At 42.9% G+C, this 1,153,433-nt stretch overlaps 1 long non-coding RNA gene and 5 other non-coding genes across 6 annotated transcripts; 5 read left to right on the top strand and 1 right to left on the bottom strand.

Annotated features, from left to right (window-relative positions):
- The first annotated feature begins 36,280 nt into the window (after positions 1-36,280).
- On the top strand, positions 36,281-36,355 carry Trnat-ugu (transfer RNA threonine (anticodon UGU)). Its single transcript has one exon. It is a non-coding gene; the product is annotated as a tRNA-Thr (tRNA).
- Positions 36,356-222,374: 186,019 nt separating this feature from the next.
- Trnav-cac (transfer RNA valine (anticodon CAC)) lies at positions 222,375-222,447 on the top strand. Its single transcript has one exon. It is a non-coding gene; the product is annotated as a tRNA-Val (tRNA).
- Positions 222,448-311,001: 88,554 nt separating this feature from the next.
- Positions 311,002-1,040,270, top strand: LOC126337027 (uncharacterized). The gene is made up of 3 exons (XR_007565032.1): positions 311,002-311,049; positions 649,882-649,918; positions 1,040,213-1,040,270. It is a non-coding gene; the product is annotated as an uncharacterized LOC126337027 (long non-coding RNA).
- Positions 425,148-425,219, top strand: Trnap-agg (transfer RNA proline (anticodon AGG)). The gene has a single exon. It is a non-coding gene; the product is annotated as a tRNA-Pro (tRNA).
- On the top strand, positions 718,464-718,535 carry Trnap-cgg (transfer RNA proline (anticodon CGG)). Its single transcript has one exon. It is a non-coding gene; the product is annotated as a tRNA-Pro (tRNA).
- On the bottom strand, positions 949,275-949,349 carry Trnas-cga (transfer RNA serine (anticodon CGA)). Its single transcript has one exon. It is a non-coding gene; the product is annotated as a tRNA-Ser (tRNA).
- Positions 1,040,271-1,153,433: the final 113,163 nt, after the last annotated feature.

Raw genomic sequence — 1,153,433 nt, 5'->3', positions numbered from 1 at the left:
TTCCTCAGTGTCATCAGAAATACCCTGAGTTACGGATTCAGGGTCTGTACATAGAGTCGATCCCAGATTGACCTCTTCTTTAAACAGCGAGTCAGCCTCAGCAAGTTCGTTGATTTCGTCAGCGGTTTTCTCAACATCCTCCATAACATCTTCTTCACTGTCTTCATATAAAAATTTTGGCACGTTTTCACAGTTGACCCCAATACATTTCTTGCAAATTGAAGAACATTTGAAACCCGCTTTTCTGCAAGAACACGCTCCGCCACAGTTCAGCTTGCATGAGCATGAAACAATGTGAAGAAGTGCTTCTGGTGCTGGATCTTGGCTCATTATAACGAACATTGGACCGTGGTCACTGTGATTCGAGCCCCATTTCTCAGGAGGTTCCCAGTTTCCCATCCAACTTTGGACTTGTTGGTAAGTCCGCAACGAATGATGTTGTGCAGCATCTTGTGTAGGTGGCAACCGTGCAATATACAGTTTGCTTTTTGTGGCAGACTTGGCGAATAGCTGGTACCGCAAATGGTCTAGTGTGTGGGAACTGCTCACACCTCCACTATACAATGCGATAGTAACCTGTTCTCCTGCTGTTATTATTTCTTCACGGGTAGCATGTGGTTTATTGAACGTGCAAAGCGCTGAGGTTAGGTGTTCGTTTTTCGCAACAATATTGCAGCACTCAGTTTTTCCTTGAAAAAAAAAAAAAAGCGGATGTTGCATCACATCCGCTAAAGGCGTGAGTGAGCAGAATATATTCACTGTCAGACTTGTAAGATGGAGTGGAAAACAACTTGTCTTCTGCATTTCCTCAATTCCTCTTTCCTCAACATCTCCTACAATGACAACACTTCCAAAATCTTTGGTTCTTGAAATGGCAGATGTTACAATCATAACGTCAGCATCTTCTTGTGCCTGGCTTTGAAGCTGTTTCAGCTCTCACCACATCGTCACCATATTTCTGGAAAAGGCGAGCATTGACAGTTCGAATATCAGGACGAGGTGATGTGGGTATTTGCTCTAACAGATCGTCCATAGAAAACTGACATTCTTCCGTATTGGTTTCCAGGTAGGCAAATATAGCCTCCATGCCTTCATCTACTTGTGCTGTAGGTCGGTAACCTCGATTCTGTCCAGTAGCTGAAACACTGTGAAAGAACTTCCTGTAGCAAAATCTGTGCTTCTTGTAGCATGCTTCATGCAACATCACTGAGCGTTTTCAAAAAACGGGTGTGGGCAGACTCCCTGCGTTTAGCACTACAATCGATAGGTGTGCTCAGTCCTTTCTTTTTCACAAATGGTTCAAATGGCTCTGAGCACTATGGGACTTAACATCTATGGTCATCAGTCCCCGAGAAATTAGAACTACTTAAACCTAACTAACCTAAGGATATCACACACATCCATGCCCGAGGCAGGATTCGAACCTGCGACCGTAGCGGTCACGTGGTTCCAGACTGAAGCGCCTAGAACCGCACGGCCACACCGGCCGGCTTCTGTTTCACATTGCGTCCTCCACTCACCACAGTTTTTTCGCAAATGAAACACAAATTCATGTCAGACATATTGTGTGCTAATAACTGTCAGCGCGCTGTGAACAATCACCAGAGATAATCGCCTTCCGCCAGCCAAAGAATAAATATGCTTTTGTCCGCTACAGAACAATTCCTACATACTTTTTCTTATAACTGATCATTAACGTCAATCAACTGTAGAAAATGTACGGCACCTGCATGAAATCGTATTACATATTGTAACAAATAAACTTCACGAAATCCGAGGTGAATGTGTTCGTAGTTACTGAATATGATGCTGTTTGTCCTGGCCCTGCAGCAGAGTGAGATGGTAAATTCCAGTGAATAACATGATGAGTAATATGTTTATACTACACAAATAGAAACTGAAATAACAGTGTTCAAAAATTAGGTAATTTGCCAATTTTCTCGAAATTTGAAAAATTTGTATTTTTTGACGCGCTGTAGCGCCTTGATGCTGGGAGTAGAAAAAAATGGTAAGAATCAAATTTGTAGAGAATTTTGTACTCTTTAAAAAAGAAAATTGATGTTAAAGCGATAGGAGCAAATGAAACTGAGATATTTTGAAAAAACTGAAAAAAGTCCGAAATTTTCGAAGTTTTTTGACTGCAGAAAGTTTTCCCAAGAGAAATTTTGTTGGTAAAACTTGGTTTTCTAACCTTTCCAACAGTACTAATGAGTTAAAAAAATAAAATCTTGTACCCCACCTTTTGCAAGGTACAGGCTTTTTTTCTGACAGTTTCACTGGACTATACTCGACGCCAGAAATTCGCTTCCTGGTCACGGAGCCTTTCGAAAACAGGTGTGTGAACGTCCTCTTCGTTGGAAAATCTCACCCCCCCCCCCCCCCCAAATTGCCTCTCGGCTTGGCTGAGAAGAAGGAAGTAGCATATAGCATGATGCAAAACCTGAACTTCATCAGCTTCAAGTGCGGCCTTGGTCAAATTGTTGGCACTGTTTAACTACGGCTGGAGGGGGCGTTACAGTTCGACTCTATGTCGCCCTAGTTTCCCCGTGAGTCTGTGGAATTTACTGTCCGGAATATTTCAAGCCTGGAGTGCGTTTTAGTTGCCGTACGATTTCAGTGGCACACTGCACTCTGATACGCCTGTCACCCGGACCGCAGCAGAATTGTGTGTGTAGGAAACGGGGAACATGTACTCTCCCCTGGCAGTGCGCCATTCTTGTTCCGCAGTGTTCGTAGCGTGGTAGTACATGTTTAACTTACCTTCTGAAGTCTCTAAGCATGCATTACTAAACGGCTCGAACGGTGCGTGATCCAGTTACAGGTTGCCAATCTAACGGCTTTCAAGGAAACAAAAACTTTACTTTCATTATTCCATACAACTATTCAACGAAATTTAAAATTCAAAGTACTGTCATAACATACCCATTAATAGCTATATTGTAACGTTAAAGGTTTGACACAGTCGGCCAAGTACAGGGCGATTACACTGTAATTAAACTTTCGCTACTTGAGAGTGCCCTCATAAAATACGCGTGATCGTAAATCAATGAAACTTTGTGAAAACATTTTTAAGGACATGCGGGAGAGATGTGACGAATAAAGCATTGAAAGAAACACATTTTAATTTCCCCATGAGAGGGTTACATTTGTTAACTGCGCACCATGTTTACGTTTCAGATTACAAACGTTGCTGTATGTGACGAACATCTGTACCCACGACAGCCTGGAACGATGCTAGAGAATCCATTCCACAACTATTCGTAGCGCTTTTCAAACGGTGAACCACGGAATGTTCAGATGTGACAGAACTCGTGCGATGTTCTAAGATCGCACATTGCATCCAGCACTCTCAGTCATGGCAGAAATAACTACTTCAACAATTTCTGGCGCAAGTGGCCGTCTGCTTCTGCCAGGAGCAATTCCCAAATCACCAGTCAATTCAGACTCCTGAATCATGTTCTTGAACACCAGTGTGGAAAGAGGACACATTCCCTTAATGTGTCGATACTCGCCAAGTGCAGAACCACTATTGCTGATATTCAGTACCGCTTCAATCGCACGTGAGCTATGTGCCGGACATCCATCATGTTGGAAATACATCGCCATTCGGTCATGCAGTGAAACGTCTTGTAGTAACATCGGTAGAACATTACGTAGGAAATCAGAATACATTGCACCATTTAGATTGCCATCCATAAAATGGGGGCCAATTATCCCTCCTCCCTTAATGCCGCAGCATACATTAACCCGCCAAGGTCGCTGATGGGCCATTTGTCGCAGCCATCGTGGATTTTCCGATGCCGAATAGTGAATATTATGCTGGTTTACGTTACCGCTGTTGGTGAATGACGCTTCGTCGCTAAACAGTACGCGTGCAAAAAATCGTCCCGTAATTTCTCTTCTGCCCAGTTGCAGAACTGTAAACGACGTTCAAAGTCGTCGCCATGCAATTCCTGGTGCATAGAAATACGGTACGGGTGCAATCGATGTTGATGTAGCATTCTCAACATCGGCGTTTTTGAGATTCCCGATTCTCGCGCAATTTGTCTGCTACTGATGTGCGCATTAGCCGCGACAGCAGTTAAAACACCAACTTGGGTATCATAATTTGTTGCAGGTCGTGGTTGACGTTCCACATGTGGCTGAACACTTCCTGTTTCCTTAAATAGCGTAACTATTCGTCGATTCCCGGCGGGGTCAGGGATTTTCTCTGCCTCGTGATAACTGGGTGTTGTGTGAAGTCTTTAAGTTAGTTAGGTTTAAGTAGTTCTAAGTTATAGTGGACTGCTGACCATATATGTTAAGTCCCATAGTGCTTAGAGCCATTTGAACCATTGTTTTAAGTATCCGGCGAACGTACCGGACACCTGGATGATGTCGTCCAGGACACCGAGCAGCATACATAACAAACGCCCGTTGGGAATTTTGATCACAATAGCCATACATCAATACCATATCGACCTTTTCCGCAATTGGCAAACGGTCCATTTTAACACGGGTAATGAACCATGGACCTTGCCGTTGGTGGGGAGGCTTGCGTTTCTCAGCGATAGAGATGGCCGTACCGTAGGTGCAACCACAACGTAGGGGTATTTGTTGAGGGGCCAGACAAACGTGTGGTTCCTGAAGAGGGGCAGCAGCCTTTTCAGTAGTTGCAGTTGCAACAGTCTGGATGATTGATTGATCTGGCCTTGTAACAATAACCAAAACGGCCTTGCTGTACTGGTACTGCGAACGGCTGAAAGCAAGGGGAAACTACAGCCGTAATTTTTCCCGAGGGCATGCAGCTTTACTGTATGGTTAAATGATGATGGCGTCCTCTTGGGTAAAATATTACTGAGGTAAAATAGTCCCCCATTCGGATCTCCGGGCGGGGACTACTCAAGAGGACGTCGTTAACAGGAGAAAGAAAACTGGCATTCTGCGGATCGGAGCGTGGAATGTCAGATCCCTTAATGGGGCAGGTAGGTTAGAAAATTTAAAAAGGGAAATGAATAGGTTAAAGTTATACATAGTGGGAATTAGTGAAGTTCGGTGGCAGGAGGAACAAGACTTCTGGTCAGGTGACTACAAGGTTATAAACACAAAATCAAATAGGGGTAATGCTGGACTAGGTTTAATCATGAGTAGGAAAATAGGAATGCGGGTAAGCTACTACAAACAGCATAATGAACGCATTATTGTGGCCAAGATAGATACGAAGCCCAGACCTACTACAGTAGTAGAAGTTTATATGCCAACTACCTCTGCAGATGACGAAGAAATTGAAGAAATGTATGATGAAATAAAATAAATTATTCAGATAGTGAAGGGAGACGAAAATTTTAATAGCCATGAGTGACTGGAATTCGAGAGTACGAAAAGGGAGAGAAGGAAACATAGTAGGTGAATATGGATTGGAGAAAGAAATAAAAGAGGTAGCCGTCTGGTAGAATTTTGCTCAGAGCATAACTTAATCATAGCTAACACTTGGTTCAAGAATCATAAAAGAAGGTTGTACACATGGAAGAATCCTGGAAATACTAGAAGGTATCAGATAGATTACATAATGGTAAGACAGAGATTTAGGAACCATGTTTTAAATTGTAAGACGTTTCCAGGGGCAGATGTGGACTCTCACCACAATCTATTCCAGAATGAGATTTTCACTCTGCAGCGGAGTGTGCGCTGATATGAAACTTCCTGGCAGATTAAAACTGCGTGCCCGACCGAGACCTTAACTCGGGACCTTTGCCTTTCGCGGGCAAGTGCTCTACCAACTGAGCTACCGAAGCACGACTCTCGCCCGGTACTCACAGCCTTACTTCTGCCAGTACCTCGTCTCCTACCTTCCAAACTTTACAGAAGCTCTCCTGCGAAACATGCAGAACTAGCACTCCTGAAAGAAAGGATATTGCGGAGACATGGCTTAGCCACAGCCTGGGGGATGTTTCCAGAATGAGATTTTCACTCTGCATCGGAGTGTGCGCTGATATGAAACTTCCTGGCAGATTAAAACTGCGTGCCCAACCAAGAGATGAATACATTAAGCAGATTTAGAAGGATGTAGTTTGCAGTAAGTACCGGGAGATGAAGAAGCTCGCACAGGATAGAGTAGCACGGAGAGCAGTCTCAGGGCTGAAGGCCACAGCAACAATAATGTATCACGAAGCAAATACCGTCTGCACTGGCGGAATGTTACGTGATACCACGTACTTAAACGTTTGTGACTATTGCAGCGCCATCTATCACAAAGCGAAAGAAGTGGTCCAACTAAAACATTCATATTTCTTTACCTACTACACGAATATGTAATAAAAAAACTGAGGGTTCCTATTTAGAAAAACACAATTGATATCCGTTTGACCTATGTCAGCGCCATCTAGCTGGCCAACCATAGGGCCATCTGGTTTCCCTCTTCAAGAAAGACGAGTTTCGTTCTTTGCAGTTTTTTCGTTTGATGCTTATTTCGTGAGACATTCGGCCCGGTCACTATCAATGGACCACTTTGTAGATATCGAGCAGACGGTGGACATATCAATCAAGGAATCGTCAATTTGGTAACGTGTGAGGGAATTAAGGAGGATAACAAGTGTAGAGGAAAGCCTTGGCTAACAAAGTAACCAGGTTCGAATCGATGTAAGCTGCAGTAGTTTGACGAAAACAGTGACTGTACTACTAGTCGTCACAAAAACATAGCGCGAAAGTTGTGCTGAACGATGCCACTCTTCTCTGGAACGTGTTTTCGGTGAGTTTGCTGCTTCTAGGGCCATCGCTGGATATTGTTTCGTGAATTTTCAATGGGTATGGGGTCTGTCGAAGATGCACTCTGACCTGGTCACCCAGCAACGTTAGTGACCCAAGAAAACGTTGATACTGTGAGGAAAATGATTGAAGATGATTCTCGTGTCACGTGCTGCGGTGATGAAGGGACCTTAAATATTGGATCGACTGTGGCGAACAGTTAACGATTATTTAGACCTAACTAAAAGATGTGCCCACACGGTGCCACATTCCCCAACAGAAGCCCAAAAACGGATAGATGTATCTTTATCCTTGAAAAACCCGACAAAGAGACTTACAATATCTATTACATACATTCTGATTAGGGGGCGATCTGCAGACTGTAATATTTGAAGAAGTGCTCCAGAGCTAAGATCGCATTTAAGCTTTTGTTTTGAACTGATGACCGGTTTCGACAGTATTTTGCTGTCATCTTCTGATATGCAGTACGGCAGACAAACATTGTATTTAAAAACATATTTTGTATGCCAGTAGTAATGAACTACGTAAGTATAATATTTTAGGTGTAGTAAATATATCTCAACTTTTTCAAAATTAGGACATATGTTTTGACAATGTTGAAAATTTAAATGTGGAAGTGCAAGCTGCACTAGCATGTGGATAAAAAACCAATCAGCGTGTGATTAATAAAAATACTATTTACAATCAAGTTGCCATGAGACTTTCGCTGATTACGTGCGACCACACACACATGCTCATCTGGAGCCTCACTGAGTCGGGCGTTGTGACATGTAAGGAGACTCTCGGTGGCAGTTTGGTAATAGATGATACTGTTCGCATTACATTAGGTAAATTATACAGTTCGCTTATCACAAGTTTGCACCGTAAACTTTAAAAATATTTTAAAAGCTTTTCTTGGATTGCTTTTAATCCTAGAAATGTGACCTGTACATTGAAGAAGAAAATGTTTTTAGCAGTGTGTTACTTATGTATTACTTAAATGACAAAAACGCCCCTTTATGAAAGCTCGTAAATTGACAGCTATTATTACTGTATAATCTTTTTAAAAAAGTCTGTAATTTTCTGTAACCTCACATTTGGTTCATTTTAATTACTGCACAAATTTCTGATAAGCGAAATGTATATATAATTTACCTAATGTAAAACCAAACAGTAACATCTGTTACCTCGCTGCCACGTAGGGGAAATAACAGATAGTTTTCCTGCCGTAGTGCCTGTCTCAACACAGCTCCAGACGAGCATGTGTGTGTGTGTGTGTGTGTGTGTGTGTGTGTGTGTGTGTGTGTGTGTGGTCGCACGTAATCTACGAAAGTTGCTTGGCAACATGTTTTTAAATAGTATTTTTATTAATGCCTTGCTGACTGGGAGTAATCTACCTGCAGTAGAGCCTGCATTTCCAAACTATTTAAATTTTCAACATCGTCAAAGTATGGCATAACTCAGAAAACGATGAGGTATGTTACCTATCCGTAAAATATTGTACTTACTTATTTCATCTCTATTGATATAGAAAATGTCTATGTCGTATTTCATATCCGAAGGTGATAACAAATAACTGTTGAACCAGTCATCAATCCGAAACAAATATTTAAATGCGAGCTAAGCACTGTAGTATTTCTTGAAATATTACTTACAGTATCATCGTAGGTGACGGACATGGGTGTACTATTAAGACGCTGAAAGTAAGACGTGATCTTCTCTATCGTGCTTTCCAGACCAGTCACCATCCAGGAAAATTCGGAAAAGTAGGTTCAAATGGTTCAAATGGCTCTGAGCACTATGCGACTTAACTCCTGAGATCATCAGTCGCCTAGAACTTGGAGCTAATTAAACCTAACTAACCTAAGGACATTACACACATCCATGCCCGAGGCAGGATTCGAACCTCCGACCGGAGCGATCGCTCGGTTCCAGACTGTAGCGCCTAGAACCGCACGGTCACTCCGGCCGGCTGGAAAAGTAGGAGCTCCGGAAAGAAGATAATGGCCATGTTCCTCGTCAAGGTAGATATCTCATCTCTCTGACCCTGGACACAGGCCGCACAGTCAGTTCTGAGAGGTATGTGATTGAATGTCATTTCCTATGTCAATAGAGATGAAATACGTAAGTACAATATTTTACGGATAGGCAACATACCTCATCGTTTTCAGAAATATGCTATATATTTTGACGATGTTGAAAATTTAAATAGTTCGGAAATGCACAGGTAGTTCCAGTTTTCAAGAAGGGTCGTCGAGCAGATGCGCAAAACTATAGGCCTATATCTCCGACATCGACCTGTTGTAGAATTTTAGAACATGTTTTTTGTTCGCGTATCATGTCATTTCTGGAAAAACAGAATCTACTCTGTAGGAATCAACATGGATTTCGGAAACAGCGATCGGGAGAGACCCAACTCGCTTTATTTGTTCATGAGACCCAGAAAATATTAGATACAGGCTCCCAGGCAGATGGCATTTTCCTTGACTTCCGGAAGGCGTTCGATACAGTTCCGCACTGTCGCCTTATAAACAAAGTAAGAGCCTACGGAATATCAGACCAGCTGTGTGGCTGGATTGAAGAGTTTTTAGCAAACAGAAAACAGCATGTTGTTCTCAATGGAGAGACGTCTACAGACGTTGACGTATCCTCTGGCGTGCCACAGGGGAGTGTTATGGGACCATTGCTTTTCACAATATGTATAAATGACCTAGTAGATAGTGTCGGAAGTTTCATGCGGCTTTTCGCGGATGATGCTGTAGTATACAGAGAAGTTGCAGTATTAGAAAATTGTAGCGAAATGCAGGAAGATCTGCAGCGGATAGGCACTTGGTGCAGGGAGTGGCCACTGACCCTTAACATAGACAAATGTAATGTATTGAGAATACATATTAAGAAGGATCCTTTATTGTGTGATTATCTGATTGCAGAACAAACACTGGTAGCAGTTATTTCTGTAAAATATCTGGGAGTATGCGCACGGAACGATTTGAAGTGGAATGATCATATAAAATTAATTATTGGCAAGGCAGGTGCCAGGTTGAGATTCATTGGGAGAGTCCTTAGAAAATGTAGTCCATCAACAAAGGAGGTGGCTTACAAAACACTCGTTCGACCTATACTTGAGTAATGCTCATCAGTGTGGGATCCGTACCAGATCGGGTTGACAGAAGAGAGAGAGAAGATCCAAAGAAGAGCGGCGTGTTTCGTCACAGGGTTATTTGATAAGCGTGATATCGTTACGGAGATGTTTAGCAAACTCAAGTGGCAGACCCTGCAAGAGAGGCGCTCTGCGCCGCGCTGTAGCTTGCTGTCCAGGTTTCGAGAGGGTGCGTTTCTGGATGAGATATCGAATATATTGCTTCCCCATACTTATACCTCCCGAGGAGATCACGAATGTAAAATTAGAGAGATTCGAGCGCGCGCGGAGGCTTTCCGGCAGTCGTTCTTCCCGCGAACCATACGCGACTGCCCGCATCTCGTGGTCGTGCGGCAGCGTTCTCGCTTCCCACCCCCGGGTTCCCGGGTTCGATTCCCGGCGGGGTCAGGGATTTTCTCTGCATCGTGATGGCTGGGTGTTGTGTGCTGTCCTTAGGTTATTTAGGTTTAAGTAGTTCTAAGTTCTAGGGGACTGATGACCATAGATGTTAAGTCCCATAGTGCTCAGAGCCATTTGAACCATACGCGACTGGAACAGGAAAGGGAGGTAATGATAGTGGCGCGTAAAGTTCCCTCCGCCACACACCGTTGGGTGGCTTGCGGAGTTTAAATGTAGATGTAGATGTACCTGATACAGTCGAAAATTCCCTTGGTGGATGGTAGTTGTAGATGTAGAAAGTCGTCGGCGCATGGACACCTGGAGTTCACAGCATCCAAAGTGGGCAACTCCTTCTGCATCACGGAAATCCCTCAGCACTTAAGCCTCTCAGAAGAATGGGCTTCCTGGACAAGAAATAAGTGCAAGTGTTACCGCATCCACCGTAATTACCTGAGCTGGCTCAGTGAAAGTGCTTTCTTGTTCCCAAAGACGTAGGAAAAAATTCATGAGCCGTGTTTTTCATCCGATGAAGAGGCTATCGAAGCCAACAACAGTGCTATAAGTGACTTCCTTAAAGAAGTTTTGGCTGAGACATTTTTGAAGTGGTTTCAAAGGATGGAAAAATATATTAGTACTCAAGCAGAGTATTTTCAAAAGTTGAAGCAGTTATATTGTAAATACAAAAAACTTCTGAATTTCTGCTATAAACTTTCGGTATAACCCTCGTATTACTAAGTTGCCTCGCTTACATCAAAGTTGTGGCGAAGTGGTGGCTTCCTCAGAGGGAATATGCAGAGGCAGAGGTCTCGTCCTCCGCACACGGCTGCTTACTCAGCGCCTCCCTTGCGACGCGCGAACGCTCGCGCGATTTCCCTGTCCCTCGTGGCATCCTTGGCGCACACACACTTTCCCCTTATCTTTGTGACTTACGCCCCGACGCTCGCGACTACGACGGAAGACTTTCGCTCTCCCTAAGACTTGCGAGCGAAGAGCTGACGTAAGACGAGTGCAATGTTCCTACTGAACAAGACGGAATATTCGGCAGGGTGTTACTGGTAGCGTCTCTGTCACCTTCCCCACGACCTTGGATGGTGCCCGGTGGCGTTACGGACACGTGACGCGGTAGCAAAAGTATGTAAGAGGAGCAGACACGGACGGGGGTCATCCTAAAGAAGATGTCCGTCGCAAATGGAGAAATCCATTGAGATAAGCGACATAGGGCATATTATTATTATCCAAAGCCTGTGAATAAATATCGTGAAACGGGCGAAACTGGTCGAATGTTTACATCTTGTTATCGTGAGCATCTACAGAAACTTTTACTAAGCGCTAAATGGTTGGACGTCCACGAATCTTCACAGAAGTGGGATTCGGATGCTTGGGTGCTGTGTAAAATAGGATGGATGGTGACCTGTGGCATCTCTGCCTAAAGAGCATAATGCTGATGCACGTAGAAGTGTTTCGGAGCACACCGTTCATCCTACATTACTGAACATGGAGATCCGCAGCGGACCATCCCTACGTGTTCTCATGTTGGCCCAACGACATTGTCAGTTACGATTGCAGTAGGCACGGGACCATCGGGTTTCGACCCTCGATCACTGGAAACGTGTCGGCTCTTCGGGTCAGTCATACACCACTGACCACTAAAATTGCTACGCCAAGAAAAAATGCAGATGATAAACGGATATTCATTTTACAAATAAATTATACTAGAACTGACATGTGATTACATTTTCACGCAATTTGGGTGCACACATCCTGAGAAAGCAGGACCCAGAACAACCACTTCTGGCCGTAATAACGGCCTTGATACGCCTGGGCGTTAAGTTAGAGCTTGGATGGCTTGTACAGGTACAGCTGCCCATGCAGCTTCAACACGATACCACAGTTCATCAAGAGTTGTGACTGGCGTCTTGTGACGAGGCAGTTGCTCTTCCACCATTGACCAGACGTTTTCAATTGGTGAGAGATCTGGAGAATGTGCTGGCCAGGGCAGGAGTCGAACATTTTCTGTATCCAGAAAGCCCGTACAGGACCTGCAACATGCGGTCGTGCATTATCCTGCTGAAATGTAGAGTTTCGAAGGAACAGAATGAAGGATAAAGCCACGGGTCGTAACACATCTGAAATGTAACGTCCACTGTTCAAAGTGCCGTCAATGGGAACAAGAGGTGTCCGAGACGTGTAAACAATGGCACCCCATACCATCACGTCGGGCGATACGCCAGTATGGCGATGACGAATACACGCTTCCACTGTGCGTTCACCGCGATGTCGCCAAGCACGGATGCGACCATCATGATGCTGTAAACAGAATCTGGATTTATCCGAAAAAATTACGTTTTGCCAATGGTGCACCCAGGTTCGTCGTTGAGTACACCATCGCAGGTGCTCCTGTCTGTGATGCAGCGTCAAGGGTAACCGGAGCAATGGTCTCCGAGCTGATAGCCCATGATGCTGCAAAAATCGTAGAACTGTTCGTGCAGATGGTTGTTGTCTTGCAAACGTCCCCATCTGTTGACTCAGGGATTGAGAAGTGGCTGCACGATCCGTTACAGCCATGCCGATAAGATGCCTGTCATTTCGAGTGCTAGTGATACGAGGCCATTGGGATCCAGCAGGACTACATCCAGCATCTCTACGATCGTCTCCATGGGAGAATAGCAGCCTGCATTGCTGCGAAAGGTTGATATACACTGTACTAGTGCCGACATTGTGCATGCTCTGTTGCCTGTGTCTATGTGCCTGTGGTTCTGTCTGTGTGATCATGTGATGTATCTGACCCCAGGAATGTGTCAATAAAGTTTCCCCTTCCTGGGACAATGAATTCACGGTGTTCGTATTTCAATTTCCAGCAGTGTATATGTAGATTTTGACAATAACAAAGCCTTTTTTAAAAGAACAAGTGACAGTTGTGTTGTTTCATTTGCGACCTACTCTCCTCGAATTATACTGACGGGTTGCTGAGCAGAACGTCTTCATCCGCAGTGTCATCCACTGCGACACGGCGGAAAAAAGAAAAAAATGATTTCAACCAGAACATTGCGGCACAATCTGCCCATGGAAGCTGGAGTATAGGCACTTACAATGAATCATTGACTGGGATGGTACGTGACTATAAATCATGCGGTCAGGACGTAACTGAAGCAGTAGGATGTTGGTAGGGCGAGTGGTAAGGTTTTGGGCAAAAAAAAGCATATAACATTTTAGCAACAATTTATTAACCTTAACAGTCAGAAATGGACAGATAGTAAACACTTGATGTGGAAACTCTTACGGTTCTCGAGAAAGCCCCTTGGAAGGCAGAATAAAGAAATAATAAAATTCTCCACGGGGTAAGTAACTTAGAGTTGGTTTCTGTTCTTTGAGCACGTTTTACAGAGTGCCAAAATGACATCCTTTTAAGATATTTTTCAATTTCGAGACAAGAAAAATGTCACAAAAACTCAGATGAGGTGAATAGGGCGGCTGTGGAGCGACAGGAATGCTTTTTGAGGTCGAAAATTTCTTGGTGGAAGTGGCCGTGTGACCTGGGGCGTTGTCATGATGCAGCATCCACTTGCCTGCAATCTCCGGTCTCACTCGCTTCACCCTTTTGATGAGCCTACCACGGAAATATTTGTAAAACACTTGGTTGAGAGTTTCCGGCTTCCTGAGAAGCTACAGTTACTCAGATATTCTGAGTCAATAAACAAAACATTTGGCGTATGCTGCGTAATGGTCGATTCTAAGATCTGCTGAGTAAACGTAGAACACACAAATGATATATTAATTAACATTTAATTTATCTCATACGAGTTGAGTGCAACAGTCAGTTCAGTGTGATACGCTATGAAAGTGTTTTTGAATCTGGTGCTCCAGCATTAACTTTTTGATTATTTCTGTACAAAGGAAATGCTGTTGGATCTACTGAAGTTCTGCAATCTGGAGCACATTGCACATCTAGAAAACTGGCAAACAGTAGCATAGCTGCAGACAGTTCTCTCCTTCTTTCGTCTGTAATTGCTGTTGAAATTTGAGAAAGAGTAGCGATATGACAAATCGTGATGCACAAATATTTTTTTTGTGGGACGGAAATCAAGGCACACAGGATGCAAAAATTAAAAATAAAGTATTTTATTGCAGAAATACGATACTAATAGGCAACCCATTTTGATAACTAATAGCATTAGATGGTAGAAGGGAGCGGGAGCTGTATTATGACACAAAGGACAGTCACAATTCAGTGGCAGGGTTCTCAAAAGGCAATAGTGTGCAGTACCGTAGAATGCCACCAGAGACGTTAAGACCACGCAGTACAACAGCTGAATGAAATGCCGGCTGTTATGAAAGAAAGCCATGCGCACAAAGAGGATGCTGACGTCTGTGGGAACCTAAAACCTGTACTGATTTAGCAAAGTCGTGCGTAACACGTGACGATTCTTACCAATAGTGGAAAAGTTAAATTATGTGTTCATATATGTGCGGGTCCTCCCCCCCACCTTGCCGTTGGTGGGGAGGCTTGCGTGCCTCAGCGATTCAGATAGCCGTACCGTAGGTGCAACCACAACGGAGGGGTATCTGTTGAGAGGCCAGACAAACGCATGGTTCCTGAAGAGGGGCAGCAGCCTTTTCAGTAGTTGCAAGGGCAACAGTCTGGATGATTGACTGATCTGGCCTTGTAACAATAACCAAAACGGCCTTGCTGTGCTGGTACTGCGAACGGCTGAAAACAAGGGGAAACTACAGCCGCAATTTTTCCCGAGGGCATGCAGCTTTACTGTATGATTAAATGATGATGGCGCCCTCTTGGGTAAAATATCCCAGAGGTAAAATAGTCCCCCATTCGGATCTCCGGGCGAAGATTACTCAAGAGGATGGCGTTATCAGCAGAAAGAAAACTGGCATTCTACGGATCGGAGCGTGGAATGTCAGATCACTTAATCGGGCAGGTAGGTTAGAAAATTTAAAAAGGGGAATGGATAGGTTAAAGTTAGATATAGTGGGAAGTAGTGAAGTTCGGTGGCAGGAGGAAAAATACTTCTGGTCAGGTGACTAAGGGTTATAAACACAAAATCAAGTAGGGGTAATGCAGGAGTAGGTTTAATAATGAATAGGAAAATAGGAATGTGGGTAAGCTACTACAAACAGCATAATGAACGCATTATTGTGGCCAAGATAGATACGAAGCCCAGACCTACTACAGTAGTAGAAGTTTATATGCCAACTACCTCTGCAGATGACGAAGAAATTGAAGAAATGTATGATGAAATAAAATAAATTATTCAGATAGTGAAGGGTGACGAAAATTTAATAGTCATGGGTGACTGGAATTCGGTAGTAGGAAAAGGGAAAGAAGGAAACGTAGTAGGTGAATATGGATTGGGGCTAAGAAATGAAAGAGGAAGCCGTCTGATAGAATTTTGCACAGAACACAACTTAATCATAGCTAACACTTGGTTTAAGAAACATGAAAGAAGGTTGTATACATGGAAGAACCCTGGAGATACTAAAAGGTATCAGATAGATTATATAATGGTAAGACAGAGATTTAGGAACCATGTTTTAAATTGTAAGACATTTCCAGGGGCAGATGTGGACTCTGACCACAATCTATTCGTTATGACCTGTAGATTAAAACTGAAGAAACTGCAAAAAGGTGGGAACTTAAGGAGATGGGACATGGATAAACTGAAAGAACCAGAGGTTGTACAGAATTTCAGGGAGAGCGTAAGGGACCAATTGATAGTAATGGGGGAAAGAAATACAGTAGAAGAAGAATGGGTAGCTTTGAGCGATGAAGTAGTGAAGGCAGCAGAGGATCAAATAGATAAAAAGACGGGTGCTACTAGGAATCCTTGGGTAACAGAAGAAATATTGAATTTAATTGATGAAAGGAGAAAATATAAAAATGCAGTAAATGAAGCAGGCAAAAAGGAATACAAACGTCTCAAAAATGAGATCGACAGGAAGTGCAAAATGGCTAAGCAGGGATGGCTAGAGGACAAATGTAAGGATGTAGAGGCTTATCTCAATAGGGGTAAGATAGATACTGCCTACAGGAAAATTAAAGAGACCTTTGGAGATAAGAGAACCACTTGTATGAACATCAAGAGCTCAGATGGAAACCCAGTTCTAAGCAAAGAAGGGAAAGCAGAAAAGTGGAAGGAGTATATAGAGGGTCTATACAAGGGTGATGTACTTGAGGACAATATTATGGAAATGGAAGAGGTTGTAGATGAAGATGAAATGGGAGATACGATACTGCGTGAAGAGTTTGACACAGCACTGAAATACCTGAGTCGAAACAAGGCCTCCGGAGTAGACAACATTCCATTGGAACTACTGAGGGGCTTGGGAGAGCCAGTCCTGACAAAACTCTACCAGCTGGTGAGCAAGATGTATGAAACAAGCGAAATAACCCCAGACGTCAAGAAGACTATAATAATCCCAATTCCAAAGAAAGCAGGTGTTGACAGATGTGAAAATTACCGAACTATCAATTTAATAAGTCACAGCTGCAAAATACTAACGCGCATTCTTTACAGACGAATGGAAAAACTGGTAGAAGCTGACTTCGGGGAAGATTAGTTTGGATTCCGTAGAAATACCGGAACATGTGAGGCAATAGTGACCTTACGACTTATCTTAGAAGAAAGATTAAGGAAAGGCAAAGCTACGTTTCTAGCATTTGTAGACTTAGAGAAAGCTTTTGACAATGTTGACTGGAATAGTCTCTTCCAAATTCTAAAGGTGGTAGGGGTAAAATACAGGGAGCGAAGTGCTATTTACAATTTGTACAGAAACCAGATGGCAGTTATAAGAGTCGAGGTACATGAAAGGGAAGCAGTTGTTGGGAAGGGAGTAAGACAGCGTTGTAGCCTCTCCCCGATGTTATTCAATCTGTATAATGAGCAAGCAGTAAAGGAAACAAAAGAAAAATTCGGAGTAGATATTAAAGTCCATGGAGAAGAAATAAAAACTTCGAGGTTCGCCGATGACATTGTAATTCTGTCAGAGACAGCAAAGGACTTTGAAGGGCAGTTGAACGGAATGGACAGTGTCTTGAAAGGAGGATATAAGATGAACATCAACAAAAGCAAAACGAGGATAATGGAATGTAGACGAATTAAGTCGGGTGATGCTGAGGGAATTAGATTAGGAAATGAGACACTTAAAGTAGTAAAGGAGTTTTGTTATTCGGGCAGCAAGATAACTGATGATGGTCGAAGTAGAGAGGATATAAAATGTAGACTGGTAATGGCAAGGAAAGCGTTTCTCAAGACGAGAAATTTGTGAACATCGAGTATAGATTTAAGTGTCAGGAAGTCATTTCTGAAAGTATTTGTATGGAGTGTAGCCATGTATGGAAGTGAAACATGGACAATAAATAGTTTGGACAAGAAGAGAATAGAAACTTTCGCAATGTGGTGCTACAGAAGAATGTTGAAGATTAGATGGGTAGATCACATAACTAATGAGGAAGTATTGAATAGGATTGGGGAGAAGAGAAGTTTGTGGCACAACTTGACCAGAGGAAGGGATCGGTTGGTAGGACATGTTCTGAGGCATCAAGGGATCACCAGTTTAGTATTGGAGGGCAGCGTGGAGGGTAAAAATCGTAGAGGGAGACCAAGAAATGAATACACTAAGCAGATTCAGAAGGATGTAGGTACTGGGAGATGAAGAAGCTTGCACAGGATAGAGTAGCATGGAGAGCTGCATTAAACCAGTCTCAGGACTGAAGGCCACAACAACAAGGACAACAACATATGTGTGGGTGTATGCATGTGCATAGAGGCGAGGGAGCCAATGTTTGGTTTCCAAAAATGCAATATTTATCTAATTATTCTCGTCTATCTGTAACAAAGTTCGTAGTTGAATTTATAATGCTACTGCAGTGGTAATTGGCACGACAACGTGTTGGAATCGCGGTAATGGAAGAAATTTTCGTCGCCAGAATTCAGGCGACAAGAGAACGAGAGATACTGTCGTGTTTTTCTCCGACACCAGACTGTTTACCAATGGTATGGGTTCCGTCCCAAGGCTCTGCAGTGTTCGTGATCTGATGAGGGCGTATGTCTTAATGTCCGGACGTTGAAACTTTGAATCCCACATTTTGCCCACAGAGAGGAGTTAGTTATTTTTCTGTATTAGGTTTGCTTGTGTACTCGTCTATAGCCGCAGCACTCAACAGTCACCTACATGATACAGGACGTGCTTGACTCTTTATAGGATATTTGTATCAGAAAATACTTAGACGTTTCTGCTAAATATATCACGTCCAGTTTTCTCACCATCAAGTGTAATCGGAGTCTCCGATTTAGCCTCAATGACCTCGGCGTCAACGGAACGTTAAAGCTTCAATTTTCTCCCAAGAAAGTACAGCAAAATTCCAGCCTTATTTCCAAAGTTGAACAGTAATTGCGGCACTGATTTTGTTATTGTTAATGATTTCTACAAATCCGAAAGCCAGCGGAAGGTGGTTAATACTATCAGCAACTATACATTCAAGGGCAGAGAAGTAGTTAAATCAACAGTTCAACACTAAAAAGCTACGTAGCGGTACATTTCTCAGCTTGTAGACATCCAAGAGACTCAGAGGAACATTTTTGTTATAAATGACATCCGAAACGCTAGATATTGCTATCTAACAATGATACGTTTACGAGACGACAGTCCCGGAACTAACATTGCTACAACTATTGTGACTTGCTTTAGGAACACGGCAGTGGACTCATCGTCTCTCCTCCTCCCTTTCTCGTCCAATCAATCGATCGAAGATCACCTGGATTCTGTGATCAGTTTTAGATACAGATTTGTGTCCCTTGTGGCTAACGAATCGGACAGTTTTCGTCTGTAAAAATTCACAAGCTGCGTGTAAGAATTTTGCAACTGTTCTTTTTGGGCTAAAGGTATTGCAACACCGTGTTAATGGTATTCGTTTGACAGTAAAGTTATTGCGGGGTTGTCTTCGCATCTGCGGGTAACAAACGCAAGTTCTCCGTGCCCTTGTATTTTATGGTGGGGAATGCACGAAGAGCGATACGATATAAATCTGACTTAAAAATACGTTGACACTTTTATTGCCACTAAAACGGACATATTAAACACCTGTTGCAGATGAATCACGTGTAACAACGTCGACCTTCAGCTGTTAACTCGTTCATGTGTGCGACGCGTAAATAACAATCTATAACCTGTTGTAAACCTCTCTTCAAACATTATCGCCTTTTTACACAAGGCATCAGAAAGTAATAATGTTCCGAGCATTGTTTACAAAATTTGGACTATCTCAGAATTTATGATAAAAACAAAAACAAAAAAACATTATAAATAGAGCCTCCTCAGTCAGAAGACAACAGTGCGAATATTTATTTATTTGTCCTGAATAAAGCTGGCATGTATGTATGCTGTGTAAAGAATAAATATAATTAATACAGAAATCATCTTGAAAAGAGGCTGCTGTTCGATACATGCAGGTTGCCTAAATAATTATTTCAATTAAAACGAATTTTTAATGTAACACTTTTTTATATCTAGCTAAAAACTACGAGGTACTGGCGAAAGTAAAATTGTGAGTACGGGTCGTGAGTCGTGCTTGGGAAGCTCAGTTAGTAGAACAGTTGCCCGCGAAAGGTAAAGGTCCCGAGTTGGAGTCTCGCGCACTCCGCTGCAGAGTGAAAATTTCATTCTGGAAGCTATAATTTCTCCTGCCCCTTGCAGGTTCCTAGAACAATATAGACAGTTCTGAAAATTAGTGATTGTAATTTCATTACAATGAAACAACTTGTGAGATTGATAACGGAAAAAATGGGATGTGTCAAATACATAATTGAAGTATGAACATTTCACCTCACTAGTATCTGTTGCATGCGACCCACATTTTTCATTACAAATTGATGAGTATTTTCACAGACGTTAAAAATCACTGTCACAAATTTTTCGAAAACTAGGAATGTGAAGGGGCTAGTACAAATTATTTTACACTTTTTAATCCGATTCAAAAATGTGTTATATTAAAAATGGTTTTATATTTAAATAATTAATTTGTTTATAGTCTTGTATAGTGCGAAGGTTCAACCAATATGTCGATTCCTCCTATGAATATCTTACGAAAAAGCGGTGAAAATAAAAAATTGAAATCTTAGTGCTCGCAGGGAGGCTTACGAGCAATCGTTCTTCCCCCGAAAGTTTCGTAACTGAAGCAGGAAGGAAAGGGGAAAAGGACAGTGACACTCAAAGCACCTCACACCTGACAAAGAGAGGTAATATTGCATAGTCATTCGGCTCTGAGGTTCGTTGAAAGTTTCAAGTCACTAGCTCATCGGGAAGTTAATTTAAAATCAAATGCAAAATTTGTGCTGAAGAGAAACAGACACAAGAAAGCGACCTAATAAAAAAAAAAAACTTTTCTGTTCACGGGACATTCGCAACTGTTATTCATAGTCAGTGGTGAACTCCGCTACAGTTTCAAAAATTATTTTTTTAAACAGGAAAGCAATATTCGGTTTCAGGACGCGTGTCCCATCTTGAGGTGCATATTAATATGTGACTACATGAAGAATGCATAACTAAGCTTAAAATAGTTTAAAGTATGTTAAAATACCGCATCCTTGGTAAATGACGTACAAGAGAATAACGTCTTAAATTCTTTTAACCCTAGTTACGCATACTTTGTGGACTCACATTTTAATATGCACCTGAAGATGGAACATACGTCGTGAAACTGGGTAGTTTTTCCTTTTTTAGAAATAAATAATTTTTACAGCTGTAGCAAATTTTACCATTAACATAAAGTACGTGTAACAATATCAGTCGTTATAAACAGATCAGACACAAAATTAACGTGTTATTCATTCACGGTATCATAAATTCTGTTCAGAGCTGTATACTTAAGCAGCATTGGGCTATTTTAAGTATCTTAAGTATAACATAGCAACTAGTTTTATTTCATATTCGTATACTTCGGCGGCAAGTTAGATTTACTATACAAATCTTATGGAGCGTAGTGTATTGTAAAATGATTAACAAATATTCCAGCCTTAATCTGGGTGTGTGTAACAGCGTATGCAATATTCACTATTACACGCCCTAATGAAAGCTTGTTGCGATAGCAGTCGAAACGTCGCTTTATTGCTTATCATATGATGCAGTCTACAGTCCATAAGAAGTTACAAGTCTTTTTCTAGTTAGTTTACATAATACATAAAAAACTGTCGAGCCTTTGACTCGGGGATAAAATAACTGCTGTGATCGCCTCTAGAAAAGTCCCTCGTCGGAGGGGCGTCAAAGGTCAGTCTTCTCATTAGCGCGGTAGTTGGGCCACGTGGTGGGAGTTCAGGCATATGTCAGCTGCTGCACCGGAAAACGACGAGTCCAACGTCTTAGCCATAGCGCCACCTCGTTCTGTTCGAACCTAAATTCCCTCTGGCGTGTTACTAGTACTGTGCCAGCCATCGTCCTTCGAAACACAAAACGAATGAACTCCTTTTCAGCTATTTACAGGCAACTATTTTTCTTGTACCACTGATTGTTATACGCCAGGGAAATCGAACAAGTACAAAGGTACTGCTGATGCTCTGGGACGCTGCGTAACAAGGTGTAGCTAAAACTTCGAAAACGTTCTCATCATCATTACAACTGGAGCAGGAGTTTTTCTATTAACGGACTAAATGCTAGACAGTATGATATCATGTTCGTCTAATGTCTGCGCGACTTGGCTGTGCAACAAGACGCTCTGCCTTCTTTCCGTTTAGTGACACGTGATCTGCCATGAGGTCCTACCACGTGAGTCAGTCATGTGGCGTTCTATTGCTCGAAGGACGGCAGGGACAAAGGATGACCACTATTTGATGTCCCATCGACGATGTCGCTATAGACAACTGTTTCATTTTCAGAGGAACCGTCTCGGTTCGCGCCTTAAGCGATTTACGGAAACGACAAGAAACGTAGACCTGAATGGTAGGACGTGAAGTTAGGCTACCGACGTCCCGAATTCGAGTCCATTGTCTTACTGTCGGTCATTGTAGCTCCGTTGAACGTCTGCCTGGGACTCGTTAGCAGCTACGTCCACCGAGTATCAGTGGATGTCTTGTCTTCAAAATCGTGCTAACAGGAAGGCATGGAAGGAAGTTCTGTAGAATTTCGACTACGGACAGCCTGTTGTTCTGCGATGCGCAGTGACTCTTGCCTGAACAGTTTTTCTACAAAGGCAAAGGTCTATAGAGTACCAAAGAGACATTCCATTCTTCATCGGACAGTAAGTTTGGGAAAAGCATGCTCTCCGACTGTAGGAGTACAGTTGGGGTAGTTTTGGAACCAGGAGAGATGTGTTGACTGAATGAAGTTGTGAAGGTATTTTGTGAAATGTTTTTCAATCGTTCACTAAGCAAAACCATTGCGTACAACAGGTACACAGGCCGCATAGGGTTCCAGTCGCAAACATTTGTCTTTATCTGTCAAGAAATTCCACAAGCAAGTTCTCTCGTAAACTGTCAGGAAGTCAGCCGATGGAAATGGGTCACAGGCCCATCTGCAGTTGTCAGCGAACATGAAAACTTGTACAATTTTATAAGGCGTGACGCAGTCCACAATGCGCTGTTTACAGCTCCAGTGTGCAGACCCGTCCCTTCAGTCATACGCAGGTAAAGTGGACAATGTCTGCTGGAAACCCGTCTCGACTAGGGGGTGCTCTGTCAGGAACAAATCTCAAGTTGTCCTTGTGCCCAAACAGGGCACTTAGTTTCTGATTTTCCTTGAGATATCACTTCATGTGATGGCTGCATCACTTCTGCCTTTCCACCGTCCACCTTGTAGCTTGTTTTGATAGCTTTTGAAAGTTATCCTGACAGGGGACGCCACATTGAAAGTTATCGCTTGTTATGGGACGTAAAAAATGAAAGTTGACCTGTTTGGCAGAGGTCGATACAATGAAACTTATCCTGGCTTATCCTGGCAGGGTCGTACAGAATCAAAGTTAACACTTGGGGTGACTATATAAAAGTGATGATTTGATTGAGAAGACAAGCAAAATTTAGTTTACTGACAACATTTATTTTTTCAAACACACAAAAAACAAAAGAAATAAAAACAAACCTAATTAAACCTAAACAATTTGAAAGAAGATTATTGTTAATGAAGTAAAAGATCCAAGCAGTGGACACCAAATGAAAAAGCTACTCCTTATGTCTCTGATCTAGACTGCCATGAAAATGCGAAGGAACTGTTAATCAGAACTGAGGGAGAAGTTGTAGTCTAATTCACAATCGATTTATTGATTTTAAACAAGACAAGACAACAAAATTGTTAAAGAAATATCATACAAAAATATTTATTTAACAAAAGGCTTACTAAAATGGGACCTATGGTGGACCAAGTGATCTGCTGGGGATCGATACACGACACTAACCAGAACATTACTCGCTCTATCTCGCTTCATACACGTGAATCCAGGTTATGGCATCAAACTACGCCACCACCAAGCATCCGTATTCTACCATATAAAAAAAAGGAAAAATATGGTTCGAAAGAACAGGGTGCTGAGAAATAGAAATTATAGCCCTACGTTGCAGCAGCACAAATACTTTACCATCCTACTGGTCAACGGCACACTACGATGCGTTCGGCGGCTGAAGCCATGGACAGCAACAATCTGTTATCAAATGAGCGTTCCCGAAAAATGCAAGTACGCGGTCTCGCGTTCGGTTAATGCAGAACACAGGTACTTACCTAAGAGCCTCTGAAACCCTGACGGATTCCAGTGTGCGGATGGACTCGTTTGCTGGTCTGCCAAACCAATTTGACCCCGTGCCACGACTGTGCATGTCGGATTACATCAAATGTTTAGACGGCCGACTCAAGACAAATAAGTACACCCACGCGTCACTCGTTGTGACTGTGATGATATAAGCAGTACCTCTGATTGTTCAGAAGGTGACTGGCACAGGCTCTAAGTCTCACCCTAGCAAAGGACACAAGTCTCACCGTTTAGGTAGAGACCTGCAGTTCTTTACTAGCAAAGCGCCCGTACAAGAGACTTGTACAAGAGTGCCGATCTCCCTTTCTCCCCGTTTCCTCATCAGCTCGGTTCCAAAAGCATATTTCTCTTTTTTGACTTCCCCCATTTTCACAAAAGCCAATCACGAGCTGGAGCCTGGCATTCTAAGCTCGGTGAATGGTCTTTGCACTGCGAACCGATTTGACCAATCGGAGACTTAAAGTTAATTGGCAGAAAACGGAAAAAAATTCAGCTTCGCGGCCGCTTTCCCACATGTTTGCCGTGTCTTCTGCTAACACAACGCAGGGTGGAAGCACAGCCCTCCACAAACAGCTTGTTATCTCCCCTGTTGCGTCCATTTCAAACTCGCATTGACAAAACATGTTTTGAAACAGAGACTGGATGTCTGGGCCCCAGTTTCCCTGTCCCACGGGCATTTGCAGCATTTTACATTTCTTTTTGTGGCTTGCTTGCTAACAAGGCCTAAAATGTGCTGTCGGCGACTTTTCGGCGCTAGGCCATGTACCTGGACGTCTGGCGCCAAAGCTAATGTGCGACCACTGCACACGGTCGTCTGGAAATGTCTCTTCGTCGTTCCCCAGAAAAAAACGCGCTTTGTCGCACTACCAACACTGTGCTTTTACTGCTGTTGTTTAAGTCGGCACCCTTTTCCTTTGAACGTAGGTAAAGCTTACTGTATTCCTTTCGATACAGCACCCAAACAAGACCATAAACTGCTGCCCACCATTTCATCACAATGTATGAAGTCAAATCGCCATAGATCGTTTTCCCTACACCGAATCAGGAGTGAGAGTGCCCTGTAAACTCTCAAATTTCTGTGAGAATCTCGTAAACAACTAATAGGTGGTTTAAGACCACAATGGACAAAGATCCTCGGTGGCAAAGGTGTGTCAAATACATTGCCCCTTAAAATGTGGATTACGCTATCAGTGTGAATCTGTTGTTGAGCAGACTTTGACTGTTCAGTCTACTGTAGGCTATGAGGCTGCAGCTGAGAGCAAGTGGCGGTTAGAGTTTGTATGCCCTGACAAGGCCGGAGCAGCACTACTTTACCCTGTTTGCTTCGTGCATCGATGTAACTTGCAGATGGCGATTCATGTGCGACAGTGGCGTGTCATAAGGCGGCACCTGTGAGTCGATCGCGCCACGAAAGAAATGAAAAGTCCCACGATCTACCGATCAGGCAGACGGATCGCAATTTAGTCCCTACTAGAGCCCTGAAATCACGGAAGATTTCCGTGTGTGAGACACCCGTTCGCTAACCGTACCAAGGACAAATTCGGCTCACTTATACGGCAGTGCGCACAATGATGTCGAACGTCGAGACTGGTACACCAAATCGAATAAGAGTGCCCTCGGCAGATGAGTAGTCCAAGATGTTTGAAGCCACACTGTCGGTACAGCGAGAACTTCGCCACACGCTCCCCAGTCTAACTTCTCGTAAGTTGAGTCAGTCTTAGGACAGGTCCTAGGTACCAACCACACCTGCCAGAGCTTCGACCAGAAGTTGCTTCCAGACCGAAGTCCAGAACCAGAGTACCTCGCACCTCTCCAGATAAACAAAAACTCCCGTTTTTCCGCACAGTATACGACCGTCAACGCCTTCCATTCCGTCTTGAGACAACCACAGAGCTTTAGAGGCACTAAATATCCCCTCCTACACGCCAGCACAAACTCAGAATCAACCAGCACAAGACTTAAGAGACCTGCGTCTCTGAAAATAAATAGAAACAGCCAATTACTTTCTTTTTTTAAGTTTTCGCAGTGGGAGAAGGTGTTTTTCGCTGAAGTCGCGTCGCTTCCCACAGCAACAAGCGAACTACAGTCTTACAGATCTTTATCTTAATTGGATTTGCATAGGAGCAAGTTAGTCCTAACTATATGGTGTAATAAAGCTTCTATCTCTAAACGTTTCCCAGGCGCCAGCGTCTCCTTTACGACGAAGTCGGCCGATGGAAATGGGTCACAGGCCCATTTGAAGTTGTCAGCGAACGTGAAAACTTGTACAGTTTTATCAGGCGTGGCGCAGTCCACATTGCCCAGTTTACAGCTCCAGTGGGTAGACCTGTCCCTTCAGCCCGTCGCCCACATCCCAGATTTCGGCTGGCGCCGATGTAGGTAAAGTGGACATTGTCCTGCTGGAAACCCGTCTCGACTAGGGGGTGCTCTGTCGCCCCTATGCGGCCATGGGCCTGTCAGGCAAGATTTACTGAGGGATGGCTCGCCGCCACTTGCTTTCAAATTCAAACACGCCGTTGCTAAGAATTAATAATCCTAAAAAAAATTCCTCATGCTTCTAGCTTCATCAACGCCCGCTTAGGCAGTTCACTTTCTGGGGTCCCACACCAGTTCCATAACGTTGTAACAAAAATTTTTATTTCATACAAAATATTTATCAAAAATCGGTGAGAGAGTAACTTGTCCTCTCTCACTATCTCAGCAAATTTATCATTAATTAAGACACGAACTTTTGTTATGTCTTGAAAGATATCTTCGTATATACAAATCTGCGTTAGGTCCTTGCTTATTTGTGTTTCGGTTCTTTGTCAGTATTACTAAGTACTGAATTTTTTTTCATTCTCAGTAAGTCAGCACAAAAATATAATCATCGTTTCATGATTACTTCACACTTTTTGTAGGTTTAATTTGATTAAACATTTAAATTACATTTTCACGTTTTGGTTCTATGTATTTCCTGTAGTCCGCCCCAATATAAATCGGAAACTTTTACATTGAACACAGCTATTTCCGTATCGCAGTACCACCGACGAAACAGGAGTCGGCGCGGGATATATATCATATCCTACAGCAGATGTTGTTGTTGTTGTGGTCTTCAGTCCTGAGACTAGTTCGATGCAGCTCTCCATGCTACTCTATCCTGTGCAAACTTCTTCATCTCCCAATACTTACTGCAACCTACATCCTTCTGAATCTGCTTAGTGTATTCATCTCTTGGTCTCCCTCTACGATTTTAACCCTCCACACTGATCTCCAATGATAAATTTGTGATCCCTTGATGTCTCAAAACATGTCCTACCAACCGATCCCTTCTTCTAGTCAAGTTGTGCCACAAACTTCTCTTCTCCCCAATCCTATTCAATACCTCCTCATTAGTTATGTGATCTACCCACCTAATCTTCAACATTCTTCTGTAGCACCACATTTCGAAAGCTTCTATTCTCTTCTTGTTCAAACTATTTATTGTCCATGTTTCACTTCCATACATGGCTACTCTCCATACAAATACTTTCAGAAACGACTTCCTGACACTTAAATCTATACTCGATGTTCACAAATTTCTCTTCTTGAGAAACGCTTTCCTTGCCATTGCCAGTCTACATTTTATATCGTCTCTCCTTCGACCATCATCAGTTATTTTGCTACCCAAGTAGCAAAACTCCTTTACTGCTTTAAGTGTCTCATTTCCTAATCTAATTCCCTCAGCATCACCCGACTTAATTCGGCTACATTCCATTATCCTTGTTTTGCTTTTGTTGATGTTCATATTATATCCTCCTTTCAAGACACTGTCCATTCCATTCAACTGCTCTTCCAAGTCCTTTGCTGTCTCTGACACAATTACAATGTCATCGGCGAACCTCGAAGTTTTTATTTCTTCTCCATGGATTTTAATATGTACTCCGAATTTTCCTTTTGTTTCCTTTACTGCTTGCTCAATATACAGACTGAATAACAACGGGGAGAGGCTACAACCCTGTCTCACTCATTTCCCAACCACTGCTTCCCTTTCATGTCCTTCGACTCTTATAAATGCCATCTGGTTACTGTACAAATTGTAAATAGCATATCACTCCCTGTATTTTACCCCTACCACCTTTAGAATTTGAAAGAGCGTATTCCAGTCAACATTGTCAAAAGCTTTCTCTAAGTCTACAAATGCTAGAAACGTAGGTTTGCCTTTCCTTAATCTTTCTTCTAAGATAAGTCGTAAGGTCAGTATTGCCTCACGTGTTCCAACATTTCTACTGAATCCAAACTGATCTTCCCCGAGGTCGGCTTCTACCAGTTTTTCCATTCGTCTGTAAAGAATTCGTTTTAGTATTTTGCAGCTGTGACTTATTAAACTGATGGTTCGGTAATTTTCACATCTGGCAACACTTGCTTTCTTTGGGATTGGAATTATTATAATCTTCTTGAAGTCTGAGGGTATTTCGCCTGTCTCGTATATCTTGCTCACCAGATAGTAGAGTTTTGTCGGGACTGGCTCTCCCAAGGCCGTCAGTAGTTCTAATGGAATGTTGTCTACTCCGGGGGCCTTGTTTCGACTCAGGTCTTTCAGTGCTCAGTCAAACTCTTCACGCAGTATCGTATCTCCCATTTCATCTTCATCTACAACCTCTTCCATTTCTATAATATTGTCCTCAAGTACATCGCTAATATTGTCCTCAAGTACATCGCCTTTGTATAGACCCTCTATATACTACTTCCACCTTTCTGCTTTCCGCTCTTTACTTAGAACTGGGTTTCCTTTTTGAGCTCTTGATATTCGTACAAGTGCCTCTCTTTTCTCCAAATGTATCTTTAATTTTCCTGTAGGCTGTATCTATCTTACCCCTAGTGAGATAAGCCTCTACATCCTTACAATTGTCCTCTAGCCATGCCTGCTTAGCCATTTTGCACTTCCTGCCATCTCATTTTTGAGACGTTTCTATTCCTTTTTGCCTGTTTCACTTACTCCATTTTTGTATTTTCTTCTTTCATCAGTTAAATTCAATATTTCTTCTGTTACCCAAGGATTTCTACTAGCCCTCGTCATTTTACCTACTTAATCCTCTACTGCCTTCACTACTTCATCGGTCAGAGCTACCCATTCGTCTTCTACTGTATTACTTTCCCCCATTCCTTTCAATTGTTTCCTTATGCTCTCCCTGAAACTCTGTACAACCTCTGGTTCTTTCAGTTTATACAGGTCCCATCTCCTTAAATTCCCACCTTTTTGCAGTTTCTTCAGTTTTAATCTACAGTCCATAACCAACAGATTGTGGTCAGAGTCCACGTCTGCCCCTGGAAATGTCTTACAATTTAAAACCTGGTTCCTAAATCTCTGTCTTACCATTATATAATCTATCTGATACCTTTTAGTATCTCCAGGATTCCTCCATGTATACAACCTCCATTTATGATTCTTGAACCAAGTGTTAGTTATGATTAACTTATGCTGTATGCAAAATTCTAACAGACGGCTTCCTCTTTCATTTCTTTGCCCCAATCCATATTCACCTACTATGTTTCCTTCTCTCCCTTTTCCTACTGTCGAACTCCAGTCACCCATGACTATTAACTTTTCGTCTCACTTCACTACTTGAATATATTCTTTTGTCTCATCATACATTTCTTCAATTTCTTCGTCATCTGCAGGGCTAGTTGGCATATAAACTTGTACTACTGTAGTTGCACGGGCTTCGCATCTATCGTGGCCACTATAATACGTTCACTATGCTGTTTGTAGTAGCTTACCCGCACTCCTATTTTCCTATTCATTATTAAACCTACTCCTGCATTACCCCTATTTGATTTTGTGTTTATAACCCTGTAGTCACCTGACCAGAAGTCTTGTTCCTCCTGCCACCGAACGTCACTAATTCCCACTATATCCAACTTTAACCTATCCATTTCCCTTTTTAAATTTTCTAACATACCTGCCCGATTAAGGGATCTGACATTCCACGCTCCGATCCGTAGAACGCCAGTTTTCTTTCACCTGATGACGCCGTCCTTTTGAGTAGTCCCCCGCCCCCCCCCCCCCCCCCCCCCCCAGAGATCCGAATGGGAGACTATTTTATATCCGGAATATTTTACCCAAGAGGACGCCATCGTCATTTAACCATACAGTAAAGCTGCATGCCCTCGGGAAAAATTACGGCTGTAGTTTCCCCTTGCTTTCAGCCGTTCGCAGTACCACAACAGCAAGGCCGTGTTGGTTAATGTTACAAAGCCAGATCAGTCAATCATCGAGACTGTTGCCCCTGCAACTACTGAAAAGGCTGCTGCCCCTCTTCAGGAACCACATGTTAGTCTGGCCTCTCAATAGATACCCCTCCGTTGTCGTTGCAACTACGGTACGGCTATCTGTATCGTTAAGGCACGCAAGCCTCCCCACCAACAGCAAGGTCCATGGTTCATGGGGGGGAGGCCTACAGCAGAGGCACTCACCAAACGTCGTGAAGACCAAAAGCCCTCAGGTTAATTGGAAGGTGGTGTGGAAGACGATTCACTCGGTTACACTGGACACAGCCGTCCGATCCACATGGTACATCACAGTCAATGGTAAACAGATCACTCGATCACGCCTCCACAAGATAAACATGGCGGAATCGCCTCTATGCGTAGTCTGCGGGATGTCAGACGCATACGAACACCGTCTCACATGTGACGCAGCAGAAGACGTATGGCGCTTGGTGCGACAAATTTTGTCGTATTTTCTACGAGTGACTCCGGAACACATTACACCTCGGTTTCTACTATTTCCGGATCAACAGTATTTCCCGCGCGCCAAGACCAACGCTGTCACGTGGATCCTTGCGCATGAGGTACACTACTTATTTCACGATGGACCTAAAGATGTGGTGGTGGTTAGTGTTTAACGTCCCGTCGACAACGAGGTCATTAGAGACGGAGCGAAAGCTCGGGTTAGGGAAGGATTGGGAAGGAAATCGGCCGTGCCCTTTCAAAGGAACCATCCAGGCATTTGCCTGAAACGATTTAGGGAAATCACGGAAAACCTGAATCAGGATGGCCGGAGACGGGATTGAACCGTCGTCCTCCCGAATGCGAGTCCAGTGTGATAACCACTGCGCCACCTCGCTCGATCCTAAAGATGTATTAGACTTTGGAACTACCTACAAGAACGTCATTGCAAGATCGTACGGAACCCAAACTACAGACAGTATTTTTCTAATTACTTAGGGAGTGCCCTACGCGACCCTCCACGCAGCTGGATCATCAACAGTTTGGAAAAGACACTCATTGAGTGAGCCGACAAGACTAGGTTCGATTCTCGGTGGAATAACATAACATACATGAAGACGTACCTGGATGATTAAGCGTAAGGAGAGTAGCGACACACCCTTCTGTATCATGTATGCAGCACTTTTTTTTTCTTTTCCCCATATACATTCCCTCGGTGTAGGAACGTGCCGAGATATTATTTTCTTTACTCAGGGCACGATGCGGTGCTAGATACATTTATTTTTGTTGTGGTGTAAAGTAAAACCAAATTACGAGTGTAATAAAACAGTAAATAAAAATAAATAAATAAATAGTGATCAGGCCTCGGGTTACGACCCCTGATCGCTCTGCCTTTCCCGCCCTCCCCCACCTCCTTAAACTCTGTTCGACTTTCGAAAAAAAAAATAGCTGAGTGGTCAACGCCGCGGCTTGTTACGCCAAGGGGCCCGGGTTCGATTCCCGGCTGCGTGGTAGATTTTCTCGGCTCAGGGACTGGCTGTTGTGTTGTCCTCATTATCATTTCTTTCTCATCAGAGGAAGGCAACGGGAAACCACCACTGTAATCACTTGTAATCACTTCCTAAGACGCTCATGCGGTGGACCTCTCTGGCGAAGCTCCCCCATGACAAGACCTGCCGTAAGGGAGAACACAAAGTTAAAAAAAGTCCTATATTGTTCTTTATTGTTTTTTGATTTTTTTGTGTAAGATCTACTACCAGTTGATAAGCTTGAGATGGGTAACTTATTTCTATTTCAATGAATGTATTGTAATGTCGTAGTTTTGCACTTTTTGACAGAATTTTTTTATTGAATTCGTTCTAAGTGAATTTATGCCCTTTTCTTTGTCAGCTTCTTTGTTAGCTCTACCTATTCAATAACGTAATCTAAGTGAATGAATTTGTCCACTGGGGACATTTTTCTGAATTTCTTGGTCCAAGGTAGACAGTTGAATACTGGTCTGATTCCGTCCATGTATTGCGTCTTTTCCCATAAGATTAGGAGTCCAACTTTTTCCGCTATTTCATGTAGATTCTCAACAGACTTAATTAAATCTCATCTATTATTGGAGAGAGAGTTGGCAAGAAACGCGGAGTTTGGAACGTGGGTTTTATTGAATGATTACATATTGTCAAAGAAATACTTTAAACACTTTGTTTGACACCCAGTATCCCGAGATAAATGCAATATCGCTGAACAATTACACAGTGCTGTACCTCATCACTGCTACTACTCATAAATTTTGATGAATTTATATTGATACTTTACAAAGTACTCCAACATTTGACAATTCTGACTGCATGGCAAACTACTAATGCTCTCATCATGTTAGGTGTACACAAATGCAACCTTGTCAAATTAAAAATTCATGAAAATTATTTAGCCAAATTTCTAAGAAATATAAGTTGAAATTATTCTTACTCAAATGAGTTCAAAATAAAAACATTTACTGTTGCTACACAGCAGGATGTTCAGCAAGGACTTGTTTTTGTTAACCAGCTTGTGTCCAAAGACAGTTTAAATATACATGTACATCCAGCCCTTCACCTTAACCTATACAATAAAAAATTAAGCTGACTTCTTAATATCCACCTTCCCTTTTTGTCCTGTCAGGTTCCCGACAGTTGTAGTAGCCTCTCTCTCTGGCCTTACATTGATAAACACTTCCTACAACATCGATACCCCTGTTTCAAACTTTACAACGACGTTTGAAGATTCCCCAGGTTAACGTACCGTTTGCTTATGCAACATAGTTGATCGCAGCACTAATGTTCATCATTCATGATGGATGCATTCCAAATCCATGCAACGTAATATTGGCCTTTGACAGTGTTACGGCCGGTCGCGGTGGCCGAGCGGTTCTAAGCGCGTCAGTCCGGAACCGCGCGACTGCTACGGTCGCAGGTTCGAATCCTGCCTCGGGCATGGATGTGTGTGATGTCCTTAGATTTAAGTAGTTCTAAGTTCTAGGGGACTGATGATCTCAGATGTTAAGTCCCATAGTGCTCAGAGCCATTTGACACTGTTACCAATGGATACGGTCCCTGCACAATAGAGGCTGTCTCGCCTCCAGTCGCAGAATCCGCGCACTGCCCTATGTGTCTGTGTCTGTCTGTATGCGGAGAGTTACAGCGAGTCTCGCTGTGTCACGCTCTCTTTTGGTCAGCACTCTTACTCCCAGAGCGCACTTCTTATTGACTACCTGTCTCTGTCTCCCTCTGTGACTCTCCTCATCGTCTTATTCTGCCCAGCGAATATACAGGGTGGGGCAAATAAAAGTGGCCCAGACGAGTGGATGCGATAGGACATGAATGTATGCATATAACCACACTCCGTCAAGCGCACACCACGTGTACGCCCGCCACGTGATCACACCGCTTCAGACCGTATTGCAGGCTGTGTGGGTGGAACAGAGCAAAGAGGAGGATGGTTTCCACAGTGGAGCAGCAGGTATTTGTCGTTGAAAGTTTCGTGACAATAAAGTCGTGGAAACGGCGTGGTCAGTTGTTTTTTGCTGAGGAGTTTAATGGTGTCAAAGTGCCAGCAAAGAGTGCCAAGCAGCGCTTAGTCCGTAAATAGCATCAGACAGGACGTGTTTTGAATAAGTCAGAAAACATTGTGAAACGTGCCAGCACACTAGAAAATGTGGCTGCAATACACCAGAAAATACTTCAGAGTCCTACCAAATCAACGCAACACCTGCTGCAAGAGACTTGCATATCATGTTGACCATGCGAACGAATACTCCACATGTACTTGCACATGCATCCATCCTGAGTGTCTGTTGTCCATGCATTAAAACCAGCAGATGCTCCTCAGCGCCTTCAGTCTTGTGCGTGGCTGTTTACTGACAATGGCTTGGACATGGAGTGTTCTCTATATCTGATGAAGCCTGGTTTCACTTGAATGGTTATGTCAACTCACAAAATCATAGGTTCTGGGCACGAAAAGTCTGCATAATTTCCACGAGACAGGATCGCAGGTTGGGGTTTCGTGTACAGTGTCTGTGCGCCAGATTTTTGGTCCATTCTTCTTTCATCACACGCTGACTGCAGCACATTACATTGCCAACATCTTGAAAACATTTGTGGCAGCACTGACGGAGGAAGAAAAGGGCTGAAGTTACTTCCAGCAGTGGCCGTGTGGTTGTAGGCGCTACAGTCTGGAACCGAGCGACCGCTACGGTCGCAGATTCGAATCCTGTCTCGGGCATGGATGTGTGTGATGTCCTTAGGTTGGTTAGGTTTAATTAGTTCTAAGTTCTAGGCGACTGATGACCTCACAAGTTAAGTCGCATAGTGCTCAGCGCCATTTTAAAAAAGCCATTTTACTTCCAACAGGATGGAACAGCTGCCCATACAGCCAGCGAACCCTGGAGCACATTTACACAATCTTCATTCCTGACAGAGTTGTTAGCAGAGGTTAGACTGGTGGTGGCCCTAGTTGGCCTCCCAGGTCACCTGATTTGTCAGTGTGTGGTTACTTTGTGTGGGAACCCCTCAAATCTAAGGTTTATCACAATAACCCTCCTATACTTCAGGAACTGCAATAGAACATTTCGGATGAGATTGCAGCAATTCCAGCAGTGCAGCTTAGATCCACTTTCAGCGACTTGCTAACCAGGGCCCAAAAGTACCAAGAGATGAATAGTGGTCACTTTCAGCATCTGCTATAGACAGGGATAGTACCGTGTTTCGTTTCCTCTGCTGTGATCCTTTGTAGCCTTGAATTCTGTTTTATTTGTCCCACCCTGTATATATGCACCATATAGTTCATATTTTTCAAAGTCGTCTAATGATGGCTCTATCAAAACTTAGTGTAACTGATGATGTGACATGGCTCAGAGAGTACCTCAGTATCATCAGCAAAAGCTAAGGAACGCAGATGATTTTGCTTTAGGGACCTCTACCAATAATTATACTCTTACATTCAAGAAGGAATGCTATGTATGTTCTGGCTCACTTTCTTTACATTTTTATGGCATATGGCCCAGATAATTAACCTCATGTGATGTCACAAGCTATTCCACCTTTTCAGTGACATAATCAAGATGACATAAGGTGGTAAATTTAAAAATAAAATATGGAGGATGGATGATGGTGGAAATTTAAAAATCGAAAGACAGCCCTGGCGGAACAATTTTAACAAGCAGTCAAAGAGCAATATACAGGATTATTCTAAATGATGAATTCATTTTCAAGGCTTCACATTTGTTCAAGTAAAAATCCAGAATGAACAAGATTTATACCAATGAAAGTTTTTTCATAATGTTTGACATCAATTTAATAATTTGTAATTAATGAGTTTTTAATACTTATTTAATAATTAGAAATATGATAAATGATGTAAATGTTCAATATGGCCACCTTTGGCTACACAGCAATCATCGATGTGTGTAAGCATGTCTGCTGTTACTGAGTGCACAGCATCAGTGTTCCGGTTCTGCAGATCTTTCAGAGTAGTTGGTAAAGGTGGGACATAAACAACTTCCTTCACATAACGCCATAAGAAATAGTCGCAGGATGTGAGATGGAGATCTCGGTGCCAGAAATGCAGAGCCAGGTCCTGAAGTACCCTGCGACTGATCCAGCTCTGAGGAAGGCAGTCATTCAAAAAGCCTCCCGTCATGGTGCCAATGGGGCAGAGCTCCATGCTGTTGGAAAATGAAGGCGTGGGAATCTTCGATAACTTGACGGAACAGCCATTGTTCCAACATGTCCAGATACGTGATTCCCGTTACGGTTCTTTCCACAAGGAAAAATGGTCCATAAACCTTTGTACAGGATATACTTATGTGGATTTGGCGTCTGTTCTTTTGGACATGTCCAAAAGAACAGACTCCATATCCATATAAGTATATAGTTCTGGAAATACCGGCCATGACCTTCTTCTTCTGTGCAGATGCACACATATTACCCAACTCTTACAGGACTTGGTAAGAATGTCTTTCACGAGTAATGAATGTAGTGGGTGGACATATAAGTTGAGAATGTGGGTCTCACGGGAGGCGTGCGCGAGATAGTAGTCCCTGCAGTCGCGCTATCCTCTGTGCCCTCGGTGGCTCATATGGATAGAGCGTCTGCCATGTAAGCAGGAGATCCTGGGTTCGAGTCCCGGTCGGGGCACACATTTTCACTTGTTCCCGTTGATATATATCAACGCCCGTCAGCAGCTGAAGGTATTAATATATAATTCTGTTTTCGTTCTAGACGGCTGCTGGTCATAAATGGAGTCTGTTCTTTCGAACATTTCCGAAAGAACAGACATCATATCCATATAAGTATATAGTTCTGGCAATACCGGCCATGACCTTCTTCTGTGCGGATGCACACAAATTACCCGAACTCTTACGGGTCTTGGTAAGAATGTCTTCCACGAGTAATGAGTGTGTTGGGTAGGGACACTATGAAGTCTTGTGACGTCCACTCAGACCAAACGCAACGAACTACATCGAACAAAATGAAAAAAAAAAGATGGCTGGAGCGTCTGCCATGTAAGTAGGAGATCCTGGATTCGAGTCCCGGTCGGGGCACACATTTTCACCTGTCCCCGCAGATATGTATCAACGCCCGTCTGCAACTGGAGGTATTAACATATAATTCTAATTTTGTACAGGATAGGTCACAGAACACGTTGATGTTCGGTGAGTCTCGTGTTGAAATGGTGAACGGGGATTTTCCAAAGCCGCTATGTGAACATTGTGTCTGTTGCGTTCTCCATTAAGGTGGAACGTCGCTTCATCTCTAAAATTATACGCTGTAGAAATGCGTCATCCTCTATCTTTTGCTAACACCACAAAATGCGAGACGCTTCTCTTTGCCATTGGGGCCGAGAGTCTGCACAAGTTTTAATCGGTAGGGCTTGTACAGCAAACGCCATCTCAGTACTTTCCATAGCTTTGGCTGGGGTATTCCAAGTTGTCGACAGGCTCTATTGGTAGACTTACTGGGACTGCGCACAAAAGTTTCTTGAATCCCGCGGACATAATCCTCTGACACAGGCGACCGGCGTGTGCTTTTCCTTTGCACACACTCCCAGTCGGTTTAAGTTGCTTAAACCAACGGCTAATGCTTTTATGAGTTGCAGGTTGAATACCGAATCGGTTACGAAATGCCCGCTGCACTGCAATTTGCGACTCACTTTTCACGAAGTCAAGAACGCAGAAAACCCTGTGCTCCACAGTCGCCATCTCACAAATGAGTACTGACAGTGAAACGGAAGGAGGGCCCTATTGCCGCGCGAACTCTACCGGCTGCTTATGAAACCACCACCGCCCTCCCGCCGCCGCCCGCCAAAAGCTTTGAAACTTCCCTTTTCATTGGTATAAAGCTTGTTGGACTTGTGCTTGACTACATGTCGAATTTTTGAAAATGGGTCCATCATTTAGAATATCCCTGTATATTACTTTGCAACAGCCCACAGTGTTCTAAAGTAGCTACAGCGATACCTCACACTGCTAAAACGTCATTCGCGAGAGCGTTCTTCCTTTTCTTTCCTTCTCTCTCTCTCTCTCTCTCTCTCTCTCTCTCTCACACACACACACACACACACACACACACACTTGCTTCAAAAAATGTATCATACTTTAACTTAATACTGTAATCTCTTGAGAGTAAATTTCATCGCTCTCTCTCTCTCTCTCTCTCTCTCTCTCTGTTTTCATACTCCACTAATATTAATGTCAGAATATGCGGTGCCTTCTCCTAAGTATATTTATTATCTCTCTGTCTGCGTTAAATACTGCACTGCATACTTACCTGTAAATATCATCTGCGTATTTGTGATACATTACAGAAAGAATGCGAAAGGAAGAAGTCTCAAACAAAAGATATAAAAGATATAAAGTTTATTACATCCCTAAGAAAATTAAAAGCGTGCTTGGTTGACTGCGCACATTTACATAGGACAAGGGATGTTCACAGTTCAAGCTGTACAATGTTTTCTACATCCAGTGTTTCCACATTTTTCACGCATACGCGCTACAAAATAATCTAGATACAAAAAAAAAATAACACATTCCAAAGAAAGTTAACTTGGCTGACTGCACACATTTCCGTACACTGTTCAGCGTGGCCTATTACTCGCACCCTACCCATAATGAGGATTATTAAGAGTTTAAATGGTACATTGTTATTACATTCAGTGTTTTCACATGTAATATTTTTATATATTTTTCACCTTTTGCGATGATCAGCTGGTAATTATGGCGCTATAATTCTGCCTGTGTGTTCAATCCTCCTTGAAATAAAACACAATCTCTTGCCACCTGTCCCCAAGGTTCAATGCGTGCTGTGCAACGTACTAACTCCCACACAGTCATTGATTGAATGAACTGTTTCAAAATATTTCGAATTTGAGAAATGCAACTTTTGTAGATACCTTTCAAATGACAGAATGTTCTCAAACACAACTTCCCATTCCGCAACTCAGTCTTCCGATTTAATATTTCTGGCAGACATTGTGAACTTCAAGCAATAATCTATGCTTCCCAAGGCTCCTCTTCAACAGATAGTATTTCATGATCATGCGAATTGTTACCTGCTGCCTTCATAGCTAGCAAGAAAATTAATCGCGCCACCAATTCGTTCAAGTTATTGAAGTCGACATCTTGATCGCGGCTTGTTGGAGACAAACATGACATTTTTACGGGCACAGTTTTCTGTTGGCCTGTATTAAAAAAAGTTCGATCACATCACTATTTTCGAAATCAACTGCGCCCATGTTGTTCAATCTTCCACGACAATTTGTGAGCACGGTGCTACTGTTGCGAAAGTCGAGCTTATATTCTCTGATCGCAGAGAATCTTGATGGTAGATTTGCACTCCTTCAAATGGACCGGCACTGTCGTTTAATTGAGGTGTCGACATACCTTGCTCAGCTTGCGTGCTGCTCTCCCTTATCCATTGCCAAAAGTCCTCCGGTGCATACTGCGCTTGCACCATCAGCCAGGTGCTTCACATTCTGTAGGGTGGAAGAAGAATCCCTGCTGTCTTGAATTACAGCAAACAAATTATAAACAAATACAAATTTCATTATTAGCAGAGTATATTAAACTTACATTTTTTCCTAATCTGATGGTGCACGTACAGAGGGCAGGAGCAGTAGCAGCTGTACCAGTGACTCACTACCTGCCAGTTGTCTCGTATTTATACATATTTCCCTGCTGAGGCAACAACTGTCAACCAGTTCCAGTGAACAAAAGCGCTTAATCAGCAAGTCAGTACATTTTGTAGTATCATACTACACCGATGCTGCAAGCCAGCACAACCTTCACTTTACTTTCGACGAACATCACAAACTTCAAGCAAAACCCAATACTTCTTAAAGTCCTTTTTCAATAGACAGCGTTTCATTATCATGTGAACATAGTCTATATCTTACAGTCAATATCTGCAGGCGATTTGTTAGACACCGACATCCACCATTATCGTCTTCACCACAATTCTTCCTGTTCTACTTCCGTATCTCCAGATTTCGCTTCCATAACATCTTCGTGTGTCATCTTATTTCAGAGTAGCTTCATTTTTTAGCCATCTCTGAGAAATGGGAGAGATGGGAAGATTAAGAGCACGCTTTTTCAATCGATGTTCTTCTCCTCTGACAACACCTGGAGAGGTTTTTTTATATCCAGCATCAGGTGCAATGGAATCAGAATCTTAAATTACGTTCTTCCCACCTGTGTTTCATTGTCTCTCAGTGATGGTCCATCAATTTTACCTAACGCAGGCTTAACGATACATGTATGTTTATAGCTTCTGTTGGGCTTTACTTGTCTGTCGGTTATGAGCATTCGTAGTCCTGTTAATTTTACCATAATTTTGATGATTTTGTGGTGTGTAGCTCCATCTATTGTTTAATTTTAAACAATTGATTATGCTCTTGAGATGAGAAAAGTCAAGGGATATGAATCAGGTTTTCACTCTGCAGCGCTCATTCTGGGAACATCCCTCAGGCTGTGATTAAGCCTTGTCTCCGCAGTATCTTTTCTTCCAGGAGTGCCAGTTCTGCAAGATTCGCACGAGAGCTTCTGTGAAGTTTGGAAAGTAGGAGGGGAGGGGGAGGGGGTACTGGATGAATTGAAGCCGTGAGGAGGGGTCATGGTTCGTACTTGGGTAGCTCAGATGGTAGAGAACTTGCAAGCGAAAGGCAAAGGTCCCGAGTTCGAGTCTCGGCCCGGCACACAGTTTTAATCTGCCGGGAAATTTCATGGGGTATGTCGTAATGTCGTGCCGGACCGCCTTTTGTCCGGCGTAGTGCGGCAAATTGACGTGGCATGGGCTCAGCAAGTTGTTCCAAGTCTCTTGCAGAAATATTGAGCTACGCTGTCTCTATAGCAGTCCATAATTGCGAAAGTATTGCCGGTGCAGAATTGTGTGCACGAACACACCTCTGTATTATGTCCTATAAATGTTCGATGGGATTCATGCTGGGCCATCTGAGTGACCAAATCATTCGGTCTAATTGTCCAGAATGTTCTCCAATCACTAACAGTTATGTCTCTGTGATTTAGTGCATTGTAATCCATAAAAATTCCATCTTTGTTTGTAAACATGAAGTCTATTAAGTAGCTGCAAACGGTATCCCTGTAGCCGAACAGAACTATTTCCAGAACTTACCACCAGCGCCAGGCGAAACACGTTATAACGTGGAATGCCGAGTTGCAGCTTTCAACGACAGGTTTAAATACGCATTAATTTTGAGACGTTATTACAGTTTTGTGTGGGTTATTTCGGGACCTTGTCAAGAGTGAAATAATTTGGTAAAAACTATAGAAATGGAACTGTTATGTGATATCGAGAAAATAGATAAAAATATAACACAAAACAGTAGAAATGTTTGAGAATCATCTGGTCTTAGTTGTAAAGCAAAACTAGCGCACGTTTCTTCACTCGCATTCCAAAGAATAAACATAATTATTAATGTAAACTGATTCACCGTGCTAAATATTTTCGATAACCTGAATGAACCACGTGCAATAGCATTCTGCTCATGCACCACACGACTTGAGCAACTTCAAAGCATGTAGTCTGGCATTATTACTTACAACACGATGGATGTAAAGAGCACACTACTTCCACAAAAACCATACTGAAAGTGATAGCATAAAAGTTGTCATAAAGCAGGTTGTTTTGGGTGGTATCACTTACAGCAGCAGTTGTCAACCCGGTTCCTACCACCCACTAGTGGGTGTCCCAGTTTTCATGGCGGGCTGTGGGGGTTTCAAAAACATTTACATTAGGTGTCCACAAAATTTTCACATAAAGTATTTGGTAAGTAATTGTTAGTGTATCCTGTAACTTCCTATAACTCTGCTTTATAAATTTTATAAAGAAAAGTTACTTCCCTGTACAAATCACTGTTAGTGTGGAACCGGCGGGCGGTTAGAAAATTTTACTACTAATAGAGATTCAAAAGTGGGAAGTAGGTAAAAACGATTGACTTCCCAGTCATTACTTATTTCATGCAAGCTTGCACTTCCGTTTATCAATATGCACTGCTGTTAAATATCGTGGTTCCTCGACGTCTTGTATCACGAACACTTGGATATCCTCCACCCATTCAAGAACTATTTGTCCATCTGTTCCGTCGCTTCATGTCTACAAATGTTCCCGCGGGGCAATATGTGTTAAACCTGCTCCAAGCTCCAATTCACTTTTTCATTACGGACTTGACGTCATTCAGCCCTTCAGTAGAGTGGGCCCCATGTTATTTAACGAATTATTTATTGAGCAGCATAGTGCTACGAAGAGAAAAATAACTTATAACAACTATATTTACATTAGACGCATATTACCAAATAGTGCGACTGACTTGTATTGCGGCCGGTGTGGCCGAGCTGTTCTAGGCGCCACAGTCTGGAACCGCGAAACCGCTACGGTCGCAGGTTTGAATCCTGCCTCGGGCATGGATATGTGTGATATCCTTACGTTAGTTCGGTTTAAGTAGTTCTAAGTTCTAGGGGACTGATGACCTCAGATGTTGAGTCCCATAGTGCTCAGAGCCATTTGAACCATTTGACTTGTATTATTCACCACAGCCACCTCAAAGGCCTACCTTCTCATATTTCAGTGCCAGCTGGTAGAGTGACAGCAGTCCTGTTTAACCGCAGCGTCGCAGCCTCGGTTTTATGTTAAGGAGACAGCTACACGTGCTCCTCTTTGTTTAGACATCGTCCTGCATTTTCTGCCTCATGAGGAGACCATGATTCGAATTTGCCATTTATCTGTGGCCTGCATTCCTACGATGTTACACTGTTTCCTCTTCACACAATAAATCACGTGTTTAGTTACTGTATATAGATATACTGGACGTAACTGAGAGTTTCCAGAATGAGATTTTCACTCTGCAGTGGAGCGTTTGCAGATATGAAACTTTCTGGCAGATTAAAACTGTGTGCGGACCGAGACTCGAACTCGAGACCTCTGCCTTCCGCGGCAAGTGCTCTGCCAACTGAGCTACCGAAGCACGACTCACGCCACCTCGTCACAGCGTCAGTTCTGCCAGTACCTCGTCTCCTACCTTCCAAACTCAACAGAAGCTCTCCTGAGAACTGTGCTCCTGCTGAAGCTGTGATGACGGGCCGTGAGTCGTGCTTGGGGAGCTCAGTTGGCAGAGCACTTGCCCGCTCAAGGCAGAGGTCCCGAGTTCTAGTCTCGGTCCGGCACACAGTTTTAGTCTGCCAGGAAGTTTCATATCAGGGCACACTCCGCTGCAGAGTGAAAATCTCATTCTGGAAACATCCCCCAGGCTGTGGCTAAGCCATGTCTCCGCAATATCCTTTCTTCCAGAAGCGGTACGAGGGTGACTCCAAAAGAAATGCACAGTATTTTTTTTTAAATCCATCTTTTATGCTACATGTTTGAAAGTTTTACAGTGTGTGGATACATCCTTTAGGAATAATATTTTCATTTCTCCACATAATTTCCATCCCTCTCAATTACCTTATGGCATCTTGGAACTGCGCCTGTATACCCGCAAGGTAAAATTGTGGAACAACCTGTTGGAGCCACTGTTTGGCAGTGTGCACAAGGAAGTCATCATCTTCAAACCATGTTCCACGAAGAGAGTCTTTAAGTTTCCCAAAGAGATGATAATCACATGGAGCCAGGTCAGGATTGTAAGGCAGGTGTTTCAGTGTTATCCATCTCAGTTTTGTGATCGCTTCCATGGTTTTTTGACTGACATGTAGCCGTGCATTGTCGTGCAACAGCAAAACATCCTGCTTTTACCGATGTGGTCGAACACGTCTCAGTCGAGCTTGACGTTTCTTCAGTGTCGTCACTTTTGCATCAGAATTTATGGTGGTTCCATACGATGTCCACAAGCAAGAGTCCTTCGGAATCGAAAAACACTGTAGCCATAACTTTTCCAGCAGAAGGTGTGGTTTTCAATTTTTTTTCTTCGATGAATTTGCATGATGCCACTCCATTGATTGCCCTTTCGTCTCTGGTGAAAAATGCTGGGGCCTTGTTTCATCACCTGTCACAATTCTTCCAAGAAATTCATCTCCACCATTCTCCTACTGTTCTAAAAGTTCGCTGCATACCGTTTTTCTTGTTTCTTTGTGAGCCACTTCCTGGGAACCCACCTGGCACAAGCCTTTTTTAACGCCAACACTTTCAGTATTCTGCAAACACTTCCTTCCACTGTCCCAACATAGCGTGACAATTCGTTCACTGTGATGCGTCTGTCAACAGTCACCAATTCGTTAAATCTCTGCACATTGTCTGTAGTGTGTACAGTACGAGGCCTTCCGCTGCGAGGACAATCCTAAATGTTGCCGTGCCCGCTTTCATCACGTAACCTGCTTGCCCACCGACTAACTGTACTGCGATCGACAGCAGCATCTCCATACACCTTTTTCAACCTTTTGTGGATATTTCTCACTGTCTCGGTTTCGCAGCACAGGTATTATATGGCAGCACGTTGCTTCTGACGAACGTCAAGTGTAACAGCCATCTTGAAGACATGCTGTGATGGCGCCACTCACGGGAACAGGTTGAACTAAGTTTGAAAACAAGCGGGAAGGATGCATCTACACACTGTAAAACTATCACACATGCAGAATGAAAACTGTATTTTTACAAAAATGGTGTGCATTTCTTTTGGAGTTACCCTTGTAGTTCTGCAAAGTTCACAGGAGAGCTTCTGTGAAGTTTGGAAGGTAGGAGTGGAGGTAGTGGCAGAACTGAAGCTATGAGGACAAGTCGTGAGTCGTGCTTGGCTAGCTCATTTGGTAGAAAACTCGCTCGCGAAAGGCAAAGGTCCCGAGTTCCAGTCTCGGTCAGCCCCACAGTTTTAATCTGCCAGGAAGTTTTGTAACTAAGAGTATTTTCTGTAACTAACGCAATGTTAAAACTCTCGTTAACTTTTGGTGGTATTCTACGTCCCACTAAGGCAAAGTTACTTTGCAATACGTTCCAGATTCTGTACGAAACGCTGCCGCGAAACACTTACTGACGTTGAAAATCTCGGTAATGTAATGTTCGTCCTGTAATACCGCAAACTCCATGATTTGAATATGTACGAGTTTTGAAACGCAAGTAAATGGTCAAGTCAGAAACGATTCCTCTTTCATTGTTACCCTTACATTATGTCCTACTCAGGGTGTTCGGAAATTCTCATTATAGACTTACGGGACTTGTAGATAATATTTTGAATTGGAACCCATGTCCCCGTGCTACAACCATTTGAAAACGTGTTGGTAACGCGACCTCTGTTATAAGCAATTGATTAGGCATGACCCAGAACATCACAAGTTTTACAGTTACCTCATTAATAACCAAAGAAATTGCTCGTGTACTCGCTGATGCGGTCTCTTCAAGAGCTGCAGAACGGCATCTTCTAGTTCTGGTTGCATAGTCTGCTTGGAGCACCTCAGTTACACCTACTGACGGTGTAGGTACCCTTTCTCCAAGCCGTTGCTTAATTGTGGCGAAGAGCGTGTATGATGGAGCCAGACATTGTGGAGAACTATGTTGGTAAAGGTAATGAGCAGCTCTTCTACTGCCGTGAGCTTCGCCATTCAGAAGGATCACGGCAGAGTATTCTGCAAACATGAACTCAACGATGTTGTTCTAAGTGATCACAAGTGAATGAGGCTCGAACCAAGTTGGAGAGGTAGGATAGACTCAAATGACATCACCCGATCCGACGTAAGCACCTTCCACCGTGACTACCCTGTTGCGTACCTACTTAGCAAGCATGTTTTTAAATGGCTGTAGTACGAAAACGGTACTTTTCCGGACATGGGTTCCTGTTCAAAATATTATGTAATCACTCCCCTTTAGAAGTGCTAGAAGTTTGTAACGGTAATTTCCGAACACCCTGTATTGTCGCTTGAAGTTAACCGGACCTACCGTTATCAGACAGAGGCATGTTCTGTACCTCGGCACTGTTAGTCGACGCACGTCTATGCAAACTGCTCCAATGGCTTCGAGAGACAGCGTTACTGCTCCATTGTAGCTATACTGGAGAAAATATTAGCTCTGTTGACGTCGAATAAAGTTTATAGATGCCCTATTTCGAGATGAAGAGAACTCACGAAAACGTTTCGGGAATTTCACATTAACATTGTGACGTTTTAATGTTGGAATAAATGCTGAAGCTGAAGGATACTGCATGAGAAGGCTAACAGAGACTAGACAGAATATAACATTTAATGTGATTTTAAAACGTTTCCGTAGGTTACGGCGCGTCTGGCAGTGTCATCACTGTGGGAGAACAAATAGACGGCTGGCTGTTGCCGTACACTCCCAGCTGACGGAAGCAGACCGACAGTGCAAGCAAATTTAAACACTGGGCAAACCGGCGGCGAGGGCTAATATTGTTTTATTTGAGAGTAAACGTATGAGAGTTCCTGTAGCGGCGCTGTTTGTAATTGCATTCTGACGGCCTTTAATACGTCGTGTAAGACCAGCTAGGGGCAAGGACACGCCATCAGGGGGGTTAAGCTGTGATGAGTTATATAGAGACCGAGACACAGGAAGACAGCCGAAAACCCGAAAACCGGTCAGATCGCGAAATGGCCGGCCATTTCGCACTTTGGCCGAGAGGATTGGCCAAAGTCCGATTACTTGCAAGAATCGGCGTACGAGTTCTGCTCAAAAAATTCCAGAACTTTGGCAACAAATTTTTTCTACGCTTACCTTTTACTTACTGTGCCTGGTCTCCTTCGAAATACGTTCCCCGCAACTCCCAAGCCGTTCCCCTTCCGGAAGCAGTCTTGGTACACCTCTTGCTGGTTCTCGCAAAGCCCTGTCTGCAAATTTTCCTTCACCTCGTTATTTTAATGAGGTTTTCGACTTTGAAAATAAAAAAAAGTCTGCGGTGGCCAGGTATCCTAAGGAACATCTTGTTCTCATTTGCGCGATCCAAAAGTTCTTCAAAGATAGCGAGGCAAAGATCTTTCTGGTCTTGACTTACAAGCCGTGGGACGAACTTGCCGCCAACACAATGCATCCAAGATGCTGTACCAGGATTTCATGTCATGATCCAAGTGAAATGTTACATTCTTCTGCAGTCTCTCGGGTAATCAGCCTTCGACTGGCACGCACAATTTCATTGCCGTTCCCGACATGAGCGACGAGGATCATTTTTAACTTCCGCCCGGCCATTTTTAAACAGTGTGAGCCATTCGTAACACAGAGTACGGCTTAAGAACTCATCGCCGTAGGCTTGCTGCATCATTTGGTGGGTGTAAACGTTTTCGTGAGTTTCGCGCACAGTTTAATGCAGACGCGTTGCTCCTCTAACTCTGCCATCTCGAAATTAGCAAACTCTGCGACACAACGTTCTACTCAATACTGCAGTGAAAAATAGCTAACAGGCACATAACAATGAAAATTCCGGCAACTAAACGTTAAACACAGGCGTGTGCAGGGACGCAAACTGCATTTCACCCCAACATACCAATGCGTCGGTTTGTTTCCTGTTATAAACGAAACGATTTTTAAGGGAGAATTTTAAGTCCCCGTTCGACGGAGCAGTCTAGTGCGTTATTCTTTTTGTCGATATGTATTAAAAGGGACAATAAAAGAAGAAGGAATAACCAGTAGGCCATATTCCAGCACCGAGGGAGAGGCGCTGCCACAAGGCCGTAGCAGACTGCACTGGGCAGGGTAGCAAACGAGTTACTGCCGCAGTACTGCTTATTCTTCGTGTTTCACTGTCCCTGTTAACAAATATCGACGAAACAAATGTCGCACTGGACGAAACACCACAGAAAAGGCGTCTGAGGACTCTTACGAGAGAAATCCGGTCTTTTTACATACGAGGGCGTGCTGAAAAGTAATGAAAAGTAAAACTGCAGAATTTATATGTGAAAGCTCTTCAAGTTTTTAAAGTGAAACAAACGTTATCAACGTTCGACATCTTTATTTTTGACGTCTACATATCTACAGCCTGCTACTGCCAGAGTTCTCCGAATTGTAGCGTGTAACAAGGCGGTGCGTAGTGAACTTGTTGATGCGTGATAAACAGCGTGTTGCAATCAAATTTCACGAATTCGAAGGGTTCGTCCACGCATGGCGCACCCTCTTCTTCAGCGTGACAATGCCAGACCACACACGAGAGCTGCAAAATCTGCAAGAATGCGACCTCTTCGCGTCGCTACCTACACGCAGTCCTACAAACAAACACAGTCCGAACAGGCCTTGAAGGTTCAACGGTACCGCCCGCCCGCCGTGCCATCCTCAGCCTTGAGGCGCCACCGAATGTGGATGCTCGTGGTCAGCATGCCGCTCTCCCAGGCGTTGTCAGTTTTCGTGAGCGGTGTCGCTACTTCTCAATCAAGTGGCTCCTCAATTGGTCTCACACGGGCTGCAAGACCATCGTGCTCGGTGTATGGTTCTATCACATCCAACTGCATCTGCAGCACCGCGCTTGGCAACAGCACTTGGCAGACCCAGACGGTGACCCATCCAAGTTCTAGCCAAGCCCAAAAGCGCTTAACTTCGGTGACCTGACTGGCATCCATTTTACCACTGCACCGTGGCCGTCGGCGTTATCTTTCCTAAGAAGGGATGTATCAAAGTATTTCCATCAAACGATTTAGGGTGATAGATCACATCATGAGGAACAACTTTTGTTCGAGACACGAAGTTTAATGACGCTTCTCGGTGACGCTAGGCGTAATTTTGTATTCGTTATTCCCCGATTGACGGCGGCGCATAGGCACTCTACGAGATGCGTATGCCTTGTGTGTTCGCTATAATTCGATCATCCGGTCCCTTTGGAGGAGGGTAGGCCCATAAAAATTTTTGTTCCTGATTTGTTTCTAAAATATTTGTCTCCGGTTACAGACACTCGTTCTCAAGGTAACGTAATTGCAACACATCTATTAGTTTACTGGGAAATGTAGTGTGGGGCGGCGAAGAAGTTGTCGAATGAGTTGTTTGAATGTTCATTTCACGTAACAGACTATTGCCGATGCAACATATGTGGGACGGCGAAGAAGTCGTTGTTTAATGTTGAATGAAAGTTGAACATTGCCACCTTAAATCACGCGAGCCTGGCAACTAATTTGGTGGCCAGTCAGAAAGCGAAGGGAAACTTACTGACCTTAGTTCCCAGTCTGCACGGCCACATTCCTGTACAGCCCAGCTAAACGAAAAATATCCATAGTTCTTCACGGGATTAGGGCTGCTTCAATAAAATTTAAAGTTCCAAACAAGATTTTATTATCTTAAAGGCTCACACAAATTACTCGAAACTTCTGAAAATGCTAAAGACATTAAATATTGTTAATTCAGCCAATCGTTTAATAGTTCAGAGGCGACTTCTACAGCAAGTTCCTCCCGAATAGTTCATTACTCTAACTAACGGTGCTCTATTAATAGTTCGCAATAATGTTAAAAAAAAAGATTAATGCTCGCCTTAAAAGTGGAGTTAGTCACCACTTGCCACGCGGAATTATACTTCACACGGACGGCACAATAACAGTTTGTTACCGAAGTCTAAACGATCCAGGACGGTGTACAGTCCTCGCGATTTTCAATGTCCGTTTACATTGCTAAGTACGCGCATGTCACAGCCCGCTATGACGTCACCCGAGGCGAGGCGCGATCGGACGTTAAACTCGCGTGGACTAGGCGTTGGTCTAATGCGGAGTGAGCTTACTACTGCCTCTGCCGCTCTTTTTATATAGCTCCGGCGCGTACCGCCAAGAGAGCATCTGTTCTTTCCGTTCCTATGCAGATGCCTGCAGCCTCCAAATGATCGCTATCTCAGGCACATAATCTTAAATATCACATTTAATAATAGCTTTACAAACTTCTCAATTTTTGTATACATACATCTGAGCAGTACAGAAGCACGTAGAAAATCTCAGCCCGCTAAAATTAAAACTTTACTCTCTAGAATTTTTACAATGGAACTAACGGTAGATTGTTACCTCTGAACCATAGCTTTATCAAGACTTGTATCAGCTGTTAATTATGCTACAAGACTAAAACTTGGTGTAGCTTTGTTAATTGTCCTATCTGATCATTGGTCTTAAAGAATTTGTTTTATCATTAAAATTTAAAGTACTTAATCTATAATGCTTATGTACATTTTACTCACAAAAGTAGTTTTTACTAAATTACTAAAAAAACTAGAAGAGGTAACTGATTGTGGTATTTCCATTATTATTATTAGGGTGAACTAAAGCATCCTACCAATTTTCAATATTGTAGCTCTATTATTTCGCGCCTCTGATTTTTCCGAAAAACGCGGATTCTGGAGTCAATTTTAGTTTTATGGTTTTGGAAACCAGCACCACTCATTAATGACTTCTTACTGCACCTTCTCACCAAATTTTGGCTTCCTAGCGTCATTATTTAGCGCCTCCTATTTTTCTTTCAAAACGTGAATTTTACGTAAACTACTAATTTTATAACATTAAGATTTGTTACCTGAAACATTATTACATAGAACTATACTTTAACAAAGTTTTACACACAAATCTTAATTTTTACTTTTATGTTAAATGTGGTGCAATACTATATGCAGGCGCGTTACGATGACGTGACGCTACTAGCAGTGAACTAGGGTAAGTCCCGTGCACTCGCTCGCCTCTGTATCTTATACATGATACAGCGCTTGCTTTGCTTCATCACCCCCTTTTTAATTTTCGTGAAAATCTATTTTTGAACAAAATTAAATTTCTAAAAGAACAAACAAGCGATGGATTACTATAGTATACCTCTTTCAACTTAAGTTGCTTCTTCTTAGGAAATTCCTTATTACTACATACACAAAATAACCATACTCATATACACATAGAAAACCTAGTACAGAAGACATTCACAAATTATTTACATACATTTACATGGAAATATAAATTTTTCAATGGTTACAAAATAGTTATTTTTTTTTTCTTTAAAATCAGTCTCTTCCTGAAAAAGAAAATACACACGACTTTTATCACTGCAACGCACTCACATTTTTCTTTTACTATAATACTCGGCACTGTGGTGGGTGTCCTATTGTAACACTCATTTAATTTCACTGATTGACAAAATTGTGGGAGGAAATTGTATTCACTGTGGTTTGCGTCTCTACTTCCAATCTCCCTACCGCTTGTTGTCAGTCATTCATGCAGCCTGCATGTCCCTGAGAAACAGACAATACAGTCTAAGTTTCTGTTTTCAACTTATATCTAAGGTAGGACAACGTACATTTTATAGTTTATATTCTGGCACTATTTTACTAATTGTGAAGTTGTCAGAAAGACATTTAGCACTAAGTCGTATCTGATACAATAGCTCCTACTTTCTTCTTTCATAAATAATCTTTTAGGTTCCTAAATAGTGAAAATTCTTTTAGCAAATTAATATATTAAGATCTTGCTTCAACTTAGAAAATTGAGTAACCTTTTAGTTTTAATGTACTCTGGCTTAATTATCGTATGGATTAGTTCATCAAAGAAGTCATTTGCTGACCAGCACTTTGCTTTATTGTATGAATTACTAAAGAAATTAGTTATTTTCAGTATACCGATTCCAAATATCTGCAGTTTCCAATATTTGTGTGTTTCTGTTGTCTGTTTAACTATTTATTTGCCTCAAGCAAGATTTAGCGTTTTTCACCATTTCACGAGACGTGAGGGAATTATTCTTTAATCCTACATCATTTACTTCAATTTACTTACTTCACTTCTTCACCTTATTCATTTTCTCCCTTTTCTTCCAGATTCAAAATACTTCATTTCTCCACTTCTTTCTCCCTTTTCCTTTTGTCAGCCTATTGACGTCCTGTTTCTATATATTTGGTGCGATCCTCACACCACTTCCACACATCTCCATTTATTTAATTCTAAAACGCCATTGCTTGCCTCTATGAGCATTACCTTCTTACGCTGTTTTCCTTCAGACAACCTTATTTCTAGCAACATACTACCTTCTGCATAATCTCATGGATTATTCATATTCATATCATACTTCGTATACTGCAAAGTGTCTCTCTTAGTTGTAGTTTCTAACCCTTTACAATTACATGAAATATTTTAATTTATTTATTTTAGCCATGTTTGCCTCTTATTGGTACTCAGACTTTTGTTTTGCCATTCACTAGGTAGATCCTTACTAAGAATACTTAAAACCTAATAGCATATATACAACATGAAGACATATGTGATTCTTACCTGTTATGATAGACCAGAAGAAGGGAATGAAACTTGAAAAGGAAATAAAGTTTCACCCAGCTGGGACTGCACGGTACGCCAAACCGTGTATCCGCCAAAGAGTGGCAGACTCCCTACAGTAATTAATTACTGTTAATTTTAAATTCCTTTAGATCCACAATATTTCTTAGACCTAGTTCTCTCTTACTCTTTGGATATTCCAAACGATAGGCATTTGCATGAGGTTTACTTACTATTCTAAATGGTCCATGATATACATGCATAAACTTTTTAGTTTCTGCAGAAATTTTCTTTGATTTTTCTTTTGTTTTGACCAGCACTAGCTCACCAATTTTAAAACTAGTGGGGGAAGCCCTTGCATCATGTATTGGATAAGGCTTCTTAAAAAATACCTTCCCAGGCTTGATATTCAAATGGCATTCATAACCTTTAACTTCACCAGGTGCGTTTGAGAATACATTACTATGCTTAGTTAACACACTCTTTAACTCTGATCTTTGTTCGTCAGCAATTTGCTTTGTTGATTGTACCTTTTCCTCTATTTCCTTTAGGATGTGTCTCTCTTCAACCTTAGCACTTTCCTCATTCTCACTGAAAACCAAATTTTCCTGCAAGTATCCTTTATTCTTTATTACTCTAATAGGCAGTTCCCAAGTTTCATTACTACCGCCTATATGACTTCCTATAAAAGACTCTCTTATCACTTTAGAGTCAGGTAAAGTTAAAATTAAGTTGTTCTGATCAAAATTGATCTTTCCCTGGTACTTTGATAAGAAATCAGTATCAATCAACATATCAACACTTAAGCCTAGCACAATCAAACAAGGATGATCTATTACTACGTCATTTATACCAATGGGTATCAAAGCTTCGTGTTGAACTGGTCTAGAGACTTTTCCAGTAGCACCTATAATCTTTAAGCCACTTACTTTCATAACTGTTAACTTCTCTTTATTGGGTATGGTGTCAAAAAATGTTTGTGATAAAGCACTTGCTTCACTGCCACTGTCAAGCAGACAACGCACAGTGACTCCTGATATGTTTACTTTGATAACAGGGTGAGTTATTTTACATTGAACAGGTTGCTCACACACCTCGTCTAATAAATCTCGTTCTATGTTCCTCCAGCTAAAGTAATTCTGATCAGTTGCAATTACATTTACATTTACATCCTGGGGCTCATCATGCTCTATAATCTTAGCTGCTTTCTCTAATCTGTCCACTAACTTTAAATCGAAGCATCTGACGACTTTTTCTACTTTTGTTTGCTGCACATCAGCCAAACTATCCTCTACCTCTGAGCAACTGCGTCCCTGCGCAATATTGCTGTTCATAAGAATGTCGTCACCTTCAACCATTTGTGGCACGTTTACACAGCTACTAGATTCTTTCACCTCGTTACTATTTCTACCCCCTTCATTCATCATTTCCTCCTCTCTAAAGTTTTGCAGTACTGATTCTACTTCTGCTACTTCTACTTCAGCTTTTAGATTGCCATTTTCATCGAAGATGTAAGCTTTTACTTCATCATTATTCCCATCAGACTCAAACCCATTATCTATTTCTTCCCCATTATCTACCTTGAGTTCCTGTTCTTCCTTGACCCATTTTTCTAGTGTATCCAAAATACTATCCACTATTTTGTGAGAGTGGCTTAACACATCACTGGTATTATCTGTATTTATTTCGTCATCCATGTTGTCTGTCTGTGTATGTTGGCTGATTGTCTGTGTTTCCGTTACTGGCTGTGTTACTGTTACCGCCTGGTGAGCGCCAGTTTCCTCATAGACGGGATTTAGTTTCCCACACGCGGCCTGTTGTGTTCATCTGTGACACCACTAGATATAGTAGCATCATGACTCCCTTCTTGTCTTAATGGCATAGTATTTACTTCTCCACTTTCGTCATAGTAGTTGTTACGAAAGCGTGGTGAGTATCTACCCCCTCTTCCTCTGCCACGGCTTTGGTTTCGATAGTTTGTTTTGGTGTGCCTAACTTCCATATTTCTAACGTTCACGTTTCCATTATTTTGTACGTGATTGTTAGAAGATTTGTTATTCTGCTGCACCTGCTCCTCAGCAGCAGCTACTCTTTCCACTCTTTCCAGATATTCAATAAATTTGTCTATATTATCTCTAGGGGCGGAAATGATCCTCTTCTGCCAGTACCACGGCAGCTTACCTTCTAAACCCATAATGATCATATCTGGCTTCATCTTTTCTGTCAAATGTGACAGTCTTGAAACCCACTTCCTAGCGAAATCCTTTACTGATTCACGCCCTGGGAAAAACTTCTTACCACTCCAGAATTCCCTTAACACATCATTTTGTTTGTCATGTGACCAGTATTCGTTGAGAAATGCAGACTTAAATTCAGATAAAGTTTTACATTTGATCATTACATCCGCTGACCATCGCAAAGCATCACCTGACAAATGACTTCTTATAAATGAAATTTTTTCTCTTTCTGACCAAGTGTTGGGGAGAACATCCTCAAAGTCATTCCAAAATTCAAGAGGGTGAATGTACTTATCAGGATCAAAGCGCAAAAACTGTCGACACCCTATAAAAGCGGCGTCAACTGAAGTCACATGCTGTACAGTAGAATGACTAGAATTAACAGAGGTTACTCTATTTTCTAGGTTAGCAATGTTAGTATTTAATTCCTCTACTTGTGACTCTACTGCTTCTATCCTGGCAGAACATCTTTGTTCCACTGCACCACGAATTTCGGTACAGGTTTCTTTTACTTTCTCAATGTTTTTCTGACAAGTATCTACTTTAATTTGTACCTCTTTAACTTTGTCAGAGCAAAGTTTGGACTCGTTGCTCAATCTTTCGGACAACCTCACTTCCAAAAGTTCATCTGCCTCTTGATAATTTTTTTGAATTTGATCTATTTCACATTTGAAAGTACTATGCATTTTAGTTAACTGTTGCCCTACTTTTACTTGAATGTCATGATGAATAGCATCTATCTTATAATTCAAACTATTCCATTTTGATTGCAGTTCTTCTTTTAGTTCTTTATTACTATCCTCAATTTTAGCCTCAATTTTATTTTGGTTTGATTCGAGTTTGGCAAACAGTATTTGCATCCAATCCGGAGCTTCTACCTTGATACTTTGTATCTCTTGACTTGACTGAGCTGGAGATATATTGAGCTCAGTTTCACTACCTGACAAAGTTAGCAACTCTACTGGCTCCCTTTTGACTTCTATTTCACTTATTGATTGCATCCCTGCACTCTCATTTAAATTAAAGTCATAATTTACTGGTGACAAATTACGTTCTAGTTCAATATTTGAGGGATTAATGGAACCATCCTCATTAAACTCAATTCCTGATCCTGAGGATTCTTGGTCAGAGACCGGTTCCCTTCTGAAATGTACACTACTTTCCATATCTTTTAGTTTGTTAGCAGCAGTTAATAAATATTTTAAAAGTCTTTGACTTAACTTAAATGCTTGATTTCGACGAATGATGTCGTCGCGGTGTACCAGCAATCGTGATGCGACGCGTCGCGACGTATTGAAGGCAGCAGCAGCAGCAGCTGTAGCGTCGAGTACCGCCACAGGAATCGCCTACTGCAATAGCTCCAGGGGGGGGGGGGGGGGGGGGCAGCAAGGCACCGTTGACCGCTCGGCGCAGCCGGCAGCTGTCTCGCAGATCAGCGCAGCTCCGCGATGACGCACCGTCTTCCTTTAGTCTCAGCGCCGTCGGCAGCCGCGATCCAGCATCGTCGCCTTCCTCACCATCGTCACTAACCAACGTACAGCGGTAGACACTTATTGTTTATACACTACACCCGCCTTTACTGGTAACACTGTTCCCACACTTGTTCAATTCAGTGTCCTGTTATTGCCTACCGAGTTCGTTAATTCATACCAATCGCTTTCACACATCGAGCACTTTTATTTGCTTTTAATTCAGTTTTCCCGGCCGATAAGCACCATATGTGGGGCGGCGAAGAAGTTGTCGAATGAGTTGTTTGAATGTTCATTTCACGTAACAGACTATTGCCGATGCAACATATGTGGGACGGCGAAGAAGTCGTTGTTTAATGTTGAATGAAAGTTGAACATTGCCACCTTAAATCACGCGAGCCTGGCAACTAATTTGGTGGCCAGTCAGAAAGCGAAGGGAAACTTACTGACCTTAGTTCCCAGTCTGCACGGCCACATTCCTGTACAGCCCAGCTAAACGAAAAATATCCATAGTTCTTCACGGGATTAGGGCTGCTTCAATAAAATTTAAAGTTCCAAACAAGATTTTATTATCTTAAAGGCTCACACAAATTACTCGAAACTTCTGAAAATGCTAAAGACATTAAATATTGTTAATTCAGCCAATCGTTTAATAGTTCAGAGGCGACTTCTACAGCAAGTTCCTCCCGAATAGTTCATTACTCTAACTAACGGTGCTCTATTAATAGTTCGCAATAATGTTAAAAAAAAAGATTAATGCTCGCCTTAAAAGTGGAGTTAGTCACCACTTGCCACGCGGAATTATACTTCACACGGACGGCACAATAACAGTTTGTTACCGAAGTCTAAACGATCCAGGACGGTGTACAGTCCTCGCGATTTTCAATGTCCGTTTACATTGCTAAGTACGCGCATGTCACAGCCCGCTATGACGTCACCCGAGGCGAGGCGCGATCGGACGTTAAACTCGCGTGGACTAGGCGTTGGTCTAATGCGGAGTGAGCTTACTACTGCCTCTGCCGCTCTTTTTATATAGCTCCGGCGCGTACCGCCAAGAGAGCATCTGTTCTTTCCGTTCCTATGCAGATGCCTGCAGCCTCCAAATGATCGCTATCTCAGGCACATAATCTTAAATATCACATTTAATAATAGCTTTACAAACTTCTCAATTTTTGTATACATACATCTGAGCAGTACAGAAGCACGTAGAAAATCTCAGCCCGCTAAAATTAAAACTTTACTCTCTAGAATTTTTACAATGGAACTAACGGTAGATTGTTACCTCTGAACCATAGCTTTATCAAGACTTGTATCAGCTGTTAATTATGCTACAAGACTAAAACTTGGTGTAGCTTTGTTAATTGTCCTATCTGATCATTGGTCTTAAAGAATTTGTTTTATCATTAAAATTTAAAGTACTTAATCTATAATGCTTATGTACATTTTACTCACAAAAGTAGTTTTTACTAAATTACTAAAAAAACTAGAAGAGGTAACTGATTGTGGTATTTCCATTATTATTATTAGGGTGAACTGAAGCATCCTACCAATTTTCAATATTGTAGCTCTATTATTTCGCGCCTCTGATTTTTCCGAAAAACGCGGATTCTGGAGTCAATTTTAGTTTTATGGTTTTGGAAACCAGCACCACTCATTAATGACTTCTTACTGCACCTTCTCACCAAATTTTGGCTTCCTAGCGTCATTATTTAGCGCCTCCTATTTTTCTTTCAAAACGTGAATTTTACGTAAACTACTAATTTTATAACATTAAGATTTGTTACCTGAAACATTATTACATAGAACTATACTTTAACAAAGTTTTACACACAAATCTTAATTTTTACTTTTATGTTAAATGTGGTGCAATACTATATGCAGGCGCGTTACGATGACGTGACGCTACTAGCAGTGAACTAGGGTAAGTCCCGTGCACTCGCTCGCCTCTGTATCTTATACATGATACAGCGCTTGCTTTGCTTCAGTAGTATACAGCACACCCGGTTGGTAAACACTGCCAGGTTGGTCAAAGCTCGTCTTCTTCAGGGCCAATGAATACAAAAGGATGTCTAGTGTCGTCTGGAAGCGTCAGCGAACATTTTATCTCCGACAACAAATGGTCCCCGTGACGTAATCTGTGACTGCCAAACGTTTGAGGCGAAATTTTGAAACAACTCGTTATATGTACGTGTGTGTGTGTGTGTGTGTGTGTGTGTGTTTGTGTGTGTGAGTGTGTGGAACTTGCTTGATACTGGTTGGCTCGACAATATGTTTAATATATAGTGTTCTAATATTGACCTCAAAGGAGGAGACATTTGGTGTCCTCGGCACACTCTTGACACTGCGGATCTCGGAATATTGAATTTCTTAACTACATTCCTGGAAATGGAAAAAAGAACACATTGACACCGGTGTGTCAGACCCACCATACTTGCTCCGGACACTGCGAGAGGGCTGTACAAGCAATGATCACATGCACCCCACAGCGGACACACCAGGAACCGCGGTGTTCGCCGTCGAATGGCGCTAGCTGCGCAACATTTGTGCACCGCCGCCGTCAGTGTCAGCCGGTTTGCCGTGGCATACGGAGCTCCATCGCAGTCTTTAACACTGGTAGCATGCCGCGACAGCGTGGACGTGAACCGTATGTCCAGTTGACGGACTTTGAGCGAGGGCGTATAGTGGGCATGCGGGACGCCGGGTGGACGTACCGCCGAATAGCTCAACACGTGGGGCGTGAGGTCTCCACAGTACATGGATGTTGTCGCCAGTGGTCGGCGGAAGGTGCACGTGCCCGTCGACCTGGGACCGGACCGCAGGGACGCACGGATGCACGCCAAGACCGTAGGATCCTACGCAGTGCCGTAGGGGACCGCACCGCCACTTCCCAGCAAATTAGGGACACTGTTGCTCCCGGGGAATCGGCGAGGACCATTCGCAATCGTCTCCATGAAGCTGGGCTACGGTCCCGCACACCGTTAGGCCGTCTTCCGCTCACGCCCCAACATCGTGCAGCCCGCCTCGAGTGGTGTCGCGACAGGCGTGAATGGAGGGACTAATGGAGACGTGTCGTCTTCAGCGATGAGAGTCGCTTCTGCCTTGGTGCCAATGATGGTCGTATGCGTGTTTGGCGCCGTGCAGGTGAGCGCCACAATCAGGACTGCATACGACCGAGGCACACAGGGCCAACACCCGGCATCATGGTGTGGAGGGGCGATCTCCTACACTGGCCGTACACCTCTGGTGATCGTCGAGGGGACACTGAATAGTGCACGGTACATCCAAACCGTCATCGAACCCATCGTTCTACCATTCCTAGAGCGGCAAGGGAACTTGCTGTTCCAACAGGACAATGCACGTCCGCATGTATCCCGTGCCACCCAACGTGCTGTAGAAGGTGTAAGTCAACTACCCTGGCCAGCAAGATCTCCGGATCTGTCCCTCATTGAGCATGTTTGGGACTGGATGAAGCGTCGTCTCACGCGGTCTGCACGTCCAGCACGAACGCTGGTCCAACTGAGGCGCCAGGTGGAAATGGCATGGCAAGCCGTTCCACAGGACTACATCCAGCATCTCTACGATCGTCTCCATGGGAGAATAGCAGCCTGCATTGCTGCGAAAGGTGGATATACACTGTACTAGTGCCGACATTGTGCATGCTCTGTTGCCTGTGTCTATGTGCCTGTGGTTCTGTCAGTGTGATCATGTGATGTATCTGACCCCAGGAATGTGTCAATAAAGTTTCCCCTTCCTGAGACAATGAATTCACGGAATTCTTATTTCAATTTTCAGGAGTGTATATCCGAAGTACAATGTCCGATGCGTCTCGCTGTAACTACCAATCCGCGTTCAAAGTCTTTTAATTCCCGTCGTGCAGCCACAATCACGTCGGAAACCTTTTCACATGAATCACCTGAGTACAAATGACAGCTCCGCCAGTGCACTGCACCTTTATACCTTGTGCACGCGTTACTACCGCCATCTGTATATGTGCATACCACTATTACATGACTTTTGTCACCTCTGTGTTCCTTAGGACACATTTAATCGACGGTGACGTGTTAATTTCGCAGGCCACAACATCGGTAACCACAATACGTCCTCAGCACCGTGCAAGCGACACTGCACCCGTCCCTTATCCACCGTGAAGGCTCGAAATTGATGATGTGATGAATTTTGTAACCCTGTAACTGTAGCCTGACACTATTACACTTATTGTTAACACCTTTATTATTGTTCAGGCTCAGCAGTGACAGAATCATGTTCCTTTTGTGTTCGTTGAAGCTTACGTGCAGTAAGCCGCACGTCCTTCCTGTTCTAACAGCAGGCGTCAGGCAGCTAATGTCCTGTGGACTCTGCAGATTGTCATTCAACGGGGTGCAGATCAGGAGTGGGATCGCGATTCGGGCCTGGGGCGTGCAAAGAATTAGTCGCAGCTCAGTGACGGAATGATACGGATGAGTGATCGTCTTACATACGTGCAGAACTCTGTGAGCTTAGTAGAGTCGATTCATCTTAAATACTCAAATGTTTGTAATCAAGATGTTATGAAACAAAGAATAAAATAAAATAAAACCAGTCGAAAATATAGACATGAGATCCAAGTAAAAGGGGAAGACACCTTAATTACTAGGAAGGGTCCGATCCAGCATAGCAATTTGAAGACAAATCTAAGAAGACAGTGTTGAAGGAATGATACAGTTACGCAAGAGTAAGGCAACGGGTGTGGTTAATGAGCCGGGAATCGCTTCACAGGCAATGGCTGTAGACATGGATGACGAACACTCCTCATAGAGTCACAAGCAATCGCTCGTTGTTAATATCAGGTGCTCGTCCATTTCTTTTCACATTTTGAATCCGAGAGCTCAAATTTTTACCAGAATGAGTCGAAACGCTAATTTAAGAGACAAAGAATGGAGAGAAAAGACATTCATGCTTGTTCATGTTCGCCGATACTGCCAATGAAACGAGTTTCCTTGTCGACAACCTTATTATCCGCTTCTCCCACTGCCCAGCCTGGTCTCTTCTGTTAAAAACGTCTGCCATGTATGGCAGTTCAAATGGCTCTGAGCACTATGGGACTTAACATCTGAGGTCATCAGTGCCCTAGAACTTAGAACTACTTAAACATAACTAACCTAAGGACATCACACACATCCATGCCCGAGGCAGGATTCGAACCTGCGACCGTAGCGGTCGCGCGGTTCCAGACTGAAGTGTCAAGAACCGCTCGGCCACGCAGGCCGGCTCTGTATGACAGTCATTGAGTTATTGTAATCACCTGATAAAGCAGCCAATCATTACCAGCGAATAAAGAAAAAGATCAGTGTGCGCAGTCCAGAGCCGCGCCGTAAATTTTTCATGGAAACGTCGCGATAAAATGATAAACGTTTCGTGTTACTACGTAATTTAATTATCAATGTGTTTAATACAATGGTTACATAGAATAATAGCCTGGCTGCAGAATACGATAAATCACAATCTCGTGTAGCGTCGGTTGACCAATTGACGATATTTGGTGGTTGGGATACATACTCGACTGGCGCTCTCACGTTGTCATCTACGTCTGTATTATAACTGTTGTCTGTATTGTCTGTCAACGTCGACTGCACAAGATCCGTAGAGATTTTGATTGTCTTTGGTCGCTGTACAGGGGATGGACAAAAGTATGGAAACTCCAAAACAGAACACATTACCGTGCCTAATACGGTGTAGGAAAACCGTTGGCATTCAAAACAGCGTCCAATCGTCTCGGAATGGATAAATACGCCTCCTTTATGGTTTACAAAGGAATCTTATACCATTACACGTCAAACTAGTGATGAAGGTGGTTAGCGATTATACATCCTTTCCTCCAAAGTGAATCACAAAGGCTTAATAATATCGATTCTGGTGACTGGTTGTCAGGGAAGATGCTACAAATGATCCCTGCGCTCACAAAATCAGTCCTCCGGATAGCGATCTGTGTGAACAGATCCCCTGTCGTCTTTGAACACAGTGCCACCGTTGGGGAACGAACACTGCACAATTGTATGGACATGAGCAGCCAAAATGATCTTATTATCCTTGATTTTAATGCGTTCTTGCAGAGTGCCCATGGTTCCTACGGAATACCACGATATAGCTGCCTAAATCATCACCGATCCCCCGCCATGTTTCACTCTTGGGACGTAAAAGTGGCCAGAAGTTGGAAAGAGTATGCAAAAGGACCCATTTGATGAAATGACTTTGTTCCATTACTCCATACTCCAGGTTTTATGGCTTCGGCATCACAGTTCCCTGTTACGCATAATTGAGGAGTGATTTTGAAATTCCAGCTCGCGTTGAAGTTTCCTTATTATGGAGGTCCGCTCGTGTTGTTTTAGGGCTGACAGGGTTTTGCGAGTGCGATTTTCAGTTCTGCAGTGACTTTTGCAGCTGTCGTCCTCTTATTTTTCGTCACAATCCTCTTCAGTGACCGTCTTTCACGATCACTCAACACACGCTTTCGTCCGCATTATGATTTAGCTGATGTTGTTTTTGCGCTTTCCCTGTATGTGGTATGAATCTCTGATACGATGCCTGTTGAGGCGCCCAACAATTCGGCTATCTTGGTCTTGTAAGCACCCACCATACGAGTACCAACCATTTGCCCACGTTAGGACTCACTTAGCCCCGACATAATGCACTCTCAACTACACAGAACATATTCTTATCACAACTCAACTTGCGAAAAGTTCAGGACATTGCAAAGGTGCCGTTCATGGTGAAGCGCGGCACAACCTGCAGGCATGCATTTCCCACAGTGAGTTCTTATTTTTGTCCAACCCCTGCATTTCCGATGGGCCGGCTATACAATCGTTTTGTGCCGTTTTTTTTCGTTTCCTTTTCTCTTTGCTGTAGCTCTCGCAGTCGTTTGTCACTGGTCTTCATACACGTTTCAGATTCCTTTCGTTGCGAGCTTTCCTCTGGTTTGTGTTTTGTATATATATCCGAGTATGTGTGACGGCACCTTCTTCTGTTGTGTAGTTTTCAACTTAATACCTATTCCTACTTTTATTCCGACGAATATTTCTGTTGTCTCACTTTGGGTGCTAATAGCATTCCGCAGCTCCTGGTCTCTCGGTAGCGTTCCTGCATCCCGAGCACGGGATCCTGGGCTTGATTCTCGGTGGAGTCTGGGATTTTCACCTGCCTTGACATGACTGGCAGTTCTTGTGTCGTCATCATCATTCATACCCATTACGGTCGGAGGAAGGCAATGGCAAACCACCTCCGCTAGGATCTTGCCTAGTACAGAAGTCAGGGTCTCCCACGTCGTCCCTTATGCTCTGTCAAGGCGTATGGCACTTCATCACCAACATTCCGCAAGCTCTTCTCAATGTCATCCGAATCTATGTCCCAGCTAAAGAGGTTTCCGAATAAGTTTATAATTTTACACAGAGCTATAGGCGCCCACAGTGGGTAGCCTTTGCAGTGCAGCATTAAGTTGAAGTGGTAGGTTGAACACAGGACGTCATATGGTAGTGGCTCAAGAAACCACTATCAACATTCACACGTTTTAGAGCAAAACAAACCGCAACATAATGTCTATCTGTAATAGTAACACCCCCTTGGTGTTTGCCTACAGCATGAGACTGGTGACGAAGCAATAAGAAACCAGCAGAGAGTTGGCAGCTGGACTGGAATGCTGATGCGGGAGGCATGCGGCACCACAGGGAACGTCCCGTTCTGACCCAGAAACTCTGGGCAGGCTGCGTCTGCAGACATGGAAGACCACCATGATTCTTGCAGAGGAACACAGCCCGCATCGGCAGTGGCTGCAAATCGTGTCTTCAAGTAGAGGTGTACAGCATTCATTTCCATGCACAAGTACAGGCTGATGGGCGACTGCACCTCCGTGATCACAGATTGCCCTCCAAGAGAGAAGTCCAGCTGTGGCTGAAGTGAGCCCGAATGCAGCTCACCAGCTGGACAGTGCCAAGTCCACGGGAGTACCAACAACATGCTTGTAGAGAACTGTGTTAACAGAGCCCCTGTCCTCTTGGAACACAGCGCCACAATTGGGGAACGAACACTGTACCATTGTATGGTCCTGATCAACTAAAATAATGTCATTACCCTTGGGCTTGTCTGCGATAGAGCCTGGATCATGGTAGACACTTGCAAAATCATACCCTGTTGCTAGGCGTGGACCTCCATTTATGGTTGGTGCTGCAGGCTGTGGTACCTTTTTTCACTAAAGATGAAGTGTATTTATATAGGTTTGGTGACCACTTGTTATGTCGAGACGTCGCTTCCACCCAGTGCAACAAAATAAGCCGTGTGGTAGAAGGTGTGGCAGCTGGCCTGCTGTCGCCACGGTCGGTCTTATTTCTATTCTGTCATCAGTTCTGTCAGTTTTGGCACCTGACACGCAATGTGGAAACCAGTTGGTTTCACTGCTGCAGTGGTATTTTGGTTCATTCTGCGCCTACTGGCGTCCACGGCCAGCTTTGCATCAGCCATGGGAGCGCTACTGTATACATCAAGAAAAGTGTTACATCATCCAGGCTCCCAGAATTCCTAAAGATAGACGGTGACTGTGGGTATTGCATCACAGACAAAGTCCCATTGACTGTTCAGAGATGTCACTAAACCCTCCCAAAGATGTAAACAACCATACATGAGCAGCACCTCTTAGATGGAGGGGGTCAGACAGCTGATCAGCTCCAGTCATTTCATCAGGAAGGAGGTTCACGGCTCTTGTTGTCTGTATTCCACCATGCCTAGACGGTCAATACCGCGGTTCAGTTGCATCCGCATTGTTACTTTGTGCCAGGAAGGGCTCTCAAAAAGGGAAGTGTCCAGGCGTCTCGGAGTGCACCACAGCGATGTTTTTCGGACTTGGAGGAGATAGGGAGAGACAGGAAACTCGCTCAGACCTCCCAAGGGCTACTACTGTAGTGCATGACCGCTACCTACAGATTATGGCTCGGAGGAACCCTGACAGCAAAGACACCATGTTGAATAATGCTTTTCGTGCAGCCTCAATACGTCGTGTTACTATGAAAGTTAACCCGGTGGGGCTGTTAAAAATGGTTGAGAATGTAAGCAGAAGTTTTAGAGTTCTAACAACATTTATTGTTTTTAAAGAAAAAAAACAGACATAAATTGTGCTAAACAAGCTTTTATTGAGTACTGTAAACAACTGAAAGTTGGTTTAAGACCACGATGGACAAGGATCCTGGGTGGCAGAAGTGAATCAAGTACTCTGGCCCTAAAAATGTGGATAACGCAATCTGAATTGATCTGACACAGGCCCCACTGATTGTTTAAATCTACAGAAGATTTCTACTTAGGTGCAGTTGAGATCAAGTGGCGATTGAGATCTGTACGCCCTGACAATGCCGGAGCAGCAGCACGTCACCCTGTTTGTTTTGTGCGGCGATATAACTTGCAGCTGGCTAGGTGAGTGCGGTGGAGGCGAGACGCGAGGCGGCACCTGTGAATCGATCGTGGCCACCATAGAAATTAAAAAATCTCATGGCTTAGCGATCAGGCAGACAGATCGCAGTTTACGTCTACCAGAGCCCTAAAATAACGGTAGATTTCAGTGTGTGTGACACACCTGTTTGCTGGTCATACCAAGAACCAATTTGACTCACTTATATGACAGTGCGTATTAGGGTGCCAAACGTGAAGACTGGTGAACTAGAAATGAATAAGTGTGCCCTTGGCAAATGAGTAGTCCGAGACATTTGAAGTCACACTGTCGGTACAGTAAGAATGTCACCACAGACTCCCCAGTCTAAACTACTCGCAGTGAAGTCAGTCTCAGGACAGGCCCCAAGCACCAACCACATATGACACAGCTTCGACAAGAAGTACCCTACCAGACCAAAGTCCAGCATCTGAGTGTCTCACACCTCCAGGAAAAAAATGCGTTTTCCCATAAAGTGCACGAACGACACCGCCTTCACACAGTTTTGAGCCAATCACAGGGTTATAGATGCACTAAATCTCCCCCCCCCCCCTCCACACACACACACACACACACACACACACACACACACACACACACACACGACTGCACAAACTCATGTCGAACCAGGGCAAGAGTTAAGAAACCTGCATCTCTGCAAAAAAGGAAACCAAAAATTTACTGGCATTTTTCAGTTTTCGCGGCGGGGAAGATGATTTTCTCTAGAGGCATGTCGCTTCTCATGCCAACAAGTGAACAGAAACAATCTTAGAGATCTTTATCTAAATCACTTGTGCCTTGGAGCTTGTTACTCCCAGCTATGAGGTGTAATAAAGATTCTGTCTCCAAACGTTTCACAGGCGCCGAAGTTTCTTATACAACCGAGGCAGCCGGTGGAAGTGGTTCACAGGCCCATTTACAGTATTCACAAACATGAAAGCTTGTCAGTTTTTATTATATATGGCTCTGCACACAGTGCCAGGTTTATGAATCCATGTGTAGACGGATTCCTTCAGTTCATCGCCCCCAGCCCAGGCTTTGGCTGGCGCCAATGGAGGTATCACAGCATTGTTCTGTTGGAGACCTGTCTCGACGAGGGGATGCTCTATCCGCACTGTATGGCTGTGGCCTGTCTGGCAACATGCCATTTCTATGAACTAAGAACCATAAAAATACCCCATGCTTTTAGCGCCCTACCAGGATCCATCAATGTCTTCCCAGGCCATTAACTTTCTAAAGTATCGCTCAAGGTGTGTCAGGTTGTAACAAAATCTTTAATAATTTTCCAAATACGAAAAATAGGTGAGAGAATAACTTGTCCTCTCTCACTGCCCTCTACCTGTCATTGATTTCTGCATGGGTAGTGTCTCACTTCAATATTGCTTACCGTGACATGAATCAGAGGAAACCATTGAAAATAGGAGAATCTCATCCTTATAACCGATATATATGTGAAAAAATTTAACTGTGCCAATCAGGATTTCCCACGGCTAAAACACATCCTACTTTGACCTCATTCATTCCAGGGATGATTCACTCACATGAAACTGCAAGCCAGCAAGAGTACATATGAACATTGCCATGACTAGTATGAATTATGTTAGACTCAGGGGTCATTGCTACATCACAGACTTCTGATAAACATTTGATATATGGTTAAAAGCCCTTGCAGCAAAGAAATATACCCATTCACACCCTATCCTGAGGTCAGACATGTCTAATGTCCATAATCATTTACAATGTCCTGGAGTATGAACAGTTCTCTGCTCATTGCTTTACCCCTGTTCTGTCACTCATTTGGTCTCAATCATAAAACACATGCATTCTCAAATTCTCAATGAACAAGGAAATCATATGTATAATCTGTTTGCTTATTACCTAAGTTGTGTAACATGTGTATTATTTTCTATAACATGAAAACAAATACAGGCGCATAATAAATGTGCCGAAAAAATATATATCTCAAAATCACGACAGTTCAATTGAAATATATATAAACACAAAAAATATTACATAATGATATTACAGATAGGTATCCTATCGCTCCCTACACAAGGGTCCTTGGGGAGACAAATTTTACAATTGAAAATGCCACAGGAATTGGAAACATGGCACTCATGCACACACACAAACTGTGACTGGTAGTACTGAAGAACAGCAATTTTCGCCAGAGTGGAATGGCCTCTCACTCAGCACAGTGAGTGGCAGACGTCTCTGGTGTTCCCTCTTGTCTCAAGGCAGCAATTGGCGACTGGGCAGCAACTGGTATATTTCGCAGCTTCTGGACCGCAGCTTGACCCTTGGCACCATCCTGGTCAGGCAGCAGTTAGCTGTCAGCAACTGGAATGACAGCATTGCATTTGAGGTGCAACCTGTCACCTGGTGTACGAGGTGCATTCAAGTTCTAAGGCCTCTGATTTTTTTTCTCCGGACTGGAAAAAGATAGAAATATACGCGTTGTTTTAAAATGAGGCCGTGTTCATTGTCAATACATCCCAGAGATGGCAGCACCGTACGGCAGATGGAATTTTACCGCCAGCGGCGTAATGAGAACTATTTTAAATACTTAAAATGGCGACGTTTTCCTTACTTGAACAACGTGCAATCATTCGTTTTCTGAATTTGCTGGGTGTGAAACCAATTGAAATTCATCGATAGTTGAAGGAGACATGTGGTGATGGAGTTATGGATGCGTCGAAAGTGCGTTCGTGGGTGCGACAGTTTAATGAAGGCAGAACATCGTGTGACAACAAAACGAAACAACCTCGGTCTAACACAAGCCGATCTGACGACATGATCGAGAAAGTGGAGAGAATTGTTTTTGGGCATCGCCGAATGACTGTTGAACAGATCGCCTCCAGAGTTAGCATTTCTGTGGGTTCTGTGCAAACAATCCTGCATGACGATCTGAAAATGCGAAAAGTGTCGTCCAGGTGGGTGCCACGAATGCTGACAGACGACCACATGGCTGCCCGTGTGGCATGTTTCCAAGCAATGTTGACGCGCAACGACAGCATGAATGGGACTTTCTTTTCGTCGGTTGTGACAATGGATAAGGCGTGGATGCCATTTTTCAATCCAGAAACAAAGCTCCAGTCAGCTCAATGGAAGCACACAGATTCACCGCCACCAAAAAAATTTCGTGTAACCGCCAGTGCTGAAAAAATGATGGTGTCCATGTTCTGGGACAGTGAGGGCGTAATCCTTACCCATTGCGTTCCAAAGGCCACTACGGTAACAGGTGCATCCTACGAAAATGTTTTGAAGGACAATTTCCTTCCTGCACTGCAACAAAAACGTCTGGGAAGGGCTGCTCATGTGCTGTTTCACCAAGACAACGCATCCGCACATCGAGCTAACGTTACGCAACAGTTTCTTCGTGATAACAACTCTGAAGTGATTCCTCATGCTCCCTACTCACCTGACCTGGCTCCTAGTGACTTTTGGCTTTTTCCAACAATGAAAGACACTCTCCGTGGCCGCACATTCACCAGCCGTGCTGCTATTGCCTCAGCGATTTTCCAGTGGTCAAAACGGACTCCTAAAGAAGCCTTCGCCGCTGCCATGGAATCATGGCATCAGCGTTGTGAAAAGTGTGTACGTCTGCAGAGCGATTACGTCGAGAAGTAACGTCAGTTTCATCGATTTCGGGTGAGTAGTTAATTAGAAAAAAAATCGGTGGCCTTAGAACTTGAATGCACCTCGTAGAAATTCATTCAGCGTTAGTGGGATGTGGGGCAGCATCGGAACGCGCCTGCCGGCTCGTGACATTGGATTAGCTCGCCTGTTGTCGATGGGCCTCGTCACTCTTGGCATCCCACTGAGTTGGTTAGGCTCGCCGCGTGTGCCGACTGTGGTGCTACGTGGCCTGCGTGTCCCTCGATTAATGGCCTGGTGGGTCGTTGGACACTGGGGGTTGCTGCTGGCACTTGGTGGCGTCCCACTGTCTGAGCTTGCTTGAAATGTGCCGCCTGCACTGGTGAACGACTGGGCTGCGTGATGTAGGCATGTCAGCTGGCAGTGGCCCGGTTCTGCCGCAGCAGGCGGTCCGGTCGCCCACTCACCTGGGCTGCCCCCTCCCTTTGCCCCTCCCTGGCGGGTGTGGCCTGTGGCATCCAGTCTGCCATGTTGGTTCTGGAGTCTACACAGTCCTGAAGTGTGGTCAAGTGCCATATTCTCTCACAAATGTCATGACATCAATATAATCCATTTACATAAACAGAAAATAATGACAAATATTTTTTTTCTTTATTTAATATATTCATTTATTGATTTTATTACTAAGGATGCAAATCCAAAAATAAATTTAATGACTGCAGGGCTCGGTTAACGTTGCATGGACGTAAATTATGTGGTGGAAGGTGTTTTTGTTTGAGTGTGCATGTGTGTTTGTTTTTGGTTAGTTCTATGCCTGTCACACACTCTACGTTTACACTGGCGCTACCTCTATACCGCCATCAAACGTGCAGACTTCTCCCAATACTTAATACTAACTTATGGTACTACTCTATGCTTTGCTAAAACTATCGAAGCGAATTTTCATGCATTTCATTCCTTGTATATTCCTCTTTTACTTTTCGATGTCCAGCGGGTTGTATGCTGACGCTGAAGTTGTTCGAAAGTGCGTCTACTCGCTCAGGTGCTGGTGATTTGCCTGAAATGTTTCAAGTGGCATTTATAATTATGTACACAGTGTCCACTGTCAGAATTGCTGCTGCTGAAATGAAACACGAGCTTTACGCATTATTTACATATATAAATATTTGTCTCATTTAAGTCTCATCCATGGTCCATCATTTCGTTCCTGGGTCTGGCGTTCGCCATTCTACCATGCTTGCACTTGTCTGGGGTAATTACCTATACACAATATTTCGCCGACGGCTCTCAAATGGTGCTGGCAGAATTCTACCACGAGTCAGGTTACATCACACGACAGGTAATGGCTCATGTCACACCGAGTCTCACCGCCGACACTTGCGCAAAGCGTGGACCGTTAACACCATACAAAACACATCCGAAATTCGAGACGCACATGCTCTATGGCACGATTTACCGTCTGGACACCACGAAGAACATAAAGTGGCGTACATCCATCCCCTAGACAGTGTACAAGAATCACGGGAAATAAACAAAAACAATATCATCGACCATGGTGATAATTGTGAAGGCTCATCTACGAGAATGCTCTATGACAGAGTACGATGCTCAATTGCGGAAATCGGACAAGAATTGTGAGGTCCAAAGAAATAACAGCAGTGCTCAGTTGTTTGGAGTACTCACTATTGCAACGTGCCTGGTTTGGTATGACACAAAAAGTGCCAACTGCTGATGACTTATAACTTGCAACGGAATTTCAATTCAATCTGCCAGTAAATGTTGGCGCAGTTACCCTGCCTGGACGCTGCTGCTGCTAGCTGCGGTCCTACTGCGAGTGCCAATTCAAGTGCTGTGTACTTCGCGCCTTCCAAACGGTGGGCCACCTGGGGCCTACTTCAGCTGCTATCAGCTTGCTACCCTAGAGGTCTACAGCTCGAGCCCAAGGTTGCGCAGCTGTTCAGATCTCATCGGCCGTGCAGGCAAATTACTTGCTGCCTGACTGTGCTCGTCCCAGCAGACAGTGCTGTTGCGAGCTGCCTCTTCTACAATGGGTCTGCGGTATGATCCTGCGTGCCATGGAGTGCCTTGTCCAGGGCTGCTTGGTTGCTTCTATGTACATTGAGGCGCTAAAAGTCGTGGAAAAGCGATATGCACATACACTCCAGGAAATGGAAAAAAGAACACATTGACACCGTTGTGTCAGACCCACCATACTTGCTCCGGACACTGCGAGAGGGCTGTACAAGCAATGATCACACGCACGGCACAGCGGACACACCAGGAACCGCGGTGTTGGCCGTCGAATGGCGCTAGCTGCGCAGCATTTGTGCACCGCCGTCGTCAGTGTCAGCCAGTTTGCCGTGGCATACGGAGCTCCATCGCAGTCTTTAACACTGGTAGCATGCTGCGACAGCGTGGACGTGAACCGTATGTGCAGTTGACGGACTTTGAGCGAGGGCGTATAGTGGGCATGCGGGAGGCCGGGTGGACGTACCGCCGAATTGCTCAACACGTGGGGCGTGAGGTCTCCACAGTACATGGATGTTGTCGCCAGTGGTCGGCGGAAGGTGCACGTGTCCGTCGACCTGGGACCGGACCGCAGCGACGCACGGATGCACGCCAAGACCGTAGGATCCTACGCAGTGCCGTATGGGACCGCACAGCCACTTCCCAGCAAATTAGGGACACTGTTGCTCCTGGGGCTTCGGCGAGGACCATTCGAAACCGTCTCCATGAAGCTGGGCTACGGTCCCGCACACCGTTAGGCCGTCTTCCGCTCACGCTCCAACATCGTGCAACCCGCCTCCAGTGGTGTCGCGACCGGCGTGAATGGAGGGACGAATGGAGACGTGTCGTCTTCAGCGATGAGAGGCGCTTCTGCCTTGGTGCCACTGGTGGTCGTATGCGTGTTTGGCGCCGTGCAGGTGAGCGCCACAATCAGGACTGCATACGACCGAGGCACACAGGCCAACACCCGGCATCACGGTGTGGGGAGCGATCTCCTACACTGGCCGTAACCTCTGGTGATCGTCGAGGGGACACTGAATAGTGCATGGTACATCCAAACCGTCATCGAACCCATCGTTCTACCATTCCTAGAGCGGCAAGGGAACTTGCTGTTCCAACAGGACAATGCACGTCCGCATGTATCCCGTGCCACCCAACGTGCTCTAGAAGGTGTAAGTCAACTACCCTGGCCAGCAAGATCTCCGGATCTGTCCCTCATTGAGCATGTTTGGGACTGGATGAAGCGTCGTCTGACGCGGTCTGCACGTCCAGCACGAACGCTGGTCCAACTGAGGTGCCAGGTGGAAATGGCATTGCAATCCGTTCCACAGGACTACATCCAGCATCTCTACGATCGTCTCCATGGGAGAATAGCAGCCTGCATTGCTGCGAAAGGTGGATATACACTGTACTAGTGCCGACATTGTGCATGCTCTGTTGCCTGTGTCTATGTGCCTGTGGTTCTGTCAGTGTGATCATGTGATGTATCTGACCCCAGGAATGTGTCAATAAAGTTTCCCCTTCCTGGGACAATGAATTCACGGTGTTCTTATTTCAATTCCAGGAGTGTACACAGATGTGTTGTAATCGCGTACACAAGGTATAAAAGGGCAGTGCACTGGCGGAGTTGTCATTTCTACCCAGGTCGGAAGTGCCGCCACTACGGCAACTTGCGTGTCGATGGAGATGAAATGACGATGATAAGAACAACACAGCACCTAGTCCCTGAGCGAAGAAAATCTCCGACCCACGGCGGGAATTAAGAGGCTGTGAACGACGATTGCTAGTTGGAGCCAGACACAAGGGATAATCCATTTCGGAAACCGAAAGGGAATTCAGTATTCCGCGATCCAGTGTGTCAAAAGCGTGCCAGGAATAACACATTTCAGGCATTACCTCTGACACGCAGCGACCAAAGGCCTTCAATTAAAGACCGAGAGGAACAGCGATTGCGTAGAGTTATCAGTACTAACAGACAATCAACACTGCAAGAAATAACCTCAGAAATCTATGTGGGACGTATGACGAACGTATCCGTTGGGACAGTGCGGAGAAATTTGGTGTTAATGGGCCATGGCAGCAGACGACCGACGCGAGTGCCTTTGCTGACAGCGCGACATCGCCTGTAGCGCCTGTCCTGGGCTAGTGGCCATATCAGTTGGACCACAGACGAGCTGGTAAGACGTGATGGTAGGGTTCGAGTGTGGTAGAGACCCCACAGAGCCATGGATCTAAGTTGTCAATGAGGCACTGTGCAAGCTGATGGTGGCTCCACAATGGCCTTACAGGGAATAGAGTGGATCCCATGGATGTCCAGTTACTTGGGGAGCATTTTCAGTGACTCATGGACGTCGTGTTCCCAAACAACGATGAAATTTTTATGGATGACAATGCCCCTTATCACTCTGTCGTAATTGGTTGAAACTGGTTTGACGAACAGTGTGGACAGTTCAAGCGAATGCTTTGACCACCCATATCTGAGGTGGACGGAGGATCTGTGGCAGTGCAAACAAATTAGTGACACATATAAATATACAGTTAATTGTGCTACGATACTTTAGTTCTGCAGAAACTTGTTGGATGTGCTTGCGACAGATGCAATTAAGTAGTGGCCTGTCAAGGATTGTGTTACTAGATACATTGTCAACAAGACTACGTTCATCCCGGGCACCACACTGTCAAGCCCCTGTAGTAAATATCTGTCCCTATGTAAAGGCTATAGACGACGCCACTTGCGGACTAAGTCTTGCAGGCTGATCTTCCCTAAGAACTTTAGCCACAAAGAGAAACCCTGGAACTCTGTACTACAACTGTCGTACTCCAACGGCGAACATGAACCGTCCGTTGTTGCATGTGACCACTGCTTATGACAATACGGAAGTCCATCTCATTGGCAGCGGCGCGGAGGTTGCTGATTGGGCCGAGCATGCAGTTGATGGTGAACTTCAGAGCGCCGCCCGTGGCGCCAATAGGAAACTGTCTCGGCGCGCCAGCTCCAGTTGCTTCCATTGGCGAGGACGCAACAGCAACATTGGTTACCCTCAGGTCACCGAAATTAAGCGCTGCTGGGCTTAAGTGACACATGGATGGGTCACGGTCCTCGTCTGCCGAGCACTGTTGGCTAGCGGGTTGCACTCAGCCCTTGTAAGGCCAATTGAGGAACTACTTGACTATAGAGTAGCGGTTCTGGGCACGGACACGGACAACGGCCGGCCGGGAGAGCGGTGTGGTGACCACACGCCCCTCCATACCCACATACCGTGAAGTCTATTGGCAGAAGATGACACAGCAGTCGGTCGGTACCGTTGAGCCTTACGGGGCTTGTTCAGACTCAGTTTCGAGTAGTTTACAGAGACAGCATGGCTCAGTATTTCCTCACGGGACTTCCAATGACTTGTTAAGTCCGTGGCTACGCAGGGCAAAAGAGGTCCAACACGATATTAGTAGATATCCCACGATTTTTGACATCTCGGTGTATGCTAACGGCAGCTGCAAGGGGCGACGTGTTTCTGGTGTGAGGAGTCTTGCCTTGCTTGCCGTTGGCGTTATCGCATCCTCGCCTCCATGATGCCGCCTGTTGTCTGTGACCATAAACTGCATGCTGACCGCAGCATCTTCCTCGCCGGCTATGTGAAGCCAGCGTCCTGCCGGTGTTAGGCTCTGTGGACATCGCTATGACTGTTGGTGTACTGATGCTAAATGAATGGTTTAACAATGCTGGTCCCTTGATGACATGTCGGACGATAACCACGCACCCACTCACTGCTCCACCGCCACCCCGTCCAGGTTGGTGGACTTTCGATACCCTGACCTCCAACTACCGTCGTTCATCATTCACGATAGGGGCGTACAACACAGCATCTGTATATAGTTGATAATACCTTTTTCTTTCATTTTATGACATTAAACCGGTGTCTGGTTTAACCTTGCCTTTTGTGGGCACCTTGCATGTCATTCGAGCACGCTTCTAGTCCTGAATCGAGGTATAAATGTGCCAGTATCTACTTCTGTGAGTTACTGTAACGCAGGAAAAGTACACTGAAACGCCAAAGAAACTGGTATAGGCATGCGTATTCAAATACAGAGATATGTAAACAGGCACAATACCACATGGTGGTCGGCAGTGCGTAAATAAGACAAGTGTCTGGCGCAGTTGTTAGATCGGTTACTGCTGCTACAAGGGCAAGTTATGAAGATTTAAGTGGGTTGGAACGTGGTGTTATAGTCGGTGCACGAGCCATGGGACACGACATCTCCGAGGTAGCGATGAATTGAGGATCTTCCCATATGACCATTTCACGAATGTACCGTGAATATTAGAAATGCGGCAAAACATCAAATCTCCGACATGGCTGCCGGCGGAGAAAGATCCTACAAGAGCGGTGCCAACGTCGACTGAAGAGAATCATTCAACGTGACAGAAGTGCAATACTTCCGCAAATTGCTACAGATTTCAATGCTGGGCCATCTCAAGTGGCAGCTTGCGAACCATTCAACGAAACATCATCGATATGGGTTTCCTGAACCGAAGGCTCACTCGTGTATCCCTGATGACTGCACTACGCAAAGCTTTTAAGTCTCCCCGCGCCCCTCAACACCGCCTTTGGACGGTTGATGACTGGAAACATATTGCCTAGTCGGACGAGTCTCGTTTCAAATTACATCGAGCGGATGGACGTGTACGGGTATGGAGACAACCTCATGAATTCATGGTCCCTGCATGTCAGCACCCTTGCTGTTCAAGCTGGTGAAGGCTCTGTAATGGTTTGCGGAGCGTCCAGTTGGAGTGATATGGGACCCCTTATATGTCTATATACGAATCTGAGATGTGACACATACGTAAGCATCCTGTCTGATCATCTGCATCCATTCATGTCCACTGTGCATTACGACTGACTTGGGTAATTCCAGCAGGACAATGCGACACCCCACACGTACAGGATTGCTACACAGTGGCTCCAGTGAGACTCTTCTGAGTTTAAACACTTCCGCTGGCCACCAAACTACCAGATATGAACATTATTGAGCATATCTGGGCTGCCTTGCAATCTCCATACCCTCGTACTCTTACGGATTTATGGACAGCCCTGCAGGATTTATGGCGTCAGTTCCCTCCAGCGCTACCTCATACATTTGTCGAGTCCATGCCACGTCGTATTGCGGCATTTGTGCGTGCTCGCGGGGGCCCTGCACGATATTATGCAGGTGTACCAGTTTCCTTGGCTCTTCAGTGTATATCACCATTGGTGAAAAGAGAGCAAAGAGGATTGTATATTATTATAGCGATAGCGACGACACCCTTTGCAAGATAGCGAAAGTGAGGCACAGATGTGTCCAGAGTGTCGTCGGACGAACAAACCCCCGAGGGCACATAAGAAAATGGGACGAGCACAAATTATTCCTCGAGATTGATTACAGCTATTGAACCGTGCGCTGCAGACAGAAGACGCCTATACTAGGTCAGGTCTCACACAAAACAAAGGCGGTCTATTTGCCTCACTGCGTCATAGCTTGCTTGGCATCTGTTGCCTACGTTTCAGTTTCAACTCTCTATCATCGCGTGTTATCCCTTTGAATCATGTTGTCATGTTTCTTATGAGTCAATCAAATGTAACGGAGTACAGTCTGCATTTCGGTGGCTTCATAAAGATCACCAGATACGTCGAACCGTGCAAGTTCGCTTATTTTATCGGATTTTCGAGTTTTGTGGTACGTAAGTACACTCCACCGTTCCCTAAGTCTGTAGAACTACTGAGAGATCTTCTTAATGGAACTGAAATATGTTTGCACAGATGAGTCACTGATAATGCTTTCGTATCTCATTGTCTTCGCTTTCGTGTGTTGCACACATGCACCTAAGAACCAGCATGTTCCTTGTTTGCTTTTATCATATTTGTTGTAAATATATAAGATCTACGAGACATTTACACACTATTTATAAGTGCCGGTATCTCACGGAACTGGAGTGGACATAGTGTCGGTAATGGCCGCAGAAATCCTGCAACATCTACTCCAGCAGCGCACGGTGTAATTTTGTACGTGAGGTGAGAGTTAACGGAAGGATGTTACTTGGTGGAGTAACATCATTGATATGCAAAGTTTCCGTACATAAATACAAAAATTTCTTTACTTGAGTAAGTCATATATGTCCCATTTCTGTTATTTTCCAATGGTGTTATTCTAATGACGGAGAAACCTCTACGTGTAACTGTACCGACGTGAACATGGAGTCAGATTTAGAAATTTGGGCGTGGCCATAACGTGTGCTTGCATAGTGTAATTGTAAAGCGAAGGTTCACGAAAAGCGGGAAATCTAAATTAGAGTCCTCCTCCTGGAACATATTTTCAACTGTTATTCAGGAACATTTCGTACGACATAATTAGTAAGTTGCAATGACCTAGAACATTTAATAATTGCGCGGTCCGGCTATTAATTTCGTCGACAGTAAGCGAGAGCTCATCTGAAATCTGTTATTTCATATAATTCTGTAGGCAGAACATTCCGATCTAAGACAACATATGACGATGGATATAAAACTGATTTAGTTTTAAATAAGAATATTTCTTTTCTCTGAGCAATTCGTTTTGTGATCTTTGCATATACTTGCTTTTGCTTAGCTTGGAAGCCAACAGTCTGGAGCCGAGCGACCGCTACGGTCACAGGTTCGAATCCTGCCTCGGGCATGGATGTTTGTGATGTCCTTAGGTTAGTTAGTTTTAATTAGTTCTAAGTTGTAGGCGACTGATGACCTCAGAAGGTAAGTCGCATAGTGCTCAGAGCCATTTGAACCATTTTGATTTAGCTTGGAATATACTTCACTCTGGTGAGAAAAGTGACAAAAGTCAAAAAACAGCTGATTTTAGTTTTTGTCAACGAAAAATACTTGTGAAGTGCCCCAACGTGCACGAGAAACGTCACGTGGCTATTTCGGAATCTTTCAACGTCAGGGATGATGTCAGCTTTGTTTTAGGCTGCTTCGTGATGCGCCACGGCAAGAACAGTCTCATTCAGCACTGCTATTCGCAGGTGTGCATGGATCATTTGCTAAGAACGGCCCATTCTGAGTTCTACAGCTTTTCATATATAACTTAAGCTGAATGTAATGAATGGTCAGAATCACTGATTACAGCAATGTGTATGTTTGTACAGTGTCTGTATTTTGCATTACAATGCCCTACATACATGCATGCATCTCTGAAGGAACAAACATTATTTTCACGATTGCAGCTGTTGAAAATTTTACTTAATTTTGAGCTTTGCAGCGTACAAGGAAAAAAAAATGGACATTTCTGCTGTAAAGGAAGTTCATATTGAATACATCTTCTCGGCCAGAAGTATTCCGACATTGTAGAAACTCATTTATGATTCTAAGTTTTCGTAAATTGTGTTCCTTAAATTGTACCTAACTGATGTTCCTTATTAATTAGTATTAATTTTGATAAATTACAGTTTTGTACTTTGTATTTTTCTAATACAAGAATTTCAAATTGTTTTTCATTTTTTATTTTAACCTGCGTGCTAATTGCGCCTGATAGAGGTTCGAATGTGACATAATATTACAGTACGTAAAAACAATGTTATCTATACTCCGTACGTCGAGAGAAGAGGTCTGACAGCTGAGCAGGGTGACACACCTTCCCGTCCCACCCTTAGCCCGCGGCAACACTCGGCTCCTTCACAACCTAACAATGCCGCGTCATTCATTGCAGCATCCCTGTAGAGGCAGCATTCTGTGTTCCTTGATGGAATATTTTGTCACATGCACTACCAGTGTTTGTCACCTTACACAAGCACACACAAAAATATTTTCTTTAATGATGTTGAAGCCATTTGACTGCAACGATTTTTATTTTCTTGTTATATGGTTGAGATTTCGCTGTATTTCACACCAGTCTGATATCTTTTGTCATGTAAATAAGTTACTGTCTCACTAGGGGTAAGATAGATACTGCCTACAGGAAAATTAAAGAGACCTTTGGAGAGAAGAGAACCACGTGTATGAATATCAAGAGCTCAGATGGCAACCCAGTTCTAAGCAAAGAAGTGAAGGCAGAAAAGTGGAAGGAGTATATAGAAGGTTTATACAAAGGTGATGTACTTGAGGACAATATTATGGAAATGGAAGAGGATGTAGATGAAGACGAAAGGGGAGATACGATACTGCGTGAAGAGTTTGACAGAGCACTGATACACCTGAGTCGAAACAAGGCCCCCGGAGTAGACAACATTCCATTGGAACTACTGAGGGGCTTGGGAGAGCCAGTCCTGACAAAACTCTACCATCTGGTGAGCAAGATGTATGAAACAGGCGAAATACCCTCAGACTTCAAGAAGAATATATTAATTCCAATCCCAAAGAAAGCAGGTGTTCACAGATATGAAAATTACTGAACAATCAGTTTAATAAGCCACAGCTGCAAAATACTAACACGCATTCTTTACAGGGGAATGGAAAAACTGGTAGAAGCCGACCTCGGGGAAGATCAGTTTGGATTCCGTAGAAACACTCGAACACGTGAGGCAATACTGACCTTACAACTTATCTTAGAAGAAAGACTAAGAAAAGGCAAACCTACGTTTCTAGCATTTGTAGACTTAGAGAAAGCTTTTGACAATGTTGACTGGAATATTCTTTTTCAAATTCTAAAGGTGGCAGGGGTAAAATACAGGGAGCGAAAGGCTATTTACAATTTGTACAGAAACCAGATGGCAGTCATAAAAGTCGAGGGGCATGAAAGGGAAGCAGTGGTTGGGAAAGGAGTGAGACAGGGTTGTAGCCTCTCCCCGATGTTATTCAATCTGTATATTGAGCAAGCAGTAAAGGAAACAAAAGAAAAATTTGGAGTAGGTATTAAAATTCATGGAGACGAAGTAAAAACTTTGAGGTTTGCCGATGACATTGTAATTCTGTCAGAGACGGCAAAGGACTTGGAAGAGCAGTTGAACGGAATGGACAGTGTCTTGAAAGGAGGATATAAGATGAACATCAACAAAATCAAAACGAGGATAATGGAATGTAGTCAAATTAAATCGGGTGATGCTGAGGGAATTAGATTAGGAAATGAGACACTTCAAGTAGTAAAGGAGTTATGCTGTTTAGGAAGTAAAATAACTGATGATGGTCGAAGTAGAGAGGATATAAAATGTAGACTGGCAATGGCAAGGAAAGCGTTTCTGAAGAAGAGAAATTTGTTAACATCGAATATAGATTTATGTATCAGGAAGTCGTTTCTGAAAGTATTTGTATGGAGTGTAGCCATGTATGGAAGTGAAACATGGACGATAACTAGTTTGGACAAGAAGAGAATAGAAGCTTTCGAAATGTGGTGCTACAGAAGAATACTGAAGATAAGGTGGATAGATCACGTAACTAATGAGGAGGTATTGAATAGGATTGGCGAGAAGAGAAGTTTGTGGCACAACTTGACTAGAAGAAGGGATCGGTTGGTAGGACATGTTTTGAGGCATCAAGGGATCACAAATTTAGCGTTGGAGGGCAGCGTGGAGGGTAAAAATCGTAGAGGGAGACCGAGAGATGAGTACACTAAGCAGATTCAGAAGGATGTAGGCTGCAGTAGGTACTGGGAGATGAAGCAGCTTGCACAGGATATAAAAGCATGGAGAGCTGCATCAAACCAGTCTCAGGACTGAAGACAACAACAACAACTTGAAAATGGCCGATGGCCTAACTCTGGATCGTATAACAATAAGATAAAAGTTATTATCGTCAAATGGCGGTAACATCATTAAAAAAAGTTACCATGACTGTGGTTCCAGCCAAAATAAAAATTACACACAATCAGATTTTCAGCATTAGGAAGGTAAAGCAAATTGCACAAATGTTACGTGTAAAATATCGAATAAGGCGTTACCTCTAAATTTTGTGCGGGAGAACGGAAACCCCAAGATCATCATCATCTAATTGGTGATCACTCTTCACGACCACATAGTATTCGTTATATTCGCTGCTGCTGTCCTCATAGTCCAATATTATGAACAGATTCTCCTCTTACACCCTCTTATATGTGTGTCCTTGTAATCCCTTTCCACCCGTGGTTCACGACGTTCTTCCAATTTTCTGGCGTTATTCGTGTGACAGCCTCATTTACCAGCCTCTCTGTGTCTCGCAGCGTAAAGATTTTGCTTCGCTCCGCAACATCTGCTTTTATTTTAGCCCAGATGAGTTCAATTGCATTGTAATGGCAGTGGTACGGTGGAAGACGTATAACATTGTGGCCGTGGTTCTCTGATAATGTATCACATATTGTATTTACTGTGGCTTGTATCATTTCACGAATTCCAGAAGTTTCGCTTTCCGCATAGTCTGTTCAAAGCCTATTTTATTATTGAATGTATCTGCATCATCTCCTGCTGGTAGCCGACAGTTTTGTTTGACTGAAACATCGCCATAGCACCGGGCAAAAAATCGTTCATAGAGCCAGCACGAACTATAATTAGTCGCCCTCTCTTACCAGTTGGCACACACATAGTTCTGTGGCGCATGTCGTCCGTCCATGCAACGGAACGTGCATGACACACGTTGACCCAAGTTTCGTCAATCCATATTACATTTTCCGGATTCACTGCTAGCAACTTGGGCAGGAAACGACATCTCCATGCTCCAATGTCTCTGCGTTCCATTAATACCTTTCGTCCTCAGAACTTTTTCCAATGGAAGCCAATTTTTTTTTTCAAAACAGTGGAGAGACTTGTCATTCTACCTGTGAACAAACCAGTGCCCGACAGTGATACGATCAACTTTTTTAAGTCTCGGATATTCCTTCCTGCTGTAGTACGCATCTATATATGTTGCCTAATAGAATTTTCGAGCCCGCATCTCGTGGTCGTGCGGTAGCGTTCTCGCTTCCCACGCCCGGGTTCCCGGGGTCAGGGATTGTCTCTGCCTCGTGATGGCTGGGTGTTGTGTGATGTCCTTAGGTTAGTTAGGTTTAAGTAGTTATAAGTTCTAGGGGACTGATGACCTAAGATGTTAAGTCCCATAGTGCTCAGAGCCAATTTTTATAGAACTTTCGTCAGAGTTGTCTGTTTCAGTCACACGACACGATATGTTCCTCATAAGCCCCAACACACCACACCACGATATGTTCCTCGACTTTCCAGATGTCACAATAACAGGACTCGCAGCTGAACTGGCAGCGCCTTTTCATTTGTGACTCAAATCACTGTCCCTGTGGAGATGTTCAATGCTTCTGCCACTCTGTCGACCACTCTACTCACTGATATCAAAGGCCCACCATTGTCCCTTTCCCTTCCAAAGCAAGCACGCGACTGTATATAAATTCGCGTGCTTGGGATTTAAGTGTAGCTCCTTTCTCAAAAGCCCTCTTCACTGTACCACAGGGAGCTATTTTCCACTTTGCACAATTTTCACTTATACACATGGCAAGAAACTCACAGAAGTAGCGGAATGCACACATTTTCACACAAACCTGAGCGTTTCACGTGGCGCAACTGACTGAAAGCAGCGGTCGCCCAGCACTACACTAACACTGGGGCGTTGCCACAGTAACGTAAACAAAAGTTCACGATCTGATTGGTCGTCGTGGATGCGCGATGTACATGCGCCAAGGCCGCGTCATCTGTCAGAGGTCTTCTCTCGCCGTATGGAGTACAGGGTGGAAAAGTGGCAGAAGTGTTACATGATGGGTCGCAACAAAAACATAGTACTTTTTTAGAAAATCAAGAAAAGTGACAGAACTCAAAGAATTGATAGATAATTACCTGATAACTTCTCACATTCGACGAGATCAGAACTGCTTGTCAGTGTCACTGTTATATAGACTATAATGGAATTGACTGACAAAATTACTTACTTGAAATTTAAAGGATGCTTATAATATTCCAAATTCTTTAAGTCGATTTATCTCAAGTACTGTATTTTGAATTGTCACTGTTCTTGCCAGCGTGCAATATAAGAAGGCTTGGTAACCTTTTCAGACCACCAACTAATCGTGTTAAACAGTCTTGCTCTAAGGGATGCGTAAAGTCATATGGTTTAATTGGCGTGCTAACTTGTGGCAACGGTACGATCACTGATGGAGAAGAACGAAGCTATACATGAAAGTGTATGATCGCTGTATTTCTTCAACTAATTCAGTCCACAGTCATGGATGTCAACCACCATTAACATGAATAAATTAACGAAGTCATTCCTGCAGTAGATGGAAGAAGCCTTGGAGAATCTCTGAGCTGGTGAATACAGGGGCAAAGGGAAGAGGCGATGGCTGTGGCATGAAAATGAAGCATGTGAATATAGACTTTTATTTCCATAAAATCGGGAAAAACTTCAGTAACTCTAACAAAAATTAATTTTTTTACGCGAAAATTGAGTATGTCATTAGCATCGTAGTGTTTTACGAAATTACCATAGAAAAAACTTTTTTCTTGTTCAGTGTGCTTTCAGCATCAGTATGGAGTAAACAACTTGAGGCCATGAGAATCGACGAAGAGAGGTGTAGGACAATCGTTGAGTTTGCGGAGGTGTCGCTGTGGGTAAATATTCGCGGGTCTCTTCTTTAGTGCGGGGTCAACAACGACGTCGAGTGAAGGGACAAGGCGTGATACAGTGGCCAGTATTTCTTGTCATGCACTCAGAAAGAACCATAACCTACCTCTCACCAAAGGTTCGTCCACACCGTTTGCAGATGCACATTGGGTTACAGAATAGGGGCGGCTGTTCTCCATCTCTGTCCATACTCTGAAAACCACTGGTAAGTGCAAGGTAGGAGGCTCTTCCCATTGTACTAGATATTGGGTTTTGCTCTTACTCCTCTTACCTATGAGGCACAAGACCCGTCAGACTCAGTGACCTTTTCCTTATGCTGTTATTACACTATCATATTTCTTTGAACATCAAGAGCTCAGATGGGAACCCAGTTCTAAGCAAACAAGGGAAAGCAGAAAGGCGGAAGGAGTATATAGAGGGTCTATACAAGGGCGATGTACTTGAGGACAATATTATGAAAATGGAAGAGGACGTAGATAAAGATGAAATGGGAGATACGGTACTGCGTGAAGAGTTTGACAGAGCACTGAAAGACCTGAGTCGAAACACGGTGCCCGGAGTAGAAAACATTCCATTGGAACTACTGAGGGGCTTGGGAGAGCCAGTCCTGACAAAACTCTACCATCTGGTGAGCAAGATGTATGAAACAGGCGAAATACCCTCAGACTTCAAGAAGAATATATTAATTCCAATCCCAAAGAAAGCAGGTGTTCACAGATATGAAAATTACTGAACAATCAGTTTAATAAGCCACAGCTGCAAAATACTAACACGCATTCTTTACAGGGGAATGGAAAAACTGGTAGAAGCCGACCTCGGGGAAGATCAGTTTGGATTCCGTAGAAACACTCGAACACGTGAGGCAATACTGACCTTACGACTTACCTTAGAAGAAAGATTAAGGAAAGGCAAACCTACGTTTCTAGCATTTGTAGACTTAGAGAAAGCTTTTGACAATGTTGACTGGAATACTCTCTTTCAAATTCTAAAGGTGGCAGGGGTAAAATACAGGGAGCGAAAGGCTATTTACAATATGTACAGAAACCAGATGGCAGTTATAAGAGTCGAGGGACATGAAAGGGATGCAGTGGTTGGGAAGGGAGCGAGGCAGGGTTGTAGCCTGTCCCCGATATTATTTAATCTGTATATTGAGCAAGTAGTAAAGGAAACAAAAGATAAATTCGGAGTAGGTATTAAAATCCATGGGGAAGAAATAAAAACTTTGAGGTTCGCCGATGACATTGTAACTCTGTCAGAGACAGCAAAGGACTTGGAAGAGCAGTTGAATGGAATGGACAGTGTCTTGAGAGGAATATATAAGATGAACATCAACAAAAGCAAAACGAGGATAATGGAATGTAGTCGAATTAAGTCGGGTGATGCTGAGGGAATTAGATTAGGAAATGGGACACTTAAAGTAGTAAAGAAGTTTTGCTATTTGGGGAGCAAAATTACTGATGATGGTCGAAGTAGAGAGGATATAAAATGTAGACTGGCAATGGCAAGGAGAGCGTTTCTAGAGAAGAGAAATTTGTTAACATCGAGTATAGATTTAAGAGACAGGAAGTGTTTTCTGAAAGTGTTTGTATGGAGTGTAGCCATGTATTGAAGTGAAACATAGACGATAAATAGTTTGGACAAGAAGAGAATAGAATCTTTCGAAATGTGGTGCTACAGAAGAATGCTGAAGATTAGATGTGTAGATCACATAACTAATGAGGAAGTATTGAATAGGATTGGGGAGAAGAGAAGTTTGTGGCACAACTTGACTAGAAGAAGGGATCGGTTGGTAGGACATGTTCTGAGGCATCAAGGGATCACCAATTTAGTATTGGAGGGTAGCGTGGAGGGTAAAAATCGTAGAGGGAGACCAAGAGATGAATACACTAGGCAGATTCAGAAGGATGTAGGTTGCAGTAGGTACTGGGAGATGAAGAAACTTGCACAGGATAGAGTGGCATGGAGAGCTGCATCAAACCAGTCTCAGGACTGAAGACCACAACAACAACAACAATTTCTTTGACACAGATTTGATCAAAGATATGATCAAATAATCGTCAAATTTGTTTCACAAAGATATTTGATGTAGCCATAACAAGGGGTATTACACTGTCATCATACTTTTCGTCAAAGTTCACGATGGCTGACAACAACAAATTATTATGCACAGCAGTTGCATATATCAAAATTCCTGTGTGTGCGCATTTGAAGGAGAAGCGGGGAAAGAGAAGCGGGGAAAAAGAAATGCATCTCGGCGAAGCCTTGGGTTTTATGACGAGACGATAAATTTGTCTCTTGAACATCTAGTGGAGGACGTCAGTTCGTACAGAAATTACTTAAGAATGGATGAGCATACATTTCAGTATTTGCTCAGTGAAGTGTCTCGTCATATCACAAAGCACAATATTCACTTAAGAACTGGTATATCTGCAGAAGACAGGCTCACAGTAACACTCCAATTTCTTGTTACAGTACAGCACTCGAATACCACAGTGCACATTAACTAAAATACAGGGTGTTTCAAAAATGACCGGTATATTTGAACCGAGCAGCCATAGAAATACACCGTTTGTTGCAATATGCTTGGGACAACAGTACATTTCCAGGCAGACAAACTTTCGAAATTACAGTAGTTACAATTGTCAACAACAGATGGCGCTGCGGTCTGGGAAACTCTATAGTACGATATTTTCCACATACCCACCATGCGTACCAATAATATGGCGTAGTCTCTGAATGAAATTACCCGAAACCTTTGACAACGTGTCTGGCGGAATGGCTTCACATGCAGATGAGATGTACTGCTTCAACTGTTCAATTGTTTCTGGATTCTGGCGGTACACCTGGTCTTTCAAGTGTCCCCACAGAAAGAAGTCACAGGGGTTCATGTCTGGCGAATAGGGAGGCCAATCCACGCCGCCTCCTGTATGTTTCGGATAGCCCAAAGCAATCACACGATCATCGAAATATTCATTCAGGAAATTAAAGACGTAGGCCGTGCGATGTGGCCGGGCACCATCTTGCATAAACCACGAGGTGTTCGAAGTGTCGTCTAAGGCAGTTTGTACCGCCACAAATTCACGAAGAATGTCCAGGTAGCGTGATGCAGTAATAGTTTCGGATCTGAAAAATGGGCCAATGATTCCTTTGGAAGAAATGGCGACCCAGACCAGTACTTTTTGAGGATGCAGGAACGATGGGACTGCAACATGGGGCTTTTCGGTTCCCCATATGCGCCAGTTCTGTTTATTGACGAAGCCGTCCAGGTAAAAATAAGCTTCGTCAGTAAACCAAATTCTGCCCACATGTATATCGCCGTCATCAATCCTGTGCACTATATCGTTAGCGAATGTCTCTCGTGCAGCAATGGTAGCGGCGCTGAGGGGTTGCCACGTTTGATTTTTTTTTGGATAGACGTGTAAACTCTGGCGCATGAGACGATACGTGGACGTTGGCGTCATTTGGACCGCAGCTGCAACACGGCGAACGGAAACCCGAGGCCGCTGTTGGATCACCTGCTGCACTAGCTACATGTTACCCTCTGTGGTTGCCGTACGCGGTTGACCTACCTTTCCAGCACGTTCATCCGTCACGTTCCCAGTCCGTTGAAATTTTTCAAACAGATCCTTTATTGTATCGCTTTTTGGTCCTTTGGTTACATTAAACCTCCGTTGAAAACTTCGTCTTGTTGTAACAACACTGTGTTCTAGGCGGTGGAATTCCAACACCAGAAAAATCTTCTGTTCTAAGTAATAAACCATGTTGTCCACAGCACACTAGCACGTTGTGAACAGCACACGCTTACAGCAGAAAGACGACGTACAGAATGGCGCACCCACAGACTGCGTTGTCTTCTATATCTTTCACATCACTTGCAGCGCCATCTGTTGTTGAAAATTGTAACTACTGTAATTTCGAAAGTTTGTCCGCCTGAAAATGTACTGTTGTCCCAAGCATATTGCAACAAACGGTGTATTTCTATCGCTGCTCGTTTAGTTTTTATTGCCGTTTCAAATATACCGGTCATTTTTGAAACACCCTGTACCTGAAACGTGTGAAACAATTTATAAGGCACTAAAGGACCAATGTCTGAAGGTAAATAAATGTTCAATACACTTTAAGTGCATTAAGAACTATTTTTATTGTAGATCAAAGTAATAATTACATTTTGTGTCCCACAACTACAAAATTAATGCAAATATTTGAAGCTGATGTGGCGCTTTACAATGTGAGGCATCCTTAGTACAAAAATAGATTAGGAAAACTGAAGAGCTCAGAATATATAAATGACGTAAGTATGTCGATACGTACTTTTGCTTTCCCGTGAGAGTAGCTTCAGTGGAGGCCATTAATTATCTCTTTTATGTCCTCAGCCCTGCACCCGGACTGTATCTCACGGCTAATTTTTTCGAAGCTCTCCAGTCTTTTGTACTCAGGGTGCCTCACGTTTTAAAGCACCTCATCATCTTCATACATTTCTATTAATTTTGAAGCTGACAGTACACACGAATTAAACTTCGCAGCCGTATCTACAAACACACTACTCGTGGCAGAACGCTGCAAGGCTCCAGCGATGCTAGCGCTGCATGTGGTAACATTTCACGTTGCAGTGAACAGAAGACAAGCGACTTCTATGATCAAATCTACAGCAAGCCCCTAGATTTGATCATATTTATTTGGCGACAGGTGAGATTTGAGGAAGTTCCCTATCACACCATCAAATTTCTTTGACATAAATATTTGGTATATCAACTTTGACAAAGAAATATGATGGTGTAATACCGGACTTAGTAAGTGACTGTTTCTCTAATTCTTGCTCACTTATTTCTATATGTGTCAATTTCACGTCCTTGCGAAGATCTAACTGTGTTGTAGTCTTCGTTTAAGTGATTTTGGAAAACAGACTTTCCTATTTCAGCCTTCACTGTATTGCCTTCTTTACTGTCACATTATTTTTCTACATACGACGAAAAGTTTTAGGGTTTTGTTTCCACGTCTGACACTAGATATTCCTTTCGAAATCACTGAACACTTCAAGCATGTCAATACAAAGGTCAAATTTGAAATTGATATAAAATGGGAACGTTAAATAAATGGAGACGGTTTTACATCAGCGCGACGTGCTGTCCCGTAATGCCAGTTACACTGAGATGGCAAAGCCGTGGGATGCCTCCTAATATCTTGTCGGACCTCCTTGTGTTCGGATTAGTGCAACAACCTGACGTGGCATGGACTGAACAGTTGAAACGTCCCCTTTGAAAAATTTATACACGACTGTGCTTAAACTGACACACAATATTTTTAGCGCAACGCAATCTGACTTCCAAAAATCCCTACGAAAGAATGGCCCTGATTAACATTAACCTATACGTTTCACAAATCACTTACCTCACAAAAATCTTCGTTACTCGAACTACTGCAATACAGCGAGCGCCACTACCGCCAGCTAACTAAAAGATTCAAACTACGGAAATCACTAACTACTGAGGCACAGTTAGCAAATGAAAGATTTTAATAGAGAACAAACTATGTATTTACCTTAATAGTCATAACATATATATCAGTTCATGACACCAATTCTTACAAATTTCGAAACTCCGCCATCTCTCTCCCCACGTCCACCACTGCTGGCGGCTCACCTCCAACTGCGCAACGCAACCCGCTGTTAGCATCCAGCTGCCGCTGCCCAACATTACAATGGCAGACAACAATGCAAACTAAACACAGACTGCGCACAGCACAGCCAGTGATTTTTCATACAGAGCGCTATGTGGCGTTACCAATAAGAAAACCTAAACAGCCTACTTACATAGTCCCCATGCTCCCCATAAAAAATTTTTACAAATTGTTTTGGGCAGTGGCCAATAATGATTTGATAAAATTTTTCATAATTACTATAACAAAGATATGAAATGCACACACTTATTGATACAATGTTGGTCAGAAGCTAAAATTCTCTCACAGTCCATAAAGACAGTCCTGATCGTTCATCATAGTAAAATTGCAGTGTTTTTTTTAAAAGTCTGAGCAATAAAAGAAATTGCACTTGGAAGTAGTGGATTTCTGAGCAGTCTTGAAGAAGTAGTGTTGTCCTTCCAACGAAAGACAGTGCTGACTCTCGACATGCAGACAGGTAATGGGCCACAGCAGAGTCAGTCGACATTGAAGACTATCGGTAGGTAGGTCATCACAGAGCAGACCCACTGTAGTCCTGGTAGAGATTACTATTGGTGGGCCTACCAGAGGTGCAGACCCACTGCAGTCCTTGTAGAAATAATGGTATTGGTGGGTCATCAAAGGTGTAGACCCACTGTAGTCCTTGTAGTGATGGCCAGCAGCCATCGGTTTGACTGTGCAGGCGCACATTCACCATTGAAGAGTTTTGCGGATAATATAGCAAGTCCATAACCACCACTTATGCACTCACAAAAATTGTTTTTGAAATGTCCTTACAACCAGCAGTGCTGTTATCCAGTCCCTTACTGAATTATTAACGCAAGTGCAAACACTATCAGTCCCTACTTCTCACATATTGTCCATATACTATGACCAACAGAAATGTGTGCAGTGAAATGTAATTTACAAGTTACTTAATGTGATGAACTGGTGTCAATTACAATTTTATAACATGAGAATACAATAACAAAGGCACAAAATATATCATTAAAGAACATAATAGTACAGATAAAATTTGCAGTAATACAGGCTTTACACAAGAATCGAAATAGCAAATACATCAGTGTTACAAAAATTATAAGTACATACATAAAAGATCAGAATAACTTTTGAAACATCAACTTCACACATGAGTATTAAAACAAAACACAATAAATAATGTCTGAACATATTTACAAAGAAAATAACATAGTATTTGAAAAATACTACAACATAAATCTTATTAGCTAAACACATAAAGACAGGAAAAAGACAAATACGCAAGGGTACATAAACACATAGAGGGATAATACGAAAGGAAAGGACAGGGTTTGTTTTACTGCAGTATTTCGCATAGAGATCTCCCTTAGTTCATCATTATTCCCAAAAAGTCCTATCTAAACCTGCTTTCTGTATTCTGTTCACATCCTCTTTCAAAAATAGTTTTTCTCCACTGTATACTACTTTTTTGGCCAAACCATTTTCTTATAGCTTCTCAATGCTTTTCTTCCAATTCATCATAGTTAGTTTCTTATATAGTCTACCCTCTCTTAAGCTAACTTAAATCTACTGAGCTCAGATACTTAACTAAGGGACGAGGCAATGCAGCAGCACAAAACAATTAATACAAACAGCAATGACAAAAAAATGCAAGTAAGCAAAGCAAGCAGCAACAAATTTAATAACTTATACCTAAACATGACAAGCCCACAAGCAGAAAAAATAGTACACTAAAGACAACAACGCAGATAAGGGAAAGTTATAATCACATCTTAGTGTCTATGTAATTAAAGTGGTGCACCACAAATTATTCTATTAAATAAATTACCAAGTACTTGAAAAGAAAATTATGTATGCAGTTCCTGTTACTAGTCCCTTCTTATTGTTCTTTCCTTTCCAAGTGCTCCTTTTTTTTAAGAATGTGGATCATAAAATTATTATTTAACAGATCTGTTGACAGAAAGTGTTCACATTAGCAAATGCATTTAATTTTATTTTATAAAATCAATGATGCAACACAGCTGGAAAACAGATATCAAATGAAATAAGCAACTATGGACAAAGCATAAAAATATCATTCAATAGTCATGTGACATTTCATAAGTTAGTACAAATTGTCTCAACTCTCGTAGAAAGACGCTTGTCATTGTCAGGTATGCATATGTAAGAAAATATCTTTCCAAGTAATGAGCGTGTCGTTTTTGCGATGCTTTCTACAAAGGAATTTCAATAGCGAGGGTAATGGCCTCTTTATTTTTTTCTCCACCTGTGCCTCAGAAAGGCACACACTAATGGCTTGTTTCCCGGTGGCTGCCGCCCAGCTGGGTGCCCACGACGCATTACGCGCAGGTGGTCTCTTAACTGTCTTACCGAAATATTTAAGACACCAGTTTCCGCTACAGTGGCAGTCTCATATAAAAAATTTCACAGGTCAAGAACTTGCGTTACAAATCTGTAGAAACAAAATCCTGTAAATATAACAGTGTCCAAAAAATTTTCGGCGGCATTGTGGAACATTCACGCATTTACATACATTTCATCTCTTAAAGTACGATTCTTGGTTTCCAACCACCTTTTTCACAAACCAGAGTCCCTAACCACTACTCATTATTCCTTACCTTATTACACATATACATATTCGTCCACACTTCTTCAATATTTCATCATAACAAATAAGTAGCATAATCAAATTCCTCATATAGAATCAGCTTATTGATCATAAACATGCCACAACAGCATAATACACATCGTCATCGTAATAATAACATCATAACACCACAGTAAAATTCTCAAAATCGTCGTAGCTTCCTCCAATAATTTCAAAACCTAAAAAAATTCTTTGCTCATGTCAAAAGTGTCGTCTACCTCAAACGTACTTTAAAAATCATGATCCCATACCAAATATGTCATTCAAAGCTCTCATACTATCACAATGGTTCCGAAAAAATGTGAACAGTTCACAAAGTACAGACAAAATACAATTTCGTAAGTGTGAAGTTATCCAACGGTGTAATTACGTAAACATCTGTCACTGATGAAGTAAAATAAATGTTTGTTTCTCTCAGTTAAATGATCAGATAGCTGTGTAATTTATGTGTTAGAGAAATATGGTACCGATGTGTAAAGTTGTATAAGCAAATACCATATTAGCTAGGGCTCCTTGTGCTTGCCATACACATGATACACAAAGTAAGCGTGTACCCCCTGAGGATTAATGTAATTATATCCTCAGGTGTTACAGATTACAGCAATGGAATGAAATGTATCACGGAAAACTTTCTTTGTAATTCAAATATGTTGAAAAATAAATAGTTTAATGCGTGTTCTGTAGCGCTAAATGTGCGTCTTGCTGTAAGACAATCTCTGTGGAAGTGTCGTAGTTATTGTCCTCCGAAAGCTAAGTTCTGCAGAAGTCAATGTACTTACCTCATGATAAACGAAATTGAAATGCTTTGCATATAGATATCTTAGTTATTACGCTTATTGCCGTGATGAAGTAAGTACTGTACTGTACATATTGTTGTGCTAAAGAAAAGGCTGTCTCATTGTAGCTATACCACAAACGTTACTACTAAAACTTGTTTTACTTTCCAGAAAAATTCAGAAAAACTGTGCAGATATAAAACAGATAAACTGCAAAAGCAACATTGTAAATTGTCACTCATTAGTAGCGTCGTGATAAAATCGTGTAGCTGTCACATAAACTAACCACTGTATCATCTGGTATCTCACAGAAAGTACTTTAAATCCACAATGTATTTTCAAGTAAACCAAAATGTTGCATTAAAATCTCATTAGCAATACCAGTATATGTCCTAAGTATGTAAGCCTGATAGTCGTTACATAATCGTGCAACTAACAAGCAAGAATGTACAAATACAACACTGTGTCGTCTGTTCACTATAACAATGCATTCGTAATTTCTGTTATAAATCTTCCCTAGGTTCTAGACTGGATAGTGAACTTCAAAACATCGTTGCATGTTAACAGTTTCTCTGTGTGACAAAGCATACTAGAAATGTGAAGTGAAATGTTTTATGGAAAAGTTAAAAAGCAGATTATCTTTCAATAAACGGATTTATGTGTGAAATGTAGTACAATACTTTACTTTTCCTAGAGCTCAGTGTTAACTTGAACGCAATTATCACGCGGTATGCGTCGGTAAAGAATACTGGAATTTTTCTCAAGGTTAGCGTCTATGTTATTTTTCTCTTGAGCCAGCCGGCGCACGTGGCTGCCTGCGGTGCGAGTCATTGTCTGTCTCTGTGTTGGCGCGCGCCGTTATTGGGATTAGGAGACCTAACTTGCCGAGAGGGCCCTGCTCTGTTTGAATCCCGCCAGTACTGATGCAATTCAGGTATGTCGTTACGATCATATCGTCTGTCGTCATGTCGGTAGATTCCATAATTTCTTTCTTGTCGGTCACGTGGTGGAGAATTTCTCCCTGAATCGTAACTATGCGCTGGACCGTTGCGTCTGAAGTTATTCCGTCTCCCGTGATGATAATAGTTCTGGTTGCCATATTGTCTGTTTCTATGATTGTCTCTGTCATATTCATTACTACGGAAATGCGATTTTTCTCTGTAGTTATTACTCTGCCAGTGGTTGTCATACGGGTGGTGTCTGTTTTGGTCACGATTTGTGTTGTGAGAATAGCCTTGTCGTGTCCAGTTGTTATTTCTTTCATCGCGGAATTGCGACGGATATGACCTGTAATTATTGTGCTTCTGTTTTCGCGTTCTGCGATTGTCAGTGTCAATTTCTAATTCTTGTAAGAGTCCCTGAAAAGCTTCAATGTTGTCTTTGCAACGTCCTGCCAAAATAATCTGTCGTAAATGTTCAGGTAATTTGATTAAGCAAATGCGGATGAGTTCTGAGGGGCTGTATGGGTTTGAAAGATACTGATTCTTATGTAACATGTCTTCAAAATATTTCACAAGACTGGAAAATTCAGATTGTTCGAAATGTTTCATCATAATGATGCCATGTTTTACTCGGTCTTGTGTGGCTTGAGACCAATATGCTGAGAGGAAGGCGTGGTAAAATTCTCCTTCACTGTGGCAATCGTGAATGACCGATCGCATTCTTACAGCTGGTTCATTCTCTAAATAGCCACACATAAATTCTAATCTGTGCTCTAGTGACCAGTTGGGAGGAAAACAATGAGAGAATTGATGGAGCCACGCTTGTGGATGAATGTCGTTGCCAGAATTCTTAAATGTTTTGAATTTACGTGTAGTAATGAACAGCTTATAGTCAAAATCATCGTGTCGGCGGGTCGCATATCGGTCATTGTTACGTCGTTTCGGCGGTTCCATCTCAAAATTCGGTGTACTTTGCCAATTACTTTCATGATTTCCCAAATGCCCTGTGTTATTATTTTGTGGTTGTTCTGTATTGCTATGTCCCTCTTCCCATACTGGGGCGCGAGTGTCCTCTGAAATATGTAATTCTTGTATTACTTGAGCCAACTGGTCTTGTACTTCCCGCATTTCTCTTTTGTACTGTGTGTTGATTTGATTTTGATTCTGTTTGAATTTCCTAATTTGTTCATACTCTTCAGTGTCAGTGAAGGCTACAGGTTTTGTGTCATTCAGATCATCATCTACCTTCGTAGATAAGTTAGTGAACTGATCTGAAAGTTCGGCTACTTTATCCGACAGTGAAATTATTTCCTCTGTGTGTCTTTCTGAACCAATTTGCAGAGTATCTACTGTGTCCTTTAAGTTCGCTTGAGTTTTTGCAAGTTGCGTAACCAAATCGGTAGATGCAACTGAGTCAATTTTAGCTTGCAAGGTCTCATGATTTTCATGAACAATAGTTTGCAGTTCTTTTATGGCTGCTTCGTGATTCTGTAATGCATTTTCATGCCGCGAAAAAATAGGTTGGAAATGCTCACAAATTTGTGTTTTTACGTCATTACAGACTTTTTGACATTTCGATTCGATTTTATGTAATTCAATAGTTAAATATTCACGTGTTTGTTCAAGCATATGTTCCACTGTGTCTAACTTTTGAAGCTTTTGCTGTGTTTGTCTCTAATTTTGTTCCATTGTGTCTAACTTTTGAAGATTTTCTTCCGTTGTGTCTAACTTTTGAAGCTTTTGTCCCATTTGTTGCATTAATTGTAATAACAATGCACTGGTGTCTGAAACATGTTCCTTAGTGCTATTCGGCAATGCATTTGAACCGGCAATATTCGCAGTTTGGAAAACAGAAAGTGTGTCTTGACTTATTTGAGAAAACGGTGAGGACGCTAAATCTGAATGTACAGTATTTGCAAGATTGTGTCCTGTCATTTCGGAATCCTGAGGCGAGCTGTTGCCGACCGATCGATCGATAACGCTTCCCTGTTCACTAATTGTTTCACTGCCTACACCATTATTTGCAACTCGCTCCATTTCTCTATGCGCTATTACCAAATCACTACTTTGAACAGTAGTGAATTCATTACATGGTGACGTTAACACACTGCTTTCGTCTTCACTGTCATTTCTCAGTTTACTTTGGAGCCTAGTGTTACGTTTTTCACACGCCATTATTGTCACAATTTTTCATACGACAACACAGAAAAACACAATTTGAAGAACAAAAATAAGAGAACACATTAACATAGTACTGAAAATAATAACTAGTTAATTGCAAGCGCAGCTGCGAAATACTTGGTGCAAATCTACATGCATGCCACAACTGTTTTACTGTACAACAATGAAAGACTACAACTACAAAGGAGATTCTCTCTACAATTACGCGCTAGCAATAAACAAAATCTACATTAATTACACAAACTACAAGAAAAACAATCAGAAGATTCCAGTGAGGTATCCTCGGCTAAGGTCGCCATATGAAACGTCCCCTTGGAAAAATTATACAAGACTGGTCTATGTGAAACGTCCTCTTTGAACAATTATACACGAATGTGCTTAAACTGACAAACAATAGTTTTTAGCGCAACGCAATCTGACTTCCAAAAATCCCTACGAAAGAATGGCCCTGATTAACATTAACCTATACGTTTCACAAATCACTTACCTCACAAAAATCTTCGTTACTCGAACTACTGCAATACAGCGAGCGCCACTACCGCCAGCTAACTAAAAGATTCAAACTACGGAAATCACTAACTACTGAGGCACAGTTAGCAAATGAAAGATTTTAATAGAGAACAAACTATGTATTTACCTTAATAGTCATAATATATATATCAGTTCATGACACCAATTCTTACAAATTTCGAAACTCCGCCATCTCTCTCCCCACGTCCACCACTGCTGGCGGCTCACCTCCAACTGCGCAACGCAACCCGTTGTTAGCATCCAGCTGCCGCTGCCCAACACTACAATGGCGAGTATTACAACAATGCTAATCAGCCACAGACTGCACACGGCACAGCCAGTGATTTTCATACAGAGCGCTACGTCGCGGCGGCGTTACCAATGAAAAAACTTAATCAGTCTACTTACACAGTTCGTTGGAAGACCCTCCAGAAATACTGAGCCATGCTGCATCTATAGTCGTCCATAATTGCGAAAATGTTGCCAGCTCACGATTTCTTGCACAAACTGACCTATCAGTCATGTCTCATAAATGTTCGTGGGATTGACGTCGGGTGAACTGGATGGTCAAATCATTCGCTCGAATTTTCTAGAATCTTCTTCAGACAATCACGAACAATTGTGGCCCAGCGATGTGACGCATTGTCGTTCATAAAATTTCCATCTTTGCCTGAGAACATAACGTCCATAAGTGGCTGAAAATGGTCTCCAAGTAGCCGAACATAAACATCTCCACTCAATGATCGGTTCAGTTGGACTAGAGGACCCAATCAATTACATGTAAACACAGTCCACACTATTATGGAGACACCACAAGCTCGCACAGTGCCTTGTTGATTTGGGTCCATGGCTTCGTGGGATCTGCCTTACATTCGAGCCCTACCATCAGGTCTTAGCAAGTGTCATCCAGATTCATTTGACTAGGCCACGTTTTTCCAGTAGTCTAGGGTTCAACCGATAAGGCCATGAGCCCAGGAGAGGCATTGCAGGCGATATCGTGGTTTGGCAAAGGCACTCGCGTCAGTCGTCCGCTGCCACAGCCCATTCACGCCAAATGTCGCTGCACTGTCCTAACGGATACGTCTGTCGTACGTCCTACACTGATTCCTGTGGTTATTTCATGTAGTGCTGCTTGCCTGTTAACACTGACAGCTCTTTGAAAACGCCGCTGCGCTCCGTTGTTAAGTGGTTGTCCGTTGTCAGAGGTAATACCTGAAATTTGGTTTACTTCAAACACTGTTGGTACTTTCGACCCAGGAATGGTGAATTCGTTAACGATTTCTGAAATGGAATGTCCCATGCGTCTAGCACCAGTTACCATTCCCCATCCAAAGTGTATTATTTCCTACCGTGGGGCTACAATTACGTCGGAAACCATTTCACATGAATCACCTGAGTACAAATGACGACTCCGCCAATGTACCGCCGTTTTGTACCTTGTCTCCCTTTACTGTGCATGTTGCTATCCATTACTTTTGTCATCTCAGTGTATATGTGTTGTCCTCAACATGGTTTTCGTTGAAGAAATGTTTTCATTTATAGTGTTCAACATGAAATATTGTCGATCCATTGAAAAGCTGCTGTTGCAATGGAACTGGATGATATAAATAAATGGCTCTGAGCACTATGGGTTCAAAAATGGCTCTGAGCACAACGAGACTTAACTGCTGAAGTCATCAGTCCCCTAGGACTTAGAACTACTTAAACCTAACTAACCTAAGGACATCACACACATCCATGCCCGAGGCAAGATTCGAACCTGCGACCGTAGCAGTCGCGCGGTTCCGGACTGAAGCGCCTAGAACCGCTCGGCCACCATGGCCGGCGGAACTGGATGATTGGTAGGGCTACTATAATAGCCTTCCAGTCTGAAATTTCATTGTCTGAGTGATTGATTTTGTGGATTACGTACTGCTAACATTTTGGAAGTTTCGGTGAGAGAATCGGTATGTATGATGCAAGTAGTCATGCTCTTGAAGTGTATGCCCAACATCAGTAAGGACGCATGAGAGCGTATAAGTGACCCCGTTTCCGGAAAATTACCTTACCAGAATACATTAAAGTAGACTTATTTATTAACGAATTTTATAAGACTTTGGGTAAAGATGTAGCAGAAAAAGTAGAATCTTTGTCTTCTCGAACTCTAAAAGTAGAAATTATTTCGAAGTGTGTGATGGAACTAAGGATGTAGTAAATTTTATGTGTTAGACATGGATCAAAAGGATACATCTAATTAGCGTTTCAGCTCTGTTAATTATCAATTAAACTTTCTGAAGTAAGCGAAATGGGAAGCTCGATGACGATAGCATCGACAGTCATCTTTTTATTTTACTGTTGTTGCTTTTTCATATGCTGGAATGGACAGCAATATTGTTTGATGGAAGCTTAACCATTGCAACTGAACTAAACACTCGTGAACTTTAATGAAACGTAGAAGCAACCCTGATCAACCTCCGAAATATTGTCGCTGGAGTTCGGATTGAAACTGTACGCTCACTCCAAGCGTGTAAGTGAGGCCAATCGGTACTGAAAAAAAGTGAAGTGAATCGCAGTTTCCCAATAACTGAGAGTGTTTTTGTTCATGTTTGAAGACAGGTTTTACGTATAGTTGCTGCAATTTTTTTTTCTAATTGTATATTTTTGCCAAGGTTTGACACAATGCTTGTTTACATGAAATGTAGTCCGCTTTTGCGAATATGGACAACCGTCAACTGTTTATCGGAATGACAGCAATGACAGTTTGTGCTGGATAGGGACTCGAATCCAGATTACCCGCTTATCGCGAGCGGTAGCCTTAACCATATGGTTCAAATGGCTCTGAGCACTATGGGACAACTGCTGTGGTCATCAGTCCCCTAGAACTTAGAACTACTTAAACCTAACCAACCTAAGGACATCACACACATCCATGCCCGAGGCAGGATTCGCACCTGCGATCGTAGCAGTGGCATAGCCTTAAGCGTAGGCTATCCGACGATGAGTGACGGCCGCACCTAAACTTCCATATGTCGTCAACCAAGTGTCTACAACTTGCACTTATACAGGGTGTCCGAAAAGTCTTTCCCTGATGACATAAATTGATTACTCAGGCTAGAAGTAAGATACAAATATGAAACTTGTGTCTAATTGTTTACAAACTATCAAAGTTTTTTTCACACATCAGTAAACTTCCACATGAGCACTCTTGGTAGCACGTAGCACATCTAGGCGATTTTCAATTTCCGTCCACACATTAGCCAACATCACTGGAGGGGTCGATTCAACGACTGTGGTTATCCGTTGCCGCAAGGATTCAAGATCTGGTACACGTGTTCGGCAGACCTCGTCCTTGACATAACCCCATAAAAAGAAGTCTAATGGGGTTATGTCAGGATAGCGTGGAGGCCAAACCGTTGGCCCATCACGGCCAATCCATCGCCCAGGAAAGGTCATATCGAGATAGGCACGGACGTCCAATGAGGCGGTGCACCGTCTTGCTGAAACAAGACATCGGGGTGATACTGAAGCAGCTCAGGAACAGCATATGGCCCGATAATTCGATCGTGCAATAGCGCGCACCAAACATTCACCTTTGGACTGCCTATGGTGCACTCCATGACATCGCCAGGGGATCGTGAACCCCAAATGCTCACATTATGGCGATTCACTACACTGACAAAAAAGGTGGCTTCGTCAGAAAAGGCAGTTCGTCTGAGATAACCATCATCGTCCTCAATACGTGATAGCATTTCGACCGCAAATTCATATCGACGTGTATTGTCATTGGGCAACAAGGCCTGAACGATTTGCACTTTGTATGCACGAAACAATAAACGTTTGTGTTAAATGTCATGGAGAGAGCTTTGTGGCAACTGTAATTCACGTGAGGCCCTGCGCACCGATTTCTTCGGACTTAGCAGGAAAGACTGCCTTACAGCTTCCACTCTGTCTGCTGAGGTTTCTTGTCGACCAGACCTCGGAAGGTCAGCAACCGATCCTGTGTTCTTGAACTTCTCATACCAGGCTTTAATGCTCTTAGATATCAGGTGGATTCCTTCCAAATGTTGTCTGGAAGTGTCTCTGCACTGCGGTTGGTGATCGTGTCTCATGGTACAACAGTCCACACACTGTGCCTTCTCCTGATTGGTTAACATGGCTTCTTGGGCACTGCACCTCATCCACTACTTACATACTGCGAACCTAAAACAGAAAAAACTTTGATAGTTGTAAACAATTCGACACAAGTTTCATATTTGTATCTTATTTATCTATCTTATCATATTTGTATCTTACTTCTAGCATGAGTTATCAATTTATGTAATCAGGAAAAGACTTTTCGAACACCCTGTACATTCATTACGTATATTGCCGTTTTGGGGAAAGGGGGGAGGATACTTTAATTGAAAATCGCTCGCAGATAATACGATATTGCACTGCCTGTATTGTCCAAAAATACGCTGCATCGTATTTGTGAACAGCAAAGGCACTGCGATATCATTCTTTGCTTTTTTGCAGAAGAATAATGAAAAACTTGAAGAGCACAGTGCAGCAGTATAATTAAACACATACCAGGGGACTGAGGCCTCTGGAAAGATCGTGTGTCAAGGGAAATTCCCGTTCGGAGATTCGCTCCGCAGCGGGCTGCTCGGAAAGTCGATGCGTATCGAACGGCGCGTCCTTAACCTCTGGCCTTAAGAAAATAGCATCTGTCCGCCATCTTAGGACAAATAGAAGGACGCGGGCCAACTCCCCTGTCGGCGTCTTTCGCATAATCGAGTTCATGGCTCATATCTGGCGAGATTGCTTTTTGATTCTTTGAAAATTCAATTACGTGGAGACGGCGCCCGCGACATCTGCACAATAGGAAACAATGGCTGCGACGACAAAGGCTGCTACAGGTGAGCAAATGGGGCCGCGCCTCGCGCCTTGGGTCGCGCCGAGCTCGCAATTAACGCCGTGTCCCGGCAGAGGCGCCGGCGGTGAGGCTCCCGGATGCCGAGCTACACCGCACCGCGCCGAGCCAATAAACCACTCGAGCTGCTGTTAACGGCAGCTTCGTAGCGCTGCCATAGCATCTTCACCTCACAATACCTCGTACGACGCGTGAATTATTAGTTTTATTGATGCTTTACCAGAATCTGTCAGACGTTTACAACCAAGAATTCTACACTGAACTGCCAAAGGAACTGGTACTCCTGGCTAATATCGTGTAGGGTCCCGAGAGCACGCAGAAGTGCCGCAACACAACGTGGCATGGACATGACTAATGCCTGAAGTAGAGCTGGAGGGAACTGACAGCATGAATCATGCAGGGATTTCCGAATATCCGTAGAAGTACGAGGGGGTGGATCTCTTCTGAAGAGCACGTTGCAAGGCGTCCCAGATATGCTCAATAATGTTCATGTCTGGGGAATCTGGTGGTCAGCGGAGGTATATTAACACCGAAGAGTGTTTCTAGAGCCCTTATGAGCAATTATGAACGTGTGAGGTGTCGCAATGTCCTGCTGGAATTTCCCAAGTACGTCGGAATGCACAATGGACATGAATGGATGCCTGTGATCAGACAGGATGCTTACCTACGTGTCACCTGTCAGAGTCATATCTAGACACGCCCTACACCGTTACAGAGCCTCCAACAGGTTGAGCAGTCCCCTGCCGACATGCAGGGTCGGTGGATTAATGAGGTTGTCTCCATACCCGTGCATGTCCATTCGCTCTGTACAGTTTGAAACGAGACTCGTCCGACCAGTCAACATGATTCCAGTCATCAACAGTCCAGTGTCGGTGTTGACGGGCCAAGCGAGGCGTAAAAGATTTGTGAAGTTCTGTCATTAAGGGTATCTCTGTATTTGAACACGCATGCCTATACCAGTTTTTTTGGCGCTTCAAAGTAAAACATGGAAACAGTAACTGTACATACACACATCCTGACAAAAATTGACGCATCCAGAAAACATGATTGGATGTTCATAAATGTAAATTTGTACACGTGAACGCTATCATCGGCTATGTAAACGATTAGAGTTGCAGTTCTCTGGCGCAGGTAGGACAGCCTTCAGAATGCATCAGGGATGGCGGTTATTGCTGAAACAATTGGTTTCGGTTATATAGTTTCGTTTTCAACTGCAGTTTAACCGTACAGTTAAAAGCGCTCAGAATACCCGGTTTCTGAAGTAATCGATTTCCGGTTTTTGTTCCTATTATTTCGTGTGATAGCGTAGAACTCGAACCAAGATTGAACAATTTTGTATCTCTCAGTTTCAAGACGCAAAGAATCAAGATATTAAATGAAATAGGCAAATAAGAGAAAACTACGTCTGTTCACCAGTCGCTGCTTTTCTCGAAAAGTGATAAATGGTTTAATACTACAGTAAATGACCAGTATTCTCGAAGTCAACAAAAAAAACAGATGGTTCAAATGACTCTGAGCACTATGGGACTTAACATCTGTGGTCATCAGTCCCCTAGAACTTAGAACTACTTAAACCTAACTAACTTAAGAGTCATCACACACATGCATGCCCGAGGCAGGATTCCAACTTGCGACCGTAGCAGTTGCGCGGTTCCGGACTGAGCGCCTAGAACCGCTAGACCACAGCGGCCGGCAATATTTTCGTAGTCATTCTAATTTTTTGAAACACTGCTCCAAAATCATATTGTAATCGAGAAATGGACGAATTGATATGTTTTAACTTTTTTCTCAGGTAATGTCACAAGTTCGTTGTAGCACCGCCTGTTTTTAATATTTTAAAGCAAATGTTGCATTATATTGTGTGTGTGCGCGCATTAAACTGGGAACCTAGAAACGACGCAGAGGCTTCGTCCCGCCGTAGCTATCCACCTCACCGCAGCCCCACACGGAATCCAGGGTTAAGGGTTACTGTGAGGTTCGGCCCCCAGTGGACCCCCCCCCCCCCTCACCCCTCACCCCTCCCGGAGACAATGTTTGCGCAGCAATCGCCAACACCGTGAAACTGAGGCGGAATAAGAGCAACCAGACCACATTCGCCGAGGTAGACGGAAAACCGCCTTAAAACCATCCACAGGGTGGCCGTCTCACCGGACCTCGACACTAATTCGTACCGGCGATTGGCACGCCTTCCCACTCGGGAAGCAGCGAGTTAGACCTAGCGGCTAGCTGGGCCGGCAATATAGCGATGTACTTCACTAATATCGCATTTCGAAAAATACTTCCGGACTAGGGATGGTGCCAGTCTGTAATATAACTGATGTTTGTCGACTACAACGAGAAACTACCATACAGACCAGATGGAGCAATTCTTCCACACCGTATGTAACCCCTACTTTACGATAGGCCACGCCACAGATAACAACTATAGTACTGTCTCAGCAACGTTGTGCCAATTCTTATGCCACGTGTTTGTTGCTCGTTTTTGTTTGGAATAACACTGATCGCCTGTCCCATATATCAAAGCGATGGGAATTTTATGAATAAAAATTACTAGTTTTTTGAAAAAATGTTCATTGAAAAACGAAAAAATTTTTCACTGCTGGTATGGATAATTGCTGTTTCGGTACTTTCACTACGTTATTTGTGAATAATAAAAAAGACACCTGTTAAAACCGAGGCCAAACGAATACCTAAAAATACCGGTTATTCAAAACTAAAATATCGGTATCTTCTGAGCGCTAGATTTTGCCCATACCTAGAGTGCATCAGTACTGTGCATGTTTAGTGTTGTTATCAGGCCTTGTATGGTATGTATGGAGGCGCGAACAGCCTCAAATGTCGAACTACAGTCCTACGCTTAGGCTGCGGTTAACACCAATATAGAAGTGGGAGCATCTGGAGTAGTGCCGTGACTGGTAATCGTGGACTCACAATGAATGGCGCTGCATTGTGTTCAACGGTTCTGTACTAACCTGGATGACCACAGTCTGCGAGTGTAGCGGTGACGTGGGAAGATGTCACATTCTTCCAATGTTATGGAGAGGCGCAGAGGTGTTACTTCTGTCACCACGTATGACATCATATGACAGCTGGTAGCGATTGATGGCTCTGAGCACTATGGGACTCAACTGCTGTGGTCATCAGTCCCCTAGAACTTAGAACTACTTAAACCTAACGAACCTAAGGACATCACACACATCCATGCCCGAGGCAGGATTCGAACCTGTGACCTTAGCAGTCGCACGGTTCCGGACTGCGCGCCTAGAACTGCGAGACCACCGCGGCCGGCGGTAGCGATTGAGAAAGCTCTGACGGCACACAGATAAATCACGAACATTCTGAGTCCTTAAGTGTCAACTTTCTCTCTAAAGTATCATGGTGTCAGTTTTCAATAAGGCAGTGTTCGTCCACTCGTATCTGTATGATGAAGAGGTATTCATGTGGCCAGCAGATCTTCAAATCTGACCCCAATAAAACATGTATTGGATCAGCTCCAACGTCAAATCCGCCCGAAAGTATCCTGGCTATAAAGGAAAAGTTACAAAACTTGCTTACTTTACCCCAGGAGAGGATAGAACGTCTTTACGACACCTTTCCCAACCGGATAGATACATATATCCAGGCCGGGCTGTAAAATCATATTTATAAAGTGGTCTCATACTGCCAAGTTATTTGTAAATATGATCCGGTTTTGTAATCGCTGAAATAATATCACATACTATGTCAACACCTAAAGTTTCATTGCGTTTCCTCGTCCCCTCCTGGGTAGTTTGGTGTTTTTGGTCAAGCAGTGTAATTCAGATGAGCAGCGAAAAAATACTTTAAAAATACGTGAAGACAGCAGATTAGTGCTACTGCTGTTGTATATCTACGTACAAGTCGATGATGTTGATGATGATTACAATCTGGTCTTTAGTGTCATGCTATAACCATTTATGACACAAATTTTGCCAAAAATGGTAAAACAGTGAAAATACAACAAGATTGAAATTTACGAGTCGATCAAAAAGTGTCTGTTCGTAGGCCGTACAGTCCATAATCGGTACGCCAATGAGGCAAAATCACCGTGAGCACTGAGGCAATCATCACGCCAGGTTGAAGATAATCATTTGGGGAAGCAGTGTCCTGCTGCATGGAGAATTCTGTAACTGTTTGCTGCACATCCCCGTCCGATAGGACTAGTCGACCCTTTGGGGCCTATTTTAAGAGAGCGAAGGCGAGCTATTCAGATGGGGAGACGAAGGCGAGCTATTCAGATGGGGGAGATCTGGACGGTCGAGCGGGTGTTCGAGTATCTCCCACTTGGGTCTCCCAGTTGAGGCTGGCCTCCCTCATCGATCGGCGTCTTGCGTCGAATCGCGACCACCATGGAACGTGGTGCAGCATTCCACACTGGTGGTTTTCGACAGACATGTGGCCCTCACAAACTTTCTTCAGTCTCCAGTAGATGACTACTGGTGTTTCACCTTCACCAACCAAGAAAAGACTAACAACACCTTGGTCCAATCTGGGCGCGTTTGGTGATGCACGTCCCCTGAGTTCACATTTTCGCTTTTGCCAGACACACGCTTGAAGACACGAATGATGACACACAGATACCTTGCCTACATGTCGGTGCTTGTATACCCGCATCGGTGTACCGCTGCTTTGCATATACTCCGCATCAACGCTCTCAAACGGAAAATTTTTGATCGTCTCTTGTATATAGATTCCCAAACTATGTTCTCCTTCAATTTTAAAATTAAAAAAAAGAGAATTTAATTCGAAACATCGAAACCGTTGATTATGTGAATGTGGCTAGCTGAAGTGGATTAAAGCAGGATGATACAGCCGCTCTACAGCACACTTGAAACTCCAGCCTAAAAGCTTAAGCTGGAGTCCAGTCACTGTACGAAATTCTAAACGTTTTACGACAGTTCTCGTCAGTCTGGCTTCGAATAGCAAGTTTTCCTTCACAGACTGTGGTATAATGCAAAAGTCAACGTACCACACTCTGTGTACCTGCGATAATTTCGATCTTGTTTATTTCCACTTCTAGCAGATGTTTAGGACATAGGTGTCCCTTCTTAGTGCTTATTCGTGGTGGGAGCATCAGTTTTTACCTAATCGACATTAGGGTACCGAATGTCGCCATTCGTTACTGACACACGCCACTTAGGGCTACAGCTTTAGCCTAAACTGCAAACATGTGGCTTCTACTAGCAGCTATACCTTACTTGCAATCATTAGCTGAATACATTACACCGAAGATGAAACAAGGGAACTGCTGAACGTAGAACGATAGCGAAGCTCCTTGCAGTTTGAATTCCCTTATGCATATTTCGAAATTTTTAAGTGAGTAACGCATTTGAATGTAAGAGAATTTTCCAAATTAACTACGGAATCTGTCTTCAACAAATGTGAAACAACAAGGTAGTTAGAGTGGGAGCGAGAGATACTGGAAGGGACCAGATCACTGCACGACACCATTGGGAGGAGCAAATGCAGGTTTCTCTGTGCCAGAGCATTGTATTGGACCCCAGACAAGCTGTCGACGATATTGCTATCGCCTGACAGGTTTGAGCACACACGAATTATTTTTTTCTGTCTGTAGCCTAGAAAGTACCGGCAACATTCACAATATGTATGTTATCATTATTCTTGGCTAAGGCTCGTGCATCGTTTCTCGACGAACATGATTATGTTTCTGCTCTGTTTATAGCTTCCTGCTCGAGATTAAATACAATTGCTGTGTAGACTTTACAGAGACAAACACTGAATCAATTAAAACGAAGTGAATTACCATAAAAACTACTAGTTTTATCTAGCACAAGACTGTTGGTTCACATGCAGATCAGTATTTATTTCTGTAGCTGCTGCGGCACTGATCCCAGTCATGATACAGGTCTATCCATTACGTATTCGCGTAATAGAGAAGTAGATATGCTGCACTAAATGGAGCCGTGTGCGATACTTTCTTATATTTTGTACACTGCTCAATTTAAATTAACTAAATCAGTATCATTCTATCATTACGTAGCTTATGCACCTAAATTATCAAACCAAAATGTGCTTTCTACTTTTCAACTGATAATGGCTACAACGAGAAATTTAATTGCAACAGATTCACAAAAATCAATTTGCATCTTACAATAAAAGTATTTTGGGTTCGAAGAAGCAACTATAAACCTACAATTTGTGATGGATCACGAGCGTACGAATTATTATAGTAATTCGCTTCATAAAATAGTAATAAGTATAAGTAAAAATCACATGACTGTCCAAACCAAGATATTTCAAGGCCATGAATGTACCCTCTCTTAAGTTCGTGAATATATAACACATATTGCAGAATTTGCGTTTCATTCGTATAACCCATATATGACAATAAACCTCGTATTTGCTGCAGAATCTAACGGAAAGTGAAATAACAGTAACAGCTGTGATAGAAATAACTATTTGGGTAGATAGATTGTCTATGGCTTCTGATAGCAATGGGCATGAACAAAATAATGGTAGAGGTTTGAATAGGGAAGCAGGGAAACGACGGGATAAAACAAATGAAATGAGGAGGAAAAAATATAATGATGTGAATGGCTGAAAAAAAATGGAAATGAGGAGTGAAACAAGATTGTTTGGAAAAATAAACATTTGCTTCATTTTTGTATGATAAAAATGACGATTATATTTGCATTTGAAAGAAAGTGCTTGGACAGCAAAAGTATTTATCTTGATCTTAAATGTAACAGGGCTGGTATTTCCAGAAGAGAAAAGCAGCGACTGAAGAGGAGTTTGGAATGTTTTTATTTGTGTATGGGTACAGTCTCGAGTGGTCTGTTATTCGTGACTGTGCTTACGTCGTTCGCCCAAGACTCGCGCCTCAGCAGTCTGTTTATATTTCGAGGCGTGCAGTTGCATCTGTAGCTGTTATAAAGCTAAGTACTGAGAAAGTTATTTATGCGCTCTTATAGAGTTATTAAATTGAATAGTTTTCAGCGGTGTTTCGTGCAACTTTTTGAAACTTTCGCTAGCTGTGTTTTTTTTTCGGAGTTTTCTGTGCGGTGAAGTCGTTTATTAAATTTCGTGCTTTGGTTTTCAGCTGACGTTTCTTATTGTTCGTAACGAAATATTTCAGTAAAATTCGTTGAGTGTTAAAGTGGCCGCTTGAATATTTCGTTTTAGCTAATAATTTTTTGAAGTTTTTTTGGTTTTTGTATTAGTTGTGGTTTAGCAGCATTAAAATAAGTAGTTGCTTTCTTAGTAGAGAGACAGTTTCGAGACCACTAATGTTAGTTCTATAAATACACTCCTGGAAATGGAAAAAAGAACACATTGACACCGGTGTGTCAGACCCACCATACTTGCTCCGGACACTGCGAGAGGGCTGTACAAGCAATGATCACACGCACGGCACAGCGGACACACCAGGAACCGCGGTGTTGGCCGTCGAATGGCGCTAGCTGGGCAGAATTTTTGCACCGCCGCCGTCAGTGTCAGCCAGTTTGCCGTGGCATACGGAGCTCCATCGCAGTCTTTAACACTGTCAGCATGCCGCGACAGCGTGGACGTGAACCGTATGTGCAGTTGACGGACTTTGAGCGAGGGCGTATAATGGGCATGCCGGGGGCCGGGTGGACGTACCGCCGAATTGCTCAACACGTGGGGCGTGAGGTCTCCACAGTACATCGATGTTGTCGCCAGTGGTCGGCGGAAGGTGCACGTGCCCGTCGACCTGGGACCGGACCGCAGCGACGCACGGATGCACGCCAAGACCGTAGGATCCTACGCAGTGCCGTAGGGGACCGTACCGCCACTTCCCAGCAAATTAGGGACACTGTTGCTCCTGGGGTATCGGCGAGGACCATTCGCAACCGTCTCCATGAAGCTGGGCTACGGTCCCGCACACCGTTAGGCCGTCTTCCGCTCACGCCACATCATCGTGCAGCCCGCCTTCAGTGGTGTCGCGACAGGCGTGAATGGAGGGACGAATGGAGACGTGTCGTCTTCAGCGATGAGAGTCGCTTCTGCCTTGGTGCCAATGATGGTCGTATGCGTGTTTGGCGCCGTGCAGGTGAGCGCCACAATCAGCACTGCATACGACCGAGGCACACAGGGCCAACACCCGGCATCATGGTGTGGGGAGCGATCTCCTACACTGACCGTACACCTCTGGTGATCGTCGAGGGGACACTGAATAGTGCACGGTACATCCAAACCGTCATCGAACCCATCGTTCTACCATTCCTAGACCGGCAAGGGAACTTGCTGTTCCAACAGGACAATGCACGTCCGCATGTATCCCGTGCCAGCCAACGTGCTCTAGAAGGTGTAAGTCAACTACCCTGGCCAGCAAGATCACCGGATCTGTCCCCCATTTAGCATGTTTGGGACTGTATGAAGCGTCGTCTCACGCTGTCTGCACGTCCAGCACGAACGCTGGTCCAACTGAGGCGCCAGGTGGAAATGGCATGGCAAGCCGTTCCACAGGACTACATCCAGCATCTCTACGATCGTCTCCATGGGAGAATAGCAGCCTCCATTGCTGCGAAAGGTGGATATACACTGTACTAGTGCCGACATTGTGCATGCTCTGTTGCCTGTGTCTATGTGCCCGTGGTTCTGTCAGTGTGATCATGTGATGTATCTGACCCCAGGAATGTGTCAATAAAGTTTCCCCTTCCTGGGACAATGAATTCACGGTGTTCCTATTTCAATTTCCAGGAGTGTAGTTCTACTGGTGTAACTGAACTTAGGTAATGTAGACGAATAGTTTCTTTCAGTAACTGTAAAATTTTACCATGAATGAGAAGTGTAGGCTCTGTCGTAGGTTTGTGAGTAGTGGGGTACGTAGTGGGATTTGTTCAAAGTATTTTCATTGGGGGGAATGCAGTGGAGAAGCCAGTGGGCATTCTAGCGAGATCCTTTTTGGGGATGCAGATTCTGTAGTAGAAATAAGTTGATAGAGGAGCAGGAGCGTAAGATCTGTGCCCCTCAGGTGCAGTTACAACACGGAAAGGAGGAACTAGAGAGCTTGAGGAGGGTGAAGGGTGCTGGGGAATGGGAACTGGCAGTTGGCAAGAAGGCAGCTAGGAGGAGGACGTATTCAGAGAGTTATACTTTGCTTATGTGCAATATATTTGACCATCTGTCAGAGTTGAGTGGAGAGGTGCGTCTTGTAGATGTAGATGTAGGGAAAATGCAGCAGTCCTCAGCGGTTAGGCAGCCTAGGTCAGTTGCAAAGTCTAACAGAAAGAAGAAGGTTCTGCTGCAAGGTAGTTCGCACAGTAGAGCTGTTGGCCAGCAGTTGCAGGAAGCGTTGGGGAGTGAGTACCAGGTCACCAGCATTATGAAGCCTAGAGCAGGGTTGGCTCAGGTGACTGACAGCATAGGGGCATTATGTAGGAATTTTACAAAGGAGGATCAGGTAGTGATTGTTGGTTGGAGCAGGGAACAGTATTGATAGGGGCGGGGAATGTGATGTAGGTGGTGACATGCTAAAGATAGCTACGCAAACTGGTGACACTAACGTGTGTTTCGTGCAACCGTTTCAGCGTCGTGATCGGCCTCATCTTAATGCAGCTGTTAGGCGTGTTAACATTGGACTGGAGGAGGCACTGATGGCAGAGGGCGTGGGTCACATTTGAATGGTGACAGTTGGATCTATCAGTAGATGGGGTTTCACTACTAATGGCATACACCTCAATAAGTTTGGTAAGGGGAGGCTGGGAAAGATATAGGTGACAGTGTAGTGGGTGGTGGTGGGATTACTCATGTAAAACTTCCAGTAGTACTTGGTGTTAGAGCTGCACCTCTTTTAGATTGAAGTCAGCTGACGGTTATACCTGCTTAAAGGAAGTCCCTCTAAGGTCTCACCTTCAGAGGATGTCATGTATTCCAAGCAGAGAAGGAATTAGCATATTCCATCAAAATATAAGAGGTATTAGAGATAAAGTTAGTGAATTGCTTCTAAATCTTGACTCTGAAATTATTGGTGTATCCGAGCACCACTTAATTGATTTGACAATTCAGAGACTTCTTTTTCCAGGATCCAGATTAGCTGGCTGTTTTCCAAGGAGTTCCTTGCGGGCTGGAGGAATGGCCATGTACATAAAAAACAGTATTTCATTTGAGTCCACAGACGTATCACGGCACTGTACTGAACAGATATTTGAATGTTGTGCAGCGGCAGTTGAATTTAATGAAACTAAACTTCTAATTGTTGTTGTTTATAGGTGTCCTTAACTCTGACTTCAGAGCATTTCTGCTCAAGCTAGAGAAGGCTCTTGATTCACTTTGTAGGAAGTACCAGAAATTGGTTATATGTGGTGACTTCAATATAAATTTTATATATGGTGATGCAAGAAAAAGGATGTTGTAGATCTCCTAAATTCAATATGATCTGAGGCAGACTGTGTTTTCTCCAACTAGGGTTCAGGGGAACAGTAGCACAGCCACAGACAATATTTTTATTAAGTCTTCATTTCTAGATGTGCATTCTGTTAGTAAAAGGGTGAATGTCCTTTCAGACCATGATTCTCAAACTTTAACACTAAAAGGCTTTTGTCCTCAAACAAATATCACATATAATTACAAACTATGTAGTAAAGTTAACCCAACAGCTATAGAGAGTTCTTTAAACCTCGTCAAGAAACGCGAGTGGCAGGGTGTTATAGTGCCGGTAACATAGATGACAAAAATAATGCTTTCCTTAACACATTTCTCATGCTCTTTGAGAGTTGCTTTCCATTAGAACGTTCTAAACGGGGTAGTAGCTGTAAAAGGCAGTCCGTGTGGCTGACAATGGAATAACGATATCGCGTAGAACAAAGCGGGAATAATATCAAAATGTTAGAAGTAGTGACAATCAAGCTACAGTAAGGTGCTTAAAATGTTATTAGGAAGGCAAAGAGTATGTGGTATGCAAACAGAATAGGTAATTCACAGTATAAAATTAAAACCTTATGGTCAGTTGTGAAGGAAGTGTGTGGTTTCACAATATAAAATCACGTAGTAAAAATATTTCTGTTACTGATAAGTCAGATATACGTACAGTATTTAACAGTCATTTTCTGAGCATTGCTGGTGAATTAAATAAAAATTTAGTTTCTACAGGTAATCGTATAACTGTCGTGGCAAATGCCTTCCCGAGATTGTCGTCTGAAGTACCCCTCTGTGATACAGACAAGGGGGAGATTGAGTCTATATTTAAATCACTGAAGACTAAGGACACTCATGGATATGATGGAGTGCCTAGCAGAATATTAAAGCACTGTGCTGCACATGTTAGCCCTGTACTTAGCGATATTTGTAATTTTTCCTTTAGGAATGGTCAGTTTCCTGAACGATAAAAGTACTCAGTAGTAAAGCCGCTTGATAATGATGGAGAAAGGGATAATGTAGACAATTTTAAAACTATTTCTATGCCATCAGCATTTCCTAAAGTTATTGAAAAGGCTGTGTATGTAAGGATAATTGATCATATTATATCGCATAATTTGCTATGAACTGTACAGTTTGGCTTTAGAAGTCGTTTAACAACTGAAAATGCTATATTTTCTTTTGTCTGTGAGGTAATGGATGGGTTAAACAAAAGGTTTCGAACGCTAGGCATATTTTTTTTATTTAACTGAGGCGTTTGATTGTGTTGATCACAAAATATTGCTCCAGAAGTTAGACCATTACGGAATATGGGGAGTAACTGACAATTTGTTGATCTCTTATTTTGGCAACAGGCAGCAAAAGGTCATTATTCACAGTGTTGAGAAAGGCTGTGATGTGGGGTCTGAGTGGGGTACATTCAAGTACGGGGGAGGGGGGGGGGGTGCCCCAGGGATCAGTGTTGGGGCAACTCCAACTCCTGTTCCTTATTTATGTAAACGATATGCCCTCTAGTATTATGAGTAACTGTAAAATATTTCTGGTTTCTGATGACACTAGCTTGGTAGTGAAGGTTGTTGTGTGCAACATTGGCTTGGTTTCAAATAGTGCAGTTCATGACATAAATTCATTGTTTGTGGAAAATAAACTAACGCTAAATCAAAGTATCACTCAGTTTTTACAGTTTCTAACACACAATTCAATAAAACCTGACGTTTTAATTTCACAGAATGGTGATACGATTAATGAAACTGAACAGTTCACATTTCTAGGTGTTCAGACAGATAGTAAACTGCCTTTGAAAGCCCACGTTCAGGATGTTGTTCAAAAACTTAATGCTGCTATTTTTAATATTCGGAGGGTATCTGAAGTAAGTGATCGGGGAAGTTAACACGGCAAGTTACGTCACAATGGAAGTTAACCTGTTTGGGGGCTATATAGAAATGATTGAGAATGTATGCAAAAACTAGTTTACAGACAACATTTATTTCCCCAATAACAAATACTAGCATAATATATGCAAATCACGTTATGATAGAATATCGTAAACAACTTAGGGTGCTTTAAGACCACAATGGACAAGGATCCTGGTTGGCAAAAGTGAGTCAAGTACTCTGGCCCTAAAAATGTTGACAACGCAGTCTGAATTGATCTGACACTGAGCAGTCTTTGATCGATAATCTACAGAAGTCTATATAGGTGCAACTGAGAAGTGGCGATTGTGATTTGTAGGCCCTGACAAGGCCGGAGCAGCAGTACGTTACCCTTTGCTTCGTGCAGCTATGTAACTTGTAGCTGGCGAGATGTGTACGACGGGAGCGAGGCGTGAGGCTGCACCTGTCAATCGATCGCGGCCTCAGAAGAAATGTAAAAATCTCACGGTCTAGCGATCAGGCAGACGGATCGCAATTTACTCTCTGGCAGAGCCCTGAAATCACGTAGAGTTCAGTGTGTGACACACCCGTTTGCTGGTCGTACCAATGACCAATTCGGATCACTTATACAACAGAGCGCGCAAGGATATCAAACGTCAAGACTGGTGAACCAAAAACGAATAAGTGTGCCCTCGGCAAACGAGTAGTCGGAGACGTTTGAAGTCATACTGTCGGTACAGTAATGAACTTCACCACAGGCTCCCCAGTCTAAACTACCGCAAGTGAAGTCAGTCTTAGACAGGTCCCAAGTACCAGCCACACATGTCAGAGATTCGACTTTGAGGACATCGTTCCTTTAATGGTGTTGTAAGTGCTACTTCTCTGGAGAATGGAAAAGTTGTTGATGTTGACTGCTTATCTAAGTACTGTCACACCTGCTATTATAACACTGAAGGACATACTGAACATCAGTGTTCTAAGAATTATGATGGTTACAGTGGAGGTATGGAGTCTGATGGAGCTCTAAAAATATTTCAGAGGTCAGTGCCTGTTTATAATGTTAGATGTATATGAAGTACTGGCCATTAGACGAACTGCACCTCTGAATGATGTTACAGCAATTAGTAAAGCTGTGTAGGCCACCTAATTTAATAAGTTGTCCACAGGTGACCACCCTGTTCACGGACTTTGCCCTAAAGGAACAGAATCTTGGTGTGGTTACCAAAAAGCAAAAGAAAGTGGTCAAATATACCATCATAAGCATTCTCTTCCAGAGCACATTATGAATGAAATAAAAACAATTTTTAGAGACCTGAGTGGCACTGTTTGCAAAGTAAATGTCTTCATTTGGGGACTCAGAATACAAATGAAAGTTTCAACCATTGCAACGGGAAAGATTACCCAAGAATGTTTTTGTGCGACTAAATACATTAAATGTTGGTATACTACATGCACTAGTATGTTTCAATGATGGAGTGACAGGAAGGTTGGAAGTCCTGAGAAATTTAGGGATAAAATGTGGCTATAATATGAAAGATCAATTGCCTGTATGTGACAGCCAACATGTGCATGGAGCTGGAAGATTCGCTCTTCAAGTTACCAAAGAAGCAAGAAGTGCTAAAAGGAATGCCAAGAGGAAGCTTGAAGATGAAGAAATGCTGCAGGATGAAGACTATGCTTCAGGAATGTTCCGAAGCACAGTTTAATTGGACTCATATTTTCATTTGCAATTTCATGCAAGTTGTATTTTTTAGAATTCAGGTACACATATTTCCTGAAGTTTATAAAGCATTGCTCTAATTTTTTTCTGTAACTTGCAATAGTCCCTACTTATGTAATAGACCTAAGCTTTATCGCAGAATCAACTAAATTATAGAAAAAATAACATTTTTATTAGGAAAAAATTATAAAAATTAAAATGTAACATATGATATTTTTTATCTTCGTAATATACATAATAAGTTGAATTAAATGGGTCTAGTACCTCAGCCATCATGTCATGCATATCTGGTAACAATTTGGTCTCCTTCAAATGTGTATCATTGGATTAAATGGTACCTCAATTTGAGGAAGAATTTTGGAATAAATTGCATAAATTTCTTAGTAATTTTTTAATAACACTAAACAGGTTCAAAAATATTCAAAATACTTCTAATCTGTTTAGAAAGTGTCCTACATTACCTGATATCAACAAAAAATTTGTAAAACATATAGATTATAAACAGTGCCTGAAAGAAATAGGTGTTGATTTTTACATAATACTGAGCCAGAAAATAACCCTGTATCCTTAAGAGGACATTGTATGTCCTAAGCCATGAATGTTAAATTATCGAATTTTGTGAACATTATATTGGAAACATTTAACATACCAACTTAAAATTTTCCATAACTATTATATGCACCTTTCTAGATACACTGAACTAGAATTATTACTAAAATTGTATTGTGGGACATGTTATGTTTTTTTTCAAACACTCAGTTTTTGACTGAATTTTGTAAATAAATGAACATAAAACAAAACAACTCAGGAAATTTTAATTATTCTATGTTGTTGTTGTCCTTGTCTTCAGTCCTGAGACTGGTTTGATGCAGCTCTCCATGCTACTCTATCCTGTGCAAGCTTCTTCATCTCCCAGTACTTACTGCAAGCTATATCCTTCTGAATCTGCTTAGTGTATTCATCTCTTGGTCTCCCTCTATGATTTTTACCCTTCACACTGCCCTCCAATGCTAAATTTGTGATCCCTTGATGCCTCAGAACATGTCCTACCAACCGGGCCCTTCTTCTTGTCAAGTTGTGCTACAAACTCCTCTTCTCCCCAATTCTATTCAATACCTCCTCATTAGTTATGTGATCTACCCATCTAATCTTCAGCATTCTTCTGTAGCACCACATTTCTAAAGCTTCTATTCTCTTCTTGTCCAAACTATTTATCGTCCATGTTTCACTTCCATACATGGCTGCAGTCCATACAAATACATAGCAGTTCCATATGAGTTGAATCTCACACTTGGCAAGCTGTGAAAATTTCGTGTCTTTACCATCAGTACTTTTTTAGAAAATGGGTCATTTATTACAAGAAATGTAGTTCAGAGATATTGAGGTATAAGACTTTTTCATCACAGATTCTTATAAAGACTTATATTTCTGCATCTTTTATGTACTAGAATTGCCTTTGCCCATAGTCTGTGTCTTATTCAGTTTCACAAGAGCCCTGTGCTTGCCTCCTCCTTTTCTTTCTTGCTTCTTTTGTCATTTGCTGAGCGTCTAACTCTGCTTCACGTACACAAAGCTCATTCAGTTCCCGCAGTCCTTTAGCTGTGTTCTGTCCAAATCTTACCCCTAACTTTTACAGAACCTTAAGTCTTTCATAGTTCCCATCATTAGAAGTTATTACAGCATCAGACACTGCTAACGTTAGAGTCATAAGGCCAAGAAATACATTTTTAGGCACACAACACCACATATCATTACTGAAGGACTCATTCACATCCTGTGTCTTTGCATGTAAACACTTCTTTAGTAGCTCAGGATTTGCCAAATCTCTGTAAATACGTTTGATTGCCTCCATTACTGCCAAAGGCAGAGAATGTTTATGTGTAAATTCATGTAGAGTGCCAGAAAATTCAGCTTGCCTATATTAACACCAAGTGTTTGGTGGAGGTGGACACAAAGCATGATGTGGCTTTCCACTGGTTGATAATTGATGAAAGAAAGTCTTCTACACAGCTCTTTTCATCATATATAAATTGTCACATTTATCTCTAATAGCCTTCCCATAATATTGCTGTACTTCATGTATTACTTTGTCCGTTAATCTTCCAGCACATTTTCTTGTCTTGCCATCAGACAATTTTGGGTTATCCAACTTGGTTTTTAGTTTACACAGACGTGTTCCCATCCTTTTCTTGATATGTACGACATATCCTACACACTCAAGTTTTTGTATAGGAACATCATATACCTTACTGTTTTGTACTGCAATGAAAGCCTTGCTGTCTCCATCACCCAAGTAATTCACACATGTGACACCTCCCTCCTTCTGCGAACTCTGGAAAATGCTAACTGCTCCTTTTACCTCTATTCCTCCACTTGTGCCATCATAATTTTTTATACACTGCTGCTTATGAAGTAATCTGTTCTTCTGGTTCACTGTACATCCTTGGCAATAGTTACTGAAAACTTCAAAATCCACAACTTTTCCAGTGTCAATACTTATTGCAGATGTAAAACCAATTTTAGAACTAAACCCACGCTTTATCCAGGATCCATCCACAGCAGTGCTACTGTCTGTGTTGCCCTCCTTTTGTTCAACAGCTTCTAATGCAACTCACGGCCTTCTAGACTTTGTAGTTCCTAAGATGTGACTGCTCAACTGTGGCAGTATATGCATAGCCACATAATTTGACAGGCACATGTCAACATTCAAAATATTATTTGAAGGTCTCAAAATTGTCTTATTTTAATGTATTGTATACCAAAATGTGCAGGAATGTCCAAAGTACATTATGGAGTAGAAAACAGAAAATGTCAAATTTCAACGCATTTCGCGTACAACGCCCCCTTAAAAGATCGTGAGAATGACCCATGGAACATGTAACTAACTAATTCACTTAGCATTAGAATCAATTCTGAAAGCATTTAGTCCACTCAAAAGTTCGCACCTCAGAAATGTTGTTTTGGAAGGCCTCAGGAACATCTGAAAGTGATAAAAAGCGATGAATGCCCTTTTTTTTCTTAAAAACGGAACAAAAACAAGTCTTTAGGCGATAAATCAGATAAATATGGGCAGTGAAACATTGATTGCATCTCCTTCCTCATCAAATAATCAGTTGCAGACAATGTTGTAGGCAGTGCAACCATAGCTATGAGTAATTATTTTGGGAATGAGATTTTCACTCTGCAGCGGAGTGTGCGCTGATATGAAACTTCCTGGCAGATTAAAACTGTGTACCCGACCGAGATTCGAACTCGGAACCTTTGCCTTTCGCGGGCAAGTGCTCTACCAACTGAGCTACCGAAGCACTACTCACGTGCGGTACTCACAGCTTTACTTCTGCCAGTATCCGTCTCCTATCTTCCAAACTTTACAGAAGCTCTTCTGCGAAACTTGCAGAACTAGCACTCCTGAAAGAAAGGATATTGCGGAGACATGGCTTAGCCACAGCCTGGGGGATGTTTCCAGAATGAGATTTTCACTCTGCAGCGGAGTGTGCGCTCATATGAAAGTTTGGAAAGTAGGACACGGATACTGCCAGAAGTAAAGCTGTGAGTACCTTCGGTAGCTCAGTTGGTAGAGCACTTGCCCGCGTAAGGCAAAGGTCCCGAGTTCGAGTCTCAGTCGGGCACACAGTTTTAATCTGCCAGGAAGTTTCAATTATTTTGGGTATTCATAAACCATCATAGCTTTAATTAGTCCTTTATTTTTAAATAATTACTGGTTTCATGGCACTGAGAGCCAAATATTCAGGTGAACATCTGTGTTACAATAAATTCAGAAGGAGTAACAACCTCGAAGCATCCACTGTTATGATAATTTTCTAAATTTACTTTAAGTTTTTAAATTTTTTATATAAACTAGTACATACAAAGATTAAAATTATTGTTCTCACATAACTATGAGGGTGAGTCAAATGAAAACCTTAGATTTGTAATAACAAATCGAAATTTCGCGCCGTTATTCTGTAAGTTGGTAATCGTGCTACAAACAGCGAGCAGAATGACCTGTACGTGGCACCATAGTGCAGATGCAGTGTCAATATAAAGATGGCCGCTCCACTTGAGACTTGCACCAGGGAAGAACAGCGTTCTGTTATTCGGTTTTTGCGTAGTGAAGGTGTGAAACCTATTGAAATTCATCGACGAATGAAAGTTCAGTATGGTGATGCATGATTGTCACAGCAGCAAGTCTACGAATGGAGTAGGAAGTTCGCAAATGGTTTGACTTCAGTGGAAGATGCTCATCGTCCAGGTCAGGCACAACGAGTTGTGACTCCACAGAATACTGCAGCAGTTGAAGCCGTAGTGAAGGAAAACCGCCGAGTGACACTGAATGACATTGCAGGATGTTTAGAGATTAGTCGTGGGTCAACACACTGCATTGTGCCAGATGTGCTCCAGTTTCACAAAGTGTCTGCAAGATGGGTGCCACAGCAGCTGACTCCTGAAGTGAGAGAACGACGTGTTGATGATTGTGAAGAACTTCTTCGGCGCTTTGAACGAGAAGGTGATGGCTGCCTTGCAAGAATCGTTACAGGGGACGAAACCTGGGTTCACTTCCACCAACCGGAACGGAGAGAGCGAGCAAGGAATGGCGCCATTCCTCATCACCAAAACCAAAGAAGTTTCGAACAGAACGATTAGCAGGGAAGGTTATGCTGATTCTCTTTTGGGACGAAAAAGGCGTCATTTTGGAGCATTACATGCCTAGATGGACCACTGTCACCAGTGCATCATACACAGATCATCTAAAAAGTCATCTGCGCCTGCAATCAAATCAAAGCGACGTGTATTGCTGTCAGCAGGTGTCCTTCTGCAACATGACAATGCAAGGCCACACACTGCCCGCACAACAGTTGCAGCAATCATAGACCTGCATTTTGAGTGTCTTCCTCATCCACCATACTCACCAGACCTTGCCCCAAGTGATTTCCATATGTTTGGACCACTCAAAGACGCAATGGGAGGAAAGAAGTTCCGTTCTGATGAAGAGGTACGCCACGCGGTGCATAAGTGGTTGCGCGGACTACCAAAATAATTTTTTTCTAAAGGAATTTATGCACTTTGTAAGGGCTGGAGGACTTGCATTGAGCGTGGCGGAGATTATGTTGAAAAGTGATACAGCTTTGTACCACTTCTGCACAATAAATAATATTTAAGGTTTTCATTTGACTCACCCTCGTTAAAGACTGTAGCTAAAAAGCGGGATTGTGTACCAAACATTTGTTGTCCGTCAGAATTAAACATCACTAAAAGGCTGTGTGTCACTGAATAAAGCTCTCGGGTGTATAGATTCCAATTCAATATCGTGGGTGACGCACAGACAAACTACAGCACATTGGTATGGTGAAAATATATGATAAACTATCAGACCTAACTTGTGGCTAGCAATGAAAAACCGAAAAGCTGTTGCAGCAAAATGTAGGTATTTCCTAAGTAAACTGGACAAAATGTGTCAAGTAAATAGCAGCTGACAGAAAAGTAGAACTCGAAAAACAGACCAGCCGCTTCTCTGGTCTATATTCAGTCACGGAACAGGGGAGGCCCTTCTTGATTTATTGTTATGCGGGTGTTCACCTGAAGATATGGGTCTTCTGTGCCATGTAACGACCAGTGATCTAAAAATAAAGGACTAAAACAGGTACAGTTGCATTTAGTACAGTCTTTTTAAGACGACTTAGCAGAAGTTCATCATAACGAATAACTGCAGACATTTCTGTTTCAAAACTGTGGAAACTTGTTTCGAAATTTTTAGATGATGATGATGATGGTGATTGGTTTGTGGGGTGCTCAACTTCGCGGTTATCAACGCCCGTACAAATTCCCAAGCTTTGCTCAGCCCAGTCTCGCCACTTTCAGTAACGATGGTGAAATGAGGAGGACAACCCAAACACCCAGTTAAAATTTTTAGAGGGCATAGGCACAAGAGGAAGAACTACTGCACGTTGCGATGGTGTTCTTTGCTTGATTCAGACGCATGCAAAGTTACACCGAGATTTTTCGCCTTTTTTTGATACGGTAATGGAGTGCATTCAAGTATAATAGGGTGCGACTGTAAACGAAAACCATGACTCATTAATTTTGGATGATATGAGCACCAGTAGTAAGTAAGGTACGTGCTGGAATTATTGGTTTCCACAGGTTTGGCGCTAGGGCAAAACTGAAGCTAGGACCGAGCGAGATGGCGCAGTGGTTAGACACTAGACTCGCATTCTGGAGGACGACGGTTCAATCCCGAATCCTGATTTAGTTTTTCCGTGATTTCCCAAAATCTCTCCACGCAAATGCCGGGATGGTTCATTTCAAAAGGGCATGGCCGACTTCCTTTCCCGTCCTTCCCTAATCCGATGAGACCGATGACCTCGCTGTCTGGTCTCCTTTCCCAAACCAACCAACCTGAAGCTAGGGCAAACCTGAAGGTCATCGGCATAAAGATGGTATTTACAGGACGGTACCAACGACATATTATTGATAGACAAGAATAACAGTAACAAGCCTAAGACTGACCGCCAAGATATTTATGAGAGGACTTTCTTCTAGGATAACTTTTCATTTCCACTTTTGACTCTTCTTGAAACCCCTTTCAACCATTTCTGCTCATTATCTGAAAAACATAAGCGGTTCGCATTGAGCAGAATTTTGAAGTCTATGGTATGAGATGCTTGGCCCAAATCTAGTAATGACAGTATGGGAGCCTCAAGGTGGGCTTGTTGTGTTTTAGTTCATCAATTATCTCAGGTAATGCAATGCTCGCCGATATTAATTGTATATGTTAAATATGTGTAAGTAGTCAGCTGATCGTGGCCACCGTACATGATAGTGTGTGTGTGTACTTTAAAAAATAACTGTGAAAGTAGAAATAAACATATGAGCAAGAAAGCGTCGTAGGATTGGCTGCTGGAAAGTTGCACCAGGTAAGTACTCCGAGATGGGAGGCGGAATTCTGCCGAATATCTGAGCAAGCCTGTATCATAATTCCCTGGATTCAATGTCAGATGCCTTCACAGTGTCTGATGAAATGATGACTGTGTCACTGCTATTGGTTTTTGATAGAGACATTAGATTCTCAGGTTTATTAGACTGCTTTTCGGAAAGATCTGGTTACGCGCTAGCATCAAGTTCCATAGATACAAACTTGATACTTTGTACGAAGGAAAGAAGACTGGACATACATACACAGGGTGCGCAAAATACAGCTAGCCTCGGTGTGGGTTTTGCGAAAATGCTTAAATTCTTCCAAAAGCCGTTCCGCACACGTTTTTCACGTATTGTGCTTCGCATACCACTCGACAACAACAGGTGCTGTTTTATCTCGAGCATCACATTGAACTGCTCACTAAACACGTCTGCTCGTCTCACTCACTCAAACGTAACGGCGCAGGGAACTACTCGGGAGACTTATGTCACTACTTTTTGCTTTTGTGTCTGTTTTTTGTCTTTTATCTTAAAACAAAAATATTCTTCTGTCCTGCGTAGTAGTAAAGGAAGGTGAACTTACCTTGTCAGTGCAACTATCTTCTATGTGCAGCTTGCTCGTTATTAATTAATCGTAGCCGTTCATTATTTAGAATAATGCTTGTCTGTAGTAATGAAGCGTGATGACTGTTAACAAAACTAACAGCAGAGTTAAACTGAATTTCGTATTTAAGGCAGGAGAGCAAAGATAAATCTGAAATGCATTCACACTATTTATCTTGAAGATAGAAAAATGCATGTTATACCATTTACGTCCTTGTTGTCCCCTAGAAAAAGCGGGAACTAGCTAGGAGCATTTAAAAGGAAGGGAAAAGTTCTTCGTGCTGTGTGACATAGAACATAATAAAATGATAGACATGTGCTTTCAGATACGAAAACCGTTGTGTCTTTTACAAATATTATTAGATTACTGAAGTTTTCTTTGTATCTTCTATAAAAGTTTCATTAACAGCGCTTTAGAGTTAGTGAAGAATAATAAAGGATTCGAGGCTGACCAATGTTGTTTAGTTGGTAACTTCCGTAGGAATCAAGGAAACGCATCAGGATCACCGCATCACACATTCACGTACTGCGTATGGATTATAAATTTCATAACAGCGTTTGCGTCATAATACCGCCCTACTTAGAGATTAAACAGTATAGTTCATAGTGAATTTAGAAACGTAAAGATATCGAATATTATCTCGTTAATATGACTGCACGACAGAATCTTTGCCACAATCGGGGCCAAAACATGAGATTGATCCGAACAGTTTTGTTGTTTCAACTGAATGGCTGTGTTTCTTTTTTTTTTTTAAATTTCGCTAATCACCAAGAGAGTCAGTCAGGCCACAAGGATTGGGTAACCATAGAACTGCGTGCCTATAGAAAAAGGACACATCTTCCAGAGAAATGGTACAGATATATATGTTGCATTGAATTGGTCTACAATACTGACAACATTATATTTGCATAATATTGTACTACCCCTTTAAGATATCCCAAAACAGACATTGAAAAAGTGCCGTGTTTCAGCCAGTATAGGCCAGTTCAGCGTTTCAAACCCTGGCCGCGATTTCATATGGGCCCACGTAGGCTCTCGCAGCGTTCCACTCCTTTTCACGACTTAAATAAAAATTCACAGAGCTAAAATGTGCAGTGTTAATTTCGTTACGAGACAGCAAGTTAAGCTTTCCTTCGCAACATTTTCTCCTCAGATGAAGCTTGGATACAACTCTTGCGGACACCGGCTCATGGAATATCGCCACCGTCTCATTTCGAGAATAAAGTTTGAAATACCGCCATCGGCAGGAAAATTTACGTTAAAAGTTTTATTAAGATGCAAATGGCATTATCCATATTCATTTTCCGGAAGGAGAAAATATAATACATTCAGATCGTTAAATAGAGAAATTGCAGAACACAAAAAGGACTTTACGGATAATTTCAAGTGGCAACAAGTATGAACTGTTGCAACATGGCAACGCTAGATCACAGCTAAGGAAGTACAGTTCGTATCCACCATACAACCCAACCAAACCAGGGCATCCTGTGATTCTCAGCTTTTCTGTAATATAAAAGATTCATGTACATTACTAAGACATCCATAACGAAATTCAAACCGCCGGCAATCCTTAGCTGAGGGAAGAGATGGTGACTTCTTCTCTAAACTATTTCTCCGTTCCGAGATACATATTCACAAATCTGGTGATTACGTGTAAAAGTATAAGTCTGCTGTCCTCTTTCCTAAGGTAAACCTCTGTGCTTTATTCGTTATATGAATTCTACCATGTGACTAGTAATTCTCATCAATCTATCGTATTAATTACAACATACATTGTAGAATCACAGTATTATGATTGCCAAGCCTATGTGCTGTCCACAGCTACTGAAGAGTGAGCGTTCAGGTAGGTAACGTGAGTACTGAGGTGGCACAGCTGATTAGGATTCAGGGAATCTGTGAACAAGCAGAGTACTTTGAAGTACCAATTGTACTCTTCCAGCCTTTTGCGGAGACTAAGCAGTATGGTACGTCGCTTGGAGGCCCCAGTCTCTCAAAGAGAGCATCTATCATACGTGGGTGAACATGACCTTCCAGGATCGATTAGAAATCAAATCTATCCAGAGAGCCTTCGAGCAATATTAATCACGATGCCTAGAGAATGTCACGGAACATTTTCCAGACATTGGCACTTCTTTCTCCTCCTTCACTTCCTTGCACTCTCCCAGCAGGACGTGTTTCGCCGGATACGCGGATGGAAACTGACCTATAGTTTCAGTACTGTAAAAGAAATTACTTTTTAGGTGGTGCATCTTCGTTACTCACATAAAGGGTGCAAATACCTTTCATGTGTTCGACTTGATTAAGCAGTTGGGGCTGCTGAAGTGGTGTGGTACATACGAGTCTAAATGAACACTTGTTTATTTGGACGGAGAGCAGTTCTACTCTGTCAGTTCGGTTGAGCTTCATGTATTGTCACAGTAAACTAACTACTCGCAAACCAATGATACGTGGAGGTGTGCTGTTTCCAGAACAATTACACTTAATAATCTCATTACTACACCTGTGAGAAATCCTCACCACAAGTGTGCTGTTTCCATACCTAACTGTTTCGCAAATGATGAGCCCAAAAGCCAATGCTAATTGTTTTTATTCGTAAGAACATTGGACAGTGTGTAATACTGCTATGCTTATTACCGTTGTGCCACGAGGTAACTAGTACATGCTAATACAGAAATTAGGCCATAGCAAAGATTTCGCATGCATGTAAGTCGTAAGAACAAATATACTGTTGACCATTGAAATTACAACACGAAAAACGATAGCAGATAACGAAATTTTTTCTTGTGCGTATACAACATTGTAGGAAGAAAGAGCCTCGGTGAAATTAAAAGTAAGGGTGGGAAAGTAAGATGCTTCACTGCCATCACTTGTACCAGGGGTAGAGGGTCAGGCGACCACCTGCTACCAGTTCTGCACCAATCACGGCGCACCAAAGCAGCCAGTGTGGCCCTTTAAGCGGGTGGCCAGAGCTTTGTTCCGCGTACCTGGATACTGTACCTGATCCCCATGTTTGAGCCCCAAATTATAATGTAATCTTTCGTCTATTTACAAGCATTACACTGCATTCATTGATGCTGAGGACAAATTATCAATCTTAGCATCAAGAACTGATGGTCTCTAAGTTTCTTCATTTGGTAGCAAATTTGTAACAAATTCACCTCCCTGTAGACAACTTCTTCAAGCTGCGTCAGAGGGCTACTAACTTCATTCGTCAGATCATTTACACCCATCAGAAAAAGGTAAGGATATTATTGGTTCTCGCATGACGAAATGAGATAGATGCCTCATACTGTATCTTTTGAAAATACAGAATATACCGCGAAGGTAAACTGCACTACATCTTCTCTTCAAACCGGTTAAGAAATGGAGAAGGAACATTATGAGAAAAAACAAAAAAATTGCAATGTCCCACAACATCAAAAAACATAAAATGGTGTGTTCAGTGCACTGTTCAATAACGTGGGGGTCCTCCACGAACCCTCTGGCACCGTTGAATGAGACGGATCAGGCTCGGTACCAACTCATTGCAGGCCTCTCGAGGCATACTGTCCGACTCCTCAATGGCAGCATTCCTGAGAAATTCAATCGTTAAATGAGGATGTTGACGACTAGAAATTGTTCTTTTGAGCAAGCGTCATGCATGCTCTTTTCAGTTCATGTTTGGTGAGCATGCTGGCCAATCCATTTCCTCGAATCCCTCATCCTGTCAGATACCTACATACACTGCGAGCACGATGAGGTCGGGCTTTATCATTCTCTAGAGTAAATCCTTCCCCTTCAGTCTCTGCAAAACTACTGCCGGCCGCTGTGGCCGATCGGTTCTAGGCGCTTCAGTCTGGAACAGCGCGACCGCTACGGTCGCAGGTTCGAATCTTGCCTCGGGCATGGATGTGTGTGATGTCCTTCGGTTGGTTACGTTTAAGTAGTTCTAAGTTCTAGGGGACTGATGACCTCAGAAGTTATGTCGCATAGTGGTCAGAGCCATTCGAATCATCTGATTCGCTTCGAACAGTTCCATTTGTACCGGATGTGGGGGGCTGCGCAGATCTTTTGGGAAACTTCTCCATCATATATACAGGGTGATTATAATTAAACTTTCAAACCACTCTAGAAATAACGACACAGGTCATTATCGGAGAAGGAGGAAAACGTATGGCAGAAGAAAAATAAATAGTTACGAAATGTAGCAATAGATGGCGCTGTAAGCATCATGATTTTATAGTGGTCGACTACAAATAGCAAATGGATCATGCAACAATGGCAAAGGTGTACTTTTGACGTTAAACAAAATGTACTACTCATTGTGCATGGGTGTACAGGACTGATACTGTTAGTTACGTAAGCCCATCCAACACGGCAAGGTCATATCACATCGGACGGGAAAAATCAGTTTTTAACTGTCCTGAGGACAAAAACCGCATAAAAAGCATCATTCACATCGGTTTTTAGCTGTCCTGAGCCCAAAAACCGCGTAAAAAGTATCAGTCACATCCGTTTTTAATTGTCCTGGGGCCAAAAATCGCATAAAAAGCATCAATAAAAATCGTATCGGTTAATTAATTTCCGTGTGACTGGCGGAAAACATATTCAATATGCTGTCCACCGTTTTCTACAACAAGTTAAAATCGAGAAGCAGCATGTTCCACAACTAATCGAAGCGTTTCCGGGCTCACGTTCAGAATGTGTTACGCAATGATTGCCTTCAATGCAGCTAAGTTTGCAATCCGAACACTGAACACAAAATCTTTCAGATAGCCCCAGAGCCAGAAGTCACACGGATTAAGATCAGGTGATCGGGACGGCCAGGCTATTGGGAAATGGCGGCTGATAATTCTAGCATTTCCGAAATGGCGCTTCAGCAGCTGCTTAACTGGATTTGCAATGTGCGGAAGTGCGCCATCTTGCATAAAAGTGATCCCATCCACACATCTACGGTGTTGGAGAGCTGGAATGACGTAGTTGCGCAAAAGACACTCATGGCGCTTACCAGTGACGGTACAGGTAACAGGATCGGAAGCACCTGTCTCTTCGTAAAAATATGGCACTATGATAAATGATGCCGTATACCTGAATCACACACGACCTTTTCAGGATGAAGTGGTACTGATTGATTTGCGTGTGGGTTTTCCGTTGCCCATATTCGACAATTCTGTGTATAGACATATCCTGTCAGATGGAAGTGGGCTTCGTTTGTCCACAAAATCTTCCACGGCCAATCGTTTTCTACTTCCACGCTAGCAAGAAATTCTAAAGCAAAGGTCTCTCTTGCTGGCAGGTCAACCGGAAGCAACTCATGCACATGGGTAATTTTGAATGGATAGCAAAGAAGGATGTTTCGTAGGGTTTTACGCACCGTGTCTCACGGATATGTCCAATGTTCGGCCAATTCTCCGTGCACTACACGTTTGCACAACACCGCTCGTCTCCTCCTGCATTGTTGTGGCCACTGCTTCCACTGAGGTCGAATCAATTCGTTTCCTCCCTCTACCCGATTGCACACCAAAAGAACCTGTCTCTTCGAATTTCCAAATCATTTCCTCCAGACCCACGGCATCCATCGGACCAACGCCTTTTTTTCAAACCCTTCAATGTCCGGAACTTCCGCCGAGCGACTTGTGCACAGTCATCATTCTTGTAATACAGCTTTACAAGCAGAACGCGACCCTGCATTTAGAGTCATAGCGAACGTCGCAGACGCGGAAGGAGGAAAACCGCGTATCCGGCGTATTTATAACAACTTCAATGGATCGTGCGCATGACAGGTGTTTTCATTTACGTACTCTGACAGATTCATCGCCATATATTGACCAATTTCCTCACTATTTTTTTCTTCTGCTATACGTTTTCCGCCTTCTCCGATAATATTCCGTTGATGTCATTCTAACCAGTGGTGTTATTTCTACAGCGTTTTGAAATTTTAACCCGCAGAGCTTTGCGACTATCTTGCACAGCTCACTTGATTTCTCGAACAGTATAGCATCAACAGAAAGAAAATTAAATACATTGCCATTGAAATCATCGAATACTTTTCATTACGCTTCTGGGGGGTCGTCAGAATTCTTTTGCTCGGAAAGGGGTTGAGTGTTTTCGTTTTCAAAAAGATTCTAAAACACTGCCATAGAGAACCTGGAGGTTGGAGCTAATAATATCAGGAGATCTAAATCTTTCAAGTATCTGGGGGTTATGATGTCATCAAACGGAAAAGTGAAGGTGACATCAATAACAAAACAGGCCAGGGTAGGAGGGTCGTTCGATAACTGAAACCGGCCCTTTGGAATAACAAACTAACAAAAAGGGCCAAACAGGTGATATATCTTTCAGCTGTTGAAAACATCGCTACTGTCGGAGCAGAGACGTGGGTAATAAACAAGCATGAGAGAAACTAGTTTCTTGCACTGGAGATGGACGTTAGGAGACGAAGTTGTGGCACCTCCAAGCTGGACCGGGTACCAAGTACCAACGTAAGAGAAGCTATGAGTGTCGATAAATCAATAATAAACTCCAAAGAGGTGAAACATCGAAGATAGTATGGGCGCCTGGAAAGGGTGGACGACAGCCGAGGCCAAAGGAAGTATGGCTGTGGACCACGACGAGAGTGTGGACGATCTAGGAGGAGCTGGAATCGAGAGGGCCGGCACGCGATGGATGGGTGGACTACTAGTATACTGGGGTGATCAGAAGTGGAAAACGGTAAGTGAGCAGAGGCGCCTGCCGTAGAGTACTTGGATGATGATGAGTTCGTAATATCTATTCAAAGTGATGTTTGCTACTCTCAATGCATGTGTTTTAAAAGCGCATAAAATTCTGGAACATTCCATCGTGCATCCCTGATGCTTGTTATACAATGGGCTAGAAAACTAGGACAACAACTACTTTACGTGACTCCACAGCATAAAATACAAAGTTAACACATCATAGACGACAGTGTATTGTTCTCCAAGGCAGCGGCAGCAGCGTCGTTACAATTTGATGTACATTCTACCAATAGGTAGGTCTACTTCACAAGCCTTGCTTATTCAAGATCTCGCATGTCGTCCGAAACATTCATTTCGGCCCATTGGTTTCTTGTCTCAGACTAGAAAGACTTGCGAGTACTTGCAGTACCCAGTACAGTACTAAACTGATTGGTGCCTGACGTATGGAAATTGCCCTGCAGTGTTCTCGAGGTACTTTCCGTAACTATTGTACCGTAGGCAGCACGCTACTCATTTGCGAAGAACACATGCGCATATTCTGGCGCCTCCGTGGATTTCCGTCATTACTGCTTCAGTCTTGGTACCTATGTGTTGGCAGTTCGTTGCTCGTTTGGTTAGTTCTGCGCACGGATATGAGATAGTGGTGTCCAATATGGCAGTAGTTCAAAAGGCTCTGAGCACTATGGGACTTAACATCTATGGTCATCAGTCCCCTAGAACTTAGAACTACTTAAACCTAACTAACCTAAGGACATCACACAACAGCCAGCCATCACGAGGCAGAGAAAATCCCTGACCCCGCCGGGAATCGAACCCGGGAACCCGGGCGTGGGAAGCGAGAACGCTACCGCACGACCACGAGATGCGGGCGGCAGTAGTTAAAGAAAGATAGAAAGATATAATGTGTATGTGACACATTAAATGTAACTGAATGAAGCACGAGCTAGGAAACCTACGGACATTGTGTAGCATGCATATTTTTACTGTTTGTAATATTACGAAATAGCAGAAGGAAGAATCCATCAGCTATTACCTTCTTAACTTGAAGCACATGAGGAGTACAGATATTTACATTGTTTCTCATTTTCATATTAACTTCTTTAAATAAGGGCTGTACAAAAGTTTAACTGAAGAGAAATTCAATGAAAGTGCAAAAATTTATTAGTCCAACTGCCCCCAATGCACAGTCATCTCTTTAGTTCTAAGCGACTTTTTACTTTGGAGAAACTGAACAGGGTGTGCAGCTTAACAGCAAAACACCTGCCCGGGTGTTCGCGCCTTGTGTGTGTGTGTGTGTGTGTGTGTGTGTGTGTGTGTGTGTGTCGCAACTGTACAGAGCCTGGTCGCCACGGTGGAAGCGCTTCACGAAGTGCCGCCAACCCTGCGCGGCGCACACACTGTGTAAACTGACCCTGTACCGTTGTGTCCTCAATGCTTTATCAAATACATACAGTCATTTCATATGTGTAGTACTAGACCGGATAAGTTCAACATGTTGGCTGTAGCTTTCTCCGTCTCCGCTTCCATTTCAACCATGTGGGACAAAGTACCCGTCAATCTGCATCTTATTCAGAACCGGTCGCCATTCAGGAGGAGATCCATTATCACCGGCATAGGGACCCTCTCGACAAATCCCAGCCATATTCTTCTGTCCAATAGGAAACCAGAATATCTGTCATACTGTAAATTAACAAGTTTCTTTACTACCTTTCTCTGTTTTCTTCCTTCCACCTGTTCTGCTAATCTTACCCTGTTGCTTCTCGCTTTTGCCGGTTTCACATTCAAGAGGACGACGGTTCAGTTTCCCACCCAGCCATCCAGATTTAGGTTTCTCAAAACCGCTCCAAGCGAATGCCGGGACGGTTCCTTTGAAAAGGGCAACATTGATTTCCTTCCGTAATCCAAGCTTGTGCTCTGTCCAATGACCGCGCTGTCGATGGCACGTTAAACAGCAATCTTCCTTTCTTGCTCCTTCGGCTTTGCTCTGACCAGTGAACATCTCCAAACAGACATTCGACGAGGACGTAATGATGAAGTTTCTCAACTCAAAGATAATAAGACTGACCTGGAGGGTCACGAAATTGAAGAATACAGTGTGGTGAATAAACCCTGGTGGGCCTCAGAATAACTGGACATAAGAGAAGCCAAACTGTTAAATAATTTGGAGAAGAAAGAAGGAAGAATAGTTCGAAAAATGTTGGGCCCAAAGTATGAAAATGGGATTTGTGTGCTTTACAGAGCTTAAGAAAAGTTGTACACAAAAGAGTATTTAGTGATTAGAACAGAAAAGTATCCTGCGCTAAACATAGCTTTTAATTTTGTAGAATTCCTTGCTAGTTTAGAGACTATTGGTTTTCATGCAGCATTATTCTCCGAAAGTCGGCAGAGAAATTTGGAAAATAATGTAATGTAAAAATTTGAATGCTTTCTTCAGGATAACAACATCGCTCGACTAGACAATAACGCCACCATGTTGAGGAATGCTTTTCGTGCAGCCACAGGACGCCCTGTTAGGACTCAAACTGTGCGCAATAGGCTGCACGATGCGCAACTTGGCTCCCGACGTCCATAGCGAAGTCATCTTTGTAAACCACGACACCATGCAGCGCGGTATAGATGGGCCCAGCAACAAGCCGAATGAACCGCTCAGGACTAGCATTACGTTCCATTTACCGATGAGTGTCGCATGTGCCTTCAACCAGACAATCGCCGGAGACGTGTTTGGAGGCAACCAGGTTAGACTGAACGCCTTAGACACACTGTCCAGCGAGTGCAGCAAGGTGGAGGATTCCTACAGTTTTGGAGTGGCATTATGTGGGGCCGATGTACGCAGCTGGTGGTCATGGAACGTACCTTAACGGCTGTACGATATGTGAAAGCCATCCTCCTAGCGATAATGCAACCATATCGGTAGCATATTGGTGAGATATTCGTCTTCATGGATGACAATTCGCGCCCCCATTGTGCACATTTGTGAATGACTTTCTTCAGGATAACGACATTACTCGTCTACAGTGGCCAGCTTGTTCTCAAGACGTGAACCCCATCGAACATGCCTCGGATCGACTGAGAAGGGCTGTTTATGGACGACGTGACCCACTAACCATTGAGAGATCTCCGCCGAATCGCCGTTTAGGAGTGGGACAATCTGGACCAACAGTGCCTTGATGAACTTGGGGATAGTATGCCACGACGAGTAAAGGCATGCATCAGTGCAAGAGGACGTACTATTGGATGTTAGAGGTACCAGTGTGTACAGCAATTTGGACGGCCACATCTGAAGGTCTCGCTATGCGGTGGTACAACATGCAATGTGTGCTTTTCATGAGCAATAAAAAGGGCGGAAATGATGTTTATGTTGACCTCTGTTCCAATTTTCTGCACAAGTTCCGGAACTCTCGCAACCGAGGTTATGCAAAACGTTTTTTGATGTGTGTAGTTACGTCAGTCATTATGTCAGAGGACACTGAGATTAGGAACTACTTTCTGCATCCGACAAATAGATTGCAGATGGAAACACTCCCTCAGCCGTGGATAAACGAGGACTCACAGCCACAATCGGCCAGTTCATTGCCAGAAATAGTTACAGATCAGCAGTTCCAGTCTGCACATATCGTCAACCAAAGCAGATCATCAATTGCCGCCGTTGAAGCCAGTCATTGTTAACGAGTGGTCGTCCAGCAGTAAACGCTGAGTGTCAAAGTGTTATTCAGACTTCACCAACGAGATGTTATCGACAATAGTCCAGACTGAAGTTCTATAGATTCGATAGTTCTCTTGCTCTGTGGTGTATCAGTTTGGCGTGTAGGACTAACTACAGAGCCAAGAATCATTCGTCACTCAAACCTGAGAGTGTCTGTGTACATTATTTTAATATATACAGGGCGTTTCAAAATGGATATACAGGTTTTAAGGCTTTGTAGCATTTATTACATTCACCTTACAATTATAAATAATACGTCAAATGAAAGAACAATTCAGTTTTGTTTGCGTACCTGTACGCAAAGGGAAGAGAATGGAACGAGCCAAGAGCGACTAACGACGTGTTGAACGAGTGACAGTCTTTCACGCGCAGCCCCAAGAAATCAGTTCGGAAGGCTAGTCGTGAATTCGCAGTTCCAGTGACACCTGTGTGGAGACTTATGGAGACGACTACAACTACGTCCTTATCGTTTGCAGCTGTTACAGGCTCCAAAGTCTTCAGAGTAGTTTACGTGCCAACTTTGCAATCGAAATGTCGCTGCATGGCGATGAAGATTTTCTGGATCGTGTCGTCTTCGGTGATGAATCGACATTTTACTTAAGTGGAAATGTGAACACAAGTAATGTGCGCATTTGGGAGTCAACAAATCCCCAGGAAACGGTATAGTTGGAAAGAGACTGAGCTGAATTTTTCTGTGCCATATTTCGGAGGAAAGTTTATACGGAGCCTTTCTTTTTCGGTGAAGCAGCCATAGCTGGTGTTTCTTATCTTGATACTCTAAATTATGGCTCTTTCCCTCCTCATTGGCATAATTCAGTGCGCGATTGGTTAAACGACGTTGTACCTTAACGCTGGCTTTGCCGCAAGGGGCCGAATGCCAGAGCTTGTTTTGCATGACCCCCACGTTCACACACACGAGGTGACTCAACACAACTTTTACATTTGGGGATTTATAACGGATATTGTGATGTGTCTCCGCTACCCGCTGAGCAACGTGAATTCAGAAACAGCATCGTGGCAAAAATTATACCAGACCGACTGATCAAGGTTCGGGAAGAATTCCCATACCGTCTCGCTCGCTGGCATCCACAGTCCGCAATGGTCACATTGAACACTTGTAAGAAAAACTGCTCTTTCATTTGATGTGTTATTTATAATTGTAAGTAGAATGTAATAAATGCTACATTCATTTTGAAACGCTCCCTATATACAGGGTGGTATGTACAGAGGAGCTATGACCATTCGCTCATCTTCGCTAATGTGAAACAGATCTCCTTTACTGAGAACTGTTAAGGTACGCACTTTAGAGCCCACGTTTACTGGACTTTTTTTCTCGTTTTTGTCCACACTACCACCACTGAAAGTTAACAACGCTCATCGCAACATAAGAACCGGTACATGTATTCAAATGTTGAGGTATCAGAACGGTTTTCGTTTATAACTTTCGACTCGTTCGTTTCCGGCACAGGGATCCATACTTCAAATTAATACATTTATCGTTTCCATCATCCTAGAAAGTCTGTGATATCATCACAGAATCACGCCGTGTATACGTACGTTTACAGACGCTCCCGCCTGTAACTTTGGCGCTCTGTAGTCTCGTTGCATGACGTTTCCGGTCATGGTTTCCTCTTCAATATACGATGTACTCACTCCCCTCTAAAGTCCTAGAAGTCTGTAGCGGTCATTTCCGACCACCCTGTATATATATAGGATGACAATTTTTGAACTATATGAAATAAAATCGTCATAACGTCTGAATGGTTTGAGTTAGAAAGTTCAATCTGCACTGTTGGCCGCGGAGCATAATGGGAATTAGTATCGGATGCACTTTGGTTGAAGACGAAGCTCAGTTTCATCTGGATGAGTTCACCAATAAGCAAAACTGGCGCGTTTGTGGGGGCTGAGAATCAGCATTTCGCGATCTAGAAGTCCCATCACCCTCAAAGGGTGAGTGTGTTGTGTGCAGTGTCCAGTCACGGAATAATCGGTGCGATGTTCCTTGATGGCACGGTGACTACCAAACAGTGTGGGAAGTCTTTGGGAGATGATTTCATCCCCATTATGCAAAGTGACCCTGATTTCGACAAGATGTGGTTCATACAAGACGGATATCGACCCCATCGAATCAGGAGTGTGTTTGATGTCCTGTAGCAACACTTTGGGGACCGCATTCTGGCTTTGGGGTACCCAGGGACCACTGGCATGGGTCTCGTATTCTCCAGATCTGAACACATGCCACTCCTTTTTGTGGCGCTGTATTAAAGACAACGTGCTCAGCACTTACCGCAGAACCATTGCTGAGCTGAAAACAGCCATTCAGGAGGTCATCAACAGCATCCATGTTCCGACACGTCAGCAGGTCATGCAGAATTTAGCTATTCGTCTGCCCCACATCATCGCTAATGATGCCATACACACGGTGTCCCAAAAAGAATGACCCGATTTTAATTTGCAATAATATTGGGACAAATATCACTAGGTAACTGAAACAGCGCTATATGTAAGCAGCATGGTCTACTCTAGAGTTTCAGAAAAAATCCGCTAGATGTCGCTACGAGCGATGTCCTGGTGTGTGCAGCATGTCTCGCACAATATGGCGCCCGCGCAACAGAAGACGTATTGTGTTACTGAGTTTAATCATACTCAATCAGTGATCGCAGTTCAGCGGGCGTTTCATATACGATTTCGTGCTAAGCCACTATCACCGAAGAACATTCGACGGTGGTATAAACAGCTTGAAGAAACAGGGTGTCCCTGTAAAGGCAAAAGTCCTGGCCAGCCATGCGTTCCTGAAAAAAAAAAAAAAAAAAAAACCAAGCATTTGAGGGCGGAGCCCCTGCAAGTATACTTGTCGTGCTAGCTGAGACCTTGCGTTACTCCGCATGACAGTGTGGCATGTGTTGCGGCGTCGTTTAGCCCCCAAACCATGCCGATTACAACTGGTACAAGCTCTTCGAGATTCTGATAAAGTGAAGCGAGTGGACTTTAGCAAATACTATTCAAGGGGACATGGAAGACGACACGTTTATGTCACTGTGATATTCAGCGATCAGGCAACTTTCCATATTAGCGGTAAAGTTCACCGTCATAATGTGTGTATATGGGAGCTGGAAAATTCTCATGAAACAATTGAACACGAACGTGATTCAACAAAAGTGAATGTTTCTTGTGCTGTTTCGCAAAGCAAGGTTTATGGACCCTACTTTTTTTTTTAGGAAGAAACCCTGTAAGTAGGCTGTTTAGGTTTTTTATATTGGTAACGCCACGTAGCGCTCTGTATGAAACTCACTGACAGTGCTGTGTGCAGTCTGTGGCTGGGTGGCATTGTTGTAATACTCCTATTGTAGTGTTGGGCAACTCGATGTTAACAGCGCGTAGCTCTCCGCAGTTGGATGTGAGCCGCCAGCAGTGGTGGATGTGGGGAGAGAGATGGCGGAGTTTTGGAATTTGTAAGAATAGATGTCATGAACTGCTATATATATTATCACTTTTGAACACTATTAAGGTAAATACATTGTTTGTTCTCTATTAAAATCTTTCGTTTGCTAACTATACCTATCAGTAGTTAGTGCCTTCCGTAGTTTGAATCTTTTATTTAGCTGGCAGTAGTGGTGCTCGCTGTACTGCAGTAGTTCGAGTAACCTATATGTTTGTGAGGTAAGTGATTTGTGAAACGTATAGGTTAAAGTTAGTCAGGGTCATTCTTTTGTAGGGATTTTTGAAAGTCAGATTGCGTTGCACTAAAAATATTGTGTGTCAGTTTAAGCACAGTCTTGTATAATTTTTCTAAGGGGACATTTCAACCGTAACAGGACAATCATATCTTACAATGCTACGAAACTGGTTATTCCCACAACTTGACTGTGACAATTTCATCTATCAGCTGGAACAACGATGTGTGCAGTTTTCTCAATGTCAACGTGCCTCAACGTTGTATAGGGCGTACAGGACTGCGAGACCAGGCTTTACACTCTTCTCCTCCTAGAGCCCATGACTTAACGCCAAGTGATTTCTACCTGTGGGGATATGTTAAACAATGTGTTTACGTTCCTTGCTTTCCTCGTGACATTGATGAACTAAAAACCACAAAATCAACTGCTTTAGTTTCAGTGACAGACGACATCTTACGCACAGTTTCGGATGAATTGGGCTATCGGCTAGATGTCGTCCGTGCAGCCAATGGAGGACACATTGAACATTTGTGATGGATTCTTATAAACTTCTCTCTTTTCTGAGCGATTTAGTATGCAATTTGTTGGTGTTAAGCTCTTCTTCCTAATAAATAATTGTATTTAAAATTGGGTAATTTTTGGGACACCCTGTATTTCGGGAGTACGGAAGGCGTGCTAGGGTAGTCCATGTAGCTGCAATGAACACTGTGTCCGGATGCTCAGTGGTCAGAGCATCTATCTAGTAAACAGGAGACCCGGGTTTGAATCCCGGTCTGACATAAATTTTCAACTTTCCCAATTAATTTCAATCACGGTACACTCGCAACCATTGATTGTATTGCCTTTGTGCCATAATATTTATCACTTTTTTATCACTATGTTGCTACAGAAGAATGCTGAAGATTAGATGGGTAGATCATATATCTAATGAGGAAGTATTGATGAGGATTGGGGAGAAGAGAAGTTTGTGGCACAACTTGACTAGAAGAAGGGATCGGTTGGTAGGACATGTCCTGAGGCATCAAGGGTTCACCAATTTCATATTGGAGGGCAGCGTGTAGGGTAAAAATCATAGAGGGAGACCAAGAGATGAATACACTAAACAGATTCAGAAGGATGTAGGTTGCAGTAGGTACTGGGAGATGAAGCAGCCTGCACAGGATAGAGTAGCGTGGAGAGCTGCATCAAACCAGTCTCAGGACTGAAGACCACAGCAACAACATATGTTGCACAAATTTCTCTTATTATAGATATTTTCACCTTTCGACCAGACCAGCTGCTAGCGTGCAAGCCAGTTACCTCTGGACAGCAGCTACTTTCCTGTGGTGCGGGTTCGTTTTCTGCTACCTTGTGCTGGGTATCAAAAGTCAGTGTAAATTTGAAAACTTAGTAAACCACGGAATAATTTAGACAGAGAGGTAAAAATTTACACACGTGCTTGACATGACATGGGGTTTTATTAGAACCAAAAAAAGAAAAAAACAAAGTTCACAAAATGTCCGACAGATGGCGCTGGCCAGCAAAACGTCAGTGACTGCGCATGACAATCGTGTATAAAAGGAGCTGTAATGAGAGAGAGAATCAGATGCGTCAGCAGCCGCAGCATGTTGACGTTACCTGAAAACGTGCTTTCAGTGAAGCTGTATTATCAGAATGGGGAATGTGCTAGTTCAGCGTTACGATCCTATCGCCATAGCAAGGGGATTCGGACGGGTAAAGATCCGTTGACAAATGCAGCTGTGGCGAGAATGATTCCGAAGTTCGAAGCCACGGGTTGTTAAGACGATAGACCCCGTAGTGGCCGACCGAGCACAAGGCGTAATGCTACTGAGACACTTCAGGAAGAAATGGAGACTGTGGCGGGTTCGTCTATGAACGGGGAAGTCAGCGCTCGTGGCGTCGCACGTCGCACCGGCATTCCATACGCTACTGTTTGGCTGGCACTTAGGCGTACCCTCCGATGCTATCCGTACAAAATCCATCGGTATCTTGAACTGTTACCTGGCGATACAGTGAAGCGGAGAGCATTTGCGGTTTGGGCGTTTCAAAAGATGGCGGAAGATGACGATTGGTTCAGTAACGCTTGTGTACCGACGAAGCTCATTTCACGCTCCGAGGGTCTGTCAACGCCCACAACAGCAGAATTTGGGCTACCGGAAATATTAGAACTGTCGTGGAAGCTCCATTGCACATCGAGAAAGTCACGGTATGGGTTGGATTTACCACATCTACCGTTATCGGGCCTTTTTTCTTCAGGAAATGTGTGATTCCGGTTTTGTAACTGCTACCGTGACGGGTGAGAGGTACGCCGATATGTTACAGAATCGCATCATCCGCAGCCTGGCTGGTAAACAGCTGCTGGAACGTACGATGTTTATGCAGGATGGCGCTCCAACCCATATTGCTAGACGCGTGAAAGATTTCTTGCGCGTGTCGTTTGGTGATGATCGTGTGCTCAGCCGCCACTTTCGTCATGCTTGGCCTCCTAGGTCCCCAGACGTCAGTCCGTGCGATTATTGTCTTTGGGGTTACCTGAAGTCGCAAGTGTGTCGTGATCGACCGACATCTCTAGGGATGCTGAAAGACAACATCCGACGCCAATGCCTCACCATAGCTCCGGACATGCTTCACAGTGCTGTTGACAACATTATTCCTCGACTACAGCTGTTGTTGAGGAATGTTGGTGGACATACTGAGCACTTACTGAAAAGAACATCATCTTTCCTGTTTCTTACTTTGTTATGCTAATTATAGCTATTCTGATCAGATAAAGCGCCACCTGTCGGACATTTTTTGAAGTTTTGTATTTTTTTGGTTCTAATAAAACCCCATGTAATACCAAGCATGTGTGTCAATTTGTACCTCTCTATCTCCATTATTCCGTGATTTATCCAGTTTTCAAATTTATACTGACTTTTTGATCACTCGGTACATCGGATGTCAGATTTGTTTTGATGAATAGAACAAATTCTTTTATAATTTATTTGGGAAGGACGTCATGACCCCCTCCTCATTCCACGCCCCCTACTCCTCCTTGCATCCGGGCCAGAATTTTTCAGGGATGGCCGGTGGGGCTCACGCGGATGAGCACCGCGCGTGGGAGTCGGGCGGCGTGTGGCGGGGCCGCGGCCCGAGTCCCGGGCCGTAACAAGTGTCCCGGCTGTGCGGCGCTCCCGTATCGACTGGGCGCGACCGGGACGCGGGACAGCAGCGGCGGCGGCAGCGGAGGCAAGCACCCGGGACCGGCCGGCGACGCCGCTGCAGCCGATAGCTCTGTCTGCCCGGAGAGGGGGCTCTCGTGGAGCGTAACGCCGACACGCCGATCTCCACGCACACTTACGGGAGGCGCCCAACGTCGTAGAGAGCGATACATGGTGTTTCGAAAGGAATGACCTGATTCCAAAACTCCATATTTATTGACAATAGCATAATAAAAAATCTTAAAAGTTTTAGCTATGCTATTACAAATGCTGTATGTGTCCGCCAGCAGTAGCACGAACAACATCTAGGAGATAGCTAAATTCGTCATGAACTTTACACAATTTATCTGCTTTTCCAGAAAAGCCACTGCTTTTACAGAATGGCAACTGTCACTCTGATCTTCACTTTTTCTACGCAAAAGGTAAATGGGAGATGAAAACACTTTCCTTCACATATCCGCACATGATGAAATCGCATGGTGTCATGCAGGGCGATCTTGACGGCCAAGAATGCGATGCAGTGTCAGTGCAATGCAGTGCAGGTCACGCGCGCCCTATGCTGCAGAAGTGACAAACTCCACAACTTCGGGAGGACTCCGATGACTTCATTCTCAAACAGGATGGAATTCCAACAGACCGGCATAACAACGCACCTGAGTTTCTCAATGACACTCTGTCTCAACGCTGGATAAGGCGCACGGGACCCCGAGACACAGCCCAGCATTCTTGGCTTCCAAGATCACCAGAAAAGACCGTATGCGATCTTTTCTTGTGAGGATATGTGAAGTATGTTCATCTCCCCTTTGTCTCGTGACGTAGTGGATGTGAAGAACAGAATAACAACCGCCACTGCCGGTCGGAGTGGCCGTGCGGTTCTAGGCGCTACAGTCTGGAGCCGAGCGACCGCTACCGTCGCAGGTTCGAATCCTGCCTCGGAAATGGGTGTGTGTGAAGTCCTTAGGTTAGTTAGGTTTAATTAGTTCTAAGTTCTAGGCGACTGATGACCTCAGAAGTTAAGTCCCATAGTGCTCAGAGCTATTTTGAACAACCGCCATAACTTCTCTAAAGGCAAATACGTTGTGTAAAGTTTTTGACGAGTTTACCTACCTTCTGGAACTTGTTAGTGCTGCTACTGATGTACACACAGAGCATTTGTAATAGCATAGCTAAAACTTCGAGATTTTCACAGTATTTTGCAATTCATCCCTTGGTTGTGGTATGTTTTTATCAAAAAATATAGAGCTCTGAAATGAGGTCATTCTTTTTGAAAAATCCTATACACGTGCACCGAGTATTCAGGTGCGCAGAATAGAATTCTCGTCTCCAAAATACCTGTACAACGACTAAAAGACGCTAGCACGTTTTGTTCGTAAATGCACGGCAGGTTCGTAATCTCATTACGTCGTTACCACAGGCTGACCCTGTTAGATACTATCTTACATATTGCACATGCGTGTGATATGCATGTTAACGAAACTTCCTGGCAGATTAAAACTGTGTGCCGGACCGAGACTCGAACTCGGGACCTTTGCCTTTCGCGGATAAGTGCTCTACCGTCTGAGCTACCCGAGCACGACTTACGCCCCGTCCTCACAACTTTACTTCTGCCAGTACCTCGTCTCCTACCTTCCAAACTTTACAGAAGCTCTCCTGCGAACCTTGCAGAACTAGCACTCCTGGAAGAAAGGATACTGCGGAGACGTTGCTTAGCCACAGCCTGGGGGATGTTTCCTTAATGAGATTCTCACTCTGCAGCGGAGTGTGCGCAGATATGAAACTCCCTGGCAGATTAAAACTGTGTGCCGGACCGAGACTCGAACTCAGGAACTTTGTCTTTCGCGGGCAAGTTGTGAGGACGGGGCGTGAGTCGTGCTTGGGTAGCTCAGTTGGTAGAGCACCTGCCCGCGAAAGGCAAAGGTCCGGAGTTCGAGTCTCGACCCGGTACACAGTTTTAATCTGCCAGGAAGTTTCATATCAGCGCACACTCCGCTGCAGAGAGAAAATCTCATTCTGGATGCATCTTAACGATTTGCATTCGATATCTGCACTGGACCTTTATTCAGGCTCTTAAGAGAGAAACGCAAGGTCGTTTCGTTGATTTACGGCAAGTATCGTAGCTGAGATGTCGATATTTTTCTCTTTTATCTTTATTAGAGAAAAAGGAATAATTAATATCTTTTTACGACTTGTGCTCCGTCTTATCACATTAACGACCCTATGTATTAATAAATTATGTTGTGGTGGCATCGTGAAATTCCTTCGTTGTACGCAAATTTGGAAGTGTCCAGAAAAACGTCGAATTTGGTGGAATGACACGCAACAAATTTATGGAGTAATTTGTAACTCTAAATGTTTTTGCAGTTATTTTTCCGATTTTACTTTCTGGTACAATCTTTGTAATTTTTGTCCATCCTTATGGAAAGTAAAAGTTAATCGCACTTATACGTCCACATGTCATACGAACTTAACTGTTATAAAATAGGCACTTGGTTTCGAAAAAATAATATTAGGTTGGTTCGTAAGTTCGTAGCGTTTATGTTTTCCAAGATGGTATCCTCGGTGCTGTTAGTTTCTTTATCGATTGTAATTTTTATTTGCAATTCACTGTTGGTATCCGAGTTTACATATTGTAATTTGGAGATAATGAATGGAGCTGTGGACGCTATAAAGTGGAGTGTCAAGTGGAGAAATGGGAACTTTTCCGACATATTCTTCTGTTTGAGTTCAACACAGGGGCGACAACAGTGGAGAAAGCCAGAAACATTTTCGCCGTGTATGGAGACAGTGACATCGGACAGAGCACGGCAAGAAAATAGTTCTCTCTTTTTAAGGAGGAACGTCTTGAAATTACTCTGCACGTTCAGGAAGACCGTCCGGGTTTCAGGAAAATCATTTACATTCATTAATTTACACTGACCCACGTCAGTGTACTCGATAAATGCAAATGTGATGAACTGTGATCATTCCATTACCGTGTGACATTGACATGCAATGGGGTAAGTTCAAAAATCAGATGCTGTAAGCCAAAATCACAAAAATCAGCGGGTGGCCATATGTGCATCTCTGCTGTCTCATCATCAACTGACTCATGAACAACACCGACCGTTCCTATCCTGTATCGTTACTAGTGGTGTCTTTACGCTAACGGAAGAAAAAGGAAGGAACGGTTGAGCCCAAACAAAGCAACAACTTCCTGTACAAATACCGGCTCGCAACCACAAAAGATAACGTTAATATGTCTGGTGGAACTGCGGTGGTGTGGTGTGCTTCGAACTGCTTCCCCTAGGTGTAACCATCGTTGCTGACATCCATTGTCAACAACTTAGACGTCTTACAAATGAAATACGAGAACAACGACAAGGAAGAGTGTGTGAAACGCACCTAGATTCTGTCAGACAGGCGAAAAACGCTATACAGTTGCTGAGTTGGGAAGTCAGTCTGCACCCGCCATATTACCTGCTTTTGCGTCATCAGATTTTTTTCTTTTCCGCTCTCTATCGAGCAGCCTTCAAGACACTTTCTTTCTCGATGAAAAGGCGCTCCGAGCATGATTCGAAGAGTTCTTCGTCTCAAAACCAGGTGATTTCTAAAATCGCGAAATCGAAAAGTTGCCCCATAATAGCAGGCTGCTGTCAAAAGTCAAGGAGAATATAATATTGACAACTAAAGTCTCTGTTATGTGTATCAGTTGTGTTCATTAAACTTATGGAAAAACGCTACGAAATTATGCATCAACCGAATACAAAAGAAGTGACTGTCTCATGTGCGAGTACACATGTCTTATCTGCAAATTGATCGAATTGTGCTTACATTCGTATGCTGAGAGACAGACATTTCGTTGTGTAGGGAAAATATATCGAAACGAGTCACTTTTCTCGAACCTGTCTGCTACAGTAAAATTTCAACGTCGTTTTAGGTACGCATCTCGCAACTGCTGCCATTTCAGCAGCTTTGTGCATGTGATCGTTCCAGTTTAAGTCGGAACCGAGCAGAAGTCGGAGAGAGCCATATCCATCATCTTCTGCAACCTGTGTAGAAACGGAGTGGCCTGAGTTAGTGTGACAGGTCCGTGTTTTGACCATTCGGTGGAAATGCCAACAAGTTGTCGTAGCGCTGCCAACTGTTTACGACGTGTAGGGTCAGCGCTAATGGAAGCCTGCTCCTGCAGCACTAGATAGTATAAAAGACATCTGCAACCCATACACGTACAGAGACATATACAAAACAAAGCAGACGCTCTGCAAATGTGGAATATGTGCTGTGAAGACGACTGGATACAATCGAGTACAGTATACTTGCGCTAGGTGTTGGCAGCTGTACTACATTTACAAGCAATTTTAGAACACGGAACGAGAGGTTATGTCATGATCGCATGGGTAGAACTGACATAAATCGATAGAATTGCGAAAAATGCGAATAAATTGAGGGAATATACACCGAAATGCGGGGAAATTGAGGAAGTACTTGCGTGTCTTCTGGTTTCCGCAGAACAATCTTTACATGGGAGCAATTGTGCTACAGCAAGAGGAATCCTAGAAAATGTCGACATGAAAGCGACGGGAACCAGGGAAACAGTCACATTTTTTTCGTCGTGTTAGCATTCTACTGTATATCTATTTAACAGTGATACACGCGATTTGACTACGCTTTATGACGCTTTTCAGGAAGACAGAGTACCATCTGCCTCTAAACTTACTTGCATCTGCGTTAAAGGAGGATATAGAGCGGATGGAGTGGTCGGTTGAGATGGAGTTGTAACGAGGTATGCTTTAATGGTAGACTAATGATGCATTCTAGAGAGAGAGAAGGAGAAGTTGTTGCAGGTCATTTGACTATTTTTTCCTGATTTTCCATCAGGATGCATCAGTTGTGTGGCATAGCCTGCGTTCGACTCATATGCAACCGCTTGTTCTGTATGGGTTTTAGAGCAGTGTCTACTTGCGATCGTTAACAGTAAAACTCTCGGTTATTAGAGGACTTCTATCTCATGTGTGATGAAACGTGACACATTCCTCTACATGGACGAAGATTTATGTGATATACTCCAGTCCCCTGTTGCATCTTGGGTGTAAAATCGATACTTCGGTTTCATGACTAAGTTAGCGATGGGTGTTTGTGAGACACTGCAATCTCCGTGTGTACATATGCTTGACAGATGTGCTGTTTAAAGTGTTAGTGGTGGCATGACTTGTAATTTCACATGTTGGAGGCCGCTGCTACACCTTTATCTGTTTCCTTGTAAGAGGTATTCTCCGTTACTAACGATAATTTTATATAGGATTGATGTGGGCGTAGTATAGTTTCTGAACAGTGATCGGATGTGAAAAGTGGACGCTATACATATCTGGAAAGCTATATTGTGCATGTTTCACACAGAGTCACTATTTTAAGAAGCAGGTTTTTCCTTTTACAGTTTGTTACCATAGTTTATCGTAGAGAAACCTGCAAGAAGGATGTATGTCATGTGCTTGAAATATATTTCATACATTGGAATATTAACAGCGCTGCATTCCACACGACTGATAGGTCAGAAACTCAAGCGATTTAACATTATATAGCCTGTTGTAAGTGCAGAAAAATTGTAGTTGATGTACATAAAATGCTTCGACCTCCATGCGTCTGGAGCTCCATGACGTGTGAAAATCACCCGTTTCTTGTTCTTCTTAACCGTCTGGTATTACATCACAACACTTTCAAATCTGTTACTGTACATCGATAAGGAGTGCTAACCTCTTCGACATGGGTGCATCTGGAGAAATCTTGTGCACCTGGATGGGCGAGGACTCGGCAAGCTCCATTCATTCACAAGATGTGGAATGTAGCGGTCTGCTTCTGGTCGACTGCAGATTAAATCGATAACGGTCCTGCAGTGCGAGGGGGGTCTTACAGTCTCTAATTTTATCCACTGATTGCGAGAATGCTCTGTGACTCCCATCCGCATAGAGATAGATCGTAAATTATGCACTATGCTCAAGGTGTTAGAAATATGTAGAGCGCTGTCTGGTATACTTTAATGATGTATGTGTGCGAGAATTAACAATGAATGGACATACTGCACAATCATTTATCACCATTCTCAATGATACTCGCAAAGCAGAGAATGGGCGGTTTAGCTATGATACCGAAATTGGGGTAAAATGCTGTCGCATCATTAATCGGTGCTGAAATTCCTATAAAATTGCTAAAACTGTTCACACTATCAAGTGTGATGCTTATTATTACAGTACATCGGTGGTGTCTTTTCCATCCCATCCGTCCACTGGTACGCTGTTGGTTACCACATAATGATTGACTGACATCGCTTGTTTGCGTTGGACAAAGAGTTTTGGTGGAGGGGCAACACCTTCTGGGGATGGCTAGCACTGAAACAGTGATTACGTACCTGACTGTAATACACTCCTGGAAATTGAAATAAGAACACCGTAAATTCATTGTCCCAGGAAGGGGAAACTTAATTGACACATTCCTGGGGTCAGATACATCACATGATCACACTGACAGAACCACAGGCACATAGACACAGGCAACAGAGCATGCACAATGTCGGCACTAGTACAGTGTATATCCACCTTTCGCAGCAATGCAGGCTGCTATTCTCCCATGGAGACGGTCGTAGAGATGCTGGATGTAGTTCTGTGGAACGGCTTGCCATGCCATTTCCACCTGGCACCTCAGTTGGACCAGCGTTCGTGCTGGACGTGCTGACCGCGTGAGACGACGCTTCATCCAGTCCCAAACATGCTCAATGGGGGACAGATCCGGAGATCTTGCTGGCCAGGGTAGTTGACTTACACCTTCTAGAGCACATTGGATGGCACTGGATACATGCGGACGTGCATTGTCCTGTTGGAACAGCAAGTTCCCTTGCCGGTCTAGGAATGGTAGAACGATGGGTTCGATGACGGTTTGGATGTACCGTGCACTATTCAGTGTCCCCTCGACGATCACCAGAGGTGTACGGCCAGTGTAGGAGATCGTTCCCCACACCATGATGCCGGGTGTTGGCCCTGTGTGCCTCGGTCGTATGCAGTCCTGATTGTGGAGCTCACCTGCACGGCGCCAAACACACATACGGCCATCATTGGCACCAAGGCAGAAGCGACTCTCATCGCTGAAGACGACACGTCTCCATTCGTCCCTCCATTCACGCCTGTCGTGACACCACTGGAGGTGGGCTGCATGATGTTGGGGCGTGAGCGGAAGACGGCCTAACGGTGTGCGGGACCGTAGCCCAGCTTCATGGAGACGGTTGCGAATGGTCCTCGCCGATACCCCAGGAGCAACAGTGTCCCTAATTTGCTGGGAAGTGGCGGTGCGGTCCCCTACGGCACTGCGTAGGATCCTACGGTCTTGGCGTGCATCCGTGCATCGCTGCGGTCCGGTCCCAGGTCGACGGGCACGTGCACCTTCCGCCGACCACTGGCGACAGCATCGATGTACTGTGGAGACCTCACGCCCCACGTGTTGAGCAATTCGGCGGTACGTCCACCCGGCCTCCCGCATGCCCACTATACGCCCTCGCTCAAAGTCCGTCAACTGCACATACGGTTCACGTCCACGCTGTCGCGACATGCTACCAGTGTTAAAGACTGCGATGGAGCTCCGTATGCCACGGCAAACTGGCTGACACTGACGGCGGCGGTGCACAAATGCTGCGCAGCTAGCGCCATTCGACGGCCAACACCGCGGTTCCTGGTGTGTCCGCTGTGCCGTGCGTGTGATCATTGCTTGTACAGCCCTCTCGCAGTGTCCGGAGCAAGTATGGTGGGTCTGACACACCGGTGTCAATGTGTTCTTTTTTCCATTTCCAGGAGTGTATGAGGGATCCGTCGAAATGGAGCACTGAGCCTTCAGCTATTTCATCACTGTGACAGATGAATTTAAATCTAGAGATTGTTAGCCACCTTCCGACTGAAGTTTGGAAACTCTCCACAACTCTTCAAGCTTCCTTAAGTTGTAACTTTTTATTATTTAAAATCATCCAGAGTGTATGGTGTATTATTGTAGCACCAATAACATCATGTCTTATACCGTGTGACGTCTAGTTTTCTTTGAGAAGCAATGGATCAGAACATGTTAGTGTCAATTTAGAACATGAAGCAGGCCTCGATGTTGTGGCGTAAAAAACAAAATGTATGGCAATGTACAAAGCTTGTTACAGAAGAAAAAAACCAATGTTTCAAACAACGAACGATGCAGGTCACAGGGAGGGCCTCTTCAACTTATGGTATAGTTTGTAGGATACGGTCATCCTCCTGGATAAAAGTCATGAAACTTTAAACTGGTCTGTGCAGTGGAACAATACCTGTATATTTAATAGGATCGTCACATGTTCTAAAATCAAATGGCTCTGAGCACTATGGGACTTAACATCTGAGGTCATCAGTCCCCTAGAACTTAGAACTACTTAAACCTAACTAACCTAAGGACATCACACACATCCATGCCCGAAGCAGGATTCGAACCTGCGACCGTAGCGATCGCGTGCTTCCAGACTGAAGCGCCTAGAACCGCTTGGCCACTGCGGCCGGCGATCGTCACATGTGCTCGATGCTGGGACTACAATGATATTTGTTTTCGACGTATGGGAGGAGAGAGATGCGGTAAAAGTCTTACCGAGTTCTCTATCGGATGAAGTTTTTGGAGCTTTTATAGCTCATAATTTTTCTCTGTTGGATGGTTCAGAATAATAAAGATAGCATGTTTAGCTGATAGGCGTGAATGGGCACTGAGGGACATGGATCAACTTTGGACTGTAGTATCTGCGTGAAGTTTGGGGATGCACCACAATGCAGTAGCAAAATCCTCGTCCTTCTTCCAGTTCATGTACTGTCTTTTATACTATCTAGTGCTGCATGAGCAGGCTTCCTTTGGCGCTGATCCTACACACCCTAAACTTTTGGCAGAGCTAAGACAACTTGTTGACATTTCCACCGAATAGTCAAAACAAGGGGCCTGTCAGAACAACTCAGGTAACTCTTTTTCTAAATGGGTTGCAGAAGATGGTGGATATGGCTCCCTCCGACCTCTGCTCAGTTCCATCTTAAATTGGCACAATCACATACACAAAGCTGCAGAAATGACAGCAGTTGCTAGATGTGTAGGGACTATCTAAAACAACGGCGAAATTTTACTGTAGCAGACAATTCGAGAAAACGGACCCGTTCTGAGATATAAGACTGCCAGAAATATGATTGACTAGTAGCAGTAATCATTAAAGGACTTCTCCATAGGATCCAACACAGGTACGTGGTTGAGTGGAAAGACTTGATTCAAAATCATAGACGTCATTTCTAGCTGATAGCATAACACTAGAAATCTGAGAAGCCTGTGTACATTTCTTACTACCTCAATCAGTGTAATTTGTGATCCTACTCAACTAACCATCACCTATAATCCACTAGATATATCACAGAACCTCTGACAAGGTTTTTGTGACAGAAAACATTACAAATACTGGAAAATATCCAGTGGCAGTACGAGGGAGTTGCAAATAGCGGTTTTCATACCACGTTCCTGAGCTGAATTACTTTAAAAATTCAGCAATTTTATCACGAGGTTGCATCGTGGCCTACGTGTAACTGCACTGCTGGTCTAATAATATACAATCCTACGATCACAATCTATATTCAGTGTCACGGTATTTGTCTGGGAAAACCAATTCATTCGAAGGTAATGCCATACCTCAATTTATAAAGCCAGTATAGCTTTTAACGTTGATTTTTGTGTGCACCTGTAGAACTATGACCGCTTGTGATAGTACACTACTGGGCATTAAAATTGCTACACTACGAAGATGACGTGCTACAGACGCGAAATTTAACCTACAGGAAGAAGATGTTGTGATATGCAAATGATTTGCTTTTCAGAGCATTCACAAGAGGTTGGCGCCGGTGGCGACACCTACAACGTGCTGACATGAGGAAAGTTTCCAACCGATTTCTCATATACAAACAGCAGTTGACCGGCGCTGCCTGGTGAAACGTTGGATTGTAGCCTATCGCGATTGCGGTTTATCGTATCGCGATATTGCTGCTCGCGTTGGTCGAGATCCGATGGCTGTTAGCAGAATATTGAATCGGTGGGTTCAGGAGGGTAATACGGAACGCCGTGCTGGATCCCAATGGCATCATATCACTAGCAGTCGAGATGACAGGCATCTTATCCACGTGAGTGTAACGGAGCATGCCACCATGTCTCGATCCCTGAGTCAACAGTTGGGGACGTTTGCAAGACAACCATCTGCACGAACAGTTAGACGACGTTTGCAGCAGCTCGGAGACCATGTCTGCGGTTACCTTTGACGCTTCATCACAGACAGAAGCACCTGCGATGGTGTACTCAACGACGAACCTGGGTGTACGAATTGCAAAATGTCATTTTTCGGATGAATCCAGGTTCTGTTTACAACATCATGATGGTCGCATCCGTGTTTGACGTCATCGCGGTGAACGCACATCGGAAGCGTGTATTCGCCATCGCCATACCGGCGTATCACCCAGCGTGATGGTATGGGGTGCCATTGGTTACACGTCTCAGTCACCTCTTGTTCGCACTGACGGCACTTTCAACAGTGCACGCTACGTTTCAGATGTGTTACGACCCGTGGTTCTATCCTTCATTCGATCCCTGCAAAACCCTACATTTCAGCAGGATAACGCATGACAGCATGTTGCAGGTTCTGTACGGGCCTTTCTGGATACAGAAAATGTTCGACTTCTGCCCTGGCCAGCACATTCTCTAGATCTCTCACCAACTGAAAACGTCTAGTCAATGGTGCCGAGCAACTAGCTCGTGACAATACGCCAGTCACTACTCTTTATGAACTGTGGTATCGTATTGAAGCTGCATGGGCAGCTGTACCTGTATTCGCCATCCAAGCTCTGATTGACTCAATGCCCAATCGTATCAAGGCCATTATTACGGCCAGAGGTGGTTGTTTTGGGTACTGATTTCTCAGGATCTATGCACCCAAATTGCATGAAAATGTAATAATCACATGTCAGTTCTAGTATAATATATTTTCCCAATGAATACCCGTTTATCATCTGCATTTCTTCTTGGTGTAGCAATTTTAATGGCCAGTAGTGTAATATGGTCAGGTTTTTTATTGTCTGGTGGTTTATAAGACGATTACATCTCCATTTCTAAGACACAGTGGTACCACTCGCAAGAAAAACTTAAGAGACATGTCCACCCTTCGTTGATTTTCGGTCAGTATTATTTCGTATCGCCAGCAATCAGTTATTTGCAAAGTATTTTACTTAGTAGTAGGGGATGCATGATAGGTTCGCCTTGAGCAGCAGGCTTATAAAGTATGTGTTTGTGTTCCGATATGTGCAAAGGAAATGACTTTGTCCAGTCGTAAGGACTGTATGGACCTGATGTGGAATACTGTGATAGCAATGGGAAGAGTATATCAAGTCATAAGAATGGTAGAGATATTTCTATTTCCAGTGCTACACCCATCAGCAGGGTGTATTTACGATACTTCGCTCATTGTCGAATGTTGTTCAATGAGGGTGCATGCCACGCAGCACCAGTGGCCTGTGGCTGGGAATGCTTCATGTTTCTGGCTAATGTTAGGAGCTGTTCGAATGGAGAGACCTATTGCGATACTCAGCCTTGTCGTCATCTAGACAACCGAATAGCGAACAAATACTTAGTCATTGTTTGACAGCTTTCGTGGTCGCGTGGCCCGAAGATTCAATATGGACGTGTGGCTGCACATTTCCCGCCTTTATTTAGTTGAGAGAATATCGACTATGGTTTGTGCATCTAGCAGGTGAAAGCCGGGTGGAAGACATGTTTGTTGGTTCTGTAGACATGAGGAACACCTTAGTTGACTTTGTAAATTATAGGGATGATTTGTGTAATCTGTTATATCACCGACGTCGGTATTTGCGAGTGGAAATATCAGTTTCCTCTATTTTTTCGAGTTTTCACGTAAAGGTCTTCGCAGACAGGATAAGTTTTTAGTTAATGGTTCACAGCACGCTTCACTTGGCTAAAGTTTCGGGTTTCTAGAGAAATAATTTCCAGTCTATATCTTTGGAATTATGTTGCGTGAGTGGTAGTGCTTTGCAAGCAATATTGCTATGTGTTTGATATCAAGAAGTATCGCCATAATGGTATGATATTTTAACAAACCATGCAAAATTACCAAAATTACATATGTTCTTTTAATCCCAGAGTCTGGAGATGGGTGTAAAAAAGGATACAAGCAAGCAGGTCAGGACCAGAAACAGTTACGTCTTTGTGCTGATGGGAACTGACCCAGCCTTCATACATCAGTTCTAAGGGTGACTTCAGTCCACTGAGGGCGCTCTGATCGTGTGTCGGGAGTGGATGAACACCTGACCTCACGGGAAATATCTAGTGCAGCGACGTGTATACCTACGGTGCATGTGCTTATGCTGTCTCTATTCACGGTATATGTACGAGTGTCTGGTGGTCAATAGCTATACGAATGATGTAAAAGGGGCGATTTTGTATCTCACAGAATATGTATTGTAAGTTTACTACATCAACACAGCAGGTGGTGATATATTTCCGGGTTGGAGATCGGTGCACAACACTAGGTTAATGTACATAATTTTTATGTAAAATACAGTACAATAGTTTAAGTTTGTAGGTGACAAAGAAGAATGCGCCAGAAATGGCGTTCAAAAGCATGTGACATTGAAAAGTGTACCAGAAAGTGATGGCAGCACAGAACTAATTACTTAATTTGGTGTCAAAGGCGGTACAATATTTCAAGTAAATGGGGATGACATGGAAAGTCACTTAACAGAACAATAGGTTAAGTGCTAACAAAGTGCCAAACATTAGGTTAAGACACTCAGAGTGCTGAACATTAGGTTGTGCAATATTTTGCCGGCCGCGGTGGTCTAGCGGTTCAGGCGCTCAGTCCGGAACCGCGCGACTGCTACGGTCGCAGGTTCGAATCCTGCCTCTGGCATGGGTTTGTGTGATGTCCTTAGGTTGGTTAGGTTTAAGTAGTTCTAAGCTCTAGGGGACTGATGACCACAGATGTTAAGTCCTATAGTGCTCAGGGCCATTTTTGTGCAATATTTTAGCCACACGTAATTACTTCTTACAAGCCCTACCCGCTTCCAAACAGCAGAGAATGATGGGCAAGATAAATCCAACCCACATAAATTGAACTTCTTATAAATAAACAATATATCCTTGAATTTCCCGTTATGATATCCTTCGTCTCCACCAAAGAGCCACCAATTTCTGTATATTCCATACACTGCCTCGAATCCCCTAAATTGTTTAAAAAAACAATATACCACACATCGTCGAAATTGTTTAAACGATATTCCATAAACAGCAATCGATTTCCAGACAAATTCTTTAACTAAATAAATAAACTGAAGATTAGATGGGTAGATCATATAACTAATGAGGAAGTGTTGAATAGGATTGTTGAGAAGTTTGTGGCACAACTTGACTAGAAGAAGGGATCGGTTGGTAGAACATGTTCTGAGGCATCAAGGGATCACCAGTTTAGTATTGGAGGGCAGTGTGGGGCGTTAAAATTGTAGATGGAGACCAAGAGACGAATACACTAAGCAGATTCAGAAGCATGTAGGTTGCAGTAGGTACTGGGAGATGAAGAAGCTTGCACAGTATAGAGTAGCATGGAGAGCTGCATCAAACCAGTCTCAGGACTGAAGACCACAACAACTCCATACACTGGAACCAAATTTCCTCCAAATGATCGATCAACTGAGTCTTTTTCCTGCCAGTTTTTGGGCTGGAGGGTGGGAGGGGAAGGGGTTTACCAGAGGGGGAGAGGTTAATTAATTGACCATTTTAATTAAGTATAAATCAGGGAGTATTCCAATAACTCAGACCTGAAAGTGTACCTGTAGCAATGAGGGGGAGGTAACCTGTGGCTTGGGGGGAGGGGGTGGGGGAACAATAGATTAAGTGTCTGTCAATCAAAAGGAAGGATTCTTTTAGCAGAACAATAGGTTAAGTACCTGTTAATCAAAGAACAATAGGTCAAGTACCAGTCAATCAAAGGAGAACAATAGGTTTGCTCTGAGCACATACCTGCCCCAAATGTAGGCAACCCGCAGTTACAAAATGCACCAGAAAGAAGCTTGTTCCACTACTGGCAAAGTCTATATCGAAAATTGTAGTTGTAAATTATAGTCTCAAAAAATACATGGTTATTATAAATGATAGTCCCATTTTCAAAACTTCGTTTTTATTTAAGAACAAATCCAAAATGAACAAGCTTTATACCAATGAAAATAGAAAGTTTCAAAGAGTTTTCATAATTTTTGGTATCCATTTAATGAATTTAATGAATAGTAATAATTTGTAATTAATTAATATTTAATAATTAGAAATGTGATAAATGTTGCAAATGTTCATTGTGGCCAGTATTGGCTGCACGGAAAAAATTCAAGCGTTAGCCAAGCTCATCCCACAGACGCGAAAGTGCATCTGCTGTTACTGAGCGTACTACAGCAGTGATCCGGTTCTGCAGATCATTCAGAGTGGTTGGTAAACAGCTTCTTCAACACATAACCCTATAAGAAATAGTCGCGGGGTGTGCGATCAGGAGATCTCGGTACCCATAAGTGCAGAGCCAGGCCTTGAAGTCCCTTGTAACCGATCCAGCACTGAGGAAGGGAGTCATTCAAAAAGGCTTGTACATCAAGGCGCCAATGGGGTGGAGCTCCATCCTGGTGCACAATGCAGTCGTGGAAACCTTCCATAACTTTAAGGAACAGCCATTGTTCCAACATGTCCAGGTATGTGATTCCCATTACAGTTCTTTCCCCAAAGAACAATGGCCCATAGACATTTGTACGGGATACGGCACAGACCACGTTGCTCTCCGGTGAGTTTCCTTTGTGTGGAAATGGTGAATGTGGGATCTCCAAACCCCATACGCGAACATTGTGTCTGTTGACTTCTCCACTAAGGTGGAAAGTCGCTTCATCGCTAAAAATTACACATCGTAGAAATGCGACATCCTCCATCTCTGCTAGCACATTACCACAAAATGCGAGAAGCTTCCCTTTGTCACTGGGGTTGAGATCTTGCACAAGTTTTAATCGGCAGAGCTTGTATAGCCAATGCCGTCTCAGAACTTTCCGTAAAGTTGGTTCTCGACTGGCTCTATTGGTAGACTTACTGGAACAACGCACAAAACTTTCTTGAATTCGTCGGACATCCTCTGACACACGCGATCGGCCTGTGGTTTTTTTCTTTGCACACACTCCCAGTCTGTTTAAATTTCATAAACCAACGGCTAATACTTTTGCGAGTTGGTGGTTGTATACCAAATTTGGTACGAAATGCCCGCTGCACTACAATTTGCGACTCACTTTTTGTGAACTCAAGAACGCAGAAAACCCACAGTCGTCATCTCACTGGCAACTGGCAGTGAAACAGAATGAGGGCCCAATTGCCGCGCGAAATCTACCGGCCACTTCTGAAACCATCACCACTCGCCCGCCGCGCGCCCGCCGAAAACTTTGAAACTTCATGTTGTCATTGGCATAAAGCTTGTTAGCTTGTTTATGTAGGATTTGTACTTGAATAGACACGAATTTTCGAAAATAGGTCCATCATTTAGAACCTAATAATTTGTTCAAGTGAGAAGGGCGGCATATCTTATGCTTAAAGATTCTGTAGTTGAACTTTTTTAGGTTGTGGTAGTTGGGCATTAGCTGTCTACGAATTGTAATTACTGCTTTAACTCGCATGTTTATGCCGTGGTATGGTGATTCTGTTATTAGAGGTGATTTGAAAATGTGGTGTTTGTGTTCCACTTCATTGTTCTTTAGATGGTTAGACTAACTTATTTTAAAATCTGTGTTTGTGTATCACATGTATGATGAATGACAATCATTGAACATTAATAGACATATGTATGTTTATCTGAATTTATCGGAAGATGTGCAGAGTGTTCATGATCTTGCTTCTCAATATCATCACGAATCGTTTCGAGAATGTAACAGGACATTTCTCTCTTCATCTTATGGTTACTCCAGTAACTGAGGACAGCGTGCACAGTACTGGCTACGAGACAGATATAGCTCATTCAAATGCATTTTTTACTTCGAAAGCCCCAATGCAGCACTTGTCTCTAAGAACAGGCGCGTCGAGACATCCATCTCGCCCAAGGAGGTTAAAACAGATGCATTGATAGAAAAGATTGTGATGTAAACTCCCTGATCCCACCAAATGTTGGCCAAGGTGTTGGACGCACTATGACGAAGCTGTCGGCCGGCGATATCGTGCGACCTCTGGTGACGGCGCCTGCCGGACGTTGTCGGGCCCATTGTGAAGCGACTACACACAGATCGAGCTGCCTCACCAGCAGCTGACGCGGCACAGCACAGCCACCCAGGAATGCTATCCTCGAAGGTTGTTCCATCGTCCGGTGAACTCTAGGTTTGGCGCGCGTCACTCACTGTCTTCCTGACGTGGGCACGTCTTCCATAATAAATTATTGGAAAAATAAATAATGAATTCTACTGCCTTAAAGTTGACGTTACTTACGCTGCCCCTACGTCCACCAGAGGACGTGGCACCACCCCTACACTTGGATCACTTCATTTCTCCAGCGCCCTACAGTAGACGGGTGCTATAAAAGGTGCAATTTCTTTCACATACTGTATGTAGTATCCTACAGATATCCAGTCAGATCCCGTCGCCTTCCCCTGCAAAGTTATTTTAATTAATATTCTATGCAGCAGTGCATCGGTGCAAAAGTTTAAAGGAGAAATCGGTATACATACGACAGCATGTGCACCTAATATGTTAAAAAAACACTCCACATAAAAACGGGATTTTTCACTGCTCATACCTCGGGTTCTGTTGGTGATAAAAAGATAGGGTCAAGTATTTTGGGTACTCCATGGACTAGGGTCAGTTTATATAAACAACAAAAGGATCGTCTTTGTGTCACTATCCTACAGTACAGGGTCAAACTATGAGTATTACACACTTGCTCCAGCCAGGGTAAATGGATCAGATTGGTTGGCTCTTTTTGCATTTGATGTTACCTACGATGGGCCAGGTTAGCCGAGAGTGCTAATGCGCTGCTTCCTGGGCTAAGGTAGGGGCTCTGGCCTAGGCGGATTAACGACGAGGGCTGGTGTGCTGGCCAGCCTGGATGTGGTTTTTGGCGGTTTTCCACATGCTACTAGGTGAATACTGGGCTGGTTCCCAAGTTTTGCCTCAGTTACACGACTTAAAGACATTTGAAACATGTTCACACTATTTCATGATTTACACTAGACACAGACAGCTGGGGTACACTGATTCCATCCCAGGGCACATGGGGTGGGGAAATTAAGGGTATCCGGCCACCCCTTTCCACTAACCTTGCCAAATCCGACTGTGACCATGCCGACCCTGCGAAAACTGCGGGACTAAGGCGCAAGGGAAAGGAAAGGAATTTGTCTATGGCTGGCCTAATGCGTCTTAAGGAGGCACCAATAATTCATGGACGTTTACTCGGAACCCCCCTCCCCAAAAAAAGGGTTTTCTTACTTGCTTGGGAGGGGGGGGGGAGTGGTAAAAAGGAGGAAGTGGTTTTGAGTTAGTGGTAATGACAGACAGAGTCCCTACTTCCCGCGATAATCACTTGACCCTCCCAGTCTATAGCTGCGATTATTGTCCACCTAAGTACTTTCCGATCTTGTACTCTATATCGATAGGTTGAAAATACCCCCTAGTACTTTACATCATCTACACCTTCATGCTAAATAACCAACCCAGTACTACTACTCGAAACGCCATACTGCATACTGCTAAACATTTCGTACCACCATTTCTAAGCTTCCTAATGCCCCTGATATACACTATGTGATCAAAAGTATCAGAACACCACCAAAAACATAGGTTTTTCATATGAGGTGCATAGTGCTGCCACCTACTGCCAGGTACTCCACATCAGCGACCGCAGTAGTCATTAGACATCGTGAAAGAGCGGAATGGGGCGCTCCGCACAACTCACAGACTTCGAACGTGGTCAGGTGTTTGGGTGTCACCTTTTGTCATACGTCTGTACGCGAGATTTCCACACACCTAAAAATCCCTAGGTCCACTCTTTCCTATGTGATAGTGAAATGGAAACGTGAAGGGGCACGTACAGCACAAAAGCGTACAGCCCGACCTCGTCTGTTTACTAACAGAGACCGCCGACAATTGTAGAGGGTCGTAATGTGTAATAGGCAGACAAATCTTCAGTCCATCACACAGGAATTCCGACCTGCATCTTGATCCACTGCAAGTACTATGACACTTAGGCGGGAGGTGAGAAAACTTGGATTTCATGGTCGAGCGGCTACTCATAACCCACACATCACGCCGGTAAATGCCAAACGACGCCTCGCTTGGTGTAAGGCGCGTAAACATTGGACGACTGAACAGTGGAAAAGTGTTGTCTGGAGTGACTAATCATGGCACAAAATATGGCGATCCGATGGCAGGGTGTGGGTATGGCGAATGCACGGTGAACGTCATCTGCCAGTGTGTGTAATGCCAACAGTAAAATTCGGATGCGGTGGTGTTATGGTGTGGTCGTCTTTTTCATGGAGCGGGCTTGCATCCCTTGTTGTTTTGCGTGGCACTATCACAGCACAGGCCTACATTGATGTTTTAAGCACATTCTTGCTTCCCACCGTTTAAGAGCAATTCGGCGATGGCGATTGTATCTTTCAACAAGATCGAGCACCTGTTCATAATGCACGTCCTGTGGTGGGGTGGTTACACGACGACAATAACACCCCTGTAATGGACGGGCCTGCACCGAGTCCTGACCTTAATCCTACAGAACACCTTTGGGATGTTTTGGAACGCCGATTTCGTGCCAGGTCTAACCGACCGACATCGATACCTCTCCTCAGTCGAGCACTCCGTAAAGAATGGGCTGCCATTCCCCAAGAAACCTTCCAGCACCTGATTGAACATATGCCTGCGACAGTGGAAGCTGTCATCAAGGCTAAGGGTGGGCAAAAACCATATTAAATTCCAGCATTACCGATGGAGTGCGCCATGAATTTGTAAGCCATTTTTGCCAGGTGTCCGGATACTTTTGCTGACATAGTGTATATCTTTATGTATTTCACGGCGTATATGTTTATCCATGGTAACGGAAACGGCAAGAGGTTGGGCCTCCTGTACGGCCTTACCAAATGTCACGTGTAGTAATGTGACCCTGAAGTGTGTGACACGAAATGGGACTCACTTTCAAAACCTTTAACTGGACATACTTGTTAATCACTCATATTTGTGGCATCATTTTTTTTAACTTCGACCATAGCTTTTGGGGCTATGTGCAAGAACACGTCTGCTGTGAACTGCCACTGAATTTATCGTTTCTGATGAAACTCGCAATGTCTTGGGTGAACTGTTGTGTAGTATTGGTCTTCATCCAAGGCATTACGAGGCCCATTAAAAGCCTAACGAATATAGTTGTGTGGTCATTCCAGGAATCTCGTTTGCTTTCTAACGGGCCTCGTATGCATGTGTCCGCAGCTCGTAGTCTCGCGGTCGCGTTCTCGCTTCCTGAGCACGGGGTCCCGGGTTCGATTCCCGGTGGGGTCAGGGATTTTCACCTGCCTCGAGACTACTGAGTGTTTGTGTTTCCCTCATCAAGCATGAAAGTGGCGAGATTGGACTGAGCAAAGGTTGGGAATTTGTACGGGAGCTGATAGCCGCGCAGTTGAGCGCCCCACAAACCCAACATCATCATCATTGTCGTATGCATGTACACGATAACAAGTAATTACCGAAAGAAGTGAGATCTATTTTTATGACAATGGTATGGTAAAAGGTACTGTTTAGCTGACGAAATCGCTGTCTTACAACTGTGTTCCTGTATGTCGTTTAAAGACAAAGGACGAATACGATAAGTATTTGATAGTTTATAATAGTTTTCAAGTCTCACTGTGTTCCTTTCATATTGCTTATGCACATCGCACATATTGTTTGTGCCTCTTCCCATTTCTTCTGCGTTTGGTGATGCCTTTAGTGTATACAGCTGAATCTGTTTACATTTTCCTGTATGTAATATTGTCCATTTCTCTCGTTTTCTTTCTACTGCCGGAAAGTTTGATATATGGAACTCATATCTATACTTTTTATATTTACTTAGCGTTTGTCTCACCAGGTGATAATGTTCACCTTTAGTTGACAATCGCCCATCGACGACGCTGCATCTTTTAGTGTCTATTTCGAGGCTAGATACTCGTTCCATCGCCCGTATGTTGTCCGGGTAGGAAGACTGTGTGAAAACGCAACTGCGTAAGCCGGTGTACCAAGAAGTCGGTCGTTAATCCGGTGCACGTGTTCTAAATGCGTGTGCATCACTTTCTTGTGTATAAACTGCCGTGTGGCGCATTAAACTTCACGAGCTGGCCTACACTTTTCAGTTACGGACATCAAAGCATCAAATGAATCTCCTTTGTCTGTTTACCATGCCTGATGTACTTTTCACTGTCAAAACATTATATGTTCTTGCGTAATATGCTTCCCGTCTACTATTCTACTGGGAGAAAATGGTTAGTACCACGGCGCAGTAGAATCATCGAGGTATAATACTGGGAGTTGTCATGACACACAAACTTGAAGCCTACGTCGACCATGATAGTAGCCCCAAAGACAAGCTTCTGGTGGAAGTGTTTTGATAAAAAATGACAACTGGCGTCATTAACAGGTGTACTAGTATCTCTGAACATATTCTAAAGTGTGAATGAATCACATTCCATTAGCAAATGGATTCGTTCAAGCAATATTTTCTTTTGTATTGTGATAACCTCCGCTGGTGGCCACATAAGCCGACCCCAGTGCCAGCGGCCGAGTACGAGGGGAAAGTGAGACCTCATACAGCGAGCGCCAGAGACGCATTCGCAAACATCTAGGGGTTGGCTCGCGGATTTCCTTGGTTCGTTTAAGAACAGACCCATCTTGAGAAGGGCCGGGCAGACAGTGGGAAACATGCAGACAAATCCGTGAACGAATGAAGGCACTAAGATAAACCATAGACACAAAAGTGTCAACTGGAAACGTGTGAAACTTCTGGCTGGGACAGTGTGCAGTCACAAAGCGCCAATAATTCTCGCAGGGAGACGTGTGAAACAACGAAACTGTGAAGGAAGCCAACCTGCATAAAAAAATTTTGCTTGACAGGAAGAAGGTTGCTTGTAAATCACGAACGCCAGCAGATTCTTAGATCCAACCACAAATATAAGACTACCCAGGCTACACTCAGAAATAGCCGTTAGAAAGAAGTATTGTGTTGTTACTTGCACAGCAACTAGAGAATGCAGGAAAAGGTAGGGACAAGGTACGGCCAACGCTGGGAGGAGCGTCGACACTGAACACGTGAAAAAGACATTGGTTCCCGAATCTCATACCAGCCCACACAAGACGGAAAATCTGCTTCCTGCATTGGGAGGTTTGGTCACGATATGGCGATCAGTCATCGGGTGGCATTGCAAACTTAGTGCCCCAGTGAAAACGCCGAGAAGTAAAAAAAGTTTCGAGGAGTTGGTGAGCTAAGCAGAGCGATACGAAGTGAAGAGACAGTGGGTGAGTCAGCTCGCAAGCAAGAGGACGTGGAGGCTGTTTCATCCATCGCCTTCTTAGCCTGCTGACTCTGAATCTGATCCTTACTGCCATCCTAATGTTCATCGTCGCTCTGTTATTGTTTCCCTGTTCCGCGTTAAATGGCCGAATCCTCGCGGTCCAGTGCTTGGGAATGAAGCACTCGAATCATAAAGGCAGTTCCTTGCCTGACACCCGCCTGTCGACACCGTGATATCGCCGATTCGGCTACGGCAACACACACAGCGAACACCCAACGCGGAGACCGTACCTTGGCCTCGCCGTAACACCGCGGGACACCAAAGAGAGTGGCTGACTGGCCACCGTACAACTGAGGTGACGCGCCAGCATCACCACACAACAAATGACCACGAGGAATGATATTTGGAAATTTTTGGTTAGGACTATGAGCCCAAACTGCTGAGGTCATCGGTCCCTAGGCTTACGCACTACTTAATCTAACTTACACTAAGGACAACACACACAGACATGCCCGACGGAGGACTCGAACCTCCGACCTGAGGGGCCGCGCGAACCGTGACAGGACGCCCTAGACCGCACGGCTACCCTGCGCCTCCCACGAGGAATGGTGAGATGATTCACTTCCCCCTCCTTCCTCTCAATAACTCCCAGTCAAATCAGCTCTGAGATTGTAGTTTTGTATGTGAAGGGTACTTTAGTGAAGGCAAAAACCCCATGCTCTAATCCTGTAATTAACGTGACCCACTGATTATCAATTCTATTCTGTTTGATTTCACTTAATTATTGATGTCACTTAATTATTACTTATTAGTAATCTGAATGTCATTTTGTACCAGAGATAAGGTTCTCGAGTTCAGTAAATTTTGGCCCCCAACAAGGAGCGATTTCATTGGTAATTTGTTTGTGATGTGATATCACGGAGAATTTTGAAGGATTCACTTCAATATACACGAATTTTAGATGCAATGTGTATAATTATGTATTATGATATTTTTGTATGACCCTTTTTCTCTTTGGTATAAATAAATCATCTTGATGTGAATGCAGCGACGCGTTCTACTTATTTAACTTCGAGATACATCCAATATTTTGACGTACACTCCTGTCACTGGCCAAACAGTGGACACGATAGCAACCAAAATATATTTTTTTACGATTTACTGCAAGCTTCTGCAATCCTCTGGGTCTAATCTCGCCAGTGCCAATCACCAGAAAGCTGTAATTTTAATATACTTCCCTACCAGGATTGTGCTGGCATGAAATTCTGCCTAATAGATTTGTCTCGAAATGGCTATCGTACACTCCTGGAAATTGAAATAAGAACACCGTGAATTCATTGTCCCAGGAAGGGGAAACTTTATTGACACATTCCTGGGGTCAGATACATCACATGATCACACTGACAGAACCACAGGCACATAGACACAGGCAACAGAGCACGCACAATGTCGGCACTAGTACAGTGTATATCCACCTTTTGCAGCAATGCAGGCTGCTATTCTCCCATGGAGACGATCGTAGAGATGCTGGATGTAGTCCTGTGAAACGGCTTGCCATGCCATTTCCACCTGGCGCCTCAGTTGGACCAGCGTTCGTGCTGGACGTGCAGACTGCGTGAGACGACGCTTCATCCAGTCCCAAACATGCTCAATGGGGGACAGATCCGGAGATCTTGCTGGCCAGGGTAGTTGACTTACACCTTCTAGAGCACGTTGGGTGGCACGGGATACATGCGGACGTGCATTGTCCTGTTGGAACAGCAAGTTCCCTTGCCGGTCTAGGAATGGTAGAACGATGGGTTCGATGACAGTTTGGGTGTACCGTGCACTATTCAGTGTCCCCTCGACGATCACCAGAGGTGTACGGCCAGTGTAGGAGATCGCTCCCCACACCATGATGCCGGGTGTTGGCCCTGTGAGCCTCGGTTGTATGCAGTCATGATAGTGGTGCTCACCTGCACGGCGCCAAACACGCATACGACCATCATTGGCACCAAGGCAGAAGCGACTCTCATCGCTGAAGACGACACGTCTCCATTCGTCCCTCCATTCACGCCTGTCGCGACACCACTGGAGGCGGGCTGCACGATGTTGGGGCGTGAGCGGAAGACGGCCTAACGGTGTGCGAGACCGTAGCCCAGCTTCATGGAGACGATTGCGAATGGTCCTCGCCGATACCCCAGGAGCAACAGTGTCCCTAATTTGCTAGGAAGTGGCGGTGCGGTCCCCTCCGACACTGCGTAGGATCCTACGGTCTTGGCGTGCATCCGTGCGTCGCTGCAGTCCGGTCCCAGGTCGACGGGCACTTACACCTTCCGCCGACCACTGGCGACAACATCGATGTACTGTGGAGACCTCACGCCCCACATGTTGAGCAATTCGGCGGTACGTCCACCCGGCCTCCCGCATGCCCACTATACGCCCTCGCTCAAAGTCCGTCAACTGCACATACGGTTCACGTCCACGCTGTCGTGGCATGCTACCAGTGTTGAAGACTGTGATGGAGCTCCGTATGCCACGGCAAACTGGCTGACACTGACGACGGCGGTGCACAAATGCTGTGCAGCTAGCGCCATTCGACGGCCAACACCGCGGTTCCTGGTGTGTCCGCTGTGCCGTGCGTGTGATCATCGCTTGTACAGCCCTCTCGCAGTGTCCGGAGCAAGTATGGTGGGTCTGACGCACCGGCGTCAATGTGTGCTTTTTTCCATTTCCAGGAGTGTAGTTTCAGGGACGTGGCGCGCGGTAAAACCCATTCAGCGTTAGTCAATATAGTAACGATCCCACGTCTCGAATTGCTTGATACGTCCATTCCTGGGAGTCGGACTATTGCGTTGTCACAACAAATGCTACCAGAATCGATATTGGCAATGCAAAGCTTTGAACGAACTACTCCATAGCCCCAGAGTGGATACAAACAGATGCCAAAACCTGGAAGCTGATTGCACCTCTAGCGGCTTGACGGGGAGGCTGACGGGAAACGGTTAGTTCAGTTGAGCGATGCCTTCGTAAAGTACTCCAGCGAAACAGTCTGGACAACAAGACATTTCAAACTGTTCTCGAAAGTACTGATGCCACACACACACACACAACTCGAGATCTATCTCTCAGACTGATGACTAGGCACTCATGTAGGTCACGTCCGGATACGGGGAAGACTTACTACTTTACCGAGAGGAATCGAGCCGCCAATTTCTGCTATAGCTTGAATTCTTTTACTAACAATAGATATTTTAAATCGTTGGAGCAGGGACTACTTACTGCTATTCAAGGGGTTTCACTGGTACTCAGAAGATTTCATACAGTTCAGATCGTTGGTAGAAGCCAGAAGATTAAAATCGATGATATCGTCCTTCTCGAAGAGAAATTTTTGCCACTTTATGGAAAAGGGTGAGGGTAAAGAATTTACGAATTGGCAGGAAAGGGATTTATCGGTGTGATATTTTCTCTATTTCAGAGCGAACTGAGCTTACAAGGCCAGTTTGACTTCCTGTGCTGCTGGAGGGAGGATGTCACTCTGCAGTAGAATTATGTATTGTAATATATGTATAATATTTTTAAATCTTGTTGCGAAAGCAAGTGGTGCCTCTTACTTGTTTAACTTGGAGCTACATCGAATAATTGCTACCTAAGAATTGCTCTATAACGGTAAATCGCAAGAAGGTTTCCGACTGAAATTGTCGTAATCTGTCGCAGAATGCATATAGTCATGGCATTCATTAACGTCTAAGTCCAATGTCGCTAAAAAGTATGAGTAAATGGTCGTACTATTGACGAATGACTTCAGGAAATGCTCCCAGTCTGTTTGACATGAGAAGTACAAATGAAACAACCGTTTATACATTTATGTTCCTAGTTTATAACTAAAACGAAACGTGTCTACTGATAGCGAGTGTCACAAACGTGGTGGTACTGACACACATACACACACACACACACACACACACACACACACACACACACACACACACTTACTGCGCAAGTCTGTCGCTTTTCTCTTTCTGTTTTGCCATTAACACGAAATGCGTGAGTGAAAAAAGACTCAGAACGTCTTTGTGTAATGTCACTCCGCTTGAAGTTTTTGTTTTGCATAATGAAGGGCGTCTCTTTGACACAGAGTACGAACGCTAACAAGAGGAAGAAAATGAGCGACATGTGATGTATATTTTTTACTCTGTTCTGTCTCAAAGCTGCCGCCCTACACGACTTCTGATTTTGAGACATTGCCCTCTGTTTTTGATGTCTCTTATGACATTATACTGTACTTCCGTATTTCCCAGTCGCCAGGGCCCTTATGAAACGTCGTTGCAACGTTAGACGTACAGTACATTAGTGCCTCGTATCTCTCTCTGATACAGAAAATCTGCTATTGTTCAAAAATGCACGTAGTAGTATGTTCGTTGTTAGCTTCAGTGGGTTATTACGTGTATTTATTGCCTAACGTACAAAAAGCTACTATCTTGTGTTGGCATTACCTCGGCATCTACAACTTTACACTGAGGTGAAAACAGCCACAGGATACTTCGTGACATCGTGCGGACCTCCTTTTGCCCGACATAGATCAGCAACTCGCCGTGGCATGGACTCAACAAGTCCCCTGCAGAAATGATGAGCCAAGTTGCGTCCATAGCCATCCATAATGACTAAAGTGTTGCCGGTGCAGGATTTCGTGCACGAACTGACCTCTCGAATACATCCCACAAATGTTCGATGGCATTCGTGTCTGGTGATCTGGGTAGCAAACTCATTCGCTCAAATTGTGCAGAATATTCTTCAAGCCAATGGCGAACTATTGTGCCCCCGTGACACATCTCCTTAAAAATTTAGTCGTTGTTTGTGAACATGAAGTCCATGAATGGCTGCAAATGGTCTCTGGTCGATTTTTTCTGTTTTTTGGGGGGTGGGGGTAGAGGTCGGGGGTCACCTGTCTTCTGACTGGCTTGATGCGGCCCACCACGAATTCCTCTCCTGTGCCAACATCTTCACCTCAGAGTAGCCCTTGCAACCCACGTCCTCAACTATTTGCTGGATGTAGTCCAATCTCCGTCTTCCTATACAGTTTTTTCTCTCTAGAGCTCCCTCTAGTACCAGGGAAGTCATTTCCTGATGTCGTAACAGATGTCCCATCATCCTGTCCCTTCTCCTTGTCAGTCTTGGTTCAAATGGCTCTGAGCACTATGGGACTTAACTTCTAAGGTCATCAGTCCCCTATAACTTACAACTACTTAAACCTATCCAACCTAAGGACATCACACACATCCATGCACGAGGCAGGATACGAACCTGCGATCGTAGCGGTCGCGCGGTTCCAAACTGTAGCGCCTAGAACCGCTCGGCCACCCCGGGCGGCCCTTGTCAGTCTTCTCCACATCTTCGTTTCCTCTCCGATTCTGCGCAGAACCTCCTCATTCCTTACCTTAACAGTTCATCTAAATTTCAACATTCACCCGCAGCACCTCATCTCGGATGCTTAGATTCTCTTCTGTTCCGGTTTCCCACAGTCCATGTTAAACTAGCATACAATGCCGTATTCCAGACGTACATTCTAAGAAATTTCTTCCTCAAATTAAGGCCTACGTTTGATACTAGTAGACTTCTCTTGGCCAAGAATGCCCTTTTCACAATTCCTAACCTGTTTTTAATGTCCTCCTTGCTCCGTCCGTCATTGGTTATTTTTACTGCCTAGGTAGCATAATTTCTTAACTTCATCTACTTCGTGGCCATCAATCCTGATGTTAAGTTTCTCATTACTTTCGTCTTTCTTCTATTTACTCGCAATTCATATTCTGTACCTCCCCCCATGAACCATGGACCTTGCCGTTGGTGGGGAGGCTTGCATGCCTCAGCGATACAGATAGCCATACCGTAGGTGCAACCACAACGGAGGGGTATCTGTTGAGAGGTCAGAGAAACGTGTGTTTCCTGAAGAGGGGCAGCAGCCTTTTCAGTAGTTGCAGGGGCAACAGTCTGGATGATTGACTGATCTGGCCTTGTAACACTAACCAAAACGGCCTTGCTGTGCTGGTACTGCGAACGGCTGAAAGCAAGGGGAAACTACGGCCGTAATTTTTCTCGAGGGCATGCAGCTTTACTATATGATTAAATGATGATGGCATTCTCTTGGGTAAAATATTCAGGAGGTAAAATAGTCCCCCATTCGGATCTCCGGGCGGGGACTACTCAAGAGGATGTCGTTATCAGGAGAATGAAAACTGGCGTTCTACGGATCGGAGCGTGGAATGTCAGATCCCTTAATCAGGCAGGTAGGTTAGAAAATTTAAAAAGGAAATGGATAGGTTAAATTTAGATATAGTGGGAATTAGTGAAGTTCGGTAGCATGAGGAACAAGACTTCTGGTCAGGTGACTACAGGGTTATAAACACAAAATCAAATAGGGGTAATGCAGGAGCAGGTTTAATAATGAATAGGAAGATAGGAATGCGGGTAAGCTACTACAAACAGCATAGTGAACACATTATTGTGGCCAAGATAGATACGAAGCCCTCACCAACGCAAGTAGTACAAGTTTATATGCCAACTAGCTCTGCAGATGAGGAAGAAATTGAAGAAATGTATGATCAAATAAAAGAATTTATTCCGATAGTGAAGGGAGATGAAAATTTAATAGTCATCGGTGACTGGAATTCGGTAGTAGGAAAAGGGAGAGAAGGAAATGTAGTAGGTGAATATGGACTGGGGCAAAGAAATGAAAGAGGAAGCCGCCTGGTAGAATTTTGCACAGAGCACAACTTAATCATACCTAACACTTGGTTCAAGAATCATAAAAGAAGGTTGTATACATGGAAGAAACCTGGAGATTCTAAAAGGTATCAGATAGATTATATAATGGTAAGACAGAGATTTAGGAACTAGGTTTTAAATTGTAAGACATTTCCAGGGGCAGATGTGGACTCTCACCACAATCTATTGGTTATAGCCTGTAGATTAAAATTGAAGAAACTGCAAAAAGGTGGGAATTTAAGGACATGGGATATGGATAAGCTGAAAGAACCAGAGGTTGTACAGAGTTTCAGGGAGAGCATAAGGGAGCAATTGACAGGGATGGGGGAAAGAAATACAGTAGAAGAAGAATGGGTAGCTTTGAGGGATGAAGTAGTGAAGGCAGCAGAGGATCAAGTAGGTAAAAAGACGAGGGCTAGTAGAAATCCTTGGGTAACAGAAGAAATATTGAATTTAATTGACGAAACGACAAAATACAAAAATGCAGTAAATGAAGCAGGCAAAAAGGAATACAAATGTCTCAAAAATGAGATTGACAGGAAGTGCAAAATGGCTAAGCAGGAAAATGTAAGGATTTAGAGGCTTATCTCACTAGGGGTAAGATAGATACTGCCTACAGGAAAATTAAAGAGACCTTTGGAGAGAAGAGAACCACTTGTATGAACATCAAGAGCTCAGATGGCAACCCAGTTCTAAGCAAAGAAGGGAAAGCAGAAAGGTGGAAGGAGTATACAGAGGGTCTATACAAGGGTGATGTACTTGAGGACAATGTTATGGAAGAGGAAGAGGACGTAGATGAAGACAAAATGGGAGATACGATACTGTGTGTAGAGTTTGACAGAGCACTGAAAGACCTGAGTCGAAACAAGGCCCCCGGAGTAGACAACATTCCATTGGAACTACTGATGGCCTTGGGAGAGCCAGTCCTGACAAAACTCTACCATCTGGTGAGCAAGATGTATGAGACAGACGAAATACCCTCAGACTTCAAGAAGAATATAATAATTCCAATCCCAAAGAAAGCAGGTGTTGACAGATGTGAAAATTACCGAACTATCAGTTTAATAAGTCACAGCTGCAAAATACTAACACGAATTCTTTACAGACGAATGGAAAAACTAGTAGAAGCCGACCTCGACGATGATCAGTTTGGATTCCGTAAAAATGTTGGAACACGTGAGGCAATTCTGACCTTACGACTTATCTTAGAAGCTAGATTAAGGAAGGGCAAACCTACGTTTCTAGCATTTCTAGACTTAGAGAAAGCTTTTGACAATGTTGACTGGAATACTCTCTTTCAAATTCTGAAGGTGGCAGGGGTAAAATATAGGGAGCGAAAGGCTATTTACAATTTGTACAGAAACCAGATGGCAGTTATAAGAGTCGAGGGACATGAAACAGAAGCAGTGGTTGGGAAGGGATTGAGACAGGGTTGTAGCCTCTCCCCGTTGTTATTCAATCTGTATATTGAGCAAGCAGTAAAGGAAACAAAAGAAAAATTCGGAGTAGGTATTAAAATCCATGGAGAAGAAATAAAAACTTTGAGGTTCGCCGATGACATCTTAATTCTGTCAGAGAGGGCAAAGGACTTGGAAGAGCAGTTGAACGGAATGGATAGTGTCTTGAAAGGATATAAGATGAACATCAACAAAAGCAAAACGAGGATAATGGAATGTAGTCGAATTACGTCAGGTGATGCTGAGGGAATTAGATTAGGAAATGAGACACTTAAAGTAGTAAAGGAGTTTTGCTATTTGGGGAGCAAAATAACTGATGATGGTCGAAGTAGAGAGGATATAAAAGGTAGACTGGCAATGGCAAGAAAGCGTTTCTGAAGAAGAGAAATTTGTTAACATCGAGTATAGATTTAAGTGTCAGGAAGTCATTTCTGAAAGTATTTGTATGGAGTGTAGCCATGTATGGAAGTGAAACATGGACGATAAACAGTTTAGACAAGAAGAGAATAGAAGATTTCGAAATGTGGTGCTTCAGAAGAATGCTGAAGATTAGATGGGTAGATCGCGTAACTAATGAGGAAGTATTGAATAGGATTGGGGAGAAGAGAAGTTTGTGGCACAACTTGACCAGAAGAAGGGATCGGATGGTAGGACATGTTCTGAGGCATCAAGGGGTCACCAACTTAGTATTGGAGGGCAGCGTAGAGGGTAAAAATCGTAGAGGGAGACCAAGAGATGACTACACTAAGCAGATTCAGAAGGATGTGGGTTGCAGTGGGTTCTGGGAGATGAAGAAGGTGGCACGGGATCGAGTAGCATGGAGAGCTGCATCAAACCAGTCTCAGGACTGAAGACCACAACAACAACAACATATTCTGTACTCATTAGATTGTTCATTTCATTCAGCAGGTCATGTAATTCTTTTTCACTTTCATCAGCGAATCGGTCCGCAGCTCGTGGTCGTGCGGTAACGTTCTCGCTTCCCGCGCCGTGGTTCCCGGGTTCGATTCCCGGCGGGGTTAGGGATTTTCTCTGCCTCGTGATGACTAGGTGTTGTGTTATGTCCTTAGGTTAGCTAGGTGTAAGTAGTTCTAAGTTCAAGGGTACTGATGACCATAGATGTTAAGTCCCATAGTGCTCATGGCCATTTTTGAACCATCAGCGAATCATATCATTGATATCATTTCACCTTATGAATTCGAAGTCTTTCGCGACAGAGTCCTTGCATAAAAAGTTCCAAATCTGACGCTGCAAGTAAACCGAGAACTTTTTATGCAATAATTTTACCTTGAATTTTAATTTCACTCAAGAACATGTCTGTTATTTTCTTCATTGCTTCTACGATGTACTGACTGAACAGTATGTGGCGAAAAATTACATCCCTGACTTACACCCTTTTTAATCCGAGCACATCGTTCTTGGTCGTCCACCCTTATTATTCCCTCTTGGAACTTGTACGTGTTGTATATTATCCGTCTCTCCCTAAAGCGTACCCCTATTTTTATCAGAATTTCGAACATCTTGCACCATTTCACATTATCGAACGCTTATTCCAGTTCCTCAAATCCTATGAACGTGTCTTGATTTTTCTTTAGTCTTGCTTCCATTATCAACTCTAATGCCAGAATTGCCTCTCTCGTGTTTTACCTTTCCTAAAGCCAAACTGATCATCATCTAGCACATCCTCAATTTTCTTTTCCATTCTTCTGTATGTTATTCCTGTCAGTAACTTGGATGTATGAGCTGTTAAGTACCTTGCGTAATAATTCTCGCACTTGTCACCTCTTGCAGTTTTCGGAATTGTTGAATGATGTTTCTCTAAAACTCAGATGGTACGTTTCCAAACTCATATATTCTACACACCAACGTGATTAGTCGTTTTGTTGCCACTTCCCGCAATGATTTTACAAATCCTGGTGGAATGTTTTTCTCCCTTCTGTCTTATAAATTCTGATTCTAATACTGGATCCCCTATCTCTTCTAATTCGACTTCTGTTTCGTCTTGTATCATATCAGACAAATCTTCCCCCCTCGTAGAGGCTTTCAGTGTGTTCTTTCCTCCAATCCGCACTCTCTTCTGCATTTAACAGGGGACTTCCCGTTGCACTGTATTACCCTTTCAGTGTCCTCATTTTCTCTATCTCTTCATCTTCAGCGTGCGACGTCGTCATGTATACCTGAACTACCGTTGCCGGTGTCGGTTTGCTGTCGATTCTTTTGAGAACAATCTTGTCACATAACTGTTCACAGTAACACACTCTCTGTCCTCCTTTACTGTTCATAAAGAAACCTTCTTCCGCTATACCGTTTTCTACTGCTGTTGATACTATCCTATACTCATCTGACCAAAAATCCTTGCCTTCTTTGCGTTTCACTTCACTGACCCCTACTATATCTAGATTGAGCCTCTGCATTTTCCTTAGATTTTCTAGCTTGCCTACCACGTTCAAGCTTCTGACATACCACGGCCCGACTCGTAGAACGTTATACTTTCGTTGATTATTCAAGCTTTTTTTCATGGTCACCACCCCCTGGCAGTTCCCTCCCGGAGATCCGAATGGGGGACTATTTCGTCATCTTTTGCTTTATGGAGAGAGTGGACACACGTTACGTGTCTTTAATGCAGTGGTTTCCATTGCCTTCCGTATACTTGTGCCGTTGATCATTGCTGATTCTTCCGCCTTTAGGGGTGTTTCCCAACCCAAGGGCAAGAGAGTGCCCTGAACCTCTGTCTGCTCTTCCGCCCTCTTTGACAAGGCCGTTGGCAGAATGAGGGTGACTTCTTATGCCGGAAGTCCTCTGCCACCAATGCTAATAATTTTTATTCATAATTTAAGCAGTGGCGGGATTCGACGCCGGGACCTAGGACGTTTTGCTTACTAATCAGAGACGCTATCCGTAGACCACGTGTGCAGGGACGATCTCCTATTAGCCGAAAATAACAATTTCCAGACAGTGATCAGCTCAGTTGGGCCAGAGGACCCAGTCCGTTCCATGTAAACACGACTCACACTCTTACTGAGCCACCACCAGCTTGCACAGTGCCTTGTTGACAACTTGAGTCTATGGCTTCGAGGGGTCTGCGCCACACTCGAGTCCTGCTATCAGCTCTTTCCAGCTGAAATCGAGACTCGTCTCACCAGGCCAAGGTTGTCGAGTTGTCTAGGGTTCAAGCGACATGGCCACGGGCCCAGGGGAAGAGCTGCAGGCGATGTCGTGCTGTTAGCAAAGGCACTTGCGTCGCTCATCTGCTGCCTTAGCCCATTAAAGCCAAATGAGATACATGTTCACCACGGGAAACTCACAAGAACAGAATGTTAGAATCATGGTAACATGCACTCTTGGTTACGTTGTACACCGCCAGTGTTTTGTTTTACATGTCCTTGTTGCCACTCGACGTACACTCCTGGAAATGGAAAAAAGAACACATTGACACCGGTGTGTCAGACCCACCATACTTGCTCCGAACACTGCGAGAGGGCTGTACAAGCAATGATCACAAGCACAGCACAGCGGACACACCAGGAACTGCGGTGTTGGCCGTCGAATGTCGCTAGCTGCGCAGCATTTGTGCACCGACGCCGTCAGTGTCAGCCAGTTTGCCGTGGCACACGGAGCTCCATCGCATTCTTTAACACTGGTAGCATGCCGCGACAGCGTGGACGTGAACCGTATGTGCAGTTGACGGACTTTGAGCGAGGGCGTATAGTGGGCATGCGGGAGGCCGGGTGGACGTACCGCCAAATTGCTCAACACGTGGGGCGTGAGGTCTCCACAGTACATCGATGTTGTCGCCAGTGGTCGGCGGAAGGTGCACGTGCCCGTCGATCTGGGACCGGACCGCAGCGACGCACGGATGCACGCCAAGACCGTAGGATCCTACGCAGTGCCGGAGGGGACCGCACCGCCACTTCCTAGCAATTTAGGGACACTGTTGCTCCTGGGGTATCGGCGAGGACCATTCGCAACCGTCTCCATGAAGCTGGGCTACGGTCCCGCACACCGTTAGGCCGTCTTCCGCTCACGCCCCAACATCGTGCAGCCCGCCTCCAGTGGTGTCGCGACAGGCGTGAATGGAGGGACGAATGGAGACGTGTCGTCTTCAGCGATGAGAGTCGCTTCTGCCTTGGTGCCAATGATGGTCGTATGCGTGTTTGGCGCCGTGCAGGTGAGCGCCACAATCAGGACTGCATACGACCGAGGCACACAGGGCCAACACCCGGCATCATGGTGTGGGGAGCGATCTCCTACACTGGCCGTACACCTCTGGTGATCGTCGAGGGGACACTGAATAGTGCACGGTACATCCAAACCGTCATCGAACCCATCGTTCTACCATTCCTAGACCGGCAAGGGAACTTGCTGTTCCAACAGGACAATGCACCTCCGCATGTATCCCGTGCCACCCAACGTGCTCTAGAAGGTGTAAGTCAACTACCCTAGCCAGCAAGATCTCCGGATCTGTCCCCCATTGAGCATGTTTGGGACTGGATGAAGCGTCGTCTGACGCGGTCTGCACGTCCAGCACGAACGCTGGTCCAACTGAGGCGCCAGGTGGAAATGGCATGGCAAGCCGTTCCACAGGACTACATCCAGCATCTCTACGATCGTCTCCATGGGAGAATAGCAGCCTGCATTGCTGCGAAAGGTGAATATACACTGTACTAGTGCCGACATTGTGCATGCTCTGTTGCCTGTATCTATGTGCCTGTGGGTCTGTCAGTGTGATCGTGTGATGTATCTGACCCCAGGAATGTGTCAATAAAGTTTCCCCTTCCTGGGACAATGAATTCACGGTGTTCTTATTTCAATTTCCAGGAGTGTATATCACTGCATGTATGCAGGTAACATCAACTGTTCCAGCGAACAGTACGACCGTTGCAAGCACACGGGCTACTACGTAGACTGAATCGCAGACATGGCTAGTGGAATGGCAGTTTAAACAAATGCAAAGATGGCAGATGCCCGTCTGATGCGTGGATTAGCTGCTGGCAGTACAGGAAAACGTTTGAAGTAATTGAGCGTCGACTTAGGGAACACGGGGCATTTACGGCACCTCAACAGGAGGAGCCAATTCTTCATGCAGTTGATGACGACTCTAGTGTCAGTACAAGACATGTATCTGCAATCCTGAACGTCTGGAGAGTATTACACGAGGACCAGCTGTATTCGTACCATTTACAACGTGTACAGGCACTATTAGCAGCCACTTTTTTTTTTTTTTTTTTTTTTTTTTTTTTTTTTTTTTTTTTTGCACGCATACTCTTCCGCGAATGGGTTATTCAACAAAGTGTCAAACTCAGTTTCAGTGAAACGTTGCTATTCACAGACGAGACGTAGTTTCAAAGAGATCAGATTGGAAATTTTCACAGTCGGCTTGTATCGGCAGACGTCAATCCTCACGCCAACTGCTGAAGCAAGTCATCAACAAAGTTTTTTTTGTCTATGTTTGGGCCAGCAATGTTGGTAGCTGTTTGGTAGCCTGGCCTACACGCTCTCCGGACCTAAACCCACTCGTCTTTTATTTGTGGGTGCATCTGAAAGCTCTTGTGTACTGAACACTGTACTAGATGCTCAGAGGCTCAGTGCCCGCATTATGTAATGCTGAGAATCCATACATATTACTCCAGGGATACATCAGCGCATCTGAGACTCACTGTGACGCCCGGCTGATGCTTATATCAGTGTCCATGGATATCATACTGAACCCCCCCTGTGAGAAAGAGTTGCATGTGGTATGCTGGTGCGTCCTGTCCGTGTCTGTTTCCCTTGATTATTGTGTTGGAGAAAATGAGTTGTAACATAGAAACAAAGCGTTTCTAGACCAGTGTTCAAATAACATAATTTCTTCGTCTACGTGTGAGGAATGTGGCCTACAATTTGTGCCGTACATTTTTGTTACACCCTGTATAGTACTAGCTAACCTAGGTATTCTCCTGTTGCTGGATCTGTGAGGATATTTTTAATCCACAAACTGGTGTAATTACGTAATTTCGGAGTGCTATCGTAAATAAAACTGACTGAGAGAATGAAAACGAAACTGCATATTTTTACAGCATAGCAGAGTATTTTTTTCTCGTAGTCGTTTTTAATATGAATTTTTTTTTAAAAATATGCAGTGTAAATAAATGTAACCAATGTCCATCCAAACGTGTGAGTGTCGTGTAACAATTTGAAGGAAATCGGTCAAAGACTTTCGAATTGTTGGTAACAGAGTTAACCAACGAGTTGGGTTTACGTAGTAGTATGGAAGTATAGATGTGACGATCAATGAATTTTATCAACATATTACTAATTTTATGGCTCTTAATCCTAAACAGAGTTCAGATGATGCTCGAAATGTGGCCTTGTTCAGTATAGGTCTTAATCAAGCCAAAACAGTTACTAAATGTATTTGCGCCACATGTTTTTCAGTAATGCACGTTTATAGAACATACATTTAACCTGATGGTAGCAAAATGCTGAACATCATTGTCGGTAATAGACAGAAATAGCTTTGACCGGCGTCCATGTGGAGCTACGAAACAACAACATGAGCCAATATTTGTTTGCAATTACGTCATGCGAGTGAGAGCCAATATTGGTGCTTTAAATGTTTACCAAAGTGGCAAGCAGGCGGATGGACTGTTAGGCCGAACTGTCGGAAGTACACAGCGTACCTTAGTATCAGAAATCCCGTATTGTGATTAAGCAAAACGATACTACCTGCACACTCCAAATTTGTTCGATTACAGTGTTAAACCAAACAAAGTGGTTCGGCGTTCAGCTCCCTGGTCTTGCATTCGGGAGAGCGGCGTTTCAAATCCTCGAACGGCCATGCAGATTCAGTTTCTCCGTGGTTTACCTAAACAGAGTAAAGCAAACGCTGTTGTGGTTCTGCGAGTTACGATCGTGTTTTTGGTCCTTTTGAACGTGGCTCTACAGGGATCTCAGCCCGCAGATCCTGCTGCCGCATACCGCTGACCTAGTTAGACCAAGGCTCACAAGTGCCATTTACTGTTCCGCTTGCAAAAGTTGCCAATCATAACAGAGAAGGTTAATATATAGGTAAAGATTGCTGGCGCTCTACAGTCACTGACATCATTACTGTAATTAACGACCAGTATAAACCTAATGGTAGAAACATCGCAGCTACAGAATTAATGGAATTTACGGAATTAAAATGTCAGGCCGGGAACAGAATGTCGCCCCTCAGTCTTCTATCCTCATATAACGAAATCGCGAGAAAGAACATCAGAAACGAGCAATGGAAGCTTGCAGACACAAGACTCCAGTGAATTCTTGCAGGACGACTGGAATTTGAAGTCCATTTATAACGCTACTGGCGCTGCGTGCTACCTGTTTCCTAATAACACAACTTCTAGTCCTGTCACAGGAAAGCCAAGTATAACGCACCCTCGGAATGTCAAATTCTAAATATGACATCATGCAGCAAGCGTTACCATCTGGGAGGAATTTTGAAAAGTCTGACGGTGCGTTAACCTAACGGATAGAGGGTACCGAACGTGAACTTCATATTGTGGTAACACTGGGCAACAATGAAAATGTTTCGGGCTTAAAAATAGTAAATTTACATGTATTTCCATCTGCTGAATTCAAAACCACCATAAAAATGACAGATTAGCTCTTGTTTTGAAGATAAAGTGACACCTGTCAAATAACAAACCACAAATGCTCTTCAGCTGTAGTTTCTACTCAAATTAATGAAAAATTTCTGGTTCGCGAATGCTTTTTTATTGTAAAATTTGTAAAAATGCCAGGAAAATGTGTAAATATGGTGAATAACTTTTGTTATACTTGTGGTGAAATAACATTTTCCTCACAGAAACTCAATCTGACGCCTCTTGTAAAGTCTGCCTATCAGTATTAAGAAACGATCTATGGCTTTCGCTGTGCCTATGATTTGGCGGGAGCCTACAAACCATACAGATGACTGCTATTTCTGCCTGACTCCACCTATAAAGGTAGGATTGTCTATGACGAAAAGAAGAACAGTTCAGTACCCGAATCTTCCATCTGATATTCGACCCATTCCACATTCGGATAGTTTACCAGTTCCTACTCCACCAGAAAATTGTGTGTTTGAAGTGGAAAATGAAGACAGTGTGGAACAAGAAGAACCAAACAAGCCTTTCACATCCCATGACCCTGATTTGGAGGGAAAAGATGATAAAATGCACGGACTGAGTCAAGCGGAATTGAGTGAACTCATTAGAGACCTTGGCCTGTCAAAGGAGAAGGCAGAAATTCTTGGGTCTTGACTACAGCAATGGAATCTTCTGCAAAGTGATGTGAGAGTCTCATAGTACAGAAAACGTCACATGGAACTGTTTTCCTTTTTTGAGAAGAAAAATAATCTTGTTGTTTGCTGCGAAATTAATGACTTGATGAAATCTTTGAATCTGAACCATGATCCAACTGAATGGAGGCTATTCATAGACTCCTCCAAGCTTAGTTTGAAACCTGTGTTATTTCACAACGGGAACTTTCTTTCATCTATTCCTGTTGGTTATGATGTTCACATGAAGGAGAAATATGCAAATATGACAGCTGTCTTGGACTCAGTTGAATATCGTAAACACAAATGGAAAATCTGTGATGATCTAAAAGTCATTGCCATACTCTTAGGAATGCAACTGGGTTACACAAAGCATTGCTGCTTCTTATGTACGTGGGACAGTAGAGATAGGAAATTGCATTATATTAAAGGAGACTGGCCTACAAGAAATCTTCACCCTAGCGAGAAAAATCTCGTTGCCAAGCCTCTTGTGGACCCAAAAGACGTTCTTCTTCCACCCCTGCATATCAAGCTGGGTTTGATGAAAAACTTTGTCGAAGCTATGAACCGAGAAGGACGGGCCTTAAATTATATAAGAGAGAAATTTTCGAAATTAAGTGATGCAAAAGTTAAGGAAGGTATTTTTGTCGTACCACAAATAAGATAACTTGTAAAGGATCCTGCATTTGGCCAAGTTTTAGAGGGGAAAGAAAAGGAAGCTTGGGAAGCCTTCAAGGGTGTTGTTTGTGGATTTTTAGCCAACAAAGTTGATGACAACTACAGGACTTTGGTGACAGTGCTCCTGCAAAAATACCGTAACCTTGGATGCAACATGTCCCTTAAGATCCATTTTCTCCACTACCAAATAGACTTTTTCCCTCCTAGTTGTGGAGCTGTTAGTGATGAACATGGTGAGAGATTCCATCAGGACATTTCTGCTATGGAACAAAGATATCAGGGCCGTTGGAATGAAGTAATGCTTGCGGATTACTGTCAGTCTTTGTGTAGGGATTCTGCGGAATTCCATTACAAGAGGCAAACTATAAGACGACGAAGTCAATAGGCCACCAAATGATTCTCTTCAGACACGACCATATGCGAAGTATTTTTCCAGCAATTTAGAACATTTAGCATGTAATCACCAGTTAAAAAAATCAAATGCACTTTCATTGTTGTAAGCATGTATGTAATTAAAATGTATCCTTTTCTTTCAATCCGTTAATATGTAATACTTCCACCTTGTGTATATCATAGAAACTAGAGCTAATAAAAATTTTTCATTGTCATATTTGTTTTTCTCAACCCAAAATTAGTAGGAATTTCCTCATGGAGTGCTCGAAACATTCAAAAAATATTTTTTTGTTGCCCAGTGTAATTTGTAGAAAGCAAGAAGACTATAATTTAGAAAATAATGAAAGTCGTGAAAATTTACGCAAATGAAACTAAAAAAACGGTCGCCAGCCTACTTAGGCATAATAATGTGCGAACATTATTCCCAATGGATTTGTATATACTGTTGCATAAGGAACTTAGTTATCAACAGCATACATTAGCAACCACAGAAATGTAAAAGAGACTTTACCCGTGTTAACTACAATCATCACCTCAACCTTTAACTAGTTCAGCACAAAAAATGTTCCCAAAGACAACACGAGATAAGTGGCACCTGACAAGAGTTCAAGTTTGACTGACACACATATACACATCACAAATGCAATAATATAACACTGAAATAACACATTTCATGTTCATTCCACAGTGGTAATGTTTCAGATTCATGAGCAAAAACCAGATGCAAATTAACTTACATCAATACGGATTTGCAATTCCACTTGATATTAATTGTCTTGCAATGCTTTATAGTCATTTGTACTGACAATATACTTAATTAAATTCAAGATGATTTCAAATTGCATTTAAATTTATAATAGGATCGAAGTTAAGTGCCTTTTAACACCACTTGTGAAGCAAGTGATTTTAACTAACCATATTTATACCCTTTAGTACTAAAACTTTGGCACTTTGAAAGTAAAAGCAATTTATAGCAAATTAAAGTTTTTCATAAGTTTAATATTTTGTGCCTCTCTCTTTATCTGTGAAACCAATGATTTAACTAGCAACTTGTATATGCTATACAACTGAAACTTAGGCACATTGAAACAGAAAGAAATTAGCATTTCTTCATAAACAGGACACTAGGTCTTTAGCACACCCTGCTTGGTACCATGAAGAGGACAACTTCAACAAACACAAATTTTGCAACACTTGAATTATTATTGCAAAAACACATACATGCACACTGAATCATACTGGTACACATATCGGCTCTCCAAAGTTGTTAAAACAGTTCCGCATTAGTGGTAGCAAGCACGTGGCAGCTATCTGGTCTCCTCTGGCGGTTTAATGCTCTATTTCTTTTCTTCTTGGCGGCGAGTTAACCATTTTTAGAGCAATTCCAAATACGAGAGCATCATTTTACAGCTGGAACCACACCTGATGCCATTCCATGATAGATTTGGTTACAGAACGCCTCTCTTGGCACCTGCGGTGTTGACTATGCGACTGCTGGCCACTGACTGCCTAACGTGCTCTCTCTCTTCCCGCCCAGATTGACCGCCGCTTCCACCTTTTCTGCGCAAGCCCCTTCCGTAAAAGGAGGGGGTTCCCTACGCCTTTCAAGTTACATCATATAATTTCCCTAAGTATGAACGAGTTATTTACGTACAATTTTGTTCTTATAGAGATACATATTTAATAAAATTCCATTATTTAACCACACTATTAAGTAAAACAAATTATACACCATAAAGTTCCATTTCCCTCCAACAATTCAAAGAACCTAACTCATACAGAATAGACACTTCATAATTACATACACTGTACTAATTACTCATAATCGATAACGCCGTCTTCGAGAAGATTAGCGACACAAGGACACCGAAGGACAGTGGTAATTAGGAAAGAACAGTATAGGCGTTTGTCTAAAGGCCTTTAACGTAACTGCGTGAAAACGCAAATCAGGATGGATTGGTGGGGATTTCAGACACCCTCCTTTCGAATGCGAGTCCATTACCGAAACATTCACACTGCTGTGTTTCCATGTGTATAGAAATATACAGATTCATCATGAAGTGCCTGCTACCACTGTTGTAAGAATTTCGTCGCCTCTGTAGGGGGATTCGGGAAACGTGTCAGACGTAACTAGCTTTCTTTACCTCTCTTACGACGTAAGCAATAAAAGATAACGGGGGCAGAGCGGGGGCACTATTGTTTTGTAGCGCTGTGCTGTACAGGAGACGGTAGCCCGACGCAGATAAGCGCCACGGGGCGTTAATTGTCTCACCCGCGTATCACGCCAGTGCCTGGGATATACGAGCTCACTGGAATGCTGAATACGACGCCTGTTCGATAAACGAGCTCACTGGAATGCTGAATACGATGCCTGTTCGAAAGGCAGCAACCTTCCAAGACTTTTTCTTCCAGAAGACGTAAAGGCATCTAGCTTATGGCAAACGAAGCCCACGTTCCTGAGGTCCGCTGCATGTGCTCGCTGTTCGTCCCGCAAGACCGCTAATAAGCATAACAGATTTTCTCGTCCACAGCACTGCGTACACTTCTTAACAGCAGCCAGAATTGTGTCTTTAAGCGGGACATCTCCCGTTGCCCGCAAACAGAGGTGATGACAACCTGAAATTGTCAACAGATGTGGAAGAAAAGTAGGAAACCATGAATGAATAATAGGAGGGGTGGGGGGGTAGGGGTGGGGAAAGACTTTTCAGCAGCGTCTGCGTCTTCTCCAGTCCCGAGCACAAAGTGCAGATGACCTACATTTATGTTAATTGCTATGTGTTAATGCTAGACAACAACGAATGTCGCTCAAAAACGTTTTAGAAGTCATATGAATTTTTTGGAGATAGTATGATATTAAGCAGGACAATTATACACTTATATGTCTAGTTTTATGTTGCTTTATTATAAAAGAACAGTCATAAACATTACACATGTTACTCACATTTGCTGTAGATTTCAAGGTAGGTCAAACTATAAAATTGGCACCAAAACTTTCAACGATTGGAAGTAAACAATTCAAAACATTTAAACAAAAGTTTTCTAAGTAAACTGTCCAGGGGAAAGCAGTAATCCTTTTAATAACGCACATCATACTCTTTTTCATGACTCAAGCACCCGTTTCTTTGTCGAATTTGGGGAAAAGGCACAGTTTCCTCTTCTGGTAGAGTTTCTTCACTTTGATCTCTTTCCATGAACGCTTCGTATTCATCATAAGATTCATCAGACTCTGTCAGAAATATTTGGATTAATTCTGTTGACCAGCTTATTGATCTCTTCATCAGTCAACCCTGGGAATCGAGTGAAAAAAATATAACCACACTTCAACTGACTGGCTGTCGAGGTATCATATGAAATACCCAAATGTTTACAGCTTTTAAATACATTATAGCGTTAATTTTAAGTTAACTGTTAACTGCAGGATGTCTGTATAGTTTAAATATGATCTGAAAACACATCTAATGGAAAAAAGAAAGGTATTTACTTTTATTTCGACGACACATCCTATTCAGCTGCAGAACGCAATTTTTCCAATCAAATCTCCCACATCACAGCGCTCGGCAGAAGGGCAAGTAAGTGAACAACCACATGTGCGATGTCTATCGTACATGATACCAAAGGCCTCAAAAAGTTTGACTGCACACGCTTCCGATAAAAAAAAAATGAAACCTGGAGGTATCATATATGATACCTCGGAAGAGAAGAAGATAAAAAGAAATGCCTCAGTAGAAGGCAACCGGTACCCTTGCAGACGTAGTACAGGCAGATAAAGGCCTATTTCGATTGCAGTGAGGTGACAAAAGTCGTGGGATAGCGATATGCATATGTGAAGAAGACGGTAGTATCGCGTACACAAGTTACAAAAGGGCAGTGCGTTGGCGGAGCTAGGATTAGTTCTCAGGTGATTCACGTGAAAAGGTTTCCGAGGCGACTATGGCCGCAAGACCGGAGTTAACAGTCTTTGAAGTCGCAGTCTTAGTTGGAGCTAGATGCGTGGGGGATTCCATTTCTGAAATCGTTAGGGAATTCAGTATTTCGAAATACACAGTGTTAAGAGTGTGCCGAGAATAGCAAATTTCAGGCTATAACCCTCACCACAGACAAAGCAGTGGCCGACGGACTTCACTTAGCGACTGAGAGTAGAGCCGTTTGCGTACAGTTGTCAGAGCTATGAGACAACCAACACTGCGTGAAATAACGGCGGAAATAAATGTGGAAAGTGAGACGAACGTATCCGTTAATGGGCTGTGGCAGCAGACGACTGACGCGAGTACCTTTGCTAACAGCACGGTATCACCTACAGAACCTTTCCTGGGCTTCTAACCGTATCGGTTGGACCCTTGACGCCTCGAAAACCGTGGCCTGGTCAGATGAGTTCCGATTTCAGTTGGTAAGAGCTGATGGTAGGCTTTGAGTGTAGCGCAGACCCCGCGAAGCCTGGCCCCAGGTTCTCAACAAGCCACTGTGGAACCTAGTGATGGCTGCACAATGGTGTGGACTGTGTTTACATGATATGGACTGGGTGCTCTGGTTCCAGTGAACCGATTATTGGTTGGATATGGTTTTGTTCGGCTACTTGAAGACTATTTGCAGTCAAGCACGGACTTTGTGTTCCCAAAAAACGATGAAATTTTTGTGGGTGACAGTGAGCCATGTCACTGGGCGTAGTTAACTATTGTGCAGCAGTTATAGTTCGTTTTGGGGCTAGGTCACCGTGAGTGGTGAACAGTTAATTCTGTAACTGCTAGCTCGCATTATATTATCATCGAAAATAGTGCATATTTTATTTTTTACCTATCGATTGGTCTAAAGACTATGTGTTTGACTTTTAGGAGCAACGAGGTGCGACAATAAAGTAATGAGACTGATGTGAAAAAAAAATGTTGCCCACCCTTTTAGTCAAGTTTAGTGTTGTCTCCTTCAAATTTATTCCCTTCTGATTGCACAAACTTTTTCCAGCGCTTCTGCCATTGATGGTAGCATTTCTGAAACTCATCTTCTGTATTATCCTCCAAGACACTCATCACAGCTTTTTGGACATCGTGTGTTGTTAGAAAATGGTGTCCCTCGACAGCCGTTTTGACTCTTAAAAAAAGAAAAAAGTCACACGGAGCGATATCTGGTGAATAAGGTGACTGTGGTAGTACAGAAATTTGTTTTGAGGATAAAAATTGCTGTACTGACAGAGCATTGTGGGATGGCGCATTATCGTGAATCCATTTATCAGCAGTAATGGCACGAACACGAAGAAGTTTTTAAGAAGTCTTTCTAAAATTTCTTTTTAATAATGTTGGTTAACTGTTTGTCCAGGAGGCACTCACTCTTTATGAACAATTCCCTTGGAATCAAAGAAGCACACAAGCATGCATTTCACTTTTGACTTTGACATGCGAGCTTTTTTTGGTCTGGGTAATCCTTTTGAGTACCACTGCGAACTTTGACGTTTTGTCTCTGTATCGCACTGAAAAAAACCAACTTTCATGATAACAAGGCTTAACAATTCTGGATTGATTTCAGTTTGCTCTAACAAATCGGCTGCCACGTTTTTCCGTGTTTCTCGATGTTGTGGTGCGAGATTTTTGGGGACCATTTTCGCACAAATCTTCCTCACACCAAGATCTTCAGCTATTATTAGACGAACCGTTTCTCGATTGATGTTCAGTTCTGCAATCATTTTCACGGATAATTTTCAATCAGATCGTACTAGTTCATACACCCTGGCTAAGTTGACATCCGCCCGTGAGGTTGATGGTCGTCCACTGCGGGCTTCATCTTCAGCATTCGTTCTGCCTTCAGTAAACATTTTATGCCAACGAAAAACTTGAGCTCTTGACATAACCTCCTCTCCAAAAGCCTTCTGAGGCTTACCGTAAGTTGTTATCGCGTTTTCACCCAATTTAACGCAAAAAGAAACGGCATACCGTTTCGCAGTATTATGCGGTTCCATTTCCGTGACGAGAGACACAAACACGTGCTAACTTACTACAACACAACTTATGACTGAGCAGTTGCATCAATGTGCCGCTTGGACTAGAAGCAGCTTAGAGACCAAGGTCGAAGATATTGTGCCTACGCAAGCCTACAGAGTTGCCATATCTTGCAAAGAAAATCAGTCTCGTTTCTTTATTGTCGCACCTCGTATACATAAATGAACCTGTACATAGTTGAACCAATGATCTGGAATTCTTCAGCTACCTATAACCATAAAAACTGAGATAAAGATTAGGATGCTTGCAAAGGAATAGAATTAAATATGAATATGAACGACTCTGTTGCTACGTTAGAGAAGATCGACTCAATGATTGCTTCATTCAGAGGCTGTCTCCATAAAGCAAAGGGTAAACTGAAAATCGGGTCCAGAGCGGATCTGAGAGTAATGATATGACGATCATTGCTCGAATCGTATTTTTCCACTTCGTATTTTGCTTCACTATTATTGACTCCACTTTAGATGACATATACGTAAAACCATCTTTTGCCATCCTACATAAATTTTCAGTCTTCCAGAAGGTTCCTTTGATATCAAGCATTAGGTAGTATCAAGTATAAGGTCAGAAATACTATCCGTATCTATCTGCACAGAGCAATTGCAACTTGGCGAATATTCGTTGCTCGTTCGATGTTCAGCGAAGATCGCATATATGATACAGCAAACTCACCGTTTTGTGAATCTCTGTGAATGCCATGACGAGTACCTCCGTTGTTACAAAGGCTACCATCATAGCTACCACGAATACTGAAAGGGACTTGTAGCTGACTTGACAATTCAGCTACCTGACTTGTATTCCATACTGTACCGGTGGCTACATGTGGTGACCACATTTCCTGCCAATTTAGTGGGGTTGGGTTGTTCTAGGGAAGGAGACCAGACAGCGAGGTCATCGGTCTCATCGGATTAGGGAAAGATGGGGAAGGAAGTCGGCCGTGACCTTTGAAAGGAACCATCCCGGCATTCCAGTACGGATGGACATGATCTCTAAGGATAGATCCATACTCGTTTCATCCATTGTGCCTTCAATAATTGCGAGATAACCAGCGAATGCCCTCCGCCCTGCACCCTTCCGACTGATGTTGCAGGGTGTTTGCTTTCAGACGTTTCACGCCGTGCGCTCCAACGGGTATTTGTCCGATTGGGCATAAAACGTGATTCATCTGAAATGGAAGCCTGTCGCCACTCACTGGACGTCCCGTTGCTGTCTTGGCGTGCGAATTCCAGTCTTTGTCACCGATGAACAGCAGTCATCGTGGGTGCAGGAACCAGGAACTTGCTGCGGAGGCCCGTACACAGCAACGTTCGCTAAACGGTCGTCGAGGAGACACTGTCGATAGCCCCTAGGTTCATCTGCGCACTCAGCTGTTCACCTCTTGCACGTCTGTTCGCCCGTCGTTCACCCCTGTCATCTGTGGCCTTTGATGCAGCCGCAGCGCCTGTTTTGGATAGCGCCATTTCGCCTTGCTAGGTGTACGTCCAACACGGCGGTATGTTAACACAGACTTAGTAGCTTCGGTAATGCTTCCACCATTGGCCCGAAAGCCAATGATCAAGCCGTTTTGGACGTTAGATAAATCACTCCATTTCCGCGTTACGACAACGACTCTGTTTTCTGCATCCCCCCGACACGCTTTATGTACCATCCACTGCTTATACTGCTACTTGCCATCTGTGAGTAGTTACCGCACGTTGGCGTCGAACATTGGCGGTGCGGATGGATTAGTCGCCACTGATGGCAGCAAATTTACTGCCGTAAACAAATCTGTTGTATCTAGTGAGGCTATTACAGTTCCAGAGTGCGAAACAGTTTGGTTAAGGTAGGCATCAAAGATGGGGCAAAAAAATTTACTAAGGTTTGAAGCTCCTCTTGATATTTTTCCGTGTCTGCAATTTAAAAATTCTGATGTTTTGACAATCAGCCTCACACAAACACAAATATTTTTTTAATATTTACCCAGACATGTTTCGACACCTATGTGTCATCTCCTGTGGGTCAAACTTTATTTCTGTGGAGTACAATATCAAATTTATAATAATTTATCCCCCCCCCCCCATGAACCATGGACCTTGCCGTTGGTGGGGAGGCTTGCGTGCCTCAGCGATACAGATGGCCGTACCGTAGGTGCAACCACAACGGAGGGGTATGTGTTGAGAGGCCAGACAAACGTGTGGTTCCTGAAGAGGGGCAGCAGCCTTTTCAGTAGTTGCAGGGGCAACAGTCTGGATGATTGACTGATCTGGCCTTGCAACATTAACCAAAACGGCGTTGCTGTGCTGGTACTGCGAACGGCTGAAAGCAAGGGGAAACTACAGCCGTAATTTTTCCCGAGGACATGCAGCTTTACTGTATGATTAAATGATGATGGCATCCTCTTGGGTAAAATATTCCGGAGGTAAAATAGTCCCCCATTCGGATCTCCGGGCGGGGACTACTCAGGAGGATGTCGTTATCAGGAGAAAGAAAACTGGCGTTCTACGGATCGGAGCGTGGAATGTCAGATCCCTTAATCGGGCAGGTAGGTTAGAAAATTTAAAAAGAGAAATGGATACGTTAAAGTTAGATATAGTGGGAATTAGTGAAGTTCGGTAGCAGGAGGAACAAGACTTCTGGTCAGGTGATTACAGGGTTATAAACACAAAATCAAATAGGGGTAATGCAGGAGTAGGTTTAATAATGAATAGGAAAATAGGAATGCGGGTAAGCTACTACAAACAGCATAGTGAACGCATTATTGTGGCCAAGATAGATACGAAGCCCACACCTACTACAGTAGTACAAGTTTATATGCCAACTAGCTCTGCAAATGACGAAGAAATTGAAGAAATGTACGATGAAATAAAAGAAATTATTCAGATAGTGAAGGGAGACGAAAATTTAATAGTAATGGGTGACTGGAATTCGAGTGTAGGAAAAGGGAGAGAAGGAAACATAGTAGGTGAATATGGATTGGGGCTAAGAAATGAAAGAGGAAGCCGCCTAGTAGAATTTTGTACAGAGCACAACTTAGTCATAGGTAACACTTGGTTTAAGAATCATGAAAGAAGGTTGTATACGTGGAAGAACCCTGGAGATACTAAAAGGTATCAGATAGATTATATAATGGTAAGACAGAGATTTAGGAACCAGGTTTTAAGTTGTAAGACATTTCCAGGGGCAGATGTGGACTCTGACCACAATCTATTGGTTATGACCTGTAGATTAAAACTGAAGAAACTGCAAAAATGTGGGAAATTAAGGAGATGGGACCTGGATAAACTGAAAGAACCAGAGGTTGTACAGAGTTTCAGGGAGAGCATAAGGGAACAATTGACAGGAATAGGGGAAAGAAATACAGTAGAAGAAGAATGGGTAGCTCTGAGGGATGAAGTAGTGAAGGCAGCAGAGGATAAAGTAGGTAAAAAGACGAGGGCTGCTAGAAATCCTTGGGTAACAGAAGAAATATTGAATTTAATTGATGAAAGGAGAAAATATAAAAATGCAGTAAATGAAGCAGGCAAAAAGGAATACAAACGTCTCAAAAATGAGATCGACAGGAAGTGCAAAATGGCTAAACAGGGATGGCTAGAGGACAAATGTAAGGATGTAGAGGCTTATCTCACTAGGGGTAAGATAGATACTGCCTACAGGAAAGTTAAAGAGACCTTTGGAGAGAAGAGAACCACGTGTATGAATATCAAGAGCTCAGATGGCAACCCAGTTCTAAGCAAAGAAGGGAAGGCAGAAAGGTGGAAGGAGTATATAGAAGGTTTATACAAGGGTGATATACTTGAGGACAATATTATGGAAATGGAAGAGGATGTAGATGAAGACGAAATGGGTGATACGATACTGCGTGAAGAGTTTGACAGAGCACTGAAAGACCTGAGTCGAAACAAGGCCCCCGGAGCAGACAACATTCCATTAGAACTACTGACGGCCTTGGGAGAGCCAGTCATGACAAAACTCTACCAGCTGGTGAGCAAGATGTATGAGACAGGCGAAATACCCTCAGACTTCAAGAAGAATATAATAATTCCAATCCCAAAGAAAGCAGGTGCTGACAGATGTGAAAATTACCGAACAATAAGTTTAATAAGTCACAGCTGCAAAATACTAACGCGAATTCTTTACAGACGAATGGAAAAACTGGTAGATGCGGACCTCGGCGAGGATCAGTTTGGATTCCGTCGAAATGTTGGAACACGTGAGGCAATACTGACCTTACGACTTATCTTAGAAGAAAAATTAAGAAAAGGCAAACCTACGTTTCTAGCATTTGTAGACTTAGAGAAAGCTTTTGGCAATGTTGACTGGAATACTCTTTTTCAAATTCTAAAGGTGGCAGGGGTAAAATACAGGGAGCGAAAGGCTATTTACAATTTGTACAGAAACCAGATGGCAGTCATAAGAGTCGAGGGGCATGAAAGGGAAGCAGTGGTTGGGAAAGGAGTGAGACAGGGTTGTAGCCTCTCCCCGATGTTATTCAATCTGTATATTGAGCAAGCAGTAAAGGAAACAAAAGAAAAATAAGGAGTAGGTATTAAAATTCATGGAGACGAAGTAAAAACTTTGAGGTTCGCCGATGACATTGTAATTCTGTCAGAGACGGCAAAGGACTTGGAAGAGCAGTTGAACGGAATGGACAGTGTCTTGAAAGGAGGATATAAGATGAACATCAACAAAAGCAAAACGAGGATAATGGAATGTAGTCCAATTAAATCGGGTGATGCTGAGGGAATTAGATTAGGAAATGAGACACTTAAAGTAGTAAAGGAGTTTTGCTATTTAGGAAGTAAAATAACTGATGATGGTCGAAGTAGAGAGGATATAAAATGTAGACTGGCAATGGCAAGGAAAGCGTTTCTGAAGAAGAGAAATTTGTTAACATCGAATATAGATTTAAGTGTCAGGAAGTCATTTCTGAAAATATTTGTTTGGAGTGTAGCCATGTATGGAAGTGAAACATGGACGATAACTAGTTTGGACAAGAAGAGAATAGAAGCTTTCGAAATGTGGTGCTACAGAAGAATACTGAAGATAAGGTGGATAGATCATGTAACTAATGAGGAGGTATTGAATAGGATTGGGGAGAAGAGAAGTTTGTGGCACAACTTGACTAGAAGAAGGGATCGGTTGGTAGGACATGTTTTCAGGCATCAAGGGATCACAAATTTAGCATTGGAGGGCAGTGTGGAGGGTAAAAATCGTAGAGGGAGACCGAGAGATGAGTACACTAAGCAGATTCAGAAGGATGTAGGTTGCAGTAGGTACTGGGAGATGAAGAAGCTTGCACAGGATAGAGTAGCATGGAGAGCTGCATCAAACCAGTCTCAGGACTGAAGACCACAACAACAACAACAACAACAATAATTTATCAATTGTAGGCATAAGAACTACAAATGTGCATTTTGCTTTGTTTTGATTAGATGCTCACCTTCAAACTACACCGCTAAATGAACTGCAGTATTATACATCGGTTTTGTGCCCTTTTTCGTCGTTTTCTGACAGCATGTCGTCTGCAAACTAGCCATGAAGCACATTATTGTGTATTTGTGAAGAATTGTTTCGTGCATTTCTGTACTTATATGTTCCGTCCTGTTGCGTGTCTCTGGTTGATTTCTCGATCAACTGTTACTAAGTGCACTGCTTCCACACAATTATTCACAAAATTTTCGCCCATAGTTCACCTGATATATATTTTCACAAAATGTGGCGAAACGTGATCTGATTCCATATTCAATGAGAGCTGTTATGTTATTGGCGCTACTCACTTGTTCGTCGTTGCTCTTGTGTTAGTTGTGGCTCTAATTTTGAAAGTTTCGTCAGAACTAGTATGATGTGGCTGCTGGGAGAGGGCAGATGCAAAGAGGGGTAGGGAGGAAACCGAGAAAACAGAACTTTTTCGATATTTGAGACTGTTTGGTTGTTATGTTTTATGTGGGGAGGTGCGTTTGTGTAGTTCACTGAGTGTTCCAAACTGTGTTTTGTTGCACAGTGTTGTATTTTCATTCAGGACTCTCCTAGTATTACTACTTTTTGTATGTGGTAGTTCTCCTCTATTGTGAGTTTTTGATAGAGACGTTTGGTTTCTCTGGGGATCTTAACATCAGTCTCCATGTTTTTTGGATGGTGGTTTTCTTGTATTAGATGATCAGCAAAAGCGGAGTGTGCTATCGCTTCTTAGTGCTCTTTGGTCTTCAGAGTACCTCGTTTTGAAACTTCTGCATGTTTGGCCTATGTAGACCGACTGGCATGAACTGCAGGTTAACTGATATATTGCAGCTTTGGAGAATTTGTCTGCAGAAGTGTTCTTAGTGCTTAGAGTTTACTTTGTGTGTTATTTGTGAGGAAAGATATTTGCAGCCCTTGTTTCGTCAGTATGTTTCCCACACTGTGGACGTTTCCATTACTGTATGATAGCATGTGCCATGCTGTATGTACTCTTTGTAGAGTGTTCCTGGTTCCCTGTGTTTGTCTAGAGTTTGTGTTCTGGGATCTCTGTTGTGGCTGGTGATTTGTTCATGGTTTCTCCTCTTAATTTTTTTAAAATTTTGTTGTTCAGTTTGTTCATCATTTGTGTTGTACCCATTCTCTCCGGCTATCTGGTGTATTGTGTTTGGTTCCTGAGTGTAGTTGAGTTTGTTCAGTGGAGTTCTGTTGAGCCTGTGTAGCAAGTGTCTGAAACTTGAGAGTTTGTGTGCTTGGAGGTGGTTGGTGTTGATGTGAATGCTTGTACTTATGGCTGTAGGTTTCCCGAAAATTGCAAAATTATGTTTGTTGTTAACTCTATGTATGGTGATGTCTAGGAAGTTAAGTTCTATTTCCTCTTCTGTCTCAATGGTAAGTTTTATTTATCGGTGGACTGTATTTATGCCACTGTGTAATTGTTTTATTCAGGTGTCTGTTTCATCAGTCAAGGAAATGTCATCCACCATTGTTCAATTGCCGTGTTAGAAAGTTTCCACAAAAGCAACGAGAGAGTCTTCTCCGATTTAGGCGAAGTCAGACAGAAGCTGAGAGAATCCAAAATGAGCGGGAGGGGAGCGATGAGAATAGTATTCATTGAATTTCAAAGAAAAATTGTGTAATCTGGTTTCGCAGGACAGAGCGGATCAGGTTAAAGAGAGGGGCCAAGGTCAATTAATGTTAGTTACACAAGAACACACACATCGTTGTTCCTTCAACCAGTGGACAGTTTTCCTCTTTAAAGGCCAAGTAACTTCTCCAGAATAAGTTTAAATGATTGCTTTTAAAACGCCAGAATTTAGAGTAACGGCTGAAGGCCTTACTTCAGTAAAATTACAATATCTTCTAGGCTAAAGGCCGAAATAATATTTCAGATCAACGAACAAAATTCTTTAAAAGCCAAGCACTTACCAATTCCGGTTCAAGGTCATATTAAGGAAAATTCATGTTAATTCTTCGGCTGAAAGCCCAATTTAAAAAAAAAATTCTCTACATAATAAAACAGAGACTTTAAAGATAAACCTTTAATCAGTACAACAGAAAAACATCTTAAGAAAACTTGAAATATCTTGTCGGCTGAAGGCCCAAGCAATTACTCAAGTATAATTAAAGACAACCTTAAGACAAACGTTTACAGAACACGGCTGAAGGCCGTTTCAAGAATTCAGAATAATTAAAGAGAAACCTTACATAGAAGGATTAACGCATTAAAGCCACCGATTCTGAAACAAAAGCGGCTGAAGGTCTAAATACAGAGCAACAAGAATTATAAATGAAGCATAGCTGAAGGCCTAATCTTAAAGTTGTCATGAAGTTCGGTTGAAGGCCATATACTAAACATAAAACAGACAATGTTAATACACAGCTAAAGGCCTAGCAGAGTACCTGCGATGAAATAAAATGACAATCACAAACAACCAACAGTGGTGCTCAGAATTGTTCCAAAGGTTGGCCTGGAGAGGAAACTAGCCGCAGTTTAGGCGAGACAGACAGCCATGCGTAACACTAAACAGCCGGGTTGCAGCACGACCTACAGATGGCTGATGAATCAACCAACCACCTAATCAATTCCTTTCCACCCGACCAACAACACTACAACCAAAGGTACCATCAAAGGCAGGGATCGCAGCAGGATTATGTCTTAATAACTGGCATATAAATACAATCAACGCAGAATAAACACTCAGAGAGAAAAGAGAACGACACCAAGCTGTCGAACTACACACTGTGTCAGACAGCATCAAACAGCGAGGAAACACCCTGCCGCAAAACTACACTAACGACCAGGACAAATATACGGAACTTTAACGGCCACAAGTAGAAGATACCACTGGTGCGCTTCACTAATAAATTATAATCATTCCAAAGGTTAAACACGATACAGGGAGACGGTTGCAAAATTTTGTTGACTCCAACACACCATCACGTTGCTGCTTGCGGGTACAGCCCAGGATGAAACAACTGGCAAATAAGGAAGAGATGTCACAACGCTTGAGCATTCATGACAGGTTCACTGATTACTCAACTCCAGCATGCACATGGGGTGGGCGACGAACTTTGCAGTTCTCGCAGCTAGAGTCAAACAACTCCGACAGCGTGTGCACGCCGCCAGCGGCCCCGGCCTGATCACACACCGCAGAGACTTCCTCGCTGCTCCGCTGCAACCGACTAACTGCCACATACATCATGACACGGAAATATAACTGCCACACCAAAGAAGTTACAGCAGTACCAGTATCGATAAACGCTGCAACCGCCACTGACGGAGGAAAAACGGCACTAACGCGACCCGACCACGGTTCAAATCGTGCGAAGCGACTTGACTGGTCTTATGTAAAGGCAGTAAGTGAACCAAAGTTATTTATTCAACTATACTGACTCTGATACGGATAATAACAGGAGGCAGGCCGAAATACTGAATTCGGTCGTCCAAAACAGTTTCACCATGGAAGACCCTAATTTGGTTCATGCTTTCAGTCATCGAATGCCAAAGTTGTTATAAACTAGGATGAACTCCTTAGGAATAGAAAATCAACTAAAATTTGTCAACAGTTGGAAGGCAACTGGACCAGATGAGATAGGTGTTAGGTTCTACAGAGATTATGCGAAAGAACATGCTCTCCTTCTAGCAGTAGTTCATCTTAGGTCGCTGAATTAACACAGAGAACCTAAGACTGAAAAAAAGTAGATCATTCCTATTTCCTGGACAGGCTGTCGGACAGATGCGCATAATTATTAGCCTGCATCGCTGACGTCAGTCTAGTGTTGATTTATGGAACATGTTTTACGCTCACATATTATGACGCATAGACCTAGCGAAACAGGGTCTGCTGGCCAGTACACCCAGAAGGCCACTGAAACCGTGGCCGGAACGCTGATTTCAACAGTTTCCTGATTTTCAAAAAGCATTCCATGCAGTTTCCCACTGTCGTTTGGTGAAGAAAATACGTATTTATCGAGTATCGCACCAGGACTCCCAGCAGATAGAAATGGAAACGTCGGTGTTAATGGAACAAAATCGACAAATGCGAAGGTAATTTCGTAAGTACTCCAAGGGAGTGTTACAGAACGACAGCTGTTTACAATTCATGTTAATGATGTAGTGCATGACGTTGGTGTCTGAATGAGGCTATTCGCGGACCATAGGATGCAACGCAGGAAGACTGGAGCGAAAGGCCGGAAGAGTTGCAGAGGATTAAAAATTGGTGAGGGAATTGGCAATTTACCTTCAAAGCAAGTAAATGCCCTTCATTGCGAATATACGAGGGCGTGCTGAAAACTAGTGCCTCAGCATTTTTTATTCCGTTCTCAATATCGGTTTATTTTTTTTTTCACTTGCAACCTACGTCCTCAATTATTAGTTCGATGTACTCCAATCTCCGTCTTCCTCTACAGTTTTTACCCTCTGCAGTTCCCTCAAATATCATTGAAGTTATCCTCTGATGTCCTAACAGATGCCCTATCATCCTGTCTCTTCGTCTTGTCAGCCTTTTCCGTATATTCCACTCCACTCCGATACTACGCAGAACCTCCTTATTCCTTTCTTGCACACTTCGTAATCCAAACAATTCATTCTTTATCTTCCACTCTTGTGCCCTCTTGGTTCTCGTAGATATTGTATATTAGCCGTCTTGCCTTATTGATTTCCCCTATTTTTATCAGAATTTCGAATATATATATATATATATATATATATATATATATATATATATATATATATATATATATATATATATGAACCTGTCTTGATTTTTCTGCAGTCTTGCTTCCATTATCAATCTCTATATCAGATTTGTCTCTTTTGCGCCTTTACCTTCTTTCCTAAACCAAATTGGTCGTCATCTAGCAGAAGCACAATTTTTCTCTATTTTCTTGTCAGCAGCCTGGATACATGAGCTGAAAAGCTAATTGTTCGATAATTATCGCACTTGTCTTCTCTTGCTGACTTCGGAATCGTGTATATAATGTTTTTTTTTTTTTTTTTTTTTTTGAAAGTGTGATGGTATATTGCCAGTCACATACATTATAAACACCAACGTGAGCAGTCAGTTTTGTTCCCATTTTTCCGGTGAGATCATCATGCATATTACTCGAACGACATATTGCTCTGACGCTAGCGGGCTCCGAATTGTAGCATGTAACACGGCGATGTGTAACGCAACTATGGCGGTGCGTGAGACTATGGCTCCGACAACAAAGCGAAACACTCTACCCGTGCAGTGACGGTCTCAAGAAGCTGGCCTGGCCTCTCGTTGGTGGAAACGTGTTCATTGCTAGTATGACTGTGTTAAGAAATAAATATGTAGGCATGAAAAAATAGAAGTTTGACAAAGTTTGTTTTATTTAAAAAAAACTTTAACAGTTTTTCATTAAATATTCGGAGGCATTACTTTTCAGTACTCCCCCGTACAGACGAAGAGATCCATTAGTTTTAGATTCCATTATAGACGATAAATGACTGGAAACGGTAATTACCTTAAAATACCTGCGAGTAACTATCCGGAGCGATATAATATGGAATGATCACATGAAATAAATTTTAGGAGAAGCATATGTCCGATTGAAATTCAATGGTAGAAGCTTTAGGAAATGTAATTCATCCAAGAAAGAAATGACTTACAAAACATTCGTTCGACTTATTTTGGAGTGCAGTTCATTATTCTGGCGCTCTTACCAAGTAGAATTAATAGAAGAGATAGAGAAGATCCAACAAAGAGCGGCGCGTTTTGTCAGGTAATTGTTTAGTCAGCGCTGCAGCGCTAACCAAGATGCTCAAAAAACTCCATTGCTAGGTGGTAGAGGGAGGCGTCATGCATCAGGGAGAGATTCTGAGAGAGTACGTTGTTATGTTTTCCTTCATACGTCTTGCGAAGCGACCACAACGAGAAAATTGGAGAAACTAGAGTAATACTAACTGTCGACAATCATTGTTGTCATGCGCCATTCGCTAATGGAAGAGGGAAGAAGGGATTAGATAGTGAAACCTCTGCCACACACAGTAAGGCGGATCGCAGAGTATAAATGTAGAATTCTGCAAAGCAGTTGCAAATAGTCTTTTATGATGGTGGATGGCTACAAAACGTTAAAGGAATCCATGTGGGGAACTGCTGTTGAATTAGACGTTTACGGAGACGGCAGAAAAACCCATCGAACGAAAATCTTTTTCACACAATTTATTGAAACGCTCACTGAGAACAAACTACTCGACCAGTGTCTCAGCTTCCATTGTTTTAACAATGACAGATTAAAGGAAATATATCATCACATTTCAGCAGCGCCATCTAGAAGTTGTTTCTTAATTACGAACCCCGTACATAGATATGCAGATGACAAATTCGGATATGAGCTAAATTATTCATCATGCTTCGTGTGAAGTAAACAAACTACTCATTTCGGTATACTGCTGACGGGTTCTCGTTACAATGTGATCAGATGTTTTATGTTGAGTGGCTTCTACTCAGTGTAAAGTATCGTATGATTCAGAAAGAATGAACAGATTTCGGTTGTTTATTACAAAGTGTAAAAGATAGAAAAACATTGCGCATATCACTGGATAGAAGAACGTTTGAAGTTTAGACTCAGCTGCGCCGTTGTTTTGTTTGTAGTAACATGGCAGCTACACCACAAGAGATATCCTTTTGCTTTGGAATTTGCGCTTGGTCAATCCATTGTTCAAGTGAAACGTGCATTCCGCCGCCAATTGAGCGGGAAGCTGCCCCTGCACAAGCAGATTTGTGACTAGCATACACAATTCTTGGAACCTGGTTGCATATGGAGGGGGAAGAGCCCACAGAAATCCACAAGACCGCCAGGCCAGGAACTTTTAACTTCTTCAAGCAACAGTATGGCGTGCTCTGCAACGAGGTCTACGTATGTAGCCTTAAAAGTTGCAGTTACTGAAGCAGCTGCGTCCCAGGGACTATAACAGAGCGTTCGAACTATCGATTTCAAATGGTTCAAATGGCTCTCAACACTATGGGACTTAACATCTGAGGTCATCAGTCCCCTAGAACTAAGAACTAGTTAAACCTAACCAACCTAAGGACATCACACACATCCATGCCCCAGACAGGATTCGAACCCGCGACCGAAGCAGTCGCGTGGTTCCGGACTCAAGCACCTAGAACCGCTGGGCCACCGTGGCCGGCTTTGCATTTCAGTTCTACTAGATACGGCAGAGGAAACTTTTCCCGAACGAGTCATCTTTTCGGACGAATCCACGTTTCATCTACCGGCTAAAGTAAAGCGCGGTATGTAGTGATTTGGGGTCACAAAATCCTGAGGAGACTCACCAAAACTGAATATGTTTTGTGCCGTTTCTGCTCGCTAACTTTGTAGACCTTTCTTTTTTTTGCGTAAGAAACTGTAACTGGAATGCCGTACCTGGATATGCTGGAAACTTGGTTTTTTCCTCAACTTCACGGAGATTCCTGAGATTTGATTTTTATACATGATGGCGCCTCATCTATCTTTCACCTTGATGTGTGGCGTTATCTTAACACCATCCAACAACGTTGGACTGAAGAAATTAGAATTAAATCAGTACCATTAGCTGCTGATGGGCGTTGATGTACATCAACGGGGAGATTTGAAAATATGTGCCCCGAACGGGATCCGCACCCTGGCTCTCCTGCTCACATGGCAGACGCTCTGTCCATCTGAGCCACCGAGGGCACAGAGGACAGCGCGACTGCAGGGATTTGTCGCCGTCAAGCTCCCAGTGAGAGCCACATTCTCAGCTTATTGTCAAACACACTACATTCGTAGTGCTCCTACCATTATACACATTACTCACGGCAGACAATCCACCGAGTCCCGTAAGAGTTCAGGCAAATCGGGTGCATCCGCACTGAAGAAGGTCATGAGCCGGTTAGCTTTAAACGATATCATCTTCATATTGCACTGAAGAGGTGGACACAAGATCTTGTTCATTGCTTTTGGCCTCCTAGGTCCCAGACCAACCATTGTGACCTTTGTTTTCTGTGGGGGTACATACAAGAGTCTGTGTCCAATCTATGGTGGCTTTTCTTCAAGAGACGAGAAACCGAATCGTTGAAGCTGTCGATAAGATCTGATGATTCGTGTGTAGAATGAAATGGACTACCGTTTCGATGTTTACCTAGCAGGACGTGGTCCACACTTTGAAGTTTCCTAATCCAGTGACAAGAGCAATGTATTCCTGTCTTTCATAGTTTGGAAAAACAACTGAATTCTATTCTTTCTGTTTGAAGCACCCCATAAGCACTGCCTTCACTAACCTCTGTCTGTGCCCCATGCAAATACAGTGTTCCCACATAACATGCGCAGAGACCGTCATTTTCCGCTTTCTGCAAGTATAAATCTTCTGTCGCTAAGGTTAATGTGTGTAGTACTGGGCGAAACATAGAATACTGCAAAAACTTTGTTGTGTAGCAGAAACCAGTTAACACCAAACCTGACTCTTTGAAGAATCCAACTAGCATGTATAAACCGTCGTATCTCTGGAACAATATGTCGTTTAATGATATAATTTTCCGGTACGTTCAGTGGTTTATTTAGATACTGTCTGTAAAATGAGTTGGGAATAAATTGAAACGTCATGCCTGTTGTTTCAGTTACGCTGCAATAACAGTGCAAGTGTGGTAAGCCACAAACTTTATGCTTTCATCATTTTATGGGGAAAAAGATTCTGAGAGGACTCAAAATATACATGAAATTCGTCGGAAGTCGTTAACTGTTCTCATTCTCAAATTTATTTATTTACTCGTGTCCAGAACATAACATACACACATAGCCGATAGACAGCAATTTACAAACAATATAAGTACATGTATAATTCCATATGACATCAGTTTACAAACAGTATAAGTACATGATTAAATTCCATATTACATCCAAAATTTCGCCGTTTGAACTGCTGTATCATTGGCGATAACCAGGTCGTCCATCGAGCATGGGGCTGGGAGGTTTCTACAGTTGAGCTGGTGTTAATGAACTTGCTGTTCGCTACATTCACATAGTTCATGTCCTGGAGAGAAACCCCATTTCTTCAAATTGACCTTGCATCGGGATACACCAGTTCTGAGTCTGTTGAGGACCTTCCATGTTTTATATGGGAGACGACGTCCTTTAGCAAGCTCTTCTTTAGGGTTGTTCCAGTTCCTCTCTGATGGTGAGTTACTCCAAAGCTGTGTTCGACGATTTGCCCTTACATTCTCAAGTACTGGACGAATATAATCTGCGTGATTTACGTGGGTTACGCTGTCTCACGACATACACTCCTGGAAATTGAAATAAGGACACCGTGAATTGATTGTCCCAGGAAGGGGAAACTTTATTGACACATTCCTGGGGTCAGATACATCACATGATCACACTGACAGAACCACAGGCACATAGACACAGGCAACAGAGCATGCACAATGTCGGCACTAGTACAGTGTATATCCACCTTTCGCAGCAATGCAGGCTGCTATTCTCCCATGGAGACGATGGTAGAGATGCTGGATGTAGTCCTGTGGAACGGCTTGCCATGCCATTTCCACCTGGCGCCTCAGTTGGACCAGCGTTCGTGCTGGACGTGCAGACCGCGTCAGACGACGCTTCATCCAGTCCCAAACATGCTCAATGGGGGACAGATCCGGAGATCTTGCTGGCCAGGGTAGTTGACTTACACCTTCTAGAGCACGTTGGGTGGCACGGCATACATGCGGACGTGCATTGTCCTGTTGGAACAGCAAGTTCCCTTGCCGGTCTAGGAATGGTAGAACGATGGGTTCGATGACGGTTTGGATGTACCGTGCACTATTCAGTGTCCCCTCGACGATCACCAGAGGTGTACGGCCAGCGTAGGAGATCGTTCCCCACACCATGATGCCGGGTGTTGGCCCTGTGTGCCTCGGTCGTATGTAGTCCTGATTGTGGCGCTCACCTGCACAGCGCCAAACACGCATACGACCATCATTGGCACCAAGGCAGAAGCGACTCTCATCGCTGAAGACGACACGTCTCCATTTGTCCCTCCATTCACGCCTGTCGCGACACCACTGGAGGCGGGCTGCACGATGTTGGGGCGTGAGCGGAAGACGGCCTAACGGTGTGCGGGACCGTAGCCCAGCTTCATGGAGACGGTTGCGAATGGTCTTCGCCGATACCCCAGGAGCAACAGTGTCCCTAATTTGCTAGGAAGTGGCGGTGCGGTCCCCTACGGCACTGCGTAGGACCCTACGGTCTTGGCGTGCATCCGTGCGTCGCTGCAGTCCGGTCCCAGGTCGACGGGCACGTGCACCTTCCGCCGACCACTGGCGACAACATCGATGTACTGTGGAGACCTCACGCCCCACGTGTTGAGCAATTCGGCGGTACGTCCACCCGGCCTCCCGCATGCCCACTATACGCCCTCGCTCAAAGTCCGTCAACTGCACATACGGTTCACGTCCACGCTGTCGCGGCATGCTACCAGTGTTAAAGACTGCGATGGAGCTCCGTATGCCACGGCAAACTGGCTGACACTGTCGGCGGCGGTGCACAAATGCTGCGCAGCTAGAGCCATTCGACGGCCAACACCGCGGTTCCTGGTGTGTCCGCTGTGCCGTGCGTGTGATCATTGCTTGCACAGCCCTCTCGCAGTGTCCGGAGCAAGTATGGTGGGTCTGACACACCGGTGTCAATGTGTTCTTTTTTTCATTTCCAGGAGTGTATACATAGCTTCCAAGTGTAGTACTGGTCTTCCTGTGTTTTGCTGAGTTTATCTACTCTTAATGAGTGGATTATGAAACCATTTTTAATTTTTAACGTCTGTCAACAATTATGCGAAATACTGATAGTCAAATTTCTGTTGCTTCTCTAAGTCGTTACACAGACAGCCTGCAACAGGGACCGTGCGCAAGTTAGCCGTTTAGTAGCGTACAGGGTGGTCAGAAACAATTTGAAAAACTTGTAACGGTGTTTCAGGGGAGGTCGTGCTGAGAAAGAACTGTTAAGAAAAAAATTCGATACGTTGCACCGTTTCCGAGTCAATTAGCATTCAAGTTAGCCGATCAGGCCGTTGCGTACTCAAATTCAAACGCCAGGGACGGTGTCCCCAAATGTGTGTTTCGTTCGGTTTCTTAAAACCGAACAAGAGAGCGTTACAAAAGTTGGATATGGGACGGTAGTAAGGATCGAACCCGAGCCAAACGCTGAGCAGTTTTGCGCGCTGTCATGTACGCTAGGAGAACAACTGCCTCTAAATGCGCCTGGCGGGCAGCTTGAATTTTCGCGCGCAGCCGCTTGATTGGCCAACTTAAATGCTAATTAACTCGGAGACGGCGATGTGTATCGAATTCTTTTCTTAACAGTTATTTCTCAGCACAACTTACCCATCAACACTCTTAAAAGCTTTCCAGATTGTTTCTGACAATCCGGTACATGCTGGATTCCAGGTGTGCAATGAGACGTTAAGCATGTGTTGGACTTCTTATGTTGGGGAACCAGCTGATGGGGGCCTGTGGTAGGGGCAGATGATTGTGCCGGACACGTATGTGAGTAATATCTGAAGACAAGCAGTGGAATTGTGCGTGGAGGGATTTGGGGGGGGGGGGGGAGGAGAAATGCTTGCCGTGAAGACGGCTGGTGTGGAGGGTGTGGGGAGGGGTGCGGCTTTAATTAAACGCGCCGACTGCTGGGAGGTCAAGACGGCTGGTGGCTCCTCAGGGCCCGCAAATGAAATTCCTGCGCCCCCGCAGACTGCCCGCCGCCTGGCTGCGCGATGCTCACGTCTCGCTCCCATAAGCCCGCACGCCGCTACCCGCCGAGAGCCTCAGGCAGGCACTCTCGCCCCTAAACTACGCTACTGACTCCGCGACTAGAGGCACCACTGCCTGCTGGAATCGTCCTTGTACTGGGAACCGACGGCGAATGTATGAATACCGCGGGAGCAAAAGTGAATAACTTTTAGAGGATATAAATTTCAAAAAAGAAATCATCATCATCATCAGGATTTCCTTCCAACGAGCCGGGTAGGAACTTTGTGAACGATATGACTCCATTGGTTTCTGTCCTGGTATAGCTTTTCCGTTTCCATTACATCCCATGTTACTCCTCTCCTCTTGCGATCTTCCTTAAACTGGTCTGCCCATCTCTTTCTAGGCAGCCCAATTGGTCTTCTTCCTGCTACCTCCATCTCCAAATACTGGAGTTCGAGTCGGGTGCATTCGCTTCACATGACCGAACCACTTCGGTGTCAAAGCACTCACTCTCTCCTTACATTGTCATTCCTGACTCTGTTTATCATAGTTTCTTGCAGAGCTGACCTAAGGAACTTCATTTCACATGCTTGTATTTGACTCTCTTCTCTCTTATTTATGACGCAGGCCTATAGAATATACATCATGACAGGCTGGAGATAAGTTTTATACATGGTCTGTTTGACTCTTCGAGGGACTTCCTTGTCCCAGATTAGATTTCGTACTTGCTGGAAGAAACTAGTCCTTTTGTTATTCTGTTTAAGATTTCTAGTCTGGAACTTACATTGCGTGGTACGAAGCTACCCAGATAATTGAAGCTTTTCACACAATCAATCTTCTCCCCCTCCAGTATGATGTGACAAGGTGTGGGTGTCCTGCTCATCTCCATTGCCACTGTCTTGTTGCTACTCACAGTTAACTTCATTTTTTTTTTAATTTTGTGTTCCAGTATTCTAGTCTCCTCTGAACCTCCATTTCCGTCCCTCCCCAAACGCCGATGTCATCAGCAAAAACAAAAGCGTTGAGATCTTTATTTTCTTCTTCCTTGATTTCTTTCATGATTGTGTCCATAAGTGTAATTAAGAGTAAAGGGGAGAGCGAGCTGCCTTCCTGAACACCTCTCTTTGTCTTAAACCATTTTGCTCTCCCACCTCCTACTTCTACACTGCTCTCACAACCATCGTACAGCATCTGGACTTTTTTAATTAATGAATCAGGAACATAATGTTTTCTCAAGCATTCCCATATTTTATCCTATGGTACACTGTCATACGACTTTTCCAAATCCACGAATACTACTATCTTGTCCTTTCCTTTTTCCCAGTATTTCTCCAATTACTAACGGAGGGAGAAAATGGAGATCTATTAAACTTCCTGGCAGATTAAAACTGTGCGCCGGACCGAGACTCGAACTCGGGACCTTTGCTCTACCACTTGCCCGCTAAAGGCAAAGGTCCGGCACAGTTTTAATCTGCCAGGAAGTTTAATATCAGCGCACACTCCGCTCCAAGGTGAAAATACTCTGAAATGAGATCTGTTGTTCTCCTATTACTTCTGAGCCCAAGCTGTTGTTCCTCTAAGTGGTGTTCTAGAATTTTCCGAAATCATTTTTCTACGACCTTTTCCATTATTTCAAGCCAGTGTGATAACAGCGTGATCCTTCGGTAGTTGGTGCATGAATGACGTACAAACGCCAGTATTCCGTTTCTAAATCCTTCTCTTATTATTACAAATGTATAGTGGAACGTAGTCGAATTAAAGCAGGTGACGCTGCGGCAATTACATTAGGAAATGAGACTGAAAGTAGTAGATGATTTTTGCTATTTGGGGAGCAAAATAACTGATGATAGTCGAAGTAGAGAGAGGATATAAAATGTAGACTGGCTATGGCAAGGAAAGCGTTTCTAAAGAAGAGAAATTTGTTAACATCGATTATAGATTCAAGTGACACGAAGTCTTTTCTGAAAGTATTTGTATGGAGTGTAGCCATGTATGGAAGTGAAACACGGACGATAAATAGTTTAGACAAGAAGAGAATAGAAGCTTTCGAAATGTGGTGCTACAGAAGAATGCTGAAGATTAGATGGGTAGAGCACATTGTGAGGGGTCCACTTCTAAGCCCCCCGATTTTGTGATAAACTTCGTGACAAAAGATCTGAAACGATTATCACATGTAGAAGAGATTGTGTCTTTGACACCACTGAACCAAAGACGTTGTCTGAGAGGCAGAATCGATTGTAAGTAGGGGCGCGTTGAGTGCAGTAGCAGTTGCCGTTGCACTCTGTCGTAGGTACGATGTAAAACTTAAAGCTGGTGTCTTGTTGTGAGAATTTAGTTGTTTGTCAATGTACACAGCATAAAACAGTTTTTATAAAATGAAGTGATGAATGATTCTGTAACTCTAAAGTGAAGCAACTGGAACATATTTGTAAGCTAATGGAATTTTGTGTATTTAGTTTTGAGAATGCAACAACGCAATTTGTGGATTTCGCTAATTTTTACAGTACTGACACGATGACTCTACTTTATATATATTTTAATTACCCCAAAGTCACGGTCACACGGGAGGAAAGAGTGCCCCCGAGTAGGATAGTACTGTACAATTTTGTCGAATATTCCTGCTGCAACCAGACTTGTGACTATGTGGTTTCGGGTTTGACCACCACAGGAATCTGAAAACAAAAGAAGCTCCTTGGTGCTGTGAGGTATGTTATTAGATATGTAATGATTAAGAAGTGAGCACACGTCATTTGGTGCTTTCCTGCTCTAGCCCTCATGATATAAATGATGCACTGAGGTTCCCTTTTTCAAATCATGGATGCAAAACAAGTACACTCATTTTTTGTCTCATGTAAAATATCTCTTGCACTGGAATGTGCGCAAGGGCAAATTCTGCATGTAATCTAAACAAATACATGCGATGTCATCTCGTTCAACACAATTTGCTGTTACTTCCTACATTTTGTTGTAGAACTTTTGTGATATACGCTTATGTACCAACAGGTCTGCGGCTGCAACACGCTTAGCGTTATCATTTAGAAAATTACTTTTAAGTTTTTGACCGAGCTCCTCACAAGTAGTACACATCTTTTTGTGGCCTTCTAAGTGCATAGCCGAAGTTCTCCTTGTACTACTTCAAATAAAATGAATAAGTAACTTTAATGTCTAGATAGTTTTTGCAAAATAGTGCATGCATGATTTTTACTGTTAGCTTGGCATACAAATACTTGATATTTCGATTTGCATAATGTGTTTCCTTTACTTGGAAAAAGGAAATATGCTCATTTATTTTTTCACAAAGTGCTCCTGCTACAGCTTTGTTTCTAGAGTTTTCTGATTTTCCTCGATTTTCTTTTGGAGGTTTCCCCGCTGCCAGCTAGTCAACAAGTCTTCTCACTCCCTTCTCGAATACTCCATACAGATTGATGAACGCTGTTTTGCAAATAGAATGTCTGTTACCTGCAAGAGTAATGCTGTACGAAACATTGTGGAGTCTGGCCTTTGGAGTATCCTTCCGTGGTCTACGGCGTTGAACATCAGATAAAGAAAGCTGGTCTTGTAGGAAAATATGTTGCTCCGTTTTAGTTTCAAATTTATAGAAATTTTTCAAAACTGTTATCTTGTCTAGGTCACTGAATGTTGTAAAACACTTCATACTGCATCTGAAATCAAACAAAAGCTATTAGTTTTGGCTTTAGTGTTTTGTAATGGATATTTGGGCAAACTGTGTCATCTGCATAAATCCTTGGAAATATAAATTTAGTACTGTAGATTTTTAATTTATTTGAGCTTAAATACAGGTGAGGCTGTATTTATGCTGTGTGGTTGAAGATTAATAATTATTATTTTTTAGCTTTTGATTAGTGAGGATGAAGTGAATGCCCCATGCAAATGTGATTTTTATTGTTCTGCTGACCATTAAGTTGAAAGCTAATTTTGTGTTAGATTATATATTTTAATAAGATGTAACCTACATAAAAGTTAGGTTAGAAACTTACCTACAGTAGTGTCCAGTAGATCTGGCTGCAATGACTTTCCCAGAATAGCTAACGTGTTTATTTCCCTTTAATTTACACCTTTTAATCTTATTCTGTTTATATTCTTCTTGGTTTCGTTGGCCATTTTTGTGTTTTAAGGGTGATTCCTTAGTATCACTGTCCATGTCTGCACGCAAATCAACTGTAAAACTACACTCAACCAGCTGCTTGAAGAGTTTACTAAAATGGCCACCAGATAGCAACAGCATAGTTGTTTTGAAAGGGGCATGAGTCAGGACTAATGCCGCTTTCAAAACATTCAACAAACTCATTGCCTTTCCCTGCCTATGTTATGCATTGGACTGATGCCGTTTTCATACGAAACGATGTATCTATCTTTATAGATACCGAATCCAAGCATAACTCAATATGGCAAAAAAGTGACTCGAGCCTTTTTCAAACTAACTGATTCAATTATGAGAAGAATTTCAGATTAAAAAGTCTTGGTTGCAAAGTTATTTAGTATCAGTAACGCGCTTGACACTTTTTGGGCATCATCAGATTGTCTGTTAAAAACAAAAAAAAAACAGTCTTTTAGAAACAAGAGCCTTTCTTTTACGACAACTCAGGTAAAGTAAAAGTAATAGAAGCTTACGTAAAAGTATCAGGATATCTAATGCAGCTCTCATAAAGCCATAGCCGGACATTGTGGCCGAGCGGTTCTATGCGCTTGACTCCGGAACCGCGCTGCTGCTACGGTCGCAGGTTTGAATCCTGCCTCGGGTTTGAATGTGTGTGCTGTCCTTAGGTTAGTTAGGTTTAAGTAGTTCTAAGTTCTAGGGGACTGATGACATCAGATGTTAAGTCGCATAGTGCTCAGAGCCATCCATAAAGCCATATAAATGGAAAATGGACGCAACAGTAACTGGATATGTAACCCATTCATCTTAAAAATATATTAAATGGGAAGTGAACCCAATTATAAGAATATAAAATCGCTAGTATATCACCAAGAAGATAAAAGAAGGTGGCATGGCATGCACTTTAAAATTTAGCTATTTTGCTCCGTATGACAGAGGTCTGATAACATATTTTGAATCGTCGTTTTCCATATGATTTTACCTATTTTTTCTGCTTTATGTAGAGGTACTTTAATGTTTTGTTTTATGTAGGTTTTGTGTTTCGTAAATATTCCTTTCACGCCACCTGGGCACCTCTTGCCGTACTATAAGCGCTGTTTGCATAATGACCTGTCACAGTAATATTTGTGCGCGCGCTAATCGGTCATTGTGCGGTGTGAGGCTCATAACACGTTTGTTTTGTAAGCGTCGGCCTATTCTGTGCTTTGCGGCAGAGTCAACTGGTGTGCTTGAGGTAATGTGCACTAGTCGTTGAAACTTTTCCAGTACCTCCTTGTACCTTTTTGATGTTATTCTGGCGGTTTTCTTTTCTTTTAACTAGATCCACTTTCTACTTTGTACGTTATTATGACTGATGGATTGCACATCCAGTTACTTTTTGTCCATTTTCCATTTTATACGGCTTTATGACGGTTGGCTTACATATCCAGCTACTTTTACCTAGGCTTGTATTACTTTATTTCGCCTGTGTAGTCGTGAAGACGTGCTACTTCCTCTTCCTGTTTCTAATAATTTGGGTTCTTGTTTTATGGACAATCTGATAATGCATCCAAAGGGCGAATGGCGCTATTGATATTAAATAACTTTGCAGCTAAGACCACTAAGTTGTTGTACCACCGTACTATTATGGAATGGAAAAGTTTATATTAGAATAACGTAATTATGAAAGTAGCTGTGACATATTACACGTTATATGTGCGATTTTATGAGCAATATAAAAGAATGGAAAGTAGAGTGATATGACTCTTCAAAAGGGCGTAAGAGGTATATCATATATAAAGTAATAGAGTTCGTGTACTCTGGGCTTTTAAATATTAAAAAAAAACATGAAAAGAATCATTTTCTTGCTTACTCTATATCATTTAATATTGATTAATATTTTGAAACTTACCTATGTAGGCGCAAATGGTCGGCTGTTCATCACTCGTGTGGTTATAACGAGTAATAGTCTTGGGCTTCGGCGTGTTCCTATTGGTCTTTCGGCAGGTAATCTAAACAAGAAATAGCATCCACTGTAAATCACTATAAATTTATGAGCCTTGTTCCGAAAGTAAAGTTCCTGCTTCTTTATTTTGATGTCTTGACAAACCTATAGAGAATTACTGGGGATCCCGTGTCTTCTTAACTGAAAGTGTCAGGTTTTACAAACGTTCTGTGGGACCTACTAAATGGCAGTTACAATTTAAAAAAATTGCAGGCGTACTGTTTTCATGCATTTGAGAGTTACCTTGGTATGCACTTCGAGGAGGCAGAAAGTCTCCCTCTCGGAGTTTTCCGATCACGTCTTCCTGCTGCTTTCGCGAATGTTCAGTTGTAATTAGGGACATCATCCGTGGTCCATTGTATGACTCAGGGTGTTTCTCAATGCTGCAAACGCAATAAAACTGAGCCTATGGTTTAAAGCAAGGACAGAAATGGAGAACAGGACAACTCATTGCTTAACAAATTGTGGGCTGGAAACTAAAGTCAAAAAGTAATATTTTTTATTATTTAACGTTACATGGATTTTAATCCTCAGCAGCAAAGCAACATGCGATCGTTTTCTAGAGAGTCCTTCGGAAATGAGGCAATACTGTTGACTATGGCTGTAGTGTTTCTTTTCATTAAGTAACTGATTGGATTGCTTCTCTCTGTTAAAATCCTGAGGTTGAAGCCAGATATAATCTGCCCACTATTGTGTAGTTACTAGCTTTGAACTTTTAAGTGTTAATATTTGAATGCTTATTTGCGCAACGGATTTTTGCATATATTTATACGATGTGATAGACTACAATACAACGTTATTGCGACTGTGTACTACATGACAACTTTAATGTTGATGATCGAAGTTCCTTTGTCTTTATCTCGAAGCAGTATTGTGCTCTACCTTCTGCTTCGAAGAAGTCCGCCGCTATACGTGCGTGTAATATACCGTGTTACCTTCAAGATAGTGATGAACTCACTTGAGTGCTTCGATCTGGTTTGGACGCTGATTCTTGGGTAAACAATTATATGAAATAAGAGACCTACAATTATTCCTTTTGAGCTATCCAATATTATTTCGAATTCATTTTACAGCACCGTTGTCATACTTACCATCGATTGTACCATATTATAGCACTCTGTTCACCACTTTGTCGAAACAAAAATTAAATAATTTTATTATTGAAAAGACATGCCGATTTCATGTCGCTGGCACTCTCTTCAAAGACTTTTTATTATCTCAGTATGTCTACAGCACTCCCGTATGTTTCGCCATCGTTCACCATTACTCCCACCACTGTCGACACCTGAGGCCATTCTGCTTCTCTGCTGTTGTGTGTTATGACTCTACCTGGGTGGGCCTCTACCGATTTCGTGTCCCTACGCCGCGCCCTGTGCGTGCCACCGATTTGCACCACAAGATTTCCCTTGATTTGCCGATGGGCACAATACTTTTCCTTACCATTGCTTTTTCGTACCAAACATCTATTTAAAATATGAGCTAAGTTCACAGTGAATTAACATCATTATTTACCAAGACAAGTTTTAGTTATTTGTTCATTAATGGAGTGTAAGGTGACATCAAAGATTTCCGAAGACCTGGTCACTTTACACGGTTCATCTTGCAACTCGCTTGCGAATTATTGCTGTTTAGTTGCTGGCTAGTACGAATCTGCCCAAGTGTCAACTCCTGTTACAGTGTTGTACAGGAATTTTGCACTCCTTCATTTGAACTGTTTAAAGCATTTCGTACACCAATTGACACGAGCCCGTTTCTGTGCTTAAGTCAATCTACGCTGACCAGTAGGAACATATCATATTTGGAGCTAAATGTTCTTATAAAACGGAATGCCCTACAGTCTTTGATGTGGCTGAGCTTACCTCTCTCTCACGGCAAGTCGTGTGCCGATTCTCTTCAATCGTGGTTGCCCCAGCATTGATGTTTCCTGGAATGACAGCCGCTTTTGGTCGACCTTCACGAAATTCATCGCTAACTGATGCACGAGCACGACGAATTTCTCCATAGCAATTGCAAACATTATATTTGAAAAAATGAACGAAGCGGCACTATTTTGGTTATGGCTTTACAAAAATCGTAAAACAAATGCAACAAACTCCTCCCCCGCTCCTCCCATGAAAGTTCAGTTTCTTCACAACACTCTTTCTTTCAACGTTGACTGAAATAAGCAAATAGAACCTCAGAAACCTGCTGAGTAATTCGTTGATCAGCATCATCACCATTTGTATGACATACACAGACAGTACGTTAATAATACGTAATGAATTCATTACACAAAACAAAAATAAATCGACTAAATATTAATATCTAAGTTTCTAATCTATTCCAACGATATGGCATTGGCTTTCCTAAAAATCATAAAATCATTCCACATTTCCTTATAGCATCGTAGGACTCACTCCTCTCTTGTATGTATGATAGAGCGTTTCAATGCACCACAGTCATAATTCGGAGATTCCGCAGTACTCCATTTACAGAACGAGTCAGAGCATCGACCACATCCAGTGTGGAGTCTATTTAATTTGACCCTCCGTTTCATATCAAGTTGGACGCCCACAGTATATTTCTCGAACAGTTCCCGTTTTTGGTAGTTTCTGATGTGATGGCAGCTGTTGTTCCAGAGATCTTGCTTTGGTAGCTGGCTGTTCAGCGCGTGGTAGTGGGCGGGGGAAGCTCGAGCGAAACCTATTTCTTCGTAAGAGATGTATCTCGTGATTAATGGAAAGTTTCTTATTCTCTTGAATATTGTCATGATCTCTAAGAAGGATCACAGTTCTGCGAATCTATAGTGGGCAGATACTGCTCGGCAGGCGAAGCCAGTAGACAGAAGTTGGTCTGATTGTACCAGTAATGATGCACATCGTGTTGTTGAGCTGCGCATCGATGAAGAATGGTATGGTACACCACTCTGAAGCACAGTACTACGCGGCCGAAAAAATCAATGCGCGAGCCGATGTTGGCGCAATCTCCACTGAAGCCCCAAGAATTGTGCCACACAGCCTCTAAATGATTTTGTTGCGAGTTTTTATCGTGGCTGAGGTGTTTTCCAGATGGTTTTAATAAGATAAAGTGTGATGCCAATATACTTGGCGTACTCGCCGCCAGATTGTACCTTGAGCTCCGTGTTGTCTTGTTCGTTGTTCAGGGGAAACGCTCAAACCTCGCCCCCTTACTGGTACTGGCCTTCAGTCTCCATATGAGTTAAGGGCTGCTAATTCTTCTGCTGTACCTTCCGAATAACCAAGCTCTTTAGACTGGCAAGCCAGAGCGATATCATCAGCATAGCAGAATTTCCTTGAAGTTGTTTTTGGAAGCTCAGAAATATGAAGACTGAACAGGAGAGGTGCGAGAACTAAGTCCTGTTGCAGGCCATTATTTAGTTTCCTTATTCAGCTTCTATTGTCACCGAAGCAAACATGAAAGTATCTATTGCTTATGTTATTAATTAGAGAAGCTGTTGTCTGGCATTTTATTATTTTCGATAATTTGTAGATCATCCCTTCCTTCCAGACGGTATCATATGCTGCTGTAAGGTCGATAAAGGCCACAGACGTTGTTAGTGTCTTCTGGAAACCGGCCTCTATGGAAGTTGTCGCAGCTGGTACCTGGTCGCTATTAACAACAGCAAATCACTCAATTTTAAAATGATAGTAATGTCTCATCTCTGCAGCACCAACTTGTGTTTGTTCCAAACAGAAAAAGAAAAAACAAACTGTGGGATGATGGGACGCTACAACAAACAACCTGGTTGGTCTTCAGTACCGCTGTATTCCAATATGTTCATTGTTATGGTACAATATTCCCTATAGAATTATCTACTTGTTGAGGCAGAGCAGACTCCAATAAATAACAAAAGAAGAAAGTTTAGATTAGTTTCATGTTGAAATGAATTTCATTGGCTCACCTTAATCAATAAACCACGAAATATTATTACTCAGATACTGTAAAATAGGAGTGCCGACGAAATTGCTCGCATGACTAACTTTTTATGATAATATTCCCTAGTGCAATGATGGCCCCAAACGAAAACCCGAAATAGAGTTTTTACTTATTACACATTTTTGCAAAATCTAAATAACGTTATACTGTAGTAGCGAAGCCTGGTTATAATCGGTGGTGTCCGATACTCATGGTATCGCAGGCGGAATGGTCAGTATTCAGGGATATTACAGGGAAACACATCCGAAGCAAAAAAAAAATTAACATGAAAATATGACCTATTGCGAATCGTTTCCGAGATAGAAGATATTTCATTTCCTAATTTCCTTTTTTTTTTTCTTTGCGGGGTGAGGAGGACCCTGTGGCGCTTGTTGATAGCTCCAGTTGCTGTAAAAGAGCGAATGACGGGACAAATTACTTGACCGAGCGAGGGCTCGCAGTAGTTAGCACACTGGACTCGCATTCGGGAGGACGGCGGTTCAACCCTCCGTCCGGCCATCCCGATTTAGGTTTTCCGTGATTTCCCTAAATCGTTTCAGGCAAATGCCGGGATGGTTCTTTTGAAACGGCACGGCCGACTTCTTTCTCCACCCTCCCTAATCCGATGGAAACGGTGATTTCTGTGTTTGGTCCCCTCCCTAAAAAACCAACCAACCAACATATTACTTGCAATTTCTGGGAAAATTATTTTGTTGAACACCTTAAGAATGGCCCTTTGGCCACATGGACGGCACTGTACTTGAAGCATGAACGAGCACTTCCACATTTTACCGTACGTCTGAGACAACTTCTCAGCCGCATTTTCGTAATCGCTACATTGATCGTGATAGTAAAATTAACTCGCCACCATGATTGCCAGACGTTACGCCTTTAAATTTCTGTTTATGTCGTTGGATGAAGTCTAAGATGTAAGAGCGAAAGGTGAATATGGGGTAAAATGTCTGGCAGCGTGATGAATACTGCTGCCCTCGTTACGGAACGTGCAGAGGCACTCAGAAAAGCGACACAACACGTTCTCCCAAGTGTGCACAAATGCATTGAAGTTGAGGGTAGGATGTTAGAATGTTTATTGTAAAGTGAAGGACAGGTACAAGGCGACATGTACGACAAGGCTTAGAGGTAAACTTGTTAAAATGCGTATTTTTCTAATGACCCTTTGTAAAATGTACGTTCTAATGTTTACTAATTGTTGTACATGTACTTACGTGTTACCCGACAGTGTATTGACTAAGACAGAAAATAAATAACAATGTACTTTAAATGTGTCCTATCCCGGAAACTATTGGGAATAGGAGCACGTCCATATGAAGTTTTTGCTTTAAATGAACGTTCCTGAGTTATTCCCTGAATACCGACCAATTCTCCTGCGACGTCCTGTACATCCTCGGAGACAATGTCAGCCCTCCACACCCTACCGAAGACGACATCGGTACATTATGCGAAGGACATCGCAATTAAGTAAACAGAAAAGAATGGAACATCTTGTGCACAGGGAAGTGTGCTTAAACTAACAGATTCCAAAATCGAAATGAAGACGCTCAAAACCATAATCCAGCATAGATGTCAAATATGTTACACGAGATCTGCGGACCTGTTCCTCATCAAGCAACATAACTTTTTCATCTGTAGTTACAGACATTAGTCAATATGTCGCTACAAACAATGCTGCTGTGTTTTCAAACTTCCTGGTAGATTAAAACTTTGTGCCGAAACGGCGCTCAAACTGGTCCCAGATTCGAATCCCGGTCCAGCAGATAGTTTTAATGTGTCATGCAGTTTGAAAACATTGTTCACTCGGCTGCCGACAGACAGGGATTCATCCTCGAAACAGTCGCCATGGCTATGGCTAAACCATTTCTCCGCAATATCCTTTCTCCCGGGAAGGTATCTGGGATAAATTGTGTCGTGTTTGAAGGAAGGTAGTGGCGGAAGAGAGACTGCGAAGGCGGGTCATGTGTCGTGCATTCACAGCTGCGTCGGTTAGAGCATTGACTGCGAACGGTAACGCTCCAGGTTCGAGTTTTCGTTCGGCACAGCAGTTTTCTTGACATTTTTTGTACTCATCTACATCTACATGTACATCTGCAAGGATACTCTGCAAATCAGTCAAGTGCCTGGCAGAGGGTTCACCGAACCACCTTCACAATTCTCTATTATTCTAATCTCGTACAGCGCGCGGAAGGAAAGAACACCTATATCTTTCCGTACGAGCTCTGATTTGCCTTATTTTATCGTGTTGATCGTTCCTCCCTATGTAGGTCGGTGCCAACAAAATATTTTCGCATTCGGAGGAGAAAGTTGGTGATTGGAAATCCGTGAGAAGATTCCGTCGCAACGAAAACGCCTTTATTTTAATGATTTCCAGCCCAAATCCTGTATCATTTCTGTGACACTCTCTCCCATATTTCGCGATAATACGAAACGTGCTGCCTTTCTTCGGACTTTTTCAATGTACTCCGTCAGTCTTATCTGGTAAGGATCCCACACCACGCAGCAGTATTCTAAAAGACGACAGACTAGCGTAGTGTAGGCTGTCTCCTTAGTAGGTCTGTTACATTTTCTAAGCATCCTGCCAATAAAATGCAGTCTTTGGTAGCCTTCCCCACAACATTTTGGATGTGTTCCTTCCAATTTAAGTTGTTCGTAATTGTAATACCTAGGTATTTAATTGAATTTAGGGCTTTTAGATTAGACTGATTTATCGTGTAACCGAAGTTTGAGTTTCTTTTAGCACTCTTGTGGATAACCTCACACGTTTCGCTATTTAGGGTCAGCTCCTACTTTTCGCACCACTGAGATATCCTTTCTAAATCGTTTAGCAGTTTATTTTGATCTTTTGACGATTTTGTCGATAAACGACAGCGTCATCTGCAAAAAAACGAAGACGTCTGCTCAGATTTTCTCTAAATTCGTTTATATAGATAAGGAACAGCAAAGAGCCTGTAACACTACCTTGGGGAACGCCAGAAATCACTTGTTTTACTCGATGCCTTTCCGTCAATTACTACGAACTGTGACCTCTCTGACAGGAAATCACAAATCCAGTCACATAACTGAGACCATATTCCGTAAGCACGCAATTTCGCTACGAGCCGCTTGTGTGGTACATTGTCAAAAGCCTTCCGGAAATTCAGAAATACGGAATCGATCTGAAATCCCTTGTCAATAGCACTCAACACTTCATGCGAATAAAGAGCTAGTTGATTCAGTTTTTTGATAGCCATAACGCAAGTCAAGCCTTCTTACCTTCAGCAGGTGTGTGTTCACGGTAATGCACGAGTCTCAGCTGGGAAACGATGTACACTTTCTCATTACCTATCTGGATACCTATCAGAAGACACAAATATGACGTGCGTCTTCCCCTCACCTTGATGTTGCTTTTACCAAGTGCTCCTCCACTGCACGCAGCACACAAAGGTGTAAAATATGGTCACATGTAAGGGGAACACGCTCTAACCACGAAAAACGCACACATACTGTAGAAACGCCTCTTCTGTACTTCACTGTCGACACAAGACCTGAGGTAGGTAACGTTCTCCAGTAAATCGCCAAACCCAAACACTTCCTTTGCATTGCGAAAGGGTGCAGCTAGAGTCATCACTCCAGCTCCCTGCTTTCCAGTCGCTCTTTATACCACTTCAAATGTTGGTTAACAATGAATACAAAGATGTGTGTCTTATGGGGAGCTGCTCGACCCTGTACCCCATTCTTTTTAACTGTCTTCGAACAGACATTATGCTAGCAGGAGTTCTGGTAACACGTTGTAACTCACCAGTGACTCCTTCCGCTAATTTCACGCGATTTTTAGAACCCTCTCCGCAATGCTTGAAGGTCCCGTCCGTCAGTAAATGCGTTCTGCCCGGTATTGGTTTAGCTGTGGTTGTTCCTTCGAGTTTCCACTTGAGAATCACCTCACCAAAATGTCAGTGAGCCGTGCACGGCTCACGGTCATGCCGTTTATTACTCGTTATCTTGTTTTTGCGGTTCTGTCGCCTCGTTTTTCTTATAATTCGATGTACTGGCGTCACTAGGTTACTGGTTTGCTTGCCCGTGAGTAGCAGCAGCAGCAGCGCTTATGGATAAGGCCACTGTCGCACCATCTCTGGAGCGACCGCTAGTATTTCCGGGTCGTCGTGAGTCTGGAGCTAAGTCGGGTACGGAGCGCCAGTGAGCAACACCGACTCAAAGGAAGGCCTTGTTGTTGGTGACGTCACGTCAGCTAGGCACGGCGAACGCCAGGTCTGTTGCAGGCAGAAACGCTGGGCGTGCTTATCACTATAAATCTTATTTTTGGACAAAATGTTTGGTATTGTTTTGGATTCTGCAGTTTTATTTAGATGAAAGATTTTCTTACTATCGTAAAGCTACAAAGGAAGATCATAGTTCTGTATTACTGAATCATGTCTAAACAAACGTAGATCGATATGAGAAGATGCTTTGCCCCATTGCAAGCTTCGAAAATTTTACGTTCAAGTAACTATATTTACTTCATACCTTTTGTTATCGAAACTTACCCCAACCCCCTTACAATTAACTCGTTTCTTTTATTTGTTTATTTATTTATTTATTTACGTTTGACATCATCACTGGAAATATGAACTAATTTACATGTATAAATGTCCAACTGTTGCAGTCATTAGATTACAGTGGAACTATGTGTAGCAAATGTGATTTCCGCTGGAGTAGCGAGTCGGTCGGTTGCGACAGAACAGCGTGGAAGGGAATTGACTAGGTTGTTGGTTGGTTCCTCAGCCGTCCATGGGTCGTATTAAGCTTGGCTGCCTGTCTCACCTCAAGTGGTGTTAGTTTTCTACCCAGCCCGACCATTTGAACTGAGGAGCGTCGAAACAAAACCCGATATATCCACTTTTGCTGTATTCGCGTGTTTGAGCTGTAAGGGGGGAGATACGGGAGTAATACACATTGCCACAAAATAATATACGGGACAACGCGACATAAAGTGTTTCATGGTGTGTTTCTTCTTTTTATAGCTTGTGGAGCCATTTAGAGATCACTATTTGTTACTTTCTGTATTAACAGCAAATGCGGATTTATCGGATTTTGTTCCTGCGCTCCTCAACTCTTCTGAGCACCACTGTTCTGGTCTTTGCGATTTTCTTTTGTCACAAGTACTGTGCCAGGCCTTTAGCCGTGTATTAATTTTGTCTGTTCTATGTTCAGTATATGGCCTTCAGCCGAACCTTATGTGAAGTATTTTAAAATTAGGCCTTCAGCCGTGTTTTATTTAAAATTCTTGTTTGCTCTGTATTTAGGCCTTTTGCCGCGTTTGTTTTAAAATCTGTGTCTTTCAGCCGTAATGTGTATATTCCTGTCTGTAAGGGTTCTCTTTAATTATCTTGAATTCTTAAAATGGTCTTCAGCTGTACTGTGTAAATGCTTATCTTAAGGTTTGTCTTTAATTATTTTGAATAATTGTTTGGGCCTTCAACCGTCAAGATATTTCAAGTTTTCTTAAGATAGTTTTCCGTTGTATTGTGTAAATGGTTGTCTTTCAAGGTTGCCTTTTATTATGTTGAAAAATTATTGGGCTTTCAGCCGACGAATTGATTTAAATTTTCCTTAACACGGCTTTCAGACGAGATTTGTAAATGCTTGCCGAGAAGATATTTTAATTTTACTTAAGGCCTTCAGCCGTTTCTCTAAATCCTTGTTTTAAAAGGAATTATTTACACTTTATTAATGAGAAGTTACTCGGGCCCTCAGCCGTGAATTAATCCTTGTTGTTTTAAAGAGAACACTGTGCATTGGTTTTTCGAGGAATACAGTTGTTTGTTCTTGTGTAATGAACAGTAACTGATCTTGGCCCCTTTCCACAACCTGATCCGCTCTGTCTTGCGAACCACCAGATTTCAGTCACCTTTCGCAGCTTCAGAAAGGATTTGTTACTGAGGTGTTGCTATGTAGATGGGATTATGTAAATTTGTAGAGCATTAGTTTCGAAGATAGTGACGTAGTCCTACCGAAACCGGTTATCGAAATAAATGCTTCATTAGCGATCGTGGTTTCTGACATTTTTCTTCTGACTTGCACTGCAGATCGCCTCCATTCTGGCACAATGTAAGGAATATATATTTTATGTTTCACTTTATTACGACATGTTTCCGGCTGCAGCCCCATTAAAGTCAAATGATACCAGGCTACAGTTCGACAGCTTGGCGGAGTAAAGACTGTGCGCGCTTGAGAATGGGGCTACGTTCCCGACATCAGATGCAATTTAATTTAAATAAATAAAATAAAACAAAGTGCTGGTGTGACACTTCTATTTCCAAAAGAAATACTTTATCAGCTATGGACATGCACGTTGAATTTATTCTTCGAAAGAGATATTTTATTTATTGCCTTACCCAGTCCTCCACATGCCAGTTTATTGCAGCAGTTGTACCTTACATTGCTTTTCCTGTTTCGTGGCTAGCTTCCTCACTCAGTGCACCCGTCGTACGGCGAAAACTTGTGGTTTTGTTGAGCCTTTTCACAGGGAAGATCTGACATGCTGGACAGCTACGTCTCGCAAACCATGTTGCATTCAGTTCTGATATTGCAGGTGCATTTTCGTGAGATATTTCGCAAGTTAATACGCCGTCGCTAAGAATCATAGTAGGTACTAGAATTAACAGTGATTAATAGTGCAAATATTTTTAGAAATCATACAGTAAATAAATTTCAACGTAACTCGGAACGAACTTAGTTTACGTAAACAGTGGCATACTGCATGTCATTCAAACACTCCACAAGCAACACTCAAATGATAGCGATTTGTCAATGAGAGTGGTATAAACTGCTGGATGATTCATGTTTTTTAAGCATCCCAAAAGCCACAGAAAATCCCAAGTTTCGATTCATTTATACTCGTTCTCCTGACGGGATAAATACGTCACTAAATTCGCCTTATCGGGAACTGCCAGTCTGGAGTTATGAAACACAGTATTCCCAATTAAAATCAAAAGCCGTTATGCTGGAGCTTTATAAGATGAGTTAAATGAGGATTAGAGTGATAGTTTGGTACCTCATACTCTACTTTGACCTTAGAAGCAAATGTTTTAGATGTTTGACGTAATCAACGAGTTTTGCCAGAAACCGCAGATGTTCCGCTTTCCAGGGAAACCTGCGCCAGCCAACTTCCACCTCCGGCTGATTGGCGTGCTCGGGAGCGTACGCCCACACGCGGATGTCGGGATATGGATTATCGGAGACCTGTTGTGGCGGCATTGTCCCCAAGTGCACAGGGCACATGTAGTGAGCCACGGCATATGTGATGCACTCCTGTGTCCTCCGCTTTTCCCAAATGTCATTCCACAACCAGTCACAAAGGACCCCTGGCATATTCTGACAGCACTGACAGATCTTTGTTTGAGAACAACGATCAGGAGATGCAGGTGTCCTTCAAAAGCTCGGTTTCCAGTATAGCAGAAGCTACTGATGATTTTTAGCGCGCCTAATCTTAATATAAAAGTAACTGTTATAACCCTCCATTTTTAAAATTGGGACTCAATATTTAATAACAACGCATTTTTAGTGATTTTAGTAAGATGTTTCAATTGAAACTGATTCAACTGCTGTTTTGTTTCAATACTCACATAATTTAGACATAAGTATTTCAATTCCATTAAAATTTCTATCCAAAACGTAAGGTTAAATAAATTTTTTTTGTTGATACGAAAAAATATATTACCGCTTATGAAACAGTTTTTGAAATACTTAGCTACAGTTGCAGAACGTTGAAAGTATCTCTGTGAGAAATTTGTTCATCTAAAGTGATTGAAATTGAAAGAAACTTCTTAGTTGGACTTGGTTTTCGAAAAATGCTATTGAATCCCTACTTTGAATTAAAAAGGCTGTGAATGTGACACACTTAGGCACCATTAAAAGAGGGTTATCTAAGTACTTAACCAGCAAAAATGATTCACACTATGTTTCTGTTTTGGTCAATATATTTCTGTAGTTCCTGAATTTGGGATCTATGTTGAACCCTAAGATTCACTTTTCTGGCTTTCACCTTGATTCTTCTCTCAAAACTTCCGGGTTTCAGAGGGTGTGTGGTGTTATTGCACTGATTACATAATAGAGCCAAATAGAAACAATCTTGGCAATATGAGGCCACTTACGGCTCAAATTCAAATGGCTCCAAGCACTATGGGACTTAACATATGTCATCAGTCCCCTAGACTTAAGACTACTTAAACGTAACTAACCTAAGGACATCACACACGTCCATGCCCGAGGCAGGATTCGAACCTGCGACCGTAGCAGCCGCGTGGTTCCGGACTGAAGCGCCTAGAACCGCTCGGCCACAACGGCCGGCCAGGCCACTTATGGGTACGTACTCCCACTGGCTTGGATGCGTGCACTGATTGGTTTGGTAAGGGTGCCATCAAGTCTTTGTACCCTCCTCTGAGGCAAACTGGGCCACGACTGCTGCTGCTGATTCTGGTTCTGGGACAGAGTTGAGGTTCGAGCTGGTCTTTGCATCGGCGACAGATCTGGGAATCTTGCTGGCCACTAGTGAAAGTCATCACGAAGACAGTTCATAGAGACACGTGTCGTATATGGACGAGCATTGTTCTCTTGAAAAGGGGCGTCACGATGCTGTCGCAGGAGAGATAACACATGAGTACGCAGAATATCCGTGACGTACCGTTGCAACGTCGGAGTTCCCTGAATCACTGCCGTGCACCATGGCTCGCCACACGATGACGCCAACACTAATACCACTGTGTGTCGCCAAAACATTGCAATGGTGAGGCGTGTACCCAGGTCGCGACTGTACTCGCCGACGATGGTAGCGCAGCGCCGCGTTTCATCGCTACACACACTGCGACGCCACTGGCCAGCAGTCTTGATTCCTAGTCACGAAACACAGTAGCACTACATTCTAGTGTGGCTGCTAGTATTCTCCGGCCGATTTGCGGAATGTCACAGTGTTGCAGGGAGTATATCACTTGTTCTCGGAGAGCAGGCATAAATGTGAAGGAGTTAAGATGTGCTTGGTGCACAATATGGAGATCCTTCCTTGCGATAGGCAGACGTGGTCGACTGGAACCTCTATGACGATTACTCTTGCCTTCGGGTTCCCATGCAGTCCATCACCGGGCCACTGTCACATTTCAATGCCCCGCGAATCTAGACATTGCACGATTCAGTCAGCCATAAAAATGGAGACCCATAATGATACCGTTTTCAAACTCTGTCAGGTGCTGATAACGCTATCTCTGAAGAGTACGCGGCGTCACCCTGTCCTTCAGTGATCAGTACCTGACGCTGTTCACGTTACTTGTGTACCCTACCAGATCTTTATACCAGTACTAAACAGGAACAATGCTAATGCAGTCTGGTGGCTTTTCTACCTATCACAGAGAATTGCAGCTCTTCATTATTTACATAGCCGCCGATGGTGTGCACGAATAGAAATTTACATTGTCACCTTCTGCGCGCTTCTCTTTATTTTCCAGGCAGGATAATATCTCAGTTATCAGATGAAGGACCAGTTGCAGGGAAAGCGCTATGAAAGTGTACAAATTAAGACAGTAAATAAGATCCGTAATGAGGACATTGGCATCTGCAGTCATAAAGCTTAGGGTATCCGAAGCTGAAGAGTGCACAGTAAAGAGCGGAACGAATATATTGCCTTGCGTAGCGATGTTACAGGTACCAGTGACAGTCCCGTCAACCAGAAATTACAGCCTGACAGGCGCCAGGATTACTAGTCTGTAACATCGTGATGTCTGAACCACGCGATGCGGCGGAAAGCCCGAAATGATTTTATTGTGTCTAGAGTTCGTACATAATTATACAAGAGATGCAGTCTGAAATTTCGTCATTCATCACTGATATACTCAGTAATATCGCGACGGGAATAACTGGTGAGAAATTCAGGTGCCGGCGGGATCAGCGGTGACGAGGCATTCCTCGATTGGCAGCGAGCCACATTCCGACGACACAGTCTGCCTCGGTAAGGCGACGCGCTGGCGTAACTATCTGCAGGCGTCAGAGCCCTGTACTTGACGTACAACTGAGATCTTATCACAGACCTCTCTCCTCGGCGCGTCAGCTAACGGAAATTTCACAACAGCGCTACAGCATCTGATTACGTAACCACACGAAACCTACAACGTAACGGCGTTACGGTTTGCATGAACACGTTAAAAGACTGATATACCGCTCATATCCGCGTTCTTTCTACATATTCTGAAGTTATCCTGCTTGCTATGTTACTTGGGAAACATGTCTGTTCCGCTTTGGATTTGTCATGATATAAAGTGATTACGTGGAAGTAATCTCATCTAAGCAAATTATATATGATGAGTGTTATTCCTTTTGTACTTCACTGTTGCTAGTCATATGGATATTTTGTTTGCTTATATGAAATAGAGATTTTGAAACGAATAAGAAACTACTTATCATGACGTAGAACTAACTATCTGGTATCAAGTTGCAGCTCGTTCCCAGACGTAAGCTTGTATAGCTCATAAATCTTGTGTTGCCGAGTCAAAAAGCTGCCAGACAAATACTAGAAATAAACTGTTACAAGCAGAAACGGAGGTTACTAATGTTTGCTACAACCTGTAGGGGCCAATTATATGCACCGTTTCCGTAGTGTAGTGGTTATCACGTGCGCCTCACACGCGCAAGGTCCCCGGTTCGATCCCGGGCGGAAACATTATTTTAATTTTTTCTGGCGTTCTTGGTAGTTCTGGCGCGCAAGAAATAGTCTAAAACTGTCCAATGTTTGACTTGGCGCCGTCTATAATGTAAATTAAATTTTTATTTCTAAATCAAGTCAATAGGATGGTTTCTATGATGTTCCGCAGCATTTCTTTCTTCAAAGAGGAATATGTTAGCAGCGAATGTTATAGTATCTGGAGTGTAGCCATAAATTGCAGTGAGACATGGACTATAAACAACACTAAAGAAACAGCTTAGAAAATATGGTGCTGCAGAAGCCTGCTGGAATTTATATGGATAGATCGGATAAGCAGCGAAGAGCTATAAAATTAAGTCGGGAGGAAAATAACATTAAGGCACACTTGAGCAAAAGAGGGGGTAGCGTTAAGGATACATTCTGACGAAACCGTGACTAAAGCAAGCCGTATCATGTGCTTGTTCGCTCTTCTCGTCCCCGTCGGAGGTTGGAGTCCTCCCTCGGGCATGGGTGAGTGTGTGTGTTGTCCTTAGCTTTAGCTAGGTTAAGTTAGGTTAAGTAGTGTGTAAGCGTAGGGACCAATGACCTCAGCAGTTCCATAGAGCCGGTCTTGGTGGCCGAGCGGTTCTAGGCGCTACAGTCTGGAACCGCGCGACCGCTACGTCGCAGGTTCGAATCCTGCCTTGGGCATGGATGTGTGTTAATGTCCTTAGGTTAGTTAGGTTTAAGTTGTTCTAAGTTCTAGGGGACTGATGACCTCAGAAGTTAAGTCCCATAGTGCTCAGAGCCATTTGAACCATAGGAAGTTCCATAGAACTTACCACAAATTTCAAACTTTTTTCATGTGCTTGTTGAAGGTAGTAGCTATAGAAAGATGAAGAAACATGCATAGGACTAGCGTAGAGAGTTGTACCAAAGCAGTCTTCGGAAGCAGACTCCAACAACGACGACGACAACAGATATAAAATGTTTTACTTAACTTCGAAATTATCATCTACCCTGATTCACTTCCCAGTTCTCGAGTTATTCAGATAAGTCGTAAACAACCTTCGTATATCATTTGTTCGTTTTAGCGGCCGGTTACGTAAAAACCTGAAAAACTGACATTCCCATATCCCAAGTAAGAAAACTAATTTTACTATAAAATTTCTTAGCTTAAAGTTCTCGCCTTTAGGATGATATGACATATAAGAACTGCTGATCTCTTACCTAATGTCGGACAAATTTATATAATGAACCCCAGTTAAATGTTTAAAAAAATCTAACCTGCAGTTGTTCCAGTTACTAATTCTGCTCCCTAAAAACGTTTGTGTCAACAACTGACTGTGTAGATTTGTTTAGCTGTTTCCGCTGTACAGTCTGTTTTGTAAAAGCGTTGTTGGCGTGACACACACATGGTAAAAGATGTCCCCTTAATTCCTTCAGAGCCCTATAAAGCGAGCCTTGCCCTTCATGCAATGTTCATGAAACATTAGTACTTTGACTTCTTGATTGAGATACACAAGAAGAGCCATGAGGAACGGCATTGTCAGTCACTCCCGTTTTTAACCAAACTAGTGTATTACCTATTTCTATAGAAATAGTTTGATTCCCCCCCCCCCCCCCATGTACTGAGACACTGCGGCATGACTCATGTTCCAACCTTTGGGGCGACTGCAGATAAACACAGACTCAGAATATGAAGCGTAAGCTGCACTCATGTCTCTTCTAGCGTTATTTCAGTCAAGAAAACAAAGTAAACTAATGCTCTATTGGGCTGTGAAAGAACTAAGACGATAACTTTTACCATCTGTGTGTACTACTGACCACGTTCTTACTTACCAGACTGTATGTGGGTGAAACGACAAATGTAAGAACGCTAATTTAATACTATACGTTTGTTTTACTAATGAGAAAAACGCACGAGGTTTGTTTTTGTTCTGTGCCTGTTCCAGAAACTACTATTGAGAGCCTTTTTGGTATCAACGATTCACAATTAGATGTATTCCGGTCTCTGTCTTTCCCTACAGTTGTTGCCCTCCACAGCTCAATCTAGTACCATGGAAGCCATTGTCTGAATGTCTTAACTGATGTCATGTCATCTTGTCCCTTTTTCTTGACAATGTTTTCCATACATTTCTTTCCTCATCGATTCCATGCAGAACCTCCAAATTTTCAACATGTCTGTAGCACTACACCTCAAATACTTCAATTCTCTTCTGTTCTGCTTTTCCCACAATCCACTACCATACAATGCAGTGCTCTGAAAAAAGTTCGTTCTCAGGAATATCTTCCTCAAATTAAGATTAAAGTTTGATACTAGTAGACTTCTCTTGGCCAGGAATACGCTTTTTGCCAGCGCTAGTCTGCTTTTGATGTCCCCCTTGTTTCGTACGTCATTGATTATTTTGCTGCCTAGGTGACAAAATTCCCTAGTGTCATCTAATTCGTGATCACCAATGCTGACGTTACGTTTCTCGCTGTTCTCGGTTCTGCTACTCCCCATTACATTCGCCTTTCTTCGATTTACTCCGAATTCATATTCTCTGCTCATTAGACTGTTCTTTCCATTCAGCAGATCATGTAATTCTTCTTCACTTTCAGTGAGGGCAGCGGCGTCACCAGCGAATCATATCATTGATACCCTTTCACCTATCTGTTAATACAGACAGATAAAACGAATATCACAAAAGACTAATTTGGGATCGCTCAGTTTAATGGGCACGTACAATTCTGGTTTAAAAATCGCTTTCCTCGTAACGCGAAAGAAACCACCGCTTTCGGCTCTGTGCGTGGCATGAAGGACTTGAGCAGTATTTGTTTTGGCTGACTCCAGATACACACTGCAAAAGCGAAATTGCAAATATATGCCGAAATATCAGAAAAAATGCGCCTAACGAATCTTAGGCGAGACATATTGTGTACTTACACTATGTGATCAGAAGTATCCGGACAGCCCCAAAATACACGTTTTTCATATTAAGTGCATTGTGTTGCCACCTACTGCCAGGTACTCCATATCAGCGACTTCAGTAGTAATTAGATATCGTGAGAGCAGAAGGGAGTGCTCCGCGGAACTCTGACTTCGAACGTGGTCAGGTGATTGGGTGTCACTTGTCATATGTCTGTACGCTTCCCATTGTTGAAGAGGAATTCGGGGATGAAGACTGCATCTTTCAATAAGATCGAGTTCCTGTTAATAATGAACAGCCTGTGGCAGAGTGGTTACACGACAATAACATCCCTGTATAGGACTGGCCTGCAGAGTCCTGACGTGAATCCTATAGAACACCTTTGGGATGTTTTGGAACGCCGACTTCGTGCCAGGCCTCACCGACCGACATCGATACCTCTCCTCAGTGCAGCACTCTGTGAAGAATGGGCTACAGTTCGCTAAGAAACCTTCCAGCACCTGATTGAATGTATGCCTACAAAAGTGGAAGTTATCAGGGCTAAGGGTGGGCCAACAGCATACTGAATTCGAGCATTACTGATGGAGGGCGCCACGTACTTGTAAGTCATTTTCAGCCAGGTGGCCGAATACTTTTGATCACATAGCGTAGGGGCTTCAACTGAAAGCGAATATGGCGTCTCGCGACCTTGGACTGAAGAGACCTAGGGTGCGTTCGTTCATCTCATTGGTCTGTGTTCCAAAGTACGTTTATAATACCTGATATGCTACATATTGCTCTGCACGCTCGGAAAGACACCCCAAAGTGCTTTTTCCACGCTACGACGTCAGAAAGTCGGCACGCTCAACGTTGTGGTTCGACTGCGCGGTCCGTGTGCCGACGGCCTGTCATTAAACGTACACTAACGCCACGCTTTCGCTTGATCCACGTGTAAAGTGATCGGCGTCGCTGCGGTGGCAGCCTATAATTGGACTTGCAACATAATTAGCGACCGCAGAAAAGGTGCACTCCCTAATTGTCCATTATCGGCAATCTGTTTGCTCGTGATCAAAACGGGATTGTTAATTAGAAGCAGCGTCGATAGTGATCGCCGACACTGGTGGAGCCTCCCTTGTAGAGAGCAGTGGGCTACGGGCGTGCAGCGCTGCGTGTGCAGACCGTCGCTCTCGTAGCTTCAGCTTCTCGGTTCCTTTACATTGGCGTAGAAAATGCAAAGGAGATATCAGTCCCTCGTCGCCTTTCTGGACCAATCGGGAGAAGAGGTGCTGTTTTATAAACTACACTCCGATATTTTTCGTCAGCAGTGTAGTTGACTACTGTACATTTTGAAATCCTTGGGTGAGTCAGCCGTAACAAGAATATTCCACCACGAATAAAAAAAAAATCAACGGGCAAAATCGCATGAGATATCAAGGGGAATGTAGTAATTTCAATGTCAAAGAAACCAAGTGCTGACAGATATGACTACTGCCGAACTGTTGGTATAATAAGTCACGATTGCAAAATACTGACATTAGTGATTTACAGAAGAGTGGGAAAACTGCCAGGGCGTTCCATAACTAATGCAATACATTTTTGTCTGAAAGCAGTTTGGTTTTGTTCCAGATTTGTAGACACCATATTGTTCTCCACTCTTTTGGCTACAAAACTCTGTTGTTCAACATAATCTGCGTTCAATGTGACGGCCTTACGCCACACTACAGAGAGGGCCTGTATGCCCGCATGGTATCACACTACTGGTCGATGTCGAAGCCATCGTCTGCTGCATCAATAACCTACCCATCAACCACGTACTGCTTTCTACGGAGTGCACTCCTTCATTGGATCAAACGGATTGAAATCGAAAGGTGCGAGAACCAAGCTGTAAGGTGGTTGACGAAGAATAGTCCAACGAAGTTTCGTGAGCTTCTCTCTGGTGCGCAGGCTTCTGTGAGGCCTCGTGTTCTCATGGAAGAGGGGTTGCGTTTTGCATTTTGGTGGCGACAAACACTCTGGAGTCCTTTTTTTTTCAGTTTCGTGAAAGTAGTACTACACGCTTCAAAGTTGATCGTTGCACCATGAGGGACGACATCAAACAGAATAACCGCTTCAGAGACTCAGAGGACTGTCGCCATCACTTTACCGGCTGATTGTGCGGATTTGAACTTTTTCTTCGGTATAGAATTAGCCTGGTGCTACTCGACGGATCACCGCTTTGCTTCCGGTTAGAAGTGATGAACTGATGTTTCATCGTCCGTGACGATGTTCGACAAAAAAACGGCTACGATCAGCCTCGTAACATACAAGCACTTCTGCAAAGATTCCCTTCCTTGTCCTTTGTGCTTTTCTGTTAGACGGCGACGAACTCAGCAAGCTCAGTTCTTTGAGTACCCAACTGGCGGACAAGTATGTCACCTCTGCCAACAGAGATGTCCAGTTCTGTGCAGCGAGGTGTTTTATTGTGATGCGTTGATCACCTCGAATGAGAGTGTCCGCACGTTCCAACATTCCAGGTGTCACAGCTGTGCGCGGCCGGCCGGCATGCGGCAGATGTGATAGGTTTGCACAACCTTGGTGCGATAATGACGACTCACCATGATTTTGTTCACGGCCAAGTCTCCGTAGACATTCTGCAAGCACCTGTGGATATCTGCGATACTCTGGTTTTCTGCCAAAAGAAACTCAGTGACAGCTCTCTGCATGGAATTCACCTTCCGTTACAGATGCCATATCGAAGTCTATGAATTGCACAGTGACATATCAAAGTTTCATGAAACAACAGAGGCTGAAGCGGGAATATCCCACCATTTCCCAAAGCAAGTTCTGCATTTTTTAGCTGAAACTATCCGAGAACGAAATTATGTTGCGTTGCTTATTGAAGACCCGTCGTAGTATAATCAAGCTCGGGAAAGATCAGCTTAGGTTCTGGAGAAACGGAGGAACACAGGAACACAGGAAGAGTGCTCAAACTATGATGTGTCTTAGAAGAAACGGAAACCTATGTTTATGGGATTTCTGGATTCAGAGAGAGCTTTTGACAATGTTGACTGCATTACGCTGTTAGTAATCCTGAAGTTAGAAGGGAGAAAATACCAGGAGCGGAAAGGTTATTTACAAATTTTGAAGTAACCAGGCGGCAGTTACAAAAGTCGAAGGACATGAAAGTAAAAGTAAGGCTGAGAAGGAAGCGAGACAAGATAGCAGATGTTATTCAGTCTGTACATTAAGCAACGTGTGAAGGTAACTATCAAGAAATGTGAAAAGGGAGTTAAAGTTCGAGGAGAAGAAAATAAAAATGTTATGGTTTGTCGAGGACACTGAAACCCTGTCGGGGATAGCAAAGGACCTGGATGTTAAATGGAATGGATAGTGCCTTAAAAAAAAGCTTATAACATGAGCATCAACAAATTGAAAGATGGATAATCGAATGTCGTAGAAATTAATCAAGTGATGCTGGGGAAATTAGATTAGTAACAATACACTAAAAATAGTAAATGAGTACAGACGTTTGGGAAGAAAAATAACTGGTGATAGCCGAAGAAAGAGGATATAAAATGGATGCTGGCTGTAGTAGGAAAAGTACTTCAGAAAAAAAAGGAATTTGAGAATACATAATACAAATTTGTGTTTGTAAGTCTTTTCGCTTTTCGGAATGTGTGAAGTGTAGTATTGTACGGAACTGAAACATCAACGATAAGCAGATCAGACAAGAAGGGAACAGAAGCTATTGGAAATGTGGTGCTGCAAGAGAATGCTGAAGGTTAGATAGGTAATCACGTAACTAGTGAAGTACGGAATCGAATTGTGGAAAAAATAAATTAGAGCACAAATTGATTAAAATAAGGATTTGACTAGTAGGACACACATCCTGAGGCATGAAGGAATCGTTACTTTGGTAATGGACGGAAGTGTGGGGGTTAAAACTGTACAGGGAGACCAGGATATAAATATTCAAGCAGGTTCCCATGGATGTAAGTTTCAGTAGGAATGCAGACATGAAGAGGCTCCCACAGGCTAGAATAGCGTCATGAGTTGCATAAAACCAATCTTCGGACAGAAAACTACGACAACATCTGCTGCAGCTGCTGCTGCTGCTGCTACTACTACTGCTGCTACTACTACGATCACCATCACTACTACTACTATTAATACTTTGCAAGACAGAATTATGACTGCACCGAAATGAATGTTCCAGAATTCCCGCGAAAGAAAAATTTCTACATGATGGGTAAATGAAGTGCAGTGGATGAAGTCTTATGTCAAAGGCAGTCCGTGTTAAAATTGTGTATCTGCCAGAGCCCATGGAGAGAGAAGTCTAGAAGTTCCGAAGCGTGAGATATACTTCAGATATAGTTACGTATATACAAGCTAGTACACACTGTATGGGCGAAAGTACTTGTTACCAATACTAATGGTTTTCTGTCCACCCCAATCGCATACACTGAGAGGAAAATGACTTTCTACATGCCTCAGTATGATCCCAAATTATTTTCATGATTACTATGCGACATAAGCGAAGCAGAGAACTGGAATACTATTAAAGTGTATGGGAATCCTGCCAGATCGAACACACAGAAGACATAGGTTGTCGCAAACGGTCACTGGTTTGACTGACTTGCTGCAGAGTGCAATATGAATCTTGTAATATGAATCTTTAAATGTATTAACTGATGAACACCGGACGAAAGACGCTTTACACTAGTGAGAACGGTTTCGGGGCCGAAGAACCCCAGATGGAGTTTCCCGGCCAAAAATGCCATTCTATCATTTCATTTCAAGGCAGAAGTTACATACACACACCAAAAAAAAGTTTTGCGTCACCCCGGTTCCCAGAACTCCTAAAGAGAGGTGTCTACTGTTCAGAGATGACACTAAACCCGTCCAAAGATGTAAATACTCACGCATGAGCAGCGCCTGTTAGACGGAGGGGCTCCGACAGCCTTACCAGTTTCAGTCATTCCACCAGGAAGGAGGTATACGGTTCGTGTTGTCTGTAGTTCAACCATGCCTAGGCGGTCAACACCGCGATTCGATTGATTACTTTGTCATTTTTCCAAAGAAAATTCCGCACTGGCTGTATCAATGATTTTTATTAAATCTGCGACCCGTTTCGCACCACTTACATATACATATATAATATAAGCTCATATAAACTATTCGATCCCCCAATTCAATCACAGTCTAGTTTCCAGACCCTGCGAGTATAACCTCAACGTGCTCTTTTGTTTGTGTTTTTGGTATTCCAGTCTTGCGTTGGTGATAAGTGCTAGTTTTGTCAAGGGCTTGTCTCAATGTAAAGTAGCAAAACTGGCTGAACTGTATGAACCGGAAAAAGTATTGTGAAACGTAAGAAATTCAAGTCATAAGAATTATAACAATAAAAGAAATGTCCCGCAAAATATTTCTAACGTTATAGAATTGGATATTGAGGAAGTCGAGAACAAGATCTCTTCATTGAGATTTCAAGACTTGAGACGAAAGTATTTTAGTTTATTGAGTTTTCTGTCAACATTCACTGAACCAGTTGCTGGCACAAATCACCAAACCTAGCGAGTACATAATAACAATTTTGAAACGTTTGCTAGAATTTTATTTATTTACATAATTAGATACAAACAAAACACAGTTTATTTTCGAGGCATAATTTGAACCATAGTAAATAGCGTACAAATTATTTTTCTGACTCATTTCTAAGGGTTAAAGGAAATGTTAATTAAAGGATAACCCTGACATGTAATTGTAATAACGAAGCATATCGATGTTGCCAAAAACACTGTTTGACAGTGAAACAAGTGGAAAAATTCTTGAATTTCAAATTCGGTCCTCTTTAACTTACACCATAGAAGTCCAAGGAGTCCGCAGGTCGTGGTCATGCGGTAGCATTCTCGCTGCCCGGGTTCCCGGGTTCGATTGCCGGCGGAGTCAGGGATTTTCTCTGCCTCGTGATGCTGGGTGTTGTGTGCTGTCCTTAGGTTAGTTAGGTTTAAGTAGTTTTAAGTCTAGGGGACTGATGACCATAGATGTTAAGTCCCATAGTGTTCAGAGCCAATGTCCAAGGAACTCCTGTCCTTCATTTGCCCGAGTTTCGTTGATAAGCCTCTGGATAAAACACATGTGCAGAAGATTGGGTCTGGGCAGAAGAGTTATTTCTTAAAAACTTAATAGTTAAGCACAGCTTAAGAGTACAGTGGGAATTCCACTGTTATATAAGAAGAGAGAGAGAATAAGCGGAGAGAGTACAATGAAACTTTTTTATGAGGGGCAGGACTTGTCTTGTGTTGTGATACAAGAAGAAACAGGAGTTGATAGGGAGAGATAGGGGAACCACTATGATAGTCAGAATTTAAAAGAGCTTTGGACGACATAAGAACAAATAAGGCAGAAGGGATTAATAACATTCCACTAGAGTTTCTAACGACATTGGGGAAAGCGGCAACCATACGACAACTCACGTTCGTGTGTAGAATACATGAGAATGGAGATGAACCATCAGACCTTCTGAAAGACGTTACCAACACAATCCAGAAGACAACAAGAGCCGACAAGTGCGAAAACTTCGTACAGTCAGTTTAACAGGTAATTCTTCCAAGTTGCTGACAAGACTAACATACATAAGGATGAAAAAGAAAACTGAGGATCTGTTAGAGAATGATCAGTCTGGCTTAAGGAAAGGCAGAGGCACGAGAGAGGAAATCCTGACGTTGCGGTTGATAATGGAAACAATACTAAAGAAAATTATGACACGTTCATACGATTTATGTAAAAGGGAAAAGCATTCTATAGTCTAAAATAGTGCAAGATGGTCGAAATTATTGAGAAAAATAGGGGAAAGTTATAGGGTAAGACGAGTAATATACAAAATGCAAGAGGGAACAATAAGACTGGAAAACCAAGAACGAAGTTCTCGAATTAAAAAGGGTGTAAGGCAGGGGTGTAATCTGTTGCCCACAGTTCAATCCCTACATCGGAGAAGCAATGATGAAAATAAAAGTTCAGGAGTGGGATTAAAATTCAAGGAGAAAGGACATCAATGATAACATTCGTAGATGACATTGCTATCCTCAGTGCACATGAAGAAGAATTACAGGATATGTTGAAAGGAGTGAACAATCTAATGAGCACTTACTATGGATTGAGAATAAACCGAAGGAAGACGAAGCTGATGAGAAGCAGCAGAAATGAGGACATCGAGAAACTTATCAGAACTAGGGATCACGAATTAGAGGAAGTTAAGGAATTCTGCTACATAGACAGCAAAATAACCCATGACGAATGGAGCTAAGAAGACATTAAAAGCAGACTCTGACTGGCAAGCTAACAAAGACGAAAGATTGTTTAAAGAGAATCCTGGGCTTGAGCAAGACGCACGTTGACCTCATGGATAGTTTAATGAACTGACTGCCAAGAGAAGTCTATTAGTATCACACACAGGTCTTAATTTGAGGAACAACTTTTTGAGAATGTACGTTTGGTACGTGTGGAGCACATCGTTGTTCGATAGTGAAACTCTGGCTGTGGAAAAACCGGAATAATATGGTGCTACAGAAGAATGTAGAAAATTAGGTGGACTGAAAAGGTAAGGAATGAGGTGGTTCTCAGGAGAAGCGACGAGGAAAGGAATATATGGAAAAGACTGACAAGAAGAAAGGATAGGATGAGAGGACATCTATTAAGGCAATTTAGGCATCAGGGAATAATAACTTCCATGATACTACAGGAAACGTTAAAGGACAGAGGTTGGTATATATATACAACGAATAATGGAGGACGCAAATTGCAAGTGATGAAAAGGTTGGCACAGGAGAGAAATTCGTGGCAGTCTGCATTAAATCAGTCAGAAGATAATTAAAAACAAAAAAAAAAGCAATCCGTAACTCTTACTGTTTCGTGTCGTAGCAACATTGGTTTTCGGACAACTCTAAATACATTGCTCATTATTCGGAAAACAGGTTTTAATTACCCTCCTAGCTTTAAAATGTCTATAATCAGAAGATCTCACAATTGAACTTCTACTATGTCTTACCACAAATGACTTAATAACACGCTCTGACATAGGAAATGCATCTTGGACAGCTATTACAAAGCGCATGTCCACATCTCTTTCTGCCAAAGACCGTTTAGGTGGTATTTGCAGCGTGTTTTTCTCGACAGTAGCATGTAAGTATTTGCCCAAAAATACACGTACACGTCCTTGCACGCCAATGTCCACATACAAAAAAATTGTACTCTGCGTCGCACAATGCATTGAGCACAACGTTGAAAGTTCCTTTTTTGTTATAGTATAAACTACCGCTGTTTAATGGAGCTTGGAAAAAACGTGGTTTCCCTGAAATGCGCCTACTCAATTTGGATAGTCCCATTTAAATAAACCCTTTTATTAATTTTTTAATTAAAATGTTCGCCATACAATTAAACACGGTAACTGATAAACATAAAGAATGCAAGCCACTAGTGGTACATATACTTCCAGTGACTATACATTTTTTATATAAATTGTTGTGAACCGCTATAGTTCTTTTATTTTTCTTCTCCTGCATGACTCGCCGCAAACTGGCCTTGACCACACAACATACCAGGGAGGCTCAAAATTCCATAGACAGTGTAATATCAGAATCTGCTGCTCTACCAGATCCACCCACAAACTCTACAAAAAAATCAGCACCTGTTCACAAGAAACATCAGAACAGATATTCTCCACCGGACTCAAAATGTTCTCTTCTGAAAGAAAATTCAACAATGGGTACGATGTGTTCACATCAACTGCGAATAAAAGTTCTGATCAAAAGAGTGCATACGTGAACCATTGAAAAAAGTTAAAGGTATAAACGATAAGCCTTCGGTTCGCCACAGCGTTTTAACCATTCTTCATCAGGTTGAATGTGAGGGAACAGGAGATCCAATGTCCTTCACTCCTTCATTCTGTTTTTACAGGTTACGCTCGTTCATAACAAACTGTTCAGAATCTATTCCTCGTGCTTATAACCGGCCTCATTCCAGCAACTCGTCCACTTGCAACTCCCAGCAGATTAATCCACACAGTTCACACCATAATTCCAAAACCAGCACCAACTCTCACTATTCCTCCGTGCAAATGCAAATAACAGATAAATTTATTTCCTGAAAACTGACGTTCAAGCTCAACCAATTTTGTATACTATATGAAACTGTACGTGCCAAACACAAGTTACTTCATGAAATTTATGAGCAAAGAATCGTGAATAAGCCATTTTACAACCAAAGTTTCTTGTTAACAGTTCCCATCTTATTGGAATCTCTCAAAGCTGCAACAATGGCCTTGCACACATCCGGCATGAATTATTAAAGGCCGGCTTTGGAGTCTTTGTGCAGATAGATTAAAGATATGTAGCTAACACCTGTCACTAAGAAACGAACGGTAGTCGCTAACACTTCACCAGGTAATATTGCTTCTCGTGATTTCCTGCTTTTTGTGATATACGGTCCAACAAAGTTTAGTAAAACCTCAAAATCAGTTGCTATCATTCTACCAAAATCAACATTCCCACCTAGGGAGAGTTAAGTCTCGGATTAACAAGTGACGAGCTCCTTCCGAATATCTTTTGCTAGAAATCTTCCAATCCACCATTTCGGTCGTTTTCGATTTTTTAAAGTAGTTCATGGTATGCAGGTGCAATTACCACAAACACTGACGTAGATGAGCTACCCATATTCGTTCAAAATTGACAAATCACTAGCAAACACTGAAAAGCACTGTATCTGATTCATTGTAAAACAGGCTTGGTCTCCAGACCTCTATAAAAATGTTGCAGATGTCGCATGTGATGTCAGTAGATAAGACGAACATCAAAAAAGCAAGACAATAATAATGGGATGTAGTCGAGTTAAATCAGGTGATACTGAGAGAATTAGATTTGGAAACGAAAAACGTAAAGTAGTAGATGGGTTTTTCTATATGGGCAGTAAAATAACTGACGATGGCAGAAGTAGAGAGGGTATAAAATGTATGCTGGCAATGGCAATAAAAGCATTTCTGGAGAAGAGAAATCTGTTAACATCAATTAAAGACTTGGGTGTTCGGAAGTCTTCTTCTAAAGATATTTGTCTGGAGTGTAACCGTGTATGGAAGTGAAACATGGACAATTAACAGTTCGGACAAGAAGAGACAAGAAGCGTTTGAAATGTGGTGCTGCAGGAGGAAGTTTAATGTCAGATTGATAGATCACATAATAAAAGTGGAGGTACTGAATATGAATAGGGAGACAAGCAGTTTGTGGCTCAACCTGACTAAAAGAAGGGGTAGGTTGGTAGGTCACATTCTGAGACATCAAGGGATCACTAGTTTAGTACTGGGGGGGGGGGGGGGGGGAGGGGGGGGGGAAGTGTGAGGGGTAAAAGTCGTAGAGGGAAACCAATAGGTGAAGCAAATTCAGAATGATGTAGGTTGCAATAGTTATTCGGAGATGAAGAGGCTTGCGCGAGGTAGAGTAGCATGGAGAGCTGCATCAAAACATTTTTTGGGCTGAGGACCACAACAACAGGCAAAATGACACGCAAGATGTGCCAAGCACGTGTTGCGCTACAGATTGAAACTATGAGAATAGAAACGTAGCTTCAGAATGGAAATGTAGCTTCAGGTGTATAAGGTATATAGTATACCTCATGGATCAGTCTCTCTCTCATAAAATTTTCATTATAGCTGCAACATGTATCACACATCGCTATTGTTATAAAGAACTCATCATAACAGTGACGGAAATTTTTGCTTGTAACAAGGCAGAAAGGAACAAAACAGGCTGTCTGGGCGTAAAAGCTGAGTTGTGAGCGCACATTTTACAGGGAGGCAAAGAGTTTACAATAGGAAGCTGCGATCCCAGAGCCACAATAGGCCCGTCTGCGGCAGTAATCTGCGTTAATCTGGGAGGCCGGCTGTTGCCCAAAACAAAAGCCCCCAAACGGGCGGGAAGGCTGGCGCGCAGAGGGCGCCGCTGCTTCCCGATGCACGGGCGCACAATGCCGGCCGGAGGCGCAGTTAGGCCCGGCAGAACGACCGCAGCAGCCGGCTGCCTCTGCAGATTCAGACAGTATCGGCGCGCGTCACAATGTCGCCCCTGGAACAATCATAAACCCACTGCCCTGAAATTTCGTTTGTCTGCTGTGCAATCGCGGTAGTATTCAACCGAGGCACCACCGTGATCCACAGAGCTTACACCATACGCTAGCTTTTGTCGTGAGCATTTGGAACTCCGAGAAGTAAATGTGCATTTCGCGTTGGCGTTAATTTTTTATATTCCGTATAAGGCTGGATTCTAACAAAGAGCGTTTATATAGACAACTTCCTGTCTCCAATATATCCGTATCAAACTTGATAGTGCAATTGTCTATAGCATTGAATACGACCTTCTCCAGTAAAATAACCGAGATTGTTCAGGGATATTTTCGAAGTATAATGTGTGATCACTTCCGTTGGAAGGCCGTACAGTCCAGAAACGGTACGCAGATCACGTAAAATCGTAGTGCGCACTGAAGCATTGAGGTAAACATCCCACCTACGCATCAGACTGGATTTCCGTTTAGTAAAACGTTGCCGGCCGGCATGTCAATGTAAAATTACCGTGTACAAATATAAACATAATATTGCGCCGATTATCCGGCCTTGGTGGCCGAGCAGTTCTAGGCGCTTTGGTCCAGAACCACGCTTTTGCTACGGTCGCAGGTTCGAATCCTGCCTCGGGCATGGATGTGTGTGATGACTGAAGGTGTGATACTCGCATGAGTAGAAATCAGGACTGCAGGGAGGGTGCTCGAAGGGTCTCCCACCGGAGATGGCTTAAATTTTGCATTACGACATTTTCGATATGGGGACGAGCGTTACCACGGCCGACATGGAACTGTTCAAATGACCAAATGTGTATTAAATCCTATGGGACTTAACTGCTAAGATCATCAGTCCCTAAGCTTACCACGTAACCTACATTATCCTACGGACAAACACACACACCCATGCCCAAGGGAGGACTCGAACCTCCGCCGGGACCAGCCGCACAGTCCATGACTGCAGCGCCTAGACCGCTCGACTAATCCCGCTCGGCAACATGGAACTTGGAGCACCATTCCCTAACAGTGTTTTCGACATGCATGCTGCCCCATACACATTCTTCATTCTCCGATGGATGTCTAATGGTGTTTGTCCTGCAGCAACCAAGAAAATCACGTTTCTGCATTTACCAAATACTTGTCGGAAAGACACGAACGCCCCACTAATGCTTTGCCCATATGTCGATGCTTCCAAACCCGCGTCCGCAGCTTGTGGTCTAGTGGCTAGCGTTGCTACCTCTGCATCACGCGGTCCTGGGTTCGATTACCAACCGGGTTTGGGGATTTTCTGTGCCTGGGAGTGGGTGTTTGTGTTGCCCTCGTCATTCCATTATCATTCGTGACAGTGGCTAGATTGGACGGTATATAGATTGGGAATTTGTATGGGCGCTGATGACCGCGTAGTTGAGCGCCTCACAAACCAATCATCATCATCCACACCTATATCGAAGTCGCGTTACTTTGCATATACGTTGCAGCAACACACTCAAACGGAAATTGACTGATCGCCCCCTTGTACAATAATATAAGGGACACATGGCCTTACAAAGTAATACACTGCGGACACAAAAGTCATGGGATAGCGATATGCAGACACACAGATGTCGGTAGCATTGCGTACACAATGTTTGAATCGGCAGTCCGCAGTTCATGGTCTAGTGGCTAACTTTGCTGTCTCCGGATCACGGGATCCTGGATTCGATTCCCGGCCGGGTTGTCCTCATCATTCATGAAAATGGCGAGACTGGACTGAGCGAAGATTGGGAATTTGTACGGGCGCTGATAACCGTGCAGTTCAGCGCTCCACGCCGGCCGCTGTGGCCGAGCGGTTCTAGGCCATTCAGTCCGGAGCAGCGCTGCTGCTACGGTCGCAGGTTCGAATCCTACCTCGGTCATGGATGTGTGTAATGTCCTTAGGTTAGTGAGGTTTAAGTAGTTCTAGGGGACTAATGACCTCAGATGTTAAGTCCCATAGTGCTTAGAGCCATTTGAACCATTTTGAGCGCCCCACAAACCAAACATCACCAGTACATTGCTGGATCTGTTATTAGTACTCAGGTGACTCACGTGAAAAGGTATCTGACTTGATGATGGCCTCACGATGGAAATTAACAGACTTTGAACGCAGAATGGTTGTAGGAGCAAGACGTGTGGAACATTCCATTTCGGAAATTATTAGGGATTGCAGTATTCCGTGATCCACAGTGTCAATAGTGTGCCCACAATACTAAATTTCAGGTATCACTTCTCACCAAGGACAACACAGTGGTCAACGGACCCCAATTGACGATCAAGAGCAGCGGCGTTTGCATTGAATCAGTGCTAACAGACAAGCAGTGCTGTATGAAACAATCGCAGGAATGAATGTGGCAAGTTCAACAAACTTATCCGTGAGGACATTGCGGCGAAATTTAGCGTTGATGGGATACGGCACTAGACTACTGGCGCAGGTACCTTTGCTAACAGTACCATATCGCCTGCAGCGCCTCAGGTGGACTTCTCGCCGTATCAGTTGGACCCTGGACGACTGTAAAATCGTTGCCTGGTCACATGAGTTCTGATTTCATTAGGTAAGTGCTGAAGGAAGTCGTTAAAGATTATGTTCGGCTACATGGGGACCATTTGTAGCCATTCATGGACGATGTGTTCCCCCCGCCATTAATCCCTTCGAACATTTAGAAGCCATAAACGAGATGTGAGTTCGAGCACAAAATCCTACACCGTCAACACTTCAGCAGTTATGAACGGCTGTGTTTTCAGCATGGCTCAATATTTCTGCAGGGGACTTCCAACGACTTCTTGTGTCCGTAACACGTGGTGTTGTTGCACTAAACAGCGCAAAAGGAGATCCGACACGATATTAGCAAGCATCCCATGACCTTTGTCACCTCAGTGTAGTGCAATTATTATTTACAGTATTTGCATTCTTACTCCAATATCTTTTTCTGTGAAAGTACATTCACAATAGTGAAAAAGCTTGTAATAAGCAATCATTCTAACACTGAAGGATCCAAGTGTTCGTAAAAGTACTGTGATGCGTCGTAGGGAGTAGTAGAAGGAAGAAAGACGATGTCGGTAAGGTGACATAGCCTGATGTGTTGACGAGCTGAAAACAGACAAAGATGCCGGGACCAGAGTATGGCCTAGAGCAGAGATGGCAGCCTCTCCAGGGCAGCTAGCTTCGGTGCTCTAGGCAGAGGTATTTCCTACTATATCATGCGCAGAGAAGAAACGACGCAGGTGTAAATCTACTGAGGGTCTCTTGTCACTCGGGTATTTTTCTAGTACCGAACAAGCTGACAGGCTGACGAAGGCAGCGGCAACGACTCCATTTGTTAGACCAGAAACAGTTCCAACTATCACCGTGGTGATTGTAGGATGAAAACTGTATAGCTGGATCAGGAGACAGAACGTAGAGCGTTGGACTAAAACCAAAAGACAAGCTAACAAAGACGAAAGCTTGTTTGAAGAGAAGTTGTATAATCCTGCGCTTGAGGAAGACGAGGATTAACCTCAAGGTAAGTATAATGAACTGAGATGAGAATTTCAAGAAACATCTGTACCCAATGGGAATAGAGAACGAATCCATCTGCAGACCCTGTGGTACAGGGGTGAATCTACACATTTAATCTTCCAACACGAAGCAGTAAAAGGAAAGAGACACAAAGTAGATTACTGGAAAAAATTAGCACAGCTGGACAGACAACGTCAATTTTGATCCGATGACGGCATATGAAGTTAGAAAAACACATTGCTATCGTGTTGCAAGAACGGGTCTAACAACATTCGGCGTGTACCGAGCACTGGTTAGCGTCCCCTCCAGAAACACCGAAGGAGTGAGGTGGGGACGGTGTGTCTTGGATAAATGCACTCTACGAGACAGCACTCACCAGGCATATGCCAAATGGAGGATAGTAGATACAGTGATGTTTCAACGCTCTCTGCCAACAGTTAGCGTAGTGGCATAGCTGCCAGAGTGCCATCTGTGTCGGCCTTTAATAGGGAATGCGCACAGCCAGACGACTCAGCGTGGTGCAGACTTGTGAAGCAAAATGCCAACGATGTCATGGAAATACTCTCGTGCTTCCTACAGTGAATGGATTGATCTGAAAGGGGTCAAAGTTTAGTCATCCGAATCGTGGGGAGGTCCTTTCCGAAAATTGCCACGCAAGTTGGAAGTGCTGTGTAAATTGTGCAATGATGCTTGTATCAGAGATCACGTTGTAAGTAGGCTGTTTAGGTTTTTTATTGGTAACGCCACCTCTGCATGAAAATCACTGGCTGTGCTGTGTGCAGTGTCTGGCTAGTTTGCATTGTTGTCCGCCATTGTAGTGTTGGGCAGTTGGCTGTTAACAGCGCGTAGCGTTGCGCAGTTGGTGGTGAGAGAAATAGCGGAGTTTTGAAATTTGTAAGAATGGATGTCATGAACTGCTATATGTATTATGACTATTAAGGTAAATACATTGTTTGTTCTCTATTAAAATCTTTCATTTGCTAACTATACCTATCAGTAGTTAGTGCCTTCCGTAGTTTGAATCTTTTATTTAGCTGGCAGTAGTGGTGCTCGCTGTATTGCAGTAGTTCGAGTAACCAAGATTTTTGTGAGGTAAGTGATATTTGAAACGTATAGGTTAATGTTAGTCAGGGCCATTCTTTTGTAGGGATTTTTGAAAGTCAGATTGCGTTGCGCTAAAAATGTGTCAGTTTAAGCACAGTTATGTATAATTTTTCTAAGGGGACGTTTCAACGTGAAGATTCTCAAACCCATAGACGACGTTCTGGACGACCAAGCAGCACAGACACCCGCCAGGACGGTCATATTGTAAGCAGAGGGAGACTGTACAGCTACCATACCACAGATAACAGGACTTGTGAGCCCAGACGTATCAACACGACCTGTTGCGAACCGGTTATTAGCAGAGAGACTACACAGCCACAGACACCTCTAGCCTGTCCTCCACTGACATCACAGCATCGACGTGCACAGCTTGATGGATGCCGTCAGATAGAATGAAGATTGGAAAATAGAATGGGGCGCACTGGTCTTCAGCGATGAGAGTAGATCCTGCATACACCCAAAGTGTTGCTCTTTTGTGCGTACGATGTAAACATGGTGATCCAAGGGACACTGTCCCCATCGCACACGTGATGGTCTGCGGTGTGATAAGCTACAACTCTCGTTCACCTTTGGTGTTTCTGGAGGGGATGCTATCCGGCGCCTGGTACTTGCCGAATGTTGTTAGACCCATTCTTGCAACATGATAGTGATGTGTTGTTCCAACAGTACAATGCTGATCCACAGACTGCCCGCGAAACTCAGGGTGCTCTACAAGACGTACAGCAACTTCCCTGTTGTCTGACTTGGTTCCAATCGAGCACGTGTGAATATGGTGAGACGAGACGTACTCCACACACACTGTTGCAACAATAAATCTCGACTGAAATGGAAACCTTTAAAAAGGAGTATTAATGCTTTTTCTGGAAGTGCATTTGTGTCACTAATACTTGAAGAAATTATGGCAAACAGAGACCTAGTAAAGGGTCTTCTACCCCTTGAGGGTACTGGGTGGCTTCACTACAACGACAGGGAGAGAAATAGCTCAGTAAACTCAGTTTTGGTGTGGGCAGCAGGGTACTGAGACAACTGTTGTTTTGTCTACCTGGTTAAATAGAACCGAATCGAATGTAAACTATAACGAGCTGCGGTTACTGTTCAGCATAGCATCCTTGTGCTTTAAGTGGCCCCATACACGAGCTGCATGTCGGCTAACTCTTTGTCAGTAAACCTAGCCATACTATTGTGTACCGGCGTTAATGGACATTCACAAAATGAAAATCACAGAAAATCGAGAAGTTCTGAATGCAGCCTTGGAGGTGAAGAGTAATGTGGCCGTTACTGGAATGAAGAAAAGTATCGTGAGTGAATGAAACAAGTCACATTGCGTGTACCGTCGATATGTGCGCTGTGTTTACTGACACTAAAGAAACGTTGGGGCAGGAAACCACACCGAATGCAATTATTGTATACGGAGCTAGCCCATGTATCCCCTATACCAAGTACTCGGAAAGTATTCCTGGACATACCGAGCTTGGTGGCGCAGTGGCTAGCACACTGGAGGACGACGGTTCAATCCCGCATCCAGCCATCCTGATACAGGTTTTCCGTGATTTCCCTAAATCGCTCCAGGCAAATGTCGGGGTGGTTCTCTTTCAAAGGGAACGGCCGGCTTCCTTCCCTAATCCGATAAGACCGATGACCTCGCTGTCTGGTCTCCTTCCCCAAACAATCCAATCCAATCCAATCCTATTTCTGAATAGTCTTTAATATAGTGCTGGTGCAGTCGGATTAAGCCTCTGCAGAGTGACTTTTTGATGCGCGCGGAAGTAAATAAAGTACACAGAATCTTGAACGACATCGAAAAGTTAAGTACTGGTTTTCACGCAAAGTAATATTTACAAAGCTATAGCAACTTCCCTGTAGCTCAGAAACGAGGAGTCGGAAGAACAGCAAATAATTCAAACGTAAAATTATCGCATTACAAAGTTTCATGGAGCTGCTTCGCGTAAACGAAGCGCGGCGCTCGCAAGATACGCGAAAAATTCAGCTGTGAACGAAGTGAGGGAGGCCCGCAACTTTGGAAAGTACCACTTACCCGAGCTTGGCTGGAAGCGGTACTTGGCGGGTGACTTGGAGCGAACGTGCTGAGGGCTTAATTTCACTCTAGAGCTCGCTCAGGATACGGTCGCCGATGTGCAGTGACCGGTTTCTTAAAAAGCGTTAGGCGAGTTCATTCGTTTCTTAGAAGGGGAGGCTGGCAAGTGTTTTCTACCTTTCGGCCGGTCTGCGATGACAGGAACACCTTTCGGTCTGTCAGCGATGGCAGAATCGAGGAGCACGCCCTGCTATCTTTCTCAAATGATTTTACAGAAACGATTTGGTAAAAAAAAATTCATTTTTGCCTTACGTATAGCTGTATATGTCACGTTTATGATGATGTGCCCATTTCGTTATTGGTTATAGTTATTGTGATATTTGCGTGAAAGAAAGACATTGCGAGAAATTCGGAAAAAAGTGCAATGAAAAATAGATGTCGCTATGATTTTGGGTATGGTGAAGATCCAATAATATTTGTTGCGTATGAAATTTAGCTAACATATTGAATTTTTCCTTAGACTTGGGTACTCACGATTCTTGAGTAAATTTATTTGATTTAGCAAACATCATTTGCGATTGCGCCGCGCCAGAGATAAAGCCAGTGAAATGTCAACAACATTCCGCAAATTTCATAAACGGTTTCTGATGTCGAAAAGAGATTTTGGCAAATGATAGAACGCAAGGAGGAGAGTGTTTTACCATATCGTTATCGGTAAAACTTCATTTTCTACCGTGTTATTCCAATAACTGCAGACTTTTTCGGTGAAAGAACGCCATTTTTTAAGGCCAAGGACAGCTTGTGAAATGAGAAATGCTATGGGTTTTGGAACAACTTACGTGAAGACATCACACGTATTTTTGTACCGAGTATGTGACTTTTCATAAGCTACTGGTTTTATGCTTTTACTTTTCCTCAGCCTCTCACTTAACAAACCACTGTTTCAGAATTCCCTCGCACCTGTGTCTGCACAACACGTTAGTGAGGAGAGACAGTGTAAACTCCGATGTGTTGTGGCAAAAGCCGCAAGTTTTGACGCGGCAACCAGAGAAATGTTTAGGTTTTGCTCAAAATTCGCCAGTCATGGGTTCATTCAAAGTTATAAATAGTTAGTGAGCCAGGCGAAAATAAATCACTACATTTTCGGCGGAATTCTTTTTTTAGATACTAACTAAAGCAGAGGTGACAGCAGATATTTTTCAATGGTGACGATGCATGTGGACGGGTCCCATTTAATATTTACAATTGAATTTAAGCTATGCTTCAGTTTAGAACGGCACTTTCTCCTCCTTCTCTCATTTCCCCTACAGCGCTCTGAGCGATCCCCCCACTACTGCCGCTCTCTCCAAGCTTCCCCAGCCGAGTGCGCGTCTAACGGCCACGGAATTGTGCGCGCACCATACTTATCCACCGCGTATTGTCGCCGCGCGGATTTAACCGAGCGGTCAAGGACGCTGCAGTCATGGACTGTTCTGCTGATCCCGGCGGATAGCTTAGGTTAAGTAGTGTGTAAGATTAGTGACTGATGACCTTAGCAGTCAAGTCCCATAAGATTTCACACACATTTGAACTGCGTATTGTGAACACGAACCAGCAACTCTCCCTCGCCGCTGCTTGTTCCAACACGTGCGCTGCTGCCTGTTGGGCCACAGGTGGCTTACGAAGACCGTTCCCATATAGAAAAAGAAGTTGTCATTCGTTGACTAAACTGCTGACGTAGCAAAAATATTAGACAGGTGCCACCAGGCCTCGTGCACTAAGGGTTTCGTACGGGCTATATGCTCAGTTTATTCGTTGCAGCACTCAAGGATTTGGAAGATTTTTGCGTGTTATCGACATTGATACTGGCGAGACATCGGCCTCACGGTTTCCAGGACTTATCATAATGTTTTAGTTTCATGTTTAAAGTCGGATACCAAATGACAGATACAATTAGCGTGATACGATTATAAATTAACAATTTTCTCGTTTTTACCTTTCTGGCACTGTGAAACTTGCCTTTATACGGAATCTCATGATTCTATACCAAGGGGAAGTAACCCACAAATTTTAATGAGTGAGTTTGTGAGTATCAAAATACATTACGTAAGTGGTTATATGTTCTGACTGCACTGACTTAGAGGCGTAATATTTTTACCCCCCCCCCCCCCCCCCCCCGCCCCCAAGAGGACGATAAACCTCAGAATGTCACATAAATTTCAACTTCATACGTCCATCTGTTTGTGAGAAAAGGGATCTTAATGGATGGATGATGAACAGACAGACAATTTGATAACGAACAACAATTATTTTCGGATGATATACATCTACATCTACATCTACATGACTACTCTGCAATTCACATTTAAGTGCTAGGCAGAGGGTTCATCGAACCACAATCATACTATCTCTCTACTATTCCATTCCCGAACAGCGAGCGGGAAAAACGAATACCTAAACCTTTCCGTTCGAGCTCTGATTTCTCTTATTTTATTTTGATGATCATTCCTACCTATGTAGGTTGGGCTCAACAAAATATTTTCGCATTCGGAAGAGAAAGTTGGTGACTGAAATTTCGTAAAAAGGTCCCGCCGCGACGAAAAACGTCTATGCAGTAATGACTTCCAACCCAACTCGTGTATCATATCTGCCACACTCTCTCCCCTATAACGTGATAATACAAAACGAGCTGCCCTTTTTTGCACCCTTTCGATGTCCTCCGTCAATCCCACCTGGTAAGGATCCCACACCGCACAGCAATATTCTAACAGAGGACGAACGAGTGTAGTGTAAGCTGTCTCTTTAGTGGACTTGTTGCATCTTCTAAGTGTCCTGCCAATGAAACGCAACCTTTGGCTCGCCTTCCCGACAACATTATCTATGTGGTCCTTCCAACTGAAGTTGTTCGTAATTTTAACACCCAGGTACTTAGTTGAATTGACAGCCTTGAGAATTGTACTATTTATCGAGTAATCGAATTCCAACGGATTTCTTTTGGAACTCATCTGGATCATCTCACACTTTTCGTTATTTAGCGTCAACTGCCACCTGCCACACCATACAGCAATCTTTTCTAAATCGCTTTGCAACTGATACTGGTCTTCGGATGACCTTACTAGACGGTAAATTACAGCATCATCTGCGAACAGTCTAAGAGAACTGCTCAGATTGTCACCCAGGTCATTTATATAGATCAGGAACACTAGAGGTCCCAGGACGCTTCCCTGGGGAACACCTGATATCACTTCAGTTTTACTCAATGATTTGCCGTCTATTACTGCGAACTGCGACCTTCCTGATAGGAAATCACGAATCCAGTCGCACAACTGAGACGATACCCCATAGCTCCGCAGCTTGATTAGAAGTCGCTTATGAGGAACGGTGTCAAAAGCTTTCCGGAAATCTAGAAATACGGAATCAAATTGAGCTCCCCTGTCGATAGCGGCCATTACTTTGTGCGAATAAAGAGCTAGCTGCGTTGCACAAGAGCGATGTTTTCTGAAGCCATGCTGATTACGTGTCAATAGATCGTTCCCTTCGAGGTGATTCATAATGTTTGAATACAGTATATGCTCCAAAACCCTACTGCAAACCGACGTCAATGATATAGGTCTATAGTTAAATGGATTACTCCTACTACCCTTCTTGAACACTGGTGCGACCTGCGCAATTTTCCCATCTGTAGGTACAGATCTATCGGTGAGCGAGCGGTTGTATATGAGTGCTAAGTAGGGAGCTATAGTATCAGCGTAATCTGAAAGGAACCTAATCGGTATACAATCTGGACCTGAAGACTTGCCCGTATCAAGCGATTTGAGTTGCTTCGCAACCCCTAAGGTATCTACTTCTAAGAAACTCATGCTAGCAGATGTTCGTGTTTCAAATTCTGGAATATTCCATTCGTCTTCCCTGGTGAAGGAATTTCGGAAAACTGCGTTCAATAACTCCGCTTTAGCGGCACAGTCGTCGATAACAGTACCATCGGCACTGCGCAGCGAAGGTATTGACTGCGTCTTGCCGCTTGTGTCTTTACATACGACCAGAATTTCTTCGGATTTTCTACCAAATTTCGAGACAATGTTTCGTTGTGGAACCTATTAAAGGCATCTCGCATCGAAGTACGTGCCAAATTTCGCGCGTCTGTAAATTTTAGCCCATCTTCGGGATTTCCGTTCTTCTGAACTTCGCATGCTTTTTCCGTTGCCTCTGCAACAGCGTTCGGACCTTTTTTGTGTACCACGGGGGATCCGTTCCATCTCTTACCAATTTGAGGTATGAATATCTCAATTGCTGTTGCTACTATATCTTTGAATTTGAGCCACATCTCGTCTATATTCGCATAGTCAGTTCGGAAGGAATGGAAATTGTCTTTTACGAAGGCTTCTAGTGACACTTTATCCGCTTTTTTAAATAAAATTATTTTGCGTTTGTTTCTGATGGATTTGGAAGAAGTGGTATTGAGCCTAGCTACAACGACCTTGTGATCACTAATCCCTGTATCAGTCATGATGCTCTCTATCAGCTCTGGATTGTTTGTGGCTAAGAGGTCAAGTGTGTTTTCGCAACCATTTACAATTCGCGTGGGTTCGTAGACTAACTGCTCGAAATAATTTTAGGAGAAAGCATTTAGGACAATCTCGGAAGACGTTTTCTGCCTACCACCGGTTTTGAACAAGTATTTTTGCCAACATACCGAGGGTAGTTTGAAGTCCCCACCAACTATAACCGTATGAGTGGGATATTTATTTGTTAGGAGACTCAAACTTTCTCTGAACTGTTCCGCAACTGGTTCATCGGAGTCTGGGGGTCGGTAGAAGGAGCCAAGTATTAACTTAATTCGACTGTTAAGTATAACCTCCACCCATACCAATTCGCACGGAGTATCTACTTAGACTTCACTACAAGATAAATCACTACTGACAGACACAAACACAAACACTCCACCACCAATTCTGCCTAATCTATCTTTCCTGAACACCGTCTGAGACTTCGTAAAAATTTCTGCAGAACTTATTTCAGGCTTTAGCCAGCTTTCTGTACCTATAACGATATCAGCTTCTGTGCTTCTATTAGCGCTTGAAGCTCAGGGACTTTTCCAGCGCAACTACAACAATTTACAACTATAATTCCGACTGTTCCTTGATCCAAGCACGTCCTGTAATTGTCAAGCACCCTTTGACATTGCAGCCCATCCCGCACTTTCCCGAGGCCTTCTAACCTAAAAAACCGCCCAGTCCACGCCACACAGCCTCCGCTACCCGTGTAGCCGCCAGATGAGTGTAGTGAACTCCTGACCTATTCAGCGGAACCCGAAACCCCACCACCCTATGGCGCAAGTCAAGGAATCTGCAGCCAATACGGTCGCAAAACCGCCTGAGCCTTTGATTCAGACCCTCCACCCGGCTCTGCACCAAATGTCCGCAGTCGGTTCTGTCAACGATGCTGCAGATGGTGAGCTCTGCCTTCATCTCGTAAGCAAGACCGGCAGCCTTCACCAAATCAGATAGCCCATGGAATCCAGAGAGAATTTCCTCAGATCCAAAGCGACACACGTCATTAGTGCCGACATGTGCCACCACCTGCAGCTGCCTGCACCCTGTGCTCTTCATGGCATCCGGAAGGACCCTTTCCACATCAGGAATGACTCCTCCCGGAATGCACACGGAGTGCACACTAGATTTCTTCCCCTCCTTAGCCGCCGTATCCCTAAGGGGCCCCATTACGCGCCTAACATTGGAGCTCCTAACTACCAGTAAGCCCACCCTCTGCGATTGCCCGGACCTTGAAGGCTGAGAATGATCCTCTGAAACAGGGCAGGCAGCTGCATCTGGCTCAGCCAGAGACAGTGCCTGAAACCGGTTTGTCAGAGGCTTTCTGATCAGCCTCCGGGGAAGCATTTCGCTGCCTGCCACGCCTTGGAACGACCTCCCAATCAACCACAGGCGAGGGCTCAGCCCCACTGCGGGCAGCAACCGGGGCAACCACAGCGGCAGACCGGTCTGGGGACAGACGGGACGAGGTTGACATCCCCGTGATACCCAAGTCCGGCTCCCCACAGTGGTGCCCATTGGCAACAGCCTCAAGCTGCGCGACCGAAGTCAGCGCGGATTGCAGCTGTGAGCGAAGGGATGCCAAGTCAGCCCTCATCCGAACACAGCAATCGCAGTCCCTGTCCATTCTAATCGATGTTGAACAACAGTTACTGAAACACGAGTCCATGCCTAGATAACGCAAGCGAAACACGTAAAGAATGTATCAACTAACCTGTACAAATGCCTAACGACTGCGCTACAATCTGCTGAATTTACGATTACAGTAACTAAAACTCGAAATTGCATCTCCTATACGAAACTCACACGCAATTTAAATAAGAATGTACCAAGTAAACACTAAAGTGCGATGCTACAACTGTCAAATACTATAATACGCCCGAAATATATGAATTAAACAATGCAAGTACCCAAAAACACGCAAAGAAATTAATTAAACTATCTAACAAATGAGTAAGCTAGGGTTATACGACTTGCTGCTGCAGCTGCTTATCCAACGGCGGCAGGGAGCACGATATGCAGATCAACACTTTTCTTTTCCTTGCGGCCGGCCGCGGTGGCCGAGCGGTTGTAGGCGCTTCAGTCTGGAACCGCGCGACTGCTACAGTCGCAGGTTCGAATCCTGCCTTGGGCATGGATGTGTGTGATGCCATTAGGTTAATTAGGTTTAAGTAGTTCTAAGTTCTAAGGGACCGATCACCTCAGATGTCAAGTCCCATAGTGCTCAGAGCCATTTGAACCATTTTCCTTGTGTTGGAAAACTTGCTTCTTGCCAAATTTCAAGATTCTATGTCAATTGGAAGTACCTTGTATGTTTCAGTAAGTGTGTTTGCGAATATCGAAGTATGTGACATAATGGCCGTATCTTATGATTGCATGTATTTAGTTGCTTCCCTTTTTTTCATCACTAAGGGACGTGACTTACGTTTCAACCTGAAACGCCCACCCGTCCCTGCGAAACACGGTTTGAACAGTCGTACACACAGGCGGGCGGACAACAGAGTGATCTTATAACAGTTCCGTTTTTACCGATTGTACTGAACCCTAGAAACGCAACAAATTTTCGTCTGCAGATCACCTGTCCTCCTTGTAGGTGGCATTTTTGTAAGCATTGAAAAATATTCCTGTATATAGGGTGAACCCAAAGTCCACGGCTAAAGCTTGAGAGGTATTTGAGGGATATTTTGGTATGGGGCACCCTCCGCATCCGGTGGCTCGACACACAATTTCAGTTCGTTTGACTGCTTACCCCCACTTATCTCAGTACTTCTAGCGCACTATAAATATCTGTATAACAATTACAATGTGGACAGTAAACACTGGCTGCCTTCTTTCTAAACAAACTTGTTCCATTCACTCACGGTACTTGATGTTGACGACAAAGCGCCCGCTTTACTCTTCGCCCTCAGCACTGCACGGTTCTGTCTTGGATTTCTTTTTCCTGCAGTGCCAGTTTACGTCAGTAATAAAACACAGCTGTATGGGTAGGGGTACTGATGAAGAGTTGGCCGATATGCAGCTCGTGTGGTGGTTGACAGAGTGCGAAGAAGAGCGGCGCAACGCTGTTAACGCTGCTCTGTTTCCGCACCGACGGAAACCGCGTCACTGTATTCCTGCTTTTATCTACGTCTACATCTACATTTTTACTCCGCAAGCCACCCAACGGTGTGTGGCGGAGGGGACTTAACGTGCCACTGTCATTACCTCCCTTTCCTGTTCCAGTCGCGTATGGTTCGCGGCAAGAACGACCGCCGGAAAGCCTCCGTGCGCGCTCGAATCTCTCTAATTTTACATTCGTGATCTCCTCGATAGATATAAGTAGGGGGAATCAATATATTCGATAGCTCATCCAGAAACGCACCCTCTCTAAACCTGGACGGCAAGCTACACCGCGTTGCAGAGCGCCTCTCTTGCAGAGTCTGCCACTTGAGTTTGCTACACATCTCCGTAACGGTATCACGCTTACCAAATAACCCTGTGACGAAACGCGCCGCTCTTCTTTGGATCTTCTCTGTCTCCTCCGTCACCCCGATCTGGTTCGGATCCCACACTGATGAGCAACACTCAAGTATAGGTCGAACGAGTGTTTTGTAAGCCACCTCCTTTGTTGATAGACTACATTTTCTAAGGACTCTCCCAAAGAACCTCAACCTGGCACCCGCCTTACCAACAATTAATTTAATATGATCATTCCACTTCAAATCGTTCCGTACGCATACTCCCAGATATTTAACAGAAGTAACTGCTACCAGTGTTTGTTGCGCTGTCATATAATCATACAATAAAGGATCCTTCTTTCTATGTATTCGCAATACATTACATTTGTCTATGTTAAGAGTCAGTTGCACCAAGTGCCTATCCGCTGCAGGTCTTCCTGCATTTCGCTGCAATTTTCTAATGCTGCAACTTCTCTGTATACTACAGCATCATCCGCGAAAAGCCGCATGGAACTGCCGACACCATCTTTTAGGTCATTTATATATATTGTGAAAAGCAATGGTCCCATAACACTCCCATGTGGCACGCCAGAGGTTACTTTAACGTCTGTAGACGTCTCTCCATTGAGAACACCATGCTGTGTTCTGTTTGCTAAAAACTCTTCAATTCAGCCAGACAACTGGTCTGATATTCCGTAGGCTCTTACTTTGTTTATCAGGCGACAGTGCGGAATTGTATCGAGCGTCTTCCGGAAGTCAAGGAAAATTGCATCTACCTGGGAGCCTGTATCTAATATTTTCTGGGTCTTGTGAACAAATAGAGCGTGTTGGGTCATACCGAGCGCTGTTTCCGGAATCTACATCTACATCTACATCCATACTCTGCAAGCCACCTGACGGTGTGTGGCGGAGGGAATCCAAGTTGATTTCTACAGAGTAGATTCTGGGTTTCCAGAAATGACATGATACGAGAGCACTAAACACCTTCTAAAATTCTGCAACAGATCGACGTCAGAGATATAGGTCTGTAGTTTTGCGCATCTTTTCGACGACCCTTCTTGAAGACTGGAACTATCTGTGCTCTTTTCCAATCATTTGGAACCTTCCGTTCCTCTAGAGACTTGCGGTACACGGCTGTTAGAAGGGGGGCAAGTTCTTTCGCGTACTCTATGTAGAATCGAATTGGTATCCCGTCAGGTCCAGTGGACTTTTCTCTGTTGAGTGATTTCAGTTGCTTTTCTATTCCTTGGACACTTATTTCGATGTTAGCCTTTTTCTCTTTTGTGCGATGATTTAGAGAAGGAATTGCATTTCAGCTTTATGCGTGTCATCCTCTGTTTCAGTGCCATCATCATCCCGGAGTGTCTGAATATGCTGCTTCGAGCCAGTTACTGATTTAACGTAAGACCAGAACTTCCTAGGATTTTCTGTCAAGTCGGTTGTTGCATTGCTCTGCCGTTTGTGTTCCACAGTTTAGTAGTGAGATATTACGGGGTTTTTCACACTCGTGAAAATATTTGCATAGAAACAAAGGTACTTGCTTCTTGTATTTGTCACCAAGTAGATCATTTCATTGTTACTGTAAACGAGTTACAAGAGACCACGGGTCACTTGCACCGGAATGCTCACAAAATATCCCTGAACAACCTTCGAAATTTTGTCTTCGGAGTTCGGATTCACCTGGAATACGCTGTTTTTAATCTCGTGTGGCACCTGCCTCGTGTTTAGCAGCTCGTGGTCTTCTATATCGACGTCTGCACTTACATTATTATTGTGCAATTCACTGTTAAGCGCCCGGCAGAGGATTAATCTATCACCTTCAAGACCTGTTGAGATTTCTAAGTGTTTTGACAATTAATAAATCTTGGTACGTTTTCCTCACAACATTATCTGTGTGATCTTTGCAATTTAAATTATTCTTGACTGTAGTCCCTAAGTATTTAGTTCAGTTCACAGAATTTAAATTTGTGTGATTTATCGTGTAACCGGAACTTAGTAGATTGTCGCAACATACAGATATCTTTAATGACTTTACAAGATGAATGAAACCATCATCTGCAGACAATCTGAGAGGACTGCTCAGAGTTCTTAATATAGATTAGGAGCAGCAGAGGCCTACAACATTGCCAGGAATTACTTCTATTTTACTCCGTCAGTTACTACGAACTGTGACCTTTCTCATAGGAAATAACGAATCTAGCCCCACAAATGAGACGATATTTCGTACAAATGCAACTTGATTTGAAGTCGCTTGTGCGGAATACTGTCAGGTCTTCCAAACCTAAAAATATGGAATCCATTTAAGATCTCCTGTCGATTGTACTCATTACTTCTTGAGAATAAGGAGCTAGTTGTGTTACAGAAGAACGATATTTTCTGAATCCTTATTGGATGCTTGTCAAATCGAGGTATTTTATAATGTTAGAACGCAGTACATGTACCTAATCGACTATAGTGATGTGAAAATTTGGAAAATTTGTTAAATTGCGGCGGCCGGGCTGGCCGAGCGGTTCTAGGCGCTACAGTTTGGAACCGCGCGACAGCTACTGTCGCAGGTTCGAATCCTGCCTCGGGCATGGATGTGTGTGATGTTGTTAGGTTAGTTATGTTTAAGTAGTTCTAAGTTCTAGGGGACTGATGACCTTACAAGTTAAGCCATTTGAACCATTTTGTTAAATTCATATGGGACCAAACTGCTGAGGTCATTTGTCCCTAGGCTTACACATTACTTAATCCAACTTAAACTAACAACACACCCACCCTATGCCCGAGGGAGGAATCTAACCTCCGACGGGGATGGGCGCACGAACCATGTTAAGGCTCCTAAGACCACGCGGCTACCCCGCGCCGCTATAGCGATGTGGGTCTGTAATTCAGCAGATTATACGTATTTCGTTTCTTTTGTGCTGGTGTGACCTGTACAGCTTTTCAGTCCTTTGGTACCGATCTTACGACGATCGAGCAGTTGTATGTGACTGCGCCGAACTAACGAGCTATTATGTTAGCATACTCTGAAAGGAATCAGACCAGTATACAACCTGAACCGGAGGCCTTTGTTTCATTAAGTTATTTAAGCTGCTTCGCTACACATAGGACATCTACGCCCAAGTTACTCATGTTGGCAGATGTTCTTGTTCCAGTTCCGGAATATTTCCTTCGTCTTCCTTGGTGAATGAATTTCGTGTTTAGTAACTCAGTGTTGTCGGCACTGTCATCAGTAGCGTTGCCGTTGATACCACGCAGTAAAGGTATTTATAGCAGCTTACCGCTGTTTTACTCGTGGTTAGCGTTGCTAACTCTCGATCAGGAGGCCCGGGTTCGATTCCCGGCCGGGTTGGGAATGGTCTCCGCTCGGGAATGGGTGTTTGTGTTGTCCTCATTAGGCGGTCGAACTCCCAGCAAAGAGGGTGGGCTGGCTGGCTGGCTCCTGGTCAACAATACCGTATGTATCTGTTTCGGAGACAAAGTATTTAATTTTTCTTTGTTTCTTCGATGTATAAAAAATACCTAAAATCTTTTGCCCTGACGAACAATTGTAAGAATTTACGCATATAATTGCAAATCACTGGACTTTCCACGTTCGGTTGCAATTAATGTTAAAGCAAATGTAATTGTTAGTACATGTTCTACGAGCAACTTGGGAGTTCAAATGGGACGAAAAATCTCTTTTAATTTTGTATTGGAGCAGCCTTTTTAATATCCCGTGAAATTATGTTGGTATTTTTTTTTTACTTTTTTGAAATCTGATTAAAACGCGTTGCAGAGGGAAGAATTATCGTTATGACTACAGAACAAAAACGGAGAACTTTCAAAGTGAAACTTCCGTACCAGATTTATCATAGCTTTCGTTTCATGGAGGCACAAGCTGCCGCCCTGAGCGAGAAGCGAGCGGCAGGAAATACGAGGGCGTTCTAAAAAGTAATGCCTCCGAACTTTTTATGTGAAAACTCTTAAAGCTTTTTAAATAAAACAAAGGTTATTAACATGCTGCATCTTTATTCTTCATATCAGCAACCCTGTGCCGCTAGAGGGCTCCGAATTGTAGCGTGTAACATGGCGGTGTGTAACGAAACTATGTAGGTAAGTGAGCAACCCCGTGCTGTAATCGAGTTTCGAATTTAAAGAGTTCGTCCACATATGGAGCACTCTCTCCTTCGCACACGACCACTACGACTTTTGCAGAAGTCCGACGCCTTGGGTTTATTGTCATCGATCACCCTCCTTACACTCTAAACTTAGCTTCATCTTATTTTCATCTGTTTCCAGAACTTAAATAACACTTTCCGAGGACTTCTCTTTGATCGTGATGAAGCGGTGCAAGTAAAGGCGAGGTAATCGCCCCGTCAACAAAGTCAAGCGTTGTACAATTGCATTATCAACAGACTGGTCTCTCATTGGGAGAAATGTGTTCGTAGAATGTTGATAACTGTTTGTTTCTATTTACATTTTAAGAGTTTTAACGTAAATAATTCGGAAACATTACTATTCAGCACGCCCTCGTAATTGGTGTACAGGGTTCTCGACTGCGGTAGCGAGGGCTTTTGATTCCGGGAAAATATCTTAGTTGTGGCCAAACCAATAGAAAATGGTTTCATTCCGTTGATAATTTGTTTTATCACTGTGAAAATGATTGCTGCTGAGAGACAATCAAGGCTGTTTTGGTAACACTCTTGACTATATACAAAATAAAATGTCATTGCAGGCAGTATCTAGCAGAGTTACGAGAAGCAAAAGTAATGAAGAAGAGAACAATGTACACAAAGTGTTAAATGATCAGAGAGCGGGAGTAAAATGTTGACGGGAAAACAAGATAGATTTAAATTTTAACCTGACTTGTATGGTGTTCTACACTGGACACTGTCATTAAGAGTTCATCTAAGCGAACGGGCCGGCCGCGGTGGTCTCGCGGAACCGTGGGACTGCTACGGTCGCAGGTTCGAATCCTGCCTCGGGCATGGATGTATGGATGTGTGTGATGTCCTTAGGTTAGTTAGGTTTAAGTAGTTCTAAGTTCTAGGGGACTAATGACCACAGCAGTTGAGTCCCATAGTGCTCAGAGCCATTTTTGAAGCGAACGGGCAAAGATTGCATATAAGAAGTCTACGCAGCAACAACACTCAGTCGCCTGGAAGTAGGTAAAGAATCGGATCACCAGTAGAATAATCGAACATTCGAAACCAGAACCGCCTACTTACTTATTTCAGCACTCGTGCTGTCACTCATCGAACTGCAATAATTCATTGTATAACTCCCTGCTGTGTAATGGTAGCGACGTTATTTCTACCCGCACGATCAGTTCCAACAGCAACCAAGTTTTGGCATCCATGAACGTCAATTTTAGACAGAGCAAAATAAGTGTCCAAGCCAACCTTCAGGACCACGAAGTCACTGCTGATAGGGAGCTGCTGCTGCAGCAGTATTATTATTTCAGAATAGTAGTCTCACTGTTTCAGCGAAAGATATATTAGTCACTTTTTGATGGCACTTTTATGAACTGATATTCTTGATAAAATTAGAACTGACCTTTTGCAAATCTCAGTCGACGTGAAGCGATATATTAAACACAAAGGAACAAGCAAAGAGGAAATACATAGGGAATTCGTAAAATAAGTTACACATGTCATCCCAAGCCAAGACTATAGCGCAACAAAAGTAGCGCATTGTGAGAAGACAGTACATGTTCACGGTTTCGTGCAGACGCGGTTTAGTTGCGGTACGGATAACTGGTGCAATACAATTTGTGGTTCAATTAGCGCTGCAACTAGAAACGAGCTGCAGAGTTGAAGTACGTGGGATAGAACGATTCTGGCAGTATACGGACCAAACCGATTGGCGCATGGGAATAGTGAAATTGTGCCAACAAGTTGCCCAAGGCAGCGCACGTGCGGATGATGTTCATCGGCGTTTTCCAGCTTTCCGGCAGCCTGGAAGAAAGTTGGGGCTGGGAAAGGGGGAGGCGATGGGGGAGGGGGAGGGGGAATGGGGGTGGTTTTCAAACGATGAGGACGTTCACATAGCGATTGTCGAATGGCGTCGTGGCCAAGGAGCGGATTTCTCCAGTCCAAGAATTAGACGACGGGTAGAAAAATGGTTCAAATGGCTCTGAGCACTATGGGACTTAACATCTGAGGTCATCAGTCCCCTAGAACTTAGAACTAACCAACCTAAGGCTATCACACACATCCATGCCCGAGGCTGGATTCGGACCTGCAACCGTAGCGGTAGTGCGGTTCCAGACTGAAGCGCCTAGAACTGCTCGGCCACCCTGGCCCGCAATGCTCCATGTCACAAGGTAAGGAGTATGATGGAGTGGTTCGAGGTAGCGAGTTCCAATTCATGTGGTCACCCCAGACCTCAGCCCGATCAAATACATCTGGGAAAATGACTCAACATGGCGTCAGAGCTCATCGTCCCCTCCCCTGAATTTACGGGAGTGTCCAGTGCCTCAGTACTTCCATGCCACGATGCGTTCCTACTGTTATCTTAGAAAGGTGGACATACCGGTTATTAAGTAGATCGTCGTTATGTTCTGGCTGACCAGGTTACATACCCACAGTGAGAGCAATGTCCATGTAGAATGAATAAGTGCTTTCATACACCCTGACAGTGCCACCTCTGTCAATGAATGCAGATCCAGCTCAGCTAGTTTCCTGGTAGTCATGGCGAAGGACACTGAGGACAGTCGATTTGAAACCCTAGAGGAATATCTGCTGCCAGTGGATTCATGTTCATCTCGAAGCGTTATGGAGAGAACATTATGAAGGGAAGTGTTTTCTAGCCCGACTGGACCAACGGCGATTAAAAAGCAGATAAGTGTGTTCCATAATCACAGTTAAAACTTAATCACAATTACAGTGTCTTTGCATTGCAGCAACGTTAAACGCTGGTTAGCAAAGCGCATTAAGCTAATACGGAATTTGACCGCGGTTAACCCGGTGTATTTCAAAGAAAAGCGCCCATTTTACATGCAAATATAATGATAATCGCTGTCTGTGGTACTTACGCGCGCTCTTCAGTTTCTTCTCGTAACGTACCGGTAAGTATTTTTTGTGCGCTGTGGAGAGCAAGAAAAGGAGGCCTCATTTCTCAAAATCTGAAACTGCTATCGTTTTAGAGGTCGTCAGCTGTATAGGGAAAATTGTAGAATGCAAAAAAACGGACGGGAGTAGTGTTAAGATCATTCAGGACTCATCGATGGCTTCAATAGCGAATAATGCTTTACAGTGATCTGATATACATACTAGTAGAAATTATTCATTAACTCAATTGAATCTCCGTCCCATTTTGGGTTTTTTAAACTGAATATAGTTAAACTATAGTGTACTATATCAGTTTGCACATGCATATTATCCATAATCCCGATGTTGCATTGACAACTATGTGCTGATCATCACTTAAAAAAATATTTACTGGTACACAAAACTACGAGGCAATTGATAAAACCAGTAGATTGGTGTATTACACAGTGTCATAATAACAAAAACTTCCAATGTGTAACTTACGTTTACTTCCTGACATAGATTGACAGTTACGTTAAGATTTTTGGCCACTAGGTAACGTTCGGGACACTGGCCTTTGCGACAAGAATTGCAGCAAATTATTGCAGCATTAATTATAACAAAAGACGTCGAATACTGCACGTAATACGTTCACTACACTAAGACGAAAGATCCAGAATCTTTTAAAAGGCGAAAAAAATGGAAGGAAGTGTACGCGAACCTTCTACCTTTCACATCACGGTTCACAACGCTCACAATTACGCTGTGGCTTCCATTGAGCAGCCCTGTCTCCAAATTATTGAGCACTGTCTGAAGAACTTACCCACAAAATAATATTATTGCACTGTGTCAAGAACCTATCTACAAAATACACTTCTGGAAATGGAAAAAAGAACACATTGACACCGGTGTGTCAGACCCACCATACTTGCTCCGGACACTGCGAGAGGGCTGTACAAGCAATGATCACACGCACGGCACAGCGGACACACCAGGAACCGCGGTGTTGGCCGTTGAATGGCGCTAGCTGCGCAGCATTTGTGCACCGCCGCCGTCAGTGTCAGCCAGTTTGCCGTGGCATACGGAGCTCCATCGCAGTCTTTAACACTGGTAGCATGCCGCGACAGCGTCGACGTGAACCGTATGTGCAGTTGACGGACTTTGAGCGAGGGCGTATAGTGGGCATGCGGGAGGCCGGGTGGACGTACCGCCGAATTGCTCAACACGTGGGGCGTGAGGTCTCCACAGTACATCGATGTTGTCGCCAGTGGTCGGCGGAAGGTGCACGTGCCCGTCGACCTGGGACCGGACCGCAGCGACGCACGGATGCACGCCAAGACCGTAGGATCCTACGCAGTGCCGTAGGGGACCGCACCGCCACTTCCCAGCAAATTAGGGACACTGTTGCTCCTGGGGTATCGGCAAGGACCATTCGCAACCGTCTCCATGAAGCTGGGCTACGGTCCCGCACACCGTTAGGCCGTCTTCCGCTCACGCCTCAACATCGTGCAGCCCACCTCCATTAGTGTCGCGACAGGCGTGAATGGAGGGACGAATGGAGACGTGTCGTCTTCAGCGATGAGAGTCGCTTCTGCCTTGGTGCCAATGATGGTCGTATGCGTGTTTGGCGCCGTGCAGGTGAGCGCTACAATCAGGACTGCATACGACTGAGGCACACAGGGCCAACACCCGGCATCATGGTGTGGGGAGCGATCTCCTACACTGGCCGTACACCTCTGGTGATCGTCGAGGGGACACTGAATAGTGCACGGTACATCCAAACCGTCATCGAACCCATCGTTCTACCATTCCTAGACCGGCAAGGGAACTTGCTGTTCCAGCAGGACAATGCACGTCCGCATGTATCCCGTGCCACCCAACGTGCTCTAGAAGGTGTAAGTCAACTACCCTGGCCAGCAAGATCTCCGGATCTGTCCCCCATTGAGTATGTTTGGGACTGGATGAAGCGTCGTCTGACGCGGTCTGCACGTCCAGCGCGAACGCTGGTCCAACTGAGGCGCCAGGTGGAAATGGCATGGCAAGCCGTTCCACAGGACTACATCCAGCATCTCTACGATCGTCTCCATGGGAGAATAGCAGCCTGCATTGCTGCGAAAGGTGGATATACACTGTACTAGTGCCGACATTGTGCATGCTCTGTTGCCTGTGTCTATGTGCCTGTGGTTCTGTCAGTGTGATCATGTGATGTATCTGACCCCAGGAATGTGTCAATAAAGTTTCCCCTTCCTGGGACAATGAATTCACGGTGTTCTTATTTCAATTTCCAGGAGTGTAGTATCATTTGATATTTACCCATGAGAAATTGTATCAGAAAAACGCACTTTTGATACATGATAATTGTGCCGTAACATTGACATCCACTGTCCCAATGACTCCAGTAAATCTATTCAGTAAGCTGAACAAATCCATTGCGGAGTGTAATTGTGCTCGAAAAGGCAGCTTTATGTATTGTGTAGTTTTATGTACTTCTATTATGATCCCCGATACATCACTGATAATTATTTGTGCTGTTGTACTGTGGACATTAGCACTGTTACCAATTACTGTGTTAAATGCAACTGTTCTGACAGGTAGTAAATTCAACTTGTAATTTATCTGGCCTGATAACCACCACATCCTTTCTTTTGAAAGAAGAAATCTCTCTTCAGATTTCCTGTCCCCATAGTCTTTGAAAGGATTTCCCCTTCCCACAAGTACACCATTACGTTTGCGGCGATGGCGGTGCGTTTTGATCTTTTTAGATGGCACAGAAATGTTATATGTAGATCTTGTAGTGGTCAGGATACAACATTTATTCATCTACTATACCATCTTAAACGCCAAAACACGCCGCTATCTTAATAAAGTACATATTTTATTCCGCCATTAATTCAAGAATAACGAGCCTGCAACCTCGGTTAACTTTAACAGCGATTAATGCCAATGCCGTAGTGGCCGTGCGGTTCTAGGCGCTACAGTCTGGAGCCGCGCGACCGCTATGGTCGCACGTTCGAATCCTGCCTCGGGCATGGATGTGTGTGGGATGTCCTTAGAACTACTTAAACCTAACTAACCTAACTTCTAAGGTCATCAGTCCCCTAGAACTTAAGTCCCATAGTGCTCAGAGCCATTTTTGATGTCGTTGCAATCGAATTTTGAGTCGACCAGGATGAAATGCCGACTTAACCATGGTTAACTTTTAATCGACGTTGGTGCAGTCGGCTGGCAGTGGACGTTTGAAATAGATTATTTCGCTAAAGGCCATGGCTCGCAATGCCAAACACAGCTAGCTGCATGTATCTAGTGGGCGAAACAAGAAAGAAGGTGGAGAGTTGCTGACAGGTGGCATGTTGTGTGGTCCAACGAGTCGCGATTTTGACTCTTCCTCCAATGATACAAAACATAAAGTGTACTGGCCACCCAATAAGGCCTGTAAGCCGCAGTGTGTGAAAAGTGTAGTTAATGCTAGCAAGTGCTTCTGCAATGTTTTTCTGGTGCTTTATGGACGAAAAACAGTTCGGGAGCGTAAAGTCTTCTCCCTCCTGTGTGTAAATGTGAGAGTTAGCGATTGGGTGCTTCTCCAGCAGGGAAAAGAATATTAACTTTGAAACTTCCTGGCGGATAAAAACTGTGTGCCGGACCGAGACTCGAAATGGGGACCTTTGCCTTTCGCTGGCAAGTGCTCTACCAACTGCGCTACCCAAGCATGACTCACCAACCGTCCTCACAGCTCATTCTGGGAACATCCCCCAGGCTGTGGCTAACCCATGTCTCCGCAAAACCCTTTCTTCTAGGAGTGCTAGTCCTGCAAGGTTCGCAGAAGAAATTCTGTGAAGTTTGGAAGGTAGGAGAAGAGGTACTGGCAGAATTGACGCTGTGAGGTCGGGTCGTGAGTCGTGATTGGGTAGCTCAGTTGGTAGAGCACTTGCCCGCGAAAGGTAAAGGTCCCGAGTTCGAGTCTCGCTCCGGCACTCAGTTTCAATCTGCCAGGAAGTTTCATATCAGCACACACTCCGCTGCAGAGTGGAAATCTCATTCTGATTATTAACTTTGGTTAGGATTGGCAGGAAAGTAAGGCAGATGGGCTAGCGGGAAGACAAGGCGCTTGTGGAGTCTTGTAATTGGCATGAAACCCTTGTGGAAGCAGTTGCATGGGTGCACATTTCGACGTTACAGACATTTGATGGAAAGGGACAAGTACAGAAATGGGGCTTCTTAATCAGAGTTTGGAGAGTAGATTCTGGTCATGACTATGAGACAGTTGCACTTGGGACACTTTTCATGAGTATGACCTCACACTGGCAATGGCATTGGTCTTGACAGAGGAGCCTCTGCTGAGAACTTAGCTGTACCAACAGTTTAGACCTAACTCATCTTGGATAGTTGGCTGTGCCGAGGACAATCTTACTCCTATCACGCTTGCCACTTCGTCGTTTGATCTCCTAGTACACTTTGCCGTATGTGAGTCAAATTGTTCCACGGTATGACAGACAAATGGAAGTGTGACATTCTGGAATCTACCGAGATTTCAGAGCTCCATCAGAGAGTAATTGCACTCTGTGTAACAGATCGCCTGCCCACGACTTTGCATATCTTGTGCCCGTGATAACGAATTACTGGCGCCGCACATCGCTACTCTACAGATGCTTGCATCTTGATCGTCACCTGAGACAGTGCTACCCATCGAGAAAGGAGTATATTGTTGCTGCTCCAACTTGTTAGGGTAAACAGAATCGCAGTATTACCATTTGTTCTGAGCTGCACCAACGTGTGTAGAATAAATCCATCAAAGTCTCTTTTTGAGCCAGTTTCTCCAAAATATTCATTATGGTTCCTTTAGGGTCACGAAGTAGAATTTTCACTGGATTTTCTATTGGTTCTGCTTTGTGTTTATGCTCGCCTAAGTGTATGTAAAATGTAGATTGATACTAATGTAACAGCACCATACGTCGGCAAAATTTGAGGAAAACAAAATAATTAAAGGGACGAATGTGAAAATGACACTCCTTACCAGCAACGCTTTGGAGACGAAAATACAATCAGGAAAAACAAAAGTCCTAATTTTCTCGAGCCCAGCAGTTTATAAAATAGCGTGCAACAATTGTAATCTGTTTTCAATTGGACAAACTTCTCAATTAGATTTAAAGAACAAACAAAAATGTTGCAAGTAATCAATCTACGCTTATGTGACCATAAAAACAAAGTAGAACGAATAGAAACTACAATGAAAATTCTACTTCTTGTACCTAAATGAACAATGATGAATATTTTGGAAGAACTCAAAATTTATGTCCATAAAAACACTGTTCCAGGCACAATTCTTAACGACGAAACGGAACTAAAGCACAAACAATATTTGGAAAACTTTATTGGCTTCCTGAAAGAGAAATTATAATTTTCAGCAACTCACGATGCCACGAAATAAATAACAAACAGTAGAATTCTCAAAACAAATTAGATCTTAGCACTGTACGTAAAAGCTTAGAACAATACGATTTTCGTAGGCAACTGTTACCGCTGAAATTCCGCAAATTTGAAACGTAAATTCATTGTAAACATGTGTGTTAGTGTAGTGGACTGTGCTGTCAAACTAACAAAAAAACAAATAAAAAGTTCACACAATCCATGAAGTTCTAACAAGCCTCAGTAGCGCGGAAATTGACACAGTCTCAGTAGAAACTCCAAATCTGTATTGTGACACATAAAAACGCTGATATTTACAAAAACAGCGTAAATCGTCCGACATATATGATACGAAAAATTGTACCTCGTATATAGCAGGATAACTTGAAAATGACAAACTGCTGAAATGAGACTCATTTGTGAAAATAATGAGTTAATAAAATCATTGGTCAGCAGAAAACAGAAAAATATTTAATATTTCATTCATCTTATCTTAATTCCATTGAAAACATTCGGTACTGTTTGGAACAGCAGGTGAAACGTAAGTCAGCATCCCCGCAGTTTGGTAGCACTATGGGATTTGACCGTCAGTGAGTGACTTCAGCTGGAAATAGCGTACCTGAAGAAACTTAAGAATCCCCTTCTCTACCGTCGTACTTACGTTTCTGTCAGCTAGATTTTTGTACATGGTGTTACCAGCTGAAAAATGCTCCTATTGGAGCACTAAAAAGGCCAATATTCTAATATTTAAAAGACTCTGATTGAAAAGTGGGGTACCATCTGCTTCATTGTACCTTCCTCAGCGCCTTCAAAAATGTCCCCAAAGATATGCGTACATATTCGCGCTGTTTTTGACATTCAACTCTCCTCGGTCCCACAACTTCCCCTAACTGTAATTCGCCCACACCCACTACTCCACCACTTGGTCACTCATACCAGTCCACTCCCACTTGCCCATTCTCACTCACTCACTCACTCACTCACTCACTCACGCACTTTCCCGAGGCCTTCTAACCTAAACAACCGCCCAGTCCACGCCACACAGCCTCCGCTACCCGTGTAGCCGCCAACTGAGTGTAGTGAACTCCTGACCTATTCAGCGGAACCCGAAACCCCACCACTCTATGTCGCAAGTCAAGGAATCTTGCAGCCAACACGGTCGCAAAACCGCCTGAGCCTCTAACTCAGACCCTCCACCCGGCTCTGCACCAAAGGTCCGCAGTCGGTTCTGTCAACGATGCTGCAGATGGTGAGCTCTGCCTTCATCTCGTAAGCAAGACCGGCAGGCTTCACCAAATTTCCGTCTTTTTTGCTCCTATTGGAACATTTCTCCTCTGCTTCCCTTGTTTTGCCTATGGCTACAAGGCATGTCACTCTTATCAAAACATTATGTGTCAATATAATTTTGATGGTTTACTTATTTGAAATTGACCTAATACAAAACTAATTTTACACCTTAGATCGGATTTCAAGAACACAAAAATTCTGCATGTGCTGCAGTGTAACAATATTGGGTTCTCGGAACCGCTCTCATGAAATCGGAAACACTTTACATGACATTTCTCCGCGTACGTCACTGTATAAACTAGGTTTTCGCCTGATACCAGAATTTAGATGCACATTTTACGGGTGCAGGTAGGGTAAAGTTGAACCTCTATATCAAGGAACACATAAAGATATCAAGAAAATTTTCAACGTGTTCGATATCGGGATCTTGGGAATATATAGTAGAAAATTCATCCATTTCTTGCGCATAGCCGTGATGGAATCCGCGGCTCGTTTTCGGTACGAAAAGAAAAGGTAAAAAACCATATTAAGGGTTTTTTATGAAACCGTCCATGAACGGGTGGTGCCCCCATAAGCCCTTTAAGGCCCACCGTAGACTACATCGAATGACAAGAGGACCAACCGATTTCCAATATACGCTTAGCCAAGTGTAAATGAGTAATATCAATAATTTGACCGTGTGTTGTAGGACAGTAACACTAAGACGAGCCTTCTGTTGGAGATACAAATGGTCCATAGCCGAACGGTTCTCCAAAACACCTGACCCATCATTTCTGTCAGAAATACAACTCGAGGTATGAAACCCCGATGAATCCCGTTTTTATACGCGGCGTTTTGACACACACAGGTGATGCATACCTATTATGGGTCTTCCCCTATAGCTGAGAATATCAGACGTCTTGCATTATTTTGCGATGTAAAACCATTTTCTACGTTGACAGACCTTATGAAACACTGGTTTTTCTTGTCTTCCCTCCATTATCAAGCTCTGCTTCAGAAATGCCTTGCTTGTGCCTTTACGTTTGATAAAGAAAAACTGGCCATCATCTAACATTAACTTTGGGCAAGGTTTGTAACTTTATAGGGCCTCATGGCACAGACTTGCCAACTGTTTCATGATCCTATGCCTCACGGGGAAAAAAGGTTGCGTGGGATTAACGTGTCTATCGGTTACCGTGGACATTGTTCAGTGGTTGTATCACTGGACTCACATTAGAGAAGAACGTTGTCCACATCCAGTTCTGTCCTCAAAGATGCTGGTTTTCTGTGGTTTCCTAAATCGTGAAATAGGAATTTCCTGGTAGTTTCTTAGAAAAGGCAAGGGTTGACTTCTTTCACCGTTCTTGTGGAATCACACCTGCTGCCCCGTTGTTAATGAAAAGTTGTAGACGACAAGTTATACCCATACGTATCATCCTTCAAGCGTTTATCTTACGATCTATTGGGAACTTCAGGCTATGATATTGTTGTTTATGATTTAGCCGTAAATCTCCTATAGGCTCCACATTCGCAAATATGACTCTATATACAGGTAGACAAATAGTGCTTGCGATATTATATTATTTTCTGACAGTGAGCTGTGATAGCGAAATGGACGAATAAGGAAAGAAAAGATGCAGACTGGAGTGAATCTAAACTATTATATATGCCGTGGGTATGAAATATATGCGTTTGTTTTATAGCACAGTGTCTAGTCGTATTGCTCTTGCTTGTTTATTCTAGGTGCTGTAGAACAAATAGAGGTACGGCGCTGTATTTTATTGCGCACACTGTTCCACCGATAAAGTACCCGCGTGCAGTGACGCTAATTGCAATTACATTTGGGGTTTAATAAAAGTTTCTAACGATTTACTGCTATAATTCCATTATACCATCTAAATGTTGTTCTGTCTATTCCTTTTGCAACTGGACTAATTTGACACTCGGTCGAGTGAAATTAATTTGTAGTTCTACGTGTCTGGGTTATTTATTTAACTTGAAACGAGAGAGCTTTTTGCCGGGATTTTTTGATCAGTATACGTGTACAGAGGGCGGAGTCCCGGACACAACTGACGGGGGCAGTGGGTTATCCATAAGTTATGTCTTAGTTAAGCACTTCAAAAGCAAGCCACGCTAATATTTGTAATCAGTCACATTATTTATGTTTGCACAAAACGTTTGGAAGATTTTTGCCTCCTCCATCAAGTGCATTCAGTTAAAACTGAAGAGGTAAGAATTAAAGAGTTAATTTACCCGTAGCATTGTTTTCTGCATGTTAATGATTCAAAAGCAAATGGCGGAGCTGACTCTTGTTAGACTTGCAAGCGTATCGTAAGAGCATATTTTCTCAGTTAGTCTCTTTTGAGTGCATCTGTAATGTTTCTGTGAAATCGAGCCAGCGACAGACATAACCAATGCGCTTGAGAGCAGCCCATCCTTTTAAACTTTATAGTCCTATGATGCTTCTCTAGTTAACAAGCCGCTGCGCAGGTGTGCGAGATGCTTTATAAGGGACCTGTGTTATTACTTGGGGAAGTAAACCCCGAAGCCTGTCAAGGTAAAACATGCAATATGTGAGTTAACTCCCTGTGACTAATTTGGAACAGAGCGACCAGGCACATAAAAGGGACTCTTCTGCTCTGCGATGGTTGTAAAATTTTGCGCCCTCGAACGCTGTCCACTGAGAGAAGGGAAGCTTCGTGGAATGAATGCAATACAAACATTTAGGAATATGTGATACACAGTAGTGCAGTCCTCAGTGAAACAAAATTTTACAACCAAATTTGAGATGGCAGCGAAATGAACAAGCTGCGCAATCAAAAGGAGAAAGAGGGTTTTTAGAATTCGACAGAAAAAAGAGTGAATTGTGGGGTGGTGACTCAGACACTGCCTTGAAACAGACATCATTAATCACGCCAGCAAAGAAATCATTTAACAAGCCGTTTTCTGTAATGCGTCTTAAATATTGAGAGAATTAACGTAACTATATAAATCATATCTCACTAATTTCTAATGATACGCAAAAATTTAATCAACGTGCCTTCATGCCTCAGGATGTGTCCTATCAATTGAACTTTTCTTACAGTCAACTCATTAGCTATTCAATCTACCTATCCAGTGTTCAATATTTTTCTGTAGCGTCACATTTCAAAATCTTCTATTCTTTCCTTGCCAGAAGTGCTTGTCGTCCATGTGTCACTTCTTTGCAAGGCTACACTCCGTACAGATATCTTCAGAAAATGCTTCGATGTTAACAGAATCATTTTTTCATGAAAATCTTTTCTTTTGCTGTTGCCTGATTGTATTTGGTATCCTCTGTTTCGGTCATTGTTATTTTTCTGTCTGTATAGCAAAACTGCTTAACTACATTTACCGTCTAATTTTAAAATCTAATTTCCTCGGCATCGCTTGATTGAATTCACGCCATAGAGCAGTGCAAATGTCGTCGTCCAGATATAACACAGAAAGGAAGGTCTTTTTTAGAGTTAAAAAAGAAGTTTTATCATTTACCTTGCTGTGACGCACTGGCTGATGCACTCCCACACATGTTAACTATTTTAATATTACTTACTGTCTAAGTAAATTGAGCAATTGATCATTATAAATAATTTCATCTTCTTGTGTAATTTATTCTAAGAGCTGAAGAGTTTCTTTACTTTGGATGATAAGCGTACCTGATGAGTTAGTCGGCTAGAGATACTTCCACGATATTGCAGTGTCGGTGTTATTCTGATGACTTTGCACAGTGGTGACCACAGCCGTTGCTAAACACATCACATGAATCAACTGCGAATTCCTCTGAAGAGGTACTTTCATTCGGAACATGTATTCATACAATTTCGCTGTAAACTAGAGAAACGTTAGGTAAAATCAGTAATCTCCTCTTACAAATACTCAGTTTGGAAATTAAATAATGAATCTCCCGAAACTTCCTAGCAGAGTAACACTGTGTCCAGTCCGACACTCGAACTAGGGACCTTCGCTTTTCACGGGCAAGTGCTCTAGAGCACTTCCCTGCGAAAGGCAAAGGTCCCGAGTTCGAATCTCAGTCCGGCACGGTTTTTATCTGCCAGGAAGATTCATATCAGCGCACACTACGCTGCAGATCAAAAATTTCATTCTGGAATGAGACTTTAGTGAGAAACGGGATTTATTGGAAACTAAGTTACTACTACCTGTTACCTGCTTCGTCTCTTTCCTTGCCTGTCTATACACCGTTGCATGTGTGTCCTCCACAGTGGCTCTTCAATTGTTCCACTGTTGAAGAACTATGCCGTTGTTTTAGTTTTATCTGTTCCACTTTTGGAAATACGAGGGTCACTCCAAAAGAAATGTAGACTATTTTTTTAAAGTCCATCTTTTATTTTACATGTTTGAAAGTTTTACAGTGTGTAGATACATCCTTTAGGAACAATATTTTCATTTTTCCACATAATTTCTATCCCTTTCAACTGCCTTGGAACCAGGGCCTGCATACTCGCACGGTAAAATTCTGGACCAACCTTTTGGAGCCACTGTTTGGCTGCGTGCACAAGGGAATCAACGTCAAACCTTGTTCCACGAAGAGAGTCTTTCAGTTTCTCAAAGAGATGATAGTCACATGTAGCCAGGTCAGGACTGTGAGGCGGGTGTTTCAGTGTTGTCCATCCGAGTTTTGTGATAACTTCCATGGTTCTTTGACTGACGTGTGGCCGTGCAACAGCAAAACAACCTGCTTTTGCCGATGTCGTCGAACACTACTCAGTCGAGCTTGGAGTTTCTTCAGTGTCGTCACATACGCATCAGAATTTATGGTGGTTCCACTTGGCATGATGTCCACAAGCAAGAGTCCTTCGGAATCGACAAAAACCGTAGCCATGACTTTTCCAGCAGAAGGTGTGGTTTTGAGTTTTTTTCCTTGGGTGAATTTGCATGATGCCACTCCATTGATTGCCTCTCCGTCTCTCGTGGAAAAAGATAGAGCCATGTTTCATTACCTGTCACAATTCTTCCAAGAAATTCATCTCCACCATTCTCGTACTGTTCCAAAATTTCACTGCATACCGTGGTTCTTGTTTCTTTGTGAGCCACTGTCAACATCCTGGGAACCCATCTGGCACAAACCTTTTTCAACGTCAACACTTTCAGTATTCTGCAAACATTTCCTTCCCCTATCCCAAACTAGCGTGACAATTCATTCACTGTGATGCTTCTGCGAGCAGTCACCAATTCGTTAACTCTCTGCACATTGTCTGGAGTGTGTGCAGTACGAGGCCTTCCGCTGCGAGGACAATCCTCAATATTGCAGTGGCCGCTTTCATCACGTAAGCTGCTTGACCATCGACTAACTGTACTGCGATCGATAGCAGCATCTCCATAACCTTTTTCAACCTCTTGTGGATATTTCTCACTGTCTCGGTTTCGCAGCACAGGTATTATATGGCAGCACGTTGCTTCTGACAAACGTCAAGTGTAGCAGCCATCTTGAAGGCATTGTGTGACGGCGCCACTCACGGGAACAGGTTGAACCAAGTTTCAAAACAAGCAGGATGGATGTATCTACACACTGTAAAACTTTCACACATGCAGAATGAAAACTGTATTTTTACGAAAATAGTGTGCATTTCTTTTGGAGTGACCCTCGTAGGAACCACATGGCGTGAGACGTGGCGAATACCGAGGACACTGGAGCGCAAGACTGCACTTACTCGTTGAAAACAGCTTCTCGCATAGAGGAGGACACGGCGTGCTGCCCTGGCGCGTTCTTACGATGTGAAACCACGAGTTTTTCTTCCAAAAATACGATCTTTTCTTCCCAACTCCTTCCCTCATCTTTATTACGACGTATTTTCAACATTTCTTAAAAATGTTTGACATTCAGGTACCATTTTACTTAAGCTAATATCCTAGATACATAAACAAAATCAGTATTAACTTGAGTTTTGACTACCTGATTCACGCTTTTTTTTTCAGTCTTGACGATCCGGAAATCTTTCAGTGCATCGATTGACGAATTGGACATTTGTGAGCAAGTCTTATTGTTCTGCGAGTTGTTCAATGACGTTGGAGCAAATGCTCTTCCAAACCTCTTTGTTTCTGAGTGGGACTATTCGACAGCAATTTTTGCGTTCACTTTGATTAAACAAAATTTGTCTCACTTTTTGTTGCCAACGACCTCGCCGCGATGGTAATACCGGTTCCCGCCATATCACCAAAGTTAAGCGCTGTCGGGCTCGGCTAGTATTTGAATGGGTAACTGTACGGACCTGCCGAACACTTTTGGCAAACGAGGTGCACTTAGCCCTTGTGTGGCCAACTATAGAGCTCCTTGACTGAAACGGACAACGGCTATGAGAGCAGTGAGCTAATCACGTGCCCCTCCACATCTGTATCCGGTGAAGCCTATAGCTTGAGGACGACACGGCGGTCGGTCGATCCCGTTAGGTCTTCCGAGACCTGCTCGGACGGAGACTTTTTCGTACTTCTTAACATGTCGGCGTTCATGCTATTTTCACATGCTACTCTTTCCGCAAAATTTCATTAATTTTCTGAACGTCTCCTTCGGTTCTTGCAAAGAGAGGTTGACAAGGATCTCATTCGCGCTTTTCCAGAACATCGGAAAACAGTATGTGCAATTGAGAAACTATCATACGTAACATAGCAATATCACCAAACATCGCCTTAAACACTTGTAAATATTCCGTTTGCAATTTTTTTTTTAATTTCACGTCTAATTTCAGGTTAGTGCGCTCCCGGAGTTTTATTCAGTATTTATCGCGGCGCTATCACGCAATAGCATTCTCTTCAGCAGAGGCTCAGAAGAGAACTAAATCAGAAAGACGAACTAAAGTGTGGTAGCTCCGGAAATATCTAGGATAACTATTTTGTAATGTCTATTCCTATGTGGGTGCACACACTAGAAGGCGTACTACCTCGTTATTTAATTATGACGCTTTCCATATTGGTCCATTTTGAAATAAATCATAGTCCCTTATCATCTTGGTAGGTAAAAGAGATGCAGTTGTTACCAGTACAGTACGTTTCTTGCCCTTCTCTACTTTGCTTTCCGGAAACTACCTCTTGATACTGAGATCCGTTCACGATGTATTCGGGATGTGCAAGTTCTGTGATTCAGCCTACACACAGCGTATCTAATTAATCGCGAAAACTAAAGCAATGGAAAGTATACGATAATACATGGCTCCAAAATGAATTGTTTGCCAGAGAATTGTGAATGTGTGGCTTCGATCCGCCACTGACTTCAGTATGAAATATTGTCCCAGTTAGTACAAATTTATTTGAAATGTAAACATTTCGACTAAGAATCCATCTGCTTGGGCGCAAGTGTCACCATACAAGAAATACCTCACTGCGTCAGCACGTTACGTGTGACAATTTGCTGTACAGTCGTACCTTTTTAAGGAAATGATTCACATGTCGTCCCCGCATTTGGGTGCAATACTGCATTTGTTTCTGCAGTGAGGTGCGAATTCTTTCACACATCTCCGGACCGTTTCGTAAAAACAAAATACAAATGTCGTGTGACTTGGGCCTGCCCTCGGGTGCAAGTGTTTCGATTCGACGCCACTTCGGTGACTGGCGCGTCCATGGGGATGAAATGACGATAAGGACAACACAACACCCAGCCCCTGCGCTGGGAAAATCTCGGACACACTCGGGAATCGAACCCGGCCCCTTAGGACTGACATTTTGTCGCGCTGGCCGTTTTGTTCGCTGTTGATCGTTGTTTTTTAGTCTTTGCGGACGTCACATGACATCCGTTAAAGTTGGTTTGTTGATCCTTCCACACAGTTTTTTATTACAGAGGCCAACCAGCTCTCTGACCGAACGCGCTGAGCTACCGTGCCGGCGCCACTCAGCTACCAACATCGCTAACGAAAGTCCGATCTGACAAAGTTTTGCAAAGCAATTGTAAACGATATTTTTCTGAAGGTGATTGAAGTTCAACGAAGTGCTTCAAGATATTATTGCTGAATGAAGTATTTTCTAAAATGAAAAAAATCAGAGTGAAAACGTCGACATAAAATTAACATATTTTCAGAGTACTCTTTCTGTGAACGCTGTGAGGAAACAAACTGCCCGATTAATTTCTGCACTGCCATTGTTTTAACAACGTGGATGCCAAATTTTGAAACAGTAATGTCTCCATGGTGTTGTGGTCGTTCGTTAAAGCTTAAAAGGCGACCCTATGGGGTAATTCATACCAGCAGGGGAAACGTGCCTTCGCACTGCCACCACGACAGCCGTTGCGAAGTGGGTTGCTGACCGGACCGTCGTCCCCGCTTTCATCGGTTCGCCTGTCCCGCTGTGATCCCGCGTGTCCCGGTCCGCGAGGCCGCTGTTGACTGATGAGCTGAGGGCAGCGGCTGCAGCGCCTGTTTGCACGTGGCCGTCCCACTGTTTGCACCGGCCTCCTGCCTCCTGCTCACGTTACCACCTCTTCTGGCGCAGTACGCCGAGCACGTATATCTCTTTGGCAGTTCTCTGCGTAATCCTTCTATAAATTGGCACCTGAATCTAAAGTTAATAGACTTTGCTTTTTTTATATATGTAGCAAACGGTTTTTACTATGTTGACTTAAAACCTGTTCACTTCATGTAATATTCAGTTCTTTTCATTAGTAGCTACTCTGTCTAGGACGGCCGCGGCTCTACTCAAGTTTTAGAAAAACTGTTTTAATTACACTACTGACCGTTAAAATTGCTACACCAAGAAGAAATGAACATGATAAACGGGTATTCATTGGACAAATATATTATACTAGAACTGACATGTGATTATTTTTTCACGCAATTTGAGTGCATAGATCCTGAGAAATCAGTACCCAGGACAACCACCTCTGGCCGTAATAACGGCCTTGATACGCCTGGGCATTGAGTCAAACAGAGCTTGGATGGCGTGTACAGGAACAGCTCCTCATGCAGCTTCTACGCGATACCACAGTTCATCAAGAGTAGTGAGTCGCGTATTGTGACCAGCTAGTTGCTCGGCGACCATTGACCAGACGTTTTCAGTTCATGGGAGATCTGGAGAATGTGCTGGCCAGGACAGCAGTCGAACATTTTCTGTATCCAGAAAGGCCCGTACATGACCTGCAATATGCGGTCGTGCATTATACTGATGAAATGTAGGGTTTCGCAGGGATCGAATGAAAGGCAGAATCACGGGTCGTAGCGCATCTGAAATGTAACGTCCACTGTTCAAGGTGCCGTCAATGCGAACAAGAGATGGTTCAAAATGGTTCAAATGGCTCTGAGCACTATGGGACTTAACTGCTGTGGTTATCAGTCCCCTAGAGCTTAGAACTACTTAAACCTAACTAACCTAAGGACAGCACACACATCCATGCCCGAGGCAGGATTCGAACCTGCGACCGTAGCAGTCCCGCGGTTCCGGACTGCGCGCCTAGAACCACTAGACCACCGCGGTCGGCGAACAAGAGATGACCGAGACGTGTAACCAATGGCAGCCCATACCATTACGCCGTGTGATATGCCAGTATGGCGATGACGAATACACGCTTCCAATGTGCGTTCACCGCGATGTCGCCAAACACGGATGCGACCATCATGATGCTGTAAACAGAATCTGGATTCATCCGAAAAAATTACGTTTGGCCATTCGTGCACCCAGGTTCGTCGTTGAGTACACCATCGCAAGCGCACCTGTCTGTGATGCAGCGTCAAAGGTAATCGTAGCCATGGTCTCAGAGCTGATACTCCATGCTACTGCAAACGTCGCCGAACTGTTCGTGCAGATGGTTGTTGCCTTGCAAACGTCCCCACCTGTTGACTCAGGGATCGAGACGATCCGTTACAGCCGTGCGGACAAGATGCCTGTCATCTCGACTGCTAGTGGTACGAGACCGTTGGTATCCAGCACGGCGTTCCGTATTACCCTCCTGAACCCACCGATTCCATATTCTGCTAACAGTCATTGGATCTCGACTAACGCGAGCAGCAATCTCGCTATACGATAAACCGCAATCGCGACAGGCTACAATCCCACCTTTACCAAAGTCGGAAACGTGATGGTACGCATTCCTCCTCCTTACACGAGGCATCACAACAACGTTTCACCAGGCAACGCCGGTCAACTGCAGTTTGTGTATGAAAATCGGTTGGAAACTTTGCTCATATAAGCACGTTGTAGGTTTCGCCACCGGCGTCAAACTTGTGTGCATGCTCTGAAAAGCTAATCATTTGCATATCACAGCATCTTCTTCCTGTCGGTTAAATTTCGCCTCTGTAGCACGTCATCTTCGTGGTGTAACAATTTTAATGGCGAGTAATGTAACTTCGCCGCGAGGTGACCTGGAAATTCCAAGTACCAATCATCCAACAGAAAGTCCACAATAGACTAAAACTAACTTAGGGATTAGCCCCCATCACTGTCCTCCACACCTATAAATTCTCGATCCGTTCGATCCTCTACGTGCATGTTGCGTGGATCTCTGCTCCACATAACTTTTATCAGTCCCTGCAGATCCCCGAACGCCATGCGCTCCACCTTGCTTTCCGCATTCTCTTACCTTCTTCACCCACAGGGCTCCTTCACCAACTTACCAAATTACTATCTCTCCTCACTCACACTGAACACCTCCGAACAACCTACACCATCCGCAAACTCGACTCAAATAATCATATTGTTTCCCCTCAATTGCCAATCCCCATATGCTGCCACGCCTCTACCAACACATCCCATCAACTCTCCACCTACCCACCCTCCATCTACTCTCCCTCCCAAATCATGAACTCCGCCTCGATTTTTACCCATTCTACCAGCTATAGGTCTAACCTACGCAATCCACCTCAGAAGTGCTCTCTCTCTCTCTCTCTCTCTCTCTCTCTCTCTCTCTCTCTCTCTCTCTCTCTCTCTCTCCACTCTTCCCAATTACGTATCCCGTCTCTCCTCAACCCCTTTCCAACATCTTTCAGTGTCACCAACTCCTCTCTAATCTACCCCCTCTTCTGTCTCAAAAGCCACTCCTACTCCATCGCTGCTATGCACCAGTCCTCCATCCTTACAGCACCACATTCCTACCCTCCTCACCGGCCAACCCTTTTCCCCTTCAACAACTGACTGCCTGTCCCATGGCAGGCCCATCCAGATTGCAATGGTAGGAAAGTGCTTCTTCTAAATATCAGTGCTTTGGCAACATGTTTTAAACTTGCTCAAATTTTGTTTAATTTTACTTTTTATTATTACTCTTTTTAAGAAGCAGTACAAGAAATTACCTATCGTGTATCTAAAGACTTCTGCTTTATATTTCACCTGTAACAAGTTTTAAATTCAATGTAAATATCTCCACTGTCTGTTTCTTGTTAATTGACTCATTTAATTTTTAAATGTCAAGTGGCTGAAGAGCTGGATGGAGTGGCTGTAAAGTTGTAGTATTATAGGAAACAGGAGTTCCGCTGCTTACCGGCATTAAAATACATCAATGGTGAAGTTAGAAAATCTGTGCCGAATCTAGACTCGAACCCGGATGTTCCGTTTGTCTAGAAGCTGCCGGAAGGGGCACTACTTGCGCGTGACGAGTTGAGAATTTGGATCGCCCGTGAAGCGTGTCTGCATGGCGGAGGCTGTTACGGCAACTGTTCTAGAGGAACGGAGCATCCGGCTTCGAGTCCCAGTATGGAAAAAATTTTCACCGCTGATGTATCTCAATCCCCGTAGGCGGGTGAAGTCCTGTTTCTCGTAATATCGTTTTTTAACTCTTTGTGTATAGTATTTTCTGAGGCGGGAAGTGGGAACCAGCCGAGCATTTCCTAAAGGAGTCTGGGAAACCACCTCAAAACAACCTTCAGGCTGGTCAGTGCACCAGCCAGGGTCGTTAATCTGTCACACAAATTCGTTGTTAGTCTGGCAGACCCTCCCGTCTCGCAAGCTAGCGCGCTGCGCGTTACGCTACACGACTATATGTGAATTTTTCGGTAACAAATGATAAAATCCACTTTATCGTTATAAACAATGAATGAGCCTGCTAATAACAAATGACAGACGTTCCGTAATGAATGATTTTTAAAGAATAAAGCCAACTAGATCGCTTAATGTATTAATTTATAACTAAATTTCGGTTACTGCCATCATACGCTCTGTGTGTAAGACTGTTACAAAAGAAAAAAAAATGCAAATAAAATTTGAAAAATTTGCTCACCAAAACTTAAAACTAATAAAACAACTTTCCATATCGGCATCAATAAAATCATTGGGTGAGCGGGGTATCTACTGCCTTCTCGGCTCAAAAGTTTAGGGAGGTGCAAGTGCAAGACGACAGGTGTAGATAGTGGGTCATGAATATAAAATGACAAACACTGTTAAAATTACAAATAGTCCAAGTTAATTTGTAGAACATGTTGTAAATGGACACAATTGTGCAATCATTAAATTAACTTTTCAGATGACAATACCTTTAAGCGGAGTGAATTACTAGTAGCCGTTGTAGCTGCTTTAGAGTGACGTATGAATCAACTCCGTAATATCCTGTAATTCACTATATATTGTTTTAACATGATGCTGTGATTACTGAAAACTGTTTTCACTGTTCTAACTACGCATATTCGATATTCTCCTAACAGTTAAAATTCATGGATTAGCAAAGCTGAATAAAATGTATAAAACAATTTGATTGTAAATTTATATGTTTCGAAAGGCAGCTCCAACTCTCTCTCTCTCTCTCTCTCTCTCTCTCTCTCTCTCTCTCTCTCTCTAAAAACCAGGGGAAAGTCACTTGCCGCACATCCAGCGGTTATACAGTGAATAATACAAATTTAAAAGCTGCCGATTTAACTAAAAAAAATGGACTACTCTCAGGAACAACTTAAACTGGAACCATTGGAACGTCCCCTTAGAAAAATTATACAAGACTGTGCTTAAACTGACACACAATATTTTTAGCGCAACGCAATCTGACTTTCAAAAATCCCTACAAAAGAATGGCCCTGACTAACATTAACCTATACGTTTCACAATTCACTTACCTCACAAAAATCTTGGTTACTCGAACTACTGCAATACAGCGAGCGCCACTACTGCCAGCTAACTAAAAGATTCAAACTACAGAAGGCACTAACTACTGATAGGCATAGTTAGCAAATGAAAGATTTTGTTAGAGAACAAATAATGTATTTACCTTAATAATCATAATATATATATATCAGTTCATGACATCCAGTCTTACAAATTTCAAAACTCCGCCATCTCTCTCCCCACGTCCACCACTGCTACAATGGCGAGTATTACAACAATGCAAACCAGCCACAGACTGCACACGGCACAGCCAGTGATTTTCATACAGAGCGCTACGTGGCGGCGGCGTTACCAATAAAAAAACCTAAACAGCCTACTTACACCATCATACAGAAAATCTTATACGAAGGAAGGCGAACCAAAGTCTGCGTTTTATTGGCGGACATTTGGAACATGCAGCAAATCTACTAAGGAGGCCGCCTGCACTACGCTTGTCCGACCTATATTGGAGTACAGTTGCGCGATGCGAAATCCTTGCCCTATAGGATTAACGGAGAAGAGCGAGAAGCTGGGAGAAGGGTGGCTCGTTTTGTATTACCGCGAAATAGAGGAGAGATTGCCACCGGTGTGGTACGCGAGCTGCGGTGGCAATCGTTAAAACAAAGGCTTTTTCCGTTGGGGCGAGATCTTTCCACGAAATTTCAATCATTAACTTTCTCTTCGGAATACAAAAATATTTTGACTCCCACCGACTTAGGGAGAAATGACAATCGTAATAACATAAGAAATCAGAGATCTCATGGGAGGATTTAGGTGTTCATTTTCACACGCGCTGTCAGAGACTGAAACTGTTGTCATTTTAAGTAACTATAAAGTCTTTAAACTTTATGCTTTTCTCTTTTTCTGGTTCGATCGCGAAGTGAATTTTAAATAAAGAAATATATTAATCGATCTTGATTCTTTTATTCCTAAAAACCCACAATGATTGCAGACTCATTCAGGAATTTTATTTTCTTCGTTAATAAATAATGGAGACAAATTGTTCATCACGTAGACCACCACGTTGTACAGGTTAAACTTTTCTTTTGGTAAAGTTGGAAACCTTGGATAGACATTAATTCAGTTATATAATAGAAAAGCAAGGGTAACTCACTTTGTTTCGACTGAATATGAGTCAGACGCTAGGTTTAAGTTAAGGTACAATGATAAAATGCCGTCTCTCCGGGTTTTTTTCCTATAGAGTGAGATTTGCACGCTGTAAATTATTGTTGCAGACTTGTCTTTAAAAATCATAATGAAATAACTTTGTCTATTTTTGTTTGAACACAATAATGCAGTTAATAATGGATATTATTATTTGCCGGCTAAGATCAGTTACATTGCTTACGTATCACAATTTTTGCCTAAGATAGAGAGCGGCAAGAAGATTCGTACTTAGCATGTGTAATAATACTGACTGCGAGAGAAATACTTTACTGTTATATTTGATAATGATATCATTGATTTTATGTAAGAAAACACTTTACTGTCACAAAAATACTATAAGTTCCTAGGATAGTCCAAGCCAAGTCCCAAGTTGAGCTTTAGGTCAAAATTCAGTAAGAAAATATTTAGAATTTGTTCTGCTCCTCTTCCCTGCTGCTCCGAAAGGCAAATAACATCATTTAATTTAGGTCGTGCGCCTTTTGCACGGTTACTTTAAATTCATATTTGCCACGTGATAGCGGCGGCTGCTGCTCGTCAGTGATGATGCTCGAACAGCTGAAAATGCTAAAAAATCTTAATGAAACTGACATGGACTGGTATGTACAGTACTTACATAATTCCAGCAAATACTCTATAGCCATAGATTGCAATATTTAACAGATTTACACACACACACACACGCACCTGGTTACTCCGACCATTAACACATTGGTTCAAATGGTTCTAAGCACTATGGGACTTAACGTCTGAGGTCATCAGTCCCCTAGACTTAGAACTACTTAAACCTAACCAACCTAAGGACATCACACACACCCATGCCCGAGGCAGGATTCGAACCTACGGCCGCAGCAGCCGCGTGGTTCCGGACTGAAGCGCCTAGAACCACTGGCCCACAGCGGCCGGCCATTAACACCGAAAGCAAACAGACGAGAGAACGAAATCTGTGATTAATTTTTGATAAAATAAGTTTTTATTAAAATAAAATACATATTACATTTTCGACAAACAATGATTCTTAGTGTTTTGTGAATGTCTGTTAGAAACAGATTTACGCTATTGTTCGTTATTCATCGTTCGTAAGGCCATGTCATATCATAAGACAAAGGAAACTGGAGTGCTTACCATTATTGCAGTCATAAGAGTTGCTGAAAGCGTACGTGAGGCGAACTAAGCCTTGGTTCGCTGCTCGGGCAGAGAAAAGGCATCAGTGTACAGTCGTGGACAAAACGAGCGAGACCCTTCGCCCTTTCGTTATGCTGATCCGCACAGCTTTAAAGTCTGCTACACAGCGTAACAGGCATGGCGACGAAGTGCTACCAACATACTATGCACAGGCGTGAAATTGAAAAACTATCCGAAATCTGTCAGACTGTTTTAAAATCGTGTGTAAGGCTATATTAATACTGATTAGTGTGTTAACCACAACACCTAAATATAAGATATAAATGAAAGAAGAAAAGCTAATTAGTATGAACTGTTCTAACAAAAATAACTGTTTTAGGAAGACAAAGTACCGATCGTTCCGAATTAGCAAAATATTATACGCATTCGATCCCGAAATGGTCTGTGTCATACCAGTCATACTGGATTACCATTGCTGACCCACCATGAAAGTGTGTAAATTTAGCAATGCGTTAAGTTTCATAACGAAATTCAATTACAAATCATTCAGTGCCACACTTAAGTCAATTACATTATTGACAGAAGCGGAAAAAATAGGCAGTAAGAAGTACGAAATTTTACAGGAGTTTCATATCGACATCCACAGGGCATCGGTACAGAATAAAGGTAGCAATAAAACGTATTGGGGGAGCGAGAATTTCTTAAAATTCCTTTAGTGATAGTCTGCCTCCATCGAGATTAGAATCGAAAACAACCAGACCTGCCGGCCGGAGTGGCCGTGCGGTTCTAGGCGCTACTGTCTGGAGCCGGGTGACCGCTACGGTCGCAGGTTCGAATCCTGCCTCGGGCATGGATGTGTGTGCTGCCCTTAGGTTAGTTAGGTTTAAGTAGTTCTAAGTCCTAGGGGACTGATGACCACAGCAGTTAAGTCCCATAGTGCTCAGAGCCAATTTTTGAAACCAGACCTCCCTTTGCAGTAGCAAACACCTTTCACTACACTAGCAGACAACCCAGGCAAAAGACATGAATAAGCCGGCAATATCGCAATAAAAATGGCAAAATGATCTGTATTTCCTGTTGCATAGAGTTTTCTGGACTCAAAAACGTGAATTGTCTACCTTTATGTCACCGCTTATGTGACAATCATTCGGGATGTTTATCGAAATAACAAAAAAACTTTTATTAGCGAGTAAATTTAGTTAGATAATTCTGCACCACCCCAGGAAATAAACGGCGACGTGGCTGCCAAACGTATTCTATAATGTTTCGAATTCTCCATTAGACGTGTCACAGCCAGAAAACGTTCATTAGGCGAAGTGTTCCTTAAGGTAGTTAGTAATGGGAATACTCGCACATTTAAAACGCGGTGGCATTAATAGTGGGATCTGAATTACCACGTGTATAGGCAAATGGATTTTATTTGCTTCCATTAAAACGTGATTTGGATCGAAAGCGTAGCTACGATTAGTACGCTGATGTATCGACTGCAACTGGAACATTTCGAATAAAGAGTAGGGGAAATTATTAAGCGGCCCTTATCTTCAGTGACTGTGGTAACTATTTTCGTTGTTAGGATTTCGTCACGTAAATCGGTAAATATGAAACTAGTGTCACTTTCTTGACCGTCTATCTGTCCAACCAACCCTTAAAACCCGTTTACCTCCAGTACGGTTGGACATAACAAGCGGAAATGTATCGCACTTCCAGCGGTATACGGAATATTGCTATTCTCTGATAAGTATCGTAGTAGACACTGTGTATCACTGTGCATTCGTATATAAAAGCAGACGACGTGATAAACACAGTGCGGTCTGCCAATGAAGGGAGCAAAATCTTTCAGTTTTCGGCAGAGTACCTTCCGTTTGTGTCGTCTCGGCTAGCCCCCATCAGCCACCATGTCGAATGTCTTCAAATTGTGCGCGTAAGTAAAGCTATGTGCTTTGCTACGTATTACACTACTGGCCATTAAAATTGCTACACCACGAAGATGACGTGCTACAGACGCGAAATTTACCCAGCAGGAAGAAGATACTGTGATATGCAAATGATTAGCTTCTCAGACCATTCACACAAGGTTGGCGCCAGTGGCGAAACCTACAACGTGCTGATATGAGCAAAGTTTCCAACCGATTTCTCATACACAAACAGCAGTTGAACGGCGTTGCCTGGTGAAACGTTGTTGTGATGCCTCGTGTAAGGAGGAGAAATGCGTACCATCACGTTTTCGACTTTGGTAAAGGTCGGATTGTAGCCTGTCGCGATTGCGGTTTATCGTATCGCGACATTGCTGCTCGCGTTGGTCGAGATCCAATGACTGTTAGCAGAATATGGAATCGGTGGGTTCAGGAGGGTAATACGGAACGCTCTGCTGGATCCCAACGGCCTCGTATCACTAGCAGTCGAGACGACAGGCATCTTATCCGCATGGCTGTAACGGATCGTGCAGCCACGTCTCGATCCCTGAGTCAACAGGTGGGGACGTTTGCAAGGCAACAACCATCTGCACGAACAGTTCGACGACGTTTACAGTAGCATGGACTATCAGCTCTGAGACCATGGCTGCGGTTACCCTTGACGCTGCATCAAAGACAGTAGCGCCTGCGATGGTGTACTCAACGACGGACCTGGGTGCACAAAAGGCAAAACGTCATTTTTTCCGATGAATCCAGGTTCTGTTTGCAGCATCATGATGGTCGCATCCGTGTTTGGCGACATCGCGGTGAACGCACATTGGAAGCGGAATTCCGAGCACTTTCTTTACCTTGGCAACCATCTCTCGACTAACACAAATACTGACGCTGAAATCCAGTATCGCATAAGGAGTGTAGCGTAGCTTTCTGTGGAACAGTGCCTTCAACAAGCATGAAAGTATTCAGATGAAGCTCTTTGTCTATGACACCATCATCAGACCAACTCCCACATATGGTGGTGTGCTCTGGATCACATACAGAAGACATCTGTGGCTCATCGAGAAATTCTGGAAGTGAAATGACAAAACCGGCGTACCAACATCAGTATACTACAAGAAACAAATACTAACATCATGGAGACCATCGCCATCAAATGCCGACTTCGATAGGCTGATCATATTAGTTGCATACCCGACAGATGTCTACCAAAACAAATAATCCACACCAAACGCAAAAACGGACAATGAAATCAAATTGGACAACTGAAAGGACACAAAGACACCCCGACATCACACTTTAAAAAGTGCCCAGTTGACGTCAGCAGTTGATGAACCTCTTCCTTAATCGTTCAACGTGGCATCGGATTGTTCTCTATTCCACAGATGAATTTATGTTTAATGATTGGTAGCCTGTAAAAAAAAAGTTATTGTAGTGGCATGAGTAGGACTGATGAAAAGTTTATACTGTTCTGGTGTACATAATATGTGAACAGACTCGTTCCATATCATAATTTCGATAGCAAAATTGTTGAAATGATATATGTAGCATATAACTATCAGTCTCCATCTAAACAGTTTTTGACAGAGCGTAAGTTACTGTTCTCGCTGTCATCATGTATGGCAGCTGGATTGCAATAGTATTACCTATTTTTGTGATTGTAAGGAAAAATATACTTATACAGCGTCGCCGAAGGTCTTTAACATTTATACCAATCTGTTACACACTATAACACGTATTGTGAAGCAGTACAGGCAATCAGATCGTTAATAAAGCAAATATTCGAAATATTATGCACATACAACCTTACAGATCACAATCAGTCTAACGAGGTAGTTTATAATTAATGAAGTACACTGAAATTATGTTTCTCTGTGTATTACGTAAAGTTAATTGAAACTTGAACCGTCGCCCTATTAGAGACATAAGTTTATTTAATGAGAATTTTCTGCCTTTGGTGGAAGCAGACTTCAAATTTTATGGTAAATTTTGAAGGTGCTTATGCACACAATTACGTGTGGTACGAATCCCAAACCGATTGCACGTTTTTCTCCTCCGTTACGTGCAGTTTGAATTTTATAATTTGGAGCAGAACAGATCTACCTGTCATCAAGTCTAGTAGTGTTCTCGCCTTAGAGCACCGAGTAACCACACATTTATGTAGAGCACTCGACACTGTCTACACGATCACTTCATTCATACAAAGATATTACAGACTGTCCACTACTACAGCCAGCTACAGCAAAAATTATTGATACAGAACACTGTTTAGTCTCTGTATGAGTTCTACTCGTCGTAAGTGCTGCTGTTCACTAACTGTGTCTTTCGGTGTTCGATAACCTGCCGCGACCCTCAGCGTCAGCTGTAATTCCTCGTCCCAAAGATATATAAATATCGACCTTAATCAGGATGCGATTCTACATAATATCTTACAGTCTCAAATTCTTTCCCACACATCTCTAATGCCACAAATTTAAATGACAGTAAACAACGAGGCACAACTTTATAATCATTAGTTGACATTAAAATTAATTCAGACAAACCAAGTCAGAAATTTTATAAAAAATACGTAAGACTAAACAAGTAAATACAAATAGTGTGTGTGTATGAGTGTGTGCGTGTGTTTTTTTAGCACTGATATGTTACAGACTCCGCAATAAGAATACTGAGATATACGGCGACAACACCCTATCTATCACAAAGCTCTTTCGAAGTCAGATGTTAGCACGACTTTAGTTAAACACTGCACTTTCTACTGCACACTTTAACTCTTGTTTCATATTAACCGCCATTAAATGCACTTTCGAAGAGTTTACTCTTTACTGTCGAGTGGCATACTAGAAAAGGGCAGCTCCAGTTTGTCCTACTTTTCGGATCTCTTACTTAATGTAAGAAATTAAACCGAATTCCTTCACGATGAAACGTGGTTTTGTTTTGCTTTGACACACTGCACGTGTATTTTTGTGTGGAAAAGATTCACAGAACTTGCTCTTCGCCTTACCGCTTTCATCAGTAACCTGTAGTGGCCAGTCGTTAAAGGATCGTTCCGCCACTCTTTTCCGCTATAAGGTAAAGCGACAGTGAATGTATAGAGATAGTATACGTTCGGCTGGATATTTGCCTCTTGTCATCGACGATTATGCTTATGTTACAGCTGGAGAGAAATTTAATACACTTAATATACTCAAGACTAATTCACCAGAAACTATTACGTTGGATATCAAACAAAGCGGCAGTAACACACAAATGATATAAGCCGAGTCTGTCAGGAAAAAAAACGTTACAATGGCAATAATGCCTCTTACGTTGCTGCTCTTTTATTACTTAGTACGCTTGCACTGGGTGTTAAAGATTTTCGAGCGCTTTAAGATTAGTAGTTGCGTGTGCACAAAGCGTACAGGTGCAATGAAATATACTTGGAATTCTTATAGAATTGTTGTTCGTTTTGCTTGCTTCAGGTTTACGAGCGCTTCGTCGTATCAAGACTGATCGAAACTGAATGATTGTTTACATTTCCTCAAAACAGCATACCGATATCGACTGCTAAGGTAGTCATTTCACACATTTTGCTTCGCAAGGAACTGTTTCATATCGAGTAACTGTAGACATACTGTCAGTAGTACACTGGAGTGATCTAAAGACTGACTGAGAAATGTTTTTTCAGTCTAGATCGCAAAGAAGATAATTTCAAATTTGGCCGAAACAGAAAATATCAAATTATCTACCTCCGATCTAGGCTCTGTAACTATTTGTGGTGCCTTATTTGTTCTAATTAAAGTCTACATGAAGACAATCTCCTTGGACGATACATATCCATACAGCAAATAAACGCTATAGGCAGTAAGGAAACGCAGTGTCACAGCTAACCTTCTCACCTAATTGTAGCGTATCTGAAAGATGCAACTTTCCTACTCTGTTGAAAGTCCGAAGAGATAAATTATTATAACGTTACTCCTGGGCATGTGAGTGCCGCAAATTTTCTTATAGAATGCACTCCTCGCCATTTTTATTTTGAGTAGATCCTCATAGTCATCACGATGCGAAGGGTAGGCTACTCGTCGACAACATAGTCATGCCTTTTCCTCATAATTCGTTTATCCCGAAAGATGCTACCTGGTGCGACGGCAGTTTCTGCTGGCGAGGTGGGCGCCATGAGCAATGGTAAAGAGTGTGTACTTCAGGGTAGGTGAGGATGGTGTGCCTTATGACTTCTTTGCAGTCTCTGGCAGAATAGTAGTAACACCCGTGAACCTCAAAGCTTTTACTCTTTTTCCTGAGCTTTCTAATTTACTCCTTAGTTTCCTTTAGTGCTTGCTCTATGCACTGATTGAATAACATGGTCAGTATAGTGCATCCGGGTCTGACTCCTGCTCAACTACTGCTGTTGTGTCCAAGGAAACAGCTAAGTTAAGATCTACCTCTTGGAAAGCTTGCTGCTCAGCTGATCTGTTGCTCACGTCAGACACAGGCGCGACAGCGATACACACTGCTCGGTGGACGGTCTGGCGCGGCGCTGTACTTTCCGCCGGCCCGCCTGCCTCTGTCCCTAATTACAACTAAAGGCCGCTGCCTGCGCCGCCCGCCCTCAATAATTCAGGGCGTGGGCCTCCGGGGCTAGCTGGCTGGCGCTCGCTTCCTGGGGCCGCTACCGCTACCTCAGTTCTTACGTAGCGGCGGTAACTCCCAGAAGTATCTGCTCCCTACATAAATTTCGCCGAGTGTGCTGTGTCCCACCATCCCTCCACCCCTCCAACACACACTCTCTCCAGGCAAATACACTGCAGGAAAAAAAATGGTGCACCCTTTTAGAGGTCTCCCATGACTCGAGATTTATTGATTGGCGACTCCCTGAAATGCTCTGTGCGCAACGACCATATATGTTAAATTAAAACGAAGGTCAGCGTTGGCCGTGATATTGATGTTTTATTGATAGCAGAATCGATTTTCGATAAGATAGTGATCATCTTCAGTGCTCTACAAATTAAACTCAGACACTGCTATCAAGTTATCAATAACCAAAACTGAGAAGCGATCACAATAACTCTGAACAAACTGAGAACTTATTTCTTGTTATTTTATTTATTTATATTTTACAAATGGTTTCCTGCCAATCCTTCAGCCCCACGTTACACTACCTATGCATGACTCTCGACCAGTCATCGCAAGTTCACTTTTGCTAGTACATCTTCTACTTTCCGTACCTCTTTTACTTTCCAAACTTCATAGAATCTGCCATGCATTCCTTTCTGTGTTACGGTAGCACTATGTACTTCAAGGATATTGCCGAAAAATGACTTAGGCTGGGACTAGGCCAGAGGTCCCAGACTTCATCACTGAGTGAGAGTTCTTTCTTAGAATTTTGGGCGTACCACTATCTCTTGTTCACATTTTAGCGAACCCCAAAATGGGGTATTAGGTTTTCGTTCCTCTGCAATTCTAAACCCAGCCAGGTGTGAGATTTCTATCACGTTAGTATCAGTGTTAAAAAAATTTGCTGTTCATCGGGATTCTATTTTACAAAAAGCAGATATCCTTGGAAAAAAAAGTCAATAGGTTTACCAACTAACGCAGAGTGCTTAGAAGTTTTAACAATGAAGGCTTCATGCTTTGAATATGAATGCATTTCACAGCATACAAGGCATTGTGGAATTGGATTATCACTGGTTTCTGTGACTACTGTAGCGTCTAATTTGCTTACACACCACTAGTTGGAAGCCGTTGCAAAACCGCGCAATAAAAGAATAATTCTGTTATTGTGATCGCTTCTCAGTTTTGATTATTGATAACTTGATACCAGTGTCTGAGTTTAATTTGTACAGCACTGAAGATGGTCACTATCTGATCGAAAATCGATTCTGCTATCAATAAAACATCAATATTACCACCAAAGCTGACCTTCCTTTTAATTGTTATTGTTGCAGAAGTGCATGTGGAGTACATGAAATGATTACGTTTGCTGACCAATGGCACAAGCGATTCTGAGGTACCAGGGACCAACTCATGCTGAAACATCCATATTAGTGTGTGGTATAGCTTCCACAGGCACACTGCAGGCGCTGACTCCGGCACCGAGTCCGTTGCACAGGTAACGAACTCTGTCCGGGGATACGTTACTCCACGCCTGCCCGATCTGAGTAGTTGGTTGGCGAGACGCACGAGTCACTTCTCGTCCTATAACATCCCACACGTTCTTAATTGGAGACAACTCTCGAGATCTTTCTGGGCAGTGAAGTTGCTACACGTCCTGCAGAACACGTTGAGTTTCACGGTCAGTGTGTGGGCGAGCATTATCCCATTGGAACAGCATGTCATCTCCCTGTTGCAATAACGGCAAAAGAATGGGTCTAACAGCCGGTCGTTGTGGCCAAGCGGTTCTAGGCGCTTCAGTCCGGAACCGCGGTGCTGCTACGGTTTCAGGTGCGAATCCTGCCTCGGGCATGGGTGTGTGTGATGTCCTTAGCTTCGTTAGGTTTAAGTAGTTTTAAGTCTAGGGGACTGATGACCTCAGGTGTTAAGTCCAATAGTGCTCAGAGCAGATTGAGCCAATGGGTCTAACAACATTCTGCACGTATAAAGCGTTGGTTAGCGTCGCTTTCAGAAACACCAACGGTGAAGGAGATTTATACCTAATCGCATCCCAGACTGCACGGCCTGGAGTGTGGCCAGTATGTCTTGGACAAATACACTCTACAAGACAGCACTCACCAGGTCTGCAAAACGGGCATCCCTTGCGTGCAGGTAGAATCTGCTTTCATCGCTGAAGATCACGGCACGTCCTTCCATCCTCCAAGTGATCCCTTTGACGGCACCTGTCGAGCCGTGCGCATCAGTGATGTAACTTGAGTGGAAGACGGGTTGGAGGTGTGCGTGCTTGTAGTTCCACTGCTAATAACCACTTCAGCAGCAGTTCGTGTTGACGTGTCTCGGCTCTAAAGCCCTCTTACATGTGATGTGGTAACTGTACGATCTGCCACTGCTGCAGTACAGTACGAGGATCCTGGCGGGCGTCTGTGCTGCATGAACGTCCAGTTCCTCGAAATGATCATCCCACCACTCGGGAGATCACAGTTAGACCCCCTTCAAAGCTCGCTAACTTGGCTGTAGGAAGCACTAGTGCGTCTCCGTCGCATCATTACCTCCTCGCTATACTCTAAGCCTCTTCGCTGTGAGCGTTCCCTATTAACGGGTAAGAACAGACGGCGCAGTGGTAGCAACGTCACTACGCTGCCTGTCGGTGGACGACATTGAAGCCGTTATCAGTACACCTACTGTTCCCCAGGTGCCGTATGTCGTCTTCTTTCCATGTGTACTATTTTTTCCCCGGCAGTATACACGTAATTCAAGTTTCGAACTTGAACATGTTTGTAAGGGTGTGATACGTCGATTTACGGTCAATGTCTATGTCACTACCTGTTATGCAGCTTACGGTGTGTGGCAGAGCATACTTCAAATTTCACCAATCTTTCCTCTTTGCTGTTTCGTTACAAGATACCAGTGGATCTGGTAATGTGGAAATAACCTGAAATTAACTTCTTCCCCGGAATGACTCTCGACACAAAATCACCCTTAAGACACATTACTGGAATCTGTGCGCTATGGACTATCTGAACACACATTAATGTTTTTTGATCTAGTTGTGAATCACAATTTGGCAACTTGAGGTAAAAGAATAACTACCATGTAATCTCCCACAAAAAGAAATCTAAAGCAGTAAATGAACAGGTATATTCTCTACTGAAATAAAAGTTAGTCATTAAAATGACTAATTTATTACAACAGAATCGTGTATGTAATATGATGTTGAAAGTAAACAATACAGAAAACAGATTCTACAAAACAGATGTAGATCATAATTACCTCAAAAGTAATGCTCGACTGGCAAAGTAACATGAAGGGATCGGATTCTCTATTTGATACCTTCCTCCTTGTGTAACAGGAGTAACACTGTCTGATTGACTCTATCTGCATGAAAGTGATTGTGAATCACAAAGCTGAACAGGTATACAACATACGTTAATTGATTAACTGCTGCCGGGTGTAAAAAAAAAAGAAAAAAAGAAAGAAAAACTGCGTGCCATTGCCGCAACGATGCTCACCATAGACAGTTACCAATAGCGGATGAATTCCGTGATCAGCACTATGAAGAATCTGATGCTCACCATAGACAGTTACCAATAGCGGGTGAATTCCGTGATCAGCACTACGAAGAATCTACAAGTCCATGCGCAGGTTGCCCATGTCCAGGCGCGAACTTCGACTTCTACTCTATCGCGTCCGCAGCTAATGGTTTGGTGGCTAGCGTTGCTGCCTCTGGGTCAAGGGGTCCCGGGTTCGATTGCAGGCCTGGTTGGGGATTTTCTCTGCACGGGGACTGCTTCTTTGTGTTGTCCTCATCGTTTCACCATCATTCGTGCAAGTGGCGAGAGTAGAGTGTGTAAAGACCGGGAATTTGGACGGGCGCTGATAACTGATGACCACGCAGTTGAGCGCCCCAGAAACCAAACATTATCATCGCCTCGATCGGCACCCGTGGACCCAACTCTGTGATGCCTACACGACGCCGTCTTCCAACGAACTCTCTGGCTCGCAATTGTGGAACGAACCCTAATGCGTACTCCACATCGTCATCGAACAAACACCCTCCTCCTGTACTCCGAAAAGAACTCTCCCCCGGTGTTCTAGAAAGAATTTTCTCTCTAATGTTCAGCAAGAACTCCCGCTCCCTCTAAAACCCCACTTCCAAAAAATGTTTTGCCATTTCGAGCGCCTCTGAAACTTGTCCCAGCAATTTTAAACCGCAAGATTCCTCAATGCCAATCTCCCTCCAGGAGAAGGGCAAAAGACGACGCCTCAACAGAAATGATTTCCGCCAAAAGCTAATGATGCTACCGGTACGTCTCTGACGTCACCGTCTGACTCATTCATGGCGCTTGTTCTGTAGCGCGCACGGCCGGCCGCGATGGTCTCGCGATTCTAGGCGCTCAGTCCGGAACCGCGCGACTGCTACGGTCGCAGGTTCGAATCCTGCCTCGGGCATGGATGTGTGTGATGTCCTTAGGTTAGTTAGGTTAAACTAGTTCTAAGTTCTAGGCGACTGATGACCACAGACGTTAAGTCGCATAGTGCTCAGAGCCATTTTTTTGTAGCGCGCACGAAAAATTAAAAAAAAAAAAAAAGAGAGAGAGAGAGAGAGAGACCAGTTTCTGTCGGCGACAGACTCTCGTATATCCAGCAGCGTGAGACTATCCCAGATTCAAAGAATGCTGTACTTGTTAACAGATGTATTTTTCTCAAATACAGAAACTCTACCATCCGGCTCGCAGATCCCGAAAAAAATTTGTAAGTGAAGAAAAGTTCACAAGACAAGACGCTAGAAAACCATTTAATAGGATGACCAGCTTTGCTATCATCAAATCTGCAAGTGGATGAAGAGAAATTGATACGAAAAATATTCTGCAATACTGACGTATTTTAGAATATTAATATAAATAGAAAAGGTTCTTAATAATACTGTAACAGTTGTATGGAATTATGTACCTGCTTAATGCTGTATACAAGGTGATGATCCAGTGAACTAGCACAGTGCGGCCTCGTGCACTTATGTGGTGATGGTTGCGTGTACACCACTTCTGTTGATGAACATGAACATTTGTAATCGACGCAATGGTTCAAATGGCTCTGAGCACTGTGGGGCTTAACATCTGAGGTCATCAGTCCCCTAAAACATAGAACTACTTAAGCCTAACTAACTTAAGGACATCATACACATCCATGCCCGACGCAGGATTGGAACATACCACCATAGTAGTCGCGCGGTTCCGGACTGAAGCGGCTAGAACCGCTCGGCTACCAAGGCCGGCTAATCGGCGCAATATTATGTTTATATTTGTACACAGTAATTTTACGTTTGACATGCCGATTTATAGTGATCTTCGTGGTAATGGGATGTGTATTTGCAATGTGAAGCTACTTGCTCCACTGATGGATAGTATGTTATAATATTTTAAAACATATGGTATGATATAATTCCATAGGTTGTGTCACAACACAGTTTATTGAATTATGATATCACGACTGTAAAATATTTTTTCTATAAATTTCTGTTCACCTTCTTGCAGATCCGATGATGACAGCATAGGTTTATTGAAACCGGTCATCCAGTAAAACGTTTTTTTTAGTTTTCTTAGCTTGTGAAGTTTGCTTCATTTAACATATTTGTAGATCGTCCCTCTGTATTGTATTGTACTGTATGTTAGCCGGGGACCTAGAAACGACGGAGAGGCTCCGTCCCCGCCGCAGCCACAGTGGTCCACAACCCCACGACGACTACCGCAGTCCACTTCACTCCTCCTCCGACGCCTCACACCGAACCACTCTTTCAGGGCTATTGTGCATTTCGGCCCCCGATGGACCCCCCCCCCCCCCCCCATCCCCCAGGAACGTCTGACACCAGACGAGTGTAACCCCTATGTTTGCGTAGCAGGGTAATGGTGGTGCACGCATACGTGGAGAACTTGTTTGCGCAGCAAGCGCCGACAAAGTGTGGCTGAGGCGGAATAAGGAAAACCAACCCGCATTCGCCGAGGCAGATGGAAAACCGCCTAAAAGCCATCCATAGACTGGCTGGCTCACCGGACTTTGAACCAAGTCCGCTGGGCGGATTCGTGCCGGTGACCAGGCACTGCTCCCCACTCCGGAAAGCCGTGCGTTAGAACGCTCGGCTAACCGGGAGGGCATGATCGTCCCCTTACTAACAATGGCAGGAACATATCCGAAAAAATATCTCTTCCGATAGGGAACAGTTTCGAGGACGCTCGTCCGTAGTGCCAGAGGACCTGAAAGTGGTAAAGGCGCTCCGGCCAGCGCCGGGAACAGTACGCCAGACTGCCTTAACAGCGGGCCACTGCTTGTCCCTTGGAGACTCCTCGTGGCGTCTCCCCCAACCCTCGCACAAATTCCCATAACGTAAAAGCAGCCACGCGCTCTCCGCCATTCTACCTGCGGCTAGCCACTTCCGCCTTCCCCAAATTTGACTCATTAAGGAGGCCTTTGGGAAGGAGCACGAGCAGCGCATTTCTCTTCACTTGACGGCTGCACAGACAGAACACGAAATGTTGCCCAACAGAGGAAATGACCCATCAGCTCTAACTGTCCTCTGCAACTAGATGCTGAGGCACGCAGTACGCAGTCACTGTTATCCCATCTAATTAAACGTCATAACAGTAATAAAAATGGAATGGAGGTACCGTTCTTGAACGGGACACAGGAAGAATAACTGTCGATAAGCATTAAAAAAAATGGTTCAAATAGCTCTAAGCACTGTGGGACTTAACATCTATGGTCATCAGTCACCTAGAACGTAGAACTACTTAAACCTAACTAACCTAAGGACATCACACACATCCATGCCCGAGGCAGGATTTGAACCTGCGACCTTAGCGGTCGCGCGGCTCCGGACTGTAGCGCCTAGAAAAGCTCCGCCACTCTGGCCGGCACGAATTTATAGTCTCCATAAGTTGTAAGTCGATCAGATCAACTTTTTGAATTGCATGAGCCTAACTAATGTTCCTTTCTCCTGACCTTTTTGTTTTGTTATCAAGTCTCACATAAGCGAAGATAAATCTGGACCTATCTGTATGTTATAATATGGTACTTCGGCTGGATGCATTTTATCGCTCTTTCGCGGCCACTGTGATCAGTCGTTACAAGAGCACCATCCGAACATCATACAGTTCTTCATTATGATTTAGTACTTAATCTTTCTTTCTTCAAGGGTGTATTAATTTCGTTATTCCACTCAGAGCATTTCATACCTCATAGACTTTGCCATCCTTCTTTCTTCCACATTTTAGTGATTTAACCGTGCTGATAAGAGACTCGTACTTTCCTCTGTTCATGAAGACACAGTTATAATTGGGGTTTCACTATTCCACTCTAACATGTTCGTAGAACTTCACTGATTCAAACATAGCTGCACTGCTCACAAATATGGCTGCACTCCTTTCTAACAAGACAATAACCAACTGACGAAAATTGCATACATGGCGACGCCTGGTACCACTGTTGGACGCAACCAGTAACAAGCGCCAGTGATGCTACACCTTCAGTAGTGGACGCGCTTTTTTCAGTTTATGGTAAGATTTCACTGATCATTTTAGTAATGGTACACATACACTAGGGCACTTTTACCTTCCCTAAGCATCCACTTCCAATATAACATATTGGAACGTTTTACTTAACACCTGTTTCGTTTAACCTTTAAATCTAACGTGGGTGGAAGGGCTGACCCAATAAAGTGAACATTTCGATTCCAATAGGTTTATTAACTCTCCAAAACAATCTCACATAAAATTTGACAAGTGCCGCTCTGGCAAGATTATTTAAGAGACATTCATTACACAAAATAAGCAAGTTAATAAATCATTAGCCAACATTGAGAACCACCACTCAGGCAAAATATTTAAGAAACTTTCATTACGTTAAATCATAAGCAGGTTAATAAATCGTCTCCCATAAACATTGAGGACCACCACTCAGGCAAAATATTTAAGAAACTCATTACATAAAATCATAGGCAAGTTAATAAATCATTAGCGCACAATCTCCGACCAAAATTGACAAAAGGCAATAAGGCTGAATTTAACCAAACGTTTTAACATTGCATGTAAAATAACAGTTGACACACAGGCTCAACTTAAACATGAATAAATAAAACATATTTATTAAACATAACTTGAGAAATCTTGCAGGGTGAACCACGAAATTATTCAAATACCCATTGACTTGTAAGATGGACCTTTAGGGCATAGAAAGTTATAACTTTGTACAATCGTAAATGAGTAACAGAAGAAGCAAGGTCCCAGTTTGTAAGGCCGAAGTTTAACCACGAACGTTGGAACCGACTGAGGGAAGTACTTGTTCGTCATTAGATGAGTTCTGCCTGGAGCTATCTCAGCCGTGTTTCTCCCCTTGCGTTTCTAGTCCACAGTCGCATCACCAGCAATCGACTTTGGCAGCTTCAGGAGGGTCCTGGATGGATTTCTTATTCAGACGACTTCCAATGACTAGTCCACTTTCGAATGGTCCAGCTGGACTGTCCTGGCCGACCTGTGCTGCTGTCATTGCTTCATTACTGTGCATCATTGCACTCTCCATACCCTTTTATACGCCTCTCGTGCCATCTAGTGGTCATTTTCGCATTACGTAAGAGTGTCCAGATACTTATGATCAGACAACGTATATCCATGTAGTAAATTTCCAAGGCATCGCAGCCTGGCATCTGCCGTTCATACGACAGGTGTGTATGTGCCCGTTCCGCTTTGGAACTCTCCTGATGGACACCCCTGCATATTTTAAATTGGTAACTTGTTTCCGGAAACTGACCCTCACTCGCACAATCGATCAATTACGGTTACTCCCTGAATATTTATGCACAAGTTTCAGTTTCTGTTGTGGTTCATCCGTGTTGTTTGTGTGGTGTCACCGCCAGACACCACACTTGCTAGGTGGTAGCCTTTAAATCGGCCGCGGTCCGGTAGTATACGTCGGGCCCGCGGTCGCCCACTATCAGTGATTGCAGACCGAGCTCCGCCACACGGCAGTTCTAGAGAGACTTCCTAGCCCTCGCCCCAGTTGTACAGCCGACTTTGCTAGCGATGATTCACTGACTTCTACGTTCTCATTTGCCGAGACGATAGTTAGCATAGCCTTCAGCTACGTTATTTGCTACGATCTAGCAAGGCGCCAGTATCCGTACTATTGATATTGTGAATCATGTACCATAAAGAGCGACTTTCTCCGTTAATGGATTAAAGTTAAGTATTCCACCAGCTACGTCCGTTGTTTCTAAATTCTAATTCCCTTGTCATGTTCAAGACCTGACGCCAGCCTGCATGAGCTAAAACGCGTGCATTTCGGCCTCCTCTAGTAACACGGTGTTGGCTCTCCTGCCAACCACAACAGTTCGTCGAATGTTTTGATAAACAGAACCCTTGGACTCACCTGTTTGCTGCAGAGTGAATAGTTCGGTTTGTCACAACGACAGACCTTCGTGACAGCAATGTGTCAAGAATACCTGCAGATCAATGCAAATGCGTCTCACATATTTTCATACGTACCATTTATGACATTTCTGTTGTTTCCTCTTATCCTTCAAACTCTATTTGTGAACTACTCATTTGAGTTACGGAACTGTCTTTATTTTTACAGCAATGTTAGTTCCACGTATGCAGCTTACTATGTATGTGTGTATTGGGTTCCCTCATACGCCAATTCCCAGTGCTTCTTGGAATTCAAGTCTAAGAACGAAAAGGAAAATGTGTTGCCAACAGAAAGTGCCATGAGGCATTGCAAATATTTTCTTTACAAACATGAAACACATCCATTTTTACCTGTTCTTGTGGTAATGTGCAGGTAGTTCATTTACACACATGAATCGGATATAAAGTAAAAGGAGTTACTGTGTAATCCCAGAAAGAGCCATTACAGACCGACGGTTCTCTGCCTTGAAGCACTCGGAAAACATCGCAAATCTACCGCTGAAATATATGAATAATAGTATACACAACCGTTTGAAACAAGTTTTACTTTGAACAGTAGTGCTACTGACCAGATGACTCTTGTATACCAGATGTAGAAGTATGAAACCGAAATTTCCCTATAGATGGTGCCAGCCGTCAGTGTGGGGCCCTTGAGATCGCGTCTGCAGCGTCATCCGCCTCCTATAACGGCTGACGACGAATGTCAACCAAACTAACCCAAGCTCCATAGGTCGGTAACTGTTTCAAACGCGTAAAGATATCGAGTTTAGTGTCTACGAACTACGATTGACGGACAAAATTGGTTTTCTGTTACCATTTGAAACAAACTGCTACAGAACCGCATCGAATGCTTGTCGAAGCTTACGGCGAACATGCTCTTGGGAAAACACAGTTGTTCAAAACAACAAAAATTGTGATTTTGACGAGACAAACGACGAGCGCCAGAAACGATCGAAGACAACGAATTGCGGGCCATATTGTATAAAGACGATACTCAAACTCAAAAGGAACTTGCGGAACAATTAAATGACACACAGATTGAAAGCTACGGAAAAGGTGCACAAAGTGGGAAAATGGGTTCCGCATGAACTGAATGAAAACAAGAAAACAAGAAAATGGAAGACCATTTGTGAAATGCTGCTAGTCAGATACAAAATAAAGTCGTTTTTCCATCGAACAGTGACAGTGACTGGATGTATTTTGAGAATCCTAAGCATCATAAAACATTGGCGAATCCAGGCAAACCATCTACATCCACTGCAAGACTAAATCGCTTTGGAAAGAATACAATGCTCTGTGTTTGGTGGGATCAGAAGTATGTCATCTATTATGGGATGCTAAAACCTGATGAAATCGTCACCACTGATCGCTACCATCAGGAAATGATCGATTTCAATTGAGCATTACGTGAAATACGACCGGAATATGGAGAAAAGCAACACAGCCATATTGCTCCATGATAATCCCGATTACACAAAGCAAAACTGGTCAGGGAAACGATCGAGGCGTTCTTTGGGAAATACTAGGGCATGGATCCGTCCTTTTATCATCTATTGCTCTCACTGGGACAGACTGTCGCTGAACAACGCTTCAATTCATATGAAAATGGACGACATTGCCTCGCTGTCTGGTTCGCTTCAAAAGGACTGTTTTTTTTTGTGGCATTTATAGCCTGCCGGAGAGGTGGGAGAAGTATATAAATAACAATGGAGATTATTTTGAATAAAATATTGTTTATCAGTTTCAAACAATAGACACGTAATTATTGCAGCCAAATTCCAGATTCATATTTCCGCACCTAATTTACTACTATTTATATATGTTCGACAATGCTGGAGCTGATTTCGTGTTTAGCATTGACGATGCCACTATCGCTCCAGTATATTGGGAAATGTTTATGAGGTAGTATGAGGACATAGAAATTTGTGACCATAGACGTGAAGTAAAGGATATTTATTTCATTTTCGGGTCACTTTTTAATTTGCGACCATGTCGCAGCTTGTGCTGCCGTTGAAAGTTTTTAATGGAATTCAGACTACCACGTGTTTCTCTTCATGGTGAGCGGACATACTGTTAAAAATTCGTACGTCATTGATTACCAACGAACGTTTAGTGGTTGAAATATTGCAGTCGCAGGAATTAGCCTCGCATTCGCTTTAATCATTCGCTATTCCTAGATAGTCAGAGGTGGATTTTCTTGAATAATGGCTGACAGACTACCATTCACCATTTCAAACACGATGAGCGGGATTTAAATCTCGAGACACCGCTGAGAAATTCATCCACCAGATTAGCTCAACAGCGCCGTAACCACTGCACCACATCACACGCTCCTGCTAACCTAACGCCCTTGAACGAACTACAGTCAAGTAAACAAAACAAAATTTCCAAATAAATTGATAGAAAAGTTACAGAACTAAATAAACGTTAACAAATTAGACATAATATTCGGAACATGTAATTAGGAAACATTACAAATAAGGAACTACATATTTAAAAAAATCTAAATTCGAATCTTTCTTTTGCGATAAAAAACGGAACAGGGTTATAGTTATCCCCAATCTATCTATATGTTCGACAAGGATGTACAATTCCCTCTGTGAAACGGATCTACAGGTACCTCCCCCCATCTGTCATATTTCTGGAAAGAGCTGTGAAGAGATCTGGAAGAATCCCTCTGACAGCTGACAGACTATCATTCATCATTCCAAACACAATGAGCGGGGTTTAAGTCTCAAGACACCAATGAGAAATTCATCCATCAGATTAGTTCAACAGAAGGAAGAAAGAAAGGAATGTTATGGTTTAACGTTCTTTTGATGACCTGGTCATTAGAGATGTAGCATTAATTCGGACTGGGGAAAGTAAGGGAAGGATAATGAGCACATCCTTTTGATCTAGGGAAACTACAGAAACATAAAACCGTTTTTATATGGAATACTAAAAATGCAGATTGTAATTCTCGCGAAATATTAGTAAAAAATACAAACAAACCAAGCCATAGGAATTAAACAGACATGGCAACATTTCGGTTATTATGCCAAGTTCTTTAAAAATAACAACATAACAAAAAAACTACAATACAACTTATAAAATTTAATGAAACAAAAAATTAATGTCCAAAATAAAAATGCCATTAAGATGCACTTTCATTTTTACAGAGAAATACGAGAGAGTAACTAATAATGATCTCCAGGACCCCTACATTAGCTGTACTTACGTTTCTTCTTCTTCTTCTTTTTTAAGCTGAGTCGAGTGTTGAACTAATTATACACTAACAAAAAAATTAACACAAATACCTCACAACAAGTGATTGGTTATATTAGAAACATCAACATCCCAACGATTGATAAATGTGATAATATTTATCACAAAACAGCTGTGAAAGAAACTATTGACATCAGCATGAAAAATTTAACGCAACACTAGGTTACCTTGTCTGAAAAATGTGAGCTAATAAAGGCTTTACAGCTTTATTTATCATAAAATTATTTTAGTTTTCAAGTTGGTATTTTAACAGGCAGAAGATGTAATGATGAGTAATCTTAGCAGACTAACAGACATATTCGACAAGAATTTAGAAGGAAAACATTACAAGAAACATAAGCAAACCGACAGTAAGGTGAATTATTGTAAGTGACATGTTCATGACACGTTGGTTGTACTTGTTGTTGTTGTGGCTTTCAGTCCTGAGACTGGTTTGATGCAGCTCTCCACGCTACTCTATCCTGTGCAAGCTTCTTCATCTCCCAGTACGTACTGAAGCTTACATCCCTTTGAATCTGCTTAGTGTAGTCATCTCTTGGTCTCCCTCTACGATTTTTACCCTCCACGCTGCCGTCCAATATTAAATTGGTGATCCCTTGATACATCAGAACATGTCCTAGCAAACGATCCCTTCTGCTAGTCAAGTTGTGCCACAAACTCATCTTCTCCCCAATCCTATTCAATACCTCCTCATTAGTTATGTGATCTACCCATCTAATCTTGAGCATTCTTCTGTAGCACCACATTTCTAAAGCTTCTATTCTCTTCTTGTCCAAACTAATTATCGTCCATGTTCCACTTCCATACATGGCTACACTCAATACAAATAGTTTCAGAAACGACTTCCTGACACTTAAATCTATACTCGATGTTAACAAATTTCTCTTATTCAGAAACGCTTTCTTTGCCATAGCCAGTTCACATTTTATATCCTCTCTACTTCGGCCATCATCAGTTATTTTTCTCCCCAAATAGCAAAACTCCTTTACTACTTTAAGTGTCTCATTTTCTAATGTAATTTCCTGAGCATCATCAGACTTAATTCGACTACATTTCATTATCCTCGTTTTGATTTTGTTGATGTTCATCCTATATCCTCCTTTCAAGACACTGTCCATTCCGTTCAACTGCTCTTCAAAGTCCTTTGCTGTCTCTGACACAATTACAATGTCATCGGCGAACCTCAAAGTTTTTATTTCTTCTCCATGGATTTTAATACCTGCTCCGAATTTTTCTTTTGTTTCCATTACTGCTTGCTCAATATACAGATTGAACAACATCGGGGAGAGGCTACAACCCTGTCTTATTCCCTTCCCAACCGCCGCTTCCCTTTCGTGTCCCTCGACTCTTGTAACTGCCATCTGGTTTCTGTACAAATTGTAAATAGCCTATCGCTCCCTGTATTTTACCCCTGCCACCTTCAGAATTTGAAAGAGAGCATTCCAGTCAACAGTGTCAAAAGCTTTCTCTAAGTCTACAAATGCTAGAAATGTAGGTTTGCCTTTTCTTAATCTAGCTTCTAAAATAAGTCGTAGGGTCAGTATTTCCTCACGTGTTTCCATATTTCTACGGAATCCAAACTGATCTGCCCCAAGGTCGGCTTCTACCAGTTTTTCTATTCGTCTGTATAGAATTCGCGTTAGTATTTTCAAGTTGTGACTTATTAAACTGATAGTTCGGTAATTTCCACATCTGTCAACGCCTGCTTTCTTTGGGATTGGAATTATTACATTCTTCTTGAAGTCTGAGGGTATTTCCCCTGTCTCATACATTTTGCTCACCAGATGGTAGAGTTTTGTCAGTACTGGCTCTCCCGAGACTGTCAGTATTTCTAATGGAATGTTGTCTACTCTCAGGGCCTAGTTTCGACTTAGGTCTTTCAGTACTCTATCAAACTCTTCACACAGTATCTTATCTCCCATTTCATCTTCATCTACATCCTCTTCCATTTCTATAACATTGCCCTCAACTACATCGCCCTTGTATAGACCCTCTATACACTCCTTTCACCTTTCTGCTTTCCCTTCTTTGCTTAGAACTGGGTTCCCATCTGAGCTCTTGATATTCATACAAGTCGTTCTCGTTTCTCCAAAGGTCTCTCTAATTTTCCTGTAGGTAGTATCTATCTTACCCCTAGTGAGATAAGCCTCTAAATCCTTACATTTTCCTGCTTAGCCATTTTGCACTTCCTGTCAATCTCATTTTTGAGACATTTGTATTCCTTTTTGCCTGCTTCATTTACTGCATTTTTGTATTTTGTCGTTTCATCAATTAAATTCAATATTTCTTCTGTTACCCAATGATTTCTACTAGCCCTCGTCTTTTTACCTACTTAATCTTCTGCGGCCTTCACTACTTCATTCCTCAAAGCTACCCATTCTTTTTCTACTGTATTTCTTTCCCCCATTCTTATCAATTGTTCCCGTATGCTCTCCCTGAAACTCTGTACAACCTCTGGTTTAGTCAGTTTATCCAGGTCCCATCTCCTTAAATTCCCACCTTTTTGCAGTTTCTTCAGTTGTAATCTACAGTTCATAACCAATAGATTGTGGTCAGAGTCCACATCTGCCCCTGGAAATGTCTTACAATTTTAAACCTGGTTCTTAAATCTCTGTCTTACCATTGTATAATCTATCTGATACCTTTTAGTATCTCCAGGTTTCTTCCATGTACACAACCTTCTTTTAAGATTCCTGAAACAAGTGTTAGCTATGATTAAGTTGTGCTCAGTGCAAAATTTCACCAGACGCCTTCCTCTTTCATTTCTTACCCCCAATCCATATTAACCTACTATGTTTCCTTCTCTCTCTTTTCCTACTACCGAATTCCTGTCACCCATGACTATTAAATTTTCGTCTCCCTTCACTATGTGAATAATTTCTTTTATTTCATCATACATTTCATCAATTTCTTCATCATCTGCAGAGCTAGTTGGCATATAGACTTGTGCTACTGTCGTAGGCGTAGGCTTCGTGTCTTTCTTGGCCACAATAATGCGTTTGCTGCGCTGTTTGGTGTAGTAGCTTACCCGCATTCCTATAGTTTTATCATTATTAAACCTACTCTTGCATTACCCCTATTTGATTTTGTATTTATAACCCTGTATTCACCTGATCAAGTCTTGTTCCTCCTGCCACCGAACTTCACTAGTTCCTACTATATCCAACTTTAACCTATCCATTTCCCTTTTTGATTTTCTAACCTACCTGCCCGATTAAGGGATCTGCCATTCCACGCTCCGATCCGTAGAACGCCAGTTTTCTTTCTCCTGATAACGACATCCTCCTGAGTAGTCCCCGCCCGGAGATCCGAATGGGGGACTATTTTACCTCCGGAATATTTTACCCAAGAGGATGCCATCATCATTTATCCATACAGTAAAGCTACATGCCCTCGGGAAAAAATTACGGCTGTAGCTTCCCCTTGCTTTCAGCTGTTCGCAGTATCAGCACAGCAAGGCCGATTTGGTTAGTTTTGCAAGGCCAGATCAGTCAATCATCCAGACTGTCGCCCCAGCAACTACTGAAAAGGCTGCTGCCCCCCTTCAGGTGCCGTACGATTGTCTGGCCTCTCAACAGATACCCCTGCGTTGTGGTTGCACCTACGGCAGGGCTATCTGTATCGCTGAGGCACGCAAGCCTCCCCACCAACGGCAAGGTCTATGGTTCATGGTTGTACTTAACGGCTACACATTAGAAAGAAAGCACTCGTGGTCACAGTTGAATCTTCTGCGTCTAAAAACAAATTTCACTGTTAACATAAAAATAAATAAGTGCGGATTAACGACGAGAGCCGGTGTGCCGGATGTGGTTTTAGGCACTTTTACGCATACCACTAGGTAAATACCGGGCTGGTCCCCAAGTCTCACCTTAGTTATACAATTCGCAGACATTTGCAACACGTTCGCACTATTTCATGGTTTACACTAGACGCAGACAGTTGTAGTACACTGATTACGTCCTGGGGGGGGGGGGGGGGGGATGGTGTGGCGGCGGGAAGAGCATCCGACCCTTTCCTTCAAATTAATTATGCAAAATCCGATTGTAACCATGCTGACCCTGCGAAAACTGTGGGACAAGGCACAAGCGAGAGAAGAAGAAGAATTTCTAGCTACAAGCAAGAATTTCAAACCTATGTTTGTAATGTACCAGTAGACGACAACCAAAGACTCATTAATAAACAATGAATCGTTAATGTCAGTTTTCATAAAAATATTTTCATGCAATGATATTGCGACTAATTCAACTTCTGCTTGACCAAGCCGAAATACTTGAACTTTAGAAAATCAGCCGGGCTAAATCGCTTTCATCACAGTTTGATCAGCAAACGTACAACAACGAAACTAAAATTACGCTGGACCGTGACACCACAGGAAAGAAAAATCTAGATACGCCGAACTGTCACATCTCGGTAAAAATAAAATGTGTTTACACAAATATTGAAGTCAAAATTGGATGTGTGACGGAAAATCCGTTGTGAATATCGTTAGACAAACAGCTAATAACACTGAAGCGCTGACAACGACAGTTGTGGAAGTGTATGTGTTGCACCGAAAGCGAGGAATTTACGGACCCGTTCCAAAGAGCACACGATCTCTGCGAAACCAACGCCTCCGCATTCGCCTTAACTTTAATAATAGTAAACGCTCTGCCTTAGATATTAATATAAAACTGAAAATTTTACATTATGAGAAGAAAGGGAAGAAGATATTGGAAGAGAGAGTATTTAGTTTGTGATTTTCATTAGAGAACGTTTTAGACAAGTCCAGCAACATCGTGCTAACATTAGATTTAAATGGAACCGGAATTATACATTGTTCGTTCACAAGCGTGTAAGCAAGCCCACACGTTGCAGTCTAACGTTCATCACACACCCGTATGTGCCTTATGCATCCCATACCACAAAAGTACACCTGGCTATGATGTGTCTGCGTTCCACATACAGGCTCGATCTCAGTACATGACCCACTTTAATAGTAGTTTCTTACGTTTATAAATTATATATACCTTTAGTTTAACATGAGCATACACCAGTGTTGTTTTATCTTACGAACTTAGTTCCACTTAACTTACGTCAAGCGTTGCGGGGGATGATGGTAAAAAATTAAACAAAACCAACGGAAGTAATCGCGCGGGTATTCTGAAGTTCTATCAACAGTCTGGCTAGCACGATGGCTGTGCGTAGACAGTTAGAAAAAATGACCGAGCGAGGTGGCGCAGTGGTTAGCACACTGGACTCGCATTCGGGAGGACGACGGTTCAATCCCGTCTCCGGCCATCCTGATTTAGGTTTTCCGTGATTTCCCTAAATCGTTTCAGGCAAATGCCGGGTTGGTTCCCTTGAAAGGGCACGGCCGATTTCCTTCCCAATCCTTCCCTACCCCGAGCTTGCGCTCCGTCTCTAATGACTTCGTTGTCGACGGGACGTTAAACACTAACCACCACCACCACCAGTTAGAAAAATGGGGTACAGTAATCGGGCAGCTCATAAGCCGCACATACACAGGGCTCTAATCCCCAACAAACATTCTGACACCTCACTAGAAGTGTACCTATCAGGCCTCGGGCATGGATGGGTGTGATGTCCTTAGGTTAGTTAGGTTTAAGTAATTCTAAGTCTAGGGGACTGCTGACATCAGATGTCAAATCCCATAGTGCTTAGAGCCATCTGAACCATTTTTGTACGTGTCTCGATACTTCTGATCAGATAGCGTATATATGGCCGCTGCGCATTGCAATTTTATCTATATACATCGAATTGTATGTTTGTTAATTATTCACGTCTCACTTGTAATAAAGAACTTACCTTCCCCCGATCGACATTTCATCGTACTCTGCAGACACATTTTCAACCCCACTATCCACATAGGCTGATCACACTGCTGTGCGGTTAGTGGCGCCTCGTCACGGATTGCGTGGTCCCTCCCGCCAGAGTTTCGAGTCCTCCCTCGGGCATGGACGTGTGTGTGCTGTCCTCGTAACTTAGTTTTAAGTTACATTAAGTAGTGTGTAAGCCTAGCGACTGGCGACCTCAGCATTTTGGTCCCATAAGAATTCACAAACATTTGAACATTTTTCTGATTTAACTGCCTCTTGGAGTCACGTTAATTATTTGTCAATCCAACGCCATATAGTACTGTATCTTCGATTTCCACGCAAATAACACTGAGTTTCTACGCGTAAGCTTGCAAGACCGTTGTCACAGTCAATAAAATACTCATGGTTGTGTGGCCACATTGTCAAAGTGTAAAATTTTCCGGCGTTTTGGCCAATGTTGCAAATGGCCTTCCTCGAGGAGTTTTAGCAAAAACACCCTGAGGAGCGTCGGAGAGTTTTACACATTCACAGTGCGGTCACATACCTAGAAGAATTTTATTGACAGAAGTAGGTTTGTTTGTCAGTACGAACGAGAGCACATCAAGTGTTAAATAACCTATTAATGGTGTGAAGGCTGGTCATTACTGTATTGCAGTAACTTTATATTTTTAATTTGTAATTTATTTCACGCTTGCAGATGTATATTCTCGATATTGAAACAACATTGTCTGCTACTTATAATCCGGTACATTGCTCTAATTGCCAATAGTAAAATATGCAAAGAAGTTCAGGATTTTCGTGGCTTCAGGGACAGTGACAATTACTCGGTGAAGTAGCAAAACAGCTACATTCGCTAGATGAAGAAACACAAAGAGAACTGAGGCAAGAAGGGAAGAAAGTTTGACGGTTTACACGTTGCAAGACCGTAAAACATCTGTACCAAAACAGACAATCTTTGCCTAAGCCATACAAATATTTAATGTAAGTTAAGAAACTGAATAGCGAAATATAAAGCTATTCATTGAACAGACCGTCAATGAGTCACTGGGAAAAGAGAATAAGAAAAGTAATAAGAATGGATTAAGAGTATGCAGCGGAGATACCGGATATACAGTTGAGGAAAAGAAACGAGCATCCCAGATATATTTACAGTCGAAAACAGAATCTGCGATGGCGAATATAGAGATAAAAGAGAAAAGAAAAAAGTCAAGAAAACACACGAAAAATCGTGGAATAACTTTGTTAGTAGAATCGAACACGATATCCACAGACGACAGTCTGTAGCTTACAAGATGATAAAGCATTTAAATAAAACTGAAAACAAATAGCAGTCCTAAATAAAATAGCAGGAGTTAAAGGGTAGCACTTCGTAAACAGCCCTGGTGTAATGGAAACCAAGCACTAGTGAACAACCCCCACTGCCATGGATAAACCGTATGAGGCCAATCCTATAAAGATCCAGGAACTAATCGAGGCCCTGAGTAAAACGAAAAGCCGGAAACCAGCAGGACCTGGCAGCATAAACGCAGCGCACTTAAATATGATGGACTGTTTTTAAAGTTTAGACGTCTTCATTTATACAATACTAGCTTAGCGCCTGCTGTTTCGCTCGCGTAGACTGCACATTTTAGTATTGTGTATTACATTAAAGCTATTTCGAAGACACTGTTAATTCTTCAGTTACGGACTTTTATGGCTGCTAAAATTCTATATATTTTTCAAACTACTTATGTAACGTGTAAACAGTTTAGCCACGCAAATTCGGTCGTGGTGCATTCTCTAACTTGAAAAGAACGAAGGTTTTTACCATGGAACAAGGGATTTTTACAAATGAATAGAGTTTCTTTAATGTCTTAAAAAATTTACCTGACAGTGGAAATATGCATTAGTTTTCCATATCTTCTATTTCAAAATATATTAAAGTTGTAATTGCTTTTTGATAATATTTCTAGTTAGTCGGCTTTCTCTGAACGATTATCGGTGTTTAGTAGAGCTATAATGTAACAGATCGATGACAAGATTTCTCGATTGCATCGCTTTTAAATTTCAATTGAATATGTGTTCCTAGGTATATGACCATGTTGTATCTTGGAATATTTTTTCACATCTGGAAGAATCGTACTTTTCCTGAATAATTTTTGTAATTTCAGAAAAAAAGACTGCAGCACATAAAAAGGGAATGCCCTCGCTTAAAAATGAAATAAGAAAAAAAAATTGATCTATTACAGGGATGGCTAGAGGCGAAAGTCTGAAAAGTGTTCCCCAAGGCACAACACTCTCCCCTACTCTTTCTCAGAAAGAGAGAGAGAGAGAGAGAAAGAGAGAGAGAACAATTTTCAGTTCCTTGGGAATTATTTTCGGTCATTTCTAAATTGTCCTTGCTGAAAGCTCTTTTTCGAACTTTTCAGTTTCGCCGTCATTTGCTTTTCTGATAGCAAAGACCAGCTCATAACTGGTAGCGACAATAAGAATTTCCATCACTATGCGTAACTTTACCTTGTATATTAATACACCGCTCAGCCGTATTTAATCCTTTAATTGCCGTCCGCGGTGGCCAAGCGGTTCTAGGCACTTCAGTTCCGAACCCCGCGACTGCTACGGTCGCAGGCTAGAATCCTGCCTCGGGCATGGATGTGTGTGATGTCCTTAGGTTAGTTAGGTTTAAGTAGTTCCGAGTTCTAGGGGACTGATGACCTCAGATGTTAAGTCCCATAATACTCAGAGCCATTTGAAACATTTGAATCGTTTAATTTCAGCTCACTACCGCTATCACGGCACCGAGAGCCACATCGTCAGATGAACCTATAACCGAAACATTAGAGCTTAAAAGTTAGGAACTTGGTACCCAACATTCGTCGTTCGTCAACATTTGTACCATGGTCAGAGCTTTTTGGCTCTAATGTTTTAGATTTATATTCACCTGAAGTACAGGCTCTTAGTTCAAATGTGTGTGAAATCTTATAGGACTTAACTGCTAAGGTCATCAGTCCCTAAGCTTACACACTACTTAACCTAAATTATCCTAAGGACACACACACACACACACACACACACCCATGCCCGAGGGAGCACTCGAACCTCCGCCGGGACCAGCCGCACAGTCCATGACCGCAGCGCCTGTGAGCGCTCGGCTAATCCCGCGCGGCTGCGGCTCTTACAAGGGGAGGCTACGACGTTTGGAACGCGGATTTACTGCAAACTTCGTTCACTCGTAGTACTCCACGAGCACAACAAAATGTGTAAGCAGTAGCGCGTACTTCTCAAGTGTTACTGAGAAAATCTCAAGATAATTTCGGTCGTCAAATATTTATATAAATCTGTGCGTGGCCATTTTAACCATGAAGCGGCTGCAGCCGAGTGGTGCCGGCACGGTAGCTCAGCGTGTTCGGTCAGAGCGCGCCGGCACGGTAGCCCAGCGTGCTTGGTCAGAGGGTTAGCTACCCTCTGTAATAAAAAACTAAGAACCTGAACGGCTGTCAAAGGACGTCCATCACGAACTAGCCGGCAAAGTAGCTCAGCGTGTTCGGTCAGAGAGCCGGTTGGCCTCTGTAATAAAAAACTGAGTGGAAGGATCAACCACCGAACTTGAACAGGGTGTTTAGCGACGTCCGCAACAACCAAACACAACCATAAAAAAAAGAGCGTTGGCTACCCTTTATAAGAAAAAAACTGAGCGAATGGATCGTCGAACAAACTGAACGGGTGTCATCGGACGTCCGCCCTCAACAAATTCGACGAACAATATAGATGAATTTATGTTTTAAGAAAGTGGTCGGCGTTCAAGCCGCTGGATCGCTGGATCGAGTTCCGTTCATCAGTTTTTCTTTATTGTTTTCAACACAGTCATTTTCTTTATTATTTATATTACAATTGATATAGTGGGGAAAATACGTGTAATCGGATGAACTTTCATTAAATTTACAATGTTATTTGGCAGTCTACTAATTTTTATTATCACAAATAATGTAATATTCATAACTATCGTCTAGTAAACGACCAAACGTATAATGTGATACTGAATATGTATGCTTGTCTGTGATTTGAGAAAACCCTTATACATGGAAGGTGCCCGAAATCACTTGTAACCTCCAAGTTTCGACCGGCACAGAAGGCTTTCGAAACTGTACAATTAATCGTCGCTTTCGACATCACGAGTACAAGTTGCATTATGGTATTTTTCGTAAAAACCTGGAAAACATAAAGTTAAACGGCACCAGCTGCATTGAATAAATGATACGCAAGGTCTTTTGACGTTTTCCGTGGAAAAGCAAATCTCGTTAAAATTTTTAGAAACCTCTCTTTTCAGACGATGGTTTGGAAGCAAACCATGCATAACGCAATATTTCCTTAAAAACCGGCGCTGATAATTGGTTATGTAGTATCGAGTGTATTTTAATAGCGTCTTCCGAGAAGCAATTTCTCGTTCTCTTTCGATTAAATACCAACAGTTTTGAAGACACGGACAAGCATACACTTTCAGTATCACTTTATGTGTTTGGTCGTTTACTAGACGATAGTAATGAATATTACATTATTTTTGATAATAAAAATTAGTAGACTGACAAATAACATTGTAAATTTCATAAAAGTTCTCCTCTGATCCCTTAAAGCACAGGGGGCAAGAGGCGGTCCTTGGGTCGGATACTGCCAGCGATGGTTTCAATCCAGTCTGTGGAACAAATTCTTAAGTGAAAAAACAATGTTCACGGAGCGTAAATAAATGTAGAGATCTGAAGATAGGTGAACATAAAATGAAATTACTCTCATAAAAGCGTGTTTTCAAATAAAATTTATTGGCATGGCGTGTCGGAAAGGTGCTGCCATTCATATTGATGCGTTAGCACATCAACATTAACATCTTGGCCCTGTAGTTCTGACGTTATCTACTACAAGCGCTGCTGTTGCGTCACATGACGAGGTGGCCCAAAAGCTTATTTAAGTGTGTTAAACAGACCCACCGGCTACCAAAGGTTTCCCATGCCAGCTTTAAAGAATCGGACTTACATCTATAAATGAGCATCAAAGTCTGCTAACTTTACAAATTGTAAGTGCTCTCATTATCAAAAATTCGGTGAGTACAGCCTGGATAATCAGCGCTCTGTTTTAAGAAAAGCCAGTTTTTCACGCATCTCAATTTTAACGGGACTCCTGAACTGCGTGTCGTAGAGTGACATAATTTTGCAGATATATGCAGTGTTATATCTGGATACAGTCTCAGAAATGTGTTTCGAATAGAGTTGGTAGTTTGTAAAGAAGTAATAAGTTAAAACGCCGTGCTCGATGTTGAAATTCAACTACATAAACAGTGAAAATGTAGTAAGCGATAAACTTTTTCACCTTTCATTATTTTGTGAGGGTCCCAGGCAACAAAAGTTCCGAGAAGAATTGAAAGAACGTTTAAAGTTTGGTGAAAGGTGCCAAGTGCTCTCATTCAAATACTAGATGAATGCAGACAGCGTAATTTTTGCACCTTGAGTTACGCTGACTGAAAATAAACACAATTCCTAACTGCAATACGCGACTTTCTGCGTTAAAATTTTAAGATAAGATTACACCTCTTAATGTGTAGGTCATGATTTCTTTAAAATTTTTAAATTAGGCCAAAAATTGTAATAAATACTGAAAATAAAATTTTTGTACCGCTGGTTGCTGTTAGATAAGTAACCTACAAAGCGGCCGTGAACGGGTTTAGCTGTTAAGTAATATAATATTCCCTGACCGAAGAGAAATCACACGTTATAAATTATGCGGTCGTCTGATATCTGTAATTACTTTGTCTGAAGTAGTATTAAACTAAAGAATACAGAACACCTCATGCAAGTCAGAGACGTTACATCAACCGATTGTTGAAAACGTTTGAGTGCAGAACTCGAAATATTACTGATAATCAATCCAATACTTGGTGTTAATGATAGACGTAGATAAGAAATTGCTTAATGCAATGCTGTATTTTTATAGCCTTATATAATTGGCGTGTTTGCTCGCTACATTTATACTTTTTTTGTTATTGTTGTAGGGAAGGCACCAGACTGCGCAACGAGTGTCCTGGCCGCAGCAGAATTGTAAGTAAGAAGAAATACAGTGTGGCACTAGAAAGCACAATTGTAGTGGCAGTTTCGTGACTCATCAATAATCTTGTAAAGTTTTATTGTAACGATGCGATGTGACAAATGAAATAATTTTGTTTTTATGGCGCAAGTCAAAGGAAAACATTCAGCATAGGCGCTGTACTCGATTGTCCCTTCTTGGAAACAGGTAGCTCGTCCCAAGTGTACGTAGCATACGGACATCTTCCTTTTTATTTCCTCCAGACTAATGACACTACCCGGAGAAAGACGTTCAGTGGCAATGTAAAACGGAAAAATATGTTTCGTCTGTCCAAAGGCAGATTTATTAGCCGCCAATTATACCGTGTCACCAGGGACTTTGGTATTCTTTAATACTTCCTGCTCCGTTGCGAACACATTCAAACAAGGAATCGTCGCCGGTAACCGTTCAGCTAACTGTGTGAGTCAAATGATAACCTTAAATATTTTATTAAATATTAATTATTGTGCAGTTGGGGTACAAAGCTGTTTAACTTTTCAACATAATCTCCCCCACGCTCAATGCAAATCCTCCAGCGCTTACAAAGTGCATAAATTCCTTTTATTGTTACTTGTAATAGCAAACTTACGCTTTCAATTGATATCAATAGTGTTGATGGTAAAAGCTAACCGGCAGACGTACTACTATGTACTTTATTCTATATTTTGTTCTTGCGACGTAACAATCATCTGTGAACACTACGTATAAGGGCATCGCTATGTGCACAAGGTGCTTCTTGATTTTAAATTTTTTATTTATGACAAACTATATTACGCGCTGCATTTTATCTACATGACAACTCGGCGTGACGTCCAACGAAAATCAACACATTTTATAACATAAACTTGTGAAAACCTGAAGATGACAGCAAAGTCTATCGAAACAGATTGTTTGTAAATAGACATATTTACGCGATATTGGTTTTCGAAAGTTTTCAACAGGTAAAAGAATGTAGAGATTGTTATATTTCAGTTATCTTTGTTGGATTAATCCTCTGCAATGGAAACAAAGATTGTGCGATTATTCGTAAAATGGTTTTGCCATTTGTTGTATTTACACCATTTAAAGTTACATGGTTTCCTTATGTTAGCAGCCGGCCGATGTGACCGAGCGATTCTAGGCCCTTCAGTCCGGAACCGCGCTGCTGCTAAGGTCGCAGGTTCGTATCCTGCCTCGGGCATGGATGTGTGTGAAGTCCTTATGTTAGTTATGTTTGTCTAGGGGACTGATGACCTCAGATGTTAAGTTCCATAGTACTTAGAGCCATTTGAACCTAATGTTAGCGAAGTATTCTTGGAAAACGGTGGTATCACTTGGAAATAGAATGTACATCATGTGTTTCAGTTTACAACATTAATATTACATAATACATTCCAAAATTGTAATTGCTTACCTGTATATCTTTTGACGATATACTTCAGTCAGACTTCAAAATTTATTTACCGGACAGAGCATGCATTTTACGGTCATATTTTCTTTGCTTTGTGCATAATTTATAACAAATTAATTTCTTAAGTAAGGAAACGGAAATACTCTCACGCCACACTCACTGTTTTCCATTTCGCTGGACATGCTGTATATGAAAGGAAGCGTTTGCGAATGATTACATCTATCGCAGGATTTCTGATTAAATAACGCCTGTATCAAAAGTCAATATAACAATCAAATTGGCGGAACAGCTACTGTTGCCTCGCGAAACATAAACTGAGACTACAGTGGAGTCGAGTGAAAAGGACTTGTGAAGGGCACGGTATTACGTTTATTTTATTAAACAATATGAGACGAGAAAAAAAAGATTTGGTTCAATTAGTATCAGTGAATTTTCTCCTACTGATGCTGTTACAGAAACGTTAAAGCGCTAATTACTACCATAATTAGAGCAAGTAACTAATCTAGACTTCGCCCATGTCACACAGCTTTAGCAATGAACGAATGAAGATTGCACCGAAGAATATAGAAGTGACAGATATTTGGCCACCTGCGAGACACGTGCAAAAGAGACAGACTGTTACAAAGTAACGATTCCAGTCTTGTAACGGCTGCTATTCTATTGGAATAAGTAAATTACAAGTGCAAATTACATTTTATAAAATGTATCGATTACAAAAGAAAATTACATGTAATACAATTACTTTTACTCAGTTACAATCAGTCAGTATATATGACTATCAGTGGAAAGAACGAAACCTATATGTAACATGTAGTACTTCCAAGTACCAGTGCTGCTAAATACTTCGGTTGGGATTTGCAGATTCCTGCGATCAGTAACAGCTTATGCACAACGCAATTTTCTATGCTTTGTTATTGCCGTTCACAAGTCCTTTCCACTCGACTCTACTGTAGTCTCAGTTCATGTTCCGCAAATTTGATTGATATGTTGGCGTTATTTAATCAGAAATCCTGCGACAGGTGTAATCATTCGCAAACGCCTCTCGTTTTACTGTGGCTGTATGATCCATGCCGCAGGCATCTCTGCGAAATTACTGCACGGTACTGTCATATACGCATCATTTTTACAGAATTCCATCTGCCACATCAGTGTGTACCTGTTACGAGAACAATATTGCAATACAAAGCGCGCAGTTCGGTATTAATTTGGACAGGCGTGTGGCAAAAATCACTGCAAAAACGTTTTTATTAACCCTACCTACGCTTGTAACATAATATGAAATAGCAAACGTACTGCTGAGATGGCTCGCGAGGGAAATTTCGTTATCAAATTTTCGAATTTGTATGGAAACTTTCTTATTTTTAGATGTAATACAGTCCGACTTTCCTCCTCACTGCTCTCACGTTGTTGTTCCAATATGAATTCTGCGATGTCTTTGGAAACATGGTGAAAAAGACGCGACAACTTGTAAGGAGCAGGTCTGCTACAAGTCAGCTCTATAGAGTGACTTCTTCTTACAGGGCACTTGCAACAGTGGTGGACACGTTGGAGTGACTCGCGGGTTTAAATCAAGAATAATTTGTTGACAGCTTAGTAGCGCCATTTATCCAATAGATTCCAGTGGTGGATGGGGTACTGTAACACTTCTTTACACTTCTTGCGGATGTTTGCGTTTGTAAGTGGCGCATCTGCCGTTGTGGTCTATCTAAACACGTTGCGTAATCACATGAACAAAGAAAGTGGACTATGGAGCACACTGAAAAGACTTGAACTACAGTGTTCCATGCACATATTTATTCAGACCCGTTTATTTATTCATTGTAGAGGCGAAAAGCAAGTTTCTGCATAATTATACTTTTCATTTTCATTGCTTCTGAGTATGCGAATGGCTGTTTTTGACTCCTCCAAAGCACGACGTAACAAGCGCAGCTGTTTTCGGAAAGCAGACTTCCCGATGAGCTGTCCTATCCTTGGCAACATGAAATACATACGTATTTCAGCCGCGTTATAAATTTCATAGCCACCCTCTGCCAGGCACTTAATCGTGAACTGCAGATTAATCACGTAGATGTAGATGTCCACTTTATTAGAGACAACGACGTTCGAATACATTCATCAACAGTTCGTGACTGACATAAGAAATTACATTTTGTATTGAAAGCTTTCATATTCGCTGATAACGCTGATAGTCTATAACATGTATTGAAACCAGCAAAATGGACCACTGACGAAAAAAATCTTGGTTGGGAAAAAGTGATGATGTTGTTCTGTGATGGATAATGAAACCTTTAAATTACATAACAAGGAAAAGTTTTTTGTTGTATGTAATATATGATCCGCATTGTATAGGTCAAATAATGCAGAGTGATACTGTTTACAGCTGATGAAACTTAAAAGTACAAACTCGCGAACTGGGAGGAAAACACAACACACTGTCCTGACCCTACCAAGTTTTCAATAGCGACACTTCTAACGTCCGAAGTACTAAGCCAGTCGAAACCGTACATAAGGTCAGAAGCGTCAACAGCACACGTAATATGTCAACAGTTACCCCTAAATAACCAGTTGTCTGTTTGTGACACAGTATCACCAGGTGTGCATTCTAAATTAGCAAACACCATTGCATTATGTCGGCAGCCACCTTCTCTTCTCGCCTCAGACACCAGAGGCTCTTTCCAAAAACACACGGCGCAGTAGCACCCTGTCGGCGGCTGCAGTAACCAACTGACTTGCTGCTAGAATCACTGGTTCCGCGACCTTCGTTGCCATGTCATTATCGACAGGCGCGGATACCAAAGAAACAAATGTTGGGTAATTTATACCAAAACGTATTTTCTAAGATATATTATATAAGGAGTACTGAAGGATTATAAGAGGAACATCAACAAATCTAAAACAAGAGTAATGTCTCGAAATCTGGCAGAAAACTCAGAGATTCTGGTCATACATAAAGCACACCAGTGGCAAGACGCAATCAATACCTCCACTGCGCGATAACAACGGTGAAGTCACTGATGGCAGTGCCACTAAAGCAGAGTTATTATACAAGGTTTTCCGAAACTCTTTCACCAAAGACGACGAAGTAAATATTTCTGAATTCCAATCAAAAACAACTGCCAATATGAGAAACATAGAAGTAGATATCCTCGGAGTAACGAAGCAGCTTAAATCACTTAATAGAGGCAACGGCTCCGATCCAGATTGTATACCAGTCAGGCTCCTCACAGAGTATGCTGAAAAATAACTCCATGTTTAGCAATTATATATAACCACTCGCTCACAGAAATATCCGTACCTGAAGACTGGAAAATTGCTCAAGGCACACCAATACCCAAAAAGGGAAGTAGGAGTAATCTGCTGAATTACAGGCCTACATCACTAACGTCGATTTTCAGTAGGGTTTTGTAACATTTAATGTATTCGAACATTATGAAGTACCTCGAAGGAAACGATTTATCGACACATAGTCAGCACGGTTTCAGAAAATATCGTTCTTGTGAAACACAGATAGCTCTTTATACTCATGAAGTAGTAAGTGCTGTTGATAGGGGATGTCAAATAGATTCCATATTTTTAGGTTTCCAGAAGGCTCTTGACACCGTTCCTCACAAGTGTCTTCTAACCAAACTGCGTGTCTACGGAGTATCGCGTCAGTTGTGCGACTAGATTCGTGATTTCCTGTCAGAAACGTCACAGTTCGTAGTAATAGACGGAAAGTCATGGAGAAAAACAGAAGTAATATTCGGAATTCCCCAAGAAAGTGTTATAGGCCCTCTATTGTTCCTGATCTATATTAACGACATAGGAGACAATCTGAGTAGCCGTCTTAGATTGTTTGCAGATGAAGCTGTCATTTACCGTCTTGTTAAGTCATCAGATGATCAAAATGACTTGCAAAATGATTTAGATCAGATATCTGTATGGTGCGAAAAGTGGTAATTGACCCTGAGTAAGGAAAAGTGTGAAGTTATTCACATGAGTACTAAAAGAAATCAGCTAAATTTCGATTACGCGATAAGTCACACAAATCTGAAGGCTGTAAATTCAACAAAATACTTCGGGATTACAATTACAAATAACCTAAACTGGAACGATCACATAGATAATATTGTGGGTAGAGCAAACCAAAGACTGGGTTTCATTGGCGGAAGACTTAGAAGGTGCAACAGGTCTACCAAAGAGACTGCTTACACCACGCTTGTCTGCCCTATTCTGGAGTATTGCTGTGCGGTGTGGGATCTGCGTCAGATGGGACTGACGGATGACATCGAAAAAGTACAAAGAAGGGCAGCTTGTTTTGTATTATCGCGAAATAGGGGAGATAGTATCACAGATATGATAGGTGAATTGGAGTGGCAATCATTAAAACAAAGGCGTTTTCCGTTGCGACGGGATCTTGTCATGAAATTTTAGTCTCCTCCGATTGCGAAAACATTCTGTTGGCACCCACCTACATAGGGAGAAATGATCATCATGATAAAATAAGAGACATAAGGGCTCGCACAGAAAAATTTAAGTGCTCGTTTTTCCCGCGTGCCGTTCGAGAGTGGAACGGTAGAGAGACAGCTTGAAGGTGATTCATTGAACTCTCTGCCAGGCACTTTATTGTGAATGAATAGCAGAGTAATCACGTAGATTAGATGTAAAATCTAAAACAAGAGTAATGGTATTTAGTCGAGTTAAATCAGGTGGAGGTCTGGGAAGTAGATTAAGAAATTAGACACTTCGAGCTGTAGATGAGTTTCTTTAGTTGATGGCCAAAACACATATCCGATGTCCGAAGTACAAAGTTAACATTCTCAGTCACGAGACAAGTGCAAAGTGCTAAGGGACAAATTGGAAGCCAAGTGGACTTACCCTCCAGGCAGCGCTGGATGGGTGGTATCGCTGAATTTATTTGTTTACGACTGCGTTTTCATTGTTACAGCGTATTAAAGCAGTTTCATTGTTAAACAATTCATGGAAAATACTATCACAATATTTTTCGAAAGGTCTTTCTTTACAAAACAATGTGTAACAGATCTTTTGATTGGTCTACAATAATACATTGGAAGAGTGCGCTGAGTGGCGCTGTGATACATAAGGCCAACTGTCAACTAACAAACATTTTTCTTTTTTATATATACAACTTACAACGCATAAATTACCATGATCAGTAAACGTTCATAAAACCCATTTTACAAGAATTTACAAAGTATAGAAATACCAGCATGTAGCATTTACTTATGAGGAACTGGTGGCGTCCATGCATTGCTGGTTCCACCAATGTGTGCAAATGCCGGTATACAGGAAATTCAAGCAATTTGCGAAGGCACAACCCCTCACATCAGTTCCATCAACAGCATATGACAACCATCCCAGATTGCCTTATCGAAACTCCTTAACCCCAAATACCAGTTTAACAAAACTACCATCCAAAATACATTCATGTAAAAACAGTGCAATATTGCTGCTAATGGAGCATTGGCAGTTGAACTAGCTTACATAACTTGTTCTTTTCTACTTACGTTACACGTCACAGTCTTTTCCTCCCGTAATTAAATAAAACTTTTACAGAAATAGGTATAAATATAGAACAAGCCTTACCTGTAACATGCGTATGAAAAAATGTTAATGACAATTATAGAGATTAGTAGAGGGTGTGAAGGGAATAAGTATGTAAATGGTACACTAAAATAACGTACATAAGATGTTTTGCGCTTCTTTCACCATAAAACCCTTTTCAGTGAAAACATATATTGTAAAATGCCATTAGCAATTAAAGAAAGGGTAAACAAGATTAATTTTCATCATCTGAGAAATCCGTTAAAACTGACTGTAAACCTGTAACCACAGACAAGTTATGACAACTTTAAATAAAATAACGAGAAAGTGTTGTGGAACAGCTATAGTAGCACTGTTGGGGAGAGTTTTCCATTTGTGTCATGCGCTGCCAAACCCGTACACGGCCATCCGCACAATACAATTTGAAACGAGGTTCGTCCGACCAGAGAACATGTTTCCAGTCATCAACAGCCCAGTGTCAGTGTTGACGGGCCCAGGCGAGGCGTAAAGCTTTGTGTCGTGCAGTCATCAAGGGTACACGAGTGGGCCTTCGGCTCCGAAAGCACATGTCAATGATGTTTCATTGAATGTTTCATACACTGACACTTTTTGATGGCTCAGCATTGAAATCTACAGCAGTTTGCTGAAGGGTTGCACTTCCATCACGTTGAACGCTTCTTTTCAGTAGGCGTAGGTCCCGTTCTTGAAAGATGTTTCTCCGGCAGGAGCGATGTCGGAGATTGTTTTACCGGATCTTTGATATTCACGGTACACTCGTGAAATGGTCGTACGGGAAAATGTCCACCTCATCCGTGCCACGGAGATGCTGTGTTCCATCGCTCGTACGACGACTATAGCACTACGTTCAGACTCACTTAAATCTTTATAACGTGCCATTGTAGCAGCAGTAATCGATCTAACAAGTGAGCCACATATTTGTTGTCTTTTATAGGTGTTGCCGACCGCTCCGCTCTATTCTGCCCGTTTACATATCGTTGAATACGCATGCGTACACCAGTTTCTTTAGCACTTCAGCGTCGATTTAACGAAGAACTGGTTTTTCAGTCTGTTTCCGGAGTTCGGCTGCCATACGATGTAACGATGAAAACGCAATTGTAAACAAACAATTGCAAGGTACACTACGCAAGCAGCGCCGCCTAGCGATTTAGTCCACTTGGCTTCCAATTTATCCCTTGCAAGCAATTTGTACTTGTCTCCTGAGTAAGAATGTTGATGAGATACAATGTTCTAACGAACAATTTTATGTTATTGAGAAAACACTGGTAAGCTAGAAAGCCATATTCTACCTGTCCCATCTCTAATCAATGGTGAAATGTAACATATTTTCACATTTCCTGAATATCAAAACTCGTAAGGTGATTTCGGAAGTAAAAAAAAGTGTGATCAAGACATCAGAAAAGTTATTTAAGTGCAGTTTATAAAGTTGAATAAACATACGAGACATACTTTACTCACCACAATGTCAAGGGAACGAAGTAACAGTTTGTTGGTCTATTGCGGGCCGAACCGCGCACAAAAAAAAATAACTCTGGGTTCAGTGCGGGGCGGTGGTGGCGTGAGTGGACTGCTGTAGCCTGTTGAGGGGTTGTGTAACACTGGGGGCTAAGGCGGGGACGAAAACTCTCCGTCGTTTCTATGTCCCCCATTCAATGCGTACATATAAGCATTCTATTCCGGCTACTTAGCTCTGCTTTGTCATCGTGCTGTTCTGTGGCAGCTTGAAGATAGATGCGGCACAGAGGAAGCTAGTCCTCTGTTTTGGTTTCACCACGGCTTCATTATAGGTGGAGAGCCAATTTCCTGGAGTCATTTAAGCTGTACTTCGTGGCTCGATTATTCATAGTGAGCATCTGAAATTGCAGCCTTATAGAACTAAAAATGAGATGTTTGTTCGCTCCAGAAACATTTCAGCGGAGACTCTTGTGTTGGTTGTTTTTTAATAATATGAGCAACCTGTGTTAATTGTAATGTGATTAATTTCGTTTTTAATATCTATTTGATGAAACAGATTCTAACTGCTTAGATCAGGTTCAAAAATTTTCTGATCGTCAATAAACTGGTTTCTATTGCACGGTCGTCAGAGTAAAGGTTTAACTTCTTGTATTGTTTTAGTCAAATTCTTTTAAAGTATTTGAAGGTCTGGTTTAAGGTTTTCCTTCACTTATTTGCAAGAGAAGTTTGTTTTTATTAACAAGGCAGTTTCGAACATTGGAGTGGGTTGCATTTAAGGGCTTTGAAAAAATGTTATTGTACTGCGGTGTTATAAGTTGTCTCCTCTGTTTTAGAAAACCAACTGGTCGGAAAGGTATTTTATGTTACGTGCCTGAGGGCGGTTGCTGTTGGCATTATGTTAGTATGTGGGCTGGTTGCACCCGCTTTCCTGCAGTCAAGATGGATCAAAATTAAATTTTGTCATATGCTTGCGTATTGCTTGTTCATTAATTGTAAACTTTCATTTGTAATAAAATATGGATTTGTTAAACTTATGGCCCTAGTGCCTTTCAACTGTGTGACTTATTGTTAGCTTATTTGCTGCCTTTTGTATATATCCTCATAAATGAGCAAGCTGACATGGCAGCGAGGTAAGCATGTGGGGAAAGGAATGGACCGCCCTTTGCTGTCCTCTTGACTGATTTTACCTTATTTGATAGGCGGAGAATTCAGTGGGAGACAGTGCGGTTGGAAATAGAAAATAACCATTTAAGGCTGGCAAAGCCTACAGTTTTCGCATGGCAAATATCGTTCCAGTCACAAGTGGCTTTATTACGACTGAGAATCTGACATACGAGCAACTTATTCGGTGGTGCTTGTGGCATACGAGTGTCGGTGCGCCATATTTTACATGACTGCATGCTGTTTCAGTGTGAGGAAAGGGGATGAACGTGCATGTAGACGTAAATGCTCAAGAGCGATATTTTTATTAGCCATTTCAATACGTTAACACTTTGCCGTCCGGCGACACCACAGTGGTGTCGTGTGCATAGTATCGCGCAGTGGCCGGTGACAGCACTTTAGTATCTTTTCCATTCTGTTGGTGTTTTGTTTAGGTAATAATAACTTACACACGTCAACAAGGTTTTTTTGTTTTTGTAAGTACTTATGCACTTTCATCATGGCAGACAAAACAGACGATGCGATTATTTACGATAAATGCGCCGACGTCTTGTCTGACGTTCCAGTCGATGACATTGAATATCACAAAAATGAATGTGAAGCAGAATCGTCGGATGATAGTGAAATACGTCAAAGAAGAATTCGGCGAACGCTACGTTTGGCAACTGAAGCAGACGAGGTAGACAGACTATGATTTACTGAGGACCAATAATAAATTTTGAAGGATCTCCGGGTGCACACACATTTTCCAAAGATACACAGAACGTCATGGATATCGAAGAATTATATACTGGGAACGATCTATTTGAATATATTAGCAAACGAAACCAACAATTGTTACAGTAAAAATTGCAATATAAGGAAACTGAATTTAAAAAATGCCAAATTTGTCGACGTCACGGGCCCCGACCTTAGAAAATGGTTTGGGCTTGTTATCCTTACGGTAACTGTAAAAAAAGCAACGAATGATGATTGCTGGTCAACGAATCCTTTGATAGACACACCGATATTTCGCATAACTATGTCCAGCAACCGATTCAGACAAATATTATCATTTTTACATTCATCCGACAACAACAATAAACCGGATAATGCCGACCGGCTTTTCAAAGTGCAATTCGTAATTTATTATTTTTCCAAAAAGTTTAAAGAAATGTTTAATCTAAGTCAAAACATCTCAGTTGATGAAGGAATGATACGATGGCGTGAACAGTTAAATGGAGAGGGTGAAGAAGATAGCCAAGCAGTTAATAGAACACTTTATTGAAGAAACGAACAGGTACGGTTCATTACATCTGAAACCGACAGGCTGCAGGCGACGGGAGGGCATCTTTGGACTCCAGAACACAGATAAGGGAGTACCGACGTAGGCGTTTCCCGTGCACAGTGGCGGTGACTCGGCAGCATTAGCATGCTGGCGGATGGCGGCTGACGACTGTGTCCGGGTTGGACACCGAGGCAGCAGTCGTCGGTTCGCAGCCCGGCGGAGGCAGTTTCATTGATATGGCGACGACCGACGCAGGCTGTACGTCATCGGGCGGCCCGGCTGTGATGGCTTCCTGACGGGCTCGTGGTTCAAATCCTGTTTCCATGTGTTGACAGTGGCAGAAGACTCCTGTATCGAGATAGGATCGAAAACTATGGAGGAAGATCGATGGCCTGGTTTCGGTTGCTGGGCTGCCGTCCAAGCTGTCGGTGTTTCAGCCGTTACCGTTCATATTCTGCAAGGGCACTGACACCAGTGCTGTTCGGTGCCCTAAATCCATTACGATGACGTTGTTGATGATGGTTATCACCATAATAATCACATCATCGGTAGCACGCAATGCAGCCGATGGTGACTGAATGATTCTGACACTATATCTAACTAGTTTCCGTATCATAAAATTTTATTGGTGTTTCATCTCTCTGGCCCCAGACGACCGGGATGTTGGCAGTCAAAGGTTATAATTTGTCGCTCTTCAGCAACACGACTTAAAAAATTGAGAACATATTATAATCTTTTACTGGCATTAATAATGGAATGCTTTTATAGAAATAAAACGCAGATGGTGAGTTTCGTTAGTTGAAAGATAAATGTCTGACTTTGATTGAAATATTTACACATGGAAAGATGAACTGATGAGTTTACATATTCTATCATTGGTAACAATGCTGCAGGCTTTGTACCTGTTTGGATGGTGTGTAGTATGTGTTTTATGTGGGTGGATGTTTGGTTGAGGAGTTGGGGAGAGCGATGAGGGAGACATCCTGAACCAAGCCTTAGGATGTGGGTGGAGGGAGTGTGGGACAGAGCCTGTGACAAGGTGGGGAGTTGCGGGTTCTGCAACATCTGATGAGGGGAGGTGATTAAAGTCATTGGGTGAGGATGTAGAGTGTAAATAGGTGTTGTGTTGGGGGAATATCTTGATATAGGATTGTAGAGCAGAGGAGAGACTATTGAACGTGGGTAATGTAGGCTATCCATAGGTGTTATGATTCAACGGAGCAAATAAATGAGGCAACCATTACATTGTGAGGTGCTGAGAGAGTGTTGGCCAATGGCCTGTGGGGCGGAGACCAGTGGAAAGTGGATCGCCAAGCGCGATAAACAGTCACAGGGCAGTCTTTTGTAAGAAGGTAGAAGGATGAGCCTCGGCAAAATGTTTCCGACGAGATGGCGCTCGGCTCTCATTGTGCCGCGTGTAACAACCAAGGCAAATTAAATGTTCAAGACATAATGGCAAACAGGATCTGTTTCCCACCAGATTGAGTAGAATAATTACTTTTCAAAGCTAAAATAGAGCTGAGGGAATTACAGGCTTCTCATTTGCGCATAACAAAACTCGCTGTGGGCGTCAGTATGGAGACGATGCCGCTCGAGAAACGACACTTGTTTCTGAGCCTTGGTGAGCGGCGGACAGGCCACACTTCGCCATCGATAGGTTTCAGCAGTGATTCACAATATTGGTGGGATGTTATATATCAGTTACGTTGCTGGAATAGCGTTGGATATCTTCCTCTCTCGAGGACGTTTGTGGCATGACCATTTGGCGTAAATAATTAGCGTTGGATTTAACTTGTGCATCGTAAAACCAAACGAATACTCTGTTGTAAGTGGGGCATGATTATGGCAGTAAAATCCAGTGCTATCTTGATTTAATTTTGTTTATTCCGGGCTGGTTACCCAGTGGGGACATTAGCGTTTTAATAATTACTGCTGATGTTGCACCTGTTGGCTGCAGTGTGTTGTGTGTATCCACCGTGTTCCAGGCCAAAGAGGTGACAGTATAGGTTGGGAGCAGTTGTGCTTGAGCGTTACAAACCAGATTCCGGTCCGCTGGATTCCTTGGGTGACGTAAACTGGACGCACTAGCAAACTCTTGTGACAGCATTTCAAATACTCATACAGTGTTCAATAGGGAAGAATTTTAATGTTGTTAGAGGATTCGTGTAGGGGTCGCTAAGTGGATGCAAAGGTTTATTTATTTTACTTTACATATTTATTTAACCTTACCTGATCAGGACTATTGGGTTCTCTTTTACATCGGACCAGTGTTTCACACATAAAAAACCTTTTTTACATCGTTGTTATCTAAGGAATAACGTTTCTAATATGCCACATAATATTACAATGATTTGATTGTTTATAACGAAGCCCACACCTACTACAGTAGTACAAGTTTATATGCCAACTAGCTCTGCAGATGATGAAGAAATTGAAGAAATGTACGATGAAATAAAAGAAATTATTCAGATAGTGAAGGGAGACGAAAATTTAATAGTAATGGGTGACTGGAATTCGAGTGTAGGAAAAGGGAGAGAAGGAAACATAGTAGGTGAATATGGATTGGGGCTAAGAAATGAAAGAGGAAGCCGCCTAGTAGAATTTTGCACAGAGCACAACTTAATCATAGCTAACACTTGGTTTAAGAATCATGAAAGAAGGTTGTATACGTGGAAGAACCCTGGAGATACTAAAAGGTATCAGATAGATTATATAATGGTAAGACAGAGATTTAGGAACCAGGTTTTAAGTTATAAGACATTTCCAGGGGCAGATGTGGACTCTGACCACAATCTATTGGCTATGACCTGTAGATTAAAACTGAAGAAACTGCAAAAATGTGGGAAATTAAGGAGATGGGACCTGGATAAACTGAAAGAACCAGAGGTTGTACAGAGTTTCAGGGAGAGCATAAGGGAACAATTGACAGGAATAGGGGAAAGAAATACAGTAGAAGAAGAATGGGTAGCTCTGAGGGATGTAGTAGTGAAGGCAGCAGAGGATAAAGTAGGTACAAAGACGAGGGCTGCTAGAAATCCTTGGGTAACAGAAGAAATATTGAATTTAATTGATGAAAGGAGAAAATATAAAAATGCAGTAAATGAAGCAGGCAAAAAGGAATACAAAAGTCTCAAAAATGAGATCGACAGGAAGTGCAAAATGGCTAAACAGGGATGGTTAGAGGACAAATGTAAGGATGTAGAAGCTTATCTCACTAGGGGTAAGATAGATACTGCCTACAGGAAAATTAAAGAGACCTTTGGAGAGAAGAGAACCAAGTGTATGAATATCAAGAGCTCAGATGGCAGCCCAGTTCTAAGCAAAGAAGGGAAGGCAGAAAGGTGGAAGGAGTATATAGAAGGTTTATACAAGGGCGATGTACTTGAGGACAATATTATGGAAATGGAAGAGGATGTAGATGAAGACGAAATGGGAGATACGATACTGCGTGAAGAGTTTGACAGAGCACTGAAAGACCTAAGTCGAAACAAGGCCCCCGGAGTAGACAACATTCCATTAGAACTACTGACGGCCTTGGGAGAGCCAGTCATGACAAAACTCTACCAGCTGGTGAGCAAGATGTATGAGACAGGCGAAATACCCTCAGACTTCAAGAAGAATATAATAATTCCAATCCCAAAGAAAGCAGGTGCTGACAGATGTGAAAATTACTGAACTATCAGTTTAATAAGCCACGGCTGCAAAATACTAAGGCGAATTCTTTACAGACGAATGGAAAAACTGGTAGATGCAGACTTCGGGGAGGATCAGTTTGGATTCCGTCGAAATGTTGGAACACGTGAGGCAATACTGACCTTACGACTTATCTTAGAAGAAAGATTAAGAAAAGGCAAACCTACGTTTCTAGCATTTGTAGACTTAGAAGAAGCTTTTGACAATGTTGACTGGAATACTCTTTTTCAAATTCTAAAGGTGGCAGGGGTAAAATACAGGGAGCGAAAGGCTATTTACAATTTGTACAGAAACCAGATGGCAGTCATAAGAGTCGAGGGGCATGAAAGGGAAGCAGTGGTTGGGAAAGGAGTGAGACAGGGTTGTAGCCTCTCCCCGATGTTATTCAATCTGTATATTGAGCAAGCAGTAAAGGAAACAAAAGAAAAATTTGGGGTAGGTATTAAAATTCATGGAGACGAAGTAAAAACTTTGAGGTTCGCCAATGACATTGTAATTCTGTCAGAGACGGCAAAGGACTTGGAAGAGCAGTTGAACGGAATGGACAGTGTCTTGAAAGGAGGATATAAGATGAACATTAACAAAAGCAAAACGAGGATAATGGAATGTAGTCAAATTAAATCGGGTGATGCTGAGGGAATTAGATTAGGAAATGAGACACTTAAAGTAGTAAAGGAGTTTTGCTATTTAGGAAGTAAAATAACCGATGATGGTCGAAGTAGAGAGGATATAAAATGTAGACTGGCAATGGCAAGGAAAGCGTTTCTGAAGAAGAGAAATTTGTTAACATCGAGTATAGATTTAAGTGTCAGGAAGTCGTTTCTGAAAGTATTTGTATGGAGTGTAGCCATGTATGGAAGTGCATAGGAGCATTTTTCAGCTGGTAACACCATGTACAAAAATCTAGCTGACAGAAACGTAAGTACGACGGTAGAGAAGGGGATTCTTAAGTTTCTTCAGGTACGCTATTTCCAGCTGAAGTCACTCACTGACGGTCAAATCCCATAGTGCTACCAAACTGCGGGGATGCTGACTTACGTTTCACCTGCTGTTCCAAACAGTACCGGATGTTTTCAATGGAATTAAGATAAGATGAATGAAATATTAAATATTTTTCTGTTTTCTGCTGACCAATGATTTTATTAACTCATTATTTTCACAAATGAGTCTCATTTCAGCAGTTTGTCATTTTCAAGTTATCCTGCTATATACGAGGTACAATTTTTCGTATCATATATGTCGGACGATTTACGCTGTTTTTGTAAATATCAGCGTTTTTATGTGTCACAATACAGATTTGGAGTTTCTACTGAGACTGTGTCAATTTCCGCGCTACTGAGGCTTGTTAGAACTTCATGGATTGTGTGAACTTTTTATTTGTTTTTTGTTAGTTTGACAGCACAGTCCACTACACTAACACACATGTTTACAATGAATTTACGTTTCAAATTTGCGGAATTTCAGCGGTAACAGTTACCTACGAAAATCGTATTGTTCTAAGCTTTTACGTACAGTGCTAAGATCTAATTTGTTTTGAGAATTCTACTGTTTGTTATTTATTTCGTGGCATCGTGAGTTGCTGAAAATTATAATTTCTCTTTCAGGAAGCCAATAAAGTTTTCCAAATATTGTTTGTGCTTTAGTTCCGTTTCGTCGTTAAGAATTGTGCCTGGATCAGTGTTTTTGTGGACATAAATTTTGAGTTCTTCCAAAATATTCATCATTGTTCATTTAGGTACATGAAGTAGAATTTTCATTGTAGTTTCTATTCGTTCTACTTTGTTTTTATGGTCACATAAGCGTAGATTGATTACTTGCAACATTTTTGTTTGTTCTTTAAATCTAATTGAGAAGTTTGTCCAATTGAAAACAGATTACAATTGTTGCACGCTATTTTATAAACTGCTGGGCTCGAGAAAATTAGGACTTTTGTTTTTCCTGATTGTATTTTCGTCTCCAAAGCGTTGCTGGTAAGGAGTGTCATTTTCACATTCGTCCCTTTAATTATTTTGTTTTCCTCAAATTTTGCCGACGTATGGTGCTGTTACATTAGTATCAATCTACATTTTACATACACTTAGGCGAGCATAAACACAAAGCAGAACAAATAGAAAATCCAGTGAAAATTCTACTTCGTGACCCTAAAGGAACCATAATGGGCATGAAAGGGAAATAGTGGTTGGGAAAGGAGTGAGACAGGGTTGTAGCCTCTCCCCGATGTTATTCAATCTGTATATTGAGCAAGCAGTAAAGGAAACAAAAGAAAAATTTGGAGTAGGTGTTAAAATTCATGGAGACGAAGTAAAAACTTTGAGGTTCGCCGATGACATTGTAATTCTGTCAGAGACGCAAAGGACTTGGAAGAGCAGTTGAACGGAATGGACAGTGTCTTGAAAGGAGGATATAAGATGAACATCAACAAAAGCAAAACGAGGATAATGGAATCTAGTCAAATTAAATCGGGTGATGGTGAGGGAATTAGATTAGGAAATGAGACACTTAAAGCAGTAAAGGAGTTTTGCTATTTAGGAAGTAAAATAACTGATGATGGTCGAAGTAGAGAGGATATAAAATGTAGACTGGCAATGGCAAGGAAGGCGTTTCTGAAGAAGAGAAATTTGTTAACATCGAATATAGATTTATGTATCAGGAAGTCATTTCTGAAAGTGTTTGTTTGGAGTGTAGCCATGTATGGAAGTGAAACATGGACGATAACTAGTTTGGACAAGAAGAGAATAGAAGCTTTCGAAATGTGGTGCTACAGAAGAATACTGAAGATAAGGTGGATAGATCACGTAACTAATGAGGAGGTGTTTTGTGGTATCATCTTGTATGTGGCTGTTTCTGCTTCTATCCACCGTACACGCCTGTTATGTTGTACCGGGTTTGACCATATGTTGCTCTGTTATGTTTGGTGGATTGCCTATTTTAATGTGTGTGTTATCTATTGTCTGGTGAAATTTCTTTTGGTTTGTGTTGAATGTTTGGTTTTGTTTCCTTCTATTTTCACTTTTTTGTATCTTCTAAGTCGTTTAGCCAATGCTTGTAATTTCTGCTTCTTTTCATCTAATTCTATTATTATTATTAATGACAGTAATAACAATAATGATAGTGGAATATGTAAAAATAATTTATATGTAGTAAAAGGATGTGTTCTGATATAGCAAGTTACTGGGAAAGGAAACTTAGAGACTGCGCTGGGAACGAGGAAGATGTGGTTGGAAATGAGGATGTACAGGGGTAACGAATGTGTACAGGGTCAATGGTACTCAATGTTGTTGCTGCAGTAGATATTCATTAACTTTTTCTGAAGCTGGAGATGTTATTCATTTCTGTAGTATGTGAGAGGTTATTCCAGAGTCGGGTTCTTGCTGCTGAGAACGACTTCGAGAAAGTGGCTGGACGATGGAGTGCATTTTGCTTTGATGAGAACGAGTGTCTCTGCCATATTGTTCAGACAAGAGCGTTAAGATCGAGGAGAGGTATTAGAAACAAAGTGCATAGATAATACAGTAGAGAAGACAGAGGTTCTAAAAATCTCACGTAGCCGTGACGGTTGTATGTGTGATGGTGAAATATGATCAAAGGAGTCGAACATCATAGATATAAAGAACACAGGCATTCATGACCAGTTTCAGGAGCCGTAAGCTTTACTCAGGAATACCTTGCAGAATAACATCGCTCCAATCAATAATTAGAAGTATTTGTGTTTGTACAAAAATGGTTCAAATGGCTCTGAGCACAATGGGACTTAACTTCTGAGGTCATCAGTCCCCTAGAACCTAGAACTACTTAAACCTAACTAACTTACGGACATCACAAACATCCATGCCCGAGGCAGGATTCGAACTACGACCGTATCGGTTGCGCGGTTCCAGACTGTAGCGCCTAGAAAAGCTCGTCCACTCGGGCCAGCTGTGTTTGTACGAACTTCTTTTTCAGGTCAAGAGGTAAGTAGGCCAGTAGTGTAAAACCAAAAACGTAGACGTATCATAAGTAATTGCTACAAAAGGTTTTATTGTTTTAATGGCTTCATTTGTGACCCAATATGTATGTCCTAGGCTTTCTCCCATGGTGGCACCGAATGAGGTGGCGCAGTGGTTAGCACACTGGACTCTCATTCGGGAGGATGACGGTTCAATCCCGTCTCCGGCCATCCTGATTTAGGTTTTCCGTTATTTCCCTAAATCGCTTCAGGCAAATACCGGGATGGTTCCTTTTAAAGGGCACGGCCGATTTCCTTCCTCACCCTTCCCTCACCCCCCTGTGGGTTCGGGGGTAAGAATAGGCCCACGGTATTCCTGCCTGTCGTAAGAGGCGACTAAAAGGAGTCTCAAATGTTTCGGCCTTATGTGATGGTCCCCTACCGGGTTTGACCTCCATCTTCTAAATTCTTCCGAAGAGCGAGCTGATTGGGGAAGGGCGCCTTACAAGGTGCAATGTGTCCATCGCTCATTACCATCTCTAGCTTGGTTGGTCGTCGTCGCATAGCTGTCCCGCCCACTCACCATCTCTAGGGCGTGGCTTTGTTCTTGGGTGCGGTTTTTGCAGTCTGCTCTGCTGTGTCGCTTTATGCGCCAATGACGATCATGGACTACATTTCACCTGAAATCCAGCACGGTAGCCAGTCCGTTGTGGTGGGGCCGCCATGTACCCTGTCGGTTGTAGCCCCCTGACAACACAGGGATCGCTCTACTGATGCCTGCGCCGTTAACTCCCCACGTATGCCAAGGAGTAGATGCCTGTCTACTTGGGGCATCGGGACTCCCGGCAATGGCCATCCCGCCAGGTGGTCGTTGCTGAGGCTGGGTGGCGCCCGTGGGGAGGGCCCTTGGTCGGAGTAGGTGGCATCAGGGCGGATGACCCGCGATGAAGCGTGGTACATCATCTCTTGCTGGCGGCCAGCCGCCAGCAGTCTCTAAGCGTTCTCGGCCTCAATATAACGCTCAGGCATATGATCCACAATCGTTCCCCTCCCTGGCCACACCATGGGAGGAACGAAAGGCTACGGTTGGCAGCGAACCTTATTCACCTCGCTATTTAGTCTGTACACGAGTCGATGGGGAATCGTTTATGGCGACCAAGCCTCAGTTTTTTGTCGAGCACTTGGAGGACAAGTTTGGGGAGTTGGAGGGCTTGTCCAAAATGCGCTCTGGGGCAGTATTGATCAAAACGGCGTCCTCTGCACAGTCACGGCGGTTACTCGCTTGTGACAAGTTGGGGGATGTTTCCGTCACGATCACACCCCATAGGAGTCTCAACATGGTCCAGGGCATTATATTCCATAGGGACCTACTCTTGCAGTCAGACGACGAGCTACGCGCCAATTTAGAACGGCGGGGTGTTCACTTCGTCCGGCGCGTCCATCGGGGTCCGAGGGATAATCAGGTAGCCACCGGTGCCTTCATCTTGGCCTTCGAGGGTGACGTCCTACCCGAAGAGGTCAAGGTGATGGTCTACCGATGTGATGTGAAGCCCTATATCCCTCCCCCGATGAGGTGTTTCAAATGCTGGAAGTTCGGCCACATGTCATCTCGGTGTACATCCAGCATGACATGCAGAGATTGTGGACGCCCTTCACATCCTAATACTGCATGTGCGCCGCCTCCCATCTGTGTGAACTGCGGCGAACACCATTCCCCTTGCTCGCCCGACTGCAAGGTTCTACTGAAAGAACGAAGGATCATGGAATATAAGGCCCTGGACCGCATGACCTATACTGAGGCTAAGCGGAAATACGAGAGGCTACATCCTGTGGCTCTGACCAGCTCCTATGCCACCGCTGCCAAAACAGTAGTTTTGTCATCTGCTGCACCGATTCCACTGAACACTCTGAGCCGGAATACTACACCTGCCCCCTTGATGGTGGGGGGCACTTCCCCATCTGTTGCTCCTGCACCACCTACCTCAGGAGCAACGACCCCCCAACCATCGGGGACACAAGTCCCCACCTCTAAGCCGGAGAAGCGTCCGACTTCTTCGGCGACTCTCTCTCGCAAGGGATCCCTCGGGTCCCTCCCTTCCCAGGTTTCCACCTCTGGGAAGGGTGACGTCAGCCAATGGCTGAAAAGCAGGCCAGCGGCTGGTCGCAGGGCTTCCCGCTCCTCCTCCGTCCTGGAGACTGACTCGGTGGAGCCCTCCCAGCCAGTAAAGCCCAAGGAGCAGAGAGAGAAGACGAAGAAGAAGAAGAAGGCCTCTAAGGCCAAGGAACGCGCGGTGGCATCCACCCCACCGCTCCATACAGGCTCTGCGTCTGGGGATGAGGTGGAGATCCTGGCGTCTGCTGAGGACCTGGATCTCGCCATACCCTCAGACGCCGAGGACGCCGATTGTACTGGTCCTCGATCGGTGACAGCAGGTGACCCAGTGACGTGATCCGCCTCCTCGGTCCCTTCACGCCTATTTCGCCCATGGACAAAGAGATTCTCCAGTGGAACTGCAGCGGTTTTTTCCACCACCTTGCTGAGCTCCGCCAACTCGTCAGCAGTCACCCTTTCTTCTGCATTGCCCTCCAGGAAACGTGGTTTCCGGCAATGCGGACCCCTGCCCTACGAGGGTATCGGGGTTATTATAAGAACCGGGCAGCTTATGAGAGGGTGTCTGGTGGAGTCTGCGTCTACGTCCTTAACTCTATCTACAGCGAGTGTGTGCCTCTTCATACACCCTTAGAGGCTGTCGCTGTAAGGATGTGGACGCCTCAGCCTATTACTGTCTGCAGTTTGTACCTTCCGCCGGATGGTGATGTCTCTCGTCATGTGTTGGCTGCCTTGATAGGACAACTGCCGCCTCCCTTTGTGTTGCTGGGCGACTTTAACGCCCATAACCCCTTGTGGGGTAGCGCCGCGATTACTGGCCGGGGCAGAGATGTCGAGACTCTTCTGTCACAGCTTGACCCCTGCCTTTTAAACACGGGAGAGGCGACCCACTTTAGTGCGGTCCATGGCTCGTTTTCGGCCATTGACCTTTCTATTTGCAGCCCCGGACTTTCACCATCCATCCACTGGAGGGTCCATGACGACTTATGTGGTAGTGACCATTTCCCCATCTTTCTGTCACTGCCACAGCGTCACTCTTCTGAACGCCCCTCCAGATGGGCTCTGAATAAGGCTGATTGGGACTTATTTACATCTGTCGCAGTGATCGCACCTCCTTCCACTGGTCCGATTGATGCGGTGGTTCAGTCGGTCACCACCAGCATCGTTTCTGCGGCGGCATCTGCGATTCCCTGTACATCCGGGTCACCTCGGCGGAGGACTGTGCCGTGGTGGTCGCCCGAGATCGCAGAGGCGATTCGAGATCGCCGGCGGGCTCTTCAGCGCCATAAGCGGCACCCGTCGTTGGAGACCCTCATTGCTTTTAAACAGTTCCGCGCCCGAGCCCGACGCCTTATTCGCCAACGGAAGCAGGAGTGCTGGGAACGTTATGTTTCCACCATTGGCGTCCGTACCTCTGCATCGCAGGTTTGGGCCAAGATTCGGCGACTCCAAGGCTATCGGCCACCTGTCTCTGTCCCTGGGCTTTCGCTGAATGGAGCAGTGTGCACCGACTCCGACACGATTGCGGACCGGTTAGCAGAGCATTTTGCTCAGTGTTCCGCGTCAACGAACTACCCGTTGGCCTTCCGCTCCCGGAAAGAGCGGTTGGAAAGTCGGAGGCTTTCCTTTCACACGCGCCACGCGGAGTCGTACAATGCTCCTTTCAGCGAATGGGAATTCCAGAGCGCACTTTCTGCTTGCCCTGATACGGCTCCTGGACCAGACCGCATTCACAGCCAGATGCTGAAACACCTCTCAGTGCCTTGCCAGCGACGCCTCCTAGATCTTTTCAATCGCGTCTGGGTCGAGGGTGTTTTCCCGACTCAATGGCGGGAAAGCATAGTCCTCCCCGTATTGAAACCTGGCAAGAACCCGCTGGCGGTGGACAGCTATCGCCCCATAAGCCTCACCAACGTTCCTTGCAAGTTGCTGGAACGTATGGTGAGCCGGAGGTTGAGTTGGCTCCTCGAGTCTCGGGGCCTTCTGGCTCCGTCTCAGGGTGGGTTCCGTAAAGGCCGCTCTGCCGTCGATAATCTGGTCTCCCTGGAGTCTGCCATCCGTACAGCCTTTGCGCGCCGCCAACATCTGGTTGCCGTCTTCTTCGACATGCGGAAGGCATACGATACGACTTGGCGCCATCACATCCTGGCCACACTTCATGGGTGGGGCCTTAGGGGCCCGCTCCCGATTTTTATTCGGAATTTTCTTTCGTATCGTTCCTTCCGCGTGCAAGTAGCTGCGTCGCATAGTTCCTCCCGGGTCCAGGAGAACGGGGTCCCACAGGGGTCTGTCCTCAGTGTGTCCCTGTTTTTAATTGCCATCAATGGGCTCGTTGAGGCGGTGGGGTCGTCCGTCGCGGCTTCTTTATATGCGGACGACTTCTGCCTATATTACAGCTCCAGTGGCATCGCCGCTGCTGAACGGCAGCTACAAGGTGCCATCCGCAAGGCGCAGTCATGGGCTGTAGCGCACGGCTTCCAGTTTTCGGCCGCGAAGACCTGCGTTATGCATTTCTGCCGGCGTCGCACGGTTCACCCTGAGCCGCGCCTTTACCTTGACGGTGAACCTCTTGCTGTGGTCGCGACGCATCGGTTCTTGGGACTGGTGTTCGATACCCGGTTGACTTGGCTGCTCCATATTAGGCAGCTGAAGCAAACATGCTGGCGGCACTTAAACGCTCTCCGTTGCTTAAGCCACACCAGGTGGGGTGCCGACCGGTCCACCCTCCTCCACCTATATCAAGCGCTGATCCAGTCCCGCCTTGATTATGGGTGTGTGGCGTACGGTTCTGCCTCGCCTTCAGCATTGCGATTGCTGGATCCCATACACCACTGCGGGATCCGCCTCGCCACGGGAGCGTTCCGGACAAGCCCCGTCGACAGCATACTTGTGGAGGCTGGTGTCCCTCCATTGCGGTTCCGGCGTGACCGCCTTCTGGCCGCCTATGCCGCGCACGTTTATAGCATGCCAGGGCATCCAAACTACCGTCTCCTGTTCCCGCGCTCGATCGTCCATGTCCCAGACAGGCGGCCCCGGTCAGGGTGTCCCATTGCGGTTCGCCTCCGGGACCTTCTCCGTGGCCTTGACTTTTTTCCTCTGCCGCCTGTTTTCCGGGCCAATCTCCATCTGCCCCCGTGGAGTGTGCCCCGACCGTGCCTTCGGCTCGACTTGGCACAGGGTCCGAAGGTCTCAGTGCCTCCGGAGGCCCTCCGCCGCCGCTTTCTTTCCATCCTAGCCGAGTTTCCGAACGCGGCGGTGGCCTACACCGACGGTTCGGTGGTCTCTGGTCACACTGGTTACGCTCTCACTCTACGGGATTATTGTGAGCAACGGTCATTGGCAGCTGGCTCCAGTGTATACACTGCCGAGTTGGTTGCCATCTATCGTGCCCTAGAGTTTCTCCGCTCCCGCTCAGGTGAGTCCTTTGTCATCTGTAGTGACTCCCTGAGCGGTTTACGAGCTCTTGACCAGTGTTTCCCTCGTTCCCGTCTGGTGATGGCCATCCAGGAGTCCCTCCATACTCTCGTCCGTTGCGGCCGCTCTGTCACCTTTGTTTGGTCCCCGGGTCACGTCGGCATCCCGGGTAACGAGCGGGTTGACGAACTGGCGAAACAGGCGGTCAGTTCCCCGGCCATGGAGATCGGCCTTTTAGAGAGTGACGTCCGATCCGTATTGCGGCAGAAGGTCCTTGCTGCTTGGCGTGATGAGTGGCGCACCCTGCCCTCTCCCAACAAACTTCGGGCAGTCAAGGAGACAACCAGTGTGTGGCGCTCCTCCATGCGGGGGTCTCGCAAGGACGCTGTCGTCCTCTGCCGGCTCCGCATAGGACATACCCGGCTCACGCACGCGTATCTCTTGTGCCGTGACGACCCGCCTCTCTGTCGCTGCGGATTGGCCCTGACCGTGGTACACGTCTTACTAGACTGCCCACTTTTAACTGCCCTCAGGCAGACGTTCGCGCTGCCTTATACACTCCCTGCTCTTTTAACCGATGACTCTACCATGGCTGACTTAGTTCTCCGTTTTATTCGAGCAGGGGGTTTTTATCATTCAATATGAGAGTCCCTTTTTATTTTTTTTTAGTGTCGACTGTGGCTTTTGGCCTGGGGTTTTAGTTTGTGGTGTTTTAATGTGTCCCTTGGTTGTTGGCCTTTCCAGTTTTATTTTCATGGTCGGCCAAAGACCGTCGCACTCTGTGTGTCTTTTAATCTCTTTTCTCTGGTCTTCGTCTATGTCTTTCTTGTACTGTGTCGTCCCTTGTCGTCTCCGTTATGTGTTTATTGCTTGTTGGACTTTTCTTCGTGTATTATTATGGTCGTGGAACAAGGGACCGATGACCTAAGTAGTCTGGTCCCTTTAACCCCCACAAACCAACCAACCCTTCCCTCACACGAGCTTGCGCTCCGTCTCTTATGACCTCGTTGTCGACGGGACGTTAAACAATAATCTCCTCCTCCTCTCCCATGGCGGAGTTGAGCGTAAGTGTTGGGGGGGGGGGGGGGGGACAAATGTATTCCCAAAAGGGGTATTTTTGCGGTATTACGGTTATATCTCATACACGACTCGTAATATCGAAAACACGGTCCTATTAAAAATTGTAGGGCATTAAATTATGCATTGAATGAGACCAGACGCACGTTTTAGACCACCCGTTTCCATTCTAGTGCTCATCAGAGTTGGACAAATTTTACATACTTGTGACAAATTTTCATTTTAATATCTTCGCTTTGGTAATACCACCTAAACTAACTCATCTATCATTGAAGTAATCCGTAAAAAAGTTACAGAGAAATAAATTCTGCGGTTGATGAGACGAAAAGTGAAATTTTTCAACCACACATTTCAGTACAGCTCGACCATTAGGTTAGAACCTTTCTCATCATCAATGAAGATTATTTAAAAATGTGTGTGAATTCCTAAGGGACCAAACTGCTGAGGTCATCGGTCCCTAGAGTTACACACTGCTTAAACTAACTTAACTAACTTATGCTAGGAACAACACACACACCCATGCCCGAGGGAGGACTCGAACCTCAGACGGGAGGGGCCGCGCGGCCCGTGACATGGCGCCTCAAAGCGCGCGGCCTCTCAGCGCGGCGAAGATTGTTCAACTACAGTTCTTCCATAAGTATAATTTACACGATATTTCACCTAGTACTATAGCAGTCCATTGTACTAGTCCTGTACTTACTAAATATAGTAATACAATAAAACATTAAAATTGTAGAATGTATACTTAGATAACATTTAAAAAATTATTTCATATAGACTCCGATGAAATCCAAACTGATATGAACAAGGGGGCAAGATAAGAAACACTATACTTGAAATCAATTGGTAATGATTATATCTCATAATAACAGAAATTGTAGTTAAAGGTATTAAAATGAGAAGGGAAGAAAAACTGGTGAGGTACACAAATTTGACACGCGTCGATGTTTGTTTGTCGTGAAGCCACTCGGTTCTTAAAGGTCTGTCATTTCCGTCGCCCCGTACTCAAAGTCTGCAAATTTCGTCGGCCCAAGTATCCAGTCCAGGTGTGCGTCAACATCTTGCACAGATCAATGAGTACTTAATCCCAGCTTACCGACACCCACAACCATGCATACATCCTTCATTGCATTTGCAGATAATTGTGGAGAGAAGACACTGTGGTTCTTTCGAGGTAGGAACTGAGTCAAAATCTAACTTCTGAGCCTTCCATCTGTTGCCCTAACCGCATTTCCACTTGCAGGCAAGTTCTCAGGCAATTTGACGGGTTGTTTTGGATGTTGATGATAGAGATGAAATGTTGAATTTGGATGTCCAGAGGGCTTTGGAAAACATGTCGTATCGAAATTTATCTAATCACCTGCACTAACTCTGCAGAGAGTTGTTAAACCTCGAGGTCCGGCTTCGGCAATAGCTTCAGCTTGAGCGTCATGCTAGAAGAAAGGTTTTCGATAGACAGCTTGAAGAGTGCTGAAGTTGAGTCACGCCAATTTATGCTGTCAAGATAAATGAGTGGCCTTCTGACGTCTGCCAGTCTGAAGCTGTTGGGACCAAACATTTTTGATGTGGTCGTTCGTCTTCCAGGTTTTGAGAAATATACACTCCTGGAAATGAAAAAAAGAACACATTGACACCGGTGTGTCAGACCCACCATACTTGCTCCGGACACTGTGAGAGGGCTGTACAAGCAATGATCACACGCACGGCACAGTGGAGACACCAGGAACCGCGGTGTTGGCCGTCGAATGGCGCTAGCTGCGCAGCATTTGTGCACCGCCGCCGTCAGTGTCAGCCAGTTTGCCATGGCATACGGAGCTCCATCGCAGTCTTTAAAACTGGTAGCATGCCGCGACAGCGTGAACGTGAACCGTATGTGCAGTTGACGGACTTTGAGCGAGGGCGTATAGTGGGCATGCGGGAGGCCAGGTGGACGTACCGCCAAATTGCTCAACACGTGGGGCGTGAGGTCTCCACAGTACATCGATGTTGTCGCCAGTGGTCGGCGGAAAGTGCACGTGCCCGTCGACCTGGGACCGGACCGCAGCGACGCACGGATGCACGCCAAGACCGTAGGATCCTACGCAGTGCCGTAGGGGACCGCACCGCCACTTCCCAGCAAATTAGGGACACTGTTGCTCCTGGGGTATCGGCGACGACCATTCGCAACCGTCTCCATGAAGCTGGGCTACGGTCCCGCACACCGTTAGGCCGTCTTCCGCTCACGTCCCAACATCGTGCAGCCCGCCTCCAGTGGTGTCGCGACAGGCGGGAATGGAGGGACGAATGGAGACGTGTCGTCTTCAGCGATGAGAGTCGCTTCTGCCTTGGTGCCAATGATGGTCGTATGCGTGTTTGGCGCCGTGCAGGTGAGCGCCACAATCAGGGCTGCACGCGACCGAGGCACACAGGGCCAACACCCGGCATCATGGTGTGGGGAGCGATCTCCTACACTGGCCGTACACCTCTGGTGATCGTCGAGGGGACACTGAATAGTGCACGGTACATCCAAACCGTCATCGAACCCATCGTTCTACCATTCCTAGACCGGCAAGGGAACTTGCTGTTCCAACAGGACAGTGCACGTCCGCATGTATCCCGTGCCACCCAACGTGCTCTAGAAGGTGTAAGTCAGCTACCCTGGCCAGCAAGATCTCCAGATCTGTCCGCCATTGAGCATGTTTGGGACTGGATGAAGCGTCGCCTCACGCGGTCTGCACGTCCAGCACGAACGCTGGTCCAACTGAGGCGCCAGGTGGAAATGGCTTGGCAAGCCGTTCCACAGGACTACAGCCAGCATCTCTACGATCGTCTCCATGGGAGAATAGCAGCCTGCATTGCTGCGAAAGGTGGATATACACTGTACTAGTGCCGACATTGTGCATGCTCTGTTGCCTGTGTCTATGTGCCTGTGGTTCTGTCAGTGTGATCATGTGATGTATCTGACCCCAGGAATGTGTCAATAAAGTTTCCCCTTCCTGGGACAATGAATTCACGGTGTTCTTATTTCAATTTCCAGGAGTGTATGTTTGCTGGTGGTGTGGCCAGGGCATTGGGCATAATAAGAAGGTCCGTACCATCTTCAACTGCCATAAGTCTCGCGCTCCTGTGATACCTTAAGGCCCGTGGCAACAATAAGGTGGTCTGCATCTTCATTTAGCTTACTTTATTGAGAAGCCTTTACCTGAAAGCCTCTCAGTAAGCAAGCTAATGAGACGCGTTTTATTTCTGTCGTCCGAAAGGAATTGCTCCTGATTCATGGTCACCACCATTATCGGGGTAAAGATGATTTCAGGAGCAGTGTGTCTCTTGCTTCGGCAGAGGCGCTCAGCATATTTGATGCTCTTGGTGGGGAGGTCTTCTGGGTAGACCTTCTAGGTAACCAATGTATTTGGTTAGGATTAATCGGGATGTTCCACCATTCTTCCTCTCAGTCCGGTGGAAGAGAAACCCACCATCGATGACAAAAGCTGATCCTCCCAGGTTTGCCTTATTCAGTTATGTGAACAAGGTATACAACACTGACGTGGTAGTCGTCCTCATGCCAGCCCGTTCGAACGAAATGGGAGGATAGAGTGCCAGCTCGAAATGGATGAATTCGTTGAGCTGTTTATCGGATTTCTTGAGAAGTGAGCTATCAGATGGAATATGGTTTCAGGGTTCACTGGTACATCCTCCACATCAGTGGTCTCCTTAGATTTGAATCCTTTTACACTCATTACAGTTTTTATGCGAGAAACGTGATGCCGGCCGCTGATGGCCGAGCGGTTCTAGGCTCTTCAGTCTGGAACGGCGCGACCGCTACGGTCGCAGGTTCGAATCCTGCCTCGGGCTTGTATGTGTGTGATGTCCTTAGGTTAGTTAGGTTTAAGTAGCTCTAAGTTCATGTGGCTCTCATGCACAGCAAAAATACGGGTATACAAGAGTATTAGATGATTATAACTAGAACACAGACTATAAACCACATATAAAAAACTAAATATCAGTATCTAAATTCCTAATCCATATAAAAGCTGTATCATCAGCTACCATGAGGTCGCTCCAACTCCACTGATAGGAACGCAAGGGGCATTCGTCTCTAATGTGCTGGATTGCTGTTTCGGAGCCCCATACTCACAAACCGGAGACTCTGTAGCACCACATTTGTAAAGTGAGTCAGAGCGTCGACCATGCATAGTACGAGCTCTGTTCGGTTTGATCCATATTTTTCTGTCGAGTTCTGCGCCAGTCCTATCATAGCTATACTTTCGGAACCACTTACGCTCATCGTGATTTTCGATATGTTGACAGTTCTGATGCCACAGGTATCTGACCTCGATGTTACTGGCATCTAGCTGTTCTGCTTATTGTAATGGTGGTTTTCTTGAAGGAGACTTGGTATGTCTTCCTGTACGGGTAATTTCAGTTACCTCCTGAACCTTACAGTATTCTCCAAGCAAGGCCTCGCTTCTACGGATTGCGGGTAGATAGATGTTGCTCAGCAGAGGAAGCCAATGAATAGTTGTTGGTCGGATTGTCCCAGATATTAACTACAAAGTGTGGTTCAGCTCGACATCGATCAAGTCGATGTGGCACCTGTGTAGCTACACCGTGGCACAATAATCGGCCGCCTGGAAGACCAGCGCAGTGGATGATGTGCGCTGGAGCTGCCCATACTGTTACGAGCTTTTATCTTAGCAAAGATATTTTCAAGATGTTTTCATTCGAAAGGATGTGGTCAAGGGTGCCACCGAGGTACTTAGGATACTTGTTATGGCAATGAGTGTTTCCTTTAAGTTTCACTCTGAGCTCCGTGTTAGCTTATTTGTTGTTCAGATGGCATATACATACTTGACGCTACTGGATTTAAGTCGCCACTATCACAATGGATAGATCTTCTCTGAGAATTGTCTCCGCTTGTCGGAGATCTTTGGCTCTGCAAGCAAGAGCGATATCGTCAGCGGATCAGAATTTTGTTGATCTGGTATTGAGGGGACCGGAGACATACACGTCAAATAAAATGCGCGCTACGACGGAGTCCTGTGGTAGACCATTACTTAATTTCCTCTAGTTACAGTCACCGCGGGGAAAAACCTAGGACAATCATTTTTGGCCACAAATGAAGCCATTAAAACGATAAAATCTTTTAAGCAGTTTTTTCCGATTTAGATTCGAAGCCTACTGGCCTAAAGAGCTTTTTATATCTTTGTAGGGCATGGAGAGATGCTGATAGCTTTTCGCACATTGCAATTACATGCTCAATACAATTTTGATTTGGATCTGTTATTACTTCTATTCTCTTTGCTGAGGGTGAGAAGTTGATATTTGGCTCATAGGGGTAGGTGGCGTTCTAAGATCTGTAGGGTTTGACAGAATTTTAGTTAAGCGGAAATATATGCTACGTTTACATATCAAGGAACAGGTAGGATCAAGGATTTACAGTATTGGAGGATTGTAGAAGTGTGCAATGCCCTCGATGCTGTATGGATTTCCACAGAGAATACAAAGTAATTTCGGAAATGAAGAACGGGAAGGTGACGAGGCAGAGCAGTGGAGCAGGCAGACCCAGTGGAGTATTAACCCCGCGTCGGCCGGCGGTACTTGTGATGTCAGACAGGGCACGGAGGGCGCTCGATATCGAGAGCCGTGGCGTGGCCGCTGCCGCGGCTGAGAGGCGACGCCTGAGCACCGCCGGCCACCGTAAGCGCGCCACGGGACCTTGGTGCCGGCGCGCGCGTCCAGCTTTGCCGGGGTACTCCACACTGCGCTCTCACCGTGGGATTATTGTCGCTCTAGAGATCAGAAACATTTTTTCTAAAAAGCCCATTAGAAACATTTGTTTTTCAAAAACTTGAGGACATATCACATGCTAGTGCTTTAAGTAATTCCTGAGAACCAGCGCATGACCAATAAATGTTGAATGGAAGACAGTTGATGCACGGAATCTGCAACGTTTGGTTTACAGACAGAGCTTCGAAGCCAGCAGACACGGCCGTGAAGGAGCGAAAGGGAAGCGAATGAAAAGGTAAACAATTTAGTAAGTTATGTACACAAATTAAAAATGTTTTACATCACCTCGGTTCCGAGAGTTCCGGAACCTATACAGAAAATTAAAATAGAGATGAAGATAAACATAGTTTCCGCCCTTTTTATTGTTCATTAAAATCACACATTGCATGTTGTACCACCATACAGCGATACCTTCAGAGGTCGTGGTCCAGACTGCTGTAGACACCGGTACCTCTAATACCCATTAGTACGTCCTCTTGCATTGATGAATGCCTGTATTCGTCGTGGTATACTACCCACAAGTTCATCAAGGCACTGTTGGTCCAGATTTTCCCACTCCTCAACGGCGATCCCTCAGAGTGATGGTGGGTCACGTCGTCCATAAACCGCGCTTTTCAATCAATGCCAGGCATGTTCGATAGGGTTCATGTGTGGAGAACTTTCTGGCCACTCTAGTCGAGTGATGTCGTTATCCTGACGGAAGTCATTCACATTGTGTGCACGATGGGGGCCCGAATTGTCGTCCATGAAGACGAATGCCTCGCCAATATGCTGCCAATATGGTTGCACTCTCGGTCGGAGGATGGCATTCACGTATCGTACTGCCGTAACGACGCCTTCCATGACCACGAGCATCGTACGTCGGTCCCACATAATGCCATCCCAAAACAGCAGGGAACCTCCACCTTGCTGCACTCTCTGGACAGTGTGTCCAAGGCGTTCAGCCTGACTGGGTTGCCTCCAAACACGTCTCCGACGATTGTCTGCTTGAAGGCATATGCGACACTCATCGGTGAAGAGAACATGATGCCAATCCTGAGCGGTCGATTCGGCATGTTGTTGGGCCCATCTGTACCGCGCTGCATGGTGTCGTGGTTGCAAAGATGGACCTCGCCATGGACGTCGGGAGTGAAGTTGCGCATCATGCAGCCTATTGCGCGCAGTTTGAGTTGTAACACGACGTCCTGTGGCTGCACGAAAAGCATTATTCAATTTGGTGACGTTGCTGTCAGGGTTCCTCCGAGCCATAATCCGTAGGCAGCGGTTATTCACTGCAGTAGCAGCCCTTGGGCGGCCTGAGTGAGGCATGTCATCTACAATTGCTGACTCTCTGTGTCTCCTCCATGTCCGAACAACATCGCCTTGATTCACTCAGAGACGCCTGGACACTTCCCTTGTTGAGAGCCCTTTGTGGTACAAAGTGATAATGCGGACGCGATGGTACCGCGGTATTGACCGTCTAGGTGCGGTTGAATTACAAAGAAGAGCCGTGAACCTCCTTCGAGGTGGAATGACTGGAACTGATCGGCTGTCGGACCCCCTCTGTCTTTTAGGCGCTACTTATGCATGATTGTTTACGTCTTTAAGCGGGTTTAGTGACATCTCTGAACAGTCAAAGGGACGGTGTCTGTGATACAATATCGACAGTCAACACCCATCTTTAGAACTTCTAGGAACCAGGGTGATGGAAAACTTTTTTTTGATTTGTATACATCGTCCAGTCAAATTAATGTGACCACCCACTTAGATCGATGTCAACGTACAATAACCACTCACAGAAGGCATGTGGCAGCACCAGCGGTGGTGGGTGTATGAAGTGCCATGGGGAAGGCGGAAAGTATTACAATCATTGTCGTAGTGGCGGAACCGGAGAAGTTCTCTGACGTCCATAAAGACATGATCACTGGCTTTTGGACGAAAGGTGGAATCATTTCCAAAAGAGCTAACGTTGTACACTATTCACTTGCCAATGTGACTAAAGTATACCGTGCATGGCAAAATGATGGTATCCTGCCGGCAGGGGTGGCCGAGCGCTTCTAGGCTCTACAGTCTGGAACCGCGCGACCGCTACGGTCGCAGGTACGAATCCTGTCTCGGGCATGGTTGTGTGTGATGTCCTTAGGTTAGCTAGGTTTAAGTAGTTCTAAGTTCTAGGGGAATGATGACCACAGCAATTAAGTCCCACAGTGCTCAGAGACATTAGAACAATTTTAAATTACATAGGAAATTGACATACGGTTTAAACAAACTGATCATTATCAGCCAGGTAGTGGATTAAACATCGTAATGCCCTCTTCTGGCAACTCCGTTGTGTGTACAGAAAATAAACACCTATTATTACACAACAGAGGGGTGTAGTGAGCTGACGACGAGGTGGTGTGCGAGGTTGAATCGAAAAACACGTCGAGCTGCCTGCTATAATCTTTAAATCACCTGCTAAATCGCAATTCAAGAATAAGACTTGGCAATGCTGTGGGTAAGGGTGCACAGTTCACGAACGACTGGACACAGCCGCTCATTGTGCGGCGCTCAAAACAACCCTCCCTAGGACTGCCTAGACAAGGAAGCTCACGGCCCACCCGGATGTAAGCCCTTACTTGCACTCGGACGAACCAACGCTGGAATTCCGCGTGATACACTTTCCGCTGTTATCGATGTTAGAACACGGGTGGCTGATTTAGGTCGAGCATTGGCCATAAAACTTAACGAGAGCGAGGGCAACGTCCATAGTGAACTATTTTGTCTCATTTGGTGGTGACTGGCCAAGCAACCAAACGTTTTGCAGGAAGTCATCGGTATTACATTATGTGGTTGCTAAGATGTGGGTTAGGATCTTCCCATTATTTATTGTTTCTAGCAAAATAACTACAGTTAGAGCTGCAGTAATGTTTGCATCAATTCATTGCAGACTTGGACAGAGAATGCATGACTTACAGTCGAATGAGTTATATCCAAGGAAAGTCACTAGGCGGGAGAGGGGTGGGGGGGGTGGGGGGGGGGGGGAGGGCTATGAAACAAAGCAGAGAGATATTATCTTCCCCGCAACGCCTAGTCCAGCGATGCGAACGTCCGTCGTTTAGATAGAGACGAACGTCGATGCTCCAACGAGGGAGTGCCTCCATCTTGTTGGGAGATTGAGTTCTGGGAATCAGCAGTCACCCAGTCACCTGTAGAAACAACCACCAATGAAGCATACCGAGTTGAAAGTTATTTGTTACAGTATTTTTGGAGAGGAAAAACGTTCCGTAGATTTTCTTCTGTGACATTGCACTGAAAACATCAAATACCACATGTGGTTATAAAAATGCGACCTCAAGATCTCAATATTCCTTGACTGATTGCTAATTTCGGATATTTACCGAATCATCATCAGATCTAAAGGGAAAAATCTTTGCTGGTTATTTAAATTGATAACGTTAATCAGTAATCAAATGTTTTTATAATGCCCATATTGCCACACAAATGTACAAATGATCGACGGCAATGATAGTTGCTTCACCCATGAGTGGATGTAAACAAGATATCAGTTCTAACATTCATGTCAGGAACAAGGAAGTGTCTGTGTGACAGCTGTCAATGAACTGTTGGCAGCTGACGCAAGATTCCAGATGTCGTCGTTCAGTTAAGAAGACATCCATCGCCCCTGTATGGGAATTACATAACGCGTACGAACGCAGATTGCGACGCATGAACGACGCCACATGGTTGTTTAGGTTTGGCCGTGAGTCGTGGCCGGATAGTCAAAGCAGTTAAGACAATCGCACACGTAAGGCGGGAAATCCGGGTTCGAGTCCCAGTCCAGCAAACATTTTCAGTGGCGTCGTTCCACTGTACAGCCAATGGTCGTCCGTATTCGCACGTGTCAATATATTCCGTGTATTTCACGGTGTTGGGTCTGGGTGTGAGTCATGCGCGGATAGTCAAAGTGGTTGAGGTGATTGCTCGCGAAAAGCGGGAAACCCGGGTTCGAGTCACGGTCAGGCACAAATTTTCATTGCCTTCATTCCATTATACTGTTGACGGTGGTCCGTATTCGCAACTGCTAGTACGTTTCATGTCTTTTCTTGATTGCTGCAGTTGCTGCGCGGGCCCTGTCCCTTAGGACACGCATGCACGTCCGAAGGAAGATTGCATCGTAATTTTAAACAACACAGGCAGTGAGTGCAGTATCTCACACAAATTATGAGATATTTTTCTTCGACTAATTTCACTCTATGTTCAAACGGAAGGAGTTTTTCGACTGATCATTCATGTTTGCTCTCCCACTGGGATGTTTCCTAAATGTTACCTTTAAGGATCTTCTGTCTTGAATTTCTATTACATTCACACTCACTTCACTTGTGGGTTTGTGACCCTCTTTCAGACTTGGAGAAGTGGCCTTTAATCCCGATCGAAGACAACGTGGCCTAAGTTTCATTGCCTTTTCGATCTCTTTGTGACAGGGGTTCCGAAACTTTTCCTCCAACGGAACACTTCGAGAATCTTGGTTCTTTGATAGGAAATTTTGTTTGTTCCGAACGCGTATAATTTTTTTCAAAAATGAGAAAAAGTTGTTTTATTCTGTCTTTATTCAATTTCAAGTCACATCTAATAACAAAGATCATCAAGAATTTTTTTTAAATAATTAGTATCGTCAAAATGTCGGAGAGAACTGCAAATTGTTAACCGTCTTTTACGGAGTGTGTTCTGTGGAACACAGTTTGAGAAACCTTCTGATACTTTTTTATAAGAAGTACTCTCACAGAACAGCTGGTTGTTTATCAAGTGGGTACAAATACTAAAATTCTTTTTCTTTTCTCGCAAGACAGGCCTAGTGTTCATCAAAGTCACTACAGCGTAGGGATAATGTGTTCTGTCAGCTCTGCCGTAGCGTCTCAGTTAATTCTGGATGAAGGTAAGTCTTAAGATCCACATGTCAACAACAGTTTAGAAGGTGAAACTTCCTGGCAGATTAAAACTGTGTGCCGGACCGAGACTCGCACTCGCGACCTTCGCCTTGCCCACGAAAGGCAAAGGTCCCGAGGTCGAGTCTCGTTCGCCACACAGTTTTAATCTGCCAGGAAGTTCCATCTCAGTGCACACTTCGCTGCAGAGAGAAAATCTCGTTCTGGAAACATCCCCCAGGCTGTGGCTAAGCCATGTCTCCGCAATATCCTTTCTTCCAGGAGTGCTAGTTCTGCACGGTTCGCAGGAGTGCTTGTGTGAAGATTGGAAAGTAGGAGACGAGGTACTGGCGGAAGTAAAGCTGTGAGGACGGGGCGTGAGTTCTGCTTGGGTAGTTTAGTTGGTACAGCACTTGCCCACGAAAGGCAAACGTCCCGAGGTCGAGTCTCGTTCACCACACAGTTTTAATCTGCCAGGAAGTTTCGTATCAGCGCACACTCCGCTGCAGAGCGAAAATCTCATTCTAGTTTAGAGGGTATTTCCATCGTACTTCCTGTCCAAACAGACCATTCTTTTCATTCGCTTTTGGTATAATAATCTCGCTGAGATATTTCAGTTTTTCAGTTTCAGTGTACACACTCCAATTTTTCGGGTAGGATTTGAATTTTACAATACCTGTATTTTCGAAGTCGATTATTTAAGGCAGTCACATAAGCCATTTCTTGTAATTCCACCATATGTTTCCATGCCTTTGGGCCCTTTGAGCCGTAGCTTTAATTGCTGCAACCTACGTACCTCGCGCTCGTGTTTGCAGGACCTACACTATAATCAAAGCAGCCTCACACGACGCCGGTGGCGGCGGTCGGCCACGAGAGCAGGCAGCACTGCTGCCCTCTGGTATCTACTGGGTTAACTGTAGCAGCAGCGGGACAGCTGTCGCAACTCCGCGGCGACAACTTGCCGCGGAACACTGTGGGTTTCGCAGCACACACCCCTGCTGTGTTACCTAATTGCGAAACCTCAAGTTCTGGCAGCGGCAGCGCTCATGTTTGCAGCCAACAAGTGCTTACCTCCGCTGCCGCGGACGGGTTAACGCATGTTGTTGCGAAGCAGGGAGTACACACAGTCTCGTGCAGGCGCGGATCCAGAATTCTGCTCTGCGAAGGGAAGGGGGGGGGGGGGTCTGTTTCTGTTTGTTACTGACTCCTGCCCCCCTCTCCGCAGACATAAATTGAGTTCCAGGGCACAAAGAAACACAGCAGAGGAAAAGAAATACAATACAATACTATCCTGAGTGTAGCAGATGTTGAAAGTGATCACCATTCATCTACTGGCATTTTTGGGCCCTGGCCAGCAAGTTGCTGAAGGCAGATCGAAACTCGACTCCTGGAATTGCTGCAGTCTCATCTGAAATATTGTGTTGCAGTTCTTGAAGATCATGAGAGTCCGTGCGACGCACCTTAGACTTCAGGAATCCCTACACAAAATAATCACACAGTGAACACCTCGATGGCCAGCTAGGACCACGAGCAGACTGACCTCTGCTAACAACTCTCAGGCGTGAAGATTGTATAAACGTGCTCCAAGTTTCAGCCAGCTATGTGGGCAGTTGCTTCATTCTGTCGGAAGTTACTGTAGATCTTTTCCTCCTCCGTTCGGAATGTTTTTTGACTGTTCAAAACGATCCTATCTGACACCATTTTCAGACTAGGCGTAGCATCGCACTCTTTGCTGCCACTTTGACACCACAAAACTTCTCAGCAAACAACTGACCTGACCATTTCCACAGCTTTATATCACGCAAATTTCCACAACGGACACCCGCCGCTCCACTGTGAGTACCTTCGTCACCTTTGCACTGTTCCACTCACACTGACTTAGCCCGCACTATGCCCTGAGCCGGTGACGCTTACGTGGAGGGCGTACAAGTGGTGAGCGCGTCATAGGGAGTGGTTACCTGCATACATCCACTCGTTTGGGACACTTTTATTTGCCCCACCCTGGAGTAAGAGATGTTCCAACATACAGGGCGATCATAGATGATTCACTTGTTTACAAACTTCTATACACACATAAAAAAGTTTTGCATCACCCCGGTTCCCAGACATCCTGAAAATAGCGGTAGACTGTAGATATTGAGTCCCTCTGACTGTTCAGAGATGTCACTGAACCCGACCAAAGATATAAACAACCATGCATGAGCAGCGCCTATTAGACGGAGGTGGCCCGACAGCCAATCAGTACCAGTCATTGCACTAGGAAGTCAACCACGCCTAGACGGCCACTACGGCGGTTCGTTCTTGCTCACGCACGTCGTATACCTGTACTTTTGGCAGCTATTGACTTCAACCAGGCGTTCGATGGCGTCGATCACGACTTCCTGGAAGGGGTGCTCCGCAATATGGGCTTCCCTGGTACTACCGTCCACGTCGTAATGCGTCTCCTTAGTGGAATTACGTCTCGTGTACTCTACAATGGTCGTCTTACTCGTCCCACCCAGGTCCGTCGATAAGTGCAGAATTGTATGCATTCGCCATGGAACCGTTGCTATGCACCCTCCCTCTCTGGGATGTCTCTCGGCGACCATGTATTCAGCTACACTGCATATGCAGACGATCTCGTTATCGTTCGTCGCAGCGGTGCTGTGGTCAGGGAGTCACTGGCATGGGATACCACCTACGACGAAGCTTCTGGTAGCTGCCTTACAGTCCGCAAATCGAGTGCCATGGCTATAGGTGTGGGACTTCCTAAGGACAGTGCTGCTCCTATGCATGTAGCTGATACTCTCCGATGCTTAGGACTCGCTTTCGAAAGTCATCTGCGACGGAAAATTGCCCTCAAATGCAGACATTAATTTTCCCAACTATGAGCTGGGCTCTTAGATCATTGTTTACGACCACTCGATCTTCTGCAACGCACGCAATACGTAAATGTATGTTTGGCGTCACGTATCCTCCACGTGGCACAGACACTTCCTATTCCGCCATCCTTGGCCCATCACATGCTAGCGGGATTGAGTTCGTTTGTTTTCCACGGATTGTTATTCTAGATAAGATACGAATCTCTCACCCTCCCACGGTTCAGGGTCGGTTTAGGTCTGTATCATGTGCCTGACAGACCGGTAGCCCTTTTCATTGGCTCTCACATGACTTTGTGGCGCCGTGGACCTACGTGCCTTAACAGCTTGTTACTGGTATTGCTGGAGGCCCTTGCACGACACTCTCTCGCATCACGAAGCAACTTTCGGAGGTCCCGCTGCCCTTCTTTTACTTCCGCCACTTTTTCCTTGAACTGAGCGACGCCCATACTGTGACACTGCCGGCGGAACTGACATCCACAAAGGCGGTCTGTAGTTTCATTTAGCAGCACAGGTCACCGAATGTGGTTGAGAGGAAGCTTTTTCATGTCGACTGGCGTGCCCTTTGGCAACCGGTGTGCGCCCCATATCTTGACACTGTCGTCCAGTCTGCATGTTACCTTACTGTCAATGGGAAGCAAGTATGCCGGTCACGCCTTCACGGGATTCACTTCGCAGACACCCCGTTCTGTGTCGACTGTGATGTTATGGACACAGACAAGCACCGCCTGGTGTGCACATCGGCGTGAGGGGTCTGGTTCTTGGTGCGACAAATGCTGTCCCTAATGCACCTAGGTTCCGAGACTTCCGGAACCTGTACAGAAAATTGGAATTGAGCTCAACATAAAAATCATTTCACCCCTTTTTATTTCTCATGAAAAACACACATTGCATGTTGTACCACACACTGGTACTTCTAATACCCAGCAACACATCTTCTTGCATTGATGAATGCCTGTATTCGCCGTGGCATACTATCCATAAGTTCATCAAGGCACAGTTGGTCCAAATTGTCCCACTCCTCAACGGCGATTTGGCGTAGATCCCGCAGATTCGTTGGTGGGTCACGTCGTCCATAAACGGCACTTTTCAATCTATCCCAGGCGCATTCGATGGGTTTGTGTCAGGAGAACATGCTGTCCATTCTAGTCGAGCGATGTCGTTATGCTGGAGGAAGTCATTTACAAGATGTGCACAATGGGGTCGCGATTTGTCGTCCATGAAGACAAATGACTCGCCAATACGCTGCCGATTTGGTTGTACTATCGGTCGGAGGAAGGCATTCACGTATCGTACAGCCGTTACGGCGCCTTCCACGACCACCAGCGGCGTACGTCGGCCCCACATAATGCCACCACAAAACAGCAGGGAACCTCCACCATGCTGCACTCGCTAAACAGAGTGTCTTAAGGTGTTCAACTTGACCGGATTACTTCCAAACACGTCTCCGACGATTGTCTGGTTGAAGGAATATGCCACACTCATCGATGAAGAGAACGTGTTGCCAATCCTGAGCGGTCGATTCGGCATGTTGAGGCGTGCTGTTCTAGACGCTCCAGTCCGGAATGGCGGGACTGCTACGGTCGCAGGTTCGAATCCTGCCTCGGGCATGGATGTGTGTGATGTCCTTAGGTTAGTTAGGTTTAAGTAGTTCTAAGTTCTAGGGGACTAATGACCTAAGATGTTAAGTCCCATAGTGCTCAGAGCCATTTTTCGGCATGTTGTTGGGCCCATCTGTACCGCGGTGCATGGTGTCGTGATTGGAAAATGGATCTTGCAATGGATATAATGAAAAAGAAATATAAATAAATAAACGATGTTCATTGTACCTCTACTCCACATTCCCTGCACTTTCCTTGGTTCCTGGAGGGTGCGAACGGGACTTGGTGGCCAGGCCTTGGGTTGTGCGACCCTGCCCACTTTCTCTCCACACCTCCGTTTTGGCGCCGGAAAGTTTCCTTAAAAAAAGGAAAAAAAGAGAAAAGAAAGTGACTAGCATTCGGTCTGGGTACAGGAAACGTGTATGGACAACGGTTCAAATGCCACTCAAATTTTATCTTTTTTTCATCAGTGGTCATGGTATTTAATTTATGACATTTGAGAGATAATGTAATAAAAAAAACACTCGCATTTTCATGGCGTATTTGCATGAAGTTTCATTTTATGTTTTCCATGTCTGTATAACAAATACCATCCTGCAACGTGTCGAGAGCACATCCGACGAGTAACTGTGCAGTTCTCTTCTGGTCTGGCACTTACGATATTACTGACTGTGAATATCATCATTCGCATCATTGTTTATCGAGATTTGACTTGGACTTTCCAAACCTGTCGCTCGTCCTTGAAAGTTTAATTACAAATAATACATAGTCAAATAACATGTGAAATTCACTACAGCTCCATGAAAATGCACGTGGTTTTTTTCATTATACTGCCTCTCAAATGTAATATAAACTAAATAATCTGACCAGTGACGAAAAAATACAAATTAAAAAGTGTTACCAGTGTTCGAACTGTTGCCTCGTCCACAATATTCTCGCCAAGCGCTAACGCTAAGCTCGTGACTCCTTATGTTTATCACCTTCGCACAAATACATCAGTTACATAACAGACGCGCAAAACTTCTCTTGTAATTTTCTCGGAATTGCCAGAGTAGTAAACCTTACTACGTACACATTATCTTGTTGTAATGGCTTACTAAAGGTGTGTAAAATCTGAAGTAAATCCGTGATCCCGACGTCGTGGCCTCGCCTTGTGAGACGTGTGGGTATGATTCCATACGTTTCTCCGCCTGCTTAGCTGAGTCATAGCCGGCTCGGTAGCTTAGCGTGTTCGGCCAGAAGGTTCGCTGGACTCTGCAATAAAAAAAGTGAGTTAATGAATCAAAGATGAAGTTGAACAAGCGTCATGCGAACAAGCGTCATGGGACATCCACCCCGAACAAACAGAACGAACAATAACGAAATAAATGAGAACAACAAAAAAAGGTGGTTACGTGCAGGCCTACCATGCAGCAGGGCCGGATTCGATTCCCGGCCGGGTTGGAGATTTTATCCACACGTGGACTGGACGTTGTGTTGTCCTCATCATTATTTTCATTCTCATTACCCGCACATGAGTCGTACAGTATGGCGTCGACTGCAATAAGACTCGCACTCGGCGGCCGAACTTCCACGGATAGGGCCTCCCGGCCGACAATGCCATACGACCTTTCCATTCCAGACGTTTGTAATAATATACATGTACATACAAGTTTCATAAATAAGTAAGTATTTGTCAATCAAGCTACGTACATCTAATTTTTAAATGAATAAAAAATTCACATACCACTTCTCACCCAAATCAGTTTTTACCGAGTTTTCCCTGTACTTCTAGGGCACACCAACGACAGTCAGAGCCACATGAAACTAATCTGTTTGTAAAATTGTCACATTATAAAGAATTCAATGAGCTGCTTCAGTCAAATTAAACACGTTTGTTGCAAAATGCACCAAAGGCTTCATTAGTGACCCAACCGAAACAGGTTGGTAACTTTAGAAACTCCGGGCTTCTTTCAGCGTTGCCTAGGAGGACTATTTGGAAAATGACGTTGAGAGAGTTGATTTTACTTTCCCTTCTACACGATGTATTGTCAACACGACCAGGAAAACTCCCGTACCCCTGCCTCTTCCATCACGCACGTGACGCTGCCTCTTCTGGCCACAGGCTGTTACAGCGGAAAATGTCCCTAATTACCAACTATTAAAGCTGTCAGTGGCTCAGAAAGGCGTTCATTATGCACCAACAAAAATATTTGACCTTTTGCCCAATAACATAAAACATTCGACAGGTAAGAAAGGAAGTATTAAATCTAATTTAAAATCATTACTTCTGGGCAACTGCTCCTATTCCACTGACGAATTTCTACTTAAAAACTGGCAGTTAGAAAAAAAAAAAACTTCTTTCTAAGTGAGTAAGACTAAAATAATGTGTTCATCAATGTAAACGCTAATGATGTGTACATATCCTGAAACTGACTAGTTCAGCCCAATTTTGGTAAAAGAATCGTTCATGTGATTTATGGAAAGTGTAGGTTTCTAACTATCTAAAAATAACTCTGATATTCTTCTATGTTAGTAAACACTTAAAACGGCCACCTGGAGCCAGTTGCAGATTGCCTATGTGGCTGCTTCTAGGGACAACTATATTCGTTTCAGTATTTTAGACTATTCGTGTCCGAATTTAAAAACTTAAAATCCTCAGTAATCTTATTTTCAAGGCTTAACACAGAAAGCATTACAATTACTGTGTATGTGTCTCGAGGCACTGTAACCCGCAGTGCACGAAGGATGCAGACTATATTCATCCAATATTTGAGAATGAGATCACTTACCTGAATAATCCGAAACTAATGAAACCGACCGAGTTTGGGTTTTCTAGCTTCAACCATAAAGGTTTTACATGCTTAACGTCAAATGTATAAGATATTAACTCATTTGGAAAGCAATCTGAAACTGTTCATGCATAGGAGTTCGATTCTGTAAAAAATCAAGGGTAGTGGTGTTACTGGTCGTTGACTAAATCGTTGGCTAAACAAAAAGTGGAATGCGAATTTTCGCCCATACGTTCAGCTGGTGTTGTTTTTCTGCGCGTCGAAAAGTCACCCTGTATATTCTGTTACTCTTGTGCCGGGTTTATAGTCTTATGCAATGTGTAGGCAAAAAATTGATTACATCGATGACAGAAGGCCATACCAGATATGAGATGCCAAACCTTCGTATACAAGTACACCTGATTCGAAATACTGTAGAGCGAGTATTTAAATGACTGTATTTGCTATGCTAATTTTAACCCGTTTACTCGTCTGCTAAACTCATAAAGTACATATTACATTTCACTGAAGTTCTCGCTTTTTATTCACTGACTGCTCAAACAGTACTGTGCTACGGTATCTAGTCGTATATCTGAATATTTAAGCTCCTCTTCGAGCTTTATTGTACTGAAATTCCTGTCTTTTTCGGTATTTTCTGCCGGCCGCGGTGATCTAGCGATTCTAAGCGCTCAGTCCGGAACCGCGCGACTGCTACCGTCGCAGGTTCGAATGCTGCCTCGGGCATGGATGTGTGTGATGTCCTTAGGTTAGTTAGGTTTAAGTAGTTCTAAGCTCTGGGGGACTGATGACCACAGACGTTAAGTCCCATAGTGCTCAGAGCCATTTGAACCATTTGAACCGTATTTTCTGCCGACACCAACGACTGCGAGGATTGGGCGCTATGCCATGTGAACGAACTATTCCAGCATTCGTCAGTAGTTATAGATTGAAACGCCGTGAAATTGATAACCACGCCAGAACCTCAATTCGGCCATTCAGTATGCTAACTAATTCATCACGTACAGCTATCATCGGTGATGTTTATGTTTGAAGTCCACCAATGAATCTTTCTGTACTGCATTTTTTCACCAACACTGCTGCTTTACCGACAGTATATGGTGCAACGTAAGGAAAATTGCACTTACCTACCTTTTTTATATTAATATTGTGGCATCAACCAGGATGTCACTAAATAGTCTTTGAATTAAAACAAATCCTGCCAAGTCTGACGTTTGTAGCCTCATCCACTAACTCGCCGTTGTCATGGCTGCGAATAACGCTAAATTGTTGCTTTGATGTCACGTGATAATGTGGCAGTTTGGTGTACAGATGTTAAAGGCGGTTGAAAGGAGGATGTGGGGGAGGGTCGGGGAGAGAGAGAGAGAGAGAGAGAGAGAGAGAGAGAGAGAGAGAGAGAGAGAGAGAGAGAAAGAGCAAACATTGTGAATTATGGTGACTGGAAAAATAACCTTTAGAATGTTGGCGAATTGAATGAATTGTGCGCAGAAGTTGAACATTGCAGTGCGAAACGTTAAATGATCAGGTTTCCAAAAACTTTAGGCTCGATGGATGTCGAAAACCTTCAAGGATGACCATGAAATAAAACACATTCAGTCGGTTTGAGATTTCCTCGCCAGCGACAAGTATATGGAAAAAGGTCACTCTACGACAAGTTTTGCCTGTTGGCCTTCTGACTCCAGATCAGTTCTTAAATGTCGACGTATACTGCTAGAGCAACTCGAAACAAGACAGAGAGACAGCTGTCATAGAGTTGCGTGCATGATTTTGCTCGAACCCTTACCTGTTACAAAACGCTCGGCTCCTCTACATTTGTTAAGGACATACAACTACACTGGTCATGTTGGCCACTCGCTTTCTACCAATTTGGAGGAGCGTATTGACAACATTTCTAATAGATCAAGAAATGAAGGGTACTATGTGTGAATGGTCACGGGAGAGGGGCTGGTGACCGTTTCAACTGCGCATTAAAGTAGACAGAATGTCTAACATTCTGCGTGGTATCTGTTTGTTCTATACCGTGTCTCCCTACCACTTTTGCGCAAACGACGCTCTGAGCGTGTTTTTTAGGGAATTGACTAGTTTGAACCTGGGACCTGTTGCTGGTAAGGAGACGCTAGACTACACATGCAGAATTCAGAAGAGTTCAGTAAGACTAGCGATGATATAACCAAATACTTAATGATCTCAGCGTCAGCACCACTGCACTCCCTGAGAAAGAATCTTAATACTAACTAAATTTAGTGGGAGTGGTTCAAGGCTTTCCTATATTTAGTTAGCTGGTAAAATAACGTCGAAAAAGCAGTTATGTTTAACATTGGAAATTTTATTCTACTCACAAAACATTGTTTATAAATTGCACTATTGATAAAAGGAAATGTTTTAATACAGGATGGTAAAAACCAACTGCGTTCAACAAAAATGTGAACGAATATTCCCTGAATGGGTTTCCACGTTCTACAATGGATCGCAGGATGACCTATGCCATATTACATCTATAATCTAGGTTTAAATTAGGTTTCACAAAAGAGAAAACTATCAAAATGGTCTACAGTGACCTTCAATTATCTTTAATTACTTATCTAACTTGTCGTAAATTACAGTGGCTGATGTGGCTTCTCAATAACTATGTAACAGAAAAATCATTTCAATCAATTCAGATTTTTACTTCAAGTGGCAAATGTGAACACCATGAGCTTTAATTGACGATCGACACTACTATTACGCAAAAAGGGGGTGTAACAGATGAGACTTCTGCAGTTCTGAGTGAAACTTTATGCGCTGTTATGCGGCATCGCGTGCGTTCATTACCTTGTCAGTGTTCGTCAGGGGGCGGCGGGCAGCACAGCTCCGCTCACCTCGCCGTCTCGGAAGTAACTAACTTCACCTAACTTCTCCTTACTACAATTTACCGAAGTTGGTTTAAAAAAACTATCTGGCTGTGTTTTTATCTGACCAATCAGGGTCTCAATGTTAACCTTAAGCTCCGCCTACAAAAATTCTGTTTATCCAATGAGAAACGTTATACTTTTCGTGGTGGGGCAATGTTTTTAAAGTTTGCAACGTAACAGAGACGCGAAAAAGTCTCACGCTAAAACTTGCGGGTGGTGTGGCCCTTTTTGTGTTATTGTAAGATCTATACTGTTCTTCTTGAGGGCTCTAGCTGTTAACATGGGCTGGGGGGTGGTCCTAACGGTTAGCTGGCACATGAGTGTCCGTCCCTTATCGTAGGGCCTTCTAACTTAACACGGTTCTGCTCTCGGCTTCTGTTCTCGTTTCTCCCCTTGGAACTGCGTCTGTCTCACGGTGGGAAGGTATGACATGCATTTAGGCATTCTTGTGTTAGTCTGTGGTATTCCATTTGCTCACTCGCTACTCATATTACTTTGGTTAATTTAATGTCACGATTTTTTCGGAGCTGTGTGACATATTACTGGATTTGCCTATCATGTCAGGGTTTTCATGTAAGGTGTTGGATTTGCCTGACACCTTAGAAATGGAGACAGCGTATTTAATACTACATACAAGTTTCATAAATAAGTAAATATTTATCAATCACTGCTTCTTTAAAAAACGCTTATTTTGTCTTTAAAACACACGCCATGTGCAGTGAAACCGTCCGTTCTTATTCTCGTCTGCTGTTACACAGTGCCTATTCCCCCTCCACACACACAAAATTATATATTGTGTGTGTGTGTGTGTGTGTGTGTGTGTGTGTGTGTGTGATAAAACTGAGCTCATATTTTTCCATATATAGACATAAAATTTCTACTGCACTGCGAGTTTTTTGGCGTGGGAATCACATTAACCTCTTTCAGTTTGCGCCATTTACTAAGTTCCTTGACTCAGGTACCCAAGGAACAAGAAAGTTTTCTGCAGACGCTTTATTCTTTTTGTTTCCTCGGCCTCGGCCTTGTTAAAACGCGCCGTTTTCCTCTGCTGCAACGACAGCGATAAAGCGCCTTAATCGCTATGGCCGTAATACGAGGCTGACAGAAGAACCACACAGAGTGCAGTAGTAGCCATTGCTAGGGGAACTCGTAACGAAGTCCCAAGGTCAGCCATACGCCGGTAACATTGAAACTCGGAGTAAGTATTTGACCTTTAAGAGCCGAAAACTTCGGTCCTGGCGACGTTACGCGATGGCCGTCTCACAAGTTTTGGGCATTGTGTTTTATTTCAGTACCGACGTGCCCTTGATTGTGTCACCCCGTTCAGTAGTAATACATCGTCAGAGAATGGCGCAGCCCAAGGCTGATTCCAGAACGAATCTCTTTCATTATTGTCGAATGCGCACTAGGGTGAACCCCCATGGAAAACACTTTCTGCTTCGCTGTTCTACGTATGGCGTTTCACCTGCCTAATTTTACGCAGTGATTAAATATAAGCACTTACTATACTACACTACACTACACTAAACTGCTGTTCCGAAAAAGTAAAACACCAAGATGCGATCACATTGAGATTTATTCCACTGATTAGACATGACACTACAAAATGGTTCAAATGGCTCTGAGCACTATGGGACTCAACTGCTGTGGCCATTAGTCACTTATAACTACTTAAACCTAACTAACCTAAGGACATCACACACATCCATGCCCGAGGCAGGATTCGAACCTGCGACCGTAGCAGTCGCACGGTTCCGGACTGCGCGCCTAGAACCGCGAGACCACCGCGGCCGTCATGACACTACACGAGATTAGCATTACAGGTTCAAATGGCTCTGAGCACTATGCGACTTAACTTCTGAGGTCATCAGTTCCCTAGAATTTATAACTAATTAAACCTAACTAACCTAATGACATCACACACGTCCATGCCCGAGGCAGGATTCGAACCTGCGACCGTAACAGTCGCTCGGTTCCAGACTGTAGCGCGTAGAACCGCACGGCCACTCCGACCGGCTAGCATTACAGGTCTTTACGTGCACTGAAACTGTGGAAATTCTGTACAGAGAAGCGTAACCATGTGCTACAATCAGAACCGCTAATCGTCGTGGCCCAGAGTCAAGGAGTACCTGAATATGCTGCTGGGAAATACTCTGCCACGCAGTTTGTAGGCGCCTCCACAAAGCATCAACTGTGGCTTCAGGACGACCTGAACGGACAAGTTGCCAACGATCGTGTCCGAAACATATTCGATTGATGACATGTCAGGAAGTCCGCTCGTGGTAGCTGAATGGTCAGCGCAACGGAGTGTCATGCCTAACGGCCCAGATTCGATTCCCGGCTGGGTCGGAGACTTTCTCCGCTCAGGGACTGAGTGTTGTGTTGACCTTATCATCATCATTTGGTCCCCATCGACACGCAAGTCGCCGAAGAGGCGTCAACACGAAAGACTTGCACCAGGCGAACGGTCTACCCGACGGGAGGCCCAAGCCACACGGCCTTTACATGTCAGGGAAGCTGCAGCTGCAGGCCAGTAAGCGGTCATACCAGTCGTTCTTCGAATAAGGCTTGCGTTTTACTTTCCACATGTGGCCAGGCGTAGTCCTGCTGAAATATGGCCTGTGGAACAACCCGCAGGAGGGGCAGTGCCTCGGGCAATAAAACCTTCCTGGTGTAGCTGTTCAGATTTCCCTCAAGACGTAGGCGAGATCGTACGTTATAGGCAATGGCGCCTCATTACACTTCGCATTTGTTCTGCCGCTAAATAACACAGTCTACTGGACTGCGTTCGCCACGGAGGCGTCCAACGAATGTGCGCCCATCACATTTTGCCACTCAGCCAGTGTTCACGTGCCCATTGCAGTCTGCGGCGTTGGTGAATGGAAGCCGACACGACGACATGCATGCCATGAGACCAGCTCGCAGAAGACGGCGTCGAACCGTTGACGCAGACACGTCCACACCCTTTGCAGTGCACAAACGTCGCGCCAGCTGTGGACGAAGCTGTTCTGTCCGTTACGGCCAAGCGGACAATAAGGCTGTCACTTCGCTCTGTGGTCACATTATCTCGTCCAGTACCCTACCGGCGCTCTGTAGGGTCCTCTCCTTTCCACTGGGTCCACATACGCCTTCGTGTTGAATTAGCGTGGTCAGTACGAGCTGCAGTGTCACGGAACGGCAGATCAGCCTCCAGGATGCCAATCATTTTGCCGCCTTCCAGAGCAGTCACGTTCCGACATTCCATCTCGTGATATTGGCGAAGCTAGAGGCATTTGGTTAAACGTTTCTTCCTCATATGACCGATCCGCACCGACTAAGTATTGAGTAACAATAATCTGTACGGCCACACAAAAGAGGGTGCTGTCAGGCCTACTTACAAGCCACCCCTCTGCCATTTCAATCACTTATTACGTGTCCTCTGTTCTACACGTATTGTCATCGTTGTGTGTTAAAGACCATTGCTTCTGAGTTGCGCTTTTTACAAACAGTTGAAGCAGTCCCATACTAGCACGAGAAGGGGGTGTAGCCTGCAGTCTCCCAGTGGACATTAGGCGGATCAGCGCACACTCCACTGCAGAGTGAAAATCTCATTCTGGAAACATCTCCCAGGCTGTGGCTAAGCTATGTCTCCACAATATCCTTTCTTCCAGGAGTGCTAGTTCTGCAAGGTTCGCAGAAGAGTTTCTGTGCAGTTTGGAGGTAGGAGACGAGGTACTGGCAGAATTGAAGCTGCCAGGGCGGGGCGTGAGTCGTGCTTGGTTCGCTCGGATGGTAGAGCACTTGCTCGCCAAAGGCAAAGGTCCCGAGTTCGAGTCTCGGTCCGGCACACAGTTTTAATCTACCAGAAAGTTTCATGGTCTACCTTTTTTCCATATTCTTGGCACTCTAACATTCATAACTCGTTTAACAGAATGGCACGACCACAATAAACACATTGTATTCAAAGAATATTGCTGTGACCATAGAAAATTTGACAAAATTTGGTGAATCATTTTCCACCCCCGATGGAAAATTCTGCATACTCGTAGCCAGTGGACGTAGAGCTGAATCAGTGCGAACAGTGGCGACAGTAAGCCATGGTTGGCCAACATCGACAGATACACCAGTAAGTGCAAAATTAACACGACCGCCACGAAAGACAGATGGTCCATGTAGAACATTAATTGTTGTGGCTGACTCAACATTCATATTGTCAGACTCCACATGGTAGGACGCCATCGATACACACGATGCGTGCTGCAACGAGGCATCTTGCCAACTAACAAGGCGGTTCAGACAACGACAGCTTACATAGCAATGCGCCAAGTGGATGACGTCAGAGACTGATAACGGACTTAGGAGAATTCTCGCGGCAGTAGCGAGTCCTTATCCCGTGCGTGTACTGTAGTCGTTTTCTCAGCACGCGTACCCGCGGCCGAGCCGGCGCCGAGATAACAGCAGCACAGCGCATTGCCATTAATTACGTAAGATGTGTTTACGCACACAGAGGCCAAGCGCTGTGTCACTGGGTGATGACACGAGTAAAAATTAAAACACTGTTCTGATAGACAAAACTGTGGCAACCTTGAACCCCTGGTTCACAACATACGCGAACTAAACTCAGCTGACGCTAGCGTCCTATACATTATTGTACAGCCGGCCGCGGTGGTCTCGCGGTTCTAGGCGCGCAGTCCGGAACTGTGCGACTACTACGGTCGCAGGTTCGAATCCTGCCTCGGGCATGGATGTGTGTGATGTCGTTAGGTTTAAGTAGTTCTAAGTTCTACTGGACTAATGACCACAGCAGTTGAGTCCCATAGTGCTCAGAGCCATTTGAACCATTATTGTACACAGTACAATAACCAACAAATTTAATTATTATGACTAAGTTACACGTGTTGTTTGACGCTAAGACCATTTCGGAACAACTCAGAGAAGAGGAACGTTTCCGATTTCCTGCAGACACAAATCTGCTGCGATACGAATAACAGAAGCATCACAGTGCGCGACTGAATGGCGCGGCAACTGGAAACGTAATCTAGAGTTGAAGTACGCGGGACAGTACGATTTTTGCGGGCAGTACGTCTAAATTGCACACAGATTCGTCGTGAAATTCTGGCGGTATATGGACACAGAGGGAACTATAAGATCAGAAGACCAAGAACGAAGGCCCAGGATTAAAAAGGGGAAAAGACGGTGATGCAATCTTCCACCCATACTGCTCAATCCACACATCAAAGAAGCAATGACGGAAATAAAACATAGGTTAATGAGTGGCATTAAAATTCAATGTGAATGTATATCAAAGATCAGGTTTGCTGATGAGATAGAAGGTGAAGAAGGATAACAAGATCTGTTCAATGGAAGGAACAGTCCACCGAAAGCAAATATGGGTTGAGAGTAAACTGGAGAAAGATAGAGGATATGTGATGTAGGAGAAATGAGAATTGGCGAAACTTAACAACAAAATCGGTGACCACGAAGTAGATGAAATTGAGAGTTCTATCTTGTAGGCAAAATAACGATAACGCTCGGGCGCTGTGACCGAGCGGTTCTACGCCCTTCAGTCCGGAACCGCACTGCTGCTACGATTGCAGGTTCGAATCCTGCCTCGGGCATGGATGTGTGTGATGTCCTTAGGTTAGTTAGGTTTAAGTAGTTCTAAGTCTAGGGGACTGATGACCTCAGATGTTAAGTCCCATAGTGCTCAGAGCCACTTGAACCATTTTCAGCGCATAACGGACGAAGCAAGGAGGACATAGGAAGCAGACTAATACAGGCCAACAGGGCTGCAGGCATCAAACATAGGCCTTTATTTGAGGAAAGCATTTCTGTGAATGTATGTTTGGGGCACAACACGGTATGGCAGTGAATCATGGACAGTAGGAAAACCGAAACAGTAGAGAATCGAATCGTTTGAGATGTGCTGCTACACAATAACGTTGAAAATTTGGTGCACTCCTCAAAATCGGCGAAGAAAATAGGATGTGTAAAATACATATGTATAATACTGACAAGAAGAAGGGACAGGAAGATATGATATGTTATGACATGAAGGAATAACTTCCAAGGCACCAAAGGAAGCCGTAGAGCGTAAAAACTGTAGAGGAAGGCAGAGACTGGCATACTCGTATGTACACCAAAAACTTGAAAACGGAGGGTGCTAATATTACTCTGAAGTGAAGACGTAGGTACGGGAAAGGAATACGAAGTGGATCGCAACAAACCAGTCAGAATACTGAAGGCTCAAAGGAGGAAATGGATCAGATGCAATGTGGTGTGCAGGCGTAGTTAAATGATATTAACAGTTGGACCATGACTGCACAGGGCTAGTGATGCTGGTCAGGAGCTACAATTCTTACACCAAGCTGTTTCCAGTTATTCGGTAACCTGAAAAAACGTCTGAGGAAGAGGACGCTCTCACAGCTTGTAACCAAGTTCACCGATTGCTACGTGTGACTGATTCGCACAAATCGCATGAAATCGAACTTCCTGAAATTTTTCGTAACAGGGAAAATATTTCTTTTTAATTACGAAAATCTCAGTTTTTAGCTAATATGAGAGCTGACTTTGCTCTTGAAATGTTTGACAAATGAAGAATAACCGTTTACCTCACTGGAGGAAACTTGATTCGTCGACTTACGGCGTTTCTAGAACTTCTGGCGCTGACCGCTTTCTGCGCCGACTGAGCTGCTAGCGGGCCGACCCCGGTCCTCCGTCTCAAATAAACCAGCAAAACCGAGCGCTTTTACCACGCAGATGAGCATCGGCATTTACTCTAACTTCATAACTGTTAATTTTATACTCAAAGGATGTTTACATATTTGTGACTATATGTTACTTAACAAAATGTTTTTTTATGGGTGCTAATTTATTATGGACTTCTGTCCAAAGCGATTTGTGGGTAACGGGGCTCAATATGCACTAACTTCGATTCACGGTGAAGGGAAATACGCTGTAAAATCACTTAACTCCTTACATTATAGTTTATCCACACCTCAGCATTGAGGTGTAAACTAGTTCAAGTAGTAGTTTAACTTTACTGTTTCTTCAGTACGTAATGAATTTAATTTAATAAAATTTATTTGAATTTTCTCACTAGTAATCAAGATGGATGCAAGGTGTGAGATGATGACGTAGCACAATGGCTACCATCTTGAAGCATAACTGTTATTAAGAAATGAGACTTTTATGACTTGAAATAAGTGAAATTGATCTCAAGAAAATTGCCAGAAAATACAGTACCAAAGCGATCTTTGTTTTTATGTTTAATACTCTTCTAATTCTGAAGCTGTTTTTACTGGCTTTGCTAGCTTTGCCTGAAATCTCGACAATCTTGTCGTGATTGTGAAACGTTTTTTAATGACCTTTTGATCGTTTGGATTTACTCAAAATCAATGGGACTTATGGGACTTAACTGCTAAGCTTAAACACTACTTAATCTAAATTATCCTAAGGACAAAGAAATGAGAATGTAGTTTCATGGAAATGACAGTGAAATGACTTGGAACAGAATTTTTAAAAAGTCATAGTTTCTATTCAGAAAATAATTACATGAGAAATTTATTGTAATATCCATTTATAATCCTATTCACTTACATTTAACAAAAAAAGTTCTTGCCTTACTAATCGTAGCGGGGGCAGTGCTGTATTTATAGATTGTAGTATGAGAAAAGGTTCGACTCTTCATGTCTCCAGTAAGATAGTATTAATATACTGCTACCAGATTTATAGATTGTAGTATGAGAAAAGGTTCGACTCTTCATGTCTCCAGTAAGATAGAATTAATATACTGCTACCACACCCTTGCGGTAGCCAGTTTCTTACTGTACCAAAAGTCCATCAAAGATCAAACTTGGATAACCTTGCTTTTCAAGAGTCGTAAATTCCATAGACGACTTCAGTACACAAATGCCGCTGCGACACCAACTGTCACAACAATAACCAAAGTCGTAGCACTTCTTACCACTTAACATAGCACGACATGACCCGCTGTGACTTCTTCCACCTGTCTACTTTCCGTTCTGCCCGTTCACCCTGTAAACCAAGGTCATCCACACAACCGTGGTTTGAAAACTCGTAGGGCGTCCTCTTGTTTTCTATTTACGTTAGCATTATTTTTACATTTTTAAATTATCTCGTGAATATTACAGTCTTTACATTTATAATAAACATTCATTATTTTACTCTTAGTTTAGTAAACAAATACTCTATTGAGTTTCTTATAACTGGTAGGTGCATACTTAAACAGCTCGATTTTGAAAGTGTCTGCTTGATAAAAAAAAATTATAAATCTTTAATCAAATTTACATTGTACCATTACAAGCTGTTCTCAGAGAGGTCTGTGACCAAAGAGCGGATATCAGTTGTCGAGGAACCGAAGGATCAGTAGATGGTTCCGACCATTGTTTACACAGATTTGGGGACAAGGTTGAAAAATAGTCATACATCGGCGTCACTTTGTAGTATTGGCCTGCTACAATATATCCAGATTAAGTTTTGAAGTCCTTCGTATCACTTATTCAGTGTCCCAAAACTATCAGGTCAAATTGATACAAACGGTAGCGAAATGTAAACTAAGCAGTTTAGGAAAAGGATCGTGTTGTCTGAAATGGACATACAATTGTTGGTAGCCAGAAACTTACAGCAGCAACGTAAGTCCATGACAGTTGTTCGAAGCGACAGCTACCAGTCTCAGTACGTTTTGTTCAACAATGTATAACACTTTCCCGCCCTCTGGGTTCAAACTCATTTGGTCACATTGCTTACTCACCTTTTTTATGTTAGGGCTGTAATTACAGCTCCACCGGTTCTTTCTGTACTGCATTCTCCGAAGCGTACATTTAATAGCCAAATTGTAAGGTGTTAACTAATGAATCTTCTGCCAAATGATCCAGCGCCATCTACCATACTCTACTACATTAACAATTCTCTACCGCGAACCACAGCTTGAACGACTCAGTTTCCAGTAAGTTTCTAATCGTAGCAATAAATTTTTACAGTTAGGTTAACAGTGTCCCAAAATTTTCTCTGTGGGTTCCTTCGACTTGCCGTATACCAGATAGTGCTGCGTTATTCATTAAGTGTATGCCTGTAAGTTCCTGTAACGAGTAATGCTCAGATACAGTATGGTAACTGTCCGTTGGCTGATTTACAGAGAGGTTTTCGGTGGGTGTAGGTCTAAACATTCATGGTGGTGTCTGTTTGTACTATATCGTGTCTCCCTACCACTTTCGCGCAACGACGCTCTGAGCGTGTTTTTTAGGGAATTAACTAGTTTGAACCTGGGACCTGTTGCTGGTAAGGAGACGCCAAACCACACATGACATGTAGAATTCAGAAGAGTTCAGTGAGACTAGCGATGATATAACCAAATACTAAATGATCTCAGCGTCAGCTCCACTGCACTCCCTGTAAAAGAATCTTAATACTAACTAAATTTAGTGGAAAGGGTTCAAGACTTTCCTATTTTTAGTTAGCTGGTAAAATAACGTCGAAAAAGCAGTTAAGTTTACCATTGGAAATTTTATTCTACTCACAAAACATCGTTTATAAATTGCACTATTGATAAAAGGAAATGTTTTAATACAGGATGGTAAAAACCAACTGCGTTCAACAAAAATGTGAAGGAATATTCCCTAAATGGGTTTCCAAGTTCTACAATCGATCTAAGGATGACCTACGCCATATCACATCTATAATATTGGTTTAAATTAAGTTTCACAAAAGAGCAAACTATCAAAATGGTCTACAATGACCCTCAATTATCTTTAATTACTTCTCTAACTTGTTGTAAATTACAGTGGCTGATGTGGCTTCTCAATAACTATATAAAAGAAAAATCATCGCGTTTCAGATCTGTTCTTCAAGTGGCAAATGTGAACACCATGAGTTTAATTAACGATCGACACTAGTATTACGCAAAAAGGGGGTGTAACAGATGAGACTTGTGCAGTTCTGAGAGAAGCCTTATGCGCTCAAAAATGCGGCATCGCGTGCGTTCATTACCTTGTCGGTGTTTAAGCAGCGTCAGGGCGGCAGCGGCCGGCGCAGCAGCCATCCAGCTCGCCGTCTCGGAACCAACTCTCCTCTAACTTCTCCTTACTACAATTTACCGAAGTTAGTTTAAAAAAACTATCTGGCTATGTTTTCATCTGACCAATCAGGGTCTCAATGTTAACCTTAAGCTCCGCCTACAAAAATTCTGTCTATCCAATGAGAAACGTTATACTTTTCGTGGTGGCGCAATGTTTTTTAAAGTTTGCAACGTAACAGAGACGCTAAAAAGTCTCACGCTAAAACCTGCAGCTGGTGTGGTCCTTTTAGCGTTATCGTAAGATCTATACTGCTCTTCTGGAGGGCTCTATCTCTTAACATGGGCTGGGGAGTGATCCTAATGTAACAGACACGCGAAAACGCTCACGCTAAAACTTGCGGGTGGTAGTTGCCCTTTTTGTGTTATCGTAAGATCTATACTGTTTTTCTGGAGGGCTCTAGCTTTTAACATGGGCTGGGGGTTGTCCTTGACATACCAGAGACGCGAAAAAGCCTCACGCTAAAACGTGCGGGTTGTATAGTTGTACAGGTAGGCTCGCGGCGTGGGTGCCCAGCCCCTCCCTATTCTAGCTTAACACGGTTCTGCTCTCGGCTTCTGTCCTCGTTTCTCCCCTCGGAACTGCGTCTGCCTCACGGTGGGAAGGTACGACATGCATTTAGGCATTCTTGTGTTAGTCTGTGGTATTCCATTTGCTCACTCGTTACTCGTATTACTTTGGTTAATTTAATGTCACGATTTATTCCGAGCTATGTGACATATTACTGGATTTGCTTATCATGTCAGGATTTTCATGTAAGGTGTTGGATTTGCCTGACACCTTACATAGGTACAGAGCTCGGTTCCCACGTAGACAGACACGTAATATTAGTTATTTTATGTATATTTTACTGTATTGTTGTTGTGGTCTTTATTCATAAAGACTGGTTTGATGCAGCTCTCCATTCTACTCTATCCTGTGAGAGCCTTTTCATTTCCGGGTAACTACTGCAACCTATATTCTTCAAAATCTGCTCACTGTATTCATGTATTGGTCTCCGATTTATACGCCAATGCTTCCCTCCAGTACTAAATAGTTTATCCCTTAATGCCTCAGAATGTGTCCTACCCATCGATCACTTCTTCTAGGCAGGTTGTATCACAAATTTCTCTTCTCTCCAATTCTATTCCGTACCACCTCATTAGTTGTGTGATCTACCCATCTAATCTTCAGCATTCTTCTGTAGCACAACGTTTCAAAAGCCTCTATTCTCTTCTTGTCCAAACTGTTTATCGTCCATGTTTCACTTCCGTACAACGCTACACTCCATATAAATACTTTCAGAAAGGACTTCCTGTCACTTAAATCTATACTCGATGTTAACAAATTTCTCTTCTTCTGAAATGTTTTTCTCGCCAATGCCAGTCTACATTATATATCCTCCCTACTTCGACAATCATCGATATTTTGCTTCCCAAATAGCAAAATTCATCAACTACTTTAAGTGTTTCATTTTATAATCTAATTCCCTCACCTGATTTAGTTCGACTACATTCCATTATACTCGTTTTGCTTTTGTTGATGTTCACCTTATAACCTCCTTTGAAGACACCGTCCATTCCTTTCAATTTCTGTCTTTTGCTGTCTCTGACAGAAATACAATGTTGTCGGTAAACATTAAAGTTTTTGTTTCTTCACCATTGATTTTAATTCCTACTCCAAATTTTTCTTTTGCTTCCTTTACTGCTTGCTCAATATACAGATAGAATAACATTGGGCATATGCTACAACCCTGTTCTATCTCCTTTCTCAGCCAATACTTCCCTTTCGTGCCCCTCGACTCATAAACAGCCATCTGGTTTCTGTACAAATTGTAAGCAGCCTTCCGCTCCCTGTATTTTACCCTTGCCACCTTCAGAATTTGAAACAGAGTATTCCAGTCAACGTTGTCAAAACCTTAGGACAAATGCTATAAACGTAGTTTCTCTTTCCTTAGCCAATCTTCTATGAGAAATCGTAGCGGCTTTACCAGTTTTTCCATTCTTCTGTAAAGGATTCGTGTTAGTAATTTGTAACTATCACTTATTAAACAGATAGTTGAGTAATTTTCACACCTGTCAGCACCTGCTTTCTTTTAAATTGGAATTATTATATTATTCTTGTAGTCTGAGAGTATTTGGCCTGTCATACATCTTGATCACCAGATGGAAGAGTTTTGTCGTGGCTGGCTCTCCCAAGGCTATAAGTAGCTCTAACAGAAGGTTGTCTAATTCTGGGGCCTTATTTTGACTTAAGTCGTGCAGTGCTTTGTCAAATTCTCCAGCCCGAAATTCGCATTCGCATAAATAAAAATACATGAAATTATGTAAATTAAACTGAATTTTTAATGTAACACATTTACAATTCGGACTAAAAAGTATACAATAATTTCACTGAGACGCATACAGATTCCCAAACCCATATTGAGAGTTTTGAAAATGTGTGGTTGTGAATTTTTTATAAGTATGAAAATACTTGTTTGATTTAAAACAAAAAATATGAGATACTTCAGTACATAATAGTAAGGAGGTGAAATACTCATTCACCAGTTTGTAAGTATTGTAACAGTAGGGAGGGAAACTATTAGCACATCAATTACGTGTTGCATGCACCCCACGTTCGTCGTTGTAAATCTTAAAAGTACTATTAAGAATTCACAATCATAAAGTTACAGGACTTCATGTCTCCGTTAACAACCTGTATGGGACTGGGAGAAATTACTTTTTTAATTTTTTAGTCCATTTTAAAAACGTTTTATATTAAAAATTTATTTTTTAAATAATTATTTGATGTTTTTTAATTTCCGTGTGTGTGGAATTATTGAATCTATTTCAAATATTTCGATGAGATTACAACAAAGACAAGTGGTGCATTTCAGGTGTATATCATTTTCTCTTTACCTGACTCAACCGATATATTGCTTTCTCCTACGTTTATCTTGTCAGAAGACTGTAAAGGCAAAAATTACGGTGTTTCGAGCTTATATGGAGGCTTACGAGCAATTTTTTTTTGCCAGGAAGCATTCGTGGCTGGAACAGGAAAACTGAAAAAAAATGTCAGTGGTGCACAAAGTACTCTGCGCCACACACGGTGGGTCATCGTGAAGTTACTTTAAAATCAATTGCTAAATTTGTACTGAACAGACAGACGGAGAAAGAAGGGTCATACAAAACAGGGTAAAAAAGTGGCTAGTTGCTGTATTTCTTAAAATGCAGGGCTACTATGAGTGACTTATTCGTTTTCGAAGTTCTATGTTTTCTGAATTATTATGTAGGATGAATAGGATCATAAAGTCATCGAGTTTGCACTATGTTCACCAGTTGGCGTTATGAGTGCAGTGCTTTGATAAAATGGCGAAAAAGCAAGAAACGTTTCTGAGCTCCATTCTGATATTCAGAGACGAAGCAAACTTTCATTTATCTGGAAATATTAATCGCCACACTGTGAGAGTGTAGGGTTATGGATATCCTCATGAAATTGTGGCGCACGAACGAGATTGTCCGAAGGTTGATGTTTTCCGTACATTGTGACAGACGATGCTGTATGGGCTGATTTTCTTCTCTTAGAAGCCTGTGACGGGTACCTCTTAGCTGTATGTGTTGCCGTTGTGGTTATTTTCACAAATGACAGCTAATTGCTAGAGTTAAATCTTCTAACAAGACGGGGCACACCCCTCATTGGAGCATCGATATTCGCTCCTACATAGACGACGAACTTCTGCATCGCTCGATTGGGTGTAGTAGCGAAGACAATGGGGCTCTATTCCTGTGCCCACCGAAGTCGCTTGATCTAACGGCTTGTGACGTTTCTTCATTTCAGGGTACATTAAGGACCTATTTACGTATCCCCACTACCAATAATACTTGAACAGCTCAGAACGCATCAGTGCTGCTGCGATGATCACCGAGATGTTGCTACAAAGTATATGGGAAGAACCTCACTACCCCTGGGACATTTATTATGTGACCAGTGGGGCACTGATAGAAGATTTGTAGAGGACAAAATGCAAACATGGTTACTTCATGGTTCTATTCATGAGTCAATTACATTAGTTCATATAATACTTTGGTAAATATAGAGCTTTGAAAAAGGATGAATCATTTGTGGTAGCCCTGTAATATGATCTACAGCAACGGAGCTCAATAATCAATATGACGGATAAATTTATTTTACACAGTTTGACTATTAATCTGAAAGAGATGGGTATTTGAAGTCAATGGGGATCGTAGCGCGCGGCCTTTCGTAGCTAAAGAGACCATTACCTAGATTTCCATAAGGCATTTGACATGATGCCACACTGCCGACTGTTAAGAAGGTACAAGAATACGGGATAGATTCCAAGACATGCGAGTGGCTCGAAGCTTCTTGAGCAACAGAACCCTGAATGTTGTCCTCGTCAGAGACAAGGGTGACATAAGGAGTGATCCAGGAAACTGTGATAATACCGCTGTTACTCTCTATAGACGTAAATGTTCTGGTGAATAGGGTGAGCAGCAATCTGCGGTTGTTTGCTGATGGTGTCGTCGTGAGTGGGAAGTAGTCGCCGTAGAGCGACTGTAGGAGGATACATGAAGACTTAGACAAAATTTCTAGTTAGTGTGGTGGATGGCAGTTAGCTCTAAATGTAGAAAAAATATAAGCTAATTGAATGAGTAAGGAAAAAATTCTGTTGTGTTAGAATAATTAGTAGTGTACTGCTAGACATACATAACGTTGGAAAGCAACATGACATGGAGTGCGAATGTAAGGACTGTAGTAGGGAATGCAAATGGTCGACTTCTATGTATTGGGACAATTTTAGGAAAGTATGCCTCATCTGCAAAGGATATCGCATATAGGATAGTACTGCAACCCATTGAGTACTGTTGGAGTGTTTGGAATCCACACAGGGTTGGATTGGAGGAAGACGTAGAAGCAATTTAGAGGGAAACTGCTGGATTTGTTACCTGTAAGTTCGAACATCATGCAAGTATTGAAGAGATGTTGATTGATATAATTCCATTTTCCTGCAGAAATACGAGTCTCAGCTTCATCTTTGATAAGAATAGAAGTTGAAATAATGAATTAAAATTTGTGCCACAGCTGGGGCACGAACCTGGATCTCCTGGTTACTGGGCACAAAAGTTCGAACATCATGCAAGTATTGAAGAGATGTTGATTGATATAATTCCATTTTCCTGCAGAAATACGAGTCTCAGCTTCATCTTTGATAAGAATAGAAGTTGAAATAATGAATTAAAATTTGTGCCACAGCTGGAGCACGAACCTGGATCTCCTGGTTACTGGGCACATGTGCTGACCGTTGCATCATTGTAGCATTGTGGCTACCACCCCTACACGGACTACACTCTTCCAGTGCCCTCTGTAATTCACACTTCAAAAACGCGTTCAGCCCATTTGTGCCTCCTTAAATCGTCAGTATTGCTGAGGGTCTCTGATATTGAAATAGCACCCAAGCTCTATACCTGATGGGAAATCCTACCTCCACCTCAAGTGTAGGTGATCTATTGATATGATGCAATGACATTTTTCTGTAGCCATGTGTTTGTGAACTTTACTTTCGATAAAGATAGAAGCTGAAGTAATGAATTACTATTGTTGTTGTTGTTGTTGTTGTTGTGATCTTCAGTCCTGAGACTGGTTTGATGCAGCTCTCCATGCTACTCTATCCTGTGCAAGCTTCATCATCTCCCAGTACCTACTGCAACCTACATCCTTCTGAATCAGCTTAGTGTATTCATCTCTTGGTCTCCCTCTACGATTTTTACCTTCCACGCTGCCCTCCAATGCTAAATTGGTGATCCCTTGATGCCTCAGAACATGTCCTACCAACCGATCCCTTCTTCTGGTCAAGTTGTGCCACAAACTTCTCTTCTCCCCAATCCTATTCAATACTTCCTCATTAGTTATGTGATCTACCCATCTAATCTTCAGCGTCCTCTGTAGCACCACATTTCGAAAGCTTCTATTCTCATCTTGTCCAAACTATTTATCGTCCATGTTTCACTTCCATACATGGCTACACTCCATACAAATACTTTCAGAAATGACTTCCTGACACTTAAATCTATACTCGATGTTAACAAATTTTTCTTCTTCATAAACGCTTTCCTTGCCATTGCCAGTCTACATTTTATATCCTCTTTACTTCGACCATCATCAGTGATTTTGCTCCACAATTAGCAAAACTCCTTTACTACTTTAAGTGTCTCATTTCCTAACCTAATTCCCCCAGCATCACCCGACTTAATTCGACTACATTCCATTGTCCTCGTTTTGCTTTTGTTGATGTTCATCTTATATCCTCCTTTCCAGACACTATCCAGTCCATTCAACTGCTCTTCCAAGTCCTTTGCTGTCTTTGACAGAATTACAATGTCATCGGCGAACCTCAAAGTTTTTATTTCTTCTCCATGGATTTTAATACATACTCCAAATTTTTGTTTTGTTTCCTTTACTGCTTGCTCAATATACAGATTGAATACATCCGGGAGAGGCTACAACCCTGTCTTACTCCCTTCCCAACCGCTGCTTCCCTTTCATGTCCCTCGACTTTCATAACTGCCATCTGGTTTCTGTACAAATTGTAAATAGCCTTTCGCTCCCAATATTTTACCCCTGCCACCTTTAGAATTTGAAAGAGACTATTCCTGTCAACATTTTTGCAGTTTCTTCAGTTTTAATCCACAGGTCATAACCAACAGATTGTGGTTACCATTGTGGTTACCATTGTGGTTACTATTACAAATATTAATTCATTACTTCAGCCTTTATCCTCATCGAATATTATGGAGATGCTTTGGCAACTCAAAAGGGAATCACTGAATGAAAGGCGACGACTTTTTTTAGGAAAGCTGTTGAGAACATTCAGAGAACCAGCATTTGAGGGTAATTGCAGAGCGATTATACTGCTGCTAACATACGTTTCCCCTAAAGGCTACGAAGATAAGATTAGAGAGATTATGGTTCGTGCAGAGGCATACAGACAGTAGTTTTTCCTTCACTCTGTTTAAGAGTGGAACAGAAAAGGAAATTATAACTGACCTACACTTCCGCTGAATAAGGGTTTTTAAATGATACGTGCACCAAAGATTCCCTGCTGTTTGCGAAAGGCATATATTCCGAAGAACAATGAAAAGTCCGGGTAAGTGCAAATGCGGTTGTAACAGAATCGTTATCGTTCGACTATTTTTGCACAATAATTATCGCAAGAGATTTTGACGGAAAGGTAAAAATAAGAAACAGTTAGTGAAATATCGATTAACTAATCTGAATGTGTTACAATTTTAGATTGCGAATCACTGAGTGAGCAAAAATTACTGACTGATTGTTAATCGTTTATAGCCAGTAATTATGAACTAATCACTGAATTGTAATAGAGTGAGAACGGAATCAAAATCACTGCCTTGATCTCAGATGTAAAAACACAGTCAACATCGTGACCTTAATTTAATCAGAAAACCAGCAAAATGAGTAGTACTGAACAGATGCGTGTAAAGTTTGTTTTCAAAACAGTTCTCTCAATGAATCTTTGCGTTACTTACTATAATGCCAGCTGATATTGATTTTAGAAATGTTTAAAAATACTTGTTTTCTACCATAGTAAGCTATTTCTGGAAAGCAAGAGTTCGTAATGCACACAAATACATGAAATGTATTATTCAGAAGTAATATTTCTTCAACATTTATTAAAATTATGTTTTTACTCTTTTGCTGTTAGTCATTATTTTTTAACTAGCTGCTCTACCAGCCAACAGAGTTCACTGCTGTCAAAAGTTGTGAACAGATCTTGATTTTGTAAATTGCACTTCCTTATCTTAGTTACCGAAATTAAATAAGCTCATTACTTTCAGTATTTTGCTGCTGTTTCATTGGTGGTATTCACGGAGACAGAGACGGTGATGGGATAGGACACTGTTAGGTAAATGACTGAGATATAGTTGATTACATTACAACAATGTTGTACAATCTAAAGATGAAACCGGTCGGATCTTACTGTGATGAATTGGTGGTGGTGCGATGTAAGTCGTTATTCATCGACAACGTATAGCTACAGGCTCTTCTTTATCGTCGCTCCGTGTAAGAAGTTTAGGCCCATATTATTCTTATTGATTAGTAATTCCTGTTGATGACAACGTCCTGTGCCCAGTTACAACCATACAGACTGAAGCGCTAAAGGAACTGGTGTAGATATGCATCTTCGAATACAGAGCTATGCAAACAGGTAGAAAAGTGCGCTGCGGCCGACAACGCCAATATAAGACAAGAAGCGTCTGGCGCAGTTGTTACGCCGGTCACTGCTACTACAATGGCATGTTACCAATATTTAAGTGGGTTTGAAGGTGGTGTTATCATCGGCGCACGCGCTATGGGACACAGAACCTCCGAAGTAGCGATGGAGTGGGGATTTTCTCGTACGACGATTTCACGAGTGTACCTTGAATATCAGGAGTCCGGGAAACATCAAATCTCCGACATCGCTGCGACCGAAAAAAGATCCTGCAATATCTGAACCAATGGCGACTGAAGAAAGTTGTTCAGCTTGACGAAGTGCAACCCTTCCGCGAATTGCGGCAAATTTCAGTGCTGGGCCATCAATAAGCGTCAGCATGCGAACCATTCAACGAAAAATCATCAATATGTGCTTTTGGAGCACGACACAAAGCTTTACGCCTCGCCTGGGCTCGTCAACACCGAGATTGTACTGTAGATGACTGGAAACATGTTGCCTGGTCGGACGAGTCTTGTTTCAAATTGTATCGAGCGGATGGACTTATATGAGCATGGAGAGAACCTCATAAATCCATGGACCCTGCTTGTCAGCAGGGGACTCTTCAAGCTGGGGGAGCCTCTGTAATGATGTGGGGCGTGTGCAGCTGGAGTGTTATTGGACCGGTGATACGTCTAGACATGACTCTGACAGGTGAGACGTACGTATGCATCCTGTCTGATCACCTGCATCCATTCTTATCCATTGTGCATTCCGAAGGACGTGGGCAATTCCAACAGGATAATGCGACGCTCCACACGTTCAGAACTGTTACAGAGAGGCTCCAGAAACACTCTTTCTTGTTTAAACACTTCGGCTGTCCACCAAAGTCCCCAGACAATAATATTACTGAGCACATCTGGGATGCCTTTCAACGTGCTGTTCAGGAATGTCTCCACCCCTTCGTACTCTTACGAATTTCTGGATAGCCCTGCAGGATTCACGGTGTCAATTCCCTCCAACACTACTTCAGAAATGTCGATTTTTTGCCACGTCGTGTTGCAGCACTTTTGCGTGGTCGTGGGCGCCCTACACGAAATCAGGCAGGTGTACCAGTTTCTTTGGCTCTTCTTTTCTAAACATTTCGTTGTAAGTAATTCTTGACAACATTAATTACACTATTGGCCATTAAAAGTGCTACACCAAGAAGAAATACAGATGATAAACGCATATTCATTGGAAAAATATATTATACGAGAACTGACATGTGATTAGATTTTGACGCGGTTTGGGTGCATAGGCCTTGATACGCCTCAGTATTGAGTCAAACAGATCTTGGATGGCGTGTACAGGTACAGCTGCCCATGCAGCTTCAGCACGATACAACAGTTCATCAAGAGTAGTGACTGGCGTGTTGTGACGAGCCAGTTGCTCGTCCACCATTGACCAGACGTTTTTAATTGGTGAGAGGTCTGGAGAATGTGCTGGCCAGGGCAGAGGACGAACGTTTTCTGTATCCAGAAAGGCCTGTAAAGGACCTGCAACATTCGGTCGTGCATTATCCTGCTGAAATGTATGGTTTCGCAGGGATCGAATGAAGGGTAGAGCCACGGGTCGTAACACATATGAAATGTAACGTCCACTGTTCAAAGTGCGGTCAGTGCGAACAAGAGGTGACCGAGACTTGTAACCGATGGCACCCCATATCATGACGCCGGGTGATACGCTACTATGGCGATGACGAATACGCGCTTCCAATGTGCGTTCACCGCGATGTCACCAAACACGGATACGACCATCATGATGCTGTAAACAGAACGTGGATTAATCCGAAAAAATGACATTTTGCCATTCGTGCATCCAGGTTCGTCGGTGCATACAACCTCGCAGGCGCTCCGGTCTGTGATGCAGCGTCAACGGTAACCGCAGCCATAGTCTCCGAGCTGATAGCCCATGCTGCTTCAAACGTCGTCGAACTGTTCTTCTGGATGGTCGTTGACTTGAAAACGTGATGGTACGCATTTCTCCTTACACGAGGCATCACAACAACGTTTCACCAGGCAACGCCGGTCAACTGCAGTTTGTGTATGAGAAATCGGTTTGAAACTTTCCTCATGTCAGCACGTTGCAGGTGTCGCCACTGGCGCCAACATTGTGTGAATGCTCTGAAAAGCATATCATAGCATCTTGTTCCTGTCGGTTAAATGTAGCGTCTGTAGCACGTCATCTTCGTGGTGTAGGAATTTTAATGGCCAGTAGTGTAGATAATAAAAGATATATATGACATAAATTACATAACAGTTACATTATGGTTACAGAAATATTTATGCGAAAACTTTTTTCAACACTTTGTTGTTGTTACAAAATGCGTATCACTTTTGTTGGGTATCATCTGCCACGCACCATACGGTCGCTTGCAGAGTACGTAGGTAGATGTAGATGAACCGTGCCTCACTGGCGGTGTAGCAGCAGCGCTGCTAACAGAGAGGTGGTGGTGGGGGGGGGGGGGGGGGCAGTCACTACCCGCTGTGTGCTGTGAGACTGCCTGCGAACTGACGGCCCACAACGACGTTAGCCCGTGCTAGAGAGGGTGTCCTGCCAACAGCAGCAGAGCAGGGGCGCCTGGCGCGTACGTGACCCGCAGCGCAGGGCGGCCACTGTGTGCCTGTCTGCCTGCCCGACCACGGGCCGGCGTGGGGCTGGGCTGGGACGGCGCACACGCCACACCGGGTCGTGATTGGAGGGCCCTCGGCGACCGGCCGAGCGCATTAAAATGGAGCAGCCGGGCCCTCGTCTCGTCTCTCCTCTGCTCAGCTCTACAACCTCAGCTACAGGCTGCAGCGGCGGCCGGGTCTCTGTTGCTGTGCGCTCCGGGACTACCACAGCGCCCTCGCTACAGGGTCCACTATCCGCTGCTGCTTCAATATAGTGCCTTCTACAAGAGCCGTTCAGTGCTATGGAACCACTAATGTATGGATCGCGACGACACCAATACATACTGTTCTTCGCCTCTTACCCCGAAAGACTGAAACCCGATACAAACGATTTTAAAATGCGTTTGTTCAACTACTTTTCACGAAAATTTAGACTGAGGTGAGAAAAGACATGGAATACGCATATATGCAGTTGGCGGTATACCGCGTACACAAAGTACACTACTGGCCATTAAAAGTGCTACACCACGAAGATGACGTGCTACAGACGCGAAATTTAACCAATAGGAAGAAGACGCTGTGATATGCAAGTGATGAGCTTTTCAGAGCATTCACACAAGGTTGGCGCCGGTGGCGACACCTACAAAGTGCTGACATGAGGAAGTTTCCAACCGATTTCTCATACACAAACAGCAGTTGACCGGCGTTGCCTGCTGAAACGTTCTTGTGATGCCTCGTTTAATTACGAGAAATGCATACCATCACGTTTCCGACTTCGATAAAGGTCGGATTGTAGCCTATAGCGCTTGCGGTTTATCGTATCGCGACATTGCTGCTCACGTTGCTCGATATTTAATGATTGTTAGCAGAATGTGGCATCCGTGGGTTAGGGAAGGTAATACGGAACGCCGTGCTGGATCCCACGGCCTCGTATCACTAGCAGTTGAAATCATTTATCGGCATGGCTGTAACGGATCTTGCAGCCACTTCTCGATCCCTGAGTCAACAGGTGAGGACGTTTTCAAGACAACAACCATCTGCACGAACAGTTCGACGACGTTTGCAGCAGCATGGACTATCAGCTCGGAGACCATGTCTGCGGTTACCCTTGACGCTGCATCACAGACAGGAGCGCCTGCGATGGTGTACTGAACTACGAACCTGAGTGCACGAATGGCAAAACGTCATTTTTTCGGATGAATCCAGGTTATGTTTACAGCATCATGGTCGCATCCGTGTTTGGCGACATCGCGGTGAACGCACACTGGAAGCGTGTATTCGTCATCGCCATACTGGCGTATCACCCAGCGCGATGTTATGAGGTGCGATTGGTTACACGTCTCGGTCACCTCTTGTCCGCATTGACGGCACTTTGAACAGTGGACGTTACATTTAAGATGTCTTACGACCCGTGGCTCTACCCTTCATTCGATCCCTGCGAAACCATACATTTCAGCAGGATAATGCACGACCGCATTTTGCAGGTCCTGCGTGGGCCTTTCTGGATACAGAAAATATTCGACTGCTGCCCTGGTCAGCACATTCTCCAGATCTCTCACCAATTGAAAACGTCTGGTCAATGGTGGCCGAGCAATCGGCTCGTCACAATACGCCAGTCACTGCACTTGATGAACTGTGGTATCGTGTTGAAGCTGCATGGGCAGCTGTACCTGTACACGCCATCCAAGCTCTGTTTGACTCAATGCCCAGGCGTTTCAAGGCCATTATTACGGCGAGAGGTGGTTGTTCTGGATACTGATTTCTCTGGATCTATGCACCCAAATTCGGCGAAATTGTAATCACATGTCAGTTCTAGTATAATATATTTGTCCAATGAATACCCGTTTATCATCTACATTTCTTCTTGGTGTAGCAATTTTATTGGTCAGTTGTGGATAAAAGGTCAATGCATTGGCGGAGCTATCATTTAGTACTCAGGTGATTCATGTGAAAAGGTATCCGTCGTGATAACGGTCTCACGATCGAATTGACATTCTATGAACGCGGAATGGTAGTTGCAGCTAGACACATGGGACAGTCCATCGTTAAGGAATTAATTATTCCGAAATCCACAGTTTGCCGAGAACACCAAATATTTATGTATTACCTTTCACCACGGACAACGCAGAGACCGACAACCTTCACTTAATGACCTAGTGCAGCAGCCTTTGCGTAGAGTTGTCAGTTTGTCAGTGCTAACATACAACCAATACTGCGTGAAAGAGCCGTGGAAAGCAATGTGGGACGTGCGACGAACGTATCCATTAGGACACGGACATTAATGTGCTATGGCAGTACATGACAACGCGAGTCCTTTTCCTAATAGCACGACATCGCCTGCAGCGCTTCTTCTGAGATCGTGACCATATCGGTTGGACTTCAAATGAACGGAAAACCGATTTTAGTTGATAAAAGCTAAGGGTAGGTTTGGATTGTGGCGCAGACCCCCACGAAGCAATGGCCGCAAGTTGTTAATAAGGCTCCGTGCAAGCTAGTAATGGCTCCACAATGCTATGGGCTGTGATAACATGAAATGGACTGAGTCCTCTGGGTTACTTCGAGCTCGCCCAACACGAATTCCATCGAACTTTTACAAGGCATAACCGAGAGCTGCAAATAATCCTGCACTAGCAACACTTCCACCATTATGGAGCAATTATGGACATCTGTAGAGGCATCATGGCTCAGCATTTCTGCAGGGGGCTTCCAACGACATGTTAGGACATGCCACGTCGAGCTGCTGCTCTATGCTGGGCAGAAGGGGGTCCGACACGATTTAAGGAGTATTCTATGACTTCTGTCACCTCACTGTATGGGCCAGTTGTAAGTAGGCTGTTTAGGTTTTTTTATTGGTAACGCCGCTGCCACGTAGCGCTCTGTATGAAAATTACTGTCTGTGCTGTGTGCAGTCAGTGGCTGGTTGGCATTGTTGTAATACTCGCCATTGTAGTGTTGGGCAGCTGGATGTCAACAGCGCGTAGCGTTGCGCAGTTGGAGGTGAGCCGCCAGCAGTGGCGGATGTGGGGAGAGAGATGGCGGAATTTTGAAATTTGTAAGAATGGATGTCATGAACTGATATATATATATAATATGACTATTAAGGTAAAAACATTGTTTGTTCTCTATCAAAATCTTTCATTTGCTAACTATGCCTATCAGTAGTTAGTGACTTCCGTAGTTTGAATCTTTAAGTTAGCTGGCAGTAGTGGCGGTCGCTGTATTGCAGTAGTTCGAGTAACCAAGATTTTTGTGAGGTAAGTGATTTGTGAAACATATAGGTTAATGTTAGTCAGGGCCATTCTCTTGTAGGGATTACTGAAAATCAGATTACGTTGCGCTAAAAAAATATTGTGTGTCAGTTTAAGCACAGTCATATATAATTTTTCAAAGGGGACGTTTCACAGTCTATCATCCATGTTGGAACGTTAATGTCTCTAAAGAGTAGCGAAGCGCAAGCCACTGAAGAAACAGCATGTAACATAATTATGACAGTCAGATTCACAAGAATCATAAATGAGGTAATATTTGCAAAACGTTAAACTTTTGCTACAAATGATACACAGTATATCCCAGAGCGAATGGTCGATATTTATAGATATGATACGAATGACAGTTCGAAAACGAAACTTTGACTAAACACAGGCACTAAAAAGCGTACTTAAAGAGCTACAAGCGCCTCTTCATGTTCGATACTATGAAACAAGTATCTTCTACTGCAAAGGCCTTACTATAAAAGAAGTTAAATTATTACTCGGCTGAAGGCCACAAACAACTTCAAATAAAAAACGGCTGAAAGTCTGAATTAGAAGTGAGAAGAACCACTCCAAATAACACAAATTTTAACAAATGCATTGCTTTTAAAACAAGTTTGCTTTAAAAAATAAGTTTGCTTTAAAAAATTTACTGTAACACGGCTGAAAGCCTTATCACGAAAGAAGTGAAATTATTGCTCTGCTGAAGACCACTCCAACAATAATTAGAAAATTACAAACATCTTTAAAGCAACATCACAATCTAAGGAATCAGGCCAGGCGGTTCTCAGCAAGTGTTGCATTGGTCGGCCTGGGAAGGTAACTTAATCATAAGGTAAAAAAAAAAAAATGTTCAAATCTGTGTGAGGTCTTATGGGACTTAATTGCTAAGGTCATCAGTCCCTAAGCTTACACACTACTTGACCTAAATTATCCTAAGGGCAAACACACACACACCCATGCCCGATGGAGGTCTCGAACCTCTTCCGGGACCAGCCGCACAGTCCATGACTGCAGCGCCCTAGACCACTCGGCTAATCCCGCGCAGCCCAAACATAAGGTAAGGTGAGAGAGGCAGCCAAGAGTTTTACTCACGTAACAGGATGGCAATTCAACTAGGAGCAGCTTAAGCGCCGACCGACCGACTAACCAATCCATCTAACGGCCGATCACCGGTACAGCGATGGAATATTTTTAGACGAGGGCGAAGAGACAGACAGCTCTAGGTCTTCAGAAAACACCCAAGGCCGAAAGAAACACTAGAACCAACGTAGACCTCCCAAAAAATAATATGCACAGTACAATACAAGAAGCGGTTAGCGGCCATAAGGCATAAAAATACCGGAGATTGCACTTCACTAGTAAGAATAACACTAAATTCAATTATGAATAACAAATAGAGAAAGACAGCTTCAATATTTTACCGCCTCAAAATGCTTCACTCGTTGCCGTCAGGCCCAGCGGCCTTGGGATCAACTACCTGCCGACCAAAGGCGAGATCTGAGAATAGTCGAGGTAGCATTAGCAGTTAACTCTTCACTCCACTTAAACGTCCAGGGTTCGGTGTGCAACGAAGTCGTCGCTCTCGCAACTATCCCTCCTCGATCTGGTAGTGGCAGCACGCCGCCAGCGGCCTGGCTTGCCCGCGCGCTGCACGGACCTGTTCGCTGCTGTGCCCCAACCGAACTGATGTGAATTCGCAACTCTCCACTCCACACAACTCGACCCGTAAATACTGACGGTCGCTCTAAAGATAGTACCAAAGTACTCGTATCGATAAGCGCTGCTACTGTCACTCACGGGCTGGCAAACCAGCAACTTAGTGACGCCAGTAAGTCGAATAAGAAACGATATGCCATGACCGCAATGACAAGATGCCAAGTAATAAACGGCATGAACACTAGCTGCGCACGTCTCAAATACAGAATGATAATCTCATCTCTCAACGTAGAACTGACTATTAACTTTGTTATCTAGTTCTGACTTCCAATACAACATACACTGCTGTATCGGAAGTAAGACGATGCTGGCTTCGTAATCGATTATTGCAGTATGCGGCAGAGAGGCGCTGCTCTCTGACATAATTAGGCATCCAGCTGCGGTGACTTACGGAAACTCCTGAGAGTGCGTCTATGCCGATCTCTCTCGTTCGTTGCTGCGTCAGCCGCCGTCTGTCCTTACTTGTGACTCCGTAATGAAGTACCAACTTTGACAAGAGACCTCGTTCTTCAGACACCACAGGTAGTAAGGACAAGAAAAAGTGTGTAGCCAACATGGGTGCTAAAGTGCATACCCTAAGAGCTGTGAGCACTTGCTCACCTTGGTTACTGTGAAACACATGTCTTCTCCTGTACATATGCTCATATCTCTTAAGGTACGCACTTTAGATCCCATGTTTACTACAGTATATTCTTATTTTGGCCCATATTACCACCTCGAACTATATGGACAGCAAAGAAAAACTAGAAGAGACTTGTTTCAGTGTATCGAAGATAAAGAAGAGTTCATAGTCCTTAAATTATATATTTTAGAGCCCATGTTTAATGAACTTTTTGCTTCAATCATCATTCCTTCCTTTGTCCTGAATATTCGTCATTCCTGCTGCAATACCCTATGTATGTAATACATCAAAACCGAACTTGTGGCACAATTATCTAAAGTAAGATTTCGAAATAAATATTTAAAGAAACCCAGTAACATGTACAATGATGAGCCAAAACATTATGACCACTCCCCATCGCGACACTGGATGCTACCCGGTGGTGTTGCGGGTGCGTAACGCGGTAACAAAACTGTGTAAGCGGAGCAGACTCGCACAAGAGATCACCCTAACGAAGATATGGGCTAAAAATGAGGAAATCCATTGAGATAAGTGACATTGACAAAGGCAAGATTATTATGGCGCTGAGTCAGTGAAAGAGTACGTCGAAAACGGAGAAGCTGGCCGAATGTTCACGTGCTACTGTATTGAGCATCTACGGAAAGAGGTAGAGGGACAGTGAAACTACCACTAGGCGCTAAGTACTCGGACGTCCACAACTCTTCACAGAACGTAGGGTTCGAAGGCTTGTTTTCTCTGTAACGTAGAGTAGATGGTGATCTGGGCCGCTATTAGGCGCTATCACCGCGTACACAAATCAGCGACCTTCGTGTAGACAGCTAAATGCCACGTACCTCCTCAAAACTACCAACGAACTGTCGGGTCCCTGATACGCAGAATGAATTATATATTTCGCTCCAAAGACAGACAAGCAAGATGCTAAGCAGGTGGTCATAATGTTTTTAATGTAGATGACTGTTCATCAACGTTCTCAAATCTCAAATAAGTAGAACAAATAAACTGAACTAAAACATCACTAGAGATTAACAAAAAGTCTGGATTGTCATTTAATAACATAATACTTCCTTACTGTGCCTGATTCAATAAGCGATGCAGTAACAGAGAAACATAGCGTCTTACAAACTTTATATGGAATTTATTGGCCTGTAGCTTGTCATACAGCCAGCTCATACTTACATAAAATATACACGTAGCGGACGAAAATATTAAAGTCGGAATATTTGTTTGTTTGCACGCACACACACACACACACACACACACACACACACACACACACACACACCCACACACACACACACACACACACACACACACACGCTGTAGACAGAACAGATATAGTTACTGACATGTTTTATGCAGTGGTATGACACTGATATGTTGTTCTTAGAAGCGTATACCTGTGGCAACAGTGAATCTGTACATCGCATAGGAAAGTCTGTGATCCTGAGTTGCTAATAGCCTGGGGCACCTAAAGAAAAGGTACACCTACATAATACATTGTAGGGCCCTCGCGAGCACGCAATACGTATTGACACGGCAAATGTCTTGAGGAGTGCTGGAAGGGACTGACACCATGAATACTGCAGGGCTGTCCATAAATCCGTAAGAATGGAGGGGGTGGAGACCTCTTATCTACAGCACGTTGCAAGGCATCCCAGATAAGCTCAATAATGTTCATGTCTGGGGGGTTTGGTGGAACTCGGAAGTGTTTAAACAAGGAAGAGTGTTTCTGGAGCCTCTCTGTAGCTTCTGGACGTGTGGGGTGTCGTATTGTCCCGCTAGAATAGCCCAAATCCGTCGGAATGCACAATGGACATGAATGGATGCAGGTGTTTAAACAGGATGCTCACGTTCATGTCACCAGTCAGAATAGTATCTAGACGTACCAGTGGTCCCATATCAGTCCAACTCGAAACGCCCCGCCGGCCGCTGGATGTGTGTGATGTCCTTAGGTTAGTTAGGTTTAAGTAGTTCTAAGTTATAGGGGTATGATGACGTGAGATGTTAAGTCCCGTAGTGCTCAGAGCCATTTGCAAACGCTCCACACCATTCCAGAACCTTCACCAGCTTGAGCAGTTCATGGATTCATAAGGTTGTCTCCGTACCCGTATGCGTCCATCCGCTCGATACAATTTGAAACGAGACTCGTCCCTTCAGGCAACATGTTTCCGGTCACCAACTGTCCAATGTCGGTGTTGACGGGCCCAGAAAAAGCCTTTTCTCATGCAGTCATCAAGCGTACACGAATGGACCTTCGGCTTCGAATACCTATATCGATGAAGTTCTGTTGAATAGTTCGCTCACTGATACTTGTTGATGGCGCAGCACTGAAATCTGCAGCAACTTGCGGAAGGGTTGGAATTCTGTCACGTTGAACGATTTTGTGATTCTGTTCGGCCGTCGTTGGTCCCGTTCTAGCAGGATGTTTTTCCGGCCGTAGCGATGTTGGAGGTTTGATGTTTTATTGGGTTCGTGATATTCATGGTACACTCGTGAAATGGTCGTACGGGAAAATCCCCACTTCATGGCTACCTCGGATATGCCGTGTTCCATCTCTCGAGTGTCGATTATGACACCACGTTCAAACTCATTTAAATCTTGTTCAGTTACCATTGTAGCAGCAGTAACCGATCAAACATCTGCACCAGAAACTTGTTGTCTTATATAGGCGCTGCGACCGCAGGACCACATTCTGCCTGTTTACATATATCTGTATTTGAATACTCATGCCTGTACTACTTTCTTTGGCGCGTCAGTGTATATTCACCATCTTCTTCTCCTCAGGTGCAGAAAGGTGTCTCTATGATGGCAGTCTGTGAACATGTTTACAAAAACATATGTTGTTAAATCTGAATGTGTATATTAGACAGAAGAGGGGCCAACGCATGTCTTTGCAGCAACCCCACTCTCTTATATCGTTGTCCTATGGTACTTACTTCATTTTACGATTAGTAGCTACCGGAGAGAAAAGATAAGAAGTGGAAACGTGTGTTGTACGCGCTGTTCCTTTATTTTTGTGGCTAGCACTGACAGTTCAACGTTATCGTTGGCGCTGCTTATGTCCAGAAACAAAGTTACGAAATACGCATTTCACATGAAACAGAGTTGTGCGCCACTAACCGGGTGGGTGAGAAATTCTTCAGCACCTTTCTCTTTGCGAAAACCAACCTGATTACTAGGGAATGGCCCGCATCTCGTGGTCGTGCGGTAGCGTTCTCGCTTCCCACGCCCGGGTTCCCGGGTTCGATTCCCGGCGGGGTCAGAGATTTTCTCTGCTCATGATGGCTGGGTGTTGTGTGCTGTCGTTAGGTTAGTTAGGTTTATGTAGTTCTAAGTTCTAGGGGACTGATGACCATAGATGTTAAGTCCCAAAGTGCTCAGAGCCATTTGAACCATTTGAACTAGGGAATGGGTATTGGTATTGAATTCACCACCCTAACCAGATGTTGACCATTCCTTCCAACAGTTCGTAGGAACACTTCAGTAATGTGACTAGTCGGTACGATGACACCGAACAGGGATTATTCCCCACTTTCAGCGCTGGTATCATCCTGCCTATCTTCAGGGGCTCAAATCTGTCAATACGCAGTAGATATTGTTGTGCTTCGTGTAACAGAAATGACAGCACGTTGTAGCGGCTATTTTCTGGGCTGGGGCAGTGTTATTACCAGTGACGGTAGCTCTCTGCGTTTCAACCGTAGAGGTTGGCTGTAGAAGAGGATGACTGTCATCGGGATGTGGAACCTTTGTTCTGGGAGGGGGGAGGGGGGATGTGTTACGGAGGGAGACGACTACGTTTGTAACATTTGTTCCACAAATCGACTCATAGGCAGCGAATTGTAATGGCGAGAATCCGGGGGTTTCTTCACACACTTTAAATTCTAGTGTCGTTAATTATACAGGGTGCGTCAAAAAATGTATACACAATTTGAAACGTGATAGAAAATTTATTTCCCGTTCTACAATGTTAAATTTCTGGAAATGGAAAGCTTAAAGTCCAATTGGAAAAATAAATGTACTTTGCAAATGTGATTGATTGTTCAAACTGGTGGCCTTCAGCATCAATACATTTCTGAGTACGAGTCACCACTGATTCCGTGCATCGTACCAAAGTGCCCAATGAGATGTCTGCGCACACCGCCTGAATCTCATTCCAAAGTGTGTCCAGGTTACGTGGTTTACGTTTGTACACCTCATCTTGTACTGTGCCCCTTAAGAAGAAATCCTGCGGCGTGAGGTCTGGAGACCGTGCAGGAAACTCGATTGGTCCCCTGCGTCCTATCCACTGGCCTGGCACATTGTAATCCAGGTATGCTCTTACGTCCCTTGTTGGTAATAAAATTCATCATTACCGTATAATGCACGAATGGCAGAGAATATGGAGTCAGCAAGCATTGTTAGGTACGTTTCTCCAGTAACAGTACCTTCAAAGCGGAAAGGCCCAATGAGTCCCCTTGCAGACAAACCACACCACACATTTACACCAGACAAATTCACAGCCTTTTCAACTGTAATGTGAGGCTTATCTTCAGCCCAGTACACAGAACTGTGCCTATTGACAGTTCCATTGACTTTGAATTGGGCTTTATCCGACCTAATTATTCTACCCATAAATCCCGGTTTACGTCTCACCATTTCCTGAACCCATTCACAAAATTCTAACCTTCGATCTGGATCGTCGTCACTTAGCTGTTACAACAGCCTTGGAATGTACGCACGAAACTTGCCTTTCTTCAGAACGCATAGCACACTACTAGCACTTACATTACTCTCACGTGCTGCTTGCCTTGAAGATTTTTGAGGCGAACGCTGAAACAGTTCAAAGACCGCAGTTGTGGAATCATCACTTGTAGCTGTACGAGGTCGCCCTGATCGACCTTTATGCACATCACACACTGTTCCATAAATTTCGAATTTGTCTCGTAGGCGTGTAATTGTTAACTTTGAAGGTAGTTCTGTACCACACTCACTTCTCCACTGTCTTCGAACCGCAGTTACATTCTCAAACTTCGAGTACCACTTAATTATCTGCTTCCGCGCTTCAAACCTCAACGCACGCCCGCAATGGACCAGTTACTTCCTTGCCACTACTGCCACCTGTTGAAAAAACGTAACATTACTTTCTCACAGATACTTAACCTTGTAGCACGGGAAATAAATTGCCTATGACAGTTCAAAGTGTGTATACATTTTTTGACCCACCCTGTAGAGTTGCACAGGTTTTTCCTACTCGTCCTCTTGTTATTTTTAGAAGACCCTCTAGCTTTCCCCTCCTATTTCTTACAGGCTGATGTAGTTTTGCTGGATTTTATGCCTCTCATATCTCTTTAGTGCTTCCTTACGTTCACTGACGACTCTCTAACATTCGGTATCCCAATACACAGGACCGGTTCCAGTTGTAACGCGAAACTGCTTATGTTGAGGAGCTGCCACTGCGGCGGCCTCAGTAACGCACTGTGTTAGGTTGGAATATTCGGAAAGTAGATCTCCGGGTGCCTCTGATTGTCAGAGGCTTACTTTTAAACTATATACGCATTTATTCCAGTCTACTATCCCGGTTTTCCATCTCTGTGCAGAGTATATTCAACTTGGTTCTTTCTCTGCTGATCTTGTCTGTAACGGTGGAGTTATTATTGTGTGGAAGTCGTCACTGAGCAGCACTAGGTTTTCGTTTCTGGGGTTGCCATTGAAACCTCACTGTTGTGGTCGTCGTGCTCGTATCCTCGTGATGTCTGCTAGGCGTTAAACTCGCTCCCGCAAGCTGTGGACGGACAAATTGTTGTAATAGTGATATACTATCAGCATTTGATAGTAGCATGTTAGGTGGCTGTAGCTAGCCAGAATATGCAGATCAGATTCGGCGGGTTTGAGCCATGTTTCAGAAATGGCACAGACAGAGATTTTGTATGTTTTGTGTAGTGGTTGATATACTATTTACCGGATCTACGAGGCCTAGCATTTCAATGTAGTATACTCGTGACAGCTTTCGATGTCGTTTACAGGAGCTGAAGATAGCACATGAGTAACACTAAGTCCAACACTTTCTGCTAGAGCGTGAGCATCCACAGGTAAGGCTAGTGCAAGATGTTGCAGAATACTAAGAAGGGAAACTCCCCATCGTAACCCCCTCAGATTTAGTGGTAAATTGGTTCAGTAGATAGTCCGTCAAAAACTGAAGGTAGATCAAAAATGAAAACAGGAAGAAGGCTTACTGAACTGTGAAAAAAGAAGCAAAACAGAAAGTGAACGGTACTAGCTCAAGATGAAACTGTGTAGTCACGGTCGTGGATTGCGAAGTGCGAGATCCCTTTTCAAATCTCCCGAGAGTACTTTTTCTCACAAAATTAAGAACTTTCCGTCCGGTCACTGACGTGTCTTTTCTCCTTCTGTAATGCTTTCAATTTTCGTATTGTACAGTGATTATAAAAAGTGAGTCATGCGGTAAAAATATATTGCCGTCACAAGTAAATGTGATGAATAGTGAGATCAGGCGAGATGCCTCATAGAAATATCATAGAAATGAAAACAACAAATACATGGGTGTTACAACGAAGGAATTAAAGAGTCAAAACTTCTATAACTTGTGTAGGCAAATAGGAGGTACGTACGTTTTACACATCGCTGTTGCAAACGAACGCTACACCACAACACAGATACAAATCTGAATACAGCGAACAGACACGTCAATGAACGCACGGGGAAAAAAAGTGAGGCATGAGAGGGATGTGAACCTGGATCTCCCACTTAACAGTCCAGCACCACGGCCACATGAGTACAACCCCACGGTCATTCGAAGCCGCTCCATGTTGCACAACTTGAGCTTGGACCTTTCATTGTTTCTGTTTTGCTTCTTTTTTCACACTTCAGTACGCCTTCTTCCTGTTTTCGTGCTTGATCTGATTTCAGTTTTTGACACTGTCCAATGGCCCATCTCACCCCTACAGGGGGTGCGTCGGGGAGTTTCACTTGTAAGTATGAAGGTATGGATATAATTAATAAGGAGGTTTTTCGTTTATTTACTAGTAGTGATCCATTGGGGAGGATATGGATTTCTTGTATTGGTTTTGTTGGGTATTGATCAGCCCACTATAGCAAGTGCTGCGTTTCTTCCTGCGTATCTACGTGCACGCTGAGGGACTCCACTTACTGAACATGGGCCGCTGACCCCCGCGAGGTTGTCCTCCGTTGTTTTGGTAATGGGTTTGGCGGAGGCCCTGCATGCCGCCCAGTCACTGGCGGAGTAAACACGGGAGCTGATGGAGAGGGCCGATATTGCTGTACATGGTGAGGCGGCGGGCCGCCTGTCGGAACTGGCAATAAAGTGCCCCCGTATGTTGATCGGCTACTTATTTAGAAGCAATTAGCCGAAGTAGTTTCGCCAGTGGTGCAGGTGCAACGCTTCAGCAGGCTCTAGTCTCCAACTTCCAACTGAGGAGTGACTATTCTCCACCGCCACTAGGATACCGCCAAGTAATAACGCCGAGATAAAAATTTTGCTTCTCCGTGCACAGATATTTGTTCGACTGTGAACAGCCTTGGGCCATTTGGCTGACCGGTATTTCCAGTCAGTTTTCGCTTTTGAAACATGTCTAAGTAATATCAGTATCCCATACATACTCCAGCATCATAGGACTTCTTAACATCTCTGCATTACATTGTCGTAAGTTTCCGCACCTGTAACTTACATGGGTAATGCCCAGGGCCGGACGGCGTGCATTGTCGCTGTAGGGGTTTCCGCAACCATAAGCTACGTCGAACGTCTCTGGAGCCAGCAAATATTTGATCAATCCTCGCCACCCAGGGAAAAAAAGGAGATATGAACGGGAAAATATTGTTCGCAATGACAAATAGAGGGAAGTTGGACAATATCGAACTCGTAAGCTTTTACGAAATTATAATTCTTTCTGACGTATTGGAACATTCTTTATACTAAACAGCACAACGATGATTTAAGAGAATTATAAAACTCAGTCCCATCCAAAGATACGTACGTTGATTTCTTAAAATATTTTTTCCGCCGTTTGAATTGCTGGAGAAACATTTATAGACTTTGGAACGGAGTGTGCACACATCTGCGAAACTTGCTGCCAGAGTAAAACTGTGTGCTGGCCCGGGGTCTGACCTGAAACCTAGCCCTTTACGGGGCAATGAATGATCTTACCGACAGATCTGTCGGGGCACACAACATGACCAGCCCTCACAGATTCACTTCACACAATACCTTCTTGCTTCATAGAAGCTCTCATTCAAATGGTTCAAACGGCTCTGAGCACTATGGGACTTAACATATGAGGTCATCAGTCCCCTAGAACTTAGAACTACTTAAACCTAACTAACCTAAGGACATCACACACATCCATGCCCGAGGCAGGATTCGAACCTGCGACCGTAGCTGTCACGCGGTTCCAGACTGAAGTGCCTAGAACCGCTCGGCCACACCGGCCGGCAGCTCTCATTCAAGCTAAGTGCACAAATTAAGATTCACGGTGCCATCCACGGCCAATATTATGATCTCCTAGGATTATCTGGATATGGTGGTGTCCCACCAGAATCAAACTACCTTTTTCTTGGGAGCTATGGAGACAGGGAAAACCCATCTTTGGTAACAAGCTGCCTAAACTAGCTTATGTAGCTAAATAGCCAGAAAACTTCTTTCTGTTAAGTGGAAGTCGTTATGGCAGATAAACTGCAGATATGGATTTTATGATGAACGCAAGAGGCAGTATTACATTACGCTGTGGAACATTCTTGGACTGTTTAAATTGCCTACCTGTCGCTGCCATTGTAGATGAAAAATATTATGTTGTCTTGTTGGCTCAATCCTACCTCTAGAGCATGCAACTGATTCATCGCACAATGCGAACGAATGTCTACATCTACATTTATCCTCTGCAAGCCACCCAACGGTGTGTGGCGGAGGGCACTTCACGTGCCACTGTCATTACCTCCCTTTCCTGTTCCAGTCGCGTATGGTTCGCGGGAAGAAGGACTGCCTGATAGCCTACGTGCGCGCTTGAATCTCTAATTTTACATTCGTGATCTCCTCGGGAGGTATAAGTAGGGGGAAGCAATATATTCGATACCTCATCCAGAAACGCACCCTTTCGAAACCTGGACAGCAAGCTACCAAATAACGCTGTGACGAAGCGCACCGCTCTTCTTTGGAATTTCTCTATCTCCTCTGTCAACCCGACCTGGTACGGATCCCACACTGATGAGCAATACTCAAGTATAGGTGGAACGAGTGTTTTGTAAGCCACCTCCTTTGTTGGTGGACTATATTTTCTAAGGACTATCCCAATGAATCTCAACCTGACACCGGCCTTACCAACAATTAATTTAATATGATCATTCCACTTCAAATCGTTCCGTACGCATACTCCCAGATATTTTACAGAAGTAACTGCTACCAGTGTTTGTTCCGCTTCATATAATCATACAATAAGTTAAGGGTCAGTTGCCACTCCCTGCACCAAGTTCTTATCTGCTGCAGATCTTCCTGCATTTTGCTGCAATTTTCTTTTCTAATGCTGCAGCTTCACTGTATACTACAGCATAATCCGCGAAAAGCCGCATGGAACTTCCGACACTATCTACTACGTCATTTACATATATTGTGAAAAGCAATGGTCCCATAACACTCCCCTGTGGCACGCCTGAGTTTACTTTAACGTCCGTAGATGTCTCTCCATTGAGAACAACATACTGTGTTTTGTTTGCTAAAAACTCTTCAATCCAGTCACACAGCTGGTCTGATATTCCGTAGGCTCTTACTTTATCAGGCGACAGTGCGGAACTGTATCGAACGCCTTCCGGAAGTCAAGGAAAATGGCATCTATCTTGGAACCTGTATCTAATATTTTCTGGGTCTCATGAACAAATAAAGCGAGTTGGGTCTCACACGATCGCTGTTTCCGGAATCTATGTTGATTCCTACAGAGTAGATTCTGGGTTCCCAGAAATGACATGATACGCGAACAAAAAACACGTTCTAAAATTATACAACTAATGATGTACCAGGCGGAGGCCTCGTTTGTGAATAGTTGCTGTCTGACCCCGGTAAGGGTACAATCGGTTGGGATGAGCATCACAGAAGCGCGTCATTTACACCTGCAGTAGAAGTTGTTTGAGGTTGTAGAACATGGCTATGAATTTTTGCGAAACGACAGTTGGTCACCCTTTTGTAAGCTGCCAATTACTGTGGCAAATTGGGCAACTCAGGTTAGTGATGTCTGTCGATGTAACTCCCACGTGTTCATTCCAAGTACTGAAGCCGGATGATTAGAGGAAATTCGCTTGCGGAGGACTGAACATTGGAACACCTGTAATACCACGTCGCGGGGACAACACAGAACAAGGAAAAGTGAGCGTCTTCTGGTTGTGCATCTAAGCTGCTTAAATAAGCTACTTAATATGAATTAATTCACTGTAGCTGCTAGAAGGACACGGGTATTTTGCATTGTGGAGCGGCTGCTGATAGCATAAATGTTGTGTAATATTGTGTTGGGCCTGAAGTCCTTGCTCACACGTTGTCACCTGTTTTGCAGTGCTACAACATATTTATAGTTTTATAACTCTATATTACACTATCTTCAGCACTCATTACTTGCAAAAATTAGGAAAAAGAAAATATGCGACACCGTGCAATGCAAATGCAGTCATTTTACCAAAATCTGTTTACTATTGAGCTACTTGTTCCTACTGAGCTGCTACGAATAGAACTGTAACATTTGGAGTATTGAAGCACTATTAGATACTTAAAAGAATTTCGTTAAGAGCTTTAGCCATAAAAGAAAAGTTTCCGGATTGCAGTCCCGGTCCTGCATATAATTTTAATCTACTTCAAATTTAAAGAGAAACAGCTTAGAACTTACAGTGATGACTGAAGCTAGTTAAAACCGTTCAGAGTGGCCAGTGCCAGTCCAAATAAGCATGGATGATAATCAAGTGACAGAACTCTGGGCCAGAAATCATTATTCTTGGTCCCATAGACTGCACTCGTAGTGTATGGTAGGGCCGTAATAGCTGGTTCACCAGTACTCCTTTATTGTTTAATAGGAAAGTTGACGGAAACTTATTGATTAATAATATGCCGCGTGATCCAACGTCTCCCCCCACCCCCCTCTATACCTGTTGAGCGAACAGTTCTTTGGCGAGAAACTTGCCCAGTTCTTCGTAGCTTTCTATCCACGGCGAGTTAAATACGTCCATATGACAACTGTTATGAATCTTCTCTCGGATACCTGGAAATGAGCAAGTAGACGCCCTAGCAAAGCACGCACCTTTGCATGGAATAATTAAATGTGAAAAACTCCTCTCACAGATATTATACCTATGCTCAGAAATCGGTTGTAATGGGACTCGCAAGAGGAATGGTCGCGGACATTTCAAATCACTAAGGAATCACTAAGCTCTAGTTCACACCACGATTCCAAAAATGCCATAGTATAGTAAGGCACAAACATCAAGGAGCTTCACGACAGTTATAACAGTTTTGAAATTTAATTATCATTTCATTCTAAGAGAGCTGCCTGCATATAGTTAACGCTAACCGGTCATTGACCTTTCTCTTCTGTGCTGGATGCACACGCACTGCCCGAACTCTTACAGGACTCGGTAAGATTGTCTGCCGCGAGTAATGAGTGTAATGGGCTGGGGCACAACGAATGTAGTGTGTGGACATTAAGTTGGGAATGTGGGTATCACGGGGAGCGCGCAAGGGATAAGTCCCTGCAGGCGTAGTATCCTCTGTTTCCTCGGTGGCTCAGATGGATAGAGCATCTGCCATTAGAGCACGAGATCCCCGGTTCGAGTCCCGATCGGGGCACACGTTTTCAATTGTCCCCGTCGATGTATATCAACGCCTGTAGACAGCTTAGGGTCTTGATTTAATTATTATTTCAAATTAATGGTTTCTGCCGTTCCTTACCATTTCTTCTCCAATAAAAAATGCGTCCCTCATCGTGATGTGTTAATAACTGTTAACAGCTACTATACGTTCTGTATGTAACTGCTAAATATTAAAATTATAACACCAGAAAGGATAGCAAATGACGAAACTTCGCTTACGTCTGCACTATACTAGAAGGATACAAGTTTTTGGGGCATGAGGGTACGAGATCTGATACGAAGAGCTGCCGCCTTTGTCAACGGCATTGATTCTAACCCGGATGAGTTACGAGTTGAACTGGGCATGTGTGACAGATGAGAGTACTTCATGCCGCGCTGCTATACCACCATGCCGGAATTCATCAGAGGTAGTGGATGGCGAGTGGTGGCGAGCCAGTCTCTCGGAAACGCACGACTCTCCTCTCCAATCAGGGCCAGAATGCTTTGCTACAGATTCGAACCTCGCGCCCACTACACCACCACCCCAACTTCACCCCCAACCCGCCCGCCGGGCCGGCCGGAGTGACCGAGCGGTTCTAGGCGCTACAGTCTGGAACCGCGCGACCGCTACGGTCGCAGGTTCGAATCCTGCCTCGGGCATGGATGTGTGCGGTGTCCTTAGGTTAGTTAGGTTTAAGAAGTTCTAGGGGACTGATGACCTCAGAAGTTAAGTCCCATAGTGCTCAGAGCCATTTGAGCCCGCCCGCCGGTTCTCTGTACCCAGCCTCCCAGAACCAGGTGGCGGGGGCATACGGTAGTTTTAAGTAGGACAGCATCCGAAAAATCTCGACACTTCGCCAGAGGATGATGAATATGTCATTCGTCGAAACGTCGCGGTTTTATAATACTGCCACCCGTTTGGAAACCTGAGAGATTTTTATCAGCTGTATACGCCAGCAAAGTCTACATTCACGACGACCAGATCTTGTCAGTAGGTGAGAGATGTGGAGGACGTGCGGCCAGGGCAACAACAGAACAGCATCTATATCGAAGTAGGTCAGGGCAGCAAAGGCAGCACGCAGTCTTGCGTTATCTAGTTGAAAGGTAACATCACAGAGATGTAGAAAATGGTATCTAGGCACTGGCTTTAACAGCATAGAAATATCACGGCTGCTATCAAAATTACCGTCTATGCGAACCGAAACTGGTAGTCTTGTGAACATAACTGCACTTCATACCATCACGCCAAGTTCTTGGTCTGTTTGACTAAGACTCTAGGAAATTCTTATCGGAGCTACCATATACTGATACATCCAACCGCAACGCTACGCGCAGAATCGCGACTCGCCAATCTAGGCTACGTGGTGCCTCTCCTGTTCCAGGGTTGACTTGAGCGCACTGTTGTCAGCTGGCCTCTCTCTGCTGTCGCGTCGAGAAAAAGTTCTCGTGTGTACTTGTCTTCTTGCAAAACACTCACTCAAGGTACGCGGTCCATAATGAAAGTCGTGAGCAACCTGTCGCTTAAATCCAATTCCAGGATCGTAATCTGCAACTTCACGCCACATGTCGCCACATTGTGACGTAATTAGCGACTGTCACGTGACCACAGTCAATAATGCCAAAATGATTGGCAGCAATGTTGCGTTTCTGCCGCTTGCTCTCACTAAATTCGTTATTAAAGAGTGAAAATGTGCTGCTGAAGTTCATCTCAGACTCCAACGTGCGTGTGGAATTGGGTGCATGGGCGCCAGCAGTGTTTGGAGTGGGAGGAGATTTTCAAAGACTTTTTAACACGAGTGGTCGTCCTCGAACTGCCTTCACAGAACGGAACAAGGAAAGATTTTGGCTGACTTTCTTGAACCTGGGCAAAACATAATTGCTTTCCGTTGTACCTAGACACTTTTGAAGTTCTGTCGTGCAACGCGCGGTTAACTCTCTGGAACGGAGATTACATGGCAACTCGATAATGCACATCCTCACACCGTTCGTACTTCTGTGGAGAGGATCAGGGATATTTGAAGAGGCAACTCTTTCACATCCTCCCTACAGTCCCCACTTGGCACCCTCAAACTATCATCTTATAGGTTCTGACAAGGAACAGATGCGAGAACAACTATACCAGAGAATGTTTGGTAAGCAGCGCACCATTGTCTTTGGGAAATTGTAATGGAGTTCTATCGTAATGGTGTTTTCAAACTTGTAGAACTATGGGAAGAATGTGTGCAAAGAAATAGAGATTACACTGAAAACTGAGAGAAGGTGTGTAGATTATGATGACGTACTTGCTTTGTCTGAAAAATAAAGATTAAAAATTCTGATGAACTCATTACTCTCAGTATATGCCTCACACACGACGAGGCTGTACGGTCCAAAATGCCCGAGCGAAAATATGTCTGTCCTCTTGAGCGCTAGTCGCGTGGGGCCGTTGGTGTTCTGTATGGCAGGGTACGTGGCCTTTCTGAGCCCATCGATTCCATATTCACGTGGCCGTTGTAAGAACCCGAGCAAAGCCAGCAGAAACATTGAAGAACGGTAAACTGCAGTTGCGATAGGCCGCGATGTCCAATTCCGATGCATGCTGACATATATTTTCCCTTGTTACACTAAGCATAACACGATTTCAGGGCAAGGAATCAACATTCAAATGAGATCTCTGCATCATAATGTTTCGTTATTTTCAGAATGTAGGCAGCATTACTCCTAACAGCTTTGTATATTGAAGTATATGGTACACTTCATGCCAGTGCTACGTTGTTGGAATTGTAATCGTAAGTAAAGATATGTATTAATAATGACGTGCAATACGGCGTTCTTTGCATGATGTCTGTACCAGTCTCCAATGAAATAAGAATAACAGTTTCGGCAGGACTTACAGGCTCTCTTACAGCGCTTCTCCCTCACTTAGGACGAGCCCAGCAGCCAGCTGTGTATTCAGAGCTTGTACCAGTAGTCATAATCATTAAGGTCTGCCGGCAGAGTGATACGAGAGCACTCCCTTCGGAGGCGTAACGTCGTAATAAAAGAGCAGTAAGGCTGGCGAGCGGAACAGCCTCTCAGGAAGAGGGGCGCTGGGAGATAGCGATCAGGGGCTTTACGGACCGTCCAGCCACAGGGCGGGAATCGAGCAGCGGCACAGCCTGTGAGCACTGTGAGACCAAAGTGCGGTTTCCACTAGTGTCCTCTTAACGCAGTTCAACGTACTTTCACTTCTTGTTTAGAGTGTAGTTTTCTTCTTTGCCGTTGAGTGGTGGGCCAGCACCTCATTAATAGCAAAACGTCGGTGGAAAATATCAGAGGGATTTTTCTCAACAGTCATAATACTACTAAGTTTTTTTTTCCCATTTGCTTTTCATCGTCATTCAGAAGTATAGCTCTCATTTGACGCAAAGATTTCACATATTTAATTCTTCACCTACTCTGTGCAGTACTTTTCCTTCTAATAAGTAAACGACGTCCACTGTTATACTGCAGTGCTAGAGGCCCTGGTATAGGCATGCATATTCAAATACAGAGATATGTGCTGCGGTCGGCAACGCCTGTTTTAAGACAACAAGTGTCTGGCGCAGTTGTTAACTCGGTTACTGCTGCTGCAATGGCAGGTTATGAATATTAAAGAGAGTTTGAAGGTGGTGTTACTATGGGTCACTTTGAACGTGATGCTATAGTCGGCGCACGAGTGATGGGACACAGTATCTCCGAGGTAGCGATGAAGCGGGGGTTTTCACGTACGACCATTTCACGAGTGTACCGTGAATATCAGGAATGTGGTAAGACATCGCTGGTTCCGGTAAAAGATCCTGCAAGAACGGGACCAATGACGGCTGAAGAGAATAGTTCAACGTGACAGAAGTGCAACCCTTCCGCAACTTGCTGCAGATTTCAATGCTAGGCCATCAATAAGTGTCAGCGTGTGAACCATCCAACGAAACATCATCGATATGGGCTTTCGGAGCCGAGGACCCACTCGTGTACCCTTGATGACTGCATGACACAAAGCTTTACGCTTGGCGTTGGCCCGTCAACACTTATATTGTAATGTTAGTGACTGGAAACATGTTGCCGGGTCGGGCGAGTCTCGTTTCAAATCGTATTGAGCGGATGGACGTGTGCGGATTTTGAAACAACCTCAGGAACCCATGGACCCTGCATGTCAGCAGGGGACTGTTCAAGCTGGTGGAGGCTCTATAATGGTGTGGCACGTGTGCAGTTAGTGATGTAGGACCCCTAATACCGCTACATATGACCCGGACAGGTGAAACTTACGTAAGCATCCTGTATAATCACGTGCATCCATTCATGTCCATTATGCTAACTTGAGCAATTCCAGCAGGACAATGCGACACGCCGCACGTCCAGAATTGCTACAGAGTGGCTCCAGGAACACTCTTCTAAGTTTAAACCCTTTCGCTGGCCACGAAGCTCACCAAACATGAATATTATTGAGCATATCTGAAATGCCTTGCAACATGTTATACAGATCTCCACCTCCTCGTAGTCCTACGGATTTATGGACAGCCCTGTAGGAGACATGATGTCAGTTCCCTCCAGCAGTACTTCAGACATTCCCCCACTATGTCTGTAGCTTTGAGAAGTTCTATGCATTCATCGTGTTCAAGTCAAGCACAACCACGCTTGAGCTTAGGCATTCACATTTAATTGTAGGATCAATAACTTACAACTTGAGATGAATTTCCATTGTGCGTAAGACACATAAAAGAAGAGCCCAAACTATTCCTTGCTATGCATTTGAATGTAGCGAAACATACAGATTACGATTACTGAAAGAAGACATGTGAACAGAACTACACTGCAGTTCAGTTTTTAACTCACGTTACTGCGCATCACCTACCAAAAGTACAGAAACTAAATTTTGTTATGGTACTTCTTATCTTGACATTCTATCATAAATGACTTTGCTCTGAACAGGAAAATTGTTCGTGAGCGTAAATTTAGAGGCAATGGCGTACGGAAGTGGTAAAGTAGTGTTGTCAGTTAGTCTTTTGTTTTTATTTTTTTAGTTTGGTTTTGCTGTATGGTAATGATGTCGAGAGAATAAGACTGATACGTGAAATGGAGCATTCAGTCAGAAGCTATGCGACAAACTTTTTGCAGTTAAGAATTTCAGTTGTTCGAAACATCGGTTACCAAACTGAACGATGGTATAGATAGTTAATAAAAGAATGAGACAGTGTTCCCGAAAATTGTATTTATCATGGCATTATGTTACAAAACCATATAGTATACTACATTAGTCGTCAAGGATCACTGTGCGTGTCTACGCGGCTCGTCTTTTTTATAGTGATTAGTGATCAACCACTGACATACCCTTCTGGATGTCAAAAGATCTGTACCGGGTCAACTTATCAATAAACAGATCGATCCCCAAACGATCACGTGTACTTAACTCCAGGTGTTGCACAAGGGATATCTCAGTGAATTTACTTTATTAAAAAGGGTTGACATTAGCAACTCACAAGTTGATAAAATAGGGAGTTTATGAAACTGCAGAATGAAACAATAGTCACTATAAAAACGTATTTATTACAATTTGATGAGGTCCTCAAGTTGAATACAAATACATTCATCGAGTATTAATACAAGTTTACAACGCAATTAAAGTAAAAGCACCTTAGCAAAGGTCAGGTAATTAGTTCGAAGTGACTTCGCTAAAAGCCAACACAACATTGTGTGTGTGGGGGGGGGGGGGGGGGGGGGAGGTGCGGTTAAATTTGCGGAGAGTCAATCAGACGGAAAAGATTACGGAAAGGATCACGCTTGCACCCACTATCTTAACTTAGCACATGCTGCGTTGGGGATTCCTTATGACATCACTTGAATTGGAAACGTTAAAGCTTTAACGTCGATCTGAAAACTTCGCGCACACCCTACACCGGTTTGCGCACCCTGGATGTAAACCTGCTCCGACACTGCTCTCCCCCTCTCTGCTGAAGCATCTACATTTATACTTCGCAAGGCACCCAACGGTGTGTGGCGGAGTCTCAGCTGGAAACTAACTGCACAGAGCGCCCCCAGCAAGAAAAGAATTTTTACTTCTGCATGATTTTCAGTACCAGTGACAGTAATTCTTTCGAGTGGCAACCAACAAGATCTGTTGTAAAAAAGCAACGATCTACCTTCCATACTAAGTTTAAACATTATTAACCAAACGTGTGAGTTTCTACTTCTGTAGTTCACAAACAAGCAACTCCTGATTCCACCATCTGTCCTGTACTGCGTTCTTAGCCAACCAGGTCTTCTATATGTACACACTGAGATTTCTTTTCTCCTGGTCCAAACCTTACTTACATTATCCAATGGCAGCAGTTTTACTATTTCTTAAGACAGTCAGCAATAAGGAAGTTAACTAAGTGGCAGACTGAAGGCTGTGGGTAGCTTGTTCTTCTACACAAAAGAGTCAGACGGTCTCCCGTCTCACTCGATTTCAGAGATTTTTATCTCTGTGTTGCTTGAGTTTAGCACTGACGCAGAATACTGATTTTCTGCAGAGTGCAGGGCACCGCAAAACTGCGCTCTCTCGTTGTCTGTCCGCAGATCGTCTTTACGGCGCCAGCAGAATGCCAATCTTAAAAACACAGTGCAATGGCCATCCGGCAACACTGACACTACGTTGCCAGTTGCCAGTTTAGTTTCCAAACAAAGTACACTATGTTAGGATAGTCCTTTTAATAGAAAAAGCTAATCAATAGTTACCCTTTTTACAGGATTTGTCCGTGTGTTGTGTGGAATGGATAGGTAAAACACACTATTCACTTCTTTTCCTAAGATCTTACCCAGCGGTTAGATAGAAGCACAGTATGGATAATAATATATTGAAGCTAGGACAACTCAGGTCCAAGTTCATTTAGTGGTTTAAGACATATACTAATGGCCGCCAGCCCATCCGGCAGTGAAACAGTGAAGCACTGAAAACGCTATTGTTTAATTTGATTCTTCAAATAAATATTACTCCATGGAAGCAATGTTTGACTACACCCTTATACATTACGTTTTTAAAAGAGAAAAAAAAACGACTAGGTAAGTTCAAGGAAGCTAAAAAAATTTGGACAGAGGGGACCTCTAAAAAAGCACTTTCCATCGTCAAAAAACTTAAAATACTTAGATACTAAAGCACACACTTTTTATACTGAACATTTCACTTCAAGAAAACCTCATTCTTACTGGAATTTACTTTCAAACGGTATTACTCTGTGAACTAACTCTGTATATTCATTTAATAATTTTAGTAATTTCGCTTAGCTCTGACAGAATTTTACGTAAGCAAACCTTTAATATAATACTTTGCAATAGTTAAGAACACTTCCTCATTATTTGTAAAAAAAAAAAAATGTAAATTGAGCCTCTTCATATTAACTTTCTCACTTCATAAGTATGTAAAATAGGATACTCGGATTAATCAAACACCAGGAAAGACTCCTATATATGTGTATGACTAAGATGAAATAACAGGCTGAACCAATATCTTTAAAGTTCAAGAATGATTATTAAAAACACAGTTTAAATTAGTGGTTCACGCTGTGCAAAAGTAGAATACAAAAAAAATTTATCTGGTGGCTGTAGCCTTGGGAGTGGCGAAAAATTTTAGCGGCTACACTCCCACAGTACGGCCTGCAAGTATCTTGCTGTATGGGCTCAATTTCTCTTCTTGGCGTTCTTCAGTTTTACACACAGTAGCCTAACAACTGTACTGTACCGTAAGACGTTTGCAGTCTTCATCCGAGGCATTTCTTTGCAAATTTGCAGGCAGAGCCTCTCCTGCTCCACAAAGATGTTGCCTCAATCACTGCTGTCTTTACTTCCCGCCCTTGCTCAGTTTATGCACACAAATAATTTTAAATACGAAATGCCATCAGAAAATGATTTAACGTAATAAACAATTTACATAATGTTTATATACACTCCTGGAAATGCAAAAAGAACACATTGACACCGGTGTGTCAGACCCACCATACTTGCTCCGGACACTGCGAGAGGGCTGTACAAGCAATGATCACACGCACGGCACAGCGGACACACCAGGAACCGCGGTGTTGGCCGTCGAATGGCGCTAGATGCGCAGCATTTGTGCACCGCCGCCGTCAGTGTCAGCCAGTTTGCCGTGGCATACGGAGCTCCATCGCAGTCTTACCACTGGTAGCATGCCGCGACAGCGTGGACGTGAACCGTATGTGCAGTTGACGGACTTTGATCGAGGGCGTATAGTGGGCATGCGGGAGGCCAGGTGGACGTACAGCCGAATTGCTCAACACGTGGGGCGTGAGGTCTCCACAGTACATCGATGTTGTCGCCAGTGGTCGGCGGAAGGTGCACGTGCCCGTCGACCTGGGACCGGACCGCAGCGACGCACGGATGCACGCCAAGACCGTAGGATCCTACGCAGTGCCGTAGGGGACCGCACCGCCACTTCCCAGCAAATTAGGGACACTGTTGCTCCTGGGGTATCGGCAAGGACCATTCGCAACCGTCTCCATGAAGCTGGGCTACGGTCCCGCACACCGTTAGGCCGTCTTCCGCTCACGCCCCAACATCGTGCAGCCCGCCTCCAGTGGTGTCGCGACAGGCGTGAATGGAGGGACGAATGGAGACGTGTCGTCTTCAGCGATGAGAGTCGCTTCTGCCTTGGTGCCAATGATGGTCGTATGCGTGTTTGGCGCCGTGCAGGTGAGCGCCACAATCAGGACTGCATACGACCGAGGCACACAGGGCCAACACCCGGCATCATGGTGTGGGGAGCGATCTCCTACACTGGCCGTACACCTCTGGTGATCGTCGAGGGGACACTGAATAGTGCACGGTACATCCAAACCGTCATCGAACCCATCGTTCTACCATTCCTAGACCGGCAAGGGAACTTGCTGTTCCAACAGGACAATGCACGTCTGCATGTATCCCGTGCCACCCAACATGCTCTAGAAGGTGTAAGTCAACTACCCTGGCCAGCAAGATCTCCGGATCTGTCCCCCATTGAGCATGTTTGGGACTGGATGAAGCGTCGTCTCACGCGGTCTGCACGTCCAGCACGAACGCTGGTCCAACTGAGGCGCCAGGTGGAAATGGCATGGCAAGCCGTTCCACAAGACTACATCCAGCATCTCTACGATCGTCTCCATGGGAGAATAGCAGCCTGCATTGCTGCGAAAGGTGGATATACACTGTACTAGTGCCGACATTGTGGATGCTCTGTTGCCTGTGTCTATGTGCCTGTGGTTCTGTCAGTATGATCATGTGATGTATCTGACCCCAGGAATGTGTCAATAAAGTTTCCCCTTCCTGGGACAATGAATTCACGGTGTTCTTATTTCAATTTCCAGGAGTGTACATTACTCACATAAATGCAAAGAACTTCAGACTGCAGTATAGCAAACCTTACTTTACATGTGCAGAAAATATAGTATCAATGTGGGAACATTTTAAAGCAAAGTATTACAAAAATTTAGATGAATCATACACAAATAGTTTCCTTCGAAAAGCCCTACGATCCCTCACAATGGCCGGAACGTTCCCAACTACATTGAAACAGACCTCCAGAAGAAGAATTTAACACGGAAATCTAGTAACTGGGTATGACAATCAGTGACATTAGTTGTAATCATACTTCATACTCTTGATTCTAAATTGAGATTGATTTAAATTGGCTGGACTTATTAATTTATTGGAATTTAATAATGGCATGTGACAGTTTTGACAAAAACAGTCGCGTAACGTCACTCCTTTCAAGTTTTCAAGATTTGTGCAGATGTATTAAGGACAAAAGGGAATCTGTATCATACAGTTCGCATTGGAGCCACCGTTTTCGTGGCTGCATTTCGATCTTTCCATGTTTGTCACAAATTACGTGCTGTATGCGGTCTCGGTGACCAAGAATGCAGGAGGTGATGCCCAAGTATGCAGTATTAAGTATCTAAGTCATGAATGATGTATCCGTCATTGGTTCAGTGTTTATTAGAAATAGTTGATCGGTATTTTGGTACTGTTGCAGCAGCCCATCTACCTAAGAAACTATATCTTTGAAGCTGTGGAAGTACTGAATACATTGCTTTGAGCTTCTGCCCTCATAAAAGAAATAAGTATGTACCTTCATATAGCACAACTCACATACATGTTGATGACGCCAGGCAATACACATTCGAGGCAGTAGACCGTCACGGTATGTTTCTTCTGGGAGGGTGAATGTGTCAAAATGTCAAGTGAAAACTCATGTTACAACTACTGTACTAGGTAATCTACTTAAGAGTAACTCAAAACTCAAAAAGCATTATTGTACACCAGAGATAAACCGAATGACATTCCCGTGTTTTAAACAGACTGAGCTTGTTTTCAGAAGGATGGACACTAATCTCCATCTGGCTACCCTAATTTAATAGTGCTATTGTTTACTCACAATACTTCGGGTAAATGGTTTCTATTATAAGGCTAAACTAGATCTGTAAGTATTTAAATGCCAGTATATTTGTTGCACTTCGTTCAGTGCAATAAAATATCTCCGACAGTGATCAGCCACATATTCTGACGTACGGGTTGTTCTATCAGATTGCAAAGGAAACTGCTGGCGGGTGTTGGTGTATCATTACTGTTTCAGTCAGAACATCGAAGAATCCACAAGAAAATAAATTATGGGGTCAATGTTGGTATACTTCCCAGAAGTGAGAATAATGACCTACATCGCATATTATTGGTTTATTGCATAAAAATCTCAACATGATCATTATGACTACCGTATGCCACAAAAACCACATGGTCTTCGAAGAAAACGTGCCAAGTTGGCCGAGCGGTTTTAGACGCTTCAGTATGGAACCGCGCGACTTTTACGGTCCCGCAGGTTCGAATCCTGCCTCGGGCATGGGTGTGTGTGTGATGCTCTTTTGTTAGTTAGGTTTAAGTAGTTCTAAGTTCTAGGGGACTGATGACCACAGCAGCTAAGTCCCATAGTGCTAAGAGCCATTTGAACCATTTGTTACGTCCCATAGTGCTCAGAGCCATTTGAGCCATCTTCGAAGAAAGATGCATCACAGCAGACTTGTTCGGATCACCTGATCTCTGCTACAAATGGTTAGCTTCCATCATGTAAGTTCAGAATATTCTGATACTGTCAGGAAACCATGTTAAACATCAACGCAAACGGAAAATACACATGCAGTTATCAAGACTGTGGAAGTAAACCAAATGTGGAAGTAAACCACTTGGTCCATGCAGACAACCTTGTAGGTGGGGCAACCACGAGTAGTGATAGTGCGTATTAACAAGCGCTTCAGCGGGCCTTTGTTATTGGATCATTACCCGTCGTGACACTAAAATCCACATCTTCAGGTGGGCACATGACTAAAACATTAGAGCGGAAAAGCTCTGAAAGTTTTTACGCAACATTTGTTGTACGTCAAAACAAAAACAAAAAAAACTGCTAAAAGACGGAAGGTCGTAGAATATAAACAGACAGATTCCAGTATAGTGGCTGGGTCTGTTTACCTATCTATACGGAACCGCTTACAGAGGACGCGGCCGCGTGCTCTGTCACTACAAATGTTGGGCAAAAAGATTCCGGGCATTTACGCTGTAATGTTTTCGTCATATGTTCACCTAAATATATGGCTTTTAGTGTCACGAAACCAGCAGTGATCTAGTAGTAAAGGACTAAATACAGCTGAAGCGGTTATTAATACCCAAGATGACATTTGATACATGTTGATGGTAACTTAAATGTGTAAGCCCAACTACCAGCACGGAAAGCAACCCCTAAAACATCACAGTATCACCTCTGCCCTGAACTGCAGCCTCCACGACACATTGCGAATCAAACATTCAGTGACTAGTTCACGTTCCAAGTCACTGAGCTCTCCCCACCTATCATTTCTACTGTTACTGGGTCGATATTAACGATGCAATCTTCCGCGGCTCCTTTCATGCAGACTGGTCCGCTGATCATGACATTTAGCGTTCAATTCCGCATCACTTCAGGGTGTCTAAATACTTCTGATAATATGCTGTACGTCACAAGACGTCCGAATATTGCACCTGATAATGGTTTAACAGCCATGACAACTAACCAAATGCAACGCGTACGCCAGACAAGACTGTTGACTCGAGGTTGTCTTTATGGGTGACTCTAAAAAGAGATTGTAGACTTGCTTGTCTGTCATCAGCCCACTGTCCATACAGTAGCCGTGCCCATGACAACAGCACTGTTGGATTTGTGGCTTTCATGTTTTTGAGCGCTCTCAATAGACTCTTTTTACTGTGTAAATGTTAAGTCGTATACGGCGTCCGATACATTATTCATATATCTTTAATTCATATATACGTGAAGGGCCAATGAAAGTGGTACCCAATATCGTGTAGCGTCACGGTAGCACGCAGAAGTGCTGCAACACGACGTGGCATGCACTCCACTAATTTCGGAAGTAGTGCTGAACGGAACTGACACCATGAATGCTACAGGGCTATCCATAAATCCATATGAGAACGAGGGGGTGGAGATCTCTTCTGAACAGCACGTTGCAAGGCATCCCAGATATGCTCAATAACGCTCATGTCTGGGGAGTTTGGTGGCCAGCAGAAGTGTTCAAGCTCATAAAAGTGTTCCTGGAGCCACTCTGTAGCAATTCTGGACGTGTGGGGTGTTGAATACTTCTTGTGGAATTGCCCAAGTCCGTCGGAATGCGCAATAGACATGAATAGATGCAAGTGATCGCACGGGATGCTTACATACGTGTCGTGTGTCAGAGTCATATCTAGATGTTTCAGGAGTCCCATATTACTTCAACTGCAAACGCCTCATACCATTACAGTCTACATCAGCTTGAATAGCCCCTGCTGAAATACAGGGGCCATGGATTCATGAGGTTAGCTCCATACCCGCCATAGGCTCCTAAAGCCCATGTCGATGATGATTCGTTGAATGGTTCGCACGCTGATACTTGCTGATGGCATAGGATTCAAATCTGCGCCAATTTGCGGAAGAATTGCACATCTGTCATGTTGAACGATTCTCTTCAATCGTCGTTGGCCCCGTTCTTCCAGGAAATTTTTCCCGGCCGCAGCGATGTCGGAATTTCATGTGAAGCGGATTCCTGATATTCACGGTACACTCGTAAAATGGGTCATACGGAAAATCCCTACTTCGTCACTACCTCGGAGATTGTGTGTCCCATCGCTCATGCGCCGACTATAACACCACGTTCATACTCTCTTAAATCTTGATAACCTGCCGTTGTAGCAGCAGTAACCGATTTAATAACTGCGCCCGACATCTATGGTCTTATATAGTCGTTGCTGACCACAGCGCTGTATTCTGCCTTACATATCTCTGTATTTGAATACGCATGCCTATACCAGTTTCTTTGGCGCTTCAGGGTGTATCCCCGGTTCACGGTAGATACGCAGTGTGTACAAGTACAAAGAAACAGGCTGGGTAATAGTGGGGAACCATTTACATAAATACTGCAAAATGGTAAAATGAACTGCATGAAATTCCTCTGGAAAACAGAATAATTCTTTGAGAGATATTGGAGGCAAGTACCGGCTGTTAACTGCTTTTCCGTTAACATGACGATGACTTACTAGTATTCACATCTGACATATGTTAGACGTATAAGACACCATCATGCGTATCAAACGAAATTTGGCCATTTCTAACGACAGAAGCGGAAGGTGCAATCGCTACCTAACATTGATAGTTACAATAATGACTAACATAGTCAACAAAAATATTTCGTAATCTTTAACACTTGAGCTACCTTCCTAGATTATCATAGTACATAAAACAACCGCAATAAACCCATACAATATAGGATTTCCGCCATTTTTCCCAAATGCAAGGTGACAACGCAGATTAACAGCGGCATCTGACGTTCCCCTGAAGTAAACACGACTTGTTTAATTCGTCGGCAGCGTATTCCTCAGACAGAAATTAACCTTTGCATTGACTTGAGCTCCAGTGGTTCGTTTATGACAGTTAACAGCCATCTTTAAGGCACTCATGTCTCTGTCAATGAACTATATTTTTGTTCCACTATTGTATTTTGTGTACGGAAATGCATTTCGAACTCGGTATGCTGCCTTAACACTACACTCATTAAATCAACATACACATTTCATATGCGATAGTACTCATAGTTTTACAAGCACGTTGAAAGACTGCTTGATTGCCACGTTTCCTTTCCTATTCTGTAGTTTATGTCCTCGTTGCTTCCACCTTTATCCGAAATGATTGTCCCTAAATATTTGTATGATCGACTACACTATACTATAGACCCATCATGCATAGTAAGATCCCTTCGCCGGCCGGAGTGGCAGAGCGGTTCTAGGCGCTACAGTCTGGAACCGCAGGACCACTGCGGTCGCAGGTTCGAATCCTGCCTCGGGCATGGCTGTGTGTGATGTCTTTAGGTTAGTTAGGTTTACGTACTTCTAAGTTCTAGGGGACTTATGACCTCAGAAGTTAAGTCTCATAGCGCTCAGAGCCATTTGAACCCAAGATCCCTCCCTATGACTCCGGCAACAAAGTCTTCTGCCTCTGTAAAGCTAATTTTCATGCCCCACTGCTCAGTTCCTCTTCAAGCTTTCTTAAAATATAAGATAAAACTGTGGTGTCACCGCCAGACACCACACTCGATAGGTGGTAGCCTTTAAATCGGCCGCGGTCCGGTAGTATACGTCGGACCCACGTATCGCCACTATCAGTGATTGCAGACCGAGCGCCGCCACATGGCAGATCTAGAGAGACTTCCTAGCACTCGCCCCAGTGGTACAGCCGACTTTGCTAGCGATGGTTCACTGACTTCTACGCTCTCATTTGCCGAGACGATAGTGTAGCATAGCCTTCAGCTACGTCATTTGCTACGACCTAGCAAGGCGCCATTATCAATTTCTATTGATACTGTCAAACATGTACCGTCAAGAGCGAAGTTCACCATTAATGGATTAAAGTTAAGTATTCTACCCACTACGTCCGTTTTTCTCAATTCTTATTCCCTTGTCATGTTCCGGACCTCACGCCAGCCTGCGTGAGCTGAGACGCGTGCATTTCGGCCTCCTTTAGTAACACGGTGTTGGCTCTCCTGCCAACCACAACAACATCCTCTTCTTATTCGGTAAAGACGACCTGATCGTCGGCGAAATGTAGGGACAACAGGATGTCATCACCTACTCTAATTCCCAAGTTTCTGCACATCCCTTTACAATTTTTCATAGCTTCGTTCGAAACTCTTTTACAGATGGTAGCATGCAGCATCCTTGTCTCAGTCCTTTGATAATTTTAAGTATCTGTGATAGCAACTTCCCAACTTTAACGCAGGTATTATCTGCAGACTTGAACGTAACATTTATGAATGTTCTGGTTATTGATTGCTTCATACATCCTATAAAATGATACATTATCTTATGTCTTCTCCAAAGTGTACTAAAAAAATGTGTGTGTCCGAGTTATGTGCCAGTCTCCTGTCGGTCACCTGTCTACTGCTCCAGATATTACTGACACAGGACCCTCATGCCGGAAAACCGCTCTGTTCTTGTACTTCCTTAATTTTTCACTCAGTGTCAGTTTTAAGGACCTTACCATATAGTCTCGATATAGATCTGTGAACTGTGATGCCTCTATAATATGGGCAGTCATCCTTGCTTCCCTTGTTAAATGTGTTCCTAATGAAGCTTTCTTTAAAACTCGACAGAGATTTCCTCTCCACAAGACAGAGATTAAGTATCTCTGCGAGATACTCAAATAGAACGTTTGGCACGGTGATCAACAACTCCATATATAAAGTTCCAGGTCCCCGGTACTTCAGTATCTGTGAATCGTTTAACTATATTCTATACTTCCGCTGTCGTTATCCTTTGGATTTCTGTCTCATGTTCGTTGCCTGAAATGAGCATAAACCTGAAATTCGGATCGACTTTCTTTAAACATTTTTTCATAGTACGTCTTCCACCTATTTGGGCTTTATCAGCTGTCATTTGTTCTTAGCTGTTTTATCACTTTCCATGCCTCTTTGGACATTGAACTCTCTGTGCAGTTAATAATTTCTTCACATTTGAAGTCCCACATAGCGTTTTTTGCTCTAATTACTGCTTTCTTTGCCTTTACTTCTGCCAGTACCTCGTCTCCTACCTTCCAAACTTTACAGAAGCTCTCCTGCGAACCTTGCAGAACTAGCATCCTGAAAGAAAGGATATTGCGGAGACATGGCTTAGCCACTGCTTGGGGGATGTTTCCAGAATGAGATTTTCACTGTGCAGCGGAGTGTGCGCTGATCTGAAACTGTGAGGACGGGGCGTGAGTCGTGCTTGGGTAGATCAGTTGGTAGAGCACTTGCCCGCGTAAGGCAAAGGTCCCGAGTTCGAGTCTCGGTCCGGCTCACAGTTTTAATCTGCCAGGAAGTTTCATATCAGCGCACACTCCGCTGCAGACTGAAAATCTCATTCTGGAATCAGTCTTATTATTCATAAGTCATCTGTTATAGGCCTCCTTTTTCTCCTTCACCTTTGTGGCAATATCATCACCCCACTAATCACGTTTAAATTTGACAGACGTATTCAAATACTCCTAGACTTTCAGTGGCAGCTTCATTAATAGCTCCTACAACTGTCTTACACGCTACTTCCAAGTCCGATGTAGCTTCCCATTCGATATAAGCTTGTAGAAGAAGCCAGGTGAAGGATCCTGCGGCAATCTTAACTTATACTGTTCATTGGGCCAGTTCCTCTCCATTATCATTACAACTGTTCTGGCACCTGCTAATTTTTGATTGAGGACCCAAAGTGCACACCGAAGAAGGAAATAATCAGATCCATATTCTGCTTCCCCACGAACTCTAGAGTCGTTTACCTTTGTACGATTACTTTATTTCTCTACAGCGTTATTATGATTGATTATAATCAAAGAAGGAAAAGCAGAAAGGTGGAAGGATTATATAGAGGGTCTATTCAAGGGCGATGTACTTAAGGGAAACATTATTGAGATGAAAGAGGATGTAGATGAAGATGAAATGGGGGATATGATACTGTGTGAAGAATTTGATAGAGCACTGAAAGGCTTAAGTCGAAACAAGGCTCCAGGAGTAGACAACATTCTATTAGAACTCCTGATAGCTTGGGTGAGCCAGCCATCACAAAACTCTTCCATTTGGTAAGCAAGATGTATGAGACCGGTGAAATACCCTCAGACTTCACGAAGAATATAATAATTCCAATCCCAAAGAAAGCAGGTGTTGACAGGTGTGAAAATTACAGAACTATCAGTTTAATGAGTCACGATTGCAAAATACTAACTCGAGTTCTTTATGGACGAACTGAAAAACTGGTAGAAGCCCATCTCAGGGAGATCTGTTTGGATTCTGCAGAAATGTTGGAACACGTGAAGCAATACTGACACTACGACCTGTCATAAAAAATAGGTTAAGGAAAGGCAAACCTACGTTTATACCATTTGTAGACTTTGACAAAACTTTTCACAATGTTGACGGAAATACTCTGTTTAAAATTCTGAAGGTGGCAGGGGTAAATTACAGAGAGCGAAAGGCTAGTTACAATTTGTACAGAAACCAAGTGGAAGTTACAAGAGTCGAGGAGCATGAAGGGGAAACTGGTTGGGAAGGAAGTGAGACACTGTTGTAGCCTACCCCCAATGTTATTCAATCCGTATATTGAGCAAACAGTAAAGGAATCAAAAGAAAAATTTGGAGTAGGTATTAAAATCCATGGAGAAGAAATAAAAGCTTTAAGGTTCGCCGATGACATTGTAATTGTGTCAGAGACAGCAAAGGACCTGTAAGACCAGTTGAACGGAATGGGCAGTGTCTTGAAAGAAGGATATAAGATGAACGCAACAAAAGCAAAATAAGGGTGATGGAATGTAGTCGAATTAAATCGGGTGATGCTGAGGGAATTAGATTAGGAAATGAGACACTTCAAAATAACTGATGATGGTCGAAGTAGAGAGGATATAACATGTAGACTGGCAATGGCAAGGAAAGTGTTTCTGAAGAAGAGAAATTTGTTAACATTGCATTTAGATTTAAGTGTCAGGAAGTTCCTTCTGAAAGTATTTGTATGGAGTATTTGTACGGAAGTGAAACATGGACGATAGAAAGTTTACACAAGAAGAGAATAGAAGCTTTCGAAACGTGGTGCTACAGAAGAATACTGAGGATTAGATGGGTAGATCACGTCACTAATAAGGAGGTGCTGAATAGAATTGGGGAGAACAGGAATTTGGGGCACAACTTGACTGGAAGAAGGGATCAGATCGCAGGACACGATCTGAGGCATCAAGGGATCACCAGTATTGGAGGGAAACGTGGAGGATAAAATTAATAGAGGGAGACGAAGAGATGAATGCACTAAACTAATTCAGAAGGATTCAGGTTGCAGTAGTTACTCGGACATGAAGAGGCCTGGAGAGGATAGAATAGCATGGAGAGCTGCATCAAACCAGTCTCTGGACTGAAGACCACAACAGCAGAATTTAATGATATATCGTAACTTGCTTGCAGGCTGTGTCGACGTACCTTTATAGACATCTTTGTATTGAAAAATGCCGCCGGCCGCCGTGGTCTCGCGGTTCTAGGCGCGCAGTCCGGAACCGTACGACTGCTACGGTCGCAGGTTCGAATCCTGCCTCGGGCATGGATGTTTATGATGTCCTTAGGTTAGTTAGGTTTAAGTAGTTCTAAGTGTTAGGGGACTAATAACCACAGCAGTTGAGTCCCATAGTGCTCAGAGCCATTTGAACCATTTTTTTGAAAAATGCCATTCCGTATATTAAGAGTGTATTGTCCACTCATTTCTACCAGCATTTCTCCATTATTATTTAGAATATCCTTCCCAACTTGGCCTACAAACATGTTATCATCCTGATTACCACCTCGTCCATCAAAATTTCTCAAAAGATATAGGTCGTTCCTGTTGCTAATGCCATCTAGGAGGTTTGTCAAATAAAGAAATTATTTTTCTCAGCGTCAGTAGCATTATTTGTGGGTGCATATGCTATAATGATCGCTTAGTCGTATCCTTTTAGCTTCACGGCCACAGGCATCAGCCGTTCGTTCACGCAGTCCCATTTCTTAACGCAGTGCTTGTACTTTTTATGTATCCCCTTTATTGCTCAACAATTTTTGTTCGGTCCACTGTAACTATGAAGATAATTATCTACTTCCTCTTCTTCTCTACCTTTCTGTTTTGTTTCTCCAATGTTATTACGTGTACATTATTCCAAGGGATTATTTTCAGTACTTTGTTTGCGAACATAATGCGAGTCGCTCTTTTGTTCCTACTTCGTTGCCTAGTGGAGGTACATGTTCTGACCAGAGTAATAATGTTTAGCCCTGCGGTTCCTCCTGCCTCGTCATTAAATCTTAATTCCCTACAGCGAGAACGTTAAGGGGTTTGCGGTCTTCGTAACACACAATTACATCTGTATGTTTCTTCGTACACTGCTGAGGAGACCACAAAAAGAGAAAACTTTGCTGAGGCGTTTGCCCTACAGCTAAAATTTCAAATTTCTGCTATAAAATTCCATGCAATCTGTACACTGGGTCAGAGAGAAGTGAGCTCGTGAAAATCGCGTGTGATCTCTCTCGGATCAGAAACGGGCCCATTTAATACAACCAATCAACGCCCGGAAATGGAGCTTCGGCGAACGTCGATACTATGTATGGAGGAAGGGCACGTCATATTTCGAAAACCGCGCGAGAGTGTACTTGATGGGAATTTTCCTGTTTGAAAATCAGCTAACAAAAACAATATTTTAAATGGGAAACGGAAATAGGAAAATGTGTTACATAAAGCTTTATGTTTCCTAATCAGCGTACGAAACTTCCTAAAACTTTTAATAAGAGACAAATGGAAAATTTTTCTGAAGAAACTTCTTTGAAATTTAATGCTTTTGATCGGGTAACGCTACCATCATCCAACCTTTATTCACGAAGTTCGGTAAATTTGATTTGGCCTCTCCCGTAGCTTTCTTTTTTATAGTCTGAAAACACAATTGGCTCAGAGAATGTGAAATTACTTTCGCTGATTCAGGAACCGAGATGTATGAATCTGATCGTACTACAAAATTTAGCAAAACTATTTGTTGAAATTAATTCAAATGAGTGAATACTGCACCTCAGTCTGCGACCCTAAAGTTCTTCTTTCAAACGGCCAAGCTTTGTCTCTGCATCCACAGTTTGCTCTCTTCAGCAGTTTCATCACCTCAATGTATGAAGAACATCGCTTTTAATTAATCTTTTTTTAAGTAGGATGTTCTCCGTCGTCACCTCTTTTTCTTTCCTACGATCTTCCCTTAGAAAATGTGTAGTAGAAAAGTATCATGTTTATTTAAGTGTCCGATGAGATTTGCTTTGCGCTAGTCTACAATTTTTAGTAGTCCACTCTTATCTCCTGTAGAATAATCTTATTCGTTTTTCTGTCTCCAGCTAGTTCTTATTATTGTCTTGCAAAACTACGTTTTTGCAGCTTCAATGCGAACTCTCTCTCATTTTACTAACGTCCAGGTTTCAAATCCGTTAGTCAGGACACAAAGATCTCCAGAAATTTTTTCTTAGTGTGGAAGCTGATGTGTTTGTTCAGTAGAAGGATCCTTTCATTTTGGAAAGCACTCTTCGCCAGTGTTATTCTTCTCTTGGTTTAATTGAGACATATGTTTTCTTCCACAATGTTACTGAAATAGTGAAATTCAGTTACTTCCTTGAGTTAGTGACTGCCTATTTTTATGTCAGTCTTGCCTCCACCTCGTTTCTTGTCTATAACGATGACTTTTGTCTTCTTGCTATTTATTTTTAGTTTTATTATTTCTTCATTTGAGATCTTAAGCATTGTTTTACTTCTTTCTCTAAGCCTGTCATCGGAAAATGAGATGCAATGAATAAGAATATCATTCATTTTGACTCCCGTCGTCTCTTCTTTCATTGTTGTTATCGCCTCCTCGATAAATATATTTAATAATAAAGGCAATGGGGCAAACCCCTGTATCACTCTTTTTCTGATTTTTGCTTCTTTTTTGATACCATTGACACATCCACTTCGACTCTTTGACGTTTGTACAGACTTAAAATCAAACGCCTGTCCTTCCAATCAAGTCCTACTTTGCGTGTTGCTTTAAATAATAACTTCCAATCAGATATATCAAATGCTTCTTCTAGGTCAGTAAATGCTATATATGTGTTTGTGTTTACTTGTAAAGTTATTAAAAAAATTGACGTACTGACATTACTCCATCTCTTGTTCCTTTCCCTGTTCTGAACCTAAGTTCATCATTGCCTAAATTCCGTCCAACATTTGTATCCTCTGTTTAACAAATAACAGTAATATTTTTGCTGTGTATGACAGTTGGTCAGGTGTTCTATAATGTGTAGAGTTCTTTGCAATTGCCGTGCTGGATAATGCAATGATTGTACTTCTTGTGAATTCAAGTTCTGTGATAACCTCTTCATAACATAGATCACAATAATTTATTTTGTATGTTATCGTTTATGTTTTGTAGGAGCTCTGCAGGGATGTCATCTGTACCCGCTGATTTATTTTCAAACAGATGAGGCAAGAGAAGAGATGGCGAAGATTAAAGAAGAGGGTGCGTTTCGTCACGGGTTCATTTAGTAATCGCAATGCTGGAAAGTTGTTCTGTTTCTGATCTATGTTTCTCAGAAATGTGGAATATAAAACCATGTCATATGCAGTAAGACCATACTGCCATTGAAATGCGGCGCGCTTGCTGTAATTCCCTCTACACCCTCCTCTCGCTCAGACAGCGTGGCGTGGTGGTGGGGGAAACGTGAACCGAGGTTGAGTGCCATGGTACATGGGCCCAGACATGGCACGCGAGGCCAAATCTTGGCCACCCCTGGACAAGACGGTCGGTGCCTTCATGGAAAAATCTTTGCGTTTGCCTGCGGAACCGTGATTGTACCCAGGCATGCATCTCTTCGTCCGAAGGAAATCGACGATCACGAGTGGAAAATATGGAAATCACATGCGGAGGGACCAGGCCCACATGTTGCCGAAATTGTTTCTACTACTCTGCAGAAATTTCGCTGGGAAGTCCTTACGCATCCTCCATACAATATCGAATTCTCCTTATGCGATTTCAATACTTTTGGAGCCCCAAAGAAAGACGTTAGTGGCCCTGAATTTGTTACGAACGAAGAGGTACACATCTGGGTACAATCCCGGTTCCGTAGGCAAACGCAAAGATTTTTCCATGAAGTCATTTACCGTCTTCTCTCACAGTGGGATAAATGTGTTACCAGTTATAGCGATGACAGACCGCTGACTTACTCTTCTTTCATCTGTCTCGTTTTCTTTTAACAGCCCCTGATAAGGAAATTAGTTTCATGTCATTGATTCAGTAGTTATTTGCAGTTTTTAAGTGTGCTGTCATGTAAAGAAAGCTTAATATCTTCAACTGTAAGTTGTCTATCTCACTGAAGACCCTATCAGAAGTGTAACATGCTGTCAATATGCAGTCAAAAATGTGGATTTCATGATCTCCACTATCACCTGCTGGGATACTTTCCGCAACATGAGGGGTACAAAATGTATCACCTCAGCTTCAGCACTTCCAACCTCTTAAGGGGTCCAGAGGCTTAAATTGTCTCCATCTGAAATAGAGGTGGGGCACTCAGGTGTTCAGATACTTCAACATAAGTCAATCGATCCGCTACAACAGATTACTGTTCTATCCTTGAACGTCATCTGGCCCAATCAGACATGTTCACGCCCGCCACGGAAGATATACTGTGGATGTGTGGTAAGTGGTGCCACTCACGCAGCCCGCTCTATAAGTACCAGCAATTCCTGAATGAATGGTTGAGATACGTGCGGTATCTTTCTCGTCAGTCATTAATTCACCACCAAGTGACTACAACACACTTACATGGCTTTACAATACGCTGTCATGATACACAGCAGCAAGGTGCTATATTTACCATTTCAATACCTTTCCAGTCAGCACTACACAGGTCACTGACATCATCCTTACAAATTAAACAGTTTTTAGTCACTGGTTATAGAAACGCATTTTCATAAAAGCTCACTTAACAAATGTAAATAAGTAGTCATTTAATAAACTGAAAATAACTCCAGTATTTGAACAAGATTTCAGTGACGTTATTTTATCCACTCACAAAATACAACCGGATATAAAGTTCAGGGGAATTATTGTTTGCCTGCGAAGTGAAAAGCGAGCAGCTGTCATGTTGGGAAAGTTGTCTTTCCTTGAAGAATACTGCAGCTACCATACAACATAACATCAATCCTACTCTGCAGCTAATAAGGTCAAACACTGCACAATGCTGTGATTTTAGCGTGTAGTAATATCTTTCGCATATTCCATGAGAACTATTAAAATCCAAGACTTTTTTTTCGTCACCAGATCATATATTCGACATCTACAAATGTATTCAATGCACCATCAGATTAAGGCTTCTCTTTCAGTATTAATTGATTAATATTACGTCTATCCATCAGTTACAGAGGGAGTTGCTTTTCCTTTTATCACACTTCCTTTCTCAGCTAATATGTAGATATTATTCCAATCACACATAATACTCTTTACATTTGGTTGTTATTAGATGATATTACATGGTAATTTATGATGTGGTTTGTTCCTACATAAAAATCTTTTGTTTTACGTAATGATCTCCAACATAAGTCTTAGTGTGCAGTTTACTGCTCACCCATTGTCGGAATTAAATTAGTTCTCATATAAGGCTGCGATTAATACATCCATTGTAGATATTTCACCCGTTTAAATAACTACTGTGGTTTTCCAAAGGGAACCAAACTATATCTTCAGCTTTTTCCTCAATAGTCAAATTTCAAATCTACTTTGGGGTAATTAGAAAAATAATTTACTTAATAAACATTAGAATTTTTTATTATGAAAATAATATGGTTTTCAATTATCAATCCTTGGGCGCTGTCTTAAAGTGCCACAGTGTTCCCCAAAGGAAACTACTCTCGCACCTTCCTGAAAACAATTAAATTATAGTTATCCCTGCCACTTTTACCCATCATACATTCAGTGAACTCTGTTCCACTTTAGGAGTCGGTGTCACACTAGGCTCAAGAATACCAAACAGACGGGTTACGATGAAGTGGTTGGTATTGAAACAGCTCATCCATTAAACAAAAAATCATGCTTTTTCTGGCTTCCTACAATTCCAAAATAATGGCTCGCAAAATGCGTAAGAAAATGTTTCTATTCGGGGCTTAGTACTATTAAGTTCACATCTCAAACTATCCACGAAACGTTAGAGTACCTATCTTCTTTCCCACTGGACACGGTGCTGTCTATGGACAGCTAATAATTCTCGATAGTAATCGATACAATTACCAATCAAATTGCATCCTTTTAAACATATCTTCAAATCCGTCCAAGAGGTACAGGGATTTCCAAAGAGAATACACGTATTTCGAATGCATATATTTATTAAACTTTAAGACATACGAATATGAAGCTTTACACATATTTGACTCTCTCAAGTTCAGATTACAGATGTTCAATATGTCCTCCATCAGCGACACGAACAATATCACATCGCTACTCAAATTCCTCCAGTACTCGGCAAGCATGTCCTTCATCACTGATGTTATGGCGGTACGGATCCGGTTCTTCAACTCTTCCAGGTTCTGAGGGAGTGGTGGTACATAAACGCTGTCTTTCACGAAACCGCACAGGAAGAAGTCAGAGGATGTGAAATCCGGTGACGGTGGGGTCCAGCTGAGACATACTCAGTCGCCAGCTGAGTTTCATTCAGATATTCACACACTTGGCGACTCCAGTCTTGCCAAGTCTTGTTGAAAAATGGTCTTCCTGCAGCCTCGGAAACAACCAGTTTTGTAACATTGCGAGATACCGCTGACCGTTAACCGTGTTTCCATCAAAAAAGAAGAATGGACCGTAAACAGGTGATCCGGATACCGCAAAAAACACATTGACTTTGGGCGAATCTCGTACATGTTCAATGGCTGCATGTGCGTACCTTAACAGCTATGAACACTTGCTCAGTAGAGGAGATGTGTTTCACATTAGCGAAGATGAACGAATGGTCATAGCTCCTCAGGTATGCAATTTAGAGCCCACGTTCATTGGACATTTTTTCTCGTTTTTGTCCACACTACCACCACTTTAACTGACCAGCCCTATACTCTTCGCAAACACAAGAAACGGTACATGTATTCAACTGTCAGAGGTATCAGAACGGTTTCGTTTATAGCTTTCGACTCGTTCGTTTCCGGTACAGGGATCCTTACTTCAAATTAATACATTTATCGTTCTCCATCATCCTAGAAAGTCTGTAACATCTTCACGGAATCACCCCGTGTATACGTACATTTACAGACGCCCGCTCCTATAACTCTGACGCTCTATAATCTCGTTGGATGACGTTTCCGGACATGGGTTCCTATTAAAAATATGATGTACTCACTCCCCTCTACAAGTCCTAGAAGTCTGTAACCGGAATTTCCGACTTCCCTGTACGTAGCGACGGCAGAGCCACAGGCTTGGAACCTAGCATTAGCACTTGGCAGTAGTGCAACCTGCGACCATAGCGGTCGCTCGGTTCCAGACTGTAGCGCCTAGAACCGCACGACCACCCCGGCCGGCGTACTTCATGAGATACAGTATTTCATCAGAAGTATCTGGACATCGCTATGTAATACGGAATTGACGATTAGATGTCACGTAAGGCGGAGTGTAAAAGGAAGTGCGGAGTAACCTGTTATCAGAAGTGAAGAACAACAGAAGGCAGGAGAGATTAGTGACTCCGAACGTGGACTAGTCGTTGGATGTCACCGGAGTGTCAAATCCACAACGGGCATTTCAACCATTCTGAAGATGCCCAAGTCAACTGTTAGTGATATTCCAGTGATGAGGAAACGCGAAGGAACAAGGCGCTTAACTCACGTCGTTGTGGGAGGTCGAACCAAGACCAGGCTGACGTCAGGTGCTGAGAGAAAGGAACAGCCGAGCATTACAATGGATGGTTGTAAAAAATCACATGAAATCATCGGAAGGAAATACTAGTGAGTTCCAAAGTGCTACCAGGAGTCCAGCTAGCACAATGACTCTGCATAGTGAGTTAAAATGAATAGCGTGTAAGTTTCGAGCAACTCATCATGAGCCACAAATTTTTGTAATGAATGATAGGCTTCGTTTGAAGTGGTATAAAGAGCGACAGCACTGGAGAGTTGGTGATAGGAGAGGAGTGATTTGGTGTGATGACTTATGTTGTACCGTGTGGTAAGGGTGTTGTCCCCTCATAGTGCATCAAAAAACACTGAATGCGGGAGAACGTTAACACATTTTACTGCATAATGTACTGCTTACAGCAAGGAGCATTTCGGAGACGATGATTGTATGAGCATGACAATGCACACTGCCACAACGCAGCATCCGTGACTCAGCGCTTTGTGGACAACAACTTTCCTGAAATCGACTGGCCTGCACAGGGTCCGGACCTGAAATCAGTGGAACACCTTCACACCTCTGGGGTGAGTTGGAGTGTCCATTTCACTCCAGACGTCAACGCCCAACATGACTACCTTCCCCGATTCCGCCTGCCATCCTACAGAGACATTCAGACGCCTCATTGAAAGTGTCCCCAGCAGAGTTAAAGCCGTCGTAAAGGCAAAGGATGGACAAAATCCTATATTAAAGTCCACTAGTTTGTGACGAATCCTTTCGATTAAAGAGTATAAATGTCACTCGGAAAGTACGCAGTACTACTGCAGTGACAAGTATCTTGTCAAAGGGAGAGAAGCGAATAGTGAAACTGACAGGAGATCACGTCAGATGATGTGGCTGATCTTCGAACCTAACGATAGTATAGGCTGTAGAGCGCGTGTTGACGCAGTTGCAGGGCTCTGTTACAGAGACCTTACCATGACAGAGAGTGCTTAAGTGACTGCCGCTCTGTTCGTGCATGATACCTCTGATTCCAGTATTATACATGGTAAGCTTCCATCCTCACCGTGTTGTTTATTGGAAGGAAATTTTTGGTTTAAAATTAAATTAAAACCATTTGTTATTAATTCAGTTGTGGCGCAGAGCTCACATGCAGGTAAAACACATTCCTGTTTCGTTTAAGATATAGTTTGTTTATTGTTGTTCATTTCAATTCAATTCAAAGAGTCATTAGTACGAGAACAGTCAATATTTAGCAATTCGGAACGAGCAAAATACGTAAATATAGTCAATGCTTCTTCTGCAGTCATTTCAACTCTATCAGTCCTAGTTCGGAGTTGGTGTTGTCATTGTTGTTACGACATTATCTACGCTATGCTTAGTGGCATTCTGCATGGTTCCATAAGAAAATATGAACATTTGGATGAGGCTACGTGTATAACCAATCTTGTTGCTCACACCCGATTGTTAGCTTTTTCCATTTGAGCCTTTTTAAATCAGAACATTCCTCCTTTACCAGTCCCCTGACACGAACTCTTCAACAATTTTACTAATTAACATTTTTGGTTTCCCCATGTTTTCCCTGTTTACCTGCCATCTACATTAATTTAATATTTCGTTTGTATTACAGTTCCATGTGACTAACTCAAAATTCTGACTACCTCTACCTGACTCGAACGACTTACTGACTACTTTAAAACGTACGTGCTCGCACAAAAAACCTCACTATCGTATCGTCGACTGTTTGCCGGGTTTCCTGAGAACTTAGCTTCGGTAAACATGCAGAGTCGAGTCTGTTTGGCAGCAGATGGCTCGTCGGAAGTCGTAATTTTGGTACTGCCATCCGCTGCCATGAAAACCTTCACTATTACTATCAATTCTACTGTCACAAATCGTCATCAGGCACCTAGGATACGTAAACTAAAACACCTTGCAGTTTCAACCTGAAGCGTTGGTATACCACTCTCGCATCAATCTAAAGTGCAGTAGTCGCCCAATACACTGCAGAGGTGATTGCTATATCCTGGCTGCTCTCGGCAGCCGGAACTACATCAGAAAGTCATATAACCCAAAGAAGTAGTACCCTGACTTCAACGAATTTCTGAAGTTGCCACGCAGCTGCAAGTCGCTAGTTCACATCCTACAAAGTATCCGTTGTTGAATCGATCATGATACTCACGCAGTTGTCTTAACTCCTTAACTATGAACGACAGACACTGCTGATCAGGGTACGTGGAAGACGTATTTAATTCTGTCCCACGACAGGCTTGCTTGTCCAGATACCATCTACGGGCAATTTCATGTTTTGCTATTAATATATGCATTCAATTTTTTTAAAATCATTGTGGGCCACGTTTGGGCTGCATTTCATTCATATCTGACATTTCATCGAGCGAAACGGCACAACGAGGAACGGTTCTAATATCTTTTCGATCCCTTTACTTCTTCTCCCTATACAAGAGATCTGGATCATAAAATATTAAATAATAGAGAACTATGTAAAACCAACTTGTCGGGTAAGATACCAGGTTTTCATTGTATTTAGGTCAGTCATTTGTGCTCCTTGCACCACCAAAGGTAAAAGTATTTTCCATTTGTTTGATTTACAACAGGCTGCGAATTATATAGGTGATTAATATTTGGTATGTGTAGCAGGCGTCGCCCTGATATTGGTGATACGGTGTTCTGTAGACACATATTCAGACAACTAGTGACGTTAATCGTCCTGTAAGACGTAACAGTCCCCTTTGTGGACTTCTTAACTTCATCACTATTTATTTCTGCTGTTGCTTTTACCAGAAAAACTTTCTAGACAAATCTCCATAACGATATTACACCACACAGCAATCAAAACGTGCCTACCAGATGGAATGCAGTTGTTAAAAAAAAACGAAGAGTTTTCCATTTCCCATAATTGGAGTCTCTAAGATGCTACTTTGCTATATATGATTCATGGAGGTATATGACTATGACGATTGTAGATTCACTGATTGTACATGCAACAAACGTTTTGTAATAGAAGGAAACAAGTACAGACAATGTATATAAAATGTATGAATAAATATTATATATATTTTGCAGCTTAATGTTTAATGTCGGTTAGGACCAAACATGATTCACGTATTTCTCTTAGGCAACACTCGTTGTCTACATAAAAAAGGCGCTCGCCTAGCTATAAATATTTTGTACATATTTGGTTAAAAATGATAATAAACATTCATTTGCAAAAGACATATAATTTTATTCTTATCTACATCGCGAACATATATGAGTAACATCTGAGGAAGAATGGCTGTATATATTAATACATATATAGTTACAGACAGTGTCAATGTGTTTGAGATAGTTTAGCAAAACAGGCATTTGAAATACGGTGTATGTAAGACGTGTATATCATTTATCCCAAACACTGTTCTTGGAATAAGAGTAGCTAAAACTACATTTTATCGCAAAATTATAAAAAGAAACTAATAAAAATGCAATGCCCTACGAGCGCATATCACGTAATCTTCGCTTCTGTCCTCTCACATAGAACATACCTCCGCACCTATAGGTTTATTTCAATTGAAAACAACGCCATGTTCACTAGAGCTATTTATACGTAAAAAAAATTACGGCTAGGTCGCGACTGAGCAATCGAGGCTAAAGAATAATTCATTTGAGCTGCACGGTTCTGTTAATCATAGCAGTAAATTAGAGAAACTACCAATTCGGTGTACAATTGCAACATCAGATTATTCATAATCCCTCTGTGCAAGACTACACTATTTAGCACTGCCCAAGAGTACTCCCAACGTTGATTGTAACACACCTTGCAGCTCAACGCCAGCGTTCCCGTGTCTGGCACACGTGGCGAGCGGACGCTTCCTGGTTCCTAGGTAGGCCATCAGCTCGTTATGACCTTGGCCGTCCGGCTAATCGCGATAAATAAACATTCTCAAACTATAAATTTCATCACATTGATACCAATACACTAAAATGAGCTACAGTAATATCATGGCTCGTTGGTCTAGGGGTATGATTCTCGCTTAGGGTGCGAGAGGTCCCGGGTTCAAATCCCGGACGAGCCCTATATTTTTTTCGCTTCCGAACCATTGTATCCACTTGCAAAGACTCTTTTCTGTTACTTCTATTTTATTTACTGAAAATTTGTTGCAAGCAGTAGTCAGTGAGCCTCAACCGAGTGCTCAGACTGTGCTGACGTGCGGTGCGGTGCGGTGCGGCGCTCCGTGGAGTAGATGACTCGTCGCGTTAACATGTGTTATTGTACATTGCACTGAGGAACTATGAATAATCTGATGTTGCAATTCTACTCCGAATTGGTAGTTTCTCTAATTTACAGCTATGATTGACAGAGCCGTGCACCTCAAATTAATTACTCTTTAGCCTCGATTTCCCTGTACAGCCCCCCCCCCCCCCTCCCCCCACACACACATATATTGTAAGTATTAATACTTCTTGTTCATAGTCTTTGTGTATTGTTCGGGAAGCAGAGATTCAACTTCGTAGCCATGAATCATGTTCATGGCTCCGATCAGAAAAATACTTCAGGTTCGCCTTTGGAAGGAATACAAGACATGTGCAACCTACAGCTTTGGAAATTCATGAGTTGTAGCTTCACTAATTCTGCTGATAATGTGGAGTACATTCAAATGAATAGCCAGAAGTACTGTGTTTTTACTCAATTGCATAATTACCTCATATTGGACAAAATTTTACGCAAAACCCAGGGAAAATTAGAATTCAGTCACCGTGATGTTTCTATCAGTACCTTTGATATAAGTTACGCCAAGAATGAACAGAAAACTGTCAGGGTTTGAAATTTTCCGGGGCGAGACAAGGACTTGATGGATCCACTTTCTAGTTACGGACAGGCCAAAAGCATCGAATTGGAAAAGGGGTCTAATAGCTACAAGATTCATTGCTATAACGGTATTAGATCTCTCAGAATGCTTGTAACTTCTGATATACCGTCCCACGTTCTTCTGCCGGAGTGGCCATGCGGTTCTAGGCGCTACAGTCTGGAGCAGAGCGACCGCTACCGTCGCAGGTTCGAATCCTGCCTCGGGCATGGATGTGTGTGATGTCCTTAGGTTAGTTAGGTTTAATTAGTTCTAAGTTCTAGGCGACTGATGAACTCAGAAGTTACGTCGCATAGTGCTCACAGCCATTTTTTGACCCTTAGCATGCAGTCACACAAAATAGGGACTGTCAACATCAACCGAATTCTATCAGTTGTAAAATAAAAAAGCTTGACAGGTCATTTTTACTCTGCTGATGTAGAAGTAGCTCTTATTAAAGAAAAAATCGCGCCAAAGACTTCAAATACATTTGGATTTGATGCGATACTCAATAAAGGTGAAGAACCAGGAACGGCGATTCTATACAGGAAGGGTATACAATGTACAGTTGAATCGTGACCAGAGTCACGAAGCTAGAGGATGTGTTGCTCCTCAACATACACACCTCTACAGGTACAAATGGTAGGAGAGCAAGAAGTGAGTTAAATTCAGAAACGGAATCATAGTCCTTCTTGCTAGTGCACGTCGAAATATAGTACTAAGAGGAGAATTCGATTGCATAACAAGGAAAAAACATCAGAAACCGACTTATAGCTTCTACCCAGAGTTAAAACTTCAACAGATGGCTTACACCTCGAAGATACCTGGACCCCCCCCCCCCCCCTCATAATGCTACACGCTACACATACATTAGTAGTCAGCCTGCGAGTAGACTAGACAGAATTTGTGCCTTCAAAAACACGATAAATAACTACAACGTTGTGAGATATGGCCGTTCAACTTTACCGACCATTGCGCTTGCCATATAACCGTTACGCATAGAAAACTTTACTAGGACGTCTCGCGTATGGCAGCAGAATGTTCCGCTACTTGAATATAAACCATTGAGGCAGTAAATTCAAGACATATGGAGGAAACGCTTAGATAGGCAAGACAGGTATCGTGAAAGATTACTATGGTCGACGGACTGTGCAAAACCGCAAATAAAGAAATGCACCGTCCAGCACCCACGGAAAAAATCATACGGAAGAGAAATAGTCAGAAACATTACCTTAAAATTTTATGAGAACTGTACAATCAGTCTGACGATCTAATGGCCAACCTGATTAAAGTTAATAGAATTAAAGTACTAATAACATTACGAGTTCGCGAAACTTTGCTTGGTATTAAAGTACGGACTCGAGATATCAATGACGTCAATCATGTAACTGAATATGTCTATCACATAATAAGAGAAGCAAAAAGGGGTAAACAAAAACTGATTACTGAGCTTGTAGATGATGGTGACAATGCTCCGAATGTAGAAGAGACATCGGTGGAGTGCTTTTTGAACGGTATCACGCCGTGTCTTGACTCAAGTGATAACGAGAAGAACTAATCGCTGGGATAACAAATGAGGGCGTCAAACTTACCTTCCACACTCGCAAGAAGAAAGCAGCTGCATTAGATGACTGCCATCAAATTTTACGAATAGTTTTGGCATATCACATGAGAGAAACGCACCAAAATATTAAAGAAACTCTTAAAAAATAACGTCTTTCTGCCACAATTTACGGAAGGAATCATACTTTCATACCAAAGACTCCATAGAGTAATAGGCTAGACAATTTCCGTCCTCTTGCTTTGCTCAAGCATTCATGCTTCCTTTCTTTCATAAATGATATCTTTTATATTCCTAAATAGTGAATTTTTGGCAAATTTGGCAAATTTGCATTTATTACCTGAGATGTTGCTTTAGCTTAGAACAGGGCTGGCCAGAATGTCTCTACGCACAGATGTCGCTTTATCCACTTGCGGCGATACTCTGTACCGGCGCATTCTAGTGCTCTTTCAGCAGCTTGCAAGCCAACCGTGGGAAGGTATTTCGCGTATTAAACATTTAAAATACTATCACAATCTACTCACTGAGACGTCTACTTTTAAGTTAACAGTTTAACCCAGTAAGACAAGTAATACAGTTAACAACCGTGGGTTTTTATTAAGGCAGCTTGACTGACGGCACGTAAATACGCGTAATGTTTTTGATCTAGTATTTAAGAAGGAGAGCACTTAGGGACTTCCAACGAACCTTATTCATGATTTCAAATAACCTTAAACTAATGCAAGGTTTCCTACAACTAATTCTCGCTGCCCTCAGTTACACACACATAATTTCTGTCTCACTGACTTCTGAGCACAATGATAACGGCAGACCTCTCGATGATCACTTGTTATTCCAATACCATTATTGCTATATGTTTCATCAGTTCCGTCTGAAATCTGCCTTATAACTGACAAATAGATGAATTTTATGTTTTATCGACTTCAGCTGAGCGTAGCCCTTCACACATTAAAAAAAAACCTAACTGTAAGCATACATTGGAACAATCAGTTTAATAACCAATATTCCTGATAATAATGTAACATGAAGTAGAATGAGGCAATATGCACAGTTAGTAAACAATAATTTTTAATTATGAACGGAATAAATACAAACACGTTTATCACTGGTTATGAGAAATAATACAGTTAATATCGGGCACAAAAGCACGGTTGATTGACAAACGCAAGCAGTTGCGAAGATTTTCATCACTTATGCTTGATGGAAACCTTGATTTATTCATTTTCATCACCGACAAAAATCTTTCACAAACATACGTCGACCCGAACATGGACATAACTCTCGCGGCTTCTCACTGAAGGCGTGGAAATTCTTGTTATGAAAAATTTTCGTAGAATTCTTTTATACTTTGCAAAGAACTTGGCCTTCAGTCTTGTATTGCACTGTAGGTCGATCAGTTCCATCTGTAGATCATTCGGAGCATCTTCAACTGACGACAAGAACAGTCGAGCAAAGAGGCGAATGGCAGGAGACAAACTCGAAACATCTGCAAATCGTGCTCGAAATTGTTCCTTAGTTTTTACATTATTGAGACGTATTCTTGAAATCTAGCATTTTCGTGGACCAGTCCAAGAGTCGGGAAATGTGCAGTGTTTTCTGTCAATAGCTGTCTCTCCCAAAGCGCAAGCTTCCTTTCAAAGGCATTTACTTTTTCCAACATGTAAGAAATTAAATTATTTTCACCTTGCAAACTGACGTTCAGGCTGTTCATGTGAGACGTAATGTCCACGAGAAATGCAAGGTCTGATATCCAACAAGGGTCTTCCGACATAGGTTCACTTTTTCCCTTCTCATGTAAGAATGTTACTATGACCAAACGTGAATCAAAAAATATTTTCAGCATTTTACCTCGACTTCTGTATAGTAAGGTATGTCGCCGTACCCCGCTCCTAATTCCTCCAAGATCCGCCGAAACTGGCGATGCGTAAGCCCACGTGTCTTCAGATAGTTTACAGTACGCACAACAATTTGCATGACGTTTGCTAACGTTACTGATTTTGCACAAAGCGCCTCTCGATGCAGAATGCAGTGAATTCCATGCACCGTCTCGCCTGTGCGCCCTAGCTTTTTGCGCATCCGTGCTATGACTCCTCTCTGATGGCCTTGCATTGATGGTGCTCCATCTGTGGTCACTGAGACTAACCCATTCCAGTCCATACCAACACCAACAATCGCTTGCTTCACAGCCTGGAGTTACATCCGCAACTGTAGTAGTCCGTTTCAAAGGTACTAAGTCCAAAACGTCCTCTGTTGCACAAAGTGCGTTATCGACACCTCGTATGTATATCACAACCTGGGCTGCATTTTTAAGGTCTATTGCTTCATCGAGCGCAACAGAGAAAGCAACAAAGTCTTCAGCCTTATTTGTTAGCTGCCTGTGCACATCGCCGGCCATAGCACTGATACTTCTTGTCACTGTTTGTTTGGATAGACTGATTTCTTGAAACCTGTTCGTGGGACACACAAGTTCAGCAGGATCAATCAGACACCCTTTCACAAACTCCCCATCGGGAAAGGGTTTCCCAGATTGTGCAATTCTTAATGCGATTTTAAAACTTGCTCGCAGTGAAGATTTAGTGTGGTTGTCATTCTGGAAAATTGAAAACAGTACATTGCACAGCGTACAGTAAAATAGACATAAATGTAACATAAGAAACTAAGAGTTCAAGAAGTATCTGTTACTTTGACGTACAGTAAAATCGAGTTGATGTGTCTCATCCATTTTCTTCTGGACATTTAATTTTGCTTGCCGTTTTTCACTGTTGAGTACACTACACTCGTCTTTGTGATAAGTATTCTAGTGTCTTTCAATTGAAAACTTACGCTGTCCGCCTATTATTCGGCGGCACAGCAAGCACTGTGAGTTTTCACCAACGGCTACAAAAAAGAATTGCAGTTCCCAGTCATTTTTATACGACTGAGAACATAGATCTCCCGTCCTTTGCTTTTTCACAGTACCTGCCATTTCTCAGTACTTCTCTGTTAAAGTTGCGGTCACCAGGGGTAAACGAGACAGGGTATGTTGCGCTCTTGCTTGTTCGTACCACATAAACTGGGAAGTGGAGCCGCCGCCGTTCATTTAGGACACATGTCTAATAACAGATGTCGCTGTCGCTCGCTGTTGCACACGTACGCACATGTGCAGCACTTCCATACGCCTGCACACTGTGCAGCGTTTGGCCCGCCCTGGCTTAGAAGATTGAGTAACCTTTGCAGGTTTCACTTTAATTTGGCTCAATTGTCGTACGGATTAGTTTACCAAAGAAGTCATTTGCTAAACAGCACTTACTTTGCTTTATTGTATGTATTATTTAAAAAACTGTTTTTATTTTTAACACATCGATTTTTATGATCTGCATTTGCCAACATAATTATAGGATTATGTTGTCTACTTTTACCAATTAAATATACTATCTGCCTTAATCAAGATTAAGCGTTTTTCACCATTTTATTGAGATGTGAGAGAAATCATTCAACTATTTTCCATCATTTAATTATATATATCTCCACCTACTTTCTTCATTTCTCCATTTAATCATATCTCACCTTACTTGCTTCATTTCTCCATTTTGAAAATAGTCTGATTTTGCCACTTCTTTCTCCCCCTTTCACATTATCAGCCCATTGAGTCCGCAGCTCGTGGTCGTGCGGTAGCGTACTCACTTCCCGCGCCCAGGTTCCCGGGTTCGATTCCCGGCGGAGTCAGGGATTTTCTCTGCCTCGTGATGCCTGGGTGTTGTGTGATGTCCTTAGGTTAGTTAGGTTTACGACGTTCCAAGTTCAAGGGGACTGATGACCATAGATGTTAAGTCCCATAGTGTTCAGAGCCATTTCAGCCTACTGACCTCATTTCTCTATATATTTGGTGTGATCCTCACACCACTTCCACACATCTCCCTTTGATTAATGTTAAAACGCTATTGCTTGCCTCTAGGGGCATTACATTCTTATCCTTATTGCTCCTCAGACAACATTATTCACACTAAAATTATTACTTTATGCAGATTCTAATGGATTATTTTTGTACACACCTAGCTTCAATAACTTCTTATAGTGCAAAGTGTCTCTCTTATTTTTGTAGTTACTAACTCTTTTTATGGATACTAATTATATCTGTTTATTTTTAGCTGTTCTTTTTATTGGTACTCTAATTTACTTTTGCCATTCACTACGAAGATTACTTATTAAGAAGACTTCAAAAACTAATAGAATATATACAAATTGAAGACATATATGAATCTTACTTACTATGATAGAACAGAAGAAGGGAATTAAACTAGTAATGGAAATAAAGTTTCATCCAGCTGGAACTGCACTTTACGCCAAACCGTGTATGCACCAAAGAGTGGCAGACTCCCAACAGTAACTAGTTACTGTTATTTTTCAATCGCTTTGCTATCTTTCTGAATGGTCTCTTACGCCCTTACATAAACTTCTTATTTTTAAATCTTTCGTTGGTTCTTACTGTTACTAGCTTATTAATACTAAAAGTAGTAGGAGAAGCTTTTTTGTAGTGCCTCCTTTTCCTATTTTCACTTTTTGACTTAGTAATGGACAATTTACTACCAAATCTGCAGATAAATGTCGTTCCTTATTACAGTAATAGGCAGTTCCTATGCTGTATCATTACGGCCTCTTTGCTTATATGGAATTTGTTCTATTGTTACTTTATTTATATCAGCTAGTATTAACGTCTCGTGCTGTACTGGGCCATAAAATTTTCCAGTAGCATCTATTATTTATAAACCACTTTCTTTCATGTCAGCTGATTTATTCTCACTAGGAATAGCATCAAACGTTACTTGTGACACAGTACTGACTTCACTACCACTATCATGATTACAATGATGTGTTACTTCAGAGATGTCAGTTCCTTTAATAGGGTAGATTAATTTAGTCTAAACAGTTCTCATACACATCCTCTAACAAGTCACTTTCAACCTGTTTCCTGCCAAAGTAGTTCTGATCAATTGCAAGCACATTTACACTTAAATTTTGGGGCTCATCAATCTCTAGACTTTTGGCTGCCTTTTCCAAACTATCCACTAATTTTAAATCGAAGCACTTGACGACTCCTTCCACTTTTGTTTGCTGCACATCAGCCAAACTATCCTCTAACTCTGAGCAAACTGCGTCCGTGCGCAACATTGCTACTTATAATAAAGTCGTCAGCCTCTACCATTTGTGGCAAGTTAATACAGCTACTAGGTTCCTTCACCTTGTTACTATTGCTATCCCCTTCATTCATCAACTCTTTCCCTCTAAAATTTAGCAAAACTGATTCTACATCAGCTATCTCAGATTTAGCTTTTAAATTGCCATCATTATCGAAGACGTAAGATTTTACCTCATCTTTTTCCATATCAGACTCAAAGCTGTTAATTATTTCTTCCCTATCATTTACAGTGTATTCTGTTCTTTGACCCATTTCTCCAAAGTATCCAAAATCCTATATACTACATTATGAGAGTGGTTTAACGGATCACTGGTACTTTCTACTCCTATTTCATCATCCCTGTGTTCTGTCCATGTATGTTGACTGACTGTTGTTTGTGTATTTGTTACTGGTTGTGTTACTATTACCGCCTGTTGAGTGCCAGTTTCCTCCTAGACGGGATTTAGTTTCCCAAACGCGGCCGTTGTGTTCATTTGCAACAGCATCAGACATTGTAGCATTTTGTCCTCTTTCTGGTCTTAATGGCATTCTGTTTACATTTCTGCTTTCGTCATAATAATTGTCACGAAAGAGTGGTAAATGTCGACACCCTCTTCCTCTACCACGGCCTTGATTTTGATAATTTGCCCTTGTATTTTTAACTTCCCTACTTCTAACATTCACGTTCCAATTGTCCTGATTTCTGTTTTGTACGTGATTGTTAGACGATCTGTTGCTATGATGTATCTGCTGCTCCGCAACAGCTATTCCTTCCACCCGCTCTCGGTATTCAATGAATTTATCTTCATTATCTCTAGGGGCGGAAATGATTCTTTTCTGCCAGTACCAAGGCAGCTCACCTTCTATACCCAGAATAACTACATCCGGTTTGTTCTTTTCTGTCAAATGTGACAGTCGTGAAACCCACTTCCTAGAGAAATCTTTACTGACTCACATCCAGGTGAAAACCTTTTACCACTCCAAAATTCTCTTAAAACATAATTTTGTTTATTGTGTAACCAGTATCCGGTAAGAAATGCAGATTTAAATTCAGGCAAAGTTTTACATTTTATCATTACATCAGCTGACCATCGCAAAGCATCTCCTGACAAATGACTTCTTATAATAGAAATTTTCTCCCTTTCTGAACAAGCATTAGGCAAAACATCTTCAAAGATTTATTTCAAAAAATCAAGAGGGTGGATCTGTTTATCTGGATCAAAACGTAAGAACTGTCGGCACCCAATAAAAGCTGCGTCAACTGAAGCCACATGCTGTACAGTAGTACGACTATAACTAACAGAGGTTACTCTATTTTCTAGGTTAGCAAAGTTAGTGTTCAGTTCTTCCACTTGTAACTCTACTGTCAAAACATCTTCTGTCCACTTCTTCACAAAATTTCTTACAAGTTTCTTTTACTTCCTCAATATTTTTGTGGTAGGTATTTGCCTTTATCTGTATCTCATTTATTCTGTTAGAGCAAAGTTTGGATTCTTTCTTACTACCTCTCTTCCAAAATTTTATCTGCATCTTGGAAATCTTTGCCAACTCTGTCAATTTCACATTTAAACGTACTATGCATTTTACTTAAATGTTGCCTTACTTTTACTTGAATATCATGACGTATAGCATCCATCTTGTAATTTAAACAGTTCATTTTTTATTTCACTTCATCTTTCAGTTCTTTACTACTATCATCAGTTTTATTTTCCAACTTTTTATTATCCCTCATTTCCTTATTACTAGCCTCAATCTTATTTTCCAACCCTCCACTACTAAACTCAATTTTATTACTTAACTCTTTATATTGTGATTCGAGTTTGTCAAACAGTAATTGTATCCAGTTCGGAGCCTCAACATTGCCACTTGGCGTTTCCTGATCTAGCTGAACCTGAGACATATTGCGCTAAGTTTCATTATCTGATGAAGTTATTAACTTTGTCGGCCCCTTTCTGATTTCTATTTCATTGACTTCTTCATCAGAAACTGGATCTAACCTGTCAGTCTCGTTGAAATTCCGATTGGAATCTACTTTTGACAAATTTTATATCTATTGGCTCAACCCTACCCCCATGAACCATGGACCTTGCCGTTGTTGGTGAGGCTTGCGTGCCTCAGCGATACAGATGGCCGTACAGTAGGTGCAACCACAACGGAGGGGTATCTGTTGAGGGGCCAGACAAACGTGTGGTTCCTGAAGAGGGGCAGAAGCCTTTTCAGGAGCTGTTGGGGCAACAGTCTGGATGATTGACTGATCTGGGCTTGCAACACTAACCAAAATGGACTTGCTGTGCTGGTACTGCGAATGGCTGAAAGCAAGGGGAAACTACAGCCGTAATTCTTCCCGAGGGCATTAGGCTTTACTGTATGGTTAAATGATGATGGCGTCCTCTTGAATAAATATTCCGGAGGTAAAATAGTCCCCCATTCTGATTTCCGGGTGGGGACTACTCGAGGACGTCGTTATCAGGAGAAAGAAAACTGGCGTTCTACGGATCGGAGCGTGGAATGTCAGATCCCTTATTTGGGCAGGTAGGTTAGAAAATTTAAAAAGGGAAATGGATAGGTTGAAGTTATAGTGGGAATTAGTGAAGTTCGGTGGCAGAAGGAACAAGACTTTTTGTCAGGCGAATACAGGGTTTTAAGTACAAAATCAAATAGGGGTAATGCAGGAGTAGGTTTAATAATGAATAAAAGAATAGGAGTGCGGGTAAGCTACTTCCAACAGCATAGTGAACGCATTATTGTGGCCAAGATAGACACGAAGCCCATGCCTACTACAGTAGTACATGTTTATATGCCAACTAGCTCTGCATATGAAGAAATTGATGAAATGTATGATGAGATAAAAGAAATTATTCAGGTAGTGAATAATTGACGAAAATTTAATAGTCATGGGTGACTGGAATTCGAGAGTAGGAAAAGGGAGAGAAGGAAACATAGTGGGTGAATATGGATTGGGGGAGAGAAATGTAAGAGGAAGCCGTCTGGTAGAAATTTGAACAGAGCATAACTTAATCATAGGTAACACTTGGTTCAAGAATCATAGAAGAAGGTTGTATACATGAGAGAATCCTGGAGATATTAGAAAGTATCAGATAGATTATATAATGGTAAGACAGAGACTTAGGAATCAGGTTTTAAATTGTAGGACAATTCCAGGGGCAGATGTGGACTCTGACCACAATCTATTGGTTATGACCTGCAGGTTAAAACTGAAGAAACTGCAAAAAGGTGGGAATTTAAGGACATGGGATCTGAATAAGCTGAAAGAACCAGAGGTTGCACAGAGTTTCAGGGAGAGCATAAGGGAACAATTGACAGGAATGGGAGAAAGAAATACAGTAGAAGAAGAATGGGTAGCTCTGAGGGTTGAAGTAGTGAAGGGAGTAGAGGATCAAGTAGGTAAAAAGACGAGGGCTAGTAGAAATCCTTGGGTAACAGAAGAAATATTGAATTTAATTGATGAAAGGAGAAAATACAAAAATGCAGTAAATGAAGCAGGCAAAAAGGAATACAAACGTCTCAAAAATGAGATCGACAGGAAGTGCAAAATGGCCAGGCATGGATGGCTAGAGGACAAGTGTAAGGATGTAGAGGCTTATCTCAATAGGGGTAAGATAGACACTGCCTACAGGAAAATTAAAGAGACCTTTGGAGAAAAGAGAACCACTTGTATGAACATCATGAGCTCAGATGGAAACCCAGTTCTAAACAAAGAAGGGAAAGCAGAAAGGTGGAAGGAGTATATAGAGGGTCTCTACGAGGGCGATGTACTTGAGAACAATATTATGGAAATGCAAGAGGATGTAGATGAAGATGAGATGGGAGATACGATACTGCGTGAAGACTTTGACAGAGCACTGAAAGACCAGAGTTGAAACAAGGCCCCGGGAGTAGACAACATTCCATTGTGACTACTGACGGCCTTGGGAGAGCCAGTCCAGACAAATATCTACCATCTGGTGAGCAAGATGCATAAGACAGGCGAAATACTCTCAGACTTCAAGAAGAATATAATAATTTCAATCCCAATGAAAGCAGGTGTTGACAGATGTGAACATTACCGAACTATCAGTTTAATAAGTCACAGCAGCAAAATACTGACACGAATTCTTTACAGAGGAATGAAAAAACTGGTAGAAGCCGACCTCGGCGAAGATCGGTTTGGATTCAACAGAAATGTTGGAACATGTGAGGCAATACTGACCCTACGACTTATCTTAGAAAATAGATTGAGGAAGGGCAAACCTACATTTCTTGCATTTGTAGACTTAAGAGAAAGCTTTTGACAATGTTGACTTTAATACTCTCTTTCAAATTCTAAACGTGGCATGGGTAAGATACAGGGAGCGAAAGGCTATTTACAATTTGTACAGAAACCAGATGGCAGTTATAAGAGTCGAGGGTCATGAAAGGGAAGCAGTCGTTGGGAAGGGAGTAAGACAGGGTTGTAGCCTCTACCCGATGTTATTCAATCTGTATTCGGAGTAGGTATTAAAATCCACGAGGAAAAATAAAAACTTTGAGGTTCGCTGATAACATTGTAATTCTGTTAGAGACAGCAAGGGACTTGGGAGAGCAGTTGAACGGAATGTACAGTGTCTTGAAAGGAGGATATAAGATGAACATCAACAAAAGCAAAACGAGGATAATGGAATGTACTCGAATTAAGTCGGGTGATGCTGAGGAAATTAGATTAGGAAATGGGAAACTTAAAGTAGTAAAGGAGTTTTGCTATTTGTGGAGCAAAATAAGTGATGATTGTCGAAGTAGAGAGGACATAAAATTGTTAACATCGAGTATAGATTTAAGTATCAGGAAGTCCTTTATGAAAGTATTTGTATGGAGTGTAGCCATGTATGGAAGTGAAACATGGACAATAAATAGTATGGACAAGAAGAGAATAGAAGTTTTCGGAATGTGGTGCTACAGAAGAATGCTGAAGATTACATGGGTAGATCACGTAACTACTGAGGAGGTATTGAATAAAATTGGGGAGAAGAGGAGTTTTTGGCACAACTTGACTAGAAGGGACCGGTTGGTAGAACATGTTCTGAGGCATCAAGGGATCACAAATTTAGCATTGCAGGGCAAGTGTGGAGGGTAAAAATCGTAGAGGGAGACCAAGAGGTGAATACACTAAGCAGATTCAGAAGGATGTAGGTTGGAGTAAGTACTGGGATTGAAAATGGTTCAAATGGCTCTGAGCACTATGGGATTTAACTTCTGAGGTCATAAGTCCCCTAGAACTTATAACTACTTAAACCTAACTAACCTAACGACATCACACACATCCATGCCCGAGGCAGGATTCGAACCTGCGACTGTAGCGGTCGCGCTGTTCCAGACTGTAGCGCCTAGAACCGCTCGGCCACTCCGGCCGTCCAGGTTTTGTGAGATGAAAAAGCTTGCACAGGATAGAGTCGGATGGAGAGCTGCATCAAAACAGTCTCAGGACTGAAGACAACAACAACAACTATTGGCTCAACGGATCCCTCCTCCTTAAAGTCAGTTTCTGATTCCGAGGATTCATGATCAGAGACCGATTCCATTTTGAAACTTACGTATGTATCCATTTCTAGTAACCTGTTGGCAGCAAATAACAAGTACTAGAAGACCTCTTGACTTAACTTAATTGCTTGATTTCGACGTATGATGTCGGTGCGGTGTATCAGCAACCGCGATGCGACGCACGTCGCGACGTATTGCAGGCAGCAGCAGCAGCTGTGGTGGTGAAGATGGCTGCGGGTATAACGCAGCTCCACGATAACGCACCGTCTTTTTCTACCTTCAGTACCGGTGGCAGCGGCGATCCAGTATCGTATTCTTTCCTTCTTCCTTCACGATCCAAGTTACTGTGGTTGACATCCACTGTTTATTCACCACGCACGCGAGTAAATTATAACGCTGTTCCCATACTAGTTTCTGCTTATGTCACTTCGGTATCCGGTTAGTGCCCACTGAGTTCGCTGATTTTTACCAATAGTTTCACTGTTCAATCACGTTGATTAGCTTTCAGTTCCCGGCAGATAAGCACCATATGTGGGGCGGCGGGTAGAAGTTAAACATTTGTTTGTCCGCCGCCTGGCGAGCCTAGCAACTAAATTTGTGTTCTGCCAGAAAGCGAAGGAAAACATACTGACCTTAGTTTCCAGTCTGCACAGCCACATTATGGACCAGCCCATTGAAAGAAAAGTTTGTCCTCCCATTTGCGGGATCAAGACTATGATTTTAAATAATCGTATAAAGTTCCAATCAAAATTGTATTGCACGAAGTTTCTAATATACAACACTAGGCAATTCACTATTCTCAATTGAAAGCAAGTCTTTTTATTCTGACAGTACATTTAGCAGTTCAGAGGCGACCTCTATGGTACGTTCCTACCAGATTGTCTTTCGCCCTGACTAAACTTACTCAATGAAAGTTTGCAATAATTGTTCAGAATTAATGCTCGCCATAAAAGTGGAAATAAATTCACCACTTGCCACACACAATTGTAATTCACACGGACGGCACACTATCCGTTTCTTTGGCGAATTCTAAGCGATCCAGGACGGTGTACAGTCCTCGCGAGCTCACTATCCGTTTTTACTGCAAAATACGCGATTTGTCACAGCTTGGCTCTGACGTCATCCGAGGCAGAGCGAGATCCGACGTTTAACACACCTGGATCTTACAGTAGCTGCATGCGAAGTATACCTTACTGCTGCCTCTCGGGCTGCATTTATATAGGTGCCGGAGCGGACGGCCGAGGGAACATCTGTTGTCTACGGCTATCTGCATACTGCAGCAGATCCGAACGACCGCTTTCTCGGGCACATAAACTTTAGTAATATAGTTACAAATTACTTCAGAAACCTATTAATTTTTATTTGTATTCAGTTAAGTAGTTTGAAATTACCGATAAAATTACAGCTTGCTAGAATGAAAACTTTGCCCTCTAGGATGTTTATAGTGGAACTAACGGTAGATCGTTACCTGTGAACCATATCTTTACTAGAACTTATGTCAGCAGTTATTAATACTATAACTCTCAAATTTAGTATAGGTCTATCAGTTGGTATATTTTATCATCCACTTTAACCAAAATGCTCTATCATTAAAACCACAGGTACTTAATCTACTACGATTGGGTATATTTCAGTTACAAAATTGGTTTTTACTTAATAGCTCAAAAACTATAAGGCGTAGCTTAACGTGGTCTCTCAGTTATTATGTATTGGGTGAACTGAAGCAGAAAACGAATTTTCATGTTTCAAAGTCCATTATTTAGCGCCTCTGATTTTTCCTAAAAACGTGGATTCCGGTGTTAATTTTTGTAATATGGTTTTGGAAACCTGCACCACTTATTTATGAGTTCTAAAGACTCATTCTGACCAAATTCTGGTTTTCTAGCTTCATTATTTAGCGCCTATTATTTTTTTTAAAACGGCATTTTTACGTAAACTGTTAAGTGTAGAACATAAAGACTAGATATTTGAAACTTTATTACACTAAGGTACATTTTAACTAACTTTTAAACCTAAATTTTGATTTTTAATTTCATACTTGATTGTGGTGCAATACTTGGGCGCTACGCGCAGATGCGTGAAGGTGACGTGGCGCTGCTAGCAGTGAACTGGGGCAAGTTCCGGCACACTCGCTCGCCTATGTATCTCACACACGATAGAGCGCTTGGCTTGCTTCATGGTTCAAAAATGGCTCTGAGCAAAATGGGCTTTAACATCTATGGTCATCGGTCCCCTAGGACTTAGAACTACTTAACCCTAACTAACCTAAGGACATCACACAACACCCAGCCATCACGAGGCAGAGAAAATCCCTGACCCCGCCGGGAATCGAACCCGGGAACCCGGGTTGCTTCATGGTATTTGTGCAGTATGGTATAAATTCACTTGGACAACACGTATTGCATCATGAACACACGCTGCGTGCATGGTGAATCACATGAAACGACTCCCTTGGATGTCAACAGTACTCTTATGAGGAAGCTTTGCCTTTTCTCTCTTCTGATTGACTGATTTTTGAGAACAGAATAAGAACAGCCTAACACGAAGGGGTGATCGTTATTATTATTAAGGTGAATGCTGTCGTTGGACCTACGATATTACGACGTCATCTTCGTCAGGCACACAGCTATAGAAGACTGAGTGGAAACAACATTTGCAACACGTGTAAGAAGTGTGGGGCACAGATCCACTTGCACCTCCTGTGTGAACTATCTTCTTACAAGCAACCCACAGCAACATTTTCGGATACAATGACGAAAGGAGTTGTTTCAAACTGAACTATGTATAGGAAACACTAGAATGCATGCATTATATCGCACATCTTTACTTTTCATTGTATCTTCAAAATTGAACTGTATCCTTGTTTTCTAGATATACGAATCACATTTCAATGTAGACGACATTTTAAGCATTACCATTATGTATTACCCAAGAACTGGTACATTACTGACGGCACCGTTGAACCACTGACTCCTGACACCTAGGTGCTGTGAGTATTCTGCTACAATACGATGTAAATTTTTCTTTTTTTTGTTTTCTTTGTCTTTTTTTCCTTTCACATTAGAGAGAGCAGCAGGGGTGTGTGTTCTAGATTTGTTTTTTACACGTAGGTAATTGGCAGTTTGTGGAATTTCTATTTGTCATTCTTTCCTGTTCTGCATTGAAAGTGGTTATATGTATATAAAGGTTGTACACCAATGAAGAACTGTGGCCGCGCGGGATTAGCCGAGCGGTCTGGACGCTGCAGTCATTGACTGTGCGGCTGGTCCCGGCGGAGGTTCGAGTCTTCCTTCGGGCATGGGTGTGTGTGTGTCTGTCCTTATGATAATTTAGGTTAAGTAGTGTGTAAGCTTAGTGACTGATAACCTTAGCAGTTACGTCCCATAAGATTTCACACACATTTGAACATTTTTGAAGAACTGTGTTTGGTTGTAAGAGTGTACAACACTGTAATTTGTGATATGGTGTCCGAAGGCATCGAGTTATAAAAATTTATAGGAAGGTAGGTGGGTGAAACGGTAACAAAAATGTCTTGAAGCATGTAAGAGACTGATCGTCCCGCCGCGTAGTCGCGGGATGATGTGCTCGTGGCCACATTTTCTCAGACTGTTATTCTAGTGTGACACTTACTTTTTCGATACATAAGAAAACGACTAACATATTCCAGTGCTTTATGTTGGGGGGTAGCATCTCGAAAATCAAGCTTAAGTCAAGCAGTCATGTGGTCGCGCAGTGGAAGGTGTTCGGTGTGTACACTGTACAAAAAAAAAAAAAAAAAAGGTTCAAATGGCTTTGAGCACTATGCGACTTAACTACTCTGGTCATCAGTCCCCTAGAACTTAGAACTACTTAAACCTAACTAACTTAAGGACATCACACACATCCATGCCCGAGGCAGGATTCGAACATGCGTCCGTAGCAGTCGCGCGGTTCTGGACTGCGCGCCTAGAACCGCTAGACCACCGCGGCCGGCTGTACACTGTACAGCGTGAACTGTTTCATTGCGTATCGTGGGCTGCAAATTTAAGCTACAAACATATTACAGCACTCTTACGTCGTGGACCGTTATCTTTTAAAAAGTACGATGTGCGCGCAATACAGTAGCCTGTTCGCGAAGTGGACGGTTTCGCCGTGTACGGAGAATGTAGAGCGAACTGTAAACTTAATGAGTGGACAGTCTAGAATGGTTCCATTACAACTTATTGTACCCTAAACTAATACGGCGAAAGCTATCGAACTGGACAGTGAAAAGACAGTTACTGTTAACAACCGCTGTGAGGACAGTAAACACTACATTTATGCTTATTAGAGCACATTCGGTCTACATCGCCGACTGCAGATACCGCGAGCAACGAGGATGCTGTAAATATCGCTCTTTCCTTCTTCATTTATTATATGAGTGGCCATGTGTAAGAGGACCATTATTACAGCAGTTGTTGATTGTATTATTGGTTTATGGGCCACCAGCACAGATTAACTACACAGCGCCGAAATCATGTGCAAGTGATCATTGACTGGAATATAGCCCAATGTCAGAAATAATTTTGTAATAAACATATCATTTGTCCTAGTACTATTTCACAACTTCTCATTTTTACAACTTTTTCACGTGACTGAAAACGCACACGTGTTTAATTAAGGCTCACAGTGTTTTCGAAACTTAAACTAAAATGAACTTTTTTTATTATGTGAATTTCCACAGAGGACATTACATGTTTACTAGTTATTTATCTTTTGACATCAATTCCATTCTTGTAGAATTTGCGGTGGATCATCTATTTATTTGACGTTATACAGAATTTTCTAGTTTTTGTTTTCTTCAGCTTTTGCTACTTACAAAAGTTCATTTGCTGTGTTAGTGAACGTTGCTCATATGCTTTGCGTATTTATCCAAATTGCGTATCGACTTATGTGTTACATAATGCTGCGTGTAATGAAATATGCACCTATAGTAGGAGTCATGAACGATGGCGATCGAGTTCAGGCTTGTTCTGCGCATCTACGTCACGCATTCTTAATAGCCAATGAGCGTTCAGTAGCGTTCTGAGCGCTCTGCTCTGAATGCTGTAGCTAATGCTAGTATTAACCGTTATCGTGTCGAGTTGCTTGGTGAATTTTTATTCCATTCGGTGTGAATTGTCACAGCTGACGGTGGCGGTAAGTGATACATTCCGAACAAGCAAGCGAGAGACTTCAACTTGCAGGATATACGCTTACTTCAAGCCGAAAGCACAAGCATGCGCATACCGCAGCTGTCTCTTGGAATCGTCAACAACGCAATCCTCGTCTGTGCCTCGGCAAGCACGAACCGTCATCGTTCGTGGATGGGACTATAGTATAATCTTTGTCATTAGGTCAGTTGGCTACAACCAATCAGAAATGAGTAGATGTATTTTCATTGGTGGAATATTTAGACCACGTGAAAACTTTGAATATAATAGTATGTGTTGCATGGTGTGTGTTTACGTATCAGTATTCGTCTTACTATGGTATTCCACAGCCATCGCGGGCCCTTGCTTGCTTATTTGGTAAATGTCAGTAACCGGTTCAGTCAGAGTAGCTGTAATATTTAGTTAATTCTGGGAACAATAAACTTTTTTTGGTTTCGGTTACTCAAAAATTTATGAACATATTTAATTAAAAACCTATCAGGTTAGTTCCATTGTAACGTGTTGTTTGCATTAAACGGTGCCACAGTTGGAATCATCAATTATTTTATTACTAAAATTTTAGATGAACACGGTCATTCCTGGAGGAAGAAGTATTAGGAGGCTTCCCGTTTCGTTACAGTGGCGTTGGCTCAGTGCGGCCACGATGCCTAATAAAATGCTGGCCAAAGCCAGGCAGCCTATCCGCCTAATTGTTTTTTTTTTCGATTCTCTATCACCATTATCAATGCCAATTCTCGTATCTTCCATCGCACTGCTGGTGTGCCCAAAGACTCTGCCGTCTCTTCTCTCCTCTACGCTGCTGATATGCCAAACCGCCCTCTCCAGTTTACCTTCTTCAGTTAGCTGATGACGCTGCATTTCCTAGCCCTCTACCTAACACTCCAGAAATCGCAGTTGTACAACCAACTCCATCTGAACGAGTTTTCCCCCCTGGTATAACAAGTGGTTCTTGAAGAAAAACCGCCTCCTAAACACATGCTCTAATTATAGGGACAACCACCCATAACTTCCGTATTCATGACTTTCATCTCACTATTTTAACCGTCCTATCCAGTTAACTTGTATGTTACACTAAGATGATTTGAACTAATCTTCGACCAGCAACTAACTTGGAAACCTCGCCTACAAATTATTCAACATAAAGCCATAAATAGACTAAAACTGATAAAACTTTTTGGCGATCGAACACGCTGAGAGTGATTCAAAGTGAGCTCCACACCAACAAGATGTTGATCGGCCCTATCCCCTCCTACGCCACCGCTGCTTGGCTCTCTCTCAACCCAATTTCCGCACCTCTCTCCATCCGCCTCGATAGCTGAGTGTAGCCGGCACGGTAGCTCAGCGTGTTCGGTCAGAGGGTTAGCTGCCCTCTGTAATAAAAAAACTGAGCTAATGGATCAACGACGAACTGAAACAGGTGTCTTGCGAAGTCCGCCACGAGAAGATGCAACGAACGAAAACGAACAAAATGAGATTAAAAAAAAGTGGTCAGCGGGACGGATTGCCGTCCTATGGACCCGGGTTCGATTCCCGGCTGGGTCAGAGATTTTATCCTCTCAGGGACTGGGTGTTGTGTTGTCTTCATCATTTCATCCCCGTCCAGCTCGCAGGTCGCCCAATGTGGCGATGGATGTAATAAGACCTGCATCAAGGCGGCCGGACCTGCTCATTTCCATTTTTTTCATTACTCTCTCCAAACCCTTTAGCGTAATCCACTCAATCTTGTTGCCTGCATTCTTTTACCATATCCCAAGTATATCTCATGAAATGCCTATTCCTCGTGACACACACTGAATACTTCTGTATATCCTACACTATCTGCAGACTAGATTCCAACAACGGTATTTTTTCGCCGCCGATCACAAATCCTGGAACACTGCCAACCCATCTCACCGTCCCCACACTCGCTATCCTACCACAACACAACTTCAACCAATTTCGTCTCCCAAACCATGAAATTCGTGTTGATATTTAATGTCCTATCAAGCATGACTCCTCCACACCTCTCCTACTTCAAATAAGTGCTTCCGTTTCCCTCTTCTGTCTCCATCTTTCCCCTTTCCTTGTACTCTTTATACTACAGCCTTGCCCACCCATTAATCTCCTCCTCTCTGCCCATTAAACTCTTCCTCTACCCACCATTACATACACCTACATTTCCACTGAAAGCACCCAACGGCCTGTATAGCCACACCCATCGACACTACACGACTTTCAACAGTTCCTCTCTCCAAAACCATCTTTTCCCCTTGTTGCTCATGCAGATTTTTAACGAAAATGCGGTGCTTGTTTTAAAAATTTGTTAGAATTTGTTTAACAGTGGTTATTTGTACGAATTTCATAGCCAAATGAAGAGTTGGAAGTTGACAAACGGGGTATCAAATTGAACAGCGTGAGGTCCAGTTATGTAAATGGAGATTTAAATGCTTGTAAGTAACAGGGCAATTAATAAAAGTATAATTGGTGATTTGGGGAAAAATTACACAATGTATATTTGTCCGAATTGCCATAGTCAAACAAAGAGTCGGAAATGAACAAAAAAATTTTGATATTTGCGGTAAGGTCTTAAGGGACAAAACTGCTGCGGTCATCGGTCCCTAAGCTTATGCACTACTTAACCGAACTTAGACTAACTTACGCTAAGGACCACACACACGCACGCACGCAAACACACACACACACACACACACACACACACACATTTCCGAGGGAGGACTCGAACCTCCGACTGCGGCAGCCGCCCGGGCCGTCACAAGACGCCTGAGACAACGAGGTTACGCCGCGCGGCGGAAATGAACAAGTGTGGTATTAAACTGTCCTACGTGAGGCTTAATTCTGTAAAAAGAGTGTAACTGCTTGAAAATAACCCGGGTAATTAAGAAAAAGTTAATGAGTTCAGGGAAAGTTTTAGTCCAAATTTGTATAGCCAAACGAAGAGTTGACAATGGACACATGGGGTACCAAAACTAATCAGAGTACGTAAGAAAACATTAATTATGGAACTGGAGGAAAACTGAAATGTTACAAGGCCTAGCTATTTTGGGTATACGAAGTTACACTAGACTAGAAATTATAGAAGGAATTTCACGTTGACAAAAAATATATATTATGTTACATCATTTATTGAAACTGTTGTTCTTTACCTTGATGTACGTATTGTTAACAATAATAGAATCCAATCGATTTGAAATGTTATTTTCATGCTTTCTGAACAAAATTAAAAATTTAAAAAAATTAAGAAACGGTTAAATATTTAGTGACACGGTTTGCCTAATGTTATGATTTGTCTAGAAGTAATAAATAAAACAGATTAAGAAAACATTTCAGTTGGCTAATTTGCTGTACACATTTCGAGCACCATTCACAGTCGCGTCAAATTTTTCTCTAATCTGTTTTGTCTCTTACTTTTAGACAGACAATTTCGCAAAGGTTTAGATCGTACTTTTCGATTTTTTATTTTAATGTGTTTTAAATAATTAATGTTAATTTCATCTTTGCCTTTTAGTCCTTTCTGTATTCATATAAAACTAAAGAAAATAAACAGCGTAATATGAGTATGTACCGGAAGTACGTTCTGCCACACACCGTTGAATATTGATGTAGTAGTATTATTTTATTAGCACAGAAAAATCTACTTTTTTTGTAGATTTAAAATGACGGCTGTGTATTTTCGAATTCTCATACGTTTGACGCCTTAATGTACTGTATATGCTGAAGCTTACGGGTGAAGAGCGTGGCGTATGGCATGAAATGAGAATAAAAAGAGACAGCCCTCTGGGTAATGTGAGCGGTGCTGGTGCCACGACACGCCGGCGCTGCCGTGTTGCTCGCGCCACACCGGGGTGACGGCATTAGCGGAGCCCACATACAGCCCGTCCATCTGCTGCTCGGCGTCCGGGTTTGCTGGCCCAGCGCTGGTCTCCACTGTGCTTCCGCCACGCCACACGGCGCCGTGCCGCGCCGCCCATTGCGATCGACCGTTGTCTGTCTGTCTGTCTGCTGCCACCGCCCTGTGGACCTGGAGCGACGCCCGCCGGAGGCCATCAACCTCGCCCCACGGCGCGCCCTCCTCTGTCTGTGTGAGGTGGCCAATACTTGCAGCGCTGTGGAAGACCCGTCTCGTTCCAGGCACCGGAGTTTGTAAACTGACTTCCTTCTCACGAGAGAAAGAAAATAAGTACACTATCAGCAACAATTGTTTGATAAACGTCTTAAATTCCACTTACGGCTGTCAGTAAACTGAGGTGACAAAAGTCACGGGATACGTCCTGATACCGGGTCCGACCACCTCCTGCCCAGCGTTCTGCTTCAGCTCGACATGTCATGGACTCAACAAGTCACTGGAAGTCCTGGCAGAAATATTTTAAAAAATGTTCAAATATGTGTGAAATCTTATGGGACTTTACTGCTAAGGTCACCAGTCCCTAAGCTACTTAAGCTAAATAATCATAAGGACAAACACACACACCCATGCCCGATGGAGGACTGCGCCGGGACCAGCCGCACAGTCCATGACTGCAGCGCCGCAGAACGCTCGGCTAATCCCACGCGGCAGAAATGTTAACCTATGCTGCATCTATAGCCGTACATAATTGCGAAAGTGCGCATGATTTGATCTATCTATACGTCCCTCTAATGTCCGATTGGAGTCATGATGGGCAACGTAGGTGGCCAAATCATTCGCTCAAATTATTCAGAATGTTTTCCAAACCAATCGCGAACAGTTGTGGACCGGTGACATGGCGCCTTGTCGTCTTGTTTGACAACATGGTCCATTAATGGCTGCAAATGGTCTCCAAGTAGCCTAACATAACCATTTCCAATCAGTGATCAGTTCAGTTGAACCAGAGGGTCCAGTCCAGCCCATGTAAACCCAGTCCACACCAGTATAGAGCCACTACCAGCTTGCACAGTGCCCTATTCACAACTTGAGTCCTGGTTTCGTCAGGTCTGCACCACAACTGAACCCTACCATCAGCTCAGCTCTTACCAACTCAAATCGCGACTCGTCTAACCAGGTCATGGTTTTCCTGTCGGTTAAGATCCAACCGATATGGTCACGCGCCCAGGAGAGGCGCTGCAGGAGACGTGCTTTTGGCAAAGGCCCTCGCGTAGTTTGTGTGCTGTTATAGCCCATTAATGCAGAATTTCGTCGCACTGTCCTAAGGGATACGTTCCTCGTACATTGATTTCTCAGGAGTTTTGTTTGTTTGTTAGCACTCACAACTCCAGGCCAAAATCGCTGCTCGCTGTTGATAAGTGAAGGCCGTCAGCCACTACATTGTCTGTGGTTAGCGGTAATGCTTGAAAGTTGTATTCTCGGAATACTCTTTACGTTATGGATCTCGAAATACTGAATTCCCTAATGAGTTCAGAAGTGGAATGTTCCATGCATCTAGTTCCAAGTAGCACTCAAAGTCTGTTAATTCCCGTCGAGCGGTCATTCACGTAGTAAATCTTTCCACTTGAATCACTTAAGTACATATGCAGTTCCGCCAATCCACTGCCCTTGTATACATTGTTTACGCGATGCTACCGCTATCTGTATACGTGTATATAGCTATGTCGTGACTTTTGTCACGTCACTTCATAAGAATACAGGACAAGCAAATTCACTCATGCCAAGGAGACGTATGCTAATACCGTGTAATGATGCCTTTACCCTTGATAACGATGTCACTTCGGCAAGGAACAGATTCTTTAGGTATGCCAAATCCAGCGAAATCACTTATAAATGGTCGCTTCCCCTAGCAGCCAAATTGCGGGGGTGTAGGCAGTTACGTTTCATGTGTTTCCACACATTTTCCTTGGGATCAACGAGCCAGTCCATGTGCGATAAGACGCCTGCGTGCTCGTCAAACCAGTAAAATATGCGTGCATACGTATGGTCGGGAGTGTCCATAACGTACTCACCATCGATATGGGGAACAAATGGCAATGCCTGGTCACAGAAATGTTGAGCAAACATCCAGCTTCATTGTCGGATAACCTGAATCAGAGAGCCCAAGTCATGGGCCATGGTACGAAAAACACCTTTCGAAGCATCACAGAACCACCTTTCACCTGTGGCCGAACTTCACACTCCACACTTAAAAGTTTGTGTCGTCATGGCATTCGACCCTTTGTATCACATCAAAAGAGGCAAAAATGGTGAAATATCGGAACTCACTAGCATCTCCCACTATCCAGTTCTTGCGTTGTTTGTCCCAGTGATGTTTCTTCATCAATCACTGCGAGCAATGGCCTCTTCGGAGGCAGCTGACTCAAAATGACCATTACATACAGTTCCTTTGGCAATGTTCGCTCGAATGTTAATTGAGATATACTACCTACAGTCACGGACACCAGAAATTCATCTCAGATTTAAAACCGGTTGCTACTGATAAGTTGTGACACACATCTTAGACGTCAGTCTGACAGGATCTTCTTATGAGCAACGTTCTTACAATGTGTTACATGGTTGCTAGTAGTAAACTGCTATCTACAGATACATCGGAGAGCATTGGGACCAGTGTTGCCATGTGAATGTCCAAACACGGCAGTTCTCTTCTAGTCTGCTGCGCCTGCACGCCGACCGATTTAAATGCGCCAATTTCATACAAGCGACTGGCACACACCGCGCCTGTGCCGTGACTTAGGTTTGCGGTGAAGACTCACATGACCACCTGTAAGCAATCCCACGCCGTCTACGGCGTTCCGAAGTGTACAGTGTGCTCTTACAACCGAGCGACAAATTTTTTGTCCACTAAGATTGTTTTTACTTGCGAATGATATTTCGAACGTCCCCCTCCCCCCTCCCCCCCCCATGAACCATGGACCTTGCCGTTGGGGGGTAGGCTTGCGTGCCTCAGCGATATAGATAGCCGTACCGTAGGTACAACCACACCGGAGTGGTATCTACTGAGAGGACAGACAAACGTGTAGTTCCTGAAGAGGGGCAGCAGCCTTTTCAGTAGTTGCAGGGGCAACAGTCTGGATGATTGACTGATCTGGCCTTGTAACAATAACCAAAACGGCCTAGCTGTGCTGGTACTGCGAACTACTGAAAGCAAGGGGAAACTACGGCCGTAATTTTTCCCGAGGGCATGCAGTTTTACTGTATGATTAAATGATGACGTCCTCTTGGGTAAAATATTCAGGAGGTAAAATAGTCCCCCATTCGGATCTCCGGGCGGGGACTACTCAAGAGGATGTCGTTATGAGGAGAAAGAAAACTGGCGTTCTACGGATCGGAGCGTAGAATGTTAGATCCCTTAATCGGGCAGGTAGGTTAGAAAATTCAAAAAGGGAAATGGATAGATTAATGTTTGATATAGTGGGAATCAGTGAAGTTTGGTGGCAGAAGGAACAAGACTTTTGGTCAGGCGAATACAGGGTTTTAAGTACAAAATCAGATAGGGGTAATGCAGGAGTAGGTTTAATAGTGAATAAAAAAAATTGGAGTGCGGATAAGCTACTACAAACAGCATAGTGAACGCATTATTGTGGCCAAGATAGATACGAAGCCCACACCTACTACAATAGTAAAAGTTTATATGCCAACTAGCTCTGCAGATGACGAAGAAATTGAAGAAATGTATGATGAAATAAAAGAACTTATTCAGATAGTGAAGGGAGACGAAAATTTAATAGTCATGGATGGCTGGAATTCGAGTGTAGGAAAAGGGAGAGAAGGAAACATAATAGGTGAATATGGATTGGGGCTAAGAAATGAAAGAATCATAAAAGAAGGTTGTATACATGGGAGAATCCTGGAGATATTAGAAAGTATCAGATAGATTATATAATGGAAAGACAGAGATTTAGGAATCAGGTTTTAAATTTTAAGACATTTCCATGGGCAGATGTGGACACTGACAACAATCTATTGGTTATGAACTGTAGATTAAAGCTGAAGAAACTGCAAAAAGGTGGCAATTTAAGGAGATGGGACATGGATAAACTGACTAAACCAGAGGTTGTACAGAGATTCAGGGAGAGCATAAGGGAACAATTGACAGGAATGGGCGAAAGAAATACAGTAGAAGAAGAATGGGTAGCTCTGAGGGATGAAGTAGTGAAGGCAGCAGAGGATCAAGTAGGTAAAAAGACGAGGGCTAGTAGAAATCCTTGGGTAACAGAAGAAATATTGAATTTAATTGATGAAAGGAGACAATATAAAAATGCAGTAAATGAAGCAGGCAAAAAGGAATACAAACGTCTCAAAAATGAGATCGACAGGAAGTGCAAAATGGCTAAGCAGGGATGGCTAGAGGACAAATGTAAGGATGTAGAGGCTTATCTCACTATGGGTAAGATAGATACTGCCTACAAGAAAATTAAAGAGACCTTTGGAGATAAGAGATCCACTTGTATGAACATCAAGAGCTCAGATGGAAACCCAGTTCTAAGCAAAGAAGGGAAAGCAGAAAGGTGGAAGGAGTATATAGAGGGTCTATACGAGGGCGATGTACTTGAGGACAATATTATGGAAATGGAAGAGGATGTAGATGAAGATGAAATGGGAGATAGGATACTGCGTGAAGAGTTTGACAGAGCACTGAAAGACCTGAGTCGAAACAAGGCGCCCGGAGTAGACAACATTCCATTGGAGCTACTGACGGCCTTGGGAGAGCCAGTCCTGACAAAACTCTACCATCTAGTGAGCAAGATGTATGAAACAGGCGAAATACCCTCAGACTTCAAGAAGAATATAATAATTCCAATCCCAAAGAAAGCAGTTGTTGACATGTGAAAATTACCGAACAATCAGTTTAATAATCCACAGCTGCAAAATACTAACACGAATTCTTTACAGACGAATGGAAAAACTAGTAGAAGCCGACCTCGGGGAAGATCAGTTAGGATTCCATAGAAAATTCGGAGTAGGTATTAAAATCCATGGAGAAGAAATAAAAACTTTGAGGTTCGCCGATGACATTGTAATTCTGTTAGAGACAGCAAAGGACTTAGAAGAGCAGTTGAATGGAATGGAAAGTTTCTTGAAAGGAAGATATAAGATGAATATCAACAAAAGCAAAACGAGGATAATGCAATGTACTCGAATTAAGTCGGGTGATGCTGAGAGAATTAGATTAGGAATTGAGACACTTAAAGTAGTAAAGGAGTTTTGCTATTTGGGGAGCAAAATAAGTAATGATGGTCGAAGTAGAGAGGATATAAAATGTAGACTGGCAATGGCAAGGAAAGCGTTTCTGAAGAAGAGAAACTTGTTAACATCGAGTATAGATTTAAGTGTCAGGAAGTCATTTCTGAAAGTATTTGTATGGAGTGTAGCCATGTATGGAAGTGAAACATGGACGATAAATAGTTTGGACAAGAAGAGAATAGAAGCTTTCGAAATGTGGTGCTACAGAATAATGCTGAAGATTAGATGGGTAGATCACATAACTAATGAGGAAATATTGAATAGGATTGGGGAGAAGAGGAGTTTGTAGCACAACTTGACCAGAAGAAGGGATCGGTTGGTAGGACATGTTCTGAGGCATCAAGGGATCACAAATTTAGTATTGGAGGGCAGCGTGAAGCGTAAAATTCGTAGAGGGAGTGCAAGAGATGAATACACTAAGCAGATTCAGAACGATGTAGGCTGCAGTAGGTACTGGGAGATGAAGAAGCTTGCACAGGATAGAGTAGCATGGAGATCTGCATCAAACCAGTCAGGACTGAAGACCACAACAACAACAACATTTCGAACGTTTGTCGTTTTCATGCGCTTTGGCCACATACACATTTTGTGCTTCTTTATGCTTGAAAATTAAAAACCGTTGAAATAAAAGTCGCAATTAACAAAATTATACCCATAAGCAGTATTTATCATGTTAAAAAGTTTGTTTTTCATTAAATTGGATTAAAAATTGTTGTAAATATAAATACACAAAGAAGGGAACATTTGATTGATGTGAAAAGAGTACCACGTTTACATAAGAATACGTACCAGCGCAGATAGGTGCTCATGTTAGCAAGCCGTTTCCGGGATTCGACCAGACGCTCCGGCACCGGATCAAATCCACCTGGCAGGTTAGGGAAGAGGGCCGGTGTGCCTGCCAGCCTCGATGCGGTTTTTAGGCGGTTTTCCACATCCAAATAGGTGAATAGTGGGTTGGTACTCACGTTCCGCTTCATATACACGATTCGCAAACATTTAGGAAACGTTCGCCCATTTTCATATGGAAAATATCATATTCAGGCCGTTCTGTTACACAAATTCCGTCCCAGAGGGATACAGGGGATACAGTCCCCTTCTATCTCCTGGTTCTAACAACATACTACTTCTGTTCTATGATGCCTAATGAAGCCGAAAAGACATAGCATGAAAGCCCATTTCTGATGAACGTATCACCTCGAACTCATACACTTGTCACGAGGCACGAGGCTTCTGTACATTTCTTCCCCAAAGTAAATTATATCCATAAAGGCTGAGTAGGATGCAATATTATTGTGTGGCTTAATGAAGTTTCTTAATTAGATGCACCATACCTCCAACAGATTGCATGCCATGCGCAAAAACGATCAAGGCAGTTGTTAAAGGCAACGTCGTATAGCGTACGTCAAATTGTTACCTTGGAACACATCCGACGCCTTTAAGTTGTGTAGCCTAATTAATTATTCTTCAGGATGTTTCGACAAATTATTACTTTTCTCCTAATTTTGATCGTTTTTAGGAGAATACATATATAATTCTATATTTCTTTCTTCTTTTTCTTGATCTTCATCCTGTATGTTCGCGGGGACGCCACATTAATCTGGATGGGTGCCCCCTCCCCTATTCTCCCTCATCTATCAGAGGCTAGCGTGCCTCCCCCAATCGCAGAAGCAACATGTGTTGCTAACGCTCCCGGCTATCCGGGCGGGTACCATTTTACAACTGCAAAGAAATATATTTTCTATTCCTCTGGCTGACCATTAGAGCTACAAAATCTGTCTACTTTGCAGAGAGGTATCGTAATACTGTAGCTTCATTTTTAATGCAAACAATGTATTTTGGGTTGTGAAAGTACTCCGTCATCACGATTTTTACATATTTGGCTTACCAGCGGACCGCGGTGCCAACTTGACGGCACACGCGTGCATGAGGACGGGAGCAAATGTGAGCCGCGCCAGAGGCTACGCCGCGCCGTGTCCCGCTGCACAGAGTTCGACCGGCCGCCCGCCGTCGCGTGCGCCTTCCGCTACGCAGATCAAAGTTTCATCGCAGCAGGCGCCAGCCATGTTACTTGCTTTGCTACACCGTTCACAAAATTCTCCGCACTACGGCAAACAAACACTCCTGTCCGGCGTTTCATTTACTACTGTTGCTTTCTAATAAAAGTAGCATTCTGTGTAGCTGATGAGAAATTGTAATTACTTCCAAACACCCAACCGTGTGGGACCGATGACCGTAGCAAGCTGGTCCCTTTAACCCCCACAAACCAACCAACCAACCAAACCGTGTTTGTTTCGACCAAATTACGAGATACTGTGTTGCAGGTGGAAATGCTACATCTATATCTACATAGAATTTGAAGTCATGGGATAGCAATACGCACATGTACAGATGTTGGTAGTATATCGTACTTAAGGGTGAAAAGGGCTGTGCATTGGCCGAGATGTCATTTTTACTGAGGTGAAGAGGTTTCCGACGAGTTTATGGCTGTACTACGAGAATTAACAGACTTTCAACACTGAATGGCAATTAGATCTAGACGCATAGGACATTCCATTTCAGAAATAATTAGGGAATTCAATGTTCCGAGATCCACAATATCAAGGGTGCCGTTGGCCGGGGTGGCCGTGCTGTTCTAGGCGCTACAGTCTGGAGCCGGGCGACCGGTGGGGTCGCAGGTTCGAATCCTGCCTCGGTTATGGATGTGTGTGACGTCCTTAGGTTAGTTAGGTTTAATTAGTTCTAAGTTGTAGGCGACTGATGACCTCAGAAGTTACGTCGCATAGTGCTCAGTGCCATTTGAACCATCAAGTGTGCCCGAAATACCCTAATTTCATCGAATTCCCCGTTTCAATCGCGCGTCTCTTAGGATGTTCGTATAATACAATCTAAAGATGATAACACTTTTAATTTCCAAAATGTCGGATGAGTTAGACACTCGTCCTTGTCACAGAACACGATAAAAATTTTGCTATTTCATTAAAATGTTGTGTACAAAGGCTTAGAAACTGCACGTGCTTCATTTACATTTACAGATAACCTTAATTGAATTCCTTTGTAATATATCTATCTGGAACCTCTCACGCCTTTTTTGCCTTTCTGAGCTGTTAATTCGGTTATGGCACTAGCTAAATATTTGTGAATATAGACAATCTCTCAGAAAAAAGTACGTCGTTGTATTCTTTCGGTCTGCGTGCTTGTTAAATGATGATGTGATTCTGCACTCCTGGCTCCTCTCCTAATCCAGCTTATGACAACGGATGACAAAGAGGTAAATTAATAAAAGGAAAGATTCTGGCTTATGCCACATTACTTGCATTTTGTGCGAGATACCCGGCTGCTGTGATTGAAAGTCTTTTATGACTGGTTTCCGCTAGTAATTTTAATGTGAGCATAAGCAGAGCAGAAGTAATAAATTGCAATCACACTAGTCGTTAGGTCTTTTTAAGGGACTCTAAATAGAAGGGCAAGGAATGATCAGAATTGATTTTATTGAAACAACTGATGAAATTATATATTCCAGAGACATTAAGTCTCAACATTATCTATGATAATGAATACACGACGAAGTAATGAATTAAAATTTGTACCAGAATAAGTTTCGAATTCGGGTTTCCTGCTCCCAAGGTAGACGCGCTAACCACGCACCACCTTGGCATTGCGACTAACACAGCTGCATAGATTATTCGAGTACATCTCCCTCCATAATGCAAACTCCAATTTACACCTCAGCCCATCTTGATGTTCCCCTTTTTAACTTGTCTCAGTATTGCATAGGCTCCCCAACATTGGAAAAACACCTTAGCTTTGAACGAAATGGGGTGTGAATTGAAGTTTGTATTAGGGAGGGATAAGTAGTAGGGTAATCTGTGCATGTGTGTTAACTGCAGTGCCAAGAGCAGTGGTTAGCACCTCTGCCTAGTGAGCGAAAGACCTTGGTTCGAATCCTGGTCTTGATACAAGTTTCAATTTCATTACTTCGGCCTCTATTTGTATCATAGATGAAACAACAATATTTTTCGTTTGATGTAACTTTTTAGCGTGACGGAATTCTTACTTCAGCCACTTGGCTCTAAGAGCAGAGTGGCCTGTTGTGGCCCCCAGACAATGGGGAGACCCTGACGTAATGTATACGGGGCACTCTGCCTCGGGCAGTCGCTTACGAGTTCTTTTCAAACTTGCCAGTGAGCTGCCACGCTGGGATTTTGGTGCAATGTGCTCTGTTGGGGTGCCTTCTGATTAACAGTGGACGAACACCTACGCAAAAGGGAGAGGTGAAAGTTTCCTTTAAATTTTTTTTTGTTTGTCTGATTTTTTGAACTGGTATTGGCTTGTTTGGTTGGTTGTAACTTTGCTGTTGTTTAGCTTTGGATGACTTTGTGCGTTTCCAACGGCGAGAGAAACTAAGTATATCTGTCTGAAGAATACAACATGAATTTGGCCGTCTTTTATAATCTTTCTTAAATAATGTGGAACCTGATTCAATTCTGAACTTTACTGTTAATTTATTTAGTAAAACAAAGCGGCCCCTGTGCGTTAATCATCTGCCTTAATAATGCTGTTGATGAAATAATCCATGTGTGTTGACAATTTTCGGAGCAAACTGATTCTGAAACTAAAATATCTTACTTCGTAATGTAATTGCTTGCTAATGTAAGTGAGAACTTCGTGCAATGCTCAAGACAGCAAGTAAACTATTAGACACATCACTGAGTGAGACACATTTTAAATAAAAATAACTTGGTCTGAGGATGTGGATAATGATAATGCTCTTAGGTGAAATATTCCTTTAACAAACTGCTTTAAAATTATCTGATATATTATTACTTCTATGAAATTCATATTGCAGCACTCATTAAACTGACAAAAGGGTAACATTGATATCAAGCTCGACTCTAACAAATGTTAGACAAATCATTAATAAACACTAAAAATACCTTAGAGTGAAAATTACTCAATTTTTACTGAAAAATCTAAACTGTCCTGTTATGGATGTCTCATTCAACAGTGATTGTAACCATTCGCGACTGGAGTGTCAATAAAAAAAATACCTTCACTCCACTTCGTACTCTTTCCATTCTAAATCACCTATCAAATCTTTCTCCTCTGTTTCACAATATTCAAACACAAATCATTTTACGAAAACACAGATGCACTTAACTTTACGTCTACATTGCCACGAGTCCTCTGCTCGGCGTCTATCTCACTACTGCTCTAACGATAGAACTCCCGCGTTTGCTGCTGCCAAGCAGCGATAACAAAACAAATACATTTTCTAGCGATACAACTACTCTGACCAAAGACTGCGCGCGAATAAAAACCGATTCAAAATTGTCACTTAGCATCTGAGACATCCAGCGCACGTGCAGATGTCAGAAATGCAAATAACAAATTCCCAATAGACCTGTTTCATTGGCGAAATCTGCGAGGAGACAGAGCATACACCCGCGACAGACAGTTGATTGACTACGAAGTTATGCCGTCGTCAGACTTAACTGTGCCAGAGGTGTTTACGAGAAACGTGAAAATTTTTGTGGAAAAGTTAAGACCCTTTCGAAAATGGTTGAATTGTAGGGGAACAAGCGTGTCTCGTAGTCTAATGCCGAGACAAAACCTCTTATTGGTCGCTATTGTTGGGAATGTGTTTTTCTGGGGCTAATAAGACAGGAGGAGGAGAATCGAGAGGAAAATTTTATTTCTTGTGGTAGGTCAGCAAATAAACACGAACCGTCGTTGACTGAAGCAGACTTTTGACTGAATGACTTTTGATAAGACGCCAGAAAAAGGGAAACGAAAAGCACAGAGGGCATTCTGTTTCAGAAAGCGGTGGAGGACAGCAGCTATCAGACTCGGTGTTGGATGCAGTGCATATGTTATAAAGAACGATCAAAAAGTTTCCGTTCGAAGGCCGTACAGTCTAGAATCGGTATGCCAATCAAGCAAATCATGCAATGTCGCCGTGAGCACTGAGGCAGTCATCCCACCGATTCAGCAGGTTGAAGGTACCCGAGTGGTAAAACACCGTGTCTTGCTCCGTGAAGGAGTTCGTAAGTGCCTGCTGCACATCCTCGTCCTACAGGTATCGTCGACACTTGGAGGCTATCTTTAAGGGACTGAAGGCGTGACAACAGCATGGGGAGGGTGCTTGAGTGTCTCCAAGTTGAGTCGGTGTTACATTCGGTGTCACGACATATTTTGAGATATGGGAACGTGCATAATTTTCTTTTTTCCCCTTTTTTCTCGGTAGTGGGACCACAAGACTGTCTCCCTTTGAAAGTTTATTCTTGTTGGGTGAGAAGTGCACACACTTTATGTATCTTTATTTAACAATTTATTATGCATAGGGTCCTTTGTTCCTCTAGTTAGGTGACAGTTTTTTTATGATATAGGTATTGGGAATTCTAGGGACATTTGTTCAATTCGTTCCGAGAGCTGTGGTACTCGCAGCTTTTCGATGATTGGTGCATGCCGGCGGATCAAGGCCCACGGCACTTTGTACTTACGCCTACATTGGGGCTGAATGATGACTACTAGTCGGAGCTGGGGTGTTTTCTCCCTTAAGTGATCCACTTTGGTGAAGAGCTTCGTGGCATAGTCCGTTATTCTTTAGTGCAGGTATTTCTCCCTTAGGGCTTCGTGCAGCTCACTGGTTCTCGTCCATTGGAGAGCCCTTATCGTCCACCTTAGGCACCGATTCTCTGTTGGTTGGAGTGACTCCCCACGCTGCACTTCCGTAGAGAAATTTTGGCTGGACTGTCGATCTGAAGAGTTGGTACATGGCGTCCATTTTTCGTTGCTTTATGTGTAATGCGAAGGTCAGGGACTTGTCCAAAACGATGCCCAGATACTTCGTCAGGTGGTACCAACTTGCCATAGGATCCTTAGTGGGTGCCACATGACTGTCACGCTTTGGGAGTTTATTCTTGTTTGTAGCCTCTTCTTGGTAAAAAGCACTACAGCACTCTTCATGGGTTTGATTGTTATTTTGTTGAAATGCGCCCACTCTTCCATTATATCTATTTGGCGTTGAGACCTGTTTATTAACTGGTCCAAATAGCGGCCCGACTTCACAAAGGCAGTATTGTCGGCAAATAAACTGCAAGTTACCAGAGAAATCGTTGGCAGCATTTATATATGCACGGAAGCATTGAACAGCAGAGGTGAGGTAACAGATCTCTGCTTCTAGTAATTTCTTCGACGTACGTTTGTCATCCAGTGTGACGTAGGAGCTTCTTCGTTGTAGAAAACTATTTACCAGTTTCAAGTAACAGTTCGGTGAGGGGGTCTGACAATAGTTTCCCTACGAAAATGTCACGCCATACGTTTCCGTATTCCTTTTCGGTGTCAAAAAACATGCCGATCGTGGGTTGGCGTAAGTCGAATCGACGTCGTATATGTTCGGTGAGTCGTACTAGTTGTAATTCTGCCGACATCATCTGCTGGAAGCCAAACTGCTTAGGCCGGATAATTCCATCGTCCCGGAAACAGTTGGACATCCTAGCCAATAGCACACGTCCCAGGATTTCTCCCAGGGTGGGTAGTAATGTTAAGGGCCGGTGGTTCGTAAGTACCGCCACATCTTTTCCCGGGATACGATCTCCCCTGTTTTTCATGCCATTGGCAAATGTGCGTTCATCACGCACAGCAGCTGCTTACGATCCTCTTGAGGTGGACTATGGCTTTTCGCGATAGGTGCCGAAGTCCAGCATTTGTTACACGGTCGATACCCGGTGGCGAGTCGGTTGTCCTAATGATGATTTGCGCTGCCTCTCGTGGAGTGGTAAGGCTATTTTGATACCGAAGCGGTTCCGTACGGAATCGTGCAATGAAAGCCTGTACCTCTTCCTCGTCCCTTAGTCGTCCTCAGAGGTCTCGTCCAATGTTTGCGGACTTCATTTGCTGGACATACGAGTCTGCAAACAGTTGGACCTGCTGTACATCATTATATATCAAACCATCCGGCCCCACAATGCTTCGCCCGCATCTCGTGGTCGTACGGTAGCGTTTTCGCTTCCCACGCCCGGGTTCCCGGGTTCGATTCCCGGCGGGGTCAGGGATTTTCTCTGCCTCGTGATGGCTGGGTGTTGTGTGATGTCCTTAGGTTAGTTAGGTTTAAGTAGTTCTAAGTTCTAGGGAACTGATGACCATAGATGTTTAGTCCCATAGTGCTCGGAGCCATTTGAACCACAATGTTTCACGTAGCTGATGTGTGATTGCAGAGTCATTTTACAAGCCTCCATTTGTCCCTTGTTTATAAAACAAACTGGGTCAACGTGTTCTCCCATGTTTTTTGTTTCCACTCTGCAGCCTTTTTTCGGAGTTCTCTCGACAGACGTGTCATTCTTCGTCTGTCCTCCGGGTCTCTGTATCTCATCCAACGATTTCTCACTCTGTTGCAGAACGCTTTCCACCCTTGCAGGTGGTGTGGGAAGATGGCTAATTGTGGGTCTGGCGACACAGTGGCAATTGCAGCCCTCCTATGTGCCTGTCGGATCTTCGTAGTTAAAATTTCTATTGCCATGTCGATGTCAGCTGTAATATGACGTTATTAGAGATGTGCCTTTTGTATTGGTCCCAGTTAACTTATTTTTGGATGATTGATAGGATCACCAGTCCTCCGCGGTTGATGATTTCAACGATTGGCAGGTGGTCTAATGAGATGTGATTTATGGTGTTTACCTGTACATTTGGCGCAATCCCTTTTGTTAACGCAATGTCCAGGACATCATCGTTTGCCCCTGGAAGTGACTGATCGTGGTAGGATCTAGTAGTCCGTGCACAAAGGTTGAAAAGTGTGGGAACCTTCGGGTTGTTCTTTCTGGAGTTCCAACTGGAGTGCCGGTTAGAAGAATGTTTGGGCAGCTGTCGAAGATTGTTAGTAGATCTTCTCGAATGAGCGGGCGGTTTGGGTTGATGTATCCTGCCACCAATGTAATATTTTAATCTGCTGTATGGACCGTTACAGCTGCAGTTTCCAACGTCTGCAAAGGTAGTAATGTCTCCATGTGGTGTTCTGTCGAATTCCGTACGAAAATCGCTGTCCCGTCTCCACTCCAGTCCATCCTATGTGTCCTGTACATCTACATATTACGGAGATGGAAAATTACTGAATCCGTAAGCTTGGTTTGCATCACCATCGCAACGTCGATGCGGTATCTTGCTATAAAGTCGTTTAGTTCCGATTTTTTAGTGCGAACGAAATGCGCATTCCAATAAAGGAAGTGGAGGTGTCTCGTTGGCGTTCGTGGATCCATTTAAGGCAGCACGAAAGCTTTTATTATTCCTTCCACCAAGCTCAGGAAGAATGTGAGTTTCTGCTGGAGCGTTGTGAGACTCATTGTGAAGTCTATCAAAGCTTGTGAAAATGGCTGCATAATACTTTGCGATGTCAGGTAGCTTGCGGCACCGGGTGTTATTTCTGCGTTCCAAGACGGTTATGGAATGCGTCAGAATAGGTCCTTATCGTCCGTCGGCCTCTTGCACATGTAGCAGTTGTCTGGGGAGTTGTCGGCTGTATTGTCGTCGGCGGTGATCTGCGTCTGATGGGGTGGTGCGTCTTGCTGTGCAAACACCAGCTTCGGTAGCGTGGCCTGTACTTGCTTTGGCATCTTCGGTTTCCTAGTCGTGGTCCTGCGGGTTTTCCAAGAAGCCGGATGGTCTCTTTCACAATTGTCCTATTGCTTCTGCTGTGCGCGGCATTGTGCAGTCTTTCGATGTGTGGTAGAGTGCAAAACGAATAAAGTGTGGTAGCAATGAGCTGTCGGCTCAAATCTCTGGCGCTTCCTACATTGTTTTGGTCCATCTTTGTCGCGGTATGTTTCAAATCGCGCCGTTGTGTACAGCAGATATGTTAGACACTGAAGCGCGAAAGAAACTGGTATAGGAGTACGTATTAAAATACGGAGATATGTAAACAGTAGAAAACGGCGTTGGGCTCGGCAACGCGTGCATAAGACAAGTGTCTGGCGCAGTTGTCAGATCGGTTAGTGATACTACAATGGCAGGTTATCAAGATTTAAGTGAGTCTGTACGTGGCGATATAGTCGGCGCACGAGCGATGGCACACAGAATCTCCGAAGTAGTGATGAACTTGAGATTTCCCGTACGGCCATTTCACGAGTGCACCGTGAATATGAGAAATCCAATAAAACATCAAATCCCCGACTTGGCTGCTGCCGGAAAAAGATCAAGCAAGAAAGGGACCAGCAACGACTGAAGCGAGTCGTTCAACGTGACAGAAGTGCAACCCTTCTGCAGATTGCTACAGATTTCAGTGCTGGGCCATCAACGATTGTCAGGGTGCGAACCATTCAACGGAACAGCATCGATGTGGACTTGCGGAGCCGAAGTCCCACTCGTGTACCCTCGATGACTGCACCACACAAAGCTTTACGCCTCGCCGGGACCCGTCTACACCTACATTGGATCGTTGATGCCTGGGAACATGTTGCCTGTGGGGTGAGTCTTGTTTCAAATTGTACGTGTACAGTTATGGAGACAACCTCATGAAACCAAGGACTTTGCGTGATCAGCAGGAGACTGTTCAAGCTGGTGGAGGCTCTGTAAGGGTGTGGGGCGTATGCGCTAAGAGTGATATGGGAGCCCTGATACCTCTAGATACGACTTTGCAGGTAACGCGTACGTAAGCATCCTGTCTGATAACCTGCATCCATTCATGTCAATTGTGCATTTCGACGGACTTCGCCAATTCCAGCAGGACAATGCGACACACCACACGTCCAGAATTGCTACAGAGTGGCTCCAGGAACATTATTCTGAGTGTAAACACTTCCGCTGGCCACCAAGCGTCTCCGACATGAACGTTATTAAGCACATTCTGATGCCTTGCAACGTGCTGTTCAGAAGAGATTTCCACGCCCTTTTACTCTTACAGATTTATGGACAACCCTGCAGGATTCATGGTGTCAGTTCCCTCCAGCACTACTTCAGACATTAGTCGAGTCAATGCCACGTCGTGTTGCTGAACTTCTACTTGCTCGAGGGGTCCTAAATGATATTAGGCAGGTGTACCAGTTTATTTGACTCTTCATTGCGTATATTGTCGTTTTCCTTCGATTTGGGAAGATTCGAGAGGAAGACTGGCTTCGGTACCAAGCCTATTTTTGGTTCCTTCGTCGTCTTATATTGATGTACTCCTGCAGCCTGGAAGCCATTTTCATGCAGTGCTCGGTTCACGCAGGTAGACGTTTAATTACCACTTCAAGTTCCATTTCCTCGGAGATCTCGTGGGTGAAAAGAGAAAGTTGCACTGTTTGAAGAAGTTCATTGCCCGTTGCTTATCTTCATGGGATTCTAAATGGTACTTTATTCTGTCTCCCTGATAAATTGCTTTCAGTGAACCTGTAAGTAGGCTGTTTAGGTTTTCTTATTGGTAACGCCGCTTAGCGCTCGGTATGAAAAATCACTGGCTGTGCTGTGAGCAGTCTGTGTTTAGTATGCATTGTTGTCTGCCATTGTAGTGTTGAGCAGCGGCAGCTGGATGCTAACAGCGCGTAGCGTTGCTCAGTTGGAGGCGAGCCGCCAGCAGTGGTGGACGTGGGGAGAGAGATGGCGGAGTTTTGAAATTTGTAAGAATTGGTGTCGTGAACTGCTATATATATTATGACTAGTGAGGTAAATACATTGTTTGTTCTCTATTAAAATCTTTCATTTGCTAACTATGCCTATCAGTAGTTAGTGCCTTCAGTAGTTTGAATCTTTTATTTAGCTGGCAGTAGTGGCGCTCGCTGTATTGCAGTAGCTTGAGTAACGAAGATTTTTGTGAGGTAAGTGATTTGTGAAACGTATAGGTTAATGCTAGTCAGGGCCATTCTTTCGTAGGGATTTTTGGAAGTCAGATTGCGTTGCACTAAAGATATTGTGTGTCAGTTTAAGTACAGTCGTGTATAATTGTTCAAAGGGGACGTTTCACATAGACCAGTCGTGTATAAATTTTTCTAAGGGAACGCTTCAAACCCTGTGGCTGATGGCTGAGGTTGCGTTCAACTGTACATAATTTTCCATATAATATACGGTTACTGGCGGTATTTTGCGTTGTGGTGGTGTCACTTCTGCAGGTCACGCGTTGTCTGCAGGGGGTCTGCTCATCTCTGGTGGTGCCACTCCTTGTTTGTGGACGAGGGCAGTGGTCAATCGGAGTAAATCGATTGTCGTTCCATGTCCGCTTTTCCTTTGCTCGGATTTTTCTCCGCTATTTTTTTTGCTGCTAATGGCGGCGTTTATATTGCACCTTCACAGATTCGTCCTCCTGTGGATTTCGCTTTTCGTTCTCCTGTTTCGTTTCTTCGTCGCTTTGCGGCAGAGTTTCTTCCATTTCGTGGTCCGTAATTGTGTTGCCTTCCCTGGGTGCGTTGTGCGCCGTTGGGATTCGTTCCATGTGTTGTAAAGCGCTGCTTAGGATGAGCTGTTGCTGTTCTTCGTTGGTAGGGGCGCCAGTGGCGGCCGCGTGGTGAGTTGCTTGCCTCTCGCCCGTATTCCTTGCTGGCGTCGCCGTACCCGTGTTTCCGTCCTCCGAGGCGACGCCCGTTGTAAGAGGAGCGACCGGCGGGGCTAGCAGCTCGGCGCGCTCCGCCGGACGGTGGCTGACCGACTCCCAAGCTTCGAGCTCTTCACGCCGGGACGTCGCGCGCTCCACTGGCGTGCATCGTCACGAAGCAGCAGCACGCAACTTGACGCAACATTTCACGACGGTGGTTTTTGTCACACATGCTGCCTCATACGTATTTTTCGCTCTCCAATGTATGTCTATTGGTCGTCGCCGTATGTAATCACTATGTGGCCAAAATTATCAGCACATCTCCAAAAATATATCTTTTTACATATTAGGTGCATTGTTCTGCCACCTACTGCCAGGTACCCATAAGCGACTTCAGTAGTCATTAGACATCGTGAAACAGCAGAATGGCGCGCTCCGCTTAACTCACGGACTTCGAACTCGGTCAGGTGGTTGGGTGTCACTTGTGTCGTACGGCTGTAGGCGAGATTTCCACACTCCTAAATATCCCTAGATCCACTGTTTCCGATGTGATACTGAAGTGGAAACGTAAAGGGACACGTACAGCACAAAAGCGTACAGGCTGATCTCGTCTGTTGACTGACAGAGACCGCCGACAGTTGTAGAGGGTCGTAATGTGTAATAGGCACACATCTGTCCAGACCATCTCACATGAATTCCAAAATTACATCAGGATCCACTGCAAGTACTGCGACAGTTAGGCGGAAGGTGAGAAAAATTGAATGTCATGGTCGAGAGGCTGCTCACAAACCACGCAACACGCCGTTAAATGACGAACGACGCCTCGCTTGCTGCAAGAAGAGTAAACATTGGACGATGGAACAGTGGAATAACTTTTTGTGGAGTGGCGAATCGCGGTACACAATGTAGCGATCCGATGGCAGGGTCTGGGTATGGCGAATGCTCTGTGAAAGTCATCAGCCAGCGTTTGTATTGCCAACAGTAAAAAATGGAGGTGGAGGTGTTATGGTGTGGTCGTGTTTTTTATGGAGGGGGCTTGCACCGCTTGTTGTTTTGCGTGGCACTATCACAGCACAGGCCTACATTCATGTTTTAAGCACCTTCTTCCTTCGCACTGTTGAAGAGCAATTCGAGGTTGGCGACTGCATATTTCAACACAATAGAGCACCATAATGCACGGCCTGTGGCGGAATAGTTACACGACAATAACATCCCTGTAATGGACTGGCCTGCATAAAGTCCTTACCTGAATCCTATAGAACACCTTTGGGATGTTTTGGAATGCCGACTTCGTGGCAGGCCTCACCTACCGACATCGATACCTCTCGTCAGTGCAGCACTCCGTGAACAATGGACTGCCATTCCCGAAGAAACCTTCCAGTATGTGATGAACGTATGCCTGCGAGAGTGGAAGCTGTCATCATGGCTAAAGGCGGGCCAACACCGTATAGAATTCCAGCATTACCGATGGAGAGCGCCACGAACTTGTAAGTTATTTTCACTCAGGTGTCCGGATACTTTTGATGACACAGTGTATATATAACCGCACTGTGTCGCTCTATGTTGCCTATACACTGCAGCAACGCACGCAAACGGAAAATTGTTGATCGCCCCTTATGATTCCGGTTCATGTCCAACCTCTCCTTAATACCATGGATAAAGCATTTCTTTATTTACTTATTTACACGTCTATTTCCGTAGAACCAAATTCAGGAGCAAATCTCCAAGTTCATGAAACGTGTCAGTACACGAAGTTACAAGATAAAAGTAATAACAGATGAAATAAAATGATTATGAACCCAAAAAAGGCAAGCCATAAGATATATAACATTAGAATTAACCTAATTTTTCAAGGAACTTCTTAAGAGAATAGAAACAGTGACCCACGAGGAAACTCTTCTGTTCAGATTTGAAAGCGCGCAGATTTCTGCTAAGATTTTTGTGTTCTTGTGGTAGCTTATTGAAAAATATTGCAACAGTATACTGCACACCTTTCTGCACAAGAGTTAAGGAAGTGCGATCCAAATGCGCTTTGGATTTCTGCCGAGTATTAACTGAATGAAAGCTGATAATTCTTGGGAATAAGAAACGACAGTAAAGAACATGTAAATTGAGAGGCCAATGTCAAAATACCACGACTAGTGAACAGCGTCGACAAGAGGTTCGCGAAGTTACACCACTTATTGCCCAAACAGACCGTTTCTGAGTCAAAAGTATCCTTTAAGAATGGGAAGAGTTACCCCAGAGTATAGTACCATACGACATAAACGAATGGGAATAAGCAAAGTAGACTAATTTTCGTGTCGAACAATCACTTACTTCAGATACCGTTCGAATAGCAAAAATGGCAGCATTAAGTCTTTGAACAAGATCTTGAACGTGGGCTTTCTACGACAGTTTACCATCTTTCTGAACACCTAGATATTTTAACTGTTCAGTTTCACGAATCATACGCCCATTCTGTGAATCATCGAGTTTTGTTGCGTTGAGTGTTAGAAACTGTAAAAATTGAGTCTCGATGTGATTTAGCTTTAGTTTGTTTTCTACAAGCCATGAACTTACGTCATGAACTGCGCTATTTGAAACATACCAATAATGCACACAATATCTTTTACTACCAAATCCAGTGTCGTCAGCAAAACATTTAAGAATTACCCGCAATACTATAGGGCAGATCATTTACATAAACAAGGAACATTTATTTGTGCCACATCACATTCTGACAGCTGTTATTCATATATGCACAGACAACATTTACTACCGATATAAACATTGCTGTTCTTTTTGAAGGAAGAGAGAGAGAGAGAGAGAGAGAGAGAGATATTACCAACAACGCAGGTATCATCCTGCTAATCGACCACTGCTTTATCCTTTCGTAACATGGTCTTTGCCACAATGCTGCAGCCATACAGTTAACGCATTCTGTTGATTTCGGGAATTGTGAGGAATAGGAAACTACCGTCGATGATGGTTCAACTCCAGGTAATGGTCCAGGTAACAAAAAAAAATTACAAAGCAAATCATGAGGCCTCAGTGTTGACCAAATCGCAATTAATTTTACAGGTAGAATAGTTTATAGTCAAATGCTTTAGACAGATCAAAAAATTAGGAACAATAGTTGATTCATTGTTTGTAATTTGTGGCGTGTAAATACACTACTGGCCATTAAAATTGCTACGCCACGACGAAGATGAAGTACTACAGGCGCGAAATTTAACCGGTAGGAAAAAGATGCTGTGATATGCAAATGATTAGCTTTTCAGAGCATTCACACAAGACTGACGCCGGTGGCGACACCTGCAACGTGCTGACATAAGGAAAGTTTCCAACCGATTTCTTATACACAAACAGCAGGCAACGCCGGTCAGGCGTTGCCTGCTGAAACGTTGTTTTGATGCCTCGTGTAAGTAGGAGAAATGCGTACCATCACGTTTCCGACTTTGATGAAGGTCGGATTGTAGCCTATCGCGATTGTGGTTTATCGTATCGCGACATTGCTGCTCACGTTGGTCGAGATCCAATGACTGTTAGCAGAATGTGGAATCAGTGGGTTCAGGAGGGTAATACGGAACGCCATGCTGGATCCCAACGGCCTCGTATGACTAGCAGTCGAGATGACAGGCACCTTATCCGCATGTCTGTAACGGATCATGCAGCCATATCTCGGTCCCTGAGCCAACAGATGGGGACGTTTGCAAGGCAACAACCATCTGTAAGAACGTTTGCAGCAGCATGGACTATCAGCTCGGAGACCATGGTTGCGGTTACCCTTGACGCTGCATCACAGCCAGGAGCGCCCGAGATCGTGCACTCAACGACGAACCTGGGCGCACGAATGGCAAAACGTCATTTTTTCGGATGAATCCAGGTTCTGTTCACAGCATCCGTGTTTAGCGACATCGCGGTGAACGCACATTGGAAGCGTGTATTCGTCATCGCCATACTGGCGTATCACACGGCGTGATGATATGGGGTGCCATTGGTTACACGTCTCGGTCATCTCTTGTTCGCACTGACGCCACTTTGAACAGTGGATGTTACATTTCAGATGCGGTACAACCCGTGGCTCTATCCTTCATTCGATCCCTGCGAAACCCTACATTTGAGCAGGATAATGCACGACCGCATGTTGCAGGTCCTGAACGGGCCTTTCTGGATACAGAAAATCTTCGACTGCTACCCTGGCCAGCACATTCACCAGATCTCTCACTAATTGAAAACGTATGGTCAATGGTGGCCGAGCAACTGGCTTGTCACAATGAGCCAGTCACTACTCTTGACGATCTGTGGTATCGTGTTGAAGCTGCATGGGCAGCTGTACATGTACGCGTAAACGCCATCCAAGCTCTGTTTGACTCAATGCCCAGGCGTATCGAGGCGGTTATTACTGCCAGAGGTGGTTGTTATGGGTACTGATTTCTCAGGATCTATGCATCCAAATTGCGTGAAAATGTAATTACATGTCAGTTCTAGTGTTATATTTGTCCAATGAATACCCGTTTATCATTTGCATTTATTCTTGGTGTAGCAATTTTAATGTCCAGTAGTGTATATAAATAGCATTTTCAGCGGAGCAATCCTTCTGGAACTCAAAGAAAAACGTACCAAGTGAATTTTTTCTACTTCAGTGTGACACTCCTCATGAGTACAACATTGTCTTGTACACAAACATACAGCACTAAGGAAACTAATGGTAATTATTTAGATATTTCCTGTGCTCTTTCTTGTAAAGAAGTTTCATAATGATGCACTGTAAAACATGTGGTAAAGAATCCCTTTGTTAATGCTACATTACATATATTAGGAAGGATACGACTTCTGAAATTTAATCAACTGTTGCTAGTATTGTTGGAAATTTTGTCGACACTGTGTAAGCTTTTATTTTGAGAACTTAAAATTCTATTAGCTTCTTTCGAGACCGTGGGTGCTACTCAGAGTTGATTAAGTTTTGTGGAATGACGTTTTGAGTATAGCCACTGTCTTCTTCAATTGAGTCTTTTGACAGTACTCTTGCAGCTTCATTTAGTGGGTGTTGATTAAAATTACTGGCAACCTGTGCACTGGCTGGTTGTCCTGTATCTCGTTTTACAATATTGCATCAGCTTTTAATTTTCTTATTGAAACTATTAATTTCGTCATGACGTGCGTATTTCTGGATCATATATTAAGCCTTCGCAATATGCTGCAGTGATTTCTGTAAAATGAGTCTACTACATGATCGTTCTTTGTTCTCATAATTATTTAAATTTCGTTTTTCCGGGTAAAGTATATACTAAACATTTTAGTTCTCCATAGTTTAATTTTTGTTAATAGAACTCCTGGAAAATATTGCTGAAAGTATATATTGATACAAATATTTAGTGAAATATGTTCACTGCATTTCACATTTGCATCTCTTTCTACATATACTCATTCCATTCCACCCACTCTGTATCCTGGTGAATTTAATAAGCCTGATTGTTTACTGTGATCATATTTCAGCACTCAACGGTGCTACATAGTTCATTTCAGAGTACAATTACCAACGTCGCACCATACGCCAGATAAAACTAAAACAGAAGTATAAATGTGTGTGCTTCTCTTACGTGACTGATGTGCCAAACTTAACTCCATCATCGCGAAGTACCGCCATCAATTACGCATTCGATTGAAAAGGTTTTCTTTCCGTTTGTTCTTCAGTAAACTAAATGATATGTAGAGATATGGCATGGGACAGTACCAATTTCACCCGTTTCATAACGCGTATACTTATTACACCTTTAGTAATTGGAATTATTAAATTTGCCTCTGATCTCTGCATCAACACAGAGGACGCATAGAGAACTACGGGTTTTGCGTCATTCATTACCTCTTTAATTATTGGAATGGTTTAGAAAGGGATTGTGTGGCATAAAGAGTAATTAGTTTAATTAAATTGTACGCCTACGGAGTCGAAATTAAATTACGTTAATTAGACGTTGTTACACCTGCCGCAGACATCACTCCGCGGTCCCCGGCTCAGCACCTGCGAATCGTGTCCACGCTGCTGGTCATGCGATTTCTCTAGCATTCATGTCGGTTTATTTTACTCTTTATCTTAATAAAAAATTCTGCTAAAAATGTTGTGACTGGCTTCATGTGGCCCTCCATAATTTCCTTTGCTGTGCTAGTCTCCATCTTAGAATACTGATTACGTCCAGCGTCGGCAATTATTTGTTGTGTACTTTTCAGTCTCGTCTTTTGCTATAATTTTTGCCTTCTAGTCTCCCTCTAGTACCGTGGAAGGTTTTAACTTATGTCTTACAACATATCTTACCAAGTCACTTCTTCTATGTAGTGTTTTCAATATATTAATTCTTTCCTCACTGGTTCCGTGGTAACTTCCTCATTTTTTCCTTTTATTTTAAGAACACGACTGGTTTCGTCGCTCAAGACCATTGTTCTGTGGTATACGTCAAGCGTCTCGCAGTCTTTGTCTTCTCTCAGGATGTCTGACGCATACCATTGGATATGGGACTTACGGCTGAACCGGTCGCGTCTTTTTTAAAAAAAAGTGAAGTACAACTGGTGCTGCCATTTTACCCAAAGTCAGTTCTAAAGTTGTGTAAGTTGCATCAAAATTCCCCACACGCTGGACAAGATACTTGCTCGTTTGTTACCTGTACCTAAACTTTCATAAAACATTACTGATCTAGTTTTGAGTGAGCGGTCAAACAACACCAACTTCCGAAACAACTTCCAAAAAGTTGTTCTCATTTTTTAAACCAAAATAATACTGCCACAGGCCAAGATGGCAATAGTACATCCTCAGTGCTGCTTCATTAAATCCTTCACCCGTTTTGTATGAATACGATGTAAATTGCCTGTACTTTGAGTGTAAAATTCACATTTGTATGATATTCTGAAATTAAAACTATTACAGATTGTTTCTTATATTATAACTGGGTAAGCAGTAAAATATATCATCTTACTATTTGTAATGTAGAATGAAACATTAGATTCGATATTAATACTCAGTTTTTCACTGTAACAACAACAAAAAACAACATATTGTGATCTTGTATGTTACACATTTAGGCCTTCTTATACCAAGTTCATTACTGGTTCTATTCAGTGTACAAACACTTTATGTGATCATAGTATAACGCACGTGCGTTCTGATCAGTCAGTTCACACCTTTTAAACCTTCATTGACGATACGTATATAATACGCTACTGGCCATTAAAATTGATACACCAAGAGGAAATGCAGGTCATAAACGGGTATTTATTGGACAAATATATTGTACTAGAACTGACATGTGATTACATTTTCACGCAATTTGGGTGCATAGATCCTGAGAAATCAGTACCCAGAACAACCACCTCTGACTGTAATAACGGCCTTGATACGCCTGGGCATTGAGTCAAACAGAGCTTGGATGGCGTGTACAGGTGCAGCCGCCCATGCAGCTTCAACACGATACCCCAGTTCATCAAGAGTAGTGACCGGCGTATTGTGACGAGCCAGTTGCTCGGCCACCATTGATTAGACGTTTGGCATTGGTGAGATATCTGGTGAATGTGCTGGCCAGGGTAGCAGTCGAAGATTTTCTGTATCCAGAAAGGCCCGTACAGGACCTGCAACATGCGGTCGTGCATCAGCCTCCTGAAATGTAGGGTTTCGCAGGGATCGAATGAAGGGTAGAGCCACGGGCTGTAAAGCATCTGAAATGTAACATCCACTGTTCAAAGTGGCGTCAGTGCGAACAAGAGATGACCGAGACGTGTAACCAATGGCACCCCAAATCATCACGCCGTGTGATATGCCAGTATAGCGATGACGAATACACGCTTCCAATGTGCGTTCACCGCGATGTCGCTAAACACGGATGCTGTAAACAGAACCTGGATTCATCCGAAAAAATGAGATTTTGCTATTCGTGCACTCAGGTTCGTCGTTGAGTACACCATCGCAGACGCTCCTGTCTGTGACGCAACGTCAAGGGTAACCGCAGCCATGGTCTCCGAGCTGATAGCCCATGCTGCTGCAAACGTCGTCGAACTGTTCGTGCAGATGGTTGTTGTCTTGCAAACGTCCACATCTGTTGACTCAGGGATCGAGACGTGGCTGCACGATCCGTTACAGCCATGGGGATAACATGCCGGTCATATCGACTGCTAGTCATACGAGGCCGTTGGGATCCAGCACGACGTTCCGTATTACCCTTCTGAACCCACCGATTCCATACTCTGCTAACAGTCATTGGATCTCGACGCGAGCAGCAATGTCGCGATTCGATAAACCGAAATCTCGATCGGTTACAATCCGACCTTTATCAAAGTCGGAAACGTGATGGTACGCATTTCTCCTCCTGGCACGAGGCATCAAAACAACGTTTCACCAGGCAACTCCGGTCAACTGCTGTTTGTGTATGAGAAATAGGTTGGAAACTTCCTCATGTCAGCACGTTGTAGGTGTCGCCACTGGGGCCAACCTTGTGTGAATACTCTGAAAAGCTAATCATTTGCATATCACAGCATATTCCACCTGTCGGTTAAATTTCGCGTCTGCAGCATGTCATCTTCGTGGTGAAGCAATTTTAATGACCAGTAGTGTATTTGTTTGTGCAATCTAAGCCGTTCACTAGAATACCCTCTTATAATTTATTCTACTTAAGCTACTTATTTTCTTCGGCCTCTGACTTAATGTCATCAGACGAACAAACAAACAAACACCGTCCGAACAGGCCGTGAAGTCTCAACGGAACCGAAGGCAGCCGGCCCAGAGGCATCACCGGTTGCGGGTACGGAGGAGCATGTGGTCACCACACCGCTCTCCAAGCCGTTGTGGCTTTTCATGACCAGCGCCCCCTACTTGTCAGTCACGTAGCTCTTCAATTGGCCTCAGGAGGGCTGAGTGCACCCCGCCAGCCAACAGCACCCGGCTGAGCAGGATGGTGACCCATCCAAGTACTTGCCAAGCCCGACGGCGCTTCAATTCAGTGATATGATGGGAACTGGTGGTACAACTGCGGGAAGGCCATTGGCAAATTGTCATCGCTGTAGCAAAAACATTTTTTACTGTGACTATATACTCTGTACAGCGTAAGTAACTTAACATCTTTGCTGCCCATGACTTTGAAACCAATGCTTTTGTTACTTACGTGAAGCTGGACCACCTTTATTAAATTTTGAGACTTTGTGCTACCATAATACTCAGGATTGTGTGTGTTCAAGCAATTTCCCGAGAATTTCACAGCACTCGCATAGTGCTCGTGACGAAATGTAGGAACTTTAAACAATGCAACACAAATACACGACAAAATGTACAATATATAAGTTTTCAACACATTTCTTGTTTCATTGCTTTTAAAATAATTTCTTGCATAGTTGTGTGAAGGTCAGAAAATCAGTGACTCATAAGTGATAAATTAGAAAATTTTGGTTTGTCTTAGTGTATAAAAAAGACTACGAAACGAGGTCCCAGCAGGAAAGAAAGAAAATCTGTAAAAGCCATCTGAAGATGGATTTGTAATAAATCCGAAACCGTTAACGGTAAATCTTACAAACATACGAAAGGTTCCGACTCTTTTTTTTTCGGCTTTCCCAAGTCAGTAAATCTCTTCTATACAGTGCTCTGCTCCAGGCGTACATTCTCAAAAATTTTCCCCTCAAATGAAGGCCTTTGTCCGATGCTAACGGACTTCCTTTGACGATGAATGCTATCCATATCTGTGCTAGCATGCTTCCTGCCCCTTTCTTGCTTCAGTCGCCATCAATAATTGACTCCGTCTAATAGGTGGTACCTAGTTATATCTCATTTCAGCTACTGCTCAATATTTTCGTCCTTCTTTGTTGTACTCTGAACTCGTATTCTGTGCCCAGCTTGCTCACTTGCGCACAGGACAGCAATATCATCAGAGAAACTTGTCATTGATGCTTCACCCCCCCCCCCCCCCCCCCCGCAACTCCCCCCCCCCCCCCCCCGATTTTACTTCATCTTTAAACGTTTGTTTTATTTCCTTCATAGTTCATGTAGATACTGCTATTACTAGTCTTTCATTGAAGCGCGCATGTGCTTCCCTGAGGATTTAATCTCGCACGATTTACGTTGCCGAACGCTTTTTCTAGGTCGCTAAATCATTGATTTTTTTTAGGTCTTGCTTCCTTTACGTAGCGTACCATCATAACGGCACTTCTGTTGCCTATCCAACGACATGCTCATCGCTTTCTAACAGATCGTCAAACGTTTTTCCCATTCTGCTGTATACAATGAGGTGAAAAACTCTTAAGGGAAAAAAGTGGTTCGCCCCATGTGTCACTGCCATGTAACACAATTCGATGAAATTGTACCTTACGTAGAAATAACTGCCAGAGTGTAGTACAGAAGGTAACTGAAAGAAATACTCAGTCAGACGAACAGAATTGACATACTCAAAGACAATAATTACACCGATGTCCTGCAAACTACAAAACTCGGGAAATGATTCTTAATAGGGTGTCTGATCACTATGGACGGCAGTGCATGCTCTGTAACGTGCTTCCATGTGGCCACAAGGTTTGGAGGAGGGGGGGGGGGGGGGGGGGGGGAGGGCGTTCCATTCCTCCACCAGCGAGGCTGACAACCGGGGGATGGTCTTTGGTGCGTGTGAATGTGATGCAATATAACTCTCCAACGTATTCCACGTGTGCTTGATGAGCTCTAATACCAAAACAGTCATGTTCGACGATGTTTCCTGGTTTAGTACGTGCTTCTATTTTACGAAGGTACATCCAGTAATGTCGGAAATGATAGTGTTGGTGGTCCAGGTGTTGAGACGTGGGAAAGCATAACTTATGCATGGGCGTATTGATTCAAAAAACTGGAAAAAGGTAAACTCACATGCCAAAGTTACTGTGAATCTGTACTCCTTCCCCATGTGCGTTTACCAGGCGCGCATTCTTCCCTGACTTCATGTTTATGTATGACAATACGCGATCGCATCGCAAACAGCAGGTGGAGGAGCTCTTTGACGAGAGCATACTCAGCAACTGGCTCAAATGGTTCAAATAGCTCTGAGCACTATGGGACTTAAGCAGCTCAGGTAATCAGTCCCCTAGAACTTAGTACTAGTTAAACCTAACTAACCTAAGGGCATCACACACATCCACGCCTGAGGTAGGATTCGAACCTGCGACTGTAGCGGTCGCGCGGTTCCAGACTGAAGCGCCTAGAACCGCTCGGCCACCGCGGCCAGCTCTCAGCAACTGGACTGACTTGGTCGTTCCCCGTACTTCGAGCACATGTGGAATGTATTGGGCTGACGTACTGTAGCACTCCCACATGTATCAACGGCCATCCACCAACTGACAGCCACGCTGTTGGGAGTATAGAGAAGAAATTTTTATCAACCTAGTGGCTAGCAATGAAGCACGTTGCAGAGCATGAATTGCCGTCCTTGGTGACCAGACACCCTATGATGAACCACCCGCCTTTTGTGGCAGTGATATTATTAGTGCAATAATTGTCTTTCAGTGAAAGTGCTATATCTGTTCGTCTCTTTGTGTATTTATTTCAGTCACCTTCTGCATTACAGTCACTAACTATTGCCACGTAGAATAACTCCGCAGGTATGATAGGAGCTGAAAAGTTTGTGGGACAAAAGTTGCATGGGACAACGGGGCCCATGATGTGACGTTGGTTTTTTTGTCGCTAGGTGGGGTCGCGTCAGAGATATCAAAGTCAACTTTTTTATTTTTTTCTTTGTAATGGGATGCTGTAGTTTGATACTTACTTTCTGAAAGCGGCTATCGATACGAATCTAATGATGTGTAAAAGTAAAGTCTTTGAAGGTCAACGAAGGTCACGACCACTGGTATCAATGCAGTGCTGCAATCTTCCTACCATGAATTGAGTGGTAATCCTTATCACTTAGGCACTTATCGAAGCACATGCTATGACAATTTTCTCTCGTATATCGTGCAAATAGTAAATATTCGCCGAATATGGCGTATCCATCTAATGTACCATTGACGTGTTAAAACTATTCGACCGTTTCACAATACAACACTAATAGGAACGGTAAGACTAGCATCGTCGAATCAAGCGAATATGAATGATGTATTCCTTTGAAGGACAAGTCGACATGGTTCTCGTTTACGGAGAATGCCAACGAAATTCAGAAAGAGCTAGAGACTTATGCGCTGAAAAATATCCTCAACGTACTCACCCTACAAGACGTATATTTAAATGTGTGTATGATGAATTGAAAACAACTGGATCTTTTAATGCATAGGACACACATCCGGGAAAGGAAAGTTACGTTACGTTCCACTGTTCTTAGAGATCCTTGTGTCAGTTCGCGTCAAATCGCAAGGGAATCTCGCATGAGCCAGAGCAGTGTTGTTTGTGTTCCGCATTGCCATAAAAATCATCCTTACCATATACGTTTCCTCCCAGAATTAACTGGTACGGATTGTATTCGTCGAATTCAATTATGCCGATGAACTCAACTTCAGATTTAGCGTGATGACACATTTATGAAGTTGATTTTATTTAGTGACGAGACTACATTCACGAACCATGTAAATGTTAATTTGCATAACATGCATTATTGGGCAACTGAAAATCCATGCTGGGTGCGGCAAGTTGCACACCAAAGTCTGTGGTGGGTGAATGTATGGTGTGGGATTCTGGAGGACAGAATTATAGGCCTCTATTTCATCGAAAGAAATCTTAATGGTAGGAAGTACACCACATTCCCGCAAGAACCATTAGGTCTATTATTGGAAGAAATACCTTCAGGAACAAGGAACAGAATGTGGATCGACACGTTGGGTGTCTGGCATATTTTTCGCTGATGGCAAGAAATGAGTTGCAGAGACAGTTCCCAAATCGTTGGATTGGACGCGATGGAGATGTGTCGTGGCCGGCTCGTTCGCCAGACTTGACACCTCTGGAATTTTTTTCTCGTGGGGACTCGTAAAAGACATTGTTTCTAAGGACGTCCCAACTACACCTGAAGATGTGGGAGACAGAGCATGTGCTTCGATAAGTGCCGATATGATACGGAATGTCACTGAATCCATGATAAGAAGATTGTAGCACTGCATTGATACCAATGGTTATCACTTCGAACACCTTCGGTAAATGGACGTTCATGCCACCTTTGTGACCTTCGTTGGCCTTCAAAGACCTTATTGTTAAACATAATTAGATTTGTCTCGATAGCCGCTATCAAAAAATAAGTACCAAACTAAAGCATCACATTTAAAAAACAAAACTGACTTTCATATGTCTGACGCGACCCCACCAAGCCATAAAGAACCCACGTCAGATTGCGGCTCCCGTTGTCTCATGCAAGTTTTGTCCCTCAAACTTTTCAGCTCCTATCATACATTCGGAGTTATTCTTGGTGGCTGGCTGGTTCAAAAGGCTCTGAGCACTATGGGACTTAACATCTAAGGTCATCACTCCCCTAGAACTTAGATTAACTTAAACCTAACTAACCTAAAGACATCACACACATCCACGCCCGAGGCAGGATTCGAATCTGCGACCGTAGCAGTCGCGCGGTTCCAGACTAAAGCGCCCAGAACCTCTCAGCCACACTGGCCGGCCTCTTGGTGGCAATAGTCAGCGACTCACCCTGTATAGCCCAAGCTGTACATAGACATATCACGCAAAAGTTACTCTTGTCCTTATTTTGACACCAGTGTATTATTCTTGTCAGCAAAGTGGGTGTGTGAACTGTCAAGCGACTGTGCGATACAAATGTAGACTTCAAATAACAGCAGAAATTGGATGCAAGTTCTAATCTTAGCGCAGAGATTGGCAATGGAGAGGAAGTCGTGGTAGACCACATCAAACCATTCATAGTATTGATAAAGAAAAGACTTCGAAACGTCAGTGCTGACAGATCAACAGCCATTGAGATACTGTGATGCCGAGGCTACTGTGGATTAAGCTTTGCGACCAAGCGGACAAGATGAGGGTCATCCCACGCCTTGTTAAGTTGACCAGTAACCGTTAATCACAGCAAAGGGCCCTCTTCCGTCCACTGTTCCAGGCACCACTGCCGTGGTGTAGCGACCTGTCTACTCGCTTCCGCCTTCCAGCGACCCTGCAGCCTTGGCCAGTAGCAACGGCCGCCAGATGGCTGCGTCGGCAGTCCCCGCTCACTTGTCAGCACAAGGTCGACACACACCGCCTAGTGCCACATCCCGTCAGATATCAACGCCGGAGCCGCTGACGTCAGAACAAGGCCGTTAGCGGCCGCTCCGCTCACAACAGTTACTGACGAGGGAGTTAGTCGAAGTGACGAGCGCGACTGCATTTGAGTTCAAGCTGAGATGCAGATTACAAAAATGCACAAACTGACACCATCAATTATACTATAAGCTATGGACATTTCCTTACCTATGCTATCAACATTTGATATGCCGCTCACAATGCTCGATAGCTAAAAGATACTCTGAATTTGGTGTCTTTAGTCAACACAAACCATTCAGCAGTAGTTAATTATGACTTTCAGTGCAAACTGTGACTGACAGTGGCGAAAGATCCCACAGAAATTAACCTGCGCTACTTACTTTACTGTATAACAAGCGGACCTCATCAGTAGATTCTTAAACCCAGAACACCCGTGGATAAACTTACCTTGTGGCCGTAGGTCGCCCACAGCTCCAGCTCGACGAATCCGTTTTATGTTTGAGGTGACGTTCACAAAGAAAAAACTCCCGTAGTGTTTAATATTTTTCAGTAAATAAAACAATAGTCTTACTCTACTTTAATCTGGTGTATTCATTTTGTCACCACACTATTTGATAGAATTATCAGAACCACTTGCCTAGCTAACTAAAATTGTCCTGGAACTTCCCACAACAGCCCACATTCAATCGACGATGTTTCATTTATTCCAGAGACTTGTGAGGTCATTTCTATGGAGTCAAACAAGCCTTGTGTCAGAATTACGACAGGTTCTACCAATCAGTTGAATATTTTTACGATTTCAAATGACGCGTCAGACCAATTTTGTATATGGTTCAGTGCATCATACCAGCATTTCCGTTTCTATTGCGATATTTGTATCTTCTAATGTTTCACAGCGGATAAATACAGCATGTAATTATCCTGCTTTTACCTTTATTTTGTTGCACCCATGTGGCTCTCAGGTAAAGCCTGGAATAAGTGTAACAAAAGAGAATATTCAATATCTGCTAATAAGGTTTACAACCGATTACTATGCACGTAATGTCCTCCAACTACTTAATATGAGGGGCGTTTGAAAAGTCCGTGCAAAAATAAAAACTACTTACGTGTTTGAGATAAACCTTTTTTATTTTTCGACATAGTCTTCTTTTAGACTTATACGCTTTGACCAGCGCTGTTCTAATTCGTTGATCCCATTCGAATAATAGCAATTGTGCAAGTCTGCTGAAATCACCTCCTCGTTTGAATAAAATATTTGCCCCACCAGCCATTTCTTCAAATTGGGGAGCAAATTGTAGTCCGAGGGAGCCAAGTCTGGAGAATAGGGGAGATGCGAAACGAGTTGGAGTTCTATTTCCATTAATTTTGCGACCACAACTGCTGAGGTGTGTGCTGCTGCGTTGTCGTAATGGAAAAGGAGTTTTTTTGCAGTCCAATCGCCGGCATTTTTCTTGCAGCTCGGTTTTCAAGCGGTCCAATAACGATGAATAATACGCACCTGTAGCAGTTTTATCTTTTTCCAGATAGTCGATGTAGATTGTCCCTTGAGAATCCCAAAAGACAGTCGCCATTACCATTCCGGCCGAATGGATGGACTTCGCCTGTTTTGGTGCAGATTCTCCCTTGCTAACCCATTGTTTATATTTTTGTTTGGTCTCAGGAGTATAGCAATGTATCCATGTTTCATCCACAGTGACGAAACGACGCTCGAAGTTCTGCGGATTCTTCATGAACAGCTACAATCCATCCTTGCAACATTTCATACGATTCCGTTTTTGGTCATCGCGGAACCCATCTTGCGGAAAGCTTTCTCATGTCCAAATGTTTATGCAGAATAGCAGCTCTGAAGGTAAGCAACAGCATGCTTATTGGCTTCGGTGACAGCTTCTTCTCTAGTAGCCTTCTCTAGTAGCATCTTTTTTCTGAAAATGCGGTTGTCAAGTTCTGTTTTATGAAGACCCAAGTAAGGAGTTTACATATATACAAGTCTTGTAGACTGTTCCCGTTTCTGACTCTTTAAGATAAATACACACATAAAATCAACTTAAACCATTCAATAATTTTACGAAATTTTTATTTATGTTTAATTTCGAATGCTTTGCTTCATCAACGAGTGCCAGAGATGTAAACAACGCATGTGTTAATCTCAAAGGCAGCGCTTCTCGAGGGAAGTACACAACGAGACACACCAGGCTGCAGATATTTTGGCATCGTTAGTTTCTCAGGATCAGTGTATGTCAGCTGAACTCCCGATGTGCCACCTCATGGCGAAGCAAAGCCTCCGTAACACGTCATACAACCGGCCGCGGTGGTCTCGCGGTTCTAGGCGCGCAGTCCGGAACCGTGCGACTGTTACGGTCGCAGGTTCGAATCCTGACTCGGGCATGGATGTATGTGATGTCCTTAGGTTAGTTAGGTTTAAGTAGTTCTAAGTTCTACGGGACTAATGACCACAGCAGTTGAGTCCCATAGTGCTCAGAGCCATTTGAACCCACGTCATACATAAATAGAACTTTAATTTTGACGACTGGCTACGTTGTGTCCTTATAGTATCTATAGTAAAGGTTATTTAATTGTGCAGTGGGTATTATTATTATTATTATTCTTGAAATATTTGTGATAAAATTAAGACGAAGTCTCATGTTCACTGGATGGGCTGCCTCCAGTGAAAAGTATCGATTTTGTTTATTATGCTCTCTCTCTCTCTCTCTCTCTCTCTCTCTCTCTCTCAGAGCTGGATCTCATTGTTTAGAGGTTAGAAGGATACACGTTTAGGCCTCCGATTCGGATGATCGGGTAGAAGGCGAGGGTGAAAGAAAAGCTGTAGCTGGGAGTAACAAATGATACCTTTCGCGGGTACACGTAAAAATTTTCGAAGACGTTGAAAGTACCGAACTTCAGCCGATGACAACGTCTGCTGCTTCTACGCGTCTCCCTAGTTGACGACGCGACAAAACTTTTGACATTTTATACGTGAAGTTACAGCAAAGACCGTCGTGACACGATTCCTTCCGTCAGAACACAGCCAGACGAGGCGCGTTCTGTGTAGACTGCATTGGTCACAGCGCTAAGAAACAAAAGAAGGAAGGAAGGTTAAACTCTGAATTACCGTTCACAACGATGATACTAGAGGAAGAGCAACACAAAGATGAAAAAGCAAAAGCTTCTTGAGAATGATCATGTACACAAAGAAAGTAACTATCACGTAAGTGTATAGCGTTTTGTTACGAAACAGTATCTAAGAAATATGGAACGAAGAAAGGGTATAAAGGAAGTAAAAAAATTAATGTTTTACGGTTTAAATATACCAAAGCAATTCAAAACAAATCACTGGCTCACTTGCACAAAGATGGGAAGGAAATTGCTTGCGGGGTATTCAAAGAAGCCGCCCTAGCATTCGCCTGAGTTGACCTTGCTTTACATGTGAGTGGCTGTACTGAGATCTAAGAATTTTTACTTTATTTGGTCGATCGATCCAGTTGACCAGCTACTACTAGGCTACTGTGAACGATTCATTCGTTTTCAAAGCTGTATATTTTCCAATCTGAATGATACTTCTCTTGTGCACATTAATGACCTCGTCTTTTGTCAGTTGTTAAGTTTGTTTTGTGTGCAGCTGATAAAAACATTGCAATAAATAGCTAGTCTAGTACATTTTCGCTGACCTTAATAAATGACTTAAAGCTAATTCAGTGTCATTAAACTTTGAAAAGACCCACTACATGCAGTTCTGAACCCGTAAGGGATTTCCTTCCAGCATGTGCATAACATATGAATACACGGAGATCGAAGAGGTTGACAGTGTTAAATTTCTGGGATTTGAATTCGATAGTAAGGGGGAAGGGCATACCACAGAATTGCTGAAGCGGCTAAACAAGTCCGTATTTGGGGTGAGAATGGTGTCAGATGTAGGAGATATAAATATTAGCAGCTTGCTTACTTTGCTTACTTTCATTCTTTTATGTCATAAAGGATCATATTCTGGGGTAACGCGCCAATCCGAGCAAAAGTTTTTAGCGTGTAAAAGCTAAATTTGTGGTGTAAATTCAAGAACATCATGTAGAAAACTGTTCAAGGAACTTTGTATTATAACCACTGATTCTCAGTATATTTATTCCGTAATGATATTTGTTGCAAGTAATATGTCTCTGTTTCCAACCAATAGCTCAATACATAGTATCAGTACTAGGAAAAAGAACAATCTACATACAGACCAAAAATCACTTACCTTGGTCCAGAAAGGTGTCCAATACTCAGAACACACATTTTTCAGTGATTTCCCAACAACCATTTAAAACTTGGTTCAGATAAAGCACAGTTCACAGAGAGTTTGGAGGGTTTTTTGATAAGCAACTCCTTCTACTCTACAGATGAATATCTTAACAGGGACTGTTAGACCAGCGTAAGTAAAAGTGTCTATTAGACTTCCGATTGGATAGCACTAGGTCCCAATAGTGCAGATTAGATATTTTGCATATAATAAGTTCATTAAAAGTGTATAACTATGTTTAATTCTGACAGTGTATTAATTCTGTAAATATTAGCGTTTCCAGATTACTGTAACAGCCGCTCGCGATGGCCGAACGATTCTAGGCGCTTCAGTCCGGAAATGCGCGACTGCTACGGTCGCAGGTTCAAATCCTGCCTCGGGCATGGATGTGTGTGATGTCCTTAGGTTAGTTAGGTTTAAGTAGTTCTAAGTTCTATGGGACATGACCTCAGATGTTAAGTCCCATAGTGCTCAGAGCCATTTCTTTTTGTTCCACACCCACGAGAATCATCTGATTTTTGGGTCTAAGGAATGGGAACTGAATCTAAACTAATCATTAATGGAGACGTATACTCACCAAGATTTCATTTTGCACTCTACAAAACGTTCTATAAGTGCCCCTCTGGACACAGGACACGCGTCCAAGCCGTAGTCAGGTTTGTTCCATACCTTATCTAGCAACATTTTGTCATTGTCATCACACTGATGCATTCTCTGAGCCGTTCCGGTGTTCTCGGCAGTGGTACTACGTAAACGCGGTTCTTAATATACCGCTAAATGAGGGGAAAAAACACAGGGCATTACGACTGGCCACCTGGGGGAGGGGTGGTAAGAGAATAGAGCAACGTGATCTGCACCGTACACCTAATCCAGCGGCGCCGAAATTCGTCGTTTAGGTAGCGTCGAACACTAATACTGATGGTCCAATGAGGGGGTGCTCTGCATCGTTGGAAGATGAAATTCTCGGAATGAGCAGTTAGTAGTGGGATCAAGCACATCTGCAACGTCGGAGATACCCGCCACAACCGTCTCACAGATGAAAAGTGACTCATACAGCTTCGTCTGTGACATTGCACAGAAAATATTAATCTTTGGCGAATCTCGTTCATGTGCCACAATTTCATGATGAATTTCAATCCTCCACATTGTGATCAGCAACCTTTTCAGATCATGGAAACATCTTGCTTATTCCAGCAAACAAAAACCCTTTTCTTGCTTTGCCGCTATTTGTCAAGGCACGGCACTGGCAATGCCAGCTGATAGGCACAGTGCAAACCTCCTGGAGATTGCGGTTCTATTCCTGCGTCATTCATATTTCTACATACAGTACTTTGGAAGATATAAAACTCGGAAAACGAATGGATCATTTACAGTAGCTCTCTAAGTCGTATGAGGACGTAGGTTTTCGTGGCGACGTTCTTGGACAAATATTTCACGGTTTTCCTGCAGAGTCCGATTTGTACTTCGTCTCAGGCTTTCGACGACTTCCTCTGTCGTCATCGTCAGGAGCTGCCTGCCGGCACTTTGTTCGCATGGTAGAATTATGAGGGACAATCAAATGAAAACGGAATACCCGCCACAACGGGATCGTGGAGTGATTCCGTTCAGAAGTAACCACCTCACGCATTAAGACATTTATCCCACTGGGAGACTAGATGATCAATTCCAGTTTTGTAGAACGTAGTCAGTCGCTGCTTGATCCACAATCTCGCAGTCTTGCATTTTCTCGTTCGACTAAATCCGTCTTCCACGCGTGTCTTCCTTCACGTCACGAAAGATGTGAAAACCACTCGGAGAATGATCTGGGCTGTACGGAGGTGTTGCAGCGTTTCCCAACGAAATCGCTGAAGATGTAGACTTCGCCCGATTGGCAGTGTAAGGGCGGGCGTCATCTTGCAACAGGATGATCCCGTCAGACGGCGTTCCTGGGCGTTTTGATTTATGGAAAGTGTCTTCATAGCGCTGCACAGTGTTCATGATTCTACGCTCGAGCAACTCGACAAGCAGAAGGCCCCTACGGTTGAAGGTCATCATAACCTTACCTGTGCTATCATTTCGAACCGGAGGGAAAACTTCAAAGCTGTCAATGGACATATCCCACATTTCCTCCCTCCAAAGAAAACCAATGTTGTTCACACAATTTCCGTTAAGTTGCAAGATAACGCTGGCCCCATACTACCAAGCGGACGAAGGATACAACTCAGCGGTTTCGTTGGGAAACGCTTCAACATCCTCCTAGCAGCCCAGTTAATTCACCGTGTGATTTTCATATCTTTGGCCACCTGAAGAAGGGCGTGCATAGACGTCGGTTTGAGTTGGACAAGGAATTGCGAGGCTGGGTGCGGTTGTGGATCTGTCAGCGGCCGACAGCGTCCTGGGAAACAGATACAGATCGTCTACCAGCGGGATACATAACGTGTGTGGTGGTTACTTTTGAACTGAACCATTCCATGATCCCGTTCTGGCGAGAGTTCGATTTTCTTTTGACAGCTCCTTAAATGTGATGGAGACACCACAAATTCACAGCATTTCTACATGCAGCCAGATATTATATCGATATCTATGATGGAGGAACCTTACTAGCGATGCTGATGTCTTTAGAGCATGGAAATTCAACCTATTTCTCTGTAGCCTTTCAGGATCACGCACCTGCTTCCAAGCACAAGTAAAGGCATTGCCGCTGTCCCGGTTGAAAGCGGCTTCTTTGAGGACAGAACTCCAGCAGGTGGATGGACCCAGTGGATGAGATTAACATTTCATCAAACATAGTAGTTTGTTCATTAGACTGTTCAACGTTACGCGGATTTAGGCGAGCTTATCGGCCGCCCAGAAGTGCTACGACATAAGGTGTATTTGAGTACGGCTGAACACTAACGGGCCCTGATCCCAGAGCATGCCGGAGCAGTTCTGGCTTCCGGATAGGTGATTAGTAAGGGAGAGTCCAGGTACGAAGACTGACTGCATCGTCAGAAACGGGGAACATCCCGAAACTGAGAATATGGCGACTGTTACTCGCATGGCCTTTATGCAAGAGATGCGCCAAGAAATGGCGGAATGTCAGAGAATCTTAAAGATGGCCAAGTTACAGCACTTAGAGATTCGACAATAACTCACAAGCCGGTCGTGGTAGCCGAGCGGTTCTAGGCGCTTCAGTCCGGAACCGCGCGACTGCTACGGTCGCAGGTTCGAATCCTGCCTCGGACATGGATGTGTGTGAAGTCTTAAGGTTAGTTAGGTTTAAGTAGTTCTAAGTTCTAGGGGACTGATGACCACAGATGTTGAGTTCCACAGTGCTCAGACTCATTTGAACCATTTGATGCTTTGGTAGGGACGGCCTTCAACCAATGGATGAATGGAGGTAACGCAACACTACGGGAGTAAAGTGGAGACTGGGACTTATCGACTGAAGAGCTCGATGGAGTGATTCGGGTCACTTTTACGTGAGTTTTGGAAGGAGGCAGACCTACCTGTGGTAACGAGTGGCATATGATTGTGGAGGTGATTGGTTTTGGGCGGTGAACGGCGCTGCCATACTTTAGCTCCTGAAGGGACTTATATTTCAATAGGTTTGAATGTGCTCCAGGATAGGACGTTAACGTTTGCTGCTTGATTTACGGGACTAAGAATAGGAAGAGTATGAGTTACTGTCCTTTGTATCGCGTGCATTAAATTGTCAGTCATCATGTTGAACTGTTTTGAGCTGGTGAATATTTCGTTTATAGTGATCACGAAATGGCCTTAGATTTCCTCATGTCTTTGATGAGTAATTGGGGGATTTTGCTACCATTCTTGTAAAACTCTCAACGTAACTTTACTGCATTTGATAAGGGCACTTTCTGTCTGTATTTTAAATAAATATTGTAGGACCACTTCCAATTTTCTTGAGATATCCTTTCTTGAACAAACATTATTCAACATAATTATTTGTAGTCTACATAAATTACAGACGTTAGAATAGAACCCTTGTTATTAAATTATTCATTTAACATTAATTTTGTATTACTGTGTTTTTATTGACTCGCAACTTTAGCCAGTTTATAGGCTGTTTGATTGCTTCATCACGGCTATAGAGTATTATGTGCAGCGAATTAGCTGAGGGGCCTGAAAGCAGACGTTGGCAGCTCGACCCTACGACTACATCCAGCTATTCTTGTAAAACAGAGCCGTGCATTGCCCCAGTACCTAAAGTACTTGGAACCTCAGGCAAACTCGCAACTGGTTTGTCGTATGAGGTGCTGTATTGAAAGACCAACACTCAGCTGTAACTATTAGCTACCGTAGCACATGTGGTCGGTAAAATAAGAGTTGCCGAAGTCGCAATATTTAAATCAAATTGCTTTTGACCTATTAAAAATGGTTTGTGATTCGTTTTCACCCAGAATAACGGTGAACGAGGGTTCACGAAAAAAAAGAGCAATATAGTCTCACAACTTCATTAATAACTAAGATAAGGGCGTCAACTTTCTCTTTAAACTGGAACTGCGCTATTTTTGGCCATTAGACCATCAGAATAGCAGATCTCGATAGGACAAATTCTGCGGTATAATTTTGATGGTATTAACGAAGGGCGACGAACTCGACTAAGTCTATCTGAAACCGTTCTGCGTACAGTTTTTCAGCTCTTGAGTCGTTTCGTGACATTCATCTTAAATTAAAGACAAATTTCTCAGTAGTAAATGGCATTGTACTTTTAAAAATCGTTTCTGCATTACTAATGATTCGACAATGATGATGTATTACAAACAACACGCTGTAAACGAATTGCTGCATTCCTCTCAACATACCTGATCGATGCAGAAAGTGGTTTCACTGTACTTCGTTTAACTCTTCCGAAAGGCAATATACAACGGAAGACGTGTCTCTTGTCTCGATTAAATAGATCTCCGTGGAGAGTAGCATAAAGAATTTTTTTTAAAATTTGTTTATTGGTATGTGGGAACACAAATACAGCCAGTCAAAACTTTCAGGGCTGCCTTACCTTTGAAGGCGTCATCTATCTTTTCTATAATTTCTGAGGAATTTAAAACATAAACTTCACTGATATGATTAATCAAACATAATTATAGCACCTTGGCGGCTCAAGTTTCCTTGGAGAGAGGCATAAACTTCCCAGTAGAGGACCAATCAACTGCTACAGTCAAAGTACGAAAATACCTGTATTCATTATATTTTTATTCCTTGATTTCCTGTTAGATCTGCGAAGGAGTTGTATTATTGAAGTTGTTTCCGCGAGATCAAGTATTCTGACTGTGTAAAATAGCGTAGTTCCATAAAAAAAGCAAATGCATTGATGTTTGTTTCAGGTTTCCCTGCTTACTGTTTGCCTAGACGAAAGGAAACTACAGATGTCTTCAAGAGGTCAAAAGTAGTTTGGAGTAAGACAGTTAGGCGCCTCAGTGTGTGTATTATTGAGTCTGATGAGAGAGGGAGAAACATGAGATGGGCAGAGAAGGGGTGAGAGGAAATGGACGTTGAGAGGAGAGCGGAGAGGACGAACAGAGAGGGGTAAGAGGAGATAGTGGGGTAGAGGGGGGGGGGGGGATCTGAAGGAAATTCGCTTACGTTTTGATTAATATTCAGGCTCATGATATTTAACCAGGTTCTGGGTGTGGTAAAATATTTGTCATAATTTTTCAAACCTCGAAATTAACGCATTCATTATGATAGTGTACATCTGTAAAAGTGTCTCTTTCATGTTTGCGAAACAAACATCTAAAAGAAAGGTCATACAACCCATAGCAAATTTACGTTCAGGAGCCAGAAACTCAAGCCACACGATAATGAACTTAACAGGCAAAACTGGTAATGATGTTAAAATAAAATGACTGCTTGGTGTACCTACTCATGGACCAGTAGCACCATTCCAGCTAACGCTGAGTTCTGGAACTGTAGTCCGTTCTGTTTAAAAACTACGTCTTCGTACTCGTCACTCCATTCTCTTCGCATTAATGAAACTATGAATGTAGTTGCACTTTTTCAGTTACTGATGTTCACAGTATCCTGGATTCCAGTACACCGTTCCTGCAAGACTATATCTACTACCGCGCAGCTTATTTTAACTGACTAGAAAACAAGCCAGGATGCAAGTAGGTATTTCCATTTTAACATGTGCTTCAACGCCCAAACTCTTCTTGAAGATCTTTTCGATTTAGTAACATGTTAGTTAGCACAGAGTGACACTATTACTACGCGTTCGTTAAAAGCATTTTTTTACATACATTCTTAATTCTTTCTCAGTTTGTATTCTTCTCTCATACCTGTATCAGTCAGCATAAGCAGCCTCATCTGTCTGCTTTCCAGAAGAGCTGTACGCAGTATTTAGGGTGCCATAATTTTCATTTCACCAGCACCGACGAAGGATTTTATAGGCATGTCGCCGTCTGCCAAACCTATTATTTCGTTTAGTTATGTGGCTACATAATTAGACTGATTTAGAGGAAAATACAGCGACAAAGATATATTTAAATAAATTTATATAAATTATGTACAGACTTGTTCTCACAGACATGTGGCTTCAAATTCTTTTCTAAGATTGTATATTTTTTACTTACGTACTTAAAATTAGCAAACACTTCGATAATAATTCAGACAGCCACCATGCGTACAGTGTAATGATGAAAAGTGCTAAATTTCCTATCGAAGAGCACTTCCGCTTTTAAGTACCTTTTACCCCAAATTTGCTACAAATTTTATCACTTCCCGTAATATTCACTTTCATTTCGGATTATCACAGTTCACAGCCGTTCTGTTTCAACATTTCTCTGCGTGACTTTTCGGTTTTGTCATTGGATGACTGTCAATAGACCACCTGGTTCCAGTAATTAAAATGTATGAAGAAGTTGTTTTTAGTGTGATAGAACACACGAAACGCTAGTTATTTATTAAATTTGCTTGTCAGTTTTAGTCTGATAACGACACCAAAAGAAAATTGGTTCCTAGTCTGATTATTGCTCTTTTTGCGTGACACAGAACGATATTGTCGTCTATCGTAAATAAATTCACTTGATTACACAGCACTCTACTGATGTTCACCTGACTGGGCTCTGTAAGATGGTCGCAGTTTATTTATTCGCTTGGTTATAATTCTCAAGATTTTGCTGTGGTACCCGTGTTAAAAGAGGCCTTGGCAGTCCAGCGTGAATAGTATTAACCTCTGGCCCTGGAAGTCTCGGCTTCAATCCCGCACAGGACTGAGGAATTTTCCTCGCTCCCGTCCCTCCATGACGCCCCAGTTCCACTCAGCCTGCTGTCAAATGATTACAGGGGGTCTTCCCTGGGGGTAAAAGGCGGCCAAGGCGAAGTGCCCACCACAGCCTCCCTCCTAGTGCAGGGGCGAAGAGTAGTTGCAATCTACGTGTGAGGTCAGTACGCAGTTCAGGGGCTTGTGACTCAGAGCTTTCCTTTTACTAATTTTTTTAAACTTGCTGATGCCACGCATTACACTCACAGGAACATCCCTTATTTTGATGGGAATTCTAAATGCACTTAATGAAAAATTCTTGTAAAATAAATCTAGGAGCGTATGTAGTAGTTCTTCCGTTTCCTACATGCACAATTTAAAGGAAATGATCGCACTATATAACAATATCGCAAAGCTGAGAGTCATTTATACAAGCTACTAGCGAACCCATCCGTGTTTCGAAATGGCTAAATATGTATGGAAATTGAACATACTTCCTAATCTTCTCCTGCCTACTGCCTCTCTTCATCTACTCCTCCCTCCTCTCATTGTCCTTTTCCTCCTCCCCTTCTCTCTGTCCATCCCTTTCTTCCCCCCCCCTCTACCCCACTGTCTCCTCTTCCCCCCTCTCTGTTCGTCCTCTCCGCTCCCCTCTCTACGTCCGTTTCCTCTCACCCCTTCTCTGCCCATCTCAGCTTTCTCCCTCTCTCTTTGACCGTGAGCCTTGTTCATTGTTAATACAAACGAAACATTGAGTGACAGTTGATGTCGCTTTAAACGAATGGGTAAATCGGTTTGGATCGTTGGTATACAAGACAGGAGAGAGACCTTTCCTGTTGGATGTGTGAGAATAATACGTTCAATAACGTTATTTCGCATAGTTTTAATCTGTGTACAGATAGCATTACAAAGTTTGAGACTGTTCAGACCGCGTAGTTGCATTCTAATCATAAGCTGGTAAGCCATTAACACAGCTTTTCTAATCTAAAGCTGTTCTGTTAAAATCGACTGTGAAGAAGAACACAAAACAGCGTATTGTTAGGTATACAATTTTTATTTAAAATTGTGCGGTATATAGGCAGAAAGAATATACATGGCTGTGAGCAACAGTATGAAAAGTCTTTAAGTGTTTCGAAGGGTAGGTTGTACTGAAAACTAAATGTTGAAATAAACTGCGAAGCATTGCACCGTTTCCTAGTTAATTAGCGTTGAAGTTAGCCAATTAGGTCGTTGTGCGGGCAAATTCAAGAGGCTCACCACATAAAATTAGTGTCAGTTGTTCTAATAACGTAGACTGAGACTGCTCAGCCGTTGGCTCGGGTTAGATCCTTACTACCGTCCCACGTCCAATATTTATATCGTTCTCCTTGGTCTGTGGCGGACCTTTGAATGTGCGCGCACGACGGTGTGATTTGGTAACATTTATGCTGGTCATCTCGGATACTGCGCAACGCATCGGATTTTTTCTTAGCAATTTTCTCTCGGAATAACCTATCGTGCAACACCCTTACAAGTTTTTCAAACTGTTCCTCATCATCCTGTATATGGGATAAACAATTTATCTCATGGTTTAAATGCCCTGCTACTGCAGTTAATAATGACCGCAAGAAAGAAAACGAAAATGCACCTTTTCACAGCACGGAGAAACACAACATTTTCTTTATTGAAGTCGGTTTTAACAGAAAACCTGTACGTCTTGTTTAAAAAAAGTATGTACCAGAGTCCATCTAACTTTAGTAAAGTTCTCAAGATTTTTGGAAGTACAGTAACTTTAAACAACATTATACCTTTCAAATGGATAGAACTACATTACTGCCCGAAGGGAAGGTATTGCATATGGCAGTGGAGAAGTTCTCGAGTGATTTCTCTGGCAAAACGTTTGTATGGTTATCGGTCGCGTAAAAAAGTTAGTATTCACGCAAAGCTTCTCATATTTCTTATTCATCATCTTTGGCTGAAGATACTGAATGGGAAACTTGTGAAACTTGTATGCCCAGAAAGATTTATGCCAGGAGAGTGCAGCGAACTGTGGCAAGACCTACAGAGGAACGGTGCTCAGTGAAGGATCCTCAACTTAAATAAAAGTCACGTATTGCGCAAAAAAATGTGGAAAGGCCCAATGCTGTTTGATTACACTGTTGGCTGTACATCACTGCAAACTATAGCAACCGTAAAATGTGCGGAAGTAATTGCCCAAAAATAAGTGCATGTACATATTCACTCAGCAGACCACTGTGGAACGTATGGCGAAAACACTTAGCACTGTAATAAGTATTACGGTTCTGCATTTTCTCAGTGTGATCATTCCGTTTCGTATACCTAAAAAACTTAGTCTGGTATTTGAGTTTGCTGATTCATTCTGATACTCATTGATATTGTATTTATGTATTACTACTTTTCTACATTGTCTGAAGCGGGCAGTTTTCATAGTATTTCATTTAAAGCAAGCTGCCAAACTGTGCACCGAGTTAAAATCCTATCAAGATCTGGTTGAATAATTTGCGCAGCGCTCTTGCGACAGTGTTTCATTATAGATAACTGTATAATCTGCAAAAACTCTGTTGTTTTTATTACTATTCTCTGCCAGGTCATTGATACACAATGCGAACAGCAACGGTCCCAGCACACTTTCGTATGGCACGCCTGAAGTTATTAATACTTCTATCGGTTTCTTTCCATTCAATGTAACATACTACCGCATCCCTACCAAGAAATCCTCAATCCAGTGACAAATTTTGTTTGATACTTTATACGTCAAACTTTTGTTAGTAAACCTTAGTGTGTTACTGCATCAAATGCTATGCGGAAGTCAAGAAATGTTCCATCCACAGGACTGCCTTCGTCACTGGCATTTGATGGTTTCGACCAGGACCATGACAATGAGTACGCCTGCACTCACTTTCCAGTGCAGTGAACCTCGGATCAGCGTCACATCTGAGTGCCCCACAAATCTGGATATTGCACGATTAGACCAGGCGTCCAAATGAAAATACATTATGAGGCCCCTTTCTAACTCCACAAGTGCTGTTAACGCTGTCTCACACAACTCTCTCCCAGTCCTCCATAGTGCTCACTCATCTGTTCACGCTCCTTACTTCCCCTGTCGGGCCTGGTAACAATACTAAACACTAACAAAACTAACGCGCTCTGACGACCTTTCTACCAGCCACATAGACTTGTAACCCTTATCATTTACATACCGGCCGATGGTTTTCAGGTGTAGGAGTTGCACTGGTAATCGTCCACGTCTACTCGATGCATCACTTTTTTTTCTATGGCAGTGTATTACAACTCTCTACGAAACGCTTTCGTAGGGACCTTGGAAACAAAAGTGATGACAGCGTACAAGGTGACATTTAAGCAGGCTTTCATCACGTATTTGAGACACGAATGGAATGAACAGAAACTCCACACATGGTGCAATGGGAAGTGCCTATTGTCATGCACTTCAGTCATCATCATCATCATCATCATCGTTTTCCAACTCCAGTTTCCCAGGTATGGTGTACACGCGCTTGCCATCTCGTTCTGTCTTCATAGATTTTCAGTTAAAGGACAGCTTCTCATTTGTGTCCTTTCTCCTACACGTCTTATCTTACAGTCGCGATTCAGCGTTTTCTTGGGTTTCCCTGTGGTGTTCTTCCTACGAGGCTCAGGTTGAAATACCTTTTGGCAGGTCGTTGGCTGCTCATTCCCAATATGTGCCCATACCAGTGTTTCTTTGCGACACTGGTAACAGGAGCCCCAATACCGACTACTTTTCTGATCACCTCATTCCTTATTTTGTCCTTTCTTGTTGTTTGATTCATATTTCTAATGAATCTCACTTCTGTTGCCTGAATTCCGCTGTCGTCTTCTAAACCATATGTTAGGATTGGTACAAAATAGGATTGGAACATAGTCGCTTTTGCTTTTCGTGGCATCTTATCATCCCAGAGAAGATTTCGGATTTGACTTCACAGTGGTTCACATAATTCAGACGTTGGTGTAAGTGTTTATGGCACTGCACGCCCAGTCGGGGGCACGGCGTTGAAATTCCTCTGGACATCCAGATTTCACTTATCCATGATTTCCTTAAATCACTTAAAGCAAATGCTATGAGGGTTCATTCGAGTAAACTCCGTCAGGTTTGTGGAAAGTGCTACATTTACATCTACACTCCGCAGACCATTTCATGGTATGTGGTAGAAGATAGTTTAGAATATTTATCGATTCACAAATAGCGCGTTGGAAGGGTGAATAGCAGTAAGTCCCTACGTGTGCTCTACTTTCTCTGATTACCTCACTGTAGTCAATTTGAGCAATATGTGACGGGCGTTCAATAAGTAATGCTACATATTTTTTCTCGGCTATTTTCGCTTGAAAAAATACGGAATTTGTTGTGGGACTTCATGGAATATTCGTGATTCGGTCCCTTTAATTTCACGAACTTCCGATAGGTGGCGACGCTGATACACTTGTTAGTTTCGATGTGGTGTCTTTATTCGCAAAAGGTTCCCCTTCCAGAAAGAAGTTTTGACAAAGAGATTTTAGCATTATTCAGACATGTTCTGACCTCTACATACTTCTTATTTAACAACCAATTTTTTGAACGTAAGGACGGAGTCGCCATGGGTAGTCCCTTATCCTCTCTTGTGGTCAATTCATTTATGGAAGACTTCGAGGAGACGGCTCTTGAATCTGCTGACTTGAAACCCTCTGTATTCTGGAGGTTTGTTGTAACGTCCCATACATTTGTAGTTTGGCCCCATGGTGAAGATAACTTGCAAGACTTCTTAAGACATGTGAACTCCCTCCACGATCAAAAAACGTTCACAATGGAAATTGAAAAAGAGGGATGCCTTCCATTTTTGGATGTTCTGGTTCGGCGCAGAGAGGATGGCACTTTGGGACATGAAGTTTATCGGAAACCGACGCACACGGATTTGTATTTACGTGCAAATAGCTGCAATACCAGCCCAGACGATGAGTGTTCTCCGAACTTCGACCCACAGAGCGCATATTATTTCTCACGAAAGCAGTCTGCAAGATAAACTTTCCCACTTACAAAGAGTGTATGAGGACAATGGGTACTCCCCACAGTAAATGCAGAAGGCACTGCAAATGAAACCGAAGGAGGCCACAAAGAAAGCAGAAGAAGACGAAGAAACCTTTAAAGCTGTGGCCTTTCTGCCATATGTGGGTAGCCTCTCATCAAAAATAGGATCGATTCTCAGCAGACACAGAGTATAAGTGACTTTTCGTCCTCCACCCAAGACAGCTGCACTCGTGGGCTCCATCAGAGATGATTTGCTGCTCCGAAAATCTGGATTTTACAAAATTCCATGGGAATGTGGCCTTCCTTACATTGGACAAACAACTCGTACTGTCCAAGAAAGATGTACAGAACACCGGAGGTACACACGACTTTTACAACCTAACAAGTTGGCAGTGGCAGAACACTGTATTGACACTGGTCACAGTATGTTGTATGACAACTTCGAAATTTTGGCAACTACATCATCTTTCTCGGACTCGATAGTCAAGGAGGCAATTGAAATTCACTTGATGTCGAATTTAATTAATAGAGATAGTGGTTTCAACCTTGATAAATCATGGAATCCGGCACTTGCTGTAATAAACTCACAAAGACGCCGTCACAGAGCAGCTCACAAATATGTATCGAAATGCCAACACAGATCGATTGCGTAGTCATGGATGTAACTCGCGCATTGCGCACTTCTCTACCGCCGACCAACGTCTCTGGCGTATTTGCATCTGTGGCCGCATGCGTAGTTGCGCGATACACGAGTATAAAGGGACGAAGCGAGCACTGGAGCGGCCGCATTCGAGGGTTGGATTCCCTCACTTCTTCATCGAGGAGTAGCACTGCCTGGGCTACTCTCAGGGTGCATTTTGGACGTGGAAGAGCCACACAATTTCCTTGCCGTGTCGTCTGCTCGCCGTTACTACTGCTCGCCGTCCGGTCCTCCTCACCGCCGCCGCCACCGCCGCCGCCGCTCGGTCGCCACCTGCCGGTGCTCGCCGCCGCCGCCCTTCTCGCGCGCCGCCACCATTTCCCAACCCACCACCATTATCATTTTCACCTATCCCTCCGCTGCTCCAACCACCATCACATGGAGCTCATCCTCCAACCCCCTTCCCGTCCTTCCTTCTCTCACTGTCCATCCCACCCCTGCGCCACTTTCGGCTGTAACCACCCTCAACTCGCCCTCCCCTATCACTGTCGCCCCATCGACAGCTACTGACTTTCCGCCGCTCCCTGCACCGCCTCCAACGGGCTCCAAGCCAGCACGGATTTCGGCTCGACGTTGCACTTTCTCTGTGACACCCTCGCCCACTCCCTCTGCGTCAACCGCTGCTCACGGTCGTCCTGCCCGCCATCTCCCCCTGCAACTCGTCCCCCAGCCCCCTCTCCACCCAGTCGTGACCACGAAACCTTCAAAGCGCCCGAATGTTGACCCTTCCCCCGAAATCTCCTCCAAAAAAAACCCCCAATCTCCATGGCCCACCCACCCCCATGGACGCGACCCCAGCCCCACCACGCCTGCCACCAACACCTTTGCCCTCTCCAATCCTGACCCTCAATTCCTTGATGCCTGCTCCCTCACCCTCGCCATCCGGAAATACTACCCTAATGAACCCATCTCCCTTCTGATTCCTCGCAAGGACTCAGTCCTCATTAAATCCCCCAATGCTTCCTTCCACACCGATCTGCTCTCCCGCATCCCCCGTATCCAATTTGGCCAACGTGCAACCCTCACCCCCTACCACGCCCCGTCCTCTCCCCATCAGTCTCAACCTCGACGACGTCCGCTAGCCTTCACCGCTGTGATCACGAAGCTTAGTCCCATGATCACAGAGGCTGAGGTGCTGGCGGAACTCAACTCCCGCTACGACATTGAAATCCGCTCGGCCCGTCGCATCTTCAATGATGCCGGGCCGACTTTTCTCAAGCAGATATTCACCGAATCCTCCTCCTCCACTGACCGCCTCCTCACCAAGGGAGCCCTCATCTACAATCGCCGTCATAAGGTGGACCCCTCCCGTTCCCCAGTCCAATCCTACCACTGCCAATGCTGTCTCACGTACAACGACCACGTTACCTCTGCCTGCAAGAACCCCCCCCCCCCCCTACTTGTCCCCACTGCAAAGCTTCACACTTCCTCGAGAATTGCCCTGTCCTTACCTCTCCCCCCCTCCTGCAACACTTGCAACGAACCACATCCTAGCCCGCATCTCATGGTCGTGCGGTAGCGTTCTCGCTTCCCACGCCCGGGTTCCCAGGTTCGATTCCCGGCGAGGTCAGGCATTTTCTCTGCCTCGTGATGGCTGGGTGTTGTGTGATGTCATTAGGTTAGTTAGGTTTAAGTAGTTCTAAATTCTAGGGGACTGATGACCTAAGATGTTAAGTCCCATAGTGCTCAGAGCCATTTGAACCACTTTTTTTTTAAACACATCCTACCTACTCCTCGAAGTGTAAAGCGAAACCTCCTCCAGTCACCCCTGAGCTCACCGTCCCTGTCCATCCTGTTGATGACCCCATCCACCCCAAAACTCACTCTGCCCTCCACGTACTGCAGAGGACATCATCCGTTTCATCACCTTTGTGCTCCAAAACATCCACCCCTTCCAGCACTCCCACACCCTGTCCCAAATCGCCCTCGCTGCCCGTTCCATCTCCCATCTTACCACCTATGCCACATACTCCCACAACAATGCCCACTTCACCTTAACCCCCCCCTCACCACCCTCGTTTAACTCTCCCCTCCCACGGTACAACAACCCTATCATATCCTGTACCGCAAAATTCGCTCCCTGCCCACCCACAAACTCCTCTTCCTCCACACCCTCCGTTAACACCACGTGGATGCCTTTGTCCTAAATGAAACCTTCCTTCAACCCCGTATCTCCATCTCCATGGCTCCTTACACCCTTCATCGCACTGATAACCCGTGCCCTCTGTCACGTGGTGGAGTTGCTATAGGCCACCTTGAGCACCTCCCTGTCCGGCCCCAACCTCTCCTTAACAATCCTGCCGAGCATCTCACCCTCAGCCTCTTCTTCCCCACCCTTACCATCACCTGTGCCACCATTTATGTCCGCTCTCACACCCCCATCCCATACGATTTCCTGGCCCACATTGACCGCACCTTTTCCACCTACGTGATTGCCGCCGACCTCAATATCCACAGCCGTGATCCTGCCAACCTCCAGCGGTGGTATCAGTCTCTCACCACCCTCCAGGGAGACCTGGCTCCCCTGCCTCAGCACACTCGACCCGAATCCAACACCACTCCCGATGTGGTCCTTGACTCTCCCAACCTCCTTGGGCGCATCACCACAGATGTCCTTGACCTTATTGGCACTGACCATGTTCCTGTTCTCCTCACTATCTCTAATGGTCGCCATCCCCGCAACACTCCTCGCCCTGACCTCCCTCCTAAACTTGTCCATGATTTCTCCCATGCCAACTGTGATGCCTACTGGGACTCCATTCACACCCAGATTGCTGGCTACGACCTTACCCTCCAATCTCCTGACGACATCTCTCGCACTGCTGCCTTCCTCCACCAGACCTTGTCTGATGCCGTCGCCACCGATATCCCCACCAAAGCCATCCACCCTCACCTCCCCGCCCTGCCTCCACAGGCCGTGCTCCTCCTTAGAGAGTCCCGCCGCCTCTACCGCTCTTTTCTCCACACTCGTGACTGGGATACACTTACCTGCCACTGGCAATTACGACGACACATTCGCAACCTGCTTACAGTGAAGAAACGCCGTGCCTAGCGCCATACATGTACACAATTCAACACCACGCTCCCCACAAATTCTTCCAAGTATTGGTCTGCTTTCAACCACCTTACTGGGAACCGCCCCACCCCCCCCGTACCCTCTCATCCTTAATGACCGTCCCTTTCCTGATAACCTCAGTAAGGCCAACCACTTTGCCTCTCACTTCTCCGATGTTTTTTCCATTCCCGATGATACCCACTTTGATTATTCCCTCTTCCCTGACGTCATGGACCATACGAATACCTCTGTTCCTCCCCTTGCGCCTAGCTTCCAGTACTTGGGCCACACACCACCATCTGAACCTAACACTCCCATCACTACACAGGACATCAGCCTCACACTCCGCACTAAACGCAACAGTGCTCCCTGCCACGACTGCATTACCTACCGCCACCTCAAACACTGCCCTCCCTCCTTCCTTTTAATCCTTGGCACCCTCTACAATGTCATCCTTGCCACTGGCTTCTATCCCGACCTGTGGAAAACCTCCCGCATCCTGATGTTGTCCATACCCAACAAGCCTCCATCTGATGCCTCTTCCTATCATCCTATCTGTCTCACATCGGTGTTCAGCAAGCTCTTGGAATCCATCCTTTCCCGGCGCATCCATCACCACCTCCGCCAAAACCACTTCCTCCCCAACACCCAATGTGGCTTTCGACCTTCCTTCTCTGCTGATGACCAACTCCTCCACCTCACTTATCTCCTCTCCCTCCAGCTTAACTCCTGTCACTCCTCCCTGGATTTATCCCTCCTATCAACTCTGATCTTCAACCCCCTCCTTTCCTCCATCCTGTCCCTGGGCTCCCTCTTCCTCCCCCCTTTCACCCTGTGTTTTCTCCCTGCCTAACCTCTCCCTATCTCCATTTCCCCCCCCCCCTCGAATCCTTTTGTATTCCTCTCCTCTGCCTTCCCCAATCTCTGGCACGTCTGCTCGGCGCCCCCACCCCTCATCCTCCATTGGCTCCTTTCCCCCTTCACTTCTACTCTCCTGCCCCCTTTTTTCCCGTCATCTGTCCAGTTTCCCCCCACCTGCTCTCGGCTGTGGTATGTCATATTTGTGCCAACTTTTTAGTGCAGTGTTTAAGTGAGTGTTCAGTGTTGTGCGTCTTTCCACAGTGTTGTGAACAGAAATCATGCTGTAGCTGGTTGTGCATTTTATATCTCTTGCGAACAGAAACCAGACTGTCGCCGTGTTTTTTTTTAATTGTCTGTCTATTATTTTTCTGCTTCCTGTGTATTTTATTCGCATCATCAACCCTGTGTTTTATGTTTTAAGTTCCAGAATTTTCTGCAATTTTACCTTCAAGTCACAGATTTTATCGCCAACTGTTATTTTTTATTATCTTCATCTTTTTAAAACAAATTCTGTTGACTTAAGAGCGGCGTAATAAGCTGCTGCCAGCCCGCCCCTTTCAGGGGTAATCGAAACTCAATAAATGAAAAAAAGAAAGACTGGAGCGGCAGTCTTGCGGCTCACTCTGAAGATGGCTGAACGCTTTACGGCCGAATATTAGAAGAAGGAGAAGAAGAAGGAGAATTCTTGCGGCTACACACCCGAAACTTAATGGGATACTCGAGTGGTTTGTAAATCACTTCTTTCCTAGATGCATTACACTTAGATTACATTTCGTTAGGTTCCTCCAGTGAATCTCAGCCTAGCATCTGCTTTCCTTTACGGCTAGTTTTATTCGTCGTTCCATTTTAGTGCCAGTCGCATTGAGATGCAGCTTAAATTTGTGAGTCCGGTGTTATCTCTTTCTTGTAGACGGGTGTGACCGGGCTCTGTTCAAGTGCGTGGGGTAATTCGCTGAGGCAACCACACTTACGTAGGCGTTGTAGCTGCAGCGAGCAGCGTTATTTCTAACGCTATGAAGTCAACTAACGTGCAGGGAGCTAAGATTTCAACTTCTGGTGCTGTACGAAATGTGACCAAAAACGAAAGGAGCTGTGCATTTTATGCATGATGAAGTTCCAGCAGATTTTGGCTGCACTGAGAGACGTCTGCTATGGAAGACGGGAGGATCTGAGAGAATGAGTTGGGCTGCTTACAGGTTCGTCCGACCTCAGTCCTTTGAATGTTTTACCAGTGGGGACACTGTTTTACGCAACAGACATTCTGTACATAATTACGCTTTATGAACGTGTCCTGGAAAACTATGAAACTGCAGACACCGTTTGAGGACATTTGAAAGGTTGCGTTAATTCATTGTGTGTAGGGGAAACACGAAAATAGTGTTTTATACATTTTTATCACATTATACTTCATTGTACACAATTCTTACGTGCCACTATACTGTATAAAGCAAATAATTAAAATTTGGTTTCTGCCGTTTTTCTTCTATTTGCATTCAAGGAACCCGATCAAAACTTTGTCGAAGTAATTATGATGTAACAGGTCTGCTTCTATAAACATCATCCGCAGCAATTACAAATATTTCTTTTACACAAATTCAAACGTGTTCTTAGTTGTCCCAGATGAGTTTCGCCTTTTACATTAAGGTACGTTCAGTAGATTTAATCTGGAGTGATTCTGTTTTGTTTCTATATGCGGTATTTCTAGATAAGGAAGCAGTTCCATAATAATTTTTACATAAATGAATTGCTACTTACAGTTATTCGTTTTTCGCCGTTTCCTCTCGTATGCTTACATTTTATTGTTATTTCACTTATGAAACATCGTCACATTTCCACTTTACGAATTTTGTTTCGTAGTTACCTTATTTCGTTAGTTATCTGCTGTGGAACACCTCTGGCACTAACTGCAGAGTTATCTTACAAGAACTGTGACTTCCGTCGTATGTGTGTGTTACGTACGTGTCGCCAGCCTAACGAAGTACATTCTGTAAACCTAACGACTGTTGATTTGTGTTCTCTCTCTCTCTCTCTCTCTCTCTCTCTCTCTCTCTGTGTGTGTGTGTGTGTGTGTGTGTGTGTGTGTGTGTGTGTGTGTGTGTGTGTTTTAATTCGTGTGCATCAAAGGCACTTTTTTGTTTAGGGATCTTAATATTATGTTAAGACAACTAATACAACACAGCTACTCTCGTCGCTTCCGATGTATAAAGCATGCACCCCTACATACCACGAATAAAAACTGGAAAGGATTTGCAACATGTTTTAGCTCCCTGTTTATTAAATACTCACAAGAGCAATGCTTATAATGGAACAAAACTACCTCCAGTCCAACAACGAATTTCTTTTCACAAGAGGGTAGGTTACCAACGAGATCTCCAGTTTCAAGAGCCTTAGCAAACATTTTTATGAAGCGTGTTAAAAAGTTCATTTTTACAAAAATAATTGCAACAGAATACAATATATTATTTTGGTTCACGTATCCTCAGCTTAATAGATGAACCACAAACAGAAATTCATAACTATGTACTGACACTGACAAGGCACATAAAAAGTTAGTCACATTTTTAGAAAAACACAATCAAATTAACTTTCTAGATGGAACAAAAAAGCACATACTAGGAATTTATCGCAAATCTACAACAGACACAGGCATCCCCCCACACCTTGAACCTCCGAAACTCATAAAAACAAGCAGGATTTCGACACATGCTCCATGGATTCAACACAGTGCCACTCAACAAGGGAAACTTTACAGAATCATTGCAACACATACAGCACAAACAATAGACACAATAGTAACATGGTCGCAAAGCTAAATTTCAAAATTAAAAAAAAAAGAACAATATACAATATTATCAACGACAAATACACACACACACACACACACACACACACACACACACACACACACACGCCTCTCGCGCAGTGTCATAGCTTCAACACAGAATATAATCAGGAAAATAAAAGGGAAGGCAGAAGATAGTACGAAATGAAATACAAGTGCAAACTCTCATATAAAATCTCCATCTTCAAAAAACAAGGCATAAACATAGCATATACAACAGACAGTTCTATCGAGATATACGATGCAAAACTGACAAGAGAGATAGACTGATATATTTGAGTTACAATATAACACATGTGATAGCAGATACGCGGGGTGAAAAGGTAGAACGTTCGATGTCACATACAAAGAACAAAAATGGGAGCCTGGAAGTATGGCACCAGCCGTTTCACATATGCAGAGCAAAAAAATAGTTCAAATAGCCCTGAGCACTATAGGACTCTACTTCTAAGGTCATTAGTCCCCTAGAACTTAGAACTACTTAAACCTAACTAACCTAAGGACATCACACACATCCATGCCCGAGGCAGGATTCGAACTGCGACCGTAGCGAACGCGCGGTTCCAAACAGTAGCGCCTAGAACCGCTCGGCCACTCCGGCCGGCATGCAGAGCATCTCAGTGAATGTAATCGCAAGCCAGCCTCTAAAGAAGAAGACGTGAAAATAACCGGAAAAATCATCAGAAGACGCCTTTTAACTTTGCAAGAAATTTCTCACATAAAAAAAATCCGAAAAGAAAACCCTCTTTAATGACCAGGCGTACCATATTAAGAATTCACTGTTTACATTAACAGATAAAATAGTAGAATAACACCGCAATAGATGTTAGATATATTGACAAAATATTAATATCTTGTACCTCTCTTAGGCTTTCTCTATGTTACAGAATGTATTATGTTTTTCACTCACGCGAAGCACACCGGTGTCCAAAATTAAAGTAACAAACCGCCGTCTCCCCGTTGTGTGTCTTATTCGCTATATAAGCACATAAACCGTCAACGGATGACCATACGGTCGTGTTCGGCACGAAGATGACATTTCGGTCAACAGAAAACCACGCCAACTATGACGTCAGGGCACCTATCAAACGTAGTAGTGTTTGTCGGGTAGTCCCGCATCCATAGTCGCTGTGTACATGGCCATAAATAGTGCAGTACGGCATCGAGAAGAGCCTGCCAGACTCTCTGCTGTGGAGGGCCATAGGAAGGGTGGGAGGAGGACAGCTGGAAACTCATGTGGCCCGATGACTTAACATGAATTGCTCTGTTGTCTCTCGGCTGTGGCGACAGTTTATAGAGATCTAAACTGTATCCCGAAGACCAGGGCAGGACCGACCACGTGTGAAACCAGGAAGAGAGGACCGTTGTTTGGCTGTAAGGGCACTACGGTACCGCCTTGGTACTGAGCAGCAACTGCCATCTGACCCCGCAGCATCCATTTGATGTGTTGAAGTCGAGGCAAACTGCGTAAAGAAGGCTTCGACAGAGTGGCCTTTATTATCACAGATTTGCTGTATGTGTGCCTCTGAAGCGTCTTCACAGAAGGGAACGTCTAGAGTGGAGTCGTCACACAGAAATACTTCACTTGAGAGATCGATTTTACAAATTTTTCAATTTATCTTTCCACTTTAGCTATTCCTTGTTCTTTTTCTGTGTATTACATTCCGGCGAATGGGCCCAATACCCTATGGTCTCCAGCTAAATGCTCCGGTTGCCCCAGCGTGGTTACTCTCAAGGATCTGAGGGTCTTTAGAAAGCAGTTCCGCTCCTACAGGGCAATGATTGGTGGTATGGAAGAAGTGACTATTTTAACCCTGCCTCTCCTATCAAAGCGAAGCTGGCAATCCTTATTCAACATGATAGTATATGTGTAGCAGTGCACAGAAATAATCCGAGTCTGTCAACAAAAGTTTCCGAGGAAGTCTACGAGTGTGTGGGTTCTGGCCGCAACTCTAAATCTACGCTAGACACTACGGAATCTGAGACGACAAACGAGAACTGAGGTTTCAAATTACTTCATCTTTTCCAGATGTTAACGCAACCCTTTCTTCTTACAGGATCTCAATCATTCAATTAATTTACCATTTTTTTGGAAGCCATCAGTCTAGTGACTGGTCTGATGCGGCTCGTCACGAATTCCTCCCTCGCCTGTGCCAACTTCTTCATCTTAGGGTAGCACTTGCATCCTACGTCCTCAATTATTTGCTGGATGTATCCCAATCTCTGTCTTCCTCTACAGCTGTTGCCCTTCGCAGCTCCCTCTAGTACCATGGAAATCATTTCCTGATGTTTAACAGATGTCCTATCATCCTGTCATTTTTCCTTATCTGTGTTTTCCACATATTCCTTTGCTCTCCGATTCTGCGCAGATCCTCCTCAATCCTTATCGTATCAGTCTACTTAATTTTCAACATTCGCATGTAGCACCACATCTCAAATGCTTCGATTCTCTTCTGTTCCGGTTTTCCCACAGTCCGTGTTTCACTACCATACAGTGCTGTACTCCAGACGTATCTTCTCGGAAATTTCTTCCTCAAATTAAGAGCTATGTTTGATAATAGTAGAATTTTCTTGGCCAAGAATGCCCTTTTTGCTATTGCTAGTCTGCTTTCAGTGTCCTCCTTGCTCCGTTCGTCATTGGTTATTTTGCTGCCTAGGTACCAGAAATCCTTAACATCACCTACTTTGTGACCATTAAGTCTCCCGCTGTTTTCATTTCTGCTACTTCTCATTATTTTTGTCTTTCTGCGATTTTCTCCCAATCCATATTCTGTACTCATTAGACTGTTCATTCCATTCAGCTATCATATAATTCTTCTTAACTTTCGCTCAGGATAGCAATGACATCAGCGAGTCGTATTACTGATATACTTTCACACTGCATTTTAATTCAACTCTAGAACCTTTCTTTTATTTCCATCATTGCTTCTTCGATGTACAGATTGGACAGGGGGAGAAAAGACAACATCCCTGTCTTCCATCCTTTTGAATCCGAGCTCTTCGTTGTTGGTCGTCCACTCTTATTATTCCGTCTTGGCTTGTGTACATCTTGTATATTACCCTTCTCTCCCTATAGCTTACCCTTATTTTCCTCAGAATTTCGAACATCTTGCACCATTTTACATTGTCGAACGCTTTTTCCAGGTCGACAAATCCTATGAAATTGTCTTGATTTTTCTTTAGTGTTGCTTCCATGATCAACCGCAACGTCAGAATTGCCTCTCGGGTTACTTTACCTTTCGTAAAGCAAGCTGATCGTCATTTAGCACATCTTCAATTTTCTTTTTCCTTCTTGTGTATATTATCCTTGTTAGTAACGTGGATACATGGGCTGTTCCTGATTGTGCGATAATTCTCGCACTTGTCAGTTCTTGCAGTCTTCGAACTTGCGTGGACGATGTTTTTCCAAAAGTCAGATAGGTATGTCTCCAGACTCATACATCCTACACACCAAGGTGAAGAGTCGTTTCGTTGTCACTTCCCCCAATGGTTTTAGAAATTCTGATGGATGTTATATACCACTTATGCTTTATTTGACCGTAAGTCCTCCAAAGGTCTCTCAAATTCTGATTCTAATAGTGGATCCCCTATCTCTTATAAATCGACTCCTGTTTCTTCTACTATCACAGCATACAAATCTTTCCACCCATAGCGGCCTTCGAAGTATTCTTTCCTCCTATTCGCTCTCTCCTGTGCATTTAACAGTGGAATTACCATTGCACTCTTTATGCTACCCCACCACAGTATTTTTGATTTTTTTTTTACTCTATAGACTGATGACTATGATGCTGTATGCACTTACAATGTTATTCTAGGCCGATACTTCAGTGAGTACCGGAATTTTCTAGGTGGCCAATTCCTTCAGAGGAAAGATCGAGAAGTGCTCATTGTAAAGTCATGTCTGTCATCAGGTTTGGCAGCTCATGACTGTTAAGAAGACGACAGCGTCAACCGTTACAATTCTGAGTAAGAAATGAAAGTCTACGTCATACTAAGATAAATTGCACCTGATTCCCTGTAGCATATTAAACCACATTAATGAAGGGTGTTCGCCGAATTACCGAGGGAGGCCATTTCATGGTAAGAATCTGAGTAACATTAAAAGCAGCTCTTTTCGTAGTGCCCATGGTATTACACGCATCTGCAACGATGTAAAAGATTGAGTAAAAGAAACTGATCTTCCGCAACCGTGTTATAATAAAGGGTATATATATATATATATATATATATATATATATATATATATATATATATATATATACTGCAGCGAATCACAATGTTTAGGATTATTAATCTTGTGACATTAATTTGTTCGCGATGCGTTTCGAGCCATTATTACTCGTCGTCAGGCATCTGGGAAGACAAATAACGTCAACAATACTTAAACTACTTACGCTGTCAACCAGATTATCGCTAACATGACATAATATGTTGTGGCCCTAACGAAGATCTTAAAAATTCAAGAAATGCTTAAGTGATTGGTATGCCTTGTTGCCTGATGATAATACCATTGGATCGAAAAGCATCATTTATAAATTAATGGCGTAAGACCAATTATGCTGAACAATATGAGTGTATGTGGTACGTAGACACCAGACTCCCATAATCCAGGTACGGATCATCGAGGTTATGAATTATCCGCACATATTACGGTGTTTTCTTATTTTTTTAATAAAAAAACCTTAAGTATTGTCTTACAACTAGAATCAATATCTTTCTTTATAATGCAAATTTATGGTAGTTAAGACGTAGATGACAAAAAGAGCTTTAAAGTTAAGTGCTTCTTTTCTCCTTCAAGTTAGCTTTTCTTGAGCTAGCAACTTCTGATTTCTTTTTTGTTCCCTCTCCTTACTGGTCTTACCTTGTAAATAGGTAAACGAATCAACTTGCTGAACTACTTTATTACCTAGTAAATTCAGACTTGGGCTTTCGCTTCTTCATCACATTCGATCACTTTTGTTTTGGATTTATTTATTTCATATTATACGAGTGCTTGACCCATAATGTTAACAATTTTAATTAATATGGCTACAAGACTTACGATTTTAGCTAGGGCAGCTATAGCGTCTGCGTATCTGAACACAATCAATTATTTCGCCATGTTCTGGTTTACCTCTCAAAAGTCTTCTCTGATTTTATAAGTTCCTCTACTAAATAAAGATCGCACATTTTTTTCGTAATTAATTTGTTCCTTGTCCCATAGATCAGATTCACGAAAAATGTTATAATATGAAACGTATCAACAAAACAAACTTTGAAAACTTACTTACAACCAAAAAAATATTTATGTTGCAACATGCTGGCTATTTACAGTGTTTGTAATGACTGATTACTCACGAATTCCTTTGTGGTGTAGAAGGAGTTGTTATGAAGGAAACCTCTTTAATCTGCATATGAAAACACTTCTGTTGTCTGTCAACCACTGTAGTTCCGTGAGCAGATTGTCAAAGAGTTTTGTAGCTTCACCCATTTCTGTGCCAAAGCTAGAATCATTTAAGAGTAATGAAGATCATTTTTCCTTCGCATGTTCGGCTTATGAATGCGTTTGTTAGTCTAAAACTTAGTTGGTTTCTTGATAGCAAATTTCGTAAATGAATAAACGTACTGTGTGGCTGTGGTTAATTATCCCAGCTGCTTAAGACATACATTAAAGATGTACGTTTGTGACACACACAATACTATAAGGGGCGATCAAAAAGTTTCCATTCGAGAACGCTTTGCCGTGAGCATTGAGTGATCGTCCCACAGATGCAGCAAGTTTAAGATACGCGTTTGGTAAGTCACTGTGTCCTGCTGCGTGAAGACCGTTAACTACCTGCTGCACATCCTCGGCCGACATGAATCGTCGTCCCTTCAAGGCCTTTTTTGAGGGCCGGAAGGCGTGACAATCTCTCAGGGAGACATCAGGAGTACAGGGCGGGATGCCCGAGTGCCTCCTACATGAGCTGGCGTAACCTAGATCGAGGAGCGTCTCGTGTCGCATCGCGACCAACACCAAACTTGGCGCATCATTCCACAACAGTAGTTTTCGAAGAACCGCTGCTCCATATCCTTTCTTTGTTCTCCGATTAATGCCTACCGGTGTTTGGCCTTCGGTATCTGATAAAAGAATAACAGCAGGTTGTTCCTCTTTGGACGCAGTTGGTAATAACTTCGCCACAGTTCACATTTCCGCATCTACCGAACTCACATCGAAAGGACACGAATGCCACTATGATCCCTTAGCTACATGTCGTTGCTTATATACCTGCATCGGAATCGCGCTAAGTGGCCTATACGCTGCAGCAACACCATAAAATGAAACCTTTTTGATCGTCCATCTCAATTACTTTCTTTTGAGCAATGAATACTTTTCGTCTAAATCAGCAGTTATCCCAGAATATTATCCCACTGGACATGACTAAATAAAAAATATGCATAATATGTTCAATTAGTGACTTCTATACATCCAGAGTTGGAAGTTATTCTTATCTCAAAAGCAGCTAAACCTAAGCGTTTTAGTAGTTCTACTCTATGATTTTTCCAATTTAAGTTTTCATCAACATGCACATCTAATAATTTAGACTTCTCTACCCTTTTTATTGCTTCTTGTTGGCGTATTAGTTTAATTAGAGGGATATTTTTGTCAGATCTTCAAAGTTTAAAGCCAGCCCATTCGTGTTGTCTCCATTTCTTCTTAGTTTGTCCTTCATCAATAACAGCGATCTCACTTTTGTAAGGGTTTCACATTATTCTTCGATTTTTATGGTCTGTTCCCGTTTTTTCCCAAAGATAATAAACTTTTTTTTTCCATTTGCCATTATCAAAAGCTTTTTCTGTCTCTGTAAAAGCTATGCTTGCTGTTAGATTCCTTTCCAGTGTAGAGGATAACGTTCATTTGACTATACCGATGTTTTGACTCCTCAGAAAACGAGCACCACCATCAGAAAAAAATGTGAATGAAAAACAGAGACAGAAAAACAATTCCATGATAGTTTCCTAAAAGCCAGTGATGCGAAATAAAATGTGTTTTAAGACCAAAATTTTGTGATTAAGATGTCAGCTTCCGGCAGGTTACGCGGAAGTATCGCAGTGGGCGTTAAATCAGAGATGCAGAATGTATTTTTTTTATATAAATTCAGTATTTATGGATGCCCCGATAAAACGCGTATCATTTATATTTTTCGTTAGTCGCAGGTCTTCATTTACGCAGATACAGGGAAACTTGCTGTATATATATCTTATTCCTGATGCGACACGCAAAAGAGGGCGATGAAACTGAAATTACAATATATAGCGTAGTGGTTAATTTAGACGCTGAGGAACAGTTGAAATAGCTGCGTGACAGAGTATTCCCATTTATCAGCAGTGGTGCCAACTCTTTTCGCTCGGTAGAAAGCGTGTGGGTTGTGTAGGCTGCGATGTCAACCCTGCCCATCATTGGCAGTCGGCAACACACCCTCAACCCCCACCCCGAGAGCCCCATTAGTGGTCTCATTCACCTCCCTAGCCCTCCCCCCCTCCCCTCCCCCTCCTCTCTCTCTCTCTCTCTCTCTCTCTCTCTCTCTCTCTCTCTCTCTCTCTCTCCCCCTACATACGAACGCCTTGCTAACACCCGGCCTGTGTCACAACCAATGCGTCAATTTCCGGTCGCCGATTGAAAAGCGCTAATGAAATATCGGCTGATGCACTTAACGCGAATTCTCGCAGCCCCCAGTGCCGTTCTTTTCGTTCCCTTATTTCTATTCAGACTGAAAGCATAAAAAGAAAATAAAGCTAAAAAACACCGTAGTTCTACCGTTCTGAAATGAATGCGCGACTCAAAGGTACATTATTCGTTAAACGTGTTAAATACAATGCTATTTATGACTATAAATTGTGGATTATTCGTCGCATTCCAGTTACAAACGTTTTGTCCGATTAAAAATAAAAAACTCAGCATAATATACCTCGTCTGTGAAGCAAAATTTTAATGCATTTGTGATGAATCTACCTCATGGATGTAAATTTACCAATTGTTGTTATGACTGACAGCAAAACCATGGCTATGAGTGTGTAGCTGTTTCTAGCGGTAAAGGTTAGTTTAAAGTTTTGGGAAACCCGACGTGAAACCGTAGCTTGCGAATGTATTTATTTCTGTTGCTTGCCAAATGGTTCAAATTGCTCTGAGCACCATGGGACTTAACTTATGAGGTCATCAGTCCCTAGAACTTACAATTACTTAAACCTAACTAACCTAAGGACATCACACACATCCATGACCGAGGCAGGATTCGAACCTGCGACTGTAGCGGTCGCGCGGCCCCAGTCTGTAGCGCCTAGAACCGCTCGGCCACCGCCCGGCTAGCCAGTTCTTCGTTGACATTAATTTTAAAGGTGACTCTGTGTTTGGAATGTGCACGAAAGTATGTTGTTCGCTTGGTTCTCCCCAAATTCCTTATGCAATAAGCGGGATGTTACTGAATCTAGAAATGCTGAAAGATAAATAAAAAAGATAAGTACAGAATAGTATCTTACCGTGTAGCTGAACGTCGACATTTACTTAGAACTTTTCTGCTGCTGTTTGCTCTTCAGCAAAATCTTATCATGCAGCTGAGGAAGACATTTGGAACTCTGCTGCTGATCTACTTACTTTTCAACGTCGTCGTGGCGTATGTCATTATAATAAGTGTTCAAAAATGGCTCTGAGCACTATGGGACGTAACTTCTGAGGTCATCAGTCCCGTAGAATATAGAACTACTTAAACATAATCAACCTAAGGACATCACACACAGCCATGCCCGATGCAAAATTCAAACCTGCGACCGTAGCAGTTGCGCGATTCCAGAATGTAACGCCTAGAACCACTCGGCCATCCCGGCCGGCTGCGGTTTATCGTATCGCGACATGGCTTCTCGCGTTGGTCGATATCCAATGACTGTTAGCAGAATATGGAATCGGTGGGTTCAAGAGGGTAATACGGAACGCACAATGGCCTCGTAGCACAACAGTCGAGATGACAGGCATCTTATCCGCATGGCTGTAACGGATCGTGCAGCCCCGTCTCGATCCCTGAGTCAACAGATGGCGACGTTTGCAAGACAACAACCATCTGCACGAACAGTTTGACGAAATTTGCTGCACCATGGACAATCAGCTCGGAGACCATGGCTGCGGTCACCCTTGACGCTGCATAACAGACAGGAGCGCCTGCAATTGTGTAATCAACGACGAACCTGGATGCACGAATCGCAGCATCATGATGGTTGCATCCATGTTTGGCGACATCGCGGTGAACGCACATTGGAAGCGTGTATTAGTCATGGCCATACTGGCGTATCACCCGGCGTGATGGTATGGGGTGCCATTGGTGAAACGTCTCGGTCACCTCCTGTTCGCATTGACGGCACTTTGAACAGTGGACGTTACATTACAGATGTGTTACGACCCGTGGCTCTACCCTTCATTCGATCCCTACGAAATCCTACATGCACGACCGCACGTTGCAGGTCCTGTACAGGCCTTTCTGGATACAGAAAATGTTCGACTGCTGCTTTGGCCAGCACATTCTCCAGATGTCCCACCAATTGAAACGGTCTGGTCAATGGTGGCCGAGCAACTGGCTCGTCACAATACGCCAGTCGCTATTCTTGATGAACTGTGGTATCTTGTTGCAGCTGCATGGTCAGCTTTACCTGTACACGCCATCCAAGCTCTGTTTGACTCAATGCTCAGGCGTATCAAGGTTGTTACCACGGCCAGAGGTGGTTGTTCTGCGTACAGATTTCTCAGGATCAATGCACCAAACTGCGTGAAAATGTAATCAGATGTCGGTTCTAGTATAATATATTTGTCCTATGAATACCCGTTTGTCATCTGCATTTCTTCTTGGTGTAGCAATTTTAATGGCCAGTAGTGTATAAAAATTAATAGGTCAGTGATACAAAGATATTCAGAGTCAACATAAAGTTTAATAATCTTTCCCTTCGCGTCCAGGCGAAGGTTCTCCAAAAAGTGAAGCTGAATACGTGCATATTATGATCCACTCTTCGTTGATTCCTCAAGAAAGCTTTTGTTTACACAACATTTTGAAATGAATCGAAACCAATGTGAAGTATCAGATAACCGGACAAAACATTAGTGACCACATTAGAGAGCACAGTACCCCTCCGTAGTTGAATGGTCAGCGTAAATGGCCGCCATGTGGAAAATCTGGGTTTGATTCCCGGTACGGCGACGGATTTTTTCCTTTGTGTGAGGACTGTAAAGTGTGCACTCACCCTCGTGATACCAACTGAGGAGTTGCTTGCCCGCGTTGTAACGGCTCCTCGGTCTGGAAAGTTTGCATAACGCCCGTTAGAGCGGTGTGCACACTACTTGCCCCCCCCCCCCCTCGTCCTTCCCCCCCCCCCCCTTTCTCCAGTACCGCATCCGCATGACGCTGCAAGGTAGAAGATGACCGGTGGACATCTCTTGGGCTTCACAGCCTGGCGAGGAGCTCGTTAAAGAGAACAAATTTGGCTACGGAGCACTGCAGGTGGTGTGGTGAAAATAATTGTATTTTGTTTGTTCTATTTCCTGTAACCCGACTGCTCATGATACTGCAGGCGGACGCTGTCGGCATAATATGCGGCCTAAGGGTGTGTTGTGCCCGTTGGGTAGCCACACGGTCTTGGGCAGCTTGTCACGGTTCACGCGGTTCTCCTCGTCTGGGGTTCGAGTCCTCCCTCCCGAATGGAGGTTTGTGTTGTCTTTAGCGTTATATTAAGTAGTGTGTAAGCCTAGGGACCGATAACCTCAGCAGTTTGGTCCCACAGGAACTTACCAGAAATTTCACAAAAAAAGGCTGGAATTAATGCTTTCTGTTGCAGCTAATTAATTAATGTAAAATATTACAATAAAGTATTGTAAACTTAAAATTTTGCTACCTTTGGGTTATGTTCCTAGCTCTCCGTGTTTGAATGTAATTTTGTCCTTTCCTTTATTCCTTGTGATTGCACTTAGGCTCTATTTTACTTGAATGAAATTCAGTGCTGAATTAATAGATGTACACAGCTTAGTCTCAAGGAAGTCTTAAATTTTAATGTCCTACTTTGTTGTTGGAAAGGGGCGGGGGACAGTACCGAAGTGCTAAGACGGAGCACGTCATTCTGGGACTCTGCTAGAGTGACCTATTGAAATACGACTGGCCGATGACCTGATCAGTGGAGGCCGTGACTTTCACTCTCAGTAAAGCGTGGGCCCCAGCATTCTTCTATCTGAAGTCGCAACGATGGTCGAGAGCGACTTACTCGGCATACGGGGACGGCTGAAACACTGAAGGACTAGAGTCCGCGCCCCGCATTCAGTCCTCCCGTCCCGACACCATTCCAACAGGCGCGGTGTGCGGCCAGGCAGTGACGGAAGGAGTGAGGGGCGATGAGAGTGTAAAGAAGATACGATGTATCGGAGACACTCATTCTGCAGAGAGGACTGTCACCCCGAAGGCTTCGACAAGCTACTCTGTCGAAATATCGCGGTACGTAAACGATTGCACTCGGATGGTCACCAGAGAGCAATACAATCAATTTCTCCAGGAAACGTTAAGGTGACACAAGATTACAATCGTCCGTTCGTCACGTACGAGTGCAGGTATCTTTGTGTATAGAAGATTTACTCTGACAGTAGGGTCTCCCGTAGTGTTGTTAAGGAAGAGAGGTGGGCTTGAGCGCAGTGTCGGCAGGTGGTGTAGCAGGAGACTTGCTCGAGGAGCCCTAGACAAGGGGTCTCCAAACTTTTTAGTCCGCGACCCACATTGACTCCTCCACGAAGTCATAAGGGTTAAGATCTACCTAGTGGGATTAAAGCACCCTAGCACTCCATGATCACCGTAATATAAGGCTAAAGGAAAGATGAAATCGCAAAAATCTAAGGTTGTAGGATTACATGATTTTGATTGGTGGACGTACCTGACCGAAATTCTGGTGTATTTTATTCTGGCGAATTTCACCGACAAAAAGTATGACACTGCACATTTTTCACGAAAGCGTCCTGCAACGTTAACGAAATCTCAAAATCATTGTTAGCAACACTACGACTGCAAGACGTAACAGAGGTAGAGTATGTCAACGCATTGTTATTTCAAGCGGCGCAACAATAAGTTTAGTTATGTAGTCTTGTAGCGAGTAGCAGAGCCAGAGCATATATTTGATAGTTCTGTTGCGTGATTGTGTCTATGTTGCGAGTGTCTCAGGAGTTTTTTTAGTGTTTTATGCGCTGTACTAGTTGGTGAGACGACGAACTGTGGGACAATTCAAAGTTTGAAATAGAAGAGACAAGGAAAATCTGAAAATCGAAATACATATAGTACGACTTGAGTGTTTTTCACTGTATTTTTTTTGTGGAACTACAGTGTAATTGTAAGTATTTAATTTAGTAATTAAAGTACCTTAAAAATAAATTCATTGCATTTTCTTTAGGCAGACTACTCCTAGTTTTATTAGTATTAAATAGCACAATTTTATTTTCTGGACACATACTTTTGTGAACTTCTGTACAAATATTGAAAAGAAACGAAACGTTGACAGTGAATGTAGAATTTTTAAAGAGCAGTGGGGATGTCAATATTTCGTGGTGGAGTCAAGCAACAAACCAATGTGTATTATTTGCAATGAAGCAATATCAGTCTTCAAAGAATACAATATAACACGTCATTATGAGACTAAGCGCTCTCAGAATTACTCCAAGATTACAGAATGCGAACGGTTAGAAATGTATGAGTCTCTGAAACGCCAGCTAAAAACCCAGCAGTCGCTGTTTAAGAAAGTAAATGCTGAACAACAGCTCTAACACAGTGAGTTTTCAAGATATAAATTAATTACAGTTATTTTAATACATCAGTTACAACTAAAATATCCAATATCATTATGTACACCAGGTATTGTATTTTCTTTAAATTGCCTTTAAATAAAAATATTTTATACGATTTACTTGCTACGTGTATTTTACAACGTAATCAAAAGAAGTCGAACCTCGCTTAAGAAGCATCTTCCATACTGATTGATTACTAAGCCTAGTCGCCGAAGTGGCGTCCATTTGATAGACTGGCACCAGACTCGTGAGTAGAATAAAATGCAAAGATTTTTTTTACTTAAAATGTTTTCGCCAAACTAGTCTGTTAACCGTTTTTCACTATCGCACGGAGAATGGCCTGTTTATTGTAGATACCCACAAGTTTAACCATGAACTTCGCTTTGTAAAGATAGAGCTCCGACAATATCGCGGTGTATTGGTCGCGGTAGGCCTCGAAACTCAGTTGTTGGCAGTGTAGATACCACCTCAAATATTTGGCGGGCCGGATACCGGGGATGTCCGGCCAGCTAACGCGGGCCGTAGTTTGGAGACCCCTGCCCTAGACCGTCCAGAGCGTCGCGTGGCGTGCTGCTGACAGGGGCCGTGGGCACTGGAGTGTTGGTCTCCGTGACGGCCGCTCACCACTCACCACTCACCGGCACAGCTGCCTGCGGCAGGCTCAGGCTCTCACCCCGTCTGCAGTGGCAGCCGCTGCTGTCTCAGACACCGACTCCTTTACACTGCGTACACCGCATCATCCTGAAAGTAGCGTCGTCACCTCAGTGGCAGCTACAATGCTCCACGAAACTTAACGACGAGATATATAAAATTACATTGTTGTTGTTGTTGTTGTCTTCAGTCCTGAGACTGGTTTGATGCAGCTCTCCATGCTACTCTATCCTGTGCAAGCTTCTTCATCTCCCAGTACTTACTGCAACCTACATCCTTTTGAATCTGCTTAGTGTATCCATCTCTTGGTCTCCCTCTACGATTTTTACCCTCCACGCTGCCCTCCAATACTAAATTGGTGATCCCTTGATACATCAGAACATGTCCTACCAACCGATCCCTTCTTCTGGTCAAGTTGTGCCACAAACTTCTCTTCTCCCCAATCCTATTCAATACTTCCTCATTAGTTATATGATCTACCCATCTAATCTTCAGCATTCTTCTGTAGCACCACATTTCGAAAGCTTCTATTCTCTTCTTGTCCAAACTATTTATTGTCCATGTTTCGCTTCCATACATGGCTACACTCCATACAAATACTTTCAGAAATGACTTCCTGACAATTAAATCTATACTCGATGTTAACAAGTTTCTCTTCTTCAGAAACGCTTTCCTTGCCATTGCCAGTCTACATTTTATATCCTCTCTACTTCGACCATCATCAGTTATTTTACTTCCTAAATAGCAAAACTCCTTTACTACTTTAAGTGTGTCATTTCCTAATCTAATTCCCTCAGCGTCACCCGACTTAATTCGACTACATTCCATTATTCTCGTTTTGCTTTTGTCGATGTTCATCTTATATCCTCCTTTCAAGACACTGTCCATTCCGTTCAAGTGCTCTTCAAAGTCCTTTGCTGTCTCTGAGAGAATTACAATGTCATCGGCGAACCTCAAAGTTTCTAGTCCATGGATTTTAATACCTACTCCGAATTTTTCTTTTGTTTCCTTTACTGCTTGCTCAATATACAGATTGAATAACATCGGGGAGAGGCTGCAACCCTGTCTTACTCCCTTCCCAACCACTGCTTCCCTATCATGTCCCTCGACTCTTATAACTGCCATCTGGTTTCTGTACATATTGTAAATAGCCTTTCGCTCCCTGTATTTTACCCCTGCCACCTTGAGAATTTGAAAGAGAGTATTCCAATCAACATTGTCAAAAGCTTTCTCTAAGTCTACAAATGCTAGAATCGTAGGTTTGTCTTTCCTTCATCTTTCTTCTAACATAAGTCGTGAGGTCAGTATTGCCTCACGTATTCCAGTATTTCTACGGAATACAAACTGATCTTCCCCGAGGTCGGCTTCCACTACTTTTTCCATTCGTCTGTAAAGAATTCGCGTTAGTATTTTGCAGCTGTGGCTTATTAAACTGATTGTTCGGTAATTTTCACATCTGTCAACACCTGCTTTCTTTGGGATTAGAATTATTATATTCTTCTTGAAGTCTGAGGGTATTTCGCCTGTTTCATACATCTTGCTCACCAGATGGTACAGTTTTGTCAGGACTGACTCTCCCAAGGCAGTCAGTAGTTCCAATGGAATGTTGTCTACTCCGGGGGCCTTGTTTACACTCAGGTCTTTCAGTGCTCTGTCAAACTCTTCACGCAGTATCATATCTCCCATTTCATCTTCATCTACATCCTCTTCCATTTCCATAATATTGTCCTCAAGTACATCGCCCTTGTATAGATCCTCTATATACTCCTTCCACCTTTCTGCTTTCCCTTCTTTGCTTAGAACTTGGTTTCGGTCTGAGCTCTTGATGTTCATACAAGTGGTTCTCTTTTCTCTAAAGGTCTCTTTAATTTTCCTGTAGGCAGTATCTATCTTACCCCTAGTGAGATAAGCCTCTACATCCTTACATTTGTCCTCTAGCTATCCCTGCTTAGTCATTTTGCACTTCCTGTTGATCTCATTTTTGAGACGTTTGTATTCCTTTTTGCCTGCTTCATTTAGTGCATTTTTATATTTTCTCCTTTCATCAGTTAAATTCAATATTTCTTCTGTTACCCAAGGATTTCTACTAGCCCTCGTCTTTTTACCTACTTGTTCCTCTGCTGCCTTCACTACTTCATCCCTCAAAGCTACCCATTCTTCTTCTACTGTATTTCTTTCCCCTGTTTCTGTCAATTGTTCCCTTATGCTCTCCCTGAAACTCTGTACAACTTCTGGTTCTTTCAGTTTATCCAGGTCCCATCTCCTTAAATCCGCACCTTTTTGCAGTTTCTTCAGTTTTAATCTATAGTTCATAACCAATAGATTGTGGTCAGAGTCCACAACTGACCCTGGAAAAGTCTTACAATTTAAAACCTGGTTCCTAAATCTCTGTCTTACCATTATATAATCTATCTGATACCTTTTAGTATCTCCAGGGTTCTTCCATGTATACAACCTCCTTTAATGATTCTGAAACCAAGTGTTAGCTATGATAAAATTACATAACATATTAAATACTCGGTGGAAATGAATGAAAGTGCGGGAGTATGTGGCCAGAGGTCTCCCAATCGTGCACAAAAGGTCGGGCGTCACATGACTTGAGGTCAGCGTCACTATAGCGCCAAATGGGGCTTTCCCCACTACACGAAACACTTGAAGGAACAGGAACAGACAGTGTGTGTCAATCAGCGAAGACTTACGGTGCGCTAGTACAACATGCCACGGACATGACATATGTATCAATTCACATGCAAAAAATGACGATTGTACTTCAAGAGCCAATGCATTGTTTCAAGTGCAGAAGGAGCGTTCCAGATGACAGGCGCAGTTGCCCGAAGGAGGAGGCGGTCGACGACTCTCAGCTAAACCAGGTACGTTATACAACAGGCAAGGGGTGAAATTGCAACCACATTTAACAGAACTGCATGGGGGAGAACTCTTTGACGATGACCAGCACCCAAAATTCCGTTGACACCCGCACGTTTGTGATGGTGTCAAGAGCAGATGTACTGGGCCCACGAGAAGTGGGGCTGCGTGCTATTCTCTGATGAGCGCAGTTACAGCCTTGGTTCAAATGGCTCTGAGCACTATGGGACTTAATATCTGAGGTCATCAGTCCCCTAGAACTTAGAACTACTTAAACCTAACTGACCTAAGGACATCACACACATCCATGCCCGAGGCAGGATCCGAACCTGCTACCGTAGCGGTGGCGCGGTTCCAGACTGTAGCGCCTAGAACCGCTCGGCCACCCCGGCCGTCGTAGATACAGCCTAAGTAGTGATTCTGGACGTACCCTCATACGGTGAGAAATGGTGACACGTAAGACTGTCAAACATGATCGTTTTGAATGCCCTGACGTTTGGTGTGGGGTAGCATCATGTTGTATGTGAGTACTGTCCTCCAAATCTGTGAATACGCATCACTGACAGGTCAAAGTTACTGTTACACAGCACTCCTTCATGTGCATCTTTTCAGGCTGCATTCCAACTTACATTCGGTTTTATGGATGACTGGTGCGGTCGCATCGAACAGCGCAGGTGGAGCAACTCTTGGAACGAGACGATGTTGGGCAAATGGACTGGCCCGCCTGTTCCCCCGATTTAAATCGCCTCGAGCACGTATGGGATGTGCTGCGGAGACGTGTTGCATCAAACCCACACCAGCAACATAGTTAATGGAGGAATGATACGCCCTACCACAAGAACTCATTACCTACCTTGTGGACAATATGGGACGACGCTCCAGAGCATACATTCTTGTCCGTAATGATCACACACGCTATTAAGAACCATGACCCACCTTTTATGTCCAGGGACTTGCAATGACTTCAGTGTAGTTATTATTTTTGAATTAAAACGTCATTTCTGTTGGTCTCATTGCGTTCTGTAATATATTGTAGCAGTTCTTATAGTCGAAGTTTCGTTGAGCTATGTTACTTGATAGCGAAACAAAGTGCAAAAGTTACTTTCGTCCTAAAGTTTTGCACACCGATGTATTTTACGCGTTTCATGTAGGGTCATGGGCTTTACTGCCCTAAGTTACGTGCCTGCATGTGCCGAAATAATCTTAACTAAACTGAACGACGTGGAATGTTGATGAGGGTGAGTAGCGTAAGACGTAATTCTTCGGCTATATCAGTGTTTCAACATATAGTATGCAGAGAGGAATTTCGTTGTATGATTATCAACCGAAATAAAAGTATTTATTAATATCCTTATTTAATTACATTGGAAAGCTCTTGAAAAGGCGAGTACAGTAATCGTATAACAGTTGTTGACGTTGAAGTTGAAAATTTCCGCAAAAGTCTTCGAGAAATACGCAACAACTGTTAGTCAAACTACTGAGTTCTATGACGTATTCCTTTTCAAACGATGTCGTTTTTCTTGTTTTATGGATACACAGTGAAATACTCTGTCGAAATACAGTTATATTCACCAGAAACGTTAATGGACACTCCTCCATTTACTGATTATTTTGGTACTGTTAATAAAATGAATGACGTGTTGTTATGAATAGTTAAATGGAAGCTTCTCTCTACGACGGGAAAGTCTGGATATAGCACTGAGCAGTGTATCGCTATCGTTCGCGTTTCTGGTAAGTATACATTTCACTCTAGCAAGGGATTCTAAAGCTTCTGCAGGCTGACAAATGAGCAATTAAAATTCTACATGTTTTCTTTGTAATGAAGATGTCGTGCGTTAAATTCACATAAACTGCAAATAAAAGTTCCTTGTCACCTACACAAGTTAATACTTGGAGAAAACAAAGATAAATTGGTCTCCTGTAAGTACAAAACGTATTTCAGTTCAGTAGAGCAGTCAAAAACATAATTACAGATATTAGCTGCCATTTTTCATGAAATAAATAATTACTGGAAATAATACTACTCAAAGTACTTGCTTCACTGCCCGCGGGTTCTAGGCGCTACAGTCTGGAACCGCGCGACCGCTGCGGTCGCAGGTTCGAATCCTGCCTCGGGCATGGATGTTTGTGATGTCCTTAGGTTAGTTAGGTTTAAGTATTTCTAAGTTCTAGGGGACTGATGACCTCAGCACTTAAGTCTCATAGTGCTCAGAGCCATTTGAACCATTTTGAACTTGTTTCACTCATTATCTGGCCTGCTTTAGTTGATTTGTTGATTTTTCGGGGAAGGGGACCACACAATGAGGTCATCTATGCCATCGGATTAGGGAAGGATGCGAAAGGAAGTCGGCCGTGCACTATCAGAGGAACCAACTCGGCATTCGTCTCCAGCGATTTAGGGAAATGACGGAAAATCTAAGTAGGGGTTGCCGGACACAGGTTTGAACCGTCGTCCTCGCGAATGCGAGTCTAGTGTGCTAACTACTGCGGCACCTCGCTCTGTGCCTGTTTGGGTATCGTTTTATGATTCTTCATTCGCAAAATTTCGTTAATAAGATTTTTAAATTTTCTGTGACATTATGTAAATTGAAGGTGCAGGGGGGGGGGGAGGGCTGTTAATGTCAGGTGCATCAGGAATCGGCAGCGACGAGTAAAAATGCGTACTCGACCGGATTTCGAACCCCAGATCTCCTAGTTAGTAGGCAGCCGCGTCAACCACTGCGCCACTGGGACACGACGTTTACCGGAACTGCGGACTACCCCGGCGCACCTCTTGACCGCCCCACATTCCCACACAGCGCCACCTATGGGCAGTCGCTGTCCATGGCCTCCATGCTCGCTGCTTTCTGATTCCCGCAGGAGGCGGGAGACAACTGTGTCCCCGCACTAGAGGTTGTGGATTCATTGCCCATCGTGATTAATCAGTTTTGTACCGCAGCTGCGGATTCCACGTGGTGTCTATTCTTCCGGAAATGTTCGGAAAAACAGACGTCACGCATTCATATAATTTTCTGTGATACGTTAAACACTGTTCACACTGCAGTTGAATTGTGGACCAGTGTTTGCAAAATACACTTACAGATCAATTTGAAAACGATGCCTGTTGCATTTTGCATCAGTTTCAATAATCTTACATAACAAACATTGTCTGCTAATAACAGGATTAAATGTTGCGGTAATTACATTAATTCTACAGGTGATTACATAGCAAAATTACCTTGCGCTGTCCAACTGAAATGATAGTCACCATACGGTTCGCATATGTTCCTGTTAGTTAATTAATCACGCTCGTTCCAATCCTCCTTTCGCAGTTCTGAAATACACTCCTGGAAATGGAAAAAGGAACACATTGACACCGGTGTGTCAGACCCAGCATACTTGCTCCGGACACTGCGAGAGGGCTGTACAAGCAATGATCACACGCACGGCACAGCGGACACACCAGGAACCGCGGTGTTGGCCGTCGAATGGCGCTAGCTGCGCAGCATTTGTGCACCGCCGCCGTCAGTGTCAGCCAGTTTGCCGTAGCATACGGAGCTCCATCGCAGTCTTTAACACTGGTAGCATGCCGCGACAGCGTGGACGTGAACCGTATGTGCAGTTGACGGACTTTGAGCGAGGGCGTATAGTGGGCATGCGGGAGGCCGGGTGGACGTACCGCCGAATTGCTCAACACGTGGGGCGTGAGGTCTCCGCAGTACATCGATGTTGTCGCCAGTGGTCGGCGGAAGGTGCACGTGCCCGTCGACCTGGGACCGGACCGCAGCGACGCACGGATGCACGCCAAGACCGTAGGATCCTACGCAGTGCCGTAGGGGACCGCACCGCCACTTCCCAGCAAATTAGGGACACTGTTGCTCCTGGAGTATCGGCGAGGACCATTCGCAACCGTCTCCATGAAGCTGGGCTACGGTCCCGCACACCGTTAGGCCGTCTTCCGCTCAAGCGCCCCAACATCGTGCAGCCCGCCACCAGTGGTGTCGCGACAGGCGTGAATGGAGGGACGAATGGAGACGTGTCGTCTTCAGCGATGAGAGTCGCTTCTGCCTTGGTGCCAATGATGGTTGTATGCGTGTTTGGCGCCGTGCAGGTGAGCGCCACAATCAGGACTGCATACGACCGAGGCACACAGGGCCAATACCCGGCATCATGGTGTGGGGAGCGATCTCCTACACTGGCCGTACACCTCTGGTGATCGTCGACGGGACACTGAATAGTGCACGGTACATCCAAACCGTCATCTAACCCATCGTTCTACCATTCCTAGACCGGCAAGGGAACTTGCTGTTCCAACAGGACAATGCACGTCCGCATGTATCCCGTGCCACCGAACATGCTCTAGAAGGTATAAGTCAACTACCCTGGCCAGCAAGATCTCCGGATCTGTCCCCCATTGAGCATGTTTGGGACTGGATGAAGCGTCGTCTCACGCGGTCTGCACGTCCAGTACGAACGCTGGTCCAACTCTGGCGCCAGGTGGAAATGGCATGGCAAGCCGTTCCACAGGACTACATCCAGCATCTCTACGATCTTCTATATGGGAGAATAGCAGCCTGCATTGCTGCGAAAGGTGGATATACACTGTACTAGTGCCGACATTGTGCATGCTCTGTTGCCTGTGTCTATGTGCCTGTGGTTCTGTCAGTGTGATCATGTGATGTATCTGACCCCAGGAATGTGTCAATAAAGTTTCCCCTTCCTGGGACAATGAATTCACGGTGTTCTTATTTCAATTTCCAGGAGTGTATATTGACCGTTGTTTTCATAAATAGACGCTAAACTCTGATTCAGATATTCATTCATATCAATATTTTCGATGTGGAAGTATCTGTGTCTGTTACGCTTTCACGACTAAACCACTGAACCGACTTCGATGAAATTTTGTATAGAGATACCTTGAACTCTGAGGAAGAACACAGGCTATTTCAAAAAGTGTGTACTACAAGATAATTATCGATTTTAAGAATATAACGTTAAATATGGAACAATAATTACTCTTTCGAATAGCTCTTTACTCGATGGCTTTTGAACTTTGTCGTATTAGTGAAAATGTTTTTATTATTTGTTATGTTCTACATAATGCTTTCAAATTTAATGGATACAACGCTTCTATAAAACTTCCTGGCAGATTAAAACTATGTGCGGGATCGATACTCGAACTGGGGACCTTTGCCTCTCGCTCTGCCACCCAAGCACGACTCACGACACGTCCTCGCAGCTGTACTTCTGCCAGTACCTCGTCTCCTACCTTCCAAACTTCCAAGAGCACTTTCCCGCAAAAGGCAAAGGTCTCGAGTACGAGTCTCGGTCGTGCACACAATTTCAATCTGGCAAGAAGTTTCATATCAGCGCACACTTCGCTACAGAGTGAAAATCTCATTCTCGAAACGCTTATACAGTCATCAACGTGTCTAATCCATACTTCCATGTTCATATCAGTCTCAAGCTCCTAGCATTTTAGCCGCAGAGTGTCACACGTATAACTTCGGAGACGTCTGAAGACTTACGTGACAGGGTCATTTAAAAGCTGTAGAACAGAGAGACATCGTCTTTTTACATTTAAAATGTGGTAGGGTTTTAGTGAGGCTACGTTCGGTTACGATACGCGAGTGTAACCGCGGGTCAGGCACATAAATGAGGGCTGTTAAGGTTACTGCACACACAAATATTATATAATTTGCTCTTCACTGAAGTGCAAATTATTTATTTTCTTTCTTCGCCAATTTAACGGTATTTAATAATTTTCAAACGCCCACATTTTGTTTTAGTACCATCAATCACCATTAATCGTCTTGAGAAAAGTGGCAGGCGTCAACGGCTTTTGGTCTTGAGGTTCGCACTGCTCACTCTCGATCACAGGATCCCGAGTTCGATTCCCGGCAGAATCTGATTTTCTCCGCTCAGAATTGGAAGTGTGTATTGTCCTCATCATCATTTCATCATCATCAACACACAAGTTGCTGGAATGCCGTTAAATAAAAAGACTTGCACCAAGAGGTTGAACATCCCAAATGGGGTCTTCCTGGCAATAAATCCATAGGAACATCCCATTTCATTCCATTGTAATGTGAGCGCAGCTGCCGGTAGCAGCTAGAGTATGATGTTTACACAATCCTCAACATGTTTATTCCATGCTTCCATACAAATATTATCAAATATGAAATCATCTCTGTCGGTTAAGTTTCCACGACTAGACTGCTGAAACAACTTCGATGTAATTTGGTGTGGAGCCTGAATCGTGATGAAGAACATAGGCTACTTTAAAAAGTAAAAAAAAAAATCTATCTCTAAGGGGGTGAAGTAAGGAACATATTGTTTATATCACTGAACGTAAACCAAGTTAAAAACACTATAAAATTTGTTGCATAATATGCAAGTTATAATGTATACATGCTCACGTCCCTCAGCAGGTACCACACGGCAGAAGCGCTTCGTGTGCGTTGCAGAATTTGCGAGAGGGCGCACATCGCGAGCTATGCTCACCTGAATAGGCAAAAATGTGACAGCAGCTGGCGTTATTGCACATACAATAGCTTAGTTACTGACAATAATAAAGCTATTGATAAGCGCACCTAAGGGTGACAGGAAGTATGCAATTATCCGGCTAGCAAATGACTACTGTTTAAATGGAGGTAGTTTCGCATCACGAATCAGCACCGTACGGATGGTCCCTTCAAATTCTAGAACCTTCTACTCATTTGCGTTGTCACATTACACATCGATAATTCTCATATGAATATTATGATACCCTCGAGGTGTTGTTCATATGAAACCATCACGTCCTACATTGACAACAGTCTGCACAGACTGTGAGGCGTTGCTTAGAAAATCAGCATCATGCTCAGCTTGATAGTCCTCTTACTATTTCGGCTTCTTTCTGTCTTAAGCTTGCTGCAGGTTGAATAGCTGTTCTACATAGATGCTTTTCGCTCTCATTGACAAGGCAACAAAAACGGTTATATCGTATTTACTACGAGAAAACGATACTTGCCGCTATTTCTGTATTTGTAGACTGAATGACAATTTTGCTTAAGGATTATTTATTCTAGGTGTTACTGTCAGCATTTTGTATTTCTTCTTCTACATTATGATGACATGCTAGCAGAGGCTGAAATCGAATTTTCGTTTCACACATTCACTGATTTCATTTTTTTTTCACGGATTTTTGAGACCAAGTTTTCAGACTAGTGTATAGTTTCCATGCGCAACAAACTGTTGATTTGGAACTTTTTGTTGTTTATAGCTTATGAAGTCGCTCTGTGTATGATCGTGTTTTGTAATTAATATTTTCGTTTACGTTCCCCTATTTTGGGCATAATGACAAGGACAGCGATCTTAAGAAAACAGTTGCTAAGTGCATAATTATCAAATGCCTTGTTTACAGTACAACAACAGCAGGTGCTCCAAAAATGTGAAATGCGCCTGGAGAATGAACTTAAGACAGAAAAATAAAAATAATTCTAATGGTGATGATTTATAGTATTTAGTTAGCTGTCGGTGCATCTGAGTATTAATAGTAACTACGCTCTAATCTCGTAGCCCAGTTACAGAAATGGGATTACAACTTAAGGAAATTTCAGCTGTAGAAATAATGTTCCTGCTGGTATTATAACTAATACTTGATAACAATACCAAATATATTTGACAACTGTGTGACTTTCGAGTTATTTCCTGGCTGGCACAGAATCATCATCCTAAGTTCATCTGACTCTGTCTTGTCATTTCCATTAATCTGAATGATTTTCACTTAATGTGTGGTATCGCGTTATCAGTTTATGTTTTTGAGTCTATGAAAGGCGTTCCACTCGGAAATTGCAATTAACTTCTCCGTCCACTATGTTCGAGTATACGTAATTTTCAGAATATCAGCCAATAATTTCTTCTTAGGGAGTTAACGTAAAGGCATTATAACTCGTCAACAGTAACAATACTTCACAGCAATGCTCAGTGATCGAACTGACGATGCTCAAGCTAAAATACAGTAACAGTTATCTCCTCCATTAGAGCAGGCAGTACTGCAATACCCGACTTCTGAACCTTGCCTATTTAATGGAGTCACACGAAATCTAATGGTCACAGTTCGCCATATTCGTTAATTATCGACACTTCCTGAATTAGGAAAATCATTCATGCCAGAACGATCTTCCTTGAAACAAGACACTCCTTTTCTGATGTGATTTGCTAAATAGCACTCGTACCACAGACGATACGATGATCAGAACTTCCTACCTGCCTTCTGTTAAACTTAAAGGGAACAATATGTTGCAAACGTTGTATACTTTTCTACCTTGTATACTAAAATTAATTTTTTATTCATTACAGTGAAGCCCAATTTCTTGAAGAGCTAGGTATGTTCGAGATTCTTTCATTGGCTTGTCTTGAAAAAAATTAAAATGTTTGGACAGTGTAATGTCGATACGTTTATAACATTTGTTTTTTACCTACTATTGCTCAATGCATCATTCAAGCTGAAATGTACTACATTAACGTGTCCTTAAAGTCTGAATTCTTATTAATTATTTATGAAAATCTACAGGGTGTATCAAAATGAATCATCCGATTAAAAATCACAACTGTTTTGTTATTTGAGATAAGTGCGTTAACAACGTACTGTTGTAAAGAGCAGACTGTAGAGTTCTACATGGTTCCCGCTAGGTAGCAGCAGTGTGCTCCAACTTCAGCTCTAGTAAAAATGGTGTCGGGACAGTAGAAAGCGATTTGTGTTCTACGTTTTGCGCACTGCGGGTCAGTAATAACTCTTCAGCGTGGCTTCGTGCTAGGTATGGTGTGGATACTCCTACAGCACAGAGCATTACACAATGGCATGAACATTTCCGAGAAATAGGATGTTTGTGTAAAGGCAAATTGCCGGGCCAGCCCTGAGTGTCTGACATAGACGTCGAACGCATCTGCCATAATTTCACGAGTTCAAAGAAATCCGTTCACCGTGCAGTCCAACAGCTCAACATGCCCCCGATGTCCATTTGGAGTATGTTGCGTCGAAGTTTACACATGAAACCATAGAAAATTCAGCTACTGCAAGCTCTTCGTGAAGGTGACAAACAAAAACGTGTGGAGTTCTGTAATTTCGTTCTTGACAAGATTGAGGATGACAGCTTTCTTGCACGCTTAGTATTTAGTGACGAGACAACACTCCATTTAAATGGAAAGGTGAACCGTCATAATGTGAGAATAACCACAGGAAGTTTTACAACATGAGAGGGACCCTCCAAAATTTAATGTGTTTCACAGAAAAGGTGTATGCTCCATTTATCTTTCCCAACAACACTGTTACAGAAACGACATCTCTATACGCTTGAGAACTTTCTTTTCCCATGGTTGTAGACTGATTCGAACAAATTCATTTACCAACAGGATGGGGCACCACCACACTGGCATCTGGAAGTACGGGAATTTTTAAATCAAATGCTTACTGAACAATGTATCGGTCGCAGTGGACTAAATCATTCAGCCTTACGTTACTGGCCTCCAAGATCATAGGACCTGGCTGTGTGTGGTTATTTCTTGTGGGGGTTTATAAAAAGCTCTGTTTATGTGCCTCCTTTACCAACAACAATGAATGAACTGAGACATCGCATAACGGCAGCTGTGGAAGCTTTAACTCCAGACATTAACTCATGCAGTGTGAAAACAATTTGAATACCGCACTGGCGTAAGCCGTGCACCTCAAAGGGGCTTATTGAACACCTATGAAAATGTGTGAAGAAAAACTTTTCGAGTGTCTCGTTCATCGAAAAACAAAATTCATTGTATATATTTATTATTTTCAGAAATATAGAAGTGCCAAATCTGGTGCTTCTTTTTGACGCACCCTGTGTATGGAGAACTCGCTTCCGTAGCCGACGTCCCTAATCCTCGCCTCTTCGGGTGCGCAGGACTTGGAGGTAAGCCTGTTCGAATCCTGGTGTTGGAGGAAATTTTCACTGCCAGTATTTGGCCGGCAAGGAGGTGTTTGCAAAAATGTCCTGGATTACATTCCAGTCCGCTTGCGGTGTTTCACGAAGTGAGGGCATGTGACTCTGTTTGTGATGATCCGTCCGACTGATGTTTGGCGTTAAGCTCGGCGGACCAGTTCGTGTTTTTTCGAGAGGAGCACGTTATGTGTCGGACCCGGCTTCACCCCCTCCCCTCCCTTCCCTTCAGCCATAACAACACAAACTCAACACTGCACCGTACAAGCACTGAGCACTGTCATCCACACGGCACAGGTACACACGTGAAACCTCATATCCAGACGGAGGAAGGCAACGGCAACCCGCCTCCACTAGGACGTTGCCATGAATGTCGATGCGGGGTTCCTGCATCTGCTCACCCTATACTTTTACACGTTTTTAATATACTTTATGCTTTACGCACATGTCTTGTGACGACAGCGAAAATTTTTCTCCCTTTCACATCCTTGTATTCTATGCTAGATCCACTCAAGGTTGACAAACTGCGCTTTGAGGCTTCAGGTATTCTTGAGTTTACAGTTCTTTGTTGTTATTTCTACTGTGCATGTGACAAATGTTCGTAATGTCACACTTCTTTAAAAACATTTGTGTTATGCCTGTCTTTTTTTTCATCCTGGACCTGAAGGTGGTCTGCAGCGCACGCTGAAAGCGGTTACGGTAAATAAATAGTTGTGATTCAGACAATTTGTTTATTGTAACAGAAGTGTCACGGTTCCTAAGGTGCGGCGTCTAATGTCTAAAACTGTACATATTATCAACATCATCAGATTTCTTTCTACTGTATTATCGCAATGAGCGGGGGAAAACGATGGTCTAAATGCGTCTGTGCGCGCTGTAATCTCTCTTGTCTTTTTTTCTCATGATCCCTACGCTAGATATACTATACATTGGTGAATGCGAAACGGTCGCACGGCTATCTTTCAGCACAGGGTCTCTAAGCTTCCGCGACAGGTTTTGGAAGAGCTAAATCACTACTCATCACAGGTCGAGCGACTTTATGTATCTTTGTCTAGATCTAGATAGCCTATTCTCTCAGCTGCCTGTTTTGAACGTCTCTTGAAGCATCTGATGTCTCAAATAGCCGCTGCTTGATACCGAGGCACCCTATCCAAGCACATGTAGGCAGCTACAAAGATAAGAATTCACTGGTATCGCTCATTGTAACTATGTTACAATCTTTTCCTTGTTTTCCTTGTCCCGTGAGTCTACGGGACCGGCGTTTAAACCGCTGTTGGCAGTGTCAGTGGAAGCTGGTGCCCTTATGACACACCTGAAGCCATCATTTCCCTCTGTGTTGGAATCCGTGTACCCCATCTGCCTGCATCTACAGTAAATTTCATGGTCTAGTTTTCTAAATGTTTCCATAGCGTGTATCGGACACGGGAGTGGGTACCAGCCCAACATTTACTAAGCTAGATGTGGGAAATCGCCGACAAACGGAAGCCAGGCTGGCCGCCACACTGGTCTCCGTAGGTATCACGCCAAGCAAATTGGCCGGCCGTTGTGGCCGAGCGGTTCTAGGCGCTACAGTTTGGAACCGCGCGACCGCTACGGTCGCAGGTTCGAATCCTGCCTCGGGCATGGATGTGTGTCATGTCCTTAGGTTAGTTAGGTTGAAGTATTTCTAAGTTCTAGGGGACTGATGACCTCAGAAGTTAAGTCCCATAGTGCTCAGAGCCATTTGAACCATTTGTGAACAAGCAAATTGGATACGGGACCGACGCAATTGTCCGCGTACCAGATGCGGGCGCTTTAATGTGGTTTTTCGTTCTTTCTTCTCCCTTCATATCGTTCGTTATTGTTCTGGTCATTTGGTCTTGCCGGACGTCGTACGACACACCTTTAAATTCGTCGTCGAATATTTGTCAGTTTTTTGTTACTTGTTTATTTTTTAAATTACAGAACACGCCGAGCTACCGTGCCGGCTATCAACTCGGTTGTTTGGGCAGTTAAACTTTGCGACAATACTTCGTAACGAATACACTGGGCACTTCTAATAATTTCCGGGTATGCAACCGGATCCCGTCGACATTCTGCCACGATATTTCGGCCCAGAGACGTCCGGCCATCATCAGGTGAGTAGTACACAATTACTGAAGATCCCTGGTGCAGTCGCGGTATTTATGCCGAATCTCGTGCATGCAAAATGTACTGGCATCCTACAGCGCATGCGTCAGGTGTTGACATGCGGGGCATAGCAGAGTTGTACGTTTTGCCCTCGGTGGTGAAAATAAAAGATCATCTAGACATTGAGTATTGAATGACGCTGTCGATTCCGCTGTGATTGTATAATTTTAATAACAGGATTCCAATTTTTATCCAGCTGAAAGCCTTTATCACGATTTATAAGATACACCCGTCTGGGCAACCGTCAAAATCGGCAGTAGCAGAGCACTGTATTTCATTGGGACATTCAATGGAATACAATGGAACAAAAATTTTAGCTCCGGTTTCCGGATTTTGGGATTCCGTAATCAAGGAATCAGTGGAAATACGTCTTGCATGCGCTGTAGGATGTCAGTACATTTCGCATGTACGAGATTCGGCATAAATACCGCGACTGCACCAGGGCTCTTCAGTAGTTGTGTACTACTCACCTTATGATGGCCGGAAGTCTCTGGGCCGAAATATCGTGGCAGAATGTCGACGGGATCCGGTTGCATACCCGGAAATTATTAGAAGAACAAATACGCCGGGAAAATTTCAGAAGTCAACACTGAGCACTTTTTAGGAAATCGTTCAATATCCTCTATTAAAGTGGTTCTAACACCAATGGGTTAATTGACAAGTTCGAGAATTATGGCACAATCAGTTTAACAGCTCATGCATACAAGATACTGACAAGAGGAATATACAGAAGAATGGAAAAGAAAATTGAGGATGTGTTACATGACGTTCAAGAAAGGTAAAGGCAGCAGAGAGGCAATTGTGACGTTGCGGTTGATAATGGAAGCAAGACTGAAGAAAAATCAAGACACGTTCATAGAATTTGTCGACCTGGAAAAAGCGTTCGACAATGTAAACTAGTGCAATATGTTCGAAATTCTGAGAGAAGTTGGGGTAAGCTATACGGAGAGACGGGTAACATACAATATGTACAAGAGCCAAGAGGGAATAAGAAGTGTGGAAAGCCCATAATGAAGTACTCCTTAAAAAGTGTGAAAGACAGAGATGTGATCTTTTTCCCTACTGTTCAGTCTATACATTGAAGAAACAATGAGAAAAATAAAAGAACGATTCAGGAATAGAATTAAAATTACATGTTAAACGTTTTAATTCACTGGCAACATTTACATCCTCAGTGAAAGTGAAGAAGAATTACATGATCTGCTGAATGGAATGAACAGTCTAAGGAGTACAGAATACAGATTGAGAGTAAACTGAAGAAAGATGAAAGTAATGAGAAGTAGCAGAAATGAGAACAGCGAGAACCTTGACATCAGTATTGGTGGTCACGAAGTAGACGAAGTTAAGGAATTCTACAACAAAGGCAGAACAATAAGCAATGAAGTACGGAGCAAGGAGGACACAAAGCAGAACACCACTGGCAGAAAGGGCATTCCTGGCCAAGAGATGACGACTAGTATCAAACATAGGCCTTAATTTGAGGAAGAAATTTCTGAAAATATAAGTTTGGAGTACACCATTGAATGAAAGTGAAACATGGACTGTGGAAAAACCGGAACAGAAGAAAATCGAATCTATTGGAATGTGGTGCTGCAGAAGAATGTTGAAAATTAGGTCAAGTGATAAGGTAAGGAATCAGGAGGTTCTGCGCAGAATTGGAGACGAAAGGAATACCTGGAAAACACTTACAAGGAGAAGGGACCGGATTATAGGCAATCTGTTAAGACATCAGGAATGACTTTCATGGTACTAGAGGGAGCTGTAGAGGGCAAAAACTAAAGAGGAAGACAGAGATAGGAATACATCCAGTAAATAATTGAGAACGTAGTTTGCAAGTACTACTCGGAAATGAAGAGGATGGCACAAGAGAGGAATTCGTGGCGGGCCACATCAAACCAGTCAGAAGACTGATGACTCAAAAAGAATTGTATCACCTTTCAGAAGCGTACGTTAGTGGGGTAAATACAGCATTTGAGAGTACACTGGCCGGCCGCAGTGGCCGAGCGGATCTAGGCGCTACAGTCTGGAACCGCGCGACTGCTACGGTCGCAGGTTCGAATCCTGCCTCTGTTATGGAAGTGTGTTATGTCCTTAGGTTAGTTAGGTTTAAGTAATTCTAAGACCTAGGGGACTGATGACCTCAGACGTTAAGTCCCATAGTGCTCAGAGCCAATTGAACCATTTTTTTGAGAGTACACTGGACGAAGCGATCGTTCGTAGCTTTCCAGGGGAAGTTGGAAAGTGGCTTCCTTCCTACCTGGGGTAACTTGTCGTGCCTCCCTGATCTTGGGACAGGATTATATTCCCGGTCGACCTCCAAACTTTGTTCATTAACTCGTTGCATGCAGGCGTCTAAACTTCGCTGCAGTTAATTTATTCACCTGATTGGGAACTCTGTGCAAGCTGAACGTCTTTACCAACTTGCCGATGCGAACAGTGTTGAAGTCCACGAATTCTAGTTGTCATCTGTAAAGCAAATGTTCACCACCTCGGACTTCTCACAGCTGGACACACCCGCAAACATTTTACGTCCTGGAGGAAGTCTATGTGAAGACATGGACATGTGCTTATGGCATTATTTCGACTGTTCGTAGTTCAAATCGAAGACATTCAAACTCGTCGTGACTTCAGACTATGGAGTTCTGACTCAAGAAGAGATCATGGCGAAGGGGAACCATTCAGTATCCACAGTTTTATTAAAAAAAATGGTTCAAATGGCTCTGAGCACTATGGGACTTAACTTCTGAGGTCATCAGTTCCCTAGGCCTTAGAACTACCTAAACCTAACTAACCTAAGGACATAACACATATCCATGCCCGAGGCAGGATTCGAACCGGCGACAGTAGCCGTCGCGCGGTTTCAGACTGTAGCGCCTAGAACCGCTCGTCCACTGCGGCAGGCCACAGTTTTATTACAGTCATTTCATTTTTGGGTGTACGTCATCCTACCCCAATAATAACAGACTGCGCAGTGAATACCACGCATCAGCCACTTTTGTATCAGTTAATACAGCTCAGCGCTTATGTTCAGTCACAGAACGTTGCGTACATCTTACATGTACTTCCTGCCCCCAGTTTGTTAGTCTTAATGTATCTTCGAGAATCACTGTTGACGAAATACAAATATTTCGCTGGTCACCGACATGTGATTACTTTTTTCATCCGCTATTAAAACGAACATCATATAAAATTGATTTACGGGAAGATTACCGCTTTCCAAGCGTCTGGAAAAACACTACACCTATATAATCACGGAGTTAAAAGCAAACAACATAATACACACATACAAGCGTAAGAACTAAAGGAAAGACCAGAAACGTTAAACAACGGAAATCTAGAATTTTGAAACTTTTGCAGAAGAGATGGCAACTTTTCCTAAGTTTTCCATCGTACACGGCAATCGACTTAAGCGACACATCAAGAAGTAGTCTGATGTCTCAGCCTTACAGTCGCTAAGCACGTGCTATAATGAAAGCCCGTGTCTGGAAATTAGTCTCACCTCCTGTGATATCAGAACGATTTCGTTGAATGACTTCCAGGTAATCCGCTCGAGCTTGTGGCCGTAATGGAGGGTTGTTTTTTTTTTCAGGCTTCATGGGTCTGTCATGATTTCTTGTATTGTTTGTTGTGATGTTCCTGTGACTGCTACCGTTGTCCTGTGCAAACTATTTGTCGACTACAGTCGCGAAAGTGATTACTACTATCCAGGCAGAGAATAGTACTTCAATCAGGAGGAGAACACACAAGAACAGAAAATGCCAGCATATCACATAGTGTGCTCAAAATGTTCACCCTTAGTACTGATCCATGCAGCAAACGGTCATAGCAATGAATCGTTGGAGTGTTGCGTGTGGTTTGACAGACATTCACAATACAAGTGCGAAGATGGTCTGCATCTTATACTGGAGTTTGATACAGGGAGCTTTCAAAATGCTTCCACAAATGAAATACTACAGGCTTCATATCTCGACAACGTGGAGGTGAGGTATTTGAATTATAAGTATATCTAACATAAACACAGGTATACTAGAGGGCATTTTGAACATTTCATGTATCCTTCTAATACAGCCTGTATAATGTACGACCGAAAAATTTCTATATTTCAGTTACGGAATTGTAGAAAATTTTTTAATTCGGCGTTTGAACATGATGTAAACACTCGAATATATGTAGTTCTACCTATGATTGTTTTCTGGCATTTAATCGAGGCCCCTCGCAATTATACTTACATATATTCAAATTATACTATTGCATATTCAAATATATTTTCCCGATACGACAAATCTTTGAGTAATAAAAACGCGTAAATCGTATTGAATCCAAAATAAACTAACAAAGAAGTATCACTTTCGGCCCCTCAAGGCCGTTATCCAGCGATTACCTGAACGGTATAAAAAAGTACAGTGGAATTAGTTGTACAGAGAAGAACTTAGCGAGGAGGACCATAAACAGCAGGCATAATTAAATAAATAATGAACAATCTGCAATCTTTTCGGCGGCTATGTTGAATATATCTTTTAAGGACATCATGCAACTGAGTTTCCAACAACGCTGCTAAGTCAAATCATATTATTCGTTACAGTAGGCCTATTTTGGCAAATAGCTGTCGTAAGGTTATCTATAAGTAAACTGCACATAATTTCGTTATAATATTTATAATATTATAGGTAAATATTAAGTAGAAACATTTTTATAATATTTGTTACATACGTCAGAAGTGTCTGACATTCTTACGTCATCATGGTTCTGTTGCTGTCTCTTTGTATTACTGTTCTTGGAGTAATGACGGTTGGTTGTAGTGCGTGTAACTTGTTGGCTGATAAAATTTCCTGGTTGTCTCCCTTTTCTTCAGGGCATTAGTTACGTGACTACTTATTTGACAGCAGTATCAGCGGTATTGTAGGGTTGCAATCAGTTTTGTTTATACCGTACGCTGAAATTCTCAAATTCTAATTCGTAATGTCAAATGTTTCTAAAAAAATTAACTGTTCTATTACTCATCGATTATAACATCGAGACTAAAAAATTTTATAAAGTAACTCATTTTCATAAAGTTTAGCTATAAATATAGCACACTGTGTACAAAATTATGTAAAGGTTTTCAGAAAAGCAACTACGACAATAATGATCTGTCCAGAATTCGAAAAATAATACTGGTGTCGACAACTGCTGTTGAGGAATAATAGTGCTAGAGGAGGATGTCCCGTTACTCATCTCATCACAGTAAACAACACCTAGTACCGCATATTTCACATCACTGCGGTATGGATCAAAGCTCTGTCCTACCCCCGTGCTTTCCAGCCTGTCCACTGCAGACATTCCCAAACAACCACCACCACCACCACCACCACCACCTGCTATTTCAGTATACTGACGACACCGCCTACCTAGCCAATTACCACACCCTTCAAATATCCCATGCTTGCCTTGGAGGACTCATGAAATCTCGTGGTCAGAGTATATTTGGAAACTTCAGGTAAATCCACAGAATGACTGAACCACCATCTTTGGTCGCATTACTCGGCGTTTCCGTCGTCAAGATTTTCGTCTCATCAACAACAACTAATGCATGCTCCTGACTAACATAGCATAATTTTTCGGACCAGCCCTCGACAGATGCCTATCATCAAATGCACACTTCCTTATCGTCCAACAGAAAGCCCGAAACCGTATGAAATTACTAAAACTACTAACAGGCTGCACCTGGGATCTGCTTCCTTCTTGCATCATCTTCACATACGCCAACGTCTTCTGGTTATCCGCCCCTCCTAAATTCAGCAAGTCCCTTCAAATCCTAGTAAAACATGTACATCGCTTCGCCGTCCGCATTCGCCTACTTTCCCAAACGCGAATCCTGTACTAACTCATTCGCATCCCACACATTTTTCTCTTTCTACAGCACCAAATCTAGTCCCGGCACCCATTCCAGGTATCCTGCTGCACCACACCTTCTGTGCGCCTACGCGATTTATTCAGCCAATCCCGCCGGTTGTAATCAGTTCCCACTCTGCAACTATTAAATCTGTCCCAAGAGACACCCTTCTTCCCATCACAAGTCACAACATCCACTTCTATAAGTCGGGTGTAGGATAAGGAACATGTAGCTGCTCAATTTACTGTCGCGGAACGTGTAGGAGTGATGGCAACAAGTAGGGGATAGCTGCTGATAGCAAAGTACGCTGGGGACTTTATGGGCATCGAGGCCGCTACGGTAGCCGTGAAGTCCTCAGCAGAACGCTGAAATGTTATCCCTTACACTCTGATCAATCGACACTAAGTTATTACGAACGGAAATGACAAAGTACTGAGAAAGTAATTAAAACTCGAACCAAAGACTTGAAGAATTTAGGTGGACTGTAAAGAAATCCGTAGGTCACCGTTTTGTATGCGGCCCGGACGAAACATTTTTATAGTTGTAACTCGGAACGACAACTGACACACAGGCCGACGGTTGTCCTTCGCTCGGTATGGAAATCTCCTTTACCTGATGAATCTTCACCTGAGCGACAGACATTATCGCAAGGAGGGGCCGGAAGCCTTGACGTGCCATGACATGATTATCATTATTCATTGAAACAAAACGAGTAATATAAGAATGATTGAAAATTAATACTGCAATTAGTCATATTCTGGCCACGATACAGTTTGTATGTATGTTTTGCACTACTGAAAGTTTTGTAATACTTGGCATTGTTTTGTACTCTGTAGTGACAAATAAATCAACTTCACATACAAAAAGAAAGAAAAGTGTCGGAAAAGCAGTTGCCCGCGAAAGGTAAAGGTTCCGAGTTCGAGTCTGAGTCCGGCACACAGTTTTAATTCGTCAGGAAGTTTCATATCAGCGCACACTCCGCTGCAGAGTGAAACTTTCATTCTGGAATGAATGATTATAGTCTGGGCAATCTGCGCTCCGTTTCAAGCAAAAGTTTGTTTTTCACGTGTTTCAATGTTAATTATGTCATATTTCGCGAACTATGTGCCATACAACGAAATAATTTTGTGGTTCTGAAGTAATAAAACGCCATAGACGATGCGGCAGTTTACTGCACGAGCAGCGAAAATGTACTAAGCAATAAACGTTTTGCTTTCATTATTGTGTGGGAAGTTTCAGCAAGAAAAATTTCGAAGAAGTATGACATGACGTGTACAGTTTGTTGAAGTCATTAAGTGCTCTCATTCTCAAATATTGTATGAATACAGTCTGGGTAATTTGCGCCCCTTGAGTAACGCTGCCTCAACACATGTGTACACTTCATAACTTTAATACTTGACTTACTGTGTTTAATTTTTAACGTAAGATTATTCCCCTTAATGAGCAGACTATGACAGCATTTTGAATTTTTAAATTTGGTCAATAATTATATGAAATATGGAAAATCAGATTTTTGCTGCCTCTGGAAGCTTTTTTTATAGTCAGCTAGCAACTGGTACCGTGCACCGTATTAGCCATATAGGTAGACAGAACGTCAAATGGGCAGCGGTGCTCGTGCCGCAGTGTTTGATTACCGTCGCAGGCCGACGTCACAGACGCTGCCGGCTCCGTCCGTGATGTAACGAAGATCTCTGCCTGCGACCTGAGAGCGGTTATGAGGTGGGCGGGAGGGGTCTGGGGTGGTGTGGGGGTGGAGGAAGCTCGCGGTGCGGCTTCGGAATTAAGACGCGGCCGCTGCACCTCGCCTGGCCAGGGCCAAGTTTTCTCATTAAGGGCGGTCGCCAGCTTCTGAAGGCCGCGATGATCTGGGCCCTCCACGGCCCACGCCTATCTGCCCTCCGCTGCCAGTGACGCACACTGCTCCAGGGAGCTCAGCGTTTGCCGGTCAGTCAACATACGGGAAGGCGGCATTCTGGTCTGAGTTTCAGCTCACGCCAGTCGAACGAGAACAGGGCAGGAAGTAGAGCGATCTCCTTCTGAAGTCGTCGTCCTGCACTGGCATGATGCAGTGACGTAAAACTATTGTGACTGGGTAAATTAGTAGCCGGCCGGAGTGGCCGAGCGGTTCTAGGCTCTAGTCTGGAACCGCGCGACCGCTACGCTCGCAGGCTCGAATCCTGCCTCGGGCATGGATGTGTGTGATGTCCTTACGTTAGCTAGGTTTAAGTAGTTCTAAGTTCTAGGGGACTGATGACCTTAGAAGTTAAGTCCCATACTGCTCAGAGCCATTTGAAGCATTTGATTTTGAGTAAGTTAGTGGTAGCGTAAAGTGGCAGGTGCCTCTGGACTCTGTTCTGTGTTCACCGCCCTTCTTCTGCCTCTACATACGCGCTCTACAAATCACTGTGAAGTGCGAGGCAAAGGGTAATATACCGGGTAATCAGAAAGTCAGTATAAATTTGAAAACTTAATAAACCACAGAATAATGTAGATAGAGAGGTAAAAATTGACACACATGTTTGGAATGACATGGAGTGTTATTATAAAAAAGAAAAAAAAAACAAATATTGCTAGACGCGTGAAAGATCTCTTGAGCCCGTCGTCTGGTGATGATCGTGCGCTCAGCAGCCACTTTCGTCATGCTTGGCCTCCCAGGTCCCCAGACATTGGCTTTGGGGTTACCTGAAGTCGCAAGTGTATCGTGATCGACCGACGTCTCTAGGGACGCTGAAAGACAACATCCGACGCCAATGCCTCACCATAACTCCGGACATGGTTTACAGGGCTGCTCACAACATTATTCCTCGACTACAGCTATTTTTGAGGAATGATGGTGGACATGTTGACCATTTCCTGTAAAGTACATCATCTTTGCTTTGTCTTATTTTGTTATGCTAATTTCTGCTATTCTCATCAGATGAAGCGCCATCTGTCGGACATTTGTTGAGCTTTTGTATTTTTTGGTTCTAATAAAACCCCATGTCATTCCAAGCATGTGTGTCAATTTGTACCTCTCTATCTACATTATTCTGTGATTTATTCGGTTTTCAAATTTATACTGCCTTTTTTCATCACCGGGTACGTTACGGCGTTTCCCCATTCTAATGGAGTGAGCTGGGCGGGAAGAACGATTGCTGGAATGGTTCTTCACATGCAGTTCATTGTATACTCTGGTCTTCGAGTATGTAGAGTTCTGAAGAGTATCTATAGGTTCGTCATTTAATGCTGATTCTTGAAACTTTGTAAGCAGACTTTGGAGGGTTAATTAACATTCGTCTTCAAGCCTGTGCCAGTTCGAGTTTTTCCACATTTTCATGACACTCTTTCTTGAGCCAAAGAAACCTGCGATGATTGGTAATGCCAATCTTTACACGTGCAATACCTCCTGTTAGTCTTATTTCGTAGGGCTCCCACATGCGAAGCCTATTCGGAAAGTAAGGTCCTATCGGTCACAAAATGGATCAAATGTGAAAATCAAAAATGTTTTAAATTGCAGTTGTTTCAAAGAAAATGCCTTTTGCATGCTGCACATCGAAATTTTTATTTTTATTTATGCACCCAGACGCGTTTTGCCTTTTTTACAAGGCATCTTCAGTGGATGTCCTGAAATATTACATGATTTGTCCTTTTTACACATAGGGTATGGTTTCACATCCAGGTTTTTTTTTTTTTTGGCCGAACTGGAAAGGTACTTACAGGTAACTTCTAATTCACTACATACAAGCAAACTGCTTTTTCTCATCTGGCAACCAGATTGACATCTTACAGTTCACTTTCAGTTCACTGTTTTCGTTACACATCACTGTAACTGCCATCTTTTTAACACAGAGATACATTTGTTTTTCTAAGTGTTACCAACAAGTTTTGTGTGTGTGTGTGTGTGTGTGTGTGTGTGTGTGTGTGTGTGTGTGTGTGTGTATTAGAGAGGTAGAGAGATTTCTATTTTTTTCCTTAATATAATAATAATATTATTAATCATTATCATTATTATATTTTCCTGTATATACTTACGAGAGGAATCAGATGTATAATCATTCGTTGCTATTTCTGTGCATTATGTGATCAATCACTGTAAACAGCGAGTTGTTAGTCATATTTACTTGGTCATTTAGTAGTTGTTTCTTTTCCGCCTTTGTTTTGTATATATGATAATTTTACTGTAATGTTAGGAGATGTCTTTCATTACTTATTCTAATTATTTTCATATCATTTTCTTTTGTAGTAGGTTTGTGATTATTTTCTCTCAAATGCTCTGCAAAGTTTTGGAATGTGCCTTTTGATTGAATTGTCTGTTTGGAATGCTATGTTTATTCCTTGTCTTTTGAAAATGTTTGTTATTTTATGTGTGAGTTTGTGCTTGTATGTCATTGTGTACCATCTTGAATCTTGTTTCTTGTTTTCCTGTGTTCTTTGTGTCGTTCTTGTTCTGTCACTGTTTGTGCCTGTTTGTGTACTGTTTCGTTGCATTGTTGTTTGTGGGTGTTCATGTACTGTCTTAACTGACTGTATTTGTTTTTTAATTTTTTTGTTTAATTTGGTAACTAGTTCCTATTGTACCCATTGTTTGTTGCTATTGTGTGATGATGTCTAGTACTTTCTGGTAATTTTCTGTGCTGAGTGGTTCTGTGTTGAGTCTACAAAGCATGTATCTGAGTGTTGATTGTTTCTGTGAGTGTGGGTGATTAGATGTCTGATGTAGGATTGTGTCAGTTGTTGTACTTTTACAGTAGATTTCAAAGCTATGCTAATTGTTTCCTTTTTTAATGGATATATCAAAAAAATTTATTTGGTTGTTCTGTTCTTTTTCCATTGTGAATTTTATCTTTCTGTGTATTATGTTTATATCTGTATGCAACTGGTCAATTTTTGCCTGAGGCTCATCTATTAAACAGAGGATGTCATCCATGTATCTGACCCAATAAAGTATGCTGTAATTCTTTTTGATAACATTTCTGAAAATTAAGTTTTCTACATGGTTTATGAAAATGCCTGCTAGGGCACCTGATACTGGGGATCCCATTCGTAACCCATCTTCCCGTAAGTAGTATTCATTATTGAACTGAAAGTAGTTCTGTTCATTTGTCAGTTCCATCAACTTGTGTATTTCTTTGATGTGTTCATCTGGTAGCTGGCTGTTGTTCTTCAGGTTTAGTTCTATGACATTTATTGTTTCTGCTATTGGGGCGTTAGGGTACATGTTTTCTATGTCAAAAGAGAGTAGAGGAGCTGTGTTTAGGATTTTTACATCTTTTATAAGTTGTATTAACTGTGACGTGTTCCTTATAGTTCTGTCATATTCTGTTTTATAAGTTTCTGTTAGTAATTTCAACATGTGTCCCGCAAGTTTGTAAGTGAGAGCTTTTTTGAAGTTTACAATGTGTCTTACTGGGCTGTTTAGTTAATGGATTTTTGGTTTGCATCGGAAGGTGGGTGTTGTAGGGTTGTTCTGTATTAATTTACCTTTTTCTCTGTCATTCAGTGTGTCGTCTATATTTTTTAACAAATTCTTTACCTTGGCCTGAAATCTGTTCGTTGGGTCTAATTTCAATTTTTTAGTATTATTTTGTAAAATGAAAACTGTATTTTGTAAATATATTGCTGTTTGCGCATAAGAATTACAGTATATTCTTTGTCTGCTTTAGTAATGATTATGTTCTCATTTTGGAGTTTCTTTCTCAGTTTTCTGAGTATTTCGGATTCTGGGTTTTTACTGTTTTTGTCAGTCTGCTTTTTTGTATGTGTAATAATTTTCTGTATTTCATTTTTTTTTATCAATTCCCTTGTTATCCCAGTGTTTACATTGCTGCTTTCACTTTTTTCTTGTTACTGTAGAATGGCTTCTGATTGTATTTATCATCAGCTTTTGTATTCACGTTATATTTCAGTCCTTTTTCTAGGAGCTCTATTTCTTCATGGTTTAATTGTGTATCTGTGAGATTTATCAAGCGTGGATAAAACTGGTGAGTGTGTTTTGGTTGTTTATTGTTTGTTTCTTTGTTGTGTTTGTTGTCTCATGAGGTAGTGTTATCTTTTTTTATGTTTTTCTTCCATTTCTTTCAAGACAGTGTCTGTGTAACTTTCAACCTTTTTGACCAGATCAGGAATAACAGCAGGATTCTTAATGTTAGTTGTACATGTGTTTTATATAGTTTTCGAGATAAAGTTTGTTTTTTCAAGTGTAGACCTTTGATTTCGTATTTTAGCCGAACTTTGTGTGTTCCACGGTTTTATGAACGTTGAGATGTAGTCTTTTGAATCTATGGTAGTGGCCCGGCAGGGTTTATATAACACGTTTCTTGTAGTGGCCATTCTCTCAGCAGCTGTATATAAATTGCAGTTGTTTCAAAGAAAATGCCTTTTGCATGCCACACATCGAAATTTTTAATTTTATTTATGCACACAGACGCGTTTCGCCTTTTTTTACAGAGTATCTTCAGTGGGTGTCCTGAAATACTACATGATTTGTCCTTTTTACACATAGGTTGCCAGATTAGAAAAAGCAGTTTGCTTGGATGCAATGAATTAGAAGTTACCTGTAAGTACCTTTCCATTTCGTAAAAAAAGTTAAGGAACTGTTTTTAAAACTATAACCTAGATGTGAAACCATAACCCATGTGTAAAAAGGACAAATCATATAATATTTCAAGCCACCCACTGAAGATGCCTCGTAAAAAAGGCGAAACGCGTCAGGGTGCATAAATAAAATTAAAAATTTCGATGTGCACCATGCAAAAGGCATTTTCTTTGAAACAACTGCAATTTATACACAGCTGCTGCAAAAATGGCCACTACAAGAAACGTGCAAAAATGTTTTATTCGCAACAGTTAACTGCATTCCCCAGCTACTTCTCTACCTGGTCGCCGCTCCGATTTAGACATTTGTTGTAGCGTTGTACCAACTTTCCAATACCCTCGTCATAGAAGCATCGAAAACGCTGTAGGAGCTTCTTCATTGCCCCTTCATGTGGGGCCCAGAATTGTCATGCTGAAGAAAACATATGACAGTCATGTTATGTGGGCTGCATGATATCAGGCGAAATCTCACACGAGGCCATCGGCGCGAGGCACCATTTTTCTAAGCATCTTCACGTGTTCTCTGTGCGCTCAGAACTGAACACATCTATGGAAAGCTTCATCGGACTTTCACTGTGGTTTCCTTTTCGCACCATATCGGACCTTACGCTCCGTATAGTCCTCGTACTGGGATAGTATTGAATGGCTGAACGTAAAAGTGAGCCGGCCGCTGTGCCGAGCGGTTCTAGGCGCTTCAGTCCGGAACCACGCTGCTGCTACGGTCGCAGATTTGAATCTTGCCTCGGGTATGGATGTGTGTGATGTCCTTAGGTTAGTTAGGTTTAAGTAGTTCTAAGATCTAGAGGACTCATGACCTCAGATGTTAGGTCCCAAAGTTCTTAGAGCCATTTGAACAATTTGAACGTAAAAGTGAGCTGCAAGTAACCTCCTTTCTGGACTGGCTGCATTTTCCTGTATCCTGCCAATGAACTGAAATCTGCCCCGTGCCTTACCTGTGATTGAACGTACGCTACTGGCCATTAAAATTGCTACAACTAGAAGAAATGCAGATGATAAACGGGTATTCATTGGACAAATATATATACTAGAACTGACATTTTCACGCAGTTTGGGTGCATAGATCCTGTGAAATCACTACTCAGAACAACCACCTCTGGCCGTAATAACGGCCTTGATACGCCTGGGCATTGAGTCAAACAGAGCTTGGATGGCGTTTACAGGTACAGTTGCCCATGCAGCTTCAACACGATACCACAGTACATCAAAGGTAGTGACTAGCGTATTGTGACGAGCCAGTTGCTCGGCCACAATTAACCAGACGTTTTCAGTTGGTGAGAGATCTGGAGAATGTGCTGACCAGGGCAGCAGTCGAACATTTTCTGTATCCAGAAAGGCGTGCACAGGACCTGCAACGTGCTGTCGTGCAGTATCCTGCTGATATGTAGGGTTTCGCAGGGATTGAATGAAGGGTAGAGCCACGGGTCGTAACACATCTGAATTGCAACGTCCACTGTTCGAAGTGCCGTCAATGCGTACAAGAGGTGACCGAGACGTGCATGGCAATCCCCTGTCGGTGGACTTTAATTTCAGCAGTGCAGCATGTGACTCAGTCTTTAGGCGTCTGCTTTCCTCGAATTAATCCTAGATTCGGACAGGATTCTCTGCGTGACAATACGGCATAGTCTGCCAGAAAGGCCAACTATGAACCAGTGCGTACTAAACTTTACGAGAGAAGTGCTGTCACTTGCTACACGTCTAGATCAGGCATGCCTTATCTTTTTTATTTTGTTTTCTTTCCAGTGGTACAGCCTCGGATATATGATAGGCTACACATTAAAAGACATATCTAGTCACACACACACACTTACACCCATGATTCACAGAGCATGCTTACATTGTTCCTTTAAAAAACCTAATTAAATCACGATGTCCTTCCGTCTCTGCCGCGAGATGCCACGCCATACGCCAGTTAACTCCATAACAGATAATTCATAACCCTATCCAGTGGTCCGTAAAGAAAATTACCCCTACCTTAGACAAGTTGTTCGGCGGTAAATAGTGAGTGCTAGATGTGTGCAGCCGGAGCGGGTCGCTAGTATCTTTGTAAAGATGGTTGCCCTGGCTCTCGACTTACGAAAGAGAAACCTATGTCAAATCCGAGGCAAAATCGTTCTAGACAACAGTTAGCCATTAAAAATTCCATTATATGATAACAACTCTTCCTAGATACGTTTACCTCCATCTTCTGTTTCACGGAGACATTCATTCGCTTGGTCTGTGGGGTGACAGAATGAATGATGATTTGGAAAAATCCTCATCACTTTCAAAATCGGTCGATGGACTTTGTAATGCTAACGTATTTTCTCCTCTAGAGCGTCTGTTTCTGTTGTCTGTTTCACTGACGTGCTGTTCCGAAGAGGAAGTATGCACACAAACAACAAAAACGACAACAATAGCAACAGCATTTTAGAGCAGCCAAAGTCTATAGTGCTTAGAAAGAATTGTCAAAACCAAAGGTAATATAAACACTCTCGAAACCGAAAAAATAATGGCCATGGGACAGTCTATTTTGACACAAACAACAACTTCTTATGTTACCGGTTGGAAAATTACTCTGTAGTCAGCTGTATGAAATATGTGTACGATCTTTGTTAAAAAAAACACTTATTTTGACTTTAATATAATAAGTTATACGAACTCCAAACTGTAAGTCACAATCATAATAATGTTTTGCCTTTGGCTCACTTAACTTCTCGCACTAATTTAGAGCCGTAACTTGGAGCCATAACGTTCCAAGTGTGGTTTTCCACTTGGATCAGCATGGAAGGGCGAAAGTAAGATCAATTCTGACGTGGGAGATTGAGACGTTCTTACAGAAGACGATGGTTTTTGCCCTTTGCTTAATGTGGCATGAAAATTTGTATTTTTTCCCGTGCATTCATGCGAAAAGCTCTAATAAAGAAAAATTGTCACTTGGATCAGGCTGGTTCTAATGCCCCCAATTATTGTATGCCACATTCATGCCGTTGCAGTTTCAATAGCCAGGGCTGTGGATGTCATCTTAAAGACAACACGTGAACAATTGCAATGCTATAATCATCTTTAAAATGACTGATGTCAGTTATTAGATTTGTAAAACGCAACTCGGTTACCTGCTGAGATTGAACCACACGTCACGTGCGACAGCCGCTGCTGTTGCCCCAGCTGCCTGTTGTTCATTATGGCTTGTTTCCAACAACACACGGCACGCCTCCGCGCCATACCGCGACGACATTCTCCAAACAGAACTTTGACAAGTGTCAGTTATCTACAGTGAATCTGAATCAGTTTTTAGATTTTCCTTCGATGTATGACAGAATATGATAACAATACTAAACAGGAAACACTTCCTAACGTTCTCCAAAATTATACTTATTTGATGGGCGAACCAGCTTTCTCCTTCTTAGGCCATATTCAGGTGAAAAGTGAATGTCGCAATCACGGATAAAATAACATGCGATCAACACAGATATTATTCACACAGAAATACAAAGATGATGGTATGTAGAGTGTTGCAGATTCAACCTTTTCTGTTCATCTTTTTAGCCGAAAATAATTCATACAATGTTGAGCAGCGGTTCCAAACCTTTCTAAGACGATTAGCCCTGAGTGCAGTCAGCTATTAGCTAATACCCCCTACCCTCGCCCTACCCCATCATCATCAACATTAGCACTTGGCTAAGATTTAGAATGATAAATAATTTTCTCTGAACACTTTTATTTTTAAAATGGTGAAAGATAAATAACATTTACTTTTTGCTAGTGCATTATTAAACCCTGAACTAATGAGCCAGTGAGATAATTGGTTGTGCTTATTTCCAACAATATTTTTACTATAAAATGATGAAGTGGTGCATCGTGAGTGTTATCTACAAAAGTTTTCATGAGATATTTAAGCATATGTGAAATGTGAGCCTCAGTTTCAATGCCGTAGATGAGTGGTGGAAAGTGTATGAGTAACGAATGGACTACTTAAGGAATATGTTTATTCATTGGTTACACAAACTGTAACCTCCACCACATTGTCTCACGTGGTAAAACAAACATTTGAAATTTAAAGAAATGTTATTACAGGTAATTTATTTAAGTAGTATTATAGTCTTACGAAAAGTTATCGTGTAAAAATAATTTACTTTCATGACGAAATACAATTGAACTCTTTCGTTTTTACTCCTCAGAAAATTTCCTTTTACTCTCCAGGAGGCAATTAATTAACCAAGGTTGGAAACCACTAACGTGGAATGTGAAGTTTTACATTTTTATGGAGTGTGTCAGAACTCTCCATTACATTGAAAACAATATAGTCAACTCAATGCTCTTCTTTGCATTTTGTACGCACTCGGTAGTAGCAATATGAGGGCAAAACATGGGAGTGCGATTCTAAGCATTGTTGTGAGACGAGGTCTGTCTGTGAGAGTGGAAGTAGTAGTGTCGGTCGAGAGCTCGAACACAGAAGACGTGTCACGCTGCCACCACATCGGTGATGGCAAATCTTACCACACTCAAGGCCTGATTTCACTTATATAACCAGGCGAGATTTAGATGGCTTAACTACGTTTGAAGATGGAGTTCAAGGTAAAATTCGCAAGCATAGCGCAAAAACAGTTGCAGGGCTAGGCTCGTGAGTGTTAGTCCAGTTTGCAATAATCCCATGTTTTGCTTGTCCCCCAAATAATAATTATTATTCTCCACATCTAATTGATATATAAATGCTGTGGTTATTAAATGTTAATGTAGCTTTGAAATTGAAATAATTTAATTTGGCACTCACCCATTATTGATACCTATGCCATTGTAATTGTCATTGTCTATTATTGGTTATGGGTTATGATGATCCTGAACTTTTAAATAGGCTTAATTTATGAAATCCCTTCTTACAAGTTATTTAGTAGTTAACAGGATCCTAACAAACTCCTTTTTATTAAATTCATTCTTAGTAACAAGCTTTAGCCGCTGCTGCTGCGCATTGCTGTAAACCACGTTGAAAAAAAAGGCAGTCATTGAAGACGTGAGTGAAAAACTTAGGGCCAAAAGAGAGACACTGACGCACCACGACATGTCATGTACTCAAATCCAGTAAATTCCGTTGCACAAGTCAGATTCTGTATCACTTGTAAATTCTTGTTCAAAACTGCAGTCAGATAGCTTAGGTATTCATTGCTACAGGATCATTTGTTCCTGTAGTTTTTCGTATTCAAATACGTAGTCAGATAGCTTATCCAAATGTGAGACGCACGGGGCAGCCTAGCGGTCGTGGGCCCCTTGCCACGGTTCGCGCGGCTACCCCCATCGATGGTTCGAGTCCTCCCTCGGGCATGTGTGTGTGTGTGTGTGTGTGTGTGTGTGTGTGTGTGTGTGTGTGTGTGTGTGTGTGTGTGTGTGTGTGTGTTGCCCTTAGTATGGAAATAAATCTAGTCTCAGTGACTAGGGCATTCTACCTAAGAAATATTCAGAATGCAACAGTACTTAGAAAATGTGTTCTCATGCAATAGAAAAAAAAACTGCAAACAATACGTTTCAGCAGAAATCGATGTATTAGAACCCTCCTCTTACTGCAACGAGAATTTCGAAGACTCCATTAAATTTCGAAAAGTACGGAAAACGGTTGCTAACAAAAATAACGTACAGTACCACAATATACTTGCAATGCATTTAAGTCGGACAGTTTGTGGTGTCACCGCCAGACACCACACTTGGTAGGTGGTAGCCTTTAAATCGGCCGCAGTCCGGTAGTATACGTCGGACCCGCGTGATTGCAGACCGAGCGCCGCAACACGGCAGGTCTAGAGAGACTTCCTAGCACTTGCCCCAGTTGTACAGCCGACTTTGCTAGCGATGGTTCACTGCCTGCTTACGTTCTCATTTGAAGAGAAGATAGTTTAGCATACCCCTCAGCTACGTCATTTGCTACGACCTAGCAAGGCGCAATTATCAGTTACTATTCATATTGATATTGTCGAACAATCAGTTTAATAAGTCACAGCTGCAAAATACTAACGCGAATTCTTTACAGACGAATGGAAAAACTGGTGGATGCGGACCTCGGAGAGGATCAGTTTGGATTCCGTAGAAATGTTGGAACACGTGAGGCAATACTGACCTTACGACTTATCTTAGAAGAAAGATAAGGAAAAGGCACACCTACGTTTCTAGCATTTGTAGACTTGGAGAAAGCTTTTGACAATGTTGACTGGAATACTCTCTTTCAAATTCTGAAGGTGGCAGGGGTAAAATACAGGGAGCGAAAGGCTATTTACAATTTGTACAGAAACCAGATGGCAGTCATAAGAGTCGAGGGGCATGAAAGGGAAGCAGTGGTTGGGAAAGGAGTGAGACAGGGTTGTAGCCTCTCCCCGATGTTATTCAATCTGTATAATGAGCAAGCAGTGAAGGAAACAAAAGAAAAATTCGGAGTAGGTATTAAAATTCATGGAGAAGAATTAAAAACTTTGAGGTTCGCCGATGACATTGTAATTCTGTCAAGAGACAGCAAAGGACCTGGAAGAGCAGTTGGACGGAATGAACAATGTCTTGAGAGGAGGATATAAGATGAATATCAACAAAAGCAAAACGAGGATAACGGAATGTAGTCAAATTAAATCAGGTGATGCTGAGGGAATTAGGTTAGGAAATGATACACTTAAAGTAGTAACGGAGTTATGCTTTTTAGGAAGTAAAATAACTGATGATGGTCGAAATAGAGAGGATATAAAATGTAGACTGGCAATGGCAAGGAAAGCGTTTCTGAAGAAAAGAAATTTGTTAACATCGAGTATAGATTAATGTATCAGGAAGTCGTTTCTGAAAGTATTTGTATGGAGTGTAGCCATGTATGGAAGTGAAACATGGACGATAACTAGTCTGGACAAGAAGAGAATAGAAGCTTTCGAAATGTGGTGCTACAGAAGAATGCTGAATATAAGATGGATAATCACGTAACTAATGAGGAAGTATTGAATAGGATTGGGGAGAAGAGAAGTTTGTGGCACAACTTGACTAGAAGAAGGGATCGGTTGGTAGGACATGTTTTGAGGCATCAAGGGATCACAAATTTAGCCTTGGAGAGCAGCGTGGAGGGTAAAAATCGTAGAGGGAGACCAAGAGATGAATACACTAAGCAGATTCAGAAGGATGTAGGTTGCAGTAGGTACTGGGAGATGATGAATCTTGCACAGGACAGAGTAGCATGGAGAGCTGCATCAAACCAGTCTCAGGACTGAAGACCACAACAACAACATTGATAATGTGAACTATGCACCGACAAGAGCGACGTTCATCATTAATGGATTAAAGTTAAGTATTCCAGCAGCTACGTCCGTTGTTTCTAAATTCTAATTTCCTTGTCCTGTTCCAGACCTCACGCCAGCCTGCGTGAGCTAAATTGCGTGCCTTTCGGCCTCCTCTAGTAACACGGTGTTGGCTCTCCTGCCAACCACAAAACAGTTCACACACGAATTCGTATGCAGTAATAAGTGCACATGATGTCATGCGAAAAAATCAACTTCTGCTTTATATGAAACAGAAAGAAACATAATATCATATACTCCACCCAGTACCATATTACGGATGCTAGCAAAAATACAGTATACTAGCACTACATTTACACTGCAATTAAAAGAGTGTAATATGCGCAAGAACGTCGGAATCAGGAACAGAATGTGCTGAACACAATGAAACCAATTTTTGTGCCTGGTAATGTCAGATGATATTTTAGGATTTGAAAAGTGCTTAAGCGCAATTATTTCTTCATGTAATATTCTGTAGTCTTGTATTTTGTTCACTAGGCGGAACTGTATCGAATGTCTTGCAAAAATTAAGTAATGCGTTACGGACACACTTCCCTTAAGTAAATTCTGTGCTTATTTATAGTATTTTGCACTTTTACATCTTCATACTGAAAGCGGTTGTTTTTTAAACTACTCAGATCTGCCACCGAGCGAGGTGGCGCAGTGGTTAGCACACTGGACTCGCATTCGGGAGGACGACGGTTCAATACCGTCTCCGGCCATCCTGATTTAGGTTTTCCGTGATTTCCCTAAATCGTTTCAGGCAAATGCCGGGATGGTTCCTTTGAAAGGGCACGGCCGATTTCCTTCCCAATCCTTCCCTAACCCGAGCTTGCGCTCCGTCTCTAATGACCTCGTTGTCGACGGGACGTTAAACACTAACCACCACCACCACCACCATCAGATCTGCCGTTACCCTCATAACAAAAAAAATTGTATCATTAGTATACCCAAACCACAGACCGCTGCCAGTTGCATTGTTTACCCCATGAAGTTTTTGTTTTATTCTCTTTGCGCTTCGCACGTGTTTGACCTCCAGAGCGGTTGTGCCCTTCCCGGCGCTGACATGCCTTTTGCAACACTGAATACGTTTTATCTGTCAGTCTGAAAATATGGCTGACGCTGTTATCTGACCATAATTGCGGAATGCCTTGCTTTGGAAACTAAGGTTTGTTTTGGCCTCCCTTTTGAACATTCATGTTTCACTGTTCGTGGCCGATGATGACTGTGTGATGCACTAAATGACAGACGGAGCATAAATAAATAATGAGTAAAACAAAGACAACCTTCGTACTTTGGCTCTTTTCTTTATAACAGTTCATTCACTGTTTTGCACACCGAGAATTAAGCTGAGCTCTTACGAATAACTGTTTATTCAGAAATAAAATTCCTGTAATGTTGATCTGGTTTTCTTTTTCTTAATCTCTCCAGGCAAATACCAGAATGGTTCGTTTGCAAAGGGCGCAGCCGATTTCCTTCCCCATCGTTTCTTAATCGGAAATTCTGCTCCGTCGACGAGGCTAATCTTCCTACCACTTTTTTAGCTCCATTCTTTTCTATGCAGTAAAGCTTAGTGGCGACCTTTATTTAATTTGTTTATACTGTACTCCAGAGTTACCAGCTGAACTGCAACAGGGCCTCACCTAGCCCATAACTTAGCAAACTGGGGCAGAGTCAAAAAGAAATGGATGTAGTAATCTAATAAAGCAGCTGCTACTGAGAAAGCAATACATAACCAATACCCCACTCTCACGTAACCCCACGACAAGTTCCGTTATAGCTGCCAAACGTGCCTAAAATCGAGTGCAGTAATTAGCACGAGCTTTCACCGAAAACGGGAGGGCAACACAAGGTAGAAACTAGAAATATTCAGAGTTGTACACGATCCACGAAAAAAAGGCTATCTTCACACAGCAGTAGGAAATCGAATGAAATGATGTGTATTGAAATAAACTATACATTAACTGAAAATCAGAATAATTTGGGTGATAAAAGTCTATCGAGAAACTGACACTGCAACTGAAATGAACGATTTTAATGTTTCAACTGCTGCAAAAAGCGAGTAACTTAATTTACATTTAAATTAGGTCCTCCCTTTGTCTCTGAGTGAAGTGCTAATCCTTTCTTTCTCTGTGTCCTTTCGTCTTTCTGTAGCAGATGTAACACACACTACACAGACTCACATGTACACGCACGGCACATTGTGTCATTCTCCATTGTATCCCGTGGTCAGAGGGTATTTCGCAGCGACAATTAGTCAATCGATACCCTCCGACCCTTAACAGAAGTGCCTCCCTGGAGCTGACAGCAAATCGAGACCTGGAAAACGAGGCTATCGGAGTTCTGTCATGATATGAGATGTAATAATTGAAGTCGATTAAACGTCAAAATGGATTTGAGCTTTCCTTTCCCGCAGATGGCACTCTGACCCTACTGCTGGGAACTGTCAACTTAGCTCAGCAGCTTCAGTGTCCTTTACGACGTTTGTGAGTAAGTCATTTGGCCCTACCGAGTATTTATATTTTATATTTGTATTTTGTGCCATCCCAGAGCTTTTATTTCTAACCACTTTGCTACTTCAATCGTTTCTCTAGTTTCTCACGAGGTTCCCCAAAGGAATAAATCGTCAAAATTAATAGATTTTTGAGAATAGTGTGATTAATATTTAACAATAAACCCAATTTATTTTAGATCAGAGGATACACACACCTCTGTGCCTTGTATAGTGTGGAACCAACTGATGCCTCAGAAACAAGCGCTTCTTGTCACTTTCATGAAATATTACTTGGTTATGTGTCTTGTCTGTTGCAGCATTGGCATCCTAGTACATACCCTGTCAGATCAAAGGTTTCCGGACACCCCCATGTAATGCGAAATTTACCACTGATGTCATTAGAGGCGGGGAACACTGTATTGTCAGTAGAGAAGTAACAGCAGCAGAATGATTCCGTCAGAAGAGTCTGTGAAATGGGGTGTGGGTTAATAATTGGATGTCACCTGAGTAACAAAACCATCAGGGACATTTAAATACCTCTAAAGTTACTCAAGTCGAATACTGATGATGTGACTGTGAAGAGGAAATGCAGTGGAACAACCATAACTAAACAAAGATCAGGCAGACCTCATCTACTGATGAACAGGGACTGTCAAGCATTGTGGAAGTTCGTTGTAAAAATGACATGAAATAGGCTGAAGGGATCAGTCGTGAGTTCTAAAGTACACTAGTGGCCATTAAAATTGCTACTCTACGAAGATGACGCGCTACCGACGTGAAATTTAACGGTCAGGAAGATGATGCTGTGATATGCAAATGATTAGCTTTTCAGAGCATTCACACAAGGCTGGCGCCGGTGGCGACACCTACAACGTGCTGACATGAGGGAAGTTTCCAACCGATTTCTCATACACAAACAGCTGTTGACCGGCGTTGCCTGGTGAATTGTTGTTGTGATGCGTCGTATAAGGAGGAGAAATGCGTGCCATCACGTTTCCGACTTTGATAAAGGTCGGATTTTATCGTATCGCGACATTGCTGCTCGCGTTGGTTGATCTCCAATGACTGTTGGCAGAATATGGAATCGGTGGGTTCAGGAGGGTAATACGGGACGCCGTGCTGGATCCCAACGGCCTCGTATCACTAGCAGTCGAGACGACAGGCATCTTATCTGCATGACTGTAACTGATCGTGCAGCCCCGTCTCGATCCCTGAGTCAACAGATGGCGACGTTTGCAAGACAACAACCATCTGCACGAACAGTTCGACGACGTTTTCAGAAGCACGGATTATCATCTCGGAGACCATGGCTGCGGTTACCCTTGACGCTGCATCACAGACAGGAGCGCCTGCGATGGTGCACTCAACGACGAACCTGGGTGCACGAATGGCCAAACGTCATTTTTTCGGATAAATCCAGGTTCTGTTTACAGCATCATGATGGTCGTATCCTTGTTTGGCAACATCGCGGTGAGCGCGCATTGGAAGCGCGTATTCGTCATCGCCATACTGGCGTATCACCCGGCGTGATGGTATGGGGTGCCATTGGTTACACGTCTCGGTCACCTCTTTTTCGCACTGACGGCACTTTGAAAAGTCGACATTACATTTCAGATGTGTTACGACCCGTATCTCTACCCTGCATTCGATCCCTGTGAAACCCTACGTTTCTGCAGGTTAACGCACGACCGCATGTTGCAGGTCCTGTACGGGCCTTTCTGTATACAGAAAATGTTCGATTGCTGCCCTTGCCAGCACATTCTCCAGATCTCTCACCAACTGAAAACGTCTGGTTAATTGTGGTCGAGCAACTAGCTGGTCACAATACGCCAGTCACTACCCTTGATGAACTGTAGTATCGTGTTGAAGCTGCATGAGTAGCTGTACCTGTACATGCCATTCAAACTCTGTTTGACTCAATGCCCGGGCGTATTAAGGCCGTTATTACGGCCAGAGGTGGTTGTTCTCGGTACTGATTTCTCAGGACCTATGCACCCAGATTGCGTGAAAATGTAATCACATGTCAGTTGTAGTATAATATATTTGCCCAAAGAATACCCGTTTATCATCTGCATTTCTTCTTGGTGTAGCAATTTTAATGGCCAGTAGTGTACTAACAGCAGTCCAGCTAGCATAGTGACTTTGCATAGGGAGTTAAGAATAGGATACAACCCACAGATATCTCTACCCAGTGCGAAGCGACGCCACTGAACAGTGGATGACTGGAAACGAATGATTTGGAGTGATGAATCACACTGTACTCTGCTCCAGTCCTGTGGAAGGGATTGTGTTAGCGAATGTCCAGAGAAAGTTACATGCAATTAAGTGTAGTGCCAACAGCGAACAACGGAGAAGGTGGTGTTACAATATGGTGATGTTTTTTTTGTTAGTAGTGTGTGATCTCCTTACAGCGCTCAAGAAAACACTAAATTCAGTAAAATTTGAACCCGTTTTACAGCATTGTGCACTGCGTACAGTAGAACAACATACTGAAGACGACTGTTGCTTCTATCAGCATGGCACTACGTCCTATCACAAAGCAGCATCTGGTAGGCAATTTCACGTGGGCAACAACATCGCTAAAATCGACTGTTCTGCCCAGAGTTTCCACCTGAACCAAATAGAGCACTTTTGTAATGAGCCAGAACATCGAATTCGCTCCATTTAAGCAGTTCCTTCTTCTGTACCCCTAATCAGTGGTCTCTGACGTCCGACTACTTTCAAAACACTCTCTGATCAGGCCACTGGACTCGGAAACGAGCACCTCAAACTGTCGCTACAGCGTTTCCATGCGGTGTATAGTATCCCGTCCATAAACAAACTGTGTATCTGAAGGAGAACGACGCACACAAGAACTGGGCACATTTCCACTGGAACTATGAGAATTTATTGTCTACTATAAGCCTTCACCAAGACCGCCTCGATGTTATCGGACACTTACTCCAGCTGGCTGATTAATGCAAGCTCTAATATACGCGAGTCATTCAATAATTAAAGAGATCAATTGGTCGGGGGGAAAAAATTGTTAGTAAGGCAAGTCTGGTACTTTTAGGGCTTTAATTTGGCATCACTGGGATGAGCCCTGATCAGCTGATGTATCAACATTGTTTTGTTTATAACCTCAAAAATACGTTTCAAGATGGCGAATCCGCTTGAAACGTCCACATTAGCTGAACACGTTCTGTTATTCGATTTTACATGTTGAAGGCGGGCCGGCCGGAGTGGCCTTGCGTTTCTAGGCGCTACAGTCTGGAACCAGGCGACCGCTACGGTCGCAGGTTCGAATCCTGCTTCGGGCATGGATGTGTGTGATGTCCTTAGGTTAGTTAGGTTTAATTAGTTCTAAGTTCTAGGCGACTGATGACCTCAGAAGTTTAGTCGCATAGTGCTCAGAGCCAATTGAACCATTTGTTGAAGGCGAGAAACCAGTGAATATATACTGTAGAATGTCTAAAGTTCATGTTGAACGTTGCATGAATCGTGCAAACTTTTACAAGTGGGTAGAGCACCTCAAAATGGTCGCGACTCAGTGACTGACGAACACCGTTCTGGCCGACCAGTTGCACTTTCAACTCTCTCACTTGAAAGTCGAACTGATGACATTATTCGTGCCGACCGCCTTGTGACTGTGGAAATGATTGTTGATAAGGTTTATGTTAGTACTGGTACAGTTCATAACATTATCTGTAACAAGCTGTGCAAGATGGGTCCCAATGAAGTTGACGCGGCTACACAAGGAAACAAGGTTGAGAGTGTGCACAGACCTAAAGGAACGTTATGAAAGATAGGGTGAGCACTTCCTCAACAACATTTTAACTTATGATGAAACTTGGGTTCCCTGTTATGAGCGAGAATCTAAAAGATAGAGCATGGAGTGGAAGCACACCAACTCACCTCTCAAGAAGAAATTCAAAACCCAAGCATCAGTGGGAAAAGTCATGTTGAGGGTGTTTTCGGATACTGAAGGCCCAGTTTTTGTGATAATCCCGAAGAGCGGCGTACAATGAACAGCCAGTACTACTCGGATTTGCTTTAAAACAGGGTGAAGCCAGCTATTAGAAGAGACGTTGTGGATCTCAGTGGAGAGGTGTGGTTGTCCAGCAAGACAATGCATGTCCTCTTATTGCTCATCTAACCCGTGAAGCCATCGACGAAATGGGCTGGGAAGTACTGCCTCATCCCCCTTACAGTTCTGATTTAGCAACTAGTGATTTCCACTAGTTTCGTGCAGTGAAAGAGGCATCACGTGGGAAGAGGTTCCAGGGCAACGAGGATGCGAAAATGTTTGTGGGAACGTCGTTCAAACATCAAGATAAAGAGTTCTTTGCAGCTGGAATAAAAGAGCTTGTAGCCCGTTGGGACAAGTACATAAATGTTCAAGGGGATTATATTGAAAAGTAGAAAAAAGTGTTGTTTTGTAAAAATAAATGCTTTTTTTCCAGGCTAATTTCTCTCTTCAACTATCGAATGACCCTCGTAAAGTCTCTGTCCACCTAGCATGGTCTCGTTCCTAAAGTTGGTATCTTTTTCTCGTAAAACAAAAAAAAAAAAAAACCTTTAATGATCACTGAAAATCACTCATTCCCAGCTTCACACTCACAACGCTTTCAAAATCTCAACTCTGTCGCGCGCGGCCCACGACAATCTTCCCACTCTGCCGAAGGCTGCTCGGTGGCTCACGACTTCGCGAGCTCCAAATCACTCCATGAAAGTATTTGACATTTATACGTTTTAGCCAGTTCTAATCAGGAACAGAATGTTGGCATTTTCATTGGCCATTTACTGCTCCTGAAGACTGAGTTTCTATGTAGTGGATCTTCCTGGTTTGACCTTTAAAGTTTTCTCTGCAACTGGTGGCGGAAAATTCCAGCGATTGGTGGGGAGTCACATACATTTACACCAACCATGTAGGTTCTGATTATAACCCATTTAGGAGGATCAGGGAACTATTGGCTGACCTGTTTCCCCCAGATACTGACTCTGGTGTGCATAATAGATACATGAAGAGAACACAGGAGCAGTTTGAAAATGATGTTTCAAAATGACACACGAAGCGACAAATCTTTCAGAGTTCATGTGCTTGTTGGCTGTCTCACAAACCAGATATGCTTCCAAGTTGTGAATTCTGGTCAATGGCTTGGTTACTCACATAGCTTGGGAGTGAGCACGTCCGACAGGATACTCACCGTATTCGTCCAAGGGTTTCTAAATGTGATAAGTTGCTGTCCATCCATCAGAAAGCATCGCTCCTGCGAAAAGCCACTCTCCCTTTTTTCACATGATATCTTGCGAACCATGGATGAAGGGTACCAGACGGATGCCATATTCCCTGACTTCCGGAAAGAGTTAGACTCGGTGCCCCACTGCAGACTGCTAACTAAGGTACGAGCATTTCGGATTGGTGTCCAAGTATGTGAGTGGCTCGAAGACTTCTTAAGTAATAGAACCCAGTACGTTGTCCTCGATGGTGAGTTTTCATCGGAGGTGAGGGTATCATCTAGAGTGCCCCAGGGAAGTGTGGTAGGTCCGCTGTTGTTTTCTATCTGCATAAATTATCTTTTGGATAGGGTGGGTAGCAATGTGCGGCATTTTGCTGATGATGCTGTGGTGTACGGGAAGGTGACGTCGTTGAGTGACTGTAGGAGGATACAAGATTACTTGGACAGGATGTGTGATTGGTGTAAAGAATGGCAGCTCACGTCGATTAAATGTTTGGGCGTAACATTGCAGAGCGATATGAAGTGGGACAAGCATGTAATGGCAGTTGTGGGGAAGGCGGATAGTCGTCTTTGGTAGAATTTTGGGAATATGTGGTTCATCTGTAAAGGAGACCGCTAATAAAACACTAATACGACCTATTCTTGAGTACTGCTCGAGCGTTTAGGATCTCTATCAGGTCGGATTGAGGGAGGACATAGAAGCAATTCAGAGGTGGGCTGCTAGATTTCTTACTGGTAGGTTTGATCATCACGCGAGTGTTACGGAAATGCTTCAGGAACTCGGGTGGAGTCTCTAGAGGAAAGGAGGCGTTCTTTTCCTGAATCGCTACTGAGGAAATTTAGAGAATGAGCATTTGAGGCTGACTGCAGTACAATTTTACTGCAGCCAACTTATATTTCGCGGAAAGACCCCAAAGATAAGATAAGAGAGATTAGGGCGCGTACAGAGGCATATAGGCAGTCAGTTTTCCCTCATTCTGTTTGGGAGTGGAACGGGGAGAGAAGATGCGAGTTGTGGTTCGAGGTACCCTCCGCCACGCACCGTATGGTGGATTGTGGAGTATGTATGTAGATGTAGAACCAAGTGTACGTTTGTTGCTCTGACATCTTCTCTTAGCACTATGTAGACGCGGTATGGCCCTTGCTATGGCGAGTCCACCTACATTTTAGTGAGGAAGTCAACAAGAGGTACCTAGACACAGTTGGCCCATCCTGGGCAGACCCTGCAGCGAGTAGAGGAGTAAATTTCCGGTATGTTGGCCGGCTCGCTGCGGGCTGCGCTGAGTGGGCCGGATCGCCGCCCCCGGCGCTGATAGCGCAGACCTGTCCCCTCCCACCCCCGCCCCCAGACCTCCGCCCGCCGCCGGCCGGTCTTCCTGAAGCGGCGTTTTCGATAACCGGCGCCGATAGCGTGCCCGGCTCGGCGGAACGGAAAGCTTTTATCTGGCGACTCGATTTGTGAGCGATGGGATCCTGAACGAACACCTCGTCACAATTCTGAAATTACCTGCGACGAAGGGCCGTGTCAGGAACAGGCTTGGGGGGGGGGGGGGGGGGGGGGGGGGAGGAGACGGAGCAAATAACGTGGGCGATAAGACGTTACTGGGTGGAGCGAAAGCGATCATCGAAACGGGTAAGAAAATATATGGTATTTTCCTCCGTTACGAGGCAATTCTGCAAGGAGTAAGGAGGCAAGACAGGGCTTTCAGAATACGACCCTTCAGCTGGTGTGTGGCTAGATAAACGTGTGATTTCCTCTTTGTAGTTCTCATTCTCCACTCCAGAAGAAGAGCGAGCACTTTGAGAAGCGGCCCATTATAGTGTCGTGGTCCTTTACAGCCAAATACGAGTCGTGTTTTTTTAGGTAAGTACCGTTTTGAATCTAAAAAAAGACGTGCTAAGATATCTAAATAATTTTATTTTACATGAAAGCCTGTACCTTAATCTACTTTTCTACATAATTACCGTCGATATTGACGTACTTGTCATAACGTTGTACCAGTTTTTTTTTATTCCATCCTCATATAAGTCTGCCGCCTGACTTGTTAACCACTGCATCACCACTGTTTTGACTTCGTCATTGTCTTGAAAACGCTGACCGCCCAGGTGTTTCTCCAAGTTGAAACATAGGTGGCCTACGGCACACCAGAATCAAAGCAACAGTCCATGGAATGGCGGCATTCAGATTCACCCAGGAAAGTGAAGTTTAAGCAAACAATTTCTGCCCAGAAAAATCATGTGCACAGTTTTTTGGGACAGAAAAGGAATATTGGTTGTGGAATTTCTGCTGCGTTATGAGACAATCAATGCAGCAGCTTACTGTAAGACGTTGCACAATCTGAGCCGTTCATTTCAGAACAAAAGACGTGGCAAGTTGAGCAAGGGCATCGTTTTGCTGCAAGACAATGCCCGTCCGCATGTAACGAATCAGACCAAAGATCTCATCACATCTTTTCGATGGGAAACTCTAGATCATCCTCCGTACAGCCCCGATCTTGCGCCCAGTGACTACTATCTGTTCCTGCACTTGAAGAAACATCTGGACGGTCAGCGTGTTCAAGACTATGACGAAGTCAAAACAGTTGTCATGCAGTGGTTAACAAGTCAGATGGCGGACTTCTATGAGGAGGGTGTTCAAAAACTGTTACAACGTTATGACAAGTGCCTCAATATTGAGGGAAATTATGTAGACAAGTAGATTAATGTACAGGCTTCCATGTAAAAATAAAATTAATGAGATATCTTAGCACGTCATTTTTAATTTCAAAACGGTACTTCCTTAGAAAACACGCCTCGTATCTCAGTAGGCTGGTAGCGATGCAGTGGGAATGCCAGTTGGGAGTAATTAGGGGGTTGGGAGTGGAGGAATTTTCAGCTCTGGCATTCGCCTGATAACAAAAAGAAACCTCCCGAAAACCTTGGTGAAACTAAAAGATTGGAAATACTTCAATTTGTTTCACGGACAACGTCGTTTATTGCCTGCGGCAAAAATTGAAATTTGTGCTTATTTATATACAGGATTATTCAGTTGCCCCTCGTGATGTCATGAAATCACACATAACAGAACAACGTTGTTGGCCAGTTCGCTATGGAGATGTGAAGCACATTGTCAAAATGGCGCACAATAACTGATAAAATATACGAAGATATCTTAGATCTAGTGTACAAATTATGTTTATGGAACTATTTCAGTACGTCTACGCGGCAAGTCATATATTAATCTTTCCATTCAGTTATATTCCAGAAAGTTGCTACTTCCATGCTTTCAACTTTGATAACTCCACTTAATTTCGTTGTTTCCTGTGGTGAAACACACTTTACAAGGCAACTTTCCTGAACCATTCACGAAAGTTTAAGCACCTATAGAGAATAAGCTTTCAGAGACATCCAAAGCCTGTAAAACTGCACCGCTGATTAATCACAGCAAGACTGGAGACATGTGGATAATGTAGACTACCGGCCATTGTAATGATGATGATCATCATCATCATTTAAGACTGATTATGCCTTTCAGCGTTCAGTCTGGAGCATAGCGCTCCTTATAAAATTCCTCCCAGATCCCCTATTCAGTGCTAACATTGGTGCCTCTTCTGATGTTAAACCTATTACTTCGAAATCATTCTTAACCGAATCCAGGTACCTTCTCCTTGGTCTGCCCCGACTCCTCCTACCCTTTACTGCTGAACCCATGAGTCTGTTGGGTAACCTTGCTTCTCCCATGCGTGTAACATGACCCCACCATCTAAGCCTGTTAGCCCTCACTGCTACATCTATAGAGTTCATTCCCAGTTTTTCTTTGATTTCCTCATTGTGCACACCCTCCTGCCATTGTTCCCATCTACTAGTACCTGCAATCATCCTAGCTACTTTCATATCCGTAACCTCAACCTTATTGATAAGGTAACCTGAATCCACCCAGCTTTCGCTCCCATACAACAAATTTGGTCGAAAGATTGAACGGTGCACAGATAACTTAGTCTTGGTACTGACTTCCTTCTTGCAGAAGAGAGTAGATCGTAGCTGAGCGCTCACTGCATTAGCTTTGCTACACCTCGCTTCCAGTTCTTTCACTATGTTGCCATCCTGTGAGAATATGCATCCTAAGTACTTGAAACCGTCCACCTGTTCCAACTTTGTTCCTCCTATTTGGCACTCAATCCGTTTATATCTCTTTCCCTATGACATTACTATTGTTTTGGAGATGCTAATCTTCATACCATAGTCCTTACATTTCTGACCTAGCTCTGTAATATTACTTTGAAAACTTTCAATAGAACCTGCCATCACAACTAAGTCATCCGCATATGCTAGACTGCTTATTTTGTGTTCAACTATCTTAATCTCACCCAGCCAGTCTATTGTATTCAAGATACGATCCATAAATAATATGAACAACAGTGGAGACAGGTTGCAGCCTTGTCTTACCCCTGAAACTACTCTGAACCATGGCATCAATTTACCGTCAACTCTAACTGCTGCCCTTCGTATCTATGTAAAGACCTTTAATTGCTTGCAAAAGTTTGCCTCTTATTCCATAATCACGTAGAATAGACAATAACTTCCTCCTAGGAATCCGGTCATATGCCTTTTCTAGATATATAAAACATAGATACAGTTCCCTGTTCCACTCGTAACACTTCTCCATTATTTGCCGTAAGCTAAAGATCTGGTCCTGACAACCTCTAAGAGGCCTAAACCCACACTGATTTTCATCCAATTTGTCCTCAACTAATACTCGCACTTTCCTTTCAACAATACCTGAGAACATTTTACCCACAAGGCTGATCAAAGAGATACCTCTGTAGTTGTTACAATCTTTTCTGTTTCCATGTTTAAAGATTGGTGTGATTACTGCTTTCGTCCAGTCTGATGGAACCTGTCCCGACTCCCACGCCATTTCAATTATTCTGTGTAGCCATTTAAGACCTGACATCCCACTGTATTTGATGAGTTCCGACTTAATTTCATCCACCCCAGCCGCTTTATTGCACTGCAATCTATTGACCACTTTCTCCACTTCCTCAAATGTGATCCTATTTGCATCATCATTCCTATCCCAGTGTACATCGAAATCTGAATCATTAATGATCGTATTTTCACCTACATTGAGCAACTCTTCAAAATATTCCCTCCATCTGCCCAGGGCATCAACAGGATTCACCAGCAGTTTTCCTGGCTGTCCAAATTACTTGTCATTTCCTTCTTACCTCCCTTTCGGGGACGGCTAATTACACTCCAGAATGGTTTTCCAGCAGCTTGACCCAATATCTCCAACTTGTTTCCAACGTCTTCCCAAGATTTCTTCTTGGATGCTGCAATTATCTGTTTGGCTTTGTTTCTTTCTTCAACATAACTTTCTCTGTCTACCTGAGTTCTAGTATGTAGCCATTTTTGATACGCCATCTTTTTACTTTTACAGGCTGCCTTGACTGTGTCATTCCACCATGCTGTTTGCTTCATCCTACCTTTACACACTACTGTTCCAAGACATTCTTTAGCCACTTCTAGTACTGTGTCCCTGTACCTTGTCCATTCCAATGACTGTAATTGACTACATTCAACTAACTGGTACCTTTCTGAGATCACTGTTATGTACTTGTGTCTGATTTCCTTAACCTGAAGTTTCTCCACTCTTATCCTCCTACATATGGACCTGACCTGCTGCACTTTCGGCCTCACAATACGGATTTCACTGCAGACAAAGTAGTGATCAGTGTCATCAAAGAATCCCCTGAATACACGTGTGTCCCTCACAGCCTTCCTGAATTCCTGATCTGTTATTATATAGTCAATGACAGATCTGGTTCCCCTGCCTTCCCAAGTATACCGGTGAATGTTCTTATGTTTAAAAAAGGAGTTTGTGATTACGAAGCCCATACTGGCACAGAAATCCAAGATTTGTTTCCCGTTCCTGTTGGCCTCCATATCCTCTCCAAATTTACCCATAACCTTTTCATACCCTTCTGTTCGATTTGCAATCCTGGCATTAAAATCACCCATGAGCAGAACACTGCCCTTGTCCTTTAACAACTATGTCACTGAGTGCGTCATAAAAACTATCCATCTTATCTTGTTCTGTCCCTTCACAATGCGAATATACTGACACAGTCCTATTTTTCTTGCTAGACACTGTCAAATCTATCCACATAAGTCGTTCGTTTACATACCTTATTGCAACTACGCTGGGTTCCATTTCTTTCCTGATGAAAAGCCCTACACCCCATTGTGCTATTCCTGTTTTGACTTCTGACAGGTAGACCTTGTATTCTCCCACTTCCTCTTCTTTCTCACCCCTTACCCGAATGTCACTAACAGCTAAAAAGTCCAACCCCATCTTACTTGCAGTCTCTGCCAGCTCTACCTTCTTCCCTGAGTAGCCCCCATTGATATTAATAGCTCCCCATCTCGTTACCATTCCTTTGCCGAGTCGTATCATAGGAGTCCCTGGTTTGTCAATTAGAGGTGGGGCTCCGTCACCTCCAAAGGTCCGAGGCATTTTGCTCTGATAGTTGCCAGCATCATATTTATAGTACCAGGGAAGCAGGTTGCTAGCCTTACTTGCCCAGGGTCCCATTGAGTTTTACCCCTAACGGTTGAGGGACTAACCGGTGGATTTGGTAGTCTTTGCCGTCTGAGCACAGAGGTGACCACGACTCAGAATATGTCCGAGATGCCCAGCCTTATTCCAAAGTAACTGGTATCCCGACTGTCGGGACCACTTACTTGGCCACTCATACGTTGCCCGTGGTTCATGAACTAGGACATGATACCAGGAACCCACACCATTGTAATGTTGTTGCATTAATTTGAGGTGTAACCGGTGCTGATATTCAAGACCATAAAAGTGGGTTAAAAGCTGTGAGCTGTCTGGGGAAGTTAATCTTGTATTACTGAGCAACTGCTTCACCAGGTATCCAGTCCAGCTTCCCAAATTCATAACCAGACTAACATTAATTATAATCTTTTAATCGTCATACGACAACCGGTGATTATATATATATAAAGAGAATTTAAATCAAAAGAAATAAATCAGTTTATATTTGGAAATTTATTTTAACATTGATCATTGAAATTTCGGCATATTAAACTTGATTCATAACTAAACTGGTGGCTTATTTAGAATTGTGAAAGTGTGAGTTTGTAATCTTGCAGACCACATCAAATATGGAGCCAAGATTGGGAGACTGCATACAACACTGCATTCATAAAATAACACACGAAGAACGTTGAAACATATGCAAGAGGAAATTAACCACAACCAACCGATTCAATTTTCATCCAAAGAAGTTACATTCATAGCGCAATCCTGTCCGTCATGAAATTACCACACACTGGTATACTAAATTCATTCTAACTCTCTGTGAAATCTTCCCGAAGAGAATAGCTGAGGGCTACTTTGATAATTACACCACATGCTTCATGTTGTCAACTTGGTTTACACAAAGAGTGTAACTCCTCAATAATGTTGATAATTAAAATAAATTAGATCGAAAAGCAATTTACAAAAGAAAAACCTCGAATTGGTTACTATCGTCTTACTATTAACCTGATGGGTCAAACAATTGTATAAGCACGTTGTACTGGTCTCATAAAGTACACCCCACGTGGGTTGAACATAAAGAAAAGTTGCTATATTGAAAAATATTGTCAAGATGAGACGTTATAATCACACGCACATTCGCTTTTAAGATTGATGATCTTAGTTGGCGTTACTGATCAACACGTGGTTCCACTTTACTCACAAAGCAATGACAAATCAACTACCGGAAGATATTCTAAACTTTAAACTCGAATCACATTGCGTTGCAATTTAAGATAACATTAGATATTTTAGAGCTAAACCTGAAATAAAGGGAATTAAATTTTCAGTTAGGCTGAACTTAAGAAATCCATTGTCCAACGGACTTAGTAGACACGCGCTTATCCGGAGATCTTACCACTTCAGACGCTCGCCACGGACAGACTGCCAGGGCTCCTACGAAGGGTGCTTAACAGATACAAACGGAAGTGACCAGAGAGGCAGCTTCCTATACCAACATGACAAGGGACGGACACGACCATACAAAGCATAGAAACCTCTCTGCTTTTAGAAAGCGTAGCTACCTGTTCCGACGTTGGTACTACTGTTCTCTAGCAGACAGCCTTGTCTACTACCATCAAGCATGCAACTAGAAATACATTTGCTCATTCATTGTTTCACACAGAAGGGGAGGGGGATGACAGTATCTTATCATCTACAGTATATAAAAGAAAGCGGATGTAGCTTCCATATGAGATTGTGTGACATAAATTACATATAAACTGTGTTTTAAAGTATAGTAGTGTGACAGATCGTTCTTGTTTATTTGTAAAAGTTACACGTTTCACTGCTCAGTCACCTCCCAGATAGTCAGAAACACCACAGAAAATTTAGAACAGGAATTTATGCCGTAAATGACAATATGTTTAAGAAATTAACATGAAAGGAATCCGACAGAGACCTTTCACCATGATAATTGCTACACCAAGAAGAAATTCAGATGATAAACGGGTATTCTTTGGACAAATCTATTATACTAGACCTGACATGTGATTACATTTTCACGCAATTTGGGTGCATAGATCCTGAAAAATCAGTACCCAGAACAACCACCTCTGCCCGTAATAACGGCCTTGATAAGCCTGGGCATTGAGTCAAACAGAGCTTGGATGGCCTGTATAGGTACAGCTGCCCACGCAACTTCAACACGATACTACAGTTCATCAAGATAGGCCAGTTGGTCGGCCACCATTGACCAGACGTTTTCAGTTGGTGAGAGATCTGGAAAATGTGCTGGCCAAGGCAGCAGTCGAACATTTTCTGTATCCAGAAAGGCTCGTACAAGACCTACAACATGCGGTCGTGCATTATCCTACTGAAATGTATGGTTTCGCAGGGATCGAATGAAGGGTAGAGCCACGGGTCGTAACACATCTGAAATGTAACGTCCACTGTTCAAAGTACCGTCAGTGCGAACAAGAGGTGACCGAGACGTGTAACCAATGGCACCCCATACCATCATGCCGGGCGATACGCCAGTATGGCGATGACGAATACACGCTTCCAATGTGCGTTCACCGCGATGTCGCCAAACACGGATGCGACCATCGTGATACTGTAAACACAACCTGGATTCATCCAAAAAATGATGTTTTGCTATTCGTGCACCTAAGTCCGTCGTTGAGTACACCATCGTAGGTGCTCCTGTCTGTGATGCAGCGTCAAGGGTAACCGCAGCCATGGTCTCCGAGCTGATAGTCCATGCTGCTGCAAACGTCGTCGAACTGTTCGTGCAGATGCAAACGTCCCCCTCTGTTGACTCAGGGATCGAGACGTGGCTGCACGATCCGTTACATCCGAGAGGATAAGATGGGTGTCATGTCGATTGCTAGTGATACGAGGCCATTGGGATTCAGCACGGAGTTCCGTATTACCCTCCTGAACCCACCGATTCCATATTCTGCTAACAGTCATTGAATCTCGACCAACGCGAGCAGCAATGTCGCGATACGATAAACCGCAATCTCGATTGGCTACAATCCGACCTTTATCAAACTCGGAAACGTGATGGTACGAATTTCTCCTCCTTACACGAGGCATCACAACAAAGTTTCACCAGACAACGTCTGTCAACTGCTGTTTGTGTATGAGAAATCTGTTGGGAACTCACCTCGTGTCAGCACGTTGTAGGTATCGCCACCGGCTCCAACCTTGTGTGAATGCTCTGAAAAGCTAATCATTTGCATATCACAGCATCTTCTTCCTGTTGGTTAAATATAGCGTCTGTAGCACCTCATCTTCGTGGTGTAGCTATTTTAATGGCCAGTAGTATACTATACCTAACGCTAATATTTAAACTGTTTCTATGTAACTGAATGCCGACTAACAAGTTAAAAATTAATGGAATGTCTATAGAGGTTCTCATTTATGTTTGTGATCCATCAGACGCTAAGTAGATTAAATTGAGTTAATGTTGCTTGTTAACTGTGATTCGAATACTGGTTATGAAGAAAATAACTACAATGTCTTCAACGTCCACCTGGTCTTGAACCTTTCTCTTAAAGATCAAACAAAAGTGAATGTCGTTCGTTTTTATAGATCCAGTAACAGATACGCCGGGAAAACTTGAAAACCTTTGCTGAAATCTTTTATCGGTGAGTGACTGCTTCTTCTTTGAAATGCTGCATCGGGTTTAATAATCAGGGAATTCGTCTAATGTAGTATGACAAAGCTCAGCGTCGAGAATGACCGGGTATTCTGAGTATGCTGTACATTACTACGCAATTCCGTTTCTTAACAGATTACTAAATCGCAAGGATTGCGTCGCTGGATTCCACCAACCCGTTAGCTTTCACGCTTCCCTGTATGTTTCACAGAGAAAGTTCCTGGTACGTGAAATAGGAATCAATAATTATCAAGGAATTGATTGAACGTATCTTGATTAATATGGATAATTATATACTTCAAAGGGATTTTCCATAGTTCAAGACTATATTATATTTTAATGCAATGAATAGATTCTCGTCCTACATCGGATGTACTTTGATAGATTAAAGTTTTTCCTTTTGTGGAGTCGAGCAGTATAGCTTAACTAAAATAGCGCTTTACAATTTCTTTCAATCTGTACATAGTTTGAAGTATAAGTCACCCGAACAAAATCTGTCAATTTCATATTGGTGTCCTATGTAGTAAGCGTCATTCGTTTCACAGAGTACACAGCTAACCCGCTGCAGTCACACCTGTAACTTCGCATAACGTCCATTGTACACACACATACCGAGAAGTTTGTAGAGGTATGGGGATAGCATATTAATGATGGCAAAAGTAAGGTATATCTTGGCCCAAAAAATACCGTGTAACTCGTGGCCAGTTCTCACTTGTAGTTCTCACTTAGCTTGGTTCAGCGACCGTTTATAAACTAAAGTTGAACTAAATAAGCCCTCGGTCACAATTTTTAGTCTTTTTGACTAGTTTCAACACTTCTATTAGTGCCTTCATCAGAAATTAAATGTACAGTAAATGGCTCTGAGCACTATGCGACTTAACTTCTGAGGTCATCAGTCGCCTAGAACTTAGAACTAATTAAACCTAACTAACCTAAGGACAGCACACACATCCATGCCCGAGGCAGGATTCGAAACTGCGACCGTAGCGGTCACTCGGCTCCAGACTGTAGCGCCTAGAACCGCACGGCCACTCCGGCCGGCTAAATATATGTAACGTAGCATGTCATGTATTCAATAAATATCAAGCCGGAAAGGCTTTAGCCACAAACATTTTAAGAAGAATATATGAAAGGCATGGCACTGTGTGCTGCTCATACCTATAAAGCCACACGTAGCAACAGACTCAGATTCAGAGTTGTTACATGAGACTGATTACAGCAACATTTGAGTGAGCTATTGTAAGAGAAACAGTCTGTAAACTTTCTGTGGAGGGTAATTCATCATTACCATAAACTGGCAACGGTCATGAATGATGTGTACATATGGACTTTTTAGACTTTGTACAGCTTAGAGTAAGGCTTGATAGTGACTGGTGTATGGAAGCTTACCATAACAGTAATATTTCACGCATGTAACAACTTTCATTTCATTGTTCCTTCCATCGGCAAAACCATTTTAGTGTGACTTGTGGTTACAAGGTATACAGCTGTTCCTTTCCACGGCTCTTTTCGGCTGAGAACTGCATTTCAGTTACTTCAAGGGGCGTGCGTGTGAGAAGAGGTTCACCACAAGATGAGTGGAACTTTACAACGCACCGCGCCACCGCAACATCTGCCACTGAAACGCGACTATTATCTCGCCTCTGCCTGTTCTCGTACGTTAAACCTGGAACTTGCCCTTCGTGATAAATCGGTGCCTGTGGCTCTCTGCTTTTATGCTATCAGCCTCAGCTAACGCATACACGGCAGTGCCACGAGCGGCAGCTCGGCGTGCCGCATGTGCTGGAGCAGGACCACTTGTGCGCGAGAATATAAAGTGCAGGAAGTGATTTAGCGACGGGAATTTAACACTAAATCACACCGCAAATTATTCCGCAGCTCTCAGTGGTCGCTTCACAGCCTCCCGGTTTCGCAATCTCGCATTGATTAACAGCTTTATATTTGATTTATTCCTGATTGGAATTAACGGCGCTTTCAGATTATTGCTTCGACCAACCAGCTGGAAGATTAAATCTCCATTTGGGTAGTAGACAAGTTACATTGGCTTCGTGGGGATATACGCACAAGAACTTTGTTCGTCATTTTATCATGCTATAGAAAGTTATTCGATTGTTTTCATATTTCAACTGATTGGAGTAAAATGTTTTGTGATTACCAATGATGCATTCAAAGTTAAGTTTTTTAGGGTGCTATACTTATAAAAAGCTGTTTCTTAATCTCATAAGCCAAAGAGCGACGAAATGCAAAACCGAAGTGTGCAGATAATTGTACTACATGTAAGTGAAAATGAACAGCTACTACAGTCACACTTTTGTGTATGAAGTCAGCTTTATTTGCAAATTTTATTGCGACGTCTTACTGAATCACTGCAAAAATTCACAGTCCGTCGATAAATGTTGTTTTATTTATACGGCAAGAAAATAGTGACCTGAGAATGAAGATTTTCTCGACGACACTCTTGCGTAACACATTCTCAGACTTCTTGCCAGTACTGAGTAAGACCGCAAGCTTTCGGCGATAATCGCCATCCTTTTCGTCAAGAACACCAGACGAAGACAATGGTTCAGTTGGAATGTTAGTACAATACGGGCCATTAAAATTGCATCGCCACCAAGATGACGTGATACAGACGCGAAATTTAACCGACAGCAAGAAGATGCTGTAATACGCAAAAAAAAAAAAAAAAAAAAAAAAAAAAAAAAAAAAAAAAAAATAGCTTTTCAGAGCGTTCATACAAGTTAGGCGCCGGTGGCGACACCTACAACGTGCTGACATGAGGAAAGTTTCCAACCGAGTTCTCATACACAAACAGCAGTTGACCGGCGTTGCCTGGTTAAACGTTGTTGTGATGCCTCGTGTATGGAGGAGATATGTGCACCATCACGTTTCCGACTTTGATAAAGGTCGTATTGTAGCCTATCGTTATTGCGGTTTATTGTATCGCGACATTGCTGCTCACTTTGGCCGAGATCCAATGACTGTTAGCACAATATGGAATGGTGGGTTCAGGAGGGTAATTCTGAACTCCGTGCTGAATCCCAACGGCCTCGTATCACTATCAGTCGAGATGACAGGCATCTTATCCGCATGGCTGTAACAGATCGTGCAGCCACTTCTCGATCCCTGAGTCAACAGATGGAGACTTTTGCAAGACAACAACCATCTGCAGCAGCATGGACTATCAGCTCGGAGACCATCGCTCCGGTTACCCTTCACGCTGCATCACAGACAGGAGCGCCTGTGATGGTGTACTCAACGATGAACCTGGGTGCACGAATAGCAAAACATCATTTTTCGGATGAATCCTGGTTTTGTTTACAGCATCATGATAGACGCATCCGTGTTAGGCGACATCGCGGTGAACGCACATTGGAAGCATGTATTCGTTATCGCCATACTGTCGCATCCCCCCCCCCCCCCCCCCCTCATGAACCATGGACCTTGCCGCTGGTGCGGAGGCTTGCGTGCCTCAGCGATACAGATAGCCGTACCGTAGGTGCAACCACAACGGAAGGGTATCTGTTGAGAGGCCAGGCAAACGTGTGGTTCCTGAAGAGGGGCAGCAGCCTTTTCAGTAGTTGCAGGGGCAACAGTCTGGCCTTGTAACAATAACCAAAACAGCCTTGCTGTGCTGGTACTGCGAACGGCTGAAAGCAATGGGAAACTACAGCCGTAATTTTTCCCGAGGGCGTGCAGCTTTACTGTATGATTAAATGATGATGGCATCCTCTTGGGTAAAATATTCCGGAGGTAAAATATTCCGGAGGTAAAATATTCCGGAGGTAAAATATTCCGGAGGTAAAATAGTTCCCCATTCGGATCTCCGGGCTGGGACTACTCAAGAGGATGTCGTTCTCAGGAGAAAGAAAACTGGCGTTCTACGGGTCGGAGCGTGGAATGTCAGATCCCTTAATCGGGCAGGTAGGTTAGAAAATTTAAAAAGGGAAATGGATAGGTTAAAGTTAGATATAGTGGGAATTAGTGAAGTTCGGTGGCAGGAGGAACAAGACTTCTGGTCAGGTGAATACAGGATTATAAACAGAAAATCAAATAGGGGTAATGCAGGAGTAGGTTTAATAATGAACAGGAAAATAGGGATGCGGGTGAGCTACTACAGACAACATAGTGAACGCATTTTGTGGCCAAGATAGATACGAAGCCCACACCTACTACAGTAGTACAAGTTTATATGCCAACTAGCTCTGCAGATGACGAAGAAATTGAAGAAATGTATGATGAGATAAAAGAAATTATATATAGAGGGTCTATACAAGGGCGATGTACTTGTGGACAGTATTATGGAAATTGAAGAGGATGTAGATGAAGATGAAATGGGACATACGATACTGCGTGAAGAGTTTGACAGAGCATTGAAAGACCTGAGTCGAAACAAGGCCCCTGGAGTAGACAACATTCCATTGGAACTACTGCCGGCCTTGGGAGAGCCAGTCCTGACAAAACTCTACCATCTGGTGAGCAAGATGTATGAGACAGGCGAAATACCCTGAAACTTCAAGAAGAATGTAATAATTCCAAACTCTAAGAAAGCAGGTGTTGACAGATGAGAAAATTACCGAACTATCAGTTTAATAAGTCACAGCTGCAAAATACTAACGCGAGTTCTTTACAGACGAATGGAGAAACTAGTAGAAGCCGACCTCGGGGAAGATCAGTTTGGATTCCGTAGAAATGTTGGAACACGTGAGGCAATACTGACCCTACGATTAATCTTAGAAGCTAGATTAAGGAAGGGCAAACCTACGTTTCTAGCATTTGTAGACTTAGAGAAAGCTTTTGACAATGTTGACTGGAATACTCTCTTTAAAATTCTGAAGGTGACAGGGGTAAAATACAGGGAGCGAAAGGCTATTTACAATTTGTACAGAAACCAGATGGCAGTCATAAGAGTCGAGGGGCATGAAAGAGAAGCAGTGGTTGGAAAAGGAGTGAGACAGGGTTGTAGCCTCTCCCCGATGTTATTCAATCTGTATAATGAGCAAGCAGTGAAGGAAACAAAAGAAAAATTCGGAGTAGGTATTAAAGTCCATGGAGAAGAAATAAAAACTGTGAGGTTCGCCGATGATATCGTAATTCTGTCAGAGACAAAGGACTTGGAGAGCAGTGTCTTGAAAGGAGGATATAAGATGACCATCAACAAAAGCAAAACGATGATAATGGAATGTAGTCGAATTAAGTCGGATGATGCTGAGGGAATTAGATTTTGAAGTGAGACACTTAAAGTAGTAAAGGAGTTTTGCTATTTGGGGAGCAAAATAACTGATGATGGTCGAAGTAGAGAGGTTATAAAATGTAGACTGGCAATGGCAAGAAAAGCGTTTCTGAAGAAGATAAATTTGTCAACATCGAGTATAGATTTAAGTGTCAGGAAGTCGTTTCTGAAAGTATTTGTGTGGAGTGTAGCCATGTATGGAAGTGAATCATGGACAATAAATAGTTTGGACAAGAAGAGAATAGAAGCTTTCGAAATGTGGTGCTACACAAGAATGCTGAAGATTAGATGGGTAGATCACATAACTAATGAGGAGGTATTGAATAGAATGGGGGAGAAGTTTGTGGCACAACTTGACCAGAAGAAGGGATCGGTTGGTAGGACATGTTCTGAGGCATCAAGGGATCACCAATTTAGTATTGGAGGGCAGCGTGGAGGGTAAAAATCGTAGAGGGAGACCAGGAGATGACTACACTAAGCAGATTCAGTAGGATGTAGGTTGCAGTAGGTACTGGGAGATGAAGAAGCTTGCACAGGATAGAGTAGCATTGAGAGCTGCATCAAACCAGTTTCAGGACTGAAGACCACAACAACAACAACAATACTGTCGTATAACGCGTCGTGACGGTATGGAGTGCCATTGGTTACACGTCTCGGTCACCTCTTGTTCGCATTGACGGCACTTTGAACGGTGGACGTTACATTTCAGATGTCTTACGACCCGTGGCTCTACCCTTCATTCGATCCCTGCGAAACCATACATTTCAGTAGGATAATGCACGACCGCATGTTGGAGGTCCTGTGCGGGCCTTTCTGGATACAGGAAATGGTCATCTGCTGCCCTGGTCAGCACATTCTCCAGATCTCTCTCCAATTGAAAACGTCTGGTCAATGGTGGCCGAGCAATCGGCTCGTCACAATACGGCAGTCACTATTCTTGATGAACTGTGGTATCGTGTTGAAGCTGCATGGGCAGCCATCCAAGCTCTGTTTGACTCAATGGCCAGGGGCATCAAGGCCGTTATTACGGCCAGAGGTGGTTGTTCTGGCTACTGATTTCTCAGGATCTATGCTTCCTAATTGTGTGGAAATGTAATTACATGTCAGTTATAGAATAAAATATTTGTCCAATCAATACCTATTTATCATCTGCATTTCTTCTTGGAGTAGCAATTTTAATGGCCAGTTGTGTATATTACTGCTAAAGTAAAGGGAACTACAAAGCTGGTTCACATGAAACCAAGGCCTGTGGACAAGAAAACCTATGTAGGTTTGATCAGAAGACTGAATCTATTCGGGAGTTTGTTGTTCTTACTGACAGGGAAGGAACAGCTGATATGAGGTTCATTGCAAGAGAACTACATAAGTATGTTTCATCATGAAGATATCATAAAATTTCTCCGTTAACTTTTTGAATTCTGGGATACTTACCATATTTGATTAGTGAAAACTACAGAGAACATTCATAGGAGAGCTTCATGAATCGTTGCCGTCAGCGCGAGGACTTCACAGAAATGCTCATCGAATTTCAATGGTAGGCACTACAAGAAAGGCGTTGTGCATGATAGAACGCCATGTTCTTACATTCTTTCAGTTTCGAGAGTGAACGATCAAATATGTATCAAGAACCATATTACTCTCTCCCATAATCATCTTGCATATTGACTGTAATAGTAGAATTAGACATTCGGTCTTACGAGAAAGGCTATCGCACGTAGACGGGTTGACCACGAACAGCGTCTGTAAAATGTCCTCAGTAAGTTGCAAGTGTCAACCGTGGTCAGAACGGTGTTCTGTATAGCTTTGAGTTCATTATGTCGGACCAAAGTGAATACGAACATGAGCAAATTGTTGGTTCTCATATGGATGCCACTTTTGTAGCCACAGGCATCAAAGTGTTTGGTGTTTCAAAGGGCCACTGTGAGGAAGATTTATACCACATACAAGGAAAGTAGAAAAACATCAATGGCTAAGTCACGACGCGGACAAAAATATGTATTGTGTGACCGTGACGGATGCTCATTGAAGGGAATTGTGACGAAAAATAAGAGAATGACAACTAAAAAAAGTAACATCAGTACTGAACATCGCATTCGGGGACCCCATCAGCATCAAAGCAACTCGAAGGCATTTCATACGCAGGGAATTGCAGGGCAAGATGGAATTCCAAAACAACTTATCAGTGATCCAAATAATCGTAACAGGTCAAAGTGGCGCCGAAGCCATAAAACCTGGACTTTGAAAACAATGGAAGAAAGGCTTTTGGTCGGATGAGTCTTTTCACGCAGTTTCCAACTTCTGGCCGAGCTTACGTCTAAGAGTGAAACTTGGTGGGGCTTCAGTGATGATCTGGGCAGTCATATGGTGTATTCCTTGGGCCCCATGGTTACTCCTAAACGGTTATATGACAATTGTAGCTGATCAGGTCCATTCAATGGCGTAATGTTTTTTCCCCAATGGTGGTGACGCGTTGCATGAAAAACCCTCTTTGTACAGCTCGCATCGTCCAGGACTGGATTCAAGCTCACAAAGGTGAGTTACCGCAATCTTCCCAGACCACTACAATGACCAAATCTCAATATTAGTGGGCGTTTACGGTCTACTATGGAGGGAATGTTGTGTGATCGCTGTGCACCTCCTTCATCGTTACCCAATCTTGCCATTTTTTGCAGGAAGAATGGTATAAGATTCCTTTTAAAACAAAACAGGACCAGTATTTGATCGGAAGCTGTTTTGAGTTGCAGCTGGTTTCCTACACCCTGTTAGTCATAGTACTCTGTTGGAGTTTCCATATTTTTGGTCAACTTTTGAAGTTCTGCACGTTATCAGTCATAGAGTAGACTAAAACAGCATAAACGATTCTGAAAAGAAATATAGAACATGATGAGTGGAAAGAAAAGTCTGATAAGTACAGAATATGGTTTGAGAGTTAACCGAAGAACGTAGTGAGTGGCAGCAGAAACGGGATTAGCCATAAACTTAATTTAAAAATTGGTGAACACGAAGTAGACGAAGTTAAGTAATTTGCTACCTTTAAAGCAAAATAAGTCAGACGAAGCAAGGGGGAGGGGGGTGTATAAAAAGCAGATTGGCACATACAAATATAGGATATTATTGGGCAAAAGAAGCCTACCAGTACCAAACATCTTATTTAATCTTTGGAATACATTTTTGACAATGTACATTTAGAGTACAGAAAATTGTGCACCAGTGAACCGTGAGCTGTGGGTGAACCGAAAAGGAAGAGAATTTAAGAGCTTGACATGTGGTGTTATAGAAGGATGCTGAAAATGAGAGAACTGATAAGGAACGAAGATATCCTCTATAGAATCTGTGAAAAAAGGACGTATGAAAAACAGTGACAAGAAGAAGAGACAAGATGATAGGTCACTTGTTAAGACATAGCTGGATACCTTCCATGGTAATAGAGAGAACTATAAAGTGTAATAACTGTAGAGGAAGACAGAGATTGGAATACATCGAACAAATAATTCAGGACGTAGGGTGCCCCGTATGGGATGAATAAGAAAGGAATTCTTCTGCATCAAAAGAGTCAAAAGACTTACGACGAAAAAGGACTGGTGTAGCAAGTAGCCTCCTATATACGTCGTAAACCAGCTTGAAAAGTTTAGTTGTAGACGTGCTGTGTACGGATTATTTTAGTTGCTCTTCTCACTGTTGGGGTTTCTACACCAAGTACATCAATGTTCTTACTACTTTATGGTATTAAAACAGCATTCAGGAAATTCGTATGTTTCATTTCATTGCAGGCTGCCTTATTTTAAATAGACTTACGCACATACTGCGACCGTGGTGAACAGTAGAAGGGCGCCTTCGCTATATAGGGATTGTGTTATAGACGCTCATTGTTCGAAAACCACAAGTTACTGAATTTAAAATGCAGAAACGGGAATGAACCACGTTCATACTCTCCGAACAAAACGCAAACTAAACGGCGAGACGTTCCGTGCTACCACTGACGTATTTATGTGTGCGTAATTTTCGTCTGCAGATGAAAATATAAAACCACGAAGATGCTGTAGGACCATAAAAATGTGTAACAGACGGCAGTAGACATTCATTTTCTGATTTTCATCTGATGTTAACTCCTGCGTTATTTGTCCGACATCCAGTTTGGTGGACGAGTACTCCGGTTTATCTCGCTTTAATTTCCCGTATCTCTTTTCCAAGCCCTCGTTATTTCATTTGTGTCGTGAACAGGACAATATTTTCTCCTCGCGACAATTTAATAACTTTTTATTCCTTTGGATCTCAGTTGATGTGTGGACATAGTCCTCTGTCAAATTTTTTTTGGACGTATTTCATTCTTTCATCAATGGGACTGAAAATTTCGTGACACAGGTACATGGAATTTCAACACCCTTTTTACCGTTGCGTGAACTTCGCCTTCAGGGCTGTCTTCCCAAATATCCAAATTTCACAATGTTAGTAATGATTTCTGAGTACAAATTTTACCCCTATGTAAACAACTTGACATACTTTTATGTTACATCCGGCCGCGGTGGTCTTACGGTTCTAGGCGCGCAATCCGGGCTACAGTCGCAGGTTCGAATCCTGCCTCGGGCATAGATGTGTGTGATGTCCTTAGGTTAGTTAGGGTTAAGTAGTTCTGGGTTCTAGGGGACTGATGGCCACAACAGTTGAGTCCCATAGTGCTCAGAGCCATTTTTTTAAATTTTACATCCTCTTTCTTTTACCCGTATGTCTAGTCATCTACTGAGATGTTCGATGTTATTAGCTGCTGCTTATGAAATTACTTCCAAAGGTATCTTCATGTATCAATTAGAATGCAAATCCTCTGTCTGCTGTTTAATTCTCTCTACCGCCATATTCTGTATTTGCGTCGTCTTTCTGATGAAAAGTACTTGTGTCGATGTGATTATAAATGTCTGCGATTTATTTCATTCTCTATGCAGCATCATCATTGTTTGGTATCTTAAATCGAATTATGAACAATCAGGTCTTCGACGTTAAAATCTTCTGGGTTATGGGCCCGCGTCATGTTTCTTCTAAACTGATCGACGTTTCGACCCCTCTTCTGGGATCTTCCACAGGATCTTCTTGTATGGCTACTGCTAGAACACCCAGAAGATTTTAACTTCAGTGACAACGGCCACGAAAGCCTGCAGACTTACATAATCAAGTCTTCGGTTCGTGTCTTCTACTCGCATCGACTACCCTCACCATTCTTTCACATCATTTCGTGGGCGTATGTATTTCTCTCAAACCAAAACCAGATTTCGTTTTTCTCCGACCTTGATCAAAACTGAAGATAAAATCGATTTATAACGGGAACTGCATGAAAAGGACTCAAAGTAAAAAAATTGTTCAAATGGCTCTGAGCATTATGGGACTTAACATCTATGGTCATCAGTCCCCTAGAACTTAGAACTACTTAAACCTAACTAACCTAAGGACAACACACAACACCCAGCCATCACGAGGCAGAGAAAAGCCCTGACTCCGCCGGGAATCGAACCCGGGGACCCGGGCGCGGGAAGCGAGAACGCTACCGTACGACCACGAGTTGCGGGCAACTCAAAGTACTAGAGCAATATGTTCATTTTATGTGGTCGTTTGTCTTCCCCTACGAAATAACGGGACAGGTATTGTGGAATGGTACGGGAATTGTATTTGGTTTAGAAGTTCATACAGGTCGCAGGCCCATATGTAGCCTTCAAAATAGCGTCTGTATCGGAGGTGCGTTCTATGCAAAGAGCTGACATTGAGTTCCTTTTGACGGAAACCCAGTGCATCGCAGATATTCATAGGCGCTTACAGAAAGTCTGTGGGGACCTAGCAGTTAACAGAAGCACGATGAGTCGTTGGACGAGGCGTCATCATCGCAACAGGGTCGCGCAAACCTGTCCGATCTCCCGCGCGCCGGCCGGCCTCACACCGCTGTGACTGCTGCAGTGTTGGAACGTGTGGACACTCTCATTCGAGAAGCGCATTCTAACACTTCGCTTCACAACACATCTCTGTCGGTAATGGTGACACATCGTCGACCAGTTGGGTTACTCAAAACCCGCTGGGTTCAAAAAATGGCTCTGAGCACTATGTGACTTAACTTCTGAGATCATCAATCACCTAGAACTTAGAACTAATTAAGCCTAACTAAACTAAGGACATCACACACATCCATACCCGAGGCAGGATTCGAACCTGCGACCGTAGCGGTCGCTCGGTTCCAGACTGTAGCGCCTAGAACCGCAAGGCCACTCCGGCCGGCCCGCTGGGTTCCTCCACCTTTAATGGAAGACCGCAAAGAGCAATGAAGGACCGTCTATGCGGAAGTGTTCGCGCGTTACGAGGCTGGTCGTGAAAGTTTTTCGTCGAAAATCATCACTGGCAATGAAAAAACATCACTTCGAACCCTAAACAAAACGGCAATCCATGGAGTGACGCCACACTGCCTCTCCTCCGAAGAAAAAGTTCAAAGCCACACCCACAGTCGATAAAGTGATGCTGACGATCTTCTGGAAATCTGAAGGGGTATTCTGTTTGATATTCTCCCTCACGTTGCAGCGATTAATTCGGGAGTGTATTGCGCTGCCTTGAGGGAATTAAAGAAACGACTTCAGTTTGTGATTCACTACAAAAATGCAAACGAGCTTCTCTTTCTCCATGATAACGCAAGACACAAGTCTGCGCACCCAAGAAGAACTCACAACATATCACTGAACTGTTTGGCCCAATAAAGGGTGCACTCCTGCAGGAAGCTGTATGTAGATGACGGAGAGGTTGCTGATGCAGCAAGACGTCGGCTGACCAGTACAGTGGTACCATGGAGCCATACTAGCCCTCTCAGTAAGGTACCGTAAGGCCGTCGCATTGAACGGAAATTATGTTCAGAAAAAGGTTTTTATAGCTAAAATTGTGGGTAATAATCTGTTGTATTGGAATCCCGAATAAAACTAATTTTCATTAACAAAAAAGTGTTGCACTACTTATCGAGCTCCCTTCGTATTATAAACTCTATTTGCGTGAAAAAGCCGGCCGCTGTGGTCTCGCGGTTCTAGGCGCGCAGTCCGAAGCCGTGCGACTGCTACGGTCACAGCTTCGAATCCTGCCTCGGGCATGGATGTGTGTGATGTCCTTAGGTTAGTTAGGTTTAAGTAGTTATAAGTTCTAGGGGACTAATGATCACAGCAGTTGAGTCCTATAGTGCTCAGAGCCATTTGAACAATTTTTTTTGCATGAAAAAAAAAAAAAAATTGGCAGATGCTGCCAGTCTCATTCGACGCAATGAATTATCTCTGTAATTGTACATTAGTATAGCTTAAAATCACATGAAACGTAATGTGAGTGATAATACTTGTTGTAACTCTATCGTGGGGAATGCGAATAGTGCCGCCGCCGGCTGGAGTGGCCGAGCGGTTCTAAGCGCTTCAGTCTGGAACCGCGCGACCGCTACAGTCGCAGTTTCGAATCTTGCCTCGGGCATGGATGTGTGTGATGTCCTTAGGTTCGTTAGGTTTAAGTAGTTCTAAGTTCTAGGGGACTGATGACCTTCGGTGTTAAGTCCCAAAGTGCTCAGAGCCAATGGTGCCGCCTACCGCCAGAATAAAAGAGAAAATCTTATACGTTGTGGGGCAATACTGTCACGAAATCGACTGGTGTAGCAACACATGCTTTGATAGCTACAAATGTGCATATTTTGAACATGGCGTTATCTTGTTTTGCGTACAAGCGTCGCTCAGTGAGATATTTCAGTGTGTATCGCAATTGTGTCATTGGTTCTGTGCCGGACAAGAATGAAATAACATTACTCAAAGTATGTGTTTTTTACTTGTAAAGCCAAGATCATCTCAAAAATAAGCATGGAGACGTTAGCTTGCAGCTCTGGACAACGAACGATCCTAAGACAACCGTATCCGCAGGAGTTAGATTTGAGAATCTTTTGATGGTGGCTCGCCTTTTGTATACTATTCAAGGCAATAAGCTGTAGAAGATCTCAACAGATACGAAACCACAACTGTTTCATTTTTATAAACTAAATCATTTGATATTGGATTCTTACTAGATGAATCGTCCAATACAACTTGTGGTCGAATGCTCGCAATCTTCAATTTTTGCTCAGAAATGCAGGTTTTCATTACTTCAGTTCTGGGTTGCTACTTCAGTAGCAGTTTTATAAATTACGATAATTTTTAGGATGATTTATATAAAAAAATAGCTTGACCAAAAAGGTCATATACCCGATATTTATCACGATTAACGTAAATAAAAATTAATGAAATGATATTGTATCAAGTAAAAATTTGTTTTAATGCAACAGACTGTTACATGAAATCAGAATTCCATCAAGGTTACGAAAGACATAGAGAATATTTATTTTAATGAAAACGCTCAGATACGTACCTCTGAGTTTTAGACCTTTAGGAGTTGTTCCTCCCTCCTTTACTGGGAGTAGTCGTTTGGGGTTAGATAAGATACGCTCTTGTTGTCTGTGCCATTCATTATAAGACGTGTTCTCACTTTAGTGGTGGGTTATTTCGAAGTGTCTATATATCCTTCCTGCGAACTATGAAGCCAAATATGTTATTGATGGTGGACGTGGCTGCGGAAGCTGTTCGACTGCCAGCTTAGCCCGAGGTCCAGCCAAAGCCTCTGAATAGAGTCCTTCCTGGCGCTTTCTTTCTCCGGCTGGATGGCGAGTTCTACACCGCAGTCACTGTGAGCTTCCTTCTCCGCTTCCTTCCGCGCCTTTCAGTCAATGGGCGACAGGCCGTCGCGATATCCGCCAGCCTGAGATGATAAAAGGCATGGTTCTCTCTTCTTGGGAGGAGATTTGTCTGTCTGTCGTTTTTAGTCAACCTTCTGTTGGTGAACCTCCACAGCCTACCAAGTCCTTATTCCGTAGCACTAGCTACAGGTGTTTCACACTGTGCTTTAAAGTTGCCGAATAAACCACATTTAGCATTTGTACACGAAATGAGTCGGTCAAACGCATTACCACGCTTCTTAAATTACCAACATCAGCAGAGGCTACTCACCTAGTGCTGTGGGCTACATAGAAGGAGTATAAAGTATTTACAGTAAAAATGACGCCGGTTTCGTACTTCCAAATGAACGTCGTAGGAGGTGCTGGAAATGGACACCGTTAGACGTCACAGCGCTTTGCTCGATTTATCAGCATTCGAGACACTCTCTTTGCCTAAACGCTTGCAATCTTACACCCTCGCGCAAACAGTTCTACGTATGTTTTCCACAAATTTTCCTTCACGTAACACTCGACAGTCGACCCGTGTTGTTTTACCGTGAGCGCCGTTTCGTGTTGCATTAAACTGATGACTGAACACATCTGCTTCTCTCACTCACTCAAACGTAGTGACACAGTGAAATACTCGGGACAGAGCATCGGGAGATGTGCATGCAAAGACATGTGACAGCAACTGATCAGTGTTCAGAATTCGTGATTTCGAACAGTTTCTGTGACTGGCAGTTCTGCTGTCCATTTTCAACGCTGATTTCCGAGACAGTTTTATTTTCCAGGCCAGTTTTCATTTGTCCACACTGCATTTCGCAACAGATGAAGAACCATTCATCACACCAGTGCCGTAGCAATGACGGTAACGTTCCCGAGATTAATTTTATCTTAAAATTGAATGAAGTTGAAATCAACAGTATCTGATTATTATGAAAACGGTCTTCCACGTCGTCGGAACAATGTCGATTTCATTTGAGAGTGACTGAATTATATGGTGAATAATTAGTATTGTTCAACGTGGTGACGTATCACACTTCACACTGGACATCTACGGTTAGCTTAGACTTAACATACTGCAAGGCAAAGCAGTTATTAAGTCTTTCCACTCTTGCAGCATGTATCAGTGCGGCAGCTATGATAAGTCTCTATAACCATCCAATCAACTCCCTTTAGTGGGTTCTCTGGGACACAAAGTTTTTGCTCAATACCCTTTGCAGGCATACTATTCCGTCCGGTCACATTATCATGACCACCTGTCAAAAGTCTGAGCAACTACCTTAAGCAGCGCAGTACGCTCCGAGACGTCCAGGAAGAGGCAGGGAGGTTATGGAACGCAGCGACAGGGATGAGGAGCCATGCCGTGGCCATCTGCGCTAGATTTCTCTATTGCGCATCCGTGGCGCATATACACACACAAAAAAAGTTATGCATCACCCCAGTTCCCAGAACTACTGAACATAGAATTCGACTGTGGATATTGTAACACAGACACAGACCCTTTGACTGTTCAGAGATGTCACTAAAACCGCCCAAAGATGTAAACAACCATACATGAACAGTGCCTATTAGATGCAGGGGGTCCGACAGCCTATCAATTCCTGTCATTCAACCAGGAACGAGGTACATGGCACGTGTTGTTTGTAGTTCAAACATGCCTAGACAGTCAATAACGCAGTTAAATCAGCTCCGCATTGTTACTTTGTGCCAGGAAGGGCTCACAACAAAGAAGGGTGCAGGCGTCTCGGAGTGAACCAAAGCGATGTTGCTCGGATATGGAGGAGATACAGAGAGACAGGAACTGTCGATTACATGCCTCGCTCAGGCCGCCCAAGGGCTATTACTGCAGTGGATAACCGCTACCTACGGATTATGGCTCGAAGGAAACCTGACAGCAATGGCATGATGTTGAAAAATGCTTTTCGTGCAGCCACAGGACGTCGTGTTACGATTCGAACTGTGTGCTCAATAGGCTGCATGATGCTCAACTTCACTCCCGACGTCCGCTGCGAGGTCCATCATCGCAGCGACGACACCATGCAGCGTGGTACAGATGGGCCCAACAACATGCCGAATGGAGCTCTCAGGATTGGCATTACGTTCTCTTCACCGATGACTGTCACATATGCCTTCAACCAGACAATCGTCGGAGACGTGTCTGGAGGCAACCAAGTCAGGCTGAACGCCTTAGACACACTCTTCAGCGAGTGCAGCTGTTTTGGGGTGGCATTATGTGGGACCGACGTACGCCACTGGCAATCATGGAAGGCGCCGTAACGGCTGTACGATACGGTGAATGCCATCCTCCGACCGATAGTGCAACCATATAGGCAGCTTACCGGCGAGGCATTAGTCATCATGGACGACAGTTGGCACCTCCATCGTGCACATCTTGTGAATGACTTCCTTCAGGATAACGACATCGTGAGTGGCCAGCATGTTCTACAAACATGAACCCCATCGAACATGCCCGGGATAGATTGAAAAGGGTTGTTTATGGATGACGTGACCCACCAACCATTCTGAGGGATCTACGCCGAATTGCCGTTGAGGGCTGGCCGGAGTGGCCAAGAGGTTGTAGGCGCTTCAGTCTGGAACCGCGCGACCAATACGGTCGCAGGTTCGAATCCTGCCTCGGGCATGGATGTGTGTGATGTCCTTAGGTTAGTTAGGTTTAAGTAGTTCTACGTTCTAGGGGACTGATGGCCTCAGATGTTAAGTCCCATAGTGCTCAGAGCCATTTGAACCATTTTTTGCCGTTGAGGAGTGGGACAATCTGGACCAACAGTGTCTTGATAGTATGCCACGACGAATACAGACATGCACGAGTACGTGCTACTGGGTATTAGAGGTACCAGTGTGTACATCTATCTGGACCACCACCTCTGAAGGTCTCGCTGTATCGTGGTACAACATGCAAGGTGTGGTTTTCATGAACAATAAAAAGGACGGAAATGATGTTTATGTTGATCTCTATTCCAATTTTTCTGTACAGGTTGCGGAACTCTCGGAACCGAGGTAATGCAATTTTTTTTTTTTTTTAATGTGTGTAGCTGGATTGAGGTGGTCCCACAGATTCTCGATTGGCTGTAAATCCAGGGTGTTTCATGGCCAGAGCACTACGCTAAACTCAACCTGATACCCTTTGAACCACTCACGTACTCTGCAAACTGTGTCACACGTTGCACTGAACCGCTAGTAGATGCCATCGAGGAAATGGTCTCCAAGGATAGATTTACGGTTGGTGATCTGTTATGTCTTATGGAATGACGGGAACACCCAGGTAATGGCACGAAAACATTCCTCAGACCATAACGCTCTTTTCTTCGGCCGAACTATTCCAGCAATCGAGCAACCAACGGCCATCTGTGCGACGAAGCATAAAATGTGATTCATCTTAAAAGGCCACCTCAGTGGACGTCCAGTTGCTGTGCTGGCGTGAAAATTCCAGCCTTCGTCGCCGATGAACAGCAGTCAGTATGGTTGCACTAACTAGGAGCTTGCTGTGGAGGCCCATACGCAGGAACTCCCGCTGAAAGGCCATTGAGGAGACAGTGCTGGTTGCCCCTTGGTTCATCTGGGCGGTCTACTGCTCAATAGTTGCATATCTATTCGCCCCGTACAGATGTGGCTCGCGGTCGCCACCATTGACTCAGTGTCCTTTATGGATAGCGCCATTTTGTGATCCACGGTGTATTTTAACCACGATTGCACATGAACAGTTTACAAAATTAGTCATTTTGATAATGCTTTCACTCTCGACCCGAAAGCCAATGACCATTTTCTTCGAGACGTCAAATAAACCGCTCCACAAGGACTGCACTGTTATCTGCATCCCCCCGACACACTTTATGTACCCTGCATTGACACTGCTGTCATCGGCCGTCTGTGCATGTCAACTGGAGGGTGACATTAGAAATAGGTGGTCACAATGTTACTGGATCATAAATGTTCATCACTATTTTTTTCCGTGCTAGTTCAGAAACAATGAAGACACCCCTATCACGTCAGACTTTGGGACCCTACCACTGAAGCAGTAAGGTACGACAATGACGAAATCACTGGATATTACAGTATGGGTTTAACCGAAGGGAGTGGAAGAGAGTATGAAAAGAAGTGAAACCTTAGTATAGTCTCTTGATACTGTAAGATGTCTACTGCAGACACTTTTCATACTATGAAGTCATGCATACATCGATGAGCACTTGCATGTTTCAAAGGACCTTTAGTCATTTATTGATCCGCTAGAGTACCTTATCTTTGGTTGAGAATTTCTAGGCAATTCGCCTAAACTCTCAGGCGATACGGCCAATAGAATTACTTGTCGTTCAGAATCGCTGCTGGATTGTATTCCAAAAGTGGACCAACACGCTGTAGATCAGGTGGTAATAATGATCTGGCTCATGAGTGTATTTCACAACGAGGGGAAGGAGACAAAACATATGAAACTAGAAATACTGAAGATAACCGTAAGACCTTGCGCTTAAACTCATAATATTTAAAAGACTGCAGGTTGTGACATTACTGACACGTATCACCGCATGATATTGTTTCATTTTTGTCAACAATTCGCGCTTAATTTTAATTAGAGTGTACTGAGCGCATTTACTAAGAGGAACATCAAATGGCTCTGAGCACTAAGGGACTTAACGTCTGAGGTATCAGTCCCCTAGAACTTAGAACTACGTAAACCTAAGGACATCACACACATCCATGCGCGAGGCCGGATTCGAACCTGCGACCGTAACAGTCGCGAGGTTCCAGACTGAAGCGCCTAGAACTCCTCGGCCACACCGGCCAGCTACTAAGAGGAAAGCTTTGCGTTTTTCTCACTGGGCATGTGTTCTTCCGGTGTGTTCTATGGGTCATCTCTGCCAGCAGGAGGCTACTCTCATTAGAAAGGTCGGTGGTTCCCTGGATTCTAGGTGGTCTTCATGGCAGCTGGGCTGCGGTTCACCTAGTGGCTTCGTCGATAGAGCTGGCACCTCCCAGAGCCCCGACTAGAAGAAGCTACGCCGTAACTGCTATTTCCAGAGTACAACTGAGAGCAACGTTTTTGCCTATTCCGTTCAAGCATCAAAGGATGAGACACTGAGATCAACGAGGGAATGTTTCTTGCTTTGGCTCCAAAGCTTGGTATACCCAGTTGAACTGGATCTTCCCGCTACCATGCTACCAATGCTTTGCGCGAAGAAGCCTGTCAATCGGTGGGACGCTACTCAACCTGAGTACGCACGTTTTATTTGTTGAGATGCATTTTGTACGCCAAGATCGAGAAGTTTCTGCGGCGTTCCCTATTTTTTCATGAAATAAGCGATCTTCTCGTCCATCTGTTTTTTTTGTAACTAGAGTATTGGAAGGAGATCTATGTTTCGTGGTCGTTCGACCGTGAGGATCAGTCGTCTCCCAGTCACCATTTGGTGCTGACAGATGCATGGGTTACTGATTTTTGAGGAAATGTAAGTACCGTAATTGCGTTAGCACTATCCGTATAAGGTAATTGCTAACTTTCCTAGACAACTTGCTCAATTTGGTTATAATTTGCGGCTTCTTGCTGTGCTGTTAACTTTGATTTCACGAGCTGCCCACATACGCAGATCTTGTTGCGCTTTTTCCATACAGACTTCCACCCTTTTTGGTACCTCCTCACAATGTTTGCTCAGTTTCGCTATTTGATTTCAGTTTGAGAGAACTATTCTCTCTGTTAATGTTTATTATGGTTTTAGTCGGTCAGTAGATCAAATAAATATCTTTTAATGTCAGTGTTGACTTACATTTCAAAACGTTTAAATGCTCCTGCAACATTTCGATGGTCAGGCCTCTAATAATAAATATAACATTATGCACACACCACTTTGTTACTCTCATTGTGACGGCGTTATCGTTGTGCGCTGTGGACAAGCTCAACGATCAGTTACACATATTGAGTATTCAGAGAGCAGAATGAGCTCGTCTTGTACGATCAAAGACGTTTTTTGTAACGAGTATTGCAGTTACACTTCTCTGATCTGATGTAGAAAGAGGACCCAACCTTGAAACTTTAAAGAAGTATCGTGTTTGCCTAGTAGAGTGCTTACTGAAAGCTAAACTGCATCTCATGACAGCCCCTAATACGCATGTGTACACCGGAGAACAAGGTCAGAATGCCGTGCAGGGAGCAACAGGTAGGCGCGCTGGACAACCGCTGGCAGTGGTCGGTGAAGCTAAGCGGACCTGGTTGGGGTTTCGCTTTATAGTGGCGCGGCCGCAGAAGCCGTCTGTTGGCGTAAGCCGGAAATGCGTCACGCGTGCCGCACTCGGAGTACGGGCTGTGTGCCTGTTGTGCCGTTCCGGCTGGCGCCGGCCGCCACAGTGTAGCCACAAGCGTCCACACGCACACACACACACACACACACACACACACACACACACACAGACGCACACACACACACACACACACACACACACACACACAAGAAGAATTTTATGCACTGTGCACAATATCATAAAAAGCAAGGATGGAAATACGTGCCCACAACATGTATTGTTGTGATGATTTAGTTCATCCAGTTCAAATCTCGAATTTATGGATAATAGTAGCTCCACGAGATGATCAATATCGACGTAACAGAGTTCTTCAAAATAACTATGAGCACTATGGCACTTAACATTTTAGGTCATCAGTGCCCTAGAACTTATAACTACTTAAACCTAACTAACCTAAGGACATCACACAACACCCAGTCATCACGAGGCAGAGAAAAATCCCTGACCCCGCCGGGAATCGAACCCGGGCGTGGGAAGCGAGAACGTAACAGAGTTGTGTCATAAAGAAAAATAATTCTGTTGAATATCTGTGTTAAAAATTGGCCACTTGCGAGTAGAACCCACAACTCTGGCACTGAGTGTAGTATGCAAACTTAGTTATGCATGTGGACAGTCCATCTATTCCGTCCATTTTGGCTGATATCGAAACTGGTACTGGCAGTATATCGGTCCCGGGAATTCCAAGATTTTCGAGAATGTTTTAATTTCAATAATTATTTCAATAATAAGTATTCGTGCGTTCTGGCTGACTGGGTCGCAACGGTAAGAGTCAAACATCAGGCAAGGAATGACTTTGTCACATGAAGGGTTTCGGAATTTATCCATTGTCAAATATCCAGTAGTGATTACTATTTTTAGACATGGCGTTGGAAGTTATGTGTGAAACAAACTTCGGCAGACCAGTCAGAGGTACTGTTGTTATGGTCTTCAGTCCCGAGACTGGTTTGATGCAGCTCTCCATGCTACTCTATCCTGTGCAAGCTTCTTCATCTCCCAGTACCTACTGCAACCTACATCATTCTGAATCTGCTTAGTGTAGTCATCTCTTGGTCTCCCTCTACGGTTTTTACCCTCCACGCTGCTCTCCAATACTAAATTGGTGATCAATTGATGCCTCATAATATCCCCTACGAATCGATCCCTTCGTCTAGTCAAGTTGTGCCTCAAATTCCTTTTCTCTCCAATTCTGTTCAATACTTCCTCACTAGTTACGTGATCTACCCATCTAATGTTCAGCATTCTTCTGTAGCACCACATTTCGAAAGCTTTTATTCTCTTCTTGTTCAAACTATTTATCGTCCATGTTTCACTTCCATTCATGGCTACACTCCACACAAATACTTTCAGAAACGACTTCCTGGCACTTAAATCTATACTCGATGTTGACAAATTTATCTTCTTCAGAAACGCTTTCCTTGCCAGTCTACATTTTATATCCTCTCTACTTCGACCATCATCAGTTATTTTTCTCCCCAAATAGCAAAACTCATTTACTACTTTAAGCGTCTCATTTCCTAATGTAATTCCCGCAGCATCACCCGATTAAATTCGACTACATTCCATTATCCTCGTTTTGCGCCCTAAAGCAAAACAAAATCAAATGATTCTGGGTGAACGAAAAGTACGGTATAGATATGAATGAGTGAGTTTGCAAGTATCAAAATATATTATGGAATTGGCCTTTCCTTTCGATTGATTTTATTTGGAAGCTAACGTTTACTATATCGCCAAGGGACCAAAGAACCCAGCATGTAACGCAAATTTCGACTTTATACGTCGCCCTGTTCCTGAGAAAAAGGACATTTAATAGCCAGACTGGCACGCGGACAGACAGAAAGCAAGGTGATCCCATAAAACTTTCGTTTCTATCGACTGAGGTACGGAACCCTGTTCCTGAAGTTGATTTTTCGTAGAAAATCTCTGAATCGAACGCCTTTCAGTCGTCTAATTTCCAAACTTAATTTATTTGAGTACCAGTTTCGACTATTTACGATGACATCTTCAGGCGACTGACCATTAAAAATTCGGTGCCATTACTTTTTCAGCACGGCCTTGTGTTACACAGTTTCGAAAAGTTTTCTTGCGATATTGCAGCTGTTCTAATAGTATGTGTTGCTCTGTAACATCCAGCGCAGTAAATATGCTCCTTTCTCGACTACCCTTAGCTTATGGACAGAGCACCATTAACGATCTAAGTGCCTGGGCCAGGCCTGTGAGTTGGCACAGTAAAGTGAATATACACTACTGTCCATTAAAATTTCTTCACCAAGAAGAAATGCTGATGGTAATCGGGAATTCATTGGACAAATATATTATACTAGAACTGAGATGTGATTACATTTTCAAGCAATTTGGGTGCATAGATCCTGTGAAATCAGTACTCAGAACAACCACCTCTGGCCCTAACAAAGGCCTTGATACGCCTGGGCATTGAGTCAAACAGAGCTTGGAAGGTGTGTACAGGTACAGATGACCATGCAGCTGAAACAAGATACCACAGTTCATCAAGAGTAGCGACTGGCGTATTGTGACGAGCCAATTGCTCGGCCACCATTGAAGAGACGTTTTCAGTTGGTGAGAGATCTGGAGACTGTGCTGGCCAGGGCAAAAGTCGAACATTTTCTGTATCCAGAAAACCCGTACAGGACCTGCAACATGCGGTCGTGCATTATCCTTCTGAAATGTAGGATTTCGCAAGGATCGAATAAAGGGTAGAGCCACGGGTCGTAACACATCTGAAATGTAACGTCCACTGTTCAAAGTGCCGTCAATGCGAACAAGAGGTAACCGAGACGTGTAACCAATGGCACCCCATATTATCACGCAGGCTGATACGACAGTATGGCGATGACGAATGTGCGTTCACGGCGATGTCGCCCAACACGGATGCGACCATCGTGATGCTGTAAACAGAACCTGGATTCATCCGAAAAAATGACGTTTTGCCATTCGTGCACCCAGGTTCGTCGTTGAGTACACCATCGCAGGCGCTCCTGTCTGTGATGCAGCGTCAAGGGTAACCGCAGCCACGGTCCCCGAGCTGATAATCCATGTTGCTGCAAACGTAGTCGAACTGTTCATGAAAATGGTTGTTGTCTTGCAAGCGTGCCCATCTGTTGACTCAGGGATCGAGACATGGCTGTCGATCCGTTACAGCCAAGGAGATAAGATGCCTGTCATCTCGACTGATAGTGATACGAGGCCTTTGGGATTCGGCACGGAGTTCCGAATTACCCTCCTGAACCCACCGATTCCATATTCTGCTAACAGTCATTGGATCTCGACCAACGCGAGTAGCAATGTCGCGATACGATAAAACGAAATCGTGATAGGCTACAATCCGACCTTTATCGAAGTCGGAAACGTGGTGGTACGCATTTCTCCTCCTAACACGAGGCATCACAACAACGTTTCACCAGGCGATGCCGGTCAACTGCAGTTTGTGTATGAGAAAGCGGTTGGAAACTTTCCTCATGGCAGCACGTTGTAGGTGTCGCGACCGGCGCCAACCTTGTGTGAATGCTCTGAAAATCTTATCATTTGGATATTATAGCATCTTCTTCCTGTTGGTTAAATTTCGCTTCTGTAGCATGTCATCTTCGTGGTGTAGCAATTTGAATGGCCTGTAGTGTAAGTGAAGAGAGAAGAGCGTGGCTGTAGCGACAGTGATCGGCCGCTGCGGAGCGCGGCTGGATCTTATCCCGCAGCGGCGCCGCACAGAAGATGAGTTCGCAGCGGAGGCTGCGGGCAGCGGCCGCTGACGGCCGCGCGCCTCGCCGTGCGTCGTGCCGCCGTCGTCACGCCGGCACTCCGCTCGCCAAACGCGCACCACGCCGAGTAATGACGCCCCCGCAGACCCGGTGGCACTCCCCCCTGATTAACAGCGACACGTTCAGCACCTCCCTGTGCCGTAGCTGCTTTCCAGCAGGACAAGCAGATCTGCAGCAAATTTCATCACACAAAAATCACTCGAGGCAATTACTTTTTCTGTGCAACAACATGTAATGTCACGTGACACAGTTCTACTTTGTCAGAACAATGTGTTTTCCTCTGTAGGTTTATTAAATGGAAGTTCGTTAATATAAGTGTATTGCAAAAAATCGTTACCTCGAGGTGGCTATGCCTTTAATTTAACGGAAAAAAACTTATTATAAAACCGTTGATCTTTATATTAGTTGGCGCCAGAAACACATGCAAAATAGCAGTATTTAATAGACAATTGTAAAATTTCTCTCAGTAGGTACAAATATTGACAATTCACGCAGTCGGGACGGGACGGTCGTACGCTACCAGGCAACGACCTCGTAAGGATAAACTACACACTTTACAAAGTAACAATAAATACACTACTGGCCATTAAAATTGCTACACCATGAAGATGACGTGCTACAGACGCGAAATTTAACCGACAGGAAGAAGATGCTATAATATCCAAATGATTAGCTTTTCAGAGCATTCACACAAGTCTGGCGCCGGTCGCGACACCTACAATGTGCTGGCATGAGGAAAGTTTTCAACCGATTTCTCATACACAACGGCAGATGACCGGCGTTCCTGGGGAAACGTTGTTGTGATGCCTCGTGTAAGGAGGAGAAATGCGTCCCATCACGTTTCCGACTTTGATAAAGGTCGGATTGTAGCCTATCGCGATTGCGGTTTATCGTATCGCGACATTGCTGGTCGCGTTGGTCGAGATTCAATGACTGTCAGCAGAATATGGAATCGGTGGGTTCAGGAGGTTAATACGGAACGCTCTGCTGGATTCCAACAGACTCGTATCACTAGCGGTTGAGATGACAGGCATCTTATCTCCATGGCTGTAACGGATCGACAGCCATGTCTCGATCCCTGAGTCAACAGATGGGGACGTTTGCAAAACAACAACCATTTTCATGAACAGTTCGACGACGTTTGCAGCAGCATGGACTATCAGCTCGGAGACCATGTCTGCGGTTACCCTTGACGCTGCATCACAGACAGGAGCGCCTGCGATGGTGTACTGAACTACGAACCTGAGTGCACGAATTGCAAAACGTTATTTTTTCGGATGAATCCAGGTTCTGTTTACAGCAACATGATGATCGCATCCGTGTTTGGCGACATCGCGGTGAACGCACATTAGAAGCGCGTATTCGTCATCGCCATACTGGCGTATCGCCCGGCGTTATGGAATGGGATGCCATTGGTTACAGGTCTCGGTCACCTCTTGTTCGCACTGACTCCACTTCGAACAGTGGACGTTACATTCCAGATGTGTTACGACCCGTGGCTCTACCCTGCATTCGATCCCTGCGAAACCCTACATTTCAGCAGTATAATGCACGACCACATGTTGCAGGTCCTGTACGGGCCTTTCTGTATACAGAAAATGTTCGACTGCCGCCCTGGCCAGCACATTCTACAGATCTCTCACCAACTGAAAACGTCTGGTTAGTGGTGGCCGAGCTAGTGGCTCGTCACAATACGGCAGCCACGACTCTTGATGAACTGTGTTATCGTGCTGAAGCTGCATAGTCAGCTGTACCTGTACACACCATCCAAGCTCTGTTTGACTCAATGCCCAGGCGTATCAAGGCCATTATTACGGCCAGAGGTGGTTGTTCTGGGTACTGATTTCTCAGGATCAATACTCCCAAACTGCGTGAAAATGTAATCACATGTCAGTTCTAGTATAATATATTTGTCCAATGAATACACGTTTATCATCTTCATTTCTTCTTTGTGTAGTAATTTTAATGCCCAGTAGTGTAGTAAATCTTTTTAAATAAACAAATGATATTAACATTCTAGACTTTTACTCTGCATGTCTGCATTTGTATTTCTCAACGTCGTCATCCTTTCGACGAACACATTTCCCCCAACTGGAGACCAGTTTCTTGATACCGTCGCTGAAGAATGTTTGACTCTGGAGACGGAGCCACAACTTCACCTCTTCTTGCACCGCTTTTTACTACCGAAGTAATTTTCTAGAAGGTGTTCTTCAAGTTCTGGAAACAGATAAAAATCTGATGAGGCCGAGTCGGGACAGTAAGGAGGGTGATCGACGTCAGCGAACCCTAAGGCGTAGGATTGTAGCAGACGTCGCAGTGCTGGTGTGTGGTCTGGCATTGCCGAGCTGAAGGACACGGTGTTCCGTGTGTGAGAAAACTCTTCGAATTCGAAAGTCGATAACAGCACAGTGGTTCCGTCGCACCGACACAGTTTCATTACTCACCGCCATGTTATATGATACAAGCGGCAGAGGGCGGAAAATATATAGAAATGAGGAATAAAAGGGTACAGTGTTAACAACGTTTGTTTAATTTAAAAAGCTTTACGAGTTTTCGCGTGATAAAATTGCGAGGGATTATTTTTCAACGGGCCCTCGTATAATTCCCGTTCCTTCCCTAATTCAAGCGTGTGCTTACTCTCTAATCCGCCTCATCAGTCCAAAAAGTTTCAAGACACGATTAATAACAACTAGGGAAAATATGGTGGTTTTAATGTTTCAAGTGTTCCACTCAGTCTCTCTTCAGTAAAAGTGCAAAGCACAAAACGTCCATACAACCATGTGAAACTGTCTTTGGCACGCCGGCCGTGGTGGCCGAGCGGTTCTAGGCGCTTCAGTCCGGAACCGCGCAACTACTAAGGTTATAGGTTCGAATTCTGCATTGGGCATGGATGTGTGTGATGTCCTTACGTTAGTTCGGTTTAAGTAGTTCTAAGTTCTAGGGGACTGATGACCTCAGATGTTAAGTCCAATAGTGTTCAGAGCCATTTAAAACATTTTTTGTCTTTGGCACGTTGTCCAACTCGCGCGTCACGTTCTCTTGGATTAAGTTATGTCGCAAACCTATGACCGTGTGAAATCTGTACTTAGTCGTTTTGCGATGGGTTCGTACACTGACGGAAAAAATCGCAATACCAAAAAATAATTACTGTAAATGAAATTTTAAAAATGTATTTGTCTAGGTAACATATTTAAGTAATCAGCATTAACAGATCACATGTTAATATAAGGGCAATACAAGCCATTGCAAATGAGAAATACTGATACTTTAATCACAGATGTACCCGACAGAATGTTGAATGGATGCATGAAAACATGCGTGCATTGAGATGTGCAGGTGTCGGATGTCAGCTTCTGGGATGGAGTTCCAACCGGCCGGTGTGGCCGAGTGGAATGGATGTGTGTGATGTTCTTAAGTTAATTACGTTTAACTAGTTCTAAGTTCTAGGGGACTGATGACCTTAGAAGTTAAGTCCCATAGTGCTCAGAGCCATTTGAACCATGGAGATCCATGCTGCTGCAAATGGTTGGACAATACAGGGACGGTAAATTCTGGTTGTGGATTACGCTGGAGTGTCAGCCATGAGATCTCATTTTTGCTCGACTGGAGACAGAGTCACTGACAGAGGACAACAAGGCAACTTGTCGACGCCCTTTAGAGCGTGTCGCATCACAAAAGCGGTATGTGGGTGAACGTTGTCGTTTTGGAAAACGGCCCCTGAAATGCTGTTCGCGAATGGCAGCACAACAGGTCGAATCACCGTACAAAATTTGCAGTCATGGTGCGTGGGATAACAAGAGGGTTTCCTGCTGTCCTACGAAATCGCACTCCAGGTTCAGGTCTAACGAGTCTCGACGCAGCCATGTTGGATGCAGCTCCTCAACGGGCTCCCTTCTAACCAACAGACGGCTATCACTGGTACTGAGAGAGAAACAACTTTGATCAGTTAATCAGAAACACAACCGACCGCAATCCTGCCTTCCCTTCAATGAGCTCTCGCTAGACACCAATGAAGTCACCGCCATGGTGGATTCGGATCAGTGGAGTGCACGCTGCTGTCCTTGAAGTAACTGATTCGTAACAGTTCGTTGTGTCACTGTACTGTCAACTGCTGCTTAGATTGCTGCCGGAGACTCAGTACGATGCGCCAGAGCCACACACCGAACACGGCGGTCTTATCTTTCGGTAGTACCACGTGGCCGTCCGGAGCGCTGTGTTCATGAAACCCTACGTTGTCGTGACCACCGCTGCCAACAGTCACGTACAATGGCTACACTCACACCAAGTCTTTCTGTAGTATCGCAGAAGGAACATCAAGCTCCTCGTAGCCCTATTACACGACCTCGTTCAAACTCAGTGAGGTGTTGATAATTGCGTCTTTGGCCAATCCCAAAGGTAACTAACGCTCACTACGATTACAGCGTCTATTTAAAGTAAACCTGATTTGCATCCTCATAATGGCTGTAGTAACGCCACTCTTAAGCGGCTGGCGTGAAATTTGAATAGACATAATCTTTCAAATCTAAAAACAGACCTACCAACTTTCTTTTATGATGCACGACGCCTTCTTGGTGTTGCCATTTCTTTCCTTCAAAGTGTTTGTAACACCAAGTCCCGTCACCCGTGATGATTTTTCCCGAAAATAATTATCATCTTTTTGCATCTCAATCAAGTTGTGGCAGGTGTCCAGGCATCCTTGTTTTTGTTCGGAAGTCAAAGTATGCGGGGGAAACTTCGCACACACTTTTGTCTTCTTCAGGACATTGTGAAGAACGTCATGAACACTTGATTTAGAGTTGTTGCTGTATTGCAGTTTGTGGAAAACCGATACTGACACAGTACGGCCCCATTAGTTATCACTGCCTGCCCACAAATGTCTGTCGAAAGCCCAGTTGTTGTTTACAGTTAGTTGAAGCAGCCACCGTAATTACTGGGCTGGCGTAGCTTATATGCCAGACATAAACTCAACTATATACAGGGTGGTCCATTGATAGTGACCGGGCCAAATATCTCACTAAACAAGCATCAAATGAAAAAATAAGAACAACAAATCTGTTTGACCGTGACGGAGAAAAATAGATGGCTCCATGGATGGCCCACTAGATGGCGCTGCCATAAATCAGACTGATAGAAAAGGCATTTTTTTAAGTAGGTAACCCCATTTTTATTTCATATTAGTACAGTACGTAAATAAATATAAATGTTTGATTTGGAACATTTGTTTCGCTTTGTGATGGATGGCGCTGTAATATTCTAACACTTATAATATGCCTCGCCCATTTAGATGAACAGTTGGTAACAATGTGGTTTTTTTTAAATTGAAACACAAAATGTAGTTATGTTTGGACTTTATTTTGCAATGTGATACATTTACTTTTGTGACATTATTGTAAATTATGGAAACGTATGCTGTTACTGAATGAGCAACCGTAATAAGCTTATCGATGTAATAAATGCTCATACTGATGTCCTTCAGCTTCAATGCATTTGGCAATCGCCTTCAGTAATTGTCGCGCATGCATTGACAATGCGCTGACGCATTTTTTTCAGGCGTTGTCGGTGGATCACGATAACAAATATCTTGCAATTTTCCCCAAAGAAAGAAGTCCAGAGATGTAAAATCAGGTGAACGTGCCGGTTTCTACGACCAGACCACCTGTCATTAAATATTCTATTTAGTACCGCTTCAACTGCACGCGTGCTATGTGCCGGACCTCCATCATGTTGAAAGTACATCGCCATTCCGTCATGAAGTGAAACATCTTCTAGTAGAATCGCTAAAACATTAATTAAGAAATCGGCATACATTGCACCATTTAGACTGCCATCGATAAAATGGGGGCCATGGGGGCCAATTATCCTTCCTCCCATAATGCCGCACCGTACATTAACAAGCCAGGTTCGCTGATGTTCGACTTGTCTCAGCCATCGTGGATTGTCCGTTGCCCGGTAGTGGATATTATGCCGGTTTACGTTCCCTCTGTTTGTCAGTGACGCTCCATCACTAAATAGAACTCTTGAAAAAACCTGTTATCATCACGAAATTTATTTTGTGTCCAGTGGTAAAAAATTACACGACGTTCGACATCATCGCCATGCAATTCCTCTCGCATAGCAATGTGGTAAGGGTGAAATATATGATGTAGAACCCTCAAAACCGACATTTTTGAAATTACCGATTCACGCTCAATTTGTCTGCTACTTAAGTGCGGATTAGACTCAGCTTCAGCTAAAACACTTATTTGGGCATCTTCATTTTTTGCTGTTCTTGGTTGCGTCTTCTTCTTTGGCTTAACACTTCCGATTTCTTTAAATACATTAACTATCCGACGAAAGGTCCGGACACTTGGACACTATCTGTCAGGATAACGATCAACGTACATAGCCCAAACTTTTTGGGCATTTTGATCACAATAGCCATAAACAAACACCATACCTACCATTTATGCAGCTGTTAAACGTTCTATTTTAACAAGATTGTCTTCCGCGTAATTATTATGACTGGACAAGCATATTATCATACCTAGTTGAAGTAATGAATTGCACACAGTGCTATCGGATGCGTTGCTAAATTTGCGAGAATACTACAGCGCCATACATCACAAAGCGAAACAAATGTTCCAAATCAAATATTCATATTTATTTACGTACTACACGATTACGTAATTAAAAATGCGGGTACCTATTTAAAAAAATGTTTCTATCAATCTGACCTGTGGCAGGACCATCTAATGGGCCATCCATAGCGCCATCTGTTTTCCTCCGTCACGCTCGAACAGATTTGTTCTTCTTATTTTTTCGTTTGATGATAATTTCGTGAGATATTTGGCCCAGTCACTATAAATGGACCACCCTGTATACACTGCTGCCCAAAATTAAAGCAACAAACGGAAATTCTGCAAGGTTGCGTTTATTTTGCCACGAAACAGTATAAAAAGGGGATAGTGAAGAGGAAACAGTGCAAATAATATGGAACATAAATAACGGAAATATGCATAACTGTAGGCCGAAATGTTCGTTTTTTTCCTCCTTAACGGATTTGCACAAGCATTCCGACAAGTGGCTAATTTGCTCAGTATAGGGCGTGACCGCCTCTGGCAGCAACACAGGCCCGACAGCGACGGGGCGTGCTGTGAACGACGTCGTCAGTCTCAAGTTGAGCCACCAGCGCCCATTCCTCAGGCAGAGCTGCTCAGGAGTCTTGCAGAGTGGTTAGTGGACGCTGACGCGATGCAGCCTGTCTCCCTAGTGCATCCCAGACATGCTCTACCGAATTCAAATCGGGAGGGCGAGCAGGCCACACCATGCGTGCAACATTTTCCAAGAAAACATCACCCACACGTTCTCTGTGAGGTCGAGCTTTACCGGCCGTCAGTACGGAGGTTGGGTCCACATCAGCTCGAAGCAACCGCACATGAGGTCCCAAGATCTCATCATGGTACCTAACAACAGCTGAACCTTGACGTACAATTTCATGAAGAGGTGTTGGAGTGGTCTTGCCCACACTATTAGGGATCCTCCTCGACATCGGTCTCTTTGCAGACTGCTTGAGTCCCGAAATCATGTTTCACGTTCCTTCCACATGCGAATGCCTCGAGAACCACTCTTCAGACCAAATGTGGACTCATCTGTGAGAAGAACATTGGCCCACTGTTTGCCGTCCAGGTGGTATGTTGACGAATCCACTCCAGCCGTTCCCTTCTATGAAGACGCATCAGAGGTACACATATAGCAAGACTCCGACATTAAAGGCACTCGGCCGAAGTCTTCTGCAGGCCGTTTGTCTCGATACAACACGTCCCCTCTATCTGATATCACACATGGTCGGCCCTGGATACTGTTTCGGTCTCTCTAAATTTGTCGCCACAGCCGAGAAACAACAGAACGATTCACATTAAGCCATCGGGCCATAGCAGTTTGCGATTGTTTTACTTCCACTCTTCTTACGGCCCTCCACCTCAGATAGTCTGGCAGCCGTCTTGTTTGTGCCATACCACCCGTCCGTGCTGCGTACGCATCGATTGTGGATGTGGGACCACCCGGCACACAATACCTCCCCCCCCCCCCCCCCCCCGTTCGATAGGTGGCCTGGTTGTCCGTTGACAGGAATACCACCTTCCATGTAGAACACGATTATACGGACATCTGTTGGCAGACTTTATGATTATACCGCCATTAAGACATAATAAGGGTATATAGCGGTTTGTTGCTTTAATTCTGGACAAGTGTAGATATTTCTATTGACGACCTAGGACGGTGTACTGAACAACATTCCATCAGTATTTACTTAATTTGCAGACTAATAATTATAGCTATTATTAGTATCTCCAGGTCCATGTGGCACAAGCAAGCCATTAATGTTTATTTTCCTCTGGACAACACGTCAGTTATTGACGCAAAACAGGAAGTTTACGCTGACAGTAACAGTCCACTTTGCGGCACTGTTACAAGTTGAAATTATGTGTTTGCGGAAAGACTGTTAGGAGTGATAAAACAACTAACACATTGAAGTGTGTACATATTAAGGTACCAATTATTACAATATCTAGACCTGTAACCCCTGATACCCTCTATACCCGCAGGGTGTTCTCTTAAGAGTCGTTAGACGCGTTTTCTCTGGTGTTTCAGAATATATTTTCCATTTCCTTTTTGAAATATGTAGATAGAGTGGGCTCAAACACAGCTCATCGCGTCCTTCTGTGATGCCTTAATCCATTTCCTTATACAAATAAAATTAAATTAGTCTAATGCGATATTCGTTTATCGGTAAATATTAACAGGGACAGTAAAACAGGAAGAATAACCAGTAATCCAGCAGCGACTAATTAGCGGTGCTGCGTGATGGCAGCAGTTAGTGTGGCCTAGGGCGGCATGTGAGTGCTGCTGGAGTACTAGTTATTCGCGTTTTTTACTGTCCCCATAAATAAATATAAATAAAAGTATTGTAGTAGATTAATATGGGACGTCTTAAAAAGTCATTTTGTTTCTAATGGGAAACAAACCAATACTTTCCGTTTGCACTGGAAGTTGCGTGAAAGATATGACGGCATTATTTGTTTGGGTCGACTCCAGAAAGACGTTGCAAAGACTAAATTGCAAATATCTACTGAACGCCTGAAGAAAATGCATCTGACAACTCTTTGGAGAGACACGTAGTATCTACTCTTTTGATACGCTGGAAGTTAATTTCATGCCTGAAGTTTTCTCTCTGTTACGAACGACATCGTGTGTTCTCTTTGCTAAGAAGCCTTCAGTCCAATTAAATAACTAGTTCACTATTCTGCATGCTCATATTATTTTCGTTAGTAGAGAGTGTGGGACTCTGTCGAACGCTTTCAAGAATTCACCAAACATGGCAACAGTCTGCACAGAGATGTGGTTCTACGGACGAACTTAATCAACGGTGTTACACGGTTGTATCTACCTTTCGCTTTTATAGTGGTCTCACTTCCAGTGAGGTTCCCAATATCTGTGGAGGAATGGCAGCTCGGTCACACTCAACAGGTGAAACCAGAGAAGGTACTGATCTCGGAAGCTGGGGTCTGGAGCAAAGTCGACGTTCTAAATTATCCCAAAAGTGTTCCACTACGTTGAGGTCGGACCTCTGGGGAGGGCAGTCTATTTCAGCAATGTTTTTGTTCGCAAAGCATTGCTCCACAGACATTTGTTTTACTATAGTGTACGCTGTCATGTAGATATGGTCATCATCTCCGAATCGTTCCTTTACTGTAGACATTACACAAAGTTGTAAAATATGCTCATATCGACCCACTTTAGTATTTTCTTCAGCACAATAAAGGACCACACACTAACCGCGAAATACACCTCCATTCCGTAACACCTACTCCTCTTTACTTCACTGGTGATACTTACATACGTTAGCAGGTAACGTTAAAGGTATTCGCCTGAATCAAACCAACTGATCCGAATACCACAGGCTATAGGCAATTCATCACTGGAAATCACTCGTTTACAGTCACTCACTGTGCAGTGGGAACGTTCTTTACACCATCTCAGACGCTGGTTTGACTGCAGAGCTTATGAGGACCTGCCCGACTGTTCTGACACATTATTTTCAACTCCCTACGCGCAGTCATTCTAGTAGCTAGACTGCTGGTAGCGGTTTGGAGCTCACGAGTGATTACTTACTCGGATGCGATGCGAGTTTTTAAAACCACCGTCCACAGTGCTCAATGGCCCGTGCCCGTTATTACGTGACATTCGCCTGGTCTTGATTTAGTCTTAGTTGTTCCCTCGCATTTCCACTTCATAGTCACCAGCAGTCAACTTGGGTAGCTTTAGAAGGGTTGAAATGTCCCTGATGGATTTGTCAGTCAAGTCACAAACAACGAGTAGTCCGCGTTCGAAGTCACTGTGCTGTGCTGCTCGACTCGTTCTGCTGTTAATGCTTCTCTCTTGACAACACAGCACTCCCCGCCTCCTCTTATACTGGTGGATGCACCTCTCCTGAAATCTCTTGGTCAGTTCCGCATTACGTAGGGATTCTTTTGATCAGATAGTGTAATTGTGCACTTCTCTTCGGCGACCCTTGTTGGAAAGCGGAAACCACCTGCGCGTTGTCTCACACACTAGCAACGATTCGCTTGTGGCTTTTCATGCTTTCCAGACGGATCTTTTGCAAATACACCAGACGCTCCTTTAGTTGAAGGCTGAATTAAATCTCAGCAGTACGTTGCGTCACGTGACGAATCGGAAGTTCTTGTTTCCCCTGTTTTGATTTAATGGCAGCCAGCGCTGGATTCCAGGCCGCGCTTAGTTGAAAACCTGCGTTGCTGTTGATAAGATTGTCCGCCGTAAGGACATGTATGGCCTCCTTAACAACGAAGTCCCAGAAAGATGATGCTGGGGATAAAATTTCAGTTTTTTCGTAAGACATACGATGCCCCGTGTCCAGGCAAGGCTGCGCTCCTGCAGGTTTATCAGATTGCTCCAGGCGTGTAAGACGATGTGTTCAACGCAACGTTATTTCTCGGTTCGGCATGTCTGCCCAATATAAGATTTCTGGTCAAACGTCTTAAAACACTGTTGAGACCTCTCATAGAGAAGTGTTATCACCATATACGGAATTCAGAGGACTTCATAGGGCTCTTGATGACATTTAAGCTACAAGCGTCGGATGTTTTGGTTATTTTTTGCTTTGTATCTTTATTTACGAAAGTATCTCTGCAGGACTCGTTAGACTTTATCAGCTGCCAGTTTGAGAAAAATATTGTGGCATTATTTAAAGATGTGCTTACTTCCACTTATTTCGTATTCAATGACCAGTATTTTGAATAAGTGGTCGGTGTTGCCCTGGAGGTCCTCTGTCTCCCATGGTGACCAACTATTTTATGGAAGACTCAGGAAAAAGCACTGCAGTTGGCAAGTTCCAAACTTTCCTTCTTCTTTGCGGTATGTAGACGATCCTTTTGTTGTGTGGCCCCACGGAATAGAGACATTACCTGTGTTTCTTCAGCATCTGAACCCGCTCCATGCTAAAATACAATTCACAATGAAAGTGGAAAGGATAGCATTTTATCATCCCTGGACGTCACAGTCAGAAGAAAACTGACGGTACACTGGGACATAGCGTCTTTCACATATCTCTCATAGGGGACTATATTTGCAGGCCACAAGTTCTCATCACCCTACGCAACGCGGTGGGGTCTTACGCACATGTCGTCTCAGATGCCGACAGTCGATTTGGTGAGCTCTAGCACCTAAGAGAAGTATTCCAATAGAAGGGCTATTCCGATAGGCAAATACGCCAGGCACTCAGTTATAACCAAATTCGGAGCTGGGATGTAAATAAAGACGCTGGGGCACCCACTGCAAAAGCGTTCTTGCCCTATTTTGGGGGCATGTCTTCAAAAATAGAAAAAATCCTCAAAAGGCACGACATCAAGTGTGCTTTTTTATTGTGCTCAGTCAAAGATGACCTTGGCCTTAGGAAACGAGGCGTGCATGAAATCCAATGCCAATGTGTAAAATCTTATACTGGGCAGACATACCGAACCGTGCAAGAACGTTGCGTCGAACACCATCGTCGTTCACACCTGGGGCGACCTGACAAATCTACAGTGGTGCAGCCGTGCCTGGACACGGGACATCGTATGTTTTACGAAAAAACTGAAATGTAACCCCAGCATGATGTTTCTGGGACTGTGTAACTATGGAGGCCATACATATCCGTACAGCGGACAATCTTATCAACAGGGATGCTGTTTTTAAACTAAGCGTCGCCTGGAAACCAGCGCTGGATGTCATTAAAACAAAACAGAGAAAACAAGAACTTAGGATCCATCACGCGACGCAACGCACTGCTGTGATTTAATTCAGCCTTTAACCACAGCAGCGTCTGGCAGCACAGTCATTGCCCACAGCGCACGCGCAGATGGCCTTCCAGCGGCTCCCAGCAGGGGGCACCAGGAGCGCCGCTTCCCTCCAACTACGAGTCACAGTGTTGCGCGCACACCTTTCTCGTACGAGCGTCTTCCCACGCACGCGTATTGCCTGCACCCGGCATGAAAATTTTCGACGCCGCGGGGCGGTTATCATAAGTAGCGCCTTACTACTACCACCACCTGATAATGTCCAGCAGTTTCGTCGATGAGATACTGTGCGAGTTGAACAATAAGATCCTTCGGTAAACCCTAGAAGTGTATTTGCTACGATTCACTTCTCCCGTGGACTACGGCAGGCTGATGCTGACAGACGAGAAAGATATTTTGCATACTCTATTTAGAATCATATAGATAAATATAGAGTTGATTTTTTGTAAAGAACACTACCGTCTTCTACTGCCAGTCTAACCCAATTCTAGCTTGCTCTCAGCCTCGTATAGCCGAGCGGTCTAAGGCGCTGCAGTCATGGACTGTGCGGCTGGTCCCGGCGGAGGTTCGTGTCCCCCCTCGGGCATGGATGTGTGTGTTTGTCCTTAGGATAATGTAGACTTAGTAGTGTGCAAGCTTAGGGACTGATGACCTTAACATTTAAGTCCAATAAGATTTCACACACACAGTCTCGTAGTCGACGGGACGTTAAACTTTAAACTTCATCCAAGAACGAGCTTCTCGCTCTCCAACGGTATGTGCGTTGATCTGAAGCCCCCTGGAAAATGAAAACTGTGTGTTGGACTGGATCCTTTGTCTTTTGCAGGTAAAAGCTTTGCCAGTTGATCTATCGACACACAACTCAAGAACATAGTTCACGCCGAATGATTTATTCTGGAAACATTCTCCTAGGCTGAGAGTCGTCAACCTTTTTTACTGAATAGCCAGTACTGGTAATCTTGGGGCGGCACTTCGGGCCGCACACTTTTCGGTCTTATTTTTAGTTTGTAATCTGCATGGATTAGCATGTTATGAGTCCCCAAAAAACTAATTGCAGTAAAGGCGCCGTATGTTAGCTGCCAGCCCCCTACTACTGATCGCTAAAAGTCGGCCCAATTCGAAACACTGCGTGTCGACTGGTCTCTGTTTCAGACAACTGTCGTCGTCAGCGACACCAGAGTAGTAGTAGTAGTAGTAGTAGTTGTTGTTGTTGTTGTTGTGGTCTTCAGTCCTGAGACCGGCCTGATGCAGCTCTCCATGCTACTCCATCCTGTGCAATCCTCTTCATCTCCCAGTACCCACCGCAGCCCACATCCTCCTGAATCTGCACAGTGCACTCATCTCCCGGTTTCCCTCTACGATTTCTACCCTCCACGCTGCCCTCCAGTACCAAATTGGTGATCCCTTGATGCCTCAGAACATGTCTTACTAACCGATCCCTTCTTCTAGTCAAGTTGTGCCACAAACTCCTCTTCTCCCCAATCCTATTCAATACCTCCTCATTAGTTATGTGATCTATCCATCTAATCTTCAGCATTCTTCTATAGCACCACATTTCGAAAGCTTCTATTCTCTTCTTGTCCAAACTATTTAACGCCCATGTTTCGTTTCCATACATGGCTGCACTCCATACAAATACTTTCAGAAATGACTTCCTGACACTTAAATCTATACTCGATGTTAACAAATTTCTCTTCTTCAGAAACGCTTTCCTTGCCGTTGCCAGTCTACGTTTTATATTTTGCTCCCCAAATAGCCAAACTCATTTACTACTTTAAGCGTCTCATTTCCTAATGTAATTCACGCAGCATCACCTGATTTAATTCGACTGCATTCCATTATTCTCGTTTTGCTTTTGTTGATGTTCATCTTATATCCTCCCTTCAAGGCACTATCCATTCCGTTCAACTGCTCTTCCAAGTCCTTTGCTGTCTCTGACAGAATTACAATGCCATCGGCGAACCTCAAAGTTTTTATTTCTTCACCATGGATTTTAATACCCACTCCGAATTTTTTTTTTGTTTCCTTTACTGCTTGCTCAATATACAGATTGAATAACATCGGGGAGAGGCTACAACCCTGTCTTACTCCCTTCCCAACCACTGCTTCCCTTTCATGTCCCTCTGGTTTCTGTACAAATTGTAAATAGCCTCTCGCCTCTTGTATTTTACCCCTGCCACCTTTAGAACTTGAAAGAGAATATTCCAGTCAACAATGTAAAGCTTTCTGTAAGTCTACAAATGCTAGAAACGTAGGTTTGCCTTTCCTTAATCTTTCTTCTAAGATAAGTCGTAAGGTCAGTATTGCCTTACGTGTTCCAGTGTTTCTACGGAATACAAACTGGTCTTCCCCGAGGTCAGCTTCTACTAGTTTTTCCATTCGTCTGTAAAGATTTCGCGTTAGTATTTTGCAGCTGTGACGTATAAAAACTAATAGTTAGGTAATTTTAACATCTGTCACCACCTGCTTTCTTTGGGATTTGAATTATTATATTCTTCTTGAAGTCTGAGGGAATTTCGCCTGTCTCATACATCTTGCTCACCAGAAGGTAGAGTTTCGTTAGGACTGGCTCTCCCAAGGCCGTCAGTAGTTCCAATGGAATGTTGTCTACTCCGGGGGCCTTGTTTCGACTCAGGTCTTTCAGTGCTCTGTCAAACTTCTCACGTAGTATCATATCTTCCATTTCATCTTCATCTACCTCCTCTTCCATTTCCACAATATTGGCCTCAAGAACATTTCCCCTGTATAGCCCTCTGTATACTCCTTCCACCTTTCTGCTTTCCCTTCTTTGCTTAGAACTGGGTTTCCATTAGAACTCTTGATACTCATGCAAGTGGCTCTCTCTTCTCTAAAGGTCTCTTTAATTTTCCCGTAGGCAGTATCTATCTTACCCCTCATGAGATAAGTCTCGCCCTGCTTAGCCATTTTGCACTTCCTGTCGATCTCATTTTTGAGACGTTTGTATTCCTTCTTGCCTGCTTCACTTACTGCATTTTTTATTTTCTCCTTTCATCAATTAAATTCAGTATCTCTTCTGTTACCCAAGGATTTCTACTAGTCCTCGTCTTTCTACCTACTTGATCCTCTGCTGCCTTCACTACTTCATTCCTCAAAGCTACCCATTCTTCTTCTACTGTATTTCTTTCCCTCATTCCTGTCAATTGTTCCCTCATGCTCTCCCTGAAACTCTGTACAACCTCTGGTTTAGTCAGTTTATCCAGGTCCTATCTCCTTAACTTCCCACCTTTTCCAGTTTCTTGGGTTTTAATCTACAGTTCATAACCAATAGATTGTGGTCAGAGTCCACATCTGCCCCTGGAAATGTCTTACAATTTAAAACCTGGATCCTAAACCTCTGTCTTACCATTATATAATCTATCTGAAACCTTCTTGTATATCCAGTGTTCTTCCATGTATACAAACTTCTTTCATGATTCTTGAACCAAGTGTTAGCTATGATTAAGTTATGCTCTGTGCAAAGTTCTACCAGGCGGTTTCCTCTTTCATTTCTCTCTCCCAATCCATATTAACCTACTACGTTTCATTCTCTTCCTTTTCCTACTGTCGAATTCCAGTCACCCATGACTATTAAATTTTCGTCTCCCTTCACTACCTGAATAATTTCTTTTATCTCAACATACATTTCATCAATTTCTTCATCATCTGCAGAGCTAGTTGGCATATAATCCTGTACTACTGTAGTAGGCGTGGGCTTCCTGTCAGTCTTGGCCTCAATAATGCGTTCACTATGCTGTTTGTAGTAGCTTACCCGCACTCCTATTTTTTTATTCATTATTAAACCTACTCCTGCATTACCCCTATTTGATTTTGTATTTATAATACTGTATTCACCTGACCAAAAGACTTGTTTCTCCTGCCACCGAGCGTCACTAATTCCCACTATATCTAACTTTAACCTATCCATTTCCCTTTTTAAATTTTCTAACCTACCTGCCCGATTAAGGGATCTGACATTCCACGCTGCTACCCAATACGTAGAACGCCAGTTTTCTTTCTCCTGAGTAGTCCCCGCCCGGAGATCCGAATGGGGGACTATTTTACCTCCGAAATATTTTACCCAAGAGGACGTCATCATCATTTAATCATACAGTAAAGCTGCATGCCCTCGGGAAAAATTACGGCTGTAGTTTCCCCTTGCTTTCAGCCGTTCGCAGTACCAGCACAGCAAGGCCGTTTTGGTTAATGTTGCAAGGCCTGGTCAGTCAATCATCCAGACCGTTGCCCCTGCAACTACTGAAAAGGCTGCTGTCCCTCTTCAGGAACCACACGTTTGTCTGGCCTCCTAACAGATACCCCTCCGCTGTGGTTGCACCTACGGTAAAGCTATCTGTATCGTTGAGGCACGCAAGCCTCCCCACCAACGGCAAGGTCCATGGTTCATGGGGGACCCGAGAGTTATGGCTCTGTAATTGTCTTTCGAAATACTGTGTTGTTTTACTCGTATGTTGTCTGTATGAACATATAATTAAATGATTACAGTTTCTGTATCTATATTTAAATGCATTATCCAATATGAGACACAATTACAAAAGTTTACTAAATATTCTGAATGTCATTCTTCTTACATTAATTGCATTGTATTACAACCGGCACCATTAATTTAATGTTCCGTGGTACAAGTAATTATTGCATTCGGAGGTGCATATTCCACGATGCATCCGTTTCAATATTTAACTGTAGCAGCTGGTCGGTATTAGTCACGAGTTGCCAGTATTGGAAGACAAACAATAAAAGATTGTCTTTCTCACACCTCTTAATCATGCAGTGAACGGGCTACTTACCTCTCTGCCCCTGAGGTAAGAAGTCTACTTTAATTACCTCACGCTCGAATTCTGCAACGTCAGGTAAAAATTAAGCGCATCTTAACAAAACACTGATTCTGTAAGTATTTTGATCTGTTATTAAGCAGGAAAACTACACTCACCAGAATCTCATAACGTTAGTTGAAATTTTTCATCTGTTAGTTGCTAGATGGATGTTACCGTAAACTGAGAACTGCGGGCCACACGAATACTAGTTACGGGCCGCCTAGTTTGACGATAGCTGCTTAGGCCGTGGCTAATAGGGAGACAACGTGACAATATGATTTTTGCAGTTTTTTAAAATATTTATGGTACGAGAAGCTCAGAACTCAAATGTCGGTTTCCAAAGGCAAGTCGATGCAACTCTAAAAGAATTCTAGACAAAATAAACTTTGAAGTTTTCCGAGCGTTGTTAATACTATAAAGTAAAGTCATTTGTGCAACAAGCTATGTGGCCTTGTGGTAGAATGTTCACCTTTTATGTGGACAGCCTAGGTTCGATCCTTAACTGTGGTGCAATTTTAAACGAAGGAGCATCTTCTGCGAGCATTTGTGTAAAGTGTGCGTTATATACAGGCAGACAGTTATTGAACTGTATGAAACAAACTTATCATAACTACTGTACGGTTTGCGTTAGGACGTTCAAACTGCATGGTTAGCCTCGGGGAACTATGGGAATCAGTATGCCGCACGCGTACGCTGTTTACAGACAAAGCCCACTCGCATTTCGATGGGTTCGCCAATAAGCAAAACTGGCTCATTTGGGGGCCTGAAAATCCGCATTTCGCGATCGAGAAGTCTCGCCATCCTCAACGGTTCGCTGTGTGGTGTGCATTGTAGTCACAGAATAATCGGTGCGATATTCCTTGATGGCACCGTGTCTATCGAACGGTACGTGTAGGTTTTGGAAAATGATTTCATAGCCATTAACCGAAATTACCTTGATTTCGATAATATGTGGCTCGTGCAAGACGGAGCTCGACCTCATCGAAGCAGGAGAGTGTTTGGGACCTCATCCTCGCTTTGGGGTACCCTGAGGCCACTGGCATGTGCCTCGATTGGTCACCATATTTTCCGGATGTGAACACATGCGACTCCTTTTTGTGGGGCTATGTTAAAGACAAGATGCACAGCAATAATCCCAAAACCACTGATGAGCTAAAAATAGCCATTCGGGATGTCATCAAAAACCTCGATGTTCCGACAGTTCAGCGGATCATGCAGAATTTCTCTATTCGTCTGCGTCACATCAACCCCCATGATGGCAAGCATATCGAACATGTCATAAACTTAATACGAATATCTGTAGTGACTGAGGAGTGGCTCAATTGAGTTAGTAGACTGTTCCGCCTGGCGCCACTGGCTCAGATGTACTATCGACTAACCCTCTTGCGGCGCCATTGCCAATATCTATGAGAAAGAGTTGGTATCTATGGGTTGTGTCCTTAGAATATCTTTGCTTGCAGATATACACACATCAAAAAAAGTTTTGCATCACCGCAGTTCCCAGAACTCCTGAAGACAGACGCTGACAGTGGACATTGTAACGCAGACAAGGCCCTTTCACTGTTCAGAGATGTCACTAAACCCGCCTAAATATGTAAACAACCATGGATGAGAAGCGCCTATTAGACGGAGGGGCTCAGACAGCCGATCAGTTCCAGTCATCCCACCAGAAAAGAGATGCACGGCTCGTGTTGTCTGTAGTTCAATCGTGCTTAGACAGTCAACACCGCAGACCGATCGCTTCCGCATTGTTACTTCATGCCAGGAAGGTCTCTCAGTAAGGGAAGTGTCCAGGCGTCTCGGAGTGAACCAAAGCGATCTTGTTCGGATATGGAGGAAATGCAGAGAGACAAGAACTGTCGATGACAAGCCTCGCTCAGGCCGCCCAAGGGCTCCTACTGTAGTGGATGACCGCTACCTAATGATTATGGCTCGGATTAACCCTGACAGCACGTTGAATATGGACCGCTCAGGATTGGCATGACGTTCTTTTCACCGAGGAGTGTCGCATATGCCTTCAACCAGACAATATTCAGAGACGTGTTTGGAGGCAACCCAGTGAGGTTGAACGTCTTAGACACACTGTGCAGCGAGTGCAGCAAAGTGGAGGTTCCCTGCTGTTTTGGAGTGGCATTATGCGGGGCCGACATACGCCGCCTGTGGTCATGTAAGGTGCCATAACGGCTGTACGATACGCGAATGCCATCCTCCGACGGATACATCTGCAGCATATTGGCGAGGCATTCGTCTTCATGGACGACAATTCGAGTCTCCATCATCATCTTGTGAATGAATTCCTTGAGGACAACGAAATCGCTGGACTAGAGTGGCCAGCATGTTCTCCAGACATGAAAACTATCTAACATGCCTGGGAGAGATTGGAAAGGACTGTTTATGGATGACGTGACCGACCTACGAGTCTGAGGGGTCTAAGCCCAATCGCGGTTGAGGAGTGGAACAATCTGGACCAACAATGGCTTGATGAAGTTATGGGTAATATGCCACGACGAATACAAGCACGCATCAATGCAAGAGGACAAGCTTGGTTGGTTGGTTGTTTGGGAAAGGAGACCAGACAGCGAAGTCATCGGTCTCATCGGATTAAGGAACGACGGGGAAGGAAGTCAGCCGTGGCCTTTCACTGCAACCATCCTGGCATTTGCCAGGAGCGATTTAGCGAAATCACGGAAAACCTAAATCAGGATCGCCAGACGCGGGATTGAACCGGAGAGGACGAGCTACTGAGTATTAGAATTACTGGTGTGTACAGCAATCTGGACCGCCATGTCTGAAGGTCTCTCTGTAACATGAAATGTGTGGTTTTCATGAGCAATAAAAAGGGCGGAAATGATGGTCATGTTGATCTCTATTCCAATTTTCTATACAGGTGCCGGAACTCTCGGAATTAAGTTGATGCAAAACTTTTTTTGATGTGTGTATATATGGGGTTCGTTGGCCTGAGAGGGAGGCATCATGTTTGGGGATTGGCGATAGCGTCGCTACAAGAGGCGGTCACGAGGTCCGAGCGGCCGAAGCCACTAGCTGCCCAAGGAGGTCCTGCGCAGAGCGAAGATACCAGAGTACTTCACTGGGGGTCAGTGTCGACTACCAGAAGCAGGCCGAACTCCCGTCGGTTGGTTGGCAAAACATTCGTGTCGGACGACCGCTCGTGGCCTGGCTGCTGGCTGCCCTCTTCTGCCTGGCTTTCATCGGCACCACTCAGCAACCGCTGCGACCCACTGTGGGTCCATGGAACTGCTTGCTGATAAAGGGGAGTAACATTCTGTAATCCTCGTGATGATTTGTTTCATTGTCTACCTGCCCTCTTTATTATTTCCTGGTTTGTACCCGATTCTCGGAGTTTTACTCGGTCGGCTCTTTGGTCGTAATTATAGACAGTAGTATTGTACTAACACACTAGTTGTCGTTTAAAAGTTTGTTCCGCTATTCATTGCCTTTCCTTTCTGGTTTGTACCCGATCGTTAATGTCCTAATCAATCAGCTCTTGGTCGTAAATACAGCCGGAATAATTCTACTAAGGCACAGGTTGCCGTTGAAGAGGGACCTTGTGGTTATATTTAGCTGTTCACCGTTTCAGTTCTTTGATTGTAATTGCATTTCTCAGTCGTTAAATATAATCTGAACAACCTGTTGTAGTAAGCTGTTCGTTTGTGTGTTTGATGTATTTTAGCTGGATCTTGTTGTTCCACCGAGTGAGTTCTCGTGTAATAAGTGTTCACAACTAATGTTTTAAGAGGTTCCTTCAGAGCGGTCTTAATAACTGACCGTCAGTTGTACTTTGAAAGTATCAACAAGACAACTGTCACCAGGGCTTTAGTCAAAATAAAATTGTCAGAAGGGACGGGTTGGGGTCCAGTCGCACGTTGGTCGCCGATTGAAATTAAGAGGTTGGTTGCTTTGAAGTAAGCCTTACAGTTGTCATATTGTTTGCTAATCTGTTTAACCTTTAAGCACAGGTGCGCATCTTAACCCCGAACCTTTCGACACACAGCTTTCAAATTAAAAGTTAAGTCATTTGTTTTGAGTAATTGAATCACTCTTTTCATGAATGGTGCTTATACTGTTTTCATGTGTAGCAGAAGGGCATTTAATAAGATAGACTGTGTCCAGCGCGGTAGTAAACACCGCTGTTTCACCTGATAACGGGCGGGCTGCAGGTCCAGCCGTCTTGTTATCATTGTCATATTGTTCGCTGTTTTGCAATAGAGCACTTCAGATTTCTTTTGTGAAGATTAAAATCTTATTGAAATTAAGGTTTAATGTCAAAAGAATTTTACAAATTTGTTCATTTTATTAGAGAAAATTTTATGGTTAAATGCTTCGATTATCTGTAAAACACAGTTTATATACTGTTAAATAAACAGATCATGTGAAAAGAAAGTTAATTTGGTGGGCCCTCCCTTCCACGTTTTCCTTAATTACAGTAAATACCACATATCAGTGACGTTAACTTGTAGAACTTTTTTCTAATCTGAACAATCTTTTATACACGGTTGAGTGATAGCGATGGGACCGCCACTTACATTCGACGTCAACGTGCTGACGGCACGTGGCAGCAGTAGCAGTGGAGGGGATGTAAAGCGGGTCGGGGGGACGCGGAAGTAGTGTGGTCGTTCTCGTAATGCGGAGAATCAGTGATCTGTCTTATGTCCAGAACACCAAGGGCCAAGGGTGGAAGCATTTCTGAAACAGCTATTTGTACAGTGTTCGCGTGCCACCTTGGTTAAAGTATACCGTACATGGCAAAATAGCACTACACAAAATCTGCGCCGAGACAAGTGTGATACGCCACGAAGGATGACGGGGGCGGGGTGTGTGAGGGGGGGGGGGGGGGGGAAGACGATTGCAGAGATGTGTACAGGCGAACTGACAGTCCACATCAACCGAGGGGCTACTAACAGTGTCTCCTCAACAACCGGTCAGCGAATGTTGCTGCGTATGAATTTCCTCAGTGGGCTTTTGGTTCATGCATCCATGGTGACTGCTGCTCATCAGCGACTAAAGCTAGAATTTGCACCGCAACTGGATGCAAACTGGGGGCGGGGGGCGGGGGGTGGTTGGGGGGGGGGGGGTGGGGGGAACGATGACAGCTCCATCGGACAGATGTCCGTTGGCGTGTACGGAGTGAAATGTCAGAAAGGAAAGGGTCCAGGCAAGAAGCAGGAGCATTATCGTCTGGGGTATGTTGTCGTTGCATCTCCTGGGAGATTTGGTCTTTCTGGAAGGCACGATGGATCGACACAAGCATGCATCTATTCTTGGAGAGACCATATTCAGCCTTGTATGGAGTTTATTTGTCCTCGGCACGATGACATCTATCAGCATGGCAATGAATGCAACAGGTCATGCAGTTCGCAGTGTGCGTGCGTGGTTGTAAGAGTTGTAAGAGCGCCAGGATGAGTTTACAGTACTCTCCTGGCCTCCAAAGTCCCCGGCGTTAAGCACACTCGGGAATCTGTGGGACTCCCTCAACCGAGGAACAGAGCGCAGCTGGTCACGGGACAGGCGGGACGCGGTTCCACATCTCTGCCGGTACGTTTCAAAACCTCAGTGACTCTCTTCCTGCACGTCTGGCACCAGTCCACGCTGCAAAAAGGCCGACTCAGGCTTTTGACAGGTGGTCACATTAATGTGACTGGACAGTGTAAAATTAGTATTTACAATGAAAACTGGATTTTTGTATGTGATATGCAATTAGAAAGAAGAAGAGAAGCTTTTTCATAAAGATAGCAATTACGTATGTTTAAGTAGCATACACTTGTTTAATTTATATTGACTGGACGTAGTATTCTAACTGAAAGAAAGAAAGCGGGAAATTTGATTGAAACGAGACTCGAACAAACGATTTAGAGTCACCAGTCTCGAGCTCTACCGAGCTTTTCCCAACTTTTTTTTATTTCACACTTCACGGTAATGCTCGTAGAACATGCACTGTTTTTTTTTAACTATGCATCGTTCAGGAATCGAACCCAGAGCCATACGTAGAAGGCGAGCGTTCTACTACACGACCATATTGGTTGTCGAGAAATCGATTTTACTTTGGGGCATTGAAGATTCTAGAAAAATTTCAATGTCGATTTACTCGAGAATTTTTGAGAGTTGCTTCGAACTTTCGAACTATTTTGTCTGATATCTCAGTTCTTAACTTAAAGTGCCACAAACATAAAAAAAATTAAGAAAAATATTTGCCATGAGGTACCTTTGTAAGCCATTTCTCCACAGTTCCTTTCTTTTAACTGTGCTAGTCCCGGTAGGCGTGCAGGAGAACTTCTCTGAAGTTTGGAATGTAGGGGAGGTGTACTGCTGGGTGTAAGGCTGTGACCGTCAGTCGAGCATGGTTAAGTCCGTGGAGCACTTGCCAGCGAACAGCGATGGTGCCAGGTACAAGTCTCAGTTTCGCACACGGTTTTAATCTGCCAGGAAGTCTATCATTTACACCGGTTCCCGTGATATCACCGAAGTTAAGCGCTGTCGGGCGTGGTCGGTACTTGGATGGGTGACCATCCAGGCCGCCATGCGCTGTTGCCATTTTTCGGGGTGCACTCAGCCTCGTTATGCCAATTTAGGAGCTACTCGACCGAATAGTAGCCACTTCGGTCAAGAATGCCATCATAACGACCGGGAGAGCGGTGCGCTGACCCCACACACCTCCTATACGCACCCTCCACGGGGCCGCGGTGGTCTCGCGGTTCTAGGCGCGCAGTCCGGAACCGTGCGACTGCTACGGTCGCAGGTTCGAATCCTGCCTCGGGCATGGATGTGTGTGATGTCCTTAGGTTAGTTAGGTTTAAGTAGTTCTAAGTTCTAGGGGACTAATGACCGCAGCAGTTGAGTCCCATAGTGCTTAGAGCCATTTGAACCATTTGAACCTTCACGGGGGATGACACGGTGGTCGGATGGTCCCGGTAGGCCACTCGTGGCCTGACGACGGAGTCCATCATATATCTTTCTCCATCGACAGCCACACAATGCTTTTACACGACAGCCACACAACGCTTTTACAATGAAAGTTCTAAAATAAAATGCACTTAATTAGTTTATTCCATTGTGCATTTCGTTGTCAGAGAACTGGCGCAAGGGACTTGTCGCAGCCGCAGTCTCCGCGAAGCGATTTGCCCCGACGGCAGGGATCGCGGCGCAGCGCTCGTGGAGGGACCCTTCGCTGCCCGTGCGGGGTGCTCTGTTCCTGTATTCACCGTATGTGTAGCGGCAGGCACTCGGCACGGCACGCTGGGGCCCGCCCCGCGGCGCTGTGTCCTACGTTACGCCGGTCAGCCGCGTGTCGCCGCCGCGCTGCCATTTTCAAAGCAAAACAGGCGGAGGGTCTGCTTCCGGCGGCGCTTTCCGCTCTATTTCCCGTCCCTGTGATGGGCCGCGGAGGTCAAAGGTCAGCCAGCAGCTGGCTGTGTGCTCGGTGCGCCTCGCCTCCCTCTCTGGCGCTGCCGTGCGTCTGACAGCCGGCGCGCCACACAGAACGCGCGGCTTCCTCAGGTCTGCTGCTGTACCGGAGGAGGCGCGTCTGAGGAGGAGGAACCGCAACTCCCCCACAGAACGGAGTTTCTTAGGGGAAAAGAGTAGACACCTGTCAGCGCCACAAACGAGCTCTGAATGGGGGCAGCGATTGTGAGTCGTTGGAAGTAGCGATCTTGCAAGCAGGGTATGACACAGCTTGCCTCAGCCTCCGAAATGTCGAAACTTTTCATTCAAGTTGCGCCTCTCATTCTGGTTCCGATAGTTTCGAAACTTTTATTTAATTTCATTTGTTTCTGGCAACGACTGTTGGCTTGCTCCCTAGTTACTGTAGCAGGTCACGTTACATCTCTTTTTACAATTTTTGACTAATTGAAAAGCGTCCTGTTCGATTCCTCGTCACTCGTTGGATTTTTATCTGCCATTTGCCGCTTTGTTCACCTTTGCCAACGTTTGTTACGAGATAAATACTGAGTCGCCCTTGGTTCGTACAGGGCAAAGAAAGTGATATAGGCATAAGTATCCAAATACAGAGATATGTAAACACCTATTAAGACAACAAGTGTCTGGCGCAGTTCTCAGATCGGTTACTGCAGCTACAATGGCAGGTTATCAAGATTTCAGTGAATTTCAGCGTGGTGTTTTAGTTGGCCCACGAGCGATGGGAGCATAAAGGAACAATTGACAGGAATGGGGGAAAGAAATACAGTAGAAGAAGAATGGGTAGCTTTGAGGGATAAAGTAGTGAAGGCAGCAGAGAATCAAGTAGGTAAAAAGACGAGTGCTAGTAGAAATCCTTGGGTAACAGAAGAAATATTGAATTTAATTAATGAAAGGAGAAAATATAAAAATGCAGTAAATGAAGCAGGCAAAAAGGAATACAAACGTCTCAAAAATGAGATCGACAAGAAGTGCAAAATGGCTAAGCAGGGATGGCTAGATGACAAGTGTAAGGATGTAGAGGCTTATATCACCAGGGGTAATATAGATACTGCCTACAGGAAAACTAAAGAGACCTTTGGAGATAAGAGAACCACTTGTATGAATATCAAGAGCTCAGATGGAAACCCAGTTCTAAGCAAAGAAGGGAAAGCAGAAAGGTGGAAGGAGTATATAGAGGGTCTATACAAGAGCGATGCAGCTGAGGACAATATTATGGAAATGGAAGAGGAGGTAGATGAAGATGAAATGGGAGATATGATACTACGTGAGGAGTTTGACAGAGCACTGAAAGACCTGAGTGGAAACAAGGCCCCGGGAGTAGACAACATTCCACTAGAACTACTGACAGCCTTGGGAGAGCCAGTCCCGACAAAACTCTACCATCTGGTGAGCAAGATGTGTGAGACAGGCGAAATACCCTCAGACTTCAAGAAGAATATAATAATCCTAATCCCAAAGAAAGCAGGTGTTGACAGATGTGAAAATTACCGAACAATCAGTTTAATAAGCCACAGCTGCAAAATACTAACAGGAATTCTTTACAGACGAATGGAAAAACTAGTAGAAGCCGACCTCGGGGAAGATCAGTTTGGATTCCGTAGCAACACTGGAACACGTGACGAAATACTGACCCTACGACTTATCTTAGAAGAAAGATTAAGAAAAGGCAAACCTACGTTTCTAGCATTTGTAGACTTACAGAAAGCTTGACATTGTTGACTGGAATATTCTCTATCAAATTCTAAAGGTGGCAGGGGTAAAATACAAGGAGCGAAAGGCTATTTACAATTTGTACAGAAACCAGATGGCAGTCATAAGAGTCGAGGGGCATGAAAGGGAAGCAGTGGTCGGGAAGGGAGTAAGACAGGGTTGTAGCCACTCCCCGATGTTATTCCATCTGTATATTGAGCAAGCAGTAAAGGAAACAAAAGAAAAATTCGGAGTAGGTATTAAAATCCACGGAGAAGAAATAAAAACTCTGATGTTTGCCGATGACATTGTAATCCTGTCAGACACAGCGAAGGACTTTGAAGAGCAGTTGAATGGAATTGCCAGTGTCTTGAAAGGAGGATATAAGATGAACATCAACAAAAGCAAAACGAGGATAATGGAATGTAGTCGAATTAAATCGGGTGATGCTGCGTGAATTACATTAGGAAATGAGACGCTTAAAGTAGTAAATGAGTTTTGCTATTTGGGGAGCAAAATAACTGATGATGGTCGAAGTAAAGAGGATATAAAATGTAGACTGGCAACGGCAAGGAAAGCGTTTCTGAAGAAGAGAAATTTGTTAACATCGATTATAGATTTAAGTGACAGGAAGTCGTTTCTGAAAGTATTTGTGTGGAGTGTAGCCATGTATGGAAACGAAACATGCGCGATAAATAGTTTGGACCAGAAGAGAATAGAAGCTTTCGAAATGTGGTGCTACAGAAGAATGCTGAAGTTAGATGGGTAGATCACATAACTAATGAGGCAGTATTGAATAGAATTGGGGATAAGACGAGTTTGTGGCACAACTTGACTAGAAGAAGGGATCGGTTAGTAAGACACGTTATGAGGCATCAAGGGATCACCAATTTGGTATTGGAGGGCAGCGTGGAGGGTAAAAATCGTAGAGGGAGACCAAGAGATGAATACACTATGCAGATTCAGAAGGACGTAGGTTGCAGTAGGTACTGGGAGATGAAGCAGCTTTCACAGGATAGAGTAGCATGGAGAGCTGCATCAAACCAGTCTCAGGACTGAAGACTGCAACAACAACAACCGTGAATATCAAGAAACCGGTAAAACATCAGATTTCCGACATTGCGGCGACAGGAAAAAAATCCTGCAAAAACGGACCAACGACGACTGTCAACGTGACAGGAATTCAACCATTTCCGCAAATTGCTGCAGACTTCAATGCTGGGCCATCAATAAGTGCGAACCCTTCAACGAAACATCATCGAAATGGCCGTTCGGAGCTGAAGGCCCACTCGTGTACCCTTGATGAAGCTTTACTCCTCGCCTGGGCCCGTCAAAACCGACATTGGACTGTTGATGACTGGAAACACGTTGCCTGGTCGGATGAGTCTCGTTTCAAATTGTATCGAGCGGATGGACGTGAACGGACATGGAGATAGCACGACCCTGCGTATCAGCAGGGGACTGTTCAAGCTGGTGGACGCTCTGTTATGGTGTGGGGCGAGTGTCGTTGGAGTGATTGTGACCCTGAAACAACTCTGACAAATGCCGCGTACATAAGCATCCTGTCTGATCACCTGCATGCATTCATTTCCGTTGTGCATTCCGACTGATATGGGCAATTCCAGCAGGACAATGAGACACCCCACTCGTTCAGACTTGCTACAGAGTGGCTCCAGGAACAGACTTCCGAATGTAAACACTTGCCCTGGCCACCAAACTCCCAGATATGAACATTTTCGAGCATATCCGAGATGCCTTGCAACGTACTATCCAGAAGAGATCTCCACCCCCTCGTACTCTTACGGATTTACGGACAGCGCTGCAGGATTCACGGTGTCAATTCCCTACAGCACTACTGGTAGTCGAGTCCATGCCACGCCATGTTGCGGCAGTTCTGCGTGCTCGATGGGGCGGTGCACGATGCTAGGCAGGTGTAACAGTTTCCTTGGCTCTTCAGTGTACGTACTCTGCGAGCCACCGTAGGGTGTGTGGCGGTACAGCTCGCAAAAAAGATTGTGGAAAAATCGACTGTCTGTATGCCTCTTTACAATCTTAATTTCACTTGTCTTCGTGGTCCTTACGCGAAACGTACGTTGGCGCAAAAGAGTCTTTCTCCGGTCAGCTTCAAATGCCCGTTCTCTAAATTTTCTCAGCAGCGTTCCGGGAAAATAAAGTCGTCTTCCCTCCAACGATTCGCGCTAGAGTTCCATGACCATTTCCGTAATATTCGCGTGTTATTCGAACCTGCCGGTAACTAATCTAGTAGCCTGCCTCTCAGTTGTTTCAACGTCCTCCTTTAAACCGGCCTGGTGAGGATCCCGAACGCTCGACCAGCACTAAAGAATCGGTCGCACTAATATTCTATACGCGGTCACTTTTACAAATGAACTACGCCTTCCTAAAACTCTTCCAATTAACCGACGTCGACCATTCGCCTTCCCTTCTACGATCCTTAAGTGCTGGTTTCATTTCACAACTCTTTGCAACGTTACGCCTACATATTTAAACGACGTGACAGCGTTAATCACCACACTACTAATGCTTTATTCGAACATTACAGTATTGTTTTTTTCACTCATCTGCATTAACTTTACATTTAGAGCAAGCTGTCATTTGTAACGCCAACTAGAAATTTTGTCTAACTCATCTTGTATCCTCCTACAGCCACTCAATGACAACACCTTCCTGTACACCAGAGCGTCATCGGCTAACAACCGCAGATTTCTGCTCACTCTGTCCGTCATATCATTTATGTATAGGGTGACGGTGATTAAAGTTCAGGTTTCAAAATGCTGTAGAAAGAGAACCACTACTCAGAATGACGTCAAATTTGAACACCGCAATGTTGACCCAAGGAGAAAATCACGGAAAAAAGTTACGAAAATTGTTACCAATAACGTAAATGGGATCAGCTACAAATCGTAATATGGCGCCTATGGTTCGACAGTCAATAGCTGTGGCACGGTTAGTTAGGTAAGCTCATACGCCACGACAAGATCGTAGCACGTCTGATGGAAAAAAAAATGGATTTGTATTTGCCCTGGGGCCGAAAACAGTATAACAAATATGACTGCGGTTTTTAACTATCCTGGGGTCAAAAATAGCGTAAACTGGAAAATGACATTAGTTTCTAATAGTCTTGAGACGGGCGCAAGACATGTTCATTGTGCTGTCCACCGTGTTTTGCCACAAGCTGAAATCCAGAAACAGCATGAACCACAACAGATATGAGTGTCTCGGAGGTCACGTTCAGAATGCGTCGCGCAATGATTGCCTTTAAACCTGGTACGTTCGTAATTAGAGCACTGAACGCAACATTTTTAACGTAACCCCACCGCCAGAAGTCACGCCCAGGCTCTAGGGAAATGACGGCTGATATAATTCCATCGTTTCCGAAATGCCTCTGCAGCAGCCGCCTCACTCGTTGTGCAGTGTGCCGAGGAGCGCCATCTTTGCATAAATATTTTCCTACCCACACATCCACGATGTTGACCGGTTGGAATGACTCTAGTGGATAACAGACTCTCGCAGCGTTTACCAGTGGCGATACAGGTAACAGGACCCACAGTACTCACCTTCTAGAAGAAATACGGCCCTACAATAAACGGCGACGTCAACCCACACCACTCAGGCTGCTTTGCCGAATGAAGTGGTACTGATTGATATGAGTGCAGATTTTAGATTGCCGATGTTGTGCAATTCTGCGTATTGACATGTCCTTGGAGATGGAAATGTGCTCCATCTTTCCGCAGAATGTTCCACAGCCATTCATTGTCCACTTCTATGCGAGCAAGAAGTTCCAGAGCGGACGTTTTTCTTTCTGTCACGTCAGCACGAAGCAACTCCTGAAGATGGATGGTTTGGTGTGGATAGGGATAACGCAGGATGTTTCATTGGATATTAAGCACCATGCTCGCAGGCATGTCCAGCGTTCGGGCAATTCGCCGTGCACTGCATGTTCGCACATCAAACTTGACCCCACTTGCAATGCTGGGGCCACATCTTCGGCAAACGTCGGATCAACTGCTTTCCCCTCTCTGCCACATTGAACTTCAAGCAGTCCTGTCTTTTCGAATCTTGTAATCATTTTCTACAGACTCTTAGCAAATATCGGACCAATGCAGTTTTTCATATCCTTGAGTATCCAGAACTTCTGCTGGGCTACTTACGCACTATCACCGTTGTTGTAAGAGAGCTTTACTAGCAGCGCGAATCCTACATGGAGATAGCCCCCTCGGGCGCCTCGGATGCAAACTAAGAAACAGCTGTCTGCCGTGCGTCTGTTGGTGTGCACTTACAGACGCTTACAGCGCCATGTATTTGTCAGACTTCCGTTACATTTTTCAGAGATTCTCTTTCTACAGCGTTTTGAAACTCGAACTTTAATTATTGATCCCTGTATGTAGTGAATAAGAGTGGTTCTATCGCACTTAAATAGGACGCTCCTGGCAATAGCTTTGTTTTTATGAACACTTGCTGTGGACGACAATGTACTCGGTTGTATTACTTAAGAAGTCTTCGAGCCACTCACATATCTGGCCCCCCTACAAGTGGCTAAGTAAATAGCTCAGAGATCGGAGGAAATAAAAATGTATAGAATCTCTCACACGACTAGGTTTAGTCAAACACTATAGCGGTCAAACCAGCGTTAGACTGATAGTAGATTCATCACCTTATTATAACTAGAATTTTTGGAACAGCCTTGTTACTGAAGGAGAAGATTAAACATTTAAAGTTCAAAAACTCAAAATGTTAAACAGCAGCGGCGACATAAAAAGTGGATGGCAGAGAATTTATGCCGATGAACGTAATGTTATGGGTATGAGTTCCCGTACATTATACATCTGAATTTATTTATACATTTATTTCACCCAGCAAGACTGAAGCCTTCGGACCCTCTCTTACATATAAATAGACGTCCGCAGTGAGGAAACCCTGCAACTTATACAGTATATGAGTCACATATAGTAATGATAATAGCTCACCTGGTTTTGATGGTGTATCCAATAAAGTATTAGAGATTTTTTTCGTATAATAAGCCCAGTCTTATCGGACATATGTAATGAATCACCAACTGAAGGCATTTTTTCCAGAGAGACAGAAAACCCTTTTAAGAAAGGTGTTAAGAGAGATGCTAATAACTGCTGAACTGTTTCACTATTGACATTTCCTCAAATTTATGAGTCGGTGATGTATTCTGGAAAAGTGTTTCATGTAAGCAACAACAATATGCTCAGCAAATCGCAGTTTGGCATTCTTAAAAGGTGCTCTACTGAGAATGCCATTTACCTGTTGACTCACCAAATTTTAGAAACATTTAGTAATAAAATAGCGCCAATTGTTATTTTCTGCGAGCTAAGGCATGTGACTTCGTGGATCACAAATTCTCCTTTATCAACCGAAGTTTTATGGAATTGATGGTATAGCCACCGAAGGATGTCATATCTAACCAAAAGAATGCAGAAAGTAGTACTTAGTAACTCAACCAATACAGTCTGGGAACATTAGTGTGACTGGGGAGAAATGACGTATGTGGTTCCCCAATACTCAGTCTTGGGAGAAATCACGTATGTGGTTTACCAATGCTCAGTCTTAGGTCCACTAGAGTTTTTCATATGTGCAAACGATCTTCTTTCTAATACACAAGAAGAAGATTTCCGTAGACAACACTAATATTGTAATCAATCCAAACATACATACATAAACAGAAGAAACCGTAAATAATGTTCTTAAAAGTATTATTGACTAGTTTTGTGCGAATGACCTCACTGTCGTTTTAAAAAAGATGCAACATATTCAGTTCCTCACATGTAGTGGTGTTATACCAATGATAAGTGTGACATGTGGTGATGAAACAATAAATAGCGTGGAAACTCCAAAATTCTTAAGTTTCCTTATTCATGAAATTTAAAATGAAAAAAAAACAAATTTTTTTCTCTCCCAAAACAAATCAGTTCAACCACATTTGCACGTGGGATCATTACATATGTTCTCTCATGAAGGTTATAGTAAGGAATCCACTACATTTCAAAAGGAACAATGATGTACGTAACTGAAATACTAAAAGAAAAAACAGCATTCATTAATCCTCAATGAGGTTGTCTTCAGGACAAAAAGGGGTGCAGAATACTGAACTAAAATTTTTGATCACTTACCCAGTGATAAAAAACGTCTGACAGACAGGAAATTAAAATTTGATAGAAACTGGGGAAGTTTCACCTAGACAACTCCATCTATTCCGTAGAAGAATTTCTGTTATTGTAATGCGTAGAAGATGGTGGGTAAAAATTACTAACTCACATCCATATATTAAAAAATGCCTCATAAATGTTCGATATGTAGCCATATTTCCAAATCAGTTTGCGATGTGAATGGAAAATAACTCATTTCAAACCATTACGACTTATCGTGCAAAATTATCCAGGAACATGAAATTAACTAACTGACAGTATTTTTCTGATGAATATGTAGAAATTAAAAAAGTCAGTCCTAGTAACAATATGGTATTTTCTCATAAGCTTCTTGTCTAACATGGGTGACGATGTCTAACAGAACCGTATAACACCAGTGCAGGTAATCAGTGTTGAGTAGAGGTCGACTGGTCGGAGGAAGAGCGAGGAGTAATAGGGTAAGTACCTAGTGGAAGGTCGGCATAGAAAGAGATGATTAAGGCATAAGTAGTTCACAGTGTGACAGAGGTACTGCTCTCCTGTTGGACAGAAAGAGTACAGCCGGGATAGGCCGAGACAGAAGCTATGCCGATGACAGATAAAACTATAATCTCCTCTTGAATTCAGAATGATTATGGATAAGTCGCCGGTTAAAGGGTACTTTGTTCCACAGCCGTATGGCTCAAAAGGAGAAGTATCCGTAGATTTCGTGTTACGCAAAGATACAACCAGGATGCAGGATGTATCCGACCTAGTGTTACAGGTATGGAATTATGACAGGTATTTAATATGTGAATGGTGAAATGAGGACACAGTGGCTAAAAAGCTGATGAAGTAAACAGACCGTCTGAAAGTCGTGCCATCTTTCTAGTCACATGCAACCTAAATGAGTACAAGACGGACCGATATTATCAAACAACCGAATGTTGCACACATATGTTACGCAAGAGTTCACAGGTAACTCGAGTCGTCTGCAATTTTCAATATTTCTTCCGTGTTGAACTACACCACGGTAGCGGAGATTTGGCACGGCTAAAGACTGGAACAATTTTCTTTTAATTTGTGATGGCAAAGCTTTACTAAATTTTTGGATTGCATATAGGCAGAAGAGAGAAATTTTCCACGTGCTATAACTATTTGCACTTCCCACCTTAGATCTTAATTCAAGATTATGCCAAGATTTTTTTACTGCTTTTTTTAAAATGGTGATTGGATGCAATTTAGCAATAGTGGATGCGGTGTTCCACAAACATTTCAGTTGATCAACTTTCTGTATAATATGAGGATGACCTCTGAAATTTTAGCGCTGAGTTCAGACACAGGTTTTATGCCCATCCTGATACCGAACAAGATTGTCTTTCACACCTGATATGGCAAGCAGCAATTTCATAACGTTGGTACTTAGATACAACTGGGTACCCCCAGCATAGAAGCTGGTAAAAGAGAGGAGCACAGACAAAATATCAGTTTAATTTCGATCATACAGGAAGTTTCAAGTACTGACTTCCTCAGTACAGCAGAATACGTGGTACTTTACCTTAAATCACCGCCTTTATACCCCTGTGTCTTGAGTGCTGTGCAATTAGTGCAGAGATGGCAGTCAGCCGTATCTCAGTGTCTCCTGCGTTCGAACATTCGACAGTAATATCACTTCTCTCTTATCCCACCAAAGATATCATAATTGTGGTTAGTCTAGTGCAAAGCCCATGTATATAAATATCGATACATGCCACTGAATACCAGAAGAAAGCACAGGAACTAATATGGCTGTACTTTCATGTTTGATATATAAACCTGTTTAAGGAGTGTTGACTCATAATCGGCCAGTAACATAATAAGGCGTCTAAAGAGACGGTAACCTATGAGTGAGGCACTCCTAGAAAGCTGGAGATAGTACAAAGTGCGCAGAGCGTTTGGTGATGACAGTGGAATGAAACAAGAGCTCTGTAGAAATGTTAACTAGTGTTGCGTGTCAAACGATATTGCAAACGCGCCGCAACTCTACTAATTAGTGGATAATGATTTGTTTGCCATGGTCTAGCACAAATGGATAGGAATTACAGAACTTGATATTGAGGGCAGATGGATCTAAATTACAGTTCACACAAATGAATAGGTACACAGACCAGAGAAAAATAATTATGGATTCTTAATTACAGAGCAAAATGTGTGAACCGCAAATTACTATGTAAAGAATGAGCGAACACGCTTTCTAGCCTATACAATGCGTTCTATAACGGACAATTATTAAGTTACATGACGCTGTTCAGTACGAGTACCGCTATCTAGAATGCACAGCGCTCTAGTTTTTTACTGTGGTTCCGCAGTTGGTAGTACTGTCTGAATAGAACAACATATTTTTGTGTAGAAGAAAATTTTTCAGTTGAAGTCTTAGACGCAGTGGCAGATTTGCCTACCCACACACTCTAAGGTTAAAACAAAAGTTGCACCAGGAAGGAATTATCCGGAGGGACGGGAATGGTGATGTACAGACAAACAATTGATTACAGTTTCAGAAAAATTAATTGGTTTATTCAAGAGAAAGGGCTCCACAAATTGAACAAGTCAATAACGCGTTGGCACACCTCTGCCGCTTGTGCAGCCAGTTATTCGCCTTGGCATTGATTGACAGAGTCAGTGTATGTCCTCCTCAGGAATATGGAGCAAATTATGTCCCATAGGCGCGTTAGACCGTTAAAATCCCAAGGTAGTCGGACTGCCCTGTCAATAATATTCCCTTTTTTCACATGATATCTTGCGAATCATGAATGAAGGGTATCAGACGGATGCTATATTCCTTGACTTGCGCAAAGCGTTTGACTCAGTGCCCCACTGCAGTCTCCTTACGAAGGTACGAGCATATTGGATTGGTTTCCAAGTATGTGAGTGGCTCGAAGACTTCTTAAGTAATAGAACCTAGTACGTTGTCCTCGATGTTGAGTTTTCATCGGAGGTAAGGATATCATCTGGAGTGCCCCAAGGTAGTATCGTAGGTCCGCTGTTGTTTTCTATCTGCATAAATGATCTTTCGGATCGGGTGGATAGCAATGTGCGGCTGTTTGCTGATGATGCTGTGGTGTACGGGAAGGTGTCGCCGTTGAGTGACTGTAGGAGGATACAAGATGACTTGGACAGGATGTGTGATTGGTGTAAAGAATGGCAGCTAACTCTAAATATAGATAAATGTAAATTAATGCAGATGAATAGGAAAAAGAATCCTTTAATGTTTGAATACTCCATTAGTAGTGTAGCGGTTGACACACTCACGTCGATTAAATACACTCCTGGAAATGTAAAAAAGAACACATTGACACCGGTGTGTCAGACCCACCATACTTGCTCCGGACACTGCGAGAGGGCTGTACAAGCAATGGTCACACGCACGGCACAGATGACACACCAGGAAGCACGGTGTTGGCCGTCGAATGGCGCTAGCTGCGCAGCATTTGTGCACCGCCGCCGTCAGTGTCAGCCAGTTTGCCGTGGCATACGGAGCCCCATCGCAGTCTTTAACACTGGTAGCATGCCGCGACAGCGTAACGTGAACCGTATGTGCAGTTGACGGACTTTGAGCGAGGGCGTATAGTGGGCATGCGGGAGGCCGGGTGGACGTACCGCCGAATTGCTCAACACGTGGGGCGTCAGGTCTCCACTGTACATCGATGTTGTCGCCAGTGGTCGGCGGAAGGTGCACGTGCCCGTCGACCTGGGACCGGACCGCAGCGACGCACGGATGCACGCCAAGACCGTAGGATCCTACGCAGTGCCGTAGGGGACCGCACCGCTACTTCCCAGCAAATTAGGGACACTGTTGCTCCTGGGATATCGGCGAGGACCATTCGCAACCGTCTCCATGAAGCTGGGATACGGTCCCGCACATCGTTAGGCCGTATTCCGCTCACGCCCCAACATCGTGCAGCCCGCCTCCAGTGGTGTCGCGACAGGCGTGAATGGAGGGGCGAATGGAGACGTGTCGTCTTCAGCGATGAGAGTCGCTTCTGCCTTGGTGCCAATGATGGTCGTATGCGTGTTTGGCGCCGTGCAGGTGAGCGCCACAATCAGGACAACATACGACCGAGGCACACAAGGCCAACACCCGGCATCATGGTGTGGGGAGTGATCTCCTACACTGGCTGTACATCTCTGGTGATCGTCGAGGGCACACTGAATAGTGCACGGTACATCCAAACCGTCATCGAACCCATCGTTCTACCATTCCTAGACCGGCAAGGGAACTTGCTGTTCCAACAGGACAATGCACGTCCGCATGTATCCCGTGCCACCCAACGTGCTCTAGAAGGTGTAAGTCAACTACCCTGTCCAGCAAGATCTCCGGATCTGTCCCCCATTGAGCATGTTTGGGACTGGATGAAGCGTCGTCTCACGCGGTCTGCACGTCCAGCACGAACGCTGGTCCAACTGAGGCGCCAGGTGGAAATGGCATGGCAAGCCGTTCCACAGGACTACATCCAGCATCTCTACGATCGTCTCCATGGGAGAATAGCAGCCTGCATTGCTGCGAAAGGTGGATATACACTGTACTAGTGCCGACATTGTGCATGCTCTGTTGCCTGTGTCTATGTGCCTGTGGTTCTGTCAGTGTGATCATGTGATGTATCTGACCCCAGGAATGTGTCAATAAAGTTTCCCCTTCCTGGGACAATGAATTCACGGTATTCTTATTTCAATTTCCAGGAGTGTATTTGGGCGTAACATTGCAGAGCGATATGAAGTGGGACAGGCATGAAATGGCAGTTGTGGGGAAGGCGGATAGTCGTCTTCGGTTCATTGGTAGAATGTTGGGAAGTGGTTCACCTGTAAACGAGACCGCTACTAAAACACTAATAGGACCTATTCTTGAGTACTGCTCGAGCGTTTGGGATCCCTATCAGGTCGGATTGAGGGAGGACATAGAAGCAATTCAGAGACGGGCTGCTAGATTTGTTACTGGTAGGTTTGATCATCTCGCGAGTGTTACGGAAATGCTTCAGGAGCTCGGGTGGGAGCCTCTGGAGGAAAGGAGGCGTTCTTTTCGTGAATCGCTACTGAGGAAATTTAGAGAACCAGCATTTGAGCTGACTGCAGTACAATTTTACTGCCGCCAACTTACATTTCGCGGAAAGACCATAAAGATAAGAGAGATTAGGGCTAGTGCAGAAGCATATAGGCAGTCATTTTTCCCTCGTTCTGTTTGGGAGTGGAACGGGGAGAGAAGATGCTAGTTGTGGTACGAGGTACCGTCCGCCACGCACCGTATGGTGGATTGCGGAGTATGTATGTAGATGTAGATATAGAACATTCTCAATTCGGGAGAGATCCGGCTACTTTGGTGGCCAAGGTGTGGTTTGGTAAGTAGAAAGACAAGCAGTAGAAATACTCGGTGTATGCGTGAGAGCATTATCTTGCTGAAATGTAAGCCCACGGTGGCTTTCCATGAAGGGCAACAAAACTGGGAGTAGATAATAACGTCAACGCACCGATGTATTGTAAGCGTGCCTGGATGACAACCAAAGGGATACTGTTGTGAAAAGCTGTGGCATCCCAGACTCCTGGCTGTTGGGCTGTAAGGCGGGCGACAGATTGGTATCCCAGCACTATCCGGAGAGTCTCCAGACACGTCTTTGCTTGTCATTGGGGCTTAACTGAAAGCGAGACTCATAACTGAAGACAGTCCTACTCTAGTCAATGAGATCGTAGGCCGAATATGCCAAACACTGCAGAAGGGCTTGTTGGTGTACAGCGGTCAATGGTAGTCGGCGCAAGGAGTGCCGTGAGCTGAGCCCCGTTTCCGTTAATCGCCTATTAATGGTCACTGAAGCAAAACGTTGATCGTCGGATCAATGATGAATCAGGGGCTATGAGTCCCTTTGCGACGATTGCTCAGCCCTCACTTTCTGACGTGTCTCTAGGTCGACTGCTTCCTTCTGGACGCTGTGTTGGCGTAGGTTCACCTATTCCTGACGTTGTTATTGTTGTTGTGGTGGTCTTCAGTCCTGAGACTGGTTTGATGAAGCTCTCTATGGTCTCCCCACCAACGGCAAGGTACATGGTTAATGTGTGTGTGTGGGGGGGCTATTCCTAACAACATCGTTGAATAGTGGCATCGCTCCTATTCAAATGCCGACGTCTGCATCTGTTGTTCACGCGTCTGCTATATGGAACAAAATTTTCAAAAACTTCATGCCGTGGCATCGACATGTCTCCTGTACACTATCCCTGTGAGCTACGCGGTGAAACTGCGCACCAACATCACACATTCATTCACCGACAACCATAGTTTACAATTTTGCATTTTCCGTCGACAACTGTGACCAGTTTGTATAACTCCTTCATGGCGTTTTTTTTTTCCTTTTACAGTGTGGACCGAAAATATACAGCGTACAGGAGTGATTCAGACCCAGATCAGATCCGAGTATCATATTAAAGAGTTTCCGTCCAATACAGCAGTGGATTTGATTTACGGTGCTACATTACTGTTACAGCCATCAAGAACTGTGCCTTTGTAAATATTGCACTATACTTTTGTTGGAGTTGGCATCCACGCAAATCCTGTTTGATATTCTGTGCTCTAGATCATGACTGCTTATGGAAATACTGACATAGCACTATGATACAGTTCTATTCATCTCGCTGCGCTTTCGGTAAATCCGAAGTCGATCGCGACCGATTGATCCATTTTAAACTGGTTCTTCAGATGAAAACTGCTTTATTCTTCAAAATCTAAATTCTAAACAGTAACAATTGGTTCCGACGTAACATAAGACACTTTCAGCCATTACACAAAACTGCTTGGAATTCACCGCCCCGTGTATATTAATCTTTTTACTCGTGTTTTCTGCATCGATTTCCATCATTTGGTTCACGTTTTCTTGATTTCGCTTTCAGAAATTATCCCCGTTTTTACTAACATATATTGTGAAATGATTCTCGTCCGAAATTCGGTGAAAAACAAGTCTTCTGGGTTTTATATCCACATACAGTAGTCTTCCAGCATCACAAACTGCTAATCTAGTACTTTTGTACATCGAAGGAAAGAAAAAAGCATTTAGTAAAAGTTCGATGAATAATAATATAAAGAAAGATGTGCTCGAATTTCTGTTTGTTCCTAATACAGCGCTCTTCAGTTTGCTAAGAGATGATCTGAGGCCTCGGATTTTTTACTGGGATAGTGAAGACACTTTTTCACGATATCGCAGCACGCGTTTAATTTCACATTTTCAGTTGTCACGGGAGGAAAATTACACTACTCAGATTTTCAGCACTAAAGAGAGCTCTCCACTCTCGCCTTTGTGAAACAAAAGACGTGCTGTATTAGCGCTGAAACAAAGACTACTGCACATACAGACTGTCAGATACTGGCTGCTCATTTGGCGTGTGTTCAGTCCTACATATTAAAACATGAACTTCTAGATGCTGTACCGTTCAAATTAATGATTTTAATGACATCTTGTTTTTGTATTATTAATACTCCCAAGTAAACTGATCTTTCTTCACTCTTAGAAAATTCAAGGAAATAAGAGAATGGTAAAAATTATGTTTTAAAGTTGCAAAGTAGAAATTTTGGGTTTCTACAATATTCCACGGCTGAAGGAGAGTAAATATTTTGATGCAAAATATTGAATTGTTAACGAGAAAGTTAAGCGTATTTTTAGAAAATAGCAATAGTTACCTGTTTACTGAACGAAAAATCCAATGAAATATCTGAACTACGTGGCATTAACTATAACTAATTTTTACGACTATAAACGTTTACATTGAAAGATAAAAACAATGTTTTAATATGCGGCGAGATAATTCGGAAAAGTATATAATTTTCCTAAATACTTCAGTATAATGTGTTGTTCCCTTAGATATGAAAACTGTACCTTAGAACGCAATCAGAACGATCATTGCCTAAAAAAAAAGAGATGCTGTCGGAATGTTTGGTAAATTGAGGATGGCATCAAAAATGTTCAAATGTGCGGAATTCCTAAGGGATCAAACTGCTAAAGTCATCGATCCCTAGACTTACGCACTACTTGAACTAACCTATGCTAAAAACAACACATACACACCCATGCCCCAGGGAGCACTCGAACCTCCTGCGGGAGGGGTTACGCAGTCCGTGACATGGCGCCTCAAACCGCGCAGCCACTAAACGTGGCTAAGGATAGTATCGCAAACTGTATTGAAATAGTAATCCCATAATCTTGGTTTGTTATATCTGGAAGTCAGAACCAACTTTTATACAGAGTGACATAATAGGTTCTTTTGGAGTGACTTCCATCAACCAGTCCTGTGAAGCCTGAGGTGAGAGCACTGCTCATCTTTATTTTGACACTTAAAAAAAAATCCTTGTAAGCCTATTGATGTATTTCGATCGAAGTACGAGATCATAATACACTGCTTTTTATAAATAATTTTACTTAGAAGACGATTTTTTTTAAATTCTGTTAACTAATCATAAACATCAATACGTTTCGTAATACTGCCTTGACAAAATCAAACTACAGTTTCGCAATCCTCTCAACAAACAGAGTCGTTTAATAAACTCCACAATAGCATTCTCTTTGCTTAATGTTTTCGTATTTTTAGTGACTTCTGTTTTTGTATGTTTCTATCCATTCTAACCCTTTTCTACTCCTGCTGGATCTGTATCTTATAAATACAATTAGCATTTGACAAAAACCAGTAATTTGTAGGGATGGCAATGTCATTTGGATGTCCTAGATTACCTCTGTAACTAGCCACCAACACAAATTAAATTTACACGATTCTTAATTTGATTTATAAGACACGTCGTAATTCTTATGTAGGGATTGTTCGATGCCATGGGAATGACGTCACAAGCCTAGAATAAAAGAAGCTGCCTCAGTCGAAGGTGGGCAGTAGCAGTCGGAAGTTTTTGTAATGGGAGAATGTTGGTAGTAATTTCTGCGGACGACGGCGTGCGTATTTTTCCAAGATGAAGCTGTATTGTTGCTGCGTAAAGTGAGGGTGGCAAAAATGACTCACTGAGGCTGCCAGATATTTCAGCGCGTCTGTTTCCTGTTATTGGGTATCTACAGAAAAATAATAAATCGACATTATTCGGAGTTTTTTTAGTTATTTCTAAAATTAAAACCACGTCGGTCAACATATGAATTTGTAGACCTGCAACTCCGGACAACAAACATCTAGGGGAGAAGTATATCCAGGGAAGTTGTAGATTTAGGAATCTATAAAGGCCAGTCAAATGAAAACGAGACAGATGGTAAAAACGTAGAGCCAGGACAGGAGACGGTGGCCGATGCGCAGTGATCAGTATTCGTTCAAATCGCTGAGCGAGCTCATCCGTTTTTTCGGAAGGGGAGGCCGTCAATGTTTGCCACCTTTCGACCAGTCAGCGATGACGTAGTCAAGACACCTGCCCTCAAATAATTTTATAGAAACTATTCGGTAAATTATTTTTGGATTACTTATAGCTGTATATATTTCATTTGTACCCGTGGTTCTTGAGTAGCGTCTTTCTTCGGTTCCGGGTTCGAATCCCACCGCTTCTTAAATTTTGATTAATAATTAGCACTGGTGGCTGAAGACCTCCGGTGTAAGCAGTCACTCTAGTTCTGCTAACAGCACTGTCAAAGAGGGCGGAGGAGCGGACAGAGGTTCAGGGCACTCTCTCGTCCTAGGGGTGGGCAAACTGCCCCAGAAGAAGGCGGAAGAATCAACAACGATCAACGACATGACAATGCAGAAGGCAATGGAAACCACGTAACGTGTATCCACAGGACGTGTGGCCTGTAATTGAAGAAATGTCATGATGAACTCTCCTTTTGCATAAGATTCCGGAATAGCGTCCATTCGGATCTCCGGGAGGGAACTGCCAGGGTGGAGGTTACCATAAGAAAAAAATTGAATAATCAACGAAATATTGTTAGTCGGGACGTGGAATTTCAGAAGCTTGAACGTGGGAGGGAAGCTAGAAAATCTGAAACGGGAAATGCAAAGGCTCAATATAGATATAGCAGGGGTCAGTGAAGTGAAGTGGAAAGAAGACAAGGATTTCTGGTCAGGGTATATCAGCAGATAATGGTATTACGGGAGTTGGATTCGTTATGAATAGGAAGGTAGGGCAGAGAGTGCGTTACAGTGAACAGTTCAGATATAGGGTTATTGTTATCAGAACTGTCAACAAGCAAGCACCGACAACGATAGTTCAGGTATACATGCCGAAGTCGCAGGCTGAAGATGAAGAGATAGAGAAAATGTATGAGGATATTGATAGGGTAATATAGTATGTAAAGGGAGATGAAAATCTAATAGTTATGGAGGGTTCGAATGTATTTGTAGGGCAAGGAGTAGAAGAAAAGATTACAGGAGAATGTGGCCTTGGGACAAGGAATGAGAGAGAAGAAAGATTAACTGAGTTCTGTAATAAACTTCAGCTAGTAATAGCGAATACTCTGTTCAGGAATCACAAGAGGAGGAGGTATACTTCGAAAAGGCCAAGTGACGCGAGATGATTTCAGTTAGATTACATCATCGTCAGACAGAGATTCCGAAATCACATACTGGGTTGTAAGGTGCACCCAGGAGCAGATACAGACTCGGGTCACAACATAGCAGTGATGAAGAGTAGGCTGAAGTTTAAGACATTAGTCAGGAAGAATCAATACGCAGAGAAGTGGGATACAAAAGTACTAAGGAATGACGAGATACGCTTGAAGTTCTCTAAGGCTACAGATGCCGCAATAAGGAGTAGCTCAGTAGGCAGCACAGTTGAAGAGGAATGGACATCCCTAAAAATGGCGATAACGAAAGTTGGGAAGGAAAACATAGGTACAAAGAAGGTGACTGCGAAGAAACCATGGGTAACAGAAGAAATACTTCAATTGATCGATGAAGGGAGGAAGTACAAAAATGTTCAGGGAGACTTAGGAATCAAAAACACTAGTTGCTGAGGAATGAATTAAATTAGGAAGTACAGGAAAGATGTGCAGAAATCGAAAAAGAAATGACTGTCGGTAGGATTGACTCAGCATACAGGAAAGTCAGACAACCTTCGGTGACATTAAAAGCAAGGGTGATAATATGAAGAGTGCAACGGGAATTCCACTGTTAAATGCAGAGGAGAGAGCGGATAGGGGGAAAGAACACATTGAAAGCCTCTATGATGGCGAAGATTTGTCTGATGTGGTAGAGGAAGAAACAGGAGTCGATTGAGAAAGGACAGGGACCCCGTACTACAGACAGAATTTAAAAGAGCTTTGGAAGACTTAAGATAAAAAAAAGGCAGAAGGAATAGATAACATTCCATCAGAATTTCTAAAATCGTTGGGGGAAGTGGCAACAATACGACTATTCACGTTGGTGTATATCAGTCTGGCGACATACCATCTGACTTTCGGAAAAACATCATTCACACACCTCCAAAGACGACAAGAGATGGCAAGCGCGAGAATTATCGCACAATCAGCTTAACAGCTCATCCATCCAAGTTGCTGACAAGAATAATATACAGAAGAAGGGACAAGAAAATTGAGGAAGCGCTAGATGACGACCGGTTTGGCTTTAGGCAAGCTAAAGGCGCGACCCGAGAGAGGCAATTCTGACGTTGCGGTTAATAATGGAAGCAAGACTAAAGAAAAACAAAGACACGTTGATAGTATTTGTCAACCTGGAAAAAGTGTTCGACATTGTAAAATGGCGCTAGATGCTCGAAATTTTGAGAAAATAGGGGTAAGCTATAGGGAGAGACGGGTCATGTACAATAGGTATAACAGCCAATAGGGAATAATGAGAGTGGACGACCAAGAACGAAGTGCTCGTATTAAGAAGGGTGTAAGACTAGGATGTAGTCTTTTGCCCCTTCTGTTAAATCTGTATATCAAGGTTCAGGAGTGGATTTAAAATTCAAGGTGAAAGGATATCGACGGTACGATTCACTGATGGTATTTCTATCCTGAGTGAAAGTGAAGAAGAATTATATGATCTTCTGGATGGAGTGAACAGTCTAATGAGTACAGAATACGGAATGAGAGTAAATCGAAGGAAGACGAAGGTAATGAGAAGTAGTAGAAATGAGAATAGCGAGAAACTTAATATCAGGATCGATGGTCACGAAGTAGACGAAGTTAAAGATTTCTGCTACCTAGACAATAAAATAACAAGTGACGAACAGAGCAAGGAGGATATCGTAAGCAGATTAGCAATGACAAAAATGGCATTCCTGGCCATGAAAAGTCTACTAATATCAAATATAGGCCTTAATTTGTGGACGAAATTTCTGAGAAGGTACGTTTGGAGTACAGCACTGTATGTTAGTGAAACATGGACTGTGGGAAAACCGGAACAGAAGAGAATCGAAGCATTTGAGATGTGTGCTACAGACGAATGTTGAAAATTAGGTGGACTGATAAGGTAAGGAATGAGAAAGTTCTGTGTCGAATCGATCAGGAAAAGAATATGTGGAAAACATTGATAAGGAGAACAGTCAGGATGATAGGACGTCTCTTAAGACATGAGGGAATGACTTCCATGGTACTAGAGGGAGCTGTAGAAGGCAAAAACTGTAGAGAAGACAGAGATTGGAATACATCCAGCAAATAATTGAGGACGTAGGTTGAAATTGCTACTCTGAGATGAAGAGGTTAGCACAGGAGAGAAGTTGATGGTGGGCCACATCAAACCAGTCAGAAGACTGAGGACCCAAAAAAGAAATAATATTAATAATAATAATCAGGTTCATGATGATGTCCCCATCGTTTCGTTAATGGTCACACTTATTGTGGATTTACGTTGAAGTAAGACACTGTGCGAAATTCGAAAAAGTTTGCAATGAAAAATAGGGGTCGCTATGATTTTGCGTGTGGTGCATATTACATAATATGTTGCTGCTTGTGATATTTAGCTGACATACTGAATTTTTCCGTAGGCTTCGGTATCACAAGTATCGAGAAAATTGATCTGATGTAGCACATTCATTTTCTATTGCTCTTCACCAACGATAAGGACAGACAGAATTGTTCTCAACATTCCTAATATTTCATAAACAGTTTGAGATATCGAAATGAGATTGTAGCAAGTGATAGCACCAGAAAATAATGAGAGTGCCATGTTACTCCGCCAAAAGAATTTAAGGGCCGGCGATGTCTGGTGAAACGAGAAATGCTATGTAAGAGAAGACTTTCCCATTTAATTTGTACATAGGATGTGCTTTTTCATTAGTTATTGATCTTACTTTTCCTCTGTTCCTTGCTTAATTAACTTGATAAACCACTGCTTCAGAAATTTCTCGCAGTTGTGTCTGCCAAACTAGTTAGTGAGGTGACAGTGTGTAAACTTCGTTGTGTTGTGGCAAAAGAAGCAAATTTTTACATGGAAACAAGAGAAACGTTAGATTTTACTCAAAATTCCCAACTCATGACGCTTTTCCGAAAGTTACAAACGGTTAACAAGCCAGGCGAAGGCAAATTGCTGGACTTTCAACTTAATTCTTGTTAGATACTAACCAAAGCAGAGATGGCATATGGTTTTGTCCGGTCACCATGTAAGTGTGGACGTGGAGGGGCTCCCCCTAGTATTTAGAAGAAATGTGAGCTCAGGTTTTGGTTTAAATGGGCACTACCCCTCCAGAGCTCGGCATTTCCCCTACAGTGCAGTGCCTATTGGTAACCCCACCACTACCACTCTCCCCACATGTGCCTGCCGACTGCTCGTCTACTGACCACGATATTCTGTATACATTCTACCCAGATGGACATCTTCGTCAGAAGTAAATAAATGGGCATGAATGTCTTTCTTTAGATCTTAAAAAATATGGAAATTACATGGGGTGAGATTGTGAGTGTACGGAGGGTGTGTAAAGGTTTTCCAGGAAAACTTCTGCAGCATACTCAAAACAACATTGAAAATGTGTTATTTGGGAATATAGCCACTGACATTGCCTTGTATTTGGACTTGTTGGAGTGCTTCAACCAAGTTACACTGGAAAGTCCTCACATGTCCTCCATATGTTCCAGATCTCTCCCAATATGATTTCCATATTTTTCAAGTTCTGAAGAAGATATTAGTGGCTGTCTATTTACTTTGGGTAAAAAGTACAGGCTTGGGTACAGCATGATACCTTAAGCATTAAGAAACTGCAGATATTTTTCCATGAAGATACTGACAGTCTCGTTTCACAGTAGAATCGATCTATTAACAGCTTTGGCGATTATTTTCTAAACGCATTTGACTGCATCTTACATGCGGTTAGTAGGGACGCACTTTAATACCATTTAAAATAAACTGTAAATAGATTTCAGCTGCATGTTTTGAGTGTGAAGATAGAACCGACTTGGACTTATTCTGTTTGAATTACTTGGTTGCTAAGCACGTTGACGAAATATTTGTCACTCTGACCGCTTTCGAGCGCTGCAGACAGCTTAAAATTGGTACCAGATAATCGCATATGTTCCTCGTTCTTCGAACACCAAGGAATACTATAGAGCCTCTACTGGACCACTAAATCAGCCGATCTTAATCCAGTAAAAAAGGTATGCCTTTATTCGGAACAGTGAAACATAGCAATCAGGCTTCTTCTCAATTTGGTTGCTCTATGAAATCTAATTATAAGATGGATAGCTTATTCGTACCTTCTCTATATCTTCCACTAACACGATCTGACAAGAGTCCGATATGTGTAATATAAACGCTATAGACCTATAACTGTTTCATTTCCTCTCTCATTTTGATCTCTCACTTCTGGAGCTGTCGGATGATCGAAAATAACAACTGTTATAATCCTCCATTGTAAGACTTTTATCAATTGTTTCTCTTTTATATATGAGTAGGTATTACTCGTCTTAGGAAACAAATTCATTTGCAAAAGTCTAGTAACTGATAACTGAAGTCACAAGACACACATCAGTGAATTAGCCACTAACTATTGATGACTACAGACATTAACGAAACTGAACTTAATGCTTCTGCTTTCAGTTCGTCATCTTTTGTTTCAGTGTTACCGTGATTAAGGAACATCTGGATGGACGACCTTCATGTACAGACAGAGGACCTTGATCCAAAGACAGATAAGCTAAATTTAAAGTTCAAGCAAGAATTGTTGGCAGTAAATTCCATTGTAATTTCCTGTACGTTGTGGCATTTCATATGTATTTTCAGTGACAAACTAAAGATGCGGTTTTCCGACTTGTCACTTTCCTTTCTGGGGACCGGCCGGTGTGGCCGTGCGGTACTAGGCGCTTCAGTCTGGAACCGCGTGACCGCTAAGGTCGAAGGTTCGATTCCTGCCTCGGGCATGGATGTGTGTCATGTCCTTAAGTTAATTAGGTTTAAGTAGTTCTATGTTCTAGGGGACTGATGACCATAGATGTTAAGTCCCATAGTGCTCAGAGTCATTTGAACCATTTTAACCTTGCTGGGGTGCAAATTATGGAACGTTTGATGTAGTATGTTTGGGTACATGGGCAAAGAGCTTGTTTGCTTCATTAAAAAGAACCATGTAGAACTCGCCTTACGAAAAGTAACTGACGCGAAGGTCCACACCTACAACAGGCAGCGTCTGGCCTTTTTCTTTGTTTATGATCATAGAATAACGTAAGATCGCCAGGAATTGTACACGCTAAAAACAAAATGGTGAACTTTTAGGAATATGCAGGATTTGGGGTGTAAAAACGTGCCCGCCATCGCCCCTTCCCATCAAAATTTCCGCTTCCATGATGTTACGTTGAAGAGAAGTAAGTCTAAGCTTCTGTCAGCATGACGCTCTCGATCAGAGTTCTGTCGCACCTGACATTCAGAAGTAATTTCCAAAGAGTGAGATAAAGTCTGATGTTCTCGAGCTGCAGCAAGTATCTCCTCATGATCTTAGTTGGATTCTTGAGACAGCATAGTCCTCAGACTTTTAGCCATTCTGGTGTATTCCTATCGAAAGAAGCAAAGTACTGTTATTTTTCATTCGTAAAGATATGATTGTGGTGCTTAATTCTGTCACAGACGTTAACCTCCGAAAATATATCTGTCACTGAAATGATTTAAAAAAAAAGCAGTGCCGTCTGTTGGTTCTTTGGTGTAGCACGAAACTAGCAGCACCATGTAGTAGTACTTTGGAGTACCACACGGTAATGGTTAAACCTCCGAACTACTAAGCTAAGTAGACGACTTGAGACCCCCACGGTCAAGTTATATGTGAAAACATCATGAAGATTCGCCAAGTAGTTTTGGAGATCGGCGTGTTTGGTTCAAATGGCTCTGAGCACTATGGGACTTAACATCTGAGGTCATCGGTCCCCTAGACTTAGAACTACTTAAACCTAACTAACCTAAGGATAGCATACACATCCATGCCCGAGGCAGGATTAGAACCTGCGACCGTAGCAGCAGCGCAGTTCCTGACTGAAGCGCCTAGAACCGCTCGGCCACAACGGCCGGCTTCAGCATATTTAAACAGAAAAAAACGGGCATTTAGGTTTGGGGGATACGTTTCTTTCAGATTCGTTCAACGCCTCCCGCATAGCCATTTTTACCCTTGTTTTAGCTGCGATATAGCGTTGGATACGAAAATTTCTGTATTGTCTAACAGTCGACAAGCACTTAGAAGTAAAATGATTGGCCTACGAAATATACTGCACAATGATTGACCTAATATTTTTATCGGATAACAAAGAAAGATAATAAAGGAAGATAAATTCCAATAGTATTGGAACAAGTTTAATTTTTTTTTAAATTGAAGATAGTCGCCGATGTATTCGCTATGTTGTATGCATTTTCTCGTGTACTCTGCGTTGAAGCTGAACGCGGAGAGGCGAGATAATCGCCTCCCAATCGCACCAACTGAATCTGATGTTTAAGTAATGCGGCGTACACCGCAGCGTGTTGACTGGAACCTAGACAACAGTTGGCTTTGCGGGCGTAGCACGGATTTCCCCCTGAGTGCTCTGGGCTGTTCCCTGGAACACAGGCAGATAGGCCGCCTCGCCTTCAGCCACAGCCAGCAGACGCGATTTTGCGGGAATTCCGCCACTTGTTGCGCAGCGTTAGTTTACCCGCTTAGCCTGTTAGCTTACATGCCCTCAGCTCAGAGAGCACACTCGGGACAGAGCGAGCGAGCGAGCGAAAGAGAAAAATAGAAAGAGGACGGGGAGAGAGAGAGAGAGAGAGAGAGAGAGAGAAATAACCAGTGCCCTTCCATATACCAGTTTTAACCTTGGATTCAGTGGTCTTTTAGACTCGGCAACGTTTCGTTTCCACAAAAAATGATATTGAATGTTGTAAGAAAAATAGAAAGAGGACGGGGAGAGAGAGAGAGAGAGAGAGAGAGAAATAACCAGTGCCCTTCCATATACCAGTTTTAACCTTGGATTCAGTGGTCTTTTAGACTCGGCAACGTTTCGTTTCCACAAAAAATTATATTGAATGTTGTATATTGTAGCTGATGTCATGTATAATCATTGGAAATACAACAGACTTTCTTCAGAAAAAGCATTATTTGTTGTAACTCTAATTATTTTATATTTTGAATTTTGTAATCGTAAATGTCTAATACATGACAGGGGTCTTTTAGATTCCTTAACAAACTGTCTTTCTTATAATTTATTTATGTTATACCTGAATGCTGCGTTAAAGTAGTTAGATTTGTGATAACATTATCAGTTTAGCAGAATTATACTCTTTGTTAAGAGGTCAGAAGCACTGTAAAAGATGCAACGGAGTACTCTTTTTAAGGTAAGTGTATTCCTCATTGTCAAAGTCAGAATACTTTAAGAGGAAAATAAAGATTTTTTTAAGAAACATAATGATGAAGTAAATAACTTTTGCTCTTCACTTTAACATGGATACCATACTACCTGTATCATCTGAAGCCAGCAAAGTGACCGAAATTTTGAATCAGCTATTATTGAATGGCTTAAAGATGAAGCTGTCCTTGATAAAGTGGTAGTAGAGATTAGGATACTGATGGTCTCCAAAACAATAAACCCACATCTTATAGCTTCCCAAGTGAAGCAAACAGCGATGAATTAAATGATTTTTTAATACATAACTGCTGATTTCCTTATCAGTCATCTCGGAAATTTCCATCTGTCATAATTGAACTCAGCAGAATAAATCACTGCCCCAATGAGTTTACAATTTCATCAAAACTCCTCATGGTACAGTAAGGAGTAACGTAATAAAACAAATAGGATATTATACTCGAAAGAAGGCTGCCACGTCCAGAGAAGGTACATCATTATCTTCTAGATTTGAATAATAATTTGAAAAGTCATTGTACTTTGTGTGGTCAAAAAGAAAAAATGTGTGATATTGCTAAAGTTCACTTCATCACAGCACCTCTATAAATGAAGGAAGTACAAACGAGTAAGTGACAGAGGGTTTTATTCTATGATGAATTTAAATAAGAAGTTGATCCTGTTCACCATGAGGGATGCATATCTGAAAGATATAGTCAAAAAGGATAAAAAATGGACAAATCTATTAGCAGTTGTAACATTAAGTATATTGCACTATTTTCCAAAACAACACCCCGACCCACATGGAAGACAGATGTGTTAAAAGGGAAGTTTTTTTTCCTGTAGAGAGGAGACTCAAGTACACATACATCCAGAATGAAGTTACTCGACTGCTGACGAAGGTTGCGAAACTGGATGATTATCCAAAAGAAAATATCTCGTGTTCTCACGCTGATTAGCCAGGAAAAGTGGCCAATTATCTGCAAACACATAAAAACTATTTGCAATGAACGTGGTGAAATTACTTTTGAGGCGCGTTACTTTTTATGATCAGATCTTCTGTTCCGTATCAGTAAAATTGAGAGTTAGTTACTCAATCCACGGAAATGATAATGGAATTCATATAAAATATCACACGAAATTGTCACATCACAATAAATGCTTTCATATACTGAGGAGACAAAGGAACTGGAACACCTGTCTAATATCGTGTAGGGCCCCCGCGAGCATGCAGAACTACCGCAACACGACGTGGCATGGACTCGACTAATGTCTGAAGTAGTGCTGGAGGGAATTAACACCATTAATCCTGCAGGGCTATCCATAAATCTGTAAGAGTATAAGGGGGTGGAGATCTCTTCTGAACAGCAAGTTGCAAGGCATCCCAGATATGCTCAATGATATCCATGTCGGGGCAGTCTAGTGGCCAGCGAAAGTGTTTAAACTCAGAAGAGCGTTCCCGGAGCCACTCTGTAATAATTCTGGACGTGTGGGGGTGTCGTATTGTCCTGCTGGAATTGCTAAAAGCCGTCAGAATTCATAATGGGTATGGATGCATGAAGGTGATCAGACAGGTGGCTTACGTAGTCTTACCTGTCAAAGTCGTATCTAGACGTATCAGGGGTCCCATATCACTCCAACTGCACACGCCCCATACCATTACAGAACCTCCACCAGCTTCAACGGTCCCCTGCTGACATGCAGGGTCCATGGATTTGTGAGGTTGTCTCCATTCCCATACACGTCCATCCGTTCGATACAATTTGAAACGAGACTCTTCCGGCCACGCAACATTTTCCAGTCTTCAACAGTCCAACGTCGGTGTTGACCACCCAGGCTAGGCGTAAAGCTTTGTGTCGTGCAGCCATCAAGCCTATACCGATGATGTTTCGTTGAATGGTTAGCTCGCTGACACTTGCTGATGGCCCAGCATTAAAATCTGCAGCAGTTTGCAGAAAGGATGAATTTCTGTCACGTTGAACGATTCTCTTCAGTTGTTGTTGGTCGCGTTCTTGCAGGATCTATTTCCAGCCTCATTGATATTTTAATGGATTACTGATGTTCACGGTAGACTCGTGAAATGGTCGTACGGGAAAATCCCGACATCATCGCTACCTCGGAGATGCTGTGTCCCATCGTTCGTGCGTCGACTACATCTCCACGTTCAAACTCATTTAAATCTTGATAACCTGCCATTGTAGCAGCAGTATCCAATCTAACAACTGCCCCAGACTCTTGTCTTCTAAAGGCGTTGCCGACCGCAGCACCGTATTCTGACTGTTTATATATCTCTGTCTCTGAATACGCATACCTATATTAGTTTCTTTGGCCCCTTAGTGCATTATTCTGTATCACCAACCACTTCACATTTTTGTAATATCTCTCTTAATAACAACATTTAGCGCTTGTTTCGAGGAAGGGATCTTACAGACCGCTCTCGTGCATCTTTGCGAATCCAACGACTCATTCTGCCAAGGGTGAGGCGTCGAATGAAGAAACATGGAACGTCTTACACATGTAGCTTTCTTTCCACAGTCAGCAATACCGCTATTTAGAGCCATGATACGAAAAGTGGGAAAGGATTCATGTCAAAGATATGTTTAAAAGTAATAAAGGAATTGACTGAATGATAGACACACATATGAATATTAAAATGGAGCATGGTTATAGTTACTTGCCTAATATATTTTTGCTAGTTGCGCAGAATGTTGCATGTTCTTCGGTCCTGAGTTTAGATTTTATGAGAAACTAATATTGGTTGTCATCGCATTATTCTGGTTATACACTATATAAACGCTGTGTGATTCATCAAAATTTTAGGATATATTCAAAAAGTGTATTACATATACGAGGGCTATCCACAAAGTACATTACGTTTTGGAATTAAAAATAAATAAAGTATTGGAATTTTTTTATTATTTACAGATGAAAGCCACACTTAATACTACTTTTCTACATAGTTGCCATTTAAATTAAGGCACTTATCGTAGCGATGGACGAGCTTGGAAATTCCTTCGTCGTAAAATTCGGCCGCTTGCGCCTTCAATCACGTGGCGACTGTCTTTTGGGACAGAAAAGGTGTGATTTTTGTGGATTTCCTGGAAAGAGGCACTACAATAAACTCTCAAAGGTGTTGCCAAACTCTGCACAACCTCAGAAGAGCAATACAAAACAAGCGCAGGGGAAAATTGGGCTCACAGATCTTGCTGATTCACGACAACGCCCGGGCCCGCACGGCAAATGCCACTCGTCAAGTTCCCGAATCTTTTAAGTGGCAGTTGTTTCCTCATCCGCCGTACAGTCCCGACCTGGCACCGAGGGACTTCCACTTATTCCCAACAATGAAGAAGTGGTTGGCTATGCAGCGTTTTGATGACGAAGCACAGCTTCAAGAAGAGGTAACCACGTGGTTGAAGGGGCAAGCAACCGAATTTTACGACGAAGGAATTTCCAAGCTCGTCCATCGCTACGATAAGTACCTTAATTTAAATGGCAACTATGTAGAAAAGTAGTATTTCAGTGTGGCTTTCATCTGTAAATAATAAAAAAATTCCAATACTTTATTTATTTTTAAATCCAAAACGTAATGTACTTTGTGGATAGCCCTCGTATAACACAGAGTAACTGTAATATACGCAATACTCAGAAAACATATGGGCCTATTTAAACACGGGAAAATTATGAAAGGCATGTCAGTGAAATGTGAAAACACAGATTGGTGCTCATGTTAATCCAATGCTATATCGAAAAGAATAGTTGGGCAGCAATATTCAAGTCTTGGTCAAACAACGACTTTGTAAGTTATCTCCTTTGAGGGTGTGCAACACTTCCTGAAACTTCTTCCAACGAATCTGTCTGGAATCGCCAACTACCGATTTGTTTCATGTGATCGTTCTACTTTAAATCGCTTCGTACCCGTACTCCTAGATATATTAGAGATTTGCCAGCTCAATTAACTGTTCTACAATAGTGTAAACATAACGAACCTTCCTGTCTATTTATGCGAAATATGTTACGCTTGTTTATGTTCAGAATCAACTGCCAATACCTGCACAAAAGGTCTATCCTCTGCAGGTCTTCCTGCATTTCGCTTCTTTATTAAAGCTTTTAGAAGTGTTCTGATTCAACAGAGCGTAAGGCAGGGGTGTAATCTTTCGCCCCTACTGTTCAATCTGTACATCGAAGAAGCAATGATGAAAATGAAAGAAAGATCCGAGATTGGGGTTAAATTTCAGGTTGAAAGGATATCATTATTAGATTCGCAGATGACATTGCCATCCTCAGTGAAAGTAAAGAAGCATTATATGATGGGTTGAATGGAATGAAAACGCTAATGAGTACAGTAGTATGGAATGATAGCAAATCGAAAAAGACGAAAGTAACAAGAACTAGCAAAAATAAGATAATCGAGAACTTTAACGTCAGACTTTGGGAGCACGGAATAGATGACGTTAAGGAATTCTACTAACTAGGCAACAAAATTACCCATGATGGACGACTCAACGAGAACACAAAAAGCAGACCAGCACGGAAAAAAGGGCATTCCTCGCCACGAGAAGACTGCTAGTATCATATGTTTAATCGAGAAAGAAATTTCTGTGAAAGTACGTCTGGAGCACAGCATTGTATTGTAGTGAGGCACTGGTGGTGGGAAAACAGGAACAAAAGAGAATGGATGCCTTTGAGATATGGTGCTGCAGAAGGATGTTCAAAATCAGGTGAGCTGGTAAGGTAAAGAATGAGGAAGTTCTCTGCAGAATAACACACTGACTAGAAGAAGGGGCAGGTTGATAGGGTATCTGATAAGATGTCAGAGAATATCTTCCATGGTACCAGAGTGGGGTGTAGAGGGTAAAAACTGCAGAGGAAGATGGAGATTGGAATACATCCTTCAAATAATTGAGGAGGTAGGTTGCAACTGATACCCCGAGAGGGAGAGGTTGGCTCAGGAGTGAAATTTGTGGAGGGTCGTATCAAACCAGTTACAGGACTGATGACTCAAAAAATTCTAATTTTGCGACTTCTGTTTAAAGAACACTATTATCCGCGTTAGCCTCATCGAACTTCCGACGTAATCCACTATGTTATTTACTTATATTGTGAATACTAATGATCCAGTAAGACTCACTTAGGGAACACTCCACGTTAATTTTACATTCAAAGATCTCTCTCCATTGAGAAAGGCGTGTTTTGTTCTGTTTACTTGAATGTCTGAAACTCAACCACGCAGCTGGTCTAATGTTTCATACATTCGTATTTTGTTCATTAGGGGTCAATACCGAAGGTATTCCGAAACTCAAGGAACGTGGGTTCAACCTGAGTGCCGGCAGGGCGAGGCGGGATTTCACAAGACCGTCGGTTTTGTGTGTGTGTGTGTGTGTGTGTGTGTGTGTGTGTGTGTGTGTGCGTGTAGAAGCCAAGTGGATTCCTACAGAGGAGATTATTGGTCACCAGAAATGTCCTAATAGACGAGCGTTGTGCATGTTCCCAAATTCTAAAACAGACCGACGCTAGTGATATAGTTCTATAAATTTTTGCACCTGCTGTTGATGACCTTTCCTACAAACGGGAATGACGGGCGTTTTATCGAATGACTAGGAACGCTTCGCTCCTCCAGCAACTTACAGTATACTGCTGTTAGACGAGGAGAAAGTTCTTTTGCATACTCTGTAGACTCATACTTGTCCTCCGTTGAGCGATTTCAGCAGATTTTTCATCCCGTGGTCACTTATTTCGATAACTGTCATTCTGAAGTACCTGCGATATTTAGAGCAAAAACCGTTTTGGAAAAAAATGGTTTACTATTTCGGCCTTTTCTCTGTCATTCACCGTTTTGAGGCCATTATAGTCATAGTGTGTCTGGAGAGATGGCTTCGATATGTTTACTAATTTAACGTAAGACGAAACCGTCTTAGGATTTTCTGTCCTTACATAAAGGCCACATAGTTTCAGTAGTAGCGTATACCTCATCACGCTGGTCAGGTTGTTTGAGTAACATTGTGGTGTGTGCATATGTCTGAATCCAGTCAGGGTTGTGCTGAAACTTCTCTGTGAGTGAATTAATTCCTTCTCCAAAGCAGACGTTGCTGCTTTCGGGGTGATGTGATGTAGCTGCATCTACAAAACGACTTTGCTATTCACCTTCGTATTACAGTCCTCAGAGATTTATTATTTAATTACTTATTTTTTGTGTCTGTTAGGAGGAGATTCCTCAAATATTTCAGTGTGTCCAGTTGAATTGTCCCCTCCTTAATGATTAGTCAGCAGCTTTCCACCGAAATCATTCCAGCTGCATTTTAAACTGAGTTATAGAACTACTTAGTGGCAACATTGACCTTATAGCATGCACCCACGCTACAGAATTAATTTTGCAGAACCGCTAGTGGTGAAGTCGGCCGTTGTACGCCGAACACTGAGTGTTTCACTCCGTAGATAAAAGTCGACTGTTGCGGTGCAAACTCAGTCTCTCACCAGAGGACGAGAATGGCGCCAGTAAATTGGTTCTCTTCTTTTGCAGGATCCCACGGAGAAAGCGGCTCCAGAGAAACACAGAGGTAAGTGCAGGCAGTGGTGGGCACTATTCGCTTACGACAGCAGAGCAGAATGGAAGGGACAGTCCAAGCAAACTACTGGACAGGTCAGTACACGATAGCTGCTGTATCGATTGCAGGCGCCATCGACTCTATCAAAACTTTGGCTTTCACTTCCAGAGGACATTGCTGCCGCGTTGTTAGGTCTGCTGCAGACCGACCCTCTAATGCGTACAAAGCGAAAATGTTCACAAAACAGTGTACCTGTTCCATCCATTTGCGTACATGAGCTACGTTTAATGACTGAAATGAAGGTTAAGCAGCTATAGTGTTTCGAAATATGACATCCCCTACACTGATTTTATCCGAAGTAACAAAAATATTTGACTTGACTCACAACACTTTCAAGTGGGGGTAGGAATCCAACGATACTCAAAGGTACCATGTGTCGGAGGAGAGAGACCACCACCTACGCAATTTTTAAAGATAAGCGGCGAAATGTGGAATAACAGCAGTCAGGAAGGAAATGGCATTCATCTGTATGTAATTAATACAGTCTCTGAAACTACATCGTGCTACAAATATTATCTGTGTATGTAACTAGTTGACCCACGCGAGTGATTTGCGCTCCATCCTGATGGGTCACCAATAGGTAATATAATAATGGAGAAATAAGTAAATGCAAGTATTTATTAATAAAAAGTATTATATTCCATATACATTCCTGGAAATGGAAAAAAGAACACATTGACATCGGTGTGTCAGACCCACCATACTTGCTCCGGACACTGCGAGAGGGCTGTACACACGCACGACACAGCGGACACACCAGGAACCGCGGTGTTGGCCGTCGAATGGCTCTAGCTGCACAGCATTTGTGCACCGCCGCCTTCAGTGTTAGCCAGTTTGCCGTGGCATACGGAGCTCCATCGCAGTCTTTAACACTGGTAGCATGCCGCGACAGCGTGGACGTGAACCGTATGTGCAGTTTACGGACTTTGAGCGAGGGCGTATAGTGGGCATGCGGGAGGCCGGGTGGACGTACCGCCGAATTGCTCAACACGTGGGGCGTGAGGCCTCCACAGTACATCGATGTTGTCGCCAGTGGTCGGCGGAAGGTGCACGTGCCCGTCGACCTGGGACCGGACCGCAGGATCCTACGCAGTGCCGTAGGGGACCGCACCGCCACTTCCCAGCAAATTAGGGACACTGTTGCTCCTGGGGTATCGCCGAGGACCATTCGCAACCGTCTCCATGAAGCTGGGCTACGGTCCCGCACACCGTTGAGCTGTCTTCCGCTCACGCCCCAACATCGTGCAGCCCGCCTCCAGTGGTGTCGCGACAGGCGTGAATGGAGGGACGAATGGAGACGTGTCGTCTTCAGCGATAAGAGTCGCTTCTGCCTTGGTGCCAATGATGGTCGTATGCGTGTTTGGCGCCGTGCAGGTGAGCGCCACAATCAGGACTGCATACGACCGAGGCACACAGGGCCAACACCCGGCATCATGGTGTGGGGAGCGATCTCCTACACTGGCCGTACACCTCTGGTGATCGTCGAGGGGACACTGAATAGTGCACGGTACATCCAAACCGTCATCGAACCCATCGTTGTACCATTCCTAGACCGGCAAGGGAACTTGCTGTTCCAACAGGACAATGCACGTCCGCATGTATCCCGTGCCACCCAACGTGCTCTAGAAGGTGTAAGTCAACTACCCTGGCCAGCAAGATCTCGGATCTGTCCCCCATTGAGCATGTTTGGGACTGGATGAAGCGTCGTCTCACGCGGTCTGCACGTCCAGCACGAACGCTGGTCCAACTGAGGCGCCAGGTGGAAATGGCATGGCAAGCCGTTCCACAGGACTACATCCAGCATCTCTACGATCGTCTCCATGGGAGAATAGCAGCCTGCATTGCTGCGAAAGGTGAATATACACGGTACTAGTGCCGACGTTGTGCATGCTCTGTTGCCTGTGTCTATGTGCCTGTGGTTCTGTCAGTGTGATCATGCGATGTATCTGACCCCAGGAATGTGTCAATAAAGTTTCCCCTTCCTGGGACAATGAATTCACGGTGTTCTTATTCCAATTTCCAGGAGTGTAGTAGTAACAAATACGAGTGTTGGAACTTAAATGGTGGCAACACTACTGTGAAGACGCTATGCAATGGAATCTGCTATTGACGCTGATCGCACTCGTTGTTGACATACCTACCTTACCTCCGAGCAAATGGACACGCCCGTCCCCCCGCGTCCCCGGCGTGCGCACCGTCGAGTGAGCGAGCAGTCTAATGTAACAGTGCCACTGTGTTTTCGAAACAGGAGCAACGGAGTTGGATCAAGACTGAATGTGCCAGAGGTCGTACAGCACGACAGTGTCATCAAGGTCTTAAAGAGGCGTGCAGGGAATCGGCATTGCCGAACAGAACAGTGGCGCGTTGGGTAAAAAGCTTTCAACGAAGGTCGGCACACTGTGGAAGACATGTATAGGGCAGATCATGCTAGCGTCTCTGTAGAAGAAGTGCATGCTGTTGCCACGTTAGCGGACAGTGATCGACTCCATACGATTCGTGAGCTCGCCTACGAAACCGGATAGTGCATACGACTGTGCTTCGCATCCTAAAGGAACGTCTGGGCATGCGAAAAATTGCATCACGATGGGTTCCGCATGACTTGGCGGGAATGCAGAAATAGATGCTGAGAAGCACTTGGAGCCCTATGAGCACGAAGGAGAGGCTTTCTTACGCCGTATCGTAACACTGGATGAGACATGGGCCACATCGTACGAGCCAAAACTGAAACGCTAATTCAATGACTGGCGTCATTATGAGTCTCCGCGGAAGTCGAATATGCGTCAGAGCCCGAGTATGGTGAAAGTTATGGTTATTCTTGTGTACGACTATGATGGTGTTATCCTAACGCATTACGTTTCTCCACGGTAGACCGTCAATGCACAATATTACTGTTCGTTTTTGGCGCATCACCTGCGACCAGCTTCGCGAAAGAAGCGGCGACACTTTCTGCGCAACCTATCCATCATTTTGCACGACAATGCGTGGGAGCATACAGCGCAAGCTGTGGTTGCTCTGTTCGGTCGATGTGACTGGCAAGTACTGTACCATCCACCATACTCCCCGGACTTAAGTCCTTGTGACTTTTATTTGATTCCGAAGATGATGGAACCACTTCGTGGCATTCGCTTCAGAACTGTTCCAGAGATTCGACAGGCAGTAGACCGCTCCATTCGCACCATCAACAGAACAGGCTCCACATCACTGGCAACGGGTTCTAGATAACGCTAGTGACTACTTTGAAGGACAGTATCAGGTGTAAACATGTAACTATTTTCTATCGGTTGGGAATAAATAGTTGCCACTATTTAAGTTCCAACCCTCGTATTATTCTCATTGTAAAAATTCATAATTATTACATACAATGTGGCTACTTGTAAAACATACAAAATGCAGACACTGTCTTTGTCAGACACTATATTTTTTTCAAACTTCTTTATTTTACAAAAGTCTTGGATACAAAAATTAGCTGTTATAATGTGATCATCGTTTATCTTTTGGCTGAATGTGGCTTCAGCACAAACATAAATATCAGTGAACGTGCGCAGTCGTGAAAAAACCATGTATAACTGTCTATTCGAAAATACACGCTCTTGTAAATAGCAGGTGGCCCATGCAAGCCGTTCTCTGTACCTTTATGTTTTCCACGTATGTTAGTGCAACAATGGTGCCTCGTCACTGTTGTCTAAAAGGGACGTTCACATACTAGAGAACTTCCACAGGCCGCTTGGAGTGGCCGTGCGGTTAGGGTCACCAAGTCACTAATCGTACAGCCCCTCCCTCCGGAGGTTCCTGTCCTCCCTCCGGCATGGGTGTGAGTGTTGTCCTTAGCGTTAAGTTAGTTTTAAGTAGTGTGTAAGTCTAGGGACCGATGACCTCAGATATTTGGTTCCTTAGGAATTCACACACACAGAACCTCCACAGAGTTGTGCTGCCATCTGCGTGCATTTTCCTCCTGGTTCCGCCCTGATGAGGTGACGTGGCCGTCTGTTTGTAGTTCGAGTCAGGTCTTATAGTCGAACAGGTAACAACTGCAACAAATGTTCAAATGTGTATGAATTCCTAAGACACCAAACTGCTGAGGTCTTCGGTCCCTAGGCTTACACAGTACTTATACTAACTTAAAGTAACTTATGCTAAGAACAACACACACCGGTGCCCGAGGGAGGACTCGAACCTCCGCCGGGAGGGGCCCCACAATCTATAACATGGAGCCTCAAACAGCGCTGCCACTCCGCTCGGCTAACAACTGCAACACCGACGTGATACTGATCTATGGTGAGAGGCACCGCAATGTAGCCGAGGTCCGAAGGCTGTAAACACAATGTTTTCCAACTCGATGTCTACCTTCTGCGCGTGTTTTTAGACGTACAGAGATGCGTTTCAGAACCGAGGGCGATTTTCAGGTACAACGTGCCGTGAAAAGACCAATCCACGACGCACACAATGTTGCCAGGAATGTTATAGAGTCTTTTGGATCGTGCCACTGCATTTAAGTTGCAATATTATTTGTACCATTAATAATAACAATATTAATAACAATAGTGGAAATGAAATGAGCGTTTGGTTTCATTAGCCGGGAGGCCCCCTACGGGGCAGGTTCGGCCGCCTTGGTGCAGGTCTTATTACATTCGACGCCACACTGGGCGACCTGGGCGCCAGATGGGGATGAAATGATGATAAAGACAACACAACACCCAGTCTCTGGGTGGAGAAAATCCCCGACACAGCCGGGAATCGAACCCTGGCGGGTACGACGGCAATCCGTCACGCTGAAAAATGGCTCTGAGTACTATGTGACTTAACATCTGAGGTCATCAGTCCTCTAGAACTTAGAACTACTTACACCTAACTAACCTAAAGACATCACACACATCTATGGCCGAGGTAGGATTCGAACCTGCCACCGTAACGGTCAGGCGGTTCCAGACTGAAGCGCCTAGAACCGCAAGGCCACACCGGCCGACCCGTCACGCTGATCACTCAGCTATCGGGGGAAACTTAATAATAGTAATATGGCAATTATTGTTAGTGTTATGAAAGTCATTAGATATCTCCCAGTTAAACCTATTTCTCTTCGTAATCAGGACAAAGAAGAGCTGCAGCGTACCTGGGAGTCTCGAGGTCTTCGGTCAAAGGATTATGGAGGAAGGATAATTGTAGCCATTTAAGCTGAACCTACATCAACACCTGTTTGGAAACCATTTCCAAAATCGAGTTTCGTTCTGCAGACGTCTCGTAAATAAAGCCGGTTTAGCCACCACAACCTGCTCTCCGGTGACCCAGCCCCTGACAGTGCGCCATGTTTTATTGTCGTGTCCCCGTTTTAGTCAATCTCGTGTTGTCCTATCTCTGCCATCTACTTTACAGGATATTTTAGCTGATGACGCTAGAGCAGCTTCTCGTGTTCTTTGTTTTATTACTTTGACTGGCTTGTCCAAAGACATCTAACTCTTTCACATATTTTATCTGCATCTTTGTAAGAACTTTCTGGTGTTCCCCCCTCCCCCTTGAGTCTTACTAGATTCTATGTGCTCTTACAATTGTGACTGGGCGCTAATGAACTCAGTAGTTGAGCGACCTTAACCCCCCCCCCCCCAAAAAAAAATCGTAAATGAAGTAGCGGTAAATCCGGATTTCATCAGGAAAATGTTATGGAGAGATAAATGCTATTTCGCCAGTGACGCCACTGTCAATAGACACAGTCTACATTACTGGATTCCTGCGAATCCTCTCTGGTTACGACCACATCACATGTAAGCACACTCGGGTGTTAACGAATGGTGCAGCATTCTAGAAGACCGCATCATTCGACCAGTTTATTGGTCTCTCAGAGTAACGGGTCGGCTGTATTTCCAATTCCTGGAGAATGGGCCTAATCTTGCTCATCTCCTAGGTGTCGTCCCACTTCAGTTAGCTGTGAGGCACTGCTTTCACCACGCTGGTGCACTACCCCAGTACTGTAGAAGGGTTAGGGAATATCTCAACAATGAGTGTCCCGAATGTTGGAAGGGCCACGGTGGTTGGATCGCCTGATGTTTGGACTTTTTCTTGTGGGTTGTATCAAAGCCAGGGTTTAGGAAAATTCAGGTATGTTAAAAGGACGAATACGTCATGCTTGGGCTTGAGTATCTGCAAAAGTGTTAACAGGTGTCCATGTTAATACCGAGAAGTGCTTACATCAATGCATCCAGCAAAACGGACATTCATTTAAATATTGGTTTATGAATAATGAAATTAAGATGATCTGTCAGCTTATAGCGTAGGTTTAAAGGAACATCATTTATAATATACATTAAATTCATTGTTCTTTATTACAGTCAGAGATACGATAGCATGTATATAATACTAACAATTGTGTTAAAAATTGGTGTATTATAGGTTGTTCAAAAATGGTTCAAATGACTCTAAGCACTATGGGACTTAACATCTGAAGTCATCAGTGCCCTAGACGTAGAACTATTTAAACCTAACTAAACTAAGGACATCACACACATCCAGGCCCGGGGCAGGATTCCAACCTGCGACCGTAGCAGCAGCGCGGTTCCGGACTGAAGCGCTTAGAACCGCTCGGTCACAGCGGCCGGCTAAGTGTTGTTAATAAATTAGCTGTCTTGTACTGATTTTCCTTGAAACCGATAATTAACGTGCTTTGCCCTCTGTGCGTAATGGTTTTGGTCAAGGACAATCTTTTTTCTACACGACACCTCTCAATGAGTCCACAAATCAAACCCGCACCCCTCCTACAGCAAGAAAGTTTGCTCGCGACTAGTTATAGGACCAATTGTAGCTGTAAAGTGTTTGTTTTTAAGCGCTGGTCTTACGTTTTGCAGGGTCTCCCGTCCGTCGATGTGGAGACCCCTTTACTGTTTTCCTTAGGCAAACCTCTCGTCGTCTGTGGTATCAGGGATTAACTAACGTGAACGGGGGACAGCGTGCATGGGCCGCCTGCTACAACCCTTCCCTTTGAAGCGTCTGACTTTGTGCTTTGTCGACGGTCATAGCGGAAGCCACTTTTATTGGGAACTGTTTTATTGTCATTTGGAATGGCATCATTGAATCAGAAGATGTGAGGTGAATGTGGGGTGTGAGCACATTTACCAGAGTCACTGAATTTAGCAGCGATGATGTATTCGTCTAAGTGAGTTATCAATAATCTTGCACCATTAATTAATCCCAGATTATTGTTAAAATTTCTAATTGAAATAATAGCAATTTTCTTTAAAAGCAACTTATGAGGTAGTAAACCAGACGGATTTAAAGAGTTCAGGAATTCTACGGAATAGAATTGGACGTTGCTCATTTCTTCAAGTTGGGCAGAATCAGAGTCGATGTAAACCTTTTCCTCTCCAAGTAACCGAACACGACACTTGCCTAAAGAATGTAAATAACTCCAACCGCTATTGTGTATAATAGTAAAATCAGTTTAGAAGTAGATAGCGCCTTCTAAATTCTTTACATTGGCGTGAAGGACTGAAATCACGAATTGATTATGCCCGCGTAAAATCTCAAAACAACTGCAAGAGCTGTCCTACATATTAGTTCAAACAGTTTATCAACAGATGACAATTCGTTTTTTTTTCATAAATATGTTTTCAAAAGAAAGCTTTTTAACGAAAACAATAACTTTAAACTACCAGTATGCATGTATGTTTAAAAATGATCCTTCTGTCATTAATTTGAATTAAGTAATATGGGAGGTATCGCACACCGCCATAAAAACACCTTTGAGAGGTAACCTTTATGATTGTTCTTGTAGGCTTCAGCTCGAACACTGTTTTTCTGCATCTCTGCATGTTAATCTGTCGTATGCAAGTCTCTTAATCGCTGCCTAAGTACTGCAGTCTACATCCATTTGAACCTGCCGACTGTACTGAAGCCTCGATCTCCCTTGGCTATTTGGTCCCTCAGGGCATGCCCAATCACCCGATCCCTTCTTTTAGTCAAGCTGTGCTATAAATTCCTTTTTTTCCCAATTTTACTCGCTAGTTATTCCAGTCCAGAGTATAGCATTCTCCTGTTGCAAGACGTTTCAAAAATTTATTTCCTGTTCCTGTCTTAACTGTTGATCGTCCAAGTTTCATTTCCATACAAGGATACACTCCAGGTAAATACTCGTACTTTCAGAAAAGACCTTCTGGTTCTTAAATTTACATTTGGTATTAGTAGATTTATTTTTTCAGAAACGCTTTCCTTGCTATTGCCAATCTGCATATCATCTCTACTTCGACAGTCACCAGCTGTTTTTCTGCCAAAATAGAAAAACTGATGCATTACTTTTAGTGTCTCATTTCCGAGTATAAACCCAACAACATCACTTGATTCAATTCGACTACTTTCCATTTTCTTTGGTTTTAGTTTTAAGATTTTTATCTTAAACCTGTAATATGCCTCTAATTAGTCAGTTCAGTTTAAAAAACACAGTTTGATGAGGAGTATATGATTAAATAGCACGCATGTATTAGTTTTAAACGTGGTAATAATACATCTTGTACAATTAAAACGCAACAGTTGTAATTATCGGTATTTATCAGATGCATTCTCGTTTGCAACAAATTATTTTTTAAACGTTATTGTGATGGTGCATTCGAGATGTTTTTCAGCGGAACTGCTATACCACAACAGAGCCTTATATTATAAGCAAATGGATGTCCGCAGTTAATTGGATACAACCGTAAATTGAGAGTTGATTATAAATGATGGTGGCTGCCTCATGAAAGCGCAAGTATTGGTTTATTTTTCTGTGCTCCCGCGTGTCCCGGTAAAAATTAGCTTAATAGACAGTTTCGAACAATAACTGCTGCTAGAATCAGTTTTTTTATCGGGCGCGCGTCCCTTCACAAATTGAAAACGTTGGCAGTGGTCTGTCACAGGCCGAAATATAATTCACGAGAGTTAGTTATTTTCCATACCATAAAAACAAGCAAATTTCAGTTTGACCATTAATTTACTCGGCGCTATTCCAGTAATATTTTTTCTTGGGAAATGGGTGTCAACTTTCGTACGTTCCATTACCGTGGAAAATGTATTATAATAATTTTTTAATTTTTAAATTGTGAGAATTATTTTTAAGCTGATACTATCACTTTCATCACTTTCTTTCACGTGCGATTACCGGTTGCTACGGACAGATTAAAATCGGTCTTTCCATTCTCTTTTTGCTACGCTATGAATTAAGTAGCAATGTCTAATCTGCATATGCACTGGGTGTCGCACCTATGTGGTCTTCAGCTAGCTTTGCTGCCTCGTAAATCTAAGATGGCGGGTTCGACTCCTGTCTCCGTCACATGCGTTTCAAATGTACCGTTTCCTTGGGTGTTCTACAAAGAACTATAATAGTTTGAGAAATGCGTATACATATGACAAGTCAATTTCATTCAGTTAATGGAGTGTATGATTACTGCATGACGCATGTGATTCAATAGTGACGCCCTGGCGGTGTGGCTAAGTAACCAAAAGCCATTCAGACATGTGTAAATGGCATTGCTATATTCTTCATAGGAACATGTAGGTCCTGTAGAAGATGTCGGGTAGGTATTAGTTTGAATAGGAAGACTGTATTGCGGAACACAGGAAAAGTGTAGTGTCGATGTGTCACATTACAGATTATGTCCCTCTTGCCCTACTGATGACCCTCAACTTAACGAAACTACCTACTTGGTTAAAATTGTAATAATTACCAGGACGTTGATACATTCTTTTGGCTCTTTCGCCGTACTGACTCCGGATAGACGAACACATTCTCATACATGTCGCACATCGGCAAGAAAAGTGACCCAGGTCAATAAGTGCCAAATTTAGTTTATGTTACTGAAAAATACGTGTAGGCACGAAAAATGTAATGGAATTTGCTGACCACAACACTAAATTGACAATTAATGGAAGCTTATACTATCTCAATTTGAATATAAGTTTTGTAGAAGTCTGTAAGTCGAGTTTTCTCACTTATTACATCTTTGAGTTGTTACTATTCGTGCAGGGGTGCGATATGGTTTCAGTAGTGGAGATATAGCTCACTTCCACGTAAGAATTGTTGCTTAAACCATTATCTGCATACCGCTCACTGGTAATCGTTCAAGTTTGTAAGCGGACTTTAGAAAAATTCCTCAGATTTCTTTAATGATGTCTTGTATTCACACAGGAAAATTGTCAAAAGATACGTTGACCTTCCTCGAAGTCAAATGTACTGCCGAGCTATATACTGCAACGGTTAAGACACTGGACTCGAGTTGGAGAAGAATAGGCCGGAAACTTGATCAATGTATTCCGTAAAACGAATGCTGCAGCAGTCTTAACAGCAAAGCCACACACCATTCCTTCCAGCCTTTTTCCAGTTAACCTCTTCCGGCTGTCCGCCTGTAGCATCAGTGCCGATGGGCACTTTTTATTGCATTTGATTAGATCCACAGGAAGCAGAACCTCGAGCACATGACGCATGCCACGGAATTACACATAAGCTCGCCAGACAAAATACGAGGCCGTGCTAAAAAAAAAATTGCCTCCGAATAAAGCTTTTTAAATAAAACAAGCTTTATTCACACTTTACATCTTTATTCTTCGTGCTTGTTGATACCGTTGCCGTAGAATGTCTGACTCTGTTGATGGAGCCACACATCACCCCTGCCTACACAGCTTTATCACAGTTTTATTTGAAATTAAAGCATTCAATACAGGAAAACGACTTCCTTCAAGACATTTCTAACGGCTGTCGACTCACGCATATATATTAGATTTGGTGACCGTGACAGGACTGCGAATATGATGGTTTATATATTGTTCGTCGAAAGAGACGTATTTTAGACGCACCGACTTCAGTTTCATGTGGTTAAAACGGTAATTAATACGATAGTGATACGCGTTACGAACGAAGTATTGTCTCTTATTCGCTATAAACTTAAAGTGAGTTATCGACAAACAGCGAGGGGTCGTGGTGCACAGGGGTTGAAGGCTGAAGCCACAAGGTGGCTGCGATGTCGAAATACGAGATGTGGACAGAGCGCGGCTGAGGGCAGCAGCGAACGATCGTTGCTGGCTGCCTGGCTGCCTGTTGCTCTCGCTGACGTTAACGAGGCCACCGTGGACCGCGACGGCGTTTCCGGGAGGCTCGGAAGAAGAGAAGGGAAGCGCCGGTAACGACAGCAGCCGCATATTCACTGCTCTGTGCGGCACGCCTCATAAATCTAATGACCTACCGGACTCAGTCGTGCGGCACAGGTGCAGACGAGGCGCGCCAGTGGCCGACACACGCTCTCCTCAGGACACGGCTGGGCCAGCGGCACACCACGGAGATCGTCATTTTATGGATCCAAAAAGCTGCTGCAATCTGACGCGTTTCTTAAGGCTCCGTACTAGGGTCATTCCTTTTACTGTTCATTAATGACTTGTCTTTAACCCTTTAATCCTTTGAGTATCAGTGGTTCCTGCGTGAAACCACCGTTTCATTATTTTTTTTTCAAGTACCAGTATCTTTCGCATGGAACAAGCGATGCTATTGCAACACAGAGACATTTAGCGGTACACTGAGGTAATTCTACAAATGTAGTACTTTGCAACAGTCACTTACAGCGTTCAAAGCAATAGTCAGAGCAGAGATTGTGCTGCTTGATTGTAGAAGACTGTAACAATAGTTTTTGTATAGTGATGATATTGATAAGATCATGCATAGTGAATATAACTATATCTGAACTTATTGTAACATAAATTTAAGTTTGTACTACTGCTTTTATGTGTGGTTTCGAAATGAAACTACTTGAGCAATATGTACTTTTGATATAAACTTGTTAAATTTTAGCCCCATTTTTGTTTGTAATTAAGGTTTACAATTTGTTATAGGCATTATGAGAACATGAAAGTTTCGTGATGTGGTTGGACTGTGACAAGCAAAAATGCGAAATTTATCTCATTACTGATGGATAGTTGAAAACTGTATGTTCCAGTTTTTCCAAAGTGGAGCCATCTCCTTAATACAGTTTATTGTTTACTTTTATCAATGTCTTCTTGTATCCTTTGCTTACTATGATGAAGGCCAAATATGTGAAAAATTTTAGCATTTTTTTTATGTTATTGGGACTCAAAGGGTTACGTGACCAAATATTCTATACAACATAACAATGAAATACGTGTTAGTATATACTCTTTGGAAATAGTAAACAATAAAACTGCTACATTTATTATGTATCTTTAAGTACCCATGAGTTATGGGGTGGTAAATATTCATACCAAGCAAAACCGATAGCACAGTATCAGTGCTGCAAACGTTTGAAAAAATTAGCAGGAATTTAACTTCTGTTAGTAAACTCATGCCCTCAGGAGGAAGATGTATCCCAAAGGGCTGTGGATTACAGCCAACTTCTGTATCAGAATCAGTTTCACGACTAGCATGAAATGGTTCTTTAAGCAGAAGAAGATAGTCTACCCTACCTGGTTCATCGTGCTAGACTTTCCACACCCTAGTCTGACACCGATTGCTATCAGTTATTGTAGTAGCGTCTGACACTGTAGGAACAGCAGCGCATCATCTGTATCAGAGTCTCCTCCAAATTCGGAATCTTCTGCGTGCTCTTCTGTAACCGCTTCCCAGCAGCTCATTACACAATCAGCCAGAACTCCATCTGCCGTGGAACTATGCCATCTCCGTAAAGTCATTCTTATAGACCTAAAAGAAACATTCACGAATGTCAGTTTGATCTATAAAAACCAACAAAAAAATTGTAAACAGTATGTCTCTAACATTCAGCTGTTGTCCGCATGTCACATACTTTCAGGAATCATCCTAAATGTGTACTGTCAGCGGAAATAATTTACATCATCTGAGTGGCTGTTCGTCCCCGGTAGCTGAGTGGTCAGCGCGACAGAATGTCAATCCTAAAGACCCGGGTTCGATTCCCGGCTGGCTCGGAGATTTCCTTCGCTCAGGGATTGGGTGTTGTGTTGTCCTAATCATCATCATTTCATCCCCATCGACGCGCAAGTCGCCGAAGTGGCGTCAAATCGAAAGACTTGCACTCGGTGAACAGTCTACCCGACGGCAGGCCCTAGTCACACGACATTTACATTATTTATCTCAGTGGCTCACATTTTCGAGATAATCTGCGAAAAACTTTATCTGCAACGTTAATTCTTCGTTAGGACAAACATTTAATAGCAAAAAATCAACAAAACTGGGTGTAACTATGGTCTGAAATCACAACAATCTGTATCTTTATATAAGCGGTTAGGAAGAAAACTAGCTGTAAATATGCTTATAAACGACTCCCTCATTGATTATATACATTATAATGTAGCGAATTCTACTATGAATTGAACTTATCGCTTATATCAGAAGATATCACAAGAATCTATCTACAGGTGACAAACGCTAGCTGCGCATAAGCCCAGCTCTGAAGAGGAATGCCTCAAAGGCCATCGGTAATATTTATACCATTACTCACTCGTTCGTCGATGATCAAGTCTACCAACTAAGAAATATAAAAATGGTTTTCATATTTATCAGAGAAATTAATGTTAATATATTAACACCAATGCAATCGATTCTCTGTAGTGAATAAAGTAGATAACAAGTAAACTGGTATTTATTTACCAGGATCACTTAAAGGTATCATTGCAGCAGATATTTACGAAGCCGTCTTATTTTCAGAAAATATAAGTGTAATTATTACTCACAGGTGAGGAAAGAACTAATGATACAAATTATCCTCATATAAGTTTTTCATATTTTTCCCAAGTCATTGAAACCGAATCCTGAGATGGTTCCTACAGCCAGGGAATAAGGTTTATATATATATATATATATATATATATATATATATATATATATATATATATATATATATATATGGGGAATCATAAATGAGGAAAAATATGTCGAGGGCCGCATGCTGCTATGAGTAACACGTGACGCGCCGTCATTAACTTCGGCCTCCTCGGTTTACTATGTAAGTAAAACAAAAACACCTGTTAACCATTGCCGGTCGGGGTCGCCGAGCGGTTGTAGTCGCTACAGTCTGGAACCGCGCGACCGCTACGGTCGCAGGTTCTAATCCTGATCGCTCGGGCATGGGTGTGTGTGATGTCCTTAGGTTAGTTAGGTTTAAGTATTTCTAAGTTCTAGGGGACTGATTAACTAAGAAGTTAAGTCCCATAGTGCTTAGAGCCATTTGAACCTTTTTTTTTTTTAACCATTGAACGAGATATCGACGAGCCTCGCGATCACGACACGTCATTCACCCATAGATACAACACATGACACACCAATGAGCTGATATGCATCTGCCATCGTTTAAAAAATACGAGCGCAAATAGCATGGTAATGTATGTGAAATTGTATCAGAACTAGTGAATCACACGTTTTCGGCGGTAACAGGCTGTACAGTCCCATGTTAGGGAATGTGTGTCCTGTAAACGGAAATAGAGGTCAACGGCGGAAGTAAAACCGCGGCGTGCAGGTCTCACAACTACGGCGGCATGTTGTGAATGATGTCATCAATCTCATGATGGGGAAATAACACTCATTCTATGAAACGTCCCCTTAGAAAAATTGTACAGGACTGTGCTTAAACTGACACAGAACAGTTTTTAGCGCAACGCAATCTGACTTTTAAAAATCCCTACGAAAGAATGGCCCTGACTAACATTAACCTATACGTTTCACAAATCGCTTACCCCACAAAAATCTTGGTTACTCGAACTACTGCAATACAGCGAGCGCCACTACTGGCAGCTAAATAAAAGATTCAAACTACTGAAGGCACTAACTACTGACAGGCATAGTTAGCGAATGAAAGATTTTGATAGAGAACAAACAATGTATTTACCTTAATAGTCATAATATATATAGCAGTTCATGACATCCAGTCTTACAAATTACAAAACTCCACCATCTCTCTCTCCCCACGTCCACCACTGCTGACGGCTCATCTCCAACTGCGCAACGCTAAGCGCTGTTAACAGCTGACTGCCCAACACCACAATATCCAACAACAATGCGAACCAGCCACGGACTGCACGCAGCACAGCCACTGATTTTCATACAGAGCGCTACGTGGCGTTACCAATATAAAAACCTAAACAGCCTACTTACAACGTGTTTACAACACTTCTGCGCTGCTCTCTCTGCCCGATACTCGCCTTGTCGACAGCTGCTGACGGCCGCGTCGCTGTGTTACTGCAGTACCATACCTAGTTTCACAAACGAGGAATACGCCGACATTCACCTCATCTACGGGCTTGCAGATGGAAGAGCTGACGTTGCATGGCAACTGTATCACGGGAGGTTTCCTAGCCGGCGCCTTCCATCCGCAAAAACGTTTTACTCTGTGGATAGGCGCTTGAGGGAGTATGGTGCATGTGTAGCACCTCCAGGATTTAGTGGTCGTGGCCGACTGTCTACGTACAGTGCGGATGACGAAGAAAAAGTGTTACCAACTGTTGCGGAGGACCGAACAATAAGCACTACGTCTCTCGCCACTGCGGTGGGAATGTCACAATCTACTGTTACGCGAGTACTCCACAGAAACCATTACCATCCCTTTCACATCCAGAAGGTACAGGCATTATTGCCGGAAGGCTACCAGAGGAGGCTGGACTTCTGAAACTTTATCCTACGGCCTCAGACCCACGGCCAGCATTTTTCACGAACAATACTGTTCGCCGACGAAGCCTATTTCGTGAAGGAGGGTGTAGTGAATTCGCATAACTGGCATGAGTGGGCGGAAGAAAAACCCCACAGCACAGTGAAACGAGGGCACCAACAACGATGCGGTGTAAATATGTGTTATGGTGTTATTGATCACCATCTTATAGGGCCACATGTGCTCCCACAAAGGCTTACAGGAGAGCGGTGCAATTTTTGTAGACCCTGTGGCAGTTTTTGTATGCTGATGTCACGCCAGCTCGCCGCCATGCTGTTCAGAAAGTTATGAACCTCTTCTTTCACATTGTCGTCGGAGCTGAATCGCTTTCCGGCCAAATGTTCTTTTAACAGGAACAGGTGATAGTCACTGGGTGCCAAGTCAGAACTATATGGTGGGTGCGTGAATATGTTCCACTGAAACTGTTGAAGGAGAGCAATGGTTTGCCGAGCGATGTGTGGGCGAGCGTTGGTATGGAGAATGTGTACGCCCTTGCTCAACATTCCTCATCTCCGATTCTGAATTGCCCGTTTGAGTTTTTTCAGAGTCCCACAGTACCTGTCAACGTTAATTGTGGTCCCAGCGATTCAGCTCCGACTACGAGGTGAAAGGAGAGGTTCATGACTTTCTGAACAGCATGGCGGCGAGCTGGTATGACATGGGTATATAAAAACTGCCACAGCGTCTACAAAAAAACATCGACAGAACTGTCGATTATGTCGAGAAATAGTTAAATGCTCAAGCTGTAAACTGATGTAAACCATTGTAGAAATAAACAGGTTCATGTACTTATAAAAATAGGAGACCTTACTCTTGGTATTACCCTCGTATTAACTGCCACATATCTGTGTAGTTGTATTTTGTATTCTGCATCTGTGTTGTCGTTCCTTAAAACTAAGCTTGGGACACAAAAACCAGACTATGAACATGTATGTACAGTAGTGCAGCCCTTCCTCAGGTTCCTTTCCCTATGCCAACTAGCGTAACCCCTACGAGATAAATGTGGGCGCTGTCATTGGTCGCAGTGTCACGCAGACCGTCGCTAGACGCCGCATGCCTCGCCTTCTCGTGAGCGGCTGGACTACCTGCAACACTCGAATGTTGTGCCCTGTTGCCGATCTGTCCCCTTGGCCAATGTCGGCGCGCAGAAACACCCAAAAGTCCACTTCATACACTCCTGGAAATTGACATAAGAACACCGTGAATTCATTGTCCCAGGAAGGGGAAACTTTATTGACACATTCCTGGGGTCAGATACATCACATGATCACACTGACAGAACCACAGGCACATAGACACAGGCAACAGAGCATGCACAATGTCGGCACTAGTACAGTGTATATCCACCTTTCGCAGCAATGCAGGCTGCTATTCTCCCATGGAGACGATCGTAGAGATGCTGGATGTAGTCCTGTGGAACGGCTTGCCATGCCATTTCCACCTGGCGCCTCAGTTGGACCAGCGTTCGTGCTGGACGTGCAGACCGCGTGAGACGGCGCTTCATCCAGTCCCAAACATGCTCAATGGGGGACAGATCCGGAGATCTTGCTGGCCAGGGTAGTTGACTTACACCTTCTAGAGCACGTTGGGTGGCACGGGATACATGCGGACGTGCATTGTCCTGTTGGAACAGCAAGTTCCCTTGCCGGTCTAGGAATGGTAGAACGATGGGTTCGATGACGGTTTGGATGTACCGTGCGCTATTCAGTGTCCCCTCGACTATCACCTGAGGTGTACGGCCAGTGTAGGAGATCGCTCCCCACACCATGATGCCGGGTGTTGGCCGTGTGTGCCTCGGTCGTATGCAGTGCTGATTGTGGCGCTCACCTGCACGGCGCCAAACACGCATACGACCACCATTGGCACCAAGGCAGAAGCGACTCTCGTCGCTGAAGAGGACACGTCTCCATTCGTCCCTCCATTCACGCCTGTCGCGACACCACTGGAGGCGGGCTGCACGATGTTGGGGCGTGAGCGGAAGACGGCCTAATGGTGTGTGGGACCGTAGCCCAGCTTCATGGAGACGGTTGCGAATGGTCCTCGCCGATACCCCGGGAGCAACAGTGTCCCTAATTTGCTGGGAAATGGCGGTGCGGTCCCCTACGGCACTGCGTAGGATCCTACGGTCTTGGCGTGCATCCGTGCGTCGCTGCGGTCCGGTCCCAGGTCGACGGGCACTTGCACCTTCCGCCGACCACTGGCGACAACATCGATGTACTGTGGAGACCTCACGCCCCACGTGTTGAGCAATTCGGCGGTACGTCCACCCGGCCTTCCGCATGCCCACTATACGCCCTCGCTCAAAGTCCGTCAGCTGCACATACAGTTCACGTCCACGCTGTCGCGGCATGCTACCAGTGTTAAAGACTGCGATGGAGCTCCGTATGCCACGGCAAACTGGCTGACACTGACGGCGGCGGTGCACAAATGCTGCGCAGCTAGCGCCATTCGACGGCCAACACCGCGGTTCCTGGTGTGTCCGCTGTGCCGTGCGTGTGATCATTGCTTGTACAGCCCTCTCGTAGTGTCCGGAGGAAGTATGGTGGGTCTGACACACCGGTGTCAATGTGTTCTTTTTTCCATTTCCAGGAGTGTTTTCAGATTTTTACCATTCAATTGCATTGTCATCTACTAACATAGAAACATGCGGAAAACGAATTTATGTTTGTAGTTCAGTATGTGACAATTTGCATGACATAATTTTCCTCATTTATGATTCACCCTGTATATGGTGTACATAAAGTCTGGGAATACTTTCAATTATTTACTGCACAAGAATTAAACATTGTACTTTACAGATATCATACATATTCCTTTTTGCAGAGAATCTCTGAAAGTTCCTTTTTTCAAACATCCCATATGTGAACAATGAGTAACTCGGCAGACATCAACACGTTAATAGAACATCCCATACCCGTCCCAGGTACAGGCGGTACGTACAACAGGTCTTTAATGTGTCCCCACAGAAAAAAGTCACACGAGGTGAGATGTGGTGATGGGGGAGGCCATTTCATGAAACAGATCGATCCACACTGAACTCGTCGTGTTTGCGACTAGTGCTGACTATCGGCGAAGTACAATACTACGCTTACACACATACACACACACACACATACACATAAAAATAAAAATAAAAATCAGAGTTTCTCTTCAAAATGACATATGTATGATATCTGTACAGTCGTATTGATCCACACCTCGTAGAAACAGGTTTTAACCGGTGAGTTGACCAACGTGGTAAAGACAGAATTAACCCATCGGAGAAATGTTCTCGCTTGTGGAGTAAAACCATTTAAAAAATGAGTGGTTGTGTGACCGGACAATTTTAGGAACAAAAATGGCGTACTTCAACAAAAAAATTAATAATTACAGAATACAAAGCCAGAGGAAGAAAAAAAATTTACTTATTAATACAATGATGAACCAAGACGAAAGTATAAACTTCGTAACACAAGTCCTGAATTCGCTCAACGTTCCCGATCTACTATCGCAAAAAAACCTTGTAAACAACAGGACAGAAGCTGAAATATTAACTGGAAAAGAGAAAGGCAATTTAGTACTCATACGACGATTTCCATTCATCGCAATAGACTGTCCGCCCCGGTAGCTGAGTGGTCAGCTCGACAGCATGTCAATCCTAACGGCCCGGGCTCAATTCCCGGCTGGCTCGGAGATTTTCTCCGCTCAGGGACTGGGTGTTGTGTTGTCCTAATCATCATCATGTCATCCCCATCGACGCGCAAGTCGCCGAAGTGGCGTCCAATCGAAAGACTAGCACTCGGCAAACGGTTTACCCGACTGGAGGCCCTAGTCACACTACCTTTATTTATCTCAATAAACTTACAATTCAGTTTTCAAAGACTCTATTTCTCAATAAGAGTAGAGTACAGTATGATTGCAAATAAAGAATAAGGGTAAACATTCCAATGGTACGGAGTAAGTTCAAAAGAACAGTGTTTCTCGCACGGACATCTACACTGATCAGCCATAACATTATGACCACCGACCTGTTATCGATATAAATCCTACGGTCGCAGGTTCGAATCCTGCCTCGGGCATAGATGTGTGTGCTGTCCTTAGGTTAGTTAGGTCTAAGTAGTTCTAAGTTCTAGGGGACTGATGACCACAGTGCTCAGAGCCATTTGAATCATTTTTTTATATAAATCCGACCAGGCGATAGCAGTGACACCTGGCCGGGAATGACTGCTAGTCAGACACACGCACGGTGCATGCAGTATCCGTGAACGTGCTGTCCGTGTGTAGAATGGGGAAGGTGCACTATCTCTCTGAGTTTGAGCAACGGCAAATTGTGATGACCCGTATGTCGACATGAGAATTTCGGAACACAACTTATCGGGTCTTCGAGGAGTGCTGTGGTGAGTGCCTTCAACACGTGGCGAAACCAAGGTGAAACCACGTCCGAACTTAGTGGGCTTGGGCGGCCGCCCCTCATTACACATGTCGGACGTCGTAGGCTTGGCAGACTCGTAAAACAGGACAAGTGGCGAACTGTGGGGGACCTAATAGCATACTTTATTGCTGTGCAGAATACAGGTGTGTATGAACACACAGTGCACTGAATACTCCTGACGATGCGCCTCCGCGGCTGTCACTGCGACTGCGAATGAAATGGGCACGTGGCCATCGACACTTAACCTTGGCGCAGTGGCAGAGTGCTGCGTGGTCTCATGAATTCCGGTGCCTTCATGATCATGCTGATGGAATGGTGCGAATCTGTCGTCTTCCAGGGGTACAACTGCTTTACACCTGTACTACGGAATGGAGACAAGTTGGCGGCGGATTCATTATGCTCTGGGGAACCTTCACATGGGCACTCATGGGTGCAGTGGAGTTCGTGCGAGACACCATTACGGTCAAGGAGTATCGTACACTGGTTCCAGGCCGCGTACACTCCTTCATGACGCTCATGTTTCCCAACGGCAGAGGCATTTTCCAGCAAGATAATGCGCCATTCACAAGGCCAGGAATGTGGCGGAGTGGTTCGAGGAACACAGTGGCGAGATCCATTTGATATGCTGGCCCCCCAACTCGCCAGATCTGGGGCGGATGGAACACATGTGGGACTTTATTGATAGTGGTGTTAGAGCTCATCGCCCCACTCCTCGGAATTTACTGAAATTAGGTGACTTGTGTTTGCAGATGTGATGCCTGCTCCCTCCGGCGACCTATCAAGGCCTCAGTGCTTCCATGCCATGACCCGTCGCAGCTATTATCCGTGCCAAAGGTATTGAACAGGTGGTCATAATGTTCTGGCTGATTGATGTATACGTAATGCGTCCGCGTGTTGGACAGTCACAAAACTTATCCGTCTTTGTATCGGAAAGCTAAACACGGAATGTAGTTTGCAAGAACATATGATGAAGAAAGTAGTGGAGTGTGTTGTTTTCAGCTAGGCAATAAATAAAATGTACGCAAAGGGTGTGAAAGAGCAAGAAAGGTACACGCGAACTGGATCTCTGATTCAGGCCATGAGAGTACTCGGAGTGATTAGAGGGTGACCTTTTTGCCCTAAAAGACAGAATGTATCTCTTTCGATCTCACTCTAAGACGGTTTTCAGTTTGTCAAGAACTTTAACCTCCAGGACCATTCTGTTTCGAGAAACGCGCCCTGCCTCCCTTGTATCCCTCATAAGGATAGAAAACTAGTAATATGCATTAGTGTAAGTTTGTCTGTCGACGTATGTATTATACCAAAGGAGCCCGGATACGAGCAGTCAGCATCAGCCTAGATTTGAGAATCATACAATGCAGAAGAGGGAAGAAAGGCTAAATAGCAACTTCGTGCTGCAGGTTTACATAGCTGCAATCTTTTACAGAAAACGCTTGTGTTTCCATTTCGCAACAAGTGTAGAGCATACATAACGAATTTGTTTCGACGAAAATTTCTTGCCCGCAAAGAATTTCTATGACTGAGACGTAGTGACATGGGACCAATGTGTAGGAGCAATGAGACTGTTCTCCTTGATGAGCAGCTTTCCCGTGATCTTCTCTGTTGATCCGGAGTCAGCTCAGTTTGAAAGTGGTCCAACAACGTTACGTAGTGGGAGACAGACCCTAGTAATAAATTTTTGAGTCCAAGACCAGCTCTCAGCCCATTTCAGTGGACATTTTTACTCTTGCCAAAACTTTTTGTTGGTATCAGTCTACGTGTTACCTATAATCCTTTAACGACGACAAAAGTCAATTGCATTTTGTTTCAAATTCTCTGAATATGATTTTGGAAAGTCCTTCATCTATAATTTATGGTCTGCTGTAAAGAAAAGTGGAACCAACTAAGTTCTCGGTTTCGTCATAATCACATGATTATTTTAGCTATTATCTATCCTACAATTTTAAATGAATACCAAATAAAAAGTTTAATGAATCTTAATGCGACATATGACGTTCACCGAAATTTTTTTCATGTGAAGCTTCAATAGCTTCCCTCCCCTCACCAATATGTGAAATCTGCAACCTCTTGCTGGACCTATTGAATTTTACTAATCCAATATTGAACGCTATTGATTTAAAGTAGCCACGCTATGGCGACCGTTATTTTAAACAATTTCACTTTTAGCCCCACGCACAAACAAGTTTTACACCTAAGTATCTAGCAATTACAAGTACGAACATCACGTATACGGGGTGACCCACGCAAGCCGTCCTCTGTAGTATGTTTCCCGCATACGTTAGTGTAAGAAGAGTTGCCTGGTCACTACTGTCCAAAGGGGAAGTTCACGTACAAGCGAACCTTCAACGAGCTGTGCCGCCATCTGTGTGCTTTTTCCTCCTGGTTCCGCTCTCTCATAAGATCACGTGGCCATCTGTTTGTAGTTCGAGTAACGTCTTAGAGTCATAAAGGTAACAGTTTCAAGGTACTCCAGCAGAGAATGCAGTGATATGATACCGATTTATGGGGAGACGATACTCAATGCAGCTGAGGCCCGAAGGCTGTATTTACAACGTTTTGCTTTTGCGACGTCTACCTCCTGCACATGCACAACGTGCCAGGGAAAGACCAATCCGTAACGCATCCGATGTTGCCAGGAATGTTATTGAATATACTGGAGCACATCCCACACACTTTAAGCATTGCTTAAATGAAAATATCGCGTACGTGCTATGTAGTATAAACAAAAGTGTTATCGTGCAATTGCATTTTGCTGCGGTATTGTTTGTAGCTATAATAATAATAATAATAATAATAAAACCCGTGGAGGCCCGGGAAAAGAATAGGCCTCCGGTATGTTCTGCCAGTCGTAAAAGGCGACGAAAAGAACAAACCGCTAATAGGTCTAACTGCACTTTTAGTGTGACTAGTTGGTTCAGGACACAACTAAAGAAGCCTCGGACAAGCTCCGTCATGGTCGGGGACGACGCTTGAACCCTATGCCCGCCCACAATGGTAACGACACTGCCAGCCAACTGGAAAATGATTTAAATCCAAATAGAGGTGTTTTGCAGGATATGCTTCGTGCAACCACCGTAGAAGGAAAACAGACAGAGGATGAGATGGTCAGATGAAGTTAATCGACACCTTATGTTCTGTTATTCCCAAGCAACAAACCTAGGAACCAACACAACTGGATACAGATCACAAGTATACACAACATTTATTAACAGATACCCAGAATTAAAATTTTTAACAGAACAACGACTAGCTCATCAGATCCGTGTAATAATCAAATATAACAGGATACCCCAGTCAGAATTAGAAAACATCAAACAACAAGTACAACAAATACTGGAACAAAATAATGCGCAATCAGAAGAAGAAGAAAATACAGTAATGGACTCTCACATCCCAGAGCAAACAAACAAAGAACAATATGCATCAATTAAACAATCAGAGGAAAACGAAATCTTGAGACTGCCACCAGAACAAGTACAAACAGAACACGAAGTGACACACATGTTAGATATAGAAGAAAAATTTCATCTGACATATATAGAATACAAAGACACAAATACAGACATTAGACCATTCTTGCATAGACCGCCAAATAACCCACAAGTCGAAACAACAATAAAAACTATCAACACAATCATACACAACAAAATAAATGAGAACACAACTATGGAAGAGTTACAACTACTGGTTTATATAGGAGCACTCACTACACTGAATATACACACTAGGCAGAGGTCAGAACCAACCAACACACGGAAGAAACCCACAAAAAACCAGCACGGCAACACAGGCTACAGATCAGAATAAAAAAACTGAGAAAAGACATTGGACAGCTAACACAATTTATAAGACATCAAATGTCAGAAAAAAAAACGAAAAAGGTTAGGTAAAATCTCACAACAAGAAGCGATAGAGCAATTAGATGAAAAGAAGCAGAAATTAGAAGCATTGGCCAAACGACTTAGAAGATACGAAAAAAAGTGAAAATAGAAGGAAACAAAACCAAACATTCAACACAAACCAACAGAAATTTTAGCAGACACTAGATAACACACACATTAAAATAGATAATCCACCAAACATAACAGACATGGAACACTTCTGGAGCAACATATGGTCAAACCCGGTACAACATAACAGGCATGCACGGTGGATAGAAGCAGAAACAGACAAATACAAGATGATACCACAAATGCCTGGAGTGATAATTTTGCAACATGAAGTCACCAAAGCAATTAATTCTACTCACAATTGGAAAGCCCCTGGAAAAGATAAAATAGCAAATTTCTGGCTAAAGAAGTTCACCTCAACACATTCACATCTAACTAAATTATTTAAGGTACATTGCAGACCCATACACATTCCCCGGTACACTTACACATGGAATAACTTATATGAAACCTAAAGATCAAGCAGACACAGCAAACATGCCTACCAACAATATACAAAATATTAACTTCAGTCATTACACAGAAATTAATGACACATACAACACAGAACAAAATTATAAATGAAGAACAAAAAGGCTGTTGGAAAGGAGCACGAGGATGTAAAGAGCAACTGATAATAGATTCAGAGGTAACATATCAAGCTAAAGCCAAACAAAGGTCGCTACACTACGCATACATTGATTACCGAAAAGCTTTTGATAGTGTACCCCATTCATGGTTACTACAAATATTGGAAATGTACAAAGCAGACCCTAAATTGATACAGTTCCTAAACATAGTAATGAAAAATTGGAAAACCAAACTTAATATCCCAACAAATTCAAGTAATATCACATCACAGCCAATACAGATTAAGTGTGGAATATGCCAAGGAGACTCATTAAATCCTTTCTGGTTCTGCCTTCCTCTGAACCCACTATCCAACATGCTAAATAATACAAATTATGGATACAGTATTACTGGAACATACCCACACAAAATCACACATTTGCTATACATGGATGATCTAAAACTACTGGCAGCAACAAATCAACAACTCAACCAATTACTAAAGATAACAGAAGTATTCAGCAATGATATAAATATGGCTTTTGGAACAGACAAATGTAAGAAAAATAGCATAGTCAAGGGAAAACATAATAAACAAGAAGATTACATATTGGATAACCACAGCGACTGCATAGAAGCGATGGAAAAAACAGATGCCTATAAATATCTAGGATACAGACATAAAATAGGAATAAATAATATAAATATTAAAGAAGAACTAAAAGTAAAATATTGACAAAGACTAACAAAAATACTGAAAACAGAACTGACAGCAAGAAACAAAACAAAAGCTATAAATACTTATACTATACCAATTTTGACCTACTTATTTGGAGTAGTGAAATGGAGTAACACAGACCTAGAAGCACTCAATACACTTACACGATCACAATGCCACAAATGTAGAATACATCACATACATTCAGCAACAGAAAGATTCACATTAAGCAGAAAGGAAGGGGGACGTGGATTTATCGACATACACTATGGACAGGTAGAGAATTTAAGAAAATTCTTTCTAGAACGAGCAAAAAGTAGCAAAGTACACAAAGCAATAACTCATATAAATAAATCGGCTACACCATTGCAATTTCATAACCACTTCTACAACCCTTTAGATCACATAACATCAACAGATACGAAGAAAGTAAATTGGAAAAAGAAAACACTACATGGCAAGCAACCGTATCATCTAACACAGCCACACATCGATCAAGACACATCCAACACATGGCTAAGAAAAGGCAATACATACAGTGAGACGGAAGGATTCATGATTGCAATACAGGATCAAATAATAAACACCAGATATTAAAGCAAGCATATTATTAAAGATCCCAATACCACAACAGATAAATGCAGACTTTGGAAAAACAACAAATAGAAACAGTAGATCACATCACAAGCGGATGTACAATACTAGCAAATACAGAATACCCCAGAAAACATGACAATGTAGCAAAAATAATACATCAACAGCTTGCCTTACAACATAAACTTATAAAACAACACGTTCCCACATACAAGTATGCACCACAAAATGTACTGGAGAATGATGAATACAAATTATACTGGATCAGAACCATTATAACAGATAAAACAACACCACATAACAAACCTGACATCATACTTACAAATAAAAAGAAGAAATTAACACAACTAATCGAAATATCCATACCCAATACAACAAATATACAAAAGAAAACAGGAGAAAAAAATGAAAAAATTGAAAAATACATCCAACTGGCTGAGGAAGTCAAGGATATGTGGCATCAGGATAAATTTGACATTATGCCAATTATATTATCAACTACAGGAGTCATACCATACAATATCCACCAGTACATCAATGCAATACAGCTACATCCAAACTACAGAAATCCGTAATTATTGATACATTATCGAAAGTTCCTAAAGGCAATATAACATATACCGTACAATTAAAAGGTCCGCGACACTTTCTACTTTTGATCAGACATATCGTCTGAGATAAGAAAGAAATAATAATAATAGTACCATTATGGTCATTATTTTTAATGTTATAAAAATCATTAGGTCTCACATAGTAATATCAATATCTCGTCGTAATTAAGACAAAGAAGAGCTACAACTGCCTGGAGATATCCAGGATTTCGGTACAAAGCATTCTGGAGGAACAAAAATTGCATCTCTGCAAGGTGCACCGACATCAATAGCTGTATGGAAACGATTTCCAAAATCGAGTACCTTTCTGCAGACATGTCGTAAATAAAGTAGCCGTAAGCCCGGATTTACTGAGGTAGATTTTATGGAGAGATGAATGGTATTCCGCCAATGACGCCACTGTCAGTAGAGACAATTTACATTACTGGGCTACTGCGAATCCTCATTGATTACGACCACATCAGATGGAAGTGCACTGGCGTGTTAACGTGTAGTGCGTCATTCTAGGAGACCAGATCATTGGATCGGTTCATTTGGCTTGCAGATTAATTGGTCGGCTGTATTTGCAATTCATACAGAATGTGCTGAATATGGGGCATCCCCTAGAAGACATCCCACATCAGTTAGCCGTGAGGCACTGGTTTCATTACTGTAGAGTGGTTACCTAAAATATCTCAACGATGCAGTTATAAAGATCTGTCAGTCTGTGACATAGGTTTATGATATTCTTTATGTTCCTTGTTTTTTTATTGCAGTCAAAGATATGTAGCATTTATTTAACACTTTCAATTGTAAAGAATGAATTGGTACATTATTTGTTGTTAATGAATTAGATGTCATATGTTAGTATGCCTGTATACATAATTAGTACGCTTTTCCTGGCGTGTCTATTGTTTTGGTCATGGACAATTATTCTTCTTCAGAGACTCCTTTCTCGATCCCAGGAATCGAATGTGGCACCCTTCCCACAGAAAGCAAGTTTTCTAGCGACGAGCTATAGGATTAGTTACAGCTGTAAAGTGTTTGTTTTCCAGTGCGGGTCTTACTTTTAGCAGGGTCTCTGCTCTGTTGATGCAGAGTCTACTTTACTCTTCTGCTTAGGCACACCTTTCGACGTCTGTGGTATCCGGAATTAACCAACGTCTATGGAGGACTGCGTGCGTGGGCCACATGGTGTAATGTTGTGAGGAAGGCAAACCGAAGACTGCTTTTTATTGGTAGAACACTTACAAGACGCACCAGGTCTGCTAAACAGACTGTTTGCACTACGCTTGTTCGTCTTCTGCTAGAGTACTGCTGTGCAACATGGGATTCTTACCAGATAGAATTGACTGACCACATCGAAAAAATCCAAAGAAGGGCACCTCGTTTAGTATTTTCGCGCAATAGGAAAGACAATATCACGGATATGATAAGCGACTTGGTGTGGCAATCATTAAAACAAAAGTGTTTTTTGTTGGGGCGGAATTTTTCACATTTCAATCACCAACTTTCTCCTCTGAAAGTGAAAAAGTTTTATTGTCTCCGACCTACGTAGCGAGAAATGATCATCGTAATAAAGTAAGAGAAATCAGAGCTTGTACAAAAATATTTAAGTGTTCATTTATCTCACACACTGATAGAGAGTGGAATGGTAGAGAAATAGTTTGAAGATGGTTCCAAAAACCTTTTGCCAGGCACTTAAGCATGATTTGGAGACTGGTGATATAGATGTAGATGTAAGTATTACATGCCATAAAGATGGAGTCTTTCATAAACAAATAAAAAATAAGTAAAATACAAAAAGTAGAAAGAAACTTACGAGATACCAGTCGACCTCGCTGCAGTGTAAGATCTGTGCACCCATTATGTCTGTCGGGGAATGCTGTTATAAGCAGGTTCAAGCACCTCATACGGTGAATAAATAAATGGCGTGTGACGAGGGCCTCCCGTGGGGTGGACCGTTCACCAGGTGCAAGTCTTTCGATTTGACGCCACTTAGGCGACTTGCGCGTCGATGGGGATGAAATGATGATGATTAGGACAAAACACAACACCCAGTCCCTGAGCGGAGAAAATCTGCGACCCAGCCGGGAATCGAACCCGGGCCCTTAGGATTGACAGTCTGTCACACTGACCACTTTTTTTTAGTGTATAAGACGATGACCTCTATAAAATAAAATATTTCTGGGAAACGTAAATAAGTGGACTTTTTTTTACATAATGGCGTAACAATAACAAACAAACTGCTTCTAGCGTTTTTTTAGTATATAAGACGATGACCTGTATAAAATAACATATTTCTGGAAAACGTAAATAAGTAGACATTTTTTACATAATAGTGAAAAAAATACCCTGCTTCTGTCAGTACAAAACAATAACGGACCACGTTCCTCTTTTGGGCGCGTTCCTCAGTAATCCCGTTATACCTCGCGTTGGTGTCGGGTACATCTTCACGTGTGGCGGTGGATCCTCTCCACTGTCCTGGTCCTTTCTTGTTCTGCTACTTATAGGCAATAATTACATTCTCCTACCCGGGACACCCCAACTGGGTGGGGGATCAAACAAGGCACTCCCTACAAAATTAGCGTAATATGTTCGATATCTCGGATGTCTCATAAGCTGTGAGTGATGTTCTTGTAGTAAGGCCCAAAAGTCGAGCACATTCTTACTGCCGTCTCAAAAAAGATAACGCAAGTCAAACCTCGAATCCAAGTCACTGCGTTTGTCTTTGTTCGGGGATAATATGTCATATTTGGGAGAAGTAGTACCCGTGGTTCTATTGCTTGCGGCCCACCCAAAGGAGGAAGGCGATCATTTTTTTTTGACCAAACACCGTACGTCCGCCGAAGGCCTTCATATCAGGCGATGCTCCTCTGTGTCTATAACGTTGCACTGCGGACACAGTTGCTCGTCCGCCATAGGAATTGTATGCAACCTGGAACGAGTCACGTATTTCCCATTTACCACCAGATACCACAGTGCGCGCGTTCCCGTATCAAGGTGTCCACTCAGCTACCGAGGGCGGACACTTCATATGGTGAGCAGTAGGAACACATAACGCATCCAAGAATATTGCACAACATGATTGCTTTAGCGGTCCAGATGTTACAGTGTGGGGAGGCATAATGTTGGATGCTTGTACTGACCTCCAAATATCTGAACACAGTACACTCACCAGTCGACATTATTATGACATGTACTTTCCCATGTGCGTCTCTTCAGGGGTGCATCCGGGCCTGACTTCATTTTTACTGATAACAAAGCACGCTGTTATCGAAGAGCGCAGGTGGAACGTGAGATTATTTTGTGTAAGGACTGGTCTGCCTGTTCCCCGGACTTAAATCACATGGAGCACATGTGGGATGCATTAGGAAGACGTACTGGAGCACGCACATACACCAACGACCATCCAATAGTTGTCAAGAGTGCTTTTGGAGGAATGGAACGCCCTGCCACAAGAACTTCCTACCAACGTTGTGGCCTGCCTGGGAGCGCGTTGCAGACTATGCATTGCCGTACGTGGCGATCACAAATTCTATTAAGAACTATGTGCTGCCTTTTATAATGTCCAAGGGATCATTACGAATCGCAGTCACTTCAGAGTAATGACTGTCTTTGAATAAAAGTATCGCTTCAGTTCGTCTCATTGTGTATTCCTTTCAGTTATCTTGTAGTTCTTTCTATTAATGGCCCAAGATTCATCGAGCTATGTTACTTCGCAGTAACACATCAGGAGAAAGTTTCTTTCCTCCTTAAGTTTTGCACATCAGTCTATTTGTTGTCAGAATAACTACTTTGACATCACGGGTCGAAAGCCCAGAATTAGAAAGCCCATAAGTCCCGTAGCCAGTAGGGAGGTAATACGGTATCCATGTAGGAAATTGTTTACTGGATTCTACGAGATAATAAAAGTCCAATACGTTAGTAAACACTTAGCACCAGAATAAGTGTTTAGAGCGGATGACCATAAGCCACGTAAGATCTAAGAGGAGCCTTTTATCCAGTCGTGATGTTTTAGCATTGTGCTTTCATACGAGGAAGGGTCGTCTCCCGAAATTGGAACGTCAGTTCTGAGTGGCTACATCTCCATCGATCCTCCGCAGTTCACCTTACGGCGCGTGGCTTAGGATACCCCGTATCAATACTATTCTTTCCTGTTCCACTCCCAAATAGAATGAGGGATAAACGACTATCTATATGTCTATCTATGAGCTCTAATTTGTTGTATCTTATCCTTACAGTACAATCCAGCGGTGAGGCTACGTGTTACTCAGGTGCTCGCGGATATTAATATTGAAGTGAGCTGGTGCATCATCGTCCTGAAACCACTTCCTTTCAGGGACAACAAGGGGCACAGTCTCCAAGAACTGTGGCTGCACATCTCGCAGAAAACCCATGTAACGTTCACCAGTCAGATGGGGAGGCAACAAATAAGAGCCTGATAGAGATCTTGGACCACGCCCAACTACAGATTGACAGAGAATCGTTGCTGGTGGCGAGCAATGTGGGTGGCGTCGGAATTGTCCTCACTCCAGATATCGCTATTGGGGTTGTTGAAAATACCATCACAGGCGGATGACGCCTCATCTGTCAGCAATACAAACCGTACGAAGTTCGGCACTACAGCAACAGCGCTGCAGTGAATAATTCATGTAAAGAAGTTAACGCGTCGCTCAAAACCGTTAGGCCCTAGTGCCTGCACCAGTTCTTTATGATATGGGTTCAAATGGTTCCGCGTCGCTCAAAACCGTTAGGCCCTAGTGCCTGCACCAGTTCTTTATGATATGGGTTCAAATGGTTCAAATTGCTCTGACCACTATGGGACTTAACTTCTGACGTCATCAGTCCTCTAGAACTTAGAACTACTTAAACCTAACTAACCTAAGGACATCACACACATTCATGCCCGAGGCAGGATTCAAACCTGCAACCGTAGTGTATGATATGGATGTAATACCTGTTCCACCAGTACTCTCCACGCTGTATCCTTCGAATCGCGCGTTTCACAGGCAACTTCACGGGTGCTTATTGCTGGGTGGTTGGCTGTATGACCCAGCACGGCCTCCTCAGAAACTAGTTTTCGAACATGTCTACGGCGGGAACCTCGATATCTCTCTGTGGCTTCAGACCGCTTCTCTCGTAAGTTGGTATAAACTTCTTCCAATTGGGATGACGTCTGTTGGGAAAGAGTTCTCTGTACATTCGTGCTGCTTTGAGGGCACTGCATTCTGTTGCTCCGTACATTAAACGTATGTCTCCTAACTCTTATGAAGAGTGATGTTACATCTTTGATTTTGCGTCATGCACTGTACACAGTAACACACCTTGCAGTGGACACATCACAAATAGTCTGATGCAATGAACAACAGACGCCAGGGATAGTTGTGTGAGTGTGGCCCAGCAATGCTCTGGGACGATGCATGCTGCTGTCACATGAGACACGCTCTATGAGCTAAGTTGTGCACAGTGCATGTGCTTCACGGTCCTGTGTGTACGATGTTCATCATCAGCTGCCTGCTCCAGTGTACAACAGACATCCGGGATCTTTGCGAGGCTGCGGCGGAAGTGCATGCACCATTGCACTATGTGCTTTGGTTGTCACTTTGAACAAATACAGTGAGCTACGCTGTTGTTAGTTCGTGTACGCTTTGTATGTCCAACGCACAATAAATTTGCATTTCCAACTGTTGCTTCCGTATCTCAATATAATCGCTTATGTACCTAGTATCACCTGTTTCAATCTGATCCGAAAGGCTTGAGACACCTGTATATCCTACGAGTCCTGGTGACAACACCAAATACGAGTGACACTACCGCGGAACTGCAGCTCAAATCATTTACAGACCCGCCAATGGAGTGTACGTGAACGAAGTTACACTTATATCTCACCATGCCTCCTTGCTGACTTTTAGGCGAGTAGTGTAGTTGGAATATGTAATTTTTAAAAACGGAATACGGCTACTTGCATAGACATGAACCCCAACCCCTTGTTCTTGCTTAAAAAAAAGAAAAAAAAGAATGTGGTTGTTCCTAACGATCTAATAAATTGTAATGAATGCTTCAGCAGTTTCAAATCTTTCCACTTTTGAAAGTCACGAATTAAGTAAACCATAAGCACTGTAGTAAAATTTTAATCAGTTAAATAACCAAGCTTATACGCTGCTTTATAGTCTAAGTCGAAACTGCTCTAAAATAATATTTTGACGATTTAGTTAACACAACATTTCCCCTGTTAGAGCCCACTATACAGTTTCTACCTAATGGTCTGCCGATACTAAATACAGTGCTGAGTGTAACGCTTTACTGACACCAGAAAAGATATTTTAAAAAATAATTTAGCTACATGACATTGTGATTTTTACGGTTTAAAAAATTCCATTCTACCTTCAGCTGACAAATGTACCTTTGACGATCCAAGCACGCTCTTTATTTGGCCAAGCTGTGGTACTGTAATCTCCAGATTGCCGGAGAGCTGTATTGCAACGCTTATTTGACGTCCGCATCGCGGCAAACGAGCACCAAATCTTGTTGATGGCCTGGACTGGAGTAATGGCAACGCACAGCAGATACAAAGCTCTCTCTGTACGTGAAGCATTCGCTCCTCAGTTATATTATTTCTGTGTTACATACGTGTGCAACTTTATAGCAAAACGCCCGCATAAATAATTCCGTTTCTTTTTTCTTTCTAGATTGTTCCGTAAATTTAAGTGACCCCCGCATGTAAACATGGCAAGTAGTTACGAGGTCAAATGGACTAGAGATACTGCCGTCAGCGTTATACCTCACACCGTGGCAATAATTCAATAAACTGTACGCAGTGTGTTTCCTTACCTGTAATAAAATACCCAAATTTTTAGGATTCCGTACCTCATTCGATAAAAACTGAACCCTTACAGGATGGCTTTGTTGTCCGTGTATCTGTCTCACTGTTAAGACCTTTTTCTTCAGGAACAGGTAAACTTATCAAGTAGAAATTTATGTCACATACTGAGGCCAACGGCTCCTTGGCAGTATTAAAAACTTACGCTTCTAAATCAGTGCTCTCAGTAGATACTGCCGTATATCCCGTATTTTGACTCTCGCATATTCACTCAAAAATACTCATAGGGCTCTTCCCGCTGACTTAGAATCATAAAGTTTGGCAAGAAGCAAGTTTTTATAGTACAAGTATAGGAACAACTCCGAAAATTGTTGATTTGTCATTATATCACACAAAAATTATTTTTCTTGTCATTTGTTATCCGAATGTCTGTCTGTCCCTCCATCTGTTAAGTTTAGATATTGAGAGCAGGCAAAAATCGTGGTGATTCTCGACCCCCAGGACAGATGAACTATTTGTGGATGTACGTAATTAAATTTGGACGGAACCCTCAGAGCGCGAACCCTATTCGCACTTGGACAATTTCTTTTCAATATATTCGTCATGTAAATGAATGCTTACCTGCCATGTTGATACCCCCACATTCGCAACGTAGTACACTAACAACGACACACAGCGTAGTTTCTGTAGCAGTAGTCATCGGCTTATTTCATTTTAATGGCGATTTGTATAAATAATATGTAGTCACCATCATATTACTTAAGACGTATAGCTCATGGTTACTCAGGTGCATACAAATACTTACAAACCTTAATGTAGTTTAGAACAGTTCTTGAGAATAGCCCACTCAGTTACACACAGATAAACCGAAACATTGTGCTGCCCAGCTGGTTGATACCGTGTTGATCCACCTTCAGAAAGTAACACAGCAGCGAGTCTGCGTGGCATGTCTCTCATACCATTCGACGAGTTCATGGTGTGCTTCAGGAGGTATATAACACCAGGTGTCTAAACACAGGTCACAAAATGTGTGTGTGTGTGTGTGTGTGTGTGTGTGTGGGTTGGGGTTATGAAACTTTATTTTAACAGTTTTGTATGATAAAAGCGTGAATACATGATTTGTTATATATCACTTCAGTCACTGCAAAAGTTCTATCGTACCATATCACAAAAAACCTGCTGTTCTAATTTTTTTGGTAAGAGGTGTCGGTTACGGCATACATGTGCAGACTGTAATAAATCAAGCGCTATGATATATTCACGTGTAGTATAGATTTCTATGTCCACATGTGCAAGTAAGTGGTCACCATGGCTGGCTATTATGCGGAAGACTCACGTTCGATGCCCGTACTACCAAGAATTCCTAGTTAGAAGGACTGTTACGGGGAGCACTCAGCCAAGACGTGTCAGCTGAGTAGTAGCTGTTCCAAAGTCAAAAAACTTGCCAGCGACCGGGAGAGCTGTGTGAGAACGCGGAACATGACCTTATGAGTCTCTACAAAATGTCCTTTTCGGAGATATATATGAGATGGCAAAGTTAGGGGGGACACTATATGTCCCCCCCCCTAACTTTGCCATCTCATACATATCTCCGAAAAGGAGCAAAATGTGAGAAATACAGTTGGCCAGAGATACATCTCTGTCAAGGCCTCGCGCAATGGGAATGAATGCATAGTTGATTAATGTAAACAAACATCACTATCTACAAAAAGTTACCTTTTTTTAAATGGCAGATGTATGTTTTTCTACGGAAATTAAAACTAGTGGTACAATTAGTGACGGCAGACCTGGTCTCACTGTTCTGAACCTGACAACTACTGGAATAAGTGGGATTAAAGGAGTGTACCTGCCATAATGAGCAGAGCAGGTATTGCCTACGGCAGGCGTGTAAGGTGGGAACGGCCTTGCACCTTACGTGAGTCCATTTAACTTTGCACTTTGGGTTTTGTTGAAGTAATACTCTAAATTATGGTGTAGGAAATCTGTGTGGAAACGCATAATCACGCTGGCTAGGTAATACAACGAGAATTCCACGACTTTGGAATTATAAGATTTTGCAAGCGAGACGGAGCTCGGCCACCTCTCCGGCTAGCCGCCGAAGGCCACAGCCTGACGGTATGTAATCCGTTTAGAGAGGCCACAGCGGCCGCCAGCCTCTGAGGGAAGTGCAGCTGCAGGTGTTCAGGTGTTTACAAAAACAGAGGAGTGGGTAGCTGGACGGGCTTTCCTGTGCGTGCTCTCGCCTGTGTCCCACTAATTTTACACATTCGAGTAACTCAAGTGGGGAAGGCCAGGAGTTCTGTATAACAAAAACTTTCAATGCAAGAGTGTCTGTTCGCTACGACGGGGAATCTTGCAAAGTCTCGAGTGGTCTCTTAGGAGAAAAATTCCAGTCAACGTGTTATTTCCCACAGCTGTGGTTCTTCCCAGCCGGCGTGGGCGGAGTTTACTTGTGAAAGTTTGTAGAAAGGGAAGAATTGTGGAAAAGAGTTCTATTCCCAGGCCATACATTGGTCGGCACTGGCATATGGGTAATTTGAGAGCTTCTAGTGATGTGATTCGCTCGGTAAAAGTTGAGGTGGAAAAACAGAGGTGAAGAGCGATCTTGCTCGACTCTCGGTAGAGGTCTTCCGTTCTGGGCTCTCTCTCCTCTTGGTCTTTCCTCCTGAGAGGACGACAGCCGCGCCAACTGATTGCTGACGGAAACATTGTCGCAATAAGAGAAGTTTACGGACAGCAGTCTGTTGTCCGAATACTGTAGGATTGTACTTTCCGAGACGCCACAGGCCGACCGCATGGCCGCGCCGTCGCCGTCGGAGACAGCCGCTCCAACAGGAATATTACGGTGAGATCGCTCCCGCTTCGGCCTGTGTTAGGAGTAACGTTAAATAGTTGGATCACGTGAAATTGCTGTTTCCACAGAGGTTTCACGATACTTTGGGGTTTAGTGGTTCTTCATACACTCCTGGAAATGGAAAAAAGAACACATTGACACCGGTGTGTCAGACCCACCATACTTGCTCCGGACACTGCGAGAGGGCTGTACAAGCAATGATCACACGCACGGCACAGCGGACACACCAGGAACCGCGGTGTTGGCCGTCGAATGGCGCTAGCTGCGCAGCATTTGTGCACCGCCGCCGTCAGTGTCAGCCAGTTTGCCGTGGCATACGGAGCTCCATCGCAGTCTTTAACACTGGTAGAATGCCGCGACAGCATGGACGTGAACCGTACGTGCAGTTGTCGGACTTTGAGCGAGGGCTATAGTGGGCATACGGGAGGCCGGGTGGACGTACCGCCGAATTGCTCAACACGTGGGGCGTGAGGTCTCCACAGTACATCGATGTTGTCGCCAGTGGTCGGCGGAAGGTGCACGTGCCCGTCGACCTGGGACCGGACCGCAGCGACGCACGGATGCACGCCAAGACCGTAGGATCCTACGCAATGCCGTAGGGGACCGCACCGCCACTTCCCAGCAACTTAGGGACACTGTTGCTCCTGGGGTATCGGCGAGGACCATTCGCAACCGTCTCCATGAAGCTGGGCTACGGTCCCGCACACCGTTATGCCGTCTTCCGCTCACGCCCCAACATCGTGCAGCCCGCCTCCAGTGGTGTCGTGACAGGCGTGAATGGAGGGACGAATGGAGACGTGTCGTCTTCAGCGATGAGAGTCGCTTCTGCCTAGGTGCCAATGATGGTCGTATGCGTGTTTGGAGCCGTGCAGGTGAGCGCCACAATCAGGACTGCATACGACCGAGGCACACAGGGCCAACACCCGGCATCATGGTGTGGGGAGCGATCACCTACAGTGGCCGTACACCTCTGGTGATCGTCGAGGGGACACTGAATAGTGCACGGTACATCCAAACCGTCATCGAACCCATCGTTCTACCATTCCTAGACCGGCAAGGGAACTTGCTGTTCCAACAGGACAATGCACGTCCGCATGTATCCCGTGCCACCCAACGTGCTCTAGAAGGTGTAAGTCAACTACTCTGGCCAGCAAGATCTCCGGATCTGTCCCCCATTGAGCATGTCTGGGACTGGATGAAGCGTCGTCTTACGCGGTCTGCACGTCCAGCACGAACGCTGGTCCAACTGAGGCGCCAGGTGGAAATGGCATGGCAAGCCGTTCCACAGGACTACATCCAGCATCTCTACGATCGTCTCCATGGGAGAATAGCAGCCTGCATTGCTGCGAAAGGTGGATATACACTGTACTAGTGCCGACATTGTGCATGCTCTGTTGCCTGTGTCTATGCGCCTGTGGTTCTGTCAGTGTGATCATATGATGTATCTGACCCCAGGAATGTGTCAATCAAGTTTCCCCTTCCTGGGACAATGAATTCACGGTGTTCTTATTTCAATTTCCAGGAGTGTATTTTACGTTTGTGTCGATGTCAGCTGGTCAGCCAATTTATAAGAGATAGCGCCTGGTACCGATTTTGTCACAGTTCACTACTAGTAGCAGTTAGGAGGGTAATTTGTAAATTGTTCACTGTGTTTATTCAACGTTGATCTGCAGGTTATAATAAAATTATTGTGAGTCAGTAGAGTGTTTACTTTCAGTATTTGTTCCTGAATTCACCCTTATGCGTATTTTTTATTTTTGTGTATATGTTCGATGTCATTGAACATCCTAAGTGTTCTTGATCGTTCATGTTTGGAAGGAAAAATAAGTGTGATTTATCGTCAACACTACCACCGCAGACTAATTAGGGGTGGCAGGGCCACATTCAAATCTGGCGTTATCCATTTTTGCGTACAGTTCGACTCACAATTTCTCTGTAAGTTGTTTGTCACACCCAAACTTGGACAAGCAACGGGTGGGGTGTTACAGGCTCCAGAATAGTGCAGGCAATCCACATTACATTTAGAACAATAAAATCAAGACTACCATCACTAACTGTACCTCTAGTTTTCGTCTTGATAAAGAAATCATACATATGCCATTAAAAAAAACTAACTTTGTGTTGAAAGAGAAGTTTTTTCTACATTTATGGATTGTGCGCTCCTGTCTATTGTGTGAACTCGCGAAATGATGCATCCCTGGCCCGCTACATTTTCCTGATTTTGTTTAATTTCGGATACGTATGAAAGGCAAAGTTATGTGAGATACCCTTATAGAGGCTCTAAAGCCATACTTGTCGCAACAACGTTGCAACGACCGACCTCAAACGTCAGATGGGAACTAATTTAAATTTTAGGGAAATATTAAATATTATTCACTTGACGTACGAATATTTTCCGCGATCGTGTGCTAGTGTTACAGCGGTTTCATGAAATAAACAATACGAGAAAATGTGGAGAGTGAACTGCGCTAGGAAGCCTCATCGTGGTCTCGGTGTCTTCTGACCCTATCGTGGCTCTGCGAAAACTCCGCGCTGGCCGACAGCGGCTGTTAAAACGTCGCGAGAAGTGAGAATGATGGTGCTGAGCCGGGCTGTGCAGCCAAGCGGAAGGCACCCCCCGGCGCTCTGCCGCGCGCCCGCTCTCAGGCTGAGCTGCAGAGTGCTGTAATAAGCGCGCAGCCGCGGAGCTCATATCGCGCCGCCCTGTCTGTCTGCTTAGTGCGAGCGGGGCAGGCTGGGGCCAACTGAGGAACCATTCCAGATGAGAGGGAGCTGACAGCTGTCATCGTCACTGCCGCTCACGATGCCAAGTCGCTGCGACAGCTGCGTCCCCCTAAACGTCTTAGTCTCTTGCTTATTAATCGCTTGAGGTACACTGCATCTACGGGCAATGTAAACACCCTAAACCGTAAACCGGGTGTAGCTACACTGTCCACTTACATTAATGTGGCCAACTGTGAAAAGCTTGAATAAAAACCTTTTGCAGCGCGAACCGCCGCGAGACGTGCAGGAGATTCTGGAAGGTGAGATTCTGGAAGCTGCCGATAGGAATGTGGAACCATGCCAACTCCAAAGTTGTGGCCTGTTGCGCTTGGTTTCTCGGTTGAGGATCCGTGGCGCGGGTAGCCCATCACAGATTCTCTATTGGGTTTAAATTCTGGGAATTTGGTGGCCAGGGGAGTAGGGTAAAGTCATTCTGGTGTATTTAGAACCACGCACGTGAGCTGTGAGATGTGTGACAAGCTGCATTGTCCTGCTGGTAGATGCCATCTTGACGAATAGAAACAAGTTGCATGTAGTCGTGGACATGATCCCCAAGGATAGATTCATACCCGTGTCGATCCATTGTGCCTTCCAGACAGACGAGGGCACCCAGGAATTGCCACGAAAACGTTCCCCAGATCATGATCCTTTCTCCTCCGGCGTCCAAATTAGCTATTGTCACCGTTGAATAACAGTCAGCATGGGTGCATGTACCAGGCGCCCTATACGCAGCAACGGAGCCCTATACCCAGCAACGTTCGCTCAACGGTCGTTGAGGAGACGCTGTCCGTAGTCCCTTGGTTTATTCGGGCGATCAGCTGCTCAATAATTGCTCGTCTATTCGTCCGTACACATCTCCCCAGCCGTCGTTATAATCTTCCATCTAAGGCCCGTGGTGCACTACAGTTGGCTCGGTGCTGATTTTGCCGTGCACGGTATGCTTTAACCACGGCGGCATGCAAACAGTTCCCGGCGGAGGTTCGAGTCCTCCCTCGGGCATGGCTGTGTGTGTTTCTCCTTAGGATAATTTAGGTTAAGTAATGTGTAAGCTCAGGGACTGATGACCTTAGCAGTTAAGTCCCATAAGATTTCACACACATTTGGACATTTGCAAACAGTTTACGAACTTAGCCGTTCCGCAAATGCTTCCACCCTTGGTCCGAAAGCCAATGATCATGCTTTTTTGGGCGTCAGATGTATCGCTCTGTTATCGCTACTCGAGAACAAGTGCACTGTTTCCCGTGTGCTCCACACACCCTTTATATACCCCCTACTACCGATGCTATTAGCAGCTTTCAGGGCATGGTTATTGCACATTGTCGTCGAACATAGGCGGTGTCTCATTAATTTGACTACACCGTGTACAAACACCAATGTTATTAGAGGAAGTCAAATATATAACTGCTCATATATTGTATATATATTATACATTAAACAGATTGAGAATTAATGTAGAATGTTTAAAATCTTAAACATGAAAAAAAACTTGAAAATTTAAAAAGTTTGGGAATTTATTATAAGCATTTCTTGTGATAGATTTACTCAGGCCTGGAGAAATGAGAGTATACAAATCTTTCGGTCATCACAGTGTTGTTGTTGTTGCAGAGTCTTCTGATACAGTTCGTGCGGTTTCTTGCTGAATATTGAAAATCCTCTTCTATCAGTACTTGGAGCACTCAGTGACCTCCTATAACCTGTTTAGAGACAGTTCCTTCATCTGTTACATTAGACAAGTAATATTGCAATGGAATTTCATGACTGTCTTAGAAATGTCACGTCATATGTTAGGTCACCTTCACCTTCTTGGGTGTCGTTTAGAATTTTACAGACATGCTGTGTTACAGATTTCTTCACTTGAAACAGAATGAAACAAAAATCCACAATTGCTTAAATATTGACGACTTCTGAAAATATACGTAGGTACTACCAGTGAGTCAGAATGTATGAAATTATTAGCAGTGTTCAATCTTACCCCATCTTAGGCCAGAAAATATGACAGTCTTAAAAATCTTATATAACCAAGACATGTGGAAACAAAATGCAATATTCTTGAGCGCTCTCTCTCCATCTCTGTTTGTCACCAATCTCTTGACTGGTCTGATGTGCCTCGCCACGATTTTCTCTCCTGAGCCAATGTTTTCAACTCAAAGTAGCACTTGCCACCTACATCCTCAATTAATTGCAGGGTACACCCCAATCTCTGTCTTCCTTACTGTTTTTACCCTCTACAGCTCCCTGTAGTATCTCGGAAATTATTCTCTGATGTCTTTAACACATGCACTACCATCCTGTCCCTTCTTCTTGTTAGTATTTTCCGTATATTCCTTTCTTTGCCGATTTAGCGGAGAACCTCCTTATTCCTTAACTAAATAAGTCCACATTGTTCGCAACATTCTTCTGTAGTAACACATCACTATTCTCTTGTGTTCAGGTTTTTCCACAGTTTATGTTTCACTGCCATGCAATGCTGTGCTTCAAACGTACATTCTCAGACATCTCTTCCTATAAGTAAGATCTGTGTTTGATAATGGTTGAGTTCTCTTGATCAGGAATGTCTTTTTTGCCAATGCTAGTCTGCATTTTATGTCATCCTTCACCCGGCGTCATGGGTTACTTTGCTGCCTAGCTAGCAAAATTTCTTATCTTCATCTACCTCGTGGCCATCAATCTTGATGTTAACTTTCTCATTGTTCCCATTTCAGCTACTTCTCATTACTTTCGTCTTTCTTCGATTTACTCTTAATCCATATTCAGTACCCATTAGACTGTTCATTCCATTCAGCAGATCATGCAATTTTCTCCACCTTCACTCAGGATAGCAAAGTCATAAGCGAATATTGGCACTGATACCCTTACATCTTGAATTTTAATCACACTCCTGAACCTTCCTTTTATTTCCGTCATTGCTTCTTCGAGGAATGGATTGAACAGCAGGGGCGAGAGACTACATCCCTGACTTACACCCTCTCCAATTCGTGCACTTCGTTCTTGGTCTTCCACTCTTATTGTTCCCTCTTGGCTCTTATACATATTGTATATTGCCACTCTTTCTCTATAGCTTACCCCTGTTTTTCTCAGGATTTCGAACATATTGCATCATTTTACATTGATCTCAGTATGATGAAAACATACTCTGAGATAACACACGCCGGCCGGAGTGGCCGTGCGGTTCTAGGCGCTACAGTCTGGAACCGAGCGACCGCTACGGTCGCAGGTTCGAATCCTACCTGGGGCATGGATGTGTGTAATGTCCTTAGGTTAGTTAGGTTTAATTAGTTCTAAGTTCTAGGCGACTGATGACCTCAGAAGTTGAGTCGTATATTGCTCAGAGCCATTTGAACCAAGATAACACAGAAAACATACCTCCAGAAAATTTTTTTCCATCAAAGCTGGAGCGTGTGAGGGTATTAAGTATCATATCCTGAAAAATTCTCAGTGCTTCCCCGTATTCAAAGAAATCGCAGTTTACGGCCAGTGATCTCACATTACAGAAATTTCAGTCCTACTACATACAAATTGTACAAACTAATGTAATTGTGTGGAGGAGAATGGAATGGGCGAGTGATTCTCCGCTGGAATTGGGCGGAGATGTAGCCGATCAAGGAAGCCAAATGTTGTGGAAGTTATTACACATTGTTAGCCATAAACGGTACTAGTGCGGCGTAGTTGCAGTAAGTAGACGACAGGCGACGGGCGTCGAACCCCGTACCCAGGCGCACCAGTATGGACGCGTGGCTGTAAGCACTTCTTGAAGAGTCAGCCCAGTAGCCAGCGGCCAAGATTACCAGCTGTTATCGATTTAGGATGATGTGACTGCATCCCGGCTTTCAGTGGCTGGAGCGGAGCAGGCAATTACGAAATTGGGGACACCCCGCAGCGATCTGTATATTCAGACTCTCTGGAGAACACAATATAGGTCGCATTATTTATTTATTTTCAGCCAGTCTAGCCCATCTGCAGATCTGTACATTAATGTTATAAATTCAAATGACCAAATTAATGTTAAACCTTAAAGTTGACTATATTCTAAGCATAATAAATGTATCTGCCAACAAACTAATAAAATGTACTTTAAGTTACTGTACCTTGTCGTAGGAACAGTTGTTGCACATCGTCCACTGAAGTGTTAGCGATACTTGCAAAATTGTATAAACGTTATAATGCTGCAAATTGGCGCTGGCTTCGAGAGAAAAGTCAGTGCGAAGTTACTTGTTGGTCCCAGATACATTCATTACAACATGGAAAATAAGAAAAATGAGATTTGAAACAGTAAAAATTTATATACACAAAAGCGCCAGAGAAACTGGTATAGTCATGCGAATTCAAATATAGAGATATTAAACAGGCAGAATACGGGCTGCGGTGGGAACAAGAATACAAGACAACAAGTGTCTGGCGCAGTTTTTAGATCGGTTACTACTGCTACAATGCCAGGTTATCAAGATTTAAGTGAGTTTGAACGTCGTGTTATAGTTGGCGCACGAGCGCTGGGACACAGCATATCCGAGGTAGCGATGAAGTGGGGATTTTCCCGTATGACCATTTCAAGAGCGTACCGTGAATATCAGGAATCCGGTAAAAAATAAAATGTCGGACATCGCTGCGACCGGAAAACATCCTGCAAGGACGGGACAACGACGACTGAAGAGAATCATGCCGAAGTGATTGGCGGCGCACACCTGGAGCGCGGCACGCGGCAGCGGAAGCGGTTCGACGTGGTCAAACCGCGATGCAGAGGCCGCCGCGCCGTGGCGCTGACGCCGTTTCCATGGCAACCACGCCGCTGATGCGCGGTAGCCCTAGTGGGAACCGGCCTTAACTCGCTCTCCAACTTCCTCCAAAACACCCCGCGCGTACCCGCCAGACCATCACAGAGACGAACTCAGGACTCTGAGACTGGTCAACACGACTGTGCACCATATATCAGCCATGGGGCACACCGAGCTGTTTGCTTCTTGCTACCATCACCACACTCCCTGCCAGCTCGATTGTAAGAGACTATGCCAGAGCCTCATTTCACCACGCATGCACGCCCTCTGGCCGTAGATATGTCGACTTGTAACTCGGAAGCGACCCATCATAGATTAGGCATAGATTAGCCTCCCCCCGTAAACTCAAGTCCCGGGGTTGGGTTTACAAACCTTTTAAAATCTTGTCTAGTTGCAACTGGAGCCTTCACTTGATTCAGGTGCATCTCTTGGCCAAGCCCTCATTTCTGACCTGGAGGGCAATGCTGTTGAACCTCGAGGAGGCAACATGGACACACAAAATGTGGCGCCAACTTGTCCGACGGCTTGCTTCCACCGTCTCACCCCGGAAGTTCTTCACTAAAACTAAGCCCCCAACCTTGATATCTCCGGGACGTCGGCAGCTGTTTTACTTCGCCGTTTCTCTTTTGTGGATCCTTTTTATGTTGGTCATAGTCCTGCAACGATTGTCCCCAATAACTTCAGGAGATATCTCCTCAGGTAACAAGTCTGTGATTGACCACATGTTGGATAGTGGGGAATTGAAGGGATAAGCAAACATGAGAAATGCCGTCGTAACCTGATGAGCTTGATGCGTTGTGATGTTAAATGGAGCCATGACAAAGAACGTAGCCTTAAGGTGTCTATTAAATCTTTCTCAAAGCATGACTGATGGTAGTAAGGTGTTGTGGTGACATGTCTGATCCCGTGTTGAGAACAGAACTTTCGCGAAATGAATGCCGGAGAATTGTCACTTATGAGAATCTTGGGAGGCACAAAGAGGGGAAAATGTTTTGCTGAGGTTTTTAATACTAACACCGCTGTCACCCTTACGTGCGCTGCTAAGCACTGAGTATTATGTACAAGGGAGGAAGAGTTTGTAGTCGGCGACTATATCGGCATAACAATGCAGCCCGTTATAAAGCAGCATCCGTGACGGAACAGTTTGTGGACAATAACATTTCCGGAATGGACTGACCTGTCCAGAGTAGCGGCCTTAATCCAGTGGAATACCTCTGAGATGCGTAAGAACGTCGACTTCACTCCGAATCCTAGTGCTCAAGCTCACTACCTTTATCTGGTTTCGGCTCTTGAGGAAGAATGGGCTCCCATTCCTGCACGGGTGTTTAGACAATTGATCGAAAATGTCACCAGTAAGGTGGTGTTTTAATGTCCATTATTAGATAGCTGGATACACGTGATCAGATGGTGTATAGTTATGTAAAAGAACAGCAAAAATGGGTAAAAACAATGGAAAAAGCAAATATATGACAAATTAAGACTGAATATTCTATTATCTATATTGTAATGACTGTAATTGGGACAAAGCAGTAACTTGATATCTAAATTTTATCGTGACGCAAGCGCCACCTTGCGGCATTATTACGTTTGTTAAATTATTCAGTTGGCGCGAATTCAGTAGTTCAATTGACGGATGTCCATCAGTTTCTGCGACGAGTTTTAGGAAATTAGCTATATTCACTTATAGTCCATATTATTTACTTTGCTGACGGATTTATTGTGTTTGGCACATAGATAATTTTAATTTTTTAATTCAAGTTATAGTTCTGAAGATGTCCCATACTAGGAGAAATCGATCATCGCAGTTGTATGGACGGTATACGTCAGACAATTCTATACAACTGTGTTCATGTATTAAACCCTCTAAGGTACAGTTGTATGTATTTTCAATTTAATAATCTCTCTTCAGTAATTTTTCATTTGCTTGCTTCCATGGTTCTGCAGTATTTTAGAAATTATAATATGATTTGCATGGACTGTTATCAAACACGTATACATAATGGTCGCTATTTTTGCCTATTATGCCATACCCAAGTACAGTTATAAGGTGACAAAAATTAAAGCAACAAACGGAAATTTTTCATGTTAGTACTTACTTTGCCACAGAATAGTATAAACAGGCGATAGTGAAGTACAAAAATGAAAAGGATACATAACGTAAACAACTGCAAACTTCCATAACGGTAGACAAAAATGTTCTTCGTTTTTTACAACTTGACAGATTTGCACACACAATCCGACACCTGGTTACTGCGTTCAGTATAGGGTGTTACCACCTATAGCAGCAATGCAGGTCTCACAACTACGGGGGCATGTTGTGAATGATGTCATCAATCTCATGTTGGGGAAATAACACTCATTCTATGAAACGTCCCCTTAGAAAAATTGTACAGGACTGTGCTTAAACTGACACACAATATTTTTAGCGCAACGCAATCTGACTTTCAAAAATCCCTACAAAAAAATTGCCCTGACTACCATTAACCTATACGTTTCGCAAATCGATTACCTCACAAAAATCTTGGTTACTCGAACTACTGCAATACAGCGAGCGTCACTACTGTCAGCTAAATAAAAGATTCAAACTACGGAGGGCACAGCTTCTCTATGAACTTTCTTATTGTTTCATTATTGTCGACGGAAATTATATTGGGAGTAGACTTTTTGAATGAATACAAAGCAATCTTTAACTTTCACGGTGCTGAAATAAGTTTAGAGAAAGAAGGTAAGTCAATAGCTTTGAAATTTGAAGATTGGCTCTCAAACCATGACGAGGAAATTAATCGGCTTTACCTTCTGTTAGACAACAGTTCGGAGTTTTCTACAGAACTAGACACTAACGATCACTCTGCAAGTACTGACAGGGATGATATCTACAGCATATTTGAAGCTATTGAGTTAATTCAGAATATAATTCAAACAATTGAGAATTGTAATGACACTGATAGGCAGGACCTTTTTGAGATTTTACAAGCACATTCCACAGTTTTTACTCACAAAACAGGAACAATCAAGAGATTGCAATACCAATTTCGTGTTCGTGAGCATACTAAATTTTGTGTTAGACCATACGTAATTCCAGCACATTATAGGGACCGTGTTAGAACAGAAATACAATCTATGCTTGACGAGGGCATTATTGAGCCTGCAGTAAGCTCATACAACAATCCATTACATGTTGTTGAGAAGAAAAATGGATCGATCAGACTTGTCTTAGATTCGAGACAAATCAATACTATCATTATTCCTGAAACAGACAGGCCGCAAACGTTGGAAGACTACTTCAAAATTTTAATCGTGTAAAAGTGCTGTCTTCCATTGATCTCAGATCCAGCTTTTATCAGATCGAACTTCACCTAGAATGTAGAAAATACACAGCTTTCCTTTGTTTCGGTGTTTGTTATCAGTTTCGGAAACTTCCTTTTGGTTTGAACATTTCTTCGGCAGCATTCATTCGCGGGCTAAATTCCATATTACCTGAGTTCTTAAAACGTCACATCACCTTATATTTGGACGATATTCTGATAGCAGAAGCCTCATGGGAACAACATAATCGCATCCTCAACAGCGTGTTACATATTTTTGCAAAATCTGGAATTACAGTTAACTTGCAAAAGTCTGAATTCGGTAGGACAAAGGTGAAGTTTTTGGGACATATTATTTCTTCTGAAGGCATTCAGCCGGATCCTGAAAAGTTAGAAGCAATCAGAGCCATTCCAGTTCCATCCACAAAAAACAAGTCCGCAGTTTTCTAGGCCTCGTAAATTTTTACCGTCGTTTTCTGAATATGCAAATTCTAGTTACGCCAAAACATTGTTCTCTCGCTGGAAAAAATACTATTTGGAACTGGGACGAACAAGCATAGTTGGAATTCAACTCTTTGAAAGAATCGCTACTTAACGCGCCAATACTAGCTCATCCAGATCTCTCGCAAGATTTTTGCCTTAGCACGGATTCTTCTAATGTCGGTCATGGTGCCCATTTATTTCAAGAAGCCACAGAAAATGACATTACTGTTCAGAAAACCATTGCTTTTGCTCGCCGAGTGCTAACAAAATCTGAAAAAAATTATTTCGTTACTGAATTAGAAGCTTTAGCTATCGGTTGCGCATTTAACAAATTCCGTTTCTTTCTTTATGGTAAGCACGTAAAAGTATACAGTGTCCATCGTTCATTACAATTTCTAATGTCTTCAAAATTAAATCATGACAGGTTATAACGTTGGGCATTGTTTCCGCCAGAATTCCACTTCACAATAGTCTACATTCCCGGCAAGGAGAACATTGTTGCGGACGCACTGTCACGCGCACCGGCTGGGCTCGAGAAAAGTAACACAGAAAGCAACCTCGATCAAAATTTCAGTATTCTTCAGATTCAGAAAGTTGCCTTTGAAAACTTCATCACCACATCTTTAAAGGACATTGCTCATGAACAAGATAAAGATCCGATTTGGAAAGACATCAAAAGTAAATGGCATGAAAAGACACACACACAGATTCGGCATTATTATCTGGTTAGAAACAACATACTGTTCAAACGCTGCACTGTTGATGACAAGCTATGGGTACTTTGCATTCCAAGCGATTTCGTTAATAAGCTCATTTGGTACATTCATTTCAGCTATGCACATTTTGGTCCACGAAAATGTTATCATATTCTTCGAACGACTTGTTATTTTAACAATATGGAAAAGAGAATTCCAAGAGTTTATTTGTTAACTTTGTCAAAAGGCGAAACCATCTACTGTCTCGCATCGTGCTCCATTGCTTCCTATCATTCCTTCTAAATTAAAAGCATTTGCTGCTGTTGATTTCTTGGGACCGCTTGTCATAACATCGAATGGTTTTTCGTACGTTCTAGTCGCTGTTGAACTTACTTCAAAATTTGTTTCTTTCACTCCTTTACGTAAAGCCACTGGACGGTCTGTATCGCCTTTGTTAAAAATTTCTTACGTGAAGTTGGACACGTTAGCAAAGTCATTTCAGATAACGGACCGCAATTCAGATCTGCTGTTTGGTCACGCATGCTTCACCTGTGAAATTTTTTATATGAGACTGCCACTGTAGCGGAAACTGGTGTCGTAAATATTTCGGTAAGAAAGTTAATTGACCACCTGCACGTAATGCGTCGTGGGCACCCAGCTGGGCGACAGCCACCTGGAAACAAGCCATTAGTATGTGCCTTTCAGAGGCACAAGAAGAAAAAAAAATAGGCCATTATCCTCGCTATTGACATTCCTTTGTAGAAAACAACGCAAAAACGACACGCTCATTACTTGGAAAAGATACTTATTTACATCTGCACACCTGATAATGACAAGCGTCTTTCTACGAGAGTTGAGAGAATTTGTACTAACTTATGAAATGGCACATGACTATTGAATGATATTTTTATGCTTTTCCTTTCATAGTTGCTTATTTCATTTGATATCTGGTTTCCAGCTGTGTTGAAGCATTAGTTTTATAAAATAAAATTAAATGCATTTGCTAATGTGAACACTTTCTGTCAACAGATCTATTAAATAATCATTTTATGATCCACGTTCTTCGAAAAAAGGAGCATTTCGAAAGGACAGAACAATAAGAAGTGATTAATAACAGTCACTGCATACTTACTTTTCTTTTCAACTACTTGGTAATTTTTTGTAGAGTTAGCTTTAGTGGTGCACCACTTTAATGACATAGACATTAAGATGTGAATATACATTTCCCTTATCTGCATTGTTGTCTTTAGTGTAATATTTTTTCTGCTTGAGCTTTGTCATGTTTAGATATAAGTTATTGCATTTGCTGCTGCTGTTTCCCAGGCATAGTGCTACTAAATTTCACTTTGTATTACTCTGTTAAGCTAGTTTTACGACTGATTTATTTTTCTTGTTTGGTGCTAATTGCCTTACATTAGTTGTAATATTGCTGCTTGCTTTGACAACTTCCATTTTTTTGATTGCCTTATATTAGTTGTAATATTGCTGCCTGCTTTGACAACTTCCATTTTTTTCATTGCTGTTTGTATTAATTGTTTTGTACTGCTGCATTGCCTCGTCCCTTAGTTTAGCATCTGAGCTCAGTAGGTTTAAGTTAGCTTAAGAGGGGGTAGACTATATAAGAAACTAACTATGAGGAATTGGAAGAAATGCATTGAGAAGTTGTAAGAAAATGATTTGGCCAAAAAAGTAGTGTACAGTGGAGAAAAACTATTTTTGAAAGAGGATGTGAACAAAATACAGAAAGCATGCTTGGATAGGATATTTTTGGTGGAAACAAATGTTGAGATACGACGAAAGATCTACAGAATGAAGTTTTGGGTTGGACTGCAGTACCAAATGTCACACTGAAAACAAACCCTGTCCCGTATTTTATGTTATTACGCTATGTGAATTTCTTTTTTTCCTGTCTTTGTGTGTTTAGCTGATACGAGTTACGTTGTAGAATTTTTCTGATAATATGTTATTTACTTTGTAAACATTTTTAGACATTATTTATCTGTTCTGTTTTGTTGCTCATATGTGATGTTGATGTTTCAAAAGTTATTCTGATCTTTATGTATGTACTTACGTCATAATTTTTGTAACACTGATGTGCATGTTTATTTCTATTCTTTTGTAAAGCCTGTTTCACTACAAATGTTATCTGTATTATTATGTTTTTAATGATGTATTTTGTATCTTTGTTATTGTATTCTTATGTTATAAAATTGTAATTGACACCAGTTCATCAAATTAAGTAACTTGTAAGTTACATTTCACTGCACACGTTTCTGTTGGCCATAGTATATGGACAATATGTGAGAAGCAAGGACTGATAGTGTTTGCACATGTGTTAATAATTCAGCAAGGGACTGGATAAGAGCATTGCTGGTTCTAAGGACATTTCAAACAAATTCTTTGTGAGTGGACAAGTGGTGGTTTATGGACTTGCTGTATTCTCTGCAAGACTCTTCAATGGTGATTGTGCACCTGCACAGTTGCAACAGATGGCTGCTGGCAGTCTCTACAAGGACAGTAGTGGGTCAGCACCTTTGAAGACCCACCAATACCATTACTTCTACAAGGACTGCAGTGGGTCTGCACCTCTGGTGGCCCGCCAATAGTAATCTCTACCAGGACTACAGTGGGTCTGCTCTGTGATGACCTACCTACCGATAGTCTTCAACGTCGACTGACTCTGTTTTGGCCCATTATCTGTCTGCATGTGAAGAGTCCGTTGGAAGGACAACACTACCTCTTCAAGACTGCTTAGAAATCCGCTACTTCCAAGTGCAATTTCTTTTATTGCTCAGACTTTGAGAAAAACACTGCAATTTTACTGTGATGAACGATCAGGACTGTCTTTACGGACTGTGAGAAAATTTTAGCTTTTGACCAACATTGTATCGATAAGTGTGTGCATTTCATTTCTTTGTTATTGTAATTATGAAAAATTTTTTCAAATCTATATTGGCCACTGCCCAAAACAATTTGTAAAATTTTTTGCGGGGAGCATGGGGGCTATGTAAGTAAGCTGTTTAGATTTTTTTATTGGTAATGCCACATAGCGTTCTGTATGGAAAATCACTGGCTGTGCTGTGTGCAGTCAGTGGCTGGTTGGCATTGTTGTAATACTCGCCATTGCAGTGTTGGGCGGCTGGATGTTAACAGCGCGTAGCGTTGTGCAGTTGGAGGTGAGCCGCCAGCAGTGGTGGACGTGGGGAGAGAGATGGCGGAGTTTTGAAATGTGTAAGAATGGATGTCATGAACTAATATATATATTATGACTATTAAGGTAAATACATTGTTTGTTCTCTATTAAAATCTTTCATTTGCTAACTATGCCTATCAGTAGTTAGTGACTTCTGTAGTTTGAATCTTTTATTTAGCTGCCAGTAGGGGCGCTCGCTGTATTGCAGTAGCTTGAGTAACGAAGATTTTTGTAAGAGATTTGTGAAAGGTATAGGTTAATGTTAGTCAGGGCCATTCTTTCGTAGAGACTTTTGGAAGTCTGATTGCGTTGCGCCAAAAAATATTGTGTTTCAGTTTAAGCACAGTCTTGTAAAAATTGTCTAAGGGGACGTTTCAACTTATAGGGATAGTTAGCAAATGAAAGATTTTAATAGAGAACAAACAATGTATTTACCTTAATATCATCAAAAGTCATAATATATATAGCAGTTCATGTCATTCAGTCTTACAAATTTCGAAACTCCTACATTTCTCTCCCGACATCCACCACTGCTGGCGGCTCACCTCCAACTGCGCAATGCTACGCGCTGTTAACACCCATCTGCCCAACACTACAATGGCAGACAGCAATGCAAACTAGCCACAGACTGCGCACAGCACAGCCAGTGATTTTTCATACAGAGCGCTATGTGGCGTTACCAATAAGAAAACCTAAACAGCCTACTTACAATTCTTCTTGCAGAGCTGCTCGCAAGCCTTTGAGAGTGGTTGGTGTTGCAGTCCGTCTGCCTAGTGCGTCCCAGACGTACTCTTTGGGATTCAAATCGGAAGAGCGAGCAATATCTTCCGTCTCCATGGAAACATTAACCACCTGTGTTATATGAGGTTGAACATTATCGTCCGTCAGTACGAAGTCGGAGCCCACAGCAACTCGCAACAACCGCATATGAGGTCCCAAGATCACATCATGATACGTAACAGCAGTTGAACCTTGACAGTTCATCTGTATAATTTCAAGAGGAGGTGTTCAAGTGGTAAGCATAATCCCTGCCCACAACATTAGGGATCCACCTCGACATTGGTTTCTTTCCACAATGTTTGCATTCCGAAATCGTGTTCCACGTTGCCTCTAGATGACGATCCGTCGGTAATCACTCTCAGGACGAAATTGGGACTCATCTGTGAAAAGAACATTGGCTCACTGTTTGGCCGTCCAGGTGGCATATTGAAGACTCCGCTCTAAACGTTCCCTCAAGTGAAGACGTGTCGGAGGTACACATACAGCAGGTCTCCGTCCATAAAGGCCACTGTGCCGCAGCCTTCTGTGCACCGTTCGCCACGATACAACGCATCCGTGTATACTTCGAGATCAGATGCCAGTAGCCGTGCAACACTAGGGAGTACCGTCTTGTCTTTACAGCCAAATAATAGTACTCCCTCTCTGGTGTCACACGTGGTCGGCCCCGCCGTGGTCATCGGAACACAGTCTCGGTCTCTACAAACTGTCACACACACGAGAAACAAAAGAACGATTCACATTAGGCCAGTGGGCCGCGTCAGATTGTTTCTGTCTTGCTTCCATTCTTCCTAGATTCCCACCGCAGAGAATCTCGTAGGCCTCTTCTCTGTGTCATGCTGCACCGTTGACTGTGCACACAGAGATTGTGCATAAGGGACTACCTGGCGAACACTAATCTGTCTGATAGGTGCCCTGAAGTCATCGTCGGAATGCGATGTTCTGTACAGAACGTGATCGTAGGGACTTCTGTTGGCAGTTTTTATAATGATATCCTGTATGAGACCCAAGAGAAGGAAATAACAGTTTGTTGCTTTAATTTTGGACACCATTGTAGATTGCTTAAAGGAATGATTATGAAATGACGGAGTTCACAATGAAGGTGTAAGAGATTTTATTTGAACAACTATTTCATTGTTATATAATATTTTGAGAACAGAAAGCATTCTTAAAGGTGAACTGGATTTTAGTCAATTTATGATTTTACAGCTGTCACGTGGGAATTGCATAATATATCAAAAACGAGACCGTGGATAAATACCAGGTGTAGAAGTACGATACCGGAATTTCCCCATAGATGGTGCTAGTCTTCAGTGTGGGGCCCGTGAGACAGAGTCTGCAGCGCCATCTGCTTCCTCTAACGGCTGAAGACGAATGTCAACACGCAGTAATCCAAGTTCCACACATCGGTATCTAGTTTAAACCCGTAAACATGCCGAGTTTTGTGCCTACGAACTACGATTTGCGGACAGCATCGGTTTTCTGTTACCGATTGAAGAAAACTGCTGCAGAATCGCATCGAATGCTTGTCGAAGCTTGCGGCAAACATGCTCTCGGGAAAACACAGTGTTTCGAGTGGTTCAAAAAATTCAAAAGTGGTGACTTTGACGCGAGAAACGACGATTTCGAAGACAACGAATTGCAGGCCTTATTGGATGAAGATGATACTCAAACTCAATAGGAACTCGCGAAATAATTGAATGTGACGCATAAAGCCGTCTCGCTTTGGTTGAAAGCTATAGCAGAGGTGCAGAAAGTACGGAAACGGGTACTACATGAAATGGATGAGAGACAGTAAGCAAATCGAACCACCACTTGTGAAATGCTGATCGCCAAATACGAAAGAAAGTCGTTTCTCCATCGAAGGTAATGAAAATTGATATATTTTGAGAATCCTAAGCGTCGCAAATCGTGGGTGAATCCAGTCAAACCATCGACAGCCACTGCAAGACCAAAGCGCTTTGGAAAGAAGACAATGCTCTGTGTTTGGTGGGATCAGGAGGGTGTCATCTATTATCAGCTGCTAAAAGCTGTTGAAACCGTTAACACAGGTCGTTAGTAACAGCAAATGATCGATTTAAATCGATATTTACGTGAAAAGCGACCAGACTATGGAAAAAGGCAACATGAAGTCATATTGCACCATGATAAAACCCCATCACACACAGCAAAACGGGTCAAGGAAACGACAGAGGCGTTCAGTTGGGAAATACTAGAGCATGCCACTTATTCAGGTCCGTCGGATTATCGTCTATTTGCATCAGTGAGACACGCTCTCGCCGAACAATGCTTCGCTTCGTATGAAAATGTACGAAAATGGCCCGCTCACTGTATTGCTTCAAAAGAAGAACTGTGTTTTTGGCGTGGCATTCATAGCCTGCCGGAGAGGCGGGAGAAATGTATAAATATCAATGGAGATTATTTTGTATAAAATATTGTTTACCAGTTTCAAACAACAGACGTGTAATTATTGCAAACAAATTCTGATTTCATACTTCTACACCTGGTGTATTTTTTGACAGCTGGATGGGAAATATTGTCATTTCTGTTCTGTAACTTCAAGGATATTAAAGTAGAGACTCCTTGCAAGTAGAGATGATTGTTCAAAGGTGTGGGTCCCTTACCAAGTACGACTAACAGCGGATACTGAACGTATACAAACAAGGGGGGCGCGAATCGTCACAGGTTTGTCTGACTCAGGTGACAGCGTCGCGGAAACGCTGAACAACCTGAACTGGCAGACACTTGAATGCAGAAGCCAGCTGTCCTGGGAAAGCCTGCTTGCAAAGTACGCGAAGAATCTAGAGATATTCTTCAGCTCCCCTACCTGTCGCTTCCTTTGGGACCTTGAAGGCAAAGTACACTAGTTAGAGCACGCACAAGAGGTATTTAAGCGATCATTCTTCCCACGATTCATATTCTTGTATATCAGCGGTGCTGCCATGGCAGTGGTACCATGCTAAGTACCCTGTGCTATGCAGTTCGTAGTGGTTTGCAGAGTATGACTGTGCACGTACGTATTGCACACCGTAAGGAGCACTCTAAACATGATTTAGACAAATAAACACGTAACAGGCATGACGTAATGTTCTTTGTGTGCAGCATTAACAATTTATGAAGCACTGAACACAATAAAGGGCGCAGTTAAGACAACCAATTACTCGGTGAACATAATTAACACCAATTACTTTGTATCCATAACAAAATATTATTTATATATACCAGCAGCTGTAATGGTACAAAAGAGCGAACCGTGAACTCTTGAGCTACTTCAGAGGTTTGCTGTTAAATACATAAGCTGCTAAAAGCTTAAGTATGCCTATTTACTCGCTCTGTAGAAGACGTGAGCAGCTCGAAGCAATTCCGTCTTGTAGTGCCCCTTCTCCTGTTCCTGAAATGACTCCTCCTACCCCAGCAGAAACTTCTCAAGTAAATAGTGAGCAATACAGCATTTCGAATGAAGTGTAAAACTGATTTATTCATGACAGACTTACGGAAAAAGTAGCGGTTTGTGTTTAGTCCTGCGGAATGTAAAACAGAGTCACAAATAAATCTTAATTAGCACCTATCACATGGTTCAAATGGCTCTGAGCACTGTGGGACTTAACATCTATGGTCATCAGTCCCCTAGAACTTAGAATTACTTAAACGAAACTAACCTAAGGATAACACACAACACCCAGCCATCACGAAGCAGAGAAAATCCCTGACCTCGCCGGGAATCGAACCCGGGAACCCGGGAAGCGAGAACGCTACCGCAGGACCACGAGATGCGGTAGCACATGAAGGTAGCCTGTATAAGTTACAGATACTCGGATATTAATTATCCCTAACTGTCTGTAGACAGCTCACACCAACGCGAAGCAAATGTATCAGCAGCAGGGGAGGTGAACTGGGGTTTCATTCAGTATTTATGCGTAGCTTCGGTGGAGCAAGAACTGCAGGAGGCAGAGAAGATAGTGTAAAATACGCTGCGTTGGCCAACCAGACAACTAGCAAATTTAAAGGCCAATAAACAAGTACATGAGATAGGCGATGTTAAGACAATTCTTACTGCTTTAAGAGCCGGCCATGGTGGCCGAGCGGTTCTAGGCGCTCCAGTCCGGATCCGCGCTGCTGCCACGGTCGCAGGTTCGAAACCTGCCTCGGGCATGGGTGTGTGTGATGTCCTTAGGTTAGTTAGGTTAAAGTAGTTCTATGTCTAGGGGACTAATGACCTCAGATGTTAAGTCCCATAGTGCTCAGAGCCATCTGAAAAAATTTCAAATACTTTAAGAAATGATAGTGAGTAGACGTACAGCTTGGGCTAAATAACGCGGCGCCGGCGCAGAAACACATACTCGTCCTGAGCGAAGTGCGAGTCCACCTCACTGTTCCGAAGAGACGGGCGCCTCTGTTGACTTGCCGCCTGCAGACTTGTGAGCTTAAGAGCGATCTCGTTGCTGTCTCTTTACCACAAGGGACAGCACCGCAGTCTCTGTGTACCGTAAGTGCAGGGAAAGTTCTTAATCATGGCTGCCATTTTGGCAGAAGAGGGAACGAAGGACCAAAAATCTCATTAAAAACTGTGATTGGGCAAGTTCGAGGAACCACCAGCTGTACCAATACACTCTCAGAAGAATAAGGAAGGGTAGGGAAAATATAGTTACAAGTACTTCCAAAGGTTTCACTACTCTGGAAAGATTCGGAAAAAGAAGGAAAAAGTTTTATTTTTGTGTTATATTGGCAAACAGGTTATCATGCGACTGACACATAATTTACAGATGTTCTTTGTTTTACGTCGTCAGTATTATAGCATGCAACATTGTCTGATATGGTACATATTTTACTTTTTCTCCAGATATAATATTTCCTACTGATAACGTGTGATCGAACTTGTTTTGCTTTAACTGAGGCTTCGTTGATGGTTCGGCTTCATTTTTGGTAATCTAGAGAATATCTATTTCCTGTTTGTCGGGCTATTGGTTCTGCTGACTTAACCTGTTAATACTATTGCTTGCAGAATCGCTTGCTGTAGCTTGCAAGCTATGCGAGATATACATTTATGCATGGGGCTTACCTATCCAACTGCATCTACCCTACCGTCTGTTGGACGTCCACTACGTAGTGGCCGCCACTGAAGTTGTATTCTCCCGTACCACGGCGTCTATTTCGTGTGCACTCAAGAGTAAAGTGGGTTCCTACTATTTTTTTCTGTTCTTTTGCTCAGCGATAATGTGCACATTACGTCTGATTGTTCTTTATTATGGTTGGCCGAACTCCCCCTTTCATCACATCCTTGCTCATTGTCGTATCAATAAATCTGACCATCTGGTATTCACGCTACTATGGATTTCGTGTCCAGATCTGGACGTGGAGGCAGGCTTTACTGTTGGCATACGTAGCCAATAGCCAAAGGTTTACAAATACGTTACCACCTATTACAGAGGTACAGTCCACTTAAAATTATTCAAGAATTTCTATTAATACAAGCACCCAGAATACAAAGGAACAGAAGATATAAGGAGATTGGGAAAAAGAACAGAATTTCCGTATGGACTTGTATACAAGTTGAACCACCTGTAGACCATTGAACGAGTTACGATATACGCAGCGTCCATGATCGCCAGCTGACTACAAACACATAAATGTAATTCGGCCAAACTGTGATCTTGGTTTCATTCGATAGTTAGCAAGAGAATTAAGGATAACTAAAGAAGGTTCTGCGCCCACGAAACATGTACGAATTCCGCAATATATACCAACATGCTTACCGCTAAGAAATTTGGACAAATTGTTAATGGCTACAAGTTCGTATCTCAAGAAACGCAACGTTTGGTTTCATCCGTTTAATCGAGAGATAGGCTTGAAGGCCTTCTGCGGTGTGCGCAAAAAGTAATTAAAATTTTCGTTTCCAACTACAGTGTCTAAAACACGGACGGCACATCGTCGGCCTATCTGTCGAACACAAGAGCTCTTTTTTCCACTGCGGAGGTAGCAGAGTGCCGTTCACCTGTGTTTTCGGCAACGAAAGTTCGCCACGTTCCCTGCTTACACACAAAGCGAAGCGGGCCCCACGTCTAAACCCAAGTCCCAAAGATATTTCAGGTCTGCTGAGATCGATTGTCAGAAAAGCAAAGATCTGTTTATTCTCTGCCCATCGATAAATCAACGGAAATATTCAAAACGATGATAGTTCGCGAATGCATTGCCACCTTCCAAAATCCAGGTGTCCATTGTATTTGTACTCTGCACTTTTTTTCAGATAGCACAAAAACGTTACTCCCCTGGATGTGTCTCGTGCAGTTCTATTATTATGTCTCCATAATTACATTTAAATAAGCCGAGCTGTTACTTCTATATCGTTGATCAATAAAATTGCGAAGGTGCATTCGTCTTTATTTTATGGGACCCTGATTACTGTTGATTTAAGTGAAAGGAGACTGCAAACGTCTTTAAAGATTCAAAAGTTTTTTATGCGAACAAATTGAAAGCGTAACCCTAGATGCAAATATAATGATGAAAAGATCAAGTAAACTGTTCAACATGACTAATAAGGTCGCTTCTGCCTTGAAAAAATAATTCTTCCTGCAAAACCCTCTTCTCTCACTGCTGACAGCTAGCTTCCCAATTTCTATGTTTAGCGTGTAAATCCTACGCAGGCGTTTCTTTTATGGAGGCCCTTCCCGCAGTGTGAGAAATGTTTAATTTTTTCTTCGCCGAGAGTATTTCTTTACTTTTATTTAAGCTTCGTGCATTGTGCATTTGTTCAGTAGCTTCTTTCTGAGTGGGTGCTCATTGTATGTGGACGTGTGAGTGTATTGTGCTTTTTTAATGCATGTTACTCTACACCTGCTTGATGTTTGTTTGCAGCACAATTGCGCCTACGAACACTGGCATAGTGTAGTGCTGAAAGCAACAGAAATATTACACACTAGAAAGGAAGAATGTTTTCACAGATTACATTTTTTCCCACTGGGATATAAGACAAGAAGTGTCTAGCGCAGTTGTTAGGTCGCTTTCTGCTGCTAAAATGACAGCTTATCAAGATTTAAGTGGGTTTGAACGTCTACGTCTACATCTACATTTACATTTACATCTACATGGATACTCTGCAGATCACATTTAAATAGTGACAGAGGGTTCATCGAACAATTTTTACAATTCTCTGTAGTTCCAATCTCGTATAGCGCGAGGAAAGAACGAACTCCTATATCTTTCTGTACGAGCTCTGATTCCTCTTATTTTATCGTGCTGATAATTTCTACCTAGATAAGTCGGTGTCAAAAAAATATTTTCGCATTCGGACCAGAAAGTTGGTGATTGGAATTTCGTGAGAAGATTCAGCCGCAACGAAGAACGCATCAGTTTTAGTGATGTCCACCCAAAATCCTGTATCGTTTCAGTGACACTCCCTCACCTATTTCGCAATATTACAAACCGTGCTGCCCTTCTTTGAACTTCTTCATCGCGCACGAGCGATGGGACACATCATCTCCGAGAAATCGATGAAGTGGGGATTCTCCCGTACGACCATTCCACGACTGTACCGTGAATATCAGGAATCCGGTAAAACATTAGATCTCTAACATAGCTGTGGCCGGAAACAAAACCTGGGACAACGGAACCAACGACGACTGAAGAGAATCGTTCAGCGTGACACAAGTGCAACACGGTGTCACTTCGCAGATTAATTATTTATAACACATATCATATATCAAGTGATCCGAAGGCTCAGTCAGTGGCGCGTCAGCTAACCTCAACATCCCACAACAGCACATATTCAGTTCTAAATGATAGTTCCTTGCGTCTATCGTACCTGTGTTTCTTCACGTCTCTGTATGAACCAGCCTGATGCGCATCTGAGTTCCGATTCTCCTCTGTCTGCTTGATCATTCACCCCTTAATTTTTTATAAGGAAACGATGGTGTAAGCACTCCTCCCCCCCACCCCCCTCCACCCCTCTGCCCCTCCTATAGGTGACGTGTGTATATACGGACTTCACGCAAGCGAAGCCCCTGAGAAGTCCACGGAGCCTCTCGGATGTTTCGATGGCTTGGAAAATTATTTATTTGCCTTTGTCCGGTAAAATTCCGTCGAATATCGACAGTGCATCCATACAACACATTTCGTTTCAAGAACTCAGCATAAGCGTTGATTTTGTTTATTCAGCTATGTCACTATCAGCAGCGCCTTAACTGAGTTTCCGACACAAATTCTTCCTAAATATTTATTTACCCTAATATTCCATGACAACTTTCCTCATCTACGCACATCTTACAGGGAATAAATGACATCTGAGAGACGTATGTGAAACGTATCACAGATATAGACAGACATATAAGAATATTCGTACGAGGAGACTAAAATATATGAATTAATACATCACTATCGCAAGCTAATTAACTATTTAATGCTGCACTATACATCAAATTGACACAGATGTACGATCATTTTTCAGTTTAGCCACCAGATTTCTGTAAACAAGGGTCGGAACATCCTACCAGTCTTTCAGTTCCACGACGATAGGTTCAAATGGCTCTGAGCACTATGGGACTTACCATCTGAGGTCATCCGTCCCATAGAACTTAGAACTACTTAAACCTACCTAACGTAAGGACATAACACAAATCCATCCCCGAAGGATTCGAACCTACGACCGTAGCAGTCGCACGGTTCCGGACTGAAGCGCCTAGAACCGCTCGGTCACCGCGGCCGGCTCGAGAATAGGAATCCGCTCCTTCCTGAAGCAGCCATTCGAGAAACACTGCGTGAACGTACTCTTCGCTGGAAAATCTCTTTCCCTCTGATGGTCTTTACGCTTGCCGAAAACACACAAACCACGCGGTGCAAGATCTGGCCTTCACTCTCGCCGTCACTCACGTCTGTGCGGTCTTTGTCAAATCGTTGGCAGCATTTCACTACTGCTGGACATGATATTCAATTTTCTCCATATACCGCCAGGTACTGTGTTAAATCTTGACGTTGTACCTGCATATTTCAACTTTGGAGTCCGTTTCCAGTTGCAGCGCCATTTCAGTAGCATACTGTGATGCTCCTGTTATCCGGACTGCAGCAGAACTGTGTCCACAGTTAACGCAGAGCCTGCACCGGAAGCCTCTTCTGACAATGTGCCTAACTTGCTGCCCTATGGTTTTAGCGTGGGACGGAATATGTAACGTACTGCTTGAAGACCCTACGTAAAATAAGAACTACCTTGTTCTAATATTGGTGTGCGGGTCCTCTTACAAAAGTAAAAGACGTAGACGATATTATTTCTATTTTGTGTCGTATTATTTGGCTGCATTTCTCAGTGTAAATCTGTGTATAAACTATGCCATGATCCACCTCTCAAACGCCGCGCTTGCTAACTTCAAATTGTCACTGCATCTCAGTTAAAGGCGTGGTACTCAAGATGGCAAAATCAACAAAACTTAAAAAAGATCGTTAAAGGAATCTGAGACGTTTGAAGTAAGTCCATTTCGTGGAAAGTCGATTTCTTTCATAGCTCATCTAATCAGAGCCAGAACTCTTTTTTTTCGCTTTTTAATTCCTGTTGCATGAAGTGAATACTTGAACTCGTGAAGGCGGGTAAATCCATTTTCAGCTAACATACTTCTTCAAATAGATATTGAGGGAAAGTCTTGAATCTCAGATTAATAAAAAAAACTCAACTGTATTGTTAGACATTGTGTAGCGATCGGTTTCGTTCGTTGAACATCTTAAGGTTGCCTAGTTATGCCAAAGTCATTACATACATGGTCTGTTTGTCGTAGGTACGCTAAAGAGCAACTGCACAGAACTGTAGCAGAATGCCATATATAGTCGCAATATTTCCTACAGGCGGTCGATAGAATTTTTGTGATCAGTGCTTTGGACGTGATCTCTAACACTGGATACAACAACCAGATCATTTATGTCATGACTTAAGCACAAGTAGGCAACGTGAAGATACACAACGAACGAAACCGGTGGTTATACAATAAATGTATACTAACACAGCTGAGTTGATTTTCGGGGTTCCGTACCTGATTCGGTAGAAACGGAACCATGAAAGAATCACTTTGTTGTCCGTCCGTCTGTCTGTCTGTCTACATGTTAAGAACGCTTTTTCTCAGCAGCGGGTAGATATCAAGTTGAAATTTATGTGACATACTAAGGACTATGGTCGCTAGGCGATGTAAAAAATTTAAGCTTTTAAGTCATTGCAATAAAATTACGCGACCCTTAATGTCATATATTTTTACTGAGTAAAACTACATCCGAACAGGGCTCGGAAGGCCCAATGGTACCGCCCGCCCACCGTGTCATCCTCACCGATAGGCGTCACTAAATGCGGATATGGAGGGACATGGGTCAGCACCCCGCTTCCTCTGCCGTCAGCTTCCACAACCACAGCCGCTGCTTCTGAGTCAGGTAGCTCCTCAACTGGCCTCACGAGGACTGACGTGGCCACGTTTGCCAACAGCGCTCGGCAAACACGGACAGTCACCCGTCCAAATCATAGCCAAGCCCGAGAGTGCTTAACTTCGGTGAGCTGAAGGGAACCGGTGTTTGTATCATGTTTTGATACTCCAAGACTCATCAAAACCTTGATGGTACTTCCCGTCGATCCAAAATCATGAAATTAGGCAGGAAGCAAGGTTCTACGTTACAATTAAAGTATAAGATCCATACATTGTTCATTCCTAATCACATCACAGTTTTTTTTTCTCTACTGTCTGTCTGTCCGTTGGTTAACACTCCTTTCCGGCCTGCATCTCGTGGTCGTGCGGTAGCGTTCTCGCTTCCCACGCCCGGGTTCGATTCCCGGCGGGGTCAGGGATTTTCTCTGCCTCGTGATGGCTGGGTGTTGTGTGATGTCCTTAGGTTAGTTAGGTTTAAGTAGTTCTAAGTTCTAGGGGACTGATGACCATAGATGTTAAGTCCCATAGTACTCAGAGCCATTTGAACACTCCTTTCCCCCAAGAACGGTAGACGTATCAAGCCCAAATTTATGTTGCGTCCCAGGGTCTATGATTCCTAGACGGTGTGCAAAAATTTAAGCTCCTGCGTCAATGCAGTCAACATATTCTGACATTTATGTCACATATTTTGATATCTTCTCGGTATCGGTATCGAACAATGGTTCAAATGGCTCTGATCACTATGGGACTTAACTTCTGAAGTCATCAGTCCCTTAGAACTCAGAACTACTTAAACCTAACTAACCTAACCACATCACACACATCTATGCCCGAGGCAGGATTCGAATCTGCGACCGTAGCGGCCGCGCGGTTCCAGACTGAAGCGCCTAGAACCGCTCGGCCACACCGGCTGGCATTGGTATCGATAAGAGGCGAAAACCGTAGAAATTCTAGATTACCGGGTTGGATGACACTTCTATAGCCATAGTTAAGTTTGTACGAAAAACCTATTCCCACTTCTCCGGATTTTTATATATCATTAACATTACGAGCCGTGGTGCTCAACATGATCCAGATTACTATACTTGAATTAAATAAACTGAAAGTTTGCTTTTTTGCTACATTTCTTCTGTTCTGTGGCAACTCCGTAGCTGAGTGGTCAGTGTAGATGACTAACCTGTGGAGGACTTAGGTTCGATTCCCGCTGCTGCTAAGGATTCTTTCTTGGTGGCAGGACTGGTACAGTGTGCACACAGCCTCGTGCTGCCAACTGAGGTGCTACTTGATCGAGCAGTAGCGGCTCCACGGCCTGGAAAGTGGGAAAAGCGGCCGAGAGAGCGGAACCTCCATACCTCATCTATATCATGCCGCAAGGGAGAGGGTGTGACAAGGCGGCCTCTAGGCATCCCTTGGGCCTTCACGGTCTGGACGAGAGGCCCGTGATGTGTCCAATATGTTTGCCTATAATGACAAATTTAACAACTTGTTATATTTTTAAACTGAAATACTGATTTTGTAGAGAGCACATTGTGCTCATGTGGGAGCGATCTAGATCCTTGTAAAACAATAAACTGGTAGCCGAGATCGCAGCAATTCTTTTTATTCCATGATTACCGGGTTCGGCGAAACTAAAGCCGCCACCATCGGATCTTAGGACACATACAGGTTACAACATCAAGGCAAACAATGGTGACATTAATAGTTGCCTAAAACACGCAGGACTTACAAAATTGTCGTAAGTAGCACATAGGTGTCCAAGAGAGTTGGCATTATAAATAAATGTCTCCATCACATACAGGCGCAAGCTATGCACTACCTTGCGCTTGTATGTGATGGAGACATTTATTTATAATGCCAACTCTCTTGGACACCTATGTGCTACTTACGACAATTTTGTAAGTCCTGCGTGTTTTAGGCAACTATTAATATCACCATTGTTTGCCTTGATGTTGTAACCTGTATGTGTCCTAAGATCCGATGGTGGCGGCTTTAGTTTCGCCGAACCCGGTAATCATGGAATAAAAAGAATTGCTGCGATCTTGGCTACCATTTAATTGTTTTGAAATACTGATTATTGCATGGACCTGAATCACCAATTTTCACTCTTCTTTATTAAAAGTAGAGTTGTTCGTAGCGATGTTAATAAATTGTGTTGAATACCATATACAGGGTGTTTCACAATTCATGTTACAGACTTCTACAAGTTGCAGGGGGGACACAGAGATAAAGTTTTACGCACGAACCCATGTCCGAAACACATCCAACGACGCTGCAGACCGCCAAAGTTGCAGGCTCCGGCGTCTGTAAATGTATGTATATACAGGGTGATTCCTTGATGAAGCTAGAAACTTTCAAGCATGATGGAGAGGAATAAATGTCTGGATTTGAGGGAGGGGCCTCTGTACCGGAAACGGACGAGTCGAAAATTATAACCGAAAACCGTTCTGATACCTCTTGCAGCGGAATGCATGAACCGATTCCGTTGCTGCTAAGATTGTAGGGCAACCTACTTTCAGTGGTGGTAGAATGGACCAAAAAAAGAAAAAAAAATGAGTCTGGTACACATGGACACAAAAACGAATACACAAGGAACTGTGACCATTTATTCGCTAGATGAGATTGTGTTTCACACTAGCGAAGATGAACAAGTGCTCTTAGCTCCTCAGGTATGCGTATCAGAACCCACGTTTACTGTCCATTTTTTCTTGTCAAGTACTAAAAGTAAAGGTTATGTTGAGCTTTAAACGCATATAAATTGCGACCAGCGGTGGTAGAGTGCCCCCAGTGTAAACATTTGATTTTATTTATTATTATTACGGCTTAAAAAAGATCACAATGTAAAAGACATCTAAAAAATCATAAAATCTAAACATAAGAAACTACATAAAGAATGGCCGCCATTGCAATGAAAGATTAAAAGCAAATTCGCAGATATGATTTTCATTTTACCATTATAGATAGTTTATACCACTGTAAGACGTCGATCTGATCATAAATCTGTAAATTAAGCGAGTATTGTCGTAATAATAGCGTTAAATAATGATTTGTACATTTTGTTTTTGTTGAAAAGAAATGAAGCCTCCAGGGGGACTAATGACGTACTGTGGCTACGTGTTACTCTGTAACCATCTGTTGACGATCTTTGGTCACGTCTCCAGTTTCATGTTTGTCTAAGCAGTGTCCGTGTGTACGCTTGGGCTCTCAGCGGCGCTGTATCGTGACTTCTTCACGCCGAGCTGCGGTTCACCGACAAGCCACGGCTGCTGTAACCTCCCCATATAGGTAACGTGCATTTATGAAAGGCTGCATCGAACGGCTTTGATATTAGGCGACCACATAGGACCAGAAACAAACGTGCAGTGCTGTGTATATTATCCGATTGTGCCACTGCAATCAACTTCTACCTTCGAAGCTTATCGTAACCTTCATGTTTCGAAACAAACTTGTTATTTTATCCGAGACGCCACCCATGAATATCAAGCTTACGTACTTTGTTTCTTGGACCCAAATCTTGGCTAATCTTATTTTCGTTCAATTTTCTCAGTCCTATAACCACTACCCATAGCGATTTGCTTTAAACAGTGCGCCTCCTCAATTTTCTCGGGGTTAGCAAGATGCAATTTCAAAATTCTGTGGAGCAGAGCTCGAAAGAACAGTTTCCTGTTCTTCTGGATGGTTCGAAATATCACTTAAAATTGCGTCCATGACTTTCTAAAAATTCCCGGAGTATGCTTGCCGTGGTCTTTCTTTACGTAGATGTAACTTTCTCGTGGTTAGCAAGATGCAATTTCAAAATTCTGTGGAGCAGAGATCGAAAGAACAGTTTCCTGTTCTTCTGGATGGTTCGAAATAACACTTAAAATTGCGTCCATGACTTTCTAAAAATTCCCGGAGTATGCTTGCCGTGGTCTTTCTTTACGTGTAAATCTAAAAAGTTTATACCTTGCCTCCCCCCTCCTCTTACTTCTTCGTATTCCACAGTAAAATTATTTAGTTTCGGATGGATGTTGTTGAAGGTTGCTACCGTATGATCCGGTTCTTTCCGATCACCACTAAACAACAAAATCGTGTCGTCAACATACCTTGTATAATAAATATGCTTGCTTTTCAAGTCAGGGAATATTTTAAAAAATCTGCACTCTACTTCTGTAACGTATGTCAGCAACGGTCGCAGTTAGTGGGCTTCCCATGGCCAATCCATTATTTTGTGGCATGTCTTTGTATCAAATTTGAAGTACTGAATGTTGATTCTAGTTCCAGGAGTCTAATAAACTCTGTATTTTTATCCATTTCCAGTTTCTTCTGTTTTAACAAGTTTGCATTTATAGTGTTGATAGTCTCGATGTAACGCTCTTATTGTGACTACACATGCTTAAAGATGGTCAGATCGATGTTTGAAAGTGGTATAAAGTCTATTACGGTAAAATGAAGACTTGGCTAAACACATTTATGATTCTGCTTTAATCTTTTATAACAGTGGGTACTATTTTACGTAATTTATTATGTCGAAATTTTATGCTATTTTTAGATATGTTACACTGTGATATCTTTAAGATAATAATAATAATAATAATAATAATAATAATAATAATAATAATAATAATAATAATAATAATAATAATACCACACAGTATCCACCAGTACATCAACGTAATACAGCTACATCCAAACGTATGTATGCAACTACAGAAGTCTGTAATTATTGATACATGTTCAGTTACCCAAAAGTTCCTAAATGCAATGTAACATATACCGTACAGTTAAAAGGAAGTCACGCTTGATCAAGGTTCGCGTCACTTTCCATTTTTAACCAGACATAACGTTTGAGAAAGGAAAGAAATAATAAATAAATAAATAGAATAAACTCTGTACATAGAGGGCACTCCAGTCACTGCTGTCCGCAATTTACATCTACTTAAATATCAACATAATCTTTCATTTAGTGTTTGACACACATATTTTAGGAAGGAAGAGTGCTAGAGAGTGACGACTGCGTGCCAGTAGTAAGGGGGCTATCTAAACATTTTAAAGTTCACTATGTGCCGTGATTCTGATGTCATAAAGAATAACTCTTTTGTAAATTGCTCTTGCACTACTGTGCTGACAGTGTAATTGTATTTTTTATCATGGAATGGCCTGAAGATATTACTGTGTACCAAAACTGGTAGATAGTAGGAAAAATAAATAAATTACGTCAGTAGGAACAAACATATACTTCCTCAGTATTGTACTGTTCGCTGTTCCACCGGCAATGTGTCGGGAATATAATATATTCCGACTACATGGAAATGTAAGATTTATCTAGCAGCAACTTTACTGTTTCGGCGTCGGATAAGGTTGAACACCGCGAACTTGACAGCACCAATGTGAGACATCGTACCATTATTTATTAATCTACCAATACAAGGCTTAAAGATGCGTTACGGTACTACGATCACTATACAACAATATAACTTATTCATGAAACGTCCAATTAAGAGAGACGATAGTGGTATATTGTTCATCGAAGTAAACTTTGAACTGTCGATAGTCCTCTCATCTATCAAACTAAAGCTGAAACATAATTTTTTCGTCGTCCCACCTTTCGTCTGCAACAAGTGTATTCATACGTAGATCATAGCATTCAGTAAGAGCAATATATTAGAGATACGACAGATTGACACAATGACAAATATTATTCAAGAAATAAGTCCAATGTGTCCCACTTAACGTGAATAACTGTTCCTACATGCAGGACTTGATAAAGCAACTTAATGTAAGAAATACTTGTTAGCACTTGATATAAATATTGACCGTTAGCAGGCATAACATTAGAAGCGGCATCACTTGTGCAGCTGTTAATGGCTCGTACTGCCACGTCAGCCGGGTGGCGCAACTCAGAACGCCGGCGCACAGGCAACCCGCAATACATATCGTCTACGTATTCCTATTCGATATGTAAGCACTTCACTACAGTGAAATATTCACTGGACTTCTAAGACGTCTACCTTGTTCAGGAATTATTACTGATGTGGCTCGTTGGTCTAGGGGTATGATTCTCGCTTCGGGTGCGAGAGGTCCCGGGTTCAAATCCCGGACGAGCCCACCATTTTTATCTTACCATAATCGTACCTCTAAACCAAATCATTTATGTGATTGAGAATTCCTTTGATAACGGTGAGTAGTTTGCAAATATTATTAAATTTTGGAATTCCAACGCGAATTGGATATGTTTTATCTTCCAACTGTCCCAATTAGTCTGATCAGAGGGTAATGAAATGCGTTATGTAGTAAAATAAAGTAAATGCCAGCTAAGGTATATAAGTGAGTAACGTAACACATCTGAAAAGCCAAGATGTAGTTTCAGTATACGCCATAAATCAAGGTAGACGATCTGAAAACTTACTACATTTAACACACCAACAGAAACAATAAAAATTTCGGAGTGAAAGGAAAACAAATTAGAAATTTCTGACGATGTACGAAGGGCAGTTACATAGCTTTCAAAGACCTCGAGCTGTGAAATGTTTCATGCTGTGCCATTGACAAGACTGCAATGTGAATTAGAACTTATTTATTCAGTTGAGATCACTAGATGAAGTTTCCAGTTAGGTTAAAAATTATGAAATTAGATTATTCGCCCGAAAATTGAGATATTCACATTTCTAGTTTCCGTAGACGCACGGAAATAGACTAAACTTGCTATGGTGACGTTAGACAGCGAAAGAGCGACACGCACACAGAGAGAAAAGCTAATATGGGAGATGGATAACTGAGTGATGAAAGGTATATTAGTTGAAGCGACACTGTTAATGATGCAGAGGGAGAGGAAATGGTCTTCGAAACTCGTTATTTCCTACGTACGTGAGCGGGGTAATTACCATAGAGGACAGTAACGGTCACCATAAATACGGCCTTCTTAGACATCAGTAGCTACGAAATCCTTTAAGAAAGCACGTAATTTTCCTGCATACTGTAAATGGGCGTTCTAGGAACTTTGTAATTCTGAATATCGCGGAGAAGGTACGTTTCTGTAGTTTTTGTTCGCGATGATTCGATGAAATTTTCCTGTAAAGTGCACCACGTTTCAGCCGATTTTTGCATTCAGCGTTTCGAAAATTCACATGGGAACGAAAGTTGACATCTGTCACAGAGGTTGCCCAGAAATACGTAACCAACCAAACAGGGGCTACCATTAAAGACAACTGTTTGAGAAAAGGATACGAATAAAACTCCCGCTTCGGCACACAGAGATTGTATGTTAAGATACACGCTTACAAGGTGCAATGACTGTTTCAAAATAACACCAAGGCACAAGTTTTGGAAAGCACACAATTATGTCACGTTAGAAAAGTAGATCAACACCTCGTTTTTTTTTTCAATGCTTACTCAACCAGAAGTTACTTTGGCGTTTGAATACACTTTTTCTTTTTAAAGAAACACATCACATAGGCTTCACTATCACGTGACAATGTAGCTCTATTCAAAGCTACATAGTTTCTCTCTAGTATCCTATGACTACAATATCAGTAAGTCAGAAATGGAATCAGTAGTAGCATAAGCAGGAGGTAGCCATCAATCCATTGTCAGGTTACTAGAAAAATACTCAGTCTACGTATTAAACGTCGAAATTGAACGAAAACTGAAACTTTTTTGACTCCGTCACTTGTAAAATACGTAGAATCAAAATGTTGTATTATATGTGCAAATAAAAGAAAACATAGTCCATCCATCGTTTGTTGTTTTTCCCGAAAAGTGGTCAGTGGTTGACTAGTACAAAAGATCACCTGTATTCTACTACAGATACTATTTTTTTCAAACTCTGCTCAAAAATCATGTTGTAATCGGGGAAATTACAAATAGTCAGTGCGAAAGAGTGAAAAGTGAGGTTGAAGAATGTATTTTAGTGTTAATTTGTCCGTTCTCAAGGGCTACAAGCAGATAAATGCAAATTCGACACAGGAAGCTCATCAGCTGCTTTCTATTTTTGATGTAAACTGTGAATGAACTGTTAAGTCTATTCCCTATATTACGTCACAGATTCGTTGTGACTCCTCCGTTTTTTAATCTTTTAAAGCAAACGGAACATTGTATGTCCGAAGACGACAGTGAGAAACTACCATGTAGACGAGATAGAGCAGGTCTTACACTCTGCATGTACACACGTATCACCTAACAGGCCACACCGTATGGTAACAGGTACATTATTATCTCAGCAATGCAATACCAATTCATACACCATGTGTTTGTTGCTTGTTATTAAGATAGCGCTGATCGCTTTTCTCATTCTCCATAATAACGCAAGACCTCACAGAAATGTAAAAACTACTCGTTCTTTAAAAAAAAAGTTTATTTTAAAATGAGGAATTTTAACGCTGCTGCAATGACTGATATTTCTGTTTATTACACGGTTATTAGTAAAAATTGAAAACACCTATTTTAACCGAGAGCGGAGAAATACCGAACAATGCCGGATATTCAGAACTAAAATAACTGTATCGGTTTTAACCGGTCTGTTTTTCCGAGCCTAAGATGACGATCTATGACAGATCAGACGACAGCGTATGGCGCTCCTGATGGCTCTAGTGTTTCGGAGCCTACCGTGCAGCGCACGTCGCGCAACATGGCGTCCACCAGCAGACAACCCCTACGTGCACCTGTGTCGACTCAACGACACCGAATCATCGAGACTGGACCGCGAAGCAGTGGAAACGTGTCGCCTGCTCGGATGAATCGCGATTCTCGTTGCACAGGGCGGAAGGTTGTGTTGAGATACTCCGTGATCCAGGGGTTCTCGAAACATGCACCACTCCACGCATGCCGTCAGTATTATGCTACGGCAACAAAACATGGAGTTCCATCTGGACTGGGGTGGTAATCGAAGTCATCTTCACGGCTGTAGATTCCGTGAGCCGATTGTGGACCACCTGCGCCCCTTAACGCTTGATGTTTCCTCCGACGGCGATAATATCTTCCAGCTCGATAACTGTCTGTTTCACAGGACCAGCACCGTGCTGCAGTTTTTTCAGAAGTACTGGAGTGGAGTGAGGTAGTTGTCCTTCAAATTCGCCTGATCTGTATCCGATGCCGCACATCTGAGTTACCTATGGGGCACCAACTCGGTAACCACTAAGTATTGGGCAGTAATCTGCAGGAATTTCATGTTAGGTGAGTAGACATCTGTGCCAAGTACCTCCAGAAACTTTCTTAGGACGTGTCGAATCTGTGCCGCCCAGAACCGTTACTGTACTGCATTACTCACCAGGACAGTTGTTGTATTGCGTTCCTTAGCTGCAGGTGATGGAGCTGATTTGAGATCAGTATAGTGTATTAACTTTTTGTGAGTAAACTCTACTAATGCACATATTCGTATAAAACGAACATTCATACTAATTAAGTACTATTGTAGAGTTATTGCTGAGCAGAGATGTAATGAACATTGGAAATGCACTGTTATAAAAGCTCCATACTATATTTATTCTTTGTCTTTATTCCACGGCTAATTCTTTATATATCCGTGTCAGTTTGGTCTTGTTTTTGGTTGACGTAAGTTCAAATTGAGTTCTATCTGGAGAGAGAATGAATTCTGAGCTAAGTTGTGCATTAAAGTGTGGAAAGAAGTTCTCATAAGGAGAATGAAGAATTGTGCCAATGCTGTCTATGGAATTATTCGGTTGCAAGAACTGAAAAAGAAACCATAAATGTCTTTATCTCTCTATTGCTGGCGAGACTAAATTCTAGTTCTACGCCTACTCATTTCACTAATTAGTCGCAAAGGTTCCAGATCCATGCCACGGGTGTTATAGGGAATCGCCAGTTCGCCGGACGAGCCTGCAGTAAACCATCAATCGTATTTAACTAGGCCGCTACGAAACGACGACTTCCATACCGGGATACCCCTTCTACCGAGTGTAATCCGCCGACCGTAAATAATTTTAAATTTTTTTAATTTTAGAAACATTGAGAGAAGGAGCATTAATTTACAGTATTTATATATTTCTAATTGGCACAATCAGTGTAAGAGTAGTGCAAGTAGAATATTTTAGTAGGTCGGAAATTATCTGAGGCCATAAAACGAAAGCTTATCGGTAACAAGAGCTGGATGTGTATCCATTTGATATAGGTTTTTACAGTTAATACCTGTTACGCTCAGACCACAGATACTGACATTTGCTGAAGATAATAGTTGCTGCTGAACTGTTAATACTGAACACACTTTAGCTTCCTGTCAACAGGATAAAGCTTGAATATTAAATTACATACACTAAATGTACCGTAAAGTTATTAATTTGTTGAGATAATAAGTCAATAAAACATAGAAACAGAATAATAATAATAATAATAATAATAATAATAATAATGGCATGTGACGAGGGCCTCCCGTCGGGTAAACCGCTCGCCTGGTGCAATTCTTTCGATTTGACGCCACTTCGGCGACTTGCGCGTCGATGCGGACGAAATAATGGTGATTAGGACACACAACACCCAGTCCCTGAGCGGAGAAAATCTCCGACCCAGCCGGGAATCGAATCCGGGCCCTTTGGATTGACAGTCTGTCGCGCTGACCACTCAGCTACCGGGGGCGGACATGAAAACAGAATAGAATAATATTAAGCTCAGCGTAATCGAAATAGTCTCAGAACCACTTGATAAAAGAAAAATAGGTGGGAAAAGACGACTCGGAATTTGGTACACAGAAATTAAAGAAGCCATTAAAGAAAAACATTTCGCTTATTTGAAGTTTTCACACACAGAGAATCAGACTTGGAAAGTGAATACAAAGCCATGAAAGCCCTGAACAAGGAACAAGACATTACTTCAGTAAATTTATTCTATGAATAATGAATTAATCTATATATAGACTTACGATGTACACAAAAGGCCGAAGATCATACGACTTTCTCTAGTGTAAGTGCAATGAAGCAATACTGTATATACAAATACTACTAACAGGGCTATAACAAGCTTTGAAAGGCGCAAAGAATAGGATGGAATAAATGCCGAGCTAATTAAGTATGGTGGGTAACCACTAGGTAAGACTTTCATAAATAATAAATGAATGTTTGAGGAACAGTAAGATAATAGACCTTTGGTATACAGCAGAAATAATCTTCTCTTCAAGAAAGGGAAATGTCATGTACAGACATTCAGTTCATAATTAAGAATATTATAGAAGAACACAAAGAATTCGATGTAGAAACTCGTATAGCCTTTACAGCCCCAGAGAAAGCTTCTGACCGTGTGAGCGTTGATAGCTGATGGAAGATTGTCCTCATGTGGACATCCTTATCACCTAATAGAGGTAGTGAAAAGTTTTTACAAAAATACATGAATTGTAATAAACACAGGCAGGAATGATTTAAAAGAAGAATCTGTTAACCAGAGCGTAAGAAAAGGGTGAGAACTACCACGTACACTTTTTAATATTTACGTTGACTTCATGGAAATGTAAAGTAAACAAAGGAATTAAGATAGCGAATAATGAATACCTTAATATGCTTCTCTCTGGTGATAATATTGTTATTATTCAAACACACGCAAATGACCCGCAATGATCGGTATGCCACTTGAACGAAATATGCAAGAAATAAAAAAGTTTCCAATAATGATGCAAAAATAAAGGTATTTCGAGGAAGATATTCATTGAGATCAAAAAATTTTTAAGATAATTCAACTTTAGAACAAGTCCAGCAAATTTATTATGTAGGCGGTTCTTAATTTTGACTTTAAATCTGATACTAAAAGTACGCAAATTCCAAACAGTTTGTGGTACCATTAGCAGAACATTGGACCATGAAGTACAAAAAGAGACCATTATAAAATTTCATAAAGTGATGGCAGTTGCTGTGTTGTCCTATCGAAGAAAAAGCTTGGTTACCGCAAAAGAAACAAAGTAAAATTCAAACAACAGAGATGGAAACAATAAAATAAAATTCGAACCATAGAGATGCAGATACCTGCAAAAGAAGAGACATGATTAGAAATGAAGATACTTGAACGGAATTAAATATTTTCGACATGAATAAAAAAATCAAAAATATCGTGAAAATTGAAGACATCTCGTGAGAATGCCACGTGACCTTATTCCACAAAGATCCTTTGTTATAAGCCGAATGGGAAAAGAGATAGTGAAAGTCCCCGGAAAAGGTGAGAATGATTTTTTGTGTGTTTGGTCCAGGCAATATCTTAATTGTTGAGGAGAAGATGAAGAAGAAGAAGAAAAAGAAGAAAAAGAAAAAGAAGAAAAAGAAAAAAAGAAAAAGAAAAGGAAAAAGAAAAAGATGATGATGTGCTGATGAAACAGCACGACAGAAAGCATGTGGTACTGTAATGTGCACTGTATTAGTAATGAAATCTATAGACCATATGAGGTCGCACTTTTATTTTAACTGGTCCTGTAGATTAGTAATTGTGAACTAAGCAGCTTAGTCGGACAAGACCACGCCACTACGTCCGAACTGTTCGCTTACACGGTCGTCGCTGACTGGCTATCGTTTTATGGCCGTCGCTCCACAATTGTGCATTTGCGACCCACGGTTGTCTGGAAAGTTTTGCTCTATTCGACGACCCTTGCTATGTTCTGACCGTATTACCAGATTGTTTTCCTCCAAGCTGTATAGTGTTTGCTGACATCTGAGATGAGAGATGTACAGTTACCGAGCAATTGACGAAACAATTATTTTACTATGAAGCGTATGTCAGAAATCAAAATCAGTAAAATCAAATTTGTCTTGGTGCCAGTGCCATTGCCATTACTTTAGTTACAAGAAAACTGGGTCGTCACATTTTCGGAAAATTCAGGCTTTGTCCACATGCGGTGACATGATAACAATTACACAGAGTCGTAAGCAACTGGTTGCTACACAGAGTAACATCGGTTGCTTTCTGTGCTAAGGTCCGTAACAAAATTATGAAGACCCTTAGCCGCACCGCACTGCCAACTAGTTGCCAACTGGAACTGCAAACATTTGGGATGTATGCATACTGTTTTATTAGTTGAACGTACTGGCAGTTAGTTGACAGAGAGTTACAGGCGGACATTCGCAGCACTGGTTTTCGAACTTGCACCGGGTCTGGGATGAGACCGTATGTATCTTGAATCTCTAAAAGTCCGCCCAAGTTCTTGCAATATAATTACAGCATTGTTATACATCTCGTACTTAGTTTTTCCACAGAATACCGTTTATCTTTTCTTTTTCACCTACTCGTTCTCTGTTTAAAGTAATTTCAAAAAATTGTGCAGTTTTGCCAGCCTTTCTGCCGTGATTCTAGTCCTACCTGAGCCACACATACATAAGTTATTCGAGGTTAGAAATAAATGTATCGGTCGGTTGCATGTACTAACAACGGATATGGCTGTTAAGGCAACAAGATGTTGCAACAGCGATAATGAGTAATATTCTCGCAAGGCCCATCGTGTGCTCATGAAGGAAGGAGAACTTTCTCGGCCCGACGAAGGAAAGGCAGTCATTATTGGGTTACTGTGTTAAGAACTGATCAAGCAGTGCAAGTAGTTAGAATGAGGTCCGATTTATTGAAAGCTAATATTATTATACGAATGTTTGAGACCCAGTAATGTTTTTTTTTTTAATACTGTGTGATCACAAAGTAAGAAAAGAATAATCAACAGTGCACACTAAAGGAAAAATCGTGCTATGTAAACTGACATGCATACATTGTGTAATCGAACATCTGACAGTGTGTAATCATTTTTAAAGCCTCGTAAAATTACCAAGTGTAAATTTGGTCAGCTTATAGTCAAACCCAGTGTCATGTAATGCACTGATAGCACCGCACGAAGTAACTCAATAATGATGTAATACAAGAAATAAATCTGCTCGTACTATTCGAAAATCTGAACGCCTCTCTACCATGTTCTGCATAAATTATTGCATGAAAACATCGATGTACACATTGCAAGAGTCTGCCATAGCGCGTGTCCATCCTGCAGTCGTTAACGAAACTTAGCTTTCTCAATTTGAAAATTAGACAACCAGAGACCGGAATCTTTATTACTAATCCGGGAGAGAAATTGCACGACCGAATTACACTCCTGGAAATAGAAATAAGAACACGGTGAATTCATTGTCCCAGGAAGGGGAAACTTTATTGACACATTCCTGGGGTCAGATACATCACATGATCACACTGACAGAACCACAGGCACATAGACACAGGCAACAGAGCATGCACAATGTCGGCACTAGTACAGTGTATATCCACCTTTCGCAGCAATGCAGGCTGCTATTCTTCCATGGAGACGATCGTAGAGATGCTGGATGTAGTCCTGTGGAACGGCTTGCCATGCCATTTCCACCTGGCGCCTTAGATGAACCAGCGTTCGTGCTGGACGTGCAGACCGCGTGAGACGACGCTTCATCCAGTCCCAAACATGCTCAATACGGGACAGATCTGGAGATCTTGCTGGCCAGGGTAGTTGACTTACACCTTCTAGAGCACGTTGGGTGGCACGGGATACATGCGGACGTGCATTGTCCTGTTGGAACAGCAAGTTCCCTTGCCGGTCTAGGAATGGTAGAACGATGGGTTCGATGACGGTTTGGATGTACCGTGCACTATTCAGTGTCCCCTCGACGATCACCAGAGGTGTACGGCCAGTGTAGGAGATCGCTCCCCACACCATTATGCCGGGTGTTGGCCCTGTGTGCCTCGGTCGTATGCAGTCCTGATTGTGGCGCTCACCTGCACGGCGCCAAACACGCATACGATCATCATTGGCACCAAGGCAGAAGCGACTCTCATCGCTGAAGACGACACGTCTCCATTCGTCCCTCCATTCACGCCTGTCGCGACACCACTGGAGGCGGGCTGCACGATGTTGGGGCGTGAGCGGAAGACGGCCTAACGGTGTGCGGGACCGTAGCCCAGCTTCATGGAGACGGTTGCGAATGGTCCTCGCCGATACCCCAGGAGCAACAGTGTCCCTAATTTGCTGGGAAGTGGCGGTGCGGTCCCCTACGGCACTGCGTAGGATCCTACGGTCTTGGCGTGCATACGTGCGTCGCTGCGGTCCGGTCCCAGGTCGACGGGCACGTGCACCTTCCGCCGACCACTGGCGACAACATCGATGTACTGTGGAGACCTCAGCCCCACGTGTTGAGCAATTCGGCGGTACGTCCACCCGGCCTCCCGCATGCCCACTATACGCCCTCGCTCAAAGTCCGTCAACTGCACATACGGTTCACGTTCACGCTGTCGCGGCATGCTACCAGTGTTAAAGACTGCGATGGAGCTCCGTATGCCACGGCAAACTGGCTGACACTGACGGCGGCGGTGCACAAATGCTGCGCAGCCAGCGCCATTTGACGGCCAACACCGCGGTTCCTGGTGTGTCCGCTGTGCCGTGCGTGTGATCATTGCTTGTACAGCCCTCTCGCAGTGTCCGGAGCAAGTATGGTGGGTCTGACACACTGGTGTAAATGTGTTCTTTTTTCCATTTCCAGGAGTGTATTTTATTATCTGGAACGTAGATGATCACTGAACTGACACAGCCGAATATTAGCAAAAAGTGTGTCCAAGATGGCAGTAAATATACACCATGTGGGCGTTACAACACCCGGGAAGAAGAATCGTGTTTGTTGTCTATATCCATTTTCAAATAATATGCTGGGTGTCAGAAGTCAGGGTACACCCTCTGTTACGTCAAAAACCATACAGAAATGGGGACACCTAAATATTTCGGTAAGGTATGGATGATGTGGTCTAATTTTTACGGTATGTACCGACATGTGCGCCATCTTGAAATCAGCCATTTTGAAATCTGTAATATTTTTATGGAAATGGGTCGTGTGATGTAATTAGTAACACCATGGCTTTCTGACAAGTTCATTCCTGCAAACAAATTCGAAGTAGCAGTAACGGTTAAAAAGTTACAATGTGTTCAACCTGGTGTCCCTCTTGGTCAACGCACATTTGAAGGCGGTTAATCCAATCGCCATGCACTCGCAGAGGGGTTTCTGCAGAAATGCTGGCACGCTCTTCTTGATTGCGTTCCTGGATATTTTGCGCGTGTCTTATTTTCTTTGCATTTATGAGCTGCTTTAAATGACTCCAAAAACAAAGTCAAGTGGGGTGGCCATTCCACGGTACTGTGTCGGTTAACCCAATGACCAGGAAATTGACCATATAACCACTGACGAACAACTGCTCCATAGTGCGTTGCGGCCCCACGCTGCTGAAAGTAAGAGTGAAACCTGTCATCTTCATTCAGAACTAAGGGAAACACCACCCTTGAAGCATTTCCAGGTAGCGTTGAGCATTTAGGTTCTGGTCAATCAAACCGCGCCCAGCTACGCGGGTACCCCATAGTCTACACCACACCATAACCTATGCGTCACCAGCTACCTTGGTAGGTTCCATCCAGTGTGGATTCTGGTCATTCCAGTATTTGTGGTTGTGATGGTTAACTTCACCGCTGACAAAAAGTTTGACTCATCACTGAACAAGAGAGGAATCTTGTTGAACAGCATACGTATACCTGGGTCATCCTCTGCTAGGTGCTGGAGTAGCTTAATCTTGAATGGACGCCATTGATAAGCACGAAGGATTCAAACGTTCGATGAGTGGCTGATTCCACATTCTGCTGATAAACGTCGTGTGTTGCGGTGTGGGTTCTTCACGAAGGTCGCCAAAACAATTGTTGATGTTGTCATCAATAGTATTTTTTGGACGGCCATTCCGTGCCTTTTAAGCCACGTTCTAATTTCTCGGAATTCGGAAATCAAGCATCTGACAGTGTTCTGTGAAACTGGAGATTTTTCTGGGCGCCGATTGTTAATAATCTGTCGTTATGACATGAAAACTCCGTTCTCCAGACATCAAAATGGTGTTAGTTATCCCCTCCTTGGTCAAAGCAGTCTTCAGTTACTTGCAACAAACTTTTGAATTATAACTGCTACGTCGAATCTGTTTACAGGAATGGATTTAGCAGAAAATGCTGATGGTATTTGATACATCATAGGATTCCCTTTCTATAAAAAGATTTAGTTTCAAAATGGCGCTCATGTTCGGTTTATACGGTAAAAGACAGACCACGTCACCCATACCATAGTGGAATATTTAGGTTTCCCCATTATTACAGGATTTTAGGCATAACATGGCGTATTGCAACTTCTGATTCGCCTTGTATTGTATTACCTGAAGAGCGGGAGAGAACGACAACATATGAGTGCTGAGTCCTGGTATCAGCTTCCAGCTTACGAAAAGTAATCGATCCGTGAGTCTCTGTAGTGCTACGTGACTAAATACGAACCACGCTCACAACTCATCACCAATGTAACACGCAAATAACATCAGCGGAGTGAAGTGTATTAAATGTTGCGTATTATAAACTGTAACGTCTTACCAAACCTGCAACTGCAGTCGCCACCTCCGAACAGTTTCCTAGTCACGGCCTTCACGCCCGTAACAAAAATGTAATTTCAGCCTCAGCCGGCCTACTCAACCGCTTAACGCCAGATTGGCTGCCCCCGAGCGGAACTCGCCAAAGTTGGAACACTCTGCTTCCGCACTGCCCCACAAAGACGTAACTCAAAGACTTTGCATGACCATTCGATACAGATTACAGGATTTTTCGGGAAAAGTATGCAAATATTAGTCGCTACCTTAAGAAAGCAAAACCATGAATAAAATGAAAGCGCTGTTTAACACACATCATACGGTGTAAAAAAAAAAAAAAAAAATAAATAAATTCTACGTACGCCGTACGCATTTTGTCCAGTTTTTACGCCCAAAAAAGGGACTGTGGAAGGTCTGCGAAAAGTCTGATTAAATTTCTAACTGGTGCAATGAATGGTAGTTTCCTTTACGTACGGATAACTATGCATTATTGCAAATTGGTAGGCGGAACACTCCTGTAGTGTTCAAATTCAGTAGATATCTGGACATAATGTTGCGAAATGATATGAATCTGAATGATGCGTGTTTGGTTCGCCTGTGTAAGTGTCATATGTGTGCGCCTTTATTCACTCTATGGCTTTGTCAGCTAAATCGGCATTGGGTACAATCATGATGACGTAGGCAACCGTAAACATCTTTCCGTGAAGGTACTGACAGCCTTGTTTCACAGTGTGATAAATGAATTAAGCTACGACGATTACTTCCGAAATAATAAACGCAGATTCACTTTGTTTCCATCTGCCTTGTTTTCATTTGATTGTCCCTTACATAAGCATATGCTGAACAGTAATGCCTTCAAATTTTTTAAATAAAACGTACTTTACTAATGTTCTACATCTTTAATCTTCACTCTACACTTTTGCTGCCACTTCCCTCTAGATGGCTCCGAATTGTAGAACGTAACAAGGAGGTCTGTAACATAACTACAGCGGTGCATGAGAAACAACATGCTGTAATCCAGTTTCCAGTCCAAATATGGGACACCCTCTTCAGCACGACATTCCCAGACCACACACGAGCGCTGCGACATCTGCAATAATTCGACGCCTTGGATTTATTCTCATCAATCATATTCCATACAGTCCCGACTTTGACTCATCCGAATTTGTTTCCAGAATTTAAAGAATACCTTCTAGGTCTTCACCTTGACAGTGATGAAGCGGTGTAATCAAAGGTGTGGTTGTGGTGCTGTCAGCAGAGTCAAACGTACTGCAGCAGTATCAAAAGACTGGTCTCTCGTTGGGAGAAACGTGTTCGTCACCAGGGTGACTATGTCGGGAAATAAGTATGCAGATATGAAGAGACTGCATAGCTCCATAAGGTGCTAAAACGTCTTCACGTACCAAGATTTTTTTATTTTAAGTTCATGCTGTCGATTATCCTATTCCAGCAAATTTACCGCCAGCAAAAAAATTGGAAAATGTTATGTTTTTATATCAACTTCGTTTAAACTAAGTATTAGGTAACACGGATTAACATGTATATAATCTATGTGATCCAAAGCGTTTTAACTGCGACGGAGAAGTTGGCTGTTAAATTATACAGTCATGAAAAGTTAGCTGGACTGTGTAGTGGGTCGAAAGACTGGTTATGCAAAGAATGACGAACCCAGACTATTTAAGAATCACGCTTTCAGCGATTAAATTCTCATTTTAGCCGTCTACATCTCCTGTAATCCGCAGGAAAAGGATGGTTATCCAGTCCGAGTTTAGGCTCTGTAACTAATTCAAAAAACTGTTCCTCCTTCACTGTACATTATCACATAACCGTACAATACAACTTATTTGATAACGTGGTCTGACTTCGATTGATTAGCATAAGGTTTCAGGTTCTATATGTTAGAGTACTGATACATGGCAGAGTAAACCCCTCAATTAGTACTTCACAAGGATGGCAAAAATGGTTCTATTAGTTACTCTGTCAACCACTAAAGTCAGTATCATCATCAACCTTCCAAAGTGCAGAATTATGCTGCATTGTGTATTATTTTCTTATTCTTACCTATACCGTTAAGCAGTACGAGTGCTATCCGTCAGACTTTGCAGATGGACATCTGCTAGTTGTGCGTCTTGATAGACCATTAAACACAATGAACCAATTGGAGAATGCTTACTAGACAGCCTCTGGTGGCCGAGCGGTTCTAGGCGCTTCAGTCTGGAACCGCGCGACCGCTACGGTCGAAGGTTCGAATCCTGCCTCGGACATGGATGTGTGTGATGTCCTTAGGTTAGTTAGGTTTAAGTAGTTCTAAGTTCTAGGGGACTGATGGCCTCAGAAGTTAAGTCCCATAGTGCTCAGAGCCATTTGAACCATTTTTGTATTATCACGAAAATTACGCGTTTGTATGAAGTGAGTGATACGTGGAGTCTGTGTACACGTATGTACCGACATTGTGCTAATTTTTGGGTTGTTGTGGAGCTACCAGATTGCTAAAAAATATAAACCAAAGGAACCATTGACGTCCATCACTGATAGCGAAACTACCCACTTGAGAGGTATCTGAAGTGAGTGTCCATTTTCTCATTTGGTAATAACACCTGAGGAAAGAGTAGATGCGACACCAACGCCTAAAGAGACAGTTTTTGTTAATCATGTTAATGTAAAGTGAAGTTGGCGGAGGAAATTGGCACTTTTTTAATGAGCCAGTTTAGTCAATGTTTGGGAGAACACGGGCACTCATTTGCAGCTACATGCTATGTCTATTTATTTCAAATAAATCAGATTCATTCTTGAAATTTGAAAAGAGAGAAGTCCCGACTAATTTATTTGCCTCCCCAAGATGCAAATTACAAAATCCAAATATAACTGGAAATTAAAGGCCAATTAAAGACTTGGAAAGGATGAGAAAAGATATTTCTTTAAAAGAAAAATAAGCAACTAATAACAATAATAAAGAGAACCAAAGTCAAGAACAGGATTGAGAGATTTGAAAATTTTACTTTGACCAATTACAAGCAGATTTCAAAAATGAGAGATAAAAATTATACTTTCTTGATTTCACTAATACGATACTAGAAAAGAAAGTAGTACTTTCTTCCGATTAAATAATTACGAAAAAGGTAAATGATGTCTCGCTGATTGGTTGACGGATTTTTGATACTAAGATTCAATTTACTCGGAACAAAGGACGGTGTGTAGACCGTAAATTCCGGACGGTAATAAAAAGGATTAGTAAGTGTGTATGATTTAGCTTGTCCGTGATCGTAAAGTAAATTTTGACCGTTCATCCGCAAGAATTAGTGACGGATGTTAACATATTGTTTATACATTGTTTGTAGAAGTTATTATAGTCAGAAATATAAAATCAAAGAAGCGAAGTGCAAATAGTTTCGCAATACATTGGCTCTGAGCTTTGTGGGACTTAACTTCTGAGGTCATCAGTCCCCTAGAACTTGGAACTACTTAAACCTAACTAACGTAAGGACATCACACACATCCATCCCCGAGGCAGGATTCAAACCTGCGACCGTAGCGCGTGATAATAAAGTTTCTCGTTTAAAACTACCGTTAGGGTCTAAACCAGCACAACATCCCCCCTGTGAGTGAACGATCAGATGGAGGCTACACCCCTTATCATAGCTCTATGCTACACGAGATGTGCAACAGAGTTCCTCACTTTAAGTGAATTATTCCTCTGATGATCCATCGGAACCTGGGTAAATCCTTACGGCATTATTTACAGTCAGTACCAGAATCACTAGTTAGCTGATACTCCTCATGTTTTACTGACCAGAGTAGTATGGCTCCAAATAAGTCTACGTTCAAAGCAACGTGAAATTACGGAAAACTATCCGTACTAGTCTTTGAACAAATCTGAACTGCCTTTACAACCATCTTGAACCATGTAAGAACCATTAGCACGAATAAAGAGTGATAGATCACTTCCAACAAGAGTTTCATTTTTTAATTCGGCCGTCGCTATGTGGAATACTTCCAGATGTGGCTTGTATGTTTAACGTCCGAAACCCTGTTCGGCGAGCTCCCTCCGGGTCCAGGCATTAGAATAGGCCCGAGCTATTCCTGCCTGTCGTAAGAGGCGACTAAACGGAGTCTCTCACGTTTCGGCCTTTATGTGATGGTCGCCTGTAGGGTTTGACCTCAATTTTTCAAAATTTTCCCGAAGAGCGAGCCATTTAGGGAAGGGCGTCTTACATGGTACATCCTTCGTCGACGTGAATCCGCACTTCACCTAATTCTCAAACTGTTGGGCGAGGTCACTCTCCTGGGTGCGTATTTTTCCGTCAACTGTTCAGTATCGTTTTCTACGCTGACGATAATAATGGACTTGTTAGCTTGGTTGCAACTGATATCCAGCATGTTAGCCACTCCGTTGTGCTGGGCCGCCATATACCTTGTTGGTTGTAGCCCCCCTGACCACGCAGGGATAGCTCTGCTGATGCCTGTAGTCTTAACTCTCCACGTACGCCAAGGAGTAGATGCCCATCACCATGGTGCAACGGGACTCCCGGCATTGGCCATCCTGCCAGGCGGCCTTGGCTGCTGCTGGGTGGCAGCCGTGGGTAGGGCACTTGATCGGAGTGGGTGGCATCAGGGCAGATGACACGCGATGAAGCATAGTACATGATCTCTTGCTGGTGGTCAAACACCAGCAGTCCCTAAGCGTTCATGGGCTCAATTCAATGCACAGTAGTAGACCCCAAATAATTCCCCTCCCTGGCCACACCATGGGAGGAACGTCAGGCTAAGGATGGTCGCTGCTCTTATTCACCCTGTACCTACTATGTTCGAGAGGAGATGTGAAATCTTTCATGACAATGAAGTCTCAGGTTTTCGTTGAGTATTTAGAGGACAAGTTTGGGGAGGTGGAGGGCATGTCCAAAATGAGATCTGGATCAGTCTTGATCAAAAATGCATATTCTGCCCAGTGGGCGTTACTAGTTCTTGACAAGCAGGGTGATGTTTCTGTAATCATCACGCCCCATCAGAGCTTAAATGTGGTTCAGGGTATCATATTTCTCAGGGACCTTGTTTTGCAGTCTGACGTTGAGCTGTACGAAAAGAATGGCGAGGTTTACATTTCATTCGGCGTGTCCACCAGGGTCAGATGGATAATCAGGCTGCCACTGGTACCCTCATCTTGGCCTTCGAGGGTGACAGATTACCGAAGTGGTCCAGGTGATGGTCTACCACTGTGATGTAAAGCCCTCTATCCCTCCCCCAAGGTCGTGCCTTAAATGTTGGAAGTTCGGCCATATGTCTTACTGCTGTACTTCCAGCGTCACATGTCGAGATTCTGGACGCCCAAAACTCCATGTGCTCCGCCTCCCATCTGTGTCAACTGCAGAGACCACCATTCGCCTTGCTCGCCTGACTGCAGGATTCTCCATAAAGAAAGGAAAATCCTGGAGTACAAGACCGTGGACAGACTGACCTACACTGAGGCCAAGAGAAAATTTGAATGCCTGTACCTGTACATAAGTCACCTCTCAGAGCTGTAAGACTACACCTGCCCCCTTGATGGTGGGGGGGGGGGGGGGGGGCTCACCCCTCCCTGTTACTCCTGCACCACCTACACTGAAGCAACACCCCCCCTCCCATCAATTGGGGATACCAGTCCCCATTTCTGCATTGGGGAAGCGTCAGTATTCTTTGGGTCCTCTAGCTAGGAAAGGGTGCCTTGGGTCACTCCCTTCCCAGGTTTCTGCTAGTGGGGAAGATGATACCCACCAGTGGCTGAAGAACCTGAAAGCAGTTTGTCGTAGGGCTTCAATCACATCCTCAGTCCTGAGAACTGAATCAGTGAAGTCCTACCAGCCAGGGAAACCAAAGGAGCAGTGAGAGAATTGCAGTGGCACCCACACCGCACTACCTACAAGCTCTGCATGTGCGTATGAGGTGGAGTTTCTGGCGACCGCTGAGGACCTAGATCTCACCGGATCCTCAGGCACAAGGGATATAAACTGCTCAGGCAATAAGTCAGTGGCAGCACGTGATCTTGCGGCGTAAACTGCCTCATTGGATGTTCCATGACTTTCCAGTCTCATGATGACGTCATCCACAAGTGGAATTGCGGCAGTTTTCCCACTGCCTGGCTCAGATACGGTAACTGTTAAGCATTACACCTGCTTTCTGCATTGTCCTTCAGGAAACCTGGTTCCCGGCAATGTGGGACTCTGCCCTCTGTGGCTATAAGTGTGTCAGGTGGAGTTTGTGTTTACGTCCTAAACAGTCTGTAGTGAAACTGTGCCCCTTCAAACATGTCTTGAAGCTGTGGCTGCCAGAATAAGGTCGACGCAGGAAATAACTGTCTGCGATGTGTATCATCCTCCAGATAGTGCAATACCCCCGAACACATTGGCTGCACTGATTGCTCAACACCCTAAGCCTTTCCTACTTTTGGGAGATTTTAACGCCTATAACCTTTTGTGGGGTGGCACTGTGCTTACTGGACAAGGCAGAGATGTCGAAACTTTACTGTAGCTGTTCGACATTTGCCTCTTAATTACTTGAGCCACCACACATTTCAGTGTGGCTCGTGGTAGTTACTCGACATTGATTTATCAATTTTCAGCCCAGGACTTCTCCCATCTATCCACTGGAGAGCACATGATTACCTGTGTGGTAGTGACCACTTCCCTATCTTCATGTCACTGCCCCAACGTCAAGCGCACGGACGCCTGCCGAGATGGGCTTTGAACAAGACAGACTGGGAAGCTTTCACCTCTGTTGTCACCGTTGAATCTCCCACACACGGGATCGTCGATGTGATGGTTGAGCAGGTGACTACAACAACCCCATCTATGGCAGAAAACTTGATCCGTTGCTCTTTAGGGCGTCCCCAGCGAAAGGCAGTCCCTTGGTGGTCGCTGGAAGTCACTGAAGCAATTAAGGAGTGTCAGCGAGCTCTACAGCGGCGTAAGCAGCACTCTTTCGTAGAGGACCTCATAGCCTTTAAACGGTTCCGTGCCCGCTTTCACCAACTTATCGAGCGACGGAAGCAGGAGTGTTAGGAGAGATGCGTCTCGACCATTGGGTGCTATACTTCAGCTTCCCATGTCTGGGCAAGGATCAAACATGTTTTCGGGTACCAGACCTCAACAGGTATTCCAGTGTCAACAAAAACTGCGTGTTATTTACCTACGCAAATGCGATTGACAAGCACTTTACTGAGCACTATGCTTGAGCCTCTGCATCGGACAATTACCCCGAGCCTTTCACACTCTCAAACGGCGGCTGGAAGGGAACGCCCTCTCGTTCACTACACGCCCCAGTGAATACTATAATGCTCCATTTACAGAGTGGGAGCTCCTCAGTGCTACTGCACATTGCCTCGACACTGCCCCTGAGACAGATCGGATCGACGGTCAGATGATTAAACGTCTCTCATCTGACTACAAGCGACATCTCCTCGTCATCTTCAACCCCACCTGGTGTGATGGCGTCTTTACGTCGCATTGACGGGAGAGCACCATCATTCCGGTGCTCAAACCCGGTAAAAACCCGCTATGGCAGAAAACTTGATCCGTTGCTCTTTAGGGCGTCCCCAGCGAAAGGCAGTCCCTTGGTGGTCGCTGGAAGTCACTGAAGCAATTAAGGAGTGTCAGCGAGCTCTACAGCGGCCCATCAGCCTCACTAACGTTCTTTGTAAGTTGCTGGAATGTATGGTGTGTCGGCGGTTGCGTTGGGTCCTGGAGTCACGTGGCCTACTGGCTCTACGTCAGGGTGTCTTCCGCCTGGGTCGCTCTACCACTGATAATCTTGTGTCCCTCGTGTCTGCCATCCGAATAGTCTTTTCCAGACGCCAACACCAGGTTGCCATCTTTTTTCATTTACGAAAAGCGTATGACACGACCTGGCGACATCATATCCTTGCCACCTTATACGAGTGGGATCTCCGATGCTCACTCCAGACTTTTATCGAAAAGATGCTGTCGGTTCGTACTTTCTGTGTCCAATTTGGTGCATCCGATATTTCCCCCCATATCAAGGAGAATGGGGTCCCGCAGGGCTCTGTTTTGGGTGTGTCTCTATTTTTAGTGGTCTAGCAGCAGCTGTAGGACCGAATGTCTCACCTTCTCTGTATGCAGACGACTTCTGCATTTCTTACTGCTCCACCAACTGTCTGATACCTCTGACAGTTGAATACATGTTCCGGTTCTTGTGTTGTGAAGGGTGTACGGCTGGTAGCTTTCAGTGGTGGTGGTGTGGACAAAAACAAGAAAAGATGTGCAATAAACGTGGCTCTAAATTGCATACCTGAGCAGCTATGACCGTTCGTTCATGTTCGCTAATGTGAAACACATCTCCACTACTGATCAAGTGTTCATAGCTGTTAAGGTGCGCACTTTAGAGCTCACGTTTATTGGACATTTTTTCTCGTTTTTGTCCACGCTACCACCACTGAAAGTTACCAGCCCTACACTCTTCACAACACAAGAACCGGTACATGTATTCGACTGTCAGAGGTATCAGAACGGTTTTCGTTTATAACTTTAGACTCGTTCGTTTCCGGTACAGGGATCCTTACTTCAAATTAATACATTTATCGTTCTCCATCATCCTAGAAAGTCTGTAACATAATCACGGAATTACCCCGTGTATACGTACGTCTACAGACGCCCGCGCCTACAACTTCGACGCTCTGTAGTCTCGTTGGATGACTTTTCCGGACATGGGTTTCTATCCAAAATACGATGTACTCACTCCCCTCCAAAAGTCCTAGAAGTCTGTAGCGGGAATTTCCGACCATCCTCTATACTCATTCCACTGTATGAGTTCAAGAAGTGTGTAACTGGAATTCCCGAACACTGCGTTCCCTGGAGTTCTGACTGCCTTTCGCCGCTTCACCTCCGGTTATGTCTCCCGCAATCGGAGGTGAAATGTCAGGTGATAGTTTAACATATCGATCACATACTGTCAGCCCGGTAAGTTTAAGAATTTACCCTTTATGGAGACAGATTGGGTAAACTGCTTCTGTTCTGGGGCGTGATGAGACAGACGACCTTAGCTGTTTAGTGTCCTCAAACAGTTACTCAGCATCAGCCCCTCCTTCTTACGTTTTGCCGCATTCTGTGTACATGCAAGCGTAATGTGGCCAATGTCGTTTAATAAATAACTGTATGTCTTACATGTCTCCGTTTTTTAAATAGTACAAGTGTGTACGAAATGTCAAATGTGTAAGGTGTCAGGCAAATCCAACACCTTCCATGAAAACCCTGACATGATAAGCAAATCCAGTAGTATGTCACATAGCTCCGAATAAATCGTGACATTAAATTAACCAAAGTATTACGAGTAACGAGTGAGTAAATGGAATACCACAGACTAACACAAGAATACCTAAATGCATGTCGTACCATCCCACCGTGAGACCGACGCAGTTCCGAGGGGAGAAACAAGAACAGAAGCCAAGAGCAGAACCGTGTTAAGCTAGATGGCCCTACGATAAGGGAGGGGCTGGGCACCCACGTCACCAGCTAAACACTAGCGCCACACAACCCGCACGTTTTACCGTGATACTTTTTCGCGTCTCTGTTACATCAAGGACCAACCCACAGCCCATGTTGAAAACTAGAGTCCTCCAGAAAAACGGTATAGATCTTACGATAACACAAAAAGGGCCACAACCACCCGCAAGTTTTAGCGTGAGACTTTTTCGCGTGTCTGTTACAGTAGGACCACCCTCCAGCCCATTTTAAAAGATAGAGCCCTCCAGAAGAACAGTATAGATCTTACGATAACGCTAAAAGGACCACACCAGCTGCAGGTTTTAGCGTGAGACTTTTTCGCGTCTCTGTTACGTTGCAAACTTTAAAAAACATTGCCCCACCACGAAAAGTATAACGTTTCTCATTGGATAGACAGAATTTTTGTAGGCGGAGCTTAAGGTTAACATTGAGACCCTGATTGGTCAAATGAAAACATAGACAGATAGTTTTTTTTAAACTAACTTCGGTAAATTGTAGTAAGGAGAAGTTAGGGAGGAGTTGGTTCCGAGACGGCGAGCTGGATGGCTGCTGCGCCGGCCGCCGCCCCCCTGACGAACACCGACAAGGTAATGAACGCACGCTATGCCGCATAACCGCGCATAAGGCTTCACTCAGAACTGCAGAAGTCTCATCTGTTACACCCCCTTTTGCGTAATACTAGTGTCGATCGTTAATTAAAACTCATGGTGTTCACATTTGCCACTTGAAGAAAAATCTGAAACGCGATAATTTTTCTGGTATATAGTTATTGAGAAGCCACATCAGCCACTGTAATTTACGACAAGTTAGATAAGTTATTAACAATAATTGAGGGTCACTGTAGACCATTTTGATAGTTTTTCTCTTTTGTGAAACTTAGATTATAGATGTGATATGGCATAGGTCATCCTTCGATCCATTGTAGAACGTGGAAATCCATTCAGGGAATATTCGTTCACATTTTTGTTGAACGCAGTTGTTTTTTACCATCCTGTATTAAAACATTTCCTTTTATCAATAGTGCAATTTATAAACGATGTTTTGTGATTAGAATAAATTTCCAATGGTAAACTTAAATGCTTTTTCGACGTTATTTTACCAGCTAACTAAAAATAGGAAAGCCTTGAACCACTTCCACTAAATTTTGTTAGTAATAAGATTCTTTCACAGGGAGTGCAGTGGAGCTGACGCTGAGATCATTAAGTATTTGGTTATATCATCGCTAGTCTCACTGAACTCTTCTGAATTCTAAATGCCATGTGTGGTCTGGCGTCTCCTTACCAGCAACAGGTCCCGGGTTCAAACTAGTTAATTCCCTAAATACACGCTCAGAGCGTCGTTGCGCGAAAGTGGTGGGGACACACGATATAGAACAGACAGACACCACCATGAATGTTTAGCAATGGATACCGAAAGCAAAGTAATTTTGTGTATTGCAGGATTGTTAATTAGAAACTTCGCCGTTTCTCTTACCTTCTCGCTGTCAGACGAGTTCGGTTTTCTCGGGCCGCGAATTCGCTGGGAGGAGCAGTACGGCGCACTCTGATTCTGCTGCATGCGTACACACTCCCGACCTTCATCCACTCGGCTGCGGACGAGATTTCGGGCGTTATGAACTGCGTGTAGACAACGGCGCAGCCGCCGCCGCGGTCTCCCGTTTATTGCCAGTAGGGTGTCCTGCAGGAGTTGTTTGTCTTGGTATCGGCGTTCGCGGAGGCCGTTTCCTTCATAGAGGCGCTACGTTTCCGCACCGGGGACCCCCTCGGCACGCTGCCGGGTAAAATATCGGGACGTGCCGCCCCCGGGGGCGGCCTTTCTCCCCGGGGAGGAGGAGAGTGGACAGCGGCCACAATCGATAGACGGCCTCCCGGCACCCCTCCCCCTCCCCCACCCCGGCCTCTAGCCGGCAGCTTTTTGGCTGGCGCTCGCGGCGCCGCGTTTGATGGCTCGGCCGAGCGGCAGGCGGGGTGAGCCGCGACGCGACGCGGTAGCGCGGCTGTCCTTTGTGGGCGGCAGAGGGGCCTCGGGGCCCGTCTAGAGCCCAGCTAATGACGCGGCCGCTAATTCGGGAAGACGCTCCACGCTCCGCCCCCGAGCTGTCACACTAGCATCGCTGAATAGCCGAGCACGAACCAGTCTCCTCGTTTATTTACTTGCTCGTCTAGATGAACAACATTGTATACGAAAGACATGTGTGGCGGCGAGTAAGGTACTTCACTGGTTTAAAGTTTTGATGCCGTCTTCAATCACGTGAGCCCGGCAACTAATTTGGTGGTCAGCCAGAAAGCGAAGGGAAACATACTGACGTCAGTTTCCAGTCTGCGCGGCCACATTGCGGTCCAGCCCACTCAAAGAAAAGTGTCTACTTCTCATTTCTTTGCGGGATCACGAGTATGACTTCAAAATTGCGTTATGTTCAGCTGAAAACAAGTCTTTCTAATCTAACAGCACCTTTAGCAGATCAGAGGCGACCTCTACGGTAACTTAACTACCAGATTGTTTTTCGCCCTGACTAACATTACTCAGTTGAAAGTTCGCAATAAATGTTCAAAACTTAATGCTCGCCATAAAAATGGAAATAAATTCACCACTTGCCACGCGGAATTGAATTTCACACTGACGGCACAGTAACAGCTATTTTACCGAATTCTAAACGATCCAGGACAATGTGCAGTCCTCGCGAGTTCACTATCCGTTTTCACTGCCAAATACGCGATTGTCACAGCTCGGCTCTGAGCGGTTCTAGGAGCTACAGTGTGGAACCGCGTGACCGCTAAGGTCACAGGTTCGGATCCTGCTTCGGGTATGGATGTGTGTGATGACCTTAGTTAGGTTTAAGTAGTTCTAAGTTCTGGGCGACTGATGACCTCAGAAGTTGAGTCCCATAGTGCTCAGACCCATTGAACCATTATTACACTAAACTATAATTAACAAAATTTTAAACATAAATTTTGATTTTTGATACTAAATTGTGCCGTCTCTAATGGCCTCGTTGTCGACGGGACGTTAAACACTAACAACCACCACCACCACCACCACCACCACCACCACCACCACCACCACCACCACTAATAAATTGTGGTGAAATACTTGGGCGCTACATGCAGACGCGTTCAGGTGACTTGGCGCTACTAGCAGTGAACTGGGGTAATTCCCGGCGAACTCGCTCGCCTCTGTATCTCCCACATGATACAGCGCTTGGCTTGCTTCAGACAGCCGTACGCAATTACTTGGAAGTTACTTAATCATTAGGCTATCTGTGCACATCTGAAGCCACGCACTCACATTTGTCAAATGTACTCTGGCATCTGGAAAGACTACGTCGATTGTGATCCGTCGATGGCAAATGCACTGATAAGGATTTCAACGTCGTCCACAAAAAAGCGCAGTGTCATAGCTACCAAAGCGGCATCTGTGTCTACCCTTTAACAGGGAATGCTCACAACTCTAAGGCTCAGTGTTCTGCCAACGGATGAAGCAGGTAGGGAACCACGCCACGGAGAAGCGCTCCTGCTTCTTAGAGCGAACTGAGTGAGTTTTAATGGGATCAGATTTTGACTGTACGAGAGGTGAGATCGCCCCCTTCGGAGGATTGGTACACAAGTTTGACGTCGTACTTCAGTTACGCAACGATGTTTGTATCATTGGTCACTTGAACATTCATTCATCCGCGAACAAGTTTCTGGACGTCCATCCACCACAGAAGCCCTGTAGGATCGTCATATTGTAAGCGCAGCAATGACAGCTCGTATAGCTATCACAGCACAGATAAGAGGACTTACGAGCCCATACGTGCAAACATGAACTGTTATGGTAAGTTACTAGCTGTGGGACTACGTGCACGCACACCTCTAACCCGTCTTCCGCTCACGCCTCAGCATCAACGTGCACAGCCCGACTGGAAGATGGAATGGTGCTTCGTCTTCTTTAGCAATGAAAGCAAATTCTGTCTCCACGCAAGCGATGGTCATTCGCGTGTACGACGCAGACCTGGTGAGCGCTAGAGTGCATTCGTCCAAGACGTATAGGCTCCACCCCACGCCTTACGCTCTGAGTTCTAGAAGCTAGAATTCTCCTTCACCTTTGGTGTTTCTGGAGGGGAAGCTAACCAGCTCTCGGTACGTGCAGAATGTTCTTAGATTCCTTATATTTTCCGTTTCTAACAAACTGAAGGTCCAACAGGATAACACTAATCCACACACCTTCCTTGAAACTCAACGTCCTCTGCAAGATTCACACCAACTTCCATGGCCAGCGCTATCTCTGGACTTGTCTCCAATCGACAAGTATGGAATACTATCAGACGAGAAGTGACGCCTACAGAATAGGTCGAGCAGGCATGGACTAACGTATCCGAGGACAGTATTCGCCGTCGATACGATGGACTGGATGCCAGAGTCAGCACCTACATTAAGGCCTATCGAGGTTACACCACTAATTGATATGAGTGTTAAAGCATAGGTTAATACCTGGTATTTCAGAACCGCTTTTGAAGTTGACCTGTAAATCTACTCATTTCATTTACTCCATATGCACTGTTACGTTTAGAGCCCCCTCTCATATTTCTATCTTACTCTTAGTAATTCGATTTTTCTCTCTAATTGCTTGTGGTGAAAAGTTGCTATTCCTTCACACACGGACCTCCCACGCAGCGTCTCTGCTCACCTGGGTGGTCCGGTGACAGGCGGGTTCTGCTCATCTTGAAAGGGTTAAGCCGACGGGTGTGAGGGAGTCGAGTGGATGCTTTGCAGACGCCGACATTGTCAAAAGAGTGGGGGGCGACATGCCCACAGGGGTCTGACGGAGCGGCTGGGCTAGAGATTCCGTTACTCGCAGAAACTTAGTGGAAACCCTTTCTGGCGGGGGTACCAGCGAGGCGTGGGAATGACTTGTGTTCCCAGGCGGTCTTGGCGGGCAAATTTCCGCGTTTTCTGCAAAATCATAACTGTGATTGGCTGGCTCAGGGGATACCTCCTTGACGTAGCAATATCGGCGCAGAAATTGGCGCCAAGTAGGCGTCAAATTGGTGGAACAGTAGCGCGTCGGCAATAGAGTGGAATTTTCCGCCGATTTTCGAGTTGCTGATTGGAACGTTTAACCACGGCCACTGTCATGGAGGCGGGTATGTTGTGTGTTACGCTTGTATGGGTGCTCTTGGGAGAGTCGGCTCTCGCCTTTTGGTCAGAGTAGGTTACAAGACTGAGCTCTCCCTGCTCTGGACAGCCTGCTTTTCGTTGGATGTCTGATATACTTTCATTTACTTGTAACTGTTTGACGAAATTGCTGAAGTTTCGACTTCAACGTAACTTTCCGAGCACAGTTGGCAACTACGTGTTCTGCGTACAATGGGCCTATGTTGTCCATCTTGAGCAGTTTTGGCTAAAGTTGACTGTATCGGAGTTACGCTGTGACTTCACTTGTTAAAATCAGTCACTGTACCGTCAGTGATTGTGTGGAGAGCCTTCTTCGTCTCCCTCAGAGGCGCATTTGTATTGATAGGAAGTCTTCAGTCTGGAAAAACCAGACCAGGATAATATGTTTCGGGCTATACACGCGACATTGTCATCACCACGCCTGGAAGTCGAAGCAACCAGCCATCGCCTCCGGTACGCCAGATCCTTGCAGTTAAGAGGACAGCTTGGTAATGTATGTCCGCAGCAATGGGAGAATAGGGAATTTTGTTCTGTGATAATCAGAGCTCAGCAGAGCGCGCCTGTTCCCGTTTTTTCTTAAGTGGGTCTGTCTTGGGTGTTCATTGTCTGAGTTCTCACTACTGTAACAGCAATTAATGTCGGGTTGGTCGGGTGTTTCTCTTAATATTTGAGTTGCAAGGAATTGGCTCCACATACCACTTGGTCATAAACGTCACAAGCTAGTTTACAGACAACTTCACCTTCACAGTATTTGAGTACTCGACTGACGTATTGTGAATGTTTCATGTGTTGTTTATTATTTTGAGTTTAGTCATAATAAATTAAATTGTTATTTAGGACAAAACTTTCATTCTGTAGATCGGTAGGGCAACCCTTTCATTTCTCATCACGTTAATGAAACTTGTTTATCAAATTAATTTCTATCAAATTAAATTATTGCAGGTGCCAAACTCTTTTCTGCTCCACTTGCAGGGTCGATTAGAGTCAGTTCGCGTTTCTTCTTAATCCATGTGCAACAGCAAAAGTCGGAGTTACAAAAGGGGGCTTAGAGCATCATTTCCATATAACTATTCTAGAAGAATTTAGTGTTAAATACACTGCTAGCCCCGTCACCTCGCAACATCAATAAATCTCGAATGAACTGGGAACATGCAAAAGGAAGTGCAGTGCATTTAGAAGTAATTACAACGGTTGCGTTTTGTCAACTATGTCTGCTGATGCAGACATGCAACTAAGTTTCACATGCCAAGGCGGGCAAAAGGCGATGACATCGTAGGTATCGATTTCTCATAGTCTCATTTTCACTGCTGCGGGCATACGGAGTACAGCTGCGAGTATTTAGCGATGGGTTTGGCGGACACACACACACACACACACACACACACACACACACACACACACACACACACACACACACGCCCGAGGCAGGACTCTAACCTCCGCCGGGACCAGCCGTGGGAGACTATGATGTAGGGACGTAGACAGTGCGACATGCGGAAGTCCAGGTCGGTCCGGGAGGCGTGTACGGATAGCCGAATGGTTCAGGCGATAAATGGGGATAAGCAGCAAAGCAAATTCAGGTTCTATTCACGGGCAGGCCCAAATTTTCACATTTCACCAATAGACAGTAAACCTACACCTAAAACAGGTAAAGCGGAGTAATCTGCATTCAGCGAATTTATTACGAAGTATTTTCGGTTACCGTCCTTCGAGCAGATACCATTGTCGTGCAAATTTTCTGGAAAGACAACATTTCCGCCATCGATTTTAGTTACTGCTTGCTTTCCACTACTGGCCGGTTTGGCATATTATGCCATTACCAAGCGCTAGAAGTCGCGCATATGGACATTCCACCATTCCGTCCAGCCACTGCATACGATGGGTAAACACACAACTTCAGACGTCCTGCGTAAAACCGGCATAAAAACGGTTTAGAAGCAGTAGCTGTAACGAGATAACCGCCCAGTACGACTGAAGTGTAATAAAATAGTTGTCAGATGGGTGTGCATGTTGTACCAGAATCGTATTAAATATGCTGACGTCTGTAGCACTGCGCCAGTTCTCTGCTGAAAGCGTAATTAATGTTACGGTGATAATCTTTAAAGTAATCACACACTTTCTGCAGTGTTCATATTCCTAAGACATGACAATAATATGAATATTAGTGTAATAGTGACTGCCAGCTCGTGTGGTTCTAGGCGCTACAGTCTGGAGCCGAGCGACCGCTACGGTTGCAGGTTCGAATCCTGCGTCGGGCATGGATGTGTGTGATGTCCTTAGGTTAGTTAGGTTTAATTAGTTCTAAGTTCTAGGCGACTAATTGCCTCAGAAGTTAACTCGCATAGTGCTCAGAGCCATTTGAACCATTTTTGACTGCCAGCTTCCTCTTGTCACATGACGCCTGTTGCGTGTAGGGGCCAACTATGAAAAAAAAGTAAGGCGAATGTACTAAGGCAGGCTTTTGTCATCAAGTCACGTAAGTTTGCAACATACCATATATAATTTTCTCGACTGAGTAAAAAATCTGAATGACAAAATTTTAATGACCAGGACTTTTCTTAACAATCTAAGGAAGCTGTCAACTGTGCAAACTGCAACATTATTTTGCAAAAAAAAGTATATAACTTTGATACTACATTGTGTAAATTGTTCTAGATTTAACTGGCAGAATGAGAAAGTTGACTAACTTTGGAACTTCCATTCCCCAAGCTCCTGTGGGACAATTTTCTGGGTTATTTCGCAGTCTGACGGAAAGTTTTCGTTCCAATTAAATGTGGCGTAAGGATATTATCTGCCGTCTATGCTTTATCTACTTACATACAACTGAAAAAAGAGTGATAGTAAATCAGCTTCACAGACTACCACTCTCTTATGAAGATTGTTGTAAAGAGCTAATATCAATAACTATAACAGTAGGAACAAAAATTGCCTCCTCCTGTGTGCGACTTAATCTTACTCATGGACACAAAGGAGCAAACTATGCAGCCATAAAATTTGTGTCACTTCCCCTGTAAATAAAAGTTGGCAACGGTCAGTGAAAACAGTTCTAAAAACTAACTTCAATCATTTCTGCTTGACAAATTCTACTCTGCAGGTGGATTTCTGAGTAGGTAAGAGCTGTTTGTGCTTGGATAATTTTTATTAATTTAATAATTTTTTAATAATTAACGTAACAATCCACTAGTTAAGTAGAATATAGCGTTATTTAGACTGAGGAAACGCATACTATTTCTGAACCCACTGATATGTTCACACTATGATGAACTGACGCTAATATAATCCGAAGAACAAGGAAGTTATTAAACTAAACTATCCATCCTCAATTAAGTTCAGTTTTATGTTGTCAGTATTTGCCTTTCCTTCATTTAAATTACTGCCAACCACAAGCATATCATTATAGGAATTTAATTAAGTAAATTTGTATTAGTACAGGTTTCAGGTTCATGCGTTGTTGTTCCGATGAATTGGTTGATGTGAGAATACTTGGAAGACTTCGCTTTTCCTTACGTCAGATGCTGTTTCATTACCAGCATTGCTGTTTCCCTTCTCCCTATTTTTATTTTACAAGTAGTTATGACCAACTAAACGATTTTTTGGAAGTATCGGTTTAAATTCTAAATCTTGTGATGTTTTCAGTGATATTTTTGAAGTATTACTGAATTGCCGTGCAAGGTACGAAAACAGAACTGTTGGTGTATCAGAACTGTCGTAAAATTAATTGGCATGTGATACGGTAACCATGACTGTTTTCTGTACTACTTTCTACATGGCGAATCGACCACTATAATGAGTGAAATTGAATTCTACCTAATGATCAGGAGTTGCATTACACTTGAATATCATTTAACGTAGATTGTCGCAGAAATCGATAGAACATAAGCCGAAGGGTTGCTAATTCTAAGAGTGACAGTCATCGCAATTAGACTTCTCCTCTTTCAGCCGATCTGCATCTACACTCCTGAAGCCACCTTACGTCGTGTGACGAAGGGTTTTTCTGGTACCACTGTCATTTCGCCTTTGCTAGTACTACCCACGAACGTACGTGGTAAGTTCGACTGTTGGTAAACCTAGGTATGAGCTCTAATTTCGCGGATTTTCTCATAGTGGTCATTTAATGAATCACACATCGGAAGAATAAAATGTACACCTACTGTTTTTAGAATGCACTCTTTGGGAATTGACAGTAGACATTTGCCTGACACACAGTGCATCTCTTGCGACAACTGCTACTGGAGTCTGCTGAGCATCTTCGCGAAGCTCTCTTACTGACCCATCGCACGACGAAATGCGCATTTCTTCGTTGAATCTTGCCTCTCTCTTCTATTAAACTGGTAAGGGTCTCAGACTGATGAACACCACTAAAAAAATGGTCGAACAAGTTTACTTTAAGCAGCTTCTCTCGTGAATGAATTACATTAATTGGATTTGATTTGATCAAAACCAAATGTTGCCCGCACCGAAATTGAGTTCACTGTGCAGTATCGCTCCCCGAGGTTCTTGAAAAGCCACCCAGGACGTTTAAAAAGTAATAGATCATTTACTAGTGGCTTATTAGACAAGATTTCTTCAGGACTATTGGCCAGAATATTCTGTTCTTTATGCGCTCCAGAGCTTCGCAGGGGAAGATGAGGCGTGATGCGGTTTCATCCTCCTCACCACACACTGTACACTTTAGGGCTTCTGCTTCTATAATGGTTGTTTTTAGATGTTGCTTACAATCCCAATGGCAGGTCATGAGTCCTACCATGACTTTAATCCGTCTCCTCTTGAAGTTAATGTCTGCAGAACTTCTCCTGAAACATGGTTTTGGCATTATTAGCTTACCTTTTTGGTTTCTGGATCATACCACAATGCTGCCTTTTGATCCAGTTACACAGGTTTGATTTTACCATCGTCTTCGTGGTGGTTAGGACGGATTCCGGTCCAAGAAATGGAGTCGCAGCACCTCTCCTGGTCAGCCTATCAACGATTCTACAGCTCTACTACAGCTACTTGGCTGTCTGAATGAGTGTAAATGCGACGATCCTTGTACACCTATGCAATGAATTACAATTAAGGTTCTCCTTGTGAATCTCGGACTGGCATTTGCTTTTCCTGCATTCGATATTATAAGATAATTTCAGTTTAGGTCTCTCTGGATGGTTACCCCTAGCTCTCTTAGGGTAGCTACTGTTCCGGTAATCACGACAGACATACATTTTCAAGAAAACTTCATGAATTCGGTCTTTAGTTGTCAGTGGTTATAACTATAATATTTTCTCTGATTGTAAAAATAGCAAATAACAAAAGAATGTCGTAAATTCAATAAAAGTTCATGAAAATACACGTATTGTTTGATAATATAACCTCTCTAATGCAGTGTGTATAAAATAATATGAGCACAGTAGAAAAGGAGGTTAACATAGAAAAACCGAGCGGGAATCGATCCAGCTAACCACCGGTTACGTAGCTTGAACGCTGACCCTGTAACCCACCGCCAACTAGTCATCAGAGTAGCAACGCACCAGTGCTTTACTGACGAGTGAATCTTCTCTTGCGATTTTCTCGAATTTGCTTCTATAGTACGCCTTCTGAACAATGTTTGAAGTAAATCCGTGATCCGAATGTTGTGGCGTCCCCTGTGTCAGATTTCTGTAGCGCGTGGCGCGGTACGTAACGTTGTTAGTGTCACTTCCATAAGTAAGACATCACAAATCGTTAGAACCCCTGATTTTCGTTACGAGGTTAAAAGCCGTAATCCAGAGAACAAATAGAGCGTTCGGACTAACAAAGGAATCTAATAACGCGCGCCAGATGGCGCCTTGTGTTAGCAGAGCTGCGGAAGGAGCAATCCCTGTGTCCGACAGCCAGTCCCGGAGTGCCTAAGCGAACGCCACGTAAGCCCAGGGTGCCACAGGCTAAAAGCCCGCAGCGACGAAATCCATTAATGGCCTCGCAGGGAGAGGAATTATTACGACTGACAGGAGGATTTAAAAAAATAAAAAGGCGGAGAGATTCAGCTACGATGAATGAGTAAACGACGATGGCTGCTGCCGAGAAATCTCTGCTACCAGTGGAGCTGGGTAGGGCGAGCTCCAGTAATTACGCGAAGGAAACTACAGTCATTTGCTTCATCCTCGAAATGTTTACAGCGTGTAAGGAAGCCATGCTGCAGGTTAGTTAACAGGCAGTAACGAGAGTATAACCGAAAAATACGTGATACGGAAACATAACCACAAAATGGTATAACCAGTTAAGGAGAAACGAGCAAGTTAAATAGAAAGTAGCATTATCTACCGGACAAAGCAATGTATCGTACCTGTTGGTTTCCCTAACCTAATAAGACCAAAATTTCGGCGTTTTGTCGCTTCATCAATATTTTCGTCTATAGAATCTGTATAATCATTAAAATTTTGTCCACTGTTCAGCGCTAATCAGCTTGTAAATAATCTGTTGTGGCTTACCGACAACCTACGCAAGTTAACAGCGATAACAACATAACACCTCTCATCTAATAAGTTGTCAAAAGTGTCTGCTCAGATCACATTTCGCCACATTTTGTGAAAGTGAATACGAGATGAAGTAGTGACCGGAAATTTGTAAAAAACTGAGCGAAAACAGTGTAATGAATAGCAGTTGATCGAGACACCAACCAGAGACACGAAACAGGACGAAAAATGTAATTACAGAAACGTACATAACCTCTACATTCCAAACAATTCTTCGCAAATACGCAATAATTTTCTTCATGGCTAGTTTGCAGGTGACATGTAGTTGAAACCAAAGGGAGCAACAAAACCGGTGTACTGTAAAACAGTTCAGTTAGCGATGTAATTTTAAGGTGTCTAAACAAAACAAAGCAAGTAGCACATATTGTAATTCTTAGGTCCACAGCAGTTAAATTATTATAAATGTGACATTGTACTTCACGGAAATAAAAATTTGACCCACAGAAGATGACACATTGGTGTCTGAACATATCTGGGTAAATATAAAAATAAACTAATTATGTTTTCATAAGGCTGATTTTTTTAAAACACCCAGCAAGTAAATAAATGTCTATGGGGATTTTGTTTTATTTTTGGTTCCGATTAATTAGTAACAAAATCAGAAGAAAACAAAAATAGTAATAAAAAACTGCCACATTCACAGCCTATCTGCGTTGCAATCTCCCTTTACATTACTGATTGACATTTCATCCAGCAAACAGTTTCTTTCTTTTAATATGGAAATAAAGTCCCATGCTTCTTGACAGAGCATAAGGGAACGATGCGCGAGACCCGCACCGCCGTACTAGGCAAGGTCCTAATGGAGCTGCTTTGCCGTTGCCTTCCTCCGGCCTTAATGGCGATGATGAAGATGACACAACAACACCCAGTCATCTCGCGGTAGGTGAAAAATCCCTGATACCTCCTGGAATCGAACCCGAGACTTTTTTAAATATAGGTGTTAAAATTATTAAATATAAAACTGAATGAAAAGTCCAGTAGTCCGCTGTAGCTGCAATTATTGAAGTCAGTTATAGGACCACACAACTGGTTCTGCAATTTTTAAGTTGCATCGTCTGGTGTATAACTGCACAGAGTAATTTTTTATATTAATTCTTTGACAATGAGGAAATGAAGTTATCTGTGATATCTTAAAGTACTTATTAACTAGATTTAAGCATGGAAGATAATATTACGCATCAAGTTAGGAAATTAGGTGTGGATCACATACGTCCCGCAAAGAACGGGTTTACAGTTATTCAATAAAGACGATTTCTAATGTCATACGAAAAGAAGTTTACTTACAATTGCTGTCATATGGTGTTGAGTAGTTAAAGAACGCCGCACCGAGCAACGTGCCGCATTGGTTAGCATACTGGACGCGCATTCGATAGGACGACGGTTCAAACCCGCGTCCGGCCATTTTAATTTAGGTTCACTGTGATTTCCCTAAATCGCTTCAGATAAGTGCCGGGATGGTTCCTGTGAAAGGGCACGGCCTACTTGATTCCCCATCCTTCCGTAATCCGATGGGGACCGATGACCTACTTGTTTGGTCCTCTCCCCCAAATCAACTAACGAACCAGAATGCGCAGATTAAGTGTTGGCGTGGCTAGGCAAACTTCTCAGCCCTCCTCAACTGCTAAAAATATCATCACCAGCCGATAAAGAAACCATCATCTATGATGAATGTCATGCCACGGAACAACTGCCAATGACGGGTCTGAACTGTGATAAAGTAACGAACTGTCATCACTTTGCTCATTAAAATGTGTTCGTATTGGCCTATGTCGAGTAACAGACGGTGCCCCTCGTAGATGTAATCCGGCAAAGTACTATGTCCCACAGTGATGAAAACTATTGAGATAAATGTCCTGAATTTACTGAAAATTATTTTTCTGTTTTAGGGGCCGTTCAAACTTCCCAAAAGCCTACACTCTCATGTGTGTGTGTGTGTGTGTGTGTGTGTCACCAACACAGCAGCTGTCAACATAAGTTCCGAACGTCCCGGTCTTGTCGAAGCGTGTACTTTGGCTGCCGTCGGGGTATCGAGACGGAAATTGAACTAACGCGGAAGATAACAAAAGCGCGACGCTAGTTCTCTGCTGAGGAATTGCGGTCACCCCTCCGTCCTCTGCATTACGTAAATTGACTCTGGATAATACAAAATATAATGATTTTGATAAGATGCAAAACTTATTTATGAATAATTAAAATAGTGTATAGGCCGTACATTAAATGGAGCAGATGACCTCCTAGTGGACCGGCAGTGGGAGTAAACATTAATATTACGATAAAATAGCTGTAATAAGCTGTCCAGCTGGTTAGATGTTGAGACCCCTAGCTTCAAACCTTTAGTAGTCAAAATTGGCCAATAAAGCTTCGTGGCATAACTCCGTTTGGTTATTCAGAGGAGACTGTCTTATGGACTTTGTTATAGATATCTCCTCAAGACCGTTAAAGCATCTCCCTCTCTGTAGTATCTCCAAGTTATTGTGGAGATCTGTAATAGAATTTTGATTACCACATAAACGAGATGTTAACGCTGATTTCGAAAGTGATGACAGATCGTGATTTTAACATAGGTCAATCCCGTTTTTTCTTTTTTTTTCTTTTTTTGAGTTGTTCCACGTCACATGGGAACGCTTCTCATCTATTTTTCATATGAGTTGCTTCATTGTTTTTAAACAAGGATCACTCTGATTCTCAATTCTATTCTTTCGTTTTTAGACATATCATTCATCATAAATATTCTTTTCATCAGTTGATGATTTTTTTTATCGATTGGGGAGGACTGAGAACTTTGCCTAGCTTCGCTAACAGTTACTCTGCGGGATTCTGTAACTACTCCGCATACCATATGACATAGCATTTGTAAGTAACGTTCTTTTGGTATGAGATAACGAATCGTCTTTATTAAATATCTATAAGTCGCTCTTTGTGGGTCGTATGTAATACACTCCTAATTTCCTAACTTGATGCGTAATATTTTCTTCCATGTTTAAGTCAAATCATTCAGTACTTCAAGATACTCAGATATCTTTAGTTCCTCATTAACAAACCATTAATTTAAAAAATATACAGGTAAATACCAGACGATGGAACTTAAAAGTTGCGAAACCAGTTGTGTGGGCCTACAACTGACGAGAATAAATGCAGCTACAGTGGACTATTGGACTTTTCACTCAGTTTTACATTTAATAATTTTAATACCTGTATTAAAAGAAGTTTACTATATGAATTGTCAATCAGTCATGTATAACCATTTTATCTGTGGTTGCCCCAGATTTAAAATTACCTGTAACCCCCTTGTTTGATCAAAAGTATTCGGACAGCTATCAGTGGGTGTCAGTATGAGCTTTGCTCGTTTCTCACATTTTATGACGGCTGGAACCCTACTGCGAAGATTTTCTCTGAATTTGTGTAGAATAATGTCAGCTTATTCTTCCTCAAGAGCCGAAATCAGAGGTGTGACGTCAGACGCTCTGGTCTGGATCGAAGTCACCGTTCTACCTCATCGCTGAGTTGTTCAGGACCATCCCATGAATGTTACTGTTCACAAACTATTGCCTCAAAGGTGGAGTTTTATGTCAGAGCGCACTGCCATACTGATACAATTGAAACGTCCCCTTTGAAAAATTTATACACGACTGTGCTTAAACTGACACACAATATTTTTAGCGCAACGCAATCTGACTTTCAAAAATCCCTACAAAAGAATGGCCCTGACTAACATTAACCTATACGTTTCACAAATCACTTACCTCACAAAATCTTCGTTACGCGAACTACTGCAATACAGCGAGCGCCACTACTGCCAGCTAACTAAAAGATTCAAACTACGGAAGTCACTAACTACTGATAGGCACAGTTAGCAAATGAAAGATTTTAATAGAGAACAAACAATGTATTTACCTTAATAGTCATAAAATATATATATATATATCAATTCATGACGTCCAGTCTTACAAATTTCAAAACTCCGCCATCCCTCTCCCCACGTCCACCACTGCTCGCGGCTCACCTCCAACTGCGCAACACTACGCGCTGTTAGCATCCAGCTGCCGCTGCCCGACACTACAATGGCAGACAACAATGCAAACCAGCCACAGACTGCACACGGTACAACCAGTGATTTTTATACAGAGCGCTACGTGGCGGCGACATTACCAATAAAAAAACCTAAACAGCCTACTTACACAATCACCGCTTCTGACCTGTTTTCCAATTGGTTGGTTGGTTGTTTTGGGGAAGGAGACTAGACAGCGAGGTCATCGGTCTCATGGGGTTAGAGAAGGACGGGGAAGGAAGTCAGCCGTGCCCTTTGGTTTCCTTTGAAAGGAACCATCCCGGCATTTGCCTGGAGCGATTTAGGGAAATCACGGAAAACCTAAATCAGGATGGCCGGACGCGGGATTGAACCGTCGTACTCCCGTATGCGAGTCCAGTGTCTAACCACTCGCTCGGTTGTTTTCCTATTGTCCCCAGTAAACCTTGGTGTAACACATATTCATATCCTTCCGAATTCAGCGTTTTCTTAAGGGGAGGTTTACTACCTTTGGCCCGAAGAATGAATGTTCTTTGAGAATTTTTTTCTCGGGATTTGTTATAGCTGTCAATGCCAAATTTGGTCAAAATGTTTATTGATATTTCCTCTACAAACTGGAATTTTTTTGGCCGGAAATATCGAAGAAAAAGGCGGAAGTGCCGTCGGAACAAAACAAAATTTCGATGTAGACCTCCACGCGCGGTATGTCACAGGTCAGCCGGCTCGTCTGAAATCAAAATTGAGCTGACGTTAGCGAAGTATATAAGATTTTTTAGGAGTTGTACCTCGCTTAAGTTAGTTGAACCACAGGAAACAAAATGGCTGCCATTTGAAAAAAGAGGGTTTTTTCATCGATTTTTCGACTTCGTCGGCCAAGTAAAAATATTTATAGTTGATGGATCGGAATGAAAGTGGTACAACTCCTAGTCAATTTAGTTAGCTTCGTCGGAAACAAAGAATCATGCCAATCGGTTCAGTAGATTTGAAGTAACCATACCGCGCGATAAAAAAAAGTTATTTTGAGAAAAACGTGTTTGAAGTTTTGACAACATATAAACGCAATATTATGCAACGTACGTTCAATCTGCTATTCCGGGTCTATAAACTAGTCCTTCCTCTTCCACATAGAGGGCGTTCTGCTTGGTCTGGGCCATCCTGCGCTGCTCCAGAGCCGCTCGTACGGCTGGTGACAAGCGGTTTTCGGGCGCTTGAATCCGGTGGTCGTGCGAACTGCGTCGAATAGAGTCCCAGGGTGACGTCCATCGTTGTCATGGTCTTCAGAATTGTTGAATACCTTTCGTTGAAGCTTCCCACTGCCAAGAAGGTCGCAGTCTCCACAATCTTGGCACCGGAATGCAAATGCTTGGGGACTAACTTCCAAACACACGCGTTCAAACTTTCATTTTAATTTTGTGTGTTTTCTCCCAAGCACCAGTACACTCACTCGTCCACCGAAAGAACAAAATTGGTGCTTGAAAAAGCCCGATTTCATGCAAGTGAATTTTTTTGTACAACCGCGAGTAACAAACATTTCCGTTCCGTAATCGGTAAAACAGTTTCAGGGGTGGTTTCTAAACACTTTTATGGATCCAAAAATGCAATTTACGAAAATCGATTTTTTGAACGAAAAGATAGTAAACCTTCCCTTAAGCAAAAAGTGGAGGATATGCCCTAAACACGAAAAACACTCCCATACTGCAACACTGCCTCCTCCGTACTTCACTGCTGGCTCCACACATGATGGCAGGTAAGGCTCTCCAAACCCAAACCCTTCGCCGGGGTAAACTATCATGCCTCGTTCAATATTGATTACAGAAATGCGTGGCTTAAGAGAAGTTGCTCAACTGTATTTCCTAAATCTATTTCCCTACGCACAGCCAATGTGTTGGTCTGACTGGTGGTAGCAACACACGAGCGGTTTCTTTCCGCTGATTTGATGCGGTTTTTTACAACCACCCTCCACATTGCCTGACGGTCCCCATCCGCAAGTACGTGAGGTCTGTCTGCTCCTCCTGGTTTAGCCATGGTTGTTCCGTCGTGCTTCATTTACAATCGAATTTGGCAGCTTCAGAATGATAGAAAAATCGCTAACGCATTTGTTACTCAGATTACATGCAGTGACAACACTACGCTGGAAGCCACTTAGCTTTCGTGATAGGAGACTGTTCCTGCATCTCTACTGATAACAAGTACTCCTCACCTCCTTTCATAAAGGTGGGGTCGCATCTCGAGACACCTAGGGGTCAATTCCGCGTTACGTAGGGGGCCATATACTTCTGATCATACACTATATGTACATAGCAGACGTTTGCACTTAGGGAATAGAACGAAACGTAATGCTGAGAGAGCTGCACAAGGACTGGTTATCGTAAATCACTTTTATCTCATGCTTGCCACTATACTGGACAATTAGTGACAGAGCAATTTGGGACGTATCATCACTATTTTCGATTGATGCCATGATAGCAGGTAGAGAACGCAAAGCTTTCTTCGCCAAACATATACGTGCGACTTTACATACAAATATAGCGCGTGTACTTCATATTGTATTGCGAATGTTGGTGTGCCTCCGTACTGAATGGTAGGCTTGTCTGATGGCCATGTCGAAGACTCGGCGGCGCGCGGGATTAGACGAGCGGTCTAAGGTGCTGCAGTCACGGACTGTGACGCTGATCCCGGCGGAGGTTAGAGTCCTCCCTCGGGCATGGTGTAAGTTGGCTGTTTAGGTTTTTATGTTGGTAATGCCCCCTAGCGCTCTGTATGAAAATCACTGGCTGTGCTGTGTGCTGTCTGCGGCTGGTTTGCATTGTTGTTGGCCACTGTAGTGTTGGGCAGTTGGCTGTTAACAGTGTGTAGCGTTGCGCAGTTGGAGGTGAGCCGCCAGCAGCAGTAGTGGTGGATGTGGGGAAGTGAGATGGCGCATTTTTGAGAGCGGATGATCCGGACGTGTGTCCATCAGAAACAGTACATTTGTAAGAATGGATCTCATGAACTGCTGTATATATATTATCATTTTTGAACACTATTGAGGTAAATACATTGTTTGTTCTGTATCAAAATCTTTTATTTGCTAATTATGCCTATCAGTAGTTAGTGCCTTCAGTACTTTGAATCTTTTATTTAGCTAGCAGTATTGGCGCTCGCTGTATTGCAGTAGTTCGAGTAACGAAGATATTTGTGAGGTAAGTGATTTGTGAAACGTATAGCTTATTTTGGTCAGGGCAATTCTCTTGTAGGGATTATTGAAAGTCAGATTGCGTTGCGCCAAAAATATTGTGTGTCAGTTTAAGCACAGTCTTGTACAACTTTTCTAAGGGGACGTTTCAATGGGTGTATGTGTTTGGCCTTAGGATAATTTAGGTTAAGTAATGTGTAAGCTTAGGGACTGATGACCTTAGCAGATAAGTCCCATAAGATTTCACACACATTTGAACGTTTTTGAAGACTTGGGTTCAGTGCTGCAACGGCGTGGACTCAGCCTCGAGAGGCGAATTCCACAGCTTCTTAACTAACAAGAGTTGATTTCAAATTCTAGAAAGGTGACAACGGCCGGTCGGCCTTTACTGGCCCCGTGCTCCCCCATGCCATTTCCAAACGACATACGGCGGTGGATGACACGCCTGCCGGTCTACATACTGCGGAGCTCTGGCACCACAACACTAAATACATGTAACTGTGTCCAGAGGGGGGGGGGGGGGGGGGGGGCGAGCTTTCAAACTGATGGTGGGATCATATTCTGCCTTCACCGACTGCTCTCATACCACAGTGAGGAATCCGGCTCTGAGACACTCTCCAGAAGATCAGTACTTACAAAAAAGTGAAATAAGTATGGCGTAGTAGCGGTCCACAGCCCAGTTGTCAATGCATTCGACTGTGGTGGCTTTCGACTGAAAGGGTGTCATTTAGTACTGACAAAAATTTTCATTATCATTATTTGACAGCAGAAGACACGTGAAGGAGTAGTGTGTTCATGATGAGCATTTTCTGCTTCACTATTCTGCGTTGGTATCCTAAATGACTCTCCAGTGCCGGTCGCCGTGGCCGAGCGATTCTAGGCACTTCAGTCCGGAACCGCGGTGCTGTTACGGTCGCAGGTTCGAATCCTGCCTTGGGAATGGATGTGTTGTGATGTCCTTACGTAAGTTAGGTTTAAGTAGTTCTAAGTTCTAGGGGACTGATCACCTCAGATGTTAAGTCCCATAGTGCTTAGAGCCATTTGAATCATTTTTTGCCTCTGTAGTGTCTTACGTGTATTCTGTTGACATTTGAGGTGCATACCATATTACGCATATATATATATATATATATATATATATATATATATATATAGTGCCTGATAACAATACATAACACAACAGAATAATTGATAGAGGACAATTTTTTTTAGATTGTAGAGGAAAAAAGGGTGACGAATGGTACAAATACGTTTATTTGTGTGAATTGGTGTTACTGCATAATCTCCTGGAAATATCTTGGTTTTGCAAGTTAAAGACAGTAATACGAGCATGAGACGCTATCATCTGACAAGTCATGCTGAGATACACATACACTCAGTGGGATTAGACTCTCATTATCCATGTAGTTTACAACATCTTAAAAATTCCATTACCATTACGTAAATTGTTTTATTTTCTGATGCAGGGATAGTTTTGAGATTAGAGGTGATGTTGTTGTGGTCTTCTGTCCTGAGAATGGTTTGATGCAGCTCTCCACGCTACTCTATCCTGTGCAAGCTTCTTCACCTCCCAGTACCTACTGCAACCTGCATCCTTCTGAATCTGCTTAGTGTATTCATCTCTTGGTCTCCCTCTGCGGTTTTTACCCTCCACGCTGCCCTACAATACTAAATTGGTGACCCCTGACGCCTCAGAATATGTCCTACCAACCTATCCCTTCTTCTGGTCAAGTTGAGCCCCCAAATTTCTCTTCTTCCCAATTCTATTCAATACCTCCTCGTTAGTTAAGTGATCTACCCATCTAATCTTCAGCATTTCTCTGTAGCATCACATTTCGAACGCTTCTATTCTCCTCTAGTCCTAACTATTTACCGTCCATGTTTCACTCCCATACATGGCTACACTCCACACAAATACTTTCAGAAAGGTCTTCCTGACACTTAAATCTATACTCGATGTTAACAAATTTCTCTTCTTCAGAAACGCTTTCCTTGCCATTGCCAGTCTACATTTTACATCCTCTCTACTTCGACCATCAGCAGTTATTTTGCTCCCCAAATAGCAAAACTTATCTACTAATTCAAGTGTCTCTTTTCCTAATCTAAATCCCGCAGCATCACCCGACTTTGACTACATTCCATTAAGCTCGTTTTGCTTTTGTTGATGTTCATCTTACATCCTACTTTCGACACTCTATTCCGTTCAATTGCTCTTCCAGGTCCTTTGCTGTCTCTGATACAATTACAGTGTCATCGGCGAACCTCAGTTCTTATTTCTTCTCCATGAATTCTAATACCTACTCCGAATTTTTCTTTTGTTTCCTTTGCTGCTTGCTCAATATACAGATTGAATAACATCGAGGAGCGGCTACAACCCTGTCTCACTCCCTTCCCAACCACTGCTTCCCTTTCATGTCCCTCGACTCTTACAACTGTCATCTGGTTTCTCTACAAATTGTAAATTGCCTTTCGCTCCCTGTATTTTACCCCTGCCACCTTCAGAATTTGAACGAGAGTATTCCGGTCAACTTCGTCAAAAGCTTTCTCTAAGTCTACAAGTGCTAGAAACGTAGCTTTGCTTTTCCTTAATCGATCTTGTAAGATAAGTCGTAGGGTCAGTATTGCCTCACGTGTTCCAACATGACTACGAAATCCAGTCTGAGGTCCGCCGGTCGGCTATGAGACCGCAGACGCATCACCCACACGCAGGCGAATGGATCGCGGCAGATCCGCTCTGTCAACAAGTTGGCAGGCAGGCATGTCTGTCTGTGTGTGGGGAGCCTTTACTAACCGTATCACATATTCCTTGCACTCTCTACCCACCCCGTCTCTTCCTCTCGTAAACAACCTGATGTTGACCCCATTGAAGGTGTCTTTGTATCTTTTGAACAGCTGATGAAACGTAACAATCTGGTAGATCTGTGCGATGCCATCACAATGAGTGGCTTTAAATGGATACGGCATACTCTCCAAACGGATGCCACCATCAAGGCTAGAAGCGGCGTCACACGATATTAGAGTGACTTCTGCTAGGAGATTACTGTTCTTTCTTTTGTAGTACTCATTTCTTTTTCTCCTGTAGTCACCATGGCTGTTCCACTGTTAAACCAACCTGTCTGACAGAACTCCAACGTCCTGGCTATAGTGGGACAGCAACTCATTGTTAGATGGTGATTCAAAAAGAGACAGCCAGAGATGCAAGTTATAGTGATGTTTATGTACTTGGACACTTACAGGATACGCCAATTCTGAAAGCAACCAAATTTTGCCAAGTAAAATGTCTGTCAAAAATAGCATTTAGAAAGTGTGTACATATGTATATGGTCACAACTAACGTTTTGGACGGACGTTTTACTTGGTGAACATTGGTTGATTTGAGAACAGGCGTAGCCTGAAATTGGTGACCTGCTAAACAAACATCAATTTTAGTTGTATCTCTGGCTGTATCTTTTAGCATCACAATCTGTCTAAACCAGAAGGAAAGAAATAAGATAACAAGTCTAGCAGTCCGTGGATGTTGGCTAGTTTACCAAAAGCATCTGTTGGAAATGCCGAACCAAATCACATGTTTCCAAGGACCGTTAACGGTCAGACGTTATCTTGGTATCTTCTGAGAGCAATTGAGTTCGTTCCCCAGCTGCCTTGTTCGAGCATTCCAGAATGGTACAATAAAGGAGGGCGGTATTAACAACCTCTCCATGAGTCAGGAATAAACTAGCAGCATAGATTGCTCATCCCAAAGTAATGTGTCCATTACTTTTTGCAGACGCCGTTATTAAAACTTCTTAAGGGGGATGTAGGTGGTAATGAAAGGTGTTTCCATCACTTCGATGCTTTATCCGGCTCTGATATCACAAGATGCAACCGTGTTTCATCCCTGTGACTACGCCGTGAAGGAACAGAACACCCTCCACCAGATACCGCATGAAGTACTGGTGTGACAACTCATTCGCTTGACTTTATTCTCGTCTTGTCGTGATAACCAACGGCAGTGCGTCTTCCAGTAGTTCAGTGTGTTGTGATGTTGGGTGTGTTGTTTTACTATCGACACGCTTTGACAATTCAGATAGCTTTCGGAAATGTGACCCCTTGAAGACCATTCACAAGCAAATCTCACAAGACGTGTATTTCACTCCGCGAGCTACCTTCATGTGATGTCCCATGAACAGGCGTATTTACTGCAACGGACAAGCGCAGCATGCGCGGTCTGCTGCCTCGGCGTGACTCTCGTCCCCGAGTACTCACTTCATACAGTGCAGCCCAGGCGCCCCTTCGCACGCCATCCGTCCTCAGTGTCTGCTCGCCCCCCCCCCCCCCCCCTACTTATGTCCCTCCCTCCCTCCCTCCCTCCCTCCCTCCCTCCCTCCCTCCGTCTCTGGGCCACACCCTTTCCAATTGGTGTGATGCAGCCCGGCGTACTTCCTCTTCCCCACGCAGAGGACGTACGTTACACCAGCTTGTCTCGTGCCTCTGGCTCACGAACCTTCAGCTTATTATGTGCCGCCAGTCTGCACGCGACACCACTTCGAAATTTGTTCGCTCTGTTTCTTCCGCCACTGCTACCTCTTTCCTTATTGTTTCGCCTCCCGTTTCAAAGCTGTGTCGCATCGCACGACGCTCTGAAGATGACTTTGAACTCCGTGAACAGCAGTGATGGAGTCACCATCTCGCCATCTAGAACTATACTGCCAGACACGGAATCACTTAAAAGTGGAGATGAAACGAAATGAAACTTTACACGCTTAGAGGGTACGTGATGTTATTTCAGTGGTTAAAGTACCGGGTCAGATTTACAGGTAACTTTTCAGAATGAGAACACTAACCAGTACGATGATGCACCACTTCTGGCCTAGATATATGCGGTGATTCGTATGGAAGGATGTCGCAAAGCTGATGTATTATCTCGTGAGGAAAGCCTGTTGCAACTGATCCTTCACATTCTGGATACTGTCAGTGGGACAAATTTGACATCAGAGCCGGTCCCACACATGCGCTATCGAGGACTCCTCTGGGGATCTGGCTCGCCACAGAAGTACCTCGGCATCACGCACAGTTCAAAAACACACGCGCCATGTGTGCATGAGCACTGTCCTGGGGGAAAATGGCAGCCCCATAATGTCGCAAGCGATGCAAAAATACGCGTTCAGAATTTCCCGACGTTCCAGTGTGCCATCATCAGAGTACCCCAAATCACTACCAGCCAAGAGCTGAGGTCATACCTGATCGCTCACAACACAGTGACACCAGGAGTAACACTGCTCTCCCTCTCTAAAACATTAAAAGAACGCGACCTCTCACAAAGTCGCCGCGTAGAGCAGAACCCCACTATTCGTCGCTGAACCCAATGCGACGCTTTTCCTCAGCAGCCGCCTTCCTGGTCACGACGTCACTTCAAACGCAGGCGTCTGTGTTGTCGCGTTAACAGCAGCCTACATACGGAACAGTAATTCCCTACTCCGACTACTGCTTGTCTCCGACCAAAAGATCTTGCTGAAAACCCAAGGAAATTCTGGTCTTACGTAAAATCGGTAAGCGGGGCGAAGGCTTCCATCCAGTCACTCACTGACCTGTCTGGCCTGGTAACGGAAGACAGCAAAACGAAAGCTGAAATTTTAAATTTAGCATGTGAGAAATGTTTCACGCAGAAGGGTCGTACAAACATACCGCCGTTTGAGTCTCGTACAGATTCCCGTATGGAGGACATAGTGATGGACATCCCTAGGGTTGTGAAGCAACTGAATGGGTTGAAAAAAAACAAATCGCCAGGTCTTGATGGGATTCCAATTCGGTTTTACAGAGAGTACTCTACTGCATTGGCTCCTTACTTAGCTTGCAGTCATCGTGAATCTCTTGCCCAACGTAAAGTCCCGAGCGACTGGAAAAAAGCGCAGGTGACGCCTGTATATAAGAAGGTTAAAAGGATGGATCCTCAAAATTACAAACCAATATCCTTACCATTGGTTTGTTGCAGGGTTCTCGAATATATTCTCATTTCGAATATAATGAATTTCCTTGAGACAGAGAGGTTGCTGTCTATGCATCAGCAAGGGTTTAGAAAGCATCGCTCCTGCGAAACGCAACTCGCCCTTTTTTCACATGATGTCTTGCGAACCATGAATGAAGGGTATCCGATGGATGCCATAGTCCTAGACTTCCCGAAAGCGTTTGACTCGGGGCCCCTTGCAGACTCCTAACTAAGGTACGAACATATGGGATTGGTTCTCAAGTACGTGAGTGGCTCGAAGATTTCTTAAGTAATAGACCCCAGTTGCTGTCCTCGATGGTGAGTGTTCATCGGAGGTGAGGGGATCATCTGGAGTGCCCCAGGGAAGTGTGGTAGGTCCGCTGTTGTTTTCTATCTACATAAATGATCTTTTTGACAGGGTGGATAGCAATGTGAGACTGTTTGCTGATGATGCTGGGGTGTACGGGAAGGTGTCGTCGTTGAGTGACTGTAGAAGGATACAAGATGACTTGGACAGGATTTGTGATTGGTGTAAAGAATGTCAGCTAACTATAAATACAGATAAATGTAAATTAATAACGAAAACAATCCTGTAATGTTTGAATACTCCATTAGTAGTGTAGCGCTTGACACAGTCACGTCAATTAAATACTCGGACGTAACTTCGCGGAGCGATATGAAGTGGGACAAGCATGTAATGGCAGTTGTGGGGAAGGCGGATAGTCGTCTTCGGTAGAATTTTGGGAATATGTGGTTCATCTGTAAATGAGACCGCTAATAAAACACTAATATGACCTATTCTTGAGTACTGCTCGAGCGTTTGGGATCCCTATCAGGTCGGATTGAGGGAGGACATAGAAGCAATTCAGAGGTGGGCTGCTAGATTTCTTACTGGTAGGTTTGATCATCACCCGAGTGTTACGGAAATGCTTCAGGAACTCGGGTGGGAGTCTCTAGAGGAAAGGAGGCGTTATTTTCCTGAATCGCTACTGAGGAAATTTAGAGAACCAGCATTTGAGGCTGACTGCAGTACAATTTTACTGCAACCAACTTAAATTTCGCGGAAAGACCCAAAAGATAAGATAAGAGAGATTAGGGCGCGTACAGAGGCATATAGGCAGTCATTTTTCCCTCGTTCTGTTTGGGGGTGGAACAGGGAGAGAAGATGCTATTTATGGTACAAGGTACCCTCCGCCACGCACCGTATGGTGGATTGCGGAGTATGTATGTATGTATGTAGATGTAGGATGATTCACAATGTTACAGGAAATCCATTGCTTGTACTGGGATGGCAGGCACAGATGTGATGAAGTTACGACAGGCTTGATGCACAATATGGTGATCCCTCATCATGGTGGATGGACGTAGTCAGCTGGAACCTTGAAGACGAGTATGCTCAGCTCTGATCATCTAAATACCCACCGACTGTGTGCACTTCTACGAAGTTACATTCATATCCGACCATGTCCTCTGGGTGCTTGACTTTTGTTTCGAGACAGTGTTACTCAAGTGAACTACATCATCCAGTTTCTGTAATATCTGTGCTTTGGTCGAACAAAAAATTATTTCGCATTATATTTTCCCCAAGTTCGTTTCTTTCGAAGAACGAAAGAACGCAACACTTTCCATTGTTACTTTACGCAGCTTGTTAACTCCATTGAGGTCTGCTGCTGCCAGTGGTGTGCCAATAGCATCTTTCAGAAGACAGTGCGTGCAAGAAAGGGGTGTGAGTTTCCAACAGTGTTATTGGGGTTAGGTGAATACCCAGGTAGTTAACATTCAGTTCCAAAAGTAAGCTGATCTGGGTGATATTGATGATCCCTAGGGTTTCCCGGGAATGTATCTGGCTCGAACCATTTTCAACACAGGCATCATTTTTTCAATGTTTTTTTAAGTATCATCTGATTTACAAGCGAAAGTATTTGCTTATCTGTGACTTCGAAAATTCTCCTATGACTAAAAGCAAAATGCTTTCCGTATTTGAAGACTTCACAACAAAAACGCTAAATTTCCTTTACTTTACATCGATAGTCACAAACTTTTTGTCATCAAACTACCGATTGCGGTCTACAATAACCATCTTCAGATCTGTTTTATGAAAATGTTTTTATAAAACAGATCTGTACGTGGTCATTGTGGGCTGAAATCGGCAGTCTCATGACAAAGAATTTGTGACCATAGACGCAAAGTAAAAGAAATTTATTCTATATTCGGGTCATTGTTTTATTCGCTACCATATCGCAGCTTGTGGAAAAATTTCCTTCTAAATTTTTTTCGTTTTCATGATTTGAGAGCACTTTTGTAACCAGCCCCGAAACGTACGATTTTGTCTAAATCAACAGTCTTTGTCATTTGAGAAGGGTTTCTTTATTGTGAAAGCAGACTACAAAGCATCCTCAATGTTCATTGTCACCTTCGTAGTACTTGGATTATTTCCGTTTACTCTTTGGCAAGTGACGGTTCAGTGTCTGTCTTTCTGTAATGAGTTCCGAAGACGGTGTTCAGTAGCCTAAAAACCAGAAACGTCAAGAAAGGAAGGAAAACGTAATAAAGGAGAAGCATCTCATGAGCGAGGAACACATGCATTACGTCGCCAAAAGTGTGGCCGTGCGTTCTAGGTGCTACAGTCTGGAACCGAGCGACCGCTATGGTCGCAGCTTCGAATCCTGCCTCGGGCATGGATGTGTGTGATGTCCTTAGGTTAGGTTTAATTAGTTCTAAGTTCTAGGCGTCTGATGACCTCAGAAGTTAAGTCGCGAAGTGTTCAGAGCCATTTGAACCATTTTTGTTCCCAGCAAATGGCACAACGAAGGGACCTCTTCATTGTTTCATTACTTGAAAAAATGACAACATCTGAAGAAAGAGAGATTTAGTTTTGATATCAGAGGGAACTATTGGTCAGAATAAAAGTTTTGTCTTGATGTACTTCCTGTATATGCTAATGCTCAGCCTGACAATGTTCAACAGAATAACAATATTTTCCCACCGGAGGTAATTGATTTTTTGCCTAATGAATAAGATTTTTCGTTAATTTCAAGTAAGAAACAGAATCAGGTCACTGGTGCACGTGATAACTGGGACACAGTCATTACTTCCTCTAGAAGGCATCTAACACCTTTCGGCTTCTGCAAGTTAGACCTGTAAAGATAACATGAAAGAAGCTGTTGACCACTACTTCATCTGTGAAAAAAGTTAAACTAACAGGTAAAAAATTCAACAGCCTAGGTCGTAAAAACTATTTCTTTATTTAAGACAACCAGTTTCAACAGACTTTGTCATATTCAGCACTTAAAAGTCTTTTTGTTGTGATGTGTGTTCATTTTAGGTTAACTGAAGGTGGCGGGAGGAAGGAAGGAAAGCAAGGGAGAGGGATCAGTGTTGTCGGCTGCATTGAGACATTACGCGGAATCGTTCAACCTCTCGTCAAACTATCAAGTGTAAAATGAACACGTTTCACAGCAGAAAGACTTTTAAGTCCTGAAGATGACAGAAAAGTTTGTTGAAACCGGTTGTCTTAAATAAAGAAATATTTAATGTAATCTAGGCTGTAGAATGTTTTTTTATCAAGTAAACACAGATCGCTCCTTCAGTACTCTCAAAATGAGGAAATTAAAAGTGAAAGGGCTAAGGAAGAATAAAATTGAGGAACCCACGAGCTACATTTTTGTGCGTGACAGTTATACAGGACCTTCTGGGTACTGGTGCACTTCGGAATAATGTGCATCTTTCATTGAGTTAACTTATAGTCAGATTTATAACAATGTCATCAATATTAAGAAGTCGAAAGCCGAAGACCTCAACTCAGTTTTTCCTTATTTCACGAGTGACAGCCAAAACATACTCAAAACACTGATTGCCTGTGGAAATGAAAAAGATTAGCCGTACTTGGATGTGAATGTATCTGGTGACAGTACTGGGGAAGCCCACTAAACGTTTGATAAATTCTATGTATCTTTAATGTAAATTAATCTTATGTTGTGTAAAAATGGTTCAAATGGCTCTGAGCACTATGGAACTTAACTTCTGAGATCATCAATCCCCTAGAACGTAGAACTACTTAAACCTAACTAACCTAAGGACATCACACACATCCATGCCCGAGGAAGGATTCGAACCTGCGACCGTAGCGGTCTCGCGGTTCCAGACTTTAGTGCCTAGAATCGCTCTGCCAGTCTGGCCGGCGTTCTGTAAAAAATGAGTGTATTATGAGGTTTATAAAGTACATTTAATGCACCTCTCAAGTCTTTCCTAGATACTACTGCGGCGGGGTGGGCTCGGTCGTCTGTGTTGTTGTTAACGCTGTCGTTCATTCCACCTACCTCGATAGGAGTCTTGCCGATGTGCCGTCACTCTGCGGTAGCAGATGCGTGCTAGGCAGCGTAAAGCAGCGTTGATGAAACTACTACGTAATACCTAGCACACAGAGGCTGCGTAACTCCAGGTGAAAGTCAGTTCCTGAAAGTTCATAATTAAAAAGTGCGGCGTTCGGGATATTCAATCTACTTGGCAGAAAAGAGTTTAGATTAACTCTGTTTCCTTATTTACATTGAAACACATGAAATCACTATCAAGTCCGTATTTAACATGGTGGAAATTTATGATTCAAAGTTCACTGTCTGCATAACAAATATTCACTCGAAAAGCAGCCAGAATTTGAGACTGTCCGGCCCGACTAATTTTCACGTTCTACCAGTCACAGACCCACAACTATTCACGAGTAAAACATTTGGTCGTTTCAGTCGTCTTCTTCGTAAGAAGTGCTCGTCAAAATATTCCGTACAGAGCCTGAATCATGCGACGCTGAGTTGTTACTACGACCAGAAAGTTCACACTCTCATATCTCTCACATTATTTCACCAAACTTTCATTAAAACGTTCGTAAGTCCTGCCGCTTCTGTCACGATATGTTCAAACTGAAATTGACTACTTCCTCAAGTTACAGAGTATTTTTAAGGAGCGATCCAAATCTCGTTATCCGTAGGCCAGCTAGCAAGCGACTCTCTTAAGGCACTCTATCTGTCCACTCTATCTGTCCACTCTATCTGTCCACTCTATCTGTCCACTCTATCTGTCCACTCTATCTGTCCACTCTATCTGTCCACTCTATCTGTCCACTCTATCTGTCCACTCTATCTGTCCACTCTATCTGTCCACTCTATCTGTCCACTCTATCTGTCCACTCTATCTGTCCACTCTATCTGTCCACTCTATCTGTCCACTCTATCTGTCCACTCTATCTGTCCACTCTATCTGTCCACTCTATCTGTCCACTCTATCTGTCCACTCTATCTGTCCACTCTATCTGTCCACTCTATCTGTCCACTCTATCTGTCCACTCTATCTGTCCACTCTATCTGTCCACTCTATCTGTCCACTCTATCTGTCCACTCTATCTGTCCACTCTATCTGTCCACTCTATCTGTCCACTCTATCTGTCCACTCTATCTGTCCACTCTATCTGTCCACTCTATCTGTCCACTCTATCTGTCCACTCTATCTGTCCACTCTATCTGTCCACTCTATCTGTCCACTCTATTTGCACAGGAACAGCTTAATTCTGATTGGCTGTTGATCTAAACGACCAATCAGAACATTCCTTCCTGATCATCCTCGTGGCAAATCTTGCCTTATCCAGTCACTAATTTGATAGTAATTAATGTCAGCAAAACTTCAATTTATTGTATTACGTTTAATCACAGTAAGCAAAGTGCGAAATATTCTTCAAATTGATAAATAAACTTATTCCGCCTCTAACTTCCATTCTGGCTGCCTTTATACAAAAGCATGCTCACACAGACATACGTCACCTGAATTGTGGTTGCAACATAACTTTACCATGTTTCGTTTGTACAAGGTTTTACGTGAAATGAAATATTAAATTGTAACGTATGCGCCACATACACTTGCTCAATAATTCTCACGCACCGACACAACAAAATATAATCAAATAACAATTTTGACCGATTTTGTATTACGTAATGCAAAGTGACTAAAGTTTTAAAAAGAAAATTATAAGTAATTGATTTTTATGCAATGACCACTTTGTAATTGCTTCAAATGACAATGAAACTCAATCTGTTATTGTTCCTAACGTGCTTTTAAAAACAAGCGTAGGTTTTAGGACTTTCATGTAATTCTCTTTACCTCCGTAACTATAATTTTAAAAATCTGAAATTTTGACAGCATCATTCCATTAATAACAAAAGTCTGTGTACCAAATTTGAACAAATTCGGATAATAGCTAATATGCATTATGTAGACTCGTAGAGGTAATATTACGCGCTATGCAGTTCTCACGGCAGGCAGCGTCAGCTGTGCTGTGAGCACAGCGAAAAAATACATAGCCATCCTGCAGCCACTGTACTCGACGGATGCGTGCCTTACTGCAACGAATGCCATCTCGTAATAAGTTGCTGCGTTACACTACCAGCTACATTTTCTTACAAAAACAGTCTATGTCAGTGAGGATTATAACTTGAAAAAAACCGTACTAGCTACTTTGAAAGGTAAATTAGTACATTGTCGTAAAAATGAGTAAGACATTCTCAAGAAGCCACATAAAAAAAAATTGACAAGACACTATGCAACTTTTTAGAACGTTTTCTCGCTCTTCTGAAAAATGTAAATTTTTGACAATGGTAGTTTTTGTTATGAAGTCTTCCCTTGATATGCATTTTGTAATTTAAAGTAAATTATTATTACAGTGGGTTATGTATGCAGGGGAATATTTAGGAATATAGATCCTTTGTTCTATTTGTCAGAGCGTAAACTTAGTAATAGCAACATCTTTGGGCGTTGCCTTGTGTCACCAGTGTGTGTGTGTGTGTGTGTGTGTGTGTGTGTGTGTGTGTGTGTGTGTGTGTGCGCGTTTTACGTGCAAGGCGAGAAGTTGGTCAGCATGAGGCCAAGTCATATTTTATGAGACACATTTGGAGTGACGGATGTGAGTACATGAATTAAGCTCCAAACCTCAACCCACTTCCCGGAAAAGCGTCTGCAATTGACCGGTGTGTTGTTGTAACGACTAGAGCTAAGAGAGATTTGTTGCAGACTCCAACACGAACAGCATCAACAACCTGGAAAGCTGCTCACATCAGGTTGCCTTAGAGGTCTTTTACGGCGTACCCAATGAATTTTTCGTTGAGAACTGAATAATAACGCTAGTTAATTTATAACTCTACCTCTTCGAACCTGTGATTAACCTCAGTCATTGTTACCTGGATTAGGATCTTGTACCTCTCCTATTGTAATACAGCCGAGTATCTTTGATGAATATGTAGTCTCTCAGAGAGACAAATATATTGACAATTTTATGTTGGAAAACAATATAAACTGTTCATTAATAACGTCTCGATCAGTCTGTCAGTATAACTGGCACATAGAGTACAGTTAATTATATTTTGAATAAAATGCTATAAAAATAATAATAAAATAAATCCTGTAATACTGGCAAACAAAAACTATTTTTTTCAAACTTCTCATATTGTCACTCATTTTGTAAAGTTTTATTGTTGCTTGCTTCGTGATCCGCATGTAGACATCCCAGCAGCGTTGAATTGGGGTTATTTTTATTTCTTTTTAATGCAAAAAGTCCCAAATCATTTAAACCTGCGAAATTATCTATTCCTTTTTTATGAAGTTGGTGGTTTTTGCTTGTGCAGATAAACTTCATTGTTTATAATACAGCCAACTCATAATTTGGTCATTTCATGATAAATAATTTTATTTAATAATTCCAAATCTTTTACTAAAAGTATTGGTTAACCGCTAAAGTGACTCTGTATCTACATCTGCATCTACGGCTATACTCTATCCAACTCACGATGTGGTGGAGAGTACTTAGTTTACGAGTGTCAATTCCCGATATTCTTTTTCCAGTCGTGAGTGATTCTCAGGATCTTGGTCTTTCCGAGACATATATGTAGGAGGAAGAAAGACATTGTTTTTTTTTTTTTTGTTTTTCTAGCAACGCACGCGTTCGAAACTTTAACAGAAGACCATACCATGATGCAGAATGGCTCTCCAGCAGAGTCTGCCGGCCTCTGTGGCCGAGCGGTTCTAGGCGCTTCAGTGCGGAAACGCGCTGCTGCTACGGTCGCAGGTTCGAATACTGTCTCGGGCATTGATGTATGTGATGTCCTTACATTAGTTAGGTTTAAGTCGATAGTGCTCAAAGCCATTTGAACCATTTCCAGCAGCGTCTGTGACTGGAGTTCGCACTTAGTAAATTAAAGGAAACGAGCTGCTGATCTTTCGATCTTCTCTATTTTCTCTATCAATACTATCTGGTACAGATCGCATACTGACGAGTAATATTCGAGTTTTGATCGAACGAGTTGTTTTGAAGCTCCTCCGTTTGTTGATGGACTACATTTCCCGAGGATTCTTTCTAGGAATCTTCATCTGGCATCTGCCTTACTCGGGGTTAATTTCATGTGATCGTCCCCCTTCAGATCGCTTTGTACTTTCGCTCCTAGATAGTTTATGAGAGTAACTGCTTCCAGCGACTGTTCTGCAATTTTGTAATCACACAGTAGAGAGTCTTTCTATCCATATATTAGCAATACGTTACATTTTCGTTGAGCGTCAATTGCCACTCGCTGCACCAAACGTCGACCCCCTGCATGTTTTCCTGCTTTTCGCTACAATGTTCTGTCGTTGTTACTTCTGTGTATGCAACATCCCATCCGCAAAACGCCTCATTCAACTTCTGAAGTTACCTACTAGGGCATTTATATATTTTGTAAAAACTGACGATCCTACAATACTGCCTTGGACCACACCTGAAATTACATTTACGTCTGTAGACTTGTCTTCATTTAGAATGACGTAATGTGTTAAGTTTGCTAGAAACACTTCAGTCCAATCAGACAGTTGGTCTGATACTTCCCCTCCCCCTCCCCCTCCCGCGTATTTTCTTCATTAGGAGGATTTCTGAACTGTGTGAAATGGTTGCGGAACTCAAAGAACACTTCTACCTCGGCGCCTGTATCTACCGCTTTCTCGATCTTGGGGACGAACAGAGAGAGCTGAAAGCCATTGTACTGGCAACCGAACTTAAAAGTAACGTTATTTATTTGGGGTTAATCAAATTTTCGTGGTACTTTTAGTTGTCTTCGTTGTATGTGATCAGCATTACTTCATAATATTTATGAAAAAAATTAAACAAGAAGTGCGTAGAGTAAGTTATTTGTAAAAGTAAGTTGTGTATTTCCCCAGTAATCCGTTACTATTTCGAAGCGATTGCTTTAAATTTATGATGCTGTTAGGTTTACACTTTCAGTATCATTTCCAGAGGCGATTAGTGGAAGTAATGTCTAGCGTCGGTGGAGGCGCAACGAGAACGCTGCCCAGGTAAACAATGTAGAACAAATTTATTAATAACCAAATAAACAAAAGCTCTATCTTGGAGTGAGTTGTTTACCAATGGAAGTTCGGCAGGTGTTTCTGGGCCCTAAGAAGGAAGACAAATAATGATTAAGTGTGCGAAGGCCACTTTCAGTAATAAAATTTTTAAGTCTAGAGTCTCTAATAACTAATTGCGTAAACTCAGTATAGATTACCATTTGGAGTCATGAAGTCAATGACAAGAGCAATATTTAGTCAGCGTAAAGCAAAAATTTGAGTAAGTAAAGGCACTGCCGAAAGTTCGGTAGGTAAAATTTAACCCTCCAGCTATCACTGGGGTTATTATGACCGACAAGCACATCTGAAATATAGATCTTCCTTGTATTCAAAGCTATTATAATCAAAATATATGACTTTGTCCCTCAAATTCAATTGAATTCAATTATGGTTTTGTTCAGATTCTATATTTACAAGACAAAGTTTATTGGTGGTCTTTCCATTGAGTACCACTGTGGTCAATATGATATCAGTTTAAATTATCTGTCTCTTGCTTGAATGTACCACATATGAAACCAGAATGATAACGGTTACTGTGAACATATGCAATGTTCGTTTTCATATTAATTCATCAAAATACTGCCGATATATTCCAGGTAAATTACTTCAGTCCTTTATGACAGTGTACTCAGTGAAAGGAAGAAAAAAGTACTAGTAATAGGAGGGTTATACACTGCACGGCGACTGTCCAGCGATGCTTCCTAGAGAGAGCTCTAATTGACAGGCTGCGGATATAACCGGCGCTTGTCCCAGGGAACTCGAAGGAATAACTGATTTTTTCACTGGAACCGAAGTGCTGACCCGTCCGTCCGCTGTCATGACAAGACTTCCGGGCTTGACTGTGTGCAGGTTAAGCGCCAGTGCGCTCTTTGTGCAGCGCCTTTAGTACTGCTGATAGGACCTTCTTGCTGAAACGGCCTGCTCCGAAGCTGGGCTGTAGGTACGAGGTTGAATGCCGGCTCAAATGCTGCTGCTTCTGCAGCTCTTGGGTACATCGTGAGCTGCTAGGGGGCCACGTGACAAGTTTTCGGAAAATAGTGCCCGCAATCGCCGCGCCATGGTTGTGGATGCGCGCTGTTCTGGCAATGGACTCGTCGCTTTTCGTGGCGACCGTGAGAGACTCCTTGAATAACAAGTCGGTGGAGTGTAGTTTTTGTTGTTTTTGTTGTTGTCCAGAACATTTAACTACACGCGAGGCGAGTGCAGAATGGTGATTGGCTTGCAGGCATCTTACATAACACGATGTATGTTGCAGGTTTGCAGGCTGCTCTCTTCTAGGAGGACCACAGCAAAAGGAAAGATCACTTAAAACCCATAGAGAACAACAGTCTATCGTAGAGTACTGATACGTATAGCATCTACAGTTGAACAGTCACAATAACTTCGCTGAAGATGATTCATATTCGGGTTGGAAGCCAGTTACCAGTCCCGTTACATGACCAGGACACGAAATTATTACAACACTGTCAGTTCACTAATATCATAAACAGAGAGATTAACTGCATAGAGAGAAATAGAGAAAGGTCATCTAAAAACGGACACAAAGTGTAACAATAAAAATGGTATTTACAACGACAGTTGTTAAAATACACAAAGGAAGAGAGAAAACAAATAGCAAGAAAATTTTCTTCATATTCTTTGGACAGCACAGTATACGTCTGTTTTGTTCGTTGTAGCAAGGTCACCGATAGTAGACGTATCTGTAAGGTTCCTGCAGAGTATGGTATGTTTTTTGTCCCGTATGTCTTCAGACAGGCAAATTTCGTTGTCACTTTATAGAGATGGGGCCCCTCCACACCCGCGCCAACGTGGTGACCAAACCAAAAGTTCTACTCTCACCTCCGCCAACATGTTAATTATCTAATTGGTGGATCACAAAACGATGGGTTGTGGTGTTATCCGTGCGTCTGACTACGCATTAACACGATCCATCAGGTGATAGATAGTGGACGAAACGCGAATGACGGTAGCAATTTGAAGAGCAGAGGGTAAAAACGTGCCAAGGCTCGTGCCGTGGGAGAAAAAAACCTCTGCGACAGTGGGATGGGTGCTGAAGGCATGCCTCCTGAGGTTGCCATCGCTTCGTGACGCCCCAGTTCTCTGTCTATTCAGCGTCTTCCGTGTCACGTAAGGCAGGCAAGAACCTGCGGCTATTTCTTGTCTGAGATCAATTGGGTGTGCGTCAGGCAAAGAATCTCGTCAAAGTTCGAGATTTATTTCTTCTCCGTGGACTTTGAATATAAATAACGATCCATAGTCCATTCCAGTATACTTCGGGGTATCGCAGTAGAACATATGTACTCCTCCCCTAAGATGTTCAGTTTCCCTTTATCTTTACTATTTCTTAGTTGAAGTGCACAAACTTGGGACCCCCTGTGGGTCCTGGAGTTATAATAGGCCCGAGGTATTTCTGCCCGTCTTATGAGACGACTAAAAAGAGTCTCACACGTTTCTGGCTTTATGTGATGGTTCCTTGTTGGGTTTGACCTCCGTTTTCCAAATTTTCCCAAAGAGCGCACCATTTGGGGAAGGGCGCCTTACATGGTGCATCGTGTCCATCATGTGTTGAGACCTCTTGCATCCTTCGTCGACGTGGATCAGTACTTCCACTCATTCTCCAGCTGTTGGGCGAGGTCACCCTCCTCAGTGCGTTTTCCTCCATCCACAGTGCAGTATCGTTTTCTGCGCTGACGATGATAATGGACCTGTTTGCTTCGTTGCACCTGATATCCAGCACGGCAGCCAGACCATTGTGGTGGGGCAGCTATGTACCCTGTTGGTTGTAGCCCCCCTGACCACACAGGGATCACACTACTGATGACTGCGCCCTTAACTCCTCACAAATACCGAGTAGTAGACGCCTGTCACCCTGGGGCATCGGGCAATGGCTACTAGGTGGCTTTTGCTGTGACTGGGTGGCGCCATTGGGGATGGCCCCTGGTCGGAGTGGAATGCATCAGGGTGGATGACATGCGATGAAGCGTAATACATCATCTCTTGCTGGTGGTCAAACACCACCAGTCTCTAAATGTTCATGGGCTCAATTCAACGCACAGAAGTACACCCCAAATCGTTCCCCTCTATGGGAGGAACGTCAGACTAAGGATGGCAGCGGCTCTTATTCACCCTGGTACCTTGTATGTTCGAGAACTAATGGGAATCTTTCATGACAATGAAACCTCAGTTATTTGTTGAGCATTTAGAGGACACGTTTGTAGAGGTGGAGGGCTTGTCCAAAATGAGATCTGGGTCAGTCCTCAGCAAAACAGCATCCTCTGCCCAGTCACAGGCGTTACTCGCTTGTGACAAGCTGGGATATGTTTCTGTAACCACCATGCCCCACAACAGCTTAAATATGGTTCAAGGTATCATATTTCACCAGTACCTTCCCTTCCAGTAAGAGGATCATCTGTGACCCAGTTTAGAGCGGCGAGGTGTACATTTCGTTCAGTGTGTCCACTGGCGTCCAAAGGATAATCAGGTTGCCACCAGTGTCTTCATTTTGTTCTTCAAGGGAAATACATTACCGGAGAAGGTCAAGATGATTGTCTACCACTGTGATGTAGCTCTATATCCCACCCCCAATGCATTGCTTTAAATGCTGGAAGCTCAGCCATATGTCTTACTGCTGTACTTCCAGCGTCACATGTAGAGATTGTGGACGCCCATCACATCCCAATTCTCCATGTGCCCAACCTCCCATTTGTGTCAACTGCAGATAGTACCATTTGCCTTGCTCACCTGAAAGAAACCCGAGTGAGGTGGCGCAATGGCTAGACACTGGACTTGCATTCGGGAGGACGACAGTTCAATCCCGCGTCCAGCCATCCTGATTTAGGTTTTCCGTGATTTCCCTAAATCGCTCCAGGCAAATGCTGAGATGGTTCCTTTGAAAGGGCATGGCCGACTTCATTCCCTGTCCTTCCATAATCCGATGACACCGATGACCTCGCTGCCTGGTCTCCTTCCCCAAACAACCCAACCTCCTCCCCCTGAAAGAAAGGAAAATCATGGAGTACAATACCATGCACAGAATGACCTACAATGAGGCTAAGAGAAAATTTGAACACCTACGTTCTGTACATATGACATTGACTTACACTGCCACTACAACATTTCTGGCCCCATGAACACTGCCAAACACAGTCACCTCTCAGAGCCAGAAAGACTACACCTGCCACCTTGATGGTGGGAGGCGGGGCGGGAGGGGGGGTGGGAGGGAGGACTCATCCCTCCCTGTTGCTCCTGCATCACCTGCTTTGGGAGCAACACCCACACAACCATAGGGAATATTAGTCCCCACTTCTGCACCAGAGAAGCGTAAGTCTTCTTTGACTCCTCTCGCTAGGAAGGGATCCCTTGGGTCTCTCCCTTCCCATGTTTCTGCTAGTGGGAAAGATGACACGCATCAGTGGCTGAAGAGACCAAAAGCAGATGATTGTAGGGCTTCACACTCATTCTCAGTCCCAGAGACTGAATCAGTGAAGTCCTCCCAGTCAGGGAAACCAAAGGAGCAGCGAGAGAAATCTAAAAAGAAGATCCCCAAGACCAAGGGAATTGCAGTGGCACCCACACCACCGATACCTACAAGCTCTACGTCTGCAGATGAGATGCAAATTCTGGCGTCCGCTGACGACCTATGTCTCACCAGACCTCAGACACAATGGTTATAGACTTCAGGCAATACGTCGGTGGCAGCAGGTGACCCTGAGGCGTAAACTGCCTCATTTAACGTTCCATGCCTTCCCAATCTCACGATGACGTCACCCTCCAGCGGAATTGCGGTGGTTTTTTCCTCCACCTGGCTGAGCTATGGCAACTGCAAAGCTTTACACCTGCTTTCTGCAGTGCCCTCTAGGAAACCTGGTTCCCAGCAATGTTGACCTCTCCCATCCACAGCTATAAGGGATATTACAGAAAACGTAGCCACTATAATCGACTGTCAGGTGGAGTTTGCGTTTATGTTCTAAACCTAGTCTGTAGTGAAGCTGTGCCCGAAGCTGTGGCTGTCAGAATATGGAAGATGCAGGAAATAACTGTGTGCAATGTATATCTTCCTCCAGATGGTGCAGTACACCAGAATGTTCATCGACTGCTTACACCTTTGCTACATTTAAGAGATTGTAACGCCCATAACCGCTTGTGGGGTGGCACTGTGCTTAATGGCCGAGGCAGGGACGTCGAAACTCTCCTGTCTCAGTTCGACCCCTGCCTCTTAAATACTGTGGCCCCCACACAACACCGTGCGTCTCATGGTAGTTACATGGCCACTGATTTATCAATTTGCAGCCCAGGACTTCTCGCATCTATCCACTTCAGAGCACATGACGATCTGTGTGGTAATGGTCACTGCCCCCTCTTCCAGTCATTGCCCTGGCGTCAGACCCACGGACGTCTGACCAGATGGGCTTTAAACAAGGCGGACTGGGAAACTGCTGCCACCGCTGAATCTCCCCCACACGGGAACACCGATGTGATGGTCGAGTAGGTGACTACAGTAATCCTTTCTGCTGCAGAAAACGCGATCCCTCGCTCTTTAGGGTACCCCTGGCGAAAGGCAGTCCCTTGGGGATGCTGATAGTCGCTGAAACAATTAAGGAGCGTCAGCGAGCACTACAGCGGCATAAGCGGCACCCTTCCCTGGAGCACCTCATAGACTTTAAACGGCTCCATGCCCATGTTCGCCAACTTATCAAACGACGGAATCGGGAGTTTTGGGAAAGATACGTCTCCACCACTGAGTGCCATACATCACCTTCCCAACTCTGGGCAACGATCAAACGTGTTTTAGGGTACTAGACCCCAACAGGTGTTCCCAGTGTTAACATAAATGAAGTGTTATCTACCGACGCAATCACCATTGCTGAGGACTATGCTCGAGCCTGTGCATCGGAGAATTAACCCCCTCCCCCTCAGCCTTCCGCACTCTGAAATAGCGGCTGCAACTGAGAGTCGTCTCGTTCATCATACACCACAGCGAATCCTATAACTCTCCATTTACAGAGTCAGAGTGAGAACTCATCAGTGCCCTTGCACATTGCCCCGATACTGCTTCTGGGCCAGTTCGGATCCACAGTCAGATGCTTAAAAATCTCCTCAGCATCTTTAACCATATCTGGTGCGATGGCGTCTTTCCATCGCAATGGCTGGTAGCACCATCTAACAATGCTCAGACGTGGCAAAAAATCGTTTGATGTGGATAGCTATCGGCCCATCAGCCTCACCAACGTTCTTCTTAAGCTGCTAGAACGTATGGTGTGTCAGCAGTCAGTTGGGTCCTGGAGTCACGTGGCCTACTGCCTCCATGCCAGTGCGATTTCCGCCAGGGTCGCTCTACCACTCATAATCTTGTGTCCCTCGAGTTTGCCATCCAAACAATCTTTTCCAGCCACCAACACCTTGTTGCCGTCTTTTTTTATTTGCGAAAAGTGTATGACACCACGTGCCTGCATTACACGAGTGTGGTCTCCGTGGTCCACTCCCGACTTTTATCCAAAATTTCCTGTCGCCTCATACTTTTCATGTCCAAGTTGGTGCCTCCCATAGTCCCCTCCCCCCTCCATATCCAGGTTAATGGGGTCCTGCAGGACTCTGTATCGAGTGTATCTCTATTTTCAGTGGCCATTAATGGTCTAGCAGCAGCTGTAGGGCCTTGCGACGCACCATCTCTATATGAAGACGACATCTGCATTTCGTACTGCTCTATCAGTGCTGGTGGTGTTGAGCGGCGCCTACAGGGAGCCATCCACAAGGCCAGTGATGGGCTCTAGCCCACGGCATCCTGTTTTCGACCGCAAAGTCGTGCGTTATGCACTTCCGTCGGCGTTATACCGTTCATCCGGAACCACTCACTGTAGTGGAGACATATCGATTCTTAGGACTGGTTTTCGACTCCCAATTGACTTGGCTTCCTCATCCTCGCCGGCCGAAGTGGCCGAGCGGTTCTAGCCGCTACAGTCTGGAACCGTGCAACCGCTACGGTCGCAGTTTCGAATCCTGCCTCGGTCATGGATGTGTGTTATGTCCTTAGGTTAGTCAGGTTTAAGTAGTTCTAAGTTCTAGGGGACTGATGACCTCATATGTTAAGTCCCATAGTGCTCAGAGACATTTGAACCTCATCCTCGTCAGCTTAAGCAGAAGTGCTGGCAGCACCTCAATGCCCTCCACTGCCTGAGCAACACCAACTGGGGTGTAGATCGCTCTACGCTGCTGCAGCTCTACCCTTGGTAAATCCTGCTTTGACTATGAGCGTGAGGTTTAAGATTTGGTGGCGCCCTCAGCTTTGTATTTACTCGACCCAGCACACCAGTGTGGCATTCGACTAGCGACGGGGGCTTTTAGGACGAGTCCAGTGACCAGCATCCAAGTGGAGGCTGGGGTCCCTCCATTGAATGTTCGGTGTGCACAACAGGCCGCCAGTTACGTTGCACATGTTCGTAGTTCTTCGGCACATCCAAAATACCGTCTCCTTTTCTCAACTACGGCGGTTTATCTCCCGCATCGGAGTCCAAGGTCAGACCTTCCAATTGGAGTTCGTGTCCGATCCCTTCTATCTGAACTGGAGTCCTTGCCTTCAGGACCTATACTTGGTGTCCATTCACGAACACCTCCTTGGTGTAAACCTAGGCCGCGGCTTCGCCTGGACCTATCACATGACCCTAAGGGCTCAGTAAACCGGCGGCTCTCCACTGCCACTTCCTGTCGATTCTTGACGTGTACCAAGGCTATGAAGTGTTTTACACTGATGGCTCGGTGGCTGACGGTCACGTCGCTTCGCTTATGTCCACGGAGGACATACTGAACAGCATTTCTTGCCTGATGGCTGCAGTGTTTTCACTGCAGAGCTAGTTGCTGTATCTCGTGCTCTTGAGCACATCCGTTCATACCCTAGGGAGTCGTTTCTTCCGTGTTCTAACTCCTTGAGCAGCCTAAAAGCTATCGACCAGTGCTGTCCTCGTCATCCTTTGGTAGCGACACTCCATGAGTCCATGTATGCCCTGAAACGGTCCAGTCGTTGAGAGGTATTTGTCTGGACCCCCAGCTCACGTCGGAATCCCAGGCAACGAATATGTCGACAGGCTGGCCAAGTAGGCTACGCGGAAACCGCAGATGGAGATCGGCTTCTCTGAACATAACCTTTGTTCTGTCTTACGCCGCAGGTTTTTTTCGGCTTTGGGAGACGGAACAGCGTAACTGTATGCACAACAAACTGCGCGCCTCTCGCAGGGAATCAGTCGTCCTCTGCCGGGTCCATATTGGACGTATATGGCTACTGCTTGGTTCCCTCCTCCGTCGCAAGGAGTCACATCAGTGTCGCTGTGGCTCCCAAATGATGGTCATGTACCTCTTGCTGGACTGCCCACTTTTAACCTCTCTGTGGCGGACTTTGACTTTCCCAGCACCCTACCTTCGGTGCTGGGCGACAATGCCTCAAACAGCAGCTTTAGTTTTACGTTTTATTCGTGATGGTGGCTATTACCATTTGATCTAAGTTTTTGCGCATGTCCTTTGTCCCTCTGTGTCCCCCACCCTAAAGCTTTTAAGGTGGAGGTTTTAATGTGTTGCAGAGTGGTGGCTTCTCCTTTATGTTCTCATGGTAGGCCAGCCACTGTAATCTGCCTTCTTGTTTTACTCTCTTCTAACTGTTTCTGCGTCTATCTGTTGTTTTCTTGTCCTTTTTTGTTCCTTTTAGTGTTTGTTGCCTTTCCTTTGCTCTTGTGGTTTTCCTTTCTCGCCGTTTTGATTTGTACATCTTGCTTGTTTTATTCTGACCCTTGTGGCATTGTTTTATTCGGAACAAGGGACCGATGTCCAGTCAGTCTGGTCCCTTTCTCCCTCTTTTAAACCAGCCGCCGCGCGGGATTAGCCGAGCGGTCTACGGCGCTGCAGCCATGGACTGTGCGGCTAGCCCCGGCGGAGGTTCGAGTCCTCCCTCGGGCATGGGTGTGTGTGTGTGTGTGTGTGTGTGTGTGTATGTACTTAGGATAGTTTAGGTTAAGTAGTGTGTAAGCTTAGGGACTGATGACCTTAGCAGTTAAGTCCCTTACGATTTCACACACATTTGAACATTTTTAAACCACTCGACCAACCAACAAACCAACAAACTTGGGTCTTTTCACGATCTGGCTTCAGATGGTTATCAGGCCAGGTCATCGGGAGCTCTTGTCAACATCATTTCCTTCTCCTTGATGTTTTACATTGGGCAGCCATCCCTGTATCATCAGTAAAAGTAAATGATTTAGTTCCAGAGTTAATTAGTTGATGATACCTGTAGATGTTATATCCTGTGCATGTTACTTTAGTAATACTTTAAACGATTCCCCTTGAATTGGATTGTTATCATTCCTTAGTATTAAGTACTGGTAAAAATACAGTTTATTCACATTATACATCGTGATCTCAGTACACGTAACTTCGTTCGAGATACAACATACTATTTTAATAGAAATTTCGGTGTTAACACACATCTAATAAAATCAGTAGCCAAGTGGAGTGAAACGCGAGTTTCATCAGAGTAGTTAATTTCATTTCTTTCAGTCAAATTCAAAACTATATTTCAGACATTATATTCTCATGGACCACGGAGCTGGTAGGTGTTCCAGCGATAAAAATGGTCGTGCTGTAGGTGCAACCACATCGGAGGGGTATGTGTTGAGAGGCCAAGGAAACGTATGGTTCTTTAAGAGGGACAACAGCCTTTTCAGTAGTTTCAGAGGCAACAGTCTGGATGACTAAGTGATCTGGCCTTGTAACATCAATCAGAACTGTCTCTCTGTGCTGGTATAGCGAATGTCTGAAAGCAGTCGGAAACTATAGCTGTAATCTTTCCCTAGGGCACACAGCTCTCCTGTAGTGGCAGGTGAAGAAGCCATCCTCTTGGGTAAAATATTGCAGAGGTAAAATTGTCCACATTCGGATTTCCAGGCAGGAACTACTCAGGAGAATGTAGTCATCAGGAAAATCAAAACTGGCGTTCTGCGGATCGGAGTGTGGAATATTAGATGCCTTAGTCGGACAGGAAGGCTACAAAATTTAAGAAGGGAAGTGGATGGATTGATATTAAAGTGAGAATTAGTGAAGTTCGGTGGCAGCAGGAACAGGACTTCTGACTAGATTAATACAGGGTTACAAATACAAAATCAGATAGGAGTAATGCAGGTGTAGGTTTAATGATGAATAAGAAAATAGGAATGCGGGTAAGCTACTGCCAATGGTGTAGTGAACACACTATCGTAGACAAGATAGACACGTAGTCAACACTCACAACAGTAGTGCAGGTTTATATGCCAACTAGCTCTTTCGATAAATAGACTAAAAAAATACATCATGAGATAAAAGAAGTTATTCGGACAGTTAAGGAAAACGAAAATTTAAGTCAAAGGTGACTGAAATTCTATACTAGGAAAAAGAAGAGAAGGAAAAATAGGTGAATATGGATCGGAGGAGAAGAATGAAAAGGAAGTCGCTTGGTAGAATTTTGCAGAGATCATAATTTAAGCGTCACTAACACATGGCTTGAGGTATCATGGAAGAAGCTTTATGCGCGGAAGAGACCTGAAGACACCGGAAGATTTCAGATTGATTGTATAATGGTAAGACAGAGATTTAGGAAACAGATTTTAAATTGTAAGACATTTCCAAGAACAAATGTGAATTCTGACCACAATTTATTGATTGAGTCGTAGATAAAAACACAAGAAATTTCAAAAAGTAGGAAATTTAGGAGATGAGACAAGCTGAAAGAACCAGAGGGTTTTGCGTGTTTCAGAGGAAACATTGGGCAATTATTGAATAGAACGGGGAAAGGAATACACTAGAAGACGAATGAGTAGCTCTGAGAAATGAAACAGTGAAAAATGCTCAGGATCAAATAGCTAAAAAGACAAAGCCTATTAGAAATCCTTGGATAACACATGAGGCAGGGACTGATGAGCCCGTAGTTTGGTCGCCTTACTCCCCAAACTAACCAACCAACACATGACGTACTGGTATTAAGGAATGAAAGGAGAAAACGTAAAAATTCAGCAAATGAAGCAGGCGAAATGGAATACAGACTTCTAAAAAAACGAGATTCGCAGGAAGTGCAAAATGGTAAGCAGGAATAACAACATCCAGATGGGTCCAATTATAAAGAGCATTTCTTTCATTTCTATTGATATCGTTCTCTTAAAATTTCGATGTTGTTGTGGCTTTTTCAGTACAAGTTCCACAATGAGGTTCTTGCATGCTCCAATATCATCCCACTGCCTAATCCGCACTCTTCTCTAACACAAACACGGTCGTTTACGTTTTGTCTTTGCCATTAAAAATATATAAAGTGAAACTGCAGCCCGACGCTCTTCCATCGCAATCTCTGCTTTCACGCACAGAAGTATGCGAGCGGAGTGTGATGTCTCAGCTCTCACAGTCACTCTCACCCTTCTGTGAGTACTATATGATGGTACTAAACCGTCTGAGGAACAAAAAACTCTCACGTGTATCCCAGCCCATAGACAGAACAGATGTGAGACCGATACCTGCTCTGGATGATGTGATTTAGCGGTGACAGTAAAAGTTGACTTTCTCCACGGGCCGTAGCGGTCCCATCGTTACTGACCGACCGGGTGTTATCCTCCGCCAATGGCGTCACAGGATATGGTATGATGAGGTTTGGGGTCTGCACACAGCTTTCCTCACTGTTATCGGTTTTCGTGCCTGAGTCACCGCTACACAGTCAAGTAGCTTCTCAATTGATATCACGAGGCCGATTGCACCCCATTATAGTCCTTCCACCAATGAAAAGTCCCTGACGGTACCGGGAATCACAGCCGAATCGTCTGCATGACAATCAACCGTGCTGACAACTCAGCCACGTATTCGGACAGTCTTCATAATCCTGGCTACGCTATCGGAGATAGTCTTGCTAAGAGAAAGGGTGATTGCCGTTGGACTGTGAAGAACGTTTTGTCTACTGCTGAAACTGGCGTAGATGGTGCCTATTTGGAACAACGTGGAATATACTTGGCAGTGTGACGAGAGATGAGACCTCCTCTAGTAAGTTACGCTCTCTTTCTTGTCTTTCGATATAGTTGGGGAATTAAGCTGCTGTAATCACCCCCCCCCCCCCCCTCTCCATGAACCACGGACCTTGCCGTTGGTGAGGAGGCTTGTGTGCCTCAACGATACAGATAGCTGTACAACAGTTGTGCAACCACAACGGAGGGGTATCTGTTGAGAGGCCAGGCAAACTTGTGGTTCCTGAAGAGGGGCAGCAGCCTTTTCAGTCGTTGCAGGGGCAACAGTCTGGATGATTGACTGATATGGCTCTGTAACACTAACCAAAACGGCCTTGCTGTAGTGGTACTGCGAATGGCTCAAAGCAAGGGGAAACTACAGCTGCAATTTTTCCCGAGGGCATGCAGCTTTACTGTATGATTAAATGATGATGGCGTCCTCTTGGGTAAAATATTCCGGAGGTAAAATAGTCCCCCATTGGGATCTCCAGGCGGGGACTACTCAAGAGGACGTCGTTATCAAGAGAAAGAAAACTGGCGTTTTACGGATCGGAGCGTGGAATGTCAGATCCCTTAATCGGGCAGGTAGGTTAGAAAATTTAAAAAGGGAAATGGATAGGTTAAAGTTAGATATAGTGGGAATTAGTGAAGTTCGGTGGCAGGAGGAACAAGACTTCTGGTCAGGTGACTACAGGGTTATAAACACAAAATCAAATAGGGGTAATGCAGGAGTAGGTTTAATAATGAATAGGAAAATAGGAATGCGGGTAAGCTACTACAAACAGCATTGTGAACGCATTATTGTGGCCAAGATAGATACGAAGCCCACACCTAATACAGTAGTACAAGTTTATATGCCAACTAGCTCTGCAGATGATGAAGAAATTGAAGAAATGTACGATGAAATAAAAGAAATTATTCAGGTAGTGAAGGGAGACGAAAACTTAATAGTCATGCGTGACTGGAATTCGACGGTAGGAAAAGGAAGAGAAGGAAACGTAGTAGGTGAATATGGTTTGGGGCTAAGAAATGAGAGGAAGCCGCCTGGTAGAATTTTGCACAGAGCATAACTTAATCATAGCTAACACTTGGTTCAAGAATCATGAAAGAAGGTTGTATTACATGGAAGAATCCTGGAGATACTAAAAGGTATCAAATAGATTATATAATGGTAAGGCAGAGATTTAGGAACCAGGTTTTAAATTGTAGGACATTTCCAGGGGCAGATGTGGACTCTGACCACAATCTATTGGTTATGACCTGAAGATTAAAACTGAAGAAACTGCAAAAAGGTGGGAATTTAAGGAGATGGGACCTGGATAAACTGAAAGAACCAGAGGTTGTACAGAGTTTCAGGGAGAGCATAAGGGAACAATTGACAGGAATGGGGGAAAGAAATACAGTAGAAGAAGAATGGGTAGCTTTGAGGGATGAAGTAGTGAAGGCAGCTGAGGATAAAGTAGGTAAAAAGACGAGGGCTAGTAGAAATCCTTGGGTAACACAAGAGATACTGAATTTAACTGATGAAAGGAGAAAATCCAAAAATGCAGTACGTGAAGCAGGCAAAAAGGAATACTAACGTCTTAGAAGTGAGATCGACAGGAAGTGCAAAATGGCTAAGCAGGGATGGCTAGAGGACAAATATAAGGATGTAGAGGCTTATCTCACGATGGGTAAGATAGATGCTGCCTACAGGAAAATTAAAGAGACCTTTAGAGAAAAGAGAACCACTTGTATTAATATCAAGAGCTCAGATGGAAATCCAGTTCTAAGCAAAGAAGGGAAAGCAGAAAGGTGGACGAGTATATAGAGGGTCTATACAGGGCCATGTTCTTCAGGACAATATTATGGAAATGGAAGAGGAGGTAGATGAAGATGAAATGGGAGATATGATACTGCGTGAAGAGTTTGGCAGAGAACTGAAAGACCTAAATCGAATCAAGGCCCCGGGAGTAGACAACATTCCATTACAACTACAGACAGCCTTGGGAGAGCCAGGTCTGTGCCTTCTTGACGGCAACTTTAGACATGGTCCTGATGACGTCTCGAGGTGCTGTTCATACTGTGCGATGCTGAATGGTGACGTGAGTCGGCTTATAGCGGCGTTTGGTTGACGGATGTCTATTTGGGAACTATGTCGATGCCGAAAGGCGAAAGCATGAAGTAGTCCTTGCCTTGTGCTCCCTCTGCTGGAGGCGAACCTTAACTCAGCTGCACTTGAGTACGCGGCAGCTGGGAACTCTTTAACATATGGCGGTGTTCCGCATCGGCCGCAGAACACAGTATGAACGTTATTAAAAGTTCAAATACGCTGCCGGAGAGAAATGCAAGACCCTCAAGGACTGTGTTCAGTCGCAGCAGGTTATAATATGAGGATAATGAGTGGTTGTAAGCTACGTTATTCGGTTGTCGTGGTCATCGGAGATCAGATGGCGCTTTTGAGAACTGTCAGTACTCCGTATGTTTTGACTCTGAAAACTCTAGCTCTGCTCAGTTTAAAGTGAACAATGTTTGGTACATTCATGTAATGGTACGATCATGCCCCACCGACGAGTATGCACTTCTGTTGAACAACTTAGTCATTTGAATGGGTTCGCACGTGAGCTTGCGGGAAGTTGGGTGGACATATCGTCCTATTGCTTAACAGGTCAGGCTCTGTGTAACGATGATATATCGCTGCCCTCGGTCTGTGGAACACGCTCACACCCGTAGACCAGGTTCTGTACGTTGTGTACAAAGGCACGTCGAGAGCGATGCCTTTTGCGACCAGTGGTGACTAGCCGAACATCATCCAGGTAAGAAATCGAGGCACTGCATCGCTACGTCAGGTAAGATCTTTAGTAACCGTCTGTTTTGCAGCCAAGACTAAGATTACGTACGCCTCTGGCCAGGATACCACTGGCACCACAACACCGCCAAGCACGGCTACTCTAGTGTTGTGAGAGAGTCGACTGTTGTCTTCAACAATGGCGGTAAGTTCTGTCAGTATGCGAGTCGTGGATGCACATCTAAGACGTAGACATGGTGAACAGCCTATTCCAGAGTGTATTTTCCCGCGACACAGAAGTCCCAGCCCAGGCTTCATGGCGGGGGAGGCCACCATTTAGACCTCAATTGTGTTCCTACATAATAAAGCGACCAGTGTCCGCTATGTGCACTGGTTGTTATTCCGGGGCTGCTTCCCTTTCTTCGACAGGAATGTGATTGTTTCTACAGCAAAACAATGTAGTTCACATACTGGTGCTGCGTCGTAAAGTGTTTTCTGTGGTCTACAACTGTCATGGCAAGCAAGATCAGCTTATCTTCCACCAATTCTACACGCATGAGACATGGGAACTTACTCGTTCTCCAGAGCCTGCAAGAATCATTGCTGAATTGCAACGAAAAATGCAAGATGTTTGAGACAACTTATCGCAGTGTTGTCTTCCAGTGGGAAAGAAAAACAAGGCAAATACGGTTCGTTTAAAAATAGAAGAAAAAGTGAAAGAAATTTTTGAGCAATGTTTGAAACAAAGCAATTATCAGAAGGGAATTGACGTAGACAGAAAGCGCTTTCTTCGACAAACGACAATAGAGCCCCCCTGGTTCACGGATAAACAAAGATTATAATAAGCAAACCATGATATCGAGGATACAGAGCGTAGTAAATACGTAGACGAAATAAGGTCAACACAGGGAGGAGATGAAGCATATCAGAATGACAATGGGAAAAAAACGGGAAGACAAAAAGGTTGAAGAGCGATATAAGTAATAATGTGACAACACAGCAGACGTTGTTATATAAAATTTTCTGTAGTGGTGACGCAGTGTACGATGATGGAAGCCGCCCGATCGCCAGGCTGCTAGGCGCAGAGCCATGATTTGGACTGCTTCCCAGTATGGTGGAGGGCCGAGTGGACTGCTTGCTACTACAGTAGGGGTCGGGACGTTGGGTATAGTTCGGCACTCCGCTACAGGTTGTGATGACGCGGCGATTTGTTTAGCATGGCAGCAGGTTCATGGATCCAGGTTGATGTCCATGGACAAATCATTGAAGCGGTACACAGCGGCTTCTTGTGAGCGCAGCTAGATGACCATTTCTGATCGACGACTGTTGCGTACTCCTCGAAATTGGTCGCTGTTGGTGAGAGACGCTGTACAGCAGAAAAGGGCGTTGTTGCTTATGGTGCTTCGTTCCGTCCCTCTTTAGGCAGACCATCTGTCTTCGTCTCATCTACCAAGAAAGTGGACCTTTGCGTGGCCGAGGCTTGTCGTAATCCAGGTCATCATTACTACAAACTGGCTTTTGTACGTTCGTTTTGTCAGTAGTGCTGCAGCCCTGGCACTTCTGCAGGGGCTGAATACATGGTAACTTGTTTTAATGTAAGCCCTGGGCAGTGATCCTTTTTGCGCCAGAACAGCCCTCCTGAAGCTTCATCCAAAACTGCTTGGCAGCTTCTATCTGCTTCGCCTCTCTGAGGTTTCTTGCATCAACGACATTTTCTGTTAACTTAGTCACAAGTTTCAGCTGCCACGTAAAGAGGCAATGGCGCAACGCTAGACACTATTGAGCACTGCGGTCATTTTGCAGGCTGGCCACAACTCGGTTACGAGTAAGTCAGATGCTCACAAAAAGAAACCCATTACGGAAACTTAAATGGTGGCTACAGTGCGAGACTTTCGCAGAAAGTAGTAGTTTGTAACGGTGTATTAGGGCCTTCCAATCTTATATGTGAAAATCCTTAACGTTTTTAAATATAACAAAGGTTATTAACATTCTACATCTGTTTTTCATCTTTACATATTTCCAGCTGCCTGTCGCTAGAGGGCTCCAAACTGTAGCGTGTAACACAGGGGTGTGTAACGTAACTATGTCGGTACTTAGAAAAAGCACACTGTAATCGAGTTTCAAATTCCAAGAGCTAGTCCAGACTGGAACACTTAAATAACACAATGCCAGACCACACACGAGCGCTGTGATATCTGGAGCAATCCGACGCCTCCATACAGTACAGTCTTGGCTTCATCCGATTTTTGCCTCTTTCCAAAACTTAAAGAATACCTTAAGGTCTTCACTTTGATAGTGACGAAGCGTTGCAAGAAGAGGCGAGGCCGTGGCTTCATCAACAACGTCAAACGTTATCAACTAATTGGTCTCTCGACGAAGGAAATGTTTGTAGGCTGGGTGATTATGTTGAGAACTAACTATGTACACAGAACAAAGACGTTGAATGTTAGTAACATTTATGTTATACAAAAAGCTTTGAGAGTTTTCACATAAAAAATTGGATAATATTACTTTTCGCCACGTTCTTGTAGTATTAAACCTTGCAACAAAATACTGGCGAAATTGCGTTCTCTTCAGATTTAGTTTAAAGCATATTCCCAAATAATCACTACCCAACTAGGTGTAAGCGTTTAGACGTTCGGAAATTCTGTCCCCAAAATTATCGTCAATAAAATACAAGCACGACTGAAATCGAAAGATTCTTGCTGATACAGAGAGGTAGCAATCTAATTGTCTTGATAGTTTTTTTCCTATTTGCGCAAAAACTGCCTCGAAACTACATTTAACGATACGTTCTTGCATCGTGAAGAGCCACTGTGCAGACTTGCTACACTTTTCCACCGTCGTTGCTTAATTCCCAAATACTGCTGCGGCCGTACGATTAATTATGCACGTGTAGCTACATGCGCTTCAGGCTAAACCCACTCAATAATGCAGCTGACGTAGATTAAATAAATACCGGCAGCTTTATAAACAATGTATGTTGTGAGCTTAATAGACTGCACATATACATTTTCATCTAAATGTATCGCCCGCTGGTAGCTGCATTGATGGCACGTACATGGAAAATACATTCAATATTAAATCTAATTTAATTACTTTTTTGTTACTGTCGTGCGCAGTGAATCATAAAACTGTCCTCTTACGTGGTACACGTCTGCCGATTTTCGAGTGGGGAGGGGGGGGGGGGGGGGGGGGAAGGGAGGAAGGGGTAAAAATCGTTGAAGGAGGCCAAGAGATGAATACAGCAAGCAGACTATGAAAGACGTATGTTGCAATATTTATTCTGAGATGGAAACCCTTACACAGGACGGAGTAGTATTCAGAGCTGCATGAGTCCAGTCTTCGGACTGAAGATCATAACTACTACTTATCAAACTACCGTTATTTAAAGTCCAGCTAGAAAGCATATCGTTTTCGTCACTGGAGGGAAATGGCTGGTCAGTCTTCGGAATGTTATCGATAAAAATGTAATCACCACCCGAAAATGCATGGAGCTTTTCAATGCAATTGATCCCAAATCACATTATTGTATCTCCTACGTGAATGAAGATAGAAACTTGGCGTAAATTATAACTTACGCAAAGAACTAAAAAAATTTCATTTTTAAAACAACCATCAGATTTGAAAAAGGTATTTTTTTTACATGCATGTACACAGATCATTGAGGTACGTATTGGGACACTTTTTGCGAGTATGTTTGGAATCAAATTTTTTATTAATATTTCGTGGTAACTTTAAAGAAAAGATGCACCACGAAGGATTTGTCCGAATAGAATGGAGATCTGTAAACTTGGTGTACATGTATAGAAAAACAAATGATTACAATTTCAGAAAAACTGGATGATTTATTCATGAAAAGAGCTACAGAAATTGAGCAAGGCAATGAAGCATTGGTTTATCTCTGGCCTTTATGCGAACAGTTACTCGACTTTGCACTAATCGATAGTCAAATTCCTGAGCTAGTTGGGGGGGTCCTGCCTATAACGCTCCACACGTTTTCAATTGGGGTGAGACCCAGCGCCGATGTAGGCTCCATCCTCAATTATTACTTTCTCTTCATTCCCTTCTATTCATATAACTGCCGTCTGGTTGTTGTATAAATTGTATACAGCCTTCCACTACCTGTGTTTTGTTCACGCTACCTTCGGAATATGAGGGTGTATTCTATGATCAAAAGATTTCACTAAGTGTACAGAAGTAGGCTTGCCTTTCTTTAATTTATCTTCGAGGTTAAGTCGTAGGGGCAGTATCGCTTCTAATGTTCCAACGTTTCTCCGGAACCAAAACTGTCCTTCTCGAGGTCGACTTCTACTAATCTTTTCATTCTTCTGTAAATACATCGCATAAGTATTTTACAACCATCATTTACGAAACTGATAGTTTGGGGTTTCTCGAACCTGACAGCACCTACTTTCTTCGGAATTGGAATTATTACATTCTTGAAGTCTGAAGGCATTTCGCCTGTATGATACATCCTGCACACCAGATCGTATAGTTTAATCATGGCTGCCTTTCCCAACAATATCAGCAGTTCTGAGGGAATGTCGTCTACTCCAGAGCTCTTGTTTTGGGTTAGGTCTTTCAGCGTTGTCATATTCTTCTCTCAATATCATATCTCCCACCTTATCTGCGTCTGCTTCCTCTACATTTCCCCTTCAATTTCCTTGTATTGCCTGTCTATACTTTCGTTTCAGTTTTCCCTTCGTTGTTTGGTACTAATTTTTTGCGTTCTTGATACTCATACAGCTGCTTCTCTTTTCTCCAAAGACCTCTTATTTTCCTGTAGGCGGTAATTTTCTTTCCCCTATTTATACATTCTTCCATAGACTTACATTTGTCCTCTAGCCACTCCTGATAGTTTTGACTTTCTGAGAATCATTTTGTAGAAGTTTTTTATTCCCTTTATCCTGTTTCATTTGCTGCATTTTTATATTTTCTCCTTTCATCAGCTAAATGTAGTATCTCCTATGATATCCAAGGGTTTCTACAAGGCCTTTTCTTTTTACCGTTTTTATTCACTGATGCCTTCCCTATTTTATCTCTCAAAGTTACGCATTCGTCTTGTATTGTATTCCTATGCCCTGTTTCAGTAAACCGTTGCCTAGTGTTCTCAACTGCCTGCGGTTCTTTCACCCCTATGCAGGTGACATCTCCTCAATTTCCTGCCATTTAGCAAAGTCTTCAGTTTTAACCTGCAGTTCGTAAGTAATAAGATACAGTGACCAGTAGAATACTGACAAAGTTTATGTTTTGGTCTATAGTCGCAGTTTATTTATCCCTCCTACGAGTCATCAATCGCATTTTCTTCTGTATTTGCGCAGAATTTTCGATAGAACGCTCCCACATTAGAGTAATGAAATATTCTTATCTGCACTTTTTAACGAGTACTCCAGTGGCCAATGGTGGCGCTGCTGCATTGCGGGAGCAGTCAGCGCGGGCCAGGGCAGTGCTGTAGCTGCTGGAGCACAGACTATTCTTAATGATTCATTGTCCCTGTCAATACGTATCGATAAAAAGAGCGGCCCACTACACTAATCTGGGAAACTGATCGACACTTTCCGCTGACATTGGATTTCACATAACAAATATGATTAGCAGTATTTGTGTGGGTTGACTCCAGCTAAATATTGCAAAAACTAAATAGCAAATATCTGCCGAAACACCAGAGAAAATTTTCATAATGACTCATATGAGGAACACTTTACATAATACCAAAGGATAGCAATACCAGGTCCACACTACCGAGTACACAATACACAACAGGTTATCTTCTTCTTACGGCTTATAATACCCCATCTAGTTCACTAATATCTTGTGGCAAATGACCCTAACGTCGTCAAGCGAAACATGTCTGGCACAGCCTAGGTGCACAGTAGCTCGCGCCCAGAAAGAACGCAAAATGTGCATCTCACAGGTGTTAAGTACGACTCACGACAGTTACGCTTAGAAACAGGCAGTTCAGGCGGTACAACGCTGTACAAGTTACCCTCAGAATAAAATGAACGACCCTACGATCCACCATGGCCAGTGAATTACACGGCGAAAACAGCCAGTTACAGGGTAAACAAAATGCTGCTTACTCATCGCCATGCGTTGTGTGAAGCGCTAACTGCAAGAAGAGGGAAGCTGCCTTAGTTGTTGTGATGACAATTATAGCAGTGTTGGCCAGTTGAAACGCCAGCTGTAGCTGCATCAGCATGAGGCCCTCTTCTAGACACCAGATGTAATGCTCAGACGTTGGATCAGGATCATATGTAGAGCAAGCGAGATGCTGGCGCTAGAAGTACAGGAGGCTTTGCTCAGGATCTGGTGAGGGTGGCTGTCACACAGCGTTTTCTGGAAACGGTTGTTCTTATTACTCGTTATTTTACAGTACGGATTGTTTTCTGCTGCACAACAGAAGGCCTACTTAACCGCACGCTCATGTACGGCAAGAAATTTGGCTGCAAGCGTCTGTCGGCTGCGGCCGTTGTGCAGGTCAGGACCCAAGAAACTCAGGACCCAAATCAGCAACACAGTGCACAGCCACGGTATTAATGAGTCTCGCCCAACGGGTTGAAGGCGGCAGCTTGCAGTCACGTGCTTCACCAGGGCAAGGCCGCCTCCAATCCACATCTTTTATCAGTCAGCATGCAGCGACGAACTTCTACTGCACTCGGCCGGCGGCGGTCTCGGATGCGAAGTCTTCTCTAGGCAGCAGGCAGCATATCACGACTCGCCAACCAAGCTATCCTGTAACTAGCGAGTCTGTCACAGTCACTCTCACGTAATCAGACGCGGAGGCCGAGGCTTCTGAAACGAGGGTATTTAAGTTAGACATAATGACATCAGGGCCGGTGGTGCGTCATTCGCTCGCATTATCCAGGTGTCATCGGACTTAACACTCACAGTGGTGTCTCAGGGTCAGTTCTCCTTGCCTTCACACATCCCTTCAGTATTAGGATGTTGTAGAGTGGCCGGGCTCGGACGTTACTTGTTATGACTCTGTATTGCAAGGATCGTATGGTAACATATCGGGTGCTGTCGTAATAAGCCGTTTGCACTCCGTGTCTACGGCTGGGTTCGATGTGGCAGTCTCTTACGAGTGGAGCCCTGACTTCATGGCAGATCTTAGCGGCCCCCAGATACTGATTCTGACACACGGTATGAGCCGCATCTGTTTCCCTGCTGTCTGCAGCAAGTAATAATTTTAAAAATTTATATACGCATCATGAAATTGGATCTTCTGTACAACAATGAGGTTACACACAAAGTGGTAGTTGCTGTCAGGTGCCTTTGTATCGAGAAGCGTAGAGATCAGTAAATGTAGATCATAAAGATGGGACGTGATAGCTAACGTTGACATGCAGGCAAACGGGATATCCCACGTCGCGAGACACAGCGCCGTCGGCACACGTCACTAGACGACTAGCGTGATTTTGCCCTCTCGGGGCTCTCCAGTGGCATTGTGGGCTTAATTTGGCTCGCAAATAATGCAATACGTCAACAAAAATGACGCGCGTAATATTCCAACGTTCGCTCTATTAAAACACACATTTCCTCCCCTGTCCATAGGCTACTGATGTTCTGTCTGTGGCATACAAAAATAAAATCTTCGGTATCCGTTAATACGTAATAAGCCATAAAGTTAAGATACATGTTCTGTCAGCAAGGCCCTCAGCCAAAAAAAGGTTCACCAAATCCAACATTCTCACTTCTGATAGGGAACATACTTGTATTTACGTAACATCAAGCATTACAGAAATTATTTCTACAGAGGGATCCAGACAAATGTAGACACTCTGTGATGCTCAATAGCGAATTTAACAAACTAACATACCGTTACAATTCTTGCACGGATGGAGGATTATTTAGTGTGTTCAAAGTGATTCCCATTAGCAGCCAAAGAACGTCGAAGCCCCCCAAACTGTTGCCAGAACTACGGTTGTCAGTGTTGCCTGTATAATAACCGCAGAGGACGCCTTGATGGTTTCCTGCACCTCCTTCATTGTGGCTGGCTTCGATCTGGGTTGCCCTCAGGCGGCCCACGGCTTTTTTTTGGATACATGGGTGGCGCAAACGGGTTCCCGAGCTATTGCAGTCTCTTCTTTTTGGGCTGTGTTACCTTCCCCTCCTTTCTCCCTCCCTGCCCATATTCCTTTCCCTTTGCCCCTTCCTTTCCCTCTCTTGCTGTTCTTATTTATTTCGACCCAGCTATTCTCCTGACTGTTTAGTCTTGCAGTTACGGTTTATTTACTTTTCCTCCTCCTTTTCGACTTTTCTTTTTTGATCCCCCGTAGGGGTTTGATTTCCCTCTCTAAATCTGAAATCTATGGTGTGAACCAGTGGAAGATGCGCCAGCAGCAGAGCCCTGGGCGAAACAAGCGACACGTGAGGAGTCCCTTGCGACGCGCCAGATGCTCCGCTACTGCTACAAATCTGAGGTACCAACGTGAAGACAGCTGACCCTAGCCAAAAGGGCCTTCAGCTGTTCGCGAACTGCTGCCAGCTCCTCCTACTTCCACACACAGCACGTACACACCATTTCCATCTCAATAGTGCTAAGAAGTTCTTCCCAGTTTAGATACAGTTAAGTAGCACAGGATTTTTTGCAGGTCGTTGAATACCGACCAGGCTGTCCTACTTGAAGATCAAGAAGATAATGAATTTTTGATGAAGAAACTCACAGAACAATATAAAAAGCGGGGTCTGGAAGGCAATACACAAATGATAGCTGGGGACCTAGAAGAAAATTAGGTATCGGAGACAGGAAAAGTAAAAATGTTTGGGACTTAGATATCTCGTGATCAGTCGAAGTGTAGAAGGAACAAATGAAAAAATGTACTACATAAATTGACACTAAAACTATGCGCTGTGGAATACTAATATAAAGAAAAAGACAGAGACTCATATGCTTAAGTCAGTTGTGGAACGTTCTGTCACCTACTGTCCAATGTTCATTTCAGAAGAAAAACTTAAATTAAAAAATAAGTAACATATAATAGGGGTTTTGGAGACGATGTTTTGGGATGGACTTTAAGATATGAAATTAAGACGACAGATATTAAGAGAAGAAGCAGTTAACACGTTGCGGTCTCATAAGGAGGTCACTGGAGGAGATGTTGCTGCAAATAACATGTTTCTCGATCTTTGCGAAGTGAAAGAAATAAGGCAGACAAAGGAAAAGGTGTGTGGTTGCTTGCTAAGAGCAGGTTATCAGAACGACGAATGGCAAAATAAGTTGTGATGTCATAGGGAGCGAAAGTGAGTTCCGGTGCTGTAGTAAACCGTTGCCTCATAGATAAGTAAAATAAGACTCATAAAGTACGAAATAAATAGGTACTAGGGTAGTAGGGTGACTAGAAAGATCAGTAGCAAATCATTTGCATGTGTCATATTATAGCCGGCCGCGGTGGTCCACCGGTTCTAGGCGCGCAGTTCGGAACCGTGCGACTGCTACGGTCGCAGATTCGAATCCTGCCTCGGGCATGGATGTGTGTGATGGCCTTAGGTTAGTTAGGTTTAAGTAGTTCTAAGTTCTAGGGGACTGATGACCACAGCAGTTGAGTCCCATAGTGCTCAGAGCCATTTTTGTCATATTGTAATCTGTTACAATACCTTGAATCACAGGAAAGGGGAACAGTCTCAGAGGCAGACACGAAATGTTAATGTACCCAGAATAGATGGGCTAGTTACGTAGAAGTGAAAGTTCGTACAAACCAAAATGATATGGAAGACACTCAGAAACGCCTAATCTTCAATGGTTATATGATGTACACTCCTGGAAATGGAAAAAAGAACACGTTGACACTGGTGTGTCAGACCCACCATACTTGCTCCGGACACTGCGAGAGGTCTGTACAAGCAATGATCACACGCACGGCACAGCTGACACACCAGGAACCGCGGTGTTGGCCGTCGAATGGCGCTAGCTGCGCAGCATTTGTGCACCGCCGCCGTCAGTTTCAGCCAGTTTGCCGTGGCATACGGAGCTCCATCGCAGTCTTTAACACTGGTAGCATGCCGCGCCAGCGTGGACGTGAACCGTATGTGCAGTTGACGGACTTTGAGCGAGAGCGTATAGTGGGCATGCGGGAGGCTGGGTGGACGTACCGCCGAATTGCTCAACACGTGGGGCGTGAGGTCTCCACAGTACATCGATGTCGTCGCCAGTGGTCGGCGGAAGGTGCACGTGCCCATCGACCTGGGACCGGACCGCATCGACGCACGGTTGCACGCCAAGACCGTAGGATCCTACGCAGTGCCGTAGGGGACCGCACCGCCACTTCCCAGCAAATTAGGGACACTGTTGCTCCTGGGGTATCGGCGAGGACCATTCGCAACCGTCTCCATGAAGCTGGGCTACTACGGTCCCGCACACCGTTAGGTCGTCTTCCGCTCACGCCCCAACATCGTGCAGCCCACCTCCAGTGGTGTCGCGACAGGCGTGAATGGAGGGACGAATGGAGACGTGTCGTCTTCAACGATGAGAGTCGCTTCTGCCTTGGTGCCAATGATGGTCGTGTGCGTGTTTGGCGCCGTGCAGGTGAGCGCCACAATCAGGACTGCATACGACCGAGGCACACAGGGCCAACACCCGGCATCATGGTGTGGGGAGCGATCTCCTACACTGGCCGTACACCTCTGGTGATCGTCGAGGGGACACTGAATAGTGCACGGTACATCCAAACCGTCATCGAACCCATCGTTCTACCATTCCTAGACCGGCAAGGGAACTTGCTGTTCCAACAGGACAATGCACGTCCGCATGTATCCCGTGCCACCCAACGTGCTCTAGAAGGTGTAAGTCAACTACCCTGGCCAGCAAGATCTCCGGATCTGTCCCCCATTGAGCATGTTTGGGACTGGATGAAGCGTCGTCTCACGCGGTCAGCACGTCCATCACGAACGCTGGTCCAACTGAGGCGCCAGGTGGAAATGGCATGGCAAGCCGTTCCACAGGACTACATCCAGCATCTCTACGATCGTCTCCATGGGAGAATAGCAGCCTGCATTGGTGCGAAAGGTGGATATACACTGTACTAGTGCCGACATTGTGCATGCTCTGTTGCCTGTGTCTATGTGCCTGTGGTTCTGTCAGTGTGATCATGTGATGTATCTGACCCCAGGAATGTGTCAATAAAGTTTCCCCTTCCTGGGACAATGAATTCATGGTGTTCTTATTTCAATTTCCAGGAGTGTATTACACTCGTGATATTTTCTAACCGTCACAAGCAAAATTTTAATTCAGATTTGGTATTCCTCTTAGAATTAGCAGGAAATACTGTAAAACAAGAGTGCTTTGGCAAGCATGATGAAGAGGGGCTACTTTATCTGGCAGTTCTGTTAAAAAAAAAAATACATTTATGCAGCTGAAAGCTTCAACTCCTTTTTTTACGGAGTACTGTATTAGCATTCTGCGCTACATTCATGTTCCACCAGTTTTACAGAAAAAAAGTTGCAGGCACGACACGTATTTGAATAGTTACTGGGTGGACACGTGTTTCGTCCGGAGGACAAGCGCATTGATTTTATCCAACTCAGATTACGCAGAGCTTACGTAACACATTTTGTCAGGCGCGATGCAGTCTGCCGGAGCATGCATATTATTTCACGGCTTTTGCGTGTACTGAACAGCGGAAATTCACAATTTGATTTTTCTGCCGTCATCGTTCAAACCATGCACACTTTTGAACAGTTAATGATACGCATTAAGAGATTGATGAGGTGATGTAAAGCCCTCCTAGACGGTTAATAATATTGCCCAATAATAATTGTGCAATATTATTGAAGTTTTTGATAGAACTGAGGTAGAACTAAAAACAAAATTATCGTGACTTTTTACGGTCCAACATAAGCTTAACTACTCGAAATGTGTGTGCCCTTGCATTGGGACGTGATCCTCGCCCCTGAAATATAAAGTATAGGGCTTCCCCCCCCCTCCCCTCCCCACTTTTCCACAAGTTATTTTCCGTGATTCCACGAAACCCCTAGTTTAACCAAATACAGCATTAGATGACTGATAGCAGTGAGACACTATTACCGATTAAGGAATTTCTGTATAATTTATGTTTATTTGTTGGTTTGAAGTATCACAGTAACCTACCTGTAATAAATACTTCTTGTATAATCATCGGTTATCTGTGACAGAATAAATCCCTTCCTCGTATAAAATTTAGTTATTGTGGCATGTCACTTCTCGATACTGCCCAATCCATTTATATAAAAAATGTTAATTTAAGAGTCTTGTCGCCCGCCCAACCTCACCCCTCTCGCGAATAAATTACTGCGGACGCCCATATCCCCATCATCAAAACGCAAAATACTATAATAAGAGACGCAGTTCCACAGAGTCAACACTTATCTATTGCGCTGCGACACCTTGGCACTAGCAATCCTTTCGAAGACTTGAGTTTTACAAGAGCAGATTCACCTCAAATTATTTGAGATATAGTTATGGAAACGTGCCATACAACAATATTTCCACTAAAGGTATACATACACATAAATAAAAACATTTTTTATTCTTAACTTTGCATTACTTTATTTTTTGGAACACTTCCTTTCGTGGCTATACGGTACTGCTCCCTGTATCTTATATGAGCAAGAGAATCATTCGATTCATTCTTGACACTGTTTTTGTACACATCTGCCCTAACATCCCACAGTGGCGGCAGTCATTTATAGATTTCGATTCACTCTACTAAGAGCGCTCTTTCCTCTTATTTTTGATGTGCTATTTATTATCACCCAACTTCTCATCCTTCGACGTTTAATATTACTATGTATCCGAAAATGTTATTAATTAATATTGACTGTGTAGGGGCTTCTTTAGTGATTCGTAATCCCGTTCTCACCTTATTTTTATTGTGTTATTTACTAGAATTAGTCAGATTCGTAGATAACATAACCGTTCAGTGGGACATCACAACTGTGCGCCAAACCATTACTCGAATCCGGAATGTCAGCAGCTCGTTGTCTCGCGGTCGCGTTCTCGCTTCCCGAGCACGGGGTCCCGGGTTCGATTCCCGGCGGGGTCAGGGATTTTCACCTCCCTCGAGATAACTTGGTGTTTGTGTAGTCTTCAGCATTTCATCATCATTCATGAAAGTGGCGAGACTGGGCTGAGCAAAGGTTGGGAATTTGTACGGGCACTGATAACCGCGCAGTTGAGCGCCCCACAAACCAATCATCATCATCATAATCATCGAACCCAGAACCTTTGCCTTTCACGAGCAGCTGCTCACCAACTGAGCTGTGCAGATTCGATGCGCGATTGCCCTTCACATTTTCACTTCCGGCTTTACTTCTTCTCTAAATTCCACGGAAGCCCTCGTGCATAATCTGTGGCACTAACACTCCTGGAAGGAAGAACTAACGTATCCTTGGTAAGGATGACAGTTGAGTTTGACGGACCGTGAGTGCGTTCTGACAGGAGGCCGTTCGGATCGGCCGAGTAGACCCTAATGGTATTGAATATTTTCACATGCTGCAAAGGTGCAACCGGACTGCAAGCGGCCGCTGCCATGGAGAGGAAATACAGATAATCGCGAGGAGAAATAGGGAATGCACTCGTACTTGCAAATTAATTATACAAAAAGCACTTGCACCATATTTTAACAATCAAGGCATTTGGGTGCACCCACATATAACCTTCCAAAGTATTTATCATCTGCTCTCAGTCCATTTGTTGGCAAATGTGAACACCATATATCCAGTTCGGTGGATTTTATTCGACGATTGGGATCTTTGAAGTTGAGTCTTTCAGATCTGTTAGTGAGTTTCGATGTAGTATCCCTATTTACACGAGTTCCTCTGGAAGAGTCCCTTAGTTTGATCAGTGAAAAACTGGATGAAGAGCTTGTGAAGCTTTGTCGTCATGTGCTGACCTCCACGTATTTTTTATATAATGGTAACATTTTTGAACAGAATGACGGAGTGGCTATGGGTAGTCCTTTGTCACCCATAGCCGCCAATTTATTTATGGAGGACTTCAGCTTTGCAACCAACGTGCTTCTGGAGATACGTGGACGATACCTTCTTCGTCTGGCCGCATGGACGTGATGCTCTTAACAGATTTTTGGACCACTTCAGCTGTCTTCATCCCCGTATCAAATTTACTATGGAGGTTGAAAATGATGGGATGCTTCCATTTTTAGACGTAATGGTTTATTAAAAAACCGGATGGAACTTTGGGACACAGTGTTCACCGAAAGCCGACACACAGAGATTGGTATCTGCATCCTAAGAGTTGTCATCCACCACACCAACGTAGTGGCGTCCTTAGGACTTTGGTACGGAGAGCATATGCCATTTCCGCTGCTGACAGCTTAACCCAAGAACTTGAGCATTTGATGTCTGTTTTTAAGGAAAATGGATACACTGAGAAGCAGATTCGTCGGGTGTACGAAGAGGAACATAGATCTGTGGCCTTTCTTCCTTATGCTGGAGACTTATCGTTTAAGATTGGACGAATTTTAAGGAATTTTAACATTAAGAGTGTTTTCCGTCCACCTTCTAAGATTAGGGCTGTGCTCGGCTCTGTGAAGGATGATTGGGGCTTAGGAAACCCGGGGTGTACAAAATTCCATGTCAGTGTGGGAAAGCTTACGTTGGCCGTTCTATTCGCACAGTGCAATACAGGTGTGTGGAACATCGCCGACATACGAGGCTACAACATCCGGAAAAATCGGCGGTAGCAGAACACTGCCTAAATGAGGGACACAAAATGAAATTTGAGGAAACTGTTGTGGTTGCCAACATTTCCGGTTTTTGGCACAGTGTATATAAGGAGGCGATTGAAATTAGGTAGACTGATAATTTAATCAACAGACACAATGGGTTTCCTCTTAGCAAAACGTGGAATCCGGTATTATCTCGCATCAAAACTGAGCGTTCTTTGGTGCGGCCTTGATTGCGATATATCGTTGCCAGCAGTGTTTCACTAAGGGCGGCGCCACCTCCCTGTTTTGGAAGGCAGAAACTGTGATGGGCGGCTCATGCGCCGTGTACTGAACGGTGGCCTATATAGGACGTCGATTTGCAGTCTGCCGTCAGTTCTCAGCGGGACTCATCAGCATAAGCAGCATTTTCCTGAAGATCGCGAACAGCTGGATCGCCGAAATATCGAGTCAAGTTGATTTTAGGATCCGGCAGCAAACCCGAAGAGACTTTCAAGACTTACTACGCCGGGAAAGCCTACGCAATCACAAGGTGCTGTTGGATTTCTTCTGTCAAAAGCTATCATTTTATCTACTGGTAATCGGAATAGCAATACAATATTCCAGAAAGGCGAAAAAACAAAGTATTATAATTACACAGTTTACTTATTTTGTACGTAAGTCGCAGTGGGAAACCTGATAACACCATACAGCATGCCAAGATAGAAGCTGTAGAGCATTGTCATATTCTATAAAAAGACGTAATATTTTCACAAGTATTTAGAAAATGATAAATAATACTATAAAATTTAAGTACATTAATTGTGAGAAAATGGTGGAAAAATATCTCTAGTGTGAATGCTTCTACAAGAAAGACACTTGACATACATATAAATATAAAATCACCTATGCGATAAATATGCTGCTATTAATATCTTTAAAACAAGACAAACTCAACCTAATAGTAGACGTACAATCTGCCAGTTAGTCCTGTCTCTTCATTTTCAGGGCCAGGATGCAACGCCGCTTACAACTTTTGTGAAATATACTATACTTTAATTACCTTATTTCAATTGCGTGTGTTGTACTGGTAACAATCGTTGTGACGCTGATTTGCGACGTCAGAAGCCAGGGATATTGAACAGCATTTAAACAGGAAGCTTCGCGGGCTGAAGGCAGCTAGTTTAGTGAAGGCACCTAGTCAGTCTCGCGGAGGCAGTCGAGTTCGTTTTGCGAACAGTAGAACCCGACCAGGGTCGTACAGTGAATGCCTCTGTAAACGCGGCAACTACGTGACAAAGGCAAAGGTTCCGGGCACGAGTGCCGGTATGGCCCACGGCTCTCATCTGCCAGCAAGTTAGCGCTTCAGCTTTGTTCAACACGAGTACTCCGCTATTCACGTTTGCCGAAGGGTTCATTGAATCAATTTTCAAACTATTTCGAACAGCACTCTGGAGAAACGAACCCGTAAATCTTTCCGTGCAATGTCTGATTACTCTTACACTCCTGGAAATGGGAAAAAGAACACATTGACACCGGTGTGTCAGACCCACCATACTTGCTCCGGACACTAGGAGAGGGCTGTACAAGCAATGATCACACGCACGGCACAGCGGACACACCAGGAACCGCGGTGTTGGCCGTCGAATGGCGCTAGCTGCGCAGCATTTGTGCACCGCCGCCGTCAGTGTCAGCCAGTTTGCCGTGGCATACGGAGCTCCATCGCAGTCTTTAACACTGGTAGCATGCCGCGACAGCGTGGACGTGAACCGTATGTGCAGTTGACGGACTTTGAGCGAGGGCGTATAGTGGGCATGCGGCAGGCCGGGTGGACGTACCGCCGAATTACTCAACATGTGGGGCGTGAGGTCTCCACAGTACATCGATGTTGTCGCCAGTGGTCGGCGGAAGGTGCACGTGCCCGTCGACCTGGGACCGGACCGCAGCGACGCACGGATGCACGCCAAGACCGTAGGATCCTACGCAGTGCCGTAGGGGACCGCACCGCCACTTCCCAGCAAATTAGGGACACTGTTGCTCCTGGGGTATCGGCGAGGACCATTCGCAACCGTCTCCATGAAGCTGGGCTACGGTCCCGCACACCGTTAGGCCGTCTTCCGCACACGCCCCAACATCGTGCAGCCCGCCTCCAGTGGTGTCGCGACAGGCGTGAATAGAGGGGCGAATGGAGACGTGTCGTCTTCAACGATGAGAGTCGCTTCTGCCTTGGTGCCAATGATGGTCGTGTGCGTGTTTGGCGCCGTGCATGTGAGCGCCACAATCAGGACTGCATACGACCGAGGCACACAGGGCAAACACCCAGCATCATGGTGTGGGGAGCGATCTCCTACACTGGCCGTACACCTCTGGTGATCGTCGAGGGGACACTGAATAGTGCATGGTACATCCAAACCGTCATCGAACCCATCGTTCTACCATTCCTAGACCGGCAAGGGAACTTGCTGTTCCAACAGGACAATGCAGGTCCGCATGTATCCCGTGCCACCCAACGTGCTCTAGAAGGTGTAAGTCAACTACCCTGGCCAGCAAGATCTCCGGATCTGTCCCCCATTGAGCATGTTTGGGACTGGATGAAGCGTCGTCTCACGCGGTCTGCACGTCCAGCACGAACGCTGGTCCAGCTGAGGCGCCAGGTGGAAATGGCATGGCAAGCCGTTCCACAGGACTACATCCAGCATCTCTACGATCGTCTCCATGGGAGAATAGCAGCCTGCATTGCTGCGAAAGGTGGATATACACTGTACTAGTGCCGACATTGTGCATGCTCTGTTGCCTGTGTCTATGTGCCTGTGGTTCTGTCAGTGTGATCATGTGATGTATCTGACCCCAGGAATGTGTCAATAAAGTTTCCCCTTCCTGGGACAATGAATTCACGGTGTTCTTATTTCAATTTCCAGGAGTGTATTTCGTTAAGATGATAGTTTCTCTCTCTGTAGGTCGGCAGCAACAAAATACTTTCGCATTCATAGAACAAAGTAGCTAGCTGAAATTTCGTGAAATGCGCTCTCCGGAAAGAATAACGCCTTTATTCTAATGACTGCCACCCTAACTGCCATATCGTGTCCTTGACACTCTTTTCCACATTTCTCAATAATATAGGTCGAGCCGCCCTTTCCTGAACTTACTCGGTATCCTCCCTCAATCCTGCGTGGTAAGGATCCCATACCGCAAAGCACTTCAGCAGAAGGCGTGCAAACGTATAGTAGGCAGTGTCTTTAGTCAATTCGTTACGTCTTCTAAGCATTCCGCCAAAAAAACGCAGTCTTCGGTTTACGTTACCTACAAGATTGTCTTTGTGATCATTTCAATTTAATAAACGTGTGGCATCAAGTCACTTAGGAGGCTGGCCACTATTCTTGTAAATATTGGTAGATCTGTAGTTAAGCTGCCTAAGTCGCATAAAAAGGCATGCAGCTGGTGTAGAATGATATTACTGATCACAAAAAAATTATACATGATGCGTTTCGGAATTATTTTTGTCTTCAGAAATCCTAGTGGCACAAGGACAAGAGCGTTACCAGTTTTGTGTTACGTACACAGCTGGTAACGCTTCCGTCCTTGTGTCTATGAGGCAACGATTTTTCTTGTGCCACCTTTGCAGCTGAAGTTCTGAAGATGACTTTCCGTGAGTTACTACGAACTGTGACCTATGTAAAAGGAAATCACAAATCCAACTGAGACGATACTCCATAGGCACGCAATGTGATCAGAAGGCGCTTGTGAGGAAGTGTGTCAAAAGATTTCCATAATCTACACTCCTGGAAATTGAAATAAGAACAACGTGAATTCATTGTCCCAGGAAGGAGAAACTTTATTGACACATTCCTGGTGTCAGATACGTCACATGATCACACTGACAGAACCACAGGCACATAGACACAGGCAACAGAGCATGCACAATGTCGTCACTAGTACAGTGTATATCCACATTTCGCAGCAATGCAGGCTGCTATTCTCCCATGGAGACGATCGTAGAGATGCTGGATGTAGTCCTGTGGAACGGCTTGCCATGCCATTTCCACCTGGCGCCTCAGTTGGACCAGCGCTCGTGCTGGACCTGCAGACCGCGTGAGACGACGCTTCATCCAGTCCAAAACATGCTCAATGGGGGACAGATCTGGAGATCTTGCTGGCCAGGGTAGTTGACTTACACCTTCTAGAGCACGTTGGGTGGCACGGCATACATGCGGACGTGCATTGTCCTGTTGGAACAGCAAGTTCCCTTGCCGGTCTAGGAATGGTAGAACGATGGGTTCGATGACGGTTTGGATGTACCGTGCACTATTCAGTGTCCCCTCGACGATCACCAGAGGTGTACGGCCAGTGTAGGAGATCGCTCCCCCACACCATGATGCCAGGTGTTGGCCCTGTGTGCCTCGGTCGTATGCAGTCCTGATTGTGGCGCTCACCTGCACGGCGCCAAACACGCATACGGCCATCATTGGCACCAAGGAAGAAGCGACTCTCATCGCTGAAGACGACACGTCTCCATTCGTCCCTCCATTCACGCCTGTCGCGACACCACTGGAGGCGGGCTGCACGGTGTTGGGGCGTGAGCGGAAGACGGCCTAACGGTGTACGGGACCGTAGCCCAGCTTCATGGAGACGGTTGCGAATGGTCCTCGCCGATACCCCAGGAGCAACAGTGTCCCTAATTTGCTGGGAAGTGGCGTTGCGGTCCCATACGGCACTGCGTAGGATCCTATGGTCTTGGCGTGCATCCGTGCGTCGCTGCGGTCCGGTCCCAGGTCGACGGGCACGTGCACCTTCCGCCGACCACTGGCGACAACATCGATGTACTGTGGAGACCTCACGCCCCACGTGTTGAGCAATTCGGCTGTACGTCCACCCGGCCTCCCGCATGCCCACTATACGCCCTCGCTCAAAGTCCGTCAACTGCACATACGGTTCACGTCCACGCTGTCACGGCATGCTACCAGTGTTAAAGACTGCGATGGAGCTCCGTATGCCACGGTAAACTGGCTGACACTGACGGCGGCGGTGCACAAATGCTGCGCAGCTAGCGCCATTCATCGGCCAACACCGCGGTTCCTGGTGTGTCCGCTGTGCCGTTCGTGTGATCATTGCTTGTACAGCCCTCTCGCAGTGTCCGGAGCAAGTATGGTGGGTCTCACACACCGGTGTCAATGTGTTCTTTTTTCCATTTCCAGGAGTGTATAAATATGAAATCAATCTGAGGTGCTCTGTCAAGAGCACTCATTGCATCACGAGAATAAAGAGCTCGTTGTATTTCACAACAGCGAAACTTTGTGATCCGTAATCATGGTTCAATGTATCGTTCGCTTCTACAGTCGGTACTCTTAAGTTTTTCGGTACTAATAAAATTTTCAGAGTTAGTTTCTGCTGAACCTTTAAATAAATCGGAAACTATGCCGATCACTGAATAGGTCCTATGAACAATAACGTTCGGTTGAAGATAGGAATGGGACTATAAAACATTTAAGGAATGTCTATAAATTAATGGTGCGATTTCATTAAATAAACTTCATTATTCAGCGGAACTGATCACTGGTGTTTGTCACACCCTTACCCGAAACAAGCAAATGCTCTCTGCTTTGGAAATCTCTCTCTGAACCGTATGTAGTGCAATAAACTCAGTTTAAACTTACGTCGATATTGAAGCTGCCTAAATTATTTAAGTTGTTTACATACAATTGGGTGACGAAGGTCATGAGTTTGCGACATGCATATATACAGATGACGGTAGTATCGGATACACAATATGTAAAACGGCAGCGCATTGGCGGCGCTGTCATTTGTAGACAAGTGAAAAGGTTTCCGACATGATTATGGCCCCATGACTGGAGTTAACAGGCTTTCAACGCGGAGCACTCGTGTTCCCATTTCGGAACTCGTTAGGATATTCAGTATTCCGAGATCCACACTGCCAAGGGTGTGCCGAGAGTAACAAATTTCAGACATTACGTTTCACCACGGACAGCGCAGTGGCCTACAGCCTTCACTTAGTGACCGAGAGCAGCAGTGTTGTCATAGGACAGTGCGGCGAAAATTGGCGCTATTGGACTATGACAGCAAACGTGGGCCTTCACGTAACGGCCGAGAGCAGTAGCGCTTGCGTAGAATTGTCTGTGCTAACAGAAAAGCAACACTGATTGAAATAACCACAGAAATGAATTTGGGTCGTACGACCAATGTATGCATTAGGACGATGCGGCCAAACGTGACGTTAGTGAGCTATGGCAACAGACACCAGACACGAGAGCTTTTGCTAACAGCAAGACATCGCCTGCAGCGCCTCTCCTGGGCTCGTGACCATAGTGACTGGACGCTAGACGACTGGATAACAGTGGACTGGTTAGATAAGGCCCAGTCTCAGTTGGTAAGAGCTGATGGTAGGGCTCGAGTGTGGCGCACACCCCAATAAGCCGTGGACGCAAGTTGACAACAAGGCACTGTGCAAGGTGATGGTGGCTCCATAATGGTGTGGGCTGTGTTTACGTGGAGTGAATTGGGTGCAGATCACTGATTGGAAATGGTTATCTTCAGCCACTTGGAGACTATTTGCTGTCGTTCATGGACTTCAGTTTTAATGGATGACACACCGAGCCACAGTCGTTTACGATTGCTTTAAACAAACTTTTGGACATTTCGAGCAAATGGTTTCACCACCTAGGTAATCCAACATGAATCCCATAAACATTTATGGGACATAACTGAAAGGCCAGTTCGTGCACAAAATACTGCACCGGTAACGCTTCCGCTATTATGGATGGTTATAGAGGCAACATGGCTGAATATATCTAAGGGCTGGGGGGGAGAGCTCCAACGACAAACTGAGTCCGTGACACGCCGAGTTGCTGCACTACGCAAGTGAAAAGGAGATCCGACACGATATTAGGAGGTACCCCGTAACTTTTGTCACCTCAGTGTACGTAATGCACTTTTTCAGTGAGTCCCTATTAATTACAGGACTAGATAGTTAGGACAGTGCGGCGGTACCCCTAGACAAGGCCGAAGAATTTATCCACACACTCTTCTGTCCCGCCAGATTACGGTGGAGAGATAATTTAGGAAGCAGTGCTCATTCAGTATTTACGAATGCTGTTTGCGAAGACTCGAAGGTAGGACAGAGGTGCTGGCGAAGGCAAAGCTGGGAAGGCGGGTCGTGAGCCGTTCAGTGGGTACCTCAGTAGGTAGAGCGAGGGCCCGCGAATGGTAAAGCCGCAGGGTACGCTGGTAGGCCCCGCCCACAATTTTTTTAACGTCCCAGGATGTTTCAAACGCACTACAGAGTGAAAATTAATTCTGTAAAAATATTCTTGTTTCGCTATTCTTACATATTTCATTTATGAAAATGTTAATTCGTTATTGTATTCTCATTTACAGCAGTAGTTCTCAAGCCACCTCACGGTGTGCGACTGGGGAACTTCGTATTTATATCAATATGTCAATACCGGCCATGACCTCCTCCTGCGCGGATGCTGGCCGTCGTGGCCGAGCGGTTCTAGGCGCTTCCGTCAGGAACCACGCTGCTGGTACGGTCGCAGGTTCGAATCCTGCCTCGGGCATGGATGTGTGTGATGTCCTTAACTTAGTTATGTTTAAGTAATTCTAAGTTCTAGGGGACTGATGACCTCAGATGTTAAGTCCCACAGTGCTCCAGAGCCATTTGAATTTCTGTGCGGATGCACACATATTACCCGAACTCTTACGGGACTTTGTAAGATTGTCTTCCACGAGTAATGAGTGTGTTGGGTAGGAACACTACGAATGTAAAGTGAGAATGTGGGTCTCGCGGGAGGCGTTCGCGAGATAGTCCCTGCAGTCGCACTGTCCTCTGTGCCTCGGTGGCTCAGATGGATAGATAGTCTGCCATGTATGCAGGAGATTACGGGTTCGAGTCCCGTTCGGGGCACACATTTTCATCTGTCCCCGTTGATACATATCAACGCCCGTGTGTGCCAGTATCACTGCCTCCCCTTTTCCCATTCCATTCGCGAATGGTTCACGGGAACGTCTGATTGCTGGTTAGCCTCCGTGTGAGCTCAAAGCTCTCTGATTTGATCTTCATGATCTTCCCGGGAGATATACGCAGAACGAATCAATATATTGGTTACCTCCTCTTGGAACGTGGGCTCTCGGAACTTCATCAGTAAATCACAGCGTGGTGCAGAGTGCCCCTATTTGGAGCATCTGTCATTGGAGCTGGCTGTGAATCTCTTGACACTTCCACACTTACTTAAATGAACCTGCAACGAAACGTGCTGCTCTTCTTTGATTCATTCCTTCTTTTTCTATCAGTCCTAATTGGCACGGATCCCAGACTCAAAAACAATATTCAAGTATTTGTCGAACGAGTGCTTCGTAAGCTACTTCCTTTGTTGATCGACTTTAGTTCCTGAGTATTCTTCCAAAGAATGTCATTCCGGCGTCTGCTTCAGCCGCGATTTATTTTATGTAGTCGTTCCATTTCAATTCGTCCCTAACACGTATTTTCATGGAACTAACAATCGTGTGTCATACTGTTTTGCGTCTTTCATCTATGCAATCGCAACATTCTGGATTTGTTTATGTCGAGGATCAACTGACACTCGCTGCACCAACGTTGATCCTCTGCAGCTCTTCCTGTGTCTCTATTGTTGTGACTTCACTGATATACAACAGCATTATTATTAGCTTCTGTACAACGCAGAAACGCTGCAACAAATATGTATGAAAAGGTCGCCGGCAGAATCGCGGTTTGGGGTGTTGGGGGGGGGGGGGGGTCTCGATGCCCGATTCCTAATTGAGCTAAGAATGTGAGGTACCAGCGGCCATTTCTATTGTCATTCAAAAATGCGTCTTACTGCAGCTGTGTCACCGTATATAACGGGAAGTTTGAACGTCGAACGGGAGCTATCACCCAGGCAAATAGTACGAATGGATTCAACTCCTTTTGCGAAAGATTTTACTTGAGCTGAAATGTTTGCTCAGCTAATGGCATAATTTGTATGGCCCCTTTCCGATTTTACTTACAAAAACAGTCACCCTTAAAGAACTCCGGATTGGAGCGAGATCGATGGTTCAAATTTTGTCCACTGGCGTGTCGGAACTTCGTCTCCAATTTTTAGCAATTTGGAAAAATCTTGCTTCGTTTGGGTTTTACGTACGAACAACATGTTTTTATGAGAGGTTTATGAAGCGCGCTACTTCTGTACTTTAAACTCGTTCGTAATCGGTTCAAACATTGTATGAAGCTACATAAAAGAATAAATTCAAAGGGAATTTTTTTCAATAATCTTTACCCTTTGTTGAATTACGAAAGTTTAAATACGAGCTAAATTGAACGTGAATTCCGGTTTAAACTGAATCAAATAAATAAAAAAAATGTATTCTTTCGATAAAATTGAAAACTTGCTTTCAAAAAATTCGAAAGTAAGTTCCTGTTGGGCACAAAATGGAAACCACAGAGAAAATTCGATGAATCGTTGCACAGATGCGTTGACTGACACGCCACTCTTTTCAATTCCGGGAGCACAATGAGCACGTAAAGATGCCTAGAAAATTGTCTCCCGAAGGTGCTCCCGCGAAATTCTCGATAGGCAGCGTTGATCACCCCCAATAAAATTCGTAACTGGCTTCCCCCTAAATTTCATCTCTGCTGATACGAACCGCTGTCTTCGAAGACAAATTTTTGGTACAGTCTTTGACTGTAGACTAGCGTAGACAATTGACGAAAAGCACAGGTGGGAGCCCTCTATGACGAGGGTACCGCAAAGTTGATACGATGCTGCGACAAATGTCTAAGTAGTCTGAAGGTGTAGCTAAATATTGCAAACAAAAATTTTTGGTTTTCATAGTGGTTTCCATTTCGCGACCGGTCAGACCATACTTTCCCAATACCCCCTCCCCCCCCTCCCCTCCCCCCCCCCCCCCCCCCCCCCCGTCTAAAGCGTCATTTACATTTTACGTGCAAAAAGTTTTTTGTGAGTTTTTTATGCACGCCACCCCTTCATTTGGCACTTCTTGTGCGCATCGGTTAAAATTTTGTGAGAATGTAGACAAATACATGTAATTAATGGTCGTCTTATTTAGTGAGAGCCTTATCCGTTGCCAGGATAAAAGCTACGTGGTTCGAAAGACGATAAAAAAACACCTGTAATGCATCAGCCGCCGCCCGAGTCAGCTGATATAAACATCTATTGCCAAGCTATAGCGGTATATTGTCTCAGCTCCGTTCTGCCTCATACCAACTTGGTGATAATTATAGCTTATTATTTTGATTACAAGTGCTAGATAAGGATGTAAACGACAACGTGAGATGAAATATTTATTGAATAATTCTGTGTATGTAACTGTTTCAGTGATCTTCCGTGAGGTCGAATCATGCACCAGAAGAAAATGAACAGAAGCACTTAGAGCCAATATCCTCGATTTTACAAGAGGTATCCATGGCCGGCCTCCGGCTGACTTTACAGGTCGAGTTCCACGTCTGGAAGCTTCTGGAACATCGATGTGTTCATGCTTCCGCCAAATCTTCAATGTACGATGCAGTTTCCCTGTGAGGACAGCTCTTCACTTCAAGAATGGGGTCATCCGTTTATCCGAGCGGTTGCAAATTGTGCGCGGCAATGTTGTACTTAACAAGTGCTCTTCTAAGAGTTTGAGAGGAGGGGTGATGCTAGATGCATAACTGAACTTAATTACATTCCCTGGTTACTAAGATAGATTTATTCACTGTAGTAATTGCTCCTGACTCAACAGAGACTTCAAAGTTGCTGGGACAAGCCGTTGTGAGAGGGCACTCAACAGAAGGCTCCATATCAAAGTGGTTGACAGAGAAACGACGTGGCTGATATTGATATTTTGCATTTAGTCCCTGCAAAATCTCTAGGGAAGCTACTATTTGGCGTTACATCGGGACATATTACGCTGAGGGCAGCTGCAGCGTTGTCATAGAATACCTTCAGCTGATGCACCCCCATTTTGTGTTGTGCGAGATGGCTACACGACAGTGCATCTTGCCTCAGCTCACAAGTCTGTCTTGGAAATACTAACGTCAAGTCTTAACATCTTCTTGACGGCATTATTGAACTTACTGATGGCAGCTGGGTCGCGGTAAATAACCTTCTGGTATGGCTAGTCTGATATTTGGTTATATTTTGAGAGTCATCAATTTATATAAGACCCCAAGCAGCAGGATTAGGATTAAAGAGATCATAATGTTAATTCTGTCTGTGGGCTGCGAGAGGTATACAAATTCACGCCCGCTGAACAGTGAAAAAGGAAGGGTGTCAGGAAAGGTATATGCTCGACATTATATTTGTATCTGTCTGCTCTGGTGCCAGGCGCAGGTGTAACTAGGGAAGTACTTTGTTCTTGAAGTGCCGTTTTAGGATGCGACTGGCTTAGTAAATTGTTCCTTTTAAACGATAAGTCGTTTTCATTGTCCCACCGCGATAACGCATCGCTGGCTCCTTTCGACAAACAGCGAGCAGGTAGGTGCTACAGAACTCCAACTCTCAAGTCAGAGGGTTCAAATTGTGCGTCACACTGTCTGTGCACCAGGAGAAGGTGGCTGGAAGTGTCCTACTCACTTGCCCTACTGATAGAAATAAACATGTTACAGTGAAACTCGATTAACAAGATACGAAACTGTCGTCCAGTACTACACGGTCCAGTCACATCAATGTGATTACCGCTTATGTTCACCAACAATGCGCAACAACCACTCACAGCCGGTAGGTAGCAGCATCAGCCGCGGACCGTATATAATGCAAGTCGGGGTACATGGGGAACAGTGCTGTCCACGTAGAAACGCCTAAATGGAGCGATTTATCTGACTTCCAAGTGGGGATGATCATTAGCTTTCGGAATAAGGGTGGAAGTATTTCTGAAAAGGCTAAGTTCGACTGAGTAAAGGCTAAGTAAAATGTTCTGGTAGCGGCGTGGTTAAAATACAGCGTGCGTGGCAGTATGGAGCTGTCTAAAACTGATGGCTAGGCAACTGTGGAGCACCGCGTGCCTTACGCAACAGGGGCGAACGACAGCTGTGGGGAAGTCTACGAGCGAATGGACGTGCAACTGCTGTTGAACGGCTGACCGCCCAGACCAACAAAGGGGGCTACCAGAAGTGTCTCCTCAGTGAGCGATCAGCGGACGTTCGACTCCGTAGCAAGCTCCTGGTTCACGCACCGATGCTGACTGCTGTTCATCGACCACGAAAGCTACAATTTGCACGGCAGTACCGCAACTAAACGTCCATTGAATGGCGACAGGCAGCTTTCACAGATGAATCATGTTTTATCCTTCATGGGGCAGATGGCCATTGGTGGGTACGGCGGGAAAGATCAGAAAGGAAACATCCTGCAACAATCGTCGGAAGGGTCAAGGGCGGATGAGGGAATATGACGGTCTAGGCAATCCCTGTGTGATCTCGTCATTCTGGAAGGAACAATGGATCAACTGATGTACGTATCGCCACTCCTCCAAGGAGTTCATTGTTCCTCAGAATGATGGCGTCTACCAGCAGGACAATGCAACGTGCTACACAGCTCGCAGTGTACGTGCGTGTTTCTAAGAGGACCAGGAGGAATTTACCGTGCTTCCATTGCCGTCACACTCCCCGGATTTAAATCCTGTAGCGAATCTGTGGGACCACCTCGAACGGGCTGTTCGTGGCAGACCTCAAGCGAGAAACCTGCCGCAGCTGGTCGTATCACTGGAGTCAACATGGTGCCACGTCCCCGACGGTACCGTCCAGAACGTCACTGGCACCGTCCCTGCACGTCCACCCTGCAAAAGGTGGTTATTCAGGCTTTTGACATATAGTCGCATTAATGAGGCTGGAGAGCGTAATTTCATTTTTCAGTATCAATTGGAAGGGACCAAAGCCGGGTGTTTTCCAGCATCCACTCGTATCGTGAGACGGCTCTGTAGCTAAAGTTCTACAGTCATATGGAAGTTTTCCACTTCTTTTCCCATTCTTGTACGCTAGTGCATGTTGGCGCACTCCCGCACAAAAGGGCCGACATCAGCGCCGGCTACGCCGTCGGCCTGCTGCCACGGTAAGAAGCGGTGGCTGCCGCCCTCATAAGCGCGCAGGTGTCCGCTGCAGGCGTGAGTCCCGTACGCCAATTAGCAGCGTAATTAGCCAGAGGCGGCGCCGGCCTGCATAATGCACGGTCGCGGGGGCCGCATCTGCTGCTCGCTGTCCACCTGTTCAGCTCCCACCCACCCAGTGCGCGTTTCCTGGGGGGCCGCTTAGGCTACGGTCTAAGTGGCACCGAAATCGATTTTTGCATATCAGTACGCCACTACGTGCCAGACTTCGGACGGCAATCGGTGAAATTCATACCAGTTTGTTATCCTCGGTCAAATCGACATATTTTCACACGAAATACGGACTGTGAGAAAATGTGTTCAGTCGAAGAAAGAGTGAATTTGTGACTTCCTGAGGATGACAAATAATATAGTCGGGGTGTTTCAAAAAGAATTATATGATTTTAAAACACTATTTATTGAGAAAAAAATACTACAAACATGGGACGAAATGCTAAATACTCACGAAGTATTACACATGCATTGTGTGTCCAACAGCAGCACAAACATCTAGACGATAGCTAAATTCTTTATAGATTTCATACAATGTATGTACTTTTACGTAAGCTATGTTGGCTGTTATTCTGTCTTCACTTCTTATATGTTATGAGGGAAAGGGGAGATGAACACACTTTCCTTCACGTATCCCCACAAGAGAAAGTCGCACTGTGTCATGTTTGGCAACCTTGCAGACAAAGAATGCAGAGCAGAGTCTTGTGGCCCTGTACGTCCTATCCATGGTTGAGGCAGTGTGTCATTGAGAAACTTTGTTGTGCCAGTGTAATGGAGCTCCACTCTTTTGGAAAACATTGTCATCAGAGCCCTCCTGAAGCTGAAGCAGACAGCATATTCCAGTCACTATGTTTCCCTGGAGTAGGATCACACGAAACGTCTTGTACTGAGTGGACGCCGTCTTACTTCTGACTGCAAACTCAGAAGACGCATTGACTGACATCTGACGGAAATTTTCTAAGGCTCTCGAACACGCACATTCAAACAACACACATTCCCTTGCCGGCACGTCCTAAGATTCGTAATTATTACTGTCCAAATTCAGGTCATATTCTTTAAACAACCTATAGGTCGGAATCTATGGGCTGAAATCGCAGGTTTTTTGGTAACAAGTAGGCAAAAGTCTTATCCAAAATTTTTGTTGTTAATTCAATAAATAATTTATTCAAGTGTGAGTGGTAGCGCATTTTATGCATACCGGTACAGTTAGTGCAGTGGATCTCTCTTGGGTTATGGTAGTGGGATATTACAAATTATTGTTACTAATGTCTACCGTTTTTATGCCAGTAGCGTGATGGTTCTGTCATATGAAGTGGTTTATAAATGTGGTGTAAAGGTATATGTTTCCACTTTTCAGTGTTTTAGGTGCTCAGAGTATCTTACTCCAAACTTTGTGCTTGTCTTTAACATGTAGGCTGAATGACAGTTATTGACGTTAGCTGACGTTTGTCTTCACTACTTCAAATAAATATAGCAAAATAAAGTGTTTCCAGTCTTACTTTTCAAGTTCACCATTAATCATCACGAGTATATAACGGAAAGTTGCTCCCTTTAGCCGGCCGGAGTGGCCGAGCGGTTCTAGGCGCTACAGTCTGGAACCGCGCGACCGCTCCGGTCGCAGGTTCGAATCCTGTCTCGGGCATGGATGTGAGTGATGTCCTTAGGTTAGTTCGGTTTAAGTAGTTCTAAGTTCTAGGCAACTGATGACCTCAACAGTTATGTCCCATAGTGCTCAGAGCCATTTGAACCATTTTTTTCTCTCTTCATGTCAAATGTTTGACGTCCATGTTAGGTCATCATTGAACTGTCTTGTAACTCACTGTTTTGTTTTAGATAGCAAATGACGTAAATCTGTTGAAAAGAATACGTTAATCGTGGTTTGATAGTTCTACTCTCACGACGTTATATGTTTACAAAGATAATAAAGTATTATTTTCAATATATTTACGTCACTTACCATCTAATAAAAAAAGTGACAGTTAAAGTGCAGTTGAGTAACTACTTTACATGGACGTCGCATCATACTAGACGTACGTGACAATGACGAGAAGTGCCAAAACTGTCATTAATAAATATTAATTACTATAACCAGCTGTTCTTATGCATGTTCTAACACTCGTGTCATCATCTGACGGAGTATTACTCTGCTTGCTGAGCCACAAAAATTGACTGAATTACTCGCTCCGGTAACGTTTAATGCTCGTATTGGCTACGACATTCACAGGAGAGCGCTCAGAAAATCACTAAACGCACCTTGGCTGTCGGTGACTACGTGACGAAGGTATGCAGAATAAGCCTAAATGCAACCGTCATCGTTCGTGACTCCAACTGTAGCACCGTAGAACATGAAGAGGCTTTTCATCTCACCTATAATAATGCTCCTACGTTGGTGAATGGTAACCTTCATTCTTTACATCCGGACGACCTGGATTAGGCTACTGGTGGTAGCACGAGTTTAAACTGAGACTGGCGCCACATGACTTGCTCCAAGCTGTGAACCTCACCTGATTCTCTATTCATTTATGTAGAAACATTGTGGATCACCATTAATATTGTAGACTGGCTCTTGTGAAAGTGTACGATAACAGAAGGAAAAAAATTCCGGTAACCATTGGTCCGCAAAACGAGCCGTTTGCGAGATAATTGCGAATGTGTGGCTGGGAGCTGCCACCCACTCCAGTATGAAATATTGTCTCAGTTACAACAATTGTGTTTGAAATTTAAATTTTTCAATTAAGTTCCCATTTAATTGGACTCGTGGAAAGGGTTACGAATATACGACTGGTAGGTTGTGTACTATGAGCACAGTTCAGAAAAGAAAAGGCAAGTAGTTGATAAGTGCAATATCGAAGGACTCGAAATTCGTACCTTTATATTAGGTGAAGTCAGGATATATTTCCCCGGCAAGAACACTGGGCTTCCTGAAACAAGCTTATCAACGGAAGGTTCAAATAAACAAGAACAACAAAGATGATGTTCAGGAACTCTTTGTTACAGATAATATTAAGTTTTTATAATCAGTTGAAGACGCGTTGCCTATAAGAGAAGCGGATGAAGACGACCGCCACATGGTTACAATCATTTTTGTAACATTTTCTGTATTCATTTTGGTATATAATTTCTATAGTTTTGTGAAAAAGTGGCCAGTCATTATTTGTAATTTGTTTCGTATTCATTTAAGTGGTTTAGATAAAAAAGCATGTAGAAACAAGTAGTTATTTGTTTATCATTTAAATATACCTCATATCTAATTATGTATGCTAATTTTTTTGTACAATAGTACCCTCCCGAGAGATACGTATGATTTACGCTGCATTTATAGCATTCGAAAAACTGTCATTCAAATTAAAAGCTTTTACTTTCATGTAATTTCAGGAAGTGCCTTAAAACGTAATCGCTTCCTCATTTATTATTATAAGAAGACAGTTCCACCTACAAATATTTTTCAAATTAGGTAACACAATGCAGGGAAAAAATGGCAACACCAACTAGGAGTTGTGCGACATAAACGAAAGGTGGTAGACGTGTTTCTACATATAAGAGCTGAGCGCATTCAAATTTCGCGACAGTCGCATAAGAATGGTGCTAGTAACACCACTGAGGATATAAACAAGGTTTGCTTTAAATGCATGCTGTAACGGTCGTGAGCGTCAGTTAACTTTGAGATTGGATGTGGTGAGCTGTAGTTAGTCAGGAATACCTTGAAGCCAACAAAGGCGCCATTATTAACGCCTTACTGGGTTTGAACAAGGTCGTGTAATTGACTTGTGCGATATAGCCACTGTACGTGGCTGCTGGCAGCAGTAGTCACGATAACGTACGGCCGCGACAAAATCTGGTTCTGGGCAACCACGTGGCACTACCGAGAAGTACGACCATCGTGTTCAGCATTTGGCTCTGGCGCATCGTAGTACATCTGCAGCAGCAATTTGAGCAGCAGTTGGCAGTACAGGTCACTCCCGTTTTCAAGAAGGGACGTCGAACAGATGTGCAGAACTATAGACCTATATCTCTTAACGTCGATCAGTTTTAGAATTTTGGAACACCTGTTGTGTTCTAGTATAATGACTTTTCTGGAGACTAGAAATCTACTATGTAGGAATCGGCATGGGTGTCGAAAAAGACGATCTTGTGAAACCCAGCTCGCGCTATTCGTCCACGAGACTCGGAGGGCCATAGACACGGGTTTACAGGTAGATGCCGTGGTCCTTGGCTTCCGCAAGGCTTTCGATACAGTTCCCCACAGTCGTTTAATGAACAAAGTAAGAGCATATGGACTATCAGATCAATTGTGTGATTGGATTGAAGAGTTCCTAGATAACAGAACGCAGCATGTCGTTCTCAATGGAGAGAAGTCTTCCGAAGTAAGTGTGATTTCGGGCGTGCCCCAGGGAAGTGTCGTAGGACCGTTGCTATTCACAATATACATAAATGACCTTGTGGATAACATCTGAAGTTCACTGAGGGTTTTTGCGGATGATGGTGTAGTACATCGAGAGGCTGAAACAAATAAAAAGTTGTACAGAAATGCAGGAAGATCGGCAACGAATTGATGCATAGTGCAGCGAATGGCAATTGAATCTCAATGTAGGCAAGTGTAATGTGCTGCGAATACATAGAAAGAAAGATCCCTTATCATTTAGCTACAATATAGCAGGTCATCAACTGGAAGCGGTTAATTCCATCAATTATCTAGGAGTAAGCATTAGGAGTGATTTAAAATGGATTGATCATATAAAGTTGATCGTCGATAAAGCAGTTGCCAGACTGAGATTCATTGGAAGAATCCTAAGAAAATGAAATCCGAAAACAGAGGAAGTAGGTTACAGTATTCTTGTTCGCCCACTGCTTGAATATTGGTCACCAGTGTGGGATCCGTACCAGATAGGGTTGATAAAAGAGATAGAGAAGATCCAACGGAGAGCAGTGCGCTTCGTTACAGGATCTTTAGTAATCTCGAAAGCGTTACGGAGATGATAGATAAACTCCAGTGGAAGACTCTGCAAGAGAGAGACGCAGTAGCTCGGTACGGGCTTTTGTTGTAGATTGGAGAACATACCGTCACCGAGGAGTCAAACAGTATATTGCTCCCACCTACGTATATCTCGCGAAGAGACCAACAGGATAGAATCAGAGAAATTAGAGCCCACACAGAGGCATACCCATATCTTTCTTTCCACCAACAATGCGAGACTGGAATAGAAGGGAGAACCGATAGAGGAACTCAAGGTACCCTCCGTCACACACCTTCAGGTGGCTTGAGGAGTACGGATGTAGATGTAGATACAACGAACTGTTATACTGTAGATCGGTTACTTCAAGGGCAGCTCCACGCCAGACGCCCTGTAGCCTGTATTCCACATAGACTACCGCCATTTCCGACCTCAGTGGTGACAAGCAAGAGGCAAAGTTGTGTTTTTTTGAAAGCTAGTTCTGACTCGGTACCAGTGATGGACGTGTGTAGGTTAGGAGGCGGCCAGTAGAGGCCTGCATCTAACCTGTCTGCGTGCTGGGCGCACTGGACCTACACCTGCTGTTAAGGTCGGCAGCACCCGATGCACCATAACTGCAAATCTGTACGTCATTCTGGTGATTCGACTGGTTGTGCTGCCATTCATGAGCAGCACTCCAGGGAGTGTTTTCCAACAGGATAACGCTCGCACACATACCACTGTTGTATCCCACCATACTCTGCTGAGTGCCGGCGTGTTGACTTGGCCTGCTGAATCACCAAATCTGGCTCCATTCGAGCACATATGGGGCATCATCAGACAACAACTCCAGCGTCATCCTCGTAAGCATTAAGCAACCATATATTGACCGACCAAGTGCAACAATCAAGGAACTCCACCCCACAACTGACATCAGGAACCTGTACTTGCTCAGAATTCGGAGGCATCTGCTTGTTCATTTCCAGAAACGTTGTTAACATTGACATTTCGTGTGGTGGTTTGGATGACCCACCAGCAGTATATTAAGGGTTCTCTTAACGGTGGAATGTTGTCAAAAGAGCTATTTGATCAATTGTATATTGCCTTTTGGTGAATTTGGAGGAAGTACAGTTTTATCAACAAGTATTACATCTGAAAGGTGACTGCATTCAAATTTTGCGCCAGTCGCATAAGAGTAAATATACAGGGTGTTTCAAAAATGACCGGTATATTTGAAACGGCAATAAAAACTAAACGAGCAGCGATAGAAATACACCGTTTGTTGCAATATTCTTGGGACAACAGTACATTTTCAGACGGACAAACTTTCGAAATTACAGTAGTTACAATTTTCAACAACAGATGGCGCTGCAAGTGACGTGAAAGATGTAGAAGACAACGCAGTCTGTGGGTGCGCCATTCTGTACGTCGTCTTTCTGCTGTAAGCGTGTGCTGTTCACAACGTGCAAGTGTGCTGTGGACAACATGGTTTATTCCTTAGAACAGAGGATTTTTCTGGTGTTGGAATTCCACCGCCTAGAAGACAGTGTTGTTGCAACAAGACGATGTTTTCAACGGAGGTTTAATGTAACCAAAGGACCGAAAAGCGATACAATAAAGGATCTGTTTGAAAAATTTCAACGTGCTGGAAAGGTAGGGCGACCGCATACGGCAACCACAGAGGGCAACGCGCAGCTAGTGCAGCAGGTGATCCAACAGTGGCCTCGGGTTTCCGTTCGCCGTGTCGCAGCTGCGGTCCAAATGACGCCAATGTCCATGTATCGTCTCATGCACCAGAGTTTACACCTCTATCCATACAAAATTCTAAACGCGGCAACCCCTCAGCGCCGCTACCATTGCTGCACGAGAGACATTCGCTAACGATATAGTGCACAGGATTGATGACGGCGATATGCATGCGGGCAGCATTTGGTCTACTGACGAAGCTTATTTTTACCTAAACGGCTTCGTCAATAAACAGAACTGGCGCATATGGGGAACCGAAAAATCCCATGTTGCAGTCCCATCGTCCTTGCATCCTTAAAAAGTACTGGTCTGGGCCGCCATTTCTTCCAAAGGAATCATTGTCCCATTTTTCAGATCCGAAACGATTACTGCATCACGCTATCTGGACATTCTTCGTGAATTTGTGGCGGTACCAACTGCCTTAGACGACACTGCGAACACCTCGTGGTTTATGCAAGATGGTGCCCGGACACATCGCACGGCCGACGTCTTTAATTTCCTGAATGAATATTTCCATGATCATGTGATTGCTTTGGGCTATCCGAAACATACAGGAGGCGGCGTGGATTGGCCTCCCTATTCGCCAGACATGAACCCCTGTGACTTCTTTCCGTGGGGACACTTGAAAGACCAGGTGTACCGCCAGAATCCAGAAACAATTGAACAGCTGAAGCAGTACATCTCATCTGCACGTGAAGCCATTCCGCCAGACACGTTGTCAAAGGTTTCGGGTAATTTCATTCAGAGACTACGCCATATTATTGTTACGCATGGTAGATATGTGGAAAATATCGTACTATAGAGTTTCCCAGACCGCAGCGCCATCTGTTGTTGACAATTGTAACTACTGTAATTTCGAAAGTTTGTCTGCCTGAAAATGTACTGTTGTCCCAAGCATATTGCAACAAACGGTGTATTTCTATCGCTGCTCGTTTAGTTTGTATTGCCGTTTCAAATATACCGGGCATTTTTGAAACACCCTGTAGTTTCAATAGTTCTATGAATGGATACTTAGCAAATTTTAAGGACCTTGTAACGCCGGAAATGCATATCCTCCTATTTTCATCTATTGTACTATAAATTCTTTCCTTATTTTGTTACCTGAGGAAATGACATTTCTTTGTCTTTATGTATTGTAATTGTTTCACAGTTTTTATTTGCGTATTTATGAATTTATGTCGATGTATAATTGGTTTGTTTTGTAAATACTATTTGTATTTTTACGATGGGTCTTGCCTAGGGAAAACATTACATCGATAGGTCGTGTGGAGAAACAAAGAGTTTAGGATCTTTGGTAGTGTTAACTCTGCCGCGTGGAGCGCGGGCAGGGCGGAGTCTGGCTGGAGTAGGGTGGTGGAGCAGGTGTGTTGAGTGACGCTCCCTCGAGTTGCCGCGCTTTCGGGGTTTCGCAGCATGTAATTGGGCTCGACTTGCTATGATGGTTTCTGACACGGTGTCGCGGACGGGAAGCATTAGCTGGCGCCCATCAAGAGCCCGTTTCGCCTGGTGATGGTGTCGAGAAGAAGGCGCGCCAACTTGTGCAATAATAATCACAATAAGTGATTGTCGCCAACTCCTCGATCGACGACTTCAAACCTCCAATCAACCAACAAGGAAGACTGAAAGCACGCAAAGTTTTAGAACTGTATGGCAGACCTCAGCTTTTCAAACTGTTCCGTTTGTATCACTAAAATATAGCAACTTAGGATGAACCTTTGTTGCTCTTTGTCCCAATTGCATTACCAAGTAGGATCCCTTCCCTTTCCGAAATGAACCCGTGTGTCGTTGATATTCAAATGCCAGCATTAAAGTAATATCATTCCATTTCACTGCTTTAATTTGAAAGTTCGGTTAAAGCATTCATAGCTGGCTACAATATTTAGATTACACAAGTACAAATTAAGAGTGCGAGTTTTATTACCATATTTTAGCTTATCTGTGACTGCAACTCAGCTTGGTACGTACTAAATTTTACTATTGTTAATTGTCCTGAATCATTTAATTCAAGTTCAAATTTAAATCTCTTATTTCTAAATTGCGTAGATTCAAGAAGCTTATGAAATGGTTGTTGAGGTAGCCCAAGACTAACCTTATTTCATTGAATTTCGTAATGCTTCAGAAACAAAGTTCACTATTAATTTCAGTCACTAAATTAACCTCCAATTTTCCAGTTTTATTAATTCTTTTGCTAAATCAAGTCAGAGTGTAGCGAAATTTCTGACATTCAGTTTTCACACAAAACGTGTTAACCTTCATTTGCCGCGCTTTTAGTGCTAATTATATGTGCAATAACCTTTCTCTTTCAGTTATTATAGTAGTTGTCCATAGGACTGGCAACCGTAATTTCCCCCAAATCTCAAATATCTAATTAACGCCAGTTAATTGTTAACATAACGATCGCACATTTACTTTTTATTAACTTTACCCCTTTTCAAAATTAAGTTCCACCTGTTTCATTTCCATTTTTTCCTTTCAGTTAGTTGTAACCCTTTCCCCCTCTTTACCGACAGATTAACTTCGGTGACGATTGCTTTTACCAAATTTCCATTAGGTACACGCGGTTTAAATTTTACTGTCGTTAAGGTTGATAAGTGAGGGGGAGGTTACAACCTTTCTATTACGGCAGCATTTTGTTATAAGATAATCAATGGTCCTCCAAATTCAAAGTTCTCAGCTCACAGTAGTTATAAAAAAGTAATGTAACAAGTAAAATCAGGAAAGTTGAAGTGTTTTGACGGCCATTTCTCGTGGTATGTGTGGGGTTTATGGGGTCTTTCAAAAACTGCTATGCCAGAGAGGTGGAAAAACCAAGATCGCATTGTCACTTTATTATCAATAGTCAGATTGTTTGGAACAGCTTACAACCGAGGAACAACAAAGGAAGCATCTGTGAATGCCTTCAGAAAAACAGGTCTCATCCCTTGCAACAGAAACATCTTTAGGGAGCATGATTTTTCAATTCATCTCTACGCTAACCCTCATCAGGAAAGTGATACCGAGAATGAAACTATAAAAAATACGTGAAGCGATTACAAGAACGTAAACGAAAGAAATCACCAGTCGAAGCTAGGAATGAAGCAGCCAGAACACTATTCGGGAAGAAGAATCTTCAAAACGTAAAGCGGAAGTACCGTGTAGTGATTGTGCATTCGATGCCGCTCTTGATGGGAGTGACGATTTGGACGGCAGTCATGACGATAATACACAGTGCCTATTCTATACAGGGTGCTTTTCTGACGACAAATACGGGGAAAAATTGGCTTAGTCCACGAAGCGTTATCGTTGAGTCCATGAACATAAATATTGCGAAATTAGTGAAAGACATTGGTGACGCTGATCAGGAAGCCTATTTCTTGCACCATGCGATTTCCGTATTTTCGGCAAGTTGATAGAAGATGTGGAGGAAAAGAGATTTTTCATATATATATATATATGTGTGTGTGTGTGTGTGTGTGTGTGTGTGTGTGTGTGTGTGTGTGTGTGTGTGTGTGTGTGTGTGTGTGTAGGGGGGGGGGGGGGAAACACTGAAGTGTACTTCAGCACTGAGTACAAGTTACGTAGCCTGCCTCAATAATTTGTAACTTACTCTTTGAGGCCCCTGCTTATGCAGAGTAAGTGTTCAACGAAACCAAAGAGCTAAGGTCATCAGTCACCTTATCAACACTTCCTTCACCACTTCCAGCCCCCCCTCCCCCCACCTCCGTTCCCCCAGCACAGATGCAATGTACATAATCTGTCTGAATATAGAGAAAATTCTCTGTGTACGTGTGAGAAATTGTTCTAAATGTTTGTATAGCGTGTATCTGAGACGGAACGTGGGAACGAGCCCGGTGTTCCCCTAATGGAATGTGGAAAACAGCCTGAAAAGCCGCATCCAAGCTGGCTGACTCACCAACCCCTCGTCCACTCATCCACCTGGCGGAATAGATTAGGGATCGGTATACTACTTCGAAACTGAAGCGGTCACATTTGCACGCGCGACTACCCTATCGGGTTAAGTCACCTTATACTATGTGAGTCAGTACAGTGACCGTTCCATTACCGTAATATGTCTTGTGCTACAAGAAAATTAAGGCTGCTTGCTGAAGAGTCCTAAGAGCCCTCCTATCATTCACGGAGCTGTTCTCACAAACATTAGTGTACTTTCTATTTCTGTATCGTTGCTGGATGACAAATCCATAAATGAGTTCCTATCCTCTGCTACTGCCCATACCCCGACATTTTTGTGATATTCCGTATGTACCTTGGGGTCTATACATCATACAGTCGAAATTGCAGACTGTCGCCTTGGGCGATGTTGTAACAGAATCTTTACATTACAACATTCCTCCAATAGCTGAAATAGGTTGTCTGTTTTGTTAAAAGATCCAATCACTGGATGCTTGTGAATCGAGAATGCCTCAATATCGCGTCCTCTACTCAGTTACTCTTTTATAATGAGTTTCGTACAGAATATAGTACTTGTCGTTGAAGTGAACGATTCGCCCGCTCACCAGTATGGCAGAAAAAAAGACTTCTATTTCTCTAAGTAAGCTACTTTGGAACATGTGAGGGTGGAACAGCGCTAATCAGTGATCTCTGAATGAGAATGCTGTCAACGATTTTAAGGCTTCATTTGCAAGCTCCTAGCCCTACGTCATCAATGCCGTCACATGAATCTAATCACGAACTAAGTGGGACAACGTCTGTTCCTGTTGGAGGACTGATGTCATATGGCTTTCGTTAATCCATCCGGACGTGGAAGAAGCTAACATATTATAGCAGCCTCGAAATGACCAGAACGGAAATAACGTATGAACTGTGCCAGAGGAGATCTTCCGTGTTAGCTGTCATCTAGGTGCCCTTGCAAACATGTGGGAGCCGCTGGTGCTACATGTTAATGAAAGCGTAAACACAACGCATATTTTATGCGTAAACGCATCTGGTTCCATTAGCGGACGCCACCCCAGAGCCCCTCGTGAAAAACTGGAGCATATATCACCCTCGGCCCACCCGTGACGTGGCTGTGTTCTGCTGGCCAGCTGTGTCTGTATGTGTTGAGTGAGGAAACGCTCGCTGAAAATTATGAATAATTCATTTTAACGCTGTGGGGCGAAGTGGCAACTCCTCTTCAGCACAATGCAGTGTACCAATACACAGCGCCATACTTGTGTGGCGGCGTTGACGAATGGTCAGCCCGGAACAAGTGTACCAAACGTAACGCCCCCAGTGTGACAGGGTTTTCACTTAGTCAATACACGGCAAACTGCAATTCACCATATGGAGTACCTCTCTTTTATCTCACTATTTGTCATGATTGAACATACAGGGCTATTCGGAAAGTAAGTTCCAATTGATTGCGAATATTTTATCTGCAACAGTTAGCTACAGCTTCCAGCCACTGCTCTTCATAGTCACCTTTCCGACTTCGACACCTGTCGTAGCGTTGTACCAACTTTCCAATACCCTCGTCATAGAAGGCAGCCGCCTGTGCTTCCCGCCAGTTCTCTATGCTCATCTATAGCTCGTTGTATGTGAGAAAATGTTGTCTTCATAGCCAGTAGTTAATGTGAGCAGAGATGAAACACATTTTACTACAAATCAAAACTAGGTACATTTCAGTACTGTCGCCACAATACAGCTAGGAAAGTAGCAGTCACCACGCTTCTGTCATACGTGTGCCCATCCATTTGAATATCGCATCATGTACCCACAGTCACTATAGATATATTAGTGACCCTTCCTCCCCACCCCTCGTCCTCCCCCCCCCCCCTCCCCTCCCACTTCCACCATGCTAGGTCATGTGTGACCCGTTTTTGATGAGATAGGGAAGAGAGATTGTGAAAAGCACTTTCTGTACTCTAATCTTTGCTTAAAGGGCCTTACAGGCTCACTGTTTTCATCCACGTACTAACTACTGCGCAGTAATATTGGCTGTCTGGCATCGGTATTGACACTTTGCAAAATATATTGAAGAGTGCAGAAATTTAAAAATATTGATGCGGTCTGAGGTAAATTCATTTCACTGTGAATGAATTTCTGCAAGGTGTTGAAAAAAGTAAAAGGCAGTAGACCAGGTACTGAACTGAAAGATGTATGTATATGAGAGGCAGCCAGGAATTTGACTTATAAGTCGTTCCCCAAGATGAGTGCCGTAGTGCTGAGCCTAGGTGCACACTTCCCCCACATCCACAGAAAGTTGGCTGAGCGTCAAGAGGGGCAAACTGTATACGGCGTATTTAAGTGGCAACACAGTCGCACTCCATACGACATTTTGTATTTCACATTTCTCAACAACATAATAAAAAACAAAACAAAATTTAGTTATTATTTAATTATTTTTCGAGTAGTAAAGATGCCATTTTCATCTGGTACAACTGTCGGACTGTTGACAGATGGACAATTTTACAGTTTCGCACTCAAGTTGCCACGTAATCTTTACTTTTTTGCCCGCATCTCGTGGTCGTGCGGTAGCTTTCTCGCTTTCCGCGCCTGGGTTCGATTCCCACCGGGGTCACGGATTTTCTCTGCCTCGTGATGGCTGGGTGTTGTGTGTTGTCCTTAGGTTAGTTAGGTTTAAGTAGTTCTAAGTTCTAGGGGACTGATGACCATAGATTTTAGGTCTCATAGTGCTCAGAGCCATTTGAACCATTTTTTTTCTTTACTTATTTAGCTTCGTAATCGAAAAAATTTCTTTCACGCACATACGTTGATTGAAATATTGTGGCACTTACGGAACCTCATTATGGAGGCGTTAAAACTCTACCTGAGGAAAGCAACGTAGATGTCCTGGAGAAGTTTAAGGTAAAGGGATTTGTCTTTTAAAACGGGAATCACGTTGCAGATCAGTCAGTTACGTCTGCAGATGTCAGAGCACTTTCAGGAGAAATGGGAAGCAGAATCTAAAGCGGCTCGGAAACAGATGTAAGACTAGCAGTGTCCTCAGAATTCAGAAAACTCTGCTCGTAATTATTTCAAGGCCACAATGAATTCTTCAAACCTCGCGTTTTATTTACTGTCAGTGAATGTACAGACCTGGACTGTATTTGTCAGAATTTTTCACGTCTGGAACCCCATTTTTTTAAAAATGCGTTCCAATAAAAACAGAAATAACTTTTTTTACACCTGGCAATGTCTTACTGTGGGTAGTGTGTAGTCAAGTCCACTTAACACTTCGCAATCCGCAAGTCTCGTACAAATTTATTCGCTTGGCTGCGGCAGCGCTAATTCGGAGAACTTGGACTATCGCCGGCCGTTCTTGACATTATCGGGAGATTTTAAATTGTTACGTTTTACTAATCTCATCGTTAGTTGTCATAAGTTCTCAACCCCGTTCCCCTACTGTCATGCAATTTCGAAGATACACGTGCGTAAATAAATACAAAATTTCTTTCTTTCATATATTTGTTTATTTGCATTATCTTCGATATTTAATATTTCTTTCGTAAGATATGCAGCAAAACAGTCTCCAAGATGTAACGCAACTCCACAAGACTTGCACATTAAGTGTATTGTTCCTTTTTTTTGTTTTTGTAATATACATGGCAGTTTTTTCGTTTTCGTTTCTTGGGTTATGTAATACGTAGGCCTATTAGTTGATGTTGCTGTACGTGATCGGAAAGTCTGTCAACCGAATCATGATGGAAAGTAAGCGATGTAGTGGCTATCTCTAAGTTATGCTCCGTGCATTCACCGTAAATAATCTTATCGTCTCTTTCTTCTGCCATGATGAAAGAACACAAGTACGTATAAAAACAAAAACTTGGTGGCGTGTGTAACTTTTTGTTACCTCAAATAAACACCAACAGAATGCAAAAGATACAAAAGTGCAGTCGCCAGCCACTGCGCGATAATACGATCACGAAACCACTGTGACGTCGCCGGCCGTTGATCGCTATTTCGCGCACGGCACCACTATGGTGCGTGGTCTGCAATCCGTTCTGGATACTCTAATTTTCGCATCTGTACTCCTTTTCCCTTTGTAAATTCAGCAATGGCATTTATTACATCGAGAAATTTTTCCATTCATGCTACTTGACTTAACCAACGTACTTGGCAGTAATATGCAAAGTTCAGTTCCATTCAAGAATGTTGTAATGGTGGAATAATGCGCGCGACTTAAGAAATTTTACTATTCGTACTATCAATTTCTTCACGTGCTTCTTGCCTGAAAATTTAGAACAAAATGCTTCTTGATACACAGGGTAATGACTACCATATAGCGCTTACTGTAACTTTTTGGTCTTTCGTTGTGAACTAAATCTTCGAATACTGTCTGTAGGTTACGCATTGTTCTTTCGTAGCAAATTTGTACTGCACATCGATTATGCAGCTGCATAATAGATATCGAGAATTCTCATCCGTCTCTTCTGTTAATGCGATTCATTTTTAATTCACATGGCAGCACATCGCTAGACTGCCTGTATTTGTGCAAATAGCCACTGGATCTGTGAAAATCCTTCGTAAAACAAAAAATAAAGAATACTAAACGGCGCTGACACCATGATTTTGCGGCACTAAAGAGGGTTGTGCTGACTGAAGAATCCCACACCGCAGTATTCAATGAAATGTCGCTCTGTACCGGGTACCTAGGAGAGGAACCCAGTGCAGTTTGGCACGCCATTGCTGGTCCTGATGTATATGAAAGTCCCATGCGGTACTTTGAGAAATGAAATTCTCGATTCATCAACGAACAACAGTTACCGCATTGTCCACAACAGCAGAGGAAATTCCAGATCACCGTGTCATGATAGCAGACAGAAATGTCTATTTGACTTTTAGCCAAACAGCTGTCAACTCAGCACACAAGTTTATCTTGCAGCAGATGTCACAGCACTGATGTAAAATCATATAAGCTTCCAAGTCAGTTATCAGTAAATGATTGTTTGGAACAGTTACATTAGATAAATGCATAGAAACATACATACCCTATAAATTACAGGGTTCACTTGTTTAATTTGTAATCAGTTGTTATCGTTTACGAATCTGTGGTGCTGCGAATTAGCACTCATACACTGAAATGTTCGCAGGAAGCTTTCCAGACATATTTCGCCCGTTCTTCTTGGGTTTTGCAGGGCAAACAACCCAATTGCAATATCGGATGATGACATCGGAAGTTCACTGAGGCTTTTTGCAGATAACGCTGTGGTGTATCGAGAGGTTGCAACAATGGAAAATTGTACTGAAATGCAGGAGGATCTGCAGCGAATTGACGCATGGTGCACGGAATGGCAATTGAATCTCAATGTAGACAAGTGTAATGTGCTGCGAATACATAGAAAGAGAGGTCCCTTATTATTTAGCTACAAAATAGCAGGTCAGCAACTGGAAGCAGTTAATTCCATAAATTATCTGGGAGTACGCATTAGAAGTGATTTAAAATGGAATTATCATATAAAGTTGATCGTCGGTAAAGCAGATGCCAGACTGAGATTCATTGGAAGAATCCTAAGGAAATGCAATCCTACTACAAAAGAAGTAGGTTACAGTACGCTTGTTCGCCCACTGCTTGAATACTGCTCAGCAGTGTGGGATCCGCACCAGATAGGGTTGATAGAAGAGATAGAGAAGATCCAACGGATAGCAGCGCGCTTCGTTACAGGATCATTTAGTAATCGCGAAAGCGTTACGGAGATGATAGATAAACTCCTGTGGAAGACTGTGCAGGAGAGACGCTCAGTAGCTCGGTACGGGCTTTTGTTAAAGTTTCGAGAACATACATTCACCGAAGAGTGAAGCAGTATATTGCTCCCTCCTACGTATATCTCGCGAAGAGACCATGAGGATAAAATCAGAGAGATTAGAGCCCACACAGAAGCATACCGACAATCCTTCTTTCCACGTACAATACGAGACTGGAATGGAAGGGAGAAACGATAGAGTTACTCAGGGTACCCTCCGCAACACACCGTCAGGTGGCTTGCGGAGTATGGATGTAGATGTAGATGTAAATATGTGTATTCCAGATCATCAAACACCGGAGTGTTCTAACTAGCGCCTTCCGGACATAGGCATTGCTCAATCTATTGTTCCGTTCTTGACCTCACAATTCTGCGAAGTACATCGACACACAATTATCTGCCAGTAATACTAGGAGTGTGAGGCTCTCTTCTCTTGAACCATCTTACGTGCTGACCACTGCTGGCGCACTCGTCGTTTTGCTGCGGACTCGGGATTCCACGTCGAAATTAGCTGACAATCTTCGTTACTAATGATGAGGTTCTCGTGGATATTTCTTTCTAAACAGTCCTTTGTAATGCTTCCCCAATTGCCGCGTTTTCAGCACAATAAATTGATGTCCTCAAAATAAAAGCTGTTTATTTTCCCCGGGCTCTCCCACTGCTGATTTCTCTTCGTGTCCTAGACGTACACATCTGATGTGTTCCCCGATGCTTTTTGCGATACTGCGCTGCATTTGTCTAGTATCTTGGCGGCCACAGATGCATGGGATGCTGTATATCATAGTTCAGTAGGTCCTCTCCAGGACGAATGATAGATACCTTTTATGTTTGGTGTTGGCCGGAAGACGGTTTTGATGTTACATTTTCAAGCATCCTCTCGATATGGTTTATAGTGGCTCTACATACGAGAGAAAAGTGACACTCTTGTCTCCTTTCTAGTTCACTGAAACTCGTCTTTCTTTGAACGCTTTTTTAATCTGATTCATTAACATACTGCCGTTTAGCGGTTTATTGTTTAGGTATGACAACCAATGTTGAGATACATGTACCGGGCTACTTTACTTTTATGTCTTAGTTACATTTCACCTGACGAAGTGGTTTTCAGTGCAATGAAATTGGCTGTGTTATGATAAGATGAGAAAATACCGCTGAAGCGGCTTCTTAATCAACAAGATTACTCTGTAAGTAGCTAATCGACCGTCAAGCTAATTAAGGTGAAATTTTTCTCAAACCAATCGTCAGTGGAGATGAAGCGTGGATTTATCGGTTTGAACCAGAGAGCAAACGTCAGAGCATGGAATGTAAACATTCGGATCTCCAGCCAAAAAGAAATTCAAAAATCAGTCTCTACAGGAAAATGGTTCTCACAATTTTTTGAGACACACAAGATCCAATGTTGGAACGTCACCAAGGAAAGGATCAACAGTAAACTTCCAACGACAGAATGACATGTGTGACGAGCTTGAAGGCTCCAGTTTGAACAACGTCGAGATGTATTGACGAATAGCATTTATTTCTCGCTTGACAACGCTCATCCACATATCACCTACACCGTTAATTCTCGTCAATATGCATTTTAGGGTGTTGGAACATACTCTGAGGAAGACTGCTAATACCAGAGGCTTCTTGGATTTTCAGTTGAGAGAGCTTGTTTGGAAGCAACGTATTGAGGAGATTCCCTTTGTCATCTACAGGCTAAACAGTGTGATCAGGTGCCCTTGCCGATGGGTTTCTATGCAACCTACAGTTTCTTCAGAAAGCAGGCGCTAGATTTTCACATTCTCTCGCTTGCTGCGCGGAAACTATTAGTGCTACAGAAAAACTGAACGGGACTTTTTCGTAGGAAAATTTATGTTGTTAAATTTTGTACTGGAATATGTTTCTGCTAGAGGCTATAGGTTTTAGAGTTATTCAGGAAAAACATATAAAACTAACTTTCAGGTGAACCTTCACCCTCAGACTCGTCGCTCACCGCTGAGAATTTCTAGTATGTTGTTCGTGGCATTCCCTTCCACCACTGTACGAAAATTTCCGACTACATGGACCATGAACCATGAACCATGAACCTTGCCGTTGGTGGGGAGGCTTGCGTGCCTCAGCGATACAGATGATCGTACCGTTAGGTGCAAAAACAACGGAGGGGTATCTGTTGAGAGGCCAGACAAACATGTGGTTCCTGAAAAGGGGCAGCAGACTTTTCAGTAGTTGCAGGGGCAACAGTCTGGATGATTGACTTATCTGGCCTTGTAATAGTAACCAAAACGGCCTTGCTGTGCTGGTACTGCGAACGGCGGAAAGCAAGGGGAAACTACAGCCGTAATTTTTCCAGAGGACATGCAGCTTTACTGTATGATTAAATGATGATGGTGTCCTCTTGGGTAAAATATTCCGGAGGTAAAATAGTCCCCCATTCGGATCTCCGGGCGGGAACTAATCAGGAGGACGTCGTTATCAGGAGAAAGAAAACTAGCGTTCTACGGATCGGAGCGTGGAACGTCAGATCCCTTAATCGGGCAGGTAGGTTAGAAAGTTTAAAAATGGAAATGGATAGGTTAAATTTAGATATCGTGGGAATTAGTGAAGTTCGGTGGCAGGAGGAACAAGACTTCTGGTCAGGTGACTACAGGGTTATAAATACAAAATCAAATAGGGGTAATGCAGGAGTAGGTTTAATAATGAATAAAAAGATAGGAGTGCGGGTAAGCTACTACAAACAGCATAGTGAACGCATTATTGTGGCCAAGATAGACACAAAGCCCATGCCTCCTACAGTAGTACAAGTTTATATGCCAACTAGCTCTGCAGATGGTGAAGAAATTGATGAAATGTATGATGAGACAAAAGAAATTATTCAGGTAATGAAGAGAGACGAAAATTTAATAGTCATGGGTGACTGTAATTCGAGAGTAGGAAAATGGAGAGGAGGAAACATAGTGGGTGAATATGGACTGGGGGAGAGAAACGGAAGAGGAAGCTGTCTGGTAGAATTTTGCACAGAGCATAACTTAATCAAAGCTAACACTTGGTTAAAGAATCATAAAAGAAGGTTGTATACATGGAAGAGTCCTGGAGATAATAGAAGGTATCAGATAGATTATACAATGGTAAGACAGAGACTTAGGAATCAGGTTTTAAATTGTAGGACATATCCAGGGGCAGATGTGGACTCTGACAGCAATCTATTGGTTATGACCTGAAGGTTAAAACTGAAGAAACTGCAAAAAGATGGGAATTTAAGGACATGGGATCTGGATAAGCTGAAAGAACCAGAGGTTGTACAGAGTTTCAGGGAGAGCATAAGGGAACAATTAACAGGAATGGGGGAAAGAAACTCAGTAGAAGAAGAATGGGTAGCTCTGAGGGATGAAGTAGTGAAGGCAGCAGAGGATAAAGTAGGTAAAAAGACGAGGGCTGCTAGAAATCCTTGGGTAACAGAAGAAATATTGAATTTAAAAATGAAGCAGCCAAAAAGGAATACAAACGTCTCAAAAATGAGATCGACAGGAAGTGCAAAATGGCTAAGCAGGAATGGCTAGAGGACAAATGTAAGGATGTAGAAGCTCATCTCACTAGGGGTAAGACAGATACTGCCTACAGGAAAATTAAAGAGACCTTTGGAGAGAAGAGAACCACGTGTATGAATATCAAGAGCTCAGATGGAAACCCAGTTCTAAGCAAAGAAGGGAAGGCAGAAAGGTGGAAGGAGTATATAGAAGGTTTATACAAGGGCGATGTACTTGAGGACAATATTATGGAAATGGAAGAGGATGTAGATGAAGACGAAATGGGAGATACGATACTGCGTGAAGATTTTGACAGAGCACTGAAAGACCTGAGTCGAAACAAGGCCCCCGGAGTAGATAACATTCCATTAGAACTACTGACGGTCTTGGGAGAGCCATTCATGACAAAACTCTACCAGCTGGTGAGCAAGATGTATGAGACAGGCGAAATACCCTCAGACTTCAAGAAGAATATAATAATTCCAATCCCAAAGAAAGCAGGTACTGACAGATGTGAAAATTACCGAACTATCAGTTTAATAAGTCACACCTGCAGAATACTAACGCGAATTCTTTACAGACGAATGGAAAAACTGGTAGATGCGGACCTCGGGGAGGATCAGTTTGAATTCCGTAGAAATGTTGGGACACGTGAGGCAATACTGACCTTACGACTCATCTTAGAAGAAATATTAAGAAAAGACTTAGAGAAAGCTTTTGACAATGTTGAATGGAATACTCTTTTTCAAATTCTAAAGGCAGGGATAAATTACAGGGAGCGAAAGGCTATTTACAATTTGTACGGAAACCAGATGGCAGTCATAAGAGTCGAGGGGCATGAAAGGGAAGCAGTGGTTGGGAAAGGAGTGAGACAGGGTTGTAGCCTCTCCCCGATTTTATTCAATCTGTATATTGAGCAAGCAGTAAAGGAAACAAAAGAAAAATTTGGAGTAGGTATTAAAATTCACGGAGAAGAATAAAAACTTTGAGGTTCGCCGATGCCACTGTAATTCTGTCAAAGACGGCAAAGGACTTGGAAGAGCAATTGAACGGAATGGATAGTGTCTTGAAAGGAGGATATAAGATGAACATCAACAAAAGCAAAACGACGATAATGGAATGTAGTCAAATTAAATCGGGTGATGCCGAGGGAATTAGACTAGGAAATGAGACACTTAAAGTAGTAAAGGAGTTTTGCTGTTTAGGAAGTAAAATAACTGATGATGGTCTAAGTAGAGAGGATATAAAATGTAGACTGGCAATGGCAAGGAGAGCATTTCGGAAGAAGAGAAATTTGTTAACATCGAGTATAGATTTATGTATCAGGAAGTCGTTTCTGAAAGTATTTGTTTGGAGTGTAGCCATGTATGGAAGTGAAACATGGACGATAACTAGTTCGGACAAGAAGAGAATAGAAGCTTTCTAAATGTGGTGCTACAGAAGAATGCTGAAGATAAGGTGGATAATCAATTAACTAATGAGGAGGTATTGAATAGGATTGGAGAGAAGAGAAGTTTGTGGCACAACTTGACTAGAAGAAGGGATCGGTTGGTAGGACATGTTTTGAGGCATCAAGGGATCACAAATTTAGCATTGGAGGGCAGCGTGGAGGGTAAAAATCGTAGAGGGAGACCAAAGGATGAATACACTAAGCAGATTCAGAAGGATGTAGGTTGCAGTAGATACTGGGAGATGAAGAAGCTTGCACAGGATAGGGTAGCATGGAGAGCTGCATCGAACCAGTCTCAGGACTGAAGACAACAACAAAAACATGAAATATTTACGATATTCGACCTGTTTTGGTCTGTAATGATTGGGCTACTTTGGCTATTTAGTTAACATTATGGATTTAAATGTGCCTGTGATGGTAATGGAAGGAAATATACTTTTGTAAACTTTACACTAATTTCGATCCAACCTTAATCCTTACAAGGACAGTAGTTTCATAGTCAGAATGTCTGACAAGTACAACGATTTAATTGTCCATTTTATGCTGCTAAAATTCATAAAATTTACACCACCGTCAGTTCTACAATTTGTAACTTCTCAACTAAGCCAGTGGCGCAATAAGGCCAGTCAGTGAATACCAAAAAAAGGTCGAATGTGGGCAATAATTCATGCAGTCGCAAACTTTTGTTGATTGGTGGGAAGGCGTGCTTTGAGGAACATACGAAAAGTCCTGACCGGTGGTGGCAGAGTATGTGAATGGGGAGTGCTTTGGAAGGTCGCTTTTGCACGTTATGCTTGAATAACTTTAAAATTACTACCTCTAGTCAAAATGTGTCCCAGTTCAAAATTTAACTATATTAAATTTCCTACAAAAATAGTTTTCTCATAGCTACGGAGAGAATACGAAAATCTTGTGTGTGGTATTTTAAGGCATTGCGGATTTACATAGCGGTAGTTACCTCACCCTGTATGTACTAGTACGAGTGGATCCAAATCTTCATTTGGGAAGTAACACCAAATATCACATAGCCATCTTCTGCCAGATCTACAAACTCCACAGATTGCCAGTTGAACGGTTCATTGGGCTGTCGGTGTTAGGTTCTTTCCATCAGTTGATGAGAGACATAATCGTGACAAATCCGATCACTCCAGACGCTTCCAGTCAGTTGTTGTCCAGTCTGTGTTTTGCCTGATGCACTGAATTCTTGCAGCTTTATGTGCCTGTATGAGCAATGGACTTTTGTGAGATGCCCGTGTCCAAACGGCAGATGCATGGTGTTCCCCGCGGGACCTGGCTGACATGCGACCGCTTTCACTGGCACAAGCGCTTTGTGGTTCATTCGAAACCGACTGTCATCGACAAGATTTGACATTCCGGTTTGGTTACTGTCGGTAAACATCTTGTTACAGCAAACTGTCCTTACCGTTTCTTACAATGTTGTGAGTGGTAAACCATTCCTTGTAGACAGGATGGACAACAGCCCACGTAGACGACAAAACCCGCAGACACGTACACACCACGTAACTGCCGTGACATAGGTCATCGGTGAAACGTCACATGACTGCTTGGTAAAAGTTCTGCTCCGTCAGTGACACGCCAAAGCGACCGCTGTGGTTCTCTGAGAGACTGATATTTCATGAGGTGAGCTGAGGTCAAGACCTCACAACCCCCTAAGTGGTCTTCCGTGAACAGCGGAAAATTTGAAAGACGGCTCGGTGTTTAAAAAAATGGTTCAAATGGCTCTAAGCACTATGGGACTTAACATCTGAGATCATCAGTCCCCTAGACTTGGCACTACGTAAACCTAACTAACCTAAGGACATCACACACATCCATGCCCGACGCAGGATTCGAACGTGCGATCGTAGCAGCAGCGCATTTCCGGACTGAAGCGCCTAGAACTTTTATTACGTTACTATGAGCGGTAATTATAGCACTTCAGGTTTAGTGCTCTAAATTCTTGAAGTGAAGTATGTGTAATGACATGATTTTTCCGGTAGGCGGTACACCACATTACTACCGTTCCGAGCCATATGCGTTATGCAGGTAAATGGTGACAACTGTGTGGTATTCTCACAACAACTATTTTTAGAGCACCACAAAATGAGATTTTGAGACTCATGACCACCAGTACTATCGAAAATAGCAGCTACCGTTAAAAAAGGTACATAAAGTTAGTGATTTACCCCTTCTGAATACGGAAGCGCTGTAACTGAAAATACCTAATATAAAACATCTGAACTTATCCACGTAATTATGTGAGGCAGTATTAGTTCCTTTGCGAGATTTAGTCGTGCAATTACACGATGGACAACTCTCATCATTTTTCTTCAGTCACCCTGGAATATTTAAAGAGTACAATTTCGAATAACAAACACTGTAATATGCACCAATAAATAATTTTCGATCTGTATCCTTACAAGCCACAATAGACTTACACTTATCAGACTCTTACCACCGCAGTGGTGTGCAGATACAGTTTCGAAATATCTCGCGGCAGCAGCGCCCATGGGAGCCTAGTTACTTGTACAAGGTGTGTGGCCGCACGGGTTAGGCGCACGGTCTAGGGCGCTTTGCCACGATTCGCGCGGCTCACCCCCGTCGGAAGTCCGAGTACTCCCTCGGGCATGGGTATGGGTGTGTGTCTTGTCCTTAGCGTAAGTCAGTTTAAGTTAGATTAAGTAGTGTGTAAGCCTAGGGACAGATGACCTCAGCAGTTCAATCCCATAGGAAGTTACCACCACAAGGTGTTTGTGTGAGCTTAGCCAGATCGTGGGGCAGGTGTGAGTGTGTGTGTGTGTGGGTGGGGGGGGGGGGGGGCGGCTCTGGAGCCCAGTGTTCAGCAGCCAGCGCGGGGCACTGCAACGCCCGGGCGTCACTCGCGGCGGCAGCTGGGCCTGCGCGCGGCGCCAACTGTTGCTGGCGAGGCTCTGGCGCGCACCACGGAACGGCCGGCCCTCGCTCGCTCACGAGAGGAATTTAATTATCCGTGGCCGCGGCGCTAATTGGAACTCTTCGCAGCCACTTGTGCACTGAATTCTAATAAATGTCCAACACCGCGACCAATTTCTCTTTTTGCTTCTGCCAATGGCGAGTGGCTGAATAATGGCCCGAAGTATGAAGAGTCGTAGCTCGCGATATGTATGAGAAGTAGCTGCTACTCATTACTCGCGTTGTGAATGACAGAGAAATTTTCATGCGGAATAAGAATTTAATTTCCGGAACTCTACCTAGAACTTTAGCGAAGGGAATAATGTGATACGTACGTCCAATTAGAATGTAAGACGACCTTTCTGACTGGAACAGTTCAGATGAAAAAGAAACTGCTCTGAGTTACTGTGACTATTGGAGAACAAAAGTGTCTATCGACAGTGACCTTGAACTTTATAAACAATTAGTCCAAATCAAGTCTTATCTAATCGTAGTCTTCGTACGTATCGAGCTGTGATGGTAAAATTATTCAACGAGGAGTGATAATCACATAATAAGTACAGAGCGATAGGGCAGTTAGTGACAGAAAATTAGCCCTATGGTGTAGCTGCCCACTGCAGTAAAAAAAAAAAAAAAAACACTCCGTCTTCAGGCCATGAGTGGCCTACCGGGACCATCCGACCGCCGTGTCATCCTCATGGAGGATGTGGATAGGAGGTGTGTGGGGTCAGCACACCGCTCGCCCGGTGGTGGTTATGATGGTATTCTTGACCGAAGCCGCTACTATTCGGTCGAGTAGCTCCTCAGTTGGCATCACGAGGCTGAGTGCACCCCGAAAAATGGCAACAGCGCATGGCGGCCTGGATGATCACCAATCCAAGTGCCGACCACGTCCGACGGCGTTTAACTTCAGTGATATCACGGGAACCGGTGTATCCACTGCGGCAAGGCCGTTGCCTCCCACTGCAGTGGACTGCTCTTAATCCAGCTTCTTTGGCGTTGGCAACCAGACAAAAGGCTGCAAATGAACGCAGTCCACTACTTAGTACCCACAGGTGGTGTGCCAGGCGTGCATTTGCAGCCTCAAAACACCAAGAAAGCGACTTTATCACTGCAACCACGTACATGCACAGGACAGCGTTAAGAACAACTTAATCTGCTATAAGCCAATGTGCCGTCGTAAATATACGTTATATTTGAATTTCTGTGATATAGATTATATCATCTTCATGGAACAACTAGCTGAGTAGCCGGCGTTGCCCGGGTATGTACTTACTCCAATTAATTTGTCCATCTCCTACTCCCCTCTTTCTTTCCTTGTCCGCCCTCTCTCTGTCCATCTCCTCCACCCTCCCTCTCTTCGACAATGACCTCCTGCCCCTCTCGCTGCCGACACGCTTCTTCCTTCTCTGCCCATCTCCTCCTGTTCCTCTACCGCCTTCTCATCCCCTGTAAGTCCATCTCCTCACCTCTGTGTCCATAGATCTTCCCTTTCTCTGTCTGTTTCCTCCCCCTTAGCATCTCTCTGTCCCACATCCCTCTCTATCACCGCCTCCGCCACCATATCTGTGCTCGTCCTTCCCCTTCACTATCTGTCCAATTCTTCCTCCCCCTTTCGTCGGTATCAACTTCACTCCAATAGGCGATTGTGTTCTTATCAATTTCTTTCCAAATAGTAACTAATATTTGTACCAAGGGCTCATAAAATCAAGCCAGGAGTTTTAGAAGGAGCTTTGTAGACGCAGCTAGGCCTCCCATACGATCATGTCGCATATATTTCACACAAATTTGTACTCGTATTTCACTTGTATCCAGGCGAATTTCGCTCCGCAGTTTCGTTTCCTGGCAGTTCAATGTTTATGACGTGATATCTTCTGGACAATGTGTCGTAAAATGATACAATTTTGTAGATACATGCAGTGGTATATGTTAAATCTGTCTGCAAAATATGTTGCGAAAAGAATTAGTAAAAAAAGCTCTAACGAATTAAAACGTAATGTAGCAATCTCAGTGTTCATGACGTCCTCCCTAACTGTCTCGTACAATGATATATTTTTGCGTGTACATACCGTGACATATATGAATACTGTTTGCAAAATTGTGTTGAGAATAAAATTAGTAGTAAAGAAATACGAAATTTAAAGGTCTAGGCTGATGCTGTAGTTTTACTACGTAAACAGCGAATGTAGTAGCCGCTAAACTTTTTTCATCTTTCTGTGGGGGCTGTCGGCGAGAAGAACTGTCCTAAAGATTTAGACATATGTGTGAAGTTCGTTGTAAGTAGTTAAGTGCTCTCATTTTCAGATAGTGGACGCTTATAGTCGAGTTATTGGCGCGTCGTGAGCTGCGTTCATTTTCCACCCCAAGCCAAGCCTTTTAGAGGTAGACGGTTCTTACCCACACAGTGGTTCTTTCTAGACATTAAGGGATATGTCTACCAAGCTAGGTCGAAATGTGTCCACTGGTTTAAAAGGAAATATATCCACTGTTCTATTATGTATGGATGCTGGGATCGTTACCTGTTGTGGCTGCTCCCAAAATATTTAAAAATATACAGTAATACCCGTGCTAACAGAACCGGCAACCCACATGTTAATTCATAGGTTTGAGGATCACGAGGCTCGTAAAAACTGGCGATGTTAGCGTGACAGGAAGATGGAAATGGCGCGTGACAAAGCTGTACCACTTGCGAGATATCAGACGACTTGCAATAGTCTCAATAGCGTTGCTCATATGTAACACGCAGCAATAAAATATAATATGTAAAGTTAACGATCGTTTAGTTTGGTGGGAATGGTTGCTCGAAAGTTGGTTTGATAGCGAGGAAGAAAGTGGTAATTGTCATGGAAACCATCCATTTTAGGTCTGATCTGATACAGCCTATGTAAAGGAAACATTATAATGAAACAAGATCAGGGCTTAATAAAAACCACGAGTCCCATGCGCTATATTTATTTGAATTCGTGATCAGCTTCTGGAACTAATACGAGTATGAAATGAATCACAAGGTATGTGACGTCGGCAAAACATGATAACCGAAACTGTTCTGTCACATTATGCACGTAGTAAAAACCGAACATACGAGGTTAATTAAAGAAACATCTGTACCACATTTTTTTATTTACTAGTACACCAAAATTTACAACAACATTCTTTAACATTTTCACCTGGATTTTCAATACACCTTGTCCACCGTTGCACAAGCTCTGAAAGACGCTTACCGGAACATTTTTCAGATGAGCAGCGCCGCTTCCTCCTTACCGGAAGCTAATCGACGACCTCTTAAAACCATCTTCATACTGGCAAACGAACGGTAGATCATCTACGGTCGCTTGCGTAACTGATTCGTCAGAATATCTAACTGCCATGTGGAAGTCCCAGGTACAATTTTCGGTGCTGTCTGCGATTTTTCGTTGGAAGAAGAGCTGCAAAGGGATGTGCTCAGCCTCGTGACGCCAACTGAGGAGGCAATGAGGAAAACGTGAGTTGGGTTTCACATGATCGTTGTTTTCGAGTGATATTTGACTGATCATTTTTCTTGAGAGATCTCATTATGGTTGAGATCAGAACATGTTCAAAGAATTTTCAACAAAATTGACATCAAGAATGCTGCACGGTAGTTTTCTGGATGACTTCTACTGCCCTTCTTGTAAATGGATGTGACCTGTGTTTACTCCCAACTACTGGGCGCGACTTTTTGGTCGAGGGATCTACGACAGACCTTAGTTAAAAGAGCATCTAATTGATCAGGATTTTGTCAGAGCTTTGTTAAGCTTTAACGATTTCAGTTGTTACTCAACACCACTGACACTGGCGCTTATTTCACTCATCTTTCCAGTCGAAAAACAAATCACGCCTAAGATGACACTGATCGGTCATCGTCTCAGAAACGCTACAGAGAGGCCTTTGCTTGCTGTTCACCGACAACCAGTAATCACGATGTTCTAGAGTATCCGGTGCATCGACGTAGCCTATTATGTTACGACATAGCTTTGTCGTCAGTGGGGGAAGTGTAACACTTGCTGGATATATTTTCGTATTTCCGTAGTGTACGTCGATTGTCTTGAGATATTTGTTTGTTAATTAACAAGATACCATTAGGTAACTTTTTTAGACATCCTGGCTAAATAATTTATTATGATTTTCTCGGGTTTGCAGCTGGGTCATCAAGTTTACTACATTTTTACTGTCTAGCTGCCCATCATCTTCCGGTAAGACACTGTTGTTGGCAACGTTCGCCTAGCTGATGCCACTGGAGCCAGCAGCCCTTTACAGGCCAGCAGAGAGGAGGACCTTCTAGGCGCCGAGTACGCTCTGCTGGGCAATAAAGCGTCGCTGACTGCACTGTGGCATCAGTTAGACGAATCTAAGTAACAGCAACATCTCATCAGAAGATTAAAGCCACCTGGATCGTCGAAATGTTATGTTAAGATAACTTCAATATCCGGATGAAAACCCGACAAGATTATCTTAAGATACGTCTGCATTTATTGGTACTTGCTAGTGGATAGTCACGCTAGCAAATCGAACCTTAATTTGCGAACATTGACTAGTAGCGGACAGTGAACTGATAATTCTCACGCGACTTAAAAATACTGCAGAAACCTCAAATTGTAAGCAATTGACGTGTGTTTAATCGCTGCGTGCGTTTTATTTCCATTCTCCGTAGTAACAGCGACGTGTCGGAAAATGGTGGATGTTTTGCGCGCCGCAGGTGCGAGTAGGGAATGCGCGGGCGATCGGCGTGCACCGCGCGAACGCTCGAATTTGGCACGGCTCAGTGGACGGACCACTGGCGTGGAACACACAATCACGCGCTGTTTATTCTCTGCGCAGCATTCTTCCTGCGTCACCAGAATTTTGCCAGCCCCCAACAATTCAATTAGGTATTCGTTCCTTCTCCTGTACTGACATGTGCTTTAACTGACAGTTGGTCTATTTTGTAACGTATGCAATGCTTCTGTGAAAAACATGTTACACAGTCACTCGAAGAAAGTAAGCTACACTGCCGAAATGCTATTATCTTGGAAGCTTTAGTCCTCACTCCGGATAGCGCATTTACTGGAACAAAGCTTATAACTTCAGAAAAACGACGCGTTGCTGTTAGCACTCAACTAGAAATTTTTTTGCAGACGATCGTACAGTTGTTTTTCTGACACTTCGCCGGCACTGGTGACTATCACTGTTACAGATATATGATCCATTGCTGGACGATGGATCTTTGCTAAACAATCGTGCTGCCGAAACTTCATGAGACGCGCCATACTAACATCGGTTAAAAATCCCAAAATGAGCGCAGACACTAAAACTTTAATAAGTATATATTGAAATAACCGCCAACTGTTGTTGTTGTTGTTGTGGTCTTCAGTCCTGAGACTGGTTTGATGCAGCTCTCCATGCTACTCTATCCTGTGCAAGCTTCTTCATCTCCCAGTACCTACTGCAACCTACATCCTTCTGAATCTGCTTAGTGTACTCATCTCTCGGTCTCCCTCTACGATTTTTACCCTCCACACTGCCCTCCAATGCTAAATTTGTGATCCCTTGATGCCTCAAAACATGTCCTACCAACCGATCCCTTCTTCTAGTCAAGTTGTGCCACAAACTTCTCTTCTCCGCAATCCTATTCAATACCTCCTCATTAGTTACGTGATCTATCCACCTTGTCTTCAGTATTCTTCTGTAGCAACACATTTAGAAAACTTCTATTCTCTTCTTGTCCAAACTGGTTATCGTCCATGTTTCACTTCCATACATGGCTACACTCCAAACAAATATTTTCAGAAATGACTTCCTGACACTTAAATCTATACTCGATGTTAACAAATTTCTCTTCTTCAGAAACGCTTTCCTTGCCATTGCTAGTCTACATTTTATATCCTCTCTACTTCGACCATCATCAGTTATTTTACTTCCTAAATAGCAAAACTCCTTTACTACTTTAAGTGCCTCATTTCCTAATCTAATTCCCTCAGCATCACCCGATTTAATTGGACTACATTCCATTATCCTCGTTTTGCCTTTGTTGATGTTCATCTTATATCCTCTTTTCAAGACACTGTCCATTCCGTTCAACTGCTCTTCCAAATCCTTTGCCGTCTCTGACAGAATTACAATGTCATCGGCGAACCTCAAAGTTTTTACTTCGTCTCCATGAATTTTAATACCTACTCCAAATTTTTCTTTTGTTTCCTTTACTGCTTGCTCAATATACAGATTGAATAACATCGGGGAGAGGCTACAACCCTGTCTCACTCCTTTCCCAACCACTGCTTCCCTTTCATGCCCTTCGACTCTTATGACTGCCATCTGGTTTTTGTACAAATTGTAAATAGCCTTTCGCTCCCTGTATTTTACCCCTGCCACCTTTAGAATTTGAAAAAGAGTATTCCAGTCAACATTGTCAAAAGCTTTCTCTAAGTCTACAAATGCTAGAAACGTAGGTTTGCCAACCGCCAACTATCTGCAGCAAAAAAAATTAATTTCTTAGCTGATATAAGACACTTATTGCTCTTCTTCAGAAAGTTGTAACTATAGCAACATTTGCGAGTCTCAACAAATAATGCTTTAGTTACCACCTCCAGAAGCAGAAAACTAAATTATCTAAAACTGATTAAGAAATTAAATTTCTTTTCTGCAACTGCTTGCTCATTCGATTAATACAAGCACAAGTGCTGAAAATGGATAAAATACTGAAATTTTAACAAGTAGCAACGAAAGCTGAACAACTTTATTTACAGAAACTTTTTTCATGATGGTTGAAAATTCCTAGAGGACAATTCAACTTGTATTCCAATTATTTACTGACCCACAGTAGTTAGGAATAGAGTGGGGGAACACGCAATAACGGCCTTTTGAGACAGATACCGCCTTTCGAAGTGGTTTTTAGGGCTTCTCGCAGCACCAGCACCAGAACTAGTCTACATGGTCTTTTGTCAACCATATAATTCCTGGTAACAGTGTTGATTTAAATAAACTGCCACCCCTCAAAACGACAACTTGAGGGTACTGGTCTTGCTGTAAACAAACACATTTCCTTATTCAAGGTAAATGATGTAGCTGTAAGGTCCAGCACCGCCTAATGAACAACATGCCTGTTCTCTCGGGAACTAGTCGCATAGGATTGTGGCGTCTTTGAATATTGCCTCCCTGAATCAACCAGTTCCATGTTTGTTTGAAAGTTGCGGGATCCCGACCAGCGCAAGGAGCAGTATCTTAGAACAATAAACTGCAGACGGTGATCCTGCTGCTGTTGCAATTACGACGTCTGTTGGTAGAGTTCCGCCTTTTTAATGAAGACTTAACGTAATCTTTTCACAGAAAACAAACGTTCAAAAGCGATTTCTGAATGAAAAACCCACAGAGTAATCTTTCCTTACATAGAGTGTTTACATAGCCTTATCCCCGTCTGCTTCATGCCGCTGTGATGAAATATTTAGTCATTTACGTATACAGGCACAAGTAATGGGACAGAACCGGTTCTGGGCCACTTTTTTATTTCAAATTGATACGCTAATTAATTATATTAATCAATTAAACCAGCCCTTCCTCACCCCTCCCCTAAACGTATTGTTCTTTCAAGTGGTTTATGACACTCCAACACTCATTTATGCCGGCCGGGGTGGCCGAGTGGTTCTAGGCACTGTAGTCTGGAACCGCGCGACCGCTACGGCCGCAGGTTCGAATCCTGCCTTGGGCGTGGATGTGTGTGATATCCTTAGGTTAGTTAGGTTTAAGTAGTTTCAAGTTCTAGGGGACTGATGACCTCAGAAGTTAAGTCTCATAGTGCTCAGAGCAATTTTGGACTCATTTATGACCCACTAGGTGTTGATTTATGAACCCCAGGAGATTATATCTACTTCCAACGAACCCCTGATACCTCCCCCTCCTCCTCCCCCACCCCTCTGGGAAAAGGGACACTTTCTCACCCCTCTCCAGTTCAGCTGTAAGCCACATTTCTCCCTGCTGAGAAATACCCCAGTCCTCCTCTCCCCTCCTCCATGTCGCTGTCCCCCCCTCCATCCAGATATTAGTGGGAAAAAGACTCAGTCTATACTGAGGTGTTCATGTGGAAGGACCTCACTAAAGGAAATTAAAATCAAGGTCAATTGTCATAATAATATATTCTCCAATTCAGTTTGCATATTCTTCATTTAACCAGTTTGCAGGAGACAGTGTACACTTTCCCTTTCCATCTGGAAATCAGTGGGGAAAACACTCAGTCTGTGCTGAGCTGCCAGATTGGAAGGATCTCATGACATATTTTATTTATTTAAGCATTAAATTGGTGGGTAACGCTTGACTGTGGGTCTCTACCTGGGTGGGAAAAATAGCCCACTGTTATGATATCACAAGTTTGATATCAAAACTGATGGGAAATGTTCATTTGCATTACCCTATCAAATGAATTGTTTAACAGTTTACAGGAGACGAGGTAGGAACAAAAAACTCTGGAATATAAAAGTCAAACAGATGGCTTAAAACACTCACCACCTTAAAGTTAGATATAGTGGGAATTAGTGAAGTTCGGTGGCAGGGGGAACAAGACTTCTGGTCAGGTGATTACAGGGTTATAAACACAAAATCAAATAGGGGTAATGCAGGAGTAGGTTTAATAACAAATAGGAAAAAAGGAATACAGTAGAAGAAGAATGGGTAGCTGTGAGGGATGAAGTAGTGAAGGCAGCAGAGGATAAAGTAGGTAAAAAGACGAGGGCTCCTAGAAATCCTTGGGTAACAGAAGAAATATTGAATTTAATTGATGAAAGGAGAAAATATAAAAATGCAGTAAATGAAGCAGGCAAAAAGGAATACAAACGTCTCAAAAATAAGATCGACAGGAAGTGCAAAATGGCTAAGCAGGGATGGCTAGAGGACAAATGTAAGGATGTAGAGGCTTATCTCACTAGGGGTAAGATAGATACTGCCTACACGAAAATTAAAGAGACCTTTGGAGAGAAGAGAACCACTTGTATGAATATCAAGAGCTCAGATGGAAACCCAGTTCTAAGCAAAGAAGGGAAAGCAGAAAAGTGGAAGGAGTATATAGAGGGTCTATACAAGGGCGATGTTCTTGAGGACAATATTACGGAAACGGAAGAGGATGTGGATGAGGATGAAATGGGAGATACGATACTGCGTGAAGAGTTTGACAGAGCGCTGAAAGACCTGAGTCGAAACAAGGGCCCCGGAGTAGACAACATTCCATTGGAACTACTGACGGCCTTGGGAGAGCCAGTCCTGACAAAACTTTACCATCTGGTGAACAAGATATATGAAACAGGCGAAATACCCGCTGACTTCAAGAAGAATATAATAATTCCAATCCCAAAGAAAGCAGGTGTTGACAGATGTGAAAATTACCGAACAATCAGTTTAATAAGCCACAGCTGCAAAATACTAACACGAATTCTTTAGAGACGAATGGAAAAACTAGTAGAAGCCGACCTCGGGGAAGATCACTTTGGATTCCGTAGAAATATTGGAAGACGTGAGGCAATACTGACCTTACGACTTATCTTAGAAGAAAGATTAAGGACAGGCAAACCTACGTTTCTAGCATTCGTAGACTTAGAGAAAGCTTTTGACAATGTTGACTGGAATACTCTCATTCAAATTCTGAAGGTGGCAGGGGTAAAATGCAGGGTGCGAAAGGCTATTTACAATTTGTACAGAAACCAAATGGCAGTTATAAGAGTCGAGGGACATGAAAGGGAAGCAGTTGTTGGGAAGGGAGTAAGACAGGGTTGTAGCCTCTCCCCGATGTTATTCAATCTGTATATTGAGCAAGCAGTAAAGGAAACAAAAGAAAAATTCGGGGTAGGTATTAAAATCCACGGAGAAGAAATAAAAACTTTGAGGTTCGCCGATGACATCGTAATTCTCTCAGAGACAGCAAAGGACTTGGAAGAATAGTTGAATGGAATGGACAGTGCCTTGAAAGGAGGATATAACATGAACATCAACAAAAGCAAAACGAGGATAATGGAATGTAGTCGATGAAGTCGGGTGATGCTGAGGGAATTACATTAGGAAATGAGACGCTTAAAGTAGTAAAGGAGTTTTGCTATTTGGGGAGCAAAATAACTGATGATGGTCGAAGTAGAGAGGATACAAAATGTAGACTGGCAATGGGAAGGAAAGCGTCTCTGAAGAAGAGAAATTTGTTAACATCGAGTATAGATTTAAGTGTCAGGAAGTCATTTCTGAAAGTATTTGTATGGAGTGTAGCCATGTATGGAAGTGAAACATGGACAATAAATAGTTTGGACAAGAAGAGAATAGAAGCTTTCGAAATGTGGTGCTACAGAAGAATGCTGAAGATTAGATGGGTAGATCTCATAACTAATGAGGAAGTATTGAAGAGGATTGGGGAGAAGAGATGTTTGTAGATTTTAGTGTACCTAACACGTCTTTTAAATCGGACTAAAAAGTATAAAATTATTTCTTATAGACCCCTGTACATTCTTAGCCATATACATAAAGTACTGAAAATCTGTGATTGTGAAATTAGTATAGCTATAAAAATAGGTGTCAGATTTATGACGAAAAACTTGCGGGACATCCACATGATACATAAATACACTCCTGGAAATGGAAAAAAGAACACATTGACACCGGTGTGTCAGACCCACCATACTTGCTCCGGACACTGCGAGAGGGCTGTACAAGCAATGATCACATGCACGGCACAACGGACACACCAGGAACCGCGGTGTTGGCCGTCGAATGACGCTAGCTGCGCAGCATTTGTGCACCGCCGCCGTCAGTGTCAGCCAGTTTGCCGTGGCATACGGAGCTCCATCGCAGTCTTTAACACTGGTAGCATGCCGCGACAGCGTGGACGTGAACCGTATGTGCAGTTGACGGACTTTGAGCGAGGGCGTATAGTGGGCATGCAGGAGGCCGGGTGGACGTACCGCCGAATTGCTCAACACGTGGGGCGTGAGGTCTCCACAGTACATCGATGTTGTCGCCAGTGGTCGGCGGAAGGTGCACGTGCCCGTCGACCTGGGACCGGACCGCAGCGACGCACGGATGCACGCCAAGACCGTAGGATCCTACGCAGTGCCGTAGGGGACCGCACCGCCACTTCCCAGCAAATTAGGGACACTGTTGCTCCTGGGGTATCGGCGAGGACCATTCGCAACCGTCTCCATGACGCTGGGCTACGGTCCCGCACACCGTTAGGCCGTCTTCCGCTCACGCCCCAACATCGTGCAGCCCGCCTCCAGTGGTGTCGCGACAGGCGTGAATGGAGGGACGAATGGAGACGTGTCGTCTTCAGCGATGAGAGTCGCTTCTTCCTTGGTGCCAATGATGGTCGTATGCGTGTTTGGCGCCGTGCAGGTGAGCGCCACAATCAGGACTGCATACGACCGAGGCACACGGGGCCAACACCCAGCATCATGGTGTGGGGAGCGATCTCCTACACTGGCCGTACACCTCTGGTGATCGTCGAGGGGACACTGAATAGTGCACGGTACATCCAAACCGTCATCGAACCCATCGTTCTACCATTCCTAGACCGGCAAGGGAACTTGCTGTTCCAACAGGACAATGCACGTCCTCATGTATCCCATGCCACCCAACGTGCTCTAGAAGGTGTAAGTCAACTACCCTGGCCAGCAAGATCTCCGGATCTGTCCCCCATTGAGCATGTTTGGGACTGGATGAAGCGTCGTCTCACGCGGTCAGCACGTCCAGCACGTACTCTGATCCAACTGAGACGCCAGGTGGAAATGGCATGGCAAGCCGTTCCACAGGACTGCATCCAGCATCTCTACGATTGTCTCCATGGGAGAATAGCAGCCTGCATTGCTGCGAAAGGTGGATATACACTGTACTAGTGCCGACATTGTGCATGCTCTGTTGCCTGTGCCTATGTGCCTGTGGTTCTGTCAGTGTGATCATGTGATGTATTTGACCCCAGGAATGTATCAATAAAGTTTCCCCTTCCTGGGACAATGAATTCACGGTGTTCTTAATTCAATTTCCAGGAGTGTAGTTCACCTCATTATTATCTGTTGAATGTACACAATTTTTCGATACAGATCTTATAAGTATTTTCACAGCTATTAAAACTTCACACTCAAATTTTTCAAGACAAACTGTCCCAGTGCGGAATTTGTATGGGGCTAGGAGAAAGTATTTTATAATTTACAGTTGAGTTTAAAAAGATTCATATTAATAACTGAATTTTATAAACATTGAGTTTCTGGTTTTTAGTCTTGTGCGTGTGATACTCTCCAATCGATTTCTGACATTCTGATGAGATTATAAAAGAGAAGAAATACATGCGCTAAATTCCAGGTTGTTTGAGTTTTTCTTCACCTAGGTCAACCAATTTATAACTTCCTCCTGCGTACATCTCTTGAAAATACCAAGATGGCAAAAATTACAGGCATACCAGCTGATACGTAGGCTTACCAGTAATCGTTCTTCCGGGAAACCATTCGCGACTGGAACAGGAAAAAACTGCGAAATTGTAGTGGTAAACTAAGTACTCATCGCCACACACCATCCAAGAAAGCGAGTTAATACTGCATTATCGTCAAGTTCCGAGTATTGTTGAAAGTTTCAAGTCTCTAGCTAATCGGTAAGGTAGTTTAAAATCGATTGCAAAATTTGTACCGAAACGATAGAGAAGAAAGTGACCAAACAAAAAATTGTTAAAAGACATTAATTTAGTCTAGGTTGGAAATATGCTCTCCAACTTCCTCCAATTGCACCATAGCTAATATTAAAAACATTATTTTCTTTGTCACCCACCACAGACAAATTGGTTGTCAGATGGACGGAAGTACTAAACCATGTACCCAACAGAAAAATGAGGTCATAAAGCACGCATGACCATTTTGTTGTCTGACAGCGATAGTCGTCTGCAAGCTCCAATTGTTCGGCTGATATCAATGTGTTCATTCACATTGGTTATGAGAAAGCACTTTTGGGATCCTACCTCTGGTACTTCCAATGAAAGATACTGGAACTTCGCGAGGATTGTGATGGACTTCTATCGACAAATGGTGACTTCTGTAGAGTCAGCGAGTCCGACACGGAATGGCAAAGGTACGCGAGGGCGCGTGCGAGCAGCCATGAAGGGCGAGAAGAACAGACGCTCTGGGCAGCCGGCAGGTAGAGATCCCTTTGAAGGCAGCCTAACTGTGTTAGGCGCGGGCCAGCTAACCGGATCTCGCCGTTTGCGTAAACGCCGTCGCTTGCCCGTCTCTCTTTGGCAGGAATACCCTGAGGGGCGCGCTACCTGTTGCTTGCCGTGGCTGCGCCACTACCCGCCGGCTCCCTATTTAAAAAACTCGGATCGCTTGCGCTAATGTGTTCACAGAATTCTGGCGTGTATACCCACTATCGAAAATCTAACACACTTCCAACAGAACCAAAACTAACTGAAAATCCTATATGTTTGACCATACTTATGGGTGCAATCTCACTGTCAATGTCAAATAGTAGTGTAGCACACCCTCACAACACTAACATACTATCCGATAAGTGCGTATATTTCCTATTCGAAATATATCTCTACAATCTTTGCATTTGAGATAATTCTCAACTTAGATTATTTTTCAAAAGATTTTAATTCATTTAAAACTTCATTCCGCTAACTGCGTAACCTGATAACTTCTGATGAAAACACGGATGTGTGGGGCAGTTCAATCTGTGTCTACTAAATTTCAAGTTTATCAAAAATAGTAATTCCTTGAAAGGAAAAATTTATTTCATATAACAATCAGCATTAATAATTGAAATGATGTGAGTCATTTTTTAAGCCAGATATTACGAAATAATTTATAACCCTTAAATATTACAAAAGTGGATGTGGGTGTGTATATGTAAGATCCACACCTCCTCCCAAACCACTGGGTTGACCTTAGTCAAACTTGGTACGCATATCACTATCTGGGGAGGGGTGGGGGGGGGGGGGGAGACACGCTGAGGTGGGAACGGTGTACCTCTCATGAGGTCCTGGCAAAAAGAAGCGTATCTTTCAAAGTAGTTAAAGTTATAACTCAACCTAGCACGAATATTACCTTCGCTTGTCACGTCCTACAGCTCCTGCAAGCTACCCTCTGTAGTAATGGTTAAACATATTCGTGTGGTTCACGAAATTACAAGCCCGGCGAGTTACTGCTGGGGTATAAATAATTTCTAGCGGGTTGTTTTAACCAACAGGTAAAAATTTGAACACAGCGGCAAACGCAATACTTTTTTAAAACCTCTACAGAAGGCATTTATGCAGGACTTAATAGGGAGCATAGAGCCATTATTTACTTTCATGACCCAGCACTGTACTGTGGTGCTGACTTTCACCTATTCTTTATGCTGAATGGAGGAAATAGTCATAGGGCATAGGTTAATTGATATTTATTCAATACTGATAGCATTTCAATAACTACCCATGTGTCTGTTGGAATATACATCACAATTGGTCTCTCTAGCTAACATAATTCATTTTCGTCACGTAATTATGGAAAGGGAGAGGGGAGCGCAGACCTGGCTTCAATGTAATTTTATGCACACACACACACAATTATACCTAAACCCATGCTTATTACATCCAAATACTACAGGTCACACAGAACAAATTCAGCAAAGGCACAAGCGAACTCTGTCCGGGCGGAAGAGTATTTGCCTAAAGATTTCAATTTTCGTTAAAACGTACACTGAAGAATTGGTAGCAAGTGGTGCACTTAACTATGAATGAATCTTGGTTTGAGAAACAACACCACGTTACTGAGCTGGGGGAAGAACATTTACTATCGTATCGCAGGAAAACTTTGCAAGTCTTTATTCCATCAACAGACATGAAAATCTGAACTTTCCTGGATACAAGAGTGTGACCTGTATATTTTATGTAACACTGAACATTGCCAGCAAATAAAATAGTTATGGGGTGCACAAGAAACATTAACTAATTATCACATTAATACTATTCCACACACGTGGCCAAGCTGCGCTAGCTAACAAAAATGCAAGAAAATACGGCCACACAAGGTTATTCCATCCCTGTCCCACACTCGCCTACTACCGTATGGTTATTCACTCGTCTACTATGCATTTTCAGACCGAAACTGCACTTTACCAATGTGGCGGTTGCTCCAACCAACCACGTGGCGGGAAAAGCAAGTACAAAAAGAAAAAACATGAAAAATAAATAAAAATCCCTCAAAATACACTCCTGGAAATGGAAAAAAGAACACATTGACACCGGTGTGTCAGACCAACCATACTTGCTCCGGACACTGCGAGAGGGCTGTACAAGCAATGATCACACGCACGGCACAGCGGACACACCAGGAACCGCGGTGTTGGCCGTCGAATGGCGCTAGCTGCGCAGCATTTGTGCACCGCCGCCGTCAGTGTCAGCCAGTTTGCCGTGGCATACGGAGCTCCACCGCAGTCTTTAACACTGGTAGCATGCCGCGCCAGCGTGGACGTGAACCGTATGTGCAGTTGACGGACTTTGAGCGAGGGCGTATAGTGGGCATGCGGGAGGCCAGGTGGACGTACCGCCGAATTGCTCAACACGTGGGGCGTGAGGTCTCCACAGTACATCGATGCTGTCGCCAGTGGTCGGCGGAAGGTGCACGTGCCCGTCGACCTGGAACCGGACCGCAGCGACGCACGGATGCACGCCAAGACCGTAGGATCCTACGCAGTGCCGTAGGGGACCGCACCGCCACTTCCCAGCAAATGAGGGACACTGTTGCTCCTGGGGTATCGGCGAGGACCATTCGCAACCGTCTCCATGAAGCTGGGCTACGGTCCCGCACACCGTTAGGCCGTCTTCCTCACACGCCCCAACATCGTGCAGCCCGCCTCCAGTGGTGTCGCGACAGGCGTGAATGGAGGGACGAATGGAGACGTGTCGTCTTCAGCGATGAGAGTCGCTTCTTCCTTGGTGCCAATGATGGTCGTATGCGTGTTTGGCGCCGTGCAGGTGAGCGCCACAATCAGGACTGCATACGACCGAGGCACACAGGGCCAACACCCAGCATCATGGTGTGGGGAGCGATCTCCTACACTGGCCGTACACCTCTGGTGATCGTCGAGGGGACACTGAATAGTGTACGGTACATCCAAACCGCCATCGAACCCATGGTTCTACCATTCCAAACCGGCAAGGGAACTTGCTATTGCAACAGGACAATGCACGTCCGCATGTATCCCATGCCACCCAACGTGCTCTAGAAGGTGTAAGTCAACTACCCTGGCCAGCAAGATCTCCAGATCTGTCCCCCATTGAGCATGTTTGGGACTGGATGAAGCGTCGTCTCACGCGGTCTGCACGTCCAGCACGAACGCTGGTCCAACTGAGGCGCCAGGTGGAAATGGCATGGTAAGCCGTTCCACAGGACTACATCCAGCATCTCTACGATCGTCTCCATGGGAGAATAGCAGCCTGCATTGCTGCGAAAGGTGGATATACACTGTACTAGTGCCGACATTGTGCATGCTCTGTTGCCTGTGTCTATGTGCCTGTGGTTCTGTCAGTGTGATCATGTGATGTATCTGACCCCAGAAATGTGTCAATAAAGTTTCTCCTTCCTGGGACAATGAATTCACGGTGTTCTTATTTCAATTTCCAGGAGTGTACTACTGTAAAAGAAAGACCACATTAAAACACATGAAATGAGTGAACTTCCGTTAAACACAGTGCAATAACACGGCCGTGAGCTTAAGGCCGATGGTGCGTGGCCTGAACAAGCCACAAACGCAAAGTTCTTAATGAAATTTGACTAAATTGTTAAATTAAATTCCCTTATGGTGGTTTGGTGCTAATTTCACACCTGATTTCAACATGTGCAGATTACTATTAGCAGTTTTGAGACATTCTGATGCCTTTGTTAACATTACCATAATCGAGAGCTGCACCCCTACGTACGGACAAGTGGGTATGCGATCACCTCGCCCAACCGTTGTTCGTTCAAAACGTGGTGGAGGAGGTGGTTCGCCAACCTTACAGAGCCAATACCCCCGCGACCTCTCTGACCTGACTCGCACACAGTCTTTGCCAAACTTGTTCGCATTTACGGGTTTGCTACTATTCTACCAAAGAACCACTCTCCTCATGTAATGTTACGACCTCTGATCAAAGCTTTCTGCTACTTCACATGTTATCTCATTCATACAGTCAAAGGTCACATAAGGGAAAGGATGCAAGGGAACGTAGCATACACGAAATAAAAAATAAATAAACCAGCTTGGTCTGTTATCTCCTGCTTGTTACTCGCAGACTTCTACATCTACATCCATACTCCGCAAGCCACCTGACGGTGTGTGGCGGAGGGTACCCTGAGTACCTCTACCGGTTCTCCCTTCTATTCCAGTCTCGTATTGTTCGTGGAGTAAAAATACATTCGCCAAAATTCTCCTGTACCAGAATTTATTGAGAAAAATATGGAACAGAACAACAAGTTCCGTTTAAATTTCCCAATGCACAAACAGCCATACTATTTTCATCCAGTTTTTGAGAAAGAGACCACTTACTGTCGTGCAACCAACTTCACACATAATTTCCTTAAAACTTTTTCCATTTCATATGGTGTTGGGCACAACAATCAGTATGTGTGATATGAAGAAACAAGCAGTCTAGGATGCACTGTTAAATGTCTTTATTATTTCCCAATCATGCGTTTTACCTTCATTTAGGCATCTTTGGACTGACTGGTATTTGATAGCGAGGGGTACATGGGATACTGTGCATAAAATATCCCAGCAGGTAGCTTAAAACACTGCTCGAGCTTTTAAAGATGACCCCCCCCCCCAGAATGACGAAAGCGAAGTGTGGTGGCGGCGGTGCTCACGACTCCAAGAGTACCGCAACAAAATCGATAAGCAACGCTCGAAATACTCGTAACGCAGCAGCTGTATGGCTTGGCGGTACTTACTATACCGAGGTCTGCCAGAGCCCGCAGCAGCAGACGAATGGGCATCACATGTGTGGATAGTGACTGGTCCATGCCTCCATAAATATCGTCTTCAGTCTATGACTTTCTGTTGCTGCTCAAGAGAATAAAAGCAAAGATGTAAGCAAAGTGTATCGGTTTATTGCGAATTAAGAATCTAATTCATGTTAATGCTACACCAAGGACAAGTATAAATTACGAATGTTTAAATTTCCTTCATTTATCTAACTTAATCATTAACATGTGGTGGTGTGATTTGGGTAAAGTAAATCACCAACCGAACTTATTTTCACAGAAATAACAAAATCTTGTGATGTTTTAGTGGATTTTACGTTAGATGGGTCGTTGCAGGCATGTAGGAGCCTTTCGTTGTGTATCGGTATTGTTTAGTTACAATATTCCACCGTGTTGCATATTCATGTACATGAAGCATTAGGAAATGAAATGTAGGTGCTGCAGTTGTGTGTTCGCTAATGCCCAACCATAGCACGACACAGCTTATGTCAGTTACTCCCCTTTCGGTGATTGAGAGGGTGCAATCATTCACTGTCCACACAGCAGGTCGTACCTGGCAGCGTTAACTACGTAGACAGCAAGCCCAGGTTGGAATGACACCTCACAATCTCAGACACACGCTCAGATATTTTTGAAAATTCTTCAATAAAATAATCGGTTACCCCATACACTGGAAAACGGTTAATGCTAACTGTTGATCGTTCATTACAACACGAGAAAGTTCAGAGAATTTTGCGACGTAATTCAAAAATGGTATAAAAGGCTCTAAGCACTACCAGACTTAACATCTGAGGTCATCAGTCCCCTAGACTCAGAACTACTAAAACCTAACTAACCTAAGGACATCACACACATCGATGTCCGACGCAGGTTTCGAACCTGCGACCATAGCACCACCGCGGTTCCGGACTGAAACGCCTAGAGCCCCTCGGCCACAGCGGCCGGTGCGACGTAATTCTGCAATAAAGTTTATTGATTCTGGCATAGTACTGTCAGTTAAAAGTTTTCTACACAAAGGGCACTCTTCAGTATGACAGCGATAAAGTAACAAAATACTCATGTGGAAAACTTAAGGACGATGGAAACTTTCGCATGATGTTCATTGCCAAGTAACACAGCACGATGAAAATGGCTCAAATGGCTTTGAGGACTATGGGACTCAACGTCTGTCATTAGTCCCCTAGAACTTATAACTACTTAAACCTAACTAACCTAAGGACATCACACACATCGATGCCTGAGGCAGGATTAGAACCTGCGACCGTAGCGGTCTCGCGGTTCCAGACTGCAGCGCCTACAACCGCACGGCCACTTCGGCCGGCATCTCGATGAAACTTGAAACATAATACAAAAAAATTACTTAGGCAACTTCATATTTAGAGGCGAAAAAGAAATGTATTAGTACCTGTAGTACTGCCTCATGGCAGACTTTGTCACAGTACTATTAAAGAAAGATTTCGAGGGAATACTTGAAGTCAATGACAAATGAAAGGAGGGATTGAACCCTAGTATATCCGAACGCAACTTCAGTATTCTGTGTATCACACCTGCAGCACACTGTATTGGGATTAGGGAAATCCTGTGCATCTGCTACAGAGCTGAAAGCGAGCACAGTTGGCTGATCTGGAAGCTTGCTGTTAAGTCGCTAACACCCTACATGTGACGATCTCAAGGCGTGGTTGCCTATCGCGTCAGACCAAAAGCACATAAATCGCCAGCCCTCATCAAAATCCCAACTGTCCTGTCAATGAACACTTCATAGAGTCTAATACCCCCCTCCTCCTCCTCCTCAAGTCCCATTCCTCCCCCCCCTCCCCCTCCCCCTTCTCCACCCCTTGCACCATTCCGCTTTCTGTAAACCGAAGCCAGCTTTGCAAAACACTACAAACGATGCGAAACTTTTTAAATCAGTCCAGGATCACACAACACTGTATGATGACACATTTGTATCACTGGAAAGGATATAAAGGCGAGGTAATCTAATTACCGGTACGTGAGTTAAACAAAACGGAAATGCAATTGTGTAAAAACCGTTTTGAATAGCACTGTCAGTTTAGCAGAGAGGGGACGCTAACAAGAGCAGTACAGATACAAATGCAGCAGGCAGTATCAAAGCAGTCTCTCTGTTTAGTAGCCGCAGTCTGCGGACAAAGCCCCAGTAATTAAAACGTGAATGAAAACAACGCAACAGTTCGGTGTGCGCCAGCCTGTAACAGGTACCTGAATGAAGACAATTACAAGACCGTGCACTGTGATTACATAAGCCGCACAGCTACTGTCATCGTATCTCTCAATGGAGTGCATGACGGTGTTCGACTGGTAAATATAGCGAATCCTGCCGACACTTCTCTATTGTTGGCATGAAAACAATGCAGCTGAAGCAGACCTTCGGAAGAATCGCGCTGTTCCACTGCAGCGGCCTCGCTGCTCGTTTAGTCTCAGGTCCCGCTTTGGCTTTCAATAAGTCCACAAGCAGCGTCTTGCCGTCGATGAGGCTCTCATGGAAGATCAGAAATTTTTGCAGAAAAAAAAGAATAGAAGCTAGCTGTCATTCGCCATTTTTCAATGGGTGTGACGGCGTTGTATGAAACTGGAGATGGAAGACATCAGCTATAAAAGTTGTGTGTGTGTCAGTAGTATGTGATGGTAACAGGCTGGTAACAGTTCTTTAGTAACCATTTATACATTAAAAGCAAATATAATGTGCGCCTCCTCCCCCCACCTGTGGTGCAAAATTAAGTTCAGTCACATCTATCCTTACTCTTATATCGTACACCTGCTCTAAAGTAACCCAATATTACGTCAGAGTGTGAGTGGTTATAACATCTCTACAATTTCATGTGAGGGCATGACAGATGACCATTTGTACGTCAGGCATTAGTTGCTGAGACCTGGTACAAAGGAAGGCAGGATTGCCGGCCGGAGTGGCCGAGCGGTTCTAGGCGCTACAGTCCGGAGCCGCGCGACCGCTACGGTCGCAGGTTCGAATCCTGCCTCGGGCATGGATGTGTGTGATGTCCTTAGGTTAGTTAGGTTAAGTAGTTCTAAGTTCTAGGGGACTGATGACCTCAACAGTTACGTCCCATAGTGCTCAGAACCATTTGAACCATTTTTGAAGGCAGGATTGGGTTTAGATTGTGGACGGGCCCATAATCAATTACCTTTGGTTAGTTTATTTTTCAATTACGTACACGTTATTAGGAAACAACAACAAATAAAATGTGACAATAAATTAATAAGTGTTCCACGGCTGAATGACAACAAATTCAAACTAGTTCTCTGCTGAAGGCTCCAATAGTCATAATCTAAAACTGCTTCACGGCTGAAGGCCTGACTAGCAATCCTTTTAAGAACCAGTTAAACATCTTCGAACTTGAAATTACAGTCACTAAAATTTTAAAAAAATCATCAAATGTGACCAAACCACGGGGGAGGCGGGCCGCAGACGTTGCTCCAAGGATCGACCTTGGAAAGCGCCTCAAAACTTCACAAGCAATGAGACAGGCAACTAAGAGCTGCATTCTCTTCACAAGGTTGTAACTCAGACTAGTGGCAGTTTAGACACATGAACAATAATTATTTGCCGAACCTACCCACCGCGCGGTGACCATTGCAACGATGCAATAACACACCCAAGCCGGAACTGGCCGTTAGCACCGGGCAGCAGCGGGAAGGCGAGGAAAAGTACACTGCCGTAACATACACTAAGCTCCAGGGCAGGTAACTGGGGCGTTAGCGGCCACTAGGCAGTAAAAGTAGCACTGGCCGAACTTCACAAATAACAACATATAGAAAGCAACAACTAATAACAAGAAGTGAAGGAAGGCTAATTAGGTTCGCCTTCCCAAACGCTCCACTCGCTGCTCTTCGTCTCGGCGACACTTCGAGCAGGAACACGCAAGCAAATTTCGAGATCTCAGAATGGTGGAGGTTTCACTACTTGAATTAAGGCCCACTCAACTTAAAATTCCTGGGTCCGGTTGACGAGGTTGTGCCCCTCTCGACTACAGCCCTTCCATGCGGCAGTGCATGTGTGCCACCAGTGGTCTCAGCGTGTCCTCGCGCTGCGCTGACCTGGCTGCTCGTCCGTCCCCAACCGAACTGCTGACTCACACGACACGAAAACACTACAACGTCGCCTCAAAGAGAGTACCGCCGTTACTAGATATCGATAACTACCGCTGCTGCCACTAGCGGACAGACAATTCTTGCAAACAGAGTGGCGCCAATGAACACAAAAAGAAGACGACAACCGTAACTATGCCAACTAAACGATGCCAACCTAGCAACAGCTCCAACGCGAGCCGCAGCACGGCTCAGTTGCAAAATTCTAATTTATGCTCACCTCAAATCTGCGTATATCATCTCTAGTCGCAGTAGGCAGCGCTTAGTCACTGATATGTTGTTCACTCATTTGCGACACTACTTTCGTTACTACAAATAAATAGGCTAGATTTGGGGGAGGGGGATTGACAAACAACGAGAAATGCCTGCATGGTTGACCCTAAGTGCAGATGTTAGTCATTGGTATGTATGGAATATCCTCATTAGGTTGGTGGTGTCAGCCGTGGCTATAACATGTGTCGCATTACTGTCAAGGGTTGTGTGACCATTTTGGCTAAACAGATCCATCTCAGGGTACAATATTTGTTTTGCAATGTGAGGCTGAGTTCCTGAGGCCACTGCTCATACAGCTCGCATCGTCAGCTACTGGTTTTTTGAGCATGAACATGAATTTTCGCATCATCTCAGGCCACCACACGCACCAGTTCTTGATATTATTAAGCGTCTGTAGTCTGCTTTGGAGAGAAAGGTACGTCATCGCTCTACACTTCCATCACCGTTACTGTAACTTGGTACTGTTTTGCAGGAAGAATGGGATAAATTTTCCTTGAAGAGGACAGTGATCTTTGAATTTATGATTTAGGATATTAGCACATTTTCTCTTTAATTGAGCGCAACAACGACCCATACACCAAGTAAAACGAATGAAACGCATGTCAGTAATCTTGATGACTTATTTCACACATGTAATTTACAGGATCACGGATAATTATACGCTGTGTTTACAAGAAATAAAAATGCTCCTGTGTTAGTCTACAAAAGCGCAATCATCCTCGACACGTGCGCACCTGGTTCTTATCGAGAGACGATGTGGGAAATACTTTTCTACACTCTGTTTCTATTATTTGCCAAGGGGGGCATCAATAAGGAAAGAAGTAAGTAAAATATAATACCGAAACGTAATTCAGATAGTACCACACCACCGATAAATCTAGCTTAGATAAATAGTTTATAAGATACAATGTAATGAAAACGAAACAGAGGGAAAAAAGTAGGCAAAGTGGTTATTATATCAGAATTAATCGACATAACTGTTCAGACATTTATCCCACTTATGAAGTGGAAAAGTGTTTGTGCGTGCCTACGGAGTCATGATTGTAGCCAGGCGTGTACCTCGTGTTCCGAAACAAATTGTCGCCCACGATTGTCTGTCTTCAGGACTCCAAAAATATGGCAATGGCATCGGGAGAGGTGAGGACTGTACCGAACATGTTTAGGAGCTTCCCAGCGGAACTTCTGCAGCGTAGTCGAAACAGTCTCGGCAAAACATGGGTGGTCATTACCTGCAACAAACTATTGTCGACGTTATGGTGATTACTTTTGAAATACTAACAATTTACTTACATTATCCATCTGTCTCGTTTTCATTTGACTACTCCTTTTAGATAAAACAATGAATACGATCGGATAGGCTCAGACATTCTAGAACAGGGAACAACGCTGCAGCCTAGATCCTTGCGCATACAACAACATGCATGACACGACACCGAGCAGTATCATACTGCGACTATCATCTATTGAAAACGAACTCTGGAAAATCACGACATATGCCAAATATATGGAAAGCTCTGGCAATATTCTAAACATAATGACCACGCCGTAAATACAAGAAGAAGAGGAAGGAGGTGGTGGTGGTGATTATGATTATGATGAACTGTTGGTTGTGATGATGCTGTAGTTTTAGCCAATAAAAGAAATTGCTAATTACTGTGAAAAACTCTGAAACATTGTAATGTGTTGAATAACGTCGACATTTTTTTGTGTTCTGTTTGATACGACAATGTCTGTATTATGCTGATAAATTGTACGGTTACTAGACATTACAGAATTATTTAAAAAAACCGTAACGAACGTGATGCGCCTGCTTTGTTTTTCCTCGGCTTAGCAGGGTCTCTTTCATTTGTTACACAGCGTACCTGAAGCCATCAAAACGGTACGCTTCCTTAAAAGTCGACGCGTTGCGACGCGTTGCGACGCGTTGCGACGCGTGTGTTTCCTGTAGCCTCAAATCCATCAGTGCCAGACAACGAAGCATGTTGTTATCATATAAAACAATAACAAGCGCCTCACCACGCAGCAAGTGCGTAACTGCGAGTGCAAAGCAGTGCCCACAATATAACACCTTAAGCAAGGCTGCCCCTGGAACAGGTTGACTGCTGTAATTAACATATAGGGACAATAACCCATTAAGACGTGCAAAAGCATCATATATGCAGACCATCTCGCTTTAACAGCCCAAGCAAAGAAATTTTAGAAGTTGAACAACCCTTACAACTGCACTGAGAGTTTTCAATGTTATTATAAGAACCATGTGAATACTAAATAACATGCACTGCCGAAAAAACAGCGCACCCTTTTAGAGATCAATTGACTCAAGATTTATTGTTGAAACAGCGCCTATCGAGTACATGAAACGACTACATTTAGAGATCAGTAGCACAAGCGCTTCTGAGGCACCAGTTCTCGATTCGTGCTGAAACTTCTTTATTAGTACGTGACGTTGCCTCCGAGGGCACCAGACGAGGTGTTGGCTCTGGCATTTAGTCAATCGTACAGATGGCGAATACTGTCCTGGGGTACGTTATGCCACGCCTGCTTAACCTATTCACGTAGTTCTGCAATGGGTGTTGGTTAATTAGTCCCACTAGTAACTTTTCGTCCCATCATGCCCACACCACGTTCCAACTCACTTAAATCTTGATAACCTGCCATAGAAGCAGCAGTAACCGATCTAATAACTGCGCCAGACACTTGTTGTCTTAAAAATGCGTTGCCGACAGCAGCGCCTTATTCTGCCTGTTTGCATATTTCTGTATTTGAATACGCATTCCTGCACCAGTTTCTTTGCCGCTTCATTTGTATAGTTTCACTTGAAACTAATCCTCAGGAAACTCGGATGAGTGCTATTCACCTCCGAAACAGATAAGCAAACTGAAAACTAAAAGTTAGTTGTAAGAGCACCGCGCTCGAACACTTCTTTACACCTAAATACCTCGGCGCCACTTTAGATGTGTTTTTAACATACCGCAAACGCTGTTTCAACACCATGAGTCAGCCCGAAATACCTTCATTGGGAAACTCACTGGCAACACAGGGAAGTCATTAGAACCTCCGTCATGGCACACTGTTTCTGTGGAGGGAAGTATGCGTGCGGTGTATTGTTTAGCTCTGCCCATGCGATGCAAGTGGACGCCGCTCTGAATAAACCTGCGCGAATGACCACTGGATGTCTGAAACCAATGCTTACCGACAAGGTTCATTGCTTGACTGGTATTACGCCACCTGATGTATTTCATAAAGTAGCTGTAGCTGAGACGACAAAAGGTTGACTAAATCGTTTAAACCCACTCCATGGCTATCGACCACCATGATGCAGCGTAAAATCCAGAAGTACACTGCTGGCCCTTAAAATTGCTACACCAAAAATAAATGCACATGATAATCGGGTATTTATTGGACATATATATTATACTAGAACTGATATGTGATTACATTTTCACGCAATTTGGGTGCATAGATCCTGAGAAATCAGTACCCAGAACAACCACCTCTGGCCGTAATAATGGCCTTGATACGCCTGGGCATTGAGTCAAACAGAGCTTGGATGGCGTTCACAAGTACAGCTGCCCATGCAGCTTCGACACGATACCACAGTTCATCAAGAGTACTGACTGGCGTATTGCGACGAGCCACTTGCTCAGCCACCATTGACCAGACGTTTCCAGTTGGTGAGAGATCTGGAGAACGTGCTGGCCAGGGCAGCACTCGAACATTTTCTGTATCCAGACAGGCCCGTACAGGACCTGCAACATGTGGTCGTGCATTATCCTGCTGAAATGTAGGGTTTCCCTGGGATCGAATGAAGGGTAGAGCCACGGGTCGTAACACATCTGAAATGTAACGCCCACTGTTCAGAGTGCCGTCAATGCGAAAAAAAGGTGACCAACACGCGTAACCAATGGCACCCCATACCATCACGCCCAGTGATAAGCTAGTATGCCGATGACGAATACACACTTCCAATGTCCGTTCACCGCGATGTCACCAAACACTAATGCGACCATCATGACGCTGTAAACAGAACCTGGATTCATCCGAAAAAATGACGTTTTGCCATTCGTGCACCCAGGTTCGTCGTTGAGTACACCATCGCAGGCGCTCCTGTCTGTGATGCAGCGTCGAGGGTAACCGCAGCCATGGTATCTGAGCTGATAGTCCATGCTGCTGCAAACGTCGTCGAACAGTTCGTGCAGATGGTTGTTGTCTTGCAAAGGTCCCCATCTGCTGACTCAGGGATCGAGACGTGGCTGCACGATCCGTTACAGCCATGCGGATAAGATGCCTGTCATCTCGACTGCTAGTGATACGAGGCCGTTGGGATCCAGCACTGCGTTCCGTATTTCCCTCCTGAACCCCCCGATTCCATAGTCTGCTAACACTCATTGAATCTCGACCAACGCGAGCAGCAATGTCGTGATACGATAAACAGCAATCGCGATAGGCCACAATCCGACCTTTATCAAAGTCGGAAACGTGATGGTCCTCCTTACACGAGGCATCACAACAACGTTTAACCAGTTAACGCCGGTCAACTGGTGTTTGTGTATGAGAAATCGGTTGGGAACTTTCCTCATGTTAGAACATTGTAGGTGTCGCCACCAGTGCCAACCTTGTGTGAATGCTCTGAAAAGCTAATAATTTGCATATCACAGCATCTTCTTCCTGTCGATTAAATTTCGTGTCTGTAGCACGTCATCTTCGTGGTGTAGCAATTTTAATGGCCAGTAGTATAGTTCCTCAGTTCAGCGTCAGCACTACGATATGTGATCAAAAAGTACGGCAAATTTATGAGAAACAATGTAATAAGCTTACATGGAATTTAATTTAATCTCCTTCAAATTACTGCCCTTGGCTGGCAATCCGCTTGTCCCTACGTTGAATCCATAACCGCAAATATTTCTAGAAGGTTTCTTTGGAAGCTCATCATACTCTAGTGTCTGGAATGGTGTCAAAACGTTTTCGTTTAAGCGCAGTTTTAATTTTGGGAAGACCCGGAAGTCCCATGGTGCTACAACTGGCATGGCGGATATGATCAAACAGGAACACTTATTCCGGCTAAAAACTCGCGAATCGAAAGTGAGCTACGGCACGGCAAGTTGTCCTGATAAAGAAGGAAACCACTGGCCTATTTGTCTGTTTCTTTCTTCATACATTATTCAGCAAACCTTGCAGTTCGCTCCTGCAAAATTCGGCGTTTACTTTCGTTACCCTTAGAATGCATGATCGCACTACGCCCTCAGTTTCGAGAAAAACAATCATCTCTATGATATTCGATTTCGACTGAAGTTCGTTTTTTAGGATGAGGAAATTCAGTGGTTTTCCACTGGGAACGGAACATATGAATGAATACGCTCCTTCAACTGTGTGCAAAGTGTGACACAATTTTCCTTCTGTTCATCAGTACAAAGTTTTGGAACAAGTTTTGCACTCATTCGTTTGATTTCCAGATTATCGGTTAAAATAGTTTGCATGGACCCGTACGAGATGCTAAGCTCTTTGGTAAACTCTAGAATAGTTATTTTCCTTTTTGAACAAACAATTTTTGCCATTTTTTGCAACTTTCCTTCTGTTTCTAAAGTTAACAGACTCCCCAAACGTTGTTCATCTTTTGCCGACTCATTTCTGCTTTCAAATCGCTCATACCATTTGTAAACAGTCTTCAGAGTTACACCATTATGTTTATACTCAAGTTCCAGCAATTTATGAGTATTTGTGGCACATTTTTAGAACGTGAAACAGAAATTATTGTTCCACAGACATAGTAAACACACCTTCTCTCTAGTGTCTCTGCATGATGACTGACAAGTCAGGAACGTGTTCAAACTTACGCTGCCTGTCTCGACGGATCATGCTATCAGATAAATCACGCCAAATGGGTGCAGTGTCAGTAGTTGCTGCCAAAAAGAAATTTATTCACGTATTGTTTGATTCCAAATCGTAACTATGTCTCTATGCGCTACCAGAGAACAAGTGTGCGTAACTGTATGTGACCAGCTTCAGACATGAATGCAACCGGCTGGTCCACCTGGAGGTCATCGAAAAGGCTAGATAAATTCATGGACAACCTTGTCAAATGGGGATATTCGAAAGGACGGAGGCAATGTGACTGCAAAGGGCAGCATACGACAGACCACCTATTCGGCTGTCCACGCTGCCCTGAGGAATGCAGTGAGGAAGGGAAACATATATGAAAAAATAGCTGTGAAAGTTGCAATAGCCATTTCGAGAAACGTTAGTATATGACCTGTCACTGAGGCGTCTACGGATCCAACCAGAGGAGCGGACAGATAGGGACTACGCATTTCTGCTGTTACGATGCGACTCCTCCGGAGTTTCAGCAGATTACAGTGTTGAATAGGACTTGACGAATGGAGACGTCGATGCAGTCTGCCGAGTGATGGAGAGGTGGGGAGGGGGGATGAATGTAAAGTGAGAGAAAAAACGACGCCTCTGCACTGGACTGTTGTGGAAGCTGAGTAATGGAGTGGTGCGGTGTCGAGTGGAGAGGCGCTTTCAGGGCCTGGGCGGGGGTCCGCGGCCTGGCGTAATCACTGTGTGGTGTGGTGTCGCCACGTAATTGGCTTGCGCCCACGAGGGTGGGAAGGAGTGAGGGGGAGGGCGGTGGGAATGAGGACAGGCGCCACCTGGGAGCCAGGCTTAATCGCCGCTGCCACCTGCGCCACGGCTGCCCGCTCCATCTCCTCTGCTGCACAATTCCGCCGCCCAAACCTACACTGAAGATGGTTATCAAAAACCTGACCTAACGTGATAAACTGGGCGCTCACACTGCTTCGTTCTACAAATCGAATAAGTGTAGAGTCTTTATGATCTCGATGCTGAATTCAGGGAGCTCAACTGCATGTTCAGTAGCGCCCTTATTGGATATCAACATACATACACTGAGGTGACAAAAGTCTTGGGATACCTCCTACTATCGTGTCGGACCTACTTTTGACCAACGTAGTGCAGCAACTTGTCATGGCATGGACTCAACGAGTCGTTCTAAGCTCCCTGCCGAAATACTGAATCACATTGGGTCTATAGCCGTCCATAACTGCAAAAGTGTTTTTGGTGGAAAATTTGCCGGTCGCGGTGGTCTCGCGGTTGTAGGCGCGCAGTCCGGAACCGTGCGACTGCTACGGTCGTAGGTTCGAATCCTGCCTCGGGCATGGATGTGTGTGATGTCCTTAGGTTAGTTAGGTTTAAGTAGTTCTAAGTTCTAGGGGACTAATGACCACAGCAGTTGAGTCCCATAGTGCTCAGAGTCATTTGAACCATTTTTGGAAAATTTTGTGCACGAACTGGCCACTTGGTTATGTCCCATAAATGTTCACTAGGTGGCCAAATCAATCATTCGCTTCACTGACGAGAATCCTCTTCAAATCAGTCGCAAACAGTTGCGGCCCGATGATGTGGCGCAGTGTCATCCATAAAAAATTCATTGTTATTTGGGAACATGAAGTTCAAGAATGTCTGCAGATGGTTTCCAAGTAGTCCATCGCTACCATTTCCAGTCATTAACCGGTTCTGCTGTACCAGAGGACCCAGTCCATTCCACATAAATACAGTCCACCCCGTTATGGAGCCACCACCTGCTTGCACAGTGTCTTGTTGACAACTTGTGTCTATGGATTCGTGGGGTCTCGACCGTACTCGAACCCTACCATGGCTCTTACTAACTGCAATCTGGACTCATATGACCAGGCCACGGTTTTCCAGTCCTCTAGGATCCACCCAATGTGTTCACAAGTCCAGGAGAGGCGCTGCAGGTGATGTCGTGCTGTTAGCAAAAGCCCTCGTGTTGGTTGTCTGCTGCCATTGCTCATGAAGGCCAGTTTGGTCACATTGTCCTAATGCTTACGTTGGTCGTATAGCCCAAATTCATTTCTGTGATTATTTCAGTCAGTGTTGGTTGTCTGTTAGCAAAGACAATTCTACGCAAGCACCGCTGCTCTCGATCGTTACGTGAAGGCCGACGGACACTGCGTGGTCCGTGGTGAGAGGCGATGACTGAAGATTCGTATTCTCTGCACACCATTGACGCTGTGATCTTGGAGTACTGAATTCGTTATCTATACATACCAAAAAGAGTTTTGCATGACCTCGTTTCCGGGAGAAAATTGGAATAGAGATGATCATGAACATCATCTCCGCTCTTTATATTGCTCATGAATATCACACATTGCATGTTGCACCACCATAAAGCGAGACATTCAGAGGTGGTGGTCCTGATTGCTGTACACACCGGTACCTCTAATACCCGGTAGCACGTCCTTTTGCATTGATGTATGCCTGTATTCGACGTGGCATACTATCGACAAGTTCATCAAGGAACTGTTGGTCCATATTCTCACACTCCTGAACGGCGATTCGTCGTAGATCTCACAGAGCGGTTGGTGGTTCACGTCGTCCATAAACTGTCCTTTTCGATCTATCCCAGGCATGTTCGATAGGGTTCATGTCTGGGGAACATACTGGCCGCTCTAGTCGAGCGATGTCGTTATCCTGACGGAAGTCATTCACATTGTGTGCACGATGGGGGCGTGAATTGTCGTCCATAAAGACGAATGCCCCGCCAATAAGCTGCCGATGTGGTTGCACTATCGGACAGAGGATGGCATTCTCGTATCGTACAGTCGGTACGGCGCCTTCCATGAACACCAGCGGCTACATCGGCCCCAGATAATTTCACCCCAAAACAGCAGGGAACCTCCACCTTGCAGCACTCTCTGGACAGTATGTCGAAGGCGTTCAGCCTGACCGGGTTGCCTCCGAACGCGTCTCCGATGATTTTCTGGTTGAAGGCATATGCGACACTCATCGGTGAAAACGTGATGCCAATCCTGAGCGGTCCATTCGGCATGTTGTTGGGCCCATCTGTACCGCGTTGCATGGTGTCGTGGTTGCTAAGATGGACCTCGCCATGGACGTTGGAAGAGAAGTTGCGCATGCTGCATCGTGCAGCATATTGCACACAGTTTGAGTCGTAACGCGACGTCTTGTGGCTGCACGAAAAGCATTATTCACATGGTTGCTTTGCTGTCAGGTTTCCTCCAAGCCATAACCCGTAGGTACCGCTCATCCACAGCAGTTGTAACTCTTGGGCGGCATGAGCGAGGCATGTCATCGACAGTTCCTGTCTCTGTATCTCCTCCATGTCCGAACAACATCACTTTGGTTCACTTCGAGACGCCTGGATACTTTCCTTGTTGAGAGCCGTTCCTGGCACAAAGTAACAATGCGGACGCGATCGAACTGCGGTATTGACCGTCTAGGCATGGTTGAACTACAGACCACACGAGCAGTGTACCTCCTTTCTGGTGGATTGTCTGGAACTAATCGGCTGTCTGACCCCCTCCGTGTAATATGCGCTTCTCATGGATGATTGTTTACATCTTTGGGCAGGTTTAGTGACATCTCTGAACAGTCAAAGGGACTGTGTCTGTGATACAATATCTACAGTCAACGTCTGTCTTCGGGAGTTCTGGGAACTGGGGTGATGCAAAACATTTTTGATGTGTGTATTTCCGAAATGTAATGTCCCATGCGTCTAGCTCCAACTACCATTCCGCGTTCAGTGCCTGCTAATCCCGGTTGCACGGCCATGGTCAAGTCGGAAACCTTTTCACATGAATCACCTGAACACTACAGACAGCTCCGCCAATGTGCTGTTCTTTATACGCTGTGTACGTCATACTAACACCATCTGTATATGTACATATCGCTACCCCCTTGACTTTTGCCACCTTAGTGTATAATGTGACGTCTGAACTATACCTGTTCTCCAAATCGACCATTCCCGACTGGCCAGTCATTAGCGTTCTGGTATACATAACTGCTCCGACCGTCGGCTCCTCATGTGGTCTGACTAAATTGTACGGTTATTATATACTTGTGACTTAATGTTGCTAGTAGTATACTATCTCAATTTCGTATTATTGTATTTCAGAATTGTGGTCAGATAATGGTTACGATAACTGAAACTAGTCTCCAGTAGCAAAAGGAAAAGAAATTGCTATTTAGACAGTTACTCTTTAATTCCTATTTCTTCGTAATGTCAGGCTACATCAACACACGTATGTGGTTCGTCACTGATAAAACCAATTGGTCAGATGCCTAGTCATTACAGAAATCCGCCGACTGTTTGGAGAAACATCCTTATGAAGCACTACACTATGACACTTAAAATATTCAGCTCGCTGTTTCCACAGTGTGTCTTTAATTGGATCTTCACTCACACTGACGTTTTCGTACTTCAAGAAAACTGTACTGCTCCGAATCTGAGGCATTACTTAATGGAACAAGAAACATCCAATAAAAAACGCTAAAACTCTAATATCTGGAAAGCTTAGCACTTAATAAAAAAAGATGTGGAATGAGCTCATTGGTATCTTCTGCTTAACCTTTAGCTAGGAGATCCGACACTCTACAAAAAATTTAAAATGACTCTAATAGTGTTCTCGAAAAGTGGACAGGCCTCCAACAAAGCTAAACAACAAATAAATTAAAAAGAGGAACGAACTTTAAAACTATCACATAGCTGCGATTCATCGCAATATCTATCCGCACAATTCAATAATTATCCTGGAATTTAGTACCATTCGTCAGACCCTGTGCGAGAGTGAGTAAATTTTGTCAGCCTGGCAGGTACAGAGTGTGTTTCAAGAATTAACTGCACCTACTTTTAGATGTAGTACCCCTTTTCGAACATATTTGCGAGTAGTAGTTTCATCTGTGAACTGACAGTATAACGTTACAATATTATCCTTAACTTCTAGTAGACACCATCCCTGGAGACTGAAGATAACTGGAGAGTATTACTTGTGCGTCTCCACCGAAGGTTCCAAGCTCAAGGGCCTGTCCTCATTGCACTGAGGAGAGTATTGACATTTAGTCCAGATAATTTTTAATCTTTCTGACTCTAGAAAACTTCTTCGTAGTATTCATTCTGAAGACACAGAAAAACTGCATACAGATCGCCATTTATAGTTTTATCCTGTTCATTGTGATCGGAGTAAGGAATCCATTTCACATCACAAAAGAGTCTGGAAAGGCCATTTTCGACCAGTGCTACAGACTTCTCTTTTTTAAGTGTCGGGTCGTCAAGTTTCAACCGACGCATTGACAGCCGTTTCATTTCTGACATGAGGATGTGCCTTCACAACTCATACATAGAATTATATCGGCAACCAAAGTCAGTTGGATTATTTTTAAACGTTTTAAATGTTACCAACAAATTTCCTTTTGGTCAGTGCTCAGGTATGGTCCATATCTTACACAAAGCTTACTCATATTTCATTCTATGATCTTTCTCTCAGTGTGAATATGACGTCAGCCTTTAACTGTCGATCATCAAAAACTATATTGTGGAATTTCTCAATGCTATCATCTGTGACTTAAGCACTAGGACGCTCTCTTTCGAATTACCTTTCATTAAAAGTAATAAGTGTAGATCGGACTTGTATAATTCTTTGACACTTGCTGTCGGTAATTTCCCTAGGTGTGTAGTTTTTGGGCTTTTTGTCACTGCGTCTGTCCGCCGAGCTTGGAGGGGGGAGGGAGGGACAGCAGGCACCACCACACACTTTACCCGCGCACACTGTTGTTTTGTTGTCCGCCACCTGGAGGCGGGCCATTTTTTTTATTATTCTTCTTTTTTCTTTTATTGAATGAGCTTTTTACTTATTTTAAATAAAATAAGTTTCGTGAAATGAAAATATCAGTAAAACTTTTGATCATTTAGAAGGATATAAAATTAGAAGATGAGACAGATAACAGATGTTAAAACCGCCACCTTGAAGTCTGCGGGTGAATATCTCAGTACTTTTGTTGGAGAAATTTACCCACAGGCACTATACTTGATTTTCTCCCTACTCTTCCATACATCCCGTTTTCCCCATCTATCTACATCTCCGTCTCTTTCCCCTTTCTCTACCTGTTCGACTTTCGGAGCACAGTCTCAATGTCTCTTTCCAGGTAGTGAGTGACATATATGCCAAGTCTGGTTGTATCCCTGGCTTTGATCGCGTACCTGTATGTTACAGATACTGCACACACAAATTTTAGAAATCATTCTGTAATTTGAGCACAGCAATCGGTACTAAATGCTAAAAATCAAATAAAAATAGACTCTATCGCATTTTCGCGTTTTCAGATTTTCTTCATTTGTTAGCAGTCGGTTTCGGCACTTTCCTCCGACTATCTTCAGGCTTTTCACCGCCATTATGGCTGCTGGTGATGGCAGACGGAGCGAGATCCTAAGGTTGCTAACAAATAAAAAAACTGAAAATTGTATTTGATTTGTAGCACACACAAATGTCTGTGTGTCTATTGATTCACCAAAATAATCAAGAAAAATCGAAACTTTTTTCCTAACTTGCCATAACGTTTCTACACCACTCTCCCCTTTTCGCCCTCCTTCATTACACTCTGTCCCACATGGTTTGTCACATACATCTCCCGTACTGTCTGTTCACCTTCTCCTCTCCCTCTCTCTGTCAGTCTCCTCCTTCACCCATCTCTGTTCATCATCACGATATCAGACTCACTCCCACAACAATAGGAGGATGGTGGTACTTATACCCAACATATTTCTTTTCAGATAGTAATATGTGTCCAGTGGTTAGGAAGTGCTTTATACCGGCAGCTTCGCCCGTATACGCACGCGTCACATATTTCGCACATGCATGTAGACGTTTTTCACCTGTCTTTAGCGAATTTCGCCCTTGCGGTTTCTTCCTAAAACATCTCTATATTTATGACGACTTATATCCCGGACTGTCTGTCGTACAGATACAATTTTGTAGCTACCGTCAGTGGCATAGGCGGATAATGTCTGTGAAATGTGTTGCGAATAGAATTAGTAGCAAAGAAGTAATAAACGTCATGCCTGATGTGGCCGTTTTACTACATACACAGCGAAAATGTATTAAGCGATAAACTTTCTCCCTTTCATCATTTTGTGAGGGATGTCAGCGTGAAAATATTTCGTAAAGGTTTGAAATAGCGTGTAAAATTTACTGCAAGTTACTAATTACTCTCATTCTCAAATACTGGATGAACCTCTTTGATAGCTAGTTAGTTCGTATTATCACAGCGATTATTTCCGGACAGAGAAAGATGTGTGTGCTAAGTTTAGTTGAAATAGGCCCGGTGGTTTAGAAGGAGATTTGGTACATACATACAGACCCAAGTATATCCATTTTATAATATGTATGTATTCTATTGTACATTGAAGTTCCAATATACATAACAGATTCATAAAATTATGTTTAAACGAAACGAGAACAGTAGATTTGTATTATAACGGTGTAAGGAGTATTAGAAGTGCTAGCAAGATCGCATGTTATGGAATAGGATAACCCATGAATACATTAGGTGTTGTAGTCATTTCTATGAGTTACAAATGTGTCGCTGCTCTCCCCTATAATTTGTCACGTCAAATTTATTCTGACTTTTCGCAGCTCTTCTATGCACGGCAATGAGATAATTAAATTAATTAATTCGGTAATTACGCACTTAATTAATCCATAACTTTTAAACATTCAATGTTTGCAAACATGAATGAGGTGAGCATATTAAATATCCAATAACCCTACTCGGGACTTGAGCCACAGAGTTAATCCTGTCGTGTGGAAAATCATTTTTAAATAATTTCAAAGGAGCTCATGTGATCGTAGCAACAGATCTCCCAGTCACAAGATGAACACGTTTCGCTGTGTATAGCTGTTGGGAGACATCTTTTGCAAAATATTCTATCTTGCTGGAGGAGAAAAAAGTTACCACGTATGGAAGTGCTGAGAGGATGGAATACGTCCGCGCAAATACTCCTTCCACGTGAATGTGCTCTAAGCTTCATACAGTCACAAATTTTTGAGTTAGTGTCCGATACCAAGAATAAACTCTGTCACGTCTTCAGCATAGTTCAAAACATGAAAATAATTGGAAATCTGGAAAAAATGGAAGGAGAAGAAAGTAATTTTCGTAAACAGCCGTCAAAAGTTCTCTGGAAATCGATGTTTTACTGCCCGTTCATTTTGAATACCTAAAGTTAACGAAGATTTGTGAGTTGAACCTATAATATCTCATTCATGTTTAGAGTTTCACTGTGGACAGAGCATAGGTTCTTGCTGATGTGTGCAACATTGTGCACGCTCTGCTTTGCAAGATGGAATACTCAGTACACATAAAGTTGGTCAAACACAAGTTGTGTATTCAGCAGTGTTCAGTGTGTCAGAAAATCTCCTTTCAAGGCTTTACCGACTGCTCGGAGACGAAGGAATTTTTCGCCGTAGAGCAATGCAAGCCTGACCAGAAGTATTTCACAACAGAATCGACTGCGCTGGATCAAGGATGTCTGCAAGACAGTTGGCCACTGGTCTCATGGTTGCTTCAGGAATTTTATTTTTTCGGCAAACTGTACATAGATGGTCAAAAAAAGCTTACATTTTGTTGTGGTGCTGGTTCTAGAGTGGCGAGAACTTCACGTCTATGTTGGTGATCAGACCATCAGTGCCTACGCCCACAGGTTCAGAGATGATCTTTGGCGACCATGTTGGGACTTGAGAGGGTCTGTGCTTCCAAATTTCGTCATGACGACAGTAGCCTCCCTTATCCAACTGCAGTGGAGGATGAATTTCTCCCAAGTGAAGACAAACACGACACAAACCGAACATTGATACGTCTAGGTATTCAAGGTCCGAAGAAAGCTCTAGGAAGCTCAATTGCAGTTTATCGACTATCACCAAGCCTACCAATTATCAACACAGCTCTTTGTAAGAGACGAGACAGGCTGCTAAGCATATTAACTGGTTTGTTGCTGTGCAGGAAACTGTCTGATTGTATTAATTTTTTTCTAAGTGTGTATTCTCAGTTTCAGAAGTTCTATAATAATAGGGTTGCACAATGTTTTGTGATAAAGTTTTACTTTCTTCAGTAAACCTCCCGATATTCAGCCAAAAATAACCCTGAAGAGAACCGCTGCATAGAAGATCGAAACGTCGGTTTTAATGGCGGTGTTACGTAGTTTCATAATGACGCCTAACATTCATAATTATTTCATTCAAACTGACGATATTCTCTTAAGAAAGTAGGCTCAGTTTTCTTGATTATTTTTTCTCTTCTAGGCTAGCGTGGCCTATATTCCTAGGTAGGTAAACTGCTCTGTATTTACTTGTATGTCCTACGTTCTCTCGCTTTCCGTCCTCTTAGCTTCTCATTTTAAGAAAGATTAGACCTTAAGCTCCTTACATTTATTTTATAATCTCTCCGGGAAAAAATTAGACACCTCGGTCATAGTTCCATGTTACGTCTACAGTGCTCGTAGCTCTTCAGGTATGCAGTTTAGAGCCCATGTTAATTGGGTATTTTTTACTTGGTCCATAATACCTCCACCCAAAATACGAAAAGCATTGAGCTTGCAGTAGAAGAGGTTCACTGCCTGAGGTATTAGAACGATTTTTGCGTATAACTTTCAACTCGATCGCTTCTGGACCAGAGACATTTACCCTTCTCCATCACCCTTGAAAGTTTGTAACATCATCACGGAATCACTCTGTGTACTCCGAAAATCGCTATACGGTGCATCGCTGTGGATACAGTATACTGCTACTAGTCATTCGCTTTCCTGTCAAATCAAATGGCTCTGAGCGCTATGGGACTTAACTGCCCTGGTCATCAGTCCCCTAGAACTTAGAACTACTTAAACCTAGCTAACCTAAGGACATCACACACATCCATGCCCGAGGCAGGATTCGAACCCGCGACCGTAGCAGTCGCGCGGTTCCGGACTGAAGCGCCGAGAGACGCCGGCCGCTTTTCAGTCCCATGGCAAGAAGAGCGAAGAAAAAATGGCCGTAAGCTTCTGTGCGAGCCCTGACTTCTCTTATCTTGTCCTCGCAGTTCTTACGTGATATGTATGTTGGTAGCAATAGGAGACTTCTGTCGGTTGCACATGCCAGTTCTCTGAGCTTTCTCTACAATGTTCCGCAAAAAATAAAAAATAAAAATAAAAATAAAAAATTTGTCCTCCAGGGATTCCCATTTGAGTTCACTTAGTACAGGGTAGGGTAAACAAATGTGGCCCGGAGAACAGAGTTCCAGGGTACAAATAATCACTACAGAGGAGAGGAAATACAATAGTAACCTGACTGTAGATGATGTTGTAAGTGACCTCGTTTCATCTCTTGGAGCTTTTGGGCCTCGGTCAGCATGTTGCTGAAGGCGTATCGGAGATGGACGGCTGGAATTTCTGCAGTCTCGTCTGCAGTTATTGAAGACTATGAGAGTTGTTGTGATGCACCTTAGACTTTATGGCACCCCGCACAAAGTAATCGCATACTGACAGGTCAGGTGGAGTAAATGTGCTCCAAGGTTCGGCCGGCTGTATGGGCCGTTGCTCCGTCGCATTGGAAGTAACTTCAGGTCACGGGGTATAGTTATTTGCATATATTGAAGTCCAGCTGTACCCACTCGTTCGGGCCACTTTTATTTGCCCCACCCAGTATTTCCGTATCACTCTGTTAACATTGATCAGAGAATGCGACAGCACCATGATTTCTAGTGTCTGTCACTTGAATTTTGAGGACTTACCAGTTGGTTAGCAATAGAAGACCTGTTACTTTTATTAATACATTTTTGTCACACAGTTCCATGTCATCTGTCACTTAAGAGCAAACAAACTTTCCTACTAATATTTATGAGGAGCACGCTACAGAAAGTGATTGTAACATTAAATAAAAGCGTACTAGAGAAAGATAATGGTTAGATAACACAAGGAAAGTGGAGTAGAAGTGATGCTGGTGCACAGTGCCGTTTGACTCGTCTATAATCATGCATTGTTGACACTGCAACTTGGTCTCTTTATGAAGAGCAAGGCGCTGTTCACACACAAGTGATGTGCCGGTAGCGTGGCGCTGTTCAAGGCTACCTCAGTATTAACAAAAGAACCAATTCACAAAGCGGTGGCGTGGCGGGTAGGCATCGCTTCGTGGTCCGTGCCACTTCGTTTTGTTGCCACCAGTGGCGCATCGAGCGACCGCAGATGGAGACGTTCAAGTAACGCAGTGCTGTTTTCTTTAACTTGAAGTGTCACAATGAAAGACGATTTAGATCTACATCCGTCTCTGTAGTTAGTTTTCAGTAAAACTGTTATATCTAAAAAATCACTGTTTTGGAATTCGCTCTTGTCCTCCGCTATGGAATCCTTCTCATTCGATTTGGAGTAACCTATTCGGAATAAGAAGAAAAAGCAGCATATTATAGTTTGACACGAGAGCTTGGTATGGAGCTGTTTTTACTTTCGTTATTACGCATAGTTAATGTGATTCTTCCCAAAGAAGTAAACCACTCGGCATATTTTGAAAAGTTTGCAAGTGAAGAAGGTAGTCGCTGCACAGTTTACGTTTGGTGGTTTTGAGAACACAGATTGCTGCGTACGAAATATAGCTAACACATCGAAATTGTTTTTACCGGCTGAAGGAGAGCGAAACCTTTTTCAGTCCTGAGTAAATAAAAGACATATTTTGACGTTCGACCTCGAGGATCTCGTACGCGCAACACTCGATGTTATGGTCGCGCTCTATGCTGATTTGTGGATCGCTTTTCACTTGTGTGTGTTGTTTATGAACTATGTAACATTCAGATTTTAAGTCAACATTGCTTTAAAAGCCATGTTCATGTTAAAAATGGAGACTGAAGACAGCAGATCCAGCGGCAGAGTTAGCTGTATACTATGTATGTCAGCTTTTCTTGTGTCCACTAGAAGTTTCATTAGGGAAACCGTCAGTAACCGTTTTTATTCATATTCTGTCAAGCAAATGGTTTGTGTTTCAGCGAGCAAAGACAGTGAAATGATAATTTGTTACTAATATAACTAAAGTATGGTGTGTTTTGGCTCTTTCATTCTTATCTATTTTATGCTTACCTATATCGGCTTTCTAGATGCAGTCAGTGTGTACGGGATAAAACGCGATTTCCAAATTTTTGTAATAGTTAATTAATTAATTACGTTATCTGAGGAAAATTTCACTTTTTTTTATTTTCTTGGACGAACAACATTCAATGTGTACTGTTACCACGTTTTGTTGCTGAAATACTCGCTTTTTCTGTTTTACTTTTTAGAGAAATATAAAGCTTATTTTGAGAAAGTACAACAGCACGGATCAAATCATACAATGTTCATTACAGTACAAATCTGCACAAGCAGCAGCAGCAGAAGACACAAAACAATTAACATTATTTCTGTTGTAATTACATTAAACATGTGGAACCACTGTTAAATTTTCTGTCCTCAACAAATAGGTTTTGCCACACAGACGTGCAAATACACTATTCAGCTGATACTTGGTCACAGAAATTCCGTTTTGAGGTGAAATACACTGTCACATGTGAAGGAAGGGTTTCTTCTTCGCATTTTTATTGACAGAAGTTTATCATATAAGATAGGGTGATTGAAATGTTATTTAGCAGCAGATTCTTTTCCCGGTACCTCTCGGCTTCTTTGTAATGCTTTGACAAATCCATGGTTACTAAATGTTATGATCCTTTCTTACCATTACTGTAGTAGGGTTGTGAGATGAAATGTGTAGCCAGCCATACTCAGTTGCTATGAATTAGCCTCCGTGCAAAACTTGGTCTAGTGCGCTAAGACCCCTGAAATCCTCTGGTTCCATCTCGCAGACAAGGACTCTGTTGTCCTTGGCGTTTGCAATGAAAGGAATCCAGTCGTCTGTATGAAAGGATATTTTGTTTTTTCTCTATAAGGGTAAAACCTCTATCACATGGTAGGAAACTGTGCCTGATAACGAGGAATTTCTGGTCCACAGCAGAGCAATATTTACCAATGATAAAACCCTAAGAAACTCGTATCTTAATAGATTTTTGGTGCGATTTGCTGTTCAATGATTAAAACACTGACGACCAATAAGCAGAATCTATGCAATTGAGTATCGACCTATTTAGTCTTTTATAATAAAATTCCAGATAATTCCAGATCATGAATAGTGCACAGATGATAAATTATATTCAGCTCTAATTTTGAAATTAAAGTTTTGTAAACTGAAATACGTAAATAATTTCCTTTCACTGATAAAATAAATCTTTTCAACGTGTATTATATACCTTTCACTTAATGATAACAATTTTGTTTAAACATTTCCCTTTCAGTTTTATCACAATTTCAACATAGCCTGTTAACTTGCAATGACAATTATTTGCTATTGCATTCTGATTGAAGTCAATGACATACGACCAATCATTTATGAGTCACATAGTGTATTTACTGCATAACATCGTTGTAGTTCTCAAGTGCCTTCACTGTTGATAGCAGCCTAGATGGCAATTTATTTGCCAGCTGCGATGAAACTTTGTATTACCAAACTTGGGAATATTTGTTGTTTCATAAAGTTTGAAAGTTCGTATTTTACCATGAAATCTTAGATACCCTTGTAGGCTAACATAAACCAAACTTTCAAGAACTTTTATAAGTGTTATGTCGTTGTGAGCTTGAATGAGGTTCAGACCTGACTTTTGACTTGTAAACAAAAGATATAAATGACTGTTGTTGTTGTGGTGGTCTTCAGTCCTGAGACTGGTTTGAGCAGCTCTCCATGCTACTCTATCCTGTGCAAGCTTTTTCATCTCCAAGTACCTAATGCAACCTACATCCTTCTGAATCTGTTTACTGGAATCATCTCTTGGCTTCCCTCTACGACTTTTACCCTCCACGCTGCCCTCCAATACTAAATTTGTGATCCCTTGAAGCCTCAAAATAAGCCCCACCAACCGATCCCTTCTTCTAATCAAGTTGTGCCTCAAATTTCTCTTCTTCCCAATTCTATTCAATACCTCCTTATTGGTTATGTGATCTACCCATCTAATCTTCAGCATTCTTCTTTATACCTCATTTCGAAAGCTTCTATCCTCTTCTTGTCTAAACTATTTATCGCCCATGTTTCACTTCCATACATCGCTACACTCCTCACAAATGCTTTCAGAAACGACTTCCTGACATTTAAATCTACACTCGATGTTAACAAATTTCTCTTCTTCAGAAAGGCTTTCCTTGCCATTGCCAGTCTACATTTTATATCCTCTCTACTTCGACCATCATCAGTTATTTTGCTCCCCAAATAGCAAAACTCATTTACTACTGTAAGCCTCTCACTTCCTAATCTAATTCCGGCAGTATCACCTTATTTAATTCGATTACATTCCATTATCCTCGTTTTGCTTTTGTTGATGTTCATCTCATATCCTCCTTTCAAGACACTGTCCATTCCATTCAGCTGCTCTTCCAGGTCCATTGCTGTCTCTGACAGAATTACAATGTCATCGGCAAACCTCAAAGTTTTTGTTTCTTCTCCATTGATTCTAATACCTACTCCGAATTTTTCTTTTGTTTCCTTCATTGTTTGCTCAATATACAGATTGTATAACATCGGGAAGAGGCTTCGACCCTGTCTCACTCCCTTCCCAAACATTGCTCCCCTTTCATGTCCCTTGACTCTTACAACTGCCGTCTGGTTTCTGTACAAATTGTAAATAGTCTTTCGCTCCATGTATTGTACCCCTGCCACCTTCACAATTTGAAAGAGAGTATTCCAGTCAACATTGTCAAAAGCTTTCTCTAAGTCTACGAATGCTAGAAACGTAGGTTTGCTTTTCCTTAATCTATTTTCTAAGGTAAGTCGTATGGTCAATATTTCCTCACGTGTTCCGAAGTTTCTACGGAATCCAAACTGATCATCCCCGAGGTTGGCTTCAACCAGATTTTCCATTCGTCTGTAAGGAATTCGTGTTAATAGTTTGCAGCCGTGGCTTATTAAACTGACGGTTCGGTAATTTCACATCTGTCAACACCTGCTTTCTTTGGGATTGGAATTATTATATTTTTCTTGAAGTCTGATGGTATATCGCCTGTCTCATACATCTTGCTCACTAGATGGTAGAGTTTTGTTAGGTGTGGCTCTCCCAAGGCTGTCAGTAGTTCTAATGGAGTGTTGGCTAATCCTGGGGCCTTATTCGATTTAGGTCTTTCAATGCTCTGTGAAACTCTTCACGCAGTATCATATCTCCTATTTCATCTTCATCTGCATTCTCTTCCATTTCTATAATATTGTCCTCAAGAACTTCACCCTTTTATAGGCCTTCTATATACTCCTTCCACCTTTCTGCTTTCTCTTCTTTGCTTAGAACTGGGTTTCCATCTGAGCTCTTGATATTCATGCAAGTGGTTCTCTTTTCTCCAAAGGTCTCTTTAATTTTCCTATTGGCAGTATCTATCGTACCCTAGTGATATGCGCCTCTACATCCTTACATTTGTCCTCTAGCCATTCCTGCTTAGCCATTTTGCACTTCCTGTCGATCTCATTTTTGAGACGTTTGTGCCGGCCGCGGTGGTCTCGCGGTTCTAGGGGCGCAGTCCGGAACCGTGCGACTGCTACGGTCGCAGGTTCGAATCCTGCCTCGGGCATGGATGTGTGTGATGTCCTTAGGTTAGTTAGGTTTAATTAGTTCTATGTTCTAGGGGACTGATGACCACAGCAGTTGAGTCCCATAGTGCTCAGAGCCATTTGAACCATTTTTGAGACGTTTGTATTCCTCTTTGCCTGCTTCATTTACTGCATTTTTATATTTTCTCCTTTCATCAAGTAAATTCAATATTTCTTCTGTTACCCAATGATTTCTACTAGCCCTCATCTTTTTACCTACTTGATCCTCTGATACCTTCACTATTTCATCTCTCAAAGCTACCCACTCTTCTTCTACTGTATTTCTTTCCCCCATACTTGTCAATCGTTCCGTAATGCTCTCTCTGAAGCTCTCTAGAACCTCTGGTTCTTTCAGTTATCCAGGTCCCATCTCCTCAAATTCTCACCTTTTTGCAGTTTTAATTTACAGTTCATAACCAATAGATTGTGGTCAGAGTCCACATCTGACCCTGGAAATGTCTTACAGTTTAAAACCTTGTTCCTGAATCTGTGTCTTACCATGATATAATCTGTCTGTGACCTTCCAGTATCTCCAGGTTTTTTCTCTGTATACAACCTTCTTTTATGTTTCTTGAACCAAGTGTCAGCTATGATTAAGTTATGCTCTGTGCAAGATTCTACCAGGCAGCCTCCTCTTTCATTCCCTAATTCGATTCCATATTCACCTACTATGTTTCCTTCTCTTCCTTTTCCTACTATCTATTTCCAGTCACCCATGACTATTAAATTTTCGTCTCCCTTCACTATCTGAGTTATTAATCTCATCATACATTTCATCAATCTCTTCGTCATCTACAGAGTTAGTTGGCATATAAACTTGTACTACTGTGGTAGGCATGAGCTTCGTATCTATCGTGGCCACAATAATGCATTCACTATGCTGTTTGTACTAGCTTACCCGCATTCCTGTTTTCGTATTCATATTTAAACCTACTCCTGCATTACCCCTATTTGATTTTGTGTTCATAACCCTGTAGTCACCTGACCAGACGTCTTGTTCCTCATGCCACCGAACTTCACTAATTCCCACTATATCTAACTTTAACCTATCCATTTCCCTTTTTAAATTTTCTAACATATCTGCCCGATTAAGGGATCTGACATTCCATGCTCCGATCCGTAGAACGTCAGTTTTCTTTCTCCTGATAGCAACGATAGTTAATGACTATGTACTACAAAGCCCTTCCTAAAAATAAAGCTTATTGATTGGCGACTCCATGGAGTGCTGTGTGCACAACGACCATATACGTGAAATTAGAAGGGAGGTCAGCATTGGCCGTAATATTGATGGTTTATCGATTTTGCTATCAATAAACCATCAATATTGCGGCCAATGCTGACCTCCCTTCTAAAAATAAAGCTGTTTCGAGTCCCGTTTGGTTTCCTATGGTGCTTCAAAAAATGACAGGAAAGATTAAAATGCTTTGTACAGACACTTGTAATACCAAAAAATTGGAGACCAGCCAACAAGCACACCACTGATTTTTAAAACTTCTTGCTCCAGACCTTTAGCAACAAATGTAAGTTTCTTGCTGTTTTCGGAGAGCAGCTGAAGATATTTCTAACTTTAAACATGTGTGTTTTAAAGTGATTAAGCCCAGCCATACAAAGAATGCCAGACGATTAGGCTTGGTAACATTTCCATCATCTACTTTGCGAGACCACACTTCTTTCTAACATCATAAAAGGTCCATCTCAAGTGAAAGCGATGAAATGGTCTTTCAAAAGGTCATAACATAGACGTAGTTACACTTAACTCTTAGTTCTGCATGGTTCGCAGGAGAGCTTCTGTAAAGTTTGGAAGATAGGAGACGAGGTACTGGCAGAAGTAAAGCTGTGAGTACCGGGCGTGAGTAGTGCTTCGGTAGCTCAGATGGTAGAGCACTTGCCCGCGAAAGGCAAAGGTCCCGAGTTCGAGTCTCGGTCGGGCACACAGTTTTAATCTGCCAGGAAGTTTCACACTTAACTCCTTGAAATGTTCTCCCTAGATACTACATGCTGTTGGGTCATTTAGCTCAAAAATGACAAAAGATGTCATAAGGTTTTCCATCCTTTTTAACTTGGGTCTAATTTATACAATAAGAGCGATTCTGTTTGAAAGAGATATGGTTTCATCCAGAAGCAGTAAAACTTTTGAGTCAATCTTTACTAAATTATTTCTTTGATCTGATGTTATCTGGTCAGAAATATTAGGCACTATATTAAAGCAAGCAACATTTGAATGTAATATTTGGCCTGTTACTGAGTAAAGTCAGCGCCAGAACCCAAGTCCGGAAAGACAGAGAAGAGGTTGCCAACAATTGGCAACAAATTGGTAAACTTACCAAAGAGGATGAAACACGTAATGGAGTCGCAATATTTACGTTGTAAAAACAGTGTACGACGAAATAGTTGTATCGAGTGACAAAAGAACAATAGTCCACCACAAAAAAGAGTGAGAAACATGGTGAATAGTGTGTGGAAGTCGAGAACACACACAAGTGATTATATGGCAGTGATAAAAGTGGTTGTGCGACCTTCAGACCAGATATGAGGGAACGAAGATTAGCAAATCGTAAGTAATTACTTTTTTCACAAAAAAGTCGCGAAGTGAACTGTTTAATAATCTAAAACTATCAAAACTGTATCGTAATAGATTCCACTGATGATGCCTTAGAACAGGTAAAGGCAGTTTTATTTACAAAACAAGTAAATCGAGATTTACTTATGAAATGTACGTGTGTGTTTCTTTTTATAATTAACAGATATATTTATTGAGTACGTTTTGGGTTATATTTACCTACTTTAGGTAACATTAGGTCGAAGCAGTGGCGATTACAGCAAATCAAGTCTGAAGAAAGAAAGCCGCCAGTGCACTTCCTTGCAATAAGCTGCCTGATCTATTACACACAAATCATTTCATTTAGTACTGAATTGTAAATCTCAAAAAGAACTACAAAAAAGTCCGCGGGAGCATATGCTTATCTTTCATAGTTCATTGACAGTAACCCTTTTTCTGATTTGTAGGTGATGAAACAAACGACTTCAAAAGACAAAAATTATCGTTTTGATCAACCGTGAAAGAGAGTGAAACAAACATCCTCTAATTCAGCATGTTTAAGGTACTCCTGAAAAGCTTCGAACAGACGGACTCAAGAGCAAAGCAACTACACTGTAGCTGTCGTGCGTGAAGTTCCGTTCTTGTGGACTTAGCTGTCAGGGCTGGTGCTTGATGCAAATTTCACAGCCCATCACAGTTTTGTTAAATCAGTTACTCACGTTTTAAGAAGGTCACGTAGAGATGCTTGTTGATGGGCATATCTCCAGTTCTGTAATAAATAGAAGCAACTTAAGAACCTTAAATGTTGTTTACGTAAATATGTCTATAGTCTAAGTATCGTTTCACATATATGACTTATACGTCATCGATGTATTGTTGATCATGTAATGGGAATGATATTTTTCTTATTGTTTTGTGTATGAAGCAGTTGTTGAATAAAACTGTAACATGTTACCAGCAAACATTAACTAATGTTTTTGATGCAGAGTACATAGAGACAAATTCTTAATTGTGTTCCTATTCGTCAGAAGTTTTAGATTCTGAGTTAACATTCATTTGTCAACCATTTCGTCTCGATGCAGGACTTTTTATTATTCTTTTTGCCTTGACTGCCTTACTGTGGGGCAGAGATATTCCTCAAAACTACTCAGTGCAGACTTTGTTCTTACGGTACACTATAGATCGGTACTACACATGTCCCTCCTCCTGGTTTCCGTATCAAACTTCTTTTGCAGGTTCCGAGTTGGTCGTTGCCCTCATCAGGACTAGCTTTGTCCCATGGCATCATACAATTAATTTCCATTCGGCTTTCTTGCTCTTTCTACCGTATGTTTTACGTCAGTTTTTTCCTGACTTTTTTTATCTACGTTTCTGTCCCTCTGCGAAAGATTTTTAAAAAATCTAGTTAACTGCTGCTCACACTGATATTATTTATTGCTATATGTTTCACGATATTCCTGCACCAAGTATTAACGCAAGAATAAAAGGATACATCTGAATCCATACTATGCAATCTACTCTGAAGATGTCGGAGTTGCTTCTCGTTCTAATCGCGTATGCAACGCCGGTAGGATACCAGAACGTTTCCGTGGTCGAGATGCCGGCGCGGTAGCTCAGCGTGTTCGGTCAGACGGTTAGCTGCTCTCTGTGGAAATAATAATAATAATAATAATAATAATAATAATAATAATAAACTGAGTGAATGGATCAAAAATGAATTTCAACGGGGTGTCCCGGTGATCCGTCGGTCGCATGGGCACATCAAACACGGCGGTCTCTTTGTGCTCTTAGGAAAGAGTAGGCTGTGCGCCGGCACCGGGTTTCAGCCTCTCCCTTCTCACATCATATCCAACACGAACACGACTCTGCAGTAAACACACATCATTACAGTCAACAACAGTTATCACATATACTTCCACATACTGTTCTCATACTTCGCGAAGGAATGGAGCCTGCGGGGGCAAAGGATAGGGAAAATCTTACTAATTAGGCGGCTGAAGCTTCCCCCTGGTGTCTCCCAGCCACTTATACCACACGACTTTACAGCTGAAATGCCTCTGTGCACGCTGTAATTAGTCAGCGAATTTTTCCCTTCAAGGCCCCTGCGGGACTGACATGTAGAGGGTTGTTGACTCCTCACTTAATGCTGGTTCTTGAAGTTTAGGAAGTATAATCGGCCAATTTAAGTCATTCAGCATTTTGTGTGACGCTGTCCGGCGAGCCAAACAAATCCATATCCACTCGTTCCTCCTTTCTTGTATATGTTCAGTATCCCCTGTTAGATGTGTTTGTAATGGGACCCAAAGTCGCAGAAGTGTTTTTAAGCTATTTCCTTAGTAGACTGTCCGTATTTTAATAGTACTCTACAAATGAACTGAACTCTACCACCGGCTTTACTGACAACCCAGCCTGTGTGATCAATCCATTTCATATTCCCTTAAATCGTTACATCGATGCATTATTCTTTGGCCCATTAATATTACAGTTACACGTTAATAAGTTGCGTTCTGAGAAGTGCACTATTTTACATTTCTGAATATTAAAAGCAAGTTACCAATCGACCAATCGCTTCGAAACCTGATAAAGCTCTGACTAAATATTTATGCATTTTGTGTCAGACAGAACGTCATTGTAGGTACTTGGATTGTCTGTAGTGAGACTGAGGTTACTTCTAAAATTGTCCATTCGTTCACTAATATGCAACATGAATAGAAACGAACCCAACACACTTTCCAGGTGCATGACTGAAGTTACTTGTACACCTGTCAGTCGCTCTCTGTCAAGAGACAATGTGCTGTGTTCTCCTTACCAAGGAACAGGCAATCCAGTCACAAAATTCTTTTGATAACCCTTATGCTTGCAATTTCATTTATAACCGTTCTGTAATTCATGTAATAAGACCATGTTGGGTATTAGATGACGATGGCCATCAATACTGTTTGGCGTGAAGAAGGTTATTCTGTTTGAGATATTTCTTTAAGTTTGATCTCATTATGTGTTCTAAGATCCCACAACCGATGTATTTCAAACATTTCAGCTCTTTCTCAATACCGCTGGCAGAACAGGGTGCTCCGGTCGGCAACGCCTACCTAAGACAACAAGTGTCTGGCAAAATTGTTAAATGTTACTGCTGCCACAATGGCAGGTTATCAGGTTTTAAGTGGGTTCGAACATGGTGCTATAGTCAGCGCACGACCGACGGGACACACCATCTCCGAGGTGGCGATGAAGTGGGGATTTTCCGGTACGACCGTCTCACGAGTGTACCGTGAATATCAGGAATCCGGTAAAACATCAAAACTTCGACGTCGCTGCGGCCGGAAAAAGTTGCTGTAAGAACGGGACCAACGACGACTGAAGAGAATCGTTCAACGTGACAGAAGTGCAACCCTTCCACAAATTGCTACAGTTTCAATGCTGGACCATGAACAAATGTCAGCGTGTGAACCATTCAACAAAACATCATCGATATGGGCTTTCGGAGCCAACGGCCCACTAGTGTGCCCTTGATGACATGACTGCACGTCACAAAGCTTTGCCTCTTGCTTGGACGTGTCAACACCGACGCTGGATTGTTGATGACTGAAACATGTTGCCTGATCGGACGAATCTCGTTTCAAATTGTGTCGAGCCGATAGACATGTTTGGGTACAGACACAACCCATGAATCCATGAACTCTAAATGACAGCAGGGGACTGTTCAAGCTGGTGGAGGCCCTGTAATGTGTGGGCGTGTGCAATTGGAGTCATACGGGAACCCTGATACGTCCATAAACGTCTCTGACATGTGACATGTATGAAAGCATCCTATCGGATCACCTCATCCATTCAAGTCCATTGTGCATTCCGACGGACTTGGAAAGATTTATTCATGGTCCATAAGATACTCAACTCTCTGTATCTTAATCGTGCATCCGGGGTGCCCGCTTCTGTTCTCAATGCTTCATTGCGTAACTTAGCCTCTTCCTTTTTCTGATAATCTCATGAGCAGATTAAATTTCATTTGACTTAGTTTCTTTCCTTAAAAGGTATAGTACAACCTCCAGACAGTGGAAACTCCATATTTGAAATCAACAATATAAGAACAAGGACAGGCTGCTACATAAACATTCATTCCCTCTAGCAAGTTTACCTGATTTGCACATGACCAAAATCTCCGGCAGCTCGGACCGGAATGCCAATATGTGTGTGTGTGTGTGTGTGTGTGTGTGTGTGTGTGTGTGTTTTCACTTGTAAGAAGGCTTTGGTCGAAAGCTAAATGTGTAAACAGTCTACTCGTTGTGCCTGTCTGCAATTCAGTGTGTAATCTTTATGGTGACTAGCAGTCTATCCTTTTCCTTGTATTGCTTATAGTACAAACTCCTTCATTTAAATCTCCTACAGTCACTCTTAATGTCGTTGATCTCCTACAGTCACTCTTAATGTCGTTGCTTTGTAAAGAACGGGTCTAAAGCCGAGGAAAGGGCATGGAGAAGACATAAAATACAGATCCCAAGTCGCGATAAAGAAATTTATGTACTACTTTCACTGTACGTATTTTTAATGCGAGCCATTACTCACTCGAATTTTGCGCAAAAGGTAAACTGTAGTCTGAAAGAGGTTTTACATATTTAATTTGATGTTAATCGACGTAATCCATAATAAATAGCCCTGCACTTTACATGAAAAGACTGTTATATAATCCGCGATAGGAAGAGGTCAGTTCCAAAAAATTAAAAGCAGTAGAATGGCCCGATGGAAGCAATCGGTTGTCACGGTCAGTTTGCATAAACGGAAGGAAAACAAATGTAGGCTTCATTATAAAGTATATTTATTATCATAAATTTACTGTACGTATTTCTAGGATGCATCGTTCAGCGTAGTCGTATCAGAAGCTAGCGCATTCTACCTAAATTTTTAAAAAAAATTATCGTAAAACAGCGTTCATCTCGCCAACTTCACAGCCCTTAAGGTAAGTAGTAAATCTAAAACCGGACATCTACTATCCGAGTTAACGCAATCCTTTTCATTAATTCAGAAAGGGAAAGAAGCTTTGGACGCAAACTAACTTCATTTTGCGAAAATACCAGATATCGCTCCAGATAATTTTGCAGAACGCTAGTAACTGACTGTTTCCCGAAGTTAACTACAGCAGGAATCAACTGCAGTGCATGTCTGTCATCAGACAAAAATAAAAAAAGAGGAAATTAAAATATGCTGACGTTATTTACACGAAGAAGCGTACCGTCACAGGACACATGGTGACATATGCCACACAAACAGCAGTTCAGCTTTGAGTTGTTTAGTTCATAGCTCACGCAGCACATAGGGTCGGTCGATTACCCATCCTTACAGTGCATCAGAGAGTGCTAAAGCAATGGATGTTTGTGTCTCTCAATGAGGTATTTGCAGCCAAAATTCGCGGGGTTTCGCGATATGTAATGAAATAGTGAACTAGGATTCCTCCTCTTTTTTAATTTTTTTTAAATGCATAATCTGTTGCGAAAAAAGTGCAAAAATTGAGATGAGGATTACCTTTACGCGTCCGGCCACGGTGGCCGAGCGGTTCTAGGCGCTTCAGTCTGAAACCGCGCGACTGTTACGGTCGCAGGTTCGAATCCTGCCTCGGGCATGGATGTGTGTGATGTTCTTAGGTTAGTTAGGTTTAAGTAGTTCTGAGTTCTAGGGGACTGATGACCTCAGATGTTAAGTCCCATAGTGCTCAGAGCCATTTGAACCATTTTTTACCTTTATGCGAGTCGTCTGTGATTGCTTGTACATTGAAGACCACAACTGTATTGACATTCTTGTGGATAATGATCTTAAGGACGTGCAGTTCGTCCGTTAAAGAAGTGGCTTCCGAAGCACTCGCTCAATCGAGAGTGCTACACATCAGTCTGGGATCTACACCAGTTTGGATTGATGGAAGAGAGAGAAGACCCAACGAAATGTGGCGTGTTTCGTCACAGGATCATTTACTAAGTGCCAAAGTGCCAAAAGGTGTGATTGTGGGGAAGTAACGGCGCGTCTGTCGAATTCCACTTCTCTGAATGTAACTGAATGTAACCCCCTGTCGAGCAGTCAGAAGGCGTGCCGTTTTTGTTAGTTTGTAGTTTGTAGTTACGCTGCTACAGACACGCCATTGGAAATGGTTGCACTCATAAGTAAACATACCTATGATCGGTTTAGAGCAAAAGAAGAAGAACATATTTTTATACGTGCCGATACAGCCGTTAAGGGAGTGACGAAAGAAATTGAGTTAAATGTTTCTGAACGAATGCTACTGAAATGGTAACCGATACAAAAAAGCTTCAAATAAAATACTATGATTTTTAATGTACGTTACAAAGGTGCACTCATATTTGTCGAAAAAGTATTTTTGTTATTCCATTCCCCACACAATATTATTTCTCTTTGTCACATTTGAGTAATGGGAAAACGTGTAGTGCCGTTAATACCAAACGGAATCAAATATGATGAAGTGTTGTTCCAAAGGCGCATTGTCAGAAATAAGCTAGAAATGCCTCTATATAACTATATACGGACCCGATATTTGTCCGCTTCAGTGCGAGTTATAACGTTGTTGGATTGTTTAATATGTCTTTCCCATATACATTTCTTTTAATTTTATGAAAGATAAAATATCTTTCGTTGTATTTATGTTTTCCTTTGACTTTTGTGTTTTATTTTTTAGTTTTCAAGTTGTAACATTCTCAGATTTAATTACGTTACATTTGAAATGGTTTGCACCTTACTGTTGTAAACATGTACAACGAGGAAGTAGAACTATTTAGGTCAAAAAATTCGGATTGGCGGGGGGGGGGGGGGGGGGAGTATTTCTTAGAAATTACTACTTGGAGAAATGTGAACGCACCGTTCTAACGAACATTGAAAACAACAGAATTTTTATTTGAAGTTTTTTGTCTGTTACCGTTCCAACGTAACTCAGATTTTTTCAAGGAGATATTTCACCCACTTGACAGCCGTATGGGAACTATGAAAAAATATTGTCTCTCTTGTTTTGCCCTACACAACAAGATATTAAAAGCCGTGGTGTATTTCTTAGGTGGGTTTACCTGACAGTAGTTACATTATGGGAGAGCATGGATACTTAAAGACGGGCGATTTGGTAGCGCGAGGTGCTCGCGCGGCGGAGTCGCGTTCTTCACTCAACACATCGGAATCATAAGGCGTTCCGCCCTGGCGATTCGACTATCCAACACGATGTGCATCCGCCGGTTCCCGGGACTGGTGGCGGCGTCTCAGCTGCGTTTAACAGATTTACAAGTGGCGATCAAGCAGCACGGCTGCAAAGGGCGGGGCTAAACAAACAGTGGACGCCTCGCTAGTTTATGCTGCATGTTTTGTTGTTTGTTGGCACTTCATGAGTGTTGAACAACGACCTTTTCCTGTGCCTTTTTAAATATTTTTGTTCTTCTTTCATGCTGTAACAATGGTTTTCAACGTGGACGCTTTCATTATTGAAGTAGAATCTTCGTCTTGTAATTTGGGATTCAGTTAATAAGGACTACAGCAATGACATCGAAAAACATATTTCTTGAAAGGAGATCTACAGTAATTTGTTCATCACTTCGAAAATAGAAATTTATAAAAAACGGATCTTGTACGTATTATTTTATTACTTACGAGAATAGTTTTGATATCTCGTTTATTTTTAAAGGAGCTAAGAACGTAATCTCTGGACTTGTCTGCGCCGGCCAATGTGGCCGAGCGGTTCAAGGCGCTCCAGTCTGGAACCGCGTGCCTGCTACGGTCCCAGGTTCGAATCCTGCCTCGGGCGTGGATGTGTTTGATGTCCTTAAGTTAGTGAGGTTGAAGTAGTTCCAAGTCTAGGGCACTGATGTCCTCAATTATTTGCTTGAATTATTCCAATCTCTGTCTTCCTCTACAGTTTTTGCCCTCTACAGCTCCCTCTAGTACCATGGAAGTCATTCCCTCATGTCTTAGCAGATGTCCTATCATCCTTCCCTTCTCCTTATCAGTGTTTTCCACATATTCCTTTCCTCTCCGATTCTGCGTAGAACCTCCTAACCTCCTCATTCCTTACCTTATCAGTCCACCTAATTTGCAACATTCGTCTATAGCACCACATCTCAAATGCTTCGACTCTCTTCTGTTCCGGTTTTCCCACAGTCCATGTTTCACTACCATACAATGCTGTACTCCAGACGTACATCCTCAGAAATTTCTTCCTCAAATTAAGGCCGGTATTTGATACTAGTAGACTTCTCTTGGCCAGAAATGCCCTTTTTGCCATAGCGAGTCTGCTTTTGATGTCCTCTTTGCTCCGTCGGTCATTGGTTATTTTACTGCCTAGGTAGCAGAATTCCTTAACTTCATTGACTTCGTGACCATCAATCCTGATGTTAAGTTTCTCGCTGTTCTCATTTCTACTACTTCTCATTACCTTCGTCTTTCTCCAATTTACTCTTAAACCATACTGTGTACTCATTAGACTGTTCATTCCGTTCAGCAGATCATTTAATTCTTCTTCACTTTCACTCAGGATAGCAATGTCATCAGCGTATCTTATCATTGATATCCTTTCACCTTGTATTTTAATTCCACTCCTGAACCTTTCTTTCATTTCCATCATTGCTTCCTCGATGTACGGATTGAAGAGTAGGGGCGAAAGGCTACAGCTTGTCTTACACCCTTCTTAATACGAGCACTTCGTTCTTGATCGTCCACTCTTATTATTCCCTCTTGGTTGTTGTACATATTGTATATGACCCGTCTCTCCCTATAGCTTACCCCTACGTTTTTCAGAATCTCGAACAGCTTGCACCATTTTTAACTCCTGGAAATTGAAATAAGAACACCGTGAATTCAATGTCCCAGGAAGGGGAAACTTTATTGACACATTCCTGGGGTCAGATACATCACATGATCACACTGACAGAACCACAGGCACGTAGACACAGGCAACAGAGCATACACAATGTCGGCACTAGTACAGTGTATATTCACCTTTCGCAGCAATCCAGGCTGCTATTCTCCCATGGAGACGATCGTAGAGATGCTGGATGTAGTCCTGTGGAACGGCTTGCCATGCCATTTCCACCTGGCGCCTCAGTTGGACCAGCGTTCGTGCTGGACGTGCAGACCGCGTGAGACGACGCTTCATCCAGTCCCAAACATGCTCAATGGGGGACAGATCCGGAGATCTTGCTGGACAGGGTAGTTGACTTACACATTCTAGAGCACGTTGGGTGGCACGGGATACATGCGGACGAGCTTTGTCCTGTTGGAACAGCAAGTTCCCTTGCCGGTCTAGGAATGGTAGAACGATGGGTTCGATGACGGTTTGGATGTACCGTGCACTATTCAGTGTCCCCTCGACGATCACCAGAGGTGTACGGCCAGTGTAGGAGATCGCTCCCCACACCATGATGCCGGGTGTTGGCCCTGTGTGCCTCGGTCGTATGCAGTCCTGATTGTGGCGCTCACCTGCACGGCGCCAAACACGCATACGACCATCATTGGCACCAAGGCAGAAGCGACTCTCATCGCTGAAGACGACACGTCTCCATTCGTCCCCCCCATTCACGCCTGTCGCGACACCACTGGAGGCGGGCTGAACGATGTTGGGGCGTGAGCGGAAGACGGCCTAACGGTGTGCGGGACCGTAGCCCAGTTTCATGGAGATGGTTGCGAATGGTCCTCGCCGATACCCCAGGAGCAACAGTATCCCTAATTTGTTGGGAAGTGGCGGTGCGGTCCCCTACGGCACTGCGTAGGATCCTACGGTCTTGGCGTGCATCCGTGCGTCGCTGCGGTCCGGTCCCAGGTCGACGGGCACGTGCACCTTCCGCCGACCACTGGCGACAACATCGATGTACTGTGGAGACCTCACGCCCCACGTGTTGAGCAATTCGGCGGTACGTCCACCCGGCCTCCCGCATGCCCACTATACGCCCTCGCTCAAAGTCCGTCAACTGCACATACGGTTCACGTCCACGCTGTCGCGGCATGCTACCAGTATTAAAGACTGCGATGGAGCTCCGTATGCCACGGCAAACTGGCTGACACTGACGGCGGCGGTGCACAAATGCTGCGCAGCTAGCGCCATTCGACGGCCAACACCGCGGTTCCTGGTGTGTCCGTTGTGCCGTGCGTGTGATCATTGCTTGTACAGCCCTCTCGCAGTGTCCGGAGCAAGTATGGTGGGTCTGACACACCAGTGTCAATGTGTTCTTTTTTCCATTTCCAGGAGTGTATATTGTCGAACGCTTTTTCCAGGTCGACAAATCCTATGAACGTGTCTTGATTTTTCTTTAGCCTTGCTTCCATTATTAGCCGTAACGTCAGAATTGCCTCTCTCGTGCCTTTACTTTTCCTAAAGCCAAACTGATTGTCACCTAGCGCATTCTCTGTTTTCCTTTCGATTCTTCTGTATATTATTCTTGTAAGCAGCTTCGATGCATGAGCTGTCAAGCTGATTGTTCGATAATTCTCGCACTTGTCAGCTCTTGCCGTCTTCGGAATTGTGTGGATGATGCTTTTCCGAAAGTCAGATGGTATGTCGCCAGACTCACATATTCTACACACCAACGTGAATAGTCGTTTTGTTGCCACTTCCCCTAATGATTTTAGAAATTCTGATGGAATGTTATCTATCCCTTCTGCCTTGTTTGACCGTAAGTCCTCCAAGGCTCTTTTAAATTCCGTTTTCTAAACCAATTATCCATCTCTTTTTGCGTACAGGGTTGTTCAGAATGCACCGTGTTCTAATTACTACTCTGCAGAGGTTTGCGATGAAACACTCGCTATTTGGTTGTCACTCCGTGAGTAGCTTGCAGAAGCACGCAGCTCTTACCACATGCCACAGTGTCTCAGCCGGACAGTTCAGTCAAGCGACTCCACAGCACGATGGTCGCAACTGAACCGTGCAGCTGGATTGCCGCGACTAGGTCGTCAGTGTGAAGGTAGACTAACAGTCGAAATTCCGAAGACACATCTTTTCAGAGGAGCTGGACAACTTATTACTTCCTACTAAAATCGTCTCGCGAAATAACCGCGACTGTCAAACACCTGAAATCAGAGCTCATGCAGGGCCCTAGCGACAGTTGTTACCATGCACCATTCGCGAAAGGAACAGGAGAGGGAGAAGGATAGAAGTGATCTTGCTGTCAGGGATAATTTTCGCCACATTCTGTAAGGTGTCTTTCGGAGTATGGGTGTAGAGAATGAAAATGAAATAACTGTGACATGTCCGAAAGAAGAGACACACCACTAATACAGTTCTGCAGGGTGAAGAAAATGTAGCGCACTCGGACTTCGCAACACGATTCCTCACATACCATCGTTCTGCGCATGTTTTTGGGAGTAAATGGGAATTAAAGATTGTCAGTCTGGTAACACTGTGGTCACATGTACGCTAAGTACCTATGTCAGAAGCTGGTAGTAGTCCTGTGCAGTTGGTGCAAAGGTGAGCGTTTTGGGTTGGCATGCAGGAGTTCAAGGGTTTGACCCTAGGCCAAGGCGTATTTTTTTTTTTAATTTGCTAAATGTAGTCTGCATGGTATGGTATCTGGTCTCTTAATCGTCGTACAGCGATTACTGTGAGTCTTCTACAAAACATTTGCACTTACATACTACGAACACGAAAATTAAGTACAATCTTTTCCACTGGTCGCTTACAGAAACCTTTTACACGTCGTGGACGCGAGTTATTTCGCATCACTGCATCTACCAGATTCTAAACCAGTTTTGTGTGCACCTTGCCTCAATGGTCCCATCGCTTAGTACTAACTATTATTCTGGCCACGTTCAGGTCCATTACGTTTCGTTACAGCCTTACACCACCAGTAGGGCTAGCAACATGCTTTGCAAGTAATTTGTAAACATGTATTACGTAAAGGTCGGATACATGTGGCTTAAGCAACGGTTTTTACTAAAGTATTACATGGCAGAATGAAAGTGGCAAATAAAAACATACGCCTAGACCCAGAATCGAACCCTCGACTTCCTGTCCGCTAACCCAAAACACTATACTCTGCAGCAGCTGCACAGCGCTACTGCAGTTTCTGACAGATAGAGTTGCCGTGCACGTGATTACAGTATTGCCAGATTGCCAATCTTTAACGTCCATTTACTACAGGAAACAAGCGCAGGACGAAATTTTGTGAGAGCCTTTTTTGTATCGTTAATATGTGAGGATGTCCGAGTGCACGAATTTTTCTGCACCCTGTATACACGCCGTGAAGACTAATGCGATGATTGAGTGCATACCACTCTTCATCCAATCTGTGTGGGACTTCGCTTGATCCGACGAGCAAAAAGAGGAACAAGATGAAGGGGGCACTACTTTGGTAGTGTGTGGTAAATAGGGACGAGGCGTGCTTCAGTAGTCCATGCAGCTGTCTAACCACTGTGCTCAGGTGCCGTAGGTGGTTGACTAGTCCGCCTAGTAAACAGGTGACGCGGGTTCGATTCCCGGCGTAGTACGCATTCTCATTGGTCGACAATCAGTTCTTTTATTGCCAGAATGCGGCAGAGATTGGAATTTCACCTTTCTAAACGTTGAAATCCGCTGTTGCTATAGAGCCTCCTCCTCTTTAATAGCACAAAGGAGGCCATCGAGCCTATTCCCAAGCCACAGGCGCTTCATCGTAAGCAGCGAGGGAGGAAAGTCGTGTGCAGCTAGAAACATTGTATATAGTGAAACTAAAAGAACAGGAAAACTGAAAGTAAGCGATATATCAGAATCCTATAATTGCAAATAGTTAGACATTTTACATATGCTGACAAATACACTTCTTGTCCTTTAACAAAATATATATTATAAAATTATTATATAGAACACCAGTGATGCCAACCAGATTATGTGAAATCGGTTTTGTTAAAAGCATAATAAACATTCAATTACAAAAGGACGGATTACGTTTGTCCCTGAGCTGCATGACTAACATAACGAAAGAACCAAACTGAGAAAGACTGGTTGCAAATACTAGCAGTGATAATGTTACCAGTTTTTGTTCTAACTCCTCGAGACAATGAACAGAAGTTCTGAGACAACTCGTGACACTGACGAAGCGAGGGGTGACCAGTAATTACGAACCTTATTACAACATCCGGAATAATAACAATGATGAAAAAATAACCCAGTTACAGGAACTGGAACTGGGGTATCTTTCGTGTTACGCTCCGCTACAACAGTCAAGTGCTCAACAACGGGTACAGAGGTAGGTCATAAAAAATTACCGATTAAGCCTTTAATCCCGTTTGGTGACAGAATTAATATCGTAAAGGAATAACTGACAGGAAACAGAAATTTCAACCACCACTACAGAAGAAATGATAAAAGCATAAAACTACTTTCGCCGGCCGTTATGGCCGCACGGTTCTAGGCGCTACAGTCTTGAAACGCGCGACCGCTACGGTCGCCGGCTCGAATGCTTCCTCGGGCATGGATGTGTGTGATGTCCTTAGGTTAGTTAGGTTTAAGTAGTTCTAAGTTCTAGGGGACTGATGGCCTTAGAAGTTAAGTTCCATAGTGCTCAGAGTCATTTGAAGCATTTTTTAAAAACTACTTTCTATTTGACAATTCATTCTACTCAAAAATGAAAGGCATTCCAATGGGAAACCTAATCTCACGTACACTGATGAATCGTAGTGAAAACAGAATTTTTTCCAGAAATGCAAGGAAAAAAGTATTACACTGACACAGGTATGCAAACGATATCACACCATTCGCAGGCAAACCACAAGAACATAAAAACGGTTTACACATGCAGGTAAGTACCATGCACCACAACATTCACTTTACTGTGGAACAGATGGAAGTGAAAATATTCTACCTCAACGTCAAAATCGCAGAATCTAACAACACATACAACTTAAACATTTTCAGAAAGGAAACAGCTGAAGACATGGTAACACGCGAAAGAAATCAGACTACCCACATTCTCACACAATGGCAGCCGTCAGACATACGGTACTATGGAGAACACATCTAAGCAAAAAGAACTATCAAGAACTAAACATGGCCGTCAACATAGCACAAAACTGCGCATACAAGGACAGCAAACTAACTGCATGACACCATTAAAAACAGAATAAAGACAGAAAACAGCAAAATTAAAAATAATCCCGATACATCGACACACAAAAGAAGCACACAGTGCACACTCACACAAGAAAACACATCCCACAATACAAACACAAAATCGTATACCATCATCCATGGCGAAGAACTCCCAAACATGATTCGTAACATCTTCAGAAAACATAAAATTAATATGTTTTTCAATATAATAGAATACAATACAAAATAGAATGCAGTGTATCAGAAATTAAAAACTGTGAAAAATAGAAAGATAAATACGACAGTTCAGGATTATATGAAGTACCATTGTAATAGCTACAACTCTAAGTGTATTTGTATGACTGCAAAAAATTTTAATACCAAATACAAAGAAGGCATAAAGGCACTGAAGAGTGCACACACCCACTCATCACATGCGGAACATCTAATAAGAGAAAATCACCAGCACAGTGGGACAGAAACAGACATGACGGTTTTATGCCGTAACATAACTCACTGTCACACACACACACACACACACACACACACACACACACACACACACACACACACACACACACACACACAAAATGTCCTACCTTCTACCTTACCTCCACCCTAACCCCAACACCCCGCAATAGTCTCACCTTGTATAGCATAAATTTTCTAAGGTCACAAATTTTTGTCATGAGACTACCGGTTCCGCTCTATAATGTCGATCTGCAGATTTATTTTTTATAAAAACGTGCCCTAATATGCTGGTTTTGTGTTGAGCACTTCACGATGGCACTATGGCTCCAGTATATTAGGACATTCGTTTATAAAACAGGACTAAATATGGTCATTAAAGACCGAAACCGGTAATCGGACGACAAAAAAACTTGTGACCATAGATGTTAAGTAAAGGAAATTTACTCTATATTCTGGTCATTATTCAATTTGCGACATCTCCCATGATCGCTGAGACTGCCCTAAGACACGTGAACAAGTGCAAGGGCAATATGCAGTGTACAGGTTACGTGGGAAGAAATGTTTAAATGTTACATCAATTGGAAGCAACCTGTACGACGTGCTTCTAGTACATGCAGAACAACAGAAGGATGCATGGAACCGACACTTTGGTTTCGGAAGTGAGTAAGTGGCTTTCGTCGGTGGACAGGGACACTTGTTTGGGAGCCCTGGACAGGTGGCGCCACATCCTTGGCATAGTGCCACGGCGCCGAGTCTCGCTTGACACGCTGCCAACATCGGCAGTATCAAGTCGCAAGCCGCAAGCCTGTTGATTCTGCCCGCCCGCTCCCCACCTCCCAGCAAAATTGTTGACTCACGCACCCGTGTCCACTCTTACTTCTGAAAGCGTCTATCGTATCTTACTGACTGAAAGACATTACGGACTAAAAGATGCACCTTAATTTTAAGCAATTTCTTTTTAAATAACGTTTTTTCCATTTTTATTATTAGATTAAAAGAAGGAAATTCTTAGTTTATAAAAACGAAATCACCTTCAAAATCCCTTAAAATCAACATATTAACTTTCTTCTTCTTCCTCCTCCTCTTGTAATCGTTCTTCGTAGTCGTCATCCTTGTCCTCTTCATATACACTGAAGAGCCAAAGAAACCGATACGCCTGCCTAATATCGTGTAGGGGCTCCAGAAGCACGCAGAAGTACTGGTGGGAACTGACACCATCAATCCTGCAGGATCGTCCATAAATCCGTAAGAGTCCGAGGGGGTGGAGATATCTCCGAACAGCACTTTGCAAGGCATCTCAGATATGCACAGTAATGTTCATGTCTGGGGAGTTTGGTGGCCAGTCGAAGTGTTTGAACTCAGAAGAGTCTTCCTGGAGCCACTATGTAGCAATTCTGGACGTGCGGGTTGTCGTATTGTCCTGCTGGAATTTTCCAAGAACGTCGGAATGCACAATGGACTGGATTGGGTGCTGGTGACCAAACAGGATATTTACATACGTGTCACCTGTCAGAGTCATATCTAGGCATATCAGAGGTCTCATATCACTCCAATTGTACAGGCCCGCACCATTACAGAGCCTCTACCAGTTGAACAGTCCGCTACTGACATACGTGTCCATTGATTCATGACGTTTTCCCCATACCCGTACACGTCCATGTGCTCCATACAATCTGAAACGAGACTCGTCGGATCAGGCAACATTATTTCCAGTCATCAACAGTCCAATGTCTGTGTTGACGGGCCCGGGAGAGGCGTAAAGCTTTGTGTCGTGCAGTCATCAAGGGTACACGAGTGGGTCATCGGATCCGAAAACCCATATCGATGACGTTTCGTTGAATGGTTCGCACGCTGACACTGGTTGATGGTCCCGCATTGAGATCTGCGAACAGTTTGCGAAAGGGTTGCACTTCTGTCACACTGAACGATTCTATTCGTTCGTCGTTGGTCCCATTCTTGTAGGATCTTTTTCCGGAAGCAGCGATGTTGGAGATCGGATGTTTTCCCGAATTCCTGATACTCATAATACACTCGTGAAATGGTCGTACAGGAAAATTCCCTCTTCACCGCTACCTCGGAGATGATATGCTTGGCTCGTGCGCGCGTCCAAACTCACTTAAATCTTGAAAACCTGCCATTATAGCGGGAGTAACCAATGTAACAACTGTGCCAGATACTTGTAGTCTTAAGTAGGAGTTGTCGACCGCAGCGCCGTATTCTGTCTGTTTCCATATCTCTTTATTTAAATACGCTTCCCTATACCAGTTTCTTTGGCGCTTCAGTGGTTAATATTGTCTTCACTAGCATCGACAGCGGTACTTATGTCGCACTTCTTGAAAGATTTAACGATAGTGTCTTCTCCCGCTCTTCACCACGACAGTTTTATCCTCTGACACTTGTTTGCTTTTAGGTCTCTTACACCTCCCTTCGCCGCGAATTCAAGTTTTCAACCATCACCATTTGTTCCACTTCCTCTAGTATGCACTTTACACGGTTTATTTATCAAGACATCAAGAGTTTGCAGCTGTGAAGTAAGACCTTCCGGAATAACAGCAAGCTCTGCATTTGCCTATCTCAGTTTCTGTTTCACAGAATTTTCCAAATTTCTACTAAACTGATCTAGCACAAGAAGAGAACTCTTCTGCAATAAAGCACTTTTCCTTCTCTTTCATACTCTGTTAATCGATAATTTCATTTCAGTCTCGTCGAATTCTTATATACCTGAAAAACAACACATGGCAATATTTCAGAAGGTTTTGCCATGGTATTGAGCGTGAAAATGATCAGTGGATTAAATTTAATATCGTGAACACAACGTGGAAGGACAATAGCGTAGTTCACTTTTTCGTATCCACTTGTTTTTATGGTTAGTTTTAACACCTTTCATGTCATCAGTTCTGTCACGCGGCACATCAAACATCAGAGGTTGCTGTTGTTGCGGTCTTCAGTCCTGAGACTGGTTTGATGCAGCTCTCCATGCTACTCTACCCTGTGCAAGCTTCTTCATCTCCCAGTACCTACTGCAACCTACATCCTTCTGAATCTGCTTGGTGTATTCATCTCTTAGTCTCCCTCTACGATTTTTACCCTCCACTCTGTCCTCCAATACTAAATTGGTGATCCCTTGATGCCTCAGAACATGTCCTACCAACCGATCCTTTCTTCTAGTCAAGTTGTGCCACAAACTTCTCTTCTCCCCAATCCTATTCAATACGTCCACATTAGTTATGTGATCTACCCATATATTCCTCAGCATTCTTCTGTAGCACCACATTTCGAAAGCTTCTACTCTCTTCTCGTCTAAACCATTTATCGTCCTTGTTTCACTTCCATACATGTCTACACTCCATACAAATACTTTCAGAAACGACTTTCTGACACTTAAATCAATACTCGATGTTAACAAATTTCTCTTATTCAGAAAGGCTTTCCTTGCCATTGCCAGTCTACATTTTATATCCTGTCTACTTCGACCATCATCAGTTATTTTGCTCCCCAAATAGCAAAACGCCTTTACTACTTTAAGTGTCTCATTTCCTAATCTAATTCCCTCAGCATCACCCGACTTAATTCGACTACATTCCATTATCCTCGTTTTGCTTTTGTTGATGTTCATCTTATATCCTACTTTCACGACACTATCAATTCCATTCAACTGCTCTTCTAAGTCCTTTGCTGTCTCTGAGAGAATTACGATGTCATCGGCGAACCTAAAAGTTTTTATTTCTTCTCCTTGGATTTTAATACCTACCCCGAATTTTTCTTTTGTTTCCTTTACTGCTTGCTCAATATACAGATTGAATAACATCGGGGAGAGGCTACAACCATGTCTTACTCCCTACCCAACAACTGCTTCCCTTTCATGTCCCTCGACTCTTATAACTGCCATTTGGTTTCTGTACAAATTGTAAATAGCCTTTCGCTCCCTGCATTTTACCCCTGCCACCTTTAAAATTTGAAAGAGAGTATTCCAGTCAACATTGTCAAAAGCTTTCTCTAAGTCTACGAATGCTAGAAACGTAGGTTTGCCTTTCCTTAATCTTTCTTCTAAGATAAGTCGGAAGGTCATTATTGCCTCACGTGTTCCAATATTTTTACGGAATCTAAACTGATCTTCCCCGAGGTTGGCTTCTACTAGATTTTCCATTCGTCTGTAAAGAACTCGCATTAGTATTTTGCAGCAGTGACTCATTAAACTGATAGTTCGATATATTTCACATCTGTCAACACCTGCTTTCTTTGGGATTGGAATTATTATATTCTTCTTGAAATCTGAGGGTATTTCGCCTGTCTCATACATCTTGCTCACCAGATGGTACACTTTCGTCAGGACTGGCTCTCCCAATGCTGCCATTAGTTCCAATGGAATGTTGTCTACTCAGGTCTTTCAGTGCTGTGTCAAACTCTTCGCGCAGTATCGTATCTCCCATTTCATCTTCATCTACATCCTCCTCCTTTTACATAATATTGTCCTAAAGTACATCGCCCTTGTATAGACCCTCTATATACTACTTCCACCTTTCTGCTTTCCCTTCTTTGCCTAGAACTGGGTTTCCATCTAAGCTCTTGATATTCATACAAGTGGTTCCCTTTTCTCCATAGGTCTCTTTAATTTTCCTGTAGGCAGCATCTATCTTACCCATCGTGAGATAAGCCTCTACATCCTTACATTTGTCCTCTAGCCATGTCTGCTTAGCAATTTTGCACTTCCTGTCGATCTCATTTTTGAGACGTTTGTATTCCTTTTTGCCTTCTTCATTTACTGCATGTTTATATATTCTCCTTTCATCAATTAAATTCAATATTTCTTCTGTTACCCAAGAGTTTCTACTAGCCTCGTCTTTTTACCTACTTGATCCTCTGCTGCCTTCACTGCTTCATCCCTCAAAGCTACCCATTCTTCTTCTACTGTATTTCTTTCCCCCATTCCTGTCAATTCTTGCCTTCTGCTTTCCCTGAAACTCTGTACAACCTCTGGTTTAGTCAGTTTATCCAGCTCCCATCTCCCTGAATTCCCAACTTTTTGCAGTTTCTTCAGTTTTAATCTACAGTTCATAACCAGTAGATTGTGGTCAGAGCCCACATCTGCCGCTGGAAACGTCTTACAATTTAAAACCTGGTTCCTAAACCTCTGTCTTACCGTTACATTATCTATCTGAAACCTATCAGCATCTCCAGGCTTCTTCCATGTATACAACCTTCTTTTGTGATTCTTGAACCAAGTGTTAGCTATGATTAAGTTGTGCTCTGTGCAACATTCTACTAGGCGGCTTCCTCTTTCATTTCTTACCCCCAATCCATATTCACCTACTACGTTTCCTTCTCTCCCTTTTCCTACTACCGAATTCCAGTGACCCATGACTATTAAATTTTCGTCTCCCTTCACTATCTGCATAATTTCTTTAATTCATCATACATTTCTTCAATTTCTTCGTCATCGGCAGAGCTAGTTGGCATATAAACTTGTACTACTGTAGTAGGCGTGGGCCTCGTGTCTATCTTGGCCACAATAATGGGTCCACTATGCTTACCCACACTCCTTTTTTTATTCATTATAAACCGACTCCTGCATTACCCCTATTTGATTTTGTATTTATAACCCGGAGGTATTCCGTCCATATTCGATATTTAGTTTAGTTCGACTCTGGTTTTCTTTCGATGTTGAATAATAAATCGATGGAAATATAATAATTTCGCTTCATAATATTGTAGCATTTTGTGATATATTTTGGTTTTGGTTCTCATACTAAGTCCATGAAGCCTCGTAATATTGTAGCACCAACCAACGATACCTTAAAATGTGTTAATTTCCAATGTGACAGTAGCTTACGAGCGCGTATTTGAATCATTTTTGTGTTAATTCCAGTGCTTTTTTTACGGTGTCTTCGAATCCAATTCAATATGTCATCTTCTACTTCCGGCCATTTTGCATTCAGTAGTCTCTTTGCACGTTTTGCCGTCCTCATTTTTCTCAGTTCTTCTTTACTACCACGCCAATCGCGAATGGTTTTCTCTGTTGCTGGAGGGCCGAAATACCGCTCATCTGCTCTTTTGCCATGTTCTTTTGCATATGCTATTACTTTCAATTTATATATTTTTGCAATACGAAACTAGCCTTTAACAAAAATAGTATATGTTACTATAACAGCCGGCCTGAGTGGCCGTGCAGTTATAGGCGCTACAGTCTGGAACCGTGCGACCGCTACGATCGCAAGTTCGAATCCTGCCTCGGGCATGGATGTGTGTGATGTTAGTTAGGGGGTTACTTAGGTTTAAGTAGTTAGGTTTAAGTAGTTCTAAGTTCTAGGGGACTGATGACCACAGCAGTTAAGTCCCATAGTGCTCAGAGAGATTTTGTTACAAATAACACAAATCACTTTCAATTCAAGATCGCTGGCACCGTACACTGACTGCAATGACACGTCACAGGCTAGACAGTGTTCTGGATTTGTGATGGTGGGAGACACTGTTGGCTAGTTTGTGAATCCTCGCAGCTCACGTTCGTCGCATCGATGCACTGCTGCTGCCAGTTGAATCCAATGTTGCCAGATATACATACTCATAGGTTTCCCGTGGCATCGAATATGTGGTCATTTGAAAAGTTGGAGGGAATTTTAAATCAACCAGTGGACATTTTTATATTATTTTCGAGTATAAGAACCACCTGTACTTTGCAGGAAATTTTTGAAGAATAAAGTGCTTCTTATATTCCATAAGTACGCTGACTGTAGTAGCTGCAGTTACATACTTTGTATCAGACTTTTATTCACAACATTCGGTTAGTTTCGTTGCTTGTAATTACAGAAAAAAAAGTGATACATCATACAAACAAACCTCAGACTTGTCTGAAATTTAACTCTTTGGTAATAAAAAAGTGCTCTTTCCAACAGTTGACAAGTAAAAAAATTTCCGAACGCCGCTAACACAAGGTGTTTTGACGTTCAGTGCTCTGCGGTACCGTCTGGGTACCAGCAAGCGACCACCAAAACGACCCCTGGCCTGTTGCTGGGCAGTGTGGCCCGAGATGTACAGGTTTAGCCGAGAGGGGCTCACACGTCTAACGAGTCAGAGGCGGGCGTAGCGCCGTACAGCGCTACAGGCTGCCGTGTCAGTAGCGTCTGCCCACAGAGCTGTGCACGAACCGAAGTCTTACAAAGTAACATCAGCGCGCTGACTGACCTATTCTGAGACTGTTTATAACATCTCCCGTGTCTTGTCTGCACACTTTCGCTGCAGTAAAAATCGGTCGATATTCCTTTCGCTCGTTAATTTCAATCACCTAGAGTTATTGCAGTTGTACCTGTTCAGAGTAACAAATCAGGAGCGAAAACTACGTCGCTCTTTTAAGATTGCCAAAAAGAGTACGGATAAAATAGTGGGCGACGTTACACATTTCTCGACGTCACTACTGCAACTGCCTTGACAGCTCCTAAAATCAATAACGTCTCGTAAACCATCTCATCTTTCTTTTTTACTTTTAGGCTTGCTTTCCGTAGTCGCAGTTAAACACTGAAGTGACAAAAGTTACGGAATGCTGCGCGAACAGCTCGGCGTTTCATGGAGACAAGAAGTCGCTGGACGTCCCATGAAGATGTACTGGTCCATGCTGCCTCAGCACCCTCCCGTAATTGTGAAAGTGCTGCCTGTGCACGATTTTGTGCACGAACCGGTGTTTCGATTATGTCTCATAAATGTTCGATGAGATTCACGTCGGGCGATCTGGGTGATCAAACCGTTCGCTCTAGCTGTCCAGAATGTTCCACAAACCAATAGCGAACAGTTGTGGCCCGGTGTCATGACGCATTGTCATTCCATCGTAGTTTGGAAACATGGAGTCTATGAACGGCTGCAAGTGCTCTCGAAGTAGCCGAACATAACAATTTCCTGACAATGATCGGTTCAGTTGGTCCATAGGGCCCAGTTCATTCCATGTAGACACAGACCACAGAGCCACCACCAGCTTGCACAGTGCCTTGTAGACAACTTGAGTACAGGGCTTCGTGGCGTCTGACCCACACATTAACCCTGCCATCAATTCTTACCGGCTGAAATCGGGACTTATCTGAACAGCCCAAGGTTTTCCAGTCATCTGTGGTCCAACCAATACGGTAAAGAGCCCAGGAGAGGGGCCGTAGGCGATGTGGTGCTGTTAGCAAAAGTACTCCTGTCGGTCTTCTCCTACCATAGCCCAAATTTCGCCGTATTGCCGTAATGGATACGATCATAGTACGATTAACATTGATTTCACCATTATCTCTTGGACATACGCAGTCCCCTCCAATATTTAAACAATTAAATATTATGTGTTTAGATTAACGAATGTGGAGATAGGAAAACAAGGGAACAACTGAAATAGTGCATTGCTTCACTGCAATTTGCATTTATTGTAACACTTCATAACAGACCAAGAAAATGTTGCGTTTCCAGATCTCCGCAATATCCTTTCTTTCAGGAGTGCTAGTTCTGCAAGGTTCGCAGGAGAGCTTCTGTAAAGTTTGGAAGTTAGGAGACGGATACTGGCAGAAGTAAAGCTGTGAGTACCGGGCGTGAGTCGTGCTTCGGTAGCTCAGATGGTAGAGCACTTGCCCGCGAAAGGCAAAGGTCCCGAGTTCGAGTCTCGGTCGGGCACACAGTTTTAATCTGCCAGGAAGTTTCAAAATGTTGCGTGTTACACTTGACAGATAATAGCACTAGAACAATAATAAACACCTGTTTCAGTTTTCTGCACTTTAGTTAAAGTGTGTTTCCTTGTTAAACTTTAAGTTCTCCTATAAATATGCGCATAGGCGCGTTAAAGAGCTGGTTATCTAACAGTCTCTGATAACATTAAGGCAGGCACACTCCATCTAAAGAGAAAATAATTAGCAAGTTTACACTCTGACTAGAACATTACAATAATTGACAAATCTATACTCAAAGGATCCGCACTCCATCCAAACACGTCAGAAATAACAACATAATGACTACCTAGAGTAACAAATTAAGAATAGCATGCTTATAGATTGTCTACAATAAAAGGAATACATAACACATAAACGGCTTCTGAAGGCCTGACAAACTATTGAGCAGTGATTAATTTAAAATGGCCACAACATACGCTAACCAGGTTAGCGGCGTATTTAAAGACAAGCGTCGAGCAAAGACTCTGATCAGAAAGTAATCAAAACTAGCAGGATTCCCTTACACGGCAGACGTGCCAACACATCCGTTCATACCCCAGAATCAACTAGCACAACAGAAATCATTGACACATTTCAGATAATATTTTAAGACAACATACTTAAATACCTTTCCTTACCAAAAGCCTTAGTTAGCAGATTAGGCTCTATTACTGAAGCCACGCAAATGAGGTAGCAAGTTAAGGTCTACAAATCTACTTTGCCGTTTAACACGCGTCGTGGCGAGGAAAAGGAAGAATCCAGATAATTAATTGAAACTCGCTGCTTGGATCCAGTATTTGACAATGCGCTCAAAATAAACAGACAACGGTGAGAGTCAAGTTTAAACTCGCAAGCAGCCCACGCAGAACACGAGCGTAAGGTGAACATTAAATAAACTGGTCCTTGTTCGGTCATTTGCACATCGACGAAACAGATAATCTTCACCGAATTACTGTAGACGCCAGAATGCCCAATTGCTTGCAAATAACTCAAAATAAAGGTCAAAACGTCTTACTTTAAGTCCGACGACATTCGTAGGACAGGAGTTTCAATGGACAACCGGGCCTCATTCCCTTTGATCCATCTGTAAGACAGTAAGATTGGCTGCTATCACGGCCTTAACGATGCATCCCACCTGACACGAGTCACGCCAAACATCAACAAAACGGCGTGGCCTCCTGTACGCTCCCAGACGTCCGCAATTAGAGTTCCTCTTCCAGGCCGACGCGCTCTCGCAAACACGGCAGGCAGCCGCCGCAGCAATGCCACACCGCCCTCTGGGTAGGGTAAGGAAACAACAGAGCGCGAAGCGGGAATTTCAAAATGAACGCGCTACGGACGAGGAAGAAACGCAGAGAACCAATTGCGACATTTCGTCACGGTTCAGTTTTAGGCAGTGCTGCCTGTCTGTTAGCACTGACAACTCTACTCAAACGCTGCTGCTCTCGGCCGTTAAGTGAAGGCCATTGGTCACTGTGTTGTCTGTAGTGACAGGTAATGCCTGAAATTTCGTATTTCAGGCCTATTCTTGACACTAAAAATATTGAATTCCCTAACTATTTCCAAAACAGAATGTTCCATACGTCTATCGCCATCTCCCATTCTGCCTTCAAAGTCTGTTAACTCCTGTTGTTTGGCTAGAGTAACGTTGGATAACTTTTCAGGTGAATCAACTGAGCATAAATATTAGTTCCGCCAATGAACTGCCCTTTTACACCTTGTGTACGCGATGGTACAGCCATTTGTATATGAGCATATCGCTATTCCCTGACTTTGTCAACTCAGTAGACATGTAATATAGATTATACGGGGTGAACCAGAACCCGAACGGCAACTTCCAGAAACAAAAACTTTGAAAACAAGAAAAAAAGGCCGTGCTGTTCTAGGCGCTACAGTCTGGAGCCGAGCGACCGCTACGGTCGCAGGTTCGAATCGTGCCTCGAGCATGGATGTGTGTAATGTCCTTAGGTTAGTTAGGTTTAATTAGTTCTCATTTCTAGGCGACTGATGACCTCAGAAATCAAGTCGCATAGTGCTCAGAGCCATTTGAACCAGCCAAGAAAAAAATGTCCATTAAACATCGGCTCTAAAATACATACCTCAACAGCTATGAATACTTGTTGAGTACAAGAGCTGTGTTTCATAGTTGCGAAATGAAGAAGAGCTCATATCTCTTACTATATCCACTGCAAAGCCCAAGTTATTGTTGGTCCGTATTATCACCTTCTAAAATATGGGAGGCAAAGAGCTTTCACTGGATGAGATGTGACTCAAAGTATGGAAGATGAACATGTGTTATGGTTCTTAAGGCATCCATTTTAAAACCTACGCTTGCCAGACTCTTTTCTTGGTTTGTTTCATACTATCACGTTGAAACTTTGTTGGATTACCTTGTTTACCGTCGTTTGCGACAGTAATACAAGTATTACTCGGACCGAACGCGCTTCGCCTTATTTCCAAGAATCTTAAGTGGTCTCTGTAACAAAGTGGTTTTTCTTACAAATCTGTTTGCTAAGATCGTTATGAACTTCTCATGTTTTTGTTAGCTTCTACAAAACAGTATTAAATTATAATTATTACTGGCGATTTTTTGTCTCTTATTTCATACCTAATGTTCTTCTAGGCATAGGTATCCGATTTTTAGTACATTGCACTTAAATTAAACCGACTAAGTTTTCGTTTTCATTGCATAGATCCACTTGCGCCTCGTATACCTTGTCTGGATATCGCGGTATATCTTCCTTTGTTTTGTGTTTCTGGAAGCGTCTGCTACTCTTCTCTGTGCGTGCGTGCGTGCGTGTGTGTGTGTGTGTGTGTGTGTGTGTGTGTGTGTGTGTGTGTGTGTGTGTGCGTGTGCGGGCGGGCAGACAGAGAGAATGTGCTAATTACTGTCGTGTTGTACATTGATATATTTCTGCAAGTACGTCATTCAGAGGTATAATTCCATACAGTTTACAAAATTTGTTGTGACAAGAGTTGCCTACAAGGCGTAATAAATTAAACGTGTTGCGCATGATGCTGAAGTTTTACTGCATGAAAGGCGAAAATGTAATAATTGCCAACCTTTTATCCTTTCGTTATTTTTATATCTCAAGGATTTTGCCGAGAAAAAGTATCGAAAATGTTTCTAGTCGTCCAACTGCCCCTACTGATTCGTTTCATGCAACCCTCGCTATGAAAGTTCCTGGTAGATTGAAACTGTGTGCCGGACCTAGACTCGAATTCGGGACCTTTGCCTTTCACGGGCAAGTGCTCTACCGACTGATCTGCCCAAGCAAGATTCACGCCCCGTCCTCACGAGGTAATGGCGGAATAAAAGCTGTGAGGGCGAGGCGTGAGTCGTGCTTGGGCAGCTCAGTCGGTAGAGCACTTGCCCCCGAAAGGCAAAGGTCCCGAGTTCGAGTCTCGGTCCGGCTCACAGTTTTAATCTGCCAGGAAGTTTCATATCAGCGCACACTCCGCTGCAGAGTGAAAATTTCATTCTAGGTTCAAAATGGTTCATATGGCTCTGAGAACTGTTGGACTTAACATCTTTGGTCATCAGTCCCCCAGAACTTAGAAATACTTAAACCTAACTAGCCTAAGGCCATCACACAACACCCAGCCATCACGAGGCAGAGAAAATCCCTGACCCCGCCGGGAATCGAACCCGGGAACCCGGGCGTGGGAAACGAGAACGCTACCGCACGACCACGAGATGTGGGCTTCATTCTAGGAACCCTCACTATGTATGTATGAGGAACGAAATTTAGCAAGCCGACAGATATATAATCGACATAAGTTTCTTCTCAGAGCTTTGGGCAACTGTTAGCAATTGGACTCATAGAGACGAACTACAAGTGAGGATTGGCCAAGAGTTACATGGTATTTTTGGCGCAAGATATCCTCATTTCTGCCATAGTTATCAAAGTGCCTCCAGTTGTCTCCATCTCCAGTCTTCCTTTTTGTAATTAGCTATGTAATCATACAGGTTTTGGATCCCTCTGTACGTTTATTTTATTTATAATACTTAATCTTTCGTAAATGGTTGAGTTGGTATATACCGGAACGTTGTTACATCCTGTTTTGACATCACCTGTGAATTTCGTTGTTTCTCATGGTGAAACAAACTTTGTAAGGCATTGTTTCTGCACCATTTGAATAAAATTGAGTGCTGTTCCAAGACCTCTATAACTATGCCGCTAATTACACAAAGAAAGACTTGAGACACTTGCATAAGTATAACAGAGGTAAGGTATATCTTGGTCGGAAAGTACGGTGTAACTCATGCCCGATCCTCAGTGGAAGTTAGAAGGGTCGGTGGAGCAGTTTATTACTGTGAGATTTATTACACCTGATTACCATTATGACTAAACCGAATGCTGGAATGTAATATGAGTTGCATAGTATTATTAATACAAACATCAAAAAATGTCTTGCATCACCCGGTTCCGAGAGTTCCAGAACCAGCACAGAAAATGGGAATGGAGATCAACTTAATCATTTCCCCTCTTTTTATTGCACATGAGAACCATAGACTGCATGTTGTACCACCATACAGCGAGACCTTCAGAGATGGTGGACCAGATTGCTGTACACATCCGTAACTCTAATACCAAGTAGCACGCCCTCTTGCATTGATGTATGTCTGTATTCGTCGTGGCACAATATCCACAAGTTCATCAAGTCACTATTGGTCAATTATCCCACACCTCAACGGCGATTCTACGTAGATTCCTCAGTGTGGTTGGTGGTTCACGTCGTCCGTAAACAGCTCTTTTCAGTCTATCCCAGGCTTGTTCGATATGGTTCATGTCTGGAGAACATGCTGGCCATTGTAGCTGAGTGATGTCGTTATCCCGAAGATAGTCACTCACAAGATCTGCACGATGGGGGTGCGAATTGTCGTCTATGAAGACGAATTTCCCGCCAATATGCTGCCGATATGGTTGCACTATCGGTCGGAGGATGGAATTCATGTATCGTACAGCCGTAACGGCGTGCTCCATGATCAGCGGCGTACGTCGGACCCACATAATGCCATACCAATACAGGAGGGAACCTCCAGCTTGCTGCACGCGCTGGACACTGTGTCTAAGGCGTTCAGCGTGACCGGGTTGACTCCAAACGCGTCTCCGACGATTGTCTGGTTGAAGGCATAAGCGACACTCATCGGTGAAGAGAACGTGATGCCAAACCTGAAAATGTTGTTTGGCTCAACTGTGCCGTGCTGCTTGGTGTCGTGGTTGCAAAGATAGACCTCGCCACGGACGTCGGGAGTGAAGCTGCGCATCATGCAGCCTATTGAGCACAGTTCCAATCGTAACACGAAGTCCTGTGGCTGCACGCAAATCTTTATTCATCGTGGTGGCGTTGCTTTCAGGGATTTTCTGAGCCATAATCCGTAGATAGCGGTCATCCTTTGCGATAGTAGCCCTTGGGCGGCCTGAGCGAGGCATGTCATCGACGGTTCCTGTCTCTCTGTATCTCCTCCATGTCCGAACAACATCGCTTTGGTTCACTCCTAGACGCCTGGACACTTCCCTTGTTGAGAGCCCTTCCTGTCACAAAGTAATAATGCGGACTCGATGGAACCGTGGTATTGACCGTCTAAGCATGGTTAACTACAGACAACACGAGCCTTGTACCTCCTTCCTGGTGGAATGACTGGAACTGAACGGCTGTCGGACCCTCTCTGTCTAATAGACGCTGCTCATGCATGGTCTTCCTTGTGGGCATTTTCGGGCGGGTTTAGTGACATCTCTGAATAAAGGGACTGTGTCCGTGATACAATATACACAGTCAACGTCTATCTTGAGGAGTTATGGGAACCGGGATAATGCAAAACTTTTTTGATGTGTGTATATCAGTTACAGTTGTGTCACTTGAGAGCCTTGGTGACACACAAATTGTATTAAATTGGGCGCGCAGTGAGCCACCGTCAACCTAACATTTCTTACATGTTGTAAGCGCCACAGACCACGACCATTATACTTCTCAAAGATGTTTGGCTCTCAAAGATAGTCCTGCTCTCCCGCTCTCGATGCTACCCACTGTAAGCAATCTTGGGAAGCAACAAATGAGCCAACAAATATTGTAATGAAAAAGGGTGTTGCAGCAAATAAAAACACACAGCTACCATAATAAATAAAATATAATTCAGAGGAGCAGTGTCCTCCAATAACGCACATGCTGCAACTGCAAGAGGGTGGTATTACAATAATGTTTAGCACCTGCAGTTAATCCGAGAGCACACAAATGACAAAGTATCATGCTATTGTCTTCCCTTACGTGCCTTATGATGACACGTCTCTCATTTATGTTCATTAATTATCTTCACAATGAATTAGGCTCTGCCTGAACATTACACAATGAATTTTGATTCGTTTAACTGCACTTGTCTCTACACATCTTGCCTGCAGAAAAACCTTGAAGACTTACCGGAAACTCACATCAGCGCCGAGCCATGCAACAAATCACTTCACCCATGATTATGAGACTACATCTTGATTGGGATACACGGTTCCATCGTTGTTCTGAAGTTCGTCACGTTCCAATTAGACTTCGTATCACACAATCAAAATCACTGCCTTGCGTACGATTTTACTGGCGTATTAAATTGCGGAATAGCCTGTCACTATTCAACTGCCGTTCCAGACACTTGGAGCAGTGCTTGGAAAGCCGCTTGTGCTGTAAAAGTACTTACTGACCGAATAAAGTTAGCATTTCATCGGAACGGTCAGATACGGGTTTGTACATCATGCAGTGCCCAGAGCGACTCTCTCAGTTGGAAGTGTTAACATTGTTTGATTGCAGATGACAAGTCACCTCCAATAAAAAATACACAAGTGGTCTTGCAAAACCGAGTGTAAAGATATTAACAAAAAGGAATAGAATTGTTGTTTGAACTGAATATCCACATAATTTTGTAATCATTTAGTAAAAATGTTCACATTACAGATTAAATAAAACAGAAACACACTGATATAGCACAAAGGTGCTGAAACATGTTTGGGAACCAGGAAAAAATGGTTTTTTGCATAACTGACGGACCTTACATCCAACAATTTGAACTGCAAACACGGTAAACACAATGAGCTGCAAATCCATATGTCGGTTATTATCAAATACGTCTATACAAACAAACGTGTTGTTACGTGATGCTTTCCTTGGCTTCCGAATGACAAACACTGGTAGACATCCATCGGAGGATGAAGACAGTGTATGTGGCAACATATCTGTCGAAAACCACCGTTGTGTATGATTGGAATGCAAAAAAGTTGCGCTAAATCAAGTGGGAGACATTCGAGCACCCCCTAAACACATCGGCCCCAGTCCTGATTTCTCCATATGTGGTTATAACGCCTCCGTTTCCGTAACAAAGGCCTTGAAAGGTCGACGATTGTTGACGATTGAGAATGTGCAGCAAGCATCTAAGGACTTCGCAGCAGCGGGGTATCTTCAACTTGGTGCTTCGGTGGAGTGGTTGTATCAGTGCTCACGGCGATTTTGCCTGATTGGCTCAGCGATCCTGGGCTTTACGTGCTTCGGACGGAAACTTTTTTATCGCCGCTGTCGAAGTAGTCAAAAACTCGCCAAGCTGCTAGCATCCGTAGTCATCCGATGGCTTAGTTCCATTTTTCTTCCCTGTGGGAAAATCCAGACGACATCCGCTCGTTGGCTGAGCAGGTATCTGCCTTCCTGTCACCTCACTCGCAGCGGTTCTTACTTATCGGATGCTTGTAATGTTACAAAGTAGAGATGTCGCTTATCGCTCAAACAACCGGTTTACGGTTACACTTGTTTTCTAACTCCAGTTTCACCCTACTGTTAAAACTGCTCAAAATAAATTGCTTCTGAAGTAGCTAATTTTATGTTTTTTATAGCTTTTATTTCCAGTAATAAATGTAGACATGACCGAAGGCTGAAATATTCTACCAATGAAGCCCTTGAGTGTGAAGTCGCAAAAGTCCAATGGTGGTTACGGCATACAACGCCCCACAGCCGCGATATTTGCTGTTAATGGCAACAGGGGCGTGACTGGAGGAATCCAGTGGTGAGCATAGATGAGGCAGCGGATCGTAGCTGAACTGCTGAGTTTATGTGTAACTCACAACAGAGCTACGGTGTTAGTGGTGTTGATACGAAACAGAGCAATGTCAAAGATGAACAAGGCAAACAATGTATTATATCTATAACAATTGCCGAAGTTGGCATTTCGTCTGAAAGAGACCCAAGGAATTTGGCAGAGTTGGAAGGAAGAGGGAGATGAAATCTTAACGTTCCTGCAAGATGAGTCAGTGGAATGTGTGGTGGCGTATACGCTCGAATGGCAGTATACATGAGAAGTACAACGATGTCGATAAGTGCATAACAAGTGGAAGTGGTATTGAAACAGGTGTCGAGTCATGTAGTTTATCATACATGTCGGACAAGGAGCCACAAATCCCTTCTTCAGTGAAACGTAGTAAAGGACAATCGTTGCCCAAGGAGAGAGTACTAAACATGATTACTTGGAAGATCTTACACACTGTAGGAAAAAAACCATTATGAACGATTTCGAATAAGTCCACAGCAATATGACCGTGTAGTGTATAAGAAAAACTACAAATATTCAAGGGAGGATAAGAGGCACTTGTTACAAAAACTGGTGCTTGCGCGTTTCAAGGGTGCTCGATACAATTTGCAGGATGCGCTTGGTAGAGACCTACTATGTTATGCACGTCAAATTGCACTCGTTACCGATTTCAGAGTATTCAGGGGGAGCCAGTGGATAGTTGCATAACTTAAAACAGCTACAGAACAGGAGACGAAAGATAACAAAGTGTAATCAGCAGGAAAATTTGTAGATTAGAAAAAAACTTAGCCAATCGTTCAGGTACGAATTTGTTGTCAACTCCGAGCAATCAGGATTTGAAGAGTAAATGCACATGGAAGGAACTCTGGAAATAAGAGGTGCCAAGAGAGTTGTATTAGGATCAACTAAACCAATGCTTCAACTGGAAAGTTATTTATTGTGCTGCGAGAAGTTGAAATGGTTCAAATGTCTCTGAACACTATCGGACTAAACATCTGAGGTCATCAGTCCCCTGAAACTTAGAACTACTTAAACCTAACTAACCTAAAGACGTCACAGACGTCCATGCCCGAGGCAGGATTCGAACCTGGGACCGTACCAGTCGCGCGGTTCCAGACTGAAGCGCCTAGAACCGCTCGGCCACACCGCTACGAGAAGTTGGAGGTGCTCTGCCCCCTACTATTCTTTCTCGTTTACGTGATCTTGCAAGGGCAGGAGGGAATATTTACGAGAAAGCAAGCAAGAGTGAGAAAAATGGCGTAAGAGAACTACAACTATGGTATGAGCATTGATCTCAACAGTTGGTCAAAACAACTTGCTTTTGCCTGATTCCTGGTCTGCGTATAAAAATAAAACTCCCTTAGAGCAAACTATCCCTCCAGAAAAGTGTGTGGTATTGAAGTTCATACCACATAGAACCACTGGACAAATTCGGCCTCTGGGTGTTGTTTTTTCCGTGCCTATAAGATATCATCGCACTATCTGTAGCTTGCCTTCAAGGATAGCCAATTTTTCGATAAGCTCCACGGCAGACTGTTTCGCATTCGGTTGCATGCCATCACATTCCATCACTTCTCATCTCTACGTTGCACCAAGACGATTCAACACGCATTCTTTAAAGTGTATACCGGTTAATAAGTCCCAAGGAAATCGTCTGCCATCTTGATGGTGCGAACCTGTGTCGTTACTGTGACGCGCCATTTTTCATTCGGTGTCCATGGAGCAACTTAATGATCTGTTTTGGACATTTCTTGAATGTCGACGACGCCCATTTTGTTAAGGATAATACGTACATCCTATATATTGTTGGTTTGTGCACCACCTCCTTATGCACACATTGAGTCATTAGCAGCTACTATTTTTCCTGTCATAACTATTAACTTTCAAATAAGGCTTGAACCTGCGACCTCACACTCAAGGAAGTCCTTCTAAGACTCCCTTAGACTTAAGCAACACACATTTCAAGATATGTAGAATCAAAATATGAAATAAAATAGGTAGTTAAAAGACAAATAGTTTCCATTCGCTGCTTTACTGGTAAAGCATTGAGGCACTGAATGCAAAAGTCACAAGATTCGCATTTTTTGAAACTCTGCTCAAAAACTGTATTGTAATCGAGGATCATAGCATCATTGAGCAATACGTATGCTCAGTGCAGAAAGATGAAAACTGAGATTGCATAACTCCATTTTTAGTGTTGTACGATTCCAAAGGATACTTGCTGATTTAGCCATGTTACGTAGAGGTAGGCAGTAGAAAAGGTATTTTTTATTTTTATTACAAACCATGAATGAAGTGAAATTGTTTATTTATTACTGTTGCTATAATTTCCTTCCTCTTTTATTATTTCATAGAAATTACAGACAAATAATAAGCTTTTGTACAAAATGTGTAGCGTTATTCTTCTTTAATTATTTCTAATGAAAAACTCATTTTGTAGGAAGTATATATTTATTTACTATTTAATAGAAATTTGAATGCAATTAATGTTTGCTGACAAAACTACGAACGCACTTTCAAAAAAGTTAAAAAATGGAACTGAGCACTATGGGACTTAACTTCTGAGGTCATCAGTCCCCTAGAACGTAGAAGTACTTAAACCTAACTAACCTAAGGACATCACACACATCCATGCCCGAGGCAGCATTCGAACCTGCGACCGTAGCGGCAGCGTGGTTCCAGACTGCAGCGCCTAGAACCGCTCGGCCACACCGGCCGGCTCAAAGAACTTAAATGAATAATTTAAACACTAGGCAAAAAAGAACATTCAACAGGAACAATAACACGACGTTGAAATCTTAAAAATTAGCTAATCCATTCGCCAATATTTATTGTCCAATCTGTTAATTAACAGTCGTTCTGTTCCATGCTGAACTTCAAGCCCTTTTCATTAGAACCAATATCATTCCAAGTCCACACCAACCTCAGAGGAGCCACAGAACTTCCTACCAACGGTAATTATTTTTGAGCTACAAATGGCGAGCCTGCCACACACTTTTCAGTTTGCTCCCAAAAAGCGAAAGTATCGCTGCTTGTGGGTAGTAATGAGCAACAGGTACATTACTGGCTCAGCAATACCTTACGTATTCTTATGTAATGTGTGCGTTGCTCATTTCTGTTGCCGTCGTTATTAAACGATCACTGCTAGCTTTTCCCATTTTCTATAATATCCCAAAATTCAAAGCAATGGAAATTTTGCTAATCATTATTACTCTTACTGAAAAAAGTTTTATTTAAAAACGGAAAATTGTAGGGCTGTTTCTGACACAAATTTATTACCTTCATTTTCCCCGGTCATCAGTAAAACATAAAAAATCTTTTCCGACCGAGACCAAACAGATTCCAAAAAATACAGGTTATTGAGATTTAAAATATAGGTACGGTTTTCATCGGTTGTTCATTCCCATCCCTATTAGACAGGGACTTACGATCACCTTGCAGGTAACAAGGACCACAAGCAAGGCAGTCGTGACAGGTTGAAGCCCGGTTACATGGACATAGTCCAATCATTTTGAATTTCAGAATTGTAGTCGCTGTTTTGAACTTTCCATCTGCAGTATAAATTTCCCGACACTGATGTATAACTCACAATACATGTGGTCAAGCCTGATGGTAAGGAATGAGGTTTCCACAGTGCGGAAGAGATGGTGTTGATGCGAAACTTCCTGGTTTGTTCCGAACCAAGACTTGAACTCTGGCCTTTGGCGGCCAAGTGCGAAGAAGGTAGGAGACGAGCTACCGGCGGAAGCACAGCTGTGAGGACGGATCGTGCGTCGTGTTTGGGTAGCTCAGGCGGTAGAGCATTTTCCCGCGAAAGACAAAGGTCCCGAGATCGAGTGCCGTTGTGGCACAGAATTTTAATCTTCGTGGTGAAAAGGGCTTTAACAATAAATGATAGAAATATCTTACACCTCCAGATTCCAGCTAACAAACTTCGAATTGAGCGACGTGGACTGCTGCGAGTGATTTGGGGATATGACGTTTCCATTGGCAAACGAGAAGCGTTTGTGTAGTTCGGTGGTGGGCAGCAAAACGTGCCCAGCTACGCACAGGCAGTTTTTAATGGCGGCAGGTGCGATACAGTGTGGGCGCTATCGGGAATCGGAGTCACGTTCTGCGGTCGTGACGTGCACAGCGGGTACATGGGTGCTGTGGTCGGCCGGCAGCGTGGTCCGGGCCGTGTGCGAGCTTCGGTGCGCTGCGGCAGACGATAACGTCGACGACAGACTCCGGGAGAAGGGCTCGTGATGGATGGACCCTGCCGCCGCCTAATGAGGCACTGGCAGCCCGTTAACGCACACGCACGCACGCACACTCACACACAACACCACGCACTTAATTTGCGCTGCTCCCTCCTGCCGACTAGTTGTTGGCTGTCCGAGGACTCTCATCTCGGAATGGCAGGCTCCCGGCTGTGACGTCGGACTGTCACTCAGTTTCCTGTTGTTGACCTGGAAGGTAGTACGACGAAAGCGGCTCTCGAAATAGAAAGCAGGCTAGCCATCGTATGGAACTTCCATAGCAAATAATCTGTTCAAAACAATCCGTACCAGAATGGAAACGAAAGCAATAGCTGACCACATTACTTCATTCGCAATCAGCGTAGTGGTTAGCGTAAAGTTGATAGTGCCTTTGTCATCTGAAACATTATTTATTTCTCTGGGGGAATGACGTTCCTGCCGGCCGAAGTGGCCTAGAGGTTCTAGGCGCTACAATTCATATCCTCTTAATCGATAGTAAGCTGCAAGAAAAGAAGGAAGTTTAGGGTTATTCATAAGTTTCTTCAGGGCTTTAGAATACTACAATACAAACTGGAAACACGCACGTATCAGTGGACAGAGCATCTCTGCCAGTTTTTAACTTACATTACAGGGGTTCGTGGCGTGTCAAACGTCAATACATGTGCCTTGTTTACTGATGTACAGGGTGACCCGTAAGTCCGTCAACATTTAAAGATAAAATACTTCAGGGAATAACCCAGGTTGTGCGGCTAGTCCCGGCGTAGTTTCGAGTCCTCCCTCGGGCATGTGTGTGTGTGTGTTTGTCCTTAGGATAATTTAGGTTAAGTAGTGTGTAAGATTAGGGACTGATGACCTTAGCAGTTAAGTCCCGTGAGATTTGACACACATTTGAATATTTCTTCTAGCGATAGGATCGGAAAGCTACAGTAGTGGATTCTCCATTCTAATATTAAAGCTTCATTAAGAGTGCCTTTTTGGTAAAGACAACATGTCGCAACTGTTCTTGTGACTCCCTTTCTCACAGCAGCTCGTTCTCGTTCCACACACGATTCTCACACGGCGTCACTGACGTGGTACTGTCCAGCGCCATCTGGTGCCTAGTGTTTCCACTCGTTTTTGGTTTCAATAAAACCCCATGTCATTTCAGGCATGTGTGTCCAATTATACCTCTCTACATACATTATTCTAATAATTAGTGCATTATCAAGTGTTAGCAGACGTTTGGGTCTCACTGAGCAGCTGCTGTGACCAAGAAGGCCCAAGGACAGCAACCCAAATCTGTTGAGTGTGTTGCCTGTCGGGAGATGCGAAATAATTCAGCGCGATATACGGAGACGCGGATGTCGTTTACAATATTGAGATAAGAATATGATTTTGAGTGTCGTTTCATGTTAAATTAAGGTCTGTGTGTAGTATTTATGTGGCTGAGGTGGGTAGCGGTTTAAAGCCCATACTTGGGTCGTGTGGGAACACTGATCGTTGATCTAGGACGCGGTTATCTGAAAAGATGTGAATTTGAGCTTTGAGGACATAGGTACAAGGGGATTTCGCTTGTTTGCGACAAGCGTGATAGCTCAGATTTTTGTTTACTTATGTTCTGCGGGAGAGAAAGTACAGCTATCCCTATTTCTTAGGTTAAGTACTGCATTTCACCTTATTTCCAATTTTCGTTTCAATAAGCTATGCTACGGCGGAGTTGCGAAATGAAATCATAATACACCAACGTGAAAACATACAATTTACAGCTATGACTTGCAACAAAATATTACACTTCACCGCACTGATTTGGCGCATTGTATGTCCGGCGTAGCAACTGTCCGGACACCGCTTGCAGCGCCTCTCCTTGGAAAACCGTGGCCTGTCAGGTGAGTCCCGATGGGTACGAGTGTGGCACAGAGCTCGCAAAGCCATAGACACCAGTTGTCGACAGAGCAGTGTACAAGCTGGTGATGGCTACATAATGGAGTGAGCTGTGTTTACATGGAAAGGACTGGGTCCTCTGGTCTGACTGAACCGGTCTCTGACTGGAAATGGTTATTTTCTGCTACTTCTAGACCATTTGCAGCTTTTCATGGACTTGATGTACATATTAACTCTTTAGTGCACCATGTGTCGATATTTTTAACATTAACGCAACTCTTACTGGTATGATAATTATAATGAGAGATTTTTAGTACTTATCTAGAGAAACCAGCTTTTTCTCCCTTGACGTACTTCGAAAAAAAATTCTAAATTTCTGTTAAGGTCTTATGGGACCAAAGCTTCTGAGATCATCGGTACCTAAGCTTACACATTATTTGATCTAACTTAAACTAACTTAAGCTAAGGACGACACACCCACCCATGCCAGAGGGAGGATTCGAACCTCCGACGGGAGGAGCCGCGTGGACCGTGACAAGGCGCCTTTAGACCAAGCGCTCCCCCACTCGGCGACGTACTTAGATTTGCATCCGTAAGCAGTAGCAGTAACCATTATTCACCGTTGTTCCTGCTAATAAATAGAAACATAAAAACTGGACAAATACTCATATTTTGGATCTTGGCACAAAATGTAAACGACGGCGTTATACTGAAGTGACGCAACAATTTTTGAATGATGGTGGCAACAGGACGTTGTATTCACTCAACAGATCTTCCTATTCTATGAGAATGATACCGAAGAACCCGTTCTCCCAGATATTCAAACGAGAGACGATGTTTACGGTGACAAAGTAAATGTGGTGGACCTAGTAAAGTGTAACTGAGTTCCTAAAGGGGAGAAAAGGCAATTACTTTTGACTTGGTGTTCTTTTACAACAATGTTCCACGTCTCACATTTATCTTGTGCCATCCCTGAAGTGTCGTACTGAAATACCTGCAAAATAGCGACCTACGGCTGGTGTAACCACCATTCGAATCAAATCGTTTCTAGCGATGAACTTTTTATAAGTTAAACTGGGTCAGAGTCAGAGTGGACTATGTCTGGTAAACATCGTTAACGTTCCAATAATTCGACTTCACATCCCTCAGGTGTCTTATTGCCGAGGCGCTGTTGAGTGTAGCTGTATTCCCCTGATGAAATACAGCCAACACCTCTTGTTTCTTTTTTTTTTTTTGTCTACAAGCCTTGTGCAGTATTTCGCAAGTAAATGTTTTACTCAGTAAATGTGAATAAAAAAGAATTACTTTTGTAATATTGGAAACATTACTCGTAACCTGTACGGCAGCAGATACAGACTTCATCGAATTTTGTGCAGAGCCCTATCTTCCTGATGCTGTGACAGCTATTTCATTTTTTGTGGTGGTCTCACTTCCAATGCAAAGAAACAAATCGGACCATAAAAGAAACTAACTTTATTCAGAACTTGTCCGTGACGTTGGTAATAATCGTTGTGGAAACTATTATACGTATCTCACATTGAAGTCCGCGCTAAATTTCGAGCTTCTGTAAAAGATCGCCGATATTGAAATTTTGCGTTCGTTTGAACTTGACATGCTTCTTTCCTTGTTCCTGCAACGTTTTGTGTGCCAAGGGGGATCAGTTCCGTCGTTTGTTAATTTATTTGGTATAAATTTCTCAGTTGCTGCTGACACGATTTCTTTGAATTGAAGCCACATGTGATATAAACTTTATTGTTAATTTGGAAGTAGTGGAGATTCTCTCTCAGAAAGGAATAAAGTGAATTTTATGTTCTTTTGTGAATAGGTATATTTTTAGTTTATTTTTGGAGGATTTCGAGGTTACAATATTCAGTCTCGTTACGACACCGCTGTATTCACTAATCCCTGTATCGGTTTTGATGCTTGTTATTAGCTCAGGATTATTTGTTGCTAAGAGGTCAAGTGTGTTTTCACAATCGTTTACTTTTCGCATGGGCTCATGAACTGACTGCCTGACTGCTCGAAATAATTTTCAGAGAATTCGTGTAGTACAATTTCGGATGATGTTTTAATGCGTACCGCCGGATTCGAGGATAAATTAAAGTCACCACCAAATACAATTGTGTGAGTAGGGTACAAGTTTGAAATTAAACTAAAGTTTTCTTTGAACCTTCTAGCAATTGTATCACATGAGTTGGAGGAGGGGTTAAGGGTAAAAGTATCAAACTATTATTTTATTTTGGTTGCCAGGAATGACCTTTGACCATACTAACTAACAGGAACTATCTTCTTCAATTCCGATGCTAGACAAAATACTTCTAACAGCAATAAACACGCCACCATCAAATGTGTTTAGCCTATCCTTCCTGAACTGTGTTAAGTTCTTCGCAAAAATTGCGGCTTAACTTCTCTCCGGTTTTAGCCAGCTTTCTGTGCCTATAACGATTTATACATCAATGCTTTTCATTAGCGTTTGGAGGTGTGATGCTTTCCCAACAGTGCTACGATCATTTACAACTGTCATACCGATGGTTCCTGCGTTCGACCTGCACCCTTTGAGACTGAATCCCTTTATGCTGTAAATATAAACCTTTGTGCTCTAATGGTTGATAATTATGTTCGAAATTTACTTCAGTGTTGCGAATTTGACTGCACACTACAGTATGGTTGGCCATTTCAGTGTTTAGTCAAAAACTAGTTTCACCGTCATACAAGAACAACGACGTGGATAGATTAGTTTCCTGTTCCCGTTGGTGAGCCCCTTGCCTCTCGCTATACGGGTGCTTGATTTCGGTGAGCCCCCTAGCCTTTCACCATGGCGGTCCTTCTTACAGCCTCGGCATAAATTTAAATTTTGTCGATCTTCACTGCAACAGATACAACAGCCAATGCGCCAGCCTAGCAGAATAGGCTACAGGACGGAGTTGTGCCGAGACGTTCGATGTTCGTCCTTATAAAGGCCTCAGCCAAGCAGGGTGGGGGGGGGGGGGGGCGTGGAATGTAAACAGGGCGATGGGCGATGCGGTGAGCGTTTGAGCGTTTACACGATATGTGCTTATCTATTTCAGGTGAGGTTGACACTATCACTGCATTGACATTTTACCTTTTTACAATGGTAATGGTTTCTATTCCGCCGGTAGCCGCGTAGCGGACAGCGTGGGAGTTAGGGCGGCTTGATGGAAACTCTCACCGAAATCAGCCGTCCTGATGGCGGGGCTCGTGGGTGGCCACCGAAATGAAGCATTTCGATGGTCTGGATACTCATCACAATCAACCCCTTAGCGACAGAAAACCATTTTACCCTACATGTAGCTTATTTTTCGAAATTTAAGTTGTATAATTTGTAGTGTACAATCACATTTTCGACACTCAAGTAACGTTTGAACATCGGTATCAATCGGCAGAACACAAAGGTTTATATTCGCATCATAATGTAGAATGGAATGCGTCGCATATTCTAAACATTCATGGTGGTGTCTGTTTGTTCTATATCGTGTCTCTCTACCACTTTCGCGCAACGACGCTCTGAGCGTGTTTTTTAGGGAATCAACTAGTTTGAACCTGGGACCTGTTGCTGGTCAGGAGACGCCAGACCACACATGACATATATAATTCAGAAGAGTTCAGTGAGACTAGCGATGATATAACCAAATACTAAATGATCTCAGCGTCAGCTCCACTGCACTCCCTGTAAACGAATCTTAATACTAACTAAATCTAGTGGAAGGGGTTCAAGGCTTTCCTGTTTTTAGTTAGCTGGTAAAATAACGTCGAAAAAGCAGTTAAGTTTACCATTGGAAATTTTATTCTACTCACAAAACATTGTTTATAAATTGCACTATTGATAAAAGGAAATGTTTTAATACAGGATGGTAAAAACCAACTGCGTTCAACAAAAAATGTGAACGAATATTCCCTGAGTGGGTTTCTAAGTTCTACAATCGATCGAAGGATGACCTATGCCATATCACATCTATAATCTAGGTTTAAATTAAGTTTCACAAAAGAGCAAACTATCAAAATGGTCTACAGTGACCCTCAATTATCTTTAATTACTTATCTAACTTGTCGTAAATTACAGTGGCTGATGTGGCTTCTCAATAACTATATAACATAAAAATAATCGCGTTTCAGGTCTTTACTTCACGTGGCAAATGTGAACACCATGAGTTTTAATTAACGATCGACACTAGTATTACGCAAAAAGGGAGTGTAAAAGATGAGACTTCTGCAGGTCTGAGTGAAGCCTTATGTGCTCAAAAATGCGGCATCGCGTGCGTTCATTACCTTGTCGGTGTTTAGGCAGCGTCAGGGCAGCGGCGGGCAGCACAGCTCCGCTCACCTCACCATCTCGGAAGCAACACTCCTAACTTCTCCTTACTACAATTTACCGAAGTAGATTTAAAAAAACTATCTGGCTGTGTTTTCACCTGACCAATCAGGGTCTCAATGTTAACCTTAAGCTCCGCCTACAAAGATTCTGTCTATCCAATGAGAAACGTTATGCTTTTCGTGGTGGGGCAATGTTTTTAAAGTTTGCAACGTAACAGAGACGCTAAAAAGTCTCACGCTAGAACTTGCAGCTGGTGTGGTCCTTTTAGCGTTATCGTAAGATCTATACTGTTCTTCTGGAGGGCTCTATCTTTTAACATGGGCTGGGGGGGGGGGGGGCGGGGGGGTGGTCCTTGACGTACCTGAGACGCGAAAAAGTCTCACGCTAAAACGTGCGGGTGGTGAGCCCTAGTGGTTAGCTGGCAACGTGGGTATCCAGTCCGTCCCTTATCGTAGGGCCTTCTAGCTTAACACGGTTCTGCTCTCGGCTTCTGTTCTCGTTTCTCCCCTCGGAACTGCGTCGGTCTCTCAGTGGGAAGGTACGACATGAATTTAGGTATTCTTGTGTTAGTCTGTGGTATTCCATTTGCTCACTCGCTACTCGTATTACTTTGGTTAATTTAATGTCACGATTTATTCGGATCTATATGACATTCTAGTGGATTTGCTTATCATGTAAGGGTTTTCATGGAAGGTGTTGGATTTGCCTGACACCTTACAATATTACTTGCAAAAACAGACACTCTTGATATTTGTCGATTACAGCGAATGGGAAAGAATGGTTTGAGTAAACCATACGTATTTTTTGGTGTAGAAATTGAATCTGCAATAAAAATGCGGGGCTCCCATTTGAAAATACAAAGGTGACCGAGCCCACGCTGAGGGGTGTTTAGGAGGTGGCCAGTTTGGAAGGGGTTTCTTTTAATAACATAATGATTAGGGACCCTAGGCGGATACCCAACCTGTTAATTAAAACTGCCCCTTCACTAATTTTGATTAATATTTAATAACTAAATAGTGTTCAGGGAACTGATCACTACTAAACAAACAAGGATAGCATTGACACATTTATTGAACAAAAATCTTCCTAACATTAAACTGAACAATGACAAACATTTATAAGTGATAAAATTAAGCCAGTAATGGCAATTCCAAAACTAACTCTTAAGGTCGGATAACGCATCTGTACTTGTTATTTTCTACTCTCTCTCCCTTGTCAGACGGCATAAAAGACGTCAGACAAACCTACTGCAATACTCAATAAGAGCGTGGCTGGAAAACTGAGCTCTGGTAATCACAGGAGTGCGTAATATCGGATTAAATGCCGAAGCTGAGCATCACGTTACCAAATGCAGCATCGTGGACAGGTCAGCTAGCTGCCGATGGCGTCTGGCGTCTGCGTCGTCGAGGAGCTTCAATTGCAAACAAAAATGAATTTATTTTCGCGAAGAGGCTTCCTGTTCGTAAACTCCTGTTCAAAAGCTAATTCTGCTTTCTTTACAATCGTCTCGCACTTGTTAAGACGGGACTCACCAGCCCAAAGGCGGAATCCAGTAACGTCTTTAATAATGTGTGGCTCAAGGAAATTGCTCTGCTCCTGTCTGCTTCCTGTGAGACAGTATTCCCAACCGTAATTAGCGGAATCAGCCTGTCTCTAACAGTAAAAAATGACAGTACCCCTAACTGAATACTAGTTTCAGTTGCAGCTTGCAGACTTATTCATAGTTCTGCACAGCACACTGAAAAGAATTTACTCTCCTACAGCACAGCCGAAAGCACGACGTCCTCTCGCTACAGGAGGTAAGACGCTTCTCCGTGATAACAGCTCCAAATGCTTCTCTCTGAAAAAATCAGCACCCCCACGCTATTTTTTCGAGTTGACCAATCCCGTGGCTCTAGACCAGCACAGTTCGCTCCCAGTATTATTTCCTGGCTTCTTCCAGCCAATTAAAACATTCTGCGCCTTACTGTGCCTAGAATGCTCTGGAACAAACTGAAACTCCGTTCAAAGTTGAACCCACCAGTCGTGTCTCTCTGTTCGCCCTCGCGCGGGAAAAGGTCATTGCACCAGCTTAACTGCGTTTCTTAGAAAGCCCCAGAAAACGTTAAGATTCGTGGGAAGGCTCCCTTAGGCGCCGGCTCATCTCGACATACTGGCGTCGGCGTAACGTCCAGCGCCTGCCTGTGTTGTCCGCGCAATGGGTGCCTACCTGCTCTGGCGGGGCGTCTCCCCCAGTGGGACGCTTTCGCATGCCGACTCGTAATGGTCGGTTGTAAACTTCCGCACCCCTCTGCCCTGCCATTGAGCAGTGCCGCTCATGCAACATGCGAATTTCTTAGAGTTAACACCCGTCTTATGCTGTCTGATACTCTCTATATTAATTTCAATAGGCTGATTGCCTGATAAATAACATAATAGGCGTAACCTATATCTAACTCGTCTTTGCAACAATTATTATATTACAGTAAGGTGCAAAATACTGCTACCTTACAAGTTGTAGCGCAGACAGATGTCTCCTTTACTAATATCGGTTTTTCACCTAGAACTTCTTTGTAGTACTGTGGGGCGGCGGGTGGAAATTTTGTTGTTATATATAAATGTTTTCTAATGTGGAAAAGATGCATTTCCCGGCCGATGCACCATATGTGGGGTGGCGGGTGGAAATATCTGTTAATGAAATGTTCCTATGATTTATTTAATGCTGTTGTTTGCCGTTCTCAACACTAGCTCTCTAACTACAATGTTGGCAACCAGAAAGTGATTAACAAAACGTGAAGCCTGTAATTAGAATTCCTAGTGCCCACTTCAACTGAGAAATACACTTATAGCCACAGCTTATAGCTCTGAGGAATTAGGAGATTATCTGGGATTCATAATCAAAAACGATTCTTTCAAAAATATTCACTATATTCTGAAAGTCACAGACCAAAAAAAAAAAAAAAAAAATCCACACAATCCAACTACCAGAGCAGTTTAGAGGCTAATGCGCTGATGCAACTATAACTGTTCAAATTAAATGCTTAAGTGAATGCTCGCCATAATTTGATGATAATGTTCATCAAACACCACGCTAAATAATGGTAGAATGTCTGTCCCGCGGCGGCGCGTGAAAATACGACACGCGCGAACTGAAGATAGATAATTAAAGTCCTCCCAGAATTAACACTTCACTCGAAAATGATTTCATGGTTGCGCGTATCCCGAGTAGCTTATTACGGCATCCGAGGCTGTTTGTAGTAATGATACCGACGCGACGCGACTCCCGGCACAGATGGTGCGCTAATCAGCGTTTGGAGAGAACTGGGGCCTTTTCTTCTCGCGCAGCGTTCTTATGTATAAAGCCGCGGTGCGGATGGCTAAGGGAACGCCTGATTAAATCCGCTGTCCCGACTAGCCACTGGGCTAGTAATGCACCACTTTAAGTTTTCGAATAAACAATTGCTTCCTTTGCTGATGGCCAATGAAGCTCTCAATTTAAATGTGCAATCAGCACACAGGTAAGTAATCATAATAGAAGTCTGACGTGGCTCAGTCAAATATTTTGGGCGAGAGAATTAATTTAATTACACTACACGCAGTAGACGAGCTCTGAACTTACCCTTTGGAGATACGCTATCGCTATAGTTTTATAGTTATTAAGTTGAAACTTTTCACATCTTTATTATTGTAGCATACCTCCCTTCTACTTAAATTTAAACATCCTAGCTTTATTTATTCACCTACTTAATCTATCTTGCTTCCTTAATTTTCAAGACAAAACCCAGAAAAATCACGAATTTCAACTAAAATTTTAATTTATGAGATCCAGAATACTGTTTCTACTAAATTATTATGCAAAAGGAATCTAAATATAAATTTTCAAGTTTTAGCTCTTTTCTGTTGCGCCAATGATTTTTACACAAAACGTCCAAATTTCGAAAATCGTTAAAGTTATTGAACTGATATTCAACACATAATGATATAGTATTACTCCCGACATGCTAGAACCGTTTCAGGTTATTTACTTGATTTTTTAAAGTATTGTGCAACATTTATGACGTCAGAGCTAGTTACAGCGGACTGGTGGCACACAATGGAAAGACTGCTGTGAATTTTATACGGCGTGAGTAGGCTGCTTCCCTACAGTAGGTTGCGCAGTTTTAATGGTATTAGATGTCTCAAGTTAATTAAAAAAAAACCTGTATATGTGTGGTCTGATGTTCACAACTGATTGGGCCGTATCTTGTGCTTGTAAAACGCTTGATGGAGGAAACTGCCGTGTCTTTCTCCGTGAAGTGTTAACAGAAATATTGGAAGATGTCCCTCTACCATTCAGACAACGATTACGGTTCCAGCATGACGGGGTTCCACCATACTCTCCCGTCGATGTCACAGAATGTTTAAACACAGTTTTCTTCCATTTTTGGATCTGGGCAGGAGGATGGGAGTGGGGCACAGTACCGCGACCTCACTCCCACGTATTTTTCTTCTATGGCGATGAGGTAAAGCGTTTGGTGAACGAGACATCGATAGACACTGCAGAAGACGCTGTTGCCCGTCTTGCTGAAGCTGCTGAAATTATTAGTGAAACTCCTAGCGTAGCGCTCTCCAGCCCATCGTTACTTTTCGTGGCCGGAGATGCTACATGTCGGTCACGGAGCTCCTCACTTGTCAGCGCAAGGGCTGAGTGTACCCCGCTTGCGCTCGGCAGACCCAAACGGTCACCCATCCAAGTGTTATCTGAGCCCGACAGCGCTTAACTTCGGTGATATGGTGGGAACGGGTGTTACCACAGCGGTAAGGCTGTTGGCAGTTATAACATGCATGTTATCAAAAGTGAGAAAAATATTAACTGGCTGCTGCTTGAAACACACCAGTTACATCCTTTATTGCGTTTTGTGAGATTTACTGAAGCCGCCAAACAGTTAATTATTATGAATATGTGACAGTGCGCTTAACAGATAAAATGCCATCGGTTTTTGTGCTGTGGTTACCAGGGTATTTCAACAGAGTGCGGCTTTTCTGAGACGGAATAGTTGATGATTGAAAGTTTTTCTATTATTAAATACCACAAAGATTGCGATATACAATCTGATACGTGTTTTCTATTAACACACAAATTCTGAGGTAGTTGCTACCTGCGCCTTACACGTTTGATTACGGTTATATCTTTTACTGGCTGCTGATTTTATGTAGTTCGTCACACGCAATGATGATGGTTAACATTCACAGCAATCCTCACTGCAATCCATGGTTGTTGCTGGCCGACGCGGTTGACGCGAAACACGTAACTCGGCACTTGTCACTTTTGGTTTTATATCTGTCGCGGTCGGATCGATACTGAGGACGGTCAATCCCCCGACGATAAGGGGACACTCTCATTTGTCACACTCCGGTGAATTTACGATTTATTCCTCACTCGGCACATCCGCCATTGACACCACACTCAGCTCGACCGCCATTTTTTTTATTTTTGCCCGTGTTTCCAGTACTGCTTTCTCTCGACACTAATCTCACTGCTTTCTGCAGCGCTCGACAATCGACTACTGTCTGCTATCGACCAGGATGTCGGATACTAATATCTATGGTCGTGGGATGACGGATCCCTTACGTGCTATTTTAGTAAGGTTGAGTAATAGAACTGAGTTTGTTCATTGATGAATAGGTCAGGATTCTTGACTGGTGTTTATTAATGGCCAGAATTTTGAGTAATGTTAGTTTTCTGCCTTTTGTTCCTCTAAGGAGAACATCACATTGGATGTCTTACGCCGGCCGCGGTGGTCTCGCGGTTCTAGCCGCGCAGTCCGGAACCGTGCGACTGCCACGGTCGCAGGTTCGAATCCTGCCTCGGGCATGGATGTGTGTGATGTCCTTAGGTTAGTTAGGTTTAAGTAGTTCTAAGTTCTAGGGGACTAATGACCACAGCAGGTGAGTCCCATAGTGCTCAGAGCCATTTTTTTTTGTCTTATGATACTGACTTTCATTATAGCATGCTCAACAATGATCGAATCTGGCTACAATTTCTTCCATGCACAGTCATAGTAGTTACAGCCCTACCTGGTGGACCTACATATAATCTGCACACAGACTGCATGGAATCCTAAGAATTCGACTCTGTTGTTCAGATTCTCTGTAGGTATTATATCACTGCGCTGCTTGTGTTTTGTATCGATATTCACGTAAAGTGCCCCATGTCTTTGTTGGTTGAGTTGGGAGGATGGCGGGGGGGGGGGGGGGGGGGCAAACAGAGGAGTCATCGATCCCATCGGGTTAGGAAGTTGGCTGTGCCGTTTTAAAGGAAACGTCCCAGCATTGCCTGAAGCGATTTAGGTAGATCACGGTAAATCAGATAGGGCTTAGTATTGTCCCAACTGCTTGCATTATCTTGTCTGAAGTGTGTTATCTCTTTAGGCCACTATGGATCTGCTTCTTTTAGTTTTTCCGTGTTTCTACACATGTCGATATAGTATTGTCGCTAGTGTTCATCTTTCGTGAGTGAAATGCGATATTCCGTTACATGTTTTTTAGGATGGCCGGACGCGGTTTTGAACAGCCGTCCTCCCTAACACGAATCCAGTGTATTAACAACTGCGCCACTTCGCTCGGTGCATGTCTTTCTACAACAGCCTTGGTACAACAGTCTTTGTACAGCTGTGATTTTCCCGCTGACGTTGTGTGCACCTTCTGTTCAGTGGTAAGTTATCCGATAATGGCCTAGGGATCCGAAAGCCGGTTCATAACGACATGTTAAGTAAATATTATTATCGAACTTTAGTACCATATATTCAAGATCTTAATTTGTCTACGATCCTCCAAGAATCGACGAAATGTTCCATAAATACGCTAAAATGTTGTACACGTAGTTTTTTACTCTCTGCCCCTTCCTTGCCGTCGTACAAGCTCTATGCGTTTGACACGGTATTCCTTTCTGCTTCCTTTTTTGTCGTAACGTGCAGGGCATTGTCTCAAGCGGGCCGTGTTATCAGGGAAACTACGCGGCGGCAAAGACAGACGCTTCAGCACCGTCATACAGGCTGTGAGTGCCGCCTTCAGCGGTGGTCTTTAAACTGCTGCGATAGCCCGGTTCCGCGCCACTGGTACTAAACACCTGACTTTCTTTCGCACGATCTGGCACGTCTACTGTTTTATTCATCTGGCGCTGAGCGGAGACGGTTCCTTTGCAGGGCACTTAACGCTTTCATTAGGCTACGCCTTTGATGTTTCTCCCTGGCAGCCGTGGATTCGCTGATATTTTACGCTGCTCTTTCTCATCGTCGTTCCGGAGGGATAATCGAGGTGCCTTCACGTTAGCTGTGCTGTCCCACCCAATAAAAACTTTTCCGATACGCTGACATGCCTAATTTTATTTTCCTTTGACCTGCCCTTTATAACGATAAAGGAAGTCTTCTCTTACATCAGTTAGGTTAATGATAAGTTTCAAGGGTAACTAGCACGATGTATAGCACTAATGTACAATAAGCCAATTTATCGGCTGTTATATTAATTCGTATTTCATTACGGCTGCTATGTTCGTAAACGAGTTCACACAACAGTAGGGGAAATGCTTATCCTAATAACAATAGGATATATGTTGTTCTTTTGCACCGTATACACTAAAAGTTTCAGGACGAAATATTTTGGAGGGGCTGGAAAGAATTAACTAGATGAACTTCTTTAACTTACTATCAAAGTTTGCTTTGGTATCTCACAGGAATTTAATGTCGTTAGGTATGAGACGAAAAACTTTCGAAGCAACATTATTCACTGCTTCCTGAACTAAAGTTCAGTTTAATTGAAGGTAACGAAGCTCATTTTTTCTTATAGACTTGTAATTACGAAGTTATTAGTCCTATTGAACTGTAATAGACTATTAATTACCAGAGAATTCCACGAGGGAACTTACTTCATTTATGGCTACAGTCAATATAGCATATTACTTTCACATCTGTCTACAAGACATTCATTGGTTCCGCTGCATACTATTTTCACGGCACGCTTATATGAAATGTCAATTTCCTTTGTTACACATAAATTGTCCAGAATATTCCTTCATATGCCACACGTTGATTAAAAGAAATAGAACGTGTTAAACGCTCCGTAGTTTTTTAAGCAACTTATTTACGATCTCTTGTCTCAGTATCAGCATGATGCGTCTGAACATAAAACTCCTGCTTCACGTGCATTAAATGGAATTTTGATATTTAAGACGAATAAAACTGGACGTCAGACTGAACGTTCTGGAACCCTTAGCTCTGTTACTAAATGCGCTTTCTCTCTGTTCCATGATACCTTTGATTTCTTCTTGTTCCTGAGGCTCTATATTTACTCACAATTTAAGACGACGAGCTGGTAATCGAGAAACAAGGTGTGGTGCTAGGGGGCGGGGTGTTAGAAGAGGGAGAAGTGATTATGGCGTTCAAATTCCTGTCCAGCTGTGATGGTTGAGGTTTTCCACGATTTCTCTGAATCACTTGATGATATGCTCGTATGGTTTCTTCAAACGGCCCTTCTGGTCTCTCACGCCTTCCTAATGGTCTAGACACTGATGGAACACAAAATTCTAACCTTTACTGCTTTTGCACTTTCGATATTGTGTTCAGAAATAATATTAAAGTAAACCAGTAATGCTACGTTTGTTTTATTTCCGTGCCAATTTAAAAAATTGTCATCTAAGCTTTTAAGAAATTTACCCCAATGCAGATTTTTTCTGTGTTCTAGCACTTTCGTCATGAAAGTTATCGACGAGACAGCCTCAACTATGTACGTTTCTTTTCGTTTACAGTGTTAACTTTCTTAGGCAACTGGTCCTACATTTCTCCAAGGCGATCAGTCTGATGTTTCATTTGAAGAACTACGCTAATCTGTATTATGTTTCTTAACACTCCCCCCCCCCCCTTTTCGATCACTGCTTTCTTTTATCCTGATGAATAAGAGTAGTTTATCTATTCCGCAACTTTCTATTTGCTATTAACGAGGTGGTCGATATCATTCTCGTAACTACCTTGCTAAATTAAGTTGGAAAGCCAATGTATGTGGTGTCATTTTTGAGTCTCATTAGTGACGTTGATCCGAGAGCGATGTCATTGGCCACACATTCTAATATTTCTGAGTCACTCCGCGAGGTCGATAGCTCGCGCCCGGCGAGTTCTTTCTTTGCCAGTTCAACGGTGTTTGGTTTCTGTCTGTGGTAGGAAGGAAGGAGTGGAGATGGTCGAGGCTAACGGGGATTGGTAGTGGTGTCGGCGGAGCGTACCTGCTTCACGGGCAGCAATTGGCTGTGCTGCTGGCGCAAGGATCTTCTAGCGCCAGCGTAGTGAGCCGGCGTTTATCGTAAAGGACGCTACGGTTGTTGACGAGATGAACTTGGCGAGGCCACCTTTGTCCTGGCACTGCTAGTTCGCGTGGTTTTGGGGTTCCTCTTGCAGAAGTCAGTGCGATTCGGCGAAGCCTACGGATCGTACCCCTGGCTGTCCTAGGCACTCGGAGCGCCTTCTTCGTGAGATTTTGCCGGAAACTGAGTCAACGCCTTCTTTGGTTTCTGGCTGCTTCTGTTTATGGGCGACAGCCATTTGCAATGTTCACTGGAAACTTGTCTCTGTTGTCTGTAGTTTGCTTGAAGCAGCTTGGCGCTTGCCTTTCGCTAGATTTTCTTCAGTTGTGCTGTATTCCCGTATTTTGTATTTAGCTGGCGAGTATTTGAAGGGGCCGCTGACGTGTTCTCAACTTCCTCCCGTATGGAAATCAACTTACCTGTTTAGAGTATTTTTTTCAATAATTCTGGACGCCTGATTCTAAGTAAAATTTCTAACTGTTGTTTTCTTGTGATTTTGATACAAAGGCCTTGCCACCTGTGCTCAGTTTTAAGTTTAGATTTTATCTTGCCACTATGCTGAACTTAAGAAAGGGGATCCACTTCATACAGTGGCGGTGACTTGATTCTTGAAGGCAGTAGTACATCTGGGATTGATTCCTGACTGGAAATGAAGGAAAAACGTTCTGTTAACATGTGTCCAAATGGTTCAAGTGGTTCTAAGAACTATGTGACTGAACATCTGAGGTCATCAGTCCCCTATACTTGGAACTACTTAAACCTAACCAACCTTAGGACATCACACACAGGCATGCCCGAGGCTGCTACTCGAAGCCACAGAGTATGAAGCCCACACCTGCGATCTATTCTGCCGTCAGCGGGCTTGTGCCCTGACCTGACGTTGGGTTGATGAATTTACATTTATTAATATTTGATATGTTTAATCTTTTGTAAACTTTTTAAAATTGTGCAGCATGTCTAAATTGTTTAACATCTGGTACTTGGAGTTTAATAACGTTTCTTAAAAAATGATCCTTATTATTTTTAAATAGAAAAGAAAACGTTTGTCGTTGTATCTTGCTACTGTTTTGGAAAATAATTTCTTGTCGGTTAATAAATTTTTGGAGGAGGTTCAATGGTTCGCCCCAGCATTTCCTCTATGATCTTGCTTTTTGTGCCCTCAGACTACGTAGCCCCTCCGCCTGTTCCAATTTGTCAAACTTTTCAGGTTATACTACTTGTGCTGCCGCGTTGTTACGTAAACCAGCCTTCATCTGTATACAAACTGTGCAATTCTGAACAGTCAATGGTGAAAATTGTTGTTAAACCGATTTATTACCCAACTGAAGTTTCTGTTTGGAGAGAAAACGTGTACCATCTATTATTGAAGGGATTATCGCTTTCTCTACTTACTTTCCTCTTGTCTGATTATTATCATACAGAATTCATTCTGCGACTTTATTTTTTGAGTGCGCGTGCGCTCTCTCTCTCTCTCGTGTGTGTGTGTGTGTGTGTGTGTCTGTGTGTGTGTGTGTGTGTGTGTGTGTGTGTGTGTGTGTGTGTGAGAGAGAGAGAGAGAGAGAGAGAGAGAGAGAGAGAGAGAGAGAGAGAGAGAGAGGTCTCTAAAGATTTTACCTTCTACGGGTGACTAACTTTACTACGACAGAAGCTATTTCTTGATGTCTTAAAACATTTCCTGGCAACCTGTACCTTCTTATATTCAATGTTTTCCACGTATTCCTTTACTCGGTTCTGCGAAGAACGTCCTCATTTCCTATCTAGTCACTCCACATAGCATTCTCATGTCTTGTAACTTGACACCTCAAAGACTTTGAGTCCGTTTATTTCTATTTTTCCACAGTGCCTGATCGGCTTTTATATGTTGGTATGCTCCAGACGCATACCCTCAGATATTCGTTCCGCATATTAAGGCAAATGTTCGATAATAGTAGTACTCTTTTACCAAGGAACCTCCTCTTCGTCTGTCTTAATCTGTTTCTTTTATCATGCTTGTTTCGTTCGTCATCTACGTCTACATCTACATCCATACTCCGCAAGCCACCTGACGGTGTGTGGCAGAGGGTACCCTGAGTACCTCTATCGGTTCTCCCTTCTATTCCAGTCTCGTATTGTACGTGGAAAGAAGGATTGTCGGTATGCTTCTGTGTGGGCTCTAATCTCTCTGATTTTATCCTCATGGTCTCTTCGCGAGATATACGTAGGAGGGAACAATATACTGCTTGACTCTTCGGTGAAGGTATGTTCTCGAAACTTTAACAAAAGCCCGTACAGAGCTACTGAGCGTCTCTCCTGCAGAGTCATCCACTGGAGTTTATCTATCATCTCCGTAACGCTTTCGCAATTACTAAATGATCCTGTAACGAAGCGCGCTGCTCTCCGTTGGATCTTCTCTATCTCTTCTATCAACCCTACCTGGTGCGGATCCTACACTGCTGAGCAGTATTCAAGCATTGGGCGAACAAGCGTACTGTAACCTACTTCCTTTGTTGTCGGATTGCATTTCCTTAAGATTCTTCCAATGAATCTCAGTCTGGCATCTGCTTTACCGACGATCAACTTTATATGATCATTCCATTTTAAATCACTCCTAATGCGTACTCTTAGATAATTTATGGAATTAACTGCTTCCAGCTGCTGACCTGCTATTTTGTAGCTAAATGATAACGGACCTATCTTTCTATGTATTCGCATCACATTACACTTGTCTACATTGAGATTCAATTGCCATTCCGTGCACCATGCGTCAATTCGCTGCAGATCCTCCTGCATTTCAGTACAATTTTCCATTGTTGCAACCTCTCGATACACCACAGCATCATCTGCAAAAAGTCTCAGTGAACTTCCGACGTCATGCGTTGTTCTGCTTCCGAGGTAGCTGAATCCCTTCCTTTCGTCCACTACGTGGTCTTCAATTTTGGTAACTTTGTGAATAATCACTGTTTCTCCATACAAATTGAAAATATAAAGTTTTTCTTTGCTGTGGTGGTCTTCGAGACTGGTTTCATGCACCTCCCCATGCTGTGGAAGCCTCAACATCTCCGAGTAACTACGGCAACCTTCTGTAGCACCACATTTCAAAAGCTTCTATTCTTTTCTTGTCTAAACTTTCACTTCCTTACATTGCTATATTTCATGCAAATACATTCAGAAAAGATTTCCTCACACATAAATCTATATTAGGTGTTAATTATTTTCTCTTCTTCAGAAATGCTTTTGTTGCCATTACCAGTCTGCATTTTGTATTCTCTCTACTACCTCCATGAGCAGTTATTTTTCTGTGCAAATAGCAGAACTCATCTACTTCTTTAAGTGTCTCATTTCCTAATCTAATTTCCTTAGCATCATATAATTTAATTCGACTACAATCCATTAACCCGTTTTCTTTTGTCGACTTTCATCTTGTATCCTCCTTTCAAGACACTGTTCATTCCTTTCAACTGCTCTTTCAAACCCTTTGCCGTATCTGGTAGAATTGCAGTATCATCATCAAACCTCAAAGTTTTTAGTTCTTCTACCTGAACTTTAATTTCTATTCCAAATTTTTCTTTGGTTTCCTTTACTGGGTGTTCAACGTACATATTGAATAACATCAGGGAAAGGCTACATCCCTGTCTCCCTTCCTTCTCAACCACTGTCCACCTTTCATACCCCTCGACTCTTGTAACTGCCACCTGCTTTCTGTACATTTTGTAAATAACCTTTTATTCCCTGTCTTCTACTTACCCCTGCTACCCTCTGAATTTCAAAGAGAGTGGTCTAGTCAACATTATCAAAAGCTTTCTCTAGGTCTTTGTAGAAACGTAGGTTGCCTTTCCTTAACGTATCTTCTATGAGAAGTCGTATGGTCAATATTGCTTCGCATATTCCTACATTTCTCCGGAATCCAAACTGATTTTCCCCGATGTCGGCTTCGACAATTTTTCCTTTCTCCTCTAAAGAGTCCATATTAATATTTTGCAACCATGACTTACTATACAGATAGTTCGGTAATTTTCACACCAGTCACATCTGCTTTCTTTGCATTGGAATTACTGTATTCTTTTGAAGTCTGGGGTATTTCGCCTCTCTCGTACATCTTGCTCACCAGATGGAAGAGTTCTGTCACGATTGGTTCTCCTAAGGATTTCAGTAGCTCTAACAGAATGTTCTGTACTTCCGGAGCCTCCATTCGACTTACATCTTTCAGCGCTGTATCAAGTTGCTTGCGCAGTATCCTGTCTGCCATCTCATTTTCATCTACGTCATCTTCCACTTCCATAATACTGCCCTCAAATGGATGTCCCATGTAAAGACCCTTTATATACTGCTTCCACCTGCCACCTCTCTCTTCTTTGCTTAGGACTGGTTTTCCATCTGAGTTCTTGACATTCAAACCACTGGTGTACAGAACTGAAGACGATAACCGTACGAGGAAAGACACAGATCTACCTACAACGACTAGAAACCTGGATGGCAAAATGGAGAATCCGTCCAAATCCATCCTAAATTCAAACGATTCTATTCAGACAGACACATCTGACAAAAACAACGAGCACAGAACACAGATGACATACAGCTGACGCTCTGGAACTCACCACTGAGACTTAATTGAACTACCAGGTACCTAGGTGTGTACCTAGACAACCACCTAAACTGGAAAACACACCTCATATACCCGCTAAACAAGACAAGAAAACGACAAAGCCTAATCACACGCGTACAAGGATGATTCCACGGATGTGACGATCAAACTTCATTACACATCTACAAGACGTACATCAGACTTGTGATAGAATATGCTGCAGCTCCCTTAGGGGGGCCTGCATAAACCAGTAGCAGAACGACTTTACTCGACCTAGAGGCGAACCTTACGCAGCATTTCTAGACTGCCAAAGCTCACGCCCAGTGACGACGCATATGACATCACAGGCGTGGAGCCGCTACAGGACGGACTGACAAACTCAGAGGAAACTACGGGAGACACATTAACAAAACACCCACACATCCAAGACATCCTGACAAATAAACTCTGTCTTTGGTTCAATTAAAAGTCACGCACCCCACAAGAAACCAACAAAAACACACACACACACACACACACACACACACACACACACACACACAAGCAAACAAACAAACAATAGAACTAAGTTAGAAATAAAACGTAGCATAGACTAAAAATTACAATATGTAACTGTTCACCACTGCCACGAAAGTCATTTCCCTAAGTTAACAGGAGGACCTGATGTAAACAGGAAAGCACCTTAAACACTCAATCGACAACTGCTCTCTAAATTCAATTGTATATTCAACTGTATATCTTCAAATTATCCTCGCCTCCCAGCAATAGGCGATAATATAAAGAAAAGTGTCACTGTTAATTCGTAATAAATAAATAGCGTAAGTACTGGCATAAAACAGCACCACCACTACTCACACATACAAAGTGAACCAACACCAAAAAAACCAAATAAAAGCACATACAACAGTCGCATTAAAGCATAAAGCGTCAACCATAACCCTAACTATTAAAGTCACTGTAATAACCAAACAGTGTAACAAATAACATTTCAATGTATCATTCTAGAAACTTACTAATTATAACAATAATCCAACTCCGACAATGCACTCTAGCGCATATGTGTCAAAAATTACAATGCATCACGTTTCATCCTGTTACATCCTACTTACCTTAATGCAGTTTCAATATACTTTTATTGCATTGTTTTTTATTGTATTTTACTCTACTGCAATATGATATATGGAATAATCATGATGTGACATCCGTAATTTATAGTATCTATTCTGTATTTCAATATGAGTTAAAATTTTGTATTCTATATTGTAAAAACGATCAAATGCACTTTTGCAAGGAATTTGAACAAATAAATAAATGAAATGTACCTATACAACAAAAGGCTGAAAAGGATAATGCAAGCGCTTAAAGAGCCCGCCCATCCCCTTCAAGGACGGGAATGAAAAGTGGAAGAAAAGAAAAAAAATCTTGTCGTCAGTCTTGTGACTTAGTCTGAGGATGGCCGGACGATACGCGGCCGAAATATCAATGGAAGAAATTCTATTTGCGCGGCTACATGCCCAAAATTTAAGGGACTGTCTCTTTAATTTTCCTATAGGCGGTAACTATCTTTCTTCTAGCGACGTATCCTTCTAAAGCCTTACATTTGTCATACAGAAGAAAAAAAAACAAATAATCGAAAAATTAATTATCTAGTATACTCAGAGATTGCAATATAAATAAAATGTCATATGGCATTGTTGGCGGGGGAATCCCATGGGGTTCTGCTGCCGGATTGGAAATGGTTTTCGTCCGTCGCCCACGGTGAAATAATTTTCTTGCGTATAAGCGAGAGCTGTGTCGTATAAGTATTTTTGTAGTGTAGATGGTGGGTATAATGGATGCATGTATAGTAGAGTGTTGTGTTTGTTTGTAAGATGATGAGAGAAGGGAGAGAGCAGAACCTGGTGCTCTCGAACAGCGTCAAGAGGGCCTCCGAGCTTAACGTCCCGATCCAACGGACGGATCACCATCAGCAGTGTCACATGCCCTGACTTCACGAGGCACAACAGAGAGACTTCGGAATTGGATGAAGGACATCGGCGGAAAGACTGATGATCTGGAACTTAAAGCCATCACCTCTCCTTCTTCCACCACCAGAATTGTGCCCTGCTTAACCCCCCACCTCCCCCCGTTGAACGCCACCGCACAAGTCTGCATCAGCGACTTCTTTTACGGAGCCAGGATGTTCGGGGTTGTGTTGAGTGTATATCAAAGTTGTGAAAAATGATCTTAAGAAAACTGTTTGTAAGCTAATGAAATGTTAAGGAGCCATCATTATTATTGAGGTTCATCAAAGGTGGTGGAAATTTAGCGTATATTTCCCACTAATTCTGCCGTATATCAAGGCGTTTAGCTGCTGGCCACCGCCCTACTCAGAGCCATAAAAATGTTAGCAAATGGAACGACCCTCGTGGAGATAAAGGTAAGTTAAAGCAAGTGTTTCCTCCACGGGGAGCAGCCGGCAACCTTGGCCGGAAATCGTGACATACCGTCGGACCACTAGCCTGCATTATTTCGCGGCACATCGATTCCTTGCCACTCGCCACTAAAATCAATAACGGCAGTAGGGCTTACATTCTTCGGTTCCAATGAGAGTGAGTACCCTGTTGCTTCAGCAAACACACACACACACACACACACACACACACACACACACACACACACCTCACGCTATGCAGAAATATACACTCATACGCCGTACGCTATTTTACTTTTCTTCCTTTTCTTACTCTCAGAGTTTTTATAATTTGGCCTTCAGCTCAATTGTCAATTGTGCAGGCATGATAATACAGATTTGTCAAGCAAAATTGTACCATGTACTAAGAAGAATTTATTTCATACATTTACTGGCGTCTCAAGGTGAACGTGAGAGTTTCGAAGGCAGTAACGTCACCAAGTCAATAACATAAGTAGACCAACACTGTCTTCGTTTCAATAATAAAATTTGTTTCAAACAACGATGTTCCTGTAATATCAGGTTTTCGCTAAATTGCCTTTCCATTGTTGTTTTTTTATAAACTCTTTTCATACAGCAAGAAAGGGTTTTCGGAATGCACCTCCACGTCACGTGCACACTGGCGTGCAAAAGACTAATGAAAATGAACAAAATGTTACCAGTCTTCGCACTACGAAATGGCTTGTTATCAAATAAAATAACAAATGAAGTAAGTAATATCTAAAGTGAAGTGCACAATATAAGGGGCGATCAAAAAGTTTCCGTTTTATGGCGTTTGTGCAGCAGTATATGCAACGTAGCGCGACTCCGAAGCAGCGACGTGTATCCAACGGATTGGTGTGTCTTTCCGACGTGCGTGCGGTAGATGCAGAAACGTGAACTTTGACGATGTTATTACCAAACGCATCCAGCAGAACCAAGGTGCTGCTGTTCTTTCTTGTCTGCCGAAGTAAAAACAGCGGCAGACACTCCCATTGGAGAATGAATAGTGTGTATGGGGGAGAATTTCCGTCGGAAGCCACCGTTGTGGAACGGTGCGCGAAGTTCATGATAACGCACGTCCCCATGTTGCAAATGCGACGCTTAAGTTGAGCCAACACAACTCCTGGTAGACGCCCGAGCAGGCGCCCTGTAATCTTGATCCTTGCTCATGCCATTATCATGTCTTCGTCCGCTTCAAAAACGCCCTGAAAGGCCGACGACTCCCGTCGGATGAGAAAGTGCAGCAGGCAGTTATAGACTTTACCATGCAGCAGACTACGGTGTTTTTCCAAACTGACATTTTCAACCTGGTGCTTCGGTGGGATGATTGCCTCATTGCTCACGGCGATTTCACCTCATTAGCATACCGATTCTGATCTGGACGGCTTTAGAACGGCAACTTTTTAATCGCCCCATATGGTAATGAAAATGAACCTAGTTTTCAACAGTCGTCAAAATGCGACAGTTGTATTTATTTTATTTTTTATTTATTTTACTCTTTATTTGTTTATACAATTAACCTGACCTGATTAGGGCCATCAGACACACTCTTACATCGGACCAGACTCCACACATGCAGTTCCTTTTTTACATCATAGTTGTCTGAGAAATACCAAGTTTAAGATGCCAAAATAGTATTAAAAATGATTTGAGTGTGATAATGACAGTGGCTTGTTATCAAACAAAATAACACGATAGACTGATCACAAAGTTTTCTTTCGTATGTAGATTATAGCTTGTTTCAGTCTCTAATCAGATGCTGCACGCATTTGTTATCAATAATTATTTGTTGCGAAGAGAAATGTTTGATACAATGCATACTACTCTGCAGCGAGCTGTCATGGAAATGTGCTCCTACAAGAGTACTGCTATCTAGAAATTCCACAACGCTTCTTCCCATTGGGAAACGGCCACACAGGAAGAAACCTATCTGGGAAATGGATCTCTGCAGTATACATTCATGAAGCGACAGCGCGTCGGCTACAAGTAGCGGTTGAGTCAAGACTGGCGAGGTGTTTGGAATTTTATGTGACCGCCTTTCTCTCTTCAAAACAAACATCTCCGTCGACACGACTGGCGTTCCTATGGTGTTCTTAAAGCATGGAAGATTCCCCCATCATACACGTGACTTTCTTCTCAATTTCACGAAATCACTTAATGAGAATGCCGGAGTGATTCCTTTGCCGACCTGACCGATATCCATCCGTATCTTTCAGTAACCCCACTTTCAAATCCATCTCTAATGACACCCCAGTATTATTATCTTCCATCTCACCATTGTTCTCTGGACGCGTACATCATACACAGTATGGACTACGTAACTTAGACACATGGAATACTTCGTAAGGGGCTTTAGACATCGAAACAAAGTTTCCGGCAGTGACAGTGCACAAAGGGGCAAGTCAATTTCTGTTTCTATTAGACTCGTCTTTTTTACCCACGGAGATATTGAAACAAAAGTTTTAATACAACATTATTTTTAACGGCGCTAAATAACTCTTGGGAAGAGGAAGTAAGAAATAAGACGTTTGCTAAAGGTTGCGATGAAATTTATCCAAAGTAGCTAGGTAATATACAGAAACAGATACAGACATGCGCAGGCACAATACGGCGCTGCGATCTGTAACGCCTATTTAAGACAAGTGTCTGTCGCAGTTGTTAGATCGGTTACTACTGATACAGTGGCAGGTTATCAAGATTTAACTGAGTGTGAACGTGGTGTTGTAGTCAGTGCGCGAGCAATGGGACACAGCATCTCCGAGGTGGCGATGAAGTGAGGATTTCACCGTACGACCATTTCACGAGTGCACCGTGAATATCAGGGATCCGGTAAAACATCAAATCTCCGACATCGCCGTGACCAGAAAAGGCCCTCAAGAACAGGACCAACGACAAGTGAAGAGAATCGTCCAGTGTGACAGAAGTGCAACCCTCCGCAAATTGCTGCAGATTTAAATACTAGGCTGTCAACAAGTGACAGCGTGCGAATCATTCAATGAAACATCATTGATGGGCTTTCAGAGCCAAAGCCCACTCGTGTGCCGTTGACGACTGCACGACACAAAGATTTACGCCTCGCCTGGGCCCATCAATACCGACGTTGTACTGTTGATGTCTGGCAACATGCTGCCTGATTGGCGGAGTCTCGTTTCGAATTGTACTGACGTGGACATGTACGGGCATGGAGACAGACTCATGAACCCATGGACCCTCCATGTCAGCAAGGGATTGTTCGAGTTGGTGGAGGCTCTCTGATGATGTGGTGCGTGTGGAGTTGGAATGATATGGCACCCTGCTACTCTGAAGGGTGACACGTCCGTACGCATCCTGTCTGATCACCTGCATCCATTCATGTCCATTCTGCATTCCGGCGGTCTTGGGCAATTCCAGCAGGACAATGAGGCACCGCACATGTCCAGAATTGCTACAGAGTGGTTCCAGCAACTGTTTCCAAACACTTTCGCTGGCTTCCAAACTCATCAATATTGTTGAGGATATCTGGGATTTCTTGCGTCGTGCTGTTCAAAAGAGATCTCCACGGATTTATTGACAACCCTGCAGGATTCATGGTGTCATTTCCCTCCACCAGTACTTCAGTCATTAGTCGAGTCTATGCTACCTATTGTTACGGCACTTCCGCGTGCTCGCGGGCATCCTATACGATATTGAGCAGATGTACCAGTTTCTTTGGCTCTTCAGTGTAAATCATTTAAAGCACTGCAGAGTCGTTTTTGAAACTAATAAAAATTGCTGGTTTATTTTACCAGACGTGTTTAGTTTTATTCTGCTGATACATTGTCAGTAGTACTTTTAATTTGATTACCTCTTTGATCTGGAAATTTCGTCTGCATGCTTATTTTCTGGTATTCATTTGCCTTTCAGCACTACACTTTTTTTGCGTAAACCACAACAAAATAATGCAGCAGTAATATTTGTTTGCGTGTCCTGTCTAAAATGACACGTTTAGCCAGGAGTATGAGAGTCCGCAACTAAATATATCGGCCACCCGGGAAGACCGTTCCATGTACGCTGTAAAGCGTAACCCAAGACCTAACCGTATGACATTAGGTGAGCTTTAAAACGCAACAGACAGACTACATGAGAGACTCTCAGTACTATGCCCGCCATTTATACGGCGTAAAACGGTGCGTTGTTAAATGTGCTTGAACAGTGGTTCCCAGCCTTTCTGAGACAGTTACCCGTGAGCAGATTCAGATATTACCTGCTACCCCCTCCAACTGCTGTCCCCCTACTACAACTATCAACAAAGTTAGTGCGACTGATGACCTCAGAAGTTAAGTCGCATAGTGCTCAGAGCCAACAAAGTTAGTGATTAAGTGAACTTTAGAATCTTCCTTGGACACTTTTATTTCTTAAATAACGAAAGATAAATGATATTTACCTTTTGTAGGTGTTTTTATTAAACCTAGAACTAAATAGACAATGAGACAATTTGATACTGATTATTTCTAGCAAGCTTTGCTATATTTGGTTTGTTCTCAGTCAGCGTGCATCGTAAGCAGCGCTGCAAGTCTATTGAGTTCGTTCTTTTTTTTTTTTCTTATTGTTCCTGTCGTAGTCAGTGATCTGCTTTCACATATATGAGTCTTGAATGCTACGTTTTTTCATTTCTTTTTTTTTCATGTGCTGTGTTCGAGTGGTATGCGTGTGCTAGAATGAATGATGTAGTAATTCCCAGTACATTGTGAGTACTGAAATTTCCTGGCAGATTAAAACTGTGTGCCGGACCGAGACTCGAACTCGGGACCTTTGCCTTTCGCGGGCAACTGCTCTACCGACTGAGCTATCCAAGCACGACTCACGCCCCGTCCTCACAGTTTTAATTCCGCCAGTACCTCGTCTCCTGCCTTCCAAACTTCAGAGCAGCTCTCCTATGAACCTTGCAGAACTAGCACTCCTGGAAAAAAGGATATTGTGGAGACATGGCTTAGCCACAGCCTGGGGGATGTCTCTAGAATGAAATTTTCACTCTACAGCGGAGTGTGCGATGATATGAAATTTCCTGGCAGATTAAAACTGTGTGCCGGACCGAGACTCGAACTCGGGACCTTTGCATTTCGCGGGCAACTGCTCTACCGACTGAGCTATCCAAGCACGACTCACGCCCCGTCCTCACAGTTTTAATTCCGCCAGTATCTCGTCTCCTGCCTTCCAAACTTCAGAGCAGCTCTCCTGTGAACCTTGCAGAACTAGCACTCCTGGAAAAAAGGATATTGTGGAGACATGGCTTAGCCACAGCCTGGGGGATGTCTCTAGAATGAAATTTTCACTCTACATCGGAGTGTGCGATGATATGAAACTTCCTGGCAGATTAAAACTGTGTGCCCGACCGAGAATCGAGCTCGGGGCCTTTGCCTTTCGCGGGCAAGTGCTTACCCACTCAGCTACCCAAGCACGACTCACTCCCCGTCCTCACAGCTTTAATTCCGCCAGTACTGTGTGCAAAATTCCTTTCTTCCAGGAGTGCTACTTCTGCAAGGTTCATAGGAGACCTTCTGTCAAGTTTGGAAGGTAGGAGACGAGGTACTGACGGAATTAAAGCTGTGAGGACGGGACGTCAGTCGTGCTTCGTCAGCTCAGTCGGTAGATCACTTGCCGCGAAAGGCAAAGGTCCCGAGTTCGAGTCTCGGTACGGCACACATTTTTAATCTGCCAGGAAGTTTCATATCAGAGGACACTCCGCTGTAGAGTGAAAATTTCATTCTAGATATTGTGAGTACTATCTACAAATCCTTCTAAGAATGAGTACTACCCGTCCACAGCGAGGGTAGACACTTATTACAAAACATGGTTCCCCTGCACCACTGCTGTCCCTAGCGGCTTCAGCTGCACCCTGCACCCACACACAAAATCAATCAAGTTAAAATGCGTAGCTTGAAAAACACTTGGCTGCTGGACTCCTTAAATCAGAATTGGCACAAATTGGGACATTTCAGGTTGCTAATACTTCTACCCACATCAACTAACAGTAATAATAATAATAATAATAATAATAATAATAATAATATAACATTCTGTGGAACAGTATGGTAGACATTATGTAGTTCTGGTTGTGTTACACCGTAAGTTACTTCGTTTATCTATTTCAGCGTGAGTAATGAAACCGTCTAGGATCCATTGCAGGAACTGACTAAAACTTACAGAAGAAATTTTTATGAGACATTTAGAATTTGTTATATGTCTTACTGTTATTGTCAACGATGCACGAAACGAAGCACAAAGTATGTGCGTAGCGAGTGAGTATCTGAAGATGATGATGTTCATATATCCGATTCACCAACTGCAACCTCCACCGGCTCCTGTCTCGCAGTAATGGTAATATTTAGAAACAAAAGTAATTTTTGCTGTTACAAAATCAACGTTAAAATCTTACAATATTTATGATAATAAATAATGACTATTTTAAAAGCAGTTTCATGACTGAGACACAATCGAAGCGTTTTGGTTTTACCCCTCAAAAGATTCATTTTACTGTTAAGGTGTTATTTACCCCAGGTGCTAGAAGAACTGAATATATTTTCGGACAAGAAAAGAAACCCAATTTATTAAAGGGACGGAGTGAGAACAATTTGACGGATTTTTTTCGTTCTTTTATGAAGTTTAGTAGCTCGTGCTAGTCTTTGATTTGTTCATATCAATCGACTGGTACGTCCTCACTAAGATGTGATAACTTTTGGATCAAAAACCCAATTAGTGAGCTTTCACGAAACATTATACACCATGTGAACAAAAGTATCCGGGCACCTGGCTGAAAATGACTTACAAGTTCGTAATGCTAGAATTCAGCATGGTGTTGGCCCACCCTTAGGCTTGATGACAGCTTCCACTCTCGCAGGCATACGCTCTGCCACGAAGTCGATATTCCAGAACATCCAAAAGGTGCTCTGTACGATTCAGGTCGGGATTCTGTACAGGCCAGTCCATTACAGGGATGTTATTGTCGTGTAATCACTCCGCCACAGGCCGTGCATTATGAACAGGTGCTCGATCGTGTTGAAAGATGCAGTCGCCATCCCCGCATTGCTCTTCAATAGTGGGAAGCAAGAAGGTTCTTAAAACATCAATGTAGACCTGTGCTGTGATCGTGCCAAGGGGTGCAAGCGCCCTCACTGAAAAACACGATCACACCATAACACCACCGCCTCCGAATTTTACCATTGGCACTACACACGCTGGCAGATGACTTTCATCGGAGATTCGCCATACCCACAGCCTGCCATCCGATCGCTACATTGTGTATCGCGATACGTGACTCGACACAACATTTTTCCACTGTTCAATCGTCCAATGTTCATGCTCCTTACACCAAGCGAGGCGTCGTTTGGCATTTTCCGGTGTGATGTCTGGCTTACGAACAGACGCTCGACCATGAAATCCGAGTTTTGTCACCTCCCGCCTAACTGTCATAGAACTTGCAGTGGATCCGGATTCAGTTTGGAATTACTGTGTGATGGTATGGATAGATGTCTGCCTATTATACATTAAGACTTTTTCCACTGTCGGCGGTCTCTGTCAGTCAACAGACGAGGTCAGCCTGTATGCTTTTGTGCTGTACGTGTCCCTTCACGTTTCCACTTCACTACCACATCGGAAACAGTGGACCTAGGGATGTTTAGTAATGTGGAAATCTCGCGTACAGACGTATGACACAAGTGACACCCAATCTCGTGACCACGTTCGAAGTCCGTGAGTTCTGCGGAGCGCCCCATTCTGCTCTCTCACGATGTCTAATGACTACTGAGGTTGCTGAAATGGAGCATCTGGCAGTAGGTGGCAGCACAATGCACGTAATATGAAAAACGTGTGTTTCTGTGGGTGTCTGGATACTTTTGATCACATAGTGTAAATTCAACTCTCAGGTTTACGTTTTAGCGAGGTGGCGTAGTCGTTAACGCAATGGACCATCAGGACAACGGTTGAGATCTCCTTTGTCCGACCATCCTGATTTAGGTTTTCCATAATTTACCTAAATCGCTCCAGGGAATTGCCGGGATGGTTCCTTTGAAAGGGGACGACAGATTTCTTTCCTCATCTTTCCTAATCTGAACTTGTGCTCCGTCTCTAATGACCTCGTAGTCGAAGGGATGGTAAACTCTGATCTTGCCTCCCTTCTTTTGTCTCTACGTATTTGGCTGTGGTACCGAGTGGTGGTTTTAGCTCCTGGCGTGTTGCTACAGGGACAATGACTGTTTGTTAGCGAAACCGGTAGTAGCTAATCATATTGTGTGCGACCTGTGGCTGTTCTATCCGTGTCTGGGGCAGCCAATACCTACGTTTGCTACGTGAACACGGATTTTTTAGTAGTTGGAAACGAGGATGTGCAATATCCTACGTAATTGAGTATCAACTACCGGTGGACAAATGAAGTAATTTTAATTATTTTTTGCGACAAAAGTAGCTACCTCGCACCTTTTCCCCTACAATTTGGTGGTTCTTTGGCTTTCCTACCACATTCAGCATTAACTCAAATACTGTCGAGTTTTTCTTCATTACAGAACCTGCGATGTGACACACTCAAAGACACTAGAATAAAGAAATAACGCTAGTTAATGATTCGTAGAGCTGTAAAACTGACATGGCTACTGTTAACAATCATCAGTGAGAATAAACTAAGGTACTTCAGCTGGTAGCTTTGGTCGGTTAAGATCCTAAACGTGTATAGTGTATGTTAGGCGTATTGCATACCTATTAGACGTTACCTCATTCAGATTGTTTCGTTTCTATATGCATCTACATCTACATACATACCAAGCGGTGTGTGGCGGAGGGCACCATTCGCGCCATAGTCATATTCCCCGCACCCCTGTTCCACTCGAGGATCGCGCGAGGGAGAAACGACTGTCTGACCGCCTCAGTACGAGCTCTAATTTCTTTTATCTTTGAGTGATGATAATTGCGCGATTTGAAAGTTGGAGGTAATAATATATGCTCTACATCTTCGGTGAAAATCGGATTTCGGAATTTAGTGTGCAGCCCCTTCAGTGTAGCGCGCCGTTTATCTGCAAGTGTGTCCCACTTCTAACTTTCAATGAGATTTGTAACGCTCTCGCGATGTACCAGTCACGAATCTTGCCCCTCTTCTTTCGACCTTGGACCTTGGATCAGTGTCTTACAATATTCCCCTAGAAACACAAAGTGAAAGTGATTTTTCGCCCTCCATCAGACTGCAGCACTCCTGGATTCCGTTAAGGATGATTCGGTGCTTCGGAAGCCTAGGGTATACAAGATCTCCTGTGAATGCGGTCGTTCATACGTCGGGCAGACGACACATACTATCCAAGAGAGATGCACAGAGCACCGCAGGTACACCCGGCTCTCTCAACCTAATAAATCTGCGGTGGCAGAGCATTGCATTGTCAGTGGGCACACTATGGTGTACGATAACGTCGAAATTTTTGCCTCGACTTAATCTTTCTGGGACTCAGTAGTGAAGGAAGCAATTGAAATTCGGTTGGCGACGAATTTAATTAATAGATATAGCGGTTTCAGTTTGGACAAAGCATGGAATCCGGCTATTTCTGTAATAAAATCACAAAGACGTCGCGACGGGGCCGCTCGCAGTGATGCATCGATATCACGATATGGATCGACTGCGCAGCTATAGATCTAATTCCATCCTTTCCCTCCGATCTAAGTCTTTGGCGCCTTGTGTATCTGTGGCTGCATGCGCAGTGGTGCGGTCCGCGGGTTTAAAACGACGGAGCACATGGTGGTGCCCCCCCCCCCCCCTCCCCTTCCACCATACACATATGCCTTCGTACTCTCTAGTAAATTGTTTTCCGTGAGTGTTCAGTGTTGTGTATCCCCTTCTTAAAGTGCTGCAAACAGACTGTCGCCGTGTTTTTTAATTGTGCCTGTCTATTTCCTAACTGTTTTCAATCAACATCACTGACCTCTTTGTTTTTTATGTTTTCTTCACAATTTTTTCGCCATGTACCAGTTTTAAACACTAACCGTTTTATCGCTTCTTTTTATTGTTGTGTCTCCTCATTACGTTTACATTTACGTTTACATTAAACAAGAGTCAAAATATCTGCAAAAATATGTCCTTAATAAACCAATTTAAACACTTACTAATCCAGTTCTTAATCCATATTATTGAGTAAATTGTCAAACTTTTCCTTTTTCGACATTTTACTACACTGCAACAATAAATTATCGGATTCCTGGAAGCAAGCGGGGAGAAAGGTTTTAAATAAAAAATATGTATCTGGATATCATACATTTTTTCCGCTTGGGAAGTATGTTATTGGTCCAGCTATCAAAATTGTAAATATGTTTCTTCGTTTAGCCTTTGGTTGTATGGTCATTTTTCCTTTATGAAGAGTTGAAACCAATTTTAAATGTTGCTATCTCGTGAAGGTCACAATACAACAGTAGGTTATAAGAAGTCCAGAAAACTGTGTTATTGTTATATTGTGACATTCTATATGAAGTGGGCCAACTCGAATTTGAATGAAAGTATGTGCGGAAGTTTCCTGTGGAATGAAACTACGCGGTTCAAAATTTGATGTCAAGATAAAAAGTTTCTATCAATCACAGTTTTTGTGTTACAAATTGGATAAACTGAGTCACGGAAATTTTCCAGTCATTTTGTGAATGCAATAGTTTTCTGACAGAGTACCCCCGATATTTAGTCGAGCTCACTCTGTAGATACAGATGTAGTTGTAAAATAAGATCAATTATGTTATGGGAGTGTAGCGAAGGGTTCAGTGTGTTACCTCGAAAAATGTTGAGCCATTGTGCGGCATGACCTCCTCGATTACGTGACTCAGATTTCATCCCTCTCTGTCGGTAAATAATATACTCCAACAGCTAATGCTCTCCTGGTTGATTGTGCACCCGCAAACGATCGTCACAGGTACCATGGTAAGATCAGCTCCCGCCACCGAACACAATTTCATGCACATCTTCATATTTTCGCAGTGCAAAGACTGATTCATTAAATCTCTGGTGTGCAGCCGCATAAATCGACTTCTTCTTCTAATACTTCGGCTGAATACCGTCGAGCCATCTTCAGAGTGAGCCGAGGTGACTGACGTTCCAGTTGTTTTGTTTTCTTTATCGTATTTCGATAATGTAACTGACGGTACTGCTTAAAAAAATGTTTTAACATACTTTGTCATACTCTTAGCAGTCACGCAGCTATATCAGTGTAGATCCAGTCTCATTAATTTTGCTGTTTACTGCTTTGATTCAGTCTTTCGGTTGACTTTTGTCCACATCGTTCTCTTTATACATTAATGGTCTGAGGGGGATAATAGCGAGCAGCAGTCTGTGGCTGTTTGCTGACGATGCTGTGGTGTACAGGAAGGTGTAGATGTTGAGTGACTATGGCAGGATACGGGATGACTTAGACAAAATTTCTAGTCAGTGTGATGAATGGCAGCTAGCTGTAAATGTAGAAAATATAAGTTAATGCAAATGAGTGGTAAAAACAATCCTGCTTGACACAATCACGTCGATTAAATATGTAGGCGTAACGTTTCATTGCGATATGAAATGCAATGAGCTCTTCTGATAGGTAGTAGGGAAGGCAAATGGTAGGCTTCGGTTTATTGGGAGAATTTTCAGAAAAATGTGGTTCATCTGTAAAGGAGACCTCATATAGAATACGAGGGCGAACCACTGTTGAGTACTGCTCAAATGTCTGGGATTCGTATCAGGTCGTATTAAAAGGAGACACCGAAGCAGTTGAGAGGCGTGCTATTAGATTTATTGCCGGTAGATTTGAACAACACGTAAATGCTAAGCCGCGTACACACCTAGCAACAAAGTCGGGGGAATTTCGTATGGGCACAGCCGTAATACAACGTCTCGAGACTGTCGCTAAACAATGTCACGCGTCCACATGTACGAAGCCAGTTGCGATACAGAAACCAGGACGCAATGTCACAAGACATATCTGTTTGTGCTGTTCATCTCTGTTTAAATAATTTAATGTTGTTAGCAAGCAAAACGCGTAAACCTAAACGGTACTGGACGAGGAATTTACTTTCTGGTGGAGTTAATATAGTTTTGAATCTTCTTGAAAAACTGTAGCTAGAAGATGGCATTGGTTTCAGGAATTTTGTCAGAATGAGCCCTGCCGATTTCGAAACCCTTCTGCAAATGGCTGGAGAAAATATTTCGAAAGAAAACACTATATTTAGGGAAATGATTCCAGCCTCAGTCTGGCTAGCTATCACTCCCCGTTTCCGTGTTAGCAGCGAACCATTTTCCAGCTTTATGTACTCCTTTCGAGTGTCAAAACAATCAATTTCAAGTATAGTTCCAGAAGTCTGTGAAGCCATAATTACATCGCTGAAACGGTTTGTAAAGGTAAGAAGTAACTAAATTTTTATTTATTACATTTTTTATTTTAAGAATGAATTAATTACAGGTATACAATTTTGTCATTTTTTAAATTACAATAACTAGAAATTTTCAAAAAAAACCTCTATGGTTTGGTCTTCTATGGTCCCTTCATTTTGAGAAGGAGGTTCCAGATATTGCGAAGATGTTGAGGGTGTAAAGGAATAGTCTGAAGAGTTTTGGCCGTCTGTACTATGGGATGTTGATGGTGAAGAATGGAATGGAGGTGGAATTGTTTGAAGTGGGCTTAACTGGTTTGAACTGACCTGGGGTGAATATCCTATCGTACTGTACATTCCCATCTCCAATTTTAAGAATGTCATCAATTTCACGCTGGGCTAAGGAAATTTCGATGCGACTTCTACCGCAGTTTCTTAATTTACTAGCAACATGCTGTCCGTAAACCGCAAATTCATCTCGGCTCCTAACAGCCTCTGTTATAGATTTCATGCAGCTTACTGTATCCCTTGCAACATCAACATCCTGATCGGCATTCTTCCTCCTTTTGGGTATCGGTGGCCTTCTGAATTCTTCTTTTGGTCGAGTGGGCTGTCGTTAATCACACCGCTCTTCTTCTGTTCCGTTGTCGTTATCCTCCTAGGGAAAAACCAATAGTTTCATTGAACTTATTTTGTTTAACAGCTGTTACTTGTGTTTATTGCTTTATTGTTACTGTATTTTGTTTAATATTTCAGATGCCAAAATCTAACTCCGAACGGACAGCAATAGCAGAACAATTCGCAACGAGATGGAACTTTCCTCAGTGTTTAGGTAGTATAGACGGCAAACACATACAGATAGTGCCCCCCCCCCCAAAAAAAAAAAAACAGTGGCTGCATGTATTTCAATTATAAAGGAAACTTTAGTGTTGTGTTTCTTGGAGTAGGCGATGCCAATTATAGCTTTATATATGCTGATGTGGGATGTCAGGGCCGAATATCAGATAGTGCTGTCTTAAAATTTACATTTTTGTACAAAAAAATGGTGCATATGAAACCAAATATCCCCCCTGATACAGCATTGCCAGGTAGATCTACCCCTGTTCCTTATGTATTTGTAGCAGATGATGCATTTACATTATCCACCCATGTGATTAAACGTTATCCAGGCCAGCGATTGTGTTCAACATCAGCAGCAAGAATTTTCAATTACAGGCTTTGTAAAGCTCGACGCATTATTGAAAACATATTTGGCATTTTAAGTTCCAAATTCAGAGCGCTCTTAAAACCTGTTGCACTAGATCCCGATAAAGTAGAATCTGTGGTTATGACATGTGTTTATCTGCGCAACTTTTCTGTGCCCCGTGACGACTGGGTGTTGTGTGATGTCCTTAGGTTAGTTAGGTTTAAGTAGTTCTAAACTCTAGGGGACTGATGACCATAGATGTTAAGTCCCATAGTGTTCAGAGCCATTTGAACCATATGCACAACTTCCTAAGAAGAAATTCTGAATCAAGGAAGTTCTATAACCCTCCAGGATCGTTTGATACAGAAGACATTGACGGAAGTTTGATAAAAGGACAGTGGAGATCTGAATCACCAAATAGTCTAATAAAATTGCAAAGTATTTCTGTAAGGGCACCTACCGATGTGCACAAAATTCGAGATGAATTCAGAGATTATTTTATATCTCCAGCAGGAGCGGTTTCTTGGTAAAACAATCAACGATAGTGGCTATGGCGCATATTTGCTGGGTAATTAATTTTTTAATTATTTTTCCTTCATTGCCAATGAAAATAATTATCTGATGTTAATAAAGTTAAAAATAAATTTAAAAGCTTTGGTAAATTACTTTTAAAATAGTATAAAAGATACAAATATGCAAAATACTTATGGTAAGAGTAAAGAATGACTGTGTAAATTGTTAAATTAAATGAAGTTTGAAACGTCCCCTTTGAAAAATTTATACACGACTGTGCTTAAACTGAAACACAATATTTTTTAGCGCAACGCAATCTGACTTCCAAAAATCCCTACGAAAGAATGGCCCTGATTAACATTAACCTATACGTTTCACAAATCACTTACCTCACAAAAATCTTCGTTACTCAAGCTACTGCAATACAGCGAGCGCCACTACTGCCAGCTTAATAGTCATAATATATATAGCAGTTCATGACATCCAGTCTTACAAATTTCAAAACTCCGCCATCTCTCTCCCCACGTCCACCACTGCTGGCGGCTCACCTCCAACTGCGCAACGCTACGCGCTGTTAGCATCCAGCTGCCGCTGCCCAACACTACAATGGCAGACAACAATGCAAACCAGCCACAGACTGCACACGGCACAGCCAGTGATTTTCATACAGAGCGCTACGTGGCGGCGGCGTTACCAATAAAAAAAAAAACCTAAACATCCTATGTACAAGTTCACTTACTACGTTATACACTCCTGGAAATTGAAATAAGAACACTGTGAATTCATTGTCCCAGGAAGGGGAAACTTTATTGACACATTCCTGGGGGTCAGATACATCACATGATCACACTGATAGAACCACAGGTACATAGACACAGGCAACAGAGCATGCACAATGTCGGCACTAGTACAGTGTATATCCACCTTTCGCAGCAATGCAGGCTGCTATTCTCCCATGGAGACGATCGTAGAGATGCTGGATGTAGTCCTGTGGAACGGCTTGCCATGCCATTTCCACCTGGCGCCTCAGTTGGATCAGCGTTCGTGCTGGACGTGCAGACCGCATGAGACGACGCTTCATCCAGTCCCAAACATGCTCAATGGGGGACAGATCCGGAGATCTTGCTGGCCAGGGTAGTTGACTTATACCTTCTAGAGCACGTTGGGTGGCACGGGATACATGCGGACGTGCACTGTCCTGTTGGAACAGCAAGTTCCCTTGCCGGTCTAGGAATGGTAGAACGATGGGTTCGATGACGGTTTGGATGTACCGTGCACTATTCAGTGTCCCCTCGACGATCACCAGAGGTGTACGGCCAGTGTAGGAGATCGCTCCCCATACTATGATGCTGGGTGTTGGCCCTGTGTGCCTCGGTCGTATGCAGTCCTGATTGTGGCGCTCACCTGCACGGCGCCAAACACGCATACGAGCATCATTGGCACCAAGGCAGAAGCGACTCTCATCGCTGAAGACGACACGTCTCCATTCGTCCCTCCATTCACGCCTGTCGCGACACCACTGGAGGCGGGCTGCACGATGTTAGGGCGTGAGCGGAAGACGGCCTAACGGTGTGCGGGACCGTAGCCCAGCTTCATGGAGACGGTTGCGAATGGTCCTCGCCGATACCCCAGGAGCAACAGTGTCCCTAATTTGCTGGGAAGTGGCGGTGCGGTCCCCTACGGCACTGTGTAGGATCCTACGGTCTTGGCGTGCATCCATGCGTCGATGCGGTCCGGTCCCAGGTCGACGGGCACGTGCACCTTCCGCCGACCACTGGCGACAACATCGATGTACTGTGGAGACCTCACGCCCCACGTATTGAGCAATTTGGCGGTACGTCCACCCGGCCTCCCGCATGCCCACTATACGCCCTCGCTCAAAGTCCGTCAACTGCACATACGGTTCACGTCCACGCTGTCGCGGCATGCTACCAGTGTTAAAGACTGCGATGGAGCTCCGTATGCCACGGCAAACTGGCTGACACTGACGGCGGCGGTGCACAAATGCTGCGCAGCTAGCGCCATTCAACGGCCAACACCGCGGTTCCTGGTGTGTCCGCTGTGCCGTGCGTGTGATCATTGCTTGTACAGCCCTCTCGCAGTGTCCGGAGCAAGTATGGTGGGTCTGACACACCGGTGTCAATGTGTTCTTTTTTCCATTTCCAGGAGTGTATGTTTCTTTTTCCGCTTCATCACAATCAGTCTGTCGGCTTCCTCTGGATTCCGTTCCTTGTAACAAAAACAGTAATGGTTTGTACCCAAACCAGTTGCACTTTCTGGGGGACGATCCACTTTTTTTTACTCGGATAACTTTTTATGTTCGCGCCTAAACTGTGATTTTAAGTTGTTGATTTTTTTCTCCATTTCATGGTGTGACAATTATTTTCATTGTTGTCTCCATTGTGGCCAGGTACAAAATGGCGCACACACGTCAAAGTACACGTACAGACTGTGAATTGTCGCGCGACATTACATCATGTTCCCCGTTTTGACGAGGAACCTGAGACTCGGGACTTTTGTGTAGCAACAGTCTCGGAATACGAGAAAATGTCCCGGAACAACACTGAGACCTGTCTGGGGACACGTGTTCCGCGACTTTTGTTGCCAAGTGTGTACGCGGCCTTACGGAGATGCTTCGGGATCTCAAATAGGAATCACTGGAGGAAAAGAGACGTTGTTTTCGAGGAACACTATCGACAAAATAACATAGAGAACAGGCATTTGAAACTGAGTGTGGTACGATTCTACTGCGACTAACTTACATTTTGTGGAGGAGTACTAAGATAAGAGAAATTAGGGCTTATACAGAGGCATAGACACAATCGTTTTTCTCTCTCACTATTTGCGAGTGGAACAGGAAAGGCAATGAGTAATATTGGTAGGAGATACCATCCGCCACGCTCCGTACGGTGGCTTCTGGAGTACGTAAATGGATATATATGAGGTTGATCAGATATATTTTTTTGAAATTTTTAGACAAGAGACCCGTGGTATCCGGTGGTGGAATAATTGAATTTTCTTCGATTTCTTAACCTCCAGTTGTCTCCGTTATCTCTGTACTTCTGTAGTACGGAAAATAGCCGCGCGGTGTAGCCGCACGTTCTGATGCGCCTTGTCACCGTTAGCGCGGCTTCCTCCTCGGAGGTTCGAGTCCTCCCTCGGGCATGGGTGTGTTTGTTGTCAGTAGCGTAAGTTAGATTAAGTAATATGTGAGCTTACGGACCGATGATCGCAGCAGTTTGGTCCCATAGAACTCACCACAAATTTCCAGATTTTCCAATAGGACAGAAAATAAGGGCAAAATAGTGCATTTGTCGAGAACGTATGCAGTTGAGCTTTCTTTGGAAACATACTTGCTCCATTCACTCACGATACTCGCTACTGACGGCAGTAGTACCCACTTTATTATTCGCCCTCAAGCTTGACTTCGGTATTACTCGATTTTGTTTCGGGTTACTTTAGGCGACAGCGTTAGCTGTACGTTAACAGTGGCACCCATACTGCTGGTTTCGAGGTGAAGAGTTGGGCGATACGCTGCTTGTGTATGGGTCCACAGAATGCAATTTTTATTTGCTTTTACTGGCCGAAAAACACACTCAAACACAATGTAGTCCTACAGCTACAATCTAATAGTAATGATTGAGGAAATGCCACCAAATGAATTGGGACAGCGGTGCAAAGCCGTTGCTCCCACGGCGATGGCAGTCACCGTGCTGCACTTTTGCACGCGTCTATGAGTTGTTGTATTACTCTCTGTTTTGTGTCGTACGTTTTGATGATTGCACGTCGAAGGCTTTCTCACTGTAGTAAGATTTTTTTCACAGAACAAAGGTAACTGAGGTAACAGCCCAAATACATCATAATTACTTTATTAGTCAGCAACGATGCATCGTAGTCACTTAAACAAAAACAATCAGAAAATATCACAGAACAAGCCCCGAAATTTTGTCCGTGGCCTTCGGGTCCACCATGTATTCTCCGCATGCCACTATGCAATGTGTAGAGGGAGCATACGTCGCACCACTATTAGCAACTTATTTCATTCGGGAGTTCAGCATGCTACGAAATATGTTTTTATGCATTCTGTTCTCTCTTACGTTATTCTCACGATCACTATGCAAGAAAATGGTGGGGTTATCGCAGTATTTATCGAATTTCGGTTTTCTAAATTCTCCGGTGCAGACTAAAAAAGCGACAGCTAACGATTCTATAGTGCTCAAGACCATATCTGATAAATGTTTTGTGTGTACTGAGCTCAGGAGAGGTAATATTACACTTCCGCTGGAGCCGTTGTTAGGGTCGTTTCTGTAGGACATTTACCTTCCGGTAGGGAGTATTAGGTTCTATTAGCCGAAAATTTATTTAGCTTAATCGCTTGTCTGGGAAGACGTTGGGTATCATCGTGCGTCAGTTATTAGTCGAGGATGCGATTTAGTGTCTAACGCGTTTTGATATCTAGGAGGATAGGACCTGTGTGTTCATCTTCTGACCACCTCTATTCGTTTCGCAAATTACGTAAGTCAAACGATTGAAGTCGTCCGAAGAGAATCAACGCCCTGCTTTACTGTATACTACATACGACAGAGCATAACCGGATAGACGAATGATAATACTGGTGCAAAGAGAATACTGTATGAAAACTAATGTTACTTATCTTGTTTCCTCTGAGCAATGTTCTCACTGTTTCTTTCGTTTGGCTGCTCAGTGTCTAATTGGGTAAGTTCCTACTTCAAAAGGAGAAATCAAGTTTTTTTCCGTGTTATGCATTAAGTTATATAATAAAACGTTGTGTGTGTTTTTCATCTTCATAGTTTATTGCTTCAGCCAGTTAATCTCACAAACTAAATTCCCCATCACACCCCCCTCAGACTTAATGGTAAGAGGGCCCTGTGGGCAGCCCGTCGAAAGCTGAACAAAGATGAAGCATGAAAACAGGGAGAAGGTGACCTAAACTGTGAAAAAAAGCAGAATTAAAACAGTGAACGGTCCAGGCTCAAGACGTACTAGATCGAGCACAAATGCAGAGCCATGGCGTCACGGGTAAGCGGTGACTACAAAGTGTTCAGAGCTCCATCGTGCCATTTTTTTTCCATAAAGATAGGACCTGTCCGATAGGTCATTGACGTGGCTGTTCCTTATAGTGAAATTTGTGTCTGTGTCGTGGTGTAAAGTCTGTCTGTAACAGCGTGCTGTAAGGTAGGGATCTATAATGACAGCTGATTCTGCACAACTACTCTATTAGCAGCCAAAAGTAAGTGGCTTTCGAATGGGATTTGCAAACGCTTGATGTCGACGCGATAAGTCAACCGAATCCTCCACCGGGAAACATGTCTGGTGTGTCGTACACGGCATTAGTGGCAGTACGATCGTCATATGATAGGAATCTCTTATCCACGCAGCTAATACGTACGTCTGGTAGGTAAGATTTGCCTCCTTGTCCGGTATATTATGTGTTCGTATGAATGTGAATGTGATCACTGGTAAGGAAATGATGAAAACATAACAGTTTGTTACATAAGCTGCAATAAATGAACGCAACAGTTTCACAACCACACAATTTCTCTGTGCTATGTCGAAACACAAGCTTTTAAACTTTCTGAATTCGAGTTCCGTTTTGAAAGTGTTGACTCTTGAATTCCTATGTTGTAACGTAGTTCACAGACGTTTATTTGATGTTTTCATTTCTGTGAGACATCTGTGTTGTATCTCGTCTGCTCCCTCTATTGGTCACATATACTTGCGCACGGTAAGGTAATCTTACCACAGGACTAATATTCTACAACCAATGTATAGTATGACAACTGCCAAGACTACAGAAAGGGAACAAACATTTCAGTAACCGGAGGGACATTTCACGCTGACGTCGATAAAAAAAAATGGCACAACATAGTTTTGAACACGGCTCGTCCGATTGGTAGGCGAACAGAATGACCGCTTACCCACGATGTCGTTGCTGTTTCACGCTCCTCTTCATTTCACTTCTCGTCCTTGGACTATTCATTGTTTCTATTTTGCTTTCATTTAACAGTTCAGTAAACGTTCTTCCTGTTTTAATGCGCGAACTGCGATCAGTTTTTTAAAAGCTATCCACTGGGTCATCTTACCACTAAATGTGAGGGCGGGTGCGATGCGGAATCTCCCTTGTCGGCATGTCACACTCCAACACATGACAAAACAATACTGGTAATATAATATATTTCTTGTCCACCAGAATGTCTTTAACATGCGCCGAAAGTTAGACGAAGATGACCAAAGACGCTAATCTCGCAGTACAGTGATATTACAGGACGTCGATTTAGACACTCAGAAAAAGTCCTCTGAGCTTAATAATTTACTTTACAGATGTTTTCAGGTTATCATAAAAAATTATATAAATAATAATTTAGAAAGGCTTTTTCAAAATTTGAAATAATTCCGCATTACACCTTTTTTTACACAACTGGCCATTAAAATTGCTAAACCACGAAGATAATGTGCTACAGCCGCATAGTTTAACCGACAGGAAGAAGATGCTATGATATGCAAATGATTAGCTTTTCAGAGCATTCACACAAGATTGGCGCCGGTGGCGACACCTACAACGTGCTGACATGAGGAAAGTTTCCAACCGATTTCTCATACACAAACAGCAGCTGACCGGCGTTGCCTGGTGAAATGACGTTGTGATGCCGCCTGTAAGGAGGAGAAATGCATACCATCACGTTTCCGACTTTGATAAAGGTCGGATTGTAGCCTATCGCGATTGTGGTTTATCGTATCGCGACATTGCTGCTCGCGTTGGTCGAGATCCAATGACTGTTAGCACAATATGGAATCGGTGGGTTCAGGAGGGTAATATGAAACGCCGTGTTGGATCCCAACGGCCTCGTATCACTAGCAGTCGAGATAACAGGCAGCCACGTCTCGATCCCCGAGTTAACAGATGGGGACGTTTGCAAGACAACAACCATGGCACGAACAGTTCGACGACTTTTGCAGCAGCATGTACTACCAGCTCTGAGACCATGGCTGCTGTTACTCTTGACGCTGAGCCGGCCGGGGTGGCCGTGCGGTTCTAGGCAATATAGTGTGGAGCCGAGGGACCAGTAAGGTTCGAATCCTGCCTCGGGCATGGATGTGTTCAAAAATGGCTCTGAGCACTATGGGACTCAACTTCTGAGGTCATTAGTCTCCTAGAACTTAGAACTAGTTAAACCTAACTAACCTAAGGACATCACACACATCCATGCCCGAGGTAGGATTCGAACTTGTGACCGTAGCAGTCCCGCGGTTCCATACTGCAGCGCCTAGAACCGCATGGCCACTTCGGCAGGCCATTAATGTGTGTGATGTCCTTAGGTTAGTTAGGTTTAATTAGTTCTAAGTTGTAGGCAACTGATGACCTCAGAAGTTAAGTCGCATAGTGCTCAGAGCCATTTGAACATTGACGCTGCATCACAGATAGGAGCACCTGCGATGGTGTACTCAACGAAGAAAATGGGTGCACGAATTGCAAAACGTCATGTTTTCGGATGAATCCAGGTTCTGTTTACAGCATCATTATGGTCGCATCCGTGTTTGGCGACATCGCGGTGATCGCACATTGGAAGCTTGTATTCGTCATCGCCATACTGGCGTATGACCCAGCGTGATGGTATGGGGTGCCAATGGTTACACGTCTCAGTCGCCTTGTAAGTAGGCTGTTTAGGTTTTTATATTGGTAACGCCGCCGCCACGTAGCGCTCTGTATGAAAATCACTGGCTGTGCCGTGTGCAGTCTGTGCCTGGTTTGCATTGTTGTCTGCCATTATAGCGTTGGGCAGTTGGCTGTTAGCGGCGCCTAGCGTTGCGCAGTTGGAGGTGAGCCGCCAGCAGTGGTGGACGTGGGGAGAGAGATGGCAGAGTTTTGTAATTTGTAAGACTGGATGTCATGAACTACCATATATATTTTGACTATTAAGGTAAATACACTGTTTGTTCTCTATTAAAATCTTTCATTTGCTAACTATACCTATCAGTAGTTAGTGCCTTCCGTAGTTTGAATCTTTTATTTAGCTGGCAGTAGTGGCGCTCGCGGTATTGCAGTAGTTCGAGTAACGAAGATTTTTGTGAGGTAAGTGATTTGTGAAAGGTATAGGTTAATGTTAGTCAGGGCCATTCTTTTGTAGGGATTTTTGAAAGTCAGATTGCGTTCTGTCACTGATGTAGTATAATAAATGTTTGTTTCTCTCAGTTAAATGATCAGATAGCTGTGTAATTTATGTGTTAGAGAAATATGGTACCGATGTGTAAAGTTGTATAAGCAAATACCATATTAGCTAGGGCTCCTTGTGCTTGCCATACACATGGTACACAAAGTAAGCGTGTACCCCCCTGAGGATTGTGTAATTATATCCTCAGGTGTTGCAGATTACAACAATGGAATGAAATGTATCACGGAAAACCTTTGTATCATTGTACTTCAAATACCTTTAAAAATAAATGTTTTCAGTACAAAATTAATCACTCAACTACATGTACTGTAGCGCTAAACTGTGCGTCGTGTTGTAAAATAATCTCTGTGGAAGTGTCGTAGTTATCGTCCTCCGAAAGCTAAGTTCTGCAGAAGTCAATGTACTCACCTCATGATAAACAAAAGTGAAATGCCTTGCGTATGGATATCATAGTTACTACGCTTATTGCTGTGATGAAGTAAGTACTGTACTGTAACGTATTGTGCTACAGAAAAGGCTGTCTCATTGTAGCTATACCACAAAGTAACTACTAAAACATGTTTTCCTTTCCAGAAGAATTCAGAAAAACTGTGCAGATATAAAACAGATACTCCGTAAAAGCAACAATGTAAATCGTGTCACATATTAGTAGCGTCATGATATAATCTTGTAGCTATCAAAGAAACCAAATGCTAAGTCATCTTTAATCTCACAGAAAGTACTTTAAATCCAGAATTTATTTTCAAGTAAACCAAAATTTTGCATTAAAATCTAATTAGCAGTACTGGTAACTGTTCTAAGTATGTCAGTCTTATAGTCGTTACGTAATCGTGCAACTAACAAGCAAGAATGTACACGCACAATAAAACTGTGACGTCTGTTCACTATAACAATGCAATCGTAATTTCTGTTTAAATAAGTTCTCTTGGTTCTTGACTGGATATTTAACTTCAAACATGGTTGCATGTTAACAGATTCTAAGTCTGACAAATTGTACTAGTAGCGTGAAGTGAAAAATTGTATGGCAAAGGCAAAGTTAAAAAGCAGATTATCTTTCAATAAACGGTTTTACATGTGAAATGTGGTGTAAACCTTTACTCTTCCTAGTACGCAGAGTTTCAACTTCAACGCAATTATCATGTGGTATACGTCGAATTCTGTAAGGTCCATTGTAAACTAGAAAGAATTTGTGACTCAAGTGTTTCTTCTTATGTGACAATGAATGAGCTTTAATGAGAACTTTCTGACCAATATATAATTTCTTTGCATTTGCTTTACCGTGTAATTTTCTCCTTTTGTCTGCAGCATAATTTATATTTTTAATAGCCAAATCAATTATGTCTTTGTGTCGAAGTTTACGTGTATTCGGAAAAGGTACAAGCTCTCTGATTCTGTTCGGTGGTTCTTTATTCTTCAGTACAAGAACAGGTGGTAAAGCAGTGGAGTCATGAGGCATTTCATTCAGCACGTTTCGAAATAAGTGTAAATATCTGTCCCAATGCTGATGCTTTCTGTGACAATAAAGTCTGCAAAGCTTATTGATTTCTTTCATAATCCGTTCAGACGGGTTACAATGTGGTGAGTACAATGAAATAAAAACAGATTTGATTTTATGGTTACGAAGCATGCGTGACCAAACAGCAGATCTGAATTGTGGTCCATTATCTGAAATTACTTTACTAACGTGTCCAACTTCAAGTAAGAAATTTTTAACAAAGGCTTTGGATACAGACCGTCCAGTGGCTTTACGTAACGGAGTGAAAGAAACAAATTTTGAAGTAAGTTCAACAGCGACTAGAACATACGAAAATCCATTAGATGTTCTGACAAGCGGTCCCAAGAGATCAACAGCAGCAAATTCTTTTAATTTAGAAGGAATGATAGGAAACAATGGAGCACGATGCGAGACAGTAGATGTTTTCGCCTTTTGACAAAGTTTACAAATAGACAAGACTCTTCGAATTCTCCTTTCCATATTGTTAAAATAACAAGTCGTTCGAAGAATATGATAACATTTTCGTGGACCAAAATGTGCATAGCTGAAATGAATGTACCAAATGAGCTTATTAACGAAATCGTCTGGAATGCAAAGTACCCATAGCTTGTCATCAACAGTGCAGCGTTTGAACAGTATGTTGTTCCTAACCAGATAATAATGCCGAATCTTTGTGTGTGTCTTTTCATGCCATTTACTTTTGATGTCTTTCCAAATCGGATCTTTATCTTGTTCATGAGCAATGTCCTTTAAAGATGTGGTGATGAAGTTTTCAAAGGCGACTTTCTGAATCTAAAGGATACTGAAATTTTTATCGAGGTTGCTTTCTGTGTTACTTTTCTCGAGCCCAGCCGGTGCGCGTGACAGTGCGTCCGCAACAATGTCTCCTTGCCGGGAATGTAAACTATTGTGAAGTGGAATTCTTGCAGAAACAATGCGCAACATTTTAACCTGTCATGATTTAATTTTGAAGACATAAGAAATTGTAGTGCACGATGGTCACTGTATACTTTTACGTGCTTACCATAAAGAAAGAACCGGAATTTGTTAAATGCCCAAACGATAGCTAAAGCTAATTCAGTAACGGAATAATTTTTTTCAGATTTTGTTAGCACTCGGCTAGCAAAAGCAATGGTTTTCTGAACAGTAATGTCATTTTCTGTGGCTTCTTGAAATAAATGGGCACCAAGACCGACTTTAGAAGAATCCGTGCTAAAGCAAAAATCTTGTGAGAGATCTGGATGAGATAGAATTGGCGCGTTAAGTAGCGATTCTTTCAAAGAATTGAATTCCAACTGTGCTTGTTCGTCCCAGTTCCAAATAGTATTTTTTCCAGTGAGAGAACAAAGTTTTGGTGTAACTAGAATTTGCATGTTCAGAAAACGGTAAAAATTTACGAGCCCTAGAAAACTGCGCACTTGTTTTTTTGTGGATGGAACTGGAATGGCTCTGATTACTTCTAACTTTTCAGGATCCGGCTGAATGCCTTTAGAAGAAATAATATGTCCCAAAAACTTCACCTTTGTCCTACCGAATTCAGACTTTTCCAAGTTAACTGTAATTCCAGATTCTGCAAAAATACGTAACACGCTGTTGAGGATGCGATTATGTTGTTCCCATGAGGCTTCTGCTATCAGAATATCGTCCACATATAAGGTGATGTGACGTTTTAAGAGCTCAGGTAATATGGAATTTAGCCCGCGAATGAATGCTGCCGAAGAAATGTTCAAACCAAAAGGAAGTTTCCGCAACTGATAACAAACGCCGAAACAAAGGAAAGCTGTGTATTTCCTACATTCTGGGTGAAGTTCGATCTGATAAAAGCTGGATCTGAGATCAATGGAAGACAGCACTTTTACACCATTAAAATTTTGAAGAAGTTCTTCCAACGTTTGCGGCCTGTCTGTTTCAGGAATAATGATAGTATTGATTTGTTTCGAATCTAAGACAAGCCTGATCGACCCATTTTTCTTCTCAACAACATGCAATGGATTGTTGTATGAGCTCACTGCAGGCTCAATGATGCCCTCGTCAAGTATAGATTGTATTTCTGTTCTAACACGGTCCCTATAATGTGCTGGAATTATGTATGGTCTAACACAAAATTTAGTATGCTCACGAACACGAAATTGGTATTGAAATCCCTTGATTGTTCCTGTTTTGTGAGTAAAAACTGTGGAATGTGCTTGTAAGATCTCAAAAAGGTCCTGCCTATCAGTGTCATTACAATTCTCAATTTTTTGAATTTTATTCTGAATTAACTCATTAGTATCAAATGCGCCGTTGATATCATCCCTGTCAGTACTTGCAGAGTGATTGTTAGTGTCTAGTTCCGTAGAAAACTCCGAACTGTTGTCTAACAGAAGGTAAAGCCGATTAATTTCCTCGTCATGGTTTGAGAGCCAATCTTCAAATTTCAAAGTTATTGACTTACCTTCTTTCTCTAAACTTATTTCAGCATCGTGAAAGTTTAAGATTGCTTTGTTTTCATTCAAAAACTCTACTCCCAGTATAATTTCCGTCGACAATAATGGAACAATAAGAAAATTCTTAGAGAAGCTGTGGCTTTGACAAAAGAATTCTAGGTAGGTTTTTTGGCGTACATCTACACTTTTTCCAATGACTGCACCTTGTAATTTAATCTTGCGTAACGGAAGTGTGGGGCAATCTTTCGATTTGCTGCATTTACTAAAAGCTGTTTCACTAATTACTGAAATGGGACTGCCTGAGTCAAGTACTGCCGTAAATTTTACGTCATTTACTGTAATGTGAATCACAGGATATGCAATGTTGTTATGTTTTACGTCGTGTTCCTGGAGTAAGATGTCCCTAGTGTCTTCCATTTTTACGTAATTACTAGCTACGGCAGCTGCGTCGTCAGTTTCATGCGTTCGTTTTGTAGCTGCCAGCGGTATGAGTCATTGCCTATTGTGTCTTTGTTGGCGCGAGTCGTTAATGGGATTTGGAGACCTAACTTCTACAAATTGACCTTGTCAAGAGGGCCCTGCTCTGTTTGAATCCCGCCAGTTCTGCTGCAATTCAGGTCTGTCGTTACGATCATATCGTGTGTCGTCATGTCGGTAGATTCCATAGTTTCTTTCTTGTCGGTCACGTGGTGGAAAATTTCTCCCTGAATAGTAACTGCGCGCTGGACCGTTGCGTCTTAAGTTATTCCGTCTCCCTTGATAATAATTATTTTGGTTTCCATATTGTCTGTTTCTCTGATTGTCTCTGTGATAGTCATTACCGCGGAGAGGTGATCTTTCCCTGTAATAATTACTACTCTGCCAACGGTTGTCATACGGGTGGTGTTTGTTTTGGTCACGATTTACGTTGTACGAATAGCCTTGTCGTGTATTATTTCTGTCATCACGGAATTGTGACAGGTGTGACCTGTAATTGTTGTGCTCTTGTTTTTGCGTTCCGCGATTGTCAGTGTCAATTTCCAGTTCTTGTAACAATCCCTGAAAAGCTTCAATGTCGTCTTTGCAACGCCCTGCCAAAATAATATTCCTTAAATGTTCAGGCAATTTCATTATGCAAATACGGATGAGTTCTGAAGGGCTATATGGGTTTGAAAGATGTTGGTTCTTATGCAACATGTCTTCAAAATATTTGACAAGACTGGAAAATTCAGATTGTTCAAAGTGTTTCGTCATCATTATGCTATGTTTTACTCGGTCTTGTGTAGCTTGAGACCAATATGCTGAGAGGAAAGCATGATAAAATTCTCCTTCACTGTGACAATCATGAATGACCGATCGCATTCTTACAGCTGGTTCATTCTCCAAGTAGCCACACATAAATTCTAATCTGTGTTTTGGGAGGAAAACAATGAGAGAATTGATGAAGCCACGCTTGTGGATGAATGTCGTTGCCAGAATTCTTAAATGTTTTGAATTTACGTGTAGTAATGAACAGCTTATAGTCAAAATCATCATGTCGGCGAGTCGCATGTCGGTCATTGTTACGTCGTTTCGGCGGTTCCATCTCAAAATTCGGTGTACCTTGCCAATTTCTTTCATAATTTCCGATGTGCCCTGTGTTATTATTTTGTGGCTTTTCCGTATTTCTATGTCCCTCTTCCTGTATTGGTGCGCGAGTGTCCTCAGAAATACGTATTTGTTGTATTACCTGTGTCAGCTGATCTTGTACTTCCCGGATTTCTCTTTGGTGTTGCGTACTAATTTGATTCAGACTTTGTTTGAATTTCCTAATTTGTTCGCACTCTTCTGTGTCATTAAAGACTACCGGTTTTGTGTCATTCAGATTATCATCTACCTTCGTAGATATATTAGTGAACTGATCCGAAAGTTCGGCTTCTTTCTCCGATAGTGAACACATTTCCTCAGTGTTTTTCTGAACCAAGTTTCAGAGTGTCCATTTGTGTTGAAATCGAATCCACTGTGTCCTTTAAGTTTTCCTGAGTTCTTGCAAGTTGCGTAACCGAATCGGTGGATGCAACTGAGTCCATTTTAGCTTGCAAGGTGTCGTGATTTTCACGAACAACAGTTTGCAATTCTTTTATGGCTGCTTCGTGATTCTGTAATGCGTTTTCATGCCGCGAAAAAATAGGTTGAAAATGCTCACAAATTAGTGTTTTTACGTCATTACAGATTTTTTGACATTTCGATTCAATATTATGTAACTCAGTAGTTAAATCTTCGCGTGTTTGTTCAAGTGTGGTATCTAACTTCCGAAGATTATGTTCCATTGAGTCCAACTGTTGCTGTGTTTGTCTCTGATTTTGTTCCATTGTGTCTAACTTTTGAAGATTATGTTCCATTGTGTCCAACTGTTGCTGTGTTTTTCTCTGATTTTGTTCCATTGTGTCTAACTTTTGAAGATTATGTTCCATTGTGTCCAACTGTAGCTGTGTTTGTCTCTGATTTTGTTCCATTGTGTCTAACTTTTGAAGCTTTTGTCCCATTTGTTGCATTAATTGTAATAACAGTGCACTGGTATCTGAAACATGTTCCTTAGTGCTATTCGGCAATGCATTTGAACCGGCAATATTCGCAGTTTGAAAAACAGAAAATGTGTCTTGACTTATTTGAGAAAACGGTGAGGACGCAAAACCTGAATCTACAGTATTTGCAAGAATGTGTCCTGCCATTTCGGAATCCTGAGGCGAGCTGTTGCCAACCGATCGATCGATAATGCTTCCCTGTTCACTAATTGTTTCACTGTCTAAACCATTGTTTGCAGCCCGCTCCATTTCCCTATGTACAATTACCAAATTACTACTTTGAACATTAGTTAATTCATTACATGGTGGCGCAAACACACTTCTTTCGTCTTCACTGTCATTCCTCAGTTTACTTTGGAGCCTAGTAGTATTATAGTCACAATATTTCACACGTCAACACAGAAAAGCAGAATTTGAAGAGCAAAATAAGAAAACACATTAACATAGCACTGAAAATAATAACTAGTTAATTGCAAGCGCAGCTGCGAAATACTTCGTGCAAAACTACATGCATGCCACAACTATTTTACTGTACAACAATGAAAGACTGCAACTACAAAGAAAATTCTCTCTATGATTACGCGCTAGCAATCAACAAAAGCTACACTAATGACACAAAGTACAAGGAAAAAATCAGAAGATTCCAGTGAGGTATCCTCGGCTAAGGGTCGACATATGAAACGTCCCCTTAGGAACAATTATACAAGACTGTGCTTAAAGTGACACACAATATTGTTTAGCGCAACGCAATCTGACTTTCAAAAATCCCTACAAAAGAATGGCCCTGACTAACATTAACCTATACCTTTCACAAATCACTTACCTCACAAAAATCTTCGTTACTCGAACTACTGCAATACCGCGAGCGCCACTACTGCCAGCTAAATAAAAGATTCAAACTACGGAAGGCACTAACTACTGATAGGTATAGTTAGCAAATGAAAGATTTTAATAGAGAACAAACAGTGTATTTACCTTAATAGTCAAAATATATATGGTAGTTCATGACATCCAGTCTTACAAATTACAAAACTCTACCATCTCTCTCCCCACGTCCACCACTGCTGGCGGCTCACCTCCAACTGCGCAACGCTAGGCGCCGCTAACAGCCAACTGCCCAACGCTATAATGGCAGACAACAATGCAAACCAGGCACAGACTGCACACGGCACAGCCAGTGATTTTCATACAGAGCGCTACGTGGCGGCGGCGTTACCAATAAAAAAACCTAAACAGCCTACTTACAACCTCTTTTTCGCAATGACGGCACGTTGAACATTGGACGTTATATTTCAGATGTGTCACGACATGTGGCTCTACCCTTCATTCGATCCCGGCAGATCCCTACATTTTAGCAGGATAATGCACGACCGCATGTTGCAGATCCTCTACGGGGCTTTCTGGATACAGAAAATGTTTGACGGCTGCCCTTGCCAGCACATTCTCCAGATCTCTCACCAATTGAAAACGTCTGGTCAATGGTGGCCGAGCAACTGGCTCGTCACAACACGCCAATCATTACTCGTGATGAACTGTAGTATCGTGTTGAAGCTGAATGGGCAGCTGTACCTGTACACTCCATGGAAGCTCTGTTTGACTCAATGCCCAGGCGTATCAAGGCCGTTATTACGGCCAGAGGTGGTTGTTCTGGGTACAGATTTCTCAGGACCTATGCACCCAAATTGCGTGAAAATGTAATCGCATGTTCGTTCTAGTATAATATATTCGTCCAATGACTACCCGTTTATCATCTGCATTTCTTCTTGTGTAGCAATTTTAATGGCCAGTAGTGTGTATTTGTACGTAAGTAAAATGATACTCTGAAGTTTACTTAATTGTAACTAAAAACAAAAATTCTTTTTTATGAGTTCTGAAGAAAGCCCTTGTATCAAGTAATTAATTTATTGGAGTGTATCGGGATATACAATACATAGCGAAAATGTGCCCCTGACCTGTTCCATTACAAGCTCAGCCTACTACGACACGAGCTGCTGTTTCTACTGGATCATCATAGTATTTGAGCTTAGAATACGCTAGAAGGTCGTATATCTAACGGACGTCAGCAGACGTCATCGACAATCCAGCACATCCTTTATCTGTAAGCACGTCTGTCTTGTGCTCCTTTCTTCTCCTGCGGGACTGTTGGCTTCGCCTGAGATTCTCAACTTTTATGAGCAATGAAAGGGGCTAATTTGCAGCGTATTCGTTGTTAAACATAATTTCTATGAAGTTTGGCAGATGTGCTCTTGCAGCAGATCGGTACCCCTGTGCTGGCTTCGCGAACTGCCTAATACGCTTTCTAGGTGAACGCAAACTGCCCTGCTCCATCAACAGACTAATTTGACTCCCACTGTGTATGATTGTTACATGACAGAACAGCGCCTAAAACGGTCGACGTCACTGGCAACATTCTTTGACCGTTTATGACAGAATTGGTAACTGACATTTGACCTCTCCATGATGCTTGATGTAGAAAGGCACTCATTTTGTATAATACAATTAAGAAATGTGGAAAAGTACATAGTCCGAAGTCTCATTGCTTGCAACATTAACGCGAATCCTTCTTCGTTGCTTTGTTGCCGAACAACGTAACGGCGTAATAAACAAAATAACAACCGCAAATTACACTCTTTATAATCTTATTGCATTAGCTTCTGGTAGTAGCCGAAAACTAAAGATCGGCGTCTTCGGGGAGAGGTAGGTAGGTCTTACGGAACTCATTTATGAAAATCTTTTAAAATTTCTTTTAACATATTTCAGTCTCATTCCCAGTTTAGAGCCCTCCTTTCCGTTCTTCTTCTTCTTCTTCTTCTTCTTCTTCTTCTTCTTCTTCCTCATATCCTACTTCACCCTACCTTTTTCCTTTTTTTTAAGCCACCAAGTATCTCCATCCTCACGAAAACAACTCACACTCCCTGGCTGCCGTTTCTCCTTTACGCCATCGGCAGTTTAGTCCGATTTAAAACAGTTGAAACTTGACGGCAAACGGGATAGACTGTTCGCACCATCGATACACCAATGAGGACCTGGCAGTTTCGTTTCCCTTTGCCAATTACGCCACGCGGAACATTGAGCCTGAGAGTTATCAGTGAGTTGTTGGCAGCAGCAGGTTATGTAACTTTTGCCTTGTGCTCTGTCTTGAAAGTAGGCGGACGTGTGGCATAGGACAGACAGTAAAAATACCTATACCATTTGTGAATTACAAAATATCTACATTACTATTTGAAAGATAGAAATTTCAACGTCATATTTGCTAAGAGTTACGTCTGGGCAAAACTTAAAAAAAATTCGCGTTTCTCCGAAGCGTATAAATGGAAACAAACGTTCTGTTTCAAGTTTTAAACTTGTCAGAAGAATCAAAAAACAAAGTAATTCTTTTTGTACTTATACTGGGTCCAAAAAATTGGAAAGGTATTCTGATACCACATAATTAGGCGGATCGCAGTCTGCAAAAACAGTTTCTCCTATGTTGTAAATATTGTAGAAGAGAATAAGTTAAATTCAAGAAAAGAATCTTTCATTACTGAACTCTGTTTCTTACAGAATCCCATTCTTGGAGGTAGATGCTCGGGAAGAAATGGTTGTTCATTACCCTTTCTAGACGCATGTTGTGTTGCCTGTTCACATCTCCAACTTCATTTTTACTATTGTTGAAAGCCTGATTATTTCCTAAGATTACAAACATATTTTACTGATACAAAGCCGAAGCTTAAGTGCTCTTTGCTTACCACTCAAAGTGTACCTCAAATAAATGCAGGACCCCTTGAAAAACGACACTGCAGAGGGAAACACTGTTTCACGCAAAGAACAAGCGTCATCTGGTAATAAAAGTCTGGAACATTTTCCACTATGGTTTGGGACCTGGAACAAGACCACGGACATGCAACAGAGTAACGAGAACACAACAGCATTGGAAACGTCTTTTATGAAAAATGGTAGTTAGAATGTTTGACACTTTCGCTCTTCATACATCAAAAGCAATCCGATGGGGAACTTTGGAAAACTCCGCCGCCAGTCTCGGTATTTTAGCAGTCAACGAAAAAAGTTTTAGTAAGTTCAGTAGTTTCAGAGATATGGCGCTGTGGGTCTGAAGCTGTTACGAAGATGGGAGGATTTCACGCATTTCATGACTAGAGTAACATAATTCTAACCCTAATTGAAGAAACAGATTTTTGAGGTACTTAGAGGCACTATATCTGTACCATTCGTGAAGTTCAGGTTTCTTAGTTGGTATTTGGAGGAGAAGTAGACTTCAACATTTTAAGTGCGCTGGCCGCGGTGGTCTTGCGGTTCTAGGCGCTACAGTCCGGAACCGCGGGACTGCTACGGTCGCAGGTTCGAATCCTGCCGCGGGCATTGATGTGTGTGATGTCCTTAGGTTAGTTAGGTTGAAATAGTTCTAAGTTCTAGGGGACTGATGACCTAAGATGTTAAGTCCCATAGTGCTCAGAGCCATTTGAACCATTTTAAGTGACACTGATAAACACAGAGTTTTCCAAGAGGAAAGGTCAATATTCAGGAATATGACAGAAACGATCATTCCAAGGAAAAAAGTCTACGAAACATGAGTTCAGAAATGCATACGTATGAGCAATTGTTCAACTCGGCTAAAACTATCTCTTCTACTGAACATGTGTTCGTAGCTCTTAAGGTACGCATTTTGGAGTCCATGTTTACTGGATTTCTTTTTTGTTTCGGATGTTCGTTGTTGCCATATCCCTAAATACTAACCATTCCTCCTGGGACATCCTGTAATTGTGTTTTTTTCTCCTGATCATTGGGATGATTATTTACCAACTAATACCACCCGGTAAACTGAATAATACATAATAAAGTGAGAAAGTTTGTTCGTTGTTATTCCCAAAGGGTACATATTGATATGTATTTCGCTGTAATGCCGGTAGTACTATTGGTCACGTATACCTTAAACGCTTTTCTATCGCCGCGCAGACGGAGGGTGTCTTCAGACAGTATTTTTCCCTACAACGTCGCTACGTCAAACACTAAACCTCAGGCGCCAATTTAAATTTTGGTACTATTACGTGTGTAGTGTCTGTTCTTCCTGACCTACCTTCCTTGACGGCTTTACATGAAATCTTCAGAGTGGGTGCACCCTATGTCCGACCGCCTGCGGGAATCAAACGAGATGGTGCGTGCAACGTGAAAAATGGATAGGGGGCCGCTGCGTAAGTAGTGTGCGACAAGTTGGGTATTTAGGTTAGACAGGAAGCGTGTTGGAATAGACAAAGCGATGAAGGCGACCGCTCGCGTAAGACGCGACATTTATGTTCGATTTCCAGTCTAGTACGGTTTTCATTTGTAGCAAAGTTTTCATTTGTAGCTATTGAATTATTTCAAAACCCTTATACTTACGTATTTCTCTTTAATCATACGAGGTGTGATCAAAAAGTAAGGTGACTTTATATTTTTACGAAAATTTTTTTATTTCTTCAACAATATTCATGTTGTCCCCTTCAAACCAATCCCCCTCTGATACAATACACTTGTGCCAACGCTTCTTCCAATCCTCGAAGCACTTCTCATAAGCATTTTTTGGTAGAGCCTTGAATACTTCCAGCGATGCAGTTTTTATTTCCTCAATTGCGGAAAACCTTCGTCGTTTCATACGTCTCTTCAGTTCTCGGAACAGAAAAAAGTCTCGGGGGACCGAATTCGTTGAATATGGTGGTTGAGGCATGATTGTCGTGTTGTTTTTGGCCAAACAATCTCTCACATGCAATGATGAATGAGCAGGTGCGTTGTCGTGATGCAAAAGCCATGAATTGTTTTTCTACGATTCCGGACGTTTTTTGCGTGTTGCTTCTCGCAAACGGCACATAACGTCAAGGTAATATTCATTATTGACCCTACGATCTTGAGGTAAAACTTCACGACGCACTAGGCCATGGTAACTGAAAAAAAAAACAACAGCGAGTAAATTTTGACATTTGATCGAATTTGGCGTACTTTTTTTCGGTGTTGGCTCTCCGTGATGCTTCCACTGAAATGGTCGGGGTTTGGTTTCGGGGTCATAGCCGTAAACTCATGTTTCGTCACCAGTTATGACCTCTTGAGCAAATCAAGATCATCATTGGCGTCATTCAAGAGCTCCTGAGCGATGCTCGTGCGACGGTTCTTCTGATCGGAATTGAGAACTTTTGGAACAAACTTCGCAAACACACGTCTCATGCCCAAAACATCCGAAAAAATTGCGTGTCACGAGCCGACCGATATGCCAACATCCTCTGCAACTTCTCTTACGGCGCCGACCCGCGTGGCCGAGCGGTTCTAGGTGCTACAGTCTGGAACCGCCCGACCGCTACGGTCGAAGGTTCGAATCCTGCCTCGGGCGTGGATGTCTGTGATGTCCTTAGGTTACTTAGGATTAAATAGTTCTACGTTCTATGGGACTGATGACCTCAGAGGTTAAGTCCCATAGTGCTCAGAGCCATTTGAACCATTTTCTCTTGCGGTAATTCGGCGATTTTAAAAAAAATTTTCTTCACTGTTTCGATGTTATCATCTGTTGTTGAAGTGCTGGGGCGTCCAGAGCTAGGTTCGTCATTGGCATCTTGGAAGAGCTTGTACCACTTGTAAACATTTTTTTTTTCATTTAGAGCAGACTCAACGTATGCCACTGTCAACATTTTCAAATGTTTTAGAGCACTTGGTTAAATTTTTCACACAAAATTTGACGCAAATTCTTTGCTCCATTTTTTATAACAATCGAAAATCACGGAGCACACTAAAGCACGTCTAACCTTTCTGTCGGTCAAAAACAAACGAAGTATGCTGTACATTTGAAGCTGTGCACATATGTTCGGGACATGTGTACCAACATCACAAAAAAGATCGATGGTCGAATCTACGTTGGCAGCGCAATTTGAAAAGTCACCTTTTTGATCAGCCCTCGTATCAATCATGTTGTCTCCGTTGTGGGCCGTGGAAGGCGTTTACTGTAGCCACATGTGACCAGCTGACTTGAGCAGGGGGCGGCGGTGCAGGCAGCTCACGGCCCTGAGGGCGGCGTGCGGCAGTGGCGCGCTGCTGGAGCGCTGGAGCAGTAGGGACGCGGGTCGCGGGACCAGGACCCTGGACCTGGAGGCTGGGGGCTGGAGCCGGGAGCCGGGAGCCGGGACCCGGGTGGCGGTAGCCGGGAGCGCGGCGGGGCAGGGCGGGCCCGCTATCGATCTGTCAGCCGGCACTGCCCTGCTCTGCCGGCCGCCTCGCGACCACCGGTGCCACGCGGGGCTCCAGCGAGCGGCTAGCGGACCCGCCGTCCGACAGGCAGTGGCCGAGCCGCGGCACACCGGGCACCGGCGCCCGAGACCGCCTCTCGGTCACTCTACGTCTACCAGGGGGTATCCATAAAAAACCGGAGCTATTTTTTGAAAGGTGTATATTTTCAATCTGTCTACAAAACAACCTTATTCCCTTCAAATTACTCTCCAAAACAACTAATACGTTAGTTTTTTTTACTATTAAAACAGTCTTGATCACGATTTATTTATTAAGGTGACCGGTTTCGACCACTACTGTGGTCATCTTCAGACCTACAAGTATAAAAAGCTTTAATTAGAGGGCTACATACATTAAAGAAGATACATAAAGTTATTAATCCATAAAACGATGAATTACCATTCAGTAGGAACCTCTTTCTGCTGGAGAATCAGTACTGGAGAAACCAGTGCACGTTTTACTATATATAATGAAGGCTCCGCCCACTTCTAATACTTTAGAAGAAATTGAAATCTTTTCACTTCACAAATGTAATCTATTATATGTTTTAAACGAACAACTTAAATTCAAAGACAAACATTTCTTTGAGCTTTTCGATGATCTGCTTTAGAACGTTCACTCTTCTGTCTTTTGCTTTTTTAAAATTATTAAGACTTTTAAAAAACATTTTATCTTTACTTCATAATTTTATTTCACCAAACATTATTTTATGACTGACTATCTGTTTTAGAATGTTTTCGTGTATGCTTTTAGACTGCATATTTCTAATTCACATCATTTTATTTTTACACTACGGCTCATAGTATCATAATTTTAAATTCCTTCCATTTTCATTATTTTCATTTGTGTATAAGACTGCCATACAATTTAGGAATAGCAATGCCTTAAAAAAAATGTCACATGTAATTTAAAAAAATTAAAAACATATATGGACAACTATTTCGTATAGTATTTGTGCAGCATGTAGTATACATGTCAGCTAAAGAGTATTGCAGCCTACTCATTGAAAATCGTTTCAATAAAGACATGATGCTGCTCAGTAATAAATCTCAATAATAAATCGCCTGACGTGACAGTCTTCGTCGTTCGTAACAACTTCGTTAGAAAGAAGCCTGCTGCCACATTTTTGCACTGGCGTTTGTCCTCACCATGGCAACCATTAGTTCGCCTATCGACTTTACAACGATTTCAGTGGAAAGAAGCCTGCTGCCTCATCTTCGGAACGGCGTCCAACTTCACCATGGCAACCAGTGGTTCCAAATGGTTCACTAAAAGGCCTTCAGAGGGCAACCCATGTACTGCCAAACTGAGGTTCATTTATCGTACATATTTAAATATTTTAAACGCTTCTTAACTGACAATAGTTGTTTAAAAAGCTAAGTTTAGTGTATGTTTATTTTTATTTCATGAAAATGTTCTTTTAAGTAAGAAATTTTACATTGTTATTCAACTTATAACTCATTGGTTAGTAATGACATCATGCCGTCAGAAGTGGACGGAGTCTCCATTATATATAGTAAAACGTGCACTGTTCCTCCAGTAGTGATTCTCCAGCGGAAAGAGGTTCCTACTCAATGGTAATTCATCGTTTTTTAGCTTTATAACTTATATATTTTCTTTAATGTATCTAGCCCTCTAATTAAAGCTTTGTACACTTGTAGGTCTGAAGATGACCACAGTACTGGTCGAAACCGGTTACCTTAGTAAATAAATCGTGATGAAGACTGTTTTTAATAGTAAATATTTGTAACTCATTGGTCACTGCTACACCCATAATGTATTCAAAAGTAATTAATAGATTTGCTCCATTGAAGCTTCTATTGATGCCGCTTTCCATGCGTGAAAATACGAAAAAACCGCACGGAACTAGTTCTGGCGAGTAAGCTGCTTGGAGCAGCGGAACCATGCCATTTTTAACCGAAAACTGTGTAACAGAGATGGCTGTGTGTGCAGGTGCATTGTTTTGGTGGAAGAACCAGGCTCCTGTCTGCCACAAATCGGGTCATTTTTCAAGAACACTGTTGCGCAAGCATTTTAAAACTTCCAAATAAAAAAAGGAAAGCTTTTATTGACGGCCTGACCTTGTGGAACAAACTCTGAATGAACTACGCCCTTAACATGAAAAAAGAATATCAGCGTTGTTTTAATGATTTGACTTGACGACACTTTTTTGGACGGGGGGACGATGACTTCTTCCATTGGATTGACTGTTGCTTTGTTTCTGGCTCGTAACCTTAGCACCATGGTTCATCACCAGTAATGACCTTTGACAGAAAATCTGGATCAGGTTCAATCTGTTGTTTCGAAGCACGATGTGTTTCAACTCGACGTTCCTTATGATTGTCAGTCAGAACCCGAAGGACAAACTTGGGTTTCATTCACAAATCTTTCGTTAAAATTTGCCGAACAGAGCTCTAAAATAACCCACTGATCTCCGACAGTTTATGAATTGTCTGTCGACGGTCTGTGAGCAGAAACTCTCGAATTTTTTTGTATATTTTCGTCGATTCCGGCACTTGGTGGACGTCCAGAATGAGGTTTCTCATCAATCGAAATGTCCCCTTTATCTGATCGAGCAAACCACTTGCACACTTGAGTTTTTCCCATAGCGTCATCTTGGTAAGATGTTATCAACATTAAAACAATTTAAGCTGCATTTTTACCGACTAGACAACAAAATTTCACAGCTGTACGTTGTTCACTTAAACTTTCTATCATAGAAAACGAAACAAGAACAAAACGGGGCTAGCAGAATGAATCACTGCAGATGAACAAAACGAGCCAGGTCGATGACACAGGCGGCACTGAACTTTCACTGAGTTGCTGCAGAAACGCGTACTACACAAGCTTCGATTTTTTCTTTTTTTTTTTTGAAGGAGTAGCCCCTCGTGCACTAGATCTGTACTCCTTAAGCCATCTTACTGTGTGTGGTGGAGAGCACTTCGTGTACCACTTCTACCGATTGTACAAAAATGCAGAATATACAGGATGGTCGGAAATAGCCCCAGTACTTTCAGGGTTGGTGCTGGGTGTGTTGTGCTGAGAAAGAAATTGTAAACAAAGAAATTCGGTAAGTTTCGCCGTGTCCGAGTTAATTAGCATTGATGTTAGCCAATCAGGCAAGGCGTGCGGAAGTCAAACGGCTCTCCAGAGACACTGCCGCCAAACGTATACTCCTTTTGGTTTCCTATACCCGGGTAAGACAGCGACATAAAAATTGGACGTATGACGAACTCGAGATAAAGGCTAGAAGTCTCGTGCGCTATCATCTACGCGATGAAAACAACTGACACTAGTGTTGTAAAACTACCGTAGCCCACTGCAGACTATCGAAAGTCAACCTATACTACGGTACTTTTCCTGTTAGCTTTGGTCAGTTAAGATCGTAACCGCATTCCCTGTACTTTGGTGTGTTGCATACCCATGGGACATTACCTCATTTCAGTCGCTATGTTCGCGCATGCGATCAATCTCCTTGAACCGTAAAATTACTACTGTTTCTCCAAAGGTTATTAATCACAATTAATACACAAAATGTAAAGTGGAAGTAGGTGCCCAGGAATAACTGCTGAATTTAGACACAATTTTCAGTGACACTCTTTATTCAAATTTGGTGCAAGACTTTGCGATATTAAAAAAAAGACCAACAATCATTTAACGAATAAGTCGCAATTTACGATAGTAAAGGATCTTTAAATTATTATAAAAAATTTCGCGCCAGAAAAAGGCAAGTACAGGCAAGCAATTTAACGTATACAATGCGACGCTGTATAATATTTCAAGCTCAGCTAAATTACGGGTGAATTTCAGTCCATTAATAAATGAATACAATTTGAATATATATAACTTACTTTTGGGCAGACAAATATCCCATTTGGTTACAACAGCTGTAGCTGCGGCCGCCCACAACAGCCTCACTCAGGCTCACTCGGGCTCATTAAACGCTTGAGTCATGCGCACGGGGGTGGGGGGGGGGGGGGGGGGGAGACGACGACGACACTCACAGTTAATAATAAAATATATAAAAACAAATTTCTGCCAGTTAACTTACGGCAAACACAGACGCTCGCAAGGTAGGACTTGCGAACTTTTAGAACATTCTCCCTTTAAGGTGACAATTTCTACCCATAATGAAATGGCAAACTTTTGTATGGCAACAAAACACACTAATAATCAACTACCTGTATAAAATATATAACCACGTTGAGTAATACCTTCAAAGATATTTAATTGGAAAAACACACAACAGTTTTTGCTGACTAGAAACAATACTAAAAAAAATCCACTACGGCGTACATTAACAACCTTGCTTAATTATAGCCAAATATACATAAACACAAATTTACGTAAGTTACGGCTTCCAGATGAGCAGGAATTCGGTATGCAATTGACTGGTTCTTACCACGAGGCAAAAGGAATTTTTCTTCCCTCTTACACGTGAGTCTAGTAATACTAGTTACGGCAGGCGAGAGAACGGATCAGGTCTTAGTGCCTTGCATTTTAAAGAGTACAGCCATTGGTGCCTTAAACTTTCCCAGACATGGCAGAGGGTAACAGTCGAATAAACCCGTAGGTAAGTTGGGAGGGGAAAGAAGCATTCCGAACCACAGATTTACTCTGAATTCCCCCCCCCCCCCCTTTTTCGTCCTCAAAAGGGGACAAACGGACCTCCCTTTCTAATATTACCACTTTCCCGCGGGTGAGCAGATGAGAATGAATGGCGGGAAACCCCCAAAATATACGGCTGGTGTAATTAACAAGAATAAGTTAATTGAATTCAATTAAACTTCATAAAATCTGTTAACAATAAATACTCAACTTCTGGTGCGTTACGACTCCTATGACTGCACCAACGCAGCACCTCCCAATGCTCTGCTGAAACATTTTATTCTTTCACGCAAAATTTTCACTTACAGTATAGGATTCTTAGGTCACAAGCCAACATTTTATGATGATTTACCCTCTTAAAAACAAATTCTTAGAGATTTTCATTTTCAAAAGGTGTTATAAGCTATTAAAAATTGTTAAAGACTCGCAAAGGACAGCTATTTTGATACCCTTTCAACGAGCATTTTGTTGTGTGAGGAAATGGTGTGCAGTCTGGTTCTTGCCAGCTCAGCTTCAATACTGGCCACCTGTTGAGGTGACGTAACAGCCCTGAACCGACTGGCCATGTGAAATGGCACTGTGCAAGGAAAAAAACTGTTTGCCGTAAAGAGTACTTCATGTACCAATGTCCCTGTCCCCCCTTCGTTCCCTGGACGCGAATGTTGCGCGGGAGAAACGATCGTTGATAAGAACCCGTCTGAGCTCGACTCTCTCTAGTTTTAACGTCATATTCTTTTCGCGATGTTTGCCTAGGAGCAAATAGCTCGTCTAGGAGCGTACACCCTCGGAATTTGAACATAAAAGCACGTTGCACGTCTTTTCTAATATCTGCCACTGGAGTTCGGTGAACATCTCCGTGACCCTTTCGCGCTTATTAAATGAACCTGCGACGAAACGCGCTGCACTTCTTTTGATCTTCTGTATTTCATCTAGCAATCGCATTTAATACCACTCAAAAACCGACGAGCAGTATTCAAGTCCCAGTAACCTCCATTCCAGACTCTTTAAAGAATTGAAATCTTGTGTAGAAAACAGCTACGCCTGATGCATTAACAAATGAGTTAATTTATTAAGTACCGGGTTGTTAAAACTAAACTTTCCCTATTTAAAACATTATAACACAGAAACTAATTACCGCATGAAAATCAATCTTGGTAACATTAATGTCAAGGACATGGAGAAGAGAAACATTGCAGAATAAATTCAATTGAAACGTTGTATGTCCTATGCCGCCAATGTTAAATTATTGAATTTTGTGACCCAATATCTTGGAAACTTTTTAAGAGACAAATTTACAATTTTCCATAATTATTTATTGCACCTTTCTAGATACACTGAAATAGAATTATTAGTAAAATTGTATTGTGGGGCATGTCACCTTTTTTTCTAACACTCAATTTTTTGATAGACTTTTGTAAATAAATGAACATAAAAACAAAACAACTCACGATATTTTAATTATTCTAATTGAATCTCATACTTGGCATGCTGTGAAAAATTCATGTATCTGACATCAGCACTTTTTTTAGAAAATGGGTCATTTATTGCAAAAAAATATTGTTAGAGATATTGAGGATTAAAATTTTTTTATTACAAGTTCTTATACAGACTTACATTCCTGCGTCTTTTATGTCTTCATGTCACAACAGCCCAGTGCTTTGCTCCTCCTTTTCCTTCTGGTTTCTTTTGTCATTTTCTGAGCAGCTAACTCTGCTTCACGTGCACGAATCTCATCCAGTTCCCGCAGTCCTGTAGCTGTGTTCTCTCAAATCTTACCCCTAACTTTTCCAGAACCTTACGTCTTTCATAGTTTCCATCATTAAAAGTTAATGCAGTATCAGACACAGACAACTTTAGAGCAGGGGTTTCCAAATTGCGGCCCGCGGGCCGAAACCGGCCCGCGTCAGCTGGCCAGACACCCCCGGTATCCGGCCCACCAAATATTTGAGGTGGTACCTATACTGCCAACAACTGAGTTTCGAGGCCTATCGCGACCAATATACCGCGACATTGTCGGAGCTCTATCTTCACAAAGCGGAAGGTCATGGCTAAACTTGCGGCTATCCACAATAAACAGACAGATCATTCTCAGTGCGATAGTGAAAAAAAAGAACACTTAACAGACTAGTTTGGCGAAAACATTTAAGTAAAAAAATTCTTTGCACTGTATTCTACTCACGAGTCTGGCGCAAGTCCTACAAATGGGCGCCACTTCGGCGACTAGCCTTAGTAATCAATCATTGTGGTAGATGCTTCTTAAGCGAGGTCTCACTTTCTTTTGATTACATTGTAAAATACAAATAGCAAGTAAATTGTATAAAATATTTTTATTTAAAGGCAATTTAAAGAAAATACAATAGCCGGTGTACATTATGATATTGGATATTTTAGTTGTAACTGATGTATAAAAATAACTATAATTAATTTATATCATGAAAACTCATAGTGTTAGAGTATTCACGTAAAGAAATTTAACTGACTTTCATATAGCTTTCATAATTACCTCCAGTTGTGGATCAAGTTTACGGGTAGAGATTATCATCAGCGACTTCAAATGCTCATCACTTAATTTTTATCTGCAAATACTTTTTGCATGTTTCATTTTGGAGAACGTTTTTTCACACAAATATGTAGTGCGAAAAGCAAAAAAAAAAACCACGGCCAAATTTATGTAAATTTGGAAACTGTGTGGATGGAAGACACATAAAATTCCAGTATTGTTGGCTTTAAATGTTTTTCTTTAAAAAAGTCCCTACATTGCAAATCAATAATTACAAACTTAAGTTCTGTGGGTAGCGCTTCTATATCGACGTCAAAGGGATTCTGAAATACCTTGATATCGTTTGAATTTGCATCGATATCTGAAAAACGTGATTCAAAATTAATTTTTAAAGCGCCCAAAGCTTCAATTGCGAATGTTACAGGAAACGGTATCTCGGTTTGCTGACTGAATGTTTGGCATGTATTAAAATGCTTGAAGCATACTTTGTTCAATTGAGATTGAAAAAAGGCAGTCGTTTGTCGAAAGGACTTAACATGCGTGTATAAATCAGGCAGAAGCTGGTTTTCACCTTGTAATTTTAAATTAAGGTCATTCGTATGTTTAGTTATGTCTGTATAAAATGCTAGCTTCCATAACCACTCACCGTTCCGTAACTCAGCCCAAGGGCAAATCCTTTCGTTCAAAAAAATTTAAATTACTGTTCGGAGTTCACAAAAACGGGTCAGAACTTTACCGCGGGTAAGCCAGCGCAGTGCTGTACAATATGGCAAGTCGCTTTCCTCAATATCTTCAAGAAACTCGCGGAACTTGCATGGGATCTGATATAATTAACAACTGAAATAACTGGCTGTAAAACTTCTGACATATTTGAATGTTTTCCACACAAAGACTGTTGGTGAATAATACAATGCACTACTAATGGTTTTCAGCCACCGTCATTTTCTACGGCCTTAGAAAATAGAGCAACAACGCCCTTATTTTTCCCACATATGTTTTTGCCACCATCAGTTGTAATACATTTTAATTTCTTCCACTGACGGTTGTATTTCTGAACTGCCCTTTCAACTACCTTAAAAATATCTTCGCCAGTGGTCGTCCCGTGAATACTGTGAACATCAAGGAGCTCTTCATACACTTCATAATTTTTGTCAAACCCTCGAAAAAAAAGCAGTACTTGAGCAGTATCTGATACATCTGTGAACTCGTCCACGGCCAAAGAGAAACAGTCTCAGTCTTGATTTTTGTCACGGAGTTGTGCTGATGTATTTTGTGCAATGTCATCTATTCTTCGAGGCACAGTGTTTGGCGACAAACTTATGTTTTTAAATAAATTAATTTTTTCTGTACAAGTTTCTTCTGCTGTAGCACTAATGCAGTTCTTAATTAATTCACCGTCGGTAAATGGCTTACACTGTTTCGCTACTAAGTGAGCCACGCGAAAACTAGCACGAGTTGCTGCATTTTATTCAGCATTTACTTTCTTAAACAGCGACTGCTGGGTTTTTAGCTGGCGTTTCAGAGACTCATACATTTCTAATCGTTCGCCTCCTGTAAACTTGGAGTAATTCTGAGAGTGCTTAGTCTGATAATGACGTTTTATATTGTATTCTTTGAAGACTGATATTGCTTCATTGCAAATAATACACATTGGTTTGTTGCTTGACTCCACCACAAAATATTGACATCCACACTGCTCTTTAAAAATTCTACATTCACTGTCAACCGTTCGTTTCTTTTCCATATTCCTACAGAACTTCACAAAAGATTGTAACCTGAATATAAAATTGTGCTATTTAATACTAATAAAACTAGGGAGTAGTCTGCCTGAACAAAATGCAACGAATTTATTTTTAAGGTACTTTAATTACTAAATTAAATACTCAACACACTGTAGTTCCACTAAAAAATAGAGTGAAAAATACTCAAGTCGTGCTATACGTTTTTCGATTTTCTGATTTTCCTTGTCTCTTCGGATTCAGACTTTGAACTGTCCCATACTTCGTCGTCTCACCTACTAGTACAGCGCATAAAACGCTAAAAATCTCGTGAGACACTCGTAACATAGACACAATCACGCAACAGAACTATCAAATATATGCTCTGGCTCTGCTACTCAATACAAGACCACATAACTAAACTTATTGTTGCGCCACGTGAAATAACAATGCGTTGACATGCTCTACCTCTGTTACGTCTTGCAGTAATAGTGTTGCTAACAATGATTTTGAGATTTCGTTGTGCGGTAGCGTTCTCGCTTCCCACGCCCTGGTTCCCGGGTTCGATTCCCGGCGGGGTCAGGGATTTTCTCTGCCTCGTGATGGCTGGGTGTTGTGTGATGTCCTTAGGTTAGTTAGGTTTAAGTAGTTCTAAGTTCTAGGGGACTGATGACCTTGGATGTTAAGTCCCATAGTGCTCAGCGCCATTTGAACCATTTTTTGAGATTTCGTTAACTTTGCAGGATGCTTTCGTGAAGAATGTGCAGTGACATACTTTTTTGTCGGTGAAATTCGCCAGAATAAAATACGCCAGAATTTCGGTCAGGTACGTCCACCAATCAAAATTATGTAATTAAATAAAAATCGTAATTCGTTTCAGTGATAGCTATTCCCACAACCTTAGATTTTTCGTCTTGCTTTTAGCCTTACATTACGGTGATCATGGAGTGCTAGGGTGCTTTAATCCCACTAGGTAGATCTTGGCCCTTATGACTTCGTGGAGGAGTCAATGTAGCCCGCGGACTAAAAAGTTTGGAGACCCCTGCTTTAGAGTCATAAGGCGAACAAATACAATTCTAGGCACACCGCACCACACAACATTATTGAAGGACTCATTCACATTCTGGGTCTTCCCATGTAAACACTTCTTCAGTAGCTCAAGATTTGCCAAATCTCTGTAAATAGGTTTGACTGTCTCCATTACTGCCAAAGGAAAAGAATGCTTATGTGTAAATTACGCAGGGTGCACGAAAATTCAGCTTGCCTATATAGACACCCAGTGTTTGGTGGAGGTGGACACAAAGCATGACATGGCTTTTCATCGCTTGATACTCGATGAAAGAAAGTGCTCCACACAGCTCTTTTCACCTGCTCTAAATTGTCACAGTTATCTCTAATGGCCCTCCTCCGAGCGGTTCTAGGCGCTACGGTCTGAAACCGCGCGACCGCTATGGTCGCAGGTTCGAATCCTGCCTCGGGCATGGATGTGTGTGATGTCCTTAGGTTAGTTAGGTTTAAGTAGTTCTAAGTTCTAGGGGACTGATGACCTTAGATGTTAAGTCCCATAGTGCTCAGGGCCATTTGAAACATTTTTTTTTTTTTTTTTTGTTTCGTCCCATAGTGCTCAGAGCAATTTGAACCCTTTTTTGGCCTTCCTATAATATTCCCGTAATTCATCAATTACTTCGTCTGTTATTTTACTGTCTTGCCATCAGAAACAATGCAAGATGGTAGTTTCAAAAACAAAGGACTAATTTGTTTATTCGTAGTGCCAAGCTCTGTGACGTAGCAGTAGGCACAGAACAAAACAGCCTTCTAGACTATGTAGTTGCAAAGATATGACTGCTGGACTGTGGCAGTAATGTGTAGCCGCGAAATTTGACAATCACATGTCAACATTCCAAATATTATATGAAGGTCTCACAATTGTCTAATTTTAATGCGTTATATACCAAAATGTTCAGGAAACTCCAAAGCACATTGTTGTTGTTGTTGTGGTCTTCAGTCCTGAGACTGGTTTGATGCAGCTCTCCATGCTACTCTATCCTGTGCAAGCTTCTTAATCTCCCAGTACCTACTGCAACCTACATCCTTCTGAATCTGCTTAGTGTACTCATCTCTCGGTCTCCCTCTACGATTTTTACCCTCCACACTGCCCTCCAATGCTAAATTTGTGATCCCTTGATGCCTCAAAACATGTCCTACCAACCGATCCCTTCTTCTAGTCAAGTTGTGCCATAAACTTCTCTTCTCCCCAATCCTATTCAATACCTCCTCATTAGTTACGTGATCTATCCACCTTATCTTCAGTATTCTTCTGTAGCACCACATTTCGAAAGCTTCTATTCTCTTCTTGTCCAAACTAGTTATCGTCCATGTTTCACTTCCATACATGGCTACACTCCAAACAAATATTTTCAGAAATGACTTCCTGACACTTAAATCTATATTCGATGTTAACAAATTTCTCTTCTTCAGAAACGCTTTCCTTGCCATTGCCAGTCTACATTTTATATCCTCTCTACTTCGACCATCATCAGTTATTTTACTTCCTAAATAGCAAAACTCCTTTACTACTTTAAGTGTCTCATTTCCTAATCTAATTCCCTCAGCATCACCCGATTTAATTGGACTACACTCCATTATCCTCGTTTTGCTTTTGTTGATGTTCATCTTATATCCTCCTTTCAAGACACTGTCCATTCCGTTCAACTGCTCTTCCAAGTCCTTTGCCGTCTCTGACAGAATTACAATGTCATCGGCGAACCTCAAAGTTTTTACTTCGTCTCCATGAATTTTAATACCTACTCCAAATTTTTCTTTTGTTTCCTTTACTGCTTGCTCAATATACAGATTGAATAACATCGGGGAGAGGCTACAACCCTGTCTAACTCCTTTCCCAACCACTGCTTCCCTTTCATGCCCCTCGACTCTTATGACTGCCATCTGGTTTCTGTACAAATTGTAAATAGCCTTTCGCTCCCTGTATTTTACCCCTGCCACCTTTAGAATTTGAAAAAGAGTATTCCAGTCAACATTGTCAAAAGCTTTCTCTAAGTCTACAAATGCTAGAAACGTAGGTTTGCCTTTTCTTAATCTTTCTTCTAAGATAAGTCGTAAGGTCAGTATTGCCTCACGTGTTCCAACATTTCTACGGAATCCAAACTGATCCTCCCCGAGGTCCGCATCTATCAGTTTTTCCATTCGTCTGTAAAGAATTCGCGTTAGTATTTTGCAGCTGTGACTTATTAAACTGATAGTTCGGTAATTTTCACATCTGTCAGCACCTGCTTTCTTTGGGATTGGAATTATTATATTCTTCTTGAAGTCTGAGGGTATTTGGCCTGTCTCATACATCTTGCTCACCAGCTGGTAGAGTTTCGTCATGACTGGCTCTCCCAAGGCCGTCAGTAGTTCTAATGGAATGTTGTCTACTCCGGGGGCCTTGTTCCGACTCAGGTCTTTCAGTGCTCTGTCAATCTCTTCACGCAATATCGTATCACCCATTTCGTCTTCATCTACATCCTCTTCCATTTCTATAATATTGTCCTCAAGTACATCACCATTGTATAAACCTTCTATATACTCCTTCCACCTTTCTGCCTTCCCTTCTTTGCTTAGAACTGGGTTGCCATCTGAGCTCTTGATATTCATACACGTGGTTCTCTTCTCTCCAAAGGTCTCTTTAATTTTCCTGTAGGCAGTATCTATCTTACCCCTAGTGAGATAAGCCTCTACATCCTTACATTTATCCTCTAGCCATCCCTGTTTAGCCATTTTGCACTTCCTCTCGATCTCATTTTTGAGACGTTTGTATTCCTTTTTGCCTGCTTCATTTACTGCATTTTTATGTTTTCTCCTTTCATCAATTAAATTCAATATTTCTTCTGTTACCCAAGGATTTCTAGCAGCCCTCGTCTTTTTACCTACTTTATCCTCTGCTGCCTTCACTACTTCATCCCTCAGAGCTACCCATTCTTCTTCTACTGTATTTCTTTCGCCTATTCCTGTCAATTGTTCCCTTATGCTCTCCATGAAACTCTGTACAACCTCTGGTTCTTTCAGTTTATCCAGGTCCCATCTCCTTAATTTCCCACATTTTTGCAGTTTCTTCAGTTTTAATCTACAGGTCATAACCAATAGATTGTTGTCAGAGTCCACATCTGCCCCTGGAAATGTCTTACAATTTAAAACCTGGTTCCTAAATCTCTGTCTTACCATTATATAATCTATCTGATACCTTTTAGTATCTCCAGGGTTCTTCCACGTATACAACCTTCTTTCATGATTCTTAAACCAAGTGTTACCTATGACTAAGTTGTGCTCTGTACAAAATTCTACTAGGCGGCTTCCTCTTTCATTTCTTAGCCCCAATCCATATTCACCTACTATGTTTCCTTCTCTCCCTTTTCCTACACTCGAATTCCAGTCACCCATTACTATTAAATTTTCGTCTCCCTTCACTATCTGAATAATTTCTTTTATTTCATCGTACATTTCTTCAATTTCTTCGTCATCTGCAGAGCTAGTTGGCATATAAACTTGTACTACTGTAGTAGGTGTGGGCTTCGTATCTATCTTGGCCACAATAATGCGTTCACTATGCTGTTTGTAGTAGCTTACCCGCATTCCTATTTTCCTATTCATTATTAAACCTACTCCTGCATTACCCCTATTTGATTTTGTGTTTATAACCCTGTAATCACCTGACCAGAAGTCTTGTTCCTCCTGCCACCGAACTTCACTAATTCCCACTATATCTAACTTTAACCTATCCATTTCCCTTTTTAAATTTTCTAACCTACCTGCCCGATTAAGGGATCTGACATTCCACGCACATTATGGAGTAGAAAACAGAAAAATTTCAATGAATTTCACGGACAATGTCCCCTTAATGTGTTGCTACGGTGCATCATACCATTACATACCAGTAACATTATTGCTACAAAAGGGGCTCAGTATGGCGCTCATCAGTGTCCAGAAGAGTCTGAAAACTCAGTATTGCATTCTCCACAGCAGAACGAAGCATGTTCGTAAGTATGCTGGCTGCCTCCCTTGATACGCTGCGCTTCAGATCAGAACATGTGTTAATGATCCCCAGCTAAATCCTGCTCTTCAGGTAGCCCACAAGCAGAAGTGAGATCAGGTGATCGTGCAAGCAAGCATTTTGAAACGATAATTCGGTCGTTTCCAAATGTGTTTCGGGTCAGCAGGTGAACTTCGCGAGCGATGTGCGGTGGGGCCCCATCTTGCAAGAAAACTCTTGAGTTCAATGCGTCTCTCTCCTGTAGGATGGGTATGACATGCTGGCGAAGCACATCGCAGTAATGCTGTCCCATCACATTGCACATCTTTGGTCTTTAAGCACCAACATGTTCAAAAAAGAATGGGCCAATGATGAACGTACCAGTGAAGCCACACCATACGGTGACACGTTCACCATTCAGAGGAACTTCGGGCACATTGACTGGAGGTGAAGATCCCCACACTCAGCATTTCTGTGTGTTTACATCACCAGTCAGAGGAAAATGAGCTTCGTCTGTCCATAGGATAGTCCAGACCAGCCCTCATCAACTTCAGTCCTTGCGAGAAAGTGGAAAGCGAAGCCAACACGTTGTTGTGCGTCCTGTGGTGGAAGCTACTGTACGATATGGATCCCGTACGGATACCATTTGAAAATGGTTCGAAGCACCTTCCGTAGAGTGGACCATAGGATGTTCAGTTATGACACAGCACGCGCGGTGCCTGACGAACGGGAATTGGTGGTGTAGCCGATCGTCGGGCTCTTCCCGGAGCGACGCCCAGTTCTTCAGTTGATTCGAACTACTTTATCATGCTCCGCCAGCAGGTGGAGAAAGAGGACCCTTCCGTAATCCTTTCAGCCGGCGATATGCTCGAAGTGCAGCTGGAGCATTACTGTTGTTTTGATAATAGAGCTTCACCAATAACGCCCCGCTTCTTTTGTCCAAGCTCCTGTTGACACGTCAACTAGCGCACTGCGACTGTCAAATGTGTGAGACTACGAATCACGATGACTGATCACGGTACTTGGTGGCCAGAGTTGGATTTGGACGGTGGCGCTGTGACGCATGGAAATCATACACCCCATATTGTGGACAATAATGCTACCAAGTTTGGCACTCGTATGGTAATTAGTTATCGTGTCATAACGTGTTAAATAGGAAAAGTTTAATTATAACCACCCAGTATATGACATTAAGCTAGTAAAACTTTCATGGTTGAAGTCGCAAAATCTTTAAGTTCATTTTATGAGTTTCGGGCTACTCATCCAGATTCTAATCGAAAAGCTCAGAGGATATGAAATTATGTTCGAGGTTGACTAGAAGTAGCTGAACTGCTACCACCCATTATCAAATACTGGATGAGTATAGTGTCGATAATTTTGGCTCCGCTTTTTTTTTTAAAAAAAAAAGCTAGTTTTTCGCGCATCTCAATGGCTATGAGTTCATACCCACTGTACTGTGTGTCGTGCGATGATACAGTTTTGCAGGGATATTCCACTGAAGATACTGTCTGAAAAATCTGTTGCGAATAGAATCAGTAGTACAGAAGAAGTAAGTTAAAATGTCACTCTGACGAAGTTTTATTGCACGCCAATTTAAACGAAAGCAAGTTTTCCACGCATCTAAATGTCTATGACGTCATACCGCAAGAAGTATGCGTCGTACAGTGATATAATTTTGCAGGAACATTCAGTGGTTTATTTAGATACTGTCTCCAAACCGTGTTTCGAATAGAGTGGGTAGTTAAGAAGTAATAAATTAAATGTCGTGGCGGATAGTAAAGTTTTACTGCGTTAACAGCGGAAGTGTAGTAAGCTATAAACTATTTGCCTTTTGTTATTTTGGAGGAGATGTCAGCTAGAAAAAGTTGTATAGAGGTTTGAAATTATGTCCAAAATTTGTTGGAAGTCGCTAAGTACTCTCATTTCAAATTCTGAGTTAATGAAGTCCTGGTAATTGTGCACTGTCAGTTACACTTCATTGAGACGAACAATCAGTTTCTAACAACAACGCTTGTCTTTGTATTGAACTTTTAACATAAGCTTACATCTCTCAGTAAGTAGATCATGACAGCGTTTTAAATGTTTAAATTCGGTCAATAATTACATGAAATACTGAACATCAAATTTTTGTTCTGCCTGGGAGCCGTTAGACTATGGGAGCCTGTAACTGTCACTGTGTTTATTCGGGTTCCGACCTGTATTAACATCAGTTTCTGACTTTGTACACCTACATGAACGCTCTACGGTATGATTTTTCTTTAGTTAACAAGTAGTACATTCTACATCGATCGTCGTCGTGGTATTTTAAAGATCAGTCATTAGATGCGTCTCATGTAACTTTAAGCTACAAGGTATGTATTACACATTTCACTCATTCATTTGTTGATGGTTCTGTAAGGTCACCGTTTCATCACTACTATCAGCGAGTGGTGTATTTCAACATTTAAGTTGAAATCATTGACAATGAGCCACATACAATGTGAGTTGCTAAATAAAACTGGTTAGAGCGGCCAACCTCACTTGAGTGCATTCCTTGCTTAACAGGTTCTCTTGGGGAGAAGGTTACTTCAGAGCAACGGCTTTGCCACAGGAGACGTGCTGTTCACAGAGGGAAACTTTCACATTGCAAGGTAAAACGCACTGTTTTGAACCCTCCTGACATATCGGAACCTGTGCTTGGCCTGTGGTCGTTCAATCCCATTGCTGACTGAGCTACCCAGATACCCTCAGAGCCTGGAAATCTCAGAGCAAAATACGTTCGTATCATCAAACCAAATGGATGAAGTTTGACTTACATATGTGGCTAATAAGGTATTTATTTGGACCTTTGCTCGGTGTGGTTGAATATCTTGAAGGAAATCAGAAACTGACAGATGTGAAAGAGGCGAGTATTGGGGGGCATTAAGTTGAGTCGGTTCTGTGTCAGGGGGCACTCTCCCATTTCGCTCCTTGCCAGTTTTCCTCGGAAGAATGGTAGGGACCCGTGGTCACTGGTAGGCACGGTGAACAAAGTTTCAGGATTAGTTATTTATTTCTATAAAAATACAGTTAGCGTCTTGACTCAGACTTGACATCTCTGACAATGCCCGCTGAGGAATCGCGTCGTAAGCGACCTTCAGCCCACTGAACGCAGCTGACACCGCATGATTTGTTCCGGCTGGCTGCTGCGCTGGCGGTTCGCCGCTTGCGGCGGCCCCGGCGTCAGCTGTACCGTGACTCCGGGGCAATGAGTGACAGCGGCAAGTGAGTTGAACTTACACACGCCGACCTGGGAGGTGGTCTATTACCTACCGCTCACACACCAACCGCTACGGTTACCGCGTAGCCGTAAAGTTCGGTGACATTTGTCTGCCGTCCAGGTAGACCCTACTCAGTCCTCCAGAATGTCTGGACGCTGGTGTCCCGGTGGGAAGGAAAGACCTCTAGGTCCTCCCATCTGCGACGGAGGTAGACTGTGGTGTTCAATTCTTTGACTTGGTGATCATGGCGAGGCAGCCAGCTCTTCCAGTAGCGGCTGTTGTCTGTAGTTTTGTATCCCGCCTGGAAGGCGGCGCGTGCGTCTGCTCCTGTAAACTGAAGGGTAGGCTGAATAGGATCAGGAAAAGGTGAAGTACTGCGGTACTGCGTGTAAGTTAAAACTCTTTTACTGGCGTATGAACATGTACAAATAATATTACTTTGGCTGAGATGAGCACGTAGGTGCTAAGCCATACAGGTATCAACGCTAACTGTTACTGGTTGCTGGACAAACTATCATTGAAGCAACTGAAGCAAGAAAGTCTGTAATGGCCCCCTATGAAGTAGAAACAATGTTGTTAGGTCGTCTCCTCGGAATCAAAATGGGCTGAATCAGGAGCGAGGCTCGTAGAGCTGCACAGCACCGGCTAGAGGGCGCTGTCGTCGATGTCGTAGTGCCAACCTAGCAGAGCGCATCTACGTTGTGGCATCGTACCTATCGATACCATATGTAGCATGTAGGAAATGCACAATAGACTGGTGCCAGACGTCAATTCGCTGATATCAGGGAATTGGGTGAGAACGTCACGTACGCTATCGATCCGTCTGAATAACTGCCTTACGAGATAATTGCTGGGATGTTTATGGAACGAAGTAGTTGTTAATATTTACCCAAAGCCATTCGTCATGACCACATAGGGCTTGCTGTTACGAAGGTATCAGCGGTTTTCCTTCTGCTGTGCTTGCTTAGCGAATTTCTTATAGTACTGGTCCGTAAAAGCTCTTGGTACCGTTTGTTACATTCGCCTTAGCTTTTCTTTCGTCATATAACAAAGGTGATGTGACCCTGTTTGGCTGCTCTGACCCCCTACATGCTGCTGAGGTCTGCTGTCCCGCTCGGCAGAAACGCCGATGTTGTGTTTTGCTCTGACCCAGTCTCAATGGCGAAATGTTTTCATTGCGGCCACTTCCTGACGACATTGCCGTACTGTAGCGAGATAGCTTCGGTCTGGGACTTCGGAAATTTTACACGTTTTAATGGTCAATACAAGGTTGGCAGGCAGCAGATGAAAAGTACACTCGACATGTAAAATCTTAAGTAAAGACGTGCTCAAGAGAGTAGCGAAGTGTGTATACCATGGTAGTTTGTCAGAAGGGAAGAGAAAGTTAGACTGAACATTGAAAACTGCAGATGTAGTGCACTAAACAAATCCGAATTCGGATGAGTGTGGAACGATTTATCAGCAGAGTTCTGTCCTGCATGATCGAGAAGGCCAGCATTACGCCCATTCCGTTCAGGAGAGAGGCGTCAAAGACAGTGTGGACGTGAAAATAAGTTACAGTGTACCTCGTTGACATCAAACGGCTTAATATCAGCAGTGATAATCGATAAACTTGACGTTAGAATTCGGGACCATGTAGTGGACGGATTGAAGGTGGTGTTTTACTTTGGAAGCAAAATAAGTATATAAGAAGCAAACTAATACAGAAGAGAGAGCATTACTCTATAGAAGAAGGCTATTAGTATCAAACGCAGTGTTGTTTGAGAAAGAACTGACTGAGTAAACACGTCATTAACAGCACTGCATGGAAGCCAATCATGAATTGTGGGATTAATGGAAAGTAAGAGAAAGTATTTGAGATAGGGTCATATAAAAGGTTTTGGAAATTTAAGTAAACCGAGAAGAAATGAGAAGATAATCCGTAGAGCTGGAAGAAGGGATGGAATAACAGGAAATCAGGGAATAACTTCCAGGGTACTAGAGACATCCGCAGAGGGGAAAGGGTGTATGGATAGACAGAGATTGGAACACGTCCAACAAACAATTGAGGGTGTTGAGTCTAAGTGATAAATTCAGATGAAGATGTTGGAAACGGAGAACTCGTGTTGGCGTAGCATCGAACGCGGCTGAACTCCTTGGAAATGGTTAGTCATACTGTGGCATTTCGACACGTATTGTGGTTAAGAGAGGGTCGGTGATGAGTGTAGTGGACTACTTACTTTGTCATTATCACGGGATGACTGCCGCCTTATCCATAAATCTGCAAGGGGCATAGTCTTCGCCCACAGAGCTGATTCAGTGCTTCAGCAAGGTAAAGCCAGTGGACCTGTCTGAACTGATTGGTCTATGTATACCATAGCACTGGCATCCATTGTCCAGAAATTGTAAATACGTCTAGCTGAAACAGGCATGTAAGTTACTGAGTGTTTTGAGATAAGGTCTTGATCTTTTTGCGGTAGAGTGGTAGTCGCATAAGTATTACACGTGTCCACAGTTACCAGAACCGGGCAATGTGAACGATTAAACAGCTTAGCGGACAAACGGCAAGTGTGATGATTTTGATTGTCATTCGAAGCCGCAGGCGATTTCGACTGCTAGCTACACTCCTGGAAATTGAAATAAGAACACCGTGAATTCGTTGTCCCAGGAAGGGGAAACTTTATTGACACATTCCTGGGGTCAGATACATCACATGATCACACTGACAGAATCACAGGCACATAAACACAGGCAACAGAGCATGCACAATGTCGGCACTAGTACAGTGTATATCCACCTTTCGCAGCAATGCAGGCTGCTATTCTCCCATGGAGACGATCGTAGAGATGCTGGATGTTGTCCTGTGGAACGGCTTGCCATGCCATTTCCACCTGGCGCCTCAGTTGGACCAGCGTTCGTGCTGGACGTGCAGACCGCATGAGACGACGCTTCATCCAGTCCCAAACATGCTCAATGGGGGACAGATCCGGAGATCTTGCTGGCCAGGGTAGTTGACTTACACCTTCTGGAGCACGTTGGGTGGCACGGGATACATGCGGATGTGCATTGTCCTGTTGGAACAGCAAGTTCCCTTGCCGGTCTAGGAATGGTAGAACGATGGGTTCGATGACGGTTTGAATGTACCGTGCACTATTCAGTGTCCCCTCGACTATCACCAGAGGTGTACGGCCAGTGTAGGAGATCGCTCCCCACACCATGATGCCGGGTGTTGGCCCTGTGTGCCTCGGTCGTATGTAGTCCTGATTGTGGCGCTCACCTGCACGGCGCCAAACCCGCATACGACCATCATTGGCACCAAGGCAGAAGCGACTCTCATCGCTGAAGACGACACGTCTCCATTCGTCCCTCCATTCACGCCTGTCGCGACACCACTGGAGACGGGCTGCACGATGTTGGGGCGTGAGCGGAAGACGGCCTAACGGTGTGCGGGACCGTAGCCCAGCTTCATGGAGACGGTTGCGAATGGTCCTCGCCGATACCCCAGGAGCAACAGTGTCCCTAATTTGCTGGGAAGTGGCGGTGCGGTCCCCTACGGCACTGCGTAGGATCCTACGGTCTTGGCGTGCATCCATGCGTCGCTGCGGTCCGGTCCCAGGTCGACGGGCACGTGCACCTTCCGCCGACCACTGGCGATAACATCGATGTACTGTGGAGACCTCACGCCCCACGTGTTGAGCAATTCGGCTGTACGTCCACCCGGCCTCCCGCATGCCCACTATACGCCGTAGCTCATAGTCCGTCAACTGCACATACGGTTCACGTCCACGCTGTCGCGGCATGCTACCAGTGTTGAAGACTGCTATGGAGCTCCGTATGCCACGGCAAACTGGCTGACACTGACGGCGGCGGTGCACAAATGCTGCGCAGCTAGCGCCATTCGACGGCCAACACCGCGGTTCCTGGTGTGTCAGCTGTGCCGTGCGTGTGATCATTGCTTGTACAGCCCTCTCGCAGTGTCCGGAGCAAGTATGGTGGGTCTGACACACCGGTGTAAATGTGTTCTTTTTTCCATTTCCAGGAGTGTATTTAGGGTTATTTGAACAACAACCGCTATATCAGGGAATTGTTACAGACCACGCTAATCTGCCTCCCTCAGGAAACGCTTCTTACCGCATTTCAGCAAAACAATTGCAGACTGTGTGACCTGGAGTGCGCAAGCTTTTTTGAAAGGACGGCGTCCATCACTTCGATGACCTGCATATTCATCCATCGATGATTCCTGCGTTATAATTGGTCAGTTACTTATTCGACACAGTCTATCAGCTATCACTGTATATGTTTTTTGGGCTAGCATACAAACCCCTCCACTGTTATGGTTAGGAAGAACTGCTGGACCTGTTGAGTGGAATGAACATGCTAGTGAACACAGAATATGTACTGATAGGAAAGTAAAAAAGACGAAAGCAATTGGGAGGAAGCATAATTGAGGTTAGCGATAAGCTTAATATCAAAATTGGCGACCGCGTAGTAGACGAAGCAACAGACTTATGCTTACCTGAAAATAAAATAACGAACAACAATGGAAGTTAGGACAATAGTAGTGAATCATGGACTTCCAGAAAAATGGACAACAGGGCAGTCGAAGAGCCTGATAGGAGCTGTTGAAGACGTATTCTGAAAATTAGATTGACCAGTAAGAAGTGAGGAGGTTCCTCGCAGAATCGGCCGTGAACGGAACATGTAGAAAACACTGATTTGAATAAAGGACAGAATGATACGATATATGTGAAGTAAGTTCCACGGAAATTACGAGGAGCCATAAAGGGCTAAGCTGTAGAGGAATAAATATTGGAACATATTGAATAAATAATTGAGGATATTGCATGTAAGTGCTACTCTTAGATGAAAATGTTCGTAGAGGAGGGGAAGTTGCGAAGATTCGCTTCAAACAAAGAAGACTATGACCACCTTGCTACTGTCACCCTCCCTGCACTTCGCATCCCCCTCCCCCTGCACCACTGCCGAGAAAATATGAGACCCCTTGAAGGCGGATCTTCAGGAATATAGCGAGTACCCATCAGACCCCTTTCTCTTCCATCCTACAGCTGTTAAAGATTTTAACTGTCGCACTTTCGGTCTTCGTAGCATACCAAACTTTTGAAGTCAAACACCATTTGTAATTTTTTTCTTTTCCTTTTTGTGCGTACCCAATCGATGGTGTATAGTCATACAACTAATCTGAGGTACCAACTTGACCTCAATCACACGCATCCTTGTTAGCGCCGTAATTTTCAGAAACAGCACTCTCTCTGACAGACGTCACGTTGAGGGATAATTAGACACTACTCTAGCCGCAGTGCTCGAAAATATAAAGAAAGAACCATATGATGGAGTAGGAAACAGAAGATAGGAAGAAGTGCATTAAACTGCAAAGCTTGTATCTGGATCTCCCATTCGACTTAATACAGGATGAGTCAGAACTCCACCGACATTCTTTAAGAGGTTGTTCTGAGATACCTTCGGAGTATTTTGGTATAAGAGACAAACGGTCTCTAGTGGCTCGTTTCAGTGTTATTGCATTTCGTTTGGTTTCTTGCCCAGATCTGCTTTGTACCTGTGTCAAACTACAAATCGTGCGCAACAGTTCAAATGTCGACGAGATGCGCTTTGTGCTTAGTTTCCATTCGCTCACGGGTACCTCCTATTGACAACAGTAGCGACCTCTTTCATTCATTTGCACTCTTGTTTGGATCTGTCTCTAGTTTTCTTCACGTAAAGCTAAAATTCATGTATTCTACGTGTCAAATGCTCAACCAGCATACAATCTGCATAACACCAGGTGTGTATGTACGAGGGTGGTTTGAAAAGTTCTCAGAATCTCCACGAGAGGACAGCGCTAGCGCAACGTGTTGTTCACGTGTTATTCATTGGACTGTTGCCGGTAAACACGTGCCACGTCAGTGTTCTTGGAAGAGAGCTGTATCGGTGTCGTGGCTCTCTTGTTGTTCCCGCATAGTGATTTGCGAAGATGGAAAAGTCGAGATTCGTGCATTGATTACGTACTTCGTAAAGAAAGGTATGAAAGCAAAGGCCATTCATGTCGATTTCCAGAACAGACTGGGGGACTCTGCTCCTTCATATTGAACTGTTGCCAAGTGAAGAAACGAATTTAAATTTGGTCGGGAGAGCTTAGATGATGATCCGCGCAGTGTTCGGCCAAGATGTATCACCACTCCAGAAATCATTGCTAAAGTGCACAAAATGGTCATGGAGGATCTCCGATTGAAAGTGCGTGAATTTGCTCTCGCTTGCCAGGTGTCATCTGAAAGGGTATACCACGTTTTAACTGAAGAATTAGAAATGAAAAAGTTATCTGCAAAATGGGTGCCGCGACTCTTCACACGCGCCCGCACACATGTGCCATCGCCATGACAAAATTACACTAACTACGGTATAATTGCTGCCACACTCGCCCTATTCAACTGATATGGCTCCGTCAGACTTCCAATCTCTTCCCAAAACTGAAAATTCTTCTTGGTGGACGAAGATTAACTTCAAACGAAGAATTGATAGCCGTAGTTAACTATTTTGTAGGCCTGAAGGAAACTCATTTTCGAGATGGGATCAAGGCACTGGAACATCGTTGGGCCACGTGAATTAATCTACAAAGAGACTATATTGAAACACCAAAAAAGGTTTCAGTGATGTAAGTACTTTTATTCTATTCTGTTCCGAGAACTTTTCAAAGTATCGTCGTATCTAACGTATCACACAGAATATACCACAACAACCAACCGTTACAGAGACGGCTATTGTATATCATGTAGTGTCCTGACATGCAACACTCCAAGCTATTTGTGTCAGTACACATAAACACAACAAACCTACATGAACACACCATTTCAGATGAGAATAACTCGTGGATCTACCGAGATCTTCCCACCTGAAATGGGTAGAATTAGGCTCTTATCAACAAACAAGCTACTTGGACTACACTACGCACCTAAATGTAACGTATCTCCTACCCCTACGTAATGAAACTTATTTTTACCACACTTATTGTATTGTATTTATTTATTTTGACGTTTGCATTATATAAATTGTAAAACATAAATTATATTCCTCTAAACTAGGCAGAAACACAATTAAAAGAAAACAGCCTTCGGTAACTAATTTTTAACGATTTAATCGGGTTTCAACACTGCCAGGAGTGTCTTTCTCAGAATTTAAACCAAAGAATGGTCTATAACATGGTCACAGAATTATGACTAAAAACGTATGATACAAATTATAAGTACGGAATCATCGTGAAAGACTGGCAGTACTTATATGTCATTTATAAAATAATAATATGCCAAAAGGGCATTAGTCACAAAGATAATTAAGATAAAAAAAGATTGTGATTGCGAGCCACTAAGGGCTGCTCGTTACTTGTGTGGTGCAGGTTGTAATCCGACTTAGGTCCCCGCGTTAACAAATGTGGCCAGGTGAACATGGCACTTACTTATAATTTGTATCATACGTTTTTAGTCATAATTCTGTGACCATGTTATAAACAATTCTTTGGTTTAAATTCTGAGGAAGACACTCCTAGCAGTGTTGAAACCTGGTTAATTCGTTAAAAATTAGTGACCGAGGGCTGTTTCCTTTTAATTGTAAGTATTTACGGTCTCTGAACGTGCAGCCATGTACAAAAAAAAAAAAAAAAATGGGCAGAAACAAATTATAATCACTTTAACAATCGCAAGGGACTAAATTCTTTGTAACTTTAATTTTTTTAATATGCTATGTTCTTTATATAATTTAAAATAGCATTGACACCTGCAAACGAATAAGTTGTAACAGTAACAAGTCCTTGCTATTGGATTTAGTAACATTCAACCTGCCTTACATTTCAAGGCGGTGGGCTACTTTCTACTCTTGACGAAATAAATAAATGCAGTTTTGTTTTCCGGCAGTTTGAGTAGTGTGTTGACAGTGATACACTGCAGAACTGTGGATAGCTTCAATGGTGAAGAGTTGGACGACATGCACCTCTTGTGTGGGTTCACTGTCTGAAATGAAAGAGCACCACAACAGTACAGTATAATACAAAGGTGTTTCTGTAGCTACGGCTAACACATCAGAATTCAGTCACTGTTTATTTGTTTCCACGACGCGTTTCGAAGGTTTAAACCTCCATCATCAGGTCGATATACATCAGTTAATGTGGCATTTGTGTGTTTGTGTTGTGTTACGATTTCTTTGGAGGAAGTTGTGAGACTGTCTAGTGGAGAAAACAAAACAGTATTTCAGAAACAGTATTTGTTTTGAAAAAAATTGAACTTGTATCTAGCAGTAAACATAAATTAAGTAAGATAAAGTACCTCCAGTGGTCACAGGATCCTTTCACAGTCGTAACACATCACATGAACACTATCATATTGTATAAACAAATATGGCGTCGTAATCTATTAGGTGCATGGATCGTACAGGAAAAGAGAAAACGTTCTCACAAAGTCCAGAAAATATACGTCCTAACAACATTATTACAGAAAACTTTTTTGAAGGATTTGGAGGTGTTGAATACATTTGTTGGAGTAAATACTTCAGGCAGTATGTAAATACGATTTTGACAGCTTAAAATAGCATAAAGTTCATACTCATTTATACAATCAGGTGAGGTGTTAGAAACTTTAAGTACAATAATCATATTGACTACAGTGATAAAATAAAATAAAATAAAATAATACACAATTGACAATTCTTATAGGGGTTCATATGTAGATATGAAAGGCTGGAGGCAGAGGGGGAAGGAATATAAAGAGAACATGAGAGGGAGGGAGAGGGTGGAGAGAGAGATTGTATGACAGCAAACTTTACAAGGCAAAGGATCTTAAGATTATATCTGTTGCATGTATTAACTGTCTAAAGGTTGTGGTAATACATTGGTAAATGCTTAAAAAGTGCACATGGATGTGCATTTAATGTCAATAACAGTCACGGTAAAGCCTACCTAAAAATGTTCGCATTTAAAGTTAATCTGCCCAGTCAGGCAATCAAGGCTATTTTCGAGTACAAAAACAGCTCAGAAAAGCTCGCAATGACAACACAGCATATTCACTTCAATAGAAATTGTCTCAGAAATAACGTCATTCCAAATTATGTAAAGATCGACGTCAAAATAAACACGACAACTGCAAAGAAAACACTGATAAACGCACGGTATTTCTGGGTAAAAAACGAACTGAAAGAACTTTATATTAAAAAACAAATGTTCAACACGCAGCTTTATAATGCAGAATTACAGTTGGGAAAGTTGCTTCATAGAATAGACTACGATTCCATAACCGAAAAAGTCAGAAAGTACATCGAGTTCATTGTACAGAAAACAAAAACCACACAGAAGAAAAAACTAGCCAGTCTTATAAATCAACAGTTACCTCCCAAACTGAACCAAAACAGCCAAAGGAAACACACATCCTACACACCTTTCCTCAACAACACAGACATAATATTCACTGCAGAAGAAGAAACACTACTCTGCAAAGGTTTAAAACACAATGTTCAAGCTCCACTGGACCCAAGGAACCAAGAAAAGCTCATCACTAGTGCCACACAGATCTCAACCATCGCCCTTAAGAAGCAAAATGACAGAATAGCAACCTGCCACAAAATTAATGAAATTATTGAGAAGGAAATTGCAAAACCATTCCCAGCATACAAGAAAAGAGAAGAAATCCTTACACGTACCATTAAGACTAAATTAAACATGAATAATGCAATAATTGTAAAAGCTGACAAGGGTAACACAACTGTTGTAATGAACAGAGCAACATATGTAGAAAAAACTTTAGACTTCTTCCAAACCAACCACATAACAGAGATACCTAAAGATCCAACAGCCAGAATTCAAAAAGAGATTAAACACATCTCAAACAACATCAACTTTCTACTCACCATCCAAGAAGCAAGAAATATTGTAACAATGAGCCCACAAGCACCTTGCCTTCGGTCACAACCCAAGATACACAAAAATGGGACCCCCATAAGACCTATAGTGAACTGCAGGAACAGCCCAACATTCAAACTCAACAAAATGCTCTTCAAAATTCTCAAAGAAGCATACACATTCAATAATGAGGGAACACTTAAAAACACAACAGAATTAACACAACATGTCAAAGACATAGAAGTACCTGACGGAGCCACACTTGCCTCATTTGACATACAAAACCTTTATTCCTCTGTGCCAATAGATCCCACACTACAGATAATCAATGCCAACCTACAAAAACATAAAAAAATCCCTTCAACTCACATTACTGAGCTAATGGACCTGCTCGAATTCACACTTTCACACAACTACTTTAAATTCAACCATAAAATCTACATACAAACAGATGGCCTGGCAATGGGCTCGAATCTTTCTGGGCTGCTAGCTGAAATATTTATAAGTAACTTAGAAGACAAAATCCTGAATTCTGATCACCACCTCCTCAAAAATATCATGTACTACTACAGATATGTGGATGACACCATCATTTTAATCAAAGGCACTAAAGATGACATCAGTGAGTTGAACCAGTTATTCAACAGCTCCCATGAAAACATAAAATTCACAGTTCAACATCAAACAGATGACAGTATAAATTTCTTAGACCTTACAGTTAGAATAAGGAATAACAGTCATGAGTTTGAAATTTACCGGAAGCCTACCACAACACATACTACAATCCACAACTCCTCCTGTCACCCTACAGCCCACAAAATGGCAGCATTCCGGTACATGATCAATAGAGCAATCCAACTACCACTCTCTGAAGACAAAAGTGATCAAGAAATTCAAATAATAAAACAAACAGCTATTGCAAATGGTTATAACAGCTCCATAGTAGACACCCTAAAACACTCAATAATGGCAAAGAAATCACAACACAAAAAACAAAAAGAAAATATCATCTTCCACACAATCCCCTTTCTAGGTAAGATTTCCTATCAGATAGCCAATGTCTTCAAACGAAAAGGCATAAGCATATCCTTCACAACAGACAACAGGATCGGACAGAAATTACCCCATAACATCAGCACACAAAACCCTCTGCATCACACAGGCGTATACAAAATTAAATGTTTAGACTGTGACTGCTTCTACATAGGCCAGACAGGGAGATCATTTGAGATTAGGTTCAAAGAACACATGGCAGCACTAAAAAACAAAAAATACCACACATCAGCTATTGCCACCCACCTGCATGAAACAAAACACCATGTTAACAACACAAGTATCAGCATCCTACACATCCAACCAAAAGGCAGAAAACTAGACATCCTTGAAACACTCCAAATATACAAACATCAAACTAAACAACCTGAATGCATCTTAAATGACAAAAATGACAATATTTACAGTAGTATCATCTCCGTTTTCAACAACTGCCTACGTCATTAAAAATTGTTAAGCACACACACACACACACACACACACACACACACACACACACACACACACACACACACAGACCCTAAGATTTACCACTAATATTTATTTATGTTACCATAACAGCCCTGAGTGTACAGGAGATTGACTTCATTTACAGATATACAATCACACCAACAGCTTGTACCCCTTGTCAGCTTGAAACTATGTATACAACTGCTGATACAAACGCACATCCATGTGCACTTTTTAAGCATTTACCAATGTATTACCACAACCTTTAGACAGTTAATACATGCAACAGATATAATCTTAAGATCCTTTGCCTTGTAAAGTTTGCTGTCATACAATCTCTCTCTCCACCCTCTCCCTCCCTCTCATGTTCTCTTTATATTCCTTCCCCCTCTGCCTCCAGCCTTTCATATCTACATATGAACCCCTATAAGAATTGTCAATTGTGTATTATTTTATTTTATTTTATTTTATTTTATTTTATCACTGTAGTCAATATGATTATTGTACTTAAAGTTTCTAACACCTCACCTGATTGTATAAATGAGTATGAACTTTATGCTATTTTAAGCTGTCAAAATCGTATTTACATACTGCCTGAAGTATTTACTCCAACAAATGTATTCAACACCTCCAAATCCTTCAAAAAAGTTTTCTGTAATAATGTTGTTCGGACGTATATTTTCTGGACTTTGTGAGAACGTTTTCTCTTTTCCTGTACGATCCATGCACCTAATAGATTACGACGCCATATTTGTTTATACAATATGATAGTGTTCATGTGATGTGTTACGACTGTGAAAGGATCCTGTGACCACTGGAGGTACTTTATCTTACTTAATTTATGTTTACTGCTAGATACAAGTTCAATTTTTCTCAAAACAAATACTGTTTCTGAAATACTGTTTTGTTTTCTAAACTAGACAGTGTCACAACTTCCTCCAAAGAAATCGTAACACAACACAAACACACAAATGCCATATTAACTGATGTATATCCACCTGATGATGAAAGTTTAAACCTTCGAAACGCGTCGTGGAAACAATAAACAGTGACTGGTAACAGTAAACTTATTGTTTCATTTAATGTCAATAACAGTCACGGTAAAGCCTACCTAAAAATGTTCGCATTTAAAGACATCAGAATTCAGTGTTTCGTCTTATTGTTGCGTTACTCTGTGTTGTGCGTTGTATGTTTTGGTAATTGGGTATTGAAGGCGTCTTCACTGCTGTGAAGGAATTTTCACAGAAACAAGGGCGGTGCGCTAACAAACCAAATAAATCACAATTACATTATTACTCTGCAACGAGCGGCCGGAGATCGTGGGTCTCTTATACCAAAACACTCAGAAGGTATCCCTGAAGTACTTCTGAAAGTTTATCGGTGGAGTTATGGTTCACCCTGTTTATAATAATACTGAAGTAATGCAGATGTTTTACTTAATCTTGTTCGACGAATCAACATGTATACGACAGTTACATAAGATTTACTTTGGATAAATTATGTGAATACCAAGTTGTCGGTTGATTGCCTCTTGTTTGAAGAGCTGAATTGATGCAAACGAAGTTTTAGTTCGTTTAGTGTATGCGTGTGTCTGTGCCTGTCTATGTGTGTACGTGTCTGAGGTTTGTACTTACGCTGGTGTGTTCTCTCTTGCTGTAGCGCACATCGACTTAAAAAAGACATTTGGTATTTAGAACATATCTTAATTTTCACAGGCAAGCATATGGACCGATGTTTTACATTCAAACAACCGCGAAATCTGCATTCTCCACTCTGGAAAAGCCGCTTTGTGCTTTCTGTTAATAGGCGTTACTTAAGAGACTGGAACATTTCGTAGTCTGTGGTTCGGAATAGTGCTTCTCTCTCTCTCTCTCTCTCTCTCTCTCTCTCTCTCTCTCTCTCTCTCCACAAAACGACTGCGTACCACTGAAAGAATGCAGCAACATGAATACTCGGTTTTACCTAGAATCATTATCATCTGTATTTCGCATACGAAGAATTTAGCGGGTAATTTTCATACAAAATACCGACTGAGTTCGTACACGCTAGTTGTGCTTGTGATGTAACGGACTTACAAGGCTCTTCCTTAGCGCTCGCTGCTTCGCTCACGCAGACTGTATGGTGCGCTCAGATTTTTTTTGTTTTACTTTAACCGAATTATTATCTTGTTCACATACAGCGGACTTATCGGAACCTCTTCACGCTAATTAAGGAAGTGGAAGTGTGGCCTTTTCCGAATGTATTTCTGATCAAAAAGCGATTCTGGAAGCTGGAGTCGGGGGTGTTTTTAATTTTGCTTTTTGAGTTTTTGTGATACTTCCGTAGAAACGTTAATCCTCTAACAAATATTTCTTTAGAAGTCAAATAATAATTTTCATATATCTAGTCTGAAGAATATTTTAAGGTAATCAAATATTTTCGAAAACATAGAAACATTTTTTTTCTTAATCTGTAAGCGCAACATAGATGTTCTTAGATTTAGCTTTAAAAATAGTTTCATAATCAAACCATAAGAATTTTCACCCCCATTTAAGCCCCTTAAGTGTTGAATTTCCAAAAGCACTGATACACGTATTTTTCATTTGTAACCAAGAGATCAAATACCAGTTGTGACAGATGTAGCTTTGAAATACTTTATTAGTATTTCAGTAAAGATTTTTAAAGAATCTTTCACCCACTCTTTTACCCCCTTAGTGATTGAATTCCCAAAAATACTGAAAAATACATATTTATTTGACCGAAAAATCAGTTACCAATTTTCGTAGTTGTAGTTTCAAAATTGCCTTAATAGCGACACATTTTCAAAAAAATGTCATCCCGCATTTCACCTTCTTAGGGATGTAATTTCGAACAATATCTTACGAAGCGATGCCTAAGGCGTAAGTTCAACACCCTGTCCAAATCCCAAGTTTCTATCCATATCGGTTTCGGCTGGGCGATTGTGAGGCAGTGAATCAGTCAGATCCTACTTCACTCTTAGCAGTTGAATTTTGAGAAACACTAAAACACTTAATTATTTATTTCCAACTGAGAAACGAATTTCAAATGTTAATACATTTAGCTTTAAAAATGCTTTCATGCTAAAGTATTTACATAAGAAATTTGATCCCCTATTTCACCCCCTTAGTGGTTAGATTTCTAAGAACACTAAAACCCCGTTTTTTTTTCATTTCCAGCCTAGAAGTCTAATACCAGTTTTCATAGATTTAGATTTCAAATGCTTTAATAGTTCTTTAATAATGATTTATTTAAAAATAAAAGAAATCTTAGACCTGCTATTTCAACCTCCCCAAACTGGGCGATTGTGAGGCAGTGAATCAGTCAGATCCTACTTTACTCTTAGCAGTTGAATTTTGAGAAACACTAAAACATTTAATTATTTATTTCCAACTGAGAAACGAATTTCAAATGTTAATACATTTAGCTTTAAAAATGCTTTCATGCTAAAGTATTTACATAAGAAATTTGATCCCCTATTTCACCCCCTTAGTGGTTAAATTTCTAAGAACGCTAAAACCCCGTTTTTTTTTCATTTCCAGCCTAGAAGTCTAATATCAGTTTTCATAGATTGAGATTTCAAATGCTTTAATAGTTCTTTAATAATGATTTATTTAAAAATAAAAGAAATCTTAGACCCTCTATTTCAACCTCCCCAAACAGACACGGAGATCAAATTTCCAAAAATTCTGATTTCTTTATTCCTCTCCGAAAAACCAAATACCAATTTTCATATTTATAGCTTCAAAATTGCCATAATAGCTACAGATCTTCAAGAAAGCGTTTCATCCTCTTAGGGATGAAATTTTGGAAAATTCCATCTTGACCGAAGCTTTATAGTGTAGGATTAACACCCTCTCCAAATTTCAACTTTCTATCTTAAGCGATTTGCCCTGGGTGACGATGAGTCAGTGAGGACATTTCCTTTTATACAGGGTGATCCTTCTTAACGTTTAAAAACCTTCGAAGTGACGTAGATGACGCTGAGACATGTAATTTAATATCAGACACATGGTGCCACAAATATCGGAAAATATTCCAAAAGTAGATGACAAATATTGAACATGTGACGTCACCTGTTGACCTACCTCGCCGCCCGTGCATAGGTTGAGCCTCTCGGTCCGTCGCACCTGATCATCCCAACCCAAATCAAGTATTGCCATTGATTTGCGCAGCTGTAGCGGATGGAGCTCAGGATTCGACTTTTGCGTCTAGCAGGCAGTATTTTTTTCATTGCGTTAGACATTATGATAAGTTTATTACTTATTATTTACCAGTCTCGCTGTCACCGCTGGTTTATTGGAAAGTACAGTACAACTAAAATCTACCTTTTGCGTCACAAGTAGATGAGTATAAGCTTACGAATTCCGTCGTTACCGGAAAATGACCTAGTTTCTTTTCCAGATGATGCCGGTAAAAAAAAAGAAAAAAGGAAGGGATAAAAGGAAAGAAACACAAAATAAGAACAGCTTTTACTTGATTACAGCTATGACAATAATTTTAAAACTACTACGTTTACAACAGATCACAGTTACAATTGGAACGGTTTGCTCGAATGCAAGTATTGCATCGCTTAATCATCCCTTCACACCGAAACATACCGGCTGTACGTGCGGTGAGGTACGTCGTCTGGCGACGTCACAAGTTCAACATTTCTCAATAATTTTGGTGGTATTTCCCGACATTTGGGGCCCAATTACTTGCTCAGCGTCATCTACATCGCTTCCAGGTTTTTTAAATGTCAATAAATATCACTTTGTAGATGGAGATTTCACGAAGCCTGCGACATTTAATTGCAAGAGGTTCTGAAACAAAGTTTTTAGTTTCAATTTGATAGATCTTGCTCAAAATGTGGTACCATGCAGTGCACATAGCTAAAATCATTAATATTGATTTGGTTTCAATATGTGTGGTGCTGTATTACCTACGGCGCGGGGTAGCCACGAGGTTTAGGGCGCCCTGCCACGGTTCGCACGGCTCCCTCCCCCCCACCCGTCCCCCGTCGCGAAGGTTAGAGTCCTCCCTCAGTCATGTGTGTGTTTGTTGTTCTCAGAGATTTCCACTAAGATATTTCATTTACAAACTTAAATTTCAGCACGAATGTACGGAAGAAAACTGCAGTACATCTAGCTGTGAGTACTATTATGAATTCTGTGAAATTTCAACTTACGTGCATACGTGCTGTAGCTCTTCAAGACTAATCACGTCACAATACTGCTATCAGGTACCGACAGGCACGGGCATCAGAAGCGATACGGCGCAATTTGGCGTTGACAATGGGGCTGCTCTACCCACAATTTTTTTCCTTTCAAGAAAAAAGCTTTGTCCTTCTGTGACTCATGGAATTGACGGTAACTTAAGAATTACTCATATAACACTATCCTTAGAAGTTTTAATCACTTTGAGTTTCTGATAAGCGTGTTTTATAAGGTCGGCAGGATTCTTTGTCGCGCTTTCGCAGAAGTGCACGAACCTCAGGCGTCACGCTGACTGTGCGTATAGGGAGCCGGATTAACACGGTTGAGAGGCCACGGACATACTGCGAGACAGCAGTGTCTCTAAATTGGAGATGCAGTGTTCCCGTCGCTGGGGCAGACCAAACAAGCAACTACCGCGAAGGCAAACAGCGGCCAGAACGCAGAACGACCGCAGCCTTGGCTGGTGGATGTGGGCGTGTACCCCAGCAAGGCGGTCCAGACAGAGGCGGCACCTCCAGCGAAAAGCGACACTCTGGCGTGTTACTGTCAACTGCCCAGTATTGTAGTTTCACTCTGTCCAGCTGGGCCTTCACTGAACTTAGTGTAGAAACCAAATGTTCTGACTCTTCCTGATCTATTACAATATGCACTTCTGACACCGTCAGCGTTGGGACGATCTGCAGTATTATGAACACTGAATAAATTTTCAACTGCCAAGATAGCTAAAATCATTTATTCATATAGGTCACTGGTTTTGACAATTCCATCTTGTCATCGTCGGATTAATATTTCCATCATTGCACAGTCTCCTTCTTCAGTACAGCAAGTGGTGCTATACAATGTATGTCCATGTTGGTATCGTGAGCTACGCCAGAAGTGTGTACGTCTGTTTTAAAAGAGCAGCTATGTACACACTTGTTGTTGCGCCGATTACAAGTGTGTACATAGCTGCTCTTTTAAAACTGATAAATTGACATGCCAGCTTCTAGTATAACTCACGATACCTACGTGAACATACATTGTGTAGCACCACTTACTTTACCGAAGGAGAAGCTTGTGTAATAATGTAAACTTCTTTCGTGAGTCATCAGTTTTCGGCCTGGTTTGGTGTGACCCGCCACGAATTCCCCTCCTGCGACAACCTATCCATCTCAGAGTAGCACTTGCAACCTACGTCCTCAATTTTTTGCTGGATGTGGTCCAGTCTCTTCTTCCTCTACTGTTTTTATCCTCTACAGCTCCCTCTAGTACCATGGATCCATGGATGTAAACACACAACAGAGAATTGCCGAAACCGGCATCTGAATGAATAAATGATGTTAGTGATCTTGCCAGATGAAAAATTTCTTTAGTGGTGCTATTGCAGTATCTCAGGAAAATTTTATAAGCTCAAAAGTAACGAGGTATTTCGAACAGGAATATCTCCTAGGCAACCGAGCAGGAATTACTAAAACTTTGATCATGTGAAACCCATCTCGCTTTTATCACATTCATCATAACATTCGTATAGCTGGACTGTTCTTTGACTTCTGAAAATCGTTTGACTCGCTACTGGATGGTTCTTAACTAAAAAAAGACAAAATGTATTGCTACTGAAAGTAATTGTAAAATAAAGACGTTTATCACACGACTTGCTTAAGTGAAGGGTTCTGTTGATTGGACACATCCCGGGACGTCAAAAATCTTCAACTTATTAATAGAGAGAAATGCACAGGGTAAAAACTGTAGAGGGAGAAGAAGGCTTGAATACATTAAGCAGGTTCAAGTGGATGGAGAAGGAAGTAGTAATGCAAGGATGAAGAGACTCGCACAGAATTGATTAGCGTGGAGATCTGCATCAAACCGGTCTTCCGACTGTAAAGATCACACCTAACAACAGCAGCAACAACGACTACGTTCGTATTTTGTAGTAAATGAAGTCTGCTACTGCGTGGCAGGGAGGTCGCAGCATGTAATCTTGGATGAAGAACCCTCGACATATGTACGAGTACTTTCAGGCTTGCTCCAGGGAAGCATGTTGGAAACTTTAATGTCAAATTATTGCAGGGGTTCCGACTTTTTCTCTGATTACTTTGAGAATTCTAATACTTTTATAGAAACAGCTTGTTTATTTTGAAGGTTAATAAAATTAATAGAATTTTTAAGTATGTGAAAAACTAGGTTTATTGAGTGATTACTTAAATTTTAAGTGATAATTAGTAACACAGAAATCATATTGAAATTTTAAAATAAGGAAAAATTATTATTTGTGCAAATGTTTCAGTAATTATTTTATTTTTTCCTCAGCACTTAACAACAAAGTACAATAAAATTTTCAATGGCTTCCGTGATTTTGGATTTTTAAATTACAAACGTTCTTAATATCAGACTCAATAGTAAAAAGTTGAGTTCTAATATCTGGTGCTGCGTAAAGTCTGTTCCTAAACTTTCTGTTCGTTGCAAAGTAATAAGAAAATTTTGCTTCACAGAAATATGTAAATGTGGACTGAAGTAAAACAACAGTAGCTTGTTTTGATAAACTCAAATGTTCTTCTCATAAATTCATGAAGGAAATTACATAATGGATGATCTTCGCGTTTCTGCTTTAAATCAGTCACTTTTTAAGTCAATTATTTTTTCAAACTCTCTTGCATTTAAGCCTACCGGCTTAGCTGTTATGGAAAATGAATTGGGAATACAGAAATTATCCTCATTAATCTTCAGAAAATATTCCAAAAGAATTTTTTCAAGTCACGTAGTACTCTATTAGTAGCTTAGAACCAACTTCGTCAATTTTAAAACTGTTTGCAATGAAACATTCATGTAAAGTGGAAAAGCAATTAAATCGATTTCTTGAACTGAAGGAATCCAAAATTTCAATTTTCTCTCAGAAGATGCAATTTTCCTTTTACTAAATATTATAACACTCTTTCCCTGCAACGAGAAGTTCACTTTTGTCCACATTGTAAAAAAGTCTGCTAGACAATCATAAAGAAAATTCAGCAACATTTTGTACTGAAGTATTTTGGAGACTGAAGGAGGCCAGTAACTCACTACGAAGTTCGTAAAGCCTCAGTAGTACTTTTCCTCTCGACAGCCATGTCACTTCTGTGGGTAATAAAAGTGCGTTGTGTTCACTACCCATTTCATCACACAAAATTTTAAACAGTGTGGTCGACATTATACATAGTTCACCATTTTGAGTCTTTCATCCATAACATTAAATCAGTAGGCTTCTTTTGTTACTAGAACTTGCCTATGCAAGATACAATGACTGCTAGTGGCTCTTGTAAATACCTACAGTATTCGTGAAAGAGCTCTCTTACTTTTTCCTATCATGGCTATTTCAGCATCTGTGCAAATATCAATATACTTCTCCCAAACTATCTCATGTTTTATAATGTAATCAGTAATACAATTGAGTATATCTTCTCCTGTTTTTTTTCATTTAATACTGCACTGGTAAGTAAATCTACTTCACTACTTTAATCAAACGAATAACGAACAAACACTAGTAGCACAGCTAGTCCTGCGACATCTGTGGATTCATCCATTTCCAGTGCATACTCATTGCAAAGCCCAAATCGAGAAATTAACTCTTTTCTCCCGCATCAGAAAGATTTCTGATGCGTCGTGGAACAGTATTATTAAATAATATGGTACTGAATCTATTTTTAGAAGTCTGCTCGTTAATATCGCAAGTCACTGTGTCTCCTACGTATGGCTTAATAAGTTTTCCTCCAAGTGAATGAGCTTCTCCATTAAGCACAATACGGTAACTTACACGATAAGATACTTCGGCTACATTTCCATTTCCAGTTTCTGCATATGTAATTATTTGATGTTTAGATTTTTAAAAAGTAAATGTCTTTTCTTTTGTGATCAGCATGCATTGTTTCCAAGTGATTACAAAAATGATTGGCGTCATAGAACTATTTGCGAATTTTGTTTGATGTAAAATACACACAACAACAAGAGCATCTGACTCTCCTCTATACTTGAATCCAAATTTTAAGTGCCTTTCATCGTACTTCCGGTTAAGTGTATTTTGGCGGGATACATATGTCTTATATTATCTTTTGAAGAAACCCCCGGTCCGTGTATCCTTTTCTTTTTCAATAGTAGTTGTAGTGGGATTACCACAATTTCTTTCCATCTTTTTAAGCAGGAATCGATGGATACCTTTTAGCAACATGCAGGATGGTCAGAAACTGTGTGAAAACTCTTGAGGGTATTGCGGGGAACGTTGTCTTCTGAGAAATAATTTATAAGGAAAAAATCGGTACGTTGCATCGTTTCCGAGTTATGTAAAATTGATAGCAGTTTGCCAGAGATAGTGTTGCCGCACATGTTGCTCGTTTTGTTTCCTCAAACTAAACAAGAGAACGATACAAAAATTCCACATTGGATGATTGAAAGGGCAGATCTCGCTACCGTCCACTGTTTTCTTGCTTCTTCTCCGGTTTCAGCTACTCATATAAGGAATACATTTGGCAACACCGCCTCTTGCAGGCTTCTTCCATTTGAGCGCTCATTGGCTAACTTCAGTGTTAAATGACTAAGAAACGGTGCAAACTATTTTTTTCTTTACAGTCACTTCTCAGCACAACTCCGCCTGCAGCACCCTTATGATCTTTTCAGACTGTTTCTGACCACCCTGTACAAATTCTGTAAAAAGAAAAATCATTTTGTTGAAATTCCTCCTTTACGCTTTAAATAACCTGTCCATGAAGTATATAGGCCTATAACTTGTCAGTGCGTCACTGAAGACCAGGAAATGTGGAAGAACACTGCCGCCGCATTGCATACGGACGTTGCAGTGGAACATGGCGATGTTTGTCTTTAAGTGGTCATCATTCAGGCGTGCTCCCGCCTCACCAACTGCGAAGTAAATTACAAATGGAAGTAACAAATTGTGTGAAAGCCCAGCCCAGTGACGTCAACGTTCAAATACACCCATTACGCTAATTTCTCAATTGACACACACAACACGGTTTCGTCACGATAGTGCCACGTCTGTTAGATCGCTGAGGATGGCAGCAGTCGTAAACGTAATACAGTGGATGACGAGAGTACCAATTTTTGCTGGCTTGTACTACATTCGAATTCGGAACATCACACGCCGCTAGTGGCTTTCTCAGCATGTTAGACCGACTATTTGCATGAGCAAGCTAGTGTAACCCACTTTCCGGATATAAAATTTTATCGCGCATCATTGTGTGTGTTGTTATTCTAACAGTAAGTGCAGCTTTCAGATGAATCTCTAACTGAACTTAGAAAAAAAAAAAAAACTGTAACTAGTCCATTATTCGTGAACCAAGTCAGTGGAGAATTAAAACGTGGATCAGCTGATCCAGTTTTTCATTCTCCACTGATTTGGTCCACATTGCAGAATTTATTCGCCTACGTTCACCGTCAGAAGCTCAGCAATTGACAACGATAAAATGTTGTCTATAAATGTGTTATTTACTGCTACAAATAAAAAAACTGTTCAGCAGGTTCCACATGGAATTTAGGGAGAGTATCAGCTGATTTATTCTTTTCTGGCTTTTGAATAACCATGATTCACTTCTGTATACAAAATTCTTGAGTTAAGCCTGTTAGAATAGTCTGAAAAAACCAGAAAGTCATTTTAGAGCAGTGAATATTGTACGGAGTCCGAACATAGGGTACAGTTCAAGTTGCCATATTTGGTTGTAGCATATCAGCACGTATTCTGGCGGCTTCAGCAGTACAGTTACAAACAAATAGATATTAATTAATGCTGTGGAAAGAAAGTTGCTCTGTTTTTTTTTCTCTCAATTGGAGGATTTGGAAAGGTTAATTTTCGTTATTTCATACCATTTATTCAGAGTGATACGCTCATGGAATGGCATATTTTTATAGTTATCTTGCCATCTATACCGATGAAGCCAAGTCTCTCGTAGGAAACCATCATCTCGCACCATCGTTGTAAGAAAAATGATCATAAAAATAGGTGGTGTTTACCAATGACAGGTATGAATTAAAGGAAAAACGTGTGTAGCAAACATACGTGTCCGCCGTCAACCTACTCCATGCTTAACAGAAAAATTAAATATGAAAGAAAAAATTAATACTGCCTCCTCAATTTTAATTTATTTTAATTAGGATGAGTTTATCAGCCCACTCCTTTCAAATGTCCCGTCACAACCAGAACATTCGGTCTCTAGTCAGGAATGTCAATACAGGGATTTGACTAATTATAATCAGTAAAACAATAATTATTTACTTGTGCGCTATGTATTATTCTCGCATATCAGTTTCTTCCACTATTTGGACATCTGTATACTGAACTTTTAATCAGATTAACGTATGAAGAAGGTATCAGGAATACCGTCAACAGTATTTTACTACTGTGATAACATGGGGAGGGGGGGGGGGTGCAAGAGGGAGGTGTTCTCCGACGAAGAAACTGTATGATTTGAAAGCTTTTTAATGTGTTTTAAGGCAACGGAAAACTATAAATAGGCGTTAACAAATACAACAAAAGGAAGTTCCACATTAGAAACAGTAATTCAATTCGGTAGACGAACAAACCTGATTTCTAGTGTATGCAATTTCTAGTGTATGAATCGCCTGCTGTGAATCGAGGGAAGCGGATCATCAATTTTTAGGTGATTGAGATGCTGTCCACATTAAATTCTTCATTGCAGCGTTCATCTTCAATGCTTGCAATTGCTTTTTTTTATTCATATGCTTACTGCCAATAAATGTTCTCGTCCTTGGATGAAAACTAACTCGTGCACCAGTGGAACGTTTGCTTTAATGACTGATGTAAGTCTGTCCATGAAAACCAGAAAGTATAACTTCAAACCGCTTTACTACGTTCATTCAGTCTGTTGTCGGATTTAGAAGATCTCCCCGAGAAACAATAGATACCCAGGCATCAGAACTTGTTCCAGAAGATGAACACATTTCATTTCGTGATCCCAAGGATTTAACAATAGCTTCTAGCGAAGTCAGGTGAAACGCCCTCTGCATCAACATGTTTTCGTGGATTATTCATAGAAATTCTCCCTCCTCCTCCATAAGTATACAGTGACACAACTACTTTTACACTGAGCTTTCGCTCGGTTTTCTTATGTAATAAAAAGTTCACTGGTAGTGAATTTCATGAACTCGTCGTCGCACTTTCTCTGTCAGCAGCAGGTGTACGGATCCTCTCATAAACTACTAATGCGCTGCTTGAAAACGATATGTCGTCTGCATTTCCTGTTAAAACAAGAAGCTGAGTTTTGTATTTGGCCTCCACTGCTGTAGGATCATTACAGAAAGATTCAAGATCTCCAATCCTCGGAAAAATAATTTTCCAGTCATACTTGATTTAGTCGGGATGAAAGGATATTTCGTCCTTTCTCTTTTATTATTTTTCAAACAGTTCTAGAAGTGAGGCGATGGAGATGACAAACCCCTTTTGAATCGGCAATAACCCCTTTCTGTTTCCAAATTGTTTATCATCGTAAACTTTTCGAAATCTTACAGTGTTTTCTTGGCTTGGAAGGTTCAGAACGAATTCACTATGCAGAGCCGTGCCATGGCAACTCTAGAATTCAAAACGTCGTACACATGATTGACTAATCCAAGAAAAATACTTCCACGTTCCTTTCCTGCAACAAACAGTAAAACTTTATTCATGTGGCGTCAGAATAAACGAGCAGCAATCCTAATGTTTTCTCAAGCTCTCTACCTATGACTCTGACATGAGCTTTTGTGTTGTATTCAGATCACATATCGTATGACAGGTCTTGAAAATACACACAACAATCACGTCAAGAGGTTCCTTGGGAGGATACAAACTCATACACAGCCACAGATAACTGATATAGTTACAGACACAGAAAATGACACAAACACAATAACAGCATTAGACACAGATTGATAACACAAGGAGTATTACACCTAATGTAGATAATGTAACAGAAGCAAACATATCACATGGCTGGTTCATGTATATAAACTGCAAATATGATAACTAAATAATGTAAAAGAAAATGAGTAATATAAGCAACGAGAGGAATACGCCATATGTTTAGGCAAGGCGCGAAGTTTGAGTTCCTAGGCGGTCCAACAACGACGAATTCGAACTTCTATTCACTAATATTAATAAGAGGAAGGGACAGAACTAATGGCGGCAGCGCAGTATAAGCTATTTTCATAAAGACTATAAATTGGAAAAAATGCCTAATGTTGTTAACAATCGAGAGCATATGACTTTTTGTAGTGACAACTGAGATCGGTTATGAAAATTTACATCCATTAAATTAGTATCGTCGAAATGTCGTAAAAATTCGCTGTTTTATAAATAATTTTTTGCGGAGCGTAATTCACTTCCTGTGGAACACTAGCTATCCACGAAACGCAGTTTGGGAAACGCTAGTCTAGGCAAACTGTGAAATTTAAAGCTCGCTAGCTAGACGGGGATTTGCACTGCACTTCTCCTGAACGCGGATCCAGTTGCGATGCGTCACTGAGCGAACTAGCCTTGTCTTTTGGATCCATATCACTTCCTAGTTGGAAAGGTTCAAACTGACGGAAGAAACCCTTATTTTATTTTGTTATTATCTTTGTTCGCTATGAGGTCAGATTAAATTATCAGCACCCTTCTTTTGCTCTGCAATCTACAGTGGCTTTGCTTTGCAATGTTCAAGACTTTTAACGTGGTTTTTCGTGTTTTTAGTCTGTTAGAGAGAAGTTAACTGCTTTCATTCTCGTCGGGCACATAAACAAGAAACAAATGCAACCATCTGTTTGGTACACATTTTTCGTAAAAAAGATATTTTAATGTTCGTTTTAGTTATCTGATGTGTACATTTCTTGCTGTTCAAAGAGGATATGTTATTTCACTGGTTGTCGTCACGAGTTCAATAACTGATTTCGCATACATTAACTTAAGTAACTTAATCCAAATGACAGTCTGGCGGGAGGACACAGAGCGACGGACAAAACAAAAAGAAGAGAGAGAGAGAGAGAGAGAGAGAGAGAGAGAGAGAGAGAGAGAGAGAGAGAGAGAGAGAGAGAGAGAAACAGAAAAACTAGGGAAGAAAGATATATTTTATTAATGAGGATCGTTATTCATTACGGATAACGACTAACGCTAGAACAGTGATGGTTGTAGTAGGCTATTATTACACACTGTAAATACAGAATTACATTAGAGACGAAATGTTGGTATCTTGTTTCTGTTAAGTTGAGGGCGTATTCTGTCTCTTTCTTAAAGAATGTGAGTGCGAACTGGGACGTTTCTGTAATTGCACGATAAAAACAAATGATGGCCGTAAATAATGGAAGACCGTTGCTTAGTTACCATCCCTCGAAGCTGGTTTTGAAGTAATGGTTCACTATTTCTGAATCAGATGCCAATGGATGAGAATAAAACTGCATTCACGATGTAACGGTAAAGTTTCGTTTACGAAACTCGAGATAAAGGTTCGACATATTTAGTGCTGTGATAGTGACGTTCGCCGTCGTTGAATATGAAATGGACTCTTGATGCTGTGAGTCATACGAGTGAAGGTACCGTGAACTGGATCTTCTTCCTTTAATTGCGTAAAATATATTTGGTTAGTAAAGAAATAGAATCGATTTTTAGCTTACGTAATCGAATATAGCATTGAAAATATAGCATGAAAATATATAAGACTTGGATAGATATTTATCTTCTTTTCTTGACTTCCATTTTCCCAGACACAAGAGAACTAAAGTTTAATATCAATGTACTTTCGCGTAGGTGTGAAGTATTTTTCACGTATTGTCTAATTTTTGCAGACGCGTGGGGGATGTGATTTATTTATGTTGCTTATGGTTGTTGCATCTCGGTCTATTGAATAAGATAGTGTAACTTAATACGTCCGCGGTGACTGTACTGACAATGGCATACTTCTCACCATAGAGGTTAAAGAAAAGAAGGGAGATGGCGCTATTGGCTTACGCTGTAAGTTGTTTTGAAGCCAGACTAGGCGGTGCCTGCCGCGTCTTAAATAGCCCAAAACATAGCAGACTACTGTGCAGAATTACTTCTTATTCATTTTTCTGTCGTGTGCATGCAACAACTGTTTTAAATACTGAAAATTACGATACTTACATGACATTTCTGTTTTTATGTTCTTAAATGGGTATTTGCTCCAGCAATACGACACATTCGACTCGTAAATGATACTTATTTTTTGTTGACATATTTTGAATAATCAAGACGAGAAGGATGTGAAGCAGAAACAGAAGCTGAAACTCCGAAACCAAAGCTTTTTTGCTTACTGGACCTACTTCTTGTTCGTTACATATTCTCGATTCGAAAAACTTACCTAAATATTCTTTGCTAGCCTGTAAACGTGTGTAAACAAGAAAGATTCAAGACATGCTTTTTTTATCTTGTGCATGTCAACAAAGTGAAAGACTGCTGAAATGTCAAAGAAACAAAACTGCATAGAGGTGTACTTCCTTGTGGAATAGCGTTCTAGTTTTATTAGATTGTCAGTTCATTAGTTTCACTATTGATTACAGATCTGTTGATTTTGAAATCTTTCATAGGCATCTTGCAGTGTGTGGTCTCAAACGCTTAAGGCCAGATAAAATGGATATTTTGCTTTAACACGAATGTAAGTATTTCTTTTTTAGGAATGATAGCCTGACTTCTGTAAGATGTGTATCCCTACCTTTCCACCACCAGCCTGTTTGCTTTTTTTTCCGGAATATTTATCTCTTGTAACTGTCAGTTTTTCAGGAGTAACCAGTCATAGCACAATTAGAATGTACCTTTACGTTTACTTTGATCGCGTGCTTGATAATTTTTAATTTCATTTTGAAGTTTTCAAGTATATAAGCCTGTACCATGCTTTGTGATATACTAATAGTTAGTTAGGTAGTTTCATGTTACATGTATCATTTTCATGATAAACCGCAATGATGTAAAATGAGTCATTATATATTGAAATCTTTTTTAGTAAATCTGCCTCCGTGCTAATCATTTATTAGTTTTTTTCGTTTCTCAGTTACGGACAGACAGATGTTAGTAATTCCTACCCATCACCATTTACTCATTACAGTAATAGATAATCTTCTGGGGAAGTTTCAAATTTTACTTTGCTGTCTGTCAGACACTTTTTACCAATAAGTAAGTGATCGAAACTTTCGGTTGTAGCACTCTGAACCTCTCATTATGCTCCACCTTAAGGTGGAGGTAATAAATGTCATTATTTTTCTTCCGGTGTTGTAGCTATGCACGTCATTGTTACTGTTGAAGTGCAGTGGATCATTTACAACCAACATCATGAGGAAATAACTATACTGTGAAACTGACAGATATGTATTTACACACCTAGCAGCAGGCAGCCATGACGAAAAGGGTGTTCACATAACTTTTCAGCCAAAGCCTTCTTCAGAATGGAAGAAAAGTACACATACACATTCATACACACAGAACTCTCACAAATATGGCAGCTGTCTCCAGCTGTAACAGCAATAATCAATTTTAAAGGGGAAGAAAAAGTGAGCAATAAATAATTATCGGCGGGAGGAATTTAGGGCATGCAATGCTGTCCCAACAATCAGCGCGGTTACATAGACGTGTGTTGTGCGGGGACGAGACCGCTGCTCGGATGTCGGAATGTTTGTGATTTGGAAGGCAATGAAAAACATAGGAAGAGAAAAAACAGACACTGAGTAAATTCAGGCAACTATAAAGTCAAATGACAGAAATAAAACCACTACAATAAAAGTCAGCAGTTCCACCATAAATCAGGTATACAAAGAAAATATTGCTTGAACGGCTCTACTTACCAATGAAATGTTATTCCTTTAAGCTTTAGATCACTATCGGATCGGTTAGTACACCCGTAAACAGTGCAAGCTGGTGTATTTTGATGAAACAACTACGTCTCCACAAAATCAAAGTACCCAACACGGTCGAAACTGGGCATGGGCACGTCAGAGTGACGTCACGAGGAAATTTAGCGTGGTGTACCATGGAAGCATGAATGTGAATAACCAAATGTTTTGGCTACTTAAGATGGTGGAGGTCGGCTTCAAGTTTGTAACGAAGTGACAGCCCCCTTCTGTTTTTACCTCCAACGCTTTTCCCATATCCCACGTTACTGTAATATTATTGAGGCGATGGTTTTGGCTGAAGCGCTTATGTCTCCACGAATTGTAGTAATAGAAATAGTTATGTCCTTGAAACGCACCAATTAACGAAAACTATTGGATAAAATAAACACTTCGCTTTATCCAAATGTACTTGTTTTTTACTGCACAAGGTTACAATGAAAGTTCTTAGAATTCTGAATAGTGATAGAAAAAGAGGTAGCTATTGACTGTAGACCGACGCCCAGATGACGCTACACTAGACCGAACGCGGTTTTTATGAGTAGTTCTCAATATTGCGTCCTATGTCAAAATGCTGCTGTATAAATTTGTAACAGTACTTACGCAAGATTAAAATCTAGCTGCTGCAACATATTAAATTAATAACGTATGTTGCAGTAATTGTCAAATGGAAAAGTGAATCGTGTCCTGTTAGCAGCTGCCGGCCGCTGTGATCGAGCTGTTTTAGGCGCTTCAGTCTGGAACCCCGCGCCTGCTATGGTAGCAGGTTCGAATCCTGCCTCGGGCATGGATGTGTGTGATGTCATTAGGTTAATTAGGTTTAAGTAGTTCTAAATCTAGAGGACTGATGACCTCTGATGTTTAGTCCCATAGTGCTTAGAGACATTTGAATTTTTTGTTAGCACCTTCTGAAATTTCAAACAAGGTCTTCTTTCACCTACTGTGTTAATATATGATTACCCTCTGCTGAGTTCATGAGATAACATTCGCCGGAAAGTATTTCCCACACCTTTAGGAAATCGCTGGACACGTGAAATAGTCAGGGTGAAAAATTCTGATTTCGAGCATATTTGGTGTCATTCGAGCCTTCGATGTCCAAATTTTGCACTACAGTACTTCGTTTAAGTCTTGTATTTTGAATGCTGCGAAATGTTTTCCATCGCTCGTCAGATTCTCACTGCAATATCAGAAAATAGCAGGTTCCGAAATGATTAGGCACATCTTGTTGACATGGAAGTGCAACGATACACCTAAACTGAATTGCTGATCCCTTAAATAAAGCTTTGATGAAAAAGAGATAATCGCATATTCTGAAAGATGTGCAATCAGATACTGTTCAGGTGTACATCTAAATCAACATTCACTTCACCCTTGCCATGAGTATATTTACATCACTTACCCAGAGATTTTCAGTAGATCCACTGATTAAGCATTAGAATTTTCGATGCGTTTTAATTATGCAACTGCTGTATACGTAGACGAGAGCCTACAAATAAAGTTGTTACAGAATAATTAATTATGGGATGATAGAACCTGAGATTGAGGTTGGACGTTTGAAACTATCCACTAGTCAGGTATCTGGGTTAGATATTACTGGCTGCAGGTCACGACACAGAGCTACTGTTTGATCAACAAACATAGCGCGGGAGTCCAGTATTGTTATGTGTATGCACACAGCATGTCCATTATTATTGCAGTGACCCGTTTGTAGCGGAATTGTTTCAGTTTGTTGTCACAGTTATCCAAGGCAGGCTGACTGATTCAAACCCACAGTTTGTGACCTAATTTCACTACTCTTATTATTATTATTATTATTATTATTATTATTATTATTATTATTATTATTCATACAGACCAACTCGGGTTACGTAACAATTTCCGTTCCTCTTGTTTCTTTGTTGCTTCTTATTCTTCCACTACCCCTTCAGCTCCTTTCCATGTTGACTTTTCTTCTGTATGCTGCTCCCAATTTCTTCTTTCTTCTTCCTTTAAAGCTTTCTAACAGTATAATTTATTTTTAAAAAGTTCCTATTACTTCAAGTTCTTTGATGTTGTTTCTTTTTAGTTATTTTCTCATATCAGTAATTCACACTATTGCCAATTTCTCTTTCCTAAAATACAGGAATACATTCGGTAGTGCTCTCCAAAAAAGACTCTTCTTCGCTTTGCTATTACTTCTGCCGGTTTCTGTGTTTTCTCGTAGATGTCTTCGTTACTTCATAGTTTCTAACTAAATGAAGTTCGTAATGGACCCGTCATTTTGCTCATATCCGTCTTTTAAGTGCTTCTATTCGGTTCAGCTTAAAAAGTACACCTTTAATCATTAAAAATGCAAATAAACCTTCTTCTATTACAACTGTGGTACAGTGATTTAGTTTTGTTCAGAGAAACATGCATTTGTTGTTGTCGGTGTTCTTTATCAAATCACATGATCTTTCTATTTTGTTAACTCTCACTCCTACTCAAATTTTCCTGATAAATTCTGCTTCACAGTTTCTCCAAGATATTTAAATATACTAACTCACTTTATTTCAGCTTTTTATATATCTTTGTACATTGATGCATTTTTATGTTTACGTTACTTCCCGTTTAAAATTTTTATACGGCCTTCTCACATCACCACACTCCCCTCCGCTACCAATTTACTATTCCTTGATACTTCAAGACATACCCTAAGCTGTCCCTTCTTTACGCCACGTTGTAGCATAAATCTCTTTCCTCTCGTTCTCGATTCAATATTTCGTCACACTGTTCTGTAAGACTAAATTTCAAAAGCGGTCTTCTTCATCAGGTTTATACTGTGTATCGCGTACGCCTCACTTTCCAGTAAAGCTGTTCTCATGAGAAATATTTTTTAAAAAGTGCTTCCAACTGCTTTATTTTCAAGATTTAAGTATTTATATTTTTCATGAGTACTTTTCGTGCTATTGCCAGTGCTCATTTTATATCCTCTGCACTTGGTCACTGTCAGTTATTGCATTTGCTAACCAAACAGCGAAACCCATCTACTACACTGTGCAACACAATTAATGGGTCCCTTTTTCGAAACCCAGTAAATGTCTCCCACTGCTCAAACGTGCCTACAACCTTCGTATGTTATGGTGCAGCAGCGTGGTGTCCCGCGACTTCACTCTCAGGCTAATCGGCGATTCAAACAAGGCGTCGACACATGCAGGAAAACGGATGGGGCTCAGAAGTTTATGCGCGTTATAATGCAGGTTACCGATGCCACATTGGCACCAAATTTCACCACAGTTCTGCCCAATTCAACCGTGGACGTGTCACAGGATGAGGAAGACGTCACACCTCCTTTTACCCCCATTTCACACCCTCTATGGCGCCTCTGCAATGGAAGTCAGAACCGATACGCGTTCAATTTCGTCGAGCGATTCTGAACTGTAGCTAGTGGTTACATCATGCATACCAAAGCAAAGATTGTCGTCGTACTAAACTCCAAAGGGGCAAGAGCAATTTCAATGGGATTGCAGTCCCGTGATGTCCTTAGGAAACGGTTGAATCATCCGGTGGTATCAAAAGTTGTCACGAACGACGTCCTATTGTGCATCGCATTCTAACCTGTTAATTCTACCTGCAAATATGTAGGAATCAACACCCCGATGGATGCAGTGGTTCACTGACCCCCTTTATGCCACCCTCGAGGCGTTTTTGTGTTATTCTGAGAGGTGGGGTGTCCGGAATGTTTTCTTGGCCCTCCCCCATGACTGGGCGTCTCAGTTCTAACCTCCAGCGTAGAGGCGTCAAAAGAAGAGGTGAGATGTGGCTAAGACGGGGTGCGACGATTTTCCTACCCTGTGACTCATCCACTGGGGTGTTGGGCAGAATTTTAGTGAAAGTTGCTGCCAATGCCCACCCTAGCATGTCATGTTGTTGATGTTGTTGTTGTGGTCTTCAGTCCTGAGACTGGTTTGATGCAGCTCTCCACGCTACTCTATCCTATGCAAGCTTCTTCATCTCCTTGTACCTACTATAGTCTACATCCCTCTGAATGTGCTTAGTGTATTTATCTCTTGGTCTCCCTCTACGATTTTTACTCTACACGCTGTCCTCCAACACTAAATTGGTGATCCCTTGATGCCTCAGAACATGTCCTACCAACCGATCCCTTCTTCTAGTCAAGTTGTGTCACAAACTCGTCTTCTCCCCAATCCTATTCAGTACCTCCTCATTAGTTATGTGATCTACCCATCTAATATTCAGCATTCTTGTAGCACCACATTTCGAAAGCTTCTATTCTCTTCTTGTTCGAACTAGTTATCGTCCATGTATCACTTCCATACATGGCTACACTCTATACAAATACTTTCAGAAATGACTTCCTCACACTTAAATCTACACTCGATGTTAACAAATTTCTCTTCTTCAGAAACGCTTTCCTTGCCATTTTATATCCTCTCTACTTCGACCATCATCAGTTACTTTGCTCCCCAAATAGCAAAACTCATTTACTAAATTTAAGTGTCTCATTTCCTAATCTAATTCCTGCAGCATCACCCGACTTAATTCGACTACATTCCATTATCCTCGTTTTGCTTTTGTTGATGTTCATCTTATATCCTCCGTTTCAAGACACTGTCCATGCCGTTCAGCTGCTCTTCCAAGTCCTTTGCTGTCTCTGACAGAATTACAATGTCATCGGCGAACCTCAAAGTTTTTATTTCTTCTCCATGGATTTTAATACCTACCCCGAATTTTTCTTTTGTTTCCTTTACTGCTTGCTCAATGTTCAGATTGAACAACATCGGGGAGAGGCTACAACCTTGTCTCACTCCCTTCCCAACCACTGCTTCCCTTTCATGTCCCTCGACTCTTATAACTGCCATCTGGTTTCTGTACAAATTGTAAATAGCCTTTCGCTCGCTGTATTTTACCCGTGCTGCCTTCAGAATTTGAAAGAGAGTATTCCAGTCAACATTGAATGAAAAGCTTTCTCTAAGTCTACAAATTCATGACGCAGGTTTGCCTTTTCATAATCTAGCTTCTAAAATAAGTCGTAGGGTCAGTATTTCCTCACGTGTTCCCATATTTCTACGGGATACGAACTGATCTTCCCCAACGTCAGCTTCTACCAGTTTTTCCATTCGTCTGTAAAGAATTCGCGTTAGTATTTTGCAGCCGTGACTTATTAAACTGATAGTTCGGTAATTTCCACATCTGTCAACACCTGCTTTCTTTGGGATTAGAATTATTATATTCTTCTTGAAGTTTGAGGGTATTTCGCCTCTCTCATACAATTTGCTCACCAGATGGTAGAGATTTGTCAGGACTGGCTCTCCTACGGCTGTCAGTAGTTCTAATGGAATGTTGTCTACCTACTCCTGGGGCCTTGTTTCGACTTAGGTCTTTCAGTGCTCTATCAAACTCTTCACGCAATATCATATCTCCCATTTCATCTTCATCTACATCCTCTTCCATTTCTATAACATTGTCCTCAAGTACATCTCCCTTGTACAGACCCTCTATATAGTCCTTCCACCTTTCTGCTTTCCCTTCTTTGCTTAGAACTGGGTTTCCATCTGAGCTCTTGATATTCATACAAGTGGTTCCCTTTTCTCCATAGGTCTCTTTAATTTTACTATAGGTAGTATCTATCTCTCCCCTAGGGAGATAAGCCTCTACATCCTTACATTTGTCCTCTAGCCATGTCTGCTTAGCCATTTTGCACTTCCTATCGATCTCATTTTTGAGACGTTTGTATTCCTTCTTGCCTGCTTCATTTACTGCATTTTTATATTTTCTCCTTTCGTCAATTAAGTTCAATATTTCTTCTGTCACCCAAGGATATCTACTAGCTCTCGTCTTTTTACCTACTTGATCCTCTGCTGCCTTCACTACTTCATCCCTTAAAGCTACCCATTCTTCTACTACTGTATTTCTTTCTCCCATTCTTGTCAATTGTTCCCTTATGCTCTCCTTGAAACTCTGTGCAACCTCTTGTTCAGTCAGTTTATCCAGTTCCCATCTCCTGAAATTCCTATCTTTTTGCAGTTTCTTCAGTTTTAATCTACAGTTCATAACCAATAGATTGTGGTCAGAGCCCACATTTGCCCCTGGAAATGTCTTACAATTTAAAACCTGGTTAAGCCGGACCTGAACACAAGTTAAAGAAGATGATTTAATTCTGTTACACCGCATTGGCTTACTTATATTGACGCTCCTCTTACAACTTCTTTCCAGAATTATATTGCTATTATTTGTAGTCTTTTTTCCTCATTCTTGCTTCAATGCTATTTATCTTGTACATAGAGTAAAAAAAAATTTCCCGCCTTTCGTAACTGAATTTGTGGTATTGCTTTTGGCAAAGATGACCCCAATTATAAGGCGTCTTCGGTGGTTTTTATGTTGCCTACGCTTTACCTGTACCTGTTGGCTCTCGTGTAATCTCTTCTTGACTTGAATTTTTTTGATAAGCAGTCAGTGAACTATATCTCACAATCTCGCTGTTTCCTGCACTTGAACTTGCGGCTACAGCTTTGCTATTCAATATCTTTCCAAGATGCTATCCATAAAGTTCAACCGATCTTTCATATCCTTTACCGTCTCTGATAAAATCAGTGTTATCAATAATTGTCAAAGTCTTAATTTCGTCTCCTTAAACTTCAAGTAGCCCTCAAATTTCTGCTCGGTTATTTTACTGCTTATTATTACTATTATTTTTTACTCAATTTCGGTCTCCAAAGGACCATGCGACTAATTTCCAGTTAAATTTTGGATTTTCCAGTAATTTTTGATTGTTTCTGAACTTCTTAGCAATTTGCTCCAATTTTCTTCTGTAGTTTTCCTGGATATGGGGTTCTGAAACCTTATTTCGAAAAGCGTCTGTGTTCAGTGTTTCACATTCTTCAGTCTACGTATCTTCCAGTCTGCTTCTGATTTCCTGGAATCACTTGCACCAGGCAAATTTCTTCCGATTGATTTTTTCAGAAATGTATTTCGCATATCCTGGTTTCTTTCAGCCAAACATGATGGCCGTAAGACATCGTTCTGCGTTTCCTCATCGTTACATTCAGTTGCTCAATTTTCTAGTGCAGATCTTCACTGTTACTTTATTCACCGTTGTGTTTTCGTGGCACCCAATTTTTTTCGTAAATTTATTTTCGCTTTCTTTTCCTTGTTTTTTACTTCTCTTGTTTTAGTTGAATCAAAATACTCTGCTGCGTATAAACGTTCTGGTTTCATTACTGTAACATGATGCTGTAGCTCAGCTTGAGAGGAGGTAGATCCCTTACTACATACAGCTTTAAATAACTGAAATGCAATTTCCAACCCCTTCAGGATATTTAAATTTATTGACTCCCTTTAATTTTTCAGCAGTCTGTTCGAGCACCTTTTGTATCTGTCATTTACTCTGTTTTTGCATAAGATATTTGAAGATCTGTTTTCTCTGCAATTATTTTCAAAATACTGATTTCTCTTGTTCGAGTTTCTGTATCTGCGGATAGTACTGCAATGTCGTCGGCAAAAGCTGAACACTGAAATATAAGATATCCACATTCATAGGCTAGTTGCACTTTTTGAAATCTGTTATTGTCATCAAAATCATCATCATCCACTTCTTTCCTTCTTCCCGAATCCTGATGCTCTGTGTCCACACAACAATGCATTGCGCTGTTGACGTCGACTTTCTTTTAGTCTTCTAAAACTTCAGTATTTCATACTAGATAAACGAATACGTTCCTTCATACGCCAATATTATTTACCAAGTTACTATTTTCGAAACACGGTATTATTACTACAACTGAAGCGAATGTATATTTTAGAAATTATTATGTTCTGGTTATGAAGAACGTCCGCTCATTAGTATAATAAGTTTTCTGGACCAACGCTTATCTATAATACAGCTTCGTAAATATTAATGTGATGTGCTCTCTAGTCTGTCACGTAAGTATTACACTGAAGCGCCAAAGAAACTGGTATAGGCATGCGTACTCAAATACAGAGATATGTAAACAGGCACAATACGGCGCTGCTGTGGGTTAACCCCTATATAAGACAAGTGTTGGGCGCAGTAGTTAGATCGGTTACTGCTGCTACAGTGGCAGGTTATCAACATTGAAGTGACGTTGAACGTGGTGTTATAGTCGGTGCACGAGTGATAGGACACAGCATTTTCGAGGTAGAGATGAAGTGGGGATTTTCCCTTACGACCAATTCACGAGTGTTCCGCGAATATCAGGAATCCGATAATACATCAAATCGACATCGCAGCAGCCGGGGAAAGATCCTACAAGAACGGGACCAACGACGACTGAAGAGAATCGTTCAACGTGACAGAAGTGCAACCCTTCCGCAAACTGCTGCAGATTTCAATGCTGGGCCATCAACAAGTGTCAGCGTGTGAACCATTCAACGGAAGGTCATCGATATGAGCTTTCGGAGCCGAAGCCACACTCATGTACTCTTGATGACCGCACGACACAAAGCTTTACGCCTCCCCTCAACCCGTCAACACCGACATTGAACTGTTGATGGCTGTAAACATGTTGCATGTTCGGTCGAATCTTATTAAAATTATATCGAGTGGATGGACGTGTACGGGAATGGAGACAACCTGATGAATTCATGGACCCTGCATATCAGTAGGGGAATGTTTAAGCTGGTGCAGACTCTGTAATGGTGTGGGGCGTGTGCAGTTGGAGTGATATGGAACCCCTCATACGTCTAGATACGACTGTGGCAGGCGACACGAACGTTAGCACCCTGTCTGATCACCTGCATCCATTCATCTCCATTGTTCATTCCGATGGACTTTCGCAATTCCAGCAGGAAAATGAGACACCTCACACGTCCAGAATTGCTACAGAGTGGTCAAGGAACACACTTCTGAGCTTAATCCACTGCTGGCGGCTCACCTCCAACTGCGCAACGCTACGAGCTGTTAACATCCAGTTGCCCAACACTACAATGGCGAGTATTACAACAATGCCAACCAGGCACTGACTGCACACAGCACAGCCAGTGATTTTCATACAGAGAGCTACGTGGCGTTACCAATAAAAAAAAAACCTAAACAGCCTACTTACAAAGTATTAAACTTAGAATCTGTGTGTAAATGGCTCGAGTGTTCACAAGTCGCGGCACACATATTACCCAGACTACATTCAACTAGTAATTCAGACAGAGCTCTTAGCGACTTTACACATAATTTAAAACCTTTTCGAAACTCTTTCTCGTTGATACCCCCCACAAAGTAATGAAAGGAAAAGCACAATTACAAAATTTTCGCTGTTCATGCAGTAAAATTTTAGTATCAGTCACGACGTTTTAATTTCTTACTTCTCTGCTGCTTTCTCAACCAGCAATACCTTTTTCCAGACAATAGTCATATACACCACTGAATGTATCTACAAAATTATATCAATGCACGACAGATAGTTCAGGAGCTATGATGATATAAACATTCAGATCAGAAGCTTGAATGTGTTTTGTACATAACAGTTCGTTTCTTTAAAGGATCTGGAGTGAAAGTACAGGTCTACTGGTAATCACTGCTATTCAAGCAATGTGATGTATATGTTAGAATGCATTGTTCTGAACAGGAGATACTACACTGTTTGCCGGCGTTGTAATTTAGTTATTCATAAATTGTGGCGAGTATTTCGTCATGCAGCCTACACAACTAGTCAACAGAATTTAGGTCCATAGTGGGATACCCAAGTTTGATGTATTCTCGAGTTTTTCACGAGCCGTTCTGTGGTTGCATGTCCATTGTGTTGTAGCCTTTGATTGGTAATTAAACACCTTACATGTATTAGAATGCCTTCCTGAGGGCGAAATTAATGGAGACGTCTTTTTTTTATAATGGATGAAGTATTATTCCCTGTTGTGTCCTGCGGATTTTTTTCAGACTGTTCACCAGGCCTAAAATGTCACAGTTTTCATATCCCAGCCCGAATGGAAAAAGCTTGCTCAAGTTGGTAGGAGAGATAAACATCGATAGGCCATCGAGATCTCATAATTGTACCCAGTATCCCGCCGTGGGAAGGCGTGTACTACGACCTTACTTGCAGGAAGCTACTGATTTTAATTGGTGCTGGGGGAAGGTGGACGAAATCAAAACACAAAAAAAGATTCAGAAACTAGGACAAAGATATATACTCTGAAATTAGCACAGAGCAACGTACCCTTAATCAAGAGCAGCCTTCACTAACAGAAGCATTCACATAATGACATATAGAAATAGCGTTAACCAACAGCTACACAAATTTAGCTGAAAACACTTCAGAGACAGAATACTGTCCCACGAGAACTAGGTCTCGGCAACAAAGGAAGGTGGGGGGGGGGCTGAGGGGCAGAATTCGGTGAACGTTATCGTACGGCTAGCACTGCCGCTCCCGCATTATATCGCGAAATAATCACGATCGCCAGACAACCGAAAAGGCGATCGATTCCGAGCATCATTATTAGACTGTGGCCGAATTCACGAACCGTTAAACTTTACCGTCGCATGGCGAGGCGTACTTGTAGACAATAGGCGGTGGCGGGCGAGACGGCGCCTAGCGGAGCTTCCGGAATGGACTGAAGCGGTGATCTCAGGGTTTTATTAGCTTGCCGGCACCTCACGCTAGTGTGTTTACGGCTGAAAAAAGTAGTGCTGGTGTGCGCTCTATTGACCCAGTTGAAAGGAATTTATGGAAGGGCTAGGTCCCAGTTTATGACATCATTCATTATTTGCCAAGTGATTCACATTTATTAAGCATTATTTTTAAAAAAAGGCAATAATACTAAAACCAAGTGAAATAATCTTGTAGAAATAGCAAAATGATACCGGCGTAACACAATGGTTTTGAATTTCAGAGCCGAGATTTAACACGGTCCCTTAAGCGACCTGAGAAATTGAAAGCAAAATTTCTCAAAATCAAATGTAACAATGACTTGCACAAATTTAGTAGCAGGTAAAATGTTTAAACATCCGACGCTACGAGAATGGTTCTAAATAACAGACCAACATTTTTGAATGCCAAATGTAAGAGCGATTAGCACAATTTAGTAATAGGTAAAATGTTTAAGCAGATTTAAACGTCGACGCTAACCGAATGATTTTAAATTACAGACCAAAATTTAACACTGAGCTTTAAGAGAGCTGACAAATTTAAGCTAATGGCTCGGCTGACTATGCAAAACTTGATAAAGAGAACTAAGCAGCAGTCAACTTACCGTAGAGCCGCTTCACACGAGGTAACGGCAGTGGCGAATCCCAAATGCTGACCGGTAATATAGTGCCTTGTCAGGCCGGGTCAGATGCACACACAGTCTACAGAAAGAGTAGCTGACCCATCAGTCAACAGCAGGGTGTTCATAAAACAAGCGTCATACGACGAGAAGATGCCCGGACACACCAACTGGTCAATTAGCAGAGTAATACACTTTCAGCAAATAACTACCTGGATAAGTAATCCAGAATAAGTAGAATAACAGGCTGCAAACTGCCGTTACCAGACTAAATGTTCAAGAATAGTACAATATAAGCACTGTAGAGAACCAAGGACAGGTATATTCATATAAATAAGCTACAAACAATGTTTAAGTAGATTTAAAATAACAATTTTGAACTGAATTTTATCCATAGTGGATGCCGTTGAACTCCGTGACTGTTCCTTTATAGGTTATAGAAAAATTTTTCGCTACCACTCGCAATAAAAGGTTATTTATCTGTCACACTACCGGTTCTGGCCTTGCGCAAACAATTCTTATCCACACATAAAAACAAAAGCTAATTATCCTCTGATATAATAACAAAGTAATATACTGTGGAAATTCGATGTAGCAGTCGTACAACACTTCAGTGTCATTATCGTAATTTGTAATAGTCACATTGTAAACACAAGCTGTAACTGTCATTGTATAATTTGTAATAGCTTTTAGTAATTTCATATATATAACATCATTGTACTTCTTAGCTCTATGTTTACCGACAAAAATGTAGATCAAAACAATTTCATAATATGTATCAAAAAACTTTGAAGTCTATAATTGCTTTTCAAGTTTATATATGTGAAACACCCTTGCACTTCCTGTGGCAAAGTTCTCTGAACATAACCAAAATGTTTCTGTATAAGCCACATTTTTACACTTGCTACGTCCAAGTTCTTTGACGAAAGCCCACATGTTTGTATGTAAACACAATGTATTTCACGAGTGCACATCGTAATAGTGAAACATGCAGCTAAACTTCATAAAACTGAAGTATGGGCGTGAAAATGATAATAAGTGTGTAACTAAGTGGAAAAACGGTCACCACAACGCAACTACAATAATGATGCTTCAGCTTTATGTAAGTGCAGATATATGCCGCCTTGTCAGTTACCATTGTCCCATTTTCTCTGTTTAGTCACCAGCAAATATTTTTTTATACAGTGATCTGGAGCATATAAAGATGTACGTGAATCTATAAACACCTGAAGATGGGCGCAAGCCCGAAACAGGTTCTGTGACAAATAAATAACCTTTTATTGTGACTGGTAGCGGAAATTTTTCTACACCCAATTTTGAACTTCCGTTCTGAGTTGAAATATTTGTTCTATTAATTCTAGAATGGTCAGATACCGGTACAAGACGACCCGCAGGCCTGATCAGGCTCTAAGAAACAGGTAAGGAATCTCGTCTTACAAGGCCCAACGATGCCAACACACAAAGTCTCACAGCTCTCATGCAGAGCACCCGGTATGCTAATAGATCTGTGGTGATGATGATGGAGAGGGATGTATGGGCGAACGAAGGCAAGGTCTTCAGCGCCCACTCAGTAACAGATTGAGACGGGTGTCAAGAAAATACTCAGAACAGTAAGATAAAACAGAACGTAAAACACATCTAACAAGGTTGGAAGCTAATAGATCTGACCGGATCAGAATCTAAAACATAATGAAAAGAGCACAGTGATAATAAAGGTTCATGACAGCACCAGTTGCACCTGTGACTCCTGTCACACTCTTAGTAGTAGCTCAGACAGTGACAGTAATGTTGTTAGGCATCATTTGGCCAAGATTAGCTCTATTAAAAACGAGCAGTAAAAAAGCTATCACCACAAATGTCACACCCGGAGATGACACCTACGTTACTTTTAAAGAAATCAACACAGGGCGCTCAGCGAACACAGAGGTGGGCAGGCTCAAACTGTTTTTATAAGCGATACGGAGCACACTAATCTTCCCGGAAGCACAAATTCACAACTCACGGAAGAATCACGTAGGGCAGGGCAATAACAGCAGAGCGCGCTAACTTCACCAAACTTGATCTCACAAGACGGCTCGAAAACAGGGAGGATTTGCTCTTTCAGCGCACCGAAAAAAGCCAGGCATAAAGTTGTTCCCGTTGTAACGGTCCCCGCAGAGCAAATCAGTCAAGACACGGACCACCGGCGCGTGACAACACACATTTCCTTCAACCGACTTCCGCCTTGCCCCAGTGACTGTCCTGTCCACATTCGTCCGCCTCGCACAACATTTCAAGGCGCCCTGCGACCAGATGGAAAACGAACCAGAGATTCTATCTACAGACCGCAATCGATACGAACCGACACGGCTCACGCTGCCAACTTGCTGGGAGGTCAAGCGGCTAGCTGTCGCCTCTTGGGCCATACACCCTGCCGCTTCCTTTTTGCCGCAGAAGTTTCCTAACCAGGCGCAGCCTTGGTCGTTGGAACGGCCGGATATTCTTTGTTCGTGTGTTCTCCAAGACGAAAACAACGTTCCTTTTAAATTTGAATCTCCTTAAGGGCCGCCGCTATTTTGTACCGTTCATTAGTGCCTCTCAGAATTACGGCAGTCGAGACCTGTTCACAGATTTCAGTTCCTCTGCATGTAGGGAATTATTATTAGAAGTTTTTCTTCGTTTCTGTAACTACTGAACTGCTTTAATTCGCGATGAATATTTAGATACTTGAAATAAAATTGATATGCAAACTATGGAAAGAGCAGCAGTTTGTTCCTCGTTAGAAGGTCAAGAATTCGTCATCTGATTTCATATTTATTAATTACTTCTCGACTCATCCTTGTCTACGGTCTTGCGCGGTCGCCCACGCTCTCATCACTGCACATGGTATTCTTGGGAGGGTTCGTAACACGATGTGTTACAACTATACACAGTGCAGGCGCTCTTGCCAGCGTTTCACCACAAGGATCTACCGTTTAGCTTCTCCTTAAGTACGCAATGTTCAAAACGGCAACTTTAAAAATTTTTGTGTAGTCAGAAGTCATTTTAAAATTGTCACACTCAATAAGTAGGGGGCATATGACGTTCGTTTCATCTCCTTCGTGGTATTCTGTTCTGTTTCAGGGAGCTGGTGTTTCTCGTCTACGGAGAAGTCGTGGCCGCCATCTGAACACCGAAATGGTGAGTGTTACTTTGGTTTCTCGCATCAGCTATCAATGGCCAAGTTTTGTTAGTTATAATTGATTTTCACATCTCCAGATTTGCGGATAACTAAGTTGAAACAATAACGCATCACTACTAAGATTCCCCAGCCAGTATTTACAATATACACGATGTTCGGAAATCCACGTTACAAACTTATAGGATGTGTAGAGGGGGAGTGAGTACAAAATATTTTAAATAGGAATCCATATCCGGAAATACACCGTTTCCGTTCTACGACCTTTTCAGTTCAGATGTGTAAAGAGTCCACGTCTGCTGATGGAGCTGCTTATCGTGATATGCAGCTGGGTAGACAGGATGACGTGTAATACGTTAGACGGTCACCTGACGTTACCTAACGTCTGCCTTGTTGCGACACCTGTAGAGACAGAGGAAGATCTGCTGGCATGAGTTCTGTCCGATCCACTAGAAATTGAAGAGACACCAGGTAGCATGGAACGTGTGTACCAGGACACGCTTCCTAGGTATAATGTCTGTAACTACATCGGTAGTTGCCACATCGAGCCGCTGTTGCAATACATCATTACTGTTCTGTACCCAGAGTATGCGGGATTCTTTTTTGTTTTCGAATAATGTAAACACGTAATGTTTAAGTGTTGGTACAAGCAAATGTGCTTAATTGATAAATGGTTGTTACGTCATGTTTGCTATCGAAGTGTTAGTTAATAATTTACTGCGTCTCGCCTAATTTAGTTCCTCCAGCGGACATGGACGAGTTAAACATCTGAACTCAAACCGTTATAGAACGAAAACGGTACGTCTGCAGACATGGGTTCCTATTCAAAAAATTATGTGTTCATTCTCTTCTAGAAGTCCTAAAAGTTTGTAGCGGGTCTTTCCGAACACCCTGTCTTGATACTGTCATTGGTCACAATCATGTACAAACTGCATCATAGAGTTTCCTACATTTCCATGTACCTTTTGTGGTTGTAGGAATTCGTTTTATTTTTAACAGGAACTCCTGGAATTTCGGATTAATATATTTCAAAGGAACCACAAAACACCAATAGACATTAGCGTATGTTTGAGAAAATACAATGAAGTTTACAGAAAGCGCCAGTACTCAATTACATTCATTAAAAGTTACCACTAAAATGTCGTCAGCCTCATAGGAAGTACCCAAAATACGAATCGAACATTTTCAGCTGTTTAGTACTGTGTGTAGTGAGAGTATTATTAAAATAGCTCAATAGCTGCGAAACATAGTGCAACGCAGTCGCTGAATTACTGGCAACTGTATAAATTGAAAATCTTTAAAATCTCATTAGATAATCATAAATCAAATACATGCCTGCGATTTGTATAAAACTCAAAATTCAGAATACGTCTTAAGTTTATTCAACTATTGAAGAAATGGTGATAAAACTTTCCGTATTCCCCTCACTTAATATTCTGTTCCTGTCAGGTATATGCTTGTGACTAAAAGAACACTCTAAATTCTACCCCATATCTGGTCACTAGTTGTGTTGTGCTTTTCGACACATCTGATTGTAACAACAATGATTAAATGCAACGAACAAAGGAGCGATCAGCTATACACAGAAAAATGTAAAACATTGTCGACATTAGGAACGATTACAGGAAAAGAGTTTTGCCTGAAATGGATGTAACACAAAGAGAAACCAACAATAAGACGTCGTGACTCACGTACAAGGAACTTGTTCACTGAAATTCGGCCTGCCCATTGTTGAATAATGTTCCTCCGAGAAGGTTCCTTATAAGTGTGTGTGTGTGTGTGTGTGTGTGTGTGTGTGTGTGTGAGAGAGAGAGAGAGAGAGAGAGAGAGAGAGAGAGAGAGAGAGAGAGAGAGAGAGAACGAACAACAGCTCCATTCGTCACGGGATGTTACAAGCGGAGAGAACTAGATACATAGAAGGGCTGTATTTCTGACCCCTGATAACGCCGGAACTTAGAACAGATGTAAATATCAGAAGGAAGTGTGCCTCGCAACAAGTACAGGTTCACTTCGCTCGTAAGGTGTATTGGGAAGTATGATGACCTTTTGTGCTCTCACGGATCCTCTCATTTATTTTTTACCAATTACTCAAAGTCAGCTTACATATTTTAATGACTTTCCATTACAGATCAATCGAACATAAACATTAAACGTGAGGCAAGCTGGCCCACAAAAAGACCCTGTATTTTGGATACTGGCGTTGCAACGGAGATTAAGTCCGAGCTGGTGTCACACATGAGCTTTCTAGGGCGCATTTGGGCTACAGTGGTACCTCAACATCACGCAGACAGTTCACGTGCCACGTTTTGTGTGACTATTGTCCTGTTGAAAATGTCACCAAATTACTGACACGCTATAAATAACGCAAGAGAATGGTAGGATGACCATGAGGAAATTTGTGCCATCAGAGTTCCCAGATCACTAGCAGACGTAAACCGAAGTCCTACCCGATGGCAACCTACACCATGACGCGGGGAGTAATACATATGGGCGTCTCCAAAGCGTTGCAAGAATATGAACGTCACCACTGGTCCCCGCCATACTCGCCAGCGATTGTCGTCCGGGTAGAGCAGAACCGCGATTCGTCGCTGAACACACTGACGCTATTCACCGGCAGTCCATACTTCCCAGTCACGGCACGATTACAAACTCAGCCGTTTGCGTTGTGGTGTTAACGGTGGCCTACGCATGAGACAGTGATTCCCTGGTCCGGCTGGTGCTAATCTTGGACCAACGGTGCAGGAGGACACAGAATTTTACAGAGAGTCTATTACTTGTTCTCGGAAAGCAGGCGCTGATATGAAGGGGTTACGATGTGCTTGGCGCACAGTACAGCGATCTTCCCTTGTGGTGGTCAGACGTGGTCGTCCAAAGCCTTTACGTCGAGTGTGCCTCTCCACACATTCTCACGTACTCCAAAATCATGCCACTGTCTCTTCTGAATGCAATAGAAATCTTGACAGTGCAGGAGTCGAACACCTGGCCAAATGGAATTAGACAATGAGGCTACATTCATGCCTTGTCAAGTGCTGATAACGCCATCTCGTACAGTTACGTGGAATCATCGTGTCCTTCACAGTGATCGGTCAACTTCGAAGTTGTTCACTCTCCTGATATATCTTACCGCTTCTGGTAACAATATTGAACACTAAGAACACTAAAGCACTCAGCTGACGATTCTATTTATTTACTACGCAAAGGGTCTTCACACTCATTACACTGCTTCAGTTAAACATTTACATGCGGGACAAGAAATTAGGAACTGCCGAAAAAAAATCACTACTTTTATCATACTGAATGGACTATGGAGGCATGAACGAGACACGTTTATACACTAAAGCGGATATTTCAGCTTATAGCCCCCAAACACACACCCAGGTGGCTGGCCATACGAAAGTGAAAGCACTAGAATCACATAAGTTTCAGGCGCGACCAGTCGCGGAACACCTAGAAGCCCAACTGAAATAACCTGAAAAATAAACAGAGCACACTAAAGCCACGCTATATTCACCGGCCTACCTCGCATCAATAGTATCGTGAAATTCATTAATAACACACGAATAACACCGAGAAACATTTTAGAATGAGTGTTAATTCAATTTAACTGACAACAGAAAGCTGTACGAGTACATTTGAACTACAGAACACTGTAAAGATCCGTCCAGCACTACATCGTCACGGTCACAAAGTCTCATCTTGTAATTCAACGAATTAAAACCGCAAAATGAGCAAAAATGTGACATGATAACATTGTTTGAACAAATTTAATGCAAAAGAAATTAGAAAATTCTTAACGGCCCCCATCGGGCCTTACAGCCTAACACTCAGAATTCACAGCGCTGCTAGAACTTAATAACGTCCGTCCGACCTTGACCAGACCTCGAGGAAGTGTGTCCCTTTTTTCGTATCGTCCGGCGCCCACGTACCAGAATTCCCAGATAACACTCTCAATCACGTGATGCATATCAACCTCTGATAATCGACTACAAACGTCTCGTTTTCCTGGCTAACGACCTCTCTGTCTACCCACGGGACGAACGATCTTCCGTTTTTAAACCCAGAGCAAAGTGACGTGATTTTCAGGGGCTGTTAACCTATTGCCATACTATTTCTACTTCTTGAACGTGAAGTGCAGCAAGATGGTCAAATCATGTAAGTAAATATATCGAGGTACTGTTTTCGCCAAGTTATAGCGGACAGTATGGATAATTTCGTGAGGTTCGCAAGCAATTTTTTTAACGTTCACATCCACCGAATTACGACTCACTCTTTCTCTAATGAAACTATACACTTTTTCGTGCAGAATTTGAAAGAAGCTTCGAACATAACTTTAACGTCTTGGTCGAGTGGTATCAAGACAACAACGCCACAAATCACTGTCCCGCCGTAAGGCGAAGAGGTCCCACATTCGCATGCCTTATTATACCAACTTTAAGCAATCATGTAACTCACGTACGGTTCATGTTTAATGTAACGGCTGCCTTACCAAGTTCTCAAAATGTTGGCCTCGAGCGTTGCAACATTCTATAAAGTGTGTCTTGAGAAAGAATACTGCACATTAAATGTCATCTAGAGTTAACGGCGGCACAGGCCCGTGTTACAAGGCGTTCCATGCCTTCAAAGTCGTCCGTGTTTCCTAATAGACCTCATGTTTTAATTTTCCTTACAGATAGAAGTGTTAAGTTTGGTGAGCGTGCAGGTTATTCTACGTTTGCTGAATGACCGTACAATAATCTTCATATGTTCTCTTAAGAGGGTCTGGCATTGCAAGTGCGAAAACCGAGGGACATCTGTCATGTTGGTACTACACTGATTTCCGTACCTCCAGTGGGACGTTTTCCAATAAATGCGGTAGCAGCATGTCTTAGGAACTCGAAACAATTGAGTGTATTTAGATTTCCGTCAGTAAAACAAGAACCAACCATGCGTATCTTGAAAACCACACACCAAACGTTGATAACGGTAGAGCGTTATTTTTATCCTCTTCTTTGAGTCATCATGGATTTTCATCTTACAATTAGTGGATATTGCGAAGATTGACTTGCCCATGGTTTGGAAACGATGCTTCTTCCTTAAACAAAATTTTGCATACGAAATGCCGGATCACGTTGCACTATTCGTAGATAATATTCGGAGAACTGTAGCCAATTTGGAAGCCATTCCCATGAAGCTGCTGATGAAGCTAAATGTGAACAGGATTAAATGTGATGGAATTTTGGACACTCGTTTGGTTGTTCCCTCTCTTTCTTCCAAGAAGCCACTTAGTGACATTTCCATGGTGTGCTACTGCTGCTAAAATAATAGTTTCATTTTCTTCATGAGTTGCGCTTCATTTTCCTTAGCCGATTTTATTCTCAGCAAATCCAGTTTTCAGAAGATTTTTTTTGTAATGTTTACAAAGATATTGTGTGAATGCTTGGCACGATCTGGGTACTATTCAGCATACAATCATGCCGCTGCCCAAATAGTTTGGCGACATCACTGTTTCGGCTGTCTCAATAGCTTTCCGAGCAAGCTGTCTGATTTCTACAACAGCAGAACACACATTGAACGACTTCAAGCGCACAGGCAAAGATAAAAAACATCCCTCAGTTGAGTGTTTGTTACATTTCGCATAATAGGTTGTAATTAAGATCTTGGATAGTTGTACAAGGACGGATATGAAGTCCGGGCTGGTTCCGTACATGTTCTTTCGGGGACAGATCTGAGCCACAGAAACACCTCAGCGTCAACAGTTCAGACACACGCGTCATGTACTGCATGACTATTCAAATGGCTCTAAGCACTATGGGACTTAACATCTGAGGTCATCAGTCCCCTAGACTTAGAACTACTTAAACCTAACTAACCTAACATCCATGCCCGAGGCAGGATTCGGATCTGCAACCGTAGCAGCAGTACGGTTACAGACAGAAGCGCCTAGAACCGCTTGACCACAACGGTCAGCCATATGGGTATTGTTCTGTTGAAAAATGCAGCAAGATACTGTCGCGTGATAACTAACAGAACAGGACAGTCGGATGACCACTGTAATGAAATCGTCTGGCGACATCATATTCTTTGTACGAAGTGTGAGTTCCGATACAGCATGTTTCAACACGGATTTTGCGATATCCGTTTTTGTCATAGATTTTGTAAATATTTATTATTTAAAAATGTTATTTTTATTATTTTGATGAATGTGGATGTCACAGAGGTATGTAAGCATGACGAAATTTAATAATCTTTGACCACTGCGTTGTTATTTTTGTGTTTAACCATGTATGGACTATCAGTGCGTAAAGTAAGTTAGTTGCTGTGGAATAATTTGCTGAGAGAATTTGTACATGACTGCATGTGGGTAAAGTTGGGCCAGTGTTGCCCATTATGCGTGAATAACAATGCTCAAAAGTATCTTTTTATAATTGTAAACCACAAAGAAAAAGTGTTACATAAACTATGTGAAGTGATTTCAAGAATATATCAACAAAGTGAAAACTGAAACGTGTTCATAGTTTCGATTGGAATTGATACGTCAAGATCAAACCCGTGGGCTCCTGCGAATCCAAATACCTTGTCAATATTCGACAGGAAAGCGACAAAGAAAACATCTAAACGTGAACCACGACAAACAACGAAAAAGAATTCTACTAGATAAGTACAAATTATTTTGATCAATCAACATTTCTGAATTTTCCACCCTGTTTGCTCAGTGTGCTCTTACGAAGGACGAAATATATGTCCTGAAAATCAGCTGATACAGAATTTGAATAAATAATTATAGGGTGGGGGGTCAGACCAAGATGAACTATTGCCCCACCAGAGTCCCCTAAATCATCGGCAGGCGTAAGTTGAAGTCATTCCTGATGGCTCACCGCACCATGATGTCCGGAGTAACACCATTGGGCGTCTTCAAAACATTGGAAGAATGTGATCTCTCCCCTGGTCGCCACCATACTCAGCGGCGATTGTCATCCAAGGTAGTGCAGAACCACGATTCATCGCTCAGCCCACTGTGACACTATTCACCAGTAGTCCAAGCTTCCCGGTTCCAGCACCACTCCAGACGCAGCCTTTTGTGTTGTGGTGTCAACGGCAGTCTTCGCATACCTGTTATTTTGTCGAAGTTCCTGTGCTGGCGTAAGCTGTTGCCAGCACACCGTTCAGCAAATATGAAGCGAAGATCGATTAGTAGGCGATAGATGAAGCACGCCTATTACGAGAGAGGAGACACACACACACACACACACACACACACACACACACACAAGCAACTTGCCTCCAACGCCCTCTCGACAGCATGTATTTAGGCTGCATGTATTTAGCCTCGCTCACTGACTCATTCCACCATCCAGTTGGCATCTGTCAGTATACTCACGGAGCAGGTATAGTTCACATTAGGTTACGACAGTACATAAGGACCAGACTAATACCATAGTGGGACTAGTTACACCAGTCTGCAAGACGAATATTACTGTTGAGCTTGAACCACAACACATGGCCTCTATTCAAGCTAAGTTTCTAGTTCTTGTAAATAAATAACCGTATTAATTCACATGTGCCTTTGTGTTGTAGAAAGAGGATATTGGCCACCCACAACAACATCCCCTCCATTGCTCCCTTGCGGTGCAAGACTCTACGGTTCTAATACGAGCTTCTAATTCGCCATATTGTCCGCTATAATTTGGTGTGTGTGAGCGTAGTCTTCAGACGAAATTAAAATCCGGCATTAGACACTTACATAACATAGAACATAGATAAGATTACACTGTTCCTTAAATTTCAGCTTTTTCGCTAGTTTCATGTGCTCCACAAAAATAAAACAATAACTTTTTTCTTCAAACGGTTCAAATGCCTCTGAGCACTATGGGACTCAACATCTGAGGTCATCAGTCCCCTAGAACTTAGAACTACTTAAGCCTAACTAACCTAAGGACATCACACACATCCGTGCCCGTGACAGGATTCGGACCTGCGACCGTAGCGGTCGCGCGGTTCCAGACTGTATCGCCTAGAACCGCTCGGCCACGCAGGCCGGTAACTTTTTTCTTCATTTTGATAATAGGTTTGTTTACCTAATAACACGATCAGTGCCCTATACTAATGTATTAGTTTTGTTATATAATTTATGCCATTATAATAGTATAAATCTGAGAACTGACACAAACAATCCTATTTGGCGCGCAGAATGTAAAACTGAGTCGTTTCGCACCATTGCAACGAAATCATTCTGATGGTCTGTAGGATAAGGAATTTCCAAACCCAGCACTGTCTCTGTAATGACGCGTGCTCACCAGGAAGCGCTGAAACGCACAGCAGAAGCGCCCTCGGCTGACAGCTGAGGAGAGCTCCCACGGCCACGCCCCGACGCCACGCCCCTTGCAGGCGGCAGTCAGTCTCTTCGGCCTCGCCGTTACCTCGTTACGGCGCGCCAAGAAAGAGAAAGCCCTGCGGAGCTCATCTGAAACGAGGTTTGCCTCTGTGGGTGGAGCATCTTGCCCTGCAGACAAAAAGAGCGCGTTCTTGTAGCGAAAATATTTTTAGGGCACAGGGCCAAGCATACGCGTGTAGGACAAGCCCAAAGCGGGCGTTCTGTTGTTTTGTTGTTACGTAGTATCTCACTCACTACACATATACCGGGTCAAAAATGCTCCTATCGGAGCATAAAGAGCACCAATATGTTCCTGTTTATTTAAATTAAAAGACTATGAAAAGTGGGATACCAGCTACCTCGATCTCCCTTCCTCAGCACCTTTAAAAAATTTCCAAAATACCGGGTGATCAAAAAGACAGTATAAATTTGAAAACTTAATAAACCACGGAATAATGTAGATAGAGAGGTAAAAACTGACACACATGCTTGGAATGACATGGGGTTTCATTAGAACAAAAAAAAAACAAAGTTCACAAAATGTCCGACAGATGACGCTGGACAGCAAAACTGCTACCCTGACGGGTGAGAGGTACGCCGATATGTTACAGAATCGCATCATCCCCAGCCTGGCTGATAAACACCTGCTGGAACGTACGATGTTTATGCAGGATGGCGCTCCACCCCATATTGCTAGACACGTGAAAGTTCTCTTGCGAGCGTCGTTTGGTGATGATCGTGTGCTCAGCCACCACATTCGTCATGCTTGGCCTCCCATGTCCGCAGACCTCAGTCCGTGCGATTATTGGCTTTGGGGTTACCTGAAGTCGCAAGTGTATCGTGATCGACCGACATCTCTAGGGATGCTGAAAGACAACATCCGACGCCAATGCCTCACCATAACTCCGGACATGCTTTACAGTGCTGTTTACAACATTATTCCTCGACTACCGCTATTGTTGAGGAATGATGGTGGACATACTGAGCATTTCCGGTAAAGAATATCATCTTTGTTTTGTCTTACTTTGGTATGCTAATTATTGCTTTTCTGATCAGGTGAAGCGCCATCGGTCCGACATATTTTGTACTTTTGTGCAAACCGGTGACAGGAGGTTAATATCTGGGGGTGAGTAACGAGGTGTGGTTCCGACCAGAGCGTAGAATTTCACAGCCCGTCGCTAGAGGGCACGCGTGCACGTCACGTGACTATACAGAGCTAGCAACAGCATGCATCAATCGTCCAACGCTGCCAGTCGCATTGCAGACAGTGACATGGAGTCGTCAACAGAAGAGCAAAGAGGTGTTGTTCGTTTTCCGACAGCAGAATGAGTAGGAAGAACGGACATTTATCCACGAATGACACAAGTGTATGACGAACACTGCTTGTCCGTTGCAAGGATCAAGCCGTGGCACAAGCGCTTCATCGAAGGACGGGTGTCGTTAGCCGGTGATGCACGGTCTGGAGCACCACTCCGCATTACCGGTGACATCGTCCAGCTGGTGGACGTACTCCCTACCCAGGGCCGCCGAGCGACAGTGAAAGCCATAGCCGCCGTGGTCAGATTGAGCGTCGGAAGTGTTCACACCATCATGAAGGAACGATTGCTAATGCGATAAGTGTGTGAGCCATGGGTGCCTCACAGTCTTCAACCACACCAGGAAGCATGTCGAATGGCCCACTGTCTTGTTCCTCTGCAGCACTATGCTCGAGAAGGGAATGCGTTCCTGGCACGAGTGGTGGCTGGAGATGAGTCGTGGTGTCATCACTTCGAACCAGAATCAAAACGACGAAGTCTCCAGTGGAGGCATCCAGGGTCACCTCCACCACAAAAATCCAAGGCCATCCACACGAGTACAGGAATGGTTATGCTGACGCTCTTCTTTGACCAAGACGGCCTCCTTCTGATTCACTTCCTGCAGCACGGGACAACAGTAAATACCCAGCATTATCCGCAAACCTTCACCACCCATCGCCAAACGATCAAATCAAAACGATCAGGCAATCTCACCTGTGGGTTATTCTGCTCTACGACAATGCAAAGCCTCATAAGGCCAACACAGTCGCGGCACTCCTGCAGAAATTCAAATGGCAAGTTCTCATCCACGTTCCATACAGTTCTGACCTCTCTCCCTGTGGTTACGCTATTTTTGGTCCCCTTAAAAAGGCTCTGACGGATAAACGATTCACCTCGCACGACGACGTCCAGCTGTACGTGCAGAGCTGGTTAACATTGCAGCCCTGGGAATTTTATGAGACAGCCATTCACCGCCTTGTCTCACGGTGGGACAAGCGTCTAAACAGCCAGGACTAATACTTCTAACATACAGGTACTGGTTTCTGTAATTATGCCTCCGGTTTGTTTCTTTTTGAATGCCCCTTATATCTCATTCCTCCCTTTCTATTGCAGCTGTCTCTTTTCACTGTCATTATTTGTCTCTTCCTTGTTAACGTTGCCGTATACTCTGTCCCTCATTATCAAAGGCTCTCACCACTTCCACTTTCTCTTTCTCTTTATTCCTCCCCAGCTGAAACTGTCACCTTCACTCCTTTTCCATCACTGTTCTATAACTGCCTACTACGTTCTACTAAAACTCTGTCCCTCTCTCGCGTTGCATTGGTTCCTTCGCACTTTCGACAACACAACCACTGTCTACTATCTTCCAATATTTATTCCTTCTTTCAAAATGCTACTATATTATTCTCTTTCAGCATAAAAAAGCGCAAGTGAGTCTGCACTCGAAATTTTTTGGAAATATTTATAAATGTCCTGAGGAAGGTAGAATAAGGTAGCCGGTACCCTACTTTTCAATCAGTCTTTTAAGTAAAAAGGAATATATTCGCATTTTTTGTGCTACGATAGGAGCATTTTCTCGCTGGTTCTCTTTTTTTTTCTTTGCTGCAGCAGGGAATGTAACTCATATGAAAAGAAATGTATTGCTCAGTAAAACTGAAGTGAAACTGAAATAAGACAAAACTAATTTTACATTTGAGACCGGATTTTATGAGCAAAAAAAAAAAAAAAAAATGCACGTGCTTCAGTACTACAACATGCGGTTCCCAGATAATGAGAGGGAAGCTTTACGGCATATATTCCCTGCTACGTCACTTTATAAACTACGTTTTCACCTTACACCTGATATTACGTGCGTATTTTACGTGTACGAGTACCGTAACTCTTAAACCCTGTATCTCGGAAACGGATAAGGACATGAAGAAAATTTTGAAAGCAGTCTGAAATCGGATTCTTAGAAATATATCGTAAAAGTTACAGCCATTTGCTATGCATATCCGTCTTTGGATTCACGACTGTGTTTTGGTACCCAAAAAGATATTTTTGGGGTGTTTCTAGATAACGAACAGAGTTTTTTTTTTTAATGGGCAGGTGACTCTTACATAAATACCTAGAGAATATACTAAATATGAGCAATATACTGCAGTAATTTATTATTCAGATTTCGCCTCATACCGGATTTTACATGTAGGGTAACTTTGAACCGTCGTATCTTGGAAGCGGATATAGAGATCAAGAAAATTTTCAAGGTTGTTCGAGATCAGCACGTTAGGAATATATTGTAAATATTTCTGATACTTGCTGCACATAGCCACTTTGGATTCCTCGGCTGGGTTTTGGTACGCTGGTGACGGTGAAACTGTGTGTGTGTGTGTGTGTGTGTGTGTGTGTGTGTGTGTGTGTGTGTGTGTGTGTGTGTGTGTGTGTGTGGTGTGGCGGGGGGGGGGGGGGGGGGGTCCGAGGAACCGGTCATGAACTAATGTAATGGTAATGGTACCTCCATTAGCCTCCTCAAGCCCTCGCAGTCAACATTAACTGCAAAAAAAAGAACCAACCGATTTGCTCTATTTACCTAAGCAGGAGGAAGTGTGTAATATTCATACTTTGATCCGTTACTGTAGGGTAGTGACACTAACGATCCTTCTACGGCTATACAAATGGTCCCTAACCCAAGGCTTATCCAAAACAATTGAAGCTACCTTTTTATCACCAATAGAACCCAGGGTGTTAGCTCTAGAAAATCCCGTTCTATGTGCGGCGTTTTGGAACATACTAGGTACGCATGCGTACCGGTAAACAAAGACTAGTACCTTTTCGCTTTTCTGTTTATTGCATCGCACATCGCTGCCTGTTGTGTAGGCGCCCGTAATAATGCGCACAATAGAGAGAGACCAGTCTTCGGGTTGCCACCTGGAACAGTCAGAGCGAAATGCTGATTACACTCACACAGGCTGCGTCTGAAAAGTTCTGTAAGAGGCTGATGGATGAATCAAATTCTGTTTTGAAAATGTGCTGAGGGTGACATGACGAAAATCGCTACTTAGTGTCTATATCAATAAGCGAATGTGAAAAAAGAAGAATTGGGCGTATCGTTCCGACAAGAGACAGAGCAGAGGATGGAGTTCAAGGCATGATACGAATGGAAATAAGCCGTGGCATAAAAAAAAAAATTACCTGCAGCAACTTAAGGAAAGAAAATTTATATCCATCTAGTCGCAACGGGCTTAAGACCGCCGACCTCCAGAATGCGAGTCCAGTTTACTGGCCCCTGTGACGTCTACGTTAAGCAGCAATGTAAAACAGACTAATCCATATGTGAGGTTGACACTTGAGTTATTATATAAAATGTAGCAATGTAACAAGAACAAACTGTCATTGATACCAATGACATCTCCGAGCCAGGACAAGAAATCTTAATTTATTGAAGTACATTACAGACTCCTTAGATACATATTTTTCTGTGGTTGATGTCAGGGTGAATTAAACACTTGTCCTTAAAATAATGTGTGGTATCTGGTATGTGGCCCTAGTTGTTTTCACAGCACAGATGGACGCATACAGGGTGACAATAATTGGACCACCTTAAATAAAATCGTCGTAACTTCTGAATGGTTTACGTTAGGACGTTCAAACTGCACGGGAATGATGGGAATTAGTTTGTTTGGTTTAGCGACGAAGCCCACTTTGTCAATAAGCAAAATTTAGCCTCTGGCGGACTGAGAATCCACATTTCGCGATCGAGAAGTCTCTCCATCCTCAACAGGTGACTGTGTGGTGTGCAGTGTCCAGTCACGGAATAATCGGTGCGATATTCCTCGATGGCACGGTGACTACCGAACGGTACGTGAAGGTTGCGGAAGACTATTTGATCCCCGTTATCCAATGTGACCCTGAATTCGACGACATGTGGTTGCGAGACAGAGCTCGACCCCCATCGAAGAAGGAGAGTGTTTCACGTGAAACCTTCCCGTCTCCTCTATATCTCTTTTTTGTTACGCAACCTTCCCTTCTGCAATAACCTATGAAACCTTCCCCTAGGATTTCTATCTCTTGCTTAATAATAACAAATGAAATCTTCCCTTTGAAATTAATTCTCTTTCTCAATCTTCGCATATAAATTCAAATGGTGCTCATTAAAAGTGATTTTCTGATTATTTCGACGAAACATAGAATGTGTCGTCGTCGTGGCCCTCACTCGTTACGTGCAATAACCCAAAAGTGTTCCTTACCTTTTTTTTACTGTTACTGGATCCCCATCTGACTGCTACATCGAACTGCGACATGAATATACTTACTCTGTTTTACAATACTCTATTAGCTGCTGGTGGGCTGTCATATTACCAAAGCTAACGTTACTCTTTAATAGCAAAGCTGACGCTATTCCTTAATTAATTTGAATGAAGTTACGTAATTCATAGTTAAACTTTTTCTTGACAACAATACATTTTTGCAAAGTTTTACGTTGATGGTTATGGGATGCATTATAATCAGTAATGCAATATTGCTGGCAAAAATTAGTTATATTCTGAATGAAATGATTTTACAAACTTTCAAATGGGACTTACTTTTTACAATAATCTTACAACTAGCATTGCGCAAACATACCTTCAGTAGTCTTGAGTTTCTCAAAAAAATAATTCAATAATATTAGTTCCTCTTATGATGATAGTTAGCTAATGTCTCTGTACATCCGTTTATTATTTCTTGTAAATCACAGCTGGTGGCTGTCATGCACACTGCTTCTCTCAACCTCTCGCTTCAGACCTGCAACCGACTCGCTTCACATCTCGCTTACTACTGACTTCCTACGAACGGTAAAGTGCGGTCTCTCCCGCCAACAATGCTTTCTGGTGCAGACAATCCGTGCTACCATTGCAAAATGTATCAATGCGCGGTCTTTCCCGCTCTTTTCTTCAAATGTATCCATACGCGGTCTCTCCTGCCAACAATACTTTGGTGCAGACATTCCCAGCTACCACAATTATTTCCAACATGACAGATATTAATTATTCCTACTTAATCCTGTTAATTAAATATAAACATCTTTCATGAATTGTGGTTTGGCAATAGACAATAGAAATATACACGTCTCACACACGTCCAGGAGGAACACGTTTGGGCCGCGTTCTGGCTCTGGGATACCTAGAGGCCACTATCATGGGCCTGGATTGGCCGCCATATTCTCCGGATTGGAACACGGGTGACTCCTTTTTGTAGGGCTATATTAAAGACAAGGTGTACAGCAGTAACACCAAAACCACTGCTGAACCGAAAACAGTCATTCAGGAGGTCATCGACAGCATCGATTTTCCGACGCTTCAGCAGGTCATGCAGAATTTCGCCATTCGTCTGCGCCACATCATCGCCGATGACGGCAAGCATATCGAACATGTTGTAACCTAAAACCGAATATCTGCAGTGACGTTTACATGTTGACAAAGTATGTGCATGCCGTAGTTTTTAATAATTTACGTTTCTTTCATATAGTTCAATAATTGTCACCCTGTAACTGCGATCGTGGATGCCGACATGTGGAACGTATTGTGTACGTGCCACCGTTTGTGTCCGACCTGTGGAAGCGAGGTTAGTGGAATGACGGAAATGAATCCGCCTAACTAGTTACGCGGTCGCCGAAGCGCGTCAGGTTTCTCAAAGGGGCTGGAAACGCGCATTCTCGCGGGGCGCAGGTGGTGTCACCTGCTAGAGGCGGCGGCATTCCAGGACGCAGAGGCGGTGAATGGCTCCCAGCAGAGCCGATGACAAGGCCCGCGCAGATGATCTAGTGCTCCCCCACCGCAGAGCCCTCGCAGGCTGATTACGAGGGACTCCAGAGCGTCAGAGGAAACAGCGTTAGTTCCGCAGGCGACGGCGACAAGTTGTTAAGCTTAAGCTGACTAAACTGTTATTACGATTTATTATCTACATCCACATCAGCATGGCTGTTCTGCAATCCATACTTGAGTGTTTGGCAGATGGTGCAGTGAATCACTTTCAGGCTATTACTCTGCCGTCTGCTGGCAAATAGCGCGTGGGCAAAATGAACGCACAAAGCTGTCCATGCGAGCTCTGATTTCACTTAATTTATTATGATGGTCATTTCTTCGTGTATAGCAGGGAGTCAATAAAATATTTTGGCATTCGGAGGTGACTGAAATTTCTTGAAATGACCTCACAGCAACGAAAAACAATTTTTTTTAATGATTACCACCCCGACGTGCTTATCATATTAGTGACCTTTTCTCCCATATTTCGCTGTAGTGCAAGCAAATTGTCTTTGTTTCAATTCTGGGCACGTCCTTGTTCATTTATAGGCCCGCATGTAGTGCCAATGAAATACGGGGTTTACCTTGCGTCAATCCATTTTTACCTTGTCCATTTCTCGAAGTATTTTCAATGACTTGAAATGTATTTACAATAATATGGTTTTGTAATTAAACAAAACTGTTCCGGCTCCATCTGCTTAATCCATCTATTTTCCTAATCGACGCCCACCATAGATCATTCTGTCAAGGTCGATGGCCTAATCTATCAAAATCGTCAGAATGTTAAACCAACATCAAGCACGTTCTTGTTTGTAGTGTCTAACTTACACTAGGCATTTTATGCAACAATTAATCTTCATCCTTCATGTGAAAGCAAGGTACGTAAACAATACCGCAAGTTTAACCCACACGCAATTCTTACAACCATTTCCAGCTTCCATATCCCTGAAAGTGTAAGACAGAGCGTGTACTACGTGAGCATGTTCTTATAGGAACAGCGGTAGTGCCACCTAAGCTGCAAAGATTTTTCCGCTTTATTACTGTTGTTCTTCAAAACACCCCTCCCTTAGAACTCCAACGCTACGTATTCCAGATAAATTTCCTAGTAATACATTGTTAAACTCAATCAAATGTCATGTTTAACAGCATAGACATCATTGGTTACGCGTTCCTGCAAACTTCACAACAGTGACTACACACTGGCTCTGAAGCAGCATACAGTCTCTTCCAGTGAAACTGTTGACGTCCATACCTAATGAAATTTTACAGTGAATAACACTATCGTTACTGAAGGAAAATAAGGCCGGTTAGTTGGAGGAAAGTGTACAACGGACACTTCTGAAGGAAGAATGTATTCTAAACTTAAGCTAAATACTGACGATAATTTTGAAATGAGTGGAGTATAGTGCAATCGCTCATGAACCGCACAGCGAGAAAAAAAGTACCACATAAATTTTACTACAAAAATCACTGATAAGACAAAGAAAACAGTGATTAGCTAAAAAGGGGATAATTAAACGGTCGCCTGCCCACTCGGGCAATGAACCTCCTTATCTTGAGAAAAATAATGGCAAAGGAATTCAAGCAAATAATCACTGGCGTGGCAACAGAAGGCTGTCACGCTTTTCCATCGCACAACAGTTCGCGAGAAAATAAATGAATCAGAAAGCACTGAGTTTGCAGTTACTTATTCTGAAGTACTAAATTTTGAAAATAAAATTAAATAGAGATAGTAGTTAAATGAATGACTGGCTTAACATAAGCTTTGTTATGTTTAAAAAAAGGGAAAAAAAGGCTTTTAGTAACCTCAGTATAACGTAATGCAGAATTTAGAAAAAAGGCCACCAATTTACTTTTGATTATTGAAAGACTGAATTGAATTTACTTTCAGTAAATGAACAACAGTTTTTACTTTTAAAATAACAACAGTAAAATGCATACCAAACCAGCAGAAGTCACTCGCTAAGCTAAATACAGAATAAATGAAATCGAGCGCTCTTAGTTTGTGCTGTACCTTTAGTTACTAGTTTTGCGAGTGAAATTTTACGTTATTTTAAGAGGCTCAAATGGCTCTGAGCACTATGGGACTTAACTTTTGAGGTTATCAGTCCGCTAGAACTTAGAACTACTTCAACCTAACTGACCTAAGGACATCACATACATCCATGCCTGAGGCAGAATACGAACCTGCGACTGTAGCGGTCGCGCGGTTCCAGACTGTAGCCCCTACAACCGCTCGGTCGCTCCGGCCGGCCCTTAAGTAGCCTCCGTTACGCAATAAAAGACTGAACAGGTTACGAGGTAGGAAAGTTCCACTGAAACTGGTCATTAGTAAACACACAAAACTGACAGTAAATAGTTAATGAATTTTCATTTTCTTACGACACTCGGTGATTGCATGGAAAGGAAAAGGGACACTGCTTGGTAATAATGCCTGAGGACAATGACAGCGTAGGTGACCTACCAGTTTTAACTATTGAAAGTTATTATTCAAGTTATTCATACTTTATGAACGAAAATCACCTGGGTTAAGCCCCTCCTTTCTGTATCTGTAACAGTCTTACGGTGTTGCAGCTGTGCAAACGACGAAGAATGTAGCCGACGACAACGCTGAGTTACCGTTGTTGTTGCTGCTGCTGTTCGATGAGAAGCCCGATTCGTCTCCAGAGCCACGAATAATTATGGGACAGGCAATAGCTGGAATTGCAGCTTCCTGCGCTTGTCCACTCCTACCGTGCTCTGAATAATCGCGGCGTAACAAATCAGGCGCGTCCGCATTAGCGCGAGCATAGTTTTGCACACCGCGGTGGCGGCAGCGCCCAACAAACACTGCCGCACTCTTTCATGACTCAAGCTGCTCTGCTCCCTCTCAGCTCGCAACGCGACAGAGACTCTCCATACGCAGAGCTACTACCATTTCGTCATAGTTACCGATATATTTCAACAAAGTTCTCTTGGCTATTACCCAGCAATTTACAAAATTTTCATTATAATAACAATCAATTATATACAGTCAAAAATAAATACACTAGTACATCGATTACGTGTTAAATACAGTTTCTGTAATACAGCTCACAGCTTCAAAGTCAAAAGTACAGTACAAGTTATCAACGGATATTAAACGGCGAAAATTTTGGATGTTGCAGATGGCATTTTATCTGCATTTTCGGTATTACATGACTTTCGAAACCCCGTAACAGACACTGTTAAGTCACCTTCCTCCTGATCACACAACATGGAAGTATCCAGCCACTTCTTCAATTCAGTATCAATGAAATACCGTGCTCCTCTTCCAGTTGCCTACAAGTACCGGGAATTCAAACTCAACTGTTACAACGGTGTCAACACTCAGAAACAAAAACCTCAACAATAGTACCATCAACATGCACCTCAAGAACATCACCTTATCAGCAATCATTTCGCCTTCAGCAGCAACATGTCAAAGTCACTTACACATAAAATTCTTAAGATTTTAATTATTCACTCCTTCTTTTCCATAATTTTAAATGTTGTATTATCTTTAGCCACATATGAACATTGCACGGTTGGAGAGCAACAGTCCATCAACCTCTAAAATTATTGGCCTGTTTTTATTTTGGTCTAAGCACATCTACTTATAGACTGAATGACATTGAGAGTATGTAGAGCTTTACCATACTTTTTTCTCAATTACTGCTCCTTTTCCATGTTCTTCGACCCTTATTATTGCAGTCTGGTTTCTATATATGTTCTAGATAACGTTTCACTACTCAAATGTTATCCCTGATAACTTCAAAATTTCAAATAATGTTTCCCAGTCGACATAATCAAACGCTTTGTGTAGATCTACAAATGCTGTTCCTTGTTTATATAAACGAATTGGGAGACAATCTGAGCAGCCGACTTAAGTTGTTTGCAGATGACGCTGTCGTTTATCGACTAATAAAGTCATCAGAAGATCAAAACAATTGCAAAACGATTTAGAAGAGACACCTGAATGGTGCGAAAATTGGCAGTTGACACTAAATAACGAAAAGTGTGAGGTCATCCACATGAACGCTAAAAGGAATTCGTTAAACTTCGGTTACACGATAAATCAATCTGATCTAAAAGCCGTAAATTTAACTAAATACCTAGGTATTACAATTACGAACAACTTAAATTGGAAGGGCCACATAGAAAATGTTATGGGGAAGGCTCACCAAAGATTGCGTTTTATTGGCTGAACAGTTAGAAAATGTAACAGAGCTACTAAGGAAACTGCCTCCCCTGCGCTTGTCCGTCCTCTTTTAGAATATTGCTGCACGGTGTGAGATCCTTACCAGATAGGACTAACAGAGTACATCGAAAAGTTCAAAGAATGGCAGCGCGTTTTGTATTATCGCGAAATATGACAGACAGTGTCACAGAAATGATACACGATTTGAGCTGGACAACATTAAAAGAAAGGCGTTTTTGGTTGTGGTAGAATCTTCTCACGAAATTCCAGTCACCAACTTTGTCCTTCGAATGCGAAAATATTTTGTTTACACCGACCTACATAGGGAGGAACGATCACCACAATAAAATAAGGGAAATCCGAACTCGTACGGAAAGATATAAGTGTTCATTCTTACCGCGCGCTATACGAGAATGGAATAATAGAGAATTGTGAACGTGGTTCGATGAACCCTCTGCCAGTCACTTAAATGTGATTTGCAGAGTATCCATGCTATATATAAAGGTTGATTTTCGTTGAATTTATCTTCTGAGATAAGTCATATAATCAGTGTTGCCTGGTGTGTTACATTTCTTACGGTCTCAAACTGATTTTTTTCAAGATCGGCTTCCTCGAACAAATATCTTCCTAAGCAAATGAATCTTCTTGCACGAACTACAATGGGAACAGACAGCAGTCTTCTACCAGCTATTCCAAACCTCTGTAGACAGTTCTTATTAATATTTTGCAACCATGATTTATTAAAATAATTGTTTGATTATATTCGCATCTGCGAGCAACTGCCCTCTTTGGTGTTAGGGTTATTGCATTTTCTTAAAGTGCGAGGGTCTTTCACCTGTCTCATACTTCCTGCTTACCACGTGGAATCGTTTTGTCTACATGTACATCTTCATATATACTAGGAGAGCCAGCATATGGTGCATGGAGGAGGATACTCTGTACCAAGGCTAGTCATTTCGTTTCCTGGTCCACTCGCACCTGTAGCGAAGGAAAGACGTGTTATCTATATGCTTCTATACAAGATTTCCTATGCCCTATGTAGCTTTCGCGGTACTTACGTGAGATTTTATTTGCTGGCAAAAGAATCAATGTACAATATGTTGCACATGCTCGTTCTCCATACTTTCTCAATAGTGTTTTGCGAAAATAACTTCGTGTTCCCTTAAGAGATTCCGTTTGAAATCACGTAACACGTACGTAATACTCGCATGTTGTTCGAATCTACCGGTAACAAACCCAGCAGCACGCCGATGAATTACTTCGATGTCTGCTTTAATTCGACCTGCTGAGGGTCCCAGACACTGGAGCAGTATTCAAGGGTGGATCGTACAAGTGCTTTGCAGTGGTCTCCTTTCTAGATGAACTACACTGTCCTAGAATTCTCCCAATAAATCAAAGCCGACCATTCGCCTACCCTAAAATCGACCTTCGTGCTCGGTTTATTTCATTTTGCAAAACCAAAGTTTCTCCTAGATCTTATTCGTTGTGACGTGTCATGCAGCACACCAGTAATACTACATTCGAAGATTGCAGGACAGTTTTTCTTATTCACCTGTATTAACTTACATTTTCACACATCTGAAACAAGCTGCTAGTTTTCCCAAACATCTTAATGAGTCTGAGGGAATGTCGTCTATACCAAGTGTCTCCTAACGCTCTATTAAATCTTCGTGAAATGTTGCCCACCCACATTTTACCTCCATACACTTTCTTTTTCATAACATTGTCTTTAAATTTTCATGTTCATACAGCTGCTTCTCTTTTTCTGCAAAGGTTTCTTTAACTTTCTATAGCCAGCTTACATGTTTCTCGCGTACATCCGATCTTTTACAGCACTACATTGCTGCTCTAAGCAGTTCTGTTTTTCTATTTCGTCAGCTGCTTATCGAGAAATGAATCGTGTACGTTACATTACTGCAGCTTTTGAGACATCTTCGGCGTAGCTTGCGAGGTAAAGAATCACTTTGCGCCAGGAGAATCTTTTGAGCGATAACTGTACGCAGCACTGGCGATCTGTGCGGGACGAAGAAACTCGCGACCTTTCGTAACAGGGCAAGACGCCAGCGCGTTGCCAGAACGCATCGCTGGCGAACAAGAGCGCCAAACGAGCTGACCGTCTCTCTCGTTTTCCAGGTGATACGAACGGTTCTTCTCTTCGGACCCGCTGTAACGTTCTGCCGTGCAGTCGGCTGCGGGGAACGATCGAAAGGAAAACGCACCATTGCATCTGGCTCAAACCTAACCGCTTTCATTCAGTTATATAAAAGGCAGTTTCTGTCAAGACTCTATGATGGAGGCGGGAAGGTAATACAGAATTCTAATTCCTCGTTCGTCTAACTTAATATAGGTTTCTGGAGAGTGGAGTGAAGTGTAACAAATTTGAAGTTACGGCTGTCAAAATTTCCGACCTTTATTCAGCAGTCTTAGACGAAATCTCAAACAGAAGGCAGGTAAGAAACGTCTTCGTGGAATACAAAAGCGTGGAAAGAATGGAAAAGGGAATAACTTTATAACACAGTTATGTAGCGATGCATTCGAGATATTTCCGGATTGGCCATTATTGGCTTGCCCAAAACCTAAGTTTCATACCAATACATTGCTACGCTTAAAATGTACGTTTTCAGAATCTTCTTTCGCAATTCTTTTGCTATAAATAGATCCTAGCTTGAATAATTATTTCATCGTCTGCACCAACCGGAACTTTGCACTATACTTGCTTTGGCCAATTCTTTACCCCTTCTTCAGAGACACGGAATTGTTTCTCTTCATCTGATGCGTATACCCAAACTCTGATTACTAACAAGTTGTTTGCAGTGTTACGCCCCTCTCCGGGGGTATGTCTATGTAAGTGTCTCATGTTGGAGGTTCTGACCGTTGTAGTTGTGATTAGTTGCATACACACGGGATATTAGAGATTGTAGTGCTCAATGGTTGAGACATTCGATTCGCATTCAGGAAAAGTGGGGACCAAATACCCATTCGAATTTTCTGTAGACGCTACACACGATGGCAGTGGATAAGGTCGCTGTTTTTTGGCACAGTCGGACTGGTAAGTCAGTCGTGGCCTAAACTAACGAGGTAGGTATTCTATCTAAACCGAATGAAAATGATTTTAAGGTATGACGCTGTGTCTGTTTTACGACCTACCAAGGACATTTCTCTGTAAAACATTACATCTGCGTACAGTTGAAGCTTTTAGGTTGACGATTTTAAGGAACGTGGACGCACCTACGGAATCATACCTGAGGTACCATTTGACAAAAAGCTACAGAATTGATTGAAACAATATATACAGTACTTACAGAGTAAAAAACGAAGTTACGGAGCTGAGCTGAACTGAACTGAGCTGTCGTATGTTCTTACCTCCTTCGCCACCAAAGTGAAAACGCTGAATTTCAATGAAGTGTTTAAAACATGGTCATCTTCGACTACGCAAAGCGTTCGTGCTCACTAATTAAAACGTCCTGGGGCCCGGGTTCGATCTCAGCCACTGCTTACAGCTTATAGTATGAATAAAAACCATAAGCAATTACTGCAGAAGATTTCCGGAATAAAGATCCACCCTTCTTTTGCCAATGGTCTTGTCAAGGAGGCTAGTGGAGCGGAAGGGGTTCATGGGAGAATTTTTCCCTTGCGGAGGAAACTCCTCTTAAAGGCTGAAGAATCGACAGTGATCAACGGTATAAAGATGCTGATTTCTGTGTACTAACACATCGTACAAACTAAATAGACTAAGAAAACATTCTCTCTCTCTCTCTCTCTCTCTCTCTCTCTCTCTCTCTCTCTCGCTCTGTCATTAAGTACGATACAATAAGGTTTAAATTTTAGCCTCTTCTCCACCCTTTGCTCTCGGAACAGCTGCACAAACTTTTGCCATTCTAGACATCAGATTTTGTTTTGTTTTTTTACCGACTTGGCAGTCCTACATGTCCGTAAATTATTCTACGATCTTCAGCATTAGATGACCTCAGTTTTCTGACCTCCTGTCAACTTCACCCCGCAAGAGTTCAGTGGGATTTAAGTCAGAGTGTGAATTGACCATATCATATACTTCGGTTCCACACATTTCTCCTTCGTATTGATATACCCTCTACAACAGTTTAGAGCATGTTTAGGATTACTGGTACGGAACAAATCCATGACCAACAGTTTGAATTGCACTGTTAATCGGTATCCTGTGATATCCTTCCTCCTTTAATGTGCCATTAATTTTCATTAGATCAGTGATTTCACCACCCGCAAAACATCCTCTCATCATGAAAGCAGACACAGCATTATTGGTGCCTATTAATATTTCATGCGATTGCGCTGAAGTTCTTATCATTCGTCCATCGAAGTATGTGGCCTCGTACCAGTTTGACGTTTGTTGCATACAGTCTTGAAGGTGTAACAATTTTAATACCTAGTACTTCGTTTACTTACTGAGTATACACTTTACTTATAGAGTACTTGTAGAGTATAGCGCATTTTCGGGCGTCAATTTTCGTTCCCTTTTAACTCTGTGTGATAGTGAATCGAATTTGTATTATGTTGTACAATTTTCTGGGCAAGTGAGGTAGAGAATAGGGACTAGACAAGAATTCCCATTCTTGACAGGCATTTTCCCATAATTTAGTGCACACCAAACGAAGCAGAGATCGACTGTTAGCAGCTGTTGTGGTTCAGGGAAGCAACTAGCAACAACAGTGACTGCAGAACTGATGGAACGCTAAATTATTATGAAGCAGCTGATGCGGCGCACTCTAGCATATGACTGTCGCGGAGACGCCGCGCTGTCTCTCCCTGGAACTACCGGGCGGCCTTTCGCACACGTGCGGGCCGGAATAATGCAGCGCCCCCCTAGTGACGAGCAAATATTTATCGAGACGTGCAGCTACTGAGAGCGCAGGCCGTGCGCTGCTCGCTCCAGGCAACAGATGGCCGCCGCCACCTCGCGCAGATCTGCTCCACGTAATGAGCACAGCTGCCACCTGCTTCATTCATACGCACTGCAGCTGTCCTTTTGTAACTCGAGACAATGCGAACACCACACCGGATGTGTTCTACATTGGGAACTGTCACTGTACAGGGTGTATCAAAAAGAATCAACCGATTTGGCACATCTATATTTAAACTAATAAACATACAGGGTGTTACAAAAACATACGACAAAACTTTCAGGAAACATTCCTCATACACAAAGAAAGAAAATATGTTATGTGGACATGTGTCCGGATACGCTTACTTTCCTCGTTAGAGCTCATTTTATTACTTCTCTTCAAATCACATTACTCATGGAATGGAAACACACAGCAACAGAACGTACCAGCATGACTTCAAACACTTTGTTACAGGAAAAGTTCAAAATGTCCTCCGTTAGCGAGGATACATGCATCCACCCTCCGTCGCATGGAATCCCTGATGAGCTGATGCAGCCCTGGAGAACGGCGTATTGTATCACAGCCGTCCACAATACGAGCACGAAGAGTCTCTACATTTGGTACCGGGGTTGCGTAGACAAGAGCTTTCAAATACCCCCACTAATGAAAGTCAAGAGGGTTGAGGTCAGGAGAGCGTGGAGGCCATGGAATTGGTCCACCTCTACCAATCCACTGGTCACCGAATCTGTTGTTGAGAAGCGTACGAACACTTCGACTGAAATGTGCAGGAGCTCCATCATGCATGAACCACATGTTGTGTCGTACTTGTAAAGGCACATGTTCTAGCAGCTCAGGTAGACTATCCCGTATGAAATCATGATAACGTGCTCCATTGAACGTAGGTGGAAGAACATGGGGCCCAATCGAGACATCACCAACAATGCCTGCCGAAACGTTCACAGAAAATCTGTGTTGATGACGTGATTGCACAGTTGCGTGCGGATTCTCGTCAGCCCACACATGTTGAGTGTGAAAATTTACGGTTTGATCATGTTGGAATGAAGCCTCATCCGTAAAGAGAACAGTTGGACTGAAATGAGGATTGACACATTGTTGGATGAACCATTCGCAGAATTGTAACCGTGGAGGCCAATCAGCTGCTGATAGTGCATGCACACGCTGTACATGGTACGGAAACAACTGGTTCTCCCGTAGCACTCTCCATACAGTGACGTGGTCAACGTTACCTTGTACAGCAGCAACTTCTCTGACACTGACATTAGGGTTATCGTCAACTGCACGAAGAACTGCCTCGTCCATTGCAGGTGTCCTCGTCGTTCTAGGTCTTCCCCAGTCGCGCGTCATAGGCTGGAATGTTCCGTGCTCCCTAAGACGCCGATCAATTGCTTCGAACGTCTTCCTGTCGGGACACCTTCGTTCTGGAAATCTGTCTCGATACAAACGTACCGCGCCACGGCTATTGCCCGCTGCTAATCCATACATCAAATGGGCATCTGCCAACTCCGCATTTGTAAACATTGACTGACTGCAAAACCACGTTCGTGATGAACACTAACCTGTCGATGCTACCTACTGATGTGCTAGATGCTAGTACTGTAGAGCAATGAGTCGCATGTCAACACAAGCACCGAAGTCAACATTACCTTCCTTCAATTGGGCCAACTGCCGGTGAATCGAGGAAGTACAGTACATACTGACGAAACTAAAATGAGCTCTATCATGTAAATTAAGCGTTTCCGGACACATGTCCACATAACATCTTTTCTTTATTTGTGTGTGAGGAATGTTTCCTAAAAGTTTGGCCGTACCTTTATGTAACATGCTGTATACAGTAGAGTCTCAATTATCCGGTTATCCGACCTTCTGTGTTATCCGACCCTTTCACCGCGCCGGCAGTGCGCCAGCCCACGACAGGTCAGTGACTAACGTGTTGTTTGTTGATACTCAGTTCATTGTCGAAGTCTGCTACGCCTCACTCCTCAGTTCTAACTTAGACCTCTACTGGAGTGCAAGTGTTGCACTTTGTTTATTGTAAAAATTTGTGGTGATGGCTTCAAAACGAAAAAAAAGGTGGTCGTTTCAGTGGAAGAAAAACTTAAAGCTTTAAAGACAATAGACAACGGTGAAACTTTATTAGAAGTGGCGCAAGATTATGACATAGGGAAAACAACAGTTGGAGACTGGAAAATGAACCGCAATGAAATTGAGAAGTCGTGTTCTCAGCGAGCAACCTCGGCTGTTTTGGGAGATAGGAAAACCATGAAAAAAGCAAGTGAAGCTTTGTTCCTGTGGTTTACTCAACATAGAGATAAAGGTGTACCCATGTCGGGACCTATTTTGCAGGAAAAAGCCTTAAAGTTTCGTAACGAACTAAACCTGATTTCACAGCTAGTGTAGGCTGGCTCGATAGGTGGAAGAAAAGACACGGAATTCGGCAACTTAATGTCTGTGGTGAAACGCTTTCGGTAAATTTTGAAGCTGTTCAATTGTTTAGGAATAAACTTCACAACGTATTGGACAAGGAAAACTTAACAGGCGATCAAATTTTTAACTGCGACGAGATTGGTCTCGGTTACAAAATGTTACCGGAAAGGCCGGCCGTTGTGGCCGAGCGGTTCTAGGCGCTTCAGTCTGGTAGCGCGCGACCGCTACGGTCGCAGGTTCGAATCCTGCTTTGGGCATGGATGTGTGTGAAGTCCGTAGGTTAGTTAGGTTTAAGTAGTTCTAGGTTCTAGGGGACTGATGACCTCAGATGTTAAGCCCCATAGTGCTCAGAGCCATTTTAACCATTTTTGCTATCGGAAAAAACATTAGCGTCAAAGGCCGAAAAGGCAGCGCCAGACTACAAGAGTGACAATTCTTGCATGCGGTAACGCCACAGTAAATTTGAAAATGAAACTGTCTATGATAAGTGAGGCAAAAAAGCCGAGAGCATTGAAAAATTTATCTAGAAATGCTTTACTGGTGAGACATTACAACAACAAAAAAAAAAAAAAAAAAAAATGCTGGGATGAGCTCAGACATTTTTAAAGAATGGTATTCTTAACAAGTTCGTGCCACAAACTGAAAAGTTTTTGAGAGCCAACAACTTGCCCCGCAGAGCACTGTTGCTTCTAGAAAATGCCACTTGTCATCCTTATGAAGATGAAATTCAAGATAAAGATATAAAGGCCATGTTTTTGCCTCCAAATGTCACATCCTTATGTCAGGCTATGGACCAAGGGACCTTAGAGACACTGAAGAGAAACTACCGCAGAAACTTGCTTACCTCTTTAATTAATGCTATGGACAAGGGAGAAGATATGCTAGAGCTGTTGCACAGTATTAATTTGAAAGACGTAGCTTATGACGTGGCCCAATCTTGGGAGAGTGTTGGAGCAAATACAATTGCAAAATCCTGGAAAATTTTGCTACAGGAAAATCAAGAGAATTCTCCAGATGATGAAAATCTACAGCAGCAGACCGAACCAAAAAATACTACCCTGCTTTCATTGTTACGAAAAGTTCCGGGATGTGCTGACGCCACAGAAGATGACACAAATGAATGGATTGTCCCAGATGAAGAATTTGAAGTGACAGGTGAAGAAATAGACAACATGGTAAACTAAAAAGAAGAAGACGAAGAAGCGGATGTAGTGAAGGAAAGTGCGCCCAAGATTTCTCACAACGAAGGACACAAGGCCTTAGAAACTGCTTTAAAATATGTAGAGCAACTGGAGGAAACATCGTCTAACGTCTCGTTGTATTGTATTAAATCCTTAACTCATTTGGCCTACTCTAGTTTAATTTTTGTGTTTCACGGTGAGCTAGGCTCTTGTTGGTTTTTGGGCACGAAACAAAAGTGACTCGCTGGTTTTAGTTTCGCATAGTGTAAACGTCTTTCCTTGTTTCACGGGAGACAATGAACCAGAAGTACAGCATCCGCCTCATCAACTTCCACTAAAGCTACTTTCCTTTGAAACATCCTAAAATTTTAAGGATACTGTGAGCTTGTGTGTAAATCACCTACCGCAAATGTCACAGGCAATCATCTTCGGACAGTTCCTGTTTCTGTTACACAACCATTTTCTCCACACTGTCCTGTACCTTATGTAAAACCCGTACGAAAGAGTCCTATCAAATCTGAAGAAATTAATCTCCATTAGACAACGAAATGTGAGTTAGTGCCAGTGAGTGCCACTACTTAACTACTTAGATTACGATATTCTATGTTAAACTGCTCGCACAGCTAAGTGAGAAGCCACTGTGCAGGCAGTCTGGAAACCGCACAGAACGTTGGATGCATTATAGCGCCATAAAACTTTCAGGAAGTCATTCCCCAGCCGTGTTCACTGAACTGCCGCTCACATCCGGGCCGGTCTATGTTTTGTGGAACGAGAGTGAGAAAGAAAGCCGCCCTGGGGCCGAGCGTCTGATGGAAGACAACACAGATTACATATACAGGAGGTGCTGGACAATAGAGTCTGTTTTTTCATGAGCTGTGTAGCCAGGAGATGCGTACCATTTAATGGCAGAGTCCCGGAAATAGCGGGCACTCACACTTCGCCGAAAATCTTGGGCTGTTAGGGTAACATCTTAGAAAGTGGTTCGAGAACGGAACGTTGGGGCCTTCATTGAAGATCGTGGGTCACCGATAGCTGAGCAGGCGTCGTTATACTGAACGTTGAATGAAATATAAATGCAGTTACCATTGCTTCATGTCGAAATTTACAAGCAGAAGTAAGGAGTGTGACTGTGGTTACAAAGACACCACTTTGGCTAATGCGAGAAAGTAGTCAGACAGTCATTTTGAAATGCTAAGAATAGCAAGCTTTTTAACTGGTTAACCACCTCCTCAAACCTGAGTAAGGGCGAGAGATCAACGTTTTTTAAGACAACGTCTTACTTATCGGCACTCTCAAGACTTAGTATTCAGCCAGTAGAAATTATGCGATGCTCAAAATACACAGTCCACAGTTTTTCTTGTTCGAAGTGCTCTGCAGATGGCTACTTCTCAGGCGAACTTCTTCAGAGGCAGACTCTACTTCAAGACTTCTCCACATCCAGGCTCATCTGGGACGAGAGACTCTCCTGGCGGATGTGAACTTACGAGTAGTTGCAGACAGAGTGGGAACTGTTGGTACAGAGCTAATGACGAGAAACGCTCTTGTCAGTATGGCGCCTTTGAGGTTATAGTGCAGCATACGCACTCGCAGTAGCAGCTTGGTTATCGGATGCAGCTGGCACGAAACATATAGACATATTCATCGTTTGTGTGCTCCATCGGGAACTTGACAACATCATTTATAGGTGTTCACTGAGCGGTTAGTCGTCACATGCATGCTGTTTAATGGGTCCCTCTGTCGTGTGACAGGCTGTTGTCAAGTGAAATGATGCCCTGCCTATAAACGACGAGAACTAGGGAATGGACGTCTAAAACATTAAAAAGGAACTTGACGAGGATTTTTTTTAATCAGCAATAAAAAGACGCTACACTTTTTTTTCCCAAAGGAACCTTCCTGGCACCCAAAGGGAGAGGTGGAGGCAAGGTGGGCAGGGGTCGCATTCCGAGACCTGGCCAGCCCGCATCTTCCCTCCGCCCTCCCCCACCCCAGGAGCCGGCCGGTGTGACCGAGCGATTCTAGGCCTTCAGCCTGGAACCGCGCGACCGCTACAGTCGCAGGTTCGAATCCTGTGTCGGGCATGGATGTGTGTGATGTCCTTAGGGTAGTTAGGTTTAAGTAGTTCTATGTTCTAGGGGACTGATGACCTCAGATGTTAAGTCCCATAGTGCTCAGGGCCATTTGAACCCACCCCAGGAACCAAGTTAAACGTAGAGAACGTGAAGTAGAGGCAAAAAGAACATCAAATATTTATTTATTTTCTTTTCTTTTCTTTTTCAAAATTACTATGAATACCGGTGAAAATATTAGGAAACAGGCGTCGCGCGGTAAGGCGCCAGATTCGGTGAAACTTGTGAATGAGTACCACATATTAGTCATACGGCACTCTATATGGAGTGACACTTTCGCTTTAAGAGTCAGTTATCCGAAGATGTTATTCAATAAAAGGTTAAAGAAGGAAAGCATGTAAAAATACTCTGACTCATTTGTGTTTCACCGGAAAGTCCAATTACATGAAGTTCAAACGAGTTTGAACTTAGGTTTATATCTTTCACTTCAAAGTCTCATGAAATCTGTGCAGAGAGACAAGCGCGTAGAAAATGACATGCAAGCAAAGTGTATGTTGGTCATACAGGCAGATGTGTGGCAGTTAGGCCTAGGTTATCTGAGCAGGAGAGAAGCTGGAGATTAAGAGGGTAACGTTACAGAATTTGACGGTTTTCGTCTAGGGGAAAGCCACTCATACGATGAAAAATTAAGTTTTAGATAAAAATACTAGATTATAATTGCAAATCAACTTTATTTTTTATTTGTCGTTAAATATACCTCCGCATAAAAAATTTGGTGTTCCGTTTTTCAGGTAATGTAACTGTTGGGTTGGTGCACGACATAAAAAAATGTAATACTTTCGTATGTAAACACTCTGCATGTTACCATTTTTGTATCTTCGTAACAAAAACTTCTGCGCATGTCGCACGTCATTTTATCTGTGTTTATTACTTCGGTTTTCCGACGACGACTGTATAGGAAAGCTGGTTCGTGAATAAAATAACTATAATTTTACAGAATCTTAGGTGTTGTTTCCAGTGTTATCTCTATTAAGATTTGTTAAGTAGGGAAGATGTAGTGATATTGTGCTCTGAGGTGACTAAAAACATCGAATACCTCCCAATATCGTGTCGGACATCCTTCTGCTCAGCATAGTGCAGCAAATAGACGTGGCGTGGACTCAGCAAGTGTTGGAGACCGCTGCGGAAATACTACCTCCATAGCCGTCCATAACTTCTTAGAAAGTGTCTCCGAAACAGGATTGTCTGCGAAACAATCACCAACAGCTGTGGCCCAATGAAATGGAGCACTGTCGTCCATAAAAAATCCAATGTTGTTTCGGAACATAAAGTCCATGAATTGTTGCAAATGATCTCCAAGAAGCCGAATATAACAAGTTCCAGTGAATGGTCAGTTCATTTGGATGAGAGGAGCCTGTCAATGCCATGTAAAAACAGCCCACACTGTTATCCGGCCACCACCAGCTTGCACAGTGCATTGTTGACAACTTGGTTTCATGGCTTCGCGGACTCTGCCTGTAATCAGCTCATACTATCTGAAATGGGGATTCATTTGACCAGGCCGTGACTTTCTAGTCGTCTATGGTTCATTCGATATGGTCACGAGCCCAGGACAGGCGCTGAAGACGATGTGGTACTGTTAGCAAAGGCAGTCGCGTCGGTCGTCTGCTGCCATAGCCCATTAACGCCAAATTTCGCCGCACTGTCCTATCGGATACGTTCGTCGCCCGTCACATATTGGTTTCTAGGGTTATTTCACGCAGTTTTGCTTGTCTGTTAGCACTTAAAACTCTCCGCAAACGCCGCTGCTCTCGATCGTTAAGTGAAGGGCGTCGGCCACTGCGTTGCCCGTGGTGAGAGGTAACGCAGGAAATTTGATATTTTGGGCACACACTTGACACTGTGGAGGTCGGAATTTTGAATCTCCAAACGATTTCCGATATGGGAAGTCCCATGCCTCTAGCAGCAACTACCTTTCCGCGTTCAAATTCTGTTAATTCCCATTGTGCGGCCATAATCACGTCTGAAACCTTGTCACATAAATCACCTGAGTGAAAAACTCCGCCAGTGCACTGCCCCTTTATAACTTGTGGACGCAATACTGCCGTCATCTGTCTATCTCTGTCCCATAACTTCTGTCAGTATAAAGAGTAAACAATTTGCCAATAGGAAGCGACAATGATACTTATAAATTTATTAACAGTCATTTCTCACTCCGATTCATATAAACATACGACTTAAACAAAGGAAATAATTCATTTGTATAGCCTCAGGAAACAGAGTTCACATGGACTGGAGCTAGCAGGTTGTGTTGCCGGTACTCTCTCCTGGTGGACGTCAGGGAGTGCCGCCACACACGTGTCGGCCTGTGTGAGGCGGCGGCGTCGATACGGCGTGTGCGACTGGCCGAGCACAAAAACTGATCTGCATACAATTACACGGACACGTCCCCTTTGAGACGAGCGCCGCAGGCAGCATTAAAGGCTCTCCATCCACGCGGGAATGGAGTTACTGACCCATTTTCCCCGCCTCTCGCCTTATCACTGCCCTTTTGTCTCCTCATTTCTGCGGGCGTACGACTCGGGGCGCTGACAAGAATACCGTGTGAACATCCTCACGCGCTGGCTAGTACATCGTAGGAGATATCGACTTTCCATTTCAAATAACTTCATCGTGTTTCTCTCACATACATAAGCGATATAATGTCATAAGTGACCACAGTATTGTTTTACTTGGGCTCATCGATAACAGGCCGCAACGATGTAGTACACATGTACAGTTGTTGCTAAAGAAAACGCATTGTGAATGAGTTCAAAACAGTTGTGCATTCACTGATCAGCCAGAACATAATGCACAGCTTGTAAGGTATAGGATTGGTTCAAAATGGTTCAAATGGCTCTGAGCACTATGGGACTTTACATCTAAAGTCATCAGTCCCCTAGAGCTTAGAGCTACTTAAACCTAAGTAACCTAAGAACATCACACACATCCATGCCCGAGGCAGGTTTCGAACCTGCGACCGTAGCGGTCTCGCAGCTCCAAACAGAAGCGCCTAGAGTCGCACGGCCACACCGGCCGGCATAAAATTGGTGAGCAGGGCATGTGGGCGGCTGGAGTGGAATGCTGACCCCACTTGAGGATACAAAAATTTATTTTCACCACGTTAATTAAAACACAGCACTGGTAGTAACACAATCATTAACTAGCATTTACAAATTGTGTCACCTGCACCGATTATTCAATTGTATAAAAGCAATAACAGTAATTCAGTAAATTTTATAAAGAAAAACAGCAATATGGCCCCAACTTTAAATTAATAAAAAAATTACTTCACGCAAATATAACTTCATCATAACTGCAGGTCTGAATCCACTAGTTGTGAAGTTGTCACTTATCAGGCCTTGTGAATATGAAAAACAACAATTTGTAAAAGCTATTAGGTTTAAAAAAACCTCAAATAGCAATATCTCATAAATACGTGAACTAATTATTATGAAAATCATTGATCAATATGATAGCCTGAAAGATCTACTCAGCAATCAGCACATTCTCGACGTTCGGCGTTCAGATCGGCCGCGAGTCTGAATTCCGTGCTCGGGAGCTTTAGTGACACCAATACGCAGGAGGGCCAGCGCACACCATAACGGCTTCTAGAACACACAGGCCCAGTATCAATACACAGTTCACTAAAATACTAAAACCAACAGCCAAGCACTGGGTAGCGCCAAATGCAGGAAGGGATGTTAAACGTTATAGTGTGACAACTGCAGTTACTATTAAAGCAATAGTTCATTAAACAATCTCCAACGACTTGAAATTTCACTTGATAAGTTTATAAACCACAACAAGCTTGAGGTGATAATGGCCAGACAATCCGCACACAACCTTAAGCACCAAAGCACCGTTCGACCGCACAAAGTTGTTACTATTATAGTTGCCAACAAGGGAGAAGTTCACAGTTCCAATTTAAATTAGCGGCTGAAGTTTTATACAGCGAACAAACTTTGATTCATAAAATTGACCACTTACATATTAACAATAATAATTAAAAAAGGAATCACCAAATATCGGCCACAATTGTAATTCAAGCCAAATGCAATGGAAACAGGGCACAGGGCAGTTACATGGACTTGCAATACCGAGTATCCCGGACCCATGTCCGAGTGGTTTAAGGAATGACTAGCGAAATTCAAAGTGGCTACACGGAGCAGTCACGTCCAAAAGTTCCACCACAAAATGGCTCACCATATTTAGTCCAGGAGCTCGCTGTTACATGCACGCCAAGGTAAAGTCCCGCGCTCACGTCAGGATTCGAGATAGTCACCACTCTTATACGGAGCCTATGTTGACCGGTGACTGCTTCCGCACTCCAGTTCCGCTCGCCGCCAGACCCAGGCGTCGGATGTCAACACCGTGCGTCCTCGAAGTGCACCAAGCGCCGACTGTCTACTCGCATTGCTCCGTGCGCTGTCTTCCCTCCGTCACTGTCGCCGACTGAGTCTCACCGCGCGAGTCAAAAATGGTTCAAATGGCTCTGAGCACTATGGGACTCAACTGCTGTGGTCATCAGTCCCCTAGAACTTAGAACTACTTAAACCTAACTAACCTAAGGGCATCACACACATCCATGCCCGAGGCAAGATTCGAACCTCCGACTGTAGCAGTCGCACGGTTCCGGACTGCGCGCCTAGAACCGCGAGACCACCGCGGCCGGTACCGCGCGAGTCGCAGCCTTCCTAAATAGAAGGCGCTACCCAACCAGGGCGCCGCAAAGCGCCTAACTTAGACAGGGAAACTATCCTGCCAAGAGCATCGCAGGAAGTCACGGCTCACCACCAACCTAATATCGATATAAACCTGTCCAGGTGATCGCCGCCTCACCTGGCGAGGAATGATTGCTAGTCAGACACGGACAGTGCTATAGTATCAGTAAGCACGCTGTCTGTGTGTAGAATAGAGAAGGCTCGTCATCAGTCTGAGATTAACCGAAAGCAGATTGTAATGGTCCGGAGGCTCGGCACGAGCATTTCGGAAACTACACTACTTGTCTGGTGTTCGAGGAGTGCTGTGGTGAAACCAAAGTGACATCACGTCCAGACGTCGGGAGTTGGGGGCCACACCTCATTACGGATGTTGCACGTCGTAGACTGGGCAGACTGGTAAAACAGGACAGGCGGCGAGATGTGGTGGAACTAACATCAGACTTTTATGCTTGGCATACTGCAATCGTGTCTGAACAGATATCTCGATCGAAGTGACCCCACACATTCTCTATTGGGCTTACATTCCGGGTGTTTGGTGGCCAGGAGAGTACGGTAAATTCATCCTGTGGCTCTTCGAACCTCGTACATACGATGCGAACTGTGTAAGACGTTGCATTGTCCTGCTGATAGGTGCCGTCGTGCCGAGGAAAAACTGACTCCATGTATGGGTGAACATGGTCCCCAGGGATAGATGCATACTTGTGTTGATCCATTGTGCCTTCCATAACGACTGGACTACCCAGCTAACGCCACGAAAAAATGGTTAAAATTGCTCTGAGCAATATGGGACTTAACATCTGAGGTCATCAGTCCCCTGGAACCTAGAACTACTTAAACCTATCTAACCGAAGGACATCACACACATCCATGCCCAAGGCAGGATTCGAACTTGCGACCGTGGCAGTCACGCGATTCCGGACTGAAGCGCCTAGAACCGCTTGGCCACAGCGGCTGGCGAATGCCACTAAAACATTCCCCACTCCATAACGCTCCTTTCTTCAGCCTAGACCCTTCCGATGATTCTTGCAAGGTGATTTGTTTTCGGACGTTTCGCGCCATCTGTCCGATGGAGCACAAAAAGTGATTCATCTGGAAAGACCACCTATCGGCACTTAGTCGACGTGCATGAACCAGACGTCTGCTGCGGAGACCCATACGCAGCAACGTTCGCTGAACTTTCGTTTACGTTCATCTAGGTGGTCAGTTCCTTAACATTTGCACGTCTGTTCGCCCATACACATCTCCGCAGCCGTCATTCACCCCCGACATCTATGGTCTGTGTTGCGCCACTGTTGCCTCGTCGTCGCTTTGGACAGCACCATTTTACCATGCACGGTATCTTTAACCAGGACTGCCCGCGAGCAGCTTACAACCGTAGCCGTTTGGAAATGCTTCCACCCTTGGACCGAAATCGAGTTAGCGTGCCCTTTTAGACATGAGATAAATCGCTCCGTTTCTGCGTTACGTTAGCGACTGGCTTTGTATACCCTTCACTGATAGAGCTACCACGTGCCGTCTGTGAGTGGTTATTGTATGTTGACATCGAACATAGGCGGTGGTCACATTCAGGTGACTCTGTCGCTTATTACCAGTAAGCATACAAGAACATTTCAGGTAACGCCGCATACAAGACTTGGCACATGGTCTTGAGAGTAATGAGGTTCTAGAAGAGTAACAAAATACCAGTTGGCGTCGCCACCTTTAAAAAACGCCTTATTAAACGTTGATGCCTCTAACACTATTACTCTAATTTTATTTCGCCAAATTACGGCCAAGGACTTCACAATAGGAAGGTCTCCAATGATAAAAGCCGTAGTTCAGGCTTAACAAATGAAGGCTCATCTGATTTAAGACATTTTATGAAGTGTTTAGTAAGAAATCTGTCATAGTTGCAGCACGTATGTATGGCGACTGGTTTCGAACCATCTGATTCATTCTCAACCCTGTCCTACAGAGGATGTACTGAAAGTGCCTGTTCTTAATTACAAATATCAAAATGACAATACATGTGTTACAAAGTGATCGCAGACATGTTACAATCAACAGGTAGCTACTTAGCAAGTCAGAATCAAAGAATAGTGCATTTGCGTAGATGGAATTTAGGTAAATTATCAGTGAAATCTGACTCAGTAACTTCCAACTAAGAATTTAAGAAACAAAGTACATGAATGCGAGGTGTCTGTTCTTTAGGGCATGTCCGAAAGAACATACACTATGCATTCATACAATCTAACTGGGCAGTGGATCCACCTTCTTCAGTGCGGACTTGCAAATACGTCTGACCTCCTGTGGCAATCTGACAGGGACTGCGGATAGGTGGCACTCGACGGGAATGTGGACGGGCGTGAGGCGTGCCGAGGCAGTCTGCGCAGTTGCCATAACACTGTGTTCAGGAGGGCGCAGCGGTTAATGCGCCTGCCTAATAAGCAGGAGATCCCGGGTTCGAATACCGGTTTGGTAGACATTTGCACTCGTCGCCGCTGATTCCGCGTAATGTACCGCTGCAGCTGACAGCAGTAATCTCCTCTCTTTACTTTACTTTCTTCCACTCACCACCTTCGATTTACATACAGTTTAAAGTCGTCGCACGACACACACGGGCGATTACGGCTAAATTCCACAGCTCCTCATCTTACGCCACACTCCATCCCTCAAGAGTGTATAAACAGTGAGTTCCATTCGTCTGCCTTGTCGCACACCGCTCCAGCACTCATGCCTTCAACACATGGGCGCGTACCGGGCGAGACCTCACGCAGGCCCGTCCGGCGCTAAATTTTCCTAGCCGCCGCTTTGCGCGCCCCCTAGTTCGACGCAGCGAAATCTGTCATCCAACGACGAACTAAGTAGGTCTCTGGACGCACGCGGAACTTCTCCGTATGAGCCGGTGTATGGATCATCTTCCTGCGACTTCGTGGGTACCCCAAACGCTCTAGCAGTACTCAAGTATTGGTCGCAGAAACGTTCTATACGCGGTTTCCTTTATAGGTGAACTACACTTTCCTAAAATTCTCCGGTAAACCGAAGCCTACATTCGCCTTTCTTACGTGCTTTGTTCCATTTGATATCGCTTTGATACATTATGCCTAGATATTTAGCGGATGTTATTGTATCAAGCAGTATATTACTAATACTGTACTTGAACATAACAGGATCAGTTTTCCAACTCATCTGTAATTACCCACTTTCTCCCGTGTTTAGTGCAAGCTACCATTCGTCACAAACGGAAACTGTGCCTTGTCGTTCAGTGTCGTACTACAGCCATTCAACGAAGGCACATTCCTCCTACACTACATCATTATCAGCAAACAGTCGCAGATTGCTGTTCATCCTATCCGTCAGATCTTTTATGTATCTAGAGAACAAGACAGCCCCTGTCACGTCTCCCCTGAGCGCACCTGATGATACTCCTACCTCTGATGGGCACTCGAAGTCCAAGCCAACGTATTGCGTTCTATTATTTAGGAAGATTTCGAACTATTCATGTATTTGGGAACCTTTTCCGTAAGTTCTGGCCTTCGTTAACAGCCTATGCCATACGCTTTACGGAATTCTGGGAATATGGAATCTTTCTAGAGAAAGCCTCCATTCCCTCAAGTGCATCCATCTTTTTCGTAATCCGTGCAGAAATTGTTCTGTCGTGGCCTAGAGTTTTGAGACAGATACAATACGTACATTGTTCGGCTTAATAACGTCGTATGCTCTTAGCATCGCATTCTGAAGATAGCTGCAATATGGCCAATGTTTAACTTACTTCCTGCGTTTCATATTATGCACTCCTGTATACTAGAAAGAAAAGTCGTCTCTTTTCCTCTTTTCCGTAGCTGGTACTAAACTAGTTTTGTTTTTAAAATGCAAACTTCAAATCCAACATGTCGAGTAGATCATCGACTTTACACTGTTACACGTATCGAGAAATTGAAAAAGGCTCTCGGCCTTCGTATTTAAGTCTGAGACAAATTGCCTGAGAAATAAATTGAAAATAACTTCCCTTTCCTGGTTTAAGCTAGGTTTTTGGGAGATTTCCATTCATTGTGTGACAAATGTTGCATCTGGTATCCCCTCCGCCGCACTATTAGGTCTTCTGGAATTTAGCTGAAAAGAACTGGGCTGCTCATCTCGTCGGATCTTGAAGAAATTCATAGAGAATAAAAAGCAAATGAAGAAATTCCCATTTAGTAGACCGTGTGGAAGTAGATCATAAATAGTGGTCACGGATCACGGGGTGTATTGGAAGAGAACACAGGTACTATTTCACGCAATGGTCGTCATCCATTAGTTTAAGTGCGTTCTCTTCATCCATCGTAAAACAGGTCTATCTAGGTGGTGAGTCTAATGTTAGCTCTCTAAAATCCCCTTGGTCGTATGAGAGATGTGAATCGCAATTTACATCCACTGGAAACATTTCCACGATACACTAATTCACTGTTGTTTCTAGAGAAAATATTTAGCTCAGAAAAGCTGAAAATTATTCTCTCGTCCACTGAGATAACTGTTCATTGTAATTGACCAACAGTTGCACACGTTTGTTCCAATAAGCTAGAGTCCCTGCTCAAATTGAATTATGTGCACAGTTGTAAATAATCAAAAATGTATCTCATACATATTGTTTCCCTAATGGAGAAACGTTTCTATCACGTTTCGTACGCTTAGTAATGTTATTTCCTTGACACCAAAAGTATGTTTTTTTGTCATTTACTGGGACTCTCTGCTGACTTTGCAAGTATTCTCTACGTTTATTTTAGTTCTGTCACAATTGGATGACATCGAAGACGTTTGAGGTTTATACTAGATATTTTCCTGTCCACTTAATCACAGTAATAAGCTGAGCATAATAATTTCAGACTGGTATTACGCGTGTGTTTGTTGTAATATTCTGTCCAGGTAAGAAGCAACGTAACTAACGTACAATTACGACTAGATACGAAAACATAGGCACAATAGATAAATTACACTTATTATATTCAAATGGGTAAGTTATTTCAAGGACTGGCTATGCGAAACAAACATTATAAGTAAGAAAAAGGGGGTAGGGGGTAGGGAGGGGGGGAAGGGAAGGGTTTCTTAAAGTTCATTAGATCGGTATCTAACAAGATCTTGACCAAGAGGCATTGCCTTAATTGGCTATATCACGGTGAACTATGATCAACTTCTTTCCACACAGTGAAGAGGCTACAATTAAACTTAAGCTGGTTTTCTTTATACCTGACTGGAATTTTCTTACTTCAACTCAAATTCAAGGACTTACACATTTCTTCGTGTTCTGGTGGAAGACTGTCAGATGCCGTCATTCATCCAATAAGCTGATAACTTGTCTCTGAGACGATGACTGTCAACGCAGACCTTCAGTCAAACGTAAATCGGCTTCGCCTGGTCTTCAGTCATCTGTAGGCAAGAATGATTCTGTACAGCGGATGTTACTGTTAAACTGTTGTAAGTTATAACAAGAAATTCAGGGTGTATAATAGTTGATGGCGCAATCGTTTACTGTTCAAGGTACGCGACACTACAAGCAAATAAGTCTCAGTAAATGTAAGCCAGCAAATGAGCCGTTTTCTTGTTAACTCAGACTTCGTGGTTACCGCCGCTGACTTGATTCTGTGTCAACATCAACCCAGTTAGGAAAATGTAAGAATACTGTACAACATTAAGAAAAGGTATTAACATACTTTGGTAGAAGTGCAAGTGTTCTCAATGAACACTACAACAGCTCGTAGCTGCAACCGTACTTATGGGGGCGGGAGGAAACCACATTAGGAGGTTAAAAAAATGTGATTTTTTATTGTATAAATCGTTAACTTAACCATTCAGGAATACGCAGTCAAAATTTCAAAGCGAAATTCGCATTGGTTTAGATTTTATGAGCATAGAACCGAGTGCACATATATGAAGATTTATCAAGGGATTAATCACTTGATAGATGCTTAGGTGCCCACAAACAAAATGCGATTGAAAGTTTTAATTCCACTGTTTGGCGATTATCTCCTAAACACTTGCACTCCGGACTAAAAATCGTTGAATTGGATCCGTTTTTACCAGTGGGCTTATTCAATGAAGGAAATTCATCCCTTCTGATGGTCCTGAACGAGGCAGGAATTGTAGTAGGCACGCAAACCTTCAATTATCCCGAACAAATGGATAACCAGGGCGCGACCCGGCAGAATCGACGCAGTTCATTGGAATCGAAGGAAGGTCGGAAAGCACTGTTGCCAGTGCGAAACGAAGCCTATGAGGAAGAGGAAGAATTATTATATGATTCTGGAATCGAAAATTAATCCGTAAGCATTTTACATTATTGTTAACTTCCTAGAATTTCTAGTTTCCGAGAAATTATTTGTCAAACGCGTTTATCTCGAAATAACGTTTTTCACACTTGCGTGCAATGTAACTCAAAAAGTATAGCACCGATCATTATGAAAATGACTACTTTAAGTTAACGCGTGGCATTAATGACTTTTCATTGTTTTGCAGTGAAGTAAGCAACTGCTAAACCTTAAGCCTTGTTCCTTCAAAAATAGCTGCAATTGTAAATCGTCTATCACTGACATAAACCTCTGCAAGAGCTTTTTGCACGCTGAAATCTCGCATTCAGTGTTTCAGCCTCGAAATCTCTCAGAATTATTACGACTTTTATCGTAGCACTTAATGTAATGTATGTAGTCGCTACAGGTTTCTATTCGTTTAATATAACATTTCCAACATCAAAAATGAAATATCAGCCTTTGTTTTCATGTGTCAGGTAAGTTACAGTCAAGAAGTAGTTCACTATTCGTGATACGAACAAATGTGTTATGTACCGCTACCATAACACTTTCAAAAAACTCAAAAATTAGACAGATCACAATTTGTGAAAATAATGAGTGAAGGTTATAAATTAACTTATCAGCATCGAGTGCATCAGCGCCGGAGCACAAGTGCAGGCGGAAAAGAGAGGTGCAAACAAGTGGTCGTCATCTGTTTAAAGAACCATCCCACCATTCAACCACTATAAGGGAAAATAAAGATCATGGCTTTTTTGTCCCATCTTTGATGGCAACATCAAAGAACGTATACAAGCTTGGGTTGTGAAAGGACCGCGAAGGAAACCGACCGTGTCCTTTCCAAATAAAGAATCCAGAAATTTTCCTTAATCGATTCTGGGAATGTGAAACTGAATGGTCGACGAGCATTAGAAACCCGCTCTCCTCCCGAATATGACTCCAGTGCCGTAACCGCTGCACCACTTCATCCGGCAGTATTTCAGTGGCTGCTGTCTTCCTCGACTGGTATGTGTTAACCTTTCTAATAATTGCCACCCCAGAGGAAATCGCAGCGGTTTGTAGCCTGTATCCTGGATTACCGACATCGGCCCACGTACCTCACTGTCAGTGAGACACTTTTGCCGCAAGGACTTCGCTGCTCGTGTTGCACATGCTCACAGGGCTCTTTATCTTGCTACGCCCGAAGCCCCACTGACAGCGGACATTTTATTACGTGACGTTAGTACCTGTCGTTCAGCTGGCCGTGCGTTATGTGGCCATTTGACATTTAGTGCGACATCAGAACCACACTCCGTCGTAGCATTTTTCGGGTACGGAGCTAAAGGTCAGTTCACCACATAACACAAGACCAACTGGTATATAGATATAAGGGGCAGTCAAATGAAAAGGAGATAGTTGGATAAAAAGTAAGCTAGCTTTGTTATTTCAAAAGTAATGTAACTGTTTATACACATATCAAAAAAAGTTTTGTATCGCCTCGGTTCCGAGAGTTCCGGAACCTGTACAGAAAATTGGAATACAGATAAACATAAACATAATTTCCGCCCTTTTTGTTGATAATGAAAACTACAAATTGCTGGTTGTACCACCATACACCGAGACCTTCAGAGGTAGTGGTCCAGATTGCTGTACACACCGGTACCTCTAATACCCAGTAGGACGTTCTCTTGCACTGATGCATGCCTGTATTCGTTGTAGCACACTATCCACAAGTTAATCAAGGCACTGTTGATCCAGATTGTCCCACTCCTCAACGGCGATTCGGGGTAGATCTCTCAGAGTGGTTGGTGAGTGACATCGTCCATAAACAGCCCTTTTCAATCTATCCCAGGCATGTTAGATAGGTTTCATGTGTAGAGAACATGCTGACCACTCTAGTCGAGCGATGTCGTTATCCTGATGGAAGTCGTTTACAATATGTGCACGAGGGGGCGCGAATTGTCGTCCATGAAGACGAATGCCTCGCCAACATGCTACCGATATGGTTGCTCTATCGGTCGGCGGATGTCATTCACGTATTGTACACCCGTTGCGGCGCCATCCATGACCACCAGCGGCGTACGTCGCCCACACATAATGCCACCCCAAAACAGCAGGGAACCTCCACCTTGCTACACTCACTGGTCAGTGTGTCTAAGGCGTTCAGCCTGACTGGGTTGCCTCCAAACACGTCTCTGACGATTGTCTCGTCGAAGGCACATGCGTCACTCATCGGTGAAGAGACCGTGATGCCAATCCTGAGCGGTCCATTCGGCATGTTGTTGAGCTCATCTGTACCGCGCTGCATGGTGTCGTGGTTGCAAAGAGTGAGATCGTCATAGACGCCGAGAGTAAAGTTGCGCATCATGCAGCCCATTGCGCACAGTTTGAGTCGTAACACGACGTCCTGTGGCTGCACGAAAAGCATTATTCAACATGGTGGCGTTGCTGTCAGAGTTCCTCCGAGCCATAATCCGTAGGTGGTGGTCATCCACTGCAGTGGTAGCCTTTGGGCGGCCTGAGCGAGGCATGTCATCGACAGCTCCTGTCTCTGTGTAACTCCTCCATGTCCGAACAACATTGCTTTGGTTCACTCCGAGACGCCTGGACACTTCGCTTGTTGAGAGCCCTTCCTGACACAAAGTAACAATACGGATGCGATGGAACTGCGGTTTTGACCGTTTTGACATGATTTAACTACAGACAACACGAGCCGTGAACCTCCTTCCTGGTGAAATGACTGGAACTGATCGGCTGTCGGACCCTCTCCGTCTAATAGGCTCTGCTCATGCATGGTTGTTTACATCTTTGGGCGGGTTTAGTGACATCTCTGAACAGCCAAAGGGAATGTCTGTGATACAATATCCACAGTCAACGTCTATCTTCAGTTCTGGGAACCAGGGCGATGCAAACCTTTTTTTGATGTGTGTATAATGACGGCAGTGCTGTGTAAATCCACGTCATCCTATGATTCCCACATATCGTTTTGTGTAAATATTAGTTGCTTCTTTTGCTACTGCCAGCTATTTGTTGGAACAGCAATCAGCAAATAAAGGAAGAACTATGTGTAACATAATTTTTAACGACGCCAGCGCATAGGACATGAGAAGCTAGTGTCCGTGAAGATGTGTACATTCTGTAGTTTCTGAACACTTCCGTCGCAGCTAGATAGAACAGTTTCATATATATCAACGAGAAACACAAACAATAGATGTTCTACGGTATTAATTTAATCTGTGGAGTAGAACGGCTTAAAATGTTTGCTAGACTCCTATATGACAGTAGCTGTTTCTTGATGCGCTCGTAAGCCGAAAACTGGTTCGCAAAATAAATTAATGCTGTGGTTTGTAGAAGGCGCCATGTTGTCTCAAAGGATTATAGTGATCATTTTAGACCATATCTCATTTGCTTACCTTTAATTAGCGGTTTCGGCCGAATGAGGTTTTCTTCAGATGACTGAAGTCAGTTGTGACGGTGCGCAGCTGCTTGTGTCTTCCATCGACATGCTGTGGTGTAATTTCGTTGTATGTTCTTAATGTGCCTAGTGTTCAGCGCATAATTTGATATTAAGTTTCTTTTTCTAAACATAAATAACGCCGCAACATAACAGGCCACCAAATTTTAAGTTCTTACTTTATTTACGACGCGTTTCTGCAGCCAATGAAACAAGAGTCCACAGTGACATACGCAAACCTGTGTGTTACCTTCTTTGTGTATTTTGTGTTTAGGAGAGATTAGGGACAATAATAATTTTGTGTGACTCAGCGCCCTTGGGCAAGTCTTTGAATTGGTCGCCCTTTGGCTGACTTCCGTGTTCCTAACCTGTCCCAGCCAGCCAACAAGGAAAAAGCGACCTACAGTTTAGCGTGGAATTCGAACCGCGATCCATTCCTTACGAAACTTCCCATCATTGAGAAGTGAAGATTAGATTAGAGGCACACTAAAAAATTTCCGTTGTCCGACAGGAACCTAATCCCGGTTTCGAGGTACGCGCTATACCGGTACAGCACCACGTCCCATTGTATTAAGGGCAGTTATCGTATTGTTTGAAATCTACTTACTCCGATCGCACCCTTGCAAACAGAAGGTGTTTCCGAAAAAAAGTCACACATATGGATGCGAGAGTGGTATTGGTTAAAACTAAAGAAAAGATCCAATGTTGACGTATCGGGAAACCAGTACCTCTTTAAAAACGGGGAAATACGTCCTCTCATTCCCATACGTCTGTTACATAGAAGTAGACACTGTAGGCAGTGCTGCACGCGACTGTCTTGCATCGTGACACATCCTTCAGCTCTTCTTCGCGGGGAGTCACGCACTCTTTCAAAGGCGTCCGGCTGTATTCGGTTTGCGTCACATGCATTGATCATACGCTTCTGTAACGTTTGTTCGTTGTTGATGGATTTGGAAAACCATCGCCTTTCAATGTGCGCATAACCATGTTGTTGTGGTCTTTAGTCCTGAGACTGGTTTGATGCAACTCTCCATGCTACTCTATCCTGTGCAAGCTTCTTCATCTCCCAATACTTACTGCAACCCACGTCCTTCTGAACCTGCTTAGTGTAGTCATCTCTTGGTCTCCCTCTACGATTTTTACCCTCCACGCTGCCCTCCAATACTAAATTGGTGTTCCCTTGATGCCTCAGAACATGTTCTACCAACCGATCCCTTCTTCTGGTCAAGTTGTGCCAGAAACTTCTCTTCTCCCCAATCCTATTCAATACTTCCTCATTAGTTATGTGATCTACCCATTTAATCTTTAGCATTCTTCTGTAGCACCACATTTCGAAAGCTTCTATTCTCTTCTTGTCCAAACTATTTATCGTGCATGTTTCACTTCCACACATGGCTACACTCCATACAAATACTTTCAGAAATGACTTCCTGACACTTAAATCTATACTCGATGTTAACAAATTTCTCTTCTTCAGAAACGCTTTCCTTGCCATTGCCAGCCTACATTTTATATCCTCTCTACTTCGACCATCATCAGTTATTTTGCTCCCCAAATAGCAAAACTCCGTTACTACTTTAAGTGTCTCATTTCCTAATCTAATTCCTTCAGCATCACCCAACTAAATTCGACTACATTCCATTACCCTCGTTTTGCTTTTGTTGATGTTCATTTTATATCCTCCTTTCAAGACACTATCCATTCCGTTCAACTGCTGTTCCGTACAGTAAAGCTTCATGCCCTCGGCAAAAATTACGGCCGTAGTTTCCCCTTGCTTTCAGCCGTTCGCAGTACCAGCACAGCAAGGCCGTTTTGGTTATTGTTACAAGGCCAGATCAGTCAATCATCCAGACTGTTGCCCCTGCAACTACTGAAAAGGCTGCTGCCCCGCTTCAGGAACCACACGTTTGTCTGGCCTCTCAACAGATACCCCTCCGTTGTGGATGCACCTACGGTACGGCTATCTGTATCGCTGAGGCACACAAGCCTCCCCACCAACGGCAAGGTCCATGGCATAGCCATAGACCCAACGTATTCATGTTATGGTAATGTGGAGATCACGCTACAGAACCACTATGACCAATCCGTCGCCCATGCAACGTAGTGGTGAAGTTGTAATTTCAACATCCATAGAAAATGGTTTGGTACCCCATCGTGCACAAACCATAGTCTTTGGTTTCTGCAAGGTACCGTTCACCAACAGCACTGGTAATTCATCGCTCAGAAATCGGTGATACGCAGCACCTTTTCACCTTTTTGGTGAATTGTATGACCCTTTGAGTCTGTCACCGACATTTCCTTCTCCTTTATTGTTACTTAAGCAATTCAGATGCCTTACGTGTAGGATTGTTTTAGGATTAGCACGAAGTTATTGTGGTAATTTACTGTTCCACCTCGCTTGACACCACAAGTAAACCGTCCACATGTCAACAGATATTGGTTTCCGAACATATCATCACAGAAAATTTTCTCCTAGTTTTGTCAAATACTACCTCCTGTAGGAATAAGTGGTACTTCCCTTTAAGTACCGTGTGTATCGCATCAATGTTTCTGAACACAAGGTATTGCACGACTTGTAATCACTGTTACATAGTAATCCAGCTTTCATAGATGTTTCTTTCCGTTTGTTTTAACTGTTGCGTTTTTTTTCAAATTTATTGGCTTTCGGTACGTGACTATACAGCCATCTCAATACTGGAAATGCTATTCCAAAGTTTGTTTTGACAATTCAGAATATACGTAGAGTATATGTCGGTTGAGTCGTTCCCTGGTACGAAGTTACATAGGCTTAACAAAGGACAGATACCGACATGAAACATATATCCACAGTATTCTGAATCAATTAAACAAGACGAAAATGAAGTGAGCTTGTTTCGAGACATCCGTAAAATCGCAGAGGTGTGTTCGTCTTCCCTGCTGTACGTGGTTCACAGATAGCGGTAGCGTATCCAAAGTTTTCCTGGGACACATATTGTAGCAATGTAGATCCGGTAACAGCTTTATATAACGCATCCTGTCATTCGCCAGATCTTGCTCGCCGGCTGATTAAAGACGAGTACCTGTACGTAAATCGTGGTCGTGGGGCGAACTGTGTAGAATCGGTGAAGTAAGACAGGGGAGGGAGAAAGAAGGGAATGTACAACGCCTGGTTCCGTGTATCTCTTACAGCTAATGCTAGCTTACTCTTTCGACAAGGTCACGTCTGAACTCTTTTTCGTATCAAATACGAATTAACGCTTCGTTTCAAATGTACTCGACATCGATTGGATAGTAATCTTCCTCCCTTCATCGAATTCATTGCCCGCCGAATTCTGTGCGCATATAGCTGCGTGGAGTGCATGCTAAATACACAGGACTGATATAATTTGTAGCGGCTGTGCCGTACCTTTCAGCGAGCAACTACCTCGTTATGAAAATATTTTGGGTGTGCAGCGCCCTCCATCATTGGCTGTGATGGAGCACTGTTCGCAGCGACAGTTGATCACGTTACCACCTGAAATGCAAGCTCGTCAGCTAGCATTTGCAATTCAACGGCACTGACAATAGCTTTCAGTAACGCAACGATGGCACTGGCGTACCTGGCGGGTGCAATGATATCCTCTAATGCTATCAGAGTCATTACTAAGAATATACTACATTAAAAGTCCAAAACGCGCTGTAAGCTTGGATATGCAAATGATCACCATTTTAGTGCACAAAGCTGGATGTAAGAACGTTATCTATATTCTGTATACAGGGTGTAAGAAAAAGGCATGGTCAGACTTCCAGGAAACATTCCTCACACGTAGAGGAAGAAAATATGTTAGATGGACATGGGTGCGGAAATCCTTTATTTCCATGTTAGGGCTCATTACCTGCAACTCTTCAACACATTCACAAAGCCTCATCAGTGAACGGCACATGTGCGCTCAAATGAGTCTTGTCACATCTTTGAATGAACAATTCACAGAAGCACATCCGGGAAAGAAAACCAGCTGCTGACAGTGCCTGGACATTATTGTACATGGTACACATACAAGAGTTTCTCATGTAGCACTCTCCATGTGGTAAACATTATTTATAGGTAACTATCCTACGCTGACATTGGGGTTTTCGTCAACTGCACGAAGTTCCTTCTCCAGTTGAGGTGTCCTCGTTCTTCTAGGCCTACCCCATTCGCGAATTGTATGTTTAATCTTACGAGTACCAAAGAATTTTTCATAACGCCCGTTACAAAGGGGGTGGGGGGGGTGGGGGGTCGTGGGAGGAGGGGGAGGAGGGGGGATACTTTATGCTCACCCAGAGAATTTGGAAGAAAAATTCTTTAATTGTTGTTGAATTATCTTAACAACATACTTTTTGAAGTATGAAAATACATGGTAGCACACTCTTGCCACTATCAATGTACTTTCAATAACGAGTCCTGCTGACTTAATGACCACTACAGAAAAAGGTCAACAAACTCAATTTTAGTTCATTGTTGTTGACTTATTCTCAAAACACGTTTTAGAGAGATACTGATGTGTAAGTAAGGCCCTGAACCTCGAAATATTCGATATGACATTCAATGAGGAAAGTGACATATGCTGCGGAGGCTGAGAAGTTTTGTGCTAAGTTTAACAGAAAAAAATTAAAACATGAATGGAATCTGGTAGAAGAACTGTTTAAGAGCAACAAATGTTTTCTTTTCAAAATTTTAAAATTTAAAATAACTGACTAGATCACAATTTTTTCAAAAGTTGGGCGTAAACTATCTGCCTCCCCTCCTTAGTACCGCGGGGGCTAAACGTCCCATGCTCCCTAAGACAACGATCAACTCCTCTCAACGTCCCCTTGTCGGGGCTCCGTCGCTCTGGAAATCTCTCCCGATACAAACATTGAGCACCACGGCCAATACCATCTGCTGATCCGTACATCTAACGGGCATCTGCCGTTTCCGCATTTGAGCACACTTCCATTGCAGTGTGTTAGAAACGAAGACCGCAATGAACAGTACACAGGTGACACTACGTTCGTGACCGTAGTAGAGAAAAGAGGTTAGTCGCATGTCAACATAAGCAGTGAACCAAATCACATGTCAACATTACAACCGTTTCACAGGAACATTACACGTTGGTGGTGAACGTAAGAATTATAACTACCTGTACATTCTAACCAAATGTAACTAAGAGGATATTTTGAACATTTCGTGTAAGAAAACGTTTCATGCACTGCTGGTAAGTTCTTTTTCTGTTTCCCATGATTAATGTGACTATAAAGAGAGGTGGAAATTAAGCTTTTCCGGGCACTTGTCTATGCAACACATTTTATTCCTCTATGTGTGAGGAATGTTTCCTGAATATTTGGTCAGACAGTTTCGTTACACCCTGTGTAAGGAAGGATTACGCAGTTGGTTTGTCATTCAGAAATATGGTTTGTGAGAAGATGTGTTATGGCTCGTGAAGGAAGGGGAAACGTGGGCAGCCACGTGTCGAAATTCGACAGTGGGACGATCATGGCCCACTTACACAGCTGCTCATATTGGTCAGGACATCGCAATCGTCATACAAATATGGTATCAACGTGTTCTGAAAGGCTATACTATATGACATACAGAATCTCAGCTGATATTCATATCGGGTCTCCAGCCGGAACATAACGTCATCTTGACAATATTTCGGCGGTCCCCCCGGCTACTACCTTCAGGTGAGAAAGCTGTCGCACTAACTCTCCAGAAGTGAAATCAGACCGCAGCGATGTCTCCTTTATAATGGCTCTGAGCGCTATGGGAATTAAACATCTGAGGTCATCAGTCCCCTAGAACTTAGAACTACTTAAACCTAACTAACCTAAGGACATCACACACATCTATGCCCGAGGCAGGATTCGAACCTGCGACCGAAGCAGTCGCGCGGTTCCGGACGGAAGCGCCTAGAACCGCTCGGCCACAGCTGCCGGCCGATGTCTCCTTTACACATCGCCTATAGGTCCACGAGCGTATGTGAATTTAACTTCCCTCTTGCACAAAGCACGACAGCGCACCGGTGGTGATATCTCGCGGAAACGATAAATCGATATCAAACATTGTTGCATCTTTTGGTGATCGAAACAAAGATCGTTGTTTTTTAATGTAAGACAAAACATGGTTTGGACTCTTACTTAATGGATACCTTTTATGTAAGGACGTAGAGGCTTATCTCACTAGGCGTTAGATAGATACCGCCTACAGGAAAATTAAAGAGACCTTTGGAGATAAGAGAACCACTTGCATGAACATCAAGAGCTCAGATGGAAACCCAGTTCTAAGCAAAGAAGGGAAAGGAGAAAGGTGGAAGGAGTATATAGAGGGTCTATACAAGGGCGATGTACTTGAGGACAGTATTATGGAAATGGAAAAGGATGTAGATGAAGATGAAATGGGAGATACGATACTGCGTGAAGAATTTGACAGAGCACTGAAAGACCTGAGTCGAAACAAGGCTCCCGGAGTAGACAACATTCCATTGGAACTACTGACGACCTTGGGAGAGCCAGTCCTGAAAAAACTCTACCATCTGGTGATCAAGATGTATGAGACAGGGGAAATACCCTTAGACTTCAAGAAGAATGTAATAATTCCAATCCCAAAGAAAGCAGGTGTTGACAGATGTGAAAATTACCGAACTATCAATTTAATAAGTCACAGCTGCAAAATACTAACGCGAATTCTTTACAGACGAATGGAAAAACTAGTAGAAGCCGACCTCGGGGAAGATCAGTTTGGATTCCGTAGAAATGTTGGAATACGTGAGGCAATACTGCCTTTACGACTTATCTTAGAAGCTAGATTAAGGAAAGGCAAACCTACGTTTCTAGCATTTGTAGACTTAGAGAAAGCTTTTGTCAATGTTGACTGGAATACTCTCTTTCAAATTCTAAAGGTGTCAGGGGTAAAATACAGTGAGCGAAAGGGTATTTACAATTTGTACAGAATCCAGATGGCAGTTATAAGAGTCTAGGGACATGAAAGGGAAGCAGTGGTTGGGAAGGGAGTAAGACCGGGTTGTAGCCTCTCCCCGATGTTATTCAATCTGTATATTGAGCAAGCAGTAAAGGAAACAAAAGAAAAATTCGGAGTAGGTATTAAAATCCATGCAGTAGAAATAAAAACTTTGAGGTTCGCCTATGACATCATAATTCTCTCAGAGACAGCAAAGGACTTAGAAGATAACGGGGATAATGGAATGGAGTCGAATTAGGTCGGGTGATGCTGAGGGAATTAGATTAGGAAATGAGACACTTAAAGTAGTAAAGGAGTTTTTCTATTTGGGGATTAAAATAACTGATGATGGTCGATTTAGAGAGGATATAAAATGTAGACTGGCAATGGCAAGGAAAGCATTTCTGGAGAAGAGAAATTTGTTAACATCGAGTGTAGATTTAAGTGTCAGGAAGTCATTTCTGAAAGTATTTGTATGGAGTGTAGCCATGTATGGATGTGAAACGTGGACGATAAATAGTTTGGACAAGAAGAGAATAGAAGCTTTCGAAATGTGGTGCTACAGAAGAATGCTGAAGATTAGATGGGTAGTTTACATAACTAGTAAGGAAGTATTGAATATTATTGGGAGAAGAGAAGTTTGTGGCGCAACTTGACCAGAAGAAGGGATCGGTTGGTAGGACGTGTTCTGAGGCATCAAGGGATCACCAATTTAGTATTTGAGGGCAGCGTGGAGGGTAAAAATCGTAGAGGGAGACCAAGAGATGACTACACTAAGCAGATTCAGAAGGAAGTAGGTTGCAGTAGGTACTGGGAGATGAAGAAGCTTGCACGGGATAGAGTAGCATGGAGAGCTGCATCAAACCAGTCTCAGGACTGAAGACCACAACAACAACAACAATCTTTTATGTCTGTTTATACTATATTGTCAGATAGCTAGATTTTAATAGCTTCTTTCACGACACAGTTCCAATAACGGAACGCAGGGGCAACTACTTGGATCTGATCATACAACGTTTTATGTTCCTCAACCGCAGATTTTTCCGCTGGAAATAAGCGCGCATGGCGATGGTGTTCCACTGATCGATCCTGGACCGCATGAATCGTGTGTCCAATACAAGCTTTCTCGCAATGGCAGGGAATTCTGAAGATACCGGGCTTCGTCAAACCCAAATCATCCATCGCAAAACTAAGCACCACTCTAGTCTTAGCTGGCGGACGCTATACACTTTTAATACAAAGGAGCCACCGCTGCGGTTTGATTTTAGTTCCGGCGAGTTATCGTGATGCCTTACTTAGCTGAAGATGGCGGCTAAGTGAACTGCCGAAATATTTTGTCAAGATCACGTTATGTTCCGCCTGGAGACCCGATATGAATATCATCAGTTACTACGCCGGAAAAGTTTACACAGCGACAGAATGTCAGCTTATATACGTGAATACGACCAAAGAGTACTGATATACATGGGGCGTTTGAAATGTCCGTGCAGAAATAAAAACTATTTACGTGTTTGGGGTAAACCTTTTTTATTTTTCGACATAGTCTCCTTTTAGACTTATACATTTCGTCCAACGCTATTCTAATTTGTTGATCTCTTCCTAATAATAGGAATTATCCAAGTCTGCAAAATACCTATTAGCTGCTGCAATCACCTCCTCGTTAGAATAAAATCTATGTCCCGTCAGAAGGGGCCACGTCTGAAGAACATGGGGGATGTGAAACGAGTTGGAATCGTGTTTCCAATAATTTTGTGACCACAACTGCTGAGGTGTGTGCTGGTGCATTGTCGTGATGGAAAAGGACTTTTTAGCGATACAATCGCCGGCGTTTTTTTGCAGCTCGGTTTTTAAACGGTCCTATTACGATGAATAATATGAACCTGTGATAGTTTTACCCTTTTCCAGATAGTTGATGAGGATTATCCCTTGCGAATCCCAAAAGACAGTCGCCATAACCTTTCTAGCCGAAGGAACGATCTTAGCCTTTTTTGGAGCAGATTCTCCCACGGTAACCCATTGTTTAGATTGTTGTTTGGTCTCAGGAGTATAGTAATGTATCCATGTTTCATCCACAGTGACGAAACGAAGTTTAAAGTCCTACGGATTCTTCTTGAACAGCTGAAAGCCGCCCTTGCAACACTTCACACGATTCCGTTTTTGGTCAAGCGTGAGCAATCGTGGAATCCATCTTCCTTGATTCAGACGAATGCCAAACACAAAGAAATAGACCAGTATGGCTGAAACTTGGTGTACGTTCTTTCCAAAGATGCTATTCACTAAGCATGACCTCGATACGAGCCGATGGGGCCATCTTTCGGACTTTCCATGGACTTTTCTAACGCCCCTCGTATTCTGTGCATGTTTGTGCAGGTTGGTAGAGGTGGATCGGCTACCTTCAGATGTGAAACGGGCTTGTTTGTACTAAAACAAGGATCGAAACAGACAGTGAGACTCCGTTCTCGAGCACTGTAGACTGCCATCACGGTGGCCACTGTTGCGACTTTCTTTGATGCGGCAGCATTGGAAGGTACATAGACAGTGAGAACCTGTGGTAACACCGGACACAGGTACGGTACACCGTCGTCTTTTCAGACAAGTCCTGCTTCTGCGTACAGCATCTTCATGCATGTTTGCACCGAGACAAGTGCTGGCACGGACACCGCTGTGATGTCAGGAGCGCCTTTGCTGTCAGTATCGGGGAATTGTTGCAGCTTCCCTTGACACAGCGATGGAGAGAGACTCAATAACAATGATACCCCATTTTGCGACGATTTCAGCTTTTGCATCCGGTATCATGAGAAACATATTCATATGTAAACGTTATATGGAACCACTTTTCAGAACGTATATAGATTTGTAATGAAAGGTCCATTTCAAAAAGGTTCAAATGTGTGTGAAATCTTATGGGACTTAACTGTTAAGGTCATCAGTCCCTGAGTTTACACACTACTTAACCTAAATTATCCTACGGACAAACACACACACCCATGCCGGAAGGAGGACTCGAACCTCCGCCGGGACCAACCGCACAGTCCATGACTGCAGCGCCTAGACCGCTCGGGTAATCCCGCGCGGCGAAAGGTCCATTTGATAAGATTATTTAATTGATGCCGAGGAGTACGATAAGCAGCAGTATTAGTGATGGTCATTGACTGAGTAATGCAGCATTACCCCGGTTTTACTGTTGATTCGAATCTGCATGCCTTCTAGAAGTGAGATAACGTTGGAGACATTCTGAGCGGTGGAAAAAAGGATGTTGATAGCCAGGAACAACAGAGTCGGCCGCCACCCCTAGAGCCAATCCACAGAAGTCCTGATAAAGGAGAGGCGATGATCAAAAGCCCACTAGCCATCAGTGGCGCTATTGTAGTGCCGTGCCGGGATGTCCAGCTTTGTTCTGAACAAACACAGACAGGATCTTCTGTGGTGCAAACTCCTGGCGAAAACATTTAACAACCTGGGAGCAGAGTGAGGGGGTTTGCGTTTTATCAGGAGGCACTGTTGTGCTCAGTTGTAAAAACTTTACTGTTTCCGTAGAAAGCGGCAGGCACCAGAGGTAAACACCTCTAGGACACACAGGGAACCCACAGCTTTTGACCTTCGAGAATGTGAGACGCCACTAAACGCACTGACTCTGCAAAAACATATGTTGATGCAATGTAAGAACCACCAGCATTATCTAACGTAAATAACCTACAGGGTAGAGAGAGAAACGTGACAGTGAAGACGAAAACCGCCTCGTTGGCCACAGAGAGGGACAGAAAGAGAGTGAAGCTACATTTTACTGTGGAAGATGGTAGAATGTATGTTATTGGTTAACAGTCTAGAGGACGAGGACTAGTGTTTTCACAGCAGCATTTTTATCGTTCAGTGCTCTGAAGTTCCAGAGCTCAGCCAATCTCAATTTGGTAAGAGACGAGATCTATTTTTAATTAAAATTCCATCAGAAATGACTTGACCTACTGGCGCCTCCGCCACTAGACGTCCATACTGAGAGCCAGCGTCGGATCTGCTGTCCTGCCGCTCCACCTGATACGGATTTATTGGCGAATTAGAAAAATTTTGAGGTGATCTGCACGTAGCCGCTGGAGAGGGTAGTTGGTTCTGACAGTAACTTATTCTGCATCCACGTCAGCCTCCACTTGAAATACTATGGTGAGATCAGGCTGCAACCACGACATGATGTTTAGGGACATTAAAGACATTTCATAACAAAACAATTACCTCAAGCTTCACTATGAAGACTTGTATTTTGAGGGCAGTGAACAGTTTGCTTTCAGCTCCAACCACAGGTTTGATGTAATTCCTTTTGGAGTACTATCTATTTTCAGTTAATGTCAGGACGATCACTGGGCACTTTGCGATTACAATTAATTCACTTGCGTGCATTTTAGTATCTTTCCCTCTGTCTCCTTTGTCAGATGTGCCATGGTCTTATTATATTAAGTGACCACTGTTTATCATTTGTTTAGTCAATAATTTTATCGGTAATTGTGACAAAATCTATGAAAACCGGAACCTGAAAATAGCTCTCTCTACTCGTCATTAGGATGCTAACATTTGATAGTATAGTTTTTTTGCTGAAATATGACAAACTGTAGTTATTTAAGGATTACATATTAATTTTTATTACTCCCTACTCATTAAAATAAAATTAGGTTATGATGAGATTAGAATGCAATGTGTTTATAGCAAGTTTCACTCAGTACCAGATGTATTACATACTGAAATAATATATAAACGGTACCTTAACCTGCTCACTAGGTTTAGATCACAGGGCGAGGTCGAGGTTAGAGTTTTCACGTTTTCTGATGCTTGTATCAGGGGACCTTTTGCTAATTTCCACTATACATATTTTTCAGCTTGATATTGTAATTCTTTTTATCACTGTGTCATATCACACATATATCTTCTAATATCACATCTACTCTAGTATTATCTGAAGTTTTCCTTGGTTCCATGTGTCCTTTAGCTTCAAGAGTAAATATCTGACACCCACAATTCATGAAGAGATAAAGCAGCTTTTTCAGTGGCTTCTGGGATAACGCTCAGACACTACCTTGCTATGGTGGTACCGTGGCATGACTGAAAGCAATGGGAAACCATAGTCGTTTCATTTCCCACAGATATGCATTTCCACTGTATAATTTACTTATAGTGGCATCATCTTCAGTAACATACTGCAGAGATAAGTCCTTACACGGCCTCCATCCAGTCCTAGTCTCCCATTGTGCGATTTCTATACTTTTGGAGCCCTGAAGAAAGACGCTCGTGGACATCGAGGACACACAAACTCAGATGACAGAAGTCATTAGATATCTTCTAATACTGTATCTGACCTCATTTTGCATGGCGTAGTGCAGCAATTCGGCATCGCATAGACTCAAGAAGTTGTTGAAAGTTCCCTGCAGAAATAATGAGCCACTCTACCTCTATAGCCGACCATAATTTCGAAAGTTTTGCGTGTGCAGAATTTTGTGCACGAAGTGACGTCTCGATTATATCCCCTGAATGTTCGATGCGATTCATGTCGGGCGGTGTAGGTGGCGAAATCATTTGCCCGAAAGCCGAGAATATTCTTCAAACCAATGGCGAACAATTGTGATCCGGTGACATCGTTGTTTGAGAACATGAAATCCGTTAATCTAAATGGTCTCAAAGTATTCGAACGTAACCATTTCCTGTCAGTGATCGGTTCAGCTGAACAAGAGGACCGAGTCTATTCCATGTAAACACAATCCACACCCGTTTTGAGCCACTGCCAGCTTGCACAGTGCCTTGTTTACAACGTGAGTCCACGGCTTCGTGAGGTCGGCGCCACGCTCGAACCCTACCATCAGCTCTTACCAGCTGAAATCGGAACTCATCTGACCAGGCCACGGTTTTCCAGTAATCTGGGATCGCAACGATATGGCCATGAGCCCATGTGATGCCCTGCAGTCGATGTTCTACTGTCAGCAAAGCTACTCGCGTCGGTCGTCTGCCGTCATTGCCCATTAACGCCAAATTTCGCCGCACTGCTCTAATGGATACCTCCGTCGTACATCCCACATTAATTTATAAGGTTATTTGACGCAGTGCTGCTTTTCTGTTAGCACTGACATCTCAACGCTAGCGCCACTGCTATCGATCGTTAACTGAAGGCCGTCGGCCAGTGCCTTTTCAGTAGCGAGAAATAACGTCTGAAATGTGGTATTCTCGGCACACTCTTGACACTGTGGCTCTCGAAATATTGAATACCCTAACACTTCCTAAACAGAACGTCCCAAGCTTCCAGCTCCAACTACTACTCCACATTCAGTGTCTGTTAATTCCCTTCGTGCGGCCATAATTAAGTCAGACCATTTTTTCACATGAATCACCTGAGTACAAACGTCAGCGCCTCCAATCTATTGCCATATTATACCTTGTGTATGCGTACCACAGTCATCTGTGTAAGTGCATATACACTGAAACTCCAAAGAAACTGGTATAGGCATGCGTATTCAAGTACAGGGGTATGTAAACAGGCAGAATACGGCGCTGCGGTCGGCAATGCCTATATAAGACAACAAGTGTCTGGCACAGCTGTTACGTAGATCGGTTACTGCTGCTACAACGGCAGGGTATCAAGATTTCAGTAAGTTTGAACATGGTGTTACAGTCGGCGCACGAGTGATCGGATACAGCATGTCAGAGGTAGCGATGAAGTAGCGATTTTCCAGTACGACCATTTCACGAGTGTACCGTGAAGACCAGGAATCCGGTAAAACATCAAATCTCAGATATCGCTGCGGCCGGAAAAAGGTCCTGCAAGAACGGGACCAACGACGACTGAAGAGAATCGTTCAATGTGACAGAAGTGCAACCCTACCGAAAATTGCTGCAGATTTCAGTGCTGGGCCATAACAAGTGTCAGCGTACGAACCATTCAGCGGAACATGAGCGATATGGGCTTTGGGAGCCGAGGGCCTACTCGTGTACCCTTAATGACTGCTTCGCCTGGGCCTGTCAACACCGACTTCGGACTGTTGATGACTGGAAACGTGTTTCCTGGTCGGACGAGTCTCATTTCAAATTGTATCGAGTGAACGGACGTGTACGTTCGGTGAACGCTTCTGGCATTGAGCTCCTAATGTGAATTTTGGTTTCATTTATCTTTTGTATGTCTGACAGGTCTTAAACTTCTGAAGAAGCCGTTGTTGCTTTCATAACAATTTTCCAAGAAAATCACCAGTGTTGAACCATGGTGTGTGTTTCCCGTCCCCCACAATGTTGCGCGGCATATACAATGCACCGCCTTCCGAAATAGAAGGGTTTACATTTTCTCCATTGTGCTTCCAGTGACAAAGAGTTCCATGGCTTCAGTGTTTACCATAATAAAAGGTGTCATGGTATCGAAATTAGCGTAAAATAAAGTCATTTTAGTGCTGACTAAGCTGATTTTTCTTCGCACTAAACAAGGGTTTTCTAGGCGCTCAGTCCGGAACCGCGCGACTGCTACGGTCGCAGGCTCGAATCCTGCCTCGAGCATGGATCTGTGTGATGTCATTAGGTTAGTTAGGTTTAAGTAGTTCTAAGTTATAGGGGACTGATGACCACAGATGTTAAGTCCCATAGCGCTCAGAGCCATTTGAACCATTTTTGAAAGAAAGGTTTTCGAGTATAAGCTTACTTTGTCCGAGGTTAATCGCCAGGATCAATTATGTGGTACCTTACTCAGCTGGAACACTGAAAGCCAACCTATTTTACGATGGCCTTCTTCATTGAGTTAAACAGTCTTGACTCTTATCCCGGCGACATATCGTAGTTGTTTGTTGTTCAGACATTGCCCAAAGTAATGTGAAATCATATTCTCACGAGAGGAGGTCCTATTGTACAATTAACAGCTGACGCTAATTTTACTAACCTACAATTTTACCGTATTTTTAGTTTCGACTGGTGGGCATCAGATAAATTACCAAAGAACGTACTTTATATTTTAGCCAAAGACAAAAAGAATGATTTACAATCTGAAATTACTGCGTGATGTTCCCATCGCAGGTAAACTTGTTAATTAAACTCTGCAAATCAGCCTGCAAGTCTAATAGATTTCTACTCAGTTGCTGCCCGTTTACGGCATAACGTTCTGAAATACTGCAACGACCTGACGCTCGTTTGGACGTATCGCTTTTTGGACTGCGCAGCTTTAGCTGAAGCATCATTTGTTCAGTGGGCGGCGAATATCCGATAGTCGCCGCGATATTTCATGTGCAGTTGTCCTAAATCTGTGTTTCAGCTCTGAGTAGAGAGAACGTGTCATTACTCTGTAACGTTCTGTGTAAAACGTGTCCTAATGTTTAGCACGATAGCGTACAAATTATATTCCGTTTTGAACATGCGACACAGTCTGAGATCAAAGGCGAGCGACTCTGTGGTTAAAAGGCGCAGTAAGCCTCCATAAAAGTAAGCTAACATTATCAGCAATGAATATGGTACTTTTCAGAGCAAAGCGTTGCTACTGCTCGATTCTGAGCCCTAAGTGATGTCGTTCACAGCAGCTGCCGTTGCAAAAACCATCTAGCATAGTTGGTTCCGTCTGGAACATGAATTACCTTTGTAAAAGATGCAGTTAAGTGAAAATGCTCAAGTTACGTAAGGTAACTAATTGGATTCATTGTAATAACATGAAATACTGTAGGACATAGTCATTAACCTAACACCATCTGTGAACATTAACTTTTATTTTTACTCGAAAAATTTAAACTATCAGAGTCTGCTCTGTTAGAATTGCGTATAATTTTTTAGCCACAGGTCACCGGCGTTGATGTGATGATGCTGAATCTCAGTACTGGTCTTGCTTACGTAAATTACCTGATTACTTGCTTGATGAAGGAAAATATCTAAGCAGTAAGTCAAACCACAGATAAGCCCAAAGGACATCACCAAAAGAAGCATGATCGAATTTAATAGTAAGACAATTAACAATAGAGTAGCGAGGTACTCGCGTTTTACGTCGACAGATAAACCACGACACAACTGAGACGTCAAAAAGGAAATCCGTAAAGGCTGCTTTGGAAATATAACAATTTTCAAGATTTATGCTGACAAGAATGTTAACACTAAATAATCAGTTTGACAATATTTACATACCTTCCTCTGTAGTAGCTAGCGTATGTATTATTAAGATAATATGTTAGTACAAAGCACTAATTTGTGTACACAGCACTTAAATATGAGCTATTTTAGACATCACGCACCATTGGGAACGCAAATCAGAAAGAGAGAGTAATTTTATAAATTGCGACAAAATATTGTAGCGTGCAGATCATCGCTGCAATGCGTGCAGAGATATAACAGAACGAAGTTAATAATGTTAGTCTGAATATCACAAGTACTGGATGAGATAAAGGGAAGAGGTTTCAATTATCCTGTCTCTTTGTAAGATATTTCCCTTAATAAACTTATAAGATTGACAAAAACATGACAACCTTAAACATTTCTTTCTTCCAACGTCGACAAATTCGGCGCAGAAATCGTCTGTCATTCCAGAAAGTTTCATGGTCCGCCATTGTACTGGTAATGAGATACGAAATAAAACTTCCAAAGATTTCGTGTTTTTTCTAGAATAAAATATATTTCAAAGCAACCAATTAGAAAAAGGGACCAGAAGTTTCAATGTGATTATTGTTTATTAGTGTCAATAATAAAACCGTATATACGTTGTCAATCATATCGCATCTCGAGAACGTCAGTTTTGCTATGGCATGCACAGTAACAGGACTACGGAGAGTATGCCGGTTGTAAATTCTTCTGTCTTTTGCTGTGCAGCCTACGGTATTCGGTGTATCGAAACCTATAGAAGTGTCTGTAATCTGGATAGCGGTGTCTTTCCACCAATTGCTCTACAGTCGTCTAATAGTCGAGATTAAATTTAACAATTACTATTATAATTAAAATGTATCACCATAAGCAGTGACTACGTCAGTATTTTTGAAGCTGGCGTATTCAAATGGTTCAAATGGCTCTGAGCACTATGGGACTTACATCTGTGGTCATCAGTCCCCTAGAACTTAGAACTACTTAAACTAACTAACCTAAGGACATCACACACATCCATGCCCGAGGCAGGATTCGAACCTGCGACCGTAGCGGTCACGCGGTTCCAGACTGAAGCGTCTAGAACCGCACGGCCACACAGGCTGGCCTGGTGTATTCGCTTCAGGTTGTGTACAATAACATCATTTCGACCGAACATTTCTAACAAGAGGACAAAAAGACGAGGTCACAGATTTTAATGAATTATGTACTGAGAGATATATTTGGCAGAACTTAACGAAAGGAACAGGAAGAATTAATAGGATTGCTGGCTGCGAGGACTTTGGGGATAGTTTAACCAACTAGTCGGCTTCCTCCATGCATAATAGTGACTTTCCTCTCGGGGTACAAGATCTCTCTGTTACGCATACATCTGTCTGGTGTAGTTGACTCTTGGAGACGTGGATACAGTGTGCTGTCAGGTTTGTGATGTACTAGGGTTAGGAAGAGCTGGTAAATAGAATATTCCTGTCGAAAAGCAGCAAGGAAACCGCAAGGCTTCATATTCCCACCCGACAGACATGTGTCGAAGCGACAATATCACGTGCCCTGACTTCATGAGATACTGGACAGAGATTTAGAATGTAGCCGAGGACATTGCCTCAATTAGGTGATCGTTAATTACACTGTAGGAAATATTGCAACCAGCCACGAACAACTTACGGCTGGTTCCAGTGTCTCGTAGACTGTAATTTACCCTATTAGAAGAGAGGTTTAGCAAAGGCTAGACTGTAACTTATCTTAGAAGAACAGTTAAGGAAAGGCAAACTACGTTTCTAGCATTTGTAGAGATATAGAAAGATTTTAACTATGTTGACTAGATCTTTTAGATTCTGAAGACGGCAGGAGCAGAATACAGAGAGTGAAAAGCTATTTACAATTTGTATAAAAACCAAATACCAGTTATAAGAGTTGTGGGGCATGAAAAGGAATCATTGGTTGAGAAGGGAGTGAGACAGGATTGTAGCATATCTCCGATCTTGTTCAATCTGTATATTGAGTATGCAGTAAAGGAAACAAAAACAAAATTTGGAGTATGTATTTAAATCCATGTAGAAGAAATAAAAGCTTTGAGGTTTGCCGACGCATTGTAATTTCTGGAAGAGCAGTTGAACGGGATGGAAACTGTCTTGAGAGGAGGATACAAGATGAACATCATCAACAAAAGCTAAACGAGAATAATGGAAGGTAGTCGAACTAAATCAGGTGATTCTGAGGGAATTAGATTAGGAAATCTGACAGTTAAAGCAGTAGATGAATTTTGTAATTTGGGGAACAAAGTAACTGATGATGGTCGAAGTAGAGAGGATATAAAATGTAGACTGGCAATGGAAAGGAGAGCGTTTCTGAAAAAGAGAAATTTGTTACCATCGAGCATAGATTTAAGTGTCAGGAAGCCTTTTCTGAAAGTATTTGTATGGATTGTAGTCATGTTTGGAAGTGAAACAAGGACGATAAACAGTTTAAACAGGAAGAGTATAGAAGCTTTCGAAACATGGTGCTATAGAAGAGTGCTAAAGATTAGATAGGTAGATCACGCAACTAATGAGGACGTACTGAATAGAATTGGGCTGAAGCGGAATTTGTGCCACAACTTTAGTAGAAGAAGGGATTGGTTGGTAAGGCACGTTCTGAGGCATCAATGGATCACCAATTTAGTATCTAAGGGAAGCGTGGAGGGTAAAAATCGTAGAGGAAGGCCATGAGATGAATACACTAAGCAGATTCAGAAGAATGTCTGTTGCAGTGAAACGTCCCCTTCGAACAATTATGCATGACTCTGCTTAAACTGACACACAATATTTTTAGCGCAACGCAATCGGACTTCCAAAAATCCCTACGAAAGAATGGCCCTGACTAACATTAACCTATACGTTTCACAAATCACTTACCTCACAAAAATTTTCGTTACTCGAACTATTGCAATACAGCGAGCATCACTACTGCCAGCTAAATAAAAGATTCAAACTACTGAAGGCACTAACTACTGATAGGGATAGTTAGCAAATGAAAGATTTTAATAGAGAACAAACAATGTATTTACCTTAATAGTAATAATATATATAGCAGTTCATCACATCCAGTCTTACAAATTTCAAAACTCCACCATCTCTCTCCTCTCATCCATCACTGCTGGCGGCTCACCTCCAACTGCGCAACGCTATGTGCTGTTAGCATCCAGCTGCCGCTGCCCAACACTACAATGGCAGACAACAATGCAAACCAGCCACATACTGCACACGGCACAGCCAGTGATTTTCATACAGAGCGCTACGTGGCGGCGGCGTTACCAATAAAAAAACCTAAACAACCTACTTACATAGCCCCCATGCTCCCCACAAAAAAATTTACAAATTGTTTTGGGCAGTGGCCAATACAGATTTGAAATTTTTTTTCATAATTACAATGACAAAGAAATGAAATGCATACACTTATCGATACAATGTTGGTCAAAAGCTAAAATTTTCTCACAGTCCATAATGACAGTCCTGATCATTAATCTAAGTAAAATTGCAGTGTTTTTCTCTAAGTCTGAGTAGTAAAAGAAAATGCACACAGAAGTAGTGGATTTTCATGCAGTCTTGAAGAAGTAGTGTTGTCCTTCCAACGGAAAGACAGTGCTGACTCTTGACATGCAGACAGGTAATGGGCCACAACAGAGCAAACCCACAGTAGAGTCAGTCGAAGTTTTGAAGAATATTGGTAGGTAGGTTAACACAGAGGAGACCTCTTGTAGTCCTAGTAGAGAATACGGTATTGGTGGGCCACCAGAGGTGCAGACCCACTGCATTCCTTGTAGAAATAATGGTACTGGTGGGTCATCAAAGGTGTAGACCCACTGTAGTCCTTGTAGAGATGGCCAGCAGCCATCTGTTTGACTGCGCAGGCCCACAATCACCATTGAAGAGTCTTGCAGATAATATAGCAAGTCCATAACCACCACTTGTGCACACACAAAAATTGTTTTTGAAATGTCCTTACAACCAGCAATGCTGTTATCCAAACCAGCAATGCTGTTATCCAGTCCCTTACTGAATTATTAGCACACGTGCAAACACTATCAGTCCCTACTTCTCACATATTGTCCATATACTATGACCAACAGAAATGTGCGCAGTGAAATGTAACTTACAACTTACTTAATTTGATGAACAGGTGTCAATTACAATTTTATAACATGAGAATACAATAACAAAGGTACAAAATACATAATTAAAGAACATAACAATACAGATAACATTTGTAGTAAAACAGGCTTTACAAAAGAATCGAAATAACAAATACATCAGTGTTACAAAAATTACGACATAAGTACATACATAAAAGATCAGAATAACTTTTGAAACATCAACTTCACACAAGAGCATTAGAACAAAACGGAATAAATAATGTGTAAACATCTTCAAAAAGTAAATAACATGTTATTAATGCAAATTATATTTGAGGATTACAGTATTCCTCATCATAGTGAATGTAGCTTAGTATTAGAACAGAAAAAATTCCATGAAACAGTACACAGAGACAGGAAGAAAACAAATACACAAGGGTACACAAACGCATAGTGGGATAACACAAGAAGAAAGGGCAGGGTTTGTTTTCATTTGGTACTGCAGTCCAACCCAAAACTTCATACCATAGATCGCCCCTCTTATTTCAACATTTGCTCCAGCCAAAAAAAATCCTATCCAAGCATGCTTTCTGTATTCTGATCACATCCTCTTTCAAAAATAGTTTTTCTCCACTGTACACAACTTTTTTGGCCAAACCATTCTCTTATAGCTTCTCAGTGCTTTTCTTCCAATTCATCATAGTTAGTTTCTTATATAGTCTCCCCCCTCTTAAGCTAACTTAAAGCTACTGAGCTCAGATGCTAAACTAAGGGATGAGGCAATTGCCGCAGCACAAAATAATTAATACAAAGAGCAATGAAAAAAAATGGTAGTTGTCAAAGCAAGCAGCAATATTAAAAGTAATATAAGGCAATGCGCAGCAAACAAGAAAAATAAATCCGTAATAAAACTGGCTTAACAGAGTAATACAAAGTGAAATTCAGTAGCACTATGCCTGGCACACAGCAGAAGCAAATGCAACAGCTTATAACTAAACATGACAAAGCTCAAGCAGAAAAGATACTACAGTAAAGACAACAATGCAGAAAAGGAAGATATCGATTCACATCTTAATGTCTATATAATTAAAGTGGTGCACCACAACTTATTCTACCATAAAAATTACCAGCAGTTCCTTCCTGTGAAAGGAAGTCTTTTTGTGCTCCTTCGGTTTTTTAATTACATCATAAAGTTATTATTTACTGGATCTGTAGTCATAAAATATCTATATTAGTACATCCATTAAATTTTATTGTAACCAATGTTGCAGTGCAGCTAGAAACTAGATATTAAACAAAATAGGCGAAGCAAGGCGTGAAACGTCATTCGCTGGCTAGAAGTCATTTCATAATGCAGTAAACAATCTTCCAACTAGCAAGACAATAGACATGGAATGTTTCTCATCATTTCATTTCAGTAAATATCATAAATTAAGAACTCCAAAGTGTAATCATATGTTTTCAAGTTTGAGCGTGTCGTATTTCCGACGCTTTCTACAAAGAAATGTCAATAGCAAGGATAATGGCCCCCCTTTTTTTTACCTGTGCCTCTGAAAGGCACACACTAATGGCTTTTTTCCCAGGCGACTGTCGCACAGCTGGGTGCCCACGACGCATTACGTGCAGGTGGCCACTTACCTTTCTTACTGAAAAATTTACGACAGCAGTTTCCGCTACAGTGACAGTCTCATATAAAAAAAATTCACAGGTCAAGAATTTGCGTTACAAATATGTAGAAACAAAATCCTATTGATATAACAGTGTCCAAATTTTCGTTGGTTTTGTAATACATTCACGCATTTACATACATTTCATGACTCTTAAAGTACGATTCTTGGTTTCCAACAACCTTTTTCACAAACCAGAGTCCCTAACCACTACTCTTTATTCCTTACCTTATTCGTCGACACTTCTTCAATATTTCATCATAACAGATGCATAGCAGAATCAAATAACTCATATAGCATCAGCTTATTGATCATAAACATACAGCAACAGCGTAATACACATCGTCATCATAACATCATAAAACCTCAGCCTAATCTCAAAATCGTCGTAGCTTCCTCCAATAATTTCAAAACCTAAAAAAAAGTCTCTGCTCATGTCAAAAGTGTCATCTACCTCAAACATACTTTAAAAATCATGATCTCATACCAAATACATCATTCAAAGCTCTCATAGTATCACAATGGTTACGAAAAAATATGAACATTTCACAAAGTACAGACAAAATACAATTTCATAAGTGTGAAGTTATCCAACTGTGTAATTACGTAAACATTTGTCACTGATGTAGTAAAATAAATATTTGTCTCTCTCAGTTAAATGGTCAGATAGCTGTGTAATTTATGTGTTAGAGAAATATGGTACCGATGTGTAAAGTTGTATAAGCAAATACCATATTAGCTAGGGCTCCTTGCGCTTGCCAAACACATGGTACACAAAATAAGTGTGTACTCCCCTGAGGATTAATGCAATTATATCCTCAGGTGTTGCAGATTACAGCAATGGAATGAAATGTATCACAGAAAACCTTTGTATCATTGTACTTCAAATATCTTTAAAAATAAATGTTTTAAGTACAAAATTAATCACTCAAATAAGTGTACTGTAGCGCTAAACTGTGCGTCTTGTTGTAAGATAATCTCTGTGGAAGTGTCGTAGTTATCGTTCTCCGAAAGCTAAGTTCTGCAAAAGTCAATGTACTTATCTCATGATAAACAAAAGCGAAATGCTTTGCGTATAGATATTGTAGGTACTACGCTTGTTGCCATGATGAAGTAAGTACTGTACTGTAACGTATTGTTGTGCTTCAGAAAAAGCTTTCTCATTGTAGCTGTACCACAAAAGTTAATACTAAAACATGTTTCCTTTTCCAGGAGAATTCAGAAAAACTATGCAGATATAAAACAGATAAACCGCAAAAGCAACATTATAAATTGTTACTTATAAGTAGCGTCGTGATAAAATCGCGTAGTTGTCACATAAACTAACCACTGTGTCATCTGGTATCTCACAGAAAGTACTTTAAATCCAGAATGTATTTTCAAGTAAACCCAAAATGTTGCATTAAAATCTCATTAGCAGTACTGGAAAATGTTCTAACTATGTGAGCCTTATAGTCGTTACGTAATCGTGCAACTAACATGCAAGAATGTACACACACAATGACACTGTGTCGTCTGTTCACAATAACAATGCATTCGTAATTTCTGTTTAAAAATATTCCCTAGGTTCTACACTGGATAGTTAACTTCAAAACATTGTTGCATGTTAACAGTTTCTCAGTGTGACAAAGCATACTAGTAACGTGAAGTGAAAAATTTTATGGCAGAGACTAAGTTATAAGGCAGTTTATCTTTCAATGAACGGTTTTACATGTGAAATGTGGAACGATCTTTTACCCTTTCTAGTGAGCACAGTTTCAGGTTCAAAGTAATTATCATGTTGTATCCGTCGCTAAAGAATGCTAAAATTATTCTCAAGGTTAGCGTTTATGTTATTTTTCTCTGAGCCAGCCGACGCACACGGCTGCCTGCGGTGCGAGTCATTGTCTGTCTCTTTGTTGGCGCGCGTCGTTAATACGATGTGGAGACCTAACTTCTACAAATTCACCTTGTCGAGAGGGCCCAGCTCTGTTTGCATCCCTCCAGTTCTGATGAAATTCCGGTCTGTCGTTATGATAATATCGTCTGTCGTCATGTCGGTAGTTCCTGTATTTTCAATTCTTGTAGGTTAAGTGGTGGAGAACTTCTCCGTGAATCGTAACTGCGCGCTGGACCGTTGCGTCTGACGTTATTCTGTCTCCCTTGATAATAACTGTTTTGGTTCCCATATTGTCTGTTTCTATGGTTATCTCTGTCATATTCATTACTACGGAAATGCGATCTTTCTCTGCAACTATTATTCTTCCAAGGGTTGTCATACGGGTGGTGTCTGTTTTTGTCACGATTTGTATTGTGAGAATAGCCTTGTCGTGTCCAGTTATTTCTTTCATCGCGGAATTGCGACGGATGTGACCTGTAGGATTGTTTTCATGTTTTCGCATTCCGCGACTCTCTGTGTCAATTTCTAATTCTTGTAAGAGTCCCTGAAAAGCTTCAATGTCATCTTTGCAACGTCCTGCCAAAATAATATTTCTTAAATGTTCAGGCAATTTGATTAAGTAAATCCGGATGAGTTCTGTGGGGCTGTATGGGTTTGACAGGTACTGATCCTTGTGCAACATGTTTTCAAAGACTGGAAAATTCAGAATGTTCGAAACGTTTCATCATTATGATGCTATGTTTTACTCGGTCTTGTGTAGCTTGAGACCAAATTGCTGAGAGGAAGGCATGATAAAATTCTCCTTCGCTGTGACAATCGTGAATGACCGATCGCATTCTTACAGCTGGTTCATTCTCCAAGTAGCTACACATAAATTCTAATCTGTGCTCTAATGACCAGTTGGGAGGAAAACAATGAGAGAATTGATAAAGCCACGCTTGTGGATGAATGTCGTTGCAAGAATTCTTAAATGTTTTGAATTTACATGCAGTAATGAACAGCTTATAGTCAAAAACATCGTGTCGGCGGGTAGCATATCGGTCATTGTTACGTCGTGTCGGCGGTTCCATCTCAAAATTCGGTGCACCTTGCCAATTTCTTTCATAATTTCCGAAATGCCCTGTGTTATTATTTTCTGGCTTTTCCGTATTTCTAAGTCCCTCTTCCCGTGTTGGAGCGCGAGTGTCATCTGAAATACGTAATTCTTGTATTACCTGTGTCAGCTGATCTTGCACTTCCCGGATTTCTCTTTGGTGTTGTATATTAATTTGATTCTGATTTTGTTTGAGTTTCCTAATTTGTTCGTACTCTTTTGTATCATTCAGATCATCATCTACCTTTGTAGATGAACTGATCTGAAAGTTCGGCTACTTTCTCCGATAGTGAACACATTTCCTCAGTGTGTTTTTCTGAACCAAGTTTCAGAGTGTCCATTTGTGTTGAAATCGAATCTACTGTGTCCTTTAAGTTTTCCTGAGTTCTTGCAAGTTACGTAACCGAATCGGGGGATGCAACTGAGTCCATTTTAGCTTGCAAGGTGTCGTGATTTTCACGAACAATAGTTTGCAGTTCTTTTATGACAGCTTCATAATTCTGTAATGCATTTTCATGCCGCGAAAAAATAGGTTGGAAATGCTCACAACTTTGTGTTTTTACGTCATTACCGACTTTTTGACATTTAGATTCGATTTTATGTAATTCAGTAGTTAAATCTTCACGTGTTTGTTCAAGCATATGTTCCACTGAATCTAACTTTTGAAGATTTTGTTCCATTGTGTCTAACTTTTGAAGCTTTTGTCCCATTTGTTGCATTAATTGTAATAACAATGCACTGGTGTCTGAAACTTGTACTTTAGTGCTATTCGGTAATGCATTTGAACCGGCAATATTCGCATTTTGAAAAACAGAAAATGTGTCTTGACGTATTTGAGAAAACGGTGAGGACGCAAAATCTGAATCTACAGTATTTGCGAGATTTGCGAGATTACAGATTTTTTGACATTTCGATTCAATATTATGTAACTCAGTAGTTAAATCTTCGCGTGTTTGTTCAAGTGTGGTATCTAACTTCCGAAGATTATGTTCCATTGTGTCCAACTGTTGCTGTGTTTTTCTCTGGTTTTGTTCCATTGTGTCTAACTTTTGAAGATTATGTTCCATTGTGTCCAACTGTTGCTGTGTTTGTCTCTGATTTTGTTCCATTGTGTCTAACTTTTGAAGCTTTTGTTGCATTAATTGTAATAACAGTGCACTGGTATCTGAAACATGTTCCTCAGTGCTATTCGGCAATGCATTTGAACCGGCAATATTCGCAGTTTGAAAAACAGAAAATGTGTCTTGACTTATTTGAGAAAACGGTGAGGACGCAAAACCTGAATCCACAGTATTTGCAAGAATGTGTCCTGTCATTTCGGAATCCTGAGGCGAGCTCTTGCCAACGGATCCATCGATAATGCTTCCCTGTTCACTAATTGTTTCACTGTCTAAACCATTGTTTGCAGCCCGTTCCATTTCCCTATGTACAATTACCAAATTACTACTTTGAACATTAGTGAATTCATTACATGGTGGCGCTAACACACTGCTTTCGTCTTCACTGTCATTTCTCAGTTTACTTTGTAGCCTAGTATTACGTTTTTCACACGCCATTATTATGACAATATTTCACATGACAACACAGAAAAACACTATTTGTAGAACAAAAATAAGAGAACACATTAACATAGCACTGAAAATAATATCTAGTTATTTGCAAGCGCAGCTACGAAATACTTCGTGCAAAACTACATGCATGCCAAAACTATTTTACTGTACAACAATGAAAGACTACAACTACAAAGGAGATTCTCTCTACAATCACGCGCTAGCAATAAACAAAATCTACACTAATTACACAAACTACAAGAAAAAAATCAGAAGATTCCAGTGAGGTATCCTCGGCTAATGGTCGACATATGAAACGTCCTCTTAGAAGAATTATACACGACTGTGCTTAAACTGACACACAATAGTTTTTAGCGCAACGCAGTCTGACTTTCAATAATCCCTACAAGAGAATGGCCCTGACTAACATTAATCTATATGTTTCACAAATCACTTACCTCACAAAAATCTTCGTTACTCGAACTATGGCAATACAGCAAACGCCACTACTGCCAGGTAACTAAAAGATTCGAACTACGGAAGTCACTAACTACTGATAGGCACAGTTAGCAAATGAGAGATTTTAATAGGGAACAAACAATATATTTACCTTTATAGTCATAATAGATATATCAGTTCATGACACCAATTCTTACAAATTTCTAAACTCCGCCATCTCTCTCCCCACGTCCACCACTGCTGGCGGCTCACCTCCAACTGCGCAACGCTACGCGCTGTTAGCATCCAGCTGGCGCTGCCCAACACTACAATGGCAGACAACAATGCAAACCAGCCACAGACTGCACACGGCACAGCCAGTGATTTTCATACAGAGCGCTACGTGGTGGCGGCGTTACCAATAAAAAAACCTAAACAGCCTACTTACAGCAGTAGTTATTCAGAGATGAAGAGGCTTGTACAGAATAGTGTAGCATGAAGAACTGCAACAAACCAGTCCCTGGACTGAAGCGCACAAACAACAATTTAAGAAAGTTGCTGCGGTGTTCTCCAACTAAAATGGATAAAATACTCACGTGATTATCAACTGCAATTTTCCAATCTGGTGAAATACTGATAGTGAAAATTTTTGCCACCAGGAGGACATGAGCCGGCAAACTTTGATTTTAATGGAAAGACAAAGCGGCATTGTGTGACGTCTGCTACTTTTTTCTTTAATCATTTATTCGTTAAAATATACATAGTTAATATCCATTTCTTCTTCTTTTTCTTCTTCTTCGTTTCTTTGCCTGCATTGCTCACATCATCCGGATTCTCAGGAGGATCCTGCATTCGGCTAGCACTTATACGAAGGAAACAATTATCAGCGAGTGGTTTGTGCAGAGCAGTCCTGCTGGGTGATGGGTTTAAGTTTACTTGAGGGCTGCTTTATTGGTATCGCTGTTGCTTTCAGTGAGCTAGCCACCTTCCTCTCCTTTCCGTGGCATCAACCATCCTCAGCCGCTAGTTTTCGTCATCGGCGAAGAGCTTGAGGTCAGATATGTATTATTTTATGTACTGTACTAGGACGAGCTCAATAGCAATGCTTCCAGATTTTTTATGTGAAACTCTTAAAGCTTTTTAAATAAAGGAAACGTTATTAACATTACAAGTCTTTATTTTTCATGTGTACGTACTTGTTTCTCAACATACTCACTCTGGCGACAAACACATTTCACGCAACGAGAGACTTGTTTGTTGATATCATCACTGTTGAATGCTTGACTTTGTTGATGGAACCACAACTTCACCTCTGCTTGCACCGTTTCATCACTATGAAAGTGAAGTCCTCGAAGGTGTTCTGTAAGTTTTGGAAACAGATGAAAACCGGATTGCGACAAATTGAGATTGTACAGAGATTGATCAATGACAGTGGACCCAAGGGTTGGATTTTTGCTCTGTCACTGCCTACAAATGTGGTGTGGCGTTGTCATGCTAAAGGGGAGGGTGCGCTGTGTGTGGACAAACTCTTCCAATTCGAAACTCGATTACAGCTCCCTGTTGCTCAATAATACGGTTGGATTACACACGGCCATCTGACACGCTACAATTTGCAGTCCTCCACTGGCAAAGGGCTGCAAACACTTAGACACGACGAATAAAGATATAAATTGTTAACAACGTTTGTTTTGTTGAAAAAGCTTCAACAGCTTTTACATAAAAAATTCAGATTATTACTTTTCGTCACTCTCTCATAGCCCACATTCTGCTACGAGGACTGCGCTGACTTGTTCCGACGATGATGACAAACAACAATTCCTATCGATCTTGCAAAATTTACATTGAGTCCAGCACTCTGCTTTCGTCCAGTGTGAATCCATGACCTTCACGCAATTTTGTATGAGAACTATACCCTGGACATCTACATCTACATCTACATCCATACTCCACAAGCCACCTGACGGTGTGTGGCGGACGTAGGGCTTCAAAGCAACTGCTAGACCCGGAGCAATAACTTTTTCCTTCTTAATTCTTTTCTCCCTCCTCCTAATTTTGGTGGCACGCTGGTTGAACCGAGTTTTCACAAATCGCAGCCAATCTTTATGAAAATTCCCGTTAGAAATCATATTATTTCTTTTACGGCATTTTTAAATTCTCACATTTCCACCTCAGAGGCTAGTTACGACTTAAGAGTAACACACTTTGTAGAAGTTGTGTAGCAATTGTTTCTGTCTTGCAGGAATACATTTGGTAGAGATGTTACAAATATCTGCATGTGACGTATAGGTGTAATACTGACTTGTTCGTGCAAATGATCTCTTCTGCGTACGTCTAAAAGTACGTATAAAGTGTGCCTAACTTTTTACACTGAAACGCCAAAGAAACTGGTATAGGCATGCATATTCAGAGATATGTAAACAGGCAGAATACGCGCTGCAGTCAGCAGCGTCTATAGAAGACAACAAGTGTCTGGTGAAGTTGTTGGGTCTGTCACTGCTGCTACAGTGGTAGGTTATCAACATTTAAGTGAATCTGAACGTGGCGTTATAGTCGGCGCACGACCGATGGAACATAGCATCTTCGTGGTAGCGATGAAGTGGGATTTTCCCGCACGACCATTCCACGAGTGTACCGTGAATATCAGGAATCCGGTAAAACATCAGTTCTCTGACATCGCTGCAGCCGGGAAAAAGATCCTGTAAAAACGGGACCAACAACAACTGAACAGAATCGTTCGACGTGATAGAAATGCAAACCCTTCCGCAATTGCTGCAGATTTCAATGCTGGGCAATCAGCGAGTGTTAGCGTACGAACCATTCAACGAAACATCATCGATATGGGCTTTCGGAGCCGAAGGACCATTCTTGTACCCTTGAAGACTGCACGACACAAAGCTTTGCGCCTCGCCTGGGCCCGCCAACACCGTCATTGGGCAGTTGATTACTGGAAACATGTTGCCTGCTTGGACGAGTCTTATTTCAAATTTTATCGAGCGAATGGAAGTCTACGTGTACGGAGGCAGCTGCATGAATCGATGGACCCTGCATGTCAACAGGGGACCGTTCAAGCTGTTGGAGGCTCTGTAATGATGTGGGGCGTGTGCAGTTCGAGTGATAAGGGACCCCTGATACGTCTATATCCGACTCTGACAGGTGATATATACGTACGCATCCTATCTGATCACCTGCATCCATTCATGTCCATTGTGCATTCCGGCGGACTTGGGGAATTGCAGTAGGACAGTGCAACACCTTACATGTCCGGAATTGCTGCAAAGTGGCTCCAGGAACACACTTGTGTGACATGGAAATTATTGAGCATATCTGCAATGCCTTGCGACGTGCTGCGCAGAAAGGATCTCTTCCCCTTCCTACTCTAACGGATTAATGGACATTCCTGCAGGATTCATGGTGTCAGTTCCCTCCAGCACTATTTCAGACATTGGTCGAGTCCATGCCACTTCATGTTACGGCACTTCTGCGTGCTCGCGGTGACCCTACACGACGTTAAGCACGTGTACCAGTTTCTTTGACTCTTCAGTGTATTACATAAAATTATTATCCGTTACTCGTGGCTGCTTTTCGCATATCAGTAGTTTTGTTATAATGAGTCATGGTAAGTAAGCGAGCTAGTAAGTCATAAATATGTGTGTGTTTAGCGGTGTAGATATGTATGTGTATAAATATTTGTAGTGCCAGTATATGGGTATATAATCAATGGCCTTCTGTTGTTCTGCCATATGTCGAATCTTAATTGAAAAATATTGAAAACTAGAAAAAAATTCTTTCTTATCAATTCTTGGTATCATGACCTTAACGCAAAGTAGTTCTATGAACAACGTGTTTGGTTGTATATTCTTTTGCTCTGAGGGAAAGACTTTGACGGTTGGGTACAAGTGAGCAAGCCACATAGTCGTGCACTAGAAAAGTACCGTTTTTCCCAGTGCACACTGGCAGCTTCTAGTGTTTATCCTTAAGCTTTATATATGGTAATTCGAAAAGCATTTTTTAGTCTGAACTGCATTTTTTAAATTGAAAAGGCAGTCTGACGGTATAATTGGGATTCGTGCAATCAAAACATTGTCTATTTCACCTTCACAAGCATTCTTTTTATTTTAAAAACGTTCAGAATTACGCTATGTTCTTTCCATGGGTTCAAGGTATATCCATAAAGATTTCATCAAAATTGTTTCAGGATTTTAGTTATGAAAACGTAGTAAACAGAGTTACTATCAAGTTGAAATATTAGTATGAATCTTATTAAAAGTATAATATATTTCTTTCACTAAATTACAATGCACATTTCCTTTCAAGATAATTAATATGTTTGTTGCTAACAAAACAAAAAAGAGGTAATACCTTTAAAATTATTCTTTATTCAGCCCCTTTAAAATATTAAAGGGAAATATGCACGGCTTACAGGATGTTCACGGATATTAAAACGTCCCCCGCCATTTACCTTAGCTCTAGGCAAGCTCGACCTATCTTGTACTGGGCCTTCCAAGAAGGAATGTAGTATCGAGAAAAAAGATTTGGAATGGGGAAGTACCGACAGACGTACGCTTCATCCAGATGACTAACAAGGTAAACGCTTGTACGTGTTCATTGTCATTATATGGAAATGCCTTGTGGCTAGGGCCTACCGGCGGGTAGACTGTTCGCCTGGTGCAAGTCTTTCGAGTTGACGCCCCTTCGGCGACTTGCGTGTCGATGGGGATGAAATGATGATAAGGACAACAACAACAACAACAACAACAACACTCAGTCCCACTCAGGAATCGAACCGGGCCGTCACGTATGATATTCCGTCATGCTGACCACTCAGCTACCAAGGGCAGACATTGTCATTACGAAACGATTTCAGTTATTTGACTACCAGTTTGTGGATTTGGAAATTTTCACAAACTCCTTTCAGCAGTGTAGAATATGTTCACAAAAGTTCACACTCAGGTTGTAAAAGTTCATTTTATTTATGTTACCTAGCATATGGCACACGCGGTATTAAATGAAATTTAAAGAAAACAACACGTAAAATATAAGTTTTACATGCTTTGATAATCTGCAACTATCCATTCAAGGCACACGGATGCTGGAACCAATAACTCCATTGGCTTGCCGAGCCATTCTCTCAGCTGACATTCTTCGATAAAGTGACGGATAGGATAGAATGTCTTGGAGCTCCGCAGTTGCAGTTTGTTGTTGAAGCCCCTCACCCGTCTTATAATTTTGCGTGTCCCGTGAGAATTTTGTTTAAAATTTCCCATACATAATGAGGAGCTAAAACTACTATTCTTTTCTAATCTCTCCAGCCAAACATTTCAATAAGGCAGTCATCAATATCAACGCCCTTTTGTTCTTCCAAGATGATATGTTAAGTCACTTGCTTCAATACATTTCTATATTACTTAATAAAGCAAGTGGCATCTGTGGTGCTACCTAGAAGATGAGCTTTAGAATAAAACTTGCCTTTGTAAACAAAATTTTAACTAACTTATTTTTGCAGTTTTTATTGACAAAATAATGGTACTACAGAACCAATCAACTCATGGAATATGCTGTTGATATTTCACCATATGTATGATTTCAGCAGACGTATTTCATCAAAAATGTCAGTCATTCTGTCATTCGTCCTACCAGAGTAGCACGACCTGTGAATGTGTCACCAGTAACGATTGTATGTAGGCTTTTTAGGTTTTTTTAATTGGTAACACCGCCTGGTGTCATGAACTGATATATATATCATGGCTATTAAGGTCAATACATTGTTTGTTCTGTATTAAAATCTTTCATTTACTAACTATGCCTATCTTTTGTAGTTTGAATCTTTTAATTAGCTGGTAGTAGTGGCACTCACTGCATTGCAGTAGCTTGAGTAACGAACATTTTTGTCAGGTAAGTGATTTGTGAAACGTATAGGTTAATTTTAGTCAGGGCCATTCTTTCGTAGGGATTTTTGGAAGTCAGATTGCGTTGCGCCAAAAATATTGCGTTTAAGTTTAAGCACAGTCGTGTATAAATTTTTCAAAGGGGACGTTTCATATGGCGACCCTGCCAGGATACCTCACTGGAATCTTCTTGTTTTTTTCTTGTGGTTTGTGTAATTAGAGTGGCTTTTGTTTATTGCTAGTGCATAATTATAGAGAGAATTTCCTTTGTAGTTGTAGTTTTTCATTGTTGTACAGTAAAACAGTTGTGGCATTCATATAGGTTTGCACCAAGTATTTCGCAGCTGCGCTTGCAATTAACTAGATACTATTTTCAATGCTACGTTAATGTGTTCTCTTATTTTTGCTCTTCAAATTGTACTTTTCTGTGTTATCGTGTGAAATATTGTGACAATAATGATGTGTGAAAAACGTAATACTAGGCTACAAAGTAAACTAAGGAATGACAGTGAAGACGAAAGCAGTGTGTTAGCGCCACCATGTAATGAATTCACTAATGTTTAAAGTAGTAATTTGGTAATAGTGCATAGGGAAATAGAGCGGGCTGCAAATAATGGTGTAGGCAGTGAAACAGTTAGTGAACAGAGAAGCATTATCGATCGATCGGTCGGCAACAGCTCACGTCAGGAATCCGATATGACAGGACACAATCTTGCAATTACTGTGCATTCAGGTTTTGCGTCCTCACCGTTTTCTCAAATAAGTCAAGACACATTTTCTGCTTGTCAAAATGTGAATGTTGCCAGTGCAAATGCACTGCCAAAAAGCATAGAGGAACAGATTTCAGACACTAATACATTATTATTGCAATTAATGCAACAAATGAAACAAAACCAGCACAGCAACAGTTAGACACAATGGAACAAAATCAGAGACAAACACAGCAGAAGCTTCAAAAGTTAGACACCACACTTGAACAAACACATGAAGATTTAACTACTGAGTTACATAACATTGAATCAAAATGCCAAAAAATCTGTAATGAGATAAAAACACAAATTTGTGAGCATTTTCAACCTATTTTTTCCCGGCATGAAAATGAATTATAGAATCATGAAGCAGCCATAAAAAAACTGCAAACTATTGTTCGTGAAAATCACGACACCTTGCAAGCTAAAATGGACTCAGTTGCATCCCCCGATTCGGTTACGTAACTTGCAAGAACTCAGGAAAACTTAAAGGACACAGTAGATTCGATTTCAACACAAATGGACACTCTGAAACTTGGTTCAGAAAAACACACTGAGGAAATGTGTTCACTATCGGAGAAAGTAGCCGAACTTTCGGATCAGTTCATTAACTTATCTACAAAGGTAGATGATGACCTGAATGATAAAGAAGAGTGCAAACAAATTAGGAAACTCAAACAAAATCAGAATCAAATTAATATACAACACCAAAGAGAAATCCGGGAAGTGCAAGATCAGCTGACACAGGTAATACAAGAATTACGTATTTCAGATGACACTCGCGCTCCAACACAGAAAAGCCACAAAATATTAACACAGGGCATTTCGGAAATTATGAAAGAAATTGGCAAGGTGCACCGAATTTTGAGATGGAACCGCCGACACGACGTAACAATGACCGATATGCTACCCCCCGACACGATGTTTTTGACTATAAGCTGTTCATTACTGCACGTAAATTCAAAACATTTAAGAATTCTGGCACCGACATTCATCCACAAGCATGGCTCCATCAGTTCTCTCAATGTTTTCCTCCCAACTTGTCATTAGAGCACAGATTAGAATTTATGTGTAGCTACTTGGAGAATGAACCAGCTGTAAGAATGCGATCGTTCATTCACGATTGTCACAGTGAAGGAGAATTTTATCATGCCTTCCTCTCTGCGTATTGGTCTGAAGCTACACAAGACAGTGTAAAACATAGCATCATAATGATGAAACATTTCGAACAATCTGAATTTTCCAGTCTTGTCAAATATTTTGAAGACATGTTACATAAGAATCAGTATCTTTCAAACCCATACAGCCCCTCAGAACTCATCCGCATTTGCTTAATCGAATTACCTGAACATTTACGACAGATTGTTTTAGCAGGATGATGTAAAGACGACATTGAAGCTTTTCAGGGGCTCTTACAAGAATTAGAAATTGACACAGACATTCGCGGGATGCGAAAACAGGAAAACAATCACTACAGGTCACATCCGTCGCAATCCCGTATTGAAAGAAACAATAACTGTACGCGACAAGGCCATTCTCACAACACAAATCGTGACCAAAACAGACACCACCCATATGACAACCACTGGCAGAGTAATAATTACAGAGAAAGATCGCATTTCCGTAGTAATGAATATCATAGAGACAAAACAGAGAAACAGACAATAAGGGAACCAAAACAATTATTATCAAGGGAGACGGAATAACTTCAGACGCCGGCTGGCTCAGAGAAAAATAACATAGACGCTAACCTTGAGAAAAATCCAGTATTCTTTACAGACGTATACCGCATGATAATTGCTTTCAAGTTCAAACTCTGAGTACTATGAAGAGTAAAGGATTGCGTCACATTTCACACGTAAAACCGTTTATTGAAAGATAATCTGCTTTATAACTTAGTGTCTGCCATAACATTTTTCACTTCCTGTTACTAGTATGCTTTTTCAGACTTAGAAACTGAAAACATGCAACAGTGTTTTGAAGTTCACTATCCAGTCTAGAACCTAGGGAAGATATTTAAACAGGGATTACGAATGCATTGTTGTAGTGAACAGACGACACAGTGTTATTGTGTGTGTACATTCTTGCTTGTTAGTTGCATGCTTACTAACGACTATAAGGCTTACATACTTAGAACATTTACCAGTACTGCTAACGAGATTTTAATGCAACATTTTGGTTTAATTGAAAATACATTATTTATTTGAAGCACATTCGGTGAGATTAAAGATGACTTAGCATTTGGTTTCTCTGATAGCTACACGATTATATCACGACGCTACTAATATGTGACAGGATTTACATTGTTTCTTTTGCGGTGTATCTGTTTTATATCTGCACAGTTTTTCTGTATTATTCTGGAAAGTAAAACATGTTTTAGTAGTAACTTTTGTGGTATAGCTACAATGAGATAGCCTTTATCGTAGCACAACAATACGTTACATTATAGTACTTTCTTGATCACGGTATGGCACGTAATAACTACGATATCTATACGGAAAGCATTTCACTTTCGTTTGTGATGAGGTAAGTACATTGACTTCAGCAGAACTTTGCTTACAGAGGACGATAACTACGACAGTTCCACAGAGATTATCTTACAGCAAAACGCACATTTAGCACTACAGGGCACGCATTTGAGTGATTAATTTGGTACTTAAACCATTTATTTATCAAGATTGTTGAATTAAAAAGAAATTTTTTCTTGCTACATTTCATTCCATTGCTGTAATCTGTAACACCTGAGGGTATAATTACATTAATCCTCAGGGGGGTACACGCCTACTTTGTGTACCATGTGTTTGGCATGCACAAGGAGCCCTAGCTGATTTGGTATTTGCTTATACAATTTTACACATTGGTACCATATTTCTCTAACACAGAATTACACAGCTATCTGATCATTTAACTGGGAGAGACAAACATTCATTTTACTACATCAGTGACAGATGTTTACGTAATTACACAGTTGGATAACTTCACACTTACGAAATTGAATATGTCTGTACTTTGTGAACTGTTCATATTTTTTCGGAACCATTGTGGTACTATGAGAGCTTTGAATGACATATTTGGTATGGGATCATGATTTTTAAAGTACGTTTGAGGTAGACGACACTTTTGACATGAGCAGAGAATTATTTTAGGTTTTGAAATTATTGGAGGATGCTACGACGATTTTGAGAATTTGACTGAGGTGTTATGATGTTATTATTACGATGAGTATGTGTATTATGCTGCTGAGGTATGTTTATGATCAATAAGCTGATGCTATATGAGGAATTTGATTATGCTACTTATTTGTTATGATGAAATATTGAAGAAGTGTCGACGAATATGTATACGCGTAATAAGGTAGGGAATAATGAGTAGTGGTTAGGGACTCTGGTTTGTGAAAAAGGTGGTTGGAAACCAAGAATCGTACTTTAAGAGGTATGAAATGTATGTAAATGCGTGAATGTATTACAATACCAACGAAAATTTTTTGGACACTGTTATATCAATAGGATTTTGTTTCCTACAGATGTGTAACCCAAATTCTTGACCTGTGAAATATTTTTATATGAGACTGTCACTGTAGCGGAAACTGCTGTCGTAAATATTTCGGTAAGACAGTTAAGTGACCACCTGCACGCAATGCGTCGTGGCACCCAGCTGCGCGACAGTCGCCTGGGAACAAGCCATTAGTGTGTGCCTTTCAGCGGCACAAGAAAAAAAGGCCATTATCCTCGCTATTGACATTCCTTTGTAGAAAGCATGGTAAATACGACACCCTCAAACTTGAAAAGATGATTACACTGTAGAGTTCTTAACTTATGATATTTACTTAAATGAAATGATGAGCAACGCTTCATGTCTATTGTCTTGCTAGCTGGAAGATTGTTTACTGCATTATGAAATGCCTTATGACTAGCGAATGACGTTTCACGCCTTGCTTTGCCTATTTTGTTTAATATCTAGTTTCTAGCTGCACTGCAACATTGGTTAAAATAAAATTTAATAGATGTACTAATATAGTTATTTTATGCCTACAGATCCAGTAAAAAAAATTATGATCTACTTCCAAGAAAACGAGGGAACATAGACATTTCCCTTCACAGGAACTGCATAAATAATTTTTTTTACGATTTGGTAACTTATCTGCTAGCGTATGTTCTCGTGATACATCACTCTAGTGTTAAGATGTGACATAGGTATTAAACATTTTTACTGTAATATTTTTTCTGCTTCAGCTTTGTCTTGTTTAGATATAATTTACTGCATTTGCTGCTGCTGTTTGCCAGGAATAGTGCTACTACATTTCACTTTGTATTTCACTGTTAAGCTAGTTTTACGACTGATTTATTTCTCTTGTTTGCTGCACATTGCCTTATATTTGTTTTAATATTGCTGCTTGATTTTACAACTTCCATTTTTTTCATTGTTGTTTGTATTAATTGTTTTGTACTGCTGCATTGCCTCGTCCCTTAGTTTAGCATCTGAGCTCAGTAGCTTTAAGTTAGCTTAAGATGGGGTAGGCCATAAAAAGAATGAGTTGCGATGAATTGGAAGAAATGCACTGAGAGGTTATACGAAAAAATGTACAGAAAGCAGGTATAGGTAGGATTTTCTTGGAAAAAAATGATAAGGTAAGATATTGGAAAATAAATAATGAGGTAAGAAATATGTGAACATATAAATACAGAAAGCATGCTTTGATAGGATTTTTTGGGTGGAAACAAATGTTGAAATAAGTCGAAAGATCTATGGAATGAAGTTTTGGGTTGGACTGCAGTACCAAATGTTACCCTGAAAACAAACCCTGTCCTTTCGTTTTGTGTTATCCCGCTATGTGTTTTTCTGATAATATGTTATTTACTTTGTAAAGATGTTTACACATTATTTATTTTGTTTTGTTCTAATGCTAATATGTGAAGTTGATGTTTCAAAAGTTATTCTGATCTTTTATGTATGTACTTATGTCATAAATTCTGTAACACTGATGTATTTGTTATTTCGATTCTTTTGTAAAGCCTGTATTACTGCAAATGTTATCTGTACTATTATGTTTTTAGTGATGTATTTTGTACCTTTGTTATTGCATTCCTATATTATAAAATTGTAATTGACACCAGTTCATCGAATTGAGTAAGTAGAAGGTTACATTTCACTGCACACATTTCTGTTGGTCATAGTATATGGACAATATGTAAGAAGTAGGGACTGATAGTGTTTGCAAGTGTGTTAATAATTCTGCAAGGGACTGGTTAACAGCATTGCTGGTTCTAAGGACATTTCAAACAAATTCTTTGTGAGTGCACAAGTGGTAGTTCATGGACTTGCTATATTCTCCGCAAGACTCTTCGATGGTGATTGTGCACCTGCACAGTCGCAACAGATGGCTGCAGGCTGTCTCTACAAGGACTACAATGGATCTACACCTTTGATGACTCACGAATACCATTATCTCTACAAGGATTGCAGTGGGTCTGCACCTCTGGTGGCCCACCAATACCGTAATCTCTACCAGGACTACAATCGGTCTACTCTGTGTTGACCTACCTACCAATATTCTTCAAAACTTCGACTGACTCTGCTGTGGGTTTCCTCTGTTGTGGCCCATTATCTGTCTGCATGTCAAGAGTCAGCACTGTCTTTCCGTTGGAAGGACAACACTACTTCTTCAAGACTGCTTAGAAATCCACTACGTCCAAGTGCAATTTCTTTTATTGCTCAGACTTTGAGAAAAACACTGTAATTTTACTGTGATGAACGATCAGGACTGTCTTTATGGACTGTGAGAAAATTTTAGCTTTTGACCAACATTGTATCAATAAGTGTGTGCATTTGATATCTTTGTTATTGTAATTATGAAAATTTTTATCAAATCATTATTGGCCACTGCCCAAAACAATTTGTAAAATTTTTTGTGAGGAGCATGGGGGCTATGTAAGTAGGTTGTTTAGGTTTTTTTATTAGTAACGCCGCCGCCACGTAGCGCTCTGTATGAAAATCACTGGCTGTGCCATGTGCAGTCTGTGGCTGGTTGGCATTGTTGTAATACTCGCCATTGTAGTGTTGGGCGGCTGGATGTTAACAGCGCGTAGCGTTGCGCAGTTGGAGGTGAGCCGCCAGCAGTGGTGAATGTGGGGAGAGAGATGGCCGAGTTTTGAAATTTGTAAGACTGGATGTCATGAACTGCTATATACACTCCTGGAAATTGAAATAAGAACACCGTGAATTCATTGTCCCAGGAAGGGGAAACTTTATTGACAGATTCCTGGGGTCAGATACATCACATGATCACACTGACAGAACCACAGGCACATAGACACAGGCAACAGAGCATGCAAAATGTCGGCACTAGTACAGTGTATATCCACCTTTCGCAGCAATGCAGGCTGCTATTCTCCCATGGAGACGATCGTAGAGATGCTGGATGTATTCCTGTGGAACGGCTTGCCATGCCATTTCCACCTGGCGCCTCAGTTGGACCAGCGTTCGTGCTGGACGTGCAGACCGCGTGAGACGACACTTCATCCAGTCCCAAACATGCTCAATGGGGGACAGATCCGGAGATCTTGCTGGCCAGGGTAGTTTACTTATACCTTCTAGAGCACGTTGGGTGGCACGGGATACATGCGGACGTGCATTGTCCTGTTGGAACAGCAAGTTCCCTTGCCGGTCTAGGAATGGTGGAACGATGGGTTCGATGACGGTTTGGATGTACTGTGCACTATTCAGTGTACCCTCGACGATCACCAGAGGTGTACGGCCAGTGTAGGAGATCGCTCCCCACACCATGATGCCGGGTGTTGGCCCTGTGTGCCTCGGTCATATGCAGTCCTGATTGTGGCGCTCACCTGCACGGCGCCAAACACGCATACGACCATCATTGGCACCAAGGCAGAAGCGACTCTCATCGCTGAAGACGACACGTCTCCATTCGTCCCTCCATTCACGCCTGTCGCGACACCACTGGAGGCGGGCTGCACGATGTTGGGGCGTGAGCGGAAGACGGCCTAACGGTGTGCGGGACTGTAGCCCAGCTTCATGGAGATGGTTGCGAATGGTCCTCGCCGATACCTCAGGAGCAACAGTGTTCCTAATTTGCTGGGAAGTGGCGGTGCGGTCCCCTACGGCACTGCGTAGGATCCTACGGTCTTGACGTGCATCCGTGCGTCGCTGCAGTCCGGTCCCAGGTCGACGGGCACGTGTACCTTCCGCCGACCACTGGCGACGACATCGATGTACTGTGGAGACCTCACGCCCCACGTGTTGAGCAATTCGGCGGTACGTCCACCCGGCCTCCCGCATGCCCACTATACACCCTCGCTCAAAGTCCGTCAACTGCACATACGGTTCACGTCCACGCTGTCGCGGCATGCTACCAGTGTTAAAGACTGCGATGGAGCTCCGTATGCCACGGCAAACTTTCTGACACTGACGGCGGCGGTGCGCCATTCGACGGCCAACACCGCGGTTCCTGGTGTGTTCGCTGTGCCGTGCATGTGATCATTGCTTGTACAGCCCTCTCGCAGTGTCCGGAGCAAGTATGGTGGGTCTGACACACCGGTGTCAATGTGTTCTTTTTTCCACTTCCAGGAGTGTATATTATTACTATTAAGGTAAATACATTTTTTGTTCTGTATTGAAATCTTTCATTTGCTAACTATGCCTATCAGTAGTTAGTGCTTTCAGTAGTTTGAATCCTTTAATTAGGTGGAAGTAGTGGCGCTCGCTGTATTGCAGTAGCTTGAGTAACGAAGATTTTTGTGAGGTAAGAGATTTGTGAAACGTATAGGTTAATGTTAGTCAGGGCCATTCTTTCGTAGGGATTTTTGGAAGTCAGATTGCGTTGCGCCAAAAATATTGTGTTTCAGTTTAAGCACAGTCGTGTATAAATTTTTCAGAGGGGACGTTTCACGATGCAGCACACAGCGATAGATACTTTCGAAATTTGGTGAGTGTGAATGTGCATTTTGTTCAACTCGTTAAAGATGTACGCTGAAATGACTCTCGCTTTGAGACAAAGTATCAATATTTCTGGGAAAAGATAGACGATCCGGAATTCTACGGTTTACAAGTTTCATTGTTATTTTTATGAAACATATATCAGTCTGCCTAATCAACATAAGTGAAAACGTGGTATTTTAAAGGTTATTTGCACAAGGAATTCAGAAGCCTTGCACTGTACTCCGGTGTGCTGGGGATTGCTCACATCCGTACATTCTTGACAAGCAATATCAGATCTTCTAAGATAAGTTACAGTCTAGCCTTTCCTTACCTAATTCCCTCATTTTCATCTGATTTAATTCGACTACATTCCATTATGCTCGTTTTGCTTTTGTTGATGTTCATCTCATATCCTCCTTTCAACACACTGTCCATTCTGTTCAACTGTTCTTCCAAATCCTTTGCCTTCTCTGGCAGAATTACAACGTCATCGGCAAATCTCAAAATTTTTATTTCTTTTCCTTGGATTGTAATTTCTACCCCAGATTTTTTCTTTGTTCCCTTTACTACTTGCTCAGTACACAGATTGAATAACATCGGGGATTAGGCTAAAACCCTGTCTCACTCCCTTCTCAACCACTGCTTTCCTTTCTTGTCCCTCGACTCTTTATAACTGACATCTGATTTCTGTATATATTGTAAATAGGAACGTTGGTTTCCCTTTTCTTAACCTATCTGCTAATGTAAATTACAGTCCAGGAAATACTGGAACCAGCCAAAAGTTTTTTGTGGATGGTTACAGTATTTCCTACAGTATAATTAATGATCAAGAGACTGCGCCAATGCCATGGTCTAAATATCGATACAGCTGAGATGGTTGAAGAAATAGCGTCTTTCACATTCTAGTAGAAAGAGCTGGTGAAGAGCATTGTATAGCTTCGCCTTTGAATATTATGATGATTTTTTTCAAAGTGTAAGTTACGAGATGATTATCTAAACATCGAAATCGCTTTGAGCATATTTATGAGAATTCCAGTGACTGCAGCGTCTTGCCAACGCGATTTTAGCAAATTAAAGATTATAAACTATTTAAGGCTGAGTATAAGTGAAGCTAGACTGTTTTATTCAGTAATCTTGTCGACAGAACACGACACAACTGCTAAACGTAACTGAAGTGACACAACCAAAACTCAAAGCAAGGGAATGAAAAGTAAAATAATAACAAAATCGTAATTCCTGGGAAGGAATGTTTCCCCAGCACTTGATTATAGCGTATTTCCCTTCATTTCCGATAAATAATTTGTGCAATACAATAGTTTACCACGAACCATTAAAATATATTATTTATTTTATAGTATTTTAAAACCAATGTACAGCACATGTCATAAACAATAAGTCATAGATTTTGATTTACTTTCAAGATTTCTAGAAAGGTTATATAGTTTCTAAATTATTTGTGATTGTATATTTAAATTGTTGTGTGCTGTTTTCTTCATGTAAAGATCCAATTGAAGTAATATTTTGCAAAAACGCTACATTTCTAAAAATTTTGTAAATCTGTGCAGAAGAAATTGCAGAAATGTAATTTTTCTAGGAGGGGGGGGGCGGCAAGTTTTGCATTTCTGTCAGAGGCGCAATATCACCTCAGCAAGTTTCTATCAACAATACTTGCCGCAGATGAGGAGATCCACAGACGTAGGCTACTTTGAAAAAAAAAAAAAAGGCAGATTGTTATTTCCTGGCACTTGGGAACATGCATCACGGAATCACGTGTAATGCTGTTGCAGACAGAAGTACAAAGGGCCTTCAAAAAGTTTTGCACAGTCGTCTCTAATTTTTTTTTATTTTTTGCAGGAGAAGACCGAAATTTTTTGTGAACGTACTTGGAACATTTATCTATAAGTCAGTATATGAAAGTATTTTCTTTCATTTACAGGTGAGCCATAATAGACCTGAAGTAGATGTCAGGTTGCGAAAACGGTCAGTGATGGAGTTCGTCTTCAAGACCGGCGACGACTCTGACACATCGAGGACTTAGTGGATCGCAGCAGTATCCAGCGGTGGTTTCAGAGGTTTAAAGGAGTTGATTTCTCTCTTTTGGACAATCCACGATGCAGTAGACCATCGACGGCAGTGAGAGTTGTTAAGAAGGAGACCATTGATCAAATCATCCAAAATGGCAGATATGTGACGACACGATAGCTTGCTGAAATGACTGGTTTGTCATTGGGTAATGTGGTATCACTGGTATAGTCATTAGGGTGCAGAAAAATTTGTGCACGTTGGTTGTCTAGATTATTGACAAGAGAAATGAAAACGACGAGGAAGAATGTGTGGGAGGGTCTCATGAAGACCTTTGCTGAAGATTGGAAACATTGTTTTGACGGCGTCATTACCCAGGATGAAACATGGTTGTTTTTGTCCGAACCTGAGAGCAAAACCTAATCCATGGAGTGACGTCATCCGGGTTCTCCTTGGGAGAAGAAACCAAGACTTTCACGAACAGCAGGCCGAAAGGTGATGGTCTCCCTCTTCTGGGATCAGTGTGGTGTCATTTTCACTTACTTAACCGGGAAAGTTACTGTTCGTCATTGGACAAGCTGCGACGTGCCGTCAACACCCACAGACCACAGCTTCAGGATTAGCTCATCAGACAACTCAAAGACAATGACAAACCCCATAATGCCCTCATGACGCAGGAGAAAATAAGGAAAAAGGGTTAAAAAATTGTTGCTCATCCTCCCTAAAGTCCGGACTTGGCTCCGTCTGATTTTTACCTCTATGGTCGTCTGAAGGCCCACCTGGGCGTTAAAAAAATTGATAGTGAGAAAGACCTTATTTCCTGTGTCAAGCGACGCTGTAAAAGTCCATCTACAGAATTTTACCAAAGTGCATTTACATCATGGAAACAACGTTGGGCCAGATGCATCAAAGGTGAGGGAGACTTCATTGAATAGGCTCAATGTATAGCTAAATGTTCGAAGTAGTTGTTGCTGTTGTTGTGGTGTACAGTCCAGAGACTGGTTTGATGCAGCTCGCCATGCTACTCTATCCTGTGCAAGCTTCTTAATCTCCTTGTACGTACTGCAACCTACATCCTTGTGAGTCTGTTTGTATGTTCATCTCTTGGTCTCCACCTACGATTTTTACCCTCCACGCTGCCCTCTAATACTAATTTGATGATCCCTTGATGCCTCAGAATATGCCCTACCAACAGATCCCTTCTTCTAGTAAAGTTGTGCCACAAACTGCTCCTCAATTCTATTCAGTACCTCCTCATTAGTTATGTGATTCACCCACCTAATATTCAGCATTCTTCTGTAGCACCACATTCCGAGAGCTTCTATTCTCTTCTTGTCTAAACTATTTATCGTCCACGTTTCACTTCCATACAGGGCTACACTCCATACAAATACTTTCAGAAACTACTTCCTGACACTTGAATCTATACTCGGTGTTAACAAATTTCTCTTCTTCAGAAACGCTTTCCTTGCCATTGCCAGTCTACATTTTATATCCTCTCTACTTCGACCATCATCAGTTATTTCGCTCCCCAAATATCGAAAGTTATCTGCTACTGTAAGTGTCTCGTTTCCTAATCGAATTCCTAGAGTATCACCCGACTTAATTCGACACAATTCCATTATCCTCGTTTTGCTTTTGTTGATGTTCATCTTATACCCTCCTTTCAAGACACTGTCCATTCTTACAGCCGCTCTTCCAGGTCCTTTACTATCTCTAACAGAATTACAATGTCACTGGCGAACCTAAAAGTTTTTATTTCTTCTCCATGAATTTTAATTCCCACTCCGAATATTTGCTTTGTTTCCTTTACTGCTTGCTCAATATACAGATTGAATAACATTGGGGAAAGACTACAACCCTGTCTCACTTCCTTCCCAACCACTGCTTCCCTTTCATGCCCCTCGACTCTTATAACTGCCATCTGGTTTCTGTACAAATTGTAAATAGCCTTTCGCTCCCTGTATTTTACCCCTGCCACATTCAGAATTTAAAAGAGAGTATTCCAGTCAACACTGTCAAAAGATTTCTCGAAGTCTACAAACGTAAGAAATGTAGGTTTGCCTTTCCTTAATTTATCTTCTAAGATAAGTTGTAGAGTCAGTATTGCCTCACGTGTTCCAACCTTTCTGAGGAATCCAAACTGATCTCTTACGTCAGCTTCTACAGTTTTTCCATTCGTCTGTAAAGAATACGTGTTAGTATGTTGATAAAAGAAATTCATTCTCCTCCTGCAAAAAATAAAAGAATTAGATACGACCGTGCAAAACGTTTTGAACGCCCTTTGTATTTCGAAGCACTCCTGTCAATCAGTGCACAGAGTTGAAAACGGGGATCCGCCGCAGACAACCCCTACGTGTTCTTGCTTCAAGTCTTCGCCGATGCCAATGGCGTCTTCCAGCAGGATAGGCGTCCATATCACAACACCAGAAACACACTACAGAGTTTTCGAGAGCGTATTAGAGATCTGACGTTGACGTCTTGGCCACCAAATTCGCTTGGCCTGAACCCGCCAGATCCGGGACGCTATCGAGTGCAAGTCATCCTTGGGAGGGATGTTGAGACCTCTAAACTAGCTTTTTCTTACTGTGAAGCATTCCTATGCAACCATACCACGCAGCCATCATGAGGCTGAAGGAGCTCTAGTAGACATAACTGAAACTTTCTAAGTTATAGGTGTAAAAGGAAGACAACAAACACTTCTTTGAGAAAAATTTCTGAGTATTCAAGTAATTTCAGTATCAGCTCAATCTGACAAGCCCATACACACCAGATCACTATGCTATATGGTACTATTAACATGCACGACTCCATGAAATTGCTGCATGACATTGAAACACGCTTGCTTAACACGTCTGTGGCTTTACTATTAATAGCTGACACACACTTTTTTTACTCTTGGTTAGAAATACGACATTCCTGTAAGAACATTTTGACGCCTTTTCTCAGATTACAGTCTTGAAGCGCCCACCTTTTCTTTCGAATGACCACTCTTATTTTACAAATATAGTCACAATTTTAGTTTTTTACGTGAACCGTGATCTTGGCATTGGAGTGGTGGCCTGCATGCCTCAGCGATACTGATAAGTGTACCGTAGACGCAAGCGCAATGACGGGGTATCTGCTCAGAGACCAGACAACCGTGTGGTTCCCTAAGAAGGCAGCAGTGTTTTCAATAGTTGCAGGGGCAACAGTCTGAATCACTGAGTGATCTGCACTTGTAACACCAACCAAAACGGCTTTGCTGTGCTGATACTGCCGAACGGCTGAAAGAAAGGGGAAACTACAGCCGTAATTTTTCCCGGGGGCATAGATCTCTGCTGTATGGTTAGATGAAGGTTTAGTCCTCTTGGGTGAAATATTCCGGAGGTGAAATAGTCCCCCATTCTGATATCCGAGCGGGGACTACTCAGAAATATGTCGTCATCATGAGAAATAAAACTAGTTGTCTACGAATCGGAGCGTGCAATGATCATCCCTTAATCGGGCAGGTAGAAAATTTAAAAAGTGAAATGAATCAGTTGAGCTTAGGAGCAGTGGTAATTAGTGAAGTTCGGTGTCAGGACGAACAGGACTTTTCGTCAAAAGAATACAGGATTATAAATACAAAATCATATAGGGGTAATGCAGGAGTAGATTTAATAATGAACAAGAAAACAGGAATCCGAGTAAGATGCTATGAATAACGTAGTGAACACATCAGCTTAGCCAAGACAGACACTAAGGTGAAATACAGGATGCGAAAGGCTATTTAGAATTTGCACAGAAACCAGATGGCAGTTACAGCAGTAGACGGGCATGAAATGAGAGTGAGACAGGGTTGTAGTCCATCCCCGATTTTATTCAGTCTGAATATTGAGCAAGCAGTAAAGGAAACAATAGACAAATTTGGAGTAGGAATTAAAATCCAAGGAGAAGAAATAAAAACTTTGAGGTTTTCCTATGACACTGTAATTCTGTCAGAGAGTGCAAAATACCTGGAAGAGCAGTTGAACGGAATGGAAAGTGTCTTGAAAGGAGGATGAAAGATGAGCATCAACAACAGCAAAAAGAGGACAATGGAATGTAGTCGAATTAAATCAGGTGATGCTGAAGGAATTAGATTAGGAAATGAGACAATTAAAGTAGCAATGAGTTTCGCTATCTGAGCAGCAAGGTAACTGATAATGCAGGAAGTACAGAGGATGTAAAACGTAGACTGGCAGTAGCAGGAAAAGCATTTCTGATGAAAAAAAATTTATTAACGTCGAATATAGACTTGAGTGTTAGGAAGCCTTTTCCTGAAGATATTTTTCTGGAATGTAGCCTTATATGGAAGTGAGACATGAACGATAATCAGCTTAGGCAAGAAGAGAATACAAGCTTTTGAAATGTGGTGGTGCAGAAGAATGCTGAAGATTAAATGGATAGGTCTTATAACTGATGATAAACTGCTGAACACAACTGGCGAGGAACGAAATTTGTGTCACAATGTGGCTAGAAAAAGGGGTCGGTTAGGAGGACACACTACGATACATCAAGGGTTCACCAGTGTCCTATTCGAGGGAAGTGAGTGTGCGTGTGTGTGGGGCAAGGGGGGGGGGGGTGAGGCGGGAGAAAAAATCGTAGAGGGAGGACAAGAGATAGATGATTACAGTACGCGGATTCAAAAGGATGTAAGGATGTAGGTTACTGTAGTTATTCGGAGATGAAGAGGCTTACATGGGATAGAGTAACATGAAGGACTGCATTAGACCAGTCTTCTGACTGAAAACCGTAGGTGCACCAATGTTTTTATATCAATCATTAAGCGGTCCTTTGTTTTTGTAGGAGGCGATGGAATACTCCCTGTCTTTACCTTCAAATACGCATTCTTATTGTGTTCTATAGGTCACTTATGGGAATATTCTTTCATTTTGGGCTTCAGAGAAAAGCTGATATTAATTGTATATTCAAATCGAGCGAATTAGGTTCAAAAAATGTTTCAAATGGCTCTAAGCACTATGGGACTTAACAACTATGAGACAGAACTTAGAACTACTTAAACCTAAGGACAGCACAGAACACCCAGTCATCACGAGGCAGAGAAAATCCCTGACGCCGTCGGGAATCGAACCCAGGAGCACGGGCGCGGGAAGCGAGAACACTACCGCATGACCACGAGCTGCGGACCCGAATCAGGTCATCATGAAGAGTGCTTAACATACGGACATGATTTTCGTTCTTCGCTGCTATGGATGTCAGTCATTCGCTCCCCATCAAAAATATTCGGATTGAGAAATTGGTAGACATTCATTAGGTGACAGTTACAACAGCTCCACTTACTTGTAGTAGCCGCTGGTGTGTGAAAGTGAAAAGTGCGATTAAGTTTCTACTGTTCATACGAGATGGCGCTGCTTCCTACTGCCATCGAAATTGAGACCGTGCAATGTTGCCCTTAAAGCAGAACTACGCCTCTCTTTCGGTCTCGAGAAACAGTGTTATTGCCCTGCAACATCCTCCTCATAACCTGTAATGAAATAGCCCTTCACGGCCTACATAAAAATATTAGCCTTTCCTGCACTACTACTTTGTCGTAGTAACCACGGAAGGATTGTGAACATATATAAACGTAGTCGTTTTAACATGCCTTGAATTTCGCTTTCGGTGAGGTATCTCCCTTGTGCTTTTCAAATGGTGCTGTCACTTTCTGTCTTACTATCAGCAGCCGTCGCAATAAGCAAACCAATATAGTGGGAATCAATGCAAACCCTCGTCGGCTTGTTCACTACGTTGATTCAGAGTGGTCACTACTTAGAGATAATTTTCTGTAACCTTTATTCATAGCTATATTTTGACCCATTCTCTTCAACCACCGTTACAGGTTCTTCTTAGGATGTGTTATATTCTTCACTTGTACTCTCAAAGTTATACAAAATCATTCTGCTGTAACAAAGTGTGTTACTATCGATACCATTAGACGGATAGACTTTAAATTTCCGCAGATGAACATAGCCTTAGTGTTCTATAGCATCTCAAAATATTTCACCCATTTTAATACAATACACTTTTTTCTTTAACGCTTTATAATAATTATCAGCGACGAAGGGGAATCCAACGGCATCTGCTTTTGCTGGGTAGCTGTCGACTGGTAGTTCCTCAGCGTCCACCGCCATTTATATCCATTACAAAGGAAGTATACAGCGCTGGTCTCCTATGCTCACGCTCAGTGACAACCAACTTACAAAGTATGATGATGAGACATTAAAGGCATAATTTAAGCTCTAGCGAATCCCGGAGTGTTTCACATTTGCTAAATAAGTATTAGAACTGGATATACATCCCAATCTCCTTCTCCCTGCCCTCGCCCCCCTCTCTCTGTCTCCATCACCGATTCCACCTCTCTTCGTCTACTTCCACCTCACCCTCTTCTACACATCTCCTCCTGCTCACCCTCTCTCATCTTTTCCTCCTATCTTCTTTCCCCATCCTGCTCCTTCGCTCTCCTTATGTCCATTTCCTCTCCCCCCACCCACCCTCCGCTGTTCAACTCCTTGTTTATTGTTTTTGCAAATACATATTTCATATTAGTAATGTAATCATAAGCCGAGAAGTCATAAATACCACCTCTCAGTTTTCTGTGAAAACCAACTGTGAGGGGAAAAAAAGCGAGCATACTGTTACGTGTAGAATTTGCTTTTGAAAATATATAATGAGAATTAAAATTCATAGGAGAAACACTCTTTCTAATATTTTAAAGGCCCTTACCGTAGTTATAACGGACAGCGAGGAAGAAAAGAAAACGGCATATTTTCACAGCACAATACAGCACAGCACTTCCCTTCTCCTAGTCAGTCTTAACAGAAAACCTGTTTCTCGTTTAAAAAGATATATAGCCTATGTTCGTCTGGATTTTTGCTAACAATGTTTCGTTGTTATGTATATATTATATATATTAAAAATATATTGCTTTTGTACCATCCAAAGTTTTATGAGAGCATCGTGTAAAAATCTGAAGTAGATCGACCGAGATCTTTTTGAGACTTTTGAAAATCTTTTCCCTTTATACTGAGTGTTAGGGTTATAGATGGCTTAGTACCTTGATACACTGATGAGCCAAAACATCATGACCACCTGCTTAATAGCTTGTTAGAACAGCTTTCTAAAGCAATACGTTATCGATTATGCATATCATCGATTCTACAGTTTGTTGGTAGATATTTGGAGCTACGTGGCACGAGAAGTCTACGTACAAGTCATGCAATTCCCGTAAATAACTGTCGGCTGATCGGTATACGTGATAATGGCGCTCGATTACGACCATCTGATTCACAATAGGCGAATTAGGGGGCCAAGACACTAACGTGGTTTCACTATCATCCTCCTCGAACCACTGTAGCATGATTCCAGAATGAGATTTTCACTCTGCAGCGGAGTGTGCGCTGATATGAAACTTCCTGGCAGATTAAAACTGTGTGCCCGACCGATATTCGAACTCGGGACCTTTGCCTTTCGCGGGCCAGTGCTCTAGCATCTGAGCTACCGAAGCACGACTCACGCCCGGTACTCGCAAGGTAGGAGACGAGATACTGGCAGAAGTAAAGCTGTGAGTACCGGGCGTGAATTGTGCTTCGGTAGCTCAGATGGTAGAGCACTTGCTCGCGAAAGGCAAAGGTCCCGAGTTCGAGTCTCGGTCGGGCACACAGTTTTAATCTGCCAGGAAGTTTCACTGTAGCATGATTCTGACTTCGAGACACGGGCAGCTATACAAGGTGAGTCACTAACTATTGCCACCAAGAATTACTTCGAAAGTATGACAGGAGCTGAAAAGTTTGTGGGACCAAAGTTGTATGGGATAACGGGGGCCATAATATTACGTTAATTTTTTGTTGCTACGTGGGGTCGCTTCGGAGATATGAAGGTCAATAGTGTTTTTAAATGGGATGCTACAGTTTGATACTTATTTTCTGATAGTGGCTATCGAGACGAATCCAATGATGTGTAACAATAAGGTCTTTGAAGGTCAACGAAGGTCACAAAGGTAGCATGAACGTCCATTTACAGGAGGTGTTCGAAGTGATGACCATTGGTATCAATGTACTGCTGCAATCTTCTTATCATGGATTGAATGGTATACCTTATCACTTCGGCACTTATTGAAGTACATGCTCTGACAATTCTCCTTCGCATATCTTCAGGTGCAGTTGGAACGTTTTTATAAACAATGTCTTTTATGAATCCCCACAATAAAATATCCAGAGGCGTCAAGTTTGGCGAACGAACCGGCCACGACACTTGTCCTAGGCGTCCAATCCAACGATTTGGGAATTGTATCCGCAACTCCTTTCTAGCCATCAGCGAAAAATGTGCCGGACGCCCATCGTGTTGCTACCACATTCTGCTCCTTGCTCCTAAAGGTATTTATTACAATTACAGACGTAATGTTTCTTGCAGTAATGTGGTGTACTTCTTACCCTTAAGATTTCCTTCGGTGAAATAGAGGCCTATAATTCTGTCCTACAGAATCCCACACCATACATTCACCGAACACGGTTTTTGGTGTGCAACTTACCGCAGCCAACATGGATTTTCAGTTGCCCAATAATGCATGTTATGCAAATTAACATTTCCAGGTAGCCTCGTCAGTCGATAAAATCAAATTAATAAATGTGTCATCCCTCTGAATCTGAAGTTGAGCCCGTCGGCAGAATTCAATGCAACGCATACAATCCGTACCAGTTAATTCTTGGTAGAAACTGATGTAAGGAAGATATGTATGGCGATGCAGAACACCAACAATACTACTCTGGCTCATGCCAGATTCCATTGCGATTTGACGAGAACTAACACAAGGATATCCAACCACAGTGGTAAGAGTACCAATTTCCGTTCCCTCGTTAGTAACTTTCCTTTTCCGGATATGTTTCCGATGCGTTAAACATCCAGTTGTTCTCAGTTCATCATACACATATTTAAATATACAACATGTAGGGTGAGTACGTTGAGCATATGTTTCAACGTATAAGTCTCTAGCTCTCACTGAATTTCGCTGGTATTCTCCGTGAATAAGAAGCGTATGGTCTTGTTCTTCGATACTAGTCTTACCGTTCCTATTAGTGTTTTATTGCGCTACCGTCGGATGGTGTTCATATGTCAATGCTACGTTAGATGGATACGCAGTATTCGGCGAATATTTACTATTTGCACGATATACACTGTTTGATCAAAAGTATCCGGACAACTGGTTGAAAATGACTTACAAGTTCGTGGCGCCCTCCATCAGTAATGCTGGAATTCACCCTTAGCCTTGATGAAGGCTTCCACTCTCGCAGGCACACGTTCTATCAGGTGCTGGAAGATTTCTTGAGTAATGGTAGCCCATTCTTCACGGAATGCTGACCTGAGGAGAGGTATCGGCGTCAGTCGGTGAGGCCTCGCACGAATTCTGCGTTCCAAACCATCCCAAAGGTGTTTTATAGGATTCAGCTCAGGACTTTGTGCAAGCCAGTCCATTACAGGGATGTTACTGTCGTGCAACCACTCTGGCATAGGCCGTGCATTATGAACAGCAGCTCCATTGTGTTGAAAGATGCAATCGCCATCCCCGGATTGCTCTTCAACAGTGGGAAGCAAGAAGGGCCTTAAAACATCAACGTAGGTCTGTGCTGTGATAGTGCCATGCAAAACAATGAGGGGTGCGTGCTAGGCCCTCCATTAAAAACACGACCACGCCATAACACCACTGCCTCCGAATTTTACTGTTGGCACTACACACACTGGCAAATGAAGTTCACCAGGAATTCGCCATACCCACACTCTGCCATCAGAACGCCACTTTGTGTTCCGTGATTCGTCACTCCACACAATGTTTTTCCACTGTTCTGTCGTCCAATGTTTACGCTTCTTACACACAAGCGAGGCGTCGTTTGGCATTTATCGGCTTGATGTGTGGTTTATGAGCATCCGATAACCATGAAATCCAAGTTTTCTCACCTTCCGCCTAACTGTCATAACACTTTCAGTGGATCCTGAGGCAATTTGGGATTCCTGTGAGATGGTCTGGATAGATGTCTGCCTATTACACATTACGACCCCCTTCAAGTGTCAGCGGTCTCTGACAGTCAACAGACGAGGTCGGCCTGTACGCTTTTGTGCTACACGTGTCCCTTCACATTTGCACTTCACTATTACATCGGAAACAGTGGACCTAGGGATGTTTAGGAGTGTGGAAATCTTGCGTACAGTCGTATGACGCAAGTGACACCCAGTCACCTGACCACGTTCGAAGTCCGTGAGTTACGCGGTGCGCCCTATTGTGCTCTTTTACAATGTCTAATGACTACTGGGATCGCTGTTATGGAGTACCTGGCAGTAGGTGGCAGCGAAATTCACCTACTATAAAAAATGTATGTTTTTGGTTGTTTTGAGATACTTTTGATCACATAGTGCATGAGGGAGAATTGTCAGAGCATGTGCTTCGATGTTGTTGTTGTGGTCTTCAGTCCAGAGACTGGTTTGATGCAGCTCTCCATGCTACTCTATCCTGTGCAAGCTTCTTCATCTCCCAGTACCTCCTGCAACCTACATCCTACTGAATCTGCTTAGTTTAGTCATCTCTTGGTCTCCCTCTACGATTTTTATCCTCCACACTGCCCTCCAATACTAAATTGGTGATCCCTTGATGCCTCACGACATGTCCTACCAACCGATCCCTTCTTCTGGTCAAGTTGTACCACAAACTTCTCTTCTCCTCAACCCTGGTCAACACTTTCTCATTAGTTATGTGATCTACCCATCTAAACTTCAGCACTCTTCTGTAGCACCACATTTCGAAAGCTTCTATTCTCTTCTTGTCCAAACTATACATCGTCCACGTTTCACATCCATACATGGCTACACTCTATACAAATACTTTCAGAAATGACTTACTGACACTTAAATCTATAATCGATGTTAACAGATTTTTCTTCTTCAGAAACGCTTTCCTTGCCATTGCCAGTCTACATTTTATATCCTCTCTACATCGACCATCATCAGTTATTTTGCTCCCCAAATAACAAAACTCCTTTACTACTTTAAGTGTCTCATTTCCTAATGTAATTCCCTCAGCATCACCCGACTTAATTCGACTACATTCCATTATCCTCGTTTTGCTTTTGTTGATGTTCATGTTATATCCTCCTTTCAAGGCACTGTCCATTCCATTCAACTGCTCTTCCAAGTCCTTTGCTGTCTCTGACAGAATTACAATGTCATCGGCGAACCTCAAAGTTTTTATTTCTTCTCCATGGATTTTAATACCTACCCAGAATTTCTCTTTTGTTTCCTTTACCGCTTGCTCAATATACAGATTGAATAACATTGGGGAGAGGCTACAACCCTTTCTCACTCCCTTCCCAACCACTGCTTCCCTTTCATGCCCCTCGACTCTTATAACTGCCATCTGGTTTCTGTACAAATTGTAAATAGCCTTTCGCTCCTTGTATTTTACCCCTGCCACCTTTAGAATTTGAAAGAGAGTTTTCCAGTCAACATTGTCAAAAGCTTTCTCTATGTCTACAAATGCTAGGAACGTAGGTTTGCCTTTCCTTAATCTTTCCTCTAAGATAAGTCGGAAGGTCAGTATTGCCTCACGTGTTCCAGTATTTCTACGGAATCCAAACTGATCTTCCCCGAGGTAGCCTTCTACTAGTTTTTCCATTCGTCTGTAAGGAATTCGTGTTAGTATGTTGCAGCTGTGACTTATTAAACTGATAGTTCGGTAATTTTCACAAGTCAACACCTGCTTTCTTTGGGATTGGAATTACTATATTCTTCTTGAAGTCAGAGGGTATTTCTCCTGTCTCATACATCTTGCTCACCAGATCGTAGAGTTTTGTCAGGACTGGCACTCGCAAGGCTGTCAGTAGTTCTAATGGAATGTTGTCTACTCCCGGGGCCTTGTTTCGACTTAGGTCTTTCAGTGCTCTGTCAAACTCTTCACGCAATATCTTATCTCTCATTTCATCTTCATCTACATACTCTTCCATTTCCATAATATTGTCCTTAAGTATATCGCTCTTGTATAGACCCTCTATATACTCCTTCCACCTTACTGCTTTCCCTTCTTTGCTTAGAACTGGGTTTCCATCTGAGCTCTTGATGTTCATACAAGTGGTTTTCTTATCTCCAAAGGTCTCTTTAATTTTCCTGTAGGCAGTATCTATCTTTCCCCTAGTGAGATAAGCCTCTACACTCTTACATTTGTCCTCTAGCCATCCCTGCTTAGCCATTTTGCACTTCCTGTGGATCTCATTTTTGAGACGTTTGTATTCCTTTTTGCCTGCTTCATTTACTGCATTTTTATATTTTCTCCTTTCATCAATTAAATTCAATATTTCTTCTGTTACCCAAGGATTTCTACTAGCCCTCGTCTTTTTACCTACTTGATCCTCTGCTGCCTTCACTACTTCATCCCTCAAAGCTACCCATTCTTCTTCTACTGTATTTCTTTCCCCCATTACTGTCAATTGTTCCATTATGCTCTCCCTGAAACTCTGTACAGCCACTGGTTCTTTCAATTTGTCCGAGTCCCATCTCCTTAAATTGCCACCTTTTTGCAGTTTCTTCAGTTTTAATCTACAGGTCGTAACCAACAGATTGTGGTCAGAGTCCACATCTGCCCCTGGAAATGTCTTACAATTTAAAACCTGGTTCCTAAATCTCTGTCTTACCATTATATAATCTATCTGATACCTTTTAGAATCTCCAAGGTTCTTCCGTGTATACAACCTTCTTTCATGGTTCTTAAACCAAGTGTTAGCTATGACTATGTTGTGCTCTGTGCAAAATTCTACGAGGCGGCTTCCTCTTTCATTTCTTAGCCCCAATCCATATTCACCTACTACGTTTGCTTCTCTCCCTTTTCCTACACTCGAATTCCATTCGCCCATGACTATTAAATTTTCGTCTCCCTTCACAATATGAATAATTTCTTTTATTTCATCATACATTACTGCAATTTCTTCGTCATCTGCAGAGCTAGTTGGCATATAAACTTGTACTACTGTAGTAGGTGTGGGCTTCGTATCTATCTTGGCCACAATAATGCGTTCACTATGCTGTTTGTAGTACCTTACCCGCATTCCTATTTTCCTATTCATTATTAAACCTACTCCTGCATTACCCCCATTTGATTTTGTGTTTATAACCCTGTATTCACCTGACCAAAAGTCTTGTTCCTCCTGCCACCGAACTTCACTAATTCCCACTATATCTAACTTTAACCTATCCATTTCCCTTTTTAAATTTTCTAACCTGCCTGCCCAATTAAGGGAACTGACATTCCACGCTCCGATCCGTAGAACGCCAGTTTTCTTTCTCCTGATAACGCCATCCTCTTGAGTAGTCCCTGCCCGGAGATGCGAATGGTGGACTATTTTACCTCCGGAATATTTTACCCAAGAGGACGCCATCATCATTTAATCGTACAGTAAAGCTGCATTCCCTCGGGAAAAATGACGGCCGTAGTTTCCCCTTGCTTTCAGACGTTCGCAGAACCAACACAGCAAGGCCGTTTTGGTTATTGTTACAAGGTCAGATCAGTCAATTATCCAGACTGTTGCCCTTGCAACTACTGAAAAGGCTGCTGCCCCTCTTCAGTCAGGAACCACACGTTTGTCTGGCCTCTCAACAGATACCTCTCGTGCTTCGATAAGTGCCGAAATGATAAGGAATACCATTCAGTCCATGATAGGAAGATTGCAGCACTGCCATTAATGCCAATGGTCATCACTTCGAACACCTTCTGTAAATGTGCGTTCATGCCACCTTTGTGACCTTCGTTGACCTTCAAAGACCTTACTTTTACACATCATTGTATTCGTCCCGATATCCTCTATCATAAAATAAGTAACGAACTATAGCATCCCATAAAAAACCCAACAAAGTTGACCTTCGTACCTCTGACGCGACCCCACCTAGCAACAAAAAACCATCGTCATAGTAAAACCCCCGTTGTCCCATCCAACTTTCGTCCCACAAACTTTTCAGCTCCTATTATACTTTCGGAGTTATTCTCGGTAGCAATAGTTAGTGACTCAACCTGTACTGCTGAAAGATGACAACGTCTTCATGGAAGACATCAAGTGTGAAGGGACGCAGATAGTTCGCTGGTGACGTTATGTCTTCGACTGCTACCACAGGTCCCATGCAAAAGCAGGTGAATGTCTATCATATCACAATGCTGCTCTCACCAGCCTGTTTCGTGGCGCGGTGCGCGTTTCTAGTTGCCATTCGCCTGGATGGCGGCGTTTGTGGAGAAGACCATTGATCTGGTGTAGCAGAAACGTGATTAATCCGCTAGCCGACACGTACACGGTCCAAACTAGATGACCCCGAGCCCACTACAATCGTAATCAGCGATGCCGTTAGTTGCAACATGTGAACAGGCAGGGCTCGTCTGCTGCGAAGCCTCTTGTTCGTCAATGTGCCCTCAATGATTTGTTCCCAAACACATGCGCGCCGACCAGCACAGTGCTCTTTCGCCAGAGGTGACACTGTTTTCCATGTATCTTACTTTACAGAATAGACAAGCCTCCGCACCACACGTTCTGGGAAGAGTCGAGGACGTCCAACCGCTTTGTTGTAGTTTCACTGCCCCTCCCACCCTCCCACCCTTCTACCACCTTTTGTAGATCCTCACGACAGTAACGCGAACATTGGACCAGCTTCGCCGTTTCGGAGATATTCGTTGACAGGCTCTGCGTAATAATATAATAATATAATAAGCTGCACTTTGGCAAAATCTCAGTGGATTTCTCCATTTGCAGCGCATATCTTCGCTTCAATAAGCCCCATCGATCTGTGCCTGGCTTACATGCTTTTGTAACTGTGTCATGTGCCCGTAACAGCACCAGGAGTCATCCAACCTTGTGGTGGCCAGTGGTCATAGATGTTTCGTCTGATCAGTGTATATACCCATATCGGTGTGTTAGTTGTTTTTCTCTGCGTCTGTCTTCCCGTAAACACATCACGTAATTTATTACCTGATATTTTTGGGCGGTCTTTAACTGCACCATTAAGTAGAATACGCCAGTCAGTATAGGCTAACCGATTTGCATCCACACGTCTACACTTCAACACCTGATCCCCTGGCCAGGGGAAAATATACATTATTGGCTTGCTGTTGCCACATGTACTTGTAGGTACTGTCCAACCTAAAAACATATTATCCTTTATAGCAATAACTACTACTCTGCTAATGAATTAAATACTGAAATAATGCTGTTCAATACTGTCCTACCACCAATAAAAAAATCTTCACTTACACCCCTAACACATTGTATGTTCATTGGACTATTGTGTAAAAATTTGAAAGAAGTCTGTCAAGAACTTTTGGAAATTTTTGGTAACAACGGTAAACAATGACTTGTATTTGCATAGTAGTAGAGATAACATAATCTCACGCACGTCAGTCACCCTTCCAGGAACGTAGTGCTCCGAAAAGCCTGGGAAACGATGGAATACAAGGTAGAAGAAGACATAAATTGGTTTACCTAGCAACAGAATTACGGACAACCACTTCTGGAATTAAATGAGCGTTGTAAAAGTTCCTTGATAGCAGACGCTGACAGGTTCACTGAACTACACGGAAGACATTCTGGGAAGCAACGTAGGCAGTACGCATAAAGCTCCTACATTGTAGTTCAACCTGTTACGACCTTCGGTGCCATTATCAAGCACTGTACTAGTTTGCACAGCGGTCTCACATGCGCGAGAAGTGGAGTTTGTATCCCCGTCTGGCAATCCTGGTATGAGTATTCAGCTCTCACATTACTTCTCCCTGATGTCAGCAGGAATCCCTAAACAAGACCATCACTGTTTTATCCATCATTCTGTCTCATATCTACTATTCCGTGACATCTACTGCCGACGACACGCTGAACAAGAAACTTAGTTTCTCATTCTAGTAATGGAACAACGTGACAGAGCTAAAGTCAAATACAAATATCATTCTGTTAGCGGGAAAGCGTGTCCTACTCTGTACCATAGCGGCATTTACACTTCCTCTACCTGAACTACAGCCACAGGTTGAGCCTAGAGTAGTTGTCTATAGATATTCAATTCGAGCATTCTTCGTATAGGATGTTCGTTGTTCGTTCCCCGTGTTCGTAACACGAACCTGTTCACGTGTTGAGTGCAAAACGCTGTAACAATGAACTACCACGATTTCAAGTCCAGCTAACTGTGAAATGACGAGCTAACTGCTAGTGAGATACGTAATTTCGAGACACGTGTACCTCGGACGATGCCAAAGGCAACGCTTTCTTGTCACTATCTCTCTAACGTAAATGTTTTGCCACTACCACCGTTTGCGCCCGCGAGAAGCACTATAACTCATATTATACAGCAGTTTACACTGCAGTCCGTATTTCATTCTATTCGAGCGGCTGTGTGCGAACATAACGGAGATTAGAACAGTCTTCATAATCATTTTCCATTTCATACAAACAAACGTCTACATCCTTTCGGCATTTTTTTTAGCACTGGGAAACCTAAATATTTTCCCAGCAGACACTGTTCTACGACCAACGCTACACAAGATTCCAATTCACAAACCAAAAGTTAGAAATCCATACTATGTCCGTTAGGTAGAACCAGCATTTCTGACCAACATTATTGAAGTTACGAAACAAAATCTCTTGAAATTAGTATCATAAAATACGTTAGTGAGATACGGATAACGAAAACTTCTTGCCACACAACATCCAAACCACAATGAAAACCTCTCTGAATCTAAAGCAATACAGGAAAGTTTGACAGAGGAGTCATGAGAACAAAAGTTATAAAAAGCATTTTCAACTTACGCTGCAGTAAACACAGTGGCAACGCCAAGAATAAGCTGTGCGACATAAACAAAAGTTGGTAGGAGTCTTTTTACATCTGAAATTTGACACCTATTCAAATTTACGCCAGTCGCATAAGAGAGGTGCTATTAGGATGTAAATCAGATTTGCTTTAAATACAGGCTGTAACAATCATGAGCGTTACCTAGTTTGAGAATGGACATGGTGGGTTTATGTTAGTGACCAATACCTTTAAGGCGACAAAGATGCCATTGTCAGCACCTCACTTAGTTTTAACAATGTCGTGTAATAAGGCAACGAGAAGCTGAATGTTCCTTCTGCAATATTACAGAAAGACTTTGCAGAAAATAGCTACTGTACATGACTGCTGTCAGCGGTGGCCATGAGAATGTACAGTCGCAAGAAGATCGAAATCCGGATGGCCACTTGGCACTACCATGAGGGAGAACCATTGTTTTAGGCGTATTGCTCTGTCGCATCGTACTGCGTCTGTAGTAGCAATTTGAGCAGCCATTGTCAGTACAGTGGCACAACGAACAGTTACAAATCGGTTACGTAAAGAACAGCTCCGATCCAGACGCCCTGTGGCAAGCATTCCACTAACTCAAAAACCCTGCCATTTGCGACTTCAGTGCTCTGAAGCGAGAGCTCATTGGAAGGCTGAGTACAGGTCTGTTTTGTTTCCTGATGAAAGCTGGTTCTGCCTCGGTGCCAGTGATGGTAGTGTGTTGGTTAATTGGAGGTCAGTTGAGGGCCGGCGACCAACCTCTCAGCGCGCAGGACACGTTCGACCTACACCTGGGGTTATGGTCTGGGGTGCGATTTCGTATGCCAGTAGAAGTGCTCTCGTCGTTATCTCACGTAACCTAACTCCAAATCTGTACCTCAGTCTAGCCACTCAACCTGTTGCGCTGTCATTGATGAACAGTATTCCAGCAGGAATTTTCCAGCAGGATAACTCTCTCCCACATACCGCTGCTGTAACGCAACGTGCTCTACAGAGCGTCAACATGTTGCCTTGGCCTGTTAGATTGCCGGATCTATCTGCAGTCGAGCACATACGGGACGTCATTGAACGACAATTCCAGCGTCATCCGCAAACAGCATTAACAGTGCCTATATTGACCGACCAAGCGCAAAAAGTATGAAACTCCATCCGCTAACTGACATCCGCCACTTGCACGGCACAACGCATGTACATTTGCATGCTCGCATTCAACATTCTGGCGGTTGTACCGGTTATTAATGTTCCAGCATTTCACATTTGCAATGGCTCATCTCACGCTTACATTAACTTATGATCTTGCAATGTTAATCACTTATACATGTTACCTAGACAAATGTATTCCCGAAATATGAATACTTCATACTAGTTACTTTTTTATGTTACCATTTTTCCCCGTCATTGTATAAAAGAAGTATCTGCATCTTGGTGAAGGTGACAACTAAACGTTTTCATCTGACATCTTCTTTTGAAAGCCTGAATAAAATCTGTGTCCTTTGTAAAAGGACATGTTATGGCCTACATTTTTCTCATAGTGTAATGTTATCTCCAATCCGCTGCCATAACTCTCGAAGTAGACGACCTTACTGTCTAAAATATGTGTACTGTTGTCTCGACAGAAACCGCCGTTGTGGCCGATCGGTTCTAGGCGCTTCAGTCCGGAACCCCGCTGCTGCTACGGTCGCAGGTTCGAATCCTGCCTTGGGCATGGATGTGTGTGATGTCCTTAGGTTAGTTAGGTTTAAGTAGTTCTAAGTCTAGGGGACTGACGACCTCAGATGTTAAGTCCCACAGTCCTCAGAGCCATCTGAACCATTTATCTTGTCAGAACAAAAACTTTTCTGCAGTCCTTCCATCATAACTACTTATAAAAAATGTAAAGTAGAAATCAGAGAACATTTTCTTCTGTCTCAGTCCACACCAATTCTTTCCCTTTGCAGTTAAGGTTCAACATGTATTGGTAAATGTAGAGAATTATAACATTCAAAATCTGATTCATTTTCAGGTTTCTGCATCGAAACCGTAACTAAATTTTTTCCACTTTAATTCTCTGTTTTATTTCTCCTTTGTATGTTAAGTTCATTATTAATTACTCGCAATCGTCACAGCTGTCCTTCAATGAACGTCACAAAGTGAGTAATATAGTTCACATGAGGCAGCGTTGTGTATTTATTTGTTCGAGACTAGACTAAACAGTACTGCCAACAGTTAATTAATATCTTTTCCGTAGTGTGTTTAGACATGGTACAGCGTATAGGACTAGTAATCAGAGCCAGTCCTTTTTACTTCAGCACACATGCATATCAGTTGGCCTGCAGAGGTTTGCTACACTTAGAAAATTGTTCTTGGAAGGTGGGTGGTCAGTTACTATGGCTTCAGATTATTAATAATTAAGGCTACCACGTTGGATAGCGAAACAATGGAACTTTCTGTAGTTTTTTGAAGCTTTTTAATAACTATTTTTTCAATAGCCCTTTAATTTTAATCAGAAAATTTATGTGGTTATCATTAAAGATTCAGTTTCGAAACGCTGTAAAAATATTAACATTGCTCAGAACTACGTCAAATTTGAACGGACTATTAACGAAGAAGAGGGAAACATTACGGAAACAAAAAAAAAAGTAACGGAAATTTTCTCTACTAGATAGTGCTCGTTGTAAGCTTCATAACGTAAATGGTATCGACTACAAGAAACAGAAGAAAGTAATACAACACTCTAGTGTGGGCTGCAAGTTGAAGCAATAGTTCTGTGTAATGTGCAAGACCATCCAAGTTGGGCATCAATAGTTGCGTCACTGTGAGGTAGGGACGCCCATCCACCGCAGCAAGGTCGTACCACACTGGATACGAAAAATTGTTCTTTGTCATGAGGCCAAAAACTACATAAAAAGTAAACAATGACATCGATTTTAATCGTCCTGAGGCCAAAACGAGCGTAAAAAGCAACAATTAAATCGATTTCCGACCATTGTCAGAGTGGTGAAAGACAATTTTGGTGTGATGTCCACCGTTTTCTGCCACAAGTCAAAATCACGAAACAGCATGTTGGACAACATCGGAGGGTCTGAGAGGTCACGTCCAGAATACTTTGCGCAATGCGTGCTTGCAGCTCGGCTACGCTTGTAATCGGAGTACTGAACACAGTATCTCTTAGATAACTCTCCAACAAGAAGTCACACTGCTGAAATTCAATGATTTTGGCGGTCAGGCTGTGGGGAAATGATGGCTGATAATTCTTGCATTTCTAAAATGCCTCTGTAGCAGCTCCTTCACTGGCTGTGCGGAGGAGCGCCATCTTGCACGAAAATGGTGCTACTCACACACCCACGATTTTGAAGGATTTCAATTGACGCACAAAAGAGTGTCTTTAAAAAAAAAAAGTGTCCATACGATAAACGATGCCGCCAGCCCGCACCACACATCTAACTTAGAATGGTACCTCCTGATATGCGGGCGGATTTTCCGTCGCCCAGTTCTGCAGTTCTGTGTACTGACATATCTTTAGTGACGGAAATGGTCTTTGCCTACCCTCAGAATATTCCATGGGCATTCACTGTGCACTTAGATGCGAGTAAGAAATACTGGAGCAAGGCATTCACTGTCCACTTAGATGCGAGTAAGAAATTCTGGAGCAAACGTTTGTCTTACTGGCAGATCAGCATGAAACAACTCATGAACGTGGGTAATTCAGTATGGAAAGAAATGCTCACAGGCATGTCCGAATTTCGGGCAGTTGCCCGTGCACTGGATGTTCGCACGCCATTGCTTGATCTCTCCTGCAGTACTGTGACCACATCTGCTGACGTCGAATCAACAGTGTTCCTCCCTCTGCCACACTGCACTTCAATCCTTTCGAATTCTGCAGTCATTTTCTCCATACTCTTGACAGTCATTGAGCCAATGCGTATTTCCGCACCCGTGAGAGTCCGGTACTACTTCCGAGTTACTGGCCACAGTTACCGTTCTTGCAAAAGAACTTTCCAGGAGCGCGCGGTCCTCCGATGAAATAGTGATCCCGAAATTCTCAGACTCAAATTGCGGACCAGGCGTGTATACGCATCTTTTATTTTGGATATTCTGCCTCTTACAGTGCCATATAGGCATAAAATTTAGATATTCCTTTTCACGACGTTTTCTCCTCCTTCGATAATATTCCTTTCAAATTTGACATCGTTCTGGCCAGTGTTTTCTTTTCCATGGAGTTTTGACATTGGAACTGTCCGAAGTTCCACTCTGTATATCTCCACTTGAAACAGCGAAACTAGGTACTGCAGTGCTAGGGTACCGAATCTAAGCTGGATAGCCATAGCTGTTTATCAAATGTTCAAATGTGAGTGAATTCCTAAGGGGACCAAGCATCTAAGGTCATCGGTCCCTACAATACACACGCACCCATGCCCCAGGGAGGACTGGAACCACCGGCGGAGGGGGGGAGGATGGCGAGCGGGGGGGGGGGGGGGGTAGATCGCTCAGTCCAGGTGTTTATTTATCGAACAGCAGTTTAATCGATGTCTTTACCGGACGTAATAACGATTATTTCATTCAGAAGCATATTCTTGCCCACTTTTCGCTGACGGATACGTCAACGAGAATTGTTTTAATGGGTGGAACGGCAGAAGATCATCTTCTTCCTTGCCATTTTTCATGTTTTTACATGAGTTTTGGCAATGTTGGTGGTAGCTGGTGAACGGATGCCCTTCCGAAACCACCACTTCTACCGGGACCGATTATGTATACCCAATGTGTCTGCGTCTAGATGTTTGCGTAGCGTGTCACTGAGGCGTGACGTGGGTACCAGCCCGCTATTTGCTTAGTGGGATGTGGGGGACCACCTGAAATAGGCATCCACGCTGCCCAGCTTACAATCCCTCACCGTTAACCCTCAAGGTGGACTGGATGGCAACGGTACAAGGTAAGGCATTAAAAGAAAGCGTGGCATTCCTTTTGGTCCATTGACTCCCTCAGGGAAGACTTTTAGGGTTCCCTGTACCGATACTGGCCTGGTTTTATATTCTCTCCGCGGTGACACCACTCTCAATCACCACAAAGCTGAAAATCTAAATGCGTGTTGGATGGTGTTTGGTCAAAACGCACAGGACACCAAAATTTAGCTTTCTTAGACATACACATATTTATTCTTCACCAGCTTAGTGCTCCTCGTATGGCCTGCAGAGATTTTTTTGTTTCTATTTAATGAATTTTTATGTTGTTCAAAATTTTCAATAGCTTCTAAGCTCTTCACACTAATTAAGGCCATAGAAGCATGGTCTTTTTCGAATGTACTCCTGACCAAAAAGCCATTCTGATAGTTGGAGTCCAAAGTTTTTGTTAACCATGTATTTTGCGTTTTTGTGGAGATACTTCCATAGCAACTTTCATCCCCTAACAAATATGTCTTTGTATCTAACCGAGGAGTGAAATATCAGCTTTCATTGATTTAGCTTTAAAATATTTTTAATATATCGCAATATTTTTTTAAAGAACTTTCATCCTCTATTTCACTCACATAGGGCTTGAATTTCCAAAACGACTGAAAGACGTATTTTTTATTTACAATTGAAAAATCAAACACCTGCGTTCATAGATATAGCTTTAAAATACTTCGGTAGTTCTTTAATAATTACAAATTTTCAGAAAAAGCTTTGACGCTCTATTTCACCTCCCATAGCTTTAAATTTTCAAAAACGCTGAAAAGCGTATAAGCCAAATACCAGTTTTCGTAGGTCTTACTTCTAAATTGCCTTAATAGCGACATTTTACAAAAAAAGCCTTCATTCCCTATTTCACCTTCTTAACTACGGAATTTGGAAAAATCCCTCCTTGAACGACGCCTACAGCATCAGCTCAACACGTTCTGCAAATTACAAGTTTAATCCTTAGTGATCGGGGCACTGCTTTTTATATACAGAGATTTCGTTCAAATATTACATATAAAAGGAAACGTCCTCCCTGATTTACTGATTCACTATCACCCCACCCAAACTGCCGAGAATAGGAGAACTTGTGAGAGAGTTTTGATCTTACACTGTAGGAATCGTTTAAGAAGGGAGTTTTAGAAATTCCTACCCTAAGGGAGTGAAACGGGACGAAAGGTTTTCTGAAAACATGTCACTGTTGGTGCAGTTTTTAAGGTCAGTCGGCCAGAAATTAAAAATTACGTGTTTCAGCATTTTTGGAAATTCAACTTCAAAGCGGGTGAAATAATGGGTGCTAGTTCTTCTGCAAATTAATCGTGATTAAAGAAAGACTAAAGCATTTTTAACTACATTGACTTATCGGTTGGATATAAAAAAGAAGATGTGTTTCAGTTTCCTTGGAAGTTCAACCCCTGAGGGGGTGAAGTAGTGGAGGAAAATTTTCATGAAAAATTTTAAAGCTAAATCTATAAAAATTGGTGTTTGAGTTCTCACTTAGAAATACAGAATCAGGTGTTTAAGCTATGAAATATCACCATAAGAGCGCAAAACGAAGAACTAAACAAATTTTGGACTGTGCACTGCTTGGATTTCGCGTGCAAAAACATTGACTCCTGTTCGGATTTTACGTGCAAAAAGAGTCACCCTTAAGTAACTCCGGCGTGGAGAGAGACAGATGGTTAAAATTTGGTCAACCGGGGTATCGGCCTTTAGTGTAAGACAAGTTTTAACCGTTTGAAAAATCTTCTTTCGTTTGGATTTTGCCTGCAGGAAATAAATTTATCTGGAAGGCTTTTAGAGTGCGTCAGTGCTATACTTTAAGCATGTACTAATCGGTTAAAACTTTTCTCAAAATTCTATAAAGGGGCAAAGTCAAAATGATTTTTTAATCTAATGATCTTTATCCATTGTCGACATACGATGATAGAGCTAAATGTAACACGTAAAATTTGTTTTTACATGAACTGAATGTGCGGAAACTGTTTAAAATCTATCAAACAAGTAAAAAAAAAAATACAGTCTTACGATGAAGCTGATGACTCGCTTCATTCGGATTTTACGTGCAAAAACACCTTTTTGGGATTATTATTATTTTTCTTTTTTTACTCGAACCATTTCTGTGTTTCAGACATGTCCGAATCGGTTTACATTTTGTAAGAAGGTAGACGAACACTCTTAATTAATGGTCGTCCTGTTTTGTGGAAGTTTTATCCGTTGCCACGATATAAGCTACTTGGTTCAAAAGATAATAAAAAAGAAAACATACGGGGATCAGCCATCGACGAGCAAGCAGAAATCTACATCGGTGGCCAATCTGTGACTGTCTAATTTCAAATTTATGGTGGAGTGAAAGCCGGGAACCAGACTGAGAATTGATCCTATCGTAGGAAAAAAAAAGGCGAATATGTTCTAGGTAAACTCAGACATCTTGACACTTGCGTTTTTTTACGGTTTAACACTACTTCCCAAGCGCAGTGAGCTCTCTTAACTTCAAGGTGTTGGCACACCTGCATCTTGCAATTAGCAGTCTGATTTCCCTGATCCTGTTCCCAAAAGATGATTCGCCACCCGTAGTACACAACATGTAATATATTATGTGGCTGAAGCGCAAACATGCAATAGCTAAAAAAATTTCTGGGAGGCATAGCATTTTTGCGGGTGTATTAAAAGCGTGAATTAGTCAATATGTTTTGATTTAAATGTTTCTGAAGCTACCAGATAAGTTCCCCTCTTTTACGTCCTTATCTCTGCATGAGATATATACGCCTTTTCTGTGCTAGGATAGGGGCATATTTCATCCTAGTTCATTAATTTTTCATTGGGCCTAATATATGGCTATTCAATTATTTGTGTTGTAATTACTACTCAAACGAGATCGAGGCAGCGGGTGCTAATCTAGTCAATTATATAAACTTATTAGCGCGCAAAACCAGATCAGCACCTGCACTTACAGTGATGAAGTGAATTATTTCAATGTGGCACAAAATACAGTTCATAGTTACTCGACAAAGGCGGAGTCCGAACGTAGCACGAAACTGTAGAAGTTTATTGTACTGGATCACACTTTGGTATTTCATTTAATTCAGTCCATAATGAGCATTACCACAACAATACACATTTTTCGATGACAACGACCTTTCACACCACTCGTTAATCACAACACAATTCACTTCCAACGTTCATTAATTTAGGTTACACAAATCATTCGAAAGTTGAGTTCTTCAGTTTTTCTGGTGTTGGTGTGCGTACTTTCGCCGTCAGTACGTGATCGGCTGTGACGTGGGGCAATACCGAGACTGCACGCGACACGAATCTAACCGCGAACTGCCGGTTTTGGTTGACGACCGAATACTTATAGACAGGCGTAAGAATAAAGTGTTATTTCGTAAACTTCATTATGCTTTCAAAAACGCTAAGGTTGTATTTTACTGTTCTGTATGAATTACAAGAATTAATGCGACTTTGGCTTAGAAAAAATGTTGCTGGTCAAAAATTATGAAAAATACATTCACGCT

The sequence above is a fragment of the Schistocerca gregaria genome, chromosome 2 (assembly GCF_023897955.1).
Source record: "Schistocerca gregaria isolate iqSchGreg1 chromosome 2, iqSchGreg1.2, whole genome shotgun sequence".
Lineage (NCBI taxonomy): Eukaryota > Metazoa > Arthropoda > Insecta > Orthoptera > Acrididae > Schistocerca > Schistocerca gregaria.
Note: the sequence above shows the minus strand (reverse complement) of the source record. Positions and strands in the feature narration are given on the sequence as shown.